Source organism: Antechinus flavipes, chromosome 2 (genome assembly GCF_016432865.1).
Source record: "Antechinus flavipes isolate AdamAnt ecotype Samford, QLD, Australia chromosome 2, AdamAnt_v2, whole genome shotgun sequence".
NCBI classification, from domain to species: Eukaryota; Metazoa; Chordata; class Mammalia; order Dasyuromorphia; family Dasyuridae; genus Antechinus; species Antechinus flavipes.
In genome coordinates this window covers 405,903,658-407,057,090 of record NC_067399.1, presented here as the reverse complement: position 1 = coordinate 407,057,090, position 1,153,433 = coordinate 405,903,658, and the positions used below count along the sequence as shown (strand labels likewise).

The window sequence follows — 1,153,433 nt, the reverse complement described above, 5'->3', positions numbered from 1 at the left end:
TAATTCCAGATCGACCATGTTCTTCACTTCTTGACAGAGGGGTGATGGTGTTAAGATGCAGAAGGATACATTATATGTATGTATGTACATGTTATGTGTACATGGTCAGTGTAAGGGTTTGTTTTACTTGACTATGCATAGTTGTTACAAAGGTTTTGATTTTATTTGTTTCCAAATAAGAGGAAAAAAATTGATTTTTGTTCATTGAAAAAAGATTAAATAAAAGAAAATAAATGTTTGTTGACTACAGTAATAAAAAGAAAGTTTAAAAAATTAAATTAAATTCATACTATAGGCCAGCCATTACTAAGGGAAAGGGATATAGAAACAAAGGTAAAATATCACCATGCCCTCAAGGATTTGCATATACTGTATATATCTTGTGACTCTTGGTTCTGTTTGTTACAGAGCTGGTAGTTGGGAAGGCAGAGCTTATCAGTTGCTTTATTCTGCTTCCTTCCCTTTATTCTTCATCCCTTTTACCCCTTCAAAGTCCCAAATTCTCCTCCTACTTCTTAATCCCATAAATTAAGCTCTTCCTTTTCAGGATGAGGAGGAATGTCTATCACCTTACCAAAAGCCATCAAAAAGTAGGGACTTTTTGCACTAAAATTCTCTGAGCCTCCTCCAGTATGACTTTTTCAGTCTCTGGAAAAGGGATTAGATACCAGTGGGTATTTCTAACAGATATATAAATTAGACACTAGATGATCTTAAATAGGAAGACATCATTAGTTGGGAAAACCAAAAAAGGTTTCCTGTAGAAAGTGATACTTGAACTAATCCTTGAAGGAAATTATGGAGTTCCTGTAGAGTATTTTGTTCAGCTCTAGGCACCTTCTTTTCTTTTTTCTTTTTTTTTTTTTTTTTTTTTTTTTTTTTTTTTTTGAATTTTAAATTTAATTTTATTTAATAATAACTTTGTATTGACAGAATCCATGCCAGGATAATTTTTACACATCATTTTCCCTTGCAATCACTTATGTTTCGTTTTTTCCCCTCCCTCCCTCCCCCCCCCCCCAAGATGGCAAGCAGTCCTATATATGTTAAATATGTTGCAGCATATCCTAGATACAATACATATTTTAGGCACCTTCTTTTCAAAAGTATTTATATTGATAAGGTAGGTGGTAAGTGTACAAAAGAGGGCAAACAAAAAAGTGGAGCAACTCTTGTTTTTGCTATATGGAGACTGAAAGAAATAGTTGTGTGGCTTGGAGAAGAGAAGACTGGGGAGTGAGGGAGAAGAGGAAGGATAATAGCTGTCTTCTCTCTCAGATAATAGGCTGTTTTGTGGAGAAGGAAGTAGAATTGTGCTGTTTGGCTCCAGAGCATAAAATTAGGAATGGGTGGAAGTTATAATGAGATTATTTTAGGTGTGATGTCAGAAAAATAAAGAAAGAAACACCATGGTTAGAATTTGGGAAATGTGAATGAAGTAAAAAAAAATACACATACATGCATATACATACATATGTGAATACATATATACATACATACACACATATACATACACATATGTATATATGTTTTGTGTATTTTAAAACATTATCCTGTTTCAGATATTTAATATCTGTGAGTCTTTGTGATCCTGAGCAAGTTGCTTAACCTCAGTTTCCTCATTTGTAAAATGTGCATGTTTGACCAGGTGCCCACTAAGTTCTCATATAGTTCTACATCTAAGTACTTATGTTCCTATACACAAATGAAATGAATTCTTTCAAAAGAATTTCCCTTTTTTTCCTCCTCCTTATCTTCTATCCATTAGAATCCCTTCAAGTAGAAGGTAGATGACTACTTGTAAGAAGTGTTAAAGTGAGACTGGTACTAGTCAGTCAGTCTGCAAACATTTATTAAATACTTAGCATGAACCAGACACTAAATAAAATGCTAGGGATATAAAGGAAAAAAAAAAAAAACTACAACAAGAAGAATACTACTTTTAGAAGCTCACATTTTATTAGGCTAATTGATGCAAACAACATGGATCTATGATTGATAAGGTGAAAATAGAGGCACGTTCAGAGGAAAGGTACCAGAAGTGAAAAGACAGAATGCGGAACTGAAGGAAGTCAAGGAAGCCAGAAGGCAGAGATGAGGAAGAATCCTCTGAGCATGTAGTGGATAGTTAGTGAAAAGGCATAGGATAGGGAGTTTGACTGTTATAATTAAGGAACAATAATCACAACAAAAAAGACCAGCATGGCTAAATCCCATGGTGCAAGAAGACTGGAAAGGGTTCAAACTGGGGGAGGAGGGATACGGGCTTTAGAAGTCAGGGGTATATACTACACACCTGTCAGATTGGCTAGAATGACAGGGAAAAATAATGTGGAATGTTGGAGGGGATGTGGGAAAACCGGGACACTGATACATTGTTGGTGGAATTGTGAACACATCCAGCCATTCTGGGGAGCAATTTGTAACTCTGCTCAAAAAGTTATCAAACTGTGCATACCCTTTGATCCAGCAGTGTTTCTACTGGGCTTATACCCCAAAGAGATACTAAAGAAGGGAAAGGGACCTGTGTGTGCCAAAATGTTTGTGGCAGCCCTTTTTGTAGTGGCTAGAAGCTGGAAAATGAAAGGATGCCCATCAATTGGAGAATGGTTGAGTAAATTGTGGTATATGAATGTTATGGAATATTATTGTTCTGTAAGGAATGACCAGCAGGATGAATACAGAGAGCACTGGCGAGACTTGCATGAACTGATGCTGAGTGAAATGAGCAGAACCAGGAGATCATTATATACTTCAACAATGATACTGTATGAAGATGTATTCTGATGGAAATGGATTTCTTTGACAAAGAGACCTAACTCAGTTTCAATTGATAAATGATGGACAGAAGCAGCTACACCCAAAGAAAGAACACTGGGAAACGAATGTGAACTATTTGCATTTTTGTTTTTCTCCCTGGGTTATTTTTTACCTTCTGAATCCAATTCTCCCTGTGCAACAAGAGAACTGTTCGGTTCTGCACACATATATTGTATCTAGGATATACTGTAACCTATTCAACATGTAAAGGACTGCTTGCCATCTGGAGGAGGGGGTAGAAGGAGGGAGGGGAAAAATCGGAACAGAAGTGAATGCAAGGGATAATGCTGTAAAAAATTACCCTGGCATGGGTTCTATCAATAAAAAGTTATTTAAAAAAAAAAAAGAAGTCAGGGGTATAGTTAGATAAGAGGGCACTCCATGATACAGGTTTGTTAGGGGAGGATTGGCATTTGTCAGAGTATCAGAGGTAACAGTTGAATGTGAAATAAAAAATGGACATGGAGTTCACATGTAAAAGTCTAGGCTTAGTAGTGTAGAATCACATTGTGATTCAGATTTTAGCATCATTTCTTCAGCTTTTAAACTAAAAATGATTTTACAAGTAAGCAATGAGCCAAACAGAATTGCAAAGGACAAAGAACTCTAAGAACTGAGGGAGAAGGGGTTTGAATGTGGGCATGTGGCTAATTTTTGGCTGAATTCGTGATATCATCCCTCAAAGCAGGCTTACCATGCTATTTCCTTTCCAGGTTGCTCCTAACTGCTAGTGCAAAACTTTCTGTCTATCTGTTTGTGTGTGTGTGTCTCTCTCCCCTTGTTCATATATATGAATATATATATACACATTAAATATATCATACCTACTAAGATTATGTATACAAATTATATATATACATAATATGCACATGTATATATGTTTACTAAAAATGGATACATAAAATATATGTACACATAAATATATGTGTTCCAAGACATGCAAACACCAAGACCACACATATGAGTACATGTGTACACACATATGCAAATACACATATATGTCAGTTAAGTGGTACAGTGAATAGAGTGCTAGACCTGGAGTTTGGAAGACTCATTTTCCTGAATTAAAATCTATCCCTAGACAATTACAAATTGTGTAAGTGGCTTCATGCTGTTTGCTTTAGTTCCTTATCTATAAAAGTATCTAAAGAAGGAAAGGGCAAAGCACGCTAGTATCTTGTCCAAGAAAATTCCAGTTGGGATCATAGAGTTGGACATGATTGAAACAACTCAACAATGACAACATGCATGCACATATATATGTGCATATATGTACACACATATTATAAAATGTAGTCTTTACTTAGAGAAGTACATGTTTCCTCCTCTGTTTAAATGTTATCTCCTTGTGGACAGGCATATTTATTTCATCTTTGTCTTTGTATCCCTCCAACTAGTAGATTGTGCCTAGCACATGGTTTGTGCTTAATAAATTGTTGTGGATTGGTTGATTGATAGTCCAAAGTATTTGTCAAGAAAGTGATATGAAATAGGGTAAGGGGATCAGACTTGAATTCTCAACTTCATGAATAATTTTCCCTATATGGAACCATTAGTTACAACATATGAAGAAGTTTTGAATGCTGTGGATACATTCACTAACCTTGGCTGTATACTTTCCAGGGATGTTCACATTGAAAATGAAGTTGACAACATACCTTTCAGATTGGCTAGAATGACAGGAAAAGATAATGCGGAATGTTGGAGGGGATGTGGGAAAACTGGGACACTGATACATTGTTGGTGGAATTGTGAACACATCCAGCCATTCTGGAGAACAATTTGGAACTATGCTCAAAAAGTTATCAAACTGTGCATACCCTTTGATCCAGCAGTGTTTCTACTGGGCTTAAACCCCAAAGATATACAGAAGGCAAAAGGGCCTGTATGTGCAAGAATGTTGTGGCAGCCCTCTTTGTAGTGGCCAGAAACTGGAAACTGAGTGGATACCCATTAAGTGGAGAATGGCTGAATAAATTGTGCTATATAAATATTATGGAATATTATTGTTCTGTAAGAAATGACCAGCAGGAGGATTTCAGAAAGGCCTGGAGAGATTTACATGAACTGATGCTGAGTGAAATGAGCAGAACCAGGAGATCATTATATACTTTAACAACAATACTATATGATGATCAACTCTGATGGACATGGCCATCTCCAGCAATGAGATGAACCTAATCAACTCCAATAGGGCAGTAATGAATTGAACCAGCTATACCCAACGAAAGAACTCTGGGAGTTGACTAAGAACCATTACACAGAATTCTCAATCCCTCTATTTTTGCCTGCCTGCATTTTTGATTTCCTTCACAGGCTAATTGTACACTATTTCAAAGTCCGATTCTTTTTGTATAGCAAAATAACTGTTTGGACATGTATACTTATTTTGTATTTAACTTATACTTTAACATAACATGTATTGGTCAACCTACCATCTGGGGGAGGGGGTGGGGAAAGGAGGAAAAAAATTGGAACAAAAAGTTTTGCAGTTGTCAATGCTGAAAAATTACCCATGCATATATATTGTAAATAAAAAGCTATCATAAAAAAAGAAAGAAAATGAAGTTGACACAAGCAACAAGTTAACAAGAGTTAACTCAGTGTTTGGAAGATTCTGAAGGAAAGTGTGGGAGAGATATTAGACTGACTACCAAACTGAATGTCTACAGAGCTGTTGTGCTGACTTCATTGTTGCATAACTGTGAAATCTAGACAGTTAACACCTGCCAGGAAACAAAAACCACTTCTATTTGAATTGTCTTAGGAAGATTTTGAAGATGATCTAGTAGGACAAGATACCACTTCTATTTGAATTGTCTTAGGAAGATTTTGAAGATGATCTAGTAGGACAAGAACTGAGGTTCTTTCTCAAACGAAATTGCCAAATATTCAAACTCTACTGCAAAGAGCACAAATCAACATTGTTTGAATGCCAAATGTATGCTTGCCAGAAAAACTATTTTATGGAGAAGTTGCACAGGACAAGTACTCACAAGGTGGTCAGAAAAAGTGATACAAACACTCTCACGTGTCTCTCTTAAGAACTTTAGAATTGATTGTATGATATGGGAGACACTGGCACAGGATTTCCCATCATGGCATGCATGCTCTCCTTAGAGAAGACATTATGCTCTGTGAGCAAAGCAGAATTGTAGCTCAGAGGAAACATGGATATACAAATTTAGAGTCCATCCCAAATATTCATAGAGACTATTTGGTGTCTGACTTGTGGCAGAACATTCCAAGCGCATATAGATCTCATCAGCCACAGTTGGATACACTGTAACTGCCTCAAATACAATGATGTCATTCTGGTCTTCAAGAATGAAGAACAGCAACGATGACTTTTGGTAGACATCTCAAACTGCTTCCAAATCTTCCCTTATCCTCCCTTCCTTTGTTTCAGTCTTTGAGGATGAGTCCAAAAATATGTCCAGGCTTCCCTGATCTTTGAAAACAAAACAAAACACATAATATTACTTGACCTTGAGCCATTTTCTTAAAGTGTTATATTGCATTTCTCCTTTTTTTCATTGCCCAATTCCTAAAAAGAGGAACTAGTTGCTAAAACTTAAGCATTTTTTCAGATCTCATCTTTCTTAAGTTGTGTATGACTTTTGATATTTTTGACTACCTCCTCCTCCTCTTGGAAACCTTTTCAGCCTTACTATCTGTCTTGAACTCTGGTCCTGAATTATAAACAGTCTGCTTCTATTTGGATGGCTCATTAGCATTTTAAATTTAAAATGTCCAAAACAGAACTCAAGCAACATGTTACCCTTCCTCCTGAACATTTATCTATTCAACAAACTCCATATGATTGTAATGGAATACCACTATGCTTACAAGAAATAATAAGCTCAATGATCTTAGAAAACATGGATAGACTTGCATAAAATAATGAAAAGTGAAATGAGCAGAATCAAGAGAACACTATATATATAACACCAATATTGTTTTAAGAACAACTTTGAGTGAATAAGTCATTCTGACTATTATAAATACCTAAATTAGCTATGAGGAAGATTCTATTTGCATTTAGATAAAGAAATGATAAATAGAAATAGATGTATAGGATGGTTTTTACTTATATATACATATATGAGTACATACATATATACATACATACATATTTGTGTTTACTGATGGCCATCTTGAAGGTAGGGAGGCAAGAAAAAAGGGGGAGAAAGTTACATGATAACTTTATTATATAGTTAAGAGAAAGAGCAAGTTATATATAACAGACTTACAGTTTCATTATGCTTTTATGGAGATGCTTGTTTTATTCTATAGAGTAAAAATAAAATTAATTAATTAAAAAACACAAAAGATTCCAGTGGTACCCTATCACTTTCTAAATAAAATATAAAATTCTCTGACATTCATAATCTGAAAAAAAAATACACACATTATACTACAATGGGTGTCACTCCTAGTCAATCAGGTTATTAGCCAGACAGTTATTCTAGACTTTTTCTTTCCTTCATTTTTCATGTTCAATCAGATACTAAGTCCTATCAGTTCTCCTTCCACAACATTTCTAATATTTTCTTTCTTATTGGGCAGTCTCCTGTCACAGAATAACAGAATTCTGGAGTTGGAAAAATCTTCAGTAGCAATTGATTCCAAACCAAACTCAAAAATGTCCACTATAAAAACCTGAGAAGTGGTCATTTGTCCTCTGCTTGAAGACCTTCAAGGAAGAAATGCCCATGCTCTCTCTAGGTGACCCATTACATTTTTGGAGAATTCAAATTCTTAGGAAAGGTTTTCTTGACATCAAATCTAAATCTGTCTTTTTATAACTCCCACACATTTTTCCTATTTTCAGCCTCTGTGTTTAAGTAGATAACCCTTCAAATTCTTGAAAATATTTATCAAATATTATCTGAGTCTACTCTAGGGTAAACATCCCTAGTTTCTTCAACTGATCCTTATATGGATATGGCTATCTTCCTCTGGATACTCTCCATCTTGGCCCCTCATAAATGTACCCAGAACTGAGCACAATACTTAGGATGTGGTCTGACTTAAAATATTCAGTTCAGTTGTTTTTCAATCATGTCCCACTCTTCATGACCTTATTTGGAGTTCTCTTGGCAAAGATACTGGGGTGGTTTGCCAGTTCCTTGTCTGGACCATTTTACCGATGAGGAACTACAAACTGAGAAAAATGAGTCTTCCTGATTCCAAGTCCAAAACACTATCAATTGTACAACTTAGTTACTCTGACTAAAGTATAGGATGACTTTTATTTCCCTATCATTAGAAACCATACTTCTTTAAATGCAGTCCAAGATCACATTCACTTATGTCTCTCTACTGACTGACTCTCAATTTACCCTAAAATTCTTAGAGTTATTTCTGATATTGTCTTTTCTGTTCTATTTTTATGAAAATGATTTTGGAGTGCCAAATTGCAAGATTTTACGTTTATCTCATTTGAACTATTGCCTATCAAGAGTATTATGTACTTTTCTATCCTTTGTGCTAGATTTTCCTCTTAACTTTTTGTTATTACCAAATTTAATCAATTTGCATTTCTTTTATCTAATCACAGGAGAAAAAAAGTTAAATAGAGTCAGGTAGGTGGCACAGTGGATAAAGCACCAGCCTTGAAGTCAGAAGGATCCGAGTTCAAATCTGACCTCAGACACTTAACATTTCCTAGCTGTGTGACCCTGGGCAAGTCACTTAACCCCAATTGCCTTAGCAAAAGAAAGAAAAAGAAAAGAAAAAAATTAAATAGCATAAGTCCAAGTATAGATTACTAATACATTCCTCTGGAGACTTTGTGCCAAGTTGACGTGAACCATGAATCTTTGAGTCTAATTCAACTAATTCCAAATCACCTAATTGTATTATATTCTAGTCTACATTTCCTTATGTTCCACACAAAAATATTATGTGATGCTTTATTAAATACTTTATTAAATTCTAGTAAACCTTTTCTACAGCATCCCATATATACTACTAATCAAAAAGATTGACAAATTGTAGCCCATAAACCAAATACAAGCTATTGATTATTTTTTCATGGCTAGTGAGTTAAGAATTTTTTGTTTTTGTTTTTACATTTCAAAATATAACAAAACTTTATTTTAAAATGTAAGAACCATTTTACTCAAGGCTTATAGTCTGTAGTTATCCAATAAGCCTGTCAAAAAAAAAAGAATGTTTTTCCAACAACAAATTTTTTATGATTTGACCATTGATCATTGGTAGTCATTGATTCCTTTTCAAGATTTTCATTGTTCCTTAGTGATATATTGTAGAATTTCCTCCAGAAATCAAGCAAAGTCAATTAACTGACTTACAGTATGTATAGCATGTTCTTTTTTCTTTTTTGAAATTGAGATCATACTTGCTCTTCTTTAGCCCTGTGGTACCTCTCCTATTTTTCACATCTTTCTGTGATAGATCAGTGATCTTCAGGTCTTTCAATACTAGGGAATATTGTTCATCTAGACCAGAAAATGTAAATTCATCTGGATCAACTAGCCTCTCTCTTTTATTCCCTTTCTTATCTTAGATGTCTTTCTCTTTAAGTCATTTTTATTATGTCATTTCAAGTACAAAGCTAATTCCCTTTGGCAGAGAAAAAAAGAAGCAAAATAATTAATGAATAGTTCTGCCTTCTCTCTGTTGTCAGATATTATCCCAAATCCTTCCCCAAGCAATGGCCTTCTTTCTTCTTTGATCTTTCTCTTTCCCCCAGTATAATAAAAAAATGAAAACAATATTTAAAACACCCCCCAAACTTTGTGTTGCCCTTAGTTTCCTTCATTAGCTTCAACTTTATTTTTTTTTTGTCCTCAGCCTTTATTTTTAGAAGGTGAACCTTGATATTATATTCATCCTCTATTACCTACCCTTAATTTCACTTGTGCACATCTTTAAAAAATGTAATTTAGTTGATGTTCCTGTGTATCCCTATCTGTTTCTTCAGATAACTTCAGTTTTTCTTCTTCATTGGAATAATGTCATCTTTATATCTTTGGAACTTCATTCTTGAGAGGTCCCCCTCCTTATTGAACTCTCTTATCCAATAGAGCTCTAATGCATGAGATCCTATTTATCCTACCTCTGAATCCTTGAAAATCTTCTTTTCCAAAGTTTGTCAGAAGAACTTCATTGTTATTTTATCCTTTTAACCTGAAGTAAGGACAGACATTCTTTGATTCCCTTTATGTTTTCATCTAGGAAGAGACAAGTCTTCACTTAGAAATAGATAGTAGTCACATAATAGAACTAGAAACATCATGCAGTCTAAGCAAGTTCCTGAAACATATCTCTACTGATTAAAAATCCTGAGCCTTGCTTTTTGAACTATTTGTAAGTGCTTATACCATCTCCTGGTTAAAATCTTTTAACACAGATTAATGATCTGATGAAGATTCCCAACTTCTTTTCCTTTATTTCAATAGCAAGGTTTTTGTTTTTGTTTTTGTTTTGCCTTCAAGGAGCTTATGATATAGTAGAAATGAGATATTTGGTTAATAGAAGTGAAATATAATTACAACTATAATATACAGAATTGTTCTGAATAATATGCTGTGAGTTTGCTATGTTCCTAGCATGTAGTAAATGCTAATCAACACATGAAATGAATGTGGAATGAATATAGAGGAGAAAGATGATGTAGTTTAAAGAGGACACTCAGGAAAGACTTTATAAAAGAAGGGATGTTTGAGCTGTTTCTTATGGATGGACAGGATTCAAAAAGGTAGATAGAGACATTTTAAACCTAAGAAATAGAGGGATCAAAGGTAAAAAATGTAGTAGTGGGGGAGACACAAGAAATTTGAGAGTATTTTGAGTAGTCTAGTTTTTTATGTGGAAAGGCTAAAGCTGTGTTGTGGAAGCCTTAAGTTTCTTGAATAAGTTTGGACTTTTAAAAGTAGGCAGTAGAGAAACCACTGAAGGTTTTCTTTCCTTCCTTTCCCTTCCCTTTTCTTCCCTTCCCTTCCCTTTTTCTTTCCTTTTTTCCCTTTTCATTTTTCCCCTTTTTTCTTTCAGAACTATTTGATTATACTTGTACATTAGATATACGAATTGTGCTCAGGAAAGACTAAAGTACAGGAAAATAGAGTCAATGAGACTAACTATTGGAGTAGTCAGTGAATGATAATGAGGACATGAATTAGTGGAGATGGAAAAGAGAGAGCAAAAGCAGAATAAAAGGAATTGACAAGGAATTAGAGTGGTGAGGAAAAAAAGGAAGCAAAACAAGGAAAAAGACAAAAGTTTTCAAAAGACTAGAAGTTCTTTTTTTTTTCTTTTCTGTTACTATATGAAATGGTTGCCTTGATAGTTGTATGTTACATGAGATGTTACTGAAGAGATGAGTAACAATTTCTGAGGTTTCCGTTTTGTCGTTGGTTTTCATTTCAGGCTCCTGGTTCTGAGATAATGCTATGTCAAGCTAGTCCCATGAGGACTGTAGTGTCTCATATTGTTCTCTGAGAGCAAACAACAAAGTGGAAGTGAAATTAGGAAGTTTAAAAAATGACTACACTAAACCTACTTGCTCATTAGTGATTTCAACTGATGCCATGTTGTTCTATCTCTTCATTTTTGTCCTTCTGCTGTGGCCAACAGGTAAGTAGATGATTTAAATGGTTCTCCATGAGGAGGGTACTACAGCTAAGAATGTGGCAGAGGCAGATGGGATGTATAGTAAGTATGAGTGTCATTTTAAAAAGCACTATATATTAGCTTGCAGAGGGAAGCTTTATTCTACCTATTCTGTATCCTGTATGTAGTCCTTCAAAAGTTTAGTTACAAACAGGAGATATATTAATAGAGATATCTTAGCCATTTTCTTAGGAATGCCTTAAGAGAGCTAGCTTAGCCATTTTCCTAAGTGTTAACTATTCCATTTTCTAGTTTTCATTTTCATAGCCCCTTTCCTTTAGAGATATTACAAAATTTTACCATGGCAGATTTTTGTTGTTGTTCAGTGGTTCATGATGTTCATCAGATGATGACCTATGTCAGGGGTATTTTTTGACAAAGATACTGTAGTGATTTGCCATATCTCTCCAGGGTATCCCCCTTTTCAGATGAGGAATGGAGGCAAATAGGGATTAAGTGATTTGTCCAGGTTCAAATAGTTAGTAAAAGTCTGAAGCTGGATTTTTATTCAGTTCTTCCAGACTCTAGTCCTGGTGTTCTATCCACTGCACCACTTACCTGCTCCTACCATGCCATATAGACAACCTCAAAACAGGGTGAGTGATATAATCACTTCAGTGGACCACTTAAAGAATTTTTTTTTTTTTTACTGTCACATACTTTGCTTAAAAAAAACTTGAATACTCCTGCTCCTTTCTTTGTCTTAGACAATTTTTTTTCTTTTTCAATTACTTGCAGAGTCTTCAGCAGATACCTACACAGCAATGGTGGGTCAAACCATATTTTTACCATGTTCCTATGTGATAACGCCAATAAACAAACCTGTGCCCATCTGTTGGGGCAAAGGGATCTGCCCTTTGACTCAGTGTAATGAACAACTTCTTCAAACTGATGGACAGAAGGTGATATATCAGAAGGAAAAAAGATACCAGTTAAAGGGTCCTCTTGCCCAAGGGAAGGTATCCCTAACAATTGAGAACGTGAAAGAAGCAGACAGTGGTAATTATTGCTGTAGGATACAGTTCCCAGGCCTATTTAATGACCAAAAAATATCTCTGGAGTTACTGGTCAAACCAGGTAAGTGTAGTTCTTTTCTCTTTATTGATATTCATATAGGAAAATCCAACAATATATGAGAAAACTTTCAGAGACTCACAGTCTCATCTAAACCAAGTAATTTATACAAGAGCTCACACAAGTCATATCTGACAAGTAGTCACACACGCTGTTCCTTGAAAAAAAAAAAATTAGAGGGAAATTTTTGGTTGGTGTCCCAGCACAATTATCACCTTTGCATGTCAGAAGGCTTTCTATAAATTATGCTGGAAAGTGCCTAACAATGACCTCAGCAGTGTGTATGTGTACTGGAAGGAGGGTGGAAGTGGAGGGGAAGTGAATGATCAACACACTTTAAAGTTTAATCTGTATTATTAACATTTTCCATATCACATAAAACTAAGGTCATTGTTAGGCATTTTCCAGCATAATTTATTGAAAACCTTCTGACATGGAAAGGTGATAATTGTGCTGGGACACTAACCAAAACTTCCCTCTAAATTTTGTACTTTCCCTGTGAGCTTTTGTAGTCACCAACCTGGAAAGAACTAAGACAGAATGACCTTGGTTGGTATTAGAGGTAGACTAGACCCCGGCTTGCATTTGAGACAAAGATGAATATAAGAATTACCCCCAGAAGAGAAGGTCATATATCATTTACATTAAAAAGCAATAGGCTGAACAAGTTGAGCTATATGATTGGGATAGAATACTACTATATTAGAAATGATGAGCTTAATGATCTTAGAAAATATGGAAAGACTTGCATGAAATAATGAAGAACAAAATAAGTAGAACCAAAAGCATACATCTAGTAACAGGGATGCTGTTTTAAGAATGACTTTGAGCAAATAAATAATTTTGACATTTATAAACACCCAAATTAGCTATCATATGAAAACAGACACTATCTGCATCCAGAAAAAGAATTGATAACTTGAAGCATGTATAGAATATTGCCCAATGGTAGTTATCTCTAAGGTGTGGGGGAGGGAATGAAGGAGGAGGCGGAAAGGAAAGAAACTTACCTGACAACTTTATTATATATTTAAAAATGAACAGTAAGTTGTATGTGATAGATTTACAATTTCATGTGCAATCATTTTTTATTGTACTGTTGTGGAAATGCTTGTTTTATTCCATAAATTAAAAATAAAAAATCAGGAAAATAAAGGAACCAATCAGTAAATAGTCAATGATGAAGTCTAACTCTACATTTCATTATCTGAAAATTCTAAACAGTGGAGTTTAATCCACAAGTGAGATTACAGAAAATTTTTTATAGAATTAGAGGCAACTCTTTTTAACCAATCTTTTCTAACCATTTTATAACCCATTTACTGTGCCTAATGTCTATTTTCTTTGAAGTTGTCAATCAACTTCTTTTTGATACTCTCTTTTCTCTAGGTTTTCTTGACACTGCTCTGTCCTAGTTGGCCTCTATCTGTCTGACTACTTTTTTTTTGTTTCCTTTGTTCTATTTTCATTCAAGTCATGAGAATCACAGGAATTCCTTTATATTGTTTTGTTTGGTGGTTTCATCAGTTTTTATGGAGTCAATGATCATCTCTCTACCAATATTCTTAAAATCTAGCTTCTAATTAATTTGCTTCAACAAAAATGCTGCTATAAATATTTTTTACATGTGAATCCTTTTCTTCCTTTTTTGATGTTTTTTGATATAGATCTATTACTGGTATTTCTAGGTTTAATATAATCACAGTCTAGTAACTTTGGGGATATGTTTCTAAAGAGCTTTCCAGACTGATTATATCAATTCAGAACTTCACTAACAGTGCATTAATATGCCTATATTCATTTAGCTCTTCCAATTTTTGTCATTTCTCTTTTTTTGTTATCATTGCCAATCTGAGGGACAAGAGTTTGACCTTCAGGATTGCTTTAAACTATATTTCTCTACTTATTCAGGATTTGGAATAGTTTTTCATGTGACTATTGCTAACTCCAATTTCCTCCTTATAAAACTTTCTGTTTGTATCCTTTGATGATTTTTATCAATTGGGGATGATTCTTATTCTTAAAAATTTGAATCAGTTCCCTATGTATTTTGGAAATGAGGCATACAGTTTAGGTAAAGTAGAGGGTTTGGAGCAAAATTTCTAGTTGATATCTGAGCTCAGAGTATTTCAGATGGGAAAGAGAGAGGATGATGGAGAAAGCAGAGGTAATATATCTTCCTGTTGAATGTGAGATGAAAAGTAAGGAAGTATTTGATGTGAGAAGGGATTGACCTAATAAAAGAAATGAATCTGTTAGTTTCTTCACATTCCTAATTATAGGAGGACATACAGGGTGAAAAAAAGCAAAAAGTTTTCCAATCTGTTTTGAAGGAGTAGTAGAATGGGATGGTGGAGAGTGGGGAAGAATGAAGGTATATTTAAGTCCTGGAAGAAATTTTCAGTAGGATCTGCTATATTCTGAGCACTCAGCTGATTCAAAGAGATCAAATACCATAGGACCTTGGGATTTAGAGTAAAAAAAAAAAATTAGGGTTCAACCTAGTCTAATCCTTCCTTTTAATAGGAGAAACTGGAGATTGGAGAAATTAAATTACTTGCGTAAAGTCACAGAATCAAAAATTTAGAATTGGAAAGGACATTAGAGCACTCTCATTTTCCAGATGAGGAAATTGAGGCCCCGAGATATTAAATTACTTGCCCAGGATCATATACCTAGTAAATGTTTGAAACAGAATTTTAACTCAGGTCTTCCTAATTCCAAGTTCAGTGCCCTTACCATTACACTAAGCTGTTTGTTACATAGGCATTAAGACATTAAATAGTAGAGGGGGCAGGCAGTTAGACAGCCCACTGGATAGAGTACCATTGGCCCTATAGTTAGGAGGACCTGAATTCAAATCCAGCCTCAGACAACTTAACTAGTATGACTCTGTTTGCTTCATTTTCCTCATAAGTAAAGTGAGTTGGAGAAAAAAAAATGGCAAACAATTAGAGTATTTTTATCAAGAAAAGTTCAAATAGGGTCATGAAGAATTGAACACTACTAAAATGATCTAACAATAAGATGTAGCAGAGAATAACTTGATTGCCATCTCCTTCAAGATGAATTTTTGCTTTTTTGGGAATAGGATGTTTGCTTTGTATTTATTTATTGCTTTAGTTGGTTCCCACTATTTCTTTAATTTTATACACACACACACACACACACACATATATGCATATACATATATGTACATATATAAGCATATATATGCATATGTATGTTTACACATATATTTTCCATTTTAGAGCTTATGAAATAGTTTCATAGCCACTGTATCATGTGATCCTCTCTACAAACCTGTGAAGTAGACAGGGAAAATATATATTTTTTCTTTCCAAATGTATGAATAAGTAGAAATGGGAGCTGAAAACAACTAAATTATTTAAAGTCACCTGGAATCATGGAATGTTAGAAGTGATCTAGAATGATGGAATCATAGATTTAGAGATAGGACATCTTTAGCAGCATCTAGTCCAAATCTCTCATTTCATTGTTGAGGGAAATCAGGTCAAGAGAGGTTAAGTGATTTGCCAATAGTCATATAGGTAGCAATCAGAGGTGTTTTGCAGCTAACTTGAACTAAAGTTGATTGTTAAATGTTCAAGTGTGAACATTTATACCTCAGATATTGGCAAAGATTACAAATCAAGGCATGATTTATTACTTTAATGATTGTCTAGACTTAAAAAAGAAATGGAGAAAATGTTGATAATGGAAATTAAAATTTAAAGCATGTCATGCATATTAAAAAAACAAAAACAAACCAGAAAGCCATTTGTAAAACACCTAATAAATATAACAGATAGTAAGTAGCTGGGGCAGCTAGGCAGCATAGTGGATGGAGTACTGGAGTGAGGAAAAACTGAATTTCAATCTGATTTCAGATACCTACTTACCTTTGTGACCCTGAAAAAGTTATTTAACTCTGCCTCAGTTTCCTTATCTATAAAAAAAAGCCAGAGAAAGAAATGGCAAAGCATTCCAGTATCTTTGCCAAGAAAACACTAAAGGCAGTGTTGGTATACTATGGCCCATGGGGACACTAAAAGTCTGACATGACTAAACAATAATAAAAGTAAGTGACAAAGCCATATTTGAATCCATTGGTTTGAATTCATATGACTTCATATACTACCATATCCTACTATACTCTATTATCTCCCTTAGAGATCACCTAGTAGAACCTCAACCTATAAATGAGAAAACTGAGACTTGGAGAACCAACACACTGGGTTCTAATATCCTGAGTACAGGATGTTTGACATTTATGCAGTCACATCGAACATCTAGTATACACTCTTTTCTGGTCTTCCTCTTCAGAAAATCTCAGAACTGGAGGAAATCTAATCTGCCCACTTCCTTTTACAGATGAAGAAATTAAATCCAGGGTCTGTTTATGTGACTTATTCTAAATAATGGCTGAATTAGGACTAATATTTTAGGATCACAGGATTTTAGAGTTGGCCATTTAGTCTAAACCATTTAAAGGCAATTTAACCTAACTCACTAATATAACAGTTAGGGAAAGTAAGTTCAGAAGCTAGGAAGTTATTTGTCTCAAGTCACACATATCATTATTCTTTTTATTATGTCGCACTGGGTTTCATTCAGCTCTTGAGTTGCAAAATATTCTAAATCAGGACTTTTTGAACTTTTTCTACTTATGACCCTTTTTTGCCTGCGAAATTTCTGTGACCTCGGATATATAGGAATATAAAACAGGCATACAAGCCAACCATTTACTTAAAGTAAATCATAAAGAAATTTATTTTAAAGCAATTCTTTGATATGCATATAATTTTGCTATTTATTAAAGATGAAAACAAAGTTGCACACGGATGAAATGGATATAAAAAATAAATCTTGGAGGAATATTTGACATTGCAGGAGATAGAGCAATCAGAAACCTTATACTATTGCCAAATTTTTGCCCACACCCTTCACATGAACTCCATATGGGGATGCAATGAACAGTTTAAAAAGCTTTGCTTTAAATGTGTAGGAAGAAAATTATATACAGTTATCTTTCCACAGTGCAGGGGCAGGGTGGGTAGGGTTGGTGGGATTAGGAGCAAGATATCCATAGGAATCTAGAAAATCTGCATAAATTTTTTTGGCCCTTCTTACCAGAGAAGAAGTTTTTTTTCTTTTTCTTTTATGGAATGTTTACAGTACTTTATAATCAAATTTGAGTTGATATTATATAATACTATACATATATTTTATAAATTTCTGAATTTCTAAACTTTTTCTGTGTCATTTTGCTGGCTTTCATGTGTTGTCTGCAGCTTTTGCAAAACTTCCCCTAAATTTCCATTTAAATTTTTTATTCCAACTTGCAATATATCAAGACCACAATGGGGATAGTTGAGATGTGGAAAGGATAACTAATTATATATCATGCATGATATTAGGTGAACTCTAATCTTCCTTGAGGCAGTTAGGTGGTGCAGTAGATAGAACACTGCTCTTGCAATCAGTAGGGATCATTTTCCTGAGATCAAATCTGGCCCCAAACACTTACTAAATGTTTGACCCTGAGCAAGTCACTTATCCCTGTTTGCCTCAGTTTCCTCATTTGCAAAATGAGCTGGAGAAAAAATAGCAAATAATCAAGTATTTTTGCCAACTTCATGAAGAAGAGTCAGAGCAGACTGAACAACAAAAAATATTTTTTTGACCTTTGGATTCTATTTTCCTTTTTCTGTGATCCAATATGAATCACTCATATGTCATTTAAGGTTTTTGTTTTAGGCAAGCCATATAAACACTCAGGTCTCAGTTTCCTCAACCAGAAAATAAAGGATTTAGGTCTCTTTCAACTCAAAGTTAATGAACCTGTTTGGAGAGAGGGTAAGATTTGATCAAGAGCATGTGATTCTATGTAATATTAGGCAAATTCTGACAGAATAGTATAACATGTACTATTTCATAATATTTCATAACTTCCCCTAAATTTCCATTAAAATTTTTTATTCCAGCTTGCAATATATCAAGACCACAATGGGGATAGTTGAGATGTGGAAAGGATAACTAATTATATATCATGCATGATATTAGGTGAACTCTAATCTTCCTTGAGGCAGTTAGGTGGTGCAGTAGATAGAACACTGCTCTTGCAATCAGTAGGGATCATTTTCCTGAGATCAAATCTGGCCCCAAACACTTAATTTTCATAACAAAATGATTTGGTATAAAATGATTTTTTACAGCAGTAAAAATTGGTTATAAGGGAGATGTCAATTTTAGTATTGGCTTTTTCCCTCCAGAGTGAAAAATTTTCTGTTCCAGATTCCTGTTGACTTAACAATTCTATCTTGTGTTTTTCTTACTTAAATTCCCTTTACAATAACAAGATAACTGAAGTTTGTTTAGGTTTGAGATAAGCCTAAGATAACCCTCTCTGGGCTGTTAGGGAAATACGGTCCCATTCAGTGAGAAGTTTAGGCTCTCACAAGATAAAAGACATACTTTGCTAAATCTGCATTTTAAAAAACTCAAACCACCTAAGAGACCTTTGAGCCTTGCTGGAGGAAACCTAAGAAGTGTCTGAGCCTAAAGAAATGTCTGAGGAATTCCAGATCAGAAAAAATATGAGCAAGTCTTCATTTCCTTATTATTGATTGCCTATTTCTTAATTTCCACATGGTTTTTCCTTGTTTTCTTGAAAATATTCTAATGCATAAAAAGAGATTTCCCAAAGAACTGGGTTTTAAGTTCAGTTTTAAAATGAAATAACATTTAATTGGCAGTTAAAATACTTCAATTCAATTGAACAAGCATCTATCAAATGCTAACTTGCCAAATACTGTGGCAGGTGCTGGGAAAACAAATAAGAAATTAATCAGCCTTCAAGGAGCCTACATTTTATAGGGAAATGGAATGGGGGGGGGGGGAATGTGTTTGTAAGTAAATACTAGATATATAGAGTGATTTTGAAAAGGGGCACTAGTCAAATTCAGTTGGTTACCATTAAACAGAGGTTACAGAGAACACGATGGAAGGGTAAGAAAGAATGATACGGATATAGGAAGGAGAGGTCTGTCATGAATGGTTAGTGGGAGACTTGTGATCAGGGACAGCTAAGTGGTGCAGTAGATAGCACTGTTGGGTCTGGAGTCAGAAAGACACATCTTCCTGAATTCAAATCCAGCCTTAGTTGTTTACTTACTGGAGTAAATGTCCACCCACTGTAGTATCTCTTCAAGAAAACCTCAAGGTGGCAGATGGATCCTGGATCAGGGTGATTTTTGTTTTAGGTAATTTACAAATTAGAATGGAGCAATAAGACAGCAGATTGTTGTGTCCTTCACAGTAGCAAAAGTACAGACAGATAAGTATAAGGAAAGAGTTAGGTCAGATATCCATTTTCTGGTCTTATCTTTTTTAAATTTAGAAACAGAGGGGGACTTAGGAGGCCATTCTACTCCTAACAACCTCTTTTTACTGATGAGGAAACAGAAATTTAGAAAGGTTATGTGACTTGTCCAGTGTCATAGACAGTAACTGGCAAAGTTAGCATTGAAATCCAGGTCCTCTGTCTCCATAGCTAGCTTTCTTTCCAACCCTGTGCACTGTAATCCTAATTCCAGGGGTAAGCATGGTTGTGGGGAAGTGGGGCTTGTTCAAGTTTCTCTCTCTGAGCCAACTCTGCTCCAGGATGGGCCATTTTTTTTTATGTGATTGGTTGGCTGTGAAATGCTCTAAAAGCATTTTCCCCCTCTTTTGCATTTCTGAATGCAAATGTCTTGGGGTTTACTGGCTAGATTTCTCTATTAAGTACCATGCCATGAACAAAAATCAATATGATTCTCATTGACCACCAATCGGTACTAGGCCAAGCCCCATTAGGTCATTGTTTGGGTCTAGATTGACTCAGACTGAATGTAAATTGCAGTCATTTCTGCTTTGATCACAATCCATGAGGGCCTTCCTCATTTAGATTCATCCATCCATCTAGTCATTCATCTATCTATTTATTTATATCTTTTTACCTATTTATTTATTTGTTTGTTTATTTTTTCATTTATTTGTTCGTTTATTTTGGACTAGATGAAAGAGAAGATTCTTTGCCTCAATTACTACTTAGCCTTAATCACCGAATGGGGGCAGTCAAATTGTAGACCTGTTCAAGACTTTAGCTTAAAAAAGCCAAGGTCTCCCATTTCATTTAGGACCATTTATAGTCCTCTTAATCTGTATCTTGCCACTAAACCCAGATGGCTCTGAAGGGAAAAATAAGTCAGATGATTTTGCACAGCTCTCCCTGAATCAAATTCAATTTGCTTTCCTGATGTCTTGGTCCTCTTTAAGAACTAAGGACAAACAACAACAACAACAAATGAAATTAATGTATGGGAAAAGACAATTAGAACTATACTTTTCCTTCCTGGGCTTCAGTTTCCTCCTCTGTGAAACCGGGTGAGTTCTAAATTATCTCTAAATTTTCTCCTCGCTTTGATATTCTATGAATGTAGGGTTTTAGTTGGGATGTATTTTTTTTTTTTCACAGATATACAATGCTGCCAAATTCCCTCTAGATAGAAAATGACCAATCAAAGTTCACTATGAGGCAGTTTTGTATTCAACATGTTTGGTAATTCCATTCATATCTGACTCTTTGTGATCCCAACAAAAGTACTTATTACTTACTTGTCTAACTCATTTTACAGATGAGGAACCTGAGGCAAATAGGATTAAGTGAGTCGTTTAGGGTTACACAACTAGTAAGTGTCTGAGGCCAGATTTGAACTCAGGAAGATGAGTCTTCTTGATTCCAGATCTGGCACTCTATTCATTGTGCTATCTAGCTGCTTTATATTTGACATGTCTTTTGAGAAAATGTAGATTTTCTTTAGGTGAAAAACAGTGGTCACATAAAAGATAAAATTTGAAAGAATGAAACAAATTGCATTTGTCTTCAGGAGGTCTGACTTAATAGACAAGATCAAATAGAATATTTTTGTCTGCTTTGGTTTAATTTGTTTTGAATTCATGTCAGTTAGACAATAAACATTTATTAAGCACCTATTATATATCAGGTACTGTGAGCTAAACTCTAGGGATACAAAGAAAGACAAAAGACGTCCCTATTCTCAAGAAGCTTACAATTTAATGGGAAGATTATGTAACAACAGGACAGATGCAGGATAAATTGCATAGAATTTCAGATGTAAGGCACTAGAATTAAGGAGAATGAAAAAAAGCTTCCTATGGAATGTAGACTTTTAGCTGGGACTTGAAGGAATTCAGGGAATCCAGGGAATCCAGGAGATGAAGATAGGGAAGAAAACATTCTATGAGGAGCAAATAGCCAGTGAAAATTCTGGAAGTCAAGAAAAATGGAGTGTTTTGTCGGAAGAGCACAAAGGAGGCCAGTGTCCCTTGATGCAAGAATTCATTGTGGTTGTAAGATGTAAGATTAGAAAGGTGGAGATGGGAGAAGCAGGATGTGAAGGGCTTTGAGGATTTTAATTTGATCCTGGAGGTGCTAGAGATCCACTGGAGTTTATGGAGGTCCAACTAAAATCCTATCTTCTGTGAGAAGCCTTCCCCAATTCCTCTTAATTCTAGTGTTTTCTTTGTTAATTATTTATTCTGTATATAGCTGTATTCTGTGTATGGCTTCATACAGATTTCTTTGTATGTTTTTTCCCCCAGTTGACCATAAACTATTTGAAGATAAGGGCTGCCCTTTGCCTTTTTTTTTTTTTTTTTAAAGTATTCCCAATGCTTAGCACAGTGTCCAACACATAGTAGATATTTAATAAATGTGGATTGATTGATTGGAGTTGAACAATGACATGGTCAGATAACCTTTAGGAAGATCTTTTTAGGGCTGAGTGGAAAATGCATTGGAGTTACAGAGAAATGAGGCAGGCAGACCCACCAGCTGGCTACTGCAATAATCTAGGCATGAGATGATGAGAACCTGCACTAGGTAGCAATATCAGAGCAGACAAGGGGGTGAGTGAAAAATAAAAATAAAACTGATAGACCTTGGTAACATATTGAATATTGGAGGTGAAAATGAAAAGTCAAGGATGGTACCACAGCATATCATATTGTAATTAGCATTGGGCACTATCCTTCTTTTGCATGTATTAAATACATAATGGCATAAAAGCAAAGATTCTTAGCTAATAGAAGAAGGTTGTAGCTAGGTGACTCAGTGAATAGAGCGCTAAACCTGGAGTCAGGGCGCCCCGAGTTCAAGTCTGTCTTCAGACACTTACTAATTGTGTGATCATGGGCAAGTCACTTAATGTGGGTGAGCCTTAATCCACTAGAGAAGGAAATGGCAAATTACTCCAGTATCTTTGCCAAGAAAACTCCATGGACTGTATTGACATGCTGTTGTCACAATAGGATCACAAAGTATTGAACATGATATAGAACAACAATAGAAAAAGCTTGGCAAAAGAATTTTGATTTTGAGACCAGAGATTCTGAGTTCAAATGTCACTAAAAATGACCTTGATCAAGACCCTTTACTGTTTGGGTCTCAATCTCTTTTCTAAAGTGAGGAAAGATCCAACATGGCCCAATAGTTAGAGAAGTCAGAAGGTCTGGCTCAAGCAAACTATTTAATCTTTAGGTTTTGTGTCCTAAGTCATAGAGAAATAGAGGAATTTCCTATGTTTGATAAGGTCACAGATTATTTTATTTTTAGTTATTTTAACTTATTTTTCTCTTCTTTCTTTTCAGCTAAGACAACCACCTACAAACCTCAACTACATGAGACTTCAAGAAATACCCAGCCAAATAACATAACAGTAAGAACTTACTCTCATTTTGAGATATTGTTAATTAATAAATACTTATTGATTGACTGAATTCATCTAATAAAATCTAGTAAATCTAGTAAAAGTCTAGTAAAAAAAAAAAGTGAAATGAGTGGCCTTGGGAGGCAATGAGTTCCCCTTTCTTAGAACTCTTTAAGCAAAGGCTGAATGGCTCCTTATTGAGTATGTTGTTTAAGGAGGTTCCTGTTCAGGTTGGGAGGTTGACCTCTGAGGTTCCTTCTAACCCTGAGTGTCTGTGACTCAGTTGAAGTGAAGTGTGAACTCTTTCAGGCTACCTTTTCCCACTCCAGAGTGAAGTGGTACATGAATTTCCTAAACCCAATCTTCTTTGGCAGGACTAATGACTGCCAAAGAAGTGTGGGACTAATATCCTCTGGTTTGCTCCTTCACCTTTCCCTTCTAAAAACTCATCTGAATAATTGTGGAGTAAGATGGCATTTTGGTAGCATACCAATTAGAGGCATTTTAAATAAATTGTTTATTCAAATAAGAAACAAAAGAATAGGTGATATTGCAAATTTCTAAATGTTAATATTTGAAAAATCTGTAAGCCATTTTTTCCCAACTGTATTTCACTTTTAGGGGAGAGGGAAAGCACAGAGGAAGCTAGATAATATAGTGGATAGAACATTAGGCCTGGAGTCAAGAAGAGCTGAATACAAATAGGGCCTTGAGTTCTTACTAACTATGTGACTCCAGAAAAGTCATTTAACCTCTGTCTTTCTTAATTTTCTCAACTATAAAAAAGGAGATAATAATTACACTCACTTCACTGTATTGTTGTGGGGATCAAATGGAATATCTGTAAAGGGAATAACACAGTTTCTGCCCTGGGGTAGGCATTTAATAAATACTGGTTCTCTTCCCCTCGTTCCTTCTTCTTTATTTTCCATATGAGGAAACAGGTTGAAACCTAGGTAGAGGAAGTGATTTGCACAAGTGAGGGGCAAGTATGCAGAAATAACTTCTAGCACTAGTAATTGGGGGATTCATAATAGAAGAAGGGGATATTTTATTTAGCAAGGCCTTCAAGAAGAAATAAATAGAAAAAGTGGGCAACAGGGATGAGAATGTCATTATAATTATAATTATAAAGGAATGTCTATACAAATTCATGGAGGCAAGAAAATTCAGGAAGAGTTCATAAAATAGCAAATGGTTATTTTTAGATGGAGTACAGCCATATACAAGTAATATAAAAAATGAAACTAGAAAAGTAGCTTGGAGGCTGATTAGTTTGTATTTTACCCATTAGGCAATGAGAAACCATTGAATATTTTTGAGTAGGGAGGTGATATGGTCATTAGGTCATCCTGATTATTAGGAAATGTAAAGGATAGATTGCAGACAATAGAGACTAGAGACAGAGAGATCATTTAGGATGCTATCATATTATACAAGGAGAAGAAATTGAGAACTTAAACTAGGATGGTGGCAATGGAAGGGAGAGAGCAATGTGAAAGAGATTTTGGAGGTATACAGAGTGGGACTTTAAAAAGAAGAGAGAAGACTATTAAGTTATAAGGTTGTTGTGAGGCTCAAATGAGATAGTATTTGTAAAGGACTTCATATATTCCTAGTAACTGGGGCAATGTTGGTTCCATCGATATTCTTTACAGGGAAGGACAAGTTTTAAAGGAAAGATGATGAATTCAGCTATGAACATAAAATTTGATGTAAATGAGACACCAAGTAGACTTGTTTAGCCGGCAATTTGAAACACAAACTAGAGCTTATGGGAGAAGTTGAAGCAATCCAGATTGTAGACGAAGTTGCATAGAGGTGATCATAGAAGTCACAGGAGCAGATAAAAATGCCAAGTAAGATAGTATAGAGTCACAAAGGAAAAGGGTCAAGGGCTAATAATCAGTATAGCTTAGTAGGAAGAAGAAAAAGAAGAAATAACTATATATACATATACATATATATTTTTTCTATCTTTATATATGTATATATATATAAAGATAGAAAAAATGAATTTATTTGTAAGTAGAAGGGAAAGAGAAAATAAAGCTAGAAAGAGAGGGATGGACTTCCGTGGTTTGGAGCCAAGATGGCAGAGTGAAACTAGGAAGCTGCTCAAGCTCTTCCATTTCTCCTTAAAAACCACATAAAACTAAGCCTCTGAATAGAGTCTGACAGAATGAAACCACTCTCCAGCTCAAGATATATTGAAAAAACTTCAAGATCAGTCTCATTGAGGTGAAAAGGGTGTTCAGCCCAGCTCAGACAGAGTTTATGAGAGGTAGTGAGAGGGTCTTAATCACAGTAGATCAACAACTGAGACCCTCAGTCCTGTTCAGTCCCAAGGCAAATTCTAGGAAACCAGGCTGTTTGCTGGAAAGAGCAGAATTGCAAACACAAGGGGCTCTTCTGCTCAAAGGCAAGGCTCAGAGCTACACAGGAAATTTGGAACAACTTTACTCCAGGAGCAGAGTTCAACCATAAAAGTAAGGAAAAGAGGAAATACCAAAAGAAAAGGAAAGAAAATGAGGAAGAAACAGAAAAGTATCTTGACCACAGAAATGTACTATGGTAACAGGAAATACCAAAACACCAACTCAGAGGAGGACAAAATCTCCACAGAGGAAAGCTCAAAGTGTGATATGAATTGGTCTCAATCCAAAGAGGCTTCTTGGAAGTGCTCATAAAAGACTTTAAAAGGCAAATAATAATAGTAGAACAAAAAATGAGAAAAGAAATCAGAGATATGCAACAAAGAGTTAACAGCTTGGAAAAGGAAGATAATTACTTAAAAAATACAATTGGCCAAATGCAAAAAAAAAAAAAATCATTGAAGAAAACTACACCTTCAAAAATAGATTTAAATGGAACAGAGAGGAAAATAGTCATCAAAAGAATCCATTGATCACCTTCAGAAAGAGATTCCACAAGGACAACCTCAAGGAATATTGTTGCAAAACTCCAGAATTACAATCTCAAAGAAAAAATACTGCAAGCTGCTAGACAAAAACAATTCAAATATCAGAGAACAATAATCAGGATTACTCAGGATTTGGCAGCTTCTACAAGGAAGGATAGGAGGGCCTGGAATACTATATTCTGGAAGACGAAGGATTTGGGGTTACAACCAAGAATTAACTAAGCAGTGAGACTGAGCATCATCTTTCAGAGGAGACTATGACTCTTCAGTGAAGTAAGAGACTTTTAATTATTTCTCTTGAAAAAACCAGAACTAAACAGAAAATTTAATCTTCAAACAGAACTCAAGAACTGTATAGAAAGACAAATAGAGGAAAAATATAAATTTTAAAGTTTAAATTGTTTATGTCCGTAGATGGGAACTGAATATTTGTAACTCTTGAGAACTGGATCTGTTACTGAAGCTGACAGAAGGGGATATCATATAAACAGTCCATGTGAATGGACTCTGATGTGATGATTCCAAAGAAAAAAGACATTAAGGGGTGAAAAAAGGATTGTACTAGGAGAAGAGGAAAGGAGAGGTATAATGGGACAAATTAGATCACATGAAGAGGCCTACAAGACTTTTTGCAATGGGGAGAAAGAAGGGAGAAGGATGAGCATTGTCTGAAGCTTGATTTCATCAGTTTGGCTCAAAGAGGAAATAACTTAATCATTCAGTTAGATATAGAAATTTATAGAACTCTATAAAGAAGTAGGACAAGAAAGAGGAAGGAAAAGGGAGGGGCTGGATAGAAGGGAGGGCAGAAACACTAAAAAATAAGATAAGAGAAGGGGGGAGAGGTGATAGAAGATAAGGTAATGAGTGGGATGGATCAAAAAATGCCACAAAACACTATTAAGGACAGGATGGAAGAAGAGAACAAAAGTATAATCAGGGAAGACCATAGGATGGAGGGAACTACAGAGCTAGTAATCATAACTGTGAATGGGAATGGAATGTACTTTCCCATAAAATGGAAGCAAATAGCAAAGTGGATTAAAAAACACAATCCTACAACATGTTATTTACAAGAAACACATTTGACACAGTGAGATACATACAGAATAAAGACAAAAGCTGGAGTCAAATTTATTATGCTTTAATTGAAGCAAATAAAAAGCAGGAGTAGCAATCCTGATCTCAGATAAAGCAAAAGTAAAAATAGATCTAATTAAAAGAGACAAGGAAGGAAAGTACATCTTGATAAAGGATACAGTAAACATATTAAATGTATATTCACCAAGTGGTAGAGCACAAATTCCTAGAGAAGATATTAAGCTAATTACAAGAAGAAATAGACAGCAATTAGTGAGGGACCTCAACATTCTTCTATCAGAATCAGATAAATCTAATTAAAAAATAAACAACATAGAAACTAAGGAAGTTAACAGATCCTAGAAAACTTAGATATGATAGACCTCTGGAGAAAACTGAATACAGACAGAAAGGAATATACCTTTCTCTCAATAGTACATGCCACCTACACAAAAATTGACCATGTATTAGGGCATGAAAATCTCACAATAAAGGCAGAAATAATAAATACTTCCTTTTCAAACTATGATGAAAAAAAAATTATATTCAATAAAGGGCCAGAGAAAAACAGACTAAAAACCAATAGGAAACTAAATAATCTAATTCTAAAGAATGAGTGGGTCAAACAATAAATCATAGAAACAACCCATAATTTCATAATTTCTTGCGCAGCCCAATACTTTTATAAATATCTTTACATATATTGGATTTAACATGTTTTTTCAAACATGTTTAACACAGATTATTTGCTATCTAGGAGAAGGAATGTGGAGATGGGGATGGGGAGGAAATTTGGAACACAAAGTTTTGCAAGGGTCAATATTGAATAATTATCCATGCACATATTTTGGAAATAAAATGCTTTAATTAAAAAAAAAGAAAAGAAAGAGAAATTGAATAAGCCATTAACGAATTCCCTAAGAAAAAATTTCCAGGGACAGATGGATTTGCAAGTGAATTCTACCAAACATTTAAAGAACAATTAATTCCAATATTATGTAAACTACTTGGAAAAACAGGTAAAGAAGGAATCCTGTCAAATTCCTTCTATGACACAGATATGGTACTGATATCTAACCCAGGAAGAGTCAAAATAGAGAAAGAAAATTATAGACCAATAAAGGATATGGATTTTCAGATGAAGAAATCAGCATATGCTATGTTCATTTCTTTTTTCTGTTTTTTTCCCCCTCTCCCATGATTTTTTTTCCTTTTGTTCTGATTTTTCTTTTCCAACATGATTCATAAAGCAATGTATATTAAAAATAAACAAATTTTTTTTGAAAAAAAGAGAGGGATGATGATTGGAGTAAAATTCTCCAAGAGATGGAATGGAATTGTGATACAGGCATAGATAAATAATTTAAATCCAGTAAAGAAGAAGGACATGACATCCATGACATCCTTTAAGATAAATGGAGAAGAAGAAAAGATGAACAGGAAAGGGAATAGGCATTTGCATAGCACCCATTATGTTCTAGTTACTGACACATAATATTTTAACATATATTATTTCATTTAATCCTTGCAATAATCTTGAGAGCTAGATAAAATATTAAAGAAAAAAAGGAACCCTAACATATAATCACTTGATTAATGCCCTAGACTTGATTTGGAGGTTTGAGAACTAATTTTTTTTTTTTTACCTATAAAAAGGTTTTCAGCTCTTTTTAGTTCTTAGAAATAAAACTAACATTTTAAAAATTATTTTCTTTTTATAATTGAAGAAATGGAGACAAAGATTATGTGACTTGTTCAAGATCACATAGTAAGTTTTAGATTAGATGTATTTTATGATATTAAAAAGGCCCCTCTATTTGTAATTGGGGGGAGAGTTGTTTTGTTTTTAGAATAAATGAATGTTGTACTATGTCAAAGGTTGTTCATTGTTTTTCCTTTTGTACCTATTGAGATAATCACATGGATTTGGATATTTTTGTGTTTAATATAATAAATTATGTTAATTGTTTTTCTAAACATTCTTCCTTTTTATAAATATTATGTGGTCATAAAGAATGCTTTCTTTTATAAATTGTAGTAGTTTGTTTCACATGATTTTTTTTTTTAAATTTTTGAGTCAATATTTTTAATAATATTGGCCTATAGATTTCCTTTGGTGTTTTATCATTCTCTGTTTTAGACTTTAATTATATTTGTCTCTTAAAAGGGTTCTTCTTGTATTTTTGAAAATAATTTGTGAAGTACTAATTGTTCATTAAAAGTGTGACAGAATTCTACTGTGAATCCATCAGAATAAGAAGTTTTTTCTTTGATTGCTCTTTTATAGTGATTTCAATTTCCTTTTTGTTGAATGAGATTGTTATATACAATTTTTATCTGATCTAATTTAGGTTTTTTTTTATAGTTTTGAAAATATTTCTATATTTCTTTTGTGTTTTCAGTTTTGTTAGCACAATATATTCTAATTATTTTTATTTCTTCTGTTTTTGTTGTGATTTTGCTTAGCTTACTAACTATTTATTAATTCGTTTTCCTGGCCAATTCTTTTTCATCAGATTAACTAAAGGTTTATCAACTTTATTAGCTTTTTTTCCCAAAGAACCAGCTTTTAGTTTTATTTATCATTTTATGTGTTCCTTTTCTTTCCAACTTATCTATTTTCTCTAATTTTTACTATTTCATCTTTTGTGCTCATTTTAGTTTTATTTGTTGATTTTCTCATTTAAAATGCATATTCAGCTCATTAATCTGCCCCCTCTTTTTATTATTTTTATTTTTTTACTATTTTGTTACTTTTATTTTGTCTGTTTTGTTTTTAGGGATGTGATAGTATCCTTGAGGATGGCTTTACCTTCATCACAGAAATTCCAGTATGTTGTTTCATTATTATAATTTTCTTTCACATAATTATCGATTGTTTCTATGATTTGTTCTTTAATCCATTCATTATTTAGATTTTCATAGTTTGTGATATCTGAACCAGTGTTCAGAATAAAGGATGTATTTTCTATTTCTGTCTTTTTACATTTTTTTGAAGTATCTTTGTGTTCTAACATATGACCAATTTTTTAAAAGTTCCATGAAGTGCTAAGAAATATATTTATTCTTTTATAATTACATTTCAAAGATATCTTAAGCCTTTTAGCTCTAGTTTCATTAGCAATGTGTTCAGTTTCATATTTTCTCTTTTGTTTATCTATTAGATTTATTCAAAACTGAAAGAATGATATTGAAGTCTCATGTCACTCTCATGTTACTACCTATGTATTCATAGCTTAGTTAGTATTTCCTTTATGGATTTTGATCCTATGGAATTTCAAGCATAGAAGTTTATTACTGATATTTGTTGTTCATGGTTCCTTTCAGCATAATGTAATTTTTAGTTTAATGCTTTTGTATTTTTTGAATGTTTATTTTTGCTTTGTCAAATAGAATGATTGTATGTCTTGCTTTTTTTTTTTTTTTTTTTGGATTCACTTAGATGAATAATTTTTGCTCCCCCCACAGATTTATTTTGAGTATATTTGATTTTTAAATGTGCTTTTAAAAAATAAGTAATAGATTAGAGGTTTTATTTTATTATCTAATCTATCCCTTTTTAAATTTTATTGGAGTTTTAATCCATTCATATTCCGTTATAAGTTAGGTTTATATATTTTTTTCCATTTGTCTCTAATGCTGTATATATACATATATAAACTTACACACACACACACACATACACACACACACACACATACACACATGCACATACATATATGTGTGTGTATATATATATATAAATATTTGGGTCTATGCCCTTCTATTCCCTCAGGCACCAATTGCCTCCAGTTTTAACTCTTCTTCTCTTAAGGAAGGAGAGGTCTTTTCTAATATCAAATCCTTGTGGATAACAAGATCTCCATATCCCTTCACTGAATCCCCCTTATGTATCTCCTATAACTAAGAAAGAAATATATTTTTCACCAAGTATACTATTCTTTTTATATAATGCCCAATATTTTACAAATAGCCATCTTTTATTTGTGATATATATATATATATATGTATATGTATATGTATATATGTATGTGTGTATATATATATATATATATACATATATATATATATATATATATATATATATATATATATATATATATATATATATATATATATCAGATATCATCTGACCCTGATCTCAAAAATCAGATTAGTGAGTCATAACTTTCTTGGGTCTCCCCCCAGATTCTACTACAAGCTATGAGTTATTGAATTGTCATAATCTGAGATAAGTACACAAATACCTCATTATTATTATTATTGCTTCTCCTAGCTTAAAATTTCTGCTTCTGTTTTCATAGGAAATAACTTCACCAGCTAATGAGTTACAAAAGTTTGAAGACACTATACATATTGGAATATACTTTGGGATTAGCATCTTTATGGTACTAGTCTTAATTCTTGTCCTTGCAACCTTAATTCTCAAAAGTAAGTCATTTCATTTTTGCAAGATTCTAATAAAGTTTTAAAATTCAATTTTATTAATTTTCTTTTAAAAGTGAGTTTTATGTTATTTGCAGATTCTTATTTTTTTCATCCTACCTTCCCCTCTCCCTGTTGAGGAAGCAAGGGGAAAAATAACAAAAACTTTTGAATTGTGTATAGTTAAGTAAAACAAATTAACTCATCGGTCACATCAACTAGATATTATATGCTTTATATGTATGTATGTGTATATATATATATATGTGTGTGTGTGTGTGTGTGTGTGTATATGTATGTGTATATGTATACACACATATACACACAAATATCTGTGCATATAACTTGTATATATATGTGTGTGTATGTATGTATACATGTATGTGTGTATATATATAAACACACATATACACACAAATATCTGTGCATATAACTTGTATATATATATGTATGTATATATAATTATTGTTGAAGCATTTATATGTGTGTATATCATTGTACATATACACATCCATATATGTGTACACACTCACACACACACACACACACACACACACACACATACACGAACAGCTAAGTAGCATAGTGGATAGAATACTGAGCCTGGAATCAGGAGGACTCCTTTTTCTGAATTTAAATCTGGCCTCAGATATTAACTAGCTGTGTGACCATGGGCAAGTCATTTAACCCTAATCTGTAAAATAGCTGGAGAGGGAAATAACAAATTATTCTAGTATCTTTGACAAGAAAACCCCCAAATGAGATCATGAAAAGTCAGACATGACTGAAAAATGACTGAACAACAAAATACACACCCATATATATATGTGTGTATATATGTATGTATATTCACACACATAAACTATATGTGTGTGTTTGTGCATGTATGTGTATTTATATGTATGAACATATACCCACATGCATATATGCCCCAATCTTGCATTCTGAGTTCATCCTCTCTCTATTTGGAGACTACATTGTAAATCCTCTGGAATTATGTTTGGTCATTATGGTGATTGAAGTTCCTAAGTCTTTTGAAATCTTGTTACAATATTATTATTGTTGCATATATTGTCCCCCTAATTCTGCTTATTTTACTTTGCTTCAGTTTATACAAGTCTTCCCAGATTTCTCTGGGATGGTTTCATGCCCTTCACTCTTTTTTAAAAAAATAGAATAATGCTGTTGCATTCCATCCATATTCACATATGTTCAGCCATTTCCTAATTAATAGATATGCCTTCATTTCCAATTCTTTGCTACTACAAAAAGAGCTACTATAATTTTTTTGTGTATGTATAGTTCTATGTCCTCTTTTTAAAAAGTTTCTTTTGGGTATCAGTAGGACCAAAAGCTATACATAGTTTAGTAGGCTTTTGGGTATAGTTCCAAATCTCTTTCCAGAACAGTTGGATTAGTTCACAATTCTACCAAAAGTACTATATATACCTGTTTTCCTATAGTCTCTCCCATATTTGTGATTTTTCCCTTTTTGTCATCTTTGCCAATCTAATGGATATGAAGTGGTACCTTAAGAGTTGTTTTAATTTGCATTTCCTTAACTATTAATTATTTAGAACTTTTCCAGATATCTATTGATATTTTGGATTTCTCTCTGAAAGCTGTCTGTTTATATCCTTTGATCTTTTTCAATTGAAAAATGGCTCTTATTCTTAAAAAATAATGCCAAACTTATCTTCCTAAAATTATTATTAATATTAATTTTATGTCACTCCCTTGCTCAATAATCTAAATTTTTTTTCGTCATGTGTCAGGTATAAACTCCTGTGCTTGGTTTCTAAATCTCTCCTAATTTGTTTCCCGTTACTTGCCCAAACGTGCATGTATGTGTGTGGAGGGCATGTGTGTGTGTATGTGTGTGCACACATTTATGTTTGTGTGTGTGTGATTCTCCTCTATATTCATATTGCTCTTCTTAATGTATTTAACACAAGCTTTGTGCCACTTTCCTTGCCTCTCTAATTTTGCTCAGACTACTCCTCCTGCTTTTCAAGCTCTAGATCCTACTCAAATTTCAATAGTTGTGAAGGAAAGGGCTGAATGTATATACTTTTTAAAAATTGTGCTGCATCATTTCTAGAAGCAGTGTGTCTTATGGAGAGAGGGTTGGTTTTGGAATCAGAAAGATGAGTTCAAATTCCTTCTCTAGTATATTCTAGGTGTGTGATCACAGTCCAATCATTTAGTTTCCTTATTTGTAAAATTAGAGGATTAGGCTAAGTGTTTTCCAAGTTCCCTTTCAGCTCTGAATTTATGATCCTCAGAATAAATTTATGTTTTCAAACTCTATTTCTTATTGCTTCTATTTTTACACCCCCCTCACCTCCACCCCAATCAGATGTCTATTTCATATGGCAGCCCTCCAATGCTTAAAGATCATGGAGTCCCAAACTGTTGAATCTGTAATAAAAGATACTGAGACAGACCTTTGAGCCAAAACCCATTTATTAAAGTGACATGGCCACTTTAATGAATGGAATTTCAGATTTTCCTTACTATCCGAGATGCCTACCTTCCTCCAGGATCTTAGATTTATAGTACTTGCTATCTGGATAATACAGAGAAAGCAAAGTAAGATATAGAGTCTCATTGGTTGATAGATTTTGATTGTAACCCTTTAGGAGAATCTACATAATAATAGAGCCCCATTGTCTGAAAAACCTATGTCTTGACTTGACAGGAGGATCTACTGGACCAACATGTAGACCCATGGGCTGGGCTCATGGTCATGATGTCAAAACAACCATATGGGCCAATGGGCCTCTAGATAGGCAGGCCACAGGCTAGCTTGTTGACCAAATTCTCATAGCCATCTTCTTATGTTGGGCAATAGAGAAGTGATGAAGGATGGAGAGTCAACAAAAATAGGAGGATTTTTCATCCTAAGTCATCTTTGTAGTGAAAGGCTTGGTCCCCTATTTAGCAGGAAAAAAGTTAGTTAGCTTCCTATGATTAAATAAGTGAACTTCAGAACAAGTCAGTAACTTATAGCTTGTAGGGGACCTATTATAAGAAAAACTCTATCTAATCTTATCTAATATGGAAAATTTTGTATACTAATATTGATATTAATTGATTATACTGACTGAATGGATATTAATTGATAAGTATAAGAGAAATAATTACCGCCATGAAATAACACTAAACTGAATAATACTGATTGGAATAAAAATATTATAAATCATTCCTCACAAGACAATCTATCAAACCTGATCTAAGATTTCTCTTCTCCAGACTAAATGGCCCCAGTTTCTCTGACCAATCATTATATTGCATGATCTCAAAAGTTCTTCACCTTGTGTGTGCCCTCAGTTTGGTTCATATTTAAATTCAGTTTATTTACTTGATTTGGGTTTGAACTGATTCACTTAATAGACCTTAGGACTCTGTGTGTTGGGTGGCATTTTTCACCTTTTGAGTAAAACTTTGTTTCAGTTTATAGTTTATTAAAAACCAGCACAGAAAATTAGTAGATTTTTTGTTGTTGTTCTGGTTATACAATCTGTTTAAGACCTTAAAAACTGTGTTCCATGTCCAAGACTGTATCTAAGGCACTCTTTGACAATCATTTTGAGTTTAACAAACACTAAATAAAATGATTGCTTTTAATATATGTAGTAGGAGGGGCAGCTAGATGATATAGTGGATAGAGCACCAGCCCTGAAGTCAGGAGGATCTGAGTTCAAATTTGACCTCAGACACTTAACACTTCCCAGCTGTGCAATCCTGGGCAAGTCACTTAACCCTAATTGCTTCAGCAATATACATACATATATATATATATATATACGAAAAAAAGGATTTTACAAGAAAATGGGGATCCCTCTTATTTATAGCAGTCTTTCTCTATGATTTTTTTCTTTTTTTATTCATTAAAAATATTCCAATGATACTTTTCTTCTTCTTCCTTCCTTCTTTAATTTTCTTTCTTGGCTATCCTATTCCTTCTTCCTGCATCACTAAATTGGTAAATAAAAAAAGTCATAACAAATATATATATAGTCAAACAACAACAATAACAACAATGAAACAAAAACCTCCCATATTGGCTGTATTTAAAAATATCTGTCTCATTCTGTATCTTCACTTCATCACATCTCAACATGCTTATTTATCCTTTAGAATTATAATTGGTCCATGTATTGATAAGTGTTCTTAAGAAAGACATTCATTCTTACAGTCCTGGAAGGGAATACTGTATTAAATGGCCCACTAAATTTTTTTTCTTTTTTAATGTCATGTAATTTAGCTCAATGTTTTTCAGAGAAATTAATTTCTCTTCCACAGAATTTAGGTATATTTATAGGATGTAAATAGCCCCTAGGATCCTTTCCTTCCTTCCTTTCTTCCTTTCTTCCTTCCTTCCTTCCTCCTTTCCTTCTTTCCTATCTTTTGGGTATATAAAGAAATAATCATTCCAAAAGTATTCAAAGTACTCAAGGAAGTGGGAAGAACAAGTTATATGCAGATTAGTAAGAACAAAATAAATAGTCATTCTTGGATGTCAGAAAGTACTAACAATTGCCTCACTCTGGGAAGTCTTCTTGTAAAAGGTGACCCTGAACCACTTCTGAGGCTAAGAGGTGAAGAGGTCGAGCATTCTTAGAATTCTGGTACACATTTGCAAAGGTAATGAGAAGGAAGATAGAATTTCAAACTCTCTTTATCTCCTCAGATGGGAAAAAATACCATTTCTGCTCCTCTTCCAGAATCAGTTAAGCTCAATCATCATTTATTCAGGGTATCTTGTATATACAAGAAAAGTGATGCTGGAGGTAGCTTCCTTGTCTATATATCTGGTTGACACTGATTTAATTACCCTTATTACAGAATGAATTGCTCTAGGAACAAAGAGAAAATCTTGGTGCATAATAAATTATTATTATTATTATTACCATTCTTATCATAATCCTCATTTTTATCCCATTCTGCTCTTTTTTGATACTGTTCCAATAAAAGTATTTTGAGGATAAATTGATACTCTATTATTGTTTTTTCACATTAATATTCTGTGCACTATTACAGAAGAGCATAAAGCAATTACATTTTGTCATTGAAGAAAGAGTTGGAATCTAAGTTCACGTTTTGTAGATTCACTGAAGGTATTTCACAAACAATCTATTAGCAGATAGGACAACAGAGATAACACGTTTCTTATCTTGTTCCAATTATTTTCAATTTCTTGTGCCAATTTTTTATATTTTGAATAATTTCATTTCTATGTGTTTCAGAAATTATGAATATTGAACATTGTTTTTGTTTAATCATTTCAGTTATGACCAACTCTTTGTGACCCCATCTAGGGTTTTCTTGGAAAAGACACTGAAGTGGTTTGCCATTTCTTTCTTTAGTTCATTTCACAGATGAGGAAACTGGGGCAAATAGGGTTAAGTGCCTTGCTCAGCACCTTCTAGGTATCTGAGACTAGATTTGAACTCAGTTTCTTCTGATTCTAGAACCAGAGCTCAATAAACTGAGCCACCTAGCTGTCCATCCTGAAATGGCTTTATCTATTAAGAATATTATTTCAAAACTGTTATGTCTGAAAGATTGTGAGTAATAATTTTTGCTATAATGATATTCCAGTCCAATTCAGTTTCTTTATTGGAATTCTCAAAGATGATAGTAATGATGATTATGATGACAATGATGATGACAATGGTACATTAGTTAAAAAACAATGATAGAATGCTAGATGGCATAGTGGATAGAGTGTTGACCTGGAGTGAAGAGGACCCTGATTCAAATCTAGCCTCAGATATTTACCAGTTGTGTGAGCCAGAGAAAGTCAGTTAATTTTGTTTGCCTCAGTTTCTTCATCTATAAAATGAATGGGAGAAGGAAACGGCAAAGAAATCTTAATATTTTGCAAGAAAACCCCAAATGGGGTCACAAAGAATTAGACACAACTAACTGACAAAACAACAAAAAGTAAGTATGAATATGATAATTTCAATTTGAGGGCAGATCCAGCTCAGAGACAGAGAGTTTAAAGCTTTATATCTTGTTCTATATTTGTTTTTACAGATATGTTCACTTGACTTTTTTTTTTCCAAAAAAAATATTTTTAGGACATTCCTATACCAAAAAGAAGTTGCAGGAATCCAGGTAAATATAATCTTTTGGACAAGGATGTCCTCTGTACATTTCTAATGCTCTCTTGTTTTCATGCCTTTGATTGGAATATACTTCCTATCCTCCTACCTACCCCCAATTATATCTTTTGAAATTTTACCTTTCCTGAGGCTCAAGTACTATTTTCTATAGGAAGTATTTTATGATCTTTTTCCTACCCCCATTACCCCACTCTCTACTCCCATTCCAAGGTTAGAAATAATTTTTCTTTCTTTACATGTATATATTCCATGTCAAAGGATAATTCTGCAGATTTGTGTAAATGACATAGTCCTTTGGCCAGATCTTAGATTCCTAAAAGACAAGTTTCATGTTTTTGTTACTTTGTGTTTCCTCCATCCCCAACTACAATGCTTTGAATATAATAGTTGCTCAATAAGTAGTTGTTAAATAAATGAATAAAAATAAATGTTGAGTGAATATCAGTCCAATCTTGTGAACTTTAAAATCACATAGTGACCTTACATAGCATTTTTTCCCCAAGTTTATATATTTATCCATGAACTCTCTCAACTTTATTCCAGTTATGTATTTCTAGCTGTGTACCAGTGACAGGTTGGGGCAGGGGAAGAGGTAATGGAAGAAAGGTTAATGGTGATGGCAGAGAGTATTGAGGAACAAGCACTTATTAAGCACCTACCTAATACTTTTTTTCCTGTTCTGGGATGGGGACTATGCTAAGCACTTTAAAAATATTATCTTATTTGATTCTCATTATAACCCTAGGAAGTAGGTATTATTATTAACCCCAACTTTATAATTGAGGAAACTGAGGCGAAAAAAGGTTAAATGACTTGATCAGGGTCACACAGCTATTAACTATCTGAAGTCTGATCCAATCTTTCTCACTCTAAACTATGCACTATACTAACTGGTTAATTGCCTCAGAAAAATCTTTGCTAGTTTGTGCCCTTATCTTGAATTCTGTATGTCCAAAATAGATCTCATCCTTTTTCATTCCATGCTCTCCAATTCTAAATCATGCCTTCTTTCCAACTGCCTGGGAATCATCATTTCCCCAGTCTCCCAAGCATTTTGTAGTCATTTTATTCTTTCATATTTTAATTCTTCATCTCAGTTCAATACCAAGAAATCATAGATTTGTTTTCCCCTTTAAAATATCTCAATTGTATTTTCTCTAATTCCATTTTTACCACTCTATGGTCTCACTCATATCTTATATCACATCTACATTATTAAACTTAAATGACAGATGAATTTTAAAACTATATTTTTATGTCACTCCCTTGCTCAATAACCTAAATTCTTTCTTTATTGCCTGTTCCATGCATCAAGTGTAAATTCCATTGCCTGGTTTCCAAATCTCTCTGTAATCTACTTTTCCCAATTGTTCCCAATTGTTTCCCCAATTACTTGCCCAAACACGAAATCTTTGCTCTTGTCTTATCTGTCTTAATGTTCCTAATACAAGTAACATTTGTGCTTGTCTCTCTTCTTTTGCTCACACTGCTCCCCTTGCCTCCCCTATTCAGATTCTATTCAATCTTTAATGGCCATAAAGGAAAACCCAACCTAGTGATTGTACTTTTTAATTATGCTTCAGCATATCTAGAAGCAATGTGAATAGTAGATGGACGGTTAACTTTGGAGTCAGACAGAGCTGGGTTCAGGTCCTGCCTCAGATACATCATAAATGTGTGACTATGGTCTAATCACTTAAACTCTCTGGGTTTGTGTCCTTATTTATAAAATGAGGCAGTTGACTAAGATGGTTTCCAAGGTTTCTTCGAGCTCTATCTTTGTGATGCTCTATTCTTCCCTTTGCCAATTCTCTAATGTTCCTTCAGAATTATTCACTCTGGCTCTTCATTTTCCAGCCAGAACTGTCTATCCTAGAGAGTTTGATTTCCTTTTGAAGAGACCACTATTCACAACCTACTATCCCCCTTATTGAACACCAAAAATGTCAAACAATCTACTCCAACTGCACATATGCAACCCATAATACCCCCATTTTGTCTAATCCGATTAAAATGTAAATTGGAAAACATTAACCAAATAAGTAAAAGTACAATTAAACATAGATAATATAATCCTTTAAAACTAAGTCAATATTATGGATTTAAGATTCATATGTCATTAAAGTTTAATAATGCAGATATGATATGAGATATGAGTAAGAACTTAGAGTGATAAAAATGGAATTAGACAAAATACAATTGAGACATTTTAAAGGGGAAAATAAATTTATGATTTCTTGGTATTGATATAATTTTAAAAGAATTAAAATATGAAAGAATTTAAAATGACTACAAAATTTCCTGATTGGGAGATTGAGAAAATGGTGATTCCCAGACAGCTGGAAAGAAGGCATGATTTAGAGTTACAGTGGCCTCTATTTCTTTTTTGAATTTCACATCACCATAACATATAAAGGTAACAAAGGCTTTTGAGATGCTTGATTAAATTTCTGCTGATCTAATTGATTTCCTCATGACCAGTAGGCACGATAGCCAAGGAAGGTAGCATAGGAGTCACTACTGTTGGAATCTTTACAAACTGCTAACTCATTAGAGTTGATAGATTATTGATCTGATCTTACAAGAAGATGTTTTGGGCCAGAACCTGAAACAAGGTTCTAAGTAGAACTAATTGATATAATGCTTGTGTTCACACCTTTACTCCTTGGAGTTCACAAGTATGAGAGATTCACAAAGTTAACTGTGTAACTTTGTGAATTCACACCTCCCTTGAAGCTCTTAGGGCCAGAGAGCACTATGGGAGAAAACCCACAATCCCTCCCTTCTTTCCTTCCTTCCTTCTCTCCCTCTTTTATTCCTTCCCTATGGTGTTCTTGTTCTTCTTTTAAAATAATATAAAGGATGATGGTTCTCTCTGGGGGAGAGAGCAGGCAGCCTTAGTATCAGTTCAGATCAATAATTACCCCAAATGCAGCCAGCTGGTAAAAATACAAACATTTATTTTCTCTTCCAAGTCTTGTCTCTTTCCTTGGGCCCGGATAACTAGATTCTTAGAGGCCTATCTCTCTGCTTGGTTCCAAGAGCTCCCTCCGAATGTCTCCAAATCCAAAGGTTTTGTCCTTCAGCCTCTGCCTCTGCTTTCTTCAGCCTCCAGTCAGCACAAAGATGGAATGAATCTCTTGTCTCCTTTACTTGGCGCTCAGCTAGATTTCTGGCGAGTCTTTCAGACCAGCTTGGTCTCAGTGGGGGAAATGCAGGAGCCCAGCCACCACAGAGAGCCTTCTCAATCTCCCACTCAACTCTCGACTTGTAGCTTCTTCCTCTCAAAACTCTTTTCCCACTACTAGCCAGCCAAGTGGAAAATATTTGAATGAATCATTCTTCACTGACTTATATATGACTCTTCTGAGAGAATGGGACCAAGGACACTTACAACCTTCTCTAAGTCCTTGGAATTCTCCAGTATTTATTATAACAAAGAAATCTGGAAAATGGAGGATGTTAAGTGATTTAAGAAAGGTAAATGAACAGATGGAAACTACGGGAACTCTTCAGCCTGGACTTCCATCTCCTACTCAGTTGCCTAGAGAATGGCCTCTTTGGGTTATAGACATCAAGGATTGTTTCTATTCTATTCCTCTAGATAAGGAGGAAATTTTTTTTTTTTTGAAATCTTTTGAAAAGATTTGCCTTTTCAGTGCCCAGTGTTAATTTAGCTGAGCCTTATAAAAGATAAAAAACTTATAAGTTTTGCCATAGGGAATGAAAAATAGCCCTACTATATGCCAAATGTATGTTGCTGCTGCCCTTGCTCCAGTAAGAAAAGCATTTCCAAAAGTTATGCTATTACATCATATGGATGATATATTGGAATATACACCTGAGAAGCGAATGTTAGAATCATGTCTATAAAAGACCATAGAAACACTAAGAAAGTACAAACTTCATATCGCTACAGAAAAAATTCAAAGGCATGCTCCTTTTCAATATTTAGGATATGAAATATATCCTAAGGCACTTACATTACAAAAACTGTCTTTAAGAACAGAGAGGTTGAACACCTTAAATGATTTCCAAAAATTAATAGGAGATATTCAATGGATGCATCCAGTGTTAGGTTTAACTACCAATCAATTACAACCCCTATATGACATTTTAAGGGGAGACACTGCTTTAAATTCACCACACCAGCTTACAAAAGAAGCTCGAGGCTTTAAGAGAACTTGAACTGGCTTTATCTAATGTGGTTGAAAGAGTAACTCAAAAACCCTTGGAAATAACAGTTTTTGCTACAAAAGAAGCATCTACAGCAGTCCTTCATCAAGGAGACAAGTGTGATAGAGTGGGTGAACGTCCCAGCACAACCAGAACAAAGCCTTTCTCCTTACCCAGTGCTTGTGGCTATAATTTTATTAAAGGCCATTAAGCGAACAATACAATTATCTGGGACAAGATCTGACAAGATATACACCTTTTATACAAATGCACAAATTAATGTATGCTGCGAGACCATCCCAGAGTGGCAAATTTTATTGACCATGGCTCCAAACTTTGCACATGGATCTCCTTTAAAAATAACCAGACTACTGCATAATTGGCAATGGATTTTTGAGGAGAAGGTTTCTAAGGTTCCTCTTAAAGGACCAACTATTTTTACAGATGCAGCCAAACAAAATATTTGTGCTGTATACTCTCATGATTTAACCATAAAAAGAGTAGTCAAAACTCCTTTTCAGTCCACTCAGCAGAACGAATTATATGTGATCATGCTAGCTCTCACTTATTACCCAGGAGAACTAAATAAAATATCTGCTTCAGCCTATTCAGCAGGTATGGTACAAAGAATTGCCACAGCCCAAATAAAATTTGCAGCTTCTACTATATATCAGCTCTTTAAGGAACTTCAAGAGCAATTGAGAAAGCATCCAGGAAAGATTTATATCTTGTATGTCCACTCACATAGTGGACTTCCAGGTCCTATTTTTGATGGAAATCAAAGGCAGATAGCCTTTTAACTATGTTAGCCAGTACGCCTTTATTTCAGGAGGCCCAGGAATCCTATTCTAAATACCATCAGGCTGCTCAAGCTTTGCGTTTACAATTTGGGATAACAAAAGAGGAAGCTAGGAGCATAGTAAAAAGCTGTACAGCTTGCCTTCCTTTCCACCCTCCTACGCTCCCTCCAAGGAAGAAACTTCGTGGTTTGAGACCCAATGAAATCTGGCAAATGGATGTGACCCATTATAAATCTTTTGGTCGTCTGTCTTTTATCCACGTTGTAGTAGACACCTTTTCAGGATTCACTTTTGCAATACCAGCAGCAAAAGAGACAGCCCGAGTGGTCACTGAATTCCTCATTCAAGCATTCGCAATTATGGGTGTGTCACAAGAAATAAAAACAGATAATGGACTGGCATTTACCTCCAAACATTTTGCACACTTTTGTGCACAGTATAAGATTTTACACATTACTGGCATACCCTTTAATCCTCAAGGTCAGGCAATCGTAGAAAGAAGAAACAGGGACATTAAGAAGCTGCTCCAAAAACAAAAGAAAGAGGGAGCCATGGGTAACCCTAGAGAACTTCTAAATTTAGTTCTCTATACCATTAATTTTTTAATTTTTGATAAAGATGCTCTGGCTCCAGCAGACAGGTTTTATAGCCTATCAGAAGAGCAGTGTCCAGTGCAAGCAGCTCCACTATCTTTAGATAATCGCCAGGTGATGTGGAGAGATCCAGAAAGTGGTGAATAGAAGGGACCAAATAGGCTAACTGCTTGGGGGAGAAGATTTGCTTGCATCTCTACATGTGGAGAAGGAATCAGATGGGTGCCAATGAGCTGCCTTTGCCTTATCCATTGCAGAGAGATGGAGCAGACCCTTGAAACAAAGGAGAAGACCCAAGAAATATCGGGTGGTTCTGTTGCTGATTATACTCACCATTGAAAGTGCATGGCTGACAATGAGACTGTTAAAAGGACTTTTAAAATCTTTAGGAATCATTGGATTTCCTAACACAAGATGAGACTGTTTTAGTTTTTGAAAAACCAGCAAGAATCATTGGATTCCTTCAGATGAAAAATTGTTGATGAGACTATTGCAGTACTTCAGAGCTTACAGGAACTATTGAATTCCTGGCACATGAACTAATGGACAATGGAATCCTTTTGGACTATTTCTCGGACTTATGGACATGTGTAAATTCTCATGAAATTGATTCATGTTATTTGTTACATTACTACTAGCCTGTGTTATATTGCTATGTGCTTATATGTTTTATGTAATTCTTGAGATGAAAAATTGTTGATGAGACTATTGCAGTACTTGAATTTTCATGTTGATTCATGTTATTTGTTACATTACTACTAGCCTGTGTTATATTGCTATGTGCTTATGTAAATTATGTATAATGCCTCCCATATTGATGGATTTACGTATACCATGTATATCTGTTTCAAAGTTCTGGCCCATATTGATGGATTTATGTGTACCTGTTTCAAGTGAGCCCCTTCAGAAATCCACTAATCTGATTTGACTTCCTATTTCCTTTGGTGTTTTCATCTCCCTTTCTGAGGTGTCAGGGAAGGCGTGATCACCTTTTTTTGGGGGGGTTCTCACCTCCTTGAGAAGTCAGGGAGGTCATGACCACCCTATGTTCTAAAACAAAAGAAAGGGGGAGATGTTGGAATCTTTACAAACTGCTAACTCATTAAAATTGATAGATTATTGATCTGATCTTACAAGAAGATGTTTTGGGCCAGAACCTGAAACAAGGTACTAAGTAGAACTAATTGATACAATGCTTGTGTTCACACCTTTACTCCTTGGAGTTCACAAGTATGAGAGATTCACAAAGTTAACTATGTAACTTTGTGAATTCACACCTCCCTTGAATCTCTTAGGGCCAGAGAGTACTATGGGAGAAAACCCATAACTACAAATGACTGTTGAATGAATAAATCATGAATGAATAAATGAGTGAATGAATGAATACCTCACACAGGAACAGAATGTTGAATTTTTTCCTCCTTCTTACAAGTAAATTCAAATCTTTTGAATAAACAGGCTGAGGAGAGGCAGCAAAGGGAAAATTATCTCTATTTCAATGAGATTATCTATAGGATGAGATTTCACAAGAGCCTATACTCCTACAAAAATTTTCCATGTGATTGAAGTTTCATTCCTTTAGCTTAACACTTCCTTTCTGGTTAAATTCAATTCAACAAGCATTTATAAGGTGATGATTATATACCAGGCACTAAGCTAAGCTCTAAGGAAACAAATATGAGAAAAAGATTGTCCCTACCCACAAAGAACTTACATTCTACTGGAGAAAGACAACACATAAAAGGGAGATGAAAAAAAGAAGGGGAAGTAGGGTGGAGAGGTCCCCTGCAGTAAGGTATGGACAACGTGGCAAAGTCCAGAGCATCAAGAAGTGGAGATAGGTGAGGAATAGGTTGACCTAGACTCCCTCCTCAAAACGGAGACTCTAAAGGGAACTCACCAATGGGAGAAAGGGCATGAAGGATAAGAAAGATGGGATGGAAGTGGGTTGGATTTTGGGGTAGGGAATAAGGCAGATGAAATATGGAGAGTCAGAAACGGAGATTTAAGCCCTAGCTAGAATATTTTTAAGCTCTTATTGTTAATTTATACCTTAGAATTTAAGAAGTTTTAAACCTGGGTGGGACATATATTACAAGGGAAGGGAAGTTGCCATGGGGTAGAAATGTGGATAGAGACCTAAAAATGGGAACATACCAGAAGCATTAATTTAACAGTTTTTCCTGGGGCATTAGTTAATCTATGAAGTTAGCTTTTGTTTTTGCATTTGCTTCTTCCTTTGGGCAAGTCACAGACTCTCAGAGCTAAAAGTCACCTCAAGAACTATCTAATACAATTTTCGTCTGAGCAGAAATCCTGTCTACAATGTTCTAGATTTCACTTGAAGAACTTTAGTGATGGGGAATCCCATCACTCCAGGTAGTCCATTTTACTTTGGGGGAAGCTTGATATGTTAAAGAAGGATTTTTTTTTAAATAGAAGGAAAACTGCCTCTGCACCTCTGCATGGTTCCTTGATTTGCTCTCCAAAGTCAAACAAAACAAGCCAAATCTATCTTGTGCATTATATCCTTTTAAATATTTAAAGATAACTATCATGTCCTTTCTGTGGATCATTGATCCAATTCAACAGTGGTATGATTAGTGACTGTGCTGGGGTGAGCAAGGTTGCCCCACCCACTCACTTGCCTCTTTTCTTCTATTGGAAGAAAGTTACTCCTCCTAAATCTAGTTCCTCCTCTCTGGGAGGGGATAATCTATCAAACTCAACAGAGGAAAACAACAGGAAAGAAAACAAGTGGCATTTTCTTTTAATAGTAAACAGCTAATTACAGATTCTTTCACCCAACTTGTTGATTCATTCATTGTCTAGAGTAGGGGTTCTCAAATTTTTTGTTCTTAGGACTTTTATACATGCTTAAAAATTATTGAGGAAAACAAAATATCAAGGACCATTCCAAGAGCTTTTGCTTATTTCCTTTAAATCTCTAGATCCTTTTAAAAAATCAAAATGTCTTAGTATTATTATGAAAATAGTTTTGACCTTGTGAATCTCCTGAAAGGGTCTCAGGGACTCTCAGAAGTAATTGGATCACACTTTGGGAACCACTGTCTTCAAGGATGCCAGATATATGGTCCTTTTGCTTCCTACTTTGAGATGGCATAAAAATAAATTAGGACAGCTAGATGATACAGTCGATTGAAAAGCAGGTTTGGATTCTGGAAGGGTCATTTTCCTGAGTTCAAATCTGGCCTCAGACCTCACTAATTGTGTGACTGGGAATGTCTTTTAACTATCTCAATTTTCTTGTCTGTAAAATGAGCTGGAGAAGGAAATGGCGATTTACTGCAGCTTCTTTGCCAAGAAAACTCCAAATGAGGTCATGAAAAGTCAGGCACAATTGAAATGACTGAACAACAGCAAAAATGAATGAATAATGCTATTGTTGTTGTTATTACCCTAAGCTCCTAGCCAGAAAATCACACTATGGCAAAATATATTACAGTTGTAGGAACTACTTCTCCTTCTAGATATAGATGTTCCCTTCTTGTTTCTCTTTGCTACCTTTGTGTTGTCACATCCATGGGCTGGCAATGTAATGGTTAATCATGTTTGTCATAATGGTTAAATGAAAAGACAAGTAAACAGAAAGGTCAAGCAGCTTTTAAAAAGCAGAACTAAATTTTGAGAAGGGCACATAACTTCTAAAGAGAGAAGGATGGGAAGTCAAAGACAGGAACAATGAGTTTCAATGCGGTGCCTACTCTATATCTTGTTCAATCATATATCCTTCATTATAAAATCTTGGCCTCTGTTCCTCATGGAAACAGCCTTTTTCTTTTGTCTTCTCCAGCCCTGCTTTTCCTGTTAGTTATTGCTGCCCCTCTTCTTCTTGTGGTATCTGCTCTTCTCTTGCATAGTTTCTGCTTTCTAAGTCCATTAATAAGTAAAGGCTAATTTCTTAGCCAAAGGTTGGCTCTGACAGTTACAAAGTCAGCACAATTCCCTGGGGATTATGCAAGAGCCTTGGTCTTGAGGTCCCTCACCTGGTCACCACCTCAAGATATGCTCCTTGTCTATATCCTCCCCAAACTAAATTCCATACTTCAGATGTTGTGAGACCAGGGCAGAACATTACTGCACTACTATATTTAGAATCATAAATGACCTTAGTTCAATTCAATAAAAACCTCTTAACCTTCTACTACTGTGCTAGATGCTAAGAATGCAAAGACAAAATGAAAAACAAAAATCCTTTTCTTCCAGCAGCCTACATTTTTCTGAGAATGGATGATATAATATTGACATTCATACAGCTAAGTTTATAGAATGAAATTTTAGGAGGAAGAGCTCTCTCATGACTAAAATCATTAGATTGTGGATTTAGAGTTTAAAGGGAATTGGAATTCATCTAGTCCAACTATTTGTTTTATAGATGATAAAATGGAGTCTCAATAAGGTGAAGGAATTTGTCCAGGGAAACAATAGCTAGTGTAAAGAAGTGGACCCATTGAATTTGGAACTTTCTGACTCCCAAGTCCATTATGCCCCAGTTTTTTTCTTTATAATTTACAAAGCATTTTGAATCAATTTATAGTTGAATGATATGTTAAGAGTTATCTGTTCCATCTCATTAATTTTTACAGATGAGGGAATCAAGTCTCAGAGAAAGGAAATTACTTGCCCAGAATCTTACAGATAGTAACCGACAGAACCAGATATCCAAGCTCGGTCCAAAGACTCCCAATCCTATCTTCTTCACAATGCATCCTTCCCAGGAAGCTTCCCAGGAAGATCAGGAAAGTCTTTCCATAACAGTGGCATCTGAGTTGAATCATGCAGGAAGTTAAGGATTCTAAAATATTGGAGTTACAGAGAATGCATGGTAGGCATAAGAGAGAGCCAGTGTCAAGACACTAGGAAAAGAGATGGAATGTCTTTAAGGAACTTAAAATGAAGACAACATGAATTTTTTTTAAGTTACAAAATAAACACAATGCAATTCTGGAAAGAAAGTTGTAGGAAAGGGTTGTGTATAACAAACAAAACAACAAAAAGCAATGAAGGGATAATTGAAATTAGAAAACATATATGTTAATATATAATTATATGACTTTTTCCAGAAGCATTCAGCAGCACATGAATATAAGAACAAAGAAGGTGAATGATGATGGTAACCCTTGTTTGGATTTGGCTAAAAGAATGAGTGAATTGATGATAGGACAAGGGATCATTTGAATTCTAGCCTATGTTTATATTTGTGTAATCTAAGATTGGGCAGGTAGGGGACACAGTGGATAGAATGCTGGGTCTAGGGTCAGGAAGATTCATCTTCCTCAGTTCAAATCCAAACTCAGACATCTCCTAGTCATATGATTTTGGGTAAGTTATTTAACCTTGTTTTCCTCAGTTTCCTCATCTGTAAAATGAGCCGGAGAAGAAAATGGAAAACCACTCCAATATCTAGGCCAAGAAAACTCCAAATGTGGTCATAAAGGATTGGATATGACTAAAAAACAACTGAAAAATTTAAGATCGCAATAGTCCATATTCTCTTGATTCATATTCATCTTTTGCATTAAGAATTTCCATGGTTAGGGCAGCTAATTGCTATAGTATATATAATACTAGCGCTGAAATCAGGAAGACCTGAGTTCAAGACCTGACTTCCTGTCTGTGTGATCTTGGGCACTTAACCCCAATTGCCTCAGGAAAAAAAAAAAAAGAAAAGAAAAGAACTTCCGTGGTGGTCTCTCTTTCTTCATCTGTAAAATGAGTGGATTAGTTTATCTCTGCCCTAAAGGCTATGATTTTAGACTTTGAAAAGTCATGAAAATGGCAATTATAATGGCAAATTTGAATTAATACTCAAGGAGGTCAGACCCAAACTCACAATATTGAACTATTTAGCCTCTTTGTCTTTTAATTGATAGGCCAAGGTTGATAGCTTATGTATCTCATTCTTTAAATGTCTTTCCTTAATTCTACATTAGATATATAGGTCAATCTTTTTGGGCTTCATCACTGACATTTGTTTAACTTTTTTTTTTTTTAATAGTGTAATCTCCATGTCAAATCCATTCCCCAAAACAGAAGAAAGGATGAGAGCTGAAGAAAATATCTATACCATAGAAGAAGATATTTATGAAATATGAATGTATATATTCAAGAAGAGAATAATGACTTTAGAAACCAGAAATAACTCTAATCACATCCTTGCTTGTCTTATTTAAGCCTACATGGTCTTAGGTGACCATGCTGTCCCATTCCTCAAATATCTTTAATTAGTCTCTATTTCACACAGGCTAAAATACAAATTCTCTGGAGAAGTTGCTTATTCTTCTTTTCTCAGTTTCCTGAAGTGCAAAATAAACTGGAAAAAAAAAGGGAAACTACTCTTGTACCTCTGTCAAGAAAACCCAAATAACTGAAAAATAAGTTAACAATAAAACTTAATGCAATGGGACAACAAAAATATTCTTACTAAATTTAAAAACTTAAGATATTTGCATTTACCTCTCTTCTGCAACACATTTTCCACCTAGACAATAGCTCTTGGCTTACAGATAAAAGTCAATCCCTATAATTTATTATAATGGCACACTCATGGCATCACAGTTTATCGAATTACAATGACTTAACAGCCGATCAAATCCTAGGTCATTGCCCTGTGTTGGACTAGGTAAAAAGATGGATTACAACATGGGATTCATGAAGCATAGTACTGGCTTAGAGGGTCAACTAGGTAATGCAAAGGATGGAATGCTTAACCTGGAGTCAAGAAGGACTGAGTTCAAATAGAGCCTCAGATATTTATTAGCTGTGTAAGCCTAAGCAAATCACTTAACCTTAGTCTCAGTTTCCTCATCTGTAAAATGGGGTAATAATAGCATCTAACTTCCATGCTTTTGAAGAGAATAAAATGAGATAACAATTATAAAATTCTTAGCACAATATTTGGCACATATATATGTCTTATAAATGCTAGCTATTCTTACAATTATTATTATTGCTATTAGTCACAAGTTTCCTTCAGTCCTGTTGGTTTTAAAGAATGGGAAACTCAGTTTTCATGGTTACATAGCCTTCAGATCAGTCAAGTGAATTACAAATATATGCCATTAATTCTCAGATGGTCTTTAGTAGAGATTGTGGGTGATACAAGCGTAGCCCATGTCTGGAACAATTCCAAGTTCCCACTTAATTTTCAGTTAAGGCACCATTTTTATATACAAAATTCAGCATTTCCTACTAATAATTATTATGAGACAATTTCAAACTTGGATGAGTCCCCAAAAGAACACTGCATCTGATGCCAGGGGACCTTGGTTAGAACCTTGACTCTACTATTAAATTCCTTGTGTGATGGGGTAAATTATTTAACTTTCCTTGACTTAAATTTTTTTGTTGGTAAAATGAGGGGTTTGAGTTAGATCATCCTTAAGTTCTTTTTATCTCTAAATCCATGATTCTATTACAATAGGCTCTTGATCTAGGATACAAGAATGTATTAACATTTTCTTTTTGATCCTTTTCTTAAATATAATTCTGTAATCCAATGTGTTTTATTCTATGCATTTAAAGACATTATTTTGGGAAGACCATAGGGTTCATCAGCCAAAGGGGTCATGCTGCAAAAAAGGTTAAGAATCCCTTCTCTCTATATGGTCATACAGCTGAAACACCAAATACTGAGAAAGTCACTACCTTTCTGAGCTACTCATTCTACTTGGGCATAGTTCTAATTCTGAGAAAGTTTTTTCACATCAAGTTGGAATCTGAAATGTCCATCTATTATGTTGCTATTAGTTAAGTCTTCAAAGATGAAGCAACATGACTCAAATCCCTCTCCTTTATATTATAGGTCAACAATCCACATAAGATTTGTTCTAATATTTTTCTTGTGCATTATGATAAATGTGGAAACATGTTTAGAAGAATTACACATGTTTAACCTATAGTGGATTTCTTGCTTTCTAGAGGAGGGAGGAGGTGGGTAAGGAGGGAGAAAAATTTGGAACATAAAGTTTTGCAAGAGTGAATGCTGGAAACTATTTTTGCATAATCTTTGAAAAGTAAAAAGCTATTATTAAAAAAATTATTCAAATATATGAAGATATCTCTTAGGTCTTCATAACAAGCCCAAATAACAATATGAAACAGATTGTCAGTGTTTCCTGTAAATAAAATGCTTTGTAAATTGCAAATCTTTGCTTTTATTATTATGAGACATCACAGTGTATTGGAAAGATCTTTGAGAATAAAAGACATGATTGAATCCTGATTATCACACTTAATAGATCACCATCAGGAGCAAGCAACAGCCCTTGGAGTTAAATTTTTCTTATTTGAAAAATGAGTATTATTTAATACTTGCACTACCTACTTTCCAGGGTCATTCTGAGGAAAACTTTTTCTAAGTTTTATAGACAGTACCGCTATGGCACCATAAAATTATAGGATCATAGAGGGCATTTTCTTCATTTTATAGTGAAAGAAATTGAGACCCAGATGGTACGTAAGAGAGCTAGGATATAAACCCCTCTATCTTTTGACTATATTGTAGTATACCACACTGTCCCCAAGCATGCTACTGCTATTAGCCATCACTATCCTTCCTCTCACCAGAACATCCCAGTATCCCAGTATCAACAACATAGGCTGAATTCAATATGATTGGCCTGAAAGACAAATCAGGATGGCTCCCAGAGAATTAAGAAATGCATCTTGCTCCATTTTATGAATTAATGGCCTGAGATTTCACTTATGGAAATATTCTCTTTTCTTACACTATCTCTATTTTTGGAAAGAACTGGAAGGAGATTTTTTACTGAAGAGAAAAACGAGTTCCATTTCTTCTTGGAGAGAAGACAGTGACATAGAGCTATTTGAGAAGGTCCCTCTTTCATTCCCAATTGCCTCCTTGAAAGTTGTGTAAGAAGGGGACAAACCCAATAACTCTGCTAGAAGATTTTTATATTGAACAGTTCAAAGTGTGACATTGTGGCTTTCTGTCCCAGATTGCCAAAAACCAACTCCAATATCAGTTTGTTAAACAGGTCAAATTGGCCTTCACTTCTGAATGCCCCCTTTCTAATTCAGACATTCCAACACTCATTATACGCCTTCTATTCCTGCCTTCCCTCCCTTAATTCTCAAAATCTCCTCACCAAATAAAGTACAGTCAATTTGAGATCAGAAGACCTAGATTAAAATTGTGGGTTTATTGGCTGCTACTTATGATTTGGTCAAGTCACTTAAGCCTGTTTGCCTCAGTTTCTTCATTTCCTCAACTTATTGAATAAATTATGGTATATGAATGTAATGTAATATTATCGTTCTATGAGAAACAATCAGTAGACTGATTTCAGAAAGTAAGGAAATTGAATTAGATGATCTTTATCGTCTTTTCCTGCTCCTCTGAAATTAATACCCTGGAAGGAGACCTTAAAAATCATCTACTTCAACGTCCTCATTTCATTAGAAACTGAAATCCAAACAGGAGAGTCCAGGATTTGATCCCAGGACTTCAAAATTACTTTCTTATTTCTATCATCACATACTGCGTTTGTTCTGGTATGAGATGAAAATAATTCAGCAGTTACTAAGCATGTTGAAAGTCAGTCTGGTGGAGATGGAGTAAGAAGAAAGGGCTTGTAATTAATGACTCAGAGGAAAAAAGTGGGGAAAAAAAGTAGAGACAATGGGCATTGATTTTGAGGAAGTAATTGTCCAATGGTTTTCAGTTGTGTTTGACTCTGGCCCCATTTGGGAAAGATACTGGCATGGTTTGCCATTTATTTTTCCAGCTCATTTTATAGAGGAAGAAATTAAAGCAAAACAGCCTTAAGTGACTTGTCCAGAGTCACACAACTAGTAAGTGTCTAAGCACAGATTTGAACTTTGGTCTTTTAAAACAAAAATAATAATAGCTTTTTTATTTTTCAAAATACATACATAGTTTTCAACATTCACTCTTGCAAAAACCTTGTGTTCCAAATTTTTTTCCCTCCCTCCCCATTTCCCTTCTCTCCTAGACAGCAAATAATCCAATATAGATTAAGCATGTGAAATTCTTTTAAACATATTTCCACATTTATCATGCTGCCCAAGAAAAAATTGTATCAAAAGGGGAAAAAAAAGAGAAAGAAAAAACAAACAAACAAGCAAGCAAATAACAACAGCAAAAAAGGTGAAAATAACTACATTATGTCTCCATCGTCCTCTCTCCATCAGAAGACTATTGCAACCAGCCTGAACCATCTCCTTGTTGAAAAGAACCAACTCCATCACAGTTGATCATCACATAATCTTGTTGTTTCTATGTACAATGTTCTCTTGGTTCTACTCACTTCACTTAGTCCCAGTTTAGGCCTTTCCAAAATCAGTCTGCTTGATTGTTTCTCATAGAATAATAATATTACATTATATTCATATACCACAACCTATTCAATTATTCTCCAAGAGGCAAACATTCAGTTTCCAGTTTCTTGCCACTACAAAAAGAGCTACCACAAACATTTTTTCACATGTGGGTCCTTTTCCCTTTTTTATGATTTCTTTGGGATACAGACCCAGTAAAGAAACTGCTGAGTCGAACAATAAACACAGTTTGATAGCCCCTTGGGCACATGAACTTTGGTCTTCTTGACTCTACTGAGCCATCTGGTTGTACTTTTTGAAGTATGAATTTCTAAGGTCTCCTAATCTACAGGTGAGATTCCAGAAGCTATCCTGGAGACATTTGGAAGGATAGACTTAGTCCCCTTGTCTTCTTAGCCTGACTTCTTGAAGGACTCACCAGACTCTCTTACCTATAGCTTATAGAACCATAGGCAAATCAGTTAGATTCTCTGGACCTCAATGCCTTTTACTATAAAATGAAGAAGTTTCTTTCCAATTCTAGATCTATAATCCTATCATCCTATGTTGGCATAGGTGCTATGTCATGCTCCCTGTAAAACTCAAAACGCTAATAACTCACTGAGCAATATTCATTTCTTGTTTGTCAGTCACTAGAGCAGTGATCTCTGATCATGATTTAATTTCAAGATTTAGAGAACATTAAGACTCAAAAGGACCTTAAATGTCATAGAATCTGAACTTAGTCTTTAACTCAGGATCACTGGCCATAGAACAATAGAGCTGGAAAAATAAATAAACAAAATCTCTGAGATCTTCCATTTAAGCTTCCTTATTTTATGGATGAAGAAAACCCAAACTGACTCTGGAGTCAGAGCATCTGGGTTCAATTCCATTTCTGATAGCTTATTATCTATGTGATATTGGGCTAGTCACTGAGCCTTTCTACGCTTTAGCTTTCTCTTCATAAAATTAGGACGTTGAATTAAAAGCTTTATTAATGTTCCTTTCATCTATAGATTGGTGATCCTATAAAGCTGAGACCCAGACTTGGCTTCCTGACCAGGCTTACATTTCTTTCCAAAAGTTAAACTTACCATCAAAGGCCCTGTTCTCTGAAGACAATTTCCTCAAAACAAATTCCAAAAATGTTTTGGAAAGTTATGGCATCATTAGCTAGTATAAAATATATGACTTTTCAAAAGAATCTTTTGAAGCCACAACCTTGAGTAGCAAAAACTCTTTACTCTAAGCCTTGTTCTGTTCTGATTTTATATTCCTCCATTGAGACAGTGCAAGGAGCCCTGCCTAAGGAGGACTTGGTCCTGTGTCCATCTAGACTATTATGTTTAGTACTTGTGTAATCTCAAGTAATTTAATCTCCTGGGACCTCAGTTTCATCTTCATCACAATAATAATAATTATAGTTATTATTTATATCAAAGCTTCTTAAACTGTGGATTGTGATCCTCGATGAGGTCTCCTAGTTAAATATAGGGGTTGCAAAATTATGGTCAGTTATCAGTAAATACCTGATTTGTATACCTATCTTATATCCCTATATATCTGGGGTTTTGAGTGGGAAAAGTTTTAGAAGTCCTGGTTTATATAATGTTTTAAGGTACACTTTATAACCATCTCATTCAATTCTCACCACAACCTTGGGAGGTAAACACCATTATCATTCTCCTTTTCCAAAAAAGGAAACTAAGATTGAGAGGTTAACTGACTTATTGGGGGTCACATATTAAGTAAGTAAGTAGACCAGATTTGAATTCAGGTCTTCCTGAATTCTTGTTGCTCTGCCATCTTGCTCTCTTCGGATTTGTAAAGTGAAGCCTCTAACTTTCAGTAATAGGGTTATGATCTTTATGTTCTAGCCAAACTTAATTTAACATATCTTAATTGTTATCATTTCCCATTACTGGAAAATTTTGCCTTCTAATCTCTGACTTAGAACCTTTGTCTTTACTCAAAGTACAATTCTGATATCTACTTCCCTGTAAAATTTTTCCTGATTTTTTTACCTACTTCCTTTCAGTTGTTACCCTCCTTCCTCAAATTATCTAATATTATCCTTACTTTTGTACAAGCCATATCCCCCCACTAACTTTCTCAAAACTCAAGGAAAATCTAAGTTCCTTGAGAGCAGGGAAGTTTGTCTTTGCATCTTTGAATTTAGCAATATGTCTTGCATAGAGTAGACATTTAAATATTGACTTAAAATAATTAATTGCATCTCAGTGGAACTACTTTGGGAGCAGTTACTTGGAGCAGTTGTTAGATTCATCATTATCAATTCAAATCTGGCCTCAGACATTAGCCATGTGGACCTGAACAAGTCATTTTACCTTGTTGCCTCAGTTTCATCACCTGTAGTAGGAGCTGGAGAAGGAAATGGCAAACCACTCCAGTATCTTTGCCAAGAAAATCCCAAATCGAATACATTAAACATGGATAAAAATAATTGAACATCATGGAACTCCCTTGAAGTGAACTGCATTCATTTGGACATAGAAGTTCTGTTTTCTGGGTTAAAAAAACAATAACAAACATATAGCTTTGTACATATGTTGTTGTTGCTCAGTATATTGGACTTTTCATAATTCCATTTGGGGTTTTCTTGAGAAAAATATTGGAATACTTTGCTAGTTCCTCCTCTAGTTTATTTTACAGGCAAGGAAATTGAGGCAAACAGGGTGACACAGGTAGTGTCTCAGATCAAATTTGAACTTGGGGCTTTTTAACTCCAGGCTTGCTAATCTATTTATTGCATCACTTAGCTGCCCCTTTATTGATATAGCTCAGCTATTATAGACATATCTCATCTTCTGTGAGACACTGTTATTTGTTTATTTTTCATTCTGTCTTCTTGAAATGAAGACTCTCCAAGGGAGAACCAATTTGTCTTGATGTCTGTGTTTAGTTACTTCAATGGTAAAATAAATAAATAAAATAAATTGTAAATATAGACAATCTATCCAAGATTGAATAATTCTGAGGTATATAAGACAATTCATATTTATAGGTGGTTCTTCCTTCGGGCTTATAGCAGTCTCAGTCCTCTATGTTGTCTCTTAATAGCAGTCAGAACACATCTCAAGGTCTTTGTGGAAGGCTGTTAAACTTAGTCTTTTTCAGAAGGGAGCATATTGTTTATCTCAGAGCTAGTTTACCTTCTAATCCTTTTACCATCAAATACCAGACTATTGTTTGTGTTAATGATTGGTTTAAATCAGTTTGGCAAAAATTACTGAGGGGAAGTGGGTGAGATGGAGAAGTTTGACTTTCAAAGATACTTCAAAGTGTTGTTGTGCAAAGCCGTATTTTAGAGATAGGGCATGGGATTCTGGGAGAAAGTTTCATTTAGGAAAAGAGGGAAGTATATAAGAGAAGTGCTGAGGAAACTAAAGCCTAGTGACCCGGATCCCAAAGCATTTCTTCTGACCAGGTTTCACTTCACTAAAGGTGAGTAGATTTATAAGCAAGAGAAAATTCCATCAATGTAGGCAGATTTGGGCAAACTTTTTCCTAGTGGTTTGGCTATAAGAATCAAAAGGGGAAAATTGATAACCAATGAGAGAGAAAAAAAATCTCGTTTAAAAGTTGTCAAATACCCTGGCTGATCTTTCCTCATTCTTTGTTCATTGACAAGTTTTGTTTTTTTTTTTTTGCTTCTGTGAGTTCTCAGGGGTTGGGAAAGGTGGCTCTACAATGAACAACCTGGATGGGTTGGTGCCAGATTGTTGTTGGATTCCAAGGTATATGAGAAATGGGAGGATTTAGATTGGAACGTTAGGACTTAATAGGAATGTGGCTCATTTTGATCATTTGTAAAGTATGACCCGGTGTAATTTCCATGGCAATGGAAATACCATGAGTGGATGGGTGAGAAAACTAGCTATATTTAAAATTGGCACAAACATACCTTTTATAGCCACGAGATCTGGTGGTTGGTGGTGTCTTGTTAGAGAAGCTATGGTTCATTCTAATCTTATTCCTGTCTAATCCCATGAAGATTAAAATTACATAATAAATATTTCTAAGCCAGTATTGCCAGAGGATTGAAGATATAATTGGAATACTACTTGCATAGCTTTAATTTTCATAGACTATTCATGTATTATATCCATTTCCAATTCTGAAGCAGAATGCAAAATTAAGAAAAAGGACTGTTACGTTTGTATTCTCAGTATTTAACCTTGCACATAGGAGGTGCTTATTAAATGTATGTTGAATTGAGAATATTGCAAATATTATTGGTGTAATTTTATGGAGGTGGAAACTAAGGCTGAGAGAGAAAAAAGTTGATTTCTAGGATTACATGACTAATAAATTTGAGACCTCTGTTTTGAAACCAGCTCTAATAATTTCAGATCTAGTTCTCTTCTCACTGCAAGGACTGATCAGCCACAGTCAAATGCATTGTACTTTGACCCCATTGTAGTGAAGTCATTGGTTTTCTTTGAGTAAGGATGAACAACAGAAATTATCTTTCCCATCTGTAATTTACCAACTGATTTGCTTAACCTTTCTGAGTTTGTTTCCTCGTCTGTTAAATATGGATAATCCACTAGCCACTTCTTAGAGTTGTTTGCTGAGGATCAAATGAGACACACTTTGTGTCCATTAAAAGCCAGCTGTAAATTTAAGTAGCATTATCATTATGTGAAATGATGTTTGCTGCCACAAAATTCCAATAAAATTAAAGGAATTTTAAATAGTCTCAGAGATGGATTTGACCTTGTACTAACTTGCACTTGCTTAATACAGATAAAAAGAATTTTAATTTTGCCCTATCTGAGAGAAATATCTCGGCTCTCCTTTGGAAATTGCTGATGCTTAGCATTTTATCTGCTCTGCATCCCTTTGTATTGCTCTAGGAAAACAAAACAACACCAAGGGAAAAATTTTCCATTTTATAGCCTTAGGCTGATTCCTTTCCCCATTCCTACCCAAATTGACTGGTTGTTAAGGGACTGCCTCTTGGTTTCTGCCTACCTTAACTTGATGCTTAGATTAAAGGTAACTGTGGCCTACTTAGCCAACTCAGATACTTAATAGGTATTTTACCCTTTTTGTTTCACTGGAATGTAAGATGATTAACATTTTTATTCTAAAGTTCTTTGTGGGATGGAGAAAAAGTTAAAAGTGCTCTGACATTTGCATCTTTCTCAGTGTGCTTGATATTAATTTTTGTACCATGTAATATTAGAGAAGCATTTTGTTCAGTTTTACTTTAAAGTGGGTGCACTAACACCTTTGAGTCCCTTTTCTCCTGTAAATTGGGAATCATGGATTTATTCATGTAAGATACCTTAGAGGTCACCGAGTCAAATCCCCTTCATTTATTTATGAGGAAACTTAGGCCCAGAGAAGTTCAATAACTTGCCTGTGGACCTACAGGCTATGAGGTATAAAGAAAAATGTTTTCAAACTCAGGTGCATTGTCTTCCCCAGCTCTCTTTGCACTATCCCAGGATAACGTGAGAGAGAGAGAGAGAGAGAGAGAGAGAGAGAGAGAGAGAATCTGAGCACATAAAATCACAGAATTTTAGAGCAGCTAGGTGACATTGTGAATAGAGAATTGTATTTGGAGCTAGGAAAAACTGAATTATAACATGGTCTCAATCATTTGTTAGCTCTGTGACCTTGGTAAATTAACCTTTATATGTGCCTCCAGTTTCCTCAGCTGTAAAATGGGAATAATAATAGCATTTATCTTCCAGGATTATAAGTATCAAATGAGATAATTTTCATAAAGAACTTGAAATGCCTGGTACATACTAGATGCTTGATAACTGCTTGTTCCCTTCCCCTGGAAGAGAAGCCATCCAGTCTAATTCTTCCCAGATATATATGAAGAAACTGAGACCCAGAAAGGAAATTTCATTTGCTTAATATTAGACAACTAATGAATGGCTGAGCTGGACTAGAACCCAGTTCTCTGAAGTCCTATTCAATGCTCTTTCTGTTTTTGTTCACAGCTAGCTATTTAATGTCTGAGGCTTGGCTACAGACTATGTATTGTCTGTTGTTCCATTTTTTTTTTTTATCTTTTCACAATTTCCTCTTGAGTTTCTATTCCCTTGCAGCATAATTTTCATGGAGGGAAGGAAATGTGTTATAGTTCATAGAATTGGATCTCAAGGCTCTAAATTACCCTTGTAGGGTCAATAACTACCTGCTGAAGCAATCTCTAGCTAGTGCATGGAAAAGTTCTCACTCAGGACAGAGCTTAAATCATCCCCAATAGGGTCTACTTTATGATCTTGCTGAAAGTGCCAATTTTTGTATCCATTTGGAAAGATGGGTAAGGTAGGTAAGAGACAATTTCTCTCTTCTGGCTGATGAATGGAGCCCAGAAGAAGGGTCAGTGCATTTTTCTGGCACTTGATTGAGTTTAGAGAATCATTTTTCATTTCAAATATATCCTTTTATCTCTAGAATATGATTTTTGTGTGGATCTTTTGTTGTTAAAATGTCATTGAGTTAGGAAGACAGTTGTTAAGAGTTTACTGTCTTTTCCTCTCTTTTCCCCTATGAGGACCCTACTATGAAACTCCAAAAGATGATCTTTCTCCACTTTGTCATCCAACTTTCATGCTACTAGTTCTCTTCCTCCTTTTTGTTTTTCTAGCTAGGAAAATAAACTTGAATTTAAACACCTTTAGAATAGGTATATGGAATTATTATTAAGTGGAATCTGATGAAACAGTGTTAGATGTAAAAAAGTGCTCAATAACTATTTAAGGACTTTACATTTACTCTCTTGTTTGGAAAGAGAAAAGGAATTTTCAATAGGCATATATTTAAGAAGAGAATACAAAATATGGGAGCCCCATTTTAAAAAGCATAATTGCATTTTATTTTCAGGCAATAAATATTTATTGTCTCTCTTCTACTGCTATTCTTTTGGGGGAGGGAAACTCAAATTTTGTAGCAAACTTGCATATTTAAGAAAAAAAATTCCCTCATTAAATGTCCCCAAATCAGAGTCTCATTCTGCATAATAGTCTCTTACTTCTTTGTTGGGAGGTAAGTAGCAAGTTTTCATCATCTCTTCATTGGTCACTGCATTGATCAGAGCTCTTAGATTTTTCAGTTTGTCTTTACAATGTTGTTGTCATTGTATAAACAGTTCTCCTGGGCCCACTTCCTTCACTCTGCCTCAGTTCATGGTATCTTTCTAAAAACATCCCTTTCATCATTTCTTCTGGCACAATAGTGTTCTATTATATTCATAGTCATTTGCCAATTAATAGTTCCTCCCTTAGTTTTCAGTTCTTTGTCATTAAAAAAAAAAGTAGCAATAAATACTTTTGAACATATATGGTCAGTATCCCTTTTTAAGAACCCTTGGCCCTAAGCTTTGTCACTAGGTGACAAAAGAGGTGTCAGAGGTGATACAAAATTAGTTGTGTGACTTTCCTGAGACACTTGACTTGAGCTTCCTAATCTCCAAATGAAATAATTGAACTAAAAACGACCTTTCTCTACTCTAAAATTTGATGACTAAGAGCCTTTACCTTTCTGTAGAATCTAAAGTTATATGAGACAGGAAAGTTTGTTGCACACAGTGAATCATTTAGGCATACAATTTCCTGGGTCTGAAGATCTGGCTGAGCCAAGCAATAATAATGAAACTATATTCTGAGTGTTGGCTAATTTATGAAGGTTGTTTCAACAAAACTCCAAATCTCCCCTGGAATGATTTGGGGCTTTGGACCACTTTCAGGTGGTTCTAGGGAGGATATTTTTTTTAAGAGGAAGAAGGACTGAATTGTATCCATAGAAAAAATAGCTAAAGTATCGTGGGATTTTTGCATAGGAAGTGACCTTACAAGCTATTTTGTTCAATTCATTTATTTTACATATCAGGAAAATCTCTTGAATTTTAAATTTAGAGGAGGCTGGGGGTAAGATGAATAGAGACCCTCAATTGGAGTCAGGATAACTTGAGTTCAGATTCTGTCTCTGACACAAGCTCTATGTCCCTGTGCAAGTAACTTTTGTCTGCCTCAGTTTCCTTATTTGGGGATAATACCACCTATCTCACAGGATGATTGTGAGAATAAAATATTTGTAAAGCACATTGCAAACCTCAAAGCACTATACAAATGATTTGTTATTTAGTTGTTTTCAGTCATGTCTGACTTTTCATGACTCTTTTTGGGGTTTTCTTAGAAAAAATAGCGAATACTCTTTCCTTCTCCAGGAAACTAAAACAAATAGGGTTAAGAGATTTGTTCAGAATTACACAGCCAGTAAGTATACAGGCTGAATTTGAACTTAACCAGATCTAGAGCTCTATTCCTGCTATTCAGGTGCCACTCAGCTGCCATTATTAGTTTGTTTTCCTTTTAGTTTTTTCCCCTCTCAATTTGTTATTCTTATTCAAGTATTACAGTGATTTAGCTATGACATATATCATATATTGTACAGGATTCTGGGGTATAAGATAGGGACTAAACTTGATGCTTCAGCAACTACTTATTGGGCAGAAAGACTAGGAACAGATTGATTAGTAATCATTTATAACTTTAAAATTCATCACCCTATCCATGGGAAGAGAGTCAGTGGAGTTATATGCACTGGCAGATATTGGCAGAGATATAGAAGTAGAAAAATTTGTTGAGAAACATGATCACACTGGGTAGAAGTGGGGCACAAAGTTTAGGTAAAATATAGTCCCTACTACTACTCTCACGAAATTTATAAACTAATAGGGGGATTAGATAAAAATTGGTAATTATAAGCAGTTATAATTGAAGTCAACCAGATTTGACTTCAAATCCTGACATACTTAAGAACTTCAGTTTATCAAATACAAAATAGCTAATGATCACAGTATTTTAGACCAGGAAGTGACCTTAGAAGTCATTTTAGAAGTTATCAGGGCCTGTCCCTCCCCCACCTGGATCTGAGCCAACTTGGAGCTACCCCAACAGGCCCCTCCAGCTAACTCTCCCATTATAAAAGAGCTAAGCTGGGACTGGCCCAGTTCTTCTATTGGAATTCAAAGGGACCAGGATTTGTGAATCAAAAGGTCTTTGATAATTACATCAGCTAAATGGGATTGGGAATCAGAAAGATAGGAATCTTAAAGGGACCACACCCGTATTAATGTGACTCATTGTACAGATCAGAAAAGTCTCTAAGCTTTAAGTTCAGAGGCAGTTAGGAAGTAAGCTGGATAGAGTCCCTGACTAAGAGTCAAGAAGATGAGTTCAAAGGTCAAAATCCTATCTCAGTGGTGGTGTGATCCCAGACCAATCATTTAACCTCTGTCTTTCTCATTTGTGCATTGTTGTAGGGATAAAATGAAAAAAATGGTAAAAAAAAAAAAAAAAGCTTTTCCAATCTTGAAGAGCAAGATAAATGCCAGTTTTTAATAAAGAATATTATAAGGTAAGAAATTTTGAGAGTTTAAAAATAAAGCCTCTTGTAAGATCTGAAAGGGAAAGGTAATATCAAATGGGAGTTATCAGGGAAACTTTGATCAAGACATTTTGAGCTGAGAGTTAATGGATAAGTAGAATTTTAACAGGCAAAAAAGAGAAGTTAGGGAAAAGCATAAGACAAAAGCATGGAACTGATCTCACGTTGAGAGAGACTTGTTCAGTTTGACTGGAGCACAAAAACAATGAAGGAAAAATATACTAGATATATTTAGAAAAAGAAGATAGGACCAGATACTGGAAAATTTTGGGTGCTTGAACTTCACAATGATAGTTAATATTACTATGAAAGAGGCACTGTGCTAAGCCTTTAACAATGATGTTTTTATTCCCCTTTAGAAATGAGGAAACTGAGACACACCAGAATTACACGGCATCTAAATGCCAGGCAAGATTTCAACTCATGTTTTCTTGACTCTAAGCTCAGTGCTCACTACTGCCTCAGATAGATAATGTGGGAATTATCCACTGAAAATTTTTGAATGGGAGGAATATAAGCAAAATTTGTTCAGTTGTGCCTGATATTTTGTGACCCCATTTAGGGTTTTCTTTGCAAAGATACTGAAGTGATTTGCCATTTCTATCAGCCCATTTTTACAAATGAGGAAACTGAGGCAAACAAGAAGAAATGACTTGCCCAGGGTCATACAGGATAAAGATTAATCTGATAGAGGTATTGGGGAGGGGGAGATATTTAGAGGTGAGAAGGTGGATTAGAAGCAGGAAGAGCTACTTAGTAGAAAAAAGACTTACTGCAGGCTAGGTAGGTGATAATAAGATGTACTCCATGGTGATGGCAGTGAAAATAGAGAGGACAGTCAAAGTGGAATTCATTGAAGTTGATAAACTTATTGGATAGGAGAAGTAAGGAAGGGGGGGGGGGGGATGGAAGATAATTTCACAGTCTTTCAAAATTGGCATACTGGTTGTGTGTGGTGGCCTGGGTGAAATTTTAGCTACTTAGGAGGCTGAGGCTGGAGGATCCCTTGAACACAGGAGATCTGTCACCTGTCATGTGTCATGTGCTATGTTGACACGTGTTGTGCTGATTGGGAGTCTGCACTAAGTTCAGTATCAATATGGTGACGCCTTGTGAATAGGGGACCAGCCGGTTACCTAAGGAGGGGTGGAAATGGAATAGGTCAAAATTAGCATAGTGGTAAAGTAGAATTCACTCTCTTGCATGCTGAAACAACCCTATTCAGAACAGTTTACTTGGATATCTTTAGAGCTGCAGCTCAGCCTTAGATTAAGAAAGTCTGGTTTAGATTGTTTAAGACTTTATGGTAGACTAAGATAATTCCCAAAGACTTATGATGCAAAATGCTATCCACATCTAGAGAGGGAACTATGAATTATGAATGTAAATTAAAGCACACTATTTTTCACTTTTTTCCCCTCCATGTTTTTTCCCTTTTGTTCTGTCAATTTTTTCATATCACTTATGTGGAAATATGTTTAATGTAATTGCACAGGTACAGCCTATATCAGATTACTTTCTGTCTTGGGGAAGGAAAAGGGATACAAAATTGGAACTAAAAAATCTTATAAAAAATGAATGTTGAGGCAGCTAGGTGGCGCAGTGGATAGAGCACTAGCCCTGAAGTCAGGAGGATCTGAGTTCAAATTTGCTCTTAGACACTTAACACTTCCTGGCTGTGTGACCTGGGCAAGTCACTTAACCCCAATTGCCTCAGTCAAAAAAAAAATGAAAAAATATATCTTTACATATAATTAAAAAAGTGAAATAGTATCTGCCAAAAAAAATAAATAAATAGACTGAGATAGGTAGCTTCCATATAACTTTGTGCTAAGACAAGGGGCTGTGTTTATTTTTTGCTAGATAAAACTGGAATGGGTCACAGAAAATCCTGTGGAAAGCTCAGTTTTTCAAGATAGGAAAGATAATTCTGAATTCAGTCTTTTCAGTTGGTCTAGCTCCATGATGAGTTTCTTACACAGAAGACATTTCAATAATTGGTTTTTCAATGGCTAAAGGAACTCCAGTAAGAAAAGAGTTTTTGAATTTATTGCAGGGAGAAGAATGAGTTAGAGCAAGTCAGACAAGTTTATTTCTTTATTCCTTTCCATGCCTCCTCTTGCCCCTCCCCACTCATGACATCTCATGAAGTTCATTTTAATCAATTTTGTTTCTAGGCTGCTTTAATTTTCAAATATAGCCACTATCATCCCTTCTACTCAGCAAGCCATTTTCTAATAATAATAGTTAGCATTAAGATTGGGAAGTACGGTACACATGCTCTCATTTTTTTTTTTTTTTCCAATTGTATTTTATTTTTTCAAATACATACTGCCAGAGACCATGTCCTTGGAAACAAAGAGCTAATGTGATTAAATTCCTGAGACAAGATTATGTGTGTCCCAGGAAATTGGCCCTACCCGCCCAGGAACTAGATAACGAGTATGCCCCAGGATGTCAGCCACACCTATGGTCTGACATTCTTTACATTGCAACCCCCCACCCAGAAATCCTATAAAACTAGAACCTCTTCATTCAATAAACTGAGATTTTGCTCCACCTCAGCTCGTCTCCCTCCTAATTTCTAACCCCATTCCTTTTCAGGCTTAGCCTTACAGGCAAATGTCCGCCTCAGGACCCACACTTTGATGACCTGCTGGACGGGTCATTTGGCGCCCAAACGTGGGGCCCCGAGGCTGGACATTTGCCCGGCAGATTAAGAAGAATTTCGTCCGGACCCGCTACGAGACCGCTCCACAGAGAGCCCTGCAACTGATCGCTCCACAGAGACGCTCCACAGAGAGCCCCGCAACTGACCGCTCCACGGAGAGCCCCGCAACTGAAAGGTGAGTAAGCATCTGCCGCACTCATGGGGACTAGCTTCCCTAACCCCATTCCTTTTCAGGCTTAACCTTACAGGCAAATGTCCACCTCAGGACCCACACTTTGATGACCTGCTGGACGGGTCAACATACAAAGATAGTTTTCAACATTCATCTTTGTAAAACTTTGTATTACAGATTTTTCACCCTCCTATTCCTCAAGACAGCCAGCAATCCGATATTGGTAAACATGTGCAATTTTTCTAGATATATTTCCATGTCTAGAAAAATTGCACATGTTTACCAATATTGGATACCAATATGCTTGCATATGCTGTGCAAGAAAAATCAGATCACAAGGGGAAAATCCATGAGCAAGAAAAAACAAAGTAAACAACAACCTCAAAAAGGTGAAAATACTATGTTTTGATCCACATTCAGTTTCCATACTCCTCTCTCTGGAGGCAGATAGCACTTTCTATAACAAACCTATTGGAATTACCTTGAAATACCTCATTGTTGAAAAGAGCCAAGTCTCTCACAATTGATCATCACATAATCTTCTTATTGTGTACAATGTTCTCTTGAAGTGAGCAGAATCAAGACAATTATATAATTGGCTATTCCTTTTAAATATATAACAAAGTTATTCTGTAGATTTCCCTCCCCCTCCCCCCCCCTTCTATCCCCCTTGCCCCATCCCAGAGATGGGGCATCTTTACTGTTACTTAAAAAGTGTTGGCAACAAATTGGAAATATGGAGTGAGAGTGAAAATTGAGAATGAAACCTAAATTACAAGATTGGGTAATTGTTGGTAGTTTCACCAAAAGTAATAGGGAAGTTTGGAAGGAAGGAGGTTTTGAGGAGAAAGGTGATTAATTCAGTAATTTATACTATCAGCCTCAATTTCTTCATCTGTTAAAATGAGGATAATAATAGCACCTATCTAACAAAAATAATGTGATAATCAGGTGAGATAACATACTGTATTAGCCCTTTCTGTAATGGCAAAGAATTGAAAATTGAGTGGATGCCCACCAGGTGGGGAAAAGCTGAATAAGATGTGATATATGAATATAAGGAATATTATTGTGTTATAAGAAATGATGAGCAGGCTGATTTTAGAAAAGCCTGGAAAGACTAATGAATAGATGCTGAATAAAGTGAGCAGAATAATACTATGTATTATACTATATACTTATTTTATACTTTAAATAAAAGATAAAATGAATTTTTAAAAAGTTTACTTTTGTAATATCTTTCAATATATAATCTTTTTTCCTGATCCTATCACTACCCTGGTGTAGGCCTTCATTACCTCATATCTGGACTAGCCTGCTGGTTGGTCTGCTTGATGTAAACCTCCCCATCCCAGTCTTTTCTCCCAGTCCTTTTAAGCTGTTAAAGTGATCTTAAAGCCCAAGTCTGACCATATCATCCTCTATCCTATAAATTCTGGTGCTTCTCTATCTCTTCCAAGATCAACTATAAGATCATCTGCTGTTCAGATCCCTTCCAACACTCTCCAGCTCCTTTCTGCCAATCCCTTTCCAGTCTTCTTATATAACCCACCATCCCAGTAGTGTTCAATCCAGTGATACAGGCCTCCTTGGTATTTACATCTTCTGACATTTTCTCTGGCGGGAAGTTTTCCTGGTTCATTTCCACTTCTCTATACTCCCTAGTAAAAATCCCACCTATTACAAGAAGCTGCTCCCAATCTCTCTCTCTCTCTTTTTTTTTTTTTTAAATAACTTTTTATTGATAGAATGCATGCCAGGGTAATTTTTTTACAGCATTATCCCTTGCATTCACTTCTGTTCCGATTTTTCCCCTCCCTCCCTCCACCCCTTCCCCCAGATGGCAAGCAGTCCTTTATATGTTGAATGGGTTGCAGTATATCCTAGATACAATATATGTGTGCAGAACCGAACCGTTTTCTTGTTGAACAGGGAGAATTGAATTCAGAAGGTATAAATAACCAAGGAAGAAAAACAAAAATGCAAGCAGTTTATATTCATTTCCCAGTGTTCTTTCTCTGAGTATAGCTGCTTCTGTCCATCTTTGATCAATTAAGGCTCTTTATCGAAGAGATCCACTTCCATCAGAATACATCCTCAAACAGTATCGTTGTTGAGGTATATAATGATCTCCTGGTTCTGCTCATTTCACTCAGCATCAGTTCATGTAAGTCTTGCCAGTCCTCTCTGTATTCATCCTGCTGGTCATTCCTTACAGAACAATAATATTCCATAACATTCATATACCACAATTTACTCAATCATTGTCCAATTGATGGACATCCTTTCTTTTTCCAGCTTCTAGCCACTACAAGGGCTGCCACGAACATTTTGGCACATACAGGTCCCTTTCCTTTTTTTAGTATCTCTTTGGGGTATAAGCCCAGTAGAAACACTGCTGGATCAAAGGGTATGCACAGTTTGATATTTGAGCATAGTTCCAAATTGCTCTCCAGAATGGCTGGATGTGTTCACAATTCCACCAACAATGTATCAGTGTCCCTGTTTTCCCACATCCCCTCCAACATTCCCCATTATCTTTCCCTGTCATTCTAGCCAATCTGACAGGTGTGTAGTGGTATCTCAGAGTTGTCTTAATTTGCATTTCTCTGATGTCTATAAATAGTTTCAATTTCTTCGTCTGAGAATTGTCTGTTCATATCCTTTGACCATTATCAATTGGAGAATGGTTTGATTTCTTATAGATTAGAGTCAATTCTCTATATATTTTGGAAATGAGGCCTTTATCAGAACCTTTGATTGTAAAGATGTTTTCCCAGTTTATTGTTTCCCTTCTAATCTTGTTTGCCTTTGTTTTGTTTGTACAAAAACTTTTCAATTTGATATAATCAAAATTTTCTATGTTGTGGTCAATAGTGATCTCTAGTTCTTTGGTCATACATTCCTCCCTCTTCCACAGGTCTACGAGGTAAACTATCCTATGCTCTTCCAATTTATTTATCATCTCATTCTTTATGCCTAGGTCATGAACCCATTTTGACCTTATCTTGGTGTACGGTGTTAAGTGTGGTTCAATGCCTAGTTTCTGCCATACTGATTTCCAATTTTCCCAGCAATTTTTGTCAAATAATGCATTCTTATCCCAGAAACTGGTGTCTTTGGGTTTGTCAAACACTATATTATTAAAGTTATTGGCTGTTTTGTCCTTTGAACCTAACCTATTCCATTGATCAACTAGTCTTATTTCTTAGCCAATACCAGATGGTTTTAGTAACTGCTGCTTTATAATATAATTTTAGATCTGGTACAGCTAGGCCACCTTCATTTTTTTTTTTTTTTCATTAATTCCCTTGAAATTCTTGACCTTTTGTTTTTTCATATGAACTTTGTTGTTATTTTTTCTAATTCATCAAAGTAGTTTTTTGGGAGTCTGATTGGTATAGTGCTAAATAAGTAGATTAATTTAGGTAGTATTGTCATCTTTATTATATTTGCTTGCCCAATCCAAGAGCATTTAATATTTTTCCAGTTGGTTAGATCAGACTTAATTTGTGTGGAAAGTGTTTTGTAGTTTTGCTCATAAAGTTTCTGATTTTCCCTTGGCAGATAGATTCCTAAATATTTTATACAATCAGTAGTTACTTTAAATGGAATTTCTTTTTGTAACTCTTAACTGTTGGGTTTTGTTAGTGATATATAAGAATGCTGATGACTTATGTGGGTTTATTTTATATCCTGCAACTTTGCTGAAGGTGTAGATTGTTTCTAATAACTTTTTGGTAGAATCTCTGGGGTTCTGTAAGTATACCATCATATCATCAGCAAAGAGTGATAATTTGGTTTCCTCATTGCCTATTCTTATTCCTTTAATCTCTTTCTCAACTCTTATTGCCAAAGCTAGCATTTCTAATACAATATTGAATAGTAACAGTGATAGTGGGCAACCTTGTTTTACTCCTGATCTTATTGGGAATGATTGCAGTTTGTCCCCGTTACATATAATGCTTACTGCTGGTTTTAAATAGATGCTACTGATTATTTTAAGGAAAAGTTCACTTATTCCTATACTCTCAAGAGTTTTTAATAGGAAGGGATGTTGGAGTTTATCAAATGCTTTTTCTGCATCTATTGAGATGATCATATGGTTTTTGTTAATTTGATTATTAATATGGCCAATTATATTGATAGTTTTCCTAATATTGAACCAGCCCTGCATTCCTGGTATAAATCCTACTTGATCATGATGTATTATCCTGGGGATGATTTTCTGTAGTCTTTTTGCTAATATCTTATTTAAGATTTTAGCATCAACATTCATTAGGGAGATTCCCAGTCTCTCTTAATTCTAGTGCTTTCCCGTTGATTTTTTTTTTTTCAGTCTTGTTTGTATATAGTTACTTGTCTTCCTCATTAGATTGTGAGATTTTTGAGTCTTTGTATCTTTTACCTGTCTTTGTATTCCTAACACTTACTGAAGTGTCTAGCACATAGGAGGTGCTTAATAAATGTTTATTGACTAACTGATTTGCTTTGGATCATACAACTGTTGAGTGAGATTTGGATTTAGGTTTTCCTGATTCCAGTGATTTTAGCCACTAAGAACTCTTGTAATTAAAGATAAAGAAGCAAAAGCAAAAAAAGGTAGTTAAAAAGATTACACACCTGAGTAGAATAGCATATGCAATTTTTGTGATATGGAATCCCACCTGCCAGTGGCTGCTGGAGGTCTAAGTCAGACCTGTAGAATGGATCTCTTCATGTGAGAGGATGATACAAGGAGACTGAGAGGTCGTCGTGTTCTCTGATCTCTCGCCTCTTCCCTCTGCCTCCAATTTATTTCATTCCCATTCCACAAGGAACATCTGCGAAGGCTGCTTTGCAACACCTTCAAGTGTTATGATTCACAGCTGCGAAGGCTCTAGGAAAACTGACATGCTCCTTCACTTAGGCATGGTCCTTAACAATTCCCCATTTTTTTTTTTAATGGGAGTGTAATGATTTTCCCCTTACAGCACGGTCTGTAAGTTCATGCATTGACTGTTATCTAAGTCCACATGCTAAGGTGTCTGAATCCCTATGCTAGAGAGTTTAAATAGCATTGTAGCAAGTGTTGAAGCTTGTGAGATATCATGGGGGCAAACTTTAAAATGGAGAAGAGGACTATAGTCAAAACATTTAAGTCTCTCATCAGTCTCCTGGCTCAGTCTTCTGATGTGTTGGCCCATTTAATTAACCTGACTCTTCTCTTCTCCCTTCTTCCCTGCGGATTAGTGAAGGAACTCTGGGAGGAACCTACTCACAAACAGCTCTCGGATGCTGCTGCTGCTTTGTTTCTTGTGTTTCTTGTGTCCCATGTTTGGGAGCCATAATGTAGTTCCTGGATTAGCTCTCTGGAGGATCTTGGGACCAGCTTTGGTCTGGAGAACCATCAGGATGGTCTCTCATTTCCAATCCTCTCAGCCCTTAAATACCTGAGTATGATTACATCATTATATCACAGTAAGTATGTGTGAACTAGAGTAATTACATCATTACAGCACACTAAGTATGTGTGAACTAGAGTAATTACATCATTACAGCACACTATGTGGGAATTAGAGATCACACTGATTAAGTGCTAATTATAAGCACCCTGTAAGTATCCCTTGCTTCAAGTATACCTTACCCAGAGTTCCCCCACTTTCTGTGGCCTACATGTAATATTCACCAGCTGCAATGAAGAGGCATAGTGGATAGAGTGCCAGGCCTGGAGTCAGGAAGACATCTTCTCAAGTTCAAATCTGACCCCAAACACTTAGTAGCTGTATGACCCTGGGCAAATTACTTGTTTGCCTCAGTTTCTTTACCTATAAAATGAATCGGAGAAAGAAATAGCAAACCACTCCGGTATTATTGCCAGGAAAACCCCGAAATGGGGTAACAGAGAGTCAGACATAATTCAAAATGATTGAATAACAGTGAGAGGAAGTGAAATTTTCTCAATTCTTCTTTGAGGTCAAGTTTGCTTACAATTCATTTTGTGTTTTTTTTTTTTCCTCTCATTTATACTGCTGCGGTAATTGTGAGTACTCTTTTTCTTAATTCTACTTACTTGTAGAGATTTTAGCCAACAATCTCATTTTATAGATATGGCAGGTGAGGTCCAGATTGGTTTAGATTCACTCCAAGTCATACAGGTAGTAAATGTCAGAAGTGGGATTTGAATTATGTTCCTGAGCAAAATACTATGTCTCTGTCTATAACCCAGCATCTAAGTGGATCCCAGAGAGGAATATTCTCTCTTTTTTCTTGATATGGGAAAAAATTGACTGCAAAATTTGTTCTGTAGCTTGGTCTCTGTTGTTAAAGACTTCAAAGGCTGTCTGTCTCCAATAATTAGACTGGATATGTGTGGGGTCCCATAATCAAATTTTGGAGATTCCAACAAATATCTAGGGATGGACTGACCTGAAGAAAAAGGGTCAGAGTTAGTATATTTTTTAAAAGCTTCTAATTGACTTTGTAAAAGAACTAGATTTTCATCAATCCCTTAGGTTATCTCTTTGAGATTTTCATAATTTACCTGTTTTTTGATTCTTCTTTTCATGTCTTCTAATAGGCAGGTTATCATTTATTTTTCCTCTTTTTATCTCTGTCATCCTGATTGTCCCTTGAGAATTGGTGAATGGGTTAGCTATTGTCCTAGGACAATAGCTAGTACCTGAGAAGGACTCAATTGTCCCTGAGTTTTTGAGCCATATCCCAAATTCTTTTTTTCTCAACTGCACAATAAAAGATAAAAATTTTAACATCTCCCAGAGAAAGAATAAATTGGGGAGCTACCATTTTAAAATCTTCAAAAAATTGAGTGGAATCTATGAAATAATGGCCAAATTTTCCTTTAACTTGGGAAAGGTCAAATATCAGAGTCTGGCCCTTGTTGTAAGAATCTGGGAGAACAATGAGAAGGAAGGTTGGATGGATAAAGGAGAGTTTTTTGATAGGTGTGGGAAGAGGAGCTCATCATCTAGAAGATCAGTTTATTTTTCATTCCCCTTTTCTGGAATAAATTTAGATAGGAGCATCCTCCTTTGTTGAGATTGGTTTGGATCTTGTAAAAGGACTGTAAAATCTTGGACATATGGAAGCTCAATCCATTTCCCTTAGTGGCAGTGGGAATAAAAGTTTCAAAATAGCATTATAATTAAGGGACTCAAACAGTCCATTTTTCTTGGTCTTCAAAGTTGTAATGAGACCAGGTAGCATTAAAAAAAAAAATCAAGATGTTTCTTTTTAAGGTCTTGAAGACGGAGCTTCTTTCAGTTCTTCAAAAGGCAATGAATCCCAGGTTGTAGAAGGTGACTGACTTTTGCTATGAGCTGTAAAAAGGTAGGGGAGCAGGAAACCAAAAACTTCAGTCACTCATCTTGGCTGGTCTAATAGAGGGAGAGAAATAACAGATATTCCCAAGAAAAGCCTTGAGAGTCTTCCCCTCTCAAGAGGGAATTCTATGGGGCTGACATGATCCACTCAACCCAATAGTTGGGGAACTTTGTGTAAAGTATACTTGAAGCAAGGGATACTTACAGCGTGCTTATAGTTAGCACTTAGTGTGATTGATGAGATAATGGTTTGCACATACTTAGTGTGTTGTAATGATGTAATCACACTAAGTTCTCCTGTGCTTGAAGAGATGCAACTACAGAGCAAAGGGAAAGAGATGGGGAGGTTTACTTTGACTAGGAGAGGCCTTGAGACACCGACTATTCCTCATACAGAGCAGCTATATTCACAAGGTACACCATAAGTCAGGAAGATGAGGAGATGTTTGGAATGAATTCCCAAACTCAGTCCATCTCCAGGCAAAGGGCCATTGCTTTATTGGGATGCTTAGCAAGATAGCAAAATTCCTAATGAACTTGTAATTAATTATGGAGAAGTTGGGAACTTTTATGAGAAAGGGCCCTAAATAGGTTTGCTAACTATGCTAATTATATGTGTCAGTAAGGTTACAAATTATCATAGTATAAGTTAGATTTGTGTTAGAAAGTTGCCTTCCGGCATGTATATAGCAACTGTGGCATCATTACAAGATAGCTCTGTCTATACAAGACAATTTTGTCAAAACAAGAAATTCTGCAGTGTCAATCCCTGTATCAAGAAGAGATAGCAGTAAATAGCATTTCTCACTAGGACCTACTTAGATACTGGGATAACATAGTATTTAGCTGGAGTCTATTCATCCTAATACTGGGACACCAAATCCAGTCCTCTTTCCATTATGGTTAATGTTATCTTTAGTTATCTCTGTACCATTTCATGGTTCGGTATTCTACATATTCTTGATTTTTTTTCATGATCTTCCAATTTATAGACATCTATTTTGTTTCTAGTTCTTTGTTATTCCACAAAATACAATTCTATTACAAGTATTATTCCAAAAGTGCTGCTAATGGATATTTTAGAACATACAAGGCCTTTTTTTAATGTTAATTATACATTTCAAGATAACTTGACTAGTCTTATGGGTATACTTTGTGACAAATGAACTTATTAATTTTGTGGAGCATTGGGAGGTGAGGGGATTTCTGAAATATCAACCTATGGCCCCAAAAAGGGCACTGCCAAAGAAGGAAATTTTTCTTGGGCATTGGAAGATTCAGTCTTCTTCCTGGAACTCCTTTAATTTAGTCACACCATACAGTTCTCTTCTTTTTCCCTTCATTTTGCTGGGTCAGAAATAGCAACTTAGGATGAATCTTATGTGGTGGGACCTAGATGAACTTATGAAGTTTCCTTTTTCATCATCCAGAAGTGAAGCAGCAACTAGACAGCAGATACCATGGACTTCACTAGTGCCTGAGGGTTTTGTGGTTGCCAAGTTTGATGTCTAACATAATTTGTCAAGCCAGGGGAAAGAGGAAGTTAAAACTAAGGGACTTAGACCTCTTCTCCCTGAGAAACTTAACCAGTCTGTTGTTTGACTTTTTTTTCCAGCTAGTGCCATGATGCTTTCCAGCTTGTTCAGTTGCATAGTGATGGTACTTCTTACTGGTATGTATATGTGTGTGTGGGTGAATGATATGATCTACATATAGGAGTACTTTAGGGATTTTTTTGTCTCTGTACTTTTATATTTCAGTAAATCTCCAATACTAAAGGAAAATATATTAGTGTGCCAGATATATGCATATGAGAATTATAATATAAAGATTAATTAATTTTTCATAAAACTTTATTTGACACTTAACCTTATTAATATTATAAAGCTATTTGACACTTAACCTTATTAATATTATAAAGCTACAGTTAAATAAATTAGTGAGGCTTCTGATTCTGTTTCATATTAACCAACAGTCTTGTTTTTCTTAGTTTTAAAAAGGGATAACTATCATTTTCATTCTCCATTTCTTCTTGCTTTGGATTTAATGAAATCAGAGACAGATAATATGTTATAAGTGGAAGTAATGTTTTGGAATGTTTTAATAGGATAATACAGTTATTTATAAGCCTCTTGTTCCTTTAATAAGTTTCGTGTAAAGGGTAAGTGAAACTGAATTTGGAAACCTGGAGAACATTTGTGGATGGCAAAATAAGGACAGGAAAGGGGTGTTTGATCTAGTGAACCTTAAGCCTAGTTCTCATAGAGCATGGGCAATTCTCTGGAGAAGGATGGCCATCTAATGGGCTAGGAATCAATCTGAAGTCAAATGCCATCTGTGCATGGAATAGGAAAGTTACTCTTTAGGATCAAAGGATGATATAGAGCTGGAAGGGGACCCCAGAGACCCCTAGTGAAGTTTCCTTATTTTCCAGATGGGGAAACTCAGAACAAGAGCAGTTAAATGACTTATTCAGGGTTACACAAGTGATGAGCCTCAGAGACTCTTAAGGTCCTTTGCCTCCAAATCTAGTGCCATTTGTCAGGCTCCCACCATTACATCATACGGAATGTATTTGGTAAGCTACCAGCATTCTTCCTTTAAGCTGCCAGAATTGGTTTGAACTAACAAGGGGTAATGAGAAGATGATAGATCATATATATGTATACATATATTTATATTTACATGTATCTCTATCTATAGATGGATGGATTTTTTTCTGTCCCTCTCTCCTCTCTCTCCTCCCCTCCTCCCTCTTTTCCTCTCTTTCTTTCTTCCCCTTCCCCTCCCCATTTCTTTCTCCTCCGTCTCTTCCTCTGTTTCTTCTTCTCCTTCCCTCCCTCCCTCTGTCTCCTTCTGTCTCCCCCTGTCACTGTCTCTTCCTCTGTCTGTCTTGAACATCAGTTCATGTAAGTCCAGGTTTTTGTTATATCTTGTTCAGCAGCCAATTTATGGACTGGACATTTGCTCCTTTCTAATTTCTTTGCCACCACAAAAAGAGGTGCTATAAACAGTTTTGTACAAATAGGTCTTTTTATCTTAAATCTCTTTGAGATATAGACTTCCTGGATCAAAGAATATGCACAAGTTTTATGGCCCTTGGGTGTAGTTTCAAATTGCTTTTTACTATGGTTGGGTCAGTTCACAACTCTACCAACAATGCATTAGGGTTCCGCTTTTCCTACATTACTTGCAACACTTCTCATTTTTCTTTTCCTTCATATTAGACCTGTGATCTGTGTCAGAAAGCTGTGAGATCATATCTTAGAATTATTTTAATTTGCATTTCTCTAATTAGTGATCTAGAGCATTTTTTTCAGTGACTAGAGATAACTGGTTTCAACTGCCGGTTCATATATTTGGCTATTTATCAATTGGGAAATAACTTGTATGTTATAAATTTGATTCAGTTGTCTATATATTTGAAAAATAAGACCTTTATTACAGATACTTGGTGAATTTCTCCTTTCCTTGCAGCTTTCTGCTTTCCTTCTAATCTTGGTTGTGTTGACTTTTGTTTGTGCAAAAAAAGTTTTTAATTTAATTAATAATTGATTTCTGAAGGTTTCAGGACACATTTCTGTCCTCACTCCAATAATCTTTACAACCTGAAAGTAATGGATCCTTAGGGCTTCATGTGAAGATAGTATTTTTTATACAACATTTTAAAATACATTTATTTTAAAAAATCATAATGTAGGAATCTTGATGTTGGAGTCATAAACCTTGGATTTGAAGCACAACCTAGAACACTTTAACTAGTCATGTGATCCTTTGTCAAGTACTTTAATTTCTTTGAACTTCAGCTTTTCTGAAGAGACAAATAGAGACAAATAATATTCACTAGTTCAGAGATTATTCACACCATTCAATTCAACCATTGAAAACTATGCACTATTATTAAGTGTTAGAGATACAAAGAGGGTGATGAAAACAGCTCTATCCTTAAGGACTGTACATTCTACAAGAAAGACTTTGAAAATTGTCGTGCATGTAGGTTCTTATTATTAGAGTAGTGAGGTGTCCCATAGAGCACAGAGTGCCGGTCCAGAGTTAGAAAGACATATCTTCTGACCTCACTAGTTGTATGACGCTGGGAAAGTCACTTGACCTTGTTTGCCTTCAGTTTTCTCATCTAGAAAATGAGTTGTAGAAGGAAATGGCAAACCATATCAATACCTTTGCCAAGAAAATCCTAAATGGGGTCACAAAGAATCAGGCATGACTGAAAATAACTAAAACTCAAATTACTATTATTAGTATTTTTGATTTATTGTTTTATTTATTTATTATTAAATTGTTGTTATTTTTCTACCCCTTTTTTATGAGAGGCATCTTGGTGCTTTCTGCTTTCCTTCTAATCTTGGTTGTGTTGACTTTTGTTTGTGCAAAAAAAGTTTTTAATTTAATTAATAATTGATTTCTGAAGGTTTCAGGACACATTTCTGTCCTCACTCCAATAATCTTTACAACCTGAAAGTAATGGATCCTTAGGGCTTCATGTGAAGATAGTATTTTTATACAACATTTTAAAGAGCCAGCCTCAGAGCCAGGAAAATCTAGTCCTGCCTCTGACATATACTGATTGTATGGCTCACGGATAGCAAACTCAAATAGAAATTATATTTGGGGAAGCTAGGTGGTACAGTCAGGCCATGGAGTCAGAAGGAACTTGAATTCAAATGTGTTCTCAGATGCTTCCTAGCTATGTGACCCTGGGCAAGTCACTTAAGCCTGATTGCATTCAAATAAAAAAAAAAAGAAAGAGAGAGAAAGAAAGGAAAAAAAGAGAGGAAGAACAAAAGAAAGAAAGAAAGGAAAGAAAATGTGCCAGATTTTACATAAGAATCCTTGTGGGCTAAATATTGAATTAGAAAATCACATATTAACATTATCTGTGTTCTGTTACATTTTTTATTTAATTTGTTAAATATTTCATAATTGTATTTTAATTTGTTTTTGTTAAGATACAGAGTGTGACAGGGTGGCAATGCAGAAAAAGCAGGCCTTAATTTTGATACCTCTGCTTTCTAGGCAATTCTCTTAGACTAGAAAGTCTACTTCTAGTAGATAGAGGTAGTTTCCTCATTAGGGCTTCCTTAGATGATTGAAATCACAGGTCTAGTCCCTGCTCTTCCTTTACACTCTACAAAGTACCTTATTTTTTTTCATTTTCCATCATGTTCTCACTATTCCATTTAAAAATGCTGGCATTTATATAGTAATTCAGGGTTTGCCAAGTGCTTTATATAATTTAACTCTGATTCTCACATTCCTGTGAATGAGGACCTGTTATTATCTATCCCCATTTTATAAGATGAAGGGGAAACTGAGACTGAACTAGCCTAAGTGACTTCCACAGGGATGCAGAACTTGTGTCTGAAACAATCTTGAACTCCTGTCCTGACTCCAAGTCCAAAGCCCAGTCACTACAGTCTGTTTTCTAATCTCCATCTTTTTTCTTTACCAGCAGGTCCTTCTGAGTCTCTAAAGATTATCAGAGGAATAGTGGGTCAAAATGTCACGTTGCCTTGCACATTTATAGTGCATACGGATGTCGCCTCTATGTGTTGGGGTCTGGGATGGTGTCCTCTGATTTGGTGCTCAAATGAAATCATCTGGACAGATGGACACAAGGTAGTTTTTCAGCATTCCAAGCGATACCACTTAAAGGAGAACTTTTCTCAAGGAACTGTGTCCTTGACAATAGAGAATGTGACAGAGGCAGATGCTGGATTTTATTGCTGCCGGGTGGAAGTTGATGGTTGGTTTAATGATCAGACAATTACAATGATACTGCAAGTTGAACAAGGTGAGTCTTTTTCCTTTTCTCCAAATGAAATATATTTGTAAAAGACTTAGCTCAGTGTCTTGCTCATAGTAAATGTTATAGAAATGCTTAAATCTCCCCCATTCCCTTCTCCTCTTTAAAAATCTTCCTAAAGAAAATTGAGTCAAAGGAACTTTTCCTAGGTTTGCTGATCTCAATTTCCTGTTTGGATTAGCTAAGGTCTTTATTCTAGGTCCTCTCTACTGTAGGGAAACTGGTATTTAGATAACTCTGACCAACTTTTATTTTTTGTGGAGAACTGATATGAGGTTTTTTTTTTTTTTTTTTTTTTTGGGTGGGGTAATTGGGTTAAGTGACTTGCCCAGGGTCACACAGACTTTGAGTCCCATCCACTGCACCATCTAGCTGTTCTGAGAGCTGATAACATTCAGAAGATTCACCTTTACTTTCTAGGCTTTTGGAAAAGAGATTTATTGAAACTGATTTGTCCCCTCTTGCTGCCATGACCAGCAGAAAGGATAATGAATTTTGGAAAAGACCTGGATTCTCATCTTGATTCTGCTACTTCTGGGACTTTGGGTCCACAGATGGCAGTTCTAGAATCATAATTGGATTAATCTCTAGTCCTGGCTTTTCTCATTTGCAAAGTGAAGATGTTAGTCTAGATGACTATTATAAAGTTCTTTTTCAGATCTAAACCAAGAATTCCATGACCTCATTTGATCTTTGCTAGACCAAGCAATTCATTCCCATATTGAGATAATGTTAAGGTACCTCAGATAGAGTTGAAGAGATTCCACAAATATTGCTTAAGGCCCTTAAGTGTAAGGTACAGATAGATGTGGGAGAATGAATATGTTAATCCTGACTTCAAAGAACTTAACTTTTACTAGATGGTTCTTCAAAGTTACTTGGTATCTGATGTCATCTTGCCCATTTGAGGGCCTGAGTCATAGTAATGCTTTAATTGTCACAACCTAACAGGAATGAATCCTCAAACTCTGAACTCCACCCCTTTGCTTATTGATTTTTTTTTTTTAAAGGAGTAAAGGGATTCTGGATGTGAGCTTTCAAGATAAGACCCAAAACAGGGCCCTCTAAATGGTTTTCTTAAAGGAAGAAATGTCTGAGAAAGGGAGAGATGCCAAGAGCAAGTGAACTTAGAAGTGTTAGCGTAGAACTCCACTTGTCAAGTGGAGACATCTCTCCTTTTGTACAAGAGTAAAGGAAAGAAACAAGTATTTATTAAACATCACTATGTGCCAGATGCAGCACTCTATCCCCTCTACTACCCAGCTGCTACTGCAATGAAATCATAGAAAAAATGATTCCAAACTCGGCTCATGTCATCTTTTTTCAAGAAGATTCTGTTACTAGAATATCCTTTCCAAACTACGTTAGGGTCAACATAAAATCCTTGAAGGCAAAGACTTATATCTTGGTGACCTCTATGCTTTGTATAGTGTCTAGAACAGTATAAGAGCCTAATATATGGCTGAATTGAACGATTCCTAGTCTTCTTGGAGCAGTAACGTTTTCCATACTTATTTGACTTGATTTTTGCCCTCTGCTTTTCTTGCTTCTATGGAAAATGATGCATGGCATCTATTTATTTTTTGGGATGACACAATCAAGGTTAAGTGATTTTTCCCAGAATCACATAGCTAGCAAGTGTCTGAGACTGGATTTGTACTCAGGTTCTCCTGACTCCAGGTCCCCTTGCTCTTATCTACTGTGTCACCCTGCTGCCTTGATATGTAATATTTATATCATCTATTATAATTCAACTGAATAAACACATTAAAGATAATTCCATAATATCCCTTAAGTAACTAGACACCCTCTAGGATAATGACAAAAAAAATAATATTGAGGAATTCCTGTGGTCAGAGTTTTGAGTAGGGGATATAAAAATGAAAATCAAGTTTTGAGATCTTAGGTCAGTTATGTAGGCTAGGACATGCATTAGAGAGTCTGAATCAATGAGGCAGATAGTTTTAAAAACCTCTTTTATTAAATACAAAGACTCGGCAAAGATAGAGATGTGACTCTATATCCCCTCAAGGAATCACTTAGATCAATGGCATCCCATGTGGGCCCAGCAGAATATTTGAGGCATTTTAGGTTTTTAATCAGGAAGGATAGGTGAGTGATTCTATCTAACCTTTACTGATGAGGCAGAGGAAGAGGCAAAGGGAGGTGTCATAGACCTGAGATTAGAATCTAGGTTCTAAGATTGCAAAAATAGTACTCTTTAGCCTCAGATCCCTGTTTAGCCCATTAACTAAATCAAATTGATTTTGCATATTCTCCAAACATTTGTCCATTTCCTCACATTATTTTTCCTGTTACACTTATATTCTTACTGTCCTCAATCTTAGGAGTATCCTCTTCCTGTTCCTTGGTCCTCTTTCTAGTTAGATCAGAAACTTAAAGCTTTTTATTTCAGGTAACATTCCTTTTGTTGTTATTGTTAACCTTATCTTGGTCCTTTGGAGCAAAATCTGAGATGAAGACAGTATCTCCCTTCTGTTCTCCAAGAAAAATGAGATGCCTCATTAACAAACATTTTCAACTCGATTATCCATCATCCAAGTGACCCAATGTATTTTTATGAAAGTTTGGAATCAAGGTATCCAGAGTTTATCATTATTCTTATTTTTTGCAAGGCAATTGGGGTTAAGTCCTTGCCCAGAGTCACACATCTTTAACTAGGAAGTGTTAAGAGTCTGAGATCACATTTGAACTCAGGTCTTCTTGATTTCAGGTCTAGTGCTCTATCCACTGTGCCATTTAGTTGCCCCTATCCAGAGTTTAAGTATAATGACCTGCATCTAGAAGGTGCTTGATAAATGCTTGTTGAAATGAAATGGGACTTTTCCCTGAGAGGAAAGAGCCAAATTAAGTCTAGAAGAAAGCACTGGACTGTGAGTCAGGATACCTTGCTTCAGGGTGTGCTGGGAAATGTTTAACAAATGGTTTCCCCCTGAGACACACTTTTAAATTTAATTTTCATTCTCCATACTTTCTCCATCACTTTCTTAAATCTAGACAATCAACAAAATAATAACTCAAGCCTTGATTTGTAGTATTTGCCATACTCCAAGGTATAAATGTTCACACTGAAAATTTAACAACCAGCTCTCTGGTTCAAATTTTCTCTAGCATTCTGCCAGAGTCAGGGCTGTGGTTTTTTACCTTGGATAGAATACAGTAATCTTTATCCACAGCTTTCCCAGTTGTTGACAAAGCATATAGAGTCCTGGGTTTGGAGTCAAGAAGATCTAAATTCTCTTGGGTAAGTCACAATCTCTTTCTGCTTTAGCTTTTTCACTTACAAAATGGGCAACAATCCCAGAGTTGGGAGGGATGGTACATAGATACACTGAGTCTGAAGTCAGAAAGACCTGAATTCCAATCTGACCTCAGACATTTGGTAACTGTATGATCCTGGGCAAATCACATATCTCTGCCTCAGTTTCCTCATATATAAAATGTAAATAATAGATAAAACCTGACTGCAGGCATTAAATGAGATAATATTTGTAAAGTGATTTGCAAACCTTAAAGCAATATTTAAGTGCTAGCTATTATAGCTGTCAAATAGGCATTATAATCTCTGATTTATCCCTTAAGTATAAAGGAGACAAAAGTGCTTTGAAAATAACTAGCAAATAAAGAGTGACAGTTATTTCTTTTTCCTCATAAGCCTAGAGGAAGCTATTACTTGTTCATTAACTATTCTTGATGTTGACCCATGAAATAGATTTGTGTGGACCTCATTTAAGAATTTATGCTGGGTCTTAACCCTTACTCAGAGATAGATTCTAGGATCATAAGAATTTTAGAACTGGAATTACAGAATTGGAAAATAAATTCAAGTTGGAAAGGACCCGAGTGGCTATTTAGTTCAAACTGTATCTGATTAAGAATCCCTTCCCCAGCATCTTTGGCAAGTGGCTATTCAGCCTTTGTTTGAAAAGACATTTAGTGAGTGGGATCTTACTACTTCTAAAGTAAGCCATTCTACTTTGAGATAGCTCTAATTGTTAATAACTAGGATTTATTTAGCCATTTCAGATTTGCAAAGAACTGTAAAAAATATTATTTAATTCGATCCTCATAATACCTACTGTGAAGTAGGTACTATTAATTTTCCCATTTTATAGACGAATGAACTGAAATAGAGATTAAGTGACTTGACCAGGATCATATAGCTAATTAGGCTTAAAGTTGAATTTGATTTTGACTCCAAGACTAGTGCTCTATCCACTGGGTCACCTACCTTCCTTTAAGGAAGTTTTTTTTTTTTTTATTCCTTCTAAAGAAGCTTTCCTTTATATAAATCCACCCTTTTATAAATGCCATCTGGGGCAGTTAGATGGCAGGGAGGTCCTGTAGTCAGGAGGAATTGAATTCAAACCAATCTCAGTCACTTAATATTTACTAGCTATGTGACAGTCACTTAACCCCAATTGCCTTGCCAAAAAAAAAAATAACATCTATTCTAATTTTTTTTTCTGTGGCTACACTAAAATACCTTAGAGGTCATGAACTCCTCATTTCATAGATATGGTGAAGAAATTGTTCTTCATACAGGAGAAAAGACTTCTCCATCCCTATAAGTACCAGCACTATCATTTGGCTTGCATTCTGTCACTGATCTTTGTATTATTCACCCTTTTGTATTAATAATTTGCATTATTGAAGTTCACTGATTTTTTTTATATTATGCTCCTTGCCCTAAACTTTTGTTTGGCCATTTCTCACAATTTCCCCCAACTCATGTTTTTGTCTACTTCTGTCTCTGAGGCTTCATTCTTGTCGTGAAAGTTTTATTTCTAATACTAGTCAGCATTGTTACTGCTCTACTTCCTCTTATCTGAGAAGAGGAAACTTTAAGTATAGGAGCAATGGAGAGTTTAATACAATTGAAGTTAGCATTCTTCAGAACATCCCCTATGTGGAGACGAGATATTACATTGCCAAAACTATCTTTAGAGAAGAGAATGTATTTTCTTTTTTTCTTTTTTGTCTTCTGGAATCATTGTGTTGATTAGATTTTTTTTAAAATAACTTTTTATTGACAGAACTCATGCCAAGGTAATTTTTTACAGCATTATCCCTTGCACTCACTTCTGTTCCGATTTTTCCCCTCCCTCCCGCCACTCTCTCCCCCAGATGGCAAGCAGTCCTTTACATGTTGAATAGGTTACAGTATATTCTAGATACAATATATGTGTGCAGAACTGAACAGTTTTCTTTTTCTTTTTCTTTTTTTTTTTTTTAATAACTTTTTATTGATAGAATGCATGCCAGGGTAATTTTTTACAGCATTATCCCTTGCATTCACTTCTGTTTCGATTTTTCCCCTCCCTCTCTCCACCCCTTCCCCCAGATGGCAAGCAGTCCTTTACATGTTGAATGGGTTACAGTATATCCTAGATATGTGTGCAGAACCGAACCGTTTTCTTGTTGCACAGGGAGAATTGAATTCAGAAGGTATAAATAACCCGGGAAGAAAAACAAAAATGCAAGCAGTTTATATTCATTTCCCAGTGTTCTTTCTTTGGGTGTAGCTGCTTCTGTCCATCCTTGATCAATTGGAATTGAATTAGCTCTCTTTATCAAAGAGGAGAATGTATTTTCAATGAGATAAAATAGATTCTAAATACAGAGAAAAAATCTGGACAAATCTTTAGTAGGACCAACCAAGGCAGATCCCTCCAGAGCTAATTTTGACTTTTGATATGGATCTCAAAGCCCCTTATAAACATTAAAGACCTTTAATCATTTAGAAGTTGCCCATAATATCTTTGGAGGGCCAGAGGTATTTCAAACTGTTAGCCATTATAATCTAATGGAACATTTTTGAGTAGAGTATCTGCTCCAGGTAAAAAGAATTGGGGTACATTTCAGAAGGAAATGCAGTGAAGAATGATGGTTTTGAAATTATGTATGAGATAAATTATGTAATTTTTAAAAGTAAGCAATATGAAATGGAGATACATGGTTTCATAGATACAATACTTTTTGTGGTTTACCTTGTATAAGGAAGTTCTCTCTTCATATTTTAAGTTCAGGATAAAATTTTTTTTGAGAGTCAAAAAAAGGAATTTGGGTTATGACTTGTTTCAAATTTTTTTTTAATATTTTCCTATCCCATATAAATTTGTTAACATTCCTTTTTAAAAATTTGCGTTCCAAATCATTTCTCCCACGAACCTCTTCTACTCCTTGAGAAGGCCAGCAATATGTTATCGATTATACATGTGACATCATGCAAATTACATAGGACTAAAGAAAAAGTATAGAAAACCAAGAAAAATAAAGTAAAAAAAAGTTTTAAGTATGCACTCAGATTTTATCTGTTCTTCCTATGTCTTGGCTTCTTTATATTGGTCTGGATTTATGATTTCTTGTCACTGTTGCAGATCAGAGAAAGCATTGCTTTTTTGAGTCTATGGAATACTAATGGATATGTGGAGAGATTTCAGGGTATTCCTGAAATTGAATGGGAAAAATTACATATTTATTTTAATGCCGTTTTTTTAATTGGAATTTTGGCCACTAGATGACGCAGTGGATAGAGTATGGGGCTTAGAATCAGGAAGATTCACTTTTCGGAGTTCAAATCAATCATTAAGACACTAGCTTTGTAACTTAGGGCAAGTCACTTAACCCTGTTTGCTTCTGTTCCTCATTTGTAAAATGAATTGGAGAGAAACTGGCATTTTGTTCATTTAAAACATAATTCTGCTTATATGTCCATAGACTAAGTGTAGATGTGAGGTCCATGCCACCAGAATGGTAAAGATCTCTCTTAGAATGTTACTTGGGGCATTGAAACAGATTTATTCAAAGTTACACACTCTTAAGTGTGTGTCAGAGGAAGGACTTTAAACTAGATATGTCTTACTACAATCCTGGCCTTCAATCCAACCTGCTCAATTCCTCTCAGTATGGTTTATAGAACTATGAATTATTATTTTTTAAAGGTGGCTGAACATAGTAGGTTACTGATTTTTCTAATAATAATGACGACTTCTCAGTATTTACTTATTTATATATTACATGAAATTTAATGCAGAATTTAGAGAAGTCACTGTCATTTTTAGAAAATAATGAAATGGAAGATAAATAATAGCTTCTGTGACTGTGTACCTTTAGTAATTATCACACAAAAGGAAGTACCTTACTTTAATCCTTACTTGCTTTGATAGATTTCTTAGAGTAAGTGAGCTCAGAACTGAGATTTGTTATAGGAAGAAAGTACTTGGATAGATGTGTGATTGTTGTAGGCACAAGAGTGGGTAAGAACTCCATTAAATGAGGAAGTGGCTAAGAGATCAATACATTATTTGCAAAGTCAAGAATTGGTCATTAAGACCAGAGTCAATTGACTTTTGATGCTTTTCTAGTTTTCATTGACCTAAGAAAAGCTGCCTCCCAATAGAAGGTAGTAGAGGCAGTCTGTGGCTTAATTAATCCTTGTTTTTAATGTTTGTTTTAACACCAGCCAGTACTGTTACTGCTCTAACAAACTTCACTTCCACTCACCCAATGCTGACAACCCTAGCATCTTCTACTTCTACTTATCCAATGTTGACAACCACCAAAGACCAAAACTCAGGTAATGTCTCTGTGTTTTAAGATTATGTGACTTTTGGTGAGAGAAAGATTTTCTGTATTGGAGCAATCAATATACAAGTGCAACTGAGATTTGAGATAGAATGAAGTAGGTTGGGAACTGATTAAAAATGTGATTTTTATATAAGGGGTTTCCAAAGAGTGGTAAGAGTGGTAAGAAGGTTAAGAATGTTGGCAGCCCTAATTCTAAAGGCCCTCTAGTTGGAGCATTTCAAATTGAAACAAGAAGTTGTCATGTAGTTAAGACTTCCTTCAGAGGAATAGCAGAAGGAAGACAAATTATGATATAGTAAAAATCTCACAGAAATAAAAATAATAATCTAATATATAAACTATTTCTAGCTTAATGAGAGATGTCGAAACTGAAATAGTTCTCTCATGTCCTCTGACATGTCAGCTTCTCCCAAGACAATTTGAAGTAACCCTTACAGGAATCCTGAACAAGGAAAAGATCATATGTTGAAATTATTTTAAAAATCTCTCCTGGCTTCTAATTCCAGACAAAATCCCACTTGCATGAAGTCTTTTCTTATACCCCTTATTGCTAGTGCCTTCCCTCTGTCAATTGTCTCCAATATATCCTGTATTTATCTTGCTTCAATATTGTAATTTTGCACCCTTTCTTAGGCTAAGACCTTCTCTAAGAAAAGTTTGTTTGGTGTGTGTGTGTGTGTGTGTGTGTGTGTGTGTGTGTGTATGTATGTGTTTTGCTTTGCTTTCATATTCCTTGGGGCTTAAATGGGTTGCAAGAAGAATCAATTAAATATAGAGTGAAGGGAGTCTATCAAGCTGAAAGCCAAGATATGTCCAGGCTACAGAGAAAGGGATCATTGATGTAAAGGCATGACAAGGAAAGAAAATCATAAAGGAGAAAGGTAATTGGGGAGGGAAGTGGAAAAAGCAAATTAGAGAAATCTAAAGGGAAGTAATATCTAGAATGGAAAAAAGATATATAAGGAACTTAATGAGCTTGAATTCTCCCAGAGATAAAGAGGAAGCAGAAGAGGGCACAAACTACAGGACAAAGAACATTTATTCTTTAATTTGATGAGATACTGTTTGTAAAGTGCTTAGCACAGTACTTGGCACATAGGTGTTTATACCCTTCCTCCCTTAGGAAATTGAGATTCAGATTCTTACTTTGTTCCTGCTTCCCTGTATACTTCTGAGTTAAGTCATGTAACCTTTCTGGACCTCTATTTTCATATCCCTAAAATGAGGTCTGTTCCAGTTTTGCAGAGTTAAGAAATAAAGCCTAGAGTCAGGATCAGCAAAGAAAGTGATAGAAAGGAAAAAAAAAAAAGTGATAGAAAGGCCAGGTCCACGAATGTGGTTCTCATTTGCCATCTGAAATAGCTCCTGGAAGAAGGGAAGTGGGAAAATTGAATTTGAAAAAGGGTATGGGGTATGGGGGAGTGGAAATCAGTATGTAACTTAAAAAGGAAAAGAAAGGACAGTGACAAAAGCCCTTGCTTACTTCATTGTTGAAAAGAGCCAAGTCCCTCGCAAAATCTTTCTGTACTGTATACAATATTCTCTTGGTTCTGCTCACTTCACTCAGTATCAATTCATATAAATCTTTCCAGGCTTTTCTGAAATCAGCCTGCTCATAATTTCTTATAGAATGGTAATGTTCCATTACATTCATATGTCATAGTTTATTCATCCATTCCCCAACTGATGAGCATCCACTCAATTTCCAGTTTCTTGCTTCTGAAAAGGGCTGCTGCACATTTTTGCACTGGGAGAACTTTTTCCTCTTTTCTGCTCTCTTTGGGAATACAGACTCAGTAGAGCCACTGTTAGGTCAGACTAGGCACAAATTGATAGCTGTTTGGTCATATAATAGAGGAAAAGATTAGAAAGGAAGGTCTACCTGACTGGGTTCAGAAAGAGTTGACCTTTTTATGGATGGTTGCAGCAAAGAGATAACCTAAGTAAAAGAAAAGGCAGAGTGTAAGATTAGAAAAGAGGAGATAGGGAGCTGTAGAGAAATGAGTCATGACTTTCTGAATGATGGAGAGGAGAGTATGGAGTGGGGGAGATACATACTAGTGCCTTTGAGGAAGATGGAAAAGATAGAGAGATGAATTTGGGAGACATTCCTTGGGCTATAACACTCTTCCTTGTCAGATTATTTTTTATTTATTTATTTTTTCATCTTGTTTGTTTTTTCTGGTAGTTTCTTCCACTCCTGTTTTGGACATAGTGATAACCAGACCCTCAAAAACATCAAATGGAAAAAACTGGACACAGCCTGAAATCGCAATTGGTAATGATTTCTCTCCTCATATTATTTATATAAAATAAGATAAACTAAAGTTTAGTCTGAACATTTATATAGAGTTCAGCTACTTATGTTTATATATAGGTACATACAAATGAGTGATTAATATGATTCCATTCACATGAGTTTTGTGGATTATCCTAGAGTTTTGGATGGAATAGGGTAGAGGAATGGGATGCAATAAAGCCCAGTATAAAAATACAGATGTTATATAAAATAAGTTGTACTATTAACCTCATTTTATAGAGGGGAAAGGTGAGTTTTAGAGGAATTAAGTAATTTGTCTAAGGTTAGCATATCTACTTTTAACAATATAACACATTTCTTTTCAAAGTGTTTTAATTTAAGAGGTATATTCCAATTTGGGGGGCATTTTTTATTCACACTAATAATAAACACAGAATAATGTTTATTCTGAGTTGCATTATTCTGTACTTTGCATATGCTCTTGGCAATTTTCCCCTGAAGTTTTATTGATGGCTTTTGGATTGGTGTGAAAATTGTGGTTAACTCGAGTGTGATTGTTAGCATTTGTCCTAATTTTATGGTCATCTCTTCTTACTCTATATTCATCCAGAGTTATGCTTCTTTCTTTTCTTTCTAGTTACTCTGAATATGTAAGTAGAAAGCCAAGAGTTCTTATCTAACCTAGTTGATGTTTCCTTTCTTTCAGGAGTGAATGATACGGTGACAGGGACTTCAGAAAGCCACCAGGGTGAACATCAAATGGTAGGTGAATAGTTTCCCCACCTCCAAACTGTAATCATCAGTCAGTTTCTACAATATCTAAAGGATTTCCTACAAATAAATTGAATATAGAGAATCGTTCCTGGAGAAGCAACTCATTCAGTAACATTCTCATGACTCACAATGAAAATAAAGCTAAAGCTCATTGGGGACCCTACTGGGATCTTCGAAGTTAATCATCTGAATGCTTGTCAGATTGTAGTCCTTTTGATTTATCTTTTTTGGCCCTTTGACCATTTCAAATGAATGAATTTCTTTTATTTCTATCACTAAATTCTTCAAGAATTTGAGTTCTCTTCTGTTGCCCCTAGAATACAATCATTTGTTTGTATTAGTGCCAGAATATAGTAATCAGTAATGTATAATGATGACCTTGAATCATCAAGAACAGATTAAATTATTAAACGATTCATCATTTTTTGGTGTATGATATCAGAAATTTAGAGCTGGAGGGCATCTTAAAAGTCACCTAATTCAAACTTTTCCTTTTATAGATGAAGAAACTAAAGCCAGAGATATTATATTACTTGCTCAAAGTCACACAGATCACACAGGTGACAGTCAGGATTTGAACTCAGAGCTTCTGATTCTAGACTCTACCACTCTGTGCATTCACAGAGGTAACTACAAAAACCTGTTTAAGAACATTTCTCTAAAATTTTTTTAAAAAAAAATTATTATAAAATTGATAAATATCCAACTTGATAAATATCAACAGATACAACATTCACTCATACAAAAGACCATGAGATCTGTGTACTACGTACAACTTTTTGGGGAAAATTTCAAATTTATCATGGTAGTTCCAATAATGTTCTGCTTGTTTGTGTAATTTTTCAGATGTTTCTTCTATTTTTAATTTGTAATTCTTTTTAGCATTAAGATCATTATCTAATAACTTTCTCCATCCCCACAAAAGTTCAGGTATGGTCACATGACAAATTCCCATGTTGGCCATGTCTGAAAATAGCTTTCTAATTTTGTCCCACTTATCCTTTGCCTCTCTACCAAAAGATCTCCCCTTTTCATTTTATCATTCTCATCGCAATTTCTACACTCCACTTCTTTTGGAAATATTAGAAAAGAAAAGCAAGGAATCCCAAAATGTCATGGGAATATCTATCTATCTATCTATCTTTAATACTGTATAGTCATATTTCTTCCCCTACAATTTATTGCTTAACTTGATACCCAAGACCGTTAGCAATCTGATTCTTTTTTCCAGTATTATCACCTACTATTTCCTTTTTGTAACCTGTATTCTAGACAGACTGGCCTTGTAAACTTTTTTTTGAATATTTTCAGCACTTTTTCTGCATATATATCATTGTTCATGTCATATCATTATTTCTGGGATGTTTCTCCCTTTTAAAACTCAGTCCCTATCTTATCTCCATTAGTTGAAATCTTTGCCATCCTTTTAGGCCCTGTCAAAATGCTATCTTCCATGTGGCCTTTCTTGTTTTCTATCATATCTGATTCTCAGGCAAAAGTGACCCCTTCCTCCTTTGAACTCTCACAATATTTTTCTTGTATCTCTTTTATATACTATAAAGCATTTAGCAGAGTGTCTGGCACATAGTAGCCACAGTATAAAGGCTTATTATTCTCTTCCTTTTCCCATCTATTAAGTATTTATTTGACCTAGACAACTAGTTCCCTCACTTCCTAGAAGTTAGAGGGAGAAGAAATGGAAGTAGTTTCAGATTTTATATTCTTGGGCTCAAAGATCATTACAGGTGATGACTGCAGACATAAAATTAAAAGACATTTGCTCCTTGGAAGGAAAGCTATGGCAAAATATGTAAAGCATACTAAAAAACAGACATTATCTTTCTGAGAAAGGTTCATATAGTCAAAACTATGATTTTTGAAGTAGCAATATATATCTATGAGAATGAAACTATAAGAAAAACCGAGTATCACAGAATCAACACTTTTGAATTGTACTGAGGAAGACTTTTGTGACTTTTGTGAGTTCCTTAAATAGCAAGAAGATGAAAGATGAAAGCAGTCAAAACTTTTATTTCAGTTTATTTACTGGAAGATCAAATACTGAAGCTTAACTATTTTGGTCATAAAATAAGGAGACAGGATTCATTGGAAAAGACCCTTGATATTGGGAAAGATTGAAGGCAAAGGTATGTCAGTGGATGAGATGGATGGTATTATGGAAACAAGGAACATGAACTTGGACAGACTTTAAGAGATAAATGGAGTATAGAAGGATCTGGCATACTATGGTTAATAGGTTAATAGGATCTTGAACAAATGGACACAACTGAGTAACAGCTATCCTAGATTGTAAGCTCTTTAAGGAAAGGAGTCATGTTTTAATTACCTTTGTGATCAACAATTATGCAAGATCTTAAAAAATAACCTCTATATCTTACATACCTATGGCATCACATGAGAAGAAATGGAGTAACCATTGGTAAATTTGGTATGGCTTTTTGCAGTGATATTTGGTTTGGTTATTGGGTTATCCCAAATCTTAAAAAGAGCAATACTTTCATGCTTTTAAAAAAGATAATTAATTTTGTTTCTAATTCCCATCCATCCTCCTTGTCTGCCAATTTCACTTATTTATATAATTAACTCTTGGTGTTGAGTTCTCCTTTTGGCAAATGAAGTTAATATTACTATTTACCTCTAATTCCAATACCCCCAATTTTATTCTTATCCTTAGTATGTATTTGATAACTATTTATTGGGATTTAACAAATGTCATCTTAGAAATTACAGACATGAAGTTTGTTTTATGAACTAGAATTTTGGATTTGGAATAACTTTAGAGAAAGTTTTTGCTTTCCCTATTTCCAATTATTTTACAGATTTGGAAACATGAGACTAAGCAATTCTAATGAACAATTATCCTAGGCAATGCTTTCTAGGTATTTCACCAATATTTTATTTTTTATATCTTTGTGTCTCATAGGACATCCTAAATGATCAAGTGGCAACCACTAATAAGGGTATATATATTGGAGTTGGTGTCTTTGTAGGAGTGGTTCTCATTGTGATTCTACTTGTCTTTGTTTTGAAACGTAAGTTATTTCCAAGTTTTTGACAATTATGTAGAAACCTTTAATATCTAGAAGGACAGCTTATTGAAAGAATAAAAGACTTTGATTTTTTATACCAAGGATTATATCAAGGCATATGTCTTCTACCTTATGAGATGATTCTTTGTAAATTTAGTATAAAATTTCTGATAGAATTACTGTTGTGGCATTACATTTGGAGAGTGGTCACAATCAATAGTTGGAAATTACATAAATCAAATCAATTATTTGAAAAGTAATGATAATAGTGTACCTCAATATGCTATAATTTTGTTTCTAATTTTATCATTAACTTCTTTTTGGGGGTAGAGTCAAGATGGTAAAATGAAAGGTGATTATCACTGTTAAACTTCTTTCAAAACATCTTCTACAAAATGACCAGAAAAAAAGGCCAAACAAAATTCTGAGCAGGAAAAGCCAAGAAAAGTCACAACTTAGAAAGATAAGGGAAAAAAAGCCTGTGGACACTGTGGTGGAAACTGGCTGAGAATATGATGCTATAGAAGTGCACAAGCTGTGCGTTGTGGCTCCAGTGGCATTGGCAGTGGGGAGAAGGGTATAGTCATTGTGCACTATGATCAAGTTGGATTTATACCAAAAATGCATAATAGGTTCAGTATAAGGAAAATAATAAATCCAACAAATCTCAAAATTATATAAAAAATGCAGAAGAAACTTGATGAAATATAATACTTATTCCTATTAAAAGACACCAAATGCATAGGAATAAAAAGAGCTTTTGCTAAAATAAGTATTAATTATCTAAAACTAAGAGCAAGAATCACTTGTAAAGGGGATAAGCTGGAAGCCTTACTGATAAGATTAAGGATAAAGCAAGTTATCCATTTTTCAGTATTGTATTATATATGCTATCCAAAGCAATCATAAAATGAAGGAATAAATATAGGTTATGAGGCAACAAAGCTGTCACTTTTGTAGATGATATAAAGGTATACTTAGAGAACCTTAGAGAGTCCATGAAAAATTGGCAAATTATATAAATAGCAAATTATATAAATAAAGTCACAGAAATCATCAGCATTTCTAGATATTACTAATAAAACCCAGAAGTAGGAGATGGAAAGAGAAATTCCCTTTAAAATAATTGCAGACAGTAGAAAATGCTTAGGAGTTTGCCTGTAAAGACATACATAGGAATTATATGGACATAATTATATAATACTTTCCCACACAAAGATAGAGCTAAATAATTGAAGAAATATTAATTGCTCATTTGTACATCAATCCAATATAATAATTATGAAGTCATCTAAATTAATTTACTTATTCAGTTACATAGCAATCAAATTGACAAAGAATTATTTTATATAGCTAGTAAAATAACAATTCATTTAGCGGAATAAAAGGTCAAGAATATTGAGGATGTTGATGAAAAAAATAAATGGCATCTATCAGTGTGAAGTACTATGCTACAAAAGTGATAATAGCAAAATAATTTGGTGCAAGAAAGGAAATAGTGGTTGATCAACAGAATAGATTATGTATACAACATATGGTAACAAGTGAACATACTAAGTAATATTTGATGAGCTCAAAGATTATGTCTTTTTGTCTGAGAAACTGAGAAAAATTGCTGAGAAAATATGAAAGTAACCTTGTAGAAACTATGCATAATCCAACATTTTATACCACATATTAAAATAAGGTGAAAATTAGTAAATGATTTTGACATAAAGGGTGATATAATAATCAAATTAGAGAAGTGCAGAAAAAAGTTGCTTGATATATTGGTATATTGATAAGAGTTCATTACCAATAATAGATGAAAGATTTGTAGGAGGTACAGTGGATACTATACTTTTGATTACATTAAATAAATGTGCACAAACAACAAATGTAGCCAAAATTAGAAGAAAAACAACTGGAAAAAATTACAATGAGTTTCTTTGATAAAGGTCTCCTTTCTGAAAATATGGGGAATTGAAACAAATTCATTATTAATTTGGTAGTCATTCTCCAATTAATAAGGATATGAAGCCAAAACTATCAATAATCAAATAAAAGATAGTCTCAATAATTAATTAGATAAGTGAAAATTAAAACAACTCTAGATACCACCTCAACTAATAGATTGGTTAAGAAAAGGAAAATGACAAATGCTGGATGGGGAGGGGGCGGGATATAAGCAAATAGATACAATAATGAATTTCTGGTGAAGATATGAAATAGTTCAACCATTCTAGAAAACAATATGGAGTTATGCTCAAAGGTATACTGCTACTAGGTTAATACTCTAGATACTAAAAAAAAAATAAGAAAAGGATTGCTATGTATGAAAAGGATTGCTATGTATATATATATATATATATCAACTTTTTTGTAGTGTCAAAAGAATCGGAAACTGAGAGGATGCTTATCAATTAGGGAATGACTGAACAAGTTAATGGTATATGACTGTGGGGACATACTATTGTGCCATAAGAAATGATGAAGGGAATAGCTGAAGTGAAGATTCCCATGAACTAAGTGTAGCAAAACCAGGAGAACAAAATATACAAATGCACTATTATAATGGTGATCAATTGTGAAAGACTTAGTTATACTGATCAATAGAATGATCTGTGACAATTCCAAAGGATTCATAATGAAAAATGTTATCTACCTTTCAGATAAAGAACTGATAGACTCTTGGGTAAAGAATGAAACTTTTTATTTTTATTTTTATTCACAAAATTATTAATGGGGAAGTAGAGTGGATAGTATTTCTTGCCTTCTCAATGAGTGAGGAAAGAGATGGAGGAGAAACAAAATTTGAAACTGAAAACAAACATAAAAAACATAAATGTATTTCTCCCAATGATAGGGAAAGATCATATACAGATGCTGATTAAAAACAAAACAAAACAAAAAACTCCCAACAACAACAATTTGTTGAATAGCTCTTGAATTGCATTGGCCAATGAGAAAGTTGATATGCATACCTAATCTGAAAGAATTTTGAATAAAATTATGATAAACTTAGTTTTTCTATGGAACTACATAGTTTGGGTTATAAAATGGGATTTTAAGAGTTTAATCTAGGGTTCTCTAAGCAGCTGGGGAATCCTAGATTAAGAGACCAATTGGTCTTGAAGCTTTAGTAGATTGCAGGAGCTTTAGCTGTGTAAGTGGATGGCATACCCTTCCTCTTTGACTTATACTTTTTGATGGTCAAAATGTGGCATATTGGAAAAAGTACTGGATTGGGAATTAGGAAGTCTGGACTGGAATCTTAATTTAGGTTCTAAATACCTGCAACTCTGAGAAAGTCAACTGACTTCTGTTTTATCATGCTTTATCCTCTGTAAAACAAGAAGATTTGAATAACTTAGCTAAGTTCATGTCTATCTTAAAGCTATGATCCCATGATACTATAGAATATTGTGTACAATGTAGCTGTTGTTCAGACAAGTAGATGTATTCTGTGGGAGTTTTTGTGGAAAGAAACAAGAAATATTAGGGTGTGCTGGTGCTAACTAATAGCTTTGGAGGGGAGAGCAAAGGCAAGAAATATAGCCAGGACACACTTTTTTTTAAACTTTATTTTTTAAAAAGCTTTTTATTTTCAAAACATATGCATAGATAGTTTTCAACATTCACCCTTGAAAAATCTTGTGCTCTATTTTTTTTCTCCCTGCACTCTTCCCTAGATAGCTAGTAATCCAATATATGTTAAATATGTGCAATTTTTCTATAAATATTTGCACAAATATCATGCTGCTCAAGAAAAATCATATTAAAAGGGGAAAAATGAGAAAGAAAACAAATTGCAAGCAAATAACAACAACAAAAAAGTGAAAATACTATGTTGTGATCCACACTCAGTCCCCACACTCTTCTCTCTGAGTGCAAATGGCTCTGTCCATCACATGACTATTGGAACTGGCCTGAATCACCTTGCTGTTGAAAAGAAACATGTCCATCAGAACTGATCATCATATAATATTGTTTCTGCTGTGTACAATGTTCTTTTGGTTCTACTTCCTTCACTTAGCATCAGTTCATTTAAGTCTCTCCAGACCTTTCTGAAATTTTTCTGCTGATAGTTTCTTATAGAACAATTATATTCCATAACTTTAATACATCATCACTTATTCAGCCATTCTCCAACTGATGGACATCCACTCAGTTCAGGACGTACTTTAAGTTCATTCTGCATCATTAATACTTTAAATTTAGATAGTCAACAAAATAATAAACAAATCTTTATTTAGAATGTTTGCTGATTTCTGAAGTGTGAATGATGACATCAAAGTTTAATAATGGGGCTCCAAACTATTCTAACTGGTTCAACAGAACCCTGAGAATAAGGCATCTTCCCTAGATGGCAAGCAGTCCTATATATGTTAGATATATTGCAGTATATCCTAGATACAGAATATTAATTTTCCCCTCCCTCTTCTACCAAAAGAGAAAGTAAGCAATATGATAGCCATCATATATATGGGGAATCTGGAGAAGGAATTGACAAATCACTTAGTATCTTTGCCAAAAAAAAAAAAAACAAAAAAAAAACAAAACAAAACAAAACAAAAAATTCAAACGAAGTCACATTAAGACTGAAGTGATAAACAACCACCACAGCATACATGTGAAGTAATCAAAGACACTCCATGTTGGAACTGTTGTAAAAGAAAGCACACCAAAAAAGCAAGAAAATAAGAAAAGTTAAAACAACAACTATATAGGGCATCTTAATCTTATGTATTCCATCTTAGAATACATGTTTTCTGAAAATAAAATACAAATGGTTAGAAAAGAAGTCAATTACATTGAAATGAAGTTATAGAAATAAAACCTAGAACCCAAATTTTAAACCAACAGCTCATAGAATCAGGCTAACAATTCCTTATTCTAATCTAATGTTTTCATTTTATAGATGAATGTGCTAGGATTTACAGATATTGTTCAAGGCATTAATGACAGGTCCAAAATGCAAATGACTCCTAATGCAATTGTATGAAGGTATATCATGAGGGTTTAATCTTGAACTCTTATTTTGTAAGCTTTGCTGACACGTTCAATTTTCCACCTTTTGGATTTTGACACTTGCTTCCCCCCATTTTCTTCTTACCTAGGATATTTCTATAACAGAAAGAATGGGCATGGTTTAAGGTAAGCCTCAGGCATTGTTCTGAATACATATATTACTCAAGATAGAGTTGCCTCTGGAAGAAATGGAACAGCCCATATTCCTTCTTAATTATTTCTTACATTTCTATCTTAAGTGAAAATTGAATATCAGTCTTCCTTGTTCTTCCTCCTTTCTGTGCACCCCACCTCCCCTCACCTACAGAGTAAATATCCTAACTCATCCTTGCATGTCTTTTCTCATGCCCATCCCTATTTTAGTAATTTTCACTAGCTTCTTCATTTCTCTGGAACACTGTCAGAACTGTCATAGGATTAACCAAGCAGTTGCTGTTTGCTCGAAGGAGTATAATTGAATCTCTTTGCCTACTTGGTGATGGGGTGAGAAATTGAATTAAATGCTCTGGTCTCTATAGTTGGTCAAATTGGAATGGCCTAGAGCCAGGTTTCTATGGAGCCAAAATGAGCAGGCAAGAGCTAGATTGTGTGCCTGCAACTCAAGATATTTTGTTGAATGGAAGAGTAGGGATCTGTTTGGGTGGATTTATATCTGGTACTTTTTTAGATTTTAGAGTAGCTTTCATGTTGGGTTGGCACATGTGACTGCTTTTACTCACAGGTGTTATCTCTACCTGAGAAGAGCAATTGCAAAAATAAACTGAATTCTTGTGGATACAAATAATTTTCCTAAGAGTTTCAGGGCCTTCTAACTCCAATTAAAAAAAAACAAAACCCAATTTAAGTACCTTTGATTAATTTTTTGCTCCTGTTTTGATATTAACTTTTTTGGGTGACAACTTGGAGATAGGGCATAGTTCCCATAGCTGTCAATGCTTCTATTCCTGTTCAGCTTCTGAAGTTTGTTTTTAATTCATTTGTGGGGAGAGTTAAGGGCATATTTTTGGATTCATCTTGAATCGGCTCCTTTTTCCCAAAATGAACTTACCATTTTCTTATTGGCACACCATTCTCCCAATGGAATACAAGCTTTTTGGGGAGCAAGTATTATTTCATTTAGGCTTTGTATCCCTATGATCTTATGTATTGCAGTTCATGATGCTCACAATTAGTACTTAATAAATGTTCTATAGATTTGATTATTTTTGAAAAAAAATGATCAATCTTCTTATCATAACATCACTTTCATTTCTGAGTCTGTTCTTTTTTTTTATCAGAACAAGAAAATGAGATGACCAAATAACCTGTGAAATGATTTTTTCCTCTTTTTTTGATATATATAAATTAATTAACTGTGCTACCTCCTTTTTTGTTTTTACAAAGGAATATTTGTGAGTAGTACATTTAGCTACACTTTTTTCCTTTTATGAAGATTGATATTATTCAATTCTCTGACAGTGTGTCTATCTCTGATTCTTGATCAACACTTTCACATTTAGAATATGAAAATTAAAGTTCATATTCTAAAAATTGATCCTTAGACTCTTTCACCTCTTTTCTACTCCTTTGTCATGATCACTGAAAGTGGGAAGGACCACACAGGACAGAAAACACTATACAATTCTTTGTTTCATGGGTTGCCATAGCCAAAAGATTTTTCTCTGTGGGGCTAGACGCTTGACCACATTGTCTTAATTTCCAAATAAATTCTCTTTTCCTCTACCCAGAAATCCAGCTTTGGTAACAAAGACCAATAAGAAAGGGGAAAAAAAAGAAAAATCCATTTAGGAAAACTAAGTGGATTGGTTGCTTTCTAACAAGTGGTTTAAAAAAAATAAACCAAAAAACTCCACCTATCCTTTAAGTGTTCTGAATTTAAAGGGAATTTTCAACTAGGGGTTTTAGGTAGCTTGTATTTTAGATGATATTCTTGTTACACTAATTTCTTATTCATCATTTACTTTTCTCTTTCTGTAGTCTGACTTTTTTGGCGCATGGTAGAAACAGAATTGAGAAGACTACCACTGAAGATATCAACCATGCAGTGGACAATGTCTATGAAATTGAAGATAATGGTTTCACTTTTGAAAAGGATGATACCCGTATTGTACAAACATGCAATGAGAAACAATAACCTCCCAAAATTTGGCCATAACATCCTGAATTGACAGTTTTTCTGACTTTTTCCTTATTACTTTCTTTCAAGCTCATGGACTACTCCTAGGTGTTATCTCTACCTGACAGGAGCAATTGCAAAAATAAATGGTGAACTCTGGAGATGATAAAACTAACTTGATACCAAACAAGGGCACATTTATCAGACTACTAATTGTGCCAGAAAGATTGGGGATTATATCTGGCACTGATTCTCCTAAGCTATGCCATTTTGTGGCATGTTTGAACATAGAAAAGTTAGGATTTCTGGAGAGTAGCACAATCACTGTAGCTTTCACAGTAAAACAAGTAAAAGGGTAGTTTTGTTTTTGTTAATTCCAATTGCTACATTTCTCCTTAAGTTCTCATGTAGGCAGCTGGTTTTATTTCCTCTATAATTTTTTTTTTTTAAGCACAGGTAGATCCAATTTCCTTTCTTGCTTTTGCAAATGTGGCTTGTTGCCAACTTATTTCCTGGGATCTGGGAGAGCTCATTTTCATAATTACAGTGCCCTTCCTAGATTATGCTACAGTATATGCAAAGGCATTTTATTAATAAGTGGTAGATATTGCTTGGAAATGAGAACATGAATCCAATGTAGAGAAATTGCAACTGTCTCGGCCTTCTGCTGCCACAAATTGACATAAGATACATAAGTCTGGGCCATGGAAAGAAAAACTACTTTGGAAAACTGCAGTGAATGAGGTGTCCAATAGGAAAAGATTTTAAAGAAAGAAACAGAAGCTATTGCTGTTTGAGATATCCTACTTTAGAGTGACACATTGTTTCCATCTTTACCTAACAAATTCAAACTTAAAGATGCAATGATTAATGGGAAAAGACCAGTTTGTTGATTTTTCTTTTGTGACTAACATTATGGGAAATCTGCTATTTCTTCCTCAAAAGCTCAATTAGGCTTTTTTGTTTCACAAAGATATTATTATGATTGTTCTAACCAATGATTTAAAACAAGAACTTTTTTTTTCTCTTTTCAAGTATTCAGAACATTTTGAAAATTGAGATCACCTGCTAGGTACCTATACCAATAATTTGAAGTAGAATGAATTTCCATTCTGAATTACCATTCAGAATTTTGTAATGTATGGTTGTCCTAATTTTAAACTGGAAATTTATAGCAACTTTTGGAAGAGATTTCAGTGGTGGTGACTGCTCCACTAAGAAAGGGGGCTGGCTTTAAGATTCTAATGATGGCCAGGATATAACACATCCTAAAATAGTACTAGAAAGATCATAAGTTGAGGAAATCAGATCCCCATTATATTACTAAGTAGATGTAGTGTATGTCACATACAAATTAAATTATACTTCAGCTTTCTGAAGTGGGTAAAAGTGTCATGATCAATGGGGATAAAAGATGTGAAGACTCTTTGAAAAATTAAGCACTCTGCGAATGTGAGGTATAATCATCCTTATCATTATTACTTAGGATTATAAGTCTATGTGGCGCCTGTCACAGTAGGAATTCCACAATTACATGCCCAATAAGTTGGATGTTGATGATGATGAAAATGATGACAGTGGTCTCAAAGCTAAATTGCTGCTCTAGCTTATATGTATCTCTTTAACAATCTATCATTAGGAATTATTTTTCTTCCATAAAACAAGAGAAAAACAATCTGTTGAACAACTTTGAATACAAGACACGTTTCATGGTTTCCTAGTCTTTTTTGAATGAAATATTTGTAAAGAAGAAAAATGTATATTATGACATTTAGATTCATGACATTTCATAAACCTTAGCTGGTTTGAGATGGGATATAATGTAGAGTTATCAGTGTCTTTGTTTTTAAATTTAAATGCCTTTTTGTAAACAAGCTACTTTTGTCTTTTACTGAAGGATATATATCTAACTGAACAATTTTTCAAAATTATGTGCTCTATGTACTCCATAAAGGGTATTTTAGTCCCATTATGATAAAACAAAAGGGTTTTCTTTTGAAAGTGGCTTGTTGTTTTCTTAATTTGTGAATGAATAGTGTACACAGTTAGACCACAACATTGTAATATTTCTTCACTAGAAGTCCTCTTAATATTATATGGATGTAATTGAAGACACTCGGTAAAAATATATAATTATATAATCTAAGTAGAAGCTGAAGAGAAGTTCAATACCAGATCTATAATTCAAATCATTTGGCAGAACTATGTGAAAATATCTGAGTGAAAACAGCTACATGAATATTTCTAGATAAAAGAGGGAAATATTAACAAGATGCCCCCCAAAAAATGATAATATATATTACACAAAATCTTAGCTTAAAGAAGTTTCCCCTTGGGGCAGCTAGTTGGTGTAGTGTGTAATAGACCACCAGCACTGAATTTAGGAGGACCTGAGTTCAAATCTGACCTCAGACACAATACTTCCTGGCTGTGTGACTCTGGACAAGTCACTTAACCCCAATTTTCTCAGCCAAAAAAGAAAAATTCCCTTGAGAGTAGATTTAAAAAGTAGCTAAAAGACCCCAGTCTCAGATGTAAAAAATATAATAATGTTGTTATTAAGCTAAATAGCTAATAAATCGTGTAAATATATTAAGAGATAATGCATCATCGATAGGGCTTGTAGTTTGTAGCAGTTTGATTTTTTTTTTTACCTAAATAGCTAAAGGAATCAATTTGTACCTAAAACAGGGACAAATATAATAGTATGCTTTTAAATATAAATATAACAAGACTTTTTAATATAATATATTGTCAAATTTATGCATATTTTATCTATTATATAAACATTTGAATATTTATATATATTTTATTTATTAATATAAACTACATTAAGTTTAACTACATGGTTAAATTATATTAAACCATTAAAATTTAGAATTATTTAAAATATAAATGTTAAATTATATTATTGAATTATGTATTATATTACATTACATTATTATATAATATGTAATATATATCAAGTTATATATAGTAACATAAATTAGCTTGTCTACGATATTTTAATATTGATTACTAGTAGTATCAGTGGCATTCTACTGAGTATCCAGTACTTTAGTACGCTAACAGATCAAGAAGAAATCTCTGTGAAGAAATATACAATGTCAAGGTCTAACTCTTCTTAAATCTATTTCTGCGCTATAGTATACAGGGTGGTCTAAAAATCTTAGTTCAGTTGTCTGTTATATTACATCATGATAATATTTAATAGCTTAAAACTGCAATAAGATCTTTGATACACTCTGTGGTAGAGTCTACAAACAAGTGACTTAAAGAGAATAGATGTTGACAGTGTATATTTCTCTGCTTTGAGTTCCTCTTGATGTATTGATGTAAGCAGATAGAATATTGGATACTTAAAAGGAGGTGGTCAATATTACTACCAGCAAATTTAATTCTAGTAAGTTTTTATTGCTATATAAATAATTATGACTATTTTATATAGAAATAATCCATATTACCTATGACGTATATGTGGCAAGTGGATCAATTTGATCTGGTTTGGTATAATTCTAAATAACTAGATTAATCTATTGCTAAGTATTGGAGTAACATCTTAAAACCTGCAAAACCTTGTTTGCAAACTCCTCAAGTAGAATTAAGTTATGCATGCGTTCAAGATAACCCTAGTTCCAGCAGAAGGTATATTGGGGTGCTGGATTAAGATGAAAGATTACTTGAATCCAAATTATAAAAATCCATTATTTTTAGTGGAAAACTAGCAATATATTGAGACATTTAACTAGAATGCTTTAATTCTAAATGTAGAAACATGATCAAGAAATGATGTTAGATTGCAATTTCCTCGATTCCACCAGTTTATTTCTATTATTCTAAATAGCTGTTTCTATTCAGTGCAGTGATCAACTAGAACCTTTAAATAAGATACTTAAGGGAATTACAATTATGCCTGACATTAATTTCTTCAGCACAGTTCTTCTTGTGTTGGTATTGATACAAGTAGCCAGACTACAGAATATTCTATATTTCTTTAAGTTATATAGTTAATTAGGATTCATGAACAAATTATGATGTATACATTGTAAATGGGCCAAATAGATTATTCCAAATAGTTCAGAATGGTTTTCACACAGCTGGCTGAATCTATTCTTTGTATTAGAAACTTCAGTCAAGTAGATTAGAATTAAATACTATTGGCAGATAGGTGGCATGGTGGATAGAATAGTGAACCTGTAGTTAGCAGGATCTGAATTGAAATCTAGCCTCAGATACTTATTAACTGTGACTCTAGGCAAGTCACTTAACCTTTCTCCACTTCAGTTTCACCATATGTAAAGCGGGAACAATAATACTATCTACCTCAAAGGGTGGTTGTGAGGATAAAATGAGACAATTGTTATTAAAAGTACTTTGTAATTCTTAAAGTACTATATCAATGTTAGCTGTTATTAATTTTATTCTTAATCTTGGCAGAAGGTTTCTCTAGCTAGATTATTTGAGTCACTGATTTAAAATATAATATTCCTATTAGGAAGCCAGGTGGCTTCTAAATCATGCTAGAGGAAACATTGTCAAAAGATAGATTGTAACATTTTTATTTTTTTAAATTACTATATGGATCTATTTCTACCTAAAGTGATAGTTTAGAACTTAAAACTTAAAATTCTTGATGTAACATTATTATTATAGTTAATAAAACTGCACTGAGATTTTTAGAACATCCTGAGTAGCCCAGGAAAAAGAAACTTGGGGAATAGTTAGACCTTTAATTTCCTCTTAGGACTGAATATTCAGTAGGATTCCACTGATAGTACAATTAATAAGATACTAAGTAATCAATAGTAAAGTATCAAGTAAGGCAGTAATTTTAAGCTAACTAAAGCTTAAAAATGTACCAGCACCTTTTAATCCCAATACCTTTTTCCTGTTAATTTTTCCTATTTATCCTGTATATAGTTTGCTTTGTATAAATTTGTTTGCATCAAGTCTTCCCCATTAGATAGTAAGCTTCTTGAGGGCAGGGACTATTTTTTGCCTCTTTTTGTATGCCTAGTGTTTAGCACAGTGCACAGTGCCTGGCACAAAAGTACTTAATAGGTATTGATTTTATTAATTGGATTCATTTAGGTATTGATCTTGCTTCAATGCCTTTGCAAAAGTAAAAGAGATAGTATGAAATACTGAACTATTTGAGTGTTAGTCTCATCGTGTCTCATGTTCTACTTCCATTTGGGCTTCTTGGATATTGGATGCTAAACTGAGCTGCTTGGGTGCTAATCTGTCCCTCATCCCCTACTCTGGGTCTGTTCTTTGGTTTCTGCTTTCTCAGGACTGTCTTTGCTGGAGAAATATCCCGGTGAGGTAGGTAATAAAGAAGTTTTCCCCATTTTACAGGTGAGGAGGTTGAAAAGCAGGGAATACTCAAAATTGACAAGGAACTGGGAAAGTCATATTTCACTTTAAAAAAAAAAGCCTAAATACTATGCATAAGTGAGTCTATAGATTTATAAGTTTCTCTTTTAAAATAGAAATTGAGGTCTTTGTTCTAAGATAAATAATAAAATGACCATCCTTTTATTAATAATCTGCCGGTCTTGTTAATAAAATGATTAAATTACCCATAAACTACATCTCTTAAAAAACTTTGATCATCCCAGTTCGGGTTAAACATGAAGGAATCAGTCTTTTAACTTTAGATTCTTAACTTCAATTGGGCCCATGTGGACAATTTCGCTAAAGGATAATTTTCTGTGAGAACTCTGGCCATTATCTGACTCTCCCTTTTATCAGTGAGTAAATTTTATCTGGGTAACCATATATATATATATCTATTTTTAGTAAAAACAGATTTGTGTGGAAGCTTTTTTTTCTAATTTTCACTTTCACAGTGAGGCAATCAGTAGGTAGATGGGTCTACTTGAAAAATCCTCTGAAGTAAACTATATGGAGATAAGAGGAAAAAAAAAAATGTGTAAAAGCCACCTTTTTGGAGGCATTATGGATATTTAACTTATGAATCCCTCAAAGCAGCAGAAATATGTTCTGAATTTTTTGCTAAACTAGGGTGTCGAATAGTGAAATCTTGGCAATATTTTGTGAATCTCTGCTTTCAAGCTTTTGGGATTACATATAAATTAAGCTCTTTCTCTCTCTGTGTGAAAGGAACTCTAAGTATAGGTGTAGAGGTGTATTAGATTGCCCAAGAGGAACGCGAGGCTCTATTCTTACTGTTTTCAGTCAGAAGTGTGTCAAAATATTCTTGGTTAAATGAATAATTAATTATATTCTTGGTTAAATGAATAAATTGAGATATTAAAAGGAAAGAAAGTACTTTTTAATCTCAATTTTTCACTCTTCTGGGTCACTTAGGCCCTGTTCTGTTTGTCTCTGTGTATGTTTGTGTGAGCTTTTTTAAAATTAGCTTGTTAAATAAGGAAACTGAAAAAGTAGGATGAGAAGATCTCTAGTAGGAGTTGTTTTGGAGAGGGATCAAGGAAAAGACTTTCTCTCTGAATACTCCCTTGAAGTAAAAGGCCCAGTTTTTACCAAAAGGCTTAGAATTGTAGTCTTCAAATGCTAATTAGAGAATGCTACATTGGAGTTTTTTTGTGGGTAAGTGAAGTGAAATTCAAATTAATTTAAAGTGAATTAAATCATCACAAAAGGGTTACCCCCTCTCTTCTCAAAGAGAGGAAGACAAGAGGAAAAACCAGCATCAGAGGTTGTAGTTACACTCCTTTCTGAAGAACAACCAGTGCTGGTGACCGGCTATTTTTGAATGCTATGGAAGTTCTAAGGCTAAGTATGATATCATGAACTATTTGCTATTTGAAAATGATACTGAAATTCCAGGGTAAGTGGGATAGTTTATCCCCTTTGGCCAAGTGCTCCATTTGGTTAAGATGTCATCATTTCTAAGGAGGCCACAGTGTGGGGTTGTTTAAGTCAAATATTCCCCATGATATGATCAGTGAGAGCTGTGACCCTGGATTCAGGAATATGCCATCGGAGGGAGAGTCCATGTGCTGCTTTGACAGTTTTCCAAATCCTGAGGGGGAGATTTCCAAACAAATTACATAATCTAGTAGTCTCTGCAAGCATGGAGTTCTTCCAAATAGGCAAAATATAAATTGATAAGGATCAACTGCAGGAAAATCTCATTGAGGGGAGAGAATAAACTGAAACAAAATGAGTTCCATCAGGGACAAATGGGAATAATAAAAATAAAAAAGCCCAACTGTACTCATCAGATAATGTTCTCATTTCCTTAACATGTATTTTTAGCCAAAACCTTCCCTGTCCCAAATAAGGTTGGCATTCTCAAGATGAATGTTGGAAAACCAAATTGAAATCTTTTTATAAAAACCAACCAAACAAAAACAAACTTCTTTGACTATATATTCATATCTTTTTCATCATAATCTGATTCAGAAAGAGTCTAGAGAAGACTCACTATAGAGTTTCAGTTTCTAATCCATTATTAATGAATGGAAAGATTTGTTCTTCCATGTATTTACTCGGTACAAATCAGAGATGAAGCTGTATTTCTCTATTAAGGTATTCATACCTAATTCCCTAAAAATTGTGATTACTTCTTTTTTTAGTGAAATGGAAGGGATCATACCATTTACTGCCTGACTCATTGTAACTGTAAAAGATAGTTTGACAGTTGTTCCTAAGGTAGGTCTGGTAGGGGCTAACAGTAAAAGAAAACCTGGCCCCTGATCAATCACTGTGAGGAAGGAGGGGTTTCTATTGCATTCCTCTTCCTATCACCAACCACAGCATCCAAGGAGGGACACTAGTAGTCAGAAAGATGACACAAAAGAACTAGAAGTAGAGTTGAAGGAAATGCTCTCCAGTCAGACAGGGATAAAAGGGAACAACCACTTGATATTAAAGTAGCTTCAAGGAGTGTGACCTCTGGCAAAAAAGTAGACTCAAGAAAACTAGCCCTTGCAATAAAGATTTGTGTTGCAAAGAGAACTATAGGAAGAGGGAAACGATTTTGAGGCCTCTCAGAATTAGAAAAGCCAGGGGCTTTTACCTACTTATTGACCATATTCTTATAGTAGTCTAAGATTATATCCACTTATTTCTTAATGCTCTGGATATTTGTAGGAAACTATGACATAGTTTCCTGAGAAGAATGATTTACAAAAACTAATTTTTTTGCTACTCTATTTTAGTAAAAAACATAATGAACAAAACTTTACTCTGAGCTTAAAAAAAAAAAAAAAGAGTTGACACTTCTCTTTCCCTTAGGACTGCTAAAAATTAGCTCTGAGAAAGAGTTCTGATTGGGTTGGGGAAGAATGGTGATGGGAGAGAGGACAGAGTAGTAAAGTTGTAACTTAAGACCACCTTGGTGAAAGAGACAAAATGGGAGATGAAAAAAACTTTTGCTTTAGGCCGCTGGCAAGTAACACTTCTTTTCTTTCCAAAACAAAGGAAGTCCCCCAAACCTAAGCAAATATCCCCTTTGCTGGAATAACAATTGGTTATATATTGATCTCGTCATTGGCCTGAATATTATGAAGAAGGCCCGGTACAGCTGAAACCTCGGTGGGATTGAAGTGCTTTCAACTTCAATGACCAGGCACATTACTTCCTGGAGAAGCACTATGAGGGAAAAAAGCTGTGGAGGGGTACAGAGTTCCAATTAGAGAAATGAAAAAAGAGTCTGAATCACAGTCTGAAGAAGAAAATGATTTTTTCCCTTAAATTCCTGGGAATTTGAAGAGTTTGCATTTTAGTGAATGCTGGTCAGTGGTTTGTTAGTAAATGTTTTACAATTGGATTTTCCTCTCCATCCCCAAATGTATACAACATATACTTTTAGTTTAAATTTTCTTTTGGAAACAATTGGGATTAAGTGACTTCCTCAGGATCACACAGCTAATAAGTTTGAGACTGGATTTGAACTCAGGACCTCCTGGCTTCAGAGCCAATTAGTGCTCTATACTCTGTGCTACCTTGCTGTCTCATGGTTTTAATTTTAATCTGCATTATTATTTTCTCCACCACTTTCTTAAATCTAGATAGTCAATAACAACAAAAAAATGTGGCTCTGATTTGTAGCACTGGTCAATTTCTGAGGTGTTAATGTTCATATTAAACATTTAACAGAACAGCCCTTCCTGACTATAAATTCAGACCTATGACACACCATTGACAGTTGAGATCTTGTGCTCAATACCTCGTTTATTTCTCCTCCAAGAGAGTCTCCATGAATCAATCAATCAATTGATCAACAAGTATATAGGAAATGCACTGAATGTTGAGGATATAAAGTCAAAAATAAAGATGGTCCCTGTCCTCATATTTTATTGAAAGGTACAATATGTAGTTGTCAACTGGCTGAAAACAATTACAGAATGTCCAGGCAATTCTCCAGGGAATTTCTTTTATGATGGCTCTTGCAGAACCAGATTTCTTAGAATCTTCCACATGAGGAATTTGCATCAGTGGTATTATGCATATGTATGTGTGTCATTTCATAGGCAAAATAACCACCACCATCCCCAATGGGGGGGAGGAGAACTTGCAGGAAATACTAGTAGATAAGTGAATAAGGAGACTTCATGGAGGTAGTAAGCTTTAAGCTGAACTTTGATGAAAACTAATTTCCTCCCTTAATTAAAAAAAAAAGATATCAATTAAAATAACTCTGAGGTACCACCTTATACCTATTAGATTTTGTAAGATGACAAGAAAAGGTAATTATAAATGTTGGAGAGGATATGGGAAAACAGGGATACTAATGCATTGTTGGTAGAATGTGAACTCATCCAACCATTCTGAAGAGCAATTTGGAACTCTGCTCAACGAGATATAAAACTGCATATCCTTTGATCCAGCAATACCACTATTGGATCTGTATCCCAAAGAGATCACAAAAAGGGAAAAGGATCCACATGTGCAAAAATGTTTGTAGCATTGAATTGAAATTGAATTGAAAAATAAGTGGATGACTCACATGAAAGAGTGTTCCAAATCACTATTGATCAGAGAAATGCAAATTAAGACAACTCTGAGATATCACTACACTCCTGTCAGATTGGCTAAGATGACAGGAAAAAACAATGATGAATGTTGGAGGGGATGCGGGAAAACGGGGACATTGATGCATTGTTGGTGGAGTTGTGAACGAATCCAGCCATTCTGGAGAGCGATCTGGAATTATGCCCAAAAAGTTATCAAACTGTGCATACCCTTTGATCCAACAGTGTTTCTATTGGGCTTATACCCCAAAGAGATACTAAAAAAGGGAAGGGGACCTGTATGTGCCAAAATGTTTGTAGCAGCCCTGTTTGTAGTGGCTAGAAACTGGAAAATGAATGGATGCCCATCAATTGGAGAATGGCTGGGTAAATTGTGGTATATGAATGTTATGGAATATTATTGCTCTGTAAGGAATGACCAGCAGGATGAATACAGAGAGGCTTGGAGAGACCTACATGGACTGATGCTAAGCGAGATGAGCAGAACCAGGAGATCATTATACACTTCGACAACGATATTGTATGAGGATGTATTCTGATGGAAGTGGATTTCTCTGACAAAGAGACTTAACTGAGTTTCATTGGAGAAATGATGGACAGAAACAGCTACACCCAAAGAAGGAATACTGGGAAATGAATGTGAACTATTTGCATTTTTGATTTTCTTCCCGAGGTATTTTTACCTTCTGAATCCAATTCTCCCTGTGCAACAAGAGAACTGTTTGGTTCTGCAAATATGTATTGTATCTAGGATATACTGCAACAGGTTTAGCATATATAGGACTGCTTGCCATCCTGGGGGGGGGGAGGAGGGAGGGAGGGGGAAAAAAACGAAACATAAGTGATTGCAAGGGATAATGTCGTGTAGAAATTATCCTGGCATGGATTCTGTCAATGCGAAGTTATTATTAAATTAAATAAAATTTATTATTTAAAAAAAAAAAAAAAAAAAAAAAAAAAAAAAAAAAAAAAAAAAAGAAAAATAAGTGGATGCCCATCAGTTGGGGAATGGCTGAATAAGTTATGGTATATGAATGTGTGTGTGTGTGTGTGTGTGTGTGTGTAGTAGAGAAAAGGTGAAGAACTTCCAGCAGCTGTGTGTAGTAAAGATAAAGTGAAGAACTTCCAAGAATATTTGAATTCCTTTTCTATATTTTAGTTTCTATAGGTCTCTGTGACCTGCAAAAGTATGTTGAGTAGTAGCCAATATGTACTTAGATTTTAGATATATGTATTTAACCTAGAATGATGACATTTATCGCTGTTCAAGTTATCAGTGTTTAGACAACTAGTTGCCTGATGTTCCTCCTGGAACTAGGGAATCTGCTGTTTTGGGCACGAATAACATCCAATTAAGGGGTGGGGGGGCACCCATCTCTTAATGTTCTCCAACTCATGATGTAATCCTTTGTAACTAAAACCTATAAAAACTGTATACCTTATCCCCTTCTTTAGACCTTCTACCGTGAGCTTTCTCTCTTGTCCTCCTCAGGGTGGAATTGCTCATTCTCATGAGAATTTATTAAATAAACAACTTTTCTGCTTTTTACTTCAAGAGGTCTCTGAGCAGTCATTTTTGAATAGGATTTTCTATCCCTCACAAAAGTAATGGAATATTATTATTCTATAAGAAATGATGAATAGGCTGATTTCAGAAAAGCCTAGCTAGACTTACCTGAACTGATGCTGAGTGAAATGAGCAGAACCAGAAAAACATTGTAAACAGTAATAGCAAAATTGTGTTATGATTAACTATGAAAAATTTAGCTCTTCTCAGGAATTCATTGATTCAAGGCAATTCCAATAAACTTAGGATGGAAAATGCCACCCATACCCAGAGAAAAAACTTCTATGAAGACTGAATTGGATCGAAACATACTTTTTTCACCTTTTTTCTTTGTTAGGGGTTTCCCTTTTTGTTCTGATCTTTCTCACTCAATATGACTGTTTGAAAAAATATTTTTAAAAAATGATTATATATGTATAATCTAAAAAATTTAAAATATTGGTCTTATATTTTCACACCTTTATTTGCAAAATATGTCTCCTTTCCCCTCCCTAGCCATCTCTTGTTGCAAAGATTAGAAAAGAAAGGAGAAAATTTTGCATTTTAATCAAACTAACTACTAAACATGAACAATTTGACATTGCAGTGCTTCCCATTCATAGTTCCTCATCCCTGCAAGCAAGAGAAGGAAGTGTATTTGCTAAAATCTCAAGAACAAAGTTTGGTCACAGCAGTTTATTACCATTGCATCTCTTTTGTATTTTTTATTTTGTTTCATTGTTGGAATCATCCTATCTTCATGGTTCTCCTTCCTTTACTCTGCATCAGTTCATATGTCTTTTTCTTTAAAGTAGATTTTTATTGATTTTGTTGTACATCACCTAGACATATATCTAGCATCTATGTATGTCTCCTAAGCCATCCTTTAAACAAAGAACTTTTTTAAAAGAGAAAATACAAAGAGAAAGAAAAGAAAATAAATGAGCAAAATGCATCAATACTTCAAAGAATCTTATATTATACAGCATGCTCTGTACCCATGGACTCTATTTCTGTAAAGGAACAGAACATATTTTCTTTAGGACTAAACTTGTTCTGTAATTAACAAATTTGTTACAATTTTGCAACATTCATTTTTATTTTAGGTGTTTTTTTAAATTGATATAGGCATTGTATTTATTGTTTTTATTTTTACTTTGAATTATTGTACATTCTTCATAGTCATCATTTCTTATAGTGCAATAATATTTCATTACATTTATGTATCAAAAAGAACGACAGATATTTTGTTTCTAGTTCTTTACCACCATGAAAAGTGCTACTATCAATATTTTATGAGTATGAGACCTCCCTTTCTGTCTGACTTCCTTGAGCTCTATGTAGCATAATGCTTGTTGGATCACACTTTTGGACATTTTTGGTCTCTTTCATTTGTATAATTTCAAGTTATTTTCCAGTGGTCAGATCAATGGACAGCCCCTATGTAAATATATTAATATTCTTTGTTTTTTAGCATTCTTTTCAACATTGCTTATTTCCATCTTTTATCCCTTTTGGCAATTTGCTGGATGTGATATGACATATCAAGGTTCTTTTTTTGACTTGACTTGAGTTTTCCTTACTATTAGTGATTTGGAGCAACTTTTCACATGAAGCTTTATAGTTTGAGTTTTTTCTTTTTAGAACTGTCTGCTTATATTTTTTGATTTCTTATCCAATAAAAAAACAGCTCTTGGTTTTATATATTTGTATGCTTATAGAGTGCTCTTTAAAGGAATTCTAGGGGGAAAACTAATCTAATTTAAATTGGGCAACCTATGAAGATGATCAGAGGTCGTTGGTGAAGAGATTGGAAGGGAATTATATTTAACCTGAATGCACTTAATATTTCTCAACTATTAAAAAAAAGTCTCTTATTAACACATCCTGTGTTTGCTGGTATGTAACTTTATTTCAACTCATATTTTTTATAGTTCTTTAGTTCAAGAAAGGAGGAAAAGGGGAAGCGAAATCCTTGGAGTTGCATTATTTCATGTAAGTAATTAAGGAAGCTTGCATTTCAAATAGTTTAATGCCAAATTTTCATTCAAAGTTCCTCTTCTTTAAAAGAGAATGAGGAAGAAAAAAAATTTTTTTAAGTGGCCATTTAAAAAAAGCTTCAAAACAGTATCATCAAAGTTATCTGAGAGACTTTTTAGGTGGACTTATTTCTTTACTTACCTAATTTTCAATGCAGTTTAATTAACAACTATATTTCATAGAATCACAGAATTCCAAAATTGTAGAACCAGAAACCATACTCTTTCTATCCTATACCTAATAATAATAATCAACATTTTTATAAGCACTTAGTATATATCAGACATTAACTAAGTACTTTACAAATATTATCTTATATGATCCTCACAAGAAGCTTGTGAACTAGGTGCCAATATTTCCTATTTTACAGATGAGGAAATTGAGCCAAAAAGATTTAAAATGAGATCACACAGTTAGAAAGTACCTGAGGCCAAATTTGAGTTCAAGTCTTTCTGACTTTAAATTCAGAACTTGATTACTGTACCACCTCATTGCTTTTAAATAAGATTTCCTTCTATATCATATGAAAAAAAAAAGTGGTTAGTCATTTTTTTTTTTTTTTTTTGAGAATATCAGTGAGGGGGGAAATCACTAACTCTGGAGGTGGACTTTTTTGCTTTGGGTTAACTCTGATTGTTAGGATGCTTTTCCTTTAGACATTAAACTCATTTTCTTTTATTATTGTTGTAACTTCCATTCGTGGTACCTCATTTCCCCTTGTTGAGACCAAGCAAAACAAGTCTATTCCTTAGTTACTTGTCTTTCCTTCCATTTTCTATATGTAATCCTGGTTGTCTGGATATACTCAGCTCTAACATGGAGGCACCTCTGAGCATGCCTAGATTGCATAACATAGAGGTCTTTCCCCCCTGTCATGTATATGGAGGTAGCTATCTTTGATTTGCTGACAATCCTTAAAAGTAGTGATACTGAGCTTTCTGCTTTTATTTTTTTTCCTTCCTCTGCCTCTCTTTCATTTACTCTTATTTGCTGTGTCTAGAGGGTGTTAATATGGATACCATGAAGTGATCTAGTGAGAGGGAAAGGACTTTCCTTCCCCTGCTCCCACTCTTTTGTCCTGGCTCTGAAAATGGGCCTGGAAATATTCTTTTCTGTATTATGTTGTTTGTCCTCAGTTTCAGGTTTTAGAGAGAATCCTCATAGAACCTAGGGATTTGAGCCACGGTGACCCTGGAACTAGGATTGTAAGTATTATAGTATAGCCAGCATTTTTGTAGTTGTTGTTCAGTCATTCTAGGTGTATCTTACTCTTTTTTGATCCCCCATTTGGAGTTTTCTTGGCTGAGATACTAGAGTGGTTTGCCTTTTTCTTCTCTAGCTCATTTAAATAGATGAGGATACTGAGGCAAAAAGACTTGTCCATTGTCACACAGCTAGCTTGAAGTGTTTGAGACCAGATTTGAACTCAGGAAGATGAGTGTTCTTTCCTCCAGGACTGGTAGTTTTATCTGTTGACACCTAGCTGCCCCCCTTAGATGCTCTGAGAATCAAGGAGGACTGGGACTTGATTCTGAGAGGGATTTTTGGATTTGAAGCAGGAGTGCTATGGGAACTGAGCTAAACTACCAACCAATCCCCTCCTTTTCCCCAAAGACTGAGGTGGTGCAAAGAGGGGCAACATTATGTTCTCCACTATTGGAGGAATAAATATGGATATTTGTGATATCTTTTGAAGTAAATATTTTTTCATAAAACCTAATCTGTTAGTGGCTAAACTGGGTAAAAAGGAAATCCTCTTGAAGGGACCCCAAAACTCTAAAACTCCTTGAAGGACAAATTCTCCTTTAATCCTGCCATTGTAGGGACCCCGCCTGAGGACAAGCAGCTTCATTCTGTTGTCTGGGTGGGGCTGGTTGCATTCAGAACTGGAGATACCAATCCTATTGAATTGGAGAAATACCCTATTCAGTTGAAGATTTTCTATTCAATGCCAGCTCAAGCTGAAAACCCAGGCCCCATGGAGCAACCCCCAGTTTGTAGCTAAGGCTTATAAAAAGAACCAATCTTAAACCCTCTCTTTGCAGAGGAGCCAATATGCCATGCCAAGGAAACTCTCTCTCTCTTCCTAGCATATTAGTAAACTCTGCTAGCTGGGATGATATTCTCTTCCAGGTTATCCTCTCTTTATCCTCACCTGTTTTCCTAATGAGATTTTGTATTTCTCTGTCGGGACCTTACTTATATCTCTCTGTTGGGACTTTGCCACTAAGGAATTCAGCCTTTCTATTCATGCATAGCTAAGGCTGACTACCCAATGCTTATAATAAATTTTTTATCAGTCTGGCTTTTCGGGTTTGTAAATTCCTTTATGAAGGATCTCTGAGCTTCCAGAAAGGAGGCTCCCAAAACTCCCTATCATATTCTACTACACCTTAGTGATATCCATGAGATCATATTGGCCCTCTGACATTAGCATCATTTATTTATTCACCTTGTTTGTCACCTATTGTTGTTACCTGTGTATAGATTTCTGGGTCATGGATTTTATTGCCTACTCCTTTTCTGAAATTTGTTTTTGGGATTATTGAATGTTTCTACCTCTTCCAGCCTTGTAGTAATTCTCTGTCATCTACTTTGTGGATAGGTATAGACAGTTTTCTTCCTTTTTTTTTTTTTTTTTTAAGAGTAAAGCTCCCTTAATTAGATTTAAATTACTCCAGGCAAAGACACTTTTCCCATATAAGGAACTCATCAATCAACTTAAATTTAATTTTACTTTTTGCCTGTGTAAAGAAAAAATGATCTCTTTCATTTTTATATCATATTTTTCCCCATATTTTTTGCCCTCCTTCTAGTTGTCCTTCCCTCCCACCCAATCCCTTACCCAGTGACAGGCAAAGACATTTCAGCTCTTGTTAGGTATATTGCATCCCTGGTCAGGGTGTAGTCACTCCCATATATTCAATTGTGGTTCAGAGATAAAATTCTCAAATGCCATATTTTAAAGTAGCTATTCACTTACCAAATCAATCTTTTGTGTGTGTGTGTGTGAAGCTCTAGCAACAATATTTAAAACAATCTCTGCCTCTAAAGTGTTAGTTTTTTTGTACAAGTTCAAAATCCTTAATAGTGCTTAAACAAAACAAAACAAAAAAACAACCCCATTTTTTTCTTCTGAACTTATACATTAAAAATCATTTCTGTACCCATCACAGAACACAAAAGGATTCTATATAAAACCCATTATTTACTTTTATAAAGTATAAATTAAATTTTATATGTTACAACTCTCCTTTTTCCTTCTGAACTTTTCAGTTATTTTCCGTGCATTTTGCAAAGTATTATAGTATTTCTTTTTGGCAGCACTATTATTCCTTGCATATGTTGCTTTCCTTCCTCTCTACATATTACCCATCCATGTTTACTTGGAGAGAAAAACAACAATAACAATCTTGTAATAAATACACATAAGTAGTCAAGCAAAATGAATCTATACAGTGGTAATGTCCAAAAATGCATTATGTCATTTTTCCTTGTGTCTTATTACTACTCTGACAGACTATGTGTAACATGCTTTAGAATAGGTCTCAGAGAAACAGTTGGTCCTTTCATTGACCAGCATTCTGAAACATTTCAAAGTGTTTTTTTCTACACAATGATATTTTCTTTTCACAAATTATTCTGGTTCTGCTCCCTACTCTCAGCATTAATTCATACAACTCAAGATTTTCTAAAATTATCTCTTTTATTACTTTAATAACAAAGCAATATTCTCATTCATTTATGTACCAAATTTGTTCACTCATCCCTCAACTTTCTAAAAGATAATAGAAGGTATTCTCTTGAATTCTAATTCTAGGATTTTTTTCCTCTCCTCCCTCCCCCTTAAAAAAATTCTTCCTTTCATAATCAGGAAGTTCATTTTATTTGTGACTATTCCCTCCTTTGAATTATTATTATTTGTTAATATTAAATTTTATTTTTTAATTCAAGGAATAAACCAACCATTTCCCTAACATAGTACGAAAAGTAAGACCATATGAAAATGAAAATTTACTCTGCATCTGGAACACAAATATGCACATGTATGCAAATATATCACAAAATTATCATGTAAAATTTTCCCCCTTTCCTCCTCCCTTAACACCCCTAGATGTGATTACTACTAGACAAATACATATAGATGTATATATACATCTATATGCATGTGTGTGTATAATGTAAAATTATTCTTTACCTACTTCCATATGTAGTTCTTTCTCAGGATTCAGGTATCATCTTTATTTATATGTCATTTATAATAGTTAAAGTTGTTCTTAAACTATGCCTGTATACAGAGTTCTCTTGGTTCTACTCATTTCTTTTTTGATTATTTCACATTAGTCTTTTCAATGTTTTTCTAAAATCATAGAACTCATCATTTCTTATACTACATTAGCATTTCATCACAACTGTATACTACAACTTGTTCTCCAATTGATTGACATCCTTACAATTAATTACTAGTTCTTTGTCAATAAAAGAGAGCTGCTATAGATATTTTAGAACACAGAAGTTCTTTTCCTTTTCTCCTAATTATTCTTCCTTTAACTTTTCTCTCCCTCTCTGCTTCCCTCTCCCACCCCTACTTGTTTTCCTGTTATTTGATGTATTTCTACAGTAAACTGCTTATAAGTCCATTTTCAACCTTTCTTTTCCCAGTTCAGTTTAAAGTGAGGCTCAATTTATGTTTCTTCCCAATATCCTATTTTTCATGTTTGTATATTCTTCTTCCCATGCACTCCAGATTGTGAGAAAAAGCAAGATTTATCTTTCTTCCTCTTTTCCGCCCTAGTAAATTCTTTTTTGTATTTTTCTGTTTGGGTTGATCATTCAGTTGTTTTAGTCACACTCTTTGTGACTGCATTTGAGGTTTTCTTGATAAAGATACTGGAGTGGTTTTTGTCATTTCCTTTTTTAGCTCATTTTATAGATGAGTAAACTGAGGCAAACAGGATTGAGTGACTTGCTCAGGGTGACATAGCTATTAAGTGTCTGAGGCCAGATTGAATTTGGGAAGGTGAATCTTCCTCTCTCCAGGACTGATATTCTATCTATTATGACATCTAGCTGCCCTGCTTAGATGCTCTGAAACTCAAAGATAATTGGGATTTGACTCCATTACTTAAGTATAGTTTATTACCATTTCCCCTTCTAATATACTGATTATCTTTGCAATTCTTTCCTCAAGAATGCTTATTTCATTAAAAAAATTCTTTTTGCTTCATTTACTTTAATTATTCATGTAGTCATAAGAAATTAAATTTTTCTTTTGATTCTGTGCTTGAAGTTGTTATGAAGTTAGATCTGCAATAACTTTTGCTACTGAGTTATGTTTTCTTTGATTTACTCATTGCTCCTAAATTGTGAATTAAAGATTTTGTACCAAGAGCAGTCCTTTCTCGGTTCTTACTAGCTATGTGGTCCTGAGTATGTCATTGAATCTTTGCTTCCATTTCCTTGTCTGTAAAATAAGGATAATAATAGCATCTATCTCACACAGCTTTTCTTAGGAACAAATAAGATGATATTTGAAAACTGCTTTTCAAACCTTATATCACTACATAAATGTTAGCTATTATGTTTCAGATACCTTCAGGCTCTGATGAAACATAAGAGGTAATTCATGCCCATGGATTTGGTTTTAGTTTCAGAGTGTAATGGAGTTATGCCTTTATCAGCTAAAATAGAGATAGCTATGTTGGAGACACCTAAAATCTGCTTTTAAAAGACATTCTTTCTTTCTCTAGTAGGGTCTAGTCTCTTTCTATTGACTGTAATTGGTAATGGGCTGCATCTTTATAAATAAGAGAGTGGGACAGTTTTATTGTATTTCCAGTTTTGACTAGGGATAAAAATACTGTTCACTTATGTCATGGATATCATATACTAAACTAGATGTGGAGAAAAGATTCATCTTCTTCATCACTAAGTTATTTCTAGGCTCCCTGACACCAAGAAATGGACTTTGGAGTCTTGGTGTTTTATAAGTACTTTTTAGTTCTAGGTATAATCCATAGAGTTACTGGACCCTGAACTCAACCCATAATTACCTTGGAGCTAAGCCTAATTCCAGGCTTGAAATTGTTACCAACTCATCAAGGAGAAGCCAGGCAACTGGTATTCAAATCCATTGGGGCTTTGGACTTGACACCTGGTGGGATCATCCTATGCAGGAACTAAGCTGTGAAGTCAATCCTCTCTCATTGCCAAACTAATGGAGTGGGGAAATTATGTCTGCAATTGCTGAGGGGATGTTTGTGTGTTTTTTCTTGCTATACTTTTGAAATAAATACTCTGTCATAAAAGTTAATCTGACTAGTAAGTGATTAAATGGAACTGGGGTTCTCAAGGTTCCCTAAAATTGAAAGAACAAAATCTATGCAGGATTGAGACAATAGCTCCCTCTCTCCTCCTTAAATGTACCAGGGAGGAATGGGATAATAACATATGTGCCCTTTAGGCAGTGGAAGCCAGAGTAGTCACTATTACAAATGGAATATCTTAGAATGTTCTGCAAAAACGTCTATTCCATATTGTCACAGTGGTGTAGTAATGCACACTCTTAGTCACTCATTCTATGACTAATGCTGGCTTCTTGCCAATGGTGGTATCAGAATAATATCCGGTATCCATTCTTCAAGCCAGCATTTTGATAGATGTTCTGAATTGCTACTTGGAGAAGTACAATCTTGCATAACATTTCCTTGGACTAATTTTGGTAACTCCTCATTCATTTCCAAAACCACACAGTCCCCAGTGAGTATTTTGTCATGCCCTTATGTTAACTTCCAAGTTCTATTATAATTTAAATCTTGGTTAGGAAATGACAGTGAAGTGGGCAGAACCAAGAGAGCAATTCATGCAATGACAGCAACATTTGAAAGAAGAGTGACTTTAAAAGACTGGAACTCTTAAATACAATGATTAATTATAATTTTTAGAAGACTAATGATGAACCTGATGGAGAGGTGTTGGCTATAAGATGTAGAAAAAATATATGTTTTTGTACACTACCACTGTATGGGTTTGTTTTGCTTGGATGTGTTTATTTGTTACAATGGATTATTTGTCTTTTTCCCAGTTTTTAATTTAGGGTCCAGATGGTAAATCCCATAGCGAGGTTCAAGTTCAATCATTTTTTCAAACACTTAGTGACATTATTTGGGATTTTCTTGACCTAGGTACTAGACTGGTTTACCATTTTCTCCACTTTATTTTACAGATAAAAAACCAGAGGCAAATAGGGTTAATTGACTGCCCCAGAGTCAAATAACTAGTAAACACTTGAGGCTGCATTTGAATCCTGGTCTTCCTGACTTCAGGCCTGGTGCTCTATACATTGCAACACTTAGCTGCCCAACAACAGTGATGCAAAAATACAAAAAACAAAAACAAAAGCAAATCCAAAGAATGTAAAAACATGATCAACATTTTTTTTTTAAAAACTAGATGTGGTCTGTATGTGTTCCTTTCCTCCTTAATGTTGTTATTCAAGAGAATGATTCACTTGTTGAAATCAGAGATTTTGTGGGTGAAAAATCTATCTAAAGAGTACACATAAGACCAGGTGTTGTTTGCATTGTTTCTCAAGCCCCAAAAGATGAGTTAATTCTTGAAAAAAAAATATTGAACTTATATCAAATTTAGCTGTCTTGATTCAGCAGAGCTCCATAGTCAAAAACAAGGATATCCAAAAAAAAAAAAAAAATTGTGGCATCTCCATTTCTGAGAAAGGGACAGTACAACAATCTAATGTATAAGTTGGAAAAGATACCAAAGGGATCAACACTTTTTCAGATGTCAAAATTAAAACAATTTTTTTTTGTATTTTTGCAACAATAGTGATGCAAAAATGTAAATAAATTGATTTTTTTTTTTAACATTTTAAAAAGCAACAGAAAGAACTTCAGAAGAAATCTTGGATAAGCAGGACAATTTTGAAAGTAACATGTAGGATATATGTATATTTAAAAAAAGGAATATAAAATAGAGACATGGTTTTATCTAGGATAGTTTTTATTTCTCCCATTTTGCTATGTGTTTAAAAATGCTCTTTTTTGGTTTAAGTTCAGAAAAAAATTTAAATGCTCCTAAGTCTATGATCTTATTGATGTAGATATTCCCTTTTGAAGCACAGATCTCAACTCAATCTATACTTGTTGAGTTAGCTATTGGCTGAGTGGCTAGAGGGGCCTGGAACCAAGAAGACCTGAATTCAAATTCAAACCTCAATCACTTATTAGCTTTGTGACTCTATATAAGCCATATAACTTCTGATTGCCCCAATTTCTTTAGCTAGACTTAGGGAAAAACAATGACAACAACTACCTTGCAAGGTTGTTGTGAAGATCAAATGAGATAATATTTGTAAATAATACATAATGTACATAATAGACAATAAGTAAATGGTTATTTTCTTTTTTTGGTTTTTTTTTTATTATAGCTTTTTATTTACAAGATATATGCATGGGTAATTTTTCAGCATTGACAATTGCAAGACCTTTTGTTCCAACTTTTCCCCTCCTTCTCTCCACCCCTTCCCCCAGATAGCAGGTTGACCAATACATGTTAAATATGTTAAAGTATAAGTTAAATACAATATATGTATACGTGTCCATACAGTTATTTTGCTTTACAAAAAGAATTGGACTTTGAATTAGTATAAATTGGCCTGTGAAGGAAATCAAAAATGCAGGGGGACAAAGATAGAGGGATTGGGAATTTTATGTAGTGGTTCACACTCATTTCCCAGAGTTTTTTCACTGGGTATAGCTGGTTCAATTCATTACTGCCGTATTGGAATTGATTTGGTTCATCTCATTGCTGAAGATGGCCAGGTCCATCAGAATTGATCATCATATAGTATTGTTGAAGTATATAATGATCTCCTACTCTTGCTCATTTCACTCAGCATCAGTTCATATAAGTCTCTCCAGGCCTTTCTGAAACCATCCTGCTGATCAATAAATGGTTGTTTTCTTCTTCCTTTCTTTCTAATACTCAACTAGCCATTATTGTTGCCAAGCCATACTACAGCTAGGTGGCACAGTGGGTAAAGTTCTGGGTTTGAGATCAAGGCTAGGGGAGCAATCTCCAGATGAATTGAGGGACTCAATAATGGGTGATAATTATGCCCCAGGCCAAGATCTCCAAATGAATTGTAAGTGAGGATTATTATAGGAGTTTCCCTTAGGAATCAAGTAGGAAAGTGAGGATGCTCTCAAAGGTTGGAGGAGTTGAGATTTAGGGTTTTTCCAACCCAGGTCCATCCCTTCTCAAAGATCAGGGGGACACAGTTCCTATTACATTATTCTCCCTCAAGCAGTCACCCCCAAATTCATTTGGGCCAAAGGGATGGAAGTCTCATCTTCTGAAGCTGCTTTAAGCTGAAAAGGGCTGTAGAGCTGTCCCTATGCACAATAGGAGTTCAGTCCTGGAGGAAAAGTGCAAGATTTGAAGATGGCAGCAGCAACATCTAGGGGATGTTGAGTGTTCAAGTAAGTTGTACCATGCTCTTCAGACTAAACAAATGGTTGGAAGTTTGTAGCTTAGGGCCCAGAGGAAACAAATCTCACAAGCAGGTTAAAAAATGGGGTGGCATCCAGGGTGGAGATAGTGACATTTAGGAATGGGGCCTTTGCAAATAATTCATCAGGTCCCGTCTGTGGGTTCCCTTGAGAATGCTGATGGCCCACACAACAATCCTGAATGCCCCCACTACCTATAGAGTTCCCTAGCCTGAAAGACTAAGAGGGAGTTAACACCCTACTGGCAGGGGCCATAGAAAGACATCAAAAAAGCAGGAGAGAAAATGCTAGGAGCAAAGGTCTCATCGTTGGAGTGGGAAAAAGTAAGGAACAAAACTAGAGTGAGAGAAAGAAGAACACAGACAATTTCATCCTTCTTTCTCCAGAGTGTTTTTGGGGATCCTGTGGAAGAGTAGCTTCAGGTCCTCTATGGGTTCATAGAAATATTTTGAAATATCTGAAGGAGAGGTAACAGAAGCAGCATTAAAATTTTTTTTAATTAATTAATTTTATTTTATTTTATAATAACTTTTTATTGACAGAATCCATGCCAGGGTAATTTTTTTTTACAACATTATCCCTTGTACTTGCTTCTGTTCCGATTTTTCCCCTCCCTCCCTCTACCCCCTCCCCTAGATGGCAAGCAGTCCAATATATGTTACATGTGTTGCAGTATATCCTAGATACAATATATGTGTGCAGAACTGAACAGTTCTCTTGTTGCACAGGGAGAATTGGATTCAGAAGGTAAAAATAACCCGGGAACAGAAACAAAAATGCAAATAGTTCACATTCATTTCCCAGTGTTCTTTCTTTGGATGTAGCTGCTTCTGTCCATCATTTATCAATTGAAACTGAGTTAGGTCTCTTTGTCAAAGAAATCCACTTCCATCAGAATACATCCTCATACAATATCGTTGTTGAAGTGTATAATGATCTCCTGGTTCTGCTCATTTCACTTAGCATCAATTCATGTAAGTCTCTCCAAGCTTCTCTGTATGCATCCCAGAAGCAGCATTTTTAATCCTAGAAATATGAGTCCAACTGGGGAACTCTTCTAGTTTGACTGACATTGGAATAATCAGAATGACCTTATATGGTCCTTTCCATTTAATACCTAGAGGGTCAGCACCTTGAGGTTTCTAAGATTTCAAATGTACCATGTCCCATGGATTTACAAAGGAAGTCGTCTGAGTATGAGCATTTATAGGTTTAGGGGAATTCAGAAAATTGCTTTCTGGACTGCACCAAGCTGTGTGGCAAACTGGATGACCAGATGCTGTTTTGAATCTACAAAAATGTCAGTAGTTAAGAAGGGCCTCTCATACAGAAGTTCAAAGGGACTAAGCTTAATGTTCTCTCAAGGAACAATGTGGACTCCAAGAAGCCCTAATGGGAGATTCTTCACCCAATGCTCTCGAGTCTCTAAGAACGATTCCCTTGAGGGTGTGATTCATTTTCTGTACTTTCCCAGAAGCCTGAGGATGCCAGGCAAAGTGGAGGTGGTAGGTGATTCTAAGTGCCTCGGCCACAATTTGGGTTACCTGAGAAGTGAAGGCCTGGCCATTGTCACTCTGCAAGGGGCTAGATGGGCCAAAGCGAGGTATGATGATACCTCTTGAACTTTCTCAGTCCTGCATGGAAAAGCTTATATCTACTAATAAAGCTGTCAACAAAGACCAAAAGCAACTTGAAATCTCTGCAAGGGGGCATATGCATAAAGTCTATTTGCCAATCTTACCCTGGGTATGTGCCCTTTCTCTGAACAGGCTTCAGGAGAGGGAGTGGTTTAACAGCTCCTTCAGGATTTACTTGGGCACAAACTGGGCAAGACTGGCAGACCTGCCCGGTCATTTCTCCCAGCTTGTGATCAGTAAAAATGCATTTCACAAGGGATTGAAGGGCATTTCTTTCCAAGTGTATAGCTTGATGAAGACCAAAAACAAGTTTCCACTGACTTGCCTCTGGGATTAAAAGTTGGCTTGAGGATGTTTGAAACCAACCAGAAGGAGAAAGAGTGTATCCCCTTTCTTCTGCAAAGGTTTGAAGGCGTATAAGAATCAGGGAGGTGGGGAATAAAAGATGCCATAGTCAGGGGTAAATGGGCAGAAACTTCAGCAGCTGAATCTGCAAATCTATTTCCCTTGGTTTGAAGTGAATCTCTCTTCTGGTGTCCTTTACAAAATATGACTGAAACCTCTCTGGATTTATGGATAGCATACAATAGTTGTAGAATTTCTCCTGAATATTTAATAGGAGAATTCTTTGCTGTCCAAAGACCCCTTTCTTTCCATATAGTCCCATGAGCATGCAAAATATGAAAAGCATATTTGGAGTCTGTATAGATGTTCATTCTCATTCCCTTCCCCAATACCAAAGCTCTAGTTAGGGAAATGAGTTCAGCTTTCTGGACAGAAGTTCCAGGAGGCAGTGGCTTAGCTTCCAGGGTGCTATTGAGGGTCACCACAGAATAACTTGCCTTTCTTTCCCCATTTTCAAGAAAACTAGACCCATCTGTAAACCATTCACCAGCTGGGCTATCAAGAGGAATGTCCCTCAAGTCAGGTCAACTGAAGTAGACAAAATCTAAAGCTTCCTCACAATTATGAATGATGTCTCCTGACTAAATGTTGTCAGGGAGCAGGTGGTAGGGTTAAGGGTGTGACACACCCAGAGAGTCAGGTTGGGGGTGTCTAGCAGGAGAGCCTGATATCTAGTAAGCCTCCCATTAGCAAGCCACTGATGCCCTTTGGCTTCTAACCTAGTGTGGGGTTTAAACCTCCAATGGCAGCCTTAGGATGACAACTCCAGTATCTTTTTTTTTTTTAATAACTTTTTATTGACAGAACCCATGCCAGGGTAATTTTTTACAACATTATCCCTTGCACGCACTTTTGTTCCGATTTTTCCCCTCCCTCTCTCCACCCCCTACCCCAGATGGCAAGCAGTCCTTTACATGTTAAATAGGTTACAATATATCCTAGATACAATATGTATGTGCAGAACCGAACAGTTCTCTTGTTGCATAGGGAGAATTGGATTCAGAAGGTATAAATAATCCGGGAAGAAAAACAAAAATGCAGATAGTTTACATTCGTTTCCCAGGGTATGCTCAGTTTGATAACTTTTTGAGCATAGTTCCAAATTGCTCTCCAGAATGGCTGGATGTGTTCACAATTCCACCAACAATGTATCAGTGTCCCTTTTCCCCATATCCCCTCCAACATTCCGCATTATCTTTCCCTGTCATTCTAGCCAATCTAACAGGTGTGTAATGGTATCTCAGAGTTGTCTTAATTTGCATTTCTCTGATTAATAATGATTTGGAGCATATTTTCATATGGCTGAAAATAGTTTTAATTTCTTCATCTGAGAATTGTCTGTTCATATCCTTTGACCATTGATCAATTGGAGAATGGCTTGATTTCTTATAAATTAGAGTCAATTCTCTATATATTTTGCAAATAAGGCCTTTATCAGAACCTTTGACTGTAAAAATGTTTTCCCAGTTTAACAACTCCAGTATCTTTACCAAGAAAATCCCAAATGGAGATCATAAAAAGTTGGACACAACTGAAAAATGATTGAACAACAATATACTATGCCTTTCTTATCAATTCACTATCCTATTATCTATGCAAACAACCATGCAAAAAAACTATCTATAAAATAAATGAGAAATAATCAATAGAGGGAAAGTGGTAGAATTAAGAGATATTGAGAAAAGATTACTATAGAAGATGGGATTTTGAGTCAGAGTTGGAGGAAGTCAGGAGGAATGGGGAGGTATAAGCATGATTGTAGGCAGTAGAGAAGCACTCAGTAGAAAGGAAGAGACTGACACAAGTGAGAGTTGATAGAGGGAATAATCTGCTGGAGTTGTCAGAATAAGATGTGGTAGCTGCTGGAGGACTTTGCTTTGGAAAGAAGGGCCACCTCTTCACATGAGACAGAATTAGAGGGGAGTAATACAGATGGCAGAGAATGATAGGATATGGGGTGTAGAAGAGAAGAAAGAGATGCCAGTAAATGATCTCATTTTTCCCCCCAGTAAAATATGGGGAAAAGTTCTAAACTGAATGAGTGAGAAGGAGGGGAAGCTATATGAGGTTCAAAGAGGAATGGGAAAGGTTTAGAAGATTTATTGTGGACAGTGAGATAATGAGTTAGGGAGGTGTAGAAAGGTTATCTAGTAGTAGTGAAGGTTCAGTTGAGGTTATGTGAAGTAAGTTTTTAGTAACTCAACTAGAATTTTATATGATTTTTTTTTCACCTTTGTTCAGTGGCATGTGTATAGGAGGAAAGGCAATGAATGGTTGGGATAATCCAAGGCTAAGTCTTAGTAGGCCATAATCAGTGATGTGGTAGAGAGGCAAAGGACTGAAAAGAAAAAAAGAAAAAAATTGAACTGGTTCACTAAGGAGTTGAGCTAATGAAAGGAAGAAAGTGAGGAATCAAGAGACTAGAGGTCTAGATGAAGACCAGGGTTTAGTAATGGAAGGTAGAATGAGTGATGAAAAGCTAATAGACTGATCAGGTAAGGGAATTTCAAAGTTCATGAATATGGAAGTGGTACATTTGGGGGTGATGGCAAGATCAAGTTATGTCCATCTTTGTGTGTGGCTGAGGTAGGGATAGAGGAATAGCTCATGGGAAATAAACAGAGGAACATTGAGAGTGTCTGAAGGAATATTAATTCATATATTGAAGTCCTTTTGTATGAAGGCAAAAGTTGGAGAGGAGAGAAAGATTGTGAAATAGTTACAGAATACATAAGAAGGAAGAGGAATATTCAGAGATGTGTAGACAATAGCTTACATGATCATGCAGATGTGGACCTCAGAAGGGGAGAGATTAGTGAATACTTGCCATAGCCAGAGAATTTAGAAATCGCAATGGGAGGCAAAGAGAATTGTATTTCCCTCACTATGATCAGTGAGTTGAAAGGAAAGGAAAGTGAAAGTGCACTAATGCTGAGGGATTCAGGCTTCAGGGAGAGCCAGAAGATAGAAGGAGTGGGAAAGGAAAAATATTATGAAAGCAAGTTTGATGTCTTTGAAGCAGACATTTCAAACACACACACACACACACACACACACACACAAAACAGTGGAAGGGATATTTGGTTGGGTGTTTGGAGGGAGGTGTTGAAGGAGCTGGGAAAAAAGAATTGGGTTTTAGAGGCAATGAGAATTGGATTTGGATGATGTCCTACAGGAGTTGGGTTTTTCCTTTTGCATATATTAAATTCACAGTATCTCCAAACCTGCCTTACTTGTCTTTCTCCCCTTCTGAACTTTAACTCTCTTCTATCTCAAAAAATATTTCATTGACCCTTTTTTTTGGGGGGGGTCATCATCATTACTCCCCTCTTTTTTTTCACTGTTTTTCCCAAAGATCCTCCTTTGTTTATTTTTAAAATTAAATTTTCTTTCAGATCTACTTTCTCTCACTACCTTAAACCCGTCCTCCCCCACTATGGAAAAATGCGAGAAAAACAAAACTGCTACAAGCATGTGTGATAAAACACCTTCAAGTACTCAGTGCCTTTATGTGCCTTCTGATTACCAAGGACATCTACAGCGATGTTTGATCCAGATCTACCTTTCTTGAGTAACATCCTGTGCCCTAGTTCAGACTACCTGGATCTCCAAGTTCACAATTTCCTTGTACACAATTTCCTCCACTTAATCTCAGAACCTGTTCTGATTTATTATTAAGGTAGATAATGACCATGGCTTCGTGTAATATCCTTTTGGACCTTTTATTTATTTTTATATATAAAGGATCTTTTATTTCACTGGTGTAGGGGTATTTTGTTCATTGACAGAGATACCATTCTCACCATAAATTTGTAGGTGGTCTTAGAGAATTGTTGTGGCCAAAAAAACAAACAAAAAAAACCCAAACCCACTACTTTGGATTCCAGGCTGTATCTGGCTCTTAGACAAATATCTTTGTCATCTTCTTTCCTGTTATTCTCCTTAGTGTATAATATGATTCAGCCAGAAGAGCCCAATCACTGTTCCTTTTGTAATATTCCTTATTTCCTTTTCCTGACTGCTCTCTATATCTGGAAATCTTTCATTCCTCACCTCCATCTCTTAAAATCTCTTTCTTCTTTCTATACTCAGCTCTTGAGATAGAGGCAGGAAATGAAATTCCCAAGTTCAATAAATAATTAACTTGTAGACCACTATAGTGGATATGTAGAATGGATGAAGAGAAATAAGATGAAATAACTTTGAAACCTTGGCGGGGAAAGCTTTGAAGCTTAGGCTGTTGTCTGATTGTGAAAAACTTTTTTAGGGGAGAATATTTATTTTATAAAATTCTGAATTTCACAAACATATATTTATACTAGCATTTCCTTATACATAATAGAACAAAAAGAATTGTACATGAAGTTGAGAATCTATACTATATAAAATTTAACATAATATACATACAAATAGATGTAAAATTCAACATATATTTTTCTTTTCTTTTTAAAAATAATGACTTTTTATTTTTCAAAATATATGCAGAGATAGTTTTCAACATTCACCTTTGCAAAACCTTGTGTTTCATTTTTTTCTCCCTCCCTTCCTTCTCTTCCCTCCCCAGACAGCAAATAATTCAATATAGATTATATCAACATGTATTTTTTCAAAACTGTCTTTGACAATGATTATTTCTTAATAATTTTAATATTATTAATACATTTATTTTATATGATAAGTTTTGTGTGTCTATTGAATTTAGTATGATCATAAGACCAAGAAAAACAGTGAAAGAAAAGAGGGGAGTAATGATGATGATCCCCCCCCCCAAAAAAAAAGGGTCAATGAAATATTTTTTGAGATAGAAGAGAGTTAAAGTTCAGAAGGGGAGAAAGACAAGTAAGGCAGGTTTGGAGATACTGTGAATTTAATATATGCAAAAGGAAAAACCCAACTCCTGTAGGACATCATCCAAATCCAATGAATTTAGAGCTGAGAGGGACTATGTAGGTCATGGAATAAAATCCCTTCAGTTTCAGACAAGGAATTTGGGGTCCAGAGATGTTAGTGGTTTGGTCAATGTAGAGCTAGTAAATAGCAGAACTGGCATTTGAACCCAGATCTTGGATTCCATAAAAGTCAAAAATCTTTTCCATGGTCCTTCTGCACAACCAGCAGCAAAGTATTTTTGATGCCTTGCATGAGGAAGAAGCCCTGATTTGTCTACATTCAATTCAAAGACATAGAATTTACTCCCCAGAAATACCAACCTATGTTTTCATACTTTCTGTGTTTCCCATATTACTTTATCTGGAAACTGTCTTTCATTTTCAAGGGGGTGAAAGTCATTTAATAATAGTTATTTGAATCCCTGCCCAGAATCCGGGGTCCACCCATGTTTCCCATTTCTTCTTTCTATTTATAGAGGCATTTATATGAGGCTAGTGGTTTTGATTGGTATCAGGAACTGATACAATCCCTTTCTTTTGTTTAGCTGGCACCTGCTACGGGTTCTATTCATCCTTCCTATATCCAAATTATTGATGTTATTTAGACTTAAAGCTTTGAACTCATTGAGAATTGCAAGAGACTTTGGAGACTACCTATTTTAACTGGCCCTAGTTTTATAGATGAGGAAAATGATACCCAGCAGTATTACAAGATACCCAGGCCATACAGCTAGTTAGTGGCAAAGTTGGGCATGGGTCTTTTTGTTTCTTGGCTAGACTTCATAGAATTAACTTGATTTGCATTAACTGAAATATAGACAAAGAGGATAAGAGTCAGTATGTTACCTTTTTAAAAAAATAATTTTTAATACACATTGCTTTTTGAATCATGTTGGGAGAGGAAAAATTGGAACAAGAGGAAAAAATCATGGAAGAGGAAAAAAAAAACAGAAAAAAGAAGTGAACATAGCATGTGTTGATTTACATTCAATCTCCATAGTCTTTTTTTTTTTTTTTTTTTGGCTGCAGATGATATTTTCTATTGGGATTTCTTTAGATCACTAAACCACAGAGCAGAACCAAGTCTTTCATAGTTGATCATTGTACATTCTTGCTATTACTGTGTACAATGTATTCCTGGTTCTGATTGTTTTGCTCAGCATCAGGTCATGTAAATCTTTCCAGGCCTTTCTAAAATTGTCTTGTCCATCATTTTTACAGAACAATAATATTCTATTTCCTTCATATACCCCAAATTATTCAGCCCTTTCCCAATTGATGGGAATCTACTCATGTTCTAATTTTTTGCTACCACAAAAAGAGCTGCTGCTAACATTTTTGCACATGTGAACCAATATTTTACAAATCATAGATACCATAGGTCTGTTATGGACAATTATTCACACAAAGGCACTACTCTTCTACTAGAAGACACCTCTTTTTTTACCTACAAAAGATAAATTGACTTTTCTGAGCAAGATGGCAGTCCAAAAAAATATAATAATGATGAAACTATAAAATGGGAAAGTATTGTAAAAATGATTTCTTTCACTCCAGGACAGTATAGAAAGTTATCCAGAAGATCAAGATGGTAAGAAAAGGAGCTAGAAACAAAACCCATGTTAGCAGAGAGAAAAACAAGCACAATCTCTCGGTGAAATGGGTCAGAAGTATATATATACATATATATATGTATATATATATACTGCAATATTCTATGACTGATGATGACAAGAGTAGAGAGATCCCTGAGAAAGAGCCAATGGGGCTGGAAAGACATAGGGTACTTAGAAAACACTAATGTAAGGTCTTCGTAGCTCTGAAGAGAGGGTACAATTACAATGGCATAAAAATACTCAGATCAGAACACCCTAACAGCCTAGGGACTCTGAGTTATCTAGCACTCTGTCCCGAGAAGTTATAGGACCTGAAAACAGAATGCTATGAGCTTCATAGATCTGAAGGCAAAAGGAGGGTAGCCCTAATCTTATGAAGTATAATTCAGAATAAAAACTCAGGGAACCCAGGTAGTCAGAGAGATACTAAGCAGGATCAACTACCCAACCCAAAAGTGCAGCAGGGGAAGATTGTGGCTCTGGCACAAAGTTTGACTTTAGGAACTAAAGTTACATACATAAGCAAACTAACGTGCTGATTATGTAGAAAAAATACTGTAAATCTAAATATCCTTCAGAGGAACAAATATTCCATAACTGTGAGTAGTGACTCAATGGGGGAAATAATTGTCCAGAAGAACTAAGTGAATGTCCAAAAGAAATAAAGCAAGAGATGCCCACGATTCAATAAGAAATATTAGAACAAAATTAAAAAGTTGAAAAAATAGAAGAAAACATTTCTATCTCATATTAAAAGAAAAATAAACCTCAACTGGAAAACAGTTTAAGGAGAGATAATTTAAGAAGCATTGAACTTCCTGGAAACTATGATAATAAAAACCCTGGACACCATATCTCAAGAAATCATAAGTAAAAATTTCTTATATCTATTAGAGCTGGGAGGAAAAATAACATAAAAAGAATTCTCTGATCAACATTTGAAATAAATGTCCCAAAGAAATCTCAGAGATACCATAGCCAAAATTCGGTGCTTCCATCTCAAAGAAATAAATGCATCCATGTGCCAAGGAACCATACAAGACTTGGCAACTTCTACTTTAAATAAGAGTATATCTTATAATAAAACATTCCAAAAGGCAAAAGATACAGTCTTACAACCAAGCATAAATGTTTATAAACTTACAGTTAAAAGAATAGATCTTTAATTCATTAGAAGACTTCTAAGCATTCCTCGTGAAAAGATAAGAGTTGAGTGGGAACTTTGAAATATTAATACAAAAAGTCAGAGAAACCTAGAAAAGTAAATTTATTTGAGCAATTGAAAGAGTTTTATGATGAAGTAAGGGATAATTTTCTAATAGGATGAGAAGAACTTTCAACGTTTTAAGGGTATTGAGAGAGTTAAATTACAAAAGCAGAAATACTTGAGGAAAAGGTGGATTGGTTTTTTCTGAGGGTTTGGAGAGAGCAAAGAGAAGGGAAAGTAAAAGTAGGAACGCCCAAATGTAGAAAGGAGGAAGAAAGGAATGGAAATTCTCACTTCTTGTAATTGATGTGCAAAAGAAGAATATAGTACACAAAAACAGAAGAAAAGATTGTGGGAATGTACATCAAAGAAACCCATTCTTACCTAAAATGAACAACATGGGTTTGTTCTTAGCATCGTTCCTCTTGTTGCTGCCTAATGGATTGGTTTTGATCTTCCTAACTGATCCTTGTAGTTAATCTGTCACCAGTGGCTTCCAATAAACTCATGGGTGTTTCCCCTTGTTGCAATTCTCTGTTATGTTCTCTGTTATGAGGATTTTTTTTTTCCCTGTCCTACTCCCTTTCTTTCTCTTCTCTCTGCTCATTCTCTCTTCCATATTTTCCACAAACAAACCTCTTCATGAAAAACATTTGGGACAAGCTGGAGAGTCTGGGCACAGCCCAATGGTTCAGCTACATGTTCAGTGTAGTTACATTACACATTATAGTACAGATTCAGTTTATATTACATTATTTTTATTGTTGTTATTTATATCATTCTCATTCTTGTTTCTATACCTATACTTTTATAAACTTCCCCCAATTAGAAGAACTTTAATACTTCTGTGTTTAAAGATTACATAATCTTTACTGTGTTTTTTTTCCCTGAAGTTCCTTAAAAACACAGAACCTCTCTTATGCTTTTGCCTGTCTTTCACAGAACCATTTATGTGCAGATGGCTAATAAATATTTGCTATCTTACTAATTTTTAGTATGAATACTTAGAAGTGCAGACCCCAAAACCACATAGTGGTAGTACCCACAGAGAAAATGCCCATTACAGTCATCAGTTGGGCATACTCTCTTCAAAGGTAGCTAGGTGTAACCACAGATAGAACATTAGATTCAGGAGCAGGAAGAAAGGAAGGAAAGAAAGAAGGAAGGAAGGAAGGAAGGAAGGAAGGGGGAAAAGAAGGAAGAAAGGTAGGTAGGGAAGGAGGGAGAAAGAAAGGGAGGAAGGGAGGGAAGAGGGAGGAAATGTGACCCTGAACAAATACCTTAACATCTCTAAGCTTTAATTTCCTCATCAATAAAATGAGGATAATGATAGCATATATTTCACAGGGTTAGAACTCAAAGAACTGTTATACAACCCAAAGCTCATTTGTATGAGATTCTCATTATTTCTTCCTTCCCTCTCCTCTCCTCTCGTCTCCTCTCCTCTCGTCTCCTCTCCTCTCCTCTCCTCTCCTTTCCTCTCTTCTCTTCTCCTCTCCTCTCCTTTCCTCTCTTCTCTTCTCCTCTCTTCTCCTCTCCTCACCTCTCTTCTCCTCTTTTCTCCTCTCCTCACCTCTCTTCTCTCCTTTCCTTTCCTTTCTTCCTTTTCCTTTTTCCTTTCCTTTCCTTTCCTTTCCTTTCCTTTCCTTTCCTTTCCTTTCCTTTCCTTTCCTTTCCTTTCCTTTCCTTTCCTTTCCTTTCCTTTCCTTTCCTTTCCTTTCCTTTCCTTTCCTTTCCTTTCCTTTCCTTTCCTTTCCTTTCCTTTCCTTTCCTTTCCTATCCTTTCCTTTCCTTTCCTTTCCTTTCCTTTCCTTTCCTTTCCTTTCCTTTCCTTTCCTTTCCTTTCCTTTCCTTTCCTTTCCTTTCCTTTCCTTTCCTTTCCTTTCCTTTCCTTTCCTTTCCTTTCCTTTCCTTTCCTTTCCTTTCCTTTCCTTTCCCCCATTTCCCCTCCTTTCTTTCCCCCTCTTCCCTCCTTCTTTCCTTATTTCCCTCTCTCGCCTTCCTTCCTTTTTTTGATTTCTTTCTCTTTTCCTATCTCTAGCTCCTCTCTCTCCATCTACCACATCCATTCCCAATTAGGAAAAAAAAAGCAAATTTTTTTCTTTAAAAAATATTTAAAAACTCCCAATAAAATGAGTACTCTATAAACATATTAGAACAGAGGGAATTGTACATGAAACCAATAGTATTTACTTAATAGTATTTTTTTCTAACATGTAAAGATAGTTTTCAACATTCATTTATATAAGATTCTGTTACGATTTTTCTCCCTCCCACCATTATCTCCCCTTTTCCAAGAAAACAAGAATTCTGCTATAGATATTACATGTAGTCATTTTAAACCTATTTCCATATTAGTTATGTTATGAAAGAAAAATCAGAACAAAAGGCAAAAGACTCAAGGAAAAAAAACAATAAAAAAGTGAAAATAATATGTTTTAGTTTGCATTTAGACTGCTTAGTTCTTCTGTTGGGTGCAGATAGCATTTTTCATCTGAAGACTGTTGGAATTGTCTTGGATCACTGTATTGTCAAGAAAAGCTAAATATATCATAGTTGATCATCATACAATCTTGTTGTTCCTGTGTACACTATTCTGGTTCTGTTCACTTTGCTCAGCATCAATTCATGGAAGTCTTTTCAGGTTTTTCTGAAATAATTTCTTATAGAATAATAATATTCTATTATATTCATATACCACAACTTATTCAGTTATTCTCCAATTGATAGTATCCCCCCAATTCTTAGTTCATTGCCATCACAAAAAGAGCTGCTACAAACATTTTGCATATGGGGTTTTTCTTCAGAAAGCCATTTTGTATAGCTTGTTTGTCTTAAAGTATGTGATTAATTCAATTTGGCCTATAGGATTCAGAGCTGTTCTGCTGGTTTCTGTCGTCTTCTCTGAATTAAAACAAAACAAAAAAGATGCTCACTAATCTACCTTCCTTCCTTCCTTCCTCCTTCCTTCCTTCCTTCCTTCCTTCCTTCCTTCCTTCCTTCCTTCCTTCCTTCCTTCCTTCTTCCTTCTTTCTTTCTCTTCTTTCTTTCTTTCTTTCTTTCCTTCTTTCTTTCTTTCTTTCTTTCTTCTTTCTTCTTTCTTTCTTCTTTCTTTTCTTTCCTTCCTTCCTTCTTTCCTTCCTTCCTTCCTTCCTTCCTTCCTTCCTTCCTTCCTTCCTTCCTTCCTTCCTTCCTTCCTTCCTCCTTCTTTCTTTCTTTCTTTCTTTCTTTCTTTCTTCCTTCCTTCTTTCTTTCTTTCTTTCTTTCTTTCTTTCTTTCTTTCTTTCTTTCTTTTCTTTCTTTCTTTCTTTCTTTCCTTCCTTCCTTCCTTCCTTCCTTCCTTCCTTCCTTCCTTCCTTCCTTCCTTCCTTCCTTCCTTCTTCCTTCCTTCCTTCCTTCCTTCTTTCTTTCTTTCTTTCTTTCTTTCTTTCTTTCTTTCTTTCTTTCTTTCTTTCTTTCTTTCTTTCTTTCTTTCTTTCTTTCTTTCTTTCTTTCTTTCTTTCTTTCTTTCTTTCTTTCTTTCCTCCTATCTCCATTACCCCTGTCACCTATAGAGGGCCAGAACTCTGGAAAAGTATACTTGAAACCAAGATACTTACAACAAGGTGTTAACTTAGTAGAATTGATGAGATGATGGTTCTTTTTTTTACTAAACTCATTTACAGAAATGGATAACATGCTTCATTCACCATGAGTGATGTGGTTTGAGGACCAAAGTGACATAGTTGATGTAGATACCAGATGATGGTAGGCACCAAAAGTTGGGGTTCGGTCATATGAAGAATTAACAATGGTCATTCTCTTTGGCAAAAGACAAATTTATTTAGGGGAATGGGTTACAGACAAAATGAAAGGATACAATAGATCTTGGAAATGGTAAATTTGAGAGTGGGAGAGCATAGAAAGGGGTTTTCCTGAAAGGGATATAGTATCCTGAAAAAGTTAGGAGAAGTGGGGTTGAGAAGCATAGTGGAGTTTGGGAAGATACAATGTGTCATGGGGAGGAGGGGTAAGAAGAAAGACACCACAAGGCAGTCTGACGTAGCAGCCATGGAATGGCCCATAAATAGATTTTATAGGGAAAATTTAACCTTAGGTATATGACTTGGATTTCTGACAGGGCATGACGGGGTGAAACTGCTGAAGACCTCCACAGAGGGTGGGTCTCAGAGGTCTGACATAACTTGGATTTCATAATGGACAACCTCCTTAGAGGATGGGATCATGGAGCTAAATTGATCTTTATCAGTGACTTCTCCTTTGCTTGTCTCAGGGACCAATTCTTGAGTTTGTCTCCATCCAAAACTTCATTCAAGACCTCATCAGTAAGTCTTTCAGAATTGTAATTGGTTAATGCATTGATCAGAGTTCTCAAATCTTTCTAAGCTGTTTTTCTTTATAATGTTATTGTATTATTTTTTTCTTCCTGTTCTGCTTATATCACTTTATATTGATTTGTAGAAATGTTTCCAGGTTTCTTTGAAATCATCTACCTTGTCATTTCTTTTTCTTTTCTTTTCTTTTCTTTTCTTTTCTTTTCTTTCTTTCTTTCTTTCTTTCTTTCTTTCTTTCTTTCTTTCTTTCTTTCTCTTTCTTTCTTTCTTTCTTTCTTTCTTTCTTTCTTTCTTTCTTTCTTTCTTTCTTCTCAGGCAATTGGGGTTAAGTGACTTGCCCAGAGTCACATTGCTAGATATGTTGTGTCTGAGATCAGCTTTGAACTCGGGTCCTCCTGATTTCACAGCTGATGTTCTATTCACTGTGCCACCTAGCGGCCCCCACCTTGTCATTTTTTACAATGTAATTGTATTCCATTACATCTATATACTATAGTTTGTTTAGTCATTCTCCATTTGATGGACACCATATTATTATTATTATTATTTGAACTATGTGAAAGAGAGATTCTTTGCCTCAATTGCTACCTAAGTTTAATCATTAAATAGTTGTAGCCTCAATCAAACTGAGACCTATTGAAGACTTTAGCTTAAAAAGGACAAAGTCTACCATTTCATCCAGGACCATCTCAAGTTATCTTGAGCTATATCTTGCCACTGGCCCCAAATGGCTCTGGAGGAAAAGTGAAGCAGGTGACTTTGCACAGCCCTCCCTCACTTAAACCCAATTCACTTGGATGTCATGGTAACACCTCTCTGATGTCATGGCCTCTCTGAGAATAAAGGAAAAACAACCACCATTTCTTTACTATTATAAAAAGAGTTGTTACAAAGATTTTTGAATATATGGGTGATTTTATTCTTTCTTTGATCGCTTTGGGTTCTAAGCCTAGTAGCAGTATCAATGGATTAGAGGACATAACAAAGTTTTTTGTTTTTACAAGATAGTTTCCAGAATGGTTTGAACAATTTATAGTTTTGTCCTATTGGATTTTCCTGCAATCCACCCAACAATCAATTTTTTTTGGCATTTTTGCCAATTTGATGAGTATGATGAAATCTTAGAGTTACCTTAATTTGTGTTTTTCAAATTATTGATGATTTTGGAGCATTTTAAATGTATTTGAAAACAAATTATTGCAAGAAATATATTTAAGCAAAACAAATTCCTCCATTAGTTGTATCTGAAAATATTCAGCTTACTGTGTATCTTGAGTCCATCCCCTCTCTATCAGGAAGTGGGTAGCAAGCTTAATCATCACTCCTCTAGAATCATGACTGGGCAAGGCATTGGTCAGAGTTCTTGAGTCTTTCAAAGTTGTTTTCCCAATGTTTTTTGTTATTGTATAAGCTGTTCTCCTGGTTTTGGCATCAGTTCATACAAGTCTTCCTAGTTATCTATGAAACTGACCCTTTCATAATTTTTTATGATATAAAAATATTCCATCATATACATATATCATAATTCATCCAGGTATTTCTTGATTGATGAATACTCTTTTAATTTTATTTGGAAACTAAAGGCGTATTCATTCATCAACCAAATATACACACAATATATATAAATGTAAATATAATATAAAATGTATAACTCAGTGCCCATATATGCATATAGATATATGTATTTACATATGTGTGTATACACACATACACAAAGAGCTATTAGAAATGTGTTTGTGTATATGGGTCCTTTTTTCTTTGATATCATCAGGGTCTGGGTCTAGTAGAGATAATAGTATGTACAGCTTAGTGACTTTTCTGGCATAGTTTCAAATTGTTTTCCAGAATTGCCACCTAAAGCACAGCTCCCCCTACAGTGCACCAGTGTGCTTATATTCCTACAGTCTCTCCAGCAATTGCTTTTCCTCCCTTATTTGTCAATTTTGTCACTATGCTTTCAATGAAGTAGACGCTCACACTTCTTTTATTTATATTTTTCTAATTATGAGTAATAGATGGGCAGCTAGTAGGTCATAAAGGACTAGACCTGGAGTCAGTAAGACTTATCTTCATGAGTTCAGATCTGGTATTCCAAGCTGTGTTTCTGTGGGCAACTTACTTAATCCTGTTTGTCTCAGTTTCTTCATTTGTAAAATGAAATAGAAAAGTAAATGGCAGGCCATTGGTTTGCCAAGAAAACTCCTGAAAAGTCAGATTCAGCTGAAAGTACAGAACAAGAAAAATCAAGAATGATTTGGAGCATTTTATTTTATTTTATTTTTTTAAATTTTTATTTAATAATTACTTTATATTGACACTCGTTTCTATTCCGATTTTTTTCCCCTCCCTCCCTCCACCCCCTCCCCTAGATGGCAAGCAGTCCTTTATATGTTGGATATGTTGCAGTATATCCTAGATACAATATATGTTTGCAGAACCGAACAGTTCTCTTGTTGCATAGGGAGAATTGGATTCAAAAGGTATAAATAACCCGGGAAGAAAAACAAAAATGCAGATAGTTCACATTTGTTTCCCAGTGTTCTTTCTGTGGGTGTAGCTGCTTTTGTCCGTCATTTATCAATTGAAACTCAGGTCTCTTTGTCAAAGAAATCCACTTCCATCAAAATATGTCCTCATACAATATCGTTGTCGAAGTGTATAATGATCTCCTGGTTCTGCTCATTTCACTTAGCATCAGTTCATGTAAGTCTCGCCAGTCCTCTCTGTATTCATCCTGCTGGTCATTTCTTACAGAACAATAATATTCCATAACATTCATATACCACAATTTACCCAGCCATTCTCCAATTGATGGGCATCCATTCATTTTCCAGTTTCTAGCCACTACAAACAGGGCTGCTCCAAACATTTTGGCACATACAGGTCCCTTTCCCTTCTTTAGTATTTCTTTGGGATATAAGCCCAATAGAAACACTGCTGGATCAAAGGGTATGCACAATTTGATAATTTTTTGGGCATAATTCCAGATTGCTCTCCAGAATGGTTGGATTCGTTCACAACTCCACCAACAATGCATTAGTGTCCCGATTTGGAGCATTTAAAATAATTTGCTTGCTATCAGCAAGATAGCTTGGATTTCTTCCTTTGAAAATATTCTTAGGTAATAAATATTCTTAGGTAATATATACTAACTCAGAATAGTTACTCCAGTCAGAGCATATATTATTGTTTTCTCATTTTCTCCCTTATTTATTCCTCCTTGGTCCCCTGCTGAGTAAGGTTTATACTTACTATAAGAAGATGGAGAATCTGTGAGATATATTTTAAAATATTTTTTGTGAAGCTATTGGGATTAAATGACTTGTCCAGAGTCACACAGCTGGGAGATGTTAAGTGTCTGAGGTCAGATTTGAACTCAGATTCTCCTCACTCCAAAGACAGTGCTTTATCCACTATGCTATGTAGCTACACCAGGGATATGTTCCTTCTATAGTTGACATGGGAAGTAAAAGGGAAGTCAATAGGCCAGACTGTGTATTCTAAGGAAGAAAATAAAGAGAAGTTGTAACATCTAGAGATCTTGAGTCTAGTTTCTTATTACCTTTACCCTCTGGAGTTGCTGTCCTTGAATTTAGATTTTTCTCCCTCTCAATTCCCTCGTTGTAGTTCTTGCACCAAGAGTTGGGGCAACCTCTGCTAGTAATATGAAACTGAGGGATTCTTTCCCTTTGGGGGTAAAAGTAGAGGAAGGAAAATTATGATTTCTGTTATTTAATTTATGGTGCGTTCATTTAAATTGTACAGAATACATTTTCCAATAGATATTTATGGTTATATTGAATTATAAGTATAATATAATATAACATTATAATGGTATTGATAGCAATTAAACTAGTAAAGCAATGTGGCATCAATTACAATGAGTTAATATTAGAGTCAGGAAGACCTAAGTTCAAATTTCACCTCTGACATTTATTTGCTACGTGACCCTGAGCAAGTGATTTAATTCTTCACATGGTTCACACAATTACAGAAGGGCCTATCTGAATTGGTAGAGGGAATTTCTTAACCTCGAAGTTTTTGATACTAATGAAATTACTATCTATAAAGCATTTTCTTCACAACAACCATGTATATTGTTTAGAATTAAAAGGAATTTTAGAATTTATTGAGTCTAAAACATTCATTTGACAAATTGAAACTTGTAAAAATAAGAGATATGCTTAAGGTCATACACTTACTTAAGAAGAAGAATTGGAACCCTAACCCAAATATAAGCAGTATATAGTCATGGAGGACTCCATGTGTAGAGAATGATCTTGGTGTCTTGGGTGCTAAGGGCAGATATGTAGCTCCCTGGACTTTCAGTTTTTGGTTTAGCTGGAGCCCCTAGCCAGGATACTATGTCTTTTTGCTGGATGTGGGGGTGGGGAGAATAGACTGTCCTTAAGTTTAATAGTTCTCTTATTCACATGTTAACTTTTTAAAAATGCAACATATTTATTTGTTTTGAACAATTTGACTTTGGTTCACAAGATTTTGATATATATTTTTGAATTTTCCATCCTTAAGCTATAACTTAATGTCTACATTATAGACATTTGGATAGTGTCTACCTTTGGCAAACAGTCCATTTTTCCAAATCTTTCTTTTTAATTAAATTTTATTTTATTTTCAGATTGCAAGTAATTTCCTCCTTACTCAAGTATCTTTCCCTCCAATTGAGAAAAAAGAAAAACGAAATCCCTGTTAAAAATTTATATTCTATAGAAAAACAAATACTTTAATTAATCATGTTAAAAAAAAGTTGTAATTTGAAGATTAGGATTACTTTTCTGTTTTCATATGTTTTCTTCTATAGTTTTTTTATTTAATATTTTTTATTTTAATGGTACATTACTTTTCCAAATACAAGTAAAGATGATTTTCAACATTAATTTTTGTTAAGATTTTAAGTTCGAATTATTTTTCCTCTCCCTCCTTTATCTTCCCCCCTCCCAAGACAGTATGCAAACTGATATGGGTTATATATATGCAATCATTTTTTAATATTTTTACAGATGAGTCACGTTGGGAAAGAAAAATGAGAACAAAAGGGGAAAATTGTGAGGAAAAAATCAAGAACAACAGAAAGAAAAACAAACAAACAAACAAACAACAGCAACAACAAAAAGGTGAGAAAAGTAGATTTTGATCTATAGTTTCCATTGTTCTTTCTCTGGATATGGATGACAGTTTCCATCCAAAGTCTATTGGTATTCTCTTGGATCACTATATTGTTGAGAATAGCTAAGTCTATCATAGTTGATCATTACACAATCTTGCTGTTGCTATGGACACTGTTTTAGTTGTTCTGATAATTTTAGTCTTTCCAGGCTTTTCTGAAATCAGCTTATCATTTCTTATAGAACAATAGTATTCCATTATATTTGTATACCATAACTTATTCAGCCATGCTCTAATTGATGGGCATCCCTTCAGTTTCCAATTCCTTGCCACCACAAAAAGAGCTGCTACAAACATTTTTGGTCTTTTCCCCTCTTTTATGATCTTTTTGAGATACAGACCTCATAAAGATACTGCTGGATCAAGGATATGCACAGTTTTATAGTACTTTGGGCATAGTTGCAAATTGCTCTCCAGAATGTCTAGAGATTCATAACTTTATGTACAATGCATGAACATCCCAATTTTCCCACAGCCCCTCCAAGATTTATCATTATTTTTTCTTGTCATCTCAAGACAATCTGATAGATATGAAGTGATACCTTAGAGTGGTTTTAATTTGTTTTTTCTAATCAATAATTATTTAGAATATTTTTTCAGATTATCATAGATGACTTTAATTTCTTATCTGAAAATTGTGTTTATAGCCTTTGACCATTTATCAATTAGAGAATGATATATTCTTATAAATTTTCTATATACTTTCTATATATTTTAGAAATGAAGCCTTTATCAGAAATACTGGTTGTAAAAATTGTTTCCCAGCTTTCTTTTCTTTTCTAATCTTAGCTGCATTGATTTTGTTTATGCAAAAACTTGATTTAATTTAGTCAGAATTATCCACTTTGCATTTCATAATATTATCTTTCTTTTTTGATCATACATTCTTCCATTTTCCAAAGATATGACAGATTAAACATCCCTTGAGAAACCATAAGCCTATTTCTATGTTATCTCGGTATAGGATTTCATTCTGGTCTATGCCTAATTTCTGCTATATTATTTTCCAATTTTCCCAGCAGTTTTTGTCAAATAGTGAGTCAAAAGTTAGTCATTGGGTCTATCAAACTGTAGATTACTATAGTCATTGACTATTGTGTCTTGTGTCCCTAATCTGTTCTATTTATCCCCCATTCTACTTTTTAGACTGTACCAAATGATTTTGATGACTGCTGCTTTATAATACAACTTTGGGTCTGGTACAGCTAAGCCACTGTTCTTTGAATTTTTTTTTTTCACTATTTCCCTTGATATTCTTGACATTTTCTTTTTTCAGGTGAATTTTATTATTCTTTTCTCTAGCTCTATAAAATATTTTTTTTGGCAGTTGATTAGTATGCCACTGAATAAGTAGATTACTTTAGGTAGAATTGTCATTTTTTATTATATTAGCTCATTATCTCAATCATGAAAAATTGATTATTTGTCCGATTGTTTAGATCTGACTTTATTTGTGTGAAAATGTTTAATATATGTGTTCATATAGTTCCTGTGGTTGTTTCAGCCTATATACTCTCTTTAGTTATTTTAGAAAGAAGAAGCCTTTACGTAGTCAATAGATAAGCTCTCTCTGCCTTCTCCTTTTCCCAATAAAGAAAAGTCTGTCAGTTTTTCTGATCCTCAGATTGAATAGGATTTCCTCTTTAGAAGGTGAGACTTTATTCCAGCACAAGTTCTGTGGAGACATGTCTAGTTTACTAGCCTTTTTAAAAGTAATTCTTTTATTTTTCTTTTATTTTTAAAAATTCTATTTCCTGATCACTAAAGTCTGAATCTCTCTAGCTTAGGATAAAAAAAAGTCTATGTAAGTTGGTATTTATTTTTTGACTGGAAGCTCTATGGCCTTAAACTTATTTCAAGGGAATTCTGTCACAAACACTTCAGAGATTTATGTAGTCAGACTTCTTGTATTTTTTTTTTTTTAAGTATGGGGAACCAGTATCCTTTGCTTCTGCAAAGTAAATGGATCTAAAAACAGCATAAAAGTTAAGTCTTGGGATAAGATATCATGTATCTCCTACTTTTTGTTGTTCAGTAGTTTCAGTCAAGTCTAACTCTTTGGGATTTTCTTGACAAAGATACTGGAGTGGTTTGCTGTTTCCTTCTCCATTTTGTTTTACAAATGAAGAAATTGAGATAAAGAGGCTTAAATGATTTGCCTACAGTCTGACCAGACTTATTTATAATTTGACCAGATTTAAACTCGTGAAGATGAGTTTTTCTGACTCCATATCTGACACTTTATTCCTGGTATCAACTAGCTGTCCTCATCTTCTGGCCTAATCACTATCATCTCCATGGAATTTCCTAAGCTTTGACTGCCATAGATCATCATCGTGATCATCATCACCACTCCAAAGAAGCATCTCTCCTCACCTTTTCTTTTTTTTCTTACTGCATTAACTGCATTAACATTTTTGCTTATGTGACTGTATTTTCTCCCTAATTTTTTTCTCACTTTTAGTATTAAGAGCAAAATGTTTCCAAGAATCAAGGTGAAAGATAGCATACAAGTGTCAGATGGAAGCAAACATCAATTTCACCTCTCTTAGGTTCCCATGAGACCATCAAAAATGTTAAACAAAAACAAACCAAACCCTACCATTCTGATCTTTTAGGCTATCTCCCCTCAGAATGCTGAGAATTTGCTAAGATTGCAAAATGCAATCATGTACACACAGGAATCCTTGATCCAACCCCCTCATTTCCCCAGTATCTAGGAAAGTATACTCAGCAAATCCCATATCTTGAGAGGCCATTCAAGAGAAGGTAAAAAAAAATATTGAGGCAAAAAGAGAAATGAAACTAAAAGAGTTTGACTCTGTCAGCATTCTAGCATTTATAAGCAATGCATTTTGAAAGGAGTCACAGAATCTCTGGGTCAGGAATCAGCCAAAATGACCAGTGGAATGCTCCTTTTCTGGATGGTTATTGAGCTCTATCTGAGTAAGTGTTCTGAGGTTTGCTGGGCACAGCTCCCCAGAGGATGATTCACTAGTATGCACCTTATGCTTCTGATGAATTGCTGAAATCAGATATCCCTCAGTGAAGAGTAAAGTGATTCCCCTCTTTTTACTATAGGCTTTCTCCTGTCCTTTTATTTTATTTTTTAGAGTAGGGGGCTGTCCAGTTGCTGGCTTGGGAATTTGTGAAAATGTTTACATTGGAGGCAGCAGATGCAGGGGGTGACATAAAATGGAAAGCAGAAAATACTTTGGTAGGTGTTTTTAGTTCAGCCATAGTCACTGGGATGTTTATTCTGATTTGAGCTCATATCAATCTTTTCAGCTCCATTCCTGACTGCTGTGTAGTCAGAGGACATTTACTGAAGTAGAGAAGCTTCTGGGGATATTTCTTTTATTCCATTTTATATTTTATGGTTTTGGGTGGTGGATCAAGGACAAATGAAGGATGACATTTGGTATAGAGGTAAGAACACTTGGATGTAAATTTAAAGACAAAGATTCTAGTCCTGACTTTGACTGATTAGAGACACAGCAGTTAGTCTGAATGGTGTAGGATTTGTAGTCAGAAGTCTTGGGCTCAAAGCATAATTCTTTTAATTTTAATTTCTTGTAATTATTATCTGTATGACAAGTCAAGTAATTTCCATTTTGGGGACTTCAGTTTCCTTATCTGAGAAAAATAAGGTTGGATTAGATTGCCTCTAAGGTCATTCTAACTTTCACAGTCTTTGGTTCCAATTTTATGTATGAAACTAAGAATATATATTATGTATGAAACTAAGCAAATAACTTTGGCTTTTTTTCTTGTAGAGAAATATTAAAGGAACTAGATTGGTTCTAGTTTGACCCAGTTCATTATGAGTTTGATCAAATCACTTGTTAATAGGCAAAGTCACAAGTTGAAGTAATTTTTGGTGACATAAATATAAAGGAGTTGGTGTGATCTACTGGGAAGTATACAAGACACAGAATCAGAAGGCATAGCCTTGAATTCTAATTTTATTCCTTAGGAGTTGTGTGATCTTAGGCAAATCATTTTAACATTTATAAGTCTTGGTTCAATCAACCATAAATAAGAAGGTCAAAAGAGATGCTCTCTAAGATCCCTTCTAAGTCAATTCTGCAATTTATAGGCACTATTTGAGACTCTAAAAGTTTAATATTTCCAAGAAAATGTTTACAACTTATTAAAATATTAAAAAAATTCTTATCTTTTGTTTTAAAATAACCTTTATTTTCAAAAATGTCCTCCTGTCCTTATAACTCAGAAAGACATCTTATGTAACAAAAATTTTTTAAAAGAGGAGACTTGTTGTTTTTTATATACATATCAGAACTCTGGATGAAGCTAACAAAGCATACCTATCTTTTTTTCTGATTTACAAAAAAAAACAGTAAAAACCTTTTGAGTCACCTATCTTGGGTAATATTTGGTATTCTTGGTTTTGACCACAAAATTCTCGCTTCTCTTAACATAGTAATGTGAAGAATGAAAACAGTGCTCTATCTGTTTTTGATAAGAAACCAGAGTTTTTTCTAGCCATTTGAGCAGTAATTTCCATGGGTCCCCCCTGTCTTTTTTTTGCTCAGAGGATGTGTTTTGTATCATACCTTATATCTTTGTCCTAAATCAAAGCTATGAAACTGTTCTTATTTATGAGTCTAAAATTGGACTCAAGAAATCAGGTATTTCATGTTACTATAAAGGGAGGAAAGAGTTCCCAATAGGGCAATGTTTCTTTTATGTCCATTGACCCATTCCAACCAATAGTGTTTAAGAATACAAAATGGTAAATTAGATAAAATTTGCTTTCTAGACTTTGTTTTTGCTTTGGGTTTTCTTCTAATTTTGTGTGTGTGTGTGTGTGTGTGTGTGTGTGTGTGTGTGTAGGTGGTGGGGAAAAAAGTAGTGTATATAGTCTTCTGATGCCTCCTATCACCCTTCTTTTTTCTTTTTTTTTTCCTTCTCTTTTGAAAGCCCCAACTGAAGCCATGCTTCTGAAGAATTATTTTGTGTTCCACCTTTCCCCACCAATCCCTAATCCCAGTTTCCAAACTCCCAATCCAGATCTGTTCATTTTATGTCATAAGACTCTTTTGTCTATTTTTTACAAGGGAGCAACTATTTAAGCTAATAAAGTATTCAATTTAATTGAATTGAATAGGCATTCACTCCAGACCAAATATATGCCCGTTACTATACTATGTATTAGGAATGCAAAGACTAAAATTAAAATGGTTTTTATCTTTCAGGAGCTTACCTTCATTATTGCATTCAGGCTAATGGGTTAAAATGTTTGTTAATAAAACTTCCAGTTATATAACCTTCATTTTTGGGTGTTCTTGCACATTCTTGAAGTTATTGTGCACAATGCATTCCTGGTTCTGTTTGTTTTGCTCAGAGTCAATTTGTGTAAATCTTTCTAGGCCTTTCTAAAATCAACTTGTTCATCATTTTTTATAGAACAATAATATTCCATTACCTTCATATACCACAACTTAGTCATTCCCTAATTGATGGGCATCTACTCATTTTCCAGTTCTTTACTACCACAAAAAAGAGTTGCTATAAACATTTTTGCACATGTGGATCTTTCCTCCTCCTTTATGATTTCCTTAGGATATAGACCTGTAATGGCACTACTGGGTCAAAGAGTATGCCCAATTGTATAGCCCTTTGAGCTTAGTTCCAAATTGCTCTCCAGAATGGTTGGATCATTTCACAACTCTACCAACAATGCATCATTGTCCCAGATTTCCCACATCCCCTCTAAAATTTATAATTATTTTTTTCCTGTTATCTTAGTCAATCTGAGAGGTATGAGAAAACTTCATTTCTGAATGTTACATTTTCTCTGTCCTATGGAGTGAACATCTTGTAACAAAGAATAAAAAAAGAAAAAAACAGTTGAGTTAAATTAATGCATCAGTCACCCAAGTCTGATGTTCATTCAATGTCTTTCACAAATTGTCCCCAACCTCTACAAAGATATTATAATTGTTAGGTGTTCAGTTTCTTTTTAATTTTTTCCCCTATATGTATAGTATATATTGTTTTTCTGGTTCTATTTCCTTAAGTGTTAATTTATGTGTTTTCTCATGTTTCTCTAGATTTTTCTCATTCATCATTTCTAACAGTGAAATAATGTTTCATTCTGTTCCTAACCATAATTTCGCCATTTCCTAATCCATTGTGGATATTCAGTTTTTTTCAATAAAAATTTTTTGTGACTCTCTTTGGGGTTTTCTTGGCAAAGACACCATTTTTTTTTTTGCCATTTCCTTCCTTATCTTATTTTACAGAGAGAGAAATCGAGGCAAACAAGGTTAAATGACTTGCCCAGGATTAAACAGCTAAGAAGTATGTGAAGCCAGATTTGAACTCAAGAAGATGAGTCTTTCGACCCTAGGCCTGTACTCTATTTACTATATCACCTAGTTGCCATCTCCTATCCACGCCATGCTCAAATTTTAAAGGGAGAAAGTTAGCTGGCTCTTTGACTCCACTTTTCCTTCAACTTTCAGGTAGCATATACTGCTTTTCCTGAATCGTTCTTCCCCAGTTGTTAGTATGCTCTCCCATAATACTTTGTCTTCATTTTGTGTATATTTTATATTATTTATCTAGTTTACTAGTTGTTTCCCTCAAGAGAATATAATTTCTTTGAGGGAAGGAACTGTTTCATTTTTGTTTGTATAACTAACCTTTAGAATGATTCCTGGATCACAGTAGATACTTACCAAAATTTATTGAGTGAATGAATTTTAAATATCTTTCTAAGGGATCGTGCTTCATCTTTTTCAACTAATCCAAAAAAAAGTGATCTTTAATGATAAAGATTTTCAGGCTAGGGAGAAGGATAAGTTAAAAGAGTATCTTATAGTCCCTTCAAAACACACTTATTAGATATCTTCTCTAACTTTGGTATGAGGAGGATGTTATATCATTCTGAGTGGAAAAACAGAACAAAGGAAGACAAGTGTGAATCCAATTACTTTTTTATGAGCAGTCAATTTCTTCAATAAGCACTTAATAAGCAATTTTTAAAACAAATTGGTTATATTTATCTATTTATCTAGGCAATAATTATCTAGGCAATAATTAGACTCCCATGTTCTCCTCTCTCAGATAGGAGGCAGTCTGGTAACTTTGTTGCATTAACAGTCTTCTGATTGGCTCACTGATTGGATGATTAAACCCAATGGAAGTCAGTGATTTAATACTCCATGGGAACTAGGAATTAGTAGGATACTGCTACATAATTTCATGGAAAGATTGCTGGATTGGGCACCAGAAGTCCTGAGTTAAAAATGCTGGCTCTGTTATTATCTGTGTGATCTTGGGCATGTAACAGCACTGTATTTTCTCCTGTGTAAAATGAGGATGGTGGAATAGATGGTCTCTAATTTGTTGTTATTCAACTCTTGTAACACCGTATGGAGTTTTCTTGGCAAAGGTACTGGATTGGTATTGCCATTTCCTTCTTCAGATGAGCTTTCAGTTGGGACTTAAAAGAAAGCAGAGATCAGTAGGGAGAGCAGAGAAAGGAAAGCATTCCAGGGGTGCCAGTAGAAGAAAGCCAAATTAAAAAAAAGCCAATTGAAAGATGGTTGCTTTATTCATTGAACAATCAAGAGATCAGTGTCACTGGAACAAACAGGTGTTATGAAGTAAGATATAAGAAGACTGAAAAGGTGGGGTGTGGGAATAGTTTCATGAAAGACTTTGAATGTCAAACAAATCATTTTTCATGTGATCCTGGAGGCAGTAGGGAACCACCAGAGTTTCCTGAGTGTGTTAAGTGTATGTGCGTATGCTTGTGTGAGTGTGTGCATAGGAGAAGACACACAGATATGACTTGATCCAATTTGAGCTTTAGAAAAATCCCTTCTCTAGTTCATAGAGAGTTAGCTTCTCAAAGTGATTAAATTCTAACCCTGTACTGGTACCATGCCAATAATTGAGCAAGAAAAGAAAATCTCCTTCCCGTTGCCCTTTAAATAAACACACACTTCTCAGATCATCTCTGCTGGGCAGATTCTATACTTCTATGCTGTGATTTGTGAAAATCCTTCTCATCTTCTTTCATCCTGTCTCATTTTGTATGAGACAAAATGAGTATTCCTAGTTAAAAAGGAGTGGAAGAATTGTGATATATGTATGTATGTTTGTGTCTCTGTGCATTTATACATATATATATATATTCACGGTTTTAAAATTTTTTTCCACTTGTGATCACTGTTTGTGTGTGTCTCTGTGCATTTATATATATATATAATATATATATTCAGGGATTTAAAAATTTTTCCACTTGTTAGCACTGTTTACCTAAGAAATTTTTATACATCTCTGGGTATATAGGCATATACCTATATATGTATATGTACCTATGTATGTATATGTACCTATATATGTATAACTATTTTATATGCAAATCAATATTTATTAATAATAAATCATAATTTTGTGATCTCTACATTCACTTAAACAGTCTCATATGGGATCACAAACCACAGTTTAAGAAGCTTTTATTTATATCACAGATTTCATTTTATTATCTTTTTTTCCCCAAACCATTCCTCTTCCAAACTTCCTCATTTCAATAGAGGGTACCACTTTTCTTTCAGTCACCCATGATCAAAATATGTTTAGTCACCACTACCTCTCACCTTCATATCCAGTCAGTTGCCAAATCTGTTTTCAGTTTTCACAACTTCATTGAATATAGTTTATTAACATATGAAAAAAAATGTGCTCACAGGGGCCGCTAGGTAGCGTCATAGTACATAGAGTGCCAGGCTTGGAATCAGAAAGACTCATCTTCCTGAGTTCAAATCTGACTTCAGACAATTTTTATTATGTGATCCTGGGCAAGTCACTTAACCCTGTTTTTCTCAGTTTCCTTACCTGTAAAAAGAGCTGAAGTTGGAAGTGGCAAATCCCTCCAGTATCTTTGCCAAGATAATCTCCAAAGGGGTTTTAAAGAGTTTGATACACTTAAAAACAACCACAAAAAGAAGTAGTAAAAATGTTGAGAATCAGAGCATCAGGGCAAGGTGGGAATTTAAATTCATCAAGTATTAAGCAAACAATGCATATTGGTTTGTGTGGGTTCATTCCCATACAATTTGGAAGATTTATATTCTTGCTGCCTGGAAGAAAGTTTATTAGTGTGAATAAACTGACCTAAAGTTAGATGTTGAGAGGACTTTGATACTTAGGAAAGATGACCACAGACATTAGGTCTTAACATTAGTTGTAAAAGGGTCTGGATGGGAAAGTGTGAACATTTAAGTGCAAATTTATTAAGACTGCTAGGAAAAATATGTCATTATATTCTTTTTTTGGGTGTGGTGTCAGTAACACATTAGTATGAAAAGGAAAGTATTTTATTATTGCAATTTAATGTTGATAATATAATAAAAGAATTGGGAAGAAATGGGAGAAATGGAAGAATTTAAACATAGCAACAAAATTAAACGAGCATCCAGGCTAAAGAAATAGAGAAATAAGAATGTCACCACTTTAAAGAGAAGAACTAGGATAAGTGGGGTAATGAGGTGGTGCAGTGGATAGAGTGCCAGGTGTGAAATCAGGAAGACAACCTCTTGAGTTAAAATCTAGAATCAGACATTATTATTTTTTTAAATAACTTTTTATTGATAGAACCCATACCAGGGTAATTTTCTACAGCATTATCCCTTGCATTCACTTCTGTTCCAATTTTTCCCCTCCCTCCCTCCACCCCCTCCCCCAGATGGCAAGCAGTCCTTTACATGTTGAATAGGTTACAGTATATCCTAGATACAATATATGTGTGCAGAACCGAACAGTTTTCTTGTTGCACAGGGAGAATTGAATTCAGAAGGTATAAATAACCCGGGAAGAAAAACAAAAATGCAAGCAGTTTATATTCATTTCCCAGTGTTCTTTCTTCTAGCTGCTTCTGTCCATCCTTGATCAATTAAAGCTCTCTTTATCGAAGAGATCCACTTCCATCAGAATACATCCTCAAACAGTATCGTTGTTGAGGTATATAATGATCTCCTGGTTCTGCTCATTTCACTTAGCATCAGTTCATGTAAGTCTCGCTAGTCCTCTCTGTAGTCATCCCACTGGTCATTCCTTACAGAACAATAATATTCCATAATGTTCATATACCACAATTTACTCAACCATTCTCCAATTGATGGGCATCCATTCATTTTCCAGCTTCTAGCCACTACTAACAGGGCTGCCACAAACATTTTGGCACATACAGGTCCCTTTCCCTTCTTTAGTATCTCTTTGGGGTATAAGCCTAGTAGAAACACTGCTGGATCAAAGGATATTCACAGTTTGATAACTTTTTGAGCATAGTTCCAAATTCTCTCCAGAATGGCTGGATGTGTTCACAATTCCACCAACAATGTATCAGTCAGACATTATTGATATAGATTTTATCATTTCAGTTGTAGCATGTAGAGCTCCAAGGGATCAGTGGCTCATAGAATCCTAGCTCTAGAGTTGGAAAAATCTTTAGCAATTATCTAGTCCAGTGGTTCTCCAACTTTTGTTTTCAGTATCTTTATCCTATTAAAAATTATTGAGGATCTCTCCAAAGCATTTTTGTTTATCTGGGATATATTTATAGACATTTACCATATTGGAAATAAAAACTATTTTTGAATTTGTAGACCCTCTAAATGATCTCTAGGATTCTCTAGACCATACTTTGAGAATTACTGAGTCAAATCCCCCATTTCCCAGGTAAGAAAATCAAGTAGGGGAGTAACTTGCCCATAGTCACAAAGATAATAGCCAGTAGATCAAGGATTTGAACCTATGTTTTACTTTGAAGATCTTACTTTCCAATCTAGAATTCTTTCTGGTATATTATTCTCATGTCCTTTAAATTATAACAATTTATGACATTGTTTAGAAAACGAAAGTGAATTCCCAGATCTACATATACAGCTCTATCTTTTTTCATATGCTATAATATGCATCAATCAGTTAGTCAACAAACATTTCTTAATTGTACATGTTTAGCCTATATTGGATTGCTTGCTGTCTAGGGGAAGGAGAAGATAGAAAGGGAGGGAGAAAAATTTGGAACATAAGTTTTGCAAGGGTGAATGCTGAAAACTATCTTTGCATGTACTTTGAAAAATAAAAAAGCTATTATAAATTAAAAAAAAAAACAACCAAACATTTCTTAAAGGCTTACTATAATGCTAAGGCACTATAGTGCCTTATGCTAAGCACTAGGGATACGAAAGAAATCCCCTCTCCTCAAACACACATACTCACAAACACATACACATACACACACACAGAAAAAGATTATGTGGAATTTTTTCCAACATATAAGTTTTATTGATTGAAGATCTTCACTAAAATTCTATTTTGATTTGGAGATAAAACTGTGTTTTTTGGAAGCTATGCTTGTAGGCTCCAACTCTTGTAGAGTTTACCAAGGCAAAAGGCCTTCAAATGCCATTATGGTAATAAGCTATCTGTCTATTTTATGAAGACCAGACTAATTAGGTACAGATAGGTTTATCACTATATTGCCCACAGGGTAATTATTTATTTTTGTAATAGTAACTTGAAAAGACTTTGTAATAAGACCAAGAAAGGTTTGGCAGATGTCCTTCCACTTACAATGTATTAAACCCTTGAATTATTGAAGCAATGGGGAAGATAAGATAGATTTGCAAAATACTTTATAAAAATATGTGCTAACATGAGAAAAAAAAACACCTTTTATTCCCCTTACTGCAGAAATGGGATTCCACAAGAGGAAGTATTGCCTATATTATCAAGCATGTTTGGGGGCGGGGCAGCTGGATGGCAAAGTGGATAGAGCTCTGGACCTGGAGTCACAAAAACTCATCTTCCTGAGTTCAAATCTGGCACTTCCTAGTTGTGTGATCCTGGGCAAGTCACTTAACTCTGTTCGTCTCAGTTACCTCACCTGTCAAACGAGCAAGAAAAGGAAATGGCAAACTACTTCACTATCTTTGAAAAAAAAAATTCCAGATCAGGTCACAAAGTTTTGGACAGTTAACTGAACAACAACAAAATCAAGGTGTGGTCAAAATGGTGACTGCTAACCTGATTTACTTTTGTTTTTCACACACAAGAAATGTCTTAACAGGTGGGGAGGAATTTTTTTGGAAACAAAGGTGATGTGAAAATAAAATATATCCATAAAAACAAAATCTCAAAAGGAATATCTTCCAGCAAAACACATATATGACCAGAGACATTAGCTCTTATCTTGGTAGTCATCTCATAAGTGGGTGTCATTAGTTGTAAAAGGGTCTGGATGGGAAAGTTAAGTGCAAATTCATTATGATTGCTAGAAAATATATCACTGACTATGTCCTTTTTTGGATGTGGAATCAGTAATGCATTAGTATGAAAAGGAAAGCATGTTATTATTGCAATCTAATGTTGATAATATAATGGAAAAATTGGGATAGTCATAGCAACAAAAGAAAATGAGTATCCATACTCATTTCCTTCAAGAGAAGAAAAAATAAGAATATAATCACTTTTAAGGGAAGAATTAGTGTAACTGGGACAGTTAGGTTGTGTAGTAGATAAAGTTCCAGGTGTGGAGTCAGGAAAACTCATTTTCCTGAGTTAAAATCTAGACTCAGACACTAGCTTTGTGACTGTAAGCAAATTATTTAACTCTGTTTGCCTCAGTTTCCTTATTTGTAAAACTAGAGAGAAAAGGAAATGACAAACTGTTCTAGTGTCTTTGCCAAGAAAACTCCAAATGGGATCATGAAGAAATAGATACAACTGAAATGACTGAACAACACAAAAATTTGTATGACTTCTGTTGAAGAAGCAGTAGAAAACAGAACATGGAAATTGTGTGTTTGACTTTATTTTTTTCTCTTTTTTTTATGTAGCCCAAGCCATATCAAAAACTGTGACAGGGTTTTTGGGTCACTCTGTACAGTTGCCTTGTTTCTACAGTGTTACAGATAGACAGAATCACGTGATGTGCTGGGGAAAAGATAAATGTCCCAATAACAAATGCAATGGAGAAATTGTCAGGACTGATGGAAGACGAATGACATGGTCAAAATCTTCAAAATATCAACTTCAAGGAAATATTGGGAGAGGTGATGTGACCCTGACAATCAAAAACACAAATATTGGTGATAGTGGCACATATTGCTGCCGGATAGAGGTGCCTGGGTGGTTTAATGATATCAAAAAGGAAATAGTTCTGCGGCTAGAGAAAGGTAAGCCCAAATTTGTGTGTTTGGAAAGGAGATAGTCAGATTTATGAGACTCAGTGTTGCTAGAGATTGTTTTTTTTAAGGATTGATGGGAGATGAAGATTAAATAATATATGCAGTAGCAAAGACTAGAGCTGAATCTAAGTATGCTTCCAAAATAGACATAGTTTATCTTCTTGAGATAAAATTATTTCTGATAAATCTTTTCTTACTTTCATATCTTTTGCAATTTTGGTTATTTGTACTTTTAAGCACACACACAAGTTACTTATATATGAACTTATAATACGTAGGATAAAGTATACAATTTGACTGATAGTGATTATTCTACTCTTGAAAAATTTGAATTAACTTTTTGATCTCAGCAGTTGAGGTATATATTTGCATGTTCAGTAAAAATAAGTGGGTCCTTCTTGGCTTATGAGAGTTAGGTAAAGTCCACATACTTAAGTAACATCTAGGTCTGTAGCCATCAGAGCCAGCTTATGCAAATCTGAATGTTTTGCCTAGTGGATTCTTCTAGGACTAGAAATGTGAAATTCTTAACTGAGGACGTTCTCTGTTTTGTGTTTATTTTTAAATCTGTATTTCTCTTGGATTGTACTTGATGGCAGATAGATCTTTTATTTGGTTACTTCAGGTCCAACCCCAACTACTCACCGGACTACAACTACTCATCTGACTACAACTCAGCCAGCTACAACTACTCATCTGACTACAAATCAGCCAACTACAACTACTCATCTGACTACAAATCAGCCAACTACAACTACTCAGTTGACTACAACTCAGCCAGCTACAACTACTCAGTTGGCCACAACTCCTCTTCCTGATATAACTGTTCATCAGGCTACAACAACTTGTCCACCTACAACAGCCACAACAGCTCTCCAAATAACCACTTCATTTATTCCTAACCTAACGACTATAATGACGCACCAGTTGACTTCAGTCACTCTGAAATCAACAACAGCAACTCTTCCTCTAAAATCTACTTCAAATCAAGTTACAGCTCCAACATTGAGCCCTCTCCCATTGACAGAAGTTGCTCCTGGGACTACAGGTACACAACACAAACAGTTAATTATCCTTTCTTCCTTTTAAGTTGAATTTGAACTCTTGGGAACAGAATCCAGGAGGAAACTCTTTTTAGACAATCTGAGAAAGCCACCTTGTGTCAGTGCCATGGTCTTTGGAGACAGCCTTGTTTCTGACATAAGAGATTGAGGGATAGTTTATGCCATGATATGATCTTTTCCTATGGCATATATCTCAAAAGCCAAGGTAAGGATGCTCCCAAATACCTCTAGATTCTGTTACATCTATCATCCATAATTTTATCTTTGTTTTTCTTGAACTGATTATAACTTTCATCTCCATCATCTTTTAGAGTATTCAGTTCTTAAGTTCTGGAACTTTAGGAAGATTTATTTTAAAGCTATGATTATTGAACATTGAAAAAATGTTCAGGTGAAAATGCAAAAGGTCTCTTAAAAGTTTTAACCTACTTCAGAAATGACTATACAACTTGAATGTTTGATCGCCTCAATGGAACTGTGATCTCATCCATGTGAAGACTTCCTTTTACTCTTGTAGTTGTCACCAACCAAAAAATTGTCCCTTGAAATTCTTGTTGATAAGAATTATTTCAATTCTTTAGAAAACATACTGTGCATTCTTTTAATATTTTGTGGATATCTATGCATCCTATTGCTTTGTGACAGTACTGCTCTGTGATCATCATATATATATATTTGATTCTAAATATTCCTGCAGATATCTCTTCGGCTGCATATTAAATGTCTTGCTAATATTGAGAAGTTATAATTCCTTTATAATTCTGGTTGTCACATAATCACAGAATCCTAAACCCTTTTCTTATTCCAGTATGTTCAAACTTTTCTCAAACTCCACTTTCTTTCAGATCAGTGAATTGTTGTTTTTCAGTTATGTTTGACTTTTTGTGACCCCATTTGATTTAAAAAAATTTTTTTTTTGTAAAAATACTGGCAGATTTGCCATTTCCTTCTGCAGCTCATTTTACAGATGAGGACACTAAGGCAAACAGGATTAAATAACATACCCAAGATCACATAGCTAGGAAATATCTAAGGCCAGATTTGAACTGAGATCTTCCTGACTCCAGGTTTGGTATTCTGTTTATTGTATCATTTAACTGTCCTAGTAGATTGTTTCACCCTAAATAGTCCTTAAATAACTATTGTCAAAACATTTGATGGGAAAGCAGGTTCAACCATATTTCAAGTTGTGGTTGGCTAAGGGTCTTGTCTTTCTATCTTTAACTTATTATTGAAAAGGGATAACTATTTGTCTGCATGTTACTGCAATCCGTTTGATTTTCTAGGTTATGAATAAAGCACCCACTGTGACCACAATGTCTTTTTCCACTTTGAAAATAGGCACAGGTGGCATCTGTGAATATAATCCAATACCAGGCTGAGAAGAATAAGCAAGTAATTGAATCACTCACTAATTAGAGTAACTTTTCATGCTAGCTCACCACTAGGTATGTGCTTTTGTCTTTAGGCCAAGAAACCAATTTCTGCTTTCTCTATCATTCCTTTATAGAGGTGTGTAATGTAAAAGAGAGAGTTGGAAACATGGAGCTGGAGATCTGAATAGAGAAAAAGTTGTATGTATGTGTGTATGAACGCACAAAGTAGATAAATCCAATTTGATGACAGTAAACAAGATCACCCACGAAGTCAACAATAAATCAACAAGCATTTGTTAAACACCAACCATGTTCTAGATAGTTGGTAAATAACTGGGCAGTAAAATAGAATTCTAGGACTAAGGTCAGGAAGACTCATTTTCCTAACTTCAAATCTGACCTCAGACACTTATTAGCTATGTGACCCTAGGCAAGTCACTCAGTCCTGTTTGTCTTGGTTTCCTTATCTATAAAATGACCTTGAGAAGGACATGGTAAAGCACTTAATTTTCTTTGCTAAGAAAACCCCATAGAGTTGAATATGACTGAAAAACTGTGCTAAGCTTTAGGGATACAAAGAAAGGCAAAAATAGTCTATGATTAAGGAGAATGATATGGAGGAAACAATATGCAAACAACTATGTGCTATCAAGTTCCATATGTGGTAAATTGGAAGTAATTTCAGAAGAAAAGCACTAGCAGTGAGGTGTTACAGGGAAGGATTTTTGTAAAATATGGGGTTTTAGCTGAGAATTGAAGCAATATAGGGAACTTGGAAGAGGGAGACAGAGAGAGAACATTACACGTATGGTGAATGGTCAATGAAAAGCCATCAGTCAGGAGGTGGTCTATCTCATATAAGGAACAACACAGATGCCGATATCATTGGGTTGTAGATGTATAAAAGGAATAAAGTGTAAGAAGACTAGAAGAGTAGGAAAATGTCAGGTTATAAAGGACTTTAAAAGTCAAAGAGAAAATTTTTCTATTTGATCCCAGGAGAAAAAGGAAGTCAATGAAGTTTATTGCAGGCAAGGGTATTAAATGGTCAGACTTATGTCTTTGGGAGATGAGTTTAACATCGGAGTGGAGGATGGGTTGGGGAGGGGAAAGATTTGAAGAATCCATTGTAGATGGCTATGTTAAAGGTACATGTTCGAGTTGATGAGGTTCTGAACCAGTGTGTAGCAATGTCCAAAGAAAGGTCAAATTAGCAGGATTTGGCAACTCATTGAATATAGGAGAGGTGGTGAGGGAAAGAGAGAAGAGGATGCCACTTGGAGTATGCTGATGCCTTTGAAAGTTATAGAGAAGTTAGTAAGAAGGAAAGGTTTGGGAACAAAAATAATGAATTCAGTCTTGGAGATGTTAAGTTTAAGATGTATATAGGACATTCAGTTTAAAATGTTCAATGATATAAGAACCAATTCCAGAAAAGGGGATTATAAGAATAAAAGAATGCTCAGATCAGATTTTTAGAAATCACTCACATTGAGGAGATGGAAAGCTGAACCAGCACAGAGGACAAAACAGAAACAGACAAATAGGAGAATCTGCAAAGGGGAGTGTCATCTGAGAGACCAGAGTGTATTAAAAAAGAAATTTGATAAATTGCATTAAAAGGTGCACAGAGGTGAAAGATGAAGTCAAAAGGAGCCATTTATCTTGGAAAGTACGTTTCTGTAATCCCTTTTCCTTGATGTTCTTTTTTTTTAAAATTCATTTTATTTGAAAAAAAAAAACAGTAAGAAAAAAAAAAAGAAAAACAGCAAAGAAATACAAAACAAAATAAAGCAAAACAGAAGAAAACATTGTCACATGCCCAGCAGAACATCAGGAAGGATTCAAAATCAAATTTATTGATCAAGAAAGATATATATTAGTAGAAGTTATATTCGTGATTATCCATTTTTCTTTACTTCCTTGTAAATTGTCCTTTAGTTCTCTACTGTGTACCTTATTTATTTTATTCTTTTTTTCTCTCTTTCATCTCCTCCCTACCCCCAAGCAAGCTACCGTTATGATATACTTATGTATACATATATAGATATATAGATACATACACAGCCATCCACATATACCTCACATACACACATGTCTTTCTTATCCCTGATGCCTTTTTAATTAAATTCTGCTCCATAACTTGCCTTACTGTTACTTAACCTTCCCTTTCCCAAGGATCCTTCCTTTGCCTTTTCCCCTTATCTTTTGTTTCCCCATTCACCAATCCCTACCCCCTTATTTCTTTATATATTTTGGAGGAAACTATGTCCTTCATGGTATATATGTAGTGTTACCTATTGAGCCCATTCCCAGTGTGAGTAGGTTTTCAGAACTACAAGCCTATGTTCTTTAGCACCAAAGTTACCCTCATGGCATTGCATCTTTCCAGATGCTAGCATTGAGGTGAGTGAGCTCAGTTACCAATTTTCTATATTTTAAGTTGCCTGTGAAGAAATTTTTGTTTTTCAAAGAATTGGCAAGTTACTTCTCAGAGCAACCTTCCATGTAGCTGTGAAGAGGATGAGTGGAGTTTCAACTTCTCCCATCCAACTTGATGTATTTGATGTTTATGTTTATTCTTTATTCACTCTGGGAACAGATTACAGGCCACTACAGATGCCTCTTCACATTTCTTCCTTGGGTCTGATACATACACTTGGACAAGGAGGGACAGATACTCATGCCATATTCTTTCTTTCAGATTATTTATGTTCACATTTTTCTTATTATCCCTTTTCTGCCCAGGGATATTATATTTCTTTCCATTTGGTGAGGAAAGGTGGACTTTATTGAAACAGAGAAGAAAGAAGCAAATTTTCTTTTAAAAAAAGTTTTTACTCTTTTTTGTTTTTATGTCATTTAGATTTGCCAGGATTTGTCCTCCTGTTCTCATTCTCAGAGAATTATTGCTTATAAAAAAAAAATTTAAAGAAAAACAAAAATAAAAGTGTAAACTTAATATAAAAAATTAGTACAACAAATCAACACATTGGAAAATTCTGATGTTATTTGTAATATTTCAAAACTGTGGAACCTCCCCTTCCACACTTCTAGAAAGAAATGAAGAGAAGTCAGTGGTGGCAGTTGCGAAGAGGGGTATCTTTTCATATTTCTTCTTTGGTATCAAGTTCATTCTCTATAACTTCTCAACATTATACTTTGTTTTGTGGTGGTACTTTCCATTTTCATTATTTTAATCATTATGTTTATTGCTTTTCTATTTTCACTTCACTTTGCATCAACTCATATATGTCTTTTCATGTTTCTCTGACTATATCATGTTCTTAATTTGTTATAGTACAATAACATTTCATTATAGATATGTACTATGATTTTTGCTGTCCATTTTTATTTCCTGCCTTCTTCACAATCATTTTCTTTCCTATTTGTCATAAAATCCCTTCTGTGGGTCTCTGTTCTTTCACTCTTCTGGATGCTATTTGCCACTATGATTTCTGGTTTCCCCTTTGAAACAAAATGCTATCCATGGAAGCTTAACTCTTTCAGAGGGAGTGGTCTTTTAAAGCACCAAATCCTTGCAAATTATATCCATTATAAGGTTCCCATATCCCATTATGGATTCTTTCTTTTTCATGGGAGTAGTCATTAGTGATATATCTTATTACAACTGAATTGAAATTTTCCCTTTCTTCTACCCTGTTTCAATCCTTTTTTTTGGGCACCCTACTCATCCTCCTAGTCACTCTTCTTCCTAAGAGACTATAGAAGTTATTTTTATTTAATGGTTTATCTTGATTTAAATAAAATACCTCAGACACTCCTTTCTACCTCATTTCTTTCCTCTCTCTTTTTAGGTATTTTTCCATTCTATAGTTTAGTCCCACCAAAATCAAAATAAAACTTAAATTGTTTCATCTGGGTAAAAGGTGTTATCTCATGATGTTTTAGGCTTATTCCTTCCATAGTACTAAGTTCCAGGTTCATCTTTATCTCCATATGTAGTTTTAGAGAGAAATCACTTAATAATTCCTATGTTGTTGCTTTGCTGTTCCTATTATTATGAACTCTTTTAGCTTCTTTTTCTATTAGGGTTTTTATTTTTTCCCCCACCTTTTCTAGGATAATTTGTTTTGTTAGTTCCACTTTTCTTGGTAGCTATATTTATTTATTTTTTATATTTCTGTTCTCTAGGAATGTTTTCAGATTTATTTATCTATATACATATGAAATATATAATTATATATATTATGTTTATATAGATAGAGATGTATACACACATATATTTGGTGGAGGGGGAAGAGAGTAGTTCAAATATATCTCTTTCATTGAACCTTTTAAAAAAATGATGATTAGGGTTAGGTTTGCTGGGGATGTACTTTGAGTTGTATTTTGAACTTTTTTGCTCTTTGGAACATATTATTCCATTCCTTTTTGTAGTTTTGGGGCTCAGATTAACCTTGTGTTATTGAAATTTCCTTCCCTTTATATAGGAAGATTTTTTCCCCTGGTTATTTGTAGAATTTCTTGTTGGAATTGATCAATTTAATCACTTTATTTCTTGAGTCTATGCACTAAAAATGCACTAAAAAGAAGGTTACCTTGAGATCATTTTTATTGGCACCTTGTTTTCTTTGTTCTGAACTTCTGGCTAGTTTCCTTATATGATTTCTTATATTGTAGAATTCAGATTTTTTTTGATTTGTCAACATGACCCCTTCTGGGTAATCTATGATTCTTAAATTATATTTATATATTTAAGATCAATGTATTTTGCTCATAAAGAGATTATATATTCTTTTAAACATTCATTATTGCTCCTTTTCTTCTCAGATTGTTCTTTACTGCTATTCCTAAAATAGTTGTTTTTTTTTCCTTCTATTTCTTTGGAATCACCACTATGGATTCTAGTTTTTCTATTTTTCCTATTATTTCTGATGTACAGTCATAACATCTGCCTTCATAATTCTTATTTTTTTCCTATTAGACTATTCTGAAACATATTTCTGGGGTTCTGTGAGTATTCTGCCTCAGTGGGTATTCATTCATTTTTTTTTCATCTTAAATTTTTTCTTTTAAAATGGCTGGATTCACTTAAATATTTCAGAGATCATCTTCACTTCTATTTTCTTGTTGATTTATCTGCTAGTGCTCAAGATTTTTTAACTAGTTTTCTTCTATTTGGTATCTTTGATAATTTTGACCTATTTTCCTTGTATGGCCTAGTTTGAATGCCAATCCCTTTTCTTCAGTCCTGATGCAATTCCTCATTCTCCACAGGCTATGCCTCAATCATTTTTTGATGTCCTCAGCATCTATATATCTATTTACTTTAGGTATCTCTATTTATTTTATATATGGACAAAGTTTTTTCACAAATTTTTTTTTCAATAAACAAAAATCTGTTTTATCTCTCTCCCATTCCTCCCTCTTTAAAAAAGAAGAAAAAAAGAACTCTTGTAAAAAATATAGTCACACAAAAGAAGTTCCTACATTGACCATGTCCAAAAAAAATCTATATCTATATCTAATCTATACCTACATCTATCTATCTATCTATCTATCTATCTATTTATCTATATATCTATATCTGCACCCTGAGTCGATCAATTTCTCTTTAAGGTGATTATCATATTTTATCACATGGGCCCTCTGGAATTAACACTTCATTGAATCAGCCAGAGTTCTTAAGTTGTTTGTCTTTACATTGTTCTTGCATATTTTTTTCTCCTGGTTATGTTCATTATACTCTGCATTAGTTCATAAATTAGTTCCCAAGTTTCTCTGAAACTGTCTTCATGAATTCTTATAACACAGTAGTGTTTTGTTATGTTCATATAGCAAAATTTGTTCATCCATTTCTTAATTGATGATGTCTCCTTGATTTCCAGTTCTTTGCTACTGTAAAAGTACTGCTATAAATAATTTTGTGTATATGGAGCCTTTGTTAAAAGCAAGCTTTCTATGAGTGAGGTCACCATTGTTTTCTTATACTTTCAACATCCACAGGGAGAGGTCACTTTAGGTGTCTTTCTTTGTTTTACACACAGACAAACAGAAATTTAGGAAGGCAAGGCAATTTACAGGATTGTGACTATCTCAGAACTTATTCCAATAACTTATGTGTTCTCAGAAACAAAAAATAAGACATAGCACCTCATAATTACATCTAAGATTTCTTGAAAAAAAGAGAGAAATGTCTTTCCTTTCAAAGAGATTTTGGCATCTCTGATTTTTATGCCACAGATTTCACAGAAAGACTTGAGGTGGGAGATGTACCATGTGTGCTGTTTTTTATTTCTGAGACACTAATTTGCTTGAGTATCATCCCTGATAAAAAAGCATAGCCAAACTGGTTTAATAATAATCATACTTGACATTGGTGGAATGCTTTCTACAAGCCAAAATACTATTCTGTTATCACATTTGATCTTCTCAATGCCCTTATGATGAAAGGCAGGTAATACTATATCTAATTTTCCAGGTGCAAAGAGGTTCAAGAACTTGTGGAAGGTCACACAGATAGTGCCAGGGCTAGAAACAGGGCTTAATTCAGCTTTCCTTTTATCTGGTACATCTTCACTTAGAGGGATGGGAGGGAGGTGGGAAAGGATGAACCCAATATTACTAAGACCTTACGTTGCTCTTTTTCTAGTCTGATCAGTCCAAACAACATTTGTTAAGTATCTGTTATATATCATAGTAGGTCCTGGAGGTAAGAATCGAAAAGAATGACAGATTAATACAAAAACTCAAGGAAACCAAAGAGGGACTTTTTGGTTCTCCTATTAGTATTGTATTGGGCAGAAGTCTTAGATAGTTTTCATATTAGCCCAACATTTTACAAATAGCTGGTTCCTTCAGAATGTCCAGGACCAGTTTATATTGAGAATGAAAGGATATTCTATGAAATCCTTGAGGAGCCTTTGCAAGTCTCAACTTAAAGACATGAGATTAAATATTAGTAGAAAAATGAAAATTCTTGGTCTTTGTGAGTAAAAAATTATGGACAGGTGGCACAGTGGATAGAGTGGTAGGCAAAAGTAAGGAAGATTTATTTTTGTGAGTTCAAATCTGGTCTCAGATCATTTAATCTTGTTTGCTTTAGTTTCCTCATCTGTAAAATGAGCTGGAGAAGGAAATGGCAAACCATACTAGTATTTTTGCCAACAAAGCCACAAATGGGGTCAGACACAATTGAACAACAACAATAAGAGTAAGAAATTGGATCAGAATGAAACTAGAAGAAACAAATGAGGGTAAGGATTGGTGGGGAGATTTTGAACAGTAGAACATAGTCATCTATAAAATGGAGGCCCAGAGAGTTGTAGTGCTTTAGCTAAAGTTATACAGTTATTTATAGACAGAGATTCTAGACCAGTGATATTAAACTGAAATAAGAAATGGGTCACTAAACCACACATATATAAAGATTCCTGATAGCTGCATCTTGATGTAGGAACAGAATATTAATATTTTCTAAATTCTATTGTACTTTTATTTATTATGTTAAATATTTCTCTATCAGGCTTTACTCTGGTTCAGGACACATTTAGGATTGTTGCAACACCCAGATTCTGTATTTAGCTCCTCTGGGCCAGAGCATGATATCAAGCTTTTGAGCCCTTTTTCTTCTATTAGGAAGCTGAATACATTGACTCTGGAAAGCAGTGTGGGAGGTTAAGTGTGAATGTGGGAGTCTAGCAGTAACCTGGCAAGAAGGTGTGGAGGTACTAGTGTATGTTGTGCCCTTGAAAATGATTCCTTGAGCTATCTGTAGGTATATACATCTATTGGTTATTAGCCTTTGGGAAAAGTTCATTGTTTTTGTCTATTTCATATCACTTAAGATCATAATCTCATAAATTTATGGCTATAAGGGCCCTTTGAAATCATAGGATTGAAAGAAAGGAGGCCAACTGGTTCAAACTTCTTATTTGATAGATGACAAAATGAAGATTCAGAAATGTTGGGTCCTGGCCAGGGTCACATAATCCCCATATTGACACAGGTAAAATTCAAAACCAGGTCCTCTAACTGTATGATCAATTCCTTTCTATAACTCCAGAAAGCTTTGTAAGAGACAGTTTTTTTAAATTTTTCATCATCCCAGGAGACTTGTGAATATATTTGGATGTTCATCACTGGTGGAGAAATATCTTCTGAACCAATTTTCCTTACCATCTTAAATCCCTTCTGAGTAGCAAGTCAGATGTTTAAGGAACTATAGTCAGACTTTCAGTGCATGAGAACATAATTTCTTGCATGAAAGTAAGCTCTTGATGGCTCCCCAAAGGCTTCCATTGCTTCTGAGGAAAGACTTTGATACTAAGAAGAAAAGAATGTCATATCTCTATGATTTTCTAAATAGGATGAAGTGGCTCAGACATGAATATAGGACTTCCTGTCTGAGGACAGATTGTCTGATTAGCTTCAAAAAGATTTTGACTTAGGTCCCCAAATGAATCATTATCCTGTCATTGGCATTAATTCAAGCTGAAGACTGATTTCCAATTTAAATGGACATAAACAGAAGGATAAAGACTTCTTGATCAATTCAGTAAAATTGGATAAAATGAACACTGCCTGTAATAACATCCATCTTTTCCCGAAGATACTTACCACAGCCTTTTCTTGGTCTCTGAGGGACAGTTTCAGGAAATTTGCTTTTCCTTCTTGCATCCTGACTTTTTGTAAAGCTAGATAGCAGTCTGGGCCTCAGAATGTCAAATATAATAGTCCTTCCTGGATGGAAAAGGATCATATAGGGATTTGGGGGAAGGAGGGAGAAAAGAAGGCAGATTATTGGGAAGTGATTCTGGTTCCAAGAATAAAATGGATTAATAAAATATAATAAAAGAATCACCTAGAGAAAGCAGATTAGAAGCATCAGGATTTTTTTTTGTTTGTTTTTGTAACTTTGGTGTTTTCTTTGGTGTAACTTTGGTGTTTGGAAAAGTGATATAAAGAGCTTTTTTGATTTTTCAGAAGAGAACTCTTGGGAAAAGAAGATGGGAGCTAAGTTAATTTTGTTAAATGGAGATCAAGTCAATGAATAGGAACAGAACTAAGAGATCATTCAATGTAACCCCCTTGTTTTTAATAGATGATGAAAACAAAGCCTCAATAAAGGAAATATCTTGTCCAGAATCCAGCAGGCAAGCTTGGGTCGAGAATATAGAGCTCCTAGACCCTAATCTCATGTTGTTTTTCTATTACATTTGACTGTTTTTTAAAAGATAAGACATAATTTTGGAAACTAGTATTTCAGTGAATAATTTTTTAAAGGGTATGTATGATATTACAAGAAGAATGATTCTTCTAGGTGAAAGATAGATAGAAAGAAAACAGAAGTCAGCAGAAAGATCCTTGTTTTCACTTGAAATCTAAGAATGAAACAGGTTTTAATTAATTTCAAAGGCAATGTTTTTTGTGAGGTACCATTTATTTTATATCTTGTTCATGTTAATTTTCTTTGTCCATTTGGCTTTCTGTGTGTGGATAGTTTGGCTGAATTCTTTTGAAAGATTATCATTTTCATGCCAAAATGCCATTAGCCAATGAAAGCTGGAGGGCTTCACAATTTATAGGAATTTCTATTCCATTCACATTCTGCTAAACAACTTCCATGATAGTTGCAAATGTTTTTGTAGTGCATGAGTTTCTGTGCTTTTTATCTTGCTTGATATTAATAATTAGAAAATCATTCAAGTTATATGTATTATATACCTCCCCCAAATAAATCCCAAGTCCCCAAATCTTGTATAATTTTAACATTTGGATGGCAGACAATTTGTTGAAGTCCCATTCATATTGTTCCTTTCTATACAAAGTTAAATGTTTCTTTTTAAAAAAATGTTTCTTTATGATGAATAAATAGACACAGTAGGATCTTGAATTTGCTGTTCTTTTTAATGCAAATTTGTCACAGTAAAGATTTGGTCTGTGAAGAATATCATTTATGAAAATCAGGCTTCTTGAATCTTTCTCAAGAATGTTGTTTCATGTGTAAATTATTCTCATGAAGATTTTGTAGAGATTAGAAAGTGGATATATGGGTTAGCTGTTATTGTTGTTTCCCTGATTTGCTTTTTAAACATAATAATAACGTCTATAATTTCCCCCAAAGCTTTCATATCCTTGCGTAATTCAGGTATCTTTAAAACTGATCCCTTGATGCCCTCAACATTACATCATCTCTGTCAAGATCTAATATTTCTATATGCACATTTAGATTTTTTTTTGCTTGTGCCATTTTTATTTTCAATATCTAGCAATTTAGCATCTTTGTTTTCATTAGTATCATTCTTACTTCCTCATGAAGCACACTTGGGGGCTTTAGTTCTAGAATTCAAATATAATAGTTCCATTGTTATTAGTGGGGAAAATATTTTATTATGGTAATATTGGTAGATGCTTGCTTTTTTTTGGGGGGGGGAGGAGAGGTCTGTTCTTCCATTTTTGTCCTAAATGTTTTAGGAATAATCTGGCTTATTTGGGTCTCTTACCAAGTTGACTATAAATTTATTGTCTCTATACTGCTTCTTTCTGTTTTATGAGATGGTAGCTGGTGAGAATGCTAAGACAAAGGATGAAGAGAGAGAGGGGAGAGAGAGAGAAGAGAGCAGAGAGAAAAAGAGAGAGAGAGAGAGAGAGAGAGAGAGAGAGAGAGAGAGAGAGAGAGAGAGAGAGAGAAACAGAGAAACAGAGACAGACAGAAAAACAGAAGCAGACAGAGGCAGAGAGACAGAAAGATAGAGAGACAAAAAGGAAGAGAAAGAGACACAGAGAGACATAGAAATAGAGAGAAGAAACAGAAACACATATACACAGAGACAGACAGACATATACAGTCCCAGACCCAGATACAGAGAGACAGACAGAAGCAGAGAGATAGACATATAGAGACAGAGGCAGAGAGACAGAGACACACAGAAAAAGAGACAAAAATAGAGAAAGAGAAAAGCAGAGAAATGGAGAGAGAGAGAGAAGAAAGAGAAAGAAAAGAGCCAGAAAGAGACACAGAAAGAGACACACACACAGAGATACACAGAGACACACACAGAGAGGTTCATGCACACACACACAAAACTCTTCTACCCCCTTCCCTCCTTCTCCCCTCTTCTTCCTCCCCCCCCCCCACACACAAAGGAGGTTTCTGATCCTCTGGCTCACTTATTTTTAGCTATTGTAACCTGGGATAAGTTATTGAATTTCTCTGGCCTTCTTAGCTTCCTGACCTGTAAAATGAGGAGCTTGAAGACAGAGGATTAGTCAAGATGCTATTGAGAATCTTGACATATATGAGATCTATCATTTTGTGGTATTTCTTTTTATTGTTAATCACTACACAAATTAATGTTAAGTGAACTGTGGTTCTAGACTGGGGCCATATATACCGTTATCAGATTTGGGTTTAATGGTTAGGCTCTTCTGAGAAAAAGCTGTGCTCAACAGTGACCTTTGGGACTTAGATTCTTAGTAAGGAAGACTTATGTGAGAGAATACTATCTTTTTATGAGTTTTTTTTTTAATCTAGTCATTTAACTAGAACAGTTTGTAGAAGGAAGTTATAATTATCTTCTTGCACTGCAGGCTATTTCCTTTATAAACCCTAAGATCCACAAGGGCAGGGAAGATGATCCTCTTCCTCTTCTCCTTTTTCTCCTTTCTCCTCTACTCCTTCCCCTCTTCCTTCTCTTCTCCTTCCCATTTCCTTTCCTCTCATTTCTTTCCCTTCTCTCCCTCCCTTTCCCTTCTCCCTCCCTTTCCTCCTCTTCCTCCTTCTCCTCCTCCTCCTCCTTCTCCTCCTCCTCTTCTTCCTCCTCCTCCTCCTCTTTTTTCTTTCTTCCTGCTGTAGAACAAGCCTCAGGTTTGACATTGGAAAACCTGGCTTCACATCCTAGATCTCTCACTTACTATCTTTTTGCAACACTTTTTACAACAAGTTATTTTCTTCTCTTAGACTTGGTCACCTTATCTGCAAGATGGAATGGTGATGGTGTTATTTGGTCCATATGGATAAACTAGTCCCAAAGCCAGTTCTTTGAACATAATATTTGCTCAATAAATACTTTTTTGCTAGCTTGATGAGGAAGTCCTGTTCTGATTCCAGATTAGCTACTCACTATTTGGACAAGTTGCTTAACCCCTCTGGTCCTCAGTTTTCTTTTCTATAAAAGGAATTTGGACTAAAATGCTCCCTAACTATTGTTATTTTGCATATTGTACTTTGAAGTTTTAAAAGCACTTTAAATATGTTGTCATTTGACTCTTGCAACAACCATGCAAAGTAGATGTTATTTCTATCCTCGTTTACAGATTAGAAAACTGAGACTGAGAGTGGTTAAGTGAATGGACCAGAGTTATATTAAATAGTGTCTCCTGCTGCTGTAATTCTATGAAATACTGGTTGTTGTTCAGTGACTTCCATTTGGTGTTTTCTTGGCAAAGATACTGGAGTGGTTTGCCTTTTCCTTCTCTAGTTCCTCTTACAGATTAGGAAAGTGAAGCAAACAGAGTTAAGTGATTTGCCCAGGATCACACAGGTAGTTAGTATCTGAGGTTAGATTTGAACTCACAAAAATGAATATCCATGACTTTAGGCTGGCACCTTACCTACTGCACTGCCTGGCTGCCCATAATGTACTGCAGTGTTTCATAGAAAAGCCTTGACAAGGAACCAGGATTTATCAATATACATCATCAATTTCATATGGGATAATGGGAAAACCATTTCCTGTTGCTGGGTTTCAATTCCCCCATTTATAAAATAAAGAGGCTAGACTAGGCTAAATGATCTCCAAGCCTTTCCACCTGCAGTATCTTATAATTGATTAAATGGCATTTTTTCCCACCTCTGCTTATTTTTGTTTGTTTGTTTGTTTAAATCAAAATCCTATCACAGATTATCCAGCAGGGGTCAGGATAAGACAGGGAGACAATGAAAAAGATTTGATTTGAGAAAATGTTTTGAAGAGTTTTTCATAAATATTTTCATTGTAGCTCTGTGTTCTGATTGTATCACCAAAATGACTTGTTCCAGAACAAATTTTGTGTGCAAAATGTAGGTGGTTTAATACAAAACTAGGAGTCAGCCAGTAGCCATTGTCAGCAATAGTTGAGAGAGAGTAAAAAGCAGTGATTGGTTCTAGCAGTAAGACTGAAACTCAACTTACCATGTAACCCCAGGCACTTAGAGGTGACTCAATTTTTCTCCTCAGTTTCTTCCTTTGTAAAATAAAGGGATTTGATTACAGGATCTCTGAAGTCCCTTCCAAGCTCTAAACTGTTGAGTCCAGCTGCCTGTGGCTATGGTTATCTGCCAACACAATGAAATAGGATGTTTAATAATAAAGCCAATTTGAACGTATTTTATTTGGACCTGATCCTTTCCTGAATCTCACTAGTTCCATGAATTTAAATACTCAATGATTTTTTAAAAAAAGTTTAATAATTACTCCTCCACACATTTTTTCTAATTACCCAAACAACTCAACAATATGGATGTGAAAAGGTTAAGAGTGACAGACTTATTTAGACAGGTTCATTATAATATCAAGAGTCTTTTTGGGGGAAAGAAGAATTCTATTTCTACAATTGTTTTCAACCGATAAACATTTTAAGCACCTGCTATGTGCCAGGCACTTTGGTAAGTGGATACTGTGGGTACAAAAAGAGGAAAGAGACAGTTCCTGCCCTCAATGAATTTATGATTCACTGGTTGAACAACATGCAAACAAATATATACAACATAAGTTATATTCAGTATAAGTAAAAAATAATTAACTGTCTGAAGGCATTGGAAATAAGGTGAAGGCTTCCAGTAAAAGATGAAATTTAGTTGAGACATAAAGGAAGTTAGAGAAGTCAGTAGGAGAAGCTGAGGAAGGAGAACATTGCAGGAATGGGAGACAGCCAGAGAAAATGTGTGGAGTTAGAGATGGAGTGTTGTTTGTGGAATAGCCAATAGGACTGGCTATGCAGTGTCACTGGATCAGAGTACATGTTGGGGAAATAGATATAAAAAGACTGGAACCATAATAGGGATTTGGTCATGAAAGATTTGAATGCCAAACAGACATTTTCTGTCCTGTTTGGGGGGGTGGGTCTTCTTGAAGACAAGGGGGATTGATCAGATAACCTCTGGAGATTCCTTTTTAATATTAGGATTCTATTTTCCATTTTAGGATTTTGTTCTGTCTTAGTATTCCATATTCTAAAAGTGAATTGGACTATGATTTATGGACTTCAATTTCTTTCTTCCAGACTAGTAGGTTACATTTTAATTATGACAAATTATTGTTCATAATTATTTACACATAAATGGGTAATCCATTTGTGACTATGCAAAGATAATGACTCTAAACTCAGAAAGTCTGGGTTCAAATCCTGCCTCAAATATTTACCAGCTAAGTGACCTTGGGTAAGCCACTTAATCTGAAACTCAGTTTCCAAATTTGTAGGAGGGTGGAATAGATGACTTCTGAATACTTTCCAGCTCTAGGTCCAAGAGACTAAAAATCACAACTCCCCTTCAAATGCATGTATTATTTCTTTGATGTAAGTTGGTATGAGTTGACTCATTGATCTTTCAGAATGCATTCATTCTGTGGTTTTATTCTTGGAGTTAATATTTCTCATACTCTCATACTCATCATCTGGGTACCACTTTAAATGTCTCTGTAGTAACGCTTGAGAAGCTTATTTTATTCAGAGATTATTTTATGTCTAGGCCAAAGTTGGGTTTCAAATTTTTAACTTTACAATATATATCATAGATTGTTAGAAGTAGGATAGAATTCAATGTATTTAGTCCACATTAGTTTCCAGAAGAGGAAACAAATCTTGACTTGTCCTAGATAGAGCCTATTAGAATTTATGTGGCACACTCCTTTCCTCATTTAGAGATGTGAGCAGTTCATGGGTATGGAATATTACGTATATTTTCTAATTTCTTGGATGTAGTAATTACTTTTGCTGATTTTTTTCTCTTTTCTTATTTTTTTTCAATTATGGAAGGGATAAGTGGATTTACAGGAAGAAAATTAGGCAATGTCTAAATAGAAGGGACCAATAAATTTTTTTTAAAGCATTTGTATGGTATAATGGGAAGTACATTGGATCCTGGCATCAGAATGATCTGCATTTATAACTTGTATTTAGAACTGGAGTAGACTTCAAAAATTATGGAATCTAACCCACCTCTTTTTTCAAATGAGAAACTGAGACCCAGAGAAATTAAGTAACTTGCTCAAATAGGGTCATATAGCTAAGAATTGTCTGAAGTAAAATCAAACTCAAATGTCCCCGATTCTGAAACAGTTCTCTCCTCTATCTATTATCCCACAATGTCAGTTTGGTTGTTTTTGTAGCTTAAATGACCCTAAGAAAACTATTTAGGGTTTCTGGATCTCAATTTCCTTTTCTGTAAAATGAAGGGGTTAGAGTAAATGATCTCTAATCTTTCTTCTAACTTCAAACCCTATCTTTTATAACTAGGGGAAGCAATAGAAAGAGCTGAAAGAATTTCATAATGCTTGGTAGAGCTTTTCTGTCACAGTTGGTTCTGATTGTCACTCAAAAACTGGTTGCTTTTTTCAGACTAAAGAATAAAGTCCCATAATTTGCATTTTCTTGTTGCTATAATACAGGGAACCTTATTTCCCAGTAGCTTTTTCCCTGGGATTTTATTATTATCTGAAGAAAAAATGGGAATAATTTGATGTCACTGGGGACTGGTTGCATTTGTGGGGGCAATGCTTTTCACATTAGACATTTCCAATTTAAAGCACATATTAGCCCTGATAAAAGTTACCCTGGCTGGCTTTTCTCTTTGATGGTTTCAATTTCAGGCTCATCCTTCTGAAATGATTGTAATCAAACAGGATTCTAACTGAGCAGGGACAGGAATTTTCGAGTCTTACCTACAATTTCCGGCTCCTAGGGATCATAGAAAAACTTAGATGCAGGATATTAAGATATGTTGAATTTCCCTTTTGGTTTCTTATTCCATTCTGATCCTCCCCTTTCTTTGATAAAAAGCCCATTTGCAGTACTATGATCTGAAGAAACCTTAGACAAATCTACCCCATCTCCCAAAGTTTCAATTTATCTATAAAGTAATGATGGATAGCAGATTAGTTCTGGAACTGAGTATATGAAAATACATGCTTACTGATAACCAATAAAAATGAGAGGAAAAAGGTGAATTAAAGAAAAAAAAATTAAATATGCTGCCTGAACTTCCTGACAGGTTTGAAAACTTTGTGTAATCTCAGAAACTTATATTTTACTATCATGGGAAATATAACCAATATCTTCTCTTTTTTTCTTTTTTTTTTTTCCTCCCCTGGCCATCAGAAACAAGTTTTCAGCAAAATGATTCTGAATTCGAAAAGGTAAAGCAATCCATCATGAAGTATATGGGCTTTGTGATTTTAATTAAATGTTCACACACTACCAATACCACTACCACCACCACTACAAACCCTCTCCTGCCAAAATAAAAGCAACTCAATTAAGATTTCCCATATATTTTCTAAAGCCACGCAGAGCAGGTGCTAACCTGCACTGATAGAAGGAGTTTCTTATTGGGAGTTATCCATACCCATGAAAGCTTAGTTCTAGTCCAAAAAATCAAGCCTAATCTGGCCTTAAGTTTGTCATGACTTTCAAGTCTATCAAGCTCAGAATGCTTGTCACTTAATAGAAATTCCTATTCAGTTCTAACTTTTGCTATAGAAGCTTAAGTCAGCCTCAAATGTTAGCACACAGATGTGGAGACCCAGACCGAAGCAATTAGGTAGTCTTCAGGAAAGAATGTTGGTGAAAAATGGGAAATCTCAGCTGTAGTGGTGGTGGATGCTAGAGATCTTCAGAGTGTTCTGGCTCTGTTTCAGTCCCTATTAAAGTCTCATCTTCTATATGAAGCCTTCCCCTGTTCTCATTAATCTTAGTTTCTTCCCTTTGACATTAACCTTCTTTTGTTTCCATATTCTCACTAGACTATGAGTTCCTTGAGAATAGAGACTATTTTTTCCCTTTCTTTCTATTCTGAATACAATGCTTGGTACATGCTAGATGCTTAATACATGCTTATTTACCTATGACAAAAACAAGATATTCCTTGGTTTCTAGTAAGTTATATTTAATTAAGAGCAGATAACAAATAATTCTAAGTTAAGAAAAAGTATGTAAATACAAGATTTTTTTTTTTTTTTTTTTGGAGGAGGCATTCACTAGCAGTTAGGGAATTAGAGATGAGAGTGTGGGGATGGAACAATGGAAAATCAGGAATGTAAAAGATTTAGCTTCCTGAATCTCTTTTCTAATACCAGAATACCTTGAATGAAACTTTAGGAATCCTATGATGGGATGATTAAAGAGTTCAGGTTTTAGAGAGCTTTTGCCTCTTTCTGAAATATTGTACTCATTCAAATTATAGCTCAGGTTTTAAGAAAGATTCTCAAACATAAAGTAGGGTGACAAAGGACAAATCATTGTCACTGAGTTCTGACTTTTCAGCTGTCCAACAGTTAGTGCCCTTACTGACTGGAAAGCAGGCAGGGAAAACTTAGAAACTATTTAGATGAATGTATTAGCGATTCTGCTTTCCTGTGTCTCTCTAGGTAACAGCTTTTGGAGATCCTGAACTGCTGATGATCATTGTCCCATTGGTGGGGTTTGTTATCCTCCTGATGCTACTGGCTTTTATTTTGAGAGGTAAGGAAGATGAGGTCTTCATAGTACATATGCTAGACATCCAACAGATCTTTGTGAAAGAAATGAATGAATAATTTTATGAATAAATGATCATTACCCTAGCTATATCCATATCTAAACAGACCTGAAAATATAGATAGTCTTGGTTGAGTACCATGTCCTCTTTCTGATCCTTTTGCTATTTTTAGCTTTCTATTGTCCCCACCAAGATTATCTATACTTTTACCCTGTCTACTTTCTTATTAGGTAAAAAAGGAATCTGATAGATTTACTCACACTATGATTATGGAGATTTCCAGAGAGTATTTGCATTTTAGCTAATTCCAGAGAGGAAGAATAGTATTAAATCCAAGGGATTGCGTCTCTCAATATAGGATTTTTACAAAATATGGCTCACAGGTAGAAGATATGAAATGGATGATTTTCAACCCTCAAATCATTCTACTTATGAAATTTACTCTCAAAGTCAACCCAAACTCTGCCTTTCCTTTTGGTGAATTGACAATATTCCCTGTCTCTTAAATAGTCTGACTCTCTAACAACAACACAGCAACAACAACTACTATTTATACAGTGATTTAAGGTCTGCAGAATACTTTTCATACATTATTTTATTTGGTCCTCACAATAACACAGCAAAGTGGGCACATTATGAACCCCATGTTAAAGATGAAAAACGATGCAGGAGAGGTTAAATGATTTGCCCATAGTCACACAGTAAGCCTGATGACCTGAGATTTGAACTCATCTTTTCCTGATAGCATGTCCAGCCTGTTTTTTCACAATACGAGGTTGCTTGTCCATCAATAATAAGGGATTTCTGAATCAAAAATTCAGACTTCAAGCTAAATATAGTAAATGGCTTCCCATTCTATATGTTGAAAAGAGAATGGTCAGTCAGTCACTTGAGATTGATTCACTGGATAAAATGAGTAAGTTTTGAGGTCAGGAAAAAAGCAAGTACTTATTTAATTTGGTTATAAGAAAAAAAACTGCAAGTGTTGCTTGGTTTATTTCATTACACTGTCATGTATTACATTGTCATATACATTATAACTAAGAAAGAAAAAATAATGTTCAATAGCATTTTTTAACTTACATGTAAGGAAAATTTTTAACATAAATTAAAAAAAATTTGAGTTCCAAATTTTTTCTCTCCCTTTCTCACCCTCACCTCTAAAATATGGAAAGCAATTTGATATAGGTTTTATATATATGCAATCACGTAAAATATATTTCCATGCTAGTCGTTCTGTGAAAGAAGAAACAGACCAAAGAAAAAAAGACATGAAAAAATAAAACGAAAATAGTATGCTTTAATCTGCATTCAGATCCCATCAGATTTTTTTTCTCTGGATCTGAATAGTTTTTTTCCTCATGAGTTTTTTGGAATTGTCTTGGATCATGGTATTGCTCAGTCATTCATAGTTGATAAGAAAGAAAATATTGAACTATTTTGGGGTGGACTATACACACATACTTGGTTAGATGTTTTCATTGGTAGAGATATTATAGTAAAGAAATGACTATAATTTGAAACCTGTGAGTATTTGATTTTAAGGGTAGGGAGGGGACTCAGCTGTTAGATTAGGCCTGTAGAAGTATAATGATGCTTTAAAAGAGGGTGTCAGATAAATATGTCTCTAGGAGTCTATCTTCCAAAAACTAATAATGCTTTTATGCATTGTTTCTCTATCCCTTCTTTCTTTCCCCACCCTCAAGGGCTGTTAAGTTTGTGTTTTTTCCTCTCATAGTCCAGTATTACTTTGAGATTCTCACTGAAATTGACTTTCTTGCTTATCCACATTTCATATTGTAACCTTGATTTGTTTCTAGGTAAAATCATAAGAAAGAATTATTCAGATGCACACAAAAGGTAATCTATCCTGCCTGCTGCTCTGCTGATGTGTGTGTGGTAATGACTACAGGAGTTGTTAGTGATGATTAGACTCATTAAGCTCAATAGCTTAATGGCTCCTTATCCTCTGACTAGTTGCAAATGGGCCTGCCTTGTCTTTCAGCTTCCAGCTGCACACTGGAAATGATGGGCCACTCCAGGGTTGGGTGAAAATAGAATTCCAATCCTTGAATTTTGCTCTTCTGCCTCTTTATAACTGAAGTTTGGTTTGAACAGTACTTAAAATATCGTATAAAGGAGGTGTTGGCCACCTCTCCCTTTTTGAAGCTATTTGAGAAAACAGAGTATTTTGTAAATTGTCAATAGATGTCCAGGCCAATGGCTGGAGAAACTAACCTTAAAGGCAAGAATACCTGGATTTTCTCTCTGTCTTTGACTTATTCTGGCTGTGAAACATTTTGCAAATCATTTATATTCTTAGGGCTCTAGTTAACCCTTTTAAGATTAGAAATTGTGGAGAAAGTGTCATCAATATTGGTGAAAGGCATTCCCAAGGCCAATGAGGTCCAGTCTCCCAGGACCAATTAGAAATAAAGATTCTACCATCACTTGCTCACATTCATTGTATTCATGTTTAGATGAATACTTCATGTTCTGTCGATACAAACTTTCAGTCTTCTCTCTATAAATACATAGGTCATGACTATGGACTAAGGAAAGAATTTCCTTCTTTAGAGTTTTCATTGTCCAAATCTTTGTTATCCCATGCAATATAATATACCAATACTGGCTCTAGAAATTTTTTTTTTTTTTTGGCAAAGATAGCGGAGTGCTTTGCCATTCTCTTCTCCAGTAAATTAAAGCAAACAAAATTAAAGCAAGTAATTTTCTCAGAGTCACACAGCTAGTAAGTGTCTGAGGCAATGTTTAAATTCAGGTCTTTCTGATTCCAGGCTCAGCACTCTATCTACTGAGCCATCCAGTTGCCCCTCATTCAGTTCCCCATCTAGCAGGCCTGGTTTATTTGCCTGTAAATGGAAAGGGTTAGATTAGATGAGAGAGGTTAGACTTGCAGCTTGAATTGTCATATGTAGAATTGTCATAGATAGACATTCGATTTTGTGTCCATCTGTTTCATAAACAATCTCTGTTTCTCTTCATAGGATAAATAATGCTGGAGAAGTTAACAATACTCTTAGCATCCCGCCTGGTAGGACAGAGGAAGATGAAGAAGGACTTTTCACCCTCTGATAGCTTTTATTTGGAGAAATATAAATGTGCATGTGTGATATATATGTCTGATAATAAATTGATTTAAGTACACTTTAAAAACATACCAGAATTAAATGAATATCAATTATTTCAAAGTATTTATACTTATCCTTCCAGTATTTCTACTTGCTTATAACATTTCAAGAACAGATTATAAGAAAATGGTTTTTAAAGACTTATATATGTTATTTGGTCTGGGAGGGGCAGAACATGAGTTCCCTATATCTGAAGATCTACACTCATTTATTCTTTGGAAACATGAAGTATCTGCTGTAAGGAGAAAGTAGTTGTAGCAACTGACTTTATATAAGGCTGTAAAGTTTGTAAAATGCTTTACACCCATTATCTCATTTAAGTTTTATGATGTAGTAGAAAATGAAGAGCACTGCATTTGTAATCAGAGGCCTAGGCCTTAAATTCTACTTGTCACCAGTTAATAGTCAAACTATTTTGTGAGCATGGACATGACGCTTCATCTCACTGGGACTCAGTTTCCTCATTTGTAAAATAAGGGGATTGAATTAGATGACCTTGTAAGTTCTTGTTTTCATTCTGTGATCTATGAATGTGGTAAGGTAGATGCCACAAGTATTATTATTCCTTTGAGATGAGGAAGATGATACTCATGAAGGAGAGAGAATTTCAGAAGTAGAAATTGTATTTAGAAGTAGAAATTGGATGATAAAACTGAACTACACATTGTGGGGTCAGTTTGTTAAAAAGAAGTCATCAACAAATTTTTATTATTACTATGCGCTAGGTATTGTATTAAGCTCTGGGGATTCAAATACAAGCAGAAAGATCATTCTTGCTCAGGGAGTTTATATTCAGTTAAGGGAAAATGACACCTAAAGGAAGCTGAAAAGAATGGTGAGGGGAAGGAAGATAGCCACTTTGGGGCATGATGGAAAATGTCCAGAATATCAGGATATAGATTAAAAGGATGAGGGGAGAAGCTGATTGTAGCCTTGGTTCAGTTTGAGGAAGTTCTTGACCCCTAGGGACTGTGCCCAGGAACTCCCTGGAAAAGACCACTTTAATAAGAAGACAGGTCTAGAAATCTAGGGTCAGATATATGTTTCTGACTTTCACAAGGATTTGTGATACAAAATCCACAAAGAAATCATTAATTTTAACTTTGGGCAGTTCAACTTGCTCTCTGAGACTCAGTCTATTAAATGAGGGAGTTGAATGAAACTCACTGTCCTTCATTTCAAATGCCTACTTTGCAGGTCACAATGCTGGGCAGTGAATATACAAAGACAAAATTAAGTCCTTTCTTTCAAGGAGCATATATTTTAACAGAATTATCTCTAAATTTCCTTCTGCTCCAAATTTGATAATCCTGCAATCTTTTACATAGACAGCATGCTTCTTCCTGATTATATAGTTCAGAGCAAGCCTCTTCATTTCTCTGGACCTTAATTTCTTATTCATAAAATGAAGGGGATCGTGTAGATGGTCTCTAAGTTCCTAAGGGGCTTAAATTTTTTAAAATAATTTTTGTTTAGAAATTGTCCTTAGAATTGGAAGCACAGGACCTTAGAACTGGAAGCACACTGTAATTTAATCAGTGGAAATCCTTTACCTTTAAATGGCAATTTGATTTTTGGAAAGAGCTCAAATTCTTTTTTTTTTCTTTTTTTGTGAATAGACTTTTCTTTTTTCTTTTTTCTTTTTTTTCTATTTTAAATTTTTATTTAATAATTACTTTATATTGACAGAATCCATGCCAGGGTAATTTTTTTACAACATTATCCCTTGCACTCATTTCTGTTCCGATTTTTCCTCTTCCTCCCTCTACCCCCTCCCCTAGATGGCAAGCAGTCCTATATATGTTGGATATGTTGCAGTATATCCTAGATACAATATATGTTTGCAGAACCGAACAGTTCTCTTGTTGCACAGGGAGAATTGGATTCAGAAGGTATAAATAACCCGGGAAGAAAAACAAAAATGTAGATAGTTCACATTCGTTTCCCAGTGTTCTTTCTTTGGGTGTAGCTGCTTTTGTCCGTCATTTATCAATTGAAACTCAGGTCGGAAAGAGCTCAAATTCTAAGCTACATTTGGTAAATGAGATGAATAATCAAACTGGGGAATACCTTTTTTTGTTATAATGTGAGGCAGGTCTATAAAATAAAGAACTTGATTTTGTGGTGTGGTTTGTAAGCTAGAATGGAAAGTGAAAAAAGGAAAGGAATGGTTGGACAAAGAGAGACAGTCATTTGGGAATGGAAGATAATAAAATGTTTTTTTTTTTTTTTTCTAACTCACAAAGGTTAGAGAAGAAAAACATATGCCAAAGGGAAATAATGAAGTTGCCTAAGGCTCAGAATTAGAGATTTTTAGACAAATTGCTGAGAAGATACTAATAGGAAACTTCTCTGACATCAATGGCATGAAGCAATGGGAAAAGCCTGAGCCACTGTTATGAATTAATTGCTTAGTAAGAATGAAGAAAGAGGGACAAAGCTAGGAAACTTACCTTTAATTATGCCATAGTAAACAAATAGCTGACAATGGCATCCAATTTCCAGGTTGCTTAAACCTTAGCATATATGCATCCTGAAGGCTAGGGCTGAACCAAACAAATTGGGTTTTGCTAGCTTAAAAAAGGTAGCATATGAACCCTGCTCCACAATAAGGCTCACTGCAAGGATTGTTTTTGAGAAATGAACTGGAAGTTCAAAAAATACCTAGATGGACAGAACTGGTCCAAGTACAACTGAGAAAGGAGTATGAGGTAGCCTAGTCTTGGTTAGCATTTCCTAAAGAAGAGTTTCAAAAGCACTTTGAGTAAGGACTCCATCTTGGAATAAGTGTGTGGTTGCTTGAGGTGACTACTTTGAAAGATGTATTTCATTTGGATATTCAATTTCTTCCACAGTTTTAAAAATAAATTATCGATAACTTTTATTAAATTTTCCCTTGTATTCCTTACTCCTTTAACTCCCAGAGAACTGTCCTATACACCAAAAAAAAAAAAAAAAAAAAAAAAAAAAAAAAAAAAGTAAGAGAAAACATAAAGGAAGAGGAGGGGAGAAAAATGGCCAAAACGATTAATACATTGAAAAAAAATCAGACAACATATGCAGTGCTCCACCCCTCATAGATACCCTACTTATGCAAACTAGGAATTTCAGTGGAATTTCAAATTACTTATAAGAGATTGCTTGTGTTTTGTAATTTTATTTTGTTTTATTTTTTGAATTTGTTCTTGAATTCTTGAATGTTCTGTGGTGGTTGTTCCTTCCATTTATATTGTTGTCATCATTATGTTTTCCTGATTCTGCCAACTTTATTATGTATCAGTGCTAATTTAGTTTTATGATTATATAGTTGCATCTGTAAGGGATTTTGTAAATTCCTTGCTCTAAGCTTTTCTGACCAAGAATTCCCTTTACAATATCCTTTAGCACTAGCCATCCATTTTTAAAAATTATCATTATAGCTTTTTATTGACAAAACATATGCACAGGTAATTTTTCAACATTGACCCTTGCAAACACTTCTTACTTTTCCCTTCCTTTCCTCCATCCCTTCCCCTAGATGGTAGGCAGTCTCATACATGTTAAACATGTTAAAGTATATCTTAAATACAATATATGTATACATATTTATACGTTCTCTTGTTACACAAGAAAAATTGGATTCAGAAAGGTAAAAATAACCTGGGAAGAAAAACAAAAACGTAAGCAGCCCATACTCGTTTCCCAGTATCCTTTTGCTGGGTGTAGCTGGTTCTGTTCATCACTGATCTGGCCATCCAATTTTTGATGAAAAACCTTTAAGAATCAGTGAATGTTTGAGGTAACTTCTTTGACTTTTGGATATCAGCAGGGAGCCCCAGTTCAAATCCTTTCTCAGGCACTTCATTCTGTGTGACCCATGGCAAATTACTTATCCTTGGTCTATTTTAGTTTCTTCAACTGTAAAATGGTAATAAGAGCACCTACTTCAGAGTCTTTAATGAGGTTTAAATGATATAATATCTATAAAGTAAGTACATGGCAAACCTTAAAGTGCTTATAAATGTTAGCTATTATTTTTGTATTTAAATTTTTTATAGCTGCTCTAATTCTTTTCCCTGGCATTGAACTAAATTTTGTTCTCTGCAACTTCATTTCTCTTGGTTCTGTGCTCTGGGGCTAATGATAAGCAGAATAAAGCTATTTCTTTCACATTATAGAGTTTCAGCCATCTCAACTCCCCATGTTTTCTTCTCTAAGCTAATCATCTCTGGTTGCTTCAACTTATTTTATTGAGAAAGCTTCTTTAGAGAACACTTTCTCCCCTAAATTATTGTGGAACATGTAGTTCAGACCACTTTCTCAAGGAGTACATTTTCCTGCTTCCAAAGCAATCTGAGGATTATGAATCTAACTAAACTGGGTAGTAGAGTATATTACTAATTCATGCAGATCATGCATCTGAAATCCTATTTTCCCTCCTTGGAAGTACTTTTAGAACATTTTGGAAAGGGGTGCTCTGAGTTCAATTATTTGCCATATTGAATGATGTCTGGTCTGTCCAAATTAAAATTAAATGCAGGTATTGGATCTTGTGTCATGTGATTATTTTTTACCTTCAGTCATTGTTACAGGGTGAACTCTTTTATGCTGCAAAATATTGAGAGGCAAGGTAGAAAATAGGTAAATCTTGCTATAAACTTACATGTGTTCAGAAATCAGCAAAACGAAACAAAACAAACAAAAAACCATGTTTGTGGCCAGTCATTAGGAATTTATCTTTGATTACCTGAACTCAACAAAATATATACACCCGATAAATCTGTAAAGGAAAATTTAAGAGAAAATGCAGTCTTGGTAGAAGAGTCAGCAATGGTTCAAATTCTATTTCAGGCTGACATATTCTTAGAAGTCGAGGAAGATATTCTAAAAAAAGCCAATATTCATATAAAATTTTAAGATTTGCAAATCAGTTTGCAAAAATTTCATTTGATCATCATAATAACCCTAAGACTCAGTGGGACTTACTGTCAGATGATGAGATGATGATCTATTGACCCTGGAATCTTTGTATCCTGTTGCTTTTGGAAGGTTTCAGTCCCCCAGTTTGAGGTTGTAGTGGGCTATGTTGGTTGAGGAGGAGAATAATGGGGAGGGGATATTGTTGGTCCAGTTTGTAAGGTCAAAGGATTCATGGGTAGAGACAGCCAAGCAATTCATTATACATTCTAGAGGACATAGCTACCTGGAATGGTGATGTTGCCTTTTAGTAGTCATTAGAAAACCTGATTTGATGGACAAATAATGATTTGAAAGTAGCATATAAAATTATTTGTATGTAATGTAGTGCTTCTGAAGCACTTGAGTCCTTAAAATAGTTTCCAGTTTTTGAAAAGTATTTTAAACATCTCCCCCTGTGTTCTTCCATGCACTATTAATTTGTGCTATCTGTGAAGAAGGGATTTGCTGAGCCAAGATAAAATTTACACTAGACCCCTTAGGAAGGATCATGATTCCTATAAGCTCTGACTATAGTTTGTTTACTGCAGTTGAAAACAATTAATGGCTTTGCCTTTATATTAAGGTTAGATAAAATATTTTAGAAATTCAAATAACATTCTATCAGAGTTAAGCACAACATATCTGAATATGGCTTCAGAAGTGCTTACAAGAACTTTTAGAGATCATGGGTCATAACCTTTTTTTTATTTGATACAAATACAGAGGTTTTATAGACCCACTTATCTGATATTCAATTTAAATTTAAATAGCATTCATTTAGTACCTACAAATGCCCTCTTCCAAGCAATGAAGGCTTTCAGACAAAAAAGAATGTACTAGTAAAAAGATGGAAACTGAAGGGGTGCTCACCTATTGGGGAATAATTGAAAAAAGTTATGGTATATGAATGTGGTGAAACATAAGAAGAGATCAAATGATCAATTTCATGGGAAACTGAAACAAAAAGAATGAATGCACACCAAAATGAGCAGAATTAGGAGGATAATTTCTAACAACAAAATCATAAAGATTAACAACTTTGAAAGACTTTTTTTTATTGCTTCAAACATATAGTCAGGCAAAAGAAATCCCAACATTGTCATATGTACATACATATGTGTATGTGTGTATATATGTGTGTGGTTATGCGCATGTGTGTATATATAATAGTTGGATTGACAGAAATAGACAGACACAGAGAGACAGAGATGCAGACACACACACACACACACATACACACACACACACACACAGATTTCACTTTGTACTGAGTCCATCACCTCTCTATCTGAACATAAATACATCTTTTATTATGAGTCCTCTAGAATTCTGATTGTTAATTGTGTTGTTAGAGTTCTTAAGACTTTCAAAGTTGTTGTCCTTAAAATACTGTTACTGTATATACTATCCTTCTGGTTTTGTTCATTTCACTTTGCATAAATTCATTCAAGTTTTCCCAGTTTTCTTTGAAGTCATTCCCTTTATTCTCCAACTAATTGGTACTTCCTCATTTCCAATTCTTTGCCTCCATGAAAATAGCTGAAACATACACATACATATGTACACATATGGATCCTTGTTCTTTTTTTTTTTTTTTTTAATTTGAAAGACTTTAGATCTTTGATCAATGCACTGACCAATAATGATTCCAGAGTACCAAAGATAAAGCATGCTACCCACTTACTGCCAGAGAGATGATGGATTCAAGTTCAGAACAAGATATGTTCCTTTGGATATGGCTAATAAGGGATTTTGCTTCAGTTGATTATGCATATTTTAAATGAAGCTTTAATTTTCATTTTTTTTTGGTTGTTGTTTAATTGGGGAGATTGTGGGAGGGAAAGAAAATAAATATTTCTAATAAGACTACCATACTATTCTTCCCCTCCCCATCAATGAAAATGGCATTCTTTTTTTTTTTTAAATTTTTATTTAATAATTACTTTATATTGACAGAATCCATGCCAGGGTAATTTTTTTTTTACAACATTATCCCTTGCACTCGTTTCTGTTCCGATTTTTCCCCTCCCTCCCTCCACCCCCTCCCCTAGATGGCAAGCAGTTTTATATATGTTAGATATGTTGCAGTATATCCTAGATACAATATATGTTTGCAGAACTGAACAGTTCTCTTGTTGCACAGGGAGAATTGGATTCAAAAGGTATAAAAAACCCGGGAAGAAAAACAAAAATGCAGATAGTTCACATTCGTTTCCCAGTGTTCTTTCTTTGGGTGTAGCTGCTTCTGTCCATCATTTATCAATTGAAACTCAGTTAGGTCTCTTTGTCAAAGAAATCCACTTCCATCAAAATATGTCCTCATACAATATCGTTGTCGAAGTGTATAATGATCTCCTGGTTCTGCTCATTTCACTTAGCATCAGTTCATATAAGTCTCGCCAGTCCTCTCTGTATTCATCCTGCTGGTCATTTCTTACAGAACAATAATATTCCATAACATTTATATACCACAATTTACCCAGCCATTCTCCAATTGATGGGCATCCATTCATTGAAAATGGCATTCTTGACTCAAAGAGCTGACAGTCAGCTAGGTAAGAATAAGAAACAAATACAAATAAATAGAATATAAAGCAAATGAATGAGAGGCACAAAGTTCAGTTGAATTCCTAAGAGGCAGGGATGATCTCCAGCTTTAGCTAGGGATAGCTACTTGGAAGAGTGAACATATGAACTAAGTCTTGAAGGACTTCCACTGGTAAGGGAGAAGACATTCAAAGCATAGAGTGTTTTGTGATCAAAAGTAATAAACCACAGGGTCTATGTGGGGAAAAGCAAGCAGGTCAGAAAGTTCAGAGTTTAGGTTGCCTGAAGAAGAGTAATATGATAAAAGATCAGAAAAGCAGAGTGGAGCTGGATTATGGAGAACTGTGAATGTCAGACTAATGAGCTTGGGCTTTATTTGGTATGTAGCAGAGAGCCAAAGAGACTTTTGCTTTGTTTATCTTTAATTTTATTATTATTTTTTAATGAACACCAAAGAAAAACAAAAAGAGACTGTGTTTTTCCTTTCCTTACATGCTCAGTTCTTGGCATAATTCCTGACCCATAGTTAGTGCTTAATAAATGCTTGTTGTTGATGATGAAAATGAGTAAAAGACCATTTCCATATAATCAGAAAAACAGAAAAAAAGATTCTATGCAAAACTACAAATCTTTATCACAAAATTGGCTTGAATTTTTTTTTAAGGATGTGATATACTCAATATATTATTTTTATAATGGTGCTACTTGCCTGTTTCCTTTTAAAATTCCTCTTTGAAGATTTTGAAATTTAGAGACAAGATCAGATTTTAGCATTTTAGATCATAGGCTTAGAAATGGAAGGAACCTTACAGCTTATCTAGTACTACATTCTTCTTTTAAGGTTGAGGAATCACTCAGAGTAGTTAAGTGACCTTCCCAAAATTGCACAGCTAATAGATTTAGGACAGCATTTAAACATAGGATCTTGGCTCTTTATTGCATCAATCTGGCAAATGTGCGCAGAAATTATTAGAAGGAGAGAGCCTGAAGATAAAAACTTTTAGGAATTCACTGAGGACCTTATAGTCTATTAGAGAAGTCAGAAGAACTTGACTTTAGATAGTATTGATGGAAATGTGAAGACAGTTATGGCCCATATAGTAGATGTTAATTTTTTAAAAGTTTTATTGATGCATTTTGTTTTTATGTCATATATATTTTCAGATTACTTCCATCTTATGAGAGTCTCTTGCAACAAAGTAAAACATTTAAGTCAAACTAATAATACAGTGACCTCACCTGAAAATGTATATGGCACATCACATTGATAGCATACCAGCCTTTCTAATAAAAAAAAAAAAGAAGAAATTTATTTTGTCTCCTACTCCCATGCTATTGAGAAAAAAGAAAAAAATGTAATAAATACAGTCAAAACAAAATTCTGTAATATTAGTATATAAAAATGTCTCATTCTGTATCTCAAATCTATTTATAAACCTTATTTACATAATTTTATGGCTGAGGTAACTATGACATTGAGCTTACTGTCATATAGCTAGTGTGTGATGGAGCTGGGATTCCAACCTAGAAGCTAAAGAATTTTTTTCCACTAGTGCCTTTAAATATATTGATACAAGGTATGACTCACCAAATTGGGGGTAACATGTATGTGTGTGAATGGCAGGGTAAGGTAAGGTTAGGCTGACTGCTGTCTTTTGGGCCCTGCTAATGCTAGATGGGGAAGGCAGGAAGGACCCTAAGCTTTTGAAAATATAACCAATTGCTTCTCATCTCTACCTTTTGCCTTCAAGTTTTATTTCGAATCCTATATTTTAATTCTAGTGCCAATTTTCTATTGACAGTTTATAGTTTGCATGTTGTCTCCCCCATTGTACAATGGGCTCCTTGAGGAGCAGGGAGTATCTTTTTTCTATCTTTGCATCTCCTGTACTTAGGACAGGTTTTGGCACATAGTAGGTGTTTAATGAGTGTTTATCAACTGACTTAACTGGATCCTTGCTAAGCCTTTTTACTTTTTTTTTCTTTTTTCTTTTCCTTTCCAAGTCTTAAAACAAACCAACAAGGAACAAATAAGGCAACTGTGATCCAATAGCTTGCCTGGAATGTGGGGCTTTGGGATGGTAATTGTAATGCCAGGCTGAATTCATTCCTTAATCCTAGCTCCCTTACTTTCTTCATCTTCTTCTTCTTCTTCCCCTTTTCAATCTCTTTCCCCCCCACTATTATTTACTCAGAAATGAGATTTAAATTTACAAAGGAAATTGCAAGCAAAAAACCTGGCTGGAACTTTAATGAAGCCAGGTGGGACATATTTAAATGGAAATGTGTTCAAGTAATTCATGAAGAACTGATACCAGCTGTCATCCCACTTAATGAAAGGTTAACAGGAGTTCTGTGAGAGCTGGTTGGGGAGACTCTTTCTTTCTCTAAAGAAAACAGAAAGTTGAGGAACTGACTTCCCAGCGGAGTGAAGAACTAGAGGAGGAAACCTTTGAAAACAGAAAAAGATTCACATTGAAGTGAGCTTTTTATAAATTTGTAAACATGTTACAAAGAAATACCTATCTCTAATAACTCTCGGTACTCCGAGGACACAAAGGACAGTAAAGGAGAGTTTCGTGACTAAGATGAATACTAATATCAATGTAGACATTTCAGAGAGCTTGAAGATGGGCTGCCAAAAATCACTCTATTACTTAAGCTAAATGCATTGTTTCAGATGTATATGGAGCTTTTTTCTGGGATGAGACTTAAAATAGTGCCTAGTATAGTGGAATATACACAGGATTTAAATCAGACAATATGAGTTCCAGTTTTGGTCCAGCTGTTTTCTGCCTGTATGATTTAATCCTATATTACTTAATCTTCCTGGACTTCAGTCTCTTCATCTTTACAATGAAATGGCTAGTCTACATACTTTTAAAGATTTCTACTAGCTTTGCATTCCTTTGGTTACAGGAGAGTCCAGAGTCATAATTAGGAATCCTTTCATCTGGGGGTAAAAACAGTTGGGTAGGATGATGGTGGTAGTGGTGGTAAGGATAGAATAACTGAGGGTACAGTCATGCTGGGATATAAGGGTATCCATATTTCAGAGAGTTCCACTTTTCTCTTGATAAAAGATTGTGGAGAGCAAGTGGTCATCTAGAGAGGCAACTGAGGTCTCAAGAGGCTGGATAAGAAAATTAGATTATATATATTGCTTGATGTAGACCCGTGGAGGAATACAAGGTATTAGCATGGGGATGACAATTTTTGGATCACCATAGAGATGCATCATATTTTGCAGATGATAAGATCTCAAGACAAAACCTTACTTGCTCATCCTACTAGACATTCTTTCTAGCTTGGGACAGTTCTTAGGATTTCTCAGGCTCAGTAGTTTACAAATAATTGGATAGCATAGACTCCAAGATTAGGTGATTATTATTCCATTGAATGATGATATCCCATTTTGTTCCTTGTGCTCCTATCTATGTGATTAGGAGCCTGACAGAAAACATTGTGTCTTCTTTTGAATATTCTTCTTCCTTTCTATGGGAGCTAAATATGAGGTTATGCCCCCAATAGGTATACAATCAATATATCTTCTAAACCTTGTTATTCAGTCATTTCAATCATGTTTGAGTGTTTGTGAACTTATTTGAGATTTTCTTGGCAAAGATACTAGACTTATCATTTTACAGATGAGGAAACTGAGGCAAATAGAGTTCAATAATTTGTTCAGGTTTACACAATTAGTATGTGTCTGAGGTTGGATTTGAAATCAGGACATTGAGTCTCTCTGACTCCAGGACCAATACTCTATCCACTGCTCCACCCTAGTTACCCCATTTTTTGAGCCTAATAAACCAAATCATATCCCAAAGTAGTAGTAGAGAAATTCATGTAGAATTTTATTATCACAATCTTACTTCTCTAATTTTAATGGAACTATTATCTTATTACCAGGGATCAATCTTTTACTGGCCAGATCATGCCTTATTATGCCTTTCCATTTTACTCTTGTCTTTTCATAAGTGCACCTACCAATATGATGGGAAGTTTTCCTTTAGTCTTATTAATATTTTTTGGATATTTTTGGAAACCTTAGATTGTTCATATGTTACCCTTCACTCTACAACATGCCAATCCTAGATCCTTTCCTGATCCAACATTTCATGTAAATTAATGTTTGTAGACAGTCAAAAACTGTGGGATCCTGAGCACACCTACTCATCCTCATGAGTTAATGATGTTCATTAAACCTTTAGTATTTATAGCTTTTAGACTTAATTTAGCATCATTGCCAGCTACCTTTTCCAGAATACACCAGTGACAGGAAATGAAAATCACAAGTGGGGCATATAGTTTGCAGTCCCAGATCTGTGTGCTTTACTCCCTTGTTCCTATAAAATACTCTGCAATATGATATATGAATTAGAGAGAAATCTTCGTGGTTCAATATTCTACCATCAATCTGGGCTCCTAAATCTATTGCAATTATTAAGGCATTACATATGGACATTTCAGTTGGGCCCAAATGGATTTTAATTTGCTCCAATTCAATGTCAAGACTGAATAGTATTATGTCTAGAGAGTCTAAAGGGAAGAGAGCTTTGTACCATGAAGTAATGTGGTTAATTAATCAAGGATTAAGTTTGGGTCTAAGTCATAATTTTACATGAATCCAGCACTTGAGAGTGATTTTGCTCAATAAAATTACTGATAAACTGGCCAGAAAAGGTCTGAAGAGACAAGATAATGACCTAAATATCCCTATTAGTATGGAAAAGGCCTATTAAAGTAATTAAAAATGAAGACAGGAATATTTGGAGAGTGGAAGGGGATAATGAGAAAATAGGAAAGAAAAAATATAGAAAAGATAAGTCTGTGACAAAGATAGAGCTATATATCCTTTCAGAAGATACCAGAGGAATAAATGAAGAGATGATTCCATGATTATTCAGTGAAAGGAAATGAGAGGAGGACTTTTGTTCATATGACTACCTTTGAAAAATGAAGGACAGGATTTCCAAAAACCCAATTGCAACTGGGATGCTCCCAACCATATGCCCTCCATTAACAAATTCCAGTGGGGGGTCCTCTTCAGAAGCTAAAAACCCTATTATAACAAAGAGCACATATGGTCCATTTCCACCATGACTGTGCATTGTATTACCTCAGGGGCTAAGTTCATCTTTGATGCATTAACTTGAGGAGGTAAAATTAAGGAGAAGGAAAAAGAGGAAGAGGGCCCTCAAACCTAAATATTTAGAAACTCAGTTATTGGAGAGAGAGGAATACTAGAAAAGCCAATGTGAAGTAGCTGCGTATTGCTCACAAAATGATGAAATAGTGAAATGAAAGGTGACACAGTAGGGGATGGTCTAAATAATAACTATGAACCCAAAGAAGGATGAGGACATAGGCGCAGGACTATTTAGAACAATCAAGTCATCTAACTAGGGATAGAGACAATACCTGGGATTTCACTAGGATGGGAAAGTCCCAGGTGAGCAAACTTCTACTAAAGGAGGCTAACACTTTCCCTGTTACTTGCAGACTTAGTTACCTAGAATGCTTAGATCTTAAGATACTTGCTAAAGGTCACATGGCCATTGTGTGTCAGAGATAGGGACTTGACTTCTGACTTCTAGAGACCACTCAAATAAATTTTAAAATTTAAATACAAATTAGCTGTGTTGTATAGATATTTTGCAAAAGAATTATAATTTCCTCCCTTTCCTTCCTTCCACTGCCTCTACCAGTTTATTCCCAAGACATGTAGATAATTCTAGAGAAGATGCCTAAGGCAGACAGACATTAACTGATTTGCTCAGGGTTACATAGTTACCTTTGCAGTTTTCTTGTATCTTAACGCTCCCTTGCATATCCTTTGACCCAACAACACTAATCTTACTATTCCTGAAACAAAACACTCCATCTCCTGACTCCGGGTATTTTATTCTTCATGTCTGAAATGCTGTCCCTCCTCAGCTCTACCTCCTGGTTTCATTCAAGTACTAGCTAAAATCCCACCTTCTACAGGAAACCTTTCCCAGTCCCTATCTCTGGTGCTTCCTTTCTGTTGGTTATTTCCAATTTATACTCTAGCTTGTTTGTATATGGTTGTTTGCTTGTTGTCTCCATCATTAGAATGTGAACTCACTGAGAGCAGGGACTATCTTTTGCCTTTCATTATGTCCCCATTTTTTAGTATAATGCCTAACACATAATATGAATGCTTAATTAATGTTTATTGAATGACTGGCTGACTAGCATGGTTTTGGGGAGGGGGCCATTGACGAATAATGTGTCTGTCCATCTCCTGAACAGCAGACTAGTAAAGCACACACAAAAAAATCAATGTGGGGATTTGTTTTACTTGATTATACATATTTGTTATAAGGGTTTTTTTTCTTTTTTTCCTTCTTTTTTTTAGTGGGGTAAAGGCAGAGAAAATAAATGTTAGTCAATTGAAAGACATAAAATTTAATTTAAAATAGCCAATACTAGAAGAATGACTACCATTTTGTTTTGTTTTGTTTTCCTACACTCACAAAGACTATAGAACTAGTTGTTGAAATTTGTGACTTAAAAGCAAGGATTTTTAAAAGACCAAAAGAAGCAGCATTATTGGGCATCTAAATTAGTGCCTTGGAAACCAACAGAAGTATGGCAGAGCTTCAGGTCTCATTGTTATTTATGGAGATGTTCAGAGCAGAAATAGATGCAGACTGTAACCTTGTTCTGATTTATTCTCCTCAGTTTTATAAACGATCATATTGGTGATCAAGTACTGATTACTACTTATATAACTAATGGTTTTCCTTCCTTGTCTTTGTTCATTTTTCTTATTTGTTTCCTATTCTTCTTTTCTTTTCTCTTTTCTCTTTTCTTTCCCCTGTTATTGGATTATTTTCTTATATTTTTGTGTTTTTCTGTCAAGAATGTTATGTTTTTCCTGCCTTGAGTCAGCAGAGTTCCAAAGCAAGAATTGTCTTTATCTAGGAAATCACCTCATATGTCTTCACAGCTCTTTTTTTTTTTTTAATCATGTCATCATTTTAAGGTAGTAAAAATCTTAACTACTTATAATGTTCAGGGAATGAAATATTCTGGGTAAGAGAACTTTTCAGAATTTAAAAGCATGGGAACTCACATATTATTTCAAACTCTCATTGAAAACTTTGCTTCAATCAGTGGCTAGAAATAAAAAGAAACCATTTTCTGCTTGACATTTGGTATCTATCTAAAAAGGAGTTTTATTATTGTTTTTTGTTTTCTCCTTCATCATTTCTCCTTACTTGTTCCCCACCACTGAACTCTTCTATGTAACAAAGAAAATAAGTAAAATTGATTTAGCAAATCATGTTTAATAGTACATACTACATTTCACATCTTTAGGACTCTTCCTCCTTAACCCCCAAAAGATAGAAAGTGTTTTCTTTTTTCAGTTCTCTAGAATAGAGATTGTTCACTATAATTTAGCAGAATTTACCAGATTTTAGTGTTTCATTGTTTAAACTGTTGAAATCACTTTGAATATTATTCTCTTGGTTTTGCTTTCTTTATATATTATTTCTTCCTTGTGTATTACTTCCTTATGTATACCTTCTTCCCTATGTACCAATCTTTCCATATTGGTCTGAATTTTTCTAATTATGCAATTCTATTCCATCACATTCACATTCCAAGGCTTGTTCAGAATTTCTAGTTTTCAGCTAACACAGAGTGGTACTATGATCATTTTAATCTCTGTAGTACCTTAAGAGAAAATCTTTTAAAAAAGTCAACAGTTTTGCAACAATGGGATATAATGAGCTATCTCTTCACTGGAACTATTCAAGCTGAAGAGATTGTGTGTCCAAGATGTAGAAGGGATGACTTCATACTCCAAACTCTGTGATCATATGGAATGCTTTCTTTTGTCTTCATTTAGCTGTTAAAGTTGGAAGCTTCAAAGAAAAATAACCTCTCATTCAATTCCTTAACAGTAGGAATTATTTTCTTCATTGTATTTATAATCTTAGTGCCAACCACAGTTCCTGGCATATAGAAGGTATTTAATAAATGCCCATTGATTGATCAGTTGGTTTTCAAAGTACTTTCTCCTCAACAATCATTAGAACGATGTAGTGCAAATATTATTATCTTTTATTTATAGTTAAGCAAATTGAGATTCCAAGAGGTTAAATGACATGTCTATGGTGGTACAGCTAGTAAGTATCCCCACTGTATCATATCTTGCAGAACAGTGTACTTCCAATCCTTCAGGCAAAGCAACCAAGGAGTTAAAACATACCACATATCCAGATGCATATTTAGTGGAGAAATCCATAGTGTTTAATCCAGAGATGAATGATTTATGGGAGCCTTGGATTATTCACTTTGCACTAAATTAAGTTGTCTTATTTAGACAAAACAAGACTTCCTAACGGGATCTGCGTCAGAGGCTTGACTGAGTAATGATGTACGTTGCCAGGATGACTTATTGATTATACTTTTGGATCATCTGCCACCAAGAGGAACTAAAGCTGTTTAATTTTAAGTCTGTTCACATTGGGAAGTACTTGCGCAAAGAAGATTGTATATATTCTGCTTGAAATCTCAGCCATTTAATTATCTTCTGAATATTTATGGAACCTTGAACTGATTGGTTTTACTGTGTTGGGTTATTTTTAGGCCAAAGTAAGAGTCACAGCATTGTGTACTCCTCCCTCTCCCCTGTCCCTTTCACTATAACTTAAAGTTGTCATTCTATCAGTTAAACTTTTTATATCTTGTATTTTAGGTCCAAATGTTGATGTTTTTAAAATTGAGAAAAAATTTCAAATTATCAACATCAATTTAACTACCAAATGACGAATAATAACACTTATACATTGTGTTTTTTGGTCCTACAGTATTATTTGTTATGAAGGAACACTTTATTTGGAGTCACAGGACCTGGGTCTTTGTAGTTATTATTTATATAGTATAGCTATCAGGGAAGGCTAGTACTTCTCATGTGAAGACTGACAAACCCTTTTCAGGGCTGCTTTCTACCTATGGTTTCCATCTGTCACCCAACTCTCACCAAGAAACTAGTGTGCACATGGAGCATATGCTAGTAAACATTTTGACAGATGGGTTAAACCAGGTTTAAGGTAACCCAGTAATTTCAAACCCATTGGTGATTTAGGAGGATGTCTGTCCCAAGCATTTGAAGACTTCCCTTGGTGGAATGGGCAGATGAGGATGATTTGCTCTCAGGTACTATGGAGGACTTAGAGCTTGGAAAGACATCAAAGATACTAGAGTCATCCACTGAATCCCAGGCCATTGCCAATGATCTTTATTTCTGTCTTGCCTCTGGATTTTGATGACTCTGGAAGAGAATGACACTTAAATCCAATTTATCTACAAATCAAAATTACCAATGATGTCATTTTGGTCCTCTTATAGGACAAAGGACAGCAACTCATATTTATTTGTAGCCTTGGGGAAAGCCTTTCACTTTCCTTATCTATAAAATGAAGGGGTTGGGTTGATGATCTCTGATGTTCCCCCACATATAGAATCTCTGAATTGAGCAAGCCAAAGGTATTTATTTATTAATTGTCTTCTATGTGTTTGAGACCTTGTTAAGTGTTGGACTTAGTATATTGGAGACCTGGAACCAAATAAATGCTAAATGACTGACAAATTGCTTGAGATACAAATTAAGGCAAAAACAATCTCTACCCTTAAGGAATTCACAGTTTAATGGAGAAGACCACATGTACAATTTATGTAGGAAAAACAAAAGCTAATATTAAAGAGAAAGCATTAGAATTATAGGGGATCTGTCATGAAAGAGATAGGAAGGCCTGGAGGCTTAAGATAGGTCAAGATATTGTGATCATCATTAAGATTGAAGAAGAAATTTGGTTACAAAAAGACCAAAATATTTATCTAAAGTGACACATCAATTTAATAAGAGTGAAAGAATTAGAATTCAGATTTCCTGTCTAAGCCCAAGCCATATTTTAAAAAAATAGCTCAAGTTCCTTTGTATTAACATAAAGTATTCACTTTCTGTCCCTCTTATTAGAGCATAATTTTGTTAAAGAGTCATCTACTGAGAATCTTCTCTCATTTTGTCTAGTGCTTTCCACATATAGGGTCTTAAATATCTATTGATTGATGTCAATTAATTTAATATAAACTTTCCATTTTACAGATGAGGTCACTGTGGTCCAAAGAAGTCCAATGTCTTCCTACTCAGATGTATTTATTTAGACATTTCCATCATGCTCCAAGGAACTTCATCATCCTCTAAGATGCAATCAGTCTTGGTACTCAGACCTCATCAATATCTCTTTTCCTCTGATTGGAGAGTAAATAGAAGAATTCCTCCCCAAACCTCCTTTTAAAGAGAGGACATAGACCAGACATTTTCCCTTTCTTTTTTGGTTTTCCCAATGATGCCATGACTTTTCTGCCATTAGACTATATGCTGCTTGAAGGTAGAAACTGCTTTTTATGTTCACAGTACTTAGAACAGTATGTGGCACATAGAGAGTGCCTAATATTTATTGACTGACAGACTTATGCTGGAATACATAGGGAATTATTGCCAGAATTGAGACTAGAACCTGGCTAGACTGAAAAATTTATGAGGATACAGACAGTAACATGTTCTATGCATATATGTCTATTGACGTATATGTTTGCTTATATGCATATTTTAATACACATATGAACATACATGCACATGGAATTTATATACATGCACATATGTATGTAAACACACATGTATGTATATCTGTACTGTGTCCATCCATACATATATATTTATATTTATTTTCCCAGCTCAGGACATATTTTCTATAAATTTGTATGGAATTTATTTTTAGATTTGAATTTCTGTCATGATAGAGAAAAATCTGTATGAATTTAAGCATAGCTAAGACATCTTCTAAAGCAGTTAAGACAAAAATTTCTAGGCCCTCTTGAAGGACTGTGAATGAATAGTATATGTTAGGAATAGGAATACTGTGCATTGTGAAGTAGCCACTTAGGGATCAAGTCAAGTGTCTTAAGCAAACCCTCTGGGTTATGGACAAAAAAGGAAGACTTAGATGTTATTGACTCTAGGTACATTTTTTATTTTTAATTTTTTTAATCAAACATTGACTATCTGTATGTTTTGATTTGTTTGCTTATTTTTGGCTAGCTGGTTTGCATTCCTGGATATAATATAGTACCCATGAATTAAAGGTTGGCTGAACAAACTGGTATATGAATGCAATGGAATATTGTTACTTTGTAAGAAACAAAGTAAATGAAGAATTCAAGAAGCTTAGGACTACATAAATTAATAAATTGAAGTCAGAAGAACCAAGAGCACAATTTACACAAGGACCCAATAGTGTAAAGGAAAGCAACACTGATAGACATCAGAAATCTGATCAATGCAATGAACAATCTTTATCCTACTGATTCAACTGTGAAATATATCTTCCTCTTCTTAACAGAGGGATTGTAGAGCAATGTCATCAAGTCCAAATAGAAATGGAGGCTGTTAAATGGTATCTAAAGAGCCCTTTGGGTACCATGTTGCTTAGAAACCCACATAATATTATTTATGCTTTATTGTCCTTTTATTTATTTTGTTAAATATTTCCTAATTATATTTTAATCTTGTTCAGGCACGCTAGTGACTATTTTGGGCCACATATGGCCTGCCTTGTCTAATGTTTGATATCTCTGTTGCAGATTATAGATGAGGAATGAGGCATATGTACTTAGATATCATTCACTCACTCAGACAATCAATATTTGGTCCTATGCCAAGAACTGTGCTAGGTACTGGGAAGATAAGTACCAAGAATGAAACATTCTTACACTCAAGAAACTTACATTCTAAGGGAGGGAATAAGGATATAGTGAATATCTAAGAGAGGATTCCAACCTAGATTTTCCTGCCTTCAAACTCAGTGCTGTCTGCACCACAATAAGCTGGGCAAGTTGTTCTGCCTATAACTGGTAAAACATTTTCATAATTTTTAGGAGTGGAATCTGAGGCCCCATGGCCTCAAAGATGACATTTCTGCCTTATAGCTCGGGCAGAATTTGTGCAGCAAGTGAGCAAACTCCACATTGAAAGAATAGGAGTAAAGCCTTGATTTTCAAATCTGGTTGTTTTTCTCAGGGGATGATATCTGAAGGGCCACGCCGTAGGAGAAGACTCTATTGGGAGGGAGAGAAATGCCCTAGCAATTACCCAAGAATATTTGAACAGCCAGTTTGAAACGTATTTGACTTGGGGCCAATTTGCTGATATGGGAGAATAGGTTTTTTTCCCTGTTTGCTTTGTGAAAATAAAGTTGAGTCTTTATGTAAATGAGATGTGAACTTTTCACTCTTATCGCTTAAAAAAACACACACACACCAATCCTTCCTAACAACCCACCTGCTTCTTAAATAAATTTGCTCCAAGAATGCCATTATCATCTTCATTACCATTAATATTATCATTATTTAACATCTGCTGAATGCTGGAGGTGTGACAAGCATTGAGTAGCCTTACTGAAGAAAAAGGCCCTTGTTAATAACCTCAACTCTTTTGTGACTAGTAGGAAAAATGATATTTTCTAGCAAATTTCAGCAGACAGAAGCCACACTGCTGAATAGAACTGAAGAGTCTCATTGAAATCCCCTTCCAGATTGAATTGTGCCTGCGGAAAAGTCCTATGGAAATAGTGCCTTTTAAGGCTTGCCCAGTGTTGTTTTATCTTTCTGTTCTAAGTGGAGTTAAATGACTGGAAGGTGAGAGGAGTGTTCCTTGAAAGGAGAAGTTACAACACTCTCTGCTCAAAGACAGTAAAACCTGAAACTTCTTGGTATTGATTGAAGCCATATAAAAAGACTCCTTTAATGAGAGAGAGATTGGTTACTCCCACCTTGGGCTTACACGGGCACTCTGCATGGGGGAGTGAGAAATGAGAAGTCTTTGCTAAGGCAGAGGTAGGCAAAGCAATAGCAAAGTGTGCAGGGGCTAGCTGAGAGGGAGTGGCGTAATGAAAACATTTGTCTTTGTCAGACTCAGGCCCACATTTTGGTTCGGTCCCAGCCTTCATGAACTAACAATTCCTATGCCTGGGAAGAAGTAATTGAAATAGCAGAGCAACTGGGCCATTCACTGCTGCAGAGGAACCACGAACTGACAAATGAGAACTACTAGAGCTTAGATAAAGAAAACTTCCAGGTCTGGGAGAGATGCAGTCGGCTGCTCTTATTGCTTCCGCACAAATCAAGGATTCTTGATAACCAGCTGAAGGGCATTTGCTTGGAGTGGTTTTTTTCAGCAGGAGAGGTACATTTACTTTTATTGCCCCTGCAAGTCTCCCACCTTGTCTTCCATTTGACCAATAGCATGTGTGAGGAAGTACCCATTTCCAATGGAGACCATTCTGTTAAATAATTGGTGAAAGTAAGGAGCATTGTGAGAAAACATTGATAAGTGGAAAACTGGGATAAATTGATAAATGGATGGTAGGGAGAAGGAACTTAATCAGGGTATCTGTCCGTTTTTGAATTTGCATACAATGGACATAAGGACTAGGAAGACGATTTGGGGAAACCTTGATTTCTCAAATGTTTTGTTGACTGAAGGATACATGAATGCTGGAGGTGTGACAAGCATTGAGTAACCTCACTGAAGGAAAAGGCCCTTGTTAATAATTTCAACTCTTTTGTGACTAGTAGGAAAATTTCAGCAGACAGAAGTTACACTGCTGAATAGAACTGAATAGGTTCTACTTATAGTTTTAATCTAGCTATAATAGATGACAGAAATGTGAATTTTTATTTATCACCATGAGATAGAGGTGAGTCATCATCTCACTAAAGAGATCTGCTTTGAATCAAGAGAAGAACTGAGTAGAAATAAACTGAGCATAAGACTCAGGGAAGAGATCAGAATTTGTCTTTATCCTTCTTGGAAGAGCTGTCTGAAGGAAGACAGGCTTTGCATCTGTTCTTTTGAAAAGCTGACTGAAGATTTTATCTGCAATTTTCACTACTACCTGAAGAGGATAATATCAGCCAAATGAGCAAACTTGAAAAAGCTCTGTAGATCTTAAGACTTAAGGTTTTTACTTTTACTTAAAGAATGTAACATTACCCAAGGAGCCCAGAAGAGGAGGAGCTTGATTTTAAGAGCAGAGGAAAAGTGGTCCAAAGAGAATGGAGAGGATCAGGGGAGAGTTTCATGAGCAGAACAGCCAGTGAAGGAGTAGCCTCTTTCACCGATGGATTGTTTTATAGGTTATTCCTAAGTATAACAAAAGAACATCATGATCTACAGTCTAGAGTTGTGAATATGGATATGCTCCTCATACATGTATATTCCTTATATACTCTTCCACAAGATCATTATGTATCAGTGGAAGAATGTCTCTATTTTATGCATAGAAAATTATGAGATTATTCTTTGCCTTCTGTTATTTTAGATTAAAAATTAATACAATCATCTCTGGTCTCTTGATTTGTCAGCTAAGAAATGTACCAGTGAGGGCTCAGAAGCTACAGAGCAGTAGAAGAGTAATTTCCCTACCATAATTACTTTTTAGAAACCTGAGAGAGTGAGCTGAGGCAGTGGCCAATCTTTATAGATTTTATATAATCTTTATCTTTATAGAATCTCTTAACCTATTGGAATGGGTCTACGTTCATTGACAGAGAAAGCCAAGGATTTTGTGATACTCATTGTTGTACATGCACGTGGGAAGAACTTTACAACTGAAAGGGTCATGTCTCTTATAGAATATAGTAAAAAAAATATAGAGTAAGGTGTCCTGGGTTCAAATTGCCACTTTGCCACTTGTTAGTTAACAAGTCCTTAATAAGCACTTACTATATGCTGGGAATACAAAAGAAAAACAGAAAGATTAGTTCCTGCTTTCAAGGAGCATATGATCTACAGGGGAAAGACAACACAAAAGGAAGCTAAAGAACAGGGGAGGAGAGTGCCTATACTTGGGTATGGTAGAGAAAGACTGGAGAATTAGGAGTGCAGCCTGGAAAGGTTGCAGGAAGATCTAGCCAGTTAGAGGAAGAATCCAAAAGGAACAGAGGATACTTTCAGTGGGAGGGGTGAACTTTCTATTTATGTGTTCATTTCTTCTTCAATATGGGAATTTTTCTCTTATCCACTCATTCAATAAGCATTTATTAAGTACTTACTATATACAAAGAACTGTTCTCGGCACTGGACATACCAATACAAGGAATGAAACTCTACTTTCAAGAAGCTCACACTATTGGAAAAGATGTATAAGTATTCATATAAGTATATGGTTTGCATATAAACTTGTAGGCAAATCGTATGTTTATGCAGAATAAGTACAGTATAAATATTAAGTAGTGAAATAAATTGTGAGGGAAGCAGAGTACCAGGACATGGGAGATCAGAAAAGCTTTATGTACATGGTGGTATATGAGCCACCTCTTGAAGGAAAAGAGGGATTCAAAAGGTAGAAGTGAAGAGGGACACATTCTAGGCATGGAGTAGGCACAGGAGACCAAAAAGGGGATGCTATACATGAGACACATCAAGACAACCAGTTTGGATATGTCCAAACTGGTCTAGATTACTTTATACCTTGGATGCATTCTGAACACAGATCAATAAGAAATTCTCTTGACCCAGATCTTTACACCTGACTTTATTACATGCATCTAAGCCTAAGGGGAATTACTTTCGCACATGTAACAAGGTGGTGTAACCACTGGGCTAGTGAGCAAAATTGTAGACATAATTTGCAAGTTTAAGGGTAAGTTTAATGGTCAGCTGTATGTGCTGATATCTTAATCAGATGAGAACTTGTCTCAATCAATTGTTGATTAAAATGAAAAGTCCTTGGAAGTCATTGGATGGACTGGAATAATTTTGATTAGAAATATCTTCCAATTGAATAAGGGACTTAAGTAATGTTCTGAAGAGGGAAGGGTTATTAAAAAGATGATTCAAAGCTCTACAAGAAGCCCAGCAGAAGAGTTATGTCATGCTTAAGTTGAACATCTTGAAGGCTTTAGCAAAAAACCTTCTGGGAGCTATGAGTTACTCCTTTGCCACATATACTTCCCAAACTTGAATTCACTTTCCTCTGGACTATGAATGTAGGGAGAATGTGTCACAACCTTTTGAGGCATGTTTTATATTAACTCTTCTAATCATACTACTTTATTAAATGCCCCATTCTAAAAGCTAATTAAATCTGGGTGACAAGAGTGCTGGACAAAGTCAGGCCATATGTATTATTCATCCAATTGTTTTACTGTGGGGAAAGATACATTTGCAACAAGAAAAATGAATGTGTTAATTGACCCCAAGTTTTTCCCAATAAAGAAATTGATTTTTTCCACATTATTTTCTGTTCTCCACCCAGGTGATGTGGGATGATTGCAAATAATGGGGCACCAAATACAGAAAAAATAAAAATTTCAAATACCTCTAGTACATGTAGGCATCAATATCTTCATCATATGAATTAAGAATGGCATGAGCTCAAAAAGTCACATTCAGGATCAGAGATGAGAGAATCAGAGTGGGACTGAGGCCCAGGAAAGTTTAGTAATTTGTGCAATGTTACAAAGGTCTCAAGAGTCAGAGGCAGAATTTGGATCTAATGGTTAATCATATCACACATTAGGAAATTAGTAAATGTTTTGAATTGGTCAATTGACATTATTAGAAGAGGAGATTAGTCAGGCATGTAGTAAGAATAAAGTCTAATTGATGGATAGCCCTTGGTTTCTGAATAGAATCAGATCCAGAGAAAAGCTCCTGGCTTTTCTTTGAAAAATATATGTGAGGTCATGGACAAGAGTCACATGAAAGAGTCAGAGGGCTGCCATCTTAGTCATTAGAAGAAGTGTATTCATTAATGAATTCATAAATTTCCCAAAGATTTTTAAGGATGAACTTATAATCTATAAATTGGTAGTTTCTCCTTTGTCTCCCTATTCCCCTCTTCTCCCCTGCCACATTTCTTGGCTCAATAGCATATGCTGAATAGTCTTTTTTTTTTTTGTATCTTGGATTACTGTCTGTTGAGTGACTGAGCGTGGATGATCATTTGTGTTAGCTCTCTCAGTTTTCAAAAAGGAAGATATTTAAGTGGCTGTCCTTATACTTTAATGCTAATGTTTTAAATTTGCCTCACATTTGTTTCTCTGGTTGCAACAGAGTTATACTTTGATAAAAGGAAAATGCCTTTGAAAATTGGAGAGCCTTTAATGAAGATTCCTCCTGCCCCTGATGCCTATGACAAATATCTAATATGATTTTAACTGGCCAGTGAGTTACAAAAATTATTTTGAAAATCAGTCCCTCAATAACAAAACCCTAATTGGACATTTTGAAGAAATCAAGAATAATTAACTCCTAATGAATTGTTAATATCACTTTTTAAAATTAAGAAAAAAAATCATTCACTAATCTTGGGGTGGGAGAGAGATTGTGTGCATTATCCATTATTTTCTTTCTGATTATCAAATGTTAGCTATATTATAATTACCTGTCACTCTGCGTTTTAACTTTGTTTAAGAATTATGCAAAGTCTTTAGCTTTGGTTTTGTATGGTATTGTCTAGTATTGGGAATCTCCTTTCTTCCCTTGTAAATAACGCTGTGCAAACAAAATTCTAACTAACATTTAGTGATATGGGTGTTACCCCAAGATAGTGAACTTTAGAGGGTGCCGATAGCACTTGCAGTTTTTTTAGGACCATAAAAATTACTGAACACTTAGTAAGCTAAAATAATTAGTTTAAACTGGAAAATGCCCGAGAGTGTGTATTACCTATACCCCAAGCAAGCTCTTCCCCAACTTGCTGTTTTCCTCCTTTTCTTTGGCTTATCCAAAATATTTAAGGACATGTTTCTTCTTAATTGTTCTTGGTGTATTCTTTTTTTGCTACTTGTTCTAAGCACAGATATGGCTGTTTACTGTTTTGAAGGAAATAGACTCTCTGGAATGAAGGAGGCATTTGCTATTAAACTGCAATACTATACATGTTGGCCTCTAAAAATCTACAAAAGTGACTGGGGATTGCTTGGTCGTTGATCATGAAGGCTTGTCTAAAACATATCTCAGAGGAGTCAAATGTATTAAAACTGGTTCACGAATTGTACTGAACCTGCCACAAAAAAAAAACAGAAGCCTGAAGGCTTTGTCCCTTCTCACCTTTGCATGGTATCATTGGAGAGAGAAATAGTAGGAGAAATTTGAGCCAATTTCATGCAACCAGGATCCATGTGAATCCAGTGTAAGCAGGGCACTGGACATACTTTAGCCAGATTAAGTTAGGAGGTATTAAGGTATCTTAGAAAGGCAATTAGGAATTAGAATTCTCAGATTCCAGTTCGAGATCTGACATTTATTTGGCTGTGACTTTAGGGAAGTTCCTTCACCAGTCAAAGGCTATGTTGCCAGGTTGCTATGGTGATTGTATATGGAAAGTCATAAGGATAATATAAAATGTTCCACAAAGATAAGATTTCCTTAGAACTGGGCTTTTCCAATGTGGAAATTCTATCAATTTGGATGTACAACTGTTTTCAAATTCATCATCTTAGAGACTTGCCAAGAACACTAAAAGGTTGACTTGCCCACTGTCACCCAGTCATCATGCCTCAGAGGCAGATGTTCCTAACCTCAAGGCAAACTCTATTCATAACTCTATAATAAATAATGCATAATTAAGCAAATGAAATCTTCATTTTAATCACTGATACTTATTTTAGTGGTTCTGTACTATTGACGTACTATTTCACTCTTTTAGTTTCTGGTTACAACCTATCCATATTCTTTAATCCTATGAGTATCTTTTCTATGACCTTGTACAATGGATAATTGGATGTGTAGAATCTTTCTGAGCAAGTTAGGGGCCTTAATATGATTCTTTTTTATATTAACATTTAATAATTAATATACTGATGTAACACGTAAGCTGACCTTCTGTTATTACTCATTCTGACTGATACATGACTCATATCATGATTGACATATCTTTTCTAATCAAACATATCCTTAATGATGTTTTGGTACCTTTTCTTACATATACATCATCATTGGTAAGAAGCTGCAACCTATTTACTCCCATCATGAATGCTTCTTTCTTTTAAAACTTTTTTTTATTTAGTATTTGTCTTTTTTCTCATACTTCCTAAAAAAATTAAAACATAACAATGCAATCAACCAGAACTCTTTAAACAAATATGCATAGTCATATGAAATCAATTTAAGGATAATTACATTGTCTTTGTCCAAAAAAATGTCTAATTCTATACCTGAAATCCATCATTTCTCTGTCAGCACCTAGGTATCATGCTTCAACATTGTTGGGTATTACACTGATCAGACTTGAGTCATTCAAATTTGTTTTTGCTTGACTATACATATTTATTATAAGAATTTTTGGTTGGTTACATTGTTTTGTTTTCATTTTTTAAGGAGATGTGAGGGAGATAATAAATATTATTGTTATTTTGTAAATTATTTTCTTCATTCTACATTAGCAAATATAACTTTTCACAGGTTTCTCTGAAACTATTCCTTTCACAACTTTATGGTATTTTATCCATTCTAATTCAATCTATCATGAATGATAGATATTCCCTTTGTTTCAATTTTTTTTTGCACTTACAAAAATTATTGCCAATTTTTTTTAAATGGATCATCTTTTTCATCAATCTTTTTGGGGATATAAAATTAATAGTATTATTGCTGAATCTAATAGTATAAATACAATATAGTGACACTTTGGCCATAGTTCTAAAATTGCTTCCTAGAATGGTTACATGCATCTTTCCATCATAGAGGATAAAAATTTTATATGATAGATGAATAATAATTTTACATTCATTTAATGTTTTAAGACCTTATATAATAGCCTTGTGAAGTAGGTAGTGAAAGTATTATTTTGCCATTTTACAGATCAAAAAACTAAGCCTTGAAGATGTAAAGTTATTTACCCAAAGCCACAGAACTAGTAAATACTGACACAAGAATTTAGGTCTTCTGAATAAGTCCCTTCACTTAATCCCACAACTATAGTGAAAAGAGTATTTTTCTAGAAACAGAAGACCCACATTTATTTATTTATTAAAGCTTTTTATTTTCAAAACATATGTATAGATAATTTTCAACATTCACCCTTGCAAAATCATATGTTCTAAATGTTTTCTCTCTCTTCCTCCCATTTTTCCCCTAGATGGCAAGTAATCCAATATATGTTAAACATGTGCAATTCTTCTATATACATTTCCACAATTATCATGCTGCACAAGAAAAATCAGATCAAAAGAGAAAACATGAGAAAAAACCAAAATGCAAGGAAACAACAAAAAAGTGAAAATACTATGTTGTGATCCACACTCAGTCCCCACAGTTCTCTCTATGGATGCAGATGACTTTTTTCATCACAAAACCATTGGAACTGGCCTGAATCACCTCATTTTTGAAAAGAGCCATGTTCATCAGAATTGATCACCCTATAATCTTCCTCTTGCTGTGTACAGTGTTCTCCTCTATTCACTTCACTTAGCATCAGTTCATGTAGGCCTCTCCAGGTCTTTCTAAAATCATTTTCCTGATAGTTTCTTATAAAACAATAATATTCTATAGCATTCATGTACCATAACTTATCAACCATTTTCCAACTTATAGGCATCTACTCAGTTCCAACTTCCTTGTCACTACTATAAAGAGCTGCTACAAACATTTTTGCACATGTGGGTTCTTTTCTCTTTTTGGGGATCTCTTTGGGAGACACTGCTGGATCAGAGTATGCACAAGTTGATAGCCCTTTTGGACATAGTTCCAAATTGCTCTCCAGAATGGTTGGATGAGTTCACAACTCTACCAACAATGTATCAGTGTCCCAGTTTTCCCACATCCCCTTCAACATTCATCATTATCTCTTCCTATTATCTTAGCCAATCTGAGAAGTGGATAGTGAAGACCCATATTTCAATCCCTGCTCTGCCTCTTCCAAATTGTGTTACCATGGGCAAGTCACTTTTCTGAAATTTGGGTTCTTCATGTATCAAATGAGGTGAGGGACAAGATGATCTCCAAGCTCCTTTCTAGGACCCATGACCCTGATCTTATAAAATACCACCTCTAAAGACAGCAACATCCTTTTCCCAATATTGTTTTTAATTTCTCTCTCCAGGTCTTAGTTATAGCAAAAAAAATGAGTCATGAACCAAATGACAAAATATTAAGATTATTTATTAATCTTCCTCAGTTTCTCTATTTGTAAACTGAAAAGTTTTGATTCAGAGATTTCTAAGGTCCTCTCCAAGGCCAAACATGTTATGATTATTTATTTTTTCCTAAGGCACTGCACTCATCCTCCAAGATCTTTGGAGAAAAATCCATTAGGCAGGTAAGCCTTGAGCAAATGCACTTCCTTGACCTTTTAGATGACCTGCCTTTTTCGGAGGGGAAAACAGTGTCAGAATGCTGCTTTTGGATTCCACTAGGTATGTCCTCTGTGCAGAATATGATGAGCTAATTATGGTAATGCAGACCCTCATGAATGCCAAAAAAATTCATGATGATCTGTAGTATAAGAATACATAAAGTGCAATTAATTTGTAATTGGGGAGTAGTTAGTTGGTATTAATATTAATATTTTGGTTCTGAACTTCTTCATTGCATCAAGCAGAATTCAATTCTGAGCATAGAAATTTATTGGAAATTCAATTAAGTTCAAGAAACATTTATTAAGCACCTACTTTATGCAAGGCATTGAGCTAGAAGTTGGTTCTAAAAGACAAAAGAATCTAGCCCTTCCTCCCAGTAGCTTACAATATAATAGTGTACAATAATATGCATATTAGTAAACACAGTTCATGATAGAACATGAAAAAAAAGTTACAAAATTTTTAAAGAAAATTAAAGAATGAAGAGATTACTTTGAGATGTGGATATCAGGGAGGCTTTGTGGATTGGGAGTACCTGAGCTTACATTTAAATTAAAAAAAACATTTTTAATAGTTGGTAATAAAGAGGGAATCCTAGAGAATGAAAAAAAATAGAGGGGTTGCTTAGGAGAACAGTTTGGCTAAAGTAAGTGAAGGAAAGGAGTATAAAGTAAAGCTGGGAGCATAGGCTGGAAATACATAGAAGAAAGCTTTAAATATTTAGGTAAGTCATTTGTATTTTATTTTTCAGGCAGCTACTGAAGGTTCTGAAAAGGGACATGAACTGCTCAGAGAGGCATTTTATTGTTGTTATTCAGTTGTTTTAGCTGGGTCTGACTCTTCATGACCCCATTTTTTGCAGTTTTCTTGGCAGAGATACTAGAGTGGCATTAATAAGTGTCCAAGTTTTCCATTTCCTTCTCTAGCTCATTTTACAGATGAGAAAACTGAAACAAATAGGTTTACGTGATTTCCTCAGGATCACACAACTAGTAAGTGTCTGAGGTTGGATTTGAACTCAGGTTTTCCTGACTCCAGGCCTAGAGCTCTCTTCACTACAGTACATTTGGCTGCCCTGTGAAGGCTGAATGAAGCAGGCAGAAACAGGAGGTAGGGAGATCAACAGAAAGGAAAGCTGTTATGGTAGTCCCAATGAAAATGCTAAGGTTAGGAACTATGGCATCATAGCTGTAGTATTGACTGTATCAAAGAAAGATTGTTATTTTTGTTGTTTGTTCTTCATTCTCAAAAACATCAGGGAGGGGATGCCATGACATGCAAGTGAATTGGATTCAAGTGAGGGAGGGCTGTACAAGGTCACCTGCCTCACTTTCCCCTCTAGAACCATCTAGGTCTAGGGGCAAGACACAGATCAGGACGACTGGTGAGGAGACCTATGGGAGAGTGGGATCACTAGGACCTGACCACTGATGGATGTGGAGTACCAAGAGGAAGGATTCTGAGATTCTTGGCAAGAGAAGTGCCTGGGAATAGGATAAGTAGAAAATTATAGCTAAAGTCCTTTATCTCATTGTCAATTCTCTGTTAAGATAAAGGCTGTAAAAGCTGAGACAAAATAACATTTTCAGTTGACTTCTTGCTCCTTTTATTCAAAGGGCATTCTGGCCTTTTAGATTCTCCTAAGCCTTTCTCCTCCTTTCTCATTTCACCATTAATAAGCACCCAAGTGCTTGCATGAGGTATTGCTAACTAAAGCAAAAGTGCCGTCTACTGTGTGCTCCTACCTTGCCTATGGATGCAGTCCAAATGCAGAAGCAAAAGCAGAAATGTCCTGATGTAAATAGCTCCTGCTTCAATGTCAGTGTAGCAGAGAGATTACATTTTCCAGAGCAAAATCAAATAAATTCCCCGTGAAAACAGTCCCATTGGCCCCCAAGGTAATGGGCCAAAAAAAATGTCCATTTTCTGGTAGACCTGAAAAGTGTTCTGAGAAAACAGAAAGCTGGAAAAGATGCCATTGAACTCCTCATTTTTTTCAGATGAGGAAACTGTAGCCCAGAGTGGTGAAGTGACCCTCAGTCATGCCCAAGGTTAGTTACCCAGTGAGCTAGCTAGTGGCAGAACTGATGTATTGAAGAGCCACCTGGCATATTCCCAGACTTCCCCAAATCCTCTTTCTGAGTTGGGTAGGTTTGTGAGTAAAGTCATAAGAACTAAGGACATGCTGCAAGGTGACTATGCAACAATTAATCACTAAGTTAAAGTTTTCAACTTTTTCTAGTGTCGGGGTGCCATGAGAAATGGAAGAAGCAAGAACAGCCTGAAGTGGACATATTTTCCATGTTTTCATAGATCTGTGATCTCATTAGTGAGGGCATTTCCTGTATTGGGGTACACCCAAGTCATTCTTTCTAATTTTACATGATTCTGTCTATTTCCTCCACCAAATTCTCTGTTTGATTCTGGCTTCAGAAATGGAAAGGACTTTTAAAATGATTTTGTCTAATTTTATAGACAAAGAAATCAAGGCTCTCAAAATTTTAATGACTTGCCCAAACTTACACAACTATCAAGAGGGCAGAGCTGAGATTCCAATTCTGCTTTTTTTGTTTCACATTTCATATTATTAAAAATATGGATGCCTTTCATTGTTTAACAACAATAATAATCTCCTGCTCTTGCTACACAATTGAGCCAGTCATACAGTTCCTTCATGAGGTCTTACATGGCACTTCTCAAGTTTAAGTCTGGTTCTATGCAGCATACTGGTAGGTGTCAAAAGGTTAAGAATGCTGGAATTTGAGTCAGGAAGATTTAAGTTCAAATCCTGTCTCAAATACTTTGTGATCCTGAGCAAATTATTTGACTTCTTTCAGTCTCACTTGCATGATGTGTAAAATGCAGGTAGCAATAGCACTCACCTCATTGGGTGATTGTGATATTCAACTGAAATATGTATAATGTGCTTTGAAAAACTCGTTAGCTATTATTAATTTGTCTCTACTGTACACACTTTAATTATCCTTTGTGGTAACTTATATTTATAATTCTTCTCAAATTGTTGCATTCCATGGTTCATCTACTTATAGCATAGCTAGGAGATACTAGTAATTAGAAGATGGACAGTTGGGAGTAATTCCAGTAGAATGTAAACTTTTATCATTTTTCTTTGGAATTTCATTCCAGGGATATAGCAGATGCTTAATAAATATATGTTGTATTGAATGAAAAACAAGGTTACTATTTCAGAATCTTGCCAGATTTCACTCCCCTTATTAAGATTTGGTACCAGTTTATTATGTATCTGCTGCACCTGTCTCAGATATATATGCTGAAGAGATAATTCAATGGACTGCCCATCCAATTGCATTTCACCATCTGGACAATATACATTTTTCATCCACTCTTTCAAATGTGGATGGTTAGGCCAATTTCTTTCAAGTGGTATTCATTACACTGCAGATTTCATATATGTAAAACCATAAGAGACATTTTATCACAGAGAAATTAAAGTTAAATTACCTATTTCCCTCCAGAGAAAGAACTGTTATTGTCTGAATATAGACAAAAACATTCTATTTTTCATTTTCTTTCTTTCATTTTTTTTCTTTGATACTTATACAAAATGACCAATATGGAAATGTTTTGCATATTGGATTTTTTACTATTAGTGAATGAAGAGGGGAGGGAGGGATAAAATTTGGGCCTCACAACTTAAATATGTTTAAAATGTTTTAGTATGTAATTGGGGAAAATAAAATATTATTTTTAAAAAAGATAAGAAAAAAAGATCTTTAGAGGCTATTCAGAAAACTTTGGCTGGCCACAAAGAATTCATAGGGGAAATTGAATGTTACTTTGAAAACTTTGGAAGATGAGTATAATTTAGATATTTGAAGAAAATGGGAAGGGGAGAGAGCATATCATGTGCCTCAGGGTAGTTTGGGGAACAGGCAGGAAATAATCCAAGCAGGTATAGGAATGAGATTTCCACTTTAGGAGTTATGAAAGATGAGTTTGGATATAAAGAAATATTGAATGAAGAAAGAAGAATTGGAACTGGGAAAAGGAAATCTTTTCATCATATCCTTCTATGTCAACTATTTTATCCGACTTCTTTATTACAAATAATAACTTTCCTCATCACAGAAGTCAGGAGCTTACACAGGTTGCTGATTCATTGCTCCTCCTTTAAATTTAGACCTCACCTCCCTCTGGCTCTTCACTTTTTTTGAGGCAGGTAGTGGGGGAAGGAAACTTTATATCAGATGACTGGTTAGAGTCATTAAAAGAGAAAAGAGAGAGACTTGTGACCCCCTTTACCAAAGCTTTTCATTCCATGTCCATCCCATCTCCCTTTTCTATTAGTCCAGCCCTATTTATTTTGTACCAGAGAACAAGTAGTTCACATGATAGTCATTTATTTGATGAATATTTATTGAACATTTAGTATGTTTGTGGAACACTGACAACAGAATATCTATAGCTTTTCTTTGCCTAATCTCATATGTAATTCTGAAAAACTATGAATATCTCCCTTCTTCCCCACTCTGCCTCCCTTCTTTCCATCAAATGAGCCTCCTTTCCTATCTGAAAGAAAACAAGGGAGGGGGGAGAGACAGAGACATAGACAAGAGACAGACACACAGAGAGAAACAGAAAGAGCAAGGGAGGGAAGTAGAGGGAGAGGGGAAAGAAGAGAAAGCAGAAGAGAGAGGGGGAGGGAAGGAAAGAGGGGAAGAGAGGAAGGAGGGGTGAGAAAGGAAGGAGGGGAGAAAGAGAGAAAAGAGACAGAGACAGAGAGAGAAGAGAGACAGAGAAAGAAAGAGAAAAGAGACACAGAAAGAGACACAGAGAAACAGAAGAGACAGAGAGAGACAGAGACAGAAGACAAAGAGAGACACACACACAGAGAAGGAAGAAAGGGGGAGGAAGGAGGAGGAAAGGAAAGAGAGAAGAAGAGAGGGGCAGAGAGAGAGAAAGGGGAGAAAGTTTCTGTGACATCACAAGACTGTTATTATTATCAAGTTCCCAAGATAACTGCTGCAAAGTGATTTACAAACATTAAATCCTTGAGGCTCCCAAGCCTGCACGAGCCACACAAGGTTACTATTTAATGTTCTCCTCATTTTATAGATAGCGGCCTGAGCTGCAGAGCAGCTGTGACTCACTTCATCCTGGGGGTTCAGGACTGGCCGTTAGCCTTCATTTTCTCCAGAGTTCAGCCTATGCCACGAGATGGCGTCTGATTAAGCCCTTCAGTTCTTTGAAGTATTGAAACTGGAGCTCTTCAGTTAACTCCTGGTGCAAGTAGTCATGCTAGGGCACGGAGAGCGCTTGTACCATTAGCAAGTGGCCACTGACTTTTCAGCCTTTAAGGCTCCAGGAGCTGGAGTGTTTAGAGCTGGGAGGGATTGTCAGTCTAGCCCTACCGTTTCATAGGTCCCAGGGATGCTGTCAGAAGTTTTTATAGCTTACTTTGGATTCTTGAGTTTTCCTATCAATGAAAAGCAAGGAGAGCGCATAACTGGGGAGAATACATTGACTCTAGTCAGGGAATCAGAGCTCCTGTGATTGAGTTCTGACTCTGCTATGCTAACCTTGAGGAACCTTGGTCAACTCAGTTCATTTGAATTCAATTAGTGTTCATTAATTGTGCTAAACAAAGATGATATACTGGGTATCCAAACAGCCCTGTAGTCTCAGCATTTTGGATGTTCCTTCCAGTGGTGCAATTTCAAGCCTTCCACTCGTGCTCGTTCTGTGTGACTTTTGTCCGTGTCTTACCACAAGTTCACCAAAAGAGGTCCACCCAGTGTGTTAACCTTCTTTGCTTTCTTATTATATCTTTTGTCTACCAAAGATGTACTCTGGATACCAGTGGCACACTCTGGCTGTCATTTGTCCTCTTTTGTCTTCATTGGGCAGTCAATCTGTCTTTTCTTCATATACTTCCCTGATGAAGTCTTTTACTCTTGTTCTTCAAAATTCCTCATAATTGTGTGAGGTAATCTTTTCAGATCAACTATCTTTGCCTTCTGCATGGTATTCATTTTCAGTTCTTCAGAGACTATTGTATTTATGCTCTTATAGTTATATAACAACATCCCTGGAATACTGGTAATAAAGAGATGGATCTTTGCTTCAAAGAGAAGCTTGGAGCCTTTCAAAGGGTTGTGAAATTCTATGAAGATATTGAAGGTCACTCAATTCCTCTAAATAATTCTGGGGAATAAAAAAGTCTTTTAGTCAGTTAATTAACAATCATTTTAAATGCGTAATAAATGCCAGACATGAACTAACATTTGGAAATGCAAAAAAAAGGCACTGTTACTACTTTCAAAGAGCAAATGTTTGAATGAGACTGACAATATTCAATCAATCAACATTTATTAATTGCTTATTGTGCCAAGAACTGTGGTATCCACTGGAAATACAAAAAGAGGCAAAAGACAGTCCCTGCTCTCAAAGAGCTTACAGTTTAATAGAGGAGATAACATGCAAACAGATATATAAAAAGCAAACTATATACAAGATAAAAAGAAAATAATTTAGAGGAGAAGGGACTAGAATTAAGAGCAGCTGAGTAAAGGTTAAGACTTAAAGGAAATCAGGGAGATTAGTAGGTGGAACAGAAGAAAGAGAACATTCTAGGTATGGGAAACAGTCAGAGAAAATTCCTGGCCGTTTATTTACATGCCATATCCACACATAAACCTAAACACCAGACATGTGAACTAAGAATTAAAGTTACAAAGAAAGGCACTGTTCCTTCTTTCAAAGAATGTTTGAATGAGATTGACAACATTCAATCGATCAACGCTTATTAATTGCTTTTTGTGCCAAGAACTATACTATATAGTGAGAATACCAAAAGTGGCTATTCTTAGGAATAGTTAGAAGACCATTGTCACTGGATCCAAGATTATAGATTATAATCAAAGTAAAAATATAAGGAAAAATGTAAATAGCTCTATTCATACAAGACATTTGCATACATACAATAATCCCTTATATGTTGTGACTTTCTCCATCCAGTTGATATGCCATGGAATAGCATAAGAAGTTAAATGGGAATATTTGGGGAATTTTGTGGAAATTGCAGACAATGTACATAAGCTAACAGATAACATACAACCTATGACTAAATACTTAATCTCAATTTTATAAGGTTCTGGAAAGTTCCTACAAAAGAAAAAGAAAAAAAAAATCAGATGTCTTTGGTACAAAGGGAGGCCCCAAAACTTTTTTGTGGATTTTCTGAATTGCGAGAGGGTGCTGCATCCCTAACCCCCATGATTTATGTATGTATATGTATATGTATGTATATGTGAGTGTGTGTGTGTATATGTAAAAATAGCTGTAGATAGAAACATGCACACACATAATGGAAAGCAGTTTTAAGAGAAAAAATTGGCAGGGAACTGGCAGTCAGTGAGAAAAGTTTTCTGTGGAAGAAGGAATCTGAATAGAATCTTAAAGGAAGACAGAAATAATAGGAATGTGTGGTGAGGATGGAAAGCATTTTGAGCATGAGGAAAAGCCAGAGCAAATGCACAGATTCAGGAGATTGATCAATATGAAAAGCAGCAAGAAGAAGCAAAGAGCTGATACTATAATAAGGTTTATGTGTGGATATGACATGTAAATAAATAAGTGTGATATAAGGTAGAATATGATAAAGGCAAGTGAGATCCAAAATACTAGGTAAAAATCCAGAATAGGAGAGAGCCATGAATGCTTCATGATGAGATAGCATCTTAGTGGAGAGCTTGAAAAAAGAAAAGAATTTCAACAGGCAGAGATGGGTGGAATATTTTATTTGACTTTTTTTGTCCTCCTGGTTTTCTTTCTTTAGAGATGGAATGTTACATTCACTTTCAGACGAGATTGCTGTATGATATGTTTTACTTAATTGTTTTTTAATCACAAGAGACTTTCCCAAAGATGATAGCGATTTGTAAATATAATGTAAAAAACAAAAAGAGAAGGTATTGGGCTAAATGGTCTTTATAGGCTTAAAGAGTTAAATATTTTTGTGCTCAGTTGGTGTGTTTAGGAACTAGAAGGGTTCTGGGATCAAAATTCTGATGATAATCTGACATACTGGCCAGAATTCTTGAGCATCTCTCCTCCAGTGACTCTCTGAAAGTAGCTAAGTGGAGTAGTTAATGCCACATTTTCTGGTGTTTTTGCTTTAGCTCAAATCCATTAACTTGTTATCTTTTGATTCATCACCTTTGAGCCTTCGAGTATTGCCAAAGGCTGGGACCCATTACCTATTTCCTCTAGCTTTCAGAACCAATGCCAGCAGAAGTCACATTTCCTGGAGGGCGATGAGATTACCTGTTTGGAAACTCATCATGATTATAACATCAGATGCCCCAGATTTTCTTCAGTTGTCCTTGGAGGCTGCTAAAAAGCCCATCCAACATTTCCCTTTTGTTTGCCTCACTCTTCATGCAAGTGCAATAGCCTTTGCTGCATTTTCTGTAGCAAGTTGACAGTAGCATTCAAGTTCTTATTTCTCTCTTCTGTTTTACTGTCTATTTTTGACAATCTGGCTTCAATCATTGGGGGAACCTGAGAGGAGCCCATCAATCACACTTGGCGCCACAGAGCGATGCAATGCTCTGAAGATTAGACTTTTCAGCTGCTAAACGACTGGTCTGCCTCTGCTTTCTTCTTCTTCATGCTCCCCACTATATTCCCTCTCTCCCTCCCAAATCCCTGTGGTTTCTCATTTTACCATATGACCCTTGACATCTAAAATCCACAATTTCACAGATTCTTCAAATAAGCTAGGAAGGGTTGGCAATTGTAAGACTTTGTAAATTAGCAATTATGAAACAAAAAGTTCAATAAATAATGGGATTATCGCAATATTCCACACAACAATTCTTTTTCATACTTGTTTAATGATTTCCTATTGGAGAATATTTCTTCATTCATTGTAGGATAGTTCAGGCTCACAAAATTCTTGAGATCTTTAAGTTTCCTTTCCTCCAATACATACATACATTCAAATACATACACACGTTTAGTTGTTAATGTCACACCCCAATTATTTCATATTTAATTTGTATAAATCTTGTTTTTACTTATTTGAACCTTAGTTTTATATCACTATGAAAAAAAGATCCTTGAAGGAAGGGTTTATCTTCAGAACCATGTCCAAAGTCTGGAATATGTAATAACCATTTAAAATTATGAAAACATTTAATAAATTAAATAACAAATTACAAATTTATTAAATTAGTAATTGCTTACAGATTGATTGTTTGTAGAAATGTCAGGGAAAATCTCAACACCATCTTTAATTTTTCCTTTTTCTCACTTTTATTGTTCATTCTCTATTATATAACTTGTATCAAGTGCCTACTATGTATAGAATACTGAGCTAGGGGCTTGGTGAGAAATAAAAATACCAGTTTAGAAAGAGGAAAAGATACAAACAAGGAGTTACATAGTATGGATGTTACATGAAAAGATTTATAAAACTAGATGCAAAACAAACTAGTTGCAAAACCTATAAGAGGTCACTATGTGAGTCTATCTAGGGCTCTTTTATTGACTTTTTGGGTACAGGTGACTACATAATGGAAATTGCTTGAATCTCAAAGATGTATAATAGGGAATATGTAACACAAAATTTCACTCAAATTTCTGTGAGCTATCTTATGACTTCCATGAGGGTGAATAAAACAATGTTGGATCAGAAGTTTGAAGGTGAAGACTGCAGATCAGATAGTTTGGGTGGCTATGAGGGACAAAGACTGGGGGCTAGATCCATGTGATCTGGTGACTAGTTAAAGTTTCAGTCAATCCTTTCTTATTTTAGGAAGCTGGAAGTAAACCATGGAATATTTTCTCCTACTTTGGGCAATTAAGCGTATAGAGTTTCTGGTTCCTCTTACCTTAGGCTTAAACTTAGCAAGGAGGTATTCTGTTTTAATCAAGAATAATAACTTGCACATTGTGTAGCCTTATTTTAAGGGGATCTCTACAAGTCAGTTTTTACTTGAGAAAACTAATGATCACGGTTATTTGTCAATATCCTATGTTGACATTAAACTTTAAAAGACTATCAAAGGTTTAGTAAAAACAGATCTGGCTTCCTGAAGATATAACATTTGATCAAGAAAATAAATTGTGCTCTTCACAAGAATCTGGTTATTAGATCTGCTTAGTCAACTTGTTTACATCAATTAGGGACTTGTAATACACAGCCTCTTTTGGAGTCATTTGTGTCAAGATCATTCCTATCACATGAACAATTCTACCTTTGTGATAATTCTATTTGTTATCACATCTAGATTTCCTTTGTCTTTTTTGTTTGTTTGTTTGCTTGCTTTAATTTTGTAGCATTTAATAGTGTGAACCACCTGTCTTTAAAAATTCCACTTCCCTTCTCTTAGCTAACACAGACTTTTCCTAATTCTAAAGTCATTCCTATCCTCTCTTTTCCTTGCTATCTTTTTTTTTCTTCCTCTTAAATTTGTTTTTGTCCAAGACTAGGTCTTCAGTCTTCTTTTCTTTTTATTTGCCTCAACAGTTTCATCTACTCCCATGGCCTCAAATATTACTTTTATGTAAAAGATTCAGCAATCCTACTAAGTTCAAGACATTATTCTAGCACAGAGAAATACAAAGAGAAAGTGAAATAACTCCTACCCTGAAAATACTTAGATTCTAGTGGGAAATGCTATATAAACAGAGATAAATAATGATAATTAATTGGAAGAGAGAAGAAATCAGTCAATAAGCATTTACTAGATTCTTACTACAATCTCATCATAGTGCTAAGTGCTGGGAATAAAAAAGAAGCAGAATAATAGCTGCTGGCCTGAAGGAACTTATTATTCTAAAAGGGGAAGATAACATTTAAAAAGGGTGCTGAAAGTGGGAAGGGAAAGAAGATACTCAGAAAAGGGACATGGTAAGAAAAAATCCTGTGGAGGTGAGTTACCAAGTACTATACCCTGATAGGAATGAAAATTAGCTTGGATCATCTCTTAAACTGGAAGTTCTGGGAGGAATCAATCAGAAGGTGAGTCTTCCAGGGGTGGTGAGTACTTCCAGTGTGGAAAAGTCCAGGAGTGGAGTGAACTTCCAGGATAAAAATGTTCCTTATGGCATGATGAAGAAAGTCTTGTGGGGATGGGTCAATGGTATAGCTTAGAGAGGGACGAAGAGCATTAATAAATTAGGTGAGAGGATTCAAACTTTCATTCTCAATATCCTTTTATACTATTAAAAATTGTTGAGGGTCCATTCAAAGAATTTTTGTTCATGTAAGTTATATTTATAGATGTTTATAATATTAGAAATAAAAAAAAACTAATTTTGAATTTATAGGATCTTTGAAAGGGTTTCAGAGATCCCCCAGGATTTTCTGGACCATGTTTTGAAAACCATTGTTATAAAGGTAACTAACACTTCAAAGAGATAGAAGGGAGTAAAGAGTGCATTTTTGGATTAGAGACAGTTTCTGTGAAGGCATGTAAACACGTTCTAGAATTTGAGAAACAGCTAGTAGAATAGTTTAATTGGAATACAGCAAATGTAAAGGAGAGTCATATGATATGTCTGGCAAGGCAAAGTGAGAGCCAGATTTTGTAGAGCAAAGCTTAAGTGTTTGTATTTTTCCTAGAGGTAGGAAGGTAGCTAAGAGGGAAAGTGGATAGAGTACCTGGTCTGGACTCAGGAAGATTCATTTTCCTGAACTCAGATTTGTTCTCTGTGTGACCCTGGTCAAATCACTTAACCCTGTGTGCCTCAGTTTCCTCATCTGTAAAATAAATTGGAGAAGAAAAAAACAAACCACTGTAGTCTCTCTGCCAAGAAAATTTGAAATGGGGTCATGAAGAGTCAGACAGGATTGAAATGACTGAAAAACAACAACAGAAAAATAGGAAGCAACTGAAGGTTTTTGAGCAAGGAAATCTTGTGATCATACCCACAATGATTTTAGCAACTCTGTAGAGGATTGATTGGGAAGAGAGATACTGAAAGCCGGGATACCAATTGACATGAAAGACAGGACCAATTGTCCATATGAGAGGTGATGAGTGCCTCAATCAGGGAAAGACAATGAATGTAGACAGAAGATATTGGAAGAGGTGGAATTGATCAAGTTTGACAACCAATTTGATATTGAGAATGAATAAAAAAAAATGAAGGATGATTCAAGTCTGCAAATCTATGATCCAATGATACTGGTCTACTTGCTCAAGGCACTCCAACTCCTGACTATTCCTTATGCCAGGAATACTTTCCTTTCTCACCTCTATTTCTTGACTTTCCTTAAGACTCAATTCAAATCCCACTTTCTATAAGAGGCCTTTTCCAGGTCCCCCATTGATAGTGTCTTCTCTGTGAAGTTATCTCACATTTATTATATATATCTTGTATATACATAGGCCTTTGTGTGGGGGTTTATAAAGGGCTAATCAACAATAAAAAAAAAAAAACTGAGGCAGAACTCTGAATCACTGGCACTTTATTAAAGAGCCCTCTAATGAAGTGGACCTTAAATCTTCCTCAGAATCCAAGATGCTCTCTTCCTGAAGGGCTTTGATTTTAGGGTGCTTGATACCCAGATAATACAAATGAAGCAAACTAAAAATACAGAATCCACCTCACTCTTTTTTTTTTTTAATAACTTTTTATTGACAGAACCCATGCCAGGATAATTTTTTACAGCATTATCCCTTGCATTCACTTCTGTTCTGATTTTTCCTCTCCCTCCCTCCACCCCCTCCCCCAGATGGCAAGCAGTCCTTTACATGTTGAATAGGTTACAGTATATCCCAGATACAATATATATGTGCAGAACCGAACAGTTTTCTTGTTGCACAGGGAGAATTGTATTCAGAAGGTATATATAATCTGGGAAAAAAATAAAAAGGCAAGCAGTTTATATTCATTTCCCAGTGTTCTTTCTTTGGGTGTAGCTGCTTCTGTCCATCCTTGATCAATTGAAACTGAATTAGCTCTCCTTATCGAAGAGATCCACTTCCATCAGAATGCATCCTCAAACATCATCATTGTTGAGGTCTATAATGATCTCCTGGTTCTGCTCATTTCACTCAGCATCAGTTCATGTAAGTTTTGCCAGTCCTCTCTGCATTCATCCTGCTGGTCATTCCTTACAGAACAATAATATTCCATAACATTCATCCACCTCACTCTTGACCCTCTAAGAATGTCCAAGAAAATACAGAGTCTTTTTGGCTGAAAAACAAGCTAATGAGCAAAACTTGACAGACCTATCAGGAGGTCCTTTCAAGCTGATGAGCAGGCCCATGGGCTGGGCCAATAAAACATCTTCATGGTTGGATAGGCTTGTAAAAAGGTAGGCCACAGGTGAACAAAGAGGTTCACTTATTGGCTAAGTGCTCATGATCATCTGCCCATATTGAGCAATAGAGGGATGACAAGAGATGGGGGAGAGCAACAAAGATAGCTGAGGGGCTTTCCATGTAATTGAATCACTTTATCACACTGGGATTGATCGCTATAACAAGGAAGAGCCAGGGTGGAAGTCCTCTAGGTAGCTTCCTATAAGCAAATGAAATTAAAATTTGCAGTTCACAGTTCTGGGTTCTAATATCATAACTTATAATCACTACCCTTATGGAATCATCAAACTGATTAATACTGATTGGAATAAAATAGAATAAAAATTTAAAAATGGAATAAAATAGTGTCCAGTTAATCATCTATCGAGGGTTGTCTCCCTCATTCAAATGTGAGCTCTCTAAAGAAAAGAACCATGTTTTACTCTTTTCTTTTTCATACCAAAAGTTTAGCATAATCCTTGGTACATAGCAAATACTTAATAAAAGTTTTTAATGATAATGGTGACTTTGAGATGTTCATCCTGAAAGAATATATACAGAATATACAGTATTCTCATAGGGCAGAGAAACTTAAAGAAGGAATGGATTGAAGGGAGAGATAATGGGGCCCATTATGGAGGATCTATTATAAAGCATATGATACTGGTGGGATATCCAAAAAGAAATATTATTCCTTGAGGTGGCCTTGGAGGATCAGAAGTGAGAGATTAAGACCAAATATATAGATTTAGAAGACATCTGCTTAGATAATTAAAACTGAGTTGGTAATTAGATGGCTACAGGAAAGAGTATGGAGGGGTAAAGAGAAAACTGTGAACTAAGCCTGAGCAGCACTCACTTTTTTTGTTGTTGTTCATCCTTTGTTTTTGATAGAGGATAATATATGGATGATGATTAAATAAAAGACACTGAGAAATGACAAATAGTGAAATAGGTGAGAGATTAACTTGAAGAAAACAATATCTCAGAATCCAGGAAAAAAGAGAGTATCCAGAAGGAGGGGCAAAGTCAGAAACTACAAAAGGTCCAGGAGAGTGAGTCCTGAGAAAAGGCCGTGGTATTAGCAGAGCAGAGATCACTGGTAACTTTTGGGAAAAGCAGATTCAGTGGATGAGTGAAGTTGAAAAGCAGATTTCAAAGGGTTGAGAAGAGAGTGGGAGATGTGAATTCGAGACAACAAAAGTAAATTTGTGAAAGAGGAAAAAACTATTAGGTTGAAGAGCTAATCACATCATCTGGAGGGCTTTTTATAAAGGATTTTTTAATAGGGATATTTAGGCATAGGGGAGGTGGTTAGGAGATAAGGAGATATTGAAGATGAGAGAGATGAAGAGGAAAATAGAGGAATGAGACAGTGATAGTCACAGAGACACACAGAGAAAACAAAGAAACAGAAAGAGAGAAAGATGAAAGGGTGGGAAGAGAAAGAGAGAGAGAGAGAGAGAAAGAGAGAAGAGAGACAGATAGAGATGACACAGAGAAAGAGAAAGAAGGAGAGGCAGAGAGAAAGAGAGTGGGGGGAAGGAGAGACAGAGAGACAAAGACAGAGATAAAGAAAGACAGACACAGAGACAGTGAGAGACAGAGAGAGAGTCAGTGATAGAGAGACACAGAGAAAATAAAGAAACAGAAACAGTGAAAGAGACAAAGAGAAAGATGATGGGCTAGGGGAGACAGAGGAGGGGGGAAGGAGAGAGAGACAGAGACAAATAGATAAACACACACAGAGACAAAGACAGAGAGACAGAGATAGAGACAGAGAGACAGAAACAGAGACAGTAATGGAGAAAGACAGAGAGAATTTGAATGATGAAAATATAAGCAGGCACAGACAGATGTTGGCTTGATCAAGAAAGGTCAAGTTTTCCTTATAAACTGGACAAAAGGAAAAAAGGATGGGATAATAAATAGAGGGTTTCTGAGGTATAGAATAGGAGAGAAGGACATACAAAGTGAATAGTTTCCTTTTTTTGTAATAAAGCAGGTAATATCTTTTTCTTTGCTAATGAATGAATTTTGTTTCAGTATGAGACCAACCCAAACAGAGAAGGCATCCTCAAATTATATTTACCCAGAACAGTTGAATAAATCATCATAAAAAGAATGATAATGCATATAATTTTATACTTTCATTATTTACTATTTTTTAAAGAAAGGAAGGAAGGAAGAAATAAAAGAAAGTAGGAAAGAAGGTAAAAAGGAAGAAAGGAAGGGACAAAGAGAAAAGGGAAAGAAGGAAGAAAGAAAGAAATGATATATGTTTTAGCTTCAAAAAATCTTATCATTCTTGTGCATTGCATTTGACTAAAGGGTTCTTTTTCTGGGTTGAGGGACTGATTTTTATGTTGTCTTCAATTACATAATTGCAATTATAGTATGTATTAGAGTGTATTTTTTTGCTCCATTTTCTGAGTTCAGGTCTTTTGTTAAAAGAGAGGGAGAGGGGAGACGTAAGGGGCTGGAGGAGGTCTATAGCAGTCATTTAAAGGCCTAGACTCCTCTCTTTTTATTCAAGATATTCTAAGACTTGTTTGCAATCTTCTTTTGTAACTTTCTCTCACATTACTCCCTTTCACATATCCCATACTTCTGCTGATCTGTACTTCAGTTATGACTAAAATCTGTTTCTATAGCCCTCTCTCCAGGATTTTTTCCCTAACATGCCTGACAAATTGATAGGGTGGGATCTAGAGGAAGACTATTATTCCTATATAGAAGCTGCTGGAATTTATGGAGACTACTGATTTATTATCCATACTTATTTAGGATTCAAAGAAGTGGTTCACTGAGCAGGTATAACAAGGATAATTGTTACAGAAATATTATATGAAACTGAACCCACAGTCTCCTCTTGCACATGTAAGGTTACTGAGTTATCAGATCAAACTTAGAAAACCTATAGCCAAAAATACAAACTCACAGCTCTAATCTTTTTTCCCTTCTTGGACTACTCATGAATTTCTCCTTAGGTGTGGCTCTCTATTGAGTTCCAAAACTTATTTACTTTGTAGTCCTGAAACTTTCTTTCCTCAATATGTCTAGTTTATCTCTGGTTTCACGTTCAGCTCCAGATACTTCCATCAACTACAGAAGCCGATGGGAACTCCAAATCTTCTGATCTTTGAAGTTCATAAAATTGTTACCCAATAAGAAAAACAACTCCATTCTCTCACCCTTCCTCTCAAAGGCATTTATCTCCCAGAAGTCATGCAACAATGAATCTGACCATCATTTGATTGGCTCTGAACTTAGACATAGCCTCAAGAGACATGACTGATTCTTTTCAACCAATCAAAAGATACTTCTTGTATGATATCATCTGTTTCCATCCAGTAACTCAGAGCCCCTATGAGCATTTCAAATTGATTAAAGATTTCATACCTAATTTACTTTTGCCTGACTGCTTGATTCAATCAAAATGTGTGGGCTTTCTGTGATTAATTGGGGTGGGGAGGAGAAGGGTATATTCCCACATTTATATTTCATTATTTTCTCTCTGCTTCAAATGTCCTATTGTCTCCATCCTTTGTTCCCCCTCTGTTCCCCACCTCTGTTCAATTTCTACTGTCCTTCAAGGTCAAGTTACATTGTCCTGTTAGGTTATTCCCCTTTCCACTTAAGCAGAAATAACCTCCCTTCTGTGAATTATCATAGCATATCCATCTGTTCTTTCCTCTTTCACTTTCTATTTTATATCCTGATTATTTGTTCACATCATTTCTCCTATTTACTTTTAAGGGCTAGGATTATTCCTTATTCATCAAATATTTATTGAGGGTTCATTATGTAGAAGATTTTATATTAGAAATTTTATGGGATTTTATGAGAATAAGAAATAGACCCTGACCATATGAATCTTAGTCTTGTGTGATGGGGCAGCTAGGTAGCACAATGAATAGAGTGTTGGACTTAGAGTCAGGAAAACTCATTTCCCTGAGCTGAAATCTAGTCTAAAACACTTACATGACCCTGGTATGTCACTTAACCTTGTTTGCCAACCCTGTTTGTCTCAATTTCCTCATTTATAAAATGATCTAGAGAAGGAAATGGCAAAACACTCCAGTATCTTTGCCAAAAAACCCCAAATATGGTACTAGCTAAGAAATAGAGTCATCGATCAATGGAACAGATTAGTTCACAAGATATAATAATCAATGACTATAAGTAATATAGTGTTTGATAAACCTAAAGACACCAGCTTCTGGAATACAAACTCATTATTTGATAAAAATTTCTGGGAAAATTGGAAATTAGTAAGGCATTGACCCACACCTAACACCCTACACCAAGAAAAGGTCAAAATGGGTTCATGACTTAGACATAAAGAGTGATACTATAAGCAAATTAGAAGAACAAATTATAGAAATGATTAGCAGTATGACTTCAGAAAGGCCTCGAGAGACTTACATGAATTGATGGTAAATGAAGAGAGTAGAATCAAGAGAACATTGTATACAGAAACAACAATATTATATGATGATCAATTCTGATGGATGTGGCTTTTGTCAACGATGAGGTGATTTAGGCTCATTCCAATGATCTTGTGATGGAGAGACCCTTCTGCACTCCAGAGAGTACTGTGGAGACTGAATGTGGATCCCTACCTAGTATTTTTATTTTTTGTTGTTGTTTGCTTGCATTTTCTTTTCTTTCTCTTTTTTCCTTTTTGATCTGATTTTGTGCAACATGATAATTGTGGAGATATGTATAGAAGAATTGCACATGTTTAACGTATATTTGATTGCTTGCCATCTGGAGTTGAGGGAAAATTTGGGACATTGGATTTTGCGGAAGTGAATGTTGAAAACTATGCATATGTATTGAAAATAAAAAGCTTTATAAAAAAGAGAAAAAAAAGAAAACCCCAAATGGGATCATAAAGAGTTGAATATGACTGAAACATCTGAATAGCAGTAGTACATAGAAGGATTTCAATAAACATTTGATTGATTGATTATAGCTCCTAAACATATGCTTATTGATTTAATGTTCAAATAAGACATTTCAATATTACAAAGGTTTATAATTTAATATAGACAAATGCTTTTTATATATAAACAAAAACTCCTCTATAACTTAGCAGATGATCTTTAAGAGCTGTTCTGACACATTTATCACTGTGCAGCCAACCTAATGCTAAGTCTCCCTGGAAGTAAATAGGTTAGTCTTTATATAATAGGAATGCAGGCCATATCCAGTATTTTCCCACTTTCATAAGAATTATCATGGTGAGCACTCCAACTGAATAGCCAGGGTCATCTACCTACTAAGATGAGGCATCAAAATAGAACTTCAAGGTGGGCTGAGCAAGGTTAATCACACATGCTAACAATCTGATTACTCTGCCTTATGTGAATGGAAAAAACTTCCTATACAACACTAAAAGAATATTTATATCTAATTGTTGTTTAGTCTTTCCAGTCATGTCTGACTCTTTGTGACTCCACTTGGAGTTTTCATGGCAAACATATTGGAACAATTTGCCATTTCCTTCTCCAATTCAATTTACAGATGGAAATTGAGGTAAACAGGGTTAAGTGACTTACCCAGGGTCACACAGCTAGTATCTGAGGTAGGATTTGAATTCAGAAATCTGACTTTTACTGAGTCCAGACACTACATCCACTGTGCTACCTCATTGCCTATCTATATCTCTGTCTATACCTATATATATATATAAATATAACTGTAGCTATCTCTGCTCATGTCTATGCTTATATTTGTACTCCACGGTGTCCTGGAATTGGCTTAGTCAGTTTGGAAGAGTTGATTGTTAAATTTTCCATGTGATCATTTATACTTCAGAAATTAGCAAATGCTATGTTTTAGGACTTTATTTTTATTAATCTTCTAGACTTAAGAAAATATTAATAATGCAGGTTAAATTTAATAATGCACATTAAATTTAATCTGTCAGGGTCAGGTATATTTTTCCCCATCAAGACAGTTGTTAAAGATATAGCAGAACATTGCTGTCTATACTTATACCTATCTTATATAGGTATGTATATCTATACTTATACCTATACATACAATCTAATTTTATTCACTTACAGATTGGGCCTTCAATAAATGGAAATACTCTGAGGGCATACACTGTTTTGTTATTTTAGTTGCCAAGATTTGGCATAATACCTGACATACAGCAGGCTTTGATAGATACTTGTTGAAGAGAGGAATAAATGAGTTAAAACTCAGAGAACTTATATCTTTTTGTCACTGTTGAAGTACTTTTGTACTTCATTTGTGGTGCAATCTTTGTCACATTAGATAAGGATGATTCAGTGAATTCATGGAATCAATCTTATTATTTTTTATAATAATTAATGATGATAATGATAAAAATGCACATTTCTATGATGATTTCTTCATATCCCTCTTATGAGTCAGGTAGTACAAATATTATTAGCCCAATTTTATGTATGTGAAAACCAAGTACAAAACTGTGAGTTGTTCAAGATTACACAGCTTGTAAGAGGCAAAATAGGAATTGAAACATATGTCCTTTAGCTCCTAGTCCAACATTTAATCTCACTACCCTGTATTGTCTTAAAATGTTCACGTTCTAAGTGTAAATATCCAAAGTTATGCATTAGTACTTATCAAGTGCATACTATCTGCTAAGTCTAAGGATATATTGTTTTTGAGGACTTCCCAGTCTAATGGGGGACATAATCTGCAAATAATTATGTATAAAGAAGATATATACAAGATGAACTGGAGATGATCTTAGAAAGAAGCAGTAAGGTCAATGAAGGTCTTCAAAGTCTTCATGGAGAATTTGGGACTTTTAGTTGTACTTTTGATCTAGGAAACTTGCTGGGTGGGAGTCCCTTTAGCATGTTATATGACTTAATCAATAAATACTATGGAATTATTATAGGTACCTTAGTGTTGTGAGAGCGGCCCAGGATCACACAGTTAGTCCTAGAGACACAATTTAAACCCAAATGTTCTTGACTGTAACCACTACTAGGGGACCTTGCCTCTAAGAATATGATTACCTTAAAATTATTAAAGATAGATCTCCATTAGGTTGAAGCACTTCACACATTAACCATTAGTACTTTTTGTTTGAAAGATTTCTTTCCTTTAGATACTCAAATCCTTAATTTATTTTTATTTGGCCCGAAGATTATACCATTATTCTGGAAATGCAAATCAGGTGGAATTAAAGAGGGATTTGAATATAATATCTTGCTTTTTTTGAGATGACAAACATAATTATCATTAATAGATGTCTTGCATCACACAAGTGCAGGTCTATGGATTTGTTATGTCATATTAAATCTCTATGTTGATTGGCTTGGCTGAACTGTTTTTTTTTCCTCTTTTAATCTTTAATTTTCCATTTTTAAGCCATCTCTTGATAGCTTGTTGGCAATGGGAAAGAAATATGTCTTTACCTATACCTATATCCATATCTCCATCTATCTATCTATTTATCTATCTTATCTATCTATCTATAATGAGATAATGTATATAATGTGTTTTTCAAACCTTAACATGCATTATATGAGCTACATTATTATTATTCAAATGAAGGTGATATATAAACAGGTTTTTATCAGTTAAAAAACTACTAGATAATGTGTTTTTGTGATTATATGCTTAACTCAAAAAAGTATTATTTGATCAGAAATCTAGACATAGAAAAGACCTCATTTCCCCTATCAGTTCTAGGAAGACTTGAAGACTGTTACAAAATAATAATAGAACACACAGTTTTTCATATTTAGCTTCTCTCTCTCATAAACATCAGGACCACATCACTAATTGCCTTTTTGACTTTGCAAGTGAGGTCCTAGAGAGCTATTTCCTTGTATCCCACATATGAATCCCCCTGATCCCCAACAACAACAACAAATAACTTTCAAACTTCAGAAGCTATCCAATCAAAGTTATCTAGTCCAAACCTCTTATTTTACAGATGAGGGTATTGAGACTAATAGGAGTTTGACTTAACCCAAGGTGACACAATAAGAAACAGAACTAGAATTTGAACTCAAATCCTCTATTTATAAGTAAAGTTCTTTCCTTTGCACCAAGATATCTCCTGTTCTTCCCTTCCCCATTTTTTTATGTTAGTTTTTTTCTTTTACATTGGAGATAAAGCATAAGGGTAATGATGGTTTCTCTCTTATATTGATAACCAATTGATGTATTAAGAACAAGGTTTTTCTCTTTCTATTTTCTTATTCAGAAATCAGTCCCTATAGGTTATTCAGTCAGTCTTTAAAGGATATTGCTGATAGATGAAATTGCCCAAATCCTCGAGGTATATGCTTTTTGATATCTGGTGGGACTCCACTCAATGAGGAGACCTTATAAATAGAATCCTGTTTTAGCAAAATCTTTCCTTTTGGGAATAAGCTCCTTTGCCTTCAGAATCTTCCATTAGAATTTAGCATGATCCAGCATATAAAAGGGAAAACCAACCAGTGAGGTCTGGTTTGCTGAGTCTCATAATTAGGTCACATTCAGTGCAGAAGAATCTGAAGACCTTTAGCCTGCCTCCTCATTAATATGTCCATCCCTTTATTGATTGTTCAGCAATCTGATTAAATTTCTAATTTCTCAGGGCTTTTAAACATCCACTATTCTCCTGAAAGGCTCTTTGGTTTATAAGAGAAAGGCAACCACTATTTTATTAATTAACCACTAGCTATAATTAATGAAATTATTAATTATTCATGTCTCTTATTCTTTATTATAAGAAATTATTCAACTTTTCATTCATTATAAAGAGCGCTGTACTTAGAGTCAGAGAAACCTGGGTTCAAGTTTTATTTCAGTTATTTACTATATGGCCTTAAGTTATATGTTTCTCAGCCTCAATTCATCTATCAAATGAGAATAATAGTAGTACCTATCTCACATGGTTGTTGTGATAATCAGAAGAAAGAAGAGATGTAAAGTGCTTTGCAAACTTTAAAATATCACTAAGTGTTTGCGGATATTAAGGATAATGAATGCCATAGTGAATAGACTGTGAATATAGTAATATTAGGAGTCAAATATAGTAAATATAGAGATATTAGGAGTCAAAAAAGCTGAATTAAAATTCTACATCAGACAATAATTATGTGATCTTAAGTTAAGACACTTAATCTTGTTTGCTTCAATTTCCTCATCTAAAAAATGAGAATAAGGGGGTGGAGGGAGGGAGGGAAAAAAAAATCGGAACAGAAATGAGTGTCAATATAAAGTAATTATTAAATAAAAATTAAAAAAAAAGAATCGCAAAAAAATGAGAATAATAATAGCACTAGAGTTGTTAAAAGTGCTATATAAATGCTTATTATTATTGGTATTATCATTATTATTATTTTCTATGTTCCTTAGGTGGTACTCTTAGATTTAATCATTAAGTCATAGATTGATTGGTGGATGAAGGATGAAGAGAGTATTCACACTAGAAGTTACCTAGATGGATTGAAAGCACTGATCTTTCCATGAATAGCTATCATTTGTGAATAGATATGACCAGCTAAGTGAAGAAGAGCAGCAATGTTGTGGGGGGACCCATTAGGAAAGACAGTGGTTGAAAAAGGGGTTTTTAAAAATTTAAATAAAATAGATATCCCTGACAGCAGGGAAAGCAAGCCACTTTATTGGGTATCTAATCGGGAAATTCAGAGCACTGTTGAGGAGGCTGCAGATATTAGACCAGATCAGAGCAGGCTTGTTGCCTTCCCAGTGAGTTGGCAAGATATCTGCAGTATGTTAGTATATTCAGAGGCTGCCAAATATGACCACTGGTCATATAATGCTGTCAAATGAACTGTGAATTTATTCAATCTGTAAACCAGGTGGAAAATTATTTAAAGCTAGCAAGAGAAATACTGTGGTTTTGCTTTCTGTCTTATGAGGCAATGGGCCAGTCATTTTGCTTTTGCGATTTTCTGGGTTCATTGTGTAAAAGGAGCTTCCAAACATTTCCTAACCTTAGGGGATTGGGAGAATAGACCTTGGATAAGAATTGAAGCTAATTCTCATTTCCTTACCTCAGTCTCTTACTTGCCGGGACTTCAAGATGAGTGTGCCATTTTTCTTTACCATCCTATTACTACTAAAATCATATCTTTATTCTTTTCATAACTGGTTTTTGTGAAAAGGGAAAAATTTAAAAATTTTATTGGTCCTATTTGATTTTCATATAACTTTCATTTCTCACCATATCTTCTATTTCCCACACCCAGAGAGTTATTTCTTATGATAAAGAATAAAAAAGAAAGAAAAAAAAACTCAGCAAAACTATTCAGTGTATCAACTATATTCAAAGATTATATGCAACATTTCATATTCAGAGTTCTCTTTTTTCTGCAAAGGAGGGGTAATGCAATCTCAAATTTCTTTTTTAAGACCAAGTTTTCTATGATTATAATTACACAGCTTATATTTCAATTTTAAAAAATTACATGATTGTAATGATAGAATAGGTAATTTTCCCTGGTTCTGCTTATTTCATTTTGCATTATTTCATAAAAGTCTTCCCATGTTTTTCTGTTTTCATCAAATTATTTGTTCCATATAGCACAATAAAGAGGAAAGAAAACATTGAAAATATTGTCTTTTTTTTTTTTTTCATTTGAATGCTCTGGAAAATAATACTTCATTTTAATATCTTCAGAGTCTCTTCTCTCTTTTAGCCAACTTTGGCTGTAGTGGAACTTTTCCCCTTGGCTGAATGGATACTAGTTTATTTGTTTTCTCACTGGGGTTCAATTATCTTGAGGAGAGTGGATTGTATCTAGCTTTTTATACAGTATTGTTCTGTGGCATGTCTGTAGTCTAGAGTTTCAGAAACAATGGAAAGAGAGAGATGATTATTCCATGAGAATAGAAAACCCACTTGATTTATTGACACATGAATTGTTTCCCATACCATCTTATCACCAGTGTGAGGAAGGATAGGTCAGGAAAGTAGAGCTTTACAAGTTCCACTGAAATTGCTAGTTAGCAATAGATGCCTTTTGTGACAGTCTCATTTTGAAATACATTGAGTGGACTATAAACCAGTGCTTTGCTTAGCCTTCTCCCCTGACTTACACTGTTCCTGCATTTTGTTGACATTCTGTTTCAAATAAACATCATTAAGAACTGTTATTTTTTTTTTCTCCCAGTAGTCCCAGATCATTATGTGACAAAGTAGCACATGAACTTCTTCTGTGACAGATTTAATGCTTAAATTGATGCATAAAATGGGACTGAGTAGGAGAAGAAAAAAATCACTCTATATTTCCAAGTGTCTATTAATTCTTTGCTAATAATAAATTACCTTGGAATCTTGATAGAAATAGATGTGTGGTCCCTACGAAAACCAAGAGGATTTATGAAGATCAGTGAAATAGTGTGGAATATAGTCAACTCTTTATCATCTACCTGGGGGCTTACCTATCACAAATCTTGCTTGTTTTTTGCTTTTTTTTTCTTTTTGCTTCCCAGTAACATTGCCTTCTTTACGTAAATAACTCCTTTGTTGATATTTTAACGGCCTCTTTATTTTTGCTCTAAATTGCTGGCCTCAGCTAATTAGGACAAGAATGAAACATAATGTTTTTCATTTCATTTCATTGAATACTTAGTTATTCCTCTAGGCTCCAGAGGAGTTGTGAACTGGACAATCAGGAGGGCTCGAATGAGGTAGTTCTACTTAGTTGAAACTTTGAATAATGGAATTTTTCATTTTCAGCATATCATAAGGGAGTTAGAAGAAGGTGAAAAGGGAAGAGATGGGATAGCTGGACAGCTTATTAGGTCTGTCTGAATTCTTAGTGCCAGTTTATTATTTGATCCAAAGCATTCTGCATTTCTAGAACATCAGACAAGGCCATATTCCAATTTCTATAACATCATAACACTCTAATAGATTTTCTTCCTTTTCAAAATATTATCTTAAATATTTAAATTTGATATTATCTGAACTGTGTCTCTCTATCCTCATGAGCATTAACTGTAGTAAATGTCAGATCTGAGTGAATATTTCATATTTTCATTGGAATTTTTAAGACCTTTTGATGTCTTTCTTCGCATTCCAGGTTTAATGAGGTTTCTGAGTTAATGTGTGATTTTTCTCAGCTAGCTGAGATGGTCAATTGATAAAGATAAGCCATTTTCCTCCTTAGAAAGTTAGTGTCTCCAAATGGAGTTTTAATCAACTTGCTAAGCTGTTATTATCATCATCACCATCATCACCATTGTCATGCCGTGGTATCTAGGGTACTGGACTTGGAAATAGGAATGCCTTGCTTGGAGATAGGAATACCCTCATTGTTTCTGTAATCTTGGGCAAAGGACTTAACCTTTCTTTGACCTATAAAACTCTTATATAAAATAATAGAACCTATCTTGCAGGGTTGTTAGGAGAATTAAATCAAATAACATATATAAGACATTTTTGCAAATCTCAAATCACTATTTTTGTTGTTATTGTTTTTCATTAGTCATGTCTGATTCTTCATTTCCCTCTGAGGTTTTCTTGGCAAAGATTTTGGAGTAGCTTTCCATTTCCTTCTCCAGTTCATTTTACAGATAAGGAAACTGAAACAAATAGCATTAAATGACTTGCTCAGAGTCACATAGGTACAAAGTGTCTGAAGTTAGATTTGAACTCAGGAAGATGAGGCTTCTTGAGTATAGGTTTGGCACTCTATCCACTGTGACACCTACCTGGCCTATACAAACATTACCTACCTTATTATTTAACTGACATTTCTATGATATTTTAAGATTTGCAAGCACTTCTTATTTGCTATAGTTAGATAAAAACTCCAAGTGGTATCTTTATTTTGTAGATGAGACAGCTGAAAGTTAGTGAGATTAAGTGATTTGTCTAAAGTCCTCTATCTAGTAAAGGTCTGAATCAAAATTCTAACTCTGATTTTCCTGGTTTCCAATCTAGCCAATGCTTTATCTAAGTAAGAGATGGAATTTAGAATGTAGTCACATATCAGAAATGATGTTTATTCAGCCCCAATAGTTGAGTTTTCATTATGGATGGATTTTTTAACTGGCCAGTATTTACTGATGAAATATTTTATGTAATATAGCTTTATTAACTTGGAGCTATTTCCCTCACCATTCTTATTTTCTTCATCCACAGAAATGAGGCAGGTGATATTTCATATAACCAAAGTAATGACTCCTGGGAGTCACATTGTTTACGTCTCTGGCATAATTTTCAACTGAGCCCAAGTGATGGTGTCACTTATAGTTTAGAATCTGAATAAGACCTAAGCCTGTTTATCTTTAAAAATGCCTAACCTGAGTGTTTTACTGGAAGTACATGGCTAAGAAAGGACTGGTAGATGTGAAAAGAAGGCAGTAATAATGATTTATAACTAAACAGAGGCTAATAAACCTGTTAGCTTTTGGTATTTACTGTGGAAATCAATGGTGACCTCAAGCTAAAACTTGTTTTAACTTCATCCAGCTTCCCCTTTTCTGCTTTTTTATGGCCTCCTCAATTACTTTACTTGTCTGCTGGAGGAGACTTTTATTTGTTGATAAGGACTCTTTAACCAATTGCAAACTTGGAAAAATAAAGTTACCATTATGCATAAGGCAATAAGTGAGTTACCACTTCAGATTAATCTGATTCTGTCTTTGAACAAACCAAAATGAGAGAGGAGGTAAACATATATAAAGGCAAAAATCCCATAAAGGAAGTTGTACAGAGGGACATGGAACAGTAAAAGGAGATGTGAAATTATGTTGCTCTTACATGAAACAATAGAATTGAATTTCCTGGACCATTTCCTTCTCCCATAGAAAAACTAGAAAAATGCTGGTCTGATAAATACCAAGTACCAACTGAAACAGAGTTTCTCTTTTTTTCTCCTTTTTTCTCCCTCTATCCACTTGCTTTCTGATTCATACCTTCCCTGGGTAGTAGAGGACTAATGAAGTCTTTTAGTATAAAAGAAAAGACTTAGAGCCAACATAGTGGATTAGAAATAGCAAACCAACAGAGTCAACATTCCTCTCAAAACAAGTTCAAAATTATACTTCAAATAAAAATGTGAAGTGGTAGAGTGAACAAAAGGTCAAGATAAGACAGATTTCCAGCTTAAGAAAAATTTGAAGGTCAGCAGGTGAGATCTATGACTAGAGTGGAGATTTGTCTAGAATGTGCACATTTGGTGGCAGCAATAGCAGCTTCAGAGATTCTCAGACTAAAGGAGTCAGATAGCTGCTTTGTTGGCATTAAGTACAGCTAATTCTGATTGGCAACTCTACTGCCTATATGCAATTTTGGGTCTGAGTTCAAGGGCACAAAGGAGTGCTTGTGGTTGGTTACAAGGGAGCAATGACTCTGACTACAATTCAGAGCCAGAGAAGACCGTTAGAGCTTGTGACTGCAGAAGAGCAGGGGTCCTGGTCATAGTAATAGAGCCAGGAGGAGTGCTATTGCTCATAGACACAGAAGAGCCGGGGCCATTTCTGGATAAAGACCAGAGTATAGACCAGTAGAGCAGTGATCTCACCTCTCCCCCAGAGGACACTACCTTGTAGGAACACCCAAAAGTTGTAGACTCCTGCAATAGGCTCTGAAAACAGCAGCATAAAAAAGCTTGAAACTTGGGACCCTATCTCCACACTCCCAGGTGATTTGAACCTAATTTTAACATAAAATTCAAAGTCACGATAAAGCTGGGAAAATGAGCAAACAAACAAGAACTTGATCATTAAAAAGCTACTACAGAAGCAGTGAAGACCAAGATACAGATACAGAAAGAAATTATGTGAAAACACCTACAAGCAAAATTTCAGAGAAACATGTTAATTATACTCAAGCCCTGGAAGGCTTCAATTTATATTTAAGTTAAAGAAATGAAAGAAAATTGGGAAAAGAAATGAGTGATGCAAGAAAATTAAGAAAAGAAAATTGAAATAAAGCTGAGATGATGAAGAAAAGGATTCACCTCATATCCCTCTAAACATCTTTAATTCTCAAAAATTCTAGCACAGCAGAATGCACAAAAGAACAGTGAAACAATTTTGTAGTCCAAAACAACTGACAATACCAGTAGGAAGGGCCTGCTACAACAGTATATTGCAGGCTATGTCCCAACAAACCAAAAGTAGGTCTTGCAGAAAAATTAGTCAGTGGCAGCAGTGACAGTTTCCAGATCTCTAAATCTACAGATGCTAAGTGGGGTTCAAAAGGAGATTACAGGAGATTCCTTTGCTGTCATCAGGGACAGAACTCTGCTTCATCATCTATGTTTAGATGTGGGTCACATTCCTGGATCTCAGTCCCAAAGTGAAGGGGTGAATTACCAAACCAGAATTTGCAGCTGCAGAAAAGCTGACACCTAATCACAGTCCCAAGGTGCAAAAGAGTGCTTGTTATCATTCATAGATAAGGGCACAGAACAGCAAAGAAGTAAATATACCCTTTCCTAGATCATACTACCTTGGAAGAATGAAAAACTTACAAATCCCCAGAATTACCTCTGAAAACAGTTGCACAAAATATTTGAAGCTTGGGATGATTCCTTTCCCCTCTGGAGACAGTTTCACTTTAGCATATAGTTAAAAGTCAAAAAATAGGCTGGAATAATGTGCAACGAGCAGAAAAATTATCCTGACTATAAAAAGTTACTATGGTAAGAGGGAAGATCAAAACACAAATTCAGAAAAAGACAACAAAGTCAAAACTCCTATATCCAAAGCCTCAAAGAAAAATATGAATGAGCCTTAAGTCATGGAAGAGCTCAAAAATGATTTTAAATGATTTTTTCCCCCTGAGGCAATTGGGGTTAAGTGACTTGCTCAAGGTCACATAGCTAGGAAGTGTCAGAGACCAGACTTGAACTCAAATCCTCTTGATTTCAGGACTGGTACTCTATCCACTGCGCCATCTAGCTGCCCCAAGTTAATGACTTTATGGGACATCAAAAAACAATAAAACAAAAACAGAAGAATAAAAAAGGAAAAAAAAAGTGAAATATTTTATTGGAAAAACAACTGATCTGAAAATAGATCAGAGAGATAATTTAAGAATTATTGAACTATTTGAAAACCTTGAAAATAGTTTTTCAAGAAATTATCAAGGAAAACTGCCTGATATTCTACAGTCATAAAGAAACCAGAAAGAAACAGTTTCCACAACCAGAAAGAAACAATTCAAAAATTGAGGAGCTATCATCTGGATCATACAAGATTTTGCACCTTCTACATTAAGGGAGTAGAGGACTTAGAATATGATGTTTTGAAAGGCAAAAGAGTTAGAATTACAATCAATAATAACCTATCCAGTAGAACTAATTATAATCCTTCAGGGTAAAAACAGATGTTTAATAAAATAGAGGACTTCCAAGAATTCCTGATAAAAAGACTGGAACAGAATAGAAAATTTGACTTTGAAATATAAAATCCAAGAGAAGCATATAAGGTAAACATCAAAGAGAAATAATAAAATATTCAGTAAGATTAAACTAAACTGTTTACATTCCTACATGGGAAAATGATACTTGTCATTCTTAAAATCTTTATCATTAATTGGGGAGCTAGAAGCAATTTCATAGATAGAAGGCATGAATCTGAATCTATGTGGAAATGATCTAAAAAAAGAGGAAGCATGAGAAAAAGAGATGCATTGGGAAAAAGAGGAAGGGAGAGATAAAATGGAGGAAATTTACTCATATAAGAGATGTACAGGGAAGAACTTTTATGTGTGACAGGCAATGATTGAACTTCATTCTCATCAGAATTGGTTCAAAAGATAGAATACACAGACATACTCAGTTGAGTATAGACATCTAGATCAATAGGAAAATAAGAAGGGCAGGGAATAAGAGTTGAGTGGAATGATAAAAGAAAGGGTAGATTAAGGGAAGCAGTGTCAGAATAAAACAGACTTTTGAGGATATATAGGATAAAGAGAGAGAGAAAGACAAACAGAAGAAAATGAGATACAGGAAATCACACAGTTAGTAAACATGAGTGTGAATGTGAATGAGATGATCATACCCATAAAGTGGAAGCAAATAGAAGAATGGATGAGAAATCAGAATCTAATAATATATTGTTATGCTTGAGAGAGATATACACACAGAGTTAAAATAAAGACCTAGAAGAGAAGTTATTATGCTTCAGCTGAAATACAATAAGGCAGGACTAGAAATTATGATCTCAGGCAAAAAAAAAAAAAGCCAAACCAACTAATTATTAGAGATGATTAGGGAAATAAGATTTTGCTAAAAGGTACCACAGATAATGAAGTAATATAAAAAATGTTTATAGCAAGTCGTTTTTTGGAAAAAAGGCTTTATTTGTGTATAAATACATAGAAAATTGAGTCAAAATTGTAAAAATAAGAGCCATTCCTCAATTGATAAATGATCAAAGGACATGAACAAGTAATTTTATAAAGAAATCAAAGTTCTCTAGTCACATGAAAAAAATGCTGTAAAATACTATTTATTAGAGAAAAGCAAATTAAAGTTACCATCTCATACCTATGAGAAATAACAAATGTTGAAGGAGATGAAGGAAAATAGAAACACTAACAAATTCTTGGAATTCTAGAGAACAATTTAAAGCTATAGCCAAGAAATTATAAAGCTATACATACCCTTTGACACAATGATGCCATTATCAGCTCTGTATGCTAAATAAATTAAAGAAAAAAATCTGTAAGTATAAAAACATTTATAGTAGCTCTTATTGTGGTGGCAAAGAATCGGAAATTGAGGGGAGATTTATCAATTGGGAAATGATTAGACAAGTTATGGATTATTGATTGTGATGGAGTACTTTTGTGCTATAAAAATGGTGAAGGGGGTGGTATAAGAAAGAAAAAACATGCCAAGACCTATATGAACTGTTGCAAAGTGGAGTGAGAACAGATTATTATGAACAGTAACAGCAGTGTTGTAATCATGACCAACTTTGAAAGACTTGGCCATTCTGATGAATTCAATGATTCAAGATACTTAGAGAGAACAAATGAACTCCGAGCGCAAATTGAAGCATAACTTTCTCACTTTATTATTATATTTTGATTATTTATTTAGTAACATGACTAATTAAGAAATATATTTTGCATGATTCCACATGTATAATACAAATGATATATTGCTTGACTTCTCAATTGTAGTGAGGGTGGGTTTGGGTAGGAAGGAAAGAATTTAGAGGTCAAAATTTAAAAGGAAGAGAATGTTAAAATAAATTAATAATAAATCAAACAATCAAGGAAAAATCTTGAACAGTTGAAATTCAAAAAAAAAAAAAAAAAGAAAAGAAAAGAAAAGAAAGGAGGCTATATAACCTTTTCTCTTTCCAAGCAGTGTGGCAAAATTCAGACTGCTTCATAGAAAGATCTCGACCTACTCTCCAATCTCTTACTTTTACCTGGCTATCCCCAAGCTAATTAGACAGCTAGCTAGTGCTACAGTGAATATAGACTTAGGTCTGTAGGCTAATAAAGGAGTGGCAAGAATATTTTTAGAGGCAGACTCATCAAATTGGGAATGTTTAGTCAGGAAAGAGAACATTCCTATTAGAATATGATACCTGCATCAGAGAGTTTGAATGTTGGTCACATGGAAAAGAGATTAGATTTGTTTTGATTTGCCTAAAGAGCAGAATTAGGAGTAGTAGAAGGAAATTTAAGGACAAATTTCTTTATAATATGCTTTGTGAAAGAACTTTGTGAAAGAAAGAAGCTCGCTTGGAAGGCAGGATACCTCTCATCACTAGAAATCCTTAAGTAAAGGACAGATTACTACTTATCAGGGATGGGTAAGGGAGATTCCTGATCAGTCTTGAATCCCATTTGATTTTTTTAAAGGACACTTCCAACTCTGAGATTCTGTTATGTGTTAATCAGGTAATGTAAAAAACTAACTCATTCCCAAAAGTCATTATCTACTCATACTGTTCTGTTATTAATGCATTCTCAATGCTTTAGATCTACCTTCAGTTTTAATCTTCATTTCAAAGAGTCTGCTGCATTCACTAATATTACACATTTATTTTAAAAAATCATAATCCCCTTTCTTATTCTATCAAATTATCTTTCAGACAAGAAAGATACTGTATATGATCTATTTCTGCATTCATTCCTTTGGGCCATAATGTCTGTAATTTAAAAAGCCAACATGTCTCTCTTTCCTCCAACAATTGTATCTTGCAGTCAGATTTTCTTTTCAAAGTTTCTAGAATTTATCTCTTAATTTGTAGATCCTTGGACTAATCTAGATATAGTTTTCTTCATTACAAAATGCCACAAGACTAAAATTATAAATGTTATTTAATCTATATTTCATAATATTTTGCATGTATTTATATCTATATATGTATACAAATACATATGTAGATACACACATATCATAAATATATATTATATTTGTAGTAGGAAGGATCAACAAGCAAAGTTATTAATTTTTGTTCTCAAAACCAATATTTATTTATTTAAGTAAGGAATTTGACTCTGAAGAGAGATATGTTAACACTTTTAAGGGAAAATGTTCAGAGACACTGATTTTCTGAGAGAAATGTGAAATCAATAAAATTCATAAATATAGTATGGTGAGTTTCCAGTTTATTCACATACCATGGTGACTCTATTCAAAGGCCATGTCAATAGACCATAAACTCAAGGAGGGTTCACTGAGATGGAAAGACTGCAAATATGGCACCCATGAAATATCATGTATCTGTTACCCTAGGAACAATCTAGATAAGCTCAAAAAGACACATTGCTAAAAGTCATTCACAAATTGAGGAATCCTATAGGACAGAAATTCATCAAATTTTCTATTAAGTCCTGAAGGGGTTGTGAGAAGTAACTCATACACAATTTGTGTGGTACAATAGCAATAGAATTTGGAGAGACCTGAATTCAAGTCCTCCTCTGACACTTACTAGCTATGTAAACTTTTGAAAGTTTTGGTTTCTTCTTCTGTGAAAATGGAAATAATAAACTTCCTTTACAACCCTGTTGTGATATTCAAACTGTATAGTGCATGTGTGGAAAATTGTGTTCCTTGTGTTATTTGTGTTATTTTAAAGATCCCTATGTTATTTTAAAGATGCCAAAGCTCTGACAAATATGAGGCTAAGTAACTTCAAGGGATTAAAGTAAACAGTCTAAGAGGTGGGTACAAAATGTTTGGAGAGGGGAGATTACAAAAAGATAGAGAAAATATTTTATATCTCTCTGTTCCTGTCTCGAAGGTAGTTTCTCTCAATGGGAGTAGTGTGCTTCCAGGTTTCTGAGCTGGCAGTTGGCATTTGACCAATAGTGCCAATTATGGTCCAATATATGATTAGAAAGAAACTGACTGACTAATGAAAAGTATCAATGGTCATTCTTTAGACAACCATACTAATTAACCAGGATTCTCTCAAAGGTGGTTGTGATACTTCTTTGGGGAAAATATTGCCTATGTTCCCTGGGGCACCTGGCTGAGGGATCCAGTGATATACTTGTCAGCTAAGTGGGGTCAGGAACATGAGTTCAGATCCAGTCATGTACTAGCTGTGTGATACTGGATTTAACCTCTGTTTTTTTCACTTTGCTTATTTGTATAATGAGGAAAAAAAGTCTACCTAGCTCCCAGGGTAGTTGTGAGAATCAAATAAGATAATAATTATAAAGCACTTAGAACAGTGTTAAGCACATAGTAAGCACTATATAAATGTTACTATTATTATTATTATTACTTCTCTATTAGGTGCCTGAGAGCTGAGGGAATTTGCTATAAGAGACAGAAGTAAAAAAACTTTCACCTGTTTTGCTGGCCTGGATAGGGCAGTGGTGAAACAGTTTCTATCTTACTCCTTGTAATTTTGGTAATGAGATATTCTGAAGCACTTAGGCCCCTGACTATGAAACCTTCTTCTTTGTGAGAACAATAAGGCATTTTGCAAAGAAAGATCAAAGACATCTTATTGTATTCTATTGCTTTGTCTTTCTTTTTATATTTCCTTATTTTCCTGCTTTGCTTTAGTAAGTATACTTTAAATCTGTGAGACTGGTCTTTTTAATTTGAGGTTGTAATAGAGATTAAGATTTTTGTAGGAATGGGGGCTAGACTCATTTGATAAGTTATGAATTGTTATTATTACTATTTTTATGCCAGGAAGTTCTGGTTAAGTGATTTGCCTGGAGACATAGCTAGTAAGTGTTAAGTATCTGAGATTGTATTTGAACTCAGGTCCTCTTGACTTTCAGGGTCAGTGCTTTATCCACTGTGCCATCTAGCTGCCCCTAAATAATGAATTATTGGGAGAATTCATACCCCTATATTAGATAGTTGTTCACAAAAGGTATCTTCCTTTATAGGATCATAGAGTGTCAAAGGAAAAAAAATTAATATTGACACACAACACTCTGTGACTACAATTTTATGTAATTTATCATTAACACATTGTCAAGCTATTTCTAGCTCAGAGAGAAAAAAATGTGCAAATGGGGACAGTTCTTTATGCCCTCTGATATGACTCTGTGCTATAAGACTATTTGAGGTAACATTTGTAGGAATCCTGAATGAAGGAAAGATCATATGCAGAAATACAACATACCAAAGTAGAAAGCACTCAGTTCCTTCGTGGACCATTGAAATGAGATGTTTCCTATAATCAACATCTTTGTCTTGAATATTAAAGATGACATCATCCTTAAGTTGGTCACCACGGCAATCACTTCAAATGGGTGGGGACTCAACAATCTTATTTAGAAAAGATAAGTTTGCTCATTACCCTTAACTCATTTTGCTAAGAAAGGACTTAACTTTTGTTCTACTCATTTTCCTAGTTAAAGGGGAAAACTCTGGAGAAGGTTTTAGGCTGGAAGAGTATTATTATTATTATTTATTTCTAGAGCACCTAAAATTAGTTATTTTTAAAAAATATAACTTGTTATTGTCATTTTTTTGTTTTTAAATATCACCATAGTGAGTGATGATTATAATATAAACATGTTACAATTATGGGTTTTTTTTTATAACATTTAAATAGGGTTTAGTTATAATATGTTAATGAAGTTAGTAAGAAATCTAACTTTTGGGTCATCATTATGTGGCGAAATGCCTACATTTCAAGGATTGGCATTGGAACTATAAAATGTTATTTGGGAGATCACTGTTCTCATATTGGCTGAATTTAGAATTTAAGTTTCAATTGTGGGAGATAGAAATATCTCTGTCTACATATACTTTGTGTATCTGATTGCAAAGTGGATAGAGTATAGGGCCTGAAGTGGGAAAGACACTTACTAGCTAGGTGATCTGGGTAAGTCACTTAACTTTGCTTCATTTTCTTCATATGGAAAATGAGTTGGAGAAGGAAATGACAAACCACTCCAGTATCTTTGCCAAGACAACCCCAAAAGGGCCCATGAAGAGCTGGACATGACTGAAATGACAAAACAATTTAGTTCAGCAAGCTTTTGTTAAGTACTGGGTACAGTGTGAGGCACTAGTTGTGAAGCCAAAAATGAATAACTCCATGTTCAAAAAGCTTACCTTCTATTGGTCTGTTACTTGGAAATATAAACTTTGCATTCATAATGTAAGTTTTACCCTGAAATATGTGTGTGTGTGTGTGTGTATGTGTGTTGGATTTCTATTTTCTGTAGAGAAACCTTAATAGTGTTGAAAGCTTATATTAGAGATAGTTCTCTATTTGCCTTCTGACCCATTCTTTTAAACACAGTACCTGCACTTTCTATCTTATGAAGCATAGCATTAATTTTCTCCACGTCTCTACACTTATCTATATATCACCAAAAGACCTTGGCAAGTCACTTAATTCTTGGTGCCTTCCAGCAATTCCCTTAGACTATCAGTTACAAAGCATGAGCTGATTGGCACTGATAAAGATTTTTCATGTGGGGAGCTTCATAAAATAATGAAAATATAAGCATAGTGTACATACATACACACACACCCCACATCATCAAGGAGAATTTTGCTGATATTACTCATGAAGAGTAGGAAGGCTTTTGTAAGCAATATTTTGTTTCATTGCTTCAGTTCTTTGAGGTCTAGGAACACTGAAAAAAAGGACTTACACTCATAAATCCTGACCCTAATGCTTTTAAGCACTAGAGAAAATGGGAAGCATTCTTTAGGAAGTTTTTCTTTGTTTGTTTGTTTCATGAAATGGTTGTGATGATCACCATTTGGGGGATAGGTCTTGGACTGAAAATTCAAGGGAGTAACTCACTATATCATACAACTTACACTGAGTCCTGAGTGATACTTTTAATTCTTTGGAGATCATATTGTTTCATGACTTTCAGTAACAGCAACACTGCTGTAATGCTTTATAAAGACAGGGTTTTATTTCAGGAAAGATTTTGGAGGTTATTAAAGCAGTTTTGTAATTTCTGACATGGAAATCACCCCATTCTCTTATTTCTGCTTAATTTTGGAGGAAGCTTGTTTATTTACAGTTTCTGTACAAGGAATATTTATTGATAGGTAAATGCTTTAGGTAGCCCACCTAATAGCATGTCAAATTCTGAACAACAGGCATTCTTCATCTACTTGTTTTTTAATATAAAATGGTTATGTCAAACTTTTTTAGAAAGCTTTTAAATTTTCTCCAGTATTGTCTGGATATTGTAGGCTTGTGTAGCAACCAGAATGTCATTTATGAAAAGAAACATCTGGGAAACCTCATCTTCTATAGAGATACCCCAGTTTCTGTAAAATGGATTCTTCATCATCTCTTCCATGATAATGGAAAATATCTGTGGTGAATAAATGTCTTGTGATTTTATTCCTTATCTGGTATTATTGATTAGAGAGTCATTATGCAAAGTTATATTCATTGTTATATCTCAAAAATTTACATATTTTGTCCTGTGAAGGACATGCTCTGGTGTTCCACCCTTTCCTCATTCTTTTCTACTTTTCTTTTATGTATTGTCTTCCCTTATCAGATTGTAAGCTCCTTGAAAACAAGGATTGTTGTTGTTTTCCTTTGCATTTCCAAATTTTCTACAATGCCTGGCACATGCAGGTGCTTAATAAATCTTTAGTTAATTGAATTGAAATAAAAACCTATATTTTGATGCATGATTAGGAGATACTTTAGTGTAAGAAAACCTTGCTTTATTAAATCAAAGATTTTTATCTTTGTTACAGAATAAACAATAGAAACATCAAAGTTACCTTCAATTATGTGAGTATATGTATATTTGTATGTGCATTTGTGTATGTTTGTATTAGAGAAAGAAATGGCAAACCATTCCAGTATCTTTGCCAAGAAAACCCCAAAGAGGGATTATAAAGAGCTGGACATGGCTAAAAACTACTAAACAACAATAAAATATGGATATATGTTGACTATACTTATGTTTTCATGTTTAAGGGTATCTCCCCACATGAAAATCACTGCCAATGAAAGTTAGTACATGCTTTACAACTGAAAATCTAAGAAAATTACTTGGGGAAACCAAAAATCAAGTGACTTGCCAAGACATCAGAGGCAAGACTTTAAGTCAAGTCTTCCTGATTCTGAGGTCAGCTCTCTACCTACCATGCCAATAATAATGCATAAAAATGATTCTTACAGACTATTTATATGGGCAAGAAAACAAGGATGTGTAGATAGATGTTGATGCTCTCTTGCCTTTTTTGGGTGATATTGTTTTTCTTACTCTAAGGTTGGTTCTCTATTCATTATTACAATAATAACATATTATTCTTATAGTTTTATATATATTTGAAAATAAGTCTCCTTCTCTCTCTCTCTGTATATCTATCTCCAGTTCCAGGACAGAGAGTAGTAGTAGTATTTGTGGCCGCAGTGAACCCGAGTCCCTTCCTGAATAAAGAGTAGAGCACAGACCAGGAGAATAGTGACCATACCACAACATCTTGGAAGCACAAAAAACTTGTCTCTCAGAAGTAACTGAAAATAGCAACATGAAAATCCTGAAGTTCCCTTTCCCCTACTCTAGTCAGGTGAGCAAAGTACAAGCAAAAAAATAGACTGAAAAATGAGCAAATAGTAAAACAAAAAAGAACTTGACCAAGTTATTACAAGACAGGGATGACCAATATATAAACAAAGTCTAAAGAAAACAACAATACAAAAATAGCTACCAAGTCTCAAAGGAAAATGCTAATTAGACCTACGCACAATAAAAATTCATGAAAGAGCTAAAGAAAGTGATGAGTAATATAGTAAAAACTTGGGAAAAGAATCAGAGTGATACAATAAAATTATAAAAAAATAATTAAAGTTAATAACAGAGGAACAAAAATATCAAAGAAAATAATACCTTAAAAATAGAATTGGCTTAATGGTAAAAGAGGCACAGAAATTCACTAAAAGAAAGAATTCTTTAAAAAAAAAGAATAGACCAGATGGAAAAAGAGGTTCTAAACTCGCTGAAGAAAATCATTCCTTAAAAATTGGAATTGGGCAAATGGAAACAAGAATAAACCATAAAACAAAGTCAAAAGAATGGGAAAAAATGTGAACTAGCTCATTGGAAAAAACAGTTGACCTGGAAAATAGAGGAGAGATAATTTAAGAATTATTGGACTACCTGAAAAACATAAACAAAAGAAGAGGCTAGACATAATATTTATTTCTTTTTTCCTTTTAAAAGTTTTTCATTTTCAACATATATGCATAGATAGTTTTTAACATTCACCCTTGCAAAACTTTGTGTTCCAAATTTTTATTTCCCTTCTTTTCTCTCACCCCCTCTCATAGAAAGCAAGTAATCTAATATATATTAAATATGTGGGATTCTTCTGTTCATATTTATCATGCTGCACAAGAAAAATCAGATCAAAAAGAAAAAGAATGGGAAAGAAAACAAAATGAAAGCAATAACAACCAAAAAAAGTGAAAATACTATGTTGTAATCCACACTCATTCCCCATAGTCCTCTCTGAGTGCAGATGGCTCTCTCCATTATAAGACCATTCGAACTGGCCTGAATCACTTTACTGTTGGAAAGAGCCAAGTCCAACAGAATTGATCATTATATAATCTTGTTGCTATGGACAATGTTCTCTTGGTTCTATCATTTCATTTAGCATCAATTCATGTAAGTCTCTCCAGGCCTTTTAAAAATCATCTTGCTGATCATTTCTTACACAACAAAAATATTCCGTAACATTCATATGCCATAATTTATTCAATCATTCTCCAACTGATGGGCATCTATTCAGTTTCTAGTTCCTTGCCACTACAAAATGGGGCTATTACAAACATTTTTGCACATGTATGTCCTTTTCCCTTTTTAATGAAGTATTTGGGATACAGGCCAAATAGAGACACTCCTGGATCAAAGGTTATGTACAGTTTGATAGTTTCATATTGCTCTCCAGAATGGTTGGATCAATTCACAACTCCACCAACAATGTACTTATTGTCTCAGTTTTCCCACATCCCCTCCAATATTTACAATTATCTTTTCCTGTCACCTTAGACAATCTGAGAGGTTATGTGGTGGTACCTCAGAGTTGTCTTAATTTGCATTTCTCTGATCAATAGTGATTTAGAGCATTTTTTTTTTTTATATGACTAGACATGGTTTTAATTTTTTCATCTGAAAAGTGTCTGTTCATATCCTTTGGTAATTTATCAATTGGAAAATGGCTTGTATTCTTACAAATTTGAGTTAGTTCTCTATATATTTTAGAAATAAAGTCTTCATCAGAACCCTTTGATGTAAAATTTTCCCCCCGTTTACTGATTCCCCCCAACTCCCCCAATCTTGATAGACATCCCATTTCAAGTATCTGATATTTTAAATCTGGAAGGTAAAACAGAAATTGAAAAAAAAAATTCATCTATCATCTCCTGAAAGTTATACAAAATTGAAAACTTTCAGGAATATTATCCAAAATCCAGAGTTATCAGATCAAGGGTAACATATTGCAAACATCCAGAAAGAAATGATTCAGAATTAAGATGTCATGGTCAGCATCACACAAGGGGAAACATACTATATTAAAAAAGCACAAAAGAAAGAGAGGAATATGGAGGGAGGTAGTAGTCAATGCTTGAATCTAATTCTTATCAGAATTGCTGCAATTGCACACATATACACACAAAAATGCATACACACTAAATTGGGTATAGAAATCTATATAATGTAACAAGGAAATATGAGGATAAGGAGTTAAGAGGTATGGAAGAAGGGAAAGTGGTAAAAATAATGGCAAATTAAGGAGGTCATTGTCAGAAGCAAAAGATAAAAAGAGAGAGTGAACAAATAGAAGAAAATTAAATAGAGGGAAATACACAATTACTAATCATTACTGTGAATGTGAATGGGATAAACTCATCCATAAAATGAAAGCAAGAAGCAGAATGGATTAGAAACCAGAATTCAACAGTATGTTGTTTTTGAGACACACTCGAAACAGAAAGATACATACAGAGTTAAAATAAAGGGCTGGAACAGATTCTATATGCTTCAGTTGAAGTGAAAAAGGGCAGAGCTAGCAATCATGATCTCAGACAAATCAAAATAAAAACAAGCCTAATGAAATGAACTAATCAGGGAAATTACATTTTGATAAAAGGTACTATAGATAATAAAATAAGTATTTGGAACTATGCTCAAAATTGTGATTTGTCCCAGCTCATACAGCTAATAACATGTCTGAGTTGGAATTCAGTTCTTTCTGACTCCAGGTCTACTTTTTTTTAATCTATCATATTATACTATATTTGATAATAACTATTCATAAAATTTTAATCTCTAAAATTAAAATGAAATTCTATTTTGAATATATATATTCTGAGTACATTGCTTATCTTCCTCTTCTCCCCTCAACCATCTCAGTTTTACCTTCTTTTCTTTGTAGAAATCCTAGATGAAGGAGTCTCTGTCAATTATAGCCTCAGCAAGAAGTGTTTACACCAAAAGCTTGGCAAGAAGAATATAGACTAAAACTTCACTGCTTCAATATGTCATTAAAAGAGGATACTTGAAAACAAACTGAAACCCTCCATAAAGTCATGAAAGAACAAAGAATTCAGGCAGAGATATTTAATTCCAGGCTACATGGTTTTATCTTTTTAATTTGAGAGCAAAGGTGATTCCTTCACAAACCCTTTTCATTTTATAAATAACAAAAACAGTTAACATTTATGCAGTGTTCTTGTTGGTGGAGATGGGAAGTGATCCAACCATTCTGGAGAATGATTTGGAATATGTCAGGCTATAAAACTGAGCATATCCTTTGATCTAGCAGTGCCACTACAGGGTCTATATCCCAAAGAAATCATACAACAGTGGGAAAAGACTCACATATGCAAAAATGTTTATAGTAGCTTTTGTTTTTTTTTTTTTATGGTGGCAAAGAATTGGAAAATGAGTTGGTGCTCACAAATTGGGGAAATGGCTGAATAAATTATGGTATATGAATGTGATGATATTATTGTTCTATAAAAATGATGAGCAGGCTGATTTTAGAAAAGCCTGGAAAGATTTATGTGAACTGATGTTGAGTGAAGCAAGCGCAACCAGGAAAACATTCTACATAGCAACAAGTTTTATGATCAACTATGATGGATTTGGTTCTTCTCAGCGATTCAGTGATCCAAGTCAATTTCAGTTAAAAGAATTGCAACTTCATCCAATTTTTTGGATGGAAAATACCATTTGTAGCCAGAGAGAAAACTATAGAAACTGAATGTAGATCAATGCATACTATTTTCACATTTTTTTCTTCTTTTTTTACCTTGTGGTTTTTCCTTTTTGTTCCGATTTTTCTCTCCCAAAGTGACTCATATGAAAACATGTAAAAAATGAATGTACATGTATAACCTAAATTTCGTAAAGCTCTTTACAAATAATATCTCATTTTTATTTAACACACTTTTCTCATTTTTTTGCAGTTGAAGAAGCTGAGTCAGACACAGAGATTAAGTGACTTGCCCGGAGCCACATAACTAGGAAGTGTTTGAGGCCAGATTTGACCTCAGGTATTTCTGCCTCTAGGTTTAGTGTTCCATTAATTGTGCCACCTAGCTTCCTATAGTTTGGTGAAAGGAAGAATATGGTGATGAAGGTGGGGGAGGGGGAAGAGGAGCTTTGGAGAGCAGAGGGGAAGGAAAAAGTTGAGTTATAAAGGTCTTTAATACTTTCTTGCAGATGTTTTAAAAAAGTTAGCTGAAATTAACTAGAAACTAAAATTGTCCAATGTCCATTTTCTATTGGCTGAATGTTTTGAGAAACCTGAGAAACTTGACCTTGCATTGTACAGTGGGTAGAGTCTTAGATTTATAGGCAGCAGATCTGGTATTGTGTGTTGCCTCTGTATAACTTTGGACAAATAACTGTTAAACTGAGGGGATCAAATTAGAAGCACTTTAAGATTCCGTTCTAATACTAAATTATACATCTATCTCCAGTTCTACCTGAAACATGTAAGCACATGAAATTCTTGGTTAGGTGATGCATAGAGCACCTGGTGCTGTTGAGTCCTTTTATTTGCTGGAATGTGGAGTAATCTTCTCTCAACCCACTTCTCGTAAAAATCTTTTGGGCAAGCACAGAAGACAGACAAAGAACTAGAACTTCAATTGAATAGGACAAGGAGATTGGATTGGGTCACGTTTGGAAAATCGAGCTGTATTTTCAATGATCACAAATTGTTTACTGCTGTAAAATCCTATATTTTTAACACCAGTGTTTTCCTGGTGATAGGTACAAATCATGGAACACTACGATCTAAGGAGAATCAAAATTGCAGGTGACCTAAAGGCTAATAGAAAGGCTTATAAGTAGGATGGGTAGGAGATTACTAGTGATGATTTGTGCATAAGAAGTAGAACCAAAGACACTATTGAAGATATATGAGACTGGAAAATGTGGATCAGTTATAGAGAGAGAACAATGGAAAAAGATGGGAAGTGCTGAGGGCTTCATTGATGTACAAGAAATATTAAAAAAAAAAGAAATTATTATGACCATACTTGGATATCAAAGAAGAGATATTTTTGATATCTCTTTAATCTCTTTAATATTCTCTTTGCTTTTTTTTTTTTTTTTTTAACAGAGGTGGGAAATCATGGGCATGGAACACTGGATATAAAGTCAATTATTTTTGCTTTAATATATTAGTTTTACTGAATTATTTTTCATTTTTTCTTATTCTTCTCTGTCTCCTACTTTCTGTCTCTCTGTCTCTCTCTCTCAATGAAAGATGGCTTCCTCTGAAGGACAAGTAGGAGTAATAAACTGGAAAATATAAGTGTAACAAAAAATAATCCCAAAAGAAAACAACAAAAATTATTTTAAAAAGTGAACAGGTCTCTTAGAGGGAAAAATAGATCTTCTGTGAAGGATTTATGCAAAGATTTGGACAAGATTTGCCCAGGGTAAAAAGCAAGTGGGAATTGTTGTCTTTGCTAGATATAGATAAGCTAGCTCTGTTGTCCATTTCTTGTCTGAGATTCTAGGATTCTGAAATCAGGAGTCTGTTGAAATTTCAAAGTAAAAAGAGCATAGTTTTTATGTCCTAACATTGTTCTTTATTGTTTCTAGGAAGACTGACTGTGTACCCCAACAAATATCATGCTTTGAAAACAATCAGAACTCACATTTTTGTATTGTACAAAAAAATCCTGTGAGGTAAAGAGGATCCATGTTACTTACATTTGAAAAGAGGAAATGTATTCTCAGAGGTTAATTAATTTGTCCACTATTACAGAGCTAATGTGTGTCAGAACCAGTATGCGAACTTTGACTTTCATTCCATTCTCTTGCCATTTAGTCCTAAAAACTATTTATAGCATGTTAAAACTTGGGGAGACCTTAGAAATCATCTAGTCCAACTCCTCACTTTACAGTTAGGAAAGATGATCATTTATTCTGATCCTTTTATTATTATTACAAAATTCTCCTGGTTTTTCCCATTTCAATCTGTATCAGTTCATAGATGTCTTCACAATTTCTTTTCTGAAGCCATTCCCTTCATTATTTCTAGAGTACAATAGTACTCCATGACAACCATGTATCATAATTTGTCCAACCATTCTGCAATTGATGAACATCCTCTTAATTTCTAATTCTTTGCCAGTGGAAAAAGATCTATATAAATATTTTTACTTATAAAGAATATGTAGTTCTTATGAAAAATGTGCACTTTTCTTTTTTTTTTTCTTTGATTTCTTTTAGATATAGACCTAGTAGTAGAAATAGTAGTATTTCTGGGCTGAAGGGTATTCATAATTTAATGGTCTTTTGGTGATAGTTTCAGTCCTTTGGTGATTGTTCTTCAGAATGATTGGACCAGTTCACAAATCCACCAACAATGTATAAGTGTATCTATTTTTCCACATCTCCACTAATTGTCATTTTTCTCTTCTGTCATATTAGTCAATATGATGGGTGATACCTCAATTAAAATTATTTAATTATTATTTAAATATGGATAGCAAAGTGGTACAAAGGACAGAGTGCTAGACTTAGAGTGAAGAAGACCTCAATTCATATCTGGCCTTAGACACTTCTAACTGTATCTCCCTTCTCAAGTCATTTTACCCTTTGTTTGCCTCACTTTCATCATCTATCAAATGGGGATAGTGATAAAAGAGAGAATAATCATCAAGAGCTTAACACAAAGTGCCTGTGCACATAATAAGCTCTACACAAATGTTAGCTAACATTGTTGTGACTATTATTATGTTGTTATATTATTATTATGTATCAGTGAAATAATTCCTGCAACCCCCTTCCACTAGGGATGCTTGAGTGATGAGCACTTTACATGTGATAAAAAATGCCATTCATTTACTTGTATCAGTAAAAGAAAAAGAAAATTCTGATTCTGCATAACTTGCTGAAAAAAGACTCTTTATTGGATCAAAGCTTCTGATCCTCTCCTCAGGGATCCCTGATATTAGATGGGGGCCAATTTTAGTTGAGAATGGTGGAAAGAGCTCTGGGTTTGGAGAATAAAAAGACCAGCCAGAATTGGAATTTAATGCTGCCTGGTTCTGCTTTGGATAGGCCCCTTTCCTCTGAGTACTCAGTGATGTTAAAGAGATATGTTGTAGCCCTGTTTGATCCTCAAAAGGTTGCTCTTCTAAAAAAAAAAATAAAAAAAAAAGGTTGCTCTTCTATTGATTCCATTGCATCATGGAGTAATGAGACACCAGTTGTCTACAAACTGATCAGTCAGCAGTATGTCAGAGAAAATATGGTTTAGGGAAGGTAAAATGGGCAGAGGTAAAATCCAATATTTTATATATCTGAGCTCATTATTATTTCTAATACTTTTCTTCACAATTGTCTTCATAACTCTGATATATTGGAGATGACTGGAAAAATTAATCTGTGACTATTTCATCTGTCTCCTCCTAAATAGAAAGACCATTGAACCTTAAACTCTATCAGGCATTAAATTTTTATGATCAAATTGAGATTCTGTGCAAATACTGTTAATTAAAATTTTAAATGATCTACTAACTGAATTTATCTAGGATACTTGATTGAAAATGGTCTATAAAAAGCATATCTAGGAGGCAACACCCAGGCTCCACCCCCTGGGCTGCTTGCCCTTAGTACCAATGGCATGCATTCCAGATTTCTTTGCAAAAGAACTTGAATCACTGACAAAGTGATAAATGCATTGGCATATAGATTTGGAAAATGCCAAGTCTGAGTGAAATGGTATCCCAAGCATGCTACTGAAAGACTCAATCTTGGGAGCAACAAGTAAATAGATAATTTGGTGGCAATAAAGCTCGTAAGAAAAGGAATAATATGAAATGAATGTATATGTTAAAGTCAGATTATGAAGGAATTTACATGCTAAACAAAGGAGTTTATATTTTATCTTATAGGCTAGGGCTTCTTAATTTTTTTCCATTTGTGGCTCTTTTTTGCCTGAGAAATTTTTGTATGACTCCAGATTAAAGGTATATAAAATAGATATACAAATCAAATATTTACTGACAATAATCATAATTTTGTACCCCTCCACATTCAGTTATGAGACCCCATATAGGGTTGTGAGTCACAATTTAAAAAATTGGGCTATAGGCAATGAGGAAATACTGGAGATTTCAGAGCAGGAGAGTGACATCACACAATCAGTTTAGGATGATCACATTGGCAGTTATGTAGAACAATTATAGAAGGGAGAGATTAGAATTTTTGCCTATGGGGATGCTAATTGGATGAGAATCATTAAAAATAAGACATTCTGGTAAAGAAATTTTGGCTCATAAGATGAAATCAGAACATTTGCTTTCTTTGCCTCTTTTCCCCCTGGAATTTGATCATCCAGCTTCCCTTTTCAGTCCCCCTTTCTTCTACTAACTGAGGTGTCTTTTTTTTTTTTTTTTTTTTAAGGCACAAATCTTACTTAGGTGGAGAAAGGCAAGGGTGATTTATTTCAGTACATGTCGACTCATCAGACTTTCCATCCAGTTTGACCATAGAGGACCTTGAATGTCTCTTGAGCAAAGACCAAGACCTTGTTATCAAGAGAGCTTTCTGCATAAAAACATAGAGGGATGCCAAGGCCAATTCCCCTCTTAGTAATTCGCTTTCTGGACACAACAGAGTAGAGTGGCATTGTTTAACCTTTCAGAAGCTGTGTATGAAATTTACATTAGCAGGTTGTTGAGGTTTTGTTACAAAACATTTATCCCATGAATATCAATGCAGCCATTTGCTCTGGGAAATTATCATCTCTCTGTTGAGAGTTACTAAGGAATCTGTAAGCATATAGAGAAGTTAGGAGACATAGCCCGAAGTGTCTCTGGGAGAACCATGAAAGTAATTAATGATGGAGGTGACCCTTGGACCTGGGAAAGTATACATATAATTTTCTCCTGAAATAGATATCATTTTTTCATCCAGGTGATTCTGCCCAAATCTAAAAATTCCCAGAACAGTTTTAAATCTTAATAACTCTGCCCTAAAACTTTGTTTTGTTTTATTTGTGTATATACACACACACACACACACATACTAAATTTGGTATATCTGTTAGAAAAAAGTAGAAGATAATTTTAAGCACTTAAAAATGATGTATCACTTTCATTTCTAAACATATTTCTGATACTATACATCTCTTCTGTTATGTCACGATCATTTCTTAATATATCCCTGTTGACTTCTCTACTCAGCTCACCATTTCTTGAATGAATTAAATTAATGCATGAATGAATGACTATACAATTATAAAGTGTTTATGATACATTGTGCTAAGTTCTGGGGTAACAAATGGTAAAGCAGTAGAGTTTGTGATCTTAAGGAGTCTACAATGTAATTGCAGGAGGAAAAAAAGGAAATTAGTTTTCTGAAGGGTGTTCTGGGTCTCTGAATCACAGGTATGGGGAGTAAAGCAAGGTCCAGAAATATTGGTGTTGTGATTTTGGCTAGAATTCCTAGTGCTAGGGAGATTGGGAAATGGGGTGAGGGATGTGTACAACCAATCAGGAAAAGTCAGTCCCTGGGTGAGACTGCCTGCTCCAAAGCTCTTCTAGGGGGTAGGAGCATTGCCAATTTGGAAAATGGCCAGGATACAACAAAGATTAAAGAAAAAAAGCAGTCCCACAAATCCAGTATATCATGCATATTTGATAGTATATACAATAGTCTACATCCATAGTTCTTCACCTCTGCAGTGACAGAAAAGAGGATTTTTTTTTCAATTTTCCATAAGGCCAAGCTTATTTATTATAATGTAAATATATTTTTAAGTGAAACAATTCATAAATAGTGAAGAAGCTACTTTATACAGGTGTAATTGTCAAATCAAAATTTCCTTATTTTATTCATGGCTACTGCTGAGTGATTTTATATTTGCATTTGAACAGTCTGAAATAACAGGTTGTGGAAGTCCTTGCCCCTCAGAACCTCACTCATATGAATATGGGTATATGAATATTGGGAGAGTCCATGAGGGAATGAGACTAGGTTTAAAAAAAAATTAGAAACATGGGGTGCCATAACCATTTCTCTGGGGATTGCTTTCATGCATCACTATTTACTGTGTCTGTGTAAAGCCTCTTAAATATGGAAGCTACTATTTTCTTTATTGCTGTGATACTGCTATCACATTATAAGAATCACATCTAGCATTAATATTATGCTTTTAGAATGTGCAAAGTCCTTAAATTATATAAAATAAGCCAACTGGAGCTCAGAAAAATTAAATGACTGGCTCATGATCACACAGCAAACAACTATCAAAGTGTGGATTTGAACGTGAGAATCCTGGTGCTAAGTCTAGAATTCTATCTACCTCTTCACACTGCTTTTGGAAATGTTTTAATTTGATGCAATGACTAAATGGCTATTGATGTCAAGAACAATATAAATTTTGTAAATACCTTGAAGGAAGAATGATGTACACATGCATTCATAAAAGTCCTATTTATAGTTTTATTGTGAAAGATTATTTTTTTGAAAAGAAAGAACCAAATATTTGTTAAGTGCTTACTATGTGCCATATACTATGCTTAATGCTTTACAGGGATCATTTAATGTTCATAACAAACCTGGCAGGTAGGTGTAATTTGTCCCCATTTTACAGTTGAGGAAACAGTTTGAGAAGGATAAAGTGACTTGCCCAGGGTCATACAGCTAATAAGTATCTGAGGTCAGGTTTGAACATAGATATTCCTTACTCCAGGCACAAATCTCTTATCTATTGTACCACCTAGCAAGCTGATTGGGACTATCTTTAGCTAGGACCTAGGGACTGACTATACATATATGTCAATATGTTGCACACATTGTCTCTACCTCTTAAATGTATGTTTGAAGCCTTTATCATTTTTTGTTTTGGATTCTTGGCAGTTAGCACAGAGTCTTGTACTTAACAGGTCCCAAGTAGTACTTTGATTGAATGAATGGAAAAGCAAACTGTGTGAAATTCATCTAGGGATGGTATGGTCATTTAAGATTTGGGTTTGTAGGATCAACCCTTGGAAAGTTTATTATTTTCTCCTAAGGCCAAGGTCTCCCATTGCATCCAGCGCTATCTCCAGTCATACTGATCGATATGGTGCCACTGGATGCAGATGGCTCTGAAGGAAAAAGTGAAGTTAGTGACTTTGCACAGCTTTCTCTCACTTAAATCCCATTCACTTGTAAGTCATGACATCTCTTTCCTGATGTCATGGACTCCTACAGGAAAGAAGGACAAACAACAACAATAATCACTATCATTCAAGTACCAGCAAATAGGGGGACATCAGTGCCAGAACTATGACTGCATAAGATTACCCTAGACTTGGATAATGGAGAGAATAGGAAAATCATATGATCTAGTTATTAGACTATCATAAAACTTAGAGATAGAAGGAATTCTAGGTCATCTTTCTGGCCTTCATTTTGTGAATGAGGCTGACTCCTCTTCCTTTCCCCATGGAATTATAAAGCAATACTTTAGAAAAAGTGGAGTTCTGAAAGTACAGATATCTCATCCACTGATGGATAGATTATGAGTTGTTATGGCTAAAAAAAAAAAAAAATCACCCCTGGTGGATAGTCTTTTGGCAAGAAGTTTGTCCTTAAACAACAGTTACCGGGCTGTGTACTTGAAGCTTTTCCAAACTGGTGGGAGGTTATAGAGTTCTTCATTCTAGTGGCCTTTGAGAGAGCTCAGGGTCACCTGCAAACATTAATAAGACATTGACCAAGACTTTAGTAAATCCCTACTATGAAAATAATATGAATATTTAATAATCACTAATGACTACTATTTACATAAGACATTTAGGTCAACAGATAAAAAGCATTTTTAAAAGAAATTACAAACAATCAGGCACAGTTTAGTGGCTCACTAAATTCAAAACAATCACTGCTTACTTTAATTAACTCTGGCTTTTCATGCTAGACCTAAGACGAGACTTTGTCTAAACTCCTAAGCCCGTGAGTAGCCAATGGGGAGCTATTGAAGTTTTTTGAGCAGGGAAGTGTTATGGTCAAAATGACACTTTGGGGGAGATTAATCTAGCTGCTGCTTAGTCTTGAGCAAGTCTAAGCACTCTCTGGGGCAGGGCACAGGGGCTGTTTGATTGAAAGTTGGAGGCAGAGTTAGCTATTGAACATAACCAGGCTGCCTAGAAGTGTGACAGAGCAAATTGGTTGGATAATGACATCCCACTGAGGAAACTGATTGGGTTAGGAATCTGGGGTGAAGTGGAAGGGAAGGATGCTTACCAGTATGGTAACTATTTTTTCCTCTAGTTTCTCCATGCTACCTACCAATTGTTTCCTTGTCAAACAACACATTTCTGTTTTTGGAAGAGGAATAAGCTGTCTTGTCAGCCATATAATTTAAATATGTTGGCAGTCCTCAGTACTTGATGGTGATGGATAAAGTTGCTCTATGCTCATCTAATTTGGAGAGTGATGAGAATGAGAAGCACTAAGGTCAGCAGGGAGATTGGCACAGAGTGCTGCTGATGGAGTCTGAGACTGTTAAATGATGTCCTTCCCAATTTGGGGTCTGGCAGCCCAATACAAAGAGCCTTCTATAGAACCTGCATCAGCATTTTTGGGGTCATGAGTTTCTCTTTGTTGTTAAGAATACCGTGATCACTTATCCTGTTCCATAAGGTACTGTTATGGCAACAACAAATCATAGTAGTCACTTAAAGATACAAAGTATCATGGGATCCCAGATGAAGAACTAGAAGGGATCTGAGAGCTCTTCTAATTTAACCTCCATCATTTTACAGATGAGGAAATTAAGGGCCAGGAAGATTCAATAATTTCCTCAAAGATACTCATGTAATAAATATCAAAGGTGGGATTTGGACTCAGGTCCTCTGACTTGAGAGCCAGTGTTCTTTACCAGAATCCTGTGTGTGTGTGTGTGTGTGGTGTGTGTGTGTGTGTGTGTGTGTGTATGTGTGTGTGTGTGAGAGAGAGACAGAGAGAAACAGAGAAGTAAAGCGGAGAGACAGAGCGCCTATGTGAAAGCGAGCGAGCGAGTGAGAGAGACAGACAGACAGACAGACAGACAGACCGAGACTGAGAGACACACACATGCACACAGAAAGACTCACACAGAGACAGAGACAGACACACAGAGAGACACACACAGACAGAAACACAGAGACACATAGATTTACAATGTGCTTTATGTAGATCATCTCATTTTTTTCCTATCAGTAACCTTGTGAGGTAGGTGCTATTATTGTCCTTGGTTTACAGATGAGGAAACTAAGGCTCAAAGAGATTAAATTATTTTTCCTGAGTCCCACTGTTAGTAAGGGTCTGATAAGGGATTCAAATATGCAGCCTCTGGATTCCAGATCCAGCACTCTATCCACTAGATAGAATATATTTTAAAACCAATTTAACATTGAAGTCTTGATGCAGCTATGAGGAGTATGAAGATTTGGAGATCACATAGAAAAAATTTCTAGTATCTAGGATCCACTTCTACTGCATCTTTGGGCTAATCTCACCTTATTGATATGCTAAAAATAGTCTTGCAGAAACAGGTTTTTCTCTCACTAGAGTCTTCCTAGGATGGTTCCCAAGGGTATATGTACTATAGGATAATTTGATGGGTAAATTCAAGTTTTACTAAGTTTCTCTGATACTTGGGTAACCATTCCTCCAGCCCTATATGGGTGGTGACCAAAAAGAACTTGCTTATACTAAATTCTTATCTTCTATGCAGATATTAAAACAAGGCGTCAGCCTGTGGTACTGTGATAGAAATGTTTATTGCTCATTCATTGGTCATTACTAAATGGTTAGTGGAATAAAAAAGACAGAAAGAAATCTCAGAAGTCTTTATCCTCCTCCCTCTTCTAGCCAGTAAATGTCACTAAAGACTATGTTTGGTTTTAAACCCTAGTGATAATTGACCTCTTTTGGCAGTTTTTTTTTTTTTCAGTTTGAAAAGGTTTCTTCTGCCAATTCAATTCATTCTGTGTCACCAGCTAGCCCTCTTCTGCCAGTCCCTAGCTATGACATCATGGTCATTATCAATATCTTAAGTATGTGACATTGTGCTGGGAGGGTTACAAAGCAAATTAAATAGATGAGATCCCACTGCACTGGCTTAGGGAGTTCAGGCATCTATGTGGCAGAGTGGAGAAGAATACAGGTGATAGCATTCAGAAGACCTGGGTTTAAGTCCCTAATTTTGATGATTTTGGACAAGTCAGTAGTATCTTAGTTCACTCTTCCATAAAGGGAGGTAGTTGTATTTCTTTGGACTCTATTTTGAGTTTATTTTGGACATTTGGGGATTAATTTATATTCCAGTAAAAGAAATGACTATTAAGCAGAGTACAGAGTTTTTAAATTACATTTTTGAACAAATATCTGATTATTTAAAAAATGAACAAAATGATATTTGTTAGTGTGACATGGTATACACAGTAGTTTGGAGTTAGGATGGTCTTGGTTTACATCTTGCCTACACCACTTTGCTATCTGGTTGATCTTGTGTGTATTGCTTGACTTCTAGTCAAAGAGCTCCCAAAGACTTATTTCCTAAATCATAGATGGGTTAATAGCAGTGTTCATTGATGGGATTCTCTATACTGAGAAAACAGTCACAGATTATTGATATATCCAATATACAGTATTTTTTTCTTATTGCAAAAACAAAACAATAACAAAAACAACAACCAAAACAAAATAAAGAGGCACCATGGTGTAAAAGATCGAGAACTAGCCTTGAAGTAGGGAAGACATGAGTTCATGTTTCATCTCTGGCTATGAGATCCTAGGCAAGTTGCTTAACCTCTCAATATCCTAATTTACTTAGCTGTAGATCTATTGGTGATCTACACTGATAAAGGGAGTTTCTCCACCAGGGAGATTCCCTACAATAAAATCACATAGACTAGATCCAAAAAGAAAAAAAAAAACTTGAGGTAAAGATATGTGCATACACACACACACACACACACACACACACAGACATATATGTAGGTCTATTTCTATATATGTGTGTTCAAATATATATATATATCTGTATATATGCATATGCATATATATACTTTTCTTGGCAGAGTATGTCCATGTGTTTGACTTCATCAATAAGAAAGGATTCCTGCTATGGAAATTTCCTCAACCAATGTAGATTATAGAAGATAATTTGTAATACATAGTTTTAAAGAGTTGTTTGGGGCAATTAAAGGCTAAGTTACTTGGAGCAGGAACGGAACCTAGATTTTTCTCCCTTAAAAGCCTTTCCAGGTTATATAGTTATTCTTGAATAAAGATAAATTAAGACAACACTAACAGTTACTCACATTTAAATCAAGCTTTATAGCAGTTATTATTATTAATTCCATCCTCACTGATTCTGTAAGGTAGATACAGTACAAGGACCATTATTCTAATTTTATAGATGGGAAAACTGAGTAAGGTGACTTGATCAAGGTCACATCATCAGAGTTGGGATTCAAAGCCATTGTGGGTTTGGTGCCAAGGTCACAGCCTTTTATACCAAAATGCCCATTAAGGAAATTAACAACAACAACAACAACAAGATCTCCCTTCCCAGACAAAACTTTCTATTAGTTACATTAATTTAGAAGGCATTCCTTTCTGATGCTCTTACTTCACCTTCCATAAGCCTCAGAACATGAAAAAGGTAAAAGTAATTGATGAGTATTAACAGAGAGGTCAAGATTTCCTGAAATTCTGGAGAGCTCCTCATCAATAAAATGCCTATTTATCCACTAGGTGTCACTGTTGCTATGCCTTTTCTGAATAGGCTCCCTTAAGCTTGAAGTTCCATCTTTGATCTTCAAGAGTAGAGCCTTCTTTGAGAATGTCAACCATTCTGTTGTCTTCAAGAGAGGGACTCTGTTTTGGGACAGCCAGTCAAGAATTTTTGGAATTGTCATTTGAGTGGGAGAATGCTAACTCATTAGGTGGTAGCAATAATTTTTCAGAGTTTTAATGATAAAAGAAATCTTAAAGGAATTTGCTTTTACCCAGCTCATATCATTAATAACACTAATGATAAGAGAGGCTTATTTTCATAAGATTTTCTATTTTCACTGTAAAACAAAAAAATCTTAAATGAAAATAATCTCATTAAAAAAGAATTGTTGGTTTAACATACCAGAAAAGAATCAAATTTAGAAAAATAATGTATTAAAAGGGATTTTGTACTTATTTCTCTCCCTCTGTCACCCCCTCCCCCACCTTCCCATATATATCCTACAAAGTGTAGGACATCAGAATAATATACCTTCTGTGGCCTCAGCAGGTCACTAGACTGCGCTTCTGAGCACTATAATTTAATGGTTAATGGTGTTTTTCAGTTCAATCTAAAAAAAAAAAACTTACTATTATAAGGCAATATTGTGTAGTCAGTAGCAAGTTAGCCTTAAGTCATGAAAATATGAGTTCAATTCCTGCCTTAAACACTTAACCTCTTTTGGCCTTGAATGTATATGGGGATATTAATAGCATTTACCTCTCAGAGCTGTTGTGAACATGAGATGAAATAATATATGTAGCGAATTTTGCAAATCATGAAGTGCTACATAATTGCTTGCTATTAGTATTTATTTGTATAGATTTAATTATTCATAAATGTTGTTTTTCAGTTGTTTCCAGTCTTGTTCAACTCTTTGTGATCTCATTTAGGGTTTTGTTGGCAAAGATCCTAGAGATCTCCAGCTAATTTTACAGATGAGGAAATTAAGGCAAATAGGATTAAGACATTTGTTCAGGATCATACAACTAGTGTCTGGGACCAAATTTGAATTTAGGAATATGATTCTCCCTGACGGCAGGCCTGACACTCTTCTTAACCATGTCACCTAGCTACTATTTTAATAATTGTGTACATTATAAAATTTATGGAAAAATAAAAACTTCAGAGGATTATTTAAAGATGATAGAATTAATAGGAAAACACTGGCATTTCTGGACTAGGGAATGACATTATCTAACTCATGCTTTAGGAAATTCACTTTGGCAGTGGTTTGGAGGATAGATTGGAAAAAAGAGAGGCATTAAGCAGTGAGACCCAATAAGACTTCATTGTAATAGTCTAGGTGAGAAGTTATGAAGGTCTGAATTGGAGTGATGGCTATTTGTATAGTGAGGAGGGATTAGATTCAAGTGATGTTATGGAGGTAGAAATGACAAGGTTTGGGAATTGATTGTTTATGTGGGAAGAGAAAGATTGAGTTGTCATGGATAATGGTCTAGATTGAAAACCTGGGTAATTAGAGGGAGAGTGGGATGTTTGAAAGAGGGCTATGTTTGGAGGGAGAGATAATGTAATCACAATCCATCCATGCTTGCTCATTCTGCACCACTCTTTCTCACTGAAAATGAAAAGTGAGGAGGTAAGTTATTCATTGACTACTGCTTTGGAGTATAGAATCTGCTACCATGATGATGGTAGAGACAGAACTCAGAGGGGAAAGTCAGTAGTTTTGCTTGCTGTGGCTATTATGGATCTGTAGGATGATTAGGTCCTGGAGGGACCCATGCCATAGGGTAAGGAAGGTAAACAGTAGGAGGATATAGAGAGGAGTAATTTTGAAGATTGTTGTATAGGAAAGATGAGAGAAGAAAGATGAGTTACAATGTATCTTTCTACTCTTCTATTGATTGATCCACATACCCACAGTCCCCTGAGATTTATTCCATTTAACATCAGAAGGCTATGCTGGCATTTTAGTAAACCTAGCTATAGGCAATGGGTTGTTTCAGAAGGTTTCCAAGCTGATAAGGGACATGGCTATAGGTGTACATTAGTAAGAATATTTTGAAAACTTTGACCAGAATGAATTGCAGGGGCAGGGAAGACTAGACACAGTAAGGCTAGTTTGGAAGCAATGATAATAGGTCACCAAAAGATGATGAGGGCCTGAGTGAGCATGGCAGCAACAGGAATAGAAAAAAGGGCACAAATTCAAAAGCTGTTATGGATTTAGGACTGTCAGGACTTGGCAACCAATTAAATGTAGGGGATGAGGGAGGAAAGGCTCAAAAATGACTGATGTTTTGAATTTAGCAACTGGGAAGATGTTGCTACTATCGATAGATATAGGAATGCTATGCATATGGACACCTTTTTTGGAGAAAGACATGTTGAATTTGAGATGTTGTGACAACTCAGTGGAGAGGTCCAGTGAATTGGATCTGTGAGAAAAGGAAATGTGAGGAAAAAATGACCAAGCTAGACCCCCCCAAAAAATAATGGGTAACATTTATATGAAACTTTAAGATTTGCAAAGCCATAATATTGATCATCACAACAATCTTATAAAGCAGGTGCTATTATTATACTCATTTACATTAGATTGTAAATTCTTTTATTAAACTAAGTTTCTTGGGGGGCAGTAATTATTTCTCGCCTCTTTTTGTATACCCAAAGCTTAGCATGGTGCCTGGTATATAGTAGATCTTTAATAAGTATTGATTAGTAATAGAAGAGGAAACTGAGTCTCAGTTTAAGAGATTAAGTTTTTCCAGTCACAAAACAAGTAAATATCTTGGGCAGAATTCAAACTGAGGTTTTCTTGACTCCAAGTGTAGCACTCAGTCCACTAAAGCATTAAGCTAGCCATCTTACTGCCTTTTTTTTTTTTTTTTTTTTTGTTGTTGTTGTTGTTCATTTGTTTGTTTTGTTTTTGGTTTTACTGGAGGTGGAGGACAAAAGGGAATATAATTTTAGGATATTTTTGCTGAAAAAATTTTAATAGTTTTTTATTTTAAAAGATGGCTTTCTGGGAGGACAGTGAGGAATATATTTTAAAATTAAATTATATAAAAGAAAAATACTAAGTTTTTTTTTAAAGAAAAGAGATTTGGGATACAGGAGAATATAACATTGAAATAGATATAATAGAGAGAGATCAGGGAACATGAAACCTAGTCCATTGCTTAGAACAAAACTTCTTAAACAGTGGGTCATGACCCCATTATAGAATTGTGTAGTTGAATGTGGGAGTGATAAAAATTTTGGCAACAGTAAAATATAAAAAAATATTCTGCTAAATTTTAATTCTTTATGTACAAATAAATAAGCACCCTATCTCATTAGTATGCAATTTTCTTTTGTCTTTAGTCAATGCCCATATTATATGTATGCCTAAATATTGTTTTAAAATAAATTTCTTTATGACTTATTATCAGTAAATGTTTGATTTGTATTCCTATTTTATATGCCTGCATACTTGGGATCACATAAAAATTTCTTAGGGGAAAAGGGTTGCTAGTGGAAAATATTTAAGAAGTCTTAGACGATAGGAGTGTCTAACTCCATGGTATGTACCCATTACTATCAAGGTCTATACCTTGTAATCTTATCAATTTGGGGGCTCATTAAATTAATTCAAGATCCTCCAGATTGTCCTAATTAGAGATCACTAGAGGAATCAAAGTGGTAAAGGGAAGGAAACAGAGCCAAAATATGTTGCATAGGCAAATAGGAACATATCCTTATTTTTCTCCCATTCTAGAACCACCTCTGTCTTTTCCAAATCTACGATTTTGTGATCCATCATCACCACCTTTCTCTTTTCTCTCTTCCTGACTCTCTGTATTCTCCCTCTCTAATAGATTTCAAGATCTTAATATACCTTGTAATTTCTGCCCATCCCCCCATGCACACTATCAATTTAAGCTTTTTCCATGGCTTGTTCTAGATCCCATCTACCTCATGTCTCACCTCCACTTGGTGAGATGATTGTTTCCTTGTTGACACATAGTAAGGGAATGAGGATATGTGAGAACCTTCTTATTACTAAGTGAAATAAAGAATATTTGAATTACAAAATCCATGATCTGAGAGTTAATTTAGTGGTAATCTAGTTCAACTACTTCAGAGGAAATTAAAAGTGAGAAAAATCAAACAACTTAATTAAGGTCTCATGAAAAATGGCATAACTGGAACAAGTACTAGGTTTATGGGATTGCTTTATCATCACTCCAGTGTATTACCCATTTTACCACCTTGTTCTATATTAATGATGTTTTGAGGGTTGGGTTCTATTTTTTTTTTTTTTTTGTCTTGGCTATGTCCTTCAATTTCAACAGATATATAAGGGACATATTCAATACAGAAAAAATATTCTAGAATCTGGGGAGGATAACATTGCCAGAGTAAGTTAAATAAAATAATCAGGGTCAGAGATCTAGAACTGAGAGGAACTTCAGTGGTCATATATGCCAGTCTTCTCAGAAGAGGACTGTGAGTTGTAGATATTCAAAGTGATTTACCTAATGTCACACAGATGCAAATGGCAGAATGAGGAATCCATGTCAGGTCTCCTTGCTTGGAATACAGGGCTCTTTCCACCATAACATGTCTTCTCTTTTTCAGATTTAAATTCAAGGTCAGGATACATTTATTAAATGCCTCTTGGGAATAGAACATTGCTTTAAGTACTGAGTGAAATATAAAATTCTGATAAAGCATGATCTTAGCTCTTTGTGCAGCTATATAAAGAAATGATATGTAGGTTTAGATTTAGGTTTTGATCAGGCTCTCCATCTCATTCTTGGGCCAAATGATATAACTTTGTATCCTTCTGTACTGGATAATTCCATTGTTAATATTCTTCTTAAAATGTGTGTTGAACTGAACCCAACACTATAGATAGGATCTGACCAGAGCAAAACACTATAGGACCATCATTTCATTTAATGTATACTTCTATTAACCTAGTCTGATAATGAATTAGGTTTTTTTTTATTTCCCCCATCATGCCACTAGCTTAGAGTTTGAGTCCACTAAAATCCTTAGTATCTTTTTACATTACCTATTGTTAAGCCCAGGTCTATTTCTTCTATTTGTGTGGTTGATTTTTTAGAGGATAAGAGCAAAAAGCTTTAAATTCATTTCTATTAAGTTTTATCCCATTAGTTATGGCTCAATATTGGATCCTTTTGCAATCTTCTTAGATCCAAAGCTTTTTGAGTGATGGACAGTAAAAGTCAGGCAGAGATTGCACTGATTCATATTCTTCCTTCCAAATAATGTGACATACTACACGTTTTTCCTCTAAGGCTGTTGGACAGAGAACAGATTAATTAGGTTCTATCATTGGTGAGCTTCCAGAGAAGGACTATTGTGTTAATGAAGGGGCATGAGATAATCCAAAATAGCTTACATTTATTTAGCTCTAACCTCATGCCAGATAATGCTAATGCTTTAGAACAATTATCTTATTTGATCCTCATAACAGTCTTGTGAAGTACATGCAATTACCTTTTACAGATAAGAAAACTGAGTTTAGCAGTTAGATAATTTATCTAAGATCACATAGCTAGTAAGGTTCTGAGACTAGATTTGAATTCAGGTCTTCTAACTTCAGTCCCAGTTTCATCAACTATGCTATCTAAATTTCTTCATATTCTGCATGAGAATCAATTGGTGGATCTGGGAACATTTTGCAAATGGAATAAATGATTTAAGACAGTGTGGTGTAAGGCATGATAGCTGTTTTCAAGTATCTGGAGAGCTTGAATATAAAAGTGGGGTGGGCTTTATTCTGTCTAGTTTCAGAAGGCAGGTACAGAGTCAGTAATTGGATACTATAAAGAGGAAGATTAAGTTTTGGTGCAAGGAAATCATTCCTTATGTTTAGTCATATTCAGAAATTGAATGGACTAACTTTAAATGACATGGGTTCTTTTTCCTTGCAGGTCTGTAGGCAGAAGTTGTATGACCATTTGTCCTTTAAAGGAAGGAAGAATTGAGGAGTAAAGATCTAAAAAGAAGAACTCAGGGAGAAAATACTCGTCAAGGAAAGATAAATAAGCAAAGGTAAATTATATGAATTAATAAAACAAGCAAGAGAAGAAAAAGTAATAAGGTTAAATTGTTAAGTTGTTGAGAGGTGACAAAAAGCATTATTAAAAAAGTCATCAGATTAATGAAATCCAGAAAAGTATACAGAAGAATGATTTCACGAGGGTACATTTTAACCAACAGGATGGTTTTTTACAATTTTACCCTTTTATACTTATGAATATACTCTTTTTTCCTCAATAGTATTTTATTTTTCCAAATACATGTAAAGATTATTTTCAACATTTACCTTTGTGTCCTCCCTGTTTGATCTCTCCCCTCTCTAAGATAGCAAACATTCTGATATAGGTTATACACGTGCAATCCCTTTAAACACATTTCTATATTTATATTATTTTGGGCCTGTATTACTAAGAAGAACTCAGTCTATCATAGTTGATCATCACTTAATCTTATTGTAACCATGTCCAATGTTTGCCTGATTCTGCTCATTTCACTCAGCATCAGTTCATGTAAATCTTTCTAGAGTTTTCTGAAATCAGCCTGCTCATCATTTCTTATGAAACAATAATATTCCATTACATTCATATACCATAATTTATGCAGCAATTCCTTAATTGATTGACATCCATTCAATTTCCAATTCCTTCCCAACACAAAAAGAGTTTCTACAAAGATTTTTGCTCATCTGGGTCTAAAGTTAAATTATTCTTTTTTTTTTTTCTGAGACAATTGGGATTAAGTGACTTAACACATAAGTCACATAGCTGGGAAGTGTTAAGTGTCTGGGGTCAGATTGGAACTCAGGTCCTCTTGACTTCAGGGCTGGTGCTCTATCCATTGCACCGCTTAGCTGCCCCAAGTTAATTTATTCTTAAGAAAAAAAAACTGAATTTTATTTACTAGAAGTTAAAATTTCATGTAAAAATAAAATAAATTTAATAAAATGATTGGCTTTTTGCAATAGTAAGCAGCTTGAGGTCATTGAAAGTACCACGATTCCTTCTTTATAGCTCCTTGAGTTTTTATTTTGTCTTTGTATCCATAGGAATTGCCATTATACTTGGCATATATTTAAATGCTTGTTATATGGAAAACAAAATACCACCACCTTGGTAAATCTTCTTCTTAAATCCATTTCTAGACCCAGCTCTTTGGCTACCTCTAATTTTTATCTAAGATACCTGTATTGATGGGCCAGCTAAGTGAATTGCCCATCTGAGTGGATGACATAATCTGGACAATGCAGTTAATGAGAATGTAGGAATAATGTAGTAGTTTAACTTGCAGTGGGATGAATTTAAGTGAGTACAAGGGAAAAATAACTGGAAAAGCTTATAAGTACTAGGATGAGTCACACACAGAGAAATGATAGAATCTACTTCAACAAGCATTTAAAAATAGAATGAATGTTTAGTTATCTGGGATGGTATAATTTTTCTTGCATATCAGGACAGACAATATATATGGGGATATAGTCCTGATTGGTGAAAATATCAATGACCATGAGTACATGTCATTATCACCAGCCATGATTCACATTTTAGCCTTTTCTTGCTAACTGTACTTCCTCTTAATACATTTTTCAGACTTCTAGACTTTCCCATCTATCCTGCCATAATATACACCCACTCCCCATCTTCTCACCTCTTAAATCAATATTGCCATTGCTACTGCCCCAACTCACCTATAATTCCATTCATCATTCTCATGGCATTCCTTAAATGTGTCATCATTATTAGAATGTAGGCTCCTTGAGAGTAAGAACTACTTTGTTTTTATATTTGTAATCTCAGAGGTTAGCACAATTCTTGATACACTGTTGTTGTTTTTAGACATGTTTGACTCTTTGAGACCCTGTTTGGGGTTTTCTTAGTAAAAATATTGGAGTGGTTTGCCATTTTCTTCTTTAGTTCATTTTATAGATGATTAAATTGAGGTAAACAGAATTAAGAGACTTGCTAGGGTCATACAGCTAGTAAGTGTCTGAGGTCATATTTGAATTCAGGAAGAGGAGTATTATTCTTTCTACTGTGCTACCATTAACTGTTTAATAAATGCAATCATTTTATAAACAATATTAAAGCAAAGCTCTTTTCAGCCAAATTATTCTAACATTATAGAATTCTAAATAACATTTAGAAGAAATCTGAAAATCACTATAAGACCAGGGCTTAAAAAGCCAAAAAGTAGATTAGTATTTATTTTAATTAATCCTAGTGCTCTATTGTGACCTTATTTGGTTAGCATGAATAGAGGTAGCTCTAAGGGGACAATACATTCAGCTGTAAGTATAGCCTTATGTGATATAGAGAGGGCATTTGAGCAGGGTTAAATAAAACCATGTAGGAGACATCATTCTGAAGAGGCATACAGGGTTTCATGATTATGGATTTAGAACTGGAGAAGATAATTTAGTCCAATTCATTCATTTTCAACATGGGGAAACTAAAGTTCACAGAAGTCAAACTTTACATCAAAAATAAAAATAATTCAAAACTAATTACCTTCTCAAGGCCCAACCCATTTTTTTCTATATTGTGAGGTAGGCAAGTACAATGTAAGATAACACTAGGATCGTGGTATAGAGCCTGTACTATGTGGACCTTGAGTCTTTTCTGGTATTTTTGAAGGCCTGCCAGGAGCCCTGACATGCTGGTCAATTTGGCTCTGATGATGCTACTTATTGGATTAGCACAAAGGGCAGCAGGAAGTAACTGCTTGTACAATTATGACAAATAATTATGGTAGCTTAATAGACATGTAGGTAGGTTGAGCCTTTTCAAAATCAGTGTGATAAATAGTTTGAAGAGGGCTGGAGAGTAAGTAATGCTTCTTTGTGCTATAGTACCTCAAGAGAAACATATCAAAACAAATCAGAAATCCCAATGTCCCACATGAGATCAAATGGAAAAACAAAAACAAAAACACATGGAAATGCTTCTATGAATGAGTATGAAAGAGACTGAAGACGTGAATGCTTTTTGATATATCCCAGAAATATTGTCAATTATTACAGGAATTTGCTTGAGCTTTCTCCAATCTTACAAGAATGAAATCTTAGTAAATTTTCAGTGTGAGCATTTACCTTTTTGAATTTGATAAACATCACAAATCAGATTTTGATGAATTTTTTTTTATTGTCCTGACTTAAAGTGATGGAGAATGTGAATAATGCAGATTAAACTTTTTTTTTAATTTTTATTTAATAATTACTTTATATTGACACTCGTTTCTGTTCCGATTTTTTTTTCCCTCCCTCCCTCCACCCCCTCCCCTAGATGGCAAGCAGTCCTTTATATGTTGGATATGTTGCAGGATATCCTAGATACAATATATGTTTGCAGAGCCGAACAGTTCTCTTGTTGCATAGGGAGAATTGGATTCAGAAGGTATAAGTAACCCGGGAAGAAAAATAAAAATGCAGATAGTTCACATTCGTTTCCCAGTGTTCTTTCTTTGGGTGTAGCTGCTTTTGTCCGTCATTTATCAATTGAAACTCAGGTCTCTTTGTCAAAGAAATCCACTTCCATCAAAATATGTCCTCATACAATATCGTTGTCGAAGTGTATAATGATCTCCTGGTTCTGCTCATTTCACTTAGCATCAGTTCATGTAAGTCTCGCCAGTCCTCTCTATATTCATCCTGCTGGTCATTTCTTACAGAACAATAATATTCCATAACATTCATATGCCACAATTTACCCAGCCATTCTCCAATTGATGGGCATCCATTCATTTTCCAGTTTCTAGCCACTACAAACAGGGCAATGCAGATTAAACTTAAAAGTATGTCAAGGCATACATTATTGTTTTTAAGGGGAAACAGGTTGCTAAATACTTATCAGAATACTACTGGTTAGCGACAAGATAAGATTATTCTTTTTATTATCAACAATGTCCTCAGGTTTGAGTAATCTAACCACATTTTCCAAAGAAATTCAGAGCAATAAGAAATAACTTCTTTAATGAGTTGAAATAAGCTGAAATAGGGAAAAGCTGAAGAATCTGAAAGTATTGAAAATTTTTACCTAAAACAAAATCTAGAATGAAGAAATGAAGCATTTTTAAAAAAGCATTTATTATGTGGTTCGTGGGGATATAATTAGGGAAGTAATATGTATTTACCAACAGTAAAATGAGTGGAAAAATAATGTCAATGTCTTGAATTATTTTGAAAAGAAGATAGAAAAACTTAGAATGGAATTTCAAAGAGCCCTTTTGGAGTGTTGTTAGCATTAATCCAACTAACAGATCAAAACAGAATAATTTAAAATGTTCCTATTTACTATGGAGCAGTTAGATGATAAAGTGACTTGAGCACTGGTTTTGGAATCAGAAAGACTCATTTTCCTGTGTTCAAATCTGGCCTCACACATGTATTAGCTATGTGACCCTGATCAAGTCATTTAACCTGTTTGCCTCATTTCCTTATCTGTAAAATGAGATGGAGGAGATAATAAACAACTCCAATATCTTTGCCCAGAAGATCACAAATGACATTATAAAGAGTCGGTTACAACTGAAATGATTGAGCAACAACACCATAAGAAGATAAAACACATTTTCTCAACGATATTTAACTGAGTCCAAAATATTGTTAGACTTGCACACATTAAGACATGCTTTAGCCATTGCCATAGTAAGATCAATGGAAGGAAAGATGAGTGCTCCTAAGGATAGTAGGCAAACAGCATTATGACAGAAGTGACTTGAATCACTGAATCCTTGCAGAAGATGTTGAAAAATTATAATACACATGTTATATATGTCATATATACATATGTATTCATTAAAACTCTTAAACACTACATCTCTCATTTAAAGATAATAAAAAAGAAACGTGTAGAGCTGAATATAAAAAATAAAAGTACAATAGAAATTCTTGCTACTCTTAATCAGCATTGAAAGTAAACTCCCACAGATCAAAGAAACATAAGGATTCAAAGAGGACAAAGTAGAGAAAAAGCAATTCAACATTAATAAAAAAAATATACTCTAGAGGCTTGAAAAGCAAAGATAAGAATAAGGGTAATATTCAAAATTATTCAAAAAGAGGAGGTAGAATGTTTCTGGAAAAAATTCTAAAACAAATTCACTTAAGATATAAGCTGTCTCACATGCAAAATGGAAATATTCCATACTATTAACATGATGAATGACAGTATGGTTATATCAAGTAATTTCAAGAGAATATCAAGGATTGAAATTAGTTTCTATAAAAACCTAGAAAGCAAAAGGTATGAATAAAATTTAATTGTATTGGTTGAAACGTTTCAAGGTGGTAAATGAAGACTGGACAGTTTTCTCTTTCTCTGTAGAAGGGAGGGAGGGAAAGAAGGAGAGAGGGAAAAGGGAAGAGGGGGAGAAAGATGGATGGAGATGCTTTTGGACAAGTGCTATTTGCCCTAATTGATTATTGCAAAACTTTGACTTGGTTCATACAGATCCAAGTACAATGAGAATGCTAGAATATGTTCATAAAGAAATTATTTTCTACTTAAAATTGCCACCAATACAATAACATCATGGATAACTGATATAAAATATGGACTCTTTCAGGGAAACAATTTAAACCCACTACAAGTCTGACTAGCCTTAAATCCATTATCATCATTTATGAATAAAATTGAGTATATGGCTTTCAAATCAAGGAGAGAATTATACTAAAACATCATATCAATCACTTGATGCATATAGATGACACCAATTTATATAGCTCCACTGAGGGGGAAACATGTTAAAAGTGGAATTTATCCTCTAGAAACTTTCCAATTTGATGTCAAATTGTCATTTGAACTCATTAAGTATAAAATTCTTAATGTGTTTTAAAGAAAAAAATATAGACTGAAGGCTTTGAGCTTAAATTCAGAAGTTTAAGTTTAACCAGTGAATGAAGACAATACTTACAAATACCTTGGTCTTCTCCAGCTGTGATTATTTTCTTCTTTTAAAATATATAAATGATGGTTTTCTCTGGGAGAAAGCAGGTTTCTCTGGGAAGTTTTCTGGAGGCAGCCTTAGTTTTGGTTGAAAGTAATAATCATCCAAAATCCAGATGTTAAAAGTTCAAATATTTTATTGCTTCCTCCAAATAGCCCAGTTAGTTTTCTTGGTGGCCTATCTCTTTGCTTGGTTCCAAGAGCTCCCTCTGAATGTCTCCAAATCCAAAGGTTTGTTCTTCAGCCTTTTGGTTCCAAGAGCTCCCTCCGAATGTCTCCAACTCCAAAGGTTTGTTCTTCAGCCTCTAGCCAGCCAAGTGGAAACTGGAATGAATCTCTCTTGCCTCAAAGAGAGGGCTTGTGGGCTTCCTCCCAGAGTGCTCCTCTCCAACCCCAGTCAATGTTCCAAAGTAACTCTCTCTTACCTGAAGTAACTAACTTCTGAGAGAGGGCTTCGGGCTGAACTCACTTGACGCTCCCCTCTCAATCTAATTCATCTGAACTCTTCTAACTGGGCCTCTGCTTTCTTCTTTTTATATATATCAGAGAGTGGAATTATGGGTTTTCTCCCACAGTGCTCTCTGGCCCTAAGAGCTTCAAGGGAGGTGTGAATTCGGATATCTCATACTAAATCCTGAAATCTCCCAAATGTGTGAACTCCAAAGAGTAAAGGTGTGAACATAAGCATTGTATCAATTACTTCTACTTAGTACCTGTTTCAGTTTCTGGCCCAAAACATCTCCTTGTAAGATTAGATTAAGGATACTAAACCATGCTAAATTAGATAATTATTATCTCTATCAACTCTAATGACTTAACAATTTGTAAACATTCCAACATCCAGCTAAGGAACATCAAGCATAAGAAGAAAGTTGAGGCTATATATATGTAAAAATTCTCATAAAAACAAAAGTAAAGACTCAGAATAATGGCCGGTATATATCAATGAATTTATAAAATGTAATCAAAAGTACTTTATCTCTAGATGGACATTAGGGAATGGCTAAGATGCAAGAACAAAATTAATAAGTACTTCATGGGCAATATCAACATGAATTTAATCAATAATATATCAACAAAGAAATGTTGAGCAAATATCTGGGTCATGCAGATTTGTTTATAGAAATAGAATATTTTATGGTAGCAATGCAAGATTGGGTCATTAATATTAGAAATTGCCAAAAAGAGCTCAGGTTTACAGATTGATGTAGATTATGTAATGAGGTGGTGAAAATGGCAATATATCATGATTTGTAGATTTCGAAATTTAGCATTTACCCACTATTCAGAAAAAAAAAACACAATCAGGTAGCTAGAATCATATACCAAAAGCTCACTATTTTTTTAAATAAACTAACATGATAAATCACCTTACTATTAAAACTTTACAACATAATTAAGAGTTCAGCAAATAAACTACCATAATTGGAACATCATTTAAAGATAAGCATACTAATGCATTATTGGTAGAGGTGTGAATTGGTTCAGTTATTTTGAAAAGCAATTTGGAACTATGCCCCAAAAGTCTCTTTGATACTACTAGTTGTCAAATGCTTCAGAGAGATCAAAGAGGAAAAGACCAATATCTATCAAAATATTTATAGTAGCTCTTTTTATAGTAGCAAAAATCCCTGGAAACTAAAGAAAAAGACCAATATGTGGGAAAAAATATTATAGCATCTCTTTTTATAGTAGTGAAAGAACCAAAAACCAAAAACCCTAAATCAAACAGGGAAACTAAAGGAATGCCCATTTATTGAAGATTGACTAAATAAATTGTGGTATATGAATATAATAGAATATTATTGTGCCATAAGAAATGATGAAATGGATAGTTTCAGTGAAAACTAACATTTATGAACTGATGTAGAGCCAAGTCAGCAGAATTAGGAAAACAATTTATGCATTGACAACATTATAAAGAAAAACAGCATTGAAAGTCTTTAAAACCCAGATTAATGTAACAACAAACCATGATTCCAGAAGCCTGAAAAGGACTTAAAATGCTGAATGAGATATGATTTTTGCACATGGCCATGTTCTGATTAATTTTTCTTATGCATTATCTAGATTTTATTTTTTATTGTTTAAGGATGGAGAATGGTATGGTAAAATACTTATTAAATGTGAAAATAATAAAATTAAATTTTAAAAAAAGAAAGTACAACATAACATTTTAGATAAAGCACTGGGACAGATATGAGACCCAGGTTTTAATTCTGGCCCTAATATAAGTGATAATGATTCAGGCTTCAACTTTTTCATTTGTAAAATGAAGCAAATGACTAAAATTCCATGATTCTTAATGTTTATTTATAATTATGCACATATAATAATACATAAAATTTACAAAGCACTTGTTTCTACTGTCTCATTCAACATTTGACTAAACATATTTAACAAAGATCTATTGTGCATCTACTATGTACTCTATTAATATTTGCTGAATAGCAACCCTCTAGAACATACTGAGTTGAAAATAGTCATTGCTGTCATAGAACTTAGTAGGGGAGATGTGACATGTCCATGGATAACTGAAATAAGTCTGAAGAATTATTAAAAGCTGTATACAAAACTAAATTGTTTTTGTATGTATTTGTGAAAGGATTGTAAGTTAGACCTATCTTCTCAATGAAATTGATTAATATAAACTAAGCAACCATTGGTTTTTCATTTATCCTTTTCTTACAATTTTTTTTTCACAGAATTGCAGTAGAACTTTGTTAAAGTGCCTTTTGTCATACTATGGTAGCAGGACTACATAATAATCTTGTCCTAGATCAGTAATTTTCCAGTTGGTGAATGTTTCTATCATACTCTATCTCTGTTTCTCTGTCTTTGTCTCTCTGTCTCTCTTCCTTTCTCTCCTACTCTATATACCTTCTACTTTGTCTAAGTCTCCCTTAATTCTATACTTCTCCCATCAGCCATTTTGGCTAGCCCTGTTGCCACTGCCCAAGATGGGAACCTTTACTGCAGGTATGATGCCAAAACAAAACAAAACAAAAGAAATAAACAATAAAAAAAAGTCCAAGATGGAGTGGGGGGGACATGGAGCCAAGATGGCAGTAAAAGCAGAAGCTTGCCCAACCTCTCCCCTAAACGATTCCAAATTCCTTTAATGACTCTAAACAAATTTTAGAGCATCTGAATACCCCCCAAAGACAGAGTAGAACATTTTCCAGAAGAAGGCTACTTAAAAGCTCAGCAGAAAATGTCTGTGACACCAGAAAGGGAATCCAGCATTCAGTTCTGACGCAGGGAGACCAGCACAGCCCCTGAATCAGCCCCAGCGCTGCCCAAACTCTGAATTAGTGGCAGTACTGGTGGCTTCCAGATCTCTCAGCTCAGTGACACCAAAGAGGCCCTGGAAGATCAACAGAAAAGGTCTGTGAAACCAGAGAGGGAGTCCAGGAAGCAATCCTAGTGTAGGACTGGCCCTGGCCCCGGCTTCAGCCCAGACCCCTGTGTCCAAGAGACAGGATCTCTGAATCAGCTGCAGGGCTGGAGGCTTCTGGACCTCTCAGCCTCTGGACACCAGGGAGGACTCAGAAGGTCAGCAGAGAGGATCTGTAGCAACAGGGTGGGAATCTGATGTATAGTTCCAATGCAGGCCTGGTCAGTGGAGCTCTAGCCCTGGCCAGCACCCGAGATCTTACTACTGCAGTGGGACAGGACATTCCTAACAGCTCCAAGGCATAAAAGAATACTTATGGTCAGATTCCTAGAATGATTTCTGAAAACAGCTGTACAAAACTCCTGAAACCTGGGACAATGCACCCTCCATCCCGGAAACAGAGCCCTACTTTAAGAGTTAAAGCCAATTAATAGGCTAGGAAAATGAGCAGACAAAAAAAAATGTTTCTAACCATTGAAAGTTATTGTGATGACAAGAAAGATCAAAACTCGAATCAGAAGATGATAACAAAGTCAAAGCTTCTATATCCAAAGCTTCTAAGAAAAATAAGAATTGAGCTCAGGCCATTAAAGAGCTCAAAAGGGACTTTAAAAATCAAGTAAGAGAGCTAGAGGAAAAAAAAATTATGGAAAAAATTGAAAGAGGCATAAAAGGAAATACAAAAAGCTAATGAGAAGAATGCCTTAAAAAGCAAAATTGTCCAATTGGGAAAGAAGGCACAAAAGCTCACTGAGGAAAATAATTCCTTAAAAAATAGAATTTAGCAAATGGAAGCTAATGACTTTATGAGAAATCAAAATATAATAAAGCAACCCCCCCCAAAAAAAAAGAAAAGAAAAAATGTGAAATATCTCATTGGAAAAATAACTGACCTGGAAAATAGATCCAGGAGAGATAATTTAAAAATTATTGATCTACCTGAATGTCATGATAAAAAAAAGAGCCTGGACATCATCTTTCAAGAAATCATTAAGGAAAACTGTTCTGACATTCTAGAACAGGAGGGTAAAATAGAAATTGAAAGAACCTATCAATCACCTTCTGAAAGACATCCCAAAATGAAAACTCCCAGGAATATTATAGCCAAGTTTTGGAACTTTCAGGAGAAGAAGAAAATATTGCAACCATCCAGAAAGAAACATCGTATAGTGGAGGTACAGTTACAAGATTTAGCAGAGTCTACATTAACAGCCTTTCCAGAATATAGTATTCTGAAGAGCAATGGATCTAGGATTGTAACCAAGAATGACCTACACAGCAAAATTGAATATAATTCTTCAGAGGAAAAGGTAATCATTCAATGAAAGAGAAGATTTTCAAGCATTCATGATGAAAAGACTAAAGCTAATTGGAAAACTTGATTTTCTAATATAGGACTCTGGAGAAGAATTAAGGAGGTAATCAAGAAAGTGATATCATTAAAGGACTTAATAAGATTTATCTGTTTACTTTCTCACATCCTCACATGGAGGATGATTCTTATAACTCATTAGAACCTTTTCATTATTATGAAAGTTAGAAGGAATCTATATATACAAAGAGCACTGTTGTGAGTTGAATATGAAGGAATAATATCTTTTTAAAATGATGAAATTAAGAGATGAAAGAATAATGTACTGGGAAAAAGGGAAAGGGAGAAGTGAAATGGTGCAAATCATCTGCCATAAAAAAAGAAAAAGCTTTTACAATGGAGTGGAAAAGGGAAGGTGAGGGTGAATGAACCTTACTTTCATCAGAATTGGATCGAATAGAAAATAATATACATACTCAATAGGGGTATAAAAATCTATCTTATCCTGCAGAAAAATAAAAGGAGAATGGAATATGGGAAGAGGTGTAAGTGATAAAAGAGATGGCATATTGGGGGAGGGAGTGCTCAGTAGCAAAACACTTTTGAGGAGGGACAGGATAAAAGGAGAGATAGAATAAATGGGGAAAATACAATGAGCAATAATAATTGTAAAAAAAAATTGAAGAAAATTCCTCTGATAAAGTCTTATTTCTCAAACATAGAAGGAACTAAGTCAAATTTATAATAAATAAGAACCATGAACCAATTGACAAATGATCAAAAGATATGATCTATGTTTAAAGGACTGAAAATTCATGCATATCCTTTGACAGCACCACATACTAGGCAAGAATACCAAAAGAAATTCAGAAAAAAAACAGAATAAAAAAGGAAAATGACCTATATGTACAAAAATATTCATAGCAGCTCTCTTCTCAGGACGAATGGCTCAATAAACTGTGGTATGTATTAGTGATGGAATATTATTATTCTCTGGGAAATAATGTGCAGGATGCTCTCAGGAAAAAAAAAACCTGGAAACTCCTTCATGAACAAAGTAAAATATACTGATTACAAAGTAATAGCAATGTTCTGAGATAATCAGCTGTAAATGACTTTGTTATTCCCAATAGTATAATCATCCACAACAACTCTGGAAGACTTATAATGAAAAATCCCATCAAAATCCAGAGAAGGAACTGATTGTGTCTGAATACAGATTAAAGCATTCTTTATTTCTCTATCTCTTTTTTTAAAACTTAATTTCTCTTGAAGGTTTTTATTTTCATTAAGGTGGGAGATCTGTATTTTCTTTTACAACTTGACATTTATTTTTTTTCCTTATCTTTTTTTTTATTAAAGCCTTTTGTTTTCAAAACATGCATGGATAATTTTTCAACATTGACCCTTACAAAATCTTGTATTCCAATTTCCTTCCCTTTCTTTATCTTTCCCCCTAGATGGCAACTAATCCAGTACATGTTAAACATAGTAAAAATATATGTTAAATCCAATATATGCATACATATTTATACAATTATCTTGCTGCACAAGAAAAATCAGATCAGAAAAGAAAAAAATGAGAAAGAAAATAAAATACAAGCAAATAATAACAAAAAGAGCAAAAATGCTATGTTGTGATCCTCACTCAGTTCCCATAATCCTTCTTCTGGGTATAGATGGCTCTCTTCATCACAAGATCATTAGAACTGGACTGAATCATCTCATTGCTGAAAAGAGCCACTTCCATCAGAATTGATCATCATATAATCTTCTTGTTGCGTACAATTGTGATGACCATGTTAGCATCCAACATACCTTAGAATCAGCTGGAATCAGGATAAGCAAAAATATTTAGTTTTTATTCTTGGTCTTTAGGGGAAGAAGTGAAGGGCATGGAAGCAGAATCTGCACAACCTCCTTCTTCCTCGGCCTCTGCCAAATTGATCCTGGCTAGTCTTACTTCACTCCCTAGTCCCTCCTACAATCCAATGTATACACAGATCATTGAGCCATCACAGGATAGTGGGAAGGGCCATTTTCCAAGAATATGCCCATAGAGTATTATCCAATCTGTAGTTAGCCTCAAGTGCTCAGTTGTCCTGACCTCAGTGCATTGATTCAAGAGTTTCAGCCCTCTACATTCAATGATCTCCTGGTTCTGTTCATTTCACTTAGCATCAGTTCATGTAAGTATCTCCAAGCTTTTCTGAAATTATCTTGTTGATCTTTTTTATAGAACTATAATATTCCATAAAATTCACATACCATAACTTAGTTCAGCCATTATTCAAATGATGAGCATCCACTCTATTTCCAGCTTCTTGCCAGTACAAAAAGGGCTGCCACAAACATTTTTGTATGTGTTGGCCCCTCTCTCCTTTAAGATTATAGAAATGTTTTGCATAACTTCATATTTTGTTTCTTAATTGTGGTTGAGGATAAGAGAAAGAACCTAGAATTCAAAAATCTTTAAAACAAATGTTAAAATTTGTTTTGAATGTAACTGGGAAAAATATTAAATCAATAAATTTTAAAATGTCCAAAACCTACTCTAAACTAGAAATTCTGCTTTCTGAGGATCCAGTTTCAATCAAAAGAGAAGTTGAACATTCTTAATCCTGGGATTCCTTTTTAACTTAATATAAACCTGATTTATTTCTGAGTCATGGCTTTTTCCTTTTCTGGTTTCCTAAACCAATGAGTTTCCCTCAGTTCAATGATTTGTGACACCTTAATCCTTAAATTCTTACCCATTGTCCTTGCATGCCCTAGCTCCAGCCAATACTTACTCCCTGTTTCTCTTCTGCCTCTCTTTACATGGACCCCAGATCACAAGTGTGCTAATAGTGGGGTTTATTCACAAGAAAAAAGAGTAATATATGAAATGTCAAGAATGGGATTGATAATTCATATAAAAGGAAGCTACCTGATACAGTTGGAATGACTTCCAAGTATTCTTTCTTATATCATATATATAATCATACTTATACTTTAAAATAATAACTCATATTTATATGCTATTTAAAGGTATACAAAGTGTTTTCTTCATACTCTTGTAAATGGAGAAGTTGCTTTATTGACCCCATTTTATAGATAAGGGAACTGAGATTGCAAAAGATTAAATGTACTCTAGGACTCTAGTACTCTAGATCTTGGTCAGCATCTAAAGCAGGGCTCAGATACAAATTCTGATTTTTCTTGTAAATCAATGCAGGATAGTTGGAAGTCAAAAGGACCTGGGTTCAGCTTCTGCTTTTTTCTATTTCTTTGACATTGGACAAGACACTTAACCTTTTTGACTTAATTTTTCTCAATTGTAAAATAAAGGATTTGAATAGAAAATCTCTTAAGGGCTCATTTAGTTTTAAACTTTTAACATCAGTGATTCTGTGATTTCTAATTTATGGTGCTTTGTTTCCAAGTCCTCCATATCTCCTTAAATAACCTTTGAGTTGTTATAACTGAAATTATGCATCAGTTAATAGTTATCCTTATGAAGCTAAGCCTCTTTATACTTAGCTTATATGATACATAGAAAGGCCCCTCACACAGCTTTGTTGGCATTTGCGTTGAGGGCAAAGGCTTTCTTTCATACCACAATAAGGTACCAGAGCAGGGTTCTAGTGGAGGATATAGAAATAACGATCTATTTAATTACATTTGTCTTTAGTTGAGAATGGCCTCAAGTTCTCTGCTGGCCCTGAATCAGTCTTGCTAAGTAGGCTAGTTCTTGTTCCTTTCCATAAGTGACAACCCATCTCCTCCTTCTACACCTTTGAGACAAAAACACAACCAATCGATAAACTGCTAATCATTTTGCTCTTCACATTAATGGAAATGTTTAAATTCAAAAGATTTCCCTTAGGTATCCCACCTCATTGGAATGAATGAATCCACATTCCTTTTACTCATGATTTCCCCAAATTTATTCCCTGTCCCTCCCCTAGGTAAAGATAGCACAGATTCAGCATACTCATCAATTGTGTTCACAACAGTGCTGAACCCAGTGTGAGACTTAGCTTTGCGGGGAATATCTCAATGCCCATATTGGGGAAAGGGCTGAATGCTCTAAGTTTCTTCATTTGTTCACTTTTACTTGGACAGGACAAATCAGTTTTGAAATAAGTAGCGATGGAGTCAAACTCTTCTCTACAGTGACACAATGTCTCCATATTTTTTCTGTCTATAAGTCACTTGGTATCCCTTCCTGTGTGTTATTCTGTTTCTGTCTTCTATCACTCTTGAAACACATGCTCATAACATCTACTGCCTCTCTATGCTGCAATGTTCATGGAACTCAGGTCAGCTTCCAACTTTGTCAAGCCTCTCACATGCTTGATTGTCTAGTTATTTCCTGGTGCCCTTGAGTAATACTATCAATTGATAATCAAGTGCTTCCTCTCATACAGGTTCCAACAACTATGAAGTTGAAAAGTCATTCTTCTTATGCAAGGGGATAATATTTGCATGTGTCTTCACCTTTTAGAGTCACTGTGTCCTAAGTACTGAAACCCTAGAGAAATGGAAACTATTATGATTATCTGAAGAGATCCTGAGATCTGTCAGTGCCCTTTCTTAGAATTGGGTCTTTCCATTCCAGGGTTTCTTGTAGAGTTAGATGAATTAAATGGAAATTAGGGAGGAGTGTCAGGGGATCAAGAGGTGACTTCACCTATTGTCTTGAATAATGCACCAGGATTGTGGGACCTAACACCCTCTGTAATTAGTTAGGATGGAAGCCAAGCTTTTGGATTCTTTAATCAATTTCAAACTGCTGAGCTGTGGAGTTGGAAGTTTGCTACTTAGAGGTCCAGGTTGTGTGCTAATATTTCTCTTCTCCTAGCAAGTTTAGTTAGGAAGTGAGAACCAATGAATGAATTAAGTGATAATGACATGTCTTCAGATTCTATCAAATAATATGGTTTTACAACTAGGGTCACTTGTGGATGAGAGGACATGGAAAGATACTTGTCATTTCCACTCCTGAAAATAACAATTCACTATTTAGTTATTTGTTGTTAGTAGTCCTTGAATGTTTAATAAACATGTGTAAATACAGCTGACTTTACCTTTTGAGTTTATTCATGCATGAAGGAGTGTGTGTGTGTGTGTGTGTGTGTGTGTGTATGTGTGCATGCATCTATAAAATAGAGAGAGACTGGAAGAGATGGGGTGAGACAAAGAGACTGGTAAAAAAAAACGAATGGGGGAACAAGGGATAGATCAGTCTTTGTGGAACAAGAGAACTGAAAGGTTGGAATGATTATCTGATTTGGTTATTGAAATATTGTTTCAACTCTGTCATTGCTTAGATTGCAAATTATTTAAATGCAGAAAATTAGAGCTGGAAGGGATCTTGGAAATCCTTTTGTTCAAATTATCAATGAGCAGAAATTTCCTCTAGAAATCCTTTCCTGAAAGTTAGACAAGTTACCATCTAGGATTATTTACAGCTCTAAAACCCCAAGATGCCACAATACCTGACCCATGAAGTTTGTTGACAGGGAACTCATTATCTACTAAGGCAGCCCATTTCACTTGAGTCAGTCCTAGTTGCAAAAAAAAAAAAAAAAAACAAAACAAAAACCAAAACCCAACAACAACAACAAAATGGCTTGCAGAGTATGGGTATGAGCCAGCCATTCAGTAACTTTGTTTTATATCTCCAGGTACTCTGGACTTTATAATATGATTAGAGATCATGTGAGGGGAAAAAATAGGGTAGTTGGTGTTTCCTTAATTCTCAGGAGTAAAGATTCAAGAGGAGCACACTAATTTATCCTTGACTCAATCACAGATGTTCACTAATTCACTTACTTTTCTTTTTTGCTGACCCAGACCATCATATCCATTATGATCACTTGCCTCAGAACAAGTTCACTTGTACCAGGCCAACAAAGACTAAAGCCATTCCATGAGAGAGCCATAAGAATGAGCTTCTTTTTGCTACAACTGTAGATATTCCAGGAAATTTATGCATTTATATTTAGGATCTAGTTGGAATTCAGGGTCATCTACTTAACCAAAAAGCTCCTCCATTAAGATCTTGTTTAAGGCCTTTCTCCTCATCCCCAAAGGGGAAAAAGTTGTACAATTAGTGATTAGTACATTAATGATGGTCTCAAGACCATCTGAGGAGGACAGAGGGGATAATCTGCTCAGAATCTCTAGGTTTCATTCAGCAAACATTGGAAGATACTAGCAATAGTTCATAAAGTAGCAGATACTTTCTCTGGGCTGCTCCTCTGACTTGCATACTCACAATTACACTTGGAATTTTCAGAGGGCAGCCAATTAATTAATTCACCCTTAAAGTTCTAAGTAGAACCTTGAAGGGTACGGCTCTAACACTGTTTGCAATTTGTTTCCCCTAACAATCAGACTTAACTTGTTTTTAAAAATTTTAATTTAATTTAATTTTTGGTGGCAAGGGAATAGAGCATCAGGTTTGGAGTCAGGAAGAGTCATCTTTGTATGTTCAAACCCAACCTCAAACAGTTATAGATAATTACCTGGGGAAATTATTTTACCCTGTTTGCCTTAGTTTCCTCATCCGCAAAGTGAACTGGAGAAGAAAATAGAAAACTCCTGTAGTATATCTGCCAAGAAAACTGCAAATAGGATCATGATGAGCCAGACATGACTGATACCACTGAACAAAAGTATTTACTGAAATGGTGGAATAAGAACACTTGGATACAATAAACTTGGGGTGGAAAATGCCAATCACATTTAGAGAGATAACTATAGAGACTTAATGGGGATTAAAGTATAATATTTTTATATTTTTATTTGTTTGTTTTTCCTGTTTTTTTCCTTTTGGCCTGCTTTTTTCTCATACAATGTGACAAATATGGAGATATGCTTAAAAGATTTGCACTTATTTAATCTATATCAGATTGTTTGCTATCTTGGGGAAGGAAGAGGTGAGAAAAGGAGGGAGAAAAATTTATAACACAAAGTTTTATAAAAATTAATGTTGAAAATTGTCTTTTCATGTATTTAAAAAGTAAAATATTATTGAGACTGATTAAAAAAAACAATAAAATAACCCAAGATTAAAAAAGAACAGTTGGTACAATTTCATGTTCTAAAAATCAGGGACACAGTGCCTATACAGTGTTTATACAGAAAGTTTATAGAGAAAGTATGAAGGTAATGATGCACAGATATAGAGAACATACATTGTGAAAAGGTACTCCATAAATCCTAATACTAGAAATTTTCTTTTTCCTTGTGAAATGCTTATCGTTCCCTCTCTGCTAACCTTTTCTAGAGTCCTTAATGAGCATTCTTTCTACTATGAGGTATCATCCTTCTTGAATCTCTCTTTCTCTAAAGAGCAGTTCCATCTCAAAAGTTTAACTTGAACTAGATTCTTCATCTATCAAAATTTAGTATTTCTCTCCTGGACTTGATTTCTCTGGTCTAGGGAACTGCTGAAATTCCTTTTCTATTCTAATCTCCTATGTGACTAACTGTTCCACTTCTTATCCCAATCAAGGAGGTTTGCACCTCTAGAAATACACAATCTTATTTCCATCAAAGTACTGGCATGCTTTGAAGCTTTGAATCATGTTACTAATGAACAATTGAAATGAGAACCATGGCACTAGCATATTAATGCACATTTGGGAACAAAATCCCAAGGAGAAAGAAATCTTAGGACTTGTATCATTGGCAAGCGAAACTTCAGAAGCATCCCCTACCATTGTCTTAGACTGGCTCAGGTTTTTGCAAAATGCCCATAAACACTTTCCCATGAATGAATGAGCAAACTTTTAATAAATATCTACTGTGTGCCAGATGCTGTACTAGGTTTTAGGTTACAAAGGAAAAAGAAAGAAAGAAAGAAGGAAGGAAAGAAAGAAAAAAGAAAGACAGACAGACAGAAAGAAAAAAGTCTCTGCCCCCCAAGAAATTTACATTTGATTGAGATCAAAAATACACACACACACATATGTAAAAATATAAATATAAAGTAATTTGGTGGATATGAGTGGGACTTACTAGCAGCTAGGAGGAGGAGATAAAGAGGAAGAATATTCAAGGGATGGTGGACAGAAATTTCACAGAGCAGGTGAATGAAGTGTCTTGTGTCAAGCCGAGCAAGGAAGTCAGCATCAGTGAATCATAGAGTTTGTGGAGCAGAGTAAAATCTAAGAAGATTGAAAAAGTGGGAAGTAGCCAGGTTATGAAGGGCTTTGAAAGCAAAACAGAGGATTTTGTATTTGATCCTGGAGGTTACAGAGAAGCACTGGAATTTATTGAGAGAGAGAGTGTGTGTATGTGGGGGAGGAGGGGGGAGTTCATGATCTGACCTGCATTTTAGAACGATTACTCTGGCAGCTGAGTAAGGATGAAATAGAAAGGATAGAAATGTAAGGAGACCAATTGGAAAGCAATTGTCATAGCCCAGGCATCATGAGATAAGTACTTACAGCATGATGGTATCTGTGTGAGGGAAGATAGGGGGCATAAGTGAGAAATATTGCAGAGCTAATGTTGATATGACTTGGTAACAAATTGGATGTGGGGACAATGTGTATGTGTGAGAAAGAGTGAGGAATCATGGATGGTATCTAGATTAGAAGCTTGGGTGATTAGAAAGACAGTGGTACCCACATTAATAAAAGGGAAGATAAATAGAAGGGAAGGTTGGGGAAGAAAGATAATCAGTTCAGTTTTAGATGAGTTTAAGATGTCTATAGGATAACCAGTTTGAAATAGCCAACGAGCAGTTGGAGGTGTGAGTCTGGATGTTGGGGCTGGATAAATAAATCTGAGAATTATTTGTATAGAAATGGTAATTGAATTTATAGGATTTGATGAGATATCTAATTGGGAATAGCATAAATGGAGAAGAGAAAAGTTTCTAGTAGAGAGACTTGGATGATATCCATGATTAGGAGTTGTCACCTGGATGAAGATCAGACATCTAGGGGGAGAACCAGGAGAAAAAATTTTCATGAAAACCCAGAGAGGAGAGAGTATCAAGGTGGAGAAGTAGATTAATAGTGTCAAAGCCTACAGAGTTCAAAAAAGGATGAGCATGGAGAAAAGACCATTAAATTTGGTAAGAAAGAGATTATTGCTAACTTTAGAAAGAGCTCTTTCAATTGCATGATTATATCTGGAGCCAGAGAAAAGAGAAGAAATGAGATAAACTCCTTTGTGTTTTTGTGTTTAGACACAAAAGAGAGTAAACATTCAAGTTAAGAGCTAGTGGAGATGGACACATCAAGGAAGGGTTTTAAGGATGGTAGAGACATGGAATGGAACCATGTATATAGACAGAAGGGTTTATCTTGGCAATGAGAAGGGTTAGCTCTTTATGTGAGAGGGTTGAAGGAAGAAATAGTGGAGAGAAGCATGCGAGTAAAATAAGGTGAGGAGGAAAGAATCAAAAGAGAGTTCTCAGTTTATGGCTTCAATTTTTTTCAGTTAAATATGAAGTAAGATTCATTTGAAAAGAGGGGGAGGGAGAACTATGAAAGGTTTGAAGAAGGATGGAAAGGTTTGGAAAAGATTCTGTAATGGGTGGGATAGTGAGTTGATTAGGAAGGTAGAAAAAGATTTTCAATACAGTAAGGAACCAGTGGAGATTATATGAAATAAATTTGTAGAGGACCCAATCAAATTTTATTTTACATCTCTATTCAAACACCATAAAAACTGAAGTGAAGGCAATGAATAGTGGAACAATCCAAAGTTGGGACTTAGTGATCAGATAAGGTTAAATAAGGGAGCAAGGGACTTGAATGGAGAGGACAATATAGAATTGAATTGGTAGTTCAAGGTGAAGACTGGAAAGGAAGAGAGTATAATCAGCACAAGTGTGGTGGCCTGGGGAAAAAAAAACCCAAAATAAAAAGCAATAATAATAATAGTAATGAAGGATGGAGGTCACAGTGAGAATGAAGAAAAAGATTAGGTGATAAGTCAGAAGGAAAGATATAATGGTAAAAATTAGGGATCAGAGGAGAGAATTTCAGGGTTCATGAACATGGAACACTTATGGGTGATAACAAAATCAAGAGTTGTGACTATTTTTTGTATGAAACTGAGGTGGAGTAATCATAAAAAATGAGTAAGTTTGAAAAATTGGATTTTTTTGTGTATGTAGGGGTGTAGGTGAAGGTATAGTGGGTGCTGGGAAGTTAAAAATGTCCTCAAAGAGGAATAAAGGTCTCAGAGAGTGTTGGAGGATGAAAATAGTGAGAAAAAAAGATTACAAGGAAATCCAACGGTTCTTATGCTGTATCTTCTGAAACCCAGGAGGTTCATTGTGCAGAAGAATACAGCCTAGGTTAATCTGGACAGAAGGAAGCAGATGGGATTTGAGGTAGGTTTGGTATAAGAACAATACAGGACTTCTGGAGAATTTTGATACAAGAAAAGAAGCCAGAAACCAGAGGTCCATTATCTTGGTAATAATGCAGAATATCCTTAGAAAATGTGGAAGTAAGGAGGCCACAGGCAGATGGGCCTGATGTAAGGGCAAAGGCAGAAAGTATAGTTGGGCAAGATGAAGCTATAACTCCCCAGGAATTCCTTGAGGAAAAGGCAGAGACCACAGGTATGCTAAGTCTGAATTCTGATCAAGCTATGCTCACTGGGAAATCTCAGAGACAAAGGTAGCGTCTGCAAGTAGAAGCACTAGATCTGGGCAAAGCTGCACAGTCACTTAACTCTTGGGCTCAGTTAATTCATTTGTAAAATGAGGAGATTGGAAGAAATAGACTCTAGACCCTTTCCAGTTTTAAATATATGAGCCTATGACTATATTGCATAAAAAATGGAAATGAGAAAATCATATTTTATGAAAAAAATACAAATTTGAATAATTGGCTGGATTGGATATACACACATACACACACAGTGAGTGATTCTTCTGGGTTTACAATATGGTCATATTGGCTTGGAGTGGGAATAAAGTCTAAGCCGAGTTTCATTTTTACTCCTCACCAAAGTAAACACAATAACTCTTAACCCCAGGAATCAATCCAGGTGAAGGGCAACATAAATTCTGGTAAATGTGTACATCAGAAAGCAGTGGACCTTGATATGTTTCTCAGAGGCTTAGCTAGCTCTGTGGTGAGCGCTTCTGGGACTCTTTGGGTATCTGTGGTTTCATGACAGGCTGGTTTATGATTTCCCTGATCCTTAGTTTCCTTTAGAATGTTACTTTTAGGGAGAAATCTATATACTGTGAAGGGAAGAAAATTTCAGTAGTCTTTTCCATTTTATTTTGAGTTTTAGGAGTGAGTGTGTGTGTTTGTGTGTGTATGTGTGTGTTTTTCTGTGTATGCATGCATGCATACATGTACATGGGCCAGTACAGAGGATATATATAAATGTTCTATATAATTCATCATCAAAATAGCACAAGAGTCAAAATGAGGGGAAAAGCTTGCTTCTAGGCTTAGGAATAACAGTTTCCTCAAAATGCTTTTTATTAAATTGGAAAATGCTGAGTTTATGAATGATTGCTTAAGATAAATTTCTTTTATTAGTTCTGCTGATAAAAGATAGCATTTAAGTAATGCTTTGAAGTTTGCAAAAGGAAACCCTATGCATTATCTCATTTAGGTTTCATAATGTCCCTTTGAGGGAGGTAATATCATCATCCCCATTTTGTATAGGAAGAAACTGAGGCTCAGAGAGATTAAATGATTTTTTTCCAAGCTTACATGTCTGTTAACTCCTGAAAGTAGCATTCAATCCTCTCTTTCTTCCTGATTTATATTGCTTATTCCACTGTATGATACCTCTTTATTCAATCATTTTCAGTCATGTGTGATTCTTCTTGATCCCATTTCAGGTTTTCTTAGTAAAAAGATATTGGAATGGTTTATCATTTACTTCGCCATCTCATTTTATGGATAAGGAAACTGAAGTAAATAGGATTAAGTGACCTACTTAGGGTCACAAAACTAGTAAGTGAGTGAGGTTGGATTTAAACTCAGGAAAATGAGTTTTCCTGACTCCAGGCTTGGTACTCTATCCATTCTGCCATGTAGTTTCTGCCCAGTGATGTTTCTTACCATTTTATATTTTACAAGATGCTTTATACTTTTCAAATGTTTTATGTGTAGCATCTGTTCTGGGCTTTCTTCCCCAACTACTATTCACACTGGCTAGTTGGGAACCCAAATGGTGACTCTCTATTTATTACTCTCCCTTCTATGACTTTTATACTCTGGGAAAATTTTGAGAGATTTTTAGTACTGTAAAACCTGAGCCCCTAAAAAGTGCTCATTATCAATAAACAGAATTATTTCTTAGCTTTTAGAACAGGAATTTATTGAGAAGATAAAGAAGGAACAATTGCTACAAATCATCCAATTCAATTTAAGGGAATATTTTCCCTTGCACACAGTAAATCTTTGGACAGAGGGACTCATCCTTGAAGTATCAATGCAGTGAGACACACATGAAAAAGACATGTATGGGTTCAAGGAATAGCTTCTGACTCCTGACCCTGAAAGTCTGACCTCTCTTTGTGGAGTCTTTGTGATTTTCCTTAGGTTCAGTGAGCTATCTTCTGGAATCTGAAAATTAATGTCTTTCTATCATCTTCTTGGTACTTCTTTTTATCTGAAAGCCTCCTGATTTCTGAAGCTATTGCCATCCTTACATGATTTTCTTTTCATACCCATTTGTGACTGTTTCCTCTGTTATTTGCTATCTCTAGTGGATTTTGTAACCAACTTCAGTTGTGAGTAGATCCGCTGATGATTCTTCTCACTTTTTGAAGGTCACAAGGTAGTAGGTTGGATGAGAACAGGGTGGAATATCTGAGTATGCTTCACATAATTCACCAAGGAAGGGCAACTCTAAGCATCCTCCCAGGATAGAGTCTTCATTAGCCCATCTTCCCCATTATTTTGATCTTTATAACAACCCTGGTATTATCTGCACCAAGGCGGGAACTAAACTCCAGAGAGGTCGAATAACTTGCTCAAGGTTACACAGTGAGTGAGTGGCAGGAGCTAAGACTAGAATACAAGTATCCTTAAAGTTCAACTATATTATACTTTCCTAAGTATTAACAAGATTATTTAAAAAACTTTCCTTTTACTTAAATAAAACCAAAAGAAGCTTTTCTATAGCTCTGATGTTTTTTGTTTGTTTGTTTGTAAGCATTGAGAATAAATGCTTATATACTACCTTCCTCAGCCACTAATGCCTATAGTAACCCCAATTGCATATAAAGAACTGGTCTTAGTCACTGGAAGACTACTTACCTATCTACAGAGTATAATTAGAGAAATACTGAAAGGCCCCCTTGGCTGGAAATATCTTTCTTAAATCTTTGCAACATTTTCCCAAATTTTCACTATTAGCCATACATTCCCTTTTGGTTAAAGTATTTGTTTATTTCTAAAATATGAATATGATTAGTATAAATTATATAGTGAAGCATTAACTGTCACATATCATGCAGTGAATTAATTTATTAGTTTAATTAATATTCAAGAAATGCTCTAATAAAGCATGTGGAAGGTAAATTTTCATGGTGATGGTAGAGGATGGGTAAAGAAATAAATCCTGGAGCACTGGGAATTGCCCAGGAGGACAAAACCAAATATAGTACATGTTGAAGGCCTTAGGAGCTTTAAGTAGGCAAATTACTTGGTACTTGAAAAGAAAGAAGGAAACCAAGAACAAAGTCTGGGGTTGCTGAAGAGAGTCTTTGCCAATTTTGTTATGAAATATAAATATATAAAAATTACAGGATTATGGCCTCCCTACAATGCACTTGATTGACTCATATTCAGCATGGTGGCAATTAGTTTTCTCATGCCGAGCTGTTACTTTGCTCTTCTATATCTTTGTTCTTCTGAAGTCTCTACAGATTTATTTCTAAGTTGAATGAATGCCCCCTTCTTCTATCTTCAAACTTTCTGGAAAGGAATGTCTGGTGGCACATGCCTGATATAGTTGAGATAACAATGAAAATCTTGGTTTCAGCCAACAGATTTGACATTGTGTATGAAGAAGGGGGAGGCTGCGAGGATATGAGAAAAGATCAGTTGGCATCCTTCATAAAATATCATCCTTAAAAGAAATTTGTGTAACCCTTTCCTCAAGGATGTTCTAATCCTTTAGAAAAGGAAGTTCCTTGTGATGTGACTTAAAGGACACTAAGGAGGCTTACTCTGTCCAGTAAGGAAAAGAAAGGTAGGTGCCTGATTCTAGGCACTTAGTTTTGGTACAGGCCAACTTGGTGCCAGGACTAGAGTGAAAAGTACAGTCTAAATAGAACATGAGGCAAGGAAATATGAAGTAAGGGGAGGAAATTAAGTGTTCAAAGAAGACAGTAGGTATTTTATCTCATCTGCTGCTAATCTTAGATTGCAGAAAAGTTAGAACATGGCTTAGTGGCAGACCTGAAATGAAAGAGTGCCAGTTCTTAGAACAAAAGTGCTATTAGAAGGATGTGGTTTGATAGCAATACACTTTTCTTTTCCTCTTAAAATTAATTCTCTCCTCCTTTTTCTTCTCTTTCTCCTCATTCTTCCTCTCCCCCTTTCCCCCTTATTCTTCCTCTTCCTCCTTTTTCTGTGTCTCCTCCTAGTACAGCATACTATATACCCAGAAGTTAGTAGCAATTTTGGTTCCAGGCAATGAGTTAGATTTTATATAAATAGAAGGGGAAAATGAATGAGTAAGAGAGTGAAGTATTAGTTGGTTAGATTTCAGAACCATCATATTTAAGAAATAATCTCTGGTCCTTCGAAGAACCCGAAACGCATAGGGAAGAGTCCCTGGAATCAGGGCAAAGGGAGAGGATGGTAGAAACTAAATTGAATCTTTCTGGATTTTTTCCAAGGTCGAGAATGCAAGGTTAGATCTCTCTTACTAGGAAGAAAAGGAAACTGAGTAGCTTCTTCTTCAAAGGGAATTTTCACATTTAAGCGAAAGACTGATAATCACCAATCAATTAACAAACAATTATCAGAAATCTGACTTAATATAGGATAGATACTGGCTAATCCCCCGGGGATAAGAAAATCAAAAATGAATAAATACCTGCCACCAAGGAGCTTAAATTCTGTTGTAGAGACAGCAAAAATATATGCAAGATCTATACAAAAGACAGAAAGGCAAAGTAGCCCAATGGATAGGGAGCTGGTCTTAAATTCAGGAAGAATTAGGTTTGAGCCCAATCTTTGACATATACTGACTAATATTGGGGAAGGTCATTTCACCTTTTCCTCAGTACCCAGGCTATTGTCTAGGCAGCAGATAGAGTACTATCTTGAATTGGTAGATGTAGTATCCTCATCAGAAATGTCCTATGCCAGTAAAATCCCTTATCCAGTTCTTATTCAATACAAAGTATTTTTATTTGCAGAAAAAGATAAGGACTGAGGAGATATGAACACTTAAAAAGGTCAGGAAAGGCTTCATGTTGAAGGTGATTTTCAAGTTGGCTTGTGAAGGAAACTATATGTTTTCAGAAATAGTGGTTATATGATATTATGGAAATGTTTGTTTTATTCCATAAATCAAAAATAAAATAAATACTAAAAAGGTAGTGATGAGGAGGGAGTATATTCCAAATATGTGATTGTCAATTTGAAGGTGCAGAAATGGGAAATGAAATGTCATTTATAAGGAAGAATAAGGGGGTCAGTTGGCCTAAAATGTATGAAAGGAGAGGATTTTTGAGTCATCTTGTTATTTGCTGTGCTCATATAGGATACACCATATGTTATTGAAGAACAGATGGAAGAGGTGCTTTATTATGTACTAGGAAATTTCCCAAGAGACTCATCTCACTTCAGAGACAGATCTCTCTTGGAGAAGGCTGTGCCACATAGAAGAAAGGTAGCAGAGCCTTCAGGAGAATTTAAATGAATAAAAAGTCCAAAAGGTAAATCTAACTTTTGGTAATAAATAGGAAGAAGCCATTTCAGGATGACCTATCAGATCATATTTGTTGAAAATTAACAGTAATGTAATACCATAAAATCTCACCAGATTTTATTAATTAGCAGTTAAACACAGTGGAAAAACTACCCCATGCAGGCCCCCTTAATACAGGCAATTCATGCAGAAGCCTTAAGTTGAATAGCAGCACTTGGGGGTTGAGAAGAACTGTTTGAGGGTAAGCTTTGGAGTAGAACAAAGATGGGACTTAAATCAGGCCAGATCTAAGCATTGCTTTTCTCCCCATGAGTTGGGCACCCTGAGAAAGATGAGAGAATAGATCCTCTGCTTGCCCAGGAGGGAAGAAGCCTGGAAACTTTTCATTGTTCCCTTTTGAAGTTTGAAACCAAACTTCCACATGTGACTTCTTTGGGCCCCCATTGTTTCTGGTTACTGGGACCCCCTTTCTCTTTCCTATTACTGTCTGACCCAGTGAATGCTTCCCTGTTTTAGTCAAGACCTTCACAACTAAGCATCTATTGAATGTCTATTTCCAGCATTTATTGGACATTGTAGGGTATGGGAAAGAAGCCTTTGCAATTCTAGTTGGGAAGATAAGACTATTAGACGTGAAACTATTAGATGACAGTGATTGAGAGTAACAGCCTGCCATGGTAGATAGGGTCTTGGACTCAGAGTTGGGAAAACATGGATTTGAATCCTGGCTCAGATACTAGGTATGTGACCTTGGATGAGTCACTTAACCAATCTTACTGTGCATTTCTTTTCCCATCTGCAAGATAAGGGAGTTAGATTTGTTGCCTTTAAAGTCTCTTCCAGATCTAAATCTAAAATCCCTATGAAAGTATAATGGGGATTACAACATCACAAAGTCCTATCTCAGGCACCAAGAGCATCAGAGAGTCTTCTTCCAAAGGGTATTTATAGTCCAAGTCTGAGGTAATAAAGAGATTAAAGAGACTGTTGTTTCTGGGGATTTAGTAATGAAGAGCTGAGTATTCCATGTGGGGAATATCTTTTGGTTGTATGCATTCTCCATCATTTGTGGACTGCAGGGAGGTTGGAATATTTGTTATTTATTAGTTATTTAGTTATTTATTGGATTATTAGTTATTTATTAGTTATTTAGACTCGGATGCTTTTAGGTTTATGCCCAGATACTCATTGCTATCTCCACCCTCAGAAACCCTGATATTAGAGTGATCAGGAGGAAAGCTAATGGTTCTGAACCATGCTGACCCTATGTTTAGTAGACTTAAGTCCCTGGACAGAATACAAATGGAGAATAGATTTCAGTTAACTACTTCTCCCTTCCTCTTCCCCATTTTCTCCCCTGTCCCTATCACTTCTCAGTTGCAAACCAGCTCCCCACAAATTCCACTTATTCCCCTCATTCATTTGTGTTAGTCCAAATCCTTAACCCTGGTGACCTTTCTCCACTCTCCCATCCCTATTCACCTGAACCCGACCTCACACTTCCTCCTCCTTCCATTTTATTGAGCTCTCCGAGACTTTATTTGCCCTATTAATAAGCTTTTCTTCCTTTTGGATCTCTTTATTTACATTCATGCCATTTTATTGCAGTAAAGAAAATTTGACTCTCAACAAATACTGCTCTTTCTAATTCTTGGTGGAATCATGGAATAAAGGGCAATTAAGAAGGAAGACTCTCTCTTGTTCCCTATTGCCATTTCTAGACCACCTCTTTGCCACTATCACTCAGCAACCTGTCTGCCTTTGAGATTCAATCCATCCATTTTTATTACTCAGTCCATCTTCTCTTTGCTGTCATTTTCCAGCCTCCTGGTTGTATTTCTTCTTCTCAGGAAATGGCTCATAGTAATTCTTTCAATGTCAACCAACAGCCTTATATGTGGGAATATAACATGTATGCCATGGGTTTTTAGAATTGGAGCCCGATGGGACTATTGTCCAATTCCATCTTTTTAAAGATGAGAAAATTGAAGCCCCCAGAAAGTCTTAGCCACTTTTCCAAGGTCAGATAAGTTGTAACAGAGTTCAGACTTGAACTCAAATCCTCTCAATATAAACCCGAAATTCCATCTTTTACTGTAAGGGTTCCCCAACCTCTTTTAATAACAGTGTCTTCCTTATGCTAATTAATTCTTATTTATCCTGTAATATAGCTTGTTTTGTATGTACTGTTGAATGCTTGCATGTGTTGTATGCATGTTTTCCCCTCCATTTGATTGTAAGCTCCATGAGGACAGGGATTGTCTTTTTCCTCTTTTTGTATCTCTAGCTCTTAGCCCAGTGCCTGGCACTTAGTAGTTACTAAATAAATATTTATTGACTAAAATATAATTGATCTCTTGAGTATACTGGTCTTTCTGATGGTGACACAGTAGATGGAACACTGGACCTAAAGTTAGGAAGACCTGAGTTCAAATCTGTTCTCAGAAATTTACTATTATTACATGAGCAAGACATTTAATCTCTGTTTGTCTCAGTTTCTTAGAGTATAAAATGGGGATAATATTAGTACAGATTTGGCATGGTGGTAATAAGGATCAAATGAGATAATATTCATAAAAAGTGCTCAACATAATATCTCAATCACTCAGAAGAAGAGTTCCCTTTTTAAATTGACCATCACTCATAACTACTGCATGATATAGAACTCTGAAATTCCTTGCCAGTCTCAGCCTCTTATCCTTTCATCTCTCACTCTAGCTCCCCCCCCCTTTTATGCTTATTCTTTGATCTTATTGTCGGGGAGTAGGTTTCCCTATTCCCTCCTCCATCATCATCTCTGCTCCTTTTCAGAGGCTGTTCAATACTGGAGAAGGTCAGAACTGTGCTGAAGGAATCTATTACAAATTTGTTATCTAATCTTAAATGGTACTTCATTACAGCCCAGTTTTTCACCTGTTTCTTCAATTAATTTTTTTCATACTCTCCATGTTAGCTTTTCTAAATCATCTTTTTTTTTCTTTTCAAATTCCCATATGCTATCCTCTTACTCTCAACTGATAACCTTATCTTATACTTTACTGGGAAAATAGAGGCCTTTGGGGGGGGTCCCTTTTTTTTCTAAAAGTTTTGAAAATCATTTAAAAACACTTAAAAGTCACAATATACAAGCTCTCCCATGCTTTTGTCTTTCTTTTTTCTTTCCTATTTTTCCCTTCTCTTTTCTGTTCTTTTCTTCAGGTTGCCTTTCCCCTGATCTAAATCAATTGCTCAACTTCTCCTCTTAGAGCACTAGGCGTTACAATAGTTAGAGTTGGATTTGGGAAAATCTGAGTCCAGATCTGCCTCAGATATTTACCACCTGTATGGCACTGGGCAGTTTCTTTATCTGTAAAATGAGGGGGTTAGACTCAATGATTCTTTCCAGTTGACAAAGGAGAATATGAAGGTATGGCAAGAGAGACTTAAGGTGAGCCTTTCCATCACCTGGTCTATTTTTATACTTCAATTCTCTCAATATATATGTTCTTCAGAATTTCACTGATTTATATTCTTTTCTTGCGAGAAAGCTGTAATCCCTTTTTTATATTGGAAGCAAGGAAACTTGTGGGGTTGTTATGGAAAGATTAATATCTACCAGCATTTCTTTTCAATCCTAATATGGGGATGCTCAAGCCCCTCCTCTCTCCTTCCTTCCACAGAGAGATAATTTTTCCTAAAAGGAGACAGAGCTGTCTCTGAGACCTGTTGGTCCTGGCTTCTCTGACAGCATTCTTGATTAACCTAAGGGCATAAAAAGGCCCAGTCATATGGAGCTAGATCTCCTCACCAGATGAGGATGTGAGAGGAGTCACACTAAAGCTGAACATAAATTTCACTATATCCTCTTTAAGTATTCTTGCTGTATTAGGGCAAAATAAACTTTTTTGTCTACTATTCAATGATTTATGGGGGCAGCTAGATAGTGTAGTGAATAGAATGCCAAGCCTGGAGTCAGGAAGATTAATCTTCCTGAATTCAAATCTGGCCTCAGACACTGTGGGAGTCACACAAACAACTGTGTGACCCTGGGCAAGACATTTAACCCTGTTTGCCTCAGTTTCTTCGTATGTAAAATGATCTTGAATAGGAAATAGCAAACTACTCCAGTATCTCTGCCAAGAAAAACCAAATGGGATCATGAAGAGTTGACTAATCAACTAAAATGATTTAACCGCAATAGCAACTACAATGTCATATGAGTCTCATTTCATTCTTACATCAAATCTGTAGCAAAAGAGTATTAGTATTAGGTCCACTTCTATCAAGGGATCTGTGGAGTTTCATATGGCAGGGACTAAGGGACTCCCTCAGGCAGGATTAAATTTTAGAGCTCTCAGAAACTCTCTTAGAAAAAATTAGTTGGATTAGACGGAGGGAGTCAAATATTTGCTTGTAGAAGAAGGTTAGATAGATTAAAAGGTAACTATAATTTCTCTAGTTTTCCCTGCTCTGTGATTTTATAGTTGGAAGGGATCTTAGCAACTGTCAAGTCCATTGCCATGTCCAATGTGAGAAATTGCTTTATAGCATTCCCGATAGAAACTCACCCTATACATGAATACTTTTAATGCTGAGGAACTCACTACTTTGTGAGACAGTTAATTTCTTTGTTAGGCAGTTATAATTGTAAGAAAGTTCTTCCTTATACTGAGATGAAAAATCTGTCCCAGTAATTACCCTCCATTACAGTCTGTCTGTCTATTGGAGTAAGTGAAATGCCTTTTCCAGTGAGAGAAAATATGGCATAGCAGATGGAGCCATGTACTTGGATTCAGGTGGAGGTGGGCCCAAATCCTGTCTCCAACAAAGACTAGATGTGCTTCAACCTCTTTGAACTTCAGTTTCTTCATCTGAAAAGCGGGCATGCAAAAACTATTTCTTCTTCCTTGTTGTAAGGATCAATTCACAAAGTGCTTTGTAAACCTTTGAGCCCCATATTGACACAAGTTGGTATCACCTTTCTTTGGTGACCATTTAATTTTTTGAAGGCAGCTGTTAATTCTCTCTTTCAATCTTTTCTTCTATCCATAGCTTGTTTATTTTTTTAAAAATTTTTTTATTTAATTTTTTTTAAACAATAGAAACTTTATATAACAGTTTCTGAGCCAGGACCCAATCAATGTAAAGAAAACCAGACTGTGGATGTTCAAAATTTGAAAACTAGAAAGTTTAACTAAGTTTGGCAAGAAGATTGGAGTCCTTGCATCAGTCAATGTGGGGAAGAAGTCCATATAGTGTACAAGATAAAAGTAGAAAAGACACAGAGTGGAAGATGCTGAATCATTACCTTTCTTAAGAGATTTTAGAAGGGACTTAGGGTTTCTTTAATAATGTTGTACGAGGGCTTAAATTGATGCCAGAACCTAGAATGAAGCTGAGACTAGAAGTAGGAATATCAACATATAGATGGCCCTGGAAATATTCCCAATTCCAGGCAACTCTGTCAAAATAATAACTACATCATAAAGTAGTAGTAAAAAATTAAAATAAGCATATATTACTAGGTTTACTGAATGTAACCAATATTGTGAAATGGCTAAGATATGAGTAGAACTAAAAGGCATTCCATGGATGACATCTAAATTAATCTAACCCAAAATGCATCTACAAAGAAGAACTGAACAACTCATTGTATCACAGAAATTTATTTCTGGAAATGGAGGATTATGATGGTGATTTGAGACCAGATCACTGACATCATAAGTTATAGAATGGTCATTCTTAAGGAATCTAGAATTATTCATTGATTCCGATTTTGCAAAGAAATGAAAGTAACACATTACTCCAGAATGCGAAAGTATAATACCTACTGAATACCTACCAAGGCATTACTTGGTAACTAAGTATACCCCAGAAACTCACCAACTTTCATAAAGTAACTGAAGACAAATACCCCCATGACAAATAGATTCAAATTATCCTTGAGAATTCAACAAATGAAGAGTATCAAGTTCAAAATTATTGCACATCCACTCATGCAAAAGTTTGATATGAAAAAATTAATAACAATATATACAATGAATGTTCATGTATCAAATGGTCAATCCACATGTATTTATTAAGTGTTTATTATATATGAGGTACTAGGAATACAAAGATAGACAAAAATGATCCTTATTTTCAAGGAGCTATATTGTAATTGTAAGAAAGAATAGGTATAATTATAATTATTAATATTATTATTAAAAACACTAATAATAGTTAGCATTAGTAAAGCACTTACTATATTCCAGGTACTGTGTTAAGCACCTAACAATAGTATCCTATCTGATCCTCACAACTTTCCTGGGTTGATAGTTGTAGGTATTATTCCCATTTGGTGATTGAAGAAATTGAGGCAAACAGTGGTGAAATAACTTGCATAGAATCAGAGAAATAGTAAGAGTCAGAGGCCAGATATGGACACACACACACTCATACACACACACACACACACACTCTTAGAGGAAATCACAAAACACTTTAATATTTTTGCTAAGAAAATGCCAAATACGGTCACAAAGAGTTGGACATAACTAAAACAATTGAACACATATATGTATACACACATATACATATTTGTAATTGGCATATATATATACACACACACATACATATATGTAAAATAACTTGTCTATGATAAATATCAGAGGCAGCATTTAAACCCAAATCTTCTGACTCTATGGCCATGATATTTTCCTACATGCTATATATTTTTCCCATTCTATTATAAAAATAATGAAAATAACAATAACAGTATTAAAATTGTTATTATGTTAATAGAGGCAATGTAATATGGTATGTAAATGAAAAACAATCTCAAAGGGAAGAAGAGAATGGGACAAAGAACAGTCTCTTATAGATGAGATTTGAACTGTCTTTAAAGAAGTCAGAGAAACCAAGGGAGGAGATGAAGGGTCAGAGCATTTCAAGCATGAATGAAAGTCGATGAAAAGTTATAGAAATGGAAGACAGATAGAGTGTTGACTTGAGGAAAAGCAAATAGGCCAATATAGGTGTATGATAATGAGGGAAGTAAAATGCAAGGAATAGAAAATGTTGAAAGAGGCCAGCTTATGAAGAGTTTTAAAGTAACAAGAGTTTATGTTAAATTCGTGAGTTACTGGAGTTTATTGAATAGGGGAGTGAATGGTTGAATGTATACTTCAGGAAAATCTGCTTGGTAACTGAATAGAGGATGGATGGGAGCAGAGAAACTTTAGACAGGGGAATCCTTAGTAGTAGTCTAGACGAGGGTGATGAGGAATTGAGTCAGGATTGTGGCTGAATGAATGAAGAGAAGGGGATGTATATGAGAGATATTATGAAGATAGAAATTACAAGATTTAACAATAGATAGGATATATTAGATAAGTGAGAGTCAGAAGTTAAATATGACACTAAGGTTTTAAGTCTGAACAACTGGAAAGATGGTCTTGTCCTTGACAGTGATTGGAAGATTGGGAAAAGGCAAAGTTTTAGAGAGTAGATAACAAGTTCTGTTTTAGACCTATTGAGCTTGAGATGCCTAACATATCTCATTCAGAATATCTAAGAGTAAATTGATGATGTGACTGTAGCTCAGGGCGATGCTAGGGCTGAATATATGGATTTTGGATTTAAACTGATATGCATTCTATGCTTGATCAGCTAGTGTTGAATATATCAAGCTGACAAGGTCACCAGATTAGATGGTACAGGATGAAAAGACAGTACAGTATTTTTTGGGGGGTCCACCTATAGTTGGTGTGGGTGATATGGATAAATAATCATCAAAAGACACTGATGAGCAGTTGAACAGATAAAAGGAAAACCAGGAGGGAGCAATGTTACAAAAATCTAGGGACGAAAGAATATCTAGGAGCAGGTGGTGGTCTCTAGTGGCAAAGATTGCAAAAATATCTATAAGGCTAAGGATTGAGAAAAAGTCACTGGATTTTTCAATGAAGAGATTTGAAGAGGGCATATAAACTACATGGAATAAAAAGCTTTCCAAATATAGTGAAACCTACAGAAGAGATAAAAATCATGTGGAAACAATGAAGACCATGTCATTCATCCCTGTTTTATAGTTTTTTAAGAGAAGATTTTTGATGACTGTAGAGAATGAGTTTAGATTCCAATACTTTTATTAAGTTACCAAAAATTAACATTTTATCATGAGTGCTTTACTCTGCAGATCATTAACTATGAAAGGATCTTGGTAGGATAGTGATTTGTACAGTGCACATTTCTATCAGGACTCCATCAAATAAATGAAAATTAGATGAATATTATTAATAATATACCAGCATAATATTTAATAATATTGTTTATAAAATATCTTTATTAAATTTTAAAATTATTTTATATTTTATTTATCTTGATATTATATTTATTATAATGAGAATAAACCTGTGGGGAAAATTTTTCTTACAAGTCAAATGAAATATGTGTAATATGTTTCTGTGAACCTTATAGCACTATATAAATATGAGTTATGAGAACTTATGTTTATATAGTGCTTTAAGACTCTCAAGAAATTATCATTAATACCTGATTATTATTAATAATAACTCATGTTTATACAGTGCTTTAAGGTTTGCAAGACATCATTAATATTCTATTATTAATTATAACTCATGTTTTATGGTTTACAACACTTTATAGACATTTCATTTGATTTTGTAAGCAAATCTCTTCATCCAGGCTTTATATGGATGCATGTATTCTTGTATTCTTTCTCGCTAATTCTTTATGCGGAACTGGCTTCCCATAATTCAATCAGACCTCATTAGGGTCAAATCTTACATAAAATATAAACCTGATGAATGTATCTTTAATCCTCCCCGGTGACTCCCCATAATCTCTCCTGAGAATGGATATCCTATAAGCAGTAGGGAGAGTGTCCTGGAATAAATTTAATTTAAATTGTAGGGGTGCCTGTTTAAGCAGCAAGGTGTTTCTCCTCCTCTTCAGGATGTCTGTTTATCAGGATTCCATTTGCCTTCCCTATGTTTTACAGCAGAAAATTAACACACGTTCCGATGATACCATCTAGCCAAGGTCGGCTGCAGCTGCTATTCTCTTGTTTGAGATGCCTATTTTCTCCATCGCCTTTCTGACCCCTATGAATCCTGTTATCAGCGCCTGCACATTTACAGTTACTGATTGCCATTATATTGTAAGGAGGCCAGCGCTGCTCGATGATTGCTTCTCAACCAGAGATGTCAGACGGATGTAATGGACCAGGACACAACAAAGGACATTCCCGACTTGGGGGAAAAATGGAGAAGTGTGGGAGGGGAAAATTTACACAGGTTTGACATTTATATTCTTTCCAGTCGCTTTTCTATCTTTGAACAAAACCTGTACTATCCACCTTGAGGAAAAAGAGTTATATAGAATTGTGTGTGTGTCTGTGTGTGTGTGTGTGTGTGTGTGTGTGTGTGTGTGTGTGTCTGTGTGTGTGTGTGTAGTGATAGTGTTTGCATCATACACTTTTGAGATAAAAGGAATCTAGAAATCACCTAGTCCAACCCCTTGACTTTAATGATTGGGGCTAGGGAAGGGAAATTATTTATCTAAGGTCACATAGATAGAAATAGGCAGAGTCAGAATAATAATCTCTATATTTTTATAGTGCTTTCAGGTTTGAAAAGCACTGTATTATCTCATGAGAGATTCATAACATCCTGGGAAATAGATAATAATTATTATCTTCACTTTAAAGATGGAGAAACAAGCCAAGCAGATTTAAATGCCTTGCCCAGATGCCTGAGGTAAGATTTGAACTTCGGACTTCCTGACTTGACCCAAATTCTCTGAGTTCAGATCCAACATTCTTTCATAGCAACACCTAGCTAAAGGTTTGATCCACCCATATGAGATTCCCAAATCTTCATCATTTGTCCTTTTTTGGGAGGCGTATTAGAAAATGCTACCATTTTCTAATGATAGAGGTGAAATGTTAATGAGAAAGCCCTTTTCTGATGTCTTTGAATGTAGTAGCCCTGCCAGAAAGTAATACTACACAGATACTATTGTATATTAACTCAGGAAGAGGCAGCTTATTCTAACTTTCTTTTCCACTGAAGAGTGTTTGCCCAGTTGTTTCCTGAATAACTGATCACTTGAAAAGGTGGCGGTGCTGGGGGTGGCTCAGCTGGTGTGTGTGTGTGTGTGTGTGTGTGTGTGTGTGTGTGTGTGTGTATGTGTGTGTGTATGAACAGAAGTGAGAGAACTCTGTTTGCATAGGTCAGTTGCCATCTATTTTTTTCAGCTGAGAGTGTGTTCCTAGTTTGTCTGAGTTTAGATGACCAAGGCCTGGAGACCATAGTGAGTGATGGATGGCCAGCTCCACTCTTTCTGCTCTCCCGGCCCAATCATGCTATCTGCTCCGAGCAGATGCAGAGCTTGTCAATCTGACATGTACTTAGTGCAGTGAGATGAATCGAATCTTATTTTCCAGCAAGGAATAGGAAGAGGAAGGAGGAGCCCATTTTTAAGGCAGTGTTTTTCAGGAGACCTTAAGTAGGCGTCTTCCTTGCCCTTCAGCCCACATGAAACCAGTGACAATTCACTTACTATGGGCCATTTGACCATATGGTGGGGTTTAGGAAAATTCAACATTTATAATTCTGAAGGCTTCAGTTGTGACATTAGCATCAATGGAATTTGGATGTATCTATGATGTCCATGCTTGGGAAGACATGAGCGTAAGAATGCTAACATTTTTTTTCTGAGGTTGTATCAGGAACAATGAAATGAATTTCCTGTGTGGAAATTCTCTCCATCAATATGAATCTGCAAGTGATAGTTGTAAATATTTATTTGAGGTATTGAAAGGCCAATTTTTTAGTTCATGGTTATTTAATGAATATGTGTTATAGTCAAGACTTAAACTAGGATTTCCTAATTCCAAAGCAGTCTTTTTGTCTACTATGCCATTTATCATAAGATCAGAGAATTTATCAATTTATTTAGCTACAAGCATTTATTAAGCCCTTACTTTTTGTCAGGCTTTGTACCTAGTATACAATGTGAAGGAAAGGACTCAATAAACTTTCCCTTCTATTGGGCTACAATTGTATAAATTGATATATATGTGGAATACATAAAGAGTAGAAAGGAAGTAGATTTAGAGTCAGAAGTGGTTGTCTTAAGGGATAGTTAATCCCACTCCTTCAAAATGGAGAAGTGATTAGTTCAAGGTCCCATGAACAATAAATAGAGTTAAGTCTTCTGACTATAACTAACTGATGGTCATTCCATTTTACTGGCAGGTAGATTGAACATGTTTTTTTTTTTTTTCTCACAATCTATTTTTTTTTTTTTTTGTTTTGTTTCTTGTATGCTTAGACAAGGGTGCTATCTCAGTGATATGACCATTGCCTTGATGTTTGTTCCAACCCTTGCATATATTCTCACCCTGAGGTATTCTCATACATATCTTTCCATAAATCCTCCATAAAAGATTCAACAACATACTAGATTCTTTCCTCAATCCTTTTAATAATAAAGTAATTAACAGAATTTTAAAAATCTTAATCTTTCTCTTTCTTATTGCAAATCAACCCTTTGAACAATTTTAGAGTCTAAGTCAATAAAATAGAAGTCCTTTGAGTATAAAGATCTACTTTGTTTTCATCTGTGTGTTCCTAGTTCCTAAGCCAGTGGCTGGCAAATGATTGGGCACTAAATGTTGAATTGGACATTAATGTTGAATGACTGAATGTTTGTATTTTCTAATTTTTCTCTGTTTTCAAAAAATGATTCAGACTGTCCTTCTTCATACAGGCCATGTGTTATTGAGGGCCAAGTATAGTTACTTATGACTAAGTTGATGTCTTTGAATCCAATCTTTCTATGAAAACATTATGAAGTATATGTAATGGAGCCAATTATTAAAAGTTGAATGTATAATTCAAATTTTATTCATTTCTCTTTCCAGCTTATGAGATATCATAAATGGCTAATACTATAAGAAGAGATCCAAAGGACCCCTTGAGGAATAGCCATTTCTGGTGACTCTAGGGAATGAAGATATCATAGCACATTTCTAAGATATCAGTAAGCGCAAGCAGACTTTAAGTCCAGAGCTCAAGCAAATAGGGCATGGAGAGAATACCTTTAACAAAAAAAGTCACTGATAATCTTGGACAAGTAGCAACATTGACATTTTCATCAATATTAATTGATATCTGGACCTGCTCTGGACAAAATATAAGACAGATGAAAGTTATCTTCAACTCCTCCAGCTATCTCCCACCAATTTTTTAAAAGTCCCAGCTCCCTCAACATGAATTCAATTATTTCCTCCTTCATCATAGTAATAATTATTGACATTTATATGGCATTTTAAAATTTGCAAAGAACTGTACATACATTATTTCATTTAATTCTCACAACAATTATGTGAAGTAAGTGCTATGCTAACAATTATTACTATTTTCTCATGTGAAGAAACTGAGATTGAGAAATAATGATATACTCCCAGTCATAAAGCTAGAAGTATCTGAGATGAGATTCAAACCTTAGTGTTCTTGATTATTGTTAATGTAATGCCAGAGAAACTGAGGCAGGAGAGAGATTAGAGAGTTTTTAATATTTTATTAATGGGAGAGTAAGATTGACTAGACAGGACTCTCGTCTCAAATTGTCCAGCCAGACAGAGATAAAGATATACTGGGACCAAGGAATTCATGTTGGTCCCAGGTCTGGAGGAGACTATCATCTCAAAGAATCCAGCGTCCAGCATCCACAGCCAGCCGCCATTCTCCAGCAATGAATGGAGGAATCTCTAATCTTTATATACCTTTTAGAGACAAAGAAGAGGGAAAAAGAGCGGGAAAAGCCCAGCTGGAAAAGGCTATGATAAAGATGTCAGTGAAATATCTTGGAATACTTTAAGGGATGTTGTAAATTTCTCAAGGACAGAAGATAATCAGGAGGTCTACTCTCTTGTTTATCTTGCTTGGGCTAACAATTTATATCCTTAGACTAATTGGTCCTCAGCCTTCATGGACCAGAGGGAGATTTACAGCTTAGGGGAGTAATTAGGGAGACTGAGACAAGGGAAACTTGTACAAGGAAACTGAGTCAGGACAGTTAAAGAAAACTGTGGCATAACATTAATATCTTTGTTCTTTTCTCACCTGCATTTTTATCCATCTGTAGAGATGTTTTGAAAGTTGTAAGAAAGAATAAGCTTTTTGGTCACAGCTTGATCCTGGCTCCTGAGGGCTCCCTGGCTGTGATAGTAGATGCCAATGACTGTGGGTGGGAGATGCACCTTCCTAGGCTCCTTATGGATTCATTTTCTTTTTTGCAAGTGAGATTATGAGTGGCTGAGAAGCAAAGGCTGTTACTTGAAAGGCTGGGCAGAAAGCAAAGGGGAACAGCTTGTTTTCCATCTCCATGGTTTCCCTTTTAAATCCATCATCTTGGATGCAGTTGTCTATTGCTTGACAAATTCCTGCTACTGCCCATAGTTAGTCACTGTTGGTGCTCTAGGCAGAGAGAAGCCTGGAGAGGAAGTCATTGTCATTTCTGTGGACTAGAAACCTTGTTCTCCTTGCTGAGCTAACTGGAACTTTGGAGATCAGCTTCACCCATAGTGAGCATACCCTGCAACATCCAGCTCACAAAGTAATAATAATGGTGTTATTCTTGTGTTGTTCAGTCATTTCAACTGTGTCCAATTCTTTGTGACCCCATTTTGATGTTTTCTTGGTAAGAATACTGAAATGGTTTGCTATTTCCTTCTCCAGCTCATTTTACAGATGAGGAAACTGAGGCGAACAGGATTAAGTGACTTGCTGAGAATCACACAGCTACTAAGTATCTGAGGTAGGATTTGAGCTCGTGAAGATGAGACTTGCTGATTCCAAGTTAGCACTCTATCCACTGCACCACCTAGCTGCCCAACAATAATAATAGCCAATATTTAAATAGAACTTTAAGATTTGCAAAGATCTCTGCACATACTATATCCTTTTTTTCTCACAACAAACCCAGGAGGCAGATGCTATTATAATCCTCATTTTTTGTAGTTGTTTCCAGTTGTGTCTGACTCTTTGTGATTCTTTGGGGTTTTCTTGGCAAAAATAATGTAGTCACATAGCTATTAAGTGTCTGGATTAGATATGAACTCAGGTTTTCTTAATTCTAGGTTCAGAACTTTATACATTCACTGTGTCTGAGAGACAGTGAGCTGTAATGGATAGAATACAGGATTTGAATCCAAATCCCAATTTTGCCACTTAATATTTACTGTATTATCTTGGATAGATCATATCTTCTGTAGATCTTAATTTTTTCAGTAGTTAAATAAGAGAGTTGGATCAGATGACTTCTAAAATTCAAGTCTAAATCAGTGATCCTGAGTTTGGGAGCAAATTTATTTACAGTGAATACATATAACCCTCACAATGGGAGCTTATTGAGGAAACTCAGCTAAGATCAGTGTAACTTTGTGAGTTTAAGGGATTAGATCTAAGGAAGTCCACTTATATATCCAGGGAATTAAACTAGGAACTACCAAGGCTGATATTTGTAGGCAACTGCTATAGACACTGACTTTGAATGAAGGCCTAATAAGTTCCTTATAACAATAACTAACACTTTTATAGTGCTGCTGTTATTTCTATTTTACAGATGAGGAAACTGGGGCAAATAGGGGTTAAGTGACTTGCCTGGGGCCACTCAGGATTTATCTAGATTTCAGCTCAAGGTTTCCTGGCTCCAGGCCTGGTGCTCCATGCACTGAGTCACTTAGCTGCCTTCATATAATAGGAACTAGATAAAGATCAAAGATGATGAGCAACAAGCAAAATGGCCGGTGTTTCATTAACCTTACAAGTGACATGTGTTTCAGATATTTTATTATTAATGTGACCATAGTGTTACCTGGAGCAGATTTGTTTAGTTTGTTCTGGATTTAATTATTATTATGACGATGACTTTTGGTAAATTCATAAGTGAACAGCTGGGAGGGGTGAAGAGATAGAGAGAGAGACAGCGAGACAGAGACAGAGACAAAGATGAGAGAGACAGAGAGAGAGAGAGAGAGAGAGAGAGAGACAGAGAGACGAAGACAAAGACGAGAGAGACAGAGACAGAGACAAAGACGAGAGAGACAGAAAGAGAGAGAGAGAGAGAGCGCACAAGTACTTATCTAATTTGATTTTTTAAAAGTTGATTTTTTTTATGAGAGTAACATGTTTTAACAATTCTAATTGCTTAATTCCTTAATGCTTAAGTTTTCAAACTGCTAGATTCCCAAAGTCCGATCATACTGCTTGGCATAAGACTCAATAATTATTAGCAAAGAAATGAATTCATTTTGCTAAATGAGAAATGATGCCACGGGCACTATGCATTTTAATAACCATGGAATTATGCAAAAAATTGATCTTTATCAAGGGAAAAACCTCCAGCAAATACACCACCAGAAGTCAAAATGAGAGGAAAAGTACCAGTCAGGACCTCAGGCTGATGGGAATGGCCTTTAGTATCCCATTTCCTCCCTGTCGCTTTAATCAAAAGGTCCATTTCTTTTCTATGCTTCCTCTCCTTCCCTTTCAAACACCGATAACATTCCAAATGCAAGTGTCTTTTCATGGGCTGGTGAAGAGCAAAGAAATGGAATCCTTGACACACTGAAGAATCCAGGCTTCAGGCAACGAGCAATTACTGAGGACCTACTGAGTGTCCATCATGGTAGTGGCTAGTGAGAGTGGTGCACAAGATAAAAAACAGAGAGGATTTCAGACCAGGAAGATTTCCATTTCTTTTTTAATTCTCTAGTCAATTCATTTATTTTTAATACACATTGCTTTATGAATCATGTTGGGAAAGAAAAATCAAAGCAAAAGGGAAAAACCATAGGAGAGATTAAAAAAAACAAACAGAAAAAAGAAGTGAACAGAGCATGTGTTGATTTACAATCAGTCTCCTCAGTTCTTTTTCTGGATGCAGATGGCATTTTCTGTCCAAAGTCTATTGGAATTGCTTTATATCACTGAACCACTGAGAAGAACCAAGCCTTTCATAGTTGATCATCGCACATTCTTGTTGTTATTGTGTACAATGTATTCTGATTCTGCTTGTTTTGCTCAGCATGTTCGCTCGCATCTTTTAGGCCTTTCTAAAATTAGTTTGTTCATCATTTTTTATAGAACGATAGTATTCTATTACCTTTATATACCACATCTTGGTTCAGCCATTCCCTAATTAATGGGGCAGCTATTCATTTTTCAATTCTTTGCTACCACAAAAAGAGCTGTTTCAAACATTTTTGCACATGTGGTCCTTTTCCCTTTTTTATGATCTCTTTGGGATACAAATCTAGTAGAGACACTGCTAATCAAAGGGTATACACAGTTTGATAGCCCTTTGGGCATAGTTCCAAATTGATTTCCAGAATGTTTGGATCATTTCACAATTCCATCAACAATGCATTAGTGTCACAGTTTTCCCACATTCCCTCCAACATTTATCATTATCTTTTTCTTTCATGTCAGCCAATCTAAGAGGTATGAGGTGATAAAAATTGTTTTAATTTGTATTTTCGTGATCAATAGTAATTTAGAGTATTCTTCATATAACTATTGATGGCTTTAATTTCATCATCTGAAAATTATCTGTTCATGTTCTTTAACTATTTATCAGTTGGGGAGATCTCCATATCTTAAATTGGGGTAGAATTATAAGAGCTTTTTCTTATATGCTCTTATCAAGAACTACAGAATCATGGGGCAGCTAGATAATATAGTGGATAGAGCACCAGCTCTGGAGTTAGAAGAATCTGAGTTCGAATCTGGCCTCAAGCATGTAACACTTATTAGCTGTATGAACTCCAGCAAATCATTTAGCCTCAACTGATTGGTAGGGAGAGAGAAAAAGCATTTCAGAATCAGACATCAGTATTAGAATTATAGAGCTGTAAGGACTTGACCTTACCTATTCCTTATCAGGAATCCTCTCTACAAACATACCAACTATCAGTTACCCAGCCTTAGTCTGAAGACTTCTAGTAAGGAGGAATCCATTACCTCTAATGGCAGTTCATTTCATTCTTGCTCTTGATTTCAGTCATTTTAATAATGTCTGACTCCTTCTGACACTATTTGGGGTTTTCTTGGTAAAGATACTAGAGTGATTTGACATTTCCTTCTCCAGCTCATTGTACTGATAAGCAAACTGAAGCAAATTGGGTTAAGTGATTTGCTCAGAACCACACAAGCCTGATTTGAACTTAGAAAGATGAGTCTTTCTGATTCCATTCTTTGGATAGCACTAATTGTTGGGAAATTTTTTCTTATAGTAATAGAAGCTTTTTCATCTACAAAATGGGGATACTAATAGTACCTACATGCAAGAGTTGTTATGATGATAAAAATATCTGTAAAGAGCTTTGCAAATCTGAAAGAGCTATATAAGTGCTAGCTATTATTCATTTTACTTCCCTGGAAATTCCATCCATTACTTCTCATCTCTTGCTTTCTGGAGCCAAGAGAAACAAGTGTAATTTCTCTTCCATAAGACAGGCCTTCAAGTAGTTTAAGATAGGTATTGTAATTCTCCAGACTAAACAGCTCTAGATCCTTCAAATGATTTTTGTATGATGTGGGCTCCAGTACCCTCACCTTTCAAGTCACCCTTTTCTGAATAGTATTCCATCTTATCCATGTTGCTGTTCAGTTATTCCCATCATGCCTTACTCTGTGAACCCAGTTAAGGTTTTCTTGGCAAAGATGCTTGTTGTTTTCTTTTATAGCTCATTTAAAAAAAAGTTTTTTATTTTCAAAACATATGCATAGTTTTCAACATTCACCCTTGCAGATTCTTATGTTCCACATTTTTCCCTCCCTTCCCTCCATTTCCTCCTCTGGACAACAAACAATTCAATAATATTAAACATGTGCAATTCTTCTTTACATATTTCCACAATTATCATGTTGCACAAGAAATGTCAGATAAAAGAAGAAAACAAATGAGAAAGAAAACAAAATGCAAGCAAACAACAACAAAAAAGTGAAAATACTATGTTGTGATCCACACTCAGTCCCCAAAATTCTATCTCTGGTAAGATGGCTCTCTCCATCACAACACCATTGGAATTGGCCTGATTCATCTCATTGTTAAAAAGAGCCACATTCATCAGAATTGATCATCGCATAATCTTGTCCCTGGTGTGGACAATGTGCTTTTGGTTCTACTCACTTCACTTAGCAGCAGTTCATGTAAGTCTCTCCAAGTCTCTTTTAAATCATCCTGCTGCTCATTTCTTATAGAACAATAATATTCTGTAGCATTCATATATCATAATTTATTCAGCCATTCCCAACTGATGAATATCCACTCAATTTCTAGTTCCTTGCCACTATATAAAGGGCTGCCACAAACATTTTTGCACATGTGGATCGTTTACCCTTTTTACGCTCTCTTTGGGATACACTACTGAATCAAAGTGTATACACAGTTTGATAGCCTTTTGGATACAGTTTCATATTGCTCTTCAGTATAGTTGGGTCAATTCACAACTCTTCCAACAATGTATTAATGTTCCAGTTTTCTCACATCCCCTCCACCATTCATCATTATCTTTTCTTGTCACTTTAGGCAATCTGAGAGATGTGTAGTGGAGTTGTTTTAATTTACATTTCTCTGACCAAAACTGATTTAGAACATTTTTCATATGATTAGAAATGGCTTTAACTTTTTCATTTGAAAATTGTTCATGTCCTTTGATAATTTATCAATTGGAGAATGGCTTATATTCTTATACATTTGAACCAATTCTCTATATATTTTAGAAATGAGGTCTTTATCAGAATCCTTGGATGTAAAATTTCCCTCCAGTTTATTGCTTCCCTTCTAATCTTGTCTGTGTTGGTTTTGTTTGCACAGAATCTTTTTTAACATAATATCATCAAAATTATCCATTTTTACATTCCATGATATACTCTAGTTCTTTGACCATAAATTCCTTCTTTCTTCACAGATCTGAGATATAGACTATCCTTTGTTCTTCTAATTTGCTTATAGTATTTGCTTATAGTATCATGCTTTATATCTAAATCTTGAATCCATTTCAACCTTATTGTGTTATACGATGTTAGGTATGGATCAATGCCAAGTTTCTGCCATACTAATTTCCAATTTTCCCAGCAATTTTTGTCAAATAGTGAGTTCTTATCCCAGAACACAGCTCATTTTTTACAGATAAGGAATTGGGGCAAACAGGGTTAAATGACTTACCTGGGATCATACAGTAAGTCTGAGGTTGGATTTGAATTCACAAAAAAGGAGTTTTCCTGATTCCATATTGGACACTCTGTGCATTTTACCCTTTAGCTGTCCAGCTTAGCCATATCCTACTAAAATTGAAACACTCACAACTTGACTCCAGATATTATATCAATAGGATAGAGGAGGACAGAACTGTTATCTCTTTTGTTCCAGTAATTATACTTCTCCTAAAGCAGCCTAAGATTGAATTAGGTTTTCTGGTTGTGAGTCTTACTATAGTCTTTGATTGATTTTTGTAGTACACTAAAGGTATTTTTCACATGGAATGTTGTCTGATGACACCTATATTTGTGAATTAGATTTTTATTTTATTTTATTTTATTATCTAAAAAGAGGGACTTTATTTTTGTTCCTTTTTAATTCTCAGTTTTTAAGATTTAGCTTAATATTCTGTACTTTTTGCATATTTTTGGATTCAGATACATTCAACATATTAACTGTCCTTTCTGGTTTTACATGATTTTCACATTTGGTAAGCATTTGTGCCTCATCCAAATATTTATGCTTATCCAAAGTACTGAGAAAAAAATAAACTATGCAGAATTAAAGACTAATCCCTAGAGCACTATGCTAGAGGTCTTTCTCCAAGTTATATTGATTATTTAAAGATTATTTTTTAGGGGACTGGTTATTCAATCTAACTATACTTTCACCCAATTTGTTTCATATTGTCAAGAAGGATGGCATGTGAAACTGTTAAATATCTTACTATTGTCTTGGGGCCTGTTAAATTTTCTCTGTTGAGCACATTTTATTTGGTGGACTATTTAACTTTCTCTCTCCATTGCCCTGTTACTCTCCTACTTGAAATTTTACAGACATAACATGAGGATTTTGCAGGGGAAGGAAAAGGATAATTCTCTCAGGAATAAGGTATTGGAGTGCGATTGAAGATTACTGTGGGGTCAAAAAGTGGGAAAGAGCTTCAGAGCCAGTAGAGATGAAGCAATGACTCAATTCTCTACTGGGTAGAAAGTGGAGGATCACTGGTCTATACCAGCCCTCCCATTATTAAAAGTTTAGCAGAACTTCAGCATGTGAAAGAGGGTCCAGAAAATGATGCTTATGGATAAGGGAGCAGAGCAAAACACAGGAGAAATTAATGAGGAAGTCTTCATGTTCCCAATTCAAATAAAGGAACTCATGGGTCATTCTATCTCCTCTTTCTGATAGCAAGTGGTGCTTTGGATAGAATAGGAAGACATACGACTAGATGTAGACAATAGCCAGTTAAGAGTAAAATGAGAGAATGATGGAAATCTTCCAAGATAAATGAGTATGGGTCTGCATTCTGAGACTCAAAAAAGGGAAATACCCACTGAAGAGAGCTAAACAGTGAATTATAAGCTAGGTGCTATGTAGTCAGAAAAAAATCACAATATTCTAGTAGTAATCATGTGCAAAGCATTTTAAACCATAATATTCTGTCAATTACTGAGATGACACTTAATGGTAAGAAGAGCATTATTTATTTATTGAAAGGTACAAATATTTTCTAGACTCTCTTATGTAAGTCTATTTGGGTTTCCCAATTTGTACAAAACTGTTTCATTTTTTAAATGTTATCAACTTGCTCCTAAGAGGAGTTAGTAACTGCATTCTCTGGGAAAGAGTAAGATTGCCAGATAGTGAAGTTTCCTAATTATGTGGGGAAACCTGACACCTCACCCTTTTCAACCTTCAGCCTTTACTTTTATCTAAGCTAGAGCAACTTAATTACATTAATTTCTTTCTTGCCTCAGAGAATAGGTATGGTACCTCTCATATGGTTAGGGTTTCCCACTGAGTCTTTTGGAAGTTGAGGGGGAAATACTTATTCTTTTTCATTTTTGTTTCCTACTCTTGTCATCTCTTTCTCCTTGGTTACCAGTATAAGACCATGCCAATTATCCTGGGGATCAAAGAAATCTTAAGATAGTTCTAAGAACACAGGGTGAGTGGTGGATTGGATGGCCAGAACTGGTGTTCAATGCTGGTGATGCTGAAAACACAGAAAATACTTACATCCCCATTACCTGTAACTTAGAGACAAAATATTTTTTGTTTATCTCACCAGAATGCTCAAGGGTATTAGGGAGCTACTATTGGGATTTAGAGATCATTCATCTTTATATATAATTTCTAACTGAAGCTGAAGAGGAGAATGAGAAGGTTTTTAGTGTGGGCCAGAAGTTGGAGAAAATTCTGCAGTGAGTAGTGGATGATTAAAGTCAGTGACCATAGAAACCAGGAGCCATGTTAGCTTAGACCAAGTGCTCTTGGGAATCTTGAATGATGAGCTGTGATTGTAGTAATAGTGGCTGCCTGGGCAACAGAACAGTCCTCTGTGCCTGAAACCCCAACAACTCATGACCATTAAGATCATCAGGAAAGGAAAAGCAAAGTGAAGAGATGTAAACTGAGGTCATGAAAGTCAAGCATATTGGTCCTCAGTGATTTATACAATTACAGGACACTGGTTCCGATACCAGAGTAGACAAAGACAAGTCCAATTTCATTGAAATAATTCAAATAAGCTTGGTGCAGTAGGACATTCACTAGATTTGTAACTATATCTGTTTTCAACTTCAATCTGAGGCTATATTTTAATTGACTTGTGGTCTGTACTCTCTTTCCACTATGATATCAGCCAGAGATAAGTGATTATCCTGATCAATAGTTTAAAGTACATCATACATCTCTAGCTCTTTAATTTACTTCTCTTATGACAAGGTCAAGTGACAACATTTCCGAGTCTCAATTTCCTCATTTGCAAAATGAGAGGATTAGACTAAACCTTTAAGTCTTCTTTCAACTTTGAACTGGATTTTAGGCTATTGCCCAAATACTTGGATGCTACAGTGAGTTAAAAACTGTTTCTTTGTTCTCTACCAGTTTCCCTTCTCCCCACAAAAGACACTTGCATCTAGATTGTATCTGATGCTTGATGAGAAAAGAGAGGGAGAACTAAGAAGTACTTTTATTTAGTAAAAAGAATCTCAAATTCAAGGGTTGAGAAAATCAGATTTTGAAATGCTGCCAAAGGACTGCATCATATATGGAGAGTTTTTTTCTCTGTAACTGGGTTTGAGATAGTCAGAAGTGTGTTAGATACATATATTTAAGAGAAGAACCTTCCACTGATGTACCAAGAGCTGAGTATTGTTCATAGGTCCAATTTTGAACAATAGATATGAAGTCACCCAGTGACCCTACTAGAGCCTTGTAATATTAATCTCTGCCTCGAGAACTCTCTTTTGGTACATTACAGCAAGATTTATACGACCATATAAAATGGGGGACATATGCAGTGATGAAGGTGAAAATTAAAAGTATAAATTATTCCAATGTGCTAAATAGTTGATCCTAGGTAATCACAATATTGAAGTCTCTTCTGAAATAAAAAAATGGGGCATAATACTACTACATAATACTACAGTTGCTGTGGTATTAGGAAAAAAACACCACCTATATTGATTAGGGTTAGCAAATAATATTTCTGGACTTTGAAGGGAAATTGTGGATGCCAATGAGGAAGGAACTAGAGTAATCCTGCCCTGTTCAAAATCTTAAAAAGACATAAAAATTTTGCAAAGATATTGAATGTATGTGAATTATTGAACCCTGAGAAAAGAAATGACTTGGATTAGTACACTATAGTATGCCATTTGTTTAGGATATCCTGTATTGTCTCTTGAGCAGTAGTCAATAGGTACAATTAGAATTTCATGTAAAGAATGGAAAAGAGACAACAGTCTATATTAACCCAGTGGGAGTCTACCAATCTGAAAGCAAATGCCCTATGACCACACTCACTCTTGAGTTCTGGGGAGAGGCTCACAAACTTGGGGGAAGAAGGACCATTCTGATCAGGATGTTCCTTCCAGAGCCTGGAATTGATCCTTTAGAGTCCTTTGGAGACCTTGGATTTGAGAAATGTGGCGAAGATTTCAAGAAAATGTGTACTTGTATTGACTCATGCCCATCCAAATAAAGTGTGTGTGTGTGTGTGTGTGTGTGTGTGTGTGTGTGTGTGTGTGTATGTGTGTGTGTGTGTGTTCTGCTCTGATGCTGATTGCCTTGGTACCAGGAGAACAAGAATTCTATCACAATCACAAACCAGTGACTTAGTAGCTAGAAGACCTGTTATTCTCTCCTTAAATCAGAGTTTTGGTCTTGCCTTGTTGCTGAAAAAACTCCGAGATAAGGTAAATTGAACTTAGTTTCAGGTGTAGATATCCCATAATTTATTGAAACCAATATTCTGATATCTACTGGGTCAGAGAGAGGAAAAAAGGAAAGGAATAATTGTGGTGATTTTCTTCTTTTAAATATAATATATAAGATGATGGTTCTCTCTGGGTGTAAGAGCAGGTTTCTTGGGGGAGGTTTTCTGGAGGCCGTCTTAGTTTCAGTTAAGAGTAATAATTACCCCAAATGCAGCCAGCTGGTAAAAATACAAATATTTATTTCTCCTTCCAAGTCTTGTCTCTTTCCTTGGGCCTGGATAGCTAGATTCTCTCTCCTTGGTTCTAAGAGCTCTTGCAGTTTTGTCCTTTGCTTCTGCCTCTGCTTTCTTCAGCCTTCAATCCAGCTCCACTCTTCATATAATTCCACTGAAATCTGTCCAAGAGCCTCTGTCTGTTTCTTTTATACCAGAGAGAGGAATTGTGGGATACGAGAGAGAGGGATTATGGGTTTTCTCCCATAGTACTCTCTGGCCCTAAGAGCTTCAAGGGAGGTGTGAATTCACAAAGTTACACAGTTTACTTTGTGAATCTCCCATACTTGTGAACTCCAATGACTAAAGGTGTGAACACAAGCCCAAAACATCTTGTAAGATCAGATCAATAATCTATCAACTCTAATGAGTTAGCAGTTTGTAAAGATTCCAACAGTTGTTACTCCCATTTTGTTACTGAGAAAGCAGATAAAGATAGAGGTGAAGTGACTTGTCCAGTATCACACAGTTAGTAAGGGTTTGAGGATGATTTGAACTCAGTTTGTCTTGACTTCATTGTATACTCTGAGCTAGGAAAATATCAAGGGAATGCACTATTCTTTAAGCTCCATGCATTAGATAATTTACATACAAGGTATGGAGATATTCCATAGTGAAAAACAGCAGGGAAGTTGACATAAAGACATATGGGAGAGAATCTTAGACTTCCTTCAGAGAGCATAATATGAGTGAAAATGCTCTTGAGTTATTTTTTGGTACATTGAAAATAAATAATTGTTAGCAGGGTCAGCTGCAGGATGATTTCAGACCTTTTGCTGAGATACTGGCCAACAAGAAGGGACATGGTCATCAAAGAAGTGAACTTGATTCACTTGAAACCAAACTTGTTCCTCTTTTTTCCTTTAATTTTTTCATTTTCCCCAGTTAAAATTTTAAAACTTTGAGTTCCAGATTCTCTTTCTTCCTGCCTCCTTCCATCCTCCCACCTGAGAAGGCACATGTGAAGTTATGAAACCAAACTTCTTATATATGAGTGGAAGAAGCTATGTATAACGGTATACATTGATCACATAAAAAGATAATAGGTTTTGAGGCTCACTTGTTGCTCTCTTTTATTCCAGAAAAACAAACTGAGATTGTGAGAAGTTAATTGATTGTTGATTTCTAATGGTCACATAGCTAGTGTCAGAGGAGGGATTTGAACATAGTTCTTCTTAACTTGGAATCTAGCACTCTATTAAATCGTACTAACTTATTTCCTTAAGCCTCACTTCTTCCACTCTAAATGCTTATTAATTAATTGGAACTCCTGCTCTGTTGTTAATAAACTGCCCTTTTTCTTAGATCTATGCTCTTGCCATAAAAATTACTTTTGAAACTATTTTTAACATTCACTTAATTTTTTTAGTTACAAATTCTCTTCTTCCATCTGACCCCTCCCCAATGATTGAGAAAATAAGCAACATGATATCAATTATACATGTGGAGTTTTGCAAACTATGTTCCACATATTAGCCACATTGCAAAAATAAACAAACAACAGAGTAAAAACAAAAAAAATAAAAAAGTGAAAAGATACATTTCATTTTGCACTCAGAATTCATCAGGTCTGTCTGAAGGTGAGTAATAGTTTTGGAATCATCTTGGATCATTGTATTGATCAGAGTAGCTAAATCTTTCACAGGTGATCATTGCTACAATATTTCTGTTATCATGTAAAATATTCTCTAGGTTTTGCTCACTTCATTTTGCACCAGTTTATGTAAGACTTCCCAAGGTTTTCTGATATCATCCTGTTCACCATCTCAAATAGTTCAATAATAAATTCCATCACAGTCTTATACCACAACTTGTTTAGCCATTTCCCAAATGATGTGCCTTCCTTCAATTTCCAATACTTTGCCACCACAAAAAGAGCTTCAAAAATATTTTTGTAGATATAGGTAAGGCTTTAAATTAGTGCTTCAAGGAGATTTTATATCATTTTTTTTTGGGGGGGGGGAGAATAAAATTAAACAAAAAAAAGTGAAGGAAGTCACCCAAAGTAGTAATAGAATGGGACCAGTGCCTATTTCAAGTGAAGGACCATGAACTGGTATTTTTGCCCCAGGGAAAGTTGGGCAGTTTGGGAGTTTGGCAATGAGAAAAATATTGAATGGAAACTGAATAAGGAAACTGACTCCCTTCCCCCCCCACCCCCCACTCTCGACTGAGATCTGAGTAGCATTTTTGCCCAGGAAAGGCTAAGATTTCTCTGAGAGGTCACGGAAAGTATAGAGATTTCCAGGTTATTTTCTCCCACTGTGCTTCTAAAACTCCACTTCCAGCTCAATGTTTCATTACAGCAATTGAAAAAGCCTGTTGTTCATCTAGGGTCATTTCATTCCTTTACGAAAGCTGACTTGAGAAGGTCAGGGAACAAAGCCAGTACCATTTCTTTGCCTCATGGTTTGCACCTTGACCTTCACTTTAGGAATTATAAATTTCAGAGAAGTGATCTCTAAAATATTCTAATGAATCTGTTTTCTCATTGTTGCTCTAATTGAAGCTGATGACTCTTATGGCTGTCCATCCTGTTTCTGTCCTTCTTTAAGTTTGCCACTAAAAGTCCATTGACAATACTGGGGTTCTGTCTTGTTTTTTCTTGATAACATGAGAATATCAGTGAAGTACCTGGGCTATTCAGTGGTCATCCTTTGCTCTTACTATGTGACCATTGTACCTTCTTTTTCTTTAATTGCTAAGAAAAGTTAGAACCACATTCCATGATGAAGAAGCTAGGCAGCTTTGAGGTAGAAGCTAAGGTAGAGAATATTCTCTTCATCTATCATTAGCATGGAACTGTTTTCATTTATTACTGCAGTTAGCTTTTCCACATTGCCACTTTCCTCATTATGGTTTCAATATGTTTCAGGTTGGCATAAGAAATTAAATGGAAAATTTTGGAGAGTTTTGTAGAAACTAAAAACAACACTTCTGAAACTCAGAAATGCATGTGTGTGTGTGTGTGTGTGTGTGTGTGTGTGTGTGTGTTGTATAATATAAACAAAATTTATTTTAATGCAATAATAATTAAGAATTCTTCTTTGGTATGGAGGGATGGCCAACATTTTTTTTTCTGGAGCGTGGGGGCACTGTACCCTAACTCCTAGGACATGGAAGGGATAACTGTACTCTGGACTTATCCTTCAGAATTAACAAATCTTCATCAACTCTTACTCTCTCAATTCCAGTACTAATAAATTCTCAGCTGCCTAAAAATAAAATCTCTTTATCCCAATCCTACTTCCCTTTCTTTTATCCCCATCTATCTTAACCTTATCTCTAGGGTAATAATTAATCTGTCTACTCCCTTTATTTCACTCTCTGGAATTCTAATTCCATAATTAAATTCTTCTCTTCTTTACTTCGCACTCTCCACCCTTAATGATGCTTTGTTCTTAGCTATCTTTCCCAATATTATTCCTTTCTCCCATTGATTACTTTTCTGAACTTACTTTTTAGAGAGCCCTCATCTTTCCAGTCACCCAAGCTCACTGTCTCATTGTCACCCTTAATTCCTCACTCTTTCTTCTTGCACATACCAATCAGTAGCCATAGCTTGTTATTTCTATTCCTAAAATATAACTAACAGCTTTTCTATCCATATATTTCTGTCCATATACATGTTCTATTTTGGTTTTTCTGGTTCAGACTTTTGACATATAACAATAGATGAGATAAAATACATAGAGCATTTTGAAAATATTTAAACCCTACATAAATTTCAATTGTTGTTGTTATTATTGACAGCATCCTAATTGGCATTCATGCTTTAAGTGTTTGCCCAATTTGAGCTATTCTTTACATAGTCATTTAGATTTTCCTAATTCATAGGATGATTATGTCACTTCCATATTCAATAAATATTGTTGTTGTTGAGTCATTTTATTTGTATTCAACTCTTCATTCCTCATTTAGAGTTGTCTTAGAAAGGACATTGGAATGGTCTATCATTTCCTTTTCCAACTCATTTTACAGCTGAGGAATTGAGGCAAACAGAGTTAAGGGATTTGCCAGGGTTATACAGCTAGTAAATATCTGTGACTGAATTTGACCTCTTGAAGATGAATCTTCCTTATTTCAAGTGCAGTGCTCCATCCACTGTACCACTTGACTGCCTTTCAGTAATTGACTATAGTATCAAATAGATAGGTGCTAGCCTATCTATTTGACTATTGACTATAGTATCAAATATAAATCTTTCTTTGGCATGTAAAATCCTTCACAATCTGGCTTTACTATAATTTTTCATTTTGTTGTATACTAACCTTCTTCATGTATTGTGTGATCCAATTCAATTATCTTTCCTACTGTTCCTCAAACATTATACTCTATTTCCCATTTCTATGTCTTTTCAGTTTGTTCTCAAGATGGAATATAATCCCTTTTATCTCCCATGTACTGGATTATATAAATTCTAGAACCCTCTCTTCTAAAAGTTCTGCTTCTTATCCTTATCTTCCTCTTTCTTCTTCAACATTATCATCTTCTTTTTCTTCTTCTGCTCCTCTTCCTTACTCTTCTTCCCTCTCCCATTTTTTTCTTCCTCTTTCCTCTCTCTTTTTTTCTTCCCTTCCTCAGTTCCCAGAATAAACAGTCCCTTTATAGACTTTAAGTTTTGTTTTTCTAAGAGTAGCTAGATGGTATGCTGTATAGACAACCTAAGTTGAAGCCCTGATTAAGACATAAACAATGTGACTCTGAACAAGTCATTCAACCTCAGTTTACTCAGCATTCTCTCCATCACTATGGAGAGTTGTCTATTAGTACAAACATAGCAGCAATAAAATTGTCCCAGGTTTGATGAAAAATCAATTAGATCTGTAAAATTCTTTGCAAATCTTAAGTTCTATATTAGCTGTTATCATCATTTGTACCCCCTATGCCTGGCACAAAGTAGAGCTTAAATGCTTGTTGATTGATTGATTAATCGATCATATAATTCTTGGATGACATCTTTTATTATAGTTCTTCATAGTTTATTATATGTTATGACTTGTTCTAACTTACCATGCACCTTTCCCTTGCCCTCTGAGTGAGGCTCACTTTTAAATCTTTGAAGATCACACTTTTTGATGACTTGCAGTCAAACGTTGACATTGGGAAATTGGGGGCTTTATTTTCAAAGAGAAACTGAGCTTTTTAAGGATGTCTTCAATTGCTCATAAGCAGTTTAGACTGTTCTCTTCCTAATCAATTCTGGGTCCAATTCATTATCCATTTGCAGGATGTGTTTAGGATTATATATACTGATTCATGAACTCTATAGGTTGCACATGTATAACTCTATGTCAAAGTCTGAATAATAATAATAGTAATAGTTAACATTTATATAACATTTTTGTGTCAGGTACTGTGTTCACAACAATCCTAGAAGGTAGAGGCTATTATCTCCCCCATTTTACAGATGAAGAAACTGAGGCTGATTAAGTGGCTTGATCAGGGTCACACAGTGTATGAGACCAGATTGATCCTTTTTTTTTTTTTTTTTTTTTTACTGACTTCAGACCCAGCACTATTTATTATATCCCCTAGTTGCCCTAATAGATATTATTCTTTATATCTATATATCATGAATGCTTTCTCTGAGAAAATAATCAGATGTTAGATATAGTGAGAGATATATATTTCCAAAATGAAATTAAATATATATTAATAATAAATTGACAAATATTTAGTATCAGGTACTAAGGAAAGTGGAAGGATTCAAAAGTAATATATTCCCATTCCTTAAGAACTTTACAATTATGGAAAAAGCAGTTGATAATGTGGGAGAGTGATCAGTGTGAGGAAATAAAAGCATGAAAACTCAGAGAAAATGACAGTATTTATCATAATGTATTTTTATTTTTGTGTTCTTTATAGACAAGTTAAGTGGAAATTTTGGAGGGAACACTGTTCACTTACATAAATTCAAAGGATATACTTTTCCTCCTTTGAAGACATTGTCTCAGTCACATTCAGGTTACCACAACAAATAAAAATAATTGTTAGCATTATGTTTTAAGCTTTTCAAAGCATTTTGTACATGTTATCTCATTCGTTGATCACAACCACTTTGTGAGGTAGATGTTATTATTATCCCCATTTTACAGATGAGAAAACTGAAATTAAAAGAGATTAAGTGTTTTGCCCAGAGACAAACAGCCAGTTATCTGAAGAAGCAAATTCAGATATTTCAGTCTCCAAATTCAGCACTCCATTTCTTGTACTACCAAGCTGCTGCTAATAAAAATATATTTCTTCCTTTTTTTGAGGAGGAGCAAAGGGAAGGCAATTGGGGTTAACTAGCTTGTCCAGGGTCACACATCTGCTCCATAATAACTCATTTCTAAAGTACTTTCCTCTCAAAGTACTTTTATCTTAAAAGCCCTTTGAGGTCAGTTTATTAGCTCCATTTTATAGATGAAGAAACTAAGGGTTAATTGACTTGTTTTCAATAATATACAATTTTCAATAATATACAAGGTATCAATATATAAAGATTCGACTTAAATTCAGATTTTTGTCATTGTGATCAGCTTTCTTTGCAATGGGCAACTAGGTAGAGCAGTGAATAGATCATTAGATTTGATGTCAGGAAGACCTGAATTTAAATCTCAGATACTTACTAGTTGTTGACTGGGGCAAGTCACCTAAATCTTTTTGCCTCAGTTTTTCATCTTCATCTGTAAAATGTGTCTGAGAAGAAATTTTCGAATTGCTCCCAAGAAAACCTCAAATGGGATCACAGAGTCAGACAAAATTGAAATTATTAAACAATAACAAATTTTGACTCTGTCTTAAGCTCTTTCCATTAAGCTACACTGTCTTTCCTGAATGCCCAACTCCAGGCTGATTGTATCTCATAGAGCACTAGTTCCTTGACATGAAATAAAATACTAAGTCAAGAAAGATATATCTACAGATTAATAGAAACTTGCCTGTAGCAATGTTTGTTTTCTTGTTTTCAACAGAGAGTGTGACCTGAGATGAATGCAGATTTCTCAGGGGTGACTCATTTTTGTTTATTCTTAACAGAACCAGCAAATAGGCTCTGGTAGCTTCAGTTTTGTCAGTTGAAATGAATGACTTGCATTTGGTGGTTTTTGAAAATACCTTCCAGTTTCATTTTCTCTTATTCCTCTGCAACAGAAAGACTGGCACCTATTTCACAACACCCCCTGTGCTTCTAGATGAGAATATTGAGATCACAGAATCTCAGAAATAGAAGCGACCCCAGAAGTCACCCAGTCCAACCTATACCTGAACAGAAATCCTTTCTAAAACATGTTTGACCAGAAGTCATTCAGATTTTGCTCAGAGAATCCCAGTGAAGAGAGATCCATTTCCTTTCCAGACAGCTCATTTGACATTTGTACAGTTCTAATTGCTGAGAAGTTTTTTTCTGACATCAAACCCAAATCTGCCTTTCTGCAGCTTCTTCCTATGATCCTTCTTCAGTCCTTTGGGGTCAGGCAGGTATAAACCTAATCTTTCTTCCATATGACAGCCCTTCAAATATGTGAAGGCAGTTATTATGTTCTCCCAACTCTACACCTTTCTGAGGAAAACCTTTTGAATTCCTTCAGTAAATCTTTGTGTGACACATATTTGAGTCTCTTTCTTTTTCTGGTTGCCTTTCTGGGAGACTCTCTAATTTATTAACATTATCAGTGCCTGGAATAGAAGACAAATATTCAGATATGATCTGTAAGTGGAATTATCAATCATGTCTTTCATAACAGTTCAACCATTTACCTCATAGGTTGTTTTGTGTGTGTGTGTGTGTGTGTGTGTGTGTGTGTGTGTATGTGTAGATCAAATTAACAATTTTGTATAGAATCCTTTGCAAGGTTTAAAATATGATGCAAATATTAGCTATTATTATTATAATCATTTTGGTTCAACCATTAGCTTATACTTTTTTTTTAGTTTAACAGATATTTACTATATTTTCACTTGTCTTTTTGCTAACACCAATTTCATTGCTTTAGTTTTTGAATCTAGATTTCATAAGAACCATGTTTTCTTGAAAAATAATTAGAAGCAGGACCTGCCTCTCACTGTCCTATAAAGCAGTTTACATCTGAGTTGTAAAGATTATATTAAAAGATTTTTTTTAAACTAGGTGAAAGAGGAGGTTCTTTGTCTCAGTTGGTACCTAGTCTTGATCTCTGAATGGATACAAGCTTCAGTCAAACTGAGACCTGTGGAAAATCTTACCTTAAAAAACCCAAAGTCTCTCATTTCATCCAGGGCCATCTTCAGTACTCCTGACAATATCTGGTCACTGAACCCAGATGGCTCTGGAGGGGAAAGTGAGTCAGATGACCTTGCACAGTACTTCCTCATTTAAATTTAATTCACTTATATATCATGGTCCTCTTCAAGAATAAAGGACAAACAACAAAAACAACAAGAGGTTAATAGTGGATGGAAGGCTGGTCTCAAGACCAAGAAGAACTGAGTTCAGGCAAATTTTGCAAATCACTCAAGAAAAGTAAAATAGAACAAATATTTTTATTAAGAGCCTACTCTATTCTAATCACTGTACTAAACACTTTACAAATATCTCATTTGGCTCCCATGACAACCTTGGAAGGTGGGTGGTATTATTACTCTTATTTTTCAGATGAGGAAATTGAGGGGAAATGACTGCTCTAGATCAATAGGTAAATGTCTGTTGGTGACAGGTTTATTCTTGGGCCTTCCTAACTCCAGATCCAATGCTCTGTCCACTGAACCACCTAGTAGCCTTTATCTATCTCAATATCCTGAGCTGTGTTCTAGAGGGATTTTCATCATCTAGATCATCTAGTTAATAAGTATTTATTAAATACTTACTATGTAGGTCCCAGTCAGTCTCTAGAAATCTAAATTTTTAGTCAGGAAGATCTGAGTTCAAATCGACCTGAGACACTTAAGAGATGTGTGACTTGGGGTAAATGACTTAACCTCTCTTAACCTTAGTTTTCTCATCTGCAAAATGGGAAGAATAATAATATTTACTTCACATGGTTTTTTGTGTATATATGTGTAGACTAAATTAACTATTTTATATAGAATCCTTTGTAAGGTTTAAAAGACGATACACATATTAGCTATTATTATTACAAACATTTATTAAGGGTCTGTTATGTGTAAGGTACCATTCTGAAACAAATAGAAAAAATGATACTTTCCCTTAAGAACCTCATATTCTACCAGTGGCATAGAATATACAAACAGATAATGAAGTATAAGGGGAAAATGCAACAATTTGTGCAGAGGATAATACTAACAACTAGGTTGGTGACGGAAAGCTTTGAATAATAGGAGGGCATCTGGAAAAAAGACTTAAAAGAAAAAAAGGATTTTAAGAAATGGAGGTGAGGGAAAGATTATTCTGGGTACAAGGGACCGTCAGGATAGCAATAACTCCTAATATAGTGCCTTTTGTGCCTGACACACAGTAGGCACTTAACAAATGCTTCCTGATTGATTAACTGCTATTAACTTACCACTTATCTATATAGATTGTTGTTGTTTGTCCTTTGCTCTTGAAGAGGATCAATGTCTTGACTTGTAAGTGAATTGGATTTAAATGAGGCAGGACCATGCAAATTCATTAACCTTACTCTCTCCTCCAGAGTCATATGAGTCCAGTGGCAGGACATAGGTCATGATGACTGGAAATGGCCCCTTTACATAGGACTGATCATCTAGAAAGAAGAAGAAAGATTTTTTTTTCTTTTTTTCTTTTGTCAAAAGAACATTGTGACTTTGCCAGGAATGTTATGTCATTCTGGTCACTTAGGAAAAACATAGCAAAATTTGAAAGAGACCAAAGGAAGTCAATAAAATAACTGAAGTGGTAGAGCTGAAAGGGAGGCTATATGAGGACAGATGAAGAGGCTTAGGCATCTTAAGTTAGGAATGAAGATATGAGACATATTCTGAATGGATTTCCAGTCCTATTCTGGTAAATTTTGCAATCTATGACAGGTGTAAGGTGATTTTATCAAATGGGAGCAGAACATAAAGCTGGTAGCAATAACTAATTCAGTGGGATAGAGAAATGAGATTCAAAAAAGGACTCAACCGGCTGGAATGATCAGCTTAATCTAATGAGAAGAAATTTGATAGGGATTTAGTTTGTGAAAAAAAAAATCAATGGCACAATTACAGATTGGGATAGACCTTACTTGACAGCCGTTCACGGGGAAAAGATTGATGGATTTTAGTTAATCACAAGCTCAAAAAGAATCGACAGTGTGATGCAGAAATGAAAAAATAAAGGCAATAGATTGCATAAACAGAACATCCAGATTGAGGGAGATAATAGTCCCATTGTATTCAATGTTAGTCATATTACATGGGAAGAGGGAATTATGGTGAATTCTGGACCTTGTATCCAAAGAAGATCACTGATTAATTGTGGTATATTCAGTGGAGAAGTGACCATATGGTTTGTGGGAGGGTATCTTGAAGCCATGTTCTGCAAAAAACATTGGACAAAGCTAGGGGTGTTTAGTCCAGATCACAGATATATTGGGTGATGAGGCAAAGAGGTAGGAGAGTACTTTCTGTTAAAGGTCTGAAAGGGAAGAAGCCAGAGAACTAGTACCATCACAAATTCTTCCTTATTAATTCTGATGGATGTGATTCTTTTCAATAATGAGGTGATTCAGGCCAATTTCTAGACTTGTGATAGAGAGAGCCATCTGCATTCAGAGAGAGGACTGTGGGGACTAAATGTGAATTAAAAAATAGTATTTTTCATCTTTTTATTGTTGTTTGCTTGCTTTTTTGTTTTCTTTCTCTTTTTTTCCTTTTAGATCTGATTTTTCTTGTGCAGCATGATAAATGTGGAAATATGTATAGAAGAAATGCACATATTTCATATATATTGGACTATTCTGTCTAGAGGAGGGAGTGAGGGGAAGGGAGGGAGAAAAATTTGGATTTTTGCAAGCTTGAATGTTGAAAACTATCTTTGCATATATTTTGAAAATAAAAAGCTATTGTTTTTAAAAGAAATGGAAAACAAGCAAAAAAGAAAAACAAAATACTACTGGGGAAAAACAAAATGCTTCATCAATTAGGAAATGCTATCTTATCTCTTTATTATGCCATCAAAACTGGAAAGTAAAAATACATTAAGAAAAGAAAAAAAAGTAATTTAGAGAAGGGAAAGAGATTGTGTCTTCCGTGGCTACTTGCCAAAAGATCCTCCCTGTCCATTTGACCTGGAGTCTTGGAGCCTACGTACTATCTGGACTGTGTCAGTTTTCTGATTTAAAAAACAAACTAACAACAGCAAAACAAAAACATCAAAACCTTTCACCTCCTATTTCATGCACTGGCTTATCCTTACTATACTAGAATCTAGCACAAGGCATAAGCAAGATTATCACATTCAGGGCCAGACAACCAGTAGGGAATCTTTCCTTAAACCAGGGTTTGGGAGTCTGGCTTCCTGTCCTACACACTTAGTTTCAGATGAGGGAAATCCCTGACTATAATGTTAAGAAACAATCATGTCCTGTGGAGACCTATGAAAACAATAAGAATTCTCTCTGTCTTTCAAACTGTAGTCCCAAGACTGAATATTAATGTGCTTCCAGCCTTTTCTCATCTCCTGCTGATTAGAGTTCAGGGAATTCCTTGCCTTCCTCCTTCTCCCATACATTTGGAAAGAATTCAGGAACTTCCATTTTTTCCTGCTACTCTAATTCTTTCTTGTATTCCAAAACAATTCCCACCAACAAAGAGAGGAGTATGTGTGTGTAGTACTCATGTATATATACAGGTGACTGCTGAAATTTCTTCCAGTAGTGAGTCTATGATTTGTGAATCAAAATAGAGACAAGGACAAGGAAAGAAAAGAAGTCATTCTTTTAAAAATTATTTGAGGAGAAATAGAAAAAAATAAAATTCATGTGGAAGAACAAAAATCTAGGAAAAGAAGTTATAAATTAAAATAATTCTGAAGTTTTACTTTACACCCAAGAATTTGGTCAAGCTAACAAAATATGGGAAAACAGACAAAGTAATTAACTCTTGATAGAACTATGAATGTGCCTGCTATTCTAGATAACAATTTCAAATTACAAAAGAAAAACAATTAACCTATCCATACTTTTAGAACCAGCCAAAATACTACTGATAGCTGTGAGGCAGCTAAGTATGTAGCTAGATAGGAAATTTAATGGCAAATAATGGTAAGGTAGTGGGAGGGACATGCTGGATTGGTGCCAGAAAGAAGAGTTCAAATCTTCAGACATTTATTAGCTACCTGTCTCTAGGCAAGTCAGTTTTCCTCTTTCTGCCTAACAAGTCAGTTTTCCTCTTTCTGTCTAATTTTTATAATCTGGAAAATTGGGAATAATAATAGGAATTGTTGCAAAGATAAATAAAGCATATGTTAATGAACAGATAATGAATGACTGTTAATAAAATTTATTATAGATAAAACACAAGAGCTAAACAAATAAAAAAAGTAAGAATCTTTGCTTTCAAGGAACTTATATGCTAAAGAGTTGTCCATATTAGAATCTGATGGTAAATAATGGTAAGATAATGGGAGGGACATGACTCATTTGGTATATGCAACCTTCCATACCTCCCTTGGTATATCTTGCTGCTTTACCCAGACAATTTTGCCTGCTTTAAGTGTGCCAGTTGCTTAGAGGTTGGGTTGGCTAGCCTCCTCTCCATAGCATCCACATATATAAAATGTTCTGCAAACCTTAAAACATCAAATAACTGTTAGTGATTTTAATTATAATAATTAGTATTAAAATGATAATAAATATCCAATATAGCTACAGTAGCACTTATTATATTAGTAAATAATTGGAAACAAAGTGAATATCCATCAAATGGGATAAGAGTTGGAGAAAATGGTATATGAATATAAGGGAACATTATTGGGTAGCAAAAAATGACAAATATAAGGAACCCAAAATTATCAGAAGGTTTATATGAATTGATGCAAAAATAAATGAGCAGATCAAAAAAGATAAAATACTCAACTACAAGAAAGAAAGTGAAAAATATAATTAAAAGGAACTTGGGCCCTGTGAAACTGAAACAAAACAAAACAAAATAGTAAATGTCTTTGCAGGAAAAAAAAAAAAACAGTGGAATTTACCTCCCTTGTAACAAAGAGGTAGGGGATTGAAGCATGAAGAAATTACATGACTTGCTTATGGTCACATGGATAGTAAGTGTCAGAGGTAAGGTTTGAAGTCAGTTTTCTCCAGATTCCAATTCTAGGAAATGCTAGTTCTAGTATTTGAGATCTAACATTTCCCAGCTGCAAAGAGTAGAGCTACATGGTAGTTCTTTTGGGAAAGGAGGGAAGGCTGGAGCTTGATGGTGGTTCTCCTGAAAAAATCTGAGGGTTGAAGTGAATTAAAAGAATTGGTGAAGGCTATATTTCAGTCAGCAGCCAAGCAATCAACTGAAAAGTTTTATGTGTAGATGTTTCTGAATAAATTAAAAATGAAGTCTGCAATATAGAATTGTGCGTTACTTTAAGGACATGAGTTTTCTTATCTCATGTGCTTCTTCTATAAGTAATACACACACACACACATATATGTATATATATATATATCTCCAGTAAGTAATATATATATATCCTAAAAGTATAAATATCTACATCTCTCTCTCTCTCTATCCTATCTCTCTCTCTATATATATCTATCCTATAGATAATACCATTTTAGTATAAGTTTCTGTTTCATGTTAAATGGAAAGTCACCTCTATCCTTATGTTTTGTGTAATTCAGTATTTTGTGCAAGGACAACTAAAAGACAGAAGCTTCACCTTCTTAGATTTTCCAAAGCCAAAACAACTGGCAGATTAAGAAATTTTTTTTCCCTTTACTTGGCACACGACAAACTGTTTTGAAGAGCAGCAACTGAACAATTATGAACTCAGCATGACTATGTGTTTTGTGTATCCTCTATTATATGTATCTGTGGGAAATGCTTCTATCCCAAGCCCACTTCCCCAACACTTCCCTTTTTTGTAGGTGCTTTCTTCCTGCCTTCAGCAATAACTGGGGATGAAATGTATGATTTCTATATTTCTTTTGCAAATGTATCTGAAGGTCTGATCTCTGTATTTTTTCATATAGATTGTAAAAATGTGTGTTGAATTCTAGTGCATCTAACATGGATTTGCCTCACTTTACATAGGCATGCCCATGAAATCAATTTTATTTTTAGATCAGAAAAATAACCAAGATTTGCCAGTATAGGAAATTCATTTCAAAGCAATAGTCTATGTGCCATCAGTCTATCAACTAGTTAGAACTATGATCCAAAATCAACATAACATTAGAAGAAAGTATAAAGAGGAGGTGTCCAATTGTCTCTAATATGACCTATTCAAAAATATAATCTTAATCAGAAGTCCCATAGGAAACAGAGTGTTAGCCTTGGAATCAGGGGCTTTGAATACTGTGTGTACCATCCTGAGAAAGTTATTTCACTTTTAAAAGCCTCAGTTCACTTCTTATTTTGTGGATAAAAGTAGAAACTCTCTCTCAGGAGTGTTGTGAAAATCAAATGAAAGAAAGGATGTATATAAAGCACTATATAAGCCTTAAAGTACTAGATTAATTTCAACTATAACTGTTGAAACTATTCTTCTATGCATATACTTCTTTACATGCATTCTGGTAGTCTTATCAATAAAGGATTTTTTAGATTTGATGATTTAGCATATGGCAGATAGCATCCAACAACTTGGAATCTCACAGATATTTCTTTGGAATCAGGAGTATAAATTTATTAAACATATAGAATTACAATATTTATTGATCATAGTAGGAAAATTTGAGTTCATAGACAAGAACCCAAATTATATAACAACTTTTCACTAAGAATTTAGCTTTGGCAACTTTCAATAAGTAAATTACTTACCTCACAGTTAGACAGAGAAGATGTATACAGCAGGGAGACAAACAGAGATAAGGTTCATGAAAAGAAAAAATAAAACATACACACACACACACACACACACACACATATACACACAGAGAGAATATTGGGAATAAATGGTAGCCGAACTTTGCAGTGAAAATACCTCTGGGAAAATAAGCTAGAGCCATAAAGATATCTTCCGCAGAGTCCTGCTAGATCATTCTTGCTGGGCTTCGTTGGAGCTCTTAGATAGGAAAAAGTCAGAGAAATTCTATGCCTCTTAGCCTTCAGAAAAAATGAAAAGGTGCTGAAAAAAAGTGTGTGTGTATGAATAGGATGAAGGGAGTGTCTCATGAATTTATAATCTCTCAGAAGCAGAGAAAGAAATTTAAAAAATGCACACAACCAAAATTGTCCTTTCTCTTAAAGATGTACAAGCAGCATGGAGGGAAGGAGAGAGGGAAAGAAAGAAAAAGAGGGAGGGAGGGAGGGAAGGGAAGAGAGAGAGAGAGACAGAGAGAGACACACAGAGAGAGAGGGGGGGGTGGAAGGTGGAGAGATGGAAAGATAGAGAGACAGACACACAGAGAGAAAAACAGAGAGAGACAGTAAAAGAGAGAGATGAAAAGAGAGAGATGGAGAGAGAGAGATCCTTCTCAGATCAAGAAATAGCAAGAGAGAAATCTCATAACAAAGAAACAAAACAAGATTTTTAAACAGCCTTTATTCTTCTGTATGTACCTATTTTTCAAATAGCAGACAACATAAATAAATATCGTTACTTTTCCGTAGTAGAGATGTATGTAGGACCATTCTCTTGTTCTAGCAGTATTTCTTTCTATTTCTGTTGATCTGATCTGGCAGACATTTGTTTCTTCTCTGCATAGATAACTTAGGTAGCTTCATAAAAGATCATTATCAAGCACTTTGGTATCTTCTTCAAGGACCATTCTAATTTACTTTGATAGATGGGGTAGGAGAGAGGAGAATACATTTGGACATACTATAGAGCTTTTTTTTAAAAAAATATTTATTTATTTATTTATTTTTTTAAGTCTAGCAAGGGGCATTTTTGATAACTGTCTGGCAAAACTGCAGAAAGTCTCCAAAGTGGTTTCTTACTTCACCAACTTCCCGGTAAATGTAATTTAGAAGCTCTGGGAAATTAATTTGAAATTACTATTATTCCATATATCCCTGAAGCTCTGATCATCCTAGTTGAGTGTAGCTATGCTACTGCCTAGTGGATGGGAATCAGATGGCACAGGCTGTGGCAGAAGACAGCATACCCAGAGAAGAGTCTAGCTAGAACCTAGAGGTATTTCTTCAGTATACTGTTTCTGTCTCTGATTAATGGGAGCATTAAAAAATACTTCAGAATGACAGTAATAGGGTCACTAGACCTTTCCAATCAAGTTATTACTAAATACTTACCTCAATAAATTTACCACCTGTCAGGCGCTGTGGTAAGCAATGGAAGTATGAAGAAGACAAAAATGTGGTTCTTGTCATCAAGGAGCTCACATTCTAATGGGGAAGAAAATAAGCAAATAACATACAAGATGTATATGAAGTTGTTCAGATCTTTCAGTCCTGTCCAATTCTCTATAACCCTTTTGGGGTTTATTGGGCAAAGATACTGGAGTGTTATGACATTTCCTTCTTTACCTCATTTTATAGATGAGGAAACTGAGGCAAAATGGTTAAGTAACTGGCTCTGGGTCACACAATATCTGAATGGATATGAAATCAAGTCCTCAAGTCCTGGTCAATTGAGACCTCCTGAAATCATGGTCAGTGAGCTTTCTACTGAATGCACTACTAGAAAGCAGATAGGAGGCAATCTTAGAAGGAAGGCACATCACCAACTTAAAGCATTTAAACTGGCAAGCAGTTTAAAAATGATAAAATTCAGTATTGACAATCTTATTAGGCAAATAGACATATTTCACAGGCTTTTATTTGCCTTTTCCTGAAAAAAAGTATTCATTGAGCATTTTTTTTTTTTTTGCATAGTAGAAACCCAGGATCAAACCATATGCTCAATGATTGGGAAGTAGTTGAATAAATTATAATCTATAAATGTAAGGAAAGATTTTTGTGTTATGGGAAATGAAAAATATGAAGAATACAAAGGAACTTGGGAAGAGGGCTATGAAGTGATGCAGAGTGAACAGAGCAGAATGATTACACTATACGTGTTCATAATAATTATGTAAATATTTTTTGCAAAAGATTGTATCTATGGCTTTCTTTTTACTGTAGGATTCTCCCAGAATACAATATGAGTACTTTCTCTCAACCTGAGAGACACTTAGATTAAATGAATTGTCTATCAGCACATAGCTTGTGTGGATCAGAGGTAAGACATGAGCCAGTTACTCTTCATTTCAAGTTTCACCCTCTACTCATGATATGATGCTATCTTGTAAATGAGCTCTTGTGTAAATAGTTATAACACCAAAATCCAGAAAAATAAAAGGAGAAAGCTTAAAAAGGAACATAGGATCCTCTTAAAAATGCTATAAGAATATGGATAAAGATAAAAATAGTTAAAGGATCTGGACCTTTGATTCCATGGATAGGAAATTCTCAAATGAGGAAATGCCTCCCTGCCCCGCTTCCCACCCCATGCAAGATCAGCACTTTTTCTTCAACTTATGGTCTTAAAGAATTGCCTAGTTAGTTTTCATATTAGAATATTTTAAAAATCTGAAATAATATGTTTAAAATTTTACCTAGAATCTTGTTTGTGTAATCGTATGTTTTTATTGGCAGTTTTTGCTTACTAAAAAACCCTAATATCACAAACCCAACAAACCTGTCAATCTGAAATCTTCATCTTTGGTGTTATATCTATAATGACTACCAGACATTTTCCCTCTGGGCGTCCCATCCTCACGTTAAATTCAGCAAAGCCACAACTAAACTCATATTTTTCTCTGTCTGCCATTACTCCTCTGTCAACAAAATCACATTTCTCACAATGTTTATAAGTCATATTTATTCTCTTCCTTTTTTCTTCAGCACCATCAATCTTCTGTATTTTTAACTATTTGAAAAAAATCTCTTCCTTTTTTATTCTCATTAATTCAGATCCTAATCACTGATTAGTGATTTGTTACAATGGAAACTTCATATCTGGATTGAGAGAAATTAGGGTGGTGGTTTGTGGAAAAGTCCATTGTACTTTTTCTGGTAAGACTAACTATGAAGTATCCAGTTCTGTTTCTATGTTTTGGGAAGGGCATTGATAAACTGGATAGAATCCAGAACAGAGTAACTAGAATGGTGAAGGATTTTGAGTTTATGTCATTTGATAATCTGCTGAAAGATTGGGGCTGCTTAATTTGAAGTATGTAAAACTTGAGGAGATGAGATATTTATATATTTTAAGGGTTATTATGTATAAGACAGATGTCTTCTATTTGGCCTCAGAGAACAGAATTAGGAGGATGGGATGGAAATTGTAAAAAGACAAACCTAAGCTTGATGAAGGCTTATGGTAGAATTTTTCTTAGGCAATCAAAACTATCCAAAACAGAAGAGTTTTCCTCAGCAGGTAGTGAGTTCCATCTTCACTGGAGGTCATAAAAATTGAATGGTTTTTTTGGCCAGGATTATTTTTAGAGTGCTTTTCCCATGTATAGAAACTAAACAGTCACTCCAGACTCCAAGATTATTTTTACTTTGAAATATTTGCTGAATGACAGAAGCCTTTCTTGACTACTCCAATGCCTTTTTCTGCTCTACCTTTCTCTCCCAGTTTCTACCCAAATGAATAAGCTAGAAATTATATAAAGTCTGAGCCTCAGAGTTTGCGTGTCTTGTGTCTCCATCAAAAATTAAGGTTTGGGGCAGTGAGGCATCACAGTGGATAGAGCACTTCCCCCAGAGTCAGAAAGACCTGAGTTTGAATGTGATCTCAGACCCTTACTTGCTATATGGCCCTAGGCAAGTCAATTAACCCTAGTTGTGCCCCCAAAAGAAAAAGTAAGTTACATATTTTAGTCATTTCCTAAATAATAAAGGGTTAAAAATATGAATAGGCAGTTCTTAGAGGAAGAAACCCAAGCTATCACTAATCATAAAAATTCTCTAAATAACTAATAATTAGAGAAATATAAATTGAAAGAATTTTGTAGTACCACTTCACATCCCTCATATTGGCAAAGGTGACCAAAATAACATGTATGTTAATATATAGTTTCTAGAAATGTAGACTGATCTAGCTATTTGGGAAAGTTATTAGAAACTATGCTCTCAAAATTTTTAAATCATGCATATCCTTTGACTAAATTATACTACTATTATGTCTAAACCCCAGAGAAATCAAAGAATGAGGAAAGAAATCTATATGTACAAAATATTTATGGCATCTCTTTTTAAAGTGGCAAGGAAATGAAAACTAAGAGTGTATTCACCAATTGGGAAATGGCTGAACAACTTATAGCATAGGAAGATGATGGAATTCTGTTGTTGTATAAGAAATGCTGAAGGGGATACTTTCAGAAAAATCCGAGAAAACAATGCAAAGTGAGGTAAGCAGAATCAGAACAACAATTTATACAATAACAATATTATAAAAACAAATAAGTCTGAAAATCTTAGGAACTCAGATCAGCACAATGACCAATTTTAATTCCAGAGGACTAAGGACAAAACTTGCTAACTATTACCAGACAGAGAAGTGACAGAGTATAAATTGAGGCATATGTGTATGTCTGTGTGCTTATGCATATATACATAGTTGTATGTATATGTGCCAAAATCCAAACTCTGAATATATAATATGTGCATATATGTCCTTAATCTAAAGAATAAAAGACTTGAGATGGGATACTAAAGCAATTATGAAATACCACTTCACACTTATCAGATTAACACAGTTGAAAAAAATAACTTATATTAATGTATTGTAGTATAATGTAAACCTGAAAAAATTAAATTAAATTAAATTTTAAAAAAAGAGCTAGATAGTAGGAATAATGAACTGTAGGTCTGAATTCCCCACAGCTCTTCATTGCCATACACATAATTGGTACCCGATACTTGATAAAGTTATAGCAGAGATACCATCAGAAACAAATTCAATTGAGAAAGAAGGGATGTGGAGGTATTAGGGGATTGAGAAAGGAAATGCCATGATAGTGTGATGATGAGTGTCACAGAGCTGATGACATGATATTAATAAATAAGTGATGTAACCGCATACATCAATTCCAGTAAAGATGTAGTCATTCTATGAGCACACCTATAGGGGATACTTGGTTTCTGGGCTTTCAGAGGACCTTGTGGCAAGGTTTACAGGTAGTTATAGACAATAAGAGGACTCATGTCACATATTCCTGCCCTGAAACAAAAATATGTTCACTCTATGTCATGACTGTCTGATATGTGATTGAGTTATGAAGCCCTTTTCTTGGGTAGCCAGGGTAATCAGATTTCCTTATGGTTGGCCCAACATAAGTTAGAGTTATCTGTGTCATGAATAAAGAATTTACTTTTAGACATGGGGATTACATGGTAGTCAGATAATGTAAAGGAAAGCAACACTAAAAGATCACAAACCTCTGACCAATGTGGTGATTGAATGATCACTGGAATGCAATCAATTAGAACGCTATCTAAGGAATTGATAAAGCATATCTGGTACCTATGGACAAAAAGAGGGTGCAGAATATGTAAGGAATAAGGCATACTTTTAAATATATGACCGAGATGATTTAATTTGGTCTGACTGTATTTGTTATATAATATTTCTATAAGGAGTTATGGGGAAGTGATGACACACTCACGTGTGTGTGTGTGTGTGTGTGTGTGTGTGTGTGTGTATTTGGCAAAAAAGAATATGTTAACTCAAGATTAACTTTAAAATAAAAAAATGGAGGGAGCAAAAAAAAATTGGTGGGGCAAGAGAGAAAAAGTCCTTAGATCACTGAGACCATGTTCTTGTCTTTATAGATGATGAAAGTGTGTTCAAAATGAGTTCCAGACCTCAGATTTCTGGAATCCTATACCATGTATCTAGAAATCTCTGTGGCTGCAAGAGAAAATCCTGAAACTTGTCATTCCTTCACAAATATCTAAAAGCTTAAATTCCAGGGGAAAATCAGCTAATTTTTTTTTTTTTGACAGAAAACATTTAAGGTAGAAAATAAAAGCTGACAAGCTGTTTCCTGGGTCAGCATGACTAGGACAACTAGAAGACTAATCAGAATTTCAAAGGAAAGTGGAAAGTGGGAGATTTTGATGCTCATAGCTTAAGTGAACTGCATTGTATGACCACCGTGGGGGTATGAGCTCTGCTTTATGCTCTCCTTATGTGCAGAATAAAGCGGGGAAAGGTCTTTTGGAGCCATATCTACGTTATGTGAGCCACCAAAATTTCTTAGTTTCCCCTAGTGAAAAATGAACAGTGACTCTTGGTACTAGGCAATACTATATATATACTCACATATTCTCTATTATATATATGTATAATGTTTATTTATATATAAAATATGTATTTGTATGTAAATCTATGTATAGGAATAGATTTATATTCATTTATTTGTATTTTCATATTTCCTTTATATGTATCTTAATATCTATGTATAATATGTGTATAGCATTTATGTGTTCATTTATGGTATATGCCATTCAGGATACTGATGAATGATAAACAACAGAAATGAATGGGAGTAGTTTTTGTTGTTGTTGTAGTTGTTGTTGTTCTAATAAGATTAGAATTCCAGATCTAAAACTAGAGCTTAGAACATACCATCATTTGGATAGCCCAGGGTTCTCTTCTCTCTGGAATTTGTAGAAAAGCCTCCAGGGCATATAAAACAAGTGAACAAAGAGGCAATCTCAAACCTATGTTGTGTTCTTTTAGACTCTAGAAAAGCTTTGTTAAATGAATAATTTAGAAGTAGTTAAGTCAATGAACCATGAATCCACTTTGGTATCAGGGAGATCTGGATTAGGGTTCTAGGATCCAATTTTTGTAAAATTATGAAGACCTGAAAATTCCTGGACTCAAAGATATGCTGATAAATGTATAACAACTTGCTCTTAGAAAATTATGCTCATCACACATTTTAAAATTTAATCTGCATTACTAATATTTCCTTCATTATTTTCTTATTGGCCAACAAAATAATATATCAAACCCTGTTTAGTATCATTTGCTCTTGAGCATACCATTGTCTATACCCATATTCAGTGGTTAGAGGAAGTATTCCAGGCTTGATCAAACTTTAGCTGAATTAAGGTGGAATCTCCTTGGATCAGGGGCTATGATGTTATAGGTAAAAGGATGTGGATGAGTTTTGTCAGATTGAAAATCAGTAAGAAAAATAGTGTTTATCTTTCATTTTGGAAGACCAATGACATCATCAAATGATGTCTTGATTTGGTCACGAAATGGATTTAAGTGAGGCAGAATTGCACAAAGTTATAGATCTTACTCTCTCTTCCAGTCATCCAAGTCCAGAGGGAAGAAAACAAAAGACAGGATTATTGGTGATGGTGTAGGAGGCAGTGGATGACCTCGAAATCTTTTGATGTCCTCTCCAGCTCTTAGCATCCAGCCAACTTCATAGTTTTTGGAACAAAGTTTTCTCATCTTCCTATTCCACTTCATATGTTTATGGGTAGACATTCTCCTAACTCACTGATGGATTTGAAGCCTGTAGTTACTCTTAACCAGGTTAAGCTGTTCTGCCTTTTTTTTTTTTTTTTTTTTAAATCAGGTGTGACCAATGCACATCCTACTGGTGAGAGTTGAGTAACTAGTTGGATACCAAAGGTGGATGAACAACCCTGAAAAGGACTCAGCAAGCCCTCACACCAGAGATGCTAGTCCTCCCTCCCAACCAATGGATCTAAAAATAGGCAAAGCTACAGCAGTAAGATCAGCAGCAGCAAGAGAAAGACTGCAAGAAGACCTTGGTGGGTGAATACCACAGAGAAATTGTTGCTTCTTTATTGAAGCTCCCAATCCAGACCTTACTTGTTGGACTACAGGATGGGAAGAAGAGCTCATAAGAAGAGAGATTTTTTACTCCCTTCATTGTTGTTTTGGTCGTTGAACTATTCTATAATATTTTATAAGCCTCATTGTTTGTAGGAGAAAAAAGAGAGCAGAGAACACAGCCATTCCTCAGAGAGATAAGAACGAAAATTCAGAAGTTTCTACATAATGAACATTAGTGAGGAGTGAATCATTATTTTGCCATTATTAAAGTGCTACAAATATCAAAGAGCAGCTTTATAAGTATAGTGGATAGAGTGTCAGGCACAAAGTCAGGAAGATTCATCTTATAAATATATATATATATATGTATATATATATATATCTATATATATCTATGTATTTTTTTTTTTTTTTTGCATGTGAACGTGAGCTTTTTACAGCAGGCACTGTTTTGGCCTCTCTTTTTATTCCCAGCACTTGGCAAAGTGTCTGGCACTGGTAAATATTTAATAGATTGCCTGTTGACTCGACTATGTTCATGTGCAAAATAGTGAATTCAGAGTTTAAAGGCTATTTATTCTCTTTGTTCTTCTCTTCAGATGATGGCATCTAGCTTAGTCTTGTTTATGTCAGGATTGTAGTAACAGTTTGAACAGCTTCTTTGGAACATGAGAAATAAGATTATTGGGGATAGAACACACAAAAAATTATTCCTTCATTTGTTTCACATGACCTTTATTACCAATTTTTATTCTTTCTCCTCCACCCGGAAAGCTACCCCAATAACAAGGAAATAAAATGAGATGAAAATCTGAATATATCAACAATTTCCTACAATGTAGGCAATGTTCTACATCCTTTAGTTTATAAAGAAGGAATTAAGATTTTTTTTGCCTTTTGTCTTTGCAGCTAAGCTTGGTCATTATAATTACAGGTCTTTCTCTCTTTCTCTCTCTCTTTTTCTCTTTCTTTTTCATTCTCTCTCTCTTCCTTCCTTCCTTCTTTCCTTCCTTCCTTTCTTTTCTTTCCTTCCTTCCTTTTCCTCCCTCCCTTCCTTCCTTTTTCTTCCTTCCTTCCTTCCTTTTCCCTCCTTCCCTTCCTCCCTTCCTCCTTCCCTTCCTCTTTTTCTTTCTTTCTTTCTCTCTCTCTCTTCTTTCTCTCTCTCTCTTCTTTCTTTCTTTCTCTCTCTCTCTTCTCTCTTTCTTTCTTTCTTTCTTTCTTTCTTTCTTTCTTTCTTTCTTTCTTTCTTTCTTTCTTTCTTTCTTTCTTTCTTTCTTCTTTCTTTCTTCTTTCTTTCCTTCCTTCCTTCCTTCCTTTTCCTCCCTCCCTTCCTTCCTTTTTCTTCCTTCCTTCCTTCCTTTTCCCTCCTTCCCTTCCTCCTTCCTCCTTCCCTTCCTCTCTTTCTTTCTTTCTTTCTCTCTCTCTCTTTCTTTCTCTCTTCTTTCTTTCTTTCTTTCTCTCTTTCTTTCTTTCTTTTTTTCTTTCTTTCTTTTTTTCTTTCTTTTTTTTTTTCTTTCTTTCTTTCTCTCTTTCTTTCTTTCTTTCTTTCTTTCTTTCTTTCTTTCTTTCTTTCTTTCTTTCTTTCTTTCTTTCTTTCTTTCTTTCTTTCCTTCCTTCCTTCCTTCCTTCCTTCCTTCCTTCCTTCCTTCCTCCTTCCTTCCTTCCTTCCTTCTTCCTTCCTTCCTTCCTTCCTTCTCTCTCTCTCTCTCTCTTTCTCTCTCTCTCTCTCTCTCCTTTCCATTGTAATTGTCAGTTTGGCTTATTTTCTGGTCCTGTTTATTTTATATTTTATCAGTTCACATAACTTTTTAGGGTATTTCATATTCATTAGTTCTTATATTACAACAGAATTCATTCAGCCATTTCCCAGTTTATATATAGCTCCACTGTTTCTAGTTCTTTGCTCCTACAAAGAGTGCTGTTATAAATATTTTGTTACTTATGGGACATTTATTTCAATATTTGAACTCTTTGGGGTATGTGTCTAGAAGTGGACTCTTTGTGCCTAAGGACATGGCAATTCTACTCACTTTAGTAACATAATTCTAAATTGATTCCTAGAAATGTACAATTCTATAAATTGTGTTAATGAGCCTGTATTTCCCCAACTATGATTTTTCCTAACTGCAAATTTGCTGCATGTGAGATGAAACATTAGAGTTGTTTTGATTTTCACTTATACTAATAATTTGCAAAGATCTTTTTATGTATTTCATGGTTCTTCTTTTGAAGCTATTTGATCTTGTGACTTGACCATTTAATCATTGGGGAAATTTATCAGTCATATATTTCTTTTTGTTTCTTTCTCTCTCACAATCTTTTTCTCTTTTTTCATATATGGCACTTATTAGATATGGTACATTCAGCGATTATCCTTCTTCATGACAGACAGCTTTTTTCTTTATTCTGCATGTACTGATTTTATCCATATAAGTTTTTAAAAAAAATTCATTAAAATATCTACTTTATCTGTTGTGATCACCTCTTTCTCTTGTTTGTTAAGGATTCCTCACCCTCACCATACCTGTGAAAGGTACCTGATTGGATTTTTTTGTTCAGATTTTAATATGATCTAATGTAATACTCATCTCAAATGCCTTTTGTGCTTATAGTGGTATATGATATAAAATGTTGATTTATAGCTCATTTTTGCCAAATTGCTTCCCAATATTCTTAGTAGTTCACTTAAGACATAGAAATTTTTTCTAAAGTGAATTATATTCTTGTATTTATTGAAGAATGAGTAATATAGTCCAATTGTTTCTGTTTCTTCTCTATCTAGTTTTTAATGAATACATTTTTTTGATAATTATTGTTTATAAAATAATTTGAAATCCAAAAGCATTTTTCTTCAGTTTTACATTTTTAAAAATTTTCTTTATTATTCAAGATATTTTGGTCTTTTAAAATAATTTTATTATTTTGTTCAGTTCATATAAGAACATATAAGTTTACATAAGTGTGCTCTTAGTATAGAAGTAGAATCTATAAATTAACCTAAGCAGTATCAGCATTTTAATTATATTATTATGGACTAACTCTGAACAAAATTGAACATCTTTCTGGTTATTTATTTCTTTGGAAAGTACTTTAGATCTTAGTCCTGCATAAAATAGGAAGACCTTCACACAAATAAATACATAAAGAATTTTTGATGTAATGAAGTTATAGAGAAATAATAGTATAACTCCCATTTTAGAGGAGTTAACTGAGCTGGGTTAAAGCTAGGATAATGACTAAGAGTTTGAGATGGAACTTAATTATCTCTCTTGCTGATATTTCCCCCCCCCCCCCCATTCAGTTTCTCTGAAATATAGAGGCACCCAGAACTTACCTCTTTGATTCCGAAGGCTGTGACTGGCTGAGTTTTCATTTTAGTCTCTGTGACTCTCTAATATGGGAGCAGATGTTTTACCTATTACCAATGTAACTCTCTGGAAATGTTATTAGGATTCTTCAGGGCAAAGGAATCAATGATCATGTTTCTCAGATTCTATTTCTCCCACAGGAAGATTAGAAAGCCTTTTCAAGGGGGTTTATGACTCTTTCTGTTGTGGATTGGAACCCAAGGTTGTCTAACCCTAACTCTACTCATTTGGGATGCTACAGGATGACAGGGATGTCACAAGACATGGGTTCAAATCTTGCTTATTGTGCTCACTATGATTGTCATCTTGGGCAAGTTTAGGCTTTTTGAGCCTCAGTTTCCTCATCTGTAAAAAGAGTGATTTCTTTCATGTCTAGATAAATGAGTTTTTTTCCTAAACCATTTAAATGTGTATATAGGCTGGCAATAAAAATACAGAAGGTACTTTGGGAAGCTTATATCCTAATTTCACATTTTGATAGGAGGAGTAAACACATATAGGGAAATGATGCCAGAGAGGAATAAGCATTTACATAGCACCTGGAATATAGCATACTATATAGCAGGCTCTCTGTTATAATCCCCATTTTGTAGTTGAGGAAACTCAGGGAAAGAATCTTAGGTCAAATTTGAACTTAATTCTTTCCAACTCCAGGGCCAGAACCCTATCCACTATGACACTTAAGCTGGCTAGGAGGTAGGATTATGACAATTAATTTTATTTTGGTTTCAAAACTGTCAGGATTAAGGAGAGAGTAGGGCAGGAGAGGCTTTTCCTGTTGTCGAGAAATCCAGAGGATAAAAAGAAGCACAGCTGGACTCCAGGTGGGGCTGAGTTGCAGTGGATGACTGAAGCAACCACTAATCAGGACAATTGGGATAAATTTTTTAAAATTTATTTTTATTCTGAATTTAAGAGGTTAAACAAGCATCTGCATAACATAGTAGAATAGAAAGATGATTGTACATAAAATTGCAACTCTATTGAGTATAACTTGCTATTCCTTTTAATATACTCCCTCATGAGAATAGGAGTTCCTTGAGGACAGGCTTTTTTGTTTGTTTTTGCCTGTAGTAATACCTCCATGTTTAGCACAGTGCCTTGTATAAAGTAAACTTTTACTAAGTGTTTGATGACTAAGAAATATTCAGAGAGTAGACCTGGAGTTTTCTGTCTTACTAATTGTATTCTTTCCATGAGAAGTAAGGAGATGACTTAGGGTAAGGAGATGTGGCAGTTGTGGCAGGTTACTGATTATTCTAAGTGATTTCTGGATGGTTGGCTGTGGGGAACTTGAGCCCTTAAATCTATAGTTACAAGCCACCTAATCTGTAAAATGCCAGGTCTTGGAGGAAGAGGTCTAAATCTAGAATATTTATTGTGCATTGTTTTTAATTGGTTCAGGTTCTCCAGGCATGGGAGTTAGAATCAGTATATGTAGTTTGGAAATGAATTATGCCTATTCCAGAAGGGGGAAGAGTAGAGAGAGGGAAGAGAAAGAGAAGATTGTGAGAGAAAGGGGAGAGAGAGGATATTTGTTTACTAAGTACCAGGCTGTGTTTATTAATACAGTACAAGTGAGCAAAGTAGTCCTTATTCTCAAAGAGTTTACATTCTAGTATGGGAAGAGCACCTGACGTGGTGAAAAAGGATGTGCAGTATAAGAAATGAAAGTATAAGTTTAGAGCTGGTTGCTGCTGGGTAGTGAAGTGAAGTCCTGGTACTGAGAAAGAGGAGTCAAATGCCCCTCTTTCCTCATCCACAGGTGGTTTCTTAAGTAGAGTCTAAGTTTGGGTGGGGAGGGGGAATAAGTAGGGATGGAGGCTAAAATGGAAATGATATGATTGGAGTTGACCTGGAAGTGAAGTGGAGGCTTGTTTGTGGGATGGGAAAGAAGAGGTGATCTTAACAAATTTTCAGTGACAATTTCATTGTCTATCCTTCCTAGAATAGAAAATGTTAGATTCATGACTGCAGTGTTTTGATTAGAATCCACTGAGATTTTGCTCAGCAGGAAGGTCATGAGGCTAGAGTAAAGCTTTAATTAGTGTTGGGAAATCAGGTCTTTGCCCTGGTTGTTGACATTTAGCTAGTTGATGGTATTTATGCTCCCATTTCTACTTTGAGTCAGTACTCCCTGATCCTATATTGCCCACCCCCACCTCCCCAAGTCCATTCATAAGTGAATTTCTCTCCTTGCTATCACCACTCCTTTCTTCCTTTCTTACTTCCTCATGATGGCTTTCTAATGACCCTTCATGGGACTTTGTTCTTTGTTCTAAGATCTGAGGTCTCTTTTGAAGATCTTTTTTCATTGCTTGTTCCAGATGCAATAATTTTTCATTATAGTTCTGGGATACTTAATCCCTCCAAGTGGAAGAGTGGATAGAATGAATAGAAGCTATGGAAAACAGTTAATTGAAATAGACAGGTATTATTCTATACAGTTTCTTCACCACTGAAATTAAAGGCAGTGGTATGAGAAGCAACTGTTGGCTAATGACAGTAGAGTAAAAGAAAGAGTTCTGGGCTGAACCACTCTCACTGCAATCACTGGAATGAAGGTTTTATGAATTGGAAGGACTTAAAAGTGGGAGGAGACTCAATGGACATTTACCCATTTCAGTGTCTTTATTTAATGGCAGATTCTACTCCAAAATAAGTGACAACCCTGTGTATAAACTTCGGAGGAAAAGGAAAGCCATGCATAAGAGTTATGTGTTCAAAGAAGATTTATTAAAGGATGTTCCTATAGCCAACCGGAGAATGGAACCAATACTGTAGACTTTGAAATTTATGTCCAGATGGGGCATGATAGCATAATAGCATCCTTGATTGTTATCATGTAGCAGCTTAAAAGTTAACTTTCCATCTTTTCATTTTTGTATAGGCTAATCCTCTTGCTGGGGGAATGCTCCCTATTTTTCAAGGATTCCTTGATGGTGATTGGTGGAACAAAGTATTATATGTTATTGCCACTTCCAGATCTAATCTTTAGAATTTTTTGAGTGCATTTAATTGATTGGAGGGGAATAAGAATTTGAGAATGAAATATTACTATATTCAAGGTTGGCTAACAGGGGGAATAAAAATGATCTTATCCATGATGCTCATGTGCAGTAGTGTCTGGGTTTAGATGGCACTTATTATATTATTGGGCAGAGAGGAGATCACTTTCATCTTATTTAGAGGTTAAGGCAAAACAGCAAGAGATCACTAACAGGATATATATGCTAATTATCTGGCAAGACATAGGATTATGGCTTTGCTTTGGTTGTCTCTTAATAACCAAAAACCTCTTAGAAGTACCTAGGAGATACTTTTTCTCTCCTTAGAATTCTAAATGTAAAATAACTCATTCCTTACAAGAAAGAACCTCATTTAGTGATGTAGCTATGAATAATTGTACATGTGAGTGTATATATTCTATGGCATGAATATATCTCTACATAGTGGCAAAAACATTTATTCATTTATGTTTTCATTTCAGAAAGATGATTTGCAGTTATAGAAATCTAAAAAGAATTTTGTATGTGTGTATATATGTATAAATATGTATTACATATACATATAATTCTAAGAATAATTGCATATATATATGTATTATGTATGTATAATAATAAACTATATAATAATATGATAAATAATACAATGAAAATTATAGAGAACAATAGTTATGGAAAACATCACAGAAGTTACTTTTATTGGCTCCCTCACAGTGGTCAAGTTCCCAGAATCGAGTTGTTATAAAGTCAAAGATGGAGAAAGGTTATTTTGTTTGATTTGAAATAATTGACCTTATGGTGATAGTGAGAGTTTCATCAGAGGAAACTGAAGCTTACAGTAATTTTTCTTAGGTGACATTGTTAAAAATAGATCTGGGACTTGGGTGACCTGCTTTACAATGTAAGGACTATTATGGTTGAGGACAAGAATCATTAGCCCATAGGGTGAAGGTAATAGGATCATAGTTAAAAGGTACTTAAAAATTCATCACATCCCAGTCTTTCATTTTAAAGATGAAGAAATTTTAGGTCCCAAAAGAATTAAATCACTTGTCTAAGGTCACTGAGGAAGAGAACAGTAGAGTTTAATATTGGTTCCTAGTGGCTAGATAACTGGGATTTGTCTATTTCTTTTCTTCCTCTTTAAAAAAAATCCTCTAAACTTGAGCTAATTTATTTCATTACTGATTTTTCCTTCATAATTATATATTTAACTTTCTTGTGTTTTTCTTTGGGGTATTTAAAATTTTTTGGCTTGTTATGTTCTGGGAGACTCATAATCTGTAACTTGCACATCTTATCTCTGAAGTCAAATGGCTTTGTCTTATTTAGAGATCATTTTTTAAAAAATTACATTTTGTTTTGATTTTGCCAGATTTTCTTCCAAACTATTTTTCTTCTTTGGTATTAAATATGGTATTTATTATTGGTATTACATGGAATTAAATGTATTAAATGGTATTAAATATCCATTGGTATTAAATATGTTTTTCTTGTGAGGGTAGGGAGTGAGCAAGGAGTTTGCGGGTAAAGTCTATTGTAGTAAAGGATTCCAGTATGGGCCCCAAACACAAGCCCTTTAGATGGTCTTTTACTCTCTGCTGACACTGTGGAGGTGAGGCTGAATGAATGTTTTGGAGATTAGTGATAATTTAAAAAAATTTTATATTATCAAGGATCTCTGTCTCTGTATCGCTCTGTCTCTGTGTCCCTCCATGTCCCTGTCTTTCTGTTTTTCTGTTTCTGTGTCTTTCTCCTTGTGTCCTTCCTCCCCCTTTTCCCCCACTTCTCCTCCCTCTCTCCACCCTTGTACTTTTTCTCTCCCTTCTTGTGGATCCCACTGCAATTTTTTCTGCGTTTGGCACACAATTCATCTCAAGGTGTTCTGTGTTATTTTTCATGAAACAACGGGAATTGAGGAAAACTTTAGTCTTTTGTGCTCTTAGTCATGAAGTTGTGGAATTCTGCATTCCTGCTGAGAGGAAAAGATAATCCTGACGATGTGATGTCAGTTTCTCATGAACATAGAAAAGTATATGTTGCCAATATCTTTATTTATGGAAAATGGTATGATATATGTTTGGAGATTGTGTATATGGGTGTCATGTTGCACCGAGTTCAAGAAGAGTAAAGGAATGCCTTACTGTGGGGAAATGAGAAACTTAGTGGATGAGTCCTGGAGGAAACAAAGACTGGTTGAGGTTTAGGATGGTCAAAATAGAGAGGTTTTCAGATATATATTGAAGATAGTAGGGGGCAATATAGGATGTGAGTGGAGTATTAAAGTGAGTGGTGGGATTCAGGTGTTCTTAACCAGGAGTTCATGATCTTGTTTTAAAAAATATTTTGACTATTTCAATATGATTAAATTTATAATATTAATTACAAATGAAATTAACTGTATTTTTCACATTTAAAAATATTTTTCTAAGAAGAGGTTTTAAGCCTTAGCATACTATCAAACATACACATACAAAGAAAGGGTTATGAATTCTTTGGATTAGCTTGTGGTGAACACCTGTAAGAGAGGACTTCTCTTGGGGAAAGCAGCAAACTGGAGTAAGAATATAATGTAAACTCCTCAAAGGCAGGGATTATTTCATTTTTGCTTTGTATCCCCAGTCTAGCACAGTGCCTGACATGTCTCAGGTATTTAATGTTCATTGTTTGGAATGTTTCTGAAAATTTCATGACTTGGAGAAATTATCGGACAGAGAGTGAGAAGAATTGAGAGGAATATTCTAGGGATGGGATATGGAATGGAGGAGGAGATTTCAGGGGGTAGGAGGAGGTCATGGTGTTTGGGTAAATGACTGATGTATGGATCAGATGATGATGATGTCTTGTCATCTTTGTTCCTATAAACCCCATCAGAAGTTCTGGGCAATCCAAAACATGACAGAATGTTTTTGTTGTTATTTTTAGAGGGCTTACTTTGGGCGAGGAGGGGCAGTGGAATTATGTGAAGTGGGGATTTTCTTCTTGGAAATTTACTACTCTTCTTGGTGGTCGGGTGTCTCAAAAGATGCTACCATTGTCTGTGAGGTAGTGTCAGAATGGGAGAATGCTTGTGTGTGGAGGCTGTTGGTTGGGCTAATCAACCTGATAATGCTTTAAGTTACAGTTTTATATCATAGTTTTCTCTCTTTCTTTCTCTACTCTCTTCAAGTAGTAAAATGTGTTTTCTAATTCTATATTAGTTAAGATCTAGTTCACCTTTCCTCTGAGGGCTTTTAAAGACAGTGTGATTCCCAGACCTACCTCTGACCATTTGCCCTCCAGTGTGAGGAAAGAAAGCAGGACACCAGAGGGGTTTCCTTTGTAACAATCATGACTTTTTTATTAAGATAATTTTGTACAAGACTGCAGTTGAAATTCATCCTTTTGAAGAATACAAAGTTTCTGTATACAGAAAGAGAGAGTAGTAGTAGTCATAGGAAAGGTAAAATAGTTCCTTGTCATTTCAGAGCATTTATTGCAATGCTTATAAAAATTTGCATAGAGTATGTGCAAGGATAAAGGTGATGATGAAGAAGATGAGGAGATGTCATCTCTGTGAGGGACACACCATTAATTTGTAGGGTTGATTTGTTTTATTTTTCCAGGACATACACACACACACACACACACACACACACACGTGCGCGCGCACATACACACACAGTGATAGAGGGTCCCAAAGGGAGCTGGAATGAGAAGGAATCTCTCCTAGATTGGCAAAAGAAGAATAGTTTGGTGCCCTTTGTCTAGATGATAGAGTGCTACATGATTTGGAAAACCTGGAGTTTGAAAGACCCTTTTATGCTTGGGGATCTGAGTTTTAGTGTTTCTGGAGTGTGTGCGAGGGGGTTGGTGGGGGCATGTTTTGTCCCAGGATGTTTCAACAAATGAAAGGAAAGTCCATTTCTAACCAGGGTTATGGGGGAAAGAGTGGGCAGTATGTTAACACACTCAGACTAGTAATGGATAAGTTCATGGCAATATGGAGTATTGGGAGGATGAATATGGAAATAATATGAGGTGCTGGTGGGAGGCAGGGTACAAACCTTATTCTCTGAACAATTTGACAGGCAGATAGGCAGAAGTACAGTTTTTTTCTTCTCTGGAGACCTTGATTCTATCCTCCATTCTTGGAAATCCCGAACCATCTCAGCTGCTTCCCCAATTCCCCATCATCTGAACACATACCTTCTTTGTGAGTTGGACAAGATTATGAAAGCACAGACCCAAACTATAGCCCACATCACTCCCTATTATTCTTGCTTTTGGATTTAGCTATAGAAATGCATTTGCTTTTCTCTCTTTCTACATAGTCACTGTGCTGGGCCATCTCCTTCCTCACCACACATATATACATACAGAATATGTCATTTATTTTTCACTTTTTTTCCTTCTTTGAAGATAGGCAATAGAAGATAGGTTTCCTAGTCCATCATCTGATCTGCCTTGAGTTAAAGTGAGGGGTAGGAACAGAGAGAGGAAACTGAATAGAGCATGTGAATATTTCTAGAGGGACTCATGTACATTTATCTACTAAAAGTTATAGTTATTTTAAAAATGAAAAAATAAGTGTCTTTTTATGTTGTTCCTCCACCTAGAGAATTAATTGGTATGTTTTCCCTTCATTTGACACATGCAATTTTTTTCTCCCTATTATTCCCTGCCCCCCATGTCTAAATCCAAAAGACATTTTTATTTAGTTTTATCTAACTAATGATTCTATCACGTTGGAATACATGGGGGTGGGACAGGGAGGGTTGAGAGAAATGTGTTGTGTGGGTGTAGAGCTGAGTTAGAATCAGTTGATTGACATGAATATCATTAATCATGAAGACAGATACATGGATGGGAAGGGAGAGAAACATCGCCACAATCATAATGGGGGATATGTGTGTAATTTACCACAAATATTGTCCAAATACACAGATCTTGACATACAAAGTCATGGAATAATACAATTTATGATATTGGGGGTGTGTATTAAATAAAAGTAGACCTCTGTCTCTCTATTGATCCATCTTCAGTGACAATTATATTTTCAAAATAAATGTGCTTTCAAACACAAAGAAAGACAAATAACTTCTCTCTAGTTGCATGTGTGGGAGAGAGAGAATGAATGTGGATCTGGTAAATTAGATATCATTTTAACACATTTTCTCTGAAGCTATCCCCTGCTCCTTTTGGTATGCAGCATAGGATGGAGAGGTTGAAACGTATTGGCTGTCTTTCTAAAGAAAAATAGGAGGAGGAGGAACCTCCTTTTTTCATATATATCAATAAGTTGGCAAACTAAAGCTAATTGTCTATCTCTTTGTCTGGTAAAAGTGGGCAGGGAAACATGACAAAAGGACAAAGGGAATGCTGTAGATTCTCCACTGAGATAAGTTCAATTACATTTTCTCTTAAATATATAATAGGTGTATTTCTCACATACAGTCCCTTCTATTATTTCTAAAAGGCAAGGAACATTTTGGGGTATCCTAGAGTCAAAAAGGGAAAAAAAAACCCAGCATCACAACTATTAGCCAATTCAGTTTCCATTTGTTTCAGTAACCCCCTTCCCAAATCTGAGTGAAGCAGCTCTGCTAACTTTTCACAGTCTTGGTGTGTGAGGAGTATGGTTCTCTTTTGCTTTCACTTCATTTTTACTTTTTGCCATCCCTAAGCAATAGTTCAGATAGTGGGACTGATGTACATTTTTATTCTCCTCCTCTTTAGGACCTAATTCATTCATTCCCAATCTTACTCTGTTTCAGTATAATGGACTGATATGTATAATAATTGAGAAAAGAGGGAGAGGGAAACTATGTCTCAATCCTAATCCAAAATTTCCCACACCTCATGTTTTCTCTCTATCTTTTTGAACCACACTCACATTGATACTCTTTCCTAATCCCTAAGGAGAGATATCACATAGTAGCCACATGTTTTTAATCTCTCTTCACAGAAAAGTAGTAAGTGTGTGTGTGTGTGTGTGTGTGTGTGTGTGTGTGTGTGTATGTAGCAGAAAGTAGCAGTTTTTTTTTTCTTTTCTGTACAATATCCACAGGCTATTCAAACCCTTACAAACACATCCTTCTCTACCCACTCTATCAATTCTCTTATCCTCATTTCCTCTCTTCAACCAAATATAGAAAATCCCCTCTCTTTGTATAGCGAACCCTCTCTTTATCCCATTAGCAGGAGCTAACTCTCTTCTTTTTCTCTCCATACCACAAACCACAAACAGAGACCAAGTTTTGTAGCAATACCAGCTTTGGAGGAAACATTCTCCCCCAGATCATAGCATTTTAAAAGAAGACCTTATTCAGGCAAAACCAGCAGTGAAGATAGACGGTGGCTTGGATGAGCGATAGTGTAGGGAGTATAACCAAAGACATAAGAGGAGGGGTAAATCTTTCAGAAAAAAAAAAACCCAGATGTTTAATGGCTCCAGAACGGCAGAGGCTTACAGTAGATGCCCAGGATAGTACAGGCAGCATTTGGTGCAATGCTGAAGGGAAGATCAGAAAAGTAAAATAATCATATCTCCAGAATCTGTGTGGTATCTTCTACATTGTAGCAGCTTAATTGATATTTGCTGAATTATTGAAATGGAAAGAAGACCAAGAGTCAAAACAGACAAAATGACAGTTGACATAAGAAAGAACTAGTGAACAGCTTTTCCTTCTAAGTTAATCCAAAAGATTGATCATTATATTAGGCTTAATGGAAAAAAGGCAAACACCATAACAGAAAAGAATTATTTTTAGAAAGGAAGCTAAAAGAGAGAAAATATGAAAGACAAATGCTGAGCAGAAACATCCTCTACCACAAGTTCCCCATTACACAACCCAAGGGATTTAAATCTTCAGGCTCCAGATGGAATGTGAATCTTCAGAAACATAGAGGCTGCAAAAGCAACTCTTGTGGATCTCTAAAAATAAAGATTGGAGGGAAATTATAAAAAGAAAAATTATAATCTCAGAGAAAGAGATAAAAAAGTTGAGTGTCACTATACATTTGTACATACATTCCACTTGTATCAGTCTTTGAAATGAGCAAGAAAATGAATGAAATCTTCCAATCATAGGCCAGTAAATTGATCTTTCATTCTTAAGGACATTAGAAAAACTAATCTTCATTTACTTTCAGGGAAGGATCCATAGAGTCCAGGAGCCATTCTCACTGTGTTCTTCCCCCTAGTATGATGTATTCTCCCCACTCCTATCTGAAGTTTGATGTTTAGTCCATTTTGGGAGCCATCACCAAGAGTAATACTGACAAGATGAAGAGAATCTGAAGGATAATAACCAGGAAGATGAGAATACCAGAAATCATGTTTTTCCTTTCTGTCCTTTGCATTCAAGGATCTGGTAAAGGAATAAAGGATGTTTTTCTTGGAAAAGAAAAGGGTAAGAGGGTGGGAGTAGAGGTACTAAAACTATTTTTAAGTATATATGAAAAACTATCATCATAGAAAGAGGATTAGACATTTTGTGTAGTGTTGAAAGGCAGACTAAGAACCACTGGGTAGAAGTTGCAGATTTGCATGCTTCAGTGTGGTCAGTATAAAAAAGAAACCTATTTGACATATCCAACTATAGAATAGGCTGTTTTTTCACAAGGCAAAGTAGTACTACCCTGTTGCCATTCCAATGTCAAACCGTTATTTCTTTAAATGAGAAAAAATGAACAAAATAAAGCCCTTGCCTGTCCTCTTCTGTCATGAAATGTAAAGTCCATTTCCTTTGAGAAATAGAGCCATAGAGAAAAGGTACGAAGACATGCTTTGAATTGTGGGGCACAGGAAAAGGAGATAAGTAGAAACTTAAGGATTTCAAGACCTATGTGTCCTAGGTAACTTTTCCAGAGGTGACAGGAAGATGACTGATAATAGGCTGCTTATTTGGCTTTCAATAAAATGTACACTGGTAAAATCTCCAACTTTCCCTTTGAGCATCTCTTTTTGTGTCACTATAGGAATTCTAGAGAAGAATAAGCCTGGATATCTCTTCATAGGCTGAGTCTGGCCCTCCCCATGATTTGCTTCCAAGAAATGCTATCACCTTTCTTATCCCCAGGCTAGAAAGAAAAAAAAATAACCATTCATCAAGTCCATTGTCAAGCCTGTGACAATAGAACCTAAAGGTGAGCAAAAACTAAGTCGGGGTAGTGGTGATAACTCACTTAGGAGATCATGATGACTTGGGTCCAATCCATTTGCTGTATATGTATGATAATACTAAAGTTGCTAATTAGAGGATAATACAGAAGGTGTTGTTTGTCCTTTGTTCTCAAAGAGGATCATGATATTAAGGAGACCATGCTGTGACATACAAGTGAATTGGATTTGAGTGAGGGAGGGCTGTGCAAGGTTACCTGCCTCGCTTTCCCCTCCAGAACCATCTGGGTCCAGTGGCAAGATATAGATCAAGATGACTGGAGATAGTCCTGCTGGAAGGAATTATAGAGGGTCAACTGGTCCAATTTCATCTTTGGATAGATGAAGAAACTGAGACACATTGAGGTTATTTTCCCAAGTTCATAAAAGTCACAACTAGCAGAGGAAGAATTGAAACCAAGACCCTAGGATTTTAAATCCTGTATTCTTTCTCAGCCTTCATTTTGACTTGCCACAATGCAAAAGTAATAAGTTATTACAACTCCTTAACCATACCCGAATCATTATTGCTGGGGTTTGTTTGTTTGTTTGTTTGTTTGTTTTTGGTCTATTGTTTGTTCTTCTGAGTATTTTATAGTCTTCCACTCCACACTTCTCTTCCCTTTTCCCTGCACCCAACTTTTAATCTTTCTATTTCTCTCTCTTTTTTCCCTTAGATTTTCTCCAAGAACAGAGATTGTTTTCATGGCACATTGAGAACACATCCTGAAAAAACAGATGACATACTCAGGAAGGAATTTACTTTTCTTTCTCTCCCTCCCTATCCCCATCAAAGGAGTGTATCACTTTGGCCATCTGTTTGATTGACAAGAATTTTTTCCTCATTTTTGTTTTGTATCCTCAGCACAGTGCCTTGCACATAGTAGGTCACTGTGTATTGGATTGAATAAACAAACGTTGATCATCTGCCCCAATATACTGTATTGAACCAAATAACAGGTAGAATGGGAAAAGTTGATGGCTCTCTTCACCAATAATTATGTAGAAGCATCCAGTCCCAAGGATACCCTATCCCTCTTGCCACCCAGTTACAATTCTTCAATTGTACTATTCTTCCAATAGTCCTGACTGCCACTATAGAGTGTATAGGGAACTCCTGGCAAGCAGGAGTTTTCAGAGAGGTCTAAAGGAAGCCTTTCTTTTTCTTTTTAGCTCTGGTACTCTTTACTTTAAAAAACTCAAACTACATCAGAACAAATATTTTCTTTGGCCAACAGTCGTTTTTCCCTTTATATCTACTACCACTCCAATGAGAACCACTACATACTCAATCTCTAGTTCTTCATGCTTTACCTTTTCCTGACACCATTATACTAGATAAATGATCTCATGAGATCCCTCCCTCCCAAGATTTTCCCTAGAGAACCATGAAAAACAAAAAACCAAAACTTAATCATCCCTTGTTGATGGGGACCCTCCATATTTAAAATAAAGATGAAAGCAACACAGATATTGCGCCTTACAACGTGATATTCATTCTTTCAAGGGCAGCACCACATCCCTCAACACATAGTTTTTTCCTTCTAATGATGAAAAGCAGAGTCTGAAAATGCCATCATATTAACTTTACTTTAAGATTGAATATACCCTGAATGGTTCCTCTGCTTATGAATAAAGGATGCTCTAAATTCTGATGATGGTAAAACCCCTGACATGGCTATTTAGAGAATTCCCCAAAAGACTTCCATGAGGACCCTAAGTAAGGGCAGGTTTTAACCATCATCATTCCACATTCAGGATAACATGGCTTTTTTACTTTGTCTTCCCCAGACTCTCTTTTTAGTTTGATTTGATTTATACCCACCCTCCCTATCCCAGTTCTGATAATCCCATTCCCTGCCCCTGCCCCCTTGCCTAAATTAATAAATGACATCAAATGACAGGATAAATGAGATGTGCTTCTCCTTGCTGAGTGCATTGACTTTAAGGCATAGGCACAGATTTGCCCCTCTTTGAACAGAGACAGTACAGTCCCTTGTCCCAGTACAACCGCAATCCAGGGTGACCCCTCACATTGACAGTGGTAGGAAGATGGCCATAGACATAATCAATTAGCTGATGGCTGGGAGTGTATGGTGACAGCCAGTCTGGATGTGTGGCAGCACCAGTGGCTCTGGGAGATTTCATACTTTTACTAGAATTAAAGCTGTTCTCCTCTCTAAATCCTCCATTCCCTGTCCAACTTCTTCCCAATAATCAATAAGTCCAACAGGGTAGGGAAAGAAACATTGGCATTAACAGCACGATATATGCATCTGATAAAAAGATTGCATTGCATATTGACTCAGTGAAGATAGGGATTTGACCTTTCTGGTATGTTGCCAAAACTAGATCTTAGATGGAGTAGATCTGAGCTAAATCTTTGTGAGAAAATGCTCTGAAAAATCTAGTCCACTCACAGACTTTGAGGAAGCGCTTGAGAAAAACGATCAAACTTTTTTGATTGAACTTAACCTTTGTTAGATCTTATCTCTTAGTAGCTTATCCTGTGATATATTCTTTCCCAATCTTTCCTTTACCCAAGTGGCCAAAATGGATCAATTTTATCCTCTTCCTTAATCCAAATAATTATAAAAACCAAACAAATCTTTAAATGGCTAATGACTAATTATACTTTTTCTGATGTATAAAACCTGCATCTCATTTTATGCCTCAAAGAAAATTATTTCATTCGCAGGGTGTACCCTCTTAATTTAGACCAGTGTGATACTTTCACTTCCTGGACATATCTTAAACATTAGCCACTTTGTGATATTTTCTCTAGAATAGAGAAATCTAGAAACAAACTGACAACCTTCTTGCTAAGAATGAGGAGGTTTCACAACTCATGATTTGAGCTAGTTCTCTACTTTCTAATATAGCTACCTCTTAAATTGGCCACAGCATCCTGGATGAGGCCGTGGACTCATCTTACTTGGTAAGGAATACCATACTGAGATTTTGGGCTCATGTGAATGAGGAGAATAATCTAAAACCTGAACCTACTCCACTGAGAACCCACAACATGGTCAAGAATAAGACACGGGCTTCTTAGGTTCCCATCCCTGCTCTGCCGTGAAGTACAGACTTGATGTTCCAAATCTCCCAGGACCGTCACAAGAAAGAAGGGCTGCCTTATCACCCTTCACCATGTAGAGTCCCACTCTGGTGGGATGCAATGGTGGATGCAAATGTAATTTCCTGATGTTAAAGGGATCTCACCAGTCTATGGCATGGTGTGGCAGACTTTGCATTGTTGTTGGGTTTCAGGAGTCTGGGGATATCCAGTCTGATAGTCTGCGATTGAGGTTGAATTTAGATGTGAGAGATTGATAATGTGTAACTGGGGGGTCACCCTTGGATCCTTTTGTACTGAAACCTTCTTTTATACAGAGGATTCTATTTCTATCTATCTATATATTTATATTTATATATATATTTATTTATATCTATCAATATATATAAGTCTCATAGCCCCACCCTCACACACATTCACAACGCACACACACGCACCAAAAAAGGTCTCCAAGATGCTTTCTGGGTTCTAGTCAAGAGTCCACAGCAAGTGTTCATTGAGACCAAAAACCAGCCCCAGTGCCATCCTCCACTGTCCATGAAACTCAGTCTTTCTCAGAGGCAGACGCTGGTGTTGATCTGACAGGTAGAACCACTTCCTGCCTGAGACAGGAAGAGTCTTCCATTGGAACAGACACAGATCTCAAATACTTTTTGCCGGGTTCCCGTAGGGGAATAAGATCCTCGAGGCAGTCTAGGTAGTTTGATTTTGGCAGCATCTAACTGGATCTAAAGCAGACAAGAAGGAGGAGAAAAGGTCAATCATCTCTACAGGTTTCTCTGTATCATGCTCAAACCAAATAGGATGCTCTCACCTCTGAAAAGCCTCTCAAGTCCAATTTCAAAGAGGATCAGAAGGGAAGACTATGATAGATATACATACCATAGAGGCCCATCAAGAGATAATTACCAATCTTCCTAGAGCTGGCATTTGTGCAGAAAATGGCAATATGCATTAAGAACAAATACCTCTGGACTGAAAAGCAATCACAGAAACTTCTGTGGCTATCCCCATAGTCTAACTTCATGATTGCCAAGATCCATTTATAATTACACAAATGCATATTTACTTCAAAGAGGTACTATTCACCAATTCAGATAGATCAGATAAGCTGGATGGAGCCATATCTTTGCTCATCAATGGCCTGCGTGGCACATGCATACATGAAAGAAGAATGAAAAGATCCATTGGTTCTCTGTTGTGGAGATATATGTTGAAATAAAAACATTCATACATATTTCTTTATGTGAATATAGAGATATCTATATCAACACATACATATGCATATATTTCTCTGTGTATACAGGCATCTGTAGATTTATAAAAATCCACATATGTATATTTCTGTGTATGCACATGGATTCTATATCAATCTATAAATAACCCTATATATGTTTCTGGGAATATGGATTTTTATAAAGATATATAAATAGCCATATATATATCTGTTTATAAATATTGATATAAATAATAATAGTTGGCATTTATATAGCATTTTAAATTTGCAAATGCTTTTCTAACATTATTTAATTTTATACCCATAATAACTCTGTGAGGTATTATTATCCCCAATTTACAGGTGAAGAAAATGACGCAGACTGATTAAGAGACTTAATAGGCTAAAACTTGAACCTACTCTATTGAGAACCCACAACATGGTTAAAAAAGAGACATGGGCTTCCTAGGTTCCCCTGTGTTTGATTCCCATCCCTGCTCTGCCTTGAACTGTAGAATTCATGTTCCAATCTCCCAGCACTATAACAAGAAAGAAGGGCTGCTTTATCACCCCTCACCATGAAGAGTCCCACTTTTGGCTGATGCAAATGGAATTTCATGATATTAAAGGGTCATGTGGATAGGAACCAGATTTGAAATTGGGTGATCCATTCAATGGCTTACGTAGCTATCCTTGTATATAAATATATATGCAAATATATAAGTATACATTTTTATGTATGTACATATGTATGTTTTCATATGTATATATCTTTTAAGATACAAATATCCACATGTATGTGTATATAAGCATTCATGTGTATATGTGTTTGACTAGAAATATGATTTTAGCATTGTAGGGAACACATAAAAGAGTAAGCTTCCTCTGCTGATGCATAAGGGCAACTTATCTATCACTTATAGTCTTAGCTTTCTGGGATACTGAGAGACATGTTAAATCACTTGCTAATGGTCACACAATCTGTATCCAGTTTCTGTGATTTGAACCTGAATCTTCTTGATTCTGAGGCTGGCTTTCAAACTGTTACACTAGAGAAGTTTTATGTAAGTCATTATGGATAGACCCAATTCTAGCTTGTATGTTACTCAGAAGCTAATCCTCACATTTTTTTGGCCTGATGTTAATCCTCTTTTAACTAAGTGAGGATTAGTACTAATACTTAGTGAGATACTGATTATGGATTATGGGAATGGAAAATTTAGTGCACCCAGAACTTTTTTTCTGCTTGATGACCTATTCTGATGTTGAAACCAATGAGGGATAAGGAAATGGTAAGGACACATCTAGCTTCCCTTAGTGTAGTCAGATTTCTAAATTGGAATGAAGTACATCCTACTCTGCTGAGTAAACTGGTAATATGGGATTTCTTAGCTGCTGTCAAAGACCTTGGAAAAATTCTGGAGAATGGGAGAGGCGTTATTGGATTGGACACATGTTCCAGTTTTCAAAGAGGGAAAAATAGTAGTTGTAGAGCATAGGCTGTACTTCAGTTCATGGTAAAATTCTAGAAAGGATGATGGATATTTAGAAATGAAAATAGTGATTACCAAAAACCAGCATGGTTTCATCAAGAATAGATAATATTCAAGGAATAGGGAGTAGATTGACCTTACTTCCTTTTTTTTTTTTTTTTTTTTTTTTTTGACAGGGTAAGTAGACTGGTAGATCTTGGGAATATCATAGAATATAAAAGGATTTTAGGAAAAAAATTGACAGTCTCCTATCATTTGAACAAGATGGAGCAATATAGGCTTAATGATGATATATTCAGGTGGATTCAGAACTTACTAAAGTTCAGACTGCCTCTGGAAGCAAAGCAAGAAGCAATGTTTTATAATTCCATGTAAGGAAAAACTTCATGTCATTAGTGTCAAAAAGCTCAATCTCTTTCTCTCTCTCACTAGAGTGTAGTGGATGTTGGGTGACCACTTATGCCACCTTGCTATTTAGGTAGACATGAAAATAGCTGAAATTCTAACTCATCAACTAATATTTTTAAAAAAATAATTTCAAAGCACTATTGATTAGACTGGTGATGTCAAAATCAGATAGAAATAGATAGCTGAGGGCCATATGCTGACTTAGAGAACCACAAATCAACATTTCTAAGTTGCATTGCAGTTTTATTTATTTTCTTAAACATTTCCCAATTTCTTTCTAATTTGGTCCCCACCCCCAATTCATAAGTCCCTACTTGGGAGTCCCCTCCCCTACCCCACCTGAATTTAATGTCTCTGGATCAGACCAGTTTAGGAAATGACATTGACCAAATGCTTTTGGTTTGTATGAAAATTTTTACCATTATTTCTCTTTTCCTCACTCCTTGCCCACCTTCACCTCTCCTTACCTCTCCATCTTTGGATTCCAGCCTGAGCTCTGTCCTACATGTGGCTTCCATATTGCCAGCTTCAGCATTGATTTCCACTCCTCTAGGGGCTTCCATCACTAAGGAACGAGTAGGAGACTCAAGTCTGAAATAACAAAACAAAACAAAACAATGAAAAGTTAGCTTACATATAAATCCTTACTGATTTATATGGGAAAAAAGCTTGTTTCTTCTGACTTCATTTTCCAGCCCATCTTGGTTGTCTTGATACCATTCTATGAATCACTCTTCCCACAGAGAGCTTAGCATTTTTGTGCCTTCAATTCACTAATGTACCATTTTTCATTTCTTTCACAACGAAGTTCCATTGCAGTGGAGAGGCAGCATGGAACAGGAGAATATGGGAATTTGGAGTCAGAAGACCTGGGTTAAATTCTACTTCCAGATACTTTATTAGTTGTGTGATTCCAGCAAGTCATTTCATATACAATAACCTCAGTTTTTCATCTATAAAGTGAATGGGTCGAACTATATAGCCTCTAAAGCCCCAGCTCCAAGGAAAAGCTAAATAAATACAAAGTCTAGGCATAATTTTACTTCTCAGAATTTCTAGAACATGAGATGTTCCAGAGCTCAAGGAAAAGAAATGGGCTTGGATGTTTCTTATCTCTTCTCCTAAAATATATGATAGCTGCACTTTGAAGTGGAAAGAATACTAGATTTGAAATCAAAAAGCCTGGTTTCCAATTCTAGTTTTATTATCACTTCTATTGTGCTGGACGAGACATTTAGAACCACAGATTTCAAGTTAGAAGGGACATAGTACATCATGGAGTCTAATTTTTTACAGATGGAGAAATTGAGCCTCAGGTGAAATAAATTGCCTAAATTCATAGCCAGTAAAGAAGCAGCAGAGCCAGGATTAGAACAAAATTTGACTTACTCTAGTCTCTCTCTCTAATATACCATCCCATTTCTTTCTGTCCCTCAATTTTATCAACTGCAAAATGAGGAAATCAAACTAAGATTCCTGTCCAGCTTGACATGATATACTCTAGTTTATTTTACTGTGTCAACTTGGGACTTCAATGAAATTATGGAATAATTGTCCATTCTCACTGATAGATAAAGCACCACCATTTCCTTGAATCCTCTGTTGTCATATGCTTGGTAGAAGATTAATGGAACCCTTTAGAGAGAATATGTGGTTGAAAGACAGTGTAGCTGGAGCAGCTAGATGGTGGACAGAGCTTTGACTCTGGAGTCAGGAGGACCCAAGTTGATATCCAGCCTCAGACACTGTGATCCTGGGCAAGTCATTTAACCCTAATTACTTCTCCAAAACAAAGCAAACAAACCCCAAACACTCCCAAAACTCAACCACAACAAAACAAAAAGTGAGACAGTATCTGAAATCTAGGCTATTTCTCTCACTGCCCAGAGAATTGTGACCCTGATGTCAAGAACTAGTTCTAATACCCTATTCCCTTATAAAATTTTCATGCATCTGGAAGAATAAGACTGATAAGAGGTCAGAAGTTCTTTTCCTTTGATAATTCAGGGACCCTTTTTATTGATAAATTTTCATACTTATCATTTTTCTCTGGTTTGTGCCACACTTGGAAATATTTTAGACCACATGTGGACAATTCTAATATAGAATATTTACTTCCCTCCCCCTTTCTCTGGACCAAAAATACTCTCTAGTTTTGCCATTCTTCCTCATATACTTGATAACTGATTGTAAATGAAGGACTAGGTTGAGATGAAGAAACATAAAAACATTAAGAATCAATGTCAATCAAACAAACATTTATTAAGAACCCACTGTTTGCCAGGTACTCTCCTTGGTTGTCAGAATATAAAAACAAAAGTGAAACAGTCACTGTCTTCAAAGACTACATGTACATTCTATTACATAGATAACATGTTCATGTAGAAGTAAATAAAATAGAATTAAAAATAAATTAAAGGTAAGGGGCAGCTAGGGGTCATAGTGCATAAAACTTTAGGCTTGGAGTCAGGAAGACTCACCTTCCTGAGTTCAAACATGGCCTCAGACACTTATTAACTGTGTGACTCTAAGCAAGTTAATTAACTTTGTTTGCCTCAGTTTCCTCATCTGTAAAATGAGATGGAGAAAGAAATGGCAAACCACTCTGCTATTTCTGCCAAGAAAACACAGTCACAATGAATCAGACATAACTGATGATGATTGAAAAACAACAACAAATTCAAGGTAAGCTTTGAAGACAGATGGGGGAGCAGGAAAATAATTAATTTGGACATGGTACATGAACTGAGTTTTGCAAGGAGTACTCTTAAGTTGATGGGGACAGCAAGCAAAAAGTCAGAGAGAAGACATGTTAAATGTTGTGAGGGACAACAAATAGACCAGTTTGACTGGATATAAGGGTAATTGGAGTAATATGTGTAATATGCATAGAAAGGGAGGTCAGAACAGGTCTCAGGATTTGAGTCTTGGACTGCAACCCTTTTTTCCTTTCATTTCCATCTCTTTTTTCTGTTTCTGCTTTCCCCTTATATTTTAAATACACCATGTTCTAGATGACCTATCAACTCTTTGCCATAATTCCCCATATCATCAGATGACTAAGATTACGTTTTCTACAGGAACAAACTACTGCTTATAAATATATTCATTCTTTTTCCTGATTTTATGAAGTCCCCATGATAACAGCAGTGATTGATTGCTTCTTCTTTCTTGCACTTTTTATTCCTCTTCCTAAATAAAATTACACTTTTTTCTTTACACTTTGCCTGCTGTTAATATGCCATGTATCCCAATTTATTCAGAGTAGGCTGGTTGCCTAGGTCCAAAGTTTAAAATTTGACCCATATACCGTCATTTGTAAACCATAACGTTCTATATGAATATGAGCTTTTAGTAAAGTTCTAATTGAAAAGGACTCTTAAGACATACTACCTTTCTGTAAGGGAAAATGAAATTCTAACCTCTAATACCTTGCTGACTGTGAAAGACTTTGGCTGATAACATTCAAGTCACAGAAAGTCCATCTATTTTTTTCCTGCATCAGCTTGGAAAATTACACTCTCTGAACTAGTCCATTGTGAGGAAGGATGGCCACTTGTCACTGAAGTTGTCCTCAGAGAATCCTTCTTCCCTCTCTCCTTCCTTCCCCTTCTCCTTCTCTTTTCTCTTCCCTTTCTTCTTCCCCTTTCCCTTCCCCTTCTCCTTCCCCTTTCCCTTCCCCTTCCCCTTCTCCTTCCCTTTCCCCTTCCCCTTTCCTTATCCCCTTCCCTTTCTCCTTCTTTTCCCCTTCCCTCCTTTTCCTTGCATCCCTCCTTACCTTCCTTCTTTTCTTCCTTCCTTCCTTTCTTTTTTCTTTCTCTCTCTTCCCCTCCTCTCTTTCTCTGAGTATGTGTGTGTCTCTCTTTCTCTCTCATTCTTTCTCCCTCTTCTTCTCCCTCCCTCTCCTTTTTCTTTGAGAACATTTCTTCATGGTTTGTTTCTGAAACCTTTTAATCCTCTTCAGAAGTTTTGTTAAATAGCACTAGAATTGGGATTTCACTGACTGTCCAGGGATTTAATCAGAAACATCCATTACCAGGTTTGGGAACATGAAGTGTTTAGGTATTTTGTTTGGCATTTTGTGTTCTCGTTCTCTCTTCTCTCTTCTCTCTCTCTCTCTCTCTCTCTCTCTCTCTCTCTCTCTCTCTCTCATATTGTTTTTATTTTTTATGTTACATTCATTTGTGAAAACGGAGTGTCTTCAACATCTTTGTTGTTGTTCAATGTTTCTCACAAAGAGTGACCTCACTTGAGGTTTTCTTTGCAGGAGTACTGGAGTAGTATGTCATTTCCTTCTCTTGCTCATTTTATAGGTGAGGAAGTGAGGTAAACAGGATAAGGCGACTTACCCAGGATCATATAGCTAGTGACAAAGGTTTCTATGACTGGCATTCTATACACTATATTATCTAGTTGTCCAAATCTTAATGCAGTTTTAAAACTGGTGACTTAGGGGATACTCTATATTTCTATCCTTCTTTAACAGAAAAAGTAGTTTGGCAAAATTTACCTATCCATCAACTGAATTTGACAATATGAGTGATATTACACATTCATAGTGCCCTATTTTTAATAGAAAAAATGGGATGGAGTTACATTTTCTCACTTATTCTTCAGTAATAAGGATTTGATAGCATTTAGCTTCCTTGTTTTGGTGGGAAAAGAGTTGAGAGTTGAAATGTGGGCTTTATGAAAACCCATTTAAGTTGCAGCTCTTAAAAAGGGAAAAGAAATTTCAAGTATAAGAATTAGTATGGGTAAAGAAATAAAATAAATCATGCAATGTTTTGCTTAGGGCAGCTAGGCTCTTGTCTCACTAGTGCATTGAATACAGAGAAAAAAATGATATGGCAATAGATTAGAGAGATGGTTAGACCCAGAATGTGCAAGACGTGGCCAAGAAACATGGCCTTCCTCTATCTTAACATTGGAAAGAAATTAAGATCTTAGATCTAGGAAAGTGATGTGAAACAATCAGTGTCTTATGATTATTCAAACAGCAGATTGTAGGAAGATATAGAAAGGTTGGAAGGGAAACTGAAATAGTCAGTTTGAGAACTCTCAAAGCCTTCAATGAAGGCACAATTTGTAGAATAAAAAAACTGGGCATTGCTGGAAGAGATAAAGAAGGTTGGTGTTTCTGAGAGTCTAAATGATTTTGAATCTCCAGGTTTCCTCTGCATTCAAAATTATTCTTTGAAAGAAGCTGCTCCCAGATTAGTGCTGCCTTGTGCCATCCTTCTAGAGCCCCACCACAAAGTTCAGAAATGACATACCTTTGAAAGTATAAGAGATCTCACACAGAGGGAACAATTGGCACTTACCACTCCGGGTGGCTTTTAAAATTTTAGTCTGATTACTTATTAGTATCTTTAGGATTCATTTTCTAAACCAGTGGCATCTACACTAATCTTTTCTAAATCCAGATAAGGCATTCTATTTGGTTTTGTTGTAGTGTGTGTGTATGTGTATGAGAGAGAGAGAGAAAGAGAGAGAGAGAGAGAGAGAGAGAAAGAGAGAGAGAGAGAGAGAGAGAGAGAGACAGACAGACACAATCCATGGCACATTGTAGAGATTATATCATTTTATTGATTTTGATTTTTTTTTCCTTTCAGTGCTAAGGGGAGGGAGGAAGGAGGGAGAGAGGGAAAACAGTATTTTCCTGGACCATCAAGAATAATCTTTAAGGCTTTGGATGAACTATGTGTTTCTATATCTGGAGAGTCTCACTGACCATGGGTGAGTATAACTGTTCCCTAAAACCCTTCTTTTATTTGGTTTCCAGGAAAATAGCATCAGACACACATTTTTGTGTGCTATAAGGGCCAGGCAATAGAATTACAGTGAACCACTGGGAACAAAATGAGAACCTGGCTTATATACTTCACACTTAACCAGTCACCTGTAAGTGAAGCAATGTTCTTTTGTTTCTCTCAAGATGGAAAGTCAGGAAAAGGAGAGATGAAAGTAGTAAGCATCATTTTGGCTCCTGGCTGTGATTGCCCCTGGATGCCAAGATACTAGCATTCTCATCACACTTCAGCCTCACAGTAGGTTGTACCTTGCACGAATCTGGCATTACCTAGACCATTTACTCCAAATGCTCCATGAGACCCATGGCACATTGCAGAGATCATATTATTTTATTGATTGTTTCTGCTTTCAGCGCTAAGGATGAGCTTCTTACGTCACTCAGAGCTCTTCCATTTGTGACAATTTCATGCTTCTAGCCATCTTACTAGGGAGCCTCTTTCCCTAAGGAAACATAATCCATTGATAGGATGGTCAATGAACTCTTCTAAAAATCAGCAGGGAGTCAGAGTTCCTTTCTGATTTTAAAAAGTTTTAATTTTTTAAATCTAAAAATCAAAAATATACTCCCTCTTTACATTGAACTCTCATCATACAATTACAGTGACTAAGTTAGGGATTGGACATTTAATTTCACTGATGTAGGAACTCCCAGGTGAGTAAACTGCCCCCCCCCTACCCTCCTCCCAGTAAGTCAGTGTCTTCTCTGTAATTTATACTGTCAGGAAGTTACCTAGAGCAAGGCTTCTTAAATTTTGGATTGTGACTCCATATGGGGTCACATAATATGGAGGACATGAAATTATGATTTGTTATCAGTAAATGTTTGATTTGTATGTCTATTTTATATACTTATATAACCATGGTAGTGTAAAAAATTTCTCAGGTCAAAAGGGTTAGGGAGTAGAAAAAAGTTCAAGGAGCCCTGCCTAGAGCATTGAGAAGATAAATGTCCTTTAGAGTAATACAACCAATTTATATCAGAGAAAGGACTTGAATCCAAGTAGTAAGAAAGGATCTCATTGTCCATTATCAAAATGACCTGGGTTCAAATTTTACTTCTGACATTATTTGTGTGACCTCAGGTTAGTAAATTTGCCTCTTGGATTCTTGGTTTTCTCAACTTTTAAGACGAAGGTTTGGCACCAGATAGTTTCTGAGCAGACTGACAGCCTTAGATCTATGAATCAGTCATATATTTAAATCTATATCTATCTATCTATACACTAAGCATTTTTTAAGCATTTATTCCAACAACTCTGCCCCAGTTTTGCCTGCTATGTAAAATGATAGTGTTTTTGAATGTCCCTGATGACATGGACATTCTCTGTTCTATTCATTTGGACAGAGTTCTAGTAAATCTCAAAAATTCTTTGAGTGTTTCACCTAGGACATGGAAGAAAAAACTGGATATTAATTTTATTATTTATACCAATTAACAAGTAATATAATTAGCATTTATACAGAGAAATATTATCTCATTTTATCTTCTCAATAAACCTGAGAAATATGTTATTATTATTACTATTTCACAAATGAGGAAACTGAGATAGAAGTTAGACGCCTTAGACACTCAGCTTTTCCAGATCCAATATTATATACCGAGCCACCAAGGTGTACATAGATTTTACGAGTTCCTTCAAGGAATAGGGTTTTTTCCCCCTTCGTATCACTAATGCTTAGCACAGGACTTAGCACTTAGTAAGTGCTTAATAAATGTTTGTTGAAAAACTCTTCTGAAAACAATGTCAGATAGATGGCTATGAATGAAAATTTTTCCATTTTAAGATCAATCATCTTCATCATCACACTTATTACTTTATGTTAATTATCTTTCCCTCTCCCTCAATTTCTTCCTCTGGGTTTCTGTTCCTCTTTGCATCAGCTGTCATAGATTCAATTATCATTTTTATACAAATGATTCCCGGTTATATCTCTACGGCCCTTGTCTTTTAAAAAGAGTGTAGAATTGCTCTATCAGATCCTTTGATTCTACATGCAGCTATCCTGTCTTCATAAGAAACATGGGGCAAAGTTGACTACATGACATTTTTCAATTACCATTAAGTTACTCAAAAGTCTTACGCTAAGGCATTTCTCATCATCACATTAATCATCTTAATAGCTGGCATCAGTTCAGCACTTTACAGATTCTCAAATATTTTCCCATATATTATGTCACCTGATTCTCATTGCAACTCCATGAGGTTAAAAGGAGAAATATCATCCTTCATATTTTATTGAAAAGGAACCCAAAGCTAAGTAAGACAAAGAGATTTACCAGATGTCACATAGCAATATAATATCAGAACTAAAACTTGAAACTAAATTCTCTTTTGGAAAGATCTAGTATTCTTTCCATTATATTATATTATTTGCTATCTACTTATTTTTACTCTTTAAACTTTTGCCTCATCTCTGAAATGAGAGACTAAAGAAATTGGTTGTTAAATCTGTTTCCTTTCAATACTATCAACCTGACTCCTGGTTTGATTCAATTAACTTCCTTATCCCTTTTTTCTCCTTTTCAGAAAAAACCCTTCACATCATCAATTCCTTCCCTGCTGCTTATATTCATCCTTTAAAAAAATCTTCACTAAACCCTATCACCAATACAGACTATCCTTCCTATATTTCTTCTCCCTTTCACAGATCTTCTTTAAAAAAGCTGTCTATATATATTTATTTCTTTCACTCACTGCTCAACCCTTTGCATTTTGTCTTTTGATTTAATCTTTTAAAAATATTTATGATACTGTCTCTTTTTGGATCGATCATCATAGATAACTAGTACTACATGTGTGAGTATAGCCCATGTTCTGCCTCTTAGCTTTTTCTCTTCTCACTTTGTTAATTCTCGTTCCCTCTCTGTGTCTCTGTCCCTCTCTCTGCATCAGATGTCATAGATTAAATTATCATTTCTATACAGATGATTTCCAATTATATCTTTTTGGCACTTGTCTTTTTCCTGAGCTTTAATTTCACATTATCAACTACATATTGGATATTTCCATTTGGTGGTCTCATAGGTCTCTCAAGTTCAAACTTGAATATGAAAACAGAGCTTATTATTTCCCTTCCCAAACCCTTTCATTTTTCTTACTTCACTATTTCTATTAAGGTTACTACCCATTGATTCAATAATAAAATAATTTTATTTTTGGGAATCTATCACAGACCCAGACTTCATATGCATGTATGTCTTTATGTTTTTATATATACAGAGAGCAACCTGCTAAACTATTTTCTTAGCAGCATTATATATAATTGAAAAATTTGGAAGAAAGCTAAATTGAGTCTTCCAATAATAGTAGGGTTGTTTAAATAGATTATGGTACATTAATGTAATGGGATACTAAAATGCAATTAAGATTGACAAGCATGAGGAATATAAAGAAATTTGAAAAAAGCTTTATGACATAATGCAAGGCAAAAAAAACCCAACAGAAGAATGAAGTACATATTAACTATGATCATATAATAATAACTGAGAATAAATTGACAAAGAAAGAATTCTGAAGAAGACTTAGAGGAAGATAATTTAAAATTATGATAATTTAGCTACTGAAATGAATATAAACAGTTGCTAAGCGAGTTTAGTTGACTATATAGTTGTTCAAAGTTAAGTAGTTACTAAAAGACTTATTTTTTAAAAGAGAGATAGAGACTAGGGCAATGGGTGGGTATTTAGTGAGATGAATTAGCAGACCCTTCAGGAAGCTGGAATACTAAAAAAAGGTCAAATGTGGAGAACAATACAGGTACTACTCTTTCCTGGAGAGTGTAGAGGTATATCACAATGGCATTTCTACTAAAATACTTTTGTTTGATATTATCAAATTTCTTATGATCCCATTTATTGTTTTCTTGGCAAAAATATTGGAGTGGTTTGCCATTTCTTTCTCCAGCTCAGATGAGGAACTGAAGCAAAGAGGATTAAGTGACTTACTTACCCAAGGTCACACAGCTAGAAAGTATCTGAGGCCTAATTTGAACTCAAGAACATCAGTTTTAACTCCATACCCTGTATTCTAACCACTGCCACCCTAATTAATGTACTAGATAGTCTTATATGATCAGGAGGAAGCTGATGTAATAGTAGTTGTCAAATAATGAGACTAAGTATTTTTTGGTAGTGGTAAATCTTGATAGGGAAAAATAATTTGGTCAATTTAAGAGAAGTATGTTGTAGAACAGAGAATGATAGAGGGGTGGAGTAGTGAGAATGCAGTGCTGGCAAAGGAGGGAACTTTAAGGATTATCTGTATCAATTTAGGTCACAGATGACTGAATTTGGTTATTATTGGAGTGTATGAATCTATAGTTTCAGTATTCATCACTAGCTCCTTATACAGATAAATATTATTTATTATTATTTGGAATAATATGAGTTGTGAACTTCAACTAGCAGAGAGAGACCTGTGAATACCCAACACTCCTTTCCATCACAATATTGCAGATGCTAGTTCCTCCTTTTTTCAGTTTCTACCAGTGCACTCCTCTGACTCAAAATGATGTTTTTCTTAACATGCTTGTTTAAAAGAAATTCTTTTTTTTGTCTTGAAATTAACAAAATTAAATAAAATGGGTATTTTTATAAATGCAGTAGAATAGGAAAAAAGTGTATGAAACTGAAAATCTTTATTCTATATAATTTGATTTTGAAAAATATGATGAATTGAATCTGTAACTTTCAAAGCTGTTCTGCTTATCTATGTTTTTACTTTTTCTGCATTCCTAAATGTGGTTAAAATAAGTAAAAAAAAAAAATGCCTCATTTTCTTTCTTCCTGCTTCAGTTTATTTTTAGTGTCTCTCCTCCCCATTTGAGAAGAAGAAAAAACAAACAAAATCCCTGTAAAAATATACCTAACCAAGTAAAACAAATTCTCCTATTTTCTCATCCTACTTCTGACCTCCAAGTAATTTGTTGGACTTCTATATTCACCATCTATTCTTTTGTTATTCCCTTTTCAGATGTAATCAGGTACTTTCTTCATAATGATTGTGAGTTCCTTGAAAATAGGGGCTGTTTTTGCCTTTCTTTGTACCCCATGGCACTTTCAGTGCAGTGCCTGGTGTATAACTAGGAAGATTACCAATATGGTCTAGCTCCTCTGACTTTGCAAAGGACAAGTCCAATCTCCTGTCTTTTTCTTTTTTCCCATTGTAGCCTGTTTCTTTGGCCAAGTCACTTCTGGCACTCTGATAGCCCTGCTTTTTTGTTTTGAAGTTCAGCTCTTTGCTTAAAGATCTTCAGGAAAATCAAGGCCAGAAAGGATCTTTTTCCAATTCATAAGGTCTTACTCAATCCCTATTTTAAGGTATAAAACCAAAGAGCATGGGGTAGCCTATAGCACCTCCCAGCATCTCCCAAGCCTTATTATTGTAGGTGGCTGAAGCCATATTGGAGTATTCTGATAAAAGGGTTATTGTTGAGTGACTTCAGTCATGTCTGACTCTTCAGGACCCCTTCTGGACTTTTCTTGGCAAGGATAATGGAGTGGTTTACCACTTCCTTCTCTCAGTCATTTTGCAATTGAGGAAAGAGGATTAAGTGACTTGCCCAAGGTCACACAAGTAAATAAGGATGGGAAGCCACTTAGTTGTCTCTATTTTACTCCTCCCCAGGATTATCAAATAGGGAACCTGTTCCCCTGGTCATCTGCCCTTGTAAGGAATAGCAATAGCTTACTTTTCACTTGATAAATCCCTTCTAAATTCCTTTTCTTAGTAACTCCCTGTCCTTCCACAAATAATACAATAAAAAAGTTACTTCACATTTTAAAACTAAGAATTAGTGGCTCTTGTTTCTATTTGAATTGTTGCCATACTGGTTATTAAAACACCTATTTGGAAGATAGGTTATTGAGACAGTAACATTCTACTAAGCAACGCACAAGTAAACCCCTGGAGAGGGATCCATTTCAGGGAATCCTAACACCCAGCAGGCAGGTTTTCAGGTTCTATCAGAATTTTACTTTATTCAATTAGGGATATGTACATAAATGTGAATACATAAGAGGAATAGTGAGGTGACCCTGAGAGGATAAAATACCTTTCCCATTCTTTATAATCTAAGGTGCTTATAGATGCAATTATTTTCAAGGCTCAAACATATTTTATTTCATTGAAAATATATAAATGCAATATGAAAGCATTGTAGTAATTTCCCAGAAATATGGGAAGAGTTCTTCTGTGTTCTCTCTCCTCAAATAATAGCCTTAGTACTACTATCTTGTTTGTCTCTTGGCCCTGGAAGACTTTCATTTTCTTGACCTTCTGATACAATTTGACAATACTGCCATCTAGATCCACTTTCTTGTCAAATTCAAGTTAAACTTTTCCTTTCTTTTCCTTCTTATTTTAGCTAATTAAGACTAGGCTATGGCCAAAATCTCTTAGATTCTGCTGCTCAGGCCAGTAAAGGTAGATAGGTACAGGCCAGATGTGTGGGAGATAAGAATCATCTCAGAAATCTTGCCAAAATTGCTTCTTTAATGAAGATGACTTCTCTGGAAATACATGAACCAGATTTCAATAACTATGTGCCATTGAAAGTCGGATTTTCTGTCATGAATGATATAGGCCAGGGATAGGAATTAGACTTAGAAGTTCATTGGTATAGGGAGCTTATTGGTGAGAAAAGTCCCTCTGCTAATGCAGATCAGAATTTTGTGTCATTTATAGTCTGAATGTAGTCTGCAGAAGAGATGTCAAACTTCCATTCAGCATTCTGAACTTCAGAATCAGATTAGAACAAAATTAGAAAATAACAAAATAAATAAAAATATAATAAAACATAGATAAGATTACATTTTCAAACTAAATCAATAGGGAGCCTGCCAGGATTTTTATGCATGGATTAGTGGCCCTCTTTCTATTTGAGTTTGACACCACTGCCCAAACAAGATCCTTGTCCAGGATCACTATGTTCCAGATCACATTGAACCCAGATCTTCCTAGTTTGAAGTCAATTCACTGTCTATTATGATACAATAAGTCTCTACCTATACTACAATGGGCAGCTATATAGTTTGTCTGTCCTCAGGATTTGCCTAGAGGTCCTGGGAGAAAAATGCCTCTGATAAATCCAACAGAAGCTAAATTGATTAATCCACTGTTTTTTCTCCCCACTGATTTTTTCCATAAATGCATACATATAACATACATTGTTCATGTCAAGCCATCCCAGTCAATGGTCATTTATAATTCTGTAGAACTAAAGGAGAGGAAAATAGATTTCTGGAGCAAGCTTGGTGTCTGATCCTTAACACATTTTAACAGAATCTTAATCTGGCTTTATTTCTTGTCCCAATGGAAGATTGTTGATGTTTGTATGCAATTTGAGCCAACCCATAAGGAACCTACTCTGACTCTCCCATTTACTTGCCTTGTACCCTCAGGCAAGCCATTTAACATTCCTGTATCTCCATTGTCACATTCATAAAATGAGAAGGTTGAGACTAGATGGTCCCAAGATTACTTCCAGCTCCAGAGCTCTTATCCTATGAATGTTAGTTTAGGTATCCTATATGTCATGGCTCTGATATATCCTAACAAGTGATTGCTTTGTATGTAGTTTAGGATATATACATATAAAAATAATAAAATCTGACTTCATCAAATAGTTTCTTAAAACACAAAGTATATTTTCCCAAACCAAGATAATTCATGTAGATTTTGAATGAAATTTCTAAAAGTTCATTTAAAAAAGTATAGATTGGCTTAAAGTAGAGCCATCACATTAAAAGGGTAAGAGCACTGACTTTGGAGTCTAAAGAATATGGATTCAAACCCTATCTCTACCAATTACTTATTTGACCTTAAATAAGACCTTTGTCTCTGGGACTCAGTTTGCTGATCTATAAAATGAGAAGTTTAAATGAAATGGTTTCTAAGATCCTTCTCCAGCTTTAAATCTATGATGCTATGAACTTTCTAACTTAATTCAGACATTATTTTTGCAGTTCTGCAAAATGATTTATTTTTTCCAGAAATTCCATTTCTATTCAGTGAAGAGGAAGAAGAAGAGCCTGATACATCAGTAATACACATCCTGGCCATCCATCATTTCTTTTTCAGTCTTAACTTGCTCTGAGAAAATTATCAAGAAGAGGAGACTGAGTCATCAGTGATATACATCTTTGCCATCCGTCATTATTCTTTTCTCAGTCTTAATTTGTTCTTTCAGAGAAAATCACTAGACTTGGGTTTTGTGTAGGAAAAGCAGCGTTTCATTCCATCACAAATTGAGTATGTTTGGCATTTAATGGTTGTTAGATTACCTGTGGGCAAAAAGGAATATACTTCCATAGAAGCCTGCTGTAATTCTCTTTTATTCCTATTTTGTTCTTTCCTCTCACCCTAAAATAACATGTTTTTCCCCATATTTTTTCTTTTCCTTCTCTTTGAAAACAAACCTCCATTTTTGCCTATTAGTTCTCCCTTGCCCCAATATAAATTCTGCCTTGTGTTAAATAAGTAATATCAAATAAAATAAATGCATATATCGGCCATGTCTAAAAATGTAAGAAGCTCACTTCTCATCTCTTGGCAAAGAGGTGATGGGACAAAAAGTGTACAATGAGACATGGACACTTTCAGATATGGCCAATATGGGGATTGTTTTGCTTAGTTACACCTCTCTGAGCTTCACTTTGCTTGATTCTCAAATGAGGATAATGCTATTTATACTATCTACCCCACAGTGTTGCTGTTAAAAAAGGAGGAGATAAAACTATCAGGCACTAAATAAATATGAACCACAACGATTCTTTCTTTTTCTTTACTCCCTCCCTTCCTTCTTTCCTTCCTTCCTTCCTTCCTTCCTTCCTTCCTTCCTTCCTTCCTTCCTTCTTTCCTTCCTCCCTCTTTTCCTTCTTTCCTTCCTCCCTCTCTTCCTTCCTTCCATCCTTCCTTCCTTCCTTCTTTCCTTCCTCCTCCCTCCCTTCCTTCCTTCCTCCCTCCTTCCTTTTCTCCCTCCCCCCTTCTTCCCTCCCTCTCTCCTCCCTCCCCTTCTTCCCTTCCTTCCTTCCTCCCTTTCTTCCTTCCTTCCTCCCTCCCTTCCTTCTTCCCTCCCCCTCTCCTCTTTTTGCAATTGTTTTAAGCCACTTAGGTCATTCTACTCTACATTGAATGTCAAGTAAAATAACAGTATACCACCTTGTAAACAATAGAGTTCAATAAATATATGTTCCTTAGCATGAAAGATGAGTGTTTTGTGCAACCCACATGTATACATCATTTTTTGAATGTATAGAGTGCTTGGTTGCCTGAAGAATAGTATTTAGATGATCTTTGGACTATCATGGCTCTGCCATTCTATTTTGATCTTTTTGAAAAGAAGGGATTTTTATTTTTTAGCAAGAGTTTTTGCTCTTAAGAATCAGTAGCCCTTTGCTCATGGAAGAAGGAGGCTTGATAATAGAACAAACAATTTAATTTTGGAACAAAATGGATATCACTCACAGTTCTAGGTAAACCCAAATCAAGATAGACATACAGCAATTTTACTTTGTGCAGTACCATGAAATTTTCTGCCTTAGTCATTTATTAGCTGTGTGACTTAGTCATTAACATCTACCAGTCTCAGTTTCCTCATTTGTAAAATGGGGATAATGCTAGACCCTATCTCATAAAATCATTTTGTGGATCAAATGAATTAACATATGTAAACAAGTTACAAAGTTTAAGAGCTTTATAAATGTTATCTATGATGATTTTAATGATAATGATGATATACTGATCTGGAAGGTTTTGCTTTATTTTTTTAATTTTTAAAAATAATAATAGCTTTTATTTTTCAAAATACATGCTAAGATAGTTTTCAACATTTACCTTTACAAAACTTTGTGTTCCAAATTGTTCTCCCTCTCTCCCTACCTTCCCCTTTCCCCTGGCCAATGACATTTAATATAAGTTAAACATGTGCAATTCTTCTAAACATATTTCCAGATTTATCATGCTGTGAAAGAAAAATGAGATCAAAAGGAAAAAAATGAAAAAGAAAAAATAAGCAAGCAAACAACAACCAAAAAGGTGAAAAGACTTTGTTATGATCCATATTCCAGTCCCCATAATCCTCTTTCTCGATGCAGATGGCTCTCTCTATCACAAGTCTATTGAAATTGTCCTGAATCACTTCATTTATGAAAAGAACCACGTCCATCATAATTGATTATCACATAACCTTATGGTTGCTGCATACAAGTCTTCTCTTCATTCTACTCACTTCACTTAGCATCAATTCTCTCCAGGCATCTCTGAAATAATCCTGCTGATCATTTCTTATAGAACAATAATATTCCATAACAGTCATATACCATAACTTATTGTCACTACAAAAAGGGTTACTACAAACATTTTTACACATGTGGGTTCTTTCCCCTTTTTTATGATCTCTTTAGCATACAGGCTCATTAGAAACACTGCTGGATCAAAGGATATGCACAGTTTTGACATAGTTCTGAATTGCTCTCCAGAATGGTTGAATGCATTCACAATTCCACCAACAATGTATCTCAGTGTCCCAGTTTTCCCATATACCATCTCACATTCATCATTATCTTTTCCTGTCATCTTAGCCAATCTGAGAGATGTGTAATGGTATCTCAGAGTTGTCTTAATTTTCATTTTCCTAATCAATCGTGATTAGAGAATTTTTTATATGCCTATAAATGGCTTTAATTTCTTTATCTGAAAATTGTCTGTTCATACCCCTTTACCATATATCATTTTTGCCATACTTTATTAAAAATCTTTCTGGCTTTAAAGTACTGAGTCTCTAAACCCTTTTTTGATCTCAGAGACAATCTATTTAGTTCCATTGCATTCATTCTCCTCATTAACTCTTTTTTCTCCTGTTGCCATTAACTTAGCAGAATTTCATAGCAGAGTTGGAATTAGGGTGTGATGAACAGACTTCTATGGTACCACTATGAATGGGGACATGCTTTTTTTGTTCTGTGGAATCCTGCCTCAGGGTCTCTGGAGGCTTTTGATGGCTAGTTGTCTATCACCTGGATGCTTCTCCAGAGGGGTTATGAATGTTTAGGTTTCACATGATTTTCTTGTCTTCTTCTGACATTAGTAGATTTGTGCTATTCAAGTACCACAAATTCAAGTACCATTTGTCATCTGGTCTCGTTGCAGTTCTGTCTCAAAGTCTGGGATCTGTTTTTTCTTTTTCCTCTAATATTTATATATTATACATTTCAGACTATAGCATGGAGTTTTCTAGGGCTTATTTCAACCAAAAGATATCATAAAGATTAAGAATTAATATGTCAGATGAGTTCACGAGACATTTCAATTAAAGGAAGATATAAGTCCTGTATTAGGTGTCTTCTGAATTAATATATTTATCTATCATTCCCCAAGTTTAAGTTTGGCCCCAAAACTATAGAGTAGATACTTCCTGTAACAGTTAGCATGCAGCAGGGACTCTAAGAAAAATCGTCTCTTAGTTAATGTTATTGAGCCTCAGTTTTGTCATCTGTGAAAAAAGGGAACTGGACTGGATAACATCTAAGTTTCCTTCTTGCTTTTACCCTATAGTTCTAGCCATTTGTGGTTCTTGCTCACTGACCTGTTCTACAATCCCAGGTTCCCTCTCACCTATTCAAGAAGCATCCAAACCATCTGTCAGATGTGGGGCTATTTTACCTACATCCTTCCTTAATCACTTGCTGTCTATCTCCTTTTTCTACTTCACTCCCGTACCAAGGGAAAGACAGAGAAATATGAACCAAGCCAGTAGTCCCATCATCTCCACAATATAACACATTGCCACTCTGTAAGGTCACTGAGACAAGCCCATCCATCACAGCAGCATTCACTGCCAGGCCTGGATTGGATGTTCTTTCTTGGTATGCAGAATGCCCAATCTTCAATAGCTTTTCCCAAAATAATATTTGCTGGACTTAAAGGACCATGGTGGTCAGCAGAAATCATATAATTTTTAGTCATCATCTGCATTTTCCCCTCAAGTTTGTGGTCTCTTAATTTCTTTGATTAGTAAGCCCAATGACAGCAAGTGTTTGACCGGACACTCCATATATTAGACTTAGAGATGACATAATATTATTTCTTGTTAGAGAATTGCCATAGAAGAGGTAGGATTGCTATGTATTCTCTGTCCATTTTTGCAAACCAGTGAGCCCTTGACAAAAGTTGTCAAACAGTAGGAGAATCTCATTTTCTTCCTCAATCAGTGGGAATAACTGTGCCTTTCAGCTAATTGGCTTCCTCAGGGGCCCCACCCAATTAGACTGAGGTAGGCTGGTGTAGTAGAAAATAAAAAAATAAAACAACAACAACAAACAAACCATCTTTCATTAAAAAGAAGATTTCTGTGAGTATAGTAGAGGAAAGAATAGATCTTGCAGTGAGAAGAATTTGGCCTAGTTATTTTCTTGTTTTAATCTTTTACCTTTCTGGTCTGTCAATTGGAGATGTAAATACTTACACTACCTACTCTATGGGGACAATGGGAAGTTTTGATGTGATAATCAAAGTGGGAACATTTAATAACTATGAGGTGTACCATAAATATAAATTATTCTTATCATACTATCTTTTGAGAAAAATGCTGATCTGAAAGGAGAAAACAGCCTTCCTACTTTCAATGGAGTAGGAGGGGAGATAGTGAGCCTTTGCCAACATACTATAAATTATGTGGTTTCAGGATTATTCTTAACATGAAACAAATCATCATAATTTGAAGATCTTGGTTCTCTGTCTCCACTGTTTTCCTAACCATCCTCTCCTTCCTTTTACTTGCTCCAATATGTCATTGTCTTAAATTTGGAACTATCTTGACCAAAGTCATACTACATTTTTTTACTTAGCCCTCTGGGTTGAGTCTTTTTTTTTTTTTTTTGCAAATTAATTAATTTATTTTTAATATACATTGCTTTATGAATCATGTTGGGAGAGAAAAATCCGAACAAAAGGGAAAAACCATGGAAGAGAAAAATCCCCCAAAAAAAGAAGTGAACACAGCATGTATTGATTTACATTCAATCTCCATGATTTTTTTTCTGGATGCAGATGGCATTTTTTGTCCAAAGCCTATTGGGATCACCTTGGATCACAGAACCACTGAGAAGAACCAAGTCTTTCACAGTTGATCATTGCACTGGTTGTTTTCTTTTTTTTTTCCACATCTATTCGTAGAAATCTTTCCAAATCTTTCTAATATTTAAATAAATCTTTCTAAAAATCAGCTTGTATATCATTTTTTATAGAATGATAATATTCCATTACCTTTACATACTACAGCTTGTTCAGCTATTCCTCAATTGATGGGTATCTACTCATTTTGCAATTTTTTGTTACCACAAAAAGAACTATTACAAACATTTTTGTACATGTGGGTCTTTTTCCCTCTTAATTTGTGATTTCCTTGGGATACAGACCCAGTAATGGCCCTGCTTGGGTTTAGTCTCTTAATTTTCTGGCTTAATGTCTAACTGGATTCTAAGGATTAGACATGTTCCACTCATTCCCACAAATGGTGTAGGCTAAGAGACTCCTTCACCTCTTAAATCACCTGCTTACTCTTAGTACTTGCCCTTCCCTCCAAATAAACAAACAAACAAAAAAAGACCTAAACCCAAACCTCTCCCATTCTCCATAGAGGAGTAGTTCAGATTACTGCTTCAGTGTCAATTTAGAAGATTTAGAGGCAATATCTGATAGTAATTTCATCATTATCCAGAAATTAAAAATATACACATGGGTAAGGAATTAGAAACCGAGTAGATGTCCATCAGTTGGGGAATGGTTGAATAAATTATGGTATGTGAATGTTATTGAATATTATTGTTCTATAAGAAACAATCAGCAGGATGATTTCAGAAAGACCTGGAGAAAGTTACAGGAACTGATGCTAAGTGAAGTGAATAGAACCAAGAGAATATTGTCCATAGCAACAACAATAATCATGTAATCACATGATGATCAATTCTGATGGACCTGGCTCTTTTCAGCCATGAGGTGATTCAGGCCAGTTCCAATGAACTCGTGATGGAGAGAGCCATCTGAACCCAGAAAGAGGACTATGGGAACGGAGTGTGGATAACAACATAGTATTTATATCTTTTTTATTTGTTTTTTTTTTCTTTATTTCTCTTTTTTTTCCATTTTGATCTGATTTTTCTTATGCAACATGATAAATGTGGAAATATGTATAGAAGAATTGTGTATTTGGCATATATTAGATTGCTTTATGTCTGGGGTGGAGGAGAGAATGGGAGGAAAGGAGGGAGAAAGACTTGGAACACAAAGTTTTGCAGGGTGAATATTAAAGACTATTTTTGCATATATTTTGAAAATAAAAATTATTTTTAAAAATTAAGTGAAAATTAGATATTTATTCAGTACCTATTCTGTGCCAGCTGAGGATACAGAGACAGAAGTGAAGCACTCCCTGCCTTTAGGAAGATTATATTCTAAGGGAAGCCACCTATACTTATTTAAGTATATTAGCAACAGATCTAAGGAAATAGGGGAGGCAAGAGAAGCTGAAAAGGAAGAAGTACTGCTTGCCCTGAGCTTTGAAGGAAGCTAAGTATGCTTTACTTTTCTGTCAATATCTCTTAAAAAACACCCAAAATAAAATAAATTTTATATAACATATATTTATATATAAATTTTATATAATATATACATATAAATTTTAAATAAATTCTCAAACTTTCAAAAATATACACATAAATACTAGCATTTATACAGTACTTTAGTATTTGCAAAGTACTTTATGTTTTGTCTTATTTACTCCTCACAAGCCTGTGAGGTAGGTGCTATCATTATCTCCAATTTTGATGTTGTTGAGTAGTTTCAATCTTGTTCGACTATCTGTGACCCCATTTGGAGTTTTCTTGATAAAGATTTTGGGGTGGTTTACCATTTCCTTGTTTAGCTCATTTTACAGATGAAAAAAAAAAAACTGAGATAAATAGGGATTTTAACTCGAGTCTTTCTGACTCCAAATCCAGCACTTTATCTACTGGGCTCCATACCTTATTCTCTCTGAAATTCTCTGAACCTTGCCCCAGAGAATATGCCATCATATAGCATGTTTTTGGATCTCAATTGTCACATTATCTGTTAGTAAAATGGGGACATATTTGTATTAATAATATCTACCTCATGGGGTTGTTGTAAACATGAAATAAAATAATGTATATATTACACTGAAGATTTTAAAGTACAGTGTATTTCAAAAAGTTCTGGATTTGAAGTTATGGGACCTGGGTTTAAATTTCACCTTTGTTCTATGGACAAATCTATAAAATTGGAACTTGGACTAATGTTCTTTGAAACCTTTTCAGGTCTAAATCTGTCATCCTATAAGAATTATTATTATTAATTATCAATATCATCATTACTATGTATGTAGATAGGAGAAAGGACTGAGGTCTAGTATATATTACTGGCAGAGACTAGAATATAGACCAGTCTGGGAACATTCATTTTCGAGTACCAAAAAATAATTTATGTAACAAAAAATAGCTAAATTCCTCAAGATGACTGTGGACCCATAAGATCTTGGTTGTAGGGCAAGACAACCTGATAAGAACATGCATACTTATGCCTCCATTTCATTTCACTAATCTAACTCAACTGATTTGTTTTGGGCCAACATCATTGCCCTATAAAACCTAAAGCATGGTTTTTTCCCAGCAGGTACCTACAGCAATAGACTATCATGGGGTTGATATATATTTAAATGTCCCGATTCTCTTTAGGGAGTTGCAGAAAATCATTAACATATAAAACCTGATAACAACTTGTACTAGACTGAATCTGAAGTGGCAGCTGGTAGCCATCTCTCTCCAAGTAAAACCAACCTGGAGCCTGGGAATGCCCTTTCAGTAATGTCTCAGTGGGAAACAAAGTAGTGTGCTTATCACTGCATACAAAATAGTCCATCCTATGGTAACAATAAAATGGATTAAAGCCAGATATGCATTTAAAGCAGCCCCCTACTCCAGAACTGCAGATATATGGAGAAATATTTTTTTTGGAGTTAAATTTGTTTTTTTCTTCCCACATCTCCCATGCCTTTATTCTCCTTTCCAAAAAAAAAAAAAAAAAAAAAAAAAAAAAAGGTTAAGGTATATATTAAAGAGGAAGCCATGAGTAATCCATTATTAGCCATCTGGCTCTTCTATTTTTTTCCCCCAGGACTGCTTTGTATCTACTCTGAGTATCTATTAAATTTAAAAATTACAGAATTCCTTTTCTGTTTCCTTGAAGGCTTATGCAACCATTTCAGGGAGCCATACCCATCCTTCTGGGTTTGATCAATGAAGTCTTAGGAACTTTATCATAAAATGTCTTGACCCTGGGCTGAAAAGATTGACAGTATGACTTTCATTAGAGAGTTTGGGACATTTGCACTTTAGCCAGGAATAGGAGGAAATGGCTCTTTTAGGAAGCTTGTCTCTCTCTCTTACTTTGATATTCAGCCCTAGTTGGACCTACTAAAAACTCCCTCAGAGGTCAGAATATGAATCACTTTAGTCAACACCTTCTTTTGCTTTGTCCCCTCAAAATTTAATCCACCTGTGTGACAAAGAAACAAGTAGAAACACTTAATGAGGTCAGACTATGAATGGATGATATGTAGAACAAAATTTTTATTGATTTATGATACTTTTGTGGAATATCACAGGATTTAATTTGGTAGGGGAAGGGAGAGAGAAGTGTTTAGAAAAATTTCCATGATGCAAAACTGTAAGTCATAAAACTTGAAAACTATTTTTATTTATGCTTTATAACATTGTTATATGTTATAAAGATATTAATTAGTGGAAAGCAATTAGTACAATTGCTTTTTGATACTAGATTGAATCTTCTTTTATAATAAGGACAGAAAATAAGCATAGAACTATAGTGGTTGTACCCCCTACCATGAAGAAGGAGATATATTTTACCATCTGTTCCCCAAGATCACCAAAATCTTTCACTTACTCAGAATTTAGATTCCTTTCAGTGATTGCTTTCCCCCTCACATGATAGTCATTATATGGGTTATTCTTTTGGGACTGATTATTTTATTTAGTTTATACAAATCTTGTCCTAATTCTTTACATTTTCAACATTTATCATTTTTTCTCTTATAGAATAATATTATATACCATAGTTTTTCTAATCATTCTCTGATTTATGGGCATAATTTATTTTGTTTTTAGTTCTTTCCTACTCCAGAATTCTGCTATGAATCTTTTAGCATATTAGACCTTTTTTTCTGTTTTTGCTGTCCATGAGATCTATGGCCCATAGTGACACCACTGAGTCAAAAGGAATGGACAATTTAATCAGTTTATCTGTAAAATTTCAAATTGATATCTGGATTGGTTGACCAATATTCCACAAATGGTTTTCTATGGCTCCTCTGTTTTGTTTTTTTCCTTCTATTTTTTAAACAATCTTTGTAAGGAGAAAAAAAAAACAGTTGTGATGTTTGTCTTTTTATTAGCAATTTGCAGTATGTTTTCAGAAGGTTGTTTATAGTTTGCAATTTTTCTTTTATAGCTGTCACATTTTTTGACTACTTACCTGTTGGATACTAATGGTTATCTTAATCCTATATCCATTTTGAATAGCTGATTTTGATTATCGATAGATTTAGGGATGATACCTGTGATTTCATTGGTATTTAGAATTTCTTTGTAAGGAAACTAACTCCCTTTATCAATGCCATCTGGCACATTCCCAACAACTTTTGGTTTATGAAAATTACCTAGAGCTCCCAGAGGTTAAGAGACTTAGTGTCACACAGTCTAGTACAAGTTAAAAAAAAGCCAAGTCTTCCTGGATTCAAGACCAGTTCATTAGCCATTATATCTGACTGGGTGATTTTTCTCCCCCACTCGTTAGTTTCTCTTCTAATTCTATAGTCACTAAAAACAAAGGGAATCCCCAAACCCCCTATTTCAAAATAAGAATAAAAAAGAAAGAAAAATGATTATTTCAATCTAATCTTTCAATCCAACAAGCATTTATTATGCATGTATTACAAGATCCTGATTTACAGACTGAAATTCTAACATAAAATTAATAACAATCTCTGCCCTAAAGGAGTAGAGGAACATATAATATGTTAACAGAGAAGTATAATTTGAGCGTGGAAAAGGCACTTACAATAAAGGGCTATTGTACTGAGACTTGAAGGAAAGTAGGGATTCCATTGCTGCCTCATAATCCTCCCAGACTAATCCCCAACAAACTAAAACAAACAAAAAGTGAATATTCACTTCTGGATTTCATTTGGATAAGGACAGACAATGCTTGAAAAACAAAGTCTAGTCATCTTTTCATAATCCCTGGAGAGAAGAATAAACAACAATGGGTGAATATTGCAAAGAGGAATATTAATGTCAAAAGTATGGAACAGCTTTCTCAAAAGAAGAGCTAACCATAAGTGCAATGGACTATTTCTGCAAGTCATGGATTCTCCACTATCAGAGTTCCTTAAGGAAAAGTTGTATGTGCCAGGCATGATATACAAGAGAATTCTCAACAAATTGGTCTCTACAATCCCTTCCAATTCTGAAGTTCTCAGATTGTGATTTGGTGGTATGGGTCTTTTATTTTTAGTTTCAGGTCATTATGATTAAAGGTAACTGAAATCACCAATGAATTCATTTAAGCACTTAGCATAGGATTGTTGTGATGTTGTGCTTATCCTCTAAAACAAAACTGAAATTTCACTACATGAACCACAAAGGAATTCCCTATGGCAAAAAAGCCCTTAAAAAGGAACCAAATTATTATATTATTAAAATGGGGTGAAATCATGAAGAACCTGTTAGCTGACAATATATGGCTGAACAAGAATGGTCTTTGTATTGGGATTCTGCAGCAATATATACTGAATGGACAATCCATCAGATCTTGTGACATTTGCAAAACATTATGAAAATCATTAGAAAACAATTCAATTGAACAACTAATACTAATTAGTTACTGTTTAGGACAGAATAAAATCAAATTAGACATGGTAGGTTTATTTTAGGATGAGATTAGTTTTGCAAACCCCAAGAAATATTCAGTTTAGGACAAGATTAGAAGGTCCTCAGAACCCCAAAGGAAGTTTTCAATCGGCAAATTGACAAATCAATCAATAAGCTGCATACTCTTATTATCTCTGTTATACAAGTGGAAAGGGCACTAATTGTAATCAGAGATTCTGGCTTCAAATCTCTCATCTGGTATTTATTCCCTGCATGTTTACAGTGAGACATGACTTTCTTGGATTTCAGTTTTCCGGTTTACAAAAGGAAGGATTGAACCATATATATTCAGCCTCTGAGATCTCTTCAGTTATAGATCTCTGATCCCATTATGTCTATGATTGATATAGGAAAGATTAGCCTTAAAAGGAGTTATCTTTTATTGGAGGGAACATGGGAAAACAGACAGTAATTCATTGTTGATGGAGTAGTGAACTTATTCAACCATTCTTGAGAGCAATTTGGAACAATGTCCAAAAGGCTATCAAAGTGTGCATAACCTTTCATCAAACAGTGTTTCTACTGAGCTTATATCCCAGAGTGAGCTTAAAGGAGGAAAAGGGACCCACATGTGCAAAAATGTTTGTGGCAGCTCTTGTTTATTGATTGATTAATCAAATTAAGACATGAGCAAAGTTGAGTTGGTTTGGAGAATATTTATCTTGCTTTCTCTGTTTCTTCAGTAACTCCCTACTTCTACTTTGACAAATAGCCAAAATAACGTAAGCCAAAAGCTATTTTCATTGTTCTCATTATATGGCAAGCATTTAGCAAGTTTTTATTTTTAACTATTTTATTTACTCTATTTTGCAATATCTTTTAAAGAAACAACTATTTAAGATTCTCAATGGTAGAGAACCTGCTTCTCTGAGATGGTAAAGAAAATTACTTACTTGGAGCTCTCTAGAACTTCCCTAGAAATCATAGATCTACTTTAAACACAAATGTTATTTTTCTATATACATCACTTGTGACTCTAATAACCACAGGAAATACAACAGAATTAATTGAATGAGATGAAAAAAATAATTTCAGTAATTATATGGAAAACCTTTGGTAGTTATTGCAACAACTGCTAACATGACTATTTTGCTAGTTTTTTGTTATTTTTTTTCTGCCTATTTTAATTACACTTGCCAGAAACTTTTGTTATATTAATATTTTGGCCTAGGACACTCTATATACTTAACATTAGATTCCCTGAATATTAGTCCCTGTATCTTTAGACAAAAGATATAAAAAGAAAAAAAATGGGCTTCTTCTAGACATAATGAGTTTCTCATTACTTGGGGTATCCAAGAGCAAAGTAGATGTCCATTTATTTATTATTATTATTATTATAAAGGTGATGTAAGGTGTTTGGACTAGGTGACTTTTGAGATGCTTTTTGACTCTGAAGTTCTATGAAATACTGTTTGTCCCATTTTGATTGAGCTATTTTCATAACCACAATTGAATATAATCTGTCTGACACTAGCAAAACTAAGGAACTAAAGGGTAGTATCCAAATCACATTATTATAGTTCTTTTAAGCTACCAAATCAGATCCTGAGATACTTCTCAGAATGCCTGCATTCTAGTTTCTTATATAGCCCTAGGATGCTAGATTGGGAAAGAGCCTTAGATGTCATCTTGTTTTCTTGCTCTTCTTTTTAAAAGGGAAATGAAGTTCCAGAGAAGCAAAGATTGACCTAAAATTACATAAGGAATTAATGAGAAATGATTTAATACCCAGGAATCTAATAAAGGGCCTTATCCTCTTTGACATATATTTGCTTTTTTGCAGAATCCAATAGTACTGACTAGTTAAGGGATTTGGCAGGCCACCTCATATTACCCATAAGAAATAGGCAAAATATTCAGCTCTTCCTAATTAACACCAAACTATCTATCACTGAGTCCCTGGAATGTAGTAGGCAAGGCTAACCAGACATTCCAATAGCAGTTCAATGATAGAACTACACACGAGATCAATCCACTCAAAGATTCAAAGGGAGATCATTATTCCTAATGTTAGACTTGGCTATTTTTTGCTTTCCTTATGGAAACCCATTGAAATGCTGGTGTATTTCATTGGCAAAGGAATTTAAAGAAGGGGATTATAAAAAGCCTGGTAGAAGTCTCCCAAGCCCCTCTATTTTCCAGAGGAAAAACAAAAGAAAGGGAGCTTCATAATGATTTTAATATTGTTCTACTGGATAGCAACAACAGAGTTCTAAGGGAAAGCATCTCTTTGGTCTACCCCGTCTCTTCTTCCTTATAACCTAGAGTATCCTAGAAAGAGACTGATGAATTATCCCATACCATCAGGACTTGTTTCTTGGTTTGATCATCACTGAGTATGCTGTTTCTACCACATTTTCTTGGGATTAGTTTGATCAGTCTAGTTTTTTTGGAGGCCATTATTTCTACATAGTTATTATGCTTACTAATGACAGTGATACCTTTATAATCAATCCATGACCCCAAAGAGTATTGGGGCTAACAGTAAAATTACATTTTTCAGTATTTTTCCTTCATTAAAATCCTCATTTGATATATTCCCCTGTCATTTAGAGGTCCCCAATTTCTCAAAGGCAATTAAATGAAGTAGATACTCTGTTTAGCTCTAATTTTAAATTTTAGTCAAGATGGAAGGGCTTTGAATGTGGACTCAGTGATAAACTTTCCGTTATTTGAGGAGCAGACTCATTGGGGATAGAATGGGTCAGTTATAACCTTCACATAAGCACAGAAACTCAAGAAGATCCCATCCCTAATCATGGAGGGACTGCATTGGAGAAATAGTATCCACACCAAGACAATTACAAGTTATTGGTGTATTGAACTTCTTGGTTTTCTCTTTTAAATCCTAAATAAAAATACTTCATTAGCAAAACCAACCAATTTTATAGATTAATGATTTGAATACTGAAAAATGTAAGGATGATCTGACTCTGACATCAGTGGTTCTTGAGCTTGATTACAAAGAAATGACTTCATTTAGGTTACTCAATAAATCAATAAACATTTATTAAGTGCCCACTATGTACCAGATGCTATTCTAAGTGATGGATTAAAAATTAAAGAATTATAAGCTTATAGTTTCAGTCACAAGTATTTATCCTCATATTGCATTCCTGCTTAATCTGACATGGCTTCTTCCCAAATCTGAGAGTAGAATAACATTTTCCATCTTGTTCTAAATCTCTTTTGTTTATTCATGAATCTGAGTACCCTAGTTAGCAAGGGAGCTTCCTTTTAACATCCAATCTTGGCTGATCTCCAAAGAGACCTTAGTTTGATCTCCTTTCCCACAGGATCTATATTGCAAGCTCATCTTCTCATCTCAAAATCTCACTTATACTCCTCAATCCTATATTTAAAGGAGCTAGTATCATTTTCCTGAGTAGAGCAAAAGCAGACAGAAGAGGTACTCCCTTACTTCCCCTGAATACTCCTTTTCATCCTTGCCTCCTTTTTTATTACAGAGAAATAAAGAAGGAAGGAAAAGCAAGGATAAGAAAAATAAAAGTATTTATATAGGTGCCTACAATGTGCCAGGTACTATGTTGTTATAATTGTTTTTACAAATATTATCTCATTTAATCCTTATAATAATACTGGAAGGTAGGTGCTATTATTGTTCCCATTTTATAGTTGAGACACTAAGATTAAGTGTCTTGCTTGCTCAGTGTCACACAGCTAGCAAGTGTATGAAGTTACATTTGAACTCAGGTCTTCCTCACTCTGGGTCCAGGACTCTGTCCTTGCTTTTTTTTTTTTTTTTTTTTGGCTAGCCCTTCTACCTAAGAAGGTTCTACTACTTTAAGGACTTTTGCTACAGGAATTATCTCAGGTAAGTCATTTAAACTCTCTGGACCTCATTTCCCTTATCTGCCTAATGGAAATGATAATTCTTGCATTTCATAGAGTTATTGGGAGAAAAATGCTTTATAAAATTTAAATTGCTATGAAGATATAAGCAACATTTGGTTTTTGAACATACTTAGCTCTGCATAATACTTTAAACAAATAAACAAACCTTTTCTGCAGTTATTCTACCTTATCTGGATAAAGTCTGAGGTCTTTTTCTCTTATTGGCCAAATTTTAGATAAAAATCACGAAAAAACTTCATACCAATTATAGTGGAATGGACTGTCTTATATGTAGTGATTTTTAGAACTGAAAGGGACATTAGAAATCATTTAATTGCAGATTAAAGAATTTTTTCTTTATTATTTTGGGGGGGTTTGGGACTTCATTTTCTCTTGCAATATAGCTAATATGAAAATGTTTTGCAGGACTGCATATATATAATCTATATCAAATTGCTAGCTTTTTAAATGAGGGGAGAAGAAAAATAAGGAGAGACTAGTACTCAAAATTAAAAAAAAAGTTTAAAATTTTTACTTACATGTAAATGAGAAAAAAAAAAGTGAAAATGAAAACCATTTAGTTCAATCTCCTCATTTTATAGAGAGGGAAACTGATGCTCAAATGGAGTAAGTGATTTGCCCAAAGTAATGCTAGGGATTCGAATCAGGTCATCTGTCTTTTAATCTAATGCTCTTTCCTCTATACCATGCTAATTTCAAGTAGAAGTTGGATGATCAGTTGTGTTAGAAAAGAACCTTGCGTTGTAAGAGGTCAGACTTTGTAGCACCCTTCAGCTTTGAGAGTCTATGATCTTAGAAAAGAATAGTAAAAACATTGAACTTTTCATTGTTAACTCTCTCAATCACTTAAAGTCCAGAGACGTAATCTCCTATTTAGAATAGGCCTGCCTTCCCCACCACTGCTGCCACCAGTTGCTGACCACCATCATTCATGGCCAGTTAAACCATAAGTCTCAGGAATGTTGGACATCATCTTCATCCCCTATCTTCACAAGATATTATCTAGGGGAGCAATTCTTTTGGAAATGCTATGGGCAACTTCCTCTGTAGGAGCTATAGCTCCTACCTTCTCAGCAATCACAGTTACTAAAGATCTAGAAAAGAAAGTTGTTACTACCAGATTCCTTGGCATTTTCAAAGGATTCAGAATAAAAGATACATAGTTCTTATCAGTTACAATGACATTAAAGAAAGTGCATTATTATCTGTTTTATCATTGTATCTGAGGATTTGGCCCTTTCATTTGACTTGAAGTTGAATCTTAGTTCTCATGTCTCTCTCATTAAAATATGAGCTCTTTAAGAAAGAACTTGCTTTTCTATGTATATCCTAGTATTTGGCATGTAACATAGTATGACCTAAATAAGTTCTCTTTCATTCCTTAACTTATCTGTCTTCTATTGCTACTGATTAACTGTACTGCTCTCCAAAAGGTCATTGACCAAGACCTTGGTCAAATTCAGTAGTCTGTTTCAGTTCTTAAATTCTTTAATCTTTGCAAATTTTGATGTTGCCAATTTTCCTTCTTCTTTTCTGGGTGTTTTTTTTTTCTTTTCTTTTCCAACCTCTCTCACTGCTTACTCTTTGTTCTTTACTATATTCACTTCCTAAGAGATCTCTGCCTCTAATCTTCCCCTCCTAGTCCTATTCATCATTCATATATACTGCTGACACATTGAATCATGTCATTCCCCAGTTCAAAATTTGTTATCCTTCCTGAATGCTTAACGAATAAAGCCCAAACTCCATTGTCTGGCATGAGACCATGTCTTCACAATCTGGAATCATCCTACTTTTCTAGATTTATATCACACAATTTCTCAGAAAGAAATCTGTTTTAGTGACTATGTGATACAGTAGAAAAGTCATTGGCTGTGGAGCCTAAGAGGATCTGTTTTTGAATCTGGACTATCCTTGTGACTACTTCTTTGCAATTGATTATTGATCTTTCTGGACCAAAATGACATTAGTATATTGAGGTCAAGGTCTAACTGTGGCTGATCAGACCAATATGAGCTCAGAACATTCTTCCACAGGTCAGCTACAAATAGTCCACTTGGATTAGAGATATCTTTAAACTTCCACATTTCATTTCTTTGAGCTACTACAATTCTGTTTTGTGATATTGGCAATTCACTCATCCTCTGGGCTTTATGTTTTTCATATATATAAAATGAAAAGGTTGGATTGGATTAGTTCTGAAATCCCTTTCAACTCTAAATCTATGATAATATGATTCTGGTACAAATGTCCTACTCTCTGCTTCTGAGAATAACACATATTGTTCCAATCCTGTACTTTTGTCCATATTCTATCTTTGAACTCTGAGTATTTTCACTGGTTATATCCCATGCCTGAAAACCTCTCCCTTCTCATTTTCATCTCACATTTTCACTGATTTCTTTCAAATCTCAACTAAAATCCTACCTTCTTCAAGAAGCCATACCCAGTCTTCCTTTGTCTTAGTGCCTTTCCCCTCAGATTATCTGCAATGCATCCTATATATATCTTGTTCATTCAAAATTGTTTACATGTGGTCATCCCCAATAGACTGTGAACTTTATGAGAGCCAGAATTGTCTTTGTTTTGCTGTATTTAGCATGTTTCCTGCTACATAAAAAGTGTTTGATAAATGCTTGTTGAATGACTGGCTCTAATACCTGGAATATTCTGTATACTCTGTGCATTTTACCATGACTTGAGTGCTCCATAACACTTCATGCATTCTTTAAAGTTCAATTAAAATTCTACTTCCTCCAGAAGCCATCCCAAATCTCCTCAGGTAGTAATAATATTCTGCCCTTTGGACCTCATGAAATAGCTAGTTTATATCCATTTTAGATATTTAAAAAGTTTAATTTTTTATTATCTGAGTATTATCACTTTCCCCCATCTTCTCCTATTAGCCTGCCAGATCTATGAGAGCAGAATCAGTGTCTAAATATTTTCTCTCCATTGGTGCAAAGCACAAAGATCTATATAGAGGACACATGTAGCATTTATGTTTCTTGAATTGAATTAAAACAAGATTTCTCTTTGACCTTTTGGTTCACTTTTTTCCCATTGTAACATGGTTACTTCTATGTAACTGACAGATTTTTGGCTCATTCTAATGAAGAACTTTTGAATCATTAGAACTGTCAAAAATCGAATGAATTGCTTCCTAAAGGAATGATTTCCCTGTCACTGGATGTATAACAAGCAGAAATGGCATGAATAATTGTCAAGGGCAAGATGTCTGCAAAATCCTTTCATAGGGTTGTTGGAGTACAGGGTAAGGTTTACACAGAGGGAAAATGCATTTGAGGAGTTTCCTTTGCAAAAAGAAACTTCTACATTTTGATTGAGATAGCTTAATAGTAACAAGATCTCTGGTAATAGTAACAAGATCTCTGGTATCCCTTTGTGCTATCTTGAATCTGAATCTTTTTCCCTTCTTCAAAATGACATTGTAGCAGATGATCTTTATCATCCCTCTAGGCAGCCAGATGACACAGTTGCTAGAATGTAGCAACTGGAGTCTGAGGAGTCAGGAATTCAAATTTGACCTCAGACTTAGTAGCTGTACAAGTCACTTAACCCTGTTTGTTTTAGTTTCTGTATCTGTAAAATGAATAGGAAAAAGAAATAGGCAAATCTTTGCCAAGAAAACCCTAAATGGGGTCACAAAGAATCACATGAGACTGAAGAATAACAATGACATCCCTTCTAGTTTTCATATTTTATTTGTTATATTCTAAAGTTCTGTCAGAACTATAACTTTAATTCTATTTTAGTAACACATCACCAGGTTGGCAAATTAACCTGCCTGTCTGGCAAATTACAGTGGTGGAAGGAGCAGGTGTACTGCTACCTAGAGGATCACACCCTAATCATCAATGGAGGTATAAGCTCAAAATCTCAGTTACAATTCCATTGCCTATAGGCCACTGCTCTAAAGACTTAATTGTCAATCCTTGAGGAGACTGAGTCACTGTCCTTATGTATCAACATAAAAAGTTTTCCAGAAATACTTGATTGACTGCTTTTAAGCATTATACTTTCCCTTTTAACCTTTTTAAATATATCTTTCCCTTTTAATTTACATTTTCTATGGTGTTTTAAAATTTCATCCAACACTCATATATATATGTATGTATGTATGTATGTATATAGAGAAGCATATAAGGCAAGAATTACTATCCCTATTTTACAGATGAGTAAACTGAAGGAATTAGGAATTAGGAAATTACTCGCCCAGTTTTCCTCAATTTTCTTATTTGTAAATGGAGAAGGAAATGGCAAATTACTCTATCTCAGCCCAAAAAACCCTAAATGCAGTCACAAGGAGTCAGACATAACTGAAAAACAACTGAATAAAACTTCTACAAAGAGATTAAAGGGGCATTTTTGAGATAAAAAGTGGACATTGTAATCTCATAGCATTCAGTTTAACTTAAAAAAAAATTCTTTCCATGTACATAGAATGTACATACATACATACAAGGGATAATGGAATTAAAAAAAATTTATTTGCATTTTACATCAGTTTAAAAATCTTCCCATGTTTCCCTGAATTCTTCATAGTAATTGTTTGTCATTTTAAACAGTATTTTAAAATTCCACCATATTAATATATCATCACAAAATTGTCCTTCCCCAAATATAGGCATCTGTAAATTTCCAATTCTTTCTTCCTACAAAAAGTGTGGTTATGAATGTTTGGAGAATGTTTAAATCTTTCTGTCTTTGACTCATAAAATTGTGTTTTGGTACTTCGCTTTAAGACTGCTCAGTGCTAAGCTACTAAGAGAAATCACTATTCACTGACACATTTTCTCTGGGTTTATATACTCTCCCCCCCAGGATTAAAAAAGCATCTTCATGGAGAGAAGGGCTGCATCTGTCAGGCAGGTAATAGAATCTAGAAATATTCCTCTGTAGTATAGAGTCTAGAATATGCCTCTGATAACCCATCTCATGCTGGAATTCTAGAATTCCAAATTGTTAGTAAGATTTCAGGCAGAGAAAGGAAGCACAGACTCATGATATAAAAATTCATGGTTGTATTTTTAAGGACAGCTAGTTTCTACAGCAAATGAATAGCATGGATGACTTAGAGACTTAGAAAAATAACATAGAAGACACTTCACCAAGAATATTCTTTCCAATTCCTAATACATATGGTGTCTGGGATTGTTAAATCCTGCTTATTTTCTCCATCAACTCCCTATCAGAACAAGTGCCTAGTCATGTTTGAGTCTTTCTGTAGGAACTATGACCATTGGGCATGAATTATGTGAAAAATTATTAGAAAATTTCTAAGAATTCATTGGTCAACTCTTGCAACCTCAAATCAGGGATAGACAATGAAAATACTCATTATCTGTATGAATTTCATATAATCAACATTGGTGGTATGGTCTCCCAGTTTTCAATCTCAGTTGGAGGAATTATCTTTTTCTTTCTGTTCTTGTGCATTTTTTTTTTCCTGAATTCAAATGAACCTTTTAGAGTAACCTATCAAAGTGCTTCTATAATTCTGGTAGTCATTCAATATGTTCCAGCCATCCCTCTTGCCTTTCTGTCATTCAAAATATTAATTCAGTTGAATATTCTTGATCATCACTCAAAAATGTTTGCCAAAATGGCACTGAGGACCTAATGTCTAGCATTTCATTTCTCCAGGACAAATCAGTTCATTAACAAAAAACAACCGAGTCTTACTAGTTCTTATTCTACTTCTTTGTTTTTTCAGTCAGTGAACATTTATATCATGAATATAGAAATATATTTTTTGAAATAATTGTTCAAGTTCCTAATTCTAGGATATCTAAGATATTCCTCTAATTTGCCCACCTAACAATCTGCTCATCCCTGTTAACAAGGGAAATGATATTAGTCTACTATTTCTGTTTTTGATGACTTCATTGTGATCCAAAGTGAGAGCCTCTTTTCCACTTTAATACTTTAAAGATTTTGCCATGAATCAATGTCAAATGAGTTCACAGACCTATAGCACCAAATATCTGCTTTCTTTTTCTTGAGAAAATCAAGACATTTCCCTGTCTCTCACCTTCAGTGAACCTCCATGCTTCTGCAAAGGCCATTTACAACCCTTTATCAGAGTTCATAATTATTTCAAAGGCAGTTCACAGTCCACTTATGTTCAGCCCACATGCACAATATGTAGCCTAATGCTTTAAGGAAGTCAGCTGCAATTCCTGTAATCTATGATCAATGCCATCAGGGGAACTAGTAAGGACCCTTGACTTTCTAGAAGCAAAGTCCCTTGTTTCTTAAGTGGACTAACTGTGTCATCTTGTCCCTTGCTTAGCATCAATGGGTAGGTACTTGCGCTGATTTCTGAGACTATTACTGAAAAATCAATGATTTGAACTGTTTTTAAGGCAAAATTTTTACTTTTCTTGGTTTGCTAGGCCAAGTACCCATAATATAATTTCAGCCCCTGAGCTGTTTTGAGATATTTCTTTGTTACAATACAAATTTAATTTGATAAAATAAGAATAATAAATAGCTTTTTAAATTCTTGAAAGTACCTGCCAATTTCTTTTGATAACTCATAAAAGATTCCAGTGATCACTGGTGATATACAAACACATGCAAATGATCTTGAGCCCATTTGTGCATAATATTATTCTCATTAATGGAGAATAAATATTCAAAGCTTAATGCCTGCCTTAAGGACAGAACTAGCAAGAACTTGGGAGATAAGGGATCCTATTTCTTCTGTTTTCCCTCTTGGAAAGAGAGCACATAGCAGAAGAGCACATAGCAGATAGAAGTGGTTCTAATTTCTCTTTATGGGGAGAGAGGCCTTGGGAAGAAATGTCTCTGGGAAAAAGTCAACCCAAATTCTGATCATTAAAGTTGCATTGGGCAGTGTATACAAAAAGACTGGGAGACAAAACATACTTGGGTATGTGTCTAGAGATAAAATTCTTGAAGAATTTGGAAATCTTAGTCACTTTCTTGTCATAATTTCCTTCACTTATGATGCCTCCTCAACAACCTGGTTACTATCCTCTGGACCTAGGCCAGGTTATCAATGTCCTTATTAAAATGTGGTACCCAGAAGTGGTCCTATGAGAGAACAAAACTTTTTGCCCTGACTTGCTGTTATGGGCCAGTACTCTGAACTTGAAATAAGGATTCTTATTAGGTGTTAAGTCGGTAGAATTGATAAAGACAATGGTTATCTAGTTTAGCATGGTACTTAATAGTTCTCTAGTTCAGTACATGTACTTAGTATTTAATATAGTTCTACAAGATTCACACTTTGATAATGTAATTATAAGAGAACATATAAGCTCGGACAAACTCAGCCACTGTCAGAATCAGAGAAGACAGAGGACTGGAGGTGGGAACTCAAACTTTCGGAACCAAGGAGAGAGATTCATTCCACCTTCAGTCAGGCTCCTGGTGGCTCTCCTGGGGGACTGAGAGACAGATTCATTCATCCCATCTCACACCACCTTGGAGGCAGGGCTCTCCTCCTTTGTTTCTCTACTGAAACCAAGACTCCGGAAGGCCTCTAAGAAAACTAGCCCGGGTCCCAGGAAAGGAGACAAGATTGTGAAGTAGATAATAAAGGATATGGACTTTAACACCTGGCTACTCCTGTGGTGATTACTAAACTGAAACAAAGGCTACTCCAAGACCTCCAGAAAACCAAATAAGAACTTTATATTTTGGCACCTGAATGTGGGACTAAGAACCTACATCTGTGACCCAGAAATTAGGGTAAGTACAAAAATAGACAAGAAGGAAACTTTGTAAAGGGCTAAAGTAGTATTTCAACTGAAATGGGATAAATGTTTAGATAGGAGACTTCTCCTTCTCGAAAATGTGTTGAAAGCATAGTTAAGCTCATTAAAAGCCAAGGTTTGATTGCAACTTGGATGCAGATCATTGAACTCTTCAAAATATTAAAATACATATCTCCTTGGTTCTCCAAGGAAAAAGAATTAGATCCAGATGAGTGGAAATTAGTAAGAGAGCAACTATGTGAATATTACAATGATAATGGTCCTAATTCAATTCCTAAAGAAACATTTTATAATATAACTTAATACACCTGGCTTTAAGGAATTATATAAGTATTAGAATAAGGAAAAAGAAGAAAATGCAGGAGGACAGGTCAACCACCACAAGGCTGATGAAGATAGAAATTAATCTCTTTGAGTCAGAGGGCTTGAGCTCCCTCCTGCAGTCCTCTGTCTTCTCTGGCTCTGACAATGGCTGAGTTTGTTCGAGCTTATATGTTCTCTTATAATTACATTATCACATGTGTGAATCTTGTAGAACTATATTAAGTACTAAGTACATGTACTGAACTAGAGAACTATTAAGCACCATGCTAAACTAGATAACCATTGTCTTATCAATTCCACTGACTTAACACCTTGTAAAAATCCTTGTTTCAAGTTCAGAGTTCTGGCCTATAAAAACTTGCTCCTTCTAGATATAATACTATCAGAAATAACATTTAGATTTAGCATCAAAAGAAGAACCAAGATGTTATATATTATGTCACTACTGAATTGATGACATGCTTCACATTGGTTCCCCTCATGCTTCCCTGTCCCAGTCTAGAAAACCAATCTGATATATTATAAAGAACAATAAACTTAGAATCAAGATCCAGATTTGAATTTCATTTTGGTCACAAAGTAGCCACAAAGACTTAGGGAAATCATTTCACTTCACTGGTCTCAGTTTTTTTATCTATAAGAAAGGGGGTTATGTAATATCCCAATTAGCTCTCTTCTAATATTTTTTAAAATCAGGATCAAATGAAATAATAAATGTAGAGTGCTTTGGAAACAAAAAGAGCTTTAACACCTGAACCTCTACCATTTTATTTCATCATGTCAGAAACTTGATTTCATCAATGTGGATCTTCCTGGTGATGTTGTTATTTGGTCATTTCAACCATGTTTGACTCTTTGTGGGGTTTTCTTGGCACAGATACTGGAATGGTTTGCCATTTGCTTTTTCAACTCATTTTACAGAGGAAGAAATTAAAGTAAATGGGATTAAATAATTGCCCAGCATAACATAACCAATGAATATTTGAGAGTAGATTTAAACTCATGAAAATGAGTTTTCCTGATTCTGAGACAGTAGTTTATCTACTATACTACCTAGCTGCTTTCCTGATGATGAATTCTTACCACATTTAGGTAGGTTGACTCTTAACTGTACTCATTGTCAGACTCATAAGCAAAGCCTTTCTAGCTTAGTGGGTTCATCTTGAGCTCTTGCTTAATTGGTATGATCCTTGAAAATGTGAAGTTACTGCCATATCACAATCAAACTTTACTATCTCATCATCATCTTAGATTTGTTTTTTATTTGTTGAGATAAATATCCTTTGATAGGATCTTGTCAAGTATTGGCACTTGTGAAATAGGCCTTAAACTCAATTCAGAATTTAATGCAGCTTCTTGTATATGTAAACTGGAAAGGCAGCTACCTATATAGCATCATTGGAAATATTAGTAGACACTAGTAGCCCTCTGTGGCTTTTCTCCTTCCCCCCATCCCAGTCCTGCCAAATACTTTACTTAATAACACTACTCTTTACCTAAAATTCTCAGCATTGATTTAAGACCTTTGGTAAAACACTGAATTAAGAAAGGTACTTTTCTCTATTTATATTTTGACTATAAAGAAATAAGTTTTAGCCTTATATTTCTGTTAGTTGTCTCTCTCTCTCATATGTAAGTATGTATGTATATATGTATATCTTTTGGTTAAGAATTTGTCTTTAAGCTTTACCTGTGAAAGGTTCTTTTCATTTTTTAATGGTATGACCTTTGGATTGACAAAGCTTGTGAATAAAATGGTCTCAAAAGAAGAATTGTGAATTCTTCATAACAGTGTGAAAGAATGCTCCAAACAACTGATACTCAAAGAAAGGTGAATCAGAACAGCTCTGGGATTTTATCTCATACCCAGGATATTACTAAAGACAACAAAAGATGTGAAAAGTCAATGTCAGAGTGGTTGAAAGAAGAGGAACACACTAGAACATGAGAACTAGAGCTGGAATTTTGAAAAAAAAAATAGAATTTCATAAGATGACACTGAAACAACCTTGTTCTTAGAGCCAAAGATCCCACTGTTAGCTATACTCCCAGTTTTTAATGATAAGTGCATTACATTGTATCCACTTCTGGGTACCACATTTTAATAAGGACTTTTATAACCTGGCCTGGGTCTAAAGGATAGTGATCAGGTTGTTGAGGTGGCATAAGTGAAGGAAATTATGATAAGAAAGTGACTAAGATTTACAAATTCTTTCACTCAGGAATTTTACCTCTAGACATATACCCAATGAGATCAATGAAAAAAAAAAAAAAACAAAGATCCCCCACACTGATTGATATATATATAGTAGCATTTTTTTGTAGTAATAAAGAACTGGGGGAAAAGGTAGATGCCTATCAGTTGACATATGGCTAAGTAAGATATAGTGCATGCTCTAACAAATAATGAATATGATAGATAACAAAAAACATTGGAAGTCTTGTTTGAAATATTATACAACAAAGTAAACCAAGAAAACATTGCACACAATGATCACAAATGGAAACAATAAGAAAATAGCAACAAAATGGTGAAAAATCATAATGTCCAAATTTGGCTCCAAAGAAGTGATGTAAAAAGTTATATTAATTGTTTGTGCAGAGGTGGGAGACTATCATATGAATGATGTAAAAACAAGATATATTTATTATTTTTTATAAAAAAAAATATTTAAGTATGATTGTTAGCAGTGATGTTTAAATATTAAATTATTATTGAACTTATTACAATAAGAGCAACAAGAGCATCCTGGGGAAAGCTAAATGTCAAATCTAACATTAGTAGTTGAAAAAAATCAGTTGAACCAGGACAGTGAAAGAAAGATCAGACTGAGCTGTATTTCAATTGTGAAAAAGACTCAGGTAGTTTTAGCAAACTACATTTTCAGTAAGAGTCACCAATGTACCACAATATCTATAAAAGCTAGCACAATGTTCATTTTTGTTCACAGTATCTAATTCAGTATCACTCACATTCCTATTTGGTAAGATCAGATATTTGGTACTGTATCCAATTCTGGATGCCACAGTTTAGGAAAGAAATTGACAATTTGGACCATATCCAGAAGATGGTGATCTGATTGGTGACAAAACTTTCAAATAGGTGCTTTGAGAAACTATTAAAAAAGAGAAGAGGGAGATATAAACTCCTAGAAAATATTCCCTAAAGGAAATATAATAGTTATTTTCAATTATTTGAGGAGTTTTTATGAATAAAACAAACAACAAGTAACAGCAAGATTATGTGATGATCAGTGTTAGACTTAGCTCTTATCAGTAATACACTGATCCAATAACTCAGGTTCCAATAAACCTGAGTTGGAAAATGCCATCATCCGGAGAGAAAATGATGGAGATTTAATGAGTATATTTCTATACTATTTTCACCTTTTTATTTGTTTGCTTTCTTGTGGTTTTCCCCTTTTGTTCTGATTTTTTTTTTTTTTTACAACATGAATAAGTTGGAAATATGTTTAAAATGATCGTACACGTATAGCCTATATTGGATTGTTTATTTTCTTGGGAGAAAGAAGTGGGGGGAAGGAGGAAGAAAAGAAAATTTGGAGCTCAGAATTTTATAAAGATGAATGTTGAGGGCTATCTTTACATGTGATTGGAAAAACAAAATACTATTAAATAAAAAAAGAAAAAAATAGAATGTAAACTTATAGCAAGTAAGGGTTATTTCATTCCTTATACTTGTATCCCCAGGGCTAGAACATAGTAGGAGCTTAATAAATAAGTGTCAATTAATTGATTTTAATCATCTTTTTTTTTTTTTTTCTTGGTCTAGGAGAAGAAATCGTTCTTTTGGGCCTAGACTGATTTTGGTTTCAAGGAAATAGGTTTTAAACCAATCTATTGTAGGAGTGTGTGTGTGTGTGTGTGTGTGTGTGTGTGTGTGTGTGTGTGTGTATCTCCTTAGGACTCAAATCCTTTTCTTTCATATTTTCTGGGTGGTTCCATTAACTTCCCTGAGGCCCAGTCTCAAGAAGATATGCAAGAACAAGTTCCCATTCCCATTGAGGTGAAGTCTCCAGACTATATCAAACTGGAGTTATTTCAAGCAGAATTTAATGAATTGTTAATATTTTTGTGTGGTTCATCAGTGTAAGGTGCCTAACATAGGCACAATTAGACATGATTCCTAGGAAAAGGCTGAAAAAAAGAGCCACTGCAATCTTTGGCTCTCTTATCTTCTGATCCCTTTTTAATCAGCATTGCATTTCTTCCATGGGGAAGAAGGAAGGGATGGTTCTCCAATTCCTGCAATTTACATGTGAATTACTTTTTCAAAGGGACATTTCCCCCTTTCACTGTATCCTCTTGGCTTGGCTTTAACTTATTCCATAATATCCCCTTTGGAGAGGCAAGGAAAAAGGAAGAAGGGTGTCAAATATAAGTTATTTTTGCCTTTTGTGTGAATATCAAAGAGATTTTTATTACCACTGTATTAATATCCTTCTTCTAGATCAATAGTTCTTAATTTTGTGGTCTTAGGATTCCTTTACACTCTTAAAACAACTGAAGACCCCCAAAGAGCTTCTGTTTATGCATTATACATCTAATCAATATTTGCCATATCAGAAATTAAAACATTTAGTGTTATTGTGAGAATAGTTTTGGCCTTACAGATCATCTGAAAAAGTCTCAGGGACTCCCTGGGGGTTCTCAGACTCTTTGAAATCTCTTGCTCTCAAAGACTTCAATTCTTGCCTCTGCACCATTTAACTGATTTCAATATGACCTTTTCCTTCCCATTTTACTCCTCTGAAACCAAGCCTTCTTTGAGGGCTTAGCTCCTATCTCATCTTGGTCATGAAGATTTTCTGATCAGCCTGACCCTTTCCATAATCATCTGTTCCAGCTCTGAACTCCTCCAGGATGTATTGTCTGTATCACTCATTACTCAAAGTGCTGAATTTGGAATAAGAGGCCTTGGGTTCAAATTTCATTTTTTTCCCACTTTCAAATTGTGTGATCTTGGACAAATCACTTAATGTGTCTTGATTTCTAGATTTGAAGTTAGAAAAGAGCTCTGAAGCATTTCCCCAACACTTCCATTTTTATAGGTAGGGTAACTGAGATTAGAGAAGTTTAAAAAAATGTCTTGCCCAGAGTTACACTGCTTCAGGTGTTAGCCAGGATTTGTATCAGATTTAGCATTCTATTTGTAGTCATCATTTTTAAAATAAGGAAAATGAATTAAGTAGTCTAGGGTCTCTTTCAACTGTAAATCTATTATTTCTTGAGACAGTGGTACTTAATGTTTATTGTTGTTCATTTAGCATATAAAAGAAAAAAAGTAAATATTTGGTTAATGGGTTATTTGCTTGCTGCTAATATTGAATGTTCAAGGTATGTGATCTGTCTAAACTATAGTAATACCTACTGCCTAATTAATTAGTATTGCTAATTATTTAATTTCCTGTTTAATTCCCTAATTGCCTGGATTCTGGAGCCAAGATTGGATTGACAACATTCCTTTGAAAATCTTTCTCTATATACTTAAATCAGTACAGATTTGCTTTAAAAGAATAACTTTTTCTGAAGATGGTTTGAGTATACCCTCTGGATATCCTGTAAATAAAATAATTTACACTAGTTCTCACTATCAGCTTAATTCACTTACTACAGAAAGCAAATTCAAGACACTTGATCCATTTTTTGCTTCCTGGTCTTGTTGGTCTAGTGTTTATAAGAAATGCAAGCTTCCAATTTGGTGAATTTTTTTTTTTTATTAGAATCAAATAAGCATTAAAAAAGACACTTTCCTTTTTTTTCTCTGTGGGAAAACCAGACAGGCCTAATTAATAAAATGTATCATATCAGTCTTCAATTATGTCTCAGTGGGGAAGGATAAGAATACAGTTTAGTAATTTTCATGCCTTTGAGAATGATGTTTCAATTTAAATAAACAGGTTTCGATTTTTACATTTAGGAAATGGCATTTCAATAAAGAAATTGGTTTTGATTGGAAGAGGGAGAAGGATGGTGTGGGCAGAAGAGAAAAAAAAAACTGAAATTGGAAATCCTTATCCTATAATAGCAATCGGCCAAATAATTACAATTGGCTCCAAGCCAATATTTAGAAAGCTGTCCCTGAGGAGTCTTCCCACAAAATACCATGATTGGCTGAGAACCAACACTAAGTGAAAGCATAGGAAATGTAGTGAAATATACGGCTGCCAGTCTCCAAACTGTGGAGAGCACTCACCCTTCCTTTAATGATTTGGCATTTCTTCTATAAATTACAGTGACTAAGGTAAAAGAGATTTAGTCTTCTTGCAAGGTCCCCTATACCTTCCTTGTATTCTAGATTCCAAGTCAAGAGCATTTTCTTCAAAGAGCAGATTGCAACTAGAACACAATCTTTTTGAATGTCACATTTTTACATGCAATAATATTATTTTTGAAAGGGAAGGATTTTAGACATTGGACATTTGGTTCAACTTCTGTTCACAAATGGGGGAACTGAGACCCAGACAAGCAAAAAGATTTTGTTCAGAGACATCTGGTCTACAAGTGAAGTATCTGTCTTTTCTCTCCTTTAAAGTGGTGTTCTTTCTACTACATCAATTTGGAATGTCAATGTCACATGACTGACTTTTTTTCCTGACGTAATTGCTGGGTATAAATATTTTATTTCTTAAAATCTTCTGGAGGACCTTAATTTTTTTTCTGGTCCTATGATTCTTTCATTTCTACATTGGTTTTGGAAGCTTTCTGATTCACAAAGATTGACACTCATTGATTTCTTGTTTTAAAAAGTTGCCCAAAGCACTGAGAATGAAAGTGGCTTGAGCAAGGACACCCAGCTAATTAGGTTATAGGAGAAAGACTTCTTTCTTACTTTAAGGTCAATTATCTATCCACTATGCTATTTTCTAATTGAAACTCATACTTTTAAAATTCCATCTCCTGTATCTTACCGTTTACAGATTATTAATTGAAACATTATATCCTGAAACATTCTTGAAAATTCCTGAAGAAATCTTAGAGATAGAATCAATCAACAAATACCTTTCAAGAATATGGGACTTATGGGATTCTATGACTAGTCATTTTTTATTTTTTTATTTTTTTAAAAAAATTCCAGGTAGCTAGAGTAGAGGCCAGCAAACAGCTCATAGACAAACTTCTGCCTCCTACCTCTACTTATTTTGTGGGCCCAGAGAATTAAGAATGCTTTTTACTTATTAGAATGAAGTTTTATCACATTTAAACATGTAAAAACCATTCTCAGTACACTAATGTACAAAAGCATGCTGAATAGATTTGACCTATCAGCTTTACTTTGCTGATCCCTAAGTTAAACCATGCATTTGGATTTCACAGTCTTAAATAATTTCATTTTTGATTACTTTGATTACTTTTAAAGCTTCTGCCTATTTGGTGTTGACTCTATAAGAGCTTTCTGTTTTATATATAGACTTATTCCATAGAGAATGTCAAATTTCTTCTTTCTGAACTTCAGTGAAGGAGGTAGCTTTGGAGAGGTGGCAGAATAGAAACTGGAGGACTGGAGAGATTTCATCAGAACAAAGACTTGGCCAACAGTATATATGCTGTTAGCTACCTTACTTGGGTATCTCCATCATCTAAAAGAAGATAGAATTTTCTCTCTCTGCAATACACTGATTGTAGCACAATGATAAGTACCTTATCATGGCTAACATTCTGGACAACCGGAATTATTATGAAGAATTGTGTCTATGTAAAGGATGAGATTAGGGTGACTATATACTGAGCTCAAGCCACGCTGAGAAGCCTGTGTCATTTTTTAAAAGGATGTTCTGAATTTGAAACTATGCCCAAAGGGCAAAAATTGTGCATATCCTTTGTTTCTACTGGGTCTGCATCCCAAAGAGATCATAAAAAGGGAAAAGGATCCACACATGCAAAAATATTTGTAGCAGCCCTTTTTGTAGTGGCAAGTTACTAGAAATTGAGTTAATGCCCTCCAGTTGGGGAATGGCTGAATAAGTTATGGTATATGAATGTGATGGGAGTATTAGTGTTCTATAAGAAATGATGAGTAGGCTGGTTTCAGAAAAGCCTGGAAAAATTTACATGAACTGATGCTAAATGAAGTAAGAAGAACCAAGAGAACATTGCACACAACATTATGTGATGATCAAACTGTAATGAACTTGAATCTTTTCAACAATGAGGTGATTCAAGGAGACATTTTTAGAAGAATCATCTGCATCCAGAGAGAGAGAATTATGGAGACAATGTAAATCAAAGCAAACTTTTGTTGTTGTTTGTTTGTTTGTTTGTTTTTTTTTCTTTCTAGTGCCTTTGATCTGATTTTATTTTATTTTGTGCAGCATAAGGAATATGGAAATATATTTAGAAGATATGCTTAACTTATATTGGATTGTTTGGGAGATGGGGGAAGAAATGTGAAAAAATTTGAACAGGTTTTGTAAAAGTGAATGTTGAAAACTATCTTTGCGTGTATTTAGACAAATAAAAACTATTCAGATCATTAACACAAACTAGTTCCAGCTTGAGCATTCATAGTCCTTAGTAACTAAAACTTTATTTAACTTCTTAATATTTAATCACCAAAAATGCTTTATGTTGTCTTATTTCATATCAGTTAAATTTCTTTGCTTCAAGACAATCTCCAGTTTGTCTATGTAAACTACAATGGGGACTGACATGCATGCCCTGCCTGGGGGATGATGAATATATCAAAATATCATAGATATTTTGGAATTGTTTAATTTCATAATTGCCTGGATTCTGGAGCCTTCTGAGGGATTCTGAGACTTTCTTTTACAAAGTGTTCATTTTATAGACAAAAATAGAGGTATATAAAAATCTGTACAGGTATTTTGTGGCAGGATCAGGATTTTAATTAGAGTTTCCAGAGCCTATTGCAACCAAACTGCCTGGAACTGCCTGGAAAATCTTACTATTGTGGGGGGGGGGTGATAGTGGGGGGGGGGTGGTGTCATTTTGGATGGAACACGAATTTACATAATGCATTTGTTGTTAGGGAGCTCTTGTGGCCAAAATAATTCCTGAAATAATTAACTGATGTGCTAAGTGACTTAAATACAGATATGTATAATGTTCTGCTTTCCTGATTTTGTGACATACTGCCTCTTCTTGGCTTTGTAGAAATGATGAATCTGTTTCCATGGGGTATGGATGGGAAAAATAATCATATGGTACTGCTCACATTGGATCATAAATTCAGGATTGAAAAAGATGTTAGATGCCATCAAGTTCAATCTCTCTCATTTCACAGATAAGAAAAGTGATGCAGAGGGGTTAAGTGACTTGCCTAGGGTCACACAACTAATAAATGCAGAATTTAAACCTATATCCACATGCCTCTAAATCCACTATGCCATGCTACTCCTCATAAGATAGTTGTAAACAGCTATTCCTTGGTACTGTTGCCTCTTCCTCCTCCCCATATCTGTAAGATGATCCAAATTTGGGCACTTAATAGGGACTATCCCACATGCTCATTGATGCCTCTTTGTTAGAGACATGGTGGACAAGCAATGTTCAAATCACCCTTGGATGCAAGAAGATGGCATCTTTCTCTTTCTTGTATGGCTTAAATATGGCTCTCTTCCCATCAATATTCTCTGTCTTATAAATACCAATTTATGACAGGAGCTGATGCAAAGTAAAAGTCAGTTCAATTGTTGTAACTATTATATGCTTTCCTCCCCTTGGCTGCCTATCTTGCTCAACACATTACCTTCAATCGTCTTCTATATACTGTCTTGATAAAACAGTGACATTTCAGGTGCTTTCCAAGTCAGGGAGATGCAGGCACACGTTGTTATGTGGATCAGTGACATATTGCCTGCACATATTGAATTTTCCAGGTGCAATCATGGTTTCCCTCCCCTCCCTTCTTTGTCTTTTCTCATGATCAAATACATTTCCTTTTTCAAACCTCAAGGACACCTTGTCTTCACCTCACCTACTAAATAATGTTTACAGGGAAGAAGATAGACAAAATAGGACCAGAAGACACTGAACCAGGAAAGTTTGTACCACAGGGAGGCACACTGTTCTAAATGTGCTTCTTTTGAGGTCTCCTTGACCCAGATCCTTAAGCCCTTTGCAAAATCATCTACTCTCCTGATTTGCTCAAATGTGTACTTGTCTTTAATCTAGAAAAGGTGTGTGTGTGTGTGTGTGTGTGTGTGTGTGTGTGTGCGCGCGCGCGCGCGCACGGGCCCATGCCTCAGTGGTAGTGGTGTTTAGGAGGTTGGAGATAAAAAACTCAGGCTGCCTAAACTTTGACCATTAGTGAATGGTTTCCCAGAGGTGGCTCAAAGGGGGTTTAACAGCTTCTAGTCTGCTTTGCTTGTTCTGTTACTCTGTCTTTCTACTTTGTCAGAGACAGTGAACTTCTATAAATCCATTATTCCAGTAAATGCCAGTTTCTAGGAGATTTTTTTTTCTTTTTGCATTGTCTGGCAAAGCCCTAACATATCTGGAGCTGCCGATTATTATAGCAGGTGGCTCTGATGGATGACCGACGTACTCAGAACTGCTCGGAATATTTATCTTTGAAAAATGGAGACCATAGCTGGGTTGGATCAGATACATTAATAAATCACTGTGGGTGTCATTAATTTCTGACAGGCTCTGACAATGAGGGGAGGAAAGGGCAAGTTTTAAGGACTAGCCCTGAGAGGACCTCATGATCCAACTTTCCTTTGTGGGTTTCATGCTAACTACAGAATTCCCAATGATAATAAATTCCAACAGAACAGTTTCTTACTTATTTCAAGGTTTTCTTCAAATTGGTTACTTCTTCTTTCCTTCCCCATGCCACTCATTTAAAAACACTTGAAATGTTTATTATCTTTTAATATTCAACTGAAACTTTATTTTCTGGACACTTGCAACCTTGTTGCTATTGTATTTCACATAGTGTATGGCTGCAGCTGGAGTATGTAAGGACCCAGGTTAGGATGAAGGCAGCTCAGGGTGCCTGGTCTACAGCATAGCAGCTACCTATCTTAAGTGAAATTGTCAGTTAAAGCACTTACCACCAAATGGGGTAGCTGAGGTGATAATCAGTGGCAGCCTTGACTTTCACCATGCTGGAGGTAGAGAGATAAAAGAAAGTAGAACAGCTCCTTTCCTTCCTGACAGCCAATACCTTCTTACCACACTATGGAGTTGGGGATGAGATATTGGGAAGAGACAGGGAAGAAAAGCATCAAGAGCATTCTGGAGAACTGCGAGGTGCTTTCTTTCTTTCTTTCTTTCTTTATTCATTCATTCATTCATTTATTTATTTGTAAATTATTATCTCAGATCAAGTGGAATGAGAATAAATCCTGCCAAAGAATTGCAATATTGTTCTACCTCCCACCCTGACTTCACTTCAGTAAACATTTGTTTAGTAACCTGAGAGTGCCAGGTAGTCACAGTAGCTATTCAAGTAGAAGATATTAGCAGTTAACAAACAATTCCAAATGGTGTAGTTTTGAGAAATTTTGGACTGGGGCTTCAGAGACCTGAACCTAGTCCAGGCTCTATGACCTTCAACAAGGCAATAGCCCTCCTTGAGTCTTGTTTTCTTTTCTATAAAGTAATTGACAGAGCTGGATTTTTTTTAAACAATCCTATGACTGTAATTCTAGGATGTATGAAAATATTTAATAGGATGATGCTGAGCTGTAACTAGCATGGATACACTGAGAAATTGTCCCAGGGCAGACAATTTACAGTCTGTGAAATAAAAAATATAAAGTAAGTGTTCCTTTGGCAAGGTGGAAGAAGGAGAGGGTAGTAGGCGCTTAGATAATGACAGAAGAAGGTAGTTCAGGATCTGGATAGTAATGAGTATATGAGACTGCAGCCTTCTGATTTCCCTCTCTCTGTCTCTTAAAAATAAATCCTGAGCTTGAATTGCCCTGTTTTTCTAAGGGCTTCCCTTTCCCTCCCATTTTCCCACTCAAATCAACTTCTTTCCTCTTCTCTCTCCCTACAACAATCAGGGATACTTTCCTCTCCATCCTTCTTTCCCTGAGAAGGCAATTAATAATTCTGGTTTTATTTTTCTTTTGGTACCACAGTGTGGTAACTAACCATCCTAAGTCTTCTCTGCCACAGTAGAAAGAGCATGGCACCTTTAATTACATGGATGAAACTAAATAACCTCTGAAAGTTCTTGAAACCCTAAGATGCTATCCTTTAAGCCATTATGGTAATAATTTTTTCTTCTCATTCAATTGAATGTCTAAATAATTTCTTTTATTAATACCATGTGTGGTGATTTTCTTCTTTAAAATAATATAAATATGATGGTTCTCTCTGAGAGAGAACAGGTTTCTTGGGCAGGTTTTCTGGAGGCAGCCTTAGTATCAGTTCAGATCAATAATTACCCCAAATGCAGCCAGGTGATAAAAGTTCAGATCTTTTATTATCTCCAATATAGCCCAGTTAGCTTAGAGGCCTATCTCTCTGCTTGGTTCCAAGAGCTCCCTCCAAATGTCTCCAAATCCAAAGGTTTGTCCTTCAGTCCTCCAGCCAGCCAAGTGGAAAATGGAATGGATCTCTCTTGCCTCAGGAAGAGGGCTTCTGGCTCTCAATCTCCAATATAGCCTGGTTAGCTTTTCTTAGAGGCGTCTCTCTCTCCTTGGTTCTAAGAGCTCTTGCAGCTTTGTCTTTTGCTTCTGCCTCTGCTTTCTTCTATGAAGAGCCAGCACCAAGTTGAATTTGTCTTGCTTCTGAGAGAGGGCTTCTAGCTCTCAATCTCCCAGAATATTCCTCTTTGACCCCAGTCAATGTTCCCAAGCAAAACTCCTCACTCAGAGAGGGCTTCTGGCTGAATTCACTTGACGCTCCCCTCTCAATCTAAATTCAGCTCCACTCCCCATGTAATTCAGCTGAATTCTATCCGAGATCTTCTGTCTGTTTCTTATATATGAGAGAGAGGAATTGTGGAATAAGAAAGAGAGAGATTATGGGTTTCTTCCCAGAGTGCTCTCTGGCCCTAAGAACCTCAAGGGAGGTGTGAATTCACAAAGTTACACAGTTAACTTTGTGAATCTCCCATATTTGTGAATTCCAGTGAGTAAAGGTGTGAACACAACCATTGTATCAATTAGTTCTACTTAGTACCTTGTTTCAGATTCTGGGCCAAAACATCAACTCTAATGAGTTAGCAATTTGTAAAGATTCCAATAATCATGAATTACTAAGTTGATATGAAGAAATATTTCCTGTATGTTTATGTATGTTTATGCTGTTTCCCTGAGTAGCATTTGTTCTTTAGATGGCAAAATTAGTAGTTATAACTCTGCTGTGGCATAAAATATATAATTATATAAGTAATTATAAAATAATTATATATATATATTTGTAGACATAAATTATATATATGTAGATATATGATATGTTATCTATAAATATGTATAAATATTTTATGTATTGATATTATATATAGATACTTTATATCCTGTGTATAAGTTATGATGTGTAAAAGTATATATATGCATGTATATATATGTATATACATACATACATACATAAAAACATATATATATAATTACAGTTATTTGGGTATAGGATATTCAAAGACCATAATGGATCTCCTCAGCATTTTTTGTCAAACCTTTACCTATATTCTTCTCTTAAGGCTGAGTTAGAGAATGAGAAGAAGGTATTGCCATGGAACAATTGCAATATACTAGCATTGGATTTAGAAGAATTGGGTCCCAAATTCAGTCCTACCATTAAGTAACTATATGAACAAGTCACTCTATTGTACTCAAGTCTTCTTAAATTTTTCCTACTCACAAACCCTCTTCTCTCAAGAAATTTTTATATGACCCAGTGTTTATAGGTATAACAAATCAAACATTTGTTGATAATAAATCATAATTTTGCAACCACCATATTCAGTTATGAAATCCCCTATGAGATTGTGAACCAGTTTAAGAAATGAGAGATTAGATGATCTCTAAGATTTCTTCTAGTTTTAAATTTTTCTTTAAAACAACAACAAAGGTTAAATACCATAAAATTGTTATTTTGTGGCTATAATCACCTCATTAATACCAATAGTCACTCTCTCTTCACTGGACCTCTGGCTTTAAAGGTAAACAAATTATTGATATATCTTCAAAAATGCCTTTAAGTCAGTTTCTCCTTTTCAGCACTTTTCTATTTCTTTCTTTGCGCTGCCAAATTCCTCATGCTAATAATTTCTGTGAATTAATTCCCTTTACTTCTTCACTACTGACTCTGTCCTGATTCTTTGCCCTTCAGTTTCCTGAAAACTTCACCATCCTTTATAATGTCCTCACCACCAGAGCTAATGACTTTTTCTTAATCCTTTCCCTCCTCTGAGGACTCTTGCTATAATAACATTTGATAAATGTCTATTCCCTCCTGGAAACTCTCACCTCCTTTGGCTTCCACTATGTTCTACCATCCTATTCAGTAGCATATATAAGCTTTAGAACTGGAAGAATTATCTTCTGGTCCAACCTCATATTTCATAGCAAAGGAAATTGAGACCCAGAGGAGTGGAATGACCTCCAATCCCATAGTTCCAATTACATCTTGTATATCTCCCTTGAATATTTCATAGAAGTGTAAACTTTCTATTTAAAAAAAATAGAATTCGCCAATTTTCCCCTAAAGCCACCCCTCCTCCTAACTTCCATACTGGATAGAGTTCTGGGCCTGAAGTCAAGAAAACTGGAGTTTAAATCTGTTCTCAGATACTTCATAGATGTGTGATCCTGGACAAGTCACTTAACCCTTTTTGCTTTATTCCAGTGGAGGAGGAAATAGCAAACCGCTACAGGATCTTTGTTAAGAAAACCCCATGGCTGGTATAGTCCATGAGGACATGAAGAGTTGGACAGAACAGAACAACAAATTATCTCTGGGATTCAATATGAATTCCTCTGGTTGGCAGTATTCTGACTAGTACCCTTTTCCTGATCCATTGGTTCTGCTTCCAACCAAACTCCTGGTGATATCAGGCAAGAGAACAATCCTCATAGTTATTTAATTTGACAAGTGCCTCTTGGGGAGCTTCTGGTAATTGCACTCCAAATTTCTAGTACTGACCATTCTTCCAAGCCCTTGACCCACTTCTCTAAACTTTTTGCTAAATTTTTGCTTTTGACTATCTCACAAAAACCTCAATAAAATTTAAACTCTTCTCAACTTCTGTTTTCTCTTTCCATCTCAATGAAGAACTGGTCTTTTCCCTATTTCTATTAATTGTGATGGTCATTCTTTTAAAATTCCTATACTAAAATATGACATAGTTTTCATTCAAGTCTCAACATTATCATTTATTACCTCGATAACTTTGAACAAGTCACTTTACTTTCTCATCTTCAGTTTACTTATTCAGAAAATGAAGAGGTTCAACTAGTTGACCTTTAAGCATGAATCTATGAAATATTATCTCTATGGTCATGTTCTAGAAGATGGGAAAGAGATGGAAAATTATATTATGTGATAAATATCTAAGGAAGTGGCAAAATATGGTGTTACATGAAGTTTGTGGCAGGAGAGAGGATCATCATATCATACATTTTGAATTGGCAGGAATTTTTGAGATAATTGAATCCTATTTCTTTATTTTATGAAGAAACAGAGATCCAGAGTAAGATATGAACAATGTCTTCTCTACTCTAAAATCATCATTCTATCCTCTTTACTACTACATTATCATTATGGATAAAGAGGATCAGGGAATGTTTCCTAGTGAAGGTAATATTTGAATTGGTATTTTCAAACTGAGTGAAAATTCAATAGATAAAAAAGGTGAGAGTACAAATTCAAAATTTGGGAAAGCCTAAACAAAGACACAAAGGCAGATGCATACACAACAAGTTGGGGATGCAATAGAAAGGGACACAGCAGAAGGAAGTCAAATTTGGTTTGATAATATATTATAGGGAAGGGATTTATCTGAGATATGGTTCAAAGTACAAGATGAGAGGTTGTGAAAGGAGACTGAACTTGACTCTGTGTTTAATTGAATGATTTACATTCTGGAGGCACTTAAAATTTTTGTGAAGATGAAGTCCATATTTCTAATTAAGAAAGATTATTCTGGCAGTGATATAAAGACTAATCAAAGACAATAGTTGGGAAGACTTGTAAGGAGGCTATTGCAAGAATACAGACAGGTGGAATGAAGACATTACCTCCTATGTTATAATTAATATTATAACAGTGCAAAAAGTAAAAAATAAGCAGGACCAGAGGTGAGATATCTTGGATTTGGAATAGATTGGACTTGGCAATTGACTATCTAGGAGAAGGAGAAAGAGAAAGAATCCAAGCCATACATGATTGGTCTTTCTCCAATTCCAAAGATGATCTTATCAGTTGCTAAGTTCTATGAATTCTTACTCTTGAATCAGAAGATATAGATCTAGAGTTGGAAAGTACGTCAGAGGCTATCTAATCCATTCTTCACATTATGAAGAAACTTCTCTAACTCTACTACCAGAGATCCTACTCCATATAACTCTGTATGCAAGTGTGGCTACTAGAATCTAGGAAAAAGGATGCTAGATCTAGAATTGAAGGACTTTGTTCCAATTTTGGCTTAGTCACTTACTACCTGTGTGATCTTAGTTGATCACCACTTATCTGGATCTCAGTTTCCTCATTAATAAAAGAAATGAGAATGAATCATCCTTAAAGTTTCTTGCAAAATTCTTTAGTTTCTCAAGACAGGAAAATGGTGAAGTCTTGAAGAGTTGCTAGAATAAGTTGATAGGCACTGGGATAAAATAAAATAACAGGTGAACTTGGAGTCAGGGAAGGCCTCAGTTAAAATTTATAGTTAACACTGTCTCACAAATCATTTACTCTCTATCACTTCATTTCCCTTCTTTCTAGAATGGAGATAATCACATATGTAATATTCACCTTCTATAGCTGTTGTAAAGTATGTTACTATGTGTAAAGCATGTTTCATATTTAAATGGGCAGCACAGAGAGGCTTAGATTTGGAGTTAGAAAAATATGAGTTTGAAACCTGTCCTTCATATATTATCTGTGAGTATAGGCAAGTCATTTACTATCTCAGTTTTCTCACATATAAAAGGAGAATAAGACATCTCACAGGGCTATCATTGATCAAATGAGATAATATATGTATATATGTGTATTTGTGTATATATATGTATATCTATATCTATTTATTCATCTATTTATATCATCTCTTTCTATCTATCTATTTATCTATCTATCTCTGACTCTTTTGACCTCATTTGAAGTTTTTTTTGGCAAAGACACAGAAGTGGTTTGCCATTTCTTTTTCCAGTTCATTTTACAGATGAGGAAACTGAGGCAAACAGGTTTAAATGACTTGTCCAGAGTCACACACCTAGTTTCTGAGACCTAATTTGAATTCACAAAAATCAGTCTTTCTGACTCCAGACACAGTGCTCTCTAATCATTGTACTACTATACACATGCATATGTGTATGTAGCATATATATCTCATAGATATACATGTTATATAACCTTTTATAAATTTTAAGATTTATATGTGTCAGATATTATAATTTTTCTTCTTATTGTTATCAGTACAGATCAGTGAATTCATTGGAATGAACTTCTGATGAAGGAATTTCTTTCACCAACACAGTTCAGTAGCTATTCTAAAATTTATAATTTTAGAGAGCAATTTGAGGCACTGAAATCATATAACTTGCCAAGGGTCAGATAATCAGTACATGTCAGAAGTGGGACTGACTCCTAGTCTTTGTAACTCTGTCAAAGCCTTTTAATCCCTTATGCCATTCATTCTCACTTATTATCATTATTAATAATTACTGTTAAAGGTACTTTAATTGATGACAACTCACAAAAATTTCAATATAAATCCTTTCTTAAATGAAACATTTTTCCTAATTGAACTTTTCTATAAAGTTTAGATTTTGATTACTCGAGTTGCTTCTTACACTTTGTTCTCAATTTCCTTTTCTGTAAAAAGAGGAAAGGGATGAAACAAACAATCTCTCTGGTCCCTGCCAGCTCTCATACCCAATCATTCTTGGTTCTCTTTTCTTAAGTGTTGTGTGCTTGAATTTCTAATCAAACTTGTATCAGAAATAGTATGTGAGAGGTTTCATGATAAAAACAAATCTAGCTTAATTTTAGATATATTTTATTCAAAGTGCTCTTTCTTTTCCTAGTATGCTCCCTGTGTGGCTTCTAGACACAAGTACTTTTTAGTATTTACTTTCTAAGAGACTTAATTTGATAGTACTTACATACCACCCATCACATCTTGTTACAAAAACATTAATCAAAATCATGCTTCTTCAATACTCCCTCTTTTTGTGCAGGCCTTGATGACAGATTTCTTTTGCAGTGGAATGAATTGGGAACTTTTATCTCTTCTCTGCTTTCCATCCATCAGATTCTGAGTCAAATATCTGGGCAGTTTTGTTTTGTGAGTGGGCTTGGGGATAAAGGGCTGGTATGGAGACTAAATGAATATAAACCAGTTTTCTACAAGTTCATTAATACTATTAACCAACAAGGATTTTTTAAGTGACTATTATGTGGCAGGCAATCTAGTGATGCTAGATGTAGGAGGAGAAAGATGAAAAATTCCTGCCCTCAAGAAGCACATTCAGCTGCCTCGATTTTAAAGATAAGGTAAGATTAAGTAACTCGTGCAATGTCACATAAATAGAGTCAAGATTTTACCCCATGTCCCCTGACTTCAATATCACTACTCAACTGAACCTCTCATTTTAAATATAAAATCTGGTGGTCCACCCTCAGTTTTTATCATCCTTGACCTCTACTTGTTCTTATTTGTTGATGTCATGGAGGACATGACTTTAACAATCATCTCTATACAAGATGACTCCCAAATCCCAATATCCAATCTGAATCTCTCCCCAAACTATAATCAATCATCTCTAATAGAACATTAGCTATTCCTACTTCAATGTTTTGTCAATTTTTAAAAATAATGCCTTTTATTTTCAAAGTATTATTGAAACATTCACCCTTGCAAAACCTTGTATTCCAAATTTTTTCCTCCGTTTCCTCCCCACTCCCTCCCTTAGACAGAGAGTCATTCAATATATGTTAAATAGGTACAATTCTTCTATACATATTTCCATCATTATTGAAGCACAATTAAAATCAGAAAAAAAGAAAAAAATGAGAAAGGGAAAAAAAAGCAAGAAAAAACAAGGAAAAAGGGGCAGCTAGGTGGCACAGTGGATAGAGCACCAGCCCTGAAGTCAGGAGGACCTCAGACACTTAACACTGCCTAGTTGTGTTACCCTGGGCAAGTCACTTAACCTCAATTGCCTCAGCAAAAACAAACACACAAACAAAAAAACAAGAAAAAAGTGAAAGCACTATGTTGTGATCCATATTCAGTCCCAAAGTTCTCTCTCTGGGTGTAGATGTTGTGCCAATTTCTTAAAGTCAATATATGGAAACTCCAAAATGTAATTTGACATCTCCCCTAAAACTTCCACTATATCCCAGGTTCTATTGATGATACACCATGCTCCCAGTCACATCGACTCAAATTTTCAACTTCAAACTTCACTCTTGCTTCTACCATGCTACCCATATCCAACTCATTGCCTTCCTCAGAAGATCCTAAAATCTGTAAAATGAGATTTAATTAGGAACTGCTCAAGGATACAAGGCAGTATAGTGTAGAGAGAGCAGTGCTGGAGCCTTTTCCCTCATCATCTCTCACATTTATTCCTTTCTTTTCTATAATATAATCTGACATCAAGTCATTCAGGCTCCCTAAACAATTGTAATAAATCCCTAACTGGCTTCCTGCATCTAGTTTCCACTCATTATGTCTCAATTTGTATATAGCCTTAATGACTCAATCAAACCTTTTAAAGACTTTAGCTTAAAAAAGCCAAAGTCTCCCATTGAATTCAGGGCCATCACTAGTCATTTGATATGTATCTGGCCACAGGATGCAGATTGCTTTGGAAGAGAAAGTGAAGCTGGTTGCTTTGCACAGCTCTCCCTCACTTAAATCCAATTCATTTACATGCCATAGCATCACCTCCCTGATGTCATGGTCCTTTTCAAGAACAAAGGACATAAAACAACAGTCCCTCTATCTAGTCCATCCAAGGGCTTAACAAAGTGTCTGACACTATCATAAAAGGTGCTATAGAAATGCTTATTCGCTTTCCCATTCCCTTCATATAACTGTCAAAATATAATATACAGATCTTCCTTGAATCTTCCGTGCTCAAAAATCTTTATTAACTAACTGCTGACTATAGAATAAAATATAAATTCCTTAGTTTACAATTTAGTTTTGTCTTTGTTATACCTCTCCAGATTTATTTCATATTATTACCTTTTGCTTATTTTATGTTCCAGTTAAGTAGGTTATTAATTGTTTGTATTTTCTACTTCTGAGAACCTGAGTGCTCACTGGGTCTCAGTTTCCTTATCTGTAAAAAACAAGACAGTTGGACTAGTGTATCTTTTAGCTTCCTCCACATTCTGAATTTTGGTTATTTTGCAAAAATCTTGCCTCTTCTCGAGAAGGTCATTCTCTATGTCTCTTTGCAATTAGACATGTTATTTTCTTCCCATTTTATAGCTCTATTTATTTGTATTCCTCATTTTCTTTTTTATACTATTTTTCTCCCACCCCTTTGGTTTATGATCTTAATCATGTTTAATTCTGTAAAACCAGAAGAGATTGCTTGCATATATGATCTGATACAAGCTCAAGAAGCAGAATCTGTCTCTAATATCCAAGGGGGTGTTCCTGCAGTGAAAGTTTCTGCATAATACATAAACAAAAGCTTGAGCAGTTCCTGATTAAATCTCACCCATTTGCCCCAAGAGTTTTACCTTGCGATTTGACTACATTAGATCCCATTTCACGTGCACACCCTCATTTCCACCTTGTAGAGGGGAACAGTAAATTTCTTTTAAGAAGCCTTCAGAGGTCGGCAGCATCTTTAGTCTATAACCTCTTATGACAAAAGATACTATTTTCTCTTGCCAAGAGAATAGTTCTAAAAACATACTGCTCCTATCTATTTATTGCTCTTGATTTATGACATTTTGGGGAGAATGCAAGGGGGAATTTCAGTAAGGATGATTCTTTGTAGGAGCAACTGATAAGATTCTTATAATATGCTTTGAGGCATCTTGAGGAGGTCCTCTTCCTCTTTCCTTCTCAAATCATTTAACATTTAATTATATTCTATTTTGGGCATACTATAATAGAGGGAAAACAACACTATACTATGATAAAGAACATCCTATGCCTAAGCCATCATCCCACTTACCATCTTGAAATATAGTTGAGAAATAATCTTTCTTCAAAAATAACTGACATTTGGTATTACTTCTTTTCCCCCCTTTAAATCACTCATACTTTAGAGTAGGGCACATGTTCTGTTAGAATATACTAAAAAAAAACCCCAAATGTCTCTTCATATAGAAAATAGTGCTGTTACTTATGAGCCAGTTTCTATTACCTTAAGTAAAAACATGGAGCTCTTCATTTAAGTTTCTCTACCCTAGGCCTTACTACCTATGTAAACTTAAGCAAATCTTTCACTTTCTTAGGGTCTGAGTTCCCTCATTTGTAAAATAAGAGGGTTGTATGAAATGACAGAAACATCTAGGATTCCTTTCAGCTCTAAATTACAACTCCTGAAGTGGACTGATGCCCCCAAAGAATCATATTCTTCTACTTTGTAAATACATCTTCAGGGACTAATTAGAATACATTTCTAGTGGGATAGCTAGATGGTGCAGTGGATAGAGCACCAGCCCTGAAGTCAGGAGGACCTGAATCAAATCTGGTCTCAGACACTTAACGTGTCCTAGCTGTATTGACCTTAGGCAAGTCACTTAACCCCAATTGTCTCAGAAAAAAAAAGAAAGAAAAGAAAAAAAGAATACATTTCTAATGGTTGATTTTCTAATAGTGATGTGTAGGGGAGAGCTGAGAAATAATAATAATACTAATGTGATATGTAGGGCATAGATTCATAGAAAATAGGGCCAAAAGGAGACTAAAAAGAACATCTAGTTTAATCCTTTACTTTTAGATATATGATTTCCCTGGTTTTATTGTTGCTGTTCAGTTGTTCTCAGTTGCACGTGTCTCTTTGTGGAATTTTCTTGGCAAAGATACTAGATTGGCTGGACATTTTCTTCTTCGGCTGAGGAAACCAAGGCAAATTTGATTAAATGACTTAACCAAGAATATACAGTTAGTAAGCATCTGAGGCCATATTTGAACTTAGAAAGATGAGTCTTTCTGACTCCAGATCTAACATTCTATGCATTGTGCCACCCAGTTGCATGAATTTTACAGATAAGACAAATGAGACTTGCAATAATAATCTTTGAAGCCCAGAACTAACAAGTTTATGTAGAAAATGAACTATTTAGGAGCATAAGCTATTTAAAAAACTTGGATATTCAAGACCTAAGGAAAGAAAAGAAACAAGTTTTTTTATTTTTTATTTTTTATTGTTATTGTTTTGTATAGAGAAGGGAAAGGTATTTACTTCTGAGAGAGGAAAGGAGATATAGAAGATAGAAGAAAAGAGAGGAAGAAAGAAAAGAAAGAAGGAAATCAAGAGGAAAAATAAGGAAAGAGAAAGAACTAATGAATGAATGATTGAACTAGATCTCATGATTATATACATGGGGCTCTTTCTACTATGTGACATGGAAACCTTATACAGGCTAAGAGAATGCTAACTTATTTGTAAAGGAAGGCAACTTCCTTTCAGATTATAATCCAATTAAATTTTTGATCCATAACTATATGGCATCATAACCCATTAAATTCTATCTACATCTTTCTACAAGTGCCTCAGACCAATAAATAAAAACTGCTCTACTGAACTCCTTGAACACCTACTCCGTGCAAGGTACTATGACCAAAATTCCCACATTCCTCATTGCTCTTTTTCAATTTTACCTTTTCTGCAGAGTAATATCATACTTCAATGGTATGGCCACAGACAAAGATGTTTTCTTGTTCCCAATGAAATAACCCTTGCAGATAATAAACTTTAACAAGGAAATTGTGGGTTGTACAGGTGCAAAAACTACTTCAATATATTTCTCCGTACCCCAATTAAAATGGGAATAGAACATATGCTCCCCTGCTGGAGTCTGTTAGCGTGGTGAAGTGGGAGGGAGTTCTAGATAGCTAGCAGAGATTCCCTTTTTATTGTTGGTTTACAGGCAATCATATCACTCTACACAAACTATAATTTCCTCTTTGTTATCTGGGCTTCCTCCAGACAACACAGTTCACTAAAGAAATAATAATGAAGCACTGCATTTGCTGCCACTGTGGATTGTGCTGCTGAAATGGGAGGGAGCCAACAACTGGAGATTGATGCATTATTAAGCAAGGAAAAGGGTCCTTATGCATTCCATTTCTAGATAATATAATCATTTTTTTTCCTATGGGATTTAAAACTTTTTATTATGTTATTTCTTTCTTCTGCAAAAATTACTCAGGTATTGATGAACTGTGAGATTTTATGGAAACATTGAGTTAAATAGCACAACAAAGTTGTCATTGCACTTTGGTAAATTGTGTCTATAATCCTAACAGCATATACAATAAATGGTGGCAAGTCAGAATTTTCTTTACCTGGGATTACAAATTTAGATCTGAAAAGAGATATGAGACATAATCCAGTCCATGGTCTCCCTCCCCCATTTGTGGATGAGACTAAGGCCTGGATTAATTAAATGACTTGTTCAAAATCACAATGACTGAGACAGGACTTGAATACACTTCTTTTGACTCTAAATCCAGAGCTGTTTACATTGTACCCCAAGTTACCTCTTTGATGGTTCCCTGAGACTATATTCTGCCATGGGATCCTGAAACATTAAGGAATAACAGTGGGAGTTAGAAGATAGTTAATATGGTTTTTCCCTCTATGTCTTTTCCCTTCCTCTCTGCCACTTCAAATAATGTCTTCTCTCAAAGGGCCTGTGTCCACCATCCTCCATGAATTTTAGCCCTCACTTCTATCTCTTTTCACTGATCTCAAATTGTACTTATTGTTTGCTCTATAAAATCTAATTTAGCCCACTGCAAAAGGACCCTTGGCGCCCTGTGGGAGACTAGACTTGATTGCTTCTAAATTCCCATCCACCTTTATGATTCAATGAAAACGTTTTTCATCAGATTCTTGGAAACAGGTCCCAGAATATACTAAGACTTACCATCAAAACTAGTTATTGCTTGAAATGTGAATTGGAGGAATAATAGCTATTGTCCTGCCTTGTTCATAAGGCATTTATGAAGACAGCAATTGATGGACTGAAAAAATAATAGAAATGTAGGTTCTTATTATCATTATTTTGTCTCCTACACCTTGAATGTTTCCCTCTTCTCTCCATTCAAATTCCTCCTTCAGTGTTTAGTTTAAGCATAGGTCTAACATAAATCCTTTCCTGAATACTCCAGTTCACAATGATCTCCCCCTTCTGGGAACTTCTTTTGAATTAATAGATTGTACTATATATTTGCTGCTGAATGAAAATCTGTATGTTATCTAGGAGAAAGTCCTGGATGAGGGAAAGGAGATCTGGATTTAAGTTTCAAATTAACTTGTTACATCCCTGTTCTGGGAGGGGTTTTTCTCTGATACAATGGAAACTTCCAACTTAAGTGTTAAAGGAAACAATTAAATGTAGCTTTTAATGAAGTAGGATATGGTTCTTAATCAACTAGTTGAATAAGTGAGCCCAATTTTCTAAGGTCTAATAGTCCACAAAAAGTGATTAGTGGTACCCAGGTGAAATGCCCATGAAAGAGCAGGACACATTGCCCCATATGCATCCTAAAGAGCATATTGAATAATTGCTCTATCTAGCTCTTCCCCATTAATGATTATTCCCTCAGACTATTCATTAGGCTCCTCCATCCCTCCCTATTTAAAGATCGCCACTCCCCCCTCCCTTCTTCTTTGGAGGCATTTCCCTATTGGATAATTAATTACTTCCTTTAGGCCAATATTTGCTTACAGGTCATCCACTTTGGGGGCAAAGAGGAGGGAAGAGAATTTATTTTCAGCCAGATGCAAATTGTTCAACTTAAATTTCAAATCAATTCACTGATCACTGTTTCATGCTGTCCAGAGTTATGGGATGATGGGAAGGACCTAAGGCATCTGATAGCTCAGTAAATGAGTGTTGTGTCTTTGTTAGGACTATCTAAGTTCAAATCTAGCCTCATACTTAATAGCTGTGTGATCTTGGGCAAGTCACTTAAGCATTATTTACCTCAGTTTTCTCATCTGTAAAATGGAGATAATAATCAGGGTTGTTACAAGAATCAAGTTACTGTCCCTCAAAGATTCACTATTACTCCTGTTTTGGCTGGGGAGCTTGTGCTATTCATTAGCCCCAAATTTCTAGGGCATGTTTAATGGATGGTTTTCCAATGGAATCCCATTTCTTACTGAGTCCTACCCAGACAAAGGCTTCATAAGTAGTATTTATGCCATGAAAAACCAACTCTTTGAAAAATATGATTGGATATTGCTTTTTTATGAACATAGGGGTATCTGACTACCTACAGCTATAAGAGAATTAATTTTACTAAGGAGCTAAGATATACACTGTGTCCTGGGGGTTAACCTGGCCAAGCTATAGGCAGCCAGCAGGAATCAGAGTTCAGTGGCAGGAACCTGTAGTTAGAGATAAAAATCCATCCAAGCCACATTAAAAATAGGTATGGTTTGTTCCAAGAAAAAAAAAATCAGTAGCTCATATAGGATGTGATTTACCTCAGGGTCTGCCCTTTATGAAAGCAGGCAAATATAAATGGAGGCTCTCCTGGATGACACAGAATACTCAATTTGATAAATAAAAAAGGCTCATTAGAGTTTAATGTCTAATTTCATTTTCCAGCTATGGTTATGAGAGAGCTATTGATTCTGCTGGGGCAGGCTGAAGCACAAATAAAGTGGATTTAGGCAAGGCGCCTTTGTGTTATGCTTTCCAGCTTGGTTTCTGCCCCTAGGGAGTCCCATTTAACTTGGCTCTATTCCATCATAAGGGAGAGAGGGGAAAGTTTTGAAACCTTTCGTCTCTCTTTTGGAATAGGGTTCTGGAGAAAAGGAATCTTCTCTTCTTTCAACACCAATAATATTGATTTCATTTATAGTAACTCTTGAATTTTCTGATACACTTTCTCTTATATTTTGTTAGTAGCAAGGCAGAGTTTAGAGAAGTCATAATTCAATTCAATAAGCATTTATTAAACACTTACTATATGCCAGGTATTCTGTTAGGAGATATAAAGGTATTATATGTCTTCAGACATTCTCTGAGCATATAAAGACAAAAAAAGAATCAGTGCCTGACCTCTGGGAGTATATAACTTAGTGGGGAAAATGATATGTATAGGTGACTTATTTCTCATTTCTTTTAGTCAAAAATTATAATTTAGTTGGTGGAATAAATTTTTTGACATGGAAATTCCCTTTGAAGATGCATTTCATATCTGCCTTAACACTATTAGAGAATTACTTGGGACATGAAAAGGAGAAGTAATTTGTTTATAATCACACAACTAGAATGTACAAATCAAAAACAGTACTTAAGACCAAGTCTTCCAGATCCTCAAACTGCCCCCCCTTTTGATTATATCATGCTTCCCCTAATTTGATATTAATGATAATGATTATTAATATGTATGTATTTTGCTTTTGCAAGCTCTTTAAGTCAAAAGTATATTTCATAAGTCTGATCCTGAGAATTGTGATTTTAAAAAAGGACAAAACAAGTATATTCTATTTAGATATCTTCTTACTTGTAAAATCAACCCTATTCAAGGTGTCCCATATCAATCACATACTCCTGCTATATTATGCCTTTCAGAAGGTATTTCTTTCAGGTTAAAATGTATTGTAGCAAACTGAATCACAGTTCCACAGAATGTTAGAGTGGAAAGGTTCCTTCAAAAATGAAGCAGAAATGTCAGAAATGGACCTTTGAAGAAAGTTTGGAGTAGATTATTAGAGCAGGAAAGAATAAGATATAGAAGAAAAAAGTTGGAGAGGGTCACAAAATACAAAATGTTAGAGATATAAGGAACTTTGGAACATAGGACATAGAAAATCAGTAGAGAAGATCTTATAATTTGTGGAGTTCAAGTTGCTTTTTAGATAGAGGTAGAAATGGAGACCCAGAGAGGTTGAATTGCCTACTTACATAAAGTTACATCACAGTTTCATGAAAGAATTAGGTGTCCTCATTCTTAATTCTGGTCCACTACAAGCTATCACAATTGAGTCTCATGAGTTGATACCATATCATTTTCAATAGTGATATGCAGTAAGTTCTTAATGGGATTTGAATCTAATATTTCACATTTGACATGCTCCTGGATCATCTGAGAATCTCACAATTATTTTTACAAATAGAGGGCCCTTGGCTCAGTTTGAATCAATCTCATGAGACAAAAGATCATTATGCTTATTTTCACCTTTCAGTTTACCATCCATCTAATATAAATAAAGTATGTATTTATTTATTCACACATTAAATAGTATATGTATCTGACTGTCACAAGAAACCCTATTTATAATATAATGTAAGCACTTTAATCCCTTCATCTTTAGCACTGATACCTAAGCATAATATTATAGATTTAAAATTGGTAAGAAATTTTTAAAATTAAGATTAAGGTCATCTAGTTCAATCTTGCCATTTTAGAATTGAGGAAACTGAGACCCACAGAATTTCTGAAGGTTGATCATTCCATAATTCTATATTCATGCAACTTCCTAATGAATCAAAATTTATATTTCAATCCCTAATGACATTGTTCAGATGGTCACACTAACCCCCTCACCTCACTACTTTTATTTCCACATAATTTAAATAAATGGATGGATTTTCCATGTGGATTATTATACTAGACTAGAATACTTTCATCATTAAAACAAAAAGAAACAACAAAGCAAAAGCATAAATTGTACATTTACTACACATATTTAGCACAGTATTTGGCAAACATATAGTCAGCAAATTAGCATTTATTAAGTGTATATTATGTGCAGCCACTATGCTAAACACTGGGAGAAAGAAAGATAAAAACAACAACTACAACAATAATACAAAGAGCCCTGAAGAAGCGTACAGTTTCCTTGGGGAGCTACAGCAAAAATATATGGCAAAAAACCATACTTTTAATTGTATCTTCTAAATATACACCCATCTCTCCTCTGCCACTGCCATTTGGTACAGCTTGTCACCTCACACTTGGAGTATTGCAATAGTCTCCAATCCAGTCTCCACCTCGTTGTCAAATTGATCTTGAAGTGCAGTTCTGAGAATATTGTAATAATTTTACACTGCTCCTTTCCACTCAGTTCCCATTCAAAAAACTCCAACAACTCTCTTTCCTCTTCAGGATTAAATATAAAATCGTCTGTTTGGAATTCACAGTTCTCCCCAACCTGGCCTCCTCCTACCTTTTTAGTCTTCTTTTACCTTACTTCTGACCCTGTACTATAAGATCCCAGTAACACTGTTTACTCTTCCTGGAACAAGCTCCTCAATCTCCAGATTCCAGGAATCTTCTTCCCCATCTCTACCTCTTGACTTCATTCAGATTTCCTTTGAATTTTTTTTCCTAAGAGAAATGCCCCATTTAATGCCAGTGATTTCCCTTTATTATGTCTAACTTAGCTTGCACATATCTGGCTTGTACATACTTGTTTGCATGTTGTCTTCCTTTCCCCAACCAGACTGTAAGCTTTCTGTTTTGTCTTTTGCCTTTCTTTCTATTCCTTAGTACATGGAATAGTGCTTGGCAAATAGTGAACACAAATGCTTATTGACTATCTGCTGTTAGAATACTGTGATAAGAGCTCAATGACATATACAATTGAGGAGAAATGGGGACCCTACCCTCAAGTGGCTCAGTATCTAGTAAAATGGGACAAGGGGTCAGGTAACTCTACTCCAAGACAGTGATCAGTGTCCCAAGAGAGATACAGACTAAAGAAGACAAGATTTTCTACTGGGACAGTTCAGTGGCAAATTTCTTATTTCCTACTGGCAGTAGGAGGCTGTGTTTTATGAATACAAGCCTCTATGAGGCTCTTGTAGATAGATATATGTGTTGCATTTTGTAGCAAGAAGCTGTTGGGCAGCTTTAGCTTGAGACCCAAAAGGGCTACCTGTCTAATAATTGCTTTCCTCAAAGTTTTGATGGGGCTTCCTCACTAACCTGTAGATAACATCACATTCTGCTCCACCAAAGTGGCCCTCAAAAAAAAAAAAAAAAAAAAAGACCAGCTGGTAGTTTTCCCTGAAGCAGAAAAAATCAAACACCCCCTGCTCAGCACATCATCACCCCACTTATCTTCCGCAGAATGTAAATGAAAAGCAATGTTTTCTATAAACATCTGCATTATGAAGACTGAAGGGCATTTTCATCATTTTCCAGAGACCTTCCATGAAAACCGCAGGGAGAAGACTAAACTAATAGACAGATACATCATGTGAGGATGGATGTCAACATTTTCTTTTAATCAGTGCACAGTCAATACTCTGCATTAGGAATAACTAATTAGTTTCTCGACTTCTTCCCACAGATGTCATTGCAAAATATATCTGAGGAATGTCATCCACACTTGAAGAGAGGACAAGCATTATAATTAAGTATTAGGCTATCTTACTAGTTTGAAACTGCCATGAAGTGTGAAATGGCTATAATTCACATTTTTAAGATCCTGCATTTATTAGCATCTATTTTATACTCAAGGTTAGTGGTGTGCAGCCGGGATTGTCAAAAAAAAATTAAATTCTACTTTTCTTTGCTACTTCAGAGCATGTGACAATACACGTGTGGAAAGAAATGAAGAGCAAGAATGGAATCAGTTGCACTTCTGCTTAAGTCTTAGATCCCAAAGGATTGGAAGCTTATCTTCCTCTGTGAATAGTAAGAGGTAATCAGATCTATAACTGGATGACAGAGAACTCTGAATTCTTCCACGAGCAACTCTCTATACCAGATAAAATTCAGAGGACTGAGAGCTATATGCTTGTAAACCTAAACACAATCCCACTGGAGCCTGACAATTACATCTTCCCTGGAGAAAAGGGATCTATATTTCCCAAACTTCTTGCAAATGAAATCAGGTAATAGACTATTCTACTGGGGGGTGGGGTGGGAAAGAGTGTTATTCCTCATTATAAATGAGAAAAAAAGTAGTATTCATTCATTCATTGCATAACTGTTTATGGAAAACAACTACATGCAAAGCGGTATGTTAGGTGATGAGGGAGATATAAAGATGCATAAAAATAGTTTTTATCCTTGTGCAGTTTGCAATTTAGCTGAAGTGAAGAAAGTATAAGGAGGTGGTAGAGAATAAAGCATATACACAAAATCATGGAATACATAAAACACTGGCACTGATTGTTATGTAAATATAACATTCAATTAATAATCACTTACTAAACACCTACTATATATATCAGGCATTGTAGTAATAGTTGGGGATAAAAGAAAGACAGTAGCTGATTTCTAGATGCTCACAATCTAATGGAGGAGACATCATGTAAACAACTATGTACACATAAACTACATACAGGATCAGTTAGAAATAATCACTGGAGGGAAGGCACTAGAATTAAGAGGGATCAGGAAAAGGCTTCTTGTAGAAGGTTAGATCTTAGGGGCTTGAGATATCAAGTGAGATTATATTTGAAAAGCACTGAGCACAGTACTTGGCACATAGTAGGCACTTAATAAATTCTGGTTCTCTTCCCATTTCAACTTCCTCTCCTCTAAACACAAAGAACATCTCAGAATTCAGGAGGCAGAGATGAAGAGGAAGAAAACCGTCACAAAGGCAGAAGATATCATTTAACATTCAAGAAACAGCAAGGCTAGCATCCCTAGTTCTGAAAGTACATGGGGATGGGTTATAAAGTTTAAGACTAGAAGGTTGAAGGAAGGAGGCAGGTCATGAAGGATTTGAACTATTGTTCTCAAAGAAATATGCTGCTCATCTCTGGGAAAGGTGTGACTGATTTGTTGGTAAAAGAAAGAACTTTTAAATTGTTTTCCCTATAAAAGGGATGGATTTGTGTTGACTAATTCATATTTTTGAGACACCTGGAGGAAGGAGTGGCTACAAGATGGATCTTGTGAAAAATCTGGGGATTTTAATACACCACATACTCATTGGGAATCAACAGTGTGATGTGGCTGCCAAGAAATCTTAGGCTGCATTATTATTGGCTGATTATTATTATTCTCAGCAAAATTGGCTGAGTGCCCAGGGTGAGGTAACACTAGAACAGCCCAAGATATCGGTGAATAGCAGATTGATTAACACCAAATCCCTCTATGACTATGGATATGGTGACTTATCTCTTTCTAAATTTACTTTGCTAATGAATAATTGAAGAGAGCACCCAAAGAGAGAAATTCCACTGTCCTCTGTGATGGTCTGACCACATCTTCAATACTATCTTTAGTTCTGGGTGTCATATGTTAGGAGGTACCTTATCAAGCAGGAAAATGGCCAGGAGGGAGAGCAGAATATTAAGAGTAACTGAAGATATTCCTTACACAATAATTATTTGAAAGAACTGAGGTTGTTCTGCTTGGATATGAAAAGACAAAGATATGATAGCTGTTATGAAGGACTGGAGGAAACATTATGTGTGGAAGATTTTATTTTATTTTATTTTTTAGTTTGTTATTATTTGGTATCTTCTAAGAAAACACTTAAAAAAGGTCACAAAGTGTTGGATATGACTGAAAAATGAGTAAATAACAACAAAGACAAGTACCATGTAGATAGTTATGATAATAATAGTAATAGAATGTATATAGTACCCATATGTCAGGTACTGTGCACTTTACAAATATTATTTCATTTGATCCTCACAATAACCTTTGGGGCTAGATGCTAGCATTACCTCCATAAAATAGAAGAAACTGAGGAAGGGGTTAAAGAGACTTGACCAAAGTCAATTGGGGAGTTTATGGGGGAAACTGTTTTTTTAGTGTACACATACATGCTTGTATAGTCTTGATTATCTTGTCTTTCTTATTCTGGGTAGATATTTTTTCTGATGCTTTTGTATTTCCTTAATCTTGAATCAGTGAGCCTCAGCCTAGTCAAACAAGCATTTCTTGTAGACCTTATCTACCCTCTCTATAAATGTGTTTCATAAAGTCTCACTTATACTTGAGCACATTACTCTTTACCTTTCAAGTACAGGCTGTGGTTTATATGGAGTAGGGAGGATCAGTCTTTTTAGATTTCCAGTATCAATGGAGTATGAAGTATGGGGCTGAATCCTTATTTTCCTCATCTATGTCACTTTCTCAGGCACATGCAAAGTTGGCAGACCTTTCTCTTACCAGTGCCTTTGTACTGCAGTGCTTTTATTGCAATGAGCACAAAGTGGGCAACAATGGGCATCTGCAACCATTGCATCTTGAATTAAATCCCAGATTTGTTGATGGGAAATTTTGGGGTCAAGGCATAACTTCTTTTCATATCAAAGGAAACTGGAAATAAGCTCCACCTAAAGCCTGACCATCCTTTGTGACTGTACCTCAAAGGACAAGGAAAAGGATTGAGATAGTAATTTCTTTTCCCTAATCTTATAGGACAGAACTGGCACCAAGGGGCAAATAACAGATAGAATGATTTTACCTAATGGAGAACTTCCTAAGTCAAGCTAACAAACATTTATTAAATACCTACTAAGTTCAAGGTAGTAAGATTAAATCAAAAGTCCTTCCTTGCAAAGAGCTTATACTTTATCAAGGAAGAAATGATTCAAACACAAACAAGTATGCTACAAGGATAGGTATGATGTGGGCAATGGATCAAGTCATCTAGTAAAATTTGAGTAGAGAGATCATTTTTAGATGAAAAAATAGGGAAAGCTTCACGTAAGAAATAATGCCTTTGCTAGATTTGGAAAGAAGAGAAAAATCTTAACTGGCCCCAAACAACATGAGTAATCTTGGAAGACCCTGAGACAAATGTCATTTGAAGCTTTTGAAAGAAGTTTAGGTGAGCAATTTCTGGAGTTATTGTCAAAAGGAGTAGAGGGACCCTGATCTCACTTCCAATCCTGACATTTTATGTCTAGAATGTATGACAATAATAATATTGGGCAACATTCCCTAATCACCTGGGATCTAAACTATGATCCTGGAACCTGATTACCATTATGCTTTAACTAATCACAGACGATTACTGATCAAAAGAAAAATTATGGTGACATTTGGTTTATTGTTTGTTGAATTCACTTCTGATTCCATATCTGTCTTGGGTAAAAAGTGCATCATTATGTACCTCTAATCTCCCATTATTCTTTGTTTTGAAAAGGTTATAATTGGAATAAAACAAGACTGGCTGGAAGCCAATATCCATGAAGAATAAAATTAAGCAAGATTTTCTATACACATAAAGATGTACTTTCCTATCAAGAGAGAAAGTTAGATTCAAAGACAACAATTTCCCAGAATACAAATCAACATTAAGTAGATGTTTTTGTGCTAAGGAGATTGGTGAGTGGGTAAAGATAAAGAATAGATGTTTTTGTTTAGTTTATTTTTAGTTTAGTAATTTTCCTAATAAATATCTGAGAAAGGCATTAAGAATCATATAATACTACTATTACCAGTATCAAGAAGTCTTTATGTTTCTTGCTTTAAAATCTCCTCTTTTTTTTTTTTTTTTAGATAAGGAGGCTAAGACTCTGAGAAAGGATGAGATTTGGCCTACCAGTTAATAAGTTGAAATTTTGTGAGTAAAGAGATCATGTGGATCCATCATCTTTCCTGAGATAATTCAACTTATTCTGATTTGACAATATTTTATTCTTTTAGAATCATATGTTTAGGACTGAAATTAGGATCATTAAAATTTATGTATCCATCTGCCTCATTTTATGGATATGGAAACAGCTCCACTGATATCAAATATCTTGCTTAAGATCACAGAAGTAACCACAGAAAGAGCTGAAATTCTGACCTGTGTTCTTTACCTTGAAAATCATGTGTTGTTTTTTTCCTCCCATTTTTCTAGTTTCTTTATTCCTGAAATACTGTTTCTTTGGCTTTATTAATAGAATTGAGTGCTTGATTTTTGAGTGTAGTGTTTGGCACATAAGAGGAAGGTATTCAATACATATCCATTAAAATGAATTAAAATACAGTTAGAATTTACTGTTGAGGATCTTTTCTTCCTTTGAAGCTCTGTTTTATAAATAAAAATTCTATTACTCTTGATTTTGTCCATGTGATTACTTCTCTTGATATGAATCTTCCTTTCCTCCCTTTCTCCCTCCTTTTCTTTTTCTTTCTTCCTCTCTTTCCTTCTTTTTCTTTCTTATTTTTGAGTTCTGATCTAGTCTTTTGACACTTAATTAGCTACATGAGTCTGGGCAGGTCATTTAATCCTGTTTGCTTCAGTTTCCTCATCTGGAAAATGGATAGGAATTATTGCAATATATTTGCCAAGAAAATCCCAAATTGGGTCATGAAGGACACAATTGAAATTAATCGAACAGCAATAATAATGGAGTTTTCTCCAGAGAAGATAGAGGTTAAATAACTTGTCCAGAGTCACATAGTTAGTAGGTATCCGATATAAAATTTAAACTTTGGTCTTTCTGACTCCAGATCCAGTGCTCTATCCACTGGGCTGTCTAGGTGCTCTCTAAAGGCCAATACAAATTATGAATTAAAAGGCTCATTTTAAAAAAAATTAGGTCATTGGCTTTTAAGTACTATGAATATTTTAAATGAATATATTTTAAAAGACTCTTTAGATAGGTACTATATTCAGTTTCTATTGTTGTTCTGTCATATCCAATTCTTTCTGAATCCATTTGAAGTTTTCTTGGCAAAGGTACTGAATGGTTTGCCATATTTTTTCTCCAGCTCATTTACAGATGAGGAAATGGAGGCAAACAGGGTGAAATGACTTGCCCAGGGTCACACAGATACTCAATGTCTGAGACCAGATTTTAACCCCAAGAAGAAAAACCTTTTTAATTTTAGGCCCAGAATTCTGCATCGCCTAGCTGCCCCATATATTCACCTTTCACAGTCTGCATTTTATTCACATTCACTTGTTATTCAAGGTATGTTCTCTTGTACAGCCTAGTTAGTGAGGGGAAACAAGCCCAGTCTCCTTCTTCATTAATTTGGAATAACATGTCATCATTAGTTTAGAATAATTCCACATATGGGGAATGTTAATAAACATCTCATAGGGAGAATGATGGGTGTAGGCTTTTGCATACTAAGCTACTTACTTATCTAGGGAGATGCAGCAGTTTTTATTTTTAAACTCAACTCTGAATTTATTTGTAAACATCTTAAGGAAGATTACTGATACAGTAAATCTGAAATGGAGAGCAATGAACCCAAGCTATCGCAGACCAGAACAGTACCAATTCTTTTAACTTACAGCCTAGGAAGGCAGTAAACATGGCTACTCCAAGATGAAATGCCAGAGGCCTTAAACTCTCTCAAATAATGACTCTCATTAAAATAAAATAAATAAAAAACCCACACATGTCAGACACAAGATTGAGTTTTGATGAAACAACAAAAACAAAGTTAAGCCAAAAAAAAATTTTTTTAACCAAGAGGGAAATTTTTAGGAGGAGGCAGGGCAAGCTAAAGTCTTCCCAGCTGTGACTGCTATTTAGCCAAGTGAAGGACCCATAGATATTGGAAAAAAGGGAAGGGGAGAAAAAGAGGTATGAACAAAACCCAAATGTGATCCATTAATCTGATAATTTTCCCACTATAAAAAATACCTTCTGTAGGCCAAAACTATCCAGAAAGTAAAATGATAAATCTCCCCTGCCTCCCCACAAACTTAGACTGATTGGCTCTGACCCAGCCATACTGTGCTTGCTATACTTCACATCGTTCCGTGTTTTTGTTGTATATATTTTTCACACTGGTTAGAAAGCTGGACTTGGAGTCAGGAAGACCTTATTCAAATCTGTCTTTAGAAGCTTACTAGTTGTATGACCCTGGACAAATCACTTGACCTTTTCAGTCTCATTTTCTTCATCTATAAAATGGGGATATAATAGCATCTACATTATAGGCTGTTATGACAATCAAATGAGATATGTGCAATGTGCTTTGCAAACCTTAAAGGCTATAGAAATGCTATTGTTGTTGTCACTATTATCAGACAGCATGGTGTGGTGGGTAGAAAGCTGATGAGAAAGAAACATTTATTAAATACCTACAATATAGTATGTACTAAGAACTATATTAAGAACCAAAGCTTTCATTCCCCATTCAATAAATGGTCAAATGATATGAATAAATAATTTTCAGACATTATATTAAAGTGATAAAATTATAGATATATGAAAAAATGCTCCAATCACTATTGATTAGAGAAATGAAATTAAAACAATGCTGGGTTACCATCTCACACCTCTCAGATTGACTAAGATGACAGGAAAAGATAATGTTGGAGGACATGTGGAAAAACTGAGGTGTGAATTGATCCAACCATTTTGGAGATCAATTTGAAATTCTGCCCAAGCGCTAAAAAAACTCCACATATCCTTTGATCCAATGTTTCTATTGGGTCTGTATCCCAAAGAGATCATAAAACAAGGAAAAAGACCCACATGTGCAAAAATGTTTGTAGCATTCCTTTTTTTTTTTTTTAATGGCAAGAAATTGGAAACTGAGTGGATTCCCATCAGTTGGGGAAAGGTATATGAAGGTAACAGAATATTGTTCTATAAGAAATGACAAGCAGCCTGACTTCAGAAAAGCCTGGAAAGACTTACATGAATGGATGCTAAGTGAAGTGAGCAAAACCAAGAGAACCTTGTACACAGCAACAATAAAATTATGTGATGATTAACTGGGATGGATATGGCTCTTTTTGACAATGAGGTGATTCAAGGCAATACCATAGACCTGTGATGGAAAGAGCCATCTGCATTCAGAAAGAGAACTATCAAGACTGAATATGGATCAGAGCAAAGTATTTTCACCTTATTTTGTTGCAATTTATTTGCTTTTTGCTTTGTGCTTTTTTTTCTTTCTTTCACCTTTTGATCTTATTTTTCTTGTGCAGCATGACCGATATGGAAATACATTTAGAACATCTGCACATGTTTAACCTATTGGGTTGCTTGCTGTTTATGGGAGGAAATGAGGGAAGGGAGGAAGAAAAAATTGAAACAAAAGATTTTGCAAAAGTATGTGTTGAAAAGGTTTTTTGCATCTATTTGGTAAAATAGATTAAAATGGGGGGGGGAAGCTTTACAAATATCTCATTTGAGCTTGGATGATACAGTTGAAGAAAATGTTGCAGACAGAGGTTAAATGATTTGGTCAAGCTCACATAACTAGGAAGAATCTGAAGCTAAATCTGACAGAACTCAGGTTTTCCTAACCCTAGAGCCAGTGCTCTACCCACTAGGGTGCCACTTAGCTGCCACACAATAAACAAGATCTGGACTTACTATCCCTCTCTGACATATTGACTCTGTCACTTTGGGTAAATATTGGTGAAGGGAGTTTCCTAATAGATGTAATGTCCAACACTAATATGATTACAGTTCTGGACAATGTTTTAAAAATTTTACAAAAAACCTGAGAGACTATGGATGCAGAGAAGTGCAAATTAAGACAATTCTGAGGTACCACTACATACTTCTCAGATTGGCTAAAATGACAGGGAAAGATAATGAGGACTGTTGGAGGGGATGTGGGAAAACAAGGACACTGATACATTGTTGGTGGAACTGTGAACGAATCCAACCTGCTGGAGAGCAATTTGGAACTGTGCCCAAAGGGCTATCAAACTGTACATACCCTTTGACCAAGAAGTGCCACTACTAGACTTGCATCCCAAAGAGATCTTAAAGGAGGGGAAAGGACCCACGCATGGAAAAATGTGGCAGCCCTTTTTGCATTGGATAGAAACTGGAAACTGAATGGATGCCCATCAGTTGGAGAGTGGCTGATTAAGTTATGGTATGTGAATGTTATGGAATATTATTGTTCTGTAAGAAATGACCAGCAGGATAATTTCAGAAAGGCCTGGAGAGACTTACATGCACTGATGCTGAGTGAAATGAATAGAACTAAGAGAACATTATACACAGCAATAAGACTATATGATGATCAGCTGTGATAGGGTGACTCTTTTCAATAAGGTGGTGATTAGGTTAATTCCAATATACTTGTAATGGAGAGAGCCATCTGCATCCAAAAAAAGGACGTGGAATGGAATGTGGATCACTACATATAGAATTTTCACCTATTTTGTTGTTGTTTACTTCATTTTTTCTTTCTCTTTTTTCTTCTTTTTTGATTTGATTTTTCTTGTGCAGCATAATTGTAGAAATATATATATATATATGTATATATATATATATATATATATATATATAGGAGAATTATACATGTTTACTATATATTTGATTACTTGTCATCTGGGAAAAGGGTAGGAGAAAATTTTGGAACACACAGTTTTGCAAGTCAGTATTGAAAACTACCTTTTCATGTATTTTGAAAATAAAAAGCTATTATTAAAAGAAACCTTGAGAGATAGTAGCTGGCTTGATTTAAACAAAATCTAAAACACACCTAGAATATAATCATACAATGCTAGAACTGGACACAATATCAGAGAGCATTTACTCCAAAGCTCTCATTTTCTGATGAAGAAACAAACCCAGAGAAGGGAAGGATCTGTTAACTTTTCCAAGGTCCCCAACTTGTTGACAGCATGACCCAGACTAGAATATTGGTCTCCTGATTTGCTTCTTGATTTTTTTTTTTTTTTTGTTATATCATTCTGTCTCTTTAATCAAACATTCTCTAAATTGTCTTGGCTGTTTATACCAATTCAGGGACTAGATATAGGTTGTTCATGTACCATCCCAATAAAATAAATTTCAATTCTATGATGCCAGAAATTGAGGTTGTTTTTCTGCCAGTTCATTTTCCCTTCACTTAATATGCAAGGTTAAAGCTAATCAATAGTGCAGTGGAATTGTGACAGTATTAAAATACTAGCATGGATACATTTGTAAGTGTCAGATTTTGCTATTTCATCTACTAGAGTTAGAGAGAAAACAAAAAAGAAACTAATACAGATCGCATTAGAAATGTCCACTTTTTAGAGGTAGATTCTAATTCAGAGTTTTCCTCAGAAATAATTCCAAAACAAGGAACTTTGAACTTGAAATAAAAGGAAGAGTCAGCATGGTGTGTGAGAAAGAACATTGAATTTGTCTAACACTGACATGTATGACTCTGGGCAATACACTTTCTGAGTTTTGATTTCTTCATTCATAAAAGGAGGGGTTTAGAATAGATGAGCTTGAAAGTTTAACGATCTATAATTGAAATAGAATATTTTTGATTTTGTTCTTGTTGTTTAGTCATTTTAGTTACATGTTATTCTCTTTGTGACTCCATTTGGGATTTTCTTGGCAAAGATACTGGAGTAGTTTGCCTTTTCTATCTTCAGTTAATTTTCTGGATAGGGTTAAGTGATTTGACCAGGCTTACATAGCTAGTAAGTGAATGAGGCTAGATTTGAACTCAGGTAGATCTGGCCTTAGGCCAGACACTCTATCCACTGTGCCAACTAGCAGCCTCTTATTTTGGGTTACTTGCACCTCTAAATATGTGATGCTCCAAAGAGATTAAATTGCCATGTAGATAATCTAGTTCTTGGCTCAAGCCTTGATATGGACATACACTGTATTTACTCAGCATTATCAAGGAAAAAAAGATATTTAGCATTACAACACAAGGTATTGTGCCTCATTCCTGACTCAAGGTCTTCATTCCATCCCTACCTGAGATACTCATTAACTATTTGACCCTGTTTGACCCTACATAAACTCCCTGGGCATTAGTTTTTTCATTTGAAAAATGAGATGGTTAGACCAGGTAACTCTGAAAGTCTCTTCCACCTCTATGTCTATTATATTATTAATCCTACCAAAACTGGCTAATATAAGGTATAATAGAAAGAATGCTGGTTTTGGAGTTGTGAAGACTGGATTCAAGTCTAGCCTCGACACAAACTGGTTATGTAAACTTTGTACAATATTTACTTAACCAGTGCCCCCAGGCATTTTATTTTTAAAAAATCATGTATTTTCAACTTAAATACTACATAGAAAAAGAAAAAAAATGCTAAATGCATTCTAGGTAATTTTTAAAGATGAAAAACTTGAGCCATTGATTATCTACTTGGATAGCAAAGGAAAAGTTTCCTCACTGGGTGTTCCCTTTATTAATGAGATCACAGCTCAAGGACCCAGCATTTTCCAAGAGCTAAATCAGTGTCTATTTCTAGTCACTCCTTTAGCCCTTAAAACAGGAACCTCCTGTGAATAATGAAAATATTCTTCAATAATCAAGACTTTTAAGTCAATCTATAACAACTTGTAAGGATAAGCTGGGCACAGGAAAATTGCATAATGGGGAATATTTTTAAAAGGTCAGTTCTAGGTTATAAGCTAGGATTAAAAGAACTTCAACCTTGTTTCCTACAGATATATCTTGGCTCATGGAAATCCTAATTCTGAATAATCAAATATTGTTTTAGTTATTTTCAGAATGCTCTATTTCAAAAAGCAAAGAAGTCACTATATATTTTTAGGATTTGTAAATATACACATATATATCTATATATACACACATGAATATATATATATATGTCACTTTATCCTGCTTGCTTTAGTTGCTTATCTGTAAAATGAACTGGAGAAAGACATGGTAAATCACATTTATAAAATTTATATAAATATAAATAAAATTTCAGTTTAGTAATTACTCTCCAGAACCCTTTCCCCATCCTGTCATTCCTCCAGTCTTCTAGTCTGCTTTCCTTAGGAAGTGTCTTTCTTTAGAGAACTCATCTTTTAGAGACAAACATCCTGCTCAGTCCTAAGGACCACTGAATGAAAAAATGAAGCCCAAGTTACACTTTGCTTCTGGCTCCAAAAATCCTTTTTCATTGGGTTATCATAGTCATGCTCTAAGTCCTCATTAGAGACTCTTTGACCACAATTTCTGCCCAAGTTTCTTTTTCTAGAATCCTTTCTTAGAAGTAGAGAGGATCTGGCCACATCCATTTTCTGTGCTGAAAATGACCACATTAAAAACCAATACAGCTTTCTTTATATTGTATTATGTAATTCTAAAAAGATATGTCCCCACACCAGAGACTTTCCTAATAAAGGACTCTCATTGCCCACCAATTATGTCCAATACATTTACATTTCTAACCTGTAAATCTTTATGAACACTAGGGATTTTTGCAATTGCAATTTTTGTAATTCACACCAAGCACTGAAAACACCTTTGTGTTTGGGAAACATAGCACAAAGAAAACCTTAATTTGCTGGGGATTATGATATTATTATTTTCCAACATGACTGCTGCCACATTAGTGGGCATACTACATTTAAATTGCTCCTTGGAAGGCTAGATCTGCCTTGTACAATACAAATAGATTTGTGAGAGGCTGCCTTCCACTAATGAAATCATATTATAGATGCACCTCATCCGGTATGTATGATACTTAAGGTGTTTTCTGATTAGCTTTGGTTAAAATTACCTCTTCAAAGATGAGGAGATACAATTTTCCCTGAGTGGGGCATGGGCATCTCTTGAGTGAACACTGTAGTAAAGCTGCTTCTATTATATTCATTTTATTTGTAGTCTTATAAAAAATATCTTCTCAGTGGTTATCCCTTTTACATATTGGGGCTCCTCTGCTCATATTTTGGAATGAAGAGGTCATATAATTCCACCATACAGAAGCAGAGTGTCTCAGGGAAAATAGGCAATTTTACAACAGTTTTTATGTCAGGCTAATTTCTTTACCTGGGCATGGAATAGATTCATTTCTCTATAAAAGAAACTTATATCCCTGTTTTGGACCTCATTGTCATCCCTATAGTCTTGAGGCTATCTCAGTCATCAATGGATGAGGTATTTCTTAACCAGAGATTTTTAATACACTGGTTTTCCTAACCAGGTCTTCCCAAAATTTCAGTTTTGATCAGAGAACCTGTGTTCAAATCCTAACTTTGCCACTAACCTTTGGGCAAGTCACTCAATCTCTGTATATTTCTGTTTCCTCTTCTGAAAAATAAGGTGATTGGACTCTTTAAGAGGATGTGTAGATGACCTCTAAGGGATTTTCCACCTCTAAATTTGTGATTCTACCATCTTCTGTTTTTCAACTAGTACTTCATGACCCCCAAGACCTTGATTATTGAGATATTGTTCCTATTTACCATGTTCTATTTGTTTCATCTGCCCCATTCTATGATTTTTTCTATGACATTTCTATTCCCTCTAGATATTTGCACTCAAAAGAAAACTCAGCTGGAAACTCAATTGTCAGCAGGAAAAAAAAATGCAACTTAGCAGATCATCCAATTTCAATAACATGTCAATTATGTGCATAGGTACAAACTAGATCACAAAGATTACCTTAGTTCCTTGAAGGGTTCTGCCCTCACATTAGGCGTTTCTATAGATTTAGGGAACACTGTGCCTTCTGCTCCTGTAATGACAAGATAGAAAACAAAACATTGTTAGTAGGGGATGGCACATTACTTTGACTCCCTTTGTCCCAAAATATAAAAAAACACATGCAAAAAAGTTTGTTGTCAATTGGATTACTTGCCATCTAGGGAAGGGATGGGGCCAAGAGGGAGGGAAATTGGAACACAAAGTTTTGCAAGGGTCAATGCTGAAAAATTATCCTTGCATATGTTTTGAAAATAAAAAGCTTCAATAAAAAATGTTTGTTGTTTTTCATTTGTTTAATTCTCTGTGACCCTAATGGAGGTTTTCTTGCCAGAGAAGCTAGAATGGTTTGCCATTCCTTTCCCATATCAATTTACAGATGAGGAAATTGAGGCAGGTAGGGTTAGGTGATTTGCACAGGGCCACACAGCTAGGAAGTGTCTAGAGTTGGATTTGAAATCTGATCCTCCTGAATCAAGGCCCAGTGCTCTATCTATGGAATGTTTAGAATGCAATAATTAAATAACACTTTGAAGATTAATATTTTCACTGATTCATGTGTTCTCCCTGTCGATGCAGATTGCAACCTTGCTTAACTTAAGCAAACAATTTTGTGAGTTGCTATGACTTAAAGAGCCATCACACTGGTGATGAGCTGCTTTTCTCCTAGTTGAGCAAATACTTGAAGAACAGTAGAATTTCCATCTTAGGGGGACCTGTGAGACTTTAGTATTTTGCTCATATGGTCATCAAGAACCTAGGGATACTTCCATGTTATGATATATCAGAAAATCATTTTAGTGGAGGAACTAAGTCATGAGTACATAGAGGTAGCAATACTGACTAAAGTTCAGAACATATATTTAATTTCCCCTACTCCTTCATGCAACCCCTTTGCCCTATTTCCTCCTGAGATCAGTGAGATATAGCTGAAAGAAGCCTGACTTGGGACTCAGAAAACCTTAGTTCTAGCCTCATATGGCTAATCATTAAATGGGAATATGATCTTGGACAAATCATTTCTTCTTTTGAATCCAACTAAAAACTAAAAAAAGGGTTTTTTTTGGTCATAGATGAATAAAAGAAAGAACAAAAATAAGCCTATGTTTACATCACTGAAAATTGCCCAAGGAACAAATCACATCTTGGTTTGAAATAACATTTAGAAATATTAGAGTCAGATTCTGGCTCCTCAGAAACAGTTGATAAGATTGTGGTCTGGAAATGTTTTGGGAACTGAGAGGGTGAAGTCCTGTTAAATTTTAAGTCACAAATTAGAAAAGGACAACTGCTGCTAACTAATGCTGGGGAGGATGAGAAGGATGAGAGGTAAATGAAAATTTGGCATGATTATGGAACAACTGAAGTTTTTTCAGCATAATCTAAGTAAAGAGATGTTCCCGAGTTCATTAATTGACATTTTTTCTCTTTTTCCATAATTCATTATAATTTTTCTTATCTGTGCAATTGACTTAAATGCAAATAAATATAAGCTGATAGTGCAATTTTATCTTGAAATAAAATTCTCATTCTTCTTAGTTCTGTATTTGCAAATGTATTACATCAATCGCCACAGTTTGATCCTATGAGGTTTTTTAAAATTCCAGTCCCTTTAGTGTAAAGCAAAATTCGACTTATTAGCCTCAGAAAAAGGTTTTCTCCCCTTTTAAAATTCATAAAGAATCACTTAAAGTTCAAAGCTTTATACTTTGGGTATTAACATCAATCCCTTGACCCAATCTAGATATTTAGCTCTTGATTTTACCATCAGCTTTTATCTTTACAAGTTGTCAGCAGCAGCTGCACCTCACTGTCCATGAAGGCTGTTATTATCTGATTTGTCCACTCTGAACTGTTTCCAAATCATTTAAGTCTAAGTTTATCACCATCAATTTCACTGGATGTTTGCTTTTCTATTAAACTAAGTCAAGACAGTATCCTTAACTTATCTAAATAACCATGCACTACTGTAGTTATTGGAGTGATCAGTGTGTTAAGTCATTTTCAATCATGTCCTATTCTTTGTGATCCCTTTTGGAGTTTTCATAGCTAAAATAATGGAATGTTTTGTCATTTCCTTTTCCAGCTCATTTTACAGATGAGGAAACTGAGCCCTTAGTTAAGTGACTTGTCCAAGATCGTACAGCTATTAAGTGTCTGAGGCAAGATTTGAACTCAGGAAGATACCAGGCCTAGCAATCAGTTCACTGTGCCCTAGTAGTAGTGCTGGAGGAGGGTATGTGAGCAAATGAATTCTGCTTCATTTAACACATATGTACATGTTTAACTAAATTTCCAAGCTTTTTTTTTAGCATTAAAATGGGTTGATTGCTTCTACTAACAACCACAATTTCAAATTGTGACATAGGCAAAAATGCATGTTTCTAGGAAAATGAATTGGTTTCATGATTTTTTAATGCCAGAGGGTCATATGTGATTGGTTCCAATTTGGAATGGTAAAGGAACGTGGAAATAAAAAAAGGAAGTTTTGACTAATTTTACAACAGCAGCAACAATTTTATTGAATCATTTTTTTAAAAAAATTATCATTGGGCCTTTCTTAATCTGGGAACTCTTTAGACATTTTCATAATGCCTTTTCCCCTAAATATGATAAAAAGAAAACTTTATAAGCCTTGGAAAAGTAGAGCCAGCTATAATTCTTCACCTTTCTATAATCCAATTTATGCTCTCTTCTCCTCCCTTACTCTACTTCAAATGTACTTCTCATAAAGTGCTCTTTGATCTAAACTAGCCTGATATTGTCTCCCACTCTCAGAACTTCCAGGCCTTTATTTGTAGTGTGCACCAATCTATATGTTTAAGACTGTTCTGTAATTTTGGATTATTGCATGAAGCCCTGACTTTGAAGTCAGAAGTCTTGAATTCAAATCCTGTCTCTGACACTTATTATTTGTGTGACCTTGAACAAAGTTGCCCACTTTTCCTCTGTCTTGATTTCATCTTTTATAACATAAGGCAGTTGATCTCGATGGCCTCCTGAGGTCCTGCCTTCCTCTAAATATATGATTTTTATGTTAATCTCCTGCCTTTAAATATTTAGATGGTAAACTGCTTTAGGGAAGAGGCAGCAACTTTCATCTTTTTATTTTCACAAACCTAAGCAAAGTTATCTTTGACATAGGATAGGGAAACAATATTTTAAAAATCAATTTCTTAAAAATTGCAAACAAATCTCTGAAATCAGTGGCCTAAAATCAATGTACCTTCCCATAAAAAGCCATTTAACATGTTCAGCAGGATTCTCCCCCTTTCACAGAGTAGAGATGAGGACTGAGCAGAGGAATAAGTTTCTCAGGCATGGTGAGTCAAGTTGCCTCCTTTAGCCCCTACTTCACAGGTCTCATTCTTTTTCAGGTCTGGTACCTTTGCTCCAGCACATGATAAACAACTCTGCTGCATTGAGTCCCCTGTGGCTATGGGTCATATTATTTTTCAAGGTCACTTAAAACATATATGGAGAAAATACCCAGTAATGATGATGCTGGTAATGATCATAACACCTTCTGGCTGTGTAGCATTTTTACCTTTTCCAAGTGTTTTTAAATCTATCATTACTTTCTTGTGACAATAGCCCTGTCAGCCACACAGGACAGAGGTGATTATGTCCCTTTGAAACTCTGCTGCCACAGTGCCTAGATCATGAGTAGGTAGTTAATGATGGAGAACTAGAATTGAGGAGAAAGATCAAGACTATTTATATAAATCTCAGAGTTCCCTATCTAGAGATGATATCTGAACTCATGGGGGAGAGAAAGGAGGTTGAGCAGGAGAAAGATAAAGGGGAAGAGGAGGAGAGGAAATATTCAGGAAGAGATGGTGGTTGAGAATACCAAAAGCTGAAGAAAGGGTTAGAAGGAAAGGGACAAAAAAATAAAGATTGGTGACATTCTTGGAGAGTGCTTTTAATAGGTAGATCAAAGTGGAAACTGGATTTCAAGCTGCTGAGAAAGAAATGGTTGTGAAGAAATGGAGGCAGAATGTAAATGTTGATTCTTTCTAAATTTTGGGTGATGAAAGGAGACGGCAGGATAAGGTGAAAGCTTTTTTTAAAAATTTTTTTATTTTTTAAAGAATGAGGGAGAATTCATTACATTTACAGGCTATGGGAAAGAAGCCAAGAAAGAGGTAGAGAGACGGGGTGGGATGGGTAATAGGCTGAGCTGAAGATGACGGGAAGATGTGATCAAGAGCATAAGTGAGGTCTTGGCAAGGAGAAGGGCTACTTTTTCCTTAGGAAATGACCAGTGTGTGAAATAAGGGAAATAGAGTTGACAATCTTAATTTTCTCAGTATATAGAAGACTATAGATAGAATAGAAGGAATTAGGACAGATAGTAAGACTTTAAATCAGTTATTGAACTCCTTCAGAAAGAAATGAGAATGATCTGGAATCTAGGACTGCAGATGACTGCAAAAAGAATGCAAATGGTGATAAACCTACCTTTTGCAAGAGGCCTTTCTTGGTCCCTTTTCTTCCCCTCCTTTTCTCCCCTTCCCCCAGCAAATGCCTATACCTTCCCTCTGAAATGATCTCCCACCTATTCCATATATTTCTTCTCTGTACATAGTTGCTTGTATGTTGTTTTCTGGGTTCAAATGTGAACTCTTTCAGGGAAAGAACTGTTTTTGCTTTTCTTTGTATCCTTAGTGTTTAGCACAGTATCTGGAACATTTATGGGTAACTAGGAGGTACAGTGGACTACAGTAGTAGAATAAGAAAGATCTGATTTCAAATTAAGCCTCAGAAACTAAGCAACTTTGTGATCCTGGGCAAGGAATTTAATTTCTCTCTGCTTCAGTTTCCTAATCTGTAAAAAGAAAGGAGGATAATAATAAAATCCACCTAGTATGGATGTTGTGAGGATGAAAAAGAATATTTGCAAAGTACTTTGCAAGCCTTAAAGAGTAACATATAAGCTAGTTATTTATCATTATTTAGTAAGTACTTAATAAATGTTTATTGTACAGAGATAAATTGGACATCAAAAGAACAGAAACTGCAAAATGAGGACAGCGCCGTTTGGGTTAGAAGCTGGAAGTAAGAATATGCTGACTCTTCCTCTTGGCACATTGTACCATTAAGCATGAGATAAGGGACAACTGGGGCTGCCAGGAATGGAGCATCATCCACAGATAGGATTCCCTGAATGCAGGTTCACGGAAAGAGTCTGAGATGAAACTATTGAGGGTCACCATAAGTTTATCACTAATAAGGTTAGTGCCACAGGTGATGTAATGAAAGGAGAAGGCAAAAGAGGAAAGGAACTAGGGGACACTTAACATTGAACATGATGGGAAGGCGACTGTGTGTAATGATAGCAAAGAGTACTCATTTTGCTTTTATAAGCTATTTCCCATCAGCTACAACAAAAGATAGTCAAGGAAGTTTCAGATTTCCTGGTATTCCCCTACACTAATCTACATCCCTGGTGCATGATTGATTGAGGAGGCATCATAGAACACCTCGGTTCCTCCTACAATACCCCACATTACAGAGGATATTCCAAGATTGAATGCCGAATTTCATTCTAGTATACTGCTCTTGAGGAATCCCGTCATTATTAATTCATTTGTTACACTATAAAACAAAACCAAAGCTTTGGATTTACTTTTAATTAGTTCTGTTACATCAGTAGGCCTTTTGTATATCATTTTATATTCTCCTCCTCATTAGATTTTTAAATACTTCTAAAATAGCAATATTGTACAACAAATGATTAAAATCTCTCCTTCTGTGTACTCACCGCTCCACTCCAGTAATGGAGTTCTGCTACTTGGGCAGCAAGGAAAACTGGAGGAACAAATACTGATGGGAACTGACTGCTGGTCTCATTTTCCCTGCTCCAAGATGAATCTGTTTTTTTCTTGGAAAGTTGCTTATGTGCAACAAAGCCATACCGATTTCACATTCTCGGGGCCTGGCAGTGGGTTCTTAGAGACAGCTAAAAAGTGACAGATGAATATTTCTCAAGGACTTAATGATGACATGATACTTTCTCACAGACTTAAAAAAAAATCTGGTCACTTAGTTCCCAGATGCATTGTAAAGAAACAAAGAACCACGGGATCTCAGAATGGAAGATATTGTAGAGGCTGCCTAGTCTAGATACTGGAATAGTTTGTCATTTCCTTCTCCTGATCATTTAATAGATGAGAAAAAATGAGGCAATCAGTTAGGTGACTTGCTCAGAGTCACACAGTTGGTAGGTGTCAGATTTGAACTTGGCTTCAAGCCCGGCATTCAGTCCACGGTGCCACTGACTTGTGCTAGTATACAGTAGACACAATAAGTACCTGTTGCTTTTTGGTTTAATTTTTTTTTTAAAGGACTATGGGATCTCAGAGTAGGAGATGATCAGATGACAGAGGATACCTAATCCTTCATGAAACTGAAGAATCCCCTTTGGAAGATCCATGATAAGTGCTCATCCAGTATTTGTTAGGATTCTTTAGGTGGGAAATCCCCTCACCTCCTGAGGAAGTCCTTTCTATTTTTGGACAGTTCTAGGTATTGGAAAGTGTACATTAACCATAAATTTATGTTTCTATTGTTCAGTCCTTTCAGTTATGTGTGATTCTTTGTGAGTCATTTGGTATTTTTTTGGCAGATATTGCCTTCCTTCTTCAGTTCATTTTACAGATCAAGAAGCTAAGGCAAACAAGTGAAGGGAATTTCCTAGGATTACACAACTACGAAGTGTCTGAGGATAGATTTTAATTGAGTTCTTGACTCCAAGTCAGAACTCTATCCATTGAGCCATTTAGCTGCCCAAAAGTTAAATCCACCATTTCCTAACTTTCATGATTAATCCTAGTTCTGTCTACTGAAGTCAAGCAGAAAAAGTTCGGATTCTCTTCCATATGCTGTCCTTACAAATTTTTGAAGTTATCTTATAACATATCCCACAAATCCTTTCTTGTTCAAATTAAATGATACCACTCCCTTTATCTGTTCCTTACAGGGCATGATCTCAATATGATTACTTTCAGGATTAACATTCCTTGCTCTAAACCCTCTGTGGTCTTCTCATTGCTTTCCTCATTTGGTTGTGAACTCTTTTTTGAGCAAGGACTGTCTTTTACCTCTTTTTCTGTTTCTCACACTTGACACAATGTTGGCAAATAGGATCGATTACTGAGTGACCTAAGACATAGCATCAAGAACTAGACACAATACTCTGGATGTGATCTTAGTTGCTTTGGCTATTCTGCCTCAGTCATTTGTCACAGTTTACCTGGCTGTAACCTTGCATTCCATTTTTCTATTTGTCCTGTACCTGTCCTTGGTTCTTTAAGGATTATGGCTCTGAAAGAGAAAACTTTTTAGCCAACTTGTCAAAAGGCATCAGAAGACTGATTTCTCACCTTGTCTTCCATTGCACTTGGGTAAGTGTAACTTTTTTCCATTCATTCACCCTTTTATGGAGTATGAAATTTAAAAAAGAGTTTTATATCCTTAAGTAATGCTTCTTATTAAACTCTCAATTATTTCTCTTTTAAAATGACTCATATTGACTTGGAAATGTTCATGCTTCTTAAAACTAAAACTAAACAAAATATATTAATTTCCTTTGTTATTACAAAGTAAGAAAATCTGAATGGAAGGGACCTAAGAGAGCATTTATTCCAACTCATTCAATTTACAGATGAGAAAAATAAGGTCCAGAGAAGGAAAAAGATTTAGCTAAGGAGGTTTTATCAAGTTAGATAGCATAGTATAATTTTTTTTTCACCATTTTCCAGTGTCCAACCACCTGCAGTTCACAGTGGACCACCACTCTATAAGATGCATTTCCCCATTCCATACAATCCCAATTCTGAAGTAATAAATAATCCTCATTTTTATTATTTCAAAAAGGCTTCTATTAAAACAATACCTACTGATTCCCTCTTTTGACACTCTGTAATTTACTGGCAATAAATGTTCATAAACAGTTTGAGTGAAAAATCCATAAAGCCATTTCAGCTTTATTTTAAGTTCCATTTAATGTCTCTCAAAAATGATTTCATCAATGTGTTTCCATTAGCTGGTTCTCTGCCCAATAACTTAATTCTACACGATCAATCAGGAACTTATAAAGCATGTGACAGGATCTATCTAAAGTGTTTTGAATCACCGTAAAGATCCGCTCAATAGCTCTTTCCCCTACTGGCATAGGTGGGGGGTAAACTTGTCAAAAGACCTCAGATGCACTCAGTCACCATGGTAACAAGAAGCTGGTTTCTCTTGTCAGGAAAGAGATGCTTCCAATTTGGAGCTTGATGTCAGAGATATTTCCTCCTTGGGACACTTAGGAGTAACAGGATGGAGGGAGTAATTAAATGGGAAAAAAGCAAAAGATTGGAATTATGTGCCTATCTCTAACAAATACTTTGTTCTCTCTGGGCCTCAGTTTCTTTCTTTATAAAATTAAAGGTCTATACTTTTTATGGTAGCAAAAAAAAAAAAACTAGAACAAATATGGTTGCTCATAGATTGGGGAATGGATGAATAAAAACATGGCATATGAAAAAAATGGAGGGCAGTTATTCCAAATAAGCAATAACTATGAGGAATTCAGAGAAACTTGAGAAAACTTTTTTGATCTGATAGGGAACAAAGTAGGCAGAATCAAGTAAATATATATATATAATTGCTATAATAATGTAAATGGAAACAACACTAAAAAGTAGCCCAGAACAACTCTCAGTAATGAATCTTTATCTTAGATAAATGATGATGAAACACATTTCCTTCCTCCTTCTAGAGATGGCGGACTATGAGGAAAATGTGATATATACTATTGGTTACTTTTGTTTATCCTTGTATTTGTTATAAGGTAGGATTAAATTGTGGATGATATATTTGGAAATGATTGTGTATTGATAAAAAAAGGAATTAGAAAAAATTACTGACACATTATTTTTAAGACTTTTTATAGTGTAGCAAACAGAATATTAGATTTTGATTCAGGAGAGTGGCTGGAATCCAAATCCTGGCTTTGTTTCTTATTGTGGGACCTTGTAGGAGCCATCTTTCTGGGTCTCATTGTGAAGTAATGACCTCTAAAAAGTCAATGACCTCTAAGATCTCTTCTAATTCTATGTGATCCTATAATTCAAAATTCAATGATTCTAAAATAAGCAGTTCATTAAGCCATTCCCCCCCAATTTTTTTTTCTAAAAATTGCCTTTTTCTCTGCTTTCTTCTCAAAAGGTCTGCGATATGGAGTACCTAGGCATAGCCATCTTTAGTGATGAATAGGAATGTCATACAAAGAAAACATGAACACATTAATGATAGTAGTCAGCATACAATTGTTTTTGACTTGTTATTTTTCAGTCATATTTGTCTCTTTATGACCCCAACTATCTAGGGCTTTTCTAGGTAAAGAAACTGGCGTCATTTGGGCATTTTCTTCTCCAATTTTATGCCCAGGATCACACTGCTAGGAAGTATCTGAGATCAGATTTGAACTCTGCTCTTTTCTGATCCAGTCCCAGGACTTTACCCATTGTACAACTTAGCTGACTTCGAGTATTATGGCTTACAAAGAGTTTTTAATCACAAAACTCTGTAAAGTAAATACTGCAACTACAAATAATATTGTTTTCATTTTATAGATGGAAAAAGCAAGGATTAAAGTAATGCATTAATTTGCCCATGATCACATGGTTTAGTAAGCAATAGAACCAAGTGATGATTCATTTTACCTTTGATTTTGAGTGCAATACTCTTTTCATGATATCATGTGGCCTGTCAAGGAAATGCTCCATAGTATCTAATGTTTTTAAAACTATTTTCCTTTTCAAGTAATCTAGGAGTGGATGTCCCATGATGTTAAATATCAAATTAAAAATAATATTCATACATAAGAAAAATAATAAATATTTAGTGAGGGTCAGAAAGTATGGCAGTCCTTCACTCTGGTATAAAACCATCTAATTTTGGTATGGTACAACCTGGAATCATTATTAGAATAAATGTATTGGGCATTATTTTAAACTGTTCTTTTTTGTTAACATTTATTTTGAACATTGTTTTGAGCTTATTGCTTATTGATTTTTTAATATTCAACTAATTATGTTTGTTATTCCCTCTCTGAACCATTATTGAAGAGATCAAAGTTCAAGTGATGTCTATTGTCCACCCCCCATCTTTCTCTTGTGTAATAGGTTTTTTGAACCTCTTTATATGAAATGGTCTACCCCATTCTAATTCTTTCTTCCTTCTGTACCTAGTGTACTCTTCTTTCCCATCCCTTATTCTTTATATTTTTCCCTTCAAATTCACCTTATACTCATACCCTTTGACTCTGTATACTCCTAGCTCCTTCTAGCTGCACTAGAAATGTTACATTTAGTGATATTAGTATCACTTTCCTATGTAGGAATATAGGCAGTTCAGCTCCTTTGAATCCCTTATATATTTTTTTTCTTCCCTTTATTTTTTTAGGCTTCTCTTGGGTCTTGATATTGGAGATTTTTTTTTTTTGGTTCATGGTCTTATCCTTTTTTTCCCCTCTTTTTTATTATTATAATAACTTTTTATTGACAGAACCCATGCCAGGGTAATTTTTTATAACATTATCCCTTGTACTCACTTCTGTTCTGATTTTTCCCCTCTTTCCCTCCACCCTCTCCCCTAGATGGCAAGCAGTCCCATGTTAAATATGTTGCAATATATCCTAGATACAATATATGTGTGCATGGTCTTATCCTTATGAAGATTTAAAATCCTTGTATTTCATCAAATGACCATTTTCTCCCTTGAAGAATTATGCTTGGGAAATGGAAATTGAGTGAATATGCCCATCAGAATGGTGAATGGTGAATTGGTGAACAATGGAATATTCATGTTTTATAAGAAATGATAAGCAGGCTGATTTCATAAAAGCCTGGAAAGACTCACATGAACTGATGCCAAGTGGAGTCAGCAGAACCAAGAGAACATCGTACACAGCAACAGCAAGATTAAGTGATGATCAACTGTGATGGATTTGGCTCTTTTCAACAATGAGGTGATTCAAAGAAATTCCAGTAGATTTGTGATGGAGAGAAACCTCTACATTCAGAGAGTACTGTGAAGATTGAATATGGATCAAAGTATAGTATTTTTGCCTTTTTTGATGATGGTGTTTGCTTCCTTATTTTTCCCCCTTTCTCATGCTTTATTTTTTCCCCCTTTTGATCTGAATTTTTTTTTGGTGCAACATGATGAATATAGCAATGTGTTTGAGAGAATTACACATGTTTAACCTATAATAGATTGCTTGATGTCTAGGGGAAAATTGTAGAGGGAGGGAGAAAAATTTGGAACACAGGATTTTGCAAATGTGAATGTTGAAAACTGTCTTCGGAAAAGTAAAAAGCTATTATTATGAAAGAAAAGAGAAGTACTATGCTTATTTTCACCAGATAAGTGGTTATAATCTTAGCTTCTTTGTCTTCTGGAATATCATGTTCTGTGTCTTATGAACTTTTAATGTTGTTGCAGCTAAGTCCTGTGTAAACCTGATTATTGATCCCTAATATTTGAATTTTTTTTTGGTAATTTGCAGTATTTTTTTCTTGTGCTGATAGTTCTATAATTTTGCTATAATGTTCCTTGAAATGTTTATTTTTGGTTTTTTTCCCCTGAGGTGATCAGTGGATTCTTTCTTGCTTATTTTCCTTTCTAATTCCAGAATATCAAAATAATTTTTCATTGTTAATTTCTCAAAATATGCTATCCATGTCCTCCTTTTGATTATAGTTTTCAGGTAGTCCAGTGATTTTGATGTTGTTTTTCTTGGATTTATTTTCCAGGTCAGTTGTTTTTCCAACAAGATATTTACATTTTCTTCTATTTTTTCATTCTTTTGAATGTGTTTGATTTTTGATGTCTCAGAGTCATTAACTTCCATTTGTTCAACTCTAATTTTTAAGAGTTGTTTTCCTTAGTTAACTTTTGTGCTTCCTTTTCTAATTTGGCTAATTGTACTTTTTAAGGATTTGTTTTATTCCATGGATTTTTGTATCTCTTTTTTTCATTTGGTCAATTCTTTTTTTTTAATGGAGTTATTTTTCCTTCTCCAAGCTGTTGACTTTTTTTTTCAACTTATATAGCTATCAATTTTTTTTTCTCGCATTTCCTTCTACCTCTTGGATATGATTTTTAAAGCTCTTTTTTGAGTTCTTCCATGAGTTCTTTCCTGGTTTGAGACTACTTCTTAGTTTTTTTGATTTTTTTTTCTCTTTTGAGTGTGTGTCTTATCAGATTCTTCTTATTGTTTGCTCATCTTTTCCTGGCTTTTCCCCTTTCTTTTAAATGTGAGCTTTGCTCCTGGGGTAGAAAGGACACTGTCTCAGATTTTTTGTGCTAGGGATGGTGTTCTGGTTACATACCTGATGCTGCACTGATGTTGCCCTGAGCCCACAAAAGACCCTCAAATCTAGTGCTGCATTTGATGTGGAAGAACTGGCACTATAGGAGGCTGTGGGAGTCAGGGAGTTTATCTGGTGCTGAACTGTGGTCTTACTGCTGGTGTTTGAAGTGTGCTAAAGCCAGTGGGATGTTTCTGTGTTTTCTCAGGGCTATGCTGAAGTACAAGGATATCTAGCCACTGGAGGTTACCCATTTCCTGGTGCTATGCTGAAATATGTGGAAATCTAGTCACTGGAGGTTGCCTGGTTGCCTGGGGTTACGATGAAGCACTTGAAAATCTGGTCACTGGTACATGTCTATTTGTCAGGGCTATGCTGAAATATATGGCAGGTTCTTGGAGCTAGAGGCTGCCGATTCCCCTATCTATGCTGAGACATGTGGCAGAGTCTTGGTGTTGATGTTTGCCTGTTCCACTGCTGTGGGGTAAAGATCTCCCACTATATTGCTGAGGTAGGATGCTTACTGTTCTGGACCATATTCCATAAGTATGACAGACCCATCTTGCTCATCTTGCGAAGTTTTTTGGGGGCTAAATGATTATTATATCCAATCTTTTTGCTAGTTCTGTTCTTACAGGATTTGTTTTGGGACAGTATTTTCATGGAAGTAAATATGGGAGAATTTTGGGAGATTACTTTACCATTTTGGTTCCTGGAAGTGCTTGTTAACTTCTGAGAATTATATAGACTTAAGTTTAAGATTGTGGCATAAAAGATTATAAATGAGCTCAGTTATTTCACATGTACTCTACTGATCATCTAAAAAGGTTACTGCATCAAATGATAAACAAAAAATCCAAAGTTAAACAACAGTAATTTCCTTTATCCAGCTCAAGACTGAAGAACAACAACAAAAGCTGGAAGATTGAAGAAGATTATAGAGGTTGGCCCTGTCACAAAGTCTGAGATCAGAAACTGAGGCATTATGACTAAATGCAAGAAAACACTAAACATTATAAAGGACTATTATGGATTAAGAAATGGTGAAGTAGCAAATATAGAAAAATTTCTTCATGGCAGATACATATAGGAACTCAGAGATAAAAAAATGACACAAACACAAGAAGTGTAAAAATATTCTAAAGAAATAAGATAAATTATTTTTTAAACTGGAATTCTAAGTGAAATTGCTTTGGAGGGAAAAATTGGAAGGAGAATCGTTTAGAAAAGAAGGTAAAAAATCTTACCCAAGTAATGGTTCATTTAAAAATTCAAACAGCTTCATAAAAAATAAGAAATATCAGCACAAAGCCAAATAATTGGGGGAAAATAGAAAATTTTGCCAGAGACCATGTCCTTGGGGGACATGCCAGAGACCATGTCCTTGGGGGACATGCCAGAGACCATGTCCTTGGAATCAAAGAGCTAAAGAAGAATGTAATCGCCTGCACATAAATTCTGAAGCTACAACCTTATCGTAAACAAACTATACACCCTAAACTCCTGAGACAAGATGATGTGTGTCCCAGAAAATTGGCCCTATCAGCCCAGGTGCAAGATAACGATTAGGCTCCAGGATGTCTGCCACATATCTGGTGTGACATTCTTTACTTTGCAACCCCCCATTCAGAAATGTATTTAACTAGACCCTCTTCATTCATTAAACTGAGACTTTGTTTCACCCCAACTGATCTCCCTCCTCATTTCTAATCCCATTCCTTTTCAGGCCTAGCCTTACAGACAAATGCCAGCCTCAGGACCCACACTTTGATGGCCTGCTGGACGGGTCAAAATGTAAGGTAACTATCAAAAATAATTGATTTGGAAAATAAGACAAAGAGAGAGAATTTTAAAATCATTAGAAACTCAGAAAACAGAACAAAACAAATATTGGTTACTATATTTCTAGTAATCATGAATAAATACTTTCTAGATTTATTAGACCCAGAGAAGAATGTGAAAATAGAAAGAATCCAAGAATCTTCTCTGAAACATCTAACTAGAAAATTTTAAAAATTACAAAAATATAATAGCCTAAACTGAGAAATTTTAAGTGAAAGAAAAAAACAACTTAAGCATATTTAAGCAAAGATTGAAATGCAATATTTTTTCAGAATATCAGAATATATAATATTAAGACTGAAATATGAATATTTTTGAGGAGAGAAAACTTGCAATAAAATATTCCAAAAAGCTTAAAGACTTACTTAAAGGCTTACTGCCAAAATGAAGTTATCCTGGATGACTTACAAGCTTACAGGGAAAAAATGGATCTTTTATGAAATAGAGAACTTTCAAACATTCCTGATAAAAAGACAAAAGATGAATAGAAACTTTAAATGAAAACCTGGTAGTCAAATGAAAAAGACAGAGACTTAAAAGGAACAAAATGAAAAAAAAATGCTTTCATTCTAATTTAAGGGGGAAATTTAAGAATCAATTCAGAATTCTAAAGACTTCAAAGATCATAGAGCAAATTCAATTAGATGAACAGAAGAAATGAAAGTGGTTTTGTTGTTTTGATAATTTTAAGAAAAGAAAATAATGAGGAAGCAAAAAGGAATATAGTAGGGAATAAACAAGGAAGAAGGGATTGAAACTTACTACATCATAATTTTGAATACATAAGAAAAGTATACAAATATGGATAAAGGGATTGTGGGAAGTGAGGAAAAATAATAGAAAGAAGTCACTATAAAGAAATTTCTTTATAAATAAATGTTTGTGTAATAAGAAGAGGAAAAGCATAATTAGATATGCTAGAAGTAAATATAAAATGAGGAATCATCATATTCAATGTAAGTGGGTTGAAATTGCCCATAAAATAGAAAAAGAACAAGAGTATGGAGAACACAGAATCTAAGAAAAGATCAGAAACATATCTGGAACCTAGAAAATCACATATAGTTAAAATTAAATTAAAGTTTAGAACTGCATTAAAATATTTGAAATTCCCTTTATATTACTTTTTGTTTCACAAGGTGATTCATTTATAGCATCTCGTTTGTTCCTCAAAGCAATCCTGTGAAGTAGGCAATGTCAGTATTATTATTCCTGTTTTAATAATGAAAGAACTGCTTAAAATAAAGGAGATATATTTTTTCTTCAAGACCTATCATTTTATTGGTTTTGAAGCTGGGTTTCAAACTCTTGCTCCTTGAATTTCAATTCAGTGAATATTGTAATGTTTTTCACAATCCTTAGATTCATGTTATTTACCAACATAATGGGTTCTAAGAAGATAATAAAATCATAAAAAAGTAGCAGGAATAGATTTCAGATCATTAGTTGTACTCCTTTATCTTATAGATGGACAAACTGATGTTCACAGAGATTCAAATGTCTCATCCAACATCATACATAGGGAACTTGACAAATCTAGGATTAAAATCCAGTTCTCTATTATAAGACCCTAGTTCCCCCAAATAACAGCAAACTGATTCGCTACAACACTTGGAGGATAAGGTTTTATTGAATTTAACTGGGATGAATCAATTTACTTAATGATTCTAAAAAAATCGTTTTTTTCTTTCAACATCTGTTAGTGAAAATTTTTCTTCACTAAAATATTGAATTCATCTTTCCTAACTATATAAATTCAATCTGGTAACCACATTTGCAGGTTTTCATTTTAATTTAATTTCATTTTAATTAATATGCTTGCTATGAGGCTCAGGCTTATCATTCTGAACATCAAATGTTCTGGACTGTAGAATATCCATGGTCTAAGAGATTAAACTGAATGTAGAGTAATTCAGAGCCTATGAGACAGTGTGATATGGGGGTTATAAATCAGAGAACCCATAAAATGGGTTCAAATCCCATTTTATTCTTTATTTAGCTTTTGTCACTGTAACAAGTCACCAAATATTTGAGAATCTGTATCCTTATTTGCAAAATGAGGAGATTGAATTAGATGGCTGGTGAGATCTTTTAAACTCTTAATCTATGATCTTATGACCATTCCCAAATATCAATCATATTTATTTTGACTACATTCTAAAAATCAATTTATCTTATCTATTTAATTTTTTTTCTCAACATGAATTATCGTAAAAAACCAACAACAACAAATCATTTGAAGGTGAATTAGATTTTGGTTTAATTATGTTTAGTGTATTAACCAATCCTATAGGATACACAGTTTATCCAAATTTCAGGCTAGTCTTCAGTAAATAAACTGGCATGAGGCTGATTTCAGAAAAGCCTGGGGAGTCTTGAATGGACTTGCATAAACATGATAGCATGAAAGTGCTGAGTAGAACCAAGAGAATATCATACATGGCAACAACAAAATTATACAAAGATCAAGTCTGATGGATGTGGCTCTTTTCAACAGCGAGGTGATTCAGGCCAGTTCCAATGGTCTTGTGATGAAGAGAGCCATCTGTACCCAGAGAGAGGACTTGGGAAACTGAGTGTGGATCACAACACAGTATTTTCACTTTTTTGTTATTTGCTTACATTTTTTCTCATATTTTTCCTTTTTTGATCTGATTTTTCTTGTGTATGATGATTGTCAGGGTATGTGTAGAAGAGTTGCACATGTTTGACATATATTGGGTTGCTTGCCATGTGGTGGAGGAGGTAGGAGGAAAGGAGGGAGAAAAAAATTGGAGCACAGGGTTTTGCAGGAGTGGGTGTTGAGAACTATGCATGCGTTTTAAAAATAAAAAAAATTATAAAAAATAAACTGGCATGAATAGTGGATGTCAAAGACAATGAATCAGTTTCTAGGAGCAACAGACAGATGCTAGGTAGTAACTTATTTCAGGAAAAGTCGCTCACAACAGTTAAATCCTATTGAATCTCTCCAGGCTGCAGCTGGTACTTCATAACATTTGTTGTCATTCTGAGTTGTTTCTAGGAGACATACTTAAATGTTTTCTTTTTTAGAATTTAGAACAGTCTCCTAACTGAAAAATCAACTATAACACCCTTTGTGCTCCACAGCCAATTGATAGAAACCCTGTCATATTGTCAGCATCAAGCCACGTGTCAGCTTTCCCTTTCTGTGCATAGCAAAAACTGTAGGAGTTAAGTCTCATCTTTAGCAATGTCCTGGCTGGAGGAGATGAGACAAGGAGTTAATTAAGCAAACTCTACTCCACCAACCAATAGAATAGAACTCATACTTGGTATATTATTAAACCAAAACAAATCCAGTGAAAGGAATCATTCAAGCAGTAAGCAACCTCATTTCAGGTGAATGCAGTTTCATTATTTTCAAGAGTAAATAAAACTCTACAGTGTAATGAAAATAACTTTCCAATCACTGAAAGGTGCCTTGACTGCTTTATTATGATAAAAACATCCCTACCAGGGCAAGGGGGAAGCCAAGCTAGGAGACTACAAAGCAACACTGATCATCTTAAAGGGTTTCAGGACAAGAAAATCAATGAACTGGGCATAGAGCCCTCTTAATAATCCATCTCTTTCCTACCTTTCCCATCTTAACACTTTACTCCCTTTCTAAGCATTCTACAATCTGAGAATAAATATAGAGATTACATCATTTTGTGTGTGTGTGTGTGTGTGTGTGTGTGTGTGTGTTCCTAGCCCTTAATAATTCCTGGGACATAGTAAACACTTAATAGATTATTATTGATTAACACTATTTCAAAAGATTTGGAGAAAAAAATTCCCATAAGCTAATGAAGCTTCTGAGTACTCTGCCTACCAGAAATGAAGATGTAGCTGAAAACAAATTTCAGACAAATAGACATTATCTTAGCCTGCCTTTCTTTGAAACTCAGTCTTCTATCTTCATGATTTTACAAAGACCACCCCCAATGCATGGAATGTTATCCCCTTCCATTTTTTTTTTTTTTTGAATATCTTGTTCCCTTGAGGTGCCATTTTCTCCAAGTTTTTTTTTTTTTTTAACTGATTTCCCCTCCTTGCTTTCTCTTCCTCCCAACCAATTCCTTTTCCCTGTAAAACATGAAATTATCTTCTATATATCTTGCAATTAGTTATTTGTGTATCTTAGCCTGCCTTTCTTTGAAGCTCAGTCCTCTAGCTTCATGATTTTACAAAGACCACCCCCAATGTATGGAATGTTATCCCCTTCCATTTTTTTTTTTGTTGTTGTTGTTGAATATCTTGTTCCCTTGAAGTTCCATTTTCTCCAAGTTTTTTTTTTTTTTAACTGATTTCCCTTCCTTGCTTTCTCTTCCTCCCAACCAATTCCTTTCCCCCTGCAAAGCATGAAATTATCTTCTATATATCTTGCAATTAGTTATTTGTATTCATTGTGTTATATCCCCTCAGTAAGATATACAGACCTTGAGGGTAGAGTCTCTGAGGATAGAGACTTTTTGTTTTTTCCGTATTCAGCATTTAGCACAAGTCCGGGCATGTAGTAGGTCATTGTAGATACTTAATAAACAATTGTTGAATTGAATGCTATATAACGAAGGATTGGAATGTTAGGGCTTTGTTAATAGTATATTAATTAATTGTCTCCTGGCTGGTCTCCCAGTTACCAGCATTTCTCTAACCTATTCGAATCCAATCTGATTACTACTGTGAGAAGAATTTTTGTAAAGCAACTTTTTCATACTATAGAATCTAAAAATGGAAGGAATCTTAGAGATTAATTATCCCCATACTTATCTGAAGCAAGAATTCATCCTGCAGTCTTTTTTTATAGGATTCATCCAACCCCTTCTCAAAAATTTCCTTGGGAAGGAATTCATTTTTCAATCATTCTCTTTGGAAAAATGCTTTTTGTTGAGGTGAAATTTAAAGTTCTAGAGCTTCTAGGCATTTGACCAGTTTAATTCTTGGGGCCAAGAAGAAAAATGCTCTTTGTTGAGGTGAAATTTAAAGTTCTTGAGCTTCTAGGCATTTGACCAGTTTGATTCTTGGGGCCAAGAAGTTAATTTATCTTTTTTTTTTCCTCTTTGATATGACAGATATCTGAAGGCATTAAGCATTAAGAAGACATTTTTTACCCTGGATTTTCTCTTTTATCAGATTGTAAATTTTTTAAACTAAGGGACAATGTTTTACTTCAGATTTATATTTTCTCCAATGCCTCTCATGCTGTGTGCTCTATTCCTATGAGGCACATGACAGAAAAATATGACAAGCTCATATTAAGTTTTAAATAATTTGAAGAATGACCATGGAAGCCTTCTAGATAGGCAGAGGACATCTCTTAATAGTTGTTGGTTTTCCACATCACGGAAAATTCATTTTAAATATGATGTTAACTTTGATGAAACTAAGGAAAGGGATTCTATACTACCTGAAATTGCTGTGTTGAGAAAAATCTAAACAGCTGATTAGCATTAAAAGGAATAATTGATTTGGGAATAGATAACTTGGATTTCAGTTCTAGTTGTACTTACAATTTATATAATCTCAGGCTCTCAATCTATCATTTATTTATTAACCACCCATTACTTTATTTCTTTGGACCCCAATTTCTTCATTTGTAAAATATAAAAACCGAACTACACAATATTTTAGTCTTTTTCAGTTCCATATTCTGCTAACAACAATACCAAAAAAAAAAAAAAAAAAAAAAAAAAAAAAAAAAAAGAAAAAAGAAAATGATCAGAGGAAATTATTTTTGGTCTTCTTCCAAATCTCAGTTTCTACATCTACCAAATGGAAACCACATAAACAACCTTACCCATCTCACAAAGTTATTGTGAGGATAAAATGAATTATTAATTGTGAAGGAGTTTTGGAAAACACACAAAGAACCATGCCAACATAAAATATCATTGTTATTTTCTTCTCATATTGCTTTCCAAGGAAGATGCTTTCTTCTTCATTGAATCTACTGTGGTGATAATCTCTCAGGATACTAATTTAGGACTAGTCACTATTTCTCAATAAAACTACCATGAGGATTCACAGTTAAGAGATTTTAAATTATATTTAGTCCTTCTTAGATTTTCTTCCCTGAAAGTGATACAGATTTTACTATTTGCTTGATTTTAGTGGATTAAACCTGTTATTTTCCCCAATAAATGTGACTATTTCTGAAAACACATAACATTTCTTTAACATGTAATTATTTGATGCAACTTTTCTTTGTTATCTAGTGAACAGTTCACTAAAAAAGTGTCTCAGCTGGCACTCAAATGACTTCTAAGGATTTCTATATAACTTTAACCATAACTTCAAAGTACATTCAAGGGCTATCTTGTGATGGTGATTTTTCACCATTCACAACTTACCCATCTTCATTTGCTTAACTTTTCCTTTTCTCTGTGGCTATACTTGTCCACCAATGTGTTCCTACCTTTAAATATTTTCACTTCTTTGCAGAACTTTAACTCCTCATTGTATATACTCAATATTCTTCTCATTCTTCATCTTGTCTCCTTTGTCATCTTTTACCCTTTCTCTTTCTTCAGGTGCTTGTCTATACCCTAAAGCAAATCTTTGCATTAATTATGGCTCTTTGGACCAGCATACTCCCCAGATACCCAGTCTTATTCTTCTGTGATTATTGATCAGAAGGAATGTGGGCAATGTTGTCTGTTCTCACTTCTAATTCTGAGAGTGACACAGAGAAGGCCATATAGTTAAGCACAATCCCTTCTACAACTTGGTTATAACCAGTTTATTCATGATTTCCTTAGGAAATTATCTTATTATCTAGTTCTGCAACATGAAAGAGAAATCAAGCTAGTTCATTCATGTCACTAATGACTTGGTTTCTGGTCCTTTCAGAAACTATTTAAAAGACACATTTCTTCTATTTCTTTTATGTATTGACTATGCTAGATAATCAAAGCTCCTCAGAAAAAAAATGTCAACATTATAATACCTGCAATTTCCAACTGGTAATATGAATTCTGCTAATACAATGTACAATGGTTATAATAATTAAACCTCAAATCTGGAAACTTCCCCATATATTTTGACAAGCTTTAACATATATTATCATATTTGACTTCACAATAAAAATGAATGAAAGATAATATAGATATTATCTTCCTTTAACAATGTGAAAACTAATGACTTATGGAAATGTTTTACATAACTTCACATGTTGTTTCTTAGTGAGACTGGGCATGAAGATAAGGGAGAGAATCTGGAAGTTAAGTTTTTAAAATGAACGCAAACCAGTGTGGAAAGTGAGACATACAATAAACAATTGTATATTGAAAAGTTGTAACTTCTCCAAAGTCACATAGTTTATCAGTGATAGAGCCATTATCAGATATCACCCCCTCTTCAGTGCTCTTTTCACTAGATAAAATCCCTTCCTCCCATCATTAACCTTGGCAAACGTTGGCAGGAGAAAAGTCTTTACTAAGCTGCAGTCTCTCAGGTCTCACCCAAGAGGGGTCTAATAAGGATAGAGAATATTCATTAACTAGCAAAATGAATGTCTCCAAATATGATGAAGACTTTCAAATGTATTGGCTTTCCCAAATAAAAAGTAATCCAGCCTTGATTGTAAGTGACTCCCAAATTCCCATTACCATTTTCTACACAGCAAAAACAGAACTGGAAGGATGATTAAAGAATAAAGAGTTTCATTTAAAATACAGTTCCTTGTCATTTGAATGCCTTCTAAAAACATCCTATTCTTATTGCATCATTATTATATAGTGATTAAATATTTGTTTGTATGGTATTCCCAGTCATCTTCACTCAATTTAAGGCTTTGTGAAGGCAAGGCCTAGATGACTTATTCATTTTTGGAGTTCTTCTAGTGTCTAGTATTTTGCTTTGCATTTATTTAGTAAGGATCTAATGAATGGTTTTTGGATGACTAAAGGATCACCAATAGGAATAGGGATGATTTTTATTTGTAAATTACATATTAAACTATACCTCACCATATAACTTATTAAACTCATTTATTACATGATATTGTTTCTTTTTTCAACTATCCCTAAGGATGGAAGCCCAGGGAGAAGGCTGAAATTGTAAAGAATACTCTTGAAGCCCAGTTATTCTTTACAGGTTTTTCTGCTGCCCAAAGTAGGTATCAATATTGCTGGATGCCCTGGAGTGAGTCATAGAATCTTTATAAAGTACCATCAAAACACAGCTTACATGCTATCCCCATCCCCTACACAAGGCTTTTCCCTCATCGCTCAAATTTATTACTCTGAGCTTCTTGAAATGACTTTGCATTACTTTGTATATAGATTTAGTATTTACTTATCTGTTTTAAGTAAAGACTGTTTCATTTTTGACTTTGTAATCCCAGAATTTAGTGTAGTATGCTGTATATTATAAAGGCTTTTTTTTTATATTATTAGTCTGGTTTCCAGCCCAGCCCCCACAGCCATCATCCCAACAAATTGCAGTCCAGCAAATGGGAAAGGGGAGTTAGTCTAGTGGAACATAAAGCTATCCTGAAAGATAGGCCGAAGATAGCACTTGCCAGACAAATTAAACCATTGACATCACTTTGACCACTCCCTTCTTTCAGACCCCAGTCAAGACAGGCCAGTTATTGAGCCCAAGAGTCTTGGTAATCAGAGTCCCAGAAGATGACTGGTCCTATTTATTTCTTTTCCTTTTTTTTTTTTTTTTTTTGGTGGGGGGGAATGAGGGAAGGAGGGAAATTGTGATTAAGTGACTTTTCTCAGGGCTCACAGAGCTAATAAGTTTCTGATTCCAAAATAAAACTTAAATTGTCTTGATTCAAGGGCCAGTACTCTATTCACTGTGCTTCCTAGCTGCCTCTACTGGTCTTATTTCTAACCCATCCCCTACAGCTGTCATCTAGGGAGAAGGTGATGTGATAAATAATGTTTTAGGGTTTGAGGCCAATTTTTCCCAAAGTAATATCAACTGAAGACTCAGAAAAGAAAATTATCAGGGCCAAAGTCCTTGGTGATGTCAAGTGGTTCAAAATCAGATATATATGTGACTTTTATCAGTGGCATTAAAGAAGATGCATCCCTCTCTGTTTTGCTTTTGTACATTGAGGATTATGGGAATTTTCCTTCTGAATTGCAGATGAATCCTCTTATGACTTATTTCCTCTATTATAATCTGTTTTCCTTAGGAACAGGGGCTCTCTTGTTTTTCTATTTGCACTCCTAGTAACCCATACAATGTTTTGCACTTAGAAAGCACTTAATGAATTCTTTATAATTCCTTTAGCAATAAATTTATGTTGGCTGCAATTTAATCTAGTAAAATACAGGGGAAGAATGGAAATCTTCTGTGTTTCCACAGGTGAAAATGGATGTAGAATATACCTACAAAATGGAATACAATTGACATAGAGTCTGCAAAAACAGAGCCCAAAGATATTATATTAATTTAAGTATGAGTATGATATAAACATGCCTAAAGACAGAGAAAATTGAGAACTGGGAGGTTATTTTTCTTTTTTAAAAACTTAAAAATAACATGCCTTGTATCAAAAAAGGAAACAAAATTAAGAAAAGGAATAGATTCACCAGATGACAGAAGCCATAGACAGATGTATCAAAGGGACTAGAAGTATACCTTTCTCCCTAATAGTCCACAATGGATGGGAATAAAGGAACAAACAGATCACAGAACACAATTACTCCTTTACCAATTGATAGATTTTTCTTTGTGTCTTATCTGTCACCTTCATGGAAGTGGAAAGACTAACTAGATAGGAAGAGGTATTCTTTTCTGGAGCTCACAATAAAGTCTTTATAATCCTATCATTTCTCCTATCAGGTAGTCTTTTTTTTATACCTGGCAGAAAACAAAGGGCAGCTAGATGGTACAGTAGATAGAATGCTAGGGCTGGATTCAGGAAGCCTCAACTTTCTGAGTCCAAATATAGCTTCAGAGACCCTATGTGAAGACTGAGTTAGCACCCTGGATGCCTTAGAATCAGCCGGAGTCAGGATAAGCAAAAATCCTTGATCTTTATTCTTGGTCTTAGGGGTAGAAGTAAAGGGAATGGACACAGAATCTCCAGGACCTCTCCTCTTCATCTCCTGCCCAAAAGTGACCCTAGCTAGTCCCTCCTACAATTCTCTGTATACACCAACAGATTGAGCCATCACAGAATGGTGGGAAGGGCCATTTTCCAAGCATATGCTAATAGAGTATTGTCCAAATGGTAATTAGCCTTAAGTGTTTGTTGTTGATCCCAGAGCATCAACTCAAGAGTTACAACCCTAGGCAAGTCACTCAACCCTATTTGCCTGTTTCCTCATATATAAAATGAGCTGGAGAAAGGGAAACAACTCTAATATCTTTGTCAAGAAAACTCCAAATGAGGTCAGGGAGACATGGACATGACTGAAAAATAAATGAACAATAACAGAAAACAAGATACTGATCAATCACCTTCCTATTTTACTTTACAGTAAGATAAACTTGGGTATCCTCAGTACCTTGAACCCAGTGTAACAACTGCTTTTTTTAAAGCTATATTCTGTGTTCCCATCAATAGTGCCAGTTGCACATGGAAAAGGAGGGTGAGGTGGGAAGAGCATCTATGAGGCCTGAATTATTCAGTGTAAATTCATCAAGGAGATTGTTCTTAGATGGTGAAGAGATTATCCTTGAAAGGAAAAAAAAAGCATGAGCTAAAACCAAAATCTGCAGTGCTTTGAAACTTGATTTCAATGTTTGCTAACTGTAGAGTTTGCTGCTTTGTCAATCTGGGTGACATTTAATCAATACTAATCTGATGCTGCTTGAGTCTTCCCTTTCCTTAAACAGGATTAAGGTATACAATCTAAACATATATTTCATCTCCAGCTGTAAATCTATAGGCTTTTACTTAAATGCATTAGCATCTCTTTTAAAGTGGAAGGCACTGCGCATGAAAGGAAATAAAGACAAATTATCTAAGCTATTTTGAAAAAAAAAGTCTGTATCATTATGAAAATAGTCCAGATTTTAAAGTAATATTGAGTTGATTGAGACATCTTCCAGTATTTTTCAATATGAACTGTTTGTTGCTCTTTCAGAAGTTCTACTAGTTTTACAATGTCAATAGATACCTTTGCCTCTCTAGATTAGGCTTAAACCATATCCTGCTGGTTCTAAGGTAGGCATAGGAGATATTGGATCAAGCTGGTATCCTGATTTTCCATATTATTTATGGCCTTAGGATTTTACTGTGTAACCCTGTGCAAGTCATTTAACCCTGATTACTCAGTTTCCTCATCTGTAAAATAAATTGGAGAAGAAAATGGTAAAATATACCAGTCTCTTTGCCAAGAAAAACCCCAAATGAGGTCACAAAGAGCTTGACACTACTGAAAAATTACTGAAGGACAATAACTATGTCTCATGCTTCACTCCCCAAATGTTTTTGAATCTTCTTAGGACCCAGTGAATCAGGAAAGGAAGAAATTGGGAATAATTTGATTTTTCTTAGATGGTTTTTTTCCACATTGCTTCCAAGATCAAATGTGAAACCCTAGTTAGCTTCTCAAATGCTTTATGAACGAGATAAAATGAGACTACTCAGTAGTCTAGAAACACTGACCTCTGTCTTTCCTCACACAAGATATTCCATTTCACAGCTCTTTGAATTTTCATTGGCTGTACCTCATGTCTGGAATTCTTTTTCTCCTCACTCATTTCTTACTTCGTCAGCTAAAATACTATCTTCTTTGAGAAAACTTTCCTGATCCCTTTAATGCTGTTGCCTTCCCTTTAGATTATAGGAAATTTATCCTGTCTATATTTTGTTTGTACATAATTACTTCCATATTCCTTTCCCCATTAAACTGTGAGGTCCTTGAGAGCAGATGAGCAAAGGATGAACCTGCAATTTGATGAGAGCAGGAAATTACTGATATAGTAATTTCCTTCACCAATGCAAGTCAGTGAAGGGAAGGGTAAAGCATAAGAACTTATTTTTAATAGTATTTTATTTTTCCAAATAAATGTAAAGATAGTTTTCAACATTCAATTTCGCAAAGCCTTGTATTCCAAATTTTTCTCCCTTCCTCTTGCTTTTCTCCCTCTCCAAGCAATCCAGTATAGGTCAAACATGTGCAATTCTTCTAAACACATTTCCATATTCATCATGCTGTATAAGAAAAATCAAATCAAAAGGGAAAATAACTTGAGAGGAAAAAACAAGCAAACAATAACAAAAAAGATGAAAATACTTTGCTTTGATCCACATTTAATCTCCATAATTCTCTCTCTGGTTGTGGAAAACCCTTTCTATTTCAAACCTATTGGAATTGCCTTGAATCATCTCATTGTTGAAAAAAGTTAAGCCTATCACAGTTGATCATCACATAATCTTGTTACTATGCAAAATGTTCTCTTGGTACTGCCCCCTTCACTTAGCCTCAGTAGTATTAGTTCATGTAAGTTTTTCCAGGCTTTTCTGAAAGCAGCCTATTAAGCCTTTCTTATAGAACTATGGTGGAATAAGCATTTATATAGCGACTACTATGTGCCAGGTATTGCTCTAAACATTTTACAAATCTTGCTTCACTTGATCCTCAAAACAACCTTGAAAGTCAGGTGCTGCTATTATTCCTATTTTGTAGTTGAGGAAACTGACACTAACAATCACACAGTTTTATGGCTCTTTAAGGTTTATAAAGCTCTTTCTTCAATGTATCTTAGGAGACAGGTGGTAAAAGTAACCTAACTCCCGTTTTATCAATGAGAAAACAAAAACTCACAGAGAGGAGAAGAGATTCGCATATAAGCTCATGGCTAATGTTAGAATCCAAGCTCTTCAGGCTCTGGATCAAACAAACTCTCCACTCAACCAGACTGGCTGGTTTTCAGGGTATGCAGACTCTCACAGTACTACCTATTTTCTTCCCTGCTTCACTTTACCCCCTCTTAGAGTCAACTGAATGAAGACAAGATGGCTTGGCAGTATAAGCCCAATGGCTTAACGCTGTTCTCTTAATGTAAAGAGACAATGGCTTGTTTCTTAGAATCTGTGAAATTTCCAAAGAGCTCTTTCATTGTATTCCAGTTTACGTGAGGGTGGCTAATCAAAGAGACTAGGTTTAATCCCCATGTCAAGATATTCTTTCAAAATGCGACTTTCATTTTCTTCCTCTAATAAGCATAATGTAGCTTTCTTGTTTATTGGTTTGCTTAAGTCTCGATTCCTTGCTGAAATCCTTAAATATCATAAGAACACACGGTTGACAGTTCTGTTGTATTATTGAGTCTATAGGCAGAAAGCTTCCTTTTCTTTCTGATGCTTAATTTCCTGGCTAGGCTTGCTTTTGAGCAGTAAATAAAATAGGCTATGGGCTTCTAGGTACCACATTTGATAGAGTGCTGGTTCTGGAGGCAGGAAGACTAATTTCATAATTTCAAATATGGCCTCAGATACTAGCAAGTTACAACACTATTTGCCTCAGTTTCCTCATGTGTAAAATGAGTTGGAGAAGGAAATAGCAAAGTACTCCAGTGTCTCCAAGAAAACCCAAATGGGGCTATGAAGAACCAAACACAATTGAAATGATTGAACAGCAAGAATAGCACAGACCTTATAAAGTCATTTTACAATAGACAGAGTGCTTGACTTAAAGTCAAGTTCAAATATGATCACTCTACTACTTTCTAGTCAAGACACTCAGGCTGCTCTCTAGAGTGTAAATCATGGATGGGTACTTTTGGACTGTTAGTAGTTCTTTACACTAATGATGATACTATAGATCTCTTACTTGTTGGGTGCTATATTAGTTGTAGTTGTTTGCTTTGTTGCTATTCCATAAATAAAAGTATGTTGTTCTGTAATTAAGCCCTTCTTGGGAGAGAAATGATAGCTTCTAGGGACAATCTCTATCTATCCAAAGACAATCCATTAATAATTCTTTCCACTAGGTCATATTGCTCTTGCCAGTCAGTATAAATTGATTATATCTAGCTCATTTCAGCTCCTACAAGAAGCCCCTTTCCAATTAATTTCATTTGCATTCAATTTTACAAGCATTTTTAAGTACCTATTATATGCAGAACACTCTGCCAGGGATATAAAAAACTTAGATCATGATGACACAGACTTAAAGCTGGAACGGACCTAGAAATCATCTAGTTTAAACCTCTCATTTTATTGAAGAAAATAATGAAGATGAAGGAAAGGAAATGGATTTGCCCACCTTTTTTATATTGGCAAGAAACTGGAAAATGATCATTTGGGGAATGGCTGAATAAGTAATGGTAAATGAATGATGAGAAGGCTGCTTTCAGAAAAACCTGGAAAGACTTATATGGATTTATGCCAAGTGAAGTGAGCAGAACCAAGAGAACATTGTACACAGTAATAATAGGATTATGTGATGATCAACTGTGGTGGACTTGGCTCTTCTCAGCAATGAGGTGATTCAAGACAATTTCAAAAGACTTGTGATGGAAAGGGTTATCCTCACCCAGAGAGAACAACTATGGAAACTAAATGTGGTTTGAAGCATACAATTTTTACCTTTTTTAGTTGTTGTTTGTTTGCTTGTTTTTTTCTCCTTCTTGTGTTTTTCCCCTTTTGATCTGATTTTTCTTATGCATCATGATGAATATAGAAATATGTTTAGAAGAACTGCACACGTTTAACCTATATTGGATTGCTTGCTATCTTGGGGAGGTAGAAGGGGGATAAAGAGGGAGAAAAATTTGGAACATAAGGTTTTGCAAAGATGAATGCTGAAAACTATCTTTGCATGTACTTAGAAAAATAAAACACTATTAAAGTTAAAAAATGTGATTTGCACAAGGTCACATATATAGTAAGCATCAGAAATAAAATTTGAGCTTAGGTTCTGTTACCCTAGAGCCTTTCCCCTGTATAACACTGCTTTCCAAAAAAGACATAGTTCCTGCCATCATGGACCTTTGAAATGTATTATCTATTTATTTATGATAGAGGATTATAGATGAGAAGTAACTCACCCAAGTTTACAGATATAGTAAATATTAGAGACAGGGAAACTCTGGGACAGATGAAAATCACGGAAGATTCTGTGTGTGCCTCAGCTAATTTCAAACAAGGTTACATGGATCAGTAACATCATTTGTAACCTAACTCTGACAGGTTTTAAAAATAATCCCTGCTTATGATTTGGAACTGAGGGCTGTTACTCAAACAGCTCTGTACATGAATATAAATATTTGTAGACGGTAGTGATAAGTGGCCAGTGACTCACTGGAATTTGGCTGGGAAACGTTTCTTAGACACATGCTGCTGCCTTATATTTGAAATAGCAAATGTACTTCAGAGCCTGGAACTCATTTCCATCTCCTATGTCAGAGCCAAGCCACTCCATAAGAAATACAAAAAACCCCAACAAAACCCAAAAACCTTATGGGTCCCTTTGGCTTAAATATCACTCACCTAGATAGTGAAATATTTCAAGGATCCTCAATATTCTTGGTGTGGATAATTTCTTCACTGATTCAGATTATAACTCCTTTTACCATAAAGCACCATTCTTGTGAGTTATGGCAAAACATAGTTAAAAATCAGAACACATATGAAATTAAGTTTTTGTTAAGTTTCTTCCAACTTATCTTTGCTGGCCCTGGAAATCATATGAAATCTATCACTAGATCTGCTCTTGAAACCTTTTCAACTTGGTAAAAACTTGGCTAGACTTTACAAGATGACAGAGCCTTTGAGAAGATAGGACCCCTCCTTGATATGATGAGACACTGGAAGGAAATAGCAGTGGGCAAAAATAGATAGAAAAATATGTTTATACCTATTATCTCCATTGTTTCTTTTCTTACTCACTACTTAATGCTTCATAATTTGGCTTCTGACTTCATTGATCATCTAAAACTGCCCTTTCTAAAGTTTCTAATGATCTTAATGACCAAATCTGATGCTTAGTAATTCATAATTATTTTTAAAACTCTCTCCCACATTTAGCACCATTGACCTTTTTCTCCTATCTGGATTTTTATAACACTACTCTATCCTGGCTCTCTTTTTAATGGGGCCACTTTTTCTGCTGTTTCTTTTGTGGTTCACTCTCCCTAACCTTGGGTGTTTCCAAGTGATGTGGGTCAACTTCTCTCTCTATAAACTTTTCTTCTCTCTCTATAATCTTGCTCTTGATAACTTCAATAGCTTCTAGGGCTTTCCTTATTATTTCTATAAATACATATATGTATATGACTGTATATATGAATATATTCACATATATACAGGATATCACAAAAGGTTTTGTCCACACAAAGAGTGCTATTTTAAGCTTTAATAATTGTATATTTATATATATGTATTTTCAGCCTCAGTCTCTCCCCTAAGCTTTAGTCCAATTGTCTATTAGAAATTTCAGTTAGGATATTTTTGTTCTGGAGGCATCTCAAACTCAACTGAATCCATTATTTTTCCTGAAACCTTTCCCTATTCCAAACTTATTTATCTCTTTGAAAGGTATCAGCAAATATTGCAATATCTGACATTTGTACTCTTAATGTTATCCTAGACTCTTGGCCTTCCTCATTTCACATATTTAATCAATTGCAAAATCTTGCCATTTCTGCTTTCATAATAACTGTCACATCTCAATTCATTCAGCTCCTTCCTTAATTCAGGCTCTTGAGATGTCTTATGTAAATTATTGCAACAGCCTCCTAATTGGTCTCTATATTTCAAGTCTTTCTTTCGCTGTTCTGCTCCATCTTACACACTATTATGACAATATTTTTTTTTAACATTGATTCAACCATTAGACTACCTTTTTTTAGTTAACTATGGTGGCTTTCTTTTAACTGCTAGGTTAAAACATATCTTTTGTTAAGCTTTTAAAGCTATTCACAATATGGCCATAACTTATGAGTAGGGTTTGTTTTATTCCTTACACTTGCACTTACCATAGTGCCTAGCATATCATTAGTGTTCAATAAAAACTTATTGAATAACTAATTACTAGGGCTGCCTAGTACTTTTTAATTTCATTGTTACAGCCTTAGAAAAGACATTTTACCTTCATGCCATGATGATGCAAAGGATGGAAATAGATTTAAATAAAAATAGATTAAATGAAATAGACTAAAATAATTTAAAAGTAAAATAGACTTAAAGCTTAACAAGTACTAGGGATAGCTTAATAAGGAGAATTTCTTTCCCATTTATTTCTAGAATGGTTGACCATAGAAAACATAACAACTGACTGGAGATATTGCTCCCAAAGAGTATTGAAAGCAGGAAGAATTTTGCAGTGACCTTTAATAATAGCATGATGGTTGATTATTATATATGGTCATAGTAAAAGTTGCTTTCCTTCCTAGAAAAAGACAGTCACTTGACCAACAAGTTGGAGAACCAGAATATTTTCACCACCAATTAAAAAGAAAAGAATAAAATCTACCCAAAAGATGAATTATATGACAGAATATAACAATTATAGCTCTTTTTATAGGACAAGAAATCAAGAAATCCTGCAAGATAATAGATTTATGAATGAACAGTAGAGAATGTTAATGATTAACTTGCCCAGTCTGCCCATTTTTCCTAAATCTCTTACCCCTCAAAAAACAACTAACAGATTCTGCTTTGCCCAACTTAAGAGATTTCCTACTTGTAAATGTTATTCCTGCTCTCCCCAACCTCTTGTTGCAAGCAGTAGAGGACCTCAATTATGCCTAATCACAGTCACACTCTGTATGAGATAACTTCTAGGTTAAAGAAGCTCAGGTGTTCTGAAAAACCACTCCAGACTTTCCCAAATGTACAAAAATGGACAGAACCTTAATAAAATCCTCCTTAATATTAGTGGCAATGGGAACAAGGATGGAAAGGCATGCATGCACTGGACCTGAAGAAATAGTACTGGAAGCTAGCTGGGATCAGTCCTTTCTCCTTTTTCTTTCTCCTTCTAGTTATTTGGGATAGCTACTTAGGAAGATGAAAAAGAAATCTATTTCTCAAAATGGAGAGATATTGAGACTGCTGTGAGGCCCTATTCTGGAGGTAAACCTATCATTAAAAGGGAAAAAATAAAAAAAAAAATGAATGGGGATTATATGGGGGAGGGGGATTTGCTACTGATGATGATAGTCAGAAGAAAATTCATCTAAAAAACTAATACCTAAATAGATATTTCAAAAGAAAAGATTTAAAAATCAGAAGAAAAAAATGTATAACAAAAATTTTAAAAGATTATTTTAAAATGTCTTTAAATAAATATTTCAAGATAAAGGAAATTTGATAAAACACTGATCCTTATGCATTCAATAGAGAATAGAACTACAACAGAAAGTTCCAAAACAAAATTTCTCAATAGAGATATTAGAATTTTCTGAAAAGTTAAATTAAAGACAAATTACAGAATTTGTGCCCTGAACAGCACAAATAATTGTTGTTTTTCAGTTGTTTTAGCTGTGTCCTTCTCTTGATGATCCCATATTTTTCTTTCTTTCTTCCTTCCCCTCCACCTCCCACACCAAAGATTCTGGAATAGCTTGCCCATTTCCTTCTTCAGCTCATTTTACAGATAAGGAACTGAGGCACCAAAAATTAGCCAAGTAGAAAAACTTGAATCTATAGTGGCAAGTCTCTTTCAAGAAAAGAAAGCAACATATTCAGAATAAAAATATACTGATATAAAGGACAATATGAAAGAAGAAAATCAAAAGGCAGTAATGTTAAAAGAACATATAATCCCTATAGAAGAAGTGAAAGAAAAAAGGGTTGAGAAATACACTATCACACCTAAGATTATGACCAGAGAAAGACATTCCATATTTAAATAGAAATAGAAAAGTGAATTGAAGAGTAAGAGGGAATTCTTGTATCAGAAGGTTAGGAGGCAAAGGAATGTGACAGAAGAGACAGAGAAGAGCAAGGAAGATTTGGAAAAAAATAATGCTGTGACAATTTTTTTTTTCCTGAAAAGGAGAGAGGATGATCTGAGAAAGATGAGGCAGTTTATCCTTGAAGGCAGATATACTCTTAAACATTTTCCATTTGTGACCCCTTTTCACAGGAGAAACTTTTACCTGACCCCAAGTATATAGGAATATAAAATAGGTATATAAATTTACATTTGTATTCACTGATGTACTGATCAACACATTTACTGATAATAAATCATAAAGAATTTTATTTTTAAATAATTCTTTGGTATACATATATGTATGTATTATGTATAATTTTATCATTTATTAAAAATGAAAGCAAATTTGCATACTAATGATGTGGATGTATTTTTATTTTTACATTAAAAATTTAACCTTGGTGGAATGTTTAATACTTTTTACTGTTGCCAATTTTTTTTGCAACCCCCACATTCAATTATATGAATATGGTGTTGTGACCCACAGTTTAAGAAGCTTTACTGTACAGAATTATAATATAGATATGTAAGATGCTATCAGTCTGGAGATATTACAGAAGGGATGAAGGGGATATTAATAAGGCCAGTTATTAACTCCTTGCTGAGAATTTCAGGGAAAGATATTTGTCGATCTGACAATTATAATACCAAGGTCTATTATTGTTGGGGGTTTATATCCAGAAAAAAGAGACAGAATTTTTCAAAATTTAGCAAATATGGTGACTATTAATCAAATGTGGTGATTCACATAGGCACCAATGATATTGCCAGAAAGAATCCATTGGGTAATCTTGATGTATTGGGTAAGAAACAAATTTTTGGGAGCACGGAATATTCTCATCATTACTGGAAATCAAAAAGGTCTTTAGAAAAGTGTAACTCTTGTGATCTCTGTTGCTAAGGTGAGATAAACCTGTTTAGGAAGTTTGTGAGTCAAGTCAGAATTTTTCATTTTGTTTTATGAACAAAAGAGAAATTGTCTTAAAAAGGATTGGTTTACATCAACAAGCATCATATGTAATGGGGATAAACTGGAAGCATTCCAAAGATTGTCCACTATCACATTACTATTCAGTATTGTACTAGAAATGTTAGGTTTAGCAATAGGATAAGAAAAAGAAATGAAAGGAATTAGAATAGGTAATGAAGAAACACAATTATTATTCTTTGTAGATGATATGATGATATACTTATAGAATCCTAGAGAATCAACCAAAAACTAACTACTAGAAACAATTACTAGAAACAATTCATGAATTTAGCAAAGATACAGGAGTGCAAAATAAATCCACATAAATCATCAGCATTTCTATATGTTATCAACAAAGTCTAGCAGCAAGAGATACAAAGAGAAAATTTCATTTGGAATTTAAATGTTTAAGATATTTATCCCTCATTTTTCTTTCTTTCTTCCTTCCCCCTCCCCACCCCCCTGTGCCATGAAAGATGCTTGAACAGTTGCCCATTTCCTTCTCCAACTCATTTAAAATAACTGTAGATAAGATAAAATATTTGGGAGTCTATCTTCCAAGATAAAATCAGAATTATATTAACACAATTACAAAAGACTTTCCACACAAATAAAATCAGATCTAAACAACTGCTCATGAAGATCAAGTGCTCATGAGTAGGCCAAGGTAATATAATAAAAATTATAATTCTACCTAAATTAATCTACTTATTCAGTGCCATCCCAATCAGATTGCCAAGAAATTAGAGAGTTAGAAAAAATAATAACAAAGTTCTTCTGAAAGAAGAAAGGTCAAGAATTTCAAGGGAATTAATGAAAAAAAATGCAAATGAAGGTTGTCTAGCTGTACCAAACCTAAAACTATATTATAAAGCAGTGGTCATCAAAAACCATTTAATATTGGCTAAGAAACAAAGTAATTGATCATGGAATAGGTTAGGTTCATAAGACATAAAGACCCCAACTTCTAGAATAACAAAAGTTGCTGGGAAAATTGGAAAATAGGATAGCAGAAACTAAGCATTGAACTAACATCTTATACCAAGATAAAATAAAAATCGGCTCATTATTTAGATATACAGAGTGCTACTATAAAAAAAATTAGAACAAAAGATAGTCTACCTTTCAGATTTATGGAGAAAGAAGGAATTTGTTACCAAAGAAGAACTAAAATACATCATGAAATGCAAAATGTTTAATTTTGATTATATTGATTTAAAAAGTTTTTTTTGTACAAACAAAACCAATGCAGACAAGATTAAAAGAGAAAGAAAATTGAAAAAAAAAATAGATTCAAGGGTTCTGATAAAGGCCTCATTTCTAAAATATATAGAGAGCTGACTCAAATTTATAAGAATATAAGCCCTTCTCCAATTGATAAATGGTCAAAGGATATTAACATAATTTTCAGAAGAAGAAATTAAAACCATTTGTAGTCATATGAAAAAAATATTCTAAATCACTATTGATCAGAGAAATGCAAATTAAGACAACTCTGAAGTATCAACTCACACCTCTCAGATTGGCCAAGATGATAGGGAAAGATAATGATAAATGTTGGAGAGGATGTGGGAAAACTGGGACACTAACATATTGTTGAGGGAGTTATGAACTAATCCAATCATTTTGGAGAGCAATATGGAAAAATGCACAAAGAAATATCAAACTGTGCATGTCTTTTGATTCAGCAGTATCTCTACTGGGCCTGTATCCCAAAGAGATCATAAAAAGTGAAAAGGACCCACATGTACAAAAATGTTTATAGCAGCCCTTTTTGCAGTGGCAAGGAACTGGAAACTAAGTGGATGCCCATCGATTGGAGAATGATTGAAAAGATTATGGTTTATGAATGTTATGGAATATTTTATATATATATATAATTTTATTTTATAAGAACTTTATGTTGACAGAATCTATGCCAGGGTAATTTTTTTTTTTTTACAACATTATCATTTGCACTAGCTTCTGTTCCGATTTTTCCCCTCCCTCCCTCCACCCCCTCCCCTAGATGGCAAGCAGTCCTATATATGTTAGATATGTTGCAGTATATCCTAGATACAATATATGTTTGCAGAACCGAACAGTTCTCTTGCTGCACAGGGAGAATTGGATTCAGAAGGTAAAAAATAACCCGGGAAGAGAAACAAAAATGCAAATAGTTCACATTCATTTCCCAGTGTTCTTTCTTTGGATGTAGCTGCTTCTGTCCATCATTTATCAATTGAAACTGAGTTAGGTCTCTTTGTCAAAGAAATCCACTTCCATCAGAATACATCCTCATACAATATCGTTGTTGAAGTGTATAATGATCTCCTGGTTCTGCTCATTTCACTTTGCATCAGTTCATGTAAGTCTCTCCAAGCTTCTCTGTATTCATCCTGCTGGTCATTTCTTACAGAACAATAGGAATATTATTGTTCAATAAGAAATGATCAGCAGGACAATTTCAGAAAGGCCTGGAGAGACTTACATGAACTGATGCTAAGAGAAGTGAGTAGAACCAAGATAATGTTATATACAGTAACAACAAGATTATATGATGATCAACTGTGATGAACTTGGTTTTTTTTCAACAATTTTTCAACAAATAGAGGCCTGCAATTGATTCAGGTCAATTCCAATAGATTTATGATGAAGAAAGTTATCTGTATCCAGAGAAAAGACTCTGGGGACTGTTTGTAGATCACAACATAGTAGTTCATCTTTTTTGTTGTTTGTTTGCTTTTTGTTTTCTCTCATTTTTTTCCCTTTTTAATCTGATTTTTCTTATGCAGCATGATAATTGTGAAATATGTATAAATGAATTGCACAAGTTTAACTTATATTGGATTATTTGCTGTCTAGGGGAGGGAGTGGAAAAAAGCAAAGAAAAAAATTTGAAACATAAGATTTTGCAAGGGTGAATGTTAAAAACTATCTTTGCGTAAATTTTGAAAATAGAAAAGCTATTATTTAAGAAAGGTTTGTTTCGTTTTCTTCCTATCATGCTAGATTAAGAGACTGAGATTTTACGAATTTGGAGAACTATAATCATGGACAGTGAATGTTTTCTTTCTGCCCTGAGAAAGGGAGATATTCTTGTGAGAGTATATGTATGAACACAGATGGTTAGGAAGAGATAGTGTACATTCAAAGAGGAAGGAACAGCGTCAGAAAGAGGAGAATGGGTTGCTAGGTGGTAGTTGGAGAGACAGAAATGTTCCAGCTGAGCACTTAGAAAGAAAACGAAGATTGGCATGTTGCTGTGACTAGAGCTCTCTCTGCCTGCCTGATGTTCTGCTTCATTCAAATCCACTAAATAAGAGGTGTATCTGAAATGAACTGGAACTGAAATCAGCAGGAGGAGAGAACAAGGTTTAATTCCCTGGCCTCCATCCTCCTGCCTACAGTTATTGAGAATTTTCTCCATTATTTCTCTATTTGAGCTATTCACATCTGATTATTCTGGTAACTTAACATCATATAAAACATAGTTTGTCATAATTGATAGAAGATCTGGGTTCAAGGTTTGCTTCTGACTCAAATAGGCTATGAGTTCCTTGGTAATTTGCTTAACCTCTCAATTTCTCTAGGGAGATCTCTAAGACAATTAATTGCTGAGAATTTGTCACCTTTTCCTGGGTGAGAGGATTTCCTAACTCAGAAATTCCCTATACTAATAAAAAAAACCACAGGTCCATTCTATATCCCTACAAATTAGACTACTTATATATAATACTTATGAGTTATTAAAAATTAATTGTTAAATAAAGGCCTACAATTGAATGGACTAGTTAATACATGTGATTTGGAAATGAGAACAACACAGAGGTTAACTCCTGACTAAAATAGCTAACATTGTTAATATAGCTTGTAGACTTTAAAATAAGATAGAGAATTTTATGACTTTAATGTTGCTGCTATTGTTGAGTCATTTTTAGTCATGTCCAATGCTGTGACACCATGTGGGGTTTTCTTGGCAAATATATTGAAGTGTTTTTCCATTTCCTTCTCCTGATCATTTTTCAGATGAAGAAACTGAGGCAAACAGAGCTGTGTTAAGTGATTTACCCAAGGTCACATATCTAGGAAGTATCTGAAGGCAGATCTAATCTCAAATTAGCTTTCCTGACTTCAGGCCTGGCACCCTATCCACTGTGCAATTTAGCTGCTCTATGACTTTAATTATAAGCAGTGATTTTGATTATACATACATTCATACATATATTTTGATAAACTTCCCCAAAACAAAATATTTAAACAAGATCTAATTCATCTTCCAAGAGCCCGCTAGCCATGGCGAAGGGTACACTTAAATAGAAGCCATATTGTTTTCCTTGACCCCAACCTACTTTTTTCCAGCTTAATCATGTCCAATAGAACACAGACAGTGAGAAATAGCTCTTCATGATCTGAGAAGAGGACATAAGATCCTCAAATTTCACAGTGGAGTTCCAGTTAAAGGACAGGATACTTCTCCCTTTTGTTATTACTTTCTACATTAAACTTCCAAACTTTGACAGATATTTTTTGCCAGTTGGTTACAAAAGAAAGTCAATTTAGGAAGTGAATAGCTGTTTAAGATTATTGTATCTGAGAACAGGATTGGTACTCCAAGACTGTGGCTTAAAATATAAGAACTGTGGGCTATTTGTCAGAGAGATTACACCTAACAAAGACTGTTAAATTTGTATTTGTCTGGAATCTTGTAAATCTAATCAAAGGCTTTCAAATGAAAAGGAAGGGGAAAAAGAGAAAATTACCAATTTATTACATTTATTAACCTTATAGTCTAAGAGAGGGTGTGTAGGAAGAATAAGAGTACAGGTGCCTAGAACAACAATAGAACACCAAAATTTTGGGGAAATTCCAAGAAAAGAATTATCAATAAAATCCATGATCTCAGACATATATACACATTGCCATTCAGTGTTTGGTAGAGGCCAAAGTAAAGTGTGAAAGAGAAGAGGCATTAGATTGACTTCCAAACTGAAAGTCAGCAGAGTCGTTGTGCTGACCTCATTGTTGTATGTCAGTGAGACCTGGACTATAAAGTGCCAGGAAACGGAATCACTTTCATTTGAATTGTTTTAGGAACATTCTGAAGATCACCTGGCAGGATAAGGTACCACACACTGAGGTCCTTTTTGAACTAAAGAGCCAAGCATTCCAACTCTGCTGCAGAGAGCACAACGCCATTGAGTTGGGCATATTGTTCTAATCCCAAATGTATTCTTGCCAAAAAGCCCATTTTACAGAGGATTCACACAGGGTGAGCCACTCATAGGGGGGTCAGAAAAATCAATACAAGGACATTCTCAAGGTCTCTCTTTAGTGCTTTGTGAAGTACTTTAGAATTGGTTATATGATTTGGGAGACATTGGCTCAGGACTTCTCAGCATGGCATACCCTCATCAGAGAAGGTGCTATCCTCTATGAAGAAAGGAGAATTGAATTAGTTCAGAAGAAACACGGGATGTACAAAGCTAAAGAGTCTACCCCAAATGTTCATAGGGACTATTTGTATCCAACTTGTGTTGGAGCAATTCAAGACCATTCCTTGCATTGGTCTAATTAGCCACACTCTGACTTGACTTTAACATAGTGATGTCATTTTGGGAGAACACAAGACAATAACCAATCACAAATGCACATACACATGTGTGTGTGCATGTATGTATATGTATGTATATATCTAACAATGCATAAACAAAAAAATTGTGGCACATGAGTGTAATATTAGGATATTATTTTGTTCTAAGAATATAGAGAAATGTGATTCATGAACTGATACAAAGTAAAGAACAACTAGGGAAGGGTTACATACTAACCTGACTACAACAATGTAAAGAATAGCAACAACAAAAAAACCAAAATTATTTGCTGTATCATTATAATGACCAAATTTGGTTCCAAAGAAGATATGGGAGCTTGTTTTCTCTCTTTCTAGTCTTTGCCAAAACAGAGTATTTATGGATTATATAATAATGTCAGGTTTAGTTGAGGTATCAGTTTTGAACTTTTCCTCTTTCTCCCTCTTCCTCTATCCTCATAGATAACATAAAAAACAAAATATAAAAAAATCTTGAAAATTAAAATATACAAATAAAATGAATTCATGGTGAGAAAACAAACAAACAAACAAAAACAATTTTGACAAGACTCTTACCAAACTCCAGTAGAATGTAATCCAAGGATATAATGTGATCATGGAAATGCACTTTACTCAATAGGAACAGATCAAATAAAGGTAAATATAGAAGTGGGGGAATTGGCAGAGTAGAAATACATATTAAGACATATTTATGAGGAAATCTAGAAACCAAAAGAGGGAAACATGATTGTGAATATTTAGATAAAAATAACTGGAAACAGAAACAGAAATACATCATACAGAACATCTGGATGGAAAGGGGGAATATATGAGGAGTTTGAAAAAGAAAAAACCAATCATAAGAGTGGCACTGTAGTACGATATGGAAAGGCAGAGGACTTCACTTATCTAAACTTTTGGAGCTTTCTTTCTGCCAAAAGCAAAGTACCTACTCATCTCTTGATTGGCTTTAGTGGTCATTTCATTCTTCAAGTGCTGCAAGACTCCAAAAAGGGAACTAATTTTCTGGAATCTGATTTCTACTAACAAGGAGGTAGTTGTTAAAATAGAAATAATGGAGTACTTGTGGGTAGGGGAGTGGCCATCCTATATTATATTTTGTGAATTAAGAAGGGAAAAATAGGAATAGTTTGGTTTTTGATCTTAGATTTTTGTTTAGGAAATCCCAAAGCATCCAAAAATAGGATAGATAGAATGCTATGTCCTAATTCTATAGGAAAAGTTACCTTAGGAGGATTGGGGAGTTCTAAGGTATGAAATTCTGAAGTCACAGAGAAATAATTGCATCAAGGAGAAAAGGACAAAGTTATTTAGCTATATTGATGCCAAAGTACAGAGAAATCAACCAAGATTTTGAAAAGAAATTTAAAATTTGAAGACAAAGACAAAGAACAGAGAATGAATACAAAATCATTACATAGTCTATAAGAATAATCTTATTCTTTAAAACTCAGAGTGGCAAGTTTGGCAAAGAAAGTGAAATATAAATAAATGGTAGGTTTTCTTCATTTTAGCAATATTGGGCAAAAGAACAGATTCAATAAACAGCTACAGTGGCAGACAAGAGTATAATAATGGATGATGGAGAGATGGTGAATTACTCCACTTTTACTTGATTCCATGATCTTTGAACTGGAAAGAACAGAATAAAATGACTAATCAGAGGTTGGTGTCCAATTAACAAAATATAAAATAAAAAAAAGTCCCTGTTGCAGATGTATTTGTGTTGCCAGAAGATGAATAAGATTCCAGAATCCTGAAAAAATAGAGGCTAATAGGATTGTTGAAACTAAAGTCAGTGATCTTTGAAGGATCATGGAGAATAATAACTGTATTGTTAGATCAGAGCAGGACAAATGTCTCAATATTTTAAAAAAGAGGGGGATGAAAACGTTATCTCTAAACTAAAGGCCAATGTAATTGACCTTGATACCTATATGACTTTTAGAATGTTTTATTAAAAGTACTGTTTGTGAATGACCTGGAAAAGGCTGCAGTGATCACAAAGATTTAGCATGACTTTGTACTGCATAAGTCAATCCAGGACAACCTAGTTTCTTTCTTGACCAAGATGGCTGGACTGGTAGATCAGAGGATTATAGCAGACACAGTCTGTTTACATTTCAAGAAAGTATTTGACAAAATTCCTCATTCTATTGTTGTAGATAAGATAGGAACATATGGTTTAGAATATAGTACTTTGGGATAGATTTGGAATTAGTTGAATGATTGGGTCCAGAGTTGGGTTTATTTTGAGTTTGATGTCAATGTGGAAGGGATATTTCTAATTCTTGGATATAATCTATTCAATATTTTTGTCAGTGATGGATAAAATAATAGCACACTTATCAAATTTGTAAATGCTGTAAAAACAGGATGGATAGATAATACTTTTCCTGACAGAATCAAGATCCCAAATGATCTTGATGTATTACTAACTTGGGATGACTAGATTCAAATTAAATTTAATAGGGATAAATTTAATATCATAGACACCAAATGAGAGGTGAAAGGGACATTAACAGCTATCTAGACCAACTCTTCCATGAAAGGAATCCCCATTATCATATATCTGATAAAAAGTCATAGATTTTAAAAAATCACATCACAAGTAAAATTCCTTACTTGTAGCTCCATATATATAAAAAACCATATACATATATATCAATAAAAATATTATATCAATTAAAACTGGCCTAATATTGTATGGTATGGATATTCATGTATAGTTTAGCTAATACATCAACTTGCAGATCACCACTTTAGTGGTGCTTTTGTCAACTAGATAATTAATTAGCTATTGACCAAGTCTTTGGTGATCATCTTATGCATTCTTAGGTAAGTGCTCTTCATGTAAGAAGACACAAATTCCATCCTTGAGCCTCTACTTTAAACCTTTTTGTTTTGGGGAAGAATCTTTGAGAGTCTTGGGTTAGGACCACATCACAGTTTTACTTCCAAGTAGAAGTTAAGTAGAGAACACAGCTTTTAAAATACAACTTCTTGCTCTTTCCCAGGTGATTGGACACAAGTAAATCAAGAATAAAATGTTACCTTTTGAGCATTTTTGACATATGTCTTATGAAAATGCTTTATAGATTTAATTTAATAGAAAAATGGCTCATGAAGAAGGCAAATACAATGAATGGCTTTTGCAATTCTTCCATAAATTACAAAAGTCAAGGACTTCCAGAATCTTTGAGTCACTTGAGGCATGATCCTTCTATCAAATTCATTAATTACAAATTGAAGAATCATTTGAAGGAGTGCTAAGCAGTACTTACATGCAGGGAGACCATGATGGGGGGAAGGAAACATCATTGAGTTTTTCTGTACTGAGAAATTTAGAAATAGCAATTACCCAGTATAGTCTTTATGTTGTAACATTTGTCCCATGCCAACTATACCCTAGATCCATCTAGAGGATTTAAAAGAATTACATGAGACAGCTAAAACATAGAAGATGTTTTCCTCTTAAAAATGGTATTAACTTTTTCTTCTCAGTGCTAGTCTCCAAGATACTGTCTTTTAAGGTGGATACTTAATTTCAGGAATGAAACATAAATAAGGAAGATGTATGGGAAAAGGACACTAGTGAGCAGGCAACCAGTGTACTCACTTTATCTCTATCATTGGCTTACAATGTCACTGACTATGTGATTTTTATCTCTCAGTATTTCAGTTATCTTTTTGTAAAATGGTGATGACTCCTGTCTGTCCTATGACTTTACAGTGATATTTGATTGAGTAAGATAATGAAGGTGCATTGAATGGATTAAATAGTTATATAAAAGCAAGATGGTGTTAATATTGGTGGTTTCTTATGACATTAGTGCACAGTTAATGGAATTATGAAATAGTCCATCCATTCTGGAAAAGAATTTGGAATTATTCCCAAAGGGTAATAAAATGCCACATATGTTTTGATCTAGCTATACTACTACTAGGTGTGTGTCTAAAGAGATAAAATGGAGAAAAACAAACTATTTGCTTAAAATATTTATAGAAGCTATTTTTGTTGTAGCTAAGAATTGGAAATCGGAAAAAAAAGCCCATTACAGAAACTAGACATAGACCAAAATCTCAAACCCTTTACCAAAAAGAATTAGAATTGAGGAGATGCCTGTCAATTGGGGAATGGCTGAACACATTGTGGTATGTGAATGTAATGGAATACTATTGTGCAACAAGAAATTATGAGTAAGTAGATGTCAGAAAAACCTGGAAACATGAACTGATGCTGAGTAAAGTGAGCAAAACCAGGAAAACATTGTACACAGTAATAACAACATTGTGTGATGATTAACTATGTTAGACTTAGCTTTTCTCAGCAATACAGTAACTCAAACCAATACCAGGTCTTATGATGGAAAATGTCACCTACATCCAGATAAAGAACTATGGAGTTTGAAGACAGGTTAAAGCATATTATTTCCTCTTTTTTTGTTGTTGTTTTTTTCTTTTTCAGGATTTTCCCTTTTGTTCTTATTCTTCTTTTACAACATCACTAGAAGTATGTTCAACATAATTGTACATTTATAACCTATATCAGATTGCTTGCTATCTTGAAGAGTCAATGAAAGGAGGGAGAAAAATTTGGAACTCAAAATCTAACAAAAATGAATATTGAAAACTCTATTTACCTGTAATTGGAAAAACATAAACTACTATAATGTGCAAAAAAATCAAGATAAAAAAACAATAAAAAGAAAGGATGCCCATCAATTGGTGAATGGCAAAGTAAGATATGGTGCATGATTGTAATAGAATATCATTGTGCTAGAAGAAATGCAGATTAACATGAATTCAGTAAAACCAGTAAAGACTTCATGAAATGATGCAAAGTAAAGTGAAAAGAACCAGGAAAATATTTTTTATAATAACAGCAATATTATATGATTATCATCAATGAATGACTTAGATCTTCTAAGCAACAAATTATCTAAGACAATCCTAAAGGAATCATGATGAAATATGCTATCTGCATCCAGAGAAAGGATTGATGATGTCTTAATAGAGACTGAAGCATTTTTCCTTTCTTCCTTCATTTCTCCCCTGCCCCCCCAAATGACTAATATGGAAATGTGTTTATATTGAACATAAATAAACTTCTTTCAGATTGCTTGAAAGGAGGCAAGGAGATGAGGGATAGAATTTGAAATTCAAAACAAACAAAATTGTTTTTTTACATGTAATTGAAGAAAAGATAAAGTATTATTTAAAACAAAATATTGATAGTTTTCTAAAAAGACAAAGCAGAGGTTTTTAAGTTTGAAATCCTGCCTTTGCTATTTTCTGCCTATGAGATGTTAGGCCATGTGGGTCATTTGCCCCTCTAAACCTCCGTTTCCACATCAATAAAATAAGAGTATTGGATAAGATAATCATTCCAATTCTGAATCTATTATCCTATCCCTAGGTAACTTCTTATGTTCTATCTAACACAAAATCTATAATCCTGTGTACAATAATAGCAGTCACTGGGATAGCCTTTATAGTTCACCTTAATGATTAAAAGACTACAAAAGATTGTAAATCTATTTTAGTTCAATTATCATCTTTTATATATGAATAAACTGAGGTCAAAAAGTTGAATCATTTGCCCAAAGTCAAAGATCAGGACTTCTAAATCCCAGTTCAGAGTTCATTTTACTATACTGCAATTGACCACTATATTACTTGTTTGGGGGATAAAATATTGTAATGTTTTTGACAGTATTTTGAAACTCCAATCCTACATCTCCACCTGTTTGCTGAATATTTTCACCTGAATAACAGCAACAAAAGAAGTGGTTGCCATTTATATGAAACTTTAACATCTGCAAAGTCCTTTACATATGTTATGTGGTAGCTCATTTTAGCTTCAAAAGAACCTATTATACTCATCTTACAAAACAAGAAATTGAGGCACAGTTTGAAGAATAAAACAAAACCAAACTTGTCTCAGTTTTGCATGGCCTTGGGGATTCCAAATCTTTTCTGGCTCAGAGACCAACATTTCTCTACTACACTGAGTTTCCTCTCTTCATAAAGGACGATGACTGATTTACTTTTTTGTGTTCCCTGAAGGCTGGCAGGCATTTCTCCATTGAAATTTAAACTATTTCTTCAGTATATCCCTACAACATGCTGTGGAGCAAAGAAAGAGATAAAGAGCCAGAGAGATACAGTCACTAGACTTAGATCTCTTCAAAAAAAATAATAAAAAGCCCAATACACAAGAACAAATGCTGTTTGCATGCTAATGTGGCAGAGGGAAAAAAGCTATTGCCTGAGAATAGTTCTCCAGTGGCATGAAGGGCATGATATAACAAAGAAAATACACCTTAAGGGGTGGGATGGATGAACACCTGAATTCTAAGTCACTAATTGTACTAGAATTGGATGTTTTAAGTATCTCTGTTCATGTAACTCTGTCCAGTTGGCAGCGTGTGTGTGTGTGTGTGTGTGTTTGTGTGTGTGTGTGTGTGTTTCATAGCGCTGGTGCCATCCGTGAACCAAAGCTCTGATGCAAATATGGTGGATCAGGTGTCTTGTACCCATATTCTATCTGAAGTAAAGGTTTTATTTACTCACAGAGCATTTTATTTCTGTGCCAGAGAAGAGCTATTTAATAATAATATATTAGACACTTTTCTGGGACAAGGTAGCCACATAACAGAGGAAGATATAGTGGGGCATTGTTAGGGGTTGGGGGGAGAAAGGGGAGGGCTTGGAATCCCACACATCTGTCATTTTATGATATGTAATTCTTTAACTATTATGCCTTTGTTGTACTGAGATAAAACATTCACACTGGGGAGCCATTTCTCAAGCAGGGATGTTCCCTTTCCATGAACAGGCAGATTTAGGCCATTCAGTTTACAGTGGTTCTGCTTGGGGATGCAGGGATTTAGATGTGTACTCTTGTCAGTTTGTTGGGCTCCCAAGAAAACATTTCTCCTGACTTTGCATTCTGAACTCTTTTTGCAAGGACTACATTCTCAGCAGGTTCAGCTTCACCAATAACTAACATGTCTGGATTTGCTGTATGTGTGGCCCTGCATTTGGGGATCAGGTAAAAAAGGAGAAAACCCATTCTTTGTCCTATATCAGCCTCACAGTATCCTAAGTGACTGCACACTGAAGGCTTGATATATAGGGCCACCTATTAGATGTGCTCATCAATAGTTCTAAAGAAAAAATGGCACCTGGCTTAGCTCTCAGTCTTTTCCTAATGTGCTCTTTGCTTGCAGATCTGGGTCCTGCCACTAAAATCAGTAGACTAGTTCTGTCACGATCTCCTTGGAGTTTCTGGGGAAGTTAACTACTTCTAAGACTCCTCATCTATTAAAGAGGAATAAGAACATGTGCTAGATCTTAAGAATCAAAGAACTAAAGGGACCTTGATTCCCGACAGCCAAATTGCCTCTTTTTACAGAGGAGTTCACTGAGATCCTAAAGATTGATTTGCCCCAAATCATAGGTCAGATTTGCTAAGTCTCAATTCTGATCTCATTGTACTCTATTGTGCCGCCCACTTCATTACTTGTTTTGAAGATCAAAATACAGTAATGGTCCTCTGACCTACCGTCCTTCATTTCTAACTGCCTGATACACATGTATATCTGAATAAAACAGTAACAATAGTCAACAGCAAATCACATTTAAATAGGACTGGGAGGTCTACAAAGTGCTTTGCATACATGAATCTGTTCAATCTTTATTACAACTCTGCAATTTAGATGCTAGTATTGGCCACTTTACAAGTACAAAAAAGTGACTTAGCTTAAGACATACATACAGCACTCTACTAGCTGAGCTAATAATTGAATTCAGGTTACTTGCCTCCAGACACATTACCTTATCATTGTGTTATACTTGTTTCTCTTAATATTAAATTCAAATGATTAACATTTATAAAGTGCTTTGTAAGCCTTAAAGTGCTATAACAAATGCTAGATACTGTTATTGTTACATCCAACATGGAACTTATTTTCTTCTTAAAATGGATCCTCCTTCAAACTTCCCACTTTCAGTCAATATCAATATTCTACCAGTCAATCTAGTCCTAGGTTCATAATCTTAAAATCATCCTTGACTATTCTTTTTTATCCATTTCCCATATACAATCACTTGTAAAGTTTTTTGTTTTGATTTTTCAATTCTTCTTTTTAAAACTATTTCAGTAACCTTCTAATTAATAATCTCTGTGTTTAGTTGTTTCCTTCTCCAACTAATCCTCCACACAACTGCTAAAACACTTTCTCTAAGACTTTGGGTTTTAGGAACTATATCAATTCAATTCTCTAACCTTAATAGCTCTGTATTGTCTCTAGGGTGGTTCAATAAAAAGAGATCACCTAATCCACCACTTCATTTTTCAGATAAGGAAACTGAATCACCAATAGATTATTTGCCCAAGGTTATAATGGCAAAAAGTAGCAGAGCTAAAATTAGAGCTCAGATTTATTTATTTATTTTGTCTCCAGGTAGAATATGCTTTTGCTTATACATGGAAGACTTAAAATATCTAATGGATTTTAGATTCAACATCTTAAGCAATCAAATTTTAGTATGTGGTACATATTGTTGAGAAAAAGGAAAAGCAAAAAGGGATAAATGTAGCTATATATTTATTATAATTTAAATCAATGCATTTTGTTTTAGATATCATAATTAGTGTCACCAAATATTCTCTCTACTTTCTCTGGTTCAAAACAAAACAAAACAAAAAACGGTAAACTTTTAAATGACATGGATAATTTTTGTTCTATTTGAAATCACTCTCCCCAGCTAATCCTGCCACCTTTTCCTATCTGTACCTATATAAAACCTCCAAGGTTTACTTCAAATCTCTTCTCTGTGAAGCTCTAAGCTTGCCAAAGGAGGAAGAATTCCTTCTGAATTCCTATCATACCTGTCTGTGTCATTCACATCCAACCAACTCCTCTTATAGTAAGAATTGAAGATTTAAGTGAATTGTGAGTCTATATATATCTATTCGATACAGTTTCCAGGATGAGGAGGCTATAACACAGGAAATGAGGGAAACCATGAAAATCTGGTGAAAGATCCTGAGATTACCTTTTAGTCATTTTAATGTTCAATAGTCACTCACCCAAGAATTAAATGTGGAATTATCTGCATATGTGGAAAGACTTCAGCAACTATCATGAGATGGGGAAGGGCAGTGAGTGATATAGAATATAATACATGTAGGAGACAGAAGGAGCTAAAAAATGCTACAAAACTAGCACTAACTGCTCCATTAGTTGTGCTAAGCCAGACAATGAATAAAATTGTTTAATGAGAAAGTGATCAGTTTCTCATTTATCAAATTTACTGTAAAAATCCAAGGACTTTTGGGAATTCAAGGAGAGAGCAAACATATTAGTGTGTACATATTTTCTACAGTTAGACTATAGGCTTCTGGAGAGCAAGAAATAATTTATTTTGGTCTTTGTACCCTTCCCAGTAGTTATTTAGTAAGCAGAGATTCTCATGTGGCTGTTCTTCTGAAAATGTACTGATAGATTTTTGAATAAAGGCCCACCCAAAGATTTGCTGGTTTTGGAAACAGAGGGATTGGATTGAAATTCTAACTCACCTGTGTGAGGACTGGCAAACCACTTCATCTTCTTGGATTTGGGACTGTTCCATTCAGTTCTAAACCTATGTTGCTCTGACTAGACAAGAAAAACTTCTGCAGACTTGTGGGTAAAAGATATCCTCATTAAATGCAAGACAGGAAGTTTAAACTTGGAATGCTCACTGGTAACCAATCAGTGGGATGAATATGGAGTTAGGGAGAGAGAATCACTTTCCTTGGCAGATGAAATGCATTTAATGGCCAAACAGGGAAAAGCTATTACCTTTCCTCACAGTTTGTAGGCACCCTGCATATTGATTTCTTATTGTCTCCTTTTGTTTGGTTACCCACAATAGTTTCCACATGGCCATGGTACAAAGGCAAGTGATCCCAGAAGGCTCTGACCTCTGGTAAGTATCCATTAAGCAATTCATTTTGAAGGATCAGGCAATCATCAGAGCCACAACTAACAATTCAGTCTGGGGGAGGGGTAAATGTACTCAGCGCAAGATGGAGAAGGGTGAGGGAGACTGAACCTCGGAATACTCTGAATGCAGTGATCTTAAGAAAGAGCTGAGCAGAAGATCTGAGTTCAAGATCTTGAACTTGAAGTTAGTGTACTATGGGGCTAATGGGTAAGGACAAAGATTCTGGATACCTACTGTGGGGGACAAAAAAATGTGCCTGCTGATAATTTTCTATTTTCTCTATTAATTTTTGCTAACTGGACACTAAGCTCACGCTTTCCTTCCTCCTTACTGAAGAAGTATAAGTATTATTAAGACTTCATAAATTTTGGTCCTTTCAGATATAGTGTCACTTTCTGGTGATGACTATAACAATCACTATATTAGACCTTTTATTTTGCTGCAATGTCACTGTTTCCCTAGCTTTGCTTGGGGAAAAATTGTCTTCATTTTTTTCTCATTTATTTTTCTTTTGGACCAATTGTTAATTAGCAACATGAGCTATATCTGCACTAATCCATTACAAGTTCAAACTCATGGGTCAGGCTCAATGACATCCTTATTGCAGTGACATCCACGCTCCAGTGCCTAGCACAGTGCTAGCTGGGTAATAGACATTCAAGGTGACTGATACAGATTTGGCTTTGATACCTATGACTTAGATTTTATAAAACATTAGGCTACTCAATATCAGTTTAAATGATGCTGAAATCACCTTGTTAAATATACTTCTTTTTTTTCCTTGTGTGTGTATGTTTGAAGAGATAAGGAAAAAAAAAACATACAGGGGGAGAAAAAACCCTGCATTTCTACAGCTAACATCACTTTTAATCTTATCACTACATTCAAATTTCTCTATTTTGTTCACAGAAGTAAAAATATTTAAATTTTGTGACATCCTTCCTGGATCTAAAAGTCTGATTCTTTTTTTCCCTTCTTATTTCATGAAACTTTCAGTCAAATATAATATGGTACAATAAAGCATGAAAATTTTGGAAGTAAGATGCACCAAGGACACTGAGTCCCATTTCTTTCCTTTCTTCCTTCTCAAACCTTTCTTCCCTTTCACATATACTATTTTAGGCAAAAAGTAAACAGCTCATAATGTTTTGTCTTTAATGATGATCACTCTCTATTTTATCAATTCAGATTGGATTATTTGCTTGGAAGGAAGCAACAATCCCAAATCCACAAACTCACATATCACCAATAAATTAACCAATATTTATTTAAAGTGCTTATTGTATGCTTCCAAATGTGCTGGTCATTTGGAGAGATATGCAGTTTTATAGAGGGACTTTTTCCGCATTGAAACTCACAATTTAGTAAGGAGATAAGACATTAACATAAGTAATTAAAATACAGGAGTAACTAGCTGATGTAGTCGATTAAGCACTGAGTCAGATCAGGAAGATGTGAGTTCAAATTTAGACTCAGAAACTTCCTAGCTGTTTGATCTTGGTCAAGTCAATTAACCTCTCACTGGAGAAGAAATTAGCAAATCATTCCAGTATCTTTGCTAAGAAAACCCCATGGACAGAGATCTGTAGTATCACAAAAAGTCAGACTATTCAGCAACTGTAATACATAATATTACTTATGAAGGGCAATCTTAGACTCATAGGATTTTAAATTTAAAGCTGGAAGGAAACTTAAAGTTGTAGGGTAACCTCATTTTAAAGATAAGGAAACTTAGAAAAGATAAGTGATTTGCTCAATATCATATAGCTAAGAAATGGTTAAGGTTGGATTAGAGCCCAGTCCTCTGGCTTCAAATCCAACATTCTTTCCACTGAGTTAAAAAAATTTCAAAACAAGATGCTCCATGACCACCCATAATGTCTCCTACTGTGTCTCTTTTCTGTTTCCCCTGACATGGAACCTCTGTCCCTATTTACCTATTGAAATCCTACCTTGCTTTTAAAGCAATGCTATCAAATTCAAATAAAAACAGAAGTCACTAAATAATAAGTAAGGCTACCTGTGAGTAACACATTGACTCAGAAAATCACATATTAACATTATCTATGTTATGTTGTATTTTTATTTATTATGTTAAATATTTTCCAATTGAATTTTAATCTAGTTTGACCAGGGGATCTTTATCACCTCTGCTGTAAGGCCAAACTCAAATTTCTCCTTCAATGAAGCCTTTCTTTACTGTTTTCTTTTGCTATAGTATAACATTGTGTCAATGCTACATACATGACATATAATAATCATATGCTGCTGTGTGGCATTCTTTCTCTTACTGTATTAAGTTTAATCACTTAATATTAATTGTTTTTAAACAAATTTCTGTCTGTTTTTAAACAAATTTCTGTCTGTGTCTTTCAACTGGGTATGATTCAACAAAAATGTATTCGTCAAGGAATTGTGGTAATCAAACAAAAAAGACAAAAAGGAAAAATAGTGCCTCCCTGCCCTTGAGAAATTTATAGTCTGCGGCCAAAGTGTATATTTTATATTACTTTATCATGTTTAATTTAACTTCGATGCCTTGACTTTCTAACTGGATTGGGAATTCCAATTACATATAAAAAATATTTAACATTTGTTTTTTAAAGAATTTGAATTCCAAATTTTCTCCCTCTCTCTATCCCTGAGAAAGCAAGCAATTTTATATAGACTATGCATATGCAATTAAACAACATATTTTTCCATATTAGCCATGTTGTGGCTTATTTGGGGGAAGCAAACCCCTTCCCCCCACAAAAATAAGTTTTTTTTTTAAGTATGCTTTAATCTGCATCCATACTCTGTCACTTCTTTGTCTAGAAGTAAATAGTAATTTTCATCATAAGTCCTCAGGATATATCTTGGATTGTTGTATTGATCAGAGTAGTTAAATTTTTCACAGTTGATCATCCTTAAAATATTGCTGTTATAACTGACTCATGATTCTTTCACTTTACTTTGCATTGGTTCATATAAATCTTCTCTGGTTTTTTGCTCATCATTTTTAATATCATAATAGTATTTCCTCAAAATCATTGGGCTTTCAATTCTTTGCTAAAACAAAAGAGCTGATATAAATATTTTTTGTAAATATAGATTCTTTTTTTTTTTTTCTTTTGATCTCTTTGGAATACAGACCTATTAGTGGTATTGCTAGGTCAAACAGCATTTACATTTCTAAGCCCTTAGGACATAGTGTAAAATTGTTCTTCAGAATGGTTGGATCAGTTCAAAATTCTACAAACAATGCATTAGTGCCCCAATTTTTCCAAATCCCCTCCAAAATTTGTTACTTCTCTTTTCTACCTTATCCAATCTCATAAGTATGATATCATACATCAGAATTATTTTATTTTTCATGCCTCTAGTCAATTTTTCAGACCATTTTTTTATGTGACTATAAATAGCCTTGATTTCTTCTTTTGAAAACTGCTTGTTCATATATCCTTTTATCATTTGTCAATTTGAGGATTGGTAATCCATGTTACTTTTGCTCACCCAAAATGACTAACATAGTATGTATATATATGGTGAATGAATGAATGAATAAATGTTATGATCAGCCTATATGTTATTTGAGGCATATGGTAGATGCAGCCTATTAAACCTTGAGACTAAGATTTGTGCAGTAAACAAAGTATTTGATTTATACTCAAATGACCTTGAGACTATTCTACCAATTACTTGTTACATGACCATGTACAAGTCATTTGATCATGTTCAGCCTTAGTTTCTTCATCTGTGAAGTGGGTATAATACTTGCACTGAGAAGTACTATCAGAGGGCAGATATATCCTTTTATTTCAGAATGTCTGAGTTCAAGTCCTGACTCTGACACATGCAGGCTGTAAGACACTGGACAAGTTACACAGTTACATAATTTTTCAGTACTTCAGGTAACTAATTCAGAAAATTAAAAATAATTCTAAATTTGCAGTAGTAGAGGGCCAGTGAAATTATAGGCCCAGAATAACAAGGAAAAATTTGGTTTGAGTCCTAGAGCCTTGTTAAGAAGGTGCTTTGTAAGGCCTAAAACACTCTATCAATGTGAACCACTATTGTTTTCATCCAGTTTCTTCACACACTACTCTTGGAAGAGATAAAAAGGGAGGGAGAGTTGAAAAAGAAAATATATAGAAGCAACTGACTTCAAATGGGGATGGAGATAAGAGAGACAGTAAAGGCAATCCAGAACATCTTTCTCTCACTCAGACCTTAATTCTTTTTACTCTTTCCTACCTCTGCTCCCCATCCTGCTATGGACAAGGACAATTTTCTTGTTCACAGCCCCCTCATTTAGCAGAGAATTCCCCATCCTTGGCTTCTCCTGGAATGAACACAGAACAGCTGTCCATAGGCTGAAGAGTAAAACTCTCCTGCAGCCAATATAATTAACGAGAAGCCCCAAAGGTGGTGACATGTGCTTGCTGCATGGAAGGAGTCCTGACATTGAGGGATGTCTGGTGATAGTGAATGTCCTCATTTGGAAATGGTTTGCTTTTGGTAGTGTATGACATAAAACTTTCTGGATAAAAAGTATGAAAAGAACTCCAAAAACATTAAAACGTGTCATTAATGACAATAGAAGGAACAGAATATCAATTAAGAAACAAATCATCAATTTTTCTCACCTAACAAGATTCATAAGGCAATGTGTATTAAAAATAAAAAAAAGAAGCAAATAATCAAGAAATTCTAGCCCTCACCATATTCTATCCCACCTCTTAATAATTGCCGGAATTATTTGTGTTCAAGGGAGCCAAATCAAGGGAGCTTATCAATTCTTTAATCAAACTAGAAAGCCTACAGAGTCCCCAAGTGGCTCCTCTGTCTCCCACTGATGGAGACAATGGCAGAATTGCTGAAAATGTTTGCAATGGCAAAGCTGTTGGGACAGCTGGGGTAGTTTACATAGAGAGATTAATTCATCACACTCATGTTAAATCTTGTCTTCTTCCTGCCCAAAGTGAAAAGCATGCAGGGCAAAGCAAATGTCTTTTTCATCCTGTTTCAGAGAATAGCTGTCCAATGTGGGTGAAAGGACCCAAGTCATTGTGGAGAGAAATAAGACATAGTTTATGATGCTTTACATTCAGCATAGATCTGGAGACAGGGCAGACAATGACCTAAGATTTCTTGCTCTGGGCTGGGAGTTGAAGGAATGGAGAAGAGTTGTGCATGTGTGTATACTTTTAAATTGGTAAAGTAACATTTTAAAAATGAATTGTTATAGATATAATTTATAGTTACATAGTTATTTGTGTATCTTTGTGAGTCTATCTGCTCTTTATGTGTGTGTGAAACTCAGAGACAGAAAAAAAAGAGAAATATATAGAGAGAAACAGAGAAAAAAGAGAAACAGACAGAAATAGCAATGCATAGAGAAACAGAGAAAGAGAGAGAGAAAGGAGAAAGACAGACAGAGAGAAAGAAAGAGAGACAGAAAGACAGAGACACACAGAAAGAGACAAAGAGAGAAAGAGAGAGAGAATGAGCAAATTATACTTATAAATAGAAGATCTGGGCTTAAATCCTAACTTTCATATTTATCAAACAGAACAACTTTGGCTGAATCGCTTCATTATTCTAAGGCTCAATTTCATCACCTACAAAATGGGGAGAGGAATTGAGAAGCTGCAAAATAGTGGTCAAAGCTATGAAGACCTACCTGACACATAATTGCAGTGTGACTGGGGTAAGATACATTATTAACTCTTAGTCCCTCTAAACAATTTTTTAAAAGCATAAGCTACAGAAGAGTTGCTGATCTGAATTGGAAGAGGAAATTTCCTCACTGGGAGTTCCCTATGCCAATAAAATCATAATAAAAAGGAGAGAAAGAGGTGGAGGGGGAGGTAAGGGAATAATAATATCTCTAGTACCTGTCTCGTTGGATTGCATTTTGTAAACCCGGAAACACTACAGATACATGACTTCATCTTGTTATTCAAAGGAAGTGTCAGTTTAGCCTTGTAAAGTATTTTTTTTTTGGCAATAAATACATAGTACATCAAGTTATGGGTTGTTGTTCTTTGGAGAGCCTTTTTATTTAGCTTTTTCACTATATTATTTGTGGGAAACATAGCTTTATGATCTAATAAATTATTCCTGTATTCTATAAATAATAACCTACTTAGGAATGATGTGCCAGAGGTGAACTATAAAATTCACAATTCTTTTCAAGCAGCCAATTCCCCAGCAGATTAAATCTACTTAATGATAACCAAACAGGGAGAACAGTGCTCAGTCAAGTTTTGAGGGGCACTGATTTGTCATTCAAACTTTTTTAAAAAATTGGGACCATATATTTCAATATGCTGAAGATTAATTTTGAGAATGCACTATTAAATAACAGGTAATAAAACCCTTGCTTAAATATAATTCCTTATCTTCCTACCCAAATTTATTTTCCTTATCTTTTTTTCTTTCACAATCCCACACTCAAAACATGTAGGATCATTTTAGGAAATTAAATGGAGTGCCTGTGATCTAAGAAATAATTAATCTATAATTACTAGATTCTTTAAAACTAACCTTTTTTCAATGAACAAATATTTGTTTCTTCTCCATCCTATCCCAACTAAGAAAAAAAACTATTATAATAAATTATACATAATAAAACAAAATAAATACCTTCATGGACCATGTCCTAAAATGTATTTGATCTTTTTGTGGTCACAAAGAACTAGAAATTAAGGTAGTACCTATCAATTGGTGAATGTTCAAACACATTATGGTGTACAAATATAATAGAATAAAGTTGTGTAAATGAAATGAGAGAAGGAATAGTTTCAGAGAAATCTGGGAAAGCTTATATGAACTCATACAGAGTGAAAACAGCAGGGTCTGGAGGATAATTTATTCTTTAACAACAACACTGTAAAAATAAAAGGCTTTAGGAATTTGATCAACACAATGACCAACTATGGTCCAAGAGGACAATGATGAAGGATGCTATTCATCCCATCAGAGAAGTAGCAAATTAAATGAGATAGTTAAGGGAAATTAAGAATCCTACAATATTAAAGCCAGAAGTGATTTAAGAGCATAGAATATTGAGAACTGAGAAGAACCCGAACCCTAAGGCATTAGAATTGAAGAGAATTTTAGAACATAGTTTATAATGTCAGAACTGGGAAGGATCTTTAGAGTTGGACAATGACTTAAGGCAGATGAAGTCTTAGACAATATTTAATCCAACTTTGTCATCTTCTGAGAAGGGAATGTGAAGAATATTTAGATGCTATTCCTAATCTTTTTTGAAAATTTAATTTATTATGTTATTTAATGTATTATGTTAACAATATATCGATATCTTCTTTATGATTTTTATTTATGATAACTAAATAATTTATATTTTTTAAAAAAACAAACATTTTCATAACATGGTAAAGTAAGAAAAAAGGATGATTGCACATGAAACCGCAAATCTACTTTGTACAATTTGCTTTTCCTTTGAAATATATAATTAAATTATCATGTAACTCTCTTTTTTTTCTCTTATCTCTCTTTTCCCTAGAGATGGCTACTATTAGACACAATTATCTACACACACACACCCCCACACACATACACACACACACACACACACACACACAAATAAATCATTCCATACATACTTCTTTCTTTGATTATAGATAGTATCTTCCTTCATTAAGGTACTCTGTAGCTAATGTGGGTTTTTGTAATAGTCAAAATTACTTAGTTACTGAAAGTTGTTAAAATAATATTGCTTTTAATTACAGAGTTCTCTTGATACCATTACTCTTTTGAAATTAGTACCATGGAAGAAAGATATCTATGCTCATAAATTCTTCTTTGATATCCTTATGAAAGATCCAAAGATTGATCATGTAGGTAAATCAAAAATTGCTACTTTCATCGGTTATGAGAAGCTACTTGTGAAGGCTTATTATAACTATATATAGATTTCCTTAGAGATACTATTAAATAAAAATTTCCAATCATCATTAATATTAATTGTTGGAATGTAATGGGAAGATTCACCCAAGACTATCTTCTAAATATAACATATAAATTGATTTAGAGGCTCTGGGGAATCCTGATGTGTCAACTAGTGAATCCTTAAAAGAGTAAGTTAATCATCAGACCATATTTTAATTTCTATAAAACTTATGCTAATTTAAATAGCTTTAGATTTAATTAAAAATGTTTTTGAATGGATAATAATGTAACTTGGGTAATTAGCATCAAGTGGCATCTAGAGGACATATTTTAAAACTAATCTAGAGAATAGTTAATTAAGAGTTAGAATAATGCTTTATGATTATGCTTTGTTTATAAATGCTATAATGTCCAATTTATTATTAAATGAAATTGGTAATTAATGAAAATCAAAGTTATGTTTCCCCCTGCTGTTTTCATTAGATTGCTTCTTAGATACATTGACTTTTAGCTTGTCTATGGACTTCCTTTCAGGAAAAAAAAGTAGGTCTTAACTGATAGGAGATAATTCTGATATTCAATTAGTGGGTGCTGCAACAGTCTCATTTTACCTTCCTATCTCAGAGACATTTGCTGCTCCCTCATATGAGTTTAAAATGATTCATGATTCAAAGTCCTTTGTCTCCCATAATACAATTCTTCCTTGTATTTTCAGTTGTATCTCATAATCCTTCCTGTCTCCATGTGCCCCAAACACCAGTATCTCTGGACTGCTTACTCAACAACACATTTGGCTCTTTATAACTACAATAATCTCAAACACTGACTAAATCTGCAGAGTATTGTGATAGTTCTTATGGGAACTCTGAAGCTTAAGTTAGTTATGGTTCTTTCCTCATAGAAAGTATATTCATTCATTTTTTCCTCCTCTACACTTTTACTTCATTTGTCCCTAGAACTTCCCTTCTCCCTCCTGTCTGGCCTTTTTCATTTCCCCCGTTATGATCCTGCCCTTCTTTTGTGGTCCAGAGTCTGAGAAATGACACTTCTTCTAAGATCCTTACAATTATAATGTTTGAATAATGATAATAACTCATATATATAGATAGAGATAGAGACAGAGAGAATGAGCTCATTAAAGTTTTCAAAGAACTTTGCATACAAAATGTTTGTAGCAGCCCTATTTGTAGTGGCTAGAAACTGGAAAATGAATGGATGCCCATCAATTGGAGAATGGCTGGGTAAATTGTGGTATATGAATGTTATGGAATATTATTGTTCTGTAAGAAATGACCAGCAGGATGAATACAGAGAGGACTGGCGAGACTTACACGAACTGATGCTAAGTGAAATGAGCAGAACCAGGAGATCATTATACACTTCGACAACGATATTGTATGAGGACATATTTTGATGGAAGTGGATTTCTTTGACAAAGAGACCTAACTAAGTTTCAATTGATAAATGACGGACATAAGCAGCTACACCCAAAGAACGAACACTGGGAAACAAATGTGAACTATCTGCATTTTAGTTTTTCTTCCCGGGTTATTTATACCTTCTGAATCCAATTCTCCCTATGCAACAAGAGAACTTTTCGGTTCTGCAAACATATATTGTATCTAGGATATACTGCAACATATCCAACATATAAAGGATTGCTTGCCATCTAGGGGAGGGAGTGGAGGGAGGGAGGGGGAAAAAATCGGAAAAGAAACGAGTGCAAGGAATAATGTTGTCATTATAAAGTAATCATTAAATAAAAAAAAATAAAGCTTTTCAGGAAGAAAAAAAAAAAGAACTTTGCATAGATTTTTTTCAGTTGATCCTTCTCACAACAACCATATAAAACTGGTGTCATTATTACCACCATTTTAGAGAATAGGAAACTGAGTAAGAGAAGATAAGTGATTTGCTCTTAATTACACACAACTAGTAGGTGTCTGAGGCAGAATTGTAACTGTGATCTTTCTAACTCCAAATCCAATACTATGAGAGACATTAGGAATTATCTGGTTAAGTCTTCTTAATTTATAGATGAGGAGATCAAAACCCAGAAAAGTAATGAAGCCGGCCTGGGATTGAATCACAGTGTTTCTACTTCAAATTAAATGTTTTTACCACATTATGTTGCCCTGATTCTTTCCAGTAAAAAAAGATCTTTATTTTAGAATCTCACATAGTACTTTGTAATTCTCTTGTGCCCCTAACACATTCTATTCTGTTATATAATTATCGCATTTTTTTATCTACAATACATACCTGGTAAATTATGACATTTATTACCTGTGTGTCCTCTCTATTCATACAGGAGTGCCTTGCACCTAGCAGGCACTTAAAATAGTTCTTTCTGAATGACTGAATAAGTACTAAATTAATCTATGTCTTAGCTTCTTAAATTGTAGATCATAACCCCACAGTTGGGCAACTCATAAACAATTCAAGGGTCACAAAATTATGATTCATTATCAGTAAATGTTGGATTTGTTTACTTATTTTATATATCTATATACCAGGGTCGTATAATAAAACTTTCTCAGGCAAAAAGTGGTTGCCAATGGAAAATGTTTAAGAAGTTGTGGGTTAAGCTACCCGAATAAGTTTTTTTTTTAAAATTCCATTTATTTCAACAAATATTTATCAAGTATTTAATTTATGCAAGACCCTGTGCTAGGCTACTATTCATATGTCTTTTACCTTGTATAAAATAAAAATTTATAGGATAATGGACTGCCTAAACTTTATGATTACCAAGGACATTTCTAACATGATAGCAGCAGCTCATTCTGTAACCTTGAACATTTTTAAAAGATTAGCACTTTACATTAGTCATACAAGCAGATGATCCCCATCATGGTAGTCTTACATATTCTTCTCTCTCTCTTTCTCTCTCTCTCTCTCTCTCTCTCTCTCTCTCTCTCTCTCTCTACATATATATGTGTATATATATATATATACATATATATGTATATATATACATATATATGTATATATATACATATATATATATGTATATATATGTGTGTATATATATATATATATATTATATATATATATATATATATATATATGTAGGCACTTCTGGTACCAAAGGCTTGTACTTAAAAGAGATCAAATAAATATATAGCATTATTCTACACAGAAAATGACAAATTTCATTTTGGCATAATTGGAAGAAGAATTGATTTAGAATCTGGGGACCTGAGTGCAAGTCTTAGCTGTCTTAGCCTTGATACTAAACAGCTATGGAGTAAGACTCCTTAGTTGCCTCTTTTCTCAAGGGCAAGGAATAATTTGAGTTTATTTCTTTTACTGATTCACTCACTGATTCACTGCTTCCTTCCTTCATTCTTACACAGCAGAGTCCTTGGAATAAAACCTTATTCAATCCCATCTCTGAATTTTCTTGCTGAGTGACTGGGTAAATCACATCAACTCTTTGCTTCCTCATTAAAAAAAATGGAATAGCCTTATAACTTAGCTTGTCTTGAGAAAAATGCTTTGTCAATCCTAAAAGGCTACATGAAGGTGAGCAATTACTTACTAATAATAGCAATTATTACTGTTAATTAACTGCCCACTAAGCCCTGGAAGAAAAAAATAAGATCAATAGGACAAGGTCTTCATACTCAAAGGCCTTTTATAGTCTCCTGGGGAAGTATGACAAAGGAATAGATAATTACAGTACAAAAAGAGCATTATGAATACAGAAAGGCGGTGTATTGCTCCAGCCTAGCAGGTTTGCTGATAACCTTTCATAGTGTTTTAGTCAATACCATTGACACTTATAGGAATATAGCTTAGAGGCTTATGGAAACTGAATAGTGAGGTAATCCTCTATTTAGTCAAAGTACTGAATAGAATTTTAAAAACTCACATATTTTTTCCTTAATTAAAGAATAAAAGAAAGACAGCTTGTTTTAGAGGATAAGAAGGCAATGTTGTAGTCAGGAAGACCTGACATGTCACAAATTCTCAGTACTAGAAGTAATGAGTGTTCTAACCCTGTAAGTTACAGATTAGTTATGTATTGCTTAATTTTCCACACTGGAAATTTCCTATATAGATGAAAATAACCCTTCTACTTCTCCCCTCCTAAATAATAAAAATCCAACTATAAAGGAAATAAAAGGTGCTATATAAAATTACATTAACATGAGCCTGAGTCAGATTCCAGGGCCAGACTTAGATGACAGAAACCCTCTTTGGTTAAAAATGAACTTAGTCAAGTTCCATTTAACCCAAATAATCTTATCTCTCACTGTCTAAAGGCAACTCAATGATTGTAAGTATCAGAAGGTGCCAATCTTCACTAGCAAAAAGAAGTTTTAGCACCAAAATTATTTTTTTTTTTATCCTGAGGCATTTGGGGTTAAGTGACTTGCCCAGAGTCGCACAACTAGGAAGTGCTAAGTGCCAGAGATCAGATTTGAACTCAGGTCCTCCTGACTTCAGGGGTAGTGTTCTATCCACTGTGCCACCTAGCTAAGCCAACCAGAATTCTTCCAGGGGTCCTCAAACTTTTTAAATAGGGGCCAGTTCACTGTCCCTCAGACTGTTGGAGGGCCGGACTATAGTAAAAACAAAAACTTTGTTTTGTGGGCCTTTAAATAAAGAAACTTCACAGCCCTTGCTGACGGGGATAAATGTCCTCAGCTGCTGCATCTGGCCCGAGGGCCGTAGTTTGAGGATCCCTGCTTTATACTATTGAAATCATAGATCCAGACTCCTCTCCTCCCAAAATATACCCAGGATTTAGACACTGACACATATTGACAAATGCTTTTAATAAATGTTTTCTGACTGATTAATTGAAATAGTTTTTATAAGTCAAATTTAGGTAAGTAGAAAAGTGTGATACAAGTAGGTTGAGAGGAAACTCAAATAATAGGCTAAGATATTACAGGACACTGTGAAATCACTGCTAGGAATGATGTTGTCAAAGTCAATACAATAGGAATGGATAGAGCATCTTAGATGGGCTATAGTCACATGGATGAGAAAATATACCATCTATATTTTCCTATTTTAATTAATTATTCTTACTAAATAAGTTCTAAAGTAAGTTATTTTTCTCTGTAGAAGGGAGTTAAATGCACTCTGCAATCTCTAGATTTTGATGCTCTGCTATAAAATCCTGATTGCCTCATTCGTGTTATGTCTCCACATGCTATTCCCCCATCCATAAAGTTTTCCGTGGTTCACTATTGCCATCCAAGTACAATTTAAACTTTTTTTCCTGGCATTCAAGACCTTCCATAATCTGGGGTCACATTATCTATTTTATCTCACAGTATTTTCTTCCACACATACTATATTAAGATAAATTTAAAAAATTAATGGGGAGGGAAGAAGGGTATACTAAATACTGAAAAATATCATGGAACCTTTTTAGAGGAGGTACTTGACTGAGAGTTAAGGATTCTGAAAGCATTTTGAGAGATGCTAAAAGGCACACATTGCTGGCATGGGAGGCCACTTTGTTAAAAAGGTCAAAAATGGAATGCCAAGGTGAAAGAACATCATAATAATAACTGTCATTTTATAAAGTGATTGAACTATTTTAGCATCCTTGTGACTTATGTGTGGTTACATTTGCTTTGAGATAAGGAACCTGAAGCTGAGAACCATTATGTGATTCCTAAATTCATACTTAGGAAGTAGGCAGCTGAGAGAATTAGAACTCAGCTCTTTCTGACTCCCAATGCAGAGTCCAATCTACTATATCAAAACTTCTTAAGCTGTGGTTCACAATCCTATATGGGATTATGCAAATGAATGTTGGAGGCATGAACGTATAACTGTCAGTAAATATTTGATTTCTATATCTATTTTGTATATTCATATACCTGAGATTGCATAAACATTTCTCTGGTGAAAAGGGAATTGGGAGTTTGTTTAAACCTAGTAAAATTTACTTAACTGAGTAAAGTAGGTCTACTAAGTCCAGTAAGTTTAGTAAGTAAAATTTAAGAAACCCTGCATATATCAGAGTAATCCATTTTGCCTGCAGCAAAATATAAGTAGGTGGAAGGGAGCAATATGAAATAAGGCTAAAGAGGTAGAGTGGAGCCAGATTTTGGATAGTCTTAAATGTTCAAAGCAGCTAAGTGACAGTAAATGGAGTGCTGGAGTTGGAGTCAGGAAGGCCTGAGTACAAATGTGACCCCAGATATTTCCTAGCTGTATGACCAATATTTGCTACTGAAGAAGAAAATGGAAAACCACTCCAATATCTTTCTCAAAAAAAAATCCCATGGACAGATATCAGAAGGCATCACATATTTTATTCTAGAGGCAATAGGGAACCACAGAGTAATACACTAGGACTTGAATGTTAATAAGATTATTTGTCAGTTCTGTGGAGGAGGGATTGGAAAAGAGAAAGACTAAAGCTTCACAAATTTTCCCTTTTCCCTTGTGCCAAAACCACCAAACTAATTTAGCTCTTAGAACTTTGAATAATTAATCATTTATTGAAGGAGGAGAAGGATTAGTAGGGTTCAGAGCAAGCAGAGCTGTATTTTATGCTCCATTTTGTTCTCTATTTTTCCAAGACTATTCTTCTTTTCCTTTGATGCTCTTTGGAATATCATGAACAATAACTTGTGACATGAAGCTGGATGACATTTTGTCTCAATCAACTTTCCAGAACAAATATATACTCACTACTTGCAGTCAACTCACCAGCAATCATACTATTGCCTTAAGAACACATGTCACAATCAGGTACAAAAGCACTGCAAAATGGACATTAATGTGTTTAAATTTGAGCTGTTCATTCTTCCCCTCCTTCTTTCAAGTTGCCACATTATCAAATAATTCATCCCAATGATTAAGGAGCAAAGTTAACTGCATGACTTTTATAAACATTCATTAAGAAGCAACTCATGTTTCTTATTCATAAAAGCCTATTTCTAGGTGCACTAAAATGGTAATGAGCCAGAAATCCATTAAAAAATAGTCACTATCCTTAACAAGGGGGAGGGGGTTTTACTAAAGGAGAGGAGGAAGAAGAGGTGCAATTTGAAGACATTTAAACTCTCCTCCATATCTCTATTTAAATCCTTTCCTTTTTTTAAAACCTAGATTTATCCCATACCTCCTTTATGAAGGCCTCCCGGATTTTTCTAGTTGGAAAAATTCTTTCCTTTCTTAGCTTTTCTTTCATTTTTATTATTATTATTATTATTATTTATATTTTGTGAGGCAATTGGTGTTAAGTGACATGTTCAGGGTGACACAGCTAGCAAGTATTAAGTTTCTGAGGTGACATTTGAACTCAGGTCCTCTTGAGTCCAGGGCAGGTGTTCTTTCCACAGTGCCATCTGGCAGGCTCCTTTCCTTAGATTTTCTTAAAACATTTTGTCCTCATTTATTTTTTTACCCTCACTGCATTATACTTCTTTCTGTTATATCTCATCCTTTTTTAAAAACTAGATAATGAGTTTGTTGAGAGCAAAGTCCCTATGGCATTTTATATATGTATTCCCTAGTGCATAACACAGTGTCATGCATGTAGTTGGTATTAAAGAAATTTTTGTTAAAAAGAAATTAAAACAGATTTGGAAATTCATTTCAAACTATGTCCACATGAAGGAAGCAAGAAAATTGATGCTGGATCTGAAGTCAGGAAATCCTGGATTTGAATTCAGCCTCTGGGATTTACTGAGATATATGATTATTGCAAATCATTTAATTTCTAAATCTCAATTTCTTCACCTATAAATCGAAAACATCCTGGTATAATTAGAGGGAGGGCCTCAGAGTTAGGAAAACTAAAATTCAAGTTGTGCCATGGAAATATAATGATCATATAACCCCAGGAAAACCACTAAATCTTTCATTTGCATTAGCATTAGTCTAATGCTATAATTTGTAGATGAGTTCATGATTTTCATGGTAAAAGGAATTTCTCCACTGGGAATTCTCTATAACAATGAAATCTGGACCAAAAACCCTAAGAAGGGTAGAAATGCTGGTAATAATGCCTGAAGGTTGCATGAGCTCAGGTATGTAACATGCTTTTTATAAATGCCAGTATTGTCACCCATCCCTTGTAGTCTTTCAATGTCAATGTTACTATGTTTCTTTAAAAATAAAGCTCAAGGTGCTCAAGAATTTGTAACACTAAGGAGATCATAGGATTATAGATCGAGAGCTGAATGAGACTTCAGAGACCACTCTGTCCAATAGCATTGCTTTACTGTTAAGGAAATTGAGGCTCAGGAAAATTGTCCATTTGACTTGTCCTTTGATAACCTACTGTTAGATTTCATAAATGAAGGTGATGATAATGATGATGATGATGATGATATTACTAATGTTAGAAGAGGCCTTGGAAAGTCATGACTTGTACATTGATACCATATCATTGGGTTTCATCAATAATAATAACAAAAGTAGTGACAATAAATAGCAATTAAATTGTGAGTGATTTTATTAGGTGCTCTACTGAAATCCAGGTTTAAATTGTCTACAGCATCTCCTTGAATAAAAATATTCTTCTAATTATCTCAGATTGTATGACTCCACATGAGACCATAAAGTATCATCATTATGTCTTTTCTAAGGCTGTAATAAAGAATATTTATTTTTAGGTGAATCTGTTTTTTTTTTTTTTGTGAATACCACTATTGCCTTTTGCTGTATTGTATTTATAGTTTTTTTCATTCAGAGTTATTTAAATTTGAATGAGCTTCAAAATAGCCCTCATAAGCTAGAGGTTGATTGATATGATTTCCCCAAATTTATAGGTAAGGTTATAGAAACAAGGCAAGAATGTCAAGCTAGTCAGTGGAAGATCTGAGACTAGAACCCATAGGATATGTTTGGAGATACCCCAAAATGTCTTCTCTGGTAGTCCTGCTCCAAAGACATTTCTCTGTCCTCTAGGCTAAGGCAATGAAGAACAGTGACAAAATCTAAGATCATTCTTTTGAGATGGTAATATTTAAACTATTATTACACAGAGACCCCTCATTTTGAATTAGAATCTCTGATTTATATGGGAAGAGAACTGGATCTTAAATAACTGAGATTTGGGATAGATTATTTTTGATGAGGAAGAGATATTGAAATCTAGAGTATGTGGCACTATGTAGGCGAGCAAGCCCAAATAGTCATTCCCAAAGCCTGGGGAAATCCTAAGCTGAAGGAAGATGGTTATTGAATCTTGAGGAACAGAGCCCTATTAGTTTCCTTTATATTCCTATCTCCTTTTCAAAGGGAATTATCTCAGTTTTTTTTTTTTTTTTTACTTTCCCTATTTCCCCATTTCTCTCAGAGCTGGACTTGCATGCCAGAATACAACATAATATCTCAAATTTACTTTGCTCTAACACAGTCTTAAACCAGAATTCTTTTGATGCCTTTATTTAAAGATAAGAAAACCTTAAGATACATTCAGCTGTGATGAAGGAAGGGGATAGAAGGTAGAAGGAACCAGGTAGCAAAATAACAAAACAATCATGATAACATCCTTCTTGCCCTTCTCCCACAAAAAAAAAAAAAAAAAATGATACCCTATCACTGCACTATAGCTCTTCCTCCATTCACTTTCCTTACTGGCCTAACATATTCACAAAACTTACCTCATACCAATAAAAGGTTCAGGGCAAAAGAAAATGAGGACTAAGACATCTCACCATTGGTGAGAATTGGAAACTTCCCTAGAGTTTGTGTGATTTATCGACTGGCAGATAGAAGCTTTTCATTTATGTGAAAATAAAATTACCTAAGAGGCATCTCTTCCTAACCTCCACTCACTGAAGGAACATATGCCTAGGAGCTCATTTAGCCACAGGTTATAGACATTTCATTGACTTGGGTGAGTATGAGATTGAGGAAGTGGTCTGTTTCAAGTCCTACAAGCTTGGGTAATGGCAGGGATATTTATCACAGAGTTTCATTTCCCCATTCCTGAGTAAAAAGTAAATGTTCCTCAACATGGGCAGAGGCAGATGTTCCCAAAGCTCTGACTTTGAAAGAAAAACCTCCAGAAATGAAACCGTGATTAAAAAGAAAAAGCAGCATCAGGACAAGAAGCTCATGTTAGCTTCAAGGCATCAGCATAAATAATTGTGTGTGTGCTGGTGGGGGGGGGGAAGGGCTTTTTTTTTTTTTTTAATATGCCATAGTGGGATCATTTAAACAATGATAAAACCCAAGCATTTGAACACCCCAAATCATCCTTAAGCTTTTCAAAATCAGACCTTAAAGCTAGCTTGTGACTCATAACATTCCACAGTAACTAATGAGAAGTGCTAAAATCAGTTTGTGCAAAACTGTCTTGCTAAAAGTACCATCATTTTTTCCCCTGTAGGATGATTTTAGTGCTAGTAAAGGATTTATTCTAATAGGCAGGGGAAGGGGGGATATGATTTTCTTTATTTATCTCATGGTTGAAAATAGCTTAGAAGGCACTTGAACAGTTTGCCTTTCCCTATACAGATCATCTCTGCCCCCAAGTAATATTTTTCTGAATCTTTGAGGCTACTCATAAATCTATATACATATGTGTATATATACACATCTATACATTTTCATACAATAGATGAAGGATTTGAACTTGGATCTTTGACTCCAAATATCACAACTAGAAAGGACTTTGAAACACAGAACATAGAATGTCAGAGTTGGAGGACAGAAAAATGGCTATGTCCCCCCTCCAAAGGGGGGAATAATATGCACAAATATGAATATAAATAAACACACATATGCAAATATATGAATGCACACATATATGTGAGACACACGTGTGTGTGTGTGTGTGTGTGTGTGTGTGTATGTGTGTAAGAGGGGAAAGAACAGAGACAGAGACAGAGAGATTTTATCTGTATGGAAAATACTGGGTATGTAATTTCCATTCAGCAGTTTAATTTGTTGTTCATTTTAAATTATAATCTTAAAGTAGTGGTTCTCAAATATTTTTAGTCTCAGGACCCCTTTACACTCTTATAGTTATTGGTGTCCCTACACACATACACCATCTAAGAACTTTTGTTCATGTGAACTATACCTCTCAATCTCAACCATATCAGAAATTAAAATCTTTATATTATCATGAAAACAAACCTCCTGAAAGGGTCTGAGGTGAGATATAGCATTCCACATTTAGAAAACTGACATTTTTAGAAGGTTGCTGGGGGTACTGAGAAGTTGTGATTTGCTCATGATCATCCAACCAGTGTTGTGTTAGAGGCAAGACTGACCCCAAGGCTGACCCTTTCTCTATTGTGCCAGAATACTCTCTGGAATTGAGTTAAGTAGGATAGAATCATTAAATTATAGGTCTGAATTAGAAGGAACCACAGGTGATGTCTAGTTTAATTTCATAAATAAAGAAACAATAAAGGTCCAGACAAGTTAAATGACTTGGATAATGGTAGATAGGAAGTGGCACATGAAGGATTTGAACTTGGATCTCTAACTCCAAATATCACAACTAGAAAGGACTTTGAAACATAGAACATAGAATGTCAGAGTTGGAGGACAGAAAACTGGCTATGTCCCCTCTCCAAAGAGAGCTCTATAGATATTTAATCCATGGTCCTCATTTTATAGACATGAAAATTGGCATACAGATGGTGAAAGAACCCAATCAAGATAACATACAGATAACATGAGGCAGTATTAGAACTTCAGTTGTGATTCAGTCCAGTATCCTTTCCACTCTTCCTTCCCTTTTCCTCTCCTTCAGCTTTTTACCAGGATGGTCATTTTGCTGTGATGATTTCTAATGAGCTTATCAATCAATATCCTGACTAGATGATAACTTGAGATCAGAGTTGATGCTTCAAGTAGCTTCAAGGTATGTGTCCCATTGAATTAGAATAGAATGCTGGTTATGGAGTTTAAAAACGGGGTGATGAGTTATGTCACCCCTTTGACACATGAGTACACAATATGTGTATTTCCCTATATCTGTACTTTTTGACCTTACTCTTTCCATGAACTTGTGAATATTCATGAGAAAATATTTTTTAGACTTCTGGCAAGAAATCTTTTGTACCAACTGATTTTACATTAATAAACATATTTTATAGAATCTTATTGTGATTACTGGCTGATAAGTACTAGGAAGCATACCAATGGGAGCTCATGAAAGACTGTTCCAAAAACATGAGGCTCTTATGGTTATCTCTAGAATTGGTAAGGTATAGAGGTGGAAAGAGAAGTGTTCAGTCATCTTCTAGGGATCCTGCCTGCCAATGGAACTAGTAGTTGGATATTTAGATTTGGAATATATACTCTAAAATATATAACTACTACCTCTCCCTACTTGTGGGCAGAGTCTAACTGTTTCATCATTATCTTTGCATCTCCACTGTATAGAATATTTTTTGGCACAAACTAAATTTTAAATGAGTGATTGTTAGTTTACTGATTGTTTGATTAGAGCTGGAAGATAGAACTCTTAGAACTCCTCTTGCCCCAACCCTTTTATTTTATGGATATGTTGGTTACTTAACCTCCTCAATGTCACAAAGGTATTAATTGCAAAGGTTGTATTGGAATCAGGTCTTTTGACTCCAGATCCAGTGCTCTTTTAATTATACTAGATATCAATCTTTCATTATAATCTATTCCTCTTTATATTAGTTGAATGTTGAACTATCATTCATGGCCCAGTATGGACAACGATGAACAAGACCTTAGACAATCATGTCAACCAACCCATTTCACTGAACAGATGAGGAAATTAAGTTTCAGAGATTGGAATTTGAATTGCCCAAGGTCACAAAAAGAGTAAAAATCTGGGTTCAATTACTCCAGAATAAATTTCCTTTACATTATACCAAATTGTCTAGTGTACTTCCTCATTTTGCACACTTGACCCAGAAAATGTTGCCTGGTACCTTGGTACTGTAGAAATTCCTTTGACTTTCCTTAATGAGATAGTTCAATCCCACCTTTTCCTAAATTCTTCATTTCTCTCTCTTCTGATCCATTCTATTTGAAATTTGTATAGAAAAAGCATATCATTTTAGTCAAAGAAAAGATCCCTTACCTAAGACTCTTAATCTTTCTGCTCCAACCACCACTTCATTGTCATCTGCAGAAAACAACAATTTTCCATCAACGGTTTTCACCTCAAATTTTTTTCCATAAGCTTCTACTGCTTTGGGACCTATATTGTGCATGGGAAATAGAAAGAGAAGAAAAAGAAATTATGATTACATATCAAATAAGCTTGTTTTCTCATTATAAATAAAAAAGCAAGATGTTATCTGGGAAGTTAATGTGAACTTTATTAAGTAATGATTCCTACAAATCACACAAAAAACATTTACAATGTTTTATATTCATATCTCATATGTTTGAATAAAAATTTGTGTCCAGATGTAAGTTAATTCCCAGGATATTAAACATTGAATTTGTTTTCTGGGAAAAGTTATGTAACCTCTTCCCTAGAGTTTTTAAAAAACAATACAGATTTTTCTCTTTAGTTGATTTGAATGTGGTATGAATTGACCAACAGAGTGATGAACAAAACCATCATTTAAAATTTCCTCTAATCCTAAAATTTTCTGATTCAGTCCAGGAACTGAAAGTAAGGCACTTTAGAAATCTTTTTTTTTTTTTTTTTTTTTACTCTTTAAAGTTTAGGTCATGCAAATCTGTTAAAAGTCCTGAAATATAAATACACTGGAGAATAATACATCATCTTCCTTTAGAGAGTTTATACCAGTTATCCACACGGGCAATATTCAAAATATGGGAATTATTAGCTACTTAGGGATTTGCCCTGACTTACTGTTACCTGAAGCCAATATCTATTTTGTCTAAAAGACTAACTCTGCATAGAAGAATGAAGGGCTCTTGCTAAAGCACTTCCTCCATATGAGTTCATTTTGCATTCCTTATCTCTTTGTATAGTTTGGGTCACTTAAGATCAGGGTCAACCACCAGAGCAAAAATGAAATAGCATAGAAATAGAAAAGCAAAACAAAGTAATTTTACAGATAGAGGGTACTTAGACCAATAAGTATAAGATGGAGAGAAGTGAAGCCCAGAGAGGGAGACTAACTTGCCCAACATAACAGAATGAGTTAGTGATAGAGCAACACCTATAACCTAGGGGTCTGGATTCCCAGTATGGGTATACATTACACTAAATTACATTGCCATCACTATAGAAACAATGGCATACTCTTAAATCTCCAGATCTCAAAAGAAACTGCAATGATAGATTTCTCCAATGTTCCACTCCCATACCCATTTCCCTCTAAACAGACACAAATAACTACCTAGATATTCTGGAGTTTGGGTAAAAGGAATTTAATACTGCTTCTTCCTTATACCGATTTTATTCAGAGGGCAAAAGATTGGTCCCTGAATCTCACAAAGAACAAGTTTAATCCCTGTAGAGATATTGTTCTGGGTACAAACCCCTTGAGCTAATTCTAAACCCAAAGCCTTGCCTAACTTCAGACCTGTCTGATAGTCACAGAGAAGAAAAACCCTAAATTATTTCACTGAACTCAGAGTACAGGACACAATTAAGTTATCTTCCTTTTAAGGGCTTCCCAGAGCACACAATAGAATTTACCAAGAGCCAGCACTATCTGGGTGTTTAAAGCTCAGCATTTGGCAGCTCCAGTTGAGATCGTGCAGTGTAGCTTCTGGCTCAATAATATGGAAGGCTTGTCCTTTTGTCTGCTTCACTCACAGCTGCCAAACGTCCCCAGTTAATCTAAACATGGCTGGAATTTTAAAGATGGAATCTAGAGGGAAAGGCAAAGAGAATGGAAGAATGCCCAAGAGAAAGAATGTTCTCTAAGTTAACTCCCTGTCTAAGTCCCACATTGAGACTAGAAAATCGTTATTCTAAGGAAGCAGGTAAAGTTGGCCAATACATGCATGCCTGCATCCCTAACGAGCTCCATACTAAGCACCAGAATGAATCTCATCAAGGAAGAAAGTGTTATTCTCATCTGCAGGTCCCAACTTGTCAACATTGTGGAAAACAGCTATCTACTACCTTACCACTAGTACCATCCCCTATACAATTGGTGTCTTGAGCCCCTTGCCCAAGGAAACCTGGTGCCCTTAATGCTTGGTAGGGATTCCAGATTTTAGATACTATTGATTTGATATTTTAGCTGTATTCTGAATTAAAATTTTGTCATTGTAAGCTAGTCTGGCAACTTCTTTGTCATTTACAATATTATGGGGAAATGTGTATTTCCAAGTTCTGAATAACTGACTTGCATAAAATATTTGTAGTTTGGGGATTGTTGATGTTCTCTTGCCTGCCAGGTCAAATCTTTCTCTTCAAAAGAAGGTAGTGATCTAATAGGCTAGGCTCACCAAGTTTGAAAGTTGGGAGAGCCTAATGAAATTTTCTAGTTCAAATGATCAATAATTTCATCTCACAGAAGGAAAGGGGAGGTTTGAAAAGGTTGGTGATTTGTCTAAGGTATACAAGAAGTAATCTTCAGAAGAAAGGTCTGATTCTAGAGCTTCTGATTCCAGAAGCTCTGATTCCAAATTCAATGCTTTTACTATATAACCTCACTGTCTCAGATAAGGGGGTATCTTATAATCATAGGAAAGTCATAGGACTTATTTATGAGGATCCTCTGGCCTGCTCTCTATGTACACTACATAATAGAGGAAGAAATTATGGTCACACTGAAGGCTTGGATTTTGCTCATTTGTTTGCTTTCATTCAGATCCAGATCAGTTTCCTGGAAGATTAGAAAAACTCATGCTGGAAATGGACTTTTTGGTCAACAAGTATAATGTGGAGCTCAATTGAATATTAACTATCTCTAACTTCTACCCTTACCTGGAGCAGAGTGCTAGAATGGCAAGAAAAAGAAGGAAGCATGGAAAGAGAAGGGGGGAGAGAGAGAAAAGGGGATACATAGAGAAAGAAAAAGAGGGAAGGAGGGAGGGAAAAAGGAAGAGAGAAAGAGAGAGAGAGAGAGAGAGAGAGAGAGAGAGAGAGAGAGAGAGAGAGAGAGAGAGAGAGAGAAGGAGAAGGAGGGAAGGGAGGGAGGGAGGAAGAGAGGAGAAGATGGGTGGCTTTGTTTGGCTAAACTACAGTGGTTTGGGTAGTCCCAGCTTTATCAAAGCTGGCTCACTCAAGGAAACCAAATATTCCATTGCAAATAAGTGGCAAATGATCAACAGGCTAAACAACTCCTTTCAAATGTGGGAATCTGAGAGCTAGAGTTTGGATTTATTTCTCTCCTTGAGGCAATTTTCACACACACGCTTAAATCACTGCTTACTGAAGCTGTTTATTTAATTATTTAGCATTGTGACTGCCAGCCAGATGTTATATAAGTGAGGCCGACAATCCAATCTAACACAGAAACAACATGTTTATGGATTACAGGCTCTGCCATTCAGCAATTCTGCCAATCCCTCAGTTCCTCAATCTATGGAGGGTATGAACGTTTTATATACCCCGTCCTTAAAACATACTCCAAACCACCTGCAGTCAGTGCCTTTCCCAAACTTTAGTCCCAAGCATAAAAAGATGAATGGTAATGGATTTTTCTTCCAGTGGTAGAGGAGCATTTAGCCAATGAAAGGAAACTGTTTCCCAGTAGCTTGGGTTAATTTGTGTTAATTCCAGATGTTTCTATCAGAGTAAGGTTTTGGAACATTAGGACAAATGGTTTCTCCAAATGGAAATGTCCATCTGTGTGTTTTTCGCCTGATTTCCAAACCAAGCAGTTGGAATTTTCTCCCTGGATGTATGATTTTGTCCTAAAAGAACAAAGTGGTTTTCTTCTCTTTTCTTTCTTTCCTTCCACTACATCCTAGCAGAATGCTGCCAGCTTGTTACTGAGTATAAATTGCATGAGCCAGCTGATCCTGTCATTTGGCATGATTACCATTACCCCATGGTCTGTTTTTATTAGTCCAATTGTTACTGCTAATAATATCCAATTCCCTGTTTACATTTTGGGAATATGATGGAAAATACTAGGGAGTTACTTCTTTCTATACAGCTGTCACGTGGTCATTGGCTAGGGAGAGGGAACCATTCTAAAGTACATACTCTACTTGATTTAGACAATTCACTCTTAGCAGTACAGCTTGATGGCCTGGCCCCAGTTTCTTCCATAGATCGACCGCACACTTCCTTCCTTACCTGTGATAAGCTGAGTAAGGACTTTAGTCTGGTCATTGAGTATATTCACTGTAACATTTCTGGCAGATTTGAAGTACAGTGGGTTGCCCTATAATAAGAGCATAAGAGAAAACATGTAAAAATTGTGCCAGGCTTCCCATTAGAAAACAACAGCTCTTGTTTGTAAATAGCCTATGGATAGAGCCCAGGGTTAAACTGATATTCCCATGTCTTTGGAAAAGTAGACTGGGAAACATTCCCAACTTTTAAAAATGTATCAGGTCTATAGCCTGATATCAAATTGCCTGCTCCCCTCCCCTTTTGTCACTATGAGAGAAACAGGACAAATGCTTGCTGACAGTCACTTATAGTCTTGATCTATGTAGAGTTGGTTCTGGAGTAAGTCTTTTTACACCTCACCTTAGGGTTTTGGAACCTATCAAGCATTGATAAATCTACCAAGTTATATGTCTCCGGAATGGGACACTTTTTGTGGGGAGAATACAGATCTCCACCCATGCTAACTCTATAGTCTCATAGTCTCATATAGTTTAGAACTGAAGAGCACCTTAGGGGACAGCTAGTTCAACCCCATCATTTAGCACAGAAGGAAACAAAGACCTGGAAAGTCTAAGTGATTTTCCTATAGTCATCTAGAAAATGTAAAAGGCAAAATGTAAGAATCAAAGTCTTGACTTCGTTTATACTCTATCAATTATACAACACTTTGTTTTTGTGGCTAATTACTGAGGTAACCCACAAAAGACTTATATGTGTTATATACTGAACAATATGAGGTATGTGATACAAATATTCTGGGACTTGTAATTTTACCCTTCCTGCTTTGAAATCATTAAAAGGACAAGCTCTCAAAACAGCAAGAAATTTTACATAAAATGTCATAAAAGAGTATCATGGAAAATACATGATTTTTCCTCTCTGACATCATAACTAAAGAAAACCAGTCCTGTAAATTATAAGATAATTTTAGGATAGTGGACACCATACATGTGCAGTTACATGTAAATACCTCTATATCAAAATTGGGAGAAATGAATTCTTTCTATGAACTTATATTGAACACATTATGAGTAGTTCATGAAAGAAAAAGATATCTATGAAGTTGGAGAAAGTTGTCTTTCTATGCCTTTTATTCAAGAGTATGATGATAAAAGTTTTAACAACTGGCTATCTAAAAAACACAGAGGACTTTTAAGTTGAAATCTTTTATATATAATGGTATAAATAACACCATTTAATAATGGTATTTATTATCATTTTCTTCATCATTTTTTATATCAAGATAATTCCTAATTTATATTGTTTGCCAATTTCCAAGATATAAATGCTCACACTGAAAATTTAAAAATTGTTTTTTGGAAGCTGGTTAAAGCTGGCTCCAGCATCATCCTGATTATTTCCCTTTTAGTATGAATCTGGTCTGGCCATGGATAGTTATTTAAGTGACAGGGGCATCCAGTAGAACAGATTTTTTCTGAGTTCAGGGAATTGAGAATACCTAGGACACTCACCACAAGACCTGAATGATTTAATAGAGAAGCTGAGAAAGGATGTGTAGGATTTTGAGCCAACTCAACTGTGTAATCATCCTATCACCCAGCATTTTTGTTTCTGGAATATCTAGAAGTTTCCTTCAACTGGAAAGACTACTTACCCTTTAGGATAGTAATTAGAATTGAGTGACCCAGTTCTCATTGTTACTTTCATCCCTTTACCTACCTTAAATAATTTCATTGGAGAACAAAATATCCATGAAGGCAGAGTCAGTTATTCTAGACCTTATGTCTGTGAGTGGTGACTGGTTAATTCACCTTCTCCCACCAGGATATTTGTTCTCTACCAACATCCCATATTAAAACAAAACAAAACAAAACAAAAATCTAAGTGGTATAGTGGTTAGAGTAATAGACTTGGTATAAGAGAAATCTGAATTTTCTTTCCTTTCTTCATTGCTTCCTCTCCCTCCCTTCCTCTCTCCCTTTCTTTCCTCCCTTTCCTTCCTTCCTTTCTTTCTTCCCTTTCCTTCCTTCCTTCCTTCCTTCCTTCCTTCTTCCTTCCTTCCTTCCTTCCTTCCTTCCTTCCTTCCTTCCTCCTTCCTTCCTTCCTTCCTTCCTTCCTTCCTCCCTCCCTCCCTTTCCTTCCTCCCTTTCCTTCCTCCTTTTCCTTCTTTCTTTCTTTTCTTCCTTCCTTCCTTCCTTCCTTCCTTCCTTCCTTCCTTCTTTCTTCCCTTTCCTTCCTTCCTTCCTCCCTTCCTTCCTTCCTTCCTTCCTTCCTTCCTTCCTTCCTTCCTTCCTTCCTTCCTTCCTTCCTTCCTTCTTTCCTTCCTTCTTTCCTTCCTTCCTTCCTTCCTTCCTCCCTTTGTCCTTCTCTCTCTTCTTCCCTTTGCCCTTCCTTCTTTCCTTCCTTTTTTCCTTCTTTTCTTCCCTTATTTTTAGTTTCCCCTGTTTGTTTTGCCTTCTCCTATTAAAATATAAGCTTCTTGAGAAGAGGGACTATCTTTTTCTTATTTTGGCATCTATAGCACTTAATAGAGTGCCTAACACACTGTGAGAATTTAATTGATACTCTATATAATTATGTCATCTGGGAAATAGGGCTAGAAAAACTAAATGACCTCTTAAGTCTTTTCCAGCTCTAGATCCCATCATCCTGCAGTCTTACATTTTTGTAACTCCCCCAAAGGTCAACACAATTGAGGAAGATCCTATTGTGAGGTTATTTTTGAGCAATATTGAGTTAGTCTGTAATTCCTACAATATGCGACTTGATGCAGGCTAGGATTGATAGCTTTATGAAACAATGTTTCTGTTCTGAAATCTGGCTCTTTGCATTTAATGGGTCCTTGATATCCAGAAGTCCTTCCACTCTAAAAATCAAGTACAGAGCATCAGGTCACTTGTGTCTGTCAAGGGCAGTATAAGACTTTAAAGAGTCAGCAATTTTGTCTTTTTATTTGTTTGTTTTTTCCCCCTCATACAATTACCTTAGGGACCAAGTTTTGCAAAGAGATGATAAGCAACAAAGGTTTGGACTGATTTCTTCTGATATAGGGACAACAGTGCATAGAGAGGAGGCAGTTTCAGCATAGGTAAATCCTCAAACTGTATGTGTTGGATGTTAGGACACAGAAAGGAAGACTCATTTTAAGGAGTAGCAATTGTTGTTACAACCACGGAGTCACAGTGGGAAGAACACTGGATTTGGAGTTGTTAATAATTTCAATATTAACATTTATAAAGGGCTTATAGTATGCCACAAGCTTTAGAATTATTATCTCATTTGATACTCATGACGACCTTGGGAAGTAGGTGTTATGACTACTTTACACTTTACAGATGAGGAAACTTAAGTCAAGCAGAGTGACTTGCCTAGATCACAGAGCTAGTAAGGATCAGAGGCTGGATTTCAATTCAGCTTTTCCTGATTCCAGGTCCGGTCCTCTAAGCACTTTGAAATCTAGTTGGATGACCTGCATTAGAACCCCAGTGCTTCTTCTTGCTATACATATAATCTTGAATAAATCACTTCCACTTTACAAGCCTCAGTTTATACATCTATGACTTGGGACTAAAATACCTGCATTTTCTACCATATAGTATTTTTGAGAGTAAACTAAAGTTTTCTAGCAATGGGACTTCACAGTGATTGTTATTCCAATTTTTCTTAGGTAATTCTGGTAAGATAAAGGCCAGTCAGAGTTTGACCTTTTTTCAGTGTTTATTTTTTTGGACATTATATATAAAACATGTTTCTGATGTAGACAGCAACTGCCCCTCATCCTATTCTTTATGACGTAGAAGTCAGATATTTCACTAGTTCAGGTTAGCATGGATATTTTTTTAAAATGGGAAATAAAGTATATTTTTATTAGTGTGCTGAGAAAGAGGAGAGGGATTTAATGTAATACTAGTGTAGATTTCCATAACTGTCCATTAGGAAATTACTTTCAGGCTAAAACAAATTCCACCTCCCTTCACCTCACATTGTTTCAGGAAGTGTTTAGTAGATTAAAATATTTTAAGCTGTGAATTAAAATTTAGGAAGTCTTAGCTTTGAAATATAGAGAGAGCTTCTAAAAGGAATAAGATGCACATATCCTATCTTTAAACTGCTATAAGAGGCAAGATAGTATAATAGAAAGAATAGAAAGAATCCTGGACTGGGAGCCAAGGACCTGGAGTTTAATCCCAGTTATGACACTCAAATTGACCATGTGACATTGGGAAAGGCAATGCCCTTCTCTGGGTTTTAGTTTTTTTCTTATACAAAGTCAAAGTGTTCCATAAGATGATTATGGCTTCTTTTGACTCCATTTCAATGTTCCAATGCAGTGCTTCCCAGCCCACAGACCTAGGACTTCCGAGGTCTATGGAGTCATTACAAGGGTATATATGCAAAATAAGCATAGTCATTTTCATCTTTATTTCCAATAAAGTATGCACTGTGATCCAATATAATAAATAAACAAATGTGACTCTGGAGACTAAATAATGTCTCATGTATTTGTATTGTTATTTTAAAAATGAATGTAAGATAGCATAGTGATTAATAAATTGTTGGCTGTTGTTGAATGATTTCAGTTTTTTCTGACTATCCATGACCCCATTTGGGATTTTCTTGACTATTTTTTTCTTCAACTCATTTTACAAAAGTGAAACTGAGGCAAACATGATTAATTGATTTGTCCAGAGTTTTAGAACCAGTAAGTGTCTGAAATCAGATTTGATCTCATCTCCATTATTTGCACTCTATCCATCTATTATGCCATCCAGCTGTCTTAAATCACAAATTCATTTATTAATGTACCACATTTATAGAAGTTTTTTGTCATCATATATTTTCTCAATTAGCACATACTCATGGTATAACTATGATCATATAGAATTTTTTAAAATGTTAAAAAAGGGATCTTCCTTCTAGAAAAGGTTGATAATCACTTTTTTAATGTTTGACTTTTTAAAAAAAATTAACTTTTTTTTAATTAATAATTTTTTTAAAATGTTAAAAAGGCATCTTTTTACTGGAAAAGGTTAATAATCACTGTTGTAAGTTCCCTTCTAGAGTAGGTCTGAAATTATAAGTTCTAAAATCTCTCCCTCTCTATCATTCTGTGTTCCAAGAGCCCTTCTAGCTCTGCATTTTACATTTTTGGTCTCTCCCAGATCTGACATTCTATGTAGAAGTCTCCTTCTAATTTTGACACTTTTTAAGATTGCCTTCCATGTCTGCATTCTATATTTCCAGTCCTCCCATTCTGCAATCTAAGCCCCATTCTACTTTAACATTTTCTGGGTTCTCAAGTCTCTTTCATGTTTGACTATGTTTCTGCAATGTTTTTGTATTTCTAACTCTGCCACTATACACTCTTCTTTTAAAGTCTGATGTTTTCAAATGCCAAACACATGCCTTGAATATAATTCACAGGGCTCTGGAAGTTCTTCTCTCTTACAGAAGAGGAATTATGTCTAGATGGGAAGCTCATAACTGCTTTGCTCAATATTTATATCAGGAGATAAAATACAAAAAAACACCCTTTCCTTTTTATTACTATTTCTCAATAACATAGTATGACATTAATTGTTCTAATGCTTTGAGACCCAGGAAAATAGAATCAATACAGCATCATCACCTTAATAAAGGGCTAATAATACACAATGCAGCCTGTGATGTTTAGCCCACATTACTCTAATGTTCTCATATATTTTGTACTTCAACTCATTAGTTTGTTCCACCAAGTCCTCATCTTAGAGACGAAGGAATAATATGAATAAATCATCTTGCTACGAAGCGAGTTTATGTTTCCAATTTGAACAATAGATTTGTCCGCTAGGAAGAAAGCTTTGCACAAATGATGGATACGCAAAGCCACCCACTGCAGCTCGGTAAATGTACTTTTCGTTTCACAGTCTGGCTCTGTCTTCAGAGACTGATCTAGTGAAACAAAAACCAAGCAAAATGGATTTCAGTATCTTTGCAGTATTGTAACAACTGGAGGAAAGGCAATTCCCATCTTTGTCTCAGACAGTTTCTTTCCCACTTCATGTAGGAAGCTGTATCACTAGCTTGCATCTCCACCTCTATCCCTACTCCCTCCAACTTTTCCCCCCAGTGTTCTGATCAGGAAACATTTAGTGTCATCATCTGTCTGTGCCTTTAGGGCTAGGGAAGGTTAATTTCTGCCGCTGGAGAAATTGCTCTGATGCTAGTTGACTTTCAATAACCTACCTGTAGGCAAACATCTGAAGGCAAACCCTCACAGATGCCTCCCCTTAGGCAAAGCTATACTGTTAGAAGAGAAAGCAAGCAGCCTCTGCTGGCACATACTTTGATTCAACACTAACTTTGCTGCAGCTGCATTTTCCTGAATGGAGGGAACCCTGCAAACAATTGTTCCAGTATCTTCAGAGACCTGGAATAAGGGGGCAGAGGAGAGAAACAGAGACAATATTTTATAGCATTCCATTTTTATGAGATTGTTTGGAAATGAAGTAGTATATTTTCTTGAATTTACCATGTAACAGAAAATTGTCCTTTTAAGGACCAAATTTTAAAATGTTAATAATTTCTTTGTGACTGGTACAGAGCTGATCTTGAGTTCAAATACAACCTCTGATAATTAGCTGGCAGCATGATATTAGGCAAATTACTAAACACAATGTTCTAAACAGCTCTCTAAGAAAACAAGTTATCCAGAAAGAACTGACCTGTACTGATAAAGTTTTCTTTCCCAGAAATTCTTAATACTGATGAAATCATAGGTTCAAACTCCATCCTTAACTCTGAAATTTTTCAAAATTTCAAAATATTTATGTTGTTTTCTTCTTTGCCAAGGAGTTTAAAAATAGATTTCTTTCTATTGATTGAGGATCATCATCGAGAAGACTTATAATGAATGATATGTATTTTTTTGGGGAAGGGAAAGACTCTAAACTTGTGATTCATTAGTATAAGGAATTCCTGGTGAGCAAATTCCTCTCCTCCAATGCAGATGGGCAATTATTCTGAAATTTACAGTCATTCAATAGTTAGGTAAGTTGCCCAGGTCACATAGATAGCACGTGTTAAAGGTAAGACATTAAATTGGTCTTCTATTTATCTATTATGCCAGACTGCTTTAATAATAAGAGAGTGATGTTTCTAGAGGCTACTGAGATATATAGGACTATGATAAATTGACCCTATCTTAAATTGTTTCCTTTTGCTACTGTGTTTTTATATTTCTTGTGTCTCTTTTATTGAGTTCATATACCTTCCTATTCTAATTTGTTCTTTCTTTCCCACTAAGACCTGGAAAACAAATCCATTAGAATTATAGAAATAAAGAGTAAACGGGTCTGAACAAAAGGTCTTTAGTGTCTTCTATAGAATAAAGTGTAGAGGATTGAAGGCAGCTTTTTCTACCAAAGAGAGAACATCTTCACTTATTTTTGGATACTATGAGGCTGCCAATAGACTGGTTTCAGGCTAAATGAAGAGAAATGCAGAGATGGGAGAGAGCAATGTGGGTTGGATTATAGAATCTTAGCTTTGTGTATTCTAGGCATTAGTAATAGTAGTGTAATAAAGCAAGAGGAAAGATGCGTGCAAACGTGTGTATATGTGAGTGTGTGTTTTCATTTGTTAGAAACTGCTTCATTTTCAAAGAATTCCTTTTGTTAATAAAGATAGTTCCATAAGCAAAGAGAGTAAAGTTGTATGGTTGGAAAAAAAAAAAAAAAACAGTTTCTTGAAATGTGAATAATAATCTTAAACAAATTCATTAGAATTCTTCCAGGAGGCCTCAGTCATCTACTAAAGAAGAGAACTGTCCAATGACTCAAAATGTCTTCTGAAATCACAGTAAGACTAATCATTCAATTATTGTTCTATAAAAAAATGACCAGCAAGACGATTTCAGAAAGGCCTAGTGAGACTTATATGAACTGATGCTAATGAAGTAGAACCAAGAGAACATTGTATAAAACAACAACAAAGATTATGCAATGATGGATTCTGCTGGATGTGGCTCTTTTCAACAATGAAGTGATTTAGGCCAATTCTAATGCACTTGTGATAGAGCCATCTGCATCCAGAAAGAGGTTATGGGGACTGAATGTGGATCATAACATAGTATTTTCACCTTTCTTTTGATAAATCTTTTGCTTACACAAAGGGGTTGTGTGAGAATGTGTTCTCATCTCTTCATTCAGGTGCAATTTGATCTTTATAATTTTGTTATATTTACTTTTGGTGTTTTGATATATCATTGTTCTTTACGTTTACATTATTTCAGTTATTGTATGTATTGCAGCTGATTTGTTTTTGTCTTTGTGCTTTGTATTGCCAGCACCTGATATAGCATCTCATACTAGTACCTAATTCTAGCTTGTTGAAGGAATGAATGAAAGGAAGATGTGGGGAGAAAGAAGGGAAAGAGAAGGGGGGAATTATCTCAGAACGCTATTTCGGTTCTTTGAAATATAGACTGAATGACTGTGAGGAAATAGAAGTTTGTTTTCAGTGAAAAATTGTGAGGATCAAGGCATCTGAGCTCTAGACCTGGAAGAGACTTCAAAGGCCATCAAGCTCAAGTAACTCATTTTACAAATGAAGAAACTGAGACCCAGAGAGATGAAGATCACACAGGTAAGAAAAAGCAGAAGTGAGACTCAAGGGATCTCTTGATTCAAATCCATCACATTTCAAAGAAATAAAGGACAGAGGAAAAGAAAAAAAAAGGGAGGAAGAAACAGAGTGAGGGATGAAAGAGGGAGGGAAAGACAAAAGAAGGGAAGAAGGGAGGGAGGAAGGAATAAAGTAAGGGAAGAAGGAAAGAAAGAATGGAGGAAGAAAAATGATTTGAAATCAGAAAAGTCCCAGATTTCAATCCATTATTCAACTTACATTAACTATGTAACCACAAGCAAATTACATATCTCAGGGCCTCAGTTTCCTCATGTGAAAAAAAATGGAAAAGGAAAAGGAAAAACAAAGGAAGGAAATAAAATAAAGGAATAAATTAAAAAGGAGATGGATCAGGCATGTCAGGTAGCAACAGAAGAGATAAATGATAGATAGCATGGATGTTCCATTGGTATCTATAACATTTCAAGAGGTTTAAGAGCCCTGTTTTAACAACAAATTTATGAAAGGACATAGACAAGAGTTTTACAAAATAAGAAGATATAGATACATTGTGAACAGAATTGTTGACAGATGTACCCACATTCATTAGACCATATATTCACTGAAGTATAATGGAGATAATATGTCAAATTTAAATTTCATTTTCAAGAGGTTGTTATGGAGAAAAGAGAAAGAGAAAGTTATCAAGACTTAGTGGATGTGTTACTTAGAGTTCTGAACTCAGTTCAACTTGACTCAATTTCATAAATACCTTCCTTTAAGTTCCACTCTTAACACTTACTAGTACTGTGAACATACATAGTACCTATGGATCTCAGTAAGCTCTGTAAAACTGAAAGATGCTAATTATGGAGGGGTAGTGTGGAAAGATTTTCCCATACTGACAGAATCATATGTCCTTAATGCATACTGTTAGAATATAGTCATATTCCATTAAAATACATATGTTCACAAATATCCATATAGATATATGCATTAAAAGAAATTAAACAAAATAGTACTTAGAGAAGATGTCAATCAATAATGAGAACTGATAATGTTTGGTCTATCTATATATTTTGTTATGTCTAACTCTTTTTGATCCCATTTGGAATTTTCTGGGCAAAGAAACTAGAATGGTTTGCCATTTCCTTCTCCAGCTCATTTTATAGATGAGCCAACTAAGGCAAATAGGGGTGCTCAGATTGACAGTGCTAATAAGTGTTTGAAGACAGATTTAAACTCAGGAAAACGAGTCTTCCTGACTTCAGGCTCAGCACTCTATCCACTATATCCACTTAGTTGCCTCTATCTATCTATCTATCTATCTATCTATCTATCTATCTATCTATCTATCTATCTATCTGCATATGTGTGCAGTTATATATAAGCTGTATACATTCATATGCACACACATAAACTTGCATACTTTGGCAGGGTCATAGAACCAGTAAAGTAATATGAATTAGAGGCAGTTCTTGGACCCAAATTTTCTGAATTCTGGATGGTCTCTATCTTCTCCACTCTACTTCACTCTCTTTCTCCATGGAGTTTTAATGTGTTTAATGAAGTTACAAGTTTATCTTGCTCTCCCCATCCCCTTATACACCCCCACCCACACACACAGAGAAATAGATTATTATTTTGCCCAAGGATATTTTCCTTTATCAAGAGAGAGATTTACTAGACTATTCTGAAATAATGAATATATATAAAATGATTTCTTCAACCTTAAATTTAGATTAACATGAATATAGCTATTGTGTTAAATGATTCTACCCAATCCTACTTCATTCTAAAATGTAAAAAATGAGATCTTCTTGCCTCCTCCATAAACTTATTCTTATTTTCACAGCTGGTAGTGAAATTTTTTTATCTGATCTTTAGTGCCTCATATCTTGCTATCATTATCATTTGCTAATTTGTTTTTTATTGACCTATTTTTGTGCCTTATCATTCTTCCTAATTCTAAGCTCCTTAAAGGCAGGGACTGGGCTTCATTTATCTTTGCATCTCTTTTAGTACCCAAAACAGGTGTTTGTTGATGTTTAAAATGGTTTTTATGCTACTTAAAAGTATGTTCATATTTCTGTTATCTCATTTGATCTTTAGATACCCTTGTTGTGAAGGACAAGTATGAGGATTCTCACTTAACAGATTGGGAAACATAGATACAATGAATTACTCAAGGTCACACAGTAACAGAGCTGGCACTAGGGCTTCTTTTGCTCTTTCTTCCTTTTCGCCCTATGGTGTTTATTCATTAGCATATGGCATGTGCTAATGTGATGTTTTACAAAAGGTAAGTTTGTATATAAAAAAAAACAGATTTTATCTTCCAATTTCTTCTTTTTTCAGCATTCAGATTAGATGTTAAAACTGCTGTCCAAACATACATAAAGCTTACTAGCCTAGTAGCTTTCAGGTCGAGCCTAGTGATGTTTCTATCTCCCAGAAGACTGGACATTAGATAGATTCCATCCCACTCTTCCTCCCCTCCCCCAACTCTACAGTCTTAACCAGTATAGTGCAAATCACAGAAACTCAATATTTTTACAATAGAAGACTTTAGTAAACAAATGTGGATTTAATAGGTGAGATGCCCTGTTTGGAATTGCTTCCTCAACTCTCTTATGAATTAACTTCCCTTCCCCCCCCCCCCCCCCAAAAAAAAAAAAAGAAAAGAAAAGAAAAAAGTTGAATTCTGTCCTGGGAGCTTAGCTATTTTGTAGATATGGGGAAAAAACAGATATTATTATGTCTATTTTATTGATGTAAAAATCAAGGTATAGAACTCAATCAATCTTAAAATATTGTGCAGTAAATGACATAGTTACTACTCTCAAAATCTTTTTGAGGAGATAAGATTACTATGCAATGATTACACGTCATTAGCAGAGATCACATAAGTAAGGGTCATCTCATAGAGTTGCATGGATTATTAATATGATATTAATGTCATTTTTATAAATGAATCCCTGCATGGATATTTGTACAATAGAGGCATTTTCTCCCACTTGTAGACTTGTGCAGGATGAGGAAGAGAAGAAGCAAGGACTTTTGAATATTTGTTCTGAAGTGAAAAGAGCACTAGATTTTGAATATGAAGTCCTCAGTTCAAATTTCTGTTTTGCTCCTTGAAACCTAGGTGTCTTTGACCACTTAATTTAATACCTCTGAGCTTTAGTTGCCTCATCAGCAAAATGAAATGGTTATACTAATTGACCCCCAAGGTCCCTTTCAATTACAAACACTGGAAGAACCTTTAAGCCCAACCTATCTCCTTTCTTATATGACCACCATTCAAAGAGGTTCAAATAAACAGATGCCTTTCATGACAAAGGTCAGAAACCCCCTAGAAAGTTGGAGGAAAGGAATGTACTGAAGCCGGTTTTAGTTCCTACTATTCTGTTTTACTGATGACCTTAAACACATTGAGAACCCACACAATTCTTGAAGGATTTGTTTTCCCTCCATAAGCTACAGCCCCCTCTAATTTTTGTTCTTCAAACCAGGACTTTGTCAATAATTTCCCCCACACAATGCTCCTTCCCCATCTACATTTTTCTGAGTTGTTTGTTCACATTTTTTTCTTTGCCTCTTTACTGAGATTCTTTTGTTCCAGGTTTTTGTTCTTGAAGAAAAGAGGAACATGGAATTTTGGTAACCAAAAATCATTTCTTAGAGGGAGAAATTCTTGCTTGATAATGGGAACTTCTCAGAGGAGGAATGCAATCTGTGATCTGAATCACTAATGCAGAGCTTAAAAACAACAGTACCACAGTGCCCACCATATGCTCTTTTAATTTCTCCAGCTGACTGCTTTCAGGTAAAATGCAGCTGGCTTAGTAGAGAAAGATGGTTGGCAGTAGCCTTTGGCTTTCAATAAACAACTCTGTTTGAAAAATGAAAAAAAAAACCTGCCCCAAATAAAACAACAACAACAACAAAAAACTCTCACCAACAAGAAAATTGAACCTGCTATCAGGTGATGGTGGAGTTCCATTTTATCACCGTCCCAGAGTGGGACTTATTTTACCTGTCAAGCGAGATTGCAAGTCTCTTGAAGTCCTAGATTATATCTTCCATTTATTTTTAGCTATTTCCGTATTTCTGAGTAGAGTGCTTTGCACAGGAACTAGTGGCTATATATGCAATGTTTTTTGAGGATTGCTGACTTCAGCCTTCTCATTCACAGGGATGTTAAAATAACCAATCTGTCAGAGTGCTTGAAATTCCCACTATTCCTAGTTTTTCTATAAAGATTAACCTTACCTGGGAAAGGTATGGTTTACTCAATCCATTAGTAGGAGGTGGTTTCTCTGAATCTTTTTAAATGTTAAACAAGTGTGGGGGGCTGGCAGCTAGATGTCACAGAGGATAGAGTATCAGCCCTGAAGTCAGTAGGACACTTAACACTTCCTAATTGTGTGACTCTGGGCCTTACAATAAATAAATAAATAATCAAGTAGGAGGGGTCTTTAGGGGTCACTTAGTTTCACTGTATACCAGAGGGAAAAAATCTATTTGCACTATTCCTTTATTAAACAAATGATTATTATATACGAAGTATAGGAAAAGCAATATTCAAGACAGCTTTAGTATTTTAAAAACCAATGAAAAAGCAATTGAAATTGTCCTTGCCTTCATGGAAATAGTATTTATTCAATTTCTGCTTGGATACTTCTCGGGATGGGGAAACTTTTAAAGCAATCCATTCTACTTATTCCATCAATAGTCATCATTTAGGGTCTTGGGAAATGACCCAGATTGGGCAAATGTTTACTGAGAATGAGAACAAAAGAAATATGGGGTCCGTTAGAGCAATGTACAAAAGTCAGAAAGATCAAGAGCCTGGACTTTGTCATAGGCACTTATTAATATTTGACACTAAACAAGTCACTTAACTATTCTCAGCCTGACTTACCTCATCTACAGAATTAAGGAGCTGGACTAGATAACCTCTCAGGTATCTTCCTGGCCTATATCTATTATCTACTGAGACTAAGAGGAATAGATTCTTACTAGAGAGGATAACTTCTAAATAATTTTGTCCAAGATTACAAAGGATTTTGTATAAATATTATTTTTATTTGACTTTTATAAGGATTCTATAAGTTAAGTAGCAGAGATATTATAATTTTCATTTTTAATATGAGAAAAATGAATCATACTCCAGTGAAGTAACATTTTAAGACAGCTGGAAGGGATTGTAGTGTCCAAATCTCTCATTCATGGGATGAAAAATCTGAGGTACAAACTGGGCCAGTTGTAGATCTGAGTCACAAAACCAAGATTTTTGAACCCAAGACTAAGTTATTTTTCTTTGCAACATTGTTCAAACTAGCAGAGATCTTAGAGATCAACTCATCTAATCTCATTTTAGATTTCAATTTCTTTGAAGCAGTTAAGGAGTAGAGAAGCTAAATTGTTTATTTGATGTAAAATGATGCATTAATAGGGAAGGGTAGACTAAGATCCAAGTCGTCTGATTACCAACCTGGTGCTCTTTGTATGTTGCCACAATACCTCTGAGACATTTTAATTATTGGATTTTTAGCATCAGTAACAGAAATTGATAATATGTTACAGTTCTTAGCTACCCTGTTTTAAAAAATAATAAAAACTTTTCTTTAAAAATATGAGAAGAAATAAGGAATATGGAAATCAACTAAGAAGCAATGATTCTTTTAAAAAAGAAGTATAAAACTTTCTGAAACAGACAGAATTCCTTTCCCTATTTTAATTAGCTTAATATTTACCTTCCATTGGTTTGAATAGAAGAGATTTCAAAGAAAGCAACAAAATGAGCTGATTAAATTTAAAGGGCAATAGGGCCATATCCCCGCAAATTTATATCATGGTTTTTGGCTTACTTCTATTAATCAATAATAACAAAAGAAAATTATATCTTGTAACCTATTCAGATTGACCTACTTATAGTTAGTATAGCTGTCAGAATGTGTATCAAATAACACTAATATAATATGGTACAGTAGAAAGAAATTGAATTGAGAACTCTGGCATTTATTAGCTAATCTTGAGTAAGTCATTTGTCCTCTGTGAGTCTTAGTTTCCTCAAATGTAAAAAAGAGAGTTGGATCAGATAATCATTAAGGTTTCTTCCTAGTCTATCTTTTAATAATACTTAGGTGAAGGTTGGATTCCCAAAATGAATCAATTCTCTTCTATTCTAAAGATCCAGCCTGCCCTTGTGTAAATAATAATAACAACAATAACAATAATGATAATTATTGTATTAGTATATATAGTATACAATATATTGCATATATACTATATAATAAGTTGTTTACAATTAATTCTATTATCTGATCCTCATAACAATCCTGAGTATTGTTATCATCCCTGTTTTATAGATGAGGAAGAAATGGAGGCAGGCGGAGCTTAAACAATTTTCCCAGGGTCACATAATAGCTAATAAGTATCTGAAGCTAGATTGGTATTTAGGTCTTTCTGCCTCATGGACCTGGAAGTTTATCTATTATACTACCTTGCTGCCTACTTTAGCATAGAGGGAATACAGATGAGAGCAAGGGATATATTAGCAGAACTTCCCATGAGTGCAAATAGAGTTCAAATAGACTGTCCTCCTGGTGAGTTTCTGTAGTAGGGCCTATTAGTCTGTGATGGCTGTGATTCATTTCATAGTTTCTGGTATTTAGTTTTTGTAGCCCCTTTTATTTTATGTATAAGGCTATATTTGCTTCTTAAAATTTTGTAAGTGCAAGGGCTATGTTTCCTCTGGGGAATGTAAAGGATTGATATTGCTTGCTCAAGAACATATGTACATTGATAGTAATATTGATAAATTGAGGCCATTTTCTCCTTGGCATTAGAATTTTTATGAAAGTTTTGCCCTTCCCTTTAAAAATCTGAGTTAGCATTTCATATTTAGAAACTCAAAGGGGGAAAGCAAGAAGCATGTTCTTAAGGCTTTTCACTCTTCTTTGGTTCTTTCTAAGAATACAACCTATAGGCAACCAGGTTTTGCATTGATTAGAGTGCTGAATCTGGAGTCTGGAAGAGCTGAATTCAAATCCAGCCTCAGACACCTACTAGCTATGTGTCAAGCCATTTGACTTTTCTATTCTACTTACTCCTCATCTCTTAAATAGGTATATCAGTAGCACCTGACCCCTCCGTTTTTGCAAGAATGAAATATAGTATTTGAGATAGTATAGATTTGAGATAGTATTTGAAAAGTACATTGCAAACCTCAAGATGCTAGATAAATGATGGTTGTTACTAAAATAGCTATTATTAATTCCAGATCATTCTCCTGGCACTCTTCCTAAATTCCCTGGGGATATTCATAACCACATCAAATAGTTGGTATTCTACAATGTTAACTGTTTTATTTACTTTGTTTTCATCATTAAAATCAGCCAAGGTCATCTCATATTTTTCCCAGTAATAATAACATAGCTATATCTTTAGTTTTATTCAGATGACTCCATTGTACCTAGTATCATAGAAGAGGACCTTCCACAACCCCTTTGTTAACCACCCTTGAGTATTGGCATATAGTAGACACTTAAATACTTTTTGAATTGACATGTTAGTAAAATAGCAAACAAGGCATTGAGGCAAAATGGGCAGAGCATTAGGCTTGGAATCAGGAAGATTTATTTTCATGAGTTCAAATCCAGCCTCAGATATTTACTAGCTATGTGACCTTGGGCAAGTCATTGCATCCATTTGCTTCAGTTTCCTCATCTATAAAATGAGTTGGAGAAGAAAATGGCAAACCACTCCAGTATCTTACCAAGAAAACCTCAAATGAGAACATGAAGAGTTAAACATGACTGAATAACAAGAAAAATCTACTACATTAAATAAAAATGTATTATAAATAGTTTCATTCTGGTAGAAGTATACTAGAATTTCTATTGGTTATGAAGCACATATATATTTGGGATAATGTAGTATTTAAAAAACAGTTTGAATTAAATACGAGAAAAATTAGCACTTTCAATACTTTGATAAATGTCATATGGTCAATAGACATATTTCTGTTCCAGGAAGACAGTTTTCAAAATACTTCAGTTGAAAGAGAATAATATAGGACTAGGAGAATTTTTATCTTGAAATGGCAAAGATGATCAGATATAATTAAGTTCATGCCTTCTTTGAAGAACTGTCAAGTCCCATTTCTCCAAGTTTAATATTTTAACAAGTCTATTACCTACAGGGAAAACTAAAATTTTCATGAAACCTAAATACAACCCAACAAGTGAGTTATTGTGCAAACACAATGATTAGCTTCATTTAGTAGAAATTGCATGTAAAAAAATTGAACTGAAACCGCAGGGGAAAATACTTAATATTTATGAGTTAAAATAGGAAAACAACAGGCAGACATGGTTTCAATAGGCCATCAGAGCTGCCTGTCAGATGGAAAAAAATCAAGTGTTCTTGGCAGCCTTCATCTCCCTCTTCCTTCCAGAAAGGAAGATATTTTTGTACTTTTGAAACTCAATTTATTTGTCTAACAAGCTGATTCTGGAAATATATATAATATTTTAAATGATTTATCTGATCACATATTTGAAAATCATGATGTCTTTTCTCCTTTTTACCTAGAAACTAAAATGCAATTACCTATTTATGTTTAGACAATAGCTTATTTATATATATCCTCAATCCAGGAACAACTATGCTTCCTTTAACAATGCATCTAAGGAACTAAGTTTAATTGTTTAAAGACCAAAATTTTTAGAAGAATTCAGGAAGGATCTTTAGGTGAAGATCTCATCAAAGTGCTAGAATAGAAAGGGATTCATTTCAGCTCTATGATCCAGGGAATATGAATACCACCAACAGAGTCGGGAGACTCCTTTGGCTCCATATGACCTTCTTTCCTTTACCATTCATCCTTTTTTTCAAATTTTGGATAACTGGGATGAAAGGGAGCAGGACTTATTGTAAGACTATTTCATTCATATATGATTAGTCCTGAATTTTTAATGCTTCCTTTAGAACTAAGTTTGAGTTTATCACTGCATTATAAGCAAAATAATGATTTGCTAATCAAATTAATAGCATAGGAGAAATTCCCTTCGGGAAAGTTAAGCTACTTAAAAGTACAAGGTCATAGGCCCACAGAATGGTAAAGCTGAAAAGGTCTTTACAAAGCTATTCCAATGGCTTCATTTTATAAATGTAGAATTTGAGAAATTGAATTTAAGCAATTTACCAAAGGTCAGAGAGATAATTAGGGCAAATGATCAAGAGAAGAATACAATTCTCCAAATTCTTGGGCCATAAGTCTTTCTACTCCTTCATAATCAAGGACTTTATCCTATGTGGACAGAGGGAAAGTAGGAAAAAAGAAAAGAGAGAAAAAGGAAGGGAAAAGGAAATTATTATGTTTTTTATCAGACAAGTTATAAAAAATAGAGTAAGATGTGTGTATATACATATATATGTGTATGTATACACACACACACACACACACACACACACACACACACACATATATAGTGCTAGTTAAAGAGTGCTCTGCCTTCAGAGGAACTAATTCCCTTGTATGTCATAGCATCATTTCCCTGATATCATGGTCTTCTTCAAGAACAAAGGACAAACAACAATCAAGGACTTTAACAAAATCCAGTATAATACAGGCAAAGAATATATTAATTATAAATAGTTCTTATTTCACTATAGTGTTTAGGGTATGCAGAGATATCATATAGATTTCAGTCTCTATAAAAAGCAGCTTATTAGCTTTGCAATTATAGCATCGTGTATTGAAGATCAACTTTTACTATTTTGGTGTAACTTTCTTTTTTTATAACTAAGGAGAAGTTAAGAGAACTAGAGAATTTAGGTGATTTACCCAAAGTTTCCTAAGTATTCATTGGCAGATCTCAAACTTGGCCCCTTTTCTCTGACTCCAAAGTCAGAATATTTTTCACTGTATCACGGTGATTTTTCTAAACTAATTGAATTGTTGACTTTGTTTTGATGAGTTAGAAGAACAGACAAAGACATATTAAATAGTTATTTTTTCAAAGTTTCATTTTTTTCTTTTCTAAAGTTAAGCTCTTAAAATCTGAAATAGAGAAAGACCAACCTTCCACAAGAGTTTCATTGGTTTTTGTTTATGGAGTGTACAATGTGACAAATGTCACATTGAAAACACACTTTGCAAAACTTAGAACTGAAATTAACATTTTAATTGATATAAAATTGTCTTAATGATTTTTGTTTGATGAGGGAAATTAATAACTCCTTTCTTTGAGAGAGTCATAATTCATTCAATAAAGTAGGTCCTCTGTCTGGCAAACTAATTAATGCTATCTTGAATATACTTGAAATTAAGGTGAATTTCTCTAAAATATTATTTAATTCATTGCTTCTCAATTAAGAATGATTTTCTTTCTTTTCATATGAATGAAGTCTTGTATTTTAAATTCTTACAATATAAGAAATGTACCTAGTTAATGTTTTTAGTCAGAAGAATCAAAGTAAGAAATCAGAAAGAATAAGAGAAGTGAGGGAAGAATATAAGAGAAAGAAGGGGAAAGAAGAAAAGAGTAAGAGAGGATATCTAGGTAGCAGATTTCAGATTTCAAGAAATGGTCAAAATTTACTTGATAAAGGCATTGGATATCAGATTCCTTTGCCTAAAATGAAAGCCTTGTTTCTACTATTTAAAAAAAAAAGGCTTTCAGCTTTGTTACATCCAATGGAATTTCTTCATAATGGCTAAAATAAAATCATATTTATTCAATGCTACATTAAAGGCTATGATTGTGAAGAAATCTATTTTATATCACAAATACTAAGGAATGAAACATCATTGTTTTTCCAGGTATATTACTAAATTCCTCCTGGACATTTGACATGGTTCTTCCCTGGCTTTCTTTTTTCAAATGGCTGATGAGCCAGTATTTGGATTTTATGACATCTCAGGGAGAATAGGGCTTTTCCTCCTCCAAAGCAGCTAGCTCTTCAGCTGCTCAATAACTGAGAATTTGGGGGAAGGAGGGGCAGGAGAAATTAAATTACAGTATGTTTGCTTCCATTAAGAAATCCAAGAGGAAACAGCTACATCTGGCTCCATTTCTTTGCCAAATTCTTTGTTTAATTGTTTTGTAATTTGAAGAAAATCACAGACCACAAGACAAAATTGATAGAACTAAAAAAGAAAATAAAAGGCGTTGAGCACTCTGCAGGAATTATAACTCTGTCACTATGGCAATGGACATTTACAACTTTAACCTCTGCCCTTAGTTTGCACCAGAGGCTCTTTTGGACAGTCATTCTCTCCAGTAGTCAAATGTGATTTGTGATCTCATTGATTTGGATGGTTTCTCCAAGGATGCAGATTCTAAACCATTGGTGATTTTTCATCTTGTTCCATTACTGTTCATATCTTCTCAGAAGTCTATCACAGGAAATCTATCCTATGTGCTGTAGTCCCTCCTATAATATCAGTCACATATGGGTGTAGCCCTGGGAAATAGTATTTCTTTCTTTTTTTGTGTGTGGGGGAGTTGGGAGGGAAGGAGGGGTAGTGAGTAGAGCAAACGTTAATAGAAAGATTCACGACTTTACCCTCCAGGATGTTGAGCTAATAATAGAGAGAAACCAATATCACAGATTCTCATAAGAAAAAAAAACAATCTTGATATATTCAGAAAAAAGGAACAAAAATCTTTTTAATGAATATTTGCAAGGTTAAAGTCCCTGATATAGATAGGTACATATTGCAGTCAGGTTAAAAGCCAGACCAGATTCATGGATGCTTTTAGAAATCACTTTAATATTTTGCATGTATAGGATACTTGGTAAATGTGGCCTGAAAAAATTCCGGTGACTCAACCCTACATAATTATTTTAAAATTATATAGGATTTTAAAGCTTTTAGAAGACTTTACCTGCATTTTAGAATTTGTACCCTACCACAACCCTGAAAGGAATATTGTAACCCCCCTTCTACAGATGGACATGGAGGCACATAAAGGTTAAGTAATTTGCCCATGGTTATACAACTAGCAAATATCAAAAAACAGTGCTTAAACCTAGCTCTTCTTTACTCCAAATCTAGGTTTCTGACCACTACTTTTCTAAACAGAGCTCTGTGTACTGGTAGGCTCATCCCTTTGTCATCAAATTTTAAATATCACAGTATTATTCCACGACTTCTATATCAGTTGGTAAGGCCTGGTCTTTTCCTTTTATTTCCTACTTTTTCAAATATATTAAATGCTACTCTTTGGTGATGTAATAACTTACACAGTACTACTTTCATTCTAACCAATAAACTAGCCATCTACACCAGGATCAACCTTACAAGTAAATGGAACAAATGTCTGAACTTCTGATTATTTCACAGGGCTGGCTACTATCCTTTCTTTTCTTTCTCCTACTTCCTTCCAATATCTCTTTTATAGTATAGAATTTTGCCTGAAATTCTACTGTTAATGTTTTATTCTTCTGACTTAAATAGAAAAAGAAGTAAAGAAAATGGGATATGGAAGAGGAAAAGATGAATTAATTTACTGTCACAATGTCTCCTAGTCCTGATCTTTGCTGCCACTATCTCTGCCCCTCTAGAAATCTTTCCTACCTCTACAAGATGTTCTAGGAGGTTGGTCTGGAATCAAAAGGTGAAAATCACCAAGAAGCTAATTGGGGTTAGTGTAATCAATCCTGTTATCCAAAAATAGAATTTCCCCCTCCCTGGAATGTGCATATTCTTTCCATAGAGATACTTAGGCAGAGATGTCGAACCATAGAATATGAGATCGAGAAAGGACTTCCCAAACTCTTTCAGACTTAACTTTGCTGGTTAAGGACTTTTCTATCTCCTTCCTCATACCTCTCAACAAATTGAAACAAATAAATAAGTATTTAATAATTACTTAGATGTCAAACACAGTGATAAGTGCCATAGATGCAAAGACAAAAAAATGAAATAACATATCTGTTACCTTCAAGAAGCTCAAGTTCTGTTGGAGAGACAATGTATGTGCATATAAATATATAGATACACATATACATATATGTTAGACATACTTCTATGTACACATATATTTATATATGTACATGTTATACTCCTAATTACTTCCCCCAAAGTTATCTTGTAATTACTACACACACATATATAATGTGTGTGTGTATAGAGTACCTTTCCCAAGTTATCTTATTTAATATATTAATATTATCTAATATTTAATAGTATAATATTTTATAGGTGTGTATATATGTATATATACACACACAAATGCGTGTATATCTATATCTATTTTGGGTGGAGGGTACTAATATTGGGGTGGGATTCAGGATAGGAAGGAAAAACCAAATATTTATTATGTACCTACTATGTGCCAGGTACCATACTAAGAGTTTTACAATTCTTATTTAATTTTTACAAGAACCTTTGGAGGTAGATGCTATTATTGTCTCCTATTTTACATATAAATAAGTTAAGGCAGACAGTAGGTGGCTTACCCAATGCCATAGAGCTAATAAATGTCTAAGGTTGGATTTGAACTATGATCTTTCATGCTCCAAAGGCTCAGTGCTCTAACTCACTGCACTACTAGTTGCCTCCAATAGGATAGCTCTTATATAGGAGGTAGGATTGAAAATGGATTTGGGGAAAAAAATAGGGATTCCACAAGGTGGAGATGGGATGGAATAGCAAAGCTATGTAGGTGACAGATGAAATATCATTTGTCAATAACTAGTTTTCTGGACTGGAACTATTACTTCCTTGCATGCACAGAAATAATGCCTAATTATCCTGGAGGGGTGATAAGTGTGAAGAGAAAGGTAGACTGAAGGCAAGTTGTGGAGGGCTTTAAATGTCAAATAAAGGAATCTAGATTTGATCTTAGTGGGTTTAGGGAGCCACTTGAGTTTTTTTGATCATAGGAATAACATGGTTCAGAGTTATGACTTAGAAATGACTTTGGCAAGTAGATAGAACACCAGCCCTAAAGTCAGAAGCACCTGAGTTCAAATCTGGTGTCAGACACTTAACACTTCCCAGCTGTGTGACCCTGGACAAGTCACTTAACCCCAATTGCCTCAGGAAAAAAAAAGAAATTACTTTGGCAAATGTAAAGGATGATTTGGAAAGGGGAGAGAATTGACTCATGGAGGTTATTGTAATAGTGCAATTGAAATATTGTGAGAGTCTAGTGACCTTGTGAGCACAGGTTAAGAAACTGGAGACAGAATCTACAAGATTTAGCAACTGATTTGATACATGGAATCAGAAAAAGTAAAGAATGAAAGGTTGATGATATCAAAGTTGCAGAACCCAGTGACTAATGTCCTTTACACAACTAGGAAAAGTTTTGAAGAACAGCAAGATTTGAGGGAGCAAGACAATGCATTCTTTGGGGAATGTATTGTATTTGAAATGCCTTAGTTTTAAATATTTCATAAGCATTGAAATGGGCCTGGAGTTCAGGAAGAAGCCTGAGATTGGGAATCCTCTGTACAGAGATAGCTATTAGACCCACTGATGCTGATAAAAGAAGAGGGCCCAGGTAGAGAATGAAATATGGATGATACCCCAGCAAAAAAAACCTTAAGCAGGAACAAGTAAAGAAGGCATAGAGAAGAGGGAGTCACAAAAATCCAGAGAAAGAATGCTCTGGAGAAGATGATCAGATAAGTGAAATGCTGCTGATGACCAAATGTAATTTGCAGTTTTTTTATCAATAGAGAAGAGCAGAAATGTGAGTGGAACAATATTCATATATTATTGGGTAGGGAAAAAAAAAAGGACCAAGTTGAGATTTAAGAATTTAGTCAGGTGAGATGACAAGAAAAGATAATGACAAATGTTAGAGGGGCCATGAGAAAACTGGGACACTGATACATTGTTGATGGAATTGTGAATGGATCCAATCATTCTGGAGAACAATTTGGAACTATGCTCAAAAATTTTCAAACTGTGCACACCCTTTGACCCAGCAGTGTTTCTACTAGGCTTATATCCCAAAGAGAGGGAATGGGACACACATGTGCAAAAATATTTATAGAAGCCCTCTTTGTAGAGGCAAGAAATTGGAAACTAAGTGGATGCACATCAGTTGGAGAATGGTTGAGTAAATTATGGTATATGAATGTTATGGAATATTATTGTTCGGTAAGAAATGGCCAGCAGGATGATTTGAGAGAGGCCTGGAGAGACTTACATGAACTGATGCCAAGTGAAATGAGCAGAACCAGGAGATCATTGTACATGGTAGCAACAAGATTATATACAATGATCAATTCTGATGGACATGGCTCTCTTCAATAGTAAGATGATTCAGACCAGTTCCAATGATCTTGTGATGATGAGAACCATCTACACCCAGAGAGAGGACTGTGGGAACTAAGTGTGGATCACAACATAGTATTTTCACTCTTTTTGTTGTGGTTTGCTTGAATTTTATTTTCTCTCTCACTTTTTTTTAAACTTTTTGATCTGACTTTTCTTCTGCAGCAAGATAATTGTATAAATACGTAAGCCTATACTGGATTTAACATATATTTTTACCATGTTTAATACATATTAGATTACATATAAATTATTGGCTAACTATATAATTATGACTTACATATGCTAATAATTAAGAAATATTGAAAGTACCTGATGATGAGAGAGGGCCATGGTGATTTCCAACCTTGATTTTGCAATGGATCAGGGACTTTCTTATTACTTTATGGTGAAAGCATGTCTTACAGAATATTTGGCATGAACTCTATCTGAGGGTTTTAGTGGGCAGAAAGTTCAATATGAGTCAAAAATTTGACAATGAAGTCAAAAATAGTAATGCTCTCTTGTTGTTTGGTCCTTAGGTTTCAGTAAAAACATAGTTAGCAAGAGAGACTATTGTTGTTATCCTATGATCTCTTCAAGCTTCATTAAATACATTCTTTTAAGTCCTAAGCATTACACATAAGGAAGGATATGAGCAAAATAGATTCCACACAGCAGTCAGCAATGGTGTTATATACAGGAAACTTTTCATAAACGGACCAATTTAAGTTACTGGTGATGCTTAATCTGGAAAAGAGCAGTTTTAATGAAACTACTAAATTTAGTGAAAATTTAGAAAACTAAAAATTTTCAAATCTTGTCATAGAAAAGAGGGATTAGATATATTCTGTATGGACAATAACACTACTAGTAATGGGGGGGTAATTTATATAGAGACTTTTTGATTTACTTTAAAAAAAAGCTATAAGCACATAAGTAATGTGAAATGTCAGGTTGATCAAGATGACTTTTTGAAGCTCTGACCAAATCTGAGATTTTATGGTTTTGGATCATAAAATCTCAAATAAAATTGACTTTAATTTCTTTTAATTATACTTCAGTACTTTGACATATCAACAGATCTGTGACGTGATCAAACCTGGCTAATGCACTGATGCAGAGCATATTACAGTCAGGTCTCATTAATGAAAATAATGAATCCTATAAAGTGATAGTCATATAGGTTTAAATTCTTACTGTTATGTAAAATATGGTAGTTTATTCTAGCCCAACAGAAATAAGCAGTGGAAAGTGGAATAATGCTGGCATTTCAGGCCAAATCTAGCAGCACAACTCCTCCCATATGCTCTCTTCTTATGCATTCTTTTTTTAGATATCCTTTGTGGACTACGCAACATGCTGGAGGTCTTTCTGTAGGTTAATGGTGTTAAATATAGTGTTTGTTGCATGGAACTCACAGAACAGCTGAACCAAAACAAAATACAATTGAGAAATAACAAAATAATAAAAATACAATAAAACATAGATAACATCACAATTTAAAAACTAAGTCAATACAAAGCCTGTGGGGATCTTTATGCCCTAATTAGTGATCCCTATTTCTATTCCAGTTTGACAACACTGCTCAAAGAACTTTTAGAGTTTATGGGTACTGGTGTAGCATAACGATTTCTATTTGCGATCCCTTACTCTTAATATATGACTGTTACTCCCATTCCTTTTCCTATCACATATATTCCCACTGATATCCACATGTGTATAAGTACTAATATATAGTTCATCATGTATCACGTCAGTGCCCATTGAGTCCAGAGCCATTTTTATTCTTCACAAATTGTGGTGATCTGAGATTCACTATCATATATCATTGATGGGAGAATATGCATTTCAAAAAGCTTTCCTTTCCTGCTTCCTAGAGAATAGCTTATAGAATTATAGAAAACAAGTTATACTTTCCCTAATGCAACGCAGTCTGAGTTCTTTCTTCTATTCAATTCTGGTCCAAAGCACTATTCATCTAGAGCCACTATTCCAGATATGTTCATTGAGTTATTAAGACAATAAATTGTTAATTAAAAAGCAAGCCATAATTTAGGCATAATTAATGAGAATAGGTATTATTAACCACTTAGTTTTTTCCTGATGGATTGTTAGGCTAATTTCTTTTAAATGATCATGGGTCTTCCTGAGGGAGGCTCTGTACTATTGTGGGACTTGTTGTGATAAAATCACAATATCCTTAGAGAGGGGTATCTGGAAGACCTCAGCATCTACAGGGAATCCTTTTTATTTGGGCCCTGTATATGATATCCTGTGGTGAGCACATAACTCCCAGTTTTATGTTTTACTTAATGCTAATAATCACAAAGCAATGAAGAGAATGGTCTCTGTAGTTGTATTCATCAAGAATCATGAATGGTCTTAGATTATACATGAATGACTCCTTGTCAAAGGAGAACCTTTAAAAGTCTATTTTGTTCCACCAAGTTAAATGCTTTTTAAGATTTACAAATGACAAACACAGTGTGTTTAATATTTCCAAAGTCAATTGTGTAATGTGTGCCTATTGCCCTTTAATTCTAAATCATTTAATCAATCAAAAAGCATGACACATGGGAAAATCAAATTTACCACAGTGGATTGTTTTTATTATTTAGTTTGGGGAACTCCTAGTATGGAAACCTAGATATATATATGTTATAGTATTAGAACCACTTAATTACTTTGATTTATACAACTAGTGTGTATGAAATGCAGCATTTGGATCCAGTTTTTCATATATATATATAAACTTTAAAGCTTGTCCTCTATACTACTATGATACCTCTCCTTTCCTCTCTGCTGCTCTCATTTTCTCCTCTTTTCTCCCCTCTTCTCTCTTTTTCTCTCTCATTTTCTTTTTCCTCTTTCTGATCTTCTCCCCCTCTCTTCCTCACCCTTCGTTCCTTTTTTCCTTTCTCCTTTCTCTCTTTGTATATAGACAAGACATGAAATATACATATACATAGATCAATAATGCCACATATATGTATATATAAAATATTTATGAATACAGATGAAGGGAACAACATAGAAACACAGCGAAAATCATCTGAGTTCCTAGTTCCTACATTCAAGTTCGCTAATTATAACAAACACCTCATATCTTAATCTTGGAGAAAACATTCTGTGAACTGACAGATGGTGTTGCTATGGAATCTTCAACATCCTCTATGGCTGCAGATGCATACTACCCATGTCGCAGGCTGAAAATGATCATTGGACGGATGGTTTCTTAGGAAAATATTTAAACAACAGAAATATTCTAGAAAGGGAGAAATGAGTCCAATTTGTAACACATAATTCAAAGATAACAGGAAAGAAAATTAAAGACAATATGATCTGCAATACAGAGACAATTAATTTGATTTAGTAAACTAATATCTATAATAAACAATAAATAATACCTACAAAGGCAATTTGGAGGTAATGAACTAGGATCTCTCTATAGTACAGATTCTTAACTTGTGTTGTGTTGTGTGTGTGTGTGTGTGTGCAAGGAGTTTTTGCATCTCATTATGAAATCCTCAACTTCTAATTTAATTGTAAAAGGAAAGCTTCCCACAAATTCTGAGGTGATTTGAGTTCTTCTTATACTGGCCTTAAAGATTTTTCTATCAAGTGTCCTTTACTCTAGAGCTACCTCATTCCTGGGCTTATATTGTTAGTTTAAGAGTTGGGATTGAAATTATATTTGCCTTACAGCAAGGATTCTTAAATCTCTGCTCATTAAATTGTTAGGTTTTTTAAAAAATGTTTTTGTTATTGTATTTAAAAATAATTGGCTTCCTTTGTTAAACTGTGTATTTAAAAACTAAGAAAGGGTCTATAGGTTTCACCAGCCTACCAAAGGCCACATATAGCAATCCAAGAATAATACATGCAATGTATTATTGATTTATGACATGATTTCACCATATTTAGACATAAATATATAAGACAGAGTCTAAGAAGGACATAGTGTTCTGTTGTTTCTGATGCCTTGGAAATCAATCATTCAAACAACAAGTATTTATTAATCAACTACCATATGCTAAGCACTCTATTCGAAACTGAGTATAAGTAGGGATGATAGAGAAATCCTCTGAAAAGAACCTCAGAAATCATCCATATCAATCCTCTCACTTTTAGTTTGAGGCAAAACCTGTCATTTCAGAAATGAGAAAACTAATTCCCAGTGAGGGTAAGTCATTTACCCAAAGTCATACAAGTAGTTAAGAATTAGAAGCAGGATTTAAGCCTTTGCTCCCTGAGTCTAGAACCAGCAGCTTTTAATTTTAATTTTGTTAAACCATGTTGCTAAAAATATGTATGGGTAATTTGGTGACACTAAGGATTTTTAGGGCATTTCAATGACACTTGACAATTGCCTTCGCAGGATCCTCATGTACCTCACTGTGTTTATTTTAGCCAACATTACTTTGCTTGTTCTGTGCCTTTAGCTTGAAGTTCCCCCTCTCCTTCTGCTTAACTAAATCCAACTGTAAGGTTGCAGATTATAGTACTTTCATAAATGGATGTAGATGACATAGATAAAACATTCAAGTAATTCTAAAAATAGAGAAATGTAAAATGGGTACTTTAAATACAAATTTTAAAATAATAGAATCATAGAACCTCCAATTTGTAAAGAACTTCATAGCTATCTCTTTCTCCACAAAACAAAAATCTCCTTTATGACTTAGAAATAGTGTACTCAGTTTCTCCATTCAGGAAAGCTCTACTTGTTAGAAGTTGCCAGCATTTGCCTCTATATCATCTTTTCATTGTTCCCAATTCTGTCCTCAAGGAATTAGCAGAATAAATATTATCACTTTTCTATGTGACAGTCTTTCAAATCTTTGAAAATAGTGACCTTGTTATACTAAGTCTCCTTTTCTTTAGACTAAAATATCTCCAAGTCCTTTGATAGTTTTGGGGATATGTTACAATTTCCAATTTCTTCATTAGCTTTGTCATTCTCTGGACATGCTTTAATTTGTCAATGTTCTTAAATTGTGACCCTAGAAGTGGATAGGATTACAAGATGCCAGAACTCCAGAATTGAAAGGAACCTCAGAATTATCTCACATACTACCTGAACAGGAACTGGAACAGGAACAAATGGGATCCATTCCCTTCAAGTTTTTTCTTGAAGACCTCTAGTGAGTAAGAACTTACTACCACTCTCCTTTTCAATAACACCAATACATAGGGAGTTACATTAAGCTTAAATGTTATCCAACTTCTATCCACTACTACTAATTTTTCCCTGTATAGTTAAGCAGAGCAAATCGGACCATTATTCATTTATGCAACAGCTTTTTTGATATTTGAAGACAGCTACTTATGCCTCCTCTCCAAGCCTTGTTCATTTCAAGTTGAATGTCTTCAGTTCTTTGAAGAAATTCTCAAATAGGATATCAAAGCCCCTTTCTACCACTTTGGTTGTTTTCTTCTGGATAATCTCCAGCATATCAGTGCTGTTTTAAAAACTTCATTTATAATGGAATACAATGCTTCAGATGTGATCTCATTGGGTAGGTTACAATGGCAATATTATCTTAAAGTTCTGGTGGTGTTCTTTTTCTTAATCTTGCTGAGGGTAATTCAATTCTTGGCTTCTACATGATGCTATTAACATATTCAATTTAGATTTTGTTCAAAATCAAAATTCTTTCCAAGACAAATTGTAATTTAGCCACTCCAATCCTGACCCATTTGTGAAGTTAATTTTTTGTATTCTGACTTTTTTGACAGCCGTGTGTCATGTGAAATAAGAAAAAAAAAAAAACAAAACAAAACATGCCATATCATTTGTATCTAGGTAGGTGATAAAGAAATTCATTTTGTTATTATGTTCTAACATTTGACAAAAATCAAAATTAGGCAAACTGGATTTTAGTTTATAGACTACATTATGTTCCAGTTTTGGAAAATCAGGAAAATATTTTCCCTCCTCTCATTTTGTGTCAGCTTTCCCATTCTCCATAATCTTTCTTTTTTTTTAAATTTTATTTTATTTAATAATAACTTTGTATTGACAGAATCCATGCCAGGGTGATTTTTTTTACAACATTATCCCTTGCACTCGCTTATGTTTCGTTTTTTCCCCTCCCTCCCTCCACCCCCCCCAAGATGGCAAGCAGTCCTATATATGTTAAATATATTGCAGTATATCCTAGATATAACACATATTTGCAGAACCAAACAGTTCTCCTGTTGCACAGGGAGAATTGGATTCAGAAGGTAAAAATAACTCGGGAAGAAAATCAAAAATGCAAATAGTTCACATTCGTTTCCCAGTGTTCCTTCTTTGAGTGTAGCTGTTTCTGTCCATCATTTATCCATTGAAACTCAGTTAGGTCTCTTTGTCATAGAAATCCATTTCCATCAGAATACATCCTCATACAATATTGTTGTCGAAGTGTATAATGATCACCTGGTTCTGCTCATCTCACTTAGCATCAGTCCATGTAGGTCTCTCCAAGCCTCTCTGTATTCATCCTGTTGGTCATTTCTTACAGAACAATAATATTCCATAACATTCATATACCACAATTTACCCAGCCGTTCTCCAATTGATGGGCATCCATTCATTTTCCAATTTCTAGCCACTACAAACAGGGCTGCCACAAACATTTTGGCACATACAGGTCCCCTTCCCTTCTTTAGTATCTCTTTGGGGTATAAGCCCAATAGAAACACTGCTGGATCAAAGGGTATGCACAGTTTGACAACTTTTTGGGCATAATTCCAGATTTCTCTCCAGAATGGCTGGATTCGTTCACAACTCCACCAACAATGCACCAGTGTCCCTGTTTTTCCACATCCCCTCCAACATTCATCATTATTTTTTCCTGTCATCTTAGCCAATCTGACAGGTGTGTAGTGATATCTCAGAGTTGTCCCAATTTGCATTTCTCTGATCAATAGTGATTTGGAACACTCTTTCATGTGAGTGGTAATAGTTTCAATTTCATCATCTGAAAATTGTCTGTTCATTCCTTTGACCATTTATCAATTGGAGAATGGCTTGATTTTTTATAAATTTGAGTCAGTTCTCTATATATTTTGGAAATGAGGCCTTTATCAGAACCTTTAATTGTAAAGATGTTTTCCCAGTTTGTTGCTTCCCTACTAATCTTGTTTGCATTCGTTCTGTTTGTACAAAGGCTTTTTAATTTGATATAATCAAAATTTTCTATTTTGTGATCAGTAATGGTCTCTAGTTCATCTTTGGTCACAAATTTGTTTCTCCTCCACAAGTCTGAGAGATAAACTATCATATGTTCCTTTAATTTATTTATAATCTCGTTCTTTATGCCTAGATCATTTTGATCTTATCTTGGTATATGGTGTTAAGTGTGGGTCCTTGCCTAATTTCTGCCATACTAATTTCCAGTTATCCCAGCAGTTTTTATCAAATAATGAAATCTTATCCCAAAAGTTAGAATCTTTGGGTTTGTCAAACACTAGATTGCTATAGTTGACTATTCTGTCTTGTGAACCTAACCTTTTCCACTGATCAACTAATCTATTTCTTAGCCAATACCAAATGGTTTTGGTGACTGCTGCTTTATAATATAATTTTAGATCAGGTACAGCTAGGCCACCTTCATTTGATTTTTTTTTTCATTACTTCCCTTGAGATTCTCGACTTTTTATTGTTCCATATGAATTTTGTTGTTATTTTTTCTAAATCATTAAAATATTTTCTTGGAAGTCTGATTGGTATAGCACTAAATAAATAGATTAGTTTAGGGAGTATTGTCATCTTTATTATATTCGCTCGGCCTATCCAAGAGCACTTAATATTTTTCCAATTATTTAAGTCTGACTTTATTTGTGTGGAAACTTTTTTGTAATTTTGCTCAAATAATTCCTGAATTTCCTTTGGTAGATAGATTCCCAAATATTTTATTATATCAACAGTTATTTTGAATAGAATTTCTCTTTGTCATAATCTTTCAAAAAAAAAAAAAACCACTGATGATTGCTTAGCAATAACATATACTCATTGTGCCATAGGATGTGATTCATATAGGAAGAGATATAAATAAACTCTTTTTATGTATGTATTTATGAGAATAGAGAAGAGTGTCTAAGTATATGATCTTTAAAAATCTATTGAATATTTTATTTTCTCCTAGTTACATGTGAAAATAATGTTAACATTCATTTTTAAAACTTTGAGTTGCCAATTCTCTCCCTTCCTCCTATTCCCATCATAACTCCTGTCTCCCCATTGAAAAGAGAAGCAATTTGATATTAATTATAAATGTGTAGTCATGAAAAACATTTTCATATTAGTCTGTTATGAATAAAAAATATAACCCAAAAAAAGATCTCAGAAAAAATAAAGTTAAAAAAAGTATACTTCAATCTCTCTTTAAACACCATGAGTTCTTTCTTGGTGGATGGATAGCATTTTTCATCACATGTCCTTCAGAGTTGTTTTGGATCATTGTATTAACTGAGAATAGCTAAATCATTCACAGTTAAACATATTATAATATTGCTGTTACTTTGTACATGGTGCATTCACTTTGCATCAGCTCAAGGAAATCTTTCCAGGTTTTTCTGAGATCATCTTGCTCATCATTTCTTACCACAAAATTGCATTTCATCATAATCACATACTACAATTTGTTTAGCCATTCCCCGATTGATGGGCATCTCCTCAGTTTCTAATTCTTTGCCAACAGAGAGGAGCTGCTATAATATCTTTGTACATAAAGGTCCTTTTCCTTTTTAAAATCTCTTTTGAGATACAGACCTAAGAATTATATCATTAAGTATATATGGTTTTATCGTTCTTTGGACACAGCTCCAAATTTCTCTTCAGAATGGTTAAATCAATTCACAGCTCCTCCAATAATGTATTAATATGTAATCTTTCCCACATTCCTTCCAACATTTGTCATTTTCCTTTTCCATCCTATTATCCAATCTAATAGTCATGAGATTGTTTTAATTTGCATTCCTTCAATCAATAGTGGGTTAAAGTTTTTTCCCATATGTCTATATTTAGATTAGATTACTTCATCTAAAAGCCCTTCATATAATTTGACCATTTATTAGTTGGGGAATAGCTCTTATTTTTATACATTTAACTCAGTTCTCTATATATTTGAAAAATGAAATCTTTATTAGAAAATATTAATTTTTTTCATAGTTACTATTGCTAACTGTATTTTCCTCTGTTCTATCCTCCCATTTATTCTATTATCTCTCCTTTTACTCTGTCCTTCTTCAAAAGTGTTTTCCTTCTGAGTAGCCTGTCCCCCAAATTGCCCTTTTTTCTATCATTTATCCACACATACTTTATTCCCTTCCTCTCCTACTTTTCTGTAGATTTTCTATAGATTTCTATAGAGACCTTGTTTTTCTCTACTTGTTCTTCTCTGCTTGTTATTCTCTTCTTGAGCCAATACTGAATGCAATAAGGTTCCTTCGTTCTCCTTCACATTCCCTCTCTTCCCCTTCATTGTAAAAGCTTTTTCTTTCTTCCTTTATGTGAGATAATTTACTCCATTTACCTTCTCCTAGTACATACCTCTCTCACCCCTTACTTTTATTTTTTTCTTAGATAACATCCCTTCATATTCAATTTATACATGTGCCTTCTCTTCTGTCTTTATGTATTTATTCTTTCTTACTACCCTAATGAGAAAGTTCTTATGGGTTATAAGTATCATCTTCCCATAAAGGAATGTAAACAAAGTTTACCATATTTAACCATATTAAATCCCTAATGATTTCCCTTTCCTATTTCCCTTTTTATGCTTCTTTTAAATTTTATATTTAAAAGTTAAATATTTTATTCAGCTTTGGTATTTTCATCAAAAATATTTGAACGTTTTCTATTTAACTTAATATTGAGTTGTCCCTTAAAAGATTACACTCATTTTTTTTTTTTTTTCTGGGTAGATGATTCTTGCTTGTAATCTTAGCTCATTTGGCTTCCAGAATCAATTGTCTTTCAAGCCAACCAATCATTTAATGTAGAAACTGCGAAATTTTATGTTGTCCTAATTGTGGCACCATGATACTTGAATTGTTTCTTTGTGAGTGCTTTAAATATTTTTTCTTTGACCTGGGAACTCTGGGATTTGGCGATACTATTCCTAGGAGTTTTCATTTGGGGATTTCTGTCAGGAGGTGATCAGTGGATTGTTTTCATTTTTATTTTACTTTCTGGTTCCAAAATGCCAAAGCAGTTTTCCTTGATAATTTCTTGAAATGATTCCTAGGCTCTTTTTTTGATAATGACTTTTAGTAGTCCAATAATTTTTTATTAGTCCAATAATTTTTAAAAATTCTTTTCCATGGATCTATTTTCCAGGTCAGTTATTTTTCCAATGAGATATTTTACATTATCTTCTATTTTTCATTCTTTTGTGGTTTTTTTGTTTTGTTTTGATTCTTCATAAAGTCATTTTCTTCCATTTGATCAATTCTGCTTTTTAAGGAATTTTTGTTCTTCTGTAAGTTTTTGGTGTTTCTTTTTACATTTCCATTCTTCTTATCTGTTTTTGTACCTCTTTTACCATTTGACCTAGTCTGTTTTTTTAAGGTGTTTTCTTCAGTATTCTTTGTGGCTCATTAACCAAGCTGTTTTTTTCCCCCCCTGAGGCAATTGGGGTTAAGTGACTTGCCCAGGGTCAAACAGCTAGGAAGTGTTAAGTGCCTGAGGCCAGATTTGAATTCAGGTCCTCCTGCCATCAGGGCTGGTGCTCTTTCTACTGTAGCACCCCACCTAACTGCCTTACTTTGCTGCCCCTGTTGACTCTTTTTTCATGATTTTCTTGTATCACTCCCATTTCTCTTTTCAATTTTCCTCTACCTTTATTAACTGATTTTTAAACTCCTCTTTGAGCTCTTCTATGGCTTGGAACCTATTTATATTCTTGGATGCTTTGTGTGTAGGAGCTTTGACTTTATTTTCTTCTGAGTGTATATTTTGATTTTCTTTATCAGCAAAGTAACTTTCTATGGTTAGAATTTTTTTCCTATTGTTTGCTCATTTTCTTAGCCTATTTTTGACTATTATCTCTTTGTTAAAGTAAGGCTTTACTTTTAGGGTAGAGAGCATATTGTCCCAAGTTTCATGGGTTTTGTATAATCATTTTTAAAGATACTTCTAGGGATCTGTATGTTTTTACTTTTTCCAAGGCAGTGTGATCTAAAAAGAGGTATATTTACTACTCTCCTGATCTGTGCTCTGGTTTGTGAGTGATTGCATATAATCTTTTCTGCTCTAGAACTGTAATGAGGATCCCAGATCCACTGTAATTATAAGCTCTAGTGTGTACAGTGCTCCTTCTCATTCTGGAACTGCTACCTGGAAATGAACATGGGCAAAGCAATAATGTCCAGTCTCAGTACTAGCAAAAATAACCCTGTAATCTTCTGACTAGGAATCGACTCCCCTTACCATCTATAATCTGAAAATTTGGGAAGCAGCAGGTGCTGCAGCTAATTTAACAATTCCAAATGCCTACTCTTACTGGTTTACCGGGACTGGGGCTGAGTTTGTGCTGTATTGAGCTCCATTCTATCTCAGGTGAAACAGACTTTTCATGCTGACCTTCTAAATTGTCTTTGGATGGAAAGTTATTTCACCTTGTCTTTTTGTATATTCTGTTGCTATGGGAATTGTTTTATGATGTTGTTTAAGTGATCAGAGGAGTTTTGGAGAGAGTTTAGGTGAGTTGTTACATTTTCTCTATCATCTTCATAATGCAAATTTTAAAAGAACATATAGTTGTTCTCTTATATTCTCTCTAGATATCTTAGGAATCAGCTTCATGTTGAATACTTTTGTTTTATCCTTACCAGGCCAAACATCATTCTTTAAAAAAAAAAAAAACAGATAATAGAAAGAAAATTAAGGTTGAACACCTCCATCTTTTCTTCAGTTTTGATTAATATTATCTTCCTACCCAGTTTATGAAGATTTCTTATCTCTTATTTAATCTTCCTTTCCCCTAATATAGCTTTAAAAACATTTTCTGACTGTCCTTAGCTCTATTTATAAATGTCTGTACACTTTGAGCTTTACTATTTTTGACATAATCCTTACTAAACTATGTCATGACTTCACATGCATTTTCTGTTCATTGTCTTTGCTTCTGTCTTCTGTATATATTTATTTTTAAAATCTAACTTTTTTGGATGAGTTATCTTATACGGTCAGATTGAAATATAGGATAATATAAATTTAATTCAATGAAAACAAAACATCCTTGTGCAAGGGGAATTTATGTTACTAGCAAGTATGGGAAGGAATAAAGAGATAATTTTACTTTAGATCAGGTGAAGAATACTTCACTGAAGGTAGACAGTTTTGAGGATGTTTAAAAGAAAGATGGGAGAAACAGACATTTCAGGGAAATCTGTGTGAATGGAACACTAGCACGGAGTCCAAGATATTAGATGTGGAGTGAAGATGGGGAGCAATTTGAGGTGTGAGAAATTTTTCAGTTGTGTCTGACTCTTTCTGAGTCCATTTGGGATTTTCTTGGCCAAGATATTGGAGTGGTTTATTATTTTCTTGTCCAACTCATTTGACAGATGAGGAAACCAGGGTTACACAGCTAATAATTGTCCAAGGCCAAATTTGCCCCCAGGAAGATAAGTCTTTTTGACTTCAGAATTCTTTTCAATCTCATAGGTGTGAGGGCTAAGTACTCTATCCAATGCAGAATCAGTTTTACATTGAGAACCATGTAATTTATAAGATAACTAGTTATAGTAGGCAAGTTGAAACACCAATACAAAACTCTTTCCAGAACAAATGTGTATCTGAACTTATGAGTACTGACTTTTTTTCTTAATGGAAGATACTCTTGCAGATGTGTAGAAATATTACTCTTGGCAGCCTGTATGCTTGAATGCTTTAATATCTCATTGAGAAAGCATTCTGACTATAATTCATAAACTTCTTCTTGCCAATGACTGGCTTTTATTAGCGCACAGAGAAAAAACATCTGGATAACATCTTGAGCAGATTCTTGGTCTGAGTCTCAATTCAGAGCCAAATCATGAACTAAATAAGAGATGGGAATCTGATATAATTTTATTCTTTTATTCTGAATGACTCCAACACATCAAACACTTTCCTTACTGAGCAAGGAAGAAGATTGAGTAAAATTAAAAAAAAAACAACAATCTTTCTTTAACAACTCTGGAAGCATAGCCTTCAGTGATCTATCTGAGAAATAAGAGATAACAAGATAAATCAATGGGACATAAATCTGAGTTTCAGAGGAAAAAAAATCACAATATCTCTATTGTTACTCAGAAAATGTGTTCCACTCTCAAAAACCACCTCTTTTTTTCCCCACAAAAAATCTCAATTACATAAAGTTTGACTGGAGAAGAAGGCATTGTGGCACAGTGGAATCAATGGCATTTAGAATCACTAGAGGTGAGTTTGAATTCCTACTTTATCACTGATCATTTGCGACTAAGTCACTTCTTTGAATCTTAGTTTTCTCATCTGTAAAATATGAATATTAGGCTATATACCTCTAAGCTTCCTTCTGCCTAAAATTCTACCACCTTTAAGACCTTTCCAGTTTTAGCTCTAGGAAACTAAGGGTGCTCAATTTCTGATATTTTGAACCTAATCTTTCTAGGAAAGGATACAGACAATTTGAAGAATGGTCTTCTTTCCTTTGCCATTGGGGAATTCAAAGGGTGAACTGAATACAGCATTTGGAATAAAACTGAATAGAAAGAAAGGAACTCATTTCTAGATGACTATTGGTTTTCCATCCTCAGAGAAAAACTGATACCTACATCAATTTACTGATGTAGATGTGATGGAAACTTTTATCAAGGAATTCCATAGAAAGTAGTCAACCTAACAAATGTGTACCTAGATTGTTATGTAAAACACTAGATTATTAGACAGATCCAGGATCTCCACAAAACAGGTCTCTCCTCCTCCTCTTTTGATTTATCAAAAATAATAAATCTCTCACAGATAGATAATTGAAGACTATGTGTATAGCCTATGTTTCCCTTTTCCCTCACTATAATTTCTTATTATTGTCTTTCCATGGAGCATCTACCCCATACACTGGAGGCCTTCCTTTAGTCCTTGGGATACTTCTCTACAGTAATCAAATTGAACATTAAATATTCATAATCACATATGGGATGTTTTTCAAAAAGTTGTATTAGATATGTTCTGAAGTTTCCAAAATAGGGCTTCATTTAAAGGATTTGGGGAGGCAATAGTGTAGGGAAAAGAAAAGAGGAGGGAGTCAATAAAAAACGAACTGGGTTTGGTTTCAGGGTAGATTGGTTTTAATCTTGGTTCTGATTCTTATAAACTAGGTGACCATTACTTCATCTCTCTGATTTTGTATTTTTCCATTCTGCAAATCAAAGTTGGGATTAGATTCTTTCCAATATTCTTTCCACCTAAAGATCCTATGATCTTTCATTGTTATCTCATGAGATTCCTGGTGAAAAGGTTACAAAATATGCAGTACTTAGCATGATTATTCATGGTGCTCAAAGACATTTGAGGTAATTGCTGTCCTATAACTCCTCTTCCATAGGATCCTCTTCTAATTTCTCTTCTTCAACTGCAGGGTACCCCCCTTTTTTGTTTACTCACTATATGCTGTTTTCTACCCTTTACTACCTCCTTCAGTGAAATTCTTTTGTGACTTAAAAAGCCTTAATGATTTATGTAGTGCTTTGAAGTTTGCAAAGACACACACACACACACACATATATATATATATAGTCTCATTTAAATTTCATGAGATTCTGGGAGGTATGTGTTATTATCCATATTTTTGACATTACTAGATATTATCCTAATTTTAGAGATGAGGTCATGGAAGTGAAGATGAAGTGACGTGCCCAAGGTCTTATAGCAATGAAGCATCTGAAGCAGGATTCCAGCCCAGGTCTTTCTGCTCCATCCCTTCTAAGAGTGATTGAATTCTTTCTCCCAGATACCTTAAAGCGTCATAGTCCCTCTTCCCCTACAAGCTCAAGGTGGGGGGGGGGGGGGAAAGGGGAGGGGTAAACAGAGGCATAACAGGGAAGCAAGTAAAGAAGTAAAACATTCCTTTTCATTCAAGTTCTTTTACTTTCCTCTCTCCAGGTGGATATTGTTTAAAGATTCATGCTGCATCAAACATATATTTGCTTTATGCAAATCAATTAAAATTTTCAAAGAATACAGTGCTCCCCTTTCTTGCACTGTAGTGATGGGTTTCCATTTTAATGAGAATTGGGAACAGCTTAACGATTTGGACATTCCTTCAAGTTGCACTGGGATTTTTATAGAGTATATCCTTAAAGAATTTCCACTAAAGTGTCCTTCTCTGCTGCTTTATCATAGAATGAAGGTGACCCTGGACTGTTAAAGGCAAGGCCAATGGAAGACAAGTTCTGGCAACTCCTACTCGACTAGACTGCACAATTGTTGGATACTAGTTCATGGACAGATTGTGTGTCTCTTGCCCAAGGATCAGCCTAGCTAAAAAGGATAACAAAGAGGGTGATGATCATTTTAATTAGCAATAGTTATGATGACAACTAATAATAATAGTACTAATAACTAGTTATTTATATAGCTCCTCAAAGTTTGCAAAGCAATATATATACACACATATGCATATACATATGTGTATATACACATTTTTATTTATATCAATCCTGTGACATATTTGAAATTGTTCTGTCCATATTATCAATGGAGAAATCAAGGCTGAAAGAGATTAAAATGTGGTACAGGAAAAAAGAATGTTGGATTTGGAACTAGATAACTGGATTTGAATCTCTCCTTTGAGGCTTTAGCCTCCCTGAAACTGCTCCCCAAGTGTAAAATAAGAAGACTCTATTATGATCTTTAAAGTTCCCTTCATTACTAGATCCACAATATGTAATATTTTAAGATTTCATGTTGTCAAGTCAGAAGGAAAGTTAAATATCATCTAGCACTAACTTTGCATTTTGCAGATGGAGAAACTGATATCAATAAAAATAAAGTGACTCCCCAAGATCACACATCTGGTTAGTGTCAAAGCCTGACTAGAAGCCAGATGTCTTGATTTCCAATCCAGGACCCATATCCCCTACATATTGACTTCATTCTATACCAAATTAATCTCTCAAGAACGAAGGCCATTGAGAGGCAAGTCTATTGGGACCTTCATGAAAGAATGTTTCCTCAAATATATATTCATAATTTTCTTAGCTTCTCATTTATTTTTGATATTTGATTAATCTTTGGTCAAGAGTTGATCTTCCCCTAACATTTTTCTTAGATTTCTGGCTCTTTTGCTATTAACAGAATAGTCTGTGTTGCATTGTGTGTTTAAAGGAGAATGATCTTTAATTCTTTCCTTTGTTGAAAGGAGAAAGAAAAAAAGAAAGAGAGGAAGGGAAGGAAGGAAGGAGAGAGGGAGGGAGGGAGATAGAGAAAAATTAAGAAAGACAGACAGAAAAGAAGAAAGAAAAAATAAGAAAGGAAGGAAGGAAAGGAAAAAAGAGGGGAGAGAGGAAACATTTAAGAACCTAGTATGTGTTGAGCACTGTGCTAAGCACTTTATAAATATTATCGAATTTGATCTTCATAACTTACATGTAGTCCATATATTGTAGTAGAAGAAACTAACGTGCAAAGAGAATACATGACTTGCCCATAGACATACAGCAGTAAATATCTAACTCAGGAATTGAACTCAAGCCTTCCTGTTTCTAATCTATTTTATTTATCTATTCATATCATCTAGTCACCTTGGAGGATAAAAAGATTAAGATTTCCCCCCTTTTGTAGTTCTTTGTTTTGTTCCTTTTTTCTAACACCAACATTCCCCATCTTTCTTTTTACAATCAATTTCAGATTATTAACAGAAAAGTTTGATATTTAATTTCTTTTAATGTCCTTATCTGAGTGCATAACCAGGATCATTATTAACAACAAATGTTCATGTTTATATAGCACTTGAAGATTTATAAAATAATTTTCTTATAATTTCACAAAGAATCTGGTGATATAATATCTATTTTATCTCTCTTTGAGACAAATGATACATATCATATCTGGATGGACAGCCCTTGCCACAAATGGGACTTTGTCATACATACATACATGAAAATCATAATTCCCACTATAGTATACCAGCTAAGGGTTCATCTATCCACTGTTTGAAGTCTTCAAGAATTGGCCACTCACACTCTGTGGAGACAAGACATTCCACTATGGAGAGCTCTAACTTTAAGAATGTTTTCCTCTGCAATTCCCTTGGTTTGGCCCTATGGGGCCAAACTGAATAGCTCTCATCTTTTCTTTACATGACAGCCCTTTGTAGACTTACAGAGATCTGTCAAATCCCTCCTGAGTCTTCTCTTCTATAAACTAAACATAACCAGCTCTTTTCACACATACTGGCAAGCAAAAGTAGACCCTGAAAATATTAGTATTTCTATTTTACACATAAGGAAACTGAGGCTCCAAAAATTGAAATGAACTCCACCATGATCATGATGGAATGATGAGAGCAAAAAGAGCCATTGAGATCAGGGTTTGACAAAAATATTATCTGTGGACAAAATCTGACCTGTCACCTATTTTTATATAGCTCATGGACTAACCATGGTTTGCATTAGCTTGCAGGCCATGCAAACATAAGCACCTGGCCATATTTGGCCCATAGGTAAAAGTTGGTCAACCACTTATCAAGACCTCATTTTTTAGATGAGGAAACTGAAGCTAAGAGGTAAAGTAACTTTCTGTCTCCTCAACTTCAGTCACACAACTAAGACTTAAATTCAAATCTTCTTATCCTAGAAGGTTTGCCATATTTAATACTCTTAAAGGAACCCCATTCATTTTCTTGTCCTGCTTTTATAAATAAGGAAACATAAGTTAAAAGGGGATAGATGATCTGACCAGGGTCCCACAACTAGTCATTAAAAGAATTGTCAGGAGAATAGTCTCAAGTTTTTCCTTCTACTGAAATATGCTTACTAATATGTACATTAAAGGAAATAAGAAAAGTTCACTGACAGTAGCAGGAAGCAGAGAGGTTATTGTCTGGTTATCTTCCTTAGTCTTTTCCTTCTCAACTTGGAGGAGCTCACTTGAACAACATGATAGTACAAATTAAAAATCTGATCAATTTCCCTCCTCATAGGGAATTTAAATTCAGACAATTTCTATTCAGAGGCATAAAGCCATATAAGTCTTCCAAGATGCTGCCTGAAGAGCTGGTTGTAATCTGCTAAATCCTTTAATCAAAAAATTACAATGAGAGCAAAGTCCTACCATTTGGGTGGCTCCATTCTTTTTGGAAATGTGTAACATGCTATAGGTCATTAAAAAACAAAACAAAACAAAACAAAAACCCTCTTTTATAATATTAAAAAGAATTGACCAGATGGTCATTTATTCAGCCACAATTTTCAAGAGAACAATCAAAGAGAGCTAATGCTCACAGCCTTGGAAATAATGTTTTAAGATCACACCAAATAGGTTTTTTCTTTTGATTCTTTTTTCTTTGGGTTCTCCACATTTATAAATTCAATTTTTCTTTGTGTTTTCTATCTTTAAAAATGCAATTCAATTTAACAAGCATTAATAAAATGCCTATGATATGCTAGACATTGTACAATATAAAAACACAAATAAAATTGTCCCTTCCTTCAAAAAGAATGATGAGTTTCTGCCATTCCACTGGGGTTCATGAGGGTAAGTGGTAGGGAGTTCAGTGGTCAGTAAGGTCAGTCTGAGGGGGGATACAAGCACAGTATAAAATTGCTATCAGGGGTGACTTACTGCTATCGGGAGGGCTCAGTGAAAATTTTGAATATTTAATATGATTTAATATATCATTTGATATATTAAACTCTATAGCAAAGCTTCTTAAATTGTGCATTGTGACCCCATATGGGATCATGTAATTGAATATAAGGGTCGCAAAATTATGATTTATTACCAATAAATTTTTATTTTCATAACTATATAAATGGGGTACAAAAATTTGGGGGGGGCAAAAAGATCATGAGTAGAAAAAATTTAAGAAGTCTTGGTTTATAGCATACTATTCCAAAGAGGCCTTCCTTCCTGGAGACAGGATTTGAGGTAAGTTGAAAATACCAAAAAAGCTTAGAATTCAGGATTACAAATTAGATTGCCTAAGGCTCCTTAAAGAAAATCTAGTCCAATACTGTAATTTTACAGACAAGAAAACCTAGGCCCAGAGAAATGAAATGACTTGTCCAAAGTAGCATTGTTAGTAAAGATACAGAGCCAAAATAGGCACCTAATCTCCTCAATTCTGGATCTCGTACTCTTTAATTATGCCTTACTGGTTACTCTTGAGCACCTCAAAATGAAGGCTAGATTGGTCTGTGAAGAAAGCAGTTCCATACCCCTGGATGGTTAAACAAAATCTAGATGACTCCTCATCAGACTCAAGATCTGTCCAGTATAATCATGATTCTCAGAAGGGTCAGGCTAAAACACCTCTGAGGTAACTTCCAATTCTAAAAGTCTTATGTCTCTACCTCCTCTGAACTCCTACAACACTTAGGAGTTTGTAACTGTATTATAATCTAAACATGTACAAAACAATCACACCAAAGAAAGTTATGGATCCATCCATGTAACAAATACCATTTTTAATTTTTGATAAACAGTGGAAAATTTCATATCATCCACTTTCTTCCTCAAAGGACATATGGTAATAAAAAAAAAGTATCAGCAAAATCCCATGTGAATAGAAACAATATTTGGTACTTTTGAATTCCTGCCATTTCCACCAACTAGACATTCAGATTACAATTAGTCTTTATCTGTCAAATATTCTATATATTGTTGAGGCAATCTAGCAGTCAAAAGCATCTGTTATCCTCTGAGGGAAGGTTTGTTTGTCCATATGTGTCCACCAATGAACATTTTCAGAAAAATATATGAGATATATAATATATAATTATGTTATATTATATAAAATATATAATTTCTTTTGAAATTACATGGTTCATCTGGGAATATCCAAAAAGGAATTTTTCTCCAATGCTACCTGGTTTTATTCCTCCTAAATGCTACTCATATAGAAGATATATAGTACCTTATTCAAATACTTCTGTAGAGAGGCAATTGCATGCTCTTCTCCAAACTACCAGTGCTAGAAATAGCTTTAAATAGAGAGAAAAAAATTTTTTTAAAAAGAAAGGAAGCGAAGATGAAGGGTTTCTAACCAGCATGGAGCATGGCTAGGTTGATGAAAGTCAGAATATCAATATAGTAGAAGGAATGTTGGTCTGGGAATTAATAGACCTGAGTTCTAGTTCTGGATTTGACTCAACTAGCAACGAAGATTAAGCAAACCAATCGCTCTTTTCTGACTTCACTTTTTGTTGCTATTGTTGTTGTTAAGTCATTTCATTCATGTTTGAGTTTTTGTGACCCCATTTGGGGTTTTCTTGGCAAAGATACCAAAATAGTTTGCTATTTCCTTATTCAGCTCTTTTTACAGATAAGGAAACTGAGGTAAATGGGGTCAAATGACTTGCCTGGGGTCACACAACTAGTAAGTGAATGAAGCTATATTAGAACTGGAAGATGAATCTTCTTGACTAAACTTCTCATTTGTAAAAGGAAAGATGTGAAATTGGATATCTAAGAGGTACTTTTCAATTCTAATAGATTATATTCTATAATTCTGATTCTTAGATGAAAAGAGAGGACACTAGCATAACTCTGAAGGGATAATACTTTCTAAAATACAGAAAGTATATAAAGAAGGGATTATAATCTTTAAAGAATCCTTTGTGATCATATGGGACACTAAATTTGCCTTCAGAGGATCATATAAGTAGAACTATACACATATAGTTCAACTCTATCCTTTTACAGATAAGAAAGCTGAAGTCTGGAAAGATTAAGAGATTAATCAATGTCATTAATCACTATGGCAGAAATTCAGAAGTACAAGATAAATCTAAATATTTTTATCATTTATTTGGGAATAAAATACAAACAAAAAGACAGCACCTACCCTCAAGGAACTTGGATTCTAAGAGGAGAAGATAATACATAGAAAAGACACAAAGAAAAATAGGGAAGAAGGTATGCAGAGGTCACATGATTGAGAAATTCAGTAAGTCAGGACTAGAATACTGAGAGAAATGACCTAGGCACTTCCTCAAAATGGATGATTTGGGTTACCTCAATAAAAGGACTGGAATATGGGCCAGAATTATTTTCCAGGGTGAGAAGGAATTAGAAGACAATGGAAGATATATAGATATAATCTAATCCAACAATTCCATTAAATAGATAAGAAATCTAAAATATTGAGATGGGAACTGACAATCATAATTATATTACACTAACTCTATCAATAATCAAATAAAAAGAGGAAAAAATGTTACCTATAATGAAAAGGAAGGTCAGTGATAGAGCCAGGATTTAAATCCCAAATCTGCTGATTGCTGGTCTGGTACTCTCTTCACTTATTGTATCATATTTTTATGACAGAATGACATGAAATTAACAGAGAAACAAGCTTCCAAGTAGATACCCCAAAGGCAACTTGGAAGGAAATCTGCAGGTCAAATGTGGCAAGAGGTCCAGCACAGGAATTGGCATTCTCAAACCCTTTTATACACTTGAATGTAGTTTGGTGCACAATACAGTTCAGTATCCAAATTTCAGGAAAAAAGAAAATATAGGAATATGAAGCTTATATTAGACATTTCCAACCTTTTACTACATTTCTTTTTCTTGTCTCATCAAAACATTTTATTTATCCTTTTAAAAACTAAAATCAATTTTATGAAATTATCTTACTACAGTAACTGATGGGAGCATGTCCAGTTAAGGGACTTGTCTCATCCACATATGAATAGTAGCCAGTGCCAAATACATTGTTCTGGAGATCCTAATGTAGTTAGAAAAGCCTGAACAATCCATTCTGGACAGAAACTCCTCCAATGGTACTGAACCCTATCTTCATTGTGGCAGAGTCTTATGACCAGAAATGAAAGCAGAAACCTCTTTTCTAGTAATCTTTCTTTCTTTTCATCCTATAGTTATCCCTTCCACATCATTCCCTCTGAGATATGGAAAATTCATGTAAATTTTTTTTGACCTTCCCTTCATATCAAAGAAAAAGTTTGATTTATTATGGTATTAAAAGTAAAATATGTTGATTCTACAAAACACCATAAATATATTTTATATATTTCTGAGTTTCTAAAATTTTCATTTGTCATCTGCATATCATTTGTAGCTTCTGCAAAAATTTCCCTAAATTCCCATTGAATTTCATGTGCCTACCTATGTTTTATCAAAAGAACAATGGAAAAAGTTGTGATGTGAAAGGAATAACTGTACCTGTCTGCATTTGGTAATGGGGGTGCTGCTGTCACTACTAGCGAGAGAGTATATGTAATTAAACTGAAAAGGCATTTGTTGAATGCACTACTCAATCCTGACTGCTAAATACAAACAGAAAAATGAACATCAATCTTGACCTGAGTTTATAACATTACTATTTTGATTTCCTACTGATCGCATTTTAAGACTCTTCATTGAATTACTAGGGGCTCATTTATATTCAACAACTTCTTGTTTTAGATTGGTAAAGAGAAACCAGGCAGGGGATTCTATATTGTCATGAAATTGGTAAAAAAAAAAAAAAGTCCCAAGAACCTAATCTTATCACATATAAACACACACAACATGCAACACAATATCAACAGATACATTAAAATATTCTAACAAAATGAAGAGTAAAATTTATAAAGTTATAACTAACTTACTCTTAATGCAAGACAGACATGGACATGAAGTGGTAGATATTCCCTAAACATTCAGTTCTTCTCTGCAACAGTATGACACATCAAGATTAAGTCTTTTTGTGAAATCATAACACTTTAGATCTCTTATTTATATATAGATACAGATAGATATAGCCAGACAGACTTTTTCCCCCGACTCATGATTTTATTAGAATACTAACCTCCCTCCACTAATTCTGGTCAGCACTTCCACAGTTTTTACTCTTAGAGAGTTGACTGGGGCATGGAGAGGTTCCATGACTTGTACAGTGTCAAGAAGCAAGTGGCAGAGGCTGAACTCAGTTCTTTTTGACTCCAAGGCCAGCTTTTTATCTGATAATTCTACTTTGACTTTTTTCTTATTGTGTTTAAATTTGTATTATATTGGTATTTATAATTCCAAAAAGAACTATAATGATACCTTATTTTTGATGTGGGGAGTAATTCTTCTTCCTTAAAGGCTATGTATACCAGATGGAATAGAATGGCTTTGAGTGAAGAATGTCTGGTTATGGAATTATATGACTATTCTTCTAAGTGAAGGTGAATTACATGTAGAGAAGCTCAAGAAAGAAAGAAAAGTAGCTACCAGCTATTCAATTTTTATGATCACAAAAACTCACCAAGAGGGTTTTGTCTAGTGTAATACTGGTAGGGACCTACTCATGGAGCACATGTGAAGTTCAGGTGAAATTCTGGGGCTTCTGTAGGGACGTATGCTGAACAACCTTAGGATGATTAAAAATCCCTTGATCCCTATCTCTGTCTATATTTGTCTCTTTGTTTCTGTCTGTGTTTTTCTGTGTCCCTGTTGGTGCTCCTCTGTGTTTTTGTCTCTGTATCTTTGTATTTATGTCTGTCTGTCTGTCTGTCTGTCTCTCTCTCTCTCTTTCTGTCTTATGCTCTTTCTGTTTCTCTCTCTGCCTCTTTCTGTGTGTGTCTCTGTATCTCTTCCAACTGTCTCTAATTTTGTGCCTCTGTCTGTCTCTATGTCTCTTCTTCTCTGTCTCTGTGTCTCTATCTCTGATTCTGTTTCTTTGTATGTGTGTCTCTGTCTCTGCCTCTGTCTTTCTCTGTCTGTCTGTCTCTCTGCCTCTCTCTCTCTCTCTCTCTCTCTCTCTCTCTTTCTCTCTCTCTCTAACTGATTTCCTATGTGTGGAAGAGAAAGAATGTCTGTCTATCTATCTCTGTTTCTTTGTCTTTATCTGTCTCTCTGTCTGTCTCTGTCTTCTTTCTTCCCTCCCTTTCTCCCTCCCTCCCTCTTTCTGTCTCCCTTTCCCTCCCCCCTTCCCCACCTGATTTCCTTTGTGTGGAAGAGGAAGATTTTTCTTTTGTCACCATCTCCTTCCCTCCCTCTCCCCATCCCCATGATGCTATATTATTTGCCTACACATGGGATAGGGAACATATGCTGCTTAGGTAAGTTTGAGCCTAGACTACTTAGATCGATGACTGCCTCTTTTCTTTTGTTTATTTCCCTAAGCATAGTTTACTGAACAGCAGTCTTGAGAGATCAGCCATTCAGTTATCTCTGAAGTTCTAGAACTGCTGGGTTTCTCAGTGGGAGTTCATTGGCAGCAGGAAGAATTTTCTGCAATTATACCCTTCTAAGAGAAAGTGATCACTGGGAAAAAGATGAACCCAAGCCATAAGCTGACTTGCCAGGAAATAAGAATCTTAAGGGAAATGTTCAGAGATGAGGTGAAACAGAAATTGCTGTTTAACATCCTCAAAAATGTTTCATCTTTACTGTTCTAAATATTAAGTATAATAGGAGTTACAGTATCTTTTCAAGTCTTTTTCAGTGGCAACTTATGAGTCATTTGTGTTTTAAGTATTTATTTAAGTTTTTTTTTTATATGGAGGAAATAAATAGCTACCTTATCCTTTATTTAAATAATTTGTCCTTTTTGGGGAAATCGTACACTGGGTCCAAACCTAAACCTTATGATTATTTCTTCTTAAAATGAATTTGGTAGCTTTCAAAACCTTTAAAACATGAAAGAAGATTATGACTTTTTCATCTTAAGGAACTAGAGGCACTAGGGAAGCAGGAAGATGTTCCTGTTGTTACATCTTTCTAAGAGAAGTTGGTCACTAGGAGAAAGATAAACCCAAGTCATACCATGGCTTACCAGGAAATAAACAGTGATGGAAAGGTTCAGATAATATAGAAATGAGATCTCTTTAGATATTTTTCGCGTCTTCTTTTTTTTTTTTTTTTAAAACTAGGCTCCATCTGGAACTATGCCCTGTATCAGTATAAGCCCAGGACTGGTGTCCTTAGTAGGAGAAGGAACCCTCAAATTCCTAAACTACTATGTATCTCATATTTCCCTTCATAGGTATGGGAAGGAGGGTTGAGAGTTAGGTGTATAAGCCTCAGAGATGAACTAAAGATCATTTGAAGTATTGCAACTAACTATGAATATTTTAACTCCTTCTCCACTTCCTTTAGTTTGTAATTTTAGCAGAGACTAAGACTAATTTGTCTTTGGTTCTCTTTCAATTCATTGTGAAGAACAGAGCAGTGATTTTCAATTCAATTCACCAAGAATTTATTAAGAATTTACTATAGTATAGTACTGGGCTAAGTCCTAGAGATGCAAAGGCAAAAGTAAAATAGTTCCTGTCCCCTCAAAATTTACATTTTTATTTAACAATGAATACATTAAAAATGTTAGAAGGGAAAGGTTCACATGATATATTAAAGGCTCTTGAGTGCCAAAGAACCTTAGAGATTAAGTAGTACAAACCACTTATTTAGCAGATGAAGAAACAGACTCAGATAAATAATTAGGGCTGGACTTAGAAAGTTGAATGTTAATATTTTTTGACATTTCATCTGACAGTAAAGATGGGAATGACTAAGGACAGGTTTCATCATTACTGTCAACATCATCATTATCGAGAAATGAATTGTCTGGGAATAATTAACTTTCTCAACTAGCATATATATTGCATTTTTAGACTTACAAAGTAATTTATCAATATTGTCATATTTGATCAACACAACAACCTTTAGAGGTAGAGGTTATTATGATTCCCATTTTCCAGATAAGGAGATTGAGTTACTGATTAAGTGACTTACCCAGAGTTATTTAGCCAGTAAATATCTTAATTCAGTTCTTGCTGGCTCCCAGTTCAGCATTCTTCCCATTTGGCCTGGCTATCTAATTGGAGAACCACCTGTTTTCTTGCCTGTTTTTCAAAGTTCAACTCAAGTTCCATATCTTGTATGAAATCTTCCCAGGAGCCTTCAACTGTCATTGATTCAAAGCTTCTTTGTAACACTTATAGTCTGTTCTACATAGTTGAGAGCTGGAGAACACATCTCTTTTTTGCATTATCCTACTTTTTAAAGCTCTTGTGAATTATCTTGTAATATATCTATCTTCTATATAGATTATAATCTCCTCAAGACCAAGAACCTTTGTATTCCTCAGTGTCGAACATGTAGTAACATATCATACATGTTGTTTTGAGTTTAAATGATTTCTTCTGCACCCTATGTGCAGAAACTCAAAAAAGTTCTCTTAAAGTTAACTTGTAACCAGAAACAAAATTATGCTTCTTATATTTCTCTCTTTAATTTGCATGCCAACTTCCACAGAAATACTAATGGGAACAATAGATACACACTGATGGGAAGATCAGTCCCTAGGTGAAGAGAGCTTTACTTTACAATTAGATGAGACAAAGGCATCTTGGTCATGAACAAACTTTCCCAAATAATTCTTCAGCCTTTAGCTCAACATGGATTCTTGTTGAGTCTGCCGATGGCATTTTGAAAAGACTTTCATTAAATGTTGCTAACATGTCATAAGCTCCCTTAAATGGAAGGGTAATGGCTCATAACATTTGTAAGCTTTTTAATTTCATGGAATATGAGCAGCATAATCAGCACCTATTAAAGTCAACCAACTGTGCCAAGAAGTGAGGCTCCCTACCTTTGCTTTTGTTTTGGCTTTCCTAGTGGTTGTACCCACAAACTAACAGTCAACAAGCAAATTTATATATTTTAAAGACTAACATTTGTATGTGATATACCTGACAACCTCTGATAAAACCATCATAGCTGTATCTGCATGTTTGAGGTTGAATAAATACCTTTTAGGCAATGGTTGTTGCTTTCCAGGGAAAAAAAAGATTTCTGTTTCCATTAACTTTGGCCCAGAAGGTGTAACTTCGGTATAATTCAAAAATCAGTCATCTGACAAGTGTAACTTAAATTTATGAATTTGGGCTAACATAATGAACTTTACTTATCTTTCTAATGCTACAGAGATGTTGAAACCACAATCTTCAAGGCCTAACACAAGTCCCATTTTTTTCCATGAAACTTTTCTGAGTAATTCAGTCAATATATAACTTTCTTGTTCTACCATAAAATTTAGCCTTTAATTTTACAGTCACCACCTTGCATGGTTTTGTTTAAATCATTATATGTTAATTTTGACTTCCCCAATAAAATTGTGATTTCCTTAAGGGGCTATACTTCAGAGTAGGTGTCCAGCAAACAACAAATTTAGTTAAAGAATAATTATTTGGTGAAGTATAGGATTATACTTTAAATTCAATAAGTATGGATCAGCTCCTGACATCACAAGAAAAGGAAGAGAATTAGTCTTATAGTAATAAGAAGAGACAATAGGTGGTTAACCCAAATGCTACAATTATAATGCCTCCTCTTTTCCCTCCTCTAACCTCCAAAAGATAAAGTTTAAAGAAGACAAAAGCAGACTTCTTGTGCATTGCACTGGTGATGGTGGTGGATTCCTCTATAGAGAATGTATTTCTTTTTTAAAAAGGACAGGAATCATCATTTTTGCAGAGCAGTAATATTACATTAACTTCATATGCCACAACCTATTCAGCCATTCCCCAATTGATGGGCATCTATTCATTTTCCAATTCTTTGCTACCCCAAAAGAGCTACTACAAACACTTTTGCATATGTGGGTCCTTTTCCTTCTTTTATGATTTCCTTTGGATACAGGCTTAGTAGTGGCACTGTTGGAGGTATGCACAGTTTTTAGCCCTTGGGGCATAGTTCCAAATTGTTCACCAGAATGAGTGGATCATTTCACAATTTTATCAACAATGCATCAGTGTTCCAGTTTTCCAACATCCCCTCCAATATTTATCATTATCTTTTCCTGTCATTTTAGCCAACCTGATAGGTTGTTTTAATTTGTATTTCTCTAATCAATGATTTAGAGTATTTGTTCATATGAATATAATGGCTTTAATTTCCTCATCTGAAAATTGTCTGTTCATATTATTTGGCCATTTAATTGGGGAATATATTGTATTCTTATAAATTTGACATAATTGTGTATTTTAGAAATGGGACTTTTATCAGAAACACTGGGAGAAAATTTCCCCCCCAGCTTTGTACTTCTCTTTTAGTTTTGTTTCTGTTTGTTTTATTTGGCAAAATCTTTTTAATTGAATGTATTCAAAGTTGTACATTTTGTCTTTCATAATGTTCTCTAGTTCTTCATTGGTCATAAATTCCTTCTTTCTTCAATAATCTGATATCTTTCAAAGATATCCAAGAAGAGATCTTACTCTTCTAACCTACTTATGGTATCATCCTTTATTACCAAATCATGTACCCATTTTGAACTTATTTTGATATAGGGTGTGAGATGTAGGTCTATATCAAGTTTCTGACATATTATTTTCCAGTTTTCCCAGCAAATTTGTCAAATAGTGAGTTCTTACATCAGAAGTAGGAATTTGGGGGTTTATCAAATGCTGGGTTACTATAGGCTTTGATTATTTTGTCATGCATGTCTAATCTATTCCACTGATCCACCACTCTTTTTCTTTGTCAAATGGTTTTGATGACTGCTGCTTTATAATATAGTTGTTTCCAGTAGGTTTTTGGATGGTTTTCTAGGATTCTCTAAATATATCATTAAATCATCTGCTAAGAATGATAGCTTTATTTCCTTCTTGCCTATTCTAATTCCTTTAATTACTTTTTCTTTCTTATTACTATAACCAACATTTCTACTACTATGTTGAATAATAGTGGTAATAATGGGCATCCTTGTTTCACCCTTGATCTTATTGGGAATATGTCTAGTTTCTCTCCATTACAAATAATGCTTGCTCTTGGTTTTAAATAGATATTGCTTATTATTTAAGGAATGCTCCTTTTATCCCTGTACTTTCTAGTTTTTTTTTTTTTTAAATAGGAACGGGTGTTGTATTTTGTCAAATGCCTTTTCTGCATCTATTGAGATTATCGTATGATTTCTGCTCATTTTGTTATTGATATGGTCGATCATGGTAATTGTTTTCCTGATATTGAACCATCACTGTATTTCTGGTATAAAACGTACGTGGTCATATTACGTTATCCTGCTGATAAGTTGCTGTAATCTCTTTGTTAATGTTTTACTTAAATTTTTACATCAATATTTATTAGGCAATTGATCTGTAATTTTCTTTCTCTGTTTTGTTTCTGTTCCTGGTTTATTAATCAGTACTGTATATATCTCATAGAAGGAATCTAGCAAAACTCTTTCTTTACCTATTTCCCATATAGTTTACATAATATTGGAATTAATTGTTCTGCAAATGTTTGAAAGAATTCACTTGCAAATTCATCTGCCTCTAGAGATTTTTCTTAGGGAGGTCATTAATAGCTTGTTCAATTTATTTTTCTAAAATGGGACTATTTAAGTAATTTATTGCCTCTTCTGTTAATCTGGACAATTTATATTTTTTGTAAATATTTATCCATTTCAGTTAGATTGTCAGAATTGCTGCCATATAGTTAGGCAAAACAATTCCTAATTATTGTTTTAATTTCTTTTTCCTTGGTGGCAAGTTCACCCTTTTCATTTTTGGTGTTGGTAATTTTTAAAAAATTTCTTTTTCCAATTATATTAACCAATGGTTTATTTTGTTTGTTTTTTCGTAAAATCAACTCTTAGTTTTATTAATTAATTCAATAATTTTCTTAGTTTCAATTTTATTAATCTCTCCTTTGAGTTTCAGAATTTCTCATTTGGTATTTAGTTGGGGCTTTTTAATTTGTTTTTTTTTCCCCCTAGCTTTTTTATTTGCATGTCAAATTCAGTGATGTCCTCTTTTTCCATTTTATTCATATAGCTATTTAAAGATAAAAATCTCCATTAAGAACTGCTATGGCTACATTACAGAGGTTTTGTTATATTGTCTCATTTTTGTCACTCTCTTGGATGAAATTATGCATTGTTTCTGTGATTTGCTGTTTGACCCACTCATTCTTTAGAATTAGATTACTTAATTTCCAAATTGGTTTTTAGTCTATCTTTTCTTGGTCTTTTATTGAATATAATTTTTTATTGTATTATAGTCTGAAAAAGAAACATTTACTATGTCTGTCTTTCTGCATTTGATTGTGAGTTTTTATGTTCAAATATATGATCAATTTTTGTTTAGGTGTCATGTACTGCTGAGGAAAAAAGAATATTCCTTTCTATCCCTATTCGATTTTTTCTAGAGGTCTATCATATCTAGATTTTCTATAATTCTATTAACTTCCCTGTTTTTTTTTTTTTTTTGCCTTGTTTATTTTGTGGTAAGATTTGTCTGATTCTGGGAGGTGAGTTTTGAGTTCCCCCATTAATACAGTTTTGCAGTCTATTCCTTCTTTGATGGCTTAATATCTTTTCTAGAAATCTTAATTCTCTACCACTTGGTGCATATATATTTAGTATAATTACTACTTCATTGTTATAGTACTCTTTATCAAGATGTAATTTCCTTCCTTATCTCTTTTAATTAGACTTATTTTTACTTTTGCTTTATCTAAAATCAGAATGGTTATTCCTGCCTTTTTTGCTTCAGCTGAAGTATAATAAATTCTGCTCCAACATTTTACCTTTACTCTGTATATGTCTCTCTGTGTCTAATGTGTTTTTTGTATAAACCATATTGTAGGAATCCTACATTTTTTTTATTTTTTAATCCACTATATTCTTCAATTCTGTTTTATGGTAAAGTTCCTCTCATGCACATTCACAGTTATGATTTCCAGCTCTGTATTTCCCTCCATCTTATTTTCTCCTCTGTATGTTTTTGTTCTCTTTTTCTACCCAGTCCTTAGTAATATTTTGTTTTTTTTAACTCATGCCACCCACTATTTTATCTTCCTATCTTATCATATAACATCCCTCTCCTTCTCTCTTACTTTTTTCCCTAGTGTTTTTGCCCTCCTTTCTATCCAGCCCCTCCCTTTTCTTTCCTCTTTTTCCTCCTACTTCTTTATAGGATTAGATAAATTTTGAAAGATTAAATTATTCACTCTTTGAGCCAAAACTGATGACATCAAGCTTCATACAATACTCATCCCCATCCTTTCTTTACATTGTCTTTTGTGCCTCTTTATGTGAGCTAACTGGAAGCTGCCCTTCTTGTCTTCTCTACTGAACTAGAACTTAAGGTCTCATCTCCTTATGTGCTATAATTAAGACCCACCACTGGCTTTCTTAGACTGAGCTAGGATGAATACCTTCTCACCCCAGTGAGAATGACCTTTCTTGAAGTTGTTCTAATCTGTCTTTAGCTGGATAGTGGTTTTATTCCATCAGACTTTTTCAGTGACTTGCTTTCATGTGCATTCAACACAAACTTTTTGGATCATTCTAATTGGGTGTTGCTTTTTTTTATTAATTTTTATACAGGAGCCTTTCTTTTATTTAAATATTTATCAATATTCAAGGATTGGCAATTTCATCAGCATGAGAATCATCTTCTTTCCTGATGTTGATTCAATTGATCAACAAGCATTAATTAAAGCCAACTATTTTTCACCTACTATGTTAAGTGCTGGAAATACCAAAATCAAATTAAAATAGTTCTTGCCTTTAAGAAACATTCATTCTCTTACAGGTTCTTAATCTGGGATTTGGGAACTTGTTCATTTAATAATACTTTGTTAATTTATTCTTAATGTAATTATTTGTTAAAGTAAGAGGTGTACAGTTAATCATTAAATTATTTAAACTATTGTAATACCCTTTATTCTTTAATAAGTATTTTTTTCTTTATGAGCTTTTGTATTTTATTTTATATATTTAATAATATTATTTTTGTAAAGGAGCCTGTAAGCTTCAACATGCAAAATTTGATTCCTTGATATGTGATATATAGGTATATACAATCACAACATGTAATTGGGGATGGTGTATAATGATGGAAATAATCATACCCCTCCCCCAAAAAAACTGGATTCCTGCTTCATCTCTCACCTTAATGGCATCATCTTTGAAAATTCCAGGTCATCTTTACACCATGAAAATGTAACAACAACCACAAGAACAACAGCATAATTAGTTTGGGATTTTTTTTAACCTGAATTTCACATTTTAAGTTGATGGCAACCTAAGGATTAAAATTAAAGTTATGTCTCAGTTCCATCTGAGTTTGACTTTTAATCTGAGCTACAAATAAATATTGAGACTATAATAATTACATATCAATATTACTATAGTGATTTCCTTACCACTGTCTGCTGTACCTCCTATGCCCCAAATGGATCAGATGAGTAATTTATACATAAATCTAGCTCCATTTCTCATGCCTTAAAGAGCAACTTCATAAAGGAAATTCTTTTTTTTCATAAACATTTCTCTTATAATTTTTTTAACATGAACCATCTGAGTTTTAACTGAAGGCTAAATTCTCTTTACGCAGCTTGATAGTAAAGCTACAATTATCTTGCCATCTGCACTTGCCTTTTATTATAAGGAGATGTCACTTTTTATCTCTATGACAATTTTGTTGCAAAATCCATATTGGGGATTACTAGGCAGGTAGAGTCACCAATGAACTGAGCAAGAGGAGAGTTGGGTTCCTGTCTCTTTTATTTTTTCAACATTAATCTGTCTAATTTTTTTTGGCACCAGGAAACAAATACATCTGCAAAATATTTATCAGACTTAAAAGCTTCATTTGCTGTGTGGACCATTTTAATATTTGCCTAAGGGAAGAGTTGATGCTAATAAAAACAGAATCATTCATGGAAATTGAAATTGCTGGCAATCATAACTTAGAAAAGTGCTATTTAAAAGAACATTGACAATAATTTGTGATATACTACACAAAAAGGTTATGTTATCCCTTGATAGAAGTCACAAAATTTTAAAGAATAAGCAAATGGTTTAAATTTCATATAGTAAAGAATTTTTTTTCTCGTAGGGGATACACAATCCACTTAAAATAGACCCTAATGATCATTTTGAAAGATTTCTTGGATAAGGAACACCATATCCTTTTTTAAAAAGAACAAACATTTAAGTTGTCCACAATAATTATAAAGTTCTGTTTAATGAAACCCTCCCAGAAGACAATTGAACATGTTTTGATTGAAATATAATGCAAACATTTTTAATAGTATTTTTATTTCTGTCAATTTATTAGGAATAAAAATATGATTTTAAGGACATTAAAGTGTCTTTGTTTCTTAAAAATTAGCTTTTCTCCATTATTCTTAAAGAATTACCGAATCTCAGAGAGGGACATTAGAAACCATCTCATATCTCAATTCATATCTGACTTAGGAATTCATTCCATTTACAATATTCTTGATAAATGATCATATAGCTGCTGTTGAAGACCTTTTGTGAAGGAGAATCCATGAATACCAAAGTAAGCCTATTCTATTTTTGAAAAACCCTACTTCCTAAGAAACACTTTTTTTTTTTTTTTTGTATCAAAGCAAAATCTGCCTCTGCAACTTCCACCCATGTCTCTCGGTTCTGTCCCTTGGATACCAGCAAAACAACTAAAATCCCTCCTCATCATACTACTTCAGGAAATTGAAAACAGCCATCACAACTGCCCCTGCCACCAAGTCTTTAAAGGATCATGTAATCATAGACCTAACCCTGAATTAGAGATAATTTAATCTAGCACTTTTATTTTATAGATTATAATACCCAGGCCCAGAAAAATTTAAGTGTCTTGTCCAAGACTCGCACAGTTATGAAAGTCCTTAAAGTCTTATGAATTCAACTTTTCTTGATTCTAAATACAGAAATCTATCCCTACTGCACATTTCTATCTTCCTCAGGTTAAACATTTTCAGTTCCTTTAATGATGGCATGTTCTCCATCATTGTGGCCATTATCCTATTGACCTGTTTTAATTTGTCAATACCCTTCCTAAACTGTGATTTCCAGAACAAAAAAAAATATTCCAGATGTGGTCGGAGTAAGGAAGAGGAATGAAAAACTAAATACACCCTCATGTTTGCCTTGATTTTTATAGTCTACATCATCTGAGATTTCTGTTGGTTGGCATAATACACTATGGATTTATGCTGACTTTTGTAGTTCAATAACACTTCCCAATCTTTCTTTCTTTCTTTTTTTAAGTTAACATGTCTGTAAGGAAGTGTTCTAAAGGCCCAATGATGTTTTCAGCTGATTTTATTTGAATATGATGAAGTAATTAATACCATTGGGTAAGTAGAAGAGAAAATGACCTTTCTCTGGGTTTGGCATATCTTTGTGATTTTTCCACATTCATCTACAAGGGAAAATGAAAGATACTTAGCATTCAAAAAGTGGGAAATCCCAGAACTATTGGTACTTATAGGGCAAACAATCACTATCATTGTAGTTGTCTTCAGAGATTAAATTTTATAATATATGGAGTGCTCACCATGAACTAGAGAGCTATTTGAAAGTTGTGCTCATGTTTCTAGATCAGCTGAGAAGTCAAAAGAAAAGATTAAGCCTGTTGAAATCAGCTTGCTTGGAGGACCCCCACTATTTGTTCTAAAGTTTGGCACCTGGGGCTAAGATATCTTGCTGGGGAAATAAGAGGATTCAGAGACAAGACTCAGAGAAAATGACAAGAAAATGCAAGTGGAGGCTTTTTTTTTTTTTTTTTACTGACTCTTCAGTGAAAGGTTTTGCCATTTCTAAAATCTAGGGAAAGCTCCAGGATTTAGGCCAAAACAAGAAAAAATGGTAGTAGTACTAACTCTTAGGAAGAGATAGATAAATATTTCAGTGTAGCAAGAAGGTGAAGGTAGCAGAAAGCACAATTTGGTGATGTCCAATTAAATTTTCTAGAAAAGTTTCATCTGACACATTTATGACTGACAGAGTTTAGACATCTGGCTACTCAATATTTTTTGTTGTTTATTTTTTTTTTGAAGAGGACTAATGACATCATGAAGTGATTTTTTGACTTATGTGTGAATATGATTTAAATGAAAGAGAGTTAAATAATGTTGTTAACCTCACTCTTTCTTTTTGAGTCATTGAAGTCTAAGTGCTAAGACAAAAGTCAGGATGACAGGCAATGATCCTGAATGCAGTGGATGACTGTGGTGTTTGGAATGTTTGACCAAGATCTAAGTGCCAGTAACAACTACAAAACCAGTCCAATGGATGCCATAAGACCAGTAAAGAGCAGAAGAGGTACAATGCAACTTTTCTGAGTAGAAAACATTTATATAGTATTTGCTATGTGGCAAATCAGTTTCCAAAACTGTCAGGTCCTGCTGACTCCTAGGGCCGATGCTCTGTGCTATCTAGTCCCTCTGGTTTATTGATTTAAGGATATCTTTTTATGCAGTATATTTTTTTTCATAATTTTAAGTTTTATTATTATCATTTTTTGTTTAGTAATATTATTAGCCTCAGTTCCTGATATGAAAATTCTAGTCATGGCCATCCTCCAATCCTTGTCTCACTGTTGGATGAAGTGGTCATGACTTGTAACTTCATGGTCCAACTGCATGTAAATCCATGGTGACTCACTAATAATTTCTCCTCTCTTCCCTTTTGCCAAATTGATGTTCCTAAAATATCCAACTTTCTTTTTCATTGTTGTTCTGTTCTCTGTCTTCTCTACATTCCTCAAGACATCTGTGCTAAGTCATCAAAACTATCTAGAGCTGCTTCTCAAAACATCTCAGTGTAGGTTCCAGTAACCTGGTTGCCTAGCTATCTTAGCTATTAGTTCTTATAAGGGAATGGGAAGTTAATTCTTATTTAAGCTATGCAAGAAAGATGATTTAAAGAATCTAAGTCTTAGAATAACCCTGACATCTGTGTTGTAGTTGTGTTCAACTTTACATATAAAAAAAGATACTGAAGTGATTTACTATTTCCTTTTCCAAGTATTCCTATTTTACAGATGAGGAACTGAGGCAAATAGGGGTTAAGAGACATTTCCAGAGTTATACAACTGCTACATGTCTGACATCAGCTTTAAACTCAGATTAATCTGATTCAAGGCCTGGTGCTCTACCCACTGCTCTACCTGGTTGCCCCTATTTAAGTTGTTATAAATGTCTTAATCATTTTTTCTGAAGTTACATTTGTTTATGGGAATAAATTGAATAGTTACTGTATGGCTGAAGTGGTCAGTTGAGCCATCACTATTATTGATGTCAATAAATTCACATTCAGTATAAGCATCTTGATTCATACTGACCTCAAACTGGGTAAAATCTTTAGTAAATCAACACTATATTCTATTCACTAGCTATGGAAACACCAAAGCTGACAATCCACCTCAGTTGAACAAGATTCTAATCATGTATAAAGTTTCATCTACTGATCATAGCATTTCTTTTCATTTTCAGTAGCTAGAAAGCTAGAATTGACTTTTAGAAATCTTTCTTTTTCAATTAGGCTTCAAATTTTCTCAGTGCATATATGTCTGTCAAAATGTACAGGAGAGTGAGCAGTATGGATAGACTTGCTATTTGATTAGCTTAGGAAAATGTTAGCAAATGAAAGCATAGTTTAAATTCATAGACCCTTGAAGAATTACAAAAGTTTTAAAAGGTATGAGTCACATGAGAGACTTCCATTGTTTTCAATCTTGGAATTGTAGGTGTGTGTCAAGAGGAAGGACAATTTTGGTTGCTTTTTATGCTCCTTGAGTCTTTTGTGTAAATGTCAAATTTTCTATTCAGCCCTGGTCTTTTCATCAGTAATGCTTTAAACTCTTCTATTTGATTAAATGTCCATTTGCCTTTCTGATGAATTATACTCAGTTTTGCTGGGTGGTTGATTTTTCTGATTGTAATTCTAGATCCTTTGCTTTCTGGAGAATCATATGCCAAGCCTTATATTCCTTTATAGTAGAAGTTGCTAAATCTGCGATCTGTGACTTGACAGAATTTGAACTATTTCTTTTGGGCTGTTTCATAATGTTCTTCATTATCAGGAAGTTCAGATTTAGACTAAAGTATTCCTGGCTTTTTTAGGATCTTTTTTTTTTTTTTTTTTAGGAAATCTTTTAGGAAATGATCAGTATATTCTTTTTCTTTGCCCTAGAACTTTGACCTAGAGCTGGGTAATGGATGAGAGATGTCAGATGGTACCCATTCCTGCTTCCACAGCTGTTAAAGGATCCCCTGGGATCTCTTTTACCCAAGTGCTCTGTGCCCTTACAATTCCTGGGCTGCCACTTCTGCTAGCTGCTACTACTCTTTTGGCAAGTTCCCACCCCAGAGTTTGCAGATCACTCTATCTTTTTAAGCTTCTCTGGGATAAAATCATGAATCACTGTGATTTTTTTTATATTCCTGATCAGAATTCAGTTGGCACATTTCCAAGTTATTGTGGAGGTTGTCAGGCAGCTAAGGCAAAACTATTACCTCTCACTTTATTATCTTAACTCCATTTCCACTTTTATGTTTATATCAATCATTCAATAACAACTTCTAGTCTAAATGTTTTCCGGTAAAAAAGCTAAACAGGTGAGCAAAAAATATCTAATACAGAATGCTTTTTTTTTTTTTTTGGAAGACTAAATGTTTGTATGTCTGTTGGTACATGTATTTGTAGGAATATAGTATTCTGTTCTAGTATTTCTCTAGGTTTTTTTTTTTTTTTTTTTTTTTTTTACTATAAAGAAGGAGGTATGCTTAGCGATCTCATCTCTAGGATGTTTGCTGTCTTTTCCAGGATACAGAGTCTAACTTCCTTTTAGTAATCTTTTCATTTATGTTGCTATATCAACATGCATATTGTTCTCTTGATTTTGTTTATTTTATTTTGCATCATTTCATAAAATTCTTCCTACATTTTTTGAATTTTAACAGCATAATATATTCATTTCATCCACATACATCATTTCTTTTCCAAACACTTCCCAAAAGATGAACAATTACTTTGAATTCTGCCCTTGTGTTCTCTCTCTCTCCCTCCTTCCCTCCCACCATCTGTGTGTGTGTATGTGTGTGTGTGTGTGTGTGTGTATGTATATATATATAGTTAGATTTTTGTTTGTGTCTGATTTCCTTGATGTACTTTCACAGTAAAGTGATTGTTATGGCAAAGACATAGTATTGTCACTTGTATAATTCCAAATTAGAATTTATTATGGTTGGAAGACTAGGTTACATTGAAAGTATATCAGTGGGCCTTTTGTGCTCTAGTCTTTCCAGTATTTTCCATTTACAATAAAAAAAAAAACCTTTGATAATTTTCACAGTATGAGTTGAAAATCTCAACATTGTCCTAATTTGCATTTCTCTCATTTTAAGTGACTAGAGAATGTTATCATGTGATCAGTTATAGTTTTCAAGTTTGCTTTTGAAACATATTCAAATCTTTTGACCATTGGATAGTTTTTGATGTATATACTAATATAAATCCCCTGAATATTTTAAATATCAGCCTTTTATCATTGCCATTTGATATATTTTTAATCTTTTTTTCTTCCAATTTTGAATGAACTGATTTTATTTTTACAAAAGATTTAAAATTTAATGTAAATGGAATTCTCCTTTATTATCCATTATAATATCTATGCTTTCTTTGAGAATCTTTGCTCTAGCTACAGAGGTAAAAGCATCCTGATATTTTTTTCTTTTAATTTTTAAATAGAGAGACCTCTATGTTCAGATCATTTACCTATTACCTCTAGGATCAAATACAAAATATTCTTGGCATTCAAAACTTAGCTTTTCCCCCACCTTTCCGGTCTTCCTATATTTTAACTCCCCAATATATGCCCTTTGATCTGGTGACTGTCTTCCTGGCTGTTTCACAAAGAAGAAAGTCTATTTTCTGGCTCCTGGGCATTTTTTCTGGCTGTCCTCTATACCTGGAACATCTCTTACTCTGACTACTGATGTCTCTCGCCTGCTTTATTTTTAATATTTTAAATTCTCAATAAATGTTTATTGACTGAATGAACAGACACCACACGAAGAAGGTGTACACATTGGGAAAAGATATATATGGTCAGTGAATACATGTAAAGATAAGCATGCTAGGAAAACACATGTACAGCACACATATATGAAAAGGTCCTACTTAGAAGCATGGGCGATATCATACAGCTCTTTATTAGGCTTAATTGAGCATTACATATTATTTTCTTTTATTTTGCATATGTGCATATATGCACTTTCCCCAATATATTGTTATTTCTTTCATTAAATAGTTATCATTTTCACATAAACTTTTTTTAACATTCATTTTTTTAAAAAAATTGAGCTCTAAAGTCTCTTCCTTCCTTTGGTTTCTTATTTCTCTTTGAAAAGGGAAGCAATCTGCTATAGATTATATGTGAGGTCATGCAGAACATTTTCATGATAGCCAATCACCTGTTATTTTCTGGAAATCTTTCATCATTGAACTATATAGACTGCTACAATTTACTGAACTTCTGCTCCTCAGAGTCTTTGCTAGTTTTCTTCTCCCATTTATTAAAGTTCAATTGTTTTCACATTGTTTTTAGTCTGACTCTTCATGAGCCTCTTTGCAGTTTTCTTGGTAGGACATACTGAAGTGGTTTGCTATTTCCTTCTCCAGCTTATTTTCCAGATAAGGAAACTGAAGCAGAGTTAAATGATTTGCCTGGCCACACAACTAGTTAATATCTGAAACCAAATTTGAACTCAGAAAGATGAGTGTTCCTAACTCCAGGCTCTGCAGGTTACCCACTAATATAATAGGATATGGGGTGATGCCTTAAAAGTATAATGGGGTGTTGGGCCAGTGTTGAGAGTTCTCACAAAACAATTTGTAGCCTTAGATCTCCTCCAAATCCAGAGGCAAAAATTTTATTACACTGCTAAGAGTGGGCTAAATCCATATGAGTTTTTAGCAACAAAAGATCTAGTTTCCTTTAATTAAATCCCAATTAACATGTCACCTTCTACAGGAAGCCTTCCTCAACTTCTCTTTATTCCAGAGACTTCTCTCTATTAATTAATTTCCTACTTATTTCCAGCTTGCTTTGTATATATTTGCCTGTATTCTTTCTCCCTCATATAAATTCCTTGAGGACATGAACTATTGTTTGTCCCTTTTTGTATATTCAATTTATAATATAGTGTTTAGTACTTAGTAGATGGTTTAATAAATGTTTATTGATTGATTGCAAGATGTTGGTTTAATCTTAATTTCTGTCAAACTTCTTTGTATTTTTTCTGAGCTTTTGACAAAAACAAAACAAAACAAAACAAAAATGCAAAGAGACTCTTTCTCACAACAACGTATGTTTGTGGATATATTAAATAGTTTTCTAATATTATTGATCATTTTTGTTATTGTTTTAGTTTGTTTAGTCTGTTCCACTGAACTGTTTTTCTTCTTTTATTTTAACCAATATCCATTTTTTGATGATTACTTATTTTAAGTTTAAAGACTGGTAATGCATGTATCCCCTTTTGTACTTTTTAATCATCTATTTTCATATTCTAGAACTGTTGTTCATATATATAAATTTTATACTTAATATTCTTACTAAATCTAGTTCTAAAAAGTATTTCCTTGATAATTTGATAGAAATAAATGGTAAATAGATTTGGTTGATATCATTTGTATTACACTTGTATAGCTTACTTAAGATAAATGTTTCTCTTTCAAAGTATCTTGATCTCTCTTTTTTATTATTATTTGGTGAATTGTGGTTGTATTTTCAAAACACTGATACCTTTTGGTTTCATATTACTTTTCTTTCTAAATAAATTTCTTCCTCCTTTCCCTATATCAAACTACTCTTTATAATAAAGACTAAAAAAGAAAAGAAAAAAGAAAAATGTGGTTCACTAAAAGCAGCCAGCCAATATATCAGTTGATTCTAGCAGTTTTTATTATATTCTATACCTTTTGTTCTCTGCTTAAGAGAAGAAAGACAGATATATGCTCTTCTTAAGGACAAATCTTGATTGGTATAATATGAAACATTCAGTTTTTTGTGGTGGTTGTTACTTCCATTTATATTGTTGTAGTTATTAGCTTTATATTTTTGTTTTGTTTCAGTTTACATATCTTCTGATGTTTTTCTGAATTTTTCATATTTAGCATTTATAGCAGTGTTATTCTCTTATATTCACATAGCATGATTTCCTGAAATATTTCCCCATCAGTGGACTTCTTCCTTCTTTCCAGTCCTTTGCTGTTATAATTTTATTTTTATAAATTTATTTATGTTTTGGTAGATTAACTCCCAGGTAGTTTATGAATTTTGTACTTTAAATACAATTTCTCTTATTCTTCTTGAATTTTGCTTAGTACTGTTTCTAAAAATGCTAATGATTTTGTGAATATATTTTGTATCTTACAATTGTGTTATACCCATTAATTTTCTCCATGATTTTCTTTATTGACTTTCTGGAATTTTTTAAGTGCACTATTATTCAACTGCAAATGGGATAGTTTTGTTTTCTCTTGGCTGATGTCTATACTTTGATTGTTTTCTTTTTTTAATCTTATTGATAAAGTTAGGATTTTTTTAAATGAAATAATAGTGGAGAGAAATGCTTGACTCTTTCTCTATATAAACTGGTGTATTAATATACTTGTCTCATTGTGCACTTAAAATTTTTTTGTCCAACTTTGTAGCTATATCTATGAAAATATATTCATAGAATGTAAGCTCTTTGAGGCCAAGAACTCTGATTTTGATATTTGAATCCCTAGTAGTTAATACAACACTTGGCACATTTTAGCCATTTAACAAATCTAAATGATTAATTGATCTTAAAAGATTAGGCCCATCCAGGGCCCCTCAAAAATTTTTAAATAGGGGGCTAGTTCACTGTCCCTCAGACTGCTGGAGGACAGGACTATAGTAAAAACAAAAACGTTATTTTGTGGGCCTTTAACTAAAGAAACTTCATAGCCCTGGGTGAGGGGAAGAATCATCCTCAGCTGCTGCTTCTGGCCCGCAGGCTGTAGTTTGAGGACCCCTGCTAGCCCCTTGGAAGTTCTTTTGGATTCTGACTCTCATTTCACATAGTTTTGCATCACAATAAAGTACCTTGGGACTTGAGGAGAGGTATACTACTGGTCCCAAGGCTCTAGGAGTAAACGAAAATAGTAGCAATGACATGGCTTCCAATGAATTTATAAGAACAGCTTTGTGACAAAAAACAAACAAATAAATAAACAAAAAACTAAAAAAACAAAATGCTCCCCAAAAATGAACAAAGAAAAAACTAGAATTATAACCATTCTCATTTCTCCTTTAATGTTATCCTTTTGAAAGAAAGTATCTTTCTATCAGAATATCACATTTATGGATCATATTTCTAAAGCTGTCAAAGTTGAATTTACCTTTTTACATTAAGGTCTCTCATTTACTTTGCTTATTATCTATACTAAATGTATTTGTATAAAGACATCTGAGGCCTTGGGGTTTATTGTAAGCTCTTTTCTTTCTTGGGCATTGTCTCCTATGAATCACTTATCCTATTTGCTGATAATCTTCCTATGTTGCACCTGCTACTTTCCATGGTATCTGCATTTGCAGAACCGGGTGGGTACTTTTCTCTGCCCATAACCTCCATTTTTAGCTTAAAGACACCTTGATCAGATTTATTAGACTACAAGGAAAATATACATATACATATTTTCATACATGTAAATGTATGTAGGAGTATGTTCATACACACACACACAGAAACATATTGCTTACTTCCATTTCCTCATCTGTAAAGCAAGCTGAAGAAGAAAATAAAATGACAAACAAGTTCAATATCTTTGCCAAGAAAATCCCAAATGGGATCATAAAGAGTTGGATACAATTGAAAAATGACTATATGTGTGTATGTGTATGTATGTATATTCAAATCTTATCCTCATATACTATATTCTTCAACACCTGTTCCTTTTCCAAAACTACCTCTTATGTGAGAAGTTTTCAATGGATCATCATGATTAAAATACAACCTTTAACATTTAGGAATTTTTAGTTGGTTTTGTTTTGTTTTTTCTTCACCAGCAGCATATACTAGATTCTTTCTGGCCATATGATTTATCATAATATGAATCATAAAAGTAGGTAGTACACATCAGATTAGATAAGTCTCAGGAAGGTGATATAAAATCTGGATACAAACTCTAGATACACATAGGCACACTCAGGTCTGAATTATATATTAAAAGATATACACTTAAGCATTCAGTAGGTAATGTTGACTCTATGAAATCTATTATCTAACAAAGACTTCTTTTTATCAGGAGAAGAACATAAACTATATGAATCACAATATTTGTGAGTGTTTTTTTTTCCTCTTAAATGTCACTTATGAAATAAACAAGTTCTATTACCAGACAAACTAGTCATTTGCAGTTAGGAAAATAGAAACTTTCATTAAAATAGAATTCAGAGAAGATGACACCTTTTTGGTTGTTTTTTATTTGTTTGTTTTGATGTAACCAATACATGGAAGAGAATCCAAAGTTTCTGAATGAATAGAGCCAGTTCTTATGGAACTGGAGTCTCCTTGCTCTGCATGAATTTGTTTTAATGGTGTTTTCCTTGATCTGTGAATGGGAAAACACTAAAAATTCTATTTGGAGTAAAATTTTGACAGATGAAGTTTGTCTTTGGGATTTTTTCCTTTTCTTCTTGACCCCCAACTGACCTTTTAAAAAATCTGTCTAATAACTAATGTAATGATAACTAAATACCAGGGATGTTTCAACTGATAATGTACAAGATGGCATTATTTATTCTCATGCCCAAAGGTATTTTCATTTTAATCTAAAAATAAAAAAAAAAATCCTCCAAAGAAAGCAATTCTGATGGTGGAATTTCAGGCATAGTGATAGGAAGAGAGTGAGATATTTGGTAACAGAATAGCTGTACCCTGCCATTCAAATCATACTATGATTTCAGAATATTTTACTTCTGTTAAAGTCTTTTTTTGGAGGGACAGACTAAGGAAAGTTTATTATTGTTTTTGATCCCTTTTGCATTTAAGTGATATTTCTAAAATAAAGGACTAAGTTATTCTCTTATTTAATAAATTTTGGTGACTTCCTAGTATAACTAGAATTAAATACAAATCTGTTTGGCTTTTAAAATCTGTCACAATTTGACTCTCACTTGCCTTTCTGAATATATGATACATTATTCCTCTTCAGAAACTCTTTTGTCATAACAAATTGTTACACATATCATTCTTCTGACAGGGTTTTCTATTTTTCCTTCACATGCCTTTTTAGAAGCTGTCCCACATGCCTAGAATGCACTCACTCCTCTTTTTTGCCTCCTAGCATCTTTGTTTGGTCATTTTTTCAATTATGTCTGAGTGTTTATGATGCTATTTGGAATTTTCTTGGCAAAGATACCATCGTGGTTCACCATTTTCTTTTTCAGTTCATTTTCCAGAAAAGGAAATTAGGGCACACAGGGTTAAATGACTTGCCCAGGGTCATATGGCTGGCAAATTTTTGAAGCTAGATTTTTATTTTATTTTATTTTATTTTATTTTATTTTTAAATAACTTTTTATTGACAGAACCCATGCCAGGGTAATTTTTTACAGCATTATCCCTTGCACTCACTTCTATTCTGATTTTTCCCTTCCCTCCTTCTACCCCCTCCCCCAGATGGCAAGCAGTCTTTTACATGTTGAATAGGTTACAGTATATCCTAGATACAATATATGTGTGCAGATGCAAACAGTTCTCTTGTTGCACAGGGAGAACTGGATTCAAAAGGTATAAATAACCTGGGAAGAAAAATAAAAATGCAAGCAGTTTACATTTATTTTCCAGTGTTCTTTCTTTGGGTGTAGCTGCTTCTGTCCATCCTTGATCAATTGAAACTGAATTAGATCTTTTTATCGAAGAGATTCCTGAAGCTAGATTTAAACTCAGGTAGAGAAGTTTTCCTCACTGTAGGCCTGTCACTTTTTCACTGAACCAGTTAACTGCCCTAGCATCCTTAGGCATCTTCAAAGCTGACCTCAAACTTTTATCTACCTAAGGCCTCTTCTGACACTCCCCCAGGTACAACAATTACTTTCCACTCTAAATATTTTATATCTAGTTTTACATACCTATAAATATATACATTGCCTTCCCCAATAGTACAAATTTCTTAAGAGCAAGGACTATTTTTTTCCTTATTCTTTTGTATCCTCATCACCTAGCACAAATCCTGAAACACAAATGCTTGGTTATTTAATAAATATTTGTTGATTGACTGATTGATAGTTACATCCTGAAATTTTCCCAGGAAAAAAGTGCACATCATTTTTCTAGACTAAAAAAAAAAATCACCAATCATTTTCAGGGCACTTTCTGTCTGAGACTATTGAAGCATTATTTGTGTTTTCCTAGAACACAAAATTACTGTACTTTTATATGCAACTTTCATTCAAAGTTTGCTTGTCTGGTTAATATTTTTTTTTTTAAGTAAGCAGATGGTTCCCACTATTGTCCATAATAAATTACAACACTTAGAAAGACAGATACATTTTGGGAATGACAATTGGCTTTGCAGTACAGATGGGCTTATAGATGACCCTTCCAATTTTTAATAATCTCCATAATTTATGTGCAAGAAAAGAAATGCAAAGATGCCTAATGTGCCTTTCTGACTAAGTACAAATCACTTTTATTTACTCAGGCAATACTTCATGGTCCAGTTAGCTTCTTAATTAAAGACAGCAAGATGCTCGTGTTCCATACAAGTGGCATGGAAAATACTGTTTAGTGTGCAAGATGTTCAACTGGGAGTTGAAGATGTTCAGCTTGCCAGGGAGAACCCACAATATCTATCATTTAGCTTTGAAGCTAGCTGGAAACATGGCACCTCACAGCAAAGCTTCCAATGACAGTGGTATCTTTTTAATCAAGGTCCAGCCTTCTTTGAAAGATCCATATGAATTCAGTACCTTCCATTTTGCCCTGGGCACTAAAGTTTGAGTCACAGAATTCTAATACTCAAAATATAGTGCTTCCTCTTTGTTCTTGGGCCCCTCCTTGCCAGCTATGGCTCGGTGACAATGGCAACAGCAGATACACAGCTTCTGGAGAAATGCAAGCTTTGTCAAGAGAACATCTGCTTCTTAGGCATGTGAGGTGGCAAAGTCTGACTGATTTGGACAGTAATCTCACCCTCACAGATGCTGCTATAGTGTAATGAGCAGACATGGAAGGGGTGGGAAAGGAAAGCTTCTTTTCCATGCTTGTCCTTTGAGGATGCTTGGAAAAAATTGGAAAAAAATGGACTATGCTCCTATTCTATTCTGAGAAGACTGAGAGTCCCCATGTAGCAAAACCCAAATTTTTAAACCCTGATCAGGCTAAAGTATCCTTCATATTTTAACCAAAATGACTTGCTAATTGTAATTATAATAAAAGAAACCTGTCTGACGAGTTTAGGGAATGGGGATTTAGTTTAATCTTAAACAAGGATGGCAAATTTCCAATGAAATATAATAAAAAATGCAGAATGGAGGAAATTTTCTTCCATGTGTTTAAATTCTAAACCATAATCTCCAAATAGTTCTCACAAATTATAGAATGCACAGATTCTGCCTCAGTCAGAAAGATGTTGGTCCAGCTCTTTTTGGCTCTGATACATACCGACTGTATGATCCTGAGCAAGTCATAGCAGGCTCCCAAGAAACTCTAAGACCTCTAAAGAGGCAACTCATTGCAGAAAAATGGCTGATCTCTATACATACAGAGAGTTTCCTAAATTCCCTATATGAATAAATCCAGGTCTGTCCAAAAAACAAATGAACAAACAACCAAAAGCAACAACAACAAAACAATCTCCAAATTACATTGCTAATTTCTGAGTCTACCACTTACTGTGAGAGTTTTTTCAAAATAGATCTGACATAACTCAAAGCTTAGCTTGTTTAAAAAATAGCTCTTATTTGGGCATTTTTCTACAACTTTTTTGTTAAAATACATAGCAACAGCAACTACCCTCAAAACAGCAACAAAGCAACAATATGAGCAGCAATGACAGAACATCTTAGTCCCACAATTAAATTAAATGTCAGAATAATCCCAGGAGAATTATTAGATGATGAGCACTCGGGCACTTTGAAAACTTTCAAGCCATGTCAACACACCATAATTTTTCACCTTTTCAGTCACCTGTTGTTTCAATTCTGAAATTTCTAAAAATGAGTTCATGCTCTTAAGACTCATAGACATAAAACTTGTGATCCCAACACATTCACTGAATCATTAAATTAGAATGCAGAGCCAGAAGAGACTTATTTAGTTCAGGGGTTCATCAACCTTTTTTTGTGTATGTCCTGGACCCCATTGACAATCTGATGAAACCCTTTCTTAGAGTGTTTCTAAAATCACAAAACATTCATTAAATAAAATATATAGTGATATAAAGGAAATCAATTATACTGAAGTAGTTACCATTATATAAAAATAAAATTCACTGCTCCAGATTGAGAATCCCTGGTTTTGTGCAATTCCCTTATTTCACAAAGGAAAAACAACTAGAACAACAACAAAACTATCATCATGGAGAAAGTGACTTGCCTAAGATAACACAGGATGGGATTATTTATTTTCTCTTCCAAATATATGTAGATAACCATTGTGATGTCTGTCAGTCAGTACTTTAGTACTTTATTTATTTTCTTGTATGTATAAAAACGCAAGTTACTTTGGCTTAACTGATTCTCTTGAAGTCTACTCAACAGCCATTTTAAGTAGAAACTATGACTCAAAGGATTTAGCATTTTTACATCTTAAACTTCTGCCCCCCAGACCTTATTGTGAAAACCAAGGACCGCCTTAATTACCCACTTCTAATCTCAGCTCCTATGCTTCATGCCATTATCTGGCCATTTTCTTGACATTTGTCTTACCAATATGTCCCTCGAGAGTAGGGGCAATTTATTTTATCTTTCTAGGTCTCACTTTCCCCCCGAAACTTTAAATTTTTAACCTTACGATCCAAATCTTTCAAAAACACTGCTATAATCATGAACCTTCTAGCATCACCACCAGCTCCAGCAACCTAATTTTCTCTGTTCCTAAAGATCGTAAGATCCTATTTTAATGGATTGGGAGAAGAAAGGAAGCTCAGTTGTATCTATAAACCTTCTGTGGAATAGTGGCTTTAATGTCTGACACAGATTATTGTACAGTTTAAAGAGAGCACTGCTTTTAATAATGTGCAAGGAAGGAGATGGCTGTTGTTATTCAGTCATTTCAGACATGTCTGACTCTTCATGACCCCATCTGCAGTTTTCTTGACAAAAATATTGGAGTAGTTTGTCATTCCTTCTCTAGCTCATTTTACAGACAAGGAACTAAGGCAAACAAGTTTAAGTGACTTGATCAGGGTCACACAATTAATAAGTGTTTGAGGCTGGATTTGAACTCATGAAGATGCACCATGAAGTCACCCAGCTGTCCTGTGTTGAGAGGAGGAGGAAGGGAAAGAGTAAGAGATAAAAAGCTAAATAGAAATACAAGGACGCATATATTGAGGGCTTAAATGAATGGTTCAGACAGTGCTACAAGTATTCAGTGGAGGGAGAAGACACTTTGGGCTTGGGCAATCATGGAATATTTAGTAGGGAAGGTTAAGTTTACAATCAGGTTTGAAGGTTGAGTGGACTTTTTCCTGTTGACCTTAGGTCTACTCACAGATGAACTGAAGTCTTAGTAATTAACTCCACTAACAATAACAATTGGTCTCTTGGATTCTAATATACATCCTTTCTTCTGTATTATTACTCAGACAAATTTCTTAATGTATTGCTAATCATGTCACTCTAAATCAAAACCTTCAGCAACTTCTCATGCCTACTAAACAAAGGATGACCTATGCTTCAGGGAACTCTTCAGCCATGTGCCAGTCTACCTGCCAGACTTAATTTTATGTTCAGCCAAACTGGAAAAATTTTGACTCATGTTTACAGCCTGTTTTCTCCTATTTCCATGCCTTTGCTTATGCAAGAGTACCCTTATTTCCTCTTCTCTCAAGCAACTTTGCCCCCTTCTTCTCTCTATCACATTTTGTTTTGCTTTATATTATGCTTATTTGTATAGGTTAGATCCTCTTTTTTTTTTTTTTTAACCCCATTAGACTACACATTCTTTGAAAGCTGGTTCTGATTTTTCTTCTTCCTTTTTCTAGACTTAGCATAATGCCTTGCATACAATAATTACCAAATGTTTATTGAATTGATTTGCTCTGACATTTTCTTTTTTCTTTTTTTTTTATAACACTGTGCTAATTAGGGTAAAAGATTTAAGATTGAAGATTCCTTTCCCCAAATTTTCAATCTGGTCTTGCTATTGTTTTATCTACTTTCTTATTTGTTCTCCATGATATATACCAACTATTCAGTATGATGTAGAGGGTAAAGTGCTACATTTAGAAACCAAGGACATGTTCAAATCCATGTTCTGTCCTTTTTTGAGAGAGTTGAGATCAATCAATGTGATGATTGCACTAGCACTCAGGATACCTTAGAATCAGCTGGAGTCAGGATAAGCAAAAGTCCTTAGTCTTTATTCTTGATCTTTAGGGGTAATGTGAAGGGGATGGAAATAGGATTTCTGCAACCACCTTCTTCCTCACCCACCTCAAAAAGTGACTCTGGCTAGTCTTACTTCACCCCTAGTCCCTCCTACATTCCTCTGTATACACCAATCATCTAGTCAGCACAGGATAGTGGGAAGGGCCCTTTTCCAAGCATATGCCCATAGAATATTGTCCAATCGCTAGTTAGCCTCAAGTGCTCAGCTGTCCTGACCTCAGTGCATCAACTCAAGAGTTTCAGCCCTCTACAAATCAATCAGTCAATAAACAAAGATTAAGTACCTACTATGTGCCAGCTGCTGTTTTAAGAGCTGGGAATACAAAAATAAATGGAAGACAGTTTCTTACTTTCAAGTAGCTTTCAATCTAATGGGGAAAATCCCATGCAACAAATATATACAAATAAGACATAATAATAAAAAGGAAATAATTAACAGAGAAATGGTATTGGAATAAAGAGTGGCTAGAGAAGTCTTTCTGGAGAAAGTGGATTTTAATTGGGACTTAAAGGAGTTAGCTAATTTCTTTTTCTTTTCTTTTTTATTATTTTTATTTATTTATTTTATTTTATTTTTATTTATAATTATTTTAATTTATAATAATAAACATATTATTTATATTATTTTATTTATTTATTTGCTTGGAACTTTCTAGCTCAAAATTATTCTAGTATCAAAAACTTCCTAAAATATTGCTATACTTATGTTGCTATTATTGAGGGTTTTTTCAGTCATGTCTGACTCTTCATGACTCTATCTGGGATTTTCTTGGCAGAGATAATGGACTGGTTTGTCTTTCTTTATCCTGCTCAGTTTACAGATGAGGAAATTGAGGCAAAAAATGGTTAGGTGACTTTCCCAGGTTCACATAGCTAGTAAGTATCTGAGGTCAAATTTGAACTCAGGACAATGAGTCTTTGTGATTCCAAAGCCAGTGATCTATGATCATCCTTAAGGTGAATGTCTAAACTTTACTTTTTTAACCTGTTTTCCTATTTATCATTCTTAAGCCTTTTAAGTTAGTTTATTCATAAAAATGATATGGATAATACTTAAATATAAACAATCAAGTTGACAACTTTGCTAAGGACATAAGAAGATCTGCTTCTGTTGGCCAAACTTTCTTGCCAGCTATTGTCTTTACTCACGCCATTTACTTATGATGCATTGCAAAAAGCACATCTCTAAATGGAGGAGAAATGTTTCCTTCCCCTTCTTCATTACACTGAAATGTGGATTAAAATAGGGCACAATAACAACAAATTGTTTAAATATGCAAACTCTGGTCCAACTAGATTCTAGTGGTATTTCTAGGGATAGTTCATGGCAAGTTAGTTTATTTATCCTTTATCCTCCTGTGTTACTTCCTGAATAGTATTCTAGGTTTTTCCACACACATGTTCTGCACTTCAATACAACTGAAGTTAGAAGGTCCTGAGGCTTTCATTTAATTCCTAGATGAAAATGTTTATAGATATGAACATTTTCTCATTAACTTTTCTTCCTAAGTGATTGCTATCACACAAATCAATTTGTAGTGGCTTTACTAGGGTTACAACCTTCAATAATGAAATTGGATATCATCCTGAACTTTCTGTGATTACTCTACTGGTCCAATTCCAGGAGGACTACTGAAAGGTAAAGTTAAAATGACATTAAATATTGTTTAATTATTTACCTACCATAAAAGGGAAGGGGGCTGTATATTAATGCAAATGGACACCTTTTCTGTATAAAAGAAAGATAAGAGATGCCCTCCCACAGAAAAGCAATGGAAAACAAAATTTCTTATCATTCCTGGGAGGCTAAAACTGCTATGATGAGGAAGTTTATGGCAAGGGAGGATTGAAGTAGAAATTGGAGAGGTTTTTTCACTGAAATCAAACCCCAGGGGAATCAGTTTGCTTGGCTATTTGCTTTTTTTTTTTTTTTTGAACTACCTTACTGCTAGAATTCATTTATTCTTTGTGCTCTTTCCATCACCTTTGACAAGGATTCAGTGCACCTAGACCTAGATAGAACATCCTATTTCTAAGTCCCCTAAATTCAATTCCCTATCTATACTAAATTATTTTGTTGCCAAAAATCTACTATATTTTACTGTCTTTACCATGCCACTATGGTTCCAGAGCCAATGCCAATTTCTGTCAATTTCCTTTTTTTGTCATTTCTGCCAATCTTAGGATAGTGAGATGGCACATCAGATTTGCTCTAATTTTAGTTTCTCTAATAATTAATGATTTAGAACATTTTTTCCATATAGTTAGAATTTTTTTTCCTTTGGAAACTGCCTTTTCATATTGTGACTATTACTCAGTAACAGGATGGGTTTTATTTTTATAAATATGAATAATTTCCTTACACAGCTTAAAAATGAAACCTTTATAAAAGATATTTGCTACAAATATTTTTCTAGTTGAATGTTTCCCTTCTAATTTTAGTTGTATCACTTTTGTTTGTACAAAAAATCCTTTTAAGTTTATTTAATCAAAATTGTCTATTATACATTTTGAGATCTTGCCTATTCCTAGTTTGGTCATAAAATTTTCCCCTATCTATAGATCCAGATATTATTTGCTTCCTTGATCTTTTATCATCATATATTTAAATGCCAACTTCTAATAATGGCCTTAAATACTCAATATTCAACACTGAATTACTAAGAACAATAGGAATGTGGACCACGACCTCATTGAGGTGATGCTATGGCATCTAAGAGAATTGGATTTGAGTTAGGAAGAGTTGCACAAGGTTTCCAGCCTCACTTTCCCCTCCAGAGTTATCTGGGTCCAGTGGCCAGATATAGATCAAAATGACTAGAGATGGTCCTTGATACTCTATTAGGTTCTGAGAGAGACACAGAGACAATATAATATTTCCTTATTGTTCTGAGAGAACTATGACACACACACAACTAACAACATAATTCTATGAAGAGATGGAAAGTTCTTTGTGAATTCCAAGATGATGAAAGAGAAAACTCATTTCTAATTTGGGGATTATAGGAGAGAATCAGGTTCAAACTATTAGTAATTCTTTAATAATTTTGTGCTTTTATCTTCTGTGCAAATTTAGCTTTTTGCATTATTGCAAAGTTTGAAAGACCCTGGTCTTTAAGCAGTCCTCTGTGAGGAAATACAATATTATAATGTTAAGGTATAGTACCTAAGTGGCCTTTTTGTAAATGGTCTGACCCATTTGAAAATTATCAGGCAATACTTTCCTAGAGGTATATGCATGGAATAGTGAATAGATCATTGGGTCTGAAGTCAGGAAGATTTGAATTCAAATTCAGCCTCTATATATCTGTATAACCCTGGGAAGTCACATAACTTGTTTACGTCAGTTTCTTCAACTGTAAAATGTGAGTCATAACAGTACCTACCTCACAAATTCCATATGAGAATCAAATGAAATAATATTTGTAAATATATTTGTAAAATATATCTGTATCATATATTTGTATAAAATATATATATTTGTATAAAAATATTTGTAAAGTTTTGCACTGACTGAGAGAGTAGGCTCTTGTTCTCAGATGTAGAAAAAAACTTAATGTGAGACTGAAAAATAATATTAAACAGTAAAAGTGCTTGATTAATTTGGAAATGAGTTACAGAAAACCATGACATGATAAAAAAAATAAATCTTTTAGTTAAAAAAAATCCTGTTCATTATTTTTAATTATTAAGAGGGTTTTTATTTGTTTGTTTATATATGTCCCTAAATGAATGATTATTTGAGCTGGTTGTAGCTTATCTGTTTAATTTTAGAAGGACTAGCCAATTTGTAAATAAATAATGTTTTATTTAAGGGCTCAACCTGTGTAACAGTTTTCTGCCTCTTGTGGCCAAACTAGTATCTTTATTTTCTTTTGAATTTAAGTCCAAATCCTCTCTTCCAAAAAGCTTCCTACAATTAGTCGTAACTCTTTTTTTTTTTTAAATCGGCTCACAGATTCCTCTCATACATTTGTTTATTTGCACAGAATTTTCTAATTTTGACTAATAAGAAAAAGACCAGTTTGGACTATTGAAAGCTGAAATTAGAAATTTAAAAAATACTTGCAACATTACTATTTTTAAGTAGTCAGAGTAATTGCAACTGAAGGCTTAGCAATGTGTTGCCAATTGTCCTTGTTAGACTGGGAAGAACTTAAGCATAATTTATAATTTACACATTATTTGGGAGGAAGACACAAATAGGTTATTGCTTTGTTTGTATTTGGAAGCGCTTATACCTCAATGCTTGAAAACACTTGAAAATTATGCTTGAAAAATTCCTTCTTCAATGTTTATTTTTAAAACTCATTCTGGGCAGGGCTGCACTAACACAACTAACAGATTTACATACAAGGAACTCAAATTAAATAAATACAACCAAATTTCATTATTTGCCCATCTTGTACCTCCTATTATTTGATCATAGAAGAGTTGGAAAGGGTCTCCAACTCATTCAGTCTACTCTCTTCTTTCCAAATGCCTTAGGTCAAATGGCTAACCAACAGCTGAATGAGAATTCAAATTTAGATCTTGTGATTACAAGTTTTTCTTTAAAAGGATATCTCTAAAGTGTAAATTCAAGAGAAGAGAGTAAATTAATAAATTCTCCTCCTGAAAGAAGTGTTACTAATCATCTTATATACTCTGCCCCTGCCCCTATTAGTTATACAGAGGGGATTATACTAGATATCAATACTAGTTTACTAGTTATTTAGCATCTTATTGCATAGATCAGTTTTCTGACATCTGAAGATACTCAATTCTTATACAATGGTTTGATTTGTTGTTTCTATGTCTCTGTGTGTATACATTTATATTATATATACATAAATACATATGTATGTGAGTATGTATAAAAATAGATATGCATTAACATTTATTGACAATCTCAAAGTTTCACAGTTCAAATGCAAGTCAGCCTGAATGTTATTAAGGTAAAATCATATATTGTATTGGGTTGTGGAATTTCATTTTTTTTTCATGTCAAATTCTGGGTTTTAGACATTTAAGACTCATAGTATCATATAACTGGAAAGGGCTTTAAGGGTCCCCTAGTCCAGTTTTTCATCTAATGCAAAAATCCACCCACTCGACAATATCCTCTAACATCTGAACATATTTCAATTAATGGAGAGCTCATTATTTCATAGTTTAGCACAAATTATTAGAACAGACTACTTTGTACAAGCACAAATCTACTTCCCCAAAACTCTTAGCCACTGATCTTGGTTTTTCCCACCAAGGCCTAGTATAATGACATTATGAAATTTGAAAAAAGCTTTCATTTATTTGCTACATGTAAGGGGACTTGGTATTTGACCAGTGGAACAATTACAATAATAAACTTTCCCCCCCTTGTTGCCCAACTGCTGGCAATATTATCTACTAATAAAGGCAAAAGGGCAAAATGTTTCAAAATTCACCACCCACGTGAAAGAATGATATATTGGGTGAATATATTAAATTTATATGAAAGAGTGTGTGTGTGTGTGTGTGTGTGTGTGTTCCATTTGAAATTTAAATTCTCGTTGATATTATAACAACTGCTTTCTAAATAACCTGACATCACAATCATAGTAACCCAGGTCATATTGTAGGAAATTCTAATTCTTCATTTCTAAACCTGCCTTTGCTATGTCTTGCTAACGATAATTAATAGAATAATACATTTATTGAGTCAAAAATTTCAAACTAGAAAGAATGTCAGAAGTTATCTAGTCCAATTCTTAAGCAAATCAAGTTGTAGGGTGGTTATATGACTTTTCCAAGGTCACACAGTTAATTGTGGTTGTCAGAAGAAGAATCTGAATACAGCTTCACCAACTCCAAATCCATTTCTATTTTCTATCTCATCTTGTTTCTGTTCTAACATCAACTTATAATTCTGGAATTTCCATCTCTATCATCTCATTTTATGTTCAGTCCTTTGCTGAAAAGGCAGGCAAATATTATCATTTCCATTTGACAATGAAAAAACAAAGTCCCAAAGAATTTGAATGATCTTTTCAAGAGGCTCATAGTTAATTTGTGGCCATAGCAGAACCCATGTCTCCTACCCAACCCCATTCTCTCTTTACAGGACTTTTCTGTTGTTCCAAGTTTGTAGGATGCCATGGCAACACACATCATTTCTCATACTCAAACTACAGATGTAAAATCATTCTCTCTTCTCTGATCAAAAACTTACTGGTCTGGACTGGATTTCTTTGGCGTAGAGAGGTTGCAAGAATTCTGAGTCTCCTTCTAACCTTAGACCTTTTTCTGTGATTCTCAAGTTTCCCATTCCATCCTGAAATGCACACACAGACACACAAAAACACATACAAAGAAAAAAGCTATTAGCCAAGACTGCTAATACTCCAGACTGTCAGAAATTGAAACAGTTATTGCATTTTAAAAATCTTTTTCTAGTCCAGGAGAACATATAAAATATTGGGAGACATTGTTCAAAACAATTATGCATATTATCCTTGGAGCTTACTTTTTCTAAGAAAATTCTAGTTCAAGTAATCTATATTATTTACCAGTAAACCATTTCCACAAATGAAAGATGCCCATTTAAGAGAGTTTGGGTAGAGGGATTAGGAAAGGGGAGGGGAAAGAGATGAGAGGATGACTTTCCATGTTCAAGTGAAGCTAATCATTTGAGAAATGCTCTTTTCAAAAATCTGTGGGGTTCCATCCCACTCTATCACATATCTTACTGTATATGTTTTATATGGGCATAATACAATCAATAGATTTAACTCCTCACAGGAAGTTTTATTCTATCTTCTTACTGGATGCTGTTTCAAAGGATAAGAGTTGGTGACAGTCTGAATATCAGAGCACATCCTCTGGCTCAGTAGACAGTCATTGAATGTGCATTTCTCTCTCTGGAAAGCCCAAACCCATGTCTTGGAAGTGCAAAAAAAATTATTGTTTATTCATTTAAGCAGAAGAGATTGACATAAGGTTTCTGTCCATTCTTCCTTTGTTATAGGCTTTAACTAGACAATTGTAGGTAAAGCTGACAGCAAGGAAACAACTGAATCTTTGCCTTGACTCCTGACTTCATGATATCAGAGCATTCCCACAGAGTAACCTAAGTCAACTTTCATTCTCTCATATGAACTTCATAGGAAGAAGATTCAAGATGGCGAAACCTTCAAATTGAAACATCAGATAATGCATTTCAAAGACTAAAAGAAAGGGATTTGGGGTTTTCTGCTGCTTGGTCATAGTCATTTTTCCTTACTTTAGCTAGAGTAATGCATTTTCATATAAATCAAATGACTAAAGATGATAGCCACTAAAAATAATGAAATACAAGAAACAACATCTTAACCAAGAATTCTGGTGATGGTCTGGGATTTGTTAAAGGCGGCAGGAGACAATTTGCCTTTATCCTTAAGTGCAATCACATAAGGATAGAATCTAACTTGAGTTTTTCCAGCTAATCTTACAACTCTTTCAGAGCAAATTACCCAGTAGGATCTGAAGAGGAAGAGATGGTAGGTAAAAATGAGAGAGTATTGGAGGAAGATGCAGATCCCTTATGGTAAGCAAAGAAATGGGGGTGATTAGGCTGTCAGCAGAAGACTATGAGGACCCTTGAGTAGCAGGCCATTGAAGGGGAAAAAATATAGTCCTGGAATACTACCTAATCACAGCACCATGGAGTAAAGCTCTAGCATACTTCTGGTTGCCCTTTTAAAAAAATCATATAAAACACATCTGCTTGACTGTAGAATAACTAGCTAGATAAGACTAATCTATTAATTACATTTTAATTTCTGTTTGATTAAAATGTGTAGGATGTTGTATATTATGGCTTTCAGTCAAAAGATAATTTCATATGCTATATTATTTCAATCCTTCTTTATAGATGAATTCAGTCAGATACCTTTTATCATTGTCTTACTGGCTTCTCAACAGAGTTCCCTATGACTATTACAAAACAAACAAACAAACAAAAACAAAACAAAACTACAACAACTACTGGCAGTCTCTTCGATATTGGCCATTGCTAGGAAGTTGCTTTTAATAAATCACTTTCTGTGGACCTAAATTCTTGCTAAGTGTTGTGGGAGATGCAAAAAAAAGAGTACATGCTCCCTACCTTGAAGAGTTTATAATCTTTTTGAGGATGTTGGGAATATATGCATAAAAATACACAAGAACTTAAGACTTTATAAAAATAAATACTAAGCATTGTGATGGCAAGTAACAAATGGTAGAAATAATAGGAATTGATAGGAAAGAATTCATAGCATCTGGCATGACATAGATGGGGAAAGGCATTCCAAATTAATAGAATCTTGAAGCAGAAATGAACTCAGACTTAACAGAGACCAAAAAAGACATTAGATCTATTTGGATGGAGACTTGATGTTCAGGAACTGTGAGATATATGATTGAATAAGTTAATGAAAAGACACAGTTTAGACTTAATCCTATAAATAAAAGGGACCCTTGAAAGGTTCAAGAAGTCTATAGAAATAATGATTTAGACTTATTGCCTGGCAAGAGTTGCCAGGATGAACTACTTTGGGTGAAATAAAAGGGATGGATTCTACTACAGAAACTGGAACAAAAATCCAGGTCCTGAGATAGGATTGTTTTCATGAATTATGAGGTTGTCTACATGTGGTCTCTCCCAATAGACTATAAACTCCTTGAAGGCAGGGATTGTTTAATTTTTTTTATTTGTTTGTTTTGGGGTCTTTAGTGTCTAGTACAGTACCAGGTAGCTGGTAGACACTTAATTCCTTAATGATTGTTGCTCTCCTGAACAAAAGAAGGCATTAAAACAAGATAGAAAGTAGAATGAATTCAGAACTTGGAGATCTGGGTTTTAGTTTCAGCTTTGTCATTAACTAGAATAAGTGGGAAGTCATTGAATTGAGTCTAATTTTCCTAATTTCCTTCACAAAATATGAAAAATAATCCCCACCACCTTCCTTTCAGGATTGTTATGAAGATCAATTGAGACTAGAGATGGAAAAGCATTTTGTGTACTATAAAGAACTAGAAGAAATTAAGTAATTATTAATATCAAGATAGTAGTACCTTGGAGAAGAAAGAACAAATTCAAGAAATATTATGACAAAAGGATTATTATTAACTATAATAATCGACTTTCACATTCCCTCTCTCTTTTTTCTTTAGTTAAAGATAAAACTGGCTCTGACATTTTCTATCTGTGTGACCTTGGGGTAAATTACTTTATCTTACTGTTCTCAGATTACTTATCCATAAAAAGAGGTACTCCCTGAGGTTGCTTCTAGCTTTCCATCTATGATCATAAAACCTTTAAGAAAAATGACTTTTTAAGAAAAAGGATGTACTGCTCTCACATTCACCTTGCTTCTCTGATTTGTTTTGTCCTATTTCACATTTTAGGACCTACCTGCTAGACCCAGTGTGTCCAGTCCCCTGTGGCTCATCAGTGGACGAAGCCTTTTTTCCCAGACTAGACAGAATGTTGGCTGCCACCTTCCAACTCATGACCATAAATGGCCTATTCTCCTTATAAATGTGTTTAATCAGTTTTCTTGAGGCAATAAAATAGAACCCAAGCTATAATGGCCAAGCAAAAGTATGTCAAAGTTCAGAGTGAGTTTTCATCAAAGTTCCGGTACATTTAAATTAATTTGAAGAAGCATCAAAAACTGAGAGACCAGCCTCAGTTAAAAATATTTCAACTTTAATTACCTAATAAAGAAAGCCACAGTTATTATTAAGACAGGCATTTCAGGTTAGTTTTAAAGCTGTAATTTCCCTCTGAGTGAGACACAAAATGGCACTTTGAAGATTTGGAATCATCCTTGAATTAATGAGAAAGAAACAAAACAAAACAAAAAAAGATTTTCTTTTCTTCTTCCTTTTTTTTTTAACCTTCAAAAAAATGAAACTTTTATTACCTCAAAGAGAGACAGGAAAATTAAAGTAGTCAGTCAGACTTGAGTGAATCCCAACTAATCATGTTTTTCCAGGAGTGGCTAGTGTGTACTTGATACTTGGCATTATTAAGTATATTACATAGGAGAATGGGGGAAAGGCTAGGAATACAAGTACTTTCCTTCTCATTTATCGATATGCTTGGTACTTTTTAGATCTGTTGCCATCAAATCCTTGAGTGTTCTTCTCAGGACCAGTATTTCTCTTGTCAATCTCCCCTCAGGACTAGTCTAGTCCACATATTTGCCACATATTAACCTATCAAATGAGATACATTACTATACAGAATTCAGAAAATTCAATATTCATCAATTCCCTCATTAAATAAGCCTACTTCCCAGTGTGCAGGACTGACCACAACCTTTTAGCATAAGGTTTAAATGTTCCCATTGACTTTATTGACTTATTGTCTCTGGTTTAACTACATGACACAGTCGTGTATTTAAAAGTATAAATCAGCTCCCTCAAAACACTGCCCATCTGTTCACTCTGCTGTCTTTGCTTCTAGTTATTGGTTGTGTTTTTAGCATTACATCTGTCCTCTGGAGAGAGAAAAAAAAGCATCTTCTCTGCCCCATTAAAAAGAAGTAGGACTAGTATAGCTAGATAATAGGAGTAGAGATGCTGTAGTCAAATGAACAGGTCTAGTGATCAAGGAAGAGACACAATAGAATCAAAATAATTATCTAATCTGAATACTTCCTTCACAATTCAGTTCTATTCTATTTGAAATAAAAAATAATTTAAAAAAGCAGAGATCACTTGCAAACTCTTTGAGATTAAGGACTACTTTAATTTTGTCTTTGTATTTCCGTGGATTAGTATAGAGCATGGCCCACCAAAGCCTCTTAAGAAATGATTGTTGATTAGCAATGAGAAAAAAGAAACTTTATGAAAGGAAGCAGGGGATTTCAAAATATCCTAATGCCTTAGCATGGATCCATTATTCAAATTCAACACTGAATACTACATTTTACATCACAGAGAGTAATAGTTTTAACTAAATTAATCTGCAAAGGATACAGAAAAGAGCAACTGATCAGCTTATAGTTACTGAGTCCCAAATATACTACCTATATTAGGAGATATAGAAAGGACAAAAATGATTTTTGCCTTCATGTAGTTTTCAGTCCAGGAAGAAATAAAAAATGAATTTTAAAAAAATGAGATGATCCAAAACTATAGAAACTATAGCCAACCACTACAACTATGTTTAATCAAACTATGGTGCCTGAATGAACCCTTGATATTGCTCATTTACTAAAATCAGAATTATCATACTTTTTTCTCTCTCTCCTCTCAGCTCCATACCCAGTTTCAACTTTGCTCAAAAAACTAAGTCTCTGATTTTCTACCTTCTGTTCCACTGTTAAGCCTGAGAACACTGAGTTCTCAAAATTCTGAAGTAATACATTGTCCCCTCTTTTCTCCTCTCAAGTTACAGAAAAAAAATCCAAAATAATCTCTTCAACAGTTAGCAGCACTGTTTTTAAGATCAAATGAGATATGTTTAAAGTTCCTTGTGAACTTTAAAGCAGTATATAAATGTGAGAAATTACAAATTTTTTCTAGCCTTATATAGAACCTTACTACTCCTACCCTCTAATGGGGGATGGATGGTTCATAACATAGGGTCTGTGAACATGTCTTTTTAATATTTGATAACTATATTTAAACATAATTGTTTCCCTTTTAAACATATGTAACATAATGTATTTTATGCATTTAAAAATAGTCCTGAGAAGGAATCTATAGACTCCATCAGACAAAAAAATTTTGAATTCCTGCTAATTTATTTTCAATTGACCTGCCTCCCCTCATTTGACTACAATTATATTCAGGTCTTCCCAATTTCTTTTGAAAGAAATAAAAATGTTTTATAAATTTAGATTTTAATGGTACCTTTTTTTATTCACTCATTTTTATCTCTTAGAGATCTATTTGAGATTTCTTGGTAATGGTTTGCCATTTTCCTCTCTAGTTCATTTTACAGATAAAGAACAAAGGTTAACAGGTTTAAATGCCGTGTTCAGGGCCACACACTTAGTATCTGAGACCAGATTTTAATTCCAGGCTCTGTACTCCATTCAGTAAACTACCTCTCTGTGAAAATAGTATTTTAAAGGTCACCTAATCCTACTCTCTCAGTTTACTGTTGGAAAGTTGAGGTATAGAAAGTGTAAGTTATTTACTCAAATTCACACAACTGGTAAATGTCTGAGACCGGATTTGAAATTATGTCTTCTAACAGTACATCATCTTCTCCACCATTCAATCATGTCTCAACTCTCTCCTCTCCTTCAGTGCTAAACTTTTTAAAGGAGGTATTTATCTATAATGCCTAAACTTCAAATCTCATCTTAGTTCTTTGCAGCTTATCTTTTCTTCTCTCTACTAAATCTGCTTTCTCAAAATTTATTGATTTCAAATCTTCAATCCCAATGACCATTTAAAATTCTCACCTCCCTTGATTCTTCTGCAGCTTTTGACACAACTGGTAATCAGTAGAATTTAAACTCCTTGAGGTAGAGATGAGGTTTTGTTATTTGTTGTGATCCCCAGTGCCTAGTTGCCTTGTTTTAAGATGCTTTGAAATGCAAAAGTATCTCCTCCCTTCTACCTGCTGTAATTATTACCCAATGTTCTTTCTTTGCTAGATTTTAAAGACCTCAAACTTTTTTTTCCTTGTATCTTCTTTCTAACTGCTTTCTGATCAATATCCCCAGTGGAGATTGAGGAGCCTTTGCAAGGAACATTTCCCAGACCCTCTTAATGTTAGTGTCTTCTCTCTGAGATTACCTTCCATCTGTCCTGTTTGCATCTTGTACATACCTGGGTATGTGCTGATTTCTCCACAGGGATGTGACCTCTTTGGTTACAAGAATATGTTTTTGTCCTTTTATACTCCCAAATTCTGGCATTGTACCCAGACTGCCTGACACATAGTAGGCACTTAATAAATACTGGATGAGTAGTACAATAGAAAGAATGTTGGTTTGAAAATCAAAGAATATAGAATAGAGATCTATCATTGACAAGAACAAATCAATCTGATTATTAGTACAATTAATAACATATGAAATTTCTTTTTTGCTCAGTAGGATTTTCACTGCCTTCCTATAGTGGTCAAACCTGAAGATTATTTGTTGATGATTAATTTAACCCATATTCTAAGAGGATCCAGGGAAGGAGAGATGGAGAAAGAAGGTGAAGAATTTCTTCTGTGCAATTTCTCCTACCTCCTTACAAGCTAAGCCCATTCAACCTCTTCTATACTCTAGAACAGCTGGGAAATAATATGGGGAAAGACACTAGGGAACAAAAGTTGACTGTGATTTGTAATTTTTGATTCATTCTGATTCAGAATCATAGGATCAGTAACAGGAGAAAAGGATGATAGAGATTCTTATTGATTCAAATAGTTTTATGCTGAGGTTCTATGAACTTTTAAAAATGTATTGTGAAAGCCATATTTAAATATAATTTTAAAAATAATTTTATATATTTTATTTTTTGCATTTTAATTATTCTGAAAATGAATCCAAAGGATTGTGTAGGTTGCCCAAAATGTTCCATAACACACAGGAAAGGTTAAGATTCTTTGATGTAATTCAACCCCCTTGTTTTATAGAGTCCCAGGAAGGTTAAATAATCTCACAGAGAAATGAGGTAGCAGAGTCATGATTTGAATATATTTTCTCTGATTCATAATTCAGTGGTATTTGTATAGTATTACTGTACTTTCTACATATGTATTCTATCTAAGAAATATTTCTGGAATAAGCTCCTCATGAAGAATTTTAGACTTCACATATTTTTCTGAAATAGTTTTAAATTTTAAATTAAATTATATGCATATAATTTTTGCCCTGGTGTATATAAATGTGCCATTTTAAAGACACACACACACACACACACACATACACACACACACACACAGAGAGAGAGAGAGAGAGAGAGAGAGAGAGAGAGAGAATAATCTTCTCTCCTTGGATAGCTTCTCATCTTCACTTGAAATCCTTTTAATACTGTCTTTCTTTTATACTTTATATAACATATCCTTTGGAAATAATACCTATTCCCATGGTTTCAGCTATTTTTCCATCAAGACTCCTGTTTTTTTTTTTTTTAAATCAATAGTTCTAAACTATCTTTTCAGTGTCGTGGCTATATCATCAATTGTCTCAATATCATCTGAAGAATGAATGGATTGAACTAGATGACCTTTTTGTACCCTAGCAGTTTGAAACCTATGACCCTACAATTTCTATCTCACTATGCTACTATCACCTCAGATTCAACTTATCCTATTCGATCTTTCAAATTTAACATTGTTTTCCATAAGTGTTTAATTTCACCATTATACTACCAAGAGTTCTTTCCTAATCAGAGAGACACCAAATGGTTTTCTTTTTTTTCTTCTTTTTAGTGGCAATAGAGGTTATATAAATTGTCCAGAGTCACAAAGTTAGTGATTGTGTTGAAGCCAGATTGAAACTCAGGTTCTCCTGATTCCAAGGCCACTGTTCTAGTCACCATACCACTTAGCAGCCCCTATCAAGGAGTTTTCATTTCAACTTTACATCTGCTTTTTAATCTACTTGCTACTACACAAATATTAAGTCTCATTTTCCCAAAAGTACAATTAAGCACCAATCTCCTGCCTCTATTATCTTTATTCCCTAACCCATTTCCTTCATTTGATTGACAAAATAATCCTTTATTATTCATAAATGTAGGAATGTAATTGCTTTGCTCACAATTCTTTAAGGACTCCCCTTATCTGCCAAAAATCATCCGTGGCTTGGCATTCAAAGCTTTCTGCCATCTTGAACCATCTGATTTATCCAGCTTCATTTTCTTTTCTTTTTTTTTGATAGCTTTTTATTTACAAGTTATATGCATGAGTAACTTTACAGCATTGACAATTGCCAAACTTTTTGTTCCAATTTTTCCCCTCCTTCGGGGAAGGGGAAGGAGCCCATCCCCTCCCCCAGATGGCAGGTTGACCAATACATGTTAAATATGTTTAAGTATAAATTAAATACAATATAAGTATACATATCCAAACAGTTATTTTGCTATACAAAAAAGAATTGGACATTGAAATAGTGTCCTATTAGCCTATGAAAGAAATCAAAAATACAGGTGGACAAAAATATAGAGATTGGGAATTCTATGTAGTGGTTCACAATCATCTCCCAGAGTTCTTTCACTGGGTGTAGCTGTTCAATTCATTACTGCTCTATTGGAACTGATTTGGTTCATTTCATTGCTGAAGAGGGCCACGTCCATCAGAATTGATCATCATATAGTATTGTTGTTAAAGTATATATGATCTCCTGGTCCTGCTCATTTCACTCAGCATCATGTAAGTCTCTCCACGCCTTTCTGAAATCATCTTGCTAGTCATTTCTTACAGAACAATAATATTTCATAATATTTATATACCACAATTTATTCAGCCATTCCCTAATTGATGGGCATCCACTCAGTTTCCAGTTTCTGGCCACTACAAAGAGGGCTGCCACAAACATTCTTGCACTACAGGTCTTTTTCCCTTCTTTAAAATCTCTTTGGGATATACCAGCTTCATTTTCTTTGATTTTCCTCAACAAGTTCTACCTTTCAGTTATAATAATCTTTCTTTCCTCCAACTCATTTTGTTCTTTTCTTTTGTACCTTTACTTACTCTATTACTCATTAATTAAATATCATTTCCCCATTTTTCCTTTTAAATTATTGTTCTTCCTTTAAACGTAATCAAATGATATTTCTTCTAAAAAGTCTTCATTGATGCTTTGGAATTCACATAATGCTTTGTTTTATAATCTCTAAAATACCTAGATTGAAGGGAGAAGCAGTATGGTATAGTGATGAGTATTGTGTTTGGAATGAGAGGCTCTGTGTTCAAATCCCCTTCTTATTACTTGTGTGACTCTGCAAAATTCACTTAACTTTTCTTGGTCTTATCTTCCTCATAAGTAAAATGAAAGGGTTGGACTATACGATTTGTTGAGTCCATTTCAACCCTCATTCTAAATTCTAACAATTCTAAAATTGTATATTATAATTAATTGTTTGCATTTAATCTCTTTGTTAGTCTATAAATTTCATGAGGGAAAAGGTCTATGTCTTATATAAACTTTGTATTTCCCACAGGCATTTAGCACAGAGTTCTATGCCCAGAAGGCATTTAATGATGATAGCTAAATGTTGTATTAATTAATGGTACAGAAGGGAGCAATAAATGTGATGCAGAGAAGCAGATACTTTTAAGAGATCTCAAGAAGAGAGAATTATTGAGCTTTGAAAAGAGAAGGCAACTTTATACCTGTCTTTACATGATTCAATACTTCTAAAGATTCATGATTTCATTATGGAGCATCAATCCTCCCAAGTCCTTTACTGCTTAGAAAATGGTCTTTGTAAATTTCTTTTGAACCAAAAATGTTATCACCTGGTAGCCAGATTTGATTGGGCTAGTAGTGATATTTAAACATTCCTAATTAAAAAATTAGGACAGGGTAGAATCTTTGAAATACAAACAAAATAGACAAGAGAATAGTAAATAGATTTCATCAATTGCAAGTGACTAAATTATGATCACGATAGACAGTTGATTCTATAGTACACACAGTGCTGTACTTGGGGTCAGGAAGACTTCTTCCTGAATTCAAATCAGGATTCAAATCCCATCTATGTTATGCTATTTAAGTAATTTCACTCTGTTTGCTTCAGTTTCTTCCTTTCTTCATGAACCGGAGAAGGAAATGGCAAACCACTCCATTATCTTTACTAGAAAAACTACAAATAAAGTCATAAAAAATCAGACATGACTGAAAATAAATGAATAACAGCAACGAATTGTGGTCAAGTACTTAGATTTCATTAAGAAAGGTGACAAATTTTTCCCCAAGAATTTTCAAGTCATAGAAAGAATAAAGAAGACAAATGAAGACTCAGAGGTGATTTTGTTCTATTTTCTTGGTTTTAAGAGAGGAAAGAAAAGAAAGGGGAAAAAAGTGATCACTAGAGGAAAACAAGGAAGAAGGGGAAGGAAACTACTATTATACATGTGAGATGTCCACATTAAATCTGGCACCAATATGGGCATACCTTGGGAGGAAAGAACTATAAGAATGTCTAAGAAAGGGAGAACGAAACTGGAACAAAAAACCAGAGCCATTTAAAACTTCCATGCCAGGTAATATTATGGTCACCCATGAGTACCCACTCCACTTCCACACTAAGCAAGATATGGAGACTCAGTCTCAAGAGAAAAAAATATTAAACAATGACGAAGCTTACTTAAATTGAAGCAAGACATAATTGTATTAAAAATTAGGAACAACTTCATCAAAATGACTAACCCATTAGAAAAGTCTACTGGAAAATGTTAAAAATGTTCAGTCTCAGGAATTATTGGCATCATAAATGGAAAGTTAGAAGGCTTCTTGTAGAAGTCATTGGATCCAACTCTCTCATTTTACAGTTGATAAAATTGAGATATAGAGAAGTTATGAGACTTGCCCAGATAGTAAATGTCTGAGATGGGTTTTGAACCTGTGTCATTCTGACTACAAGTCTGGTATTCTGTTCACTAGGCCTGATGGCCAAAATCCTTAAGGTGACTTAGAATAGAGATAAGAGAGTAGATCAAATGGGACCTGATTTAGATTTATATATGTATTACTTTTCATTTTTCATTCATGTTAGGAAAAATGTACCTGTAATTGACTAGCAGTTTGAATTTCATAAGATTTTCTGTGAACCCAATTGTTTACTTCTGCAAATGCTCATTCCTTTTATACTAATATTCTCCTGATGATGTTATATGGTTATGAATCATGCTCTCATAAGAATTTAAATGAATTAAAATTAATTTGATCACTAATAACAAAATTAATTAAAATTACAAAGGATAATGGAAAGCCCCCATGATGGACATGAAAAGACTGTTAACAAAGATGGCTTATATGGGAGAAGGTGCATAAAAAACCCATTAAAAAAATTACCATTTATCTTTTTTCAATTAACAAAAAATAATCTTTTTTTTTATTTTTCCCATCTTTCTCCCCATTTGGGAAAAAAGACCTTGTAACAAATATGAACAGATAATCAAGCAAAATAAATTCTCATTTTGGAATTTGTCTCATTATGTATTATAGCCATTACCTCTTTGTCACTGTTCTTCTGGAATTGTGGATGGTCACATAAAGGATGTTACTAAGCATATGTATGTCCAGAAAACAAAATTAACCAACCATATAGTGAGCATGATACACAGCAGAGAGCAAACCCAAATGGCACAATGATAATAGAGAGATTAACAAAACAAGAGGAGGACCTAAAGCCAATTAGGTAGATCCACTATGGAATGTTTATGAAAAGTCATAAGGAAAATGATGGCCTAAAGAGTCTATGATATTCATCAGTGGAAGGAATAACTATTTCAATTAGATCAGTTTCATTGGTGTTGCAAAATTATAAAGAATAAGCATATCCCCAAAGAAGGAATATGAGAAGAAGATGCTTCTCCTCCTATATTTTTAGAGGGGACACGCATAAATATGGAATATTACATTATTTTCAGATTCTTTCTCATCATGTTGATTGGTTTTATTGATCTATTCTTATCTTTTTTTTTCCTTTTTACAATAGTTTCTATCATATGTATGACTTTTAGGGAATGGAAGAAATATAAGGGAAATGTAGGCAATGCAAAAGCCTAAGGTGTTCAATATTTTTTAAAAAGAAAAAAGTACAGGACGTTTCCAAATGTGCTTTCCTGGTGAGCTTATTGCTGACATACTAGTCAGCCAATTATATGTGTGCTCATCTGACACAATGACATACAACTCTCAAATTTCTTATGCACCTGGGTATGTTTAAACCATGATTTCTCACTTATGCTTTATGACCTCTCATAAAGTTGTTCTTAATGATTTACCTGTCCTGGGTTGTGGTACAGGGAGCATTTGATTTTTCCTGGTAGCCATTAGTAATTTATGAATGGCCTTGTTTTGTGCTTTCCAGGGATTATAAACAATGTTTGGAGCAGGTAGAAGATAGGCAGGAGAACACCTTAGATCACAGGGGGTAAAGCACAGTCCATTCTCTTGTGGTTGTTTAGCTGATTTCAGTAGTGTTTAACTCTTCAGGACTTCATTTGAGGTTTTCTTAGCAAAGATACTGGAATGGTTTGCCATTTCCTTGTCTAATTTATTTTACAGGTGAGGAAACTGAGGCAAACAGAATGAAGTAACTTGTCCAGAGTCTCACAGCTAGTAAGTGTCTGAGACTGGATTTGAACTCAGGAAGATGAGCCTTCCTGACTCTAGGGTGGGTACTCTGTGCACTATGGCACCACCTAGCTGTCCCTAATTTAGCCACCCTTTGGGCCACACTTGTTCACGAAGGGCCATGGTTTAAAATGTGACAAAGATCTACCTTAAAGAAACCAATCAGGCTGTAGGCAGGAATGGACTTGGAACACTAATAGGAAGAATGGGATGTCTATGCCAGGTACTGTGTTAAGTGCTCTCTAAATATTATCTGACTTGATCTTCTCCACAACCCTGAGAAGTAGGCTCTATCATTACTATTTTACAGTGAGTCTCTTCCCCATGCTTAGAAAGCATTGCATCCTTACCTGTATTTTCCATAATTCCTAGCTCCTTTCATATGTCACTTCTTACATGAAGCTTTGTCTCCTAACTCTGCTCTTCCACCAATACTATTGCTTTACTGAAATTTCTATTTACATATTTTCTATTTGCGTATGTGTGCAATGTTGTATTTCACAATAAAATGGTATCTTCTTGAGGTCAAAGTCTATTTTATTTTTGTCCTTATATTTTCTGAGGGTCCAGCACAGAATCTGGCTGATTGATTTATTGAAAAACAATGAACATTATAATCAGAACAGTGAGACAGCATGAAATGCATTATGTATGTTTTTTCCTGGAGAAGAGAAAACTTGGGGGCACATCATTCCTAAATATTTGAAGGTTTGTTATGAGAAAGAGGGACTCAAATCATTTTCCATGATTTTAGAGGGCCGTACTAAGGAAAATGAGTTGAAGTTGTCAAGAGCCAGATTTCGACTCATTGTAAAGACCAATTTTCTAACAAAGAGAGCTGTCTCACAATATGAGAATGGTTTCACAAAGTAGTGGTAGAGACATCACTGAAGTGTTCTAAAAGTTTCATGGTTTTACAAAAGGCTTATAAAAGGTCAAAGTGGGAAGGGAACTTTTGAGTTAGTTTAGATCCGAGAGAACCAAAACTCTCCTGACTCTTGCAATTGAGTATTCATGGTAGCACAGTTGTGGAGGTTGCCTTGGATAACTTCTAATGTATTTACAACTAAGTTCTTGTGATTCCAAATACATAATAAAATCTTGCCCCAAACAGCTGGAAATGAATCTGAGTTCATGTCATCCGAGTTAAGAAATCCAAATTGTATTTCTTATCTACTCCTTACTACCCACATGTCTTTGGTCACTTGTCTTTGAACCTTAACTTCATCAACTTTAAAATGAAGAGAATGACATCAAATTTGCATGAAAATAAAAACAGATAATGTTAAATGTACGAATGAAGACAGACATATTAATACAGTGTCACAAGTGTGGATTGGTCTAATCATTTTAGACATGAATTTGGAATTAGTTAAGTAAAGTCATAAAATGATTTTATATCCTTTAATCTGGTGGTGCTCCTATTAGGAATATAAGTCCAAGGAGACAAATCCGGGGGGGGGGGGAGGGAGAGGAGAAAATCCAAAAAAAACCAAAATTTCATTCTTTGTCTTAGAGATCTAACAGGGAAATATAGCTTCCTTGTCTGTTGAGAAATGGGGACTATGGATAAAAATATTGCATATGCTGTCAGATGCAGTTACTTGGTAGTTTAGTTTTCCTTAATATGTTTTGTTGTTGTCATAAGAAAGCATTTAATGGAGTCAGAGTTTAAAGGAGAATGGCAATAGTTTATAAACAAAAAGCAACATTAAAATTCCTTTCTTTTTAAAATGAGGGCAGTGGAAAAGCTGGCTTCTATTGGTTGCCTACCACTTTAACATTGTATGATTCTGAGAGAATAATTGCATGCAAATAACAGTGGAATAGCATTTTGATAAATAGCAATCATACATATCATTTGGAAAAGGTTTCTATACATTAGAGAAGCTGCAATTAGAGTAACCTGAAGTACTTTATTATTTTGCAAAGAAATTCCCTGAAAACACAACTCAGGCAATTTCTTTAAAAATGCATCTAAGATTTTGGTGTTTGGTATGAAAATGAATGTAATCATATTGTACTGAAACAGAAACCTGTAAGCAACCTTTAAAAAGAGACATTTGCTGAAAATTTATTGATTGTTTGAAGGGAGGAAAATGAGGGATGGATAATAAAGTACAAGTTGCTATATTCCCTGTCCCAGGTGAAAAATGTTAGCTTATGAATTCTAAGCTATTGTTGATGCAGGAGGGGCTCATTTATCTTAAGCAGACATATAAAAGAAAATAAGTGAAATATGATTAGGGCTGCACCACACAGTTCAGATTAAATTCTGAGGGTGGCAGACACTGCTATTTGGTAAAATCCTCCTGCTAGTTCAAGCATGATTAAGATTTGGGGGCTTTGTGATGTTAAAAATGCACTGAGCATACCTTTCCAAATAGATTCTTTTGCAAGGGTAGATGCCTCAGGGGAGCTTACATGCTTGTCTTCTCTCTGTTTTCATTAGGAAAAGTTGTAAGTTGTACAAGGTGGTATCTTTTAGGAGACTTCCTGTTAGGGCTTCAAAGAACCCAGTACCTAATGCTACTTTGGAAAAATGATGTCCAGGGTTTGTTCAGAAACTTAAAGTTGAGTTCCATGGTTAGTTATTACTTAGTTATCATTGTTAGTTCCACTTAGTTATACCTAAGTTGTGTCTTAGCTAGCAATCTTATTCTTCAGTACATTTTCTGATGCCTAGCCCAGCCTTTCAAAGGGGAAAAGGAGGAAAGATTTGTGTCAGAATTCTGTCCTTCATCAGAAGTATAAATTTGCCATTTCTTTTTCTTTTATTGTTTGTGGATCAGTGTTTGTGAATCTTCATTATCAAAACCCTAGATTTCTCTTGGATCCATGGCTTCTTCCTTCTCCCTCTAGTGCTATAGATTTTTGCTTTAATGAGACTTTGGAGAGCACCTAGTCCAATGCTTCTTCTATCTATATCATCTTTTCCCCTATAGAAAAGAGGATACTGAAGTCCAAGCAATTTAAATGTTTCCTTGCAAGGTTATACAAGGAGCAAGTAATAGAACTAGAATTTGATACTAGGTTTTCTGATGCCATATCTAGCATCCTTTACCTTGGCCCTTTTCTCCTCATTTAAAACTATTGGTTTAGAGCTAAAAGGACATCCAAAATAAATTCATTAATCAACAAACATTTATTAAACACTTGCCATGTTCTAGGCACAGTATTAAACATTGGAATTAGAAAATCAAATCTCATTTTACAGATGATCAGACTGAGAATTGTAGAGATTTAATGTGAATTAAAATATAGCATTTTCATCTTTTGCTATTGTTTATTTGCTTGTTTCTTTCTTTCTTTCTTGTGTTTTTGCCCTTTGATCTGATTTTTCTTGCTCAGCATGACAAATATGGAAATATGTTTAGAAGAATTGTACAGGTTTAACCTATCAGATTGTTTTTACTTGTGGAGGAGAGAGAGGGGGAGAAGAAGAACATTTGGGTTGAAAACTACCTTTGCATATATTTGGAAAAAAAATAAATGTTATGTAAAAAGGTCAATAAATAAATATCTGCTTTTATTAATTTCATATGTTCAAAGATTAAATCCTAAATTCCCAAGAAATATGGTCATAACATTTAAAAATATATCAAATAAACCCAGGGAAAGGGTCCTTCTTTTTGTTTGCAACCCATGTGCCCCTTTTACAACAATCTATATATGAATTTTCTTTTCCTCAAAGCCTTGTAATAATTGGAAGACAAATTTTATTGGGAAAAAAATTATTCACTACAAATTCAACTGAACATTGTGATCCATGAAGGAAATAATGACATGAACATGCTTACTGATTTCCAAAGCAAGTCTCAAACCCAATTGCCTATACAGCCAGGGTAAATAATTAAATAGGAAACCAGATTCCTATTCAAATGACTAAACTCAATATGAGTGGAATGGTAGAACCAGAAGAGAAGTAATTCTGAATAGTAAGATTGAACATATTGATCTTTCCTTGGTTTATTCTGTGCCTTTTGCTTAGAATATATTCCCTACCCTCTTTGATTCTCCAAATTCTACCCATCCTTGGAGGCCCAGCTCAAGTCATATCTCTTCTATAATTCTTTCCCTATCTTTTCCAGGTCTCATTGATCTCTCTCTCCTCTGAAGTAATATTGAATGGTAGTTTCTCTTCTCTGCATTCCTATTACTTTGAGAAAGTAGAGTTGTGTGATAGAAAAACACTCTGAACTTGGAGTGAGAAGAATATGAGTACCAGTTCAGTTTTCACATTTACTAGCACCCTTAAAAGTCACTTAAACTCTCTGAAACTCAGTTTTATCATCTGGATAGTAGAGAAAATAATATCTCAGATATTAACTTCCCATGGTTATATTTAGGTTCGATTAAAATTATGTATATGTATATGCTCATACATACATACACATATACATTCATACATTATGTGTGTGTGTGTGTGTAAGTATATGTATAGTGTTTTATGAGAGTTAAAGCACTCATAATTCCAGCGTGGCAGAGCCAACAAAAGTCAATAAGATCTCAAAAAGAGGCATTTTTCCAACTGTATATAGCTCAAGATGTCAAGCTGAGAGATGTGTGACCTTGGTCTGGGGGCCAACAGCATCACCAGCAGCAGCTTCAGGAGCTCTCAATCCAGAGAAGGTAAGGAGGTGTCAGAAAACTGATGGGAAATCTATTATTAGGGACCCTTTGCTAGCACTGAGTGCTAGGATCCTTTTGAATTACTCACATACAGTTCTGGGTCACACCTCAAAGGGAAAGGGAGTACTAGAATTTGCAGTTGTGGGAAAACAGGAACCCTAGCCACAGTTCCATGGAGGAGAAGAGACTTGTGATCACTCACAATGAAGTAGCAGTCTGCTCTTAGTTAAAAGGCCAGAAGGAACACTAGAGCTTCTGATATAGTCACAGTTCTACAGCCAAGAGTAACACTAGCAATTATGGTTTCATGGGAGCAAGATACTTTTTTGGTTAAGAACAGAGCACAGATCAGGGAAAAAAATAGTGATTGCATCTCTCCTTAGATGAAGCACTTGGAAACTTGGAAGCATTAAAAACTTACACTCTTAGAAATAGTTCTGATAACAGAAAAAAAAGGAAGCTTATAAAGGTGCTCCCTGCTCCTCATGAGCAGAGCCCAATTTTAAACTAACGTTAAAAATCAAGAAATAGGCTGGAAAAGTACGGAAACAACAGCAACAAAGAATATGACCATAGAACGCTTCTAAGGTATACTACAGTGATAAGAAAAATCAAGATATAAACTTAGAAGAAGATATTGATGATAAAACAACTATAGGCAAAACCTCAAAGAAAACTAAATTGGACATATATCAATAAGAATGCCTGGAAGGTATCAAAATAGATTTTTAAAATTAAGTAAGAAAGAAGATGGCATAGTAAAGTCAGGAAGCTGCTCTAGCTCTCTCAGTTTCCTTCAAAGACTACATGAAACCAAGCAGTCTCAACAGTCTGATGAAATTAAACCACTTTCCAGCTCAAAATAGACTGAAAAAACTTTAAGAAAGGTCAGTCTCAGTGGGGTGAAAAGGGTGTTCAGCCTAGACATATAGACTTTGGGAAAGCTGGTGAGAGGTTCTTAATCACAGTAAATCAGCAACTAAGACCCTCAATCCTGACTCAGTAGAGGAGCAAATCAATGAGGCAGCTTCCAGTCCCAGCTCAGAAATCAAACTCTGGGAAACCAGGGTGCTTCCTGAACAGAGCAGGCAAAACCAAGTCCAGTGAAGATGTTAGCCTTGAGCCTTGAGCACAAAAGACCCATGTGCAAAAAGCCAAGGCTCAGAGATGTACAAGAAGCTTTGGAGAGTGTCACCTTTACCTCAGGAAAAGAGCTCCACTTAAAAAGTGAAAAAAGAGGAAATACCAAAAGAAAAGGAAAAAAATGAGCAAGAAACAGAAAAGAACCTTCATCATAGAAAACTACTATGGTGACAAGGCAGACCAAAACACAAACTCAGACAAAGATAGAATGTCCACAGAAGAAATCTCAAAAAGTGATATAAATTGATCTTAGGCCCAAAGAGGAAATGTTCATAAAAGACTTCAAAAGACAAATAAGATAGGTAGAAGAAAAAATGAAATGAGAGGTATGGACAGAGTCAACAGTTTGAAAAAGAAAGGAAAAACATTGTTTGAAGAAAACAATTCTTTAAACAGTATAAAAACCAAATGGATAAAATGAGATACGAAAGATAACTGAAGAAAGTTACACATTAAAAATTAGAGGAGGACAAATAGAAACTAATGACTTTGTGGGAAAGTAAGAATTAGTCAAACAAACTAAAAAGAATGAAAAAAACAAGGAAGAAAATGTGAACTACCTCATGGGTGAAACAGCTGAGCTGGAAAATAGATACAGAAGAGACAATTTAAAATTTATTAACTTATCTGGAGGCCATGACCAAAAAAGAAACTGGATAGCACTCTACAAGAGGTTATTAAGGAAAACTGCCCCAATATTCTAGAAACAGAGGGGAAAATACTCATTGAAAGAATTCATGGATCACTTCTGAAAAGTGATTCCACAAGGAAAACCCCAAGGAACATTGCTGTAAAACTTCAGAATTACAATTAAAAAAAAAAAAAAAAACACTGCGAGCTGTCAGACAAAAAGCAATTCAAATATCTAGGATCAACAGTCAGGATTACTTTCAATCATTTCTATTGAAAAAACCTGAACCAAACAGAAAATTTAATCTATAAGCACAGAACTCAAGAGAACCATAGAAAGATAAACAGGGGAAAATATTTATATTTAAAGGTTAAACTGTTTATATCCTTAGATGGGAAAACAATATCTGTAACTTGAAAAATGATCTGTCACAGGGGCAAACAGAGGTGGGCATCACATGGACTGTGGGTATGGTTGTAAATGTTCCCTGATGTGATGACATCAAAGAAAAAGTCATTAAAAGGTAGACCAATGTCTGTACTGAAAAAAGAGGAAAGGGAAGGTATAATGGGACAATTAGTTCACACAAAAAAGTACAAAAGACCTAGGACTGTCCCTAAAAAAGAAAGGAAGGGGATGAAGAAGCTTGATCTCAGGAAAAGGGGGAGAGGTGATAGGAGATAAGGTAGTTGATTGCATAAGTAAAAAAAAAAAATACAACTGAGGACAGAGTAAAAAGAGAGAACCAAAGTGTGTGTGTATATATATATATATATATATATATATATACATACATACAGGAGAGAAAATAGGATGGAGGGAAATACTGAACTGGTAATCTTAACTGTGAATATGAATGGGATGAACTCTTCCATAATAAGGAAGGGATTAGCAGAGTGGATTAAAAAATAAAATCTTAAAATATGTTTTTTACAAGAAACACATTTGAGACAGAGAGACACATACAGAGAAAAGGTAAAAGGCTGGAATAGAATATATTATGCTTCAGCTAATGTACAGAAAGCAGGAGTAGCAATTCTGACCTCAGATAAAGCAAAAATAAAAGAGATAAGGAGGCAAAGCACATCTTGATAAAGGGTACAGTAAATAATGAAGTAGTAACAATACTAAATGTCCATGCACCAAGTGGTAGAGCAGTCAATTCCTAGAAAAGATTTTTTGTGAGTTACAGGAAGAAATAGATTGCAAAATTATATTAGTGGGGGACCTTAACCTTCCCCTTTCAGAATCAGACAAATCTAACCACAAAATAAAGAAGAAATAAAATTTTATCTCTCTAAATAGTTACATAAATAATATAGAAAGCAGGAGATCAATGAATTAGGCATGCAACTAAAAAAGCTAGGAAAAGAACAGATTAAAAACCTCCAACTAAATAAAAAATTAGAAATTTTGAAACTCAAAAAAAGGAAAATAAAATAGACACTAAGAAAACTATTGAACTAATAAATAAAAATTAATAGTTGGTTTTATGAAAAAAACTAACAAAATAGATAAATCTTTGATTAATTTGATTTAAAAAAAAAACAAAAACAAATCACCAACATTAAAAATGAAAGGGGTGAACTTACAACCAATGAAAAAGAAATTAAAGAAATAATTAGGGACTATTTTGTCCAACTGTATGGCAGCAAGTCTGGCAATCTAACTGAAATGGATGAATATTTACAAAAATTTAAATTGCCCAGGTTAAAAGAAGAGGAAATAAAATATTTAAATAGTCCCATTTTAGAAAAAGAAATTGAACAAGACATCAATTGACACACTAAAAAAAATCTCCAAGGCCAGATAGATTCACAAGTGAATTCTACCAACATTGAATGAACAATTAATTTCAATACTATGTAAACAATTTGGAAAAATAGGTAAAGAAAAAGAACTGTCAAATTCCTTCTATGACACAAATGTGGCACTAATACCTAAATCAGGAAGAGCCAAAACAGAAAAAGAAAATTACAAACCAATTTCCCTAATGAAAATCAATGCAAAATTTTAAAACAAAATATCAGAGATTACTACTACATTATAACCAAGTGGGATTTATACCAGAATGGAGGGCTGGTTCAATATCAGGAAAACCATTACCATAATTGACCACATCAATAACAAAATCAGCAGAAATAATGATAATCTCAATAGATGTAGAAAAAGCTTTTGACAAAATACAGTACCCATTCCTATTAAAAAACACAAGAGAGCATAGGTATAAAAGGAACTTTTCTTAAAATAATTAGCAATATCTATCTAAAGCCTAGAGCAAGAATTATTTATAATGGAGAGAAGCTGGATGCCTTCCCAATAAGATCAAGAGTGAAACAAGGATGTCCATTATTACCACTATTATTTAATGTTGTACTAGAAATATTGGATTAAGCAGTAAGAATTGAAAAAGAAATTAAAGGAATTATAAAAGGCAATGAGGAAATAAAACTACCACTCTTTGCAGATGATATGATGAGTATATACTTAGAATATTCTAGTAAACCATCCAAAAACTGACAGGAAACAATTCACAGTTTTAGAGCAAAGTTGCAGGATATAAAATAAATTCACACAAATCATCAGCATATATATATATGTACACACACACACACACATACACACACACACTCACACACATATTACTGAAAAAGCCCATCAGCAAGAGATAGAAAGGGAAATTCCATTTAAAATTACTATAGACAAAATAAAATACTCAGAAATCTACCTGCCAAGATACATTTAAGAACAATATGAACACAATTACAAAACACTTCTCACACAAATAAAATCAGATCTAAAAACCTGAAAAATATCAATTGTTCATGGCTAGACCAAGCTAATATAATAAAATGACAGTTCTGCTTTAAAAAAAATTAAAAAAGAAAGGTAGAAGGAAAAAAAGGGAAAATAAATCAGAGTAATATAAGAAAATTATGAAAGAAAGTCAGCATCTTGGCAAAATGGTACAAAAAATGCTAAACAGAATAACACCTTAAAAACAGATTCAGCTAAATTGGGAAGAGGGAGAGTTAAAAGTTCCTCTAGAAAATAAATTCTTAAATATTAGAATTGTGACTTTCAGTGCCAAAATAGCAGAGTGAGGAAGAAACCTTCTCTAGGTTTCCCAAATTCCCCTCTAAAAAACTTGATTTTTGCCACAAAATTGATCACAGATTAGGAAAGCAGTTCACTAGCATAGCAGGAAAGGTCTGTATCTCTAAGGTAGTAGGGTAGTGAGATCCAAGTGCAGGTGTAGCAGTCAGCATCACAACAGGGGGACCACATCAAAGGCCCAAGCATTCCACCACTGAGGGCTCCACCTTACTGCAAATCACTAACCACCTAGGCAAAAAAAAAAAAAAAAATCTGGCCAACATCAATAGCCCCATGCCTGGGACCTGCTAGCAAAAAGGCTCTGTTTTGATAGCAACCCAGCAACAGAGTCCCACCCCTGGGATAAACCAATAACAGGATCCCTCCTCCAGAGCCAGCCAGCAAGAAGACTCTATTACAATAGTAACCCAGTAGCAAGGTCCTACCTCTGGGGTAGACCAGGAGCTAATCCCAACATTTAGTATAAATCATAGACTATCCTCCAGTGAAAGGAAACTGTTAAGATGTGAAGACCAATGGGAAGTCAGGAGTAAGACACAGAGCCCCAGCACAAAAAGCTTGGAACAGCATAGACAAGAGCTCAAATCTAATATTAAAAAACATCAAGTAGAAAAAAGAGCAGAAAAAAAGAGCCAAAAGCAAGCAAACAAACAAACAAAAAAGAATTATAAAAAATTACTGTGGTGATAGGGAAATAAAGGCATAAACTTAAAAGAATAAAATAATGACAAACTGGCTACATGTGAAGCCTCAAAGAAAAATCTAATATGATCTCAAGCCCCAAAGAATTACTAGAAGAGTTTAAAGAATCTTTTAATAAGGAAATTAGAGAAATAGAAAAAAAATTGGGGAAAGAAATGAGAATAATACAAGAGAACCATGAAAAGAAAAGAGTTAATAGCATGGGAAAAATATACAAAAATTTACTGAGACAAGTAGCTACCCCAAAATAGAATTGGTCAAATGAAAAAGGAAGTACAAAAGCTCAAAAGAAAATTTCTTAAAAATTAAAATTGATCAAGTGAAAGCTAATGATTATAAGAATCGAGATACAATAAAATAGAATTCAATTATTTATTCATTTTTATATAGTTTTTAAAATTGTATGTATATTTTAAGATTTTAAAATTTAATTTATTTAGGTTTTATTTTCTATCTTCTTTACTATCCCTTGTTTTATTAAATTTTGCTACATAAGTGACTTGCTATTACTTTATCTCCCCCTCACCCAGAGATCCCTACCTTGTCTTCTTCCTTCACCTTGTGCTTCCCCATCCACTATCCCTCCTCTCTTATTTCTTTATAGATTTGGGAAAGTCCTATACTTTTCATGCTATGTATGTAGTGTTGCCTATTGAACGCATTCCTGATGTGAATAGGTTTTCAGAACTATGAACCCTTCTCCCTCCTCTAATGCCTCTGTGTCTATTCTTTCTCTGCACCTCATTTGTAGAATGATTACTATTTTTACCTTTACTCCGACAGTCTTTCTTTTGAGCTTACCCTATTGTTGATGTAAATCTAAAACATAAAGTATTCATTTCTCATGTAAATAAATAAACAATTTGTCCATGTTCAAACAGTTTGTCCACATTGAGTTCCTTGAAATTGCTTTTTGATATTGGCTCTTATATGTCAATTTTTCTGCTAAGTTCAAGTTTGGTTGATAGAAGTTCCTAAAAATCTGCAAGATCATTGAATGTCTGTTTTTCCTCATTGAAAATTAGAGATAATTTCGGTGAGTATGAAATTTTTTGGCCACAGTCCTAATTCTTTTGCTTCTCTGTAGATAGTAATTCTAAGACCTGTGGTCTTTTATTGTAACTGTTGATAAATCTTGTACAATTCTAGTTGTAGCTACAGCATATTTGAATTGTTTTGTTTTCTTGATTCTAGCAAAATTTTCTCTTTGATTTGGGAGTTTTGAAGTTTGGCAATAATATTCCTATGTGCTTTCTAGCAAGGATCTCTTTGAAGTGGTGATCAGTGCTTTTTTTTTTTTCCTATTTCTACTTTTCCCTCATATTCTATCATGCCAGGACAATTATCTAGCATTATTTCCTACATTTTTGTGAAAAGCTTCTCTTTTTAGTCAGAATTTTATGGCAGTTCAATTATTCTTATATTTTCTCTTCTTGATTTGTTCTCCAAATCTGTTTTATGAGATATTTCGCATTATTTTCTCATTCTTTATAATGTTTTGTTATTTCTTGGTCTCTCATAGCTTCACTGGTTTCCCTTCGCCAGATTCTAATTTTCAAGAAGTTATTTTCATCTTTGAGATTCTGTACCCCATTTTCTAATTGGTTAACTTTTTTCATAACCTTTGTTTTCTTGAATAGTTTTACTTTTTATCTTTAGTTTTTCCTCGATGTCTCTCATTTGATTGTTAAATGCTTTTTTGAGTTCTATAAATTCTCTCTGGGAAGGGAGCTATTTTATGTTACTCTTTGGGTTAGAAGTTTTTTTTTTTTTTTTTTTTAACTCGTGTCTTCCTCTGAAGATAAATCCTAACCTTTCCTATTCCCATAATATGTTTCAATGTTCTTTGCTGGTTCATTGTTTTAAAATAAGAGATATTGGTGTAAATACATCTAATTGTGGGGTGGAAGGATGGTATCTCATGCTTCCCTTTATCTCTCCACTCTGACCAGGAACCCCAAGCCAAGAGCTCCACCCTCCTGCAAGCAGTGTCCCTGTCCTGCTGCTTCTGCACTCACCAAGTGCTGGTTCCTTCTCACTCAGCCACCTCTCAGCAGCACAGCTGGGCCTGCCATTTCCAAACAGTCTACGTTAACTCTGTTTTTCAAGAATCAAATCCTGAGTCAACAATCTGGGAGTTGAAAGTCTCTGTGATTCCTGTTAAGGCTCCAACCACAATCAGCTAGCCCAAGAGATTCCCACTTGATGTTTTTCTGGAGCTACCCTGGAGGAATTTGCACTTCAAACAGATTAATCCTCATCCAGGATAATTTCTTTAGAAGTTGTTGGGTTATATCCAGGAAGACCCATGTTCTGCTCTGAGGTTCCTTAATTTTTGACCAATCTATATTCGCCCTGAGGCACAAGTTTGTTCTATTTGTAGGGGAAATGGGGAGAGTGTGAAATTTACCAGCCTATTCCTCCATCTTCCCAGAATCCTCTCCTATTTTTTTTTATTAAAGCTTTTTATTTATAAAACATATGCATGGGTAATTTTTCAACATTGACCCTTACAAATTCCAAATTTTCATCTCCTTCTCCTCATCTCCTCCTCTAGATGCCAGGTAGTCCAATACATGTTAAATATGTTAAAATATATGTTAAATCCAATATATGTATAAATATTTATATAGTTATCTTGCTGCGCAAGAAAAATCAGATCAAGAAGGAAAAATAAAAACTTGAGAAAGAAAACAAAATGCAAGCAAATAACAACAGAAGGGGTGAAAATGCTATGTTGTGGTCCAGACTCAGTTCTCACAGTCCTCTCTCTGGGTGTAGATGGCTCTCTTCATCACTAAACTATTGGAACTGGTTTGAATCATCTCATTGTTGAAGAGAGGCATGTCTATCAGAATTGATCATCATATAGTCTGTTGTTGCCATGTATAATGATCTCCTGGTTCGGCTCATTTCACTTAGCATTAGTTCATGTAAGTCTCCCCAGGCCTCTCTGAAAATCATCCTTTTGGTCATTTCTTACAGAACAATAATATTCCATAACATTCATATACCACAACTTATTCAGCCATTCTCCAATTGATGGCCATCCATTCAGTTTCCAGTTTCTTGACACTACAAAACGGGCTGCAACAAACATTTTGTATTTGTTCCCCAAATTTTTTAAATGAATAAGATATGAAAGATCCCATTGACAAAAGAAAATAATCCCAAACTGCTGACCTGGAAAAAATCTAAGAGAGATAAGAATTACTGGAATTCTTGAAAGCCATGACAAAAAAAAATGAAAAACAAACAAACAGCAACAAATATCACAAATCTTGGACAATACCTTTCAAGAAAGTGTTAAAGAAAACTTCTCTGATACATTAGAACAAGTGGATAAAATAGAAATCAAAAAAATCCATCACTAAAAGAGATCTTAAAAAGAAAATGTCCAGGAACATCATAACCAAATTCCAGAACTCCAAATCAAAGAAAAAATACTGCAAGTGGCAAAAATGAAACAATTTGAATACTATGGAGCTACAGTCAAAATTACATTCAATTTGGCAGCTTCCATATTAAAGAACTTCATGGCTTATGGTATGATATACCAGAAAACCAAGAAATTGGGATTACAAACAAAAATAATTTCCCCAGCAAAATTGAATTTAATCTTTCAGGGGAAAAATGAAATATGAGACTTTCAAGTATTCCTAATTAAAAAATGAGGGTGGGGGAAATTAGAAGGTGATTAAACAGAAAAAATAGCAAGGAGGGAAATACACAATTAATTGTCATAACTATAAATGTGAATGGGATGAATTAACCCAAAGGAAGTGTACAGCAGAATGGATTAAAAAAATCATAATCTTTTTTTTCCTTATTGCCTAATCTTTTAAAAAATTTTTAAATACACATCATTTTATGGGAGAAAAATCAGAGTAAAAGGGAAAAACCATGGGAGAGAGAAAAAAAAAACAGAAAAAAAGAAGTGAACATAGCATGTGTTAATTTACATTCAACCTTCTTAGTGCTTTCTCTGAATGCAGATGGCATTTTTTGGCCAAAGTTACTGGGATTAATTTGGATCATTGAACCACCAAGAAGAACCAAGCCTTTCATAGTTGATTATCACATATTCTTGTGTTATTGTGTACAATGTATTTCTGGTTCTGCTTGTTTTGCTCAGCATAAGTTCATAAGTATGAGGGTTTCCAGGCCTTACTAAAATCAGCTTGCTTATCATTTTTTATAGAACAATAATATTCCATGATCTTCGTATGCCACAACTTGTTCAATCATTCCCTAACTGATGGATATACCCTCAAAAATCAGAATCTAATATGTCCTTTATGAGAAACACATCTGAGGCAGAAAAATATATAGATGGTAAAGATAAGAGGCTGGAATAGAATTTATTATGTTTCAGCTTCAACAAAGAAAGAAGGACTAGCAAACATAATATCAGACAAAGCAAAAGCAAAAATAAATCAAATTAAAAGAGATGAGGAAAGAAACTATATCTTGCTGAAAGGTACCACAATGAAGTCATATCTGTACTTAACATATATACACCAAGTAGTATAGCATCTAAGTTTTGAAGGAGAAGTTGAATGAGTTAAAGGAAGAAACAGATAAGACTGTACTAATAGGGAACATTAATTTTCCTCTAGAATAATCTAGAACTAGAATAATTTAGCCAAAAGAATAAACAAGAAAAAAGCTAAAGAGGTGAATAAAATTCTGGAAAAGTTAGGAATGATAGACTCTGGAGAAAATTAAATGGTAATTCTCATCAGTACATGACACCCACACAAAAACTATGACCATGACATAAAAACTTCACACCCAAATGCAGAAAAGCAGACATAGTGAATATATCCTCTTTAGATCATAATGCAATAAATACTACATTCAGTAATGAACAATGGAAAAATAATTGGAAATTCATTAATCTAATCCTAAAATTAATAGATCAAAGAATAAATCACAGAAACAATTGACAAATTCATTAACAAAATAACAATGATTAGACTACTTATCAAAAATTATATGAAGCAGTCAGAGTGGGAAAATGTATATCTCTGATTCCTTACATTAGTAAAATACTAACAGAGATCATAGCAGTATATCATAAAGATCACACACTGTGACCTTATATGAGGAATGCAGAGCTGTTTCAATACTAGGAAAACTATCAGCATAATTAACCATATGATAACAAAAACAATAGAAACCATATGATTATCTCACCATATGCAGAAAAATCTTTGACAGAATACAGCACACATTCTTCTTGAAAACATGGGAGAACATAGAAGTAAAGGGAACACTTCTTAAAATGATGAGCAGTATCTCACATTTCTAAACCCATCAGCAATAATAGGGGGATGGTAGAAGCTTTCCCAATATAATCACAAGTAAAGTAAGAGTGCCCATTATCACCTCTATTATTAAATATTGTACTAGAAATATTAACTATAGCAAGAAATAGAAGTGAAAGAAACTAAATGAATTAGAATACATAAAGAAGAAATAAAACTATGACTCTTTACAGATGATATGATGCTGTACTTTGTGAATCCTAGAGAATAAATTTTAAAATATTAGAATTTTAATTCTAATGAAATTAATGATTGTATGAGACATCAAGAAGCAAGAAAGAGGGGAAAAAGAAGAAAATGTAAAATGTCTTTTTGGAAGAACAAGTCTCTGGGAAAATTTTTTAAAAAGGAATCTACTGGGAAAAAGGAGACAGGAAGGGAAGAATGGAAAAAATTATCTCACATACCAGGAGGCACATTGAGAGGCATATACAATAGAGGAAAATTTCAAGGATGTATGGAGATAATGTCTGAAACTCACTCTTATTGGAACTGGTTCTAAGAGGGAATAAGATAAATTCAATTGGATATAAAAATCCATCTTATCCAATAGGGAAGTAGGAGAGGAAGGAGAAAATAAAACAGAGAGGAATGTGGTGAGCTTAAGCAAAATAGACTTTTGAGGAAGGGAAGAGAAAGAGAGACAGAAACAGAGTGAGAGAGAGAGAGAGAAAGTGAGACAGAGAGACACATACACACAGAGACAAAGAGACACACACACAGAGACAGACAGAGAGAAAAAGACAGCGACAGAGACAGAGACACACACACACAGAGAAAAACAGGAAAAATATGACATAGGGAAATACGGAGTTAGTATTCAGAATTATGAAAAATAATAAGATAGATTCATAAAATGGAAGCAGAAAATAGAATGGATTAGTAAATAGAATTCAAATACATGTTGTGTATATTCCATTCAAATTCAATTTGAATTAGACACATATACACACATATACACTAAAGGTAAGAGGCTAGTACTAAATCTATATGTTTCAGCAGAAATAAAAAAAGTCCAAGGGAAACAATTATGATTTCACACAAAGAAAAAGCAAAGATAGATCTAATTAAAAGAGACAATCTGGGAAACCACTATTTACTAAAAAATATTTTTAATGTTTAATAGAAAATAATACCAATAATAAACATGAAAATCAAAGAAAAGATTAATAGAATAGAAAATAAAAATACCATTGAACTCATAAATAAAACTAAGAGTTAGTTTTATAAAAATAGATTAATAAATTTGATTAAAAAAAGAAGAAAACCAAGTTACCAGTATCAAAAATTAAAAGGATAATAGAAAACTATCTTCTATTCTGTTAACCCAGGTAACATAATCTACATACACACACATACATACATACATTCATTCACACACACACACACACACACACACACACACACGAAGCAGAGAATAAAATAGAAATTAAAAGAATCCACCAATTACCTCCTGAAAGCAGTCCTAGCATGGGTACTCCCAGGAATATTATAGCCAAATTCTGGAATTTCCAGGTCAAGGATTAAATATTGCAAGCATCCAAGAGTTCAGATATAGTGGGGTCACAGTAAGAATAAATACAAGATTTACCAGCTTCTACTTTGAAGGATCAGAGGGTTTGGAATGTGATATTCCAGTTAATTATGGAGCTAGGATTGCAACCAAGAAATCACCTAGCCAGCAAAACTGTATATAATACTTCAGAAGGAAAGGTGGATATTCATGAAATTGTGGACTTTCAAACATTTGTGATGAAAAGACTAGAACTGAATAGAATAGAAATCTGACTTTCAAACACATGACTCAGGAGAAGCAAAAGGAGGTAATCAGATTAAGGAAATCATATGAGACTTAATGTAGATTGATCTATTTACATTCCTCCATAGGAGAATGATACATGTAACATAAGAAATTTCTTATTATTAGGGCTGTTAGAAGGAGTATATATAAACAGAGGTCACAGGTGGTAATATAAAGAGATAATATATATTTTAATAAAGGTAATAGGTAAGAAAAGAATGTATTGGGAAAAGGGGAAAAGGAGAGGTAGAATGGCATAATTATTTGCCACAAAAGAGGCATACTCTTTGACCTAACAATACCACCACTAGGCATGTATCATCAAAAAGAGATTTTAGAAAAATGGAAATGCACTTATATATTCAAAAAATATTTATAGCAACTCTTTTTTGTCAGGGCAAAGAATTGGAAATTGCAATGTCCATCAATTGGGGAATGACTGAATAAATTGTGGTATGTGATTATGAAGACATATTATTGTTCTTTAAGAAATTATAAGCAGGATGTTCTCATGAAAACCTGGAAAGTCCTCTATGAGCTCATAAAAAATGAAATGTATTGTTTACAAAATAATAACAATGTTGTGGGTTATCAGCTATGAACGATTTTGCTATTTTCAGCAATATAATGATATGGACTTATGATGAAAAATGCTATACATACCCAAACAAAGAATTGATTGTGTCTGAATACAGATTGCACCATTCTTTTTAAAAAGAAAACTTTATTTTTGAGGGTTTTTTTGGGGGGAGTAGGTAGAATTTTCTTTCACAACATGATTTTTATGAAAATGTTTTGCGTAACTTCAAATTTGCCTTCTCAATGCAAGTGTTGTGGGGGAAGAGAATCTAGAACTCAAAAATTTAAAAACACATATAAAAAAGCTTTACATGTAACTGGGCAAAGTAAAATATTTTTTAAAAAGCAAAAAAGAAAAAGAAACGAGGTATTTATTAGAAAAGTTTCCTATGAAGATTTCCCCATCATTCTGCTATTCTTCTAATTTGTCTGCATTAATTATTTTGTGCAAAAAATTAAATTTCATGTAATCAGAATTATCCATTTTACTTCCAATGTACCTCTTTATCACTTCTTTGGCCATAATTTTCCCTCTTATCTATAGATCAGAAAAAATCCATGTTTTCTTAATTTGTTTATATCATCATTTCTGTCTAAACTATAGTTCAGTATATGCTATGAGATGTTGGTCTCTGTTACACTGCTTTCTGGTTTTACCAGTAATTTTTGTCAAATAGTAAGATCTTGGATCAAGAGCTTAAATCTTTAGGTTTATTAAGCATTATATTACATGTTCATTTTAAACTGTGTAGTATGTGTGTGTGTGTGTGCCCCTTTCTCCTTTTCCAGATTTATTACTTAATACCTAAATTCCTATATCCTTAATACCTAAATACCTAATTCTTAAATACGCCTTAATTTTATTTTTAAAAAATATTATCTCTTTAATATTTAGCTAACACCTGTGATCTCTCTCTCTCTCTCTTTATATACATATATTCTCCTTCCAATTGCCTCAATAATAAGTATTTTTAATGAGTTACAAGCATCATTCTCCCATGGAAGAATGTAAACAGATTAATCTATATTAGGTCTCACATGATTTCTGTTACCTGATTATCTTCTTATGCTTCTCCTGAGTCCTCTATATGAAAGTCAAATTATCTATTAAGCTCTGGTCTTTTTATCTTAAGTGCTTTAATATCCTCTATTTCATTGAATATCCACCTTTCCCCCTGAAGAATTATACACAGTTCTTTTCTGGTTAAGTGATTTTTGGTTATAATCCTAGCTCCATTGTTATATGGAATATCCCATTCCAAACCCTCTGAGCTTTTAATGTAGAAGGTGCTAAATCTTGTGTTTATCCTGACTGTGGCTCCACTATATCTTAATAATATTTTTCTTGATCCTTGTAATATTTTTTCTTGATTTGGAAGTTCCAGAATTTGCTGTAATATTCCTGGGAGTTCCCATCTTGGGATTGCTTTCAGGAGATGATTGGTGGATTCTTTTAATTTCTATTTTTCCCTCTGGTTATACAACATCAAGAGATGGCTATGAGCATTTGGCTATAAGTGGCCCCGTTTGCTTGTCTGTAGCTTGCTATTCTACCAGCCCATTTATCCACATAGATATTTTGGCATCTGTTTTCCAGCCCAGCCCATGGGTCTGCTCCTTAACTTGGCAGAACCTTCTGAAATATCAAGATACATTTGTCAATATCTGTTCACCAGTTCATTTGTCAACCAATGAGATTCTGTATTTTATATAGATTTTCTTGAGGGGGAAGCAAGGTCAAGATATATCAGCCAATGAGATGATATATTTTACTTTGCCTTTTCTACATCATCTGAATATTAAATACTATAAAACTAAAGTTTTAAGAGAGGGGGAGAATTATAGATCAAGAGAAGGATCTGGGATCTATTTCATTAGGGGGAGCTTGAATTCATTAATAAACTGTTGTTGATCTCTGACTCAATTTCTTTTATTAAAGATTAGATAATTTTAGATTCCATATGACTCTTCAATTGGGGGATAGCTGAAAAAGTTCTGGCTTTTTTTTTTTTTAGCAAAATATAGTGTACTATCAGAAATGATAAGCAGGGTGATTTCAGAAAAACCTAGGAAGACTTATATGAACTGATGCAACATGAAGGGAGCACAACCAGGAAAACATTGTACCCAATAACAACAATATTCTTTGATAGACAGTAAGTGGCTTGGATATTTTAATTAATAAAAAAAATCCAAGATAATTTAAAATAACCTATGATAAAAATTCTATCCAAAGATATTATTGCTAGACATATACCCCCCAGAGATCAAGCAAAGAAGTAAGTGTTCCATGTATACCAAAATAAAGCACTATTTTCAATTGTAGCAAAGAACCTGAAATAAAGAAACAAAAACCCATTTATTGGATAATGACAAAACAACTGCAGTATGGTACGTGAAATGTAGGGTTATATTATTGTACCATAAATCACAATGAATACAGATAAGCATGAGAACTGATGAAAAAAGTGAGGTAAATAAAACCAAGAATAACTACAAATGTAAATATAAAGTACTGCCAGAAAAATCAATACCAAATTCTGGACAAATATAAAAACCAAGCTTGGCCCCATGAAATAGATAAGAAAATAAACTTCCCATCTTTATTCAATAGAAGTAGAGGAGTAAGAAAGCATTACAAATAGTGTAAGATTTGGTGGATGTGATTGTTAGCTTTGTTGAAATGAAGTTTGTTTCTTTTCCTCCCTCTTTCTTTTTTCTACAGATGTTGTTTTAGCAGCATCCATCTCTTTGTGACTTTATTTGGAGTTTCTTGCAAAGTTATTGGAATGGCTTGCCACTTCGTTCTCCAGGTCATTTTATGGATGAGGAAATTGAGGCAGAAAAGGCTAAATGACTTGCCTAGGGTCATATAGCTAGTAAGTATTTAAGGGTGATTTAACTCAGGAGGATGATTCTCCTGATCCTATTCATTTTGCCACTCAGATAGCAAGCAAATAAAAGAAATAAGGCAAGAATGTGTGGTTTTTTTCCTTCCCATTTTGACACAGTTCTAAAAAATGTTAAGAAGAACCACAAAATGAGAAAAAGAAAATGAATAAATATAAGCAAAGATGAGATAAAACCATCCCATTTACTGGAAATAAGAGAATTGATTTTAGAAAATCCTACAAAATCAACAATAAAACTAATTTAAGTAACTAAGAATTTTATTAATGCAAGAGGATGTAAAATATGTATAAAATCCAGTAGCCTTTTTATAGAGCACAGATATAATTTAGGATAATATAATTTAAAAAGAAGTCCCATTTGGAAAACAAAACAAAACTTTGAAAAATTATCTAGGAACCACCCTACCAAGGCCCACTCAAGACATATATATATATATATATATATGTACATATATATATGTACATATATATATATAAAGAATATTATATATATATATAATATTTTTTATTAATTAATAAATAATAACCTAAATAAGTAGGGGGCTAGGCATTGTTCATCCCTGGGTCAAATCAATAATAAAAAATGACAATGCTACTAAAATTAATAGATATTATAATATACCAATCAAAATCAAAAGGAAATTCATTTGGCAGAAACAAAAAATCTAGACTACAAAAGGAAATAATAAAGAAAAATGGGAATGAAGGAGAAATAGTATTTCTTGACCTCAAATTGTAGTATAAAGTTCTAATCATCAAACTATCACATATTTGTTGAAATAGAGGAAATCAGTGAAACAAATTTAATAAGGAGGAAATACACATCAGAATCAAATAAGTTTTTAATAGACTTAAGGAGACAAATTACTTGGAGGAAAACTTTCTTTTTTTGAAAAAAAAAAAGAGTCAGAAAAGCTTGAAAGTAGACTGTAGAAATTAGATTTATTTTTTATTTTTTTCTATTGTCATTATTGATTTTTAAAATATAACTTTTTATTGACAGAACATGTGCCTGGGTAATTTTTTACAACATTATCCCTTGCACTCACTTCTATTCCGACTTTTCCCTTCCCTCCCTTCACCCCCTTCCCTAGATGTCAAGCAGTCTTGTACATGTTAAATACGTTATAGTATATCCTAGGTACCATATATGTGTGCACAACCAAACAGTTCTCTTGTTGCACAGGAAGAGTTGGATTCAGAAGGTAAAAATAACCTGGGAAGAAAAACAAAAATGCAAACAGTTTACACTCATTTCCCAGTGTTCCTTCTCTGGGTGTAGCTGTTTCTGTCCATCATTGATCAATTGGAACTGAGTTACATCTTATCTTTGTCGAAAATATGCACTTCCATCAGAATACATCCTCATACAGTATCGTTGTTGAAGTATATTCTTGGTTCTGCTCATTTCACTTAACATCGGTTCATGTAAGTCTTTCCAAGCCTCTCTGTATTCATCCTGATGGTCATTTCTTACAGAACAATAATATTCCATAACATTCATATACCACAATTTACCCAACCATTCTCCAATTGATGGGCATCCATTTATTTTCCAGTTTCTAGCCACTACAAAAAGGGCTGCCACAAACATTTTGGCACATACAGATCCCTTTCCCTTCTTATTATTTCTTTGTGATATAAGCCCAGCAGTAGCACTGCTGGATCAAAGGGTATGTACAGTTTTAACTTTTTGGGCATAATACCTGATTGCTCTCTAGAATGGTTGGATTTGTTCACAGCTCCACCAACAATGCATCAATGTCCCAGTTTTCCCACATCCCCTCCAACATTCATCATTATTTTTTCCTGTCATCTTAGCCAATCTGACAGGTGTATAGTGGTGTCAGAAATTAGGTTTAGAACAATCACCTTATATTGAATATCACACCAAGCTCAAAATGGATATGGTACATGGAGAAAAGGTCACTAGAATTAATAAATACATGTGGCAATAATAATGAACTGGAGTAGTAAATGGCAAACTACTCCAGTGACTTTTCCAAGAAAATATCAAATGGGGTCACAGAGTCAGACATGATTGAAAACAGTTGAACAACAAGCTTAAGTCAAGTGGCTGGAAAGAAGCCAGATTGCAAGGGGTTTAAGAAGAAATGGGGTGTGAGATTATTATATTTTTTGGTAGGAGTCTAGTTATGAAAGGAAGGAGAGATGAAGTATCTTGAGGAGATTTGGGTATTTTTAATTTTTGCTTTATTTTTGTTTTCTTAGAATGGCAGAGGTCTGGGTATGTTTGAAGACTATAGGGAAGGAGACAGTAAATAAGAACAAGAATGAGAGAGAAAAATTGATCTAAAGGACCACTTGCCAGAGGTGACTAGAGAGAATGGATTAAAAACATAAATAAAAGGTTCAGTGTTGGCAAGGACAAGGGACACTTTATCCTTGGAGAGAGGCAGTAGATAATTCCTTGAATCCCCCTTTTTGTAAAGATATAGTTATTAGAAAGTATGAAATCAAACTTCTGATTCCCATAGGTAGTAGATCTATCTTTTTCTAAATGATAAAAAATTTCCCCCTTAATAATGACCATGTTGTTGTGAGCCTCTCTTCTATAGGCTAAATGTCCCTAGTCCCATTAATATTTGAAAGCAGATTAATGAGATTTGGTTGATTTTACATTCTCTTCTATTGGTAATACAAATGAATTATTCTTTCTCTGGTGTTATAAATAGCAATTAAAGCATGCTAGCAAATTCATACTTGCCTACTATTTTATACAAGAGATTGTGTTCAGCGATCTCAAATGACTAAAGGAGAGAGTCAACAGAAGTAGTATAGTAAGTTAGGAAAAAACAAACAAAGAAAAACAGAGCACTGATTTTATACTCAGAAGAACTTGGTTCATTCTTGGCCCTTAATACTTGTGGGACCTTGGAAAAATGATTCCATGATCCTCAGTTTTCCTTTCCATAAAATGAGGAAGTTGAAATAGATGGCTCCTGCGATGTATTCCAGATCTAGTTTGATGATCCAATCACCCTATGATTCAAAATTATATATTCCATCACTATAGACTAATTTTATTTTGTGATAGAAAGTACACTTCTAATTCTGGTTGGTTGTCTTGTAAATGTTTGGTCATATGGAGGATTAGGTGAGAGAATATACACAAATCAGCACAAATTCATCTCTACTGTTGTAAAAACAAATTAAAGCATAAAATTTGTCAATGATGGGTCAATGTCTTTGTCCTTTAGTATCATTAACCAGGAAGTACAGTCAATTTCTTAATTAATTGGGATCCTGGTTGGAGGTCTACTAACAATAATGATATATCATACCACAAGCACCAGTAATTGACTTATAGTATGTTCTCCTTCTGTCAATATAGATCTCAACATACAACATCTCTACAACATACTCTCATACTTAAAAAGAATTGTTGTAATTAAACAATTAATTGTCTCATAGCTAACCTGCTGGTCATTCTCTCCAAACTTCAATGTACTCATCCTCAAATAACAATCAATCATTCACTCAGTATTTATTAAGCATCAACTATATATCAGACACTGTGCTAAACATCAAGGACACAAAGACAAAAGTGAAAAATCCCTACTCTCAAAGAATTTTCATTCTAATAGATAAACAATCCATCACTGGGACTATATTAAAATCCTTTCCAGCTTCATAGGATTACCAGAATTTGTACTCTCCAAGAATAGCCTTTGGTAACCCAAGATTATCTCCACATCCTTATGAGTCATCAGAAAAGAATATTATTAGAAGAAAAATAATGATGAGACCTTGAATTTTTTAAACAATTCTATACAGTTTTAAAGAGTAGTATTTTAATGAAGATAGTAGGCCTTGATTAAAAGTGTCAGTATATTAAAATATTATTTTACCTTAGGTTCATCCTGTGGTTTTTAAATCTTTTGTAAAAATTAAAATTTTGTCATTGACTGAGTGGCAGTTATGACTGTGAAGCCAGAAAAATTTTTGTTTTTACATATTCCTTGGGTTAACACTAGAACTGTAAGTAATATAATAAATGTAATAAATATTATTCTTTAGCAAGGTAGCAGTCTTTAAATATAATAACATAATAAGGGCAGCACATTATATTATCACCTTTGAACACCATTGTTGTCCTCTAAAAGCATATTTCTACCTCACATCTCAATCCCAATTATCAGGAAAATAGTTGAAGGGAGATTTAGGGAATGGATTCCAATAAACTTTTTTTAATTACTTAAAATAAAAAACCAAATATGCAATACTTACTGTAGAACATTAACAAACTGTTGTCATAGATAATTAAAACTTAACTACTCTCTCTGTAAATAAATGAAGAAAATATCATCTGCAATGGAAACTCTGTTTTTACTTTTAAATCAACTATTACTTTCTAATTTGTGAAATTTGTCAAGCTACAGTCTCCTCCTCATTAATATTAACACAGTGCTGTATGGACCCATACACATTTTGAAAGAATTAGTTGTGTTAGGAGCATAGTCTGGAAAATTCCTAATCAAGTTAAGCACCAAAAGATTGAAATATCCAAATCTTTGGAGCTGAGATTCAGTTAGAAAGAGCATAAGAACAAGGATAATGTTAATTCCCCAGTATCCCATTTATTCATGTGTCAAATTTCCAGAAAACTGAACTATTCTATGATTTAGAACACAGATAAAAGGAGCTCCTAGGATCATAGCTGTAGATACAGAGGGGACTTTAGAAATTACCAAGACAAACCCAATCTTTTTTACAGAAGAACTGTGGACCAGAGAGTTTACATACATTTCAGGAGGGCATACTGCAACTGGCAGACCAAAAATCTGAGCCTAAAAAAAAAAAAAAAATCGGAGCCTATTTCCTTTCCTTCTAGCCCTTTTCTAACTGCATCACAAACATTCTTTAGAATACCTCTGAATAATCATCACAATAACAATGTCATTGGTTGTTGCTTGTATAGTACTTTATGGATTATAAACCAACATCCTCTCCCACCTTCTCCCCTCCCTCCCTGCACAGTTCTATAAAATAAGTAGCACATGGAATATGTAATGCAATAATAGCATTTATATAAGACTTTTAGTTTGTCAAGTACTTTACATATATTATTGTACTTAATCCTCAAAACAATCTAAGACAGGGGAGAGGGATTATTAATGGTAGTCCCATTGTATAGACAGTTAAGTGGACAGTTAAGTGAGTTTTTTGGGGGGTCACATAGGTCTGTATCAAAGGCCAATTTTGAATTTAAGCCCTCTAGATTTCAGATCCCTTGCTTTAATTATGTGTTAACAAAGGTTACTGATTTTAATGCATTAAGTACCTGGTTACCAAATTATTTTAAATAAAATCATGTTAGAAGCTTCAAGTGCCATGATTTAAAAAAATCTACTTTCAAATTCTCTCTTATCTTCCATCTCACCCGTTAAGAAGGAGAAAATTATGACATCCTTTATATATATAAAGTCATGAAAAATATAGTTCTATGTTAGCCATATTCAGGGGACAGATGGAGGAAAAACCAAGAAAAACAAAGAGAAAAATATGCTTCAATATGTACTGTGAATCCATCAGTTCTGTTTTGATCAGAGTTACTCTTTCACAGTTCATTATCTTTACTATATTGCTGTTACTGTGCGCATTATTCACCTGGTTCTGATTACTTCACATGGTATCAATTCACATATCTTTCCAATTGTTTTCTGAAACCATCTCCATCATTTCTTACATCATAATGGCATTCTATTACACTTATATACTATTACTTGCTCAGCCATTCCCCAACTGATGGGCCTCCCTTCGGTTTCCAATTCTTTGCCACTATAAATAGAGCTGCTATAAACATTTTTGTATGTATGTATCCTTTTCCTTTTCCTTTAATCTTCTTTTTTTAGGTTTTGTAGGTCAAAGGGGATACAGTTTTATAGAAATGAAATGATTTTAAAAGAAAGAAAAGCAGGCTAAGGACAGCAGCTGGAACCCATTGAGGAGGGTATAGTCAAACAGTACTACATAGCTCAATATGATTTTCACTCTACAAAAAGAAGACTAATAATATTTAGTATTTTGTTTAAGAAAGCAAAGAGAGAAGTTTTTTTTGTTTGTTTGTTTTTGGTTTGTTTTTAGTAAATGGCCACAGCATATTTTAGTACCTTTAGGAATGTCAGTACCTTTCAATAAGCTTCAGTTATAGAGAAAATTCACTAAATTCTCTAATGAGAAGATGGCGGATAACACACATTTCTCTTTGACTTTTTCTACAAACCCCACATTAATGATGAAATCCAGCTTCTGAATTAGCTCTGGACCTTAAAAAACAGAATTTGCGAAACAGGGAAAAAATTCCATAGAACAAAACAACATTTAAAAATTCAATTGGACAAGTACAAAAAAGAAGTAAAAAAATAAAAAAGTAAACAAAGAAAATAATTCACTAAAATTCAGAATTGAACAAATTTAAATGAATGACTCAATGAGATAACAAAAATCAGTCAAGCAAAACCACAAAAAATGAAAAAAATAGAAAAAAAAACCTAATTGAGAAAACAACCAACCTGGAAAATAGATCTAGGGGAGACAATCTAAGGATTATTGGACTCCCAGAAATACATGATGAAAAAAGGAGCCTAGACGTTATTTTTTCAGGAAATCATCCAAAAGAACTGCCCAGATATCATAGAATCAGAAAGTAAAAAGACCATTGAAAGAATTCACTGAAGACCTGAAAGAGACCCCAAAATTTAAACCCCAAGGAATATAGTGGCTAAATTTGAGAACTATCAGACCAAGTCAAAAAATATTACAAGCAGCCAGAAAGAAACAATTCAAATACCGAGAAGCCACAAAAAGCATTACTAACTACCTAGCATCTTCTCCTTTAAAGACTGAAGAGCCTGGAATCTGATATTCTGAAAGGTGAAGGAACTTGGAATGCAGCCAAGAATAAATTACCCTGCTAAACTGAACATTTTCTTTTAGGGAAGAAGATGGACATTCAATGAAACTGGTGAATTCCATTTATTTTGAATGAAAAGACCAGAACTAAACAAAAAAATTGAACTCCAAATATAGAACTCAAGAGAAGCATAAAAAGGTTAAAAAAAATCTTGAGAACTGTATTTCTGTTATGAGTATACATTGAGAGTACATGTATAATATGATTTTACCATTATAATATAAAAAAAGAAACTAGAGATGAAAAGGGGATTGTAACAAAAAAAGGGGGGAAAGTAGAGGTAAAATGAGGGAAATTACATCTCAGGAAAAGGCAAAGAAAATGTTATAATTGAGAGAAAGAAGGGAGGGTGATGAATATTTTGTGAATCTTACTCTCATCAGATTTGGCCAAAGAAAGAATATTAGATATATTTGGTTTTTACCAAGAAATGTGTGTCATCTTATGGAAAGTGGGAGGGGAAAGGGGAAAAAGGGAGGGATAGGCCAAACAGAAGAGAATAGAAAAAGAAAGGGGGGGATCTCTCTAAAGGGAGAGGACTGCTTGAGGCAAGTAGTGCTCATAAACAAAATACTGGGGAGGAGGGAAAGCGGAAAAGGAAAGAGAAAATATGATTTTGGGTTAATAAGATGGCAGGAAATACAGAATTAGTAGTTTTAACTGTAAATGTGAATGGGGTGAACTCTCCCATAAAATGTAAGCAATTATCAGACTGGATTAACAACCAGAATCCTACAATATGTTGTTTACAAGAAACACATTTAAAGCAGAGCAATACATATAGAGTGAAGGTAAAAGGCTAGAGCAGAATCTATTATGTTTCAAGTCAAGTAAGAAAAAGCAGGGGTAGTTATAATGATCTCAGATCAAGCAAAAGCAAAAATTGATCTAATTAAAAGAGCTAAGGAAGGAAACTATATCTTATTACATCTTGTACCAAAGATAATGAAGCAATATCAATATTAAGCATATTCACTAAGTGATGTAGCATCTAAACTCCTAAAAAAGAAGTTAGAGAGTTGCAAGAAGAAATAGACAGCAAAATTATAATAGTGGGAGATCTCAACCTTGCACTCTCAGAACTAGATAAATCAAACCACAAAATAAGTAAGAAAGAAGTTAAAGAAGTAAATAGAATACTTGAAAAAACTAGATACGCTAGATCTTTAGAGAAAATTGAATGGAGACAGAAAGGAGTATACTTTCTTATCATCAGTCTATGGAACCTATATACAAATTGACCATATATTAAGACAAAAGACCACAAAATCAAATGCAGAAAGGCAAAAAGAAGTAAATCCATTTTTTTCAGATCATGATGCAATAAAAATTACATTCAATAAAGGGCCAGGGGAAAATAAATCAAAAAAAAATTTGAAAACTAAATAATCCCATCCTAAAGTATGAATGGGGGAAACAACAAATCATAGACATAATCAATAACTTCATCCAAAAGAATGACAATAATGAGACAACATACCAAAATCTCTGGGATGCAAAAAGTGGTAATAAGAGGAAATTTTATATCTCTAGATGCTTACTTGCATAAGATAGAGAAAAAGAAGATCAAGAAATTGGGCTTGCAACTAAAAAAGCTAAAAAAAGAACAAATTAAAAACCCCTATCCAAATACCAAACTTGAAATTCTAAAAAATAAAAGGCGAGATCAATAAAATTGAAACAAACAACTATTGAATTAATAAATAAAACTAAGAGTTGGTTATATGAAAAATCCAACAAAATAGATAAACTTTTAGTTAATTTGATTAGAAAAAGGAAAGAAGAAAATCAAATTGTTAGTCTCAAAAATGAAAAGGGAGGACTATCCACCAATGAAGAGGAAACTAGAACAATTATTAGGAGTTACTTTGCCCAACTTTATGCCAATAAATTTGACAATCTAAGTGAAATGGAGTAATACCTACAAAAAATAGATTGCCCAGATTAACATTAGAGAAAATAAATTACTTAAATAGTCCCATTTCAGAAAAAAGAAATAGAACAAGTTATTAATCAACTCCCTAAGAAAAAAGCCCCAGGACCAGATGGATTTATATGTGAATTCTACCAAACATTTAAAGAACAATTAACTCCAATGCTATATAAACTATTTGAAAAAATAGGGAATGAAGGACTCCTACCAAATTCTTTTTATGACACAGACATTGTACTGATATCTAAATCAGGTAGGATGAAAACAGAGAAAGAAAACTATAGACCAATCTCCCTAATGAATATTGATGCAAAAATCTTAAATAAAATATTAGCAAAGAGATTACAGATAATCATCACTAGGATAATATACCATGACCAAGTAGGATTTATACCAGGATTGCAGGGCTGGTTCAATATTAGGAAAACTGTTAGCATAAGTGACTATATCAATAATCAAATTGATAAAAACCCTATGATTAACTCAATAGATACAGAAAAAGCATTTGATAAAATCCAACACCCATTCCTATTAAAAACACTAGAGAGTATATGAATAAATGAACTTTTCCTTAAAGTAGTCAGTAGCATCTATTTAAAACCTGCAGCAAGCATCTTATGTAATGGGAATAAACTAGAACGATTTCCAATAAGATCAGGAGTGAAACAAAGTTGCTCACTAACACCATTGCTATTCAATATTGTATTATAAATGCCAGCCTTGGCAATAAGAGAAGAAAAAGAGATTAAAGGAATAAGAGTAGGTAATGAGAAAACCAAATTATCACTCTTTGCAGATGATATGATGGTATACTTAGAGAACCCCAAAGAATCAACTAAAAAGCTATTAGAAATAATCCACAACTTTAACAAAGTTGCAGGATACAAAATAAATCCTCATAAATCATCAGCATTCTTATACATTGCTAACAAAATCCAACAGCAAGAGATACAAAGAGAAATTCCATTTTAAATAACTGTTGATAATATAAAGCATTTGGGAATTTATCTGCCAATGGAAAGTCAGGAACTATATAAGCAAGACTACAAAACACTTTCCACACAAATAAAGTCAGATCTAAGCAATTAGAAAAATATCAAGTGCTCGTGGATAGAACGAGTGAATATAATAAAGATGACAATACTCCCTAAACTAATCTATTAGTGCTATACCAATCAAATTCCCAAGAAACTATTTTACTAACCTAGAAAAAAAATAACAAAATTAATCTGGAAGAACAAAAGATCAAAACTTTCAAAGCAATTAATGAAGAGAAAAGCAAATGAATGTGGCCTAACTGTACCAGATCTAAAACTATACTATAAAATAGCGATTATCAAAACTATTTGGTACTGGCTAAGAAATAGGTAAATTGATCAGTAGAATAGGTTAGGTTCATAGAACAACATAGCCAATGACTATAACAATCTAGTATTTGACAAACACAAAGGTTCCAGCTTTTGAAAGAAGAATTCACTATTTGACAAAAACTGCTGGGAAAATTGGAAACTAATATGGCAGAAAGCAAGCAAAAACCCACACCTAACACCACATACCAAGATAAGGTTGAAATGGATTTATGATCTAGACATAAAGAATGATACTATAAACAAATTAGAAGAACATAGAATAGTTTACCTTTCAGATTTGTGGAAGAGGAAGGAATTTGTGACCAAAGAAGAACTAGAGATCATTATTGATCACAAAATAGATTTTGATTATATTAAGTTAAATAGCTTTTGTACAAACAAACTAATACAGACAAAATTAGAAGGGAAGCAATAAACTGGGAAAACATTTTTTACATCCAAAGGATCTGATAAAGGCTCATTTCTAAAATATATAGAGAATTAACTCAAATTTATAATAGTTCAAGCCATTCTCCAATTGATAAATGGTCAAAGGATATGAACAGACAATTTTCAGATGAAGAAATTGAAACTATTTGTAGCCACATGAAAAGGTGCTCCAAATCACTATTGATCAAAGAAATGCAAATTAATACAACTCTGAGAGACCACTACACACCTGTCAGATTGACTAAGATGGCAGGAAAAGATAATGATGAATATTGGAGGGGCTGTGGGAAAAGTAGAACACTGATATGTTGTTGGTGGACCTGTGAGTGGATCCAAGCAATTTGGAACTATGTTCAAAAAATTATCAAACTGTGCATGCCCTTTGGTCCAGATTATATCCCAAAGAGATCTTAAAGGAGGCAAAGGGACCCATATATGCAAAAATGTTTGTGGCAGCCATTTTCATAGTGGCAAGAAACTGGAAACTGAGTGGATGCCCATCAATTGGAGAATAGCTGAATAAATTATGGTATATGAATGCTTTGGAATACTATTGTTTTGAAGGAAATGACCAGCAGGATGATTTTAGAGAGGCCTGGAGCGACTTACACGAACTGATGCTAAGTAAAATGAGCAGAACTAGGAGATCACTATACACGGCAACAAGACTATATGATGATCAATTCTGATGGATGTGGCTCTCTTCAACATGGAGATGATTCAAACCAATTCCACTTGTGCAGTCACAAAGAGAGCCATCTACACCCAGAGAGAAAAGCATGAGAACAGAGTGTAGAACATAACATAGCACTCTCACTCTTTGTCATTATTTGCTTGCATTTTGTTTTTCTTTCTCAGTTTTTCTTTTTCTTCCTTCTTGATTTGATTTTTCTTGTGCAACAAGATAACTGCATAAATATGTACATACACATTGGATCTAATATGTATTTCAACATATTTAACATGTATTGGACTACCTGCCAGCTAGGGGAGAGGGTAAGGAAAAGGAGGGAAAAATGTAAAACAAAAGGTTATGCAAAGGTAAATATTGGAAAAATTAAAGATGTATATGCTTTGTAAATAAAAAGCTTTAATAAATAAATAAATAAATTCTCTGATGATTCCAGAGATTATATTATAGTAACTTCTCCTTGCAATTATTTTTTAACACTATGTTTTTCAAAGAGGATTCTCATGTGTCATGTGCAGTTTGGCTGATAGCAGCTGTTTTCCCTTTAGCTTCTATTTTTAGTCTTGGAAAGTCCAGGGGCTTAGAAATAGGAGGGGAAAGTAGACCCAGGCATGCCTAATGTTTTACTAGTACTTTAATTTAGGTATGACTTCTATATCATAATTAAGGAAAGAACAGGCAGTCAAGAGACCTGGAGTTCAAGTCTCAGCTCTAGTAGTAGCTATATGATCTTTTAACAATATATAATATATATTTTAATAATATATGTTATATAACATTTAATGATATATGTTCTTTGGGCTTTATTTTTTTTTTCTTTTTGGTAAATTTGAATATTAAATTATACTTTTTCCAAAGCTTCTTCCAGCTTTAAATTTAATATGGTAGGAAAATCATATGAAAATAACACTAAAAATCACTGAAAATAAAATCTTTTATAATATAATTCTTGCTTTGACTTATACTATACTATTGTATGTTTCTGATGCTAAATGATATTTATGATAATCATTCTTATGACACATCTAAAGCAAAATTGAATTTAGCATAATTTACTGCTGGAAATGAATAATCAAAGGAAACATTAACTCTTCAAAGTTTTTCATCCTAAGTTAGTCTATCTAGAAAGTTGCTGGAAAATTTCTCAGTCATTTTTTAACCATTTAAACTGTATTTCACAGCACACAATGCTTTGTAATGGACAGACATTAAACATTTTATGTTCTGTCACTGATCAGTGTGAAGATGAAAGTAGGATGGTAAAATCCAGAATTACCACAATGTCATTTCAGCATGTCTCAATGAGAAGGGACTGTAATTACTTGTTAAGCTGAGTATCCTTTCTAGCTAATAAAAACTGAAGCTGTCAGTACAAGGAAGATTTAATGTGATTTCTTCTACAACTTTACATTTTATAGGAATACAGAATCTTAAGGTTAGAAGTAAGCTCATACTTCTAGTTCAAGCCATTAAGCAGAAATTCCCCATACAACGGATGGTGAGTTTTGTTCTGAAAACGAGATATATATTTTGGAGCAATTTTCCATTTCTTGTAAAGGCAGTTTTTTCAAATAGTTTTGTTCTACATTTTCACCTCTAGGGATGATATCATAGTCCACATGAGTCTGAGCTCTTCAGAGAACCCCATTTGAGGCCAAAAGAAAGATATTGATCTTTTGTGGAATTGACAGTTTGAAACTATCCATATGATTTCTCATTTGCTTAGGCAAACTTCTAGGATACTTGTACAATCATTTATAAAGTTTCTTTTCATGGTGACTTTTCTGAAGTTTCAGATTAGGGAAAAAAGAAAATGGAGAAGGAAAGTGACAAAGGTTATAATTGGACATCTGATCCTTAGGATAACTTTTGGGCAAATTGCTGGATTTTGTCCTAGGACAAAGTTAAGCAGATACTAGATAGCATTAATGTTATCGATCATGTAGTAAACATAGCTAATTTCACTAGGAAAAGGACAACTGTCAAGTGGATACCAGGATGTTATGATCAGTAACATTTTGTTTGTTTGTAAGGTAGCTGCAATAAAAACATTTACTTTATTATCATCTATAATAATATTATCACTAATATTATCAACTTGAAGATTAAACATATCTTAAATTATACATACATTATATAGAGCTTATATATACATACTACCATATATTTGTACAGTTATGCATGTGTGTATATATATGTACATGATGCACATTTATATCTCCTTCTCTCTCTCTCTCTCTCAAATGGAAGAAAGGACTACTCTTATGGCTTAATGGATATAGAAAAATCCCAGTGCAGAAATAAAGTAGATCTGCAGTTATTCTGTAATTTCCAGCTTTAGCAAGTTGTCTGTGGCACTGAGTGGTTGACATATTTGTTTCTAAACAAGTGTCAGAAGTAACACTTAAATTCAGGTCTTCCCAACTCTGCAATAGTGCTTTCTTTCTGTTATATATCCCATTGCCTCCAATTTAAACTTCTTTTCAATATCACAGACATATATTAAGCATAAACCAAGTAGTTCAAAGCAATTTCAAGAGAGAAGTATTGTTAATAATTGAAGTGAACAGGAAAAGTATTCTCTAGAAGGTGGCACCTGATCTGGACTTTGGGGAAGTCTAGGGATTGTATACCACAGAGGAGTCAAGACCCAGTTGGGTCCCAGAGGGAGGAGATAGAATGAATAGGAAAGGAATAATTTACAAATCAATTTGACTGGAACAGAAAATACATGAAGAAAGGGAATATGAAATAAAATTGAACAGTAATCATGGTAAGTTCCAAATGGATCTATGTCCTAAATATTTAAGGTCATAATTTTTTTTTTTATATTAGAGAATGAAGAGGACTGAAGAGATATTTTACAACAAAGTATAGGGAGAAATTATTAACCAAACTTGGATTCTAAAAGAGAAAATATAATTTTGATGATATAAAATTAATTATTTTTCAAAAAAGTCAATGCAGCTAAAATAGAGAAATGGGAAAGGGGAGGGAAGAAAATCTTTGTATCTTATATTCCTGCTCTGTAAAATATAATTCAGTCAATTATGTATAAGACTAAGAGGCATTCCCCATTAAGTGGCCAAATGATATAAATAGACTTCAAAAGAAAAACTGTAAGATATCAACCACAATGGGGGAAAATCTCCAAGCCACTAAAATAATTACAGAGATGTCAATTAAAACAGTTCTGATGTTTTACCTCCTGGTCGTAAAATTGGAAAAGTTGATAAAAGATAAAAATAGTCAATGAGGCAGGAACTAAGAAAAGCAAATAACTAATAAAATGTCAATAAAGTTATGAATTGTTTCAACAAGTTTGGAAAATAATCTAGAATTATGTAGTAAGAGTTATTAAATTGCTTATATCTTTTGACCCAATGATATATCCCAAGAAGGCTAATGATAGAATGAAAGTATGTATGTGTGTGTGAGTGTGTATATATATATATGTGTGTGTGTGTGTGTGTGTGTGTGTAAGAGAGAGAGAGAAGAGAGAAGAGAGAGAGAGAGAGAGAGAGAGAAGAGAGAGAGAGAGAGAGAGAGAAAGGTGGGGGGGAAGGGAGAGAGAGAGAAAGGAGAAAGGGAGAGTATATTTGTATATGTATATTAATAGCACTTTTGTGATAGGAAAAAAAAAGTAGGTGACTACTGAGAAATGGCTAAACAAATTGTGCTACATGAGGCAATGAAAAATTATTGCCTTTTAGGAATTAATGAATATGAAGAATTCAGAAAAAACAGGGGAAGATATGTGAACTGATATAGAATAAAGTAAGTAGAGTCAGGAAAACATACACACAACTACCATAATAATGTAAATATAAAGATAAATAAAGTAATGCTGAATATTGAGTAACGGTAATGACTATAATTAAACAAATATTTCTTTTTGTATAGAAGTAAGGCACTATAAGTATGGAATGTCATATGCAATGCTAAATGAAATGATTGTGCTAGTTGATGTTATTTTTTCCCCTCTCATTACAAGGGCAACCTCTAGATTGGTAGTATATCTGGAAATGATTGTGATATAAAAAGACAAGGCATTAATAAAGCTTAATATTTTGAAGAGCAGATACACATGTTTAAGTACTTTAAGTACTGCTTAAATGTCTGCTGCTTTTCTTATTAACAGATAATGACAATAATTATTATCAAATATATTTGTGTTTTACCACTACTATGGTTCAGACACTGTACCCGGTGTTGGGAATGCAGAAAGGTATAAAACCTTTGAGATTCTAATATAGTAGCTGTGCAGACAAATCAAATGTATACAGCAAATTTAATTACTGTCCAAAGCAATATATGCTAAATAATAACACGTGCTCATAGAGATCAGGGAAGGCTCTGGAAGTTCTGGGACTGGAGCTGAGGTTTGAAGAATAAAGAGAATTAAAAGAATCATAGAATTTCTAAGGTGCAAAAGATCTCCAAGGCTATCTTGTTCATCTCCAATCCCCATTACAATAAATGCAACAGAGTCTACACCAAAACCTTTAAGGAAGAGAAGTCCACTACCTTCCAAGAAAGCTCACTCCATTTTTTAAAACTATTTCTAATTGTTAGGAAATTTTTCTTTCTGTTAAAGCTTAATTTAAAAAAATTCCAATTTACATTGCCTTGAGTCCTGTCCACTAGTGACAGTTGTTCAGAACCTTGAATCCAATTTTGATATTCACTCTAAGTATTTTTTTTTTCCTTTTGTTTGAACCTTACGTTCTTTTTACCAATTCACATATGTGGCATGAATTTTAAACCATTCACCTTTTGTGTGAAATCTATACTTTATTAATGTCCTTCCTAAAATGTGATACTCAAAATTCACAAGTCTGATCAGGGTAGCAGACAGTCAGATTCTCATCTCTTAATGCTGCACAAATTACAGCAACATTCTTGTCTGCCACTTCATACTTTTGATTTATTGGAGGTTGCAGTCTCCTAAAATCATCAAATGTTTTTCAAGAGTCCATTTCTAACAATATTGTTCACATAATATAATTATGGCACTGACATTTTGAACCGGAGTATACAATTTTACATTTATCTCTTATTTATTTTTATCTTCAACTCATCCCTATGTTTTAACTTGTCAAGTTATATTTTGAAGCACATTTCCTATGTACTTGCTATCCCTCTCCCCAGATTTGTGTCATCTGTAAGTTTTCTAATTATTTCAATTCTTCCTTTATCTAAGTAAATGATAAAAATTTAAAGCAGCAAAAAATCATTCACATATCCCTAAACAGGCAACTGAAGATTTCAAGGCAGACAGGAAGGAACAGTAATGCTGAGTCAGAATTTAAAAGTAGAAATCAATCTGGTATATTTGTGGAACAAGTGGCAAACCATTTTGACAGGTTCATAGGCTTTATTTACTGAAGTAGATGAATAATCTGAAGGATAAGTAAGGACTAGTCTATTGAAGACCTTGAATGACACATTAAGAAATTGAAACAATTCAATAGACACTAGAGAGTTTTGAACAGAGAAGTTATCTGTATGTAGAATAGTTTTTGAATGTTAATCTTACATTGCTTGATTAAGAGTGAGAATGACAAGGCAGGCAAATCTGTTAGTAGATGAATGCCATAGTCCATTTTCTGGAGTAGATTGGTAGTGGCAAAAATGACATTAATTCCAGTATCTTTCTATTATATCTGGGATAAATTATAAGCTCTTTTGTTTATCATTTAAAACTCTTTACAATCTGCCAGTCTTATTCATTACTTCTCCCTACATACTCTATGGCCTTGTCATACTGACCTATATTGCTTTTATTTCTACATGACAACTCATCTTTCTCTTCTCTGTGCTTTTTATCAGTTATTTCCTATACTTGGAATATTCCTATTCAACTCTGTTTCTTAGAGCCTTTGGCTTCCTTCAAGATTAAGTTTTCTTGCTATTTTCTTTCCTGGTTACTTCTGTTCCTAAAGCTTTTACCATAAGGTTAGTCTCCATCAATGGTATATGTATTTTTAATGTCCTTATTTATATATGTATTGTTTCCCTCATTAGAATATGTTTCTTGAACATTGTACACAGTAACAGCAAGATTATGTGGTAATCAACTGTGATGGACTTGGTTCTTCTTAGGAATGTGGTGATCCAAGACAATTCCAATAGACTTGGGATGGAAAATGCCAACCACATCCAAAGAGAGTACTATGGAGACTCAATGTGGATCAAAGTATAGTATTTTTACCATTTTTGTTTGCTTTTCCTTTCTCATTTTTCTTCTTTTGGTTTGATTTTTTTTTGTACAACATGACAGATAGGGAAATATGTTTGAAAGGATTTCATACTCTCTTTGTAGGGCAAAAAACTAAAAACTGAGAGGATACCCATTTATAGTAGAATAGCTAAATAAATTGTGGCATGCGATTTTGATGGGATATTATTGTTCCATGGGAAAAGATAAGCAGGATGCTCTCAGAAAAACCTGAAAAGTTCTTTATGAATTCAAGTGAAGTAAAATGTAGGATGTGCAAAATAATATCAATGCTCTGGAGTAATCAGATGTGAAGGACTTTGCTATTCTCAACAATATAATGATCTATGTCTCTACTCTGAAGGACATATGATGAAAAATCTTATTCATACACAGAGAAAGAACTGATTGTGTCTGAATACAGAGTGAAGCATTCTAATTCTCATTTTCTCTCTCCTGTATGTATCTCTTTGTCTCTCTGTTTCTGTCCCTGTCTCTCTGTCTCTGTCTCTGTCTCTATTTTCCTTGAGAGTATTTTTAAGGGGGATCTATATATTTTTTCACAACATGACTTTTATGGAAATGATTTGTCTAATTTCACATTTTAATGAGGGCTGGGGTGAAAATAAGGGAGAGAATCTGGAACTCAAAATTTTAAAAACAAATGTAAAATTGTTTTAAATGTAGCTGGGGAAAAATAAAAAATATTTTTAAAAGAATTACACATGTCTAACAAATCAATTTGCTATCTTGGGGAGGAGGAAAGTAAAGGAGAAGAGGAGAAAAAATGTGGAGTACAAAATCTTACAAAGGATGAATGTTGAAAAATATCCTTAAATGACAACTCATCTTTCTCTTCTCTGTGCTTTTTATCAGTTATTTCCTATACTCTAATACTTAAATGTATTTGTAATAATAAAATATTATTGATTGAAAAAAAAAAAAGAACATAAGCTCTGTTAGGACAAGAACTGTTTTATCTTTTTAAAAAATCCCAGACACTTAGCATAGAGCTAGTGCATAACAAGTATTTATAAAATGCTGATTGTTTAAGCTGGAACTGTTAGAAAGGTAGGAAAATAGAACTTACCTAATTGTATATGAAGGGAAAAGACATTGAAGAATTTAAAGATGGGAGAATGATTATTATTTGCATAAGCCAGGATTTCTTGATGGCAAATTCTTTGGAGAAAATAATGAGTCATAGTTCAGACATTAAGTTTAAAAGCACAACTGGAACCTTAAGATTTAATTGGCACTGGAGAAATGAGAAAGAAAGCCAGATGAGAGATCAGAATTGGAGGTACAGGACTGGGAGATATCTAAACAGAAATGGGATCACTGATAAGCTTTACTACATAGTACTTAGAATTTAAAACAGTAAAATTGGTTATAAAATAGTATAAAATATGCACATTCTGTGACTGGGCAATTGCATCTCTTCCTAGAAACAATCACTTCAAATCCATATTGCCCAGCTAACTGACTATATAGCAATAGAATATATCCTTAGCCCTGGTCAATCTTCTTGTAATGTATGTTGTTAGTTTCAAAGGATTGTGTGAAATCATTGTAAATCCAACCCTTCTGCTGAAAGGAAAAATAAGTTTATGCTTAGATGATGTTGTTAAGTCTGTGATTGCTATTTATGCATATAAAGTAGATAACAGGGGAGAAGAAAAGGTGTCTGGTTCTGTGATTTCATTGTTGCAGGTAATTCCCAGTATGGAAATACCCTCCAGAGATGCAGCTAGGTCAGTTAATTCTTGTTGACTGATTGACTGACATCACCTTAGAGAAGTGCACAGTTAGAAAAAGAACCTCATTCTTCCTGACTCCAAATCTGCATTTATATTTACTACATCAAGTTATATCTTACAAAGAACAATCTGATAATTATACAAGCTCTTTGAGGTTGGGATTTCTTTTTACTTTTTCCTTTATATCCTTACTGCTCAGCACAGTATTTGGCACATAATGATTCCTTTATAAATACTTATTGATTAATTAGTTGATACATATTCTTGATCAAACTTCTTATCTTCTATTTGAAGATTTAAAGTGAAATACTTTAAGTTAGCCTAAATCTACTTATGTAGAATATGGACAATATCTATTTTGAAGCTCTATTGCAGGCTTTCCAGAGTTTTTGATGTTAGAATGTCCAGTAAAATAAATGTTATGGACATTTCGACTGTAATGACCTCGTGCGATGTGTGTGTGTGTGTGTGTGTGTGTGTGTGTGTGTGTGTGTGTGTGACCTTTTTAGCATAAAAAGATAGAAACCAAATTTTAAATCCTTTGGATTCTATGTTGACTAAAGGACTGATGTTGTGGGTCGGGCAACCATTCTGCTTTCCCAGATTTGCATCTTATTAGAAGCCAGATGTTCTAATCCAACCATGGATATAAGAAGGGAAAAGAAAAAAAAAACTTTTCTCCTCCAGTGATGCTGGGACCAGCTTGCCAGCATCTTAGTTCCCCTGGCTCCTGACTCACTGCCTATGGTGTTCTCATAGACATCCCAAGCAGGTGGTGGTGTACTCAGCAATGAATAATGAGGCAAAATAAAGAGGGACACCTCTGTTCAAGCTTAATGACCCTCAGAAAAACTGTGAATTTGGGGAAGTTCCTTTTATGAGTAACCTTACTATCCTGGGCTTTAAAAAATGTTCAGTGCAGCTCAATTGTTTTTGGTTTCCCTTCATCTTCCCCATCAAAACTTGTTCTAAGATAAAGGAATCTGAAAATCACTCACACTGAAGCATAAATGATTTATAAGTCTTAAAATATTATCCTCTATAGGGAATATGCATTCTATCAGAGACAGAAAGCTCCTACAATGATCCAAAAACCTGAGATTTTATTAGTGTGGGTGAGATGCAATGAAATCTATCTTGGCATAGCTTTCTAGCCCTCTCTGATTTAGAGGTTCTTCATGAATTGTTATATTCCTCTAACTAACCACTCTCCAAAACAAAAGGCATTATCTTATGACCAATTATCTCTGCTTAAATGATTCTATAACTAAGCTAGGCTGGATTTTTGGAGATCAGATATCTCAGGTTTAAAGAGACATTACCTTATATGAATAAACTGCTTACAATAGTATTTCATATGTCAGTGATGAATGAGAAAAATTACGCTGGATCATAACTGATTTTTTCCCATTATCTCAAAAGCCATAAAATACAGATGATTATTTTCCTTACTGATACTAATAATGGTAATATTTGTATTTTATAGTATTTAAAAACATTTAATAGTATTTTAAAATCACATCTCTTTATCTACTAGTCTTACATAAAAATCTTGGGCTTTAGATAGGGAAGGAATGTTTTGGATTTGAATTTTGCAGATGACTTCCCCAAACACATATACTGAGACACAAAGAGATTTAAATTTTATAAAATTATCATGAGTAGATAATTGAATGAAGTGAGTTTAACCAAGTCTTCAGAATCCTAAGCTGATGACCTTGTTTAAGCACAATGATTTCCTACTTTTTGTTAAAGGTAGGACTTTCACTATTTTCTGGGAGCATGGTGATATTTTTTTAAACTATATCATTGAATTAACAACAAAAAATCAAATAAAAACAGATTCATAGATCTAGATTTGGAAAAGACTGAAATTATGATTTAATCCATTGCCCTTATTTTGCAAAAGGTAACTTGAAGTTCAGAGAAGGCTTGCCAAGGTCACATAGAGAAGGGATTATCAAAGGAGGGAACTGAAACCAGATCATATTTAAAAGCCACATCAACATAGTTGGCAACAAAAAGCCAAAAAACTTTGATTAAGCACTTACTATGTGCCAGACAGCATGTTAATCTCTGGGAATAAAAACAAAAACAAAAAAATTTGCAAAAAAGAAATGCAAATCATGGTCCCTTCCCTCAAGGAGCTTACATTTTAATGAGGACACAATTTGTTTAAAAAAAAAAAGCATAAACAATACATATACATATATGTACCATATGCACATATACATCTGTATAGGACAAATTGAAGGCAAAATCAGAAAGAAGGTAATATTAATAAGGAGGCTGAATAAGGCATCTTGCAAAAGTTGGGATTTTTTTTTCTGAGATTTAATAAAAAGAAACCAGAATGCAAAGAAGAAGAACAGCATTATGGTTATGTTGGACTTATGGAAATGTCCAGAAAAGAGATAAAAATTCTTGTTCAAGGAACACAAAGTGGGTAAAGTATTTTAAGACTTGGAAGGTCAGTAGGGGACCAGTTTATGAAGGACTTTAAATGCCAAACAGAACATTTTATAATTGGTCCTGGAGGTAGGGGAATCACTGAATCAACTAAATAGATAGCCAGACTTTCCTTTAAGATGATCATGGGAATAGACATATTGTCAGAGACACCAGACAAAAATTCTGGAATACAATAATTATGGCAATTAAGTGGCATAGTGAATAGAGTGCAAGGATAGAACTAGAAAGACTAGTGTTGGCCTCCAACTACCTGTGTGATTTTGGACAAGTTATTTAACTTCTTTTTGCCCCCGTTTCTTCATCTGTAAAATGTGGATAATAATGACACCTACCTCCCAGGATTATTGTGAAGATTAAATGAAATGATAATTGTATATAACTAGAACACAGCAATAACTAGCATAATACCAAGTACATAGCTTTTAATTACTGGAGGCAGCTAGATGGCTCAGTGAAGAGTCCTGGTCCTGGAGTCAGGAACACCTGAATTCTCACTAAAAAAAATTATTTAGTTATTTTTATCACTACTATCAGCACCACCATCATCATTATCATCATTTATTACCTGAACCAGAATGGTTGCAATGTTATAGGAGTGAAGGGAATATACAAGAGACATATTGGGAATGTAGAAGCCTTAAAATTTTGCAACAGATTGGATATGAGTGGGAGCTTGGTAAAACCCTCAATACTAATTCAACATGTATTTATAAAGAATCCACTTTATGTAAGGTGCATTGTAAAATGCTAAATCACAACTGTCAGAAAATCTGGAAGACTGAAAAAACTTACTTTCTTATTATTGAATTCAAATATCCAGGTCTATGTCATTTAATAATCCACATTTCTATTGCTTTAGTATAGACAAATTTTCTTTCTCCCAGAGATCCTAGGATTGAGATGGGGAAGTTAGGACAATTATTATTTCATTTACAAAGGAGAAAACTGAGGTCCAAATGGAATAAATGTTTAACCTCTTGTTATATAGCTAGTAAACTTTCTAAAATGCCATATTTCTTTTCTTATATAGCGAGAGGCATGCTGAGAAACCCATGTTTTGGGTTTCACAGGGATAATGTGGGTGAGGGCCTAACTACATGGGATAGGAAGTTTTGTGAGTTATTTTTGACCAACTTAATATTGCCCCCAAAGGGGCTACTACTGAAATGGTAAACATGGCATAGAAACAGCTAGTACTATTTGCTCTGAGTTGAAGTTATAACAATTTAATTTATTCAAGAGCAGTGAGACTACTATTCTTCTAGGTTTAATGCTATGACAACTAGAAAGTCACTGGGCCTAGTTTTTAACAACATTTCTTGGGTTCAGTGTATGTCAGATATAGTGAGAGACCATGGAGTAACTTCAACTGGAAAGAACCTGAGAAATCATTTTAGAACAGGTTGTTTTCATGTTGTCTCTCTCATCAGACAGAAGTCTTTGACAGCAGGAACTATTTTTTTGTTTTCTTTTTCTTTTCTTTTCTTTGTAAACCCAGATCTTTGAATAGTACCTGACACACAGTAGGTATTTCATGAAAGTTTGTTGACTTTACTTGACTTAAATCATAGAATTTCAGAGTTGGAAGAGTCAAATCAAGTCAACAAGTATTTGTTAAGCACATCTGATGTATTAATCTAACTTTTGCTTGCCCCCATAAATTCCATTTCTGAATAAATGTTAGGAAGTTTTTCCTGACCTTGGGTCTAAACCTACCCCTTTGCACCCTTTGGTGCTTCCATATAGATCTGGTTCATAAGCTTATGGATGGGAAATGAGAAATCCAGAATGAAGAGTGATTTTCCTAATATCATACAGCAAATTCATGGAATAGTTGGGTTTAGAATGTAGGCTGTCCAACTCCTAATGTTCTTCTGATTATGTGATACTATCTATTTATTATACTTACTGATCTCTAGTTAGAAAGGAATACTTTACTAAAGCCAAATAAGAAGATACCATCAAATAAACAATTCATCATGTTTCAGAAAAAAAATACTAATGAAATTGCATGAAAAGAAAGGTATAGGGAAAAGATATCACAACTGTAGCGCTATGAATAATAGTTAGGTTTTGGCTTTGTTAGGGCATTTAAAGATCTGGGGTCAAAAAGACTGAGGTTTTAAATCCCACTTCTGACACTTACAAGCCCTTGGGAAAGTCTCAATCTCTCAGAGCCTCAATTTCCTCATCCATAAAATTAGATATACTAGTAGTAGTCAAGAATGGTTTTAAAGAAAACATTGAGTGGTTACTCCTTAGAACCTATTTCATGGTGTTTATTGTGAAGTTCAAGTGAGATCATCTATAATGTATTTGCCAATGTTGCTGTTTTATAATATAAAGGTGTGCTATTATTATCATCACCAATACATTGGGTAATCAGTACACACTTTGGCTGAATTCATTGTCTAGAGAATGGATTAGATAAAGTCAAAGACACAATGAAACCTTAACCAATTATACTGAAGGAAAGCTATAGATGCTTTTAGTATAGCCTTAGTATAATAATAAAAACTCACGATGATATAGAATTTGGGGTTACAAAGCAACTTATAAGTAGCTTCCCAATGGATTCTCAGAATATCCTTGTAAAATAAATAGCCCAAATATCAATCCATTTTATAGAAGAGGAAAATTAAACACACAGATGTTAAATAAGTTGCATGAATTCAGAGAGCAAGTACAAAGCTGAAATTTGTTCCTAGGTCTAACTCCAAGTTTTCTCTAAGCCACTTTTTGCTGTCCCACTCTCTGTTAATAATAATAAAAAATACTCAAAAGCAACTATTTAACTTTTCTACAACTTGTAATTTAGTGCTAATCTCAAATTCAACATAATGGTAGGATACTGGATTAGTTGGACTAGTTCTTTATTTCAAGATGGCATTTCTGTTTTCTTGATGAAATCTAAAGATTATGATAAATAAATCCTATGTTTGTTGTTACAGTCCTCTACAAGAAACAATCAAACTTAAAAAAATCCCTTAAGCAGAGAAAAAGAAGACAGAAAGAAATAAAATGTGAAGTATACTTTTCATCCTTTTTTGAGTTCATTTACCATTGAAAATGGCTTAGACTTTTTTTCAATTTCCTAAATTAACACTCAATTTCCAAAATTGCTATTCTTTTGCAATTCAGGGATCTCATTTAACAGAAGCTTCTTCTAGGCACATCAAAATTTTCTCCCTTTAAAAAAGAAACAATCCCCACTGAGATCACAGTGCTAAGATCTATTTCAGGGCAAACCTGTGACTTCTATCAGAGACATCAGCTGGTCTGAATGTGTGTTTTTATAGTCAAAGGGATTAGTTCATATATCAGGAACCTGATTAGGAATCCCAGCGTTGTTATTAGAAGAGAAAGAGCCTGCAGTGGGGCTCTCCCTAGGGTATAAGCTTCTCTTTACAGTGATACTCCTAAAAGGAGCCCAGAATTTAGTATTCACTGCATCACAATTCCATTATATAGAACATTTTGTAACTGAAGAAAACATGATATGCCTCATTTTTTGTAAGCATTTTTTCTTTTTTTTGTTCCAGTTTTAAAGGAATATAGCTTGCTCTGAACTTGTCAAATGCTTCATTTTAAATGCTTACACGTTTACAATCTGGTTATAATGTATTAATTATATTATTAATAGTCACTATAAAGGAATATTAGGAAGGAGAAATTATATTGCTGAGTATCCTCAATGTCTTTTCCTTGCCTACACCCCACTTCTACATGCCACAATACTCTCTGTGTCTCTGTCTTTTTGTGTATCTCTGTCTTTCTCTTTCTGTCTCTTTTTCTCCTATAAAATCTAGCACTTGTCTTTGTTTCTTCAACTAGATGTCAGAGCAGAGACCATGACTTAAGATTTCTTCTGCATCCTCTATAATGACTAGCACAATAGTAGTGGATAATAAGTGCTCCATAAGTTATTGCAAGTTGATTCTATCAGCATGCATCATTATAAACCTCCTCATCATCATCATATCAATAATAGCTGACATTTATACAGGGTTTCAAGTAGGCAAGGCACTTAACATACATTATCTTATTTAATGCTCATAATAATTCTGAGAGAAGCCACAGCTATGATTATTTGCATGTTGCATATGAGGAAAACAAGATTCTGAGATATTCAATGACTTGACCAGGTTTTCTGCCATAAACATGAGTCCCAGGATTTGGACCCTGGAATTTCTGACTCCCAAGTGCAGAACTCCATCCACTGTACCATGTAGTTCATTGTTTGATTGTGAAAATGATGGGTACCTTTATTTTTCTCCCCAACACAAGGCTGACTTAAAAAGTACACCTTTGATTTAGTTTCACCCTGAAACCTACCTTAGAGTCTATGTCTTCCTCATTCTGGAATCTTTTATGCCAGTTTCCTTTTCCTACTGATGAGTTCTTCTCAGAGCCTGCATTTGGGAAAGAGTCTCAGACCAACCAACCTTCATAATGCACTTGCTTATGCTTCAGAATTTTTGACATTTTGGACTTCATCATCATACCTCCATTTAGGTACCTACTCATCTCCTTTCTCACTTTCACCTCATCTCATTTCAACCCTCCCCCTGCCTTTGAAGCAATAGAATTAAGTGAAACAATCACATGGCTAGTAAATGTCTAAAGCTAGATTTGAATTTAGCTAAGTTCCCTTGACTCAAGAATTGGTATTCTATTTACCTTGTCACCTACCTGCCCCAAGCCTGTATGTAAACTCTAGGACAGGGACTATTTTTATTTTTGCTTTTATTGTATTCTCACTGCTTAGAACAGTATCAATCACATAGTAAGCACTTACTGAATGTTTGCTACCTTGCTGTGACTTTTATATTCAATCCCACCGAGTCTCAGTTTCCCCAGTTATTGAGCTTGTAACACTCTATTAGATCTAATAGAAAGGTAATAATAATTGTGAATAGTACTCTTGAGTATCAAATGAAAATGTTTACAGAATATTTTATAATTACAAGATTATATGTAAACTACTGTTATATATATTATATAGATATGTATAGGTGTTGCCATGAGAAAGACAAACTTATATTGAAATTCTCAAAAATGTTAAGCACTGATTACTAAACTGTCTTTATAATAATGATAGTATTGGAATCCTCAAACCTTCATTTAAAAATATTTTTATTTAGGTAAATAAGGACATTTCATGCAGAAGAAGACATGGGTAATCTTGAAAATGAGGAAAGAACAGCAACAAAAATTTGCCTTACTTTAACTTGAATATACTGTTTCATCACCATTAACTACTGATTTTACATGATTGTGCTAAGAAATATACTAATAATATTGAATAAAATCAACAAAATCTCTTTTCTTAGAGTTTCTACTCCAGTATTATGATTCTAGATACATTTTGCTGCTTGTCAGGAGTCCACAGTCTCTGACTGTCCACGTCCCTTAACTTCTGACCTAACCAGCTGTTATTAGAGAAGAAAATATACTTAAGATAGTGATATAAAGCTAGAGCTGCCGTTGCCCTTATGACATTTATCACCAGGAAGTCTTTTTGTGAAACTTCAGCCAGCTTGCTAGTAAAACAGACAAGATTCTTCTCCACTGACTTCAAACTCCACAAGAATACACATAATGCAGGAGAGATATGCAAACAGACAAGCAGTGAAAAATACTCAGAAACAACCACACTCTGTGGTTGTTCTAGGCTGCTGCAAGGAGGTATTACTTTCTCCAGGGATGCTGTGAAGTTCAAATGAGAAAATGGACATAAAATTATTTACAAATCTTTAAGTGCTATATAAATGAGAATTATTTATTGTTGTTATGGTGATAGTTCTTATGCATATAATCAATAGGTTGGCAATCTGGCAATGTCATTCCCTGAGCTTTGTGTTATGTCCTTATTGGACTCAAGAAATATCTATAGAGAAATACAGACTTATAGTGGTAAATGTTTAAGAACCAAACTGGGAAAAGAAAAAAACACACACACACACTTTTAAGTTTAATCTTCATTATCAACACTTTCCTAAATCTACAAAATCAAAATGCTGATCAACCCTATAAATCAAACCTTGATATGTAGTTATTGCCAATTTTTTGAAATATAAATGCTCCCCTGAAATTATCACAAATTAAGCTCTCACAGTCCAGAAGTACCCTGATTTTCTTCCATCTCCTTTCTCCAGATCTACACAACTTTACAGTAGCAATAAGTTGAGAGTTAGTTTCTTAAACATTATCACTCATTGTACTTTGAATTTACTGACTTACCTAGTTTCAACTCCACAAAACAAGACATTCTCTTAGGGAAAAAAATCATTCCTTCTAAATTCACCACCATGTAGCTAACTAAAGCCTTAAATGACTACCTCCCTCTGTCTCCTCATACCAGACTCTACTCAATGACTTCCTTTATAGTAGACAGAAAGTCGATTCTCAGCTCATTTCACTTTGAATCTATTGCCTTAGTTAGTTTCAGTTCCACTGAACAAGATCTCCCCTTCACCCTTACTGATTTCCTGTCTTCTGTCTGCTATCTCTTCCTTTGGATTTTAAGTTCCTTGAGGACAGGGGCTGTATTTTTTTTTCATTAATTGCATACCCAGAGTTTAACACAGTGCCTAGTACATCATATGTACTTAATAAATATTTATTGGATTGCATTGGAATGGAATCTATGGCTCTTTATCTTTCCAGATATATTTCCTAACTCTTTATTCCCTTGATGTTCCTAGTCTCAATCCTTGACTTCAATCCTGCAGCATCATTAGCTTATTGTACATTTCTAACTTGCTATGCCATAGGCAGCTCCAATCTACTATGTCTAAAACAGAATTTATTATGTTTTCTACTAAACCCACTCTTCTTCTGAACTTCATTCTTTCTGGAGAGGGCACTTTCATCTTTCCAGTCACCAAGGTCAACTCAAATGCCCCTTTTCACATGAATACTTTTTTGATTCCTTCAGCAACTAAGACCTTCTCCAACTCTCAATTACCTTGTACCTCTTTCATACATATATACATAGATTATAAGCTTATTTAGTGGAGTGACTGATTTATTTGTCATTATATGCTCATAACTTAGTATAGTACAAGGTACACAGTACATGTCTAATAAGTACTTATGATTGAGAACCAAGAGTTGAGGCTAACTTCTACTGTGTAATTCCTAGTCACTATTTAAAGGTATTTACCATAGCTGCTATCTTTCCATCTCCAAAATTCAGTTTTCTCCATTAAAATGAAGTCTTTGGAATATTTTTATGATGAGATAGCTGGAGGGTTTCTTCAATCTTTCTTATGATCGGATGGATTCAAGGCCCAGGCAATGGATATAATAAAGTGTAATGCTGAAAGGTGGTAAACAAACAAACAAGCAAACAAAATATAACCCTTTATAAAAATAGGTGACTGAGGTGCAATGGTTTAGCTGAGATAACATTAGACCAAATGGAAATAGTCTTCCTTCAATCTGCTCCATAAATTAAAACTATGGTACTCTTAAAATGCTGTCTTCTGAACCTTACTAAATTATAACATATGTCTGTGCCATATGTCCCAATAAAAATCCTACAGAGCTTTTCAGTACCACAGAAGGCAAGGCTCAGACAAACAAGAAATTTTTCTGTGGGGTAACCTTGTCCTCCTTTTGGTTTATCCATTAGTCATGTGTTAACATGGTTTAATCAACTTTACCTTGGCAATGCTTCACTAGGAAGAAGCTACTTTGGAAAAGGAAAAGAGAATCCTAAAGGCAGAAAGTCCTTTGGCTTTAGTCAAATTGTGTCCTCTAATAGCTGTATTCTTTTCTTTTTCTGATTTTCATATTGATTATTCTTAGGTCAAAAAAGCCTTAGGTCTAGACTTTATTCTAATGGGGAGTGCTTCCTATTTTTCTGTGCTTTTATTTTCCCCTCTGTCATTCTTTTTCACAGAAATCCTGGCATTAACTTTTAGCCTCCTAGTTCTGTAGGACTTTGCTCTCTCAATTTTCCATCCTTTTCTATTTCTCCTCCACACACACCCTTAGGCTTATAATAGGTCTCTTGCATAATAGCCTTATCTTTATAAGGTAGGATATGGAAAAATGCCTGGATAGAACCCAGATCCCTCTTACCAAGTTAATTCTTTCCCTAGTGTTACAGGCAATGATGATGCCAACTGGCTCCTTGTGTGCAGACTAAAGATGCTTCTCTCTTGAGCATATGAGATATGAGAGGCTCCATCCCTCTCTTCCATCCCACTTGGGCTTTTAAGAATTCAGAATCAAAAAGGCACATCTTCAAATCTGCTATTGTTCCTCCTGGGGAACAAATTAAATTCATTTCCTTTCAAGCCCAGCTGGCTGAGACTTTCTTCAGTTGGCAACAACATTTCCTGTTGCATTAAAAGAAAGCCAAATTTGAAACTGTTCTGTTTTAGGTTTCTCTGACCTTCTGCTAGTCGACATTTTGTCAGAAATAAAATAGGTACTGCTTACAAACAGTTAAGGAAATAAGGAGACATTTCTCTTTTCAGGAAGGGGAAACCATAAAAGTAGACTGTACATGCTTATCTGTTCACCCTGAGGTAAGCATTTTCATCTGCCAATGGAAATATTAACCGTAAGGTGAGATGAGAAGGATAATCACTGCTTATAGGAATCAACCAAGGCTCCAGGAAGAATACAAAAATAGTGTTTTTTTGTTTGTTGTTGTTGTTCATTTGTTTTTTTGCAATCTAAGTTCTGTTTAGGAGATTATTGTTGCTCCATGTTGTTGGACACCGATTTTGTAGAAATGAATCCTTGGATGATTAAGGAAATGCAACATGGTCTAGTGGGAAACAATAATGGGTTTTGAGTCAGAGGTCTAGGTTTTGAGGACTGGCTGGGCTATGTATAGCTGTGTGGCTTTGAGGGGTGGAAGTAACAATTTATTTTACCTCTTCATCACAATTTGTTTTTGTTCAGTCATTTTAGACTCTGTGATCCCATTAGGGGTTATCTTGGAAAGATACTAGAGTCTTTTGGCATTTCCTTCTTCAGCTCATTTTACAGATGAGGAAATTGAGGCAAACTGGGTTAAAATTCACATATCCAGTGAGTATCTGAGACCAGTTTTAAATTCAGGGAGATGACTCTTTCTGATTCCTTCCTAAATCCTTGATAACTTACACCCCAAGCCCTAATTCTCCATTCTTCTTATACTTTATTCAGGCCCATGTTCTTGGTAATCTAGTCACGTTGGCTTCCTTGCTGTTCCTTGACCAAGACACTTCATCTCCACACTTGACATTTTCCCTAGCTGTGTCCTCATACCTGGAGTTCTTTCTCTCTTCTCTTCCATCTCCTGATTTTTCTGACTTTAAGTTCCAGATAAAATATCACCTTCCACAAGAAGCCTTTTCCCATACTCCTTAAAAGCTGGTGACTTCTCTTTGTTGATATCTCAAATTTATCCTATATTTTTGTACATGGTTGTTTACATGTTTTCTCCCATATTAAACTATGGGTTTCTTGAGAACAGGGACTGTCTTTTGCTTTTCTTTGTATCCCCATTGCTTTACATGGGAACATTTAGATTTTCCTTTTATTTCTGAAGAAAAAAAAATCTCATGAAGAACTATTATTAATCAAGTTTTTTATGTCCTTGGGTCAACTAATAGTTTTGCAAATATGTGTTTTATGCTAACATCTATAACTATTCATAATGCCCTGTATTAGACACTTGGTAAAATATAAAGATAAATAAAAAATAGACTTTTTACCCTATTATATTACAAGTGATAAGACATATAATAAGACATATGTTTGTTGTTGCTTAGTTATTTGAGTTTTGTGTCATTCTTGTGACCCATTTGAGTTTTTCTTGGCAAAGATATTGGGGTAGCTTGCCAATTTTTTTTTTATCCAGCTCATTTTATAGATAAGGAAACTGAGGCAAACAGGGGTAAGTCCTCAGGATCACACAGTTCGTCAGCGATACATTTGAACTTAGAAAAGATGAATCTTTTTGAGTTTAGACCTGTACTCTTTCTACTGTGCCATCTAGCTGTTCCAGAATGTAAGTACATAACTTATATAAGATAGAATATAAGTATATCATAGAAGTGAAGAATACACTAATTTTAAGATGAAGAAACTATTCCTTTCAGACTGTTGGGATGAGACATATAGAAAGAGAAAGTTAGAGAAAGTGTCTGGCTTTTGAAAGAAGGAAAAGATGGCAACAAGTGAAAAGAAATGGCAATCCAGAAATAAGAAATAATGTAAACAAAGTTATAGTGGCAGAAGAGGCTATATATTACATGTGCTATTCAGTAGGATATAAACTGTTCAAGGGCAGGGACTATTTTTATTTTGTCTTTGTCTCCCTACTTCTTATATAGTACCTTGCAAAAGTTAATATTTAAGAGATGCTTATTAGATTGGATCAAATTAGAATGGATTGGATGTCAAATATTACTTTTTGACTGAAGTGAGACATAAAACTAATTTGGAGTCAGATCATAAAGGTCTTTAAATACTGGGTTAAGATATATGACCTTTTAATTTATAAATGGCAGAATGATTAACAATTTTTGAGTAGAGAAGTAGTATAATCAAACTTATGCATCAACAAGATTAATGATGCAACATATTTTGAATCACTTGGAAATGGGAAGACTAGAGATATCAAGAACTACCAGAGCCTTAAAATTATCAATTCTTTCATCTCTTTCTTGGCTTCTTCTGAAGCTAATGAAATACATGACATTCAAATTATTTCCAAATTTGCCTTGCATAAGTCATTAGTCCCCCTGGGTGAATAGCTCTCTAGATGGCTAAGCTAATGGATCAGTATCACCCAGATATTCAGTAAAAGATTCTCTTTGCAAAATGAACCAATTGAATATACTAGAGGAAAACTTTCTAAGGGCTAATTGAATGTTTAGCAAGGATCAAAATATTGAGCAATGCTAGTGGGCAATTTAATTAATGCTTGTAAAGTGCTTCCAAGATGATAAACCTATGGCAAGTACTGAATGAGGCAAATATCCACTGGGTGGAAGGAAATTAGAGAGAATATCTTTTCTGATCACCTTGTCCAGCCCCCTGCCTCTCTGATTAGGAAAACACTGACTTCCTATAGTTCTGTTTGTTCACCAGAATATATGACTTGGCATTTTCACTTTTGGAGTATATTGAAAAATAATTTAAGCTGCCTCCTGGTGTTATCTACAGCTTGGATATGACATTGCTGGCTGTAGAGAAGGCTCGAGAGGCTGCATAAAAATGAGAGATTTGAAAGATATTGTCCCAAGGGGGAAGAAATAAGTATATTGCTTTTTATTTCTTTACAAACAAATATCAACTAAGAAGTTCTGAAACAACAGGAAAATGTCTGCAGTGGGAAAGCCTTATAAAGTCTATGGTAATAAGCCAAGAGGTTGAATCAAGGAGGGATAATGCCTTCTCAGGATATTCCTCTGTAGTCAGAGTAAGAAACCCTCAACATAGCATGATTTCAGGGATACTAGGAGAGTTGCCCTGTCCTCTTTTCCTAATATAAAATTCTCTTACCCTATAGCTCTTTCATGGTATTTTTGCCTTTAACACTGGTTCAATGAGAAAATTAATCTTATAACATTAAGTTAGAAGAAAATAGTAATTTGATTTTAGAAAATATATGTAGGTCAATATGCAAGAGCAAGATGTTATTCTTGGTATTTAAGGGAGTTTCATATTCAAAATGTGTTAGTTTCTAAAATGGCAATTAGTAATTGATATAACTATCAAAATTTATTAACTGTAATACTTTGATTTTAAAAAAGTAACCTTTTTTAGTAGTTTCTAGAGGCAGGAAGGTGGCAATAATGGATAGAATGTATGGCCTGAAGTCAGAAAGATCATAATTCAAATTTCGCCTGGACTCTGACTAGCTGTGTGACCTTAGACAACTTACTTAATACTGTTTACCTCATTTTCCTTATCTACAAAATGAGCTGGAGAAGGAAAGGAGGAAACCAATCTAGTATTTTTGTCAAGAAAATCCGAGGTAGAATTTTGAAGAATTGTAAACTACTGAAATGAGTGAACAACAATAGACTGAAATACAACAATAGTTGTTTCAAGGTGTTTAGTGTTATTCAGTTTTTCCCATTTGCCCCACAATCTCCTATTAATTTATTTTTCAAATTATTTTCTCTATAGAAATGTTCTTTCACCACTTGGGAATTAGAATCATCAGAGCATCTACATTAAAAAAAAATCTTTTTGTTCATTCTGAGTCCCCATCCCGAGATAGTGCTTCTGGCAACATATTTCATTGTTCTAGATATCTCTTTCTCTTCCCTGAGAATATTTCCCTTTCTGTTATTTGCTTCCAAATGTATTCTCAATAAGTACAACTTGAGTAGCAAATGCTCATGGTGAACACAAAGTAACAAAGTAAACATTTTAAATGACAACAATAACAACAATAACCAAAAGACTTTTCCATACTCAGAGGAAAGGATATTAGTTGCATGTAAATAATCCTAATACATAACAGTATTTAATAAATGTATAAGAAAGTTGCAAAACAAAATTTTATGTTAATGGCAAGCCTTTACTACTGGATCTGCAATCCTAGGGCCCATGTTAAAATTCACATTGTAACACATTTTCTCTGTGCTTCAATTTCATCATCTGTAAAATGAGGCAATTGAACTAGATAGCCTTCTATTCCCCTTCTAGTTCTAAATCTATAACCCTAAATCATGTAATGTTTTCACTGGATCACATTTTTTTCCCATCTGTAAGAGAAGGATGACTATATTGACTCTACTGATGTTATGGGGTTATTGTCAGGGAAGGTATTGGTAAAAGGTAAAGCCCTACAAAACTATATACATAACTAGGGATTGGGCTAAAAACCATATTGAACCAGGCTCTATCATTCTTAATTTCAGGATTTAGGGATCCCTATTTATACTCTGATATAGTAATTTTCTCCAAGATAAGGTAATGATTTGTCAATGAGTACTCTATTCTAAGTTATATTCAGTTATTTATATCTATGTATCCTTCTATCTATCTATCTATTTGTATGTCTGTCTGTCATCTATGCACCTCCTGATTCCCACAGTGGCTCAAGATAGGGTGGACAGTTTCTAACAGTATTCAATTTATTTTCAAGTCATAGTTGATATGCCAGATCACTTGCTTCAAAAATGTGCTTAACAATTTGAAAACTGCAAAATGATTTTATCTCATATAGCATTTCAGTTCACTTATAATTAATGTTAAAGCTGAGAAACTGTCACAGTTTTGACTTACAAAAACAATCAATACATAAATAAAAGTCTTTCAGTCATGAGACTGAAACATCCTGAGATACTCTGCCCAACCTTACATGCCATTATTTTATGACAACTATATCAACATGTAGTCTTGAATTGCAGAACATAGAACCAGACACCCTTTATCAGAAGGGAAAAGGCCACTAACCAGTCTAATGGTTATTTAATTAATTTAAATTGTCCCTACAATTTTTTTTTGTTTTTGCTGTTGTAGAAATATATTGTGAATCAGCACTACCTTTTTTCACTGAATTATGTTTGTTTTGACTTGAACAATGCTGAAATGTGTGTGTGTGTGTGTGTGTGTGTGTGTGTGTGTGTGTGTGTATGGTCTGTATACCATGGACATACAACCAAAAAAAAGATTATCATTTAGCCATTGCCTTGTTTTGAAGTCATAGCAACTCTGAATTCTAGCTTATAGGATTATAGTATCTTAGATTTACAAGTGGAAAAAAACCTTAAGAGACAATTGAGTACAAATCCTTTACATTACAGATGAGCAAAATAAGGCAGAGAGAGATTGATTGAGGAAGCCAAAGTAGCATTGGCCTTCATTATGTTTTCAGCACTTTTATGCAGCTGAGAGACTCATGTCTTGTCCCCAAGTGGTTTCTCTATAGTCAAATTCAATCTCTTTTCTATTTTGTATTTCCTTTCAACAGATATTAGAACTAGACACTTTTTTTCCTTGGCCTACTCCTGGAGTTTAAGTATCACTATTTTTTTTTCAGATTAAGATTCCTAAAAATTCAGGGGTTAGGTTTGAAATAAATGAGAGTTATTGCTAAATGTTCTGAAAGTACAAAAAACCCCTTTGATTAATTAGGCCTCAACTAAGTTGAATCCCCAGGTAACAAGTCTATCTCTAAGAATCTGTCATAACTTTCAAACCACAAAGTGTATTGAACATTCCTATTGCTTAGGCAGGTAAACTCCAAATATATTAAATTATTATTCTATTATTTATAAATAATTTATAAAGCACCTGCTGCCTGAAAGGGGCTCTGCTAAACACTAGAGATACATGTATAACAACAAAACGATTCCTACCCTCAAGAGCTTAGTGTTGCTAAGGTCAAAGCAAGTATTCTACTAGAAAAGTTACAACATGTGAACAAATCAATATTCACACAGGATCTCCAATGCTAGTATTAGGACAAATTAGCAGGTAGAGATTGCTAACAATTGAAGGGATGAAGGAAAACTACATAGAAGAGATGGTACCTGATTAGTTTTTAAGGAAGAGAGATGTTTAAGGCAGAAAGGAAAAAAGAAATCCACTTTGACAAAAAGAGCACAATAATTATTCATCTTTTCATACTAGAACATTCAAATCACTTCTCATTCCCAATACATTGTCCTTGGACAATTCTGAAAAAGGACAGACAATCAGCCTTACTGTATACCATGAAAAGGCAAAATCTTTTCTGGACCCTAAACCCCAAGTGCAATGAAATGATTTATTTACCCAGATTATTTGGAGTTCTGCATAATGGTTAGAAAGGAGAAATGGAGAAAAGCAACTTTGAAGTGACCTTGGCCCAAACAAATAAATATGTTCAATAAAAGGAAAGCAAATGACTTAGCTTTTTCTTTCTAGACAACCTGGATTCATGGGCTCATTCCTGCATAATGAAAAAAAAAAATCAGGCTTTATATGCTATGGGGATAAGATTTCTTTAGTGATGCCAAGAGTTAATGCCTTCATATGAGATGATGAGATAATGAAAAGTGATTTTAAAGCCACCTTTTTCTGTTTCTCTCTGTGTCTCTTTTCCTGTTTGTCTCTATTTCTCTCTGTCTGATGCTACATGATTCTGTCTTTGTCTCTGTTTCTCCTTTCTCCTTCTTCCTTTTTTTATCTCTTCTTCTTTCTCTCATTAGCTAGAAGTTGAGAGGAGTGAGATGAGAGAATAAAAAAGTGAGAATCTTGGGCATGAAAATGAATTCATTGATTTTTCATATTCTATAGATAATTTCCAAGGGTTTTTGTTGTTAAATTAAGGTTTGATTTGCCCAGCATTGTATGTAACAGAGAATCAAATTTTTCTTGCTGCAGCTCCTTGGAATTCAATGTAAAGACTCTTCTCTTCTGTCAGAGGAATATAAAATTCTGCAGTTTTTCTTTACCTACTTCTGGTAGTGTTGCTGGGTTACAGAAATTCATGTGAGAGTCCTTTTTTAAAGTAGTTCTGTTAACTGAACAGGAAAGGCAGAAGATAGAAAGAACTGTTAAACTATCTGTGGTATTTCTTACCCTTGGAAAAGTAACATATTGCTGTGAATTGAATGCCCAGGTTCTTCTACATTATCTGATGCATCCATCTATGTATTTGAGCTGACACTCAGAAAAGGGAAAATTCATCTTACCCACAGCAGTTTGGAATTTAGGAGAAAGCTCACATGTAAAAGTAGTTTTATAAATTTAGCATAAGCTCAGTGGGGGAAATTTGTTTTTACACAGTTTATTTCATAGTTTGAAAAGTTGCCAGGAGTTAGTAACATTTCTAAAGTGGCACTCCATGGTTCTGATCCCAGCCTTCTTATGTGCCTAGTAAAGATATTTTTTGACAGCTACTCTTTCAAATTAAGGAAGCTAGCAGAGCAATTGCAATGAGCTTCTCTTGAGTGGGCCATGGTAATCATGAACCAAAGTTTTGCTGGATGTAGCTTGATTTTTGATTTCAGGGGAGGGCTTATTTTAATGAACATTGACAGCAATGCTCCCTGAGTGCCCCTTTTATCCTCCATCATGCCCCCTCACTCCCGCTTACATACCGGGTTTTTATGTTGTCCTGCCTCAGCTCTCCTCCCCAGCACTGCTCTCAATGGCGCCAGCAAGCAAATCACTGGGGAAGAACAGGATGTTCTTTTTGAGAATGTTGATGAATATATGCTAGTTACCAGAAATATGGTTTATACCGTGTTTCCCCAATAATAAGACCTATCCCAAAAATAAGCCCTCCCTTACTGTGTAAGATTCCTCTAAAATAAGCCCTGCCCCGAAAATAAGCCCTATTGAGATTGCTCCTGTAGTGAAGGTGATCTCCTGAGCTACATTACGGTACCCTCTATATGCACTATTCTCCTCTCCTCCGCCCCCCCTCCTCTCCTCCCCGCTTCCACCCAGGTGAAATGCACACCGCGCTCTGAGCTGCATCCAATGAGAGCTGCAGCAGTGAGAGCGTCATCCTGTTCTTCCCCAGTGATTTGCTTGCTGGCACCATTGAGAGCAGTGCTGGGGAGGAGAGCTGAGGCAGGACAACATAAAAATCCGGTATGTAAGCGGGAGTGAGGGGGCATGATGGAGGATAAAAGGGGCACTCAGGGAGCATTGCTGTCAATGTTCATTAAAATAAGCCCTCCCCTGAAAATAAGCCCTCAGGTGTTTTTCTGTCCAAAAAAATTAATAAGAGTGTCTTATTATCAGGGAAACATGCTACTATAAAAGATGGAGAAATGGAAGGGATTTAAGAATTCATTTCAACCCTTTCATTTTATAGTTAAGAAAACCTAGAGCCTGATAGATTAAGTGACTTGCTCTTGGTGCTATAGTTTGCACTTGATCTCACTACATGACTAGCTCACTTTCATTTTCCATCACAGAGCTCTTGATATCCTTTAGACCCATATAGTTATTTGTTAGCAATATGGCTGCAACTAATTACACACATTATGTACCTTTCCATGGCCCAGTGGGCAACTTATACCTTTAAAATTGCCTCCACATCTAGATTTTTAAGCTCTCTGATTGCAAAGACAATGTTTACTCTGTCTGTATTCTGTCAAACCCAACACAGTAGGTAGTCAATAAACAGTCATTGACTTGACATGTATGACCTCTTTGTACAACTCTGAATTTTGGATTACATCATCTGATACCATACATGAGAATGAATTCAGAGTAAACTTTTCTTTAAAAAAAATCCATAAACCACTCACACTTGTCTGGGTGATAACATACATATATACACACATGTAACTATCTACTTCTATGAAATGCCAAAATCAATATTGTATTTCCTGTGCTTGTGAACAGGGAATTAATAGTCTCCCATTTCTGTTCCACTTGGCTTTAGGCTTTGTTTTGAGAAGAGAAAGGGTTTTAACTAAGCAGAATGATGTGGTTCTTTTCCCTTATTGTCAACCCAGCAGTGACATCTTGGATTTTAACTTAAATACATTCAACAATAAATCATAGAATAATTATGGGAAAGAAATGCATTTTAATGATTTCCTGGGAGATAGAAGATAGGGTTGATTGTAGATGAATAAGAAACCTTTCAAGCTTGTATTTATTACTCAGTCAAAATGACACCCTAGGTGATCTAGAAAGAAATCAGATGTGGCCAGCAATGGAAGTAGAATGGTAGGCAAGTATGTACTATTTTAAAGAATTTTTACAGTTCTTCAAGCTGCTTATGCTTATCAATATATGTGAGTCAGTACTTTAACATTTCAAAAGATGACTAACTTATTAGTGTGGATACTTCTTCAAAAGTGCAGATCACAGCATTTTTACACTTTCTTATCCCATGTTATCCTTATTTATGTCCTTTTATGTGGTTATATAGATGATTCTTCCAACACAAAGGAGTTCTTCTCTTTTTAAAAAAAATATGCATATATATATACATACACATACATGCATATACATATATATTTGGGGGGTATAAGTTAAATACATGAGTTCACTATTAATTACCTTTATTCTACTTATATGAATGGTTCATTTCTTTTCTGATCGATTATAACTTTGACATTTTTGGTAATATGTTGCAACAAACTTAAACCATCATATGTCTTTCCATCAATATCACTGGGAGAATTTCAGTATTGAAAACATGAATTTTTATTTCAAAAATTCGATTCAACAAGTACTGATTAAGTCCCTATTACATTCAAGGAACTGTGCACTACTAACATTCAATGAGCTAACAAGTGTTAAAGCACTTTATAAAGTGTTAGATGAATAATAGTATTCTTCCAGTGTTATTTTATGACTGTGAAACACACAAAACTAGTCTCCAGAAAACTGAAAATGAGTATCACCTAGTGAGGAATGGAAATGTACAAGATCATAGAACAAAAATGTAGATCTAGATGGAAACTTAAAGGGCTAACTTAGCCCAACTCCATCATTTTAGAAGAATAAACCAACTTGAGAGGTCAATTGACTTACCAAGAACATTGTTATTAAGTAGCAGAAGAAGATTTGAACCCAGGTCTTCCTAATAACAGCCTTCTATCCACTATTGGTAACATTAAAGATAAAATTAGAGAGTTTATATGGAGCAAATGATGTTATTGAAGAAGATTGTAAGTAAAAATGAAGATGAGATGGTCACAAGATATATATGAGGAAAAAAAAAAAAAAGACAGACAATTCCTGTGCTGTACTGATATCCTCATGTTGTCAGGAGAAATTGAAGAAAGCTTCTAGAATATCATTCACTTGGACCTTTTGTGGCAAACACATAAATAGATATGAACAAGAAGAAGGAATTAAGTAGATACTATGCTAACCACTAGAGATATAAAGGCAAAAAGAAAATAGTCATTGCCCTCAAGGAGCTTATATTCTACAGGGAGAAAGCAACATGTATGTAGAAAATTGATAAAGAGGCACAGAGAATGGACAGACATGAATAGAGAGCCATGTATATTTTTAAAGTAAATAACCACATAAGAGCTCCACTGCAAAATTAAAATATATAGTATATTTGCAATTATCTGTTCTTTCACTGGGACTTGACAAATATCAATTTTACATCTTCTTTCCCATTAAAATGTTTTTTTGCTGAGAAGTAAGATATTCTCTCAGTCCTTTTGCCTATTAGTTGTTAGGGGAGCATAGTGAAGTGAGCATTAGACTGAGTCAGGAACACCTGGCTTATAATTCATTTCATAGAGTTATTGTGAGGATCAAATGAGATATTATTTTTAGAGCACTTTGCAAACCTTAAAGCATTGTATAAATGCTAGGAATTATTCATATTACTTTCATTAATAACAATATTATTATTAACATGAAGCATTTTGCAAACCTTACAGTACTACAGTAAAATTAGTTATTAATATTACTGTTATTATTACTAATACTATTATTATAAAGCATTTTGCAAATCTTAATAAATCCTATGCATTGTTATAATTTTAATTATTAGTGCTGATTATTATTTTATTGTTAATAACTTCTATTTCACATGGATATTGTGAAAATAGAATGTGAAAACATAAGATCTCTGCAACCCTTAAATTACCACATACATGTTAGCTTTTATTGGTACCATTTATTTTGGCGAGTTGCTTTTTGATCTTGGTACTTGGTAATAATGATTGTTCTGATCTATCCTTAACCTTTGATAACCTCCCACTAAAATTAGAATCTACTGTGCTGATTTCCAATTCTGAAGGGAGCACTGAAAGAATCACTTAGTGTCCTTTATTTTAAACAAGGAAGTCATTAGGTCACATTAGAAGAGGATAATGTTGCTTTAAATTTTATCTACCCTATTCTTAAGTACAAAACAAACTCTTTTAGGACAGTGTGCCCTGCTCCATCAGCAACATCATGAGGATAATACATTCGCTGCCCCATTGAAGGACATGGAAGCATGGAAGATTCATAGAATGTTCAGCCTCAAAAATATCAGAAAGATCATCATTAAGCCCAACTGTCTGATTTTATGGATGAAGAAACTGAAACCCAGAGAGACCATGATGTAATTTCTCTTAGGACACAGAATTAATGTTAGAGGCAAGACTAGAATCCAACTTTCTTGATTCTCAATGTAGTACTTATTTGGAAGAAAGAGAAATCAACATTAGAAGATTTCACAAGCCATCCATAGAGGCATATAAATATGCACATGTGTATCTTCTGCAGATGTACATTAAGAAACTAGGAAGGCCTTTGCAAATGTCTACTCTGACACAAATTGGGGCAAATCACTTACCCTCTCAGTATCCTAGGTATCTCTATTAGACTACAAGTTGCAGAGAACTTGCTGATTTGCATTGCTAAAAGAAGTTTACACATCAGGAGTTCTCATCATTAATGAAATTACAGATCCAAAAAAATGCAAAAAAGCAGCATTCCATATTGACTGGAATAATAGGCTTGGAGACAGAAAATCCTGCCTTTAAATCTTGCCTCTGACATTTGTCTTTTTATAACTTTAGGTAAGTCACAATATCTATGTGACATCTTCAATTCTCAGAGGTTCAATTTTCATCCCAATGCAAATGACTCCCAGATCTATATGTCTAGCTTTAGTCTCTCTCCTTAGCTCCTGTTTCACAAATATCTTTTGGACACCTCAAACTGGATGATGCATGAGAATCTTAAACTTAAAATGTTCAGAATAGAACTAAATAATTTACCTCCCAAAATTTTACCCTCATCTGAAGTTCCTCATTATTGTCAAGAATATCACCATTCTTCTAGCCATCTAGATTTGCAATTTCAGTATTATGGTGAGCAAGATCTGTTGCTGAATCTTGTCCTATCTACCTTCACAATATCTTTCAAATATGTCCTCTTCATTTTATTCAGGCACAACTTAATTCATGCCCTCTGTATCTCCTTCCTGGAAGATTATAAGAGTCTTCTCATTAGTCTCTCTGCTCCATATCTCTCCTCACCTCAATCTATACTTCATTTACCTAAGCCATTTCCCTAACATGCAGATATGATTATGTAGCTCCCTAACTTAACTCAGTAAACTCCAATATTCTCCTGTTATTCCTAGGCTCAAATACAAAGCACTTTGTGTGGTATTAAAATCTCTTTACAACTTGTCTCCATCTCATCTTTCCAATCTTCTCATATTTTTTTCCTGTCCATGAACTCTGTAAACTACCTACATTGGCTGACTTGCTCTTCCTTGAACATGACATTATATAACCTATTTCTTTGCATTTATACTGGTTGCTCCCAATGCCTGGAAGACTTTTCCCACTTTCTAGTTTTCTTGATTTTCTTTAAATCTTAATTTAAATCCTGCTTGCAGTCATCCTTTCCTTATCCCCTACTTGCTGAGCCTTCTCTGGAATTGCTTTCCATTTATTCTGTATTTAACTTGTTCTTACATACTTATTCATATATTGTCCTATCAATTAGAATGTGAATTCCTTGGTGGAAGGTATAAGTTTTGTATTTTTTTTTATAGTTTCTCCTCCATATTTCCAAAGTTTAGCACAGTATCTGACACATAGTATTCTCTTAATAAGTGTTTCCTGACTGACTCTATGGCTTAGGCTCCTATTTAGGATTTACCTACTAAGTCAGTAGACTCTTTCAGTGGAGGGAGATCCCCTTGCTGTTACAATCACTAATCCTTCCCATATTTGCATGCACATTGACACACACAGAAGTACTAAGGAGAACTTGGGATGCCCAAACAGATGGGCTGTAATAAAAATAATTCAGATTTATATAATCCTTTAGTGTTTTCAGAGCACTTTTCTTTTGTAAACAGTATTTTTTCCATTACATATAAACATAGTTTTGAAACATTCATTTTATAAGGTTTTGAATTTCAATTTTTTTTCTTCCTGCCTGCCATCTCCCCCCACACCGAAGATGACAAACAACCAGCTATAGGTTATACATGTACAATCATGTAAACATATTGCCACATTAGTTATATTATGAAAGTAACAGAACAAAAGTAACAAAAAGTCACAAAAAAGAAGAAAAAATAATACACTTTGATCTGTATTTAGATTCCATAATTTTTTCTCTGAATGTGGATAACATTCTCCATTATGAGTTTTTAGAAATTGCCTTTGATCATTTTATTATCAAAAAAAAGTCAATCACTGTTGATCATTGAACAATGTTGCAGTTACTGTGTATAATGTTCTTCTAGTTTTGCTCACTTCACACAGAATGAGTTCATATAAATCTTTTCAGGTTCCTTTTTCTGAAATCTGCTTATTCATGATTTCCCATAACATAATAATGTTCCATTACATTCATATATTATAACCTGATCAACCATTCCCCAATTAATGGCATTCCTTCAATTTCCAACTCTTTGATGCCACCAAAAGAACTGGTAAAATGTACATGTGTTTTTTTATTTTTATTTTTATTTTTATGATTCCATTGGGATACAAACCTAGTAGTGATTTTGCTAGATCAAGGAATATGAATAGTTTTATTGCCCTTTGATGTTCTCTACAACAATGTCTTCTCTAACATTTGTCATTTTCATTTTCTGTCATATTAGTCAATCTGATAGGGATGAGGTGATACTCAGAGTTGTTTTAATTTGCATTTCTTTAATCAATAATGATTTAAGGCATTTTTCATATTAGTTTATTCATTTGAAAACTGCCTGTTCATATAATTTGATTATTTATCAATTGGGGAATGAATTATATTTTTATAAATTTGACTCAATTCTCTATATATTTGAGAAATGAGACCCACAGAGCACTTCTCTGACAATAACAAATATTGTTATTCAAAATTCTAAAAATAAGGGAATGGAGTATAGAAGTTATGGATGATTTCTACAGCATCATAGAGCTAGTAAGTATCAGATCTAAAATTTCCAACTTCAAGACCACTGCTCTTACTAGCCATGTGGTCCTGTTGAAAGAGGAGTATGAGTAAAATCAGGTTCCAATCCTGTGTGACCTTTGGCAAATAATTCAACATCTCTGAGCCTCAGGTTCCTCAGATTTAAAATGGGTCCAGGAGTTGGGCAAGTGACTTTTAAATACCTGGATTCAGTACAAGTATACTAATCTGAACTTTTCCTGTGAAGTTAGCCATCATGAAATCTAGAAGGGTCTTCACTCTAGAATGCTCTGTTTGTTAGGAGGTAAATATGATTTTTATCTCATGCTTTGTGTCTCCTTGTGTCGAGTCATGATTTGTGGTCTTCATTTTTCAGAGTCTATTTTATATCTTCTTTACCCAGTTTTAATGCTTATCATGATCTGTCTTTATCCTCTGATAATCCCTCACTAAAATTAGAATCTGCGGCGATAACTTCCAAGTCTGAATACATTGTAGAGCCTTGTAGACAATCATACTTCACTGACAAACTTCCTTATGAAAGGTAACAGGGAAATTATCAAATCTCTTACACTCTGGAATTCTCCAAGGTCACTTGCTATATAATGGTCAAGCCTGGCACATAGAGTTCTACCACAGTCAAGGCAGTTCAATTGTGTCTCTGTTTCTCACACTCCTGTCCTAAGGGTGAACTGGCACAGCATTATGAGCTGTATATCCAGGTGATTACCTGAAAATAAATTGTTTTTATGAGATTTGATATCGGTCTTCTACTGACTAATATAAAGGACATTTGAAAAACATGTAGTAGAAGGTACTGCTTCTACAATTTCACTTTTTATCTCACTTTTTAGACATGGGGAGAAAAAAAGGAATTCTGTGGGAAAAAGTACTTCCTTTATGATCCAAAAAATACAACAGTAGTATGGTACCAGTGGGAGAGGAGAAGCACTTATTAAGTATCTACTATATGTCAGGTAACCCATTAGGCATGTATAATTATCCCATTTGAGTTTCACAATAACCCTGGGAGGTAGGTGCTATTATTATTGCATATGAGGCAGAAAAGGCAAACAGAGTGACTGGACCAACATCATAAAGTTAATAAGTGTCTGAGGCTGGATTTGAACTCCGGTCTTCCTGTCTCCAGTCTCAGCCCCCTAACCATTGTACCATTTTGCTGTCTGTAGTAGAAGACAAAATATTGAGCATGTTTCTAATGCTAACTTTGTCATTGAGTGAACTGGATCAAGGCACTTCATCTCTCTGGGACTTAGTTTCCTTCTCAATAAATTGAGGGATGTAGAATTGACGTTCTCTAACATCATTTATATTTCTAAATCTCTTTTTATATGATGTCATTGACAATGAATCTTTTAAATTAAATACAAATTTAAATCCCTGAATCTTAAAGTTCAAAAAAGTCATGTGAACATTATATTTCCTAAAACTAGTAAACCAGATCAACAACAGAATAAAAACGCAATATATTTAGTAGATAGAGAACTGACCTTGAAATCAGAATTGAATTTAAAACCTTTTTCTGGCACATTGTCAATGCTATCCTGGGTAAGTCACTTAAATATTAACTGTACAAGCAATTATCTAAGATTATGACTTGAGAATAAATTCTCATCTATATTTGTAGGATTTGCTTTCCTGGGAGTTCCTATACCATTGAAATCACAGATCAAATAGTTAAAAAAAAATAAAGTTAAAAGATTCTTCATTCCCAAACTGAAGCCAACATACCATTCCCTTCTGTTCAAGTCCTTATATAGCATTCTGTTAAAAAAATAAGTTATAGTTGCCCAGTTTATTTTTAAGATATGTTATTAATGCTAGCCAATTTTTTCATGTTTTATAAGCATATATATGATACTTCTTTTCTAAGTCCATTAATTTCCATTCAAAAAGCATTTAGGTCACCTAATATGTGCAAGACACTTGAGATAAAAAGTCAAACAAAATGTTAATAAATTCCTGCTTTTTTATTTTACTGGAGAATGAATACAAGTAGATATATGTGATGGGGCAGGAATCAAGAAGACTTGAGTTCAAATCTGACCTGAAACACTTACTAGCTGTGTGACCCTAGACAAATCATTTAACTTTGCTTCAGTTTCCTCATATGCAAAATGAGCTAGAGAAGGAAATGGTAAATTACTCCAGGAAAATCCTAAAAGAATTCATGAAGAATTGGACATGACTGAAAGTGAGTGAATAAAAATAAAAGATAATTTGAGGAGAAGAAAAGCTAATGATAGGATGACCACTTGTCAAAGTTGTTTAATAGGGATTTCTTCATGATATGAAGAGTATGAGTATTAGACCTATAATGCTTATTCCACCTTAAAGATTTTAATTTATGTAGCCATTAAGTCAGGGGAGAGGTGTGAACAAAGAACACAGTGAAGAAGTAGAAGCAAAATGGTACTGAGGCACTCAAAAGTGGTCAAAAATAATACTTAGTAGTAAGATAAAGAGAAATCCAGAGAGATACTAGGGAATAGTAAAGGAACATCAGATGCATAAACTGCCTCAGATGCTCACTACACATATGATCCAGAGAGAAAATTATTTAAATTCCCTGGGCTTTAGTTTTCTCATCTGTAAAATGAGCTCTACATCTTTAATTCTACAAAACCCTCTTTACTAACAGAAAAGATTTCCCTATTGGCATGCCCCTTTTAGCTGCAAATGAAAATGTTCATAGTTCCTGGCTCTCTCTTCTAGAAGTCCTTCCCCCAACATTGAATTGTTTGTAGGTAGTTGGTATGTTAATTCAGATTGGGAGAGTCTCCTCTGAAACCTGTATTTCCTATTTTCTTCCTGCAAACTTGATGCAGCAATTCATTCCATTACTAATCAAGTCCTTTTTTCCTCTTTTGTAACCTCTAATTTTTCATTTTTAAACATTCAAAAGACAATGCTCATCAATCCAGGCAGCCCTCAACCACTTGCACTGGTTTTTCAATCACTATACCTCAGAGTCAAGTTGGTTGACATCATAAAATTTAGAAATACATTGCAGTCAACAGAATTATCAGCAAGGATGGAAAATCCTATCTTCAGAAATCTGGGGAAGGGAGGGCATTTCTCAAACACCACTGAGAGCCCATACACCTGTTCTAAGAAATTGGACTGACTATAAAACTGTGTATATCTTTTGACCCAGCAATGCTACTAGTGGATCTGTATCTCAAGAAAATCATAAAGGAGGGAGAAGGACCCACATGTGCAAAAAATATTTATAGCAGCTCTTCTTGTGGTAGCAGAGAATTAGAAAATGAGTAGACGCCATCAACTGGGGAATGGCTGAATAAGTTATAGTTTAGGAAAATAATGTAATATTATTGTTCTATAAAAAATGGCAAACAAGCTGATTTTAGATAGGCTTGGAAAGATTTACATGAACTGGTACTAAGTGAAACTCACAGAATCAGGAATATGTCATACACAGTAATAGCAAACTTTTGGGATGTTCAACTATGAAAGACATGATTTTTCTCAGTACTTTAGTGATCAAAGGCAAGAAAGAGGAGAAGGAGGAGGAGGAGGAAGAGGAGGAAGAAGAGGAGGAGGAGGAGGAAGAAGAGGAGGAGGAGGAGAAGAGGAGGAAGAAGAGGAGGAGGAGGAGGAGAGGAGGAAGAAGAGGAGGAGGAGGAGGAGGAGGAAGGAGGAGGAGAAGGAGGAGGAGGAGGAGGAAGAGGAGGAAGAAGAGGAGGAGGAGGAGGAAGAGGAGGAAGAAGAGGAGGAGGAGGAGGAGGAGGAGGAAGAGGAGGAAGAGGAGAAAGAAGAGGAGAAGGAGGAGGAGGAGGAGGAGAGGAGGAAGAAGAAGAAGAAGAAGAAGAAGAAGAAGAAGAAGAAGAAGAAGAAGAAGAAGAAGAAGAAGAAGAAGAAGAAGAAGAAAGAAAGAAAGAAAGAAAGAAAGAAAGAAAGAAAGAAAGAAAGAAAGAAAGAAAGAAAGAAAGAAAATGAAAAGTTTATTGCAATTTGTGTTTATCAGTCCTCTTTTTGGAGATGGATAGCATTGTTCATCATGGGTCTCTTGGAATTGTCTTGGATCATTGTCTTGATAAGAGTAGCCAAGCCTTTTACAATATTGCTCTTACTATAGACAATGTTCTCTCGGTTCAGTTCACTACACTTTGTAATCCTTCATTTAAATTTTCCTAGGGTTTTTAAAGTTCTTTTTCAGTGAGATGCTACATTTTACTTGTATTATTACCAGTCAATTATGAATCATAGATACACAATTTTTATGTGCAGTATACCTTTCAGACTACCACCCCAATATGGTGTTCATATTCTCTGGTTAGGTCCCCAAAAGGTATCTGGTACTCCTAAGGGTAGTGGTCTACACTTCTAAAACTACAATTGACAAGCCTCTCTTGGTGGGTCTATCTATACAGTAGGCAGAATTAACACAAATCAAAGGCACTTACTAATATAATATGGTAAGAACAGTCGGTATAAAACATCCTTCATTTCCATAAATTTGAGGTACATTCTTCCCAAATACACACAAGGTCTCTTGGAAAAGTAGGCATCAAATTGGAGTGCAATGAAAGTGAGGCACGCAATGGCAGTTAAAAAAAATTAAGCACAGTGCTAAGCAATCAGGGATGCAAAAAAAAACATAAAAACCATAATTTGTGTTTTTAAGAAACTTAGATTCCAATGGGAAAGAATTCCCTATATATCAAAGACAACTCATACTTCCAATATTGCTGGGCTCAAATGACCTTTTTCCTTCTCTTAGAGTCTTTACTCTGCTCTTCTCTTGGTTCTATTTTTTCTGCCAAAAGAGATGCTCATTTGAACTCCTAGGATCTATTCCTCTCCAAAGCTTCATTCTCAGCTATCTTCAATCGATAATTATTTTGTCTCCTGCCAGAGGTCTTGTTCTCTGAATCTGTTTCATCCCTTGCTCTTACTCTCTGTGTATGCCTCCATACATGACAAATATCTTTGCTCCTGCTGCATGTATCTCAATTGCCCCAGATTTTATCAAACTATTCTTTTGCTTAATTTGTTGTCTTCTTCTACCTGTGTTATTTAAAACTTAAAGGGATCTTGGAAATAATCTAGTTCAAACTCTTTGTTTCAAGCTATAAAAAGGCCCTACCTTCAACTGGCTTCATTGAAAGATTTCATAGGGAAAATGGAGAAAAGAAAATTCTGCCCTAGACCACAAGAGATTTTTTAAAAATTCCTTCTCAGGGCCTGAGTACTTACTTGACTATTGGGTCATATCTCAACTGACTGCATAATTGACAAGCTAGTTTTAGAGGGTGACAGTGGGCATGATTGGTCTTCAACAAGCCAATGATAATTGTCCATTTCAATTTGAGCAAGGAACTTTTCCATATTTTATAAAGGCATATAGGACCTATACATGTCTTTACACTTAGTTTAACATTTTATTATCTGTCTTCTACTTTCTGTCATTACATCCTGGGATGGATGTTTCATAAATGACTGTCATCTGAATGATGTGTCATCCTGCTAGATTGTGAGATCCAAGCAAAAAGGAACTATGGCTTTATTATCTATAAATTTAATTCAGTATATTGTACTTAACAGGTATTCAATATACAGTTTTAATTAATGTTGATTCACTTCATCAGTACTTTCAGAACCTTCCACTGCCACCATCATTCACCTTTTGGAATTTATTCTCTCCATTTATATCAGTTGGTCTGGATCTTTGTTGATTTCATTTCCTGTCCTGTTATATTATTTAGTCTTCCTCTCCACACCAATATGTGTGATGTGAATATTCATTTCAGTGTAGATTTGAAACCTGTGGCTTCCCAATTCACTAAATTCTTTAACTCTTATGGTTTCTACCTTCACTCTACCTCGTTCACCCACAGAAATGGTCACACCTTAAAATAAGTTCACTACTACCAAAAAATAACTTAGCTTCATGATGTTTGAACTAAAAAAACCCACATTTCTTTGACTAAAACCTCCTTACTTGATATTTGTCTCTCTGCCTTACTCTTCCAAAAAAAAAAACCTCTCCTTTCTTGTCTGTGCAATGAAAATTTCCATTCTCCCTTCCTTGCCTTAAATCATTCATGTTAAGTCCTCATAAGAGGAATTTCTTGAAGGCATTTACAGTAATATCACATAGCAATACTGCCTTTTCATTTTCCCAGGGCCTACCCATATTTTCCATTTATCTAAATCCTACCTATTCTAAAAAGTAAAATTCAATTACCACCTCCTTTATGAAGTTTTTATTGAATGTCTCTATATCTTACCATCCTCTAAATTCATTAAATTTCTTAACTATATCATTCACTTGATACCTATATGTCCTTATAATATCTTTTATAAGTGGATTTAACATTTGCTTAATTTTTCACTTCAACATGTCTCATCTTAACAACTAGATTAGTATCTTCTCAAGGGAAAGGCCCAAACTTTATACCTCTATATCATTGTCCATCATGTAGCACAATGTATATGTCATGGGTACATAATGAGTATTTAGAAAGGCAGCATAATACATCAGAAAGAAGAGTGGATTTGGCACAGGAGGATGTGGGTTTGAATTCTTATTCTGCTACCAAATTTTCTGTATAAGCTTAGATAAATTTCATAAACTTCCTGGATTAAATTTTTCATATCCTTAAAACAAAGGGGTTGAACTATATTATTTCCAAAATCCATTTCAGCTCTAAATTTGTGAATCTGAGAATGAATGAAATAATTTACTGCAGTGTTTTGAGTTCTTGTCAACAAAAATCTCTTGAACGGGAGAATGATTTCAATACACAAGCATTTATTAAGTACCTACTATGTGTCAGGTGCCCTGTAGGCCCAGTAGATACAAATACCAAAAAGAAACAATTTTTGTTCATGGTTTCTAGACCAACTAATTTCTAGTGGACAAGTTGTTCTGATTATGGTGAAATTCAATTTTTTAGTTATTATTTTGAAAAGTCTTAGGAAGTTTCTTAGATTTTTCTAATACCATATCTAAAACTAACAATAAGCAACATTAAATTCAATCAAGCAGTATTTAAATGTATACCTCATCAGAACCCAAACTAAGTTACAATTCAAAGGGAAATAATTATCTTTTGCTTACCAATTCCATTCTTCTATGACTCTCAAGTAAACTATTTGTTATTTCAAGTAATGAAGCAATGGGCATTGTACTAATGACAATGATTCCTGCAAAATTGCAAAATTCTTCAATGAAATCCATAGTAATATGAATGAGATATATAAAATGAAATAATCCATAGTAATACGACAGAATACTGGAAAACAAAGCAGATTTTTTAATAAGTATATCGATCCAAATATGGTATGAGTGGTTTAGTACATGGTTTAGTGTATATATATATATATATATATATATATATATATATATATATATATATATATATATATACAATCACACACATACATATTTGCATACATGCATAGGAGGATGAGAATAGACAGAAATGCCTTTGGGAATCTATGTGATGATTTCAAAGATGCTAAGCTGCTCACTTCTATAATAATACCATACATTTTAAGTGCAGCTTTCCTCCCAGCATGGCTCTTAGTACATGGCTGAGAATGATGTAATTGTACTATATTGGAAGAAAATTGCAACATACTATGTCACAACATGTAAGTCTATTGAAACATATTGCAAAGGATGACTTGAGTGCATGCACTGACATAAAAAAATCTTTGGGGGCATGAACAATAAGAAAAAGAAATGAGCCAGTCGTGTATTGAAAATGGGAGAGGATGGAAAAGCTCAATAATTCTATTGAACAAGGAACTAATATGGTGAGTAGCACCTTCAAAGAATGATTTTCTGGTGGTAGCTTAATACAGCCTATACAATATAGGACATGGAATCAGGAAAACGTGGTTTGAAATTTTGCCTTAGTCATTTACTAACTAGGATCTATGGAAAGTCACTTAATGTCTGAGCATTAGTTTTCTTTTCCTGTGAAATAGAGATAATTGAAGCACATAGGGATACTATGAAGACTAAATATAATGAATTCAATGTATAATGAAGCAAAACAATGGATTTAAGACTCTACTCTCATTTGGTGTTAGTCGTTATCCTGACATAGTTCAGTAGAAAGAGGATGGGAACTGTGGTCAAATGTTATCAATTCAAAGCTCAACTCGATATTTATTACTTATATAAGTAAATCACTTTTTTTCTGAACCTCTGTTCCCTCATCTATGACAAGAGTTTATGACTATGACTTCTAAGGAACTGCCTAGCACAAGTACATGTGAGGAAGAGATATCATGCAATAGGATAAACAAAATGACTATCACTTTCCTTTGCACTCTTGTAGATATAACCAAGTTACCAAAACCAAGAATCTTGGCAATAATAGTGTCCACTATAATGGTTCCAGCTTAGCCATTATTGATAAGATTAAACCTTAATAGAAAAGGAGTTTGTAATCCATGCCAGAACAAATACCCACCACTGCAACCAATATACAGGTAAACCCAAGAGCCCTGGGAAAAGCAGTATCCCTCAGATTAATGGTTCTACTTCTATTCTATTTTTTACATGAATTGTCCAAGAAAGCAATTGTTGTGGATATCTCACTTAGTAACTTCTTCTACAACTGCAATAGCTTCTACCTCCTCAGTAGTCATAGCTAGTGAAAACCCACTTTTGGCCACATAAGTTCTTTTTTTTACAAATGGCTCAAAATCAAAAACCAATATGGTTTTAGCCACAGAATGATATCAAAAAAGATTCATTATCATCTATCTTATTGCTATTCACTAAGAACCACAGAGCCTATTCACTTGACTTTTAAGTGAAACTTCCTAGATGTATAGAATTTTTCTATTAGGTTATGATTTCCTTGAAAGAAGGGGGTGACTTGCTTTTATCTTTGCATACAAAACACTTAATAAATGATTTTTCATTCATTGATTCACACTAATTCTTAATGGAAGTCCTTTTCTAAGACTGTCATGCTCTTATTATATTGGTTTCTGAGTCTTTGTTGTTCTTATGAGTTTTTATATTCATTATCTTCCTCATTTCCAATTCCTATTCTCCTTAAACTTCCTTTTACTGCCTAGGGAATCACAATAGTGATTACATAGGCTCAAAATCTTTAGTGTAATCTCTGGCTCCTCTCATGTATTCATTCCATGTATCGCATCTGTTGTCATCTTGTTGTTTCTACTTTCACAACATCTCTTGTATACATCCAGCTCTCATCACTTCATGCCTGAACTATTGAAATAGCTTTTTGATTTGTATTCCTCCCTAATTCTCTCCCCACTCTAATCGATTCTCCACTCAGCTGCTAAAGTGATTTTTGTAAAGCACAGGTCTGACTATGTCACTCTGCTACACAATCAACTCCAGTGGCTCCTTATTACTTCCAAATATAAAACCCCATAAACCTCTGTTCAACATTTAATGCCCTTCATATTATTGCTCCTTCCTATATGTCTATTTTTCTTACATTTTAATCCTCTCTGGATATTCTATAACCCAGTAGCAATGGAACTTATTAATGTCCTTCAACCATGATATGATACCCTATTTCCTGATTTTATACTTATCATTGACTATCCATTATGCTTAGAATTTTTGCCCCTTTTTTTATCCTACTTCAGGCTTCCCTGGCTCCCTTAATGAACTCAAATTTCACCTTCTGCAGGATATCTTTCTAAGTGCAATGCCTTCCCTTTGAAATTGCTTTATCTTTACAATGAATTTATCTTGTATGTATTCAGTTGTTTATGTTCATTAAAGTAAATTACCTCTGGTCTGAAAATTTGTTGAAAACCAGGACTTTTCTTTTCAGAATTGCTCTTTTGCTCTCAGTGTCTATCTGATTAACCCAACTCTAATCTGTAGAGTTTGGTGCATCTTGGAAAACCGTCTTGGCAAAACCAACCGTGACTCAATCAGATTGAGGGTAACCAATAGTCTCAAACCCATCACTGACTTAGGAATACATCTACCTCAAGCATGGGAAGATTGGCCCTAGAGGGGCAGATGAGAATCATCTCACCATCATTGCCATGAAGGTGACTGAAGTAGGCACTGGAGTGCTTAGAGCCTGGCCAAACATCTTAGACATCAAGGTCAGCCATTGTATCCCAATCCATCCACCAGCTGTATTGACTTTTGACCTGCCACTGGAATACAACGATTCAGAAAAAGAGAGTGAAGTAGACAATTTTGTTCATCTTAGCTCATTTAATTCCCATTCATGCCCAAGGGAAACCTATGATGTCATTGATCCCCTTTGAAAATGAAGGACAAATAACCACAATAATTACCCTTTTCTTTTGTATATGATCTCCTTAAAAAGTAGGAATTGTTTTTTTTTTTTTTTTTTTTTTTTTTTTTTTTTACCATTTTGGGGGTATCTTCAGTACTTAGTATGGTGCTTTGTATATGTAAACAGTTAACAAATGCTTATTGATCTACTTAAGTAGCTACAAAAAAGCATCAGCAACATCATATAGACTTAGTGCTTCTAAATCAAAGAAGCTAAAAATGCAATAGAAAGAACTAGGTTATGTTTTCATTGCTTTCCTTCCCCTTTCCACCTCCATGTCATCATTTCAGTGTTTATCCATAGCCACTCTTATCTTAGATTCAAATAAATACATAAATATATTTCCTACCTTTGTAAGAACTTTGATTTTATGATTCTCACCTGGCTAAAAAGACAGAATGGTCAAGCTCTGGCTTTCTGGATAAGTACAGCAATTTCAATAAACATTTGTCAAGAACCATTCTCTGAAACCTGAAAGAGGTCCCATGCAGAGAAACTTCTTACAGGAAATGAAATTGAAAATAAAGCTATTCATTTTGTGATCCCCCTCCCAGGATGTGGGTATTTCCCAAATTCTTTTGATATCTGAATATAAAGAGGTTTAAGTGGGGTAACAAATCATATGAATGCAAAAGATACACGATGCTATTAGAGTAACCCTTTAATATACATCTGTTCTGTGGCAAGAAAAGCCTGTCATTCAGTGTTTTCCTGAGTCATATTTACAATCTACAGGCACATTTAGTGGCCATTATAAAGAACGTTAATCGAGAAATGTTCTCAATTACACAAAAATTAAGATAAAGCAGTTACCTAGTTACTGTAAAAGTGGTTTTATTTATAGCTACCAATTTAATCTTTAATATGCAGTCACCATCTGTAAAACTCTTTAGCCCGTCTATTTCATTTATGTCTTTATTATGCTCTTGTAAAAACACATGGAGCATTTCAGGTTATAGATGCTGGGTGACTTTTTTTTAAAGCTTAAAAATGTTGATGCAATTATAGTCAGTGGAAACATTTTACTGCCTAATGTCCTTTATCCATTACCCATTATATTCTATAATGAAATTAAGTAAGATCTACAGAAAGGAAGGGATATTTGGAGACCACTGTTAATTTTTTTCCATCCTATAATAGCATTTGGGGGGGGAGAAGGTGGGTACACATGCCAAGAGATGTTAATGTCTTTGACTAAATCATCTCTTAGAAGCAGTCTCCATGCACATCAAGCCAACTGTGTTCTTTTGAATCTTACTGTTGGAGACTCTGCTTTGAAAGCATAGTCTGTCTCCTGTATCAGAGTACATCTGGAAGCTTAGCCAGCTTCTGAGCCCAAAGCTTCCAGACAGGATGCATGCCCATTCCAAAGGCCTAAAATACTATTTTAGGAGCGGGGGCTTCTTAACTTCAAGAAATGGCACAAAGCCTGGCTTCTCTAGCTACCCTTCTTCCTAATGATACCTAGCTGACAGCCAGCAGCAGTGAGAAAAAAAGGACTTATGAGACAGAATGAGAGTCTTTCAAAGAGGACTGCTTCTTTAGACTTTCTGCTTAAGTCTAATAGCTATTTAGAACAAAACCTGGATTGCCTAAAACTTGCACTTAACTGCTATGGGTGGATAAGAGGGTGAGAGGTGGATGGAAACTTTATTTTGATTAGCAGGCAGCAAATAAGTAAGTTGAAATCAAGAATCAACTAAACAAAAGTAAGAACAGCTCGCATTTCCATATAGAGTTTTACAGTGTTTCCTACCTACCTTTCAAGTAAAGCCTTATTTTCCCCATTTTATAGATGAGCAAAATGAAACTCAGACAGAGAAAATGACTTGACCAGACTCACATAGCTACTAAGAGTTAGAACCAAGATTCAAATGCAGATTTTTCTTCTAGCCTGACCACTGAAAACAAAGAAAGGAAAATCCCTTGAAGAGAGGTAACCTGGTCACAGGTAAGGTTTTATTAACTGAAATAATACTAAAGATTTATTACCTTCTACTTTGCTATTATATCCTAATGACAACAGAGCCCTTCTATTTAACTTACATTCTCAACCCTCTTATCGGGAAAATTAAGGCCCAGGAATATTAAGAGATTTGTCACAAATTACATGGATGATAATTTTCCAGGGTGGGATTTTAATCCAAGTTCTCTGATTACAAAGCCAGTGCCCTTTCATCTGTATCACACCATTCCAAGCATCTATCATAAAATAAGGACTTCGTTAAGCTCGCTAAGTATTTTAGGGAAGTGTATTCAGATATTCTTGAAAGATTTTCAATAAATGGGAACTGACACAAAGAGGACTTTCTCCTTAATCCTTAGTTACTTAGAGAATTCCATAAATTGGGATCAATTAATTTAAATTTTATTAGATATGTTTTAAAAGTGCCATCAGGCAAAATAACTTCTTTGCTTCCATTTGGTTTCTAGTTTTAAAATCTGGCTTTAAAATCCAGCTTTAATCTGGCACTTTTAAATCATATCTAATAAAATTATTGAAAGAGGAGTAAAAGAATTTGGAGTCAGAAAACAAAGGTTGAAGTCTTACTTCCAATATGGTATCAGCTGAGGCACCTTGAGCAAATTCTTGGAGACTCAATTTCCTTCTCTGTCACAGAAGGATAGTTTTATTTTCACTAACCACTTCACATAGTTGTGAAATGTAAATCATAGTTTCAACAAAAAGAATTTTAATCATTAGTTTTTAAAATAGATACAAAATAGATTAAAAAATATTTTTTGGCAATTCAGTATCTTTCCTCTTACTTCTCTATACTATCAACTGACATGCAAAAACACACTCCTTTTAAGTTTCATTGTTGTCTTTTGTTCAATATGAAAATTATTTTCTCTCAATCTAGCCATGCATTGAATCTTTCAATGTAATAATAAAAAGTGTTTTAGTAAAGTCAATTAATACAGGAACCAAGTTGGACAGATTCTGGGCACACAGTAGAAACTTCAGATGTTTGAACCACTTATAAGTATTATGTCTCTAGGCCTCAGTTTTCTCATATGTGGGAAGTGGGGAAAAAAATCTTTAATTGCCTTGGAGAACTGCTGTGAGGGAAGTGCTTTGTAAACTTTAAGCATGATTGAAATAGCAACAATGATAGTATTGACAAAATAATAATAATGTTAATGATTGATAATGATGATGATGATGATGTGTATTTTTAGAGAACCCGTGCAAACTCACCATTCTGTATCCAAACTGTTTTTCTGGCAAGAGATTTGACTATATTCCATCAATTTGGAGGTACAAAACAAAACAGTTTCTTAGAATAATATCACATATGTATGTGGTTCTTTATGATTTCTAAGATATTCATTCAACATAATTTTATTTGATACTCAGAAAAATCTTATAAAACAGGTACTACAGATGCCATTTTTTTTTTTTTCAGATTAAAGTGAACTGAGTTTCAGAAAATTTAAGTGATTTGCATATAATCCTATCATTGACAAATATCAGAGGTAGGTAGAATTTAGGTCTCTTATGGCTATTAAGTGTATTACTCTTAACATTATATCTGCCTTCCATTAGCAATACTGCCCTATACTTAATCAAAAGAAAATATATTATTTTACTCTGATGGATACTATTGGATTGTTGGTGCTTTTATATTGTCTGATCAAGGTACTGATTAGTCAGAATCTATCTTACTAACAAGCCATCTTACTAGCATAGAGAATTAAGATCACCTTAAGGGAAAAAAAAAAGGCTATTCTGAAGCTAAATAAGATCCAAGTCACTTCCATTAAGATCAAGTTTATCTGATATTTTAAACTTTCCATTACTCTCTTCCTATTCCCCAATAGGAATCCTCTCCTCAACTTTCCTATTTCTGTTGTGGGTCCAATGTTCTTTCAATTACCTAGCAATCCAACTTCAGTCTTTTATTCTTTCTTTCTTACTCTTCATGTCTAAACAACTGCCAAGTCCTGTTGATCCTACCACTGAACTATTTCAATTTTTCACTTACCTTTACACCACAATTCTCTTTGTTCAGGACCACTTTCAGCCTTTTATGTATCATCGTAGTCACTTTGGACCACAACATAACATTTCCACTCTGTTATTGTTTGCTTGCATTTTTGTTTTTTTCTTCTCAAGTTATTTTTTTACCTTCTTTCTAAATCTGATCTTTCTTGTGCAACAAGATGACTGTATAAATATGTATACATATATTGTATTTAATATATACTTTAACATATTTAAGATGTATTGGTCTAATTCCTATCTAGAGGAGGGGGTGGAGGGAAGGAGGGGAAAAATTGGGGAACAGAAGGTTTTGCAAGGGTCAATGCTGAAAAATTACCCATGCATATGCTTTGTATATAAAAAGCTATAATAAATAAATAGAGAGAACATTGTACACAGTGAGAAAGAGAGAGAGAGAGAGAGAGAGAGAGAATAGGCATTGTGCCATTTTTTATCTCAGTAACCTTTAAAAATGTTAATTGAAAATGAAATGACTGGTAATATATAATTTCCCCAAATGTGGTACTCCGTTACTAGTCGGGATTGACCCTTACATGTAATGGGCTGAGGCTTGAGTTGATGCACTGAGGTCCCAAGCACATGAGGCTAAATAGTAATTGGACCATAATCTACTAATATGTAAGCTTGGAGAAAGAATGGCCCCCGCCCACTCTTTGTGCAAGTCCTGATGTATTGTATAGGAAATGACGATTTTGGTGGGTGGAGGCAGGGGAGTGGAAAAGGAAGGAGAAGGAGAGACTTTGGGTATTGTTTTACGACGGTTTGCTCAGGTCAAATCGCTCTCTGTTAGCTGGCTTCCTGTCGCAGCTACCCATGTTGCTATCACAATCTTTTTTCACCTCTTAACTTGAATAAAGACTGAAGATTTTTCCCTTAACCTGAGTTCCTGACTCCGGCTGATTTTAAATATGCGATCATTACACTTACAGACCTTGTTAATTAACCATAGGTGTCTGGAAAGATGAAATTATCTATCTTTGTTGGAATTCTCCACTTGTCAAAAACAAGATCTGAATTTATACAGAAGTACCAGGGAATGATAATTAGGACTCATAGGAACAGACAAGGCACTTCCATAGAAATATTAAGATCTTATGAGACTTATATGAAGCACATTCATATAGTCAATTTGAAATTATGAATGACTGAAAGAATTCAAAAGGATATGGTAGATACAGTGTTCCAGGAACTATTTTGGCTCTGGTAATACCAATACAATACATGTGAGATTGTGTCTGATCTCAAGAAATAAAACTAGATATAGCAGATTAGACAAAGTTGAACTCTTTCACTCATTATTCAAACCGTCTCAGGTCAGGGAAAAGTTCTAAGGCTGAGTCAATCAATAAGCATGGACTCTCAAGTCTTCCTAGATGGTGACATTGCAAATTGGAAAAAGAGCAGCAATAGCAGGGCCAAACTTTAAGTTATTTATGTTGAACAAAGGAATATGCTGCATGACCTTTATTCACTCCCTACTCTCAGGAAAACAAACAAACAAACAAACAACAAAAAAAAAAAACCTTTATCTTGTTGCTTAAAAACAATGTCTACTTCCTGAGTATATATTTCTGGTTTACAAAGGTCTCTTAGAAACATGGTGAGTGACATAGAAGCAATGCAGTAAGCTAGAAAAAATAATGACCTTGGAGTCAGAAGATATATGTATTAGTCTAGCAAGGGATAGGCCTTTTATGTCTCAGTTTCTTCTAGAAGATCTATAAAATATAAAAATCTAGATCATTATACTACATATAAAATACTATGACATTTAAACCCTTCATAACCTGGAACTTTCCTATCTTTCCAGATCATCTTATATTTTTCTTCCCTTTATGGACTCTGTGACTCATTGATGTTGGCCTTTTGCTTTTCCTCAATAAGATACTCCACCTTTAATTCCTGCTGGCTGTCCTACATCTCTACCTATTGCTTTTCCTCAGATCTCAGATAAAATCCAACCTTCTACAAGAAACATTATTTTTCCACCCTCCCTTCTACCCTTTCCTCTGCTGAGATTGCCTCCAATAATCTGTATTTTTCGTAAATGTATATAGTTGTTTGCTTGCTGTTCCCTTCCTCCATAGATTGTGAACGTTTTCAAAGAAAGGACTATTTTTCCCCCTTTTATTATCCGTAGGGCTTAGCATAATACCTACCACACAGTAGGCATTTAATAAATTGATTTTTTAATTAATCAAATTAATTAATAAATTTAATCAATTTAATAAAATGATTTTTATTATGTACCTCCCTACCTGTAGAACTGAAAATTGTTATTAATTTATTTACAGAATAATAGAATTATAAATTTAAAGCCAGAACAGACCTTAGCAATGATGTAAGACAACCCCCTTCTTTTGTGATCAAACTGATGTCCAGAAGAGTGAAAGGATTTGCATGAAGTCATATTATTAATAAAAGCAGAATTAAAACTCATATCTTCCAACACCAAATTCACCATTCCTGACCATCTCTCATTAAATCTAAATCTATCTCAGTAATAATAATTGGTTAATATTTATGTAACTCTTTTGGGGGTGATGGTAGAATGGGAGACAGACCCATTATTTAATCTTTGTAGGGACCTTAAAACATAAAAAAAAATATTCTGCTGATCAATATAGGCAACTTGTCTATAACTTTTAGTCTTAAGGAATTATTTAAGGGCACTGAGAAGTTAAATAATTTCCATACAATCGAGGACCTAGGTTATATCAAAAGCAAGATATGAAGGATTGGTTACTTGATCCAAAGGCTGGCCCTCTTTCCTATGTTTTGCTGGTTACAAAAGTAATATGACATCCATTATCTCAATAAACTCTCATCTGTGTAGACTATGAAATATCAGCTCTATTGAGGCAGGTCTGAACCCAATTGAACTCTTCCAACATTCTTCTCCAAACAACTTTAAAATAAAGTTTCAAATCAGATTTTGGAACAGCAGAGCCAACAAAATGTCAGAAGGAGACATTCATTGGAAGCCTATGAGAGAAGTCTGTAACAGTGGGGTGGATGCAGGCTAAGAGTGCAGCAGGAGTACCATCAGTGGGTCATGGAGGGGCCATGGCAGCAGCAACAGCAACAGCAACAGAAGCTCTTATCCCAGAGACCATGGGAGGGAGGTCAGACAAGTGATTAGAAAGAGATTACAGTGGACTCCTTGCCAGCTCTGGGTACAACTGGCACCAAGGGGCAAGTTTATTTCCCATAAGTATTTTTTGGTTACAGTTCCAGAGCCAAAATGAGCACTTTTGATCTGTCACAAAGGAACAGGCATCTTGGTCATAGTTTTAAGACCACGAGGAGCGCTATCTAGTACCTGTAGTTGCTAGGGAGCCTAGACTTTTTTTGTTGTTGTTAAAGACTAGAGCATAAACCAGATGAATAATGGCTATATTTCACTTAAGATAAGCAAGCATCTTGGAAATACTAAAAACTTGTAGACTCCCAGAACAATCTCTGAAAACATCAGCACAAAAAGCCTGAAACTTGTTACTGTGCCTCCCTACCTCAAGATAGAGCCCAATTTTAGCATAAAGTTCAAAAAGAAAAGGAAAAAATAGGCTGCAAAAAAGTACAAGCAACAAGAACAGAAATAATTTGATGATAAAAAGCTACTACACTGGCATAGAGGACTAAAATATAAATGTAAAAGAAAGGAACAAGGTGAGAGCAATTATAAGCAAAACTTCAAAGAAAAATGTGGATTAGACCAACATCCACTAAGAATTTCTGGAAAAGTTAAAGAAAGAAAAAAAAGTGGTAGGGGAAAATTGTGAAGAGAAATGAGAGCGGTGAAAAAAAATATGAAAAGAAAATCAACAGCTTGATAAAAGAGGAACAAAAATAGTAAAAAAAAAAAAAAAAACAAAGCAAAACTGTTTATATTATCTGCATTTTATTTCATAACAAGATAAAAGGTCAGAATGTTAAAATGAAAGAAACCACAGTATCAATCAAGGTTAATTACAAAATGAATACTACTTGATTTTTTTTTAAAGATGCAGAGACTTGACTAAGCTCTTTAGTTCTGCTATCAAATAATGTCTTTCACTTGTCCATCAAAATCAAGTAGCAATGATCTAAAGAATCAAGTTACACTCTGATTATTTTTAACAACACCAACTAGAAAATGTACATAATTTTATTACACAGTACAATGTCATCAGAGATCAGATAATATGAAAAGCCGACTAATTTCCTGAATACATAAATGAAAACCTGTGGCATTAAATTCATGTACAGAAAATAACACCTTAAAGAAGGAATTGGTCCAATGAAAAGAGTGGCAAAAAAAATTCAATAAAGAAAAGAACACTTTAAAAAACAAAATTGGCCAAATGGGGAAAAAATAAATACAAAAACACATTGAAAAAGCACATTAAAAAAAGAATTCCTTAAAAATTAGAATTGCTTACGCTGAATTAATGATTCCATGAGATTTCAAGAAACAATTAAACAAAGTCAAAATAATTAAAAAAAAAAAACAGAAGAAAATGTGAAATATATTATTGGGGAATGAAACTGATGTAGAAAATAGATAAGAGATAGTTAAAAATTATAAGACTAAAGTTATAATAAAAGAAAAAATCAGTTTTCATATTTCAAGAAATTTTAAAGGAAAACTGCTTTGGTATCTTATAGGCAAAGGAAAAAATGGAGACTGGAGGAAGCTACCAATTAGCTCCTGAAAGAGATCCCAAAGTGAAAAGTCACAAGAATATTATAGTCAAATCCCAGAGCTTCCTGTTCAAGGAGAAAATATGCAAAAGGGCAGAACTAAATAATTTAAATATCATGGAAACACAGTCAGGATCACACAAAAATTATCTTCTATTTTTAAAAGAATGAAAGGCTTGGAATGTTATTCTAGAAGCCAAAGGAGCTAGAATTAAGATAAAAAATAAAACTGAGTATAATCCTTTAATCATGAACATTTAATGAAAAAGAGGACGTCCAAGCATTCCTGAAGAAAAGACCAGAACTAAATTGAAAATATAATATTCAAACAAAAGACTCAAGTGAAGCATGAAAAGGGAAACATTAAAGAGTACTCGTGAGGAACTTTATAACGTCAAACTGCTTACATCCCCACGTGGAAAGATAATACATGTAACTCCTAAGAATTTTATCTTTATTAGAATAGTTAGAAAGTATCAATATAGATAGAAGACATGAGTGTAAGTTCCTTATGTTGGAATGACCTGTGAGAAATTTAAATAAATAAATAAACAGACAAACAAACAAATAAATAAATAAATGTAGATGTGAGAAAGAGGGAAGCACTGGGAGAAAGGGAAAGGGAGAGAGATGAGGGAAATTTTTCTCACATTAAAAAGGCACACAAGGAAAATTTTTATTGTGGCATGGAAATTGTGGGAATGGCAGTGCTTAAACTTCACTCTTATTTAAATTGGGTCAAAATAGAAAGAATATATACATACATACATATATGTACACACATGTATACATACATATATACATATACATGTACATACACACAGACACACACACTCAGATGGATAAAAAAAAAATCTATTTTACCCAATAGGGAAATAAGAGAAGAAAGTGATAGGAATTATAGGGGGGTGATGATAAAAGAGAGGATGGAGAAATGGAGGCAGTGGTCAGAAGGAAAGCAGACTTTAGAGGAGGGACAGAATAAAAAAAGAGAGAGAAAAACTTAAGAAAGTAGGATAGAAGGAAATATATAGTTAGTAATCCTAACTGAGAATGTGAATGGGAGGAAATAACCTAGAAAACAGAAGTGTAAGCAGAATGGATTAGAAATAAGACTCTAACAATATGTTGTATACAAGAGATATGCTTAAAAGAGAAAGATACATGGTAAAAATATAGGCTGGAGTATCACCATTATGCTTTGCTTGAAATAAAAAAAAGACAGAGACATCAATCATGATTTTATACAAAGCCAAAGCAAAAATAGAAGTAATTAAAAGAGTTAATCACTGAAGCTACATTTTGCTTAAACAAGCCATAGTCAATGAAGTAATTTCAAAAAAAAAAAAATTAAAACAAGTTTTCTGATAAAAATCTAATTTCTCAAATATATGAATTAAGACTAATTTATTAAAAAAGAATTAGAGCTATTCTCAATTGAGAAATGATCAAAGTATATGAACAGGCAGTTTTCAGAAGAAGAAATCAAATCTATCCATACTCATGAAAAAAAAAAGCTCTAAATCTTCACCTTATACCTATCAGAAACAAAAATGCTGACGTGAATGAGGTAAAATAGGTACAATTAATAGAGGATGTAGAAATGAACTGGTTCAACCATTCTGGAGAACAATGTGGGAACTAAGCCTAAAAAGCTATAACATTGTGCATATTCTTTGATCCAGTAATCTCATTACTAGATCCTCCCATGAGACAAAAGAAAAATGAAAAGAACTTATTGTATACAAAAATATTTAGCTCTCTCTCTCTCTCTCTCTCTCTCTCTCTCTCTCTCTCTCTCTCTCTCTGTATGTGTTAGTAATGAACCGAGTATAGCAGGTACAAGATTATAACCTTTTTGGCTCTATTTACAAGATTATGAGATTTCAAATCTATGAGTCCCAGTCACCAGATGATCCTGTTTTGGGATTTTATTGAAATATCTAGTATTTTATAGTTTACTTGAAACTCAGAGTTGGAAGAAAGGTTCATAGCCATTTCATCCTGAATCATAAATGAACTTTACTTCTGAGATTACCTCCAATTTTATTTTAATTTATACAATGTATTCAAATAGTTGTTTTCATGATGTCTCTTCATTAGAGAGGGAAAACATTATTTTTAAGAGATTGTTTTTGCCTTTGTATCCACTTAGTATCTCAGCCATAGCAGGCACTTAACAAATGCTTCTGAATTGAATGATTAGTTATCCAATTAGTATTTGAAAACTTTCAAAAATTGGGCACATGGGAATCTCTTAATTACTCTTTGGTTAATTCTAGTTATTAGAAAGATTTTCCTTTCACTGAATCAAAGTGTGATCCTCTTGAAGAGGTTATCATTTCATCCCAGGGTCTCCTCAACTCTTCCCTCTGGGGTCAAGCAGAATCATTATAACATTTCTTCCAAATGATACCTTAAGTATGCTACCTGGAATAAGAATTATGACTTGCTGTATTTTCAGGGTTGAAATGGCATACAGCACTTGATTGGTTATTGAAATGTCTCCCTAAGGGTTTTAAATTAGGAAAACATATTTTTAAAATTTAGGAGCATCAGCAAATGGAGCATTTTCAGAAAACCATAAATGAGCTAATGTAGTGTTCAGGACAAGCTGTGAATTGGCCCTCAAAGGAGGTTTATAATGATAACCTGCTGTAAAAATTACTACCACTTTTTCAGGCATTTTTTCCCCATATGCTTTTCCTTGGGAATCTTGTCATTTCCTGGCAGTCACTGTAACTGAAAGGCCTCTAAGTTCACAATTGGACTTGGGCTAGGGCTCCACTTTGCAACAAAGAAAGATCTTTGAAGCTGGGTTTGAATTTGAGGTCAATCATTTACCAACTGTATGAACTTGACAATTCATTCATTTATCTGGGCCTCAATTTTTCTCATTTGTAAAATTAGTAGAATATGCCATGCATTTTTCTTTTAGCACTGAGAATCATGATCATATAATTTTTCTTACTTTTTTTACCTTTAAATATGTCTAAGAAACTGAGTTCAAGGCTGAAGAAAGGTTATATGGTTTACAGAACATCCTTATTTTCTTCTAAACCAATTGTCTGATAATAGGAATGACTCCTTGAACACGAGAAAGGGAGCAAGAACATCCTTGGAATTTCAAGTAAGATTGTACCCTTTAATTTCTGTGTAGTAGAATGTAACTTAATTCAATTAATCTCATTAAATATTTTAAAAGTGAGTCAAAATGTGCAAGGTGATAGAGATACAAAGATGAAAAGTGATATATCCTCTGTCCTCAAGGAACTTTTACCCAGTTTTTCCTTGCCTTTATACTTGGAGTATTATACATCACTATTCATATTTGAGGATACTCAAACTTATTGTCACACAAAGGTTTTCTACCTCTATTATTAAGGACCCTGAACTGCTTCCTGACTATGGCTCCTACTCATCTCTCTCTCTCTCTCTCTCTCATACACACACACACACACACACACACACACACACACACACACATCATTCCTCCTGAGTTTATTATCCATTTCCCCTTCTTCTTCTAGTTCTTTTGCTCTGTCCTTCTTTACTGTCATTCTGCTTTACAATTACTTTTCAATCTTTTAGATCTTAATCATAGCAAGAACTATATATATAGTTCAACATTATGCCTTTCTTTGTCCTCAGATCTCTTGTTCCTCTTGTTTTTCCTCCCCTCCTTCATTTGCCCATTTCTTATTCACAATTCTTTCCTTTCTTCTTTTCTTCCTTCCTTCCTTCCTTCCTTCCTTCCTTCCTTCTTTCTTTCTTTCGAGGCAATTGGGGTTAAGTGACTTGCCCAGGGTCACCCAGCTAGGAAGTATTAAGTGTTTGAAACGAGATTTGAACTTAGGTCCTCCTGACTTCAAGGTTGGTGCTCTATCCACTGCACCACCTAGCTGCCCCTCTTATTCAAAATTCTGATTACTCTCGGCATCTGCCATCTCCCTTACTTCTCTGGTACTTCTGAGGTCCTTTGGAGAAAATTATACAACAATATAGGAATGGTTCAACATAAATTGAACTTGTCTAGTTTTAATTTGGCCATCTAAGTGCTGAATATCAATATTGTTTACTTTTCATTGATTAACATTTTATTGGCTACTTCACACTCTTCTCCAAGCCTACTCTTTCCTCAACCTACATATAGAAACTTTTGTAGACCAGGCCCAGCTCAGGCTAATCTAATAATTCAGGTTCAATAGAATAATCAAACAAAATACTTGTAGAACATCTAATACTTATGAAAAGGAGCTTTACTCAGCTATTGCACAGAAAGAATGCTCAGAAGGAATATAGCACTACTTCAAATAGATGTGCTCTAAGACCTAATTTCCATAATAATAACTAGCATTTACATAAAACTTTATTGTTTGCAGAAGATTTATTAATGCCATCTCACTTAATTCTCCCAACAAATTCTTAAGGTAGGTGTTATTATTAATCCTATTTAGTAAATGAGGAAACTGAAGTTGAAAGGTTAAGTGTTTTTCCTAAAGACATGCAAGTACAGGTTTTCCTTTCTCCCCACTACCCTTTTCTTACTTTTCTCCCTCTTTCTCCTTTTCCCTTCTTTTCCTTGGTCCATAGTAGTATCATAAGTAGGTTCTTTGACCAAAGGAATCTAAATTTTAATTGCAAGATATCTTGGACATTAAGGACTAGATTTACCTAAAACGCAAATCATTCAGGATCTCATTGATTTTCTAAACAATAGGTCTCAGTCCAAGCCAGTCTTACTTAGTCATTGTTGGGCCCAAATGGCTCAGGATAAGTGTAAATAGGAATTGTTTCTCTTTTGGCAAGAAACCCTGAGGGTCTGCTTCTAGCAGATTGATCTTTTTTTTTTTTTTTCTTTTAATTAGATAAAAGTCTTTTTTTTTTTTTTTTTTGCCTAGTCTTGAAGGGGGAGGGAAACTGTTACCTATACTGAAACTGTGTTCCCTTTAAGATTATCATTCTGAAACTGTGTTCCCTTTTGATCTGTGATCCCTTTTGGAGTCTCCCCCCAGATAAGTTATCTTTCAGGAATTCCAGATCCTTTGATTCAATTAGAAATTTTGGTAAAAAAGGACCCCTTTGAAATGTTTTTTTAATTCCAATTGGAGATCTGGGCTGAATACAGATAAGCAGCTAGGCCTGGAAACTTTGGCTTCCTTTTCTAACCTGAAACCTCAAGATTCCTTTTAAAGAGGAGTTTCTAAACTCATTCTTTGCACAAGGTCCAAAGCAGCTTGCTCTGCTTCTAAGACCTTGCCCACTGAGAAGGCATTCTCTTCTCAGTGCTATCTTCCATTTCCCTAATAGGACTTTGCCACTATGAAGTCAGTCTCTTAGCAAAGCTGGCTTCCTATCCAACAATAAACTTTCATTTTTTCTAATTAGTATTTCTGATTTCATGAATTCTTTCATGAAGAACTGCAGCAACAATAAGGGGATTTTAACAACTCTCTGACTCTCACTAATCTCATCATTTTGGTTCTCTGACTGGGAATCCAGAGGATCCTAACCTCATCAGTCTTAATCACTGAATGAGTTTTGTTTAAGTCAATCTTAACTTCAAAAGACCAAGTCTCCCACTGCATCCAGAGCTATCTCCAGTCACCCTGATCTCTATCTTGCCACAGGACCCAGGCTCTGGAGTGTAGAATAATGGGTACTGTTGATCAATAGGTTTCCAGAATGTGAGAGGCTAAGGAAGGTTAAGATTCCAGACAACATTTAAGTTTTTGGAAACCTTGAACAAACAAGGAATTGGGTAGTTTGGAAGGCAGAGGTAGATTCAGCCAACCAGAAAGAGTCTTGTGGTTTTGAGATCTATCTCAAACTATTTGGGGTTGGTAACCTGATGATCAAATCAATACTGCATCAATATTGCATCTGTTTAGCAGCTAATTGAATATTAAACAATACATCCCATAGGAGGAGTTCTCCACCATTTTTGAACATAGGATGTGTGATGGGGGAGCATATTTATACATATTTAAGGAAAAATATTTTGTGGCCTTATTAGAAAGATTGTAACCCAGAAGGGAACCCACTAACTGATTTTCTGAAGGGAAGAGCTGCACTGAGCTGGCAAATATAAGACTTTTCTTACTTCTGTACTCAGTGCTCCCTCTTCCTGGAGAGGAGCAAGACTTCTTCAGGCCAGAAATGTTAAGATGATTTCTTAAGTTTCTTCTTTAATAAAATTTCCTCAATATCTGATTTTTCAGTGTCAAAAGTGTCTTTCTAACAGGGCCTTCCTGAAAGCTCCTTGAATTTCACTTACCTACTCAGGTTTGAGTATATTATTTAAACAAAGGGAAGAAGACAAGAAAAGGAGATGATTATCTTCTTACTATGCTGTAAACTTCATGCCTGAAAATTGGAGAGAGATAGACCAAAGTCCAGCTCATGAAATAATAATTGATCATTAAAACAGTCAGTAGATGTTAGCTTCCCAAAGAAAAGCATATGGTTTAAAAAAAAAAAAAAACTGCTTGAAAATCAGTGGCAAATTTTCTAGCAGGTTATCATTAACAAGCTCCTTTGAGGGCCAATTCACAGCTTATCTTGAACACTACATTAACTCATTTATGGTTTTCCACAAATGCTCTTTCTTTACATCCCCCAAACCTGAAAAAAATATGCTTTCCTAATTCAAAACCTTCATGGAGATATTTGAACAGTCAGTTGCATGTCAGACAATTTGGGTAGTATAATCTCTGGCTTTCATGATTCATATTCTAGGTAACTGGCTCAGGATGGCAAATTTAGCACCCCCGATTCATGCGCCAGACAGGATACTTGAGCACCTATCACTCTTCCTCATAAATGGAATCCTTCTCTGGCTGACAAGTTTTGTTCAGGTTCCCTATTTCAGTTCTAGGAAACTATTGGCTTAATTGGTCTCACATACTCCATTTAAACATTTTATTTTTATTTGTCTAATAAAGAGTTTGTAGAATACCAACAAGGAAATTAATTTTTTTTAAAGTTTTCATCATATCCTTATCTTCTTTTCATATCTGTTTCTAGTCCCTATTGCTCTCTCTCAAGAGAGACATAAACTGCCTCCTCTTCTCTCTATTCTCAATCACCCCTTCTAATGGCTGGATCCTGATTCTGAGCCCTACTGTGACTCCCATTTGTTGCTAGATAAATAGCAATCATTTCCATCTGTTCCCAGAACTGTTTTCTTGAAAATGTCATTAAATTTAGATGCTGATAGAAAACTGTTTACATTGTTTGATCACAGCAATGAAGCAGTCTTTACAAATGATAAAAAGCCTGAGATACAAAAAGAAACTCCAATGTCTACCTTTGCTGTCTTGATGCCATCTGTTATCCCTTAAGATATAACCAGGAAGCTCTGGGCATAAAATAAAAACCTGTTGCACTATGAAGCAGCATAAAATCACAGTCAAATCTGTTTACATTTAGTGAACTTTGCAGCTTACAAAACAACATCTTCCCCAAATGCCTCACAGGGCTGTAGTTCAAGTTCCCTATTTAACAGAAAAGAAAAGTAAAGCCCATCAAGGTTAAGTGATTTTGCCTAGGATCATGCCGTTATGGTAGTTGCAAGATTAGGGCTTTATTCCTACTATACATTGCAGCTCAATTTTTTCATTAGAATAATTAAGTAGATCATAAACAAATTTCTTTCTTTCTTTCCATCCTTCTTTCCCTTCTACCTACCTACCTTTAATCCTCCCTTCCTTTTCTTTCTTTCTTTTTTTTTTTTTTTTTTGCTAAACTTTGTCCTTAACCTTTCATGGAATGTATAAGGCCTTCCTTCCTTCCTTCCTTCCTTCCTTCCTTCCTTCCTTCTTCCTTCCTTCCCTCCCACCTTCCCTCCTTCCCTACCCCTCTCTCCTTCCCTCCTTCCCTCTTTCTGTTCTTTCTTTCTTTCTTTCTTTCTTTCTTTCTTTCTTTCTTTCTTTCTTTCTTTCTTTCTTTCTTTCTTTCTTTCTTTCTTGTTTCCTTCCTTCTTCCTTCCTTCCTTCCTTCCTTCCTTCCTTCCTTCCTTCCTTCCTTCCTTCCTTCCTTCCGTCCTTCCTTCCTTCCTTCCTTCCTTCCTTCCTTCCTTTTTTTCTTTTTCCATCCTGTCACTGGAGTTTGATACTTAAGGAGTTGGGTTGTTCCAAGAATTATGGGTTTTCTTTTATTGGAAGTATTTAAGCTGGACCAGGATGACCACACAGCAGATACATGGTGGGTAGATATTACCATTCATGCATGGGATGTACTAAATAACTATGGATGTCCCTTCCAACTCTCAAATTCTTTGGCTTGAATATTAGATCTGCTTAAAATCTGTTTGACCTTAAGCAAGTCATTTCAGCTATTTCAGGCCCCAGTTCCCTCAGCTATAAAATAAGGGGGTTAGGATTAATTATCTGAGACCTAGTCTTTGGGAAAGTTTTAAAATCTTGCCTCGCTGGCATTCTGCTGAATGGGAGACAACTTATTTTCTACCTTGTTAAATGCAAGGATAGGAATGTTTTCTGATGTGTGTGTGTGTGGTGTGTGTGTGTGTGTGTGTGTGTGTCCTATGAGTGTCTGGTATTGTGAATGCTATTGAAGATGCAGGGAAGGGAAAGGGGGAAATGGAGTAAAGGGGAAAAAAGATGAAAGAAAAATAAAGAAAGACAGAATGACTGAAGGAAGAGGGAAAGAGAAATAAACAGTGATGAGAAGAGGGATAGAATAGGGAAAGAAGAAGGGAAGGAAGGAAGGAAGGAAATGAAGGAAGATTACCCAAAGAATAAAATCAAGCACTATCTTTTTCAACAGATCAACTATTCACTATTCCATACTATTACAATGTCTTGTTACCCTTAAAATGTCCTGTTATCCATGGTCACATCTGAACCACATATAGGAACATTTGCATTTATAAGCCACTTTCTTGGGAGATAGATAAGTAACATTAAACTAAAAAAAAAATCTTCAACCCATTATATACTAATAGCTGGCATCTAAATAGCATTATTACGACCAGCACTTAGATAGTGATATAGATATATAGATATTATACCATACTAAGGTAATAAAATGTCAAATTATATTTGTCTATGGTATAGATCTTTCATTTTCTACTATATTACAAGTGTAGTGAGATCTTAATCTTTTAAGATAAACTTTTTCCTGTTTGTAAAATTGTCTTAGCATGTTACACTATTATGAAGGGTGCTGGAAAAAGCATTTGTGATACTGAGCAGGAACTTTTCACTCTGCTGACTATGAAAAAAAAAAAAACAGAATCAAGAGAGGGGAAAGACAACAACATCTTCTAAATGGTCTTGGGAATCTGTGAGATAAAGAACACTAGATTGACTCTGTGGAAAGCTGGTGTCAAGTTATGATATGCTAAGCTTGCATGATATATATAATATACAAGCTTTGTAATTTTGAGTGTGTCTCATAACTAAGGTAAGTAAATTAGGGGAAATATTTGTTCTATCAAACTTACACTACTATTATTAAATATAAGATGTACTGGTCCAGTCAATAAGAAGATTTTTCAACATCTCAGACTGAAGGCTTGTAAGGCCTGAATCTCACATGGACAGAAGCCAGCCCTCACACTTTTGTATGATCCACTGGAACTAGTAACAGCAATTCTGAGCATGCTTCTGAGCAATTAGGCTGGTCCCTAAAGAGTAAACCAAGTTTGATACACAAAAATCTAACATTATGATATAAGAGGAAGAATGATGTAGTGAAAAGAGTATTGTTTGGGAGTTGGAAGACCTATTTTTATAATAGCTTTTCATTTTCAAAATACATACAAAGACAGTTTTCAACATTCATCCTTGCAAAACCTTGTGTTTCACATTTTTCTCCCTCCTTTTCCCCCATCCCCTCCTGTAGACAGCAAGTAATCCAATATATGTTAAACATACGATTCTTCTGTATATATTTCCATAATTATCATGCTGCACAAGAAAAATCAGATCAAAAAAGAAAAGAAGAAAGGGAAAAAAAGCAACAACAACAGAAAGGTGAAAATATGTTGTAATCCACATTCAGTTCCCATAGTCCTCTTTCTGAATGCAGATGACCATCTCCATCATAATTTTACTGGAAGTGGACTGAATCACCTCATTGCTGGAAGTTCACAGTTGATCATCATGTCGTCTAGTTGTTGCTGTGTACAATATTCTCTTGGTTCTACTCACTTCACTTAGTATCAGTTCATGTAAGTTTCTCCAAGCCTCTCTGAAATCATCCTGCTGATTGTTTCTTATAGAATAATAATATTCTTTTACATTCATATACAATAATTTATTCATCCATTCCCCAACTGATGTGCATTCACTCACATTCAAGTTCCTTGCCACTATAAAAAAGGCTGCTACAAACATTTTTGCACAAAAAGATCTATGATTTCATTTCAGCTATACTGCTCCTAAAATATGACCACAGGCAAGATATTAACTTGTTTGAGGTAATTTTATATATTTTCTTTCATATAAAAATGGAAAAAAAGAAAAATAAATAGAAAAAAATGTCTTGTGAAAAAATCACTTTAAAAGTCATGAAGCAGTATGAGAAAAATAATAGTTCCTATTCTCCAAGGAGCTTCTAGTTTCATGTGATGAAGAGATGTATATGTATGTGTGTATATATTTATGTGTATGTATGTATGTATAATATATGAGGTGAAATAAGTATAAAGATGAAAATCCAAAAGGAATTTTATAATTTGAGGAGAGGGAGACCATTTCCACTGTAGGAAACAAGAAAATTTTATAGAAGAATTGAACCTCTGAATGAAGGTGAGGGAGGTTGGAAAAAAGAAAAAGACAGGTAGAGAAAGTCTATGTCAGACCTCAAAAACATTCATTAAGTTAGGACTTGAATATAGAGGAGAGCATCTTGAGATTGGGGGGAGGAAGAGCAATAGTTTGTCCTAAATAGAGTACATGAATAAGAGTGACATTAGATAAGCCTGAACTAAACTAGGAATCTACAGTGGTAGACTTTATATGATAAAACTAATGTTTACCTCACATTCTCTACCTCGCCACCACCTAGCAGTAGCTTCCTGTAAAAGTAGATAAAACTGTTCCCAGACCTGACTGGCTCTTGTTTTCCCAACACAGCTTTCTGGTCAGTTAAAAGCAGTAGATTCCCTTGGGGTGCTGGATTTATGAATACCATATAAGTCATCATGTACTTCTTCATATCTTGACCTGATGGCCAGATGAGGACAAAGAGAGCATGTCCAGGAAAGATAAATGCCACTGTATATTTGTTTTATATTCTTGTTGAGCTTGGGTAAAGTAAACAATATAAAAAGTAAAATCACATGATTCCAAGATCATGGGAGCACATTGTGTATCAAGTAGCTGGAAGAGAGTTTAGATTATCATATGGCCATACGATCATAGCTTTATACAAGGAAGGTACTTTCAAAACTATTACAATTTTCTTATCTTATAGTTGAGGAAACTGAGGTCTAAAAAATTTGAATGTTTTACCCAAGTCACAGTGCTAGCAGTACTAGGATATGATTCAGGTTTTCTGTTTCCAAATTCAGTGATCTTTCATTTATATCATTCTACCTCTCAATATAACACATCCTGCTGTAGTAACTAGGAAGGAAAGTACCCAACTCTTTGGAAAACAAGGATAAACAATGAGTTTATTACATTGGTTTCCATTGTCAATGTCTCTCTTGCAGCATTCAAATCTCAAGCGGACCCATCTGGGCGTGATTCCCGGGGATGGAGGCTGCTCTCTCAAAGATGCGGCAAACGGAGGCATGATTGCTGGAAGTCAGAATAGCTTAGTTGGCAGCTATAATTGTACCTCTCCAATGACGGTGCTAATTTTCTCCTCCAGCTCTCTTACACACCTTCTTTAATGAATACATGTTCCTTTGATTAAATTAACATTTTCGTCTACCTAATTAGCCTGAAAAACCTATGCTGAGCTGATCTGGAAGCAACTTCATTACTGCTCATTGGTGCATGTTTGCTACCAATCACTGTCAACTCGATAGGCGAATGATTAGGAGAACATTAAGTTTGGCTAATTTGGCTTTCCATGACAATCATCAAGCTCTCAGTGATCAGCCAATCCAAATTCAGAATCGACCCTATAAGACAGTGACAGATGTTTTAATCACACAGTTTCATTCATTAATGCCCATCAGTCTGGTTGGCCAGGTTCACTACTGAATAGCCTGATTTGAAACAAAAACTAATTAAATATCATCTCCCTAATTATCTTCTACATTCACCCTTCCACTGAGCAGGAGGGCTGAGAAAATGACAAATGGAAAATGCATCCCCAAATGGGAAGGGCTGTTGGACTGATGCATTAACCATCAACTCAGAGACATTCTTTTCATGTAAGGTTAGTAAATGGGGACTGTTCAGCTGGCAGCTGGTGATTTCTACGACAGGATATATTTTTTTAAAAGCAAATGTAATTCCTATGTGCACTATGTTAATGTACATAATACTCAGAGTTCATATCCATAATACCTTAATAAAGACACAGATTTATAGAATGCTTTTACCTCCAAAAAGAACTTAATATTCATTTTTGGGGGGATTACCATCCCTATTAGTTCAGAGAAAGGAAGGGCCTTGCCTCCGGTGAGGCAAGTAGAGTGCATTAGAATGAGAATTTGGACTCTGAATCTTTGTGTTCCACCATATCATCTCTTTCTTATTTGCTGTAACTTGGGTCTAAAACTGAAGCAAAGAAGCTGATCACTCTCTGGAGATGAGTGCCTACTTCTTGCTACATTCCATATTTCCCTTTCCCTTCCCTTTTCTCCTCTCCTTTCTTGTTTCAGTCTAAAGAAACTCCAAATCAAGACTATTTTTTTTTCTTCAACTGACAATTTTTTTTCACTATAATTCTCCCACTTTCAGATATTTGAAAACACAGAACAAGGGAAAATTTTAAATTTTTTTTGATTTTCACTATGATAGGTCATTTCATTTTCACAATAACTGTTGGTGATGATGGTGGTAATTTATATTGCATTTAAGGTTTGTAGAATGCATTACTCATATCATCTTAGTGAATTGGTACCTATTGCAAATGAGTGAACAGAATCTCAAAGAAAATAAGTGTTCAGAGTCACACATCATATAACTATCTGAGATAGAATTCAAACCATATTCTTCTTAACTCCAAGTCTAGTCATTAATCTACCATACCATATTGACCAATTGGTCATTGCACGATTCCTTTAGGTTAAGATATTAAGGGCACCAGGAAAAATGCGAAAGCTGACTGGGAGAGCCACGTGGCACTTTTTAATCTATTATTATCCCTTCATATTTTATTTAATTTTTTTTTCAGATAAGCCCTTGAAGATAACAAGGCCTAATTAAGAACACTAAAAAGTACCACAGTTTTATGAATACTACTATAAGACTGTGTTCAGGATATTGATCTATATAACCTTTTCTATCTATCTACATACATATACATAATCATGTATATATCCATGAATAGTTATGAACAAATAGATACACACACATATATATGCATATATTTAGAACAGTAAAAATATAGACATATATATAAGTATGTAAACATATATAATATTGTATATATTACCTGTATGTTTGTATATACACTGATGATCTATGCTTTCTCAAGACTAATTGCCTAGTTGCTATTTCTAGTCATTGCCTGTAAGAGAAGAAAATGGCAGGATCAAGCCACTGGAAGAAAACATAGGCAAACCTCACTAATTTTGACAAATTAAGGCCAAGCTGAATGAGTGGCGGAGATGATTGTTGACAAGCTCTGAAGGCAATTTTAGGAGAGATTGCTATGTGAGATGTGCATGTTACAGGCATGAATATGTATGCCATCAGTCAACACTAAAGTCAGCGTAGCAAGACATAAGTTTAAGACAAAAGCATCTACTATCCTGCCCACTTCAAATTCTCTTTGATGTATATACCTGGATGGAATAATCACCCAATCCTCTTCACTTTTAATGCGCTAAATGCCTTAAATGTCCCCTTTACCTCAGATCCTGGTGACAGAAACTCATATTACTAATTTATTTAAGCTAAGATATTAAGTATATTAGGAAAAATGCAAAAGTTGACAGAGCTATTTGGTACTTTTTATCTGTTATGACCCTTTCACATTTTATTTGAAACTGTTTTTTTTTGTTTTTTTTTTCAGATAATCCCTTGAAGAAAAGAGCAAGACCTAAGGGAATAGCATAGGTATGCTTTAATAGGTGAAAGCAAAAGGAATTAGAAAAAGATATGAGGTAAAGAATGCTGCCTAAAAAAATAGCTGCTCTGATTCTTGAGGATCCTAAAAGGAAGTAGGAGATAGTATAAGAATCCTGGGGATAGAAGCGAGGAAATGCTGGTGATAAAAGTGAGAAAATGCTGAAGGGGAAACTAAGGGGAGACAGTAAAATTTAATCTGTCTTATTCACAGTTTTAACTTGAGTTGACCCTTAAAGTATCATGATATAGTATATATAATAGAATATATTTTATATATGTAAATATTCCTAAATATATTCATCCATATATAATATGTGTGTCTGTATAAATGACTACCTTAACTTTTTAAGCAGAAAGTACAAGACAAAACTATATATTCCAGTATGATCATACAAATAACTGAGGTGTAGCTGCATATATTGTACTTCTGTTATATATGTAGATGTTGTTCCTTCTTTTAGAATGCTGTCAAGTCCTTGATGGCAGGAATGGTTTTATTTTTGTCTTTTTAACTTCTGTGCTTATTGGAATGACTAACACGGAGTATATCAATATATGCTGAACAGTTTGGCTTTCTTTATTTTGCCTTATTCATATGTCTTTGAACACTTCTATGTAGTCTTCATATTCACCATTTCTTATTGTACAGTAAGAAATGATGCTCATTTACTACAATCTATTTAATCATTCATTCCTCAACTACTTTATTTCCAGTTCTTTATTATTACAAAAATATGATTGTGTTCACTTGCAGGGGTCTTCACACTTTTTAAATAGGGGACCAGTTCACTGTCCCTCTGACTATTGGAGGGCCAGACTATAGTAAAAACAAAAACTTTGTTTTGTGGGCCCTTAAATAAAGAAACTTCATAATCCTGGGTGAGGGGGATAAACGTCCTCAGCTGCCGCATCTGGCCAGTGGCCGCAGTTTGAGGACCCCTGGTTTAGAGTATATAAGACCTTTCTTTTCATCCTTGACCTTCTTGTGGTTTATGCACAGCAGAAAGATGTTTGGGTAAAAATATAAGGACATTTCCGGCAATTAGTATAATTCAAATTACTTTCCAGAGTGATTAGACCAATGCATAATTCCACCAATTATTGCTCTAGTGTGTAATCATTCTGGCTAGAAATGGGGCTACTCATGAGACTATCATACTGTTGATTAGCAGGGAATCTTTGACTACTATGTTACTGACCTGGGTAGACTGACTCTTCTTTAGGCATCATGGTTGCTTCATACTTTGGGAATTCCTGATACTGAGGCTGAAATTAGTGTGGAAATTTTATCAAAATAGTTCACTGAAATTCAATATTCTAAAACTCAAGATATCTTACCAGTATCAGATTTCTCAATAAATTAGATTACAGATATAGTTCACTGTGTCTTTCTCAGAAACATTAATTAATAATTAAATTAATAATTAAAACATTAATTAATAAATGTTGGAGAATATCAATACATGCTGAACAATTTGGCTTGATTCTGTTCTAGTCAACTGACATTTATGGCTTTCAGGATTTAGGCTGGGGCTTTCAATTCAGCTCATGGGCCCCACCCTCATGGAGTGCATATTCTAGGAGAGGCAATTAGATAAGTACACAGAAAAAATGTTATAGAAATGAGAATATCTGAGAAGATCCATTTATCATTTTAAATCTTAGAGCTTTCAGAGCTTCAACCCAATCAACCTTTATGTGGTCACCTGTTTTGTCTTTTAAAATTTATTTCCACTTTAAGAAAAACCAGTATAACAATTTATAGCATTACATAAATATTGTAAAGATGAATAATTCTGAAAGATTTAAGAAGTATGATTAACATAATGATTGAATACAATTCTGCAAGAGTAAAGACAATGAATTATATCCAATTCCAAACATAAAAATGATGGGCTAATATGTAGAATTATAAACACATTTTTAAACATAGTCAATATTGTAATTTGTTTTGTTTGAATATACTTATTATAAGGATTCTCTTCCTTTACTCTTCCCTATTTCTCCATTTTTTTCCCTTCTTTTCCCTTTGCCTTCTTTTAGTTTCGCTTTCTTGCCCTCCCTTCCTCTTCCCTGCCTTTCCTCCCCCTTCCCTGCTCTCTACTCCCCTCATAGAATATGAACAGATGAAAAAAATATAATCAAATTCATCAGCTACATTATTGCTATTAATGATAATAATCATTATTTATATAGAGTTTTAAAGTTGACAACATTTTTAGCATACTGTTCTATTCTCTTTGATCTTCACTATAATTCTTTGAAATAGATGCTAGTATTATTCCTATTTACAGCTGAGGAAATTAAGTCTCAAGGAGGCTAATTCATATCTCCAAGGCTGCTTAACTAGAAACTACTTGAAGCAGTTTTAGAACTCAGGACTTCACAAATCTTTTTCCAGCATTTTTTTTTTCTTTTTTCTTTTTTTTTTTTTTTAATGGGAAGAGGGAGGTAAAAGAAAGAAAAAAAAAAGACAATTGATCATTTTAAAGCATAAATGAATTTCTAAAACAAAAAGATTGTATCTTACACAACAAATAACTTCCATGTCTACTTAATATTCCATCCTATATACATGACAATTTTATTGGTAAAAGTGGAAAGACCTCTATATTCAGAATCCTAGAACCAGGCTTTTAGCTTTGTCACTCACAACTGCTGTGACCATTCCTCTAATATAACATTGTAAATTTTAGAGCTAAAAAAGAGTAAAGAAATCATCCAATTGAGTTTGGGAAGATGAAGCCACAGAGAGGGGATGAGGGCTGGCCTTCAACAAGTCAAAGTCTGACCTAAGGTTCATATCCGGGTCTGCTGACTCCAAATCCAATCCCCTTCCTGCTATATCACATTGGATTTTCATAACTGTCTTCTATAAAATGTCCCACTGAGCCTATTTGGAGTTTGTCTTTATTTTCAGGCTCTACTGAACTAAGCATTTGATTTAGGGGAAATAACAGGTTGGAAAGAAAGACACTGGGAAACTTCAACATAACAGATGCTTGTTTGTAGACATCTGATTGAGCTGAATTGAAAGCCCCAGTCTAAATCCTGAAAGCCATAAATGTCAGTTGGCTAGAACAGAATCATAACCATCTTTAAGCATAGATCGCCAATAGAAAAGCATTCCAGAATCATAACAAGGAAAATGGTTCTTTATTTTGTCATCACTCCTGGGGTCTAACTCAATTCTTACAGGGGGAAGCCGTTTTTATTTCCTTAGAGCTACTAACTCTAGCTTGCAGCTAATTGTCTTACCAATTACATGGCAAACACTCCTTTTAAAATGTCATACTGGCAATAATGCATTGATTTCTTACTGCTGGAAAAAAATAAACTAAACTAAACATTGGTGGCACAGTGCTACCCTATGAATTCAGAGGTAAAGGCAAAGCAATGTGTGAGTTGTGTGTGTATGTATTTACAAATAGACCATTGAAAAGGTAAGTAAGCTCTAGATCAAAAGGATTTTAATGCAAATAATATGCAGATATTTAGCAAATACATCTATTATCTTTTATAATGTATAGAAGTTTAATAACATGGGCTGCTTGCTATGTTATTAGTTAATCAATATCATCAATTAATCAGTTTTTAAGTGAGTACCAGGCACTATTAAGAGACAAATACAATAAAAGAAACAAATCCTTATAAACATAATTTACATTCTACTAAGGGAAATAACAAGTATACAAAGAATAGTATTTAGGGAATCAGTACAAATTTGTACAAAGTAGCTTAAAAACAGGTAGTTTGGGAGGGAAGATACTAGGAGCTAAGAAGATCAGGAAGTGATAACAATTTGTGAGTTTTAATGATGTCATATAATTATTATCTTTTCACTCTACCTAGAGTGAACAGAATGCTGGACTAAGGGTTCTGAAGTTCTAAGTCTTCTTTGAGCCTTCATACCAAGGATATCAACCACAAATGGGATACTAGCATCTATCATAAAGGATTTTAGTGAAGATGAAAAAGAATAGGAAAGTACACTAATATGATTTTCAAACTTCAAAGCTCTTTACAAATGCCAATTATTAGTATTATTAATGATGATGATAATAATGGTGGTTATCATCATTTTCTCATTCTATGTGCTTTGAGTTTACAAAAAAAATAGTCCTGGAACAGTTGATTTTATATCATTATTCTTTTGTATTTAATATTCAATTAATTGTTTGCACAGTTAAGATTATTGCTTTTTATAATTAAACAAAACATTGGGATATGAATTCATCTTCTGTGATATTACTCAAAGAATCTTTGAAATAATTGCTATTGCAGCAGCATGGTATGACATTGATATGTACTTCATCCTGTTCCCACATGCTTTTCACTCCATGTCAATTAGAATTTATAAGTATTCTAGGACTCGTACAAGTGGGAAAAACAATTGCTTTTTTAGATGACTAAAAGAATTAGGATCTAAGATCATTCTTGGTAGACTCACTGAAGCATGCTCTTCCTAGTTGCTTATATAGTGCTTTAAAGTTTGCATAATACTTTACAAATATTTCATTTTATTGTCATAATAACCCTAAAGAGTAGGTATTATTATTCTCTCCATGTTATGGATAAGGAAACTGAGGCATACAGAGACTAGAAAATTAGTCCAAAGTCATAGTCGGGAAGAGTCTGAGGCAGGTTTTGAAATAAGTTCTTTCTAGCTTTAAGTCCAGTGTTCTACCTACAGCACCACTAACCATTATCACAACCAACCGCCATGACTAGTCAGAGTACTAGGACCCACAAGCTTGAATTGACCATCTTTCTGACAATTGCTGTGGCCAACATAATTCTCTTACATATTAGACAGGATTCCACCTTCTTTGCATTAAAGTATTTTGGTGCTCAGATGACACAGTTGTCATTGGCTATTCTTAGGGGGTTCGAGTTTGTAAGGACTGCCAAAGTTTGTGCTTCCCTGATATAATCTTCAATGAGAAGAAATATTGAGATATAAGGAAAAACTTGTATTTAAAGCAGAGAATGTGGTCTAGATTTTTATCATTTTATGAGTTATGAAACAGACAAGTTATTTCATTTTTTAGTGCACATAGGATGTGTGTGTGTGTGTGTGTGTGTGTGTGTGTTTGGACTAGACTGTTTCTTAGGTCCCTTTCAGCCACAAATCCTATGAGAAATCAAACTCCTCTTTCTATTTTGGTGAAATATCAAGGGAAGATTTGAGTGGCCAAAAAAAAAAAATGACATATTTTACTTGGTGGTTTCCTGCCACTTGGCATTTCATAGGACCATATTATCACAGATTTAGAGTTAACAGGGATTTCAGAAACTGTTTAGTTCAAACCCCTCATCTTACAAAAAAGAAAACTGTGGATCAAAGGTGCTGACTTACTTAAGAGTCCATCAGGGTGTTAATGGATAGACACAGGATTCAAATCCATTTCTCCTGTATTTAATTTTAGCTCTTATTTCCCTGTATCTTTAATCTTCTGTTTTTGGTGGTGACTTAAATCTAAATTTGGAACCATTTTAATTTACATTACTGTTATCATTGTGTTTATCATATCCCTGGTTACACTTTCTTTGCTCTTCACCACTTTATATTCCCATATCTCTGAATTTTTCATATTCCTCATTTCAGTTCACCCTTGAAATCCCTTTCTTTTATGGCTGACTTACCAGTATATGGCTAGATAAAACTACACAGTGGATAATCAATCAACACTTGCTGACTGGCTCTATACAAACCATTGTTTTGTCAGGGTCCAATTGTACTATGTTCAGGCACTGGAGGGGCAATTGTTCAACACTTGACATTTTATGCTTACTTTGTGCCAAATATATATATAACACAGGGAGACAATGCCAAAAGTGCACAAACAGACCTAGGAGAAAGTCTCTGAAAAACCCTTAAAGACTTTAAATCACTCATTTATGACAATGAACACATATTAACACAAATCTCAAGGAAATGGAGGGAAAGTTCACTGTGGCTTCTGCTTTCTCATCTCCTCTCAAGATTGGATCTTAAAATGAGAGCAATAATGTAAAACATTTTGGATGCTTAAATGGATCTGATATGAGCTGATTCTTAGGGATGCTCCTCCCAGTCTGTAGAGTAATACTAATAAAAGCTGATCATTATATAGTACTTTACAATTTTGAAAACACTTTAAATACATTACCCTATTCATGCCTCACAACAATTCAGTGAGGGAGGTACTCAAAGCTATATGCCTATTTTATGTATGCAGAAATTAAAATATCAGAGAAGCTTAAAGAGTACACTTAAAATTGAATGAACTTGAACCCAGGAATAGCTGGGTCTAAATCCTTGCTTAGACCATTGAGGAACTTTTTGAGTGTCAAATCACTTAATCACTTAGTTGCTAAGTCTCCTTATATGTAAAATGAAAAACTTGATCTACATGCTTGCTAAGGGGTATTTCTAATACTAAAAGTGGAATGATCTCAAATTAAGTAATTTCCCATTGACCATAGGATTCAAAACCAGTCTTCTGACTTCATCTTGCACTGTTTCCAATATACCATGCTATTTTGATAAGTTGTAGTCCTTCTTAATTTCTTCCCCACTTCTCTTTGATGTTTTTGAAGTCAGCTAGGTGACACATTGAAAAGCCAACTTAAATTCATATTCTACCTCAGACACTTAACCAGCTGTATGACTTCGGGTAAGTCACTCTTGATTTCTGCCTGTCTCTGTAAAAATCAGAAAAATAATAGCACTTTACTTCCCAGTATTGTTGTAAGAATAAAATAATATTTGTAAAACACATTACAAATCTTAGGGCACAATTCCTAGAACATAGTAGGAACTTACTAAATGTCTGCTCATTTTTATTTATTTTGTGGGACAACTATTTCAAAGCCAAGAACACTTACTGTGAATTTTCCAGCTGAGCTTCAACCAAAAAATTTTTACATATCTTTGTTTACAGTAAATCTCTTGCTTTCTCCCTCTCTTCTGGAGCTGATGGTAGTACTAAGCAAACTTTAAATAATTCATTGCTTTTCATAGTTTCTCTATGAAGTATCACTGTCTTCATTATCTCTAAGTACTTGTATAGAACTTTGTATTTTGCAAAGTACATTCCAATAATTCTTTAATTATTGAAAGAAGAGGACACAACACTGCCTTATCATTGTGAATATTGTCTCTGCAAGCAACTATGATGAAATGTAGAATTTTTGGAACAAGGAAGCTACAGAGAAATGGAAGATTTTCCCTTGGGGATGAGCAAAAGATTTTCCATGCTATATTTCAAAAGAAATGCATGATGTGCAAAATTAGAGAAGTTACTCCAAATGATCATATAGGCTATTTGTGTCCAACCTGTGATAAAACATTCTCAGCTCTTATTGATCTGATCAGCCACAGTTGGACACACTGCAACTGGACTCTAACATAGTGATGTCATTTTGGTCTTCTTCAAAAATGAAGGACAACAACCAATCAATCAAGTGGCTTTGTATAATCAGTGTACAGTATAGAAGAGAACCAATACTTTTCAAGTACTTTGAAATTCAGAATGAAAATGAGTTTCTAAAAGAAAGTTATGTCTCCTTTTTTCGCTATATCAAGATTTCAGATGGGAAAAAGGAAACTGAACAACCCCAAAGTCTTCTTATAACATTCAAAGTTGGGAAAAATTGTCCTTCAACTGAGATAATATGCATCTCACTTCTGACTTTGTGAAATGCTTTCCCAGACCTATCAAAAATAGATTTTCATTAAGAAAGAAATAATACTTGAGAGGGAAAAAATGTGACTAATGACAATAAAAATTGACTCTGCATTCTGATCATACCTTTGAAACAATGTTTACAATTCAAGTCCTAAGGTTCATTTTCATTCAAGGAGTATACTGAATTTTATTCTGTTTTTTTTTTTTTTTTTTTAGTTCTGTGACATCACTATCAACGTAAGATTTAGAATGTCTATCTATTTGTATAGATTCCACTCCTAATCCCTAACCAAAATTTTGAATTTTCACACAGCAGGTTTCAATTTTGAGAAATTCTTTTCTATCTCTTCCCCCCCTCCCCAATAATCTTTTATTTTTCTAAATCCAACCAAAGATATTTTTCAACATTCACCTTTGCAAACTTTGTGTTTGAAATCTTTCTCTTCCCTTCTCCCTTTCCCCTTTCCTCCAAACAGCAAGTAATTATCATATAGTTTAACTATGTGTATTTCTTCTAAACATATTTCCATATTCATCTTGCTGTGAAAGAAAAATCATATCAAAAAAAAGAAAAAAAATGAAAAAAAAAACAACACAAGCAAACAAATAAATAACAACAAAGATGAAAATGCAAAGCATTGATCTACATTCAGTCTCCATGGTTCTCTCTGAATATGGATGGCACTATCCATCCCAATTCTAATGGAATTTTGGCTAACTCTTTTTAGGGTGTTAAATTCCTTTTAGGGTTAGCCCACATATCAATGACATATTCTCTCTCGACAACTTTCCCTTAATGGCATTTTCTTCCTAGTTACTGCTAGGGAATTTGTCTTCTTGTTAATTGCTAAAATCCTTTTCTTTGATAAAAACTATTATGGATTTAACCCATTTTTAACAGTGTAATAAAAACTTTGTCTCATGATTTGGAGGATGTCTAAGTTTAAAAATTATTTTGAGACAACCTGCAATACAGACCTGTTACCCCAACGTACTTTTGGGGGTATCACCTCATATGCCATCATTTTAGTGACCCTGTACCCCTGTACAGGGAGAATCTGACTGTATTCCAATAACTTCAATAAACCCTGACTCTGCTTTATCAACTAAGTTATATAATATTCTTCAACATTGTTGTCTCAGGGAACAGGAAGGTTGAAAGTCCAAAAATAGGGAAAGAAATGGGAAAATGGCCAGTCAATGAAAGAGTCAGAGACATGGAACATTTATTAAGTTCACCATCTTATATAGGTACAGTTACAATAGCAGCATTTACTAAAACAATTACTCACTGATCACAGATCATCATAACAGAAATAATAATAATAATAATATTGAAAGATTTGAAATACTGGAGCAATTACCAAAAATGACAGAGACATGATATGAGCACATGTTGTTGGGAAAATGGTGCCAACAGACATTCTTGATGCAGTTTCCACAAAACTTTCATTTTGTAAAAAACAAAATACCCCCCCCCAAAAAAATCTGTGAATATAATATCGTTGAAATACAATAAAATGAGGTACACCTGGAAAAAAATTATCACACTTCTATCCAGGGATTTTTCTGGGAATCTCAGAATTTCCCCTATTTTAAATATCCTCAGAAAAATAAAGGGTACTCAATTCCTATTCAAACATCCAGGCTAATAATACATTGAATATAGATCAAACTTTATTTACTCCACAGAAATTCTTTTCTCTAAAGTAAGTCCCACTCATCTCTACTCCCAGATACCTAATTCCTCAAGGTTTAGAGCATTGTCCTAAGACTGTGGACCCCACAATAAAAGAAAAGAAAAAAAAAAACCAACACAGTCCCTAAAAAGTCTACCCCTTTCCCTAAGGATTTGCCCTTTTTATATACTTTCTAGTATTAGTAAAGATAATATGTAGGTTTTTGTTCCATATTATGAGTTTGTTCCTTGACATTCCTGTCAACCTTCATCTTGGTGGAGATAATCCTTCACAGAATCCAGGAAGTTTCCTAGTAACTTACTCATCACTCGGCTATTGCTGGCTTGCATTTAAATTGTTCCAGGAGTACAATACGGAATTCCTTCCTGCTCCAATATTTCCTTCATTTTTGATAAGCTTTGAGGGCACATGATTCCTTAATTTACATGAGTTTCTGAAGAGGATAGGGGAAAATGTAATGGTATAGCCTTCCCTACCAGAAGAATCTACCTGTATCAACCAGAATTGGTCTTTCTACTACATTTCTCTTTTTTCTACATCTTTCTTTCTCCTACCCTTCACCTCCCCACCAAAATCCAAGAACATATCTTAGAGGGTGTATGGTACAATGGTCAGAATGCTTTGATTTGGAATCAGAGAACCCAAGTTAAGTTTTATGCACTTCTGCTTATATCTCTATGTCATGGGGTGAGTGTGGGGGTGAAGGGGAAAATCATTTAACCTCTCTGGGCCTATTTATTTGAAAAAAATAAGGAGGGTTAGTCTAGAAAACCTTTAAGATCCCTACTAGTTCCAAATGTATAATTTTATCCATATCCAGCCGTGACTCAATCAGTCAACCTTAATATCGTTTTACCAAGGCAGGAGGTGCATATACATTATTAAGGAGTCATTATTGATATTGGAACAAAGTTTTTATTCATGTCAGCCTTATAAAAAATTGCTAACCTTGACTTAATCTCATTAAGGGATCAATGCCTTCTTAAAGAGTTTTCCTACCTAAGTGGTCTTTACCAGGTACTTCCTGAGTATGCTCATAGAAATCCTTTTCTGATTCTGAAACTCAAAGTTTTTAATTGTTTAAGTCTTAATTAAAAATAGAAAGTGACAATTTCACTTTGTTTCAAAAGGAGAATGACAATTGTCATCTGGTGGAACTGTCTAATACAAAGTATTAACTTTTAGACCAGAAAATTTCTTTTTTCCTGTAGCAGGCCTATTTCTATATTACACTAGTCTATCACTGACAAATGCCTCCCACTCTCTAGGGACAATACTGGCTCCCAGAGCAGCCAAAGAAAAAAATATATAGTCATACTTTTATAATGTGTCAAAAGCCTAGGCTACATAGAAAGCATAGAACAGAGACAAGATTTTTTTTTTCTGCTTTTATAACCAGGATTTCTCCAAACCGTAGGTTTTAATAAAAATGAGATAAAAAATCAGAAGGAAAAGATTATACACACACATACACACATATTCATATACTCCAAACTTCTTATTTTACATATAAAGAAACTGAGATCCAATTACCTTATTTTACAATGTAATATACTGAGGTCTAGGTTAAGAAGGTACTAAGTCGTAGAGATAATTTTAGAACGTAGGTCTCTTACAGGTCTAAATCCTATTATTCTAGGAAATACTTCAAAAATACATGATAACTAAGAAACAACTAATGTGGTAGTTTATCACTTATTCTCTCTGTATTAAAATTTAGCGAAAATTTTCTGAATATGGAACATAGAACTCCATATATAATGTCAGAACTTGTACTAGAAAGTTCTTGGTTCAACTCTATTTTACATGATATCAGAAACAGACAAATGATATGTCCAAGGTTACATGGCAAATTAGTGCAAGACTTGGAACTAACTAAATGATAAATAATTCAAAAATATATTTTGTTTCAAGGTTTTCACAGCACTTTCCTCACAATGACCTATGAAGTATATGATAAACTTATTATCATGCCAACTTTAAAAATAAAGATTCAGATTTTGAGAAATAGTGATTTGTCCATACCTATAAAACTAGTGAGCATCTAAGGTAGAATTTAAATCCAAGGCTCCACATTTTAAATCTAGTCCTCTTTTTATAGGAATCAGTGATTCTAACCTTTATTTGAACAATGCAAAGCAACCATACCCATATATTTTTTTTCCCACAAGGCTCATTACTTCATGAGATTGCTAACTGCTGTCTTCAAGAGAAGAAAATGATATGATATAATCTGAGAGAGAAATGAACACAGGCATATCTCACTCAATTGGATCAATTTGGGTCAGCCTTAACTAGCATAAAATACATTATTTTAAAAATGCTATTGTATTACTTTTAAGTATATAGTTTTCAACCTAGTTTTTAAAAATTGGGCTAGTAGAGAAACTCAGAGTCCTATCTCTATTGGTGAATTCAATTCAATAAACCTTTATTTAGCCCCCACTTTGTGCAAGGTAGCACCCATATAGAGTAAAATGGTTTAAAAGAAGCACATATAGTTCTTAGGCTGATATGGGTGTCTGAGTCCTTTTTTGAAGGTAGCAAAACAGTAGTAGAAATGGATTCTTATTGAGGAATTATTGAAAAGAAGTAACATATGAAAATAAACACATTATCGCATTACATGAAATTATAAATATTAGAGAAACTTAAGATGGCACAGAATGAATTAAGCAATAACAGAAGAATATACAGACTGCCTGAAATAATAGAGATAAAGGTAACTGAAAAGAAAATAAACATCAAGTAATTATAATGAATTGATCATGATCTTGGAAAATCAATGAAAAAATAATTCCCTCCCTTTGATAAAGAAGTATGGGGAAGGGAATATGACTATGGAATTTATATACAATAGGAGATGCCATGCCTTTGCTGGTTTATTTAATTGGATTTCCTAGTTATACTGCTGGATTCATTGGATCTAGGTGGCACAATGGAAATAATATGCTAGACTTGGAGTTAAGGAAGGCCTGGGTTCAAATCGAAATCCTATTAGCCATATGACTGTGACCAAATCCTTTGCCTTCTGTTTGCCTCAGGGGATTATAATAGTATTATCTCCCAGAATCATTGTAAGGATGAAATACTATAGTATTTGTAAAGTGCTTTGCAAACCTAAAAGTGGTATAAATGCTTTTATTAGTAGCATTTCAGACAGATATTTGGGACATAATTAACTGTGGTAAAAATAAAACTTAGCAATAAAACTTACTTGCAAAAAAAATTCACATCTAATTGCTTGTTGGGATCTTAAGATTAAGTTAGAAGGGACCTTGGATACCTTATCATTGAGTAGCCTAATTTTACAGAGACCTATTGAGGTTAAGCAATTTTTGTAGTTCACACCGTTCATAAGCAATAGAGCTGAGATTCAAATCCAAATTGTTCAACTCTATATTTGCTTTTTCACTTGAATCATACTAGAACCTGGAAAGATTGTAGTCTCTTTAAGTATTTCATCATTTCCACAACAGTCCTGTTATAGTGTGAATTTGTATTGTCTTTGAGGAAATAGTTTGCTAAGCAAAGCTAATAATGTACCATTTCTGAACAGTCACAAATTCTGAAGGAGTCTATATGCTTTAATTTCTAAGGCACAGCTACAGAGAGTCCAAATAGTCTATATCATTTACTAGGTCTATGCTCTTCATTGAAGGTGGGCTTCTATCAAAAGGACTTCCTTTATCCATTTCTCCAGCCTCAGTTCTATGAGAACAGTCTATTAATAATTCATTATAAATGTGAGTATTGCAAACACTAAGTTTGTTTTTATGTGAGAGGAGGATTCAAAAGCACAGTGAATGCTGGTAATATGACTGTTGGGTTACTGGAATGGCTAAAAGATTCTGAAGCATTGCATTTCAAGTCAGAGAAAGAAAACTTGTTGCTGGAATACTCAGCTTGACCTTGTCAAGTGCTATGATTAAACCATTCTGTACAGTCAAGGCATTTGACAGATTCAGTTTCTTGGTGCACCATGTCCCTGCTTGCACTCAAGTCAAACTCTTGATGGATTCTCTAATTTTGAACATGGATGCTTTCTCAGCAGTCACAGATTAACAAATGTCAAGTCTGCCTTGGTCACACTTGGTAATATGATTATACGTGCATACATATAGATAAATCAGAGGCTACGCAAATATTTCATCACTTTCTACTTATGAATAAAAAATAACTAACCCCCAAATTGTTATATTGAATTCTCTTTTTTCAGGGTGACCAAGAGGGAAGACCTACTTAACCCATCTTTGCAATATGCAAACAATATGTAGAAAAAGATATTTCAATATTTTCTCTTAGGCTGACAGGCAGAAACTTATGAAAAAGACTTGTAGTCTACTGCAATCTATCTATTTATTTATATTATCTGTTTTCTTATTAGGTAGAAAGAGAAAAAAATAAGCTTTTTAAAAATGACTTCAATGTCTGATGTAATAGGTTTCTGTAGTTTTCAATGGTAAAAAGATCTTGCAAAGTTTTGTTCATCAAATAACTTCATTGGTCCTGCACTTGACAATTTGACAGGCAGGTTTAGAACTAAAGAAAAAATATTCAGTTAATTTCTATTTTCTAACCATGAGGGCAATATGTGATGTTGGAAATTATGCAACATTATACATTTAGGTCCATTTCCTCTTTCTTTGGTCTTTTTGACTTAATAGCAGTATCATTTTACCTGGTATCTAAAACTGTCTTCCACCCAACCCTACCTCCACCTGTTTCCTACATACTTTTCTAGACTTTTTGCATTATTCTCCATTATGCAGTTTATGTTCCAACCAAATTGGCCTATTTGTCCTTCCACAAACTTGATATTTCATCTCTTTCATGTCTATGGCTTGGCATAGGCTATTGATTGGACTCCTTTCTCAAGCAATCAATTGATAATCATTCATTGAACATCTTTTATATGTCAGGCACTACCTGAGGAGAATGTAATCTCTATGAGCTCAAGAACAGTTTTGCTTTTGTATTTAAATTCCTCATTATCAATATTGAACTGAATTGATTTGGATAGAAAAAAGAGTCACTTCTTTTTCCCTTTGAGACAGGAGAAACAAAGGATCACCAATTAATGCAGAGCATTTTGAGGTTGTGATATGGTAAAGGTGGGAAAACATGGTAAACTTGATAGATACAATAAGAAATAGTAAGATAGTGGAAATTCCTCAACAGAAGACTGACATGATAGAAGCATGATTTTATAGCAATGGCCTTAGATTTATATGTATTTGTAATACTGGTTCAGAAAGAATGGAGGGTGACTACATCTGCCTTTTAAAGGATGTCTTCCTACTTTTCCTGAAATGCTAAACTTATGGGATTTGGGGAGAGACATTCCTACTGATAAATGAAAGGACAAGAGAATCATAATCATGGCAATGAATTTTTAGTGGATTGTGGAGTTATTTTATTACATCAAATTATCTATTCAAACATACTACTAAAATGGGCACCTTAAATATTGCTTTGGCTGCATTACTATTCCTTCCTTTCTTTATGCTTCTATTCCCAGATTGGACATTTATATTCTCAAATCAGAGCATTAAATGTAATATCCTTTTGCTTCAGGGCAAATATTTTCATTTTCCACATATGCAATATCTGCTTTCATAAGAAGGAAAGTTTGTGGAAATTAGCTTTAAGAGTGGAATGTACTCAAAATCATTCCCTTGTATACTACAATGTTGCATAAAAGCAGACTCATACCTAGTATTTATTACACAAAAGGAATTAAATGTTTAAGCTACAACAAAAAGCATTTTCTTAGAGTTTAACAGTCAAACTTCCCTTTCTCACTGAAAAAAAGTGGGATTTTTGTGGTACATTTAAAGTTATGATTATTATCAGGCAGAGTTTTCTCAAAGCTTTTGGTACAAAAGATCCTTTACTCCTTCCTTTGTTCATTCCTCCTTCCTTATTTCCTTCCTTTGGTCCTTGTTTCCCTTCTTTGGTCCTTGTTTCCTTCCTTCCATTGCTCCTTCCTTCCTTCTTTCGTTCCTCCCTTTTTTATCCTTTCCTTCATTCTTTTTTCTTTCTTTCCTCCCTTCTATCTCCATTTCCATCTATGTCTCTTTCTCTGTCTGTCTCTCATTCTTTCTTTTAACATTTAACATCTGTGTGCTGAATACTTACATAATATGAGGAAGAAAAAGATTATTGAAGGTCTTCTTTTCTTCTCTTCATATTCTTTGGAAGAACTTAGATCTTTTGTTTCTAACATTAAATAGAAGCCCAGGCTTCTCTACTATGGTTCTTCCTTGAGAAACAGCTGATTCTTTGGTTTTTAGCCCTTAATTCTATTGAAACAGCTGCTTTTTAACGATCTCTTTCTATTTAAAAAAAAAAAAAAGGATCCAATTCTGAAGGAATTTTCCCCCTCTTTATGAATACACAGGCCCTCAATTGGTAGCACTCTATCTTTTCAGACTTAGTTCACTTCAACATACACCTCGAACTTGCTGCTCACCCAACACATCCCATACTGTCTCATTTCCATGTTTTTGTTCATTCCATTCCTTGAAGTTCAAATGTTCTTCTTTGTATCTTCATCTTTTTAAATCTAACCCATCTTTTATGACCATTCAAATACTGCCTCCTTCTTGTCTACATTTTTCAAACATTCCTATTTTACCTCTTCACTTCTTATCTTTTCCTGGGGCCTTGGTTTATTTATAGTGCTAGACCATAAATTCCAAGGTTATAAGCACAAATATCTTATTTTTTTAATGTTCCAACACCCAAAGGCCTGCATATTAATAGGAGCCTAGCCTATACTAAATTTATTGTATAGAGCACTGAATATTCCATGTGACATGGTGGGGAAAGAACTTTAAAGTTGTAGAGGGAGGGAGAGAGTCTAGATGTCTGTTGTGTTTCTTGTCCACACACTGTCTCAGTGACACTGGCCAAATTACATAACTTCTTAGATCTTCTCTAAGTTTCTAAATTGCTGGAAAGGACTCTTAGGATGGTTTTTCTCACCAGGATTTCCCTACTCCAATAGAACAGGTTTGGACCTAAAAACAGATAACTAAAGTGCTTTAGGATATTCTACAATAAAATGCATGTGTACATAATACACATATACCCACATACACATACATATCAAGGAAAATAAACAAAATAAAACCACAAAATAAAACAAGAGTGGGCCATGTCAAAGAATTTCAATGAGTTGCTCATGATCACATGGATAGTAAATGGTAGAACTAGAACTGAAACTTAAATTAAATTTAAAACATAGCCAGTAATAAAAAATGTAGAAAGATCATTAGATTTGAAAAGAGAAAACTTGAGTTTGAGTTCCATCTCTACTTTCTTACTGTGTCTGGAACTTTGGAAAAATCACTTTCTTTCTATGGACCTCAGTATTCTAATTTGCAAAATGAGGTTGTTGCATTATCTTTGCTTTTTCACAATTCTTTTAGCTACAAATAAAAAATATGAATAACTGATTCAATCTGGGATCTCAGGCCTGCACTCTGAATATGAATCCAATATGCTTTCTATTCTACTACGTGCTGCTTTCCTTAGATCATGGTTTTCTCCAGGAAGGTTAAATGGCAAATAGAATAAAGTTTCTATTTAGTTCTCAGTTAGGACTATAAGGCAGAGATCATAGGGAAAAGCCCCTATTAACCCAGGATTTGAAGCTTCTTATCTTCATCTATAAGTAAAACATGGTACTTTTTCTCCTGACAAAGACAAACTAATGAAATAATGAATAAATGGACTCTAGGAAAAAGACACTAGGTCCCTGAATTCAGTGTATTCCCAGTGAGATAAAAGCTGTGAACTTGCTGAGATCAAAGATCACTAAATTTTAAACAAAAACAAATAATATCTCTTGCTACTTCATAGCCTAGCTTCTTACACCCCAAATGGGGTCTTGTAACTGAATATGGGAATTGTGAAATTATGATTTATTATCAGTAAATATTAGATTTACATATGCATTTTACATAGTCCATAACTGGAAAAGAGTTCAGAAGTCATATAGACCAGCCTCTTTTTAGACAAGAAAACTGAAGTCTAGAGAAATTTATAAAAAATTGCCCCAAATTACATGGCTAGTAAGCATCAGATGTATGCTTAATAAATGTACATTATTTAATTGTTTGGTTAGACCTTTGTTTGACTTCCTGGGAGCAGATCCAGGAACAATGAGGTCAATTTAGATTTGATGACAGGAAAATATTCCTATGTTCTAACATAAGAAGGAATTGGTAAACCCCCATCCTCCAGAGAGCTTTACAAAAGATTGCATTTCTTTTTCAGTTATCTAGTGGAGGAGATTCTTTGTTTCAAGTCTGAAAAGCCTAGTCTTGTTCTAGATGACCTCTGATGTTCCCTCTTAAGTCTGAGATTCTGTTGTTCTTTGATAATGGAATATGTTATTTTATACTTGTTAATAGCTTGTATCACATAACTAACAATCTTATTGGATATTATCTTGCATTCTTTTCTAGTTGTCTCATATATCATTATCTCAAGTAGACAAAGAATTAAATAGAGTTAAAAGGTTTCTTATGGGTCATAACTTTACCTTATCTTCTGGACCTCATGTTTAGTTGTTGAATAGTTGAATATTTGATCACAGTATGTCTGATAAGCTTGAATGAAATCTACTCAGAGGTTTAACATGATAGACTACTTTTACAATAGAAAAGTTTTAAATTAAAACAGGGTTTAAATATGGTTCTTGTTTTTTGTATTTATAATTAAACACACAGGTTATCTTTTGGAGTAATATCAGTGAGGAATAATTATTCTTCTTGGTCCACATCTGCTTCTTCAAACATTTGGAATGCTGTAGACAGTTGATGAATAACACATTTTAAAGCATGAGGAAAAAAGCGGTAAAAACTGCATGTTCTCAGGGCCAAATATTGTGTATTTAAAGTGGAACATCTGCTGATACTGTACAAAACACCCCAGTTGCTTCAACAACATTAATTTTGATTGGAAACATAAACAAAATCCTCTAGGCAATGTGACATCACGATCTCTCCCTGTACAGATGCCTTATGTTTAATGAGACTAGGAGGTTACATAAAATGGTATGATGTCAGAGGTATTGGGAAGGTCATACCTTCCCCAATCTGTCCCAATCTGCTGTTGGACACATTGCCTGAAATTTCAATGTTTTAGATTAATTCCTGAGCTGTCAGATATTACTGTTCCAAGATGTTCATTTTTAAAAATGTAGCCCCATTAAGCCAGTTGTCATTAATTCTCTAGTATGAAACAATTTCTTGCTAGCTTTCTGATGGATACCAAAAGAAGTAAATTGTTAGAGAACAAATAATAAGAAGAATTTGTCAACACATGGGTCACTACCTAGGGAGCCAAGAGGGGATTAAAATTAAATACTTCCTCCTATACTAGTAGCTCAGTGTAGCAATGGTTAAGCATTATGACACTGAGCACTAGGGGTCAAGTGCTCCTAAAAGATAAAGGAATATAGGAAAGGGAAAGGAGAAGATTCTGGAAACTAAATATCTATTTAATCATTTTCCCATTCATCACATAATACTTTTGTAAGAAGTTCTTCCCTTAATGGACCAAAAGGACCAAGCACAGCATCTTTAATTCCTCCCCAAGACTCAGATAGCTATTTTAATATATTTATTTTCCTTCATAATTTTATGTATATTATTTTATACCTTTAAACTTTTTTTTATCCTAAGAAAGAATTCTCTGTGTGACCCTGGTAAGTCACTGTATGATCCTGGGCAAGTTACTTAACTCTAATTGTGAAAGAAAGAAAGAAAGAAAGAAAGAAAGAAAGAAAGAAAGAAAGAAAGAAAGAAAGAAAGAAAGAAAGAAAGAAAGAAAGAAAGAAAGAAAGAAAGAAAGGAAAAGAAAGAAAGAAAGAAAGACTAAAAGTTGCAGAGAAAATGCCAACAAGAACTGGTTTAGATACTTTTCTCACTGGAGAATCCTCAATATAATAATGAAAACACTAGTCTAATCCCTCTTCTTATGCTTTGCTTCATAAACTCTGTCATGTGTATTACACTTGTTAGAAACTTTCTTATAACAATTCAATCCACAATAATTTGTATTTTTAGAAACTTAAAAATCTTACAGCTCATGGTCAATACAGCAAAATGGAAAGACCAGATATATAGATTGATACACCTGGGTTCTACATTGTACACAGCAACAGTAAGATTATAAGATGACCAATTCTGACAAATGTGGCTCTTTTCAGCAGTGAGGTGATTTAGGCCAGTTCCAATGGTTTTGTCATGAGAGCCATCTACACCCAGAGAGAGGATTGTGGGGTTTGATTATGGATCACAATATAGTATTTCCATTTTCTTTGTTGTTTTTTGCTTGCATTTTGTTTTCTTTCACATTTTTTTCTTTTTTGATCTGATTTTTCTTGTGCAGCATATTTCTAGAAATGTGTATAGAAGAATTTCACATGTCTAACATATGTTGAATTATTTGCCATTTAGAGAAGGGATGGGGAAGAGAAGGAGAGAAAAAATTTGGAGCACAAGGTATTGCAAGGGTGATTGCTGAAAAATTTCTGCGCATATGTTTTGAAAAGAAAAAGTTTTAATTAAAAAAAAAAAGACACCTGATTTCTAGTCAAGGCCTAACTATTCTAATACTATATAATCTTGGACAAGTTATTCAACTGTTCTGCACTTCTCTTTCCTCACCTATAAAATGGGATTGATGACCCTTTGAAAAATATTACAAGGTTCTTATTGGATAATTTGTAAAGGAATTATTATTGTAGTTATTTTTCTGTACTAAATTCCTACCATCATGTCTCATCCTGATAAGGAGGACGAGACCACCTATCACCTTTCAAATGCTATTCCAGATAAATTTAGATCTTATCCATATTGCAAAGTCTTTAAATAGAAGACTGACATTGACCTCTTTAAGTGTCTGATAAATACAGAGCAATCAAATTGTGAAGAGATTCATTAATACAGAATTAATAACAAGGCAATAAGTACCTTTTGACTGTAGGGATACCTTAAACCATCCATTTAGGTGAGGAGAAATTGCGAACTGCATTAATGGAGTGGGAGTCTAGACAGATGAAATCATAAAATCATGGATCCTTGAAGGAAATATAACAATATAGGATAATGAATCATTATGATATAATGAGTTATTATAATATAGTTATGCCCTTTGTCAATGGATCTATACTCTCCCTTATATCTTACCCTACTATTTGTAAATTTTTTGAAGACAGGGACTGTATCTTAATTTCCCAAGGTACCTAGTATATAGGAAACTGGTTAGATTAATAAGGCACATGAAGCTTATTAATAGTAGAAAAAGTACTGAAGATTTGACTTTTCTACTAAATAGTGGTATGTCCTTTGCAAAATATCTCCCTCATTTGGGTCTTAGTATCCTCTTCATCAAAATGATGGGCTTAGACTAGATAATTCTACTGTCTCTTAGACAAGTCTTTGATTCAATTCAAACAACACACACACACACACACACACACACGCACACACACACACACACACACTGTACTCTAAACAGATATTTTCTAGAAATAATTACTAGAACTCATGTTTCTAATCAAGTCCTGGGAGTATCCAATGTAAATGAAGCCTCCAATGCTATTGGAAAAGTGTTTGGAGCTCCTCAGGTGCTTTTGAAAAAGAAGTTGGAATATTTTACAGTTTTTCTTTTGGATGCTCTGCTATCCAAGCCCACAACCCTCCCACTGTTCCTATCACGCTGCAATGATAAATAAATAAATAAACTCTTTTGCCACTAATGAGAGGCAACCCAGCAGTTTTCTCATCACTCCAGTGACAAGTTTATGTGCTCTATAATCGCAGTCGAAATATTTTTGCTATTTTTGTGATTTTCTTGGCTACCTTCCCATGGAATTAATCATTTCCTTGGCACTGGGGAGAAGTGGAAAAAATTGCAGCCACAAATGATTGACATAATAGCGCATTCTCTTCGCCCACTCAAAACCTCTCTGTTTGCAGAATTAAATCATTCTAGAGGAAAAGGCTTGGGTAGTTAGATGAAGGCAGGTAAAATGTGGCTTCTCAAATAGTACCATTGAGTTTGGCAGACTCACATTAGCTTCATTTCAATTGACTTTGCTAAAATCTGGCGTGATCTGGAGCCAGAAGATGTGGGTTCAGATCTCCACAGCCAATCAGTAGAACTCACCTTCTTTCAATATTGAGTTTGCTTATCTGTACAAGAGAGACAATAACTTTTCCTCTATCTAGCTCATTCAGTTTCAACAAGAATTAAATTCTGAATGTGCATTGAAAACTGGTAAAGTATTCTACAAATGGAAAAGATTGTTATCATTTCTGTTATATTGTCTGGTGTGGAAGTGACCTCAACTCAAACTCTAGTAGATCTAACTACTTGCTTGTATAAATCAAGTGATGAATGATATATCTGCTGTTAGACCAGTAACTCACTTGAATTTGGAGAGACTTAGGACCAATCTGGGCACATAAGGACCAAATTTTTGGTCAGCCCAACTCTCAACAACCCTCTGCTACACCAGGGATTTTTAATTTTTTTCTACTTGTGACCCCTTTCACCCAAGAAATTTTTATGTGACCTCTGATTTATAGGTATATAAAACAGGCATATAAATTAAACATATACTGATAAAAACCATAATTGTACAACCTCAATATTTCAATGTTTCTTTGTTCATCCCTATTTGGAGTCACAATCCACAGTTTAAGAAGCTTTGTTCTAAACCAGAGAGGAACTATCATCTTCATTAATAAAAGGAGCACACATACTAAAATCACAGATCCTTAAAGTTATGAAATATTGGATACATTGATTATTAAACACTAGGAGCAAACTTCAACCCCAATTGTGTAAAAATTAAAATCATTTATGAAACTGGAGTAAAGAGATTAGGAAATTAAAAGAAAAGAATAGTAAGAAACAAAAAGGAAACTAGGGGAATAGATTTTTACTTCTATCCAAAGCCCTAAGTTCATGCATAAAATGGAATGTTTATCTTGAGTATCCCTTCACATACATACACACAAACACATATACACATGCATTTAGCATGATGCTTATGTGTCCCATAATGATTCACTTTCCATCCATGCATTTATGGCCTAGTTTAGACAATGTATTCCAATACAATTGTACCTTAATCTATGCTTCCATTTGTATCTAAATGAGCCTATCAAGCCTTGTCTTTTATTAACTAATTAAACAAAGTAATCCAAACTAATGTGTCATATATAACCTTTATATGGTGACCTCCTTAAAACTGGGGCCTGATGTGCCTTTTCCTGAGAAGATACCTTTTGGGGAGCTGGGGGATTTCTCATAGTCTTCAAATATGACAATTACCTCATAGATTTCTCCTTTTACTCTTCCCAGTTGGGCCAGTGCTATCCTTACTTGCATCTACCATCACAAATGCATATGCAAATGCGTAATTCCACAAATTACCTGAATGAATCTATTGATCTCTTTCCAATGGTCATCAAGAATCTTTTTATTATTTTTTAAATATTTAAAAACTATATAGAAAGGCTCTTTCTTAGCAAAAGAACACACTCCCAAATCAAGGATCATAATTACAATCTTTATACCTTTATTACTCCTCACCTTCCCACTTGGGTTAAATATACCAAATTAATCTGAGCCTCATAGAATAGAATATGTTATGGCTAACAGAGACTATAGAGATTATCTGGTATAGCTCTTTATTTTCAAGAGATGGAAATTGAGCCACTGGGAGGTTTTTTATTTGCTTAGAATCATATTTATTGGGAGAGAGTGTGGTATAATGAAAAGTACATTTTGGAATCAGGAGAGATCAATTCATACCTTATCTTACTTCTGCCACTTACTCTCTGTGTGAACTTGGACAAGTCAGTGGATCATGTAAGATGAACTATCATGATCTCTAAAGTCCTTCTTTGCTCTCTGCCTATGATGTCATATTTATTGAGTTTGTGACTTCTTAGCTATTTGATTATGAGAATATCAGTTAACAGCTCTCATTGTGTTTTACAATTTGTAAACTGGAAGTAATATTTTTATAATACAGAGTCATTGTGAATAAAATACTTCGTAAAACTTCATGTGCTATATAAATGTGAATCGTTCTTATTAAAACATAGATGATTTGCTGTAAAAAGATTTGTAAACTAGAAAAGTGAGATTTAGGAAACTTTAAAGGGAAAGTTAAAAAAATATATTTCTGAAATCTTTCCAAATAAAGTATAAGAACAGATCTGATGAACTGATTCATATTTCTGGCTATATCTTATTGTAAATTCATGGATTCTGGCAGAACTGGTTCTCCAGGTTGCCAAATCTAAAATCAATTTGTCATAGAAACTGTAATCAGTCATCAAATTATTTTTGATTTGATTCTGGCCCCAGACAAAGGATAACATGTAGGCTTTCTTGAGGGAGATAATGATCACTGATTGTGAACATTGGATACATTTTCATGTCAAATCATGGGACTACCAGATACAGGATAAATCAGTCTTTCAATCTGTAGCATGATCTCCTGTCTATGTGTAATATTTCACAGAATGTTCCCTGTATATAAGTGAAAATGATCAAATACAAAACAAAGATGTGAAATAGCAATATAATGAACCAAGTGTCCTGTAGTTCAAATTCCTTCTTTTACAAATGAGAGATTTCTAGAGCCAAGATGGCAGTCATTATAACTCCCCCATATTCACCTCCAAACAACTATAAAATAGCACCTAGAAATATGTCCTGAAACAATAGAACTAGCAAAAACACAGGATGAAACAATTTTTTTAACCCAAGAAACTTGGATGATCTAAAAGAATGGTCAGTTTTACTCAGATAAAATGGGAGCTCAGATCAGGATAGGAAGCATCCCAGCAATCCAGCAGCAAGCTCTATCTCAGCAAATCACCAAAAGATCCTGAGCCCCAGTGTGGAGGAGCAGGCAAAAGCCAACACTAGAACTTCCACTTTCACCTCCACCATGTGCCTTAGCATAGCCAAAGGAATCAGCAGAATCCACCTTCAAGAACCACCATGTTTTACCAGAGTAACCCTGGGCAAACAGATATCTTCCAAAGATCAAACATCAATGTGCTTCTGTGTAGCCCTGGAGAGATGAGAAACATTTCACTGGCCTCATCACATATTAAACATCACCACTAGGACCCCAACTGAGCAACATGGAAGCTATCAAACCTCTAAGGCCTCCAGGAGAACCATTTACCTTCCATCTCACCCCCTCATATGTGTCCTCCATGGGCCTTGGGCAATATCAGTGCAGCACCAGGTAAGCAGTTAGGGCTTGTAGCCAGTGACACACGAAGCCTGAGATAGTGCACCTTCTACCTAGGAACAGAGATCAAATTTAAAAGAAAGGGGAAGAAGCCCAAAAAGCATAGTAGAAAAACACAACAAAAATAATCTGACTATTATGATGGTGACAGAAAAAAACCAAGGCACAAACTCCTATGGGCAAAATTGCAAAGGAAAATGGAAAGTGGTCTCAAGTCCAGAAAACATTCATGGAAGAATTCAAAAAGGAGATTAAAAATCATATAAGAGATATAGAAGAAAAATTGGCAAAAGAAATGAGAGTGATGTAAGATAATTATAAAAAAAAGAGACAGCAACTTGGGAAAAGAACAGTGTTTTAAAAGAATTGGTCAAATGGAAAAGAAGATGTAAAAATCCACTGAAGAAAACAATTCTTTAAAAAATATAATTGGTCAAATTAAAAAAAAAGTACAAAAGGTAACTGAAGAAAACAACCCCTTAGAAATTAGAATTGGGCAAGTGGAAGCTAATGCCATTAAAAATCAATTAAACAAATTCAAAAGAATGAAAAAATGGAAAAAATGGAAAACAACTGATTGGGAAAACAATTGACTTAGAAAATATATCCAGGAGAAATAATTTCAAAATGATTGGATTACCTGAAATCTACAATCAAAAGAAAGACATGGATAGCATCTTTTAAGAAATTAACAAGGAAAACTACCCTGATTTCCTGGAACTAGAGGGCAAAATAGGCACTGAAAGAATACACTGATCACTCAGGAAAGAGATACCAAAAAGAAAAACTTCAAAGAACAGAGCCAAATTACAGAACTGTCAGATGTTTAAAAAATTCCAGTAGCCAGAAAGAAATAATTCAAACATCAAGGAGCCATAATCAGGAATTGCATTGAATTTAAAAGCTGCAACATTGATAGGTGGACAATGGGTAGTTCACTTGAACATTACTTTCATCAGTATTAATTCAAACAGGGAATAACATATATAATCAGTTGAATATAGAAATATATCTTATTGTACAGTAATAGAAAGGGAGGAGATTAAGTAAAGATGGCAAAAGGTAAAGGAACTGGAAAAGGAAAGGACAGATAAGAGGATATTGTAGAAAGATGCAAGAGAAGGATGAAAGGAGAGAGATCACAAATGGTGAGGAAGGTAGGATGGAGTATAATACACAATTAGTAATCATAACTATGAATGTGAATGGGACAAAATCTCCTATAAAAAAAGAAAAAGGATAGCAGGGTGGAGTAAAAAAAAAAAAAGAAAGAAACAGATTCTGCAACATGTTTTTGTTTTTGTTGTTTTAATAAGAAATGTTCTTGAAGTAGATAGAAAGATACACATAAAATAAATGTGGACATAGCAATCCGTATCTCAGATAAAACAAAAACAAAAATAGATATAATGAAAAGAGAAAAGGAAGGAAAATACACCTTGCTGAATGGTACAATAGAAAATGAAGTAATATCAATATTAAACAAATATGTAAATGCTATAGCATACAAATTCTTAAAAGAGAGGTTGACTTACAAGGTGATGATTAAACAAGAGATAGAGAGCATTATGAAATGTAACATAAATAATTTTAAATATGCTAATTTATTTATTTTATTATTATAACTTTTTATTTACAAGATATATGCATGGGTAATTTTTCAGCATTGACAATTGCAAAACCTTTTGTTCCAATTTTTCCCCTCCTTCCCCCCACTCCCTCCCCCAGATGGCAAGTTGACCAATACATAAATATGCTAAATTAAAAAGCTTTTGTACAAAAAAACCCTGATGCAACCAGGTTAGAAGAAAAACAGAAAAAAATGAGAAACAATATTTACATCAAGTGTCTTTGATAAAGGCCTTGTTTCTTGAATATATTGAGAACAGAGTTAAATTCAGCTATTTCCCACTTTATGAATGATCAAAGGATATGAAGAAGTTTCTAGATGACGAAATTAAAGCTATATATAGGCATATGGAGAAATGTTCTAAATTATTTTTAATTACAGAAGTGCAGAAAAAAAAAAAAAAACCTTAGGTACTACCTCTCATCTATCAGGCTAATTAACATGAAAGAAGGGAACATCTTGTCCAGGATGTGGGAAAATTGGTACCCTAATGTACTGTTTGTAGAGTTCTGAACTCATCCACTTATTCCAGAGATTAATTCTGGATAACTTTACTTACAGGGTAACCAAACTGTCTATATTCTTTTGATTCAGCAAAACCATTGCTAGTTCTCTACTTCAAGTAAATAATAAAAACGAAAAAGGGACCTATAAGTACAAAATAGTTATAACAACATGGGAGTAGAATGTTAAAAATTGAAGGGATGCCAATCAATTGGGGAATGATTGAATAAGCTGTAGTATATGAATGTAATTGAATATTATTGTACACTAAAAATGACAAATGGATAGATTTCAAAAAAAACAAAAACAAAAACAAAACAAAACAAAAAAAAAAAAAAAAAGCAAAGCAAAACCTGGAAAGACTTGTATAATTGATGCAAAGAGTAATGAACAGAACCAGGAAAACATTGTACACAGTATCAGTAACAGTGAATGATGATCAATTATGAATGACTCTGTCCTTTTTACTAGTACAAAGAACTTTGAAAGGAAATTACTATCCACATCCAGATAAAGAACTGATAGATTATGAATAAAGAATGATAGATTATGCAAATAGAAGCCTACTTTTTAAAAAAAGCTTACTCTATTCTTGTTTTCATTATTTTCTTTATCTATTTCTTATTTTACAATGATGACTAATATGGAAATATGTTTTACATGAAAGCACAATTGATATCAAATTGCCTACCATTTTTGGAACAGGGGAGAGGAGGGTGAGAGGAAGAAAAATTTGAAACTCAATATCTTTTCAAAATGAAAGTTTAAAATTGTCTTGACATATAACTGGGAAAAATAAAATATTATTAAAATAAATAAATAAAAGAAATCTCTCCTCCACAGTCCCCCACTACCAAAAAAAAAAAAAAAAAAAAAAAAAGTGATACAAGGCTTTTGTAGAATAAATGGCTTGTCCAAGATTACACAGATAGTAAGAATTACAGATTATATTTGAACTGAGTTCTAAAGGCAAGCACTACATCTTAACTAAACATTTTATCTTCTCCATTATCTAGGACAAAGTACTGTATATGATAGATACTTAGAAATATCTGCTGAATTGAATGGTTGAAAGTAATAGGAAAAAAATTCCCTAACATTTAGAGCTGTCCAAAAGTAGAATGAACTGCCTCAGAAAGTAGTGATTTCCATACTATTTGAGGTCTTCATGTAAGAAATTATATTATAACTTGTCAGTAATGTTAAAGAATCCATGCTTCAAGTGAACGTGACTTCTGAGCTCACTTCCAAATGGAGATTCTAAGAATGTCATTTAATAACCCAGATGACACTGATAAAATGAATGGGTGAAATAGCATTTATTAAGTGTTTACTCTGTGCTAACTGTGGGCATAAATGCCAGGTATACAAATACAAAAACAGTCCTTGCCCTCAAGGAGCTTATGTTCCAATGGAGGAGATAAGCACAGGAGACTGGTAACTCACAGAGGAACTGTAATTCAAAAAGTTATGAGAATGGTAAAAAGGGCCATGGGGGATTATATTGTCATTTCTTATCCAGAAACAATGGCAAATTTCATTTAATCTGAGATTTGTGGTTCCAGAATTGGCAAGAAAGAAAGAAGGCAGAGTAGAAGAAAGACTAAAAAAAGCCGACTTGCAAGATTGTGCAGGAAATGGAAATGACTGATTCATTCAAAAAAATCTAAATATTTGGCTTTCAATGTTGTCCAAGAATTTGGAATCAAACCCAAATTCGCATAGCTGGCTAAACTTGAACACTGGTGGATATCTATGCAATTTTAAAAGAAGGTAAGTTATCATTGAGTGAAAATTGGAACTTAAAAGAGCCCATTTTCTTTCACTTTGAGACAGGGAGATGGAGAAGAAAGGGCACAAGCAAGAATTAAAGGTTAAGTAAGCACCCCATTCAGGTAGATCATAATTGATGTTATTGTTAGGGCTATCATGGGAATGTGAATGCACCAAGAATAATAGCTTCTAGAAAACCATAGACTCTAGATTGCACCAAAGACAAATGTTATTCTATTGCCCAACTTAAGACATTCTCTTAAATCAGGACATTTTCCTTGACATTGTTTTTTTGGACACTTTTTGGAAAATGTGTTCCTTATCCAGGCCCTCAGAAAGTTATTTAGAGACTATAGTCTATGCCAAACAATAATTCAACTTTATAAGGCAATGTCATGCTTCAACATCTAATTCTTCATCTGCTAAGGCAGAGTTAGCAAAGAATATTTTATCTTCTGCTGGGCTCTGTCGGTCCTTCGACTCTGTTTACAAGCACAATATATCATGGCTGCAGGCCCTTTAGTGTTATATAACCTCCCATGTATAACTTGAATTAGTAAGGAAATGACATATTTATATTGCAATTAAAAATATGCTTAGCATTCCCTCAGGTGTCACCCCTCCCAATTATTTAAGCAAAAAGCGCATTAATCATTGTAAAGGGTGTAATACAGTTGAGACAACAGTTGTTTCTCTAGCCAAAGTTTAATACCACATGTAGAAACTGGAGTCAGAATTTCCATAACCTTGAAATGTCACCACACATTGATTATACTTATGCTTAAACATAACATGCTCTTTTAAACAAAACCACTCTAAGCCATCAGAGAGCCAAATACGTGGTTTCATGCTTTTTGGCACAACCCATTTTATAATAAAATTATATATTACTAGAAATAAGCAGGAGGGAAAAGGGGAGGCATAATCACTCAGCTAACACAATATGTAATATTTTATTTTCAAAGGGCTAGATAAGAGGGGTATCTGTGTCTGGTTGAACTATATTAAAGAGAATGTGACATTCAATTGGTGATCCTCTCAAATGACTATATTTATTTCAGCAGTGGACTAAATCCTTTTGCCTCCAAAAAACATGGAGATTTTGCTTTGCTTACTTGTTTGTTTCCTTAAGCTCCTATAAAACTGAAAACAAGTTTAACTTGATTTTCTCTTAATATGTACAATTTTGAAAGAGACAGTTTCCTGGGACAAGGCTTAGATTGCTTACTGGATCTTCCAATCTGAGAATGCACTTCACTACTACAGGATATGCTTATGAAACCTGATAAGCCAGTCACCAGAAACTATAGGAAGTACCAGATAACACAGACTCCTAGAATCTTAGCATTGGAAGAAAAGTTAGAAGCTTTTAATTTAATCTTCCTTGTTCAGGTATTGATCCTATAGTATTGCTGAGGGCAACTTCAATAGCATTTCACTTTTATGTGAATATTTCCAAAAAACAGGAAGCCTTTATCATGTTTCACTATGACCCAACTTTAATTGCTGAGAGGTTTTCTTATGATGAATCAAATGGAATTGTCATCTATTAATTCTAAATTTATCCATCTAGTGTCAAAATAGCTGATCAGTTGGCCACCAATTTAGTCTCAACATTTTACCTTCATGAATCCATTTTTTTTTTTGTTATATATGACTTAACAGGTTAAGATTTTTAAAAATTCAATTAAAAAACATTTATTAAGTGTTTACTATGTGCTAGTCCCTAGGCCAAGTCCCATGTGATTGCCTCAGATTAAATGTAAATAACAGTAATTTCTGCTTTGGCCAGAGACTTTGAGCATCTTCCCCTCCCAGATTCATTTATTTATTTATCTAGATTTTTTGGACTAGGTGACAATTGTCACCTACCAATTGTCTCAATTGCTACCTAGCCTTAATCACTGAATGGGTGCAGCCTCAGTCAAACTGAGACCTGTTGAAGCTTAAAAAGCTTAAAAAGAGCAAAGTTTCCTATTTTATCTAGAGCCATCTCCCGAGGTCCTGATCTATATCTGGCCACTGTACCTAGATGGCTCTGGAGGAGAACATGAAGCAGGTGACCTTGCACAATGCTCCCTCACTTAAATGTAATTCACTTGCTTGTCATGGTACCATTTCCCTGATGTTATAGACCTCCTCCAGAATGAAGGACAAACAATAACTGTGTGCTAAGCACTGGGGATACAAAAAAGAGACAAAAGAGAGTCCCTGATCTCAAGGAGCTTGCAGTTTAATAGGGGAAACAATATGCAAACATATGTAAAAAGCAAGCTATGTACAGAATAACTAGGAAATTGTTAACAAAGGGAAGTAATTGAAATTAATTCAAAGAAGGCTTCGTCTAGAAGATAGGATTTTATTTGAAAATTAGAAGAAACCAGGGAGTTTAGTAATTGGAGTGGAGGAATGAGAGCATTCCAGATATGGGAGACATCCAGAGACAAAATTTGGACTCGAGAGATGGACTCTCTTGTTCATGAAAAGTCAGGAATTCAATATTACTGAATTGAAGAATATATAATTGTGAGTACAGTATAAGAAGCCTGGAAAGTTGGGAGGGGCCTAAGTTATAAAGAGATTTGAAAGCCAAACAAAACATTTTGCATTTGTTCCTGGAGGTAATAGAAAGCTACTGAACTTGAAGGGAGGGGTGATGTGATCAGAAGTATGTTTTGATATGATATTAATAGTCCAGGGGCTGTTATTAATTTGTGGCAAATTAGGTCATTTTAGTAAAAATTGTTCATAGTGAACCCAAGCTGGTTTCTAGTTATCATTACTTTTCTTTTTCAGTTCTCCTTATATCCTTAAACTTAAAATGTAAAAAAAAAAAAAAAATACTTATAAATTTATAAAATTCAAAAGTCATCTGTAAAGTTTACTGATAGGTAATTCCTAGAATATATACATACATATGTATATACATTTATACATATAAACATATGCATATATGTGCGCATATATATACATATATTATATATATATTTATATTGAAAATGAGGCACCTTGCATATTTTGACACTTCTAAGGTTTTTCATTAGTTCTCAAGGGTATTCACAATTCAGTACCTAAGTTCTTATAGATTTCCAATGAATAATTATTTATTGGAAAGTTTTTAATTATTTTACAATGGCAAGTTGGGATCCTTTTGATTTTTGACTTTCCTACCTTCTCTTAATTTTCTTATAATTTATTCTTTTATTTTTAACAGCATCATTTTTGAGTCTAACCCTTTCTTTCCAGTGGCAATGCAGATGCTAATGTATTTTCTTAAATGTGATTTCCATTAATAAAACCACATTGTTTTTCTATATTGAACCAATTGAAAATCACCAAATTTTCTCTTTTGGGTCTTCAATTGTGGCTACGGAGAAAGTGGAAGACACAGTACCTGAAGAAGCAGTTGCCAGGTAAGCATCTCCATAAGACTGTGGCCTGGGCTATACATTTGGAGGTCAGGCTGGAAATAGGGCTAGTGGCCCAGGGAGTGATAGATTTCCAAGACTCTTGATCTAACAAGCAGATGTGTGGTTTTAGTTATGAGAGAGATAACTGGCTTTATCCCTTGGATTGTTCTTAGAGCCAGGACAGAAACAAAGTGGCTAGGAAACATTTTTATTGCCAGGCTCTTGGACTCAGACTCCTGGGTTGCATCTACTGGATCCTGAAAAGAAATAGTTTTTGAGATTGATTTGACTCATATGGGAATAAAGCACCCATTTATTTCAAGTCCTACTCAAATCTAAACTCCGTTAATTAACACTTTTGTATATACTTTAATTCACATTCATCTTCCATTTCCCCTGAACTTATAAATATTTTTAGACAATTGAGAACTTAAAACTTAGGATTTAGAATTCAATAAGGCCTTAGAGATCATGTACTCCAACCTGTACCTATTTAAGAAAGGAACCTCTAGGATGAGGAAGAAGTGACTTGAAATTGGTAGTATGTGAGGTATACTAGGACAAACACGTACTCCCTTTGATTCCACAGCAGTAGCTTTTCCACTAAAGCTTACTGTGATATATATTGTCTCACAGCATTCACTCTTGTGCCACAAGTGGGATAGTCTTGTGTCCCAAATTGATTGTGAATTTCAGGAACTGAATTCAGGAATTATGGTCAAACATTTCTTTTAAATTTCATATCATGTTTAACAAAAGGCTAAGAATATATTTGACACTGAATAAATATTTGCTAGTAGACTAATTCATTGGCACAGATTATTTCAGAGTATATGGTAAACTGGATTGTTGCTTCCCTGAATGATGCTATCTTCCTCACAAGGATTAATGTATGTCTTGATAGAATATTTTGAAGGTCATTTTAGAATAAAAGAATAGGTACACCTTATTCCAGTTCAGTTCAATAAGAATTTATTAAACCCTTACTACATAGTCAAGACTTTCATATCTTTGGGAGACAAAAAAAGAAATGAAAGTCTTTGTGTTCAAGGATATTACATTCTGTTGGGAAAAAATAACATGTATACAGATAAGGATATAATGTATGTAATCTATATCCACTATGCTTATATTACCTATCTCTGTAATCTTTTGATATATGTATACAGATGTACATAAGTAGATGTTATGGGCCAGAACTCTGAACTTGAAACAAAGGATTCTTACAAGGTGCTAAGTCAGTGGAATTGAGGACACAATGGTTATCTAGTTTAGCATGGTTCAGTATGATTGATCTAATCTTACAACAAATAATGGTTTCCTAGTGATATAATGATTGGTTTATACTCAGTGTGGAGCATATAAGAAGGGACTGAGAGCCACAGAAGAGAAGATTTCAGAGGGCAGATAAGACAGGCGGGAGCTCAGTCAGGCCACTGGTGGGAGGCTCTCCTCCTGCACTTCTCCACTGAGACCAAGGCTGGTCTGAAAGACTCTCCAGAAAGCTGCCCAGCCCCAGGAAGGAGATAATGAAGAATCTGGACTATAAGAAAGCTAACTGGCTGCAGGAAAGGAGACAAGACTTGGAAAGAGATAATAAAGGATTTGGATTTTAACCCCTGGCTATTAGTGCGGTGATTACTGAACTAAAAGGAAGGCTGCTCCCAGAGACCCCAAGAAAACCAAACCAGAGAACATTACATGTAGACATATACATACATATACATACATATACATATATATATATATATATATATATATATATATATATATATATATATATATATATGAAGAGCAAGGAGAGAAGAGAGAGAGAGAGAGAGAGAGAGAGAGAGAGAGAGAATCAGAGAGACAAAAAGAGAGAAACAGAGAGACAAACACACACAGAGGAGAGACAGCAACAGAGAGAGACAGAGACAGAGACAAAGACAGACAGATCTGGACTTGTGATTTCATTGATATAGAGATTTCCTGGTGAAAAAACTTAACTCCTTTTAGCAAAGCAAATTAGCAACTATTACATCACTGATGATTTTAGAAAGCTGCTTGGAACCCTAAGATGTCTGATTCCACAGAGGGTCATATAGTTAGTGTGTGTCAGAAATAGAAATTGAACACAGGCTATCCAGACTCAAAGATCATCTCTCTAGTCACTATATTGCCATTTGAGTAATAATGATGATGATGATGATTAGAATTAATAACAACCAAATAACCCTGTAAAGTATTTGGTATTATCCTTCCTTTACTGATGAGGAAGCAGAGTCAAACTGTTAGGTGATTTGCCAGAGTAATACAGCTAGTAAATGTCAGGATATTTGAACTCAGATGTTCTTGATTCCAAGTTCTGTGCTATACAAGTGCCACCTGGGTGCAAAGAACATAGGAAGGGAAGATAATAATTGTAGGATGTGGGGTAGCAGGGAAGGGAACTACATACAGGCAGGGCCAGTCAGAGATTGGCAGGTTGAATCCTCCCAACACTCTCACTCTTGATGTATCCTTCTGAAGGCTGTACTCTAAATTCTTATTCATTTAATATCTCATTTCATTTACCATTGTGCACCTAGAGTTTTGACTTTGAAGCCAGGATGATTTATTTGACTTCAAATTCTGCCTTAGACACTGTCTATATGATCCTGGGCAAGTCATCCCAACTTTCCCACCCTAAATTTTCTCATCTTTAAAATGAGGAGATAATAGCATCTATTTTATGATGCAGATAAAATGAGAAAATAAAGAAAGTTTTGCAAATCATAAAGCACTATGTAAATAATTGCTACCATTACCACCATCACCATCACTTCTATAACTATTACTACTACTACTAATTCTACAATTGCTCCAATACCTTACTAAAAATACTATCATCATTCCTACATCATTACTTTTTAACTTTTCTTTATGTATACCTGAGAAGCAGATTATGGCCAGGAATTCCATTTTCGAGAAGTAGACTATGAATCTGAAAGAAAGTTACTTGTCCAAGACTACATGTAGCCCTACAAGGCAGATCTAGCCCTTGCGTCCTACTTCTTCTGCCACATGTCCCCCTCTCCAAGCCTCTTAGCTTCCCCTGTAACTTGTGATGGATGTGCTGTGCTTTATTAAATGAACTCAAGTGCCAGGCGTGGAATGACTGATGCCTCTCTCAGCTCCAGTTCCACAGCAACATCTTGGTTAACATTCTAGCTATCTGTTTGTTTCATTTTTACAAGATCAGTCATTTGAACTAGGCGGTGTTTGTAAAAACCCATCTTCTCCATAACAGCACACAATAAAAACAGTGAGGAGACTTGCTATGGTAACAGAAATTATGTTGGTGGCTACTGAGAATGCAATCAATTACATTAAACATAGCGATTTATGGAGACAAGCAGAGCGCCTTAGTTTTAGTAGTTTTAATGCCCTTATCAATTAGATTAGCATCTAATAGTTTTTCACCCCTAAAATTGCAATAATTTCTGTCTATCAAATTCCTTATGCAAATCAGCAGTTCTTGTGATCACAAATTAGATGAAAGAAATATGCTTGGTTTACATATTTCAGTTAACAGAATTTGGAAAGTTAACAAACTAAAAGCCAGTGGTAGTACATCCCAAATTACATTTAGGAATTGATTTTACTTCTGCTTATATTACACTATTAAACCAAATCCAACTGGGTGTTCTTTATTATTCCTCACTCTCTAGTTAAACTCCCTGTGTTCTCCACAACATTTTTCATGTTCAATCCATGAACAACAATAGTCTTTTGGGATGTCAGAAAATATAAGAAACTGAAATACAACAACTGTGGCCTTTGCCAGTCAGGATACAAGTATATTTGTAGTTCGCCTATCATCTTTCAATATTTCTGAAAGAACAAACAAACAAACATGACATTAATGAAATACTAAAGAGGCCACTTACTTTCAGGAGATCTAAATGATGAATGGGCAATAGTCTTGAAGGATGTTACTGTGGGTCTCTGAAGTATTAGAGGGGGGTATTTCGTTCTCCATGTTATTAAAAAATAACACTGATCAGTAATCTGCAATTTAGGTTTATGGTCTTTCAATTAAAAATAGTGCCCTGTCCCCGATTGACAAAGAAGGTCACTTGTGCATTTTATTGTGTGCATGTATAAGTTTTAAAGCTTGGAGACTATTATTTTGGTCGTGTTTTTGTTTTTACCTTTTTTATTTTTTTATTTTAAGTTCTCTCTTTCCCTTTAGTACAGAGATTAAACTTCTACATGAAGTCTTTCTTCATCTTCTCAAATACTAGTGCCCTTTTTCTCCCTTTGCATTTGTTTATATGTGATAACTAACATTTACATAACTAATATTTATATAATTTTAGGATTGCAAAGTACTTTAAATATAGTATCTTCATAATAATCCTATGAGATAAGAGCTATTATTATTCTCATTTTAATGATGAAGAAAATGAGGCAGAGAAAGGTTAAGTGATTTGTCAGAATTTTACTGCTAAGTACCTATCTGAAGCATGATTTGAACAAGGTCTTTCTGACTCCAAATCCAACACTGTTTATTACATGAATAAGACATTTATACTCTTTATATTTTCTTTCAGTATATATAGATGTATATGCACAAATATATACTTATACAAACATGCATGCACACACACAAAACCACATACATGTATATGCATGTTGATATGTGTACATGGACAGATAAATACAATATACATATATAAATAGATGACATAAACATGTATATCACTTTACTTAAGAAGTCCTGGTTATTTTGCCACTGCACAGCAATTGCATCACTACAATTTCCCCTTCTATGAACTTTGCAAAACTATGTATAGAATTTTTTATCAACTTTGGATCTTTTTCTAATCTCTCTTAATAAAAGAATTGAAAACAATTCCCCATCCTCCCCCCAAAAGAGAGATTTTTACTTCCTAGCCTCTTTAAGATTATGTTACTTAACTCTCTTCTTTAATTCTGAACTAGAACTCAAACTCCCACTCTGTGTGTCTGATTGGTGAGTATTCACAAGATTGAGTCTAGATCCAGACTCTGTACCCTACTTATTAGCCATCTTCAAGCTGCCATGATGTCCTTACCTTGGACCCATGCTGAGATTCTCTCTCTGTGTGTGTCTCTCTGTCTCTGTCTCTCTGTCTCTCTCTCTCGCTGAGACTGGTCTTGTAAATACTTTTTTCATTCATTCATTCATTCGTTCGTTCATTCATTTATTTATATGTTTGTTTATTTATTCATTTATTTTGTATGTGCTTTTTGACTCCATGATATAATTTAAGTTCTCCTCAACTGGATAATAATTACTATGTATTCCTTTCTATTTTATTTTCCTGTTTATCCTAGTCTCCTTCTTTTATTTTATCTATTCTTAAAAGTGTTTTGCTTTTTTCTTTTACCTCTCCCAAACTGCCCTCCCTTCTATCAACCCTCCCTTTATCCACTTTCCTTCCTACTTTCCTGAATGGTAAGATGGATTTCTACACACAATTGAATGTGTATATTATTTCCTCTTTGAGTCAAATTCTGATGAGAATAAGGTTCATGTGCTCCCCTCCCCATTTTCCCCATTTCCCTCTCTACTATAAAATCTCTTTAAAGTCTCTTTTATGTCAGACAATTTATCCTATTCTCTCTCTGCCTTTCCCCTTCTCCAATCGCATATGTATATATGTTTGTTTTTAGATAATCATGCCATCATATTCAACTCACACTTGTGCCCCCTGTCTATATATTACGCCTTCTAACTGACCTTATAATAAGAAAGTTTTTAGGAGTTATAAATGTCACTTTCTCAAGTAGAAATAAAAATAGTTTAATCATATCAAATCTCTTATGATTTCTCTTTCTTGTTTACCTTTTTATGATTCTTTGGCATCTTGTATTTGAAAGTCAAATTTTCCAGTAAACTGATATTTTCATCAGGAATGCCTAAAGGTCTCCTATTTCATTGAATGTCCATTCCCTCCTGAAGAATATAGTCAATTTTGATGGGTAGATGATTCTTGGTTAACATCCTAGATCTTTTCCTTCATATCTCAAGTCCTCTGAACCTTTAATGTATACTTTACACACACAAGACATAGTGATGTTCTGATTGTGGCTTCATCAAATTTGAACTGTTTCTGTTTGGCTTCCTCAGTATTTTCTGCTTGATCTGGGAGGTCTAGAATTTGGCCATAATATACCTGGGAGTTTTCATTTTGGGATCTCTTCCAGGAGGTAATAGATAGATTTTTTTTTTTCAAATTCTATTTTACCCTCTGGTTTTAGAATATTAAGGTAGTTTTCCATTAAAATTTCTTTTTTTTTTTTTTTTTGATCATGACCTTCAGGGAATTCAATAATTCTTAAAATGTCTCTCCTGGATCTGTTTTCTAGGTAAGTTTTTTTTTTTTTTGACATGTCACATTGTCTTTTGTATTTTTATCCCCATTCTTGTGATTTATGTTTGATAGTTTCTTGATGTCTCACAAAGCTTCAATTGTAACTTTAAAGAATTATTTTCTTCAATGAATTTTTGTATCTCCTTTTGCCATTGATCAATTTTACTTTTTAAAAAGTTTTTCTCTTCAGTTAATTTTTGTATATATATTTTTATTTGGTCAATTTTACTGTTCAAGATATTTTTCTCTTCATTCATTCAATTTTTATGCTTATTTTGCCATTTGGATTATTTTGTTTTTTAAGATATTATTTTATTTTTTCAGTATTTTGTTGTGTTACTTTTACTGAGCTATTGACTTTTTTCATGATTTTCTTGTATAACTTTTATTGATCTTCCCAATTTTTCCTCTACTTCTCTTATTTGATTTTTTTTTTTTTTTTTTTTTTTTTTGCTGAGGCAATTGGGGTTAAGTGACTTGCCCAGGGTCACACAGCTAGGAAGTATCTGAGGCCAGATTTGAACTCAGGTACTCCTGACTTCAGGCTGGTGCTCTATCTACTGTGCCAACTAGTTGCCCCTTTTATTTGATTTTTATAAATCCTTTTTGAGCTTTTCCATGTCCTGAGACCAATTCATATTTTTCTTGGAGACTTTGGATATAGGAACTTTGTCTTCATTATCTTTTTTTGAGTGTGTTTTCATCTTCTTTGTCACCTTAGTAACTTTCCTTGGTCAGAGATTGTTTTTTTGATTATGTTCTTTTTTTTAGTCTATTCCTTCACTTTTAACTCTATGTTAAAATGGGGTTCTGCTTCCCAAGTAGAGGAAGCACTGTCCCAAACTTCAATGTTTTTGTGCAGCTGTTTTCTGAGATAATTCTAGGGATTTGTAAGTTGTGAATTCTTCCAAGATGATATGATCTTGGGAGAGTTATATTTCTTACTATCCTCTACTGTGCCCTGGTTTGTGAATGATCACAAGCACTCTTTTCAGTCTTGGAACTGTGATCAAAGTTCTTGCTCCTCTGCAGTTGCCAGCTCTGCTCTGCTAGAGCTTCTCCTCCAATTGAGACTAAGACCCAGAGCTGGGATCCATACACAAATCTAAACAATGAAACAGAGTTTTGCCTGTGGTGCCAACAAAGGAATCCCTGTAAATCTTCTGACCCACTGCTGCCACTGATTTAGTGGCCCTGAGATCTAGTCCTGGTTTGGGGTGGGTGTGCACTGGTGCAGCCTGTACTTTCTCACATTGGTACAATAACCTTTTCCTAACAACTAAGTTGTTTAAGGCTGGAAAATATTTTCATTTATTTTTGTGAGTTCTGCTGCTCTACAATTTGTTTAGAGTCATTATTTAAAGATGTTTGCAGGAGTTTAGGGAAAGGTTCAGGTGACTCTGTCATATACCAAATTTTTAGAAAGAATATATCAGAATAACTTATCAAGATTCCTGCACCTCAATTCAAAATGCCAATATGATTAAGTGGTTATTTCTCTAGAAAATAGGATTGAAATCAAAAGAAATTGTGTCTTCTGCATCTAATCATTTGTTTTGATAAATACGTAAGTGGGGATAGCATCGGATAGTCAATTAGGGAAAAGGAGAAATAATATAAAATTTTGGAGATAAAAGGAACAAGAGTATTAAGAGTAGGATAAACAGAAGAAACAAAGGAGTCTTGGGATTAGAGTTGGATTTAGAATAAAAGGCATGGCAACAAAGATGAACAATCCTCTTATCCAGTCTCTGACTAAAGTCATTATATCTCTTTGCACACCCCTCAATTTTTTCAAATTAACAATTTCTAATAAGTCATGCATACTGAACTACCAAAGTCATTGCACCATGATCAGTAGACTTAGCATTTCATTAATTGATAGTTCCACCATCAATGATTGATTAATTAAACAAACATTTCATGAGAACCTACTAGGTACAAAACACTGTAGTGAATACAAAAATGAATGATAACATCTTCAAATTAGTGACTGATCAGTCCAGGATACAGTGATGGCTCTCTTTTCTAAAATCATGAGATAATTATCCTAGCAGCAATTCTTTTCACACATAATAGTGAGAGAATATATGATTATCTATTTGTGTATACATGTGTATGAATAAGTGTGTGTCTATGTGTGTGTGTGTTAAGGGGAAAAGTGCTAGACTATGATCAGGAGTGAGTTGAGTGCTTCCAGCATTCATTCATGATCACTCAGTTTAGTAAGCCTTAGCCTTCTTAACTTTCAGTTTCTTTATCTCTAAATAGGGCATGATAATGTCTATAGTACTGACCTCTCAGAACTGCTTTTATCTAATAAAATAATGAATGGAAAGTATTTTGCAAATGTTAAGGTGCTACATTAATGCCCATCATCAAACGATGTACAACAAATCTTAAAATTTGCAGTTATTTTGTAGATATCTCCAAATAAATATTCAATAGTCATCTCAAACTCAATATGTGCAAAATTGAACTTATTATCTTTCCTACCACCACTCTCTTCCCTAATTACTGAAGAAGACAACACTATTCTCCTAGTCCTTCAGGCTTACTGAAGAACTGAAGAACCCTCCTGGATTCTTCACTATTTCTGACCCCCATGTCCCATCTCCCCAAATTCAAGCTTGTTTTGCCACAGTTCCCTTTTAATGTCCTGATCCAATTTCCCTAATTATCCTATTCAGTTACTCTGCCTCAGGTTATAACCATTCCCTCTTAATGGTTGATAGGATAAAGGTCTTATATCTTAGACCTTTGGCTATACTTATTCCCTCTTAATGTTTAATGGGATAAAGGTCTTTATCCATTTTAGACGTCATTAGAATATCAGGAGCCTTTTCAGTGCCTTCCCTATTACGTCATTCAGTGCCTCCCTGCCATTAGGTCATCCTCATCCAGGTACCTCTCCCATTATATCATTGTTCTTGTTATCCTATAAAAGAATCTTGCTGTCGGACATTCAGGGCTGAATTCTTTGAGTCGATAATCTCGTTCAGCTATGTGACCAAACATGGATCATTTGGTCCCAGTAAACCCCTCCATTCAATAAACTATTAAATTGTTCTCTACTCTCTATCTTGCTCAGTTTCTCTGGCATTACACTATTGCCAAGGAATGTTGATTTTACCTTTTCCAACATCTGTCATATATGCCTCCTTCTAGCTTTGGACACTGCCACTGTCCTGATAGGGACCTTTTTCACCTCCCACATGGTAAAAGTCTGCTAGTGAGTCTGCTTGTCTCAAGGGTCTCTCTACTCCAGTCCTTTTTCCATTCAAGGACTAAAATTATTTTTCTGAATTGCAAGTCTCATTATGTCACTCCCACTACTTAACAACTCAGGTGGCTACCTAGCGCCTCAAGCAAGAAATACAAAATGTTCTGTTTGACAAATTCCTTTATAATCTAACCTTTCTTTTCTTCCCCTCCCTTTCTCTCAGCCTCTGTGTCTCTATGTTTCTCTGTTTCTGTCTCTATCTCTATTTTTCTGTCTCTCATTCTCTCTTCTGTCTCTCTCTCTTATATAACCCCTTGCCTTTCCAGTCTTTTTGCTCTTTACTCCCTAGTACATACTCTTTGATCCAATGATTTTAGGCTCCTGCATTTTCACTTCATATCTCAGCCCTAGACATATTTTCTGACTGTCCTCCATTCCTGGAATTCTCTCTCTCTTCCATTTTGACTACTGACATCCTTGATTTCCTTTAGGTCCCAACTAAAAGCCCACATTTTACAAAAAGTCTTTCCCAACTCCTCTTAATTCTAGTGACCTCCCTCTGTTAATTATCTATTTATCACACATTTCTTTGTGTATATTTGCATGTTGTTTCTTCATTAGATTGTAAGCTCTATGAAGGAAGAAGCTATCTTTCTCTCCATTTTTCTGTGTTTCTGTCTGTTTCTGTCTCTGCCTCTGCCTCTGCTTCTGTCTAGGTCTCTGTGTCTCTGTATCTGTCTCTGTTTCTTTCACTGTCTCTGTGTCTCTATCTCTCACTCTGTGTCTCTGTCTCTTTCTCTCATCTCTCTTCACCTCTGTCTCTCTGTCTCTGTCTCTGTCATCTCTCTGTGTCTATCTTTTCCTTCTTCTCTTTCTCTCTGACTCTGTGTCTCTATGTCTCTGTATCTCTATCTCTGTCTCTGTGTCTGTCTCTATCTCTGTCTTTCTGTCTTTCTATCTTTCTGTTTCTCTTCTTCTCTCTTCTTTGTCTAATTTATCCCTGATGCTTAGCACAGTGCCTGACATATACTATATAATAGGTGCCCAGTAAATGTAAATTAATTGATTGGTTGACTTTTGAAAAGCAAAGCCTATATCTTCCATTTCCATTGCTCACAATTGTCTCTAACACAGCAATGGATATGTTGTATGAATTCAAATACTTGGACTCAATTTCTGTCAAGAGAGATTTTCCCACAAACTCTCCTATTTCTCCTTCTGGGGCTTCTTTGCTGGAATGTCTCCTGATTTCTTCTCACTAAATGTAGGAGCTCCCTACGACTCTGTCCTGGAATTTCTTTTCTCTATATTCTCTCTTTTGTGGATTTCATCAAGTACTATCAGTTCAAGTATGATTTTCACAAATATGCCAACTAAATCTACAAATTGAGGTTTCTTTGGAATTGAGGTCAGAGACTAATATTTACTTGCTGGATTTTTTCTTATCGTCATAGACTCTAAATGAAAATCCTTTCCTAAATCTTTTCCTATTGGATTATGCTTCTAGATGTCTCTGTTTCCATTGAGGTCATCAAATTCATTCTTGTTAATTTGGTTTACAGCCTCAAAGTCATCTTTGTCTCTTCACTCTTTCTCAACCCATTGCATATCTAATCACTTGCTATATCTTGTCACTTCATCTTCCACATAATTTCTTGAGACTCCTCTTCACTCAAACAGCTACTATCCCATTTCAACCCCTCATCACTTTTCATCAAGATTACCATAATAGGTTCTTAACTGTCTCCTTGCTTACTATCCCTCTGTGTTCTAATCCATGATCAAAGCAATATACTAAAAGTGCATATCTATAATATACCATTTCTCTACTCAAAAACTTTTGGCAGATCTTCTTTGCCTATAAGGCAAAATACAAACTTCTTCATTTAGTCTGCAAGTCTGGCTTTATTTTGTATCATTCTCTTTCATGAACTCATCATTTTAGGCAAACTGGGTACTCTTATCTTTTCTATGTTTGATACTCCATCTCCCATGTCCATGAATTCACATATACCTTTTCCCTAGTTAAAAAAATTCACTCTTTCCTATAGCTCATCCCTATTTTTTAGACTTTTGCCTTCCTTCAATACTCTTTTGAGGTATCATTTACTTCCTGAAGCTTCCCCCAATCTCTCCCCCAAATTGTTTTCTTTTTCAATTTTGCATGCCCTTTATCTATGTGTTTTCTTTGAGTATATGCTTTGAGTAAGTGCTTTGAGGAAAGGACCTATCTTGTTTTTGTCTTTGCATTTCTGGAGTGTACTATAACTCTTCCAAATTCAAGACTTATTGAATTGAAAAATTTACCAATATAAAATGTATTTGCTCTTAATGTTTCTATGCCTCATTTTCCTTAACAGCTAAATAACATGGCTGTACTAGTTAATTTAAAAGGTTTGTTTCTAGCTTTGATATGTAATTTTATAGTTTTATAAAGATGTAGACAGATATACATATACATTCATATATGAATTCGTTTATAGGTGTATCTCTGTCAACATTATCTATCTATCTATCTATCTATCTATCTATCTATCTATCTATCTATCTATCTATGACAGACAGATAATAAAGGCCTTCTTCTCCAAAAAACAGAGAAGCTCTGATTCTATCTAAAAAGACAACAGCTGATTTTCTTTGCCCAAAGAGCAAAAAGTGCTATACTCACTTGATTATGATTCATCAGAGGTAGCCTTTCTTTGTTCTGGCAAATTCAAGTGGTCTTTTATTTTATGACCTCTTGGATTAGATTACATAAAGACCAAGGGAACATAGGAGTGAACTTTGCCTGTAAATGAGCAGCTGAATTTGGCTCACTTCCCAATCCTCATTGCTTTTATCTGGAGATTCTTAGAAGTATTGGGCAATTTACAAATTTGTAGCCCTAGAACTTTTCCTTACTTTGAGTATACAAATTGTGAACCTTTTCTTTAAAAGGGGGTGGTATTGGAAAAAAGAGAAAGAGTTTGGAGAATCTCAAGATTTTCTCCTAATTTATCTAATAGCCTATACAAGTAAAGGAGAAAATAAATGTTTTTCAAATGCTTACTGGTGACAGGCACTAAACTAAGTGCACAATAATCATCATAATAATCCTCAAAGATAAATGTTATTATCATCCCCATTTTATAGTTGAGGAAACTGAGACAAACAGGTTAAGTGATTTGCCTTGGGTCACAGAACTAGTTTCTGAGGCTCAATTTCAACTCAATCTTCCTGAGTCCAAGCCCAGGACTTTCTCCATTCTGCTATCTAATTTTCTAAAGTATTATCTTGAATTCTATGTGTTCAAAACAGAACAACTATATTGGGGAATAAAATTCTGTTTCCTATGTGGGCCAAAGGGGCAACTAAGTGCCTCAGCACATAGTGTTGCCAGGCCTGAAGTCACGAAGGTTCTAGTTGTTTAATCATGTTTTCCTCAGCTTTCTCATCTGTAATGAGCTGGAAAAGGAAATGGCAAACCACTCCAGCATATTTGCCAAAAAATCACCAAATGGAGTCATGAAGTGTCCAAAAAGACTGAAATGACTAAACAATAATAACCTGGAGCACAAAGGAAACTATTATAATACACATGTATAACAATCAATACTCATTTATTAAGTGCTTAGTATTAGGGATACCAAAAAAAGAGTGAAAATATTTCCTGACCTCAAAGTACTTACATTATAATTTTAAAAAAATCCAATAATATAAGACAAAATTATAAGAACAAAAGTTCATAAACCACAAACTTCAATCACAGGAGTAAACATGAAGTTTCACACTAGACTGAGCCTACACTCAGATATTGGTTTTGTATATCATTCTAGTACAACATGGAAATGACCCTGGTCTTCTCAAGGCTCTGCCAACAGATCTCAAGTTCTATCTAGCATGATCCTATCGGGCTGGAAATACTTAATGATCGAATCTGATGGAGGGTTGTATGTTTTCGATGCAAGGAACAGTATAGCTATGTTTGCATAGGTTGTTCACCAGAGTGGCCATAGGGCAATGGCAGTCTTGGTCATATTCACTCTCAAAAAGTTTTCTTATTTAACAGAGGAATTTTAATATCCACTGGTGGAGGGATTTCCCACACCAAGAACATCACAGGATTCTGAAAAAAAAAGGAAGAAGTCACAAAACAGGAACTTGAGATAATAATGAAAAGATGTTCATATAGCTGTTGTTATTTTTTTAAAGTAGTCTAGGATTGTCCCACTGTAGATGCAAAAAGATGTGTTTTTAATAGCAATTTGAAAATAGATTTCAAAGATGTATATGAAATGTATAAAGAAAACCACTTGTTGATCAGATGAGATTACTCCGGAGCTGATAAAAATGGGGTGTGTACGTAAAATTTGGAAGTTGTTAGAATATAGTGTGTGCACTATATTGACTTTCTTCTTACTTCAGTATTTCTCTTTGAGACCCAGAGGGAAAACAGATGAGTCAACACACCATTTGTGGGATAATCCTGAGCAGATGTCTATCATAGTAATTTCCACTGAGAGGCAAAATTAAAGAGTAGGATTCAAGACTCAGCCTTGAAGAGCTTAAAAAAAAACAAACCCTAAGGCAATAAAGTAGGACTCCCCCCACCCTCAATTCTGTCATAGGTTAGTGAAAATTGAAACTTTAGGAGAGGCAAGGTGTTTGCTTTTGATAAATAATTTAATATAATGGTTATTAGCACAGATGATTAATTCAAAGACAAAGCCAGCTCCTAAAACAGGGTCATTTGCCACATAAACTACTCTTAAAATTCCTCTTAACTTTGTCTTAAATGTGGCTCTTATTTTAAATTGTGTTCTGTGACTGCAGGAATGATTGGATGCTCATTATGCTGAAATATGGAGGAATCATTTTCTCTACATGTGTTGGGCAGAGTGGAGTCATAAGCCAATCTAGGAATAAAGCCTGAGCTGATTTGGAGTTGGAGGAAATGTATTCATTTCCATTCTTATGTTTATATAAAATAGTTTCAGTATGCAACAGATTTAGACATTCACCAAAAGCTTCTCTATATCCTTTTATCCATTTTAAAATTGGACTTCCCCCAACCAACAAAGCAACATCAAAGTAGACACAATCCATTAAAGTACTCATAACGAATGTATTAAGTGCTTAATTTGTGTAAGGCAATTTTTTTAGGAGTTGGCGATACAAAGACAAAAAAATCCTAATAGTCTACACCCTAAAGAATTATGCATTATTATTTTTTTTTTGGTGGGGCTGGGAACAGCATATTCACAAAGAAGAAAATATGAAATATGAATAATACATTTTTTAAAAAGCAATTTGGGAGTGGCAATGAGAGCATTAACAGCAGAGAATGCCCAACAAGTATTAAACAAGGGAAAATACTAAGCTTTTGTTGTGCATAATGAAAAAATTTATATTCTCATTTTCACTCATGCATCTGTTTCTATAGATTTCTCTTCAATGAAATGTTATGTTCTATTCTATCACTGAAAAGAAAGTCAGGTGCTTACTCCTCAAGAAACTAGGAAAAATATCTCTTGGGATAGCAATAAATTTAATCTTAAAAATTGAAAAGATAACAGACATACCTGTGGATCACCACAAGTTTCCCGTTTGCTTTTTTCTCATTGGAGAGATCTGGATAGTTGAAATCAAGCTAGTTTGGTGTGATATCCCTATTAAATTACTTATTCTGAGAAGTGAATTGCCAATTCTGAGAATAATTAAGCTATCTTCAAGACCTCAGAAAGGTCAGATAGAAAAAAGCTAGTTAGAATTTGTACTGGATATGTTCAGGTAACATTAATTGGGATAGTAAAATCTAGCTAATGAATTTTGAAACTATGGAACTTTTTAAAAAGTTAGGCAATAAGTTCAAAGTATAAAATATTTTCTCTGTCACTCAAACTTCACTGCTACCTGGTTACAAATTATGAATGTCCTCAAACTAAAACCTATAATTTTTGAGTGATTATAAAGATGTATCTGTTATGCCAAAGTTCCCTTTTAATGTTGTGACCCAATTTCTCCAATTGTCCTATTTAGTTATTCTGCCTTAGGTTATAACCTTTCCCTCTTAATGTTTGAGATAAAGGTTTTATTGACATTCCTTCTTAATGTTTGACAAGATAAAGGTTTATCCATTTTTGATGTCATTAGAATATCAGTAACCTCCCTCCATTAGGTTATCCCCACAGAGGTACCTCCACTATGTCATTGTTAAAAAGTTTGCTCTCCTGATACTCCAGGCTAGACTCTTTGAGAGTCTCTAGCCCTGGGATCAAACATGGATCCATTGGTCCCAGTATTTCTCTCCATTTAATATACTATTGAATTGGTCTCTAAACTCTGTCTTGATCAGTTTCTTTGGCATTACAGTATCCTTATCTAATTTAAAAATTCATAACCGTGACAAATGGATGTTGACTTAAAAAAAAAAAAGAAAATATTTGCATTGTTAAAAGACAAAAGACTAGTTTAAACAAACTGTTTATGGGGATACAGACAACAATGATTTTTGGAGTTAAGAGCATAAAGTAAAATAATGGAACTTCAATTCCCAAAACATGACTCTGTGTAAAACCAAAGAGGATTATGTAAAATTTTAGATAAGTGTCCTAATTCAATTCAATTAATTAAGTACCTAATGAGTGAAATAGGATGATATGTTTTGAATTAGAATGGTGAAAGAAGGGGATGTAGGTATGAATTAGATAATGCTGTGGTTTTCATGGTGCCTACAGTCTAACAGGATTATAAGTTATGTGGTTACATAAATTGAAGTACTTGTTGCAGTAGTAGTTAGTAGTAGTAGTAATAGAAGTAGTGGGAGTAGCAGGACGAGTAGCAGTAGCAGCAACAGAAGCAGCAGCAATAAAAATGATGATGATGATGAGTTAACAGCACCAGGTACTATGCTAATCACTTTACAATTATTATCTCATTTGATTCTCACAAAATGGGCTGGCGAGGAAAGAGGTATAAGTACTATTATTATCCCAATTTTACAGATGAGAAAACTGAGGCAAAAAGAATTTGAATGACTTCTCCAGGATTGTACAAGTGGTAAGTATCTGAGACTAGATTTGAACTCAACTTTCCTGACTCCAGCCTCAGCTATTTATCTCTTGAGCCACTCAGTTTTGATACACCTCCAAAGAGGAGTAAAATCATGTTTTATAAGGATAAAGAACAGAGAGAGTTTATGTCTACTTTCAGGAGAGAAAGCAAGGATTAGAAGAAAAATTGAATAGAAGAGAATGGATTTGAATTATGTCTTGAAGGATGGATAGATAGTATTTTGACAAGCAGAGGTGGGAGCAGGTTATGGAAATGTTTGTTTTATTTTATAAATTAAAAATGAAATTAATAAAATTTAATAAAAAAGATATAGAGAAGAACCCCGAAAAGAAAATGCCCAGCATTTATTTCTTTTATGGGAACTGATAATTAAGAAAGGAAATTAGGCATTCCAACTGTAGACTTAATCTTTAGAGAGTAAATGCCATGATTTTGTTTAAGCCATTTCTTGCCATCCCTATCAGAAACCAGAAGCAGCATACTGGGTCACGAGGTCCCGATTAGTATTTCCAGTCTTCCTACGGGATAGAAATTCCTGTCTGAGAAGGCTCCCTGTCTAACATTCATTTTCATTAGCGCACTTTGCAAGTGCATTCTACATATTTAATAAACAGACTCCCCAAGACCACACTTCTCAAAGCTGAACAAGAGAGTCAGAAGCAAGTCTGGTGAGTTTGAAATTAAGATGGCATTTCTGACATAGCCGAACTATGCGCTGTCATGCCTCGTTGGTTCCAAGATGACAGGTACTTTATAATGTTTATGGAACATAAAGAACAAATGAAGTTGGAAGGCTAACTCCTACTGAAACTTTAACTGGTAAACAAATCTATTCTGACCTAAGATCCAATTTAGGAGCAGCAAGGACTGTGGGAGGGGTAGGTTTAAGCAGATATTACACTCCCTCTCACATGTTAATAAGTGGTTGTGTGTACATGTGTATGTGTATGGATTTTTTAGACTTAAACAATTTACTGACTTTATGCTGCTCTTGAGAATGTTTGAAAACTCTTTATAGGCTGATCAAGTGAGCCATTAATATTTTTCTGCCAAGCCCTGCCTGAGTGGCAGTAATTACCACCCAGATTACTTTTTCATTTGGGGTGCGGCTGGTCATCCGTTACTTTTTCCACAGCTTTGAAGGTCCAATAACTCCAATTATTGTTATCAACTAGGGATGGGTGAGCTAGCTACAGAGAAAAATCTCTCCGTGGGCTCTAGGGTATGGAAACTGGAAACCACTTCAACTCTAAAACTATTCTAAAGCTAGGTCACTGGTGTCTAATAATGATTCCTACAGTAAAACCTAGAATAACCAGAAGGTAAAGGGGAATAGACAGTTGTGGATAATGGAATTTTCTGCTTGACTCAGGGTCACTCAGAAATGTACTAATCATAGATTTTAATAGCTAGGAGGCACTTTTAAGATCATCTATTCCAACAGACTCATTTTATAGAGGAAGAAAGCAAGGTCGAGAGAAAGAGAGAGAGAGAAAGAGAGAGAGAGAGAGAGAGAGAGAGAGAGAGAGAGAGAGAGAGAGAGAGAGAGAGAGAGAGAGGTTTCCCAGAGGTTGTATACTATATAGGTAATAAATAGCAAAACCAGATCTTCTTGGACCTCCTGAACGCAAAGCTAATGCTGTTTTTGCTAAAATGCAGTGCCTTGGTAGGAAAACATATGAAATCAAATAATTTAATCTTGGATAATTGTAGATCTCATTCTTCTGGATCAGTGTTTAAGTGCTGACTGTATGCAAGGCACTGTGCTAAATACTAGATATACCAAAAGATGCAAAAGGCAATCCCTGTTCTCAAGGTGCTTGTAATTTAATGGGAGAAAATAAGGAAATAAATTCATACCATGAGCTACCTAAAAGAAAGATAGGAAATGATTAAAAATAGGGTGGCACTATAATTGAGAGGGGTTTGGAAAGGTTTTGTGTAGAAAATGGAATTTTAGCTGAAATCTAAAGGAAGCCATGGAAGTCAGTAAGTGGAAATAAAGAGGGAGAAAATTCCAGAAGAAAAAAAAATTCTTTATAGCCAGTGTTTCTGATAAAGATCTCATTTCTAAAATATATAAAGAATTGTGTCAAATTTATAATACTATTTTCCAGAATTGATTGGTCAAAAGATATGAACAGACAATTTTCAGATGACAAAATTAAAGTCATCTATAGTCATATGAAAAAATGCTCTAAATCATTACTTATTAGAGAAATGCAAATTAAAACAATTTTGAAGTACCACCACACACCTCTCAGATTGGCTAAAATGACAGAAAAGATAATGATTAATATTGGAGGGGATGTGGGAAAATTGGGACATTAATGCATTGTGGGTTGGGTTGTGAAATGATCTAACCATTCTAGAGAACAATGTGGAATTATGCCCAAAGGGCTATCAAACTGTGCATACCCTTTGAACCAGCACTGCCATTCCTGGGTCTGTATCCCAAGAAGATCATAAAGAAGGAAAAAGGACCCACATGTGCAAAAATGTTTGTAGCAGCTCTTTTTGTGGTAGCAAAGAATTAGAAAATGAGTACGGGAATGGCTGAACAAGCTGTGGTATTTAAAGCTATGGTATATATGTATTCTATAAAAAATGAGGAACAAGCTGATTTTAGAAAGGCCTGGAAAGATGTACACGAACTGATGCTAAGTAAAACAAGCAGAACCAGAAATACATTATACACAATAACAGCAAGAATGTGTGATGATCAACTATAAAAGGCTCTGTTCTTCTCAGCAGTTCAGTGATCCAAAGCAATCCCAATAGACTTTGGAGAGAAAATGCCATATGCATTCAGAAAAAGAACTTAGGAAACTGAATATAAATCAACACATGCTATATTCACTTCTTTTTTTCTGTTTTTTTTCCTCTCCAATGAATTTTTCCCTTTTGCTCTGATTTTTCTCTACCAATATGATTCATAAAGCAGTGTATATTAAAAATAAACTAAGTGGAAGAAAAATTTATATACAAAGAAAAAGAAATTTTCCAGAACTGAAAAATGGAGTGTCTTTTTAGAGCAGAGGTGGGAAAACTTTTTCTGACAAGGACCATTTATATATTTATAAGATCATTTGTGGACCATACAAAATTATTAGTTTATGAAACTTAAGCTGAGATGTACTCAAGTTTGTTATTGAGAAATTGTTGTACTTAGCTTTCAGCTTTGCTTACAGATACCTTAGCAAATTATTTTGCTATCTTTATGCGGCCTGTCAGTTGGACTTATCCCACCTCTGTTTTGGAGGGAAAGCCAGAAATACAATGTCACTAAATCAAAGAGTACTTGGAAGAGAGTAAGATACAAGAAGACTGGGAAGGTAGGAACTGGCTGAGATTTCGAATGGCAGAAGATTTTTTATTTAATTCTACAGGTGACAGGAAACCACTGGAGTTTATTGATTAGGAGAGTGATATGATCAGGTCTGACTTTAATAATGGGGGATGGATTGGAGTGGGGGACAGACTTGAGGTAAGCAAACTTCCCAAAAGGCTACTGAAAAAGTCCAACCATGAGGTGGCAAGGTCTTGTACCAATATGGTGACAGTATTAGAGGATAAAAGGAGATAATCTGAGAGATATTACAAGGATGAAATTAAGAATCCTTGGCTATAGTTTAGATAAAGGAGAAGGGGGTAAGAGATAGTGAAGAGCTGAGGATGACACTTAGTTTTTGAGTCTAGGACTGAGAGGATGTCACAGGGAAAGTAGAAAGGGAAAGGACTGGGATAAATAATGGATTCTGTTTCAGACATGTTAAGTTTTATATATATGTATATATACATATATATATATATACATATATACATATATAGGCACACACACACACACACACACACACACACACACATATATATAGTTTGATATGTTTGGAAAATAGTTGGAAATGCAAGAATACAAGTTAGAAGAGATTTGAGAACAGAAAGGTAGATTTCAGAATGATCAGAAGAGAGATGTTAATTAAATCCATGGGAGCTGAGGAGATCGGCAATGACAGGAGAGGAGAGGAAAAGGTTCTCAGGATTTTATAATCTTAGAAACCATTCAACTGTAGCACTATCCAATAAGTACGTCCAATAAGAGCTGTGACAGGTGATGATATCTGGTGTTTCTTTACCAATGTTCAATTAAAAAAAAAAAAAAAAACATTTTATATTGCCTCATTCCTCACCAAAACTTCTTGAGGCAAGGTATAGACATATTGTTTTCTTCATCTTAAAGATGCAGAAATTGGCTTGCCCTCAAGATCATACAACAAGAAAGCTATTATCTGGGATTCAAATGCAGTTTTAATTTCATTGAAGCCAGTTTCACATTTTGTTGTTGAGTTTTTTTCAGTCATGTTCAACTTTTCATGATGCCATTTGTAGTATTTTGAGCAAAATAGTGGAGTGGTTTACCATTTCCTTCTCCAACTCATTTTACAGATGAGGAACTGAGGCTATAGTTTAGATATAGGAGATTTGTCCACACAGCCAATAAGTATTTGAGACCAGATTTGATGTCAGATTCTGCAACATTACCTCTATTACAATCCCACTGACAAATGATGGCCTATATCAACTTTTCCATATTTAGTAATAGGGATGTAACTCTGCAATAAGTCTATCCATTTCATTTTTGGATTTCTCTACTTATTGGGAAGTTCATTCTTATAATGAGTTAAAATTTGCTTCTCTCTAACTTCCTCCCTTTTTGAACACAAACAATTCTACTTTCTAAAGTGTGTTACTCATGTTCCCATTTTAAATAATTTTGCTGACTTAGCATGGTGATTCCAGGGCCAATGGAATGAAAGTTAGAAGGGATCTTCTAGAGCTCATCTAATTCAACACCCTCATTTCATAGATGTGGAAATTCAAGCTTAGGGATTTAACTGATTTGTCCAAGATCACATTAGTAAGAGAGCTAGAATTTTAACCCAAATCAAAATTTGGTCCTCTGACTTGTAATACAGCATGAGAATGAAGAGAAAAAAAAAAGAGAGTTTTCCTAGCTAATTGGAATTTGTCAGAACATGCAAGAAATCAGAGAATTTAAAAACATTTATTTGAATTTGAAAGGACCAAAGAGACCATATGAATATGATTCCCTTCTTCAATGAGTAAGGAAATTGAAACCTAACATAGAGGAATAACTTCCTCCAGTCACAAGAGAACAAGAAATAATTGGAACTAAGATCAAATTCTCCCAACCCTCAATTCAAGAGTCTTTCTTCTATGTTTTAATGTCCTTACTCTCTTATTCTGTTTTTCATTTAGTGAATGAATCACAGAAAATCAGAGTTTGTCCTGAGAACAATGCAATGCAGTAGAAAAAAAAAGAAACAAATAAAAAATAAAAACAACTAAACAAAAACACTGGATAGAGCCTTTCAGAACCTGCACCCTACTGACATACCCACCTTTATGCTACCTGAAGCCATAAAAGAACTCCAAAAGGGTGATGTGGGTCCTTCTGTAATTTTTACTTCCTTCTATTTTTTCTTTATGCTTCAAAATTTCTTTGTGGTTTTAAAATCAAAACCATCATATTTGACATGATTTTTATCTCCTCAGTAGATGTTAATTTTAGTTTTAATGTTTTCTCTAAAGTTCCTCTTCTGCTATTGATTTGGTAGGAGTTATCTTTAATCAGGCTCCACTATGTACAAATTCTTTGAGCAAGTCCCACACCCCTTTAGATCTCTGTTTCCTTCGCTATAAAATAACAGACATGTGTCTGATGATTACCACATGGGAAAACAAAGGCTCACCATTTAGTAACATGTAACAACTCTGATAACATAATAGGTATGGCACCTAGTGTTTAATAAAGACAATTTAGATGATTTGAAGTAATAATTATACCTAAGATGGCAGCCTTCCATCATTATAGGGAATGTGATGTGACTTAAACTTCTTGGCAACTGTCCAGTGACCATAGGTTAAACTCATCACATTCAAAAACTGTCAATTGACCAACACTTTCAACTGAGTCAATGGCAAAGCATATGCTTACATTCTGTAAAGTGAATGATTAACAATTAATATACAAAATAATTCATTTTTGGAGGGTGGGATTGTATCCTAGAAAAGCAAGAAAGTCCATTCTGGGAGTATCAGGCTATTTCTGTGTTTTTTGTACCTCTAACCACAAAAGAATGTTTAAAATTTCCTCATAGATATCATGTACCAGCCAAGTTATGAATCTTTCATAGTACTTCTCTCTAAGTTTCTTCTCTGGTTAATAATGTGTTTAAGTTATTCATGTTCCTGTTTTAAATTACTAAGTTTGTTGTTTCCATAATCACTATTAGGCCCATGATTTTTGACTATATCCAGAAGTTCTGGTGTAAAGATTCCCTAAAAAAGATGTACCTTAATAAATCTTATAGATTCAATGAATTGCCCAGTTCTCCTGCTTATTAACTGTGTGAATTTGGACAAATCACTTAAAATCCTGTAATAAATTGCCATCTGTAAAATGAAGCAATGAGAGGATAAACTCACCAAAGTATGTATAACAGGAAGGATTTGAACTCAGTTCTTTCTAACGTCAAGACTAGTCTTGCATGATTCCTCTCTGACAAGAAACATGCCATTAATTTCACTGCCTGTATACTTGCAGAGGAAATGCTCTGACCGATGTTAACGCAGAAATTATTTACTAAAAATATTTCCCAATAATAGACGAAGCTATCACAAATCATGTGCCTGGCATATAGCCAACCTGACGCTTTTTTTCATTTAAGTTATACACTGGATTTCAAGGGATCATTGGATTTTGATCTGGCAGAGAGCTTAAAATTACCTTATTTTGGGTCTCACTTTGCAGATGAGGAAACCAAGCCTTCGTGAGGTCAAGTGACTGGTTAGAGGTCACAAAAGTAAGTAACAAAGCCAGATCTCAAAGTTAAAGTCCTCTGAGTCTAAATCCTTTTGCTCTATACCATGTTTCTCTCGGAAATTCAAGCTTGCTCACTTCACTCTGGCATTTTCTAAATTGGTTCTAATTTCTTCTGGGTGTTATCCTGCTGCTTTCATGGTGCTGGACAGAATCCTGGTAAATTTCCAGAGTAGTCCCTGTTTTAATAGGCTCTTGTCAAAGGGATTCTTAAAGAGAGATGATATTTCCAAATATACACTGGCTGTGGGCAGCCTTAATGCATTACTTACATTTAAGTGATTAAAGGTAACTCCTACCAAATCAATAGCAGAAGTGGAGCTAAAGAGGAAACATTAAAACTAAAATTAACATCTACTGAGGAGATAAAAATCATGTTAGATATGATGGAGATGGTTTTAAAACCACAAGAGAAAACTTGAAGTGTAAAGAAAAAATAGAAGGAAGTAAAAAATATAGAGGGACACACTCGCTTTTAGAGTCCTTCTGTTCTATCTCCAAATGGTATGAAGGTGACTCTGATGTCTCAAAGGGTACACCAGTAGGATTTCAGTAGGTTCTGGAAAGTTCTATCGAGATGGGAAGATTTAATGGATGGGCTCACTAATTTATATTTCTTGTTTGAGGAATAGTCTAGCCAATCTTAGATAGATTCATCAGTAGTTTGGTTTCAGAATAGCACATTTTTTAGACACAGCAACAGTCAGTGTTCATCTAATAATTTTAAGTCTGTTTAGTGTGGTACAGGGTGAGAGTGGGGAGAATGATGAACATGGAGTCATAGAAGTTAGTTTTCAGTCCTGGTTTTGATAGTAATTAGATGTTTTACCTCAAGTAAATCTTCAAGGGCAGCAAGGTTGCAGAGCAGATAGAGCTCTGGACTTAGATTCAGGAAGACTCATCTTCATGAGTTCAAATCCAGCCTCAGATACTACTGATTGTATGACTCTGGGCAAGTCACTTAACTCTATTTGCCTCAGTTTTCTCATTTGTAAAAATGATCTGGAGAAGGAAATGACAAACCACTCCAATATCTTTACCAAGACCATCCCAATTGAGATCATAAAGAGTTAGATATGACTGAAAACTACTAAACAACAACAAACCCTTTCTCATTTGTAAAATGGGGATGGAGTGAGGGATAGGTTAATATTCTCTCTCTTTCTCTTTGTCTTTGTTTCTGTCTATCTTTGTCTGACTGTGTCTGCCTCTGATTCTCTTTCCCCTTTCCTTTCTCCCTCTCTCCTTCTCTTTCTCCTTTTCCCTCCTTCCCTTTCTCTCCTTCCCTCCCTCCTTCCTTTCTTCTTCTCTCCTTCCCTCCTCATCTCCTTTTTACTTCCCCCTTTCCTTCCTCCCTCTTTCTTTCTCTCTCTCTTTCCACCCCCTCTTGCTCTCTCCCTTTCTCAAATATATCTACACAGATGACTCATATCTACATAACCAATTCTATTCTCTCTCCTGAGCTCCAGTTGCCTATTAATTAGTAGGCATCTCAAACTTAACATATTTCAAATAAAATTCATTACCATCAGCCTTACTCACTCCTCCCCCTACCCATTTACTGATTATTATAAAATACATTACTATCCATCTAGTCAGGCAGACTTGCAATATCAGGGTTATTTTTAATTCCTCAGTTTTCTTATCCCATGTATACAATGAGTTGCCAAGTCTAGATTTTTTACTTCTTCCATAACAGCTTTCATATCTATTCTGTTCTTTAGACTCACATAGCCATTAATCAAATTCAAGTTTCATCGTATCTCACCTAGACTATTGTAATAGCATTCTAATTGTTTTCTTGTCTCCAATCTCCCCTCTCCAATCCATCCTTCACACAGTGGCCAAAGTGATATTCTTATAGCACAGTTCTGACAATGAAGATCATCTTGATCAATAAATTTTGGTCATTGTCCGTTATCTCTACACTCACATTAAAACTCTACTCTTTAACTTTTAAAGCCCCTGACAATCTGGCTCTAAGGTTACCTTTTAATGCTAATTCAATATTACTTCCCTTTCATGCACTCTTTGATTCAGCCAAATGGCCTTTTTGCTTTTCACATTCCCTACTCAACTTCCCTCCTAGAATCTCCTGTTTTCTTCATAATTTAGTTTATCACCTTCTCATGAAATACTTCTTGATCTTACAAATGCTAATCCTCCCCATTGTCTCACATTTGTTTTCCTAGATTTTGCATAAACTGAAATGTATATTTTTTAGTGCCTTTCTGAAGGAAAGGCATTTTTTCATGTTTGTCTTTGGTTCACCAGGATCTAGCACAATATATGGCACATTGTAAATGCTTAATAAATGTTTGTTACTACACTATTGATTGATAGAGGATTTGCAATTGCTTTTGCTAGGAGGAGTATCAATGCCAAAGAATTTGCAGACACTTTGACCCAGCAGTGTTTCTATTGGGTTTATATCCCAAAGAAATCTTAAAGGAAGGAAAGGGACCCTCGTGTGCAAACATGTTTGTGGCGGCCCTTTTCATAGTGGCAAGAAACTGGAAACTGAGCCCATCAGCTGGAGAATGATTGAATAAACTATGATACATGAATGTTATGGAATATTATTGTTCCATAAGAAATGACTAACAGGATGATTTCAGAGAGGCCTGGAGAGACTTACATGAACTAATGCTAAGTGAAATGAGCAGAACCAGGAGATCCTTATGCATGATAACAAGACTATATATGATGATCAATTCTGATGGACCTGGCTGTCTTCAGTAATGAGATGATTCAAACCAGTTCGAATTGTTCAGTGATGAAGAGAGCCATATACACCCAGAGAGAGGACTGTGGTAACTGCGTATGGAACACAACAAAGCATTTCACTCTTTTTGTTGATGTTTGCTTGAATTTTGTTTTCTTTCTCGGGTTTTTTTTTTCCCTTCTTGATTCAATTTTTCTTATACTGCAAGATAACCGCATAAATATGTATACACATATTGGATTTAACATATATTTGAACATATTTAACATGGATTGTAGTATTTGCCATCTAGGGCAGGGAGTAGGGAGGAGGGGAAAATTTGGAACAGAAAGTTTTGCAAGGGTCAATGTTGAAAAATTACCCATGCATATTTTTTTAAATAAAAAACATTAATAAAATAAAATAGAGTAATTTACAGACATTGAACATATCAAAGTATCTAAAAATATAAATAATATAACATAAATCTAAGTAGTACCTGCTTACAATAGTATCCAGCTTCCTAAATAGTGGTTTTTGACCCCATCTGGGGATCTCATAACTTACTGAGGGGATTGTGAAATTATGATTTATTATCAGTAAATGTTTTATTTGTATATATATTTTATATATCTCTATATCCAAGACACATAAAAACTTCTCAGGAGAAAAAGATCACAAGTGGAAAACAATTTAAGAAGTCCTGGATATTGATAACTGTCTAATAAATTATGATTCTGTTTAATGAACATTAAATATCAGAAATTTTTAATGGTAAGAAATCTATTTAATGCTATGCGAATAGCATAAAAGAAGATTTTAGTGTGATTCTCAATGGTATCTAAGGAAGAAGAGAAGTGAGTGGAATTCTTTGACTGGAGAGGGTGGAGAAGAATTAGAGATATGATATAATTGAACCCTACTTTTTAGGAGATACAAAAGAATGATATAGAAAGTAGATAAAGGAATAACATCCATCAATTCCCTTTGCTAGTGGAAGGAGAAGTTAAGAATATATATGACACTATATCATGGATCAGTGATTTCATAAATGTGAATAAATGATCCATCAACACAGCTTGTAACTTACCCACCTTAGTAGATTGGGTGAAGAGCTTCAATTGCCAAAAACTTTATACCCTAATAGATGTAAATTGAGTCATGAACTTGTCCATTCTTGGTTAAGCTACCTAGCACTCAGAAAACTGGCACAACCAATCTCTCATCTCCATGCCTTTACCCAGGTTGTTCTGCATATATTTTCTATATTTCTGCCTCACATGTTCATCCTTGCAAAATCTCTAGCTTTCTTCAGTGTTACCTGCCACATAGGGCTTCTACTGATTCCCCCAGTTACTAAGTTCTCTCCTACCTCCTCCAGCAGTTACTTTGAATTTGCTTATTGTATGTACATATACATATGTGTATGTGTGTATATGTGCCATTTATTTTTGTACGTTTTTCTCCTTCAATAACGTATAAGTTTCTTAAGGGCAGGTATTACTATTGTCTTTGTATGCATGATGCCTATAAGGGTACATAGTATCTAATACATTTAGGTTAAATGCTTTAAAAAACAGTGTCCATAGCCTTTTAAAATTTTTATTTTTTAAAAAATGAATTTAGATATTTAAATGTACAAAGGACAAAAAAGATTATATGTGATTCAATAAACATTATAAATAGCTGATTTTAAAAGAAAGGATATATTCAATTTAACAAGGTAATAACAAAAATCGTCCTGCTTGTTTCCTTCTAAAATTTTAATTTCTTGTGGTGCATTTTTGTTTTATTAATGTTCTTTCCTTCTTCCCTTTTTTCTTTCCTGCTCTCCGTCTTTTCTTCCTTTAGCTAGCTCTCTCTCAACTGACATACCTCTCAAATATATGCTTCCTTCTTAGAAAATGAAATACATAATCTGTTAGTCCTATCTGAAAAAGAACAAATTATTTTCTGCTTCTACTTACTTACTATTGTCTTACTACTAACAGGTATAGGCAGGCATCAATGTAGTTTTTCGAAATAATGATTAGTCACTGTCCATTGATTAGCATTCTGAAGTCTTTCAAAGTCATTTAACTTTACATTTTTATTGCCATCATGCAAACATTTAAATTTATTCTGCTCATCATACTATCAGTTCATACAGGTCTTTCCAAGTTTCTCTGAATTCTTGATATTATTTTTTAATCTCTAATAGTATTTCATTATGTTCATATACCACAATCTGCCCACTCTTTGGTGGACATTGTTTCCAATTCTTTACTAAAATTAATAATACTTCTCTAAATATTTTTGTATATGTGAGTTTTTCCAAATGTCACCTTTGGGAGACCTTTGGGGGGCTATATCAAAAGCCATGTATAATTTAATGGCTTTTGAAACATAATTCAATAATTCTCCCGAGTGCTTCAACCAATATCTTTGACCATTCTTAATGTTTTTCTAGATTCATACAACTAGTCAAAGCTTCTGCTTTATTCTTACAATTTCTGAAAACCAAAGTTCACTTTCACATCATAGTAAGACAGCAGAGTAAGACTTTAGTGGAGGTACTATAATCATTAATCACTATTATTCAGTTTAAACATCATTATTATTAATAGCTAACATTTGGTACTGTATGGTAAATGAAGTGACAATACATGAATGAAAACATTAATCACAATGCAATTTGTAAGTTTTATTAGTCTAAGAAGGGATAAAGCCAGAAAACTTCAACAGTTCAAAAAATTCATAAATGAGAAACTATAGTTTCAAAAGGAAAATGAAAGTATTGGGGCGGGGGTGGGGGGAGGCTGTTCCTCCTTCACCTTTGAGATTATTATAGTAAGCAATTATTCCATGGTACAACTACTCAATCACTGAACCTTATTCTATTATATGGTATTTATTTAAGAGATTTGTAGAAATTGTATGTATAATTTTAAATTAAAATTTCTTCAAAGAACTTATAAACCAGTTAGTAAGAATGAATGAAAAAATCAATAAAAAAGTACATAATTAAGTTTTGCATTCTGCAATGAAAACTACATTCTATATCAATTCAGTGGAAAAGGAGAACAATGAGATGTGAACTAATCAATGAGTATTCATAGAAAAAGTAAGACAGATGGTAGATCAGGGCAATTCTGTACATTTGGACTGGGGTATGATCTGGGTAGATAGAGTAGAGATGGGAAAATATTCCAGATGAGAAAAGCAACTTGAGTCAAGGGACGGAGGTAGAACTGACAATATTTAAACTGTAAGATCCTTGATTTGCTAAATATTTAGGTTCTACATTAGGATAAAGAATTTGGGAAAATAAAGTTGCATTGGGAAGAATAAATTTAAGAGTCAAATAAATAAGGCAATTTAGCAAATTGATCTCAGAGAAAAAGATCTAAGTTCTAATTCTACCTCTGACACATAATAATTGTGAAACTTTTAATAAATTAAATGAATGCATCAGTGGAAGTTGTTTCCAAACTGAAAGATCCTCATTCAGTCTAAATCAAAAGTTTGGACCAAAATCTTCCCCACCAAAAGTAGCAGACATGAAGAAATTTTGGTCAGATAATTGATGAGAAGAAAGGGAAGTTATAGAAGTGATTCTGATTGGATGAATTGAAAGGGGAAGACAAGAATGTCAACTAGGACAGTGGTGTAGTTATTTAGGTAACATACTCTATATTACAACAAGGGGAAAAAATATTTAAGAGAGGAAAAGTAACTAGATAAGCAAATAACCACAAAAACAGAGAAGGTAAAATGTCTTACAGAGTTTTATTTAAGGAAGGGAAATGTTCATCTGTATCACTGGACTAAGGCTATGGCAGAGTACAGCAATTCTGAATTTCTTACAATAAATTATTTGAGATTCAGAAAAAAATGCAATTTCTATGTCAGATTTCTTCCCCCCTTCTATTTAACTATGGAAGCAGATTGAAGTCTTTACACTTCCAATCCATTTCCCTGTTACACACACACATACACACACACAAAAACCCCAAACCCAAAACAAACAAACAAAAATACAACCTCTCTTGGAGCTCCCATTGGAATAGCTTCTTCAAGAAAACTCAGGAATGTTTTACTTCATTGCTAAATCTCTAGCTATTTTCGCCTTAACACTGGAGAAATCTTGACCCCTCAGGCTCTATTATACAAATAAGTGACTGTCTTTATAAATCCATAATTCAGGAATGCCTTAGTCATGTTTTATTTTATTCCCTACTCTTCACTCCTTTCCTCCTCAACTTGCTACCCTATGTGAAGCCTTTGGGGAAACCTTCCTAGCTCCATCACATTTATTGTGCTGAAACCATGAACCATGATCAAATCAACTCTGCCATTCTTTTTTTTTAAATAGTATTTTATTTTCTTCTAATTATATATAAAGACAGTTTGAAATATTCATTTTTTACAAGATTTTTAGTCCCCAGTTTTTCTGTTTGTCTTTTTCTTTCCTCCTAATATAAGTCAATAAGCAATTTGATACAGTTGATATATATATAATCATTATTTCTTATTGGGATGTGTCAACCTACTCCTCTATGGCCCCACATTTCCTATAACATTAGGGACCAAAGTACTCCTTTCTGGCCGGAACTTTATGTATTATCTCCTTCATTAGAATGTAAGCTCTTCAAAGCTACATTTACTTACATATTTGTATGCCTAGGGTTTAGCATATTGATTGACACATAAATCCTTTTTTTAAAAAATTATTCATTCATGTGTTTCCTGATTCAAACAAAACTATTTGTTCTATTATAAAAATTACCTCAAGAAAAGATAATTGCATAAACTCCTCAATTTGCAACATGGGAAATTAAACAAATCTTAAAGATAAATCACTTTCAAATGGAGATATTCTGCCCACACTTAACTTAGCCAAGTGATAGTTTAGATTTCTTTCAATTTTTCACTAAATGACCCTTGTGCAGAAATCTAAGAGCTGTTCTGTATATTTTGCTAAAAGCTAAAGAAACAACATCAGCATGAATATCAATGTAAGTTTCCAAAATAAAAGGGAAAAAAAATTCATGAATTGAATTAGGCTAAAAATAGAATACTAAGCTACTAAATATGTCATAAAAGAAAGGCAAATAAATCATTGTTCTTTCTCCAATACATGAATCATTTACTTGATTGTTAGAAATTGGGGGGAAAAACAACAAACCTTCTATCTCTTTCAAGCATGATCCTAAGAATTAGAGTTCATTTATTTTCAAATGTATACTTCTTGGGGCCTGATTTTATACTTTATTTTCTCTTCTCCCTTCAAGTCAGTTTGTTTAACACTTTCCTTTTTTTTTTTTTTTTCTTTTTTTCCTCTCTGAGGACTTGGAAATGATAGGTATCAAATTTCCTACCAAAATTGCCATATGTACAATAAGGTTCACCTTTCTTAATGGGTCCTTCTGTGTCACCCTATTAGACTTGAAGTTATTTGGCTTTTGATGAGTACAAAGACTTTGGTTTTTACCATTTACCAACTCCTCCCTTCAGAAATTCTATGGGAAGATGATAATCATAATCAATTTCCTACATTAATCATTCATTAGGTAACAATACACTAAGGATATACAATGCCTCCCATTACATATACATATATATTACACGTAGAGAGATACATACATGCACAGTGTGTATGTGTTGTGTAAAAGAAATAGAAAGAGAGAGAGAGAGAGAGAGAGAGAGAGAGAGAGAGAGAGGGGTTTTTCTTATTGTTTGCCAAATCTGTAATTTCATTGGAACAAGAAGTTCTAAAGTGAGATAAAATCCCTTTGTCTTCTACAAATGCAGATTGGCAAAACACCAAAACTTATGGTCTTAATGAGTTGTACAAGAGACCAAGATATCATTTATCAAAACAGGACTTAAAGTCAGGTCTTAATTCCAAGGACAGCTCTTCCTCCATTTTGTGTAGGCAGATCTTTGATCCTTTGTTTTTTGTTTTTTTTTCTCCTGAATTAAAATCTATCTTCACTCCTATAAGAATTGGGCACTGTTAAAAATATCATTTACTTCACTTTCTAGCTAACGTAAGTCTTTGACCCAGCTCCTTTCAATCCCTGGTTATTGCTATGCTTAAGGATACTGTGTAGATTTTGCATTCCAAATCTTATGTACACTTTGGTAGAAATTGTCAGATCCCTAAGGAAAGTGCCCTCTGAAAAAAATTGACTTGATCCAATGTCCAATCATTACCAATTTAAGGCAGAAAGGAATTTAACCAAGTTAGACATCCTGTAATAGCTCTTTTGACTGGTGCCATTAGAACCATTTTGGTGCAGTTCAGAATAGACTAATGACTGAAAGCAGAATTCACTTGAAAACAAGCTAGCTGCTTCTGCACTCCCACTCTCATTTAAAAACCCATTTGGAATTTGTCTTTTTTGACTTTTTTTTTTTTTAACATCAATCTATTCAAATTAGTGAATTATAAGTGTTAAAAAGAAGGTGAATTCCCTCCACCTAACATCTTAGGTCTGTTTAAGAATCTTTCTGTTTTTTCTGTGTTAAAGAACTTTAGGAGAAGGATCACTAATGTTAAAACTCCTACTATTCCCAGAATTCCTAAACTATGTCTATGTGGCCTAACCTTATCCCAACAGTTACCCAACCTATCTATCTCCATTGAATCCTTACTACTCTGCCAATAGCCATTTATTTAGTGCCATTTTTGAATAATGTTTTTCTCTAGGAGCTAAGGAGTATATAAAAATAATTAAGCTGTCATTCCTATCTTCATGGAGCTTCCAGTTTAACAAAGGAGATGCTACGACACACACATGTGAAATATTATACATTAGAGGGTATGGGGTTTGCATTGGAGATTTGTAATGTCTTTGATATAACCAATTTTAACTAAAGAAAATCCTTCAAGAAACACAAATGAACATTTAATGACTTAGAACTTAGTCTGAAAGTTGGTTTGGGAAACTAACAGATAAAATGACTTAGATTGGACCACTTGTAAGAGACATTTTTTGGATTGTAAAACCAGTCCTTTACAATACTACACTGTCCTATTATATCTATCATTGTGTAAATAAGATGCATTGGAAAACATAATGATGTAGTAGAATAATCACTGGGAGGAGGAACTGGATTCAAATCTTGCCTTTATTAATTACTACTTGTATGATCTTGGGAAAGTCACTTAAACTCCTTGGGTATCTGTTTTCCTCGTCTGTGAAAGGAAAATATTGGAGAAGGAAGCCTCTGAGTTCCTTGCAGCATCAGTTCTATAATTCTATGATTCCATATGGAATTCAAGTTTCTAGAGGAAGGAGGGGTAAAACTCAAATGCACCAATCCTGCTCTTCTCCTTTTTTATCAGATAGGATGATCTTGTCCTTACTTTATATTTAAAATAAGAAAATGTAAGTTAACAGTTAAAATGATTTTCTTCAAGCCATAAAGTTAAGCAGAAAACAAATTAAACAAAGGACTAGATTTCTGACTTTCTGTCTTCTACCATAATGTTCTGTCTATTTTAGGTAAGAAAGCAGAAAGAGACAGCAGCCCCTAAAACAAACGTTGGTGTGTACAGGGTTAGCCTGTTAATGAAATTAAAATAAAAAGGAGTTCATTGAAGGCTGGAGATATCAAGAACAGCTTCAATGAAGAAGTAGGAATCTGAGTTAAACTTTTGTATTAGCCCAGGAGAGCTCCCAATTTTGAAAATCACATATCCATGATTGTATAACAATCCAAAGGACTATGGACAATGGCTATCACATAAAAACACAACTATTATGATACTTCTCAAATTTATCATAATTTATGAGAGTTCACTGTAGCAAGATATTTGAGATGTCCTCCTTCTCATATGATTGAATCAGTTATAGTCTGATCAATTTGACTGAGAGTTTGATTATGTCTTTGGGAATCACATGTGATATTATGAACCCATGTGAAAGAGGGCATGATTCATGAGCTGATTTTGCATCAATGGGGATGTGTTTTGTACTAAGGCATATTCTTTTATTTTTTTTTCCCCTTGTGAGTGAAGTCACGCATATAGAATGTGGCCTTCTAAGATCAAGGGTGAAGTCCAGAACCAAGCAACATAATTCATCTGAATGAATAAAGTAGGGATCTCTGACTGAGATGATGGTTCTAATTGGCTAATCTAACCAACCTCAGACAGTATCTTAATCAACAAGAAAAATTTTAATGGGCTGGCTACATTTTTGGTAAGATTGAAGTAGTAAATAGATGTAGGGGTCCTCAAACTATGGCCCGTGGGCCAGATACGGCAGCTGAGGACCTTTATCCCCCTCACCCAGAGCTATGAAGTTTCTTTATTTAAAGACCCACAAAACAAAGTTTTTGTTTTTATTATAGTCCAACCCTCCAACAGTCTGAGGGACAGTGAACTGGCCCCCTATTTAAAAAGTTTGAGGACCCCTGTATAGACCTTGTTATATCCATGGAGAGAGTTTGATGTAACTCTAGGTCAATGAAAGTCACCCTTGCAAAAGGAATCCAGCTAATTTATGATTATTAGCTAAATAGTGACAAGTATTTATTGAGCACCTATGAATAATGTCCAATATTAGATGCAAAGAAGTTTTTAAGAGAAATATAAGACATAAATGGAGCAGATACTTGGCTCAGTCAATAGAGTTCCAGGCTTGCAGTCAGAAAGATTTATCTTCATGAGTTCAAATATTACTTTAGACATTTATGAGTTTTGTGACCATGGTCAAGTCATTTGCCTCTGTTTCCTCATCAGTAAAATGAACTGGAGAAAGAAATGGCAAACCACTATAGTATTTTTGCTAAGAAAACGTCAGGAAGGTCATGATGAGACAAATGCAATTTAAAAATGACTGAACCACAATAAAAAAGACACAGTTTTCCAATTCACTAAGTGAAAGTTCCACTCTTTGGGGAGACAAGTCAGATTCATACAAAATAAGTTAATAAAAATCCAAAACATTTTATGATTGTATAAATGATTATCTAGGTGAATACTTCTGATGAAGAACACATTTTCAAAATTGTTCAGTACCCTAAGTTCAGGAATATTATTATGGACATTAACCACACACACACACACACACACACACACACACACACATATTAATTTTTAGTCCAGTGCTGTAATTTTATCAAATTGGAGATCATTCACTGTGGAATGTTCTCCAATGTGGCATACTGACAATTTAAAGTCTTATTTTCTGGGGCCAATAAGGGGTTAAGTGACTTATTGTAAATCATTATCAAAATGTGTCAGGAGCAGAGCTTGAATTCACACCTTCCTGACTCGAAGGTCAACTCTCTATTCACCATATTATACTGGTCATACTATAGGACAAAAGCTGCTGAAGGAGACTGATTTTACAGCAAAAGGAAGCAGGCAAAATTCAAAGTCAGTTCTACAGATTAACGAGTTTAGAAAATTCTAAAAATCCTTAGCAAGGTAGGTTTATACCAGATTTCTTCCTTTTGAATTACTTAACTATAACAGCAGTATGTGGCCAGATCAAGGATTTTCAATGCATGTAATTGGCAAGCACTTATACTTCCAACTCTAAGCCACCTATGGCCCCTGAGCCCATTTTGCAAGAATACCACATTCTTTCTAAGTATTCCATGTGTTTCATTATGCATTAAAAATGTCACCCTGAAGCTAATAATAATATGACAGCCTCTGAAAACATGTTCCTTTTGAGTCAATTCTATAGTACTGGCTGTTAATGAACCTTGTAAAAATACATCAAGGAACAGTACTTTCCAAATTTCAAAACTTAGGCAGAGTAAAGAGATATAGATGAAAAAGTCACCAAGAAGCTACTGTGACTTATGCTGCTAGGCTCTGACAAAGGATTCAGCCAACAGACCTAAAGTGCTTCTCCACACATCTTTCTCCAAAAATGGTCACATTAGCCATGAAATGGACTGTCTATTTTGCCTCAAAAGGCAAAATCGATAAGAGGATGTGTGACAGTGAATAGAAGAACTGGGCTTGGATTTAGCAGGAATGATGCTCATATCTTGCCTATGACATTATTTAAATGTGAGTAACTTTGGGCAAATCATTGAATCTCCTTGAAACTTTTGTTTCTCTGTCAGGAAACTGGGGATGATAATGTCTGTTATATTTATTTCACAAGTTTATTGAGAAACACAAATAAAATGCTTTTAAATTGCTTTTCAAATTTTAAAGAGCCACATAATTTCCAGTTATTCTTGTCATTGTTATAATAATTGCAACAGTAGTTGTTAAGATAGTATGTGGTATATTGAATGAGATGCCCTCAAATGGATTTCATTGCTAAAAAGGAATGAATGAAGAGTTAATAAATAGCATTTTAAGTGAAAAACTTTATGTTTGTTTTTATTTACTTCCCTAGTATTTACTATAGTGTTTGGCACACTATAATCAGTTGACAAACTTTCTCTCTCTCTCTTTTCTCTCTTTCTCTCTTTTCTCTCTCTCTCTCTCTCTCTCTCTCTCTCTCTTCTCTCTCTTTTTTCTCCCTCTCTCTTTTCTCCCTCTCTCTTTTCTCTCCCTCTCTTTCTTCTCTCTCTCTCTCTCTTTCTTCTCTCTCTTTTCTCTCTCTCTCTCTTTTCTCTCTCTCTCTCTCTCTTTTGTCTCTCTCTCTCTCTCTCTCTCTCTCTCACTCTCTCTCTGTTTGTGTATGTGTCTGTATCTGTCTCTCTCTGTCTCTGTCTATCTGTCTGAACATTTCAATATCAATTAAGACAGGCATTCTGTTTCAGTGGAAAAAATAAAACTAAATTTTTCTATCTTGAAAAAAGAGAGTGATGGATTAGCCAGTCTTTAAGCATGCATACTTAGGCCTAATATTTTGGGATTCTGTGAAATTCTTAGTAAGAACCTACCTATTTCTTTCCAAGCAATGCAGGCAATATAAAAAATATTACAGTCTCTGTATTCAAAATATATTTGAGAAAATAAGACAACATTCATGGGGAACAACCTGGATCAGTTTTTAACATTTTCATTTCCTTTAGGACCAGAACCTTGGCAATACATGGAGTATGTGTGGGGGTAAATCCATTCAGATGCAGAAAGAGGGATTAGTGTAATTCAGTCTGAATTTCACAGATCTAAGAGATTCAGAATGTCATGACAACTTTTTGAGAAGTAGATGGACTATGAAAGAACATGTATAAGCTATCTTAGTCTTAAAAAAAATTAGTAGGGATTATTAAATATTCAGGAAAAAAATGAAATATGCTAAATACTTCTTAAATGACATTATTTTGTAATTTTTAAAAAATGAGTCCAGATGATCAAAGTGATGATTATCATCCTGATACAAGTCATCAGTCAATAGGCTGAGTCCTCACATAATGGTAAAAAAGGATACATATTAATTTAGATCTATTCTGAAACTTTTGAAATGGAGATACATTGAATGACTGAATTTTATAGGTCAGTTGTGAAAAGGTTGCTATTTACATGGTAAAGCCATTTGTGTAATTAAAGAAAATTAAATATGTTCAAATAAATTTGATAAACACATCACAGATCGTCTTTTGATTAATTAAGCTTCAATTTAATGGGAAAAATAGACTATATAAGCTTTTATCAGGAGTGTTTATTAAATCCTCCCCCTCATAAAAAGTTAAAGAGAACAAAAATTATAGTTTTTAAGAACCATCTGGAGAAATAAAAAATTGGGGGAGGGTTAGAAGGCTAGAAATTATGGATAATTATTCAAGATATAAAGCAACACTTTGAGGTTAAAGTTTCTTCTCTTTTCTCAGTACTACCCTTTAATTAAATGCAAATAATCAGAAATGGCAACTAGTAGATGAATACAATTTCCTGATTAAATAGCATATCTCATTTATAAAGAAAGTTCTGTTTGGAGTGGAGCTGGTGAAGTACCAAATGTCAGTATCTAACCCCTCCAGTGGCAGAGTTGTTTTCATAATTTGCTCTCACTTGAATCCCTCTTCTGAAATGCTTTCTGTGATTGTGTCATCTCAGAAGCCAGCCAAAAGGTTAGACATCACACCATTATAATAACTTCCAGGGTATTTTGACACATAAAGTTTATTGTCAAGTATAAATTACATATATAATATAAATTTAAATTATATAGAGATGTTATTATCAAATAGAAATAAATATATTATTGTCAAATATAAATAAAACTCTTTCTGGATGGTGTTATTTTAAACATATTTAAAAACTGTCTGCAGAATCATAGATTTGGAGCTAGAGAATCTCATAGGTCAATAAGTGCTTATTTTGAATGATAAAAGTGAAATCCAGTTAAATGACTTGCACAAAGTAGATGCAAGGAATGAGTCCAAACTGAGATTTGAACTCAGGTACTGTAGTTTTAGATCCAAGACTCTTTCCATCATACCACAGTAACTCTTCTCTGTTCTTCAGTAGTTTAAATTTTTGTAATTTCATTGATGTGGACATTTTTTTGACTACAATGGATCACAACCTTCTATAATCTTTAGTAGACAAACTTATTGAGTTGTAGGTGAAAACCTGTATTACCTTGTTCTGAAAGCAAATGATGAGATTCTCCAAATTTTTTAAGGTGTTCCTTGGATGATCAACCCATAGTTGGTTACCAAATACATCTTTAAAGTCTTTCTAACTTATTAGGATGCGCCAGCACTTGTCTTTTACTGGTATTGTCTTTTAGAGCTAGAAGTCATATCTATGTTATAATAAAGGCATTAGCAGACTGTGGTATAATTAGCAGATTAGCGGTTAGCCACTCTCTTTCTTCCTCCCCCTCTCCATCACTCTCTCTCTCTCTCTCCCCATTGCTTCCCATCCCCCCTCCTCTCTCTTCTCTCTATCTCTGCCTTTCTCTATCTCTGTCTACCTGTTTGTCTGCCTCTAGCTTAATTCCTGGTGTAGCTACCAGGAGAACCTATATTGAGAAATTAGTTAATCCTTCTTTCACTTTTCATCAATGTAATTTCATTTAACTAAATGAATGAAATTAGGCTTGTGCAATCAAAATATTTTAATTCTTCTTTTAAAATTTCTTAACAATATTATAGTTATTAAGAACATGTGAGCTTCCAGAGCTATAAGAGTCAATCCCTTTACTGGAAGCATATTGACTCCCTACTAACACAGGCCTCTAAGAATTTCTGAATCATTTTTTCCTGAATTCAAGTGACAAAGGATGAATATTCTCCCATCCTCCCAATTCCCTTCCCCCCAAAAAAACCACAAATGCAGTTATATCCACCCACCAGATTAAAGCATCTGATGGCACTATGGTTCCAGCAGAAATAAAAATGAACTTGGATAATCAAAGCAACCAGCTGGCCAGTGTTGGGATAAAGGTTTTGCTTTAGAGTAATTAAGTCTCTACCAGAAATGATGCCGATTAACCTTTCAGCACAATAAGTGATATTCCCAATACAGGAGAAGAATCAATAAGGATCATTATAAAATAGAAACAATAAGAAATAATAAAACTTCTTAACAGCAGAATTTTAGAATTAGATTTATTTATCGTAATATCTCAGGATGTTAAGAGGGACTTTTCAAGATATGTATATAATAAGAGTATGAAGAATAATATTATTCTTTATATATTTCTCTATGCTTCCTTATTCCAGATGCCATTTCCACAACTTCATTTTCTACAAGGTGACATTTCCAAGCCTCTTCTTGTGTCATTTTAAATAATAAAGGTGCTAAGAAAGACCACAAGGCCTCCTGAAGATAGTATTTGCAAAGTCTCTAGAGAATACACCTTGGAGTGTGCAAAGATTTACCTGTGCTTGTATTAAAAGCCAAAGACATCAGATTTTGTGCTGGAAAAATAAAGACTATTTACTAGGCTGTGAACTAGGGAATTTAGCATTCATATTTGGATAAACAGTTTCAGATATTTTACTTATGAGGACTCTAAATCAACTAGTAAAGGAGGTAATATTTGCTTCATTACTGGTGACTCAAGGGCTATGATCATACTTTCTTTATTTCTTTCCCATTTCTTTGCTTTTTCCTCCTATCTTTCTACTCAGGAAATGTCCTTTTGCCAAAACCCTTCTTTTTTTTTTCTCCATTTGATGTCTGCATACTCTTTCAAGTTGTCTTCCTTTGTTTTAAAGTGCCAAATTTCTCCTTCTTCTCAACATCCATACTCTGCTCCTTACTTATTATGTTGTCAGTATATGGATAGAGCAAAGAGGCAGCAGGTTCCGGTAATAGTAAAGCAGTGGGTGATGTCAAATAAGCACTATTCTCCTTGTCTTGCTAGGCCATCATTTCTTACAAAACAGCAATGCCAAAGTCCCCATTGAAGACTGACAGTTTTCAAGGTGTTCATTCAAATGGCAATCTGTTGACAATGTTTTCTTCAGGCCACATAAATGAATTTCTTGAACAAATAGCAAAAGGGTAGATTGGAGGGAGTGACTTGGGTTTGTTTCCTTGAGTTTCAGTCATATAGCATGATTCACAACTAATCTTTCTCCCCTAAAACTCAAGGAATAAGACAGAGAAGACTTCACTAGGAAAAAGGGTAAGTAGTCAGGTGTATTTTACTCTTCAAATTGTTTTTTAAACACTGTTAATGTACAACTTAAACCCATCTAGATTGAAAAGTTGAATAAGCAGAAAATCTGTCTGTGATGTTCCTTCTACATGGACACTGAATCATGTGCACATCTGTGAAATTCACATCTGATACAATTTTTTTCCTATTATTATTCTCTATAGCAGTAATGATAATAGTAGCTCCCATGTATGTGGCACTTTGGAGTTGACAAAGTGCTTTCCTCACAACATCCCCCTCAGGTAGGTAGCATAAGTATTATTATTCCCATTTTACATAGGTACAAACTGAGGCTCAGAAAGGTTTACAATTTTTGCTCAGAAGGCTGCAGAGCTAGTAAATGTCTATTCAAGGACTTGAATCATGGTCTGCTGATTGCAAGTTCAGTGTCACAAGGACTGTGATCCCTTATTATGCTGAGATTGGGGGACAGGTCTAATTCCTCAGTCAGAGGCTGACTATATTCTATTTGGCTTCTTTTCTACTGTTATAGCAGGGTTATTTGTCAGGGGACATGATTAGCCCAGAGCAAGTCCAATTCTATGTAGCAAAAAAAGCTGTTCAATCTCCTTTGACAAAGCCTGGAAAACACCCAGGGCCCTAGCTGCTGTTCGTTGCTGCCTCTCTCTATACTTTCCACTCAACAAAGTTGGTTAATACATAAGCTGCCTAATGCAACAGCAGCATATTGACAAAAGCTTCAGTCATAGTAGTCTACCTTTACAGTAAAAAAAGCACTTAGTCTTCTACTAAGGAATGAATGCTTTTTCCTAGGCAAGAAGATACAGAATGAAGAACTTAAAAAATCAAGTTTCAAATCTTCCTTTCCTGTCTGGTTTTTATTGGCTATATGATTATGGATAAATCACTTAACCTCTCTAGGAATCAGTTTCCTTATCAGTAAAATGAAGATAGTAAAACATATAGCATTCACCTTACCAGACTGAAAAAAAATGAATGGTATAAATTTCATTATTCAAATATTATAGTTATATATCAATAATAATAATAATTTTAAAAGAGCAACTAGTTTGAAAATTTACTGTGAGGTGCATGTGAAGGTTTTACTATGATCTTGAATGCAAAGAGGCACTAATTTTATAACACATGTGTCAAACAAGCTGATATTATTAGTCTATCTTTATTTTCCCAAATGGGATAGCAAACTATAGAGAAGTAAAGCTATTTGCTCAAAATTGCACAGAAAAAGACCAGGGGCAGCAACAATCTGGAAAATTTGTAGCAGCAATTCTTAGACATTTTTGCTCATAGCAACCAGTATGATTCTTTGCCATGAGGAATCACGATACACAATAGTACAATATAATCTCAAGTGGAATTCCATAGAATTAGTGACATATTTAACAGAAAACCTAGTACACCATTGCTTCATAGAATCACAGAATTTCAGAGTTGAAAGATACCTCAGTGATCATCTTGGCCAACCTGTCCCTGGGCAACACTGTCCCTAAAAACAGTAAGAGGTATCTGTCTTTGTTTAAAAGTACCTAGAAGTGAGGATCCATTGTCTCCTGAGGTAGCCCTTTCTACTTGGAGTAGTTCTAATTGTTGGGTAGTTTTTTCCTCAAACAAAACACATTTTTGCTTTTGGTGAATTCTTTTCATTATTTTTAATTCTGCCCTCTGAGGTTAAGTATTTTTTATAATTATTTTGAGTCATGGATTTCTTTGACAGTCTGGTGAAGCTAATGAACATATTTTTAAATACATTGATTGAAATATATAGGATTTTAAAGGAAATCAATAATATTGAAATAAAAAAAAATTTCCCAATGAAGCTCATGAATACCTTATGATCTACCAGAGACTTTGTAGGGTCTATGACCTCTCAGGTTTAATCACTCTATTACATGATACTCTACCAAGTAGTTGATAATGATCCTGTTCTTCCTTCAGTCTAAGACTTCTCTTTCAAAGTTGATCTGTCAATGGTTATTTCAATCAATTTTCAGATGGCATGGATCCTAAGATCTTTACTCTCCTATATGCATTCCTCTGGACACTTGTTAACTAATAATATCCTACCCTGTTTGGAGCCCAAAACTGAACAAATGTTCCAGAGTTAATCTGACTAGTAAAAATTATTGAGATATAATTATTCCTCGCAATGTGACCCTTGCCTCTTTATGATGTCTAAGATCCCATTCACTTTTCTGGCTACCATATCACATATTAATAAGCCTAATTACTAGTAATCACATATTGAGTTTCAAAAGTCCCAATTTTATTTTAAATAACTGTCTAGACAACAAGTACAAACTTATGAAATTGATTTCTTTTTAACTTGAGTATAAGATTTTATCTTTGTCCCTATTTTTAAAAAAAATTTGTTTAGATTCAGCTCAGTGATCTATCCTGTCAAGATCCTCTGGACTCTGGATGGTGTCATCTAATGCATTAGTTGTTCCTTCAAGCTTTATGTAAACTTCTAATTTTTAAAGGTCGTTTCTTGTCCCTTTGAAGATGCATTGACCATATCTAAGGAGTTATACACTACACCTAAGCACTGGGGATATTAAAACAAAAACAAAACAAAAATTTCAAGAACTGGAGATGAGGATAGAGTACATTTCAGGAATAGCTGACTAATACTGCAAAGACACAGAGAGGGAGTATCTAATATGGATCAGAGTGGATAAATTGTACAATGTGATGAGAGAAGTAGTTTGCAAGAAAACTGGAAAAATAGAGGTCGAGTTCTTTAGCTGTCAAAGAAAGATGTTGATATTTGGCTCTAGTAACAAAAAGAAAGACACTAGAATTTGTTGAGCAGGAAGTGACATGATCAAACTTGTATTTTAAGATAGAGATAGGAATGGGTTTTAGGGGCAAAGGAATTAGAGAGGGTAGCAGTCACAGGAAGCAGGGCTAATGTTGAGTTTCTTGTCCTGCCTATCAAAGAAAGGTTTGGCAGATTCCTGGGGATAGGCCATAGAATGAATATATATGCTACAATTTATTTTTTAGTTTTTTGTTATTCCTGAGAACCATGTTTGTCTATGACTGATCAGACCAATATAAGACTGCAATGTTCCACTACAGCTTGGGAACAAACAGTTCATGGGAACATTTAGGGTGGATTTTTAAAATTTGCTCATCTTATGTTTCTTCTGAGCTACTTCAATTTTGCTTTCCTCACAAAACACAGTACCATCTCTGATGAGCACATGCCTTGCTGGGTAGCCCTGTATTAATGTTTCCCATTTATGTAAGCAATGTAATTATATCATACCATCATTTCAAAGTTCTTAAAGGAGACATTGAGTGTGTTCTTATAGTTTTTTTTTTTTTCTGACCACCACATAAGCACTTTTACTGTGTGAATTCTCCATAAAATAGCATTTTTGGAAAGCATATATTTGCTATTCAAACAATATAATTAAAATTTATACAGACAAACTGAATCTGTTAGTCATCATACACAATCAGAAACTAGAAGTGAGTGTCCAGGTACTGGTTAGTTATTCCACTGCCTCTTCTCCTCCACACTGGCCACCAAGCAAAGAACAAAGACCTGTGCTCTTTCACCTTGAAAGAGATAATCACCTTGGAACAAGTCCTGTGCAGCTAAAATGGCTGAGGGTATATGACTCAGAAGTATAATTTCCTTCTATTGCCTATCCCCAGGAATCTGCTAAGTTTTCCTTGACAGTCAGGCCAGCCAGGATTCTCAAATCTGCCCTGCTTCCTGTGAGTGCTACATTCTCTAATTCCTTTCTTCCTAAAAATCATTCTGCCTCTATCTTAAAATGCAGATCTGATCATGTCATCTCCTGCTCAACAAATTCTAATGTCTTTCTTTTGCCAAAGGAGCCAAATATAAACATCTTTGTTTGACATTTAAAGATCTATGTAACAGCCTTTCTTTTTTCCAGTTTTCTTGAAAGCTACTCTTCTCATCACATTGTACAATTTATTCACTGTTACACATTAGATACTCTATCTCTGTGTCTTTGCAGTATTAGTCAACTGTTCCTTAAATGTAGTCCATCCTGTTCTCCAATTCTTGAAATCCCCGTTTCCTTTTTGTTTCAGTGTCCCCAGTGCTTGGCACTTAGGAATTGCCATAATAAATGCATATTGATTGATGAAATCAGCTTTGCCATTATTGATGTACAGGACTTGGAATCCGCTGCCCCATAGATCCATTCAGTATCCCTATGTATCCCAGTTGTAGACTATTTAATAAATGTTTGTTGAATCAAACAGAGTTGGAGTGAAGGTATATGAACTCTCGGGTCCAAGAAAGTGTAATATCTAGCCTAGCTTTCTGGAGGACCTCCAGTCGGGCCTTGGTCTCATCAAGACAGTCACCACAAGGATGGACAGGAACAGAGTTTAAAGTCTTTATTATCTCCTTCACAGTCTGTGTCTGTCACATTCTGACCCAGCTTTGGTCTGAGTAGAGGAGTGCAGGAGTCAGGAGAGCCACCAGAAAGATGGTCAAAGTTGGAATGTCCCATTTCCAGTCCTCTCAGCCCTTAAATACCCTATTACAATTACATCATTACAGTATACCGAGTATGTGTGAACTAGAGAACCAGTACATCACCATGCTAAGTACTAAGTATATGTGAACTAGAGAACTATCATCTCAACAATTCCACTGAGTTAACACCTTAAGTATCCTTGTTTCAAGTATACTTCTTCAGAGTTCCAGCCCTTTGTAAGAAAGTATGCAAGGGAAATTATGCCCTATGAAGAAAACCTGGGGAGAATGAAGTTTCATATGTTGTGCCTGATCAAGGAAGAATTTGGGAGTGACCAATAAAACTAGGACCGAAATAAGCCTTAGATAGTACATAATCCAATTCTAAATTCACAAGAAAGGTGATTAAGGTACTGTGCCAGCTGCCTAAGTGATCTAAGGCACTCTGTTTTCCGGGTAAGATATTGAGGTCCAAAGAGGGATTTGAACAAAGTCTCATTGTGAATAAGTATTAAAAATAGAATTAGAACCCAGGTCTCACAGCATCCACTCTCTCCAAGTACTCTTGTTCCTCTCAATTGATTTGAAGCCTCCTCATCTTTGATGTTTTTCTTACATAATCTAAAAAAACAAAAAAACAAACAAACAAAAAAAAAAACTGATCCCCATAGTGTTAAATGGTTCTTATTTACTCTCTCCAGTAAGTATCATCATAAAACTCAAACATCTCTCAGGATATAGTAAAAGACCTTAGAGAACACTGAGTAAGTTTTTATAAATGAAAAATTAAGGCACAGAGAAATGATAGGAATTTCCAAAACCACACAGATTAAAATTAATCAATCAAAACTAGGATATATATAGCACTTGTAAAGTACTTTCATGTATATTTTCTTCTTTGATATTCCCAACAACTCTCATGGGTAACTACTATAGATATTTCCCCCCTATTTTGAGAATGAGAAAATAAAGGCTTAAATAATTACAATGACTTCTTCATTTTCATCTAGCTAGTAACTATTAAAATGGGATCTTTATTTATTTCTTCTAGTTTAGAGTTATATTCAATAATAACCTAACCCCAACCTTCACCAGAGAAATATTGCTGGAATTCAAGTGTTGGATGGAGGATAATAAATGCAAATCTGCTTCCATTGGCTGTGTTGACAACACACACACACACACACACACACACACACACACACACACACACACACACATTCTCTTTCTTTGTCTCTGTCTCTGTCTCTCTCTCTCTGTCTTTCTTTGTCTCTCTGTCTCTCTTTCTCTCTGTGTGTCTGTGTGTCTTTCTATCTCTCTGTCTCTTTGTCTTTTTCTGTCTCTCTCTGTCTCTCTTACTCTTTGTCTGTTTCTCTCTTTCTGTCTGTCTCTGCCTGTCTGTCCATCTGACTCTCTCTTTCTCAAAGTTGCTTAAATGACAATGAAAGCAGAGAAGCTGACTTTTGACATCTCTGGACAGTTGCTTCACTGTGGGGGGCCTCAAGTTATCTGATAATTCAGTATGTGAGCATTCATGTGTAAATGTGAAGACGACCATATTTCCAGAATGAATGATTTTTCAAATGTTCATCCTATATTTTCAATTTGAGATGAATAAGAAAATTTTTTGGTATATGGAAACTAGGGTAATAGAAAGAGATACTTCTTCCCTGAATATTACAGTGGGCATTTAAGAAATTTCCAACATAGGATTATCCCATGAACCCCACACTTAAAAGTCATTCCAGATGACACAGTTTTAGGAAGTAGAATGAAACTGAGTTGTGAAAGTTCATGATTCCTTTTATTACCTTTAGTAAAATCTCTGATGCCTGAAGGAGATTCTAGATAAATAATCAACAAGGAAGAAGATATGGTTCAGTCACATTGAACCATTGGGGTTTTTAAATGAAAAATGTAATTAAAACAAACGGTATCCTTTCTAGTCATTATTGAGAAAATCCTGTCTATTAGCTAAGATTAATTCTCCTGATTCTAATCTCCCTCTACTGCTTAATGGTGCCCTCCTTGTTTTTGTAATTAAAATGTAGCAGGTAGTTTATACACAAGAGGGAGTGTTTGTATTAAAAATATCTTTTCATAATCAACATTAAGCACTCATTTAATTTATGATTGAAATCTATGAATAAAAATCCAACATTTCATTGTAAATTAAAAAAAAAACCTGTATGTGCTCCTATTCATTTATTTTAATATATTTTAAATTCATTCAGAATTATTATGTGTGGTCATAAAAAGTTTAAAATAATTAAATAGGTAAGGAAAATCCAACTAGTGAGTTGGCATGATTTTTTTTTTAATACAAAAATCAAGTAAATTTAACTCTATAAATTTGGGCTGAAATTACAATGACAAAAAAAGCATATTTGAGTTTTGCTTTTTTTTTTTAAATTAGTTCTTCCTAGCCTTTTTTAATCCTCTTATTTCAAAGTAGCCTATATTTCTCTGACCTTCACTATACAATTACAGAGAGCATATGTGCCATAATTTAGAAAAAATAATTCAATAAATTCAATGCATATTATATACATGCACAAACATATATTCAGTAAGTCATCCAATAATCCTTTAATAAGTGTCCACTGTGCACCAGACCCTCTACTGTGTTGGGGATATAAAGAAGGACAGAAGACAGTTCCTATTCTCAAGAAATTCACAATCTAATGGGGAGAGACAACAGACAAATATTATGAATAAACAAAATATATACAAGAAAATATGATCATAATACACATTCCCTAAAGTGGTCAGATGGCAGTTAAGAATAAATTTTATGTGTCATATCATATATCTACACCAAACTCTAGTTTGATTTGAAATCTTTTAGAATAAATGTTTATTGTTTTCTTTTATATCATCATAGTTATCCTCTATATCTTTAACTTTCTTTTTTCCAGGAAGCCATTTTATGTAATAATTTTTTTTATTTAAAAAAATCAATATAATTGATCCATACATTGAAAAAATCCAAAAATATATGCAAGTTATAACACCTACATATGTTCCCCTCCACAAACATTGGGTTGGGTGTGTCCTTTCATATCTCTTTAGTTGAATTTTGCTTGATCTTTATAATGATTTGAAATCATAAGAGGAATAATGTTTTCATTTCATAGCACACTGGGCTAGTAGTCAGAAGTCTAATCAACAAGTCAGAGAGCATGTATTACATGGCAATTGTGTGCCAGACACTGGAGTAATCACCAGGGTTCCTGTTCACTAGCTGTAGGAGCTTTGGTAAATCACTTCTCTTTGATCTCAGTTTCCTCCCCTGTGAAATAAAGACCTTGGGCTACATGATTTATAAAATTTCTTTTAGTTCTAACATTCTGTAAGTTTGTATGCCTTTAAGTTAGACTGCAATCTACCAAATCACAAGTATAATAATAGATGCCATTTTATAAGGGATTGCTATTTGATACTATATATGATCAATGCTCCAATCTTTAAAAGCATTTAAGATAGAGGCAATAGGATTCCATGGGCCAAACTACATTAACATATTCTCATAGTGGGTAGCCATCCATGTGCTTTGATTCGAAGAGTTACAAAAACTTTCCATGTCAAAATATGTACCTTACTGGCCATTTTCCATATTTAAACCTTGCCTCTCTCCAAATTGTCTCTTTTTTGGAGGTAAGAAAGGCAGAAATTTTAGGCATCATCTAGTCTAAACCCCTCATTCTATATCTGAGGAAACTGAGACCTAAGAAAGTCGAATTATTTGCTCAAGGTAATGTAGTTAGTAACCATCAGAAATGAAATTTATGTGTTCAGAAATAATTTATTAAAATATTAACCCCCCCAAAAAAAACTTCACTCAGTTTTATAAGAAAATGTAAGAAAGAAGATGGAGTATTGCAAACAACTTTTGCTTGCTTCCCAAGTAGCAGGATGAATTCACTTTGTAAGAGGTCAAAGTGTCACAAACTAAAATACATTATTAGTTTGTACCATTTTTATTTTATATAATTATATAGCTCTATATAGGACCTTTCAAATGAGGGACAATCAATTAATTAACTTGTTAATTATGGACTAGCACTTACTGTTAATAAAATGCATTTGGACCTTAAAATTTCACTAAGTACAGAATATAGAAAAAATGTCCTCCATTTATCTTCCAATTATGACAAACAAATTTGACTATTTGGATGTCAACGTTGGGAGAGGGCATCTCTTGGCAGAGATATTTGGAAGTTAGTGTTATTCTCTTGGACTAAAGTGGTATTCCAGTTTAGTAAACTGGAATTTACTAAATTCCAGTAAATAAATTTTTACTAAATCCTTAGCAGTGCTGACAATGGTGTTTACTGTGCATCAAGTAATTGAACTCTTCAGTCATTTCTACAATCTTGATTTTGCAAGCATCCCAGATACATAAAAGAAACTCCCTACCTCTAAAACAGTGACTAATTTGAAAAAGAAAGCACATGCCTGTATACACTAACATTCATGCATCTGAACACAACTGAACAATCACCTCTCAGATTCCTTCTAATAAAACCCTTACTTTTAGATCTTCCCATTCAAGGAAATCTATCTACTATTTGCACGCTTGAATTGTAATTCTAAAGGAACATGCTTTACACTGTGATTGATTGAAAAATCAGATGTTAACCGGCAAGACAAGACCAATTTTCCAACACTTGAGCTCTATTTGTTCAAATTTATTGCCATTATAAAGCATCAATTATGGCTAATAATGGTGTTATTCTCATCTCAGTAAGTAACTGGTTTGGTAAAGCTTTAAGCGCCCTCGACTTTGGCATTCACTTTAGTTAACTACTGGCAATAGCTAATTTCTTATAGATTATTACTTTAATGCCTTATTGCTCCCTGAACACATATATACTGTGAATGAATTATCGTCTGATATACATTTATATCCTGCCATTAAGCCTTCTGGAGGAAATGCAGACTATAAGCCATATTGGTAGAATATTATATCTACTGGATATTAATGAGTTTCAGAATCTTGCAAGCCAATGTTTTTGGCCAAGTGAGAATTCAATTTTCCCATCTCTAAACTCTAGAACCTTAGCTGTTTCAGATTATATGAAGCTTAGTGTCCTAAACAAACTGATCACCAGAGTGTTCCAGTACCTGTGATTTTGAATCCATGTAATTAGAACAACAACAACAACAAAAATCCTAAACACCCTTCCCAAGAGGAAAGAATCTGTTTTTTTTATTCAAAGAGAAAATCACTGAAAACAGAGGATGATTTTTATTAGACATTTCTGGACTGAAACAATAAAAACAACAAAGTGATACATTTATCTGCTTTGGAAAGGACCATTAACCTTAGTTCATAGATGCTCTAATGAAATTATCCATATGTGAGAATGGGTAATAATACTTTTACAATGCCAAAAGAGACATATATGTTCCTACTGGGATTTCTCACATTATAATCCTCTGTCAAGACACTCATTCTTTTCTATTTAGATATTCTTTTTAAATGAAAAAGTTCACATTTTTCTCTGCTAGCATACCTAGTTACTATGCAAGATAGACAATGATGGGAATTTATTCTTAAGAGTATGATTAAATTGCTTCTATCAACTAACATATGAAAGTCCTTATTTTGCCATTGTAGTCCCTTTCTCTCAAGGAAATAATATCATATAACCCAAAAGAGAAAATGCCCATCACCTATTTCTCCCTAACCCCATCCTTCTGTCACATTTTCCTATATCTCAAGTCTGAGCAAGTTAATGTTCAGCCTGAGCAGTTGCTACTGTCTATGTGCAAATCACCAGAAACACTTCAAGAAAGAGCATGTGTAAATCCCTGCAAAATGAAACATGAATATCCTATTTTCATTTCAGTCTGAATCATGCAAGAGTAGAGGATTGCTCTTGTGGAAGCAAAAGAAACTCTCAATTATCCACAGGAATGGGATACCAAGAGTGCACGGACAATTGAAATTCACAGATAATCCCTAAAGGCTCATTTTAGTCAATAGCTTCAACCCTCTTATCCCACCAAATCTTTTGTCTAGCTGCTTAAAAGTGGGCCTATTTAATGGCTCGAATGTCATCCTTCTATATTTTCCCCCTGCCCACTTAGTAGAAGAGCTAATGAACAGTGAAATGGTTGAAAGGGAAGTAGCAGAAGGGAGGAAGAGAAGATGACAAGTCTGTGAACTGGAAAATATATAAACTAAATAATCAGCCCTTGGTAGTGGAAAGTTGACAAAATTAGATTCCTGTTTAATCTACTCTTGCTCTTTGCCCAAAGGTCAGAAAGTGATTCATTTTTTTAAACTGAGATTGAAATGCCTTTGAAAACAAGTACCAAGTGATCAGATTTTTAAAATCATAAACCCACTGGGCATTAGTTTCCCATAATACTCCTCACCTTCCATATTATCATCCATCTTCCCCATCCCTCATGCTCTATTACAAGACAAGAAAAACACACAAAGTATCTTAGAAAACTTGGGTTATTTTACTTACAATTGTGAAGTTCATGACTTTGAGAATCCAGATGGTCATAGCCAAGTTCACCAGTATTAAAATCATTAGGAGAAGAACAAAGAAATAGAGGCATCTCTTCCGCCAGCCATAAATCCCTACTTTGTATACCTGCGGTCCTTCAGAGCTCTGCATATTGTTCCTGTTGTGAGTATACTGTTCCTGAGGCATCTGGAACGAACAAGAGGAGAGAAAGAGAAGAGGCACATACACATTAAATTGTGAGAAAAGTCAACTCGTGAAGAGCTATTGCTGGCTGCTGTCTTGGAGTTCTTATCCCTTTGGGTGATTCTAAAAAATCTCAGCTACCTTTGGACTCTACCTATTCCTATGGAGTGGCTTAAACTAATACTGTTGTTGTTGTTCAGTCAATCAGTCAATTGGTCATGAAGCTTTTGTCCATAGGATTTTCTTAGCAGGTTTAAGGCTATAATTTTCTAATATTATTCATCAGTCAATCATAGTATATAATTGTGATATAAATATAGATATGGATGTGTGCATAGAACTATATGTCTATATATATATATACACATATGTGTGTATATGTATACACACACACACACACACACACACACACACACACACACATATATATATATATATATATATATATATATATATAATGATTGTTTTATTGTTTCAGTCTTGTCCAACTCTGTGACACCATTTTGCATTTTTGTGGCAAATAATTCTGGAGTGATTTGCCATTTCCTTCTCTACATCATTTTATAGGTGAGGAAACTGAGGCAAACAGGGTTAATTGACTTGTCCAAGATCACACAGCTGGTGAGTGTCTAAGCCCAGATGGTCACTCAGGAAGACAAATCCAGCATTCCATCCACTGAGCCACCTAGCAGCCTTAAAGAATATAGAAAATGAAGTGTGAATTTTCCTGGGGACTATTCTCAAGTGAGTTGTTTCTTTTGGCTCAAAAGTTGCATGGAATCTTGGGATCGTAGATTCAGAATTAGAAGACATATGTGATTAGAGGCCATCTAGTTTAATATCATTATACAGATTAGGAAAATGAGGCCCTGGGGTCTATTCCATCTTGCCTAGGTAAGAAGTATCAGATGCAGTATTTGAAATGATACCCACTGACTCCATAGCTAACTGCCATTTCCACTATATCATGCTGTTCTTCTTTGCTAGCAAAATGCTGAGAGTTCTAACAAAGTTCTGAAGGTGATATTTTAAATTAGTTGGGTAGAAGGAGTTTAGTTCAGCAGATCATTTTGAGGATGTGATAATACTTCTCAGAAGTTTTCTTCATTAAAAAATCATAAGGATCTCACACTCAGTCTTTTTCCATGGCTACAAAGGCAGTAGGGAAAGAAATATTCTTAGCTTTGTTCATTTCCATACAAACTCCAACTTCAGAAACCAAGGGTTCTGGCTGTAAAATCCAACAGAAAGCTTTATGCCAAACAAAAGCCTTTATTGTCATTGTTCCATTTCTTACACTTCCTTTGTAGGACTTCCTTGTGCAGCCAGGAGAACAAAAGAAAACTCATCCGTGGGACTTACATAGTAAGAAAAAAAATCAGTCATTCAGGTGGAAGGAAAGCAGATGGGAAAGTAAGAATACCTGAAAAAAACAACTCTTTTCTTTATAGTGGCAAATAAACTCATTGATGGTGTCCAATGTACAATTCTAGCCATGAAATGTGGACTACATAATTAATCTACCTTCATAACAAGGAGGGAAGTAGATGTCAAGGTAAAAGTAAAAAAAAAAAAAATTCTTCCCTTAACTTTCCATTTTAGTAGATTCTTGGAGGATCCAACTTTGAAAAGAGTTTAGAACTCATGGAAGTTTTTATTATTCTGTGGAGGAAACTGAACATCAGAGATAAGGAACTGAATATCTATCTATCTATCTATCTATCTATCACAAGTGTAATGGTATATACAATTTTATGAGATTGATGTTTGAGTGATACTGCATAAGATTGATATTCTCTTATGTTAAAAAGCATTTAAGATGGAGTCATTGTTTTCCATGGGTCAAACAATATTAACTATATATTATATATAGGTAGCTACCCACTCTTGGGTAGCTGTCTCTGTGCTTTGATTTGAGAACTACCAAAAAGCTTTCTACTCCCAAATTTATACACTGTCCATTTACCAGAGCTGAATCAAGAATCCAAGCCTCCTTTTGTACTTAGTATTGATTCTTCAATCTTTTTTATGCTTATTCAGAAGTCAAAATATTTAGTTCCCTAAGGTAAAGCTAAAAATGATATATGGTTCCTGAAAATGTTTGAAAAGAATGAATACAATGAAAAATCATTTCAAGGCATATTTAAGGCAATCAAACTTTTATCATTAAGCTTTTCAGGAGGTGTCATAGAAAAGATAGGGTGTTGCCTGAGCTCTCCTCAGTTTCCATTAGAAACAATGTTAAAGCAAGAGTGACAGAATCCACAAAAAGATGAAGCTAAATAATTTTCCAACCCAGGTTAATTTAGGACTTCAAGAAAGATCCATCTCTCTAAAGTAAAGGACAAGCATAGCCCTAACAGGAAGTATCCAGACAAGCTAGTAGGAGGCTTTTAGATACAGCAGAGATAAACAACTGAGGTCCCATGGTTCTGGCTTAGCAGGCCACCGGCAAAATTCCAGTATGGCATAAAATGCCAGCTCCTGGAACCCAGGGCACATCAGGCAACACTAGACTGGATCAACCAATAAAGTAGACAAGCTCCAAGCCTCAGAGGCCTCAGTGTAGAAATCCAGTGATCAGGTCCTGGATTCCTAGTAAAATAAGCTTGGAACAGTGACCTCTGTATCTCAGAATTAAAGCTCAACTTAAAAAAAAACAAAAACGAGAAAAAAACAAAAAGCACCCTGACCATAGAAAGCAACTAGGGTGACATGGAAGATCCAAAATACAAACTCAGAAGAGGACAACAATGTCAAAATCCCTCCATGTGTATCCTCAAAGGGCATTGTGAATTGGACTTAAGCTTCAAAAGTTCTCTTGAAAGAATTTAAAAAAGGATTTAAAAAAAAGAAATCAAGTAAAAGAAATGAAAGTTACGCAAGAGAATTATGAAAAAGAGGCAAAAGCTTGGAAAAGTAGGTACAAAAATTGATAGAAGAAAATAACTTCTTAAAAAGTACAATTTACCAAATGAAAAAAAAAATCCATTGGAAGAAAACAACTTAAAAAGTATTATTGGTCAAATGTAAAAAAGCTACAAAAGTTCAATGAAAAAATAAAATTCCCTGAAAATTAGAATTGGGCAAGTGGAAGCTAATGACTCTATGAGACATTAATAATCAATTAACAAAATAAAACAATTAAAAAAGAATAAGAAAATGTGAAATATCTCAATGGAAAAATGATAGAGCTGGAAAGTAGCTCCTGGAGAAATAGTTTAAAAATTATTGGACTACCTAAAAACCAAAATCAAAAAAAGAACCAGGGCAACATCTTTCAGAAAACTGCCTAGATATTCTAGAACCAAAGGGTAAAATAGTCATTGGAAAAAAAAAAAAACCTGCTGACCACCCTGAAAGAGGTTCCAAAATAAAAACTCCAAGGAATATTGTAGCCAAATTCCAGAAGTATCAGGTCAGGAAGCAAATACTGACAAAGAGAAACAATTCAAATTTTAAGGAGCCACAGTTAGAATTACAAAGAATTTAGCAATTTAAACATTAAAGGACTGGAGGATTTAGAATATATTCTGGAGATTAAAGCAGCTAGGATTACAATCAAGAATTAACTATCCCTCAAAACTGTGCAAAATCTTTTAGAGGAAAAGAAGATGATTTGGCTCAAACAGTTTCCTTAACACATATTCAGTTGGATCAAGAAATATAAATAAAGAAATATAAGATCAAGAAATATATCATCTTTTATAGGGAAGTAGGAAGAGAAAAAGAAAAAAAATGAGGGGGGTGATAGAAGAGAAGGAAGAAGTAGAAGGAAAAAGGAGAAAGAAAAGGGAAAGGGTACTGATAGAAGGGAGGACAGATTGAAAGAAGTGGAAGCAGTAGTAAAACAGGGTTAAGGGAGAGAAAAGAATAAAATATGAGAAAAATAGGATGAAGGGATTAGTACTAATAACTGTAAATGGGAATGGAATGAGCTTTCCCATAAAATGAAAGTAAATAGCAGAATGCATTTTAAATCAGAATCCTACAATGTGCTGTTTACAAGAAACATATTTTAAGCAGAGAGACACAGAGTAAAAGTAAAGATTAGATCAGAATACGTTATACTTCAAGTGAAATAAACAAATAACTAACCAACAAAAATGGATGTATTAATTCTAATCTCAGAAAAAGCAAAAGCAAAAATATTTAATTAAAAGAGAAATGGAAGAAAACTATATCTTGCTAAAAAGGTACCACAAAGTGGTATTACATTGAAGTTCTTGCAGTATATGTTAATTAAAATATAAGAAGAATTAGACTTTTAAAACTATATTAGTAGGGGACCTCAAATTCCCCATTTCAGAATAGATAAATTTAACCACAAAATAAATAAGAAAGAAGTTAAGGAGGTGAATAGAATTTTAGAAAAGTTAGATATGCTAGACTCCTGGAGACAAATGAATGTGAATAGAATGAAATATGCCTTTTTCTCAGTGGTCCAAAAGGTAATGAGGTCCTCATTACATATACAAAAATTGCCCACATATTAGGACATAAAAAGCACAAAAAAGGAGAAATATGAAATGCATTATTTTCATGTCATGATATAATAAAATTTACATGCAATAAAGGTCATGAAAGATAGATTAAAATCAATTGGAAGCTAAGTAAGAATGACTTTGTCAAATAGAGAATTATAGAAACATGAATAATTTCATCAAAGAGAAAAACAATAATGAGACAACATAACAAAATTTATGGAATGCAGCCAAAGCTTAGGAAAAAATTTATAACTCTAAATGCTCACATGAATAAAATAGAGAAAGAACAGATTGATAAATTTGGCATACAATTAAAAAACCTAGCAAATTAAAAATTCCCAATGAAATACCAAATTAGAAATCCTGAAAATCAAAGGAGATATTAATAAAATTTGATTTTCTAAGTTTTTTTCTCTGGATGTGGGTGGCATTTTTCATAATGTGTTTTCTGGAATTGTTTTGTATCATTGTATTGCTAAGAAGAGCTAATTTAGTCATAGCTGATCATTGCACAAATGTTGCTTTTACTTTATACAATATTGTCCTGGTTCTGTTCCTTTCACTCAATATCAGTTCATGTAAATCTTTCCATGTTTCTCTGAAGTCTGTCTGCTCATCATTTGATATAGTACAATGGTATTTCATTGCATTAGAATCTTCTTGATTTCTCTATTTTCTTTTTTCTTTAAAACTTTCCCCTTTTTGTCAGATACCACCATTATTTTAATTACACAGGCTCAGTGTTTTACAGTCATTCTTACCTCATTCAACCTCATACCATATATTCAATTAGTTTACAAGCTGTCTACTTCCTATATATATCTTTTTTTCCCCATTCACATGATTGCTTTCAGCCTCATTACCTTTTGTCCAGAATATTGCAATACTTTTCTGATTGATCTTCTTGCCATAAGGTCTCTTCTTTCTCTAGTCTATGTTCCCCGTAGCAGCAAAATTAATATAGCTAAAACAGATCTTAACTCTGACATTAACAGGCTGTTGCCCATTTATTACTTCTAACATCAAATACAAGCTCTTCTCTTTGGCATTTAAAGTCTTCTATAATCTTGATCCAACATTTCTTTCCCAATTCATCTTATATTTTTTCACTGCAAATATGTTATGTTCAGTCAGAAAATTAACATTTATTAAGTATAAGCTATATGCCACAAACTATTCTAAACACTGGGAATACAAAGAAAGGCAAAAAAGACTGCCTACTCTCAAGGAGATCACAATTTAAGGAGAGGGAAGCAGCATACAAACAGCTATGCACAAACAAGACATGTACATGGTAAGTGGGAAATAATCTTAAATGGAAGTCTCTGAGTTGGAGGAGGACTGGAAAAAAACATCTTGTAGAATATGGAATTTTATTTTTATATAATTGCACACTTTTTAGTAGTATTTTATTTTTCCAAATACATGCAAAAATAGTTTTCAACATTCAGTTTAACAAAATCCTGTGTTCTAGATTTTTCTCTCTCTCCTTCCCCCTTCCTCTTCCCCAAGACAGCAAGCAATCTGACAAAGGCTCCCTCCTTCCCTTCCTCTTTCCTTCCTTCCTTCCCTACTTTTCTCTCCTTTCCTTCCTCTCTCTCTCTGTATATATATATATATTCAAACCAATATCATCTCTATTATTTCAAATAGTCCTCACAACTCTCTTGTGAGATAAGAAAGGCAGAGAATTTGACTTCCTAATTCACAAATAAAAATTTAGATCCAGAAAAATACATACATGTACATGCACATGCACATAATTATATTATTTTTAAAGAAAGTTAATTAGAGTTAAGCAACTTGCCCAGAGTCCCACAGCTAATAAGTATAAAGTATCTGAGTCAGATTTGAACTCAGGTTCTCTCGATTTCAGGGACAGTGCTCTATCCACTATACTAGAAATAAAATATCTTGCTCAAGGTAATGTCATTTATTCAAAGACCTAGAACAGGTAGGATCTCAGAGGCTATCTAGTCCAACCCCCTAATTTTACAGATGAAAAAACTGAGATCCATGAAGCTTAAGGAACTTGCCCAAGATCATATAAGTATTAAGTATTAAAAATGGTATGTAAATATAGGTCTTCTGAGTCCATTGCATCTGTCTCTGGACTATATTGTCTCATTAAGTCAGTTCTCTTGCCCTCTTTTTTTTCGTATATGTACTACTTCTCTCCTTTACTGGATTGATACATATAATGCATTTTCTAACATTTGGCTTAGTTTAAGGGACATTGCATAGATTCTTAATATATGCTTGATGATTGGTTGATAGACTCAGAAGATATTTTTATGTTAATTATGGTTGATTTGCATTTATCTCCGGACACAGATGCCTATTCTCAAACCATTTTAGTAAAAATGATCATATTCCTTAAAGTAATAATTACTTCATTTCTCTCTTCCCTGCCTTCTTTCTTTCTAAGACTAACAGCTACATTCCTTTTTTTGATGTGTATAAAACTTTTAATTTCTCAAGGGAGGCTGGTGAGCAATTTGATATACATAGAAAGCCAAAGAGTGGGAGGTTAGCAGCATATATAGCATTGGGCAGAGTGGAAGCTGGCATCTGGAGTGGGGTGGAGTTATGACAGAGAATAGTGTAACCCATATTCTTGTAAAGGCTAAGGTTTATAGATTCCTGGATTCAGAGAACACTGACATAATAAAGGAAAGTGCTAATTCAAAATTTATATTCTTTGAATGTATTTCAAGAGTGAAATTAAAACATGGCAACAGCTCAGATATGGGAGTAGAGGGTGGGTAAAAGATAATGAGAAGTATAGGATGATTCCCAGATTGCAAACCTGAGGAACCAGGAGCATTGTGTTGTCTTCTACAATAATAGGAAAGGGGAGTGTGTGGTAGGGTGGAGAGAAAGAGGGAGAGAGAGAGAGAAAGAGGGAGAGAAAGAGAGAAAGAGAGAGAGGGAGAGAGAGAGAGAGAGAGGAGAGAGAGAGAGAGAGAGAGAGAGAGAGGGAGAGAGAGAGGGAGAGAGAGAGAAAGAGAGAGAGAGAAGGAGGGAGGGAGGGAGAGGGAGGAGGTAGAGATAACAACATATTTATTTAAATGGTATAAAGTTCTAAATTTCTAAAGAAATAGGAAAGTGAGGAAATAAGATAAGGTAGATAGAAAGATTTGTTGATTAATGGGAATGGGATAAAAAGGGAACAACATACATACATCTATATATCTATGAATCCATTTATGTATGTATGTATGTATGTATGTATGTATGTATGTATTTAGAAAGGCACAAAAGTCTTCTAAACAAGAAGGCAAGGGGGTGGAATGAGGGGAGTGAATAAGGGAGGGATTCTTGGAGAGGGATAAGTTAATGAATAGATGGGCAAGGTGGTAAGTAGAAGTAAAGCAGAGAAATGAAAAGGGATAAGAATAGTGAGACATACTGAGGAAAATAGAAAGGAGGATAATATAAAATAAGTAATTATAGCTTATAATATGAGTGGAATGAATTTACCCATAAAATGGAAACTGACTGCATATTAAAATATTGAATTCAACAACATACTGCTTTCAGACAATACTATAAACATAATAGATACATGCAAATGTAAAATAACATTTAGGAGTAGACTTTCTTATGTAATAAAGCAGGGGTAGTAATCAAGATCTCAGACAAAGTGAAAACTAAAATAGATTTAATCAAAAGAGAAAACTAGGAGAAATATGCTATGTATCAAGCACATTAGTCAATATTGTTTTAGGCCATTTAAAATAACTAGACAATATAAAAAAAAACTGAAGCATATCTGGCAAAACAGACACAGGAACTATAAAATATAAACATAAAATGACTTTTATACAAATAAAGTTAAATCTAAGTAATGTGCATGGATAGGTAAAGCTAATACAATAAAATTTTAATTTTCCTAACTGGTCTATTTATATAATGCCATCTCAATTACGTTACTAAAATAATATCTTACTGACTTAGAAAAAAATGACAAGGTTCATTTGGAAGAACAGAAGGTCAGGAACTTCAAGGAAACCAGAGGAAACATATATGAAGGAGTATTTGACCTCAAACCATATTTTGAGGTGAGACCAGTGTTGAAGTATGAAATGGAGAATGTTGATTATTTTAAATTAATTATTTTTTATAAGTAAAACTTAAGTAGCCAAGAATACAGAAAAGTAGAGGAGAAAATTTTAGTAGACAATCTTTCAGATAGAGTTTAGGTTGTTTATAGCAGTAGCATGATAAAATGGTAGATTTAGAAAATGGTAGATTTAGATTTTAGAAAAATATGAAAATTTTTTTACTTATGAAGCAGGATACTATCCACCTTCAGAGAAACAGATGACAAATGTCAATAAGCATAGTACTGTATTATATGTACATATATTACTTATATGCAAAATGTATGTTTACAGATATCTACATAAGTATATATGTTCATATATATATATACATATACATACATTTTCATATCTATCTTTCATCTATCTAAATATAGATCTATGCTTAACTGTGGACTTCTAAGGGGGGAAGGAAGAAAGGAACAAAAATAAGGTAAAAGATAAAATAAAAAATAAAGTAAAAAAAAGTTTCAGCAGAGAACATAAAAACAAAGGAGGACTTCCAGCCAAGATGGCAGAAAGGAGGCGCACAGTTGCGTAAGCTCCTGTTTTCTCTCAGAATCCATTTCATGACAAGCCTCTGAATTAATGCTTGACTGAAAAAACCCCCACAAATAGTTACCAAGAGAGGGCATCCTTGAAATTCACCAGGAAAGGTCTATTTTTGCTTGAGGGTGGGGACGGTTTTAGATCGGGCGCAGGCTGAGGCCAGGCAGTGTCAGCAAGAGCATGGGAAGCAGCTCACAGTCAAGCAGACAGGAGGGAGGTGGGGTGTGATCTTAGCCATCTCTGCGGGGAGAGCTTTGCTACAGGATTGGATACGTTGCCCTGCCAGCAAGCCAGCAGCCCAGCAGAGAAGCTAAAAACACCAAGGGAGGAAGGGGTGAAGAATACAACCCCAAACAGCTGGAGTCTCTTGGGACTTGGCCACCCCTCCCCCACAGTGTCTCAGCATTCTCTTGGAGTTTCAGAGTGCAGGCTCAGCACAGTCCTGCTAGTGCCTTGCTGCTGCCACTGCAGCCTGTAGAGGAAACTCGGTAACATTACCCAGCCCCTCCCCCTAAAAAAGCAGATTCCATTTAGGGTTTTTTTCTTTTTTTTGTTGTTGCTAGTTTGTCTTTGATTCTTCTCTGACAAAATGAGCAAAAAACTGAAAAGGACCGTAACCAATGACAGCTTCTATACGGATAGAGAGCAGAGTCTAAACCCTGAGGAAACTAAAAACAGACTGTCTCCAGGTGAATCCCCAAAGGAGGAGATCATCTGTTCCTCAGCACAGATGAACCTCATAGAAGAAATTAAAAAGGCTCTCACAAGGGAACTAGAAGAAAAATGGGAAAAGGAGAGGGAGGCTTGGCAAGAGAGTCTGGAGAAGTCATCCCACTCAGTTAAAGAGAGAGTGGATAAAGAAATAAAATCCTTGAAAAATAGGATTAGTGAACTGGAAACAGAAAACAGCTCTCTAAAAAACAAAATTGGCGAAATGGAAAAAAAAATCCACAGAACAAAAGAACTCAATGGGACAATTAGAAAAAGATTTTTAAAAAGTGAGTGAAGAAAATACTTCACTGAAAATCAGAATCGAACAAATGGAATTGAATGACTCGAGGAAACAACAAGAATCAGTCAAGCAAAACCAAAAAAATCAAACAATGGAAAAGAATGTGAAATACCTTCTGGGGAAGACAACAGACCTGGAAAATAGATCCAGGAGAGACAATCTGAAAATCACTGGACTCCCAGAAAAGTATGATGAAAAAAAGAGCCTGGTCACTATTTTCCAGGAAATTATCAAAGAGAACTGCCCAGAAGTCACAGAAACAGAGGGTAAAATAGACATTGAAAGAATTCATCAATCACCTACTGAAAGGGATCCTAAAATCAAAACACCAAGGAATATAGTGGCCAAATGCCAGAACCCTCAGACGAAGGAAAAAATACCTCAAGTGGCTAGAAAAACCCAATTCAAGTATCGAGGAGCCACAATAAGGATCACCCAGGATCTAGCAGCATCCGCATTAAAGGATCGAAGGGCCTGGAATATGATATTCTGGAAGGCTAAAGAACTTGGTATGCAACCAAAAATAACTTACCAAGCCAGAATGAGCATCTCTTTCCAGGGAAGAAGATGGACATTCAACGAAATAAGTGAATTTCATCTATTTCTGATGAAAAAACCAGAATTTAACAAAAAGTTTGATCTACAAATGCAGAACTCAAGAGAAACCTAAAAAGGTAAAAAGAAATCTTGGGAACTATATTTCTGCTATAAAGATGTATAAAGAATACATGTATACCTTGTTCTAGAAACTAGAGGTGGAAAGGACATTGTACCAGGAAAAGGGTAAAGTGGGGGTACTACATCTGATGAAGAGGCAAAGGAAACCTATTATATCTGAGAGAAAGAATGGAGGGGGATGAATATAGTGGGTATCTTACTGCCATCAGAATTGGCTTTAAGAGAAAAATTTTAGACATATTCAATTTATGGTGAAACTTCTCCCACCTTATTAAAAAGTGAGAAGGGAAAAGTGAAAAAGGAAGGAATAAGCTAAGTGGAAGGGAATACAGAAACTATGAGGGAAAGGAGTAAGATAGGGGGAGGAACTCTAAGGCAGCGGAAAGGGATACTAAAAAGGGAGGGCTGTGAGAAGCAAGTAGTGCTCACAAGTTTAATACTGGGGAAGGGGGTAAGGAGGAAAGAAGGGAGAAAAGCATAAACAGAGGTTAGCAAGATGGCAAGTAATACAGAATTGGTAATTTTAACCATAAATGTGAACGGGGTAAACTCCCCCATAAAGAGGAAGTGGTTAGCAGAATGGATTAAAAGCTATAATCCTACAATATGTTGTTTACAGGAAACACACCTGAAACAGGATATACGTGCAGAGGAAAGATAAAAGGTTGGAGCAAAATCTGCTATGCTTCAGGAGAAGTTAAAAAAGAAGGGGTAGCCATCCTGATCTCAGATCAAGCAAAAGCAAAAATTGATCTAATTAAAAGAGATAAGGAAGGGCACTACATTTTGCTAAAGGGTAGCATAGATAATGAAGCAATATCAATATTAAATATATATGCACAAGTGGTGTAGCATCTAAATTCTTAAAAAAGAAATTAAGAGAGCTTCAAGAAGAAATAGACAGCAAAACTATAATAGTGGGAGATCTCAATCTTGCACTCTCAGAATTAGAAAAATCAAACCACAAAATAAATAAGAAAGAAGTCAAAGAGGTAAATAGAATACTAGAAAAGTTAGATATGATAGATCTCTAGAGAAAATGAAATGGAGACAGAAAGGAATACACTTTCTTCTCAGAAGTTCATGGAACCTATACAAAAATTGACCATATATTAGGACATAAAAACTTCAAACTCAAATGCAGTAAGGCAGAAATAGTAAATGCATCCTTTTCAGACCATGAAGCAATGAAAATTACATTCAACCAAAAGCCAGGGGAAAGTAGACCAAAAAATAATTGGAAACTAAACAATCTCATACTAAAGAATGATTGGGTGAAACAGCAAATCATAGACATAATTAATAACTTCACCCAAGAAAATGACAATAATGAGACATCAAACCAAAATGTGTGGGATGCAGCCAAAGCAGTAATAAGGGGAAATTTCATATCTCTAGACATCTACTTGCACAAAATAGAGAAAGAGAAGGTCAATGAATTGGGCTAGCATTAAAAATGCTAGAAAAGGAACAAATTAAAAACCCCCAGTCAAACACTAAACTTGAAATTCTAAAAATAAAAGGAGAGATCAATAAAATTAAAAGTAGAAAAACTATTGAATCAATTAATAAAACTAAGGGTTGGTTCTATGAAAAACTCAACAAAATAGACAAACCCTTAGTAAATCTGATAAAAAAAGGAAAGAGGAAAATCAAATTGTTAGTCTTAAAAATGAAAAGGGAGAACTCGCCACTAATGAAGAGAAATTAAAGCAATAATTAGGAGTTACTTTGCCCAACTTTATGCCAATAAATTCGACAACTTAAATGAAATGGAAGTATACCTTCAAAAATATAGCTTGCCCACATTAACAGAGGAAGAAGTAAATATCCTAAACAGTCCCATCTTAGAAAAAGAAATACAACAAGCTATTAACCAACTCCCTAAGAAAAAATCCCCAGGACCAGATGGATTTACATGTGAATTCTACTAAACATTTAAAGAATAATTAACTCCAATGCTATATAAACTATTTGAAAAAAATAGGGATTGAAGGAGTCCTACCCAACTCCTTTTACGACACAGACATGGTACTGATACCTAAACCAGGTAGGCTGAAAACAGAGAAAGAAAATTATAGACCAATCTCCCTAATGAATATAGATGCTAAAATCTTAAATAAAATATTAGCAAAAAGATTACAGAAAATCATCCCCAAGACAATACACCAGGAATGCAGGCTTGGTTCAATATTAGGAAAACTATTAGCATAAACAATTATATCAATAACCAAACTAACAAAAACCATATGATCATCTCAATAGATGCAGAAAAAGCATTTGATAAAATCCAACATCCATTCCTAATAAAAACACTTGAGAGTATAGGAATAAATGGACTTTTCCTTAAAATAGTCAGGAGCATATATTTAAAACTGTCAATAAGCATCATATGCAATGGGGAAAAACTGGAACCTTTCCCAGTAAGATCTGGAGTGAAGCAAGGTTGCCCACTATCACCATTATTATTCAATATTATATTAGAAACACTAGCCTCTGCAATAAGAGTTGAGAAAGAGATTAAAGGAATTAGAGTAGGCAATGAGGAAAACAAACTATCACTCTTTGCAGATGATATGATGGTATACCTAGAGAACCCCAGAGATTCTACTAAAAAGCTATTAGAAATAATTCATATGCATTATTTGACAAAAATTGCTGGGAAACTTGGAAATCAGTATGGCAGAAACTAGGCATTGACCCACACTTAACACCGTACACCAAGATAAGGTCAAAATGGGTTCATGATCTTGGCATAAAGAATGAGATGATAAATAAATTGGAAGAGCATAGGATAGTTTACCTCTCAGACCTGTGGAAGAGGGAGGAATTTATGACCAAAGAAGAACTAGAGATCACTATTGACCACAACATAGAAAATTTTGATTATATCAAATTGAAAAGTTTTTGTACAAACAAAACAAATGCAAACAAGATTAGAAGGGAAACAATAAACTGGGAAACATTTTTACAATCAAAGGTTCTGATAAAGGCCTCATTTCCAAAATATATAGAGAATTGACTCTAATCTATAAGAAATCAAACCATTCTCCAATTGATAAATGGTCAAAGGATATGAACAGACAATTCTCAGATGAAGAAATTGAAACTATTTATAGACATATGAAAATATGCTCCAAATCATTATTAATCAGAGAAATGCAAATTAGGACAAGTCTGAGATACCACTACACACCTGTCAGATTGGCTAGAATGACAGGGAAAGATAATGGGGAATGTTGGAGGGGATGTGGGAAAATAGGGACACTGATACATTGTTGGTGGAATTGTGAACACATCCAGCCATTCTGAAGAGCAATTTGGAACTATGCTCAAAAAGTTATCAAACTGTGCATACCCTTTGATCCAGCAGTTTTTCTACTGGGCTTATACCCCAAAGAGATACTAAAGAAGGGAAAGGGACCTGTATGTGCCAAAATGTTTGTGGCAGCCCTGTTTGTAGTGGCTAGAAGCTGGAAAATGAAAGGATGTCCATCAAATGGAGAATGGTTGAGTAAATTGTGGTATATGAATGTTATGGAATATTATTGTTCTGTAAGGAATGACCAGCAGGATGAATACAGTGAGGATTGGCAAGACTTACATGAACTGATGCTGAGTGAAATGAGCAGTACCAGGAGATCATTATATGCCTCAACAACGATACTGTTTGAGGATGTATTCTGATGGAAGTGGATCTCTTTGATAAAGAGAGCCTTAATTGATCAAAGATGGACAGAAGCATCTACACCCAGAGAAAGAACACTGGGAAATGAATATAAACTGCTTGCATTTTTGTTTTTCTTCCCGGGTTATTTATACCTTCTGAATTCAATTCTCCCTGTGCAACAAGAAAACTGTTCGGTTCTGCACATATATATTGTATCTAGGATATACTGCAACCCATTCAACATGTAAAGGACTCTTGCCATCTGGGGGAAGGGGTGGAGGGAGGGAGGGGAAAAATCGGAACAGAAGTGAATGCAAGGGATAATGCTGTAAAAAATTACCCTGGCATGCATTCTATCAATAAAATGTTATTAAAAAAAAGAAATAATTCATAATTTTAGCAAAGTTGCAGGATACAAAATAAATCCCCATAAATACTTAGCATTTTTATACATCACCAACAAAATCCAACAGCAAGAGATACAAAGAGAAATTCCATTAAAAATAACTGTCAACAGCATAAAATATTTGGGAATCTATCTATCAAAGGAAAGTCAGGAATTATATGAGCAAAATTATAAAAACCTTTCCACACAAATAAAGTCAGACTTAAATAATTGGAAAAATATTAAGTGCTCTTGGATAGGTCAAGCAAATATAATAAAGATGACAATACTCCCTAAACTAATTATTTATTTAGTGCTATACCAATCAGACTTCCAAGAAAATATTTTAATGATCTAGAAAAAATAACAACAAAATTCACATGGAATAATAAAAGATCGAGAATGTCAAAGGAATTAATGAAAAAAAAAATCAAATGAAGGTGGCCTAGCTGTACCTGATTAAAACTATATTATAAAGCAGCAATCACCAAAACCATTTGGTATTGGTTAAGAAATAGATTAGTTGATCAATGGAATAGATTAGGTTCACAAGACAAAATAGTCAACTACAGCAATCTAGTGTTTGACAAACCCAAAGATCCTAACTTTTGGGATAAGAATTCATTATTTGACAAAAACTGCTGGGATAACTGGAAATTAGTATGGCAGAAATTAGGCATGGACCCACACTTAACACCGTATACTAAGATAAGATCAAAATTGGTCCATGATTTAGGTATAAAGAATGAGATTATAAATAAATTAGAGGAACATAGGATAGCTTATCTCTCAGACTTATGGAGGAGGAAGAAATTTGTAACCAAAGATGAACTAGAGAGCATTACTGATCACAAAATAGAAAATTTTGATTATATTAAATTAAAAAGCCTTTGTACAAATAAAACTAATGGAAGCAACAAATTAGGAAAATATCTTCACAGTTAGAGGTTCTGATAAAGGCCTCATTTCCAAAATATATAGAGAATTGACTCTAATTTATAAGAAATCAAGCCATTCTCCAATTGATAAATGGTCAAAGGAAATGAACAGACAATTTTCAGATGATGAAATTGAAACTATTACCACTCATATGAAAGAGTGTTCCAAATCACTATTGATCAGAGAAATGCAAATTAAGACAACTCTGAGATACCACTACACACCTGTCAGATTGGCTAAGATGACAGGAAAAAATAATGATGAATGTTGGAGGGGATGCAGGAAAACTGGGACACATGCATTGTTGATGGAGTTGTGAACGAATCCAACCATTCTGAAGAGCAATCTGGAATTATGCCCAAAAAGTTATCAAACTGTGTGTACCCTTTGATCCAGCAGTGCTACTACTGGGCTTATACCCCAAAGAGATGCTAAAGAAGGGAAAGGAACCTGTATGTGCCAAAATGTTTGTGGCATCCCTGTTTGTAGTGACCAGAAACTGGAAAATGAATGGATACCCATCAATTGGAGAATGGCTGGGTAAATTGTGATATATGAATGTTATGGAATATTATTGGTCTGTAAGAAATGACCAGCAGGATGAACACAGAGAGGATTGGCAAGACTTACATGAACTGATGCTAAGTGAAATGAGCAGAGCCAGGAGATCATTATATACCTCAACAGCGATACTGTATGAAGATGTATTCTGATGGAAGTGGATTTCTTTGACAAAGAGACCTAACTCAGTTTCAATTGATCAATGATGGACAGAAGCAGCTACACCCAAAGAAAGAACACTGGGAAATGAATGTAAACTGTTTGCATTTTTGTTTTTCTTCCTGGGTCATTTCTATCTTCTGAATCTAATTCTTCCTGTGCAACAAGAGAACTGTTTGGTTCTGCATATATATATTGTATCTAGGATATACTGTGACATATTTAACATATATAGCACTGCTTGCCATCTAGGGGAGGGAGTGGAGGGAGAGAGGGGAAAAACTGAAACAGAAGTGAGTGCAAGGGATAATGTAAAAAATTACGCTGGCATGGGTTCTGTCAATAAAAAGTTATTATAATAAAAAAAAACCATAAGAGCAAAGGAACAAAGAAAGGATGGACAGCTTTGAAAACACTGTGTAGTATTTATAATATAGGTTTCCTTGAAATGGAAATGTATTGCCTTATATTCAATCCTCTCTTATCTTCTGTTGTGTACATCATATTTTTTTCCTCTTTTCTTATTTTGTATTCAAATTTAAAATAAATTTAAAAACCAAAAAAAAAAGATTATTTTCATTTCAGTTAGAATATTGAGCAGGCAATAGAAGATGCCTTGTCCTGATCTAGATTACAGAGACTTTTCTGTATACTATACCTTCTTCCTGTCACCATCAAAGTTGCAATGTCAGCCAGTATGTGTAATAGTTGGTAGTCCCTGCTATTGAGGATACTGAGGCTATTGAGTTCAGGAGGTTGAAGGTGTAGTACTTTAAGCCCATTTGGAATCTGTATTATCTTGTTACATTATGGAATAAGAGAAAATGAAAACCATAGTAATTAAGGAGAGGGGAACCAATTCAGGTCAGAAGTTAAGCTGGAAATGCTCCTGTGTGGAGTAGTAGTGGAGCTGGGCCCATGAGCAATTTCTGTATTTCTAACCTTTGGAAAACAGGATTATGCAGTCTCAAAAGCCAAACCCAACAAAAAAGGTATTTACCACCTTTACTAACCTCCAATACCTACTTCTTGCATGACTTAAGGCAAATAATTAATCTGCCCTGAACTTTAGTATCCCCATCTATAAAATGAGGTTCATTGGCTTATGATCTTCAGATTTATGATCCTATGATTCTATAATTTGGTTTTGTTGTCATTTTATTGTGACTCTTCTTCCTCATATCAACAGTATCTTGTTAACTTTCCAATTTGATATCTTAGGGTTTATTTCCCTTGCAAGAAAATATGTGCCCTGCAGATTTCAGCTTTTCAGATCCTCATGAAATATTTTCCATGGAGTACAGGATTCCAAGACTCAGACTCAAGATACATAGTTTCAATTCAAAAAGCTTTTCCTAAGGACCTACTGTGTTCCAGGCTTAATATTAGGCCATGGGAATAAGGGTAAAATTGAGAGAGTCCCTGTTCTTTGAGAATTTACATTCTTCTGGAGGAAGAACAACATAAGACACAAATAAATGAGTATAAAATACATACACACATATACAAAGTCATTTTTGGGGAGAATGTTACCTGAGAGTGGAGAAAGATTATGAAAAGCCTCCATATAGAAAACTTATCTGTGAAAACACCTATAACATTAAATAAGTATATACCATCCACAATGTATTAGTATCTATATTCCCCCAGTTCCTAGTAGTCTTGGGAAAGTAAGCAAGGAAAGATAGGACATAAACATAATTACATTATGAGGCAGACTCTGCAGGGTTCAATGCAGTCACAAATAAATGTGAGGGAATGTTACATTCTTCTTGGGATTCAACTGAGCACATATCTTATATTTTTAATCAAAGCAAGCATTACTTGAACACCCAGTATATATTAGATGTGGAGAGTGAAAGTTATTAAACGAAAGTCATATCTACTGCATTCAAAGACATTAAAAAACTTGTGGAGTTGAAGTACAATCACAGAAAAATTATAGGATTATCAATTTGGTCCAACCTGCTCATTTTAAAGACAAAGAAATCTAGGCAGAGAGGTAAATTCATGTCTCCAAATCACAATAAACAGTTACAAATGTAGCACTCTATCTATTTATTAACAACCGACTCAGATGTTTAATGCCACAAAACAATGGAGGATTGATTTTTAAAAATAACTAAAACAGAAAGCAAATATGACAGGTGATCAAGGATGGGAGAAAACTTCAGGCTAAGATATGAAGGTTTCATGAAGGTGGGGAGATTGAGTAGGATAGTATTAGTAGAGGAGGAGAGAGAACATTCAATATTATAGACTCACTGAATTTCAAAGTTGGCAGGGAAGAACTTTGGTTTTCAACTAATACATGAAAAGGAAGGGCTATAACATGCTCCTTGTCTGATCATCTATCCTTTACTTGAAGACCTCTCAGGAGAGGGACTGCAGTAGCCCCACTGGAAGCCAATTTTTTTTGAGAAAGCTCTAAATGCTAGCAGGGTCTTGACATAAAACCTATATTTGCTTCTAGTCACTACCCATATTGCTAGTTTTAAACTAGTAGTATTTAACTAGTAAGGAATGTTACACTAATTAAGTAGTAATCTTATTAACTAGTAACTAGTATTAAAAGTTAGTTACTAGTTAGAAACTAGTGACTAGTTACTAGTGTGAATACTAGTTAGTAGGTAAACTATTAGTTTAGTTAAATAGTAACTAATTTGAAATTAATAGTGTTTCATATTAGTGGGGTTTAAGAGAACAAGTCATATCTTTTTTCTACTTGAAAACCCTTCAAATCTTTGAACATAGTTATTACATTTTCCCTAAGCCTTCTCTTCTCCAAGCTAAATACATATCCCCAGGCCTTTCAACTTTCTATCAACATATTTTATGGATTAAAGGATCTTCACTATCCTGATAATCTTTTTATGAAAGTTTTTTGGTTAATAACAATGGTAGCAGAAATAGTAGTAGTAATAGTAGTAGTAGCAGCTACAGCAGCAGCAGCAGCTAAGATTTATATAACCTCTACTATGTAGTAGATACTGTGCTGTGTTTAATAAATATCATCTCATTTGATCCTCAAAGCAACCATGGGAGATAAGTGCTATTACCATCCCCAGTTCACAAGTGAAGAAATTAAGGCAGTGGCATTTAAGTGTCTTGCCCAGGGTCAAAAAGCTAGGAAGTATTTGAGGCATCTTTTGAACTCAATTCAGGTATTGCTAAATCTAAGTTCAGTGCTCTATCCACTGCACCACTTAGCTGTTTCTTAACAATGATTTTCATAAATAATGGCTTTTAGAAGTGAACCCAATACTGGAAAAGTGAAACAACTAGAGAGGAATAGAGGGGAACAATTGTATCCTTATTATGGAATCTATGGCTTTATTAATTAATACAAACTAAATTTCCATTAGGTTTTGTTTTTGTTTTTATCTTATACATTATATAGCAGTGCAATGCACTGACAATCCAATCAGAACCCCCACTGTTGTCAAATTTCTGTTTAACTATGAATCTCAGGTTTTATATTTGATTTTTGAACCCAGGTATGAACCTTTGCAATTATCCATATTGAATTTCACATTACTAGAGTGTAATCAGGATACTAGAAGATACTAGAAATGTTAATAATACAGTTTAGTATTATTAACATTTTTCCAATAACTTCCATAAGCTTAGAATCCAACAAAATAATAAATAAAATCCTACTTTGAAGGTGAATACTAATATATAAATGGTATTCAGTTCAAATGATCACACAGAAAATTTAACAATTAGCTCTCATGAGACTTTTCAAACTGGCTCTTGCAAATCCATGATTCTGCCTCTCATTCACAATAGGCTAAAATAATATCAGCAGTCCTAGAGAAATCACAAATCACAGTGAATGACTTGTGTGATACAACAGAGGACTCCTCTCAGGATCCTTGAGAAATAAGTAGAATAGAAGTTCTTTGAAAACAAGGACTGTCTAATTTTTGTCTATTTCCAAAGTTTGACATAGAACCTTGCACATGGTAGAGCCTTAATCCATGTTTGCTGAATTGATTTTTATTAAGGTTGGAAAAGTAGGTTGTAGACAGATTTAAAGACCATGAATTCCAGGCTAAAGTGTTTGGACTTGATCATGTTGGCAATGAAGAAACAGTTGAAGGCTCCCCAATGTGATATTGCTTGTTTACAAAATAGGCTACACAGCCTGATTAGATGTGAACAACAAAACAAAACAAATAAACAAACAAAAAACTTGAAGTGATTTGTTAGCCTTGCTGGGCATAAAGAATTTACTTTAAAACAAAGAAGCAGAAATAAATTGGCTTAAGGAACACCAAGCTGTGCTTCTCCAGTCATCCAAAGCAGTCATTTAAAATAGGCTACTAGACTTAACAGTTGTATTTGTTGTCTGTTGTAATAACCTGCACAAATCAGATAAATTCCCTTAGTATGACTATGTAACTCTAAAAAAAATAAGCAAATACTTTAATGTTGGGCTTGAATTAAGTAAGCACTTGCCCACACTTTTATTCTACTCTTTTCTAGAGGCTATTGTATCTAAGTCATTTTTTGGACATCTGGGCACATAAGTAATCTTTCATTAACCATGTTAATTTCTGCATCTATTTCCAATTTAAACGCTGGCGAAATGAATCTAGACCCACATGGCTTCAGGGACTGTTTGATTCCAGACATTTATAAAAGGCATTAGTTTGGGATTGCTATTGTTTGGCAGCACATGGAAGCTGTAATAAACCCATCATCACTTTCAGTTTTGATAGAAGGACCAACATTTTTCCTCAGGAAAAAAAAACAACATTAACAGAAGCCCCCCCCCCCAAAAAAAAAATCAGTACAGTGAGCTCTGCTATTTGGCATGGTCAAGGAATGAAGAGCTTTATTTAAGCAAGTATTCAAAGTCAATGGAAAGTTTCATATGTACTGCTTCAGTTTTCTTTGTGCATTGAAACAGTAAGTATTTATTAGGCACCTACTTTATGCCAGACTATCCTCTCAGGACTCAGGATTGAAAGACAAAAATGACATTTTTCACACTCTCAAAAAACTTACTTTCTCTCAGAAACAAAGGTCCATCTTCCCAACAACAAATTCTTAAACTAGTGATGTTATGTGCTCATAGAATGTCATGGGCAATAAAGAATTGATGCTAAGAATCACCCAGAGTGCAGTAGTAAGGCAGAACATTAGAGACTTGAGCAATCTATGGCACAATTCAAAAAAGGAATATTGTAGGAGAAACAGAATAAATGATGTCATCAGAAATGTGTGGATAGAAAAATGGGATGTTCACAGGGTAAGATGTTACATTGGTCTTTATAACACAAAGAGAATTTAAGAAGAACCTCCAGCAGTGTACACCTTATGGAAGATTTATTTGAGAAGAGATACAAATGTCTCATAGGAAAGGAAGGCCTGAATGTTGATGATTATTATTATTAGAGAGAATGCCTTCATTAGTGAAGTCACACTTTACTAGGAGGGATTAAATTTTTTCTTTAATCTTTAAAAAAGTAAAGGACAAGTATGCTTTTTTTTTTTTAAATTGAACTTTGATTTCATTGTCATAAGACGTTTCAAGTGAGAAATATGCTCTAACAATGGAAATCAGCATGTTCTATGCAACTTGAAGTATTTGCTGAAATTGCAATGACAATGGTTGTTGAGACCCATGTGAAAGAATGCTATGTAAATTAATGATCTGTTCCAGGTTCAGAGCACAGTGGAGAAGTAGTCATACTATTTGTTAAACATTATATGTCTTTTTGTTTTAATTTTTGGTGGCATAAGTGAAGGAAGCACTGAACTTGGGTTCAGAAGTGTTATAAACACTATTTGAGGTATATGTGTGTGTTTTCTAAAAATATCAAAATTGCAAAAACAGATAATTGATCTGGATCTGACCCATTCCTCTCCAAAGAGGGAGACAATAGCTAGATCCATTCCTTTTCTCTACCATCTCTAACAGGGTTAGAAATCTTGCAATAGTAAAATTAATTCTATACACAACTCTATAAATACCTGTAAGCTTATGAGTAAAGTATTTTGAGAGGGCCAGTATATACACCACTTTCCCTGATTATTCTCAAGAAGAAGGTAGTACTTAACTTAAAATTACCAGCTTAGTTGCCTTGTTCCAAATGATGATTATACACAAGACTGTCAAGAATATGGAGAAACCTATGTATCTAGGCAAAATGTTAAACAGAAGTCAGAGAAATTATATAGATTAGAAGAGACCAAAGAATATATCATTGTAAAGGATATCTTGAGGTAGCTAGGTGTTATATTAGATAGAGTGTAAGACTTGAAGTATGAAAATAAAACCCCTCATTTTTCCTGAGTTCAAATCTGGCACTTGCTACCTGTGTAACCCTTAAGTCATTTCACTCTGTGTCTCAATTTCATCTGTAAAATAAGTCAGAGAAGGAAATGGCACACCACTCTAGCATCTCTGCTAGGAAAAATCCCAAACCGGGTCACAAAAAGTCATTTTCAATGGAAATCACTGAACAACAAAAAGGAAATTGTTGACTGGAGCAAGATAAAGTACTTCACCTCAAAGAGAGAATGATCTTAGCAAGGCGAATTCACTCTGAAAAATCTCCTTGGTTATAAGCAGTAGAAGTCAAGAGGTGTGCTTGGGGACTAGCTTTCCCTCATGTCTGTTAATTCGTGAATTCCATCAGTCATTCAAAGGTTTATACTTTGTGTCTCTCTAAACTACTTTCCTAAAGTCCTTTTCTCTAATATATTCTAACATTCCCCTTAAGCAGATATACAGTGTTGAGCTCAGCATTTTATCAGCCAGAGTTTGTTTCCCTTAGCAATAAGCAATACAAAGCACAATATCTGCCCTGAAAAATCAAACATCATATTTCAGTGCAAGTTAGTATTAAATTTTTGAGGCATTAACTCACTCAGTGAAATCATCTATCTGTGACTAATGTCTTCATATTTAAAATAGGGGAATAACATGAGGTCTTTCTAGCTCATGTGTTTGTTGAGAAAAAATACATTATTAAGTAAAATGTATTATATGTGAGCTTTGTAGATGAGGAAGATGGAAAGGCTTCATACATGATTGATATCAACAGTGGAGGAGGTTGAATTGGATGGCCTTTGCAGTCCCTTACAATTCAAAATCTATGATACTATAACTGTTTATCTCTTATTCTATAGCCAGTCTAGTTAAGTTTGTAGAGATCAGACACAAAGAAATCAAACTTCTATCTACATCAACTCATAATATAGTTTAATAAGGCATGGAGGAGTTGTCATCTGTACTGGCAGGATTTTGTATTATAAATAAGCTTCTTGAAGCACCAGAAATAAATTCTCCTTCTAGGAATGGGAAGAAAGATATTTATTCAACAAAATATTAAGAGTTAAAAAATTCAACATAGACTTAATTTTTTTACATTTTTAGAAAACTTGCTGAAGTATGGCCAAGACATCTGTGGAAAGCATTTAATAGGGCCAGACCTTCTTTATGTTCACTGGCTAAATATTCAATTGTTAGCCTCAAATATGCCTGCCAGTATTTTGTTATTGAGGTCTCTTTAATTGGGCCCTAGCCTTTTCACTTAAATTTCTGATTCTGGTTGGCCCAAAGTTCATTGGTTTAGAATAAGGTATAGGCTCATAAAGGGATGAGGCAAGAATATGAATGAATTAACATAAATCTATGCTCATCACTGGAAATATCAAAAACATTCCAGGGCAATTACCTTCCCTTTTCTTCCTTCTCCCCCTTTTTTTGTTCCCTTCCCTTCCCTTGCCCTTTTTCTTCCTTCTTTCTCTCTCCCTTTCTTTCTTTCCTTCCTTCCTTCCTTCCTTCCTTCCTTCCTTCCTTCCTTCTTCCTTCCTTCCTTCCTTCCTTCCTTCCTTCCTTCCTTCCTTCCTTCCTTCCTTCCTTCCTTTCTCTCTCTCTCTCTTTCTTTCTTTCTTTCTCTTGTTCCTTTCTTTTTTCTTTCTTCTGCCTTCCATTCTTTCCTTCCTTCTTTTCATTCTTTCTTCTAATACTTTCTTCTTTCTCTAATACATTCCTCCCTCTCTCTTTCCTTTCCTTCCCTCCTCCTCTCTTTCCTTTTCTCCCTCTCCCCCTTCCTTCCTTCCTCCCTTCCTCTCTTCCTTCCTTCTTTCCTTCCTTCCTCCTTCCTTCCTTTATCTTTCTTTCTTTTTTGCTTAAGGTTAGGTATAGGAAATGGGAGGGGAATGTATCTAGGACAAACTATAGACCTCCCTCTCTGTGATATCTCTGTGATTTGATGGGAAAAACAATAATACATGTCCATGAAAGAGCTAATTCTTCCCTCATTCATCTTTATCAACTAATTCAGTACAGCTTCCCTTTTAGATCCTGATATAGAAGTACTGGCTTATGCAATGGTGAGATTCTTCCTTTGTTGCCCTGTCCCTTTATTCGCTACCTCAGACATCTGCCTAAGTTTCCCTTTGCTTGAAATATACATATTAAAAACTGGCTATTTTAATCATTCACTGGCTATTGTGATTCTTTTGTGCACCTCTGATTAATTCTTCATACTGCAATCTTATTTCATCTGATATTTGGGAAATCATTGCATCTATAATATCATGGAATGAGAATTTTATTCTTGAAAAGGAACATTAAAATCATTTCAAGTCCTTCAGTTTATAACTGAAGAAAATGAAATTAAGATTAAGGATTTTGCCCAAGGTCACACAGGGATTGAGGGGCAGAAGTTGGATACAAACATCCACATTGTCCACAGTTTCATATCCAGAGATCTCTAATTAGGCCATGATGAAATGAGCTAACCACATCAATATTAATGGTTATATTGGAGCTTTGTAATTTGAAATCTCAACATCTGGATTGTTAGTTAGAGGAAATGTTGTAATTAAGAATACATTCCAATCATTGCTATAACCAAGAGCTTCTCTTTTCTCCTAGCTAATAGGAAACAGTTGTAGGCAGATGCTGAAGAAGCAGGGTTCCAGATGTCTTAAAGGTATTATGTGGGGTGTTTCCTTTAAAGTAATGAGATAAACTAGATGACCTCTTGAAATCTCTTCCAATTTTAATAATTCTAGAGGACCAATCATCAAATACAATATCCACATGCTGACAAAGAGGTGATGGAATAAGGGTTTAGAAGAAGTAATACAGTTTTTGAAGATTGCCAATGAGGGGATCCATTTTGCTTGACTGCACATTCATAAAGTATTTGCTTTTCCTTTTTGTTTTCTTGTTTTTTTAATGATGTGAGTGGTAAAAGGGAAACAATAGAGTTTTTTAAACTAAAAAAATAATTTAAATAATTCTATCATTCCTTAGGCAAGATTCTTGCCAATCCCATGGACTCCAGTTACTAATGAATTCAGGAAAGAAAATCTTGGGAAGGGATGAGACACACAAATGGAGTAAGAGCTAGAAGAATATGAAAGATGAAAGTGAAGGGCATATGCATATATACTTACATATATATGTGTGTGTGTGTGTGTGTGAATATGTGGGTATATATACAAAGAGAAAGAGAGAGAGAGAGTAAGAGAGAGAGAGAGAGAGAGAGAGAGAGAACGTAGGGAAGAAGGGAGAGAGAATTATACTTCAATTTGCACAGGAGTTCTTTTATCTTCATGAGTCCTCTGGATTTGTGTTGGATCATTGTATTGATTGGAGAAGCCAATTCTTTCACAGCTGATCATCATTACAACACAAATGTTACTATACAAAATGATCTGACTCTTTTCACATTTGTACCTCTTTTTCATTTAACCAATACTGCATTTTAAGGAGTTCTAGAATTAAATTTTATACCTCCTTTTCTATTTAACCAATTTTCCTTAAAGAGTTCTTCCCTTCACTATATTTTTGTGCCTCATTTATCATTTGAAAAATTTCACTTTAAATTTTTTTAGTGTTTTGTGCCTCTTTTTAAGCAAGTTCTTAATTTAATTTCATATTTTTTGTATCACTCTCATTTCTTTCCCCAATTTTTCCTCTATCACTTTTATCTCTTTCTTTAAGTCTTCCAAGATTTCTTTTTGTGTTATGATCCAATTAATATTTTCCTCTGAGGATTTGCTTGTAACATTTAATGTTGTCATAAGTTTATGTCTTTGTCTTCTACTCAACATAGTAATATTTTTGTGAGGCTCAAGTGTTTTCTTCTCCTTTTTTTTCTTTTGATGTTTGCCTATTTTCTCAAACTATTCTTGACTTTGACTTTCAAGTTTATGTTAAAGTTGGGCACCACTGAGCTAATATAATAAAAATGACAATTCTGCCTAAATTGGTCTATTTGTTCAGTGCCATACCAATCAAACTGTCAAAAATATGTTGCAGAGCTAGAAAAATAATAACAAAATTCATCAGAAGAAGAAAAGGTCAAGCATATCAAGAGAATTAATGAAAAAATAAAAAGGATGGTGGCTTAGCAGTAACAAATCTAAAACTATATTGTAAAGCAGCGGTCATCAGAACCATTTGTACTGGCTAAGAAATAGAGTGGTGGATCAATAGAATAGAATAAATACACATGACATAATAATCAAAGCCTATAGTAATCTAGCATTTGATAAAGACTGGAATTCAAGCTTCTAGGATACTATTTTATATTTGATAAAAATTGTTAGGAAAACTGGAAAATAATATGTCAGAAACTCAGTATAGAGTTTTTGCACATGTGAGTCCTTTTTCCCTCCTTTATGATTGCCTTGGGATAAAGACCCACTAGTTGCACTACTGGGTCAAAGGGTATGCACAGTGTTATAGCCCTTTGGGCATAGTGACAGATTGCTCTCCAGAACTTTCACAACTCCACCAACAATGCATTAGTGTCCCAGTTTTCCCACATCCCCTCCAGCTTTTATCATTTTTTCTTGTCATTTTAGATAAACTTACCTCAGAGTTTTTTTTTTTTTAATTTGCATTTCTCTAATCACTAATGATTTAGAGCATTTTTCATATGAATATAGATGGCTTTAATTTCATCATCTGAATATTATTTGTTCATATCCTTTGAGCATTTATCAATTGGGGAATGAATTATATTCTTAAAAATTTGACAGTTCTTTACCTATTTTAGAAATGAAACTTTTATCAAATATTTGTAGCAGCTCTTTTTGTGGTAACAAAGAATTGGAAAATGAGTCGATGCCCATTAATTGGGGAATAGCTGAATAAGTTGTGGTATATGAAGATAATGGAATATTATTGCTCTATAAAAATGACGAATCAACTGATTTTAGGACCTGAATAGATTTACATGACCTGATGCTGAGTAAAACAAGCATAAGCAAGAATACATTATACACAATAACAGCAAGAATGTGCGATGATCAACTATGAAAGACTTGGTTCTTCTAAGTCGCTCAGTGATCCAAACAATTTCAATAGACTTCAGACTAAAAATGCCCTCTGTATTTTGAAAAAGAACTATAGAGATTGAATGTTAGTCAATACTATGAACATGCTATGTTCATTTCTTGTTGTTGTTGTTTTTTCCCCCTCTCTCATGGATTTTTCCCTTTTGTTCTAATTTTTCTCTCCCAACATGATTCATGAAGGTGATGTATATTAAAAATAAATAACTAAATGAATGAATAAAAAAGGTGAAGGTCATGAACAGGAGGACAGAAAACAAATTATATTTAAAACAATCATCATTTAAAAATTTTTCCCCTCCTGTCCAGTTTTTTCTTCATTGCATTTGACATAGCCAGAGGTTTCCATGATCATAACCTCAATCACATTCAGTACAGCAATATGGTATCAAGTCATTTGCATAGAGAAGAGGCATAAGGCCTAGTGTTTATTATGACCTCAATAAAGGCAGATTCAGTGACTGCACACTGATACCCTAGAAAAACTAAGAACAGTTTCCAACCATTCAGAAGGTTCTGATTTAAAAAGCAGAGCATTCAGAGAATCTGATACCATCGCTCTTAAGAGGGCAAAGAGATTGAGGCAAGAGTGAAGTTCTAATCCCCAGAAATACAGTTTTTATCAGTGAATTGTGCTTCCTTTAATAGCTTCCACTGCCTTATCCACAAATAAACACAATTGTACACACACACACACACACATATACACACATAGTAGCATATTGCCTAAGTTCCATTAAAACCATGATACTAAACTATTCCAGAGGCAATCAGTCATACAAGATGTATATCCTGCCTCAGACATGAGATGAGGTACAATATTACCTATAGCATTTTTTTTTCCTACAAGGCAGTGACCCTATCTGTGTAAGGAGAAAATGACACCATGCTGCTGCTGCTGCATTCTTTCCCTCAGGCTTTAGCCATCACAAAAGAATGAAGTTTGAAAAGAACCAACTATTGCCTTTAAATCTGAGACAGATAGAAGGAAAACTAAGTTAGATAAGCAAGAGCAAAGATTTCTATTAGGTTCTTTAATTAGAGTTATCCATTAGGTTTAGATACTTAAGGTATCTATAATAAAAAGTATTTATTAGGTTCTTTAATAAGCAAAAAACCACTGATTGCAAAGTAAGAGCACCAGGTTTCAAATTCCCTATCTGACACATTAACTGTGTGACATTTGTTTAATCATTTAAATACCCTGGGACTCAGTTTATTCATCGGTAAAATAAGACGTTTTGGAATAATAGGCTCCAGAAGTCCTTTCCCACTCTAAATCTATGATCGTGGATGATTCTATAATTTTGGGATTTTCTTTAGTTTAGATCCTGGGAAATAATAAGCCCACAGTATACTACACTAGTCAGACCACATCTGGATTTTGGTCATCACATTTTAAGAGAGGTACTGGCAAACTGGAGAGCATCCTGATGACAAAGAGCAGGCTATTATTTTTTATGTTGTTTAATCAAAATCATTCAGGATAGTTTGACCAGTAAGAGGGTGTTTTAGGCAGAACTTAGCTGTCTTTAAATCTTTGAAAGATTGTTATGAGAAAAATTATTCTGTGTGACTCTAGAGGCTCGATACTTAGAAGCTGTAGAGAAGCAGCTTTCAGATCAATTTTAAAAAGGACTTTTAATAACTGGAGCTGCCAATCAATGGAATAAATGTCATGTGAAATATTAAAATTTGTTACTGAAGGTGTTCAAGTAGATGTTAAGTAATCATAAGTCAACTGTGTTTTAGGAGAGGTTTCCTGCATTGGGTGAGAAGTTGGACCCAATGGACTCCTAAGTCCCTTCCAACTTAAAGTTGTTTTGTTTTGTTTTTAATTATTTCTCTGCTCATAAACATTACGTCCATGTTTACACTCAGTTGTGATCAAAATGGAGAAGCATACAATGTAATCTTAACATAGCCCCTCAGTCAACAAGCATTTATATTAAATACTTAATATTTGCCAGACACTGTGTTGGGTACTGGGAATTGAAAGGAAGAATTAAGACACTAAGAAGAGGTAATTCTTCCTGCCATGACAAACTTTTTTTTTTTTTTTTAATATACACAAGTGATCTCCTTCCATTCTCCAGCAAATTCTTCCCTTTATCATACTTTCTTCCTAATTGCCAGCCTCTCTTTGTTTATTGGTTTCTTCTCTACTACCTACAAATACATTCCTGTCTTTCTTATCTTAAAAAACCCTTTACTTTATACCATGACTGCTGCCTTTCTTAATGCATTTTGTACCTTTTGTGATTAAACTCCATAAGAAGCTTACAATTGATGTCTTTACTTCTTTTCCTTTCACTCTTCTAAACTCTCTATAGTCTGGTTTTGATCTAATCATTTAACTGGAAGTGGTCTCTCTGAGTACTATTATCCCTCTCTACTCTTTTTACATGATCTCATTGGTTCTCATGGGTTCAACTCATCCCTAGGTGGATGAAACTAGACAGATGTTACAAGGATCTATTTATCTAGTCCTAACCTCTCTCCTCACCTCCAATCTCCTATCTTCAACTAGACATTTCTAACTGTAAGATATGTTAAATTCAATATGTCCAAAATAGAAACAGAACCAAAAATGCCCAGTTTCTTCTTTTCTGACTTCTCTGTCATTTTCAAGGTTATCACCACTCCCCTAGCTACTCAGACTCATAGCCCAGTTTTACCCTCCACTCCTCCTTTTCCCCCTACTCCACAATCAATCTTTTGCCAAGTCCTTTCACTGCTATCTTTGTAACATTTCTCCTATAGGTCTCCTCTTCTCTGATATTGCAACCACTTTGATTTGACCTTCATCAACTTTTACTTTGTTCACTGCAATGTCCTGATGGTTGGTCTATTAATTTGAGTTTTTTTGTCACTCTAATCCATTTTCCACTAAGTCATCAAACTGATCTTCCTTAAACACAAGAATGATCATATTACAAACTTCTCCTTCCATCCCAAATTTCAACTATTCAATCAAATCCAGTCTTTCCCTGTTATCTCCAAGGTCAAATATAAAATACTGTTTCTCTGAAAACCTTTTCTATTTTTCCAGTTTCCTTGTGCTTTACAGCTTCTTTCCATCTCCCCCACAAAATATCCATCCTCTGAAATGCAGTGATACTATTTTTTTTTTTTTTTTGCACAAGACTATCCACCTTCCTACTCTGGGAATTTTTACTGGCAATCCTTACTCTCAACCACCCCATCTCCACTTTCCAGTTTTCCTGTTAAAGTCTCATCTTGTACAAAAATTATTTCTTACACTTTAATCTTAGTCCATTTCTTCTGAGATTATTTCTATTTTCCCTGTATGTATTTTGTTTTTATATATGTGTATATAATCACAAAACATAAATGCATCCATATATGTACACATACACATATGTAAGTATGTGTATATATGTATGTATTCATGCATACATATGTGTATGCGTATGTTTTCATTTTGACTACCTCATTAGATTATGAAATCCTTGAGAGCAGGAACTTTTTTCAGTTCAATTTAAACTCAATAAACATTTATTAAGCATCTACTAGGAAGTAGACACTGTGCTAACTTTTGGGAATACAATTAAATAACAGATAGTTCCTGCCCTCAGAGAGGTTACAATCTAATGATGGAAAACAATACACAAAAGGAAACTGGAAAGTGGGATAAATATCAGGGAGTACCCAGAATGGATACCAGGAAGTACCCAGTTTAGTGTTTTTCTATTCTGTGGTGTTGAAACCAAGCAAATTTGAAAATGCATAGTAGAGTGTGATGGGAAGTCCCAACATTTTTGCCATCTAAAAAGGAAGATTGGGAGGAGTTGGAAGATGATGAATATCCAAGGCTTGAATTACCAATTTGGTGATAAGATTAAACACAAACAGTTTCCCTGGGGAGCATCATTTTCTTTCTTTTGCTGGAATATGGTTATTTGTTTCAAGGGGTTTTTGTTTTTGTTTCCCCTCCCCAAAGTCTAAGAGGGAAATGCTTCTTAAATGAAAAATAAAATATAATTTAAAAATTACTGTTGCTGCCTTTAAAAGCTCACCTTCCACTGGGGTTGTTCATGTTGTTACTCAGGTGTTTCAGTTGTACTTTGCTCCATGCCCCTGTTTTGGGGTTTTCTTAGCAAAAATACTGAAGTGCTTTGCATTTTCTTCTCTAGTTCATTTTACAGATGAGAAAACTGAGGCAAACAGAACTAAATGTCTTGCCTGGGCTAAGTGTCTGGGGTCAGATTTGAACTCAGGAAAATATCTCTTCCTGATTCCAAGTGTAGTGATCTATCCCAGTGTTCGACCTAACTGCTCTTTTATTGGGATAGACAACATATACTATTTTATTTTTTTAACCAACAGTAAGTACATATTCTTAAAGGGAATCAGACTTGAAAAGATCTGTTTTATTCTCATCTGTTCCTTTCTAGTGACTATTCCTTATTTTACTTCTGCTTATCTCTAAAAGTAGCAAGATGCAAAGAGATCATAAAAAGGAAAAAGGATTGGCATATGCAAAAATGTCTCAGCCCTTTTTGTAGTGGCAAGGAACTGGAAAAAGAGTGGATGCCCATCAGATGGAGAATGGCTGAATAAGTTATGGTATGTAATGGAATATTATTGTTCTGTAAGAAGCATCAGCAGGATAATTTTGATACATGAACTGATGCTAAGTGAAGTGAGTAGAAAGAAAGCATTGTGCATAGAAACCACAAGATACTGTGATGGACTTGGTTCTTTTCAACAATGAAATGATTCAGGTCAATTCTAATAGGTTTGTAATAGAAGAGTCATTTACATCCAGAGAGAGGATTATGGGGATTTAATATGTATTACAATATTGTATTTTCACTTTTTGGTTGTTATTGTTTGCTTGTTTTTTGTTTTTTTTCTCTTTTTTTTCCTTTTTGATCTCATTTTCTTGTGTAGCATGATAAATGTGGAAATAAATATGTTTAGACGAATTATACATGTTTAATCTACATTAGATTATTTGCTATCTAGGGAAGTGGAGAGCGGGGAGGGAGGGAGAAAAATTTGGAACACAAGTTTCCCAAAGGTGAATGCTGAAAACTATCTTTGCATATATTTTGAAAAATTAAAAGCTTTTACAAAAATAAATAAAATAGTGAGATGAATAAAATAACTCACAGCCCTTCCAAGTCCCCAAATTCTTCGTTTTAGGAAAATTCTAGCATGGACTTGACATTAATCTTTCCTATTGTGATTTTTTTTTTTTTTTTGCTTTTCTAAATAATGGACTTCCCTTCTAGAGGCTAAATTAAGCATTGTTTCTTATCAAAAGATTCCCAGTGATACTATATGGCTCTAATAGAAATACTCATGTTTGTAGAAGAACCCAAATTATAAATAACCCAGATGCACTTGAAAGTTCCATGGTGGATTCAAACAAATTTTACCATATTACAAATTGTTGAGTAGTGGCTTACAAAATAATTGAATACAAGAATGATCAAAAAGAAAATGATGGATTACAAGATGAACAGCGCACATTCTCCATTCATACTCCAGAGTCTATAAAAGTCCCAGAGAAAGGGCCCCAGAATATCAAAAAAGTTCTTTATAGAGTAATTGTGGCAATACATGGATAAGAATTACTTAGGTTTAGAGTGAGTGGAGGAATAGGGATGTGTACCCATGGAAGTAATGTCCATATGTTTGAAATTTAATTGGTCATAGCCTAGATCCTTAAAAAGTAATGAGTTTGCAATATTAACACTACTTTTGTTAGCTTCATGAACACACTTATACTCTTCTTTTGCAGCTAAAAACCTTAGAAATGCAACTTGGTTTAAAAATAAAGTCTCTAGGGTATGGCTCCTCCTCCATAGGAAATCTGAGAACTTTGGCAGCTTTAGGCTCTACAAATGTAATATCTGATTTCTTCCAGAAAGGACAGTAATCTGACCATGTGATCTCATATTCTGAACAGAGAAATACAATTCTGTCTACTGAGGTCATAGTTTATTCCTGTTGGATAGGCAATAGACATCAAGAGGAATAGATCACTCCCTGGCAGTCTCTGTATAGTTTCAGCCTATGCAATTAAGGAATTCCTGTAACTAAAACTCAGCCTCCCAAATTTCCTATAAGGATAACTGTCCTGTTATGTTTCTTCTCTGTTTTTTTCTTCCTTGAGAAAGAGAAACACACACACACAGAAAGAGAAAGAGAGAGAGACAAAAACAAAGACAGAGAGACAGAGAAACAGAGACAGAGAGACACAGAAAAACAGAGAGACACAGAAAGATAGAGAGACACACAGAGAGAGAGAAAGAGGGGGAGAAAGAGAGAGAGAAAGACAGAAAGAGCTAGCTACTTAGGAAATATATATTACTACCCATCTCACCTTGTTCCTAAGAGGAATATGCTTTATAAACCTTTAAAGTACTTCATAAATGTGACCTATTATTGTTATTATTATCATAGTTATATGTGTTATTATGGTCATTTTCTATTACATTCCACCTTGGTCCAAGTCCAATCAGTTTCCAAGCCTCTACTAGATATAAATTAGGAAAAAAATAATAAAACAAAACAAAAAAACCTCACAAGTCTCTGCAGACTGAGAAGTCCTCAAAGCCAAAAATGCTTCCATTTTCTACTAAAGAGGTAGGTGAGATGCATTGTTTCAGCATCCTAACTGCAAGAGAAATGAAATGTCCAGACTCAAAAAGTCATTTCTACTGCTAATGAGGTACCTCTAGACACCTCTGCAAAGTCTGTCTCCACTTATTAGAAATCTATTTCTTGTCATCCTAGATGCTACAGAATCTAGTGAAAATCAAATGCCAACTCATCACCTCTGATTCATCCAGAATCTTTGTTTCTAGGATAGTTTCTGGACAAACATCAGCAACTCTCATCTATAAAATAAAGAGATTGGACTAGGTGACCTCTGAGGTATTATGAAGTATCTTCCCCCAAACTTCTTTTATGATTCTGTGATCTTATGATCTCATAATGATCTTATAAATCTCATTATGATCTTATAAATCTCAATTTAGTCCTCCTGGCTACTCAACAAAACTTCAAATTATTAGGTCTTTTCTCCTTTTTAGCAAGTTTTGTTACACATTGTACATGAGACACACTAGGGAACACTGAGTCTGGGGTAAGGAAAAACCTTAGTTTAAATATGGATTCAAATTTATATGACTCTAGGCAAACCTTGACCTCTGCTTTAATTTCCTTAACTGTAAAATGGCGATATGCAGCTACCTTGCACAGGTGTTGGATCCAATGAAATTTTTTTTTTAAGGTACTTAACTTAATGCTTAGAACATAGTAGGTGTAATGTAAATGCTTATTCTCTTCCCTTTCCCCTTACAGGTAAACTAACCAATTAAGGGAAAAAGGAAATAAAGAAGGAAGGAAGGAAAGGAGGGAGGAAAGAAGGAAAGAAGGAAAGAAAAAGAAAGGAGAAAATAAATAAAGAAAGAAAGAAAGAAAGGAAAGAAGGGAGGGAGAGAGAGAGAAAGAGATAGAGGGAGGAAGAAGAAACCCTATCCAATTAGAGGTTACTAAGATACAGTGGCATAATGGATGCAATGTTATATACTCAGAGTGTAAAAGATGGGTTCAAGTCTAAATTTTGCTTTTCCTTCCTATTTGACCACGGGTGACTTATTTAAATATTCTGAATCTCAGGCAGCAACTTAAGACCCTTACTTACTAGGATGCAGAAGGTTATATTATATGTGAAAAAAGTATTTTTCAAAAACCAGAAACATCTATAAAAACACATTGTCATCATTATAACTCAATTGCCTTTACTTCTAAAAGTGTGGCCTCAATTGAAATGCTCACCAATAAATTGCAAAATCTATGTGGAGTCAGAATGTTCCCAGGGTAAAGAAAGGAGTTTGTGACATAGGGAAGAGCCCCAAGTAAATTGTAATACTGAGCCTGAAAAAAACCTTCATGAGGCTTTTTTTTTTTTTAAGAAGAGAATACAGAAGACAAGCACAACCTAAAATGAAAGAAAATGGAAAAAAAAAAAAAAGAAATCCCACTCTCCAATCCCCTCAACTGGAATCAAAAGATCTGTGTTCAAATCTCATTTCTGCTATTTACTATCAGTGTGACCCAGAACCTGTGAATTTGAATATGACATTCACTTAGCTTTTTGCACAATGCACAAAATACTTTAATGGAGTTTAAAACTGCAGACTGCCTTCTCAGGAAGGAAACTGAAATGAATAACGGAAACTGAATGATTTCCTGAATTGCAAAATGTGGATCTAAGATATTTCAAAGTCAATATATCAAAAGCATCTCTAACAGCAACCAAAATCCTCTCTGCTAATAGCATATCAGACTTCCTTATGTATATCTGGTATTACACTCAGAAAGAGTGGGGAGAATCATCAACCTCATTTATTCTTTGATTTCCTTCTGAAACGAGGGTCATATTCTAAAAAAGCTATCATCAGAACTTTTTGGAAGGATAGAATCAGTCAGTTTTCATCTAAAATAGCCCTTGCTGGTAATAATCTGGTCTCACTTTGCAGAAAGAAGGAAAAATAAGTTGGGGAGTATTGGAGCAGTCTGGGTAAGAAATGGGTTCTGTATATTCTTTCCCCGTTCCACACTCCCCCTCCCCCTCATTCCTGGAGGAAAGAGTCCACTTCAGCAGAAAACTGTTGGGGGTGGGGAATGGGGATCCACACTAAATGTACAACCAATAACATTCTGGATTCCTTTCATAATAGAAAAAGAAACTTTCAATAACTACAGTTATCAGACCCACTGTTAAAACAGACACAGAATGCAAGGAACTTAATAGGATCCTACCTCTCTGTCTCTGTCTCTGTCTCTCTGTCTCTGTCTCCCTCTCTGTCTCTCTGTCTCCCTCTCTCAGAAGCAAGCAGATGGAAACGGAGCCCAGTTCTAGAGTCCGCTGAGGAGTTCCAGGGGAGAGACACTGGCTGCAGAGCGGGGCTAGGCCCAGCCCGTGTTCAGAAGCTTGCCCTGGTCAAATTTTCCAAAAGCAGAATTGTAGCCAAGTCCCTGCCCATGCCTGAAGAATTTCCTGAACAGCATTCCCGTTCTTTTTTCTGACTGCTTTGAAACCACACTCTGTCTGTACTTCAATAAGGCTTTGTCAGGCCAAGTTACAGCTACTGGTCTGCCTCCAGATATCAATGGAAAACACATGTGTCATGCACAGACAAAGCTCTCCCCCCACCTCCCTGCAACAGCGCCCATGGCGTCTGCACGCCTCACACTTACAACTCCAAAGTAAACCATTTCTATCACCAATTCTGATTTTTCAACAATTCTACACACACAGACTTCTCTTTGTGGTGCTAGATGCCAGAGATAATACCTTTCTCTTTGACTCAGCACTGCCCCTTTTAAAAACACTTTTCCCTCCTATAGCCAGTCTTAGGCTGACCCAGGTTAGCACTTAGCTCTTACCAGCCTTTATAAAAAACAGCCTATTACAGTGGAGAGAGATAAGAATTCTAATTTGATCTCCCTACCTGCCTTTGCCAGGGTCTTTCTTTGCTTAAAATTTCAATTGCTAGAAGGGAAACAATATTTTTAGCATTTCTAGACTTAGTTCAGCACATCACAGCCATATCCTAATCTTGACACACGCTACTATAGCTGCTGAAAGTAAAAATAATGCAATTATTTTTCAAGCACTTTCTTTTCTCCCTCCTCTTGACTGGGATTTGCCCAAAAAAATGTAGCATTTTACACACCACGGTGTCAACATTGTTTTTGCCTGACTTTTGGAAAGAGGAGGTGGGGAAAGGATGAATCTTTAATCAGAATGGGCAGAATTCTTTACATCTGAGATTATTTCTCTAAATGATAGTGTATCAGATTTCTGTGTGCATGCATTGTGTTTGTGGTCTGTAATTGACATTCCACGTGTCAATTATATACATAATACGTGCATGTATGTATATATTTATGTTTACAATTCAAATATATATATATAGAGAGAGAAAAGATACTTTTTTAAAAGCTAGAAACATGTTCCCCCTTTTTTCTCACAGCCAGCTCTCCCCTAAAAGCTGAAGCAGAGTTGTCAAGGTAACAAAATGGAAAAAGAGACAATTTAAAGAGAAACAGTTGTTATTATTTGGGGGTTACTAAATTTTTTCTTTTAAAAATCACACCCTATTATCAGCTTACTCCAAATAATTGGCCTTGCTGAGTTTTAAACATGTGTGCTCTGGAGGGAATGTTCTAAATGATTGGATGTGAGTTGAGGTGTTAGTCTCAGAGTTGATTGCAATGGGAATTTCAGCAGAGGCAGTTCCCAGGCTTAGGAGGAAAACAGTGTGTGTGTGTGTGTGTGTGTGTGTGTGTGTGTGTGTGTATGTGTGTGTGTGTGTGGTGTGTAGTGTGTGCATGTGTGTGTGTGTGTATGTGTGAGGTATGTAGTGTGTGTGTGTGTGTGTGATGTGAATCTAAGAGGCCACGCTCCAATCCATTTTCTCTATTATAGGAACATTTGGTAGACAAATATCAACTTCTTTTTCTGTAACATGTGGTCTCCAGAAATTGTACAAAGGCAAGAATTTAGTTCTATATCTAGAGATTTGAAAGAGATGATTCAGTTAATCTTGACGGTGTTTAGGTTACCAAGCCATAAAAGTGACATAACCCTAACTTTTACTACCAGCAGAGAGCAGAAGTAACTATTTCCCTAATTTTTCTTAATGTTATTTGAGAAAGAAAGTAACCTTGGACGACTTCCTCTTTCTTTTCCAAATGCAAGGGTCAATATTTTTCTTCTAAAGATTTAACTCACAGGAAAGCAGATTAGAAAATTGGATTTGCAGTCATTTACAGTGGGTTGGACAAAATAGGGCTGTCACTACAAGAGAATTGGCTTCTTTCACTGTAACCCGACAAGGAACTTGAAATGACCACTCAAATTAGAAAAGAGTTAGCAAATACGACTCAACATATAAGGAAACAGTTGAAGTCTTGAATTTTAAAAACCTTGTAAAAAAGACTCTTAGGAAATCTTGCTGAGATAAAAGTTTCTCCAAATTCTAGGATCAGAGAAATGTGGAATTCAGAACTGGAAAGACCTTGAAAATTTTTGATTCCAACTCTCCTATTTTTACAGAGGAGGAAATGAAAATTTAGAGATATCAAGTGACTCACTCAACATGGGTAGCAAGGAGAAGTGAAGAGATTAAACTATAAGACTCATTAGAAACTAGGGGAATCACATCTAGTCTTGACCTATCTTTTAGACAGCTTGTCAATTCTATGTTTATAGTGTTTATTCACTTTTGCTGTAAGGACAGGAGATAGACGACAGAATAGAGTAGAAGATAGAAGATAATGAGGTAAAATTACACTGTCCAAAAAACTTGGGATAGAAATCAGAGAAATGAAAAAAGGAAACAGAAAAATAGAGCATGTCATTTGTTGTTATTGTTTTTGTTCTGTGATAAGTGTAGCAAGCAAAACAGAGAAGGGCAAAAACACAGAGAGTTGGAGAAACATGAAGTGGATATAACTTCTGAAATGATGGCTAATTAAAAGATGGAGTCATTAGTCTTAGATTTTTTTTTAAAAGGGTCCTACTCAGATGAGGTTGAGATGGGTTCATGATTTAATCATACAGGTGATACTATATGCAAATTAGGAGAAGAAGGAATAATTTATTTATCAGAACAGAGGAATTTATGACAAAACAAGATCAAACAATATGAATATTATGAAATATAAAATGAATAATTTTGATTACATTAAATTAAAAAAGGTTTTGCATAGATAAAATTGATGCAGCCAAGATTAGAAGGGAAGCAGAAAGCTAGGAAAGAATTTTTATAGTCAGTGTTTCTGATCAAGAACTTATTTCTAAATTATATCGAGAATTGAGTCAAATTTTTAAGGATACAAGTCAATCACCAATTGATGTGAACAAAGGACATGAACAGACAATTTAACGATAAAGAAATTAAAGACATCTATACTCACATGAAAAAATGTTCTAAATAACTATTGATTTAGAGAAGTACAGATTAAAATAACTCTGAGATATTACCTAATACCTAACAGATTGGCTAAAATGACAGGAAAAGATGATGATAAATGTTGGAGGAGATATGGAGAAAACTAAAACACTAATGCTGATGCAAGGCAAAGAAAGCACCAAAACAGTAAACAAAATAATGATAATAATATAAATAAAAACCCCATTGAAATTTTTGAATTTACATAAAAGGAAGTGGCTACCACTGGTTTCAGAGTTTACATCTATAAAACATATGACTTCCCTTCAATAAAGGGGTAGGGACACCAGGTATAGAATATTGCAAAAGCTATCAGGAATATGTTGACTTTTTCTGTCTATGTTGACTTTTTAAAAATTGTCTTTGGATTGGGGAAATGTAAGGGGAATTATCTGTGTCATAACACACTAAAGGCATCAACAAAACTTAAAACAAAATAAAGGATCCAAAAAAATCTCATAATTAGTGATTAATTCCAATTAAACCATTTCTTCTCCAGAAATAATTTTTTTTCACAGATAAATACCTTGGGAAAGGCAAGAAATTGAGACATTTTGAGCCATTAACAGCCTTAGAGAATGAATTAATTTGTTAGAGATTAGCACACCAGTCCCCTGAGAAGGCTCTGATGAAGTAATTGTTAATTGATTGATTCCCACTCCTATGTCACATTACTCCTTTTACAAACTTTACATTCCAAATTGGACAACTTGTCATTTCAAAATTCATTTAGTCCTCCTTCCTCATGCCATTGCTAAAGTATCATCAAGATCTGGAATTCTCTTCCCATTTTTATGCCATTACTTACAAACAAACCATCATGTGTAAGGTTTTGAAGCATTTTTGGACTTAGCATATATCTGGATGTTCTCTTTTGGGTCATCTATAATTTTGATTTTTGAAATAATAGCATTCTATAATATTTAAACAATTAGATTCAACAAGACAAAAAACAGTTTATTTAGAATCTCAATAATCTGAGGCAGAACTTTCCTTGGACTATATACCTTCTCCATATATATCTTCTCCAATTAATATCCATGATTTTTCATAGTTTTTCCAAAGAGGATCTGTTAAACACATAGAAAAATTTCTTCTATGCCTATTTAAATTTTTTGAAGATCAGTGCCACTCTTAAGCTTTGCTCTTTATACATACTTTTCTGACTCAAAATTTACTCATTGTAATCCCTTTTGCCTTTTCTCACATCATTGTTGGAAAGATGCTTCAGTCTATTTGCACCCAGCATGAATTTCTCCATTAACCTCTGGGTCACTCTCAACTTTAATATTAAGAAACTGGTAAAATTCCAAATTTTACAATTACATAGCCCTACTAAAAATACATTTGTGTTTAGGTTTCTTTTTTTGTAAGTTGGTTTTTGGCACTGGAGAATGGTTCACAGTTATTGGAATCATAGCCCAATTTCCAAAATGCTACTCTCCTTCCTTTCTTATTTCTGTTCCATTCTTCTCTGCACTTTTATAGGGCCTGTTCCAGATATTTGGACTGTTATAATAATTCAGTGGCTAAGATATCCAATTATATACCATGGTGTGGGTGATAGATAATCTTTATCCATTAAAAATTCCCTGTGTAGATTATTGGACTAATTTGTTCCATCATGTAGCTTTGAGTATGATGCCATTTGCAAAAAAAAAAGAACAACAAAGGACACAAGGCCTATAGAGTTAATGTTTATTTTATTTGGATTTTGTAGGGAACATTCCCTCTACAGTGAAGAATGGAAAGCATGTTTATCCTTTTTTCTATGCACCTTTGCATCAATAATCAGATGATTACTGAATAGATATCTTCATGTTTTTTTTTCTTTTTCAAGCAATCTTGAATAATCTTTAAAAGTTCGTGAAAGATCCTATTTCTCTGCGTCATTAAAATTATATTTTATTCTATGAAATCCAATGTTTTCTAATACTTGAAAAAATAAATAAAGCATCTCTATCAATTTTGCAACCATAAAATATATTCTCTTATATAAAATAATCTGCAAAATCTGTCTGTTCCCTTCATCAAGAATGCAACTAAATTGCTGGATCTGAAATTAGGAAGACCTGAGTTAAAATGTTGCCTCAAGCTCTAATTAGCTTGTGATCCTGGAGAGGCCATATAACTTCTGATTACCTCCATTTCTCATCTTTAAAATGAGAATAATAGCATTTTCTAACTCCCTCAGTTGCTTTAGCAAAAAATGAGATAAAATTTATAAAGCACTTTGCAAAACTTAATATTCTATGTAAATGCTACCAATTACTATCCTCTTGGCTCAAAACCAGGAAAATTATAAGCATAATTGACTATTTCAATAATCAAAAAAACATATCAAACTGTGCATACTCTTTGATCCAGCAGTGCTACTACTGGGCTTATATCCCCAAAAAAATACTAAAGAAGGGAAAGGGACCTGTATGTGCCAAAATGTTTGTGGCAACCCTGTTTGTAGTGGCTAGAAACTGGAAAATAAATGGATGCCCATCAATTGGAGAATGGTTGGGTAAATTGTGGTATATGAATGTTATGGAATATTATTGCTCTGTAAGAAATGACCAGCAGGATGAATACAGAGAGGCTTGGAGAGACTTACATGAACTGATGCTGAGTGAAATGAGCAGAACCAGGAGATCATTATATACTTCAACAACAATACTGTATGTGGATGTATTCTAATGGAAGTGGATTTCTCTGACAAAGAGAAGATCCAATTCAGTTCCAGCTGATCAATGATGGACAGAAGCAGCTACACCCAAAGAAAGAACACTGGGAAATGAGTGTGAACTGTTTGCATTTTTGTTTTTCTTCCCGGGTTATTTTTACCTTCTGAATCCAATTCTCCCTGTACAACAAGAGAACTGTTTGGTTCGGCACACATATATTGTATCTAGGATATACTATAACATTTTTAATATATATAAGACTGCTTGCCATCTAGGAGAGGGGGTGGAGGGAGGAAAGGGAAAAGTCGGAATAGAAATGAGTACAAGGGATAATGTTGTAAAAAAAATTACCATATGTTCTGTCAATAAAAAGTTAAAATTAAAAAAAAAACCAAACGAACAGAAATCTTTAAATGATTATCTTAATAGATTCAGAAAAAGCATTTGACAAAATCCAACATCCATTCCTATTAAAAACAATAGAGAGTATAGGAATAAATTGAGTTGTCCTTAAAATGATCAGTAGCATCTATTTAAAACCATCAGCAAGCATCATATGCAATGGGGATAAACTAGAACCAGATCTATTAAGATCAGGTGTACAACAAGAATGTCCATTATCACTATTACTATTCAATATTGTATTAGAAATATTAGCTTTAGCGATAAGAAGAGAAAAAAAACAATTAAAGGAATTAGAATAGGTAATGAGGAAACCAATTTATCACTCTTGGCAGATGATATGATGGTATACTTAGAGAGTCCTAAAGAATCAAGTAAAAATGCTATAAGCAATTCACAATTTAGCAAAGTAGCAGGATACAAAATAAATCCAGATAAATCATCAATATTTTTATGTTATCAACAAAGTCTAGCAGGATGAGATACGAAGAGATTCCATTCAAAATAACAATAGATAATATAAAATAGTTGGGAGTCTATCTGCAAAGGCAAATTCAGGAACTATATGAAAACAATTACAAAATGCTCTCCACAGAAATAACTTCAGGTCCAATCAATTGGAAGAATATCAACTGCTCATGGCGAGGCCAAGGTAATACAATAAAAATGACAGTTCTACCTAATTAATCTACTTGTTCAGTGCCATGCCTATCAAACTCCCAAGAAATATTTTATAAAGCTAGAGAAAAAGAATAACAATGTTCATCTGGAAGAACAAAAGGTCAAGAATTTCAAGGGAATTAATGAAAAAAAAATGCAACTAAAGGTTCCCTAGCTGTACCAGACATAAATCTATATTGTAAAGCAGCGATCATCAAAACCATTTGATACTGGCTAAAAGATAGAATAGTTGATCAGTGGAATAAATTAGGTTCACAAGACAATAGTCAATGACTATAGCAATCTACTGTTTAATAAGCCCAAAGACATGAGCTTCTTGGATAAGAACTCATTATTTGACAAAAATTTATAGGAAAATTGGAAATTAGCATAGAAGAAACTAGGCATTGATCCACATATAATACACTATATACCAAGATAAGGTTAAAATTTGTTCATGGTTTGAACATGAAGAATGATACTATAAGCAAATCAAAAGAGCAAAAGATAGTTTATCTCTTAGATCCATGGAAAAGGAAGGAATTTGTGGTATCAGATAAATTAGAGCAAATTATGAAATACAAAATGGATAATTTTGATTATATTAAGTTAAAAAGTTTTGTACTAACAAAACCAGCACAGAAAAGATGAGAAGGAAAGCAATAAACTGGGAATTTTTTTTTATATCCAAAGGTTCTAATAAAGGCCTCATTTTAAAAATATATGGAGAATTGCCTCAAATTTGTAAGAATACAAGACCAATTGATAAATGGTCAAAGGATGTGAACAGACAATTTCTTTTTGTTGTTGTTGTTTTTTTCCTTTTTTATTTTAAAAGCTTTTTATTTTCAAAACATAGACATAGATAATTTTTCAGCATTAACCCTTGCATAGCCTTGTGTTTCAGATTTTTCCCTCCTTCCCTCCCCCCCATAGATGGCAAATAATCCAATATATGTTATACATGTTAAAAATATGCTAAATCTAATATGTGTAAACATATCTATACAATTCTCTTGGTTGCATAAGAAAAATCAGATCAAAAAGGAAAGAAAATGAGTAAGAAAACAAAAGGCAAGCAAACAACATCAAAAAGAGTGAGGATGTTATATTGTGATCCACACTCAGTTCCCACAGTCCTCTCTCTGGGTGTAGACGGCTCTCTTCATAACAAGATCATTGGAACTGGCATCAATCATCTCATTGTTGGAAAGAGTCATGTTTTTCAGAATTGATCATTGTATAATATTGATATTGCTGTTTATATTGATCTCCTGATTCCACTCATTTCACTTAGCATCAGTTCATGTAAATCTCCCCAGGCCTCTCTGAAATCATACTGCTGGTTGTTTCTTACAGAACAATAATATTCCATAACATTCATATAGTATAATTCATTCAGCCATTCTCCAATTGATGGGCATTCACTCAGTTTCCAGTTTCTTCCCACTACAAAAAGGGCTGCCACAAACATTTTTGCACACGTGGGTCCCTTTCCCTCCTTTAAGATCTCTTTGTGATACTAGTAGCAGTAGTAACTGCTGGGTTAAAGGATATGCACAGTTTGATAACTTTTTGAACATAGTTTCAAATTGCTATCCAGAATGACTGGATCTGTTCACCATTCCACCAACAATGTACCAGTGCTCCAGTTTTCCCACATTTCCTCCCGCATTTGTTATAATCTTTTCCTGTCATCCCAATCAGTCTAAAAGATGGTGAACAATTTTCTGATGAAGAAATTAAAAGCATTTCTAGTCACATGAAAAAACACTCCAAATCACTATTGATCAGAGAAATGCAAATTAAGACAACTCTACTACATACCTCTCAGATTGGCCAAGATGACAGGAAAAGATAATGATGAATGTTGGAGGGATGTGGGAAAATGGACTTTCCTACACTGTTGGTCAAATTGTGAACTGAGCAATTTGGAACTATGCCCAAAGGGCTATCAAACTGGGTATACCCTTTAATCCATCAGTGTCTCTACTGGGATTATATCCCAAAGAGATCTTAAAGGAGGGAAAGGGACCCACGTGTGCAAAAATATTTGTGGCAGTCCTCTTTGTAGTGGGAAGAAACTGAAAACAGAGTAGATGCCCATTAATTGGAGAATGCCTGAATAAGTTATGGTATATGAATGTTATGGAATATTATTGTTCTATAAGAAATGATCAGGAAGATGATTTTAGAGAGCCCTGGAAAGACTTACATGAATTGATGCTAGGTGAAGTGAATAGAACCAGGAGAACATTGTACATAGTAACAGCAAGATTATACAAGGATCCAATTCTGATGGATGTGATTCTTTTCAATTGCAAGGTGTTTTAAGCCAGGTTCAATGATCTTGTGATAAAGAAAGCCATCTGCATCGAGAAAGAAGATTGTAGAAGCTGAGTGTGGATCACAACATAGTATTTTCACTTTGTTGTTTTTGCTTGTTTTCTTTCACATTGTTTTCCTTTTTGATCTCATTTTTCTTGTGTAGCACGATAAATGTGGAAATATATTTAAAAGAAGTGAATATGTTTAACAGCTATTGGATTATTTGCCACCTAGGGAAGGGAGTAGAAAAAAAAAATTGGAACGCAAAGTTTTGCAAGGGTGAATGTTGAAAAGTATCTATTCAGTTTGTGTCAGCCCTGTTTATAGTGGCCAGAAACTGGAAACTGAGTGGATACCCATCAATTGGAGAATGGCTGAATAAATTGTGGTAAATGAATATTATGGAATATTATTCTTCTGTAAGAAATGACCAGCAGGATGATTTCAGAAAGGTCTGGAGAGACTTATATGAACCGATGCTGAGTGAAATGAGCAGGATCAGGAGATCATTATATACTTCAACAACACTACTATATGATGATCAATTCTGATGGACGTGACCCTCTTCAACAACGAGATGAACCAAATCAGTTCCAATAGAGCAGTAATGAATTGAACCAGCTACACCCAGCGAAAGAACTCTGGGAGATGACTATGAACCATTACATAGAATTCCCAATCCCTCTATTTTTGTCCACCTGCATTTTTGGTTTCCTTCACAGGCTAATTGTACACTATTTCAGAATCCTATTCTTTTTGTACAGCAAAATAATTATTTGGACATGTATACTTATTTTGTATCTAATTTATACATTAACATATTTAACATGTATTGGTCAACCTGCCATATAGGGGAGGAAGTGGGAGGAAGGAAGGGAAAAATTGAAAAAGGTTTGGCAATTTTCAATGCTGTAAAATTACCCATGCATATAACATATAACATATAAAAGCTGTAATAAAAAAGAGAAAAGTATCTATTTATATGTTTTGAAAATAAAAAGCATTAAAAAATAAAAAAAAATACTCTCCTCTTATGTTGTGCATCTACTTTATCATCTATACTCAGTACCTGGCCAAAACATGATGAATTGACTCAAAGGAGTTTATGTTCAATTACTTGCCCCAATCTGTGTCCCAATATGTTCAATTATTTGTCCCAATATTCTTAACCCACATGTTGCTTTTCCCTTATATGATTTGCTAAGATGATTTTCTTTTCTTTTAGTAATCAAAGGATATCATAAGGACCTCTGTAGCTATAAAGAACTAGATGCAGAGGTGGAACTAGATAGCAGAATAAAAAACCTCTCCAAATACCTTTAAGTAGTGACTCTAAACAAAATCCAGAGCTGTAAAGCCCACAAAAAGAATGAAACAACTTTCAAACCCAAGAAAACATAGAAGGTGACAGGGAAAGGTCTATTGAACCAAGATAAGAAAGGAGCACAGTCTATTACAGTTTATATCAATCAGTACAGAATGAATCCCAGCAAACTAGGAGAAGACATGGGAAAGTTGGGGCACTAATGTTTTGTTCGCAAAGTTGTGAACTTCTCCAACCCCTCTAGAGTGCAATATGGAACTATGCCCAAATGGCTAAACAATTTATACATATCTTTTCATCTAGCAATACCACTGTTAGATCTATATCCCAACAAGATCATAAAAAGGAGAAAAGGATATACATGTACACAAATATGAATAGCATAACTTTTTGTATTGAGAAATAGTTGGAAATTAAGGAAGAGGCCCATTAATTGGGAGTATTGCTGAATAAGTTAAAGCATATGAATATAATAGAATACTACTGTTTTGTAAAGAATGAATAGATTTCATAAAAGACCTGGAAATACTTACATCAACTGATGCTGAGTAACATTACCAGAACCAGGAGAATATAGTACACAGCTTAAGCAACATTATGTGATGGACAACTTTGATAGACTTACCTTTTCTCAGCAATGTTTTGAGACGATTCCAAGTCTCATGATGGAAAGTGCTATCAACATCCAGATAATGAACTATGGAAGCTGAATGCAGATAGAAACATAATATTTTCACTTTTTATTATTTTTGTTTTTTTTCTTTTATGTGGCTTTTTCCTTTTGGTTGTGATTCTTTCACAACATGACAAGTGAAAAAATATGATTAATATAATTGTATATGTATAACCTATATCACATTGCCATCTTGGGGAGAGGCAGAGGAGATGGAGTGGGTAGAAAAATGTGGAACCCAAAATATTATAAAAGTGAATATTTACAACTAAAAAAAATGAGACAGATACATATTCAGAGAGATATGGTGAGGCAGACACAGAGACACAGAGAAAAAAAATCTCACATTTCATAACTTTTCAGAATGCACTTAAATTGTTATTATATCCCAGACCCAGAGAAAAATAAGCTGAAGAACAATCATACAACAATTTTTTTTTCAGCCTGAAGTTCTTGAGCATCTTTATAGGTGGCCATTTGGCACTAAGTTAGAAGCTTCTCAGTACTGAGTCCCTGTGACTTTTGTTAGTACAGATTGGTATTCGAGAATTTTTTTTTTTTTTTTTTTTTTTTTTTTTTTTTTTTTTGCTGAGGCAATATGAGTTAAATGCCTTGCCCAAGCTCACACAGCCAGGAAATGTTAAATGTCTGAGGCCAGATTTGAACTCAGGTCCTCCTGACTTCAGAGCTGGTGCTCTATCCACTACAGCACCAAGTTTCCCCATGACTCTTTGACATGCTATAATCACACAATTGATAGACCTGGAATTAAAGAACCCAGGCTGGTGCTCTATCTACTAAGCCACCTCGCTGCCCCTTATTAGAGGATTTCTTGTACAAAACATATAAACAGACTGCAGTGCTCCACCAAAAAGGCTATGCAACAGTTACTATGGTAATTTCATTTATTTATGATTTGGGCTATAATAATTGTTTGTATAAGACAGCAACTTCAGAAATAAATGTATAAAATCACTATATTATAATCTTCAGCAAGAAGTGTAGGATTGCCTTCATGTATTCAAAACTTCAGTAACTCTAGAATAAAGAGAATCCATTTAATAAACCTGGTATATATGTAATCTGAATCAATAGCAGCAAAACTTAGCGCAATGCCTTTGTTATCTAATAGTGTTTTTGTTTTATATGCTACTGAGGCAGCTATGACTTTTTTTTCTTCATCCAGGGTCTGTGTTAACTAATATTGATATTGAGAAGACATTTATTCAGGAATGTCCTGATATTAGTGGCTACTAAGTTATAAATGTATTTGTTAAATCTGGGTGGTGGTGGGGAGAAAATATAATCTCAAAAACCAGAATATACCAAATGGTAAAAGATGTACAAAAATCAAATTCATTTGATTTCTTCAGAGAAGAAAGTCTTGAAGAACAAAAATGGTCAAAGGTAAAAAGGATTTAAAAAATTCACTGAAGAGAAGAGCTCCTTTAAAAGTACAATTGGATTATGGAGATGATGTCATCGGCATCCAGAAAGAGGACTGTGAGTACTGAATGAATCTTTTTTGTAAAGGATAGCCTGTAGAGTAGCAGTGTTTGCATCGGTTCGTCCAAACCATCATCCGATAAGTATAAAGGACATAATTCCTACTCCCTCCCATCCGATAAAAAGTTGGAATAGGTTGTTGCAGAGACAAGGATAATTATGGTAAATAGGAAGATGATTAGTTATTTAAAGAATCGGTGTATATTAGGGTCTGTGTGTATATATCATATTGAGAACTCTAGGATGGATCATGTGACGTATAGGGCGATAGGGATAAAGATGATGGAGAAGTAGTCTAGTTTAAAGCTTATTGATAGGTTTGTTGTTTGCTTGCTGGGTTTTTATTTTCTTTTTCATTTTTTTTTGCTATGATTTTTTTTGTGCAGCATAATTGTAGAAATGTGTATCAAAGAATTGCACATATTTAATATACATTTGGATTGCTTGCTTTGGGGTAGGGAGAAGGGAGGGAGAAAAAATTTGTAACAAGATTTTGCAAGGGTGAATGTTAAAAACTATTTTTGCATATATTTTGAAAATAAAAATCTATCATTTGAAACAAATTTAAGAATATAATTCGACAAATAGAAAATAAGGTACAAAAGCTCACTAAAGAAAATAATTTCTTAAAAGTTCATATTAGACAAATGGAAGCTAATAACTTTGTGAGACATAGAAAATCAAGATAAAAAAGAATGAAAACAGCAAATGTAAAATACTTCTTTGGGAAAACCAAAAACAATTAACCTGGAAAATTATGCAAGAGAAATAATTTTAAAATTATTAGACTATCTAAAAGCTGTGATTAAAAAAAAAAAGCTTGGACAGCACTTTTTTAAGAAGTCATCAATGAAAATTGCCATGATATCCTAAATAATCCAAATGCAAATGAAAATAGAACTGCTACCTCACATATATCAGATTTGATAATATAAAAGAAAAGGAAAATGAGAACTGTTGGAGGATATTTGGGAAAATTAAAACACTATTGGTCAAGTTATATACTGATTCAATCATTCTGGAAAGCAATTTGGAACTATGCCAAAAGGACTATAAAACCATGTATACCCTTTGACTAAGCAATGCTATTAAAATCTCTATATATCAAAGAGATTAAAAAAAAAAACTGCTACAACAATATTTGGAGCATGTCTTTTAGTGGTGGCAAAGAATTAGAAACTGAGATGTCTATCAATTGGGGAATGGCTGAACAAGTTGTGGTGTATGACTATAATAGTATACTGTGACTATAATAGAATACTGTTGTGGTATAAGACATGATGAGCAAGTGGATTTCAGAAGGAAAAAAGAAAAACTTACAGGAACTAATTAATGTTGAGTGAAGTGAGCAGAATCAGAACATTCTACATAGTAATAATAATATCATATAATGATCTACTATCAAAAATTATTTTCATCAATACAATGATCTAAAACAATTCTGTAGGAGTTTTTATCTAGGTGCTGTTCATCTCTAAAGAAAGAACTGGTAGAACCTGAATGAAGATCAAAGATACATTTTTTCCTTTCTTTTCCTTATTTTTTGTCTGTGTTTTCTTTCACAGAATGACTTGCATGGAAATGTATTTTGAATTAGTATACATGCATAACTTATGTCAAATTGCTTGCCTTTTTGGTGGGGCAGGGAAAGACTGTGGAACTCAAAAATGTGAAAAAATATTGTTAAAATTATTTTCATATGTAATTGAGAAAAATTTAAATAAGATTTTAAAAAATGAACTTGATATGAGTATAGCACAATATCATTTGAAAAAAATAAAATTATTAGAGAACCTCACAGTCTGTAGGGAATCTCTCATCCATTTGAGCTTTACAGAAAACATCCTTCATAGCAGTGACTGAGCATGCCTACCTGGTTCATACCATTTAAAAATTTTTTTCTACAGTTATTTTATTTTATTTTTTATTATTATAGCTTTTTATTAACAAAACATATGCATGGGTAATTTTTCAGCATTGACCCTTGCAAAACCTTCTGTTCCAATTTTTTCTCCCCTTCCCCCCCCCACTTCCTCCCCCAGATGGCAGGTAGACCAATGCATGTTAAATATGTTAAAGTATATGTTAAATACAATATATGTATACCTATCCATACAGTTATTTTGCTGCACAAGAAGAATCAGACTTAGAAATAAGGTAAAATTAACCTGAGAAGGAAATCAAAAATGCAAGAGGACAAAAACAGAAGGATTGGAAATGCTATGTAGTGGTTTACACTAATTTCCCAGAGTTCTTTTGCTGGGTAGAGCTGGTTCTATTCATTATGTTCATACAATTTTTGATGCTGATAATCAGAAGATCTTGGCCTGTTGTTCAGGATGTTTTAAAAAAAACTGAATATTTAATTAGATTGGAATGTATGGAAATGGTTAAAGAGAACAAAACAGATTTCTTGAACATTACACTCAGAACTTACTATTCTTTTCTTTCATTGTAACATGTAATGGGCTGAGGCTTGAGTTGATGCACTGAGGTCCCAAGCACGTGAGGCTAAATAGTAATTGGACCATACTCTATTAATATATAAGCTTGGAGAAAGAATGGCCCCTGCCCACTCTTTGTGCAAGTCCTGATGTGTTGTATAGGAAATGATGATTTTGGTGAGTGGAGGCAGGGGAGTGGAAAGGGAAGCAGAAAGAGAGACTGCTGGCTGGCTTCTTGCACACATTGCTATTGCAATGCCCTTCACCTCCAATCCTCCTCTGCTAGCTGGCTTCCTGTCACAGCTGCCCATATTGCTATCACAATCCTTCTTCATCTCTTCACTTCAATAAAGATTGAAGATTTTTCCCTTAACCTGAATTCCTGACTCCAGCTGATTTTAAATACATGGTCATCACAGTAACATGTGGTATATTTTTATATAAAACTTTGTTTTATTCCATGTTTTATAAGTGTAATATATCTTATTGTAATTAACACAGATGACTGATAGCACATTGCGATAGCACAAAAACTTTTCCTCTCCTAAAGAGAATACTCAGGTCTAGTTTAAAATTTTTACATTAAAGATGTCATAATAAGACCCAACTTTGAACCTGTCGATAACATCAACTACTTCATATAACAGGCAAATATACAAAACATCTGTGATTTCATTAGAACAGAATTCCCCCAATATGGAATTCTCTACACAGATCACAATCCCATTATGGCTTACTAAATTAGAAGGGTTTGCCCAAAGCTCATAGAGGCTAAGTGACTTGTCAGGATTACAAAGCTGGTTGTGTCAGAGGTGGATTTTAAAACAAGTCTTTCATGACATCAAGCTCAGCATTCTATCAGCTGCTCTCATAGAGCTTCTATTTAAAGTGAATTTGGGAGGAGAGGTGGGGGAGTAGGACTGTGTTGGAGGCAATGTGACACTGTTGGATTTCAGAGACCCTAAGTATGGATAAAAAATAAAGGATGGAGATAGGAAAGTTATATTGAATCAAGGATTCCTTCTTTTAAAAGAATAAAATGACTAGAAAATAGAAAGTCTTTTGACACTGGCTCCAATATTAGAAGTATTCTCCTAACTTTTTATATGTACTTTAGACACATTTCTTTTGGAAAATCATAGACATGATGATTTTATGCCTAAGGTTGCTTTCATTTATATTAAACTATCATCATAACCTCAGAGGTCTATAATCAAGTTAGTATGAAAAACATCGTTCTTTGGGTTTTTCTGTCAGATCTGATGATTAACATCTCAGTTCACTAGACAAAAGAACTGTTTGACTATGAATGGTTTGTATGAGATGCTGCCAAAGGATATATGGTCACACCTCTACTGGGAGGCAGACAGACTTACAAATAACAAATTGTTGCAAGCAATAAGGAACCTACCAACCTGAGTAAACATTCTTCTCATTGATAAGATATTACAATGCCATAAAAACTTACTGGATTTGGAGTCAGAGAAACTAGTCAATCACAAGTAGTCACATAGCTTCAAACAAGTCATTTAACTTCTCTATGACTCAGTTTTTTTCATCTGTAAAATCAATTAAGAAGCATTTATTAACCATTTAAGAAAATGAAGTAGCTGGCCTAAATAAGGCTTCTTCCTGAATCTATAATTCCATGATTTTTCTTGGGTAGAGCTACCAAAGATATAGTAGAGGTAATTTTTAGTAATTAAATAGAACCTGAGCTGAGTAATTTCATTTTTGTCCATTGACATAGGTTTTCAGTGATGTTATCTATCAGTATTTCATCATAGAGACACATACTCTGTTTTTAAGATTGTCCTAGTGCTATGTGATCTTAGTATGCTATAAAGTCACAGACAATGGAGTTTTAGGGACATAATTATCATCAGTACAAATCCCACTGTCTCTCAGTGCTAAGAGGGGCAGGTTTATAATCTGAAATGCTCTCACAATTCAAAAAGAAGCAATATGGTTCTAAAGAGGCACTCAATGTCAACCACATAGCAAGTCTTTAGATGAGAATGAAAATTCTTACACTCTTGGGGAGCTATAGTCATTGGGGAGCTACACTGTACTATGAATAGTCTGGCTTGATACTGTCTGACATTTACAATTTAACAACCTTGCAAGATAGGTGTTATTATTTTTTGTAACATAGATAAAGAAAATGAGGTTTTAAGAAGTTAAGAGAGACTGGCCTATAATCAGACAACTACTAAGTGTCTTAAGTAGGAATTAAACATTAAACTAAAGGTCTATCAGCCAACCATCACATTGCTTCTTTTGTAAGAGTACAAGGAGGTATACAATACTTATGAGTTGTGAATTAGTTGCAGTACTGCAAGTTTTTGCAATATCTTTGACCCCTGACATAACAATAAGTAGCAGCTGCATATTCAAAAACATGGAGAATCCAGGAGCAAGACTTGAGTTCTCTTAAGAGACAGCTCATGTTTAATTACTCTAATTTCCATGGACTTAACAATTTGAATTGGACTGAATTAGGATTCAGGGAACTGATTGTAGCACTATGCTCATTATTTTATATTCAAGACTAAACTATGCCCTAGAATTATCTGCTTCTTGCCTGAAATTTTGTGTAACATGCCACAATGCTCCCCCTTTACACACTTTGTGTTCCAGGAAAAGCAGCTATTTCTTGATTTTGTTTTGCTTTTTCCAGCCTCCATAGTTTGATACAGATTAGGTCATATAGTTGCAATCCATTCTTTCTTTCTACTGAAATTCTTTTTTATTTTTAAGGATATATTCAAGTATATCCTTTCTCTCTCCCTCTCCCTCTCCCCTTTTTCCTCCCCTCTCCCCTCCCCCTCCATTTCCTTCTCTGTCTCTGACTCTCTGTCTCTGTCTCTCTGTCTCTCTCTCTTTTTCTCTCTCTCTTTCTCTCTCTTTCTCTCTCTCTCATTCACATCTTAGTTTTTCTATCTTTCTTAAGTCTTAGCTTCAATCATACTTTATGCAAAATGCTTTTATAAGTCCCTTTAGTTGCTAGTCTTCCTTCTGTGAGATTACTTTTCATCTACTCTGAACCAATTTTGTTTGCATCTGATTGCTTACATATTATTTTCCATATTACAATCTGTTCACATTAAAGGCAGGGATTGTTTTCACTTTCTTTATATACCTGCTCTTAGCTGGTGCTAAGATTGACACATAAATGTTCAATACAGTTTGTTTACCAACTAACTAACGATTAACACTTAAGTCCAGATACTCAAAGGGCTTTGAGTCCATATAATTATATTATTTTGTTGTTCACATATTGTCATCTATTTCACAAAAATCATGTTTCACTATATCAGAGACTTTGCTAAAATGTATGCAATCTTTATCTGTTTCATATCCCTTATATTTTTGTTTATTAATTAATTTTAATGAAAACATTCTGAGACTTTATAACATTTTTTCTTCTCTTTATAAAATTTATTGATTTTTTTTTTACCTTTTTAAAGCTTTTCTGTGTATCCTTCCCATGCTTTTTGTCAGAAAGCTGTCCCTTATAACAAAGAATTCAAAAAAAAAAAGGGGGGGGGGAGGAAGAGGAAGATAAAAGAAAAAATCACCCAAATAAAATTATCAGAAAAAAATCTGATATTATATGTAATGATCCACATTATTCTTCTACCCCCTTGCAAGCAATTGGGAGAGCTTTTTTCTCCTATCTTTTCTTGGGGGCTATGCTTAGACTTTACATTTTTTAATATTCATTTTGGATTAAGGTTTTATACATTTTTAATATGAACCTTTTTGGAAGTAGGAGGAAGAACATACAATTTTTCTTGGAATAATGTTTTTATATCCATAATTTTTTTTAAGATTATAAAGGACACAGATTATATTAAAATATTGTTATTTTTTTTTAAAGTTCATGGATCCTAAGTTAAGATTTTTAGATACTTTCATGATTGTAGTTCTTTTCATTTAGATGTTATAATCATTATATGTATAATTTTTCTTGATTTTCTTCACTTTGTATCAGTTGATAGATCTTTCTATGCTTTTCGATATTCAGCATTTCATGTAGCTTAGCCAGTGCATTAATGTACCAGAATTTATTGTCCCCCAAAAGTAGGCATTTACTTTTTTTCCTGTTCTTTGCTATCAAAAAAGTCCTACTATAAATATTTTGACACGTTTGGATCCCTTCTTTTTGCTAATAACATTATTAGGTTATTTGCTTAGCAGTAGAATCTTTGGGCCAAAAGCAAGGAACATTTTAATGGCTTTATTTCAATAATTCCAAATGGCTTTTCAGAATTCATTACTCTACCAACAATGCATTAGTGTGCCTGTATCTTTATGACCCCTCCAACACTGACTATTACCCTCTTTTTTCATCTTTATCAGTATTGTCAGTTGTCAGTGGTGTGAGGTAAAATTTCAAAGTTCCTTTGATTTGCATTTTTCTTATGGCTGCTAATATTGAATTCTTCTTTTGAAAAATCTCTTATATATCCTTTGAGCATAACCTATTTGGGAACAGGTTTTGGTCTCAAATATTTCTTAGTTGTCATAATATAATTTGGAAAGTAAGTCCTTTTTTGAGAAAATAAATACAAAATTTATTCCCATTTGACAACTTTCCTTCTTATCCAAGATGCAGTAATGTTGATTATGCAGAAGATTTTCAATTTCAGATAATCAATTATAAATATTTTATCTTTTATAATTGCTTCTTTACCTTGTTAAATTAAAAATTTATGTCCTACTCCCGGCTATAAAAACTATATGATATCTTTGCATTTTTATCTTATTTTGATATGATCTTTATTATTTAGGACATGTATTTTAAATCTGTTATAGAAGATAGCAAAAAAGGTTTAAGCCTAATTTCTGCCAGATTACTTTCCACTTTTGAATCAAACAGACAATAAGCCTTTATTAAGTGTCTACTAGTGCTAGGACTGTGCTAAATGCTTGGGATACAAAGAAAGGCAAAAGACAATCTCTGATTCCAACTAGGTCATTGACTAATGGGGAAGACAATATGTAGACAACCAAGTATGAATAAAATATAAACAAAACAAATTGGAAATCATTAACTAAATGGAAAACATCAGCATTAAGAGAGGGTTGAAAAAGATTTCTTCAAAAAGCTGGGATTTTATCTGGGATTTGAAGGAAGATAAAGGAATCAAGAAGCAGAGATGAGGGGAGAGAGAAAATTGCAAGCATAGGGGCACAGCCTGTGAAAAAGTTAAGTGTTGGAAAATAATTGTCTTGTTCAAAGAATGGCAAGGATTCCAATATCACTATATAATTCAGTACAAGAAGGTCAATGAGGGTGTAAAGGCTATAAAGGGGGAGGCAAATTATAAAAGATTTTGATTGACAAACTAAATATTTTATATTTGATTCTTGATCAAATTCTCAACACTTCTTAGAAATTAGAAAGTTCTATTGTCTTTTTCTTATTTACTTAGTTTCAGTTTATACAAATCTTCCCATATTTCTTTAAATTCTTCATATTTGTTTTATAAAAGTAAATTATTCCATTACATCTAAATATTAAAATATGCTTAGCCATTCTTCAATCACTGACTGAGCCCTCATTTCATTTCTAGTGTTTCTACACTACAAAAATTTCTGCTAATAATATTTAGGAACACAAGAGACCTTTCTGTCTTTAACATCCTTTTAGTATATGCCAAGTTGTAGGATCTGTGTGTGAAAGATTATGACTTTTTTTTTCTTTTTGTCTTTTTTTCTTATGTAATTCCAAATTTTCTTCCAGAAAATCTATCAATTCACATCTTGTTCAATATATATATCACTGTATGAATATGACTATTTTCCTTCATTTCAGAAATAGAGATAGAAATTTAAACATAAACTATTTCAATCTCTTATTACCTTTTCTTTTTTTTAATTAAAGCTTTTTATTTTTAAAATATACACATGGATAATGTTTAATATTCATCCTTGCAAAACCTTGTGTTCCAATTATTTTTCCTCCTTTCTCCCAAGTCCCTTCCCTAGAGGTAAATAATCCAATATATGTTAAACATGTACAATTCTTCTAAACATATTTCCACATTTATCATGCTGCACAAGAAACATCAGATCAAAAAATTAATAAATGAGAAAAAAAACAAAATGCAAGCAAACAACAACAAAAAGAGTAAAAATACATTGTTGTATACTCAGTTCCCACATTCCTCTCTCTGGGTGCAAATGACTCTCTTCATCACAAGACCATTGGAACTTCTGTGAATCATCTCATTGCTGAAGAGAGCTACGTCCATCAGAATTGATCATCATATAATCTTGCTGTATCTGTGTATAATGATCTCCTGATTCTGTTCATTTCACTTAGCATCAATTAATGTAAGTCTTTCCAAGCTTCTCTGAAATTATCCTGCTGATAATTTCTTATAGAACAATACTATTCCATATTATTCATATATCATAGCTAATTCAGTCATTCTCCAAACTGTTTCCAATTTCTTGATACTACAAAAAGGGTTTTCACAAACATTGTTGTACGTTGGGTCCCTTTCCCACCTTTATCATCTCTTTAGGATACAAGCCCAGTAGAAACACTGCTGGATTGAAGAATTGCACATTTTAATAGCCCTTTGGGCATAGTTCCAAATTGCTCTCCAGAATGGTTGGATCCGTTCACAGTTCCACCAACAATGTATTAGTGTCCCAGTTTTCCCACATCCCCTCCAACAGTTGTCATTGTCTTTTCCTGAAATCTTAGCCAATCTGAGAGATTTGTAGCCTTAACTTTTTCAATGTACTTATTAGGTATGAGGTAAAAATATTGGGTATGAGTTGTTCTAATTTATGTTTCTCTTATTCTTTAATAACAACAACAAGTAGTCATTTTTATTAAGTGCCTCATATATGACAGATACTTTACTCAGAGTTAGAGATAGAAATTTTAAAAAGAAAGAAAGCCATACTCACAAGGAATATACATCAAGTCAGCTGAGACAAAATATATATTTAAGTACATGAATTTTTTCACATAGTAGAAGAGTTTCAATTCTTTTGAAAAGTGCTTACTCGTGTCTTTCCTCCCATTTAACTGTACTTTCAGTCATTTTTTTTCTTCTTAATCCCAAGGTGCTTATTAACTAAGAATATTTCTGTCCCCAAACTTGTTATTCTCTGACTTAGATTTTGTGAACCAAGTTTTAGAAGGAAAAAAAAAAACTTTTTTGGTGACATTTTAATTAACATTTAGAAATAGAGATTCTGTTCATTGTAGAAATTTAGTAAGAAAAAACTCTTAACCAAGACAGCGACCTTCTTTTATATTGAAACTGTTACTTGTTTCATTACTTTTTTACATATTTGACTGAAAAATCACTCGTGTTTCCCTCTATATAGTTTCTTATTTGTTTTAATTAGGAAAAATGAAAGACCTCTTGGCACCTTATTGAATGTTTATGGGACTATATGTTTTGAAGAGTTGGAGAAGAAATGGAGATGATAATATACAATTTCTAAAAAGAATGAAAATGCTGTATTGGAACAGATAACTAAATATTTAAAGGAAAAAACAAAATCAGTGAGTTGTGAGTTATCCTCAATTTTTATGTACACCTTCACTAGAGTCAAAGTGAATTGCACTTGCAAACCCAAGGGTAATTGGTAGAGGACAATTGAACTTTTGTGTGAAATACATTGTTATAGATAAAAGAAAATATTATTTTGATTTATCTAACCAACAAATCTGTTATTTTTTTTTCAAGTTATACTCCCTATGCCAACGATTATATAGGAAAATAATACTAGGCAACCAGAAAGAATTCTTCCTTTGATTGTGAAAATTCAAGTGGCTACTCAACAGCATTATGTAAGATTAGCCCAAATCAGTTAAAATTTACTGCAGACAATTTTTGTTAGTCATTGTTAAAATTAGCTAAAACTAAAATTTAAAGAATCAGCCAGTAGAACTTTACAATACTATAGAGTTATGCTCAAGCTGGAGGAATTTTGAAATGGAAATATAGAATTAGAAAGGATACTTGAATATAAGATACCATTAGGGAGCAGAGGTTCATCTCAGATGTAGAGATTTAATACCTGATTGTAAATGAAGTAAAAGGAAGATGATACAGAGATTGTGAACTTGAGTGACTGGTAGGACACTCTTGACAATAATAGAGAAAGTCAGAAGAAATGTACCTCTAGGGATAAAAATCTGAATTTGAGATGCTTCCAGAACATCCAGTTCAAGATATCTAATAGGCATGTTAGGCACAAAGCAAAAGCCATAGTTATCTTTTCAATCCATTGCTTTCTGGCTCACATAGTAATGCAATGGCTAATATCTGTCAATTGGTTGATGTTACTAACTGACCTACAAATGGTTTTATTATCCCTTAGCTAATGTGTTTGTTCTCAGGCTAGAATGACTTCTTTAATTGATGGCTGCTCTTGTTGTCAGAGATCAGTAGTACATTAGAAAGACAGCTATCTGTTACAGCAAATTGATCAGTTGTAGTTGGGCTGACTCATTGGTCTCTGGGATAGAGTCAGTTAGAAACTTTCTCCTTTCTGTATCCCAATTATAAATACTGAAAATAGAAAACAATTCCAGAATGATTCCTCTTGTGTTAAAATTTCATGGAACTGGTTTGAATCAGACTCTATTGGAGAGAGAGGAAGGAACACCAGCAAAGGCAGATGCAGTGAACAAATTAAAATTCTGTTTCCCTCTTGGCTCTGTTGTGAGTTTGGTTCTGTAACTTTTAAGTAAGCCTCCCTCCTGTTATACAGACAAAGCTGAAGGTTTGGCAGCCCTGAAACATGACAACTTGGGGATCAATAACTAGCCATTGTTTGTTCAATGTATTTAAAGAGGGCTGCCCTCTAGCTCTATCCAGCTTTCAGGAAAGAAAAAAAAAATGGAGGCACAGAAACCTCAGTTGTGATTGGAGAACTTCCACATGCGCGGCTCAGAGGGGAGCCACAGGAAAAGAAAGACAGAGGGGAGTGGAGCATAAAAGAAGCTGCCAGAGGCCTTTGAGACCAAGTTAAGCTTGAAGGAAAGAAAAAGAAAAAGAGAGTAATCACATCTGTGGAAATGGTGGTTGGAATGCATTAGAAGCTCACTTTCAATAAAAGAGTTTTCTTTGTATTTTCTACTTTGACTGAAAAGGTTGTTTTTTTCTAGGTTTTTTTCTTTTTTGCTAATTATTTCAATATTTAGCAGTTAGAACAAAGAGCTGATTTTAACCAGAAGCGAAAAATCTTCTGGCTTATTCAGTATGTGTCAGTAAAGTGTGTATTATCCTTCTTGCAGCTTGGATTTTACAACCCTTTCTCTCCCACTGGTGGCAGCACACTTTTATTCACAGCAGCAAGAATAGCCAAAAGGAAAATTCCTGATATAAGCTATATTCCCTAATAAGACAATACAGAGAATGACCAACTTTGTGAGATTATAAGATTTTTCCATAGGAATTGGTAGGAAGTGATTTAGGTAAGCAGAAATTTGTGGGAGAGCAGAGTGAATCTTTGAATGAGATATGGAAGAACCATCCAGAATTATAGGTCTAGAGATGAAAAAACACAAAAAGACTTCAGAGGTCATTTAATTAAATTCCAGCAGATGAGTAAACTGAGGCACAGAGAAGTTAGGTAATTTGCCCAAGGTCACATCTGTATTTAGTGTTCACAGTGGGATTTTAAACTTAGGTCCTCTGACTCCAGAACCGTGGGTGATCTTTATGACATTGTTATTCATCCTTCATGTTTAAAGAGTACTAAAGCTAAGAGACTTTCAGTAATTTGTCCTAATTCAGACAGATTAGTGAATGACAGAAGCAGGATTTGAATACAGGTCCTTTTGGTCTGTAGTCCAGTGATCTCCACTGAATTACACTGCTTTAGATTTCATGGTCCATATTTCTCCTATGACACAACCTGCCTCATCTGTCATAATATATTTTCCCAAGGTGATAAAAATGAAGACATTGCTCTCACCAGCTAACAGAATGATAGAGGAGAGTATGTAGGACCAAGATCAACAAATTCTAGGTGTGATATTGTACACACTTAACTATTGGTTTTCTGACAATTAAACAATTCTGCACATCTTCAGAGTGCATATGAGGTATCTGAAGAAAGAAGAAAATATCGGCCAACACATTATCTTAGGTATGTTTGTGATTTTTCACTTCAATCTATAACATGCTATATGTTACCAAATTAATGATATACTAAAATCATCATATTAGATATATATATATTCAGGTGGCAGGTTTGGGAAATGAATCAACACATTCTATATTAAGCAAATTCTATAAAAAGGGATCTGACAACTTGTTTATTGTCTTTTAAAAAAACAAATTAAAAAAATAGTTATTTAAAGGAATTCATAAAATATAAGGGAAAAAAACTTCTTTGGCCTGTGGCCATGTTTTGTTGGTTCTTCTCCAAAGGCAACATTTAAAAAATAGTTTTGCAGTTTTTGTTTAAATTACTTCAACATTTAGTAAGTGCTTATGATGTGCAAAAAAAACAAAAATTAAAAACTATGCTTGGTTATAATGCTATGACAAAAATTAAATACTTTGATTCCCACAAGAGCTTACACTTTTAGGGAGATAGGGGATAAAACATGTACAGAGATGAGTAAAGACAAAGAACATATCAAGTAATTCAAAGTAATTTCAAGAGGGAGAGAGTGAATGATCATAACTAGAGAGAATGATCACAGCTAGAGAAATAAGGAAAGGTGTCCTATAGGAGGAACACCTGAGTTGTTCTTTGAAAGAAGCTACAGATTCTACAAGTTAGAGATGAGAAAGAGGCACATTATATATTTGGAAGACCATCTATGCAAAGACAAGGAGGCAGGAAATAGAATAACACGTATGGGGAAAAAGTAAATAGACAATTTAAAAACCTGGAGTCATGAGTGTATGGAGAGAAATAACATGAAAAAAGAAAGAGGTAGTCAGATTGTAAAGATGCCAGATTGAGAATTTTATTTTTGATATCAGCGAAAATAGGAAATTATTGAAAACTCTTTTAGTGGAGTACTGGGGTAAATGACATTGTTAGAATCAAAAATACATGCAGAGAATGGAATGGAGATGAAATCTGAAGAAGTAATTACTACTTGAGGGAGTCTTAACAGTAGTACAGGAAAGAATTTTCTACTTCTGAGTTTCCTATATCTGTTCCTTAAAAAAATTCCTTTATCTTGATAAAATTTGAACTTTTCTCCTTTCCTTCATTATTTATCCCTATTTCTTTTCACCCTCAAGCCTCTTCCCTGTTTCTAACTTACCCTTTCCTTTCCTTCTCTTTCTTCCTTTCTACTTCCCTCCCATACTTTCCTTCCTTCCTTTCCTTTCTCTTCCCTTCCCTTCTTTCCTCTTCCTTCTTTCCTTTGTTTTTTTCTCTGTCTCTCATTCCTTTTCTCCTTCCATTCTTTCCTTCTTTGCTCACTCTCTCCCTTCACTCCTTTTCTCCTTTACTCCCTTCCTTCCATCCTTTCTTGCTTAACTATTTTCTTATTACTGTACAAAGTTCAATGGAAGAGGAATGTTAACAAATTTAGGAAGAAATAGAGTTGGAGGGCATTACAAACAGAAAGAACAATCGTTATAAGCAAAGTCACAATTTTTTTTTTAAACATGGATCATGTTTGGGAATTAATGAATATTCAAACTGAGTTTGAACAAGTTATATGAAAGGTTTGAGAACCTATAGAGGGTAATATCATTTAGCCTAAAAGGGATTTGAGAGATATTTTAATTCATGACTCTTATTTTATAGGTGAAGAAACAAACTCTGAGATAGGTATAGTGTCTTGGCTAAGGTCAACCACATGGCTTTTTATTAGAAGCCAGGATTTCAGCCTAAACTTTGTGACTCCAAATAACTTACTTGTTCTGCTTTATTGGGAGCAGATTAGAAAATAAAAACTTGGATTTTAGTCATTAGATGATGTTAACACTTAAGGGCTTTTGTTATTGTTGTTGTTTTAACACAGGAGTGACTAGAATAGAGCTATATTGCTATAGGATGTAGGAGAGAACAGAGTAAAGAGCAGTGTCAGAGGGAATCTCTTTGAAAGTTATTGCAGTAGTCTCATTGAGATGTAATCACAGCTTAAACTGTGGTTGTGATGTAGGTTTTTAAATTTTATCTATTGTATTCTGATCTTAAGAAATAAAATATACACTTCTATAATAGATATTTTAAAAAAGATGATTCCACAGGAAATTATAAATTTATTATGTATAACATATTCTTCTTTTTGAATATATAATAAAGTTATCATGTAGGAAAGAAGGGGACAGATGAAGGAACATTATGGAGTTAATGTTCTTGTTTGTTCCTATCTTCCCCTCACTATTTTCATGCTTCCTAACCATGACCAAGTTGATTTTAGAAGTCTTCTATATAGTGTGAATGCAGAAGTACCTTAAATGTCCTATGTTCTAACCTTTTGATTAAATGAAATACTCTCATCAAGTTCAAACTGAACTGCAAACATTCTCTGGAAGGGCTAACATTAAAACAACCATCATTCATCAATGCTGTCATTTGAGGTAATTTATTAGACTAGCTTTATCAGTTATCCTGGGACACAGAACTGGTGAGTTTTGTTGGAGGTGAAAAAAACTTAGGAAAGCAGCAGCATAAGAAGCATTGTCTAAGGGACCAGAAGGAAGGTACTTGGAATTTGAGGTAAGGAAGATGAGAGGTGGGCCCCTGGGATAACAGAGGAGCAGAGGAAATCAAGTTTGTCCTACAGCATAAATTGTCTTGGAATTGCCACCCCAGTCTATGTCAGATGCATCACAGAAGAGCTTCTTTAGAGACAGAAGACTAGAGATCACAGTTTTCTGTTTTCATGTACCATTTCTGAATTAATGTTATCACCTGGGCCATATCCATATGATCAATAAGAACCTTTTCTCTTCAATAGAACAGAAGCCTTCTGCTCCCTACTTCCAATCTGTGAATTTTCTTCTAATTAGTTGATTATTCCTTTCATTTTCAGGCTCTTCAGGGAAATAATTTTAGGTATATAGGCTAGCTGGGTTTCTTATTAGGAATAATGGAAAGTTCTCCTTTTCATTTTTCTAGCAACACTAATATAATCACCCTGAATCATTATCAAACCACAGTATGTGGGCTGAAAATTTAGGCGGTATTTACTATTATGCAGACATCTGCAGGGGTATATTTTTCCTCTTTTCCACCCCAGGTATTTATTAGTTGGACAAACCATCTTTATTAAAAATAATGAAATCTTTCTTACTTTGATACTATATTAAATAAAATGCCTATCGTGGTGCAGCCAGGTACATGATATCTCTTATCTTCAAAAGGGACTCTCCCCCCTACCCCCGAAACTGTATAATCTCAACAGTAGATCATAGCAAAAATTCTTATACTAAGACCAATTGTTATTCAGTCAATAAATTAAGGAAATTTATTTCCTTAAGGTACTCAAATTTATTATCACCAACTAGGTACGCTTTTCTGTATCAGAAACTAAAAAAGAAACAATGCTATGCTACGGTTGTAGCCAGCATGTGCCAACCAGAGACAATTCAGCTCTTCCTCTACCCCATTTCCTTCTGTGAATGGGTAAGGAAGCTCCTGAGAGTGCTTGTAGGAAACCACTGAGCCAATACAGGCAAGTCACCTGGGAGAAAGTAGGAACCAAGAACCAAGAAGGGTAGCCACTCCAAGAGTGGGCAAAAAGTGAAGAGGAGTCTGGGTTAGATTGAGAGAGTTTCATAGACCAGGGATGTACTGAGAGATCAAGAGATAACATAGTAAATTCCCAGATGTGCAGAAGTAAATAAGAACCCACAGGGATCTATAGAACTACACAGAATAAAGAGAGAAAGAGGGCAACAGCATAAGACTGAGACTGACTTAGACATAGGATCCAAGCTGGAATCAAGAATACTCTCAATTGGTATTGTGAGTTTGTAGGTTATGGCACAAAACCTCTGGGAAAAGAAGGAAGCTACGTAGGAGGGAACAAACAGGAATCCTCTATTGATACTTCATTAAACAAATCTAATCTGTGCTTATTGTTTTTGTTCTTCAGATGTTTGCAGTGAAACTGATTGATGACTTCTTGAAAGCAATGAGTTCACTAATGTTTCTGGAGAGAAGATAGGGCAATATGAGGGATATAAATTAGTGATTATAAATCAATTAATAATAATTTATTAAGCACTTACTTTGTGCCAAGAACTTTTAAAGAACCTACTGTGTGCAAAGCACTATGTTAGATGTGGGGAATACAAAAATAGGGGAAAAGTCTGTGCCCTTAAGGAGTTTATATTCTAATGAGAGACAAATATATACAAAGCAAGCTACATACATTATGTGTTTTCTTCCCTTCTTTACTATATCTCAACAGTAGATCATAGCAAAATAATAATAATAACTTAAAAAAGGAAAGCACTAGAATTAAGAGGGATTAGGGAAGGCTTGCTATAAAAGGTGTGCTTTTAGTTGGAACTTAAAGCAAGTGAGAAAGGGCAGGAGTCAAAGCAGAGAAGGGAGAACATTTTAGGTATGGAGGACAGCAGTAGACAATTCCTGGACCTGAGAGGTAAAGACTAGTAGGAACATCTAGGAGGCCCATTCTGAGGAGCACCTGGAAAGGTAGGAGGGAGTTGTTATGAAGACCTTTTAATGCCAAACAAGATATTTTCTATTTGCCTCGGGAGACAAGAAGGAAGCCACTGGAGTTTATTGAGTAGAGGGTAGAAGTGACAAAGGACACATGATCAGATCTATGTTTTAGCAAAATCACTTTAGTGGATGGATGTGAAATGGATTTAAGTTGGGAGAGACTTAAGGCATGCAGACCCCAAAATTGGCTATTGCAGTAATCCAGGTGTGAGGTAATGGGAGCCTACACTGCATGGGATAGCTATATCAGAGGAGAGAAAGGAGTATAGTTGAGGGACATTATAAAGATGAAATTGTCAGGCCTTGACAAAAATTTGGAAGGAATGTGATGGATAGTAAGGAATCTGAGATGACTCCTAAGTTGTGAACCTGCAGAACTGGAAGGATAGTCAACATAACATTTTAAAAAACTGAACCTACTCCACACATCAGAGGCTAGGATCTGAAATTATGGTTTCACAAGGGCTTCTCAAACTTTTTCCACTGGTGACCCCTTTTTGTCTGTTAAATTTTCACATTACTCTAGGTATAGAAAAAATATTTATTAATAAAAAATCAAACAACTATGGATGATAAATCCTAATTTTACAACCTTCACATTTAGTTTTAAGACCGCATATAGGGTCACAAACCATAATTTAAAAATCTGGAAGTTATAAAAGTTTCATTATAACATTCTGCATAACAAAAGTTCTCCTTTTTCAGTTAAGTATTTTCAAAGGATAATACATTCAGGTAACATTAAGAGTATTATATGAAACAAAACAAATATTATCTTCTTATACACTATAATGACCCTAGAAGGAGGTCACTAATGAAGTGCCACTAGGGATCTCTCTTTTCTCTGTTATTCAAGATTGTTGACAATGACTTAAGTAAAAATATTTTTATGATGTTGGACTGGAGATTTGGCATGTTGCATAGTGGAGTTAAAACCCTTAAAAAGATTTCAATATACTAGAACAACTTTAAGAATAATTTCATGTGATAAAGTATAAAAGAGATAATTATAAAGTTTCATACAAGGTTTAAAAAGTACAAAACAGGAGAGGTAGAATTAGACAATTCTATGTTGAAGGAAATTAAGAGATTGTAATGAACTGCAAGATCAATGTGATGATAAATGCTTTTTAGGTGAACTAAAAGAGAATCATCACAGCAGTTCCAAAAAAAAATGTCATACAAGTCCTTATTAATAGAGCCAGAAAGTCCATAAGAATCAACCTCTTGGAAAACAGCTTTCATTCAAAGCTCAACTCAAGAGCATTTCTTTACCACCTTGAATTTGCCTAATAGTATAATAACCTGGTACATAGTAAGTACTAAATTATGCTTATTGATTATTTTACTTTGCATATATTTTGTACATATATATTTTTGTGCATGTTGTATTCCCAATAGACTATATATTCATTGAGTAATGAGATTATCTTGTTTATGTCTTTGTAAATCCAGGGATTAACCTATTGCTTACTTAATAAACGCTTGTTAATTAATAGAATAAGGGCAGCTAGGCTATGTAGTACAGGACTTCTCAAATTTTTTCAACATATAACTGCTTTTCATCTGAGAAATTTTTTATTTGATCCCAGATATATATGTATATAAAATAGGTATATCAATCAAACATTTACTGATAAGAAATCATAATTTTGTGACTCCCACATTCACTTAAGATATTCCATATGGAGTTTGTAAAACAGTTTATGAAGCAGAGATATAGAGGATGGGGGACCAGTTGTACAATTAAGAAGAGTAGAATTCAAATCTGGCCTCATACACTTACTGGGGGCATAACCCTGAACAAGTCACTAAATCCTTTAAACCTCCCATTTCCTTATCTGTAAAGTGATTTGTAGAAGGAAATGGCAAACCACTCCATTTTTATGCCAAGAAAACTATCAAAAAGAATCACAAAGAGTTGAACACTACTGAAATGACTAAAAAACAATGCATATTTGCTGTATTGTTGTTTCATTATAGATACTGGTCAGATTTAAGCTTGATATAAGAAGAACTTTAATAACAGTTAGAGCTGCCTAAAAGTGGAATGGTTCTTCAGATCACAGAGCTAGAGATGGAAAAGACAATAAACTCTAACCTTTCATTTCACAATTAAGGAAACAGTTCCATGGAGTGGTTTGCCCAAGGCCACTCTAGTTATATGAGACAAAATTTAAATCCAGTTTTATGAGTCCAGTCAGTGCTCTTTTCATTAATGCCAGGTGTGCAAGCAGAAACTGATTGAATCTAACCTGTGAATCCTGGGGAAAGAAATGTTCTGAACCTCAGTTTCCTTAGTTGAAAAATGAGTGTGTTGGATTAGGTTGCCTCTGGGGTCCCTTCTAATTTTTTATTAATAACTCTATCACTAACTTTTCAGGGATGTTTAGAGGAGATTTTTGCTTAGAAACAGTTTGAACTAGATGGTAGGTTCCCTACCAATTTGAGTATTTGTTGTAATATGGCAATCTTAACTTTTTATCATCACAGAATATAATCTGTTGTTTTCATCATTATATCTCAAGGAAGATGTAGAGCAAACTGGAAAAGTTACAGAAAAACAAAAACTGAAAAGACTATAGATATGGTGGGAGGAGGGACTGGGATTTCTTTATGAGGAATCTTTATGAAGATTGAAAAGAATAGAAACATAAGACAATAGCTCTATAATTGATAGGGACATATGAGGTCATCTAGTCCAATCCCCTTACTTTACAGATGGGAAAATCAAAGCCCACTTAAGTCATTTGACTAACATCACACAAACAGTAGGACAGGAATTTGAACCAGATCTAGAGATCTGAATCCAAATTTTGACTCCATAATTACTAATGTTATTTTTGTCATACCATGCAAAGAGAAAAAGAGAGAAAAGGAGAGAAACAAGAATGAAATCCAATGACTATAGATAGGATGGACATGGATGGGGATAGCAAGGTATAAGAAGACTATGCTTTATGCTAAAAATATGTTTCAAAAAAGATGTAGAAAAACTCCTGAATTAGAAATGGTTAGCCATTGAACTTGGGGTCCTCTCTAATTTCTGACACTGATGTTTTATAGTACAGCTATTTTCTCTTATTACTTATACCTTGATCAAACTTCTAGAGAGAGGAATACTGTCTGACTTTGACTGTGAATAACATAGTGGAATTTTAGCAATGTGTTTTTTCCTGGCCACACAGACATTATTCAAATAAATCTGCTGCTTTACTTGCTACTTTTCTTCCACCATAAAACTTGAGGCTTCTTGGATATTTTTACCATGGAAATAAAAAGTATGAGGGTAATGAATAATAGTTCTATTTTAAAGAACATATTTCAAAAGGTCTGTTACATTCACCTCTCTTCAAAACATTATTGGCATTTTGTTGGTTTTAAATACTAATGAAAGATTCTTCATGTTTGTCCAAGGCCCATCTAGGCTATCTTCAAATGGTCAGGTATCCACATATGAACAACTTGATTACTTTAAGCTAATTTCATTTCCTTAGTAGAATTTGAAGAAACAGATACCAGAAATTTCTAAATTCATTCATAACAATAGCTTGTTTTTTATATAGCACTTGAGAAAATCAAATATTAATTTTCTATTTTTTGATTTGATACCATTCTGCAATTGACTCTATTTTGCTGACTGCCTCAGACATGTTTCTTTGTCTGATCTTACTTCAGAAGTTTATGAGCCCAGAAGTTTAGATTTTCCTGTCTGAGTTGGTTTAAAATTCAGCTGGTCAATAAATCACCTTAGCTCAAAGAAATAAGTTATCTTACTAACAAGCCTTGCATGCCCATGTACAATTAAGGCAGATCTGTTATCTCACTAACAAGCCTTGCAAGATGCAAATGGATGCAAGGAAGTCTGTTATCTCTGCAAGGCTGCTATCCTTCAAGAAAGTCTGGCCTGTTATCATTGTGATACATACTAGCCATACAGGTAGACACCATCAATGAGTTTTCCATAGTAACAAGATAGAAGGAGTGGTTGCTAGCCTTGCATTCCAATCTTCCATCCAATCATGTTGTTTTCCATCATCTATATTACTTTGCAATCAATCATTTTCTACCATCTGTGATGCTTTATGTTCTTTGTTCATATGTGTGTATATAATATATGCTTAAAACAAGTACATATATATGTTTATATACAAGTATATATAATGTATCTACACACATTATACATATATAATGTGTGTAGATACATTTACATATATATATGTATAAAATCTCAAGTCATGGGCCCCAAATTAAGAATGTCTGCTTCTTGCCAGACTATTCCTGCTCATACTTGTCTTTTCATTTTCTTAATTCCTACACTCCTTATTATCTGAACTAAATTATTTAACATTTAATCATAAAATGTTTCTTGTCTCTAATAATTTTATGTACATCTCCTTCTATCCATGTCAAGAGATCCTTGAGGTATCTTAAATGAATATCTTGAAGACAGAGTTTATCATATGCATCTTTTGCCTCACTTCTTGGCTCCTAGTACACTGCTAGATATGAAAAAGCACACACTCTCTAACTTATTCCTAACTTGACTCAAAAAACTTTTTGATCTGGGTATGTGATTTCAATGGTGTGAGAAACTCCCCAAAATGGACACACCCTTTATTGAAACAGATAGTAATGATTGTCTATCTTATAGTCTTTGATAGCTGACCAGGCACATTGAAAGACTGCCTAGGTTTATGTGGTGAATATGTGTGAAAAAGGGGACTTAAATCTAGGTCTTCTTGGTTCCAAGGCCAGACCTTTATGCCTTTCATAACACTGCTTCTTAAGCTGTTTATTATTCTTTAAACAGAATAGCATAGATACACAAATGTACATGAAAACAATTTTACTAAACCTGTTACAGTGTTTTCTTATTATGTTGGGGAACTTAGTACTTAATTCAACAATAGTGGTCCTCAAGTTTCATATTTTTAAAGTTTAAAAATATGCCTTATGTATTCCTTAGCCTCCTTCTGAAAAGAGATTGACTTTAGAAATAGAGAAATTAAGTCAAGAAAGAATTTAGGGGTGGTTCAAAATATCACAATACATTAAAGAAAACATTGCATCCCCCTCTGCTTCCATTAAATCCAAGAACCATTGATTAGGGACCTTCAAAGGCAAGACATTCAGTTCTTTGAGGAAGAAGTACAGATGGAAAAAGCAAGCTCCTCACCTCAAAGAGCTTATTTTGGAAAAGAGGAAAGTGCAAAGGCAATTTATGAGTCAAAGGGGGATGTGATACAAAGGAGCCGTCAAGACCAAAAAAAGGGAAAAAGAAATTATTTCATATACTAAATCTCCACAGCAAACGCTACAGCAAGAAAATCACTGAATCTGAGAGCTGAAAGGTGCTTAATCTCTCTAGACCAATCCTCCCCAGTCCCTAAGCAATCTCTTCCACCTGTACTAATTGCTGGATCACTTAAAGTCATGCTAAGATATTCTTAGTCATTTAAGATTGCATTCCGGATCTAAGTTAAATTGTTTAACTTTTACTTCTTAGCAAATTACTGGAGCTTTCTTTAAGGCTTCTCGCTTTCAGTGCACCTTCCTAATTGAACATCCTTGCTCTGTGGATTTGCACTGATAATGACTTTTGATTCTTATTAATACAATGCAGTGGGGAAACCAATCCGCCTGACTGAGCAAATTTTCAGCATAACAAGCACAGGGTTGGGCCTTCAATGTTGCTAACAGGAATAGTGCACTTAATTTCCTTCTCCCAATGCTCAAGTGTACCCTGAACCAAAGGCTGCTGGTGCTTGTACTAACTGTGTAAATCTATCATTGATTTAAAAAACAACACGCTAGGGTATGCTCAGCCCCCAAACAAGGAAAATAGCATCCAAGTGGAAATATTCAGTGGGGCATTAAAACAATCTCAGTTTTTATTTTTTTTTAATTTTGTCTGTATGTAATTGCAGAACCCAAAGAGAGAGGATGTTTTCTAAAAAATCCAACTTCCCATTAGAATGAACAAACTTCAAATTGAGACCAGGAAATGGAAAAGGCACTTATAAGCAAATGTCAATACAACACAAGACAGATGAAATTTTGAAATCATCAGGTCCCCTGGGTTCACAGGAATTTTTGAACTAAATGGCAACTTCATGCTTGATTTTGCAGGTGGAAGTTTTAAAGGTGCCATTGCAAAGTCTCACAACTCTGGTTGCACTTTTTTTTTTCATGAACAGATATGGTAAATCATATATGCTCTGTTTCCACTGGAAATGTCTTCTTATTACCATAAATATAAAGGGGAAAATTGAATTTGGCAGTTGAGGAAATAGTCACATTAATGTAAAGATTTGGTCCCCTGGTGGTTCTAATTACAGCTGTAGCTTTTTGACTAGGGCCAATGGTGCATATATGTAGTTGTTGATCTGTCATTTCAGTTGTATTTGACTTTTGTAATTCCATTTGGTGTTTTCTTGGCAAAGACAATGGAGTAGTTTGCCATTTTGTTCTTCAGTTCCTTTTTTAGATGAGGAAACTGAGCAAACTTGGCAAAGTGACTTGTTTAGAGTCACATAGTGAGTGTCTGAGACTACATTTGAACTCAGAGAAATGAGTCTTTCTGATTTCATATCCAACACTGTATTCACTGTGCCAACTAACTGCCTTCAATATATGTAATAGATATAAAAAAATTTTGTTGTTTTACCTTGATTTAAAATGGACAAAAGCAAAACATAGAGGTGACTGCCTGATTTCACTAAAATTGTGTTTTATACTATAAAGAAATTATGCATTCAAAAAAATTACAGTGCTCTCCTTTCTCTCTGATAATAAAAAGGGAACATGAGGTAGGCTATGCAGATCACTGAAACGGGAACAAGAACATTATATGAGAGCCTGAATGAGCATTTACAATGTATATAAAATCTGAAATGATTACATGTTAAAGTTTATGGCTTCTTTGTTTTATGATTTATTAATAGCATGACACATTGATATTGTCCTTTATATAAATCCAAAAAAAAAGGAGTTCAACTAGTTGAGCTAAGATTCCTTTTAGAACTCTGATGTTATATAGAATAATAAATGCTTTACCATTTTATCATGTAGAAAATACTTTGTCATTTCTCTTTTTGTAATATCTCTTTTATGCCCCCTCCTCCCTTGTTGTTCTCTAACACTTCTACCAGCTAAGTGCCCTTAAATATCTCATACTTAAATTATTTGCAGTAGTCTTCTGGATTGAGCTCCCTTTCCCATGCCTCATTCCACTGGGTTCATCTTCCACTTGGCAAGTTGATCTTCGCAAAGACCAAGTTTCTCATGTCATCCCCTTATTCAATAAATTTCAATGGTTTTCCGTCGCCGGTGGGATCAAAAATAGACTACCCCCATGCAAGAATGCTTTTGAGTCTACTTTCTAGCTTCTCTGGCTTTCTTCAAGGCTCAGCTACAATCCTACCTTCCATGAGAAACCTTTTTTATTTTTTTTTTTTGTTGGAGTGCAGAAGATTTCTCTCAGTCTTAATACCTTGCTTCTGAGATTATCTCTAATTTATGTATTATAAATCTTGTTTGTCGATAGTTGTCTATATGCTGTCTCTTCTATTAGGTGTAATTGCCTTGAGAGGCTTTTATTGGATTCTAAGAGCTTCGCATGGTGCCTAGTACATAGTAAGCCCTCAAAAAATTCTTATTGACTTGATTTGATCAAATGTATGATCAATATAGAAATCTGTTTTGCTTAACTAATTTATTTGATACAGCAATTTTCTCTTCTCCTCCTGGCTGTCTTCCCTCCCATTAAGAAAATAGGGGGGATAGAAAGAAAATAAATATTTTTCAATTTAAAAATAAAATAAAGTTTAATTAAAAAACATTATCCCTGTCCCAAAGACTCCACACTTTAATGGGGGACAGTTATAATTACATAAATTTTTATTAAAAGGGCCAGATTTGGAAATAGGAGACTTGGGTTTTAGGCACTTCACCTCCATTCTCTGACTGTGGAACATTGGTCTGTTCCTTAACTTCTTTACCTCTGAAATTAATAGGATGAATAAAGTAGCTCATAATGGTCCTTTCAGATCTAAAATATTTTGACTCTGAATTTCCAGTGTTGAATTGGCATTTACTCTTTATGTGATGGTATTTTTGCTTTTCTGGGCAACAAGTCCCTTTTTTATAAAGGCTGAGTTAACATTCTTTCATATCAATAGTTTCCTGGTGATTCTATGTAGCTACAAATTCAAAATCACCATGTTTCTAGAAGAATACAAATTACAAATAACTCAAATACAATGGGAAGCCCATGGTGGATGTAAGCAGGAAGACAGGTTCATATTAGGCACTTAATAAATCCTTGGTGGACTAATTGATAACAACTATAAGAAAAGCCATGTATTATTTGTCTCATTTTATAGATGAAATAAATTGAAGTTATGTATCTTGCTCATGGTTATATGAAACCCACTAGTGTGTCCTGAATCTGAGTCCAAGGCACCACTGTACTATGATTTCTTATAACAACCTGGTGTAGTAGATATAGCAAATATTGGAACTATCCCCTATTTGTTGAGAATATTGAGATTCAAAGTTGTTAATAAATTTCTCAAGGTCATACAGCAGGAAGTGACAATTATAAGGTCTTCTAATTCCAAGCTAGTCCTCACCATCACAAACTTAGTTAAGATTGCTTATAGAAGTATGTGTAATTCTTCACTTTTTCCTACTCTCCTATAAATCCCAAGTGATCTCTCTCTCTCTCTCTCTCTCTCTCTCTCTCTCTCTCTCTCTCTCTCTCTCTCTCTCTCTCTTTCTCTCTCTCTCTCTGTCTCTCGTCTCTGTATCTCTCTTTCTCTTTCTCTGTCTCTGTTTCTCTGTCTCTGCCTCTTTCTGTCTCTTTTTCTCTCTCTTTGTCTCTGTCTCTGTCTTTGTGTCTCTCTCTTTGTCTTGTCTCTCTCTCCCCCTCTTCCTTCTCTCTCTGTCTCTGTCTCTGTCTTTCTGTCTCTGTCTCTCTCTCCCTGTCCTCCTTTTCTCTCTGTCTCTGTCTCTGTCTGTCTCTGTTTCTCTGTCTCTGTTCTTTCTCTCTCTCTTTGTCTCTGTCTCTGTCTTTCTGTCTCTGTCTCTCTCTGTCTCTGTCTCTCTCTCTCTCTGTCTCTGTCCGTCTGTCTCTCTGTCTCTGTCTGTCTGTCTCTCTGTCTCTCTCTTTCTGTCTCTCTCTGTCTTTGTCTCTGTGTCTCTGTCTGTCTCTCTGTCTCTGTCTCTCTCTCTCTCTCTCTCTCTCTCACACACACACACACACACACACACACACACACACACACACACACAATTCCAGGAATACATCTTTTTATTCATATTACAAATTCTATTCCACATCATTTTGAACCCCCAGGTCCTATGTTTCTGGGATTGTTATTGCAATTTTCTGACAGTTTAAAGACACTTAGCATGCTGTGTACTCCCAGACGCAGTGCATAGCAGGCTGTAATCCCCCAGAAATGCTCAGCCTCTTCAGCTGCATTGCTCATCTGGGGGGGTCAGCAAATTTCCCTTGACTTCCAATGCCAAGAAGCTGGCTGCTAGGGGCTTCCAAATGGCAACTCATTCTGTGTTGCAGGAAATCATTTCCCCAAATGCCAAAAAAGACTTTAATAACGAAGCCAGGAGCAGAGCAGTGGGAGGAAAAATTAGAGGAAATTGGGTCCATGTTGTAAAGGGGAGATAATTTTAAAAATGTTATTAAGTAGTAGGAAGAAGCTGCTCTCTGTGGAAGTGATTCTGTGAAGTCTCTAATAGCTGCCTAGAACTGCAAAGGGGCAGAGGTTGAGTGCTATTTGGGCCTATCTGTAAAAGCCATGGGCTGACGCTGTACCCTGAACCATGGCACCAAGACAGAAGCCATCCATTCACTCCCTCGCCCTCAAGCAGTGATTTTTCCCTTAAGTATTTCTCAACATTGAAATCTCCAACCTCCTCACATGGCCAAGCTGCCTTAAGCTCTCCTGATTCAACTGGAATTAGGTCAAAGTAGTTTCTTTACTCCAAAGGAAACAGCAAACCTCTTAGTTTCTTCTACAGGCTTCTAAAGTAAACCCATGGACCTTTCTATGAAGGGGGAAGAAGGAAGACATAAAGTAAAATGAGATTTCCCTCCCCCCCAGAACACCTCACTTCTCCTCCATGGTTTAACAAATTTCTAATTTGACAATAAATGCTCTTCTCTAGCAGCCTTTTACTCACCCAGTTTTATTATGCTATGGCTGAAACTCTCCAGCAAAACCTCCAAAGGTTAACAGACCAGTCCAGAAAGCAGGAGTGCCCTCTCCTCCACGCTGTGAATCTTAATATCCTCCTTACAACAAGTGGGCTATTTTTATACCCGTTAGCAGCCAACAATCAGCAATATCTCAGGCACAGTATAAAATATGACAGGGACAGAGGAAAGGGGCAGTAGTAATACCACTTATCCAAAAGCCAGCCCAGCATTAATAATGGCAGCCTATATTGTGATAGAAGGAAATGGACTAGGGAGCAAGCTTCATAAAAAAAATGGACTCTGAACCTGGTAGGGGGGTCTTCATTATTTGGTATTCTAGAAATGGTACAGGAGGATTCGAGTTAACTTAATATGGTATACAGAAAACTCTAGTTTGATTATCATCTTTGCATTTTATAATATAAGAAAACTGAGGCAAATGGGATTAAATAACTTGCCCATTATCACACAGCTATAAATGTCTGAGGCCAGAATTGAACTCAGTGAGATGAGTCTTTCTCATTTCAGGCCCAGAACACTATCCACTGTGCCTGTCTACCCATGTGTATACATACACACAAACATATATATATATATATATATATATATATATATATATATATACATATATTTATATGCATATTTAGATAAATTTATAGAGATCTGCCTATAGATAGACATAAATACAGATGTAGGTGATATAGATAATATAGGTATAAATATGCCCATATTAAATACATTTAATAATAATTATAATAATAAATTAAATTAAATAGACAATACAGACAGATATAAATAAATATATATATCTGTAGATACAAATTTATCCACAGAAATATAAAGGTAGAGATAGAAATATGCATAGATGTATCTATAGATATAAATAAATATAGATCATATAAAGAGATAGAAGTGTGGATAGAAATATAGATGTATAGAGAGATATAAAGACAGATGTGTGTGTGTATATATATATATGTCTATACATATATATATATATATTTCCCTCTGGATATATCTATTTAATATGGGCATATCTAAATTTTTATCTCATTATCTCTATTTCTACCCATAGATATCTGTATATAATAGAGATTTCTCTCTCTCTCTCTCTCTCTCTCTCTCTATATATATATATATATATATATATATAGATAGATAGATATTAGCAGATGAATCTATTGATCAATAGATCAAGATAAACCTTTGTGCATCTTTGTATCTTGCTTGTATTTTTTTCTCTGTCTTTATGTCTCTCTCTGTGTCTCTGTCTTTCTCTCTTTGTCTCTCAGTCTCTTTGTCTTTGTCTGTCTTTCTGTCTCTTATCTTTCTCATAGCAATCAACATATTGTCTTTCCCATTAGAGTGTGTGAGGTCCTTGAAGTCAGGGACCCTGTTTTTGCCTTATTTGCATTCCCAGGGTTTGACTCAGAGGCTAACATTTAATACATATTTGTTGATTAACTGCTTGATTTATCATCTCCAAGCCTGAGTGACCTAACCTATGAAAAGGGGAGTAATGATGCTCATAAAAACTTAGCACTTAGGTTATAGGGATGAAAGCACTTTGTAACCCTGACAGCAGCAGGTGATTTTGTTAGGATAATTATTTTTCTGGAATGATTTTAAATTTTCCTGAGCCTTTCCATCTCTATTTACTTTATTTGACTTTGGGTTCAGATCCTACTTCTACTTTTCACTGGATATATGACCACAGGTAAATCACTTAACTTCTTAATGTCTCAGGAAATTCTCTAAGTTGCAGAGAATTGGTAAATAAGGTGTTTGAATCTGCAATTTTCTATACCAAAAAAGTAATAAAGAAATCTCATTTGACTCTCAAAGAAGCCTTTTGAGATAATCATGCCAACTGGTATTAGTCCTGTTTGAAAGATAAGAAAATGATATTTAAACATAAGTAACTTATTCAAGGTCAAACAAATGGTTAAATGTCAAGCCATGGTAGAATTCACATATCCTGATTCCAAGTTCATGAAATCATAGTCGTGGACAACAGATTGAAGGAAAAGCTACATCTTGGTTATTTATACTAATTGTGGGAGAGATATCTAAATGAGGACAGTCAAAATCATGGGAATTAAAAAAAAATAGTGCGATGATACCACCACTAGGCCTATGCCTAAAAGGAAATAAAGAAAGATAGAAAGGGGCCATATGGATAAATATTTATAACAATTTTCTTTGTGGTAACATTGGTGTAAAAACTGGGGGTGATAATAGGAGGGGATGCCTTTCAGTCAGGGAATGGCTATACAAATTATGGTATATGAGAATAATAGAATACCATTATGGCATAAGAAATTATAAAAGGGACAATTTCAATGAAACAAGGGAAGATTCATGAACTGATACAAAATAAAGTGAGCAAAACCAGGAGGCAAAATGTTTGCAATAATAACAATAATGTCAAAATGAATACCTCTGAAAGACTTAAGAGCTCTAATCAACAACCATTCTAAAAGATGGATGATGAAGAACAATGCTATCACCTCCTGATAGAGAAGTGATAGACTCAAGATAAAGAATAAAATATTCATGATTAATATGAGAAGTTATTTTTGTGGACTGCATAATTGTTACATGGTTTTAATTTTCATTGTTTTTTTTTTCTTTGTCAGCTGCTGGAGAGAATGACCAAAAGCATTTAATTTTTAAAATGATAAGAATTAAGGTAATATAATATCATCCAATATTTCTATTGTGAATATGTACAAAAAATAAAACCAAACAACTGCTGCACAAGAGTGACCTTGAGACTTATTTTTAATAGCATTTCATTTGTAACTAGCACAAATAGAACAATTAATCTTACTATGTCCTCATAATAACAACTGACATTTATATGGCACCTAGGCCTTAGTTTTTAAAATGTTTTTCTTAGCATTATGTCAAATAAGACTTACAATCATCCTAAGGTAGTAGATGCTTTAGATACATTTTGTAGATGAGGAAACTAAGATTCAGAGAGGTTAAGTATTGCTAAAAATACATAGTGAAAATCAGTATTGCACCCAAGTATTCCTGATTCCAAAAAATATTCTATTCTGACACAATTTCCTCATATCTCTAGGCATCAAACAAATGGGATCAAATTCTAGAATTGGCTATATTCTCAATTTTCTTAGAAAAAAGGCTCTGAGTTTCCTGTTTTATCAATCCTCAATAAGGACATCACAATAGAGTTATACTATAGTAAATCCAAAATCCAGTTAATTTTAAGTACACCTATTTTCCTTTTAAAGTTTTGCTTTTCTTCCCATCACTTTTCCTCTTTCCCCTCCCTGGATCCCCAGAGAACACCCAAGTGACATGTCTTCACTTATAATCAATGGCTTTTTTTTTTTTCCATTTTTAAGCAGAGTCCCCAAAATGTCTCAATATCAAGCACCCAGAACAGTTCTTTATCTGTGCCATAAAGTTTTCTAAATATTCTTTTTCCCCTTGTGATTTGATGCCTCAGAAGGTCAGAATCAAAATAAATTTAGCTCAGCAAGTCAAATGTACAGGATTCCATCAGCTGAGTTATTCCAACACTTGATTAAAGAACCCTGATGGTGGGAAGACTACTCTATTGATTCCAAGTAAGAGAAATCACACTGGCTTTCAGGAAGTTGATGTGACAGGAATTTCCATGTTGTCAAAATTTCTTTCTGTCTCCAATCTTTGAATTGCTTCCTAATGACTTGGAAGAAAAATGAATTTAGATCAACCTCAGTTAATGCTTTTGTTCTTTCTTGATAAAGAAGATGCTATAGTATAAATATATCCTACAAGCCCAAACAATTCATTTTGTCTCTTCTTGTACCAAAGTGTGAAAAGGAAGAAAGGACAGAAGGACAGAAGAAAGGAAGGGAGGGAGGGAGGGAGGGAGGAAGGAAGGAAGAAAAAGGGAGGAAAAAAGAAAAGGAGGAAGGAAGGGAAGGAGGAAACAAATATATATTGAGCACCTAGTCTGCATCAGCTATTATCTTAAACCCTTTACAGATATTACTTCATTTGATCCTCACAAGAATCTTATGAGATAGGTGCTATAAGTAGATTTCCATTTTGTACCTGAGGAAATTGAGACAGTGATTAAGTGACTTGTCTAATATCATGCAACTAAGAAGAATCTGAGGCTGATCTATGATTATATGCAAAAAATACTCTAAATCATTATTGATTGGAGAAATGCAGATTAAAAATCACCTCACACCTATTAGATTGGCTGAAATGACAGGAAAAGATAATGATGAATGTAGGGAAAATGTAACAATAATGCATTGTTGGTAGAGTTGTGAATTGATTAAGCCATTCGGGAGTAATTTAGAATTATGCTCAAAGGACTATAAATTGTTCATACCCTTTGATTCTGCAGTGTCACAATTGGGTCTGTATTTCAAAGAGATCATAAAACAGCAGAAGGGAGCCACATGTGTAAAAATGTTTGTACCAGCTCTTTTTTTTTTCGTTTTTTTGGTGGCAAGGAATTGGAAAATGAATGGATACCCATCAATTGAAGAATAACTGAATAAATTATGGCATATAAAAGTAATGGACTATTATTTTTTCCTAAGAAATAAATACCAGGCTGATTTCAGAAAAGTTTGGAAAGATTTACATGAACACATGCTGAGTAAAGTGAGAACTTACTGTACACAGTAAGAGCAAAATTATGTGATGATCCACTATGGTAGACTTAGCTCTTCTGAGCAATATAATAATCTAAAACAATTTCAATAGATTTGGAATAGAAAATGTCAATTGTATCCAGAGAGAGAACTATGGAGACTGAATGAGCATCAAAGCTTACTGTTTTCATCTTTTTTGTTTCTTTTTTTTTCCCTTTTGTTCTGATTTTTCTTTCACAACATGACAATATGGATATATATTTAAAGTGATTGTATGTGTATATCCTATATTAATTTGCTTGTCTTAGAGAGGAGGAAGGTAAGGAAGACAGGAAGAAAAATTTAGAATACAAAGTCTGAGAAAAATGAATGTTGAAAACTATCTTTGTATGTAATTGGGGGAAAGCAATTTGAAATTGAGAGAGAGAGAGAGAGAGAGAGAGAGAGAGAGAGAGAGAGAGAGAGAGAGTCAGAGAGAGTCTGAGAGAGTCTGAGGCTACATTTGAACTCAGGTCTTCTTCATTTCAGGACTAGGGCCTCATCCACTGGATCACCTAGCTGCCCAGTACCTCCCTGGAAACCACTTCAACTTTTTACTAGTTCTAATTGTTAGGAATTTTAAAAGTCAAGCCTAACCCACTCTTAGAAGTTTCCATATATTACCTTTCTGGTAAGAACTATCCAGTCTCCCTTCAATAAAGGGAAGCCCTTCAAATATTTAAAGATAGTCTTTTGGCACAGTATAATCCTCACCTTCTTCAGAATAAACACTCCAGTTTCTTCAACACATTTTCAGATATTATGATCTTGAGGCCTTTCATTGCCCTAGCCATCTTCCTTTTGTAGTCTCTCCAGTTTGTCAAAAGCCTTAGAAAATTTCAAATGCTATGCAAAACTCCCGAGGAAGCAACTAGGAAACAGCAGAAAAATTTATATCTGACTCAGACTTTAAAGAATGAGAGGGGATACAGCAGACAAATGCTAGAAAAAATTATGGAATAATATTTTATTTTTATTTTGTTTATACTTGTTAACAAAATCAGAGTGGTGCAAAATATTGAGAAATAGAGAATGGTCCCAAATTGACTGAAGTGCTATGTATGTAAAAGATACATATAAATAATTCTGAAAATGTAGGTTTAGAGTTATTGGGGTCATTATATTATGTTGTCACAATTTTGTGTGGGTTTCTTTTGTTTTATACTTGATTTTAAATCTCTTAAGGTCATATACTATATACAATTTATTAGAGGCTATTTCTTAAGCTATTTCTGTGAGAAGAATGTCATTAGTGAGATTGCTTCTTCCTTCTTTCTATAGAGGGATTTTGGGAGTCACATCTGATGATGATCCCTTTTATGATAAGCTGTCCCAGATTAGAGTGATGAGTCTTGATAGGATGAGTTGGGCAAATAGTGATGGACACATAATAAGCAACTTATTCCTTACGTGAAATCTTAGTTTGGTAGCATTTCTAGATATCTGGAGCTGTGGACAAAGTTCCCTCAAACCCAGGGTCCTTCCATATCATAAGAAGAGATTAATTTATGATCTTAGAAGGAACTTAAAATGCTGTGGTAGACATCTAGTAAGAAAGCCTCATGTGCCTTTCTTAGTTGATGAATGAATGCTTCATGTTTGCCATGAAGTAGAGGGTCCTTAAGAAGTCCTGACAGAAAGAGATGTTCTGGTCCTGAGGTAAAAGCCAGAATGCTAGGTGGTCAGACAGGATGCTCCTCCAGGATTCTTGCAATGTCAGATGAAAGTAAGTGACCTTGTGTAGCAGACATTTGGTAGAAAGTAGATGGACAAGGGACAGCAGAATAGTTCAGCATGGATGGATAGCAATTTGTAATATTGGGAAAAACTCAGAGTCGTGATATTACCACAGTTTGATTTGGATATTTGAGTAATAAATGAATGACCAGTGTATCTTTAAAGATTTTATACATATATATTAATATGTTTATGCTATTATTCAACCCTCACTAATATTTAATTTTGGAAAAGATCTTAACATTTAAAACTTTGAGGAAAATACAGTAGGATTTAGAACTAGAAAGGACCGCGGAAGACATCAAATCTAACTCCCTATTTTATTGCTTTGGAAAGCAAGAAAGTTTGAGTCTAGTGGGTTCATTGTTGATTCTCAGAGGACCAAAATGAAGTCGCTATTTTGGAGTCAAGGTACAGTTTATCTACCCAGCTGTCGAGACCAACACAAGCTTAGAATGTTCTACCACAAATCACACACAAATTGTCCATATGAAAATTTGGAATGGAGATATCTCTAAATTTGTACATCTAATATTTCTTTTGAGGGACTTCTTTGATAAAGGCATGGCATGCTGACTAGTCCCATTCCAGTAAGAGACTGCCAATCACACAAATAGTAGAGCCAGAATTTGAACTAGATTCTTTGATACCACATTTCTCTCTCTCTCTCTCTCTCTCTCTCTCTCTCTTTCTCTCTCTCTCTCTTCCCCTGTCCCTTGCTGCCAAGGAAAGTGGCATTCACCATAATTAAACTAATTAATTTGATTTCTCTTCCCCTCTACATTATACTATCAGACTTTGCAAGAGACTGTATGTGATTTTCTCTCCCCCAAGACCCCAAAATCACTCATTTAGGTGAACATACTTTTCTTCCTGGTAAAGAATTTACAAGAGCTTTACTGTCTGAAGATTTTTCTTTATTTAGTACAAGCAGAAGTTCCTGCCTGACCCCCCATAACATCTACTAGTCTAAGTTTAGACTGAACTAGGGATGAGCTAAAATTCACAGTGTTCTCTGTGAAGCAGCCTTTATGCCATGACCTATTTATAAAAAGGATATTTAATATGTGAGAGAGGGTGGGGTCTTCAGATGGAAAGATAGATCATTCTCCAATTTAAAGAAAGATTTATGCCTCTCCCTCACCAATCTCCCCCCACATTCTGAAAAAAAACCCAAATAAATATTCCTTATTCTTCTAATAATATATTAAACTCTTATGTTTGAATGACATTATTTTGATGACTTATTCAAATGAAAACACATGAAGCTCTAATACCATTTATGCTTTTAAATTAATGATTTTATCAGATCCTTTCCAGGTAGTAGGATTTGATAGAAGACAATATGAAAAAGACACCATAATACTTCTTCTAAGAGGGAGCATGATTTGCCAAAAGTGCCAAAACAGCACTGTTCTGGAGCAATTCATACTAGCTCTCAAAAGCTGACATTTAAAGTCTGAGCATTTATACCGTGAAAACAGGCAAATAGAACACATCTTAATTGATTGTTTTGTTGATTGTCTAAACTTAAAAAAGCGATGGAAAAAATGGTATGGGTTGATTTTACTTTTGGAGAGCAGATTGTTAAACAATTACTAACCCAGCAAATGCTTAGATTTTTCTTGTTAATGGTGCTATGTGAGTTTCTATTTAAAATCATTACTGTCTGGTCATCTCCAAATTCCTGTCCAATTCTGGAATTCTGGGAATTAGGGTGGGGAAGAACAGTTGTTCAGTTGTTTTTCAGGCATGTCTGACTCTTAATGATTGCATTTGGAGTTTTCTTGGCAATAATACTAAAGAGGTTTTCTGTTTCCTTCTCCAGTCCATTTTATAGAGGAAGAAACTGAGGCAGTTGGAGGATTAAGTTACTTTCTCAGGGTCAAACATTTAGTAACTGTTTGAGGCTACATTTGATCTCAGGAAGAGGAGTCTTCCTGATTCCAAACCTGTCCTGGCACTTTACTGACTAAGCCATTATAGTTGCCAGAAAAAAACAACAGGCTAAGAAACCAGGCCTTTGTTCTTTTTACACCTTGGTCTCCTCTGGATACTGGAAACAATCTAAACTCAAACTCTAATTATTAAGATGCTGCCAGGTTTATAACTAGACATTTTGAAAACCTGAATGATAAGAAAAGAGGATGAATTTTAAGATCTAAAACCAAAAACAAAAACAAGAAGAAAATATGTCTTAGTAAAATGGCTAGCTGAGAATGACAAGAGATATATGACTCCTTTTCATGATTTAAACTGGAATTGGGATCATTCATATGACCATGTATTTAATGGTTAAACTATAAAATGGTATACCATGGGTGTGTGGATGTGGGTGTATAAGGGTGAAGAAAAAATAAATCTAGAATGTAAAAAAAAATTAAAGGAGCAAATTTAAGAGGTTTGTGTCTGCAAACCTGTGACAATTGCAAAATGACTGACAAGGAGAAATAAACTCCATGAGAATAGAATGGTAAACTAAGAAGGCAAAAATAAAATTTATTTCATTATAAATAGAAAATAGAAAAATTATTGCCTTAGTCAAAAGGACAAGCACATATTATTGCTATCCTATTTATTTGTATTAAGATACTATTATCCACTACCACTACTTATAATAATAATTATTATAGCTAACATTTATATGACATTTACTCTGTGTCAAGCACTGTGTTAAACACTTTCTGATGATTATCCCATTTGATTCTCAAAACAATCCTCTGAGATGGGTACTATTACTATCCCCATCTGATAGATGAGAAAGCAGAAATAGATTTTGTAGCCAGTCAAGGATCACATAGCTAGTCTGAGATTACATTTGAACTCAGGTTTTTCTCATTCCAAGGTTGCTGTTTTATCCACTAGTTTAGCTCCATCCAATAAATAACTAAGACAGTAATACTTGGTAATTGTATGAAATGCAGTATGTCATAGTGCACAGAGGTCCTTTCTCAGTGTCCAAGGTTCAAGTCCATCCCACACATACTTTACTTGCTGTGTAGCTTTGTTTCCTATTGTTCTAGTTTAATTGTTTTAATCAGGTATGACTCATTGTAATCCCATTTGGAATTCTCTGGACAAGCATACTAGACTGGTTTGCCATTTCCTTTTTCAATTCATTTTGAAGATGAGGAAACTGAGACAGACAGGATTAAGTGACTTGCCCAGGGTTAAACAGCTAGTAAATATCCGAGAACAAATTTGAACTCAAAAGATATATATATATATATATATATTTTTTTTTACTCCAGGCCTGCCACTCTGTTCATTGCATTACCTAGGAATTGTGGTCCTAGGCAAGTCAATTAGCCTTTTGGTATCTAATGAAATTCTTGAAGACTATAAAGTTGAAGAATAAGTGTTCATTTGGGAGGGAATTTCCTCACTGGAAGTTCCTGGTATGAAATCATGGTCTAGTCCAAAAATTTTTTTGAAAACATCATGCAGTGTTTTATATATTTTCAAATACTGTCACATTATTTCACAGCAATTCTAGAAAGCCATCTCTCATTTATAGATAAAGAAACAGGAATATGGGGCACTAGGTCATTTGATTACAATTATATCACTCACTAGTGGTAGAGATGAGACAGTTAACTCAGTTCTGCAATTCCTGCGTTCTGTGTCTTCTCTAGCTTTCCAGACTTTTCTTCTCACTACCATGCTACTTTGACTACTCATAGTACACATGGCAATGAAATGTGTTCCTTCAAACTTCCATACCCTTGGAGAGCAAGCATACTGTGTTTTCCAGCCCAAAAGGCAGCCTTAAAGCAATTGATTCTGACCGATTATTGCAATTCACATAATCTTTCCTTCTGAAGAGCTCATTGCACATCTGGTATTCCTGTTATGAGTCTATTTGGATTTGTTTTAATTTGAGCTGCAGAGACATATAGCAGCCTGTGCATAGAAGTTGGCCCATTCTCAGGGGCTGGACCAAAACACCAATCAGCCATATGTCCACTTCTTTGGTCACTGGAGCTTCCAAATGTGATGAGTTTTGCATCCTAATTATTTTACAGAAGGTCTCTTCATTTGAATGGAGAAAATCTAGGGAGCAATTTTACTCAAGTTGGGATGTGCTAAAAAAGGAGGGCGGTGCAATGATCCACCATCAATTTCTTTTGGAACTAAAGCTAATGGGATACTCTCTTCACTTACTGGCTCCAATCTGTACTTGTACAAAGAGCGTTGGCTTGGGCGTTTTGCCAAATGTAAGTTTTTCCCATCAGCCATCCTATTCTCATGTCTAATGCCTCGATTGGGAAAGAGATACCATAAAGCAATTGCCTATAACAGAATTTATACAACCATCAAGCAAAAGACAACTGAAAGAGATCCTGTGTGGTGATGGTAAGGAAAAATGAGATAAACCAGAAACCTATTCCTGTTAGGTTCAGCCTAGCTGAACATGCATCTTACCTTGGAGTTTACTATCCAAAATAGCATCATCTTTGTGATGCTCAAACTTAAGTTGAAGAAAAAATTTCTTCATGACTTCATGACTACTACAAAGTCATGTATTTCATGATTTATTCCTCAATTAGAAGATGATAATTATTCTAGCATTATTATAAATCATCATGACGATAGACACATATTTTTAAAAAAAGAACCATAGACTACAGTGTGTTACAGTAGAAAAAGTACTGGATTCAGGTTAAGACAAACTAGGTTACAAACCAGCTCTGCTATTGTGATTTTGGGCATATCACATAATCTCTTTGGGATTATGGTGGGAAAGCCACCTAACCGTGGCTTTCCTGTTAACACTTACAGGAGTCTTAATCTATAGATTCTATCTAATACCTACCCTCCTATGTCTGGAGGGAATAATGTTGTCCCTATTCATCCTCATAACTCTCCTAATTACCCACTTCCACATATTCTCAATATCCATGACCCCCTTAAGTTTCTTATATGCAAATTTAAGAGTTTGGTCTTGATGACTTTCAAGATCCCATGCATCTCTAAGTCTGTGATTCTATGATCTTAAGCACTCTCTTCCAGATTTAGATACAATAGATTTGGATGAGCTACTCAAAAGATGGGGGTGGTGGGAGGTGGGTGAGTTATCCATAACTTGAATTTTGAAAAAAGAGTCAAGATGACCATCTCTCTGGAATGTTATAGAATATAGAAAAGACTTCAGCTTTGAATAACTTGTTTTTTTTTTTAACTTAATAATTTGGTTTTTTCCCAATTACATGTAAAATAATCTTTTTAAAATTATGAGTTCTAAATTCTATCCCTCTTTCCCTTCTTCTTCCTCCTCCTTGAGAAGGCAAGTAATTGGATTATACAGTATAGTCATGCAAAATACATTTCTATGTAAGCCATGTTATAAAATAAAACAAAGAAAAACAAGAAAGTTTTAAAAATCACTTTGATCTGCATTCAGGCTCCTTCAGTTCTTTCTCTGGAGACATTCTTTTATCATTCTTTTTTCTTTTTGCCCTATACATCTTCAAAAGTATTTTCTTTTTGACTATCACCTTGCCAAATATGTCCTCCATTTAATAAGTCCTTTCTCTTATTCTACTTTCCATTATGGTTTGATAGATTTTTATACCCAGGTGTATATGTTATTTCATCTTTGACCCAATTCCAATGAAAGTAAAGTTTAGGTCATACCCTTTACCTCCCAAATCTTCCTTCCAGTGTAAAAACTAAATATGACTCTTTTATGTGAGATGATTTACATCATTCTACCTTTTTTCTCTTCTCACTGTGCAATCCTCATTTCACCCTTAATTTTGTTTTTACATACCATCTCATTATAATCAATTTAACACCTGTGTCCTTCTTCTTTGTATAATCCTAACAGCCTTCATAATAACTCTTAGAAGTTATAAGTATTATCTTTTCATGTAGGAATGTAAACAGTTTAGCCTTATTAAATCCCTCATGATATCTCTTTTTTTGTTTATCTTTTTATGGTTTCCCTGAGTTTTGTAACTGAAAGTAAAATTTTCTATTCAGTTTTGGTCTTTTTATCAGCAATGTCTGAAATGCCTTATTTCACTAAATATCTTCCCCCTTCTCTCCTGAAGAATTATATTCAGTTTTTCTGGGTAGGTGATTTTTGGATTGTAATTATAGTTCTTTTGGCCTCCAGAATATCATATCCCAAGCCCTCCTATCTTTTAAGGTAGAAGTTATAAAATCTTGTCTTATTTTGACTGTGACTCCTAAATATGTTAATTGTTTTCTATCTAGCTTCTTGAAATATTTTTTCATTGACCTAGAAACTCTGGAATTTGTCTCATATTCTGGTGAATTTTCATTAGAGAATCTCTTTCAGGAGGAGATAAGTAGACTTTTTAAATTTCTATTTTATCCTTTGGTCCTTGGATATCAGGGAAGTTTCTTTTTAAAGTCTTGAAAGATATTGTCTAGGCTCTTATTTTGATCATGACTTTTAAATAGCTTAAATCATTCTTAAATTTTCACTCCTCGATTTATTTTCCAATGAGTTATTTCACACATTCTTCTATTTGTTTATTCTTTTGATTTTGTTTTTTGCTGCTTAATGTCTCACGTAATCCTTAGCTTCCATTTACACAATTCCAAATTATAAGACTTTTTTTTTTCAGCAAGCATTTGTACCTCCTTTTCCATTAAACCAATTCTACCTTTTAGGAGTTCTTTTCTTTAATGAAAGTATGTGTGTGTGTGTGTGTGTGTGTGTGTGTGTGTTTGTGTATGTGTGACTGACTGTGTGTGTGTGTGTGTGTGTGTGTAACTGTCTGTATGTGTGTGTTCCCATTTGGCCAATTCTGCTTCTTAAGAAGTATTTTTTTTCTTCATTAGACTTTTGCTCCTCTTTTACCATTTGATCTAATCTGTTTTTAAAGCATATTTTCTTCAGCATTTTTTGTGCCTCTTATATCAAGCTTTTGATTTTTTAAAATGATTTTCTTACCTCACTATAATTTTTCCTCTACCTCTCTTAATTAAATTTTAAAGCCTTTTTTGAGCTCTTCCAGGAATTCTTTTGAGACCTGGGACTAGTTCCCATTTTCCTTAAGGTTTTCATATAGCATTTTTGACTGCTACTATCTTGCTGGAAAGTTGTCTGTGCTGGACTATGTTCTACTCTCATCCTTGTGTGATAGACCTTTCCTGTTACACTTCTCATTTGTCTTTGACTTTAAAAAAAAAAAAAAAAAAACTGTTCTCCCATGATTTTTACAGGTCCTGCTACTCCAGAATTTATTTGGAGGTATTTTTTGTAAATTGTTTAGAGGGGAATTTAGGGGAGCTCACAGGAGTCTTTGCCTTTGTCATCTTGGCTCTGCACCCATCACTGCATGACTTCTGATATCCCTTGCCAATATTGACATTTTCCAATTTGTCTCTGAGTGGTTTGTAGCTTAGATCTTTTTTTCTGCAACAGAAACTATATTTAAATGAGGTGTGTAGTGGTATCTCAGAGTTGTCTTAATTTGCATTTCTCTGATCAATAGTGATTTGGAACACTCTTTCATATGAGTGGTAATAGTTTCAATTTCATCCTCTGAAAATTGTCTTCATATCCTTTGACCATTTATCAATTGGAGAATGGCTTGATTTCTTATAAATTTGAGTCAGTTCTCTATATATTTTGGAAATGAGGCCTTTATCAGAACCTTTAACTGTGAAGATGTTTTCCCAGTTTGTTGCTTCCCTTCTAATCTTGTTTGCATTAGTTTTGTTTGTACAAAGACTTTTTAATTTGATGTAATCAAAATTTTCTATTTTGTGATCAGTAATGGTCTCTAGTTCATCTTTGGTCACAAATTTCTTTCTCCTCCACAAGTCTGAGAGGTAAACTATTCTATGTTCCTCTAATTTATTTATAATCTCGTTCTTTATGCCTAGGTCATGGACCCATTTTGATCTTATCTTGGTATATGGTGTTAAGTGTGGGTCCATGCCTAATTTCTGCCATACTAATTTCCAATTATCCCAGCAGTTTTTATCAAATAATGAATTCTTTTCCTAGGAGTTAGGGGCTTTGGGTTTGTCAAACACTAGATTGCTATAGTTGACTATTCTGTCTTGTGAACCTAACCTTTTCCACTGATCCACTAATCTATTTCTTAGCCAATACCAAATGGTTTTGGTGACTTCAGCAAGATAATTTCATAAAGGCCTGGGGAAACTTACATAAACTGATGCTGAGTGAAATGAGCAGAACCAGATCATTGTACATAGCAACAGCAACATTATACAGTGACCAATTCTGATGGACATGGCTCTTCTCAACAATTAGATGATTCAGACCAGATACAATAATCTTAAGTTGAAGAGAACCATTTGCACTCAGAGAAAGGACTGTGGGAACTGTGTAGACCACAACATAGTATTTTCACTTTTTTGTTGTTGTTTGCTTGCATTTTTCTCATTTTTTCCTTTTTGATCTGATATTTCTTCTGCAGCATAATAATTTTGAAGAAATGTATAGAAGAATTGCACATGTTTAACATATATTGGATTATTTGCCATCTAGGGAGGGAGTGGAGGAAAGCAGAGAAAAATTTGGAACACAAAGATTTGCAAGGGTGAATGTGAAAAATTATCCATGCATATGTTTTGAAAATAAAAAGCTTTAATAAAAAACAAAAAACAAAAAACAAAACAAAAAACATCCAACCTACTCACAGGCAGATCCAAAATGGTGGCGTAAAGATAATGAACTGGTTGAGCTCTGCCAAATTCCTCTCCAACACTTAAATAACACTTAAAACAAATTCTGGAGCAGCAGTATAAACAAAAGATATGGTAAAAACAATTATCTAACACAAAACAACTTAAAAGAATGGTAGAAAATGTCTGTCTTATTGGGGTGAGAGTTAAGCATATTGTAACAAAGGCAATTCCCCAGCAAGTCAGCAGCAAAATATAGGGATGTTTGGATAGGCTGAGGAGGCTTCCAAAGTTCTCAACCCACAGCTAATAAGGAGATTGGACAATTAGAAATAAATGGATTACAGGGACCATTTGCTGAGTCCAGGACTGAGTTGCAGGACTCTGTTGCATTACCTATGCATTGTTCAGGTTGCAGTTACAGGTTTAAGAGAAACACTAGTAGGACTAGTGGCTCTGGTCACAGTTTCAGGGTAGAAAAGAATGTACATGGTCACTTATGGACCAGAGCACAGGTCAAGGGAGCAGGGACCATACCTGCTGTTGTTACTCATCATAACTCCTTGGAAGAACTGAAAACTAACAGAGACCTAGAAATAGATCCTTTTCATTGTGATTGATTTTTTTTATTGTACTTCATAATTTGGACTAATAATGTCATATGTAATGAGATCTTTGATTAATTTTGAAACATCCCTGACTCTAACCTAGCTCTCTGAGTGTCTCACCCTCTACTTATGGATACTTGTTCAGCTGTCTACTCACAATCCTGGGGTGACAATAGGCTTGAAAGACCAGTTATAGCTTGTTCTTTGTTTCACATACAAATAGAGTATTTTAGTAGATAATGCTTAGGAAACTCAAGCCCTTGAGGAATTCGGCATCTTCCAGCTATCACACCTGTCAAGGTAACCACAGTCCACCTGAATCATGAGGCTGACAACAGATGGATTACATCTGGTTTTTTAAAACTCTAAGGATTCCCTGATATTCACTGCTTGGATTACTATTTTTTTTTATCAAGGGGTTTGTTGGAACCATGACAGTTCTGGAAGTGCAAATAAGCAATACTGTCATGTATTCAGATGATTCCTGACATGAGATTCCATTTCTAGGCATTCCAAATTGTAAATCCTTCTCTCTCTTATGATGAACTTGTAAGCTAACACACATCCACATAATCAAGGTCTATTCCTTATTTGAAGTGATAACAGTGTTATACTTTTTGTTAGTGATTTTAAGAGGTGGAGAGTTGGTTTTGATCTGTGCTTTTACACATGAGGAAGTCCCAAATCCCTTCACATGCATTATGACAATTCTTCTGTAATTTATGGCCTATACTGAGTTTGGAGTCAGGGAGACTTGAAATTAAATAGTATTTTGGACTCTTATCAAGTTGTGTCATTCTGGCCAACTCACTTAACTTTTGTTTGCCTGAGTTTCCTCAACTGTTATATAGGGATAACAACAGAACCTACCTCACAGGATCATTGTCAGGATCAAAGAAAATAATGCTTGTAATTTCTACAGCATCCTGTGCATAGTAGACCCTATATAAATGCTGATTTTCTCACCTTTCCCTTTTCCCTTCTCTGAAAGTACTGAAAAGTTCAGTAATTTCCCCCATTGTTACATAGTTAAGATATGTCAGAGCTAGGATTTGAATCCAGGTCTTCTTGACTCCAAGATAAATCTTTCATCCACTATACAAAACTGACTCTCCCTCATTATTATGTGGTATCCATCCTTGATGTAAGAAAAAGCTTAATGAATAACAGATTACATTTAAAAATAAACAATTTGCCAAATTACTGATACTTTCAAGTGGTAAATTAATACCTCAATAGAAATGTTCATGTTTTAGCTATTATGATATCATTTAGTATATTGCAGAATTAAATGCTCTATTAGTATGAGGAACATACATCACAGTGTCTGCTTTACAACACTAGAAATATTCCCATTATGGGAGTGAATTAAACATGTCTATTTAAAGAAGAAGTTCTAAACTATTTTGGAAAAAATCAGTAACTACATAATGACTTCTCATGACTTTATTTCTCCTAGATTGTTTGATGAGTCCATTATCTATCGTCCCACTAAATAAATTACATCAATAAAAAATCAAAATAGCAAAGGAATCAACTGAGACAAAATCAAGGAATAATATGAATAATCATTGACATATATATCACTTTAAAACTTGCAAAGAACTTTACATACATTATCACATTTGAGATAGTCCATAAACCAATTTCAGGCTCCAATGCACTGAACTAGTGGAGAGTTAAGTATATGACCTCAATGTCCTACAGACTTTATACAACTTTGAAATAACTACTAAACAGTAATCTTTAAACCTATAATGTAAAACTATAATACTTAGCAGTTTTGTGGATGCAAGATCCTAAATATGTATATATACATAGCATAATTATATGTATGCACATAAATTAATATTGTTGGTCAATTGTTTCAATTATATCCAGTTCTCTATAATGATACTTCTGAGCATTTTCTTGGCAAAACTACTGGAGTAGTTTTTCATTTTTTTTTTACATTTTACAGATGAAGAACTAAGGGAACCAGGATTAAGTAACTTGCCCAAGGTCATACAGCTAGCAAGTATCTGAGACCAGATTTGAATTCAGGAAGATAGCCCAGTGTTCTATCCACTGTACCACCTAGCTTTTCCAAATACATACATGCATATATATATATACACACACACACATATGTTGAGAACCTTACATTTACATGTATTTAAGATCTTAAATTGACATATTGTATGTAGCAAATTTGTTTATAGTATAAATATGCTATTAGGAAGATAAAGATAAAAAGTTGATGTAATAATCGTAATAGTCTTCTATAATAAAATCATTGCCCTAGTTAAGTCATTTCGTTATTAAGAATTCTGCAATTAAGAATTAAACTAAGTTTAAACCCTTCACCCAAGCTCTTTCTGCTGGAGGAAATAATGTAAAACTTTAAAGGCACTGAGGTTTTCAAGATATTAAAAAAAAAAATGAACATTCCGCTAGAGGTGGAAAGGATCTCTGACAATAGTATTAATCCCAAAAATATGATCAATTAGATACTAGTGACTGGTGAGCCATGTTCTCTTCCTTTCTTCTCTCTATGAACTCTGAGTATGGACTATATATATATATATATATATATATATATATATATATATATATATATAGTACAGTCCCAATGATGACGTGAGAATGGAGTAGGTAGGTTTTTACAGATGATTTGTGCAGTAGACAACATATTGATTAAATCATATTTAGTAGCTGTATCTTCAAGATAATGGGTGTTTGGAGTCAAAAAGGCTTAGGTTCAAATTCTGTTTCTGATATTTACTAGATATGTGCCCCTAAGCAAGTCATTGAACTAATCTGAGTTTGAAAAGTGTGAATAGATAATCTATGTCATAGACATACCAATGTTGTTATGTTACAAAACAAGATAATGTTTTATAAAAATAAAAATGTCATGAATATTTTAAAATGCCATTTAAATGACAGTCTTTTTAAATCGTTCACAGACATACTGTGACTGATGTACCATGGTATAGATATACACAGACTGAGGTAAAGAAAGTAGAAGATCCCTTGGCTAGTCTTAGCAAACACAATTATAAGGTTCCTTCATGGTAGATTCATTAGAGAAGCAATAATGGAGAAAATTTTATAAAAATTACTCTACCATCATGGAAAAATGAGATAAAACAAGGAGATAGGACAAAACAGAGAAGTAGTTAGGTGATGCAGTAAACAGAATGTCAGATCTGGAGTCAGGAAATCCTACATTCAAATCCCCTGTTAGATATTAGTTGTGTGAGCCTGGACAAATTACTGAAACTCCATTTGCCTCAGTTTACTCATCTGTAAAATGAGTAGGAGAAAAAAATAGCCTCCTCCAGAGCAAGATTTATTTCATGTTTCATTTTATATCCCTAGTATCCAGCACAGCATCTTGCATATAGTAGGTATTTTATCAATGTTTTAGCTGGATTGAGAATAAACTTCAAAAGCAGCTTTTTAGCTACTAAAATTATGAAATGCTATGTAGACAAATTTTTTTGTCTCTACTTAAAGCTTTATTAATGTGAAAATGTGTTTATGTTTTTAATAACATTTTAACTGAAGTTCCTGTGGTAAGAATAATTTGGTGAACCATAAAATTGAGCTAAATTCAATAAACTAAAGCTAAAACATCATTAAAATATCTCTGAGGCAAAGCCTATTTTCAAGCTCTCAAATAAGTGTCCATAAAAAGAGAAACAAGAAACTTTAGCTCTCTCTTAACCGCCATTATTTTCCCATTGACTTACATTATAATTTCAGATGTGCTTTCTTTTCATTCTTGATTGATCTTCAGCTGGCAATGGCTCCTCACACTTGAGTTTTAATTTGCTCTGTTCCTAGTTTTCTGTTCTCAGCTTCTATAGCAAGTAGCTGGCAATCTTTAAACAAATGCTCAAATGTATCAGGCTAGAAATTCTGTGTTAAATCAAAAGATTTTGAAGTGGAAGGAATCTTATAGAATTCAACTGTCATTTTAGGAAGAAAATGGTGCCCATAAAAATAAAATTACTTGACTAAGGTCTCCCAGGTAGCCAATAGCAGAGCAAGGGATCAAAGTCAAATCTGCAGACTACAAATTCAAATGACTTTCTATTACAACATTTTGTCTAAATGCACCATTTCCAGAAGAGGAGCAGCATGAAAGAATTCTTGCAGTTAAAAAGACTTCAATATCAGTTCTACTTCTAATCCTTATTAGATCTAGGATCATGTACAAATCACTTCAACTCTCAATATCACAGGATCTCTCTAAGACTCTGGTTTACAAGTACAAATATATACACACTATAAATGTTAAATTGCATTGTTGAAAGGAATTCCACATTTGGAGTTTCTCAAATTGACAGTCATAGCTCTGAACCCCTGACAAAACAAAAACAAATATATCTTGTGAAGCAAAGGAAATCAGAGAAGTTTGAGCTGAGAATTTATCTAGTGCAGGGATTTCAAATTAAAATTGTGCATTTGTTAAAATTAGAGATTTTTTACATTTTTTTTTTGTATCTTACACCCCTTTGGCAATTTGGGGAAGCTCTTGATCCCTTCAGAGAATAATGTTTTTAAATTCATGAATATATATAGAATTACAAAAGAAACTAATTATGCTGAAATACAATCTGTAGGCAGAATGACTAATCATCTGTGATATAGCAGCAGGTCTAATTAATACACAGTTTTGAAGTACTATTGAACTTAAAAGATAAATTGAAATATCCATAAAAATGAAAATGTGTGTTATTTCTATTGGTGCTACACATGTAGGAATGGATGATCTTATTATGGTTTGTCACTTTCCTAATTGAAAGAAACAAAAATTTTCAATTAGGGGTTAATGACAATAAAAATATGCTTTTCTTTCCATTCAAATTCATGGGCCCCTCCCCTTCAATCTTTAAACATTTACTTTAATTACTTCATTTCTCCCCCCAAAAATGTAAAGATAGTTTTCAACTTTCATTTTTATAAAACTCTGCACTCCAAATTTTTTTTCTCTTCTTCCCTTACCTGACCCCTTCCCAAGACAGTGATCTGATAGATTAGACATATGCAATTCTTTTAAACACATTTCCATATTTGTCATGTTACTTAAGAAAAATCATCAAAAGGAGAAAAAAAAACATAAGGAGGAAAAAAACAAGTAAACAAACCACAACAAAAAGATGGAAATACTATGCTTTGATCCAAATTCAGTCCCCATAGTTCTTTCTCTGAAAACACATAGCATTTTCTATTCCAAGTCTATTGGAATTGCTTTAACACCCCTTTGTTGAAAAAAGTCTCATTAATATATTTCAAAAAAATTTAATAATCATGTTTTGTTTTCAACATACATGCAAAGATGGTTATCAACATTTACCTTTGTAAAATCTTGTGTTCCAAAATTTCTTTCCTTCTTTTCCCCAAATCCCCACTCCTAGACAGCAAGTAATCCAATATAAGTTAAGCATATACAATTCTTCTAAACATATTTCCACATTTATCATACTGCAATGAAAAATCAGTTTGAAAATGAAAAAGAAAAAAAAAGCAAACAAACAACAACAAAAAGGTGAAGAAACTATTCAGTGCTCATGCTCCTCTTTCTGGATACAGATGGCTTTCTCCATTACAAGGTTATTGGAATTGACCGGAATCAACTCATTTTTGAAAAGAACCAAGTCCATCAAAATAGATCATCACATAATTTTGTTGCTTTGTACAAAGTCTATGACAAAGATTCTACTCATTTAATTGAGCATCAGTTCATGTAAGTTTCTGTAGGCCTTTCTGAAACGAGAATGCTGATCATCTCTTAGAGAATAATAATATCACTTCCAGGGTGGAGCCAAGATAGCACAGCAAAGCCAGGAAGCTGCTTGAGCTTCTCTGGTCTCTCTTCAAAATCCCATGAAACTAAGCCTTTCAACAGAATCTGATGGATTGAAACCACTCTCCAGTTCAAGATAGATTGGAAAAACTTGAAGAAAGGTTAGAGTCATTGGGGTGAATAGAGTATTCAGCCCAGCTCAGATTCTGAGAAAGCCAGTGAAAGGATCTTAATCACAAAAAATCAGCATATAGATCCTCAATCTTGGCTCAGTAGAGGAGCAGATCAGTGGGTAAGCCTTCACCTCCAACTCAGAAAGCAAATTCTGGAAAAACCATCTGTTTCCTGGGGGGAGGGGGAGAGGGAACAGGCAAAGCTACCAACTACCTGTGCTCAAAGCCAAGGCTCAGAGCTGCACTGGATGTTTGGAACAGCATTCCCTTTCCCCCAGGATCAGAGCTCAACTACAAAAGTAAAAAAAAAAAAAAAAAAAAAAAAAGAGGAATTACAGAAAGAAAAGAAAAGAAAATGAGCAAGAAACAGAAAAGAACCTTGATCATAGAAAGCTACAATGGTGATAGAGAAGAACAAAGCACCAACTCAGATGAGGACAGAATTTCCACAGAAGAAATCTCAAATATTGATTTGAAATAGTCTTAAGCCCCAAAAGCTTTTTGGAAGTATTTATAAAAGACTTTAAAAGGCAAATAAGAGACATAGAAGAAAAAATGAAAAAGGAAATGAGAGGTATGCATGAGTGAGTCAACAACTAGGATAAAGGAACATTAACCAAATGGAAAAAGAGATAAAAAAGCTAGCTAAGAAAATAACACATTAAAAACTAGAATGGGACAAATGGAAGCTAACAACTCTATGAGACATGAAGAATCAAACAAACTAAAAAGATTGAAAAAATTAAAAAAAGAAGAAAATATGAAAAGCCTTATTAGAAAGACAGACAACCTGTAAAAATAGATTCAGAAGAAATAATTTAAAAATTGTTGGTCAACCTGAAGATCATGACCAGAAAAATAAAAAACCAGAATAGCATTCTTCAAAGGATCATTAAATAAGACTGCCCAATATTCTAGAAACAAAAGGGGAAATACTCATTGAAACAATCTATCAATCACCTTCAGAAAGAGATCCCACAAGGAAAACTCCAAGGAATATTATTGCAAAGCTCAGAACTACAAAAATACTGAAAGTTCCAGACAAAAACAATTAAAATTTCAAGTAGCAAAAATTAGGATTACTCAGGATGTGGAAATTCTACAATAAAGGATCAGAAAGCCTCGAATGCAATATTCTGGAAGGCAAAGGACCTGGGGTTATAAAAGAATTAATTATCCAATAAGACTGAGCATCATCTTTCACAGGCAATGGATCTTCAATAAAGGAAGACACTTTGAATCATTTCTATTGAAAAAAAAAACAGAGTTAAACAAATTAATCTATAAACATAGGACTCAAGAGAAGCATAGAAAGGCAAACAAGGGGGAAATATATAATATTTTAAGGCTAAACTGTTAAAATCCCTAGAAGGGAAAACTGTAAACTGTATATGTTATTAAGGGAGATAGAGAAGGGCATCACATAGACAGAGGGTGTGGTTGTGAATGGACTTTGATGTGATGATATCAAAGAAAAATGCCATTAAGAGGTGGAAAAAGGTCTGTACTGGAAGAAGAAGAAAGGGGAGGCATAATGAGGCAAATTAAATCATATGAAAAGACACAAAAGACATATTATAATTTAAGGAAAGAAGTGAAGTGGATGAGCATTGTCTGCAACTTGATCTCATAAGTTTTGACTCTGAGTGAATAACTTAATTATTCACAATAAAATTTTTTCTAATCCCATGAAGAAATAAAAGGAGAAAGAGGAAAGAAAAGGGAGGGGCTGATAGAAGGCAAAAACACTGGGGGGTGGGGAGGAAAAAAGGGGGGAAGATGATAGAAGATAAGATAGTGGGCAGGGTCTGTTAAAAGAGTACTGCTAAGAGAAGGGGGGTTGATAGGAGATAAGGTATTGAGTGGAGTGGGATCAAAAAAAAAAAAAACCCACTATGAACAAAGTGGAAGGAGAGAACAAAAGCATATACAGGATAGAAAATAGAATGATGGGAAATACAAATCTGGTAATCATAACTGTGAATGTGAATGGAGTGAATTCTCCCACAAAATGAAAGTGAGTAGCAGTGTGGATTTAAAAAAAAATCTTACAATATCTTGGTTACATGAAATACATTTAAGACAAAGGGACACATAGAGAGTAAAGATAAAAGGCTGGAAAAGAATTTATTATGCTTCAGCTGAAGTAAATAAAACCAAGGTAGCAATTTTGATTTCAGATAAAGCAAAAGTAAAAATAGAATAAGTAAAAGAGAAAAGGAAGGAAAATCCATCTTGATAAAGGGTACTATAACAATGAAGTAGTAAAAGTACTAAAGATGTAAGCAACAAATGTCAGAGCACACAAATTCCTAGATAATATATTAAGCCAATTAAAAGAAGAAATAGATGGCAAAACTGTTTTAGTGGGGGATATCAACCTTCCTCTCACAGTGTCTGACAGATTTAACTACAAAATAAACAAGAAAGAAACTAGGGAAGTTAATAAGATCCTAGAAAACCTAAATATGATAGACCTGTGGAGAAAATTAAATAGACACTGAAAGGAATACACCTTTTTCACAGCAGTACATGTCACCCACACAAAAAGTGACCATGTATTAGGTAGGGGATAAAACTTTCACAGTCAAATGCAGAAAGGCAAACAGTAAATTCTTCCCTTTTAGACCACAATGAAATAAAAATTATATTCAATAAATGGCCAGGGTAAGATAGACTAAAATCAGTTAGAAATTAAATCATCTAATTCTAAAGAATGAGTAGATCAACACAAAAAAATCAAAGAAACAATCCATTATTTCATACAAGAGAATGAAAATAATGAAACAATATACCAAAACCTATGGGATGCAGTGAAAGGGGACATTTTAAATCTTTAAATAGCTACATGAATAAAACAGAGAAACAGGAGAGCAATGAATTGAGCATGCCACTAAAAAAGTTAAAAAGAACAAATTAACCCCCCAATTAAATACCAAATTAGAAATTCTGAAACTCAAAATTAATAAAATTGAAACTAAGTAAACTACTGACCTAATTAAAACTAAGAGTTAGTTTTATGAAAAAAAAACTAACAAGAAAAATAAACCTTTGTTTAATTTGATTAGAAAAATGAAAGAAAAAAAACAAATCACCAGCATCAAAAATTAAAAGAGTAAATTTACGACCAATGAAAAAAAATTAAACCAATACACGGGAGCTTTTTGCCCAACTCTACGTCAGCAAATCTGACAATCTAACTAAAATGAATGGACATTTACAAAAATATAAATTGTCCAGATAAACAAAAGATAAAATACATTACTTAAATAGTCTTATTTTAGAAGAAGAAATTGAACAAGCCATCAATGAGGTCCTAAGAAAAAAATCTCCAGGGCCAGATAGCTTTACAGATGAATTCTATGAAATATTTAAAAAAAACAGTTAATCCCAATACTATTTAAATTATTTGGAAAAACAGGTCAAGGAGGAGTACTGCCAAATTATTTCTCTGACACAAATATGGTGCTGATATCTAAATCAGGAAGAACCAAAACATAGAAGGAAAATTACACAGCAATTTCCCTAATAAATATTGATGCAAAAATTTAAAACAGAATATTAGCAAAGAGAATACAATGACTTATTATAGTACACTATGTCCAAGTGGGATTTATATCAGGAATGCAAGGCTGGTTCAATATTAGTAAAACTATTATTGCAGTTGACCATATCAATAACAAAACCAATAGAAATCATACGATAATCTCAATAGATGCAGACAAAGCTTTTGACAAAATACAGCACCTATTCCTATTAAAAAAACAAAACAAAACAAAACTAGAGCACATCGGGATAAAAGTAGCTTTCCTTAAAATAATAAGCACTATCTATTTTAAACCACCAGCAAGCATTATTTGTAATGAGAGAAGCTAGACTCATCACCATTGGAGAGAAGCTGGATGCATTCCCTTTAAGATCAGGGGTGAAACAAGGATGGACATTATCACCACTATTATTCAAGATTTTACTAGAAATGTTGGCTTTAGCAATAAGAAAAGAAAAAGAAATTAAGGAAATTAGAATAGGCAATAGGAAATAAAACTATCTCTCTTTGCAAATGATATGATGATGATATACTTAGAGACTCGTAAAAATTCATCCAAAAACCTATTTGAAACAATTCACAGCTTTAGCAAAATTGCAAGATATAAAATAAATTCACACAAATCATCAGTAATTCTATATATTACTGACAAAGTCTACAAGTACTATATATTACTGACAAAGCCTAAAAGTAAGAGATACAAGAGAAATTACATTTAAAATAAATATAGACAAAATAAAATATTTGGATGTCTACCTGCCAACATAAACCCAGGAATTATATGAACACAATTACAAAACACTTCTCACACAAATAAAGTCAGATCTAAACAATTGGAAAAAATATCAATTGCTCATGAATAGGCCCTGATAATATAATAAAAAAAAAGACAAGTCAACCTAAATTTGTCTACTTATTCAATGCCTTACCAATCAAACTGTTAAAACATTATTTTTTAGAACTAGAAAAAAATAACAAAATTCATCTGGAGGAACAAAAGGTCAAGAATATCAAGGGAATTCATGAAAAAAAATTACAAAGGATGGTGGCTTAGCAATACCAGATTTTTGCAACCACAAGGATGCTGACAAAGATATATCCATTCTGTTTTCCTCAAATGCCATATCCAAGCCTATTGTGAGATGGATGATTTGATTCTTAGGGGCAGCACAGATCATGAGGAATATATGAGGTCCACTTCATTAAAGGAAATCATGGACAATTATGTACTTTGGCTTGAAATTTCTTCAGTGGTGTTTCTTACAGAGTGGACAATGTCAGACCTAACATGTATAGATGTATCTTATCTCTTCATGTTAGATAATAGCATCATTACAGGCAGATACTATCTGTAAATACTTAGTGCCTATCATTGCCTTGCATATTCAACAAAGTTTATTGATTTGATCTGAATTTGAGGAGAATGGAAAAGGGTTAGAAATTCTGTGATATGATACAGAGGGACTATTAAGAGTGAAGCAAACCAATTATTGAATAATAGCAATGAGTCTGCTCAGGATACAATTTGTATAAATTTATAGTAGACCACCATATCCATGACTTTCTCCAGGATCTCAGAACTGTTCTATCAACTGCAAATTTAATAAAGTTTCTTTTTTGCCCTTGCAGCAAAAATACCAGCTCTCTGAAGGTAGAGTTAGCAATTCTTTATCATATCCCTGCTCCATTACCAAGTACTGAGCAAAGCTATCATAGATAAGCTGGACACTCTCAAGCAGGTTGTAGTGACACAAAGTATGGTCAAAGTCAAGGCTGACCCCATCACAGTCAGTTATGGAGAAGTGCTGGGACATGGCCAGGAAGGGTTGGAGAGGATGGAGGAGAGACGCAGAGCAGGAACTGAACTTCCAGGCCCTACAGGGACCTGGAGAAAGAATCCATTTGGTCTCCTTTCTAAAATACATAAAGAACTGTTTCAAATTTATAAGAATACAAATCATTTCCCAATTGATAAATGATGAAAGGATATGAACAGAAAATTCTCAGATGATAAAATATAGCCATCTATAGTTGTATAAAAAGATGTTCTACATAATTATTGATTGGAGAAATGCAGACTAAAACAACTCTGAGATACCACCTCAAAACTCTCAGATTGGCTAAGATGACAGGAAAAGATAATGATAAATGTCAAAAGGGATCTGGGAAAACTGGGACACTAATGCATTGTTGGTGGAGTTTTGAAATGATTTGACCATTCTGGAAAACAATTTGGAAGTATTCCCAAAGGGATATCAAACTGCATATTCTTTGATCCAGCAGTACCACTACTGGGTATGTATCCTAAGGAAATCAGAAAGGAGGGGAAAGGATCCAAATGTACAAAAATATTTGTGGTCTTTTGTGGTAGCAAGGAATTGGAAAGTGGGTAGATGTCTATCAGTTTGGGGAATGGCTAACAAGTTGTGGTATCTGCAGGTGATGGAATATCTTTTTCTATAAAAAAATGGCAAACAATCTGATTTTAGAAAAGCCTAGAAAGATTTACATGAATTAACAAACTAAGTGAACAAAGTAAGCAGAACAAGGAACACACTGAACATAATAATAGCAAGAATGTGAGATGATCAACTATGAAAGACTTGGTTTTTCTCAACGGTTCAGTGATTCAAGGCAATCCCAATAGACTTTGGACAGAAAATGCCCTCTGCATCCAGAAAAAAAAATGGAGTTTGACTATAAATCAACACAATGCTATGTTCACTTACTTTTTCTGTTTTTTTCTTCTCCCATGGATTTTCCCTTTTGTTTTGATTTTCTCTCAACATGATTCATAAGGCAATGTGCATTAAAATAAATAAATATTTTTAAAAGAACAATAATATTCCATTACATTCATGTAACATAACCTCATTCCTCAACTTATGGGCATTCATTCAGTTTTCAGTTTCTTGCTACCAAAAAAGTGGCTGCTACAAACATATATGGGTTATTTCCCTCCTTTTTAAACCATCTCTTTAGGATACAGACACAGTAGGGACACTGCCACATCAAAGGGTATGCATTGTTTGATAGCCCTTTAGGTATAGTTCCAATTTGTTCTCCAGAATGGATGGATTAATTCACAACTCCACCAACAATGTATTAGTATCCCAGTTTTCCACATGTCCTCCAACATTTATCACTATCTTTTCCAGTTACCTTAGTTAATCTTAAAGGTATATCGTGGTACCTTAAATTTGTTTTAATTTGTTCTTCCCTAATCAATTCACTAAATACCTTTTTGAAATAACTATCAAAATCATTAAAGAAGAATTTCCATTTTTATAGCAAAATAGAGTTTGGAAACTGAATTCCAAAACCCTTGAGTTCAAATCCAAGTTCTACCATGTTGATGCATTGTATTTTTAAGGAATCACAATCTCTTAGAATCCTTTCATTTCTTTATCTATTAAATAGTTTCTACTTGGGCCTTTCCTGATCTTTTTGGCCACTAGTGTCTCCAAATGACTACCAAAATGCATTGTATTATGGATAGATAGATAAATAGATTTACATATATGTTTAGACATATAGATGCATATTTATAACTTACTTTTGAATTAATGAATAAATGGATGAATAGAAATAATTTCTTTAGTACCTACTATATTCTAAGTACTGGATATAAAGAGAAAATAAAGAACATTCATGTTCTGAAAGACTTTTACCATTTGATTAGGATATGTAAGAGAATACAGATACACAGTGTATAGGAAACATCTACCAGCCATAAGACAGTTCAATGATGTTTCTCCTAACAGAATAAGTTGTATGATGGAAGACAGTGTTTCATTTTTATGTTTATAATCCAAGCTACTAGGACAAAATGAATGCTTAATAAATGTTTATTGATTGATGATTGATTAATCAAACTCTATCACAGGGTTATGGTAAACATTTTAACATCAAATCAATTAAGTATAGAGAGTACTTCACAACCTTTAAAACACTGCTGTATGAATTTCTGCTGTAGTGTTAGTTTCATTATTATTTTTGGCTCTGAAGAGACTTGTTAATTTTATTACATATTCATCTGAACAAAGGGCAAATAAGATTTGGAAAAACAAAATCTCCATGAAACATCAGTTTCATTATATATCCCCATCTCATCCAACTGTCTCATATTACAATATTACAGATAAGGAAACTGAGGTGAAGAGATAGAATTAGAGTGAGAAATAATCTCAAGATCACTTAGGTAATCAGTTACAGAATTGGAAATAAAAGCTAGGATTTGAGCCTCCTAGTCAAATGCTCTCTCTACTATACCATCCTGTCTTTATCTTTTATAAAATAAATCAGGACTTCCTCCCTTAATTTACTGGGACTAGTTTTTCAAATTTCTCATTCTGATAGCCTTAAATTAAAGATGCATTAATTTTCTTACCTTCCCTCAGGGGATTCTTGCTAAATACTAAAATAAGAAAAGCAACTACAATCCCTCTGCAAAAGTAGACTTTATTTAACAGACTTTGAAAGTTGTAGGAACATATCATTGATGACAAAAGCAGACGAGTACATTTCTTTTCAAATAATGTGACTGGCAGACAAAAACAAAGAAAAAAATTGACAATAGTTATTTACTTGAGAGTAGTAGGCAGACAATCGAAGGAGTAAGATATTAAAAATAGCACACTGTAACAGTGTCTGAACACACTGGCTAGAGACAGCTACATCACACAAGAGCATTATTTTCTGTATCTCCTTTCCCTATAAAATTCTAAAATGATCTCTCTCTGGTTAGGTGGACAAGGTATTTTAGTCCTCCATTTGGCATATATTAGAGCCGCCAGGCTTTCCTGGGACAGACCTCCTGATGTTACCCTCTGGAACATAATCCAGCAGGCCATCAGCTTCCTAGGATGCCTTCCTCTGCTAGGTGACAAGCTTGTCATTCTCAAATCTTAAAAAAAAAAAAAAAAAACAGAGTAAAAATATGCTGTACCATTCCAGGTTATCCACAAAGGACGGGTAACCTGGACCTGGAGATAAGAAAATATAACATTAAAAAGAAGCATCTCATAGAGAATTTAAGGATTTTTTTTTTCACTTCACAAAGGGACTTCCCACAGAATTAAAAAAATTGTTCTATCAAGTCACATTTTAATACCTTTCCCACACTACAGTCACCAAGACATCTTTTCTAATTTTATTCTCAAGAATAAATTGTCTTATATTAAGATTACCCTGAAATAAGGGAAAGCTCCAGAGGCCCCATAAGGATCCTTGTCATAAGAATGTAAATCTAGAGGAAAATCCAACCTTCTCATTGGGCAGATGAAGAAGTTGTGGCTCAGAGAAGTTAAAGGACTTGAATGAGATCATACAGATTGTAAACTTCAGAAATGAGATTTGAATACAGTTTCTCTGCCTCCAGCACCAGTGTATTACATCATTTACAGTTAGTCCCTATTATGATCAGTTCTTTTCCCCACTAAACAGAAAGCACTCTGACTAGTCTTGAAGGGGGGAAAACATTTATTATAATTTGAACACTAGAAGGAATGATGAGTTAAGTGATATGGAAGTCTTAGGGAGAGAACTCTGTTGGACAAAGAAATAGGAAGTAGGAAACATATTATTGATTCTCCAAAGTTTCTCAAGTTCCTTATGCTCAGTACAATCGTCCCTTCCTAGATGCCAGAAAATATCTTGCTCTGGGCAGGGTGGAAAAGGAAGTGGAAAATTTCAAACAGATGGAGCATGAAAGCATCTGCTGCTTCCTGCTGTTCCATCAGGACTTGAACTGGCCACAAAAAGTCCTCCCTTTAATTTCCCTGAGGCACATTTCTCTCCAGGAAGCTGAGAAGGGTACCTCCCCAGATGATGAGGTCATTGCCCAGGGTGCCTTCCTTGATGAAAAATGAGTGACATCCTCTGGGCGCAGATGGAAGGGAGGAAGAGATTTTTTTAACAGATGGATTATGGAAGTATCTGCTGCCTCCTGCAGTGCCATCAGAGGCTGGTCTTGCCATTAACAGACTGTTCATCTGGTGTATCTGAGGCACATTTTTCTCATGGGGGCTGTGAAGAAGGCTACAATGAATGCTTTCCTGGGTGAGAAGATTAGTGCACTTTGGGAGTTTATGGGGTTCTTTGACAACTTTCAGTCTGCTGAAGGAGGAAAAAAAAAGGAAGATAAAGGAGAGACTAAAAGATGGCAAGATGGAAGGTTGTGATTCTAAAGGGAAATTCCGGAGTGCCATGGCTCATAGGAATATTGATTTGGTGCTGAAAGAACCTAAGCTGACTTTCACAACAGTCTTATTTTGCAAATAAGGAAACAGAGCCAAAGAAAAGCAACAACTAAGGGTATCCATCAGTCATAAGCATTAGAGACTATATTCAAACCAAGATCCTCTGAATCAATAAATAGAGCAATATGTTTGAAATACCTCATGTAACATATGACTCTCCCTCAGAACTGGATGAGGGAGGGTGGAGGTTGAGGTCATGAAAGCTGAGACTAAGGATGGCAATTTACTCAAAAGAATCACCAAAATGTATATAAAAATCAATAATAATGAAGGCAGGATTTAGGAAAGAGAGGAACACTATATAAGCCTAGCATCAAATTCACTGAGGAAGGAGGTAGTGTAACCATCACATTAATAGATAACAACACAAAGGAGATAAAAATGGATAGAGTGAACTTCAAAAGCAAAGTAACTAATTAATAATGGTGGCCAAGTAAAGGTCTGAAAATGGCAGAAAGAAGTGAGAGATATGTTTTTTTTATGCTGGATTTGTGTGTTTTTGGCACTGCTAATCAATCAATCAAATATTACTTATTAAATTCATATGTCATTCCAGGTGTGATGCAAGTCATAGAGGCTATAAAGCCAAATATTCTGATTTTTTTAATTCAAATGATTTTTTTTATTTAACCTTGATAGATATTTGAAGATGTGATCTCTTTTTTATTAAAGGTTTTAAAAATTTTTCAAAACATATACATAGATAATTCAGCCTTGCAAAACCTTATGTTCCAAATTTTTCCCTCCTTTCCTCCTACATTCTTCCCTAGATGGCAAGTCATCTAATATATGTTAAATATGTGCAAATCTTATATACATATTTCCACAATTGTCATGCTGCACAAGAAAAATCAAATCAAAAAGAAAAATTAATGAGAAAGAAAACAAAATGCAAGTAAACAACAACAAAAAAGTGAAAATACTATGTTATGATCCACCCTCAGTTCCCATAGTCCTCCGGATGCAGATGACTCTCTTTATCACAAGACCTTTGGAACAAGCTAAATACTCTTTGCCCTCAAGAAGGTTATATTACATTGGGGAAAACAATATGCATACAGGGATATGTAAGAAAAATTCCAAATAACTATGGGTAGAGGTATTAGAAATTGGTGTCAGGAACAAATGGGTATCAGGAATGGATTCCTGGAGGAGGTAATTTATGAAATAAGCTAGGAAGTCTAACTTGCAGAACTGAGGAAGGAACAGATTTCAAGCATTATGGAGGACAATCTGTGCAAAACAAAACAAAAGAACAACAACAACCAAAATGGAGACGAGGGAGTATTTGTATGGAGACTGGCAAGTAGAACAGTTTTGGTGAAATATATAATATGGAAAGGGGAGTAAGAATTATTACCTAGAAATGTAATAGTCTGGATCTAGACTGTGAAAAATTTGACAGGTCAAACACAAGAGATTGAATTTTATCTGAATCCATAAGGAGTCATTTGTAATATATTTCTTTGTTTACTTGTTTTTTTATATGATCAGTCCTAAGCTTTAAGAATGCCATTTTATTAGTCATGCGGTGGATAGGTTAGAGAGTGAAGAGACTTAAGAGAAAGGGGCCAATTTGGAGACTACTACAATAGTTTGAAGGGAAAATAGTCATTGTTTGAATAAGGGTGTAGCCATGAAAGTGATGAAAAAGGCAGAGATGTGAGAGATGCCACGGAAGTGGAGTTGATAAGACATGGCAAGGGGCATAGATAATTAAGAACTAAATGAGAAAAAGTGAAGAGTCAAATATGATTCCAATGTTCTAATGCTGGGTAACCTGAAGGATGGTGGTTTATTTGACAGAATATGGGAATGGAGTGGAAGTTTGGGAAATTATTTAAGGATAAAGATAATAAGTTCTCTTGAACATGTGAAGTTTGAGATACTTTTTGGATATACAATGAAAGATGGAAATGGAGAAGAAAAAAGGGAAGGAGAAGGAAAAAGAGAAAGAAAAGAAAGAGAAGGAGAACAAGAAGAACAAGAACAAGAAAAAAGAGGAGGAAGAAGATGGATAAAAGAAGATAATGGTTGGAGAATAAAATAGAAGAGAAGAATTTTATGGTATATTGTTAGAATCCTAGTGTTAACTCAATGGAATTGATACAATGCTTATTGGTTCACACATTAGAGTGAATCCTAACAAGGTGATAAGTCACTAATACTGATAGAAACAATGATTGTGTTCACACCTTTAGAGAGCTCATATAAGCAAGAAGCTCTTAGGGCCAAAGAGCACTCTGGGAGGAAACCCATAATCCCACTCTCTCAGAGGAGGATTTAGCCTTTGGGAGATCATATATAAGAAGTGGACAGAGGCTCAGTCAGTTAGTTCAGCTGAAAAGATTGAGAGAGGAGGGTCAAGTGAGTTCAGCTGAAAAGATTGAGAGGGGAGCCTCAAGTGAGTTCAGTCAGAAGTCCTCTCTCGGAGGCAAGAGAGATTCATTCCATCTTCCACCTTTGTGCTGGTTGGGGGCTGAAGAAAGCAGAGACAAAGGACTAGCAGCAAGAGCTCCTGGAACCAAGCAGAGAGAGAGGACTCTAAGAAAGCTAACCAGGCTTAGAAAGAGATAAGAAATAAACATTTGGATTTTTTCAGCTGGCTGTATTTAGAGTGATTATTACTTTTAACTGAAACTAAGGCTGCCTCCAGAAAACCTCCCCAAGAAACCTGCTCCCAGAGAGAACCATTATATTTTAAAGAAGAATACCACAGTATATGCATAATTCCACTGTTATGAATTGGGACATAACTTATGATTCAGTAAAAAAAAAATTGAGAGCTGAATGATTTATGTCAGGAAAAGCCACAGAGGATGCAATAGTATGGAGGATCAGAAGGTAATCCTCAGCATTCAGTGCTGCAGATATGTCAAAAATATTGAAGTTGGAATTGAATTGACAATTGAATATCATTCATGACCAGAGAGAGGACAGTTTTGAGGAATAATGAGTTCATTAATTAGATTATATAGAATTGAGACATGAATGAGAGAAATGAAGGGTACTAAGACAAAGTTTCTTAGAAATTTTTAAAGAAATTGAATGAATTAGAATAGGCAATGAAAAAACAAAGATGTTTTTGCAGATGATATGATGGTATACTTAAAAAATTCTAGAGAATCAGTTAAAAACTAATTGAAACAATTAATAACTTTATAAAAGTTGCATAATATGAAATATACCCATGCAAATCATTTGCATTTCTATATATTACTAACAAAGTCTGAGATCAAGAGCCAAGATGGAGGAGAAAAGATAGGTATTCACTTGAGCTCTCCCCAAAAGCCTTTAAATAATGCCATAAAACAATTTCTGGAGCATCAGAACTCACACAGCAATATGGGTAAAATAATTTACCAGCCAAAAACAACTTAGAAGGTTAGCAGGAAAGATCTGTCATACCTGGTTGAGAATAAAGCACAGTACATACCATGCTATACAACTATAGACCCACTCCCTGCAAATGGGAGTAGACATTGGGAGTCACAGCAATTGCTTCCTAAACTCTCAGCCTACAGAGGATAAGGAAATTTAACAACTGATCAGAATGAAATTACGAAGGGATTCTTTGCTGGCATGAGGGACCAGATTTTGTTGGTCCTGGGTGGCAGTTCCAGGGGGTAAAGAAGCACTGGTACAGCAAACTTTATGGCTACAGGGGAGCAGGTACACTCTTTATTGCTCCAGGGCAGAAAACTGTACTTATGTGTTGTGTTCTTGTTCTTTAAAATATATATAATAGTTTTCTCTGGGGGAGAGCAGGTTTCTCGGGGAGGTTTTCTGGAGGCAGCCTTAGTTTCAGTTGAAAGTAATAATTACTCCAAAACGCAGCCAGGTGTTAAAAGTTCAGATCTTTTATTGTATCCTTCAATATAGCTTGGGTAGTTTTCTTAGAGGCCTCTCTCCTTGGTTCTAAGAGCTCTTGCAGATTGTCCCTTGCTTCTGTCTCTGCTTTCTTCAGCCTCCAGCCAGCACCTCCTTGCCTGGGGCTGGGCGCTTTCTGGAGAGCCTTTCAGACTAGCTTGGTCTCAGTTGGGGAAGTGCAGAAGCCCAGCCACCACAGTGGTGTGAGATGAAGTGAATCTGGTTGCGTCTCTGAGAGAGGGCCTCCTGAACTGACTTGATGCTCCCCTCTCAAGTCTTTTCAGCTGAACTCTCTGAGAGAGCCTCTGTCTGTTTCTTATATATGATCTCCTCTGAGAGAAAGTGGGATTATGGGTTTCTCCTAAAGTGCTCTCTGACCCTGAGAGCTTCAAGGGAGGTGTGAATTCAGATATCTCATACCAAACCCTGAAATCTCCCAAGCATGTGAACTCCAATGAGTAAAGATGTGAACACAAGCATTGTTTCTCAGTTCCACTTAATACCTTGTTTCTTCTGGCCCATAATATCTCCTTGTAAGATCAGATCAATAATACTGAACCATGCTAAATTAGATAATTATTGTCTCTATCAATTCTAAAGACTTAACAATTTGTAAAGATTCCAACACTTATGATCACTCACAAACCAGTTATTAGAGTAGTAAACACAGTTGTCCCTAGATTACACCACCTCAAAAGAACTAAAAACATTTTCACAAAGATCACTTCACAAAAAACCTGAAGCTTGGGCCAATTTCCCTTCCTTTGGAAAGCAGAATTCTACTTTAACAAAGAATAAAAAATCAACAAATAGGTTAGAAAAATGAATAAATAACAGAAAAAAATTCTGATGATAGAAAGTTACTATGATGATGAGAAAAATTAAAACACGTATTCAGAAAATAATAAAAAAGCAAAGCTCCTACATCCAAAGCTTCCAAGAAAAATAAAAATTGGTTTCAAACCATGAAAATACTCAAAAAGAATTTTGAAAATCAAGTAAGGTAGAGGAAAAATTGGGAAGATAAATGAGAATGATGGAAAAAAAAAACCTAATGAAAAAGAGTCAAAAGCTTTGTAAAGACACAAAAATACTGAAGAAAATAGCACCTTAAATAACACAGAATAGGCCAAATGTATAAAAGAGATACAAAAAGCCAAAGAGGAAAAAATTCCTTAAAAAGCAGAATTGGCCAAATAAAAAAGAAGGACAAAAATTTACAAAAATTTACTTAAGAGAAAACTCTTTAAAAGGAGAATTGGCCAACTAGAAAAGCTAATGACTTTATGAGTAATAATGAACCAATAAAACAAAGCCAAACACTGGAAAAAAAAATAGATGATAAGGTGAAATATCTCATTAGAGAAACAAGTGACCCAAAAAATAAATCCAGGGGAAATCAATTAAAAATTATTGAAACACCTGAAATTGGTCCTTTTTCCCCATCTCAGCAAAAAAAAAAAAAAAAAAAAAAAGTGTCTAGACATTGTGTTTCAAGAAATTATCAAGGACAACTGCCTTAAAATTCTAGAACCAGAAGGGAAAATAAAAATCAAAAGAATCCTCTGATTACCTCTTGAAAAAAAATCCCCAAATGAAAACTCTCAAGAATGTTGTACCCAAATTTCAGAGCTCCCAGGTTAAGGACAAAATATTGCCAGCAGCTAGAAAGAAACAATTCCATTATTGTGGAGCCACAGTCAGGATAACACAAGATTTAGCAGCTTCTACATTAAGGCATCAGAAGACTTGGGCATATAAAATTCCAAAGGACAAAGGGGTTAGGAATACAACCAAGAATCACCTATATATAATGGTTCAGGGAAAATGTTTATTCAATGAAACAGAGGACTTAAAAGTATTCTTAATGAAAAGACCAGAGTTAAATAAAAAAAAATTCCTTTTAAATATAAGACTCAAGAGAAGTATAAAAAGGTAAATAGGAAAGGGAAACTATATTAATAAAGTTAAATTGCTTACATTCCTACATAAGATGATGATGCTTGTAATTCATAAAGACTTTCTCATTTTTAGTTAGAAAGTTAGAAAGAATAGATTAGATAGATAGATAGATAGCACAGGTGTGAGTTGAATATGAAGGGATGATATTTTAAAAATAAAATTGAAGGGTGAGAGAGGAATGAACTAGGAGAAAGAGAAAGGGAGAGGCAGAATGGAGTAAATCATCTCACATAAAGATGCAAAGGAAAACTTTTACATGGAGAGAAAGGGAGGAAGTGAGGGAGAATGAGTGAATCTTACTCTCATGAGCATTAATTCAAAGAGGGAATAAAGTACACAAGAAATTAGGCATACAAATCTTGTCTACCCCACAGGAAATTAAGAGGAGAAGGAAATAAGAGAAGAGAAGGGGTGACCAAAGGGTAAATTATAGAAGTAATAGAAACAAAACACTTTTAAGGACAGACAAGTTGAAAGGAGAGAGATATTAGCATAAATGAGAGGATAGGATAGAGGGAAAAGTAACTATAAAATTTCCAAAAAATTCAGAACAAGTTTCTCTGTAAAAGACCTCGTTTCTCAAATAAATAGAAAACTGTCAAATTTATAAAAATAAGCTTTGTTTCCCAATTGATAAATGATCAAAATATTTGAACACTTTTTACATTAAAAAATCATATATTGCTATATGGAAAAAAGTGCTCTAAATTTAAAAGTGATCTGAGAAATGCAAAGTAAAAGAATTCTGAAGTATTACCTCATACATGTTAGAATGGCTATTAGAATAGGACTAAGAGAAAAATAATAAATTCTGGAGAGGATGTGGGGAAAATGAAACATTAATGCACTATTGGTGGAGTAGCAAACTATTCAACCATTCTGTAAAGCATTTTGGAATTATGCCCAAAGAGTTATAAAGTCATACATACTAAATCTTTATCCCAAAAGAGATAAAAACAAAAAACCAAAAAAAGACCTATATGTACAAAAATATTTATAATAGCTCTTTTCTGGTGAGGAAGTTAATCTAAGTTAATCTACTTATGCAATGCTAGACCAAACTACAAAATAAATAAATAAATAAATAAACAAACAAATAAATAAATAAATAAACAAATAAATAAATAACACTACATAAAATAATTTAAAAATTCATCTGTAAGAAGGAAAGTCAAGAATGATATGAGAATAAATGGAAAAAAATGTAAAGGTGGCTTAGAAATATCAGATCTCAAACTGTATACCAAAATGGTAATTATTAAAAAATAAATCTGATATTGGTGAAGAAATAGAGCAGTATATCAATGGAATGGATTAGACAAAAAATACATTGTAGTAAAGGGCTATATTAATTCAGTGTTTGAAAAACACACAAATAAAAGTTTGGGGAAGAAAAACCCATTTTTTGACAAAAAACTGCCAGGGAAACTGCAAAAATACTGACAAAAACTACATAGTATAGATGAAACATTTCAGATCTATGGATAAGGCAAGAGCTCAGGACCAAACAAGAGATAGAAGCCTTATGAAAAGTAAAATGGGTAATTTTATCATGTTAAATTAAGAAGTTTCTGCATTAAAAACCCAATGCAACTAAAATTAGAAAAAAAGCAGAAAATGGAGAAAACTTTATAGCAAGTGTATCTGATCAAGACCTTTTCTCAAATATATAGAAAACTGATTCAAATTTATAAGACAAGTCATTCTCCAACTGATATATGATCAAGGGATATGAACACGCATTTGTCAGAAAAAATAAAAATTATCTATAATCATATGAAAAAATTCTCTAAATCTAAATTGATTAGAAAAGTACAAATTTAAACAACTCTGAAGCACCACCCCATACCTATCATATCACCTAACACACAGAAAAGGAAAATGATAAATGCTGAAATGGATAGGGGAAAATTGGAATACTAATGAATTGTTGGTAGAGTTGTGACCTATTGTAACCATTCTGAAGGGTATTTGGGAACTATGCCCAAAGAACCATAAAACTGTGCACATCTTTTGACCCAAAATACTAAATTTGTATTTCAAAGATATAACAATTAAAACATAAAATGGTCACAGCATGTATCAGATTGCTTACCATCTCAGCAGAGAAGTAAAGCAGAGAGAGAAGAGAATTAGGAGCTTAAAAACATAATGCTAAAAACTGTTTTTACTTATAGTTGGGGAAAATAAAGTGCTTTTTTAAAAAGAATTTTGTAAAAGAAGGAATAATAGAAAAGGTGAAAACCAATTTTTTAGGTAATATCCTTAGGATATATCCTTAGCAAGATCTATTGTAAAAACAACTTCAATAAATAACTATTCTGTGTAGGATGGAATGCTATTGGAGATGAAAAATCTACACAGCACTATGACTCTCCATTCCTGGAACACACAGTTGAGTTGGGATCAGGCATCTTCACAAATAATTTTGGATTGGGCATGTGATTACGTTGGATTTGGGAACTCCTGATGTGGAAACTTTCCTTAACAACACAGATCAATAGCCACTTTGAATTGTATTGTCTTAGAGTTGCCTCTTTGAGACAGACATATCACATACACAAACACTTATACACAAATACATTCAATTATTATAGGATAAAATGATATATAAGTAGTTAAGAAAGGACAAATGAAGTTTTATTTGAAGTCCCTGAAGAGGAGGATTTGACAATGTATCTGGACTGAGAATAATGAGCAGAAATTTAGGCTTTTGTACAATAGAAGTGGGGGGATGTTGATTTAAGCATAGAATCAGTTATTTTCCTCAGAGAGTCAGGAAAATATGAGAAAAGTACACAGAAAAGTACAGTCCTGATTATTGATGGGCTGCCACAAAGAATTCATTAAGTGGAACAGAATGAAACAAGGCCACAAAAGGTGATATGATATGAGCCTGTTGAGGACTTTGATAGGCTAATGCGTTTGAACTGTATTCAGTAGGCAAAAGGGAGCCATTATTGAGGATTCCTAAGAGGAATGGCAAGATGAAATCATTCCTTCAGTTTTAAAACATAAAACCTAGGAGGAGTTTTAGCAGCTGCTTGGGATCCACATTATTAGGCTCAGTTACATGTACACATGCTTAATCTTGAACTAAATATATGGGCTATTTTTGGAAGAAAGTCATTTAATAAGGTCCTGGTTCTTAGGACTAGATACTGACCACTTTTACCTAACCAACCCATGTGTTTTGCATTTTGATAGCCCTGCCTACCTAATAGGTTGCGATAATGTTCTTTATTAGCATACCTCTAAAATTGTTCTTGAAGTGTCATAAATGAAAAAGAGCCCAGTGGAGCCACTGAATGGAGAATCTAAGTGGTACTTGTTTGGTGTATGTGTGTGTGTTTTGTTTATGCTAATTAAGTAGGTTGCAGAACAGTTACTTAGCAATATTCCTCAGTGAGATGTTCAGTGCTGGAAGCTTAATTATATGTTTTAGGTTTAAAGTGGTCATTATTAAGATGTGAACAGGAGATATCCATGGATTAGATGCTGCTGTCAGTACTTCTGGATTCTGGCACTGAGATACTCCTTCAATGTGCAAACCCATTTACTAAAAGGGATATGTCATTATATGGGGTGCTTTATTGTCTGATGACCTTAATGGCCTTGGGGAAGATTTTGGAAATTATTTTAGAGACTGTTTTATTTGCATAAGGTGATCTCATTATACGGATACTGCTGGCTTTGATAGACCTTCTTCCACTTTACTGCATTCATTCTTAGTATGCTCACCAAAATGCAAGCAATTTCCACACTTACCTTCGACTAGTGTGAATAAGTGCTTCCTAAATCAATCCTTTATCTACCAGTGAAAGAGAAAACTCCATTAAGAATCAAATTTCTCAAGGGTTTTTAATGGAACCCATCAGTTTCTTTATATGTGAAAAAGGAAAATCCATAAGTCGCTCTAGCTATATGTTTTTTTTTTCTAAGAGAAAACAAATTATAGATTTTCTTTTCAATTGGATTTTAATGTTTTAAGTCAATGGTTGTTTCTTTCTCAGATAAAAATCAGCCTCCCACCTCCATATATAAAATAGGGAGGGAAGCACAGTGATTTTGTGCAACTGAATCTGACAGAAAGCTCACCACAGAAGCCTAGACAGCAAACAGACATAAACAACATAAAAAATTTAGATCCCAGAAAAATTGAGAGTGATTCTCGGGAGTAATGGCTATGAGTTCTTCTTGGTTTAACAACCAGTAGTTGATAGTTCTCCATGGTTTCAGAATATAAAAAGAAAGGTTTCTTCTAGAAGGTTAAAATGACCACTTATAAGATACCTTCTATACACCCTACCTATATGAGATGAATCAAAAATTATCACTTTTAGCCTGGCTTTTTATTCCAAGTTATTTCATTCTTCATTCGTGAAGTCTAGATGTGTATCGCTTAGAATATGTGTTCACCTCCAAAATGCCATCATGAGAAACTAGGATCAAACCTGTATCCTGATTCAGTGAATCAGGTATTAATTAGACTCTATCCCTACCCCTATTCTTTAAGCTAAATTTGAAAGCCAAATCCTTCAGTGTAAGAGATAAATGAGGCAAATGCTACAAATTGAGAGAAGAAAGAAAATTATAAAGAGGTACTTGTTGGAAAAAGAAATGACCAGAGGGCAGGGGAAAGAGCTTATGTTACATATAGTTTACTTGTCCCTATTTGCTGCTTGCCGATTGTTCAACAACAACAACAATGACTACAACAACAAAAAAACTTTAGGAGTCAATGCTCTCTTCAAATCCACAACTTGCAATTTGTATTCCCCTCTACTCTAAAATAACAATTATTTACTATCCTAGGTATCTATAATCTTTCTATGGTCTCCCTCACCAACCCTCTCCTACAATGAGCTTTCTTTTATGTGAACAGCCATAGAACTCTACCATCCAGCTTAACATTTGAACAATCATTTTTTTGTTCTTGGTGGTAGATTCATGAGTTAATTTTTTTCCACTGAGGCAGATCAGGAACTTGTCTATAATTTATATAGTTTTAAAGGAGTCTAAGGGGGGAAATGATTGGTTAAATACCTTACAATGGTTACACGAACACATACACACACACTCAAATATACATACACACATATACCCCTACTATGTATCAGAAGGAAAACTCAACCCATTTCTTCTTGATACTAATATTAGGATCCTTCCCTCCACCAAGATATGCAGTCTCTTGATTATATAATACCCAAACATGTTTGCAGAGGTATGATGTACCTATAATTTATTACAAAATCATAAAAATGAAAAAAAAAATACTAGAGATCCTCTAGTCCCATTCCTGCCTGAAGAAGAATCTTTTTTACAATCCTTTAGACAATTCCTTCTGGAAAACATGCTGTATGTTTTCATTCCACTGCTGAGCAGCTCGAATTGTGTGAGAATTTCTCCTATCTTATGTTTAATGCTGTCCCCATGTAAATCTTATTCATTCATTCTACTGCTACCCTCTAGTGCCAGGGAGAATAACTAAACTTTCTTCCCTCTTGTCTTTCCAACTAAATTATGAGCTCATATTATTGAAAATTATTCTAGCTCACTAAGTACAAAATGTAGCGCAATAAATCAGTTAGCAACTAAGAAAAATATAACTTTTATCATGCCATAAGTTAATTTCAGTTATTTCAAGTATTTCTTCTTGTCACATAAAAGGGTTATTAGAGGATTAGTGTCATTTTTAATAGCAGGAAAATTGTGAATCTTGTTTTATCCTTATTAGTTTTTCTACAGTGAAGGCCTATTATAAAACTAATTTTTTAACCTTGAAATCTGAATCAATAACAATATTTGTGATTGCTAACTCCTTTTCTAGATGTTCATAAGCCATCCCTTTAATACAAATTTCTAGAATTTTACAAGAAATTGAATTCAATATCATTGACTTCATTTTTTTATTTCACTCTCTCTTTTTTTGTTGAAAATATGTTTTTCAAACATTACTTTTTACTAGCATTTCAAAGACCACTGACAAGGATCAGAAATCATACCCACTAGTTTTTTTCAATATTACATGCTTTTTTAATTTGATAAAAACTTATTAAACATTTACTATCTCTAAGTTATTGTATAATATCTAGGGTTGCAAACAAGGAAAAAAATAGTGTTTGACCCCAAGGAGGTTACATTCTATTAGTTATACATAATTTGAACCTGGTAACATGAATATATTAAGAATACCCATATGATCACTTAATCATGTTATGTATCATGTACTTTAACTTCAAGGTTAGCTATTTTTCTTCTGTGTTTTCATTCATGATCATTATCTCATTCCTCCTGAACAAGCTCTGTATATTATTGGTGGTAAACTTCTTGCCCAAAGCAAATATGAAAAAGCAACCACAATCTTTCTTTTATTATGTTTATCATTACTTTTCACAATGTCCAGTTCATACTCATCTTTAGCATTTTTGACATCTTTAAAAGAGACTATGTCCCACTTTGGCATTCATTTTGTTTTAACTCTCTTGCTTCTATCTTCTTTTCTTCTCACTTTAAGATCTAAGCTGTTACTTCCATATTGATTTTTGTAGGCAGTTTCCTTTTTTCCTATTCATCAGAGCTATTTCTCTTTGGATTATCAGAATTTCTTTTCTGTGAGAACTTCCTATCCTTCTGTTCTGACCTTATATAGATTTTTTAGTATTAGGATCCTATTTTTCCTTTCTCTGAATACTTTGATATTTGATCTCCTAAAACCTAGAGTGGAGAAAAATAAAGAACATGTCAGGTCATTTTTGATTTTCATCTTAAAAAAAAAAAGTTGTGACTTCCAATCTGGATTGGTTATTTCTCTCAAAAATCCTATATTTCTCCTTCAACAATCAGTTCTTTACTGTTGATCAGCATCAGGACTAGGATAACAGTTGCCTCTGCCAATTCCTTTACCTCTTGAAGGATGAAAATATTACTGAGGCAAGAAAATAAATTATTACCTACTCTGCTTTGGGCAGAAAGAGAGGAGAGAGATCTAGCAGATGATGAAAATAACAATAGCTGACATTTATATGGCACTTTAAGCTTCACCAAACATTCAAATACTTCTCATTTTAGCTTCATAATAGCAATCTGAGGTAGCTTCTACAGGTGTAGTTTAACATGAGGAAACTGATATTTCAAAGGAAAAGAGACTTACCTATATTACATAAATAGTTAAATATAGAGGCAGGAGTCATACCCTGCTAGTTCTGAGTCCAAGTTAATAATTCTAACTCCTCCCTGACTATTTATAGAATGATTTCATGCAGGCTTGTGATCTATTTTCAGTCACTCTCTTGTATTAATAGGATATTTTTCTCATTCTACTTGTTTTCTTAAACTTTCTCTTGTATATGGTCTTTCCATCCTTCCATATTTTTTTATTTTGCATTATTATTTTAAAGAATTATTTTCAGATTTTATTGTATTCCTTATACTCAGAGATATTAACGGCTTCACAATATTACAATTTATTTAACTATTCTATCATTTAGCATTTCATATATACATATATGTGTATGTATATAATATATATGCCTGTGAAAATATGTGAATAGAGGTCAAAAATAACAACAAATAAACAAAGAGCTGACACTTTGAAAATTAGATTGTTATTTGCCTTCTTAAAGAGGGAAATAAAAATGAATGTTCGGAAAATGAGGAAAATTTCCAAATTAGCATCATGATTATATGGAATGCAGAGCAACATTACTTACATTCTCTGTGCTATGGTCTGGAAGATTGGTCCATTTGGGAGTATGGAGTAAGCAACAGAAAGAGGAGCAAGGTAGAAAAGTATATGAGAGAGGGAAAGAGAGAATGAGAGGTGGAAGAGAAAGAGGGGAGAGCAAGAGGAAGGGAAGGGAAGAGAAAGGGAGGAAGAGAGGGAAGGAGAGGAGAGGGAGAAGGAGAGGAGAAGAAGAGGAAGAGGGAGATGGAGAGAAAGAAGAAAAAGGAAAGGGAGAGAGAAAGAGAGGGAAAGGTAGAGGAAAAGGAGCAAGGAGAAGGAGAGGGAGAGGGAGAAAGAGAGGGAGAGTAAGGGAAAGAGAGGGAGGGAGAAAGAAAAAGAACATGCTATTAAGCATGTTCTAACTTCAGGGATTGGTTGGCAAACTAAGACCTATTAGCCATCTGAACCACAGTCTAATTTTTATGCAATTCAAAAACTAAAAATGTTTGTAAAAATATCCTGAGTGCTTAGGCTATACAAAAATGAGATGGCAAGAGAGTAGATTTGGTCCTCAATCTGACCTTGATAGATGATTAGTGAATTTAACTGCTATGTCCTTGAAGTAATTAATTATGTATTTCTGATTTTGGAAATTGCTCATAACCTTTGACCATTTATTGACTATGAATTGGGAATTACTATTCTAATTTTTAGATAGTTTCTATGTGTTTTATACATCAATTTTCAGTTCTCATATTTCTTGTAAAAATTTCCAATAATCACTTCTCCTTTTCTTGTAGCTGTACTATATTTTGTTACAGAGTACTTTAAATTTTTTTTCAAGTGTATCTGCCTTGTCCATTAGAATTTCTTTTCTTTGTTGAGTAGAAAAATAAGTCATTCCCTTTTCCATAATTAAGACAAAAACTTTATTCTCCTCTTTTCCATTTTCTTTAGTGTTTCTAATTTAATATTAAAGCTTATCATGCATCTAGAATTCACTGAGTTATGCAAGGTAATTTGAAGGTGTGTGTATCTCCTTTTACTAACAGAATTTAAATCAATTTCCCTAGATATATTGATTAAATAATGAACCCTTATGTTGTATAACCTATCACCCACTAATTTTCCCTTATATTTGGTTGGGCATTTGATGTATCTGTTATAATTCAGTGACTGGAGTTCCGATTTTTTTCAAGGCACTATAAAATACTGATGATAATCATTTTATAATATTACTATTACTATACCTCCAGTTTTTATATTCAAAGTGTGTCCTGATATTTATACTTAAAATTTTTGTCATGAATTCATAGTTGTTTTAACCAATTTTATGGTGACCTCCTTTAGTATTTTGAACATATAAATGAATTTATGGGCTATCATATATTTTTTAGATTAATATGACCTATCCATGAACAATTAATGTTCCTAAAGTTATTTCAGTTATCATTTGTTTTGCTCTTTATATCCCTAACATTAATCTTCAATTAAATGTTCTCTTCTATGTTTCTTTCCTCCATTTTCTGGATTTCCTCTTTATAAAATTCCCCTTGCCCTAGGATGAATAGTTTATTTGGCTGGTTATTAATATTTTGCACATAGCAAGATTTTATTGCTGATTCCTTTCTTTGAATTTATTTCCTATGAGTAACTCTTTGAATGTCTTTCTTAGTATTCTTTTTCTTACATACAATAATTTGAATTTATTATTTTGAATGTTTTCAGAATTAAGTTTAGTAGATATTTGTAGATCTTGTTTTTCATCCCTTATCCTATTCAGATGGAGGCCCTTTTGACCAGGGCAACACTCCAGGCAAATTCATGTTTACCATTCCTTTTAACTGTTTTCCAACCTCTGACAAGAATCCATTCTTATATTTTGAGCTATAGTGTGGAAATCCAGATTTCATTCTCAAAGTCATCTTATACAGCTATTCATTTTCTTTCAACAATATCTATGAATGACATGTATTTCTGATATTGACTGGACAGATTTAATCAAATCTAGGCAACTAAACAGAGTTTGCTATACCATTTTGTTGATTTTCAAGATAAGAGAGTGATGGAGAAAATGTACAGATTATAATGAAAATAATAATAATAATAATACAGATTAAAGCTTAAAAAATTGCTATGCATTCTTTTCTTTTTAAGAAATCCAATTCTTGATTGTGAAATATAGGACATAGCCATCTCTAAAGATTTGAAAATGAGTATCAAAAAGAAGAAAATGTATACAGGCATAATGACTGATATAAGCAGGCAACAAAACATAACCAATGAGGAAATTCAAAGAAGAATAAGAATAAAGACTATCACAGAACAAAGTTAAACTGGAAATAGAAGATAGATTAATTATATAACAAATTTAAGGATCACAGACAATTGGCAAACTACTTTCTCTAGAGTATCAGGAGTAAAAAAAGCCCCAACTACATTGAGTAGAATCTTTATGGCAAATCCATGAGATGAAAAGGAAAAGTATTACATGAAATAGAGAGATATAAGATCCATTTGAATATTTCAGGGGTATGTAAGAAGCAAATCAGTCATTTTATTGGTGTAATATGTAATATTATGTAAACTTCCTCCATAGATGCAAATTGACAGCTCCTCTTAATCCATCATGAAGAATTGGCTCAGAAACTGAGAGATTAAGTTATTTAGAATCTAAAGATAGAAGCTCCAAGCCCTTCATTTTTCAAATAAATAAAGTGAGACCTAGGAAGGTCAAGTGACTTACAAAACTAGTTCCCTTTTGTCTACTATCAAGTTGCCTTTCCTTGTTCAGGATCACAGAGTTAGTATGTATGCCTGAAGCAGAACTTGAACTCAGACCTTCCTTATTTGAAAGCTTCTCCTCTGTATACAGCCATGTTGCTAGGAATCTATGATCATTCTTTAACCTGGATCTGGCAGTGAGTACTAAAAAAAGAGAATTAATGAGTATGTGCCAAATAATAGTCAGTGAGAACTTTGATCTCCATGTGCTTTTTCAATGATGTCTTAAGAATTTTAAATTGTGCTCATAGAAAGATAGACAGGATAGATAGATAGATAGATAGATAAGTAGGTAGATAACATTCTCTCTGAAAGCAGAGGCTAGATTAGATTATTTGTAGAGATCCAAGCTGAAAGTCTCTGATATGTTTCTTAGGAAATTATTTTTAAGTGCCTAAAATAAAAACTATCTATGAAAATTCTTTCAACATGTTTTGTTCCTACTAAGAAATAAGAGTAGTGGATCAGTGAAATAAGTTAGGTTCACAAGACCCCATAGTCAATAATTATAGCAATCTATTGTTGGATAAACACAAAGACTTTAGATTGTGGGATAAGAACTTAGTATTTGATAAAATTTGCTGGAAAAACTGCAAAATCATATGGCAGAAACTTGGCATTGACCAACAGCTAACACCCTATATCAAGATAAGGTTGAAATGAGTCTACTTCTTCAATCTGTGGAGAAGGAAAAAGAACTTATGGCCAAAGAAAAACTTGAGAATATTATGAAATTCAAAATGGATAATTTTCATTATATTAAATTAAAAAGTTTTTGGACAAACAAAACCAATGAGGCAAAGATTAGAAGGAAAGCAGAAAACTTGGGGAAAAAAAATATATCCAAGGTTTCTGATGAAGCCTCACTTCTAAAATATATAGAGAATTGAGTTAAATGTATAAGAACATAAGTCGTTCACCAATTGTTAAATGTTCAAAGGATGTAAACAAATAATTTTCAGATAAAGAAATTAAAGCCATTTCTAGTCATATGAAAAAAATACTCTAAATCTGTATTGATTAGAGAATGCAAATTAAGACAATTCTGAGGTACCATTTCATACTTCTCAGATTGGCTAAGATGACAGGAAAAGATAATGATAACTGTTGGAAGATATATGGGACAACTTGGATATTAATACATTGTTGGTGGAGGTGTGAACTGAGTCAATCATTTTGGAGAGCAATTTGGAACTATACCCCAAAGAGCCATGTCCATCAGAATTGATCACCATGTAATCTTGTTGCTGTGTGCAATGTTCTCTTGGTTCTACTCACTTCACTTAGCATCAGTTCATGTAAGTCTCTCCAGGATTTTCTAAAATCAGCCTGCTGATCATTTCTTATAGAACAATAATATTCCATAACATTCATATACCATAACTTATTCAGCCATTCCCCAACTGATGGGCATCCACTCACTTTCCAGTTCTTTATCACTCAAAAAGGTCTGCTACAAACATTTTTATACATATGAGTTTTTTTTTTCCTTTTTTTTATGACCTCTTTGGGATACAGATACAGTAGAGACACTGCTAGGTCAAAGGGTAGGCACTAGCCCTTTGGGAATAGTTTCAGATATATGCAAGAATATGCTTTAAATATCTTTCCTCTTTAATCTATCACCTACACAATTGCCAGGTACAATCACATCAATCTCTTGTTCAAAAGTCAATCACCTCTTTAAAAGTTGAACTCTTATGGCTAATATGGAAATAAGTTTTGCATTATTTCATATATATAATTGATAAAAAATTTCTTTCCTTTTTAGTGGGTGGGGGAGAAGAAGGGAAGGAAGAGAATCTGAAATTCAAAAAATACTTTAAAATGTTAAAATAAAAGAAAAAAAATTGTCCTGGCAGTCCCAGTTTGTTGAGATTTTTAATCAAAGTGAAGTACAAACTGTAGAGGTTCAATTAATCATAATAAAAAAATTCATCTCATGGTTGGTTTCCAAAAAAAAAAAAAAATGGTGAACTCTTTTGCCTCTAGAATAAAATACAAATTCTGAAGTTTGGTTTTTAAAAATCTTCACTATCTGGCTTTAGCTTTACTTTCCAGGATTATTAGACATGTCACTCTACAATTCTATCAAATTCAATTTCTTGCTATTTCTCATCCCTATTGTTCCATTTCTCCTCTCGATGCCTTTACATGGGCTTTCCTCATGCCTGCTGTACTTTCTGATCTCTGCTCTTAGCTTCTATCAAAATTAAATCTAAATACTACTTCTTAAATACTCTCCTCACCCCTTTCAAAGTAATTACTGCTCCCCCCCCCCCACTCAAATTACCTCATATTTCTTTTGTTCATATATAGCTACCACTGTTAGGATGTAAGTTCTTTGAAGGCAGGATCTATTTCATTTTTGTCTTTGTATCTTTAGAAGTTATCCTACTTTCCAATGCTTAAAACATAATACTAGTAACTTCATTAATTGAACTAAATTTAGAATTCAAACTGTTTATACATAGTAGATTTAGAAAAAAGAGCACATTAACAAGAGAAAGGAAGAGGTTTCAGAAAGGGATACTTATAGGAGGTGATACCTGAGGTGGGCTTTTAAGGAAGCAAAGGATTTGAAAGTCAAAATGCCTAAAGTGTGCATGCAATCTAGGTATAAGATTCATTCTATATGAGAATAATAAAGATGGAAGATAAACTTCTGAGATCAAGTAGCATTAGATAAATTTGACAAGAATTTAGACTGCATGAAAAGGAGTTACATGAAATAATCCTAGAAAAGTGAGTTGGAGCCAGATTATAAAGGGTTAAATTCCCCCATTCAGTTTTTATTTTATTATTGAAACAATAGTCACAGATATGTTTATTCATCTATCTATCTATCCTATCCGTAGTAGAGTAACATAGTTTATTTTGGTGTCTAGAGGATAATTGTAATAGGAAGATATTTTTAGGACCGTTGCAATAAATTCTGTAATTGGTGATAATGCTTTGAACTAGATAGAGAATTATGTAATTAGACAGAAAAGAATGGCTATGATAGATGGAGGGGACATAGAATTGCTAAGATTTTGATTATATCAGAGATTACTTTGTGGTATGAATCTGTCATCAAAAGGATAGTTGTGCTCTCACAAGAAATTCTGAAACTTGAAGGGGAGAAGAAAAAAAAATAGTAGTGATGGTACAACAAAGGAAAGCAAGAAAAAACAAGTAAGAAAAGAGCAAGACAAAAAAGAATCATGGAAAACAGAGAAAAAAAAAAGATTATCCCAATAAAAGAGGTGACAATAAATGTGGAATAATAAAAGATCATTAGACTTATCAATGGTAATATTGTCAACAGGAGGTTAAGTTAAATGGCAGGCTTGAAATACAGAATACATGAACATGGAGAAATGTTTAAAAGGTATAGAAATAGGAATGTGAAGCAAAATTTTATGTAAGGCATATTACAACATTGACTAAAAAATCCTGTTTTATTCCCAATTATACTGACTTTTTATAGAAAAAAAACATTACTTCAATTTTTATCTATTCAAAGAGAAGGTGACTGCTGTGTGCTTCATCAGAGACATGCCATATGGATTCATTTTTTAAGGAGTATCATCTAAAAGATTACTTTTTTTTTCTTCTAAAGCCCTTTTTCTGAATTATCCTCCAGAATGATAGATATATACTGTTCCATCAACAATTACGTTCACAAAAGAGAGATTCCACCAGTGCATTTTTTTCCCCTTCAAAGTACCAAATTATACAAGTTCACTTCTAAAAACCCTTTCAGTGGGTGTGTAGGGCAGAACATTTTGATTGATTTCATGAAAATAGATTGCTCTTTCTCTCATGCACATTCAATGTCTTCTCATTTCTCTAATAAAGAAAGGCAAGGGAAATGACTACTTGATTCTTACATTTCTAAAGAATTTATGGAAATGAGAGATCCTACACAAAATAAAGCTGTATTCTATTGTATTCTTGTTATTCTTAGCATTTTGTACTTCTTAATGAACTTTTAAAGAAAAGATTCCTATTAATCAAAATCATATAGTAAGTCAGAGTAATTTAATTACAGCAGTATATTCCAATGAGGTTTTCTAATGGGAGCCAAACTGTAATGCTCAGCTTTCACCTAATTTATCTGCAGATGAATAGGGGGAAGAGAACTTCCTCTTTCATTAAGAAATGAAGTCAATTCATAATCGATAAAGGAACAAGTCTATCTGTCTCTGTCAGGAGCTCTGAGCTACAGTGGTATTCAGTAAAGACATGTTCACACTTGGCCATTGGCAGGACTGTCAGGGCTTGCTTATTTGTCTGCCCTGCTTTTTGTTGGCAAATGCCATATACCGAATGACAAGGCCAAAGTTAAAGAAACCAATGCAGTCTTAATCATGAAGTTCTATTATAGCCCATAAATAGTCATTTTCCCTCCTTTAATTCATCAATTATCAAGACAATAACATGGATTGATTTTCCTACCTGAAACAAAAGATTTGCATTAACAGCAATGTGGAGGGCCAGATTTGACCTGGCCACAAGCACAATTATCCCAATCTGATTTGCAGTAATTGCCCTACATTATGTATACTCAAGAGCATCCTGTAGTCACTGTGATTGATAGCTTCTCCACATTGGGAATGATGCTGCTCTTTATTACAGCAGTATAATATATGATCCCACTCACTGAGGAAAAATAAATATAGCATGACCTACAAGGTCCTAACATTGATGTATCTCTAAAGGAAAAAAATGCTGCATTTAGAATAGAAGTATCTAGGTTCTAGGTTCTATGCTACTATTTCCTTTTTTTTTTTTAATGTCCTCAATAAAACTTGCCCTATTTGATTCTTAGGCTCATTTAGAGGAAAGCAGTTATAATTCTTAAAGTACTAAAGAAATATTAGTTTTTAGTCAGATTAAATTTGGTTTTACTGTATGATATCACTACTGTTAAACTTCCATAGCCTTTATCTGCAAAACATCACCCTCTAACAAACTCTGTCTTATGGCTATTTAGAACCACTAACTAGTTAGATGATGGAATTTCAGAAGTACTGGGAAAACCCTCATTCCTCAAAATATGCCTCCAATTATTTGTGAAATTCCAATAATTCAAACATTATGAGATATAGATGGGATAGAATATTGTTGTGTCATAAGCAAGGAGAAATATGAACCAAATGACAATACTTAGCTTTGACCTAATTTCTTTGGAAAAGAACTGCCTTTTTCATTAAGAAATTAAGTCAATTCATAATCAGTTTCAGAGAAATATGAGAATATTTGTATGAACTGATGCAGAATAAAATAAAAAAATGATGTATATAATAACTATAATAACTTAGCTGAACGAGAACTGTTTAAAAACAACAGCAATGAACATCTTAGTAATTCTAATGCTGAATCTATCTTTGTCCTAGAGAACAGATAATGAAACACTTTCAAGATAAGCTTACCTCTACTGGGAAAAATGACTGCATATACTGTCCAATTAGGATGGTATAATGACTTTAAAAAATATATTTTTTTTCTTCTCCCTTCCCTCTACCTTTGTTAAGCAAAGGAAGTTTCACTTCAGAGGTGAGAACAGCTTTAAGGGAAAAAGAAAAAAAAGGTATTAAAAAGTTTCCATGATTTCTTTTTCTGGATTAAGGCATTCAGAGGTGTCTCTTAAAATAAATAAATAAATTCTGGAGCAGTTAGATGGTGCAATGGAGAGAGCACCAGCCCTGACATCAGAGAACCTGAGTTCAAATTTGGTCTTAAACACTTAACACGTCCTAGCTGTGTGACCCTGGGCAAGTCATTTAACTCCAATTGCCTAACAAAAACAACAAAAATAAATAGATGCTGTCTTAGAGAGCAATGTACTAAATTATTATCATTTTACCAGTAGTACCTATCTCTCAAATCCCTGTGAGTATCAAAGGAGATAATTAGGTTCAAGAGAGAGAGAAAAGGTAGGTCTAAAATACAGAATTAGAGAAGTGGCTAGATGTTCCTGGGAAGGGGAGAAGAAGTCTGAGATGTTAGACAAAAGGAATCTACACTGAAAATTCAGCAATTATCAAGCACTGCATCTAGAACCATTTCTAGTTGTTCTGATTTATATCTGGTCACTGGACCCAGATGGCTCAGGAGAGAAAGTGAGGGAGGTGACCTTGCATAGTCTTCCCTCACTTAAATCCAACTTACTTGCAAGTGATGGTATCACCTTCCTGATGTCATAGTTCTCTGAGAATGAAAAACAAACAACATCCTCTGTGAGTATTATTGCCCCAGTGGGAACAAAACTGAAAATGGTCAGTTGGAAAACTCCTTTCTTCCTCTTTTCCCTCCTTTCCTTCCTTTCCTTCTTTGTCACTTCCCTCTTTCTTTCTTTCTTTTTTCCTTCCTTCCTTTCTTCCTTTCTTCTTTCCCTCCTTCCTTCCTTCCTTGCCCTCAAGAACTCTCAATGTAGTAGGAGATATAATATATAAGAAAGATAAATACAAGGCAATATGAGTATAGAAAAAAGTCCCAACCAAGCCCACCAATCTTTTGATTTTGTGCTTCCATCTTTATATTTATATCTCTTCCACAACAGATTCTATAAAAACTTAATAGAAGAGCAAAGAAGAGCTAAAGTCAAAAGACTTGGGTACAAATGGGATGCAGTTAGATAGTATGGTGGGTAAAGGGTAGAATTTCTGATGCTCAAACTCAGATCTTCCTAGCTATAAGCCTTGATCTCTATCAGCTATACCATTAAGTCCTCTGTCTCCAGATGCCCAGAACTTTTTCTACTAAGTTATATAAATAGAAAATATTGTGAAAGATATAAAGGTGAAGATGTTTAACACCTCTCAAGCCCCTGTTTATTCATCTATAAAGGGGGATAATAGCTGCACTTACTCCACAGCAATATTTTAAGGATCAAATGAGTTAATTTATAAAAAAAAAGCACCTTCAGGTGCAATCTAAATGTTTATCATACTTATTTTTAATAAATTAATATTTTTTCAGCCTTTTATTTGCTAGCTGTATAACCTGGATAAATTTCTGAATCTTTCAAGCCTTGCTTTCCTCCTCAATAAAGTAAGGAGTCTGAGAAGACTGATTCAGCAGAAAGTGTTTTGGACGTGAAGTCAATGGATTGGGTTCAGCTCTTGAAGACTTGCTAATTTCTTTGGGTCTCATTTTCCTTGTGTGGAGAATGGACGGATTTGAGCTTGATGAGTTCAAAGATCCTTTCTCGTTTTAAGACTATGTGTGATCTTACCATCAGAAATTCCCTTCCCATTTTTAAATCCCATGATCATCAGTTATTATTGGAAGAGGTCAGTTTCACATTCTGAGAGTTCCTCCAATAGAAGGATCATAGCCTTCTCATTTGATTGAACTATCAAACCATTTATTACACACTCCCTTTTAGATGCTACAATCACATCATTAGGCTCTAATCAACAGCCACTTGATCTTTCCTTATCTTGCTGTCAACATTATAAGCTAGTTACAAACTAAATGAAAGTTCAGAGGTACCTTTTAAGACTAAGAAAGCTTTTTTAATTTTTATTTATTTATTTTTAATGAACATCCTAGCAAATGTCATTAGATTCTTGTTCTAGCTTCTCTAACACATTCTTGTTTATCCAAAAGTTTAGCATGGGTAACTGAGAATCAGGCAGATTAGACTGCCAGACAAGTTGTAGATCCAGGGTTCCAGTTATGATGTTTAATTATGAGATGTTAAAGAAGCTTTCAAGTATAACTTTTATTACTCAATTTTATTTCAGTTTATTGCAAAGGCAAAAGCTCTTTTGAGGCTGCACGAATGATTGCCTTTCTCTCGATAAAGCCTGGAGCATGTCTTGGTACTTTACATAACCACTGGGTATAGCCTATATTCATTTTCCTCTCATCTCTTTGTTCCATTTGGCTCCAACTTCTGCCTTGGCTACATTAGGTTAGGAAAATGAACAGCAATTTAGCAAGTTTTTTTTTTTCCTTATTGCTGTTCTTCATGGGAATATACATATTTTCCTCTAAACAGGAAGTCATAGATATTAAAAATAATCTTTTCAACCAATAACATGATAGTTTTTCATTTTATCAGTACTGCATATTTGAGAGGCATTGAGTTTCATTTTTTATATCTTCCTCTATTCTTTTTCATTGAAGCCAATGTCCTTTTTAAAAGGGAGAGGGAAGAATCAAATACTTAGGAGTTAGGGGAATATTCGTTAAATATACTAAACATTACTACTCAACAAATATTCATAAAGTGAATTGTGAATGAGGCCTATACAAAACCCCTGAACAGCATGAAAGTCAATGTGATGTGTTTATTACGAGAGATTCTGACAACAGACAAGTGAATTCACTCAAAGAGGAATGTTAAACTCCAGAATGATTTCACTATTTGCCAAATCCTTTTGGGAACCAGAGTGAGAAATCTCTTACAATAATACTGAACCAATAATGTATTGGAGATATGAAAATGAGCTGCTTATTGCTAATAGTTTTGCACAGAAAAAGCCATCTAGTGATTCAGGTAATAAAATCCAATCACAGAATTTTGTAGCTGAAATGATTATTAGAAATAATTTAGTCAACCATTCTTACTTTATAAATGGGGATAGTGAGGCACACAAAAACTTGTCAAGATCACATGTCATAGCTAACTGGAATCTGTCTCAGAAAGGGTCCCAGTATCCATCAAATCCAATCTATATCTGAAATAGAATCCTCCAACAATATTCTCAAATAGGTGTTCTATCTTCTCTGGAAGAGTTTCAGTGAGGAAAACCCATTACTCTTTAACACAGTCCATTCTATTTTTAGATAACTGTAATTGTTAAGTAGTTTTTTTTTCCCTGACATTAAACCAAAATCTTCAATTTCTATGCCATGCTTCTAATTTCACACTCTGGGGTCAAGCAAAATGAATTGAATCCCTCTTCCTCACAATAATTCATTAAATTATTGAAGACGATTGTGATGGCTCCTAATGGCTCCATGTAGAAAATAGTCAGAAACTACAGATTGCAGAACACAATTGTAGAATGCAAGAAGAGTAAAGAACTTTAGAAATAATGTAGCTTGCCATTTGATCTTTATAAATATGGAAACTGAGGCCCAGATAAGTTATGTGACATACCTAAGGTCACAAAGACAATTAGAATTCAAAGATCTCATATTACATCCTCTGGCTATGAGGTAGTTAAAGTTTACCACAAGAGGTGATCAAAAGAACTCCAAAAAAGAAAAAAAAATGAACCAAATATTTCACTTGAGCAATTATGAAGATGTAGGAAAAAAAACCTTGAAGTGACCTAGGTAGAATATATAATATTTGTTTTTCTTCTGTGAGCAAAGAATAAGTAACTATGTTCAGGCTAGTTATTTTTCAAAAAGAGAAGACAAATGGGGCTCAAGAAACACTTCTCTGTTGACACAATTATCAAGGAAAATGAAAATTTTCTTTATTTTTAAAATGTTCTTGACTATTTGAAACAAAGAGAGAGATCTGAAGAGACAGAGGGGAATCCTCTCTTGTGTCAAGAAGTTAATGAAATCATAAATTTAGTTTCAGAAGGGATCTAAAAGCCATTAGTCCAACACTCTCATTTGTCCACTGATCTAATAAGAAGTAAAGGTGGAATGAACTACCAAAATTATGCCTGCGTTTTTGTGTATATACATTTACATGTACATATACAGGAATATGCACAACACCGTGTATTCATGTATATAAACACATTTATATTCACATAGTACAATAAGACATGCACATGTATATATTTGATTATGAACTGTAATGCATATATACAAACACATAACACATCATGCATCCTTGTACATGTATGCAATAAGCACTTGCAAATTTATAAGCATTTTGGGTACATATAGGATACACACCCAATATAATGTGTGTGTATATGTGTGTGTATAACATGTGCATGTACACACATATGCATATAAAATACAATCTGTTCTATAATAACAGTATGATGTTTTCAGATATATATTATATATATGTGCATGTGTATGTGCAAAATTTTGTGCAGGCCTGTATTATATATATGCACAGATGTACATATGCATATATTTATATGTATGTGTGTTTATTTGGCAAAACTTATGTTAAACACAAATCTTGTTCCAAGATGGGTTTCCTTTTCATTCCACTAGTTAGGATTATTACATAAAAGAGAAATCACTAAAATAAATACCCTTGAACACTTGAAATTAGATAATAAAATGTGACCTTTTTTCCCTAGAAGAAGCAAGGTTCCAAGATCTTTGAGGAAGAAACACAGAATCTTGCGAGAGGACTCTGGGAAAATTGTGGAGTAGGTCAGAAAATTCCAAGCTCCAGATTTCCCACACACAAAAACAAAATAGTGCCTTAGGGCAATAGTAGAAGGTAAAAACAGACAAGAGTTGGGGCAGAACAGTGGTCCTCCTGGGACAACTGAAGAAAAACTGAAGAAAAATACCAGGACTAAGATTTGGTCAATGTGAAGTGTAAACACGTCAAAGCTAGTTTGGCTAAAACAGCAAGTGTCCACTCCTGGGCTAGCTAGGTTGGGAGGAAGGCTTGTCCCTAGCCATAGGAGTTCTTTGGGAATTAGGGAGTCTGAAAGCTGGAGGGGAAGATTTAGCAAACTTCTGTTGATAAAGATTGTCAGGCAGAGTTGTGCTGTTCAGATACGGCCCTGACAAAGAAGGAACCAGCAAATGCCTGAAGCGGTGGTTCAGGGTAGCAGCTGGCTGTAGGCACTGACAGGAGAGCAGAGTTCTTATTTTTCTCTACCAGGCCAGAGGGAGAAAACTGAAGGAAGACCTGGCCCAGAGGTACCATGCCCCATAACCCAGAACTAGAAGTGATCAACAATGTGCTATAAATTTTTTTAATTAAATGAACATGGAAAGGAGGAAGAAACTCAAGCATAGAAAGTTACTATGGTAATAAGGAATTTTAATTTTATCTTCAGTGGAATATAGTGAAGCAAAAAAAAAAAAGCCTCTTCTAACCTAAAAAGTAACATAAATCATCAGCTGCCCCAAAAGAATTCATGGGAAATTTTTTTAAAGGACTGAAAATCAAAAGAGAGAGATTGAGAACTAAAATTTAAAAAAATAAGTAAAATTAATTTTAAATAAGATCCAGACTCTTAAGAAAGAAGATAACTCCTTGAAAACTAGAATTGGGTAAGGGGAATCCAAGAAATTTTAAGAGACCAAGAAATAGTAAAACAAAATATAAAAGATGAAAAAAATAGAAAAGAATGTGAGATATTTCATGAGAAAAACAACTGATCTGGATAATAGATCAAGAAGAGAAAACATAAGAATAATCAGACTATTTGAAAGCTATAATAAAAAAATAATCTTGATACAATAATACAAAAAATAATTAAAGAAAATTATCCTGAAGTAATGGAAAAAGAAGGGAAAATAGAAATAGAAAAAAAAAAAAGGTCAACTTATCACCTGAAAGAGATGCCACAAGGAAAACCTACAGGAAGATCATAGACAAATTCCAAAACCCTCAGGTCAGGGAGAAAATATTTCAAGCAACAAGAAAAACATAATTCAAATATAGTGGAGCCACAATTAGAATCATAAGAAATCTAGCAGTAGTGAAGTTAAAAAGACCATAGATCTTGTAACAATACATCAAAGAGCAAAAGAATGGGGGCTATGGCCAAAAATATTATACCCAGCAAAGTTAAACATAATCTGAACAATAGCACAAAATGATATTCAATGAATTGGCAGACTTTCATGTTTTTGTTGTACAAAGACCTGAACTTAAAAGAAAATTTGACTTACAAAATGCAAGAGAAATATAAGGTGAACATCAGAGACTAATTTCAAGGGACTGAATAAGGATAAACTGGTTTTGCTCTATTCATGGAAATGTAAACAGTATGTCTAAGACAGTTATTAATGATTGTATATTTTGAAATAAATGTTGGAGTAGAGTTGAATATGACGTTATCGTAAAAATAAAATTGTAGGAAAAGACAAAAAGAGTAATTATGTCATACAAATGAGGCACGAGAGGAGGAATAGACACAGAAAAATTAGATGGGGAGGAGGGCTGATAGTTCTAGAATCCTACTTATATCTTGAATAAGTTGAAAAGGGAAACATTGAGAAAGGCATAAAAATCTTCTAAATTTATAAATAAATAAGGGGGGGACCTAGGATAAGGTTGGGTATGGAAGGGTATATATATATTAACAGAAATAGGATAAGGTGTGCAGAAAAAAAGTAATGGGATAAAGAGGGAGAGAAAATGTAGGGGCAGACAAGAAAGGGATCCTTGAGAATGGGAGTAGGTTAAGCAACAAGATAACACTTGAAGTAAACACTAGAAGTAAAATAGAGGAGTCAGCAGGGATAGGATACAGGAGATACAAATATAATATGATCTGGAGTAGAATTCATTAGGAAAAATGGGGGCCATAATCATTGATCTCAAAGCTGAAATAGATTTGATAAAAAAGAGAAAAATAGGGAAACGTCACTATGTGTTGGCCATATTAATTAATATTGTTTTAGACTATTTAAAATAACTAAATAGTATAAGGTTAGAATATTGCTATAGTATAGAAAATGATGAATTGCTGGATTTAGAAAAACATGCAAAGACTTGGACTTATGAGGATATTTCCCATTTTCAGAGAAACAGAGTCCAAATAAGCATAATATAGCCTTATATAAAATTATGTGAATGTATGCATACATACATACATATATGTATATAATAATAGATATATATCTATATGTGTATTTATGTATACAAGAGTATATGTATATGTATAGATGCATTATATACATATGTATATATGTATATGTATAAAGAAGAGAACAAAAAAAAATCCTACAAGGATGCAAAGAGCTAGATAGCTCTGAACACAATGTGTAGTATTTATTATATAGGCTTTCTTGAAAAGGAAATTTATTGTCTCATATTTTGAATCTTCTCTCATGTTCTATTGTTCACATGACAATTTTTTTCTTTTTCAATTTTTTATTTGTCTTAAATAAATTTTAAAGAAAAAAAGAAAGAAGCAGATGTTTGCATTCTGAAGAACAATATTTCATCCTTTTGATGGACGGATCCTTCTGTGATGGTCTGGGAAAGAAGACATAGTGGTGATGGTTGGCAATTCTCTGCTAAAGGTCACCTAGAAAATTCTCTGTCACCATATCTTCAACAACAAATATGTCTTCTATCTAACTCAGGCTTACATGTATCTAAGACATTATGTAGACCTTCCTAAAACTTGTCAAACTTAATTGATTCCTACCAACTTCTTGTGACTTCTTTAGGCATCTCCAGTACTGCTGGAGATTTTAAAAATATTGCTGGGGGTGATGAACATCTATGTAAAAAATAAAAGATCATACAAGGGACTTCTTTAAGAGTAGGCTTGTATCAAATATGACATTTGCTTTACTATTGTTGCCCAAAGACAAGAACTTAAGAAGAAAATACTAATTTACAACATGTAAAGTAAAAAAAAAAAAGGTTGGGAATATGGTATTAGAAAGTGATATCTGGGGGGCAGCTAGGTGGTGCAGTAGATAGAGCACCAGCTATGAAGTCAAGAGGACTTGAGTTCAAATCTGGTCTCAGACACTTAACACTGCCTAGCTGTGTGACCCTGGGCAAGTCACTTAACCCCAATTGCCTCAGCAAAAAAAAAAAAAAAAAAAAGAAAGAAAGAAAGTGGTATCTGGGGACACAGCCAAGATGTCAAAGAATAGATAGGTCTTTGGAGTGCTTCCTAGCCTCCTTCAGATCAACTCGAGATCAGTCTCTGAACTGTTTTTAGAATGATAGATTCCACAAATATTTGGAATATAACAAATTTCTAGCATAAGATAATTTGAAAGAACTTTAGGAAAAATCTCCCCCAATCAAGAAATGAGGGTGGGGTGACCCAGCACAGATGTAGTGTAGGGACCCCAGGTGGAGTGGTCTCTGCCTGCCAGGAGGATCTACTGGGAGGCTCTTGGTCAAAATACACCAGTGTTGGCTACTCTGTTCTGGTTCAGAAGTCAGTGGATCAGCAGATTAGTTGTGAGACTTCCAACACAAATACAGAAGGTGAATACTGAGCCCCTGGACCCCAGCATAATATGGGACTTGGCCATGCCCACCTAGGACAGCATGAAGTTGATGTTGCCTATAAAGAAAGCTTAGGAAAATCTCCCCTTTGCCCTAAGAGCAGACCTCAATATTTAAAAATGAGCAAAAAGCCAAAAAGAACTCTGACCATGGATTAATGGAGACCAGGAAGAAGAGACCTCAAACCCTAAAGACATTCGTGTCTTTAGGCAAAACATTGCCAGATGAAGCCTCAAAGGATGATATGAATTGATCTCTATCTCACAAGACTCTCTTGGAAGAATTCAAAAATGATCTTAAAAGAGATTTAGAAGAAAAAGGAGGAAAGAAAATCAGAGCTTTGCAGGGGAATTTAAAAAGAACACACAGAAATTATCTGAAGAGAATGCCTTAAAATAGATTCGTTGAAATGGAAAGAGAAAACAATTCCTAATAAAACAGAATTTGTGAAATGAAAAAACAAATCCAAAAAAACAAAACAATTCACTTAAAAATTCAATTGGTCAATGCCAAAGGAGATAAAAAAGCTAACAAAAGAAAATAATTCACTAAAAATAGAATAGAATAAATGGAAGTGAATGACTCAATGAGACAACAAAAGTCAGTTAAAAAACTCCCAAAACAGAAAAAAAAATAAAATGTAAAATACATCATTGGAAAAACAAATGATCTGGAAAATAGTTACAGAAGAAACAATCTAAGAATTATTGGACTTCCTGAAAACAATGATGAAAAAGAGCTTAGCAAGATAACATCTTTCAAGAAATCACCACAGAAAATTGACCTGATGTGCTAGAACCAGAAGGCAAAATAGACATTGAAAGAATCCACTGATCAACTCCTGAAAGGGAACCCAAAATGAAAAGTACAAGGAATATCATAGCTAAATTTCAGAATTATCAGATGAAAGAGAAAATACTGCAAACAACTAGACAGAAACAATTCAAATATCAAAGAGTCACAATCAAGATTACCAAGGATCTAGCACCTTCCACTTTAAAAGATTGAAGGGCCTGGAATATGATATTCTGAAGGACAAAGGAGCTTGGACTGCAGCAACAATTAACTCTCCAGCAAAACTGAGGATTGTTTTTCAAAGAAAGATATGGATGTTAAATGAAATGATGAACTTGATTTATTTTTGATGAAAAGACCAGAGCTGAACAAAAAAATTGATCTTCAAATACAGAACTCAAGAGAAACATAAAAACATAAAAAAGAAAGGAAAAAAACCCTATACTTTTAAAGGTCAAAAAGTTTATATACCTATATGGGAAGTTAATATGTTTAACTCTTGAGAACTGTATCTTTGTTAAAGGTATATTTAGAAAGTATAGATATAATTTAAGTTTATCTTGAAGACAAAAAGAAACTAGGGGTAAAAAGGGATTGTAGTGGAAGAAGAGGAAAGGGGAGGTAAAATGACATGAATTACATCACATAAAGAGGCCAAAAAGATCTATTAAATATGAGAGAAATGAAAGGGATTAGCATTCTGTGAGCCCATAATCATTGGATTTGACTCAAAAAGAGAGTTCCAATCATATTTAGTTTCATAAAGAAGCTTGTCTCACCCTTTAGGGAAGTAGTAGGGGGAAGGGGAAAAGAAAGGGGGAGGCTAATAGAAGGGAGAAAGAAAATTAAAGATCAGTTTCCCTAATGAATATTGACACAAAAATATTAAATAAAATATTAGTAAAGATATTACAGCAAATAATCCCCAGGATACAATGACCACAAAGGATTTACACCAGGGATGCAGGTCTGATTCGCTATTAGGAAAACTATTAGCATGATTGACTATATCAATAATAAAATGAATAAAAATCATATATTTATCTCAATAGATGCAGAAAAAGTATTTCTTAAAATCCAATACTCATTCCTATTAAAAACACTAGCGAGCATAGGAATAAATTGAGTTTTTATTAAAATGATCAGTACCATCTATTTAAAACCATCAGCAAACATCATATGTAATAGAGATAAATTGGAACTATTCCCAATAAAATCAGAGGTGAAACAAGAGTGCCCACTATCACCATCACTATTTAATATTGTATTAGAAAGATTAACTTTATCAATAAAATAAGAAAGTTGTACCTGCATTTTTAGGCCATACCTTAAAAATACAAGAATAATGGGTCAAAAATGGAGGACAAAAATTTCAGGCAAATAAAAATGTACATCACTCTAATATGGCAACATGCAAAAAGGCTTTAAATTAATAAGAGTGAGTAGAAGGCAAAAGATAAGATGTCTTTGGGAGTAAGAGCTATTCTTCGAATAGCTACTCCCTACATTCTTTAGAAAGTAACTCTAAGGTGGAAAGAAGAATAGCAATAGACATGTTCAGTATTCTCAGTAAATAAAATGAAAGGAAGGAATCGAGATAAAACTTTAATTTAATGTTTGTATATAAATATTAATCAAGAAGAATTAGAGATTTTAATGCAATGTGATAAATTTCATCTACTAGGTATCTCTTTGACTTAGTTGAATGAGACCCATGAATGTAATATACTGATGAAGTATATATATATATATATATATATATATATTATATATATATACATATATATATATATATATATATATATATATATATAAACTGATGAAGTATATCACATATATATGTGTGTGTGTGTATATATATATATGTATGTATGTATGTATGTATATATATACTTCGTCAGTTACCTTTGCTGAAAAGAAACACATTAGACAAAAGGCATTAATGGTGAGGATGTGTGGATCCTGGTAGGGAAAGAGTATAGTGGAGAGCATTTAGAACTCTGGGGAAGAAGAGACAACTCCATCTAGTAATTTATGTTAAAGAAAGAAGGCAAAGCAAAGCTTAGCATGACACCAATACCTTAGATTTTTAGAAAGCATATATCTAAGGATTCAGCAGAAAGATAGGATTCAATGAGTTAATACTCTCCAGAAGAATACACTCCAGAAATAATGGGGATAACTCAGAAAAGAAATTTTGAAGTCACAGAAAAAGTTATTCCGATGAAGACTCAAAAAGGAAATTTTGAACTTATGTGGATGCACAAGGAACTCATTGGCTAATCTACAAAGGAGTGTTCATCACAGGGAAAGAAATTTCATAAAACTTGAAAACTGAGTTTTTGCTAAAGCTATATAAAAATACCAATTTAAGTTCATTGAGAAGACAGAAATATAACTAAAATTACAATTTCACAGTTCTGTGTAATTTTTCATTTAAAGTTCCCAATGAAAGTTGGCATTTATTAATGCCCCAGTAGGATAAATTATTGTAATTCTAATAACAAGAAAAACAATAATTAGTCTTTTTAAAAAATGTACTCATAAGGGATTTTCTCCGAGGAGTTTCATATATTTGCAAACATCCTATTAATCCTCACAGCAAGCCAGTGGATTCTTTTATTTTCTTTCTTTCCCTCCCCAAAGTTATTTTTATTTAAAAAGTACATATTCTAAATTAGCTTGGTGGCTAAATTCTCTTCACTGAGGGTGCCAGATGCTGACAAGTATGTGTAATAATAGACTCTGATTTGTAATACCATAGGTAAGAAGTTAACTAACAAGGGATTCCCCCAATAAGATGTCCATATTCAAATTTCTTGAAAGGAAACTTTAAAGTAAATTCTAGCTTATCTAAATTATCTTCAGGGTATAAGGAAGAACCTTTATACATGTAATTGTGACCCCATGCATTAAAAGATTATGGTGACAACTTGTTTCTTGAGATAGCATGTGATGGGAAAAAAAAAAAAAGATCCAGGAATGTAGGAAGGCAATTCACTTCTTTATATTCTCTGGATCATGATTTTCTAAGTGGTATCATGTTTGCCAAAATTCTTCCATTATTGTTGTCTGGCTGTGATTCAAGAAACAATGTTGCCTCCAAAGAACTGAGACTGAGGATATCCCAAAGGGCTCTGGAGAGGGGCATAGTGGACATGAGCAGGCTGCCAAATTTTACAAACAGGGACTTCTCCAAGATAAATGGTATAAATTAGACACCATTTATTCCAATGGATGGTTCACCTGCTCCAGTGGAATCTTTACAATGGTAAGAGAAAATGAGGAAAGCTCCAGCTTGGTGGGTAGTCCCTCTGTGTAGAGCATTGAAAATATTTTCACAGGATAGTCAGACATAGACGGGTTATATAGAATCTACCATGTCCTTGCATATACTTCATTTCATTAAATACATAATTAATCACAAAGACCTACACAGGACTATGAAGATATAGTGGTGATACTTTTCCTTAGCATGAGACATAAGGTCTTTTTAATTTTGGCTTAATTCCTACCTTTTATCTTTACCCCCTCTCTGGTTTTCACTTCCATGCCAAAGGCTACCTTCAATGAATTTATTTCATGTCCAGGTTTGATCAACAGAAAACTAATTGCAATCAACATCCAGAGCCTCTCCAGGCTGGCATCTGTTTCCACAGACCCTTAAAAATTTTACAGGATAAGGACCATAATTGAGTTCATTAATTTATGACCTAATTTTATTTTTTTCCCTTTCTTAAATGGTTGGCTTATCATCACATATGTTGTTTTATTTTGAAAGAGATGCCCTGTTGTGGCAGGCATAGCTTTCTGGTTGTCCTTGGTCAGGAGATGGTTGCAATACAATCTGCACCCTGCTGCTTTGCTCTCATGTCAGCTAGAAGCAAGTATAATCATTTATGTCCCCTCTGCACTCAATCTGTTGCCACATCCTGCTGTTTCTTCTTCCACAACAACACAAAGGCCTGCTCCTTATACCCCATCCTCAGAGGCAAATAACCTGTCTCGCCTCAGACTCAAGATAAATGCCTACTATTTCTCACTAAGTTTCCTCCCTACTCACCTCTCTCTCCCATCAAATTGTTTCAAAATGGCCTTTCCCACACACACTATAGTGATAACCAGACAATCTTCTCTGACTCTCTACTGGTATTCTTTTGCCTTTTCTGTCTAATTTCAGGTTTATCCTATCTATTTGTTTAAAAGATCAAGTATCAGCTAGGGGAAGTTACATCATCTGCCTCATATTTCTTTTTATTTGAATCTGCATATTTCAATCCACTTCTCACTTAAACTTTCCACCTGAAGGTTCATATGGGTTCTTAGAAAGAAATGCTCTTGGAACCCAATTTTTAAATCTTCTTTCCTAGACTCTGTTTTCAGCCAAGTATGCAATTACCAGCCTTTTCTCCCTTTATCTGACAAATTTAGGGATCATATAGGAGTCTCTTCTCTACCATTTTCTGTACTTTTCATATTCCCAGAAGGTAAGCTTTCTGCTCATATGTTACCTTCTCTGTCCAGTCCAAGTATACCTCTCCCTAGATAGCTATTTCCCTCTATTCAAGATATCTCAACTCTATCATTCTCAGAATTTTTTCTATACAGAAGGTACATACTGTGTCATACAAACAGTTTTATGCACAGTTCCTCACAAACAACTCTCCTGTCTCTGATTTTCCAATCAATGTTCCCTTCGAATGGACTTTGTTCCATTGGAATATTTGACTTTTAGAATTCTTGGCTTCCTTAGCTGTTTATGTTTCCTTCTCAAAGACCATAATATCAGGAAGGTGATGTCATGACTCCCAAGTAAATGACTAAACAATTTAAGTCATGTAGATTTGGGAAAAGTCACCAGCCTCACTTTATCCTCTGGAGCCATTTCCTGTCTCATTTCTTAAAGCTTAATCACTGAATGGATATTGCCTCCATCAAACTGAGACCTGTTAAAGACTTTAGCTTACAAAGATCAAGGTTTCCTACTGCAATCCAGGGCCATTTTTAATCATTCTAGTCAGGCCATTTCTTGATCTGTATCTTGTCCCTGGACCCAATTGACTTTAGAGGAAAAAGTGAGGCAGATGATTTTGCCCAGCTCTACCTCACTTAAATTCAATTCACTTTGAAGTCTAGGAATCAATTTCCTGATATCATGGTTCTATTCAAGAAAGAAGGACAAATAGCAAAGGAAGTCAAGAATTTTCCATTCCTAATTGAGAAGGCAAGCAATTTGATATAGGTTATACATGTGTAGTCCTTTAAAGCATATATTCATATTTGGACTAGATAATTTCTAAAGTGCCTTTGGGTTTAGATATTATCTGAACTTTTAGAGTACTAATTAGTTTATTTCCTTGCTTAATTATGTTAATTTCTTGAGGTTTGACTTTTCTTATCTATAAAGAATAAAGAAATTATGTTTCTTTTTGATTTATTGAAAGGTAGTATGGAGTAGTGGATAGGGAGATGACCTTGAACTCAGGACTTTCTGGCTTGAAATCATTATTCTGAAACATGTCTTAATGTTTTCCTTCTAAGACTGTCTCCAGTTTATCATTCATATAATATATATATATTCACATATATAGAACCTAGTAGGTATTTAATAAATGATTGTTGATTGATTGTTTGACATACAGCCCTGACCTGGGACAGGATAAATCATTTAACTCCTTAGTTCTCTAGCCAACTCACTAAGAACATTATTTTAAAAAATAGCACCAACAAGTGCCTTATACTGAGGAAATCATAGATCCAGTCCCTATTATTAAAACTGACAAAACATTGAAAAAGCTTGATTGAATATTACAAATAATATTTAATTTTTCTTTGCTGCTTTAACCATTTTAAGTTTTGCCATATTTTCAATTATGTGAACCAGGCAACTTCTTCAAAGCCCACTATACCTTGGAGGCACATGGCAAAGAACTAAAGTTACCAAGTCATTCAGTATAGACCACTAGGGGATGATTTGCATAAGCTCATACAAAATTAGCCTTCAAACTCAGATTTCTTCTGATTTCAGGTTCAGCATTTTTTCCTATTCTATCAGATTGCTATTGTATACCAAATGGATCATGAGTAAAGAGAATAATAATATTAGATCTATAAATTTAGAGCATTCTGGATCAGGCAATAGTCATGTGTAGAAAGTAGGTTCACCCAGGTTTTCATTTTTAGAAAAAAATCTAGTCAGAAAAACAAGGAATAAATAGGTCAGACAGGCAAGCAAGCAAGACAATCAATACACTAGAATGGGCTTTGGTGAAACAACTTTCTGTACGCCAGGTTGCCCTTGACAAGAGTTTTTATTCAATTAGTTCTGTCTTCCACTGTTGGGCACATGCCAGATATTACCTTGTAATTTTAAGGGGTTGTTTCAGGTTTTTATGGTCCCTAGTGTTTCTGGTGTCTTTGAGGAAAAGTCCTTTTGACCAAAGGATATTTCCCGCTGAAGAAGAACGATTTTGCTCCTGGCATAGAAGTTCCAGTTACACTCATTGTCTGTCCTTCATTCTTGGAAAGGAAAATGATATCAGGAAGATGATTCCATGACTTCCAAAAGAACTGGATTAAGCAAGGCTGAGCTGTGCAAAATTACTATTCTTGCTTTCTTCTTCATATCCATTTGGGTCTGATGACAAGATATAGATTAAGATGACTTAAGATAGCCTTTTCCAATTGTACTAATATGAATAGCTTAGATGCTTTTCTTAATCATTTTATTTTATTCTTTGAATGAACTTTTGATTTTCTTAACATAGAGACCCTCTGTTGAGGAAAATTCTTCTACCAATGCAGATTAGATAAAGGACTATAAGGAGCTTATAGTCTTATATACCTTAGAGGAACTGGGAGATTAAGTACTTACACAGTTATCATGTATCAGGGATGTGACTTGAATTGTGGTATTCCTACTTCTGAGCTGGACTCTATCCAATATGCCATGTTAATACTCATGCTATCTAGAATAATGGGAAGGCAGAAAGTGTATCTATCCACCAGGTAGCTAAAGGAAATTGTCTGCAACCAGATGCTCAATTGAAGATATTTACAAATAGATTCCTATTTCATAGATCATAGAATGATAGTTGGAAAAGACCACAAAGGCCCTCTAATCTAGATATATCCCCTTCTCTTCATTTTACAGAAAAAGAAATAAATGTTGAGAAATATTAAGTGACTTATCCAGAGTAGTGCTATTGATAAGTGTTAGGTGAAGGATCTGAATTGATACCTAATCAAATAGAATCCACCAAACCATCTACATCTCAGGGAATTTTTATGGACTGAATATACTTTAGGTGAAAGTTATGATCAACAGTTATTCTAAGATACACACACACACACACACACACACACACATAAATTTTAGGTGGGAAATTGGATAAATCTTGTATTCCAAGATAAACAAGATAAATTTCAAGATTCAGAGGAAATGTGATTTTTCCATGTTCATATGAGGAGTAATTGCACATCTAAGAATTTTCAGCTTTGCTTGTTGACTCCAAATCCAAATCCCTTTCCACTGCATTCAAATATGAATTCTTATTCACCAGTATACAGTTACCATAAGAATCCAATTTGTAAATATCAGCATAAATAGTATCATCACTAGGATATGTCTAAATGGGAGATTTTGGACTGGGCTTGAGGCAGAGAGTGTTATCAAGGATATGCTAAAGTCAGCTCCAATAGAGCAGCTGATTGTTAAATTATCAGTGTTAACATTTACTCCTCAGAAATCAGCAAATGCTACAATCAGGACTTGATGCAAAATTTTCTTGATTATCTACACTTAGGAAAGTGATAGAAAAGATATTAATAATGGCAGATAAAGCTTAAAAGTATGTTATGCACATTTCTGCTAACATTCTACCTCCTCTCATTCATACTACACAGTGATTGAAGGAAGTAACTAAAAAAGTCAAAGTTGGTCTATTATCATCATCATCCCATAAAATGTCCACCCCAGCAAAGGTAAAGCTCTTGATATTTCTTCATTCCCATCACACTCCTCCAAATATATACTTTTCTGCAGTGATTTATTTTCTCCTTGACAGCAACTCCTGATGGTAATTTTATCTTTATCCATAGGGAAGACCCTGATTATGTGAGTATGCCGCCTAAAATTAATTGCAATTACACTTAGATGTACATGCTTTCTGATTCCCTTGGCCACCATGCATATGGGAGTAGGTATCAAATTTGCAACTCTGGGCTGCTGCTTGCTTGTTAGAGTTCATCCTGTTTTCTGATTTATTTTTTAATCATAATCTCCATTGCTGCTATTCAAGGCCTCCAATTTACAGTGACAAACATCTGATTTAATTTAATCTCTAGGATTACATGAGAGAATTTATCACAGCATCAGCACAAGTTAAGATTTAATTACATGCAGACACAAACATACACATGTGTATAATACATACACACACACACAAATTCACTTATGTAAAAATAATCAAGTATGTACAAAATTCCAAGGGGCCTTTCTAGGACTCTGAAACATAAAGTGAAATTCTATGAAGGGGAACTACAATGGTAATAAAACCCCCAGAAATATATACTCATAAAGGTAGAGCTTTGCAAAGCAAATAACAAATAAAAGTGGAAATATTCTTCCCCAGAATCCTGAATCACCCTGACAGCTACAATATGTGAGAAACCTCAAGCACCTGTAAAACTCAACCAGCTCTTTACTGAAGATAGCTGTGCTCAGAGATGCATGTCCTCCTTTATTCTCTCTCTTCTCCATTCAAATGTCCCTTTGAGGTCTCATCACGGAGTAAAGATGGTACTAGGATTTGGCAGACTCAGTCTTGGGAACAAATGTTCCAGTAGATGTTGACAAGTTGGGAGGGCTTTGAGGTGGTCCCTGTGACAGATTCTGTGTCTTACTGGGATCATATTAGCCAAATGCTAAAAAGCTCAGAATCAAAAATCAAACACTAGAAGATTTTAGTTTTGGTATTTGGAGTTTTGTTTTTATTTGTGTTTTCTATTTTCATTTTCTTTGTTTTCTTTTGGTTTGCTTTTTTTTTTTTTTTTTGCCACAGTGACTCATGAAACTATTGACTAAGACATGACAAAGTTACAAGCTTCATCAGTAAAGCAAATTGAGTTCCAGTCATGTCAGACTTTTCATCACAACATTTTTTTGGGTTTTCTTAGCAAAGATGCTGAAGTGATTTGCCATTTCCTTTTTAGCTTATTTTATAGATGAAAAACTGAGGTTAGCAGGGTTAAGTGACCTGCCCATGGTCACAAAGCTAGTAAGTGTCTGAAGACAGATTTGAACTCAATAAAAGGAAATACCCATCCAGAAAAAAAGTAGACATAGAAAAATAAATCATATCTGGTAATTTATAGCAATAAATGAGATCTTTTAATATTAGAACATGTTGAGACTTTCTAACAATTTAGAAGGAAAGCTAAACTCTCTCCATACACACCTTTTCTTTTTCTGTTCCATTTTGAGCAACATCTGAGATTTTATTCACATAGGAAACTCCCAGACAGGAAGCTCCCTTTATATCAGTGCAGATGGATAAGTTGGATACGTCATAGAGTTTAAATGAGTTCTCTGTAGTACTATGCAGTTAAATGAGTTGCCCAACATCACATAGCTATTTGTCAGAGTCAGGAATAGGGCAGAGCTCATCCTGATTGAGTCTGGTCTATAGGATTCATAGGTCTATAGGGTTATAAGGCCTATAGATCTATAGGGTCTATAGGGCTGTCAACTTTGAGTTTCTCATCCTTAGTTCCTGGGAAGATAATTTATTTTATTTTATTTATTTAATATTCCCCCCAGTTACATTCCAAAAAAATCTTTTTACATTTGTTTTTTAAATTTTTTGAGTTATAGATTCTCTCCCTTATCCCCACTATAATTAAGAAACAGCATGTAAAGTTATACAAAACATTTCCATAAAAGTCAAGTTGTGAAAGAAAACATAGATCTCACACACTAATGAAAATAAAAACCCTCAAGAAAAGTTAAGTTAAAAAGAAAAAGAGAGCTAGAAAAGAGAGTATGCTTCAATTTGTATTCAGAACAAACAATTCCTTCTCTTGGTATAAATTTTCATCATATGTCCTTCAGAGTAATCATGGATGATTGTACTGCTGAAAATAGCAAAGTCATTTACAGCTGGTCATCCCAGAACATTGCTATTACTTGTATACAGTACATTTCACTTTGCTTGAGTTCATGAAGGACTTTACAATTTTTTTTTCTGAGAATCCTGCTCTTCATTTCATTGGGAGGATAATTGGCCTAGATGGCATTAGAAAAGTTGGGAAGAGGAAAGGGATTGAAGGGAAAGATAATATGATCTGGGGCAGCTAGGTGGTGCAGTAGCTAACCAGTCCTGAAGTCAGGAAGACCTGAGTTCAAATCTGGATTCAGATACTTAATATTTCCTAGCTATGTGACCCTGGGCAAGTCACTTAACCCCAATTGCCTCAGCTATATATATGTATATGTGTATATATATATATATATATATATATATATATATATAATCTACTTTGGACAGGTTGAGTTTGAGATATGTACAATATATTCAGTTTGAGATGTTTAAGAAGCAATGGGTGAAGACAAGAGGTCAAAAGAGAGGTTAGATCTGGGAATCATCTGGATAAAAAGGAAAGTCAGCTTCTGCTCTCTATTGCTGCTTTTTTGCTTTCTATCCTCAACACATCCTGTGCTTAGCTTCCTCCTCTTCTCATTTTGGGTTAATGAATTCTTTCTATAGATTCTTCTCAGGCTTCGAATGTTTCAGCTCAATCCTTTCTCATAATATAAAACACAGCAAATCACCTTTCCGCACTTATTTAACTTGCCCTTAGTCTCCAAACTATTTGATTTATGGCTTCTCATTTATGAACTCTAAAATTCTCTAAGCAGTAACATTCAACTAAGCTGTTGAAATCCAATGTCCCTGTTACCTCAGCCATTGTTCTTCCTTCAAATAGGTCTTAGCATATTCATCTTAGGGACAGTTCTCTTTAAGGCACTCAGAAAAGTGCTTGACCTGGTACATAGTAGGTACTTAATCAACATTTATTACTAAATAATTGACTGGGCAGCTAGGGGATGTAGTGAATAGAGTTCTGGGCCTCTAGTCAGGAAGATTCATTTTCCTAAACTCAAATATGATCTCAGACACTTACTAGCTGTATTACTCTAGGCAAGTCACTTAACCCTGTTCACCTTAATTCACCGGAGAAGGAAATGGCAAACCACTCCAGTAGCTTTGTCAAAAACAAACTCCATGGACACAATAGATGTTCTGTGGTCCACAGGATCATGAAGAGTCAGAGACAATTGATAAATTAAACAAAAATAACATTATGTATGTTATATCATTTAATCATAACAACTCTTCGTAGTGTTTTTTGTCATAATCCTTTTTTTATAGATGAGTTATTCTTCATATTCAGTACTTTATTTCCCATCTCTGCTTTGAATCAAGGCTCTCCTATATGGTAATCTCCTTTAACTTTGCCTCTTAGAAGTGCTCATCTTCTTTAAGACTCAGCTCAATTGCTTCCTTCTAAATGAGTTTTCTTAATCCTCCCTAGAATAATTGTTTTCCTTCCAAGGTTAATTTATATCCATTTTATATGTGCTATATATACTTCTGTATATACATACATATTTATGCATACATACAAATATATAATATATATATTTGTATTATATATCTAGACAGATAAATAGGTTAATATGTAGATAGATACACTGATAAATAAATAGATAGATTGATCACTTATATGGATTTATGTTGTCTTCAGTGTTTGAATATAAACTCCTTCAGGGCAGGGCTTGTATTTTGATTTTTGTATCTACCAGGCCTTAATGCAATGCTTGGTAAATATTAGTCAATTAAGAAAATGCTTGTTGATTGGTTGTAGTCATGTCTGCTTTTTAGAATTTTGTAGACAGAGTTAAAGTGCCTTGTCCAGGGTTACACAATCAAGTCTCTGAGCCACAACATAAACTCAGGTCTTCCTGACTCCAAGTTCAGTCCTTTATCTATGGAGCTACCTAGTTGACTTATATATCAACTTATTGGCCTAAGGTACTAGAAAAGCTGTTGGAGACATCCTTTCCCATTACTGATCACATTAAAAGAAGCTGGAATATTTTGGCAAAGTGCCTTGTGAAAGGACATATTGGTAGGACAAGCTTTGATGAATGATAGCAATGATTTATTACCTCAAATCTTCACTCACACCTATATAATTCCTACAACTTCATGGGAGGCAACATGGTATAATGGATTGAGTATTGGAATCAGAGTCAGAAAACCTGGATTTAAATTTTATCTCACATATCTGGAAACTATCCATTAATGGACAAGTGAAGTCTTGTAAAACTTTAGTGATACCCTTCAATAAGATAGTAATAATAATAATCATGCTGCTTACTTCACAGAGGTGTAAAGAACCACTTAGTAGCAATGTAACCTTGGGAAAGTAACTTTACTTCCTATTCTTTGTCTATTAAATTTGGTTGTTGAATTAAATGACCTCTAAAGTCCTTTCTACATCTAAATTTATGATGTCAGGCACAAGAAAGATACTATTTGAAAAATGTTTTAGAAACTATGAAGTATCATTCTGTTATAATTAAGTGTAACTTCCTTATGCCCTTCTCTCCCCCCCCCCCCCAGAATACCCCCATAAGTAGGATCAGTATAATAATTTGCATTTTCAAGGTGTGGAACTGGTACTAAGAGAGGTTAAATAATTTGCCTATAGTCATATATTTTTTAAAGTGTTAAAGCTAGGTCTAAAACTGAAGTCTCCTAATACAAAGCTTGGTAATTACCATAAATCACATTTTACTAAATATAGGAAAAATAAATATAAGTGCTTACATGATTTTCAAATTTTCATTTGCCAAAGATTATTTATTTCATTTCATGGGTTACTGCAGAGATAATAGACTAGTTCAAAATCCCTACACAAGTATTAAGAGAATATCTATTGTATAAGAATGTAATGTTGCTTTAATAGAAAAATAATGTCAACTGAACAAAAAATGCTTTGAAAACTTTGAAACAGTATACTTCTCCTGAAGACATAGGACCTTGATTTAAAATTCATCTATGAGGCTTATTGTGTTACTTAACCATTTTAGGACTTCATTTTCCTCATCAGTAAAATAAGGAAGCTGAACTTCATTGCCTCTAAGGTCTCCTACAACTCTAAATCTGTGTGTCAGTATAGAATTCAAATTGTTTTAGTAAAAATAATGGACTTGTCCCAAATTATCTATTCATACATATTCCATCTCATGGTGAACTGTGACATAGTTATCATAATAATAAACCCTACTTAAGTCTTTTAGAGATTTATGAATTTTTTAATATGAGCATCCCACCATGTAGTGCATTCATGATCAATAATTCAGTTTTTCTGATGAAAAGAAATCATTATCTGGTACTAAAACTCATGAAAATCCTCTCTGAACTTAACTGGCATTTTCACAGAAGACACACTATCACCAAACTCATATGATTTGCATTCCAAATAAAAGTTCCAAAGCTGAGTGACATTTCTATAGTCTTTGAGAAAGCAGAGCTATGTTGATATCACCAAGAGGCATCAATGGAAGAAGGTAATAGGAAGGGAGGTAGCTAAGGAAGAGAGGAAAGAAGAAAGAAAGGAATAAAGGGAGAGAGAAGCAAAAAAAGGATGGAGGGAAAAAAGAGAAAGGATAAGGAGGAGGCAGATAAGAAGAAGGTTGAAGAAAGGAAGAGGAGGAGGAAGAGAAAGAAGTTGAGAATGAGTACAAAGGAAAGTTTCTTCTTTTCTTAAAAAAAGAAAGGAGGAGAAAAAGGAAGAAGAAGAAAGATGATAATGATAATGATCAACCCACACAATGACAACAGGAATAATGATTTCATTAGGGGAGATGGCTGGAGAAGGAGAAATTTGCCTCTCATCCTTCATGTACAAAATTGTTCTATAAGCAAAAAGAAGAACAAGGTTTTTTTTGTACATATAGCCATATAAAATACACATAATCTCTAAGATATGCTAAATAAAAAACTTCAAGCATATGCAACACTGAAAGAAATCAACATACGTAAGAAAAAAATGAGGTATATATCATCCTGGTCATCCTGGTCTGCTGCTAGAGTTGACCCCAAAATATTTTCAGTGATCCTATGAATGGTGAGCTTATATCCAGTACTCAATTTTTCAAATGGTTGGCTTAGACATATATTGCATATGAATGATGCTAAGGCTCATACAACTACCACAACTAATAATAAAAAATGTCAATACCAAGTACCTAATAAGACATGGCAAAATGGCTAAAATTAAATACCAGAAATATGTTTCTGTCATGGTATGACAGATGAAAATCCCCATAGTACAAATATACATATATACACTTCAAAATGACCTTTGTAAATAGCCAATAGTTTAGTATAAATAAGTACTGGAACTAGATAATGTCACAAACTGAACGATAATTACCCAGACATTATAGTGATCTATTAAATTGAAGAATAACATTTTAATATATGTTGCCATACAAAACATTCATTTTCCAAGCTTCATGAAGCGAAAGCATTCAATATGGAGACCATGGCAAAAGATAAAAATATCGAGGGAACTAGATGAATATTAAAACGAAAAAGTCAATGTTCAAGTCTTTATCCTGATCAAAGAGGTAAAATTCAGAAATAGAAAGTTAGAAAAGAGTTTATTTTAACCCCAAGGCAGAAAAGTATTGGTGTGCGATCTCTGAAGCCATTCTCTGAATTCAAACAGGGAGCTGTTTTTCTTCATTAGAGCAAGACAATCCTGATAGGTACATGTTTACAAAAAAGGATGGGCTGCTGCATCTCAGCTTTTTTCCCATTGGCACTTCATAAGGAAATGAAATTATTGGAATGAAAGCCATGTGGATACTTATTTAATACAAAGAACAAGGGGGAGAATCAAAGAACATGTCATAGGCTGGCTGCCTCTTTCAACAGATTGATTAACATATCCCTAAAAGACAAGGTAGACTGCAAACAATGGAATTATTAGACACTGTTAACACAGATTTCAATATGGTATAAATATATGTCATTTGTATTTTCAGTTCTAATATTGGAATTATACCAAGCTGACTTTTAGTGAGGGAATAGATGATGAACTTACTCACTAATATTTGGTTTTTAATTACAAAACTATCTAAAAAGTAGGTATTTTATCCCTTTATGTGATGGTCAATAGGATACTTAATTTTTTTGTAATTTTTATTTAATAATTACTTTATATTGACACTCGTTTCTGTTCCGATTTTTTTTCCCTCCCTCCCTCCACCCCCTCCCCTAGATGGCAAGTAGTCCTTTATATGTTGGATATGTTGCAGTATAGGATACTTAAATTAAAAAAAAAAATCTAAGCAGGAGGGTGTTTGTAATGAGAAAAATTCTATCTGAATCTGAACATAAGAATAAGATCATTAGTATCAAGCTAAATTAATGCAATACTTTTAAAATTATAAAACTGTATATAATAAGAATATTAACTGTTAGTATTTGTAAGAAATTTTGCTAGATATAATGGGATCAACTAGAGACACCGAGAAAAACTAAGGGAAAAGTTCTGAATAATCAGTTAATCAATCAATCAAAATGTATTTGTTAAGCACTTATTATGTCAATGACTCTAGGACCAAGTAGAGGGGGGAAAATCTTTATCCAGGTCAGTATAATTGGTTTTAATAAAGTATGCCTAAACTAAGCGCCCCTGAGGCTAAAATGGATGGATTACCATTCCCAAGGGCATTTCATTGATCCCCTGCACATCAAATGAAACACTCTTAAGTCTTACTAATTATTAGGGGATAGAGTACAGATGCAACTTGAAAATTGAATGACTTGATAATAATGGTAATGTGAGAGGTTCAATCGGAAAAACCTTTTGCTGAATCTTAGAGCTGGGGAAAAAAATCCAATCTAACCTGTGTCTTTCCAAGGTTCCTTTCTTTAATAACTGGCATAAGTGTTCTAACTTTCTCTCAAAGACCTCTACTGAGAGGCTCCCCCATTATTTTTTGAGACTATCTGTGCTGATTTGATAAGGAGAGTTCTAATTGTTAGGGATTTTTTCTTGACACCAATTCAAAAACTTCCTCTCTGCAACTTCTACCGCAGTTCTACCCTCTAAGGCCAATGAGAACAAAACCAATCTTTCTTTTATTTGACAGCCCTTCAAATACTTGAAGAGAACAATCATATCCCCCCAGAGTCTTCTCTTCTCCAATCTGCTGTGAGTCACTAAATGTGATCTATTGGCTGGTCAAATCATCCTTTTCCAACTCAAACTGCCAGGCAGCTATGTTAGAACTATAAAAACATTACAATTTCCTGTCACAGGTAACAGGACCTGCATAAGTGAGGCAAGTAAAGTAGCAGTGATACTAATAAAAGCTAATATTGATATAACATTTTGTGGAATAATGTTAAATTTTGTCTTTTTCTCTCTCCTCTCTCTCTCTCTCTCTCTCTCTCTCTCTCTCTCTCTCTCTCTCTGTCTCTGTCTCTCCTTCCCTCTCTCCCCCGCACTCTCTTTCTTTCCCCCTCTCTCTGACACATGTGAAAGACAGGTAGGAGACATCCTCAAGTTTGATTCGCTAGAATCTTCAATGTATCTTAGGGTCCTTAGCTGAAAATAGCAAGAGGACAAAATATGATTATTACTATTATAATGATTTTGTATTGCTCTTTCCCTTCATTAAACAAACTATTACAAGATTCTAACCCATTATTGAGATAATAATGTGGGCACTAGGAAGTGTAAGATAAGTATTTACCAAAAAAAAAAAAAAAAAATCATCTGTTAATTTTAGTCTGAACTGAACCTGCCTAGTTCTGTGCAAAAGAAAAACCTTAAAAAGACAGAAAAGAGAGAAGATAAAGATAGTTTCCTGAGTTCTTACACACAAAAGAAGAATAATACTCTATCATTTATTATTACAGGATCACAGATCTGGAAGAATCTTTAGCAATCACCTAGTTCCATCTCAGTTTTGCCTTTTAAAAAGAGTCACTTTCAGTTCCAACAGTCTTATGATGAAGATAGACATATGAATCAGACTATGGAGATTGAATGTGGATCACAACATATTATTTTCACTCTTTTTGTTGTTGTTTGTTTGAATTTTGTTTTCTTTCTCATTTTTTCCATTTTGATCTGATTTTTCTTATACAGCATGATAATTATGGAAATATATATATATACACACACACACACACACACACACACACATATATATATATATATGAATTACATATTTTTAAAATATATTGGATTACATGCCATCCAGGGGAAGGGGTTAGAGGGAAAGGAAGGAAAAAATTTGGAATACAAGGTTCTGAAAGGGTGAATGTTGAAAATTATCTATTCATTTGTTTGGAAAATAAAAAGCTTTAATAATAATAAAAAAGAAAAAACAAAAAAGAGGCACTTTACTTAAAATGTCAGATAATATTTTAAAAATCTATTACATTATTTACTAAGTAAAAGCACACATGACTACAACCAATCAACAAGCATTTTCTTAATTGACTAATATCTACCAAGCTTGGCATTAACATGTGGTAGATACAAAATCAAAATACAAGCCCTGCCCTGAAGGAGTTTATATTCAAACACTGAAGACAACATAAATCCATATAAGTGATCAATCTATCGATATATTTATCAATGTATCTATCTACATATTAACCTATTTAGCCACCTATTGATCTGTCTAAATATATAATACATATATGTATGTATGCATAAATATGTATGTATATACAGCATATATATATATATATAACATATATAAAATGGATATAAATTAACCTTGGGAGGAAAACAATTACTCAAGGGAGGGTAAGGAAAACTCATTTAGAAGGAAGCAATTGAGCTGTCTTAAAGATGAGGACTTCTAAGAGGCAAAGTTAAAGGAGATTATATTTCACCATATGGGAGACCCTTAATTCAAAGAAGAAAGATGGGAAACAAAGTACTGAATATGAGGAATAATAGCAAAAACAAAAATTCATTTTGTGTAGACCATGGAGTGCATGCAAGGAATGTGTCAAAGCCTAAAAAGGTAGGAGTTCACGTCAAGAAGAGCTTTATTTGATAAACAAGTTTACATTTTATTCCACAGGTGCTAGGAAGCCACTGGAATTTATTGAATATTGGGGATAATATGGTTACACTTGTCACTTAGATAAAATCATTTTGGCAGCCATGCAAAGGAGGACTGGAGTGAGGAGAAATTAGAGGAAGGGAGACCATTTAAGATGGATAGATGAAGTTATAAGAGGACTGAGAAAAAAAGCCATTCAAAGTGATAGGGCCTGAAACCACAGTGGTTACTGTGTGAATGAAAAGGAGGACATAAATATGAGAAATTTTGGAGCAATAACAACAATGTGATTTGAAAATTGTATGTGAAAAATGTAGAGTTAATTTTAATATTGTTTGCAAATTTGGGTTACTACAAGCATGTCTTTGGAGTAGAGTCTGAAAGAAATAGGAAAGCTTGTAAGAAGAGTGGATTTAGGATGGGGAAGGATAAAGAGCTCTATTTTACATGTATTGACTCTGAGATACCTATGGGACATCGTGTTCTAAATGGAGAATAGGATGGAGGACTATAGCTCAAGAAACAGACTCAGGATGAATATACAGATCTGGGAATCATTGGCAGAGATGATAATTTAACCCATGGGAATTCTAGATATTGTCAAGGAATAGCAAGGAGAGAAAAGAGAAAAAAAGATTTGTGTTATGTTACACAAAGGGATAAACAAACCACTCAGGAATACTGCATACATACATCCACTGTGAACAAACTAAATTCTCTGCATTCTGTGACTACATCAACCATAAACAAAGTGAAATGTAGAGCACATTTTCTGTTGTGTAGTCGTTTCAGTCACGTCTGATTCTTTATCACCCCATTTGGGGTTTTCTTGGCAAAGATACTGGAGTGGTTTGCCATTTCCTTCTCTAGTTCATTTTATAGATGAGTTAGAGGGAAGCAGGGTTAAACAACTTGTCCGGGGTCACCCAGCTAGTAAGTATTTGAGGAGTCTTCCTGACTCATGGTGTACTCCCTGTACTCCCACCCCATCTTCCAAGAGCACATTCAGATTGGAACTATTTACTGTCCACTCTGATTAGTCCGTATCAATACATCTCATGTGCAACAAATATCTTTTCCTCTTTGGGGTGGGCTGAATTTACACAGCCTATCAAAATCTGGGAGGATATTGAATGGGGAGTCAGAAGAACTAAGTTCAAATCAGCTCTGCTATTCATTATCTAGATAATTTAATCTTTATAATCATTAATGCACTTATGTGTAAAATCAAACTGTTCAACAGGATAATTTCTGATGTTGTTTTCAGATCTGAAACATGGATTAGAATTATAAATTAAAAATGAAGATTAAGATTACAGTTCAAGACTTGGGAAAAAGCCAAATATATCATCTACCCAAAATGTATCAAAAAGAAGACATTTAAATGATTGAACTTTGTTATAATTACATTGTGATATAATATTTATTTTAAAATTTCATTATAGGGGTTTCTTATTTAAAAGTTATATACTGTTTCTTGTGGACCCCCAGATACTGTTTCAGAAAAAATGCCATGTCTTACCTAAATCTTATCCTTCCTGCTGGTGGTCAATCTATAAACTCTTAAAAACTGATCATCTCCAAAAAACTTACATTGTCTGAACACAGACCGAAATATACTATTTCCTTCCTTCCTTTACTTCTTCCTTTTTCTCCCTCTTTGCTTTTCCCTCTCTCCCTCTCTTCCTCTTCATTCTTTTCCTTCCTTTCTTCCCTATCTCTCTAGTCTTCTTGTACAAAATGATTAATCTGAAAATATTTTATATGACTGCACATGTATAACCTGTATCAGATTGTTTATTGTCTGGAGAAGGGGAAGAGAGGGAAGGACAGAATTTGAAACCCAGAAGTTTTAAAACTGTTAAAACTGTTTAAAATGGTGAAAATAAAATGTTATTTAAAAAAATGTTATTCACCTCTTTTCCCTGTTTTTTTCCAGTCCTTTCTGCTTCCTCAGCACAATTTTAGTAAGGGTCAAAGAGAAATTTTCTTGTCATATTAGGACAGTAATTGCAAATCCTAATGATTAACCTCCTGTGGACAGTACAAGATTTGGCTGTCATTCCTGAGCTGCTAGGAATCTTAAATTCAGGAGCCAGAGGAACTCTGAATAAAGAAAACACTAGGAGGTAGTAGTTCTGTCCAGGGATTAAAATAGTGTCACAATACAAACCCTTTGCTTCAGACAAATTAGCCTAATTATTATCCCCTGAATGTTTTGTGCTTTCTCCCTATCTGTTTTCAAGATTAGCAGGTCTCAGGGAGCTCCATACCTCATGCCAATTTCCTTGCTGTTCAATCTATTCATCCTTCACAATGCAGCCCAAGCTCCACAGCATTCACCCACTGATGTCTCCTTCCTCCAGAGACCTACCACTTGACATCTTTTACCACTGGTCTGAGAATTAGCCTTTAATTTAAAATAACTAGCATTTCTTTATGTTAATTCTTTAGCAAGTGAGCAATGACCACTTAAAAACTATCATTATAATTATGAAGGATGTATAATATGTTGAACCACCCAATCAGGAGCAATACTTAAGTGGGTATTACTAAAGAGAGAAATTGTCTGGTGTTTATGGCATTAAATGCTTTTCTTTCTATTAAGAAGTTCTCAAAGTGGCACTGACAAGAATGGGAAGATGACCTTCATTGACTGCAATGAAAATATTGAAAGAAAGTATGATTGATTACAATGCATCTAATCCAGGAGTTCTTAGCTATTTTGGAACCTCTACCCCTTGGACAGCTTGCTGAAGCTTATGGACTATTTCATAGGCTAATGTCTACAAGTGAGTAAAATAAAACAGCTGATTATAAAGAAAATGGATTATATTAAAATATGGTTTTCCAAATATATGATATATTTGAATAATATATATGTATTATATATGTGTGTGTATATTTGAATATATAAATATGTGTAGATACATACACATATGTATGTATCTGTGTATGTGTGTCTCCTATTCCCCAGTTTAAAAACTTCTGATAATCCAACTTCCTTATTTTATACATAGGGAAACTGTCCCAGATAAGTCATTGACCCATGATTACACAGGGAAGAAGTAGTTTGAATTGAACTTATGTTTGCACTCATAGCCTCTAATTTCAATCTAATTCTTTTTCCATTGCAATAGACTGAGACATAGCATTTTAGGTCTTGCAAAATACTTTAGGTGTATTATTTCTTTTAATCCTAACAATGAGGCTGGTATTTCAGTCATCTTTATGCTCCTTTTACAGATAAGGAAACTGAGATTCAGACATTTTAAGTGACCTGACCTGGGCCACATAACTCATAAGTTTAGGATTCAAGTTCTCTGATGGCGAGTCTAGCATTTTGCTATTCTTTGTCTCTCTTAAGATATATATCAAATAAAAATATTGCCCTGGATATGCAGGTGACAATTAGTGGTCTTTGGGACTCAATGAATGATTGCATTTTTCCTTCATTTTCCAAAAAAAAATGGACACTTTGGCTCTTTTTGAAATGATGGCCCCTAGTGGAAGTATTTAGCCCAACAAAGTATGGCTGACAGAAAGGTAAGCTGTCTTTTATTCATTTCCTCTTCCAATAGAAAAAATGCCCTTTGGATACTTACTCTCAAATTAAGAGACCCCATTCTCTTACGACTTCTTAGAACAAAAAATGATTTTAAGTCTGGAATGATTGACTTCCAAACCTTCCCCAACTCTGCTTGTTTGCTCTCTTCCTATGTTGGTGACTATCTGGGGGAGGGGAGGAGGAGGTTGGAATCCCAAAGCTTATAATTCTTATACTGCATATCTCATAAGCCTATCATTAGAAATGCATTTTATGAAACTCAAAGTGATCTATAGGTGTGAACTTATGTTTTGAGATACAGATTGGTAAAGTGAGAAAGATGCCCACTTAGGAAATGTGGATGCAAATACTATCTCTAGTACTCACTGCTTTTATGATGATATTTGTTGACTTAAAATTTCAGAGACTGTATCCATACATGTGGAATAATAACAATAATTATATTTCTTGATATTTCTAAAAATTTTGTCTGGGAAGGGGCTTTTTTTACTATATATTTTTATGAATGAGAGCCATTGTAGATGTGGCAAAGGAAACGCGTTATTATGATTTTCATTCCACAATCTTATAGATGAGATTAAATTATGTCTTTCTCCTCACCCAATTTTTTGCCTTTCACTTCATCCTACTCTTCATTATCATAGCCCCAGTTATCGTTCATCTTTATTCCTACATGAAATAGGCTCAAACAAACCATCTGACATTAATACCAACTCAGACAAAATTCCATTTCACCCCTACTACACCATCAAAGATGCACTAAGCCTAATTCTAATATTCCTCATAATATCATTATCCCTTTAACTATCTTAGAATTGTAGAATTTTGTGATCAGACAAATAGCTTTAAAAATTATTATTAAAGCTTTTTATTTTTAAAACATATTAATAGATAAGTTTCAACATTCATCCTTGTAAAACCTAGTGTTCCAAATCTTGACATACATTTCTCACAAAAAGCTGTAGGTTCTATTATTATCTCCATTTTACAGAAGATGATAGTAAGGTTAAGAGATTAGTGACTTGCCCAAGATCATTCATACAGCTAGTGTATAAGTCAGGATCAGAACTCAGGACTTCCTGATTCTATGGCCAGTGATATCTTTACTAGGCCATATCTTCAACATTATATTATCTTCATATATATATATATATATATATTAGCTAGCTTTTTCTAAGGCCACATAGTCAAAAAGTATCAGAAATAGGCTTAGAACCCAATTGTCCAAAATGAATCTGGGGTAATTTCCACTGCCTATATTTGACACCCACGTTATGCTGAATTCTCAAATGTAGGGCACCACATCATAATAAGGTTATGACAAACTTGAATTCTATAAAAAGACTATAGTGTACCATCTGCAACAATTAAGAACCCCCCATTTTCAAAGCTCAGGCCAAAGTATATAGCCACAAGGGAATCTTTTTTTATAAATCCTGCTCACTTCCCTTAATCTATATTCTATTTTCTTCTTGAAATGTGTTACTTTACTTTTTTTTTTGTAAGTGTACCTAACTCATTTGTTTTTCAAGGTATAATTTTCAACTAAAAACTACTCAAAAAGAAGGTCGGAAAATAAATAAATATTGTTTAATAGAGGGATTGTTAGGTATAGAACATCTGGGCTTGGGTCAGAAAGACTAATCTTCTAAGCTGGTTTAGGACACCAGCTATGTGACCTTGGGCAAGTCATTTAACCTCGTTTACCTCAGTTTCTTCATCTGCAGAATGTTTTGAAAAAGGAAATTGTAAAACACTTTAGTATTTTTGCCAAGGAAACCCAAATGGGGTCTTAGAAAATTGGACATGACTGAAATAATTCAACATCAGCATTACAACTTATCCATAAAAACTAGTCCCACTGAGAAATCATCATTGATCCCAATGATCAACCCATCAGTGTTGCTACCTCAAGATACTTATATTTCTTTTAATTCTCTTTGTCCTGAATTTTGCCTCATTAAGAAGTGTGAAAACCCAAATAAAGATTTTCCTTTTAAATTGAAATGACTGAACAACAAAAAATTATATAAATATACAAATGTGACAAAATATTACTTTATTATAATTAATGCCCAAAATAACGAAATCAAGATGGGACAGTACTTTGTAAGATTTGTACAAAATGATAAAGAGCAAAGTAAGAAAATTCAAGAAAATAATGTCAACAGCAAGCAAAATCACATAAAACAAAACAAGAGTGAGAGGTTTCAGAAATCTGAATAATGTAATGATTAAATATGAATCCAAAGGACTGATGGTGAAATATATCTCCTTCTTGGTGTTGAAATAGTGGGCTATATGTTAATAATTAAATTTACATTTTCAGAACATGGCCAATATATTGTTTATCTTTGCTTCACTATACCATTTTTCATTAGAAGAGAGCATTTTATTGTGAGAGATGGAGAGACAGTGTTCACTGGGATGTGACATGTTTTAAATATCAATAAAATATTTTCTATTTTAAAGTAAGATACATGCTTTGTAAAACATTTTGAAAAGCCCTATCATACAATCCTGCACATAATAGGATCTCAGATATTTGAGAACTCACACCTCTCACTTTCTTGTGTTCATATTAGAATGAAAAAAAATGTCAAGATGACCAGTTGTTATAATGATACATAATGCTGGAATTCAGTGAAATAGATTTTTTTATTGCTATTCTATCTCTGACTTATCCTGGGATAGTGGGCAAAGAGCAGTTTCTCTGTCTCTCAATTTCTCAATCTCTGCGCAGGTTATATGTAGCAATTTGGTAATGGCATCACTATTAGAAAGCAAGATATGAATCTTTAGGAAAAACTTGATTTTCACTCAACTCAGTTGTACTTTGAAATTACAGAGAGTTTAAACAGATTGAAACAAATTGATATTGTAAGATCCCTTTCAATAGTGGTATTATATAAACTCAATGGGAGAAAGTTTTTATCTTTGTTTCAGAAGCATCCAGCACCAGATAGATATATAGATAGATAGTGTATGCTTAATAAATACTTAATATTAAATACTTGATCTGCTAAGCTTTGCATTAGGTGATAAGAAGGATAATAACTAAATTTATAAAGTATATTAAAATTTGCAAAGAAAATAACACTCCCTTTGAGGTAGATGCTATTGATTTCTCTATTTTTACAAATGAGGAAACTGAGGCTGAGAGAGTATAAATAAATTGCACATGATTACATAGTAAATGTCTGAGGGAAAACTTGAACTAAAATTTTCATGGTTCTGAGCTGGGCACTCTCACAATTCTTCTGCAACAAAAACCTAATAATGAACTTATGTTCTCATAGAATGGAACATCTAAAGAATTTTTATGTCACAGAATGTAAGTTATCAAAGGTGGAAGGGATATTTGAAATTGAATATCAGAAGTGGAAGAGGTTATAGAACTTTGAATATTAGAGTTGAAATGAAGCCCGGTCAATCAAACAATAAAGATTTATTAAGTACCAATTATATACCAGGCACTGTGCTAAGCACTAGAGATACCAAAACAGACAAAAAATGTCCTTGAGGAGATCACAATATAATGGGGCAACAAGCAAGCAAATATGTACAAACAAGCTATATAAGGGATAAATCGGAAATAATAAACAAATAGTAAATAATAAAAAAAAATAGGGAAAACTCTGGGATCAAGTAAAATTGGAAAAGGCTTTATGTAGTAGGTAGTAGGATTGTAGCTTGGACTTAAAGGGAGTAATGAGGAAGATGGGAGAAGATTCTAAGTCTAGGGGCAGTAAGAGAAAATATTCACAGCCAAGGGATTGACAGTCTTGTTTGTGAAACAGCTGGAAGCCAGTGGCATCAAGGGATTGAAGTATGAGAAGACTACAAAGGTGAGTGGGAATGGGAGCTAATTATGATTATAAAAGACTTGACCAGAAAATAGAGGAATTTTATTTGATCCTGGAGGTGATAGGGAATCACTGAAGTTTATCATGTAAGGGGGTGATATGGAAGCACCTGGCTGCATTTTAGGACAATCACTTTGATGGCTAGAAGGAAAACAGATAGCAGTACAGACATTCAGACATCTACTTTGATAGCCCATTTTATAAAGGTGGAAACTCAATTTCAAAACAGAAAAGTGACTTACTTAAAGTCATGTAGCATGTTAATGGCAAAGATAGGGTTAGAACTATAGGCTTTCATGAATCCTATGGGAGAACTTTGTTACTCCACAGAGCATTTCACTTTAATTTATTTCCTAAGTCATATACAAACTGGAACCATCTGCTCATTAATTTCCAGGTGTGTTATAGCATTGGAAAAAAAGAGAAGCCTCAAGCAAAGCACTCAGTTCATTTCTGACTTACTCAAAATCTCCAAGGGATATCTAAAAGCACATGCTTCTTTAATCTAAATCATCTTTTGTAAATATGTTTCAAATAAAACAAATGTCAAGTGTCAAGTGATACATGCACTGATATAAATATATTTTATTATAAATATACTCAAAATAATTAACAATTTTGTAAAGAGTTTATCAGTTTCTGAAACTAGGAGTTGTAAACAGTTTCCAGAGTGGGTGGGGAAAAAAATCTCAGAACAAAATACAAAACAAAAATAAATTATAGATTTGTCTCTAGAGCCTTGGGAATCTCTTCCATCCTAAAATGTTGTGACTTTATACAGGAAAACACACACACACACACACACACACACATACACACACACATCTCTTGTTTACTTGTTCCCATATGTCAGACAATACACCATATGTTATAAAAATCCCCTAATAAAAGAATAGAGAGATAGAAAAATTCTTTATTTTTTCACTTAGAAAAAGCTCTCAAGTCACAAACAAAACCATAAGGTTCTATTTCTGTATGTTTCCTGGTAAAATACCAATAGGTCCTGCACTTGAAGTACTGACTCGCAAAAAATAATGTTAGTTCTAGTACATGTCAGAGGAAAACTACTTAACTAAAATATGTCTTGTATTAATTAAAGATGAATCTTGAAGTACAACAGACCTTTAGCTCCAATATTTTTCTTCAAAATGGAAATCAGTATAAAGGCACCAATCCATTCATGTGTTCAGTACTGATATAAGCTAATGTAGGAAAAAGTATTTACTTATTCTTCTATTGGATGCAATAGACTAGAAGGCACAATTATTGATTTCCCTTTTCTCTTTCAAACTAGCTCAAACACATTCATGGAATATTGAAAAAAATCATAAGATACCAACACAGAAACAGTCTTAGCAGCATCAAACTAGTTCAATTCTTCAGTGAATGTGTGAGCTCATCATTAGGGTTAAATGACTGCTGATACAAAATGTAACATCATAAAATCAGCTTAAGTGGTCCCAAATAAGAAGTATCATCCAAAGGCTTGCTTTGAAAGCATGACTTTCAGACAAGTCTGAGAGAGGATAGTAAAAATAGTATTGGATTTATTGTGAGAGGACATGGATTCTAAACATGACTGAGTTATCACACTAGGTGGTCTTGAGGAGTCATTTTTATTTGGGCCTAAAGGAATAAAGAAAAGAAGGAAATAAAGAAGGAAGGGAGGGATGGAAGAAGGAAAAAAAAAGAAGAGGAAGAAAGAAAGAAAGAAAGAAAGAAAGAAAGAAAGAAAGAAAGAAAGAAAGAAAGAAAGAAAGAAAGGAAGGAAGAAGGAAGGAAGGAAGGAAGGAAGGAAGGAAGGAAGGAAGGAAGGAAGGAAGGAAGGAAGGAAGGAAGGAAGGAAGGAAAAGAAAGAAAGGAAGGAAGGAAAAGAAAGGAAGGAAGGAGAAGGAAAGAAGGAAGGAAGGAAGGAAGGAAGGAGGAAAGGAGGGAGAGAGGGGAGAGAGAGGAGGATGGAAGGAGGGAGGAAGGGAAGGAAGAAAGGAGGGAGGGAAGGAAGGAAGGAAGGAAGGAAGAAGGAAGGAAGGAAGGAGGAAGCTTTGAGAAAGAAAGAAAGATAGAAGGAAGGAAGGAAGGAAGGAGGGAAGGAGATAAGGAGGGAAGGAAGGAGGGAAGGGGGGAAAGAAGGAGGGAAGAAGGGAAGAAAGGAGGGAAGGAGGGAAGGAAAGAGGAAGGAGGAAGGAAGGAGGGAAGGAAGGAGGAAGGAGGAAGAGAGGGGAGGAAGGGGAGGATGGAAAGAGGGAGGGAGGGGAGAATGGAAAGAGGGAGGGAGGGAAAGAAGGAAGGGATGGAGAGAAAGAAGAAAGGAAGGAAGAAGGGAGGGAAGGAAGAAAGAAAGGAAAAAAAAGGAGGGAAAGAAGGAAGGAGTAAAAGGAGGGAAGGAAGGAGGGAGGGAAGGAAGAGGAAGCTTTGATTCAAGCCAATCCTTTTATTTTATAGCTGAGGAAACAAAGATCCAGAGAATTTATGTGATTTGCCAATAAATCTACAATCAAGTTGATAATACAATTTTCAACTGTTTGTGCCATCTAGATTTTAAACTTTTCCAGGATTCCAATCACATGTATTCTTTCTTTGTATTAGCTAAAATGCTTAGTGCTATTATATAAATGCATTGGGAATATTATATTTTTGAATGATCATCATACTATATTAATTTATGATAAGTTATATTTTTCTATACCTTTGTAATTTACAACTTGTTAAATTGGTAGGTCAAGAATTATCCCTCTCATTCCACATATGAGACAACTGAGTCTCAGACTTCTCTAAAATTTACTAACAGTATAGTCATGCAATGAACTTGGATTTTGTGGTTCCAGTATATTTCCAATATATCAAGCTAACCCTCCTAAAGAGCATAGAGAAGAAAGGAATTGGCTATTTTACATTACTGAGGAGAGAGCCAAATTCTCAAAAGTCTTTTTGCCCGTATCCAAGCCTATTATCTATAAATTAGAGAATCAGATTAAATAATAATCACATTTGATACATTAATATAACTATTTGCAGCCTATTGATAATTACCTTAGAATTATAAATCACCATTTATTCCAATAAATCATAGACAAACACAGCAAATATAACTTGTTTAACTGCCATGATGATTCTTACAAATTATTTAATTTTTAAGAGTAAGTACACTCCAAATGCCTGAAGACAGAAAAGCATACTACTGTTCAAATACTGTATTTATGAGTGATAATCAACCAGAACTAATTGTATAATAATTACATTTTTTTTTATTCTTTCAGGTGCTAACCTGCATTGCCAGAGGGATTTTCCTCATCCAGAATTTCCCTATACCAATGAAATCAAAGTTCTAAAAATTTCTCCACCTTCCTATTTACATGCCCCATTATTTTACTAGACTCTGACCTTCATAAACACACAGTCTTATGTCAATTTTTTAACTTTTCCAAATCTTATCAGTGTTCTGAACACATAGCATAAGCATAATCCTTTTCAAACCTAATTAATTTCTGTGACATCTGAATTTTAAATAGAAGATTTTTGCAATAACCACCAAGTATAGGACATGAAGCTCTTAAAACATCTGTGACTTGAGATGAAGAAAGTGATCTCCTAGAGACTCAACTGCACCAAGAGGTGGCAAGAGGCAGCCAAGTCCCCAAACAGCAGTCAGTCTTCACTGAGGTAGAGCTGACTATGGGGAATTTTGAGGCAGCTGAGGGACGTAGGGTAGAATTAGGAATAAGTAAGACCTGAGTTTGAGTCCTGCCATTTAATAATGAGAATCTTATGTAACCTCTATCTGACTCAGTTTTCTCATTTGTAAAAAGGGGATAATAATAGCATCTAAATCAGAATTGTTGTAAGGATCACAGGAGATTAGATATGCAAAGTTCTTAAAGTATCACATAAAAGTTAATTATAATGATAATTATGACTTATTCCCTATTATGACTATTCTCCCTATGTAGAGATATTCTCATCAACTGCCACTTTGCCTGGACTTACCTCTTATAGTTAATAAACTCCAACTCCCCTACTCTCCGAATTCAATGACAATGGATGCATGGTTGTCTAAGATTAAATCACTTGGCCCTAACCACCATTTCATTCCCCATCCTCAAACCCACTTCAACTGTGATTCTTCAATATCCCATTTCAATTCTTTTCACCACTTACTGTGTGTTTTCTGAAATTTCTTTTTGCCAATACAGTCTTTCTTCTTTCTTGTCCCTTCTGTTTTCACAGAGATCTGCATACCCTTCCTTTATCATTCCACATTCTTTTGAGAACTGGCTGTACTTTTGCTTATAATATCTTTCTTATCTCCTTCCAACCCATATATTGATTCCAGAGTATAAATCAAAATATCCCTTGCTTTCCACTTCCACTTCCAGACTCACCTTTTGCCTCCTTCATTAAGGAACTTTCCCCTTTTTATAGATATGTTCTTTCAAAATATATCAACCAATCCAGATAAAGCCCAGATCACTCACTTCTTCTCAATTACTTCCAACTCATAGTCTTTTCTACCCTACTTCTTGCCATTATAGTAAAGGAATTGAACATAGTTTCCTTCAAACTAACTGAATTCCCAAGGTCTTCAAGGTACTCCTATGACATAATTTCCATTCCATATCAGCAACACACAAGAAGGGTTATATCTTTCATCTTGTGTATATGTGTGTGTGTGTGTGTGGGGGGGTGTATACTACTTCTATAATTAAAAACTGCAAAAATTCTTTATGTGATCATAACCTCATCTCATTATATCATATTTAACATATACTTAAACATTTTTAACATGTATGGCTCTACATCTAGGGAAGATGATGGGAGGAAAAGTTGGAACAGAAGGTTTGCAAGAGTCAATGATGAAAAATTACCCATGCATATATCTTGTAAATAAAAAGCTAAAATAAAAAAGAATATTAAAAAATATATATGATAGGAAAAAATAACCTCATGTCAGCATATCTTTCTCTGTGCCTTCTCTTATATTATTACATATTTTTATATATATTTTGGAATTTTAAAGAAATTTTTAGACTTTTGATTTCACTGGTGTAGGAAAATTCTGGATGAGGAAAATACTTTTGGCAATGCAAGTCAGCACCTGAAATTAAATATTACATATTTCTCTTTCTTCTCATTCTGACCTCCAATTATTCCACTTATCAGTCTTTTCTCAGATCATTGATCTGCATTTTGACCATCCTTCCTTCCCCACCTTCATTAAAAAAAAAGAATAACATGCAAGTTAAAAATCTATTCTTGAATCCTTTGTCCCTTTTCCTGTTGCCATTCATGCCTTACCAAAACCTACCTATAAATTATTTCTTCATTTGACCTCCTTTGTTTCTACTCATGCATAAATAACTGAAAAAAGCTTATCATATAACTGAGAAGACTTAGTTTACAATTTTATGTCATCTAACCTCAAGTCCTTTTACTTATTCATACTATTTTCTCCATTAAATACACACTCCACTGAAGGCTTTCTAAATTCCCCATGTCATTTCCTTTCTCTCCTCTTAAGTCTACCACACAAACCTCTCTACTCACTAATTTGAGAATCTTATTTCATATTTAACTGAGAAAATTGAGGCTTCTCTTCATCTATATATATCACAACCCTGTAACACCATGTCCCATTCTCTCTTCCTTTATTTCAGTATTTGAGAAAGAACTGGCTATTCGCCTTCCTTGGCCAATACTTCTACATGAACCATTGACACTATTATGTGACATTTCCTAAGCAGATTATCCTTTACAATCATCTCACTACCTTGTAATCTTCAATCTTATTCTACCTATTTGATTCTTTCAAACTACCAACGAGCAAGGCCTAGTCTCTTCATCCTTAAAAATGTTCACTATATCTTCCCATGCCCTTAAGCTATCATCCTTTATCTTTTCTTTTTTTTTTTCAGCCAAGATGCTAGAAAAGAATTGTTTAATTTGAACCTTTGCTTCCTTTCTTTTCACTTCTCAAAAGAAACTCAAGAGACTGTCTGCCTTTATTACTCAACTGAAATTCCAAATGAAAAAAGCTTATCATATAACTGAGAAGACTTAGTTTACTACAATTTTATGTCATCTAACCTCAAGTCCTTTTACTTATTCATACTATTTTCTCCATTAAATATACACTCCACTGAAGGCTTTCTAAATTCCCCAAAATTACCAATTGTCTCTCAATTGATACATCTCATGGCTTTTTCTCAATTTTTATTCTTAGTTTTGTCTTACTGAAGTGCTTAATAATTTTAGACAGTCTCTACTTATTGATACTTCTGAATTTTTGTGACCTATATTTTTCTTTTTGCTCATCAAATTGAAGGTCATTCTGTCGTCTTCTTTGCTTACTCATCTTCCATTTCATTCAACATATACACACTCCTACTGAAGGTATATTCCAAACTTATGTCTTAGGTACTGTTCTGTTCTGTCTTTAAGCTTTCTAGTATGGTGACTACATACATTTTTATGGGTTTAATTCTCACTCTATGCAAATGACTCTCATATCTATCGGTCTATCTATCAAACTATCTATTTTTCTCCTTAGTTAATTTTCTGAGCTCTAATTGTGTATTCCCAAATATATGTCAGATATTTTAAACTTTAAGCTCAGCAATGTTAATGTGTCCAAAATTGAACTTAATATTTTTCCGCTCAAACTCTTCCCTCTTCTGCAATTCTGCTTTTCGTCTTTAACTAGTTTTGCAATCTTGAGATAATTTTTAAGTTCACTCTCTCTCAGTCTATATATTAAATCAGTTGACAAGTTTTGTATTTTTCACTTTCCTCTACTCATATATCAGTACTTTTTTTCAGACTTTTAGTAATTTTGTTCCTCAACTACTGTAATAGCACTCTAATTAGTTGCTTTGCATTGTCCCTTTCTTGTCTTAACCACCCTCTACACAGCTATTAAAGTGATATTTCTAAAGAGCATTTTAAACCATTTTAGTAGTTGAATTTAACCATTATACTCCCTACTCAATAAACTCTAGGAACCATATATCATCCCTAGGAGCAAATATAAATTCTTGTTTTTAGCTTTTAAAGTTCTTCAAGGCCCAGCCCCAACCTAACTTTCATGTCTTAATATACATTACTGCCTACTCTTTAGTAAAGTCAAATTGTTTTTTTCTTGATGTTCCTCACATAAAATGCTCCATTTCCCATCTTTGAAGCTTTGAAAAGACTATCTCTTATTATTCCCTTTGTTATCCCCAAAATAATGTAAACTTCAAAGCCCTTGAAGAGATTGTTTCATTTTTCTTTTCTTTTCTCCATAGTAATTTTTAAATATATAATATTTATTTATTTTAAATTTATGGAATAAAACAAGGATTTCCATAATGGTATAATAATAATTTTTTTAAATGGCATTCTTTTCAAATATATTACAGTTGTCATATAAATGTTTTTTTTTAACTTTTTTCTTCCCTTTTAATTTATTTTAAATTAAACATGTATTTTATTATAATGAATAACACTATAGCTAGAATTCATATAGTTCTTTGAGGTTTGAAAAGCTTTTTTTTCATATATTATCTCATTTTTATTTTTGTTTGTATCCTTATTATCTAGCACATATTAGATGTTTAGTAAATTCTTGTTGGTTGATTGAGATGATCCATGCCACTTTGGGGGAGTTGTATTAGAAAATATTTCATCATCTCAAGTTTAGATATGCCTCCTTGCAACTTCTATTTATTGCTTTTTAATTCTTCTCTCTTGTAGCCAACTACAAGTCTACTTTCACCTCCACATTACAACTATTCAAATGCCCAAATACATTGATCCTGTATTAGAATTTCTCCATTCATTCTTTTCTTTCCTCAGTGGCCTTTTCTCTCTTTGTCAAAAGACTCATAAAATATTAGAATAATGGGACTTTCAGAATGTAGTGTACCTCAGGTTTTATAGATATGGTAACTGGAGGCAGCTACATACAGTGGATAGAGCACCAGTCCTGGAGTCAATAGAACCCGAATTCAAATGCAGCCTCAAACACAACACTTTTTAGCTGTGTAACTTTAGGCAAGTCACTTAATCTCAATTGCCTCTCAATGACAAAACCAACAAAAAACAAACAGATGTGGAAACTGAGACCCAAAAAATAAAAGAACACTGTCCCTATCCCCTTCCCTAAATCATTATGAATGATGGTCAGATTGTAAGGCATTATTTTTTCCTCTAGGCCCAAAACAGCCAGATAATTGATTTCAATATATACTCTTAAAATGCACTAGGACTCTAGATCCCCGAAAGACTATCCCAAAGGCTATCTAGTCAAACCCCCTCATTTTAGAAATGAGGCAACTGAAAGTCAGAGAGATTAAGTGATTTGTCCCAAATCACCCAGTCAGTGGCTAAGATAGGAATTAAATCTAGTCCTCTGACTCACAGTCTCAATATTCTTTGGACTCTACCACACAGCTCTTCTAACCAGTCTTTATTTGTTCCATTAATACTTCTTCAGATGAGGAAGTGCTTCAAGTCAGTCTTTGCACTGATGAAAAACCCCTTTCTATAGGTTCAGTTTATTCAGTGAATCCCTGATGGTCAAGTAAACACTAAAAAACAAACAGTTCATAGGCAGCTTCATTGTTAGCACAAACTGTACAGCATTTGTTCACCCCTGGGATCTTCAGAGACTCAGAACAATTAGTAAGACCCATAGTAGCCATGGACTCATGCTGCCTATCCAGACACAGTTAAATGAGTTTGGCCTTCCAAAAATAGGGGACAAGAATGTCTGGTCTTAGGAGAATCTCCACAATAACAACAACAAAAACTGCAGGGAATTATGTTCATAGTGGACATTTATGGACCTAAAAATTGCCAAAATCCTCTAAATACATTAAAGGATTTATTCTCATAACAGTACTAAGGGTAGATTTAGAAGTCCCATTTTACAGATGAGAAAACTGATACTCAAGAAACATTAGAATATGGCTGGCTCCTAGAAATAAGTCCAGACCACTCCTGAATTCAAGTCAACCCCCTTTTCATTTTACTGTACCACTTCCATTGGATGGATCTGGGAACAAATGGACCAGAAACACACACCAGTTTAGCAAAGAAAGAAGCCTAGGACTCTACATTTAAGCTCACTCATTTGTTTTCAGTTTTCAAAAACAACAAGCCCAAAGATTCTCCCTTTATTTAGTGGCCCCAAAGCAAGTCTGCTTTTGAAGTCGGGGCCACCACTGGAGTCTCACAAAAGGCTGTAGCTCTCCTGTGGTCTCATTAGCTGCTCTCTGACAAGGTAAGTAGAAGAGCAGTGTCCCAGATTCCCACACACCAACTCTGACATTTATAAAGCACTTTTGGTTCTGACAAGATCAAAAACTCAGCATTCTTTCAAATCTCATACTAACTCCCAAGCATCCCCAGGTCTAGCTGTGAAAACTGAAAATGATAAAGCACTTATTAGATTAAAAAAATGGGAATTACGGGTTCTCTTCCCTTCTCAGTGGAAGACATTCATTTGATGTCTGAAATACATTCTCTCTTGGAAAATGCTAATCACATTACCTTTTAGACTGGACTCATTTGTGAAGGCCATGGTCCTTTCTATTAGCTTAATTTCTGGAAACTATCTCAGCAGACCGTGTGAGTTCCCTGCTAAAGAGTGGGCTCCTTCCCAAAGACTCCTATGGCTCTGCCAGAATGTCATCCTAGACATCTTGGCACTGTATACTGGAGCAGCTCTTCCTTCTAGAGAGGGAACAAAGGTATGTCACTGTGTTTCCTGAGAACAATTTGTTCTAGATTGCAGTTTACCAAAAAATATTTTAAAAGATAAGAAAAATAATTCATGTTAAGCTTCCTCATATGTAACAAAAACCCAAAATATTTTAGAACTGAAGAAAAACTTAAAACTAATCTATTCCTTTTAACAGAAGGTGACCTTTATGATATATATGATCTTGAGCAAATCACTTAACATCTCTGGATTTCAGTTTCCTTCTGTGTAAAATGAGGCAGTTGGAATAACCTCTATGATGGATGATTCTAGATGGAGATCCATGATCCTATGATCCTGTGTCATAGGGGAGGAAAGAGATAGAGGTAGCTAATGGCAGAGATTAGCCTAGAATTAATATGTGTATTTGGCAGATAATCTCATGAGACAAAAGGAGCAGTGTCAGATGACCTGAACTTTTGCCACTCAGTCTAATCCTGGACAAGCTATTTAATTTCCCTGTAAAATGAATGGGATTAGGCTACATAATACTTCGGGTCCCTATGAGCTCTTGTTGCCCATGATTCTTTTTTTTTTTCTTGTCTTTTCTTTTTTTTTTTTTTTACTTTTGCTGAGGCAATTGGTGTTAAGTGACTTGCCCAGGGTCACATAGCTAGAATGTGTTAAGTGTCTGAGGTCAGATTTGAACCCAGGTCCTCCTGACTTCGGGGCTGGTATTCTATCCACTGAGTCACCTACCTGCCCCGCCCATGATACTTTTAAAAAATATTTTACAATCTGGACCCAATCTACCTTTCCAACTTTGAAATAAACACACACAAAAATAAAGCAAATAAAAACAAACAAACAAAAAGCAACATGTAGAGGAGTTGGCCATTTCAAGAGCATCCTATTTTTGCCCAAATTATGAAATAAATTTTTCTTTGGTTGAGAGATCACAGTTACAGATAAAGATGAAAAAATAAGACATTTTAGACATAATAATTCGATTGTGATGTTTTGTTTAGAATGTATCCTTAGATTCCACTTAGTTTGGGTGACATGGCCCCTATGGCACAAAAATGAGGCAGCCCTCTGAAGACCAAACACAATTTTACTTTATGCAATACAATGTGAGGCATGTAAAGATATTCCTTTTAATAGTATTTTTTTTCTGCATAAAAATGTTGTTATATACAGAGTTTGTTTTCCTCATAATATATATTAAAATTAGATCAGCATTTCTCAAACACCAAAAGGAAGAAAAAGGAAAGTCCTTTATATATAAATTTAGAGAAATTTAGAGAAATTAATTGTAAATTAAATCCTGCTTACCCACTGCCCCCACTGTCATATATATGGGAAAATATATATAGTATTTACTGATTGCCTTGTCTTTAAAGTCAGTAACATACAGCATATTAGTCATTTAAAAGTATGAAAATCATACTATTATTTAGAATCACAGAAAGTACCTGGCACATACTGTGTGCTCAATAAATATCTTGAATGATTAAATGAGTGAATGGATTTCTAAGGCAGAATTTCATAGTATTTATAATTAGAGGGTAATATAGCTGGCCTTCTAGTCTCAAAGGCCATGGAGGCCAACCCAGGTTTGTACAGGAATTTCCTCTGCAATCTGTATAACAACTAATAATCTGATCTTTGCTTGAAGACCTCCAATTAAGGGGAGCCAAGTATCTACTAAGGCAGAATATTCTATTTTTAAATGGGCCTGATTATTTTTATATAAATTGTTTATTGATATTTCATTTTATACCATCTAAATTTCTTCTTGTGAATAGGTATAAGTTTTAGAAAAGTTGTTTCTATATAATCATAAAATTGTCTCTTATATTAATAATAATAATAAACATTAGTTTACCTGTTATTTCCTAGTTCTGTCATCTGGGTCTAGATTGGGCAAATCCAAAAATTCTTTTGAATGACAGTCCTCTAGTACTTCAACATAACTACCCCTCCCAGGTCTGCATTTCTTCAAAATCACTTTTCAACCATCTTTGATATTCTTTGACTCTTTTTGGGGTTTTCTTGGCACAGATACTAAAATAGTTTTGCCATTTCCTTCTTCAGCTCATTTTACAGATAAGGAAAGTGAGGCAAATAGAATTAAGTCACTTGCCCAGGGTCTCAAAGCTCGTGAACATTTCAGTTTGGATTTGAACTCTGGAAGTTTGATCTTATTGATTTCAAGCTCCTGTTCTATTACACAGATAATACACCATCTTCTAGCCACTCTTCTGAAGCAACTATCTATTTTTTTTTTTTAATTTTTTTTTTATAAATTTTTTTATTTAATAATTACATTATATTTACACTCATTTCTGTTCTGATTTTTTTTCCCCTCCCTCCCTCCACCCCCTCCCCTAGATGGCAAGCAGTCCTTTATATGTTGGGTATGTTGCAGTATATCCTAGATACAATATATGTTTGCAGAACCGAACAGTTCTCTTGTTGCACAGGGAGAATTGGATTCAGAAGGTATAAATAATCCGGGAAGAGAAACAAAAATGCAGATAGTTCACATTCGTTTCCCAGTGTTCTTTCTTTGGGTGTAGCTGCTTTTGTCCGTCATTTATCAATTGAAACTCAGGTCTCTTTGTCAAAGAAATCCACTTCCATCAAAATATGTCCTCATACAATATCGTTGTCGAAGTGTATAATGATCTCCTGGTTCTGCTCATTTCACTTAGCATCAGTTCATGTAGGTCTCTCCAAGCCTCTCTGTATTCATCCTGCTGGTCATTTCTTACAGAACAATAATATTCCATAACATTCATATACCACAATTTACCCAGCCATTCTCCAATTGATGGGCATCCATTCATTTTCCAGTTTCTAGCCACTACAAACAGGGCTGCTACAAACATTTTGGCACATACAGGTCCCTTTCCCTTCTTTAGTATTTCTTTGGGATATAAGCCCAATAGAAACACTGCTGGATCAAAGGATATGCACATTTTGATAATTTTTTGGGCATAATTCCAGATTGCTCTCCAGAATGGTTGGATTCGTTCACAACTCCACCAACAATGCATTAGTGTCCCAGTTTTCCCGCATCCCCTCCAACATTCATCATTATTTTTTCCTGTCATCTTAGCCAATCTGACAGGTGTGTAGTGGTATCTCAGAGTTGTCTTAATTTGCATTTCTCTGATCAATAATGATTTGGAACACTCTTTCATATGAGTGGTAATAGTTTCAATCTCTTCCTCTGCAATCTGTATAACAACTAATAATCTGATCTTTGCTTGAAGACCTCCAATTAAGGGGAGCCAAGTATCTACTAAGGCAGAATATTCTATTTTTAAATGGGCCTGATTATTTTTATATAAATTGTTTATTGATATTTCATTTTATACCATCTAAATTTCTTCTTGTGAATAGGTATAAGTTTTAGAAAAGTTGTTTCTATATAATCATAAAATTGTCTCTTATATTAATAATAATAATAAACATTAGTTTACCTGTTATTTCCTAGTTCTGTCATCTGGGTCTAGATTGGGCAAATCCAAAAATTCTTTTGAATGACAGTCCTCTAGTACTTCAACATAACTACCCCTCCCAGGTCTGCATTTCTTCAAAATCACTTTTCAACCATCTTTGATATTCTTTGACTCTTTTTGGGGTTTTCTTGGCACAGATACTAAAATAGTTTTGCCATTTCCTTCTTCAGCTCATTTTACAGATAAGGAAAGTGAGGCAAATAGAATTAAGTCACTTGCCCAGGGTCTCAAAGCTCGTGAACATTTCAGTTTGGATTTGAACTCTGGAAGTTTGATCTTATTGATTTCAAGCTCCTGTTCTATTACACAGATAATACACCATCTTCTAGCCACTCTTCTGAAGCAACTATCTATTTTTTTTTTTTAATTTTTTTTTTATAAATTTTTTTATTTAATAATTACATTATATTTACACTCATTTCTGTTCTGATTTTTTTTCCCCTCCCTCCCTCCACCCCCTCCCCTAGATGGCAAGCAGTCCTTTATATGTTGGGTATGTTGCAGTATATCCTAGATACAATATATGTTTGCAGAACCGAACAGTTCTCTTGTTGCACAGGGAGAATTGGATTCAGAAGGTATAAATAATCCGGGAAGAGAAACAAAAATGCAGATAGTTCACATTCGTTTCCCAGTGTTCTTTCTTTGGGTGTAGCTGCTTTTGTCCGTCATTTATCAATTGAAACTCAGGTCTCTTTGTCAAAGAAATCACTTCCATCAAAATATGTCCTCATACAATATCGTTGTCGAAGTGTATAATGATCTCCTGGTTCTGCTCATTTCACTTAGCATCAGTTCATGTAGGTCTCTCCAAGCCTCTCTGTATTCATCCTGCTGGTCATTTCTTACAGAACAATAATATTCCATAACATTCATATACCACAATTTACCCAGCCATTCTCCAATTGATGGGCATCCATTCATTTTCCAGTTTCTAGCCACTACAAACAGGGCTGCTACAAACATTTTGGCACATACAGGTCCCTTTCCCTTCTTTAGTATTTCTTTGGGATATAAGCCCAATAGAAACACTGCTGGATCAAAGGATATGCACATTTTGATAATTTTTTGGGCATAATTCCAGATTGCTCTCCAGAATGGTTGGATTCGTTCACAACTCCACCAACAATGCATTAGTGTCCCAGTTTTCCCGCATCCCCTCCAACATTCATCATTATTTTTTCCTGTCATCTTAGCCAATCTGACAGGTGTGTAGTGGTATCTCAGAGTTGTCTTAATTTGCATTTCTCTGATCAATAATGATTTGGAACACTCTTTCATATGAGTGGTAATAGTTTCAATCTCTTCCTCTGAAAATTGTCTGTTCATATCCTTTGACCATTTATCAATTGGAGAATGGCTTGATTTCTTATAAATTTGAGTCAGTTCTCTATATATTTTGGAAATGAGGCCTTTATCAGAACCTTTAACTGTGAAAATGTTTTCCCAGTTTGTTGCTTCCCTTCTAATCTTGTTTGCATTAGTTTTATTTGTACAAAGGCTTTTTAATTTGATGTAATCGAAATTTTCTATTCTGTGATCAGTAATGGTCTCTAGTTCATCTTTGGTCACAAATTTCTTTCTCCTCCACAAGTCTGAGAGATAAACTATTCTATGTTCCTCTAATTTATTTATAGTCTCGTTCTTTATGCCTAGGTCATAGACCCATTTTGATCTTATCTTGGTATATGGTGTTAAGTGTGGGTCCATGCCTAATTTCTGCCATACTAATTTCCAATTATCCCAGCAGTTTTTATCAAATAATGAATTATTTTCCCAGAAGTTAGGGGCTTTGGGTTTGTCAAACACTAGATTGCTATAGTTGACTATTCTGTCTTGTGAGCCTAGCTGAAGCAACTATCTAAAAGAAATAGAATATAGTTAAAATATAGCATAATTTTTACTTCCTTATTCCCAGAAATTGTTACTCTTTTAATGTAGATCAAGATGGCATTAGTTTGTTTTTGTTTGTTTTTGTTTTGCTCCTATATTACTCTTTGTTCTCATATTGAGCTTGCGGTTCAATAAACATTTCACATCTTTTAATCAGACCATCTGTTTCACCTAACTACATCTCACCATCTTTTGAAGTCCAGTTTTTAAAGTCAATTGTTAGGCTTGATATCTATCCATATTGCTTTCATCTTATCAGTCAGCCCAATGACCTAGTCCCTTAGGATTTTTTATAGCCTGATTTTCTATTGTATCACTTAACCCCTCCAATTTTGTTATCTGAATATTTGATAAGGCTGAGATCTATAATTTTACCTAAGCCACAAAGATGTAATTCAACATAGGTCCAAGATCAATTTCCTGGGATATTCCGCTGGAAATCTCCTTTCAAGCTGATATTTAACACTACCATTATTAATGACTACTCTTGGAGATCAGCCATTCAAAATCTTCTAAAGCCATTTAATTAAACTATTATCTAGATCAGCATATTATTATTATTATTATTATTATTATTATTGACAAAGAAATACACTAAGACCTGGAGAGGTTAAGGAACATGTTCTGTGTTCCATGTCATACATAGTGGAAGCAATAGAGCTGGGATTGAAACTTTTTTACCCTTTCCAAAATACATGATGTAGCTTGTATTTAACAGATTTCAGTTGTCCCTAATTTGTGGGATTAAAAACAGAACAAAAATATTAGAATCTTGTTCTTTTAAATGTTCTATTTCACAAAGGTGACCTGTGCTGAAATGCTCTGTCACTTCCTTAGCAGCAATGAATGGTAGGACCATAAAGCTTTGGGCAAGGCTGGCTGTTAAGTAGGGATATACTTTACTGTGTGGCCACTATGGGAGAGCCAGCTCTTTAACTTTGGAGAGTTGCTTCGGAAGAATGACCAGAGGATGGTGTATTACACACACACACACACACACATACACACACACACACACACTCACACAAGTTCCTCCAACTTCCAAATCTAGCAGTTTTTCTTGCTTTTTAAAAATCAACTAGAAACATTTTAAAAGTGCTTACTATATACTAGGAATAAATAAAAGAATTAAGGTTATAAAGAGATACTTTATTCATGTGTATATCTTTAATTTTTAAAGAAAAAACATACATTTTCACTTTAGTCTAAAATAAATAATTCAACATTAAGAACAATAGTTAAAAAAAAAACCCTCCTAAGTATAATTTAAGTACCTACCTATAATACTTAAGTGTTGGAAGTTCTATCTAAGCATTTTTTAATTCTACTTAAGAGGCGATTATTACTCTGTCACTTTAGGCCTGTCTTATCACCCTTTAAAGTTTCCCAACCTCAATCTGCTCCTTCCTCTCACTTTCAAATATTAAAAGGAAATGTATTGATTTCATTTAATGTCTTCCTATTACTCTGAATAAAAGTGTGTTTTTCCCCTCCACAAAGGCTTCTCTAACTTTGTAACTTATGTATGTTTCTTTGCTGCCGGCTACTATAATCAAGACTGAAAGAGGAAAATGTGATTGGAATTACTGAGTTTAGAGACTGTATAGATATTTTTAAAGAAAGAACTAGTGGGAATGAGAGAGGAAAACTCATATACATATGTAAATAATCTTTAAAAATATCTAAACTATTCATTTCCTTATTTAAGGATCTCCCAATTTGGAACAAGGCAGTTTAGTGGCAGAGTGGACAGAGTGCTGGGCCCAGAGTCAAGAAGATTCATCTTTCTATTTGAATCTGACCACATACACTTACTGGCTATATAACTCTGGGAAAGTCACATAACTTGGTTTGCCTCAATTTTTTATCTATAAAAAAGAAGCAGAAGAAAATAGCCGACTATTCAGTATCTTCGCCAAATGTCAAATACAATTGACATGATTAAACAACAATTAAAAAATTTAGAAAGTCTGTTGATGCAGTGTTGCTTGAGGAATGGAGAAGTAAAGACCTTTCCTATAGACACATAGCTTGTATGTATCAATCAAGCCTTGAATCCAGTTCTCCTTGACTGGAAGGCCATGGTTTCTCTCTCACATGCTAAATAAAGATAAATCAACTTTGTAGGAGAGAAAACACAACAATCAGAAGCACAGTTTTAAGACTTGGATCTTGGAATTTATTGAACAATGTGGCATTTCTTCCTTCTAGATAGGCTTTAATTATTTTCTACCCCTTTCCCCTCCTCTTCCTTATTAATCTCTTTAATTTCTCTTTGGCCCTCTTTCAACCCAGTATGGTTATAAAAGCCAAGCTGTTCACAGAAACATAAAATTGAAAACAATTCAATAAATAATTAATGGAGATTTAATATGTGTGAAAAGTAAGTTAAATCTTATTTTGTGTTACCTCATAATAAAACAGATGAAAAATGAAAACAAAAATAAATCTTCCTCACTTCCTGAGGGGGAAAATGACTAAAAAATTTAAAAAATATATATTAAAAAAATTCTGATACTAAATAGTGAAAGGCAATCTGTCATAGTACTTGGAGTCAGGAAGACCTGAATTCAAATATTCCCTCAGGCACTTCATACTCTAGGTAAGGTACTAGTTCTCTCATTCTCAGATTTTCATCTATAAAATAGGGATTGCAATATTTACAACATTTATCTTATAGGACTAGTATAAAGATAAAATGATCTACTGTCTCCAAAGAGACTGTGAACCATAAATGATATAAATGTTAGTTATCACTGTTATGCATTAAAATAAGCATCTCATCAACTTTTTTGAGAGGTGTCAAAGCACCTGTGGTAAGATATAGTACCATTTGGTTTTGAGAGAAGAAGATGTACTTTCAAGGTTTCCTTGAAAACTTTGCAAATGAAATCATGCAATTTTTATAACCCTAGCTCTCAAATCTAAAATTCAAGTACTGTTTAATAGAGTGAAAACATAGGTTGTACTGTGAATAGAGCAATAGCCTAGAATCTGGAATACTTTAGTTCTAAATATGACTCAGGTATTTAACTATATCTGTGACTTTGGACAACTCTTGTAATTTCTTGTCTACTTCATTTTGTCTTAAATCACTAAATTGGATTGCCTATTTATATGGAAAAGATCTTAACTTAAAAAAGCCTAGGTCTCAACTCTGAGATACCATTTCATACCTCTCAGGTTGGCTAAGATGATAGGAAAAATAATAATAAATATTGGAGAGGATGTGGAACCCATCTGCATCTAGGGTCATCTATGGTTATTTTAATATCTGTCTTGCCATTGGACTCAGATGATCCTGGAGGAGAGAATAAAGCTGATGATTTTGTACAGCACTGCCTCATTTAATACAATTCACTTGCAAGTTAAGATATTAATTCCTGATGTTACTAGTCCTCTTCGAGAAAAAAGGACAAAAAACAATAACAATTCCTAATTGATAAAATTGACATAATAATGTCATCTAAATCTCAGGGTTAATGTGAGGATAAAATGAGATAATATTTGCAAAGTGATTTGTAAATCTTAAAGCACTATAGAAACGAATCATTTTTCTTCTTCCTTCTTCATCTTTTTCATCTTCATTGCCATCTTCTTTCTTCTTCATCTTCGTTGTCTGTCATCTTCATTGTCTTCATCTTCTTCTCCTTCTTCTTCATCATCATCATTCCCTCCTTTTCCTCCTCCTCATTCTCCTTTTTCACAGGAACCATAGATGAATAACACCAATAGTAAACTTTCTTTTCCTGGGAGGTGAAAATATCTTGGTAGAAAAAAGCATGGCACTGGATAAGTCAAGCATTTATTAAGCTTTTTACTATGTATCTGACACTTTGCTAAATGCTAGGAATACAAAGAAAGATAAAAACAATCTCTGATTTTAAAGAGTTCACATTCTAATGGGGAAGGAAGGAATATAAATAATTAGGTAGATACAAGATAAATACAGATTAGAGAGAAGGCAATCAGATTACTAGAACTACAACAATAACAAAAAACTAGAAAAACGACTGATTAAAATTTTAATTTTTGAAACATAAAGATGAAACTTTACAGTGGTAAATATATCATTCTTCTTTCTTTCCATTATTATAATTTACTGCAGTTACTACAAGCAAAAGAGGTTCTTTTTTATGCTACTCTATTTCTTCCACAATAAAACAAAAATGAAAATGCTAGCCCTCCAAGAGTCTTCTAGCTCCATCCTTCATCCTTCTTTCCCTTTCTATAATCTGTCCTACACATGGCTACTGTGTTCCTCTTCTTTATTACCAATCTGACTGTGCCATTCTTCTGTTCAAATACTTTCATCAGATTCCACTTATTTACTGGATAAAATCCAATATATTGGAACTAAGAACATTCCATAATTTGACCCCACTTTATCTACTTTTCTAGCTTCACGCACTCTTCCTTCTCCAACTATTCAACTATTAAATAAGCATTTAATAAATGCTTACTTACTGATTACCTGACATTCAGCCAAATTGGACTAAATATTTTGGAGAAAATGGATTTTCTCCATTCATATACCTCATTTCCTTGCCTCTGTATAATTGCACATGTCTAGAAAACTGCTATTCCCCAAATGTATTGGCATCCTGACATTCTTTAAAGAGGAGCCAAATAACCTAACCACTTCTACTGAGAATTTTCTGTTTCTGTTTTCCCTTTTCTCCAACAGAATTAATTTCCTTCTTCTTTGGCTCTTGAGAACTTTATATATCATATATTTGTGATGTATTGTGTTTTTTTTTTGCCTGTACACTATTATCCTGTTAGAGCATAAATTTCATGAAGGGGGGGACCATACCTTATTTGTTTCTCTCAGGGTTGACCAAAGTGCTCTGCATGTACACATGTTTAATAAATATTGATTGAATTGTACATTTGGTTGACATATTTGTAAGTTTTGCTCAGTTTTTTTCCACTTATTTTATACTTTATATAAAGAATGACTCTCTGGATGAATAAGGAGGAGAAGGAGGATAGATTTAGAAATTACAATTATATAAAAATATATCAGTATGTTTTTTTATGATTGTTCATTTAAATTTCAAAAGTACTGAATTTGAAACCAGATAACCTGGGTTCAAAAGCTGTCTGTGTTCATACTACTTACATAATGTTGAACCAATCATTTCACTTCCTTGGGGCTCAGCTTCCTTATCTGTAAAATAAGAAAGTTGAACTAAATGACCCCTAAGATTCCTCCAGCTCTAAGTCTCATTCTGTGAACCTAAAAATGAGCAATAAGAGATATTTAGTATGCCTTGGTAATTTGTTTCCCATTTTCTAAATGAAATACCATTTAGTTATTGTGGCAAAAGGGCTTAAGAGTACTTAGGACATACAATGTGTTTTATTATTCATGATTTCCAATCTTCTCTCATATTCTAATGGTATATATTGTCATTGTGTAATTGCAATTGCATCCTAAATGTCTAAAATATAATCCAATGCATGGTTCTGGCTGAGATTTTTTCCAGTGTAAGTCATTTAAATAGTAGGCTGGCTGGTAATTCCAGAGCAGTAATAAATGAAAAGAATAGGCATTTTCAGAGCCAATGTAATATACCCTGGTTTCCTCAATATATCTAATACATTACATATCCAAATATTGTACTTAAAAGAAAATGACATATATATGTATATATGCATATATGTATGCATATATACATGCAAATACATATTTACCTATTTAAATGACAAAATTATATTTTAAAATATTCTACTTAAGGGAGCTTTTTTAAAATGTATGATATTTTCTTGATGGTTAATAGGATGCAATTGCTACAATTAAAATTTCCATACTTACTAGATTTTTTTAGACAGCAAGTATCTTACCATTAGGACCAAAACACGATAATGTATAATGGTGATGAGGTGAAAAGAGTTATTTCCAAGGCTGTGGCTTTTAGCTCATTTAGGAATGCCTAGTATTTGATCAAATAGAGCCCCAAGCCAGATTCTCTTCCAAGTTTCCATTTTGGGAAAGAGGGACAGATGATAGGCACATACAAATCCTTGAGTCAAAAAGTTGACTATTAACAATGCTATTAACCTAGTGCCTTTTCCCAACATCACAATTCTTTTGGGGGAGTTTGCTAGGGCACATTATTTTTGTTTATTTTTACAGTTGTCTGCACGAGAGACAGACGGAACTTAACCAGGATATTGTGGACCCCTCAGTCGGCAGCTGATTTCCAGCCAGGCGCCCCTGCAGCTGAGCTGTGAAAGTGATTAGCTGGTATCCACTGAGTGACAAGACCGATTGGTTGCTTCCCACAGAGCTGTGATCCTGATTGACAGTTCCGCAATCCTACTTGAGCACCACCTATAATTATTTGCCTTTAACAGTGCACCTGGACCAAGTCTAAGAACCAGAATGAAGGAGCTGTAGGCAGTTTCCTAAGTTTGGTTTCCATTGTTCTCCCTTACTTTAGGAGGGGGAGGAAGAAGTCAGCTGATGTGGTAGGAGGAGGGAAGAACTCAAATACAAATTGGCTTGAGGAAAGCAAAACTTCTGAGCAACTTTGGTTTGCTGATCCTATCAGGTAGAATAAGCTTTTGCTCACAGCTTAATATGGTTCATAATCCTTTCATCCCCAAAGTCTCTGTGACTTAGATTATTTTGGAGCTCCACTAAGACAAAAATGGCAGTTCTATAAACCATGTTTCACTCTCATATTATCCTGGTTTTATTACATTGTTACAGACAAATGAAGTTGTAGAATGTAGAGTGAACTAAGAGTCAGGAAACCTCAATGACCATTAACAATGTAACTGTAAGCAAGACACTTAACTTTACTTGATCTCAATTGGCCATATGATATTATTAACTTCATTTTACAAGTAATGAAACTCTAGCTCAGAATAGTCAATCAATCAATTAATAAACATTTGTTGAATGCCTTTTTATGTACTAGACATTGAGTCAGGTGTTGAGATTCAAATAAAAACAGGAAATAATCTGTTTTCAAGAAATTTACATGCTATACAAAATTTATAATTATATTGTGTGTATATATAAATATACAGTGAGAGAGAGGGAGAGCAGAAGAGACAGAGACAGAGAAACAAAGAGAAACTTCCTTCTTAAAAGGAAGAGAGATAGAGAAAGAAAGAAAGACAGAGAGAGACACACACAGAGATAGAGAGAGAATAAACATATGATAAAATAATACACAATGCAGTGTAGTTAAGAAAGTTAGTTACTCGAGTTACTAATAGTTAAGAAAGGCTGAAACTATCCATTGAGGGGATGAGGAAAAGACAACACTTGAGCTGAGACTTGAAGAAAGTAAAGGATTCTAAGAAGTAGAGATGAGAAGAGAATACATTTTAGGCATTGAGTACAGCTAGTGAAAATTTGGGAAATGGAATGCCATTTGTGAGGGTTAAAGAGATTAGTTCCAATATAAATTGTGAGAAGGGGAGTAGTGTATGATTGGGATCAAATTATAAGGAACTTAAAAAGCCAAATAGAAGTGTTCATATTATATTGTATGGCCAATGATGCCATTAAAATTTATTGAGTAGGAAGATGATATAGTGAAATGTATTTTTGCTTTGTGAAAGACAAATTAGAGTAAAGAGAGATTTTAGAAAGGGAGATCAATTAGGAGTCATGGCAAGTCAAAGGACAAGCTTAAGGTTAAATTCTTATTAAAGAGAGCTATGTAATCAAGACTAAAATAGAGAAATAAACACACATATAAACAAATATATAAATAAAAACAAAGGGCTATAAAGCTCATTAGAACATAGACTAGAAACAAAATGAATTCAGTCAAAAACATAGTCAAGTCTAACAGTTTATTGACACCCCCAACTAGCAGAAGTAGGAAATAAACTCAAATTCTCATATTACAATTATATTTTTACTACTAACTAATGATAGATCAGGCAGCAAGCATTTGTTCATATATTTGATCAATCTGTTGGCCTTTAACCAAATTCTTCTTTGGACTTCCTAAATATAAATCTAGATTAGATACGTGTGAGGTATACTGGTATTGGGAGTACAACTGGATTTGGATTTGAATCCCAGTTCTGTCATTTAATACCCTTGTCACCAGGGACAAGTCTCCTCTTATCTTTGAACTTCCATTTTTTCAAAATTGAGGTAATAATACTTTAATCATCAGCCTTACAGGGCTGTTGTAAAACAACTTTTTATAAAATTTACAGAAATACAAACTTCTCTTCCTACTGCAGCTACTAGGTCAAGTAATCTGCAGCTGCCTGAGCTAAAACAATTCCATGAATAATATATTTTATAAATACAAAATCTAGACTGTTTACAAATGTAAGAGGGAAATGATGAACACATCTATGTCTTTGATTCATATATTTTCCCCTTTCTTTGTTCTTTGTTCTTTTTTCTTTCTTTTGCAAGCATTTTGGAAAAATGAGCCCTTTTAATTCTCCTTCAGGTTAGTCACTGAAAACATAATTGTGACTGAATAAACTGAAGATGAATTAGATGCCCTGGTAAGAAAGCCCCATCTTTGGAACTCCTTTCCCTTTCCAACAACCTTGACTGTAGAATTGGTATCTTGCAATTATAATAAATTTACTTAATGAAAGCTCAAAAGAACTTTCCAAAATGCTGAGACTAAAGAAATTTTTTGTTCATTGAAGCACTATATTTGTATGTCAGTAATAGTATAGAATATAAAGATAGTCAAACCTCATAATTCTAGATTGTGATGTTTTTCATTTCTTTCTTTTTCTTTTTTTGGCCTCATTTATTTTCATAATTTACTTTTGTCCTTTCCTTAGTCTCCTAAATTTTCTCTTCTGAAATATCTAATTATCAGGTATACTTATGGATAAGCTCTCTGCTATGGTTCCATTTTGGGTAATGGGGACTACAATTCCTTTATCACTTTTTATAAAATGGAATTCCTTAATTAAGAGATTTTTGAATTCATTATTTCCTAACATATTTCATATCCTCTTGAATTTTGCTCCTGGCCAATATAAAAAAGGAAAGATCGCAAAATCCATCACTTTTCTTTACAATTTTAGCATATCTTTTTATTTCAATAGTATTTTACATAAATTTTTCTTTTAAATTTATGTCACATATTCAATCTTTCCAAAAGACCAGAGTTTTCCATAGCTAAAAAGTGAGTATGTGGGTTAATGTCAAATAAAAAACATTTCCACTTCAATGATGAGTCCTGAAAAACTAAAACTTTTGTTTTAGCTTGGATCATTTTTTTAGCATAGTTATTTAAAGAATAAAGAGAAAACATCATTTATCAAATTATGAATTTGCAATAATTTCATATTTTTTCAGAATTAATACAAGTGATGGGAAAGTGCATGCTTTTATAAAGTTGAAAAAGATATTTAGTCTCTAAATGGATATATGATAGACATTAAAAGTAATGCTATAAAAATGAGAGGAGCAAAAAAGTAATTGTCCTTTAAATATAGTTGGGAAAGAACAAGCAGTAAAAAATAGAAGAAAGATAACAGAAGATAAAATGAAAAAAAAATTATTCTACCAAATTTTTAATGTTTTTGTATTAAGAGAGTGGTAATATTAGAAGAAAAGCAGATAAGGGAGAAGAAAAATGCAGAGAATTATGCTGATAAGAGTCTTATTTTAAGATGTAAAAGGAACTGATTCAAATTTGTAAGACTGAGTCACTGCACAATTAAGAAGTGGCCAAATGATATAACCAAGTAATTGACTAGAGAAGAAGTCCAAGTCATTGCTGTGATATAAAAAATGCTACAAATCACTAATAATTAGAGAAATTCAAATTAAAGAAACACTGCAGTCCAACCTTATATACATTGCATTCACAAAAATGGCAAAAAAGGAAAATCAAAAATTTGAGATGGGTTGCAGGAAAATGGTACTATTGATAGAACTGAAAGGTAGTACACAATTTCTGTAAAGCAATTTGGAAATATACTACTCAAATTACTAAACTCTGCATATATTTTATCAAGCACCCACTACTGGACTTGTACCATGAAAAAAATATTAAAGACTATGCAGACCTATATATACAAAAATATTTATAGTTCTTCCATTTATAAAAGCAATGAAATAGAAACTAAGATGCCACCTATCAATTGGGAAATGACTTAAGAAATTGTGGCAAATGCAAGAAAGTGGAGGCAAGACAATAAAGTAAAAGCAGCAATTAAGTCTAACTTCCCAACATTCCCTTCCAAAGAACTATAAAATAACACCTCAAATCAGATTTTGGAGTGACATAGTCAACAGAAGGTCAAGCTGAAACATTTTTTCAGTCTAAAACAATTTAGAAAGTTGACAGGAGAGGTTTATGACATTTGTGTGAGGTTGAGTTAGAATACATGGAATGACAGCACCAGCTATGGACCTCTGAGATAGCCAAAACCCTAGAGCTGCATCTTTAGGAACTTTCAACTGAGAGAGAGTAAGAGGGCTAGACTACTGGTCAGAAACAATTATAGGGGTCTCTTCTAGCACTGGGGTGCAGTTATAGCTAAGTGAGCACTTTTATTGCTCAGATGCAGTTCTGGATGGCAATTATAGGGCAGAAAGTACTTATGATCAGTCAGCAGGAAAGAAGGGTCCTGATCCCAATTCAAGGGCCCTTAGGATATCTAGTCTTTGTAGCTACATGGGGATAGGGCACCATTTTGGGTAAAGACTAGAGTATAAGATAGTAGAACAGAGATCACACTTCTTCCTGGATCATAACACCTGGGAAGCAGTGAAAACTTGAATACCCCCAAAAAAATACTTCTAAAAACAGCAGCATTAAAAAACCTGAAACTTGGCATAATGCTCTTCTATTTCTCATTGACAATGGCAAACTTTTACATAAAGTTTATACAATAACAAAAAAGAACTTGACAATAAAAAGTTGGCAATCATAATCTCAGACAAATCAAAAGCAAAACTAGATATAATGAAGATAGGAAGTTAGGGAAACTATATTATGCTAAAAAGTAACATAGATTGTAAAGAAATATCAAAAATATCTAAGAGCAATTTTATCTGATAAAGGGCATATTTTCAAATATATATAGGGAGCTGAATCAAATTTATGAAAATGAGAGCCATTTCCCAATTGCAAAATAGTCAAAGGGAATATATAGACAATCTTCAGAAAAAATCAAAGGTATTTATAGTCATATGAAAAAATTTTCTAAAAAGCTACTGGTTAGAGATATGCAAATTAAGTCAGCTCTATAGCAGCACCTTAGTTAGAAATAGCAACTTCTGTGTGCATGAGGGAAAAATATTTATACTTATGAGTTGTTGGTAGAATGATGAACTGGACAAATCATTTTAGATAACAATTTCAAACTATGGCCAAAAGGCAAAGAAACTATGCAAATCATTTGACTCAACAGTATTTCTCCTAGGGAAAATGACCTATATGTCCAAAAATATGTAAAACAATTCTTTTTGTAGTTGCAAAGATTTAGGAATTAAGGGAATGCTCATCAATTGGAATGTTTGAACAAACTTTTACATAAAGTTTATACAATAACAAAAAAGAACTTGACAATAAAAAGTTGGCAATCATAATCTCAGACAAATCAAAAGCAAAACTAGATATAATGAAGATAGGAAGTTAGGGAAACTATATTATGCTAAAAAGTAACATAGATTGTAAAGAAATATCAAAAATATCTAAGAGCAATTTTATCTGATAAAGGGCATATTTTCAAATATATATAGGGAGCTGAATCAAATTTATGAAAATGAGAGCCATTTCCCAATTGCAAAATAGTCAAAGGGAATATATAGACAATCTTCAGAAAAAATCAAAGGTATTTATAGTCATATGAAAAAATTTTCTAAAAAGCTACTGGTTAGAGATATGCAAATTAAGTCAGCTCTATAGCAGCACCTTAGTTAGAAATAGCAACTTCTGTGTGCATGAGGGAAAAATATTTATACTTATAAGTTGTTGGTAGAATGATGAACTGGACAAATCATTTTAGATAACAATTTCAAACTATGGCCAAAAGGCAAAGAAACTATGCAAATCATTTGACTCAACAGTATTTCTCCTAGGGAAAATGACCTATATGTCCAAAAATATGTAAAACAATTCTTTTTGTAGTTGCAAAGATTTAGGAATTAAGGGAATGCTCATCAATTGGAATGTTTGAACAAACTGTGGCATAGATTTGTGATGGAATACAATTGTGATATAAGAAATAATGAGGGGAGTGATTTCAGAAAAAAAAAACTGAGAAGACATATAAGTTTATACTAAGTGGAGTAAGAAGAAGCAGAAGAGCATTGTACAAAGTGATAACAATATTTTAATGATAAAAGCTTACCAACTCTGATTAATATGATGATTTAAGACAATCCCAAAGGACTCATAATGGAAAAATGCTATCTACTACCAAAGAGAAATCTAATGAATTAAGTAGAAATTGAAGTGATTGCATTATTTTATTTTTGTTGATTTTTGTGATATGGAAATATATTTTTCATGATTTCACACATTTAATTAATAACATATTGCTATATTTCTTTTTTAATTTTATATCTCAAGGCTGTAAGGAAATAGCTAATATATAGTGCCTCTTAAAAAGTGAATTAGAGCAAGTACAACAAGAAATTCAAAGAGGGAAAAGTTTGAAAAAATATTCCATGAGAAATATTTGAAGGAATGGATGTCATGTAACCTAGGAAAAGAAGAATAAGACTACATCCATCTTAGAAATATTGAAATATGATCATATGGAAATTGATAGACTATTAGAGGAATACTTGTATTTGCAACCTGAGACACTTACAATTCATGGATTAATCACTAAATTTCTCTTGGTTCCAAGCAACGTCTAATAATTAATAAATGGATTGATACATATGTGGATTAGAAGAGTTCTCACACTATCCAAATTATAGATTATTTACCTAATAATACAAGAAATGGAGATAATATTCTATGTTTGTTTAGGAAAGCACTAAGCTTTTTTGAAGTAACAGGGAGGTACATTTCGGTTAAATTTTCTGATAATTAAGTCTCTTTATTGAATGGGATATTTAATTATGTAGTGATCTTCTTACTACTACCACCACCATCACTAGAACTATTAATCCTACAACTCCTACCACCACCATCACTATTGCTACTGCAACACATTAACATTTGCAAAATGTAAAATTATTTAATTTTGTTTTCTTGACAACCCTGGGATGTAGAGTGCTACATTTATGGCCATTTTCACAAATATGGAAACTGAGCCATATAGAGGTTAAGAACATTAACCTGGATCACACAGTTGCTAATTATCTAGGGCAAGATTTGAATTCAATTTCTCCTGTTTCCAGATCATGCATTCAGCTGAATAGTAATCATGGGAAAAGTTAGAGCATTGTTGAGTTGTATTTGCAACTAAATGACCTTTATGATTCCTTTCAAGGGTTTCATTCAATTAAGTCCTTATAGCAGGTTGGTATAATTTGGTCCTACTTGAAGGCAGACAAGTACTAGTAGATGACATATTGAGATATCTTTAGCAAGATTCCATTGATTATACTTTATTCATATAGACTTACATTATTGTGACATTTGGGAAGACTTCTATTTGAGGTTCCTCTAAAAACCTTTTCAATAGATCCTAAAATAACTTTCATGTCATTAGAACTTAAGAGATCTATTTAAGCTTTCAAGTTTTAGTAAATGTTCTTTTTCCTTACTAAAAAGGATAGTTTTATTCACTGAGTTACCATTTTTCATGTAAGATTTAAGATCCTCCCAGTATCTTACAGATACAGATATCTTACAGAGTAAAATGCAAAGAAAAATTTTTAGACATGAATTCTTATTTAGATCAATAATCATGAGAAGTTATTTGTTTTTTCCCTGTCATCTTCAAGGATTCTAGGTGATGATGGCCAAATCCCGAGTTTCCTTCATTCCAACCATCAATTTTTCCAAAACTTTTGCTCACAGCATAGTAAATGTGTTTGTTATGGAGACCATCATTGATGAGAATAGAAGAATTGATGACTTTGAATGCTACCTAAGCATCTTTTCATTGCTTAGAGTAATTGTTTGAGTTCTGCTATAGGAGGTATACAGAAGAGCCATGATGTTGCCAAAGTATAAAAGAAAGATAGTATGAGGTGTTAACTTTCTAGGAAATGTATGATGATTAAACTCTGGCTATCTTGAATTCTTTGTGATGGGGAAAGTTTCACAACATATACTGATTAATTCATCATGATAATTTTTAAAATACAAAGACAGATATGGAGACACTGTAAACTATGGATTTTTCTAAGATCGTTTTGCAATGACAGGAAATGGTAAGTTTTCTTCTTCTAGATTGCCAATGAGATAGAGAGACAATATAAAAGAGTGCTGATACCACTAAAAATAAAGACAGTTTCTGAGAATCACAACACAGAAGCTGCTGTATTCATGATGGATCTTAAATGTAGTTTCATCTAAAATTGCTTCCATAGCTTCATTTTAACAAAATTCTTTCTCTTATTCTCCATATGTGGACACTCTCCAAATTCCCACAAATCACAGGATAGAAAATAATATGGAAAATAGAAAAGTATATCCTCTTCTTCAATACCACTTCCAGGATATTCCTCTATCATTATTCTTCAAAGTAAATTTCTCATTTTATATTTATGCCTTCTGTTTTTATCACCAACTCATTACACTGAATGTTACCATAACTAATATGCAAATTACTTTTGTCCATTTTATCAAGAAGTTTAATACCTGATTCAGATTCTTGTTTTTTTTTAAAAAAAATCATTATTATATGGGATGACTTTCTGAGAGGGAGGAGAAGGCATACATAGGGAAATGTAGGCATTGTAATTTTTTAGTCCATAAAATTCATATTTATTGAAAAAGTAAATAACTGAAGATGGCAGTATACAAAGAAGCTTAGCATAATTCTTCAAAAATTCACCTCTAAACAACTTTAAAATTAGCCTCAAATAAAATTTGGGAGTAATAGAGAAATCAAAAGGTCAAAACTGGATATTTTTCTAGCCAAAGATAACTTAGGAGGTTCACAGTAGAGGTCTGTAACATCAGAATGTGTGCAACACGAAGTGAGGCAGAACTTAAAATCTTACAAAAAATGAATGTTGGACACTATCCTTGTGTGTATTTGGAAAAACAAAATACTATTTAGGGAAAAAATGAAAATACAACATGATAAAGCCTAAAGCTTTGCACAGTGCCTTCCCCTCCCAAGTGAATGTAGGCCAACTTTAACATAAAGTTTAAAGTTTAGGCTTAGACTGGCAAATAACAATTTAAAAATAGACTATTAAAAGCTACTACCATATCAGGGAAGACCAAGGCTTAACTTTAGAAAAAGACAACTATGTGAAAACATCTAAAAGCAAAGATTGCAAAAAGTTAACTGGAACCAAGCCCAGTTTAAAGAAGTAAAATGACTTACTCAAGATCAGACAAGTAGTAAGTGGTAGAGCTTGAAAGTATATCTTTTAATTCTAAATCTCAAGTTTTTTTGCATAGTTGTTTTTTTTTTTTTTACTTTGTATCATTCTGTCTCCTATCTCTTATATCTGTTCTTTTCTCTCTTCCTATAGATACTATCATAGTCCAGGCGCTCATTAGCTTATGTATAGACTATTGAAATACCCACCTTTCTCAATCTGCAAATTCTACATTCTTTCTCCCTAAATGAATTCTTGATATTGCCACAATAATAATCTAGTCATGTTACTCCTTTACATAGTTGTTGATGCCTCCCTTTTGTTTTCCAAGTCAAGTTCTAGTTCTTCATTCAAGGTCTTCTACAATCTGATATCACCTCACCTCTGCAAATTTACTTTTAAGTACTGCATTTTTCATTAGCTCTGGCCACATATGCTTTGTCTCCTTAATATACATTATATTCTCACGCTACCATATTTTTATATTTGCTATTATATTCTATGTTCAGTATAACTTACCTCTCTAATATCACTAAATTTGATCCGTCCTGTAGAGCCTAACTCAAAAAACACTTCTTGCAGGAAGCCTTGTACAAAAAATTAATAACAAACTTCTCCTTTAGATCTCACATAATAGTATTTTGTAATTCTGTCATTTAAAAAGTTATTTATTATAGTAATTTGTTTGGGATATCACCCCATAATAGAAACTATTGGTTTCAATAGAGTTGGGTCCATGTCTTAATTATATTTGTGTCTTTCCTTTATTGCAACAGTGCACATAAGTACATGCTTAATACATGTTTGTTTTCACTTGATATTTTCTGATGTAGCAAAACTCACACAAATCTCTGACTTAGTGACAGAATAGGATGAGCCCCTCTTATTCTAAATAAGAAGAGCAGAAAACCTTTTCTCCCTTTCTCTTGACAGGGAAAGATTTTGTGAACTCTAAATAAGTTTGAAGTAATCCAGCAACTGAAAATAGATCTTTTCAGCCAGGTAAATAAAGGCCAGAATACCAACAATTATGATTAATTTAATGGTCTCAGGTGATTTATGAGATATTTTATAATATGAATTCTAAACAATTAGTTTCAGATACAAAAATATAATTTCTCTTTAATATTTTTATTTTTCCCAGTTGAATGTAAAACAATTTTTTTTTTGTTTTTTGTTTTGTTTTTTACATTTGTCCTTCATAATAGTCTTGGATCATTGTATTGCTAAGTATAGGAAAGTCATTCATAACTGACCATCTCACAACATAGTTATTACTTGGAAAACAGAATATTTCACTTTGCTTGAGATCCTGGAAGACGTTTCATGTTTTTGTGAGAGCATCTTGCTCATCATCATTTCCCATAGAACAATGATATTCCATCATAATCATATGTTCATAATGCAATATGTTCAGCATTCCCCAATTGATGAGAATCCCCTTAATTTCCAAATTCCTTTCCCTGAAAAAGGAGCTGCTATAAATATTGTTGCATATATAGATCCTTTTCCTTTAAAAAAAATCTCTTTTGGAATTCATGCCTAGTATTAATATTGTTAGGTCAAAGCACAATTTTATAGCCCTTAGGACATAGTTCATATCTTTTGCTCATTTATCAGTTGGTTAGTGGCTCTTTCAAAAAAAAAATAAATTTGACTCAGTTTCTCATACATTTAAGAAATGAGGTCTTTATCAGAAAAAACTTGCTTAAAATCCTTTTCACAATTACTATTGCAAACTATAGTTCCCCGCCTTTATTTTGTTCTCTCTTCTTTCATCCTGTCCCTCCTCAAAAGTGTTTTGCTACTGACCCCTGCCTCCCTTAATATATCTTCTTTTTCTATCACCCTTCTCCTTTGTTGTATCCCTTCCTTTTCTACAGGATAAGATACATTTCTATGCCCATTGAGTGTGTATGTTATTTCCTCTTTGAGCTAATTCTGAGAGTCAGGTTCACACACTCCCCTTCTTCTCCACTGAAAAAGCTTTTATTTGCCTCCTTCATAGAAGATAATTTATACATTCTACCTCTCTTCTATTCTCCCAGTAAATTCCTTTTTCATCTTAATTTGTGTTTTTAGACATTATTCCTTCATATTCAACTCACACCTGTGCCTTCTTTCTAGATATACTCCTTTTAATTGTCATAATAATGAGAAAGTTCTAATGAGTTACAAGTACCATACTCCCTGTAGGAATGTAAACAGATAAACCTTATTAAGTCCTTTATGATATCACTTTCCCAATTACCTCCTTATGTTTCTCTTGAGTGCTACATTTGGAAATCAAATTTTTATTCAGCTCTGTTTTTTTCATTGCAAATGCTTGAAAGTCCCTTATTTCATTAAATATCTACCTTTTTCCCTGAAGGATTATACTCATTTTTGCTGGGTAGGTTATTCTTAGTTGTGATACTAGCTCCACTGTTCTCCAAAATATTATATTCCAAGCCCTCCAGTCCTTTAGTGTAGAAGCTGCTAAATCTTGTGCTATCCTGACTGAGGTTCTACTGTACTTGAATTGTTTCTTTTTAGATGCTTATAATATATTCTCCTTCATCCAGAAGTTCTGGAATTTAGTTATAATATTCCTGGGAGTTTTTATCTTGGGATCTCTTTTAGGAAGTAATGAGTGGATTCTTTCAGTTTCTATTTTATCCTCCAATTCTAGATTATCAGAATAGTTTTTCTTGATAATTTCTTGAAAGATGATGTCTGTGCTGTTTGTTTTGGTCATGGTTTTCAAGTAGACAAATAATTTTAAAATTATTTCTCCTGGATCTATTTTCCAGGTCAGTTGTTTTTCCAATGAGAAATTATTTTTTTTTAATTTTCCATTTTTTGGTTTTATTTTATTGTTTATTGATTTCTCAAAGTTATTAGCTTCCAATTTCTCAGTTCTAATTTTTAATGAATTGTTTTCCTCAGTGAGGAAAAAAGTACGTATCTCCTTTCCTACTTTGCCAGTTTTGCTTTATAAGACACTCTTTTCCTCATTAGCTTTTTGTATATCCTTTTGCACCACTCAATTTCCTTTCCAATTTTGAACTCTTCCATGCTCTGAAACCAATTCTTATTTTTCTTGGAAGCTTTGGATGTAGGATCTTTGAATCTGTTAACTTCTTCTGAGTGTGTGTTTTGATCTTCCTTGTCACATATGGTCAATATGGTCAGAATTTTTTTCTGTTGTCTGCTCATTTTCCTGATCTATTACTTGATTTTTAAATCTTTGTTAAAATAGGACTCTATTTCCAGGATAGAAGATGTAACCTCCAAAGCTGTTTTGAGAGATTCTTCTAGGGACCTTCCACAAGTACTCTTTTCTGCTCTGAAACTTAAAAAGGATCCCTGCTCCACTGTTGTAAGTCCTAGAATACTAAAAGCACAGTCAGTGCTATTGTTTTCTCAGTAATAGTAAAGAGACCTCCTGTGAACTGAGGCTTTAGGGAGTTGCCACCCATATTTAATCCTGTTTTTTTTTTTTTTTAAATCATCTTGTTAGTAACTACTTGTGGCACAATAATATTTGAACACAATTATATACCACTACTTTTTCAGCTATTCCCTAATTGATGAACATACCCTTGATTTCTAATTCTTTGCCACCCCCAAAAAGATACTACAAATATTTTTGTATAGATAGGTATTTTTCCCTTTTCTTTGATCTCATTGTGATACAGTCTTAGTAACAGTATTGTTATTAATATGAGTATATATGATTTTATAGTTCCTTAGGTGTAGTTCCAAATTGTTCTCCAATATAGTTAGACTAGTTCACAATGCCACCACAATGCATTATTGTTCTATTTTCCCCACATCCATCCAACATTTGTTATTTTTTTCATGTAAGTCAATCTGGTACGTATGAGGTAGTACTTCAAAGCTGTTTTAAATTTAAATTTAATTTCTCCAATAAGTAGTGATTTAGAACATTTTAAATAATAGTACAAAAATAGACAAGAAGGAAACTTTGTAAAAAGCTAATAGTATTTCAGCTGAAATGGGACAAATGTTTAGAAAGGAGATTTCTCCACCACAAGGAAAATGTATTGAAAGCATTGTTAGATTGATAAAAAAACAAGGTTTGATTGTAACTTGGATGCAGATCATTGAACTCTTCAAAATATTAAAATACACATCTCCCAAAATATTAAAATACAGTACTCAAAAGAAAAAGAATTAGATCCAGAGGAGTGGCAATTAGTAGGAAAGCAACTATGTGAATATTACAATGATAATGGATCTGATTCAATTTCTAAAGAAATACTTTATACATATAACAATACAATTGGCTTTAAGGAATTATATAAGTATTAGAATAAGAAAAAAGAAGAAAGCACAGGAGATGGAGGATGCTTAAAAAAGTAGGTGAAAAAGATGAAGAATTACACACACACAAAAAAAGGATTTAAGTACAATTCTGATGAAATTAAGGAATGTGGTACTTCACAGCAGGAGCAATTAGGGCAATCTCCATCCCCTGACCTACCCCCCTCAGTTAACCTTTCATGGGTGGAGGGAGAAGAAGGAGGGGGAGGGGCAGTAACACAATCAGCACCACCTATAAAGCAGCCTATGACAAGATTACAAAAGGCACTAGTTAAAGCTAAAAGAGGACAGGATATATCTGATTTGATAAATGCTTATCCTGTTATTGAAGAGTTTGACTCTTCAAGTCACCAAAGAAGAAGATATACTCCTTTGATGATCTGGAAATTATCAAAGATTTAAAAAAGTGTTGCACTCTTTATGGGGCTACATCATCTTATGTTAAGATGGTGTTAGAGAATTTGGCTTATGAAAACTTAACCCCCAGAGACTGGAAATCTATAGCAAGGGCACATTTAGAAGCTGGACAAAACTTGTGGCTTGTGGAGTAGAGTGAACTATGTAGGATACAAACCCAATCAAATAGGCAAAATGGAGTTAATCTACAAATCATCTTTGACCAACTAGCTGGTAAAGGTCAGTATGTAGACACTTCAGCACAGATTAATTATCCTTTGATAGCATATGAGCAAATTGCTTCTGCTGCTATCAAAGCTTGGGGCAGCTTCCCAGGAAAGCAAGATTGAGGGGAAGGCTTCACAAAAATAGAGCAAGATCCAAATGAACCCTTTGCTGATTTTGTGGGACTTTTGCAAACAGCTGTCATATGAACAATGCAGCTACGGGAATTATGATAAGACAACTCGCTAGAGAAAAAAAAATTTTTTTTAATAATTATAACTTTTTATTGACAGTACATATGCATGGGTAAATTTTTTTACAACATTACCTTTGCACTCACTTTTGTTTTGATTGTTTCCTTCCCTCCCCTAGATGGCAAGCAGTCTTATATATGTTAAATATGTTATAGCATATCCTAGATACAATATTTGTGTGCAGAACCAAACAGTTCTCTTGTTGCACAGGAAGAATCGGATTCAGAGGGTAAAAATAACCTGGGAAGAAAAACAAAAATGCAAACAGTTTACACTCATTCCCCAGTGTTGCTTCTCTGGGTGTAACTGATTCTGTCCATCATTGATCAATTGGAACTGAGTTATATCTTCTCTTTGCCAAAGATATCCACTTCCATCAGAATACATCCTCATACAGTATTGTTGTTGAAATATATAATGATCTCCTGGTCTGCTCATTTCACATAGCATCAGTTCATGTAAGTCTCTCCAAGTCTCTCTGTATTCATCCTGGTCATTTCTTATAGAACAATAATATTCCATAACATTCATATACCACAATTTACCCAACCATTCTCCAATTGATGGGCATCCATTCATTTTCCAGTTTCTAGCCACTACAGAAAGGGCTACCACAAAATATTTTGGCACACACAGGTCCCTTTCCCTTCTTTAGTATCTCTTTGTGATATAAGCCCAGTAGTAGCAATGCTGGATCCAAGGGCATGCACAGTGTGATAACTTTTGTGGCATAATTCTAGATTGCTCTCTAGAATGGTTGGATTTGTTCACAACTCCACCAACAATGCATCATTATCCCAGTTTTACTGCATCCTCTCCAACATTCATCATTATTTTTTCCTGTCATCTTAGCCAATCTGACAGGTGTGTAATGGTCTCAGAGTTGTCTTAACTTACATTTCTCTGATCAATAGTGATTTGGAACACTCTTTCATATGAGTGGAAATAATTTCAATTTCATCATCTGAAAATTGTCTGTTTGTATCTTTGACCATTTATCAATTGGAGAATGGCTTGATTTCTTATAAATTAGAGTCAATTCTCTATATATTTTGGAAATGAGGCCTTTATTAGAATCTTTAACTGTAAAAATGTTTTCCCAGTTTGTTGCTTCCCTTCTAATCTTGTTTGCATTAGTTTTGTTTGTACAAAGGCCTTTTAATTTTATGTAATCAAAAATTTCTATTTTGTGATCAATAATGATCGCTAGAGAAAATTCTAATGAAGTTTGTAGAAGAATTATTCTGGAACTATACAAGGATGCTCCTTTAGAGGAGATCATAAGACACTGTGCCACAGTGGGCACAAATGCCTTTTATACCCAGACTATGACGCAAAACATAGGAAAATGAGGTCCCTCTTGGCAAGGGACATCCAGAGAGACTCATTGATGTTTTCAGTGTGGTAAAGCAGGATATCTGAAAGCTTAATGTAAGTATAGAGATAGAATGAGAGGACAGGGTGAGAGAATAAGACCCAAAACTCTGTGTCTAAAATGTACCAAGGGCTTCCACTGGGCCTCAGAATGTAGAATGACCCAGGGAAATGAGAGGCAGAGTCCAGCTCCAAGACCCCAAACAAAAAACAGGTGGGGTATTATGGCAACTGAGGTTATACCCAGAGAGTCTTTAGAAGTTCAGGACTCTGATATGATCAATCAGCAGAGAAGCAATCAGATGGCAGAAAGAGATTACAATAAATAAGAATATAAGCTTTTTAATCTGATAGAAGAGTAGTGTCCAGTACAAGCAGTTCCAATGTAATTGCCAGGTGATGTGGAGAAATCCAGAAAGTGATAAATGGAAGAGACCAGAAAGATTAACTGTTTGGGGGAGAGGGTTTGCTTGTATCTCTATAGATGGAGAAGGAATCAGAAGGATGCCAACGAGCTGTCTTTGCCTTGTCCATTGGAGAGAGACAGAAAAAGAGAAAAGCCTTGAAACAAAGGAGAAATACATCTGACACTGAAAGAACATGGCTGATAATGAGAATGTTACAGAATTTGAAAACCAGCAGGAATCATTGCATTCCCTGAGATGAAAAATTGTTGATAAGACTGTTGTAGAACTTCAAAACTTGGGAATCATTGGATTCTCTAACACATGAAGTAATGGACAATAGATTGGTTTTGGACTATTGAGGATTTATAGACATGTATAATTCCTCATGTTGATTCATGTTGTTTGTTACATCACTACTCGCCAGCGCTATATTATTATGGACTTATGTAATAACTCCCATGTTGATGCTTTTATGTATACCTGTTTCAAGTAAGACCCTTCAGAAACCCACTAATCCAATTTGATTCCCCATTTTCCTTTGGTTTTCATCTCCCTTCCTGAGACATCAGGGAGGGTGTGATCACCTCCTTGTATGGTGTTTTCACCCTTTTTTTGAGCAGTCAGAGAAGGCGTGATCACTTCTTTTTGGGGGTTCTCACTTCCTTGAGGAGTCAGAGAGGGTGTGACCATCTTATGTTCTAAAACAAAAGAAACGGGGAGATGTTATGGGCCAGAACTCTGAAACAAGGATTCTTACAAGGTCAGTGGAATTGATAAAGACAATGCTTATCTAGTTTAGCATGGTGTTTAATAGTTCTCTGGTTCAGTACATGTATTTAGTACTTAATATAGTTCCACCATATTCACACCTATGATAATGGAATATATAACAGCAGCAAAAACTGGACGAGATTCATTCCACCTTCAGTGTCAGGTTCCTGATGGCTCTCCTGGGGGATTGAGAGACTCAGAGACAGAGACAGAGAAGACAAGTGGACGGGAGGTGGGAGCTCAAGCTCTTGGAGCCAAGGAGAAAGATTCATTCCATTTTCATCAGCCTTGTGATAGCTGGCCTGTCCTACTGCATTTTCTCCATGGAAACTAAGTCCCCCTTGAAGGGCACAAGAAAACTAGCTGAGCCCCAGGCAAGGAAACTAGATTGTGAAGGAGATAATAAAGGATTTGGACTTTAATAGCTGGCTATTCTTGTGGTGATTACTCTGTGGGCTGCTCCAGAGACTACCAGAAAACCAAATAAGAACATTACAAGATCCTAGCATGCTGTCTGCTCTCTGGACAGCAGACTGGGCTGCCTACAGAAGGTTTGGGTCAATTGGATCTTCTTCGCCTTTTCCAGCTGGACTGACTGGCTAGTGACCAAAGAGGGCTGATTGCAATTCCCCTGGAATGAGCAATGTGCTGAATCTGAAGATGGAACTATGGGAGATTCTTCAGTGGTCTCCTCAAGAATCAAACAGATCAAGTCCCCAGAGTCTTTTCATCTTCAATAAGGGTATCCTTGCTGTTCAGTGCTACTACAAACTGAATGTCAGAACTGTAGCTTGAAAAGGAGATCAGGGCCTAGGACAGAGGCCTCTACTCATTTTGGGGGCTACTACTGGGACAGGAATAGGGACCAGGATGCTATTGCTTACACCTCTTTCTCCTCAGTCACCTTATCTATCATAATCTAGATCTGTCCCCACTCTGTCCTATGAGGGCATCCTTTGTTGTTGAGCCACTAATTCCAGGCACTAAGAATGGAGGAAGGTGAGTGGGAAAGTGTCCCCCACCATTTCAACTACATATTTTTAGCTGATTCTCTAGGGTTTTCTAAGTAGGACATCATATTATCTGCAAAGAGTGATAGTTTTATTTCTTCATTGCATATTCTAATTCTTTCGATTTTTTTTCTTCTCACTACTATAGTTACATTTCTATTACAATATTGAGTAATAGTGGTGATAATGGACATCCTTGCTTCACCCCTGATCTTATTGAGAATGGGAAGAACATTTTAATGTGCCTTTCAAAGGCTTTTTTTGGTTGTACCTCAGGGAACTCAAACTCAAAGGGAAACTCCACAATGAGTTCTTTGAAAACTAAGTGGCTTGCAAAGTTTAAAATTAAACATCTTCGTTTGTCTTCCCCCCCAGCTCTGTTTCCCTTGTAATTCCCCATGATTACTACTTCTGTATTACTAGAGATTTATAACTTTATAAACTTTATAACTGATTCCGATTAGGATCCATAGAGGGTTTGGCTCTAGTGGGTTAATTCTCACCACAGTTCCTAGAGTTGATGTGGACATCAATTTAAAATCAGGGAGTTCCTCACTGGAATTCTTCCAAATTCAAATAGCCACTAAAATTATCCAAGTAGTAGGACTTCAAGATCAATGATGTTACAATTTTACCTGAGGTCTATCTATCATTATACCATGATAACTAGACAATTCCTTCTTCATAATCCAGATGTTTCAATCTGGCTCAAAGGTGTTAAGAACAGGTATTAAAGAACTTGTCAAGGAATTATGAGGAATACAGAAATAATATCCAGAGGGGAAAAAACAAGAGAAGAGGACAGGAGAAACTATTATTTTCATTTTAAATATTCCAAGTCACACAGATTTCAAAGAACTCCTTGTGGGATTGATATTTACTAAGGTCTGACAAGAGGAAGTCTTTGAAAGACATATTAAAAATGGTTTCTACTGCCATTGTAAATTTTTTTCAGGGAGATGAGGATAAAGGATCTTAAATTTCAACTTTATTTTTGTGAGGCACCTGTCTACCTTTCCTTTCAGATCAGTGGCAAAAAAACCCAGAACAAAAACAACAATAACAAAAATAAAACATTTCAAAGGAATAGATAGTTGAATAGAAAGTATAGAAAAAAAGAAAGTGAAATAAAAAAGAAAATGCAACAAATTACTATCACATTATAATGAAAAAAAGAATGGATTAGTGTATTCCAGAGTCAGGAGGAACAGAATTTAAGTTCCACTTGTGACAAATACTGGTTGTGTGACCCTGAAAATCACCCAAGTTTCCAGTGTAAAGAAATTCTCTGAGACTTTGAAGACTGATTGTCATTCTTAATCCATAAAAAACAACAACAAGAAAAAGACATTTCTAAGTATCTACTATGTGCCAGTAATTGTGCTAAACAATTTACAAATATTATATCATTTGATTCTCAGAATCCTGGGGTGAAAGGTGCTTTATTATTATTCCCATTTTACAATTGAGGAAATTGAAGTAGGGAGAGGTTAAGTGATTTGCTCAGGGTCACAAAGCTATTTATTGTTTGAGACCGGATTAGAATTTAGGATCATTCACTTCTTCAGTAAAATGAAGATTATTCAATGAAGACTAGCTGCTAGTGCCCTCTCTGATCCCAATTATTTATTTGGATAATTATATAGCTACCTCAACAGGGATTCTTGAGGTAAGAGAATATTTCATATTTGCTTTTGTAGCTATAGTTGTTTGCATTGATAGTAGCACATGATAAGCATTTAATAAATGCTTGTTGATTTCATTATTGGTCCAATCAATATGAAAAGATGTGCAGTCTATCTAGTTACAGACTTTCTGCCTTCCATCCATCCCAGGACCAGCTTTGATAATACAGAAAAGATGATATCCAGAAGACTGTTTTTAAGGTGATTAATTTCTGGCCATAGGAACTATTGAAAATATTCTATTAAATCATGAAGAGATTTTTTTTTTTTTTAGTCTGCATTGTGTGAATAGAGTACCAAAATTGGAATTGTATGCCATTTGAAGAAATGACCTTAATATACACGTCTCAAAAATCTTAGGGGCCATTTTAAGTTATTAAAGCTTAAAATGAGAAACTGTTAAACTAAAGCTTAAAACAAAGCTAATTAAAGCTTAAATTTTTAGTAAGACTTTTGGGACACCTTCTATATGAGTAATATATTACACAAAAAAACCCAGAAAGAAATGTGGTCAAAAAGCATTGTTATGTTGGAATTGATGTAACATTTACCCTGTTTTTGCCCTTAGCTAATTGAACAAGCTAGGTTTTTGACGTTCTGAATGATTACTAGGTGACATTATATCAGCGCAACTCTAGTCACTATTCCCTTTTATAAATGGTACTCCTTGGTATTAATGCCCTTGAAGTATTATCAAAACAACAAACCCATAGGTTTCTCACTTAGCCAAGTTATGCATATTTCATGCTTGCCCTCAGCTCAGCCAATACTGTCTGCAAATGATAAATTATCTGTGTTGCTTTTCTCTGAATTCCATAAACTTGGTCAATGCCTATCTTGTAGTTAGGGGAAATTGCATATTCAGTAGGGAAGGTAATGAAAACATCTCAACATAGGTTTGTGATGCATTATTCAGAACTATGCGCAAGGTATATATACTACCTAAAGCTTGCTATAGCTCATAGCTACTTTTTATATGAACATCCATGGCATTTCCCTGTTTTCAAGAAGAATATAATATTTCATATTTCTTGAAATAGATTCTAAAAAATAATTTCCAGATATGGAATGAATAGTAAATTGACTTAGAATTAGGAACCTTGAATTTTAGTCTCAGGTCTCCTGTTTACCAGTTTACTAAATATTTTTGAGTATTACTTTTCTCATTTACAAAATGGAAATATACATTAGTTCTTGTACTACCCATCCCAGAGTATGCTGGAGGTACCACTAAGATGAGGTATGTTTTGTAAGAGATAAGCTGGATTTGTGTGAATAACTGGTATATTGGGGAAGAAATTGAATCTGAGAATAAAGAGAAGTTCCTATAGCCTTCTGGAATCTTGAGCTGATGATTATGAAGATAGAAGGAAGCAACATTTCAGAATGATTAAAATAATTATTCAAAGGTTTTCATTCATGATGCATGAATGCCTTATCACCTTTCCTTGGCTTTTTTCTAGTCTCAGTTAAAATTTTACTTTTTTTTTTTCTGATTCCCCTTAATGTTAGTGCCTTGCCTTTAAGATTACCTCTGATTTATTTTGTTTGTAGATTATCTCCTCCATTTGATTGTCAGCTTCTTGAGAAAAAGGACTGTCTTTAGCCTTTCTTTGTATCATTGCCACTTAGCATAGCGCTTAGCATATTACAGGTGTATTTATGTCATTTTAGGCTTAATAAATGGTTGTTGATTTGACATATCACATCTTAATAACTATACTTGAATCTCCGGATTAGTTTAGTTTAGGCTTAGATTAAAGTCATATAGTGTTGGGTTTTTTTAGTGAACAACAAATAATTGGAAAGAACACTATATTTGCAGTTGCATGAACTAAGTTTGGAGTTAGCTCTGCTATTTAAAATATATGTGATATGAACAAATTACTTAAATTTCTTTGACTTGTTTTCATTATATATAAAGATTAGATGGCCTGTAATTCCATTCTGGTGCTACATTTTATATTTTATAATAAGGATCTCACTCATACTTCAGCATTATTTTTATATGCTTCATTACTTCATTATGAATATAATAGTATATCAAGATGTTTATTCATATACTTGATTGATTTTATACTATATTTCCAAATCATATTTGTAGCTATTCTGCCTATAATTGCAAATGGAAATCCATCCTTTTTTTTTTTTTTTTTTTTTTTACTTTATCAAGTTTCTGTCTCTTTTTCAAATATGTTCCAAGGAATATATATTTGACTTAGCAGAGGTTTTTCTTTGGGTCATCACATTTTTCATGGATAACAAGAGGCAATATGACATAATGAATAGAAATATGGCCTTCTAGTCAGAAAGATATGTTCATTCTCTGCCCTTAACTCATGTTTTTATTCATTCATTTCAATCTAATTTGATTCTTCATGATTCCATTTGGGGTCTTTCTGCAAAGATACTAGCATGATTTGCCATTTCCTTCTCCAAATAATTTTGTTTTTTTATTTATAATAACAGCTTTTTATTTTCAAAATACATGCAAAAATAGTTTTCAACATTCACCCTTGCCAAATCTTGTGTTCCAAATTTGTCCTCTAGACAGCAAGTAATCCAATGTAGGTTAAATATGTTTGACATATTTCCACATTTATCATGCGGCACAAGAAAAATCAGATCAAAAAAGAAAAAAAAGAGAGAGATAAAAATAATTCAGCTCATTTTATAGATGAAAAGTGAACCAAATAGGGTTAAGTGACTTGTCCAGAGTTATAGTAAGTATCTGAGGCCAGATTTGAACTTCACGTCCAATGTTCTATCCACTGTACCACCTAACTGCTGGTGACTCATAATATGTGATAATATTCACCTTGTCATAATCCACTCTCTAAGACCATAAATAGCTTATGTATTGCTAATTTGTATCTTGGAGTTTCTGCACTAGAAATTCTCTCAATGAATATATTATCTGCAATGCTCAGCAAATTACATGACTATGTATATAGTATATTTTAGAATATTATTTGTTTAATTTTGCCATTTCTCATTTCATATTTTAATTGAGATCTTCAATATATACAAACACCACTTTTCATATATTATAGGCATATGGACTGATGTTGTATGTTCTCTATTTATTTTTGTTGATTATATGGTCCATAAGCTTTTTCCTTCTTTTGAAACTTTTTTCTTACATTGAAACGATTCATGAAAAGCATTAAAATTGTGTAATCTTCAGTATAAACATGATATGCATTTTGCAATTCATAGTGACTCTCTTCAACTTCTTTTCCCTTCAGTGTCACTATTTCTTCTTTATATAGTATGTAAGATAATGAAATGTTTGAGTTCAAATGGAGGGTCCTACCTCCATTAATGATAAGGAAAATATTTTATAAATAAATTTGGCAATCTGCATCATTTCAGATCTATTTCTAGTCTTTTTGTAGGCACTATTATTCACCTATAAGCAATCTTGTGATGATCTGGTTTTGGCAAGCTCATTTTCTCCTTCACTGTTCTTTACTGACTTATGAGGCAATGCTTCCAATAATTTTCTGTCATCCTCCTCCACATTGTTTAGCAAAATTGCATGTACTCTCTGTATCTTGTTTTTGTTTTTGAGACTGTCTCTTTTTCTTGCCCAGGTTGGAAGTGCAACATCTCCTCATAGACCTGATTTTACTGCTGATTGGCATGGAAGCTTTTACCTGCTATATTGGCAGCTTTGGTTGATTTGCTCCCTTCACATAGCCTTCCCACTCCTGAAGTTCATCATATTGATGTTAGATGTAATACTGACACTTTGCCCACTTTAACCCTCTTTCAGTTCAGAACTCTTTCACTAAAGTGATCCACTAGCCTCAGCCTATCAAGTAGTCAGTATCACAGATATGTGGAACCATCCCCACCTTACTACATACTTAAATAAGTGACTTTTTTTTTTTTTTTTGCTTTCCATATGCATGTGTATGGAAAGATCACTGCATCTAGAATGAATGGCTTTGAGTTTGAAAGCTGTTTCTCCTTACTATATGTATAATCTTGATCAAGGCACCTAATTTGCCTGAATATCTGTTTCTAAATTTGTAAAAAAATAAGAAGGTTTGGACTACATAATCTCTATCCTACTAGATGCTCTTGAACCAAGCTATAAAACCATGACAACTAGGATCACTAAAAATTCATATTATCTAATTTCAAGCAGTCCTTCACTGCTACATCAAAATCCTTTTATTCATTTCAGATTGACTTTCTATCTCATTTCTCCAGAGCAGTTGTGACAAAATTCCTCTCTTTTCAAGTCCCATCATTACATCTGTCCCATTTTCTAATGGACAGACTTCCCTGATAAAACTAAAGCCATCCATCAGGACATTCCTCATCTCTTTCTCTCTCCTTCAAAATTCTTTTATATAAATATTCATCTTCTCTTTAGTTTGTTCTAGTTTCAGAGAATGACAGGGACTTCTTCCTTGAAAAGGCTAATTACTCTTTCTTTGAGTCACAAATTACATTATCATTCCATGACTACAATTTCCTCATGCTATCATCCTATACCTCTCCTCCCTTTTACTAGAACAACCATGGAATAATTAACTATGAAAGCCACAGAAAACTATGTCTAGGATGATAGACATTTTTGAAACCTATTGAGTTATCAAAGAGGTGAAGACCAAAAAACTTTCTAGAACAATGAAAAAGCCATTGGTGACCTTTGGGAGAGAGCAGACACCAGATTACTAAATACTGAGGGGTGACTAGATAGTAAAACAGTAAAAGTAATGAACACTGACTATTGTCTCTAGTAGTTCAATAGTAAATAAAATAAAAGTAGGAGAGCTTAATGATAGCTTAAGGAAATGGCAGTCCTAGGAAGATTTTTATTATTTAAGGATAGAGGAGACCTGAGTATGGGTACAGATACTAGGGAGGAGATAGTATACATGCAGAGATTGACATATTTGAGAGGGGCTACATCAATTAGAGAATGGTTGAGTAAATTATGGTATATGAACGTTATGGAATATTATTGTTCTGTAAGAAATGACCAGCAGGATGAATACAGAGAGGGCTGGAGAGACTTACATGAACTGATGCTAAGTGAAATGAGCAGAACCAGGAGATCATTATATACCTCAACAATGATACTGTTTGAAGATGTATTCTGATGGAAGTGGATCTCTTCGATAAAGAGAGCTAATCCAGTTTCAATTGATCAAGAATGGACAGAAGCAGCTACACCCAAAGAAAGAACACTGGGGAATGAATATAAACTGCTTTCATCTTTGTTTTTCGTCCCGGGTTATTTATACCTTCTGAATCCAATTCTCCCTGTGCATCAAGAGAACTGTTCGGTTCTGCACACATATATTGTATCTAGGATATACTGTAACCTATTTAACATGTATAGGACTGCTTGGCATCTGGGGGAGGGGGTAGAGGAAGGGAGGGGAAAAATCGGAACAGAAGTGAGTGCAAGGGATAATGCTGTAAAAAATTACCCTGGCAGGGGTTCTGTCAATAAAAAGTTATTTAATTAAAAAAAAAAAAAAAGAGAGAGAGGGGCTAATGGAAGAACTACTAGAAACAATACTCCCTTACTATACTCCCTTACTACTTAGCTACTCCTCAATACTTATTAGTCTATCAAAAGGTCACCAATGGCTTATTAATTGCTTTACGATTCTTTTTTTAGATTTTCACTTCTTTAACATATCTACAACTTTCAAAAGTACTAGTCATTTTAGTTACTCTTTTTTCTCTGTGGCTTGATTTTTGAATTGTATAGTTCTTTCTCATGTTTTTCCAATTTATTTTGATAGTAATCCAATTATTTATATTATTGGATTAATTGGATTAATAAATCCAATTTATTTCCCACCTCTTAAGTACAGATTTCCCCAAAGACTCAAAATCCTGTTTTTAATATTCCATTTCCTTGATGATCTCATCTGTACAGTTGACTCCCAATTCTACCTATATAGTTTTAATCTTTTCCTTTAATGCTAGTCTCACAGTGCCAACATATCAAATCCAAAATTAATTTACACTATACCCTCTTCAAACAAAAGACACACAAAAACCCTTCCCTCTCATACCTGAGAGTACCTTTTCCTTAAATATTTATAGAATATATTTTTAATGTCATTAGGCAACTATGTCCTACCTTCTATTATTCTCTTCACATATCTAACTGTTCTAACTCAGAAGAATCTAAGGTATTTAAAAGAATGGAAAATTATATTAAATTTAATCTATTTCTTCATTTTTTTGGGGGAAGGATAGTTTCCAGGGAACTAAAGGCCTTATAAAAGATAGAGTATTTATTAGTTTACCCTCCTGAGCTAACAATTCCTACATCCCTCCTCCTCCTCATAGCACTCCCTACTCCAAATGATATTGTATTATCCTCTGCTAAAAATTAAAAGTGGCTTTTCTTCCAAAGTAATGGTCCCTTCCACTTCCTAAATGAGTTTGTAGAACACCAAAAAAAAAATTTCTAGCTTCATATTCCATCACCATCTCAGGGACGGAATAATTAATATCTTGGGAAGTAGATTCCACAATAGTTTCTACAGAACGTACACTCTATTTACATACCTATAAAATTGAGCACAATGATAGCTTCTCCACCCTGAGTTGTTTAGAGGATAAAATGTTTAATATTTGTAAACTATTAGCATCTTGATGATATATATTAAACACTTAATAAATTCTTATTTCCTTCCTTCCTTCTTTTTCTTCTTTCTTCTCTTCTTTCTATTGATTATAAAGATAGAATAGTAGCTATCAATTCATATTAATATGAAAAGAGATATTCACCACAATTCAAAAGCTCATAATGATGAGATTCCTACCATAACATGATGTCCATGTCTTGGTAAAGAAAGCTTACCGTTCATCAGCAAACTAACTCAAGTGAAAAGATGATTCTTAATGGACAAATAATTTAGCATATCATATTAACAAAAGTTCCAAGGGTCAATTGAACTTTATAAGCAAAGGCCAGAATATTTATATCCACAGAATTTCTAAAGGCAGAGTAATATCTGTTTTTTTTAGTCTTTGTAGCCAACTCATTGGCTTTATCCCTAGCTCTTGTTCACCTATACATTTGCTAAGTATATTATTTCATCCCTTTGTCCAAATCATTGATTGTTAAAAAGGAACAGGACACACAGAAATCCATGGGACACTATACTGAAAACTGAGAAGAGAGGAATTTTGTCACAACTGCTATGGAGAAATGAGATTGAAAATCAACTAGTTTCAAAATCACAAAACTATATTTTTGCTTAACCTACACCGCTCAATTTTGACAATTAAAATAACATGAAGGAATTTGTCAATTGTTTTGCTAAAATCTAAGTAAACCAAACTTAGTCAAATATGATAGAAACCTCTCCCTCTTTTAGTTTAGATGCAAAATATTGCATAGTAAAAGAGAAAAGTTTATCAATTTACCCAGTCTCACATGTAGCAAGTGATAGAGCTGGGATTTAACTGTAGGTTCTCTAATTTCAGATTCAACTTTCTATTGAACCACATTGCTTCTTTTTATTTTCTATTAGACCTGACTAAATCACTATACCACAGTCTCCTTATTTGTAAAATGTGAAGAAAAATGGCTGTAGTATCTACCTACAAGATTGTTCTGGGGGAAAATGAGATCATGTCTATAACATTCTTTGGGAATATTAAAGCAGTAACACACACACACACACACACACACACAAAAACACATTTATATTAACCAAAGTGATAAATATCAGTTATAATCATCATGACAAATTTGTCCTATTCCAACTATCTCCAAGCAGGAGATCTTTCAACAGCATTCAAAAGAATGCTTGTAGAAATACAAAGAGCAATGATAGGAGTAACATAGGCTCCCAAGTTTCCAATGTATAAGGAGTGATAGGATATTTTTTTCTTTATAATCCTTAGAATCCAACAGAATGCCTTGTACGAAACAGTCATCTAATAAATGCTAAATGAAACTGGATTGGCCATGGAATCTGAATTTTTGTCCAGTGATGCAATTCTTAGTTCTTTTGATCTCTTTGCAATAAAGGTTTAATAGAGGTTATGTTTCTCTAAGGAAGGTGGTCGTTAGAATTGATGTTTTTATTTTTATACATTTCCTGTTTTTCTTGACTCAAGAGCTGGTTTAAATTGGTTGTGTTGAAAATGTTGCAATTATTTGGGGGTATATTCTCATCTCTAGCCTTCTAAATGGTGCTAATTTTCATCTTTGCTCTAACCAGTTAATGACCCAATTGCACAAAAAGCTGATTCTGAAAAAACTTTTTTCATAATCATTTGGGTCATTTAGCATTCACCACTGACAATTCTTTTAATTTTTCAAAGTATATATTCCTAATTTATAGGCATGAGATTTTTAAGCAATCCACAAGTCATTGTCCTCTTTAATTTCTTGCAAATAATTAAAATAGCAATAACAGCTAGCCCTTAAGTAGTGCTTCAATTTTTGCAAAACATTTCACATACATTGTCTCATTGAGCCTTATAGGAATACGTGAGGTAGGTGCTATTGTCTCTATTCATTTTATAGAGGCAGAAACTGAGGTTTAGAGAACTCAAGTAATTACTTTTGAGTCACAAAATCAGCCAATGTCTAAGTCAGTATTTGAACTCAGATCTTTCTTACTCTTTGTCCAGCACTTTATCCATAATATCATCTAGATATTTAAATCATGTATGTATATGTAAGTATGCATGAATATATGTATGCTTTCCACTTTCCCTTCTTGTTCTCACCATCACACTCAATTCATTTCTTCACTTTAATCTTCTGAAATAAATGTTGCCTTAAAAACTAAAACTACCTTTATGGTGCTCCCCTTGCCTATACTTATCACAAGCCCTGGAAGGCAAATGGACTAAGCTTCTAGTGAAATGCTATTTGTTCTTATCCCTGGGCACACAATGAAACCAGCTCTGTGAAAACCTTTAATTGCCTCTTTAGAATGACCTAAAAACAATGCTTCCATTTCAACTGTATCTTTTTATATATTTTGCTTTAATGTGTAGCAAAAAAAAAAATAAAATAAAATAAGCATATAAACAGGGCCCAATAGTGCATTACTTCTCTGGTCAATGAACACACATTTCATATTTAGAGTGCTAACAATTAAATTAATATTTGTTGATGGTTTGTGTGAGCTTGCACAACCTCTGCCCCATTTTTTTTCATGCCAATATCATCTTTGCAGAAGCCAAAGGGAAAACAAAAAACAAAAAACAAAAAAAAAAAAATAGGACTGAGGCTAGTTCTTATTTTTCATCTACTCTAATGCAAGGTCAAAGAATTGATCACATTTAAGAGTCCATTCAGCCATTATCCTACTATCATTTCTATGAAATGTAATGCTTTATTAGCATCACTAACACCATTAAGTTTTCACACCAAAAATTTACATTCAATTAGGGGAAAAAGTATGCAAGATATCATTACATATTTTAAGAGATGCACTTTTAATTACTTCTATTTGTGATCTTTAAAACTGCTCAAGTAGAAACTAGACTCTCTAATTTCTCTCCTAAAATTCATCCCTTAAAAATCACTACTTTGTAATTAAATATACTGACTGCTTTCAACAAAAGGCACATTTTGGGACAGGTAGACACATTTCTGCTAAAAAACATTTCTTATGAGTTTCTAACAATCCTGATTTTAAAAATAATTATAAAAAGGCATGTTGATGACACCTTCTGGAGTTTACTATGCATGGTAAAGTAACCCTCTTAAGATCTGTGAAATTTGACAGGATAATTATAACTTGACACTGCTTGGTGGAGCACCTGGGGATTCTGAAGAAGAATGAGCTTATAGAAAGAACAGAAACAAGACCATGGAAGATGCCATTTTTAAAAAATCACAAATACTTGAGACACTAGAGGAAGCAGGATAAAAACAGGATTGCAAAAAGGAATAAAGGCTGCCGTGGGATACTAGAAATTGTTTTTTGTAGTCTTTCTGAACTTCTTTATCTGTGGACATAATAAATGGGCTGAAGTTTTCCCTGGAGATATTCTAAGATATGTTTCTTCATACACTTCATACACTACATACAATGTATGGCTTGCTATTTAAACACTGTCCATAAGTAAATAAAACTATGTGGTCTATCCTGGGACAACTCAAAAATCTGGAAAGAGCACAAAATCTAGTCATTGTTGATTAAATAGTAGGAGAATTGACATTAATATTCCAGCTGAATGAACTCACTAAATTCAGAGCTACTGAGTTAACACCCACTACAAAGCAGTGATCCTGATAAAAGATGGAATTAATCTGACTATTTACATAGCCAACAACACTAAGACAAGATGCAGGGGCATTAATGGCACTAACTAATTACACTTTTGGAAATGGTTCCCATGGCATTCACAAAGTTGCTGTAGAGCATATTCAAGGCAAGGGAATAGAAATAAATGTGAAATTGCCATTAATTGAGTCAAAGACTTCCATGAGAGGGGGACAAACATGTTTGGAGTTTAAGGTGTAGCAATTATAGATGCAATAATTTGGAACTTGAAGGACTCTTAGAGGTAGAATCAATAAGACCTGGGTTCAAATACAATTTAAGTTAGCAACCTGGAATTTATTAATCCCACCTGATGGAAATGCAAAGAAAAACTTAGGCATTGTACTCTTTTGGGTAGGGACTTCATCTCTATGAATCTCTATTTCTTCATCTGCAAAGATGGGAATAATAGCACATACTTCCCAAGACTGCTGTGAAGATAAAGTGAGATAAAGTACTTTCTAAGCCATAAAATGCTATATAAATACTATTTGTTATTATTTCCCAAGATTAAATATGTAGTAAATTGCAGATTTATCAATAACTATCATATATATATAGCAAATATAATGTGCCAGATATTATGTTAAGTAATTTATACTTATCTCATTTGATCCTCTTAACAACCCTCTGAGGTATATGTTATTTTATAGCTAAGGAAATTGAGAGATGACAGAAGTTAAGTTACTTGCCCAGGATCAGAAGTTGGAAGTCAACTTAAATCTTTTTGATTCCAGGGCTGACATGATTTAGACACAAAGGATAATACTATAAGCAAATTAGGAGAGCAAAGAATAGTCTACCTCTCAGATCTGTGGAGAAGGGAGGAATTTATGGCCAAAAAAGAACTAGAGAACATTATGAAATTCAAAAATGGATAATTTTTATTTCATTAAATTATTATTATTATTATTTTTTGCACAAATAAGACCAGTGCAGCCAAGATTAGAAGGAAAACAGAAAGCTGGGTGAAAAAAAAATTTTTTTACAGCTAATATTTCTAATAAAGGCCTCATTTCTAAAATATATAGAAATTAACTCAAATTTATAAGAATACAAGCCATTCTCCAAATGATCAATGGTCAATGAATATGAAAAAACAATTTTCAAATGAAGAAATTAGAACCATTTAAAGTCATAAGGAAAAAAAGAATGTTCTAAATCATTACTGATTAGAGAAATACAAATGAAGACAACTCTGAGGTACTATTTCACACCTCTCAGATTGGGTAAAATGACAGGAAAAGATATTGATGAACATTGGAGGGGATTTGGGGAAACTGGGACACTAATATATTGTTGATGGAGTTGTGAAATGATCCAACTATTTTGGAGAACAATTTGGAATACATCCAAAGCAATGTCAAACAGTGCATATTCTTTGATTTAGTAGTGTATCTACTGGACCTGTATCCCAAAGGATCCATTTGCACAAAAATGTTTGTAGTAGCCCTTTTTGTAGTGGCAAGGAAATGGAAACTGAGTTAATTCCCCTCTCTTAGGGAATGACTGAATAAGCGATGGTACTTGAATGCAAGAACTATTACTATTGTATACAAAATAATAAACAGGCTAATTTCATAATGACCTGGAAAGATCTGGAAAGAAGTGATGCTGAGTAAAGTGAGCAAAACAAAGAGAACATTATACACAATAGAAGCAAGATTATTTGATGATCAACTGTGATTTGCACAATGAAGTGATTCAAGGCAATCCAATAGACATGTGATGGAAAGTGCTATCCACATCCAGAAAAAGAACTGTGAATCAAAGCATGGTGTTTTCATCTTTTTCTTGTTATTGTTATTTGTTTACTTGCTTTTCTCTTTTCTCCTTTTGTTTCCCTTTTGATCTGACTTTTTTTTTTTTTGCTCAGCATGATGAATAAGAAATTATGTTTAGAAGTTTTGCACACATTTAACCTATATCAGATTATTTGCTATCCTAGAGAGGGAAGAAGGGGGAGAAGAGGGAGAAAAATCTGACAAAAAGTTCTGTGAAGGTGAATGTTGAAAACTATTTTTGCATGTATTTGGAAAAATAATACACCTTTTAAAAATTGAATTTCAAATTCTATCCTTCCTTCCCCCCTCTGCGTTCTCTAATATGGCAAACAATCAGATATAGGTTATACACATGCAATTATATAAAACATTTCCATGTTAGACATTTTCTAGAAAAAGACCAAAAGAAAAAGGGGAAAAAGAAAAATGAAAAAATAGCATGCTTCATTCGTTATTCAAATAATAGCAGTTCTTTCTCTAAGGAGTGGGATATTATGCTTCATCATTAGTCCTGTGGGATTGTCTTGGATCATTATACTGTTGAGAACAGCTAAGTAATTCACAGTACTTCATTGAATAATAATTTGCTACTGTGTACAATATTCTTCTGTGCTGTCCTCTTCATTATGCATCCGTTCAAACAAGACTTTCCAGGTTTTTCTGAAATCATTTTGCTTATAATTTCTTATAGCACAATTATATTCAAAAGCAATCATATACTACAGCCTATTTATTCATTGCCCAATTGATAGGTATCCCTTTGATTTCCAATTTTTAGTCACCACAAAAAGAGCTGTGGTAGACTTCAAATTAAACTCCCACTTTTAAATTACTTCTCATTCTAATCCATCCCTAGACAGTTGTCAAGCTGATTTTTCTAAAGTGTGGATGTGACTTTATCACACTTTTGCTCAATGAACTCTTGTGACTCTCTATTAATCCATTTCCCTCAATCTGTGCTCCTCTCCACTGATCAGTGTTCTATCATAAAGCTACACTTCCCTTCTATTGTGCTCTGTTAGAATGCTTGCTCCACATGCAACCTTTTATCTTAAATATTTTCTTTTCCCATTTATTTCATCTTATAGTTCCCACTAATACTTGGCACCCTCTTAAGTACATAATCTCCTGACTATCAATCAATTCTAGTAACAGTTATCTACTGATTTCTAGAATATTTCCCTTCTTTTCTCACAAGTGCAATTGCCTGAATCTGGAATTATGCCCCAAAAGTTATCAAATTGTGCATACCCTTGGATCCAGCAGTGCTACTACTGGGCTTATATCCCAAAGAAATACTAAAGAAGGGAAAAGGATCTGTATGTGCCAAAATGTTTGTGGCAGCCCTGTTTGTAGTGGCTAGAAACTGGAAAATGAATGGATTCCCATCAATTGGAGAATGGTTGGATAAATTGTGATATATGAATGTTATGCAATATTATTGTTCTGTAAGAAATGGCCAGCAGGATGAATACAGAGAGGCTTGGAGAGACTTACATGAACTGATGCTAAGTGAAATAAGCAGGACCAGGAGATCATTATATACTTCAACAATGATACTGTATGAGGATGTATTCTGATGGAAGTGGATTTCTTAGACAAAGAGAAGATCTAACTCAGTTCCAATTGATCAATGATGGACAGAAGCAGCTACACCCAGAGAAGAAACACTGGGAAATGAGTGTAAAGTGTTTGCATTTTTGTTTTTCTTCTCAGGTTATTTTTACCTTCTGAATCCAATTCTCCTTGTGCAACAAGAGAACTGTTCGATTCTGCACACATATATTGTATCTAGGATATATTATAACATATTTAACATGTATAAGACTGCTTGCCATCTAGGGGAGAGGGTGGAGGGAGAGAAGGAAAAAATTGGAGCAGAAGTGAATGCAAGGGATAATGTTGTAAAAAATTACCCAGGCATATGTTCTGTCAATAAAAAGGTTATAATAATAATAAAAAATATTTAGAATCACAATCTTTTGCATCTTCTCAATTCTTGAACTCATACTAAAGGACTTTATCATATTCCTCAAATATGTTAATTTCACAATTTTTCAATTTACCCATTTTACAAACTAATTACTTTATCTCTGCCACAAAGATGACCCTATCCTTGATCTTTCCCTCAATAAAGATCAAGGTCTCCCTCAATAGACCACTTCCATGTTTAAGAACACTGAAATTCCCTTTCCCCGTTACAATTTGTTATCATTCCACTTTTTCCTTTGCCTTACAAACCCAAATTCTATTCTTTGTCTTCATCATGATCTCCAATCATTCAACCCCTCAGATCTTTCTCAGACTATCACCTATACATTAAATTTAGATCCTTCTCTAGTTTTATAGCAAGTTAGAAAAACAATAGCCATTAGGGAAGCCAACATGAAATATTAGAGGTGGCAATTCTATTGAACTCTCTTCATATTCCCTTCCATACAATTTTAAAATAATATCCCAAATCACATTTTGAATCAGTAGAACCCCCGTGATATCTGGCCTAAGAAAACTGAAGAGTCTGCAAAATGTCTGTAACATCTGGATGGACATCAGCCTGAAGCACCTATAAGTAGAACAGCAGCACCAACAGCAACACAAGCAGCAGAAACTATGAGAGCTCTCAGCTCTGAGATAGTACAGAGGTTGAATAACTTTTGAGAAAAACATTTTAAGGGATCCTTTATTGACAGTAGATATGATTGATGTCAAATGGAACCCTACTCCCCACAAGCAATAATGGGTCACAATTCAAGGAAGGAAAAGAACACTGGTGAATGTTTTTAATGGAACAGGAGCCCTGATTTCAGTTTTAAGCCAAACAGGAGCACTAATTCTTACAACAATAGGGTAGACTAGCCTTAATGAGTAAAGACTAGAGAATAGAACAGGGAGGCAGTAAACATATGTCTTGTAGGATCATCTTATTTTTGAAGCACGCAAAACTTGCAGACTCCCAAGAAATAGCTTGAAAAACAGCAGTATAGAAAGAAAAAAAAACCTAAAGTTTGAGATAGTGCCAGGTGAGTAAAGTACAATTTTAAACAGCACATTCAAATTTGAGAAATAGGTGAGAAAATATGCAAACAACAACAAAAAAGAACTTGACCATTAAAAAAAAAAAACTACTATGGTAGCAAAGAAGACCAAGTCATAAACTCAAGAAGAAGACAACAATGTGAAAACAGCTATAATAAGTCTCCAAAATGTTACTTAGATCCAAGCCCAACAAAAATTCCTAGAGTAGTACAATAAAAGTAGTAGAGGAAAATTTGTGGTATGAAAAAAGAAATATATTCAAGGAAATTATGAAAAGAGAATTAACAGCTTGATTTTTTAAAGACATAAAATACTGAAAAAATAATCTTAAAAACAGAATTGGCTTAAAGATTGAAAACAAGAGCAAAAATTCACTGAAGAAAAAAATTCCTTATTGTTTTATAAGAAAAGATCAGCAGGATGATTTCAGAGAAGTCTAGAAAGACTTACAAGAACTGATACTAAGTGAAATGAGTAGAACCAGGAGATCATTGTACACAACAACATCAAGATTATACAATGATCAATTCTGAAGGACTTGGCTCTTTCCAACAATGAAATGATTCGGGACATTTCCAAAGGTCTTGTGATGAAGAGAGCCATCTATATCCAGAGAGAACTGTGAGGATTGAATACGTATCACAACATAGTATTTTCACTTTTTATTGTTATTTGCTTGCATTTTGTTTCCTTTCTCATTTTTTTCCTTTTTGATCTGATTTTTTTTATGCAATATGATAATTGTGGACATATGTATAGAAGAATTGCATATATTTAACATATATTGGATTACTTGTTGTCTAGGAGAGGAGGTGTGGGGAAGGGAGGGAAAAATTTAGAATACAAGGTTTTGCAAGAGTGAATATTGAAAATTATCTATGTATATGTTTTGAAAATAAAAAGCTTTAATTTTTAAAAAAAGAATTCCTTAAAAAAGCAGAATAGGTCAAATGGTCAAAGCAGGTCAAAACTCTATTCATGCTTTTTATTGTAGTAAGTTTATTTATTTTTAATACACATTGCTTTATGAGTCATGTTGGGTGAGAAAAATCAGAGCAAAAGGGAAAAACCATGGAAGAGATAAAAAAAGAAATAACCAGAAAAAAGAAGTGAATATAGCATGTATTGATTTACATTCAGTCTCCTTAGATCTTTTTCTGGATGCAGATGGCATTTTCTGTCCAAAGATTATTGAAATTGCTTCAGATTGATGAACTGCTGCAAATAACCAAGCCTTTCAAAGTTGATCATCACATAGTCTGGCTATTATTGTATATGATATATTCCTGGTTCTACTTGTTTCACTCAGCCTAAGTTCATATAAATCATATAAATATCATATAAATCTGCTTGTTCATGATTTTTTATAGAACAATTATATTCCATTACCTTCATGTACCACAGTTTGTTCAACCAATCCCCGAAGGATAGGTATCCACTCCTTTTCCAATTCTTTGCTACCACAAAAAGAGCTGCTCACAAACATTTGTGTACATGTGGGTCCTTTTCCCTCCTTTATGATTTCCTTGGGATACAGATCTAGTAATGGTACTGCTACATTAAAGGGTATGCACAATTTTATAGCCCTTTGAGCACAGTTTTCAGATTGTTCCCAGAATGGTTGGATCATTTAACAACTCTACTAACAATGCATTAGTGTACCAATTTTCCCACATCCCCTCGAACATTTATCATTACCTTTTCCTGTCATCTTATCAGTCTGAGAGATGTGAAGTCGTATCTCAGAATTGTTTTAATTTGCATTTCTCTAATCAATAGGGATTTAGAGTATATATATTTTTTATGTAACTATAAATGACTCTAATTTCATCATCAGAAAATTATCTGTTCATATCATCCGACCATTTATCAAGTGAGGAATGACTTGTACTCTTACACATTTGACATAGCTCTTTATATATTTTAGAAATGAGACCTTTATCAGAAATGACTGTAAAGATTTTTTCTCAGCTTGGTACTTCTCTTTTAATCTTGTTTTTGTTGATTTTGTTGGTGCAAAAACATTTTAATTTAAAGTAATCAAAGGTATCTTTCATAAAGTTCTCTAGGTCTTTTTGATCATAAATTCCTCCCTTCTCCAAAGATCTGATCGGTAAATTAACCCTTGTTTTCCTAATTCGTTTATGGTATCATCTTTTATGCCCAAATCATATATACATTTTGACCATATTTTGGTATGGAGTATAAGACATAGGTCTATGCTGATTTTCTAATATAGTATTTCTCAATTTTCCCAGAAATTTTTATCAAATTCTAAGTTCCTATTCTAGAAACTAGAATTTGGAGGTTTATCAAATACTAGATTGCTATGGACGTTGATTATTGTGTGGTGTGTCTCTAAATTATCCCACTAATCCACCACTCTATTTCTTAGCCAGTACCAAATGGTTTTGATTTCTGCTGCTTTATAATAGAGTTTTAGGTTTATTACTGCTAAGCCACAATTCTTCATATTTTTTTCATTAATACCATTGATATTCTTGATCTTTTGTTCTTCCAGGTGAATTTTGTTAATATTTTCTCTAGTTCTATAAAATAATGTTTTGGCCGTTTGATAGGTATGACATTGAACAAGTAGAACAATTTAGGCAGAATTTACATTTTCATTACATTAGCTTGGCCTAGGCATGAACAATAGATATTTTCCCAGTTGTTTAGATCTGACTATATTTGTGTGAAAAGTGTTTTGGAATAATGTTTATATAGCTCTAGGGTTTATCTTAGCAGGTAGACCTCCAAATATTTTATTTTGTCTACAGTAATTTTAAATGGAATTTCTCTTTTTATGTCTTTCTGATGAGCTTTGTCACTAATACATAGAAAAGCTGATGATTTGTTTGAGTCTATTTTTATACCCGGCAACTTTGCTAAAGTTGGAAATTGTTTCCATTAAGTTTTTGGATGATTTTCTAAGTATATCATCATATCATCTGCAAAAAGTGATGGTATTATTTCCTCATTGCCTATTGTAATTCCTTTAATTTCTTTTCCCTTTCTTATTGCTAAACCTAACATTTCTAATACAATGTTGAATAACAGTGGTGAGAATGGGCATCCTTGCTTTACCCCTACTCTTATTGGTAGTGTATCCAGCTTCTCTCCATTATAAGTAATGCTTGTTCTATGTTTTAGCTAGATATTGCTTATTATTTTAAGGAAAGTTCCCTTTACCCTTATAATTTCAAGTGTTTTTAATAGGAATGGGTACAGTATTTTGCCAAAAAATTTTTTCTGCATCTACTGAGATTATCATATGATTTCTGTTGATTTTGTTATTGACATAGTCAATTATGATAATAGTTTTCCTGATACTGAACCAGTCCTGCATTCCTGGCATAAATTCCACTTGGTCATAGTATATTATACTGCTGATAAATTGCTGTAATCCTTTTGATAATATTCTATTTAAAAATTTTGCATCAATATTCATTAGGGAGATTGATGTATAATTTTCTTTCTGTTTGGCTCTTCCTGATTTAGACATCAGTACAATATTTGTGTCATAGAAGAAATTTGGCAGTACTCCTTCTTGACCTGTTTTTCCAAATAGTTTACACAATATGGAATTAATTGTTTTTTAATGTTTGGTAGAATACACTTATAAATCCATCTGGTCCTGGATATTTGTTTTAGAGATTCAGTGATGACTTGTTCAATTTCTTCTTCCAAAAAGGAGTATATAAGTAATTAATTTTCTCTTCTGTTCATCTGGACAATTTATATTTTTGCAAATATTCATTCATTTCAGTTAAATTGTCAGACTTGTTGCCATAAAGTTGGGCAAAATAGCTCCTAATTGTTTAGTTTCTTTTCTATTGGTGGTGCTTTCACCCCCTTCGGTTTTTTTTTTTTTTTTTATTCTGGTGATCTTTTTCTTTCCTTTTTCTGATTAAATCACCAAAGGTTTATCTATTTTTATAGTTTTTAAAATAAAACAAACTCTTAGTTTTCTTAGTCTCTATTTTATTAATCTCTCCTTTGAGTTTCAAAATTCCTAATTTGTATTTAATTGGGCATTTTTAATTGGTTCTTTTTCTAGCTTTCTTAGTTGCATCTAATTCACTGATCTTTTCTTTCTCTGTTTTATTTGTGTAGCTATTTAGAGACATAAAATTTCCATCAAGAATTGCCTTGGATGCATCCTATAGGTTTTGTTATGTTGTCTCATTATTGTCATTTTCTTGCATGAAATTATCAATTGTGTCTAGATTTGTTGTTTGGCCTACTGATTATTTAGAATTTATTTATTTATTTAGGATTAGATTATTTAATTTCAAATTGGGTTTTAATTTTAGTTTTAATTTAGTTTAGTCTGTCTTTCCCTTGTCCTTTATTGAATATAATGTTTGTTGAACTGTGGTCTGAAAAGGAAGCATTTATTATTTCTGCCTTTTTGCAATTGATTGTGAGGTTTTTAGTGTCCTAATACATAGTCAATTTTTTGTTGGTGCCATGTACTGCCAAGAAAAAGGTATCCTCCATTCTGTCCTTATTCAATTTTCTCCACAGGTCTATCATATCTAGGTTTTCTAGGATGCCATTAACATCCCTAGTTTCTTTCTTATTTATTTTGTGGTTAGATTTGTCTCATTCTGAGAGGGAAGATTGAGGTTCCCCACTAGAAAAATTTTGTTGTCTATTTCTTCCTGTAACTAGCTTAAAATCTACTCTGCTTGCTCTACTACTTGGTACATACACATTTAGTATCATTACTATTTCAGTATTTACTGTACCCTTTATCAAGATGTACTTTTCCTCCTTACCTCTTTTAATAAGATCTATTTTTTACTTTGCTTTATCTGAGATCAGAATTGCTACCCTTGTTTTTTTTGTTTTTTGTTTTTTGTTTTTTTTTTTTTACTTTAGTTGAAACATAATAATTTTTGTTCCATCTTTTTACCTTTATTTTGTACATGTCTTTCTGTGTCAAATATGTTTCCATTTTATGGGAGAGTTTATCCCATTCAAATTCACAATTATGATTACCAGCTCTGTATTTCCCTCTATCCTATTTTCTCCCCTGTATATACTTTTGTTTTCTCTTTCCACCCTGTCCTTTGTCCTTAGTTATGCTTTTTTTCCCACTCATCCTACCCACTACCTTAAATCTTATCAACAGTCCCCTTTTCTCTTACCATTTTTTCCTGGTATTTCTTCCCTGGCTTCTATCCTGTCCCTAGCTTCTTTTTTTCTTTCTTCTCCTGCTTCTTTATAGGATTAAATAAATTTCTAAACCTAACTGAATGATTAAGATATTCCCTTTTAGAACCAAAACTGATGAGATCAAGCTTCAAACAATGCTCATTTCCCTCCCTTTCCCCCCTTCATTTAATAGCCTTTTGGTATGAACTAATTGTCCCATTATACCTTTCCTCTCCTCTTTTTCCAATACAGACCTTTTCCCATCCCTTTATGTCTTTTTTTTTAGAGTCCATTCATACTATATCCTCAGTCCATGTGGTACCCTGCCCTTGTCTATCCCAGTGTCAGATAAAGTTCTCAAAAGTTACAAATATTGTTTTCCCATCTAAGAATGTAAACAGTTTAAACTTTAAATATATTTTCCCCTCATTTATGTTTCTATAGTTCCCTTGAACCCTGTGTTTGAAGATTAAAATTTCTGTTTAGTTCTGTTTGTTTTTCCAATAGAAATAAATCAAAAGTCTCTTACTTTATTGAAGCTCCATTTCCTCCCCTGAAAGATGATACTGAATCTCACTGGGTAGTTAATTGTTGCTTGTAATCTCAGGTTCTTTGTCTCCCAGAATATAGTATTCCAGGCCCTCCCATCCTTTATTGCAGAAGCTGCCAGATCCTAGGTAATCCTGAGCATTGCTCCTTGATATCTGAGTTGTTTTTTCCTGGAGCTTGCAGTATTTTTTCCTTGAGATTATAGTTTTGGAGTTTTGCGACATTGTTCCTTGAGGTTTTCCTTGTAGGATCTCTTTCCAAAGGGGATCAGTGGATTCTTTCAATGAGTATCTCTCTCCCTTCCACCCCCTTGTTTTGAGAATATTGGGGCAGTTTTCTTAATGATCTCTTGTAGAACGTTATCCAAATTTTGAGGGGGTCATGGCCTTCAAGTATGCCAATAATTTTTAAATTATCTCTTCTGGATCTATTTTCCACTTCGACTGTTTTGCCAATGAGTAATTTCACATTTTCTTCCATTTTTTCATTCTTTTTAGTTTGTTTGACTGATTCTTGCTGTCTCACAAAGTCATTAGCTTCCATTTGTCCTGTTCTAGTTTTTAATGTGTGATTTCTTTCATTTATCTTTTGTATTGCTTTTCCATTTGGCTTATTCTTCTCAGAAGTTGTTTTCTTCAGGCAATTTTTTTCCTTTCTTTTCCAAATGGTTGACTCTCTCATGCATATCTCTCATTTCTTTTCTCATTTTTTTCTTTTATCTCTCTTATTTGCCTTTTGAAATCTTTTATGAACATTTCTAAAAAGCCTTTTTGGGCTTGAGACCAATTTATATCTCTCTGAGATTTCTTCTGTGGACATTCTGCCCTCATCTGAGTTTTTGTTTTGGTCTGCCTTGTCATCATAGCTTTCTATGGTCAAGATTCTTTTCTGTTTCTTGTTCATTTGCTTTCCTTTCCTTTTTTTATTTCCTATTTTTATACTTTTAAAGTGAAGCTGTCCCAAGCTTCCTGTGCAGCTCTGAGCCTTGGTTTTGAGCAGAGGGTCCCCTAATGTTTGTAGGGGGTAACTTTGCTTGCTCTGTTCAGGAAACAGCTTAGTTTTCTCAAGTTTGCCTTCTGAGTTGGAACTGAGCTGCCCCACTGATTTGTTCCTCTATTGAGCCAGGAATGAGAGTCTTAGTTGCTGATTTGTTGTGATTAAGACTCTCTCATCAGCTTTCTCAGAGTCTGTCTGACCTGGGCTGAACACCCTTTTCACCCCCGTGAGACTGACCTTTCTTGAAGTTTTTTCAGTCCATTTTGAACTGGAGGGGAGGTTCATTATGTCAGACTTGTTCAGAGGCTTGGATTCATGTAGTTTTTGAGGAAAACTGAGAGATCTAGGACAGCAACCTGACTTTGCTAGGCCATTTTGGCTCCAGCCCCCAGAACTCTTATTCATGCTATCCAATAAACCTTTCATATTAGGTCTACCTAATTTCTGAGTGCCTTTCTAGATCTCTTGGCATTGCATCCATATTATCCATTATTCTCTTGAGGGAACTAGGCAGTGCTGTGCAAAGAGACATAGGTGATGCTATGGATAAAAGACTGGGCCTAGAGTCAGGGAGACCTGAGTTCAAATCTAGCTTCAGGTATCTAATACCTGTGTGTCTTTGGGCATTTTAACCATGGCCTCAATTTCTTCAACTGTATAATGGAGGCAATAATAACCTTTACATTTCAGGAAATCTTAAGCATTCAAAAAGATAATAATTGTAAATGGTTTTAGCATATAATATATGCACAAGTTGTCTGCGTACATGCATAAGTTATTTCATTCACATGGTTGCTTTTGAGTGGATAATTAGACTGAACTCTGGAGAGGTTGTGGATTTCATTTGGGAAGCAAAAACATTTTTTCCCTTGTGGCATTTATTTTTTAAGACTCAAACTGGTTATAATACTTTGTTATATTGAATAGTGCATGTTTAGTCTGGAAATGAAAAGAGTTGGAAGTGGATATAGGATGACAAATAATAATCATTTCCAAGTGTTGGAAAGGCAACCATGTGGTGAGAGGATTGAACTTATTCTACTTGGCCTGAAAGGGAAGAATCAAGAGGAATCTATGAAAGAGTTTCAGATAATTACATTTATGTTTGATATCAGGAAGGAAATATTAACAATTAGAGCTATTCAAAAGTACAATAAATTACTTTCAGAAATTATGTGTTTTCCCTCTCGGAAGGCCATTAAGCTAAAGCTGAATAATTACTTGTTGGACATGTTGCAATTCTGTATTGATGTCTCTTCTGATTTCCCTAATTCACTAAGAGTTGATCATTTGAATCTATTTTAAAGGGATTCTTTATTATAGATGTTGGATTGGATGAACATCAGTGAGGAATCTTCCAATTCTCAAATTCTGAAATTCCACTAACATAATGTTCACAAGGTCATCCATAAACAATAGCATTTGGATCATCATCTATAAGGAATTATTTTTCAATTTTATTGTACTTTATACATCTTTCATGATAGTGCCCAAACATTTATGTTAATTACATCTTTTTAAAGCCTCATTTGCTATTAATTATCAGAATTCCTTGAAATGCATATTGAGAAATGAAAAATAAATGTGAGTATTGACATTTTGAGGTGCTATGATATAACCACTGAGGATTTTCAATACACAAAATTCTTTAAAAGTATTTAGTAAATGGAAGGAGGAAAAAAAGAGATTTTAAAATATGATTATATGTGCATAATTTATACCAGTTTAGTCTGTGTATTGTATATGTGAAAACCAGAGTCAGGATAGTGCTAGATTTGAAATCAGAAGATTTACATTGTAGGCCTAGCTTTGCTATTTATCAAGAATGAGAAATTTGTACAAGTTATTTTAACTTTTAGAATTTCTATCTCCACAGTTTCAGTGTGATACTAATACTGTCTCCTACTTCATGCAGTTATTTTGAGGTAAGACCCTTCCAAACTGTTAAGTACTATGAATATGTGAACTATAATCATTATTATTACTATTATTTTGGAAACAGAATCATAGACCTACTTAGTAGTTTTCTCTTTTTCATATGGATGGTAATAGTTATTTAGGAGAATGAAAATTATTTCTCTTTCAATTTTGTTCTTTTCAGTAGAACAACTGTTTATTTACTTGCTTTATGCTGTGAATAGAAATGATATTAATTTAGTGTCTCTATTTACTTTCTCATGCACTGATGCATTGAAGCTTCATAATCACCAATGAGACTTTGTAAAACAAGAGTTCAGAAAACTACCTTGATGAAGAATACCCTTTTCAAAGTATATGAGTTAAGAAAAGAATAACACAAGTGGCTAAGAAAACAAATTACCCATTTCTCTGAAGTCTTTAAATATTAGATCCAGAGGAGCTTAAAGCAATCAAAAGAACAGTTGTAGGATGTATCAATATATCCTAAAACTGCTACCTACCCTTTCAAAGGGGAAAGAAAGTATGTGGCTCTCTTCCCTTTGTTTGTTATGGCATATAATTGTAGAAAAAGTATATCAGATTCCAAGACAAGAAGAGATGGTTAGCAAAGAAACTGGCTGTGGAGAAGGGAATGTTTTCTCTTCCTCTCTCTACCATCCCCATAATTATCATATGACTTTGAAGGAGAATTATAGGACCAATAGGAGATAAGGCATACAGTGGAGAGAAATAATTAGCTCAAAGAAAAGTGCTTCACTTAATGATTCAAAAGAATTCTTAACTCACCCCTAACTAGGACAAACAGAGCAACATAAGAAGGAAAAAAATTGCAAGAAAAAGTCTTCAAAGAGTATGAACTATGTAGAGAAGTGTACCATGGAAATGCAAATGATGCTCTCTATAAATGATGCAAGGACTTTCAGATATACTGGTTGATTGTTAATGGAAAATACACCAATAAGGATTGGTGAACTATAGGACTAGGAATGACCTCCCACTAGGAAAGCCACAGAAACCCTCTGGGAATCAAACTGTTTGTGTGAAGAGTCAGAAGAATAGTACCAGAGGGAGTAGTGCTATCTCTGGAAAACTGACTCCTTTTCTGAATTTCTGAATTTCTATTTAAAGTATCAACATTCTTCTAGTCACCCAGGTTTGCAACATTAATATTATTCTTTAATTCTCATTCTCAGGTCATATATCCAATCCCATAAAACCAATTAATAACTAAATCTTATCAACCTTGTCACAAATTCTTTCATTTATTTCCCCTAGTCTCTACTGACACAGCGATCAACTTAGTTCAGGCCTTCAATATGCCTATTTAAAACTATTGTGATAGCATTCTAATTGGTCTTTGTACCACAAGTCTTGCCCTACTCCAACCAGTCTCTATGTAGTTGCTAAAATGGTTTTCCTAGAGCACAATTCAAATTATTCAATGAACTTCAGTTTCTCCTTATAACTTATAGGAATAAATGTAAATTCCTCAGGTTGTCTTTTAAAACTCTTTATAATCTATTCTTAATTTCCCTTTTCAGCCTTATTAAATATTATTCCCTTTACAATGCTGTGGTCCAGACAATTGAGTTTTTACATTGTTTTTCATGCATGGAAGTTCATTTCTTATTTTCTTGCCAATGAACTGCAATCATACTTTCCCCAACATGGATTTTACTATCTCACACTTTTGCCTTTCATAATTCCTAGTTTCCTTCAAGATTCAGTTTAATAGAAATTCTGTATTGATGTCTCTTCTGATTTCCCTAAGTCACTAAGATTTGATCATTTGAATCTATTTTAAAACTTTAAAAATTATATATATAACATATACAACTATGTTTATGTATAATTATGCTATATTAACTATGCACATGTATATATCTAAGATATATAACTATATATGTATACATATCTAAGATATAACTATATATGTGTATATCTCTAAAATATGTAATTATATATGTGTATATATAACTATATAAATATATACACAGACATATATAGTTATATAGTATCCCATCTATCTATCTAACTATATAATGTTTTCCATACAGAATATAAGGTTCTTGAGGACAAGAAATTTTTAATTTTTGTTTTGATACCTTTTAGTGGTTAGCATAGTATCAAAAAATTTGTCATTTGATTACATGGTATGAGAATTTTATTTACTTTTGAATATAATTTCAAATTGCTTTGTAAAATGCTTAAAACAATACATAGCTCTACCAATAATATATTAGTATGTCTTTCATTCTATAGTCTCTTTGACACTATTTCCATATCTTATTATCTTTGAAAACTATTTGAGTATTCATCTCACATACATTTTCAATTTGTGATTTGTAACAATATTTCACATGGTTGTTAGTACATAATTTCTTTCTTTCTTTTTTTTTTTTTTTTTAAAGAATCATTTGTATCCTTTGTGCCTATTAAGGTATTGCTCTTGGTTTCATATATTTGTGCTATATACCTATACATGTTATATATGACTTTTATCAGAAATATTTCATGCAAACTATTTCCCTATTGATAGATTCTTTTCTTAGCACAGTTGCATTGATTTTGTCCATGTCAAAGCTTTACTGTTTCATATAAGCAAATTACTTAGTTTATTTTTAGTGAGACATTGGGTTAAGAAGTCATCTGTCAGCCAAAGCTGGAAAAGGAGACAGATTTCATTCATATGCCTGAAAAATATAGATTTTTTAAAAAAATAAATAAATCTACTTTTTAAAGTGTTAATGCGATCAAAACAAAAAATAAAAGACACAGAGTTACTTTTTCAAAACTACCAGTCAGTCAAACAAAGAAACCACAAATTCTCTTAGGGTCTAGGCCAAGCTCCATGTGGTCATTGTTTGGGTTCTGATTAATTCAGATTTAATATAAATAGCAATCATTGCTGCTTTGACCAGAAACCCTGAGGATCTTCCCTCCTAAATTCATACATTCATTTATTTATTTACTTAGAATTTTTGGATTAGTTGAAACAGGAGATTCTTTGTCTTGATTGCTACCTAATTTTAATCACCGAATGGTTGCAGCCTCAGTCAAACTGAGACTTGTTGAAGACCTTAACTTAAAAAGTCCAAGGTGTCCCATTTCATCCAGAGCCATCTCCAGTTGTCCTGAAATCTATCTGGCCACTGGACCCAGATGGCTCTGGAGGAGGCAGGTGACCTTGCATAACCCTCCCTTATTTAAATCCAACTCACTTGCATGCCATGGCATTCCCTCCCTGATATCATGGTCCTCTTCAAAAACAAAGGACAAACAACAACAGCATAGTACAATTAGTTGTACTTCATGCCCTGAATGAACAAAAGTATAAACTTTTAGACAATATTCTGGAAAGCCCAAGCAAAAGGTATTTTTTTCATAATGCATTGAAACTATTTTCTATATATAGTTATCTGATACAATCCTTAATTGCCCATTCCCAGTCTTTTCTACAAAAGATAAGGAGTAACTAAAAGTCATAATACTATTAAAAATAGTGACAGTGTGAGATGATTCAAAAGCATTAGCACCTTCTTCAATCATGTGAGTACAGTATACAATGACACATGATAAATATCAACTATCTTCCTTGCCAGACTAGGAGCATAAAGTAGTAAAATCAAGTAAAGAAGCCATGTCTTCTCTTGTGAAAACCACAATCAGATTGACAGCAGGGCTGAATGTAATTACAACTGGGAGATTGGCCAGGGTAGTGAGGATAATCTGGTGATAGTAAAGACCTTTAGGATTAAGAAAGACCTTGGTGACATAATAGATGAACTGTAGTCCTTCCTACTAACCTATCTTTCCTGACTCCTGAATTTCCACAGCAGGTAAAAGGAAAACGCTATTTAATAGGATTATCTGGGTCCATTTAATTACAGGCAATGTAATATAGGAAATAGGAAATGTCATTGATAAAACTTTCCTCAGAAGATGCTGATTGGTTGGAATAATGAATCCCCTTAAATGACAGATTTGAATCTGGACTGTTCAAAGCTATAATTATGTAATATGTGACATCTAGTTCTAGCCCAGTGCAAATATGGAGTACAAATTCAAATAATGTGACCACTTTAGGGGGATTCATTATATACACTCTTTGGTACCTAGTTATAACTCACAGGATTGCTTAAATCAGGAAGAGGCACACAAGGGAACAAAATGTTTCCATAATGAAAAATCAGCTTTACAAATGTATCTTTTCTTGTATTCTGATGATAAGTAGTGTTTATCATTATTTCTTTACTCACACAGAAGATAAACCAAACCAAACCAAGCAGAGGGTAAAGAAAGGAGGGGTATAAGGGTGAAAGTTACCAAAACACTGCAGTTATGTAAAGCAAAATGGTGTGACAAAAAACCCAAATAACAATTTACCCGGTGATATAAAAGCAACAGGGGCCCAATTGTGTGTGATAGTTGAACAAATGCAGTAAGTAGGCCAGAGACGGCTCAGCAATAATTTTGCCCATTTTTCTGAAAACAAACCTTTTGAAGTGTTTGTGGAGGATGCCTGCTCATTTTTCAAGTGGTCTACCCGGCAGCTGTGTTGCAGATAATCAAGAAACCCAGGGGCAATTAATTCTAATGTTTTGACAGTGAGAAAGTGGAGAAGCCTCAGGTTCTGGCCACTAAAGTCATGCTTGGGAGGTTCTTTATTAGGCCTGGAGATCAGATGTGTTACTTATGTCAGCTTTTTTGATACCTACTTACCAGTTCCAAGTCCATGGCTTTATTTCCTCACAAAACATGATCTTCCTTCATCCAGTGGTAATGCCATATGTGCTGTATTATTTTAGTCATGTATGACTCTCTGTGAACCCATTTGGGACTTTTTTGGCAAAAATACTGGAGTGGTTTGTCATTCCTTTCTCCAGCTCATTTTACAGATGAAGAAACTAGACTAAGGCAAATAGAGTTAAGTGACTTGGCCAGGATCACACAGCTAGTAAGTGTCCAAGGCCAGGTTTTCCTGACTCCAGGTCCAGCACTCTGTCCCATATCATAAAGTAATAAAGAATGATGGACCAGGAGTTAGGAGATCTGCATTCCAACTCTGACTCTGTGACTTTTGGTTCTTTACCTTACTGGGATTCATTTTCCTTACTTGCAAAATTAAAGTGCTGAGGTAGTAGATAGAGTCTATCACAGTTTTGTAAAAACTATTTGTTAAGTAGTTTGTGGCTGTTCCCTCCCACCCCACCCCATTGGCAGAAATGGCCTACAAATGAACTATTTTTGTAGTGTCAAAGGCTATACTTCCTTTTTATAAAGTCAAATGCTCTACGTAATTTTTGTAATGCCAAATGCTATTCTTTCTTTCAGTAATGTAAAGTGAATGAACATGGCTTTCTATTGATTACTCCCTGGAATGAAATCTCTCTCTACCAGTGGACTCTCTGGGTACATTTATTATGTTAAAGAATATGTGGAAACCCTAACATCACAGTACAATACAAGAAGTGCAGACTAACTCTTTTTATAGAATAAAATTAAATGCTGAATCAGGCCTCTGTATAAGACTGGATTTGTTCACTGAAGGTACATTGTAATTCTTCCACCTGATAAATCTAGTTTAAAGTTTTTGCTCTTATCCTTTTCTCTTCCTGTTGGTATTATAGAGAAGTTTGAAAATTTTTTTAACTTCTAAAAGTGCTTTTTCAAAGAATATAGATAATAATAATGCATAATAATTTTCATGCAGAATGAAGAAGATAAGGGAAAAACTACAGGACATTATTTAAAAGTCACATTGTTACAAACTCTTATATTGATAAGTAAATTAAAACATTTTTTCTCATAGCTACATAAACTTTTCCTGTTATGTTTTTCAGATAAAGACATATATTAAATTTATCACTATATATATAGATATATACACATGTATGTGATCATATACTTAGCTTTTGCTATATAAATATATACACAGAGATAAAAATAGATGAAATGATGAATGGAGGGATGAATGCATAGATAGATCTATCAATTCATTGATAAACATTTTGCTTGCATATCAACATTTTAATATCTCCTTTGTTTTCTTTTACAGCTTGTTAGCTTCCTGAGCTACTTTGAGAAGTTCCTCTTTAAGCTATTTAGATAATGATTATCTTTCAGCAAAAGAAAGCTTCATAGATTTGGACAGGTAATGAAGACAGATTTCTGGACCGTCCTAGCTGAAGGCCCTTGCATAACAAAAGCCAATCTTTCTCATAGAGAGCTGCTAGCAGCTCTAGTCTTAGCCATTCATGATTTTCAAGCCTCCCAGGACACATATCTTGAAGTGCAGAATTGATTATACAACAGAGGCATGTTACAAGCCTAAAGAGTATATAAAGAAATGAACTAAGACACTCAGTTTGTATTGCTGCTTTCCCCTACAAAATTCAAATGAACAACAACATTCTCCTTGGTCTATTAGCAGCTAGTGTGAGGATGAATTTCACAAAAGCTAAATGGTAGTGGAAGAAGCTTTTTTACCAGCTATGTTCCTTATAATTGCCATTTATCTAATATCTGCTCATCTATACTATATACTTTAATAAAATATACTAATTGTTCATTGGGCTGTACTTTTTCGTACTAGAGGTGCGACAAAGATTTTCCAAACAGTAATTCATTTAGAAAGCATTTGCTACTAATTGTTGGAAAAAGATTAGGAGAAACCATTCACCTTACTAAAAGGGAAAATCAGTCATTTGAACTTAAAATAGGATTTTGGAGGGACATCTAGTCTGGGGGTCAGGGAGTAGGCAACATGAACCCTGGATTCTTCTTTGAGATAAGATTCTAATGTTTAGATCATATCAATTACACATTGGAAGCAGATCATCCCTATGCATAGAACTGTCATAATTCCCCCAAATCCCCATCTTTTATTGTTCCTTTGTATTAAGCATTAGATATCTCCTTAGAAGGAGTCACTTCCAATTCTAAAACTATGATCATGTTATGCTTTACTGTGAATTAATTAAGTAGTTTTATTAGCATAGAACAAGTCCTAGAAAGAATGATCTGGAATCAAAAAAACTGGAATTCAAATCCTGCCTTTGATATTTATAAATTATGTGATCATAAATCTTTTGAAATAATGTTACTTGCAAAACATGGGATTGATATGAGGCTCAAATGAGCTAAATTATATAAAGCATTTTACAAATTTTAAAGTGCTATATATTCATGTTGATTATTATTATTATTAAATATAAAAGTACCTTTGATGAGATGGAGTTGACAGAGAAAGCCTAAAGTACTGATCATATTACTTCCTGAGGCAAGCATGGAAAGGCACTGATGGGCATCATCTCAACTTTATGTTCTACTACCTAGGAATGTCTTGGATAACTTTACCTTACTGTATCTAATCGAAAGTCAAAGTTATGTCAAATCCCTGAGTTTAAATTTCCCTACAAATGCCATCTTTGCTCAATCCTTTTGAGTTAGCCTGCCACAACATTCTGCCTCATGATGTCTTTCCTCTCATCCCTCCCTCCTATGCCTCTTTCTGCTTTTTATAGCTAAAATTTTTAGGATGCTAAACTCCTTTATGGATTTAACCTATCTATCAATGGAGTACTCCCACTTCATAGTATATCTATCTTTTCCAGGTTAATTGTGAGCTCTACTTGACTGTTAAATATTAAAAACCACTTTCCTGTGTAACTATATGTTCCCCAAAATTTGTTTCATATATACCATTCCTAGTATCTATTGTATCTCTTCATTTTGTCTGTAACCTTTTCTCCTAAGTAAATGTGCCTTTTGTGAAAGAGAAAGGCCATTGTGGATTCTTCAAATAACTGAACCCCAACATTTGGGCCAAACCTAAACATTTGGTGTCAATTGCTCTCCTAAATCTCATCATTTAATGCCTGAACATCAATCTCATCATTTGTGCTGAGCCTCAAATACATCAAGAATAGAAAACACACTAGACTCAAGTCAGGAAGATCTGTGTTGTGGTTTAATCTTAGGCAACTATTAAGTGTTTGGCCCTGGAAAAGTTACTTAATTTTTATGCTCCTTTGTTTCCTAATCTATAAAATGAGGATGACAGTAAATATCTCCCATAGTTATTGTGAGGACAAAAATGAAGTAATATTCACAAAGTGCTTTGTAAACCTTAATGTGTCACATAAATGCCAAGTATTGTTATTGTTGTTACATTAGGACTGAATAATTTCTATATTCTACCACTATGTGTAATTCTCTATTCTTCTCCTCAAATAATACTATATACTCCCAGTTTATATCCATTCCTTTCCTTGTTTGTTTTATGAATGACTACCCAAGGCACAAATCAGACTACTTAGCATTCTTGGTATATCTTTCCTATTTTCCTGCCTCTATTGACCATATTGAATATGCCCAAATGGAACTTCCCCACATACCCATCAGCCAAAATCCTATCCATCCTTAAAACCCAATTTAAATGCCACTTTCCTAAAGCTTACAAACATCCCTCCCTCCTCTTCCCTTTGATAATGTGATTTTTTTGAGTAATTATCATGATCTTTCACCAGAAGTGTAGGTTCTGCCCCAGAATCTAAGGAACTCTATAAGACTAGAGTTTGGTCTTTGTATTTGTACATTCAAGATATAATGCAGTGTTTGGTTCATATCTTTGGTTCATAATCTTTGTAGATTGAATTATCTGATTTGTATGATGGAATCTAAGATTAAAATTAAAAATTAAAATAAAAAAATGCTATGGTTGGGGGCAGAGCCAAGATGGTAGAGAGTAGACAGGTCTTTGAACTCTTCCTGGCTTCCTTCAGATCAACTCCAATTATACCTCTGAATAGGTTTTAGAATGACAGAACCCAGAATTTTGGGGAACATATAGTTACACAATACATTTGTAGTGTACCAGAAGATATTTTGGAAGAACTTCAGGAAAGGTCTATCTCAGGGGGGTATTGAAGCCTAATGCAGGCACAGCACAAGAACAATATAGTGAAGGGCAGAGGTTAGGGGAATCTAGGGAGAGGCTCATAGGCAAAATACAGCAGTGTTTGCTATTTTATCCTAGCTCAGAAGCCAGTGGATCAACAGATTAGCCGTGAGACCTCCAAAACCACTACAAAAAGTAAATAGTGGGGGTCACTGAACTTCAGCCCCAGGGCAGTTAAAAAAAGTCACTGTAACCTGTAGAGGAAGCTTGGGATAATTTTCCCTTTGCCTTAATAGCAGAACTCAACCATTATAAATGAATAAAAAAAGCAAAAAGAGCTCTGACCATAGATAGCTTTTCTAGGGACAGGAAGGAACAGACCTAAAATCCTGAGAACACTGAAGGAAAATCATCTCAACATGAACACTGAAGGAAAATCATCTCAACATGAAGCCTCAAAAGATATATAATGATCACCATCTCATAAAGTTCTCTTGGAACCTTCCAAGAATTCTCTTGGAAGAATTCAAAAAAGATCTTAAAAGAAAGAAGACAGATAGGGAAAGGAAATGAGAGCTCTGGAAAAGGAGAAACAGACATTATCTGAAGAAAATCACTCCTTAAAAATAGTTTTAGTGAAATGATAAAAGAAAACAACTATTTAAAAAACAGAATTTGTGAAATGGGAAAAAAAAATTCAATGAACAAAACCACTCATTTAAAAGATCAATTGACCAAATGCAAAAAGAGATAAAAAAGCTAACTGAAGAAAATAATTTACCAAAAATTAGAATTAAACAAAGGCAAGTGAATGATTCAATGACACATCAAGTATTTATCATACAAAACCAAAAAAAAAAAAAAAAAAAAAAAAAAAAAAAAAAAAAAAAAAAAAAAGGGAAAAAATGTAAAATGTCTCATTGGAAAAACAACTGACCTGGAAAATAGGTCCAGGAGGGACAATCTAAGAATTATTAGACTACATGAAAACCACAATGAAAAAAATACAGAGCCTATACAACATCTTTCAAGAATTCATCAAGGACCCTAGAGAATCAACTAAAAACTATTGGAAATAATTCACAACTTTAGCAAAGTTTCAGGATACAAAATAAATCCACATAAATCATCAGCATTTTTATACATCACTAGCAAAATCCAACAGCAAGAGATACAAAAAGAAATTCCATGTAAAATAACTGTTGATAATATAAAGTATTTAGGAATCTATCTGCCAAGGGAAAGTCAGGAACTATATAAGCAAAACTATAAAACACTTTCAAAATAAAGTCAACTCTAAACAATTGGAAAAATATCAAGTGCTCTTGAATAAATTGAGTAAATATAATAAAGATGACAATACTATTTAAACTAATCTATTTATTTAGTCCTATACCAATTAAACTCCAAAACACTACTTTACTGAACTAGAAAAAAATAACAAAATTCATCTGGAAGAACAAAAGGTCAAGAATTTTAAGGAAATTAATGAAAAAAAAAAAAAAAAAGCAAATGAAAGTGGCCTAGCTGTACCAGATCTAAAACTATATTATAAAGTAATGGTCATCAAAACCATTTGGTACTGGCTAAGAAATAGAGTAGTTGATCAGTGGAATAGGTTAGGTTCACAGGACAAAATAGTAACTATAGTAATCTAGTGTTTTATAAATCTCAAGATTTTGGAGTTTTTTTGGGATAAGAACTCATTATTTGACAAAAACTGCTGGGAAAATTGGAAAGTAGTATGGCAGAAAGTAGGCATTAACCCACACCTAACACCTTATACCAAGATAAGCATGATCTAGATGTGATCTAGACATAAAGTATGATTTTATAAACAAATTAGAAGAATATAGAATAGTTTACCTCACAGATTTGTGGAGGAGAAAGGAATTTGTGAACAAAGAAGAACTGGAGATCATTATTAATCACAAAGTAGATAATTTTGATTGTATTAAGTTAAAAATTTTTGAACAAACAAAACTAATTTAGACAAGATTAGAAGGGAAGCAATAAATTGGGAAATATTATTATATCCTAAGGTTCTGATAAAGGCCTCATTTCTAAAATATACATAGAATTAACTCAAATTTATAAGAATTCAAGACATTCTCCAATTGATATATGGTCAAAGAATATGAACAGAATTTTCAGATGAAGAAATTGAAACTACTTCTAATCATATGAAAAGGTGCTCCAAATCACTACTTATCAGAGAAATTCAAATTAAGACGACTCTTAGATACCACTGCACACTTGTCAGATTGACTAACATGACAAGAAAAGATAATGATGAATGTTGGAGGGAATGTGGGAAAACTGGGACACTGATACATTGTTGGTGGAACTGTGAATGGATCCAAACATTCTGGAGGGTAATTTGGAACCATGCTCAAAAAATTATCAAACTGTGCATGCCCTTTGATCCAGCAGTGTTTCTATTGGGCTTATATCCCAAAGAGATCTTAAAGGAGGAAAAGGGACCCACATGTGAAAAAATGTTTGTGACAGCCCTTTTTTTGTGGTCAGAAACTGGAAACTGAATGGATAACCATCAGTTTGAGAATAGCTGAATAAATTATGATATATAAATGTTATGGAATATTATTGTTCTGTAAGAAACAACCAGCAGGATAATTTCAGAGAGGCCTGGAGAGACTAACATGAACTGATGCTAAGCAAAATGAGCAGAACCAGAAGATCATTATATATAGCAACACCAAGACTATATATATATTGGATTTAACATATATTTTAACATATTTAACATATATTGGACTACTTGACATCTAGTGGAAAGGATGGGGGGAAGCAGGGAAAAATTTGGAACAGAAAGTTTTGCAAGGATCATTGTTGAAAAATTACCAATGCATATGTTTTGTAAATAAAAAGTTTTAATAAAAAAAAAAGTCAAAAGCACAAAAAAAAAAAAAAGAAAGAAAAATATAATAATCAAGGAAAACAGCCTTGATGTCCTAGAACCACCTGAGGAGTCATATTGTTCAATCAATACCCAGCAAAGAATTCCTCTTGCCACAAATTCAGTAAGTAGTCATCCAGTCTCTGCTTGAAACTTCTAATGAGGGTGTATACTTTACTGATGGATGTAGTCCATATAACTTTTATACATATATATATATATATATATATATATATATATATATGCCAAGGAATTTGGCATCTACTTGCTTAGAAGATAAGCAGTGCAATAGAATTTCTCTGAAACATTATTGCCCTTTAAATACTTAAATACATCTATCTGCCATTCCTAAGTCTTCTCTAGGCTAATATTTTTATTCCATCTAAATACCTTCTTTTAATGCAACCAAATGGTAACATAGGAATTTTTGGGTAGCTATAGCACTATATGCACTCTTAATAAAACTGCTTTCACTAAAATCTCTATTTTAGCCATGCTTCCATCATTTTGTACTTATGACACCAAAATTTTGAACTCACTTTTAATTTGTCCCTATTAAATTTCATCTTATTAGATTCAAGTCCAATGTTACAATCTATTAAGATCCTTTAGGATAGTAATTCTATTGTATAAGGTATTAGCTATCCAACTTAATTCTGAAAAGGTGATAAAAATGATATCTTTGCCTTTAAATACAATAGAGACCTTTGCCCAGATTCCTGGGGAACTTCAATGGAGACTTTCTTCCAATCTGATATCAAACCATTTGTGACTACTCTTTGAGTTTAGCTATTTAATCAGGCTTAATCCATATAATTGAGGGACATCACTAGTTGACCTTATCTCTATTTGGCCCCTGGACCCAGGAGGTTCTAGAGGAGAAAGGTAACCTTGCCTAACCCTCTCTTATTCAAATCCGATTCACTTGCATATCATGGCATTACCACTCTAACATCATGGTTCTGTTGGAGAATAAAGGACAATGTCTCAAACTCAAATTACTCTAGACTATCAAAAGACCCCAGGCAAAGCCCCACTTAGTCACAATTGTGACTCTGATTCTGAGTGAATATAAGTAGCAATTGCTGTTTTGACCAGAAACCCTGAGGGAATGTGTTCCCCTCCCAGATGTATTCCTTTCTTTTCTTTCTTTTTTTACACTAAAAGGTGGAAATACCATTCTTTATTTCTTACTTTCTTATCTAGCCTTAATCTTGCAAGGGCAGTTGCCTTAGTCAAACTAAGACTTATTAAAACACTTTCGTTTAAAAAGCTCAAGGCTGGGGACTTCCGGTTAAGATGGTGGAGAGGAGGCTCACAGTTGCATAAGCTCCGCGCTTTCTCTCACTATCCACTTCATTACAAGCCTCTGAATCAATGCTTGACTGAAAAAAACCCACAAATCGTTACCAAGAGAAGCCATCCTTGAGATCCGCCAAGAAAGGTCTGTCTATACTGGAGGGCTGGGGCGGTTTTAGATCGGGCGCAGGCGGCGGGCAGCGGCAGTGAGGGCACAGGAGCAGACTGGAGAGGGGGTGGGGAGTGATCGTAGCCGTTTCTGCGGGGAGAGCTTTGCTACAGGTTTGGAACCTGCAGCAAGTCAGCAGCCCAGCAGAGAAGCTAAAAACACCGGGGCTGAAGAATACAACCCAAAACAGCTGGAGTCCCTCAAGACCTGGCCGCCCCCCCCCTTCCCCCCCCCTCAGTGACTCAGCACGCTTTGGGATCTCAGAGCACAGGCGCAGCACAGTCCTGCTAGTGCCTCACTGCTGCCCCCTGCAGTCTGTAGAGGAAGCTCGATAGCACACCCAGCTCCCCCCCAAAGAAAGACTCCAGTTTTTTCTGTTTTTCTTTGGTAGTTTGTCTCTGATTAATAGACAGAATGAGCAAGAAGCTGAAGAGGACTTTAACCCTTGACAGCTTCTACACAGATAGAGAGCAGACTCTAAATCCTGAGGAGACTAAAAACAGGCAGTCCCCAGGTGAATCCCCAAAAGAGGAGACCATCTGTTCCTCAGCACAGATGAACCTCATAGAAGTGATTAAAAAGGCTCTCACAAGGGAGCTAGAAGAAAAATGGGGAAAGCAGAGTGAGGCTTGGCAAAAGGAGAGAGAAGCTTGGGAAAAGGAGAGGGAGGCTTGGCAAAAGAGCCTGGAGAAAGTTAAAGAGAGAGTGGATAAAGAAGTAAAATCCTTGAAAAATAGGATTAGTGAACTGGAAACAGAAAACAGCTCTCTAAAAAACAAAATTGGCGAAATGGAAAAAAATTCCACAGAACAAAAGAACTCAATTGGACAATTAGAGAAAGATTTTAAAAAAGTGAGTGAAGAGAATACTTCACTGAAAATCAGAATTGAACAAGTGGAATTGAATGACTCGAGGAGACAAGAAGAATCAGTCAAGCAAATCCAAAAAAATCAAACAATGGAGAAAAATGTGAAATACCTTCTGGGGAAGACAACAGACCTGGAAAACAGATCCAGGAGAGACAATCTGAGAATCATTGGACTCCCAGAAAAACATGATGAAAAAAAGAGCCTGGACACTGTCTTCCAGGAAATTATCAAAGAGAACTGCCCAGAAGTCATAGGAACAGAGGAAAAAATAAACATTGAAAGGATTCATCGATCACCCACTGAAAGGGATCCTAAAATCAAAACACCAAGGAATATAGTGGCCAAATGCCAGAACCCTCAGATGAAAGAAAAAATATTGCAAGCGGCTAGAAAAACCCAATTCAAGTATCAAGGAGCCACAATAAGGATCACCCAGGATCTGGCAGCATCCACATTAAAAGATCGAAGGGCCTGGAATATGATATTCCGAAAGGCTAAGGAACTTGGTATGCAACCAAAAATAACTTACCCAGCGAGAATGAGCATCTTTTTCCAGGGAAGAAGATGGACATTCAACGAAGTAAGCGAATTTCATCTATTTCTGATGAAAAAACCAGAACTTAACAAAAAGTTTGACCTACAAATATAGAACTCAAGAGAAATCTAAAAAGGTAAAGATTAATCTTGGGAACTATATTTTGACTATATAGATGTATAAAGAATACATGTATACCTTGTTCTAGAAATTGATGTGGAAAGGACATTGTACCAGAAAAAGGGTAAAGTGGGGGTAGTACATCTCATGAAGAGGCATAGGAAACCTATTATATCTGAGAGAAAGAATGGAGGGGGATGAATATAGTGGGTATCTTACTGCCTTCAGAATTGGCTGTAAGTGAAAAATCTTAAGACATATTCAATCTATGGTGAAACTTCTCCCATCTCATTGAAAAGTGAGAAGGGAAAAGTGAAAAGGGAAGGAATAAGCTAAGTGGAAGGGAATACGGGAACTGGGAGGGAAAGGGGTAAGATAGGGGGAGGAACTCTAAGGCGGGGGGAGGGATACTAAAAAGGGAGGGCTGTGAGAAGCAAGTGGTGTTCACAAGCTTAATACTTGGAAGGGGGGGAAAGGGGAAAGAAGGGAGGAAAGCATAAACCGGGGTTAACAAGATGGCAAGTAATACAGAATTGGTCATTCTAACCATAAACGTGAACGGGGTAAACTCCCCTATAAAGAGGAAGCGGTTAGCAGAATGGATTAAAAGCCAGAATCCTACAATATGTTGTTTACAGGAAACACACCTGAAGCGGGGAGATACATGCAGGTTAAAGGTAAAAGGTTGGAGCAAAATCTACTATGCTTCAGGTGAAGTCAAAAAAACAGGGGTAGCCATCCTGATCTCAGATCAAGCTAAAGCAAAAATTGACCTAATTAAAAGAGATAAGGAAGGGCACTATATCTTGCTAAAGGGTAGCATGGATAATGAAGCACTATCTATATTAAACATATATGCACCAAGTGGGGTAGCATCTAAATTCTTAAAAGAGAAACTAAGAGAGCTGCAAGAAGAAATAGACAGTAAAACTATAATAGTGGGAGATCTTAACCTTGCACTCTCAGAATTAGATAAATCAAACCAAAAAATAAATAAGAAAGAAGTCAAAGAGGTAAATAGAATACTAGAAAAGTTAGATATGATAGATCTCTGGAGAAAATGTAATGGAGACAGAAAGGAATACACTTTCTTTTCAGCAGTTCATGGAACCTATACAAAAATTGACCATATATTAGGACATAAAAACCTCAAACTCAAATGTAGTAAGGCAGAAATAGTAAATGCATCCTTTTCAGACCACGATGCAATGAAAATTACATTCAACAAAAAAGCAGGGGGAAGTAGACCAAAAAATAATTGGAAACTAAATAATCTCATACTAAAGAATGATTGGGTGAAACAGCAAATCATAGACATAATTAATAACTTCACCCAAGAAAACGATAATAATGAGACATCATACCAAAATGTATGGGATGCAGCCAAAGTGGTAATAAGGGGAAATTTCATATCTCTAGAGGCCTATTTGTATAAAATAGAGAAAGAGAAGGTCAATGAATTGGGTTTGCAATTAAAAATGCTAGAAAAGGAACAAATTAAAAATCCCCAGTCAAACACTAAACTTGAAATTCTAAAAGTAAAAGGTGAGATCAATAAAATTGAAAGTAAAAAAACTATTGAATTGATTAATAAAACTAAGAGTTGGTTCTATGAAAAAACCAACAAAATAGACAAACCCTTAGTAAATCTGATTAAAAAAAGGAAAGAGGAAAATCAAATTGTTAGTCTTAAAAATGAAAAGGGAGAACTCACCACTAACGAAGAGGAAATTAGAGCAATAATTAGGAGTTACTTTGCCCAACTTTATGCCAATAAATTCGACAACTCAAATGAAATAGAAAAATACCTCCAAAAATACAGCTTGCCCAAACTAACAGAGGAAGAAGTAAATATCCTAAACACTCCCATCTCAGAAAAAGAAATAGAACAAACTATCAATCAACTCCCTAAGAAAAAATCCCCAGGACCAGATGGATTTACATGTGAATTCTACCAAACATTTAAAGAACAATTAACTCCAATGTTATATAAACTATTTGAAAAAATAGGGATTGAAGGAGTCCTACCAAACTCCTTTTATGACACAGATATGGTACTGATACCTAAACCAGGTAGGCTGAAAACAGAGAAAGAAAATTATAGACCAATCTCCCTAATGAATATTGATGCTAAAATCTTAAATAAAATATTAGCAAAAAGATTACAGAAAATTGTCACCAGGATAATACACTATGACCAAGTAGGATTTATACCAGGAATGCAGGGCTGGTTCAATATTAGGAAAACTATTAGCATAATTGACTATATCAATAACCAAACAAACAAAAACCACATGATCATCTCAATAGATGCAGAAAAAGCATTTGATAAAATCCAACATCCATTCCTAATAAAAACACTTGAGAGTATAGGAATAAATGGACTTTTCCTTAAAATAGTCAGGAGCATATATTTAAAACCATCAGTAAGCATCATATGCAATGGGGAAAAACTGGAACCTTTCCCAGTAAGATCTGGAGTGAAACAAGGTTGCCCACTATCACCATTATTATTTAATATCGTATTAGAAACACTAGCCTCGGCAATAAGAGTCGAGAAAGAAATTAAAGGAATTAGAGTAGGCAATGAGGAAACCAAACTATCACTCTTTGCAGATGATATGATGGTATACCTAGAGAACCCCAGAGATTCTACCAAAAAGCTATTGGAAATAATTCATAATTTTAGCAAAGTAGCTGGCTACAAAATAAATCCCCATAAATCCTCAGCATTTTTATACATCACCAACAAAACCCAACAGCAAGAGATACAAAGAGAAATTCCATTCAGAATAACTGTTGATACCATAAAATATTTGGGAATCTATCTACCAAAGGAAAGTCAGGAATTATATGAGCAAAATTATAAAAAAGTCTCCACACAAATAAAGTCAGACTTAAATAATTGGAAAAACATTAAGTGCTCTTGGATAGGCCGAGCGAACATAATAAAGATGACAATACTCCCTAAACTAATCTATTTATTTAGTGCTATACCAATCAGACTTCCAAGAAAATATTTTATTGATCTAGAAAAAATAACAACAAAATTCATATGGAACAATAAAAAGTCGAGAATCTCAAGGGAATTAATGAAAAAAAAATCAAATGAAGGTGGCCTAGCTGTACCTGATCTAAAATTATATTATAAAGCAGCAGTCACCAAAACCATTTGGTATTGGCTAAGAAATAGATTAGTGGATCAGTGGAAAAGGCTAGGCTCACAAGACAGAATAGTCAATTATAGCAATCTAGTGTTTGACAAACCCAAAGCCCCTAACTTCTGGGAAAAGAATTCATTATTTGATAAAAACTGCTGGGATAATTGGAAATTAGTATGGCAGAAATTAGGCATGGACCCACACTTAACACCATATACCAAGATAAGATCAAAATGGGTCTATGACCTAGGCATAAAGAACGAGACTATAAATAAATTAGAGGAACATAGAATAGTTTATCTCTCAGACTTGTGGAGGAGAAAGAAATTTGTGACCAAAGATGAACTAGAGACCATTACTGATCACAGAATAGAAAATTTCGATTACATCAAATTAAAAAGCTTTTGTACAAATAAAACTAATGCAAACAAGATTAGAAGGGAAGCAACAAACTGGGAAAACATTTTCACAGTTAAAGGTTCTGATAAAGGCTCATTTCCAAAATATATAGAGAACTGACTCAAATTTATAAGAAATCAAGCCATTCTCCAATTGATAAATGGTCAAAGGATATGAACAGACAATTTTCAGAGGATGAGATTGAAACTATTACCACTCATATGAAAGAGTGTTCCAAATCATTATTGATCAGAGAAATGCAAATTAAGACAACTCTGAGATACCACTACACACCTGTCAGATTGGCTAAGATGACAGGAAAAAATAATGATGAATGTTGGAGGGGATGCGGGAAAACTGGGACACTAATGCATTGTTGGTGGAGTTGTGAACGAATCCAACCATTCTGGAGAGCAATCTGGAATTATGCCCAAAAAATTATCAAATTGTGCATACCCTTTGATCCAGTAGTGTTTCTATTGGGCTTATATCCCAAAGAAATACTAAAGAAGGGAAAGGGACCTGTATGTGCCAAAATGTTTGTAGCAGCCCTGTTTGTAGTGGCTAGAAACTGGAAAATGAATGGATGCCCATCAATTGGAGAATGGCTGGGTAAATTGTGGTATATGAATGTTATGGAATATTATTGTTCTGTAAGAAATGACCAGCAGGATGAATACAGAGAGGACTGGCGAGACTTACATGAACTGATGCTAAGTGAAATGAGCAGAACCAGGAGATCATTATACACTTCGACAACGATATTGTATGAGGACATATTTTGATGGAAGTGGATTTCTCTGACAAAGAGACCTGAGTTTCAATTGATAAATGACGGACAAAAGCAGCTACACCCAAAGAAAGAACACTGGGAAACGAATGTAAACTATCTGCATTTTTGTTTTTCTTCCCGGATTATTTATACCTTCTGAATCCAATTCTCCCTATGCAACAAGAGAACTGTTCGGTTCTGCAAACATATATTGTATCTAGGATATACTGCAACATATCCAACATATAAAGGACTGCTTGCCATCTAGGGGAGGGGGTGGAGGGAGGGAGGGGGAAAAAATCGGAACAGAAACGAGTGTCAATATAATGTAATTATTAAATAAAAAATTAAAAAAAAAAAAAAAAAAAAAAAAGCTCAAGGCTTCCTATTGTATCCCGTGCCATTTCCAGTCATCCTGATTCATATCTTGCCACTGGATTCAGATGGTTCTGGAGGAGAAAGTGAGGTTGGTGACTTTGCACAGCCTTCCTTCCATCAAATCCAATTCGTTTACATGCCATAGTATCACTTCTCTGATATCATAGTTTTTTGTTGTTGTTGTTGTTTTTTTTGGAAAATGAAGGATAATCAACAACAACAATTCATCTAATTATATTGTGGAATAATTCACTTTTTCTATCTTTTTCATAATAAGAACAAAAGATAGATTATCAAATTTGTAATATCTAGATAATTAATTCACAACAACAAAATTATTATTAACTAACTGCTTAGTAATCCTGTCAGCTAAGAAAATGTAATTCTTCTAGCATGTCAGATGCATCTAAAATACCATACAATTTGATCATTTAAAATAAAATGTCAAGCATTTTTTCCTTCTTTATAAATGCCCCACAAAAGAATGAAAGTTAAAAATAATATAGACTCCTTTTATACCATACACAGTCAAGCAAAACAAATTGTAATGCTGGAGAAACTGAGGCAAGATAGAGATTAGAGAATTTTTAATATTTTATTTGAAAGGGAGAGATTTATTGGGACCAAATGACTCCATGGTTTGGTCCCAAGGCTGAATGAGACTATCGTCTCCAAAAATCCAGCAGTGAATGTCAGATACAAAGAATTTCTCTATAATAAGTCATTGTTCTTAAGATCATATATTTAAAGATAACCAAATCTAGCCTACATAGCAACAGTAAAACCATTTAAAAACTGCCCAAAAGAATACTTTTTTGGTTTTATTTTGTTTTCACTTAGGTTTAAACTTAGTTCTCCGAAACTTTTCCCCAAGTTTCAAAGCAGGTAGCATAAACTCCTTTGTCCAACAGAGGCCTTAACTCCCCAGCCCAGCCTAGACCAGGTTTGAATTTTATTGCTTTTTTTCTTCCTCTCTAACTACCAAGCTGCTTTTTATTTTTTCACTTAGGTTTAAACAAAGTCTCCAAAACCTTTAGCAGAGCTCTTTAACCAACAAAAGAGACAAGTCACACAGACCACAGACCACAGACATAGACTATACAGTTACAACATTAAACAAAACATTTAACACACATAACCAGAGAGTGCCTCCAAAAGGCACTCAGAGTCAGATCAGACCAGATGTGTCTTAGAAGACATGAAAACCAGAGGGGGGTCATCCAGCATCCTGGAATGATACCCTTCTCAGAATTTCATGCCCGTTGGCATTCTATTGTTCTGAGAATCCAGATGCTAGCACAAGACAGAATAGGTAAACAGATCAGATTATGTCCTAAGACACCCAGACTTACTCTCCTGTGGCTGAAATGGAGTGTCCACCATCAGGCATGGTTGTGGCTGAAAACTGCTTTCTTTCCCTGGAGACTCTGGAGGTCCAGCCTCTCCAGGCTAAGAATCCAGATCCTCAACCACCCAAGGCCCAAGGTGAAGACCCAAAGGTCTCTAATCTCTAATCCCACTCTCATTTTCTAATATCTTACTGGGAAGCCTCCAAAATGTAATGTCGGAGAAATTGAGGCAAGATGGAGATTAAAGCGTTTTTAATACTTTGTTTGAAAAGGAGAGATTTACTGGGACCAAATGGATCCGTGGTTTGGTTACAGAGCTGAATGAGACTATTGTGGGGAAGTAAGGGAGTTAGGCACAGGATCCACATATTCTAATGATGTCTAAGATATAAGACCTTTATCCCATCAAACATTCTAATGATTAAGAGAAAATGGTTATAGCCCGAGGCAAAATAACTGAGGTAGGACAATTAGAGAAACTTGGTCAAGACATTAAAAGGGAACTGTGGCACAACAAAATCTCCATGTTGAACATGTCTAAAAACATCACTACCTCTTTTTGATGAAGCCATGAAGCCTTTTTGAGATACTTGTTTGTGATCATTTTCTCTATGTTACCAATTTTCAATGACATTTAATATTTTTGGTCCGTCTATAGTTTAAGATTTTGTTCTCATCTTTTTTCCTCCTTAAAACAGATTAATATTTGCCTTTCTTCTCCACTATGTTACTCTTGCAATTCTCCATGATCTTTAATATAGCTCTGCTAATGGCTTAGCAATGACAGCCACTAGTTCTTTCAGTATGTAAAATTATAGTTCTTTTAGACCGAGTGACTTTAATTCTTCTAGAATAAGATGTGAGCTCCTTGAAAGTAGGGATTGTTTCATTTTTATTCTTTCTCAGATTCTGGTTCAATGCTTGATATGTAGTAAGAACTTAATAAAGTAGCTGTTGAGTGGGAGATTGAGCAAGGTTGTTCAATTTTCAGTCCTGTCTCACTCTTTGTGACCCCATCTGGCATTTTCCTGGCAAAGATACTGGAGTGGTTATATCTTTTTTTCCAGCTCATTGTACAGGTGAGAAAATTGAGGGAAAAATAGCATTTAGTGATTTGCCCAGGTTCTCACAGCTAGTAAGTGTTGGTGGCCTGATTTAAAATAAGGAAGACAAGTCTTCATGATTCTAGGCCCAGCACTATTCACTGCACCACCTAGTTGCTCCTGACGAATTAGGTATTCTTTAAGTGGTTTGTTTTGTTTTGTTTTACTTATCTTGAGTATCTCTTGTTCATTATCTTTGTTTTCCCCCTAGTCTTTACAATTTTCTTGTCAGAGAAAATAAAAGTAAAATAGAGGTTAGAACAGCTGTCTTTTCTCAGTCCTTAGTTACCATCATTCCATCCACCCAAAATACTTGTCCTATCTCTTCTTTAACCTTCTACTTTTACCTAATATAACAAAAAAAAGAACAAAATATTATTGTGTTAATTTTATCTTTTCTCATATCTTTAATCCACTCTAACCTTTAGAATCTTTAGATCTAACATCTATGAGAAATGAAAAACCAAAGAGACAGACTTTCTGGGTAATTAAAAATAAAGGCCTTCATTAGGCTAGCTAACATTCAGTAAACTGATGGTCAGTGGTTTTTCTCAGTAACCAAAGACCCCTAATGGAACTACTAAATGCCTCCAATATATTTTTAAAAGAAATGTTCCTGATTGGTGAACATCCAAATGAGGATATGGATTAAAAGTCTTCAGTTCCTCCTGCTAAGAATGTGGCTTGATCATGAGACTCAGCTGCCTCCAGCAATATGGATAGAGGAATGCATTTTTACCCAGACCACTATATTTAGTTGTGTCTTTCATGAACTGGGTTACCCTAAACACTATTGTAAGGGTACAAGGACATGATCTCATTGCTTTGGGGCAGAAATTCATCTATATCAGATTCTGTTTACATTCTAAACAGAAATAAAGTCTTCTTCCTAGTTGGGCAGGGTATCTCCCAAGCATTTGATAGATGCTCCCAAAAAATTAAGGCAATTTCTCTTTATCTCTCAGTCATGTCTTTCAGAGACTGGCTGACTGAACTATAGGACCTGGTCCTTGAATGAAGAAATATTAAACCTGTATCCTAATTAATAAAGGGCTATTAATAACATAGAAAATAATAATTTCTTACATCCTTCTTATGAGTTTGCCTTTATCTTCTGCTTCCTTTTCTTCTTTTCTACTTTTTCTGCATAGTCTATTACAATTCTAAGACTTCTGACTCCAAATCAAGTGATGTTATCATCTTAGGGTTTTGAGAACCTTGATTTCATCGTCTTTTTTCCTCAAGTCAGTAAACCTTTTTAGAACAGGAACCATGTCAAATTCATTTAAATTATATTTAATCAGCTCATTAGAGCATTAAGCACAGATTCTGGATATACTAGGTGATGAGGTATTGAATGGTAGATATGAGAGAAACCAAAGAATGTTTTTTAGTTCCATAGTCCCACCCTTTGGGGAGGTTGTCCAGTCAGAAATCCAAGTTGTGTCAAACTCCTGGGCCCCACCCTCTAAGGGATCTTGGGCAGCCTTACCTTGCCATGTCCCATCAGAAATCCAAGGCATGTGACCGAGTTTAATTTTACCTATAAAATCTACTTATGGCCAGCCATACTCACTGCCCTCCTTGGGTCAGTCCTCCACAACACTCTGCCTCATGGTGTCTTTTTCCTTACCCCTCTCCCATGCCATGTGGTATCTCTCCTATCCTCCTAAGTGGTCTCTTCTAACCTCACTATGCCTTGTGGTGTCTCTCCTGACCTCACTTCTCCTTTTTATGGCTACCTAACTTTTTTAGGGTGCTAAGTCCCTTTCAGGATTTAGCCTGCCAGCTGAGGGCAAGCACCAGCTTTATGGAGTGTTTCCTTTCTCCTGGTAAATGGCAAGTACCACTAGAGAACTTGCCCTTTGCATCATTAATTATTAAAAGTTCTTTCTATGTTCTCCCAACTATTTACCATCCTTAGTGTCTATTGTATCCCACTATTTTGTCTGTAAGCTATTCCTCTAAATAAATCTACCTTTTCCCAGAGAGAATGGCCATTGTGAATTATTCACAGGAGAAAACCCTAAATAGATCTACCCTTTGCCAAAGAGAATGGCCATTGTGAATTCTTTACAAGAGCGAACCCCAATTTTTGATGGCCACATCATCTGGTGTCTATATAAGCCACATCACTAGGTACTTAATGAATATTTATTTAACAGTTGAATATAGAAAACAAGTGAATAAGCATATATGTATATATATGTACACACACAAACGATATACACACAAGCATTTTTGTGTTCCTACTACCATGTGCTAAGTGCTAGAGATACAAAGACAAAAATGAAATGGACCCTGCCTTTTTTGTTGGAAAAGACAAGATCAAAATAAATAAGGACAGATACTAGACCTGTGGTTTTTTTCACATATGAACTCCTACATGAAAAATTTTCCTCTGCCAACACTAGCTCTGTACAGTGCCTGGAATTTATGATCTTCGATTTCTGCCCAGAACACTGAGTGGTTAAGTGAATTGTTCAGAATGATACAGTCTTTATGTGTCAGAAGGAAGACAAAATAAATTTAATGCACTTTTTTTTTTAGTAGAGGGAGTAGGAAAGGGGAAGCAAGAGAAAGAATTAACAGACAGAAAAGGTAAGGTTTCATGTAGAAGATGGTGCCTGGTCAGAGTTTTGAAGGAAACAAGGTATTCTAAATGGCTGACAGTACAATCTAAATACTGGGAAAATCCAGTATTGTAAAGAGAGATAGGAAACGAAGATAAAGTGTTACAAACACATACATGTACACAAAATTACACAGACTTAAATACATTATATTTATAGGGAAAATCCATTTCTCTTTCTATATCAGTTAACATATTTAGTCACTGTTTGTATTTTAATTAGAAAAAAATTTTTACCGTAGAGAAAGCCGTTGTAACAAAACCTGGCCAATAGCTCTACTTGAATCAACTTCCACAAGGAGTCTCTAGCTTCATAGCTTTTAGTGAATGAATTTCTTCCCTCACCTTCCCCACTCCCAAATCCTCTCCCTTCCCCAAGTAAAGCAACATTTAAGTGCTAACTTTTTATTTCTTGAAGTTGGAACTTAAAAATGGTCTGCTCCACAGGAGATTGCACATTAAAACAGACATATCAACTGGAATGGGTGCAATCACTTCCAGGGCCTTCAAATAATCTGAGCAGGCAGTGTAAATTGCCACAGAAGATTCTCCCCTCTATATCCTAGCCCTCAAGTAAGGTAAAATGTTGCTGGAATCAAAGATGACAACCAGCAGCAGCCAAGGTCAGATGGAAGAGAAGGTCAGGCACACAGGATAAGTCAAGAAAGAATAAAAATGAATTTTATCATAGTTAACCAGTAACTTCAAAAATTCACCCATTTTTTTTTCTTTTCTAGAGTTTAGGCAAATCTGTAATAAAATAACATATATCAAGTTGTTTGTTGTTGCTGTTTGTTGTTGTTTGTTTTAATGTAAGAAAAGTGAGGTTTTTCTCCCCCTTTTATAAATTATCTAAACATGAATGGTTGAAAACAAAAATTAATGGTATGATTTACTAAACAAAAATCACTGCAGTTATAAATTCCAAATAAACTCTACCTAGAACCCTAATGTGATCATTATGACTAAAATTATCTATACTGAAGGATATCATTAATGTCTCCCATGGATGAAATCTTTGGATTTCAATCAAATTGCCCACTAGTAAGTAAAAATGTTCAATCAGAAAAATCAAAAAATACACTAATGGATTCTTTATAGAACACAATGAATTTTTTATATAATACCTCATTTGATTATCACAATATAATCCCATAAAATAGTTCTGGATGGCATTATTGTATTTTCCACATGTCCCATTTCCCCATAAAATTTGGCTAACGTGAGAAAATGAAGAAAGCATATATGTATATATCTAGAAATACACACACACACACACACACACACACACACACACACACACCTTTATTTAGCCAGACCTGTGATTTCATTAGCTTATGGTATTGCTGAGGAAAAAAATCCTTTACTAACAAAGGTAGGAACCTTCTATGAGAACTGAAAAGACATTTATTAAGTTATTTATTCTGGTCACCCAATGTAAGTAAGAGGTGAAGTTTCAACCTAGTCAGATTTTTGACTCAAGGACCAATTTTCTATTCACTATGTAACATTTTTTTCTGCTAAAGGTGATATTTTAACAATTAATACATTATACAGATATATGTGTGTATTCTAGTGAAATAGTACAGTGGATAGAGTACCATGTCTGGAATCAGGGGGACCTGACTTCATATCTGGCCTCAGACACTTACTGTAACATTGGACTAATCATTTAACCCTATTTGCCTCAGTTTTCCCATCTATAAAATGAGCTGGAGAATGAAATGGCAAACCATTAGTATCTTTGCCAAGAAAACCTCAAATGGAGTCAACAAGAGTCAGACACAATTAACTGACTAAACAACATGCTAACTGTGCACATATCCATCTATCTCTCCATATATAAAATATCTTTATGACATCTCTCTTGCCTTGAATCACTATTCAGAAATTTTACTTAACTTTTGATGTTTATGTGCAGTCTTCCCAAATAGAGTATAAATTCATTGAGTTTGAGAATAAGTCTTTCCTTACTTTCATCATATATGAATGCATTTTACTGAATATATTTTGTAACTGTGTGACCATGGGTAAATATATCAATACATACATATCAATAATATTTCTACATCTACAAAATCACACATTACTGACATATTTAAGAGTTGGTTACTTTTAGATTAATAGTATATTACCACATTTTACAGAGGGAGAAACAGTCTCAGGGATTAAGCACCCCCCCACACCACTCTGTACATTTTTAGTGGGGTTTCTTTTCAGCAATATACAAGGATTGATAGGTAGATAGAGATATTTAGATCGATCCAAATACATATATATTTAAGAAAGATTGTTAGATTCAAATATATAAGTGCTAAAATAGGAAGAAAATACTATACAGGGTACTCCAAAATTATGGTACAGTTTTAAGCTTTAATAGATTAAAACTGCACTAAGCCTTTTGGAACAACACATTTTGGATCAAGGTTGATCCAAATCCTCAAACTTAGCAAATAAATCCCTGAAGCCAAAAGAGCTTTGGGGAATCACATATTTACAGATTTTTTTTTTTTTTGACATTTTGTCCTCCAAATAATCTGCCCACTGCTGGTTTATAAAAGACTAAATATTAATTGAGAGAATACATGTTTATATTTATTCTACACCCTTGGGATTTTCACTGCTTCCTCCCTTAATCCAAATCTGTAAATACCCAAATCAAACCTCACTTTTTTTCCCTAGTTTTTCCCTTGTTCTCCAACCTGAAGTAGCCTTTTCATTTTTTCAATTTCTATGACAATTAATTTCTGTATAATACATTTGGTACATAACATGCTGCCATGCAATATCTTTCCATAACTTCTTTGGACTATTAAAAAATTTTATTGTTAATTAACTTTTCACATAATTGTCTGTTTTTTCCTGCTAAATTATAAATTCCAAGAACCATTTTTTTTTTTTATCCTGGTTTGTAGCCATCCTCATCTAATCCAAGGTCACTCACACAGAAGATGTTCATAAATGCAATGATAACTATCCATAGTATATATAATGTTTCACTGAAAAAAAAAGAGTATTTTAAAATACAAAAGATATATACCAGTACTCTTTAATATGAGTATTCCCTCCAAAGATTCAGATCATGGTCCATTTGTACCTACAAATTCTACATGATACTCCTGTATATCTTTACATCCTCTCAGTTTACACAAGGGGCAGATCCATTGTGTTAAGGCATCCTTGAGTTTTTTTAACCTTATGATGCTACCAAAATAATATAAGCATTTTTTTTATCATTTATCTCTTGCTCTCACTGTCTTCTTTTTAATCATATATTTTTATAAGGACCTCCTTTATGCCACTATCTCTACATAGTTGCTTCTTGTTGAAATATACTCATACTTGCCATATACCTCTTTTTTTTAGTGTTCTTCAGGTGATAATCAATTTTGACTCTAATATCTATTTTAGGACACAGCTATACCACATCACCAAAAAACTGTTGGACTCAAGATACCTTTGCTTAAAAAAAAAGTATCCTGGTCATTTAAATAATTTCAATTTCCCAAGGTAATTCTGATCACTTTGTTCCTCTTAGCCATTTCTGGTCCCAACTCCCCAGTGCAATTTTATACTATGATACATGTTGACGAATGAGATCTATAGTCTGTCCATTCAATCATAATCAGTGTTTGGATAGTAGGTATTCTTTATCCATACAGCTTTAAAAAGTACTATAATTGGTGTCCAATTAAGTTATTAAAACTAGATAAGCTTTAAAGGTTACTAAATAAATGTCTTTCAGCTAATAAAATTATTTGTTCATTTTGATAGCTTAAATGTACTAATTTTTTGGGGACACACTGTATGTAAATATTTAAATTTAATCAGGGAACTAATACAGGATTGGAAACAAGAACTAGTCATAGGTTATAATTTAAATAGTAACTGAATATCAATAGGTAAAATGATCACAATTGCCAATGAACAATTGCGAATATTGTTCACATGATCACATGATCACAATAGCTCATTGAACTCCCAGCATAAGCTTGAATCAGACAGAAACGTTTAGAGACTAGAGTCTCAAGATATGGGCTGTCTCATATAAAACCCTGAGGTTGACACCAGAGTTCAATGCTATTTCATGAAGAAAACTATAGGGAAGAGAGCTGGGCCTGCAGACTGAAAAGGAAAATAAAAAAGAAAAGAAAAGGTAAGAAGAAATTCATATATTCTATGCATTTAAAAACACAGAAGAAGAAATCTGTGAAGTCAGATTTTAAGAAAGACTGACTTCTCGACATTTCCAGCTTTAGAAGTAATATTCCTATTTATTAAAAAACAAAATTGAACCCCATGTCCAGAAAAGGACTACCAGCCTTCCTTCTCAAACAGAATACATTTATTTACATTTGTTGGTGATATGTAACTGTATTTAAATTCCCAAGACCAAAAGCGCAAGATTGTGAATAGACTCATTTTAGCCATTTGATCATACTGTATGAGCTTCCTTCTTGTGTATTCTCAGAGGCAAGCCAAGTTCAGACGTGCAGAAAATGTAAATGGCTCTTTTTAATGTGATAACAGTTCCAGTGGATTCCATACCCAGAAATCAGCTCTGGATTATTCTTGGGAGCTCCTAGTATATAGTCTCTTAGCTCTGACTTTATGCCAAGAAGGATAAATTCCAGGGAGCAGGTCAACAGGAAGCAGAATTGGTGACCAGAGAAAGAAAAATGGGTATTACATAGCTCTAAGCACAAGGACTGAAACACTCAGGGTCTCAGACTGGATAGCCTGGAGAAAATGGCTAGACAAAGGACAGCAATCACTGCCGACAGCTGATCCATTGCTTCTCTTCTTGTTTTCAGAGGGGAATACCTGTGATTTGCTGCTGCTCACCAGCTGCTGTGAACTTGATGACTAAGGAAATTAAAGATCGTCCAGCCAGCAGCAGATACCAGCTGTCCCTCAGGGAGTTTTGAAAGGCACCCATAAAAACTCCTGCCCTAGGCAGATACACTGAGAACCAAACTTTAAAGCGAGAATTCTCTACTTTTCCCGACCTGCTGATCGAGTGAATGATCTTGCATAATAACAACAATAATAACATTAACTATAATCTTTACCACAGCAATGCAAATGTCAATGGCAACACCAGCAGGGAGCTCAGAGTATACAGAGCCAACAGAGGAGATGAGTTCCAATCTAACCATTTTTATCTACTGTGACATCAACTAACCTCATGTTACTTCAAGCAACTTTCTAAGATGGAAAATCTCAGAAAAAAATGAATTCTTTATAGGTAGTTCCCTAAAATAAAGAAATCATAATCTATTTCCTGCTTATCTACTCCCAAAGCTCAAATTTCTATAGAGCTTTAAACATTTGTAAAAGTGCATTCCTTTGAACAACCCTAGGAAGCAGAAAACCAGAATATTGACCCCATTTTACATTGGAGGAAAAAGGAAATTAATAAAGGTTAAATTACTTTCCTAGGGTCATATAACTAGTAAGTGTGGGAACCAGAAATCAGTCACAAGTCTTCTGACTCCAAGTTTCATATGTAAGAAATGTAAGGCAAGTGATTTAGAGGGAAAATTTAGCTCCAAAAAAAAGCATTTAGTGAAAAGGAAAGCGAAACCAGGAATAACTTGATGTAACTCTTGATTTAGAGAGAGCAGATTTCAAAATATTGGAATGGGGAGAAAGACTAACATTTAACAAGGAAGGCAGTTCTGGTGGGATCAGAAGTTCTCAAAACTGAAATTCTGAAAACTCAAATAGAAGCAATTTCTAAGAGTTGGGGTAATGAAGAGAGTGACAAAAAAACAAGATAAAACAAAAAAAAAATTGTAAAGGCACATGAAATTCATCAACCTACTTGCATTTAAAAAAAATTAAACAGAAGCCTCTATAAAGGCCTTTCTGTCATCAACTACTTTTTTTTTTTTTTTTCTCTTTTTGTCCAAGCATATAGTACTATTGTCACTCGTGGCCTAATTTCACTGCTGATTTGCATGAAAGCTTTGACCTGTTCAAATTCTGACCAGGATCAGTTTTCCCCTTGTAGAGATCCTGATGGCCCCCTACTCTTTCTCATATTGGGGAGTATGGAATATTCAGGGAAGACCAGTACCTCCTCTGGTGTGAGAACTTGCTGAGGTCTTTTCAGGACTGCTCATCCATCTTCAGTGTCACTTTCATCTAACTTTCTCCTGTGTTTCTACAAAACTATAGCATGATCACTAGCCTCATATCAGTAAAACCACTTTCGCAAACAAGCTAAACTCCAATCATATGAAAACTTCTCCCTACGGAAAAAGGCAAATGAGAACAATGACCATGTAGGCACCTGAAGCAGGTGCTATGGAATACTTAGAGATAAGTCAAACACCAAAGACACCAAGGTCATTTATTGCATCTTGGGTCATTGCCAGTCATCTTGACTTTCATCTTGCCACTGGACTTTGATGACTCTGGAAGAGAGAGACTGACAACTTTGTGAACTGCCTCACAAATGCAATTCAGGCTCAAATCAAAACATCACTCATGATAAAAGAAAGGATGAACAAAACCACAAATAAATAAAGCAAATTGACGCCAAAAATGCTATGATAGCCCTACAGCAAGTCAAAACTCCCAAACTTAATCAGTCTCAACCTCTACAAGAAAACATTAAAGATGGTTACCACACATAAAGTGTTATTTTATTTTATTTTTTGCATCACTGTGTAATTAAGTTCTTGAAGGCTACACTGGTAAAACTCAAATTCTATTGTACTATACTATGCTGGAAAGACTGCATATAGTCATGGTAACAGACTGTCTGCTCTCTGAGGACCAAGTCTAGCTAGTTACAGAGAGGCTCATCACTAGTAGTCCCCCACTTGAATTTTTTTGTCATATCACTCTATGAAAAAAAAAAGAAAAAGAAAATACAGACTAGTCTCTTTCCTGTGCAAGTTCCTTTTGTTTCTGCTATGACAGAATCAGAGAGCAAGAAAAGAGAAAGTAAGTTGTAGGAACATAGCAACATAGCTTACAGATTCCCTCTTGGAGAGCCAAAACAAAGCAAAAGAATAAGAATTGCCTGAGTTTGTTGTATAAGAAATATTTTATTGAACATTAGTTAGTTGAGCTCATTTTAGTGTGCTTATAATAAGTCTCTTCAGAGACCACCATGAAAATAATTGCAGTTTATTCAACATCATCTGTCTTAGAGGATGAAAAAATAGAGAATTTCTAAAGAGAATTTCCTAAGGTACTCTAAATTAGATCATCCTATATTTTAATTTACAGTGAATTCCATAAAAAGGTAGGAATAGGTCAAAATGATGAAATATGCTTCCAAAAATGTGGATCAGGAATAAAGAATTAGAGAAGTTAAATACTTGTAGACTACAGAAAATTCATACTTCTATTCAACATGAATAATTACTTTAAGAAAATTATCAGTGAATAAGGCAAATACTGAAAAAAGCATCACCAGAAAGGAAATTGATTAAATTTCAGTGAAAGGAAATGACTCCCTAATAGTGTGAGGATAATTCTTGAATCAACTATCTAGTTACAGTCAAATCAGAAACTATTTTGAACAAAAGAACCAAGTTAGCACAAAGATGGGAAAAATAAAAATGAGAAAAAAATATTTCATGTAGCTAAATGTTATCTTGACTTGTTTAAGTAAGTTATTGATGAAACACAGGCTATGGAAAGAAGGAATACAGACACCAACCAGAATATTTTCATTCATAATCCAGCAATGTAAATCCATGAAAAACAACTGGATTTATAGTTAGGAGAACCAGAGTTTAAATCCCACTCCAAACATTTGTTAGCTCTATCAACCAGGGCAAATCATTCAGTCTTTCTTTGCCTCAGTTTTCTCATCTGTAAAATAGAATGGAGTATAAATACAGTAGCCTCTGAGGTCTTTTGATTTTAAAATATGTGTTCCTATATAATCCTTCTGAGGAAGGAATGGCATGTACCAACATCTATCATCAGGACTGGCGATGCAAGAAGTGAAAGGAGAAGAAGGATAATGGAACATGAAGTAAAGGAAGGCTAGAATTCTTTAATGAAAGTAAGCTCACTTGTCTTTATCTATTCAATATGTAATAATAATATGGTAGTAGATAAAATATGAGAGAGATAGATGCTATAATGGTTAGAAAGGTGGGCTTGAAGTTGGGATGTCAGGAAGTCAAGTCATTTTATTGAGTTCAAATCTAGCCACAGACACTAGATGAGTGACCCTGGGCAAGTGATGCTTGCCTCAATTTCCTCATCTGTAAAAATGACTGGAGAAGGAAATGGCAAAGAATTTCAATGTCTTTGCCAAGAAATGACCAAATGAGGATGAGTTGGACATAACTGAAATGAATGACTGAACAACAGCAATAGCAACAAAATAGCAATAAAGTCCTTGAGAATAAATAAAATTATATTTTCAAGTTATGTGATTCCATTCTATTTCTACTTTTTTTTTTAACCATAAAAAATGAAATGAAAGAAAATATAAGTGGGAAGGTAGGAATGAATCCAGTTGATCTTGTCAAAGAAACCACAATGTACTTAATTTTATATTATTTAGATTTATTATTGATATCTATATGTAACTTAAATATAGCCATATATGTATGTTATGTATTTTATAAATATCCATGCTTTGTATGTGTGTGTATATTCACACTTGCATCACTAAAGAAACTGGCAGACTGTGAGATACAAATTAGAATAATAATAGCTGACATTTACATAACACTTTTCAGTGGTAAAGCACACATATTATAAATATTATTTTATTTGATAACATAAAAAACTACATGATTTGGGCAGCACAAAATGTTTTTTGGGGGCTTAGCCCTCTGACTTCATCAGCATATGGAACTCTCTGTTTTAATTTTCTTCACCAATACAGATTAGTAAACCATCTGTGATTCATCATCTTAGAATTGTCAAAAAGAACTAGAAGATTAAATAACTTATCAGAATGCAAGTTTTGAATACAGATTTTCCTAACTTCAAGGCCTATTCTCTATCTACTATGCCATGCTTGCTTTCAGAGCAAATAATAGAAAATTTTAAAGGTAGATAGAGTCAAATAATTTTTATGATAAACTCATAATCACAAAATTAGTGAGTGGCAGAACTGGGATGTGGACTCACATCTTACAGACTGCAAAACATTATTCTCTCCTGCCTCAGTGAGAATGACTATCCTGGCCTAATGACAGACCATATGCCTTTCATTCCACACCCATATTGGATAAATTGAAAAAGGCTCATCACCAGATTGGTCCCAGGGTGATAAACTTTTCAGCTATGGCAGCTCTAGAATACTGTCTAGGAATTCATAGATAGCTTGCAATCCCTGTTACTGAGGGAGGATTCATGTCGGTGAAATCACAAATTCTTGAAATTTTCAAGTGAGAGTTTGAGAATATAAAAAAGATATTTCCCCTTGGAAAAGATTGTGTGTGTGTGTGTGTGTGTGTGTGTGTGTGTGTGTGTGTGTGTGTTTGTGTGTGTGTGTGTGTATGTGTGTGTGTATTGTTTGAAAGAGAGAGATACAGAGAAAGACAGAGAGAGAGAGAGAGAGAGAGAAAGAGAGAGAGAGAGAGAGATTGATTATAGGAAGCTCCATTTTTTCTTAGATCATAATGCTTTATGTATCTATCCATGTATTCATCTATCTATCAGCTATTTGTGGTGTTCATTCATTCACTGACTTAACATATTTGAATAGCAACACATTTCCCTATTGAGGATAGTTTTAGTCATTATGCAATTACTGTATTTTATTATGGAGCACTTTTAGAAAAATTAACTTGAAGATATAAAAAGCTGTTGAAAGCGACAATTTAATAAATTACATTGACTTAGATATTTATTAAATACTTAATTTCCCAGAAAACTAACTTCTCTTATAATCTGCAATTGCTTTAAGCAGGACTGGGGAATCTTTTTTCTGCCAAGGGCCATCTGGATATTTATAACAACATTCCTGGGCTATGCATAATTATCAACCTGTGCAACTCAAGCATATTGGGAGGTTGGTGCACCTAGTTTTAAGCTCATCATCTCTTGTGACTACCTTGGCAAATGATTTCATGGGCTTTATATGGTCCATGACAGGGTGTTCACCATTCCTGCTTTAGAAAACAAAACAAAACAAAACAAAAAAACTATTTTTTTCCCATTCTGTTACCAAGTTTTTTGTTTTTTTTTTTTTTTGTTTTTTTTTTCCCTCCACATGTCCAGGATCTATGATTTTACTGATGTGGGTATATATATTTAGTGGTCACAGCCTCTCCATGTGTTAGAGGAGGATTGCATGAGTTTTTGTGACTGAACAATTCATCAACCAGACACCAACCCTCTGGTGAGAGACTTCTTTGAACTTGGGTTGATCTTTAGATGACAGACATTCATAGTGGCAATAACTCCATACTGAAAACCTTTCTAAAATGTGGTAAGACATGTTAAACTCACTCACTGATATTCTAGGGTTCCCTCTATGAGATAATTAGTGCTGAAATCCTTCCCTTTCTATAGATAATATGAAAATGAAGAAATATGAAGGATTTTCTTGGATGCAGAACATATTAAATCTAAAGTATCAAGAACAAAAGTATTTTGTTTAGCTTTGTTTATGTTTTTTCTTTCTTAAGACACATGATATATGGTCTCTTAAATGAGCATAATGTTTGGATTTCTAAGTTTTGCTCCCCATGTGATAATGGTTTCTAAGCCTTAAAACTGACAACCTGAAAATCAATCTATGAATCCTCTCAAATATTTGAATAGTTGGGAATGATGTAATCCTCAAAGCATCTAGAATATGAAATAGTCAGTGTAGATCAGGTTTAACTGATCATCTTCAATGCTCATACTTTTCCAAACAAAAGAAGATAATTTACAAATTTGGCAGAAGATTAATGAAATAGACTTATATATCTGAAAAAATAAAGACAATTTAAAGGATATAAAAACATTTTATGGGTTTTTGCTTTTGTTTTGTATCTCTCTTAGAATAAGAGGAAAATCAAAACAAAAGTGAGGAGGGACATAAGATCATCATTTGGGAGGAGAGAACAATGAAGCATAACAGAAATGACACAGAAACAGGACTGGCCTTTGTTTTGCTCTCTCTCCTATACCTCCATTCCTAGAAAAACAACAATATACTAAAAAGAATAATTCAGTATGAGTTAAGGGAGAATTAAAGCAAAATATAAGAGAAAAACAATGTAAGCATACTGTTTCCTTCACTGAATCAACAAGTCTCAATAAAATGAATTTTAGTGTTCTGAAAGAAATTATGGATAGAATTACTGAAAATTCATAGAGTATTGCAGTAGTGAATATAAGCAAATGGACTTCTGATTTTCATAAAGAAGAAGAAAGTAGATTCTCAAAATTAGAAACATATGAACTGTATGATTCATTACAAAATTCAAAAACATATTTTTAAAGGAAGCCATTCAAAAATAAGAAAAACTTTTTGGACAGTAGTGAGTTACCCTAATCACTCACAATTATCAAGCATAAGCTGGACGACCGTTTGTCATTGATGTCGTGTGCGTGTGTGTGTGTGTGTGTGTGTGTGTGTGTGTGTGTGTATTTGGGGAATTCTGGAGCATGCAAATAATACTTGGTTTAATTCAACAAACATTTATTAACTATGATGGACAAGGCACTATTGTAGGTACAATTATATGATATAAGACATATTCTCAAAACACTAATTGTGATATAGGAAGTATGCAAATAAAAATTATATATATATAATCTCTACCTATTTATCATCTATCTATATCTATCTATCTATCTATCTATCTATCTATCTATCTATCTATGAAGTTGTGATAGAGGGTTTTTTCAATTTTTTATTAATTTTTTATTTTTTCTGGTTATACATGTATATTAACTTTTTAAACACACATTTCTTTTTGAATCATGTTGGGAGAGAAAAATCAGAACAAAAGGGAAAAATTGTGGTAAAGAGTTTTGAAAAGTTTGAGTGAAGATAATTCACTTTCACTCTAGATAATTAGGGAAGGCTTCGTGAAGAAGGTACTTGAATTCAGTTTTAAGGAAACAGAAGGATTTCAATATAGACAGAAGCTAAATGGCAAAGAGGGCAAAAGTGAGTCCAAGTAGGAAGAAAGTGGGTGCCTCATTAAAATGCAAAGTTGCATAGAACACACAGATCAGATACAGTTGGAAAAGTATATTGGAATCACATAACAGAGAGGCCTTAAATGCCAGGATTATGAATTTATATTTTATATAGTACACAATGGGGAAGCATCAAGTTGAAGACCAATAGGATAAAAACAAACCTATGTACTGATACTATGTGGGTGAAAATTTGTGGCAATGGGGATGGAAGAAAAGGGACAAAAATGTCATGGCTACTGCATAGATGTTTAAAGTAAAGAGAAAGGGAGAAGTTAAAAATAATCTCAATGTTCCAGGCCTGGATAATTGGGAGAATGAAAATGTTAACTACAAAAACAAAGTCAGGGAATGATCAGGTATCTTCTAATTGTGAGATGCATCATTTTATGATAATTAAGTAATTGAGGAAAACATGTTATAACTTTCATATCCAATTATCTAAAATGCATTTTCAATCTATTTCAGAAAAGACTTGATTGTTGGAATTTATTATATGGCTTTCCCTTTTCTTTATCCTTTAGTCCTGGACCAGTTAGATCTCAGTTCATCCAAATTGGAAGCAGAAAAAACCGGTCAATACCCAGAATATTCTATTCACTGTTTCTTTTGTTTATTCCCCCCACCCTGGGGCTTTTTGACCTCTTTGGGGATATTTAAATTCTTTCATTACTTGGATAAAATGAAACTCATTAAATTTTATTCGTTGGTGAGATAGAAATCACTGAATTACCATCTTCCCTGCCACTACAGCCTCTACATTTGGGCATTGTCACTTGGTCTATACCTTGGACTCGTCAGGCCTTCCACTATATTTTTAGTACTTCTCGATTCTGTCTGTACTTGAATCCCCAGCGCTTGTCAAGTCTTAAATGAAAAACAAAAATCTTTTTCAATCATTATTTGATGATGATTGGATCTCTGATTTCACTAGTATAAGGAATTACTGAAGAGAAAACAATTACTTCAGGCTGGCACTTTCTCTGCAACTGAACACCCAAGTACTTGGGCCAGTGAGAGGTTTTATAATTTGCCAAGAGTCACCCAATAGTATGTGTCAGAAGTAAGGTTTAAACCCAGATCTTCCTGGGACTATGGCTGGCTTTCTATCCACTATGTCATGATGACTTTCTCAAAATCACCTGGACATATAAAATTGTGAGATTTGAGTTTTAAGAGAATGCAGAGAATTTGTACCATACTCAGCAAGATTTACCTGCTATGGTATTCCTTATAAAATAGTAACAAAGTATCCATGAGTAACAAAGAATCCAGTACCTTTCAAGACAAACCATCTGGTTTGGGGGTAGTATTAATTGTTAGATTTTTTTTTTTTCTTGCTTCACAAAGAATAGGAATTTGACTCTGGGCAACATCTACTACCATTTCAAGTTCACCCTTCTGGGGCTGACAGGAGAAAGCCTAATCTTCTTTCTGTGAGACAGCATTTCAAATGTATTAGACAGATTTCATGTCACCTCTAAATAGTCTCTTCTCTAGGCTAAACATCTCCAATTCCTTTAGCCGATCTTCACAACCCTTTCACCTTGCCATCTCAAATTTTCATTTATAAAATAAGAATATGAAGCTTGATGATATCTGAGGTATCTATGCATATTATGATTTACTTATTAAAAATTCAATGTCAGAACATTAATCATTTTTATAGAATTAGACCATAATATTGTCAGTTGGGGGTGAAGGTGGGCACACTTCTCATTGCTTCCCTTCCTTTCCCTCAGTTTTTTTTTCTTTTCTAACATGGAGCATCCATATAATCTTTCTATATCTTTTCTTAACTACATCAATTATCTTCAGAGACATTCAGAAATGGGTTTGAAATCTTGAGCATATTTCCTTTTTTAGACTTTTAAAGCTGAATCCAAAACTACTAATCCTGCAAGCTCCATTCTCTTCTGGAAAGAGGTATGTCTTTTCTATTCCAGCCCTCCTTAGTAAAAGGACATTTTTTCACTTTCTAGGGCCAAGCCCCCTGATTGGAAGGATTGGCCAATAAAAATTTCTTTACCTAGAAAACTACGTTATTACTAGGAAATGGAACTTCTTGAAGTTACCTTTTGTGTCATGGGAAAAAAATATTGCTAGTATAATCCTACCAAATATTATCATGGATTATCAAAACTCCTTTAAAAGCAGTTACTCAAAATCAATTGATCAAAAATCCAATCACCATCACCATGTTGACTATGCAGGAAACACTGTAGAGGTAAAATACATCTTCTGAGACACTCCTTTGCCACTATGCCAGTCTCTTTGGAATTCTAGGCCAGTTATTTCATTTCCTACCTCACTCTCACTTTTAAGAGGCAGCAAGCTATAATCAAAAGAGTTGGTGTTGGAGTCCTGAGAGGCCTGGCTTTAAATGAGGCTTCTGAAGAAATAAAGTGATTTGACCACATTGATATTGTTGTTCATTTATTTCAGTCGTATTCAACTCTTTGTGAGCCCATTTGTAGTTTTCTTGACAAAGATATTGGAAGGTGGTTTTCCATTTCCTTCTCCCTCAGTGTTCCCATTTTACCCACAAGGAACTGAGGCAACTAGGAATTAACTGAGGTCACACAGCTAGCAAATGTCTGAGACCACATTTGAACTTTTTATCTTCCTGACTCCAGGCTCAATGCTGTATCCATTGCACCAACTCAGCTGCCCAATCTGTTCACAAGTAAATCTGCTTAATAATAATATTAAAATAGTTCTTTAATATTTATAAAGCCTTTTACATATATTAATTTCATTATCTTGAGCAAGACACTTAAGGATAAAATGAGATCATTTTATAAAGTGCTTGGCAAAGCTAAAGGTTCTATATAAATGCTAGCTATTATTATCCTCACAACAAATCTGGGAAGTAGTTCAAGTCCAGGGTCATACAACAAGCAAGAGGAAGAACAGAACTGTGGTCTTCCTTATTACTAGTCTAGCACTCTGTGCACTGTATCACCTTGTTAGCTGTCTCTTCCAACATCAATTTCTTCATCTACAAAATGAAAGTGAGAACTCCTGCAGCTCCTGTGATGGTCATTCAGAATGGTCCTAAAGTTATCAATTTAGAACTGCAAGGGAGCTTGGAGATCAAACCCTCATTTTCCAGAGGGGCAAATAGGACAAGAAACCATTTGTGATTTATCCACAGTCATACATCCAAGAGGTAGCTGACTTAGGAATCAAACTAAAGTTTCCATTCCAATGTTCTTTTCCCTATTTCCTGCTGCTATTCACAATGTATGAAAAATGACTTACAGACCTTAAAATGGCAAATACATATTTGCTAGAATAATAAATATTACTTTTCTTTCCTTCCTCTATTAGCATCCATTCTTCCAAACCCACAATTATTTATTGAGCAGTCAATATATTCCATGAATGTACCATGGGGAAATACAAAGGCATAGTCTCTGTCATCAAAGATCTTACAGTGGAGTTGGAGATTCAGAACATAAAACAGATTATGATGGATAACAAAAATAATGCTATCAGGAAGTAAACGTAACCCTATGTCATATCTTTTGGCTACTTATAGCAACCTCAGCCCCTTTCCTTTTTATTTTTTGTTATCCTTTAATTAAATTTCTTAGAGGATAAACCCATCTTTATTCTTCTAAGCCTAAGAGAAAGGCTCCAATTCCTGTAAGTTCCTTATTATCCCATGAAGAAACAATATTTCCCTCTTCTGAGTTCCCACATTGATGGCCTTAAACTAAAACAGCCTACCAGTTAGAAGTTCATGTAGTACTTTTTCATTATTCTGACTCTTGACTAAAACCTAAGGTCATAGATTCAGAATTCAAAGGGTCACTTGAGATCACTGAGGCCAACTTTTTCATTTCATGGAAAAAGAAAACAAGGTCCATGAAGGTTAAAAGTCTTGCTCACGTTCTGAGATAGGATTCATGCCCAATTCTTCCTCACTTAATTCTCCTTTTAGCTAGTTCTTCAAAATCCTTAATGCCTGGGGCCTTCCTATCCCAGAATAAATTATTACTACCTTGATCCATTCACTACAGAATATAGTACTTGCCTTTTCTCCCATTAATTACTTTCTCAACATTTTGCGATGCTACCTTGACTTTCTTCTTTTTCTTGTCTATCTCTGGGATTTGTCTAATCTTCAAAATAATGATTTTATTCTGGGTACTCTCTATTTCCATGTTTTACATTTCCTTTTTGTATGGTCTACCTCATTAGGGCTAGAGTTAGGAAGATTCATTTTCATGAATTGAAATCTGATCTTCAACACTTACAAGCTGTGTGATCCTGGGCAAGTCAATTAATCCTATTTGCCTTGGTTTCCTCATATGTAAAATAAGCTAGAAAAAATGTCTAACCACACCAACTATCTTTGCCCCCCCCCCCCCAAAAAAAAATACAGTTAAGTTCATGTAGAGTTAGATATGACTGAAATAACTGAATAATAGCGGCATCCTTATTAGAATGGAATTTAATTGGGGTCAGAAATTGTCTTTCCTTTTGCTTATATTTTTAGTCCAGTAGCATTGTCTCTGGCATGTAATTAGTGCTTGATAATGTTTATTTCCTTCTTAGCCTAGTGCTCAATCCACTAACTCACCATCTTTTCCTTCTTTTGCCAGGTGTGCAAATTAATGGGCCCATATACTTATAAACATTTTAGTTCATAAAGACAATAAAAGAAATCAAGGAAGTATAAAAAAAAAATCACTCATGCATTCAAACGAGCATGTACAAAGATCTGCCCTAAATGACAGATATGAAATGACAAAATAAGATAGTCCTTGACTGCCTCTGCTCAGGGACCTTATATAGAAATGGATTGGATCTGTCACACAGATACCTTGTATTTCCATTACAATTTTTTACATATGAATACAGACTTATATACATATATTTTAACAGTTTTTTTAAGGCTGATTCTTAAAACAAAGGCAATCTTTAAGATCATGGGAAGCTGTAAACAAAGACATTTTTGAACATGTGACATTCAATACACTCTTAGATAACTCTTGGGTAGGGACTACTTTGTATATGTGTGCTTAAATCTGCCCTTAATGACCAGGAAGACATTATTTATAGACTTAAATATTCACCAGAAAGTTCCAAGGCAACAGTTTTAGCTTATCTTCTTTCAACTTTGTTATAGTTTCCCTCTCTTTGCCTGAGAGAAGGGTGCAGAGAGCATTACTTACAGGATCAATTAACATGCATAGCTTGAATGCAATAATGAATGCTTTTATTCAAATTTGCCAGGCACCAAAGATCCATGACAATGAAATCATTTCTGGCAGCTCTAGGGAGCTTCTGCAATGTAAAAGGAACCCTACTGACTCACTCAAGAGGCTCATCAGAAATGGGTGAAAATGCAAATTTTTGCAGTGATGGCATAGAATATTTCTAAGAAGTAGGATATATATATATATATATATATATATATATATATATATATATATATATATATATATCCATACTATGGGCTCAATGTAGAAAATAAAATTGATCTACCTGAAGCAAAATTCAGAACAAGAATAATACATATTATTTTAACAAATTAAACTGAATAATGGTGTTAGTGAAGAATTCAAAAGAAATCATGCACAAAGAAAGTCATGTCAATACTAGCATTGACGTTGAGAACAAAAGTACCAACTGGTCTCAACCATTTTTCCCTTTGTAGTTGGGAGGAAGTGGAATGTGTAGGGAAAGAAAAGAAATGTAGTTTTAATGGTCAATTTGGGGAAATTTATTTGAGAATTTTTTCTTATCTCACAAAAAGTATAATCTAAATCTCTATCAATTCATAAGGCTAGAAAGTATTATAATAACCACAATAATAACAATAGTAGTAATGACAATGACAAAGAAAATTATAATAATAACAGTAATAATCTTTCCATTTAAGTCAATATGTATAACTTGGAGAACTATTGTACATAGACAATAGTCCCAGAGTTGATCAAGAAGGAAAAAAAAAGTTATTTTTACATTTTTAAAAATAATTAATTAAATAAAAAATTTCCCCCCTCAGTCCCTCCTTTTCTTCCCTGTTGTACCAATTGGAAAGGCAAGAAATGGTATATACATTATAATGTGAAATCATGCAAAACATATTCCATATTAACTATGTTTCAGAAAAGAAAAAGCAAGAAAATAAAGAAAATGAATAAAGTATACTTTAATCTTCATTCAGACCCCATCATTTTTCTGGAAGTAGATAGCATTTTTCAGCACAAATTCTTTGGAATTATCTTGGATGACTGAATTGATCAGAAGAGTCAAGTTAGTTAATTGATAAATTATACAATTATGCTGTTTCTGTATACAATGTTCTCCTTGTTTTGTGTTATTGCTATTACATAATAGTGTAATTCCATCACAATTATATACTTAAGTTGTTCAGTCACTCCCCAATTGATGTACATCCCCTCAATTTCTATTTCTTTGCTACCACCAAAAGAGCTGCTATTTGTACATAATCCTTTCCTTTTTCATTTGATCTTTTTGGGATACAGATGTAGTAGTTATACTGCTGCACCAAAGAGCTATGTACATTTCTATAGTACTTTGGGTATATATCCACAATGGATGGACCAGTTCACACCTTCACCAATAAATAGCACATTAGTATTTCAATTGTTTCCACATTTCCTCCAACATTTGTCATTTTCTTTTCTGTTATGTTAGCCAATCTGATAGGTGTGAGTGTTACCTCAGAGTTATTTTAATTTTAATTTGTAGATAAGTATAAACAACTTTGACTTCTGAGAGTTCCTGTCTGCAATCTTTGACCATTTAAAAATTGGAGAGTGACTCATTTTTTTTTGGTTGAGGAATTGGAGTTAAGTGACTTGCCCAGGGTCACACAGCTAGGAAGTATTAAATGTCTGAGATTAGATTTGAACTCAGGTCCTCCTGATTTCAGGGCTAGTGCTCTATTCACTGCAATACCTAGCTACACCTGACTCATTTTTTTAAAAATAAATTTGACTCAATTGCTAAGAAATAAGGCCTTTCCTATTAATTGTTCTCTAAGAAATGACCAGCAGGATGAATACAGAGAGGCTTGGAGAAATTTACATGAATTGATGCTAAGTGAAATGAGCAGAACCAGGAGATCATGTACACAGGAACAACAAGATTATATAATGATCAATTCTTATGGAAGTAGCTCTCTTTGGCAATGAGAGGATCCAATTCAGTTCCAAATGATCAGTGATGAATAGCACTAACTACACCCAGTGAAAGAACACTGGGAAATGAATGTGAACTGTTTGCACTTTTGGTTTTCTTCCCAGATTATTTTTACCTTTCTAAATTTGATTTTTCTTGATATTATGTAATATAAACAAGAGAACTGTATAAATATGTACACATATTGTATTTATGTATGAGACTGCCTGCCATCTAGGGGAACAGGTGGAGGGAAGGAATGGAAAAGTTGGTACAGAAGTGATTGCAAGGGTCAATGTTAAAAAATTACCCATATGTTCTGTCAATAAAAAGCTATAATAATAATAATAATAATAATAATAATAATAAAAGAAATAAGGTCTTTCCTATAGGTACAAAAATATTTGTAGCTGCTCTTTTTCTTAGCATAAAGAATTGGAAATTGAGGGAATGGCCATCAATTGGGGAACAGCTGAATATATTGTGTCATGTTATTATTATGCAATGTTATTTTTAATGTAAGAAATGATGAACAGATATTCTCTGAAAAATCTGGAAAGTCCTTTGTGAGCTCATGCAAAGTGAAATGCACTATGCAAAAAGTGGGATGTTTGTTGTGGGATGATCAGCTTTGAATGAACTTGCTATTCTGAATAATGCAATGATCCAAGACTACTCTGAAGGACTTATAGTGAAAAATGTAATCCATACCCAAAGAAAGAATTGATTATGTCCAAATATAAATTGAAGCATATTTCTTTTTAAACTTTATTTTTATTGATTTTTTTTTTGGGGGGGGAATCTATGTATTCTTTCGCAGCATTTTCTGTTTTCCTTCTAATCTTGGCTGCCTTCAGTTTGTTTGTGAAAAATCTTTATAATTTCATGCAATCAAACTTATCTGTTTTATATTCCATAATGATCTCTATCTCTTGTTTATTCAGAAATTCTTCCCTTTTCCATAGACCTGAGGGGTAAAATTTTCCATTCTCTTCTAATTTACTTATGATATCAAACTTTATATCTAAATCATTCATCTAGTTTGATTTTATCTAAGAATATCGTATGAGATATTGGTCTATATCTAGATTCTGGCAGGTAACTGCTTTCCAGTTTCCCCAGTTTTTGTCAAATATTGAGTTCTTGTCTCATAACTTGGATCTTTGGATTTATCAATACTAGATTACAATGGTCATTTGCTACCATGTATTGTGTAGCTAATTCATTCCACTGATCTACTATTCTATTTGTTAACCAGTGCTAGATTGTTTTGATGATTACCATTATGTAATGTAGTTTGAAATCTGGCATTGGTAGACTACCTTCCTTCACATTTCTTTTTCATTGATTACACCTTGATATTCATTTTTTTCTTCCATTTGAATTTCACAACTATTTTTATAACTCTATAAAATAATTATTTGATAGTTTGATTGGTATGGCACTGAATAGTAAATTAATTTATGTAAAATTGTCATTTAATTAAACTGGTTTAGCCTACCCATGAAAAATTAATATTTTTCTGATTATTTAGATCTATCTTCATTTGTATAATGTGTTTTGTGGTTGTGTTCATATAATTCATGGATTTGTCTTCCCCAGTATTTTTTGCTACCTTCAGTTATCTTAAGTGGCATTTCCTTTTCCATCTTTTTCTGCTCTATTTTGTTCATAACACATAGAGTAATCTTTAAGAAATATTGTAGGACACCTATCAAATTAGCTAAGATGACAGGAAAAGATAATGATGAATGTTGGAGGGGATGTGGGAAAACTGGGACACTGATACATTGTTGGTGGAACTGTGAATGGATACAATCATTCTGGAGAGCAGTTTGGAACTATGCTCAAAAAGTTATCAAACTGTTCACACCCTTTGACCCAGCAGTGTTTCTACTGGGCTTATATCCCAAAGAGATATTGAAGGGAAAGAGACCCACATGTGCAAAAATGTTTGTGGCAGCCCTTTTCATAGTTGCAAGAAACTGGAAACTGAGTGGATGGCCATCAGTTGGAGAATGGCTGAAAAAATTATGGTATATGAATGTTACGGAATATTATTGTTCTGTAAGAAATGACCAGCAGGATGAATACAGAGAGGCTTGGAGAGACTTATGTGAACTGATGCTGAGTGAAATGAGCAGAATCAGGAGATCATTATATGTGGCAACAATAAAATTACACAATGATCAATTCTGATGGTGGCTCTCTTCAACAATTAGGTGATTCAAACCAGTTCTACTTGTGCAGTGATGAAGAGAACTAACTATATCCAGAGAGAGAACCATGAGAACAGATGGTCTTACACAACATAGCATTTTTACTCTCTCTGTTGTTATTTGCTTGCATTTTTTTCTCAGTTTTTCTTTTTCTTCCTTCTTGATCTGATTTTTCTTGTGCAACCAGATAACTGTATAAATATGTATATACATATTGGATCTAAGATATATTTCAGCATATTTAACATGTATTGGACTACCTGTCAGATAGGGTAGGAGGTAGGGGAAAGAAGAGGAAAATTTGCAATAAAAGGTTATGCAAAGGTAAATATAGAAAAAATTATCCATGTATATTCTCTGAAAATGAAAAGCTTTAATTTAAAAAAAAAAAAGAAATATTGTAGGTTGTTTGTGTGTCTGTGTGAACCTAAATTTCTCCTTGAAACAATATTCCATCTTTTGATAACATCCTTCTATTGACATATGGTTAAGAGTCTTTGAAGAATTAAAGCTGAGGATCAATCCATGGGTAATAAAGAAAAAATGGTGGGTATGCATTTTCTTCATTATTAGGATTGGTAAGAAGATTGTCATTAGAGAGCTAGACACATCACTTGACCTTCAAGAATTTCTAGTTTCTTTTGTAGTTTTCTATAAAATAGATAGGGTAGCTTCCTAGGAGTTCTTTTTCCTAGTTATAGAACTATGATGTTCCAATCTATATGTCTGGGTCAGATAGTCAAAATAGTGTGGTAGATAGGACACTAAATTAGGAATGAGGAAAAAATAGATTCAAATAACACCTCAGACATTTACTAGTTTTATGATTATGAGCAAGTCACTTGGCATCTATATTTTAGTTGCTTTATTTGTAAAATGAAGGGATTGGATTTAATGGTATATTAAGTTATTACTAGTTCTTTGGTATGATCATTTGAATGAATGAGTAGACCTCTTCAAAATTCTAGCAAGATCAGGAGATCTAGGATACCTTTGGCCTAGAAATTCCCTTTGATTACAGTAGGATATGGACACCAATCTCACAGGATGCCTTACTGGATATATATATATCCAGATAAGGCATTGCATTGGAGTCCAGATAATCTGGATTCAGATCCAGCCTTAAATACCTATTAACTTTGTGACTCAAGGTAAATTATTTAATCTCTCTTTCCTTCAGTTTCTTCAATAGTAAAATGAGGCAGGATAGGGCTTTCATTTAGCTTTATGTCTACAATTCTGTGATTTTATATTTTTGATTTCAAGTCTAATATTCTTTTCATTATATGAGAATGAAAACAAGATGGTAGGGGTGAGTGGGTAGATTTGGTGATGTCAGGGTGGTATAGAGAATTAAAACTAAACAATATTGTGACTCTCTGAAAGAGCTAGAGAATTAATAATAAGGAAATTCCCATTTACATTTTTAAAGGACATTTTACTTTCACCTCAGTCTGCCTGAGCTATTTGACTGATTGCTGGTACTACTGGATATCTTCCACATTTGCTAAAAGTCTATCCAAGGAGAAAGTGTCTCAGGGGTAGCAGTGATTATCCTAGTGCCAGTTTGTTGGGATTGATCCAAAAGTTTTATTTAGATCCTTAGACAATCCAGGTCCTTCACAGAGGGGGAGCAAAGAGGGCATCCTGGGGTTGTAAATCAAGAACCAATCATCTACCCAAAGATGTGAAGAACAAAATATAGAATGTTAAAAAAAATAAAATAAGACCTAAGCAAGAACACAGACAAAATCATAATGGATTAACTACTTCTTCTATAGTATTGGGATGGAGAAGCATAGAATAGACAGGAGGAATCAAAGAAGAGGATTCCTAAGATCTCTTCAACCTTTAAGGGGTTTTGGATTAAGGTGGTGGTGGGGGGGAGTACTATTAAAGACTACAATGACATGGCCTGAAGAAAATTTATTCATCCTGGGTCTTGCTGCCTTATGTCTGCTTTTAAACCTTACTAAATTGATGACAGGTCCACCAGGCATCTACCCAGTTTACTGAGCACGGTTTTATAAAAAAATCTTCCTGTTGCTAATGACTTCAAGTCAGCTTAGATGTGCTACTGAATTAATTTAGTCATTGTATTATAATTATATTTTATTTACGTTTTTTACTTGAAAACATGTTCCTAAGGAAGAATTGTGTCATTGTGTACTTTTGAAAATGTTGACTATGTTCTAGTTTGGATGTTCAAATATTTTATAATGACCAAATGATTTAAAACATACATATCACTAGAACATTCTGACATATAATGGAAGTTCCTTGAGGTCAGGGACTGTTTCTTTCTTTTTTTTTTATTCACAACTCCCCCATTTAGCAAAGTGTCTGACATCTAGTAGTTCCTTTATGACACCTTATTGATTGATTCATAGAACTGAACTATGGAACAAAAAGAAGAGAGATCAGTCAATAAGTCAATAAGTATTTATTAAGTTCTTATTCATATGCCAGATACTCTGCTAATTACTGGAAATATAAACAATGCTTTAATAATATCCCTATTTATGAGGTGTTCACATTCCAATGAGAGAGTGAAAAATAACATAACTGTGATAACTGTGTCAAATGTATATATATGTATATATGTATATATATGTATATATATGTGTATATATATATATATATATGTATATATAAAACATACAAGTTAATCTCAGAAGGAAGGCACTAACTGTAGGGGATTAACTAGAAAATGCTTCTTACAGAAAGTGGATTTTGAATTGAGTATTGAAAGAAGTCAAGAAATCAATCACCATAGGTTAGGAGAAAGAGAGCCTTCCAGGAACAAGGGAGAACTAGCATAAGAAAAAGAGAGAGACCTGGTGAGAAAGAGAAGGAAAGGGGAAATAAGAAAAAGACAAAGGGAAGAGACAGACAGACACACACACACACACACACACAGGCAGAGAAAAAGAGAGAGATAGAGATTAAAATAAGGACAAGAGAGGCAGAGAAAGACAGGGAGACACAGAGAGAGAAAGGGAAGGAAGGAGAGACAGAGACAGAATAGTTTGCTGATTCCAAAAGATACTTTTCCTTAATTCTTATTCATTAAAAGGTGTCTCCACTCCTCTCTAACTCTGATTATTAATGACAGAACAGTTAATGATCTACATTAGTAGAGATAGTTTCCTTTTCTTATCAGGAATAAAATAATGAAATCACAGGTCTAGGGACTCCCCACCAGCACCTTTTCTTCCACCCTAAATAAAATAAAACAAAACCAAAACTCCCCCCCCCCCCTCACCACCTTAGTCATAAGTTAGTTTTTGTTTTTTCTGTTTTTTTTTTTAATTTTTATGTCACTCAGTTCTGAATTCACATAAATTATTGTGTCCAGTGTTCAGTATTTGGACAATCAATGTACCTTATTTGACTTGAGCTTCCATAGTAATTTAGCTGCCAACTTCCAAGGTCATCTAAACTCACTTTCCCCCAGGCTAACACATCAGAGAAGGAGCATGCTTTTAAAAAGTAAAATATTTAATCAGGTCTAAAGTAATTAGTAAAGGAATGAGAAAAGTACTTTTAGCACACACCTCTTGGGAATTAAGGTCTCAACAATTTCCTATTAGACTCAAGATGGTACAGGGAATGGAGAGAAAGGGATGGATGATAGAAATGTTGGAAGAATTTAATTCAAAGGTGAAGTAAAGATATAACATTTGTGTGGTGTTTGTAGAATATGAGAAGGAATGGGTGACCATAAAGTAAAGAAATGGATTTGAAACTCCAAAATGGCTGAAAATTCCTATTATAAGAAATGTATAGCAACAAGAGAACTATGTGTTTGCTTTGATTTCTATTCAAGGAATTTCTGGAAGAAGATGAGAATTCTGTCTCAAAACTCTTCTCTTTCATTCCCATGTAATTTACACAACTTCTTTTCTGCTTAAAGCAATTTTTCTTCAATTGAATGGAATTTTCTTCAGTTTAGTAATGAGGATAAAGTTCTCTTGTTGCTTTGCCTTGCTTGGCCATGTAACATTGTTTTTCAAATCTAATGAACTGATAGAATAGAAGGAAATGCCAATAAATGAATATTGCATGTTATATTTGTAATGATAGAAGCATGATATACATATAAATTGGAAATCTGTCATCCTTTACTTCAATCATGAAAGTAAGCAATGAACCATATGTCAGAATCTGAAAAAAAAAAACAAACAAACAATGACTGACCTAATGAGATCTGGGTAATGTAATTCAATCAACCAACTAATCAATAAGCACTTATTTATGATTTACTATGTGCCATATACTAAACACCTATTATTTTGGTTTTTCATAGTAATCATGGTCTATAAAAGGAATTGTTGGCATATCAACTGATGACTGTGCAAAACCAACTCTCCTTCTCTAGATTTCAAATTCCTCATGTGTAATTTGAGAGTTAGAAAAGTTGATTTCTGATATTTCTTTAGTTTTCAACACTGTGATTCTTCTTATCTACAAAATATGAGAAGGGAACAGACTGTCTTTCACAAATAAAATTTTAAAGCAGATCACATCTTTATGATCATATAGTTGCCTAAAAATTACACAGAATACAAGATCTGTATGTTTATTGTTTGATAGCTATACATATTAAAGTTTTTCTTTTAAATTATAGAGCAAAATACATCCTTAAAAACTCTTATAATAAAGTATCTCTCTTGTTTTTGTTCAGCTCATACAACATTCTCTTAGATGTACCGTAACAACAGGTATAACTTTAATAATCTTCCAAATATTAATATTCAACAAGGCATAAATTGGAGATGTATGCTCACCAAGTGTTTGTGCCACTATCATGGAGGATATCCAGCTCAAAATCTAAACAAATTGTGCCTCTATAGACAATGACAGTTTTCAGATGTTCCTTCTGTGGATGGCATGGGGCTGCTCACTAAATAGTAGTCTCAAAATACTTAAATTGTAGATCACTCCCCTAAATAGTGGAGAGATATTTGGTGGGAACAAAAAAGCTGCTATCTGGTGTGTGGAAGCATAAACATAAAAGACATGTTCAGGGATATCTGATTGGAAAAGGAAATGAATGTGTCATTAATCAATCAAAAAATCTTTATTAAGAGGCTATGGTGTACTAAGCAAATTACAAAGAAAAATTGAATTATCTCTGTGCACATGTAGATTGCATGATAATGGGAGAGATAAGATCTCTTAATAAGTAGATTGATAGATAAAGTTATATATTATAGCTAGACATCAATGATATAGGATATATATGTATATATGTATATATACATATATAGTTATATACACATATTTGCTTTACAATGGATATAGATTTGGGTAGCTCTATAGTATAGAAGTATATAGCATTTAAGTAAATAATGGGAATATAGTATATAAATATGAATGGGATATACATATCTTATGTATAGCACTGTTACCTATATGATTTTAAGAGACATAAAGGAAGGTTTCTAGAGTGGATTGCTTGTGAATATTTATGGAAAAGCATAGACAATCAGAAGATGTAGATGGGAAGCAATCCATGTCACTGTGAGGAATGTCTACATGGATGAGGACCCATGATTAAAGTATTGCAATGTACATGAAGACATTAAAAATAATGAGAAAGGTAAGTAGAGGCAGATGTCCCAGATAATGTGGACAAGACCAAGGCTTATTTGAATAGGCATAAGGCATTCTGTAGATCAACTGTGTTTTCTTATAATAACTATTTGTAAGGCAGTTTTGTCGCATATAACAATAACATTATCCAACAACCTTCTGTTCTTTCTCATCTCAGAGGTATATAGACTCTCCAGCAAAACCTGGCAACTCTGAGTAAATGAACATATTCATCAAGTTAAAGCTAATGAGAAACTGGGCTTTGGCTGCATGCCCACTGCCAGTCAAACATCCTGGTCCACTGGCATGGTAAGAGAATGAAAGTCAGACAATGGAGAAAGGAGGAGTCATATCCAGCAAGCCAGCTACTTGAACAGAATCCCTTCTCTCAGCTAAGAAGTCAAAGAATCTTTTCTAGAGCAGTGATACAACCAGGGCACTTTGGTTTCAATGTCAATCTTTTAAAGACCTAAGATGAAGCCTCTTAATATTTGGTAGCATTGTTTATAGGCAGCTACCACATTAGATTTTATTATTGCAGACATTTCTTTAAGTGTCTATTATGTGCAATGGGCTGAACTAAGTGCTAGTGAATGTAAGTTAGACACAATTCCTACTCTCAAGGAGCTTATATATTTAGATTCCAAAGAGTGCTAATAATGAAGCTAAAAGTGGCTGCATTAGTAGAATTCTCACTGTTTTCCCATTTGCTAGATACTATTAACATAATTTGCATAATTATAACTTCAAATACTTCAAATTTGTGTTTACATACCACATCAAGGGGTTCATTATTTGTATTAATCTAGACTTAATTGCAAGCTTTTTTTTTTATTAAGACCTATGATTTTGTTAGTGTAAGGAATTGAACTGCTGTAAGATATCTAGCTAAATAGAGCACTGGACCTGTAGTCAGTAAGACCTCATATCTGAGGTCATAATCTCAAATACTTACTAGTTCTCTGACCCTGGATAAGTCAATTACCCTCCATTTGCCTTAGTTTTTTCATCTGTAAAATGAAAATAATATTTGCACCTTTTCCCCAGGGTTGTTCTAAGCATAAATCTTAAGTATAAGTATAGTGCCTGCCACATAGAGTTATAGATATGATAGTGATGATGATGACATCATCATCATTATCACCATCATCATTATGGAGTTCCCACTGAAGAAGTGACCCTTATTAATGCAGATCAATATTTATTCCTCCCCTTATAGGCTGGTGACAATTGTTTAAGAGACAAATTGAAAATAGTACTACTGGTATGTGTTAGAGACAGGTTTTAACTTTATGTGTCCTTGACTCCAAAAGCAGTTATCTATTAGACTATACTCTAAAAATTGTTTTGGTACAACATTATTTTTCACAAAAAAAGAAGAAGCCCATTTTATGGCCAGAACCAGCAGATAAAGGCATTTAGCTTGGAGTTTTGAAATAAAGAAGAAAATAAGGGATTTCTAGAATAAATGCTTGTTATCCCAAATGCATTGAGACAATCTTAATGAAAACATGAGCTAATATAAGGCATAGGATTGGGTCTGCTCTTAGCACAGATTAAATCTCAAATTATAGTGAGATGGAAGGGAGAAAATCTATTCAATTCTTGACAAGAAGTAGGAGTTGAGGCTATAATTCATTTACTTATTTTCTTGAAGACTTGACTTTTAATTACTTTCTTATAAGATCATTGTCAAAAGCAAACAGTTTTACATAGCTCTTTTTATATTTTAATGGTGTTCTAAGCAAAGAGTCCTAAAGACACAGTTTTAGTACAAAATCAAGTTAAATGAATCCTTGCTTTTGCAGCCAGGCAAAATAGCTTATACTTATATAACATGTTCACAATTTACACAGCATTTTCTACACCACAACTCTATAAGAAAAATAATATGAGTAATATTATTCCCATTCTACAGAGAAAAATAAAATGAATTTAACAGGGATTAATTAAGTTGCCTATGGCCATACAGGGTCATAAGTCTCAGAGCTGATACCTGAAACTCAGTCTTTTAACTCCCAAGTCTAATGTGTTTTCCATTATGCAAAGATTAAATTGTTTTTGTTAATCACTTATCCATTCATTTCTTTGGCACTTACTAAGAGCAATACAAGATAATAGATGCTTGAAAAGAGTCAGTCAGTAAATCAACACTCATTTATTAAATGCATATTACATGTCAGACACTGTATCAGGCACTGTCCTAAGTGCCAGAGATACAAAGAAAGGTAAAAAATACTTTTGGGTGTCAAGGAATTCATAATCTAAAGGGGACAAAGATAAAAAAAAAATGATACAAGATCGCCATCCTCAAGAATCATATAGTCTTAGTATACTAACTTCCTTACAGAAATCTTGAATTGGAGGTTGAGTAGATATCTTATTGCTGGCAAGATTCTTGCCAGAGTCCTCCTTAATAGGTTGACCCTACACCTAGAAAAAAGTCATTTACCTGAGAGTCACTGTGGCTTCAGAAGGGGTCAAAGAACACTTGATATGATTTACTGCCTGACAACTTCAGGAAAAATTCCAGAAGCAGAACACAGGTCTGTATGCAACACTTGTAGATTTGATTAAGGCCTTTAATACTGTCAGTCAAGAGGGCTTATAGAAAATTATATCAAAATTTGGTTGCCCAGAGAAGGTCATCAGCATGGTAAGTCAATTTCATTATGACATACTTGCCTGAGTTCTGGACAGTGGACAATGCTCTCGAGCCTTTCCACTCACTAATGGAATGAAACAAGGCTGCGTGCTTGCTCCCATGCTTTTTAGCATGATGTTTTCAGTCATGTTGTCAAATGCCTTCAATGAGGGCAAACATGGAATCAAAGTGAGCTCTGAAATAACAGTAAATTCTTCAACTTGAAAAGGTTACAAGAGAAAACTAAAGTGGAGGGAGTGTTGGTGCGTGATTTTTTGTTTGCAGATGATTGTGCACTCAATGCAGCCTCCAAAGCAGAGATACAACAAAGTATGGATCAATTCTCTGCTGCTTGTGCTAACTTTGGCTAACAATTAATACCATTAAAACACAGGTCCTCCATTAGTCAGCATCACACCATCCATATATGGAACCATAAATTACTAAGCGTGCCTAAATTGGGATTCCTAATTTTTCTCCTAAACTTCCCCCCACACACACACACATTTTTATTGTTGTTCAGTCATTTTCCAATTGTACTTGACTTTTTGTGATTCCATTTGGGGTTTTCTTAGCAAAGTTATTAGAATAGTCTGTTATTTCCTTCTCTAGCTCATTTTATAGATGAAGAAACTAAGGCAAACAGGGTTAAGTGACTTGCCCAGGATCACACAGTAAGTATCTGAGACCAGATTTGAAATCCCCAGCACTTTATCCATTGAGCCCTTTCACTGTTCCTCATAACAATTGTCTTCAAACATACACACACACACACACACACACACACACACACACACACACACACACACACACACCCTAAGGTAAAAAAGTAACACCATACTTCTAGTCCCTTGGACTCAATACCTAGGAGTTATTCTGGACTCTTCACTCTCTCCTACCCTGACTTTCCCAAGGTGTTATGAAGGCCTGTTGATTTTACCTTTGTAACAGCTCTTGATATGTCCCCCTATCTCTTCTGACCCTGAAACTATTCTGGTACTAGCCTTTAACACCTAGCATTATTGCAAGTCTGCTGGTGGGTACTATTATAACCCTTATTTTACAGTTGAGGAAACTGAGGTAAACAGAGGTTAAATGACTTGTCTAGAGATCACAGTCACTGACTGAGGTTGGATTTGAACTCAGAACTTCTTTACTCCTGGATAGCCTCTGTGCCACCAGCTGCCTAAAAAAAATTAAAGGAAAGAAATCTATTTTCTCATTAGTTCTTCTGGGCTTAGTTTTGTCACTATAATTATATAGAGTTAATTTCACTGATTTGTTCTTTCTATTTTACATTATTACATTTTTTTCATATATTGTTCTATTAGTTATGCTCACTTTGCTCTAGGAAATTTTTGAAGGGGTGTAGGAAGCTACAGGCACAGAGTTAGATACTCTACTTCCCAGGGTACAAAGTCATTATGATTCTTACAATGTCCTGAATAGAGGTGGGCTGATTCTGTGTGAAGGATTTGAAATCTGAGGACTTGGGTTTGAAATGGACTCTATTATCTATTTGACCATGGACAAGTCATGTAACCTCACCTCATTTTTTTCATCTGTTAAATGGGGATAATAATAGTTTCTACTTCATGGAACTGCTATGGGGCTCGAATGTGATAACATATGGACTGCACTACACATCTGAAATAATATATGTGTTAGCTGTTATTGTTATGAATAAAAACGTTAGGGATGGAGTATCAGAACTACACAATATAAATGTAAGACATGTAAAGTTAGGCTATAGTCCTTAAAAGATACACAGTGTCCTATCAGACTATTTATGAGCTACCATGGCTATTTCAGGATTCTCTAGCTTAAGAGTATTTCTCACCAAGGAGCTAGAGTATTTTGAATGAGCTCAAGAACCGCCTTCTTTAGCATTAACTAAAGTACATTTGAGTTAATGAGACCTGCAGAGACAGGTCACTGTAGAAACCAAGATATTTAAGGAAACCACTGGACATTTCCTTCTCCAGGTTGTACTGTATTGCTCCAAATGAGTCTTAAACTGTCTTAAACAGACTCGTTTCATAGACCTCCTTCTAGTCTCCAAACTGTCTACCAACAGTGAGGGGGGGAAAAGCAATATATGGCAAATCCATTTGTCATTTGCAAATAAGGGGATACCTTTGTATATTCAAATAATATACAAATAGAAAAGGTTGGAAGGGCTGTTGTTCCTAAAGATAATTGCCTCTACTCCAGTCTTCAAGAACTGACTTCTCTCCCTGGATTCCACACACATTTTGCCAAATCTTTCATCAAAATAATGGGTCTAAAATCCAATATGCAAGTCAAACAAGCTTATCAAACTATTTCAATAGTGTTGTAAGTGGAAACAATATATCCAAGAGAACATCTGGATGCTTGATGATAATCGTACTCCTTTATTCTGCCTTGGGCAGAGAAAATGTGTGGTAATGGGGGCAATCCTGAGTCATATATTTTAGGAAGTTCAGTGATGACAAAGTGGAGAATATCTAAAAGAAAGCAAACTTGATAATTGAGGATGTTCATGGCACGTGAGGACCAGGTGAAGAAACTGGGGGGTGGGGGTGGGGGGTTATTTTTGCCCTAGAGAAAACAAATCTTAGAGGGGACTTACTAACTGAAGAGTTATTATGCAGATGTGGGATTAGACTTTTAAACTTTCCAGAGGGCAAGATAATGAATAATTTAGTGTTTTGCAGAGGAAAAGGTAGAATTGACATAAAAACAAAACAATAATTACTATCGCTATCATTATCATAACACATCACCACTACAATTATTACTACTACTACACAGTCAGAAATACCCAAAAGTAGTTACTTTAGAAGACTTCACGTGTAGAGTAAGGTACCAACTATCTAAGTCTAGATGGGGAAGACAGAGATAAAATAAACCACCTCTATCTCTTAATTTGGCTTCTTTAATAGCCAAGAGCATAATGTTTTTCCCAAGATAGGATGAAAACAAAATAGTGTCTGATTATTTAAGGATCATAAAACTATCAAATTATAACAACATTGTAGGTTAGGCAATGGAGAGCTATAAAAATACAAAACATAGATCTTGAACCATCTAATAATCTGCTTCATGAACAGACCTCAGTGTTATTCTTCCTTGATAGCATTTTCCCATTATTTCTTATTGTCCCCATCCCTGTAATATAATGTGTTAGATTATGATATCCTTGAGGACACAAAGAACTTTTGTCTCGCTAATGTCTCTCTAATTTTCAGCCTCTCCTTTTTTCTTTCCTCTTTTGAATTTACTTAGTGGAATGTATCATCATTCTTTCAGTAACCCAAGATCAAAATATCCATGTGGATTTCTTTCTTTCTCCCTACATATACAAGTATATTATCAATCTTGTTATTTCTTTCTCTACAATATCCCTTGCATATGGGTTCCTGTCTCCTTCCTATAGACATTACCCTAGTTCAAATCCTCATAATTTCTTATCTAATTTATCATAATGCAGTCCTAATTGGTCTCCCTGTAACATCTTTCCCCAATCTAATGTTGACTTTGTTCCCTATTTGTTCCCTATGAATGGATTTCTTTATTTAGGAATTTCTGATTTTTAGAATTCTTGCCTTCCTTTGTTATTTGTCCTTCATTATTGAAGAGGATCATGCATCAGGAAGGAGATATCATGACTTCCAAGTGAATTTGATTTAAGTGAGGTAGGACTGGCATTAACCTCACTCTCTGCTCCAGAGCTATCCTTAAAGATTTCTTTAAGACTCAGTTCAAGCACCATTTCTTCCAGGAGGTCTTTTCTGATCTCTTCAGCTGATATTGCCATCTAAAATATTTTTTCACCTACTTTGCATTTATTTTGTATGTTTTGATTTATATCTTGTCTCCACCATTAGCATATGTAGTCCTTTAGGACAAGAGCTGTTTTCAATAGTATTTCTTTGCCTTTTTTCTATATCCTCATCCCTTAGCAATATGACTGACACATACTAAATGCTCAATAAATGCTTGTTGATTGATGTCGTAGTGATCAATGATGCGATTATTTTGTAGCATTTACTGGATTAGATGACTGAGGTCCATAGCAACTCTGAGGTTTTGTGGGACATGAGAATATATATGTTGGTGGAATAAAGAAGAGATCATATGCAAACAAAAAAGTGAATTAGTTTCTGGAGTCCTCTTAAAAAATGCTAGTAATTAAGGGAACGTATGAAGGAAGGGAGAGGAAGGAAGAAGGGAGAGAGAGAGAGAAGGAAAGTGAGAGGGAGAGAGGGAGGTAATGAAGAAGGGAGGGAAGAAAGGAGGGAAAGGAAACAGAAACAGACAGAGACAGAAAGAGATGAGAAGAAGGGAAGAGGGAGAGAGGGGAAGATGGAGGAGGGTAATAAGAGAGGAGAGAGTGAGTTGTGAGCCAGAATCTGAGCAGGATTTTGATGGATGGTAGCAGCTCAGAGTATTCAAGATTAAAGAAATTTGGATTAAATTCTATCCAAAGAAATACTCCAAGACATTTTTCAAAACTATACTATTATGATTTTTTCTAAGTAGAAAAATACCTTTTTTCTCTTATAGCTGTCATATGAAGATAATTCTAAGATTGTAGGATTTGAACTAGAATTAGAAATTAAAAGGAAAAGTAGGCATGATTCCAGAATAGACTCTAAAGGAGTAAAATAATTTAGAGAGAAAGAATATACTTATAGAAGAAGCATTGAATTTAGAGTTAGAATTATACCTGGTTTTGAGCATGACCCTATTATGTTTTAATTGTGTGACCTGAACAAGTCACTTAAACTCAGAAAGACTTAGTTTACTTGTCTAAAATATGAGATAATTCATTTAGATAATTTCAGAGGTTCTTCACAATTCCAAATTTACTCTAAATATGCTTAGAAAAAAGTAGAGAAAAAAAAGATTTAAATTTTTTATGATAAAGCATGACCACTAATATTATTCCTAAACATGTTTTTCTGCCACCACCGTATAGTATAATAATTAAAATTTAAAAGGAAATTGTTTCTTGATTAGTTATTTTAAAAAGATCTTTAGTGACAAATTGGGCTATCTTCATTTTGCACAAATGAATCATTATTAATGTTATCAATTGAGACATCATCTCTCAAGTATTAAATGCTATTGCCATTTCTCAGTTTTTATTTTGCCTAATCTCTCCTTTGAAGCTTTTAGTACAATCTATGAATTCATCCTCATTTAATAGTCTATCCTTCTTCAACTTTCCTGAATCCCCTTTCTAAATATCTGATCAAATCACAGTCTAAAAGCATTTATTAAGCACTTATTATTTGCAGAGAGTACTGTGCTAAGTGTCAGAAATAATGATAGGAAAAAAATGTTCTTCTCAAGAGGAAAAACGGTAAGAATACATTTCAGAAATTTCAATTGCAAATCAGATGAAAAGACCCAGAAGTCTTTATATTATAGCAGCATGGCATATAGTAACAAATATTAATATTATATCCACTAATAAAATCATATACATTTCTGGTGTTAAACCCTTTGATATTTCCAAATACTTCAGTAGTGAGAACTTTCATCACATATTTCCTACCCCCTTACATCAGGTTCCCCTCCCTCCCATGTCCTCTTAATTATCAACTATCTTTTATATATATATATATATATATATATATATACATATACATATCTTTTACTAACCACCATAATTTTCAATTATGATCTGTTTACTTGCTTCATATCTTTCCACAGTTCTACAATTCCAATTGTCTGATGAACATTTCGACCTTAATATTCCATCAATATCTTAAATGAAAAATGTTTAAAGTGGAATTCATCATTTTTTATTCTATACCTCCAAATCCACCTCCAAAACACCTTGCTTTTTGAAGTCACCCAAATCTTCCCCCTCACATATGTTTGTAATTTCAAAATCATCCTTAATCCTTCCCTATTACTCACAAAAGCATATACACACATATTCAATCAATTTCCAAGAATTTATAATTCTGTCTTCACAATATAGCTCAGATTAGTTTCCTTCGATTCACTTAAACAGCTGCTACTCTAGTTCAGGCCCTCATTCCACTTGTCCATATTGTTTGTTGTAATAATTTCTTAATGTTTCCTCCATCTTACTGTGTCTCCCTCTATCACATCACATCTTACAAATACTCAGCAAGACTGCCAAAACTGTCTTACTGAGGCACAGGGATAATAATAAGCTTTTGATAGTTATTTTTTTTTTATTTAGATAGATGGACAAAGTTATTTTCATACTCAAAACCTTCAATGGCTCCCTATTACCTCTTAAATAAAATATAAAAACCATCCAGCTGCCACCTACATTTTCAGGAGTATGTCACATTACTGTCTTTAATGCATTCTATGTTCCATCAATAAACATGAAGAAGAGACAATTTTAGTACAGTATTGAGGGTAGAGAGGAAGTAGCATAAAACTCCTAGACATTTCAGTCTTTTCAAGACAGCCTGATAATTTACAGTTGAATTGAACAGAAGAGCCTGAGAGGATAGAGATTTAAATAGTTTTTTTTTGTTATTTTTTTTTTACCATAGTATCTATCAATTTTTCTTTGAAGAAATAGAAACTTGAGAACTAATTGGAGTATAAGAACTAAATGCTCAAATGGATTTATGAACATGTTAGATGACATTTGAACTGATAGATTTAAGGAAGACAGTAAAGGTCAAGGCAGTTAACAGAAGAGTTCAGAGAAGAGTCGAACAGAATAATTATTAAATAGTTCAGAGAGTAGAACTGCCCTTAGTTTTGGCCTTTGCCAACTTCTGAGATAGTATGGTTTAGAGAAGGAACTCAGCCATTGGCTGAGCATTTACTAAACCCTAAAGAGTGCTTTATAACCATTGGCTGAGATTACTAACTTTACAGAGCTTAATAACTTTAAATTTAGAGGCCCAGATAAAGAAATTAATTCTCCTCTAAGCAAAAGAGTTTACTAAACACATAGGTCCTCAGTGGATGGAAGACAGACTAGCAGATGATAAATCAGCAAAGGACTATAATTGAAGTACAGTGATCAGCTGAAAGTTGTAACTATCATCCTCACCCATTCAGAAGACAGGTAGATTAGCCATAATATTCCTCAGCAGATGCAGGGATGTCTAAAAAAAAGAGTCACAGTCCACCACAGCCCGCTTTGCAGGGAAGATGCTTATTAATCACAGAATTTTTAGTGATTACATACCATAATGGAAAAGGACACTAAATTTGGAGTCAGAGAACCTTGATTCAATTCCCAGTTTCTATGAACCCCTCTTTGACAAAGATACTGGAATGTTTTGCCATTTTCTTCCCCAGCTCATTTTACTAGTGAGTAAACTGAGACAAACAAAATAGAGTTAATTGACTTGTTCAGGTCACACTGTCTGAGGTCAGATTTGAATTCATGAAGATGATCTTCCTGATTCCAATGCCAAGGCTCTATCCTCAATTCAGTGTTCTGTGCCTCTTACGAGGAAATATTCTGTTTCTTATGAACTAAGGGTGTTCTTTGGCTATTATACTTTTAAAAAAATATATCTTTTATATCAAACACTGACAAACATCAAATAAAATGTGGCTCTCCATACCAAAAAAAATCTAAAAACCAAACCAAAATCATAAATAATAATCTAACAACAGTCCCATATATGGGTTTTGTTTCTTTCTCTTTTTTGTTTTGAAGCTGTGGCTTTTTATTTTTTTATTTTTGAGTAATTTTTTTTATTTTTCCAAATACATGCAAAGTAGTTTTCAACTTTAATTTTTTAAAACCTTGTGTTCTAATTTCTTCTCCCTTTCCTCCCCCTTTCCTCCCTTCCCGAGACAGCAAGCAATCTTATATAGGTTAAACATGTGTGATTCTTCTAAATATATTTCCATATTTGTTATGCTGCAAAATCAGATCAAAAAGGGGAGAAAATACACAAGAAAGGGGAAAAAACCCAGAACTAAACTAACAACAATAACAACAACAAAAATATGGTATAAATATTATCCTTTGATCCAAATTCAGTCTTCATAGTTCTCTCTCTGGATGTGGATGGCACTTTCCATCATGTCTATGGGAATTACCTTGAATCATATGGTCTTTATTTCATTGTCACAATCCTTGTCTTCTTTCTGAACTGAGTATACAATCTCTCTTCTTCTCCCTTTCTTTTCTTCTGCCAATTAACATTTTTTTCTTCTGTAAATTATCTTTTTTGGGGGATATTTATTTTCTACTTTTTGAATTATTCAGTAAAATGTAAGCTCCTAGAGAGTAGGGGCTGTTTTCATTTCTGACTTTATATACTCACCATCGGGCATAGGACCCATATACTACAGTAGTCAGTAAAAAGAAGTGTTTATTGGATCTCTTGAATATATGCTCCTACGGGAAGTTACTATATGATCACTACCATTATTATTTGTCCATTGATGTATACACTTTTAAAGCTGACATAAGTTTTAGAGTTTCCTTTGCTTTGGCAAATACAACTCAGTTCTGCTGATGCTATCATTTTTGGCACAAAGATATTTGTTATCTGAGATTGAGCTTCAATGCACACTGGGATGATGAATTTCAGGGAAAATTCAGTCAGGACAGATTGGGGGAACAGGATTGCAAGAGCTAGGCCGTCAGAAGACTTGATATGTTAGCAGCAGTTCTGCTGATGTTGCTATGAGGCACACAAAATATAAAAGCCATCATTTCCACATTCAGGGAAAATAGACAAGTACATGAAGAGATTCACGTGAATAGTATCACTTCTACAAAACCATTATAAGCTTTTTTTTTTTTTTTTTTTTTTTTGAAGAGAAGCACACATGGGGGAAAAGAAGCACAAAACCCCAACACAGTAAGAAAGCCTTCTATCTAAAAAGAGATTTTTTATTTTTATCTCAGAAGTAACTATCAGCAGCAGTGAGTAAAAGTTCACTCCAAAATGGCATTTAATTTCCCTTTGATAACATTTCTTTCAGCAGCATAATGATCCAAATGGATTTTCTCTGCTTCCATTGCAGGTTGGTAATTTGTTGAGTAAATATGCAAATCTGCCAATACAGGAGAGGTCTGCTACCTAGCACATATTTTAAAAATCCCTAATTTTTAAAATGGAGAGTAGATATTCTGATTTAAAAAAAGAAATTGTACACATGCAAACACACATCCACCCTCATTAGCTCTCTTTAAAAATCTTATCAAAAATTATCTAACAGAAGCAGCTAGGTGGCTCAGTGGATAAAACACCACCCCTGAAGTCAGGAGGACCTGAGTTCAAATCTAGTCTCAGACACTTAACACTTCCTAGCTGTGTGAGCCCAGGCAAGTCACTTAACCCCAATTCCCTCAGCAAAATAAATAAATGAAAGTATCTAATAGTAAAAATAACAATGACGATTTTTTGCATATTAAGATCTTCCAATGTGGAAACTCCTATCACTGATGCATATCAGCTACTTCTAGAATTTTTATTCTTATAACTATAATACTAAGTGGTTGAGTGACCTATCCATGGCCACATATCTACTATATTGTACCTAAGCCTTTATGACTTAAAGATGGGCACTTGATCTTCTATGCAACATTTTCTCTCTAAATAATAATAATTGATATTTATATATTGTTCATTAAAGCTTTTCAAAAAATATAAATTATCTTATTTGAGCTACACAACTCCTCTGAGACATGCACTACAATTACTAGTTTTATAGATAAGGAAACTGGAGCCCAGGGGCATACAACAATTTGCCCTAAACTATATAGATAGTAATTATCAGAGGTAGAATTTGAATCCAGTTCCTCTGGCTACCAAGTCAGTTGTTTCTGCTATATCAAGCTGCCTCCAACTAGGAAGTATCAGAAGACAGATTGGAAACTGGCTTTTTTGACAGCAGTTCTAGCTTTCTGCCCAATATACCATGCTGCTTTTCCCTATAAAACCAACATGAAAGCTACTATGACAATGATTCCAAGAGGTAACATGCACAAGGGAATCCAAGTACTTGGAATGCCAAAGGCAATTAACCTCCCTGATACCTGCTGAACATGCCAAATGGACACAGGTTTCCTATCAATCATTTTGAACAGAGAAAATCTAACATCTACATTTAACCAATGCTTTAATTTAGCACAGTTTCCCATACTTTAATTAATGTGTTGTTTTAGGCAATAGGGTTGACTTTTGAAAAGATTTCCAAAAACCTATAAAATGATTATAAAGAAAAGCACAGTACTTTACTTGAAGCTTAGGTAAAGATAATATGCCATATTTTATAATCTTGCTATTCTTCTTCAGGTACTCTGTAGAACATTGGTAAGGTACCAGATAATATGACATTGAAAAAGGTCTTTCTGAAATCTGAAATAAGTATCCCTTTGGTGAAAGAACTATAAGAATAGGGTTAAGTTGATGGAAATGTAAGCGAATTGTCATGCTACTCAACATATACTTTCAATTTTTGTTAAACTCAAGTTCCCAGAATCACATCAGACTTATTCCTACTTAGAAATCTTTTTTCCATATTATTTTGTCTATATGGGGTGATTGTGCTTCATCTGAATTCCAACTATAGTTCTCTAAGGTCCATCTCAAGCTTTACCAGCCCAGTTAATACACATCAATCTCTCTTTGCCTATTTGCTGCTATATTTAGATAAGTGCACTTATCAACACCATTCATTTTAGCATTTAAATACATGTTATTCAACACATTTATTTAGTTATTTTATATGTGTCAGTTCATCTTGTCATGAATGAATCAATCAACAAGTGTTTCTTAATCGCTATTTTGCAGATGCTGGGCTAAGTACTAGGAATACAAAGAAAAAAAAAAAAACAAAGAAGGGCCCTAGGGAACATAATATGCCAATTGGAGGAGATAACTTGATATAGTTTATAGTTATTCAGAAGTTACATATAATATAGATGGAAAGTAATCTTATAGAAAACAAAGATATGGAGACTGAAAATGGCTTCCAACAGAAGATGTCATTTGAATCACATCTTGAAGGAAGCTGGAGATTGAGTCAGAGGTAGAGGAGAGTATTCTAACCATGGGGGATAAGCCAATAACCTGTCATGTGTGAGGAACAACAAATAGGCCAATAAGCTATTAGAAGAAGGGCATAATATAAGTTTTAATATCTGATCTATTTCCCTCCCCAAATAAGAAAGTTTTAAATAGTGCTTGATCAATATTTAAATAAATAACATTCACTGGTACTAAAAACCCACCGATGTTGTTTGCAATATAAAGAAATATGAAATGAAGAAGAATGAGGAAAATGTTAGGGAAAGAGCTATTAGTAGGTAAAGACCTGCAGACGAACAACAGTGTATCTAATCTTATTTTCCTGAATGTCAAAAGATATGTGAAATAATAGAATTAAAACATATATTGATTTCTTATCATTAATGTTACCTAACCTTCAAAGAGCTCTATTATTAATGGTAGATTCAGGAGTATGGGAAGTAGGACACCTATCTCTATTCAGGTGGAGGAAAGTGTCTCTTTTAACTACACATATATTCTGTTCTACCTACACAGACTTCTTTTTTCCTATCACCACAAATATATCCAATGTTGTTTTTGCTAGTGTAATAATAAGTATTTCTTAAGAGCTCACAATGTGTCAGGCACTATGCTATGAGTTAGGGATACAAAAAATGTCAAATAGTCCACACCTTTAAGAAGCATCTACTCTAAGGAGTTGAAGGTATGGAGGCAAAAGAAGAATAACAAAGCAGATAGAAAAAATATACAAAGCGTGTGAAAGATAATATGAGATGGAAAAACACTAGCAGTCTGAGAGTAGAGAGGTATGGACCAAGAACAATCTCTTGCCGAGATAAAATTATCTGTCTTTAAGGAAACAAAGGAAGATAAAAAATAGTAATGATGGCACAGAACATTTAGGCAGGGAAGGAAGCTAGTCCAAAATCACAGAGAAAGGAATTGAAGTATATTCTTCCTGGAATTTTAAATAGCTTGTTGTGGCCAGATTAGAGATGTTTAGATTGGAGTCAGTAAATATTTATTAAGTACTTATTAAACACAGCACTATGTAAAAGTAAAACAAAAACACTGTCCCTAAACTCAAGAAATTTATAGTCTAGTGGAGGAGACATCATAAAAGCATTTATGTACATATAAGATAGATCAAGATCTAGATTTATAGCTATATGTCTATGCATACTTATAATTATTAGATATCCATATTTAATAGAGATCTACAATTCACTAATAAATATCAATATCTATTTATGTGATAAATTGGAGAGAATCAGTGGAAGGAATTGAAAATTAGGAAAATCCAATGTACTCTATTTTGTTATTGATTTTATTCTGTGTTATTGCTGACATTTTTGTAATTGCTTAAATCATGTTTTATTTGTCTCGGAGATCAGTTTGGAAATTCAAATTTACTATAAACCAGTAATTATCTCTGAGTTAAGTTTAAAAGTTCAATTCTCCAGCTAACCATGGTTATATTCTTGCTACAAAGAAATCTCTTATCCTTGAAGAGTGCATGGGAACATTAGGGAAACTGGTCCTTGCAAGTGAACATTTCTTAGCAACAAAATTGAGAGACTGTTGCTAGCCTCTCTTCCCCAATTTATAACCAACCATACTATTTTGCTTTATTTTCTTCCATCTATGATGCTATCTTCTAAATGCTCTTTTTGTCCATAAAAGAGATTTGTCTTCCTCATTTGAGATCTTAGCTTTTTTGAGGGGCCTAAGCCCCTCATTTGTCTATTAACAAATTGAGACTTTTTTCAATAAATTGATTATACTCTAAACTTTGTCCCTCATTTTGCTTTTATTTAGATTATGATAAAAGGCAGTAGGCAGTTGGAAATGGGAGTGAGGAGATTAGGAAAGATTTCAGGCTAGATAAAGAGATCTGAGAATCATCAGCCTACAGAAGATAATTGAAAACATAGAAGCTGATGAAATAGGAAGTAGTATAGAGGGAGATTGTTAGGGGAATTCCTCTCTCTCTGTGTGCTTTGCCATGTAGCCTGTATGCCACATCAGCTTGGGCTGGGTGGACCCAGAGAAGTAAAAAGGGGGTTGGCCTCTGAAGCAGGAGGTTATATCTTGTAGGAGTTATAGAAACTGCAAATAGGTTCCCTGAGATGGTGAGGAGTGTATCCTTAGTAGATCTCCTCTTGGGGTATAACTCAACTCCATACTCCTCCTTCCTCTGGCTTCACCTATGACAATGCTGAGTGGGTGGGCACAAGGTAATCCCAGAAGAGAGGAAGCATAGACAGCTCTGAGAAGAACTCACTCTGACTTCCTGTTACCCTCACTGAGAGGACACTCTTAGTGTTTGCACCTCCCGATTGGCTCATCTCCAAAGTTTATCCGAGTATGTCCTGAAGACTGGTATGTATGGTCGTGGCAGCCTAGAATAGTGTGCTTGGATAGTCCAGCACAGGAGAAGCAGATAAGAGCTCAAGACAGAGACCTTTGGGATACCTACCTTTAGCAGGCCTGGACTGGATAACAAAAGGGGACTGAGAAGAATTAATCAGATAAACTAAGAACCAGGATATAGTAATGCCACAAAAGCTTAGAGAGGAAAAGATATCAAGAAAAAAAAAGGTAATTGACAATATTGAAGCTACAGAGATGTCAGGAAGGATGAGGATTGAGAAAATATTTAGCTATTTTAGAATGGGTCGTTAAGAGGTTATCGCAGGTTACTGAATATATGAAAAATAGTATGAAGAAGTGTAGCCCAGCTTTTCCACAACATTTCTTCTGCCATAATTTAGAAGATACTCCAAAATACATCCTGATAGGGAAATCCAGGAAAAAAGTCACAGAGAAGCATTTTTAGCCCAGGTACTCAATGGGAGATGTATATAAAAGTCTTCGGTCATTGAGATGGAGTCCAGTGTAGAGCATACCAGCTCCTAAAATCTGAAAGAGGACTAAATCTGTACTAGGGTAGGAAGCTGGATGAAAAAGAAATTTCAGGAGGTTCCTAAACTACAGTGTGAGAATAGATATTAGCTGATAACTCTGTCTTCACTACTAAGTTCTAGGTCAGAGATCTAGGACAGACTAGTGATAAGATCTCCTCAAGAGAGAGAGAGAGAGAGGAGAGATTGTTTTTATGGCCCCTAGCTGTATAGTGAGCAAGGATCAAGTTCAGAAGTAAAGTAGCTATGAGAAACTGACTTTGGAAACAAAGGAGGGACTCACTTCTAACCCTCAGTCTAGACTAAAGGTAGGCTTTGGATGACTGAAGCAGGAATCTCAGATCAAAGAGGAGTCTGCTGTTTGGTCATTCCAAAACTGTAAAGTTTCTCAGAAGGCTTACTGTGGTTGAATTCAGTGACAATCTATTGAAACTCGCAAACAGGCACAAGTCAGAGACCATCTTGCTCAAATCCAAATCTAGCTTAGGAACTTGTAGAGATCAGACAAAGAAGAATTAGCAGGTTTTACATGGGATAACATTATTTGAGCAGCATTTAAACTCATACATTCCTAGTTTGAGATGTGTCTGAGGTTTTAGAATAACATAATAGTAAATTTCTCCAAGAAAGCAGAAAAATGAGCTACAGACAAAAAAGTTCAGCACAAATCTAAGATGTTCCAACTTCAAAAAAATAGGCTGGAAGAATTTGCCAACTAATAAAATAATAAAAGGAATCTCAACACATTTAAGCATTTTAGTGAGAAAGAAGCTCAAAACACCAATGCAGAAGAGAAATGACTCTAAAACAATAATGAGGAAAGACACAAAGAAAATGTAGGTAGGGCACAATTTCAACTAGAATTTTTGGATAAGATAAAGGGATTTTTTAAAAGAACTAAAATAATTTTTAAAACCATATGAGAACAATAAATGAAAAATGGAAAAAGAAATGAGAGTTATGAAAGAATAGTAAAATAATTAGCATTTGGGACAAGAAGAATAAAACTTGACCAAAGCAACAAATTATTTGAAGAAGGAGGAAGGGAAAGAAGAGGAGAAGGAGAAAGGGAAAAAAGGGAAGAGAAAAAGGAGAATGAAATAAATAAAATAATAATTAGCCCCCAAAATTTAAATCCTGAAAAAAAATTAACAAAATTGAAAGACTTGACTTTATCCTTTTCCCCATTCTCCTTATATTTATTTCTAAATATTAAGTATCTATATTATCTTTATTTCTGTAGAATCAAAATTTCAAAATTAATGTTTCACTTTTTACCATCTTTATAATGGTAGAAAAAAAATTAAGATAGGGAAAAATTTCTTGGTTAGATTTTTTTTCTCAGGCATGTGATCGTTTGATCCCTGCATATATTGTTCTGTAGATTCATAGTACCTCTCTGCCTTCTATCTGAGCTATTCAATGTATTTGTGGCTTTCAGGTAGGATAGAATGGAGGAACTACTGACAGACAAAACCATGGTCAGACTGCAAACATTCTTGTGTCATTTAAACATTTTGATTATGATAAAGTCTCATTGATGTAGGATATGTATGTTTAGTGATTCTGATAGTTCAGGTATTTTATTCTGGTCCAGTTTGTTGAAATAAGATTTTATCAAATCTTCTATAGGAGAGGAATCAGAAATTTTTTTTCATTAAAAATTGATAAAATAAAAAGAGAAAATTCAATGAACTTGCAGATTTTCAGATCTTTCAACCAAAACTGAACTCAATGGAAAATTTGACATATAAAAGGCAATATCAAAGGTCAATTTTAAAGAACTTAATATGGACAAATTGTGGGTTTTTACATGGAAATTTATACTTTTTGTTTAAGATCCATATCAGTAATTGGATAACTCTAAATAAAAATTAGGGCATTGTTAAAATAAAAAAAATAGTAATTATGTTATACAAGTGGAAAAATAGGCACACAGGCATTAGAAGGATGAGGAGGGTTCATAGTTTTAAAAACCTTTTCACATCAGGAATAGATTAAATAAGCAACACTACATATATACCATGAAAGATATAGCCCTCCAAAATCTATAAAGAAATCAGCGTAGGTAGAAGTGGAAGTAAAAGGTTGGGGGCAGAAGACAAAGGAGGGATCCATGAGTGGGAAGAGGTTCAGTAATAGCACAGCAAGTTAAGGAAGGAATAGAATTAAAACAAAGAGTTAGGCTGAAATTGGAAAGATATATGCATTATGTGTGTGTATATGTATATCTATATAGGCTTACATAAATATACTCTTGCTTAACCATTGCCTGCTTGGGGATGGTGGGGAGAATGAAAAGGGAAAAAAAATAAAAAAATATGTGTAGCTAAGGACAAAAGAGAAAGCTATAAGGAAGTATAGAAAAGATGAACACTCATGAATAATATTTCCTCTACTATTATATATTCTTTCTTGAACTGGTAATTAATTGTTATATATTTTGAATCCTCTCTGATATTCTATTGGGCACATGACGATGTTCTGTTCTGTTTTGTTTTCTTTTCCTTTCCTTTCCTGTTTTTCTTTTTTAAATCTTTTTCAAAAGATTTTTTTCAAAAAAGCTATAAAATAAATAATTAGCTAATAAATTAAAAAAAAAAAAAAAACAAATACAAGTAACAAAAAAAAAAAAAAATTGTTTTTCACATCCAGAGACAGAACCAAGGAGAGTTAATGTGGATCAAAGCATATTTTCACCATTTTTGTATGTTTGGTTTTTCTTTCTCACGTTTTTTTTTTTTCCTTTTTGGCCTAATTTATCTTGCATAACATAAAAATTTGGAAATATGTTTAAAAATAATGTACATGTGTAACCTATATTAGAATGCTTGCTATCTTAGGGATGTAAGAGAGGGAGAGAAAAAATTTGTAGCACAACATTTTATAAAAATGAATATTGAAAATTATCATTACAAGTATTTGGAAAAATAAAATACTATTGAGAAAAATATATATACAGACTGCTATTTTGGCCATCAGACCAAAATGGAAATTGGACATCTGCTCTTCTGTCACACATGTATTCCACACAATCCTCATACATACATATTTTTCATCCCTTTGGAAGGAATTTATAAACAAATCAACATTTCTTTTGTAACTGTGAAAGGCATGACAATCTATTGCCCTAAGGCATCACTCAGAATCCTTGTTATTTAGAGTCATGACAGCCCCATCCTTTCAATGTTCCTATTCCGCTCTTTCCTACCCTTAAATTCTGCCCTCTGGAACCCCATTACATTTTTTAATAAACTGCCATTCTGATTAGTCATATGTCATCCCTCATGAAGTTACTTCGTATATACTTTCTATTGACTTAGATGTGCCTATGGTTTTTTCCTCCAATAGCATTCAAGGTCCTTGAGGGTACAATTTGCTTTGCTTTATCTTTCTATTCACAGGACCTAGTCAGTACCTGGTACATTGTAGGCACTTAAAAAATGCCTGTTTGATCTTATTGAATCTGAAATCTCGTTGTAAGGGTGAAGAGATTAACAAAATCCATAGTTTGGATATATTGGCCTTGGTTTTTACCTATAACTCAGAAATTCATGATACATTATAGAGAAAAAACAATGGTTTCAAATTCAAATAGAAAGGACTTGGAGTGGGGCAACAGCATGTCACTAATTTACATATAAAAAACCCTGCTGGTTACATGTTTAGTTCTAAAATGTAAAGCTATTTATGTTTTGTTGTATTTATTTATTTTGTTAATTATTTGCCAATTACATTTTACTCTGTTTCTAGCACACTGGGGAATGGTGTGAACTCTTCTTTCCCAAACAAATCAACTGAGTTCTGAACATGACACGAGATAATATGGACGCGAGGAATTGTTGACACATATTCTTCTAATCTGTCCTTCCTTGTTTTAAACTGAACTGAGTTCCGGGGATACATAATCACCCTAATAAACAACAAATGCAGAAATATTGTTCTAATGCATCAAGGGATATACATTAATTTTAATGAATACATTTTGATTTAATTTCCAATGATATACATAAACAAATATATGAAGAACAAATGGCAGACAGCCTTCCAAATGATTTCTCTGTTGTCTACTCTTTATATTCACAATACATTCTCTACTCAACTACCAAATTGATTTTTGTAAAGCATATTTTGGATCATGTTACTTTCCTACTCAACAAATTTTAGTACCTCACTATTGATTCATTTTTATAAAATTTTCAGCCTGGAATTCAACATACTGTACTGGTATGGCTTTTCCCCCCTTTTTTTTTTTTTTTTTTTTGTTTGTTTGTGTTGTTTTGTTTTGTTTTGTTTCATTATATTCTTCTATATACATTTATCATTCCAGTAAAACTGGTTTACTGTTTCTTGTATTAAACATTCTATCCCCTATCTCCAAGCCTCTGGACAGCTCCCCTACCTCATTCCTAATTCCTGTATTTTCCTTCTTCACCTCTACCTCTTATATTTCTTAGCTTATTTCAAAACAAAGCTCAGATATCAGTTATGATATAGCTCTTTTTAATCCTTCAAATTATGAGTCTTTTCTTTCTACTTTCCCTCCCTCCTTGTCTTTATCCCTTCCTCCCTCTATGTCTCTTTTCCTCCCCATCGTCTTCCTTTTCCTTCTCTCCTTCCTTCCTTTCTTCTCCATGATCACTACCTCCCCTTGAAATTACTTAAATGACTTTGTACATACATTATTTGCTACTGTCTTATTATGTCCTTCCAATACACTGAAAGTTCTTTGAGGGTAAGAATTGATTTCTTTTTGCTATTCCAAAACCCAGGGCAGTACTTAGCACATAATAGAAGCTTCACAAATGTTTAAAGAATTAAATTGAATAGTACAAATAAAACTAAAATAAATAATTAATGATGACAGCCACATGAGTAACATGATCTCAAATGGTTGAGAAACAAACAAAAAAGAAAAAAAAAAACTTTTGTGATGTTACATGCAATTATTCAGTTTTGATAATCAGTCATGAACAGATTGAAGGCTATAGGTTTAAATGTTAACCAGGGATTTCCAACATCAATAACTGGAATTATCTTGAATTTTATTTTTATTTTCTTCATTTATTTATTTGTAATCAACTCTGCCAAGGGGGAAAAAAACAATTTGGATCACAAAGAGTTGGACATGACTGAAAAATGATTGAACAACAAAAAACATTGCACACATTGTTTTTTTGGTTCTGCTTTCTGCCCTCTTCATCACTTCATATTAAGTCTTCCCATATTTCCCAGTACTCTTTATATTTGTCATTCTCTACAATGTAGCAATATTATGTTCCATCCATATACCATAATTTATTCAGCTATTTCTCAACTACTGAGCATATAATTTGTGTCCAGGTTTATGTAATACAATTGGTTGCTGCCAGGAGAGGAAAAATTGTGTATGTGCATAAGAATATGTGTATACACACACACACACACACGCACACAAGCACACTCATTCACTCACTATATAGTGAGACAGGGACAAAGAGAAATTCATAGAGAGATTAGAAAGACAGAGAGATTTGTATAGATATGATATTAATAGTGGGCCATTGCATCTGAATATTGTTTTCTAAAACAACATCCTCAATTCACAATTCTACTACTAATAAATAACCTTGCTAAGTGTTCTTGGCAGTTAACTGGCAAAGTAAATGTGCAGTCCTGAGTTCAAGTTTGGTCTCATTTATTAGCTATATGACCTGGGCAAATCATTGACTCTTTCTGTCTCTGTTACTTCAGCTATAAAAATGGGAATAATGATAGCACTTGTTTCTCTTTTTTTGGCTTACATGGGGTTTTGTTTTGTTTTGTTTTCTGTTTTGGTTTTTGAGGATAAAATGAGATAAGATCTGCAAAGTACTTATCACATTGGTTATTATAATGGGAGCATTTAAGGAATGCTTATTTCTCCTCTCTTCCTCACAGGTCTATCGACATGTTTCATCTCTGTCTTTACTAACTTCATGAGTGTCAGATGGGAGTTCACTTTTGTTAATTTGCATTCGTAACTAAAAATCCATTTGGACACTTTTTAAATATACATTTGCATGTATATATGAATGTGTGTATTATATAATTCTCTATTATAACTGGTTAATTTTCCCCTTATTCATTATTGCAAAAGATAATCTCATAGTTTCCTCTAATTGTAAATAGTTTGTCCTTTATGTATAGACCTTTTATCCATCTCACAGTTCTTTTGGAAAATGGTATAATCTCATATGCACCCAAAATTTTATAGTTTCCTCTGAAATTTTGGATTAATAATTCCTTCCCCTATAATGCTGTTGAAAAGTTTGTTGAAGATTAGAATAATGCATTCATTCACTTTTAAATTTGGGGTTTTAACTTTATTTGACTGATCTCCTTTTTTTTTTTCAGTTTTATTTTCAAAGCTTTCACTATATAGATTAATTTAGGGATATTTTAATTTTCTTATATTAGGAAGAATATTGAACGTTTCTCCAATTATTTACAACTCCATTTTTTCCATAAAAATTGTTTTAGAAGTGTAAACAGAGATAAGTTGCATTCTTTTTATCCATGTTTTTTTCTTTTGTTTTTCTCATCACATTGCTCAATCTAAAATCTATGAAGTAATATCAAATAACAACAGTGATACTGAGAATCCTAGATTCATAAAGGGTGAACATTCTTCACTTCTGCCTATCTTTGAAGAAATCTAAAGAAACTGTTCCTCTATCCTGAGGAAATGGAGATTTAGAGTAGAAAAAAGTTGAGATATTAAGATTATATATGTTTCAATATTAAAGTTCTGCAAAATGTTCTTTCTGGAATTTGTATTTATAATATTTTGCTCAGTATGAGCATGGCCACATTTAAAGATCAGTACTCCCTCAAAGCTACACAAGCAAAGGAATGCCTACGTTCATATTTGTCCATCTATAAATCTCTACATATGGAAAAAATCATAGGCAGAATCAATTGGAAGAAAGTCTTTTCCAGTCTTCATTTCAAGTCCAAAGTGAATATCAGATCAGGCAACCATATAGCAATTTTACATTTTGAGTTAGTAAAATTAAATGCTTTTCAAGTATGAAATATAATAGGTTTCCAAAAATTACTTGATAATGTCTCATTATGCTGTTGGAAGTGCATCTGAAATCCAGTGCTAAAGGCATGCAAACATTAGAACATTCCATCAAGCTAGAGGATGACTATTCATAAGACATTCATGATCTACATGTATCTGACATGTAAGTACAAGGTTAGGCAAGGTCAAGAAACTCATTACTACATGGATGATTATCAAATAATCCTTTGTAATATTGAAGTAAAGAAAATGGAACCTGGAAATATTCCTTCCTAATTTCTTTGAGCTAAGAAAATATGACCTGAAACTGAGCTTCAGCATTAATACTTGATTTCCTTTTTTTTTTAGTAGAAAAAGAAATATAGCTTCTCTTCTCTAGAAATAATGTCAACATTAAAAAGGAAAGTAAGTTGGTTGAAGATTTTTTCTGACCTATTCTCCCTACTCTGTACCACCACGCTCAGCTCTCAATCAGAGGTTCTATGAGTTATGCGATCATCTGTGCTAAATCATTTCTGTATTGACATTTGGGGGATTTCACAAGTGCCATAATAATGCAAGCACTTCACCAGCAAAGGCCAGCACTACCTGAAAGCAACAAAAAACATAAATTTCATTTCAGTCAGCAACCAGGAAGGGCCAAGACAAAAGGCAAGTTGACCTGTGGTTATAACTAATTTGATTTTTGCAAGCTCTGGAAATCACACCTTCAGAAACTGGTGATATAGGAGACGTTACTAATGCCATAAGAACAGGTTATATTGAAACCAAGTCTTTATCTCCCATTATATTTCCAAGGTACTTTTTGTCTTATGCAATGCCTACTAAGTAATACACACAGATCTCATCTGCTCCATAATTTGATTTTTCCTTCCTTCCTTCCTTCCTTCCTTCCTTCCTTCCTTCCTTCCTTCCTTCCTTCCTTCCTTCCTTCCTTCCTTCCTTCTTTCAGCACGTACAGTCTCAATTTTTAAAACAGCATCAAAAAGAAGAACACCACCACCAATAACAACAACAATTGAGAGACCAGAGACAACTAAAGGAGTATTTCTGGCTCCAAGGGGCACAATGAGTTTACAATCTACCGAATGAGTATAGATTTCAGGCAGAAAGATTAAAATATTCAAAAAAAAATCCCAATGAAAACAAAGGCAAGGGTACATACCTTAGCAGTTCCGATAGTTTTGAACTTTGGACATGAGTTTCAGGACAACATCAGGGTTGATATTATTTCCTCAGGCCACCACCAAATAACAGTCAACTTTAAATCTTCCCAGAGGTTCCAATCCACCTTTTGATATGTCCCTGAGGATGACACAGCTTCGTCCAGTTCTTCAAAAGCCATAGCATAAAGGACGCCATTCATAAATTGATAAAAGGAAGAAAAATGGATATTAAAATCCTGAACCATCAGTTTCCCAGACAACCAGTAGAACATATGAACTGCTGATTGGCATAAAAATAATTCAGAAATAAAATTAAACACTTCACAGCTGATCTAAAGATGCTACTGGTGATGGATCAATTAACAGAAATCATTTTAATACTTCAAATATGTCTAGCACGGTATTAATAGTAGATCTTAGTTCTCTGTATATTTTATATATCACTTTCCACGAAACAACTATGTGAGGTAGACATTGTAAATATTATTAACCTCTTCTTATAAGAAGACAAAACTGATGATCAGAGAAATTAAGTGACTAGCCCAAAGTCTCAAAATTAGAGTCAGAACCGGAACTGAAAACCAAGTTTTCCTCCTCCTAGTCCATTATTCTCTCCTCTATGTGATACTCTGTGTGTATCTGTATATGTACACACATATTCAGGTGCATACACACACACACACACACACACACACACACGCACACTCACACATGAAGTGTAGTTTTCCAGAGGCATCTTAATGGCCAAGTGGCCCCAGATTCTGTCTTTAACAAGGAAAAAAATGCAGCTCCATTGTGGGAGACTAAGGGTACCTTCCCTAATGTTGACTCAAAGATTAGAAGGCTAACTTCTAAACTCTATTGCCTTCTAATAATCCACTGGGTTTCTATTATACAAAATTTAGCTAAATCTTTTTTGAAACTATTCTTGTTTTCAGCTTATGCTCCCCCTTGAGAGAGTGACTTTCATAAATTTATTACATGCTGTGTAAAGAAATGCCTGTCTTTCCCTCTGAACATTACATGGGATACTCTTGTTCTAGTGGTCCATGATCAAGTGAATAAATTCAATGTAATTCACCAATTCCTATTAAGCAACTTGTAGAAAGTGCTATGCTCCATGCTGAGAAGGACATAGCTTTGATGACATAGGGTCCTTACTGTCAGGACCTCACAATCAAAAAGAGGGAGAGATCACACTCATGAATGACTCTAAAATATTATTTTTTAAAAAATAAGAAAGTTGAAAAGGAGCTCTTGGTAAGGTGGTTGGACAAAATGGCCATTCCTAACTAACCTGAATCAGAGAAGATCTGGATTAGACAGCATTTGGTTGGGTTTTAAAGGATGATTAGGAATGTTAACAAATAAGAGAGGAAAAATAGTATATTTCAGACAGAGGGAAACTATATGAGAAAGGGAAGCATAGGGAAAGTCTGGGGGACTTGAAAGAATATGCCATTTGGAAGGATTATAGAGAATTGTATTGTATAACACTAGAAAGACAAAGTGGTACCACATTATGGAGAACCTCAGATAGCCAGCTAATGAGTTTGGATGCTGATCAAATAATCAAATGAGTTTTCTGGGCAGAGGAACAAAAAATAGAATATACAAAAGAAAAATTAGTCAAGGAGCAGTAAGAGGGATAGTTTGAGTAGTGTAGAGAGCAAAGGCAAGAAGACTGACTAGGAATTATTACAATGATGGAGACAGAGAGTAATGAAGTATCATGTCTAAAGGCAATGTTAATAGATAGGATATCACTTCTCCTTAGAATTTTAGTTCTAAATGAAATGGGTACTCTTTATTCTGCTAAACTGGGACACATCAAGAAAACAGGCAACAACAGTGAAGTGGAAAAAATACAGATTTAAGAGGTAGGAGAACTGAGTTCTAATCTTAATGATGCTATTAAACAGTCAACTTTCTCATAGTAGGTTCTTCTCTTCCTTAAGGTTGAAGCTTCTCATCTGTAATATATGCAGATTGAGCTAAATGGTCTCTAAGATTCTGTTCATGTCCAATATAATGTAATAGGTGACCGGACTTTTAAAGGACCTGTCGCACTCATGGAACTACCTATTCAAAAGTCACCTTATACCTTTTTCTGACATAAGCAAAACCACCAGTGTTACTTCTTATATACCCCCCTAAAGGAATGTTATACCCTAAAACATCACTGCAATTCATTGCAACATCAATGTAAGAGATACAAGTCTTTTTATTGCTCTCTTGGGAACCAAGTTTTTGGTATTGAGAGCTCACATTTAGGCTATTAATCAAATGGGTATCAAATATAGGATTTGATTTACAATAGTACTGAGATGATAGAGTATTGCCTACTGTATTATAACCCATTATTAATTAGGATCCAGGTTTTTAATTTTTTTCATCTAAGGACCAGCCCCTGAAGGACATGACAGATGGATGAGATTGTCCAAATCCTCTAAGAACATGCTCTTCAATCTTAGGTAGAACTCTACCCAACAAAGAAACATTATTTCTGTTTAGACTAAACAGAATCTAATCTAGGTGAATTTCAGTCTTAAAGCATTAAGCTCATATCCTTACATCCCTCCAATGGAGTTTAGAGCAACCCATCTCATGAAGGAGAAAACCAACCAGAGTGGTCCAGGTAGAGATGAATCCCTTTGTCCAAATTGCTAGAGGTGTCCAAGTCTCATGATCAATTCATGTTCTCAACAAGAAAAGTATAAAAACTTTTAGCACATTTCCTCATTTATATGTCCACCAATAAAAATTGATTTCTCCTTTTAGGGGCATTTCCTTTCAAAAAATAATATACTTAAGGCATTGTTTCTTCATTAAGTGTCTTCAGTTGCTGAGAGAAATCACTGACCAACAATTTACTGATTATTAGTTAGCCTAATTAATAAACTGATTATTATTTACTCAGGAATTTTTATTTTTTTAAATTAAACTCAAACCCACAATGAAATGGATAGTAATCAAGATCAGGGCAAGAGAACAAATAGTTGGAGCTATAAATTATCCTACAAGAAACAGAAAGAATATTTTCAATTCATTTCCTGTCTTCTAAAACATGAGCAGGAGCTGAAAGAACTGACACTAATATAGTTCTCCTGCTTTCTTCACAGGCAGATTATATCCCCTATCCCTCTACTACCTATATGAACCAGGCAGATTCATTTCCTGACTTCATATGTATGTATATGTATATGTACATTTGTGCACAAATACTTATAATTGCTCTAATGCATACCCTGTGACAATCACAATATCTTTTCTACCAGATAGCTATTTCACAGAGATATATATTCTTCCAAAAGTTAAAAATGTGGAATTATCTATTATCCAAAAAAAAAATGAACTATATACTAACACACAAAGCATAATGTGAAAGGGCATATTGCTCAGATAAACACATAAATCTTAACTCACCCATTGCCTGAAATTCATAGAATGCTCATCCTGAAGCTGTCAGCCTGCAAGGACAGGCTTCAAGGCTTAGTGAAAAATTGGCATTTTTCAGGAGACATCAATTAGTAATAGGTCCGGAAGCAGCATATACACCACACCCCTCTAAAGGCTAGTTTATTTGATATATTTAAAAAAAAAACTCTTTGGGTGAAAGGAGAGCATAGCAGACAGCAGGACAGAGAGAGACAAAGACAGAAGACAAGAAGAATGGAAAGAGATAACTGATTAGAGACTTTGAATTGAAGTAAGGCACAAAAAATGGATCTAATGGATCTCAATCTCGTGGTGACTATATAGTTAAGACTTCTTTGCCAAGCTGAACTTTCTTTCCTCTTCCCCCTTTCTCCATTCCCTTATAGCCAGTGCTGCCAAATTGGAAGAGAACTAGTATAAAATGATTCCAACAACAACAACAAAAAAAAAACAGATATAAATGACTAAGACAGACATCTGTTCATTACAACCATAAAAATAAAAATTCTATTACATGGCAATAAAATTCAGGTTAATTTTAAAAAATAAAGTTGATACTACCAGATTAAAGTTAAACCATACAGGCTTCTACTTTTTTGTTAAATTGTGAACATGTCCAGCAGTTTATCAAGAAAGAAAGAGAAAGAAAGAAGAAAGGAAAAAAAAGAAAGAAAAAAAGAAAGAAAGAAAGAAAGAAAGAAAGAAAGAAAGAAAAAAGAAAGAAAGAAAGAAAAAGAGAGAAAGAGAGAAAACAAGGAAGGAAGGAAGGAAGGAAGGAAGGAAGGAAGGAAGAAGGAAGGAAGGAAGGAAGGAAGGGAAGGAGAAAAGGAGGGAGGGAGGGAGGAAGGGAAGGAGGGAGGCAGGGAGAGAGAAAGAGAGAGAAAAAGAAAGAAAGAGAAAGAAAAAGAAAGAAAATATGATTTAACTTTAACATGGTAACTTTAACTTGGTAACATTGGGAAGAAAGGTGACAGAAGCAAAAAGCGGGGGAGGATGTTAAGAAGAGTAATGTGAAATAAGATTGTAAAAACTATTTAGACTAAGAAAGTTGGAGTCCTTGTTCTTCTACTTCACTAACATTTCCTTCTTACCTCTATGCTGGCTCCGGATGGGATAGTTCTATAGTCTTCCCATATCTTTAATAGTGTTTGCTCAAAGGTCTTGTCCATGGCCTTCTTCCTTTTGTTATTTATAAGCATTATTTGACAATGGCATTCACTTCTGCAGTTTCAACTCTCATCTTATATAGATGATTCCAAATCTAATCTCCAGTCCCAAACTTTTTTTAAACTCCTGGACCACGTCTCTTGTCAGCTTAAAAAAAATCTTAACATCATTTCAATCTCAACATGTCTAAACTGAAGGCCATTATCTCTTTCCTTAAACCTGCCTCTTTTTTTCAACTCATCTCTTTCTATCTATAGTACTATCATTTATAGTATCCTGAGCTGTCAATCATCAGACTCTAAAATCATAGATTAAAATCTGAAAGAACATTACATTACAAACCACTCAATTTATAGATGAAGAAACTAAAATAGAGTCTGAGGCAGGATTTGAATTCAGCTTTTTCCTTACTCTATTCACATTTCATATCTGATCAATTACCAGAATCTATCTGTTCCATCTGTCTAAAATCTCTTGAATTCATTGAGCAATGATCTGTTCTCCCAAATGATACACTGTGTCCTTATGTTTCTTTGTCTGTGTTCTTGATCTTACCTGTGTCTAGAATCTTCTCCGTCTTCATCCTTCCTCTAAAGAATTTCTATTCATGCTGTAACTCAAATGCCACCTTCCCCAGAGCAACCACTTTTTGTTCCCATGATTAGTAACAACCTTCTCTCTTCTGCTCCAGGCAGAAAAGTTAAAACAATGGGAAAGATATGTAATATTAATAAAGAAAAAAACCCAAAGAAATGGCTACTAATTTCATTGGCAGGGGGAGGAAAGAAGGGCAGTTAAAGAAGATTTCAACTTTTAAGCCAGGGTGACTAAAAAGATCACAGGATCAGAATTCTCACATACTAATATAAGATATATTGCAGCTTTAAAATCTCTCTCATAAAGTGTGGTTAATTACAGAAAAAAGAGTGTTTGTGTAAAGGAAGGGAGTTATATTAATTTTCAAATAATGTAGAATATTGCCATTGCTTTGGATGAATATCTTGATATCAAATATGAGTAGAAAAAGAACTTTTTTAATAAGAAGCAGTTAATGATAAAAAGAAAAAAATATCACTGTACTTTATATTAGGAAGATGATGACACCTATAAAAGAAATGGGGGAGACTAGGAGAATACCAGATTTAGAAATAAAGAATGTAGGTTTGGGTTTTGAATCTATAGAATTAGTGGCACTAATGAAGTAAATAGTTACAACTGGAGGTTTAGAGTTTTAGAGAAAGGTCAGAACTAGAGAGAAAAAAATTTGGGAATCATTTGGATAGAAGGAATACTTTAAAAAATGGAAATAGTTGAGATCATCAAGGGAATGGTTATCTAGAAATAAGGAAATATAGCTGAGAAGGAAGTTTTGGCAAATTCCCAGTTTTAATTATATGAAAGAAAAAACAGGAGCCAATGAAAGTGATAAAGAAGAAATAATCAGAGAGAAAGAAGAATAGTCCATCAGAAAAAGGAGAATAAATAAATGTATAAAAAGTAATTTATTAAATACTTACTATGTGCTGTATGTATGAAGAACTAGAAATATAAGCAAAAAAGTCTGGCAGGATCTACTCTATAGGAGTCCTCCCCTTAATTGGAAGAGATAATATATTTATGAGATTTCAACAGCATGGTGGATGTAAAGCTCTTAATGGTATATCTATGGCTTATTTGTTAAGATCTAAGTTTCTTTAGAATTCATTGGCATGTCAAGCAGCAATGTCCAGTGATTCCAGACCCATTGCAAATGGAAAGGTCCAGAGTACCTTAGGATGCAATGGCAAAGAAGATGATAAATCTTAGACATCCTCCACCTCACAAGAACAAATTTATGAGGCTATGTTCCCTAGTCGGGGTAGAGGACTCAGGCACTGTTTGCTACTTTTGGAAAAGAGAAGTAGGCTTGAGGATCCTATTAGAATAGGGATTCTGGATTTTATTCCAGTGCAACAGACTAGTTAGTATCTATCTGGGATGGTGGTGGAGTTGGGAGCAGGAGGAAGGGCATCTCTTTCACATGTTGACTTGATATGTGACAGTCTAAATAGATTTAAGGAATGGGACTAATCAATGGAATCCAGTACTAAAGTGAGATAAAGATAAAAACTGATAAAAAAAATTGATTGACTTTCGATATTAGATCATTGATGCATACTGGTTAGATCAGTCTCTTAACCTACAGAAAGCTGGATACATAAAGATAGTTAGAATAATGAAAATCCATGGGTAGAGGTCTTAAGTTCCAAGGAATTCTACCAAAAGCTTTATTTCAGTTTTTTTCCCCCATTCAAAATTCAAGTATTCAAGGGGTTTGGCGTTCAATTCTTTCAATTTAACACATGCAGTCCCCTTCAATAAAAGACATCAGAACCTCCTAAAATCTTTGAGCCATGAAGAAATAGTCAGGGGTCTAAGTGAATTGTTGACTTAAAGTTTTAATTACAAATATATGCTTCTTTATTTCTCCAAATGAGCCAAAATTAATTCATGGAATAGAATAGTAATGCACATGTATTCTTTGTACACGTCTTATATTAGCATGTCCACTAAATTGATTTCTATCATATCTGTAACTTTGTAGTCATATTAACTTACTACGAAGCTTTATCTCTGTACCTTGTAATTCAAAATCAAATACAGTTACCAATGGATTTCAGGGGGACAATTCTAAGTCTAGACTACCAAAGCCACCACAACAATTTATATGCTAAGAACACTAAAAAAGACAAAACAACAACTTTAAAACTCTTAAGAATTCTGATCCATCATGATTCTAGAGGGTTGAAGTTAAAGAATCCTACTCCTATTCTAACAGAGAGATGACAGATAAAATAAGCACAAGAGACATATTTATAGTTGATATGAGATTATTGCCATGCTTATTTGTTATAAAAAGTTTGATTTTTTTTTGTGGGGGGAAGAGTGGAAGACAGAAGATATGGAAGAAAGAGAAGAAAAACAAAATAAACACTTGCTAATTGAAATAAAAATAATATTTAATTTAAAAACATAAGAAATTGCTGTGTTATGTAATCAAAGGACAAAAATAAAACATCTTAAAAAGATAAAACAAAAAATACAAGCCATCTTTAAATATTTGTCTTTAAGCTGTGATATGAAAAAAGGACGTGGTTTATTAAACTTGATCCTAAGGGAAAGAAGTGAAAGTAAAAAAAAATATTTTGGATTTTAATGAAAATTTCCTAAAAATTGGAGCTTTCGCAAAATTGAATGAATAACTCTAGGAGCTAGTGAGCTTTACATCATTGGAGACCTTTCAGTAGAGGTTGGGTAACCATTTGTCTAGTATTTCATAGAAAAGGATTCTTGTTCAATTAAAAGTTGCATTAGATGACCACTAAGGTCCCATCTATCTGAAATTTTGTAATTCAAGAAATATTTAGCAGAAAAAGGAAGAAGACCAGGATGTTATTGAAAGGAATAGAGGCCAGGTATCCACTTTTGAAAGGAGAGAATTCATTCGTTTTTGTAAGGAGCAAAACTGGAAAGGTTAGTAAACAAAGAAAGAATATTATAATGAACAGATCATTTAGAACAGGGGTTGGCAAAAACAATATATATGGTTTCCATAAACCTTCCTTCCTTTCTCTTCTTATATTTAAATTGTTTATTTCATAGATTTCCTGGTTGGCTAATTTGTAACTTTTTTTCCTCCTTGGGAATGTCACAAAGAAAATTAGCAATAGCTGTTTGTGAAAGAATGGCAGCAAAGGGACTGTTGGACATTATAAATCTTGGTTGAGTATTTAAAGTAGAGCTATTTATAGGGTACTGCCAAGGAAAAAAAATTTTAATAACCACCTATCCATTCCTAAGTGTAAACCTCCATGTGCCTTCCTCTACTGTATAAATACATTTTGCATGATAAGTAGGTGTATTTGTTGGCATGGGCACACTTTTGTTTCAGAGTATTTGGACTATAATAACTTCCTCTTCAATGTCTGCAGTATATATTCTGTATATCTCTTCTGTGGCCTCTTAGTATAGGTGGCCTATTATAAGGTATTGTTTTAGAGCTCATGCTAGAGTAAGATGTCTGGGAAGTTCTCACCCTAGATATCATTATGTGGGTTTCCTCCCCACTGGAATCTGAAAAACACTTTTACCCCTGCATACTGTGTCCATTATCTGCATATATGAAAAAGGAAGCTTCAAAAGTTCAGAGTTAGGAATAGATAGATGGCTTTTGAAATATTTTTCTCATCAATGTCCTAAAAATAGCTCTAGTTTAAATATCCTTTGCAATATCTATCAATAATCACATAACTCATATTCTAGAAAACAAAAGGAATGGTTACTTTTCCCTATTTTATTGGAAGAAGGAGAAGGAATTAGGAAAAATTAGTCAACTCGGGGATCAATAGTAAGAGGGAAAGTAAGATGTAGAGAGAATGTATTTGTAACTCTCTTTGTCTAGATTGTCACCATGACCTGCAGATTGCTTTCAGCATTGCCAGCCCATCCACAATTGTTTTCCTTTGAAACGAAAAAAGTCTTGGTCAAGTTTCTGTATTTTATCCTATTGTCTAACTAGACTACAAATCCTGATCTTGAAGGTCGGGGAATGTTGGTTTACATGCCCTTTTATTTGCAATGCCTCTTAAAATAGTTTGAACATATTAAATGACCCTCAATTCTTCTAAGAATGATAAATAAAAATGTTAGACTTCTATTCCTTAAGTCAAATACCTCAGTAAGTTTAAAGTGTTGTTTATCATGACATGTATACTTGGAATATTTCTCAATATACACTAGATTGGCTCTTCCTCTTCTTCCTACTCCTACCCCTAACACTGAAGATGAAGGAGGGAGGGAGGAACCCAATGACTCTCTTCCTGAGTCTCCCTTTCTAGACCTCCACAAATTACCAGAGCAACCCTTGGTCCTAAGCAGGCTCCTCCTTTAATGTCACCACAGCCTATTGATGATTATTATCTAATCCTCATTAAGAAACCTACAGAGTGAATCACAAATAACATATAAAAAAACCACTGGACAAATTGCATGAAAGTTGAAAATATCATGTGTCACTGTTCCACTGTCTAATTTTACCTGACTCATTCTGGAGATGTGATGTTTTAGATCACTTTGTAATGTTTCCTGAGAAAATCATGGAACACAAGAATAAAAAAAAAAAAAAGATAGGGATTCCCCCTCCTTTAAAACCAGCACCAAGGTCACAGATACCTCTGGCAAGATACAAATATGTACATTTCTTTGAAATGTTTCTTAATGTGAAACTATCAATCACAGATGTCTGTTTTTCATCTGCCGCTAATAGCTTAAAAAAGCTTCTGCCTCAGACTATTAATAGCTTACACTTAAATGTTTTACAAAGCATTTTCCTGCAACCATTCAGGAGTCCCATTTTGCAGACAAGAAAGAAAAGCTAAGATCCTGGGATATAAAGAAGTGAACTTGGTCATCTAACTAGTAAGTGAAACAAATAAATGAATGTTTTTAAAGTACTTACTCTGTGACAAAGATTGCTTAGAATGCAAATATAAAAATAATCCCTGTCCTCAAGGATCTTACATTCAAAAACAAGAAAACAAGATATATGGGAGAATAGTAGATAGAGACAAGGGTTTTGTTTAAGAAATTACAGGAATGGTAAGGGGAGTAATAAGATAATTGTACTTTTAAGAAGAGTAGTATTGATTAGATCTCTCATCCTTGAGCAAGAAGTGATAAAAAGTGATTGCATTATGCTACCTGTGCAGCATAACATGAAGATAACCAGGGTTTTCTACACATAGTGAACACCAATCAGGTCCACTGGACCTCAGGACAAAAACCAGAACATTGTGTGAAATAGAGAGTTAAAGGGATGCATTATGATATGATAATGGCCAGAGCATAAGGAAACGAGCTAAGATTTAAGTCCATATAATACCATTATAGTAACTCTGGCATCTATATGACACAATATAGTCATTTCTAGAGCACCCAGCTAAAAAGAAAACAATGGATGTTAGCATAGCAGCTTTTGGTCATTGCTGTTAAAATATTAATTACATCTCACCCAGTTGTGTTCACTGAAATTATGTGGGGTTGTTTAGAAGATAAAATACTTATGGGATCTAGAGATTCAACAGTAATGGAGGTCACATGCTCTCTGGTGGAATATTAAAGGTCCTTCTTTTTGTTTATTATGAGCTTGGATGCCAAGCAATCAAGCTATCTGAGTTCCTGGTAAATACATGTTTGTGAAGCTGATACTCCAGGGTACACGAGTATGACTTTTGTCTTGCCTCCCACTTGATTCTATTTTATACTCTATATCTGTGGTTTTTTATTCATACTGTCCATCCCCTATCCTGATACCTAGAGCAAGGCTAAATGGGGCCACAATGACAAGTACAAGATTGACTTCAAGGGAAAATTAAATTATATACCACACACACACACACACACACACACATGCACACATGCACACATGCACATACACAAATGTAGCTCAATAATTCAGAAGCTTCCTATTTCATCTAAGATAAAACTGAATTTTCCATTTGGATTTTAAAACCCTTTACAACCTCCCTACAAAATACCTTTCCAGGCTTATATGTAATCCTCCAGGAACTCTATGATTCAGTCAAACTTCCCTTTTTGCTGTTTTCCACACAGAGCATTTCATCTCCTGGTTGCAAGACTTTCTATAGGCTGTCTCCCAGGCAGGAATGCCTTTCCTACTTAAATGTTCTCATCGCATAAAAAGGTCTTAGAATCCTTAACTTTCTTCAAAGCCCTGCTAAAGTTTTGCTTCTCCTAGATGGAGTAACTTTTTGCCTCAAATGTCCTTGATTTTATACTACATACATGTTGTATGTACCTTTATGCAAACATACTATTATATAACTCCATAATTGCAAGAATTTCTAGTTTAGTTTTATCCCTAGTACAGAGCATGGTGCTTAGCACAAAGTAGGAATTGATCATTGAAAGGATAATTAGTGACCTTGTAAAAAAGGAGGTTATAACAAAAAATCAACAAGACTTCTTTAAGATGAGTTTAAGCCAGATTAATTTTTTTACTCTTTAGACAGGGATACTTGACTGACAGATCAACAAAATGCTAAAACTATAGTTTATCTAAATTCCTACAAAGCATTTCAGAAAATCTATCATGTGGACAAAATGCAGGGATATGTACTAGGCAATTATCAGGTTTAGTAAGTGTCAAAACTGTTACATATTTAAACCTTAAAAAAAAGTCATTAATGGGTCAACTTAAAAAGAATCTCTAATGGAGTATGGCAGTGATCTGTCCTTAGGCCTGCAATTTTTAAAAACTTATTTTTAATTTTATCAATCATTGAAGAAATATAAATTTTAGATGACCTCCAAACTGGAAGAGTTAATTGAGCAATAAATTCAGAATCCAAATTAAAGATATATAAACCAGAACAATGGGACAAATTTAATATAATTGAATTGAATAGTCTTGTATTTAATAAAAGCTTTATACTTGTTTTAAAAAGTCAGTTAGATAAATACTACATGGAAGAGGTATAGATGTATAGGCATTTATCTGGAAAAGATTGGGAAATTTTAATTAGGTCAGCCAAGTTGTTTAGTAGATAGCGTTCTGAATTAGGAAAAAAAATAAGCATTTATTAAGTACCTACTATGAGAATCCCAGAAAGCCTGTATAGGGTTAAAGGGGACTGTACCATTAAGTGGCTGGTGGATTCTCCAAAAGCCCCCATAGGTGTGAATCATAACACACTCGAAGGAATTGCAAATCAGTGTTTACTGATGAAGATGTTGCTTGTGAATTGGGAATGAAATAAATCAGAGGCAAGAGGGAAGAAGAAAGAGGCCAGAGAATGCAACTGCCTGTCCTCTTGTGTCATTATCATCCTCTCACATGAAGAGATCTATTCTGCTGGTCAGAATTAGACGCCCAACAGGCACTAGTAGGAGTCTCCTATAATAATTAGGTATTGTGCAAAATGCCAGGGATAAAAGGGAGAAACAGCAAATATTAAAAATATCCCTCATATCAAATAGTTCATAATCAAATGGGGGAGATAACAAATATATACAAACAGAGCAAAGATACTAGAATTAATAGATTTGAGAAAGATTTCTTGTAGAAAAGAGGATTTTTATTGGAACCTGAAACAGATAAACAGTTGAAATTTTGGAAATGGAAAGCATTTCAGGCATAGAGAAATGCCCATCATCTGGACCTGAGCAAGGAGGAGAAGACCAAAGAGTACCTGGTAGGGAGTAAGGTATAAGAAAAATAGAGAGGAAGTGTTGGATTAGATTAAGAAAGACTTTGAATACTAGAAGTTGATAGGGAGTTATTAGAATTAATGAGTATGACTGAAAATTATGGAATTAATGAACTAATTAAATATTGATTTAATTAATCAATGCTATCCAAGGAGGAACTGATCACCCAAAAAATGGTTATTGCTATGTGACTAGAGCTCTCCAAGAAAAATTGCAAGAATGCCAATAACATTTGCAAATTAAAAAAAAATTTCATGTGTGTTTTTCTTTTAACTAATTAATTGATTTTTAATATAAATTGCTTTGTGAATCATTTTGGGAGAAAAAGATCAGAACAAAAGGGAAAAACCATAGGAGAGAAAAAAAGCAGAAAAAAGAAGTGAAAATAGCAGGTGTTGATTTACATTCAATCTCCATAGTTATTTTTCTAGATGCAGCTGGCATTTTCTATCCAACCAATAACAAATAATTGGAAAGTCAGGGGGAGGCTCACCAATTGGGGAACAACTGAACAAGTTATGGCATATGATTGTGATCGAATGATATGGATAAGATATGATAAAGGAAATGGTTTCAGAAAAAACAAAATTAAAAAAAGGAACAGCAGCACAAAAAGACCTATATGACTGATGCAAAGTAAAGGGAGGAATACTGGGAGATCATTATGAACAGTAAATGCTGTGTTGTAAAGATAATCAATTGTGAAAGATTTGGCTACTCTGATCAAGGCAATGAACCAAAGTAATTCTAAAGGACTTATGATGAAAAATGCTATCCACCTCCAGAGAGAGAATGGATATACTCTGAGAACAAATTGAAACATAATTTTCTTGCTTTCTTTATTGTGTTTTCCTTTTTGTGGCATGGCTAATATGGAAATATGTTTTGCATGATTTCACATATATAATTGATAGCATTTGGATTGCCTTCTTAGTAGGTGATGGAGGAGTGGAAGGGATAGATAGAATTTGGAAATGAAAATTTAACAAGAAAAAGCATGTTAAAACAAATAATTAAAAAATAACATATTTTAACAATTCAATGGGCTATGATTTCAACAATGTAGCTAATTGTTCCTTTAATATATATCACAACCTCCTCTTGCCTGTTCTCATGAAATTTTTGTCTGTTATCTCATAAATCTTTTATAGAAAGTCTATGCAATGTACACAAAATCATCTCCATAGTCTTTAACTATATCTGGATTATCACATAAGCATTCTGCTTGTCAACTAGAACAGGAAAAATTGGGGGAAATGGAATAAGTGAATGAATCATTTACTAAGAAATTACTATATGCAAAGCACTGTGCTAACACCGTGGATACAAAAACAAAAATTATATAGTCTCTGCTCTCAAGGAGCTCATATTTTAATGGGTGATAAACACAAACAGAAGATTCCAGGCACAAATTGAGAACTAAGCAGATGCTAATGTTTCTTCCTTAATGTCATTGTCACAGATTAAATCTTATCCTTTTCTTGTGTTGAATTCTGGATGATGAGCTAGTAATGTTGATTGTCCAAAAATTCTAGCATTTAGTGTTATGGGATATCTCCATGTGAGTTTAAGGGGAGAAGTTATTTAAGATGGTGGTCTGACTGCTTCCTGTCTCTCCATTAGAGTTTCTTATTGCTTTACCTAGTTTGACTTGTTTCCCCTGTTGGTAGAAACTAAAAGGGTTAGCTGAGTTTTTGTCCACAGAAGACGTCAGTAATAAGGAATAGGACAAAAGCAAGACATATTATGAGAGCATAGCCATCTTAGAATTCCTGTACTTATCTATCTCTTAGTGGAATTTGGTCTTTAGCTTTTCAAAGTAGTGATGAGGAAGGTCATTTGCAATTATTTCTCCTCACACTAGATTTTAATAATCAAATCTTTGCTAAATTAGAAATCAAATAAAATTACTATGAAAAAAATTTCCTATTTCATTTAAACAAAACTGCTGGAAAAATTGGAAACTAATCCAGCAGAAATTAGGATTTTAAAAGTACTTTATATCATATCCCATAACAAATCCAAAATGGATTAATTTGGACTATAATATTAGAGACAACATTAAAATTAAAAGAGAAGCAGATTGTATACTTTCCACAGCTAAAAACATATGTATTTATTTCCTTTTCCAAGTCATTTGATAGATGGGGAAATCGAGGGTAACAGGATTAAGGGTCTTGTCACACAGACAGTAAGTATATTAAAGACAAATTTGAACTCAGGTCTTCCTGGCTCCACTATCTACTGTGCCACTTATGTGCCCCAAAATAAGAATAACTGAAAATAATTAAAGATCAAAGTTGGACAATTACAAAGCACAAGCATAGAACCAAAGAAATGACATAAGAAGGAATCTTCTCACTACCTCCTTGCCCCCTTGCTCTCAAATATTGTCATATTTTACATACATACATATATATATGCATATATATATGGATGATTTTTTCTCTTCTTTTACTTTTGCTTTGTCTCTTAAAAATGTTCTATTACCAGGATGTATTTGGAAGAAAGAAAGAAACATGAGGAAGTTTTATATAATTTAAAAATAGAAAAATATTAATATGAATTCCAAAAATAAAATGAATAGGAATTTTATTAAACAACAGCACCACCAATTCGATGAATAGTAGCAGCTTTTGTATGAGTGAGACATTTATTCAGTCTATAGAAAGTATGTTTGTTTATAATATTATAATACAAAATCCTTATTTTACTCATTTATAATACAAAATCACAGTTTTGGTGGTCAGCTAAGTAAAGCTTACAATTCCAATTATTAATTCCATGCTCCCCTTCCCTTTGGTTTATTTCAGCCCCCAGTTAAGAACTGCTATACTAGAATATCAACAGTACATATGTAGAATTGTTTTTAAATTTAAACTATTTGACCATCTTTGCCACTATTCCTTCACTCACAGTCCCTAAAAGTTTGTGTGAGGTGCTCTTTATTTTTAAAAGGATCATTCTGAACTTGGAACACAATTATCTTTGCTATTTGTAAGGATAATACAGATTGTTGAAATTGCCAACTGTGATTTTTAGGCAATGGTTGTAATATTTTAATCTTTCCTGCCTTCCTGTTGTTATTGGGATCTTTATTGAAGAAAGGATTAATATGTTGATCAGTCATATCACAAAGAAAACAAAAAGATCTACAGAACAAAAGCACTTTAAAATATCAGAGTAGTTGCCTCCTATCTGACTAAAAGACACAAATCCTTCTTTATTAACAGGAGTAAGTTTTTCATTGCTAGTCTCCTGGGCTACAGTGGCCTTAATTCTCTTTGTTCTTGGAAGTTTTTTTTTTAAAATAAAGTTATATCGACATTTTATGCTTTGATATCACCTACATCTTTCAATATAAGCCCTTCATCAACATCAATAAACTTCATTACAATGAAGGGGGAAAAAATTCAGGAAAATAACTAATATATCCCCCAAATCTGATACTATATGCCATCCTCCATATTCATATTCTCTGACATCTGCAAATAAAGGAAATAGGTATCTTCTCAGTATATTCAAACATAATTTATAAACACACATATATACACAAAGATACATATATATCATATATATGTATCTTCATATATGTGTGTACACACATTATATATGTATATACATATATCTGTGCACAATGCAAATAGTGTATTGGCAAACTTTCTGTTTGAAACTGAAATCATCTTTCCTCATTGTTTTAACAAATGTTTAAAAAACCTGAGTCAGACAACCTATAGGCAAAATTAACATATGGGAGAAGAGGGCATGCTGTATATACTGAATAATTTTTAGGGTGTTTTTGTAGATAATTAATGGAGAAAGCCAAGCCCTCTGAATGGGAAGGGACCAGACCTGGTTTTGTTTTGTTTTGTTTTTGTTTGTTTATTTTTTTCATTTTAACAAATAGTTCTCACTTAGAAAACTCCTTCCTCTGATGTAGATTGTCTAAGACTATATATAAGTAGCAAGGAAGGTAACTATCCAAGATACCGAAATGTAAGTGACTAATAGTTACACAGCCAGTATGTGTCAGAGGAAGGACTTAAATGCTGAGCTTTCTAATTCTGAGAGCAGTATTCATTGCGGTATATTACCTTTTTACAACATATATGTCATTAAAAAAGTTATTTTAAGAGGAAGTATGGAGGGGTACTTAGAGAATATATACCTGGGTTCAAGCTACTGACATATTCTGGCTATGTGACTGTTGATCAATTACTTAAAATCTCAAAGGCTCAGGGAACTCTAAAGCTAAAAGTTACAGAACTGATGCTATTCTGCATTGGTGGAAGAAGTTTCAACATAGAGTTCTCAATACTAATCTATAACTCTGTTGAAGTAAGGACTCCATGCTTTTATTCATTATCAGAAAAATGAAGACAACTAGAAAAAGTGCTTATAGAAAGACTATATAGTTCTGTAGGGTTTTTTTTTTTTTTTTGTTGTTGTTGTTGTTGTTTGTTTGCTTCTATTGTTTATCTATAAATCACAAATTTTAACCTAACTGAAGATGCATTGGGAAACTAAGTGGTGTAGTAAATAGGAAGCTGGCCTGGAATCAGGAACACATCTTCCTAATTTCAAATCAGACCTCAGACATCCTCTAACTGTGTGACCCTAGGCAAATCACTTTCCTGTTTGCCTCAATTCTTCATTTACCGAGAAAACTCCAAATGGAGTCACAAATAGCAACAACAACATAAGGATTATCATGGTGGATTGAAAAGGGAGTTGAATTTGAAGATCTGGAATCTAAATTGCATTCCAGCTATGACATTTACCCATATGATTATGATCTTTCAATCTCTTAGCAACATTTCCCCAGCAATGAAATAAGGATCCATAAGTTTATAGATTTAGCACTACTGAGGATCTTAAGAGTCCATGTAGTGTAATAATTCCCTTATTTTAGAGGTGAGTAAGGGAATAATTCTATCTTGTTTGACAATTCTGGACAAATTTGTACAATTCTGTACAAATGCAGAAACAAAAGTCTTGAACACTGAAATGATTACAAAAGTAGTAAATGAAACAATTGAGATTTGAACCCAGGTCTTCTAGCCTGAGACCCAGTCTCAAAATTCAAGGTTCTTTCCTTCTGTGCCAACAATATGAATTTAAAGGCTTTGAAAGTAAAAAATTTTTAAATGAAATAATAATAATAATGATATAAATTTTGGATAATATTTATATCCATGTCCTTTGGAAAGTATTGTTTTAAAATAATATTTCAGGCAAATCCAAAGGCCCATTAATTGGGTCATCTCTGTGTCCCCATTATACACTAACCAACACCAATCATTTGAGGAATTTAATTTTAATACAGCTATTAGTTTTCTGGCAAATTAAATGACTTAACTTCCTAAAACTTGAAACCACCCACTCATAAAATGAACCAAGTCTGTGTTTAATATTAAGATCTATGGAATCATGGCTATTATCCAAATTATACATACAATATAGCACAATGGTATACTCACCCCCCCAAGAAGAGTGTATACATTTAAAATAATAACTGATAATAAAATTCTTTGCAAACATCAAATGCTAAGAAAGTGCTCAATAATTTTAACCATCTGGTACAAAGTAATGCTTGTGAACTTATATTTACCCTTTGGCGAGAATTTCAAAGATGTTTATTTTAATCTACATATCTTGACTTTTGAAAGTTGTTAAGCCAAGAATTTCTTTCTGAAAGATGATTTAAATGAAGAAAAAAAAAGGAAAGAGGCAAGTTTTTAAATAATTTCACACAGAAGGATAAACTAGAGAACAAAACCAAAATGTTTTATTTCTTGTACATCAACAAATTCTTGAACAATATTAAAATGCTTAAGATAGAGATATATTCATTTCTCCCATATTAATAAAATAGTCTTTATAAAAAACAATCACATTTTAAATTATCAATGAAGAGACCTTTTTGTTGTACCTCTCCTAATATGACTAATAGTGCTTCATATGCCTACACACCATTGCAGAACAGGCAAAGTTAATCCAAAGTGCCCCTTTACTAAAGATGTGTCACTTATACCACCTTCAGCTTTCTACTACTACCACACTATATAACAAGGGTTTTCATTTTGCCCTCTAAATCACCATAGAGAATTTTCCTTGATCAAATTCAATCAACCAATTATTAATGACTTTCTATGGCAAGATTACATAACATGGATAGAGTAGTAGCTTTGGGATTAAAAATATTGGTTTCAAATACTACCAAAGCTCTAGACACACTACATGATTCTACTTAAATTACTTAACTTTTGCAGCTCACAGGGAACTTTCTAACACCAGAAATGATAGAAATATTAGTCAGTCAAGAATCCCTTATTAAGCTTCTGTTATTATGTGCAAATCACCATGCTTGATTAGGTACCAAGCTTCATTGATGGAAGAATTTCCTTGCTGGAAGATTCCATTATTGATGAAAACAACAGTTTTGGTCACAAACAAACAAACAAAAACTCTAACAGAATACGAAGTAATAGAGATACAAGAATATAAAAGAAAAAAAAAGAAAAAGTAGCAAACAAGGCGATAACCCCTGCCCTCAAGAAATGAAAATTCTACTGGGACCCCATTTTCTAAATTCCCTCCTTCCTCCTACCTTATAAAAACTTTGTTTTCTCTCATCTCAGTTCCCTCTTGGTCTTGCTCTCTCTTATGGGATAAGTGTCCATAAACATGTGTGAACCTAGATATTCTACTTGCTAGACAAAGTAATATGTTTTTACTTTGATAAAAGAGTGGAAATTGGAGGCACTCAGGCAGACTAGTGCGATGAGATTTTTGGTCAGTTAGGCTATGGCTCCAGGTTGAAAAGAGCAGTGAGAATTGTTCCATAGTTTATATTCCTTGTGGGCTACTATATTGGTGTCATGTCAAAAGCCTTGAACCAACAGTGAAAAGATAAAGGCTCCAATCTCATTTCTGTTACTCATTGTATGTATTGGAGCAATCCCTACTATCATCGCCCCACCACTACCCTCAGACAGTGGAAGCACAGATTCATTTTTACGACCATATGTTTGGAGAAGTTTCTCTCATTAAAATGTTGTTTTCTTTTTTCAACTCTCAGTCATTTCACAACATTTTCAGCTTCACCACACAAAAGCTGGCAAAAGAAACAGTGTTTGAGTCAACTGAGGGAGCCAGTCTCATTGAGTAGCAAAAGCATTACTTGTCTTTCAGTGACAATTTGCAGTTTCTAAAAACAACTAGATTCTTGTATCTTTTAGATTGGGGCATCTTAATGTAATATAACAATATTAATAATAATAATGATAGTTGCCATTTATAAAGTACTTTAAGTTTTGCAAAGTATATACAAATATCTCATTTGATCCTCAAAACAACTCTGGGAGGTAGGGAGATTATTATCCCCATTTTATGGAATAGTACATAGAATTTGGGATTTGGAATCAGAAAGATATAGGTTCAAATCGTGTTTAAAAACTTATGAGTTGCACGACCTCAGGAAAGTCTTTAAACTTCTATGTATTTTTGGCAACTCCCTAAAGCATAGTAGAAAGAACTGTTGCAGCAGCTGAAATATATTTTATATTTTCCCAACTATATGTAAAAATAATTTTAACATAACAAAATTTGAGTTCCAAACTCTTATTCCTCCTTCTCTCCTCTACCCTCCCCTCACCACCAGGCCATGAAAATGTCTTCAATGTATTCATCTCTTCAACTCTGTCTCATCCTCTTATAGCTCCAGATGTAAGTCCCTTCAATACCTGCATTCACAAGCCTGCTTAATTTTAAACAACTATGGAAGTCCCTAGACTTTTTTTCATTAGATATCCTCAGCTAATAGTATCATCTTTACGGGGCCAATACATCCTGAGAATCCAGCCCAATTTTTCATTAAGTATTAGCTACCACTGGCTGAGTAGAAGAATATGAAGAAAAAGAAATGAAAAGTCAGCAAATATATGGCTCCCACCATACCCCTACCCCTCCAAGGATTAAGGTGGGGGAAAAAATGTAGCCAGACAGTTCGAGAACCAAGAGCACTCACTAAAAAGAAAAGGAGGACCAGCAATGAGAGGGACCATGTACCTAGTGGGACCATGGACAGAGGCCTTGCTACACTTCCAGCTTGACCTTTGTATCCCTCAGAAATCGAGATGAAAAGTTGTGTGAAGGCAGTGAGAACAAATCTGCTAAGATTGTCTCAGAAATTGAGCCCCTGTAAAGAACAAGCTGTCCTGATGTCCTAAAAGCTTGGGCTGAAGTGACAATGGAATAGTGACAGAGAAGCCAGAGGGGTGAGCAAGGGCAGCGAGATCCATTGGAATTTTTTTTTTTTATTTCCATCCTTTATGCCATGATGGCCATGGCAGCCTGGGCTAATGTATAGCATTTGAATTGAACTGAGAATTGTGAATGCTATAACTGAATACATGGTATTTATGTAGCAAGCTCATAGAGTGGAAGGTGGGAATAGAAGGGGATACTTAATCTGATTTGATCATTTTAGAGAATTTGTTGATGTTCAGTCATTTCAGTCTTGTCTGACTCTTCATGACACCATTTTGGGTTTTCTTGGCAAAAATACTTGAGTGGTTTGTTTTCATCTCATTTTACATATGAGAAACTGAAGTAAATAGGGTTAAGTGACTTGCCCAAGTTCACACAGCTAGTGAATGCCTGAATCTGGCTTTAAACTCAGCAAGTTGAGTCTTCCTGACTTTAGTCTGGTATTCTATCTACTGTATCACCAAGTTGTTCTAATTCTAGAGAAAGACTTCTTGTATTTTTATTTTGAGGTATGTATTTTGGAGCTATTATGTATTTGGGGTTATGGAAGAGTCATCTTTTCATTGTAAATTAGCAATATGTGAAAAACTAACTTGGGGATTGGATTGGAGAGGGTTAAATGGGAGAAGAAAAGGCAATCTCTGTCTCCTAGTAAAGCTTGCATTTTTGACAAGGAAACAACCAAGAGACTGAGATACCTTGGTTATGTTGATAGTGACAGTTGCAGACCCCCAGAAAACTTTTTTAAAAAAAATTTTATAGAGAAAAATTATTAATGATTTTGTGTGTGTGTGTGTGTGTGTGTTTGTGTGTGTGTGTGTAGAGGGGAAAACACAGAAGAGGTTTGAGGGTAGGAAGACCAAGACCATTCATTCTTTTTTTTTTTTTTTAAATTTTATTTTATTTAATAATAACTTTGTATTGACAGAATCTGTGCCAGGGTAATTTTACCCCCCCTCCCAAGATGGCAAGCAGTCCTATATATGTTAAATATGTTGCAGTATATCCTAGATACAATACATATTTGCAGAACCGAACAGTTCTCCTGTTGCACAGGGAGAATTGGATTCAGAAGGTAAAAATAACTCGGGAAGAAAATAAAAAATGCAAATAGTTCACATTCGTTTCCCAGTGTTCCTTCTTTGGGTGTAGCTGTTTCTGTCCATCATTTATCCATTGAAACTCAGTTAAAGACTTAAGATTTAGTCTACATTCTCCTCCTACCCCAAATATTTAAAAATATATATATTTTAAGTGACAGTCTTATTTAGGAATCAGGTATAAAGAGCTTTATTTATTTATTTATTTATTTGCTTATTTGTTTGTTTGTTTGTTTGTTTATTTATTTATTTATCTATTTGGTTTACCCTACTATGAGATCATATCAACTTGGGACAGAGTTGCAGGGATGGTTAAAAAAAATGTCAATAAGGATTTGAGAAGCATGAAAAAATTGTTTTCCCCTCATGTTAATTCAATTCAATGCAATTATGTGTTTAATTTTTTTTAAATCTTTTTTTTTTTTAATTGAAGAGTAGGAGATATAAGAGGCCAAGAAAAGGGTTGGGGTGTTGTTTGGATCTAAGATTTTCAGGGATGGCTTGGATTAATATTATCTCCTAGTGAACCATCGTGATTTTAGATTTGTCCAGTTAACTGAAGAAAGATCAGCAAGTCATATGCATTTTACCACTTCTCAGGAAAGATCCTTGACTGATGAGAGACTAGCCAAGAAGCAAGAAGATCCTTGTTTTTGGCAATAACATCCTATAGATTGTTATTTTTTTTTCTTTTCTTAGAATCTTGATTTACAAATTAATTGAAAGACATGCTTGGGGTATGGGGGCAAAATATTGTTGGATATATATAGAAGACTATTTGGCCATCCCCCTTCCCCAGATCCTATACCCACATCCTCTAGAGAAGTCTACTAGGTATCAATATGAACTCAGGAATAGAAATCATTTCTTAAAATAATAATAATTATATATATATATATATATATACACACATATATATATGTGTGCGTGTGTATATATATATATATTGTTAACCTCTTAGGACCTAAGTGCCAAAATTCCTAAAAACTGTTTCTGTTTGAACAAAAGTAATGAGCTGGACTGCTCCCAGTCAGGCACATGACATTAATGTCTAGCAGCCTTGGAGGGAAGAGAAAGAAATGAAAACAAGGTATTTTTGTTTGTTACTTGAAATTTTTCCCAAAAAATTTGATTGTGCCAAATGTTTAAACTTAAATAAATAAATAAATCTGCTGACATTTCAACATCCACCTACCTATATTAACAAATCAAGAGTATGTTATTATGAGCATTTATTTGACTTTCATAGCCTGAGGGACAGGAGGAGGGGGAATGTAGAGAAGATCCCTCCTCATCTAATAGCTCAATGGTTCTTGGTTAACAGAGTTTGCTTCAGTTTCCTCATCTGTAAAATGAGTTGGAGAAGGAAATGACAGGCCACTCCATTATCTTTGCTAAGAAGATGCCAGTGAGATCACAAAGAGTCAGACATGACTGAACAACAATGAAAAAAGGACTTTTTAGGAATTTAGAGAAGGGAGATATTACCATTTGTTTCCCTAGAAAGAGCACTGGCCCTGGTGTCAAAGCATCTGTCGTTGGCACTTTATTTGTATGACCTTGGATCACTTAGCTTTTCTATATCTCAATCCCCTAACATGTAGAATGAGGAGGTTGGAGAACATGGCTTTTATAGTTTATTCCACTTTCCTCTCTATAAATCTTCCTATAAAATAGAGAAGATAACTTGAATTAGATCACAAAGGATAAATAGGATCTGGTGAGAAATAAAGGTGAGTGAAAAGCAGCTTAGGAAAAAAAAGAGAAGGGATTCTAGCCAGGGAGAATAACTGATCAATTTGATTAATATCCCACTAATCTGAGAATATTACTCAGATAAGTATATTCTTCATTGCATTGCACTTGAAACTATATAAATGCTCAAAATCTGTATTAGTAATAATAAAGTCTATGATGTTATCGACTGTACATGTCACAAAGAAATTTAATGGAAAATATAGTAGTAGTAAATAAAGATGATTGCCTCCCCTTAGTATCATCAGTTTTATTAACAAAATAATAGTGATGACTTAGCTGAAAGTCAAAGTCACATTGTTAATTATAACTATTTTTTCTTCTTTTGTTTTTTTATGCTACATCCAGTTTTTATAGGCTCACAACCAGAATGGATTTTAGAGGTCAACTAGTCCAATCACCTCATTTTACAGATTATCAAATGAGGCCCATAGAGTCTAAATGAGTTGCTGAAGGTCACATGTTTTGACAAGCTCTCTTCAATGAAGGATTATGGTAAATTCCAAAAAAGTAGACAAGGAAAAGAGTCCCTTGGCTTAGACTCATTAAGATGGTCATAATGAGTTTTTAAACATTTGTTCCAGATTTTGCTTTTAATTTCCAAATACCTGTGTCTAGGGAAATGTGATAAAGCCAACTTCTTATAGAAACTTTGCAATCCCAATAGACCAAGTTCATATTTCTAAAAATGTTTTCCCCACCTTTGGCAAGGGCCTACATAGCTACTTTTTTTTTTCTTATTTTTTTTATTGTTGATATTGTTGTCTGAAGCAGCATTTTTTTTCAGAAGTTAGCACTGCTGCAATATCATTGATTTTATGCAATAAGTCTATGATTTCCACTGAGAAAGATCCCTGTTGTATGACAAAATACAAAGCAAGACATCTATAGTAAGAAGAGTTAGGTAAATATTTCATTTTTGACATCCAAGCAAATTGACATCCTGTGATGTTGGCTATTGAGGGGAGGAGGAGAGAGAAGACAGGGAAGATATTTATTTAAGAGAATAATTGATTATTTGAATGTCAGATGAAGTGGCCGCATGGTTTTTAGAGTACAGTGGCAAAAGCAGATGGTAACACTTCTTTAATGTGATTTTACTGATAAAAATTCTTTCAATTTCTGTTACTGAACGATTTGACTGGGCTGGGAGCACTATTGTTCCAAAGGCTCTTGGATCCAGGATTCTGGCTCGTCTCCAAGAGGAGAAGGTAGTGCAAATAGTGATGGTGGTTTGACATCCTTGGGCCAACCTCCCTATGCTCTCTCACTCAGGCAGGTCTTGATGCTTTACCTAGTCTGGATTATCTTCCCTGTGAAGATTAATGGTTGGCATTTGATGGGGATGACTGATCCTTTCTCTTTGTTACCTCTTCCCTAGAGGATCGTTGCAAAGGCTGGACTGGAAGCAGGATAAATCCTCTAAAAGGTGTTGCTACTCCAAAAGCTTTTGGCCCATTTACTTTTTTTACAAAAGATACAATAATCTTTCCTTCCTTAGAATTGGCAGTTGGCATAATGGATAGAAGGCTGAACATACAGTCAGGAAACACAGGATTTTTCACTTTTCTTAGCCACTTCTAATTTCCTCATCAGTAAAAATAAGGATAAAAAAGAACCTTTACCTCACAAGATAGTTTTGAGGATCAAAGGAGATAATACATGTAATGAATCTTGCAAGATAATTGCTTCAGCTGTGGCTATGTGTATGCATATGTATGATTATTCCTATATAATTAGAAGACCCTTGCTTAGGCATTATCTCAGTTAATCCTTAAAATACCCCTATGAAAAATGTAGCAGAAGGTATTGGATTTAAAGTACAGAATGTGATATAGATACTTCTTTATACAGTCATTGGGAGAATTTATTTTGCTTCATTGTGTATTTTTTTCTTATTTTTTTTTCCAATGGAGTTGAGAGGACAGAGGGAGGGAAAATAGATTTCTGATAGGTTAAAGAAAATAGAGATGGGGAAGGAAGGATGCTGCAGATTTGAAATGTTGCATTCACTTTCCAATGTGGTCACTGTATTTTTATTATTCCTTAACTTCTAATTTGTTAAAAAAAAAAAAAAAAAACTACCAGTGCCTGACACATAAGTGTTTAATAAATGTTTATTGGATGAATTAAGGAAGTAGGAGTAATCTCTAAATGTTTATGTGTAAAAGCAAAACACATCAATAAAACTTTACCTTTTTTAAAAAAGAACTATGATCCTCATTTTACATATAATAAGGGCATGGAGGCTTAGAAATTAAATCATTTATCTGTCTCTCAGAATACTGGCTTCCTTCCAGGTCTAGTAGGCATCTTTACCTGGAAAAAGCCTGCTCTGATTTCCACAACTATTATTAATTTATTTCTCTACTCAGCTTTCTTTATACTGGACTTATTTAGATATGTGGTATATCCAGAGATGTACTGGTAAATGTTTAACAATCAGCTCAGGGGGTGATGTGGTATAATATGTGTGCATACAAGACATACTTATTAATTATTAACATACTTATGTATTATTAATATTTTTCTCCACTACTTTTTTTTTAGTCCAGGCAATTAATAAAACAATATATCAATGCTGATTTTTAGCATTTGCTTATTTTTGAGGTATAAATATTCACACTGAAAGTATAATAGGTTTGATTTGGCTCTAGCATACCCCAAAGTATATGTGTGTCTATATATATATAGACACACACATACATATACATACATATATGTACATATATGTTTGTTATGTACATGTATATTTGCATATGTATATAATATATAGATGTGTGTGTATATATACATACCTTCATATATGTACATGTGTATGTATACACCCAGTAGGCATTTAATAAAATGTGTATTGCAGTGAATTGAAACAACTAAGTGAAAATCAAGGTTCTTAATTACTATTAGGTCACTAAATCACACTGTCTGAAATTACTTCCAGACAGGAATCAAACAACTTGTATTCAATAAATCATATTCAGATCAGATCCTCTAACAGGATTTCTAATAGCTATAAATACTGTGAGGCTAATATTATAGGCTGATTATTTCACTTTTGTGATTGTATTTATACCCTGACTGTTGAGCAGGGTACCTGACATAAAGCATATACTTAATAAATGTTCTTTGATTGATTGGTTGTTTGATTGATAGAATGACACCAGCCTGCAAGAAGATTGGAAGTCAGACAATTTAATCATACCACCATTAATATTGTTAGAAACAACTATGACTTGTATTTCTAATTATATAATCTTGGGTAAGACTTTGAACTTCTTGGGGTTTTAGTTTCCTCATCTGTAAAAGGAGGGTGTAATATTTGGTGTCCTATGAAAATGCAGGGTCTGTAATCTCCTCCCATTCCCTTTTCTTTGAGCAGAGGTTAATCTCTAGGATTTGAGGGCCCACCCTCAGAAGTATCATACATTAATGGCTCATTCTTCCAGGGGATAATAATGATAATGATGATAATAATAATAATAATGATAGCTAATAGATATTGCTTACTCTGTGCTGGACACTGTGTTAAGGGCTTTAACAATGAATATGTCACCAAAGTTCTGGGAAGTATTATTATTATCCCCATTTTAAAGGTGAGAAAGCTGAAGTAAACAGACATTAAGGATTTGTCTTAGCTGCACAACTAGTAAGTGTACGAGACCAGACTTGATTTCAGATCTACCTGACTCCAAGATTACTACTCTATCCATTGGGTTTATAGGTTCTTCTGAGGTTTTGTTCTGTTTTGAGTTCTGTTTATAAAAATTATAGGATAATTCCTAAAATGAAGCTATGCCTCAATAATCCATAGTCTATGAAATACAAAACCCCTCAGGGCTACACTACCTCTTAAAACTTTAGTCTCAAGTAACCGATTCAGATGCTTATGTCCAAAGACAATGAAAACAGAATAATTTATACCAAAGGGAAGAAACTTTCCTATGTATCACCATTTCTCTAACTGAGCTGTTTTAGCTTCCTGTTAAAAAACAAAAAGCCCATAGGGAAACTGGGTGCTTTCAATGTATTCCGCAGTCTTTCCCTAATTTTCCAAGTTTCTTTGACTTGACCAGACACATTTCATCTTTATCCTTCTTTTTCCCCAAACTTTCTACAGCTGTTCAGTCTATGCAACTCTGTAAAATGACCTTCTCTTCAAGAGAATTACTGAAGTCCTCCCTAGAAGTTTATGGATAGGATTACATTTAATTTGGACCATATTATCTCTAAGATCTCTTTCAGCTCTCGATCAACAACCTCATTATTTATGATTCAATGAAACTTTCAAGTTAAAGGCAAGCATTACTTTTTACATGAAGTCAACACCAGAAGCTAAGTAACTTGTTTCAAGCATCACATAACTTGCAAGTGTCAGAGCCAGAATTTGAATCCAGATCTTCCAATGACAAGTGCAGAGCTCCTTCTGTTCTCTTCCCAATATATTTCCTCAGCAAAAAGATAATGCAAGCAATCTTGTTATCAGTGCTATAGATCAAAGGTGTCAAATATGCATCTACAACACTCCAGAGTAGCCCAAAGCCAGATTAAAATATAATTGTATTTTTAAAAAATAAATAAAAAAGAAAATACAAATAATGTTAAGATATAGTTTTCTAAGTCAATATGTGACCTATGGCCTCCATTTCTATTTGAATTTGACTCAGTTGTCAAGTTATAAAAAACAAACAATTATCAGGTTTTTCTATTCTTGAAAAACAATCACTCTAAAGGAAAAAATCCTCTTGTATCATTACCATTTTTCTAAATATGCTTTGTGTATGTAAAATGAAATTGCATTAGAATAAAGGATAAACAGCAATAAAAAGAGAGAGAGACACAGAGAGACACAGAGAGAGACAGAGGGAGGGAGGGAGAAAGAGAGAGATTAAGAACCCATTTTTACTGCAAAAGGCATGCAATCTTACTTTCTTGGAATCACCAAAAATGTTATATTCAGAAATATGCTACAATTCGGTGAACAGTTAAATAGAGACTATTATTCAGTGTATGCTTAATTACATACTAAGATTTCTTCAAGATTAAAAATGTCTACTGCTCAATTATTCCAATACTTACTTCCATAGCTTTAGAACAGTTTCTATCCGTTCAGCTTTGAACAATTTAGTCACAAAAGAACATTTCAGAATAATTAGTTTAATAGTACTGTAGAGAGTTGCTTCTAGGGAGGGGGTGGGGAAGGAAGCATACTGCTGCTTCATTTACTAGGAAGGACAAAAACTATTTCTTGATATCTTTTCCTGGTTTTTGAAGTGTTTTTCCATGGCATCTCTCCATTAGCCATCCCAGACTCCTAGTCTCTATTATATTGGCACTGTTACAGTGCCAAAATAAGTTTAATTTCATATTTAGCTTTTAAAAGGAGGGCCAATGAGATTATTAAACTTTTGATTTTAAGCATTTCAGTATTGACTTTTGCTGTCCTCACATTTCAAATTAAGTCTTGTTAAAAAAAAAAAAAAGTTCAGTCTACCTCTTATGATCATCCCAAGAGAATGACAACTTTAGTTACTAAAACTAAATCAGTGGAAAGAATAAGGCAATTGTTTCTCATGTACTGAGAAGCCAAATCTGGAGTTTCTGAATTTAAAGATGACAGGACAATGATGACAACAATAACCCAAAAAGCAATTGGAAACATATAAGTGGTTCTTGGAATAAGCTACTTGATTACATTTACTGCAAGTATTTTCCTTCATGTTTTTGTAATGAACCTGACCATGAAAAACAAATTTACGTCTGTAGTTTGTATCATTATGAGCTGGGCTCATTTGGTGCTGAAAACCTACAGTTTAATTGCTTGATTTAAATTTGGCTGGTAGTATGCATACTGAAACATTACTCTTTTAATTATGTTAATTTATAACTGAAAAGCGAAATTTACAAAGGCAATAACATTAATTATTTACTTGCCCATTAAAGCTGAATATATATTACTGAGTTAATTGGCTTCATAAGTCTGCCAAAAAAATTAAAAACAAGTTTGTGTGCTGATTTATATGGGGAGGGGATACATTTGCTCAGCAGGTTACTTGTCTTTAATGGGTTACATGCAAATATATGTAAAACACTTCATCTACAAGGTGTTACATAAAGATTTCTTACTCACTCAATCCACTTTAAAAAGATACTTTGAAGAAACTCGATTAATTGCAGATGAAAAACTTTCTCTGTCCCTACTGTCACATAACTTTTCCTTGAGGACAATGCTAAATAAGATACTACTTTTATAACTACAGTTAATTGTTGACCAACATCAACTCTTCTAAAACTCCTTTTCATCATGTTTTATGTGGGAATCAAGTTTACTAAATACAGTCAAAATTATGATATTTGGAAATAAGTCTTTATCTAGCTACCTTGGGGTAAGCATATACCGATCATATGAGGTGAGAAGTACCTTCAGAGATAATTTAAAATTCAAGTTCTCAGAAGGGAAGTAACTCCCCCTAAATTCTGCAAAAAATTCAAATCAAAATTTGAAAAGATCTCAACCTTCTGTGTTTGTGTGTGTGTGTGTGTGTGTGTGTGTGTGTGTGTGTGTGTGAGAGAGAGAGAGAGAGAGAGAGAGAGAGAGAGAGAGAGAGAGAGAGAGAGAAGAGAGAGAGAGAGAGAGAGAGAGAGAGAGAGAGAGAGAGAGAGAGAGAGAGAGAGAGAGAAACATTAGAGTTTCACTGTAACACTGGGAACACATTCAAGACAAGGCAGCTCTGCTCTATCTTCAACCTCAGGCATAAGGATTTAATTTTAGTTATTTTGGGTGTAATAGAGTTGCTAAGGAGCATTGGGAAGATAAGATGAGATAATGGATAAGGTGATAACTTTGAAAAGTATGAGATACTATAAGAATTAAGTTTCTCTCACTACCACAAAGTGGTTTTTTCCTCCAAAAATATTCCACAAAATGGGTCTGGAGGTTATTCCTAGGCTCCAGTCTCTAGTATGCTGTTACTTCATGCCATTTGAAATGCTGAAATGGGACAGTATTTTCCTATTTGGATGCTTATGAGAACTATCTTGTAACTAATCTGTTTTGTCAGTACTGATCCTAGGGGGAAAAAAGATCAGCTTCAATATCTGACTATAACAGGGACAATTAACTAGCATTCTTTAATTAACACTTAAAATTTTGTGAAATATGGATGCCTTCAAAAATGACTGGGGCATTGTCTTCATTAATATTTTAAGCAACCTTTCCTTCTTCTGGAAAACCAAAATATTAAGCATTTATTTCTGCACGCATACCCTAAATAATACTATTAAATTACTAATAGTTATAGAGCAATTAGTGCTACATGAATATGTAATGAAAAGCAAAGCTGCACATTGTCTAAGAGATATTTAAATTCCATTTTGTATGTCTTTGAATCTGCTAGGGAGTAAAACAATACTGTACTTTGGGTGAGTTTGTGATATATTCCTAGCTGTGAATTAATGGTTTCAGTGATTTACAATGGCAGCTCAGCATCTAATATGTGGTAATAAACTATCTTCTTAAATTGGTCTTATGCCTTTGTATGAATCACTAATTATACCAGAGATTTGCTTTGGGAGAAATCTGAAATCAACAGGTTTGGCTTAAATCAAAACATAATTTCCTAGAGTTAAGCTTCTTTGCAGGAATGTCTTGATAAGCTTGTTCATGATAATAACAGAGCATCAAAACTGATATTCAGAGGGTTCAGTGAGAAACAAAACACTGGAGGGGAAAGAAGACTGGCTCTGGAGTTTTAGATAGCCTATGTTTGAATTGCAGTTTCACTCTGGATCTTAGTGTTCTCAACTATAAAATAAAGATTTGGACTAAAGAATCACTATGGTCCATTTGGACTCTTATTTCCTATGAAAGTACTGATGTAATATAGCTTCTAGGGGAGAAAACAATGATTTTTAAGGTCCCTTGACCTTGGGGGACTTCTGTTCTAATAATTTGTCAGTGCTTCTAAATCTTCTGATTTAGGACTGATCCTGAGGCCCTCTGATCTAAGAATGCTACTGTTCTAACAATCTTGTCTATCAATGATTCTAAAGTCTTCTCTTTATAATAGTCCTAAGTCTGCTGGTCAGTAATAAGAATTATGATATATTATAAAGACATAATTAAATCCAATTTATAAATCTATCTGTCTCGCTCATAACAACTAGAGGGGAAAAGTTCTGCATGTTAATACCAATTTCTGAAGCCCATGTTCAGCAAAATTTTAGGGTTCAGCTGATGTAATAAGGACTCTGTGTCTCCCTGATCTTTGCAGAGGGTGGGCCACCTGGCCTGGGAAAATTCCTAAAAATGATTCCCATGCACTTGAATCTCTCTTGGGAAAGCTATCTGGTTTCCCATGGGAATCTCCCACCTCCAATTAATCTGGGAATCATTTTGGTCTGGGAAACAATCATCACCTTTATTGTTTTAAAAATTAACCCCTCATCACTCTCTAGCCCCAAACCATAGAAGGTTAATAAAAGACAAGATTCTGTACCCAAACCTTTGCTAATTCCTATCTGGAATTGGCCCACTGTTTTTCCAGTAATATCATTATTGTCTATTGTTTTTAAAAGTCATCGTAAAATTAGCTAATTTTTAAAATTTGTATTCATTTTATTTTTAATTTATACAATAAAATAAACATTTCCATAATAATGTAGTTTTAAAAGAGGCATGTACATGAAACTGTAAATCTATTATGTACAACTTGCTATTCCTTTTAAATATATAATAAAGTTATCATGTAAATTTCTTTTCTTCTTTTCTTCTTTTCCTTTGCCCCTAGAGATGGAAAACATTAGACACAAATATATGTTATGTATGTATGTATAATAAATAGACACAGATATAATAAATTATAGATGTAATATATTATCTACTTCTATTAATTAGTTCTTTCTGTAAAGGCAGATAGTATCTTCATATGTCTTTTGTACCTGATTTGGGTATTTATAATAATCAAAAGGACTTATTTACTCAAAGTTGTTCTTGAAACAATATTGCTGTTACTGTATATGATAGTTTCTTGGTTCTGTTCATTATACTCTTTGTTATTTCGTGCAGGCCTATCCATAGTTTTCTAAGACCACTGAACTCATTATTTCTTATAGCACAGTAATCTTTTTTTTTTTTTTTTTAATAATTATAACTTTTTATTGACAGAGGCCATGTCTGGATAATTTTTTATAACATTATCCCTTGCACTCACTTCTGTCTGAGAAGTCATAACAACTAGATTGCTCTCTAGAATGGCTGGATTCATTCACAACTCCACCAATAATGCATCAGTTTTCCAGTTTTCCCGCATCCCTCCAACATTCATCATTATTTTTTCCTGTCATCTTAGCCAATCTGACAGGTGTGTAGTGGTATCTCAGAGTTGTCTAAACTTGCATTTCTCTTATCAATAGTGATTTGGAACACTCTTTCATATGAGTGGAAATAGTTTCAATTTCATCATCTGAAAATTGTGCATATCCTTTGACCATTTATCAATTGGAGAATGGCTTGATTTCTTATAAATTAGGGTCAATTCTCTATATATTTTGGAAATGAGGCCTTTATCAGAACCTTTAACTGTGAAAATGTTTTTACAGTTTGTTGCTTCCCTTCTAATCTTGTTTGCATTAGTTTTGTTTGTACAAAGGCTTTTTAATTTGATATAATCAAAATTTTCTATTTTGTGATCAATAATGATCTCTAGTTCATCTTTGGTTACAAATTTCTTCCTCCTCCACAAGTCTGAGAGGTAAACTATCCTATGTTCTTCTAATTTATTTATAATCTCATTCTTTATGTCTAAATCTTGGATCCATTTTGATCTTATCTTGGTATATGGTGTTAAATGTGGGTCCATGCCTAATTTCGTGGCACAGTAATCTTATAAATTAATAATAAAATAGGTCAATTTTAAAAGAAACTCTCTTATACAAAATCTGACCATTATTGACTACTAGATATAGTATTATATTTTTATGTAACTATTAGTATTTATTCAGATACTCATTTATTTATGTATGTATTTCATGTTCAATATAGGAAGAATTCTGAATAGGCTTTTTTTTTTTTTTTTTTTTTTTGATTTTTATTTATTTTTTTTTTTTATTATTAAATTTTTTTATTTAATAATTACATTATATTTACACTCATTTCTGTTCCGATTTTTTTTCCCCTCCCTCCCTCCACCCCCTCCCCTAGATGGCAAGCAGTCCTTTATATGTTGGATATGTTGCAGTATATCCTAGATACAATATATGTTTGCAGAACCGAACAGTTCTCTTGTTGCATAGGGAGAATTGGATTCAGAAGGTATAAATAATCCGGGAAGAAAAACAAAAATGCAGATAGTTCACATTCGTTTCCCAGTGTTCTTTCTTTGGGTGTAGCTGCTTTTGTCCGTCATTTATCAATTGAAACTCAGGTCTCTTTGTCAAAGAAATCCACTTCCATCAAAATATGTCCTCATACAATATCGTTGTCGAAGTGTATAATGATCTCCTGGTTCTGCTCATTTCACTTAGCATCAGTTCATGTAGGTCTCTCCAAGCCTCTCTGTATTCATCCTGCTGGTCATTTCTTACAGAACAATAATATTCCATAACATTCATATACCACAATTTACCCAGCCATTCTCCAATTGATGGGCATCCATTCATTTTCCAGTTTCTAGCCACTACAAACAGGGCTGCTACAAACATTTTGGCACATACAGGTCCCTTTCCCTTCTTTAGTATTTCTTTGGGATATAAGCCCAATAGAAACACTGCTGGATCAAAGGATATGCACATTTTGATAATTTTTTGGGCATAATTCCAGATTGCTCTCCAGAATGGTTGGATTCGTTCACAACTCCACCAACAATGCATTAGTGTCCCAGTTTTCCCGCATCCCCTCCAACATTCATCATTATTTTTTCCTGTCATCTTAGCCAATCTGACAGGTGTGTAGTGGTATCTCAGAGTTGTCTTAATTTGCATTTCTCTGATCAATAATGATTTGGAACACTCTTTCATATGAGTGGTAATAGTTTCAATCTCATCCTCTGAAAATTGTCTGTTCATATCCTTTGACCATTTATCAATTGGAGAATGGCTTGATTTCTTATAAATTTGAGTCAGTTCTCTATATATTTTGGAAATGAGGCCTTTATCAGAACCTTTAACTGTGAAAATGTTTTCCCAGTTTGTTGCTTCCCTTCTAATCTTGTTTGCATTAGTTTTATTTGTACAAAGGCTTTTTAATTTGATGTAATCGAAATTTTCTATTCTGTGATCAGTAATGGTCTCTAGTTCATCTTTGGTCACAAATTTCTTTCTCCTCCACAAGTCTGAGAGATAAACTATTCTATGTTCCTCTAATTTATTTATAGTCTCGTTCTTTATGCCTAGGTCATAGACCCATTTTGATCTTATCTTGGTATATGGTGTTAAGTGTGGGTCCATGCCTAATTTCTGCCATACTAATTTCCAATTATCCCAGCAGTTTTTATCAAATAATGAATTCTTTTCCCAGAAGTTAGGGGCTTTGGGTTTGTCAAACACTAGATTGCTATAGTTGACTATTCTGTCTTGTGAGCCTAGCCTTTTCCACTGATCCACTAATCTATTTCTTAGCCAATACCAAATGGTTTTGGTGACTGCTGCTTTATAATATAATTTTAGATCAGGTACAGCTAGGCCACCTTCATTTGATTTTTTTTTCATTAATTCCCTTGAGATTCTCGACTTTTTATTGTTCCATATGAATTTTGTTGTTATTTTTTCTAGATCAATAAAATATTTTCTTGGAAGTCTGATTGGTATAGCACTAAATAAATAGATTAGTTTAGGGAGTATTGTCATCTTTATTATGTTCGCTCGGCCGATCCAAGAGCACTTAATATTTTTCCAATTATTTAAGTCTGACTTTATTTGTGTGGAGACTTTTTTATAATTTTGCTCATATAATTCCTGACTTTCCTTTGGTAGATAGATTCCCAAATATTTTATGGTATCAACAGTTATTCTGAATGGAATTTCTCTTTGTATCTCTTGCTGTTGGGTTTTGTTGGTGATGTATAAAAATGCTGAGGATTTATGGGGATTTATTTTGTAGCCAGCTACTTTGCTAAAATTATGAATTATTTCCAATAGCTTTTTGGTAGAATCTCTGGGGTTCTCTAGGTATACCATCATATCATCTGCAAAGAGTGATAGTTTGGTTTCCTCATTGCCTACTCTAATTCCTTTTATATCTTTCTCGACTCTTATTGCCGAGGCTAGTGTTTCTAATACGATATTAAATAATAATGGTGATAGTGGGCAACCTTGCTTCACTCCAGATCTTACTGGGAAAGGTTCCAGTTTTTCCCCATTGCATATGATGCTTACTGATGGTTTTAAATATATGCTCCTGACTATTTTAAGGAAAAGTCCATTTATTCCTATGCTCTCAAGTGTTTTTATTAGGAATGGATGTTGGATTTTATCAAATGCTTTTTCTGCATCTATTGAGATGATCATGTGGTTTTTGTTTGTTTGGTTATTGATATAGTCAATTATGTTAATAGTTTTCCTAATATTGAACCAGCCCTGCATTCCTGGTATAAATCCTACTTGGTCATAGTGTATTATCCTGGTGACAATTTTCTGTAATCTTTTTGCTAATATTTTATTTAAGATTTTAGCATCAATATTCATTAGGGAGATTGGTCTATAATTTTCTTTCTCTGTTTTCAGCCTACCTGGTTTAGGTATCAGTACCATATCTGTGTCATAAAAGGAGTTTGGTAGGACTCCTTCAATCCCTATTTTTTCAAATAGTTTATATAACATTGGAGTTAATTGTTCTTTAAATGTTTGGTAGAATTCACATGTAAATCCATCTGGTCCTGGGGATTTTTTCTTAGGGAGTTGATTGATAGTTTGTTCTATTTCTTTTTCTGAGATGGGACTGTTTAGGATATTTACTTCTTCCTCTGTTAGTTTGGGCAAGCTGTATTTTTGGAGGTATTTTTCTATTTCATTTAAGTTGTCGAATTTATTGGCATAAAGTTGGGCAAAGTAACTCCTAATTATTGCTCTAATTTCCTCTTCGTTAGTGGTGAGTTCTCCCTTTTCATTTTTAAGACTAACAATTTGATTTTCCTCTTTCCTTTTTTTAATCAGATTTACTAAGGGTTTGTCTATTTTGTTGGTTTTTTCATAGAACCAACTCTTAGTTTTATTAATCAATTCAATAGTTTTTTTACTTTCAATTTTATTGATCTCACCTTTTACTTTTAGAATTTCAAGTTTAGTGTTTGACTGGGGGTTTTTAATTTGTTCCTTTTCTAGCATTTTTAATTGCAAACCCAATTCATTGACCTTCTCTTTCTCTATTTTATACAAATAGGCCTCTAGAGATATGAAATTTCCCCTTATTACCGCTTTGGCTGCATCCCATACATTTTGGTATGATGTCTCATTATTATCGTTTTCTTGGGTGAAGTTATTAATTATGTCTATGATTTGCTGTTTTACCCAATCATTCTTTAGTATGAGATTATTTAGTTTCCAATTATTTTTTGGTCTACTTCCCCCTGCTTTTTTGTTGAATGTAATTTTCATTGCATCGTGGTCTGAAAAGGATGCATTTACTATTTCTGCCTTACTACATTTGAGTTTGAGGTTTTTATGTCCTAATATATGGTCAATTTTTGTATAGGTTCCATGAACTGCTGAAAAGAAAGTGTATTCCTTTCTGTCTCCATTACATTTTCTCCAGAGATCTATCATATCTAGCTTTTCTAGTATTCTGTTTACCTCTTTGACTTCTTTCTTATTTATTTTGTGGTTTGATTTATCTAATTCTGAGAGTGCAAGGTTAAGATCTCCCACTATTATAGTTTTACTGTCTATTTCTTCTTGCAGCTCTCTTAGTTTCTCTTTTAAGAATTTAGATGCTACCCCACTTGGTGCATATATGTTTAATATAGATAGTGCTTCATTATCCATGCTACCCTTTAGCAAGATATAGTGTCCTTCCTTATCTCTTTTAATTAGGTCAATTTTTGCTTTAGCTTGATCTGAGATCAGGATGGCTACCCCTGCTTTTTTGACTTCACCTGAAGCATAGTAGATTTTGCTCCAACCTTTTACCTTTAACCTGCATGTATCTCCCCGCTTCAGGTGTGTTTCCTGTAAACAACATATTGTAGGATTCTGGCTTTTAATCCATTCTGCTAACCGCTTTCTCTTTATGGGGGAGTTTACCCCGTTCACGTTTATGGTTAGAATGACCAATTCTGTATTACTTGCCATCTTGTTAACCCCGGTTTATGCTTTCCTCCCTTCTTTCCCCTTTCCCCCCCTTCCAAGTATTAAGCTTGTGAGCACCCCTTGCTTCTCACAGCCCTCCCTTTTTAGTATCCCTCCCCCTCCTTAGAGTTCCTCCCCCTATCTTACCCCTTTCCCTCCCAGTTCCCGTATTCCCTTCCCCTTAGCTTATTCCTTCCCTTTCCACTTTTCCCTTCTCACTTTTCAATGAGATGGGAGAAGTTTCACCCTAGATTGAATATGTCTTAAGATTTTTCACTTAAAGCCAATTCTGAAGGCAGTAAGATACCCACTATATTCATCCCCCTCCATTCTTTCTCTCAGATATAATAGGTTTCCTATGCCTCTTCATGAGATGTACTACCCCCACTTTACCCTTTTTCTGGTACAATGTCCTTTCCACATCAATTTCTAGAACAAGGTATACATGTATTCTTTATACATCTATATAGTCAAAATATAGTTCCCAAGATTAATCTTTACCTTTTTAGATTTCTCTTGAGTTCTATATTTGTAGATCAAACTTTTTGTTAAGTTCTGGTTTTTTCATCAGAAATAGATGAAATTCGCTTACTTCGTTGAATGTCCATCTTCTTCCCTGGAAAAAGATGCTCATTCTCGCTGGGTAAGTTATTTTTGGTTGCATACCAAGTTCCTTAGCTTTTCGGAATATCATATTCCAGGCCCTTCGATCTTTTAATGTGGATGCTGCCAGATCCTGGGTGATCCTTATTGTGGCTCCTTGATACTTGAATTGGGTTTTTCTAGCCGCTTGCAATATTTTTTCTTTCACCTGAGGGTTCTGGCATTTGGCCACTATATTCCTTGGTGTTTTGATTTTAGGATCCCTTTCAGTGGGTGATCGATGAATCCTTTCAATGTTTATTTTTTCCTCTGTTCCTATGACTTCTGGGCAGTTCTCTTTGATAATTTCCTGGAAGACAGTGTCCAGGCTTTTTTTTTCATCATGTTTTTCTGGGAGTCCAATGATTCTCAGATTGTCTCTCCTGGATCTGTTTTCCAGGTCTGTTGTCTTCCCCAGAAGGTATTTCACATTTTTCTCCATTGTTTGATTTTTTTGGATTTGCTTGACTGATTCTTCTTGTCTCCTCGAGTCATTCAATTCCACTTGTTCAATTCTGATTTTCAGTGAAGTATTCTCTTCACTCACTTTTTTAAAATCTTTCTCTAATTGTCCAATTGAGTTCTTTTGTTCTGTGGAATTTTTTTCCATTTCGCCAATTTTGTTTTTTAGAGAGCTGTTTTCTGTTTCCAGTTCACTAATCCTATTTTTCAAGGATTTTACTTCTTTATCCACTCTCTCTTTAACTTTCTCCAGACTCTTTTCCCATTTTTCTTCTAGCTCCCTTGTGAGAGCCTTTTTAATCACTTCTATGAGGTTCATCTGTGCTGAGGAACAGCCGATCTCCTCCTTTGGGGAATCACCTGGGGACTGCCTGTTTTTAGTCTCCTCAGGATTTAGAGTCTGCTCTCTATCTGTATAGAAGCTGTCAAGGGTTAAAGTCCTCTTCAGCTTCTTGCTCATTCTGTCTATTAATCAGAGACAAACTACCAAAGAAAAACAGAAAAAAACTGGAGTCTTTCTTTGGGGGAGGGGCTGGGTGTGTTATCGAGCTTCCTCTACAGACTGCAGGTGGCAGCAGTGAGGCACTAGCAGGACTGTGCTGCGCCTGCGCTCTGAGATCCCAGAGCCTGCTGAGTCACTGAGGGGGGGGAAGGGGGGGGGGCCAGGTCCTGAGAGACTCCAGCTGTTTGGGGTTGTATTCTTCAGCCCCGGTGTTTTTAGCTTCTCTGCTGGGCTGCTGACTTGCTGCCGGAGGAAATTATCCAAACCTGTAGCGAAGCTCTCCCCGCAGAAACGGCTACGATCACTCTCCACCCCCTCTCCAGTCTGCTCCCGTGCTCTCACTGCCGCTGCCCTCAGCCTGTGCCCGATCTAAAACCGCCCCAGCCCTCCAGTAAAGACAGACCTTTCTTGGCGGATCTCAAGGATGGCTTCTCTTGGTAACCATTTGTGGGTTTTTTTCAGTCAAGCATTGATTCAGAGGCTTGTAATGAAGTGGATAGTGAGAGAAAGCGCGGAGCTTATGCAACTGTGAGCCTCCTCTCCGCCATCTTAACCGGAAGTCCCTGAATAGGCTTTAAATTATGCTATGAACCAACTATTTCTGAGATTTTAAAAAATTATATATATATTTTCTTTTGTGTTTTGAAAACATGGCAGTACAGTTTCAACTTACTATGGACAGCTGCAACTTGTCTGCATCTATTGTTTTTTTAATAAAGCATGTCGTTAAAAATATATATTTGTATATCATAGTTTACATTAAATATTTCCCACTTACTATAAAAAAATGTAACTGATGGGAACTTTGGACCAGCTTGTGGGTTATTCTCAGAAATTGCTAAAAAATAACAAAAAACAAAAACAAATCCCAGCCCATTCAATTTCTATTGTCATCCATGATGGGAACTCAAGTTTTCCCTGATCATCTTTGAAACAGCCTTGATAGAACTCAGTTTTCCCAGACTGTCTTAAAGAAAGTTTCTCTCATTACACATCCTTATTACTTCAGTCATGCCTTTATTTCCTATTATTTCCTCTGAGCTACCAAACTCCTTCCTAATTCCTCCCCTTACTCCCTAGATTCTGTACAAGTACTCTGCTATTTTTTCTGAGCTATAAAAGTCATGCCCCACCCCCACAAGCAAATTGCTCATTTACTTATGATTTTTAGTTGAGGTTTATTTGAGCCTGCATAATAAAATAGTTACTTGTGATGGATGTCTTGTTATGGTTGCTTCAAATCTTTATTATATTATTTTTATAATTCCATATTACCACTTCTAGTACTTTTATTACTACTTCACAAACTCTATTTTTTTTTATTTTTAATTTCCCAATTCTCTTCCTTCTACATAGTGCTCTTCCACCCTGTGAAAAGGCAATCAACTTGTCAATTATACATATGAAGTCATGTAAAACGTATTAGTCATTTATTAAGAGAATGCATACACAAAGAAAAAAATAAAGTGAAAAAAGTATGTTTCAATATGTATTTGGAGTTTATCAGTTCTCTATTTTGAGGTGTAGACCATTTTTCATCTTAGGTCCTTTGTAATTTTCTTAGATCATTGTCCTGATCAAAGTAGCTAAGTCTTTCATAGTGGATCATCATTACAATAGTGCTGTTACTATGTACCAGGTTCTGCTGGTTTAGCTCATTTTAATTTACATGATCTCATATAATTCTTCCTAAGTTTTTCTGAAACCATTCTGCTCATCATTTTTTATAGCATAGTTTTTACAGCATCATAACCACATATCACAACTTTTTCAGCCATTTGCCAACTGTAGGATATCTCTTCAATTTCCATTTCCTTGCCATCACAAAAACAGCTGCTACATATATCTCAAAACAAATAGGTTCCTTCTTCCTTTTCTTTAGGATATAAATCTAGTAGTGGTATTCCTGAGTTAAAGGGTTTAAAATCTTTAGACCTTTGGACATAGTTCCAAATTTTTCTCCAGAATCATAGGCCAGTTTACAACTCTATCAACAACTATTTTTCCACACTTGTATGATATTTGCCATTTTCCTTTTCTACAATGTACTAATTTGATGGATGTAAGGTAATATATCAGAGTTGTTTTTATTTCTATTTCTCTAATCAAAAGTGATTTAGATAATTTTTCATGCGACTATGAATAGCTTTGATTTCTTATATATATTTTGAGCATGAATCATTTGAGAAAAGAAAGGAAATATGGCTTTTTTTTAAGTTGCAATTTGAGAATTTGGGGATGCAGTTTTATTTTACTACATCAAAGTGTGTGTGTGTGTGTGTGTAAAAGAGACAGAGGAACAGAGAAAGAGAGAAGGAGAGAGTCAGAAGACTGACAGAGACAAACAGAGACATGTAGGTCCACAACTATGATTGTCTTTGGTCTAAAAGATGGCCAAATGACCCTAGTTCTATTAATAACTTTCTAGTCTTATTAATAAAATGATTAAATTATCCAGAAACTATGTCTCTCAAGTCTTTTTAAACATCATACAATAATGAACTCCTTTTTAAGGAATACATATCCTGTAAGAATTCAATGAACTGGTGGAATGTAAACAATTTATAGTATCAGAGAAGGGAAAAAGACAACATAAAGGATCTTGTCTTTAAGCTAGCAGGGGTTATGACTAGAATTTCAGAATCAAACTTATATGTTGATAATCATAAACAATAAAGCACCACAACCGATAAACCATTAGAAAGTATGACATCATAAAGATATGAACTTCAGAAAATGACCTAAGAAACTGCTAGCACAACAGATCTTCTGGCTATAGATCCTGGAAAGAACATTTAGCAACTTGTAGAACAAGCAAAAAAGAGGCCTAGTATTGAACTGTATTATTTTAATGAAGGGAGACAATTGGTAGGCAATAACTTTACGGAGTGACTGGGCAATAAAAGATAATTATTAAGAAATCCTTTAGAACTATCAGGTCACATTTCAGCTGAGACTCCAGCCAGGCTACTGATCTGTGATGATTATTGCTTATTGCTGTTCTCCCACTCTCTGCCAGAGGTAACCAACAAGCAAAGCTCTTTTTTAAAACATATTGGGAGAGTATAAATGCAGTTATTAGTCAAGTCAAATGACTTCAGTGAAGTTAGAATTTCTGATGTATTAAAACTCCCAACATATCCTTGGGCCTTAGAATAACTAACTGCAATAGTTCTTTACCTTCTGTACAGATTTATTCTGGAAGAGAAGTTTTTTCACTACATTATATTTTTCACACATGAGGTAAGGGAAGGAAGGCAAGAAAAAGGAAGAGGAGGCAAGGGAAGACAAGGCAAGGAAGGAAGAGAAGAGAAGGGGTTTGGGCAAGTTTTTCCTTTTTTGTTTTTTCCTTAAAAAGTATTGAAATCATGTTCAAATCTTTATTGTGTCAGGGTAGCAAAAACCTTAGTCATTGATATTACTTTCTGGTGAATTAATACAAAATGCTAAGGAGTTCTAGTCCACCTCATTCTTCAAAACTCCCTTCCCCTCCTGATGCCTTGCTGATGAACTACCATGAGCAATTAGGAGGCAGGGAAGCTGTGCTCACCTTAATCAATGTATGGTATCATTGCTTGCTATGATTGTTGAGTCCTCTCCCCCTGCTATGACAGATTGGATCTCATTTTGTTATTGAATGACATATGATTATCTCTTCCACTTCAATGTCAATACTACATGCCAATATTAACTATTGGATCTAAGTTAGACTCAGTCAACCTGGGAGAGAAAGAGAGAGAAAGGACGGATAGACAGAAAGACAAATAGATGCAATATATTGCTGTATAATGAACATTAAGAAGTCATTTAACATGTATATGAGACCACATGTGTGCTCTCTTACTCTGGAAAAATCATTTGACTTAGTTGTACCTCAGTTTCCCGTACATACAATATTAATAGTAATACTTGCACTACTAACTTCACACAATTATGTGAACCCCACCTTCCTCTACTCATACAACTTACTAGATGATTTTGAAAATTCGGGGGCCTAAAGAATAGATTATTCTGAAAACCTAATAATAAGCATCTTAAAGTTAACTAAATAAGTTCAGATATATAGACAGTCAATATAGTTCTGGGCCTATAATCTAATTTGTTCTACTATGGACCTGGATAGGTAAGAATTGCCTCAAAGTGAGATTTATTAAATATTTTATCTTAAAAAGTCCAAGGTCTCCCATTGTATCCAAGAACAACTCCATCATTCTGTTGTCTCTGTCTCTCTCTCTCTCCCCTACCTTTTTCTCTCCCTCTCTCTCTTTCTTTTTGTCTTCTTCTCCTTTTGCCTTCTGCCTCCCTCCCCCTTTATATGTGTATGTATGTGTATATATGTGTGTGTGTGTATTTATATGTATATGTGTACATAAATATATATAAATACCCACATATATACGTATATGTATGTATATGTGTGTCACACACACACACACACACACACACACACACACACAGACCTGGAGAGACTTACATTAACTGATACTAAGTAAAATGAGCAGAATCAGGACATCATCATACACGGCAACAACAAGGCCATACGATGATCAATTCTGATGGACGTGGCTCTCTTCAATAATGAGGTGATTGAGACCAGTTCCAATTGTTCAGTAATGAAGTAAGCTATCTGTACCCAGAGAGAGGACTGTGGGATTTTCACTCTTTTTATTGTTGTTTGCTTGCATTTTGTTTTCTTTATCATTTTTTTCCCCTTTTGGATCTTATTTTTCTTGTGTAGCATGATATTTGTGGAAATATATAAAGAATTGCATATATTTAACACATATTGGATGACTTGTTGACTGGGAAGGGTGGAAGGAAGGGAAAAAAATAGAGTTTTGTAGGGATTAATGTCAACAATTATCCATGTATATTTTGAAGATAAAAACCAATAATTTAAAAAAATAAAATAAAAAAAGCCCAACCCACATAATATCCACTGGACCCAGATGGTTCTGGAGGAGAAAGTGAGGCAGATGACCTTGCACAGCCCTCCCTCATTCAAATCCAACTCACTTGCATGTCATGGCATCATTTCCCTGATGCCGTGGTCCTCTTCGACAACAAAGAACAAACAACTAGGGGCCTAATGATCTACTGGAATGGCCTTCAAGAACCCGGGACCTCTCATTTGGTCTAATACAGTAGTAGACTTATAATTGTTTTCCCTGTAATCAAACTCTTTTTTCTCCAATCTATCTTCCATAGAGTTGCCAAATTGATTTTCCCAGAGTATACCTTAAAACATGTAAACTTCCTTACTTAAGGAGTTCCCAGAGCTCTTTATTGCATCTAGCATAATATATGGCATGTAAAACCCTTCACAATCACAATATCCAGCCAATCTTTCCAGGATGATTATACATCATTTTTCATTTTACTCTCCATTACAGCCAGATTCCCTGTTTCATAGATTTTATGTTCAATTTCCGACTTCTAGGCCTTTGCATAGACTATCCCTTATGTCTAAAATGCTTCTTTCTTCTAGAAACACAATTTCCTTTCAAGTTTCACATCCAGGGATACCATCTATATGAAATCTTTCTTAATGTTCCTCAGTTGTTAGTGGGCCCTCCAATTATTTTTCATTTGATTTATGCATATTTTATTTTTTACTTATTTGTGCAGCATTATTTTTTCCTCAAGAGTATGTAATATTCTTGAAAGCAAAAGATGTTTGGTTGTAACTTTAGGTCTTGAATAGGCTAAGACATAGTGAGCCTTTAAAATACTTATTGAGATGAATGGAATAAAGGATCTTTACCATCAAAGAATGAGACATCCAAGGAAGATTTTAATGGGACCAGCATATTACATAGCAGTTAATTAATGAGACAAGCATGCTGACTTGTGTTACAGATAATATATGTATATTATCCTTATGTGCAAATATATATGTGTGTAGAGATAATTATTAGAATTTTATTTTTCTTTAGGTAAGAATATGTAGTTTTATCCTGAGAGTGTTCATTTATTTACATTTTTATCCATAACATTTTTGTTTGATGTTAGGTAACTTTTCAGAATGTAATACTTTTTTACTGCAATTTGAGCCATAGCCAGAATCAATGATATCTTATAGTAAATACACTGAAGAAGGAGCAATAAAGTGCTGAAGGAATATTCTGTGGAATAATTTAGGTAATAAAATGACATTTATAGAAATAGCACAACTATAACATACCATAATGTTACTCCCTACAGATAAAAGATAAAGACTTTCATAGAAATCTATTGGAAGATGCATTAGGGAAATGCTATGCCATTTTAAAGCAAAAGTATATCCTAATACTCTATAATACTGTGTATACACAGTAACATTAAATAACTTTCCCTTCCAATAACTTCTTAAAGCCCAAAGCTTTTCTTGACTTAGCCCATGTTACATTCACTACCCACCACCTATGCAAACCTGTGAGCTAATGGACTGTATACAATTTACAGAGCTATTACATCCACCTATATATATATATATACTTTCCCTGTGAGTTCTTCCCCTGAGAACACCAACTTTAAAAGAGAACTTGCTAAATTACAGAAAAATATCTAGTTGTTCCTTGCCCATCCCATTTCCTGAAATATTGTTCTTCTAAAAAGAAACTCAAAAATTGTCTATCTTTTGCCTGAATGTTAGAATATAGTGATTGAAGCAATCATTGCTTTGCCCACTGCTAATCAGTGCTCACACCACAGAGAAGAATAAAATCACTCGTGGCATGAGAGCTTGTTTTCCAATTACTACCACTCAGCAAGTATTTTACCTTAATTTGAAAAAATAGGATGTCTTTGAGCAAAGACAGTCAAGTGTAGAGTTTTGTATATGCTCCAGTACTTCCAGGGAGCTGGGATTTCAGTAATGTGGCTATTTCTTCCAACAAAGCAGATAAAAAAAAAATCTCTAAATCTACTTTTCTTGTATAATTCTTGCTCGTATCCTTTCTTGTATGCTACAGATGCTTAATATGGACATGATACCTAGCATCATAGTGTAAATGTAGTAGAGTAGAGGGTTTGACATGAGGTTATTGATATGAAAAACAGTGTCATGCAATGGAAAGAGCATTGACCTATGAATTGGGAGACTATAGTCAAAGGAGAATGTACTAAACTCTCCCAGTGTGTGGTTCTCTCGTTCTCTGTCTCTGTCTCTGTCTCTCTCTTTCTCGCTTTCTTTAATATTTCCTAGGCTAAGCAGTAAGACTAACCTAGAGATCTTTGTGTTATAGGTTCTGCTTTGTCTACATTTTGGTGTTTCAATCTATAAAGATTAAGATATAATTATAATCCATTCTGTGTGTGTGTGTATGTATATATACAGAGATAGATTATGAATACATGCATATGTGTATATAATCTCGAAAGATAGATATTAGATTTTTATATGTATATATAATATGTCAAATTTAGAGATAGACATATGTATTACAGCGATATATTAGTATATATGTATATATAATATATATAATACACACATTACATATATATGCATTCCTGTAGAAAGAGAAAATAATGAAGATGGTGAAAGAAAGGAAGAGGGAAAGAGGGAGAAGCTATTTCTATGCATTAATTTGCTTTTGAATTAAGGCATTGAAAGCCATTATTAAAATGAAAATGCTATCTTGGAGAAATGATGCATTAAAAAAAGCCAGTCAATAGCAGCTTATTTTGTACTATATTCTGCCATTATTACTGAAGAAGGGAGAAGATAGATAAAGTTTGCTTGGTAGAGGAGAAAGGAGTATTAAATCGTGCTCAGAGATGATGAGTCAAGGTAGGAATCCAAAGTAGAGGGCAGAGTCAGGAAGGTGGTCAAGAAAAATAGATCCAAATGGTTCAGAAATTTTATTTCTCTCATGTCATAATTTGCCTCAGAACTGGAACTGAAGATAGTCATGTAATCATAGACTTAGAAGGAACATCAAATGGGGATCAATATAATTTACTTCACACAGAAGAAGAATTTTAATTCAACAGTTTTAATAAGTAGACATATAATATATTCTTTTATTTGCAGTAATCTGGATTGCATATAAATATTTGTGTATATGTTTGCATGTGCATGTGCGCATATATGTATGTATATATACACATATATATATGTTAACGCATATGTCTATGTATATTTGCTCCCTCATTAAAATGTAATTTCTATAATGGCAACTGATTCCCTTTTTCTTTGTATTCCTGGTATTTAACACAGTAATTAGTCTGGCATGTAATGGGTAGTTAATTAATGTTTGCTTATTGACTGATTTGGGAGCATTCCATTACTAGAATCTGTTCAATTTTTGTACCATTCAAATTATTTAGAATCTTATCACTAATTCTAAAACTGCTTCCTTGTAGTTCCCATTCAAGAATCCCAGTGTTGGTTTCTGGTGACTAGAAGAATAATTCTAGGTGTCCCTTCATGGAATTTTAAGCTTATTGACAAAATGGAATTTGTAGAGGACCAAAACTCTGGAGAAGTATACTTGAAAGAAGTACGCTTGAAACAAGGTGTTTACTCAGTGGATTTGATGAGATGATGGTTCTCTAGTTCACATATATACTTAGTGCTTGGTATGGTAATGTAATGGTTCTCTAGTTTACACATACATAGCATGTTGTAATGATGTAATTGTAACAGAGTATGTAAGGGCTAAGAAGGACTGGAAGAGAGACATTCTATCTTTGACCATCCTCCTAGTGTCTCTGCTGCCTCTCGAACTACTGCACTAAAATCAAGGCTGATCTCAAGGTTCTCCAGAAAGCAAGTTCGAACATTACAGAATTACTGATTGGGAAGAGGCCTCTTGTCAATCTTTAGTGTTACCTCTAGGAATCCAAGAGATTCAAGAATTCTGAAGCAACTATGGCCCAACTTTTGAACTTTAATTTATACCTAGCAATATATACTTTCCTCAGACTCAGTTAAGTTTCACTAGGCAGTGAGCAATATAGGAAAAGGACTTGATATTTTCTAGCTTGCCAGAAATCAACAGACCTCTAGATGAGTGAAGCTGAAATCATATTTCCAATAAGTTGATAAAAGTTTTCAGAAGTATCTTGGAATTAAAAAATGAAAAAATCTGAAAAAAGCCCACATACAACCCCATGCTGTTCCATCTTGAGACTAATGGTGAAGGGAAAAAAACACACAATAGGATATCTATGAATTTTGAAGAAACTAAAACAAATAGAAACAGCAGAGAATAATCCTCTTTGATTTCTCAGGAGATCAGAATAGCTTTCAGTATTTCAGAATGTAGACTACAAAATTTACAAACTCTAATACTTGGAGTTCATCCCAAAATAATCATATGCATCCATAAGTAAATGCTATTAGGTCACATCATTTTGTACATCAAAAGGGCAAACATGGAAAGCATCCCAGTTTCCAAAAAACTGAATCAGATCAATTCAAGAGTCCATATACCATAGAGACAGAAGTGTCTAAAGCTTGGAATCATTCTTTAAAATTATTCTACAAATTATTAAAGAATATAGTACTTTTATTTGCAAGATGAGCTAGAATGTCCCAATCTTAGTAAAAGTTAAGTAGACAGAAATATCTTGTTACAATGCATATCCCCCTCCCACTGATTATCATTTCAACAAGGTTCTTGCTTTTATTACTTTCTTTCCAGTCTAACTGCCACCATTTTAGACCAGACATTGATCTCTTTATGGTGCTGAATTGTAATAACCTTGTAAATGGCCTCCTTTCCTCCTTTCCATCTGTAACACCTCATGATATAATTTATTCTTCTACAAAGAACTCTTCTTTGATGCTGTCACTTTCCTTCTTAAAAAATCATCAGTGTTACTCAATTGTTTATAGGTTAATTTCCAAATTCTGAACTCAGCCTTTTTCTTCAAAGTTATCTTGTATTAATTTCCTCTAGTTTAATCAGATGTTCTTTCCCAGTGATCAATTTGGATAAGGCATATATCACAATAATGCAGATAGGTGGTACTGTGACTAACACACTGATTCTGGTGTCAAATTTGCTCTCAGACATGATTGACTCTAGGTAGTTTTGTTATTGTTTGTTTATTTGTTCATTTGTTTTGTTTTTAATAAGAATGATAAAGCCAAAAATGTGCAGAAGAAATATCAAAAAAGGAAAGATTTCCTTTAATGTTTGCAGAATAAGTGGGCCTAATGACACTATCTTTTATTTCATAAATAGTCTCCAATTTGCACATTCTGGTATTGGGATGTTGTTTTTTGGAAGGTAGGCTTCATATTTTTATTAACTAGAGTGTGTGTTTGATTTTGTTAATTTAAAAAGAAGAAAACAATGATTAGTAAATAGTATTGAGTACTTTCTATGTCCAAGATATTTTTATTTTTTGTCCATGGAGTGGGAAAGTTTTTTTTTTTTCATTTCATTTTTTAAAAATTTTTATTTAATAATTACTTTATATTGACACTTGTTTCTGTTCCGATTTTTTTTTCCCTCCCTCCCTCCACCCCCTCCCCTAGATGGCAAGCAGTCCTTTATATGTTGGATATGTTGCAGTATATCCTAGATACAATATATGTTTGCAGAACCGAACAGTTCTCTTGTTGCATAGGGAGAATTGGATTCAGAAGGTATAAATAACGCGGGAAGAAAAACAAAAATGCAGATAGTTCACATTCGTTTCCCAGTGTTCTTTCTTTGTGTGTAGCTGCTTTTGTCCGTCATTTATCAATTGAAACTCAGGTCTCTTTGTCAAAGAAATCCACTTCCATCAAAATATGTCCTCATACAATATCGTTGTCGAAGTGTATAATGATCTCTTGGTTCTGCTCATTTCACTTAGCCTCAGTTCATGTAAGTCTCGCCAGTCCTCTCTGTATTCATCCTGCTGGTCATTTCTTACAGAACAATAATATTCCATAACATTCATATACCACAATTTACCCAGCCATTCTCCAATTGATGGGCATCCATTCATTTTCCAGTTTCTAGCCACTACAAACAGGGCTGCTACAAACATTTTGGCACAAACAGGTCCCTTTCCCCTCTTTAGTATTTCTTTGGGATATAAGCCCAATAGAAACACTGCTGGATCAAAGGGTATGCACAATTTGATAATTTTTTGGGCATAATTCCAGATTGCTCTCCAGAATGGTTGGATTCGTTCACAACTCCACCAACAATGCATTAGTGTCCCAGTTTTCCCGCATCCCCTCCAACATTCATCATTATTTTTTCCTGTCATCTTAGCCAATCTGACAGGTGTGTAGTGGTATCTCAGAGTTGTCTTAATTTGCATTTCTCTGATCAATAATGATTTGGAACACTCTTTCATATGAGTGGTAATAGTTTCAATTTCATGTGGGAAAGTTTTTTTAAAAAAAAAGAGAGAGAGAGAGATGTGTTGTCTGTTCTTGAGGGAATTTGTTTTCTAGTTGGGAGAACAAGGAATATATGTCAAAATAGAAATAAAAGTAAAATAAATTATACATTATATATTATTAATGGAATAGATAATACAAGGGCTAAAAAAGTTGTATTCTGGACTACAGTGTTCAAGGAAGGTAGAGGGGATGGTTCTTGGAAAGGATCTTGGAAGAAAAAGAGATGGGAGTGCTAATAAATACAGAGAAGGCGCCTACATTCAGGTATATGAATCTCATTAGAAAAGTCCTAAAGATAGTCTATATGACTACATTGAAGAATAGGAATTTTTGTCATTAGACCCACTAAACTGAAAACATTAAGAACAATTATTTGCTTGCAAAGAACAAGATCTGCTTTAGAGTTAAGTTTAAATAGAGGGATTAGATTTAAGATCTGGCATCAAGTCCTGTCCCTGACATCTATCTCACCTAATATACAGTATTCACCTACTGACAAATTGACTTATTCAACTTCTTTGTGACCCTAGGCTACTTTGCAGAACAGATGATGATCTGTGTTGCTATAAGTTTTCTCACCAAATATTTCCTATGTAAGGATATTTCAGATGCATATAATATATAACATACATACATGTATATGTTTGCATATACATATATGTACATGTATGTATCTGTGCATGATACACACAAATCTAATCAAATGAACTCATGTCTGTGTGTGTGCGTGTGCGCGTGTGTTTTTTTGTGTGTGGACATGTCAGCATGTTTTTTTCCCACTTTATAATGTAAACTCTTTGAGGGCAAAGAGTTTTATCTTCGTTTTTCAAGGGTTAATATAATGATTGATACATAATAATGCTTTCAAAATGTTTGTTTATTGATTGATTAACTGACTGATTAAAATTCACCAGAAGAAATATCAAAACATTATGGGAAATGGCTGTTTCTCAGGGAGAAAAATACCAACAATCACCATCAAAATTAAAAGGGTAATGACTTTTACATTTATCCAGTGTTTTAAAGTTTACAAAATGCTTGACTCACAACAAATCTATATGAAAATATTACAAGTGTCATTATACCTATTCTGTAAACAAAAAAGTGAAGATAAGGGAGGTAGAATAGTTCAGTGGAAAATAGACTAGACTTGATGTCAGGGACTCTGAGGTCAGGATGAACCAATCAGTTTGCCTTGTGGTTGAGATAAATTATTATTACTAATCAATGATTTGTGGAGATTCAGAATTGTTTCCCCTTTTTTCTATCCTCATTTCAAGACATCAATCTCTTACAGTTAAGCTAACTTACAGTATTCCAGGTCTTTTTACACTTTTCCCACTAATAACCTCTTTTCACCTGAGAAAATTTTATGTGACCCTTATCATGAATTTGAGCCAATATGTTTCTGGCAGCATTCCTGTATGTGCAATGCAAAGTAGGCATTTTGTGTGTTAGAACTAGGAGTGAAGTGAAATAACACAATGCAGCATGGGTGATGCTTCCAGGAACCCCTAGGATTCATTATCGCTTGATTTTGAATTAATTTTTGGTTGTTGCATTAAGAAACCTTTTACTGCTGCCAAATGTTTTGCAACCCCCATATTAAATGTGGTTGTGACCCACAGTTTAACAGACTTTGCGCTATTTAACCCTACTTAACCTTACAAGGAAGCCCTAATCTAAGGTGAATTCCATTCAATAAATGAGTAAGGTAGATGCTTTTGTTTAGTACACCTATGGCTGGGTATAGATTGGGTAGAGGGATAGTGTCTCTGTCCAAAAGTGACAAGATATCTCTCAGTTCCTCATTGGAGTAAACTCACTTCTCTTTGTAAAGTTCATCTCTCATTAATTGTTAACCAGAGTTGATTGCTGTCTAACAGAACATCTCTTGTCCAAAGGCATGTAAACTTCAAATAGTGCTCGAGTCCTTTCTTTGATGTATAAAGAGGAAAGGAGCCCTTTTTTGTCAAGCATATGTTAGCTGTGATTGATTAAATTGATTATAATTTACCCCAAAACTTTGTCTCTAGAAATTATTTTATTTGTCACAGGACTATGAAAGTGAAGATGCTAATGAGAATGAATAATGATGAAGATAAAAATTGTGACATATGATTTGGCCATTGTTTGATAGCTTTATCCAGGACACCAGCTCAGATTTTGGATTCAAAGTCCAGGGATTTTTACACTATGGCACACTCATTGCCTGAAAATAACACCAGGACTCTGGTACATATTTCTCACTTTTCTTTCTTACAATCCTCTAGTGATAGGTCTTTTTATCTTTAAAACAAATTTGACTACTTCTTGTTTTTCCTCCTTAATTATTCATACAAAATTGTGCATTGTTCTTCAACCACCACCTGCTGGATTTTGGCTTTATATGTGGATTTCCACATTTTAACACAGGTCCTTGAAAATAGCTTTAATTTCCACTCAGGGGTCCAATTCATTAACATTCATGCCACACGTTCAATTTTAGAAGCTTTTCTCCTACCTCTGCTTGGAAAACTGGAGCTGTTTGGAATGCTAGGACTTAAGATGTGAAATGCTAGCGTCTCAAAGTTCTGCGACAGAAATAAATAATAAGCCTTTAACTACCTATTGGTTTGATTCTGCATTCTAAAATAGGAATAATGAGGCTAGGTAGAAACATCATCATAAGTAACATCTGAACCTATAATTTCCCAAGGATAATAAAATTTGAATTTGTTAATTAATTCTTAAGAAAATCTCCTTTGCCTGGTTTTATTACTTGTTTATAATGCTATACAAGGACTCACAATATTTGTAAGAATGGCATTCTATAATCTAAGATACCAACTAGACTCTGCTATCAGTAATGTGACTCAGAACAAATCTCTTCCTCATCTGTAAAAGTAAGGGCTTGAATTATTTTGTTTCTAAAGTTTCTTATCAAGCTTACAGAAATAGTTACAATCTACAGCTCTAATTCATAGGCTTTAAAACACTCTAAATTCTTGGAAAACTCTTCATAACAGCAGGAACTCCATACATATATGTTAACTAGGAGATTTTGTGCTGAGTTTTCAGTCTTTCATTTGAGTCTCTTCAGAAATAGAGTAAAAGCCTAAATCTAACTTAAAACCAGACTTACTTTATTGAAGAATTTAAGATTTTGTTAAGGAAATAGCATTTGAAAGTTTCCTCAGAAGTATTATTTCTTACTTTATTTACTAAGATGAAAACAAACAAACAAACAAAAAAACCCTCTAAGTCTTTGGAATTGAAAGGCTTTGAATAGCTGCAGGTAGCATAATGATGCTTAAAGCTGGATATACCCAAATGAGAGGCTTTATGCTCAACATGCCATTCTAATTATGAACCTTTTCTCAGCAGGTAAACCCATAGTAATAACTAAATGGTGGAAGGGAATAGGAGTAAGAATAAATTGCTTCCTTTACTAAGTGTATGTTTCTAGTTTTCTCTGTCATTATTATCTCTCAGAAGAAACCCAAACTAGAAATGATGCACATAACTTAGCATATACAGTTACCACCAAAGTCACAAAACAGGACTTAATGAACCAATCTTGGAAAGAATGTTTTTACATTATATTATTAGTTTTTCAAGAAAAAGGAGGAAAATAAACCAAACATTATTTATTCATGAACTATAAAGAAAGCAGAGCCTGATATGCATATGTGGGTATATTCACACACATACACACATATGCATATTCACACATGTATGTGTTATGTATGTGTTGTGCACACACACATGCATATGCATATATACTAGTGTGGTACATACATATTAGGACCAAGATCCTATATATATACAAATGTATTCACAAAAAGAGAAATCATATTTATTCATAAGTGACATATTACAGATCATTGTATACATATATGTACTGTGATTATACACATGTATATAAAATACAATGCAGTATATACATAGATTGTTGTACACATACATATAATAGTATGCATTATACATATATACATGATAATGTAAATATAATCTATAATGTAAATATATTTTGCAAATATAATCTATCTCTGTGTATATATACATATATGTATTATGTATTTTACATATATAATGCATATATATAACTATATTCTGGTATTACTATAAGAAAGGTTTTAGATATAAATTTGTCCACATAACTATAAAAATTGTATTTGAAATTATTCTAGAAAGATAAAGGGGGTATGTGTGTGCATGCGTGTGGTGGATGGGTCTGGGGAAATGGGATTTCAGTTTCATATGTAGACACAACTTGGACTGAATTTTGAAGACAACCTTTAAACAAATTAAAGATATCCAGGGAAACTCCTTTTGAGGGACAAAGAACCTCTCATTTCACATAATATACACATTAACAAATCCCCTTTATGTTTAGGGACCATTTAAAGGATAAGAGAAGCTCAACCTCCTTCTTTGTACACGCAGAACACCATTTCCAAGGCAAAGTTAAAATATCCAATACAGAATAACAAACAAAGTAAGAACCAAGAGGGTTAAGTTTCAGCCTAAAGAGAATTGGTATTTGGAAATCAGGAAACCAAAAAGAAAAGCTATGGTGAATAAAGCTAGAATATGAAAAAGAAAGAACTAAAGCAACACATTTACATTGCAGTCATAGAAATACAAATGTTTGCAAAATGCTTTGAGCTTTTGGCATCTAGTAAGCTTGTGTTTATCCAGAATCCAAACAACTGCAAAGCCCACATAGCCAGAGGTTTATTTTTTTCCCTTGTTCTGTGCTCTGTTTTTCTAATAGAAGAACAAATGGCAAGCAAACAAATTGATGAGAGAATTTTTTTTTTTTTAAGTTTGACTTCCAGAGTATGTCATTGGGTCAATATAGATTCAATTCAATTGTCTTCACTTGTGACCTCTACAGCACGGTTAAATGATAATTGAGAGTGACTTTGCCAGATCTTGAAGCTCTTTCTGAATTTTCAAAGAGAATATATTATATTTGATATAGTTTCATTGTTCAGTGTATTTTATTACACATCCACTTTTAGTC

General features: G+C 34.4%; 3 protein-coding genes and 1 pseudogene across 9 annotated transcripts; 3 read left to right on the top strand and 1 right to left on the bottom strand.

Moving 5' to 3' along the window:
- The first annotated feature begins 11,308 nt into the window (after window positions 1-11,308).
- Window positions 11,309-49,793, top strand: LOC127550131 (hepatitis A virus cellular receptor 2 homolog). 4 transcript variants are annotated; one of them, XM_051978789.1, is made up of 7 exons: window positions 11,310-11,424; window positions 12,199-12,537; window positions 23,248-23,315; window positions 30,090-30,140; window positions 31,614-31,740; window positions 37,827-37,863; window positions 49,460-49,793. In XM_051978789.1, exons 1-7 carry the CDS (start codon window positions 11,379-11,381, stop codon window positions 49,554-49,556), a joined length of 765 nt encoding a protein of 254 aa, XP_051834749.1. In that variant the 5' UTR covers window positions 11,310-11,378; the 3' UTR covers window positions 49,557-49,793. The 4 variants fall into 4 exon arrangements, with proteins under 4 accessions (XP_051834750.1, XP_051834749.1, XP_051834752.1 ...); XM_051978791.1 differs by lacking the exon at window positions 11,310-11,424 and adding an exon at window positions 11,970-12,056; XM_051978790.1 differs by lacking the exon at window positions 30,090-30,140 and having other exon boundaries at window positions 11,309-11,424.
- A 10,279-nt stretch (window positions 49,794-60,072) lies between these two features.
- On the top strand, window positions 60,073-100,304 carry LOC127546749 (hepatitis A virus cellular receptor 1 homolog; annotated as a pseudogene).
- Window positions 100,305-145,247: 44,943 nt separating this feature from the next.
- LOC127550130 (T-cell immunoglobulin and mucin domain-containing protein 4-like) lies at window positions 145,248-178,952 on the top strand. Its single transcript, XM_051978788.1, has 7 exons — window positions 145,248-145,319; window positions 155,252-155,590; window positions 156,228-156,650; window positions 174,366-174,403; window positions 175,634-175,727; window positions 177,564-177,603; window positions 178,749-178,952. Exons 1-7 carry the CDS (start codon window positions 145,271-145,273, stop codon window positions 178,834-178,836), a joined length of 1,071 nt encoding a protein of 356 aa, XP_051834748.1. The 5' UTR covers window positions 145,248-145,270; the 3' UTR covers window positions 178,837-178,952.
- Window positions 178,953-357,384: 178,432 nt separating this feature from the next.
- SGCD (sarcoglycan delta) lies at window positions 357,385-1,097,365 on the bottom strand. 4 transcript variants are annotated; one of them, XM_051978786.1, is made up of 8 exons: window positions 1,097,205-1,097,365; window positions 790,834-791,022; window positions 595,352-595,453; window positions 515,688-515,775; window positions 511,584-511,703; window positions 440,993-441,065; window positions 362,115-362,238; window positions 357,385-359,258 (listed from the first exon to the last, which is right to left on the bottom strand). In XM_051978786.1, exons 2-8 carry the CDS (start codon window positions 791,020-791,022, stop codon window positions 359,085-359,087), a joined length of 870 nt encoding a protein of 289 aa, XP_051834746.1. In that variant the 5' UTR covers window positions 1,097,205-1,097,365; the 3' UTR covers window positions 357,385-359,084. The 4 variants fall into 4 exon arrangements, with proteins under 4 accessions (XP_051834746.1, XP_051834744.1, XP_051834747.1 ...); XM_051978784.1 differs by lacking the exon at window positions 1,097,205-1,097,365 and adding an exon at window positions 867,787-867,932; XM_051978787.1 differs by lacking the exon at window positions 1,097,205-1,097,365 and adding an exon at window positions 844,385-844,476.
- Window positions 1,097,366-1,153,433: the final 56,068 nt, after the last annotated feature.

What these genes read in the sequence shown, in the direction of transcription:
- LOC127550131 (XM_051978789.1), top strand. Translation starts at nt 11,379, where the DNA reads ATGTTGTTCTATCTCTTCATTTTTGTCCTTCTGCTGTGGCCAACAG. An exon ending in CCTTCATCACAGAAATTCCA is followed by an intron (nt 30,141 to 31,613) that starts GTATGTTGTTTC and finishes CTGTTTTCATAG; the next exon opens with GAAATAACTTCACCAGCTAA. An exon ending in AAGAAGTTGCAGGAATCCAG is followed by an intron (nt 37,864 to 49,459) that starts GTAAATATAATC and finishes TTTTTTTAATAG; the next exon opens with TGTAATCTCCATGTCAAATC.
- LOC127550130 (XM_051978788.1), top strand. Translation starts at nt 145,271, where the DNA reads ATGACCAGTGGAATGCTCCTTTTCTGGATGGTTATTGAGCTCTATCTG. An exon ending in GGTTATTGAGCTCTATCTGA is followed by an intron (nt 145,320 to 155,251) that starts GTAAGTGTTCTG and finishes TTTTTTATGTAG; the next exon opens with CCCAAGCCATATCAAAAACT. An exon ending in AGTTGCTCCTGGGACTACAG is followed by an intron (nt 156,651 to 174,365) that starts GTACACAACACA and finishes CCTGGCCATCAG; the next exon opens with AAACAAGTTTTCAGCAAAAT.
- SGCD (XM_051978786.1), bottom strand. Translation starts at nt 791,022, where the DNA reads ATGCCTCAGGAACAGTATACTCACAACAGGAACAATATGCAGAGCTCT. An exon ending in AGAAAGATTAAGAGTCTTAG is followed by an intron (nt 441,066 to 511,583) that starts GTAAGGGATCTT and finishes TTGTCATTACAG; the next exon opens with GAGCAGAAGGCACAGTGTTC. An exon ending in GAACCCTTCAAGGAACTAAG is followed by an intron (nt 362,239 to 440,992) that starts GTAATCTTTGTG and finishes TTGTTATTTCAG; the next exon opens with ACTTGAGTCTCCTACTCGTT.